At 39.0% G+C, this 1,153,433-nt stretch overlaps 3 protein-coding genes, 1 long non-coding RNA gene, 1 other non-coding gene and 4 pseudogenes across 24 annotated transcripts in view; 3 read left to right on the top strand and 6 right to left on the bottom strand.

Annotated features, from left to right (window-relative positions):
- Window positions 1-562,293, bottom strand: part of LOC126946324 (cytochrome c oxidase subunit 7B, mitochondrial) — a 1,159,743-nt gene extending 597,450 nt beyond the window's left edge. The window contains exon 1 of one of the 17 annotated variants that reach the window (XM_050776486.1): window positions 562,290-562,293. The gene's annotated coding sequence lies outside the window, so the exon portion shown is untranslated. Of the gene's footprint in view, window positions 1-20,411; window positions 20,416-28,121; window positions 28,126-58,720; window positions 58,725-74,614; window positions 74,619-102,627; window positions 102,632-112,652; window positions 112,657-124,332; window positions 124,337-146,458; window positions 146,463-192,272; window positions 192,277-276,287; window positions 276,292-278,893; window positions 278,898-305,704; window positions 305,709-359,119; window positions 359,124-372,156; window positions 372,161-473,861; window positions 473,866-513,364; window positions 513,369-562,289 lie in introns of those variants that run through there. The other 16 variants (XM_050776466.1, XM_050776467.1, XM_050776458.1 and 13 more) reach the window with 16 other exon arrangements.
- Window positions 141,724-203,372, top strand: LOC126945824 (uncharacterized; annotated as a pseudogene).
- Window positions 562,294-624,690: 62,397 nt separating the features above from the next.
- MAGEE1 (MAGE family member E1) lies at window positions 624,691-1,117,985 on the bottom strand. The gene is made up of 4 exons (XM_050776313.1): window positions 1,117,965-1,117,985; window positions 805,467-806,600; window positions 803,514-805,430; window positions 624,691-626,944 (listed from the first exon to the last, which is right to left on the bottom strand). The coding sequence occupies exons 2-4, from the start codon at window positions 806,381-806,383 to the stop codon at window positions 626,863-626,865; spliced, it is 2,916 nt and encodes a 971-aa protein (XP_050632270.1). The 5' UTR covers window positions 806,384-806,600; window positions 1,117,965-1,117,985; the 3' UTR covers window positions 624,691-626,862.
- LOC126946267 (60S acidic ribosomal protein P0-like) lies at window positions 674,733-687,076 on the bottom strand (annotated as a pseudogene). The gene has a single exon (XR_007722622.1). The product of XR_007722622.1 is annotated as a 60S acidic ribosomal protein P0-like (transcript).
- On the bottom strand, window positions 753,108-766,986 carry LOC126946344 (uncharacterized). The gene is made up of 2 exons (XR_007722647.1): window positions 759,441-766,986; window positions 753,108-755,832 (listed from the first exon to the last, which is right to left on the bottom strand). It is a non-coding gene; the product is annotated as an uncharacterized LOC126946344 (long non-coding RNA).
- On the top strand, window positions 822,527-823,527 carry LOC126946262 (L-lactate dehydrogenase B chain-like; annotated as a pseudogene).
- Window positions 874,316-874,422, bottom strand: LOC126946958 (U6 spliceosomal RNA). The gene has a single exon (XR_007722821.1). It is a non-coding gene; the product is annotated as a U6 spliceosomal RNA (small nuclear RNA).
- Window positions 948,087-953,318, bottom strand: PBDC1 (polysaccharide biosynthesis domain containing 1). 3 transcript variants are annotated; one of them, XM_050776428.1, is made up of 6 exons: window positions 953,058-953,318; window positions 952,598-952,663; window positions 951,298-951,357; window positions 950,636-950,776; window positions 949,299-949,410; window positions 948,087-948,671 (listed from the first exon to the last, which is right to left on the bottom strand). In XM_050776428.1, the coding sequence occupies exons 1-6, from the start codon at window positions 953,085-953,087 to the stop codon at window positions 948,379-948,381; spliced, it is 702 nt and encodes a 233-aa protein (XP_050632385.1). In that variant the 5' UTR covers window positions 953,088-953,318; the 3' UTR covers window positions 948,087-948,378. The 3 variants fall into 3 exon arrangements, with proteins under 3 accessions (XP_050632385.1, XP_050632386.1, XP_050632387.1); XM_050776429.1 differs by lacking the exon at window positions 949,299-949,410 and having other exon boundaries at window positions 953,058-953,317; XM_050776430.1 differs by lacking the exon at window positions 951,298-951,357 and having other exon boundaries at window positions 953,058-953,291.
- Window positions 1,115,268-1,117,672, top strand: LOC126945823 (transcription factor NF-E4-like; annotated as a pseudogene).
- Window positions 1,117,986-1,153,433: the final 35,448 nt, after the last annotated feature.

Raw genomic sequence — 1,153,433 nt, 5'->3', positions numbered from 1 at the left:
GAACAGGGAGTTTCATAATGCTTTTTCATACAATGTCTGGAATCTATAGATAGCACAAGTAGTGAGGTCAGGGGTTGAATTTTATCTACCAGGTCTGAAAGATGACGCCCGGTTGTCTGACTGTGATTTTCACTTCTGCCTATTTTTTTAACTTTTACTTTTTCAGTAAACAAAAATTTAAGTATAAGACAATACAAGGAGCGGTCTCCTCTCTCAATATAAGCATTTTGTTTTCCCTGTAACCTCACCAACACCTGTTATTTTTTGACTTTTCAACAGTAGCTACTCTGACTGGTATGAGATGGTATCTCATTGTTGTTTTGATTTGCATTTCTCTAGAGTTTAGTAATGTTGAACATTTTTTCATATATTTGTTTTCACATGTAAGTCTTCTTTTGAAAAGTGGCTATTCATATTATCTGCCGATTTTCTAATGTGGTGCTTGGTTTTTGCTTGTTGAATTGGTTAAGTTGTTCGTAGATTCTGGATGTTACACTTTTGTCATATGCATAGTGTGGGAATATTTTCTCCCATCCTATAGGTCATATGTTTACTTTGTTGATCATGTGTACTCAATGCTTAGCTCCCACTTATAGGTGAGAACATGTGGTATTTGGTTTTCTGTTCCTGCATTAGTTTGTTTAGGATAATGGCCTCCAGCTCCATCTATGTTACTGCAAATGACATGATTTCATTTATTTTTATTGCTGTGTAGAATTCCATGGTGTATATGTACCTTTTTGTTTTTAATCCAGTCTACCACTGATGGACTTTTAGGTTGCTTCCATGTGTTTGCTATTGTGAATAGTGCTGCAATGAACATATGCATGTATGTGTCCTTATGGTAGAATGGTTTGTATTCCTTTGAGTATATTGCTGGGTCAAATGGGAATTCTGTTTTAAGTTTTCTGAGAAATTACCACACTGCTTTTCACAATGGCTGAACAAATTTACATTCCCAGCAGCAGTAGATAAGCATTCCCTTTTCTCTGCAACCTTGCTGGCATCTGTTATTTTTTGACTTTTTAATAATAGCTATCTTGACTGGTGTGAGACGGTATTTCATCGTGATTTCAATTTGCATTTCTCTAATGATTAGTGATGTTCAGTATTATTTTCATAGGCTTGTTGGCCACGTGTGTGTCTTCTTTTAAAAAGTGTCTGTTCATGTCCTTTGCCCATTTTTTTTTTAGGAGCAAAGTTCAGATGAGATGTTTATTCTGGCTATATATATATATATTTTCTGTTTTTTTCTTAATTTATTCTAAAGAAAAAACTGGATACATGTGCAAAACGTCAGGTTTGTTACATAGGTACACATATGCCATGGTGGTTTGCTGCACCTATTTACCCATCCTCTAAGTTCCCTCCCCTCACCTTCCACCTCCCAACAGACCCTGGTGTGTGTTGTTCCCCTTTCTCTGTTGATGAGTTATCAATGTTCAACTCCCACTTGTGAGTGAGAACATGCAGTATTTAGTTTCCTGTTCTTGTGTTAGTTTCCTGAGGATGATGGCTTCCAGCTTCATCCATGTCCCTGCAAAGGACATAAACTCATTCTTTTTTATAGCTACATAGTATTCCATGGTGTATATGTACCACATTTTAAAAAATCCAGTCTATTACCCGTGGGCATTTGGGTTGGTTCCATGTCTTTGCTATTGTAAATAGTGCTGCAATAAACATAAGTTTATTGGAATAAACATACGTTAATGGAATTGCTGGGTCAAATGTTATTTCTGGTTCTAGATCCTTGAGGAATTGCCACACAGTCTTACACAATGTTTGAACTAATTTACATTCCCACCAACAGTGTAAAGATGTACTTATTTCTCCACCGCCTCACCAGCATCTATTGTTTCCTGACTTTTTAATAATCACCATTTTGACTGGTGTGAGATGGTAGCCCATTGTGGTTTTTATTTGCATTTCTCTGATGATCAGTGATGTTGAACTTTTTTTTCATGTGTTTGTAGACCACGTAAATGTCTTCTTTTGAAAAGTGTCTGTGAATATCCTTTGCCCACTTTTTAATGGGGTTGTTTTTTTTTCTTGTAAATATGTTTAAGTTCCTTATAAATTCTGGATATTAGACCTTTGTTAGATGGGTAGCTTGCAAAAACTTTCTCCCATTCTGTAGGTTACGTGTTCACTGTGATGATAGTTTCTTTTGCTGTCCAGAAGCTCTTTAATTAGATCCCATTTTTCAATTTTGGCTTTTGTTGTCATTGCTTTTGGTGTTTTAGTTGTGAAGTCTTTGCCCATGCCTATGTCCTGAACGGTATTGCCTAGGTTTTCTTTTAGGGTTTTATGGTTTTGGGTTTTATATTTAAGTCTTTAATCCATCTGGAGTTAATTTTTGTATAAGGTGTAAGGAAGGGGTCCAGTTACAGTTTTCTGCATATGGCTAGCCAGTTTTACCAGCACCATTTATTGAACAGGAGATCCTTTCCCCATTGTTTGTTTTTGTCAGATTTGTCAAAGATGAGATGGTGTAGATATGGTGTTATTTCTGAGGTCTCTATTTTGTTCCATTGATCTGTGTGTGATCTTGTAATATAGTTTGAAGTCATGTAGAACGATGCCTCCAGCTTTGTTCTTTTTGCTGAGGATTGTCTTGGCTATACCAGGTTTTCTTTGATCCATATGAAATTTAAAATAGTTTTTTTTTTTTTCTAATTCTGTGAAGAATGTCAATGGTGGTTTGATGGGAACAGCACTGAATTTATGAATTACTTTGGGCAGTGTGGCTATTTTCATGACACTGGTTTTTCCTATCCATAAGGATGAAATGTTTTTCCATTTGTTTGTCTCCTTTCTTATTTCCTTGAGCAGTAGTTTGTAGTTCTTGATGAAGTCCTTCACATCCCTTGTTAGCTGTATTCCTAGGCATTTTATTCTTTTTGTAGTGATTGTGAATGGGAGTTCATTCATGATTTGGTTCTCTGCTTGCCTATTGTTGTTGTAAAGGAATGCTTGTGATTTTTGCACATTAATTTTTATTTATTTATTTATTATTATTATTATACTTTAAGTTCTAGGGTACATGTGCATAACGTGCAGGTTTGTTACATATGTATACTTGTGCCATGTTGCTGTCCTGCACCCATCAACTCGTCAGCACCCATCAACTCGTCATTTACATCAGGTATAACTCCCAATGCATTCCCTCCCCCCTCCCCCCTCCCCATGATAGGCCTCGGTGTGTGATGTTCCCCTTCCCGAGTCCAATTGATCTCATTGTTCAGTTCCCACCTATGAGTGAGAACATGCGGTGTTTGGTTTTCTGTTCTTGTGATAGTTTGCTAAGAATGATGGTTTCCAGCTGCATCCATGTCCCTACAAAGGACACAAACTCATCCTTTTTTATGGCTGCATAGTATTCCATGGTGTATATGTGCCACATTTTCTTAATCCAGTCTGTCACTGATGGACATTTGGGTTAATTCCAAGTCTTTGCTATTGTGAATAGTGCCGCAATAAACATACGTGTTTTGCACATTAATTTTGTATGCTGAGACTTCACTGAAGTTTCTTATTAGCTTAATAAGTTTTTGGGCTGAGATGATGGTGTTTTCAAAATATACAATCGTGTCATCTGCAAACAGAGACAATTTGACTTCCTTTTTTTCTATGTGAATGCCCTTTATTTCTTTCTCTTACCTGACTGCCCAGGCAAGAACGTCAAATACTTGTTGAATAGGAGTGGTGAAGGAGGGTATCCTTGTCTTGTGCCGGTTCCCATAGGGAATGCTTCCAGCTTTTGTTCATTCAATATGATATTGGTTGTGAGTTTGTTATAAATAGCTCTTATTTTTTTGAGACATGTTCCAAGAATACCTAGTTTATTGAGAGTTTTTAACGTAAAGGGATGCTGAATTTTATCAAAGGCCTTTTCTGCATCTATTGAGATAATCATGTGGTTTTTGTCTTTGGTTCTGTTGATGTGATGGATTATGTTTGTTGATTTGCATATGTTGAACCAGTCTTGCTTCATAGGGATGAAGCTGACTTGATCGTGGTGGATAAGCTTTTGATGTGCTGCCAGATTCAGTTTGCTAGTATTTTACTGAGAATTTTCGAATCGATGTTCATCTGGGGTATTGGCCTGAAATTTTCTTTTTTTGTTGTGTCTCTGCCAGATTTTGCTATCAGGATAATGCTGGCCTCATAGAATGAGTTAGAGAGGAGTACCTCTTTTTCTATGGTTTGGAATAATTTCAGAAGAAATGATGCCAACTCCTCTTTGCACCTCTGGTATAATGCAGCCGTGAATTCATCTTGTCCTGGATTTCTTTTGGTTGGTAGGCTATTAATTACTGCCTCATTTTCAGAACTTGTTATTGGTCTATTCAGGGATTTGACTTCTTACTGGTTTTGTCTTGGGAGGATATATGTGTCCAGGAATTTATCCATTTGTTCTAGGTTTTCTAGTTTATTTGCTTAGAGGTTTTTATAGTATTCTCTGATGGTAGTTTGTATTTCTGTGTGATCAGTGGTGATATCCCCTTCATCATTTTTTCTTGTGTCTGTTTGATTCTTCTCTCTTTTCTTCTTTATTAGTCTGGCTAGTGCTTTATTTTGTTGATCATTAAAAAAGAACAGCTCCAGAATTCATTTTTTTTTGAAGGGTTTTTCATATCTCTGTCTCCTGTTTTTCTCTTATCTTAGTTATTTCTTCTGGTAACTTTTGAATTTGTTTGCTACTGCTTCTCTAGTTCTTTTACTATTGATGTTACGGTGTCTATTTTAGATCTTTCCTGCTTTCTGATGTGGGCATTTAGTGTGATAAATTTCCCTCTACACACTGCTTTAAATGTGTCCCAGAGATTCTGGTACGTTGTGTCTTTGTTCTGATTGGTTTCAAAGAACATCTTTGTTTATGCCTTAATTTAGTAATTTACCCAGTGGTAATTCAGGAGCAAGTTGCTCAGTTTTCATGTAGTTGTTCGGGTTTCAGTGAGTTTCTTTTTCCTGAATTCTAATTTGATGGCACTGTGGTCTGATAGACTGTTTGTTATGATTTCCATTCATTTACATTTGCTGAGGAGTGTTTTACTTTCAACTATGTGGTCAATTTTAGAATAAGTGTGATGAGGTGCTGAGACGAATGTATATTTTGTTAATTTGGGGGTGGAGAGTTCTGTAGATGTCTATTAGGGCTGCTTGGTCCAGAGCTAAGTTCAATTTCTAAGTATCCTTGTTAATTTTCTGTCTTGGTGATCTGTCTAATATTGAATGTGGCATGTTAAAGTCTCCCATTATTATTATGCGGGAGTCCACATCTCCTTTATGAATCTGGGTGCTCCTGTATTGGGTGCATATATATATAGGATAGCTCTCATATATGTTTAGCTCTTTTTGTTGCATTTATCCCTTTATGATTATGTAATGCCCTTCTTTGTCTCTTTTGATCTTTGTTGCTTTAAAGTCTTTTTTTTTTTTTTTTTTTTTTTTTTTTTTTTTTAGCAGAGACTAAAATTGCAACCCCTGTTGTTTTTTGGCTTTCCATTTGCTTGGTAAATATTCCTCCATCCCTTTGTTTTGAGCGTATATGTGTCTTTGCACGTGTTATGGGTCTCCTGAATATAGCACATCGATGGGTCTTGACTCTTTATCCAATTTGCCAGTTGGTGTCTTTTCATTGGGGTATTTACCCTGTTTACCTTGAAGGTTAATATTGTCACGTGTGAATTTGATCCTGTCATTGTGATGCTAGTTGGTTATTTTGCTCGCTATTTGATGCAGTTTCTTGATAGTGTTGAAGGTCTTTATAATTTGCTATGTTTTTCCAGTGGCCAGTACTGGTGTTTTTCTTCCATATTTAGTGCTTCCTTCAGGAGCTCTTGTAAGGCTGGCCTGGTAGATGACAAAATGTTTCAGCAGTTGCTTGTCTGTAAGGGATTTTATTTCTCCTTCGCTTGAGAAACTTAGTTTCAGTGGATATAAAATTCTGTGTTGAAAATTCTTTTCTTTACAAATGTTGAATATTGACCCTCACTCTCTTCTGGCTTGTAGGGTTTCTGCAGAGGATCCACTGTTAGTCTGATGGGCTTCCCTTTATGGGTAACCCGACCTTTCTCTCTGGCTGCCCTTAACATTTTTTTTTTTTTCATTTTAACTTTGGTGAATCTGATGATTATGTGTCTTGGGGTTGCTCTTCTCTACGATTATCTTTGTGGTGTTCTCTGTATTTCCTGAATTTGCATGTTGGTCTGTCTTGCTAGATTGAGGAAGTTCTCCTGGATAATATCCTGAAGAGTGTTTTCAAACTTGGTTCCATTCTCCCCATCACTTTCAGATACACCAATGAAACATAGATTTAGATTTGGTCTTTTCACAGAATTCCATATTTTTTTGGAGGCTTTGTTCATTTCTTTTCGTTCTTTTGTCTCTAATCTTGTTTTCTCGCTTATTTCAGTAAGTTGATCTTCAATCTCTGATATCTTTTCTTCTGGTTGATTGATTCAGTTATTGATAGTTGTATATTCTTCACAAAGTTCTTGTGCTGTGGTTTTCAGCTCCATCAGGTCATTTATCTTCTTCACTAAACTGGTTATTCTAGTTAGCAATTTGTCTAACCTTTTTACAAGGTTCTTAGCTTCTTTGCATTGAGTTAGATCATGCTCCTTGAGGTTGGCGGAGTTTGTTATTACCCACCTTCTGAATCCTACTTCTGTCAATTCGTCAAATTCATTCTCCATTCAGTTTTGTTCCCTTGCTGGTGAGGAGGCTGTGATCCTTTGAAGGAGAAGGTACATTCTGGTTTTTGGAATTTTCAGTCTTTTTGTACTGATTTCTCCCCGTCTTTGTGGACTTATCTGCCTTTGGTGTTTGATGTTGGTGACCTTTGGATGAGGCCTCTGAGTGGATGTCCTTTTGATTGATGTTGGTGCTATCCCTTTCTGTTCTTAGTTTTCCTTCTAATAGACAGGCCCCTCTCCTGCAGATCTGCTGGAGTTTGCTGGAGATTTACTTTAGACCCTGTGTGCCTGAGTATCAGAAGCGGAGGCTGCAGAACAGTAAAGATTGCTGCCTGTTCTTTCCTTTGGAAACCTCGTCCCAGAGGGGCACCCATCAGATGCCAGCCAGAGCTCCCCTATGTGAGGTGTCTTTCAGTCCCCACTGGGAGTTGTCTCCCATTCAGGATACACGGGAGTCAGGGACCCACTTGAGCAGGCAATCTGACCCTTAGCAGAGTTTGAAAGCTGTGCTGGGACATCTGCTCATCTCTTCAGGGCTGTCAGGCAGGGACGTTTATGTCTGTTGAAGCTGTGCCCACAGCCACCCCTTCACCCAGGTGCTTTGTCCCAGGGAGATGGGGTTTTATCTGTAGGCCCCTGACTGAGGCTCCTGCCTTTCTTTCAGAAATGCCCTGTCCAGAGTGGAGGAATTTAGAGAGTCAGTCTGGCCACAGTGGCCTTGCTGAGCTGTGGTGGGCTCCACCCAGTTTGAACTTCCCAGCAGCTTTGTTTACACTATGAGGGGAAAACCACCCACTCTAGCCCCAGCAATGGTGGACACCCTTCTTCCCACCAAGCTTGAATATCCCAGGTCCACCTCAGACTGCTGTGCTGGCAGTGAGAATTTCAAGCCAGTGGATATTAGACTGCTGTGCTCCGTGTGGGTTGGTTTTGCTGAGGCAGACCACTTGGATCCCTGGCTTCAGTCCTTTTTCCAGAGGAGTGAACGATTCTGTCTCGCTGGTGTTTCTGGTGCCACCGGGGTATGGAAAAAAGACTCCTGCAGCTAGCTCGGTGTCTGACCAAACGGCCACCCAGTATTTTGCTTGAAACCCAGGGCCCTGTTGTTGTAGGCACCTTAGGAAACCTCCTGGTGTGTGGGTTGCAAAGACTCTGGGAAAAGCACAGTGTCTGGGCTGGAGTGCACCATTCCTCACTGCACAGTCCCTCATGGCTTCCCTTGGGTAGTGGAGAGAATTCCCCTACCACTTGTGCTTCCTGGGTGAGGCGACGTTCCACCCTGCTTTGGCTCACCCTCCATGGGCTGCACCCACTGTCCAACCAGTCCCAGTGAGATGAACTGGGTACTTCCTTTGGAAATGCAGAAATCACCCACCTTCTGCATTGATCTCGCTGGGAGCTGCCTACCGGAGCTGTTCCTATTTGGCCATCTTTGTTCCTGGACTTTTTTGGGCTGGTAGGCTATTAATTACTGCCTCAGTTTTAGAGCTTTTTATTGGTCTATTCAGGGATTTGACTTCTTCCTGCTTTAGTCTTGGTAGGGTGTAACCAACCAGGAATTTCTCCATTTCTTCTAGATTTTATAGTTTATCTGCACAGAGTTGTTTGTAGTATTTGCTGATGGTAGATTGTTTTCTGTGGGGTGAGTGGTGATATCCCCTTTATGTTTTGGTTTTACATAAATTATAGTTTCTAATTTTGGGAATAATGTCATTGCTAATTTGATAGGAACGGCATTGGATCTGTAGATTTCTTTGGGAAGTGTATTAGTCTATTTTCACACTGCTATAAAGAATTACCCAAGACTGGGTAATATGTAAAGAAAAGAGGTTTAATTGACTCACAGTTCTGAAAGGGTGGAGAGGCCTCAGGAAACTTACAATCATGACAAAAGATGAAGCAGGCATATCTTACATAGTGGCAGATGAGAGAGAGAGAGAGCGCACAGGGGAATCCACCACTTATAAAACCATCAGATCTTGTGACAACTCACTCACTATGATGAGAATAACATGGGGGAAACCACCCCTATGATCCGATCAACTCCCACTAGGTGCCTTTTGAAACATGTGGTGGAGTATAATTCAAATTACAATTAGAGATGAAATTTGGGTGCAGACACAGCCAAGCCATATTATTCTGCCCCTGGCCACTCCCAAATCTCATGTCTTTCTCACATTTCAAAACACAATCATGTCTTCTCAACAGTCCCCCAAAGTTTTAACTCATTCCAGCATTAACCCAAAAGTTTAAGTTCAAAGTCCTATCTGAGACAACGCGAGTATCTTTTGCCTAGGAGTCTGTAAAGTCAAAAACGAGTTAGTTACTTCCAAAATACAATGGATGTACAGACATTGGGTAAATTTTTCCATTTCAAATGGAAGAAATTGGCTAAAGCAAAGGTGCCACAGGCCCCATGCAATCTGAAATCCAGCGGGGGAGTCAATCAACTTTAAAGCTTCAAAAAAATCTCCTTTGGTTTCATATCTCACATCCATTGCATGCTGATGCAAAGGGTGGGCTCCCAAGGCTTTGGGCAACTCTGTGGCTTTGCAGGATTCAGCTCCTCTAATGGTCTGGTGTTGAGTGCCTGCAGCTTTTCCAGGTGCACGGTGAAAGTTGTTGATGGATCTACCATTCTGGGGTCTGGAGGATGGTAGCCGTCTTCTCAGAGCTCCACTAGGCAGTACCCCAGTGGTGACTGTGTGGGGGCTTCAACCCCACATTTTTCTTCTGCACTGACCTAGCAGAGGTTCTCCATGAGGGTTCTGTCACTACAGCAGACATCTGCCTGGACATCCAGGCTTTTTAATATATCCTCTGAAATCTAAACAGAAGTTACCAAACCTCGATTATTGACTTCTGTGCACCTGCAGACCCACTAGAGGTCTGTCAATCTTATTTATTCTTTCAAATAGCCAATTCATGCATTTATTGATATTTCCTATGGTATTTTACATTTCAAATTCATTCAGTTCAGCTCTGATTTTGGTTATTGTGCCTTGTGCTGATGAGATAAATGTACATTCTGTTGTTTGGGGGTAAAGAGTTCTGTAGGTGTCTCTTAAGCCCATTTGGTCAAATGCCATCCTCAAGTTCCTAATATCTTTGCTAGTTTAGTGCCTTGATGATCTATTGCAGTCAGTGGGGTGTTGATGTCTCCCCTATTATTGTGTGGTTATCTAAATCTCTTCATAGGTCTCTAAGAACTTATTTTATGAATCTGGATGCTCCTGTGTTTGTGTTTGGTATGCATATACTTAGAATAGTTACGCCTTCTTGATTAATCGAAACCTTTACCATTATGTAAAGCCCTTCTTTGTCTTTTTTCATCGTTTTTGGTTTCATGTCTGGTTTGTCTGAAATTATAACAGTGACCTTTGCTTTTTCTGTTTTCTATTTGCATGGTTTATTTTTCTCCATACTTTTACTTTAGGCCTATGGGTGTCATTGCATGTGAGATGGGTCTTTGGAAGACAGCATACCGTTGCCACTCTGTTCCATTTAATTGAGACATATACATGGTTTATTTTCAAAATTAGTATTCATATTTGTGGGTTTGCTTAGGTCATTTTGTTGATAGCTGATTACTATGTAGATTTGATTGTGTTATTGCTTTATTGTGTCAATGGTCTGTGTAGTTAAGTATGGTTTTGTGGTAGCTGGTAATGGTCTTTCCTGTCAGTATTTAGCACTCCCTTCAGGACCTCTTGTAAAGCAGGTCTTGTGGTAATACATTCCTTTAGCATTTGTTTTTCTAAAAATAATCCTATTTCTCCTTCACTTATGAAACTTAGTTTGATTGCATATGAAATTCTTGGTTGGAATTTCTTTTTTTTAAGAATGTTGAATATAGGTTTCCCAATTTCTTCTGACTTGTAGGGTTTCTGCTGAATGGTCCACTGTTACATTAATGGGATTCCCTTTGTAGGTGACCTGCTCCTTCTCTATAGCTTCCTTTAATATTTTTTATTTCATTTTGACCTTGAAAAATCTGATGGCTATGTGTCTCAGGGATGATCATGTTGTATTGTATCTTGTGGGGGTTCCATGCATTTTCTGAATTTGAATGTTGACCTCTCTGGTGAGATTGAGAAAGTTTTTGTGGATAATATCCTCAAATACGTTTTCCAAGTTGCTTGCTTTTTCTCCTTCTCTTTCAGGGACACCAGTGAGTCACAGATTTGGTGTCTTTACATAATCCCATATTTCTCAGAGATTTTCTTTATTCTTCTTTATTGATTTTTACTTTATTTTTTGTCTTACTGAGTTATTTCAGAGAACCGGTCTGCAAGCTCTGAGATTCTTTCCTCAACTTAGTTAACATTTGGGATTGTATTACGGAATTCTTGAAGTAAGTTTTTCAGCTTGATCAGATCCATTTTTTTCCTTCTAAAAATTGCCATTTTGTCTTCTATCTCCTGGATCTTTTTTTTTTTCATTGGATTCCTTGGACTGGGGTTCAATTCTCCCCTGAATGTTGATGATCTTCATTTCTACCCATTTTTTAAATTCTATTTTTGTCATTTCAGCCATTTCAGATTCGCTAAGAATAATTACTGGGGAACTAGTGCAGTCATCTGGATGTAAGAAGAGAATCTGGCTTTTTGAGTTACCAGAGTCCTTGCACTGGTTCTTTGTTACCTGGATGGGCTGGTGTTCTTTTACTGTGATGTAACTTGAGTGTGGTCAATTGACTTCATTTCTGCATGTTTTCTAAGGGCCGAGGTTTTGTGCAGGATCTGTTTTTTTAATTTTTTTATTTTTTTACCTGAATACTTGTCCTTGGTTTCACAGGGTGTATATTAGCAAAATATTTTTGGTGTTGCAGTTTGGGCTGTTAACCAGTAGATGGTGGTTAAACCTAATGGCCAGTAAGAAGGCTGTTGCTTAACCACGTGGCTCCTTTGTATGTCTTTGCATTTGTAGCTGTGCTTCCTGTCAGTGAGAGTGTAGGCTCCTCTACCATTTGAGTGCTGGCTACAGATTTTAGCTTTGCACTCCCAGGCTGCACATCAGAGCCCTGGGGCAAGCTCAGATTTTATCTTCTCTCTTCAACTTGAGAGCAGCAGACACAGGGACCTTGGCAGTAGCAGTGACAGAAGGCCTTTTACTTGTCTCTTGGGGCTCTGTCTTAGAGAAATGCAGAGTCACTGCCAATTGTAGTGATTGGCTCAGAATGAGGTGACTACACTGTAGGGCCAATGCAGAACGCTTGCCTGGTGACAAACAGCAGGGGCAGGGGCTTATTGGGAAGACAGACTGGCCTCTTCTTTCTAGGTGGCTCTGGTGCATTGGAGGTGTGAGTAAAGCACTCAGATTTTTTTTTCCCCCAGTCTGAGAGTAGCAAGGGCAATGATATGAATTGGCAGTGTGTTCCCACTCAAATTTCATCTTGAATTGTAATTTCCACATGTCAAGGGAGGGTCCTGGAGGGAAATAATTGAATCGTGGGGATGGACTTCCCTCTTGCTGTTCTCACGACGGTGAGTGAGTTCTCATGAGATCTGGTCGTTTCAAAGTGTGTGGCACTTCCCCCTTAGTTCTCTCTCTTTCTTTTGTTCTGCCATGATAAGATGTGCTTGCTTCCCTTTCACCTTCCACCATGATTGTAAGTTTTCTGAAGTCTCCCAGTCATATTTCCTGTTAAGCCTGTGAGACTGTGAGTCAATTAGCCCTCTTTTGTTCATAAATTACCCAGTCTCAGGTAGTTCTTTATAGCAGTGTGAGAATGGACTAATACACGTGGTACTGCTGGAGTGGCAGTGGCAGTGGCAGTGGCAAAGGGGCTTTCAGTTGTCTCTGGGAGCTCCACCTTAGAAAAATGCAGAGCCACTGCCAATAGGAATGTTCAGCCAGGGGGTGGAGTAACTACACTGTAGGCATGAGCCAGGGGCTCTGCTTGGTGAAGAGCAGGGGGCTAGAGGCTCATAGGAAAGAGAGACTGGGCTTCTCTCTGTATGGTGATGGTGGTGTGCTGGAGACAGGAGTAAAACCTTGAGGCTCTTTCTTCTTTCCCCGGTCTAAGGGCAGCAAGGGCAAAACTGCTGCAGTGGCAGTGGTGGCTGGGGGCTGTCATTTGCCACTGGGAGCTACATCCCAGGGAAACACAGATTTACTACCAGTGGGAATGCTTAGTCTGGGGTGGGACAGCTGCTCTGTGTTCCTCAGCTGGGCGCCCTGCCTGGTGAAGAGTAGGGAATGGTGACTCATAAGAAAGATAGTCTGGGCTCCTCTGCTTATAGTGGCTGTGGTGTGCTGGAGGTGCCAGTGACATCACCAGCCAGTGTGTTGCTCCCCTAGCCTGAGGGCCATAAGGGTGGTAACACTGCAGTTGCAATGGGAGAGGGGCTGTGGGTTTTCTCTGGGATTTCCTCCTCAGAGAAACACAGAAACACCAGCAACTGAAGTGTTTGGGTAGGGGCAGAGTGGTTGTGCTGGTGCCCCAGGTTGAGAGACCCTGCCCAGTGAGGAGTAATGGGTGCAAGGAAATGTGTGAAAAACTGGCCACTTTTCCATAAGGTACCTGAGTTTTGCTGGAGGCTTGCATGAGTCCTTAGTCTTTCTGCTTCGTTCTGAGCCTTAGGGTAGCAGGCACAGGAGCTGCCGAGCTGCAACTGCCAGACCTACCTGCTACTGCTGGGAACTCCATCCCAGAAAGTTCATAGCTGCTATCAGTCTGAAGGCCCAGATGGGAGTGTGTTGGCTGGGGTCCAAGATTGGGAGACCCTGCCCGGTGAGGAGTAGAAGGGACTATGGAAAACAGTCTGGCAGATGTATTGTGCTGACAGATATACTCTCCTTAATCCATTATTACCTTGCTCCCTTCTGAGCCTGAGGGCAGCAGGAGTGGGGAACAGTAAAACTGGCAGGCCTACTTGCTACCACTGGGAGCTCCATCTCAGGGAAGTGTAGGGCTGCTACTGTCCCGAGACCTCAGGCAGGGCTGAGGTGGCCATGCTAGGGACCGAAGCCAGTGGGCCTTGTCTGGCAAGGTGCAGTGGTGGTGAGTCCTGCAGTCTGTGCTTCTCAGCCCCATGGATTCAGCCCATATCCTGGGGATTTACTAGGGACCCTGGTCTCCCCTATTGTCAGAACTGCAGCTGCTTGTGCCAGGTTGCCCAGGGGTTCAATGCCCCTGGGATTTCACATGTGCTTGAGTGGCAGCTCTGCTCAAACTGCACACAGCTCTCCATGTCATCTGGAGAACCTGGTGGTGGGGGAGAGGAAATCTCCTAGGCTTAGAGTTGGGAAGGCCCACGGCAGCAGTGTGGGTCCCTGAGGGCTCTCACTCACTTACTGTTTCTCCACAGTAGGGAGCCTCTCTTGGCTCTATGCCAAACCTGGTTGGGCATCTTCCTGTCTCACCTTTCTCTGTTCTCTGTGAGTTGTGTTGCTTCCCTGATGAATCTCAACTTTTCCACCTGGATGATCCAGTTGAAGAGCTAGTATGCATTTTCCACTGTTTCTTCTCTCTGTGAGTGGTGTACACTAGCTGCTTCTAATCAGCCTTCTTGGTACTCCTTGATAGTATCTTTTGCTGTGCAGAAGCACTTTAGTTTAATTAGGTCTAACTTGTCAATTTTTGTTTTTGTTGTGATTGCTTTTGGGGACTTAGTCATAAATTCTTTGCTAAGGCCAATGTCGAGAATAATATTTCAAAACGTTTTAAGGTTTTGTATGTAAGTCTTTGATCTACCTTGAGTTAAGGAGTCCAGTTTCAATCTTCTGTATATGGCTAGCCAGTTATCCCAGCACTACTTATTGAATAGAGAATCCTTGCCCCATTGCATATTATTCTTGACTTTGTCAAAGATCAGATGGTTGTAAGTGTGTGACTTTTTTCTGGGTTCTCTACCCTGTTCCATTGGTCTTTGTCTGTTTTTGTCACTGCCAGTGTTAGTGGGAGATGAATCTGTACCGGTCTGCAGCAACCTCAATTCTTGACTCCTTAGAAGAAAGAATTCAACTGAGAGGCAAAAGGCAGAGTGAGAGACCAACGTGGGTTTTAGAGCAGGAGTGAAACTTTATTAGAAAGTATTAGAGCCGGAATGAAAGGAAGTAAAGTACACTTGGAAGAGGGTCACACGGGTTACTTGACAGATAAAGTGCATGGTTTGACCTTTAACTTGGAGTTTCATACCTTGGCATGCTTCTGGGGTGGGAGGGTTGCATCCTTTCTCCCCCGATTCTTCCCTTGGGGTGGGCTTTCCACATACACAGCAGCCTGCCAGCACTTTGGAGGGGATGCGTGGGCAGTGTGTTTACCGAAATTGTGCGCATGCTTACTTGAGGCATTCTTCCCTTACCAGTTGAGTGTTTCTAGAGGGAAGTAACACACCAATTAAACTCCGCCATTTTGCCTCTTAGTGCTCATGCTTCGGCCCACTCACCTGACTCCTGAGATCTTATTAGCAAGCCACTGATCATCAACTTTAAGTATTTTCTATTTATTGGGAGGCTGCCTTTTCCTCGCTCCAGCTGTGACCAATTATTATTTTAGAGAAACAGTGTAATGACCACCTTAGCATAACCTGATGGTTGCCTGACCCTCCTGATGGTGGGGGAGACTCTCCTGCCTTGCTCATGTCTGCCTGACTACCTACTGTAACAATACCATGCTGTTTTTGTTACTGTAGTTTTGTGGTATAATTTGAAGTTGAGTAGTGTGATGCTCCCAGCTTCATTCTTTTTGGTTAGTATTGCTTTGGCTATTCCTGTCCTTTTTTGGTTCCGTATGAATTTTAGAATAGTTTTTTTCTAATTCTGTTAAAAATGACTATTGTAGAATGATAGGAACAGCATTGAATCCATAAGTTGCTTTGGGCCATGTGGCCATTTTAACAATATTGATTCCTCCTATCCATGAGCATGGAATGTTTTTCCATTTGCTCAGGTCGTCTATGATTCCTTTAATCAGTGTTTTGTAATTCTCATTGTAGAGATCTTTCACCTCCCTGGTTAGCAGTATTCCTAGGTATTATATTCTTTTTGTGGCTGTTGTAAATGGGAGTTAATTTGTGACTTGGCTGTCAGCTTGGATGTTATTAGTGTATAGAAATGCTACTGATTTTTGTACATTGATTTTTGCATCCTGAAAGCTTACTGAAGACATTTATCAGTTCTAGGGGCCTTTTGGCAGACTTTATGGGGTTTTCTAGGTGTAGAATTATATCATCTGTGAAGAAATATAATTTCACTTTCTCTCTTCCCATTTGGATGCCTTTTATTTTTTTTTCTTACCTGATTGCTTTGGCTAGGATTTCCAATTTTTTCTTTTAATTAGTGCATTTAGACTACTGATGGTTAAAGAAATTATTGACATAGTTGGCTTAATGCCTACCATATTTTTTACTGTTTTGGATTTGTTGCTCTTATTTTTTGTTTCTGTCTTCCACTCTTTCTGCCTTCTTTGATTTTAATTGTGCATTTTGTGAGATTCAGTTTTTCTCTTTACTTGGTATATCAATTATACCTTTTTAATTAAAAAAAGTTTTAAGTTATTGCCATGAAATTTGCTGTATACATGTACAACTAATCCAAATCCACTTTTGAAAAATACTACAGAACTTCATGGGTGGTGCAAGTAACTTATTACAAAGTTTTTGAATTCCTCTCTCATCTCTTGCATCATTGCTGACATTCATTTCATTTATCTATAAGCTACTGTAATAAAATATATTATTGCTATTATTATTTTGCATACATTGTTACCTGTTGGATCACTTAGAATAGAAATAATAAACATTTAATTTTTATATTCATTCATTTTTTCTCTAATGCTCTTTCTTTATGTAGATTTGGGTTTCTGACATTGTGTTAGTCTATTCTCACACTACTATGAAGAACTACCTGAGACTGGGTAATTTATGAACAAAAGAGGTTTAACTGATTCACAGTTTCACAGGCTTGACAGGAAGCATGACTGGAGGCCTCAGGAAACTTGCAGTCATGGCAGAAGACAAAGAGGAAGTAAGCATGTTTTATCATGGTGGAGTAGAGAAGGAGAAGGTGAAGGGGGAAGTGCCACACACTTTCAAACAACCAGAACTCATGAAAACTCACTCAGTATCATGAGAACAGCAAGGGGGAAGTCTGCCTCCATGATTCAGTCACCTCCCACCAGGTCCCTCTACCAACATGTGGAAATTACAATTTGAGATGAAATTTGGGTAGGAACATCCAAACCATATAATTCCGCCCCGGCACCTCCCAAATCTCATGTCCTTTTCACATTTGAAAACACAATCGTCCCTTACCAACAGTCCCTCAAAGTCTTAACTCATTCCAGCATTAACCCAAAAGTTTAAGTCCAAAGTCTCATCTGAAATAAGGCAAGCCCCTTCTGCCTATGAGCCTGCAAAATCAAAAGCAAGTTAGTTACTTCCAAGATACAATAGGGATACAGGCATTGGGTGAATGCTCACATTTCACATGGGAGAAATTGGCAAAAACGAAGGGACCACAGGCCCCTTACAAGACCAAAACACAGAGGGGCATTCATTAAATCTTAAAGCTCCAAAATAATCTCCTTTGACTCAATTTCTCACATCCAGGTCACGTTGATGGATGGGCTCCCAAGGCCTTGGGCAGCTTTGCCCCTGTGACTCTGCAGGGTAAAGCCCCCATGGTTAATTTCATAGGCTGGTGTTGAGTGCTGATGGCTTTTCCAGGTGCATAGTGCAAGCTGTTAGTGGATCTACTGTTTCTGGGGTCTGGATGATGGTGGCCCTCTTCACACAGCTTCCCTGGTCAATGCCCCAGTGGGGACTCTGTGTGGGGTTTCCAACCCCATATTTTCCTTCTGCATGGCCCTTGTAGAGGTTCTTCATGAGGGTTCTGCCTCTGCAGCAGACTTCTGTCTAGCATCAAGGAATTTCCATATATTCTCTGAAATCTAGGTGGAGGCTCCCAAACTCTTGCCTTCTTTGCATCTACAGGCCCAATAGCACAAGGAAGCCACCAAGGCTTGGGGGTTGCACCCTCTGAAACAATGGCCTGAGCTGTACCTTGTCTCCCTTTAAGGAGCTGGATCTGGAGTGGCTGGGACACATGGCACTGTGTCTCAAGGCAGCACCGAGCAGTGGGGCCCTGGACCTGGCCCATAAAATCATTTCTTTCCTCCTAGGCTTCTGGGCCTGTGATGGGAGGGGCTGCTGTGAAAGCCAGTGACAAGCCCTGGAGATATTTTTCCTATTGTCTTGGATATTCACATTTGACTCTTCTTTACTTATGCAAATTTATGCATCCAGCTTGAATTTTTCCTTAGAAATTGGGTTTTTCTTTTTTGCCACATGGCTGTGCTGCAAAATTTTCAAATTTTTATGCTCTGTTTCTCTTTTAAATATGAATTCTAGTTTCAGATAATCTCTTTGTTCACACACATGAGTGTGCACTTTCAGGAGCAGCCAGATTACATCTTGAATGTTTTGCTGCTTAGAAATTTTTTTCACCAAACACCCTAAATCATCTCTTTCAAGTTCATAGTTCCACAGATCTCTAGGGCAGGTGCACAATGCTTCCAGTCTGTTTGCTAAAGCATAGCAAGGGTGACCTGCACTCCAGTTCCCAGTAAGTTCTCATATTCATCTGAGACCACCTCAGCCTGGACTTCATTGTCCCTATCACTCTGCATTTTGGTCAAAACCATTCAACAAGTGTCTAGGAAGTTTCAAACATTCCCACATCTTCCTGTCTTCCTCTGAGCCCTTCAAACTGCTCCAACCTCTGCCCATTATGTGGTTCAAAAGTCGCTTCCACATTTTCACGTATCACTATCGCAGTACCCTACTATTGAACCAATTTTCTTTATTATTCCATTCTCACAATGCTATAAAGAACTATCTGAGACTAAGGAATTTGTGAACAAAAGAGGATTAATTGACTCACAGTTCCATAGGCTTAGCAGAAATCATGACTGGGAGGCCTCACATTCCAATCATGGTGAAATGTGAAGGGGAAGCAAGCACATCTTACCATGGTGGAGGAACAGAGAGAGAGAGAGAGAGAGAGAGAGAGCAAAGGGGGAAATTTACACACTTTCAAACAATTAGATCTGATAACTCACTATCATGAGAACAGCAAGGGGGAGGTCGGCCTCCATGATTCAATCACCCCCTACCAGGCCCCTCCCCTCACAAGTAGGGATTGACATTTGAGATGAGATTTGGGTGGGGACACAGAGCCAAACCGTATCAGACCTATATAATCTTTTTTTCTAAAGGAGGTTTTAAAAGATTTCTAGCAAGGGCTGAACATAGTGGCTTATGTCTGTAATCCCAGCTCTTTGGGAGGCTGAAGCAGGAAGATTGCTTGAGCCCAGGAGTTTAAGACCAGCCTGGGCAACATATTGAGACTCCTTCTCCACAAAAAAATAAAATTAGCTTAATGTGGTGTTATGAGCTTGTATCCTCAGCTACTCAGGAGGCTGAAATGGGAGTACTGTTTAAACCCAGGAGGTTCAGGCTGCAGTGAGCCACAGTTGCACTAGTGCACTCCAGCATGGGCAACAGAGTGAGACCTTGTCTCTAAAAAAATAAAAACATAAAAAAGCAAAAAGACAATATTTCTAGCAAGGCAGATCTACTGGTGACAAATTTTCTTAATATTTCCTTTTGTGTCTGAGAAAATCTTTATTTCTCCTTCACTTTTGAAGGATAATTTTGCTGAATACAGAATTCAAGGTTGGTGTTTTCTTTCTCTCTCCACTTGAAATCTGTCACTCTACTCTTTTCTTGCCTTCATGGTACATGAAAAGAAGTCTAATGTAATTTTTCCCTTTGTTTCTCCATAGGTATTTTTCCCCCCTCTGGCTTCTTTTAAGACTTTTTATCTGTCTTTGATTATCTGTAGTTCCAATATGATATGCATAGGTGTAATTATTTTTTCTAGCATTTGTCCTGCTTGGTCACTTAGATTCCTGGATCTGTGATTTGGTGTCTGAGAATAATTTTGAGAAATTCTCAGTCATTATTGCTTCAAATGTCTCTTATTTTTCTTTTTGTCTTCCTCTTTTTTCTGGTATTACCATTAACATGCATCTTACACATTTTGTGGCTGTTCCACAGTTCTTGGGTACTCTGTTCAACCTTTTCAGTCTTTTACTCCTTGCTTTTTAAATTCTTGGTGTTTGAATTTTCATATCCTAAAGCTCAATGATTCTTCTCTCAGCTCTGTCCAGACTGCTAATAAATCCACTGAAAACATTCTTAATTTATGTTACAGTGTTCTTGATTTCTAGCATAATTTTTGCTCTTTCTTAGAATTTCCATTTATTTTCTTACATTACTGATCTATCCTTGCAGATGGAATCATATTGACTTCATACCCCTTTGCAAAGGTCTATTCCAAGCTACCAGAATGCTCTTTCAATCTGTCAAGGTCTTTCTATCCCCATTTCCATGGTCTTAGTTCAAATCACCATCACATCACTTTTTTTGCACGGACTATTCAAAAGTCACCCAATTTGTCTCTGCAGTTTCAGTCTTGTTCCCCTACAATTCATTCTCCATACTGTAGCCCAAACAAAGTTCTTTACTTCTTTATTTTTTGGTTATACTTTAAGTTCTGGGATACATGTGCAAAATGTGCATGTCTGTTACATACGTATACATGTACCATGGTGGTTTGCTGCAGCTATCAACCTGTCATCTAGGTTTTAAGCCCTGCATGCATTAGATATTTGTCCTAATGCTCTCTTTCCTCTTACCCCCCAGCCCCTGACAGGCCCTGGTGTGTGATGTTTCCTTCTCTGTGTCAATGTGTTTTGATTGTTCAAAGCCCAATTATGAGTGAGAACATGCAGTGTTTGGTTTTCTGTTTCTGTGTTAGTTTGTTGAGAACGATGGCATCCAGCTTCATCCATGCCTCTGCAAAGGACATAAACTCATTTTTTTTATGGCTGCATAGTATTCTGTTGTGTATATGTGCCACATTTTCTTTATCCAGTTTATCACTGATGGGCATTTTGGTTGGTTCCAAGTCTTTGCTATGGTGAACAGTGCTGCAGTAAACATACATGTGCATGTGTCTTTATAGTAGAATCATTTATAATTCTGTGGGCATATACCCAGTAATGGGATTGCTGGATCAAATGGTATTTCTGGTTCTAGATCCTTGAGGAATTGCCACACTGTCTTCCACAATGGTTGAACTAATTTACACTCCCACCAACAGTGTAAAAGTGTTCCTATTTCTCCACATTCTCTCCAGCATCTGTTGTTTCCAGACTTTTTAATAATTGCCATTCTAACTGGCAGGCGATGGTATCTCATTGTGGTTTTGATTTGCATTTCTCTAATAACCAGTGATGATGAACTTTTTTTCATATGTTTATTGGCCACATAAATGTCTTCTTTTGAGAAGTGTCTGTTTATATCCTTCGCTCACGTTTTGATGGAATTTTTTTTTTTCTTGTAAATTTGTTTAAGTTCCTTGTAGATTCTGGATACTAGCCCTTTGTCAGATGGGTAACTTGCAAAAGTTTTCTCTACTCTGTAGGTTGCCTGTTTTCTCTTATGATAATTTCTTTGCTGTGCAGAAGCTCTTTAGTTTGATTAGTTCCCAATTGTCAATTTTGGCATTTGTTGCAATTTCTTTTGTGTTTTGGTCATAAAGTCTTTGCTCATGCCTATGTCCTAAGTGGTATTGCCTAGGTTTTCTTTCGTGGTTTTTATGGTTTTGGGTTTTACATTTAAGTATTTAATCCATCTTGAGTTAATTTTTGTATAAGGTTTAAGGAAGGGGTCCAGTTTCTGTTTTCTGCATATGGCTAGCCAGTTTTCCCAGCACCATTTATTAAATGTAGAATCCTTTCCCATTGTTTGTTTTTGTCAGGATTGCCGAAGATCAGATGGTTGTAGAAGTGTGGTATTATTTCTGAGGGCTCTGTACTGTTCCATTGGTCTTTATCTCTGTTTTGGTACCAGTACCATGCTGTTTTGGTTACTGTAGCCTTGTAGTATAGTATTGTCTTGGCTATATGGGTTGTTTTTGGTTTCATATGAAATTTAAAATAGTTTTTTCAAATTCTGTCATAAAAGTTACTGGTAACTTGATTGGAATAGCATTGAATCTATAAATTACCTTGGGCAGTATGGCCATTTTCACAATATTGATTCTTTCTCTCCAGAGCATGGAATTTTTCCCATTTGCTTGTTTCTTCTGTTATTTCCTTGAGCAGTGGTTTGTAGTTCTCCTTGAAGAGGTTCTTCACATCCCTTGTAAGTTTTATTCCTAGGTATTTTATTCTCTTTGTAGTGATTGTGAATGGGAGTTTATTCATGATTTGGCTCTCTGCTTGTCTATTGTTGGTATATAGAAATGCTTGTGATTTTTGCACATTGATTTTGTATCTTGAGGCTTTGCTGACGTTGCTTATCAGCTTAAGGAGTTTTTAGGCTGAGACAAAGGGGTTTTCTAATATACAACCACTTCATCTGCAAATGAAGACAATTTGACTTCCTCTTTTCTCATTATAATACCCTTTATTTCTTTCTCTTTCCTGATTTCCCTGGCTAGAACTTCCAGTGCTATGTTTAATAGGAGTGGTGAGAGAGGGCATCCTTGTCTTGTGCCGGTTTTCAAAGGGAATCCTTCCAACTTTTGCCCATTCAGTATGATATTGGCTATGGGTTTGTCATCAATAGCTCTTATAATTTTGAGCTATGATCCATCAATACCTAATTTATTGAGAGTTTCTAGCATGAAGTGATGCTGAATTTCATTGAAGGCCTTTTCTACATCTATCAAGGTAATCATGTGGTTTTTGTTATTGGTTCTGTTTATGTGGTGGATTATGTTTATTGATTTGCATATGTTGAACCAGCCTTGCATTCCAGGGATGAAGCTGACTTCATCCTGGTGGATAAGGTTTTTGATGTGTTGCAGGATTCAGTTTGCCAATATTTTATTAAGGATTTTCACATTGATGTTCATTAGGAATATTGGCCTGAAGTTTTCTTTTTGTGTTGTGTCTCTGTCAGGTTTTGGTACCAAAGTGATGCTGGCCTCATAGAATTTGTTCAGGAGTAGTCCCTCTGTTTCTGTTATTTGGAAAAGTTTCAGAAGGAGTGGTGCTAGCTCCTATTTGTACCTCTAGTAGAATTCAGCTGTGGATCCATCTTGTCCTAAGCTTTTGTTTGGTGGGTAAGTTATTAATTACTGTCTCCATTTCAGAACTTGTTTTTGGCCTATTCAGGGATTTGACTTCTTCCTGGTTTAGTCTTGGGAGGGTGTATGTGCCCTGGAATTTATCCATTTCTTCTAGATGTTCTAGTTTATTTGTGGAGAGGTGTTTGTGATATTATCTGATAATAGTTTGTATTTCTGTCAGATCAGTGGTTATATCCCCTATATCATTTTTATTGTGTCTATTGGTTTCTTCTCTGTTTTCTTCTTTATTAGTTTAGCTAGTGGTCCATTTATTTTATTAATATTTTCAAAAAATCAGCTCCTGGATTCATTAATTTTTTGAAGTGTTTTTCATGTCTCTATCTCCTTCAGTTCTGCTCTGATCTTAGTTATTTCTTGTCTTCTGCTATCTTTTGAGTTTGTTTTCTCCTGTTTCTCTGGTTCTTTTAATTGTGTTGTCAGGGTGTTGATTTTAGACCTTTCCAGCTTTCTGTTGTGGGCATTTAGTGCTCTAAGTTGCCCTCTAAACACTGATTTACCTGTGCCTCAGAGATTTTGGTACATTGTCTCTTTGTTCTCATTGATTTTCAAGAACTTATTTATTTCTGCCTTAATTTCGTTATTTACCCAACAGTCATTCAGGAGGAGGTTGTTTCATTTCCATATAGTTGTGCAGTGATTTTTTATTATACTTAAAGTTTTAGGGTACATGTGCACAACATGCAGGTTTGTTACATATGTATACATGTGCCATGTTGGTGTGCTGCATCCATTAACTCGTCATTTACATTAGGTATATCTCCTAATGCTATCTCTCCCCCCCTACATTAGGACCTGGTGTGTGATGATCCCCATCCTGTGTCCAAGTGATCTCATTGTTCAATTCCCACCTATGAGTGAGAAGATGCAGTATTTGGTTTTCTGTTCTTGCGATAGTTTGCTGAGAATGATGGTTTCCAGCTGCATCCATGTCACTACAAAGGACACAAACTCATCCTTTTTTATGGCTGCATAGTATTCCGTGGTGTAAATGTGCCACATTTTCTTAATCCAGTCTGTCACTGATGGACATTTGGGTTGATTCCAAGTCTTTGCTATTGTGAATAGTGCCACTATAAACATACATGTGCATGTGTCTTTATAGCAGTATGACTTATAATCCTTTGGATATATACTCAGTAGTGGGAAGGCTGGGCCAAATGCTATTTCTAGTTCTAGATGCTCAAGGAATTGTCACACTGTTTTCCACAATGGTTGAACTAGTTTACAGTCCCACCAACAGTGTAAAAGTGTTCCTATTTCTCCACATCCTCTCCAGTACCTGTTTTTTCCTGATTTTTTAATGATTGCCATTCTAACTGGTGTGAGATGGTATCTCATTGTGGTTTTGATTTGCATTTCTCTGATGGTGAGTGATGATGAGCATTTTTTCATGTGTCTGTTGGCTGTATGAATATCTTCTTTTGAGAAGTGTCTGTTCACATCCTTTGCCCACTTTTTGATGGGATTGTTTGTTTTGTTCTCATAAATTTGATTGAGTTCTTTGTAGGTTCTGGATATTAGCCCTTTGTCAGATGAGTAGATTTCAAAAATGTTCTCCCATTCTGTAGGTTGCCTGTTCACTCTGATGGTAGTTTCTTTTGCTGTGCAGAAGCTCTTTAGTTTAATTAGATCCCATTTGTCAATTTTGGCATTTGTTGCCATTGCTTTTGGTGTTTTAGACATGCAGTCCTTGCCCATGCCTATGTCCTGAATGGTATTACCTAGGTTTTCTTCTAGCGTTTTTATGGTATTGGGTCTAACATTTAAGTCTCTAATCCATCTTGAATTAATTTTCATATAAGGAGTAAAGAAAGGATCGAGTTTCAGCTTTCTACTTATGGCTAGCCAATTTTCCCAGCACCATTTATTAAATAGGGAATCCTTTCCCCATTACTTGTTTTTGTCAGGTTTGTCAAAGATCAGATGGCTGTAGGTGTGTGGTATTATTTCTGAGGACTCTGTTCTGTTCCATTGGTCTATATCCCTGTTTTGGTACCAGTACCATGCTGTTTTGGTTACTGTAGCCTTGTAGTATAGTTTCAAGTCAGGTAGCGTGATGCTTCCAGCTTTGTTCTTTTGGCTTAGGATTGTCTTGGCAATGCGGGGTCCTTTTTGGTTCCATATGAACTTTAAAGCAGTTTTTTCCAATTCTGTGAAGAAAGTCATTGGTAGCTTAATGGGGATGGCGTTGAATCTATAAATTACCATGGGCAGTATGGCCATTTTCACGATATTGATTCTTCGTATCCATGAGCATGGTATGTTCTTCCATTTGTTTATGTCCTCTTTTATTTCACTGAGCAGTGGTTTGTAGTTCTCCTAGAAGAGGTCCTTTACATCCCTTGTAAGTTGGTTTCCTAGGTGTTTTATTCTCTTTGAAGCTATTGTGAATGGGAGTTCATTCATGATTTGGCTCTCTGTTTGTCTGTTACTGGTGTATAAGAATGCTTGTGATTTTTGCACATTAATTTTGTATCCTGAGACTTTGCTGAAGTTGCTTATCAGCTTAAGGAGATTTTGGGCTGAGACAATGGGGTTTTCTAAATATACAATCATGTCATCTGCAAAGAGGGACAATTTGACTTCTTCTTTTCCTAACTGAATACCCTTTATTTCTTTCTCTTGCAGAGTTGAGTTCAATTCCTGGATATCCTTGTTAACTTTCTGTCTCGTTTATCTGTCTCATGTTGACAGTGGGGTGTTAAAGTCTCCCATTATTATTGTATGGGAGTCTAAGTCTCTTTGTAAGTCTCTAAGGACTTGCTTGATGAATCTGGGTGCTCCTGTATTGGGTGCATATATATTTAGGATAGTTAGCTCTTCCTGATGAATTGATCCCTTTACCATTATGTAATGGCCTTCTTTGTCTCTTTTGATCTTTGATGGTTTAAAGTATGTTTTATCAGAGACTAGGATTGCAACCCCTGCTTTTTTTGTTTTCCATTTGCTTGGTAGATCTTCTTCCTTCCCTTTATTTTGAGCCTATGTGTGTCTCTGCATGTGAGATGGGTCTCCTGAATGCAGCAAACTGATGGGTCTTGACTCTTTATCCAATTTGCCAGTCTGTGTCTTTTAATTTGACCATTTAGTCCATTTACATTTGAGGTTAATGTTGTCATGTGTGAACTTGATCCTGTCATTATGATATTACCTGTTTATTTTGCTCACTAGTTGATGCAGTTTCTTCCTAGCTGTGATGGACTTTACATTTCGACATATTTTTGCAATTTCTGGTACCTGTTGTTCCTTTCCATGTTTAGTGCTTCCTTCAGGATCTCTTGTAAGGCAGGCCTGGTGGTGACAACATCTCTAAGCATTTGCTTGTCTATAAAGGATTTTATTTCTCCTTCACTTATAACACTTAGTTTGGCTGGATATGAAAATCTGGGTTGAAAATTCTTTTCTTTAAGAATGTTGAATGTTGGCCCCCACTCTCTTCTGGCTTGGAGAGTTTCTGCCGAGAGATCTGCTGTTAGTCTGATGGGTTTCCCTTTGTGGGTAACCTGACCTTTCCCTCTGGCTGCCCTTAACATTTTTTCCTTCATTTCAACTTTGGTGAATCTGGCAATTATGTGTCTTGGAGTTGTTCTTCTCGAGGAGTATCTTTGTGGCATTCTCTGTATTTCCTGAATTTGAATGTTGGACTGCCTTACTAGTTTGGGGAAGTTCTCCTGGATGATATCCTGCAGAGTGTTTTCCAACTTGGCTCCTTTTTCCCCTTCACTTTCAGACACACCAATCAGACGTAGATTTGGTCTTTTCACATAATGCCATATTTCTTGGAGGCTTTGTTCTTTTTTTTTTACTCTTTTTTCTCTACACTTCTCTTCTCACTTCATTTCATTCATTTGATCTTCAATCGCTGATACTCTTTCTTCCAGTTGATTGAGTCAGCTACTGAAGCTTGTGTGTTTGTCACATAGTTCTCATGTTATGGTTTTCATCTCCATCAGTTCTTTTAAGGTCTTCTCTGCATTGATTATTCTAGTTATCCATTCATCCATTCTTTTTTCAAGGTTTTTAGTTTCTTTGCGCTGGTTACGTAGTTCCTCCTTTAGCTCTGAGAAGTTTGATCAACTGAAGCCTTCTTCTCTAAACTCGTCAAAGTCATTCTCCATCCAGCTTTGTTCCATTGCTGGCATTGAGCTGCTTTCCTTTGGAGGGGGAGATGTGCTCTGACTTTTGAATTTCCCGCTTTTCTGTACTACTTTTTCCCCATCTTTGTGGTTTTGTCTGCCTTTGGTCTTTGATGATGGTGACGTAGTGATGGGGTTTTGGTGTGGTTGTCCTTTCTGTTTGTTAGTTTTCCTTCTATCAGTCAGGACCCTCAGCTGCAGGTCTGTTGGAGTTTGCTTGATGTCCACTCCAGACGCTGTTTTCCTGGGTATCAGCAGTGGAGGCTGCAGAAGATAGAATATTGCTGAACAGTGAGTGTTGGTGTCTGATTCTTGCTCTGGAAGCTTTGTCTCAGGGGTGTACCCTGCCGTGTGAGGTGTGATGTGTCAGTCTGCACCTAGTAGGGGATGTCTCCCAGTTTGACTACTCAGGGATCAGCGACCCACTTGAACAGGCTGTCTGTCCGTTCTCAGATCTCAAGCTCTGTGCTGGGAGATCCACTGCTCTCTTCAAAGCTGTCAGACAGGGGCATTTACCTCTGCCGAGGTTTCTGCTGCTTTTTTTTTAGCTATGCCTGTCCCCAGAGGAGGAGTCTACAGAGGCAGGCCGGCATCCTTGAGCTGTGGTAGGCTCCACCCAATTCGTGCTTCCTGGCAGCTTTGTTTACCTACTTAAGCCTCAGCAATGGCGGGTGCCCCTCCCCCAGTCTGGCTGCCTCCTTGCAGTTAGATCTCTGCTGTGCTAGCAATGAGGGAGGTTCTGTGGGTGTGGGACCCTCTGGGCCAGGTGTGGGATATAATCTCCTGGTGTGCCATTTGCTAAGACCCTTGGTAAAGTGCAGTATTAGGGTGGGAGTTACCCGATTTTCCAGGTGTTGTGTGTCTCAGTTTCCTTTGGCTAGGAAAAGGAATTCCCTTCCCCTTTGCCCTTCCCAGGGGAGGCAATGCCTTGCCCTGCTTCAGCTCTCACTGGTCGGGCTGCAACCACAGACCAGCGCCAATGGTCCGACATGCCCCAGTGTGATGTACCCGGTACCTCAGTTGAAAATGCAGAAATCACCCATCTTCTGTGTTGCTCATGCTAGAAGCTGGAAACTGGAGCTGTTCCTATTCAGCCATCTTGGGCGCACCCCCCTGTAGTTGTGCAGTTTTGAATGAGTTTCTTAACCCTAAGTTCTAATTTGATTGCAATGTGGTCCGAGAGGCTGTTTGTTATAATTTCTGTTCTTTTGCATTTGCTGAGGAGTGTTTTACTTCCAATTATGTGGTCAATTTTAGAATACGTGCCATGTGGTGCTGAGAAAAATGTATATTCTGTTGATTTTGGGTGGAGAATTCTGTAGATGTCAATTAGGTTCACTTGGTCTAGAGCTGGGTTGAAGTCTTGAATATCCTTGTTAATTTTCTGTCTCTTTGATCTGTCTAATATTGACAGTGGGGTGTTATAGTCTCCCACTATTATTGTATGGGAGTCTAATCCTCTCTGTAGGTCTCTGAGAACTTGCTTTATGAATCTTGGTTCTCCTGTATTGAGTGCATATAAATTTAGGATAGTTTCTCTTTTTGCATTGATCCCTTTACCATTATGCAATGCCTTGCTTTGTCTCTTTTGATCTTTGTTGGTTTAAAGTCTGTTTTATCAAAGACTAGGATTGTAAACCCTGCTTTTTCTTGCTTTCCATTTTCTTGATAAATATTCATCCATCCCTTTATTTTCAGCCTATATGTGTCTCTGTGTGTGAACTGTGTCTCCTCAATACAGCACACCAACGGGTCTTGACTGTTTTTCCAATTTGCCAGTATGTGTCTTTTAATTAAGCCATTTAGTTCATTTACTTTTAAGGTTAATATTGTAGTGTGTGAATTTAATCCTGTCATTATAATGCTAGCTGGTTATTTTGCACATTGGTTGATGCAATTTCTTCATAGTGTCTGTGGTCTTTATATTTTTGCGTGTTTTTGCAGTGGTTGGGACCAGTTTTTCCTTCCCATATTCACACTTTATTTAGGAGCTCTTGTAAGGTAGTCCTGGCGGTGACAAAATCTCTCAGCATTGCTTGTCTGGAAAGAATTTTATTTCTCCTTTGCTGATGACGTTTAGTTTGGCTGGATATAAAATTCTGAGTTGAAAATTCTTTTCTGCAAGCCACTCTATTTTGGCTTCAAGGTTTCCTGCAGAGAGATCTGCTGTTAGTTTGATGGGCTTATTTTTTTGTGACACTTGGCCTTTTTCTCTGGCTGCCCTTAACATTTTTTTCTTTATTTCAACCTTGGGGAATCTGATGATTATGTATCTTGGGGTTGCTCTTCTTTAGGAGTATCTTAGTGGTGTTCTCTGTATTTCCTGAATTTGAATGTTGGCCTGTCTTGCTAGGTTGGGGTAGTTATCTTGGATAATATCCTGAAGTGTGGTTTCCAACTTGGTTTTAATCTCCCCATAACTTTCAGGTTCACCAATCAATATTAGGTTTGTTCTTTTCACATGGTACTATATTTCTTGAGGCTTTGTTTGTTCCTTTTTATTATTTTTTCTCTAATCTTGTCTTCACACCTTATTTCAGTAAGTTGATATTCAATCTCTGCTATCTTTCCTTCTGCTTGATTGATTTGGCTATTGGTACTGGTGTATGTTTTATGAAGTTCTTGTGCAATCTTTTTCAGCTCCATCAAGTCATTTATGTTCTTCTCTAAACTGGTTATTCTAGTTAACAGTTCCTGTAACCTTTATCAGGGTCCTTAGCTTCCTTGCATTGGGTTACAACATGCTTTTGTAGCTCAGAGGATGTTGTTATTCGCCACCTTCTGAAACCTGCTTCTGTCAATTCTTCAATCTCATTCTTCATCCAGTTTTGTGCCCTTGCTAGAGAGGAGTTGTGATCATTTGAAGGAGAAGAGACATTCTGGTTTTTGAAATTTTCCACAGTTTTGCACTGGTTTTTCCTCATCTTCATGGATTTATCTACTTTTGATCTTTTATGCTAACGACCCCAGCTGAGACCTCCCTGCCTCCTTAGCACTATTGGGGAAAAACTGCCTCTTAAAGTCTCAATAATATCTAATCTAATTTCTGACTTTAATTTGCATATTGTAGATATTTCATATAAGTATAATCATACAATATTTGTTCTTTTCTGTCTGGCTTATCTCACTTAGCATATTGTTTTCAAGGTTTACAGTGCTGTTGCATGTGTCAGAAATTCATTCCTTTTTATGGCTGAATAACATTACATTGTTATATATATACCACATTTCGTTTATCCATTCAGCTGTTGGTGGACATTTGGATTTTTTCTACTTTTTGGCTGTAGTGATTAATGCTGCAATGAGCATTGGCATACAAGTACCTGTTTGAGTCCCTGTTTCCAATTATTTTGGGTATATACTTAGAAGTGGAATTGTCAGTTCATATGGTAATTCCATATTTATCTTTTTGAGAATCTCTAAACTCTTTTCCACAACAATGGCATTATTTTGCATTCTCACCATCAATACATGAGAGTTCTAATTTCTCTTCAATCTCATCAACACTGGTTATCTTCTGATTTATTTATGTATTTTAATGTCAGTAACCTCTAATCTGATTTCTGAGTCTAATAATTTGCCTCTTCTAGATATCCTAGCCATTCTAGTAAGAGTAAAGTGGTATTTCATTTTTGTTTTGATTTGCATTTCTGTAAAGACCAATGATATTGGGCATCTTTTCATATATTTATTGGCCATTTGTATATCTACATTGCAGAAATGTGTATTCAAGTCATTTGCCTATTTTAAAATTGAGTTGTCTTTCTCTTGTGGAGTTGTAGAAGTTCTTTTAAATTTCTGAACATTAAACTCCTATCAGATATATGATTTGCAAATATTTTCTCTCATTCTGTAGGTTATTTCCTTTATTTTTTTCTATCCTAGGCTGATATTCTGTATTTATAAACTCTTTTTTCTTTTATTTAGAAACTCTTGGAATAGTTTTCAGAATGTATAGAATATACTCTGACATACACCAGGGTCTCCATTTTTGTCTTTCCTTAAAATTTGAATGTCATGATAAGTCCCATTTCCTTTTGTAGCTACTGTACCTCTTGGAAGAGCCATTACTAGTCACCTGTAGCCATGTTTTAAAATCTCAACTCCTTCCTTAAAGACTGGATTTTTCTTTCTTTTTTTTATGTAATAACCATGAATGCTTATAACATAGTTGTTTCAAAAGTTCACAAGAATCTTAAAAAAGAATTTATTTAGGGGGCGGAGCAAGATGGCCGAATAGGAACAGCTCCAGTCTCCAACTCCCAGCGCGAGCGACACAGAAGACCGGTGATTTCTGCATTTTCAACTGAGGTACTGGGTTCATCTCACTGGGGAGTGCCGGACGATCGGTGCTGGTCAGCTGCTGCAGCCCGACCAGCGAGAGCTGAAGCAGGGCGAGGCATTGCCTCACCTGGGAAGCGCAAGGGGGAAAGGAATCCCTTTTCCTAGCCAGGGGAACTGAGACACACAACACCTGGAAAATCGGGTAACTCTCACCCCAATACTGGGCTTTAAGCAAACAGGCACACCAGGAGATCATATCCCACACCTGGCCGGGAGGGTCCCACACCCACGGAGCCTCCCTCATTGCTAGCACAGCAGTCTGTGATCTACCGGCAAGGCAGCAACGAGGCTGGGGGAGGGGCGCCCGCCATTGCTGAGGCTTAAGTAGGTAAACATAGCCGCTGGGAAGCTCGAACTGGGTGGAGCTCACAGCAGCTCAAGGAAACCTGCCTGTCTCTGTAGACTCCACCTCTGGGGACAGGGCACAACTATACAACAACAAAAGCAGCAGAAAACTCTGCAGACGCAAACGACTCTGTCTGACAGCTTTGAAGAGAGCAGTGGATCTCCCAATACGGAGGTTGAGATCTGAGAAGGGACAGACTGCCTGCACAAGTGGGTCCCTGACCCTGAGCAGCCTAACTGGGAGACATCCCCCACTAGGGGCAGTCTGATACCCCACACCTCACAGGGTGGAGTACACCCCTGAGAGGAAGCTTCCAAAGCAAGAATCAGACAGGTACACTCGCTGTTCAGAAATATTCTATCTTCTGCAGCCTCTGCTGCTGATACCCAGGCAAACAGGGACAGGAGTGGACCTCAAGCAATCTCCAACAGACCTACAGCTGAGGGTCCTGACTGTTAGAAGGAAAACTATCAAACAGGAAGGACACCTACACCAAAACCCCATCAGTACATCACCATCATCAAAGACCAGAGGCAGATTAAACCACAAAGATGGGGAAAAAGCAGGGCAGAAAAGCTGGAAATTCAAAAAATAAGAGCGCATCTTCCCCGGCAAAGGAGCGCAGCTCATCGCCAGCAACGGATCAAAGCTGGATGGAGAATGACTTTGACGAGATGAGAGAAGAAGGCTTCAGTCCATCAAATTTCTCAGAGCTAAAGGAGGAATTACGTACCCAGTGCAAAGAAACTAAAAATCTTGAAAAAAAAGTGGAAGAATTGATGGCTAGAGTAATTAATGCAGAGAAGGTCCTAAACGAAATGAAAGAGATGAAAACCATGACAAGAGAAATACGTGACAAATGCACAAGCTTCAGTAACTGACTCGATCAACTGGAAGAAAGAGTATCAGCGATTGAGGATCAAATGAATGAAATGAAGCGAGAAGAAAAACCAAAAGAAAAAAGAAGAAAAAGAAATGAACAAAGCCTGCAAGAAGTATGGGATTATGTAAAAAGACCAAATCTACGTCTGATTGGGGTGCCTGAAAGTGAGGGGGAAAATGGAACCAAGTTGGAAAACACTCTTCAGGATATCATCCAGGAGAACTTCCCCAACCTAGTAGGGCAGGCCAACATTCAAATCCAGGAAATACAGAGAACACCACAAAGATATGCCTCGAGAAGAGCAACTCCAAGACACATAATTGCCAGATTCACCAAAGTTGAAATGAAGGAAAAAATCTTAAGGGCAGGCAGAGAGAAAGGTCAGGTTACCCACAAAGGGAAGCCCATCAGACTAACAGCAGATCTCTCGGCAGAAACTCTACAAGCCAGAAGAGAGTGGGGGCCAATATTCAACATTCTTAAAGAAAAGAATTTTAAACCCAGAATTTCATATCCAGCCAAACTAAGTTTCATAAGTGAAGGAGAAATAAAATCCTTTACAGATAAGCAAATGCTTAGAGATTTTGTCACCACTAGGCCTGCCTTACAAGAGATCCTGAAGGAAGCACTAAACATGGAAAGGAACAACCGGTACCAGCCATTGCAAAAACATGCCAAAATGTAAAGACCATCGAGGCTAGGAAGAAACTGCATCAACTAACGAGCAAAATAACCAGTTAATATCATAATGGCAGGATCAAGTTCACACATAACAATCTTAACCTTAAATGTAAATGGACTAAATGCTCCAATTAAAAGACACAGACTGGCAAATTGGATAAAGAGTCAAGACCCATCAGTCTGCTGTATTCAGGAGACCCATCTCACACGCAGAGACATACATAGGCTCAAAATAAAGGGATGGAGGAAGATTTACCAAGCAAATGGAGAACAAAAAAAAGCAGGGGTTGCAATCCTAGTCTCTGATAAAACAGACTTTAAACCATCAAAGATCAAAAGAGACATAGAAGGCCATTACATAATGGTAAAGGGATCAATTCAACAGGAAGAGCTTACTATCCTAAATATATATACACCCAATACAGGAGCACCCAGATTCATCAAGCAAGTCCTTAGAGACTTACAAAGAGACTTAGACTCCCATACAATAATAATGGGAGACTTCAACACTCCACTGTCAACATTAGACAGATCAACGAGACAGAAAGTTAACAAGGATATCCAGGAATTGAGCTCATCTCTGCAGCAAGCAGATCTAATAGACATCTACAGAACTCTCCACCCCAAATCAACAGAATATACATTCTTCTCAGCACCACATCGTACTTACTCCAAAATCGACCATGTAATTGGAAGTAAAGCACTCCTCAGCAAATGTACAAGAACAGAAATTATAACAAACTGTCTCTCAGACCACAGTGCAATCAAACTAGAACTCAGGACTAAGAAACTCAATCAAAACCGCTCAACTACATGGAAACTGAACAACCTGCTCCTGAATGACTACTGGGTACATAACGAAATGAAGGCAGAAATAAAGATGTTCTTTGAAACCAATGAGAACAAAGATACAACATACCAGAATCTCTGGGACACATTTAAAGCAGTGTGTAGAGGGAAATTTATAGCACTAAATGCCCACAAGAGAAAGCAGGAAAGATCTAAAATGGACACTCTAACATTGCAATTAAAAGAACTAGAGAAGCAAGAGCAAACACATTCGAAAGCTAGCAGAAGGCAAGAAATAACTAAGATCAGAGCAGAACTGAAGGAGATAGAAACACAAAAAACTCTCCAAAAAATCAATGAATCCAGGAGTTGGTTTTTTGAAAAGATCAACAAAATTGACAGCCCACTAGCCAGAATAATAAAGAAGAAAAGAGAGAAGAATCAAATCGACGCAATTAAAAATGATAAAGGGGATATCACCACTGACCCCACAGAAATACAAACTACCATCAGAGAATACTATAAACACCTCTACGCAAATAAACTGGAAAATCTAGAAGAAATGGATAATTTCCTGGACACTTACACTCTCCCAAGACTAAACCAGGAAGAAGTTGAATCCCTGAATAGACCAATAGCAGGCTCTGAAATTGAGGCAATAATTAATAGCCTACCAACCAGAAAAAGTCCAGGACCAGATGGATTCACAGCTGAATTCTACCAGAGGTACAAGGAGGAGTTGGTACCATTCCTTCTGAAACTATTCCAATCAATAGAAAAAGAGGGAATCCTCCCTAACTCATTTTATGAGGCCAACATCATCCTGATACCAAAGCCTGGCAGAGACACAACAAAAAAAGAGAATTTTAGACCAATATCCCTGATGAACATCGATGCAAAAATCCTCAATAAAATACTGGCAAACCGGATTCAGCAACACATCAAAAAGCTTATCCACCATGATCAAGTGGGCTTCATCCCTGGGATGCAAGGCTGGTTCAACATTCGCAAATCAATAAACATAATCCAGCATATAAACAGAACCAAAGACAAGAACCACATGATTATCTCAATAGATGCAGAAAAGGCTTTTGACAAAATTCAACAGCCCTTCATGCTAAAAACGCTCAATAAATTCGGTATTGATGGAACGTATCTCAAAATCATAAGAGCTATTTATGACAAACCCACAGCCAATATCATACTGAATGGGCAAAAACTGGAAAAATTCCCTTTGAAAACTGGCACAAGACAGGGATGCCCTCCCTCACCACTCCTATTCAACATAGTGTTGGAAGTTCTGGCTAGGGCAATCAGGCAAGAGAAAGAAATCAAGGGTATTCAGTTAGGAAAAGAAGAAGTCAAATTGTCCCTGTTTGCAGATGACATGATTGTATATTTAGAAAACCCCATAGTCTCAGCCCAAAATCTCCTTAAGCTGATAAGCAACTTCAGCAAAGTCTCAGGATACAAAATTAATGTGCAAAAATCACAAGCATTCTTATAAACCAGTAACAGACAAACAGAGAGCCAAATCAGGAATGAACTTCCATTCACAATTGCTTCAAAGAGAATAAAATACCTAGGAATCCAACTGACAAGGGATGTAAAGGACCTCTTCAAGGAGAACTACAAACCACTGCTCAGTGAAATCAAAGAGGACACAAACAAATGGAAGAACATACCATGCTCATGGATAGGAAGAATCAATATCGTGAAAATGGCCATACTGCCCAAGGTAATTTATAGATTCAATGCCATCCCCATCAAGCTACCAATGAGTTTCTTCACAGAATTGGAAAAAAAACTGCTTTAAAGTTCATATGGAACCAAAAAAGAGCCCGCATCTCCAAGACAATCCTAAGTCAAAAGAACAAAGCTGGAGGCATGACGCTACCTGACTTCAAACTATACTACAAGGCTACAGTAACCAAAACAGCATGGTACTGGTACCAAAACAGAGATATAGACCAATGGAACAGAACAGAGTCCTCAGAAATAATACCACACATCTACAGCCATCTGATCTTTGACAAACCTGAGAGAAACAAGAAATGGGGAAAGGATTCCCTATTTAATAAATGGTGCTGGGAAAATTGGCTAGCCATAAGTAGAAAGCTGAAACTGGATCCTTTCCTTACTCCTTATACGAAAATTAATTCAAGATGGATTAGAGACTTAAATGTTAGACCTAATACCATAAAAATCCTAGAGGAAAACCTAGGTAGTACCTTTCAGTACATAGGCATGGGCAAAGACTTCATGTCTAAAACACCAAAAGCAACAGCAGCAAAAGCCAAAATTGACAAATGGGATCTAATTATACTAAAGAGCTTCTGCCCAGCAAAAGAAACTACCATCAGAGTGAACAGGCAACCTACAGAATGGGAGAAAATTTTTGCAATCTACTCATCTGACAAAGGGCTAATATCCAGAACCTACAAAGAACTCAAACAAATTTACAAGAAAAAAACAACAACCCCATCAAAAAGTGGGCAAAGGATATGAACAGACATTTCTCAAAAGAAGACATTCATACAGCCAACAGACACATGAAAAAATGCTCATCATCACTGGCCATCAGAGAAATGCAAATCAAAACCACAATGAGATACCATCTCACACCAGTTAGAATGGCGATCATTCAAAAGTCAGGCAACAACAGGTTCTGGAGAGGATGTGGAAAAATAGGAACACTTTTACACTGTTGGTGGGATTGTAAACTAGTTCAACCATTATGGAAAACAGTATGGCGATTCCTCAAGGATCTAGAACTAGATGTACCATATGACCCAGCCATCCCATTACTGGGTATATACCCAAAGGATTATAAATTATGCTGCTATAAAGACACATGCACACGTATGTTTATTGCGGCACTATTCACAATAGCAAAGACTTGGAATCAACCCAAATGTCCATCAGTGACAGATTGGATTAAGAAAATGTGGCACATATACACCATGGAATACTATGCAGCCATAAAAAAGGATGAGTTTGTGTCCTTTGTAGGGACATGGATGCAGCTGGAAACCATCATTCTTAGCAAACTATCACAGGAACAGAAAACCAAACACCGCCTGTTCTCACTCATAGGTGGGAACTGAACAATGAGATCACTTGGACTCAGAAATGGGAACATCACACTCCGGGGCCTATCATGGGGAGGGGGGAGGGGGGAGGGGGGAGGGATTGCATTGGGAGTTATACCTGATGTAAATGACGAGTTGATGGGTGCAGCACACCAACAAGGCACAAGTATACATATGTAACAAACCTGCACGTTATGCACATGTACCCTACAACTTAAAGTATAATAATAATAAATAAATTAAAAAAAAAAAGAATTTATTTGTTTATTTATTTATTTATTTATGTATCTATCATGAGACAGATTCTTGCTCTGTTACCCAGGCTGGAGTGCATTGGTGTGATGCTAACTCACTGCAGCCCCCAATTCCTGGGCTTAAGTGATCCTCCTGGCTTAGCCTCCCAAGTAGCTAGGATTATAGGTATGTACCACCATAAGCACCTAACTTTTAATTTGTATTTCTTAAGATAAGCTCTTGTTATGTTTCCTAGGCTAAAAGAAAACTTTAAGTTGGGAATTCCAACATATAGTATTATTGCAAATCTATTTGTTTAGAGACATTTGTATGAAGAATAGGAGCAGGAGAATATTATATAAAGGCATATTGAAAAGAGATGAGTCAGATCTGATGTTTGTGAGACTTAGATAATGATTTTTATCCATATGTATTCTGTGTTTCCCACCACCATTCCCAGCCTGTTTCTCACTTGGAATACACTCTTTCTTACCCTCTTCAAGTCCTAATTATATTTTAGCTCAAATCCCACTGACTCTGTAAAAACCTTTCTTGATCGGCCAGGTGCGGTGGCTCACGCTTGTAATCCCAGCACTTTGGGAGGCCGAGGCAGGCGGATCACGAGGTCAGGAGATCGAGGCCATCCTGACTAACACTGTGAAACCCCGTCTCTACTAAAAAATACAAAACAAAATTAGCTGGGTGTAGTGGCGGGCACCTGTAGTCCCAGCTACTCAGGAGGCTGAGGCAGGAGAATGCCATGAACCCGTGAGGCAGAGCTTGCAGTGAGCTGAGATCACGCCACTGCACTCCAGCCTGGGTGACAGAGTGAGACTCTGACTCAAAAAAACAAAACGAAACAAAACGAAACAAAACAAACAAAAGAAAACAAAACAAAAAAACCTTTCTTGATTGTTCCAAACAGAAGGGATCTCTCTTGTCGGAATTATTTGGCACTTTAACTGGCATTACTTTTTTGATTTCTCTTTTATCGTTCTATGCAGTTGTCACTTAAGCCTTTTACTGTCACTTACTTTTCAAGCCTGTATTTCCAACTAGATTGTGAACTCCCTAAGGGCAGGCACTTCCATGTCTTTTGCATTTTTGTAGCTTCTCTAGCACATTACATAATGGTTTATACATAACAGATGCTCAACAAACACTTGTTTTGTTTAGAGTTTCTCAAAAGTGAGTAAGTGCAACAGATCTGGATTATTTAGAAGTTTCAAAAGTCCACAAATCAACAGATAATTATTAGATGACTGGCCTAATATGACCATCATTGTGTTAGACATCACAAAGAAGTAAAATTCAAGGCCCAGTGCATTCCCTAAAGGATTAAAAAACTCATGAAGGCAATATTTATATTTATGAACCAATAAGAGTACAAAACAATTGTGTACATGTACATCAAATAAAATTGGATGATGAATGTGAAATGAGCTTTGTCATAATATGGAAGGTGTCTTGTTATCTCTGTTCTCACAGCACCTAACATAGGGCCCGAGTAGGCCCTTGGAAGGTATTTGTTCAATGAACATGTCATCCTCCTCAACCTAAAGCCTTTAGTAGATACTTTATATTCCTCCTAGAACGTACTAGATAGTGTTCATCATTGGTCCTGGATCCAGGACCCCTGGGGGCCTGAACATCGCTTTTGCTGCTGGTTATGGGTTGGATTCCTTCATCACAACATAATCCTTAGGCGAGAAGGCCAGATCTCCAAAATAGCTACCTTGTAGCTCTGTGTATTTTGGAGTGCTATGCATTCTGCATGCGGTCTCTGAAGGCCTGGAACTTCCCTGTTTCTAGGGTACCAAAATCTTGAACCGAAATCCACTGGCAGGAGTGGATTTGTACCATACTCTACCATCTCCATTTCCTAAGGACTGATCCCTTTTTATTCTATTACCAAAATGGCCTTGTGTTCTACCTGATGCTTCAGATATATATTTCAATAGCTTTTGAGGGTAAAAGTGGTTTTTAGTTACATGGATGAGTTGTATAGTTGTGAATCTTGATCTTTTAGTGTACCCGTCACTCAAGTAATGTACATTGTACCCAATAGGTAGTTTTTATCTGTCACCTCCCCTTCCCTCCGCCTCACTTGTGAGTTTCCACTGTCCATTTTACCACTCTATACGTCTTTGCATAATTATCACTTAGCTCCCACTTATAAGTGAGAATGTATGGTATTTGGTTTTTCACTCATGAGTTACTTCACTTAGAATGGTGGCCTCCACCTCCATCCAAGTTGCTGCAAAAGACATTTCATTCTTTTTTGTCTTTTCACTTTCTTGATAATGCCCTTAAAATCTTTAATCAAGGGAAATTAATTAAAGTGAAAAGACAAAAATGTCTTCAATTTTTTAAAAAATGTTTTTAATTTTGAAGAAGTCTGATTTATTTATTTTCTTGCTTGTGTTTTTAGTGTCATACCTAAGAATCCAGTGAAAAATCCAAGGTCATGATGATTTACCCCTACTTTTTTTTCTTTAAAATGCTTTATGATTTTACATCTTATATGTCTGGGTTGTTGATTCATTTCGAGTTAACTTTTGTATCTGGTGTGAGGTAGAGTCCAACTTTATTCTTTTGCATGTGGAAATGCAATTTTTCTGTATCATTTATTTCTCTATTGAATAGACTAGGCACCATTGTTACTAATGAATTGGCCATACATGTATTGCCATACTGTTTTGATTATTGTACTTTGCAGTAATTTTTTTTTAAATTTTAAGTTCCAGGGTACATGTGCAGTGTGTACAGGTTTGTCACATAGGTAAACATGTGTCATGGTAGTTTGCTGCACCTATCAACCCATCACCTAAGTACTAAGCCCAGCATGCATTAGCTATTTTTCCTGATGCTCTTTAATTATATTTTATTTGTCAATTTTTGCTTTTGTTGCAATTGCTTTTGGCATTTTCATCATAAAATCTTTGCCTGTGCCTATGTCCTGCATGATATTGCCTAGATTTTCTTCTAGGATTTTTATAGTTTTGGGTTTTATATTTGCTAATTTTTGCAGTAAGTTTTAAATTGGGAAGTGTGAATTTTCCAACTGTGTTCTTCTTTTTCAAGATTGTTTTGGCATTTGGGGCTTCTACTTTCATATGAATTTGAGGATTGGCTTTTCCATTTCTGTAAAAGAGGATGTTGGAATGTTGACTGAGATTGTGTAGAAACTGTAGATCACTTTGGATAGTGTTGCTATTTTAACAATATTAAGGCTAATGACTCATAAACATGGAATGTATTTCTATTTATTTAGGTCTCCTTTAATTACTGTCAACAGTATTTTCTACTCTTCAGTGTACAAGTCATTTGACTCTTCCCTTAAATTTATTCCTAGATCGTTTATTCTTTTTGATTCTGTTGTAAATGGAATTGCTTTCTTTATTTTCTTTTCAGAATTTTTATTACATGTGTATAGAAACACGACATTTTTTTTTTCTTGGCATGGATTATGTACCTTGCATCTTTGCTGAATTTTTTATTAGCTGTAGTAGATTTCTTGTGAATTGTTTGGATTATATAGGATCATGTCATCTGTAAATCAAGATAATTTTATTTCTTTCTTCCCAATTTGGATGCTTTTATTTCTTTTTCTTGTCTAATTGCTCAGACTAGAATTCCCAGCACAATGGTAGCAGGGGAAAAAGTAAACATTCTTATATTTTGCTGATCTTAGAGTAAGCATTCAGTTTTTTTTTTTTAAATTTTTAAATTAAAAAAATTTTTTTTTTTTTATGACAGAGTCTTGCTCTGTCACCCAGGCTGGAGGGCAGTGGTGCCATCTCGGCTCACTGCAAGCTCCACCTCTCAGGTTCACATCATTCTCCTGCCTCAGCCTCCCAAGTAGCTAGGACTACAGGTTAATTATTGTGTATTTTGTAGTAGACACAGGACTTCACCATGTTAGCCAAGATGCTCTTGATCTCCTGACCTTGTGATCCGTTTGCCTTGGCCTCCCGAAGTGCTGAGATTACAGGCATGAGTCACCATGCCTGGCCAGCATTCAGTTTTATTATTATTATTATTATTATACTTTAAGTTCTAGGGTACATGTGCATAATGTGCAGGTTTGTTACATATGTATACTTGTGCCATGTTAGTGTGCTGCACCCATCAACTCGTCAGCACCCATCAACTCGTCATTTACATCAGGTATAACTCCCAATGCAATCCCTCCCCTCACCCCCCTCCCATAATAGGCTCCGGTGTGTGAAGTTCCCCTTCCCGAGTCCAAGTGACCTCATTGTTCAGATCCCACCTAGGAGTGAGAACATGTGGTATTTGGTTTTCTGTTCTTGTGATAGTTTGCTGAGAATGATGGTTTCCAGCTGCATCCATGTCACTACAAAGGACACAAACTCATCCTTTTTTATGGCTGCATAGTATTCCATGGTGTATATGTGCCACATTTTCTTAATCCAGTCTGTCACTGATGGACATTTGGGTTGATTCCAAGTCTTTGCAATTGTGAATAGTGCCACAATGAACATACACGTGTATGTGTCTTTAGAGCAGCATGATTTATAATCCATTGGGTATATATCCAGGAATGGGATGACTGGGTGATATGGTACTTCTAGTTCTAGATCCTTGAGGAATCGCCATACTGCTTTCCATAATGGTTGAACTAGTTTACAATCCCACCAACAGTGTAAAAGTGTTCCTATTTCTCCACATCCTCTCCAGCACCTGTTGTTTCCTAACTTTTTAATGATCGCCATTTTAACTGATGTAAGATGGTATCTCATTGTGGTTTTGATTTGCATTTCTCTGATGGCCAGTGATGACGAGCATTTTTTCATGTGTCTGTTGGCTGTATGAATGTCCTCTTTTGAGAAATGTCTGTTCATAACCCTTGCCCACTTTTTGATGGAGTTGTTTGATTTTTCTTGTAAATTTGTTTGAGTTCTTTGTAGGTTCTGGATATTAGCCCTTTGTCAGATGAGTAGATTTCAAAAATGTTCTCCCATTCTGTAGGTTGCCTGTTCACTCTGATGGTAGTTTCTTTTGCTGGGCAGAAGCTCTTTAGTTTAATTAGATCCCATTTGTCAATTTTGGCATTTGGTGTCACTGCTTTTGGTGTTTTAGACATGCAGTCCTTGCCCATGCCTATGTCCTGAGTGGTATTACCTAGGTTTTCTTCTAGGGTTTTTATGGTATTGGGTCTAACATTTAAGTCTCTAATCCATCTTGAATTAATTTTCGTGTAAGAAGCAAGGAAAGGATCCAGTTTCAGCTTTCTACTTATGGCTAGCCAATTTTCCCAGCATCATTTATTAAATAGGGAATCCTTTCCCCATTTCTTGTTTTTTTCAGGTTTGTCAAAGATCAGATGGCTGTAGATGTGTGGTATTATTTCTGAGGACTCTGTTCTGTTCCATTGGTCTATATCTCTGTTTTGGTACCAGTACCATGCTGTTTGGTTACTGTAGCCTTGTAGTATAGTTTGAAGTCAGGTAGCATGATGCCTCCAGCTTTGTTCTTTTGACTTAGGATTGTCTTGGCAATGCTGGCTCTTTTTTGGTTCCATATGAACTTTAAAGCAGTTTTTTTCCAATTCTGTGTGGAAACTCATTGGTAGCTTGATGGGGATGGCATTGAATCTATAAATAACCTTGGGCAGTATGGCCATTTTCATGATATTGATTCTTCCTATCCATGAGCATGGTATGTTCTTCCATTTGTTTGTGTCCTCTTTTATTTCACTGAGCAGTGGTTTGTAGTTCTCCTTGAAGAGGTCCTTTACATCCCTTGTCAGTTGTATTCCTAGGTATTTTATTCTCTTTGAAGCAATAATCAATGCAGAGAAGGCCATAAACGAACTGACAGAGATAAAAACCATTACATGAGAAACACGTGACAAATGCACAAGCTTCAGTAACCGACTCGATCAACTGGAAGAAAGAGTATCAGCGATTGAGGATCAAATGAATGAAATGAAGTGAGAAGAGAAGTCTAAAGAAAAAACAGGAAAAAGAAATGAACAAAGCCTTCAAGAGGTATGAGATTATGTGAAAAGACTAAATCTACATCTGATTGGGGTGCCTGAAAGTGAGGGGGAAAATGGAACCAAGTTGGAAAACACTCTTCAGGATACCATCCAGGAGAACTTCCCCAACCTAGTAAGGCAGTCCAACATTCAAATTCAGGAAATACAGAGAACACCACAAAGATAATCTTCAAGAAGAGCAACTCCAAGACACATAATTGTCAGATACACCAAAGTTGAAATGAAGGAAAAACTGTTAAGGGCAGCCAGAGAGAAAGGTCGGGTTACCCACAAAGGGAAGCCCATCAGACTAACAGCAGATCTCTCGGCAGAAACTCTACAAGCCAGAAGAGAGTGGGGGCCAATATTCAACATTCTTAAAGAAAAGAATTTTAAACCCAGAATTTCATATCCAGCCAAACTAAGTTTCATAAGTGAAGGAGAAATAAAATCCTTTACAGATAAGCAAATGCTTAGAGATTTTGTCACCACTAGGCCTGCCCTGCAGGAGATCCTGAAGGAAGCACTAAACATGGAAAGGAACAGCTGGTACCAGCAATTGCAAAAACATGCCAAAATGTGAAGACCATCGAGGCTAGGAAGAAACTGCATCAACTAACGAGCAAAATAACCAGTTAATAGCATAATGACAAGATCAAGTTCACACATAACAATATTAACCTTAAATGTAAATGGACTAAATGCTCCAACTAAAAGACACAGACTGGCAAACGGGATAAAGAGTCAAGACCCATCAGTTTGTTGTGTTCAGGAGACCTATCTCACATGCAGAGACACACATAGGCTCAAAATAAAGGGATGGAGGAAGATTTACCAAGCAAATGAAGAACAAAATAAAGCAGGGGTTGCAATCCTAGTCTCTGATAAAACAGACTTTAAACCATCAAAGATCAAAAGAGACAAAGAAGGCCATTACATAATGGCAAAAGGATCAATTCAACAGGAAGAGCTAACTGTCCTAAATAAATATGCACCCAATACAGGAGCCCCCAGATTCATGAAGCAAGTCCTTAGAGACTTACAAAGAGACTTAGACTCCCATACAATAATAATGGGAGACTTTAACACCCCACTGTCAACATGAGACAGATCAACGAGACAGAAAGTTAACAAGGATATCCAGGAATTGAACTCATCTCTGCATCAAGCAGACCTAATAGACATCTACAGAACTCTCCACCCCAAATCAACAGAATATACATTCTTCTCAGCATCACATCGCACTTATTCCAAAATTGACCACATAATTGGAAGTAAAGCACTCCTCAGCAAATGTACAAGAACAGAAATTATAACAAACTGTCTCTCAGACCACAGTGCAATCAAACTAGAACTCAGGACTAAGAAACTCAATCAAAACCGCTCAACTACATGGAAACTGAACAACCTGCTCCTGAATGACTACTAGGTACATAATGAAATGAAGGCAGAAATAAAGATGTTCTTTGAAACCAATGAGAACAAAGATATAACATACCAGAATCTCTGGGACACATGTAAAGCAGTGTGTAGAGGGAAGTTTATAGCCCTAAATCCCCACAAGAGAAAGCTGGAAAGATCTAAAATTGACACTCTAACATCACAATTAAAAGAACTAGAGAAGCAAGAGCAAACACATTCAAAAGCTAGCAGAGGGCAAGTAATAACTAAGATCAGAGCAGAACTAAAGGAGATAGAGACACAAAAAACTCTCCAAAAAATCAATGAATCCAGGAGTTGGTTTTTTGAAAAGATCAACAAAATTGATAGACCACTAGGAAGACTAATAAAGAAGAAAAGAGAGAAGAATCAAATAGATGCAATAAAAAATGATAAAGGGGATATCACCACCAACCCCACAGAAGTACAAACTACCATCAGAGTATACTATAAACACCTCTATGCAAATAAACTAGAGAATCTAGAAGAAATGGATAATTTCCCGGACACTTACACTCTCTCAAGACTAAACCAGGAAGAAGTTGAATCCCTAAACAGACTAATAGCAGGCTCTGAAATTCAGGCAATAATAAATAGCCTACCAACCAAAAAAGTCCAGGACCAGATGGATACACAGCCGAATTCTACCAGAGGTAGAAGGAGGAGCTGGTACCATTCCTTCTGAAAGTATTCCAATCAATAGAAAAAGAGGGAATCCTCCCTAACTTATTTTATGAGGCCAACATCATCCTGATACCAAAGCCTGGCAGAGACATAACAACAAAAAAGAGAATTTTAGACCAATATCCCTGATGAACATCGATGCAAAAATCCTCAATAAAATACTGGCAAACTGAATCCAGCAGCACATCAAAAAGCTTATCCACCATGATCAAGTGGGCTTCATCCCTGGGATGCAAGGCTGGTTCAACATACGGAAATCACTAATCGTAATCCAGCATATAAACAGAACCAAAGACAAAAACCACATGATTATCTCAATAGATGCAGAAAAGGCCTTTGACAAAATTCAACAGCACTTCATGCTAAAAACGCTCAATAAATTTGGTATTGATGGAACATATCTCAAAATCATAAGAGCTATTTATGACAAACTCACGGCCAATATCATACTTAATGGGCAAAAACTGGAAGCATTCCCTTTGAAAACTGGCACAAGACAGGGATGCCCTCTCTCACCACTCCTATTCAACATAGTGTTGGAAGTTCTGGCTAGGGCAATCAGGGAAGAGAAAGAAATCAAGTGTATTCAGTTAGGAAAAGAAGAAGTCAAATTGTCCCTGTTTGCAGATGACATGATTGTATATTTAGAAAACCCCATCATCTCTGCCCAAAATCTCCTCAAGCTGATAAGCAACTTCAGCAAAGTCTCAGGATACAAAATTAATGTGCAAAAATCACAAGCATTCTTATACACCAGTAACAGACAAACAGAGAGCCAAATCATGAATGAACTTCCATTCAGCATTCCGTTTTATACCACTGAGTACAGTGTTAGTGAAGGGATTTTTAAAAAAATAATTACTTTTTATCATGTTGAGGAGGTTCCGTCCGATTCCTAGTTTATTTAGATTTTGAAAATTTTAATTTTAAACAGTTTAATATTTGTGGGCACATAGTAGGTATATATATTTTTCAGATATATGAGACGTTTTGATACAGGCATGCAATGTGAAGTAAACACACCATAGAGAATGGAGTATCCATCCCCTTAAGCATTTATCCTTTGAGTTACAAATAATCCAATTAAGCTCTTTAAGTTAGTTTAAAATGTACAATTAAGTTATTATTGACTATAGTCACCCTGATGCAATATCAAATTGTAGGTCTTATTCATTCTTTCTAACAATTTTCTTTTTTGTATCCATTCACCATCTCCATCTCCTCAGTACCTTCCCATTACCCTTCCCAGCCTCTGGTAACCATCCTTTCATTCTATATCTCCTTGAGTTTAATTGTTTTTACTTTTAGATCTCACAAATAAGTGACAATATGTGATGTTTGTCTGTGCCTGGCTTGTTTCACTTAACATAGTGATCTCCAATTCCATACATGTTGTTTCAAATGACTGTGTATCATTGTTTTGAGTGACTGAATAGAAGACCATTGTGTATATGTACCACATTTTCTTTATCCATTTATCTGTTCCTGGGCACTTAGTTTGTTCCAAATCTTACCTATTGTAAACAGTGCTGTAACAAATATAGGAGTACTGATGTGTCTTGGATATGCTGATTTCCTTTTCTTTGGGTATATGCCCAGCAGTGGGATTGCTGTAACATATGATAGCTCAATTTTTTTTTTTTGAGGAACCTCCAAACTGTTCTCCATTGTGGCTGTACTAATTTAGATTCCCACCAACATCGTATGAGGGTTCCTTTTTCTCCACAAACTTACCAGCATTTGTTGTTGCCTGTCTTTTGTATATACGCCATTTTAACAGGGGTGAGATGATATCTTATTGAGGTTTTGATTTGCATTTCTCTGATGTTAAATGATATTGAACATATTTTCACATTCCTATTTTCTATTTGTATGTCTTCTTTTGAGAAATATCTATTCAAATCTTTTGCCCATTTTGATCAGATTATTAGAATTATTCCCTTACAGTTGTTTGAGCTTCTTATATATTCTTGTTATTAATCCCTTGTCAGATGGGTAGTTTGCAAATATTTTCTCCCATTTTGTGATTTGTCTCTTCACTTTGTTGACTATCCTTTGCTGGATAGGAGCTTTTTAACTTGTTGTGATCCCATTTGTCCATTTTTGTTTGGTTGCCTGTGCTTGTGAGATATTGCTCAAGAAATCTTTGTCCAGACCAATGTCCTGGATATTTTCCCCACTGTTTTCTCATAGTAGTTTCATAGTTTGAAGTTTTAGATTTAAGGTCTTAATCCATTTTTATTTGACTTTTTAAAAAATATAGCATAAAGGTCTAGTTTCATTCTTCTGTGTATAGACATCCAGTTTTCTTAGCACCATTTATTGAAGAAACTGCCTTTTCCCCAGTGTATGTTCTTGGTATGTTTGTCAAGAATTGGACTGTAGGTGTGTGGAATTGTTTCTGGGTTCTCTATTCTGTTTCATTGGTCTGTGTGTCTGTTTTTATGCCAGTACTATGCTTTTTTTTTTTCTTTTCTTAAACTATACTTCCGTAGTATAATTTGAAGTCAGTTATAGTGGTTCTTTTAGTTTTATTATTTTTACTTAATAGCTTTGGCTATTCTGGATCTTCTGTGGTTCCACATAAATTGTAGGATGGTTTTTTCTATTTATCTGAAGAACGTCTTTGGTATTTTTATAGGGATTCCATTGAATCTGCAAGTTGCTTTGGATAGTACAGACATTTTAACAATATTGTTTCTTCCAATCCATGAACTTGAAATATTTTTCCATTTTTTCATGTCATCTTCAAATTCTTTTATCAGTGTTTTCTAGTTTTTATTATAGAGATCTTTCGCTCCTTTGGTTAATTCCTAGGTATTTAATTTCATGTGTGGCTATTGTAAATAGGATTACTTAAAATTTTTTTCATGTTGTTCACTGTTGGCATGAAGAAATATTACTGATTTTTGTATGTTGATTTTGTATCTTGCCACTTTACTGAATTCATTTATTAGTTCTAATAGTTTCTAATAGAGTCTTTAGATTTTTTCAAATATGAGATTATATCATCTGCAACTGAGGATAATTTGACTTCTTCCTTTCCAATTTGGATTTGTTTTACATCTTTCTCTTGCCTGATTGCTCTAGCAAGGACTTCCAGTACTGTGATTAATGACAGTGGCAATTGTGGGCATCCTTGTCATGTTTCAGATCTTAAAGAAATGGCTTTCAGTTTGTACCCATTCAGTATGATACTAGCTGTGGGTCTGTCACATGTGGCTTTTATTATGTTGAGATATATACCTTCTATTTCCAGTTTTTTTGAGGATTTTTTTTAAATAATGAAGGGATGTTGAATTTTATCAAATGTTTTTCAGCATCTATTGAAATGATAATATGGTTTTTATCCTCCATTCTGTTGATATGATGTATTGCATTGATCGATTTGTGTATGTTGAACCATCCTTGCATTCCAGCGATATATTTCACTTGGTAATGATGAATGATTTTTCTAAAGTATTGTTAAATTTGACTTGCAAGTATTTTGTTGAGAATTTTTGCATGAATATCAGAGATATTGGTCTGTAGTTTTCTTTTTGATGTGTCTTTGTCTGGTTTTGGTATCAGGGTAATACTGGCCTCCTAGGATGAGTTTGAAAGTATTCCTTCCTTCTCTATTTTTTGGAATAGCTTGAGTAGACTTGGTGTTAATTTTTCTTTTAATGTTCCGTAGAATTTAGCAGTAAAGCCATCAGGTCCTGGGCCGTTTTATACTGGAGTACTTATTATGGCTTTAATCTTGTTGCTTGTTTTTGGTCTGTTCATGTTTTGGATATCTTCCTGATTAAATCTTTGTAGCTTGTATGTGTCTAGGAATTTGTGTATTTCTTCTAGGTTTTCCTATTTATTTGCATATGGTTGCTCCTGAAAGCCACTAATACTTATTTGAATTTCTGCAGTATCAGTTATAATGCCTTCTTTTTTATTTCTAATTTTATTTGTTTGTATTTTCTCTTTTTTTCCTTAGTTTGGCTAAAGATTTGTCAATTTTGTTTACCTTTGCAAAAAAACCAACTTTTTCTCCATTTTTTTGTATGATTTTTTTCATTTCAAATGTATTATTTCTGTTCTGATATTTATTATCTTTTCCTTTACTAATTATGGGTTTAATTTTTTCTGCTTTTTTCATTCTTTAAGAAGCATTGCTAGGTTCTTTAATTGAAGTTTTTCCTCTTTTTTATGTAGACAATTGTAGTTATAAACTTCCCTTTTAGTACTACTTTTGCTGTATGCTATAGGATTTGGTATGTTTTGTTTCCATTATCATTTGTTTCAAGAAATATTTCATTTTATTCTTAACTTTTTTCATCGACCCACTGGTCATTCAGGAGCACATTGTTTAATTGCCTGTATTTTATAGTTTCCAAAATTCCTCTTGTTATTGATTTCTAGTTTTGTTAATTGTGGTCAGAGAATATTCTTGATATTATTTCAGTGTTTTTGAATGTTTGAAGACTTGTTTTGTTACCTAACATACAATCTATCCTTGAGAATAATCCATATGCTGAGAAAAAATGTGTATTCTGCAGTTATTGGATGAAATGTTCTGTAAATATCTATTATATCCATTTGTTCCACAGTGCAGATTAAGTCTGATAATTGTTTATTAATTTTCTGTCTAGAAGTTCTTTCTAATACTGAAAATGGGGTTTTGAAGTCTCCAACTATTGTATTGGGGCCATCTCTCTATTTAGCTCTAATAATTGGAGAGCATAGTTCATTTACATTCAATGTTATTCTGATAAGTAAGAACACATTCCTACCATTTTGTTATTTGTTTCCTGGTTGTTTTGTGATCTTCTTTCCATCCTTCCTGTCTTCCTCTAGTGAAGGTGATGTTCTTTGGTGAAATTATTTAGTTTTTTTTTTTTTAATGTGTATCTGTTCTGTGTTTTTCGTTTGAGTTAACCATGAGACTTGCAAATATAATTTTGTATCTCATTATTTTAATCTGGTAACAACACTATTTGCATAAAGAAACAAACAAGCAGAAAGAAAACTATTAAAAACTCTATGTCTTACCTTTGTCCTCTTGCTTTTTAATTTTTGGTTGTTTCTATTTTTATCTTTTGCAGTCACTGTCTTTTTTATGTGTGTGGTCACACATGGACTGGCTATGTCATGAAATAATTTATTGTTTTTGATTGGTTCATTATTTAGTTTTTGTATTAGGTTCGTGCAAAAGTAATTGACATTTTTGAAATAGAAAGTAATGGCAAAAAACACAATTGCTTTGCACCAACTTAATACTCAGTTTAAGAGTAGTTAACACACTACAGTTACAATGTTTTAATATGCGTTGTCTTTCTGTGTACTTGCTGTTACCAGTGACTTTTGTACATCCAGGCGATTATTTATTGCTTATTAGTGTTCTTTTCTTTCTGATTAAGTACTCCCTTTAGCATTTCTTTTAAGACAGGTCTGGTATTGATGAAATCCCCTCACTTTTGTTTGTCTGTGAGCCTTTATTTCTTCTTCATGTTTGAAGGATATTTTTGCCAGATTAAAAGCCTGCTGTCAGATGTATTGGAGTTTCATTGTATGTTATTTGTTTCTTTTCTTCTGCTTCTTTTGAGATCCTTTTTTATTCTCTGACCTTTGAGAGTTTGATTATTATGTGCCTTGATGTAGTCTTCTTTGGGTTAAACTTGTTTGGTGTTCTATAACCTTCTTATACATGGATATTTATATTTTTTCTATATTTTGGAAGTTCTCTGTTATTGTCCTTCTGAAATATTTCCTACCCCTATCTCTTTCTCTAGCTTCTCTTTAAGGCCAATAACACTTAGATTCACCTTTTTGAAGATATTTTCTAGATTCCATGGGTATGCTTTGTTGTTTTCATTTTTTTCTTTTGTTTCCTCTATGTGTTTTCAAGCTCACTAATTATAATGTTTTTTTCTGCTTGAACAATTCTGTTATTTAAGAACTCTGATACATTCTTCTGTAAGCCAGTTGTGTTTTTAGCTCCAAAATTTCTGCATGACATTTTAAAATTATTTCAATATCTTTGTTAAATTTATCTGATAGAATTCTGAATTTCTTCTCTGTTTTATCTTGAATTTCTTTGAGTTTCCTCAACACAGCTATTTTAAATTCTCTGCCTGAAATGTCACATACCTCTGTTTCTTCAGGATTAGTCTCTGGTGGCTCATTTAGTTCATTTCGTGAGGTCATGTTTACCAATATGGTGTTGATGCTAGTAAATGTTCTTTGGCATCTGGACATTGAAGAGTTAGGTGATTATTGTAGTCCTTACTGTCTGGACTTGTAGCTGTCCTTCTTGGGAAGGCTTTCCAGATATTTGGCTTGGGTTTTGTGATCTAAGCTGCATCTGCTTTACAGGACACCACAAGCCCAGTAATGCTGTGGTTCTTGCAGACTTTTAGAGGTGCCACCTGATGGTCATGGGCAAGATCCAGGAGAATTCTTTGAATTACCAGGTAGAGACTCTTGTTCTCTTTCCTTATTTTCTCAAAACAGTCTCTCTTTATGATCTGAGCCACCTAAATGTGGGGGTGGAGTGATACTGGCCCTGCTCTGGTCACCACCGCTATGACTGCACTGGGTCAGACTTGAAGTCAGTACAGCACTGGATCTCACCCAATGCCCACTGTCCTTGTTCCCTGGCTACTGTCTATTTTTGCTTAAGGCCCTGGGCTCCACAATCAGCAGTTGGCAAAGCCACGCAGACCTGTGTTCTTCTCTTCAGGGTAGTGAGGTTCCCCAGGCCCCAGGTGGGTCCAGAAGTACTGTCTGGGAGTCAGGGATTAGGACCACAAACCTTAGAAGTCTACCTGGTATTCTATTGTATTGCAGTTGATCTGCAACTCAAAAGACAATGTCCTCCCCCATTCTTCTCTCCCCTTTCCGAAAGCAGAGCACCCTTGCCGCATAGCTATGACCACCACAAGCCACAAAAAGTACCGTGAGACTACCAGCCAATGTTCCCTTAATGGCAAAGGGCTCTTAACTTAGCTTGTGGTAAATGCTGCCTGTGCTGGGACTCACCCTTTGGGGCAGTGGGATTCCCTCTGGCCCCGGGCTGGTCCAGAAATGCCATCCAAGCGTCAAGTACTGCAATCAGAGACCCCAAGAGCCCACTTGATGCTCTGCCAGCCTGTGGCCATGCTGGTACCTGAAGCCAGCAAGTATCAGAGTCTCACCTAAGGCCCTCAATGTAGTACATGGGTATTGCTGCTGGTTCTTCAGGGCCCAAGGGCTCTTTATTCAGCAGGTGATAAATGCTGCCAGAACCGGGTCCTTTCCTTCAAGGCAGTAGGTTGCTTTCTGGCCCAGGGTATGTCCAGAAATGTCATCTGAGAGCCAGGTCCTGGAATATGGATCTCATCACTCTGTTTGGTGCCCTATTCTTCTGTGACTGAGCTGGTATTCAACATGCAAGGCAAAGTCCTCTCCACTCTCCCCTTTCCTCTCCCCAAACAGAAGGAAGGGGTCTCTTTTGGAACCTTGCACTGTGCAGCTTGGGGCTAGGGGATGGGTGATGCCATGGGCAGCCCCAGCAGGTATCTCAGTATGTTATGTGCCTCCCAGCACACTGTTCCTGGGCCTAGTTCAGCACTGGGTCTCGCTTAAGGGTTGTAATTCTTATGGCATAGACTGCCTTTCAAGTTTACTTGGAGACACAGAGTGCTGTAGCCTTCTGTGGTGAGCTTTTCTGGCACTCAAGTTCTGACCACTGGGATTGGCAATTCACCTCTGGTTAAGGTTGGTTTAAATGCTCCCTCCATGGGCTGGCATCAGCTGAGTTTGGTCTAGTTTGTTTTTTTTTTCTGCTCTAACAGGACAGCACTAAGCTTAATGTCTCACAATTGCTGTCTTTTCCTTTCCCCATTGCCCAGAGAGGCTTTCTGTACCACACTACAGTTGCTGGGGGTGGGGGAGGGGTGGCATCAGCTATTCAGGACTGTTTTCTCTGTTGCTTCCATGCCTCTTTTAGTGATATGAAATTAAAACAGGTACTATGAGTGTTCACCTGATTTTTGGTTCTTATAAAGGTTTTTTTTTTTCTTTGTAGATGGTTGTCAACTTGGTGTCCTTGTGGGGGTGACCATCAGTGGTGCCTTCTCTTCTGCCATCTTGCTCTATCTCCCCTATTGTGTGTTTTTATCAGAAAAATATCAGTTGAGATGATCATGTGGTTTATTCCTTTTTATTCTATTAATTTGGTAAATTACATATGTTATTTTTGTAAGATGAGCCACCTTTGCACTCTGGCTTCATGCTCCTGGCTCCCAATATGAATAAAACTCATCTCAAACACTAGCGCCTATTCTTTCAGATTCCCTATACCTGTGAGCCAGGGAGGTAAAAGCTGCCAGGGATGAAAACTGAGAGAAGAGAGAAATAAAGTTTGTGTATCTTTTGTCTTTTGTCAACCATGTCGTTTCTTCTGGCAACTGCTAACCACTAATGCTTCAGGCTACCCAGACAATGGAACTGGAGAGGTAGAGACCCAGTGGCCATGATGGCTGTGGCATGTGCCAACAGGCCTAGAGGGAGGCAAGGACATCCTGACTCAATAATTTAGAGAGTTCATGGAAGGGAGAGAATAAAATGGAAGGTCTCTGAGAATATGAGCAAGACTCTAGTAGTAGCTTTCATGCTATCAGTTTTCTACTGATACCTTCCAGAAGCTTCAGAGCCAGTATCCTTGTCCTTCATTATGCCTCTCATCTCTTTGCTTCTCTCTTGTGCACTTTGATTCTTACTTATGATCTGCCAGTGCAATGTGGCCTCTCCCACTGTTGTTCTCTCTATCCTTCCCTTTTATAGAACCAGGCAGTCTCAGGATAAGAGTGTCCTAAAGTGCTATGGTTCAACTTTTCCTTGTGATGCCAGAATCTCCTCTTTAAAACATGCCTGCCCAAAGGTCATCTAGGAGGTGCATTAAAGCCTCCTATGATGGTGAACTCAGTGCAGCCCCTTCCATCTGTGCTCATTTCTGACTAATCTTAACTTGAGTTGTAATCCATCCCTCTGTAACTGTTATTTTTTAGTTATATTACTTGGGGATGCATGGAGTAATTTTTCATTTGTAGAAATTTACTTTTCTTTTGATTACATTTTATTCTTCTTAGATATGGCCACCGTGTGCAGCTTGTTAAGATTTTTTGAATCCTGATTCTACTGCCTTCATCTTTCTTCCTTCTTCTTCTGGTTCCTTTCACCATCCCCATTTTTTTCCTTTCTCTTTCTTTAAAGTAGGCAATCTCAGTTAGAGGCACCTAAGAGTTATATTAGCTTGTAAAAAAGATTCAATTGGATTATTAGGGAGAGTTTCTGGGAGGAGAGACTTGAGCTAACCCACGCAGAAATATTTATTAGAAAAAAAGGAAGCTATTCCAAGAAGAGGGAAAATCTTGAGTACCCATTGATATGGCAATGAAGAGGTAGTGAGTGACCTATGGGAAAAAAACTTTAGCTGAGAATCTGGGGTAGAAGCATTTATTTAATGTTTGCTTGTTGACTTTCAGGCTCTGTGGTAGGTGCTGGGGATTTGAAAGGTAAATGAGACAGTCTGAGGCCTTAAAGAGTCTCCTTCATAGAGACAAAGAAGCAAACAAATAATTAGAATTCAGGATTATTGCAGAGATTTGAACAAAGTGCTATGGATTCCTAGAGGATGAAATGATTACATCTTACCTTGGGGAGGGGGAAGGAGACTAATTTTATGGGTAGTCCACACGTCAGAAACTGTGCCAAGCATTTGTCATGTATTTTCTCATTTACTTATTTTTCAATTTTTTTAAAAGTTATTTGTTTCCATGAGTTATTGGGGTACAGGTGGTATTTGGTTACATGAGTAAATTCTTAGTAAAGATTTGTGAGATTCTGGTGCACCCAAGCAGTATACACTGCACCATATTTGTTGCATTTTATATCTTGCCCTCCTCCTACTCTTCCCCACAGGTCCCCAAAGTCCATTGTATCATTGTTATACCTTTGCGTCCTCATAGCTTAGCTCCCACATATCAGTGAGAACATACAATGTTTGGTTTTCCATTCCTGAGTTATTTCACTTAGAATAATAGTCTCCAGTCTCATCCAGGTCACTGTAAATGCTGTTAATTCATTCCTTTTTATGGCCGAGTAGTATTCCTTCATATATATGTATCACATATATATATCATATATATGTATCACATATATATATGAGATATACATATACGTGATCACGTATATGTATATCATATCTCTCTCTCTCTCTCTCTCACAGTTTCTTTATCCACTCACCGATTGATGGGGATTTGGGTTGGTTCCATGATATTGTGAATTATGTTGCTATAAACATGGATGTGCAAGTATCTTTTTCAAATAATGACTTATTTTCCTCTGGTAGATAGCCAGTAATGGGATTGTTGGATCAAATGGTAGTTCTACTTTTAGTTTTTTTAGGAATCTCCACACTGTTTTCCATAGCGACTGTACTAGTTTACATTCCCACCAGCAGTGTAGAAGTGTTCCCTGATCACCACATCTACGTCAACGTCTTCTGTTTTTTTTTTTTTTTTTTTTTTTTTTGGATTATGGCAATTCTTGCAGGAGTAAGGTGGTATTGTATTGTGGTTTTGATTTGCATTTCCCTGATCATTAGTGATGTTGAGCATTTTTGCATATGTTTGTTGGCCATTTGTATATCTTCTTTTGAGAATTTTCTGCTCATGTCCTTAGCCCACTTTTTGATGAGATTGTTTGTTTTTTTCTTACTGATTTGTTTGAGTTTGTTGTAGATTCTGGATATTAATTATTTGCCAGATGTATAGATTGTGAAGATTTTCTCTCACTCTGTGGGTTGTCTGTTTACTCTCGTGACTGTTCCTTTTGCTGTCCAAAGCTCTTTAGTTTAATTAGGTCTCAGCTATTTATCTTTGTATTTATTTCATTTGCTTTTGGGTTCTTGTTCATGAAATCCTTGTCTAAGCCAATGTCTAGATGGGTTTTTCCAATGTTATCTTCTAGAATTTTTATAATTTCAGGTCTTAGGTTAAATCCATCTTGAGTTGATCTTTGTTTAAGGTGAGAGATGAGGATGCATCAGAGATAATGTGGCTAGCCAATTATCTTAGCACCATTTGTTGAAAAAAGTGTCCTTTCCCTACATTATGTTTTGGTTTGCTTCATTGAAGATCAGTTTGCTGTAAGTATTAGGGTTTATTTCTGGGTTCTCTATTCCGTTCCATTGGTCTATGTGTCTATTTTTATACCAGTACCAAGCTGCTTTGGTGACTATGGCCTTATAGTATAGTTTGAAATCAGGTAGTGTGATGCCTCCAGATTTGTTCTTTTTGCTTGTTTCACTTTGGCTATGCAAGCTCTTATTTTGGTTTTGTATGAATTTTAATTTTTTTTATTACTCTTTGAAGAATGATGGTGGTATTTTGATGGGGATTACATTGAATTTGTAGATTGTTTTTGTCAGTATGGTCATTTTCAAAATATTGACTCTGCCCATCTATGAGCATGGGATATTTCCATTTGTTTGTGTCATCTGTGATTTCTTTCAGCTGTGTTTTTTAGCTTTTCCTGTAGAGGTCTTTTGACTCTTAAGAATTTTTTTTTTTTTTTTTTTTTTTTTTTTTTTTTTGCAGCTATTGTAAAAGGGGATGAGTTATTGACTTGATTCTCTACTTGGTCACTGTTTGTGTATAGAAGAGCTACTGATTTTTGTACATTAATCTTGTATCCGGAAACTTTGCTGAATTCTTTTATCAGTTCTAGGAGCTTTCTGGAGGAGTCCTTAGAGTTTTCAAGGTAAATAATCATATTGTCAGCAAACAGTGACAGTTTGACTTCCTCTTTACTGATTTGGGTGTGTTTTATTTTTTTCTCTTGTCTGATTGCTCTGGCTACGACTTCCAGTACTATGTTGAAGAGGAGTGGTGAGAATGTGCATCCTTGTCTTGTTCCCATTCTCAGAGGGAATACTTTCAACATTTCCCCATTCAGTATTATGTTGGCTGAGGGTTTGTCATAGATGGCTTTTATTACATTAAGATATGTTTCTTGTATGCCAATTTTGCTGAGGGTTTTAATCATCAAGGGATGCTGAATTTTGTCAAATGCTTTTTCTGCCTTCATTGAGATGGTTGTGGTATTTTTGTTTTTAATTCTGTTTATGTGGTGTATCACATTTATTGACTTGCATATGTCAAACCATTTCTGCATCCCGGTATGAATCCCACTTGATCATTATGGATTATCTTTTTGATATATTGTTGGATTTGGTTAGCTATTATTTTGTTAAGGATTTTAGCATCTATGTTCATCAAGGATATCAGTTTGTAGTTTTCTTTTTTGGTTGTGTCCTTTTCTGGTTTTGATATCAGGGTGATGCTGGCTTCATAGAATGAATTAGGGAGAGTTCCTTCTTTCTCAATCTTGTGGAGTAGTGTCAAAAGGATTGGTACCAATTCTTCTTTGAATGTCTGGTAGAAATGTGCTGTGAATCTGTCTGGTACTGGACACTTTTTGTTGGTAATTTTAAATTATCATTTCTATCTCTCTGCTTATTATTGATCTGTTTAGGATATCTAATTCTTCCTGATTTAAGCTAGGAAGGTTTTATTTACAAGTAATTACAAGAAATTTATCCATCTCTTCTAGGTTTTCTAGAAGCAGCCCCCTTTCCAGAACTCCACTAGTCAGTGCCCCATGGAGGAATTTGTGTGTGGGCTCCAGTCCGACATTTTCCCTCTGCATTGCCCTAACAAAGCATCTGTGTGGGCTCTGCCTCTGCAGCAGGCTTCTGCCTGGGCACCCCGCCTTTCTCATACATCCTCTGAAATCTAGATGAAGATTCCAAGTCCCCTTCACTCTTGTATTTTGTTTGCTTGTAGGCTTATTACCATGTGGAAAGTGCTATGTCTTATTGCTTGCATCCTGCAGAGTTGTGGCCTAAGCTGTACCTGGTTTCCTTTCAGCTGAGACTGAAACAAGAGTGACCAGGATATGAGAAGCAGTGTCTTGAAGCTGCATAGAGAAGCATGGCCCTGGGCCTGGCCCAGGAAACAATTCTTCCCTCCTAGGCCTCTGTGTCTTTGATGGCATGGGCTGCCTAAAAGATTTCTGAAATTCCTCCAAGTTCTTTATCTCATTGTCTTGGCTATTAGCATTTTGATTCCTTTCAGTTGTGCAAATTTCCCTAGCAAATGTTTTCCCCACAGCCTGCTTGAATTCCTCTCCCCCCATTTTTTTCTTTCTCTGCCACATGACCATGCTGCAAAGTTTTCACACTATTATGCTCTGCTTCCTGTTTAAATATAAATTCCAACTTTACATCTTTTTTTTGCTCTCACATCTGAGCATAGGTTGTTAGAAGCAGCCATGCCACATCTTAAATACGTTGCTGCTTAGAAATATCTTCCTCCAGATACTCTAAATTATGACCCTCAAATTCAAACTTCCACAGACTCCTAGGGTAGGGGCACCGTGCAATCCAGGTATTGGTTGAGGTATAACAAATATGACCTTTGCTCCAGTTCCCAGTAAGTTTCTTATTTCTATAACAAACCTCTAAGAAGTTCAAAGCTTTCCCTCCTTTTTCTTTCTTCTTCTGAGCCCTCCAAACTCTTCCAACCTTTGCTCATTACCCAGTTCCAAAGTCAGTTCCACATTTTCAGGTGTCTTTATAGCATTGCCTCACTCTTCATTACCAATTTTCTGTATTAGGTTGTTCTCACATTGCTATAAAGAAGTACATGAGACTGAGTAATTTTTTTTTAAATTTAACTTTAAATATACATCCAGGGGTACATGCATAGGTTGATTGTACAGGTAAACTAGTGTCATAGGAGTTTGTTGTACAGATTATTTTATCAACCAGGTATTAAGCCTAGTACCCAACAGTTTTTTTGTGTGTGTGTGTGATCCTCTTCCCCGCCTCATCCTCCACCCTCCAATGAGCCCCAGTGTTTGTTCTTCTCTTTCTGTCCACTTGTGTTCAGCAGTTTGCTCCCACTTATAAGTGAGAACATGTGGTATTTTGTTTTCTGTTTCTGTGTTAGTTTGCTAAGGATAATGGCCTCCAACTTGATTCATGTTTCTGCAAAGGAATAATTTCATTCTTTTTTAAAGACTTTTTTTGACTTGTTAATAATAGTGATTCTGGGCCAGGCATGGTGACTCATGCCTGTAATCCCAGCACTTTGGCAGGCTGAGGCAAGCAGGTAGATTGCTTGAGTCCAGTTCAAGACCAGCCTGGGCAACATGGGGAGACCCTGTCACTACTGAAAGTACAAAAATTTATCAGAAGTAGTGGTGCATGCTTGTAGTCCCAGCTACTTGGGAGGCTGAGGTGGGAGGATCCTTTGAACCAGTGAGGTGAAGTTTGCAGTGCACCAATATCATGCCACTATACTTTATCCTGGGTAACAGAGCAAGATCCTGCCTCAGAAAACAAAGCAAACACAAGAAATAGCCATTGTGACTGGTGTGAGATGGTATCTCATTGTGGTTTTGATTTGTATTTCTTGAATGCAAATAAAATGATTTTATTTAATGATCAGTGATGTTGAGCTTTTTTCACATGTTTATTGGCTGCATGTATGTCTTCTTTTGAAAACTGTCTGTATTTTTTGCCCACTTTTTAACAAGGTTTTTGGTTTTTTGTTTGTAAATTTGTTTAAGTTCTTCATAGTTGCTGGATATTAGACCATTGTTGGATGCATACTGAGAATTGGTTGTGTCCCCATCCAAATCTCATCTTGAATTTTAGTGCCCATAATCTCCATATGTCATGGGAAGGATCCAGTGGGAGGTAATTTAATCATGGGGGCAGTCACCCTCATGCTGTTCTCATGATAGTTAGTGAGTTCTCATGAGACCTGATGGTTTTATAAGGGACTTTTCTCTCTTTTGCTTGGCACATCTTTGTCCTGCCACCATGTGAAGAAACACATGTTTGTTTCACTTTCTGCCATGATTGTAAGTTTCCTGAGGCCTCCTGAGCCCTGCAGAACTGTGAGCAATTTAAACATCTTTCCTTTATAAATTACCCAGTCTCTAGCAGTTCTTTATAGGAGCATGAGAATGAACTAATACAGTAAATTGGTACTGGGTAGTGGGGTGCTGCTATAAAGATATCCAAAATGTGGAAATGACTTTGGAACCAAGTAACAGGCAGAATTTGGAAGAGTTTGGAGGGCTCAGAAGAAGACAGAAAGATGTGGGAAAGTTTGGAACTTCCTACAGACTTTTTAAATGGCTTTGACCAAAATGTTGCTATTGATATGCACAATGAAGTCCAGGGTGTGGTGGTCTTGGATGTAGATAAGAAACTTGTTGGAAAGTGGAATAAAGGTGACTCTTGCTATATTTTAGCAAAAAGACTGGTGGTATTTTGCCTGATCCTAGAGATCTGTGAAACTTTGAATTTGAGAGACATTATTTAGGTATCTGGCAGAAGAAATGTGTAAACATAAAAGCATTCAAGAAGTGACTTGGATGCTGTTAAATGCTTTCAGTTTTAAGTAGTCACAAAGATATGGTTTGGAATTGAAACTTAAATTTAAAAGGGAAGCAGAGCATAAAAGTTGGAAAAATTTGCAGCCTGATGATATGACAGAAAAGAAAACCCCATTTTCTGAGGAGAAATGCAAGCCAGCTGCATAAATTTGCATAAGTAATGAGGAGTCAAATGTTAATTGCCAAGACAATGGGGAAAGTGTCTCCAGGGCTTCATGGCAGTTCCTCCCATCACAGTCCCAGAGGTCTAGGAGGAAAAAAATGGTTCCATGGGGTGGGCCCAGGGTCCTACTCCTTTGTGCAGTCTTGGGACTTGGTGCCCTGTGTCTCATCCATGGCTGAAAGGAACCAAGGTACAGCTTGGGCCTTGGATTCAGAGGGTACAAGCTCCAAGCCTTGGCAGCTTCCACATGTTGTTGAGCCTGCAGGTGCACCGAAGTCAAGAATTGAGGTTTGGAAACATCCTCCTAGATTTCAGAGAATGTATGAAAATGCTTGGATGTCCAGGCAGAAGTTTGCTGCAGGGGCAGAGCCCTCATGAAAAAGCTCAGCTAGGACAGTGAAGAAGGAAAATGTGGGGTTGGAGCCCTCACACAGATTCCCCACTGGGGCACTGCCTAGTGGAACTATGAGAAGAGGGCCACCATCTTTCAGACCCCAGCATGGTAGATCCACTGACAGCTTGTACCATGAACCTGAAAAACCTGCAGACACTCAATGCCAGTCTGTGAAGAGAGCTGGGAGGGAGGTTGTAACCTGGAAAACCACAGGGGTGGAAATTCCCAAGGCTGTGGGAGCCCACCTCTTGCATCAGTGTGACCTGGATGTGAAACATGAAGTCAAGAGAGATCATTTCAGAGCTCTAAGATTGACTGACCTGCTGGATTTTGAACTTGCATGAAGCCTGTAGCTCCTTCATTTTGGCCAATTTCTTTCATTTGGAATGGGTGTATTTACTAAATGCCTGTACACCCATTATATCTAGAAAACAATTAACTTGCTTTTGATTTTACAGGTTTATAGGTAGAAGTGACTTGCCTTGTCTCAGATGAGACTTTGGACTTGGACTTTTGAGTTAATGCTGAAATAAGTTGAGACTTTGACTGTTGGGAAGGCATGATTGTGTTTTGCAATGTCAGGACTTGAGATTTTGGAGTAGAATAATATTGTTTGGCTGTATCTCCACCCAAACTTTATCTTGAATTGTAGATTTTATAATCTCCATGTGGTGTGAGAGGGACCTGGTGGAGGGTAATTTCATCACAGGGCAGTTACTCTCATCCTGTCCTCATGATAGTGAGTGAGTTCTTATGAGATCTGATGGTTTTATAAGGGTTTTTTCCCCTTTTGCTCAGCGCTTTTCCTTACACCTGCCATATGAAGAATGTGTGTTTGCTTCCCCTTCTGCCATTATTGTAAGTTTCCTGAGGCCTCCCCAGCCCTGTGAAACTGTAGGCAAATAAACCTCTTCCCTTTATAAATTACCCAATCTTGGGCAGTTCTTTATAGCAGAGTGATACACATAGTGACACACGGTGATACACAGACTAATACACATAGTTTGTAAACATTTTCTCCCATTCTTTAGGTATTCTATTTACTCTTGATAGTTTCTTTTGCTGTGCAAAAGGTCTTTAGTTTAATTATATTTCTTTTGACAATTTTTGCTTTGGTTGCAATTGCTTTTGGTGTCTTCGTCATGGAACTTTTCCAATTCCTATGTCCAGAATGGTATTGCCTATGTTGTCTTCCAGGGTTTTCATAGTTTTGGGTCTTACATTTTAGTCTTTAATCCCCTTGAGTTAATTTTTGTATATGGTGTAAGGAGGGGGTCCAGTTTCAGTCTTCTGCCTATGGGTAGCCAGTTATCCCTGCACCATTTATTGAATAGAAATTCCTTTAGATATTGCTTGTTTTTGTCAGCTTTGTTGAAGATCAGATAGTTTTAGCTGTGTAGCTTAATTTCTTGGCTGTCCATTCTGTTCCATTGGTCTATGTGTCTGTTTTTATACCAGTATGGTGCTCTTTTGGTCATTGTAGTCCTGTAATATAGTTCGAAGTTAGGTAAGGTGATGCTTTCAGCTTTGTTCTTTTTGCTTAGGATTTCCTTGGCTATTTGGGCTCCTTTTTCATTTCATATAAATATTAAGATATTTTTTTCTTTGAGCAGTGTCTTGTAATTCTAATTGTAAAGACCTTTTTTCTCCCTGGCTAGGTGTATTCTTAGATATTTTACTCTTTTTGTGGCAATTGTGAATGGGATTGTGTTCCTGATTTGGCTCTCACCTTTGCTGTTTTAGGTGTATAGGAATGCTAACAATTTTGGTACTTTGATTTTGTATCTTGAGACTGCTGAAATTGTTTATCAGCTTAAGGAGCTTTTGGGTTGAGACTATGGGGTTTTCTAGATATTGAATCATAAGACTGGGTAATTTATTTAAAAAATAAATCAGTGACAGATTGGATTAAGAAAATGTGGCACATATACACCATGGAATACTATGCAGCCATCAAAAAGGATGAGTTTGCGTCCTTTGTAGGGACATGGATGCAGCTGGAAACCATCATTCTTAGCAAACTATCACAAGAACAGAAAACCAAACACCGCATGTTCTCACTCATAGGTGGGAACTGAACAATGAGATCACTTGGACTCAGGAAGGGGAACATCACACACAGGGGCCTATCATGGGGAGGGGGGAGGGGGGAGGGATTGCATTGGGAGTTATACCTGATGTAAATGATGAGTTGATGGGTGCAACACACCAACATGGCACAAGTATACATATGTAACAAACCTGCACGTTATGCACATGTACCCTACAACTTAAAGTACAATAATAATAAATAAATTTAAAAAAATAATAAAAATAAAAAATACCTTTATTTGGCTCTGCAGGCTGTACAGGACACTTAGTGCCAGAATCTGCTTCTGGGGATGCCTCAGAAAGGTCTTATTAATGGCAGATGGCAAAGTGGGAACAGGTACTTCACATGGTCATAGCAAGAGCAAGAGAGAAAGTGAGGAGGAGGCCCAAACTCCAACATTAGGGAGTACAATTTAACATGAGTTTTGGATGGGGATGAGTATCCAAACTATATCACCCAGGGTGGGTCTAGAAATGTCATTCAGGAGTTAGGGCCTGAAATAAAGAATTGTCTGCTCGGTGTTTTATTTTACTGTGGCTGAGCTGGTATCCAATTTTCAAGACAAAGTCATCTTTACTCTTCCTTTTTCTTTCTGCAAATGGAAGGAGTAACTCCTCAAGCTTCACTGCCTTGGAGAAGGGGAAATGCAAGAACTCTCTCGACCACCCCAGCTGGTGTCTCACTGGGTCATGTGCACTCCACATCTACTGACTCTGAGCCCGATGCAGCAGCAGGACTTGCACAAGGACAGTAGTCCTTGTGGCCTACACTACCTTTCCGATTTATTCAGGACCCCAGGGCACTTTAGTTGGCTATTGGTGGGACTAGCTAGAACTCATTTTCCTAACGCATGGGTAGAGAATTTCTCTTTGTCTGGAGCTGCTCTAAATTCTCCCTCTGTGGACACCAGCCGAATTCTATCCTCTGTTGTGTTCTGTGACAGAAGTCCCACAATCACTTTGTTGTTCTCCCTCTAAGCACACATATTCTCTTTTGACACTGCTGTGGGATGGGGAATTCGTCATGAAGGCAAATGCAAGACTGTCTTTCATACCCTCTTCAGTGCCTATTTTCTTGATATGATATGAAAACCAGATACTGTGATTGCTTACCTGATTTTTGGTTGTCACAAAAGTGCTTTCTTGTGTGGATCCTCATTCAATTTAGTGTTCCTGTGAGGAGATGATCACTGGAGGATTCTATTGAGCCACTTTGCTTTGCCTTCTTTATCATAGTTACCTATTTTTGTGCTAAGAGGGCCTAAAATATACTCATAGCAATTTTCCTGTATACAATATAATATTAAGTATAGTCTTCATGCTGTATAATAAATGTCTACATTTATTCATCCTACATAACATCAACTTTATGTCCTTTGACTAGCATCTCCCCATTCTCCCTTCTTTCCTGGCCTCTGGTAACCATGTCCTGTTCTCTGTTTCTATGTATTCAACTTAAAAAATTCCCCACATAAGATAAATCATCCAGTATTTTTCTTTCTTTGACTAGTTTAGTTTATTTAGCATAATGTCCTCCAGGTTTATCCATGTTGTGGCAAATGGTAGAATCATTTTCTTCTTGAAGGTTAAATAATATTTTATTGTGTATATATACCACCATTTTTTTACCCAGTCGTCTGTTGATGAACACTTAGGTTGTTTCTATCTTGTTTATTGTGAAAAATGCTGCAGGGAACATGGGGGTGCAGATACTGCCATGAGGTTATTATTACTTTCTGTATATACCCAAAAGATGAATTGTTGGGATGTATGGTAGTTCTATTTTTAATTTTTTCAGAAACTTAAATACTGTGTGCCATAATGGCTATACCAATTTACATTCCCACCAGCAGTGTATAAGGGTTCCCTTTTCCCCACATCCTTGCTAACACTTATTATTTTTTGTCATTTTAATAATAGCTATTCTAACATGTGTGAGGTGATATATTGTTGTGATTTTGATTTGCATTTCCCTGATGATTAGCGATGCTGACCACCTTTCATATATCTGCTGGCCATTTTTACGTCTTCTTTGGAGAAATGTTTACTAAGGTTCTTTTCTTATTTAAAAAATTGATGCCAGGTGCGATGACTCATGCCTGTACTCCCAGCACTTTGGGAGGCTGAGGTGGGGGGATCATTTGAGGTCAGGAGTTCAAGATCAGCTTGGCCAACATGGTGAAACCCCATCTCTACTAAAAAAAAAAAAAAAAAAAAAAAAAAAAAAAAATTACAAAAATTAGCCAGGCATGGTTGTGCATGCCTGTAGTCCCAGCTACTCATAAGGCTGAGACAAGATAATCGCTTGAGCCTGGGAGGCAGAGGTTGCAGTGAGCCAAGATTGCACCACTGTACTCTAACCTGGGTAACAGAGTGAGACTTGTCTTGAAAAAAAAAAAAAGTTTACTCATTTTTTATTTTGCTATTGAGTTATGTGAATTTCTTGTGTACTTTGGATATTTAGCCTTCAACCAGTATATGGTTTGCAAATGTTTTCTTTCATTGCAATAGCTTTTTGCTTTTATATAGTCCCACCTGTTTATTTTTGCTTCAGTTGCTTGAGCTTTTGTTGTGATATTCAAAAAAATCATCGCCAAAACAAGTGTCAATGAGCTTTTTTTCTTTGTAATCTTCTAGGAATTTAATAGTTTCTGGTCATATGTTTAGGTCTTTAACACATTTTTAGTTGATTTTTGTGTATGGTATAAGAAAAGAGTCCAGTTTCATTCTTTTGTATATGGATAACTTGTTTTCTCAACACCATCTATTAAAGAGATTATATTTTCTTTGTTGTGTCTTCTTGGTGTCTTTGTCAAAAATTAGTGACTGTTTATGCATGAATTAATTTCTGTGCTCTCTATTGTTTTCCATTGGTTTGTACTTGTTTTTATGCCAGTTCCAAATTGTTTTGATTACTATAGCTTTGTAAAATAATTTGAAAGGAAGTGTGATGCTTCCAACTTTGTTTTTTTCCTCAGGATTGCTTGGCTATTCAAGGTCTTTTGTGGTTCCACACAAATTTTAGAATTGTCTTTTCTATTTCACCACAGCACACTTTTATTAAATATCGATAGAATATGCTTTTTATAATTTACAGTCCATATTCAAAATTTGCCAATTGTCTCAATAATGTTCTTTACAGTAATCCCCCCTCCCAATCCAGTATCCAATCCAGGAGCAGGCATTTTACCTTCAGTCTCATTTTAGTTTAGAAAAATCCCTTAGCCTTTCTTTGTCTTTCATACATTGTCACTTTTGAAGAGTTCAGGCCAGTTATTTGTAGGATGTCCCTCAATTTGAATTGGTCTGATATTTCCTTATGATTAGATTGAGGTTATGTGATTTGGGGAGGAACAAACAGAAGTGATGTTGTGTTCTTCTCAGTTCATAATATCAGGGGCTACATGATGTCAGCTTTAGAAAAAAATCACAAAGTTGGAAAAATTATTATTTTGCAACTGTAAGTAATAATTGATTTAGGCATGAATTATCAATAGATGCTAAAAGTAGTGGGTGAAGGTTTGATAAGAAACACAATATTTATATGTAATCAAAGAATCTTACCACAGATTACTTATTACTATGAAGAAGAAAATATAAACTTTATAGTAGAAAACCCGATGCACAGTCCATATTAGCCAAGTGAGAGAGATTTTTGAAACAGAAACATGGGTACCATAAGGACTCCTTTTCTAAACTTCCAATGGTTGGTATCTGTAGATTCTAATGCCAGCTTACATGGATATTTCATCAGTGGTAGTCATTGTGATATAGGGAAGGGTAAAGTGGAAAAGGTTCCTCTGTTACCTGTGTGTCTGTTCGCCTTACCCAGAAGGCAGCCGTCCTGGATCTGGAATAAGAGCCTGGGCGCTTAGGCTTTTGCCCTTAATTGCTATGAGCTCTCTGGGCCTAGAAGGGAGTTGGTCCCAAATGGTATGCAGATAGGTGAAAAGCAAAGGGGCCAAAATAGTTTTCACTTTCTGTGAATGCAGGTTGCGTTTCCCAGGCTTTGAATTTGGGTAGGAGGAGTTACTTGCCAGGGATTGCAGAACATGGAGTCTCTATTTTTTTTTCTTCTAGTGGCTCTTCCTGCACAATAGAGGATGGTTCAAAAGGATTATGAAAATCTAGAGGTGCGGTTGGGGAGGCCTTCTAAACAAAGCCTGTTTTTCCTGTTATTAGGCATTTTCCCTTGGCACTTTATGGGGTTGAGCTCTCTTCCTCCACATTCATCGTCTTATCCTCTTCCCCACTTCTTCCTAATCGCTTTTCACACATCAAGCCAGGAGTTTCAATTTCTGGTTAGAAAAAGTGAAAATAACTAGCTCTGTTTTGCTGGTTCCCTCTTCCTTGGAGCCTTTTAGCAGGATAAGATCAGCCGAGGTGTGTGAAACCACCTCTGAGGGAGTCTCCAAAACCCTCTCAGAGTCTCTTCTGGTCTATGGAAGTCAGGACTATAGCGTCAAAGGTGCCTGCCATACAGCCTACAACTGCTTCAGTGACCTGTTTCAGTGAAGCTGGGTAGTGGAGAATTATATTAGCAACCTGGGAGGATGGGGGCTTCCATGTTGCCATGGAGGCAGAATACAAATGTCTGGAGTTTGAGATCCTTTATTTGGGAGACAAAGGAATTGATGTTTACATTAGAATAGTACTTGAAAGAAAAACCCAAAGTCATCAGAGAAGCAATGGGATGCCGTGAGAAATCATGAGTTTGCTTTCCCTTGAGGTCCTGCGGATCCTTCATGGTCCTGTGAGTCCCCTTATCTGACCGTAAAGCTAGTGTTCAACTTTCATAAATACAATGCTTCTGGGAGTTTGCTTTTGCTGTAACCTCCAGCAACGTTAAAACTTCATTTTCTCCCCTCTGGACCTGATCTCCTTTCTCAGTATTTGATTTTCTCATCAAAGGCCTTATTTTCTTTACAAAAGAGAAAGTGAGTGACAATACATGAAAGGTGGAAAAAAGTATCAACTGTTCCATGTAAGAGATGGTGAACTAGTGGTCAAATGGCTAGATATATTGAGGTCTGACATGCCTTTGTTCTTGCTCAAGATTGCTTTGACTATTCAGGTTCTTTATTGTTCCATAAAAGTTCTGGATTGTTTTTTCTATTTCTGTAAAAAATGCCACGGGAATTTTGATAGCAATTTCATTGACTCCATAGACCACTTTGGGTAATATAGAAATTTTAACAATGTTAATTCTTCCGATCCTTGAACATGGAGGTATTTTATCCTTTCCATATAAGTAGATTTTTTTAAAAAAAGAAATTGTGTCTTACTCTTTCACTCAAGCGAGAGAGCAGTGGCACAATCATAGTTGACTGCAGCCTCAAGCTCCTGGGCTCAGGCGGTCCTTTTGCCTCAGCTTCCTGAGGAACAGGGATATATTTCCATTTATTTATGTCTTCTTCAATTTCTTTCATTCATGTGTTACAGTTTTCAGTGTACAGAGCTTTAACCTCCTTGGTTAAATTTATTACTAAATACTTTATTGTTGTTGATGCAATTGTAAATGGAATTGTGTATTTCTTTTTCACATAGTTAACTGTTAGTGTGTAGAAATATAATTGATATTTGTTGACTTCACCTATTGCAATTGTAATGAATTTGTTGATAAGACTTAACAGCTTTTTATGGAATCCTTATGGTTTTCTAAATATAAGAGCATCCCATCTGCAAACAGAGATAATGTTACTTATTCCTTTCCTATTTAAATGCTTGTTATTACTTTTTCTTACCCAATTGCTCTAGCTAAGACTACCAGTACTACATTGAATAGAAGTGGTGAGAGTGGGCATCCTTGTCTTCTTCCTGACCTTAGAAGAAAAGCTTGCACCTCAGGGATAAATCCCACAGTATCATGGTGTATGATTCTTTTAATGTACGGTAAAATTTGGTTTACAAGTATTTTGTTGAGGAGTATTGCATGTATGTTCATGAAAGATATTGGCCTGTTGTTTTTTTTTCTTGTAGTGTTCTTATCTGTTTTTGGTATTAGGGTAATGCTGGCCTTATCAAATGATTTAGAAGTGTTTCCTCCTCATCATTTTTCTGGAAGAGTTTGAGATGGATTTGTATTAGTTCTTTAAATTTTGGTAGAACTCAGCCACATAGTCATCAAGTCCTTGGGTCTTCTTTGTTGAAAGATTTTTGATTATTGATTCAATTTCTGTACTTAGTATTGGTCTTTTTCTATTTTCTTCATTCATTCAGTCTTGGTAGATTACATGTTTCTAGCAATTTATTCATATCTTTTAGGTTATGTGATTTGTTGGTGTGTAATTGTTCACAATAGCCTCTTATGATCCTTTGTATTTCTGTGGTATCAGTTGCAATATCTCCTCTTTCATTTACGATTTTATTTATTTACTTCCTCTTTTTTTCTTAGTCTAGACAAAGGTTTGCCAATTTTGCTTATCTTTTCAAAAACCCAACTCTTAGTTTTATTGCTCTTTATTGTTTTATTCTCTATTTCGTTTATTTCTGCTCTAATCTTTATTATTTCCATTCTTCTGCAATCTTTAAGCTTAGTTTGCTATGCTTTTCTAGTTTTTTGAGGTGTAAGGTTAGTTTTTTTTTGAGACCTTTAAGTTTCATAATGTAGATGTTTTTCATTTACATTTTCCTCCTAGAACTGTTTTTGCTGTATCCTATAAGGTTTGGCATGTTGTTTCCATTGTTTATTTGTATCAATGTATTTTGTATTTCCATTTTGATTTCTTCTTTGACCCATTGGTTGTTCAGTAGATTGTTGTTTAATTTCCATATATTAGTGAATTTTTCAGTTTTCTTTTTGTTATTGATTTGTAGCATCATAGCCTTGTAGCTGGAAAAAATACTTGATATGATTTCAGTGTTCTTGAATTTGTTAAGACTTGTTTTGTGGCCTTACATATGTTGTATACAGATGAATGTTCTGTGTGTGCACAAGGAGAATGTATATTTTGTTGATATTGCATGGAGTGTTCTATATATGACTTTTCAGTCTATGTGATCCATAGTGTTGTCTAATCTGCTGTTTCCTTATTAATTTTCTTCATAGTTAATCTGTCAATTGTTGAGAAGGGGGTATTAAAATCCCCTACTATTATTATATTGCTGTTTGTGTCTCCTTTAATTCTGTTGGTTTTTGCTCTATATATTTATGTGCTGTGGTGTTGGGTGTATAAATATTTATCATTGTAATATCTTCTTTTTTGATAGTTCATTATCTAAGCATGTTTTGAAAATTTTACTTTTAGTTTCTGTGGGTACATATTAGGTGTATATATTTATGGGATACATGAGATGTTTTAATACAGGCCAGAAATGGGTAATAATGACAACATAAAAATGGGGTGTTCATCCTCTCAAGCATTTATCCTTTGGGTTACAAACAATTCAACTACACTTGTAATTTTAGTTATTTTAAAATGTACAATTAAATTATTATTGATTATAGTCACTCGGGTTGTGCTATCAAATAGATCTTTTTTATTCTTTCCAACTATTTTTTTTTTCCTATCCAGTAACCATCCCCATCTCCTGCACACCCTCCCACTACCATTCACATCTTCTGGTAATCGTCCTTCTACTTTCTATCTCCATGAGTTCAATTGTTTTGACTTTTAGATCCCACATATAAGTGAGAACATGCAAAGTTTGCCTTTAGGTGTTTGGCTTACCTCGCTTAATGAAATGATCTCCAATTCCATCCATGCATCCATGCAATTCCATCCATGCAAATGACAGGATCTCATTCTTTTATGTGTCTGAATAGTACCTCATTGTGTATATATACCATATTTTCTTTATCCACTCATCTGTTGATGGACACTAAGGTTATTTCAAAATCATGGCTATTGTGAATAATGCTTCAACAAACATGGAAGTGCAGATATCTCTTCAACATACTGATTTCCTTTCTTCTGGGTATATACCCAGCAGTGAGATTCCCAGATCATACGACAGCCAAATTTTTAGTTTTTTGAGGAACCTCCAAACTGTTTTCCATAATGGTTGTACTAAATTACATTCCCTCCAAGAGTGTATGAGGAATCCCTTTTCTCCACATCCTCACCAACATTTGTTATCGCCGGTCTTTTTGGTATAAGCCATTTTAACAGAGGTGAGATGATATCTTATTGTGGTTTTCACTTGCATTTCTCTGATGATCAGTGATGTTGAACAGCTTTTCATATGCCTGTTTACCATTTCATGACTTCTTTTGAGAACTGTCTATTCACATTTTTAGTCAATTTTTTGATTGAATTATTAAAGATTTTTCTCTAGAGTTGTTTGAGCTGCTGATATATTCTGGTTATTAATCCCTTGTCAGATGGGTAGTTTGCAAATATTTTCTCCCATTCTGTTGGTTGTCTCTTCACATTGTTGATTGTATTATTTGCTGTACAGAAGATTTTTAACTCGAGGAGATTCCATTTGTCCATTTTTACTTAAATTGTGGGGGATTACTGAAAACATTTTTGGAGCAGACCAATGTTCTGGAGAAGTTTCCCAATGTTTTCTTGTAGTAGTTTCACAGTTTGAGATTTTATATTTCAGTCATCAATCCAGTTGGATTTGATTTTTATGTATGGTGAGAGATAGGTGTCTGGTTTCATTCTTCTGCATATGAATATAAAGTTTTTTTCAGAATCACTTATTGGAAAGACTGTCTTTTCTCCATTGTATATTCTTGGCACCTTTGTCCAAAATCAGTTCACTGTAGATCTATGGGTTTGTTTTTGGTTTCTCTATTCTGTTCCATTGGTCTACATGTCTGTTTTTATGCCAGTACCATGCTGTCTTGGTTACTGTAAGTTTGAAGTCAGATAATGTGATTATTCCAGGTTTGTTCTTTTCACTTAGGATAACTTTGGTGACTCTGGGGTTTTTGTGGTTCCATATCAATTTTAGTATTGTTTTTTCTATTGCTAGTTTTATGAAGAATGACCTTGGTATTTTGATAGGCATTCTGTGGAATCTGTAGATTGCTTTGGGTAGTATAAACATTTTAACACTATTGATTTTTCCAATCCCTGAGCATGAAATATATTATCTTTTTAGTGTACTCTTCAATTTCTTCCATCAGTATTTTATCATTTTTATTATAGATGTTGTTCACTTCCCTGGTTAATTTCTAGGTATTTTATGTGTGGCTACTGTAAATGGAATTATGTTTCTAATCTCTTTTTAAAATTGTTCCCTGCATATAGATATGCTACTGGTTTTGTATATTGATTTTGTATTTTGCAACTTTACTGAATTTGCTCTAATAGTTTTTTCATGTGAAATCTTTAGGATTTTCCAAATATAGGATCATATCTTGTGCAAACAAGGATAATTTGACTTCTTCCTTTCCAATATGAATGCACTTTCTTTCTTTCTTTTGTCTGATTGCTCTAGCTAGGACATCCAATATCATGTTGACTAACAGTCATGGAAGTAGGCATTCTTGTCATGTTCCAGTTCTTAGAAGAAAGCCTTTCAGTTTTGTCCCATTCAGTATGATACTGCCTGTGAGTCTGTCATATATGGCTTTTATAATGTTGAGGTATGTTTCCTTTATCCCCTGTTTCTTGAGGGTTTCTTTTTTTGTCATGAAAGGATGTTGAAAATCATCAAGCACTTTTTTAGCATCAATTTAAATTATCTTTTTTTGGAGGGATTGCGGGGGGAGATGATCTCACTCTGTTGCCCAGGCTGGAGTGCAATGGCACAATCTTGGCTCACTGCAACTTTTGTCTGCCAGGCTCAAGCAATTCTCATGCCTCAGCCTCTTGAGTAGCTAAGATTACAGGTGTGTACCACTATGCTTGGATAATTTTTGTATTTTTTTAGTAGAGGTGGGGTTTTGCCATGTTGGTCAGACTGGTCTGGAAGTTCTGGCGTCAAGTGATTCTCCTGCCTTGACCTCCAAAAGTGCTGGGATTAAAGGTGTGAGCCACCAAGCCTGGCCTTATATGATTTTTGTTCTTCCTTCTGTTTGTTTGATGTATCATATTGATTGATTTGCATATATTGAACCATCCTTGCATCCCAGAAATAAATTTCACTTTGGCATGATGAATGACCTTCTTAATGTATTGTTGAATTCGATTTGCTACTATTTTGTTGAGGATTTTTGCATTAGTATTCATCGGTGATGCTGGCTGATAGTTTTCTTTCTTTTTTATTTTTATTATTATTTTTTTGGATCTGGTTTTGGTTTCAGCATCATACTGGACTTGTAGAATGAGCTTGGAAGTATTCCCGCCTTCACTATGTTTTAGAATAGTTTGGAACTGGTAGTAGTTAAAAAAAAAAAAAAAAATTCATAGAATTCAGTGGTGAAGCCATCAGGTCCTGGACTTTACTGAGAGATTTTTTATTATGACTTTGATCTTATTACTGGTTATTGGTCTGTTCAGGTTTTAGTTTTCTTCCTGGTTCACTCTTTGTATGTCGTATCTAGGAATTTGTTCATTTCTTCTAAATTTCTGATTTATTGGGGTATAGTTGCTCATAGTAGACATTTATGATCCATTCAGTTTCTGTTGTATCAGTTGTAGTATCTCCTTTTTATCACTGATTTTCTTTATTTGGATCTTTTCTCTTTCTTAGTCTGGTTAAAGGTTTGTCAATTACGTTTAACTTTCCTAAATACTGACTTTTTGTTTCAATAACATTTTGTATGATATGCTTTATTTCAATATTATTTATTTCTGCTCTGATCTTTATTTTATCTCTTTTTCTTTACTAATTTGGGGTTTCCTTTGCTCTTGCATTTCTAGTACCTTATGGTGCCTCATTAAGTGGTTTATTTGAAGTTTTTATTATTTTTATTTTTATTTTATTTTATTTTTTATTAGACTTTAAGTTCTATGGTACATGTGCACAACGTGCAGGTTTGTTACATATGTATACATGTGCCTTGTTGGTGTGCTGCAGCCATTAACTCATAATTTACATTAGGTATATCTCCTAATGCTATCCCTCCCCCCACTCCCTCACCACAATAGGACCTGGTGTGTGATACTCCCCTTCCTATGTCCAAGTGATCTCATTGTTGAATTCCCACCTATGAGTGAGAACATGCGGTATTTGGTTTTCTGTTCTTGTGATAGTTTGCTGAGAATGATGGTATCCAGCTGCATCCATGTCCCTACAAAGGACACAAACTCATCCTTTTTTATGGCTGCATAGTATTCCATGGTGTGTATGTGCCACATTTTCTTAATCCAGTCTGTCACTGATGGACATTTGGGTTGATTCCAAGTCTTTGCTATTGTGAATAGTGTCACAATAAACATACGTGTGCATGTATCTTTATAGCAGCATGACTTAAAATCCTTTGGGTATATACCCAGTAATGGGATGGCTGGGTCAAATGGCATTTCTAGTTCTAGATCCTTGAGGAATCTCCACACTGTTTTCCACAATGATTGAACTAGTTTACAGTCCCACCAACAGTTTAAAAGTGTTCTTATTTCTCCACATGCTCTCCAGTACTTGTTGTTTCCTGATTTTTTAATGATTGCCATTCTAACTGGTGTGAGATGGTATCTCATTGTGGTTTTGATTTGCATTTCTCTGATGGCCAGTGATGATGAGCATTTTTTCATGTGTCTGTTGGCTGTATGAATGTCTTCTTTTGAGAAGTGTCTGTTCATATCCTTTGCCCACTTTTTGATGGAGTTGTTTTGTTTTTTCCTGTAAATTTGATTGAGTTCTTTATAGGTTCTGGATATTAGCCCTTTGTCAAATGAGTAGATTTCAAAAATGTTCTCCCATTCTGTAGGTTGCCTGTTCACTCTGATGGTAGTTTCTTTTGCTGTGCAGAAGCTCTTTAGTTTAATTAGATCTCATTTGTCAATTTTGGCTTTTGTTGCTGTCACTTTTGGTGTTTTAGACATGAAGTCCTTGCCCATGCCTATGTCCTGAATGGTATTACCTAGGTTTTCTTCTAGGGTTTTTATGGTTTTTGGTCTAACATTTAAGTCTCTAATCCATCTTGAATTAATTTTTGTATAAGGAGTAAGGAAAGGATCCAGTTTCAGCTTTCTACTTATGGCTAGCCAATGTTCTTAGCACCATTTATTGAATAGGGAATCCTTTCCCCATTTCTTGTTTCTTTCAGGTTTGTCAAAGATCAGATGGCTGTAGATGTGTGGTATGATTTCTGAGGGCTCTGTTCTGTTCCATTGGTCTATATCTCTGTTTTGGTACCAGTACCATGCTGTTTTGGTTACTGTAGCCTTGTAGTATAGTTTGAAGTCAGGTAGCGTCATGCCTCCAGCTTTGTTCTTTTGACTTAGGATTGTCTTGGAGATGCGGGCTCTTTTTTGGTTCCATATGAACTTTAAAGCAGTTTTTTTCCAATTCTGTGAAGAAACTCAGTGGTAGCTTGATGGGGATGGTATTGAATCTATAAATTACCTTGGGCAGTATGGCCATTTTCATGATATTGATCCTTCTTATCCATGAGCATGGTATGTTCTTCCATTTGTTTGTGTCCTCTTTTATTTCACTGAGCAGTGGTTTGTAGTTCTCCTTGAAGAGGTCCTTTACATCCCTTGGAAGTTGGATTCCTAGGTATTTTATTCTCTTTGAAGCAATTGTGAATGGGAATTCACTCATGACTTGGCTCTCTGTTTGTCTGTTATTGGTGTATAAGAATGCTAGTGACTTTTGCACATTGATTTTGTATCCTGAGACTTTGCTGAACTTGCTTATCAGCTTAAGGAGATTTTGGGCTGAGACAATGGGGTTTTCTAAATATACAATCATGTCATCTGCAAACAGGGACGATTTGACTTCCTCCTTTCCTAATTGAATATCCTTTATTTCTTTCTCTTGCCTGATTGCCCTAGCCAGAACTTCCAACACTATGTTGAATAGGAGTGGTGAGAGAAGGCATCCTTGTCTTGTGCCAGTTTTCAAGGGGAATGCTTCCAGTTTTAGCCCATTCAGTATGATATTGGCAATGGGTTTGTCATAAGTAGCTCTTATTATTTTGAAATATGTTCCATCAATACCAAGTTTATTGAGAGTTTTTACCATGAAGGACTGTTGAAATTTGTCAAAGGTCTTTTCTGCGTCTGTTGAAATAATCATGTGGTTTTTGTCTTTGGTTCTGTTTATATGCTGGATTACGTTTATTGATTTGCATATGTTGAACTAACCTTGCATCCCAGGGATGATGCCCAGTTGATCATGGTGGATAAGCTTTTTGATGTGCTCCTGGATTCGGTTTGCCAGTATTTCATTGAGGATTTTGGCCTCAATGTTCATCAGGGTATTGGTCTAAAATTCTCTTTTTTTTGTTGTATCTCTGCCAGGCTTTGGTATCAAGATGATGTTGGCCTCATAAAATGAGTTAGGGGGTATTCCCTCTTTTTCTATTGATTGGAATAATTTCAGAAGATATGGTACCAGCTCCTCCTTGTACCTCTGGTAGAATTCGGCTGTGAATTCGTCTGGTCCTGGACTCTTTTTGGTTGGTAGGCTATTAATTATTGCCTCAACTTCAGAGCCTGTTATTGGTGTATTCAGGGATTCAACTTCTTCGTTGTTTAGTCTTGGGAGAGTGTATGTGTCCAGGAATTTACCCATTTCTTCTAGGTTTTCTAGTTTATTTGCGTAGAGGTGTTTATAGTATTCTCTGATGGTAGTTTGTATTTCTATGGGGTTGGTGGTGATATCCCCTTTATCATTTTTTATTGTGTCTATTTGATTCTTCTCTCTTTTCTTCTTCTTTTTTTTTTTTTTTTTTTGAGACGGAGTCTTGCTCTGTCGCCCAGCCCAGGCTGGAGTGCAGTGGCGCGATCTCGGCTCACTGCAAGCTCCGCCTCCCGGGTTCACGCCATTCTCCTGCCTCAGCCTCCCGAGTAGCTGGGACTACAGGCGCCCACAACCGCGCCTGGCTAATTTTTTGTATTTTTAGTAGAGACGGGGTTTCACCGTGGTCTCGATCTCCTGACCTTGTGATCCGCCTGCCTCGGCCTCCCAAAGTGCTGGGATTACAGGCGTGAGCCACCGCGCCCGGCCTCTTTTCTTCTATATTAGTCTTGCTAGTGGTCTATCAATTTTGTTGATCTTTACAAAAAACCAGCTCCTGGATTCATTGATTTTTTTGGAGGGTGTTTTATGTCTCTATCTCCTTCAATTCTGCTCTGATCTTAGTTATTTCTTGCCTTCTGCCAGCGTTTGAATGTGTTTGCTCTTGCTTCTCTAGTTCTTTTAATTGTGATGTTAGAGTGTCAATTTTAGATCTTTTCTGCTTTGTCTTGTAGGCATTTAGTGCTATAAATTTCCCTCTACATACCACTTTAAATGTGTCCCAGAGATTTTTGTATGTTGTATCTTTGTTCTCATTGGTCTCAAAGAACGTCTTTATTTCTGCCTTCATTTCGTTATGTATCCAGTAGTCATCCAGGAGCAGGTTGTTCAGTTTCCATGTAGTTGAGTGGTTTTGAGTTAGTTTCTTAATCCTGAGCTCTAGTTTGATTGCACTGTTTTCTGAGAGACAGTTCGTTATAATTTATGTTCTTTTGCATTTGCTGAGGAATGCTTTATTTCCAACTATGTGGTCAATATTGGATAAGTGCAATGTGGTGCTGAGAAGCATGTATGTTCTGTTGATTTGGGGTGGAGAGTTCTGTAGATGTCTCTTAGGTCTGCTTGGTGCAGAGCTGAGTTCAATTCCTGGATATCCTTGTTAACTTTCTGTCTTATTGATCTGTCTAATGTTGCCAGTGGGGTGTTAAAGTCTCCCATTGTTATGGTATGGGAGTCTAAGTCTCTTTGTAAGTCTCTAAGGACTTGCTTTATGAATCTGGGTGATCTTGTATTGGGTGCATATGTATTTAAGATAGTTAGCACTTCTTGTTTCATTGATCCCTTTACCATTATGTAATGGCCTTCTTTGTCTCTTTGATTTTTGATGGTTTAAAGTCTGTTTTTATCAGAGACTAGTATTGCAACCCCTGCTTTTTTTGCTTTCCATTTGCTTGGTGGATCTTCCTCCATCCCTTTATTTTGAGCCTATGTGTGTTTCTGCACGTGAGATGGGTCTCTTGAATACAGCACCCTGATGGGTCTTGACTCTTTATCCAATTTGCCAGTCTGTGTCTTTTAATTGGAATTTTAGCCCATTTACATTTAGGGTTAGTATTGTTATGTGTGAGTTTGATCTTGTCATTATGATGTTAGCTGGTTATTTTGCTCGTTAGTTGATGCAGTTTCTTTCTAGCATTGATGGTCTTTACACTTTGACATGTTTTTGCAGTGGCTGGTACTGGTTTTCCTTTCCACATTTAGTGCTTCCTTCATGATCTCTTGTAGGGCAGGGCTGGTGGTGACAACATCTCTAAGCATTTGCTTGTCTATAAAGGATTTTATTTCTCCTTCACTTTTGAAACTTCGTTTGGCTGGATATGAAATTCTAGGTTGAAAATTCTTTTCTTTAAGAATGTTGAATTTTGGCCCCCACTCTCTTCTGGCTTGTCCAGTTTCTGCCAAGAGATCTGTTTTACTCTGATGGGCTTCCCTTTTTGGGTAACCCAATCTTTCTCTCTGGTTGCCCTTAACATTTTTTCCTTCATTTCAATTTTGGTTAATCTGACAATTTTGTGTCTTGGATTTGCTCTTCCCGAGGAGTATATGGCATTGTCTGTATTTCCTGAATTTGAATGTTCACCTGCCTTGCTAGGTTGGGGAATTTCTCCTGGATAATATCCAACTTGGTTCCATTCTCTCTGTCATTTTCAGATACACCAATCAGACATAGATTTGGTGTTTTCACATAGTCTCATATTTCTTGGAGGTTTTGTTCACTTCTTTTTTCTCTAAACTTCTCTTCTTGCTTCATTTCATTCATTTGATCTTCAATCACTGATACCCTTTCTTCCAGTTGGTCGAATTGGTTACTGCAGCTTGTGCATTTTTCACGTAATTCTCGTGCCATGTTTTTCAGCTCTATCAGGTCATTTAAGGACTTGTCTACATTGGTTATTCTAGTTAGCCATTCGTCTAATCTTTTTTCATGATTTTTAGCTTCTTTGCGATGCATTTAAACCTCCTCCTTTAGCTCTGAGAAGTCTGATCACCTGAAGCCTTCTTTCCTCAACTCGTTAAGTCATTCTCCACCCAGCTTTGTTCCGTTGCTGGCAAGGAGCTGTGTTCCTTTGGAGGGGGTGAGATGCTCTGATTTTTAGAATTTTCAGCTTTTCTTCTCTGTTTTTTTCCCCATCTTTGTGGTTTTGTCTACGTTTGGTCTTTGATGGTGGTGACGTGCAGATAGGATTTTGGTGTGGATGTCCTTTCTGTTTGTTAGTTTTCCTTCTAACAGTCAGGACCCTCAGCTGCAGGTTTGTTGGAGTTTGCTGGAGGTCCACTCCAGACCCTGTTTGCCTGGGTATTAGCAGTGGAGGCTGCAGAAGAGTGAATATTGCTGAACAGCAAATGTTGCTTCCTGATCATTCCTCTGGAAGATTCATCTCAGAGGGGTACCCTGCCTTGTGAAGTGTTAGTCTGCCCCGACTGGGCATGCCTCCTAGTTAGGCTACTTGGGGGTCAGGGACCCACTTGAGGAGGCAGTCTGTCTGTTCTCATATCTCAAACTCCGTGCTGGGAGAACCTCTACTCTCTTCAAAGCTGTCAGACAGGGACATTTAAATCTTCAGAGGTTTCTGCTGCCTTTTGTTTGGCTATACCTTGTCCCCAGAGGTGAAGTCTACAAAGTCCACAGGTCTCCTTGAGCTGCAGTGGACTCCACCCAGTTTGAGCTTCCCGGCAGCTTTGTTTACCTACTGATGCCTCAGCAATGGTGGGCGCGCCTCCCCCAGCCTTGCTGCTGCCTTGCAGTTTGATCTCAGACTGCCGTGCTAGCAATGAGGGAGGCTCCGTGGGTGTGGGACCCTCCAAGCCAGGCATGGAAAATAATCTCCTGGTGTGCCACTTGCTAAGACCCTTGGAAAAGCACAGTATTACGGTGGGAGTGACCTGATTTTCCAGGTGCTGTGTGTCACGGTTTCCCTTGGCTAGGAAAGGGAATTACCTTACCCCTTGTGCTTCTAGGGTGGGGCAATGCCTTGCCCTGCTTCAACTCTTGCTCAGTGGGCTGCACCCACTGTCCTGCACCCACTGTCCGACATGCCTCAGTGAGATGAACCCAGTACCCTCGTTGGAAATGCAAAAATCACCCTGTTTGGCCATCTTGGAACCTCTTTACATAGTATTCTCTATTGGTAGTTTGTGTTTCTGTGGAGTCGGTGATGATATCCCCTTTATAATTTTTTATTTTGTCTATTTGATTCTTCTCTCTCTTATTCTTTATTAGTCTAGCTAACCTTCTATCTATTTTGTTAGTTTCTTCAAAAAGCCAGCACCTGGATTCATAGATATTTTGGAGGTTTTTTCATGTCTCTGTCTCCTTCAATTCTTCTCTGATCTTAGTTATTTCTGCCTTTTGCTAGCTTTTAGATTAGTTTGCTCTTGCATCTCTAGCTCTTTTAATTGTGATGTTAGGATGTCGATTTGAGATCTTTCTAGGTTTCTAATGTGGGCATTTTAGTGCTATAAATTTCCCTGTTAACACTGTTTTATCTGTGTCCCAGAGATTCTGGTACATTGTCTCTTTTTTTTTTTTTATTGGTTTCAAAGAACTTCCTGATTTCTGCCTTAATTTCATTATTTACCCAGGAGTCATTCAAAAGCACGTTGTTCAATTTCCATGTAATTGTGTGGTTTTGAGTGAGTTTTTTAATCCTGAGATCTAATTGATTGCACTGTGCTCTGAGAGACTGTTTGTTATGATTTCAGTTCTTTTGCATTTGCTGAGTGGTTTACTTTCAGTTATGTGGTCAATTTTATTTTATTTTACTTCCAATTTTCTTTTCTTTTTTTAATTTTCATTTTTATTTATTTATTTAATTTTTCCATAAGTTTTTGGGTTACAAGTGATATTTGGTTACATGAGTAAGTTCTTTAGTGGTGTTTTGTGAGATTTTGGTGCACCCATTCCCTGAGCAGTATACACTGCACCATATTTACAGTTTTTTATCTCTTGTCCCACTCTCACTCTTACCCTCAAGTCCCCAAAGTCCATTGTATCATGTTTATGCCTTTGCGTCCTTATAGCTTAGCTCCTACATACCAGTGAGAACATATGATGTTTGGTTTTCCATTCCTGAGTTACATCACTTAGACTAATAGTCTCTAATCTCATCCAAGTCACTGGAAAATGCTGTTAATTCATTCCGTTTATGGCTGAGTATTATTCCGTCATATATATGTATACCACAGTTTCTTTAACCTCTCATTGACTGATTGGCATTTGAGTTTCCCACAATTCTGCAATTGTGAATTTTGCTGCTATAAACATGCATGTGCAAGAATTTTTTTTTGAGCAATAACTTCTTTTCCTCTGGGTAGATACGCAGTAGCAGAATTGCTGGATCAAATGGTAGTTCTACTATTAGTTTTTAAAGCAATCTCCACACTGTTTTCCATAGAGGTTGTACTAGACTACATTCCCACCAGCACTGTAGAAGTGTTACCTGATTGCCGCATTCATGGTAACATTTACTGTTTTTTGATTATGGCCATTCTTGCAGGAGTAAAGCGGTATTGCATTGTGGCTTTGATTTGCATTTCCCTGATCATTAGTCACGTTGAACATTTTTTTATATGTTTGTTGGCCATTTGTATATCTTCTTTTGAGAATTTTCTACTCATGTCCTTAGTCCGCTTTTTGATGGGATTGTTTGTTTTTTTCTTACTGATTTGAGTTCATTGTAGATTCCAGATATTAATTCTTTGTTGGATTTATAGATTGTGAAGATTTTCTCCCACTCTGTGGGTTGGTCTCTTTACCCTCCTGACTGTTCTTTTTGCTGTGCAAAAGCTCTTTAGTTTATTTAGGTCCCAGCTATTTATCTTTGTTTTTTTTTGTATTTGCTTTTGGGTTCTCAGTCATGAAATCTTTGCCTAAGTCATTGTCTAGAAGAATTTCTCCAATGTTTTCTTCTAGAATTTCTATAGTTTCAGGTCTTAGGTTAAAGTCCTTAATCCATCTTGAGTTGATTTTTGTATAAGGTGAGAGATGAGGATTCAGTTTCATTCTCCTACATGTGGCTAGCCAATTAACCTAGCACCATTTGTTGAAAAGGGTGTCTTTCCCCACTTTGTTTTTGTTTGCTTTGTTGAAGATCAATTGGCTGTAAGTATTTGGGTGTATTTCTTGGTTCTTTATTCTGTTCCATTGGTCTATGTGCCTATTTTTATTCCAGTACCTAGCTGTTTTGGTGACTATGGCCTTATAGTATAGTTTGAAATCAGGTAGTGTGATGTCTTCAGATTTGTTCTTTTCGTTTGTTTCACTTTGGCTATGTGAGCTCTTATTTTGGTTTTATATGAATTTTAGAATTGTTTTTTCTAACTCTGTGAAGAATGATGGTGGTATTTTGATGGGGATTCCATTGAATTTGTAGATTGCTTTTGGCAGTATGGTCATTTTCACAATATTGATTCTACCCCTTTCTGAGCATGGGATGTGTTTCCATTTGTTTGTGTCATCTATAATTTCTTTCAGCAATGTTTTGTAGTTTTCCTTGTAAAGGTCTTTCAACTCCTTTTTTAGGTATATTCCTAAGTATTTTATATATTTTGTGCAGCTATTGTAAAAGGGGTTGAGTTATTGATTTGATTCACCACTTGGTCATTGTTGGTGTATAGAAGAGCTACTGATTTTTGAACATTAATCTTGTATCTGGAAACTTTGCTGAATTGTTTTATCAGTCCCTGGAGCTTTCTAGAGGAGTCCTTTGGGTTTTCAAGGTAAAAAATCATATCATCAGCAACAGGGACAGTTTGACTTTCCCTTTTCCTATTTGGATGCCCTTCATTTCTTTCTCTTGTTTGATTGCTCTGACTAGGACTTCCAGTACTATGTTGAAGAAAAGCAGTGACAGCGGGCATCTTTGTTTTGTTCCTGTTCTCAGGGAGAATGCTATCAACATTTCCCCATTCAGTATTATGTTGGCTGAGGGTTTTTTCACAGATGGCTTTTATTGCATTAAGTTATGTTCCTTGTATGCCGATATTGCTGAGAACTTTAATCATAAAGGGATGCTGAATTTTGTAAAATGTTTTCTCTAGATCTATTGAGATAATCTTGTGATTTTTGCTTTTAATTCTGTTTATGTGATGTATCACATTTATTGAGTTCATAGGTTTAACCATCCCTGCATTCCTGGTATGAAACCCACTTGATCTGGTGGATTATCGTTTTGTTAAGTTGTTGGATTCGATTAGCTATTATTTTGTTAAGGATTTTAACATCTATGTTAAAGATATTGGTCTTTAGTTTTCTATTTTAGTTATGTCCTTTCCTGGTTTTTGTATTAGGGTGATGCTGGCTTCACAGAACATGAATTAGGGAGGGTTCCTTTTTTCTCTCTGTTGTGGAATATTATCAAAAGGATTGGTACCAATTCTTCTTTGAATGTCTGGTAGAATTCTGCTGTGAATCCACCTGGTCCTGGATTTTTTTTTGTTGGTAATTTGTAAATTACCATTTCAAACTTGCTGCTTGTTATTGGTTTGCTCATGGTATCAATTTCTTCCTGATTTAAGTTAAGGGGGTTGTATTTTCCTAGTAACATTTTCATCTCTTGTAGGTTTTCTAGTTTATGTGTGTTAAGGTGTTCATAGTAGCCTTGAATGATCTTTTGTATTTCAGTGGTCTCAGTTGTAATATCTCCCATTTTATTTGTTAGTGAGGTTATTTGGATTTTCTCTCTTTTTTTTTTTTTTTTTTTTTTTTTTTTTTTTTAGTTTTAAAAGTCTTTTTTTTAATGGCCGCATAGTATTCCATGGTATATATGTGCCAGATTTTCTTAATCCAGTCTATCATTGATGGACATTTGGGTTGGTTCCAAGTCTTTGCTATTGTGAATAGTGCTACAGTAAACATATGTGTGCATGTGTCTTTATAGTAGCATAATTTATAATCATTTGGTTATATACCCAGTAATGGGATCGCTGGGTCAAATGGTATGTTCTCACTCATAGGTGGGAACTGAACAGTGAGAACACCCGGACACAGGGCGGGGAACATCACACACGGGGGCCCGTCGGGGGTGGGGGACAGGGGGAGGGACAGCACCAGGAGATACACCTAATGCAAATGACGAGCTAATGGGCGCAGCACACCAACATGGCACACGCACACCTATGCAACAAACCTGCACATCGCGCACATGCATCCCAAAACTTCAACTATAATAATAGTAATAATAATAATAATAATAATAATAATAATAATAATAAAGTCTTGGTCCTTGCTGTGGATATTAGCCTGTTTTCATCTCTGAAGGGTTCTGAGGCCTTCCTATTTTGGGGATTCCTCCATCATATGAGTCTTGGTGGAAGGCAGCATCCTATCTCCTACTTGAAAATATATGGGGCTGGATGTTCTATCTTTTCGTAGAACAGATTTCCACAACAGAGAAGTGACAAAGCCCTCTGGGTAAGGAAGATGGGGTAGAGAATTGGAGAGGACGGTGGCAGGATCTCAGAGAAGGGGCTGTGTGTCTTGCCCCTCCCTCATCCAGTGGAGTTGGCTGTAAAAGGGAATGATGTCAGAACATACCGAGAAGTCTGAGTTCAAGGCTAGGGGATATGTGTGCAGTATTCTCCTCCGGAGCCCTGGGAGGAGGCTGCCTCCCATAGCATCCTCATGGAGCCAGAAGTGCTTACAAACACTATCTCAGTGACCTTTCTTTTTTTCTTTTTTTTTTTTTGAGAGAGAGTCTCATTCCTTCACCCAGGTTGGAGTGCCATGGTGCAATCTCAGCCCACTGCAACCTTCATCTCCTGAGTTCAAGTAATTCTCCTGCCTCAGCCTCTTGAGTAGCTGGGATTACCACCATGCCCAGCTAATTTTTGTGTTTTTAGTAGAGATGGGGTTTCACCATGTTGGTCAGGCTGGTCTCAAACTCCTGACCTCGTGATCCGCCCGCCTCGGCCTCCCGAAGTGCTGGGATTACAGGCGTGAGTCACTGTGCCCGGCTGACATTTCATTTTCAAATGTTAATTTAACATATATGTTCTCTACTGACCATGAGAATTCTTTTTTTTTTTTTTTTTTTTTTTTGTGCTCTTTATTCTTGTTTTTTTTTTTTTTTTTTTTTTTTTTAAATTTATTTATTATTATTATACTTTAAGTTGTAGGGTACATGTGCACAACGTGCAGGCTTGCTACATATGTACACCTGCGCCCTGTTGGTGCGCTGCACCCATCAACCCGTCATCCACATCAGGCACAACTCCCAATGCAATCCCCCCCCCTCCCCCCTCCCCCCTCCCCATGATAGGCCCCGGTGTGTGACGCTCCCCTTCCCGAGTCCAAGTGATCCCACCGTTCAGCTCCCACCCACGAGTGAGAACATGCGGTGTTTGGTTTTCTGTTCTTGTGATAGTTTGCTAAGAATGATGGTTTCCAGCTGCATCCAAGTCCCTACAAAGGACACAAACTCATCCTTTTTGATGGCTGCATAGTATTCCATGGTGTATATGTGCCACATTTTCTTAATCCAATCTGTCACTGATGGACATTTGGGTTGATTCCAAGTCTTTGCTATTGTGAATAGTGCCGCAATAAACATACGTGTGCATGTGTCTTTATAGCAGCATAATTTATAATCCTTTGGGTATATACCCAGTAATGGGATGGCTGGGTCATATGGTACATCTAGTTCTAGATCCTTGAGGAATCGCCATACTGTTTTCCATAATGGTTGAACTAGTTTACAATCCCACCAACAGTGTAAAAGTGTTCCTATTTCTCCACATCCTCTCCAGCACCTGTTGTTTCCTGACTTTTTAATGATCGCCATTCTAACTGGTGTGAGATGGTATCTCATTGTGGTTTTGATTTGCATTTCTCTGATGGCCAGTGATGATGAGCATTTTTTTCATGTGTCTGTTGGCTGTATGAATGTCTTCTTTTGAGAAATGTCTGTTCATATCCTTTGCCCACTTTTTGATGGGGTTGTTTGTTTTTTTCTTGTAAATTTGTTTGAGTTCTTTGTAGGTTCTGGATATTAGCCCTTTGTCAGATGAGTAGATTGCAAAAATTTTCTCCCATTCTGTAGGTTGCCTGTTCACTCTGATGGTAGTTTCTTTTGCTGTGCAGAAGCTCTTTAGTTTAATGAGATCCCATTTGTCAATTTTGGCTTTTGCTGCCGTTGCTTTTGGTGTTTTAGACATGAAGTCTTTGCCCATGCCTATGTCCTGAATGGTACTACCTAGGTTTTCCTCTAGGATTTTTATGGTATTAGGTCTAACATTTAAGTCTCTAATCCATCTTGAATTAATTTTCGTATAAGGAGTAAGGAAAGGATCCAGTTTCAGCTTTCTACTTATGGCTAGCCAATTTTCCCAGCACCATTTATTAAATAGGGAATCCTTTCCCCATTTCTTGTTTCTCTCAGGTTTGTCAAAGATCAGATGGCTGTAGATGTGTGGTATTATTTCTGAGGACTCTGTTCTGTTCCATTGGTCTATATCTCTGTTTTGGTACCAGTACCATGCTGTTTTGGTTACTGTAGCCTTGTAGTATAGTTTGAAGTCAGGTAGCGTGATGCCTCCAGCTTTGTTCTTTTGACTTAGGATTGTCTTGGAGATGCGGGCTCTTTTTTGGTTCCATATGAACTTTAAAGCAGTTTTTTTTCCAATTCCGTGAAGAAACTCGTTGGTAGCTTGATGGGGATGGCATTGAATCTATAAATAACCTTGGGCAGTATGGCCATTTTCACGATATTGATTCTTCCTATCCATGAGCATGGTATGTTCTTCCATTTGTTTGTGTCCTCTTTGATTTCACTGAGCAGTGGTTTGTAGTTCTCCTTGAAGAGGTCCTTTACATCCCTTGTAAGTTGGATTCCTAGGTATTTGATTCTCTTTGAAGCAATTGTGAATGGAAGTTCATTCCTGATTTGGCTCTCTGTTTGTCTGTTACTGGTGTATAAGAATGCTTGTGATTTTTGCACATTAATTTTGTATCCTGAGACTTTGCTGAAATTGCTTATCAGCTTAAGGAGATTTTGGGCTGAGACAATGGGGTTTTCTAAATATACAATCATGTCATCTGCAAAGAGGGACAATTTGACTTCTTCTTTTCCTAACTGAATACCCTTGATTTCTTTCTCTTGCCTGATTGCCCTAGCCAGAACTTCCAACACTATGTTGAATAGGAGTGGTGAGAGAGGGCATCCCTGTCTTGTGCCAGTTTTCAAAGGGAATTTTTCCAGTTTTTGCCCATTCAGTATGATATTGGCTGTGGGTTTGTCATAGATAGCTCTTATTATTTTGAGGTACGTTCCATCGATACCGAATTTATTGAGCGTTTTTAGCATGAAGGGCTGTTGAATTTTGTCAAAAGCCTTTTCTGCATCTATTGAGATAATCATGTGGTTCTTGTCTTTGGTTCTGTTTATATGCTGGATTATGTTTATTGATTTGCGAATGTTGAACCAGCCTTGCATCCCAGGGATGAAGCCCACTTGATCATGGTGGATAAGCTTTTTGATGTGTTGCTGAACCCGGTTTGCCAGTATTTTATTGAGGATTTTTGCATCGATGTTCATCAGGGATATTTGTCTAAAATTCTCTTTTTTTGTTGTGTCTCTGCCAGGCTTTGGTATCAGAATGATGTTGGCCTCATAAAATGAGTTAGGGAGGATTCCCTCTTTTTCTATTGATTGGAATAGTTTCAGAAGGAATGGTACCAACTCCTCCTTGTACCTCTGGTAGAATTCAGCTGTGAATCCATCTGGTCCTGGACTTTTTTTGGTTGGTAGGCTATTAATTATTGCCTCAATTTCAGAGCCTACTATTGGTCTATTCAGGGATTCAACTTCTTCCTGGTTTAGTCTTGGAAGAGTGTAAGTGTCCAGGAAATTATCCATTTCTTCTAGATTTTCCAGTTTATTTGCGTAGAGGTGTTTATAGTATTCTCTGATGGTAGTTTGTATTTCTGTGGGGTCGGTGGTGATATCCCCTTTATCATTTTTAATTGCGTAGATTTGATTCTTCTCTCTTTTCTTCTTTATTAGTCTGGCTAGTGGTCTGTCAATTTTGTTGATCTTTTCAAAAAACCAACTCCTAGATTCATTGATTTTTTGGAGGGTTTTTTGTGTCTCTATCTCCTTCAGTTCTGCTCTGATCTTAGTTATTTCTTGCCTTCTGCTAGCTTTCGAATGTGTTTGCTCTTGCTTCTCTAGCTCTTTTAATTGTGATGTTAGAGTGTCAATTTTAGATCTTTCCTGCTTTCTCTTGTGGGCATTTAGTGCTATAAATTTCCCTCTACACACTGCTTTAAATGTGTCCCAGAGATTCTGGTATGTTGTATCTTTGTTCTCATTGGTTTCAAAGAACATCTTTATTTCTGCCTTCATTTCATTATGTACCCAGTAGTCATTCAGGAGCAGGTTGTTCAGTTTCCATGTAGTTGAGCGGTTTTGATTGAGTTTCTTAGTCCTGAGTTCTAGTTTGATTGCACTGTGGTCTGAGAGACAGTTTGTTATAATTTCTGTTCTTGTACATTTGCTGAGGAGTGCTTTACTTCCAATTACGTGGTCAATTTTGGAGTAAGTACGATGTGGTGCTGAGAAGAATGTATATTCTGTTGATTTGGGGTGGAGAGTTCTGTAGATGTCTATTAGGTCTGCTTGCTGCAGAGATGAGTTCAATTCCTGGATATCCTTGTTAACTTTCTGTCTCGTTGATCTGTCTAATGTTGACAGTGGAGTGTTGAAGTCTCCCATTATTATTGTATGGGAGTCTAAGTCTCTTTGTAAGTCTCTAAGGACTTGCTTTATGAATCTGGGTGCTCCTGTATTGGGTGCATATATATTTAGGATAGTTAGCTCTTCCTGTTGAATTGATCCCTTTACCATTATGTAATGGCCTTCTTTGTCTCTTTTGATCTTTGATGGTTTAAAGTCTGTTTTATCAGAGACTAGTATAGCAACCCCCGCTTTTTTTTGTTCTCCATTTGCTTGGTAAATCTTCCTCCATCCCTTTATTTTGAGCCTATGTATGTCTCTGCGTGTGAGATGGGTCTCCTGAATACAGCAGACTGATGGGTCTTGACTCTTTATCCAGTTTGCCAGTCTGTGTCTTTTAATTGGAGCATTTAGTCCATTTACATTTAAGGTTAAGATTGTTATGTGTGAACTTGATCCTGCCATTATGATATTAACTGGTTATTTTGGTCATTAGTTGATGCAGTTTCTTCCTAGCCTCGATGGTCTTTACATTTTGGCATGTTTTTGCAATGGCTGGTACCGGTTGTTCCTTTCCATGTTTAGTGCTTCCTTCAGGATCTCTTGTAAGGCAGGCCTAGTGGTGACAAAATCTCTAAGCATTTGCTTATCTGTAAAGGATTTTATTTCTCCTTCACTTATGAAACTTAGTTTGGCTGGATATGAAATTCTGGGTTTAAAATTCTTTTCTTTAAGAATGTTGAATATTGGCCCCCACTCTCTTCTGGCTTGGAGAGTTTCTGCCGAGAGATCTGCTGTTAGTCTGATGGGCTTCCCTTTGTGGGTAACCCGACCTTTCTCTCTGGCTGCCCTTAAGATTTTTTCCTTCATTTCAACTTTGGTGAATCTGGCAATTATGTGTCTTGGAGTTGCTCTTCTCGAGGAGTATCTTTGTGGCGTTCTCTGTATTTCCTGGATTTGAATGTTGGCCTGCCCTACTAGGTTGGGGAAGTTCTCCTGGATGATATCCTGAAGAGTGTTTTCCAACTTGGTTCCATTTTCCCCCTCACTTTCAGGCACCCCAATCAGACGTAGATTTGGTCTTTTTACATAATCCCATACTTCTTGCAGGCTTTGTTCATTTCTTTTTCTTCTTTTTTCTTTTGGTTTCTCTTCTCGCTTCATTTCATTCATTTGATCCTCAATCGCTGATACTCTTTCTTCCAGTTGATCGAGTCGGTTACTGAAGCTTGTGCATTTGTCACGTATTTCTCGTGTCATGGTTTTCATCTCTTTCATTTCGTTTAGGACCTTCTCTGCATTAATTACTCTAGCCATCAATTCTTCCACTTTTTTTTCAAGATTTTTAGTTTCTTTGCGCTGGGTACGTAATTCCTCCTTTAGCTCTGAGAAATTTGATGGACTGAAGCCTTCTTCTCTCATCTCGTCAAAGTCATTCTCCGTCCAGCTTTGATCCATTGCTGGCGATGAGCTGCGCTCCTTTGCCGGGGGAGATGCGCTCTTATTTTTTGAATTTCCAGCTTTTCTGCCCTGCTTTTTCCCCATCTTTGTGGTTTTATCTGCCTCTGGTCTTTGATGATGGTGATGTACTGATGGGGTTTTGGTGTAGGTATCCTTCCTGTTTGATAGTTTTCCTTCTAACAGTCAGGACCCTCAGCTGTAGGTCTGTTGGAGATTGCTTGAGGTCCACTCCAGACCCTGTTTGCCTGTGTATCAGCAGCAGAGGCTGCAGAAGATAGAATATTTCTGAACAGCGAGTGTACCTATCTGATTCTTGCTTTGGAAGCTTCCTCTCAGGGGTGTACTCCACCCTGTGAGGTGTGGGGTATCAGACTTCCCCTAGTGGGGGATGTCTCCCAGTTAGGCTGCTCAGGGGTCAGGGACCCACTTGAGCAGGGAGTCTGTCCCTTCTCAGATCTCAACCTCCGTGTTGGGAGATCCACTGCTCTCTTCAAAGCTGTCAGACAGAGTCGTTTGCGTCTGCAGAGTTTTCTGCTGCTTTTGTTGTTGTATAGTTGTGCCCTGTCCCCAGAGGTGGAGTCTACAGAGATAGGCAGGTTTCCTTGAGCTGCTGTGAGCTCCACCCAGTTCGAGCTTCCCAGCGGCTATGTTTACCTACTTAAGCCTCGGCAATGGCGGGCGCCCCTCCCCCAGCCTCGCTGCTGCCTTGCCGGTAGATCACAGACTGCTGTGCTAGCAATGAGGGAGGCTCCGTGGGTGTGGGACCCTCCCGGCCAGGCGTGGGATATGATCTCCTGGTGTGCCTGTTTGCTTAAAGCGCAGTATTGGGGTGGGAGTTACCCGATTTTCCAGGTGTTGTGTGTCTCAGTTCCCCTGGCTAGGAAAAGGGATTCCCTTCCCCCTTGCGCTTCCCAGGTGAGGCAATGCCTCGCCCTGCTTCAGCTCTCGCTGGTCGGGCTGCAGCAGCTGACCAGCACCGATCGTCCGGCACTCCCCAGTGAGATGAACCCAGTACCTCAGTTGAAAATGCAGAAATCACCGGTCTTCTGTGTCGCTCGCGCTGGGAGTTGGAGACTGGAGCTGTTCCTATTCGGCCATCTTGCTCCGCCCCCTTTTCTCTCTTTTTTTCTTGGTTAATCTTGCTAATGGTCTATCAATTTTGTTTATCGTTTTAAAAAACCAGATTTTTGTTTCATTTATCTTTTGTATTGTTTTCTTGTTTCAATTTCATTTAGTTCTGCCCTGATCTTGGTTGTTTCCTTTCTTCTGCTGGGTTTGGCTTTGGTTTGTTCTTGTTTCTCTAGTTTCTTGTGGTGTGACCTTATATTGTCTGTTTGTGCTCTTTCAGACTTTTTGATGTAGGCATTTAGGGCTATAAACTTTCCTCTTAGCACCATGTTTGCTCTATCCCAGAGGTTTTTATAAATTGTGTCATTGTTGTCATTCAGTTCAAGGAATTTTTAAATTTTCATCTGGATTTTGTTTTTGACCCAATGCTCATTCAGGAGCAGGTTATTTAATTTCTATGTATTTGAATGGCTTTGGAGATTCCTTTTGGGGTTGATTTTCAGTTTTATTTCACTGTGGTCTGAGAGAATGCTTGATATAATTTCAATTTTCTTAAATTCTTTGAGTCTCATTTTATGGCATATCGTATGGTCTATCTTGGAGAAATATCCATGTGCTGTTGAATAGAATATGTATTCTGTGGCTGTTGGATGAAATGTTCTGTATATATCTGTTAAGTCCATTTCTTCCAAAATATAGTTTAAATCTGTAATTTCTTTTTTTTTCTTTTTTTTTTTTGAGACGGAGTCTCGCTCTGTAGCCCAGGCTGGAGTGCAGTGGCCGGATCTCAGCTCACTGCAAGCTCCGCCTCCTGGGTTCACGCCATTCTCCGGCCTCAGCCTCCCGAGTAGCTGGGACTACAGGCGCTGCCACCTCGCCCGGCTATTTTTTGTATTTCTTAGTAAAGACGGGGTTTCACCGTGTTAGCCAGGATGGTCTCGATCTCCTGACCTCGTGATCCGCCCATCTCGGCCTCCCAAAGTGCTGGGATTACAGGCTTGAGCCACCGCGCCTGGCCTAAATCTGTAATTTCTTAATTAACTTTCTGTCTTGATGACCTGTCTAGAGCTGTCAGTAGAGTACTGAAGTCTCACAGTATTATTGTGTTGCCTTCTATCTTAAATCTTAGGTCTGTTAGTTATTGTTTCATAAATTTGGGAACTCCAGTGTTAGGTGCATATATGTTTAGGATTATGATATTTTCTTGTTGGACAAGGCCTTTTACCATTATATACTTTACATATATATATATATAATGTATTCTTTTTTGTCTCTTTTAACTGTTGTTGCTAAAAGTTTGATTTGTCTGATGTAAGAATAGCTACTCCTGGTCACTTTGGTGTTCATTTGCCTGAAATACCTTTTTCCACTCCTTTACGTTAAGTGTTTGTGAGTCCTTATATGTTAGGTAAATTTCCAGAAAGCAACAGATAGTTGATTGGTGAGTTCTTATCCCTTCTGCAGTTCTGTATCTTTTCAGTGCAACATTTAGGCCATTTACATTTAATGTTGATGTTAAAATGTGAGGTACTGTTGCCTTCATCCTGCTCTTTGTTGCCTGCATACTTTGTTTTTCTCTTTTTCGTTTTTGCTTTTTAACTTGTTCTTTTATTTTATAGGTCCTGTGTGATTTATACTTTAAAGAGGTTCTGTTTTGATGTGTTTCCAAGATTTGTTTCAATATTTAGAGCTCCTTTTAGCAGTTCTTGTAGTGGTAGCATGGTAATGGCAAATTCTCAACATTTGTTTGTCTGAAAATAACTGTATCTTTGTTTCATATATGATGCTTAGTTTCCCTGGATACAAACTTCTTGGTTGATAGTTGTTTTGTTTCAGGAGGCTGAAGATAGGGCCCCAATCTCTTCTAGCTGGTATGGTTTTTGCTAGGAAATCTGCTGTTAATCTGATTTTCCTTTATAGGTTACCTGGTGCTTCTGTCTTACAGTTTTAAGATTATTTCCTCCATCTTAACTTTAGATAACATGATGACAATGTGCCTAAGCAAACATCTTTTTGTGATGAATTTCTCAGATATTCTTTGTGCCTCTTGTATTTGGATGTCTAGGTCTCTTGCAAGGCCAGTGAATTTTTCCTCAATTAGTCCCCAAAATATGTTTTCCAAGTTTTTAGAATTCTCTTCCTCCTTAGGTACACCAATTATTCTTACGTTTGATTGTTTAACATAATCCCAGACTTCTTGGAGGCTTAGTTCATATTTTCTTTGTCTTTGTTGGATTTGGTTAATTTGAAGATTTTGTCTTTGAGCTCTTAATTTATTTCTTCTACTTGTTCAATTCTATTGCTGAGACTTTCCAGAGCATTTCACATTTCTAAAAGTATTTCCAAAGTTTCCTGTAATTTTGACTTTTTTCTTTAAGCTATCTATTTCCATGAATATTTCTCCCTTCATTTCTTGTATCGTGTTCTGGATTTCCTTGCATTGGGTTTCGCCTTTCTCCAGTCCCTTTCTGATTAGCTTAATAACTAACCTCTTGAGTTCTTTTCCAGGTAAATCAGGGATTTCTTCTTGGCTTGGATCCATTGCTGGTAAACTAGTGTGATTTTTTGGGGGGTGTTGATTAGCTTTTATTTGTCATATTACTAGGGTTGGTTTTCTGTTTCTCACTTGGGTAGGTTCAGTCAGAGGGAAGGTCTAGGGCTGAAGGTTGGATGTTCAAATTCTTTTGTCCCATGGGGTGTTCCCTTGATGTAATACTCTCCTTTTTTTTTTTTTTTTATTTCCTGTGGATGTGACTTCCTGTGAGCTGAACTGCAGTTATTGTCTCTCTTCTGGGTCTAGCCAACCAGTGAGTCTACCCAGCTCTGGACTGGTACTGGGGGCTGTCTGCACAGAGTCCTGTGATGTGAACTGTCTCTGGATCTCTCAGCCATAAATACCAGCACGTTTTCTGGTGGTGACAGAGGGTGCAGTGGACTCCATGAGGGCCCTTAGATTTGCTGGTTTAATGCTCTATTTTTGTGCTGGTTGGTCTCTTGTCAAGAGGTGGCACTTTCCAGAATGCATCAGTTGTAGTAGTTGGAGAGGGACCGGTGGTGGGCTGGGCCCTAAAACTTCAAAGTTTACATGCCCTTTATCTTTCACTACCTGGGTGGACAGGGAAGGACCATCAGTTGCTAGTGGAGTTAGGCGTGTCTGAGCTCAGACTTTCCTTGGGTGCATCTTGTTGATGCCGTGGGGGATAGGGGTGTTATTCCCATGACACTGGAGTTGTGTACATAGGAGGATTATTGCTGCATCTGCTGAGTCATGTAGGTTGTCAGGAAAGTGGGGGAAAGCCGGCAGTCACTGTCCTCACTCAGCTTCCTCACAAACCACAAACAGAAGGACCAGTCTCACTCCCGCAGTGCCCCCCACAGCAGCCCTGAGTCTGTGTCCAGACAGAGGGTGAGACAGGCTTAACAACTTGCCTGAGGCTATCTGCCTCCCAGCTGTGAAGAAAAGGGCTTTAGTTCTTCCTCCACCTGTGAAGTTTGCACATCTGATTTGTGCCCTCCCGTAAGTTCTGGCGGGAGGCTTCTCACCCTATTCAAATTTTTACAAAGTTCAGCTAGAGAATTCCTTCTTCCTGTGGAGTTTTACCCGTGCTTCTCTGGTCACCCACCCAATGGATCCTTGTGGTGACAGGCAGGAATGGCCTACTCGGAGACCCAGCGAGCTCCCAGGGCCTTTCTGCTGCTTCCTCTACTCTTGTATTTTACTTGGTTCTCTAACTTGACTGAGCTCCAGGTAAAGTCAGAAACTTCTCCTGCAAACAGATCTTCAGCTTCTCCACTGGGGGTGTGTATTCAAGAGAGGAGGGTCTCCCTTTCCCAGTTCCATAGTTGGGGCACACACAGTATTTCAGGTGTCTCCTAGGTCCTGCAGGATCAATCCCATCTGCCATGATCACTCTCCTGATTTTAGAATAAGTACCATATGTCACTGAGAAGAATGCATATTTTGTTGATTTGGGGTAGAGGGTTCTGTAGATGTCTGTTAGGTCCACTTTATCCAGAGCTGAGTTCAATTTCTGAATATCCTTGTATATTTTCTGTCTCATTGATCTGTCTAATATTGACAGAGGGGTGTTAAACTCTCCCACTATTATTGTGTGAGAGCCTAAGTCTCTCTGTAGGTGTCTAAAAGCTTGTTTTGTGAATCTGGGTGCTCCTGTATGGGTGCATATATATATATATATATATATATATATATATATATATATATATATATATATAAAATAGTTAGTTCTTCTTGTTGAATTGTGTCCTTTGCCATTACTTAAGCCCTTTTATGTCTTTTTTGATCTTTGTTGGTTTAAAATCTGTTTTGTCAGAGACTAAGATTGCAACCTCTGCTTGTTTTTTGCTTTCCATTTGCTTGGTAAATTTTCCTCCTTCCCTTTATTTTGAGCCTATGTTTGTCTTTGTACATGAGATGGATCTTCTGAATACAGCACATTGATGGGTCTTGACTCTTTATCCAATTTCCAGTCTCTGTCTTTTAATTCGGTGCATTTACTCCATTTACATTTAAGCTTAGTATTTTTATGTGTGAATTTGATTCTGTCATCATGATGCTATCTGGTTACCATACTAGTTGATGCAGTTTCTCCATAGTGTCATTGGTCCTTATATTTTGGTGTGTTTTTGTAGTGGCTGGTACTGATTTTTCCTTTCCTTATTTAGTGCTTCTTTCAGCAAGGCAGGTTTGGTAGTAACAAAATCCCTCAGCATTTGCTTGTCTGCAAAATATTTTATCTCTCCTTTGCTTATGAGGCTTACATTGGCTGAATATGAAATTCTGCGTTGAAAATTCTTTTCTTTAAGAATGTTGAGTATTGGCCCCAGTCTCTTCTGGCTTGTAGAGTTTCTGCTGAGAGATCTGCTGTTAGTCTGATGGTCTTCGCTTTGTAGGTAACCTGGCCTTTCTCTCTCTCTTCCCTTAATATTTTTTCTTTCATTTCAACCTTGGACAGTCTGATGGTTATGTGTCTTGTGGTTGATTTCTCGTGGAGTATCTAATGGTGCTCTCTGTATTTCCGGAATTTGTATGTTGGCCTGTCTTGCTAGGTTGGGGAAGTTCTCCTGGATGATATCCTGAAGTGTGTTTTCCAGCTTGTTTCCATTCTCCCTGTCTCCTTCAATCATCTCTAGTCAATCGTAGTTTCAGTCTTTTTATTATGTCCCATATTTCTTGGAGGCTTAGATTGTCCCTTTTCATTCTTTTTTCTCTAATCTTGTCTGCATGCCTTATTTCAGCAAGGTGGTCTTCAAAGTCTGAGATTCTTTCTTCCACTTGGTTGATTCAGCTATTGACATTTGTGTATGCTTCATTAAGTTCTCATGCTGTGCTTTTTGGCTCCATCAGATTATTTACGTTCCTCTCTAAACTGGCTATTCTAGGTAGCAGCTCCTCTAACCTTTCATCAAGGTTCTTAGCTTATTTGTATTGGGTTAGAACATGCTCCTTTAGCTCAGTAGTTTTTTATTACCCATCTCCTGAAGCCTTCTTCTGTCAGTTCATCCATCTCATCTTTTTTCCAGTTCTGCACCCTTGCTGTAGAGGCATTGTGACCATTTGGAGGAGAAGAGACACTCTGACTTTTTTGGTTTTCAGCATTATTTTGTTGATTCTTTCTCATCTTTGTGAGTTTGTCTAGTTTCAATATTTGAGGCTGCAGACCCTTGAATGGGTTTTTTGTGGGGACTTTTTTATTGTTGATGCTCTAATTGTTGCTGTTTGTCTATTTTTCTTTCAATGGTCAGGTACTTCTTCTGTTGTGCTGCTGTGGTTTGTTGGGAGTTTACTTCATGCCTTATTCATCTGGTCTGCTCCCATGCTTGGAGATGTCTCTCAAAAAGCCTGGGAAACAGCAAAGATGGGTTCCTGCTCCTTCTTCTGGGATCTCTGACCTTGAGAGTCACCAACCTTATGCCAGTAGGATCATTTCAGTATAGAATGTCTGAAAACCCCTGTTAGAGGATCTCACCAAGTTGGGTGGCATGGGGAACAGGATCCATTTAACAAGGCACTTTGTCCCTTGGTGGAGGGTGTGTAGTTTGCTTGGGGGAAACCCACTCATCTGGGCTGCCCCGGATTCCTCAGAACTACCACGAAGAAAGGCTAAGTCTACTGGTCTGCAGAGACTGTGGCCACCACTCTCCCTAGGGGCTCAGGCCCAGGCAGATCGGGGTTCTTTCCCTGAGCCTCTGACTGGAGTTGTTGGAGTTTCTGCTGGAGCCCCACCCAGTGAGGATGGATGGTTCAGGGTCAGACTTGAAGAGGTGCTTTGGCTGGAGTGTACCACAGCTGGTGTGTTGAGTTGTGGGGAATACCTCTTGGGACCAAGCCATCCAGCCTCCTTGGCTCCAGCATGGGAGAAGCAGGACCTGGAGCTATAGAGATGGATGCTGCCCTCCCCCCATCCAGGGAGCTTAGTGTGTTAGGTAGTTATGAGTCCCAGTGCTGGCTGCTACCCCTTACCCAAGGAGCTCATGCGGCTTATGCAGCAGGCAGCCACAGCTAGGGTGCTGGTTGTCCCTCTCCCTGGGAGCTTGGCAGGTTTAAGCGGATTTCAGTTGAGAGGCTGTTTAGAATCTGCATTGCTCCAGGCTTGGGACCCTGGCCCCAGTGTTGTGAGGTTGTGAGTGAGATCTTCCAATCCATGGGTTGCACATTTCCTTGGAAAAAGCACGGTTTCCTCAGCGGGGTAGCACACTCATTCACTGCATCCTTTGGCTGGGGGTTGGGGGCTCCCCTGTCCCATGTGGCTCTCAGGTGGGTTGCCACACCACACTGCTCTTCCTTTCTCTCCATGGATCATGCCAGCTGCCTAGTCAGTTCTGATAAGAGAATCTGGATGCCTTGGTTGCTGGTGAAGGATTCACATGGTAATTATGGTTCTTTTCGATAGGAGCCTCTGATCGCCACTGTTTTTAGTCAGCCATCTTGACCCCCACAAATTGTTTTTCTGTTACCTTCCACAGCCACCTCTCTCCGTCTCCATTTCTGACCCCATAAACTACTAATCTGTGTTCTGTATCTCTATAGTTTTGCCATTTTGAGGATGTTATATAAGTGGAATCGTATTATGTGTGACATTTTGGGATTGGCTCTTTTTACTTAGCATAATGCCCTTGAGATCTATTCAGGTTGTTGCATTTATCAATAGTTTGTTGCTTTTTATTGCTGTGGATTATTCTATGTTATGCATACAACACCACTGTTTATCTAATAATTTATTTAGTGCAGGACATTTTGTTAGTTTTAAGTTTTTGGCTATTAAGAATAAAGCTGGTAGGCCGGGCACGGTGGCTCAAGCCTGTAATCCCAGCACTTTGGGAGGCCGAGACGGGCGGATCACGAGGTCAGGAGATCGAGACCATCCTGGCTAACACCATGAAACCCCGTCTCTACTAAAAATACAAAAAACTAGCCCGGCGAGGTGGCGGGCGCCTGTAGTCCCAGCTACTCGGGAGGCTGAGGCAGGAGAATGGCGTAAACCCGGGAGGCGGAGCTTGCAGTGAGCTGAGATCAGGCCACTGCACTCCAGCCCGGGCTACAGAGCAAGACTCCGTCTCAAAAAAAAAAAAAAAAAAAAAAAAAAAAAAAAAAAAAAAAAAAGAATAAAGCTGGTATGAACAATCACGTATAGGTATTTTTGTAGAAATAAATTCTTATTTGTATGGCATAGGTACCCTGGAGTCACCCTCCCTTGTTTATAACTGCCTTAAATATTTTTTCTGCATACATTGAGAACCACCTCAGAGAGTGCTACAATTATGTTTCAACCATCAAATTAAACTCCTGAGGAGACAGAGTGCTTACCCTCTTGATGTTTCTTTTTCTTTCTTGAGGCTTGAAGACTTCTTTCTTTTTTTCATCATTTTCTTTCTCTTTAGAGAACTTCCTTTCGCTCTTCTTTTAGGGTAGCTCTACTGATGACAAATTATTTATTTTTCTTCGCCTGAGGATATTTCCATTTCCCCTTCTTTCCTGAAGGATATTTTTGCTGGATATAGAATTCAACACTCCCAAGACTAGATAATGATTTCCTGTAGCATTCCTCTTCTTTCAAAATACTCATTATATTCTCTTATGTCATGCCTATTTCCACCATAAGGCTAGTGATTCTCAGTCTAGGCTGAACACTAAAAATTCTAATGTCAGCCTGTATCCCAGATGAGTTAAATAATAATTCCTGGGATGGGGGCTTAGACATTAGTATTTAAGAAATGCTTTTCTAAGTGATTTCAATGTGCAGCCAGGAGTGAGATCCAGTGTTCAAGCCAAGCTCTGTCTTAGTTATAGCTGGATAACTAGTAGCTAGCTTGGTGCCTTGTGTGTAGTTTGTTCTAATTCAATATTTGTTGAAATAAATTAAGTATAATGGATGTTATAATAATAAACATTTATAGCTCCATATTAGTTTAAATAGGGTCTCATCATATTGAAGAGATTCAATTCAATAGTCCAGTACTGTAAACTTTGTTGAGACATACTGCATAGTGTGTGTTGGGTGTATTAAATTCAATATGTTACACTTTCTGACATTGAGCATCCCATACTATAGAGGGGACAATGGACCCGTGAACAGGTAATTAATACACAGTAGCTAGTGGAAGCCATGAAATATTGTGGAAGGTACATAGAAAAAGAAGGCAGAGATTAAATCTGTCTGGGTGGTGGGTCAAAAGAAATGTAAACATATTCTCTTAGAACATCTTGGTAAAGAGGCAGAGAGCTCAGATAATGAAATAATTGGTCTCAGATGGATTCTTTCCTAAGTAGGAGAGATTTAGTACCCTCAAGGACGAGAACGCTACAGCCTTGGTTGACAGAGACTTGGTGCTTAAAACCTGTTGGGATCTCCTAGGAGCTTTTGTATCTGTTGTTGGACTCCTCAGAAAAAGTGCATGATGTCATCAGAGTGGGGATTTCTACCCTGATTTAACAGAGGAAGAAAGCAAGGTTTAGAGAGGTTAAATTATTTTTTCCAATGTTATGTGGCCAGTTAATGAGAATGCAAGGACTAGAATCTAGGTCTCCTGACTTTCAGTCGAATGTGGTTTTTGAAGGGGCAGTCAATAGATTAATCTGATTTCATGGATCTGAGACACAGTGGAAAAGAAGGCTGGAAAACAAGTTTGGGCCAACTTACTGAGGGTCTCACATTCAGCATAAGGTAATTTTTACCTTTTCTGGTAGGCAATGGAAAGCCATGAAAAGGTTTTGAGGAGTGGCACAAACTGTGCCTGTTGACTGGTCATCTTGTCACTTCAGCACTCACTGTTTGGCACTTAAGACAAAGTTAACAAGTTATTTTTACACCCCGATCAGCAAGTCAGAAATTGGTAGTTTGTGGTCAAACTGTTTATATACTCTCTTTTAACAGTTTTTTCCTCAGCTACCTTTTGCTTTAAGGGCATTCCAGTCATTTCCGTCTTTCCTCTATTAGTGGCCAACCTTCAAGGAGCCCTGGTGTGTCCCTCCCATTCAATCTGCCTTAATGAAAAACTTGGTTTCTCTAGTTCTGAAATCAGACCCAGTCAAAGAAGCAGACACAGTCGCTTTGGACATGGAACACTGAAATGGCGATTAATCTTCTTCCTGAACATTCTTGTCAAATGCTTGCTTTCTTCATTTCTCAAAAAACATCTGGCATGCAGCTTTACCCTCTTCTCCTTCCTACATGTTACTTAATGCATCCCCCTCTTGTCTTTTGTCTTCTATTTTTGCTACTTGGGGAAGAAATTCTAAAAGCAAGATTAAGATGTTAATGAGCCAGATGCCTGGTATTGCCTCCTAGATTCTCACTACTTCATACTCTTCATACCATTATGTATATCATTATAGTATGGTATTTCCATAAAATTATAGAAAGAGTTAAGATACAAACTATTGTATACTGCAGGAATTCTTAAAATACTGCTTTCTTTATTTTGCTTGTTTTGATTTTTGTTTTAAATATTTTATTTTGACATAATTTTGTGAGGAAGGGAAGGTTAGAGATTATCCCTATTTTACTAAAAGAGAGGAAATAATGCATCAAAAATCACCTAAAGTTAATGGAAGACAAAAATATGAGGCAAAGGTCCAGAGTTTTTTGATAGCCTGAAAAGTTCTCTGCCCTGCATACCATGATTTTAAAGATACAGACACTGAGGTTCAGAAAGCTTAGGTAAACTGATGAAGGTTACAGATAGAGCCAGTAAGTTGTGGTTTCAGAATCTAACATGTTTTGGTTCCTTATTCTGCCTTGCTTTTCTCCATTCTCTGTGGGTCAAGTTGCTTCCTTGATTAGTTCCTTTAAGAAAGCAGTATTATAAGAGGTCCTACAGTAAAAGAGAGTTTGTGTTTTAACTCTTCATACGATTATGTATATCATTATAGTATGGTATTTCCATAAAATTATAGAAAGAGTTAAGATACAAACTATTGTATACTGCAGGAATTCTTATAATACTGCTTTCTTTATTTTGCTTGTTTTGATTTTTGTTTTAAATATTTTATTTTGACATAATTTTAGGCTCACAAAAATTGCAGAAATTGTACAGAGAGTTTTCTTCACCAAGCTTGCCTCAGTGATAACATCTTACAAAGCCATGGCTAATTTTCAAAACCAGGAAACCTACATGAGTACAATATTATTGACTGAACAACATACCTCTGTTTGGCCTGACTTGTACCCCCCACAATTTATATTTGAAACCATAACCCCCAGTGCAACTGTATTTGAGGAAAGGGACTTTAAGAAGGTAATTAAGGCTAAACAAGGTAATGTGAGTAGGGTCCTAATCAGAAAGAACTGGTGTCCGTATGAGAAAAGGAAGGGACACCCACTTCCATTCCACAAGCACAGAAGAAAGGCCATGTGAGGACATAGAGAAAAGGTGGCCATTTACAATCTAGAAAGAGGGGCCTTAGAGGAAATCAATTGTGGCATCTTTATCTTGGACTTGTAGACTCCAGAGCCATAAGAAAATAAATGTCTATTGTTTAAGTGACCCTATTTGAAGTATTTTGTTATGGTAGCCTGAGTAGATTAATCCAATCTCATTCTACTTCACTAGTTATTATTAAGATTTTTTTAAAAATTTATTTATTATTATTATACTTTAAGTTGTAGGGTACATGTGCATAACGTGCAGGTTTGTTACATATGTATACTTGTGCCATGTTGGTGTGCTGCACCCATCAACTCATCATTTACATCAGGTATAACTCCCAATGCAATCCCTCCCCCCTCCCCCCTCCCCATGATAGGCCCCTGTGTGTGATGTTCCCCTTCCTGAGTCCAAGTGATCTTATTGTTCAGTTCCCACCTATGAGTGAGAACATGCGGTGTTTGGTTTTCTGTTCTTGTGATAGTTTGCTAAGAATGATGGTTTCCAGCTGCATCCATGTCCCTACAAAGGACGCAAACTCATCCTTTTTGATGGCTGCATAGTATTCCATGGTGTATATGTGCCACATTTTCTTAATCCAATCTGTCACTGATGGACATTTGGGTTGATTCCAAGTCTTTGCTATTGTGAATAGTGCTGCAATAAACATATGTGTGCATGTGTCTTTATAGCAGCATAATTTATAATCCTTTGGGTATATACCCAGTAATGGGATGGCTGGGTCATAGGGTACATCTAGTTCTAGATCCTTGAGGAATCGCCATACTGTTTTCCATAATGGTTGAACTAGTTTACAATCCCACCAACAGTGTAAAAGTGTTCCTATTTCTCCACATCCTCTCCAGCACCTGTTGTTTCCTGACTTTTTAATGATCGCCATTCTAACTGGTGTGAGATGGTATCTCATTGTGGTTTTGATTTGCATTTCTCTGATGGCCAGTGATGATGAGCATTTTTTCATGTGTCTGTTGGCTGTATGAATGTCTTCTTTTGAGAAATGTCTGTTCATATCCTTTGCCCACTTTTTGATGGGGTTGTTTGTTTTTTTCTTGTCAATTTGTTTGAGTTCTTTGTAGGTTCTGGATATTAGCCCTTTGTCAGATGAGTAGATTGCAAAAATGTTCTCCCATTCTGTAGGTTGCCTGTTCACTCTGATGGTAGTTTCTTTTGCTGTGCAGAAGCTCTTTAATTTAATGAAATCCCATTTGTCAATTTTGGCTTTTGCTGCTGTTGCTTTTGGTGTTTTAGACATGAAGTCTTTGCCCATGCCTATGTACTGAAAGGTACTACCTAGGTTTTCCTCTAGGATTTTTATGGTATTAGGTCTAACATTTAAGTCTCTAATCCATCTTGAATTAATTTTCGTATAAGGAGTAAGGAAAGGATCCAGTTTCAGCTTTCTACTTATGGCTAGCCAATTTTCCCAGCACCGTTTATTAAATAGGGAATCCTTTCCCCATTTCTTGTTTCTCTCAGGTTTGTCAAAGATCAGATGGCTGTAGATGTGTGGTATTATTTCTGAGGACTCTGTTCTGTTCCATTGGTCTATATCTCTGTTTTGGTACCAGTACCATGCTGTTTTGGTTACTGTAGCTTTGTAGTATAGTTTGAAGTCAGGTAGCGTGATGCCTCCAGCTTTGTTCTTTTGACTTAGGATTGTCTTGGAGATGCGGGCTCTTTTTTGGTTCCATATGAACTTTAAAGCAGTTTTTTCCAATTCTGTGAAGAAACTCGTTGGTAGCTTGATGGGGATGGCATTGAATCTATAAATTACCTTGGGCAGTATGGCCATTTTCACGATATTGATTCTTCCTATCCATGAGCATGGTATGTTCTTCCATTTGTTTGTGTCCTCTTTTATTTCACTGAGCAGTGGTTTGTAGTTCTCCTTGAAGAGGTCCTTCACATCCCTTGTAAGTTGGATTCCTAGGTATTTGATTCTCTTTGAAGCAATTGTGAATGGAAGTTCATTCCTGATTTGGCTCTCTGTTTGTCTGTTACTGGTGTATAAGAATGCTTGTGATTTTTGCACATTAATTTTGTATCCTGAGACTTTGCTGAAGTTGCTTATCAGCTTAAGGAGATTTTGGGCTGAGACAATGGGGTTTTCTAAATATACAATCACGTCATCTGCAAACAGGGACAGTTTGACTTCTTCTTTTCCTAACTGAATACCCTTGATTTCTTTCTCTTGCCTAATTGCCCTAGCCAGAACTTCCCACACTATGTTGAATAGGAGTGGTGAGAGTGGGCATCCCTGTCTTGTGCCAGTTTTCAAAGGGAATTTTTCCAGTTTTTGCCCATTCAGTATGATATTGGCTGTGGGTTTGTCATAAATAGCTGTTATTATTTTGAGGTACGTTCCATCAATACCGAATTTATTGAGTGTTTTTATTTTTTTTTTATTATTTTTTTTTAATTTTTTTTTCATTTTTTTTTTTGAGACAGAGTCTCGCTCTGTCGCCCAGGCTGGAGTGCAGTGGCACGATCTCGGCTCACTGCAAGCTCCGCCTCCCGGGTTTACGCCATTCTCCTGCCTCAGCCTCCTGAGTAGCAGGGACTACAGGCGCCCACAACCGCGCCTGGCTAATTTTTTGTATTTTTAGTAGAGACGGGGTTTCACCGTGGTCTCGATCTCCTGACCTTGTGATCCGCCCGCCTCGGCCTCCCAAAGTGCTGGGATTACAGGCGTGAGCCACCGCGCCGGTCCTATTGAGCGTTTTTAGCATGAAGGGCTGTTGAATTTTGTCAAAAGCCTTTTCTGCATCTATTGAGATAATCATGTGGTTCTTGTCTTTGGTTCTGTTGATATGCTGGATTATGTTTATTGATTTGCGAATGTTGAACCAGCCTTGCATCCCAGGGATGAAGCCCACTTGATCATGGTGGATAAGCTTTTTGATGTGTTGCTGAATCTGGTTTGCCAGTATTTTATTGAGGATTTTTGCATCGATGTTCATCAGTGATATTGGTCTAAAATTCTCTTTTTTTGTTGTGTCTCTGCCAGGCTTTGGTATCAGGATGATGTTGGCCTCATAAAATGAGTTAGGGAGGATTCCCTCTTTTTCTATTGATTGGAATAGTTTCAGAAGGAATGGTACCAACTCCTCCTTGTACCTCTGGTAGAATTCAGCTGTGAATCCATCTGGTCCTGGACTTTTTTTGGTTGGTAGGCTATTAATTATTGCCTCAATTTCAGAGCCTGCTATTGGTCTCTTCAGGGATTCAACTTCTTCCTGGTTTAGTCTTGGAAGAGTGTAAGTGTCCAGGAAATTATCCATTTCTTCTAGATTTTCCAGTTTATTTGTGTAGAGGTGTTTACAGTATTCTCTGATGGTAGTTTGTATTTCTGTGGGGTCGGTGGTGATATCCCCTTTATCATTTTTAATTGCGTCGATTTGATTCTTCTCTCTTTTCTTCTTTATTAGTCTTGCTAGTGGTCTGTCAATTTTGTTGATCTTTTCAAAAAACCAACTCCTGGATTAATTGATTTTTTGGAGAGTTTTTTGTGTCTCTATCTCCTTCAGTTCTGCTCTGATCTTAGTTATTTCTTGCCTTCTGCTAGCTTTCGAATGTGTTTGCTCTTGCTTCTCTAGTTCTTTTAATTGCGATGTTAGAGTGTCAATTTTAGATCTCTCCTGCTTTCTCTTGTGGGCATTTAGTGCTATAAATTTCCCTCTACACACTGCTTTACATGTGTCCCAGAGATTCTGGTATGTTGTATCTTTGTTCTCATTGGTTTCAAAGAACATCTTTATTTCTGCCTTCATTTCGTTATGTACCCAGTAGTCATTGAGGAGCAGGTTGTTCAGTTTCCATGTAGTTGAGCGGTTTTGATTGAGTTTCTTAGTCCTGATTTCTAGTTTGATTGCAGTGTTGTCTGAGAGACAGTTTGTTATAATTTCTGTTCTTGTACATTTGCTGAGGAGTGCTTTACTTCCAATTACGTGGTCGATTTTGGAGTAAGTACGATGTGGTGCTGAGAAGAATGTATATTCTGTTGATTTGGGGTGGAGAGTTCTATAGATGTCTATTAGTTCTGCTTGGTGCAGAAATGAGTTCAATTCCTGGATATCCTTGTTACCTTTCTTTCTCGTTGATTTGTCTAATGTTGACAGTGGACTGTTGAAGTCTCCCATTATTATTGTATGGGAGTCTAAGTCTCTTTGTAAGTCTCTAAGGACTTGCTTTATGAATCTGGGTGCTCCTGTATTGGGTGCATATATATTTAGGATAGTTAGCTCTTCCTGTTGAATTGATCCCTTTACCATTATGTAATGGCCTTCTTTGTCTCTTTTGATCTTTGATGGTTTAAAGTCTGTTTTATCAGAGACTAGTATTGCAACCCCTGCTTTTTTTGGTTCTCCATTTGCTTGGTAAATCTTCCTCCATCCCTTTATTTTGAGCCTATGTATGTCTCTGCGTGTGAGATGGGTCTCCTGAATACAGCAGACTGATGGGTCTTGACTCTTGATCCAGTTTGCCAGTCTGTGTCTTTTAATTGGACCATTTAGTCCATTTACATTTAAGGTTAAGATTGTTATGTGTGAACTTGATCCTGCCATTATGCTATTAACTGGTTATTTTGCTCGTTAGTTGATGCAGTTTCTTCCTAGCCTCGATGGTCTTTACATTTTGGCATGTTTTTGCAATGGCTGGTACCGGTTGTTCCTTTCCATGTTTAGTGCTTCCTTCAGGATCTCTTGTAAGGCAGGCCTAGTGGTGACAAAATCTCTAAGCATTTGCTTATCTGTAAAGGATTTTATTTCTCCTTCACTTATGAAACTTAGTTTGGCTGGATATGAAATTCTGGGTTTAAAATTCTTTTCTTTAAGAATGTTGAATATTGGCCCCCACTCTCTTCTGGCTTGTAGAGTTTCTGCCGAGAGATCTGCTGTTAGTCTGATGGGCTTCCCTTTGTGGGTAACCCGACCTTTCTCTCTGGCTGCCCTTAAGATTTTTTCCTTCATTTCAACTTTGGTGAATCTGGCAATTATGTGTCTTGGAGTTGCTCTTCTCGAGGAGTATCTGTGTGGCGTTCTCTGTATTTCCTGGATTTGAATGTTGGCCTGCCCTACTAGGTTGGGAAAGTTCTCCTGGATGATATCCTGAAGAGTGTTTTCCAACTTGGTTCCATTTTCCCCCTCACTTTCAGGCACCCCAATCAGACGTAGATTTGGTCTTTTTACATAATCCCTTACTTCTTGCAGGCTTTGTTCATTTCTTTTTCTTCTTTTTTCTTTTGGTTTCTCTTCTCACTTCATTTCATTCATTTGATCCTCAATCGCTGATACTCTTTCTTCCAGTTGATTGAGTCAGTTACTGAAGCTTGTGCATTTGTCACGTATTTCTCGTGTCATAGTTTTCATCTCTTTCATTTCGTTTAGGACCTTCTCTGCATTAATTACTCTAGCCATCAATTCTTCCACTTTTTTTTCAAGATTTTTAGTTTCTTTGCGCTGGGTACGTAATTCCTCCTTTAGCTCTGAGAAATTTAATGGACTGAAGCCTTCTTCTCTCATCTCGTCAGAGTCATTCTCCGTTCAGCTTTGATCCGTTGCTGGCGATGAGCTGCGCTCCTTTGCCGGGGGAGATGCGCTCTTATTTTTTGAATTTCCAGCTTTTCTGCCCTGCTTTTTCCCCATCTTTGTGGTTTTATCTGCCTCTCGTCTTTGATGATGGTGATGTACTGATGGGGTTTTGGTGTAGGTGTCCTTCCTGTTTGATAGTTTTCCTTCTAACTGTCAGGACCCTCAGCTGTAGGTCTGTTGGAGATTGCTTGAGGTCCACTCCAGACCCTGTTTGCCTGGGTGTCAGCAGCAGAGGCTGCAGAAGATAGAATATTGCTGAACAGCGAGTGTACCTGTGTGATTCTTGCTTTGGAAGCTTCCTCTCAGGGGTGTACTCCACCCTGTGAGGTGTGGGGTGTCAGACTGCCCCTAGTGGGGGATGTCTCCCAGTTAGGCTACTCAGGGGTCAGGGACCCACTTGAGCAGGGAGTCTGTCCCTTCTCAGATCTCAACCTCCATGTTGGGAGATCCACTGCTCTCTTCAAAGCTGTCAGACAGAGTCGTTTGCATCTGCAGAGGTTTCGGCTGTGTTTGTTATTGCCCTGTCCCCAGAGGTGGAGTCTACAGAGACAGGCAGGTTTCCTTGAGCTGCTGTGAGCTCCACCCAGTTCGAGCTTCCCAGCAGCTTTGTTTACCTACTTAAGCCTCAGCAATGGCGGGCGCCCCTCCCCCAGCCTCGCTGCTGCCTTGCCGGTAGATCACAGACTGCTGTGCTAGCAATGAGGGAGGCTCCGTGGGTGTGGGACCCTCCCGGCCAGGTGTGGGATATGATCTCCTGGTGTGCCTGTTTGCTTAAAGTGCAGTATTGGGGTGGGAGTTACCCGATTTTCCAGGTGTTGTGTGTCTCAGTTCCCCTGGCTAGGAAAAGGGATTCACTTCCCTCTTGTACTTCCCAGGTGAGGCGATGCCTCGCCCTGCTTCAGCTCTCGCTGGTCGGGCTGCAGCAGCTGACCAGCACCGATCGTCCGGCACTCCCCAGTGAGATGAACCCAGTACCTCAGTTGAAAATGCAGAAATCACCGGTCTTCTGTGTCGCTCGCGCTGGGAGTTGGAGACTGGAGCTGTTCCTATTCGGCCATCTTGCTTCGCCTCCTTATTAAGATTATTGTTAAATTTTTTATATATTCAGAGAGTAGAAGTGTGGATTTCTTATATGCATATGTTGTGTAATGTAGTCAACGAGTTTTTAATGTATGAATTTCTTTTTTGGCATGAAGTCCTATATTAGTTTTCTGGAACTACCATAAACAAAATGCCACTGGCTAGGTGGCTTAAACAACATACATTCAGAGGTGGCCAAGATGGTCAACTAGAAACAGCTAGTGTGTGTGACTCTCATGAAGAGGAATAGAAAGGGTTAGTAAATACAGCACCTTCAACTGAAACATCCAGGTACTCACATTGGAACTAATCAAGGAAACAACTTGATGCCCAGAGAATGGAGAAAAGCAAGGCAGAATGACATCCCACACAGGAGCGACATGGAGACGAGGGAATCTCCCCCACCCATGAAGCAGTGAGTGAATGTGCCAACCTAGAAATCCACACTTCTCCCATAGATCTTTGCAACCCTTAGGAGATTCCCTTATGAACCCACTCCACCAGGGCCTTCGGTATGACACACAGAACTATGTGGAGTCTTGGCAGAGCAGCCAATCAGGTACGTGTGTAGATATGGGAGCCTTAGATATTCGGGCTTTCTGGGCTTCCCAGCAAAAGTAGCTGCAACTCTGGCAAAGCAGGTTAGACTCATGTGCATAACCCTAGGAAAGAGGCTGAATCCAGGGGGCTGAGCAGAACAATCTGCAGGCCCCTCTTCCGTGGCACCTCACAGAATAAGACCCACTGGATTGATTTCCAGATAGCCACAGATAGCGATGTTACACCTCCCTGCGATAGAGCTCCCAGCATGGGGACTGAGCTGCCATCTTTGCTGTTTGGGAGATTTAGCCATTCCAGCCTTCAGGCTTTGGAGAGTCCAAGCCAACTGGGGGCAGAGGTGGTCTTCTCAGCCAGCACAACTACTCTGTGAAAATGTGACCAGACTGTTGTCTAAAGTGGGTTCCCAATCCCATTCCTCCTCACTGAGTGACACCTCCCAACTGGGGCCTCCAGCCATCCCTGCTGGTGTTCTCTGGCCAACAGAGTTTTGAAACCTCCCTGTGATGGAGCTCCTAGAGAGAGGGGTCTGCCACCATCGTTGCTGTTTGGGTGACTTAACCATTCCAGCTGTTGGGCTTTGGAGTGTCTGAGGTGACTGGAGGCTGAAGCAGACTCCCAGCACAGCACAGCTGCTCTATGAAAACCTGGCTAGACTGCTTTTTAAAGTAGGCCCTCAATCCCATTTCTTCTCACTGGGTGAAAGCTCCCAACCAGGGTCTCCAGCCACTTCCTACAGGTGTGTTTGAGCTGGCAGCAGGTCTGCACCTTCCTGAGATGGAGCTCTCAGAGGGAGAGGCAGGCTGCCATCTTTGCTGTTTCACAGCCTTCACTGGTGACTAGGGATGGGAGGAGACCCCCAGCATACCGCAGCAGCCCTACGGAAAAGTGGCCAGACTGTTATGTGGGTGCCTGTTTCCATACCTCCTCACTAAGCTGATCCTTCACGCCTAGGTTCCAGTTGTAACTCTGCAACTCCCTGGACAGAGCCTCCAGGGGCAACTGAAAGCCTCTGCCACTACATCTTCAGTGGAACTGTCCTTGCTACCCTCAGACTAATGAAGGAACAAAGACCCCAAGTGCTTTATCTGCATGTCCAACAAGCTGCAGTCCACCCAAGGAAAGGAGGCCATTTCATCTCGTACGGGATCCACACAGCCCCCACTGCTCATCACCTGTCAGGGAAACCCTGGCTTGAGCTTGCATCACAGACTTTTTATCCTGGGCTGATTACACTGAGCAATTGCTGACCCACATCTCTTTGTGGTGGAGCCCCCAGGAGACAAGCAAAGTGGTGGGGCAGCAAGCCAGCTGCTGTGAAACACAGAGGTTTTGATACAGGAATATCTTTAGTGAAGCATGGCCAGGGATGGCCGTCCTTTTATGCTCTACTTGCTTCCATAAGATACTTTTGCCCTAGGGGAACTGTCAGGCCTGATCTCTGCAGGGCAGTCTGGCACATCAGATGGGGCTGGTCCGACCTGAGCACTGCTCAATTTATTGGCCTCTCCCAGGGCTGCACCCCAGCCATGCCTGCTTACAGGGAAGTCTCAGGTGCCCTAGGGGCCTACGCCATGGCTTCTGTGCTGGCAGACTATGTCTGATCAGTGGAGAGCTCCAGTAAGTTGGCCCCTATGGACGTGCATCAGATCACACGTTTCTTCCCCATACTGCAGCTTCCCCTGGGCCCACAACAACACCCCACCTCACCTTGCTGGTGTGTCCGCACAGGCGGGCTTTCTTTTGCTCGCTTCACCAGTGTGTGGGAGTGCAGCATGCCCCACCACCCTCACTGACCGCCATTGCTGACAGCTTTTGCAGGCACAGAGCCATCAAGCCCTACCCCTGCCAGCACCCTGCCCTTGCGCTGATGCTGCACAGAGAACAGGGGACCCTTCTATACACTGAGCAATTACATTTGCTTGTGGGGCAGAGAAGGGAACCAGACCTGCACTAGTCAGCACCCCACCCCAAGCCAACACTACCTCCAGTGCAACAGCACACACAGTTTCTAGCAGGGGCTCCCCACTCTATTCTGTAAAGATTTGGTTTCTTTACATAATTTCATACTTCTCACAGGTTTTGTTCATTCCTTTTCATTCTTTTTTCTCTATTCTTGTCTGCCTATCTTTATTCAGAAAGCCATTCTTCAAGCTCTGAGATTCTTCCCCTGCTTGGTCTATTCTGCTATTAATACTTTTGGTTGGATTATAAAGTTCTTGCAGTGTGTTTTTCAGCTCTATGAGGTCAGATACGTTCTTCTCTACACTGGCTATTTTGTCGGTCAGCTCCTGCAATGTTTTATCATAATTTTCAGCTTCCTTGCATTGGGTTACAACATACTCCTGTAGCTCAATGAAATTCATTTCTATCCACATTCTGAATTTTACTTCTGTAATTTATGCCATCTCAACCTCAGCCTGGTTCAAAATCCTTGCAAGAGAGATGATGCCGCCATTTGGAGGAAAGAAGACATTCTGGCTTTTTGAGTTTTCAGTGTTATTGTGCTGATTCATTCTCATCTTTGTGGGCTTATCTACCTTCAATCTTTGAGGTTGCTGACCATTCAATTGTTCCCCCCCCTTATCCTATTTGATAACCTTGAGTGTTTGACTGTGGTATAAAAGGGATTCAGATGACTGGTTTTGCTTCTGGGAGATTTTAGGAGGCCAGTGCTCAACTCCTAACTACTTGACTGCATGCTGCAACTGTGGGAGGCCTCATGATGGGTCCTGATGTTGTTCTTTGGCTCTTCAACATTTGGAGTCCACTGCACTGGGGGTGTGAGGTGCAGCAGCTTCAGCAGAGTGCTAGCAGATGCAGATGTACCTGCATTCCTCTAGACATTCACCACAGTGGTAGAGGCAAGGCACCTCCAGTCACCTTCTACAGGTGCTTCTGGGTTGACAACAGGTCTGTACCTCTCTGTGATGGAGCTCTCAGAGGGAGCAGTAGGCTGACCTACATCAGCAGGCTGCTATAGTAAGCAGCAGGCTTACTCCTGGGGTGGAGTCCCCAGGAGTAAAGCAAGTGATCCTTGGCCACAACCAGTACAAGGATCTCTTCCTCTGCTGTCTTTAAGCTGGGGAAGAAACATAAACACTGAGATTGCCCCAGGGCTGCAATGAGCAGCCCAGGAGTGCCAAGTCATGAACTACAGCCAGCACTCAAGGGGGAGAGAAACCCACACTTTCAGAGCACTGAAAGAGAACATGACTACAACTGTTAGTAAACATAGGGGAGCCAAACCACTAAGCAAGGGTCTGCCAACTGACCAACAAGTCTAAGTGTTACCTGCTGGATTACACTCCGAAGTTTCACAACCAAAAATACCTCATTGACATACTCCCCCTGAAACCAGAGACAAAAAGTCAGCTTCAAATAAATACCCTACACAAAGCTTCAGCCCAGTGAAAACATCACAGAAAAGAACTCTATTGGCTGTATTCAATTTACACTCCAGTTAAAGGAACACTCACAGAGAGACAATACAGAATCAATGCAAGAACTTTGGTAACTCAAATGGCCAGAGTGTCATATGTCCTTCAAATGACTGCACCATTCTTCAACAAGAGTTCTTAATCAGGCCAAACTGGCTGGAATGATAGAAACAATTCAAAATATGGACAAGTAGAAAGGTCATTGAGATTCAGGAGGATGGCAAAACCCAATCCAAGGAAAATAAGAATCACAGTAAAGTGATACAGGAGCTGAAGGATAAAATAGCTAGTATAAAAGAGTCTAATGGGTCTGACAGAGCTGAATAACACAAGATTTCACAATGCAGTCACAAATATTAACAGAAGAATAAGCCAAGCAGAGGAAAGAACCTCAAAACTTGAAGACTGGTTATCTGAATAGGATAGACAAAAAAAAAAAAAAAAAAAAAAAAAAAAAGGAAAAATAAAAAGGAATGAACAAAACATCCAAGAAGTGAAGTGTGGGATTATGAAAGGAGACCAAATGTATGAATCATTGGCATCCCTGAATAGAAGAAGGGGAAAGCAAACTTGGAAGATATATTTCAGAATATCATGCATGAAAACTTTCCCATCCTTGACAGAGAGGCCTACAGTCAAATTCAGGAAATACAGATAACTCCTGCAAGATTCTACACAAGAATATTATCCCCAAGAAACCTAATTGTTGGATTTTCCAGGATTGAAATGAAAGAAAGAATGTTAAAGGCAGCTAGAAAGAAAGGGCAGGTCACCTACAAAGGGATTCCTGTCAGGCTAATAGCAGAACACTCAGCTGAAGCCTTGCAAGCCAGAAGAAATTGGGGACCCATATTCAACATTCTTAAAGAAAAAAGATCTTCAACCAATGATTTGATATCCAGCTAAATTAAGCTTCCTAAGTGAAAGAGAACTAAGATTATTTTCAGATAAGCAAATGTTGAGAGACATCATTACCACGAGATGTGCCTTACAAGAGATCTTGAAAGAAGTACTAAATATAGAAACAAGAGACCAATCAATGCTAGCTAATACAAAAACACACTTAAAAACACAGGCCAGAGTCACTGTAAGGCGACAACACAAACAAGTCAACATAATAAACAGCTTGTAGCACAATAATAGGATCAAATCCACACACTTCAAGACTAACCTTGAGTGTAAGTCAGCTAAATGCCCTAATTAAAGATGTAGAGTGACAAGCTAGATAATAAACCAAGACCCATTAGTATGCTGTCTTCAACACACACATCTCACATGCATTGGCAGACAGACACTCAAAGAGATGGAGAAAAATCTACCAAGAAAAAGGAAAACAGAAAAAGCAGGGGTTGCAAACCTAATTTCAGACAAAACATTCTTTAAATCTAAAAAGATTTTTAGCAGACAAAAATGGCATTACATAATAGTAAAAGGTTCGATTCAATGAGAAAAGCTGACTATTCTAAATATGTATGCACCCAACAGAGGAGCACCCAGATTTATAAAGCAAGTTCTTACAGACCTTGCAAGAGAAACTCCTACATTGGAGTCTTCAGTACACCACTGACAGCATTATATCACAGAGGTGCAAAATTAACAAAGACATTCAGGACCTAAACTCAGCACTAGATCAAATGGACCTGATAGACATCTGCAGAACTCTCAACTCAAACACAACAAAATATACATTTTTCTTATTGCCACATGGCACATACTCTAAAATCGATCACATAATTGATCATAAGAAAACTCCGCAGAAAATGTAAAAAAAAAAAAAAAAAAAAAAAAGAAAACCAACAAACTGAGACAAGATCAGAGAAAAAAAGAGTGAAAAGAAATGAACAAAGCATCCAAGAAATATGGGATATGTGAGAAGACCAAATCTACATTTGACTGGTGTATCTGAAAGTGACAGGGAGAAAGGAACCGAGTTAGAAAACACTCTTTAGGCTATTATCCAGGAGACCTTCCACAATCTAGCAAGGCAGGCCAACATTCAAATTCAAGAAATACAGAGAACGCCACAAAGATACTCCTCAAGAAGAGCAAGCCCAAGACATATAGCTGTCAGATTTTCCAAGGTTGAAGTGAAGGAAAAAATTTCAAGGGCAGCCAGAGTGAAAGGTCATGTTACCCACAAAGGGAAGCCCATCAGACTAACAGCGGATCTCTCTGCAGAAAGCCAGAAGAGAGTGGGGGCCAATATTCAACATTCTTAAAGAAAAGAATTTTCCACCCAGAATTTAATATCCAGTCAAACTAAGCTTCATAAGTGAAGGAAAATAAAATCCTTTACACACAACAAATGCCAGAGATTTTGTCACCATCAGGCCTGCTTTTCAAGAGCTCCTGAAGAAAGCACTAAACATGGATAGGAACAACAATATCAGTCACTGCAAAACATGCCAAATTGTAAAGACCATTGACACTATGAAGAAACTGCGTCAATTAATGGGCGAAATAAACAGCTTGCATTATAGTGACAGCATCAAATTCACACATAAAAAATATTAACCTTAAATGTAAATAGGCTAAATGCCCCAATTAAAACATAAAGACTGGCAAATTGGATAAAGAGTCAAGACCCATCAGTGTGCTATATTCAGGAGACCCATCCCATGTGCAAAGACACACATAGGCTCAAAATAAAGGGATGGAGGAAGACTTACCAAGCAAATGGAAAGAAAAAAAAAAAGCAGGGGATTTTGCAATCTTGGTCTCTGTTAAAACGCACTTTAAACCAACAAAGACCAACAGAGACAAAGAAGGTTATTACATAATGGTAAAGAGATCAATTCAACAAGAAGAGCTAACTATGCTAAACAAATACTCACCCAATACAGGAGCACCCAGATTCATAAAGCAAGTTCTTAGAGACCTACGAGGAGACTTAGACTCCTACAGAATAATAATGGGAGATGTTGACACCACATTGTCAATATTAGATCAATGAGAGAGAAAATTAACAAGGATATCCAGGAGTTGAACTCAGCTCTGAACCAAGTGGACCTAATAGACATCTATGGAACTCTCCACCCGAAATCAACAGAATATACATTCTTCTCAATACCACATTGCACTTATTCTAAAATTGACCACATAATTGGAAGTAAGACACTCCCGAGCAAATGTAAAAGAACAGAAATCACAACAAACCAGACCACAGTGCAATCAAACTAGAACTCAGAATTAAGAATCTCACTCAAAACCACACAACTAAATGGAAACTGAACAACCTGCTCCTGAATGAATAATGCATAATAAATGAAATAAAGACAGATATAAAGATGTTCTTTGAAACCAATGAGAACAAAGACACAATGTACCAGAATCTCTGGGACACATTTAAAGCAGTGTGTAGAGGGAAGTTTATAGCAATAAATGCCGACAAGAGAAAGAAAGAGAGATCTAAAATCGACACCCTAACAACACAATTAAAAGAACTAGAGAAACAAGAGGAAACACATTCAAAAGCTAGTAGAAGGCAAGAAATAACTAAGATCAGAGCAGAACTGAAGGAGATAGAGACACAAAAAACCCTCCAAAAAATCAATGAATACAGGAGCTGGTTTTTTGAAAAGATCAACAAAATCGATAGACCGCTAGCTAGACTAATAAAGAAGAAAAGAGAGAAGAATAAAATAGACACAATAAAAAATGATAAAGGGGGTATCCCACCGATCCCACAGAAATGCAAACTACCATCAAAGAATACTATAAATGCCTCTATGCAAGTAAACTAGAAAACCTAGAAGAAATGGACAAATTCTTGGACACATGCACCCTCCCAAGACTAAACCAGGAAGAAGTTGAATGTCTGTATAGACCAATAACAGGTTCTGAAATTGAGGCAATAATTAATATCCTACCAACCAAAAACAGTCCAAACCCGCAGCCAATATCATATTGAATGGATGAAAACTGGAAGCATTCACTCTGAAAGCAGGCACAAGACAAGGATGCTCTCTCTGACCACTGCCATTCAACATAGTATTGCAAGCTCTGGCCAGGGCAATCAGGCAAGAGAAAGCAATAAAGAATATTCAAGTAGGAAGACAGGAAGTCAAATTGTTTCTGTTTGCAGATGACATGATTGTATATTTAGAAAACACCATAATCTCGGCCCAAAATTTCCTTTAGCTGATAAGCAACTTCAGCAAAGTCTCAGGATACAAAACTAATGTGCAAAACTCACAAGAATTCTTATACAACAATAACAGACAAACAGAGCATCAAATCATGAGTGAAATCCCATTCACAATTGCTTCAAAGAGAATAGAATACCTAGGAATACAGCTGTCAAGGGATGTGAAGGACCTCTTCAAGGAGAACTACAAACCACTGCTCAAGGAAATAAGAGAGGACACAAACAAATGGAAAAAGATTCCATGCTCACGGATAGAAAGAATCATTGTGAAAATGGCCATACTGTCCAAAGTAATTTATAGATTCAATGCCATGCCCATCAAGCTACCAATAACTTTCTTCACAGAATTGGAAAAAACTACTTTGAAGTTCATGTAGAACCAAAAAAGAGCCTGAATTGCCAAGATAATTCTGGGCAAAAAGAACAAATCTGGGGGCATCATGCTACCTGACATCAAACTGTACTACAAGGCTACAGTAAGCAAAACAGCATGGTACTGGTACCCAAACGGAGATACAGAACAATGGAACAGAACGGAGCCCTCAGAAATAATACCACACATCTACAGCCATCTGATCTTTGACAAACCTGACAAAAACCAGAAATGAGGAAAGGATTCCCTATTTAATAAAGAGTACTGGGAAAGCTGGCTAGCCATATGTAGAAAGCTGAAACTGGATCCCTTCCAAACACCTTACACAAAAATTAACTCAAGATGAATTAAAGACTTAAATGTCAGACCTAAAACCATAAAAACACTAGAAGAAAACCTAGGCAATACCATGCAGGACATAGGCATGGGTGAGGACTTCATGACTAAAACACCAAAAGCAATGGCAACAGAAGCCAAAATTGACAAATGGGATCTAATTAAACTAAAGAACTTCTGCACAGCAAAATAACTACCATCAGAGTTAACAGGCAACCTACAGAATGGAAGAAAATATTTGCAATCTACCCATCTGACAAAGGGCTAATATCCAGAATCTACAAAGAACTTAAGCAAATTTACAAAAAAACAAAAAACAAACAAAAAACAGCAACAACAAAAAGCACACACAAAAAATCAAACAATCCCATAAAAAAGTGGGCAAAGGAGATGAACAGACATTTTTTCAAAAGAAGACTTTTATGCAACAAACAGACATATGAAAAAATGCTGATCATCACTGGTCATTAGAGAAATGCAAAACAAAACCACAATGAGATGCCATCTCACACCAGTTAGAATGGTGATCATTAAAAAGTCAGGAAACAACAGATGCTGGAGAGGATGTGGAGAAATAGGAATGCTTTTACACTGTTGGTGAAAGTGTAAACTAATTCAACCATTGTGGAAGACAGTGTGGCGATTCCTCAAGGATCTAGAACTAGAAATACCATTTGGCCCAGCAATCCCATTACTAGGTATATACCCAAAGGATTATAAATCATTCTACTGTAAAGACACATGCACACACATGGTTATTGTGGCACTATTCACAATAGCAAAGACTTGGAACCAACCCAAATGTCCATCATTGATAGACTGGATTAAGAAAATGTGGCACATATACAACATGGAATACTATGCAGCCATAAAAAAGAATGAGTTCATGTTTTTTGTAAGGACATGGATGAAGCTGGAAACCATCATTCTCAGCAAACTATCAAAAGAACAGAAAACAAAACACCGCATGTTCTCACTCATAGGTGGGAATTGAACATTGAGAACACTTGGACACAGGAAGGGGAACATCACACACTGGGGCTTGTCATGGGGTGGGGTTATCAGGGAGGAATAGAATTCGGAGAAATACCTAATGTAAATGACGAGTTATTGGGTGCAGCAAACCAACATGGCACAAGTATACCTATGCAACAAACCTGCACGTTGTGCACATGTACCCTAGATCTTAAAGTATTAAAAAAAAAGTCAGGAAAGAACAGATGCTGGAGAGGTTGTCGAAAAATAGGAACGCTTGTGGAAAAATAGGAATGCTTTTACACTGTTGGTGGGAGTGTAAATTAGTTCAACCATTGTGGAAGAGAGTGTGATGATTCCTCAAGGATCCAGAAGTAGAAATACCATTTGACCCAGCAATCCCATTACTGGGCATTTACCCAAAAGATTATAATCATTCTACAATAAAGACACATGCACATGTATGTTTATTGCGGCACTATTCACAATAGCAAAGACTGGGAACCAACCCAAATGCCCATCAATGATAGATTGGATAAAGAAAATGTGGCACATATACACCATGGAATACTATGTAGCCATAAAAAAGAATGATTTCATGTCCTTTGCAGGGACATGGATGAAGCTGGAAACCATCGTTCTCAGCAAACTATCACAAGAGCGGAAAACCAAACACCACATGTTCTCACTCATAAGTGGGAGTTGAATAAAAAGAACACAGGGACACAAGGAGGGAATAATCACACACTGGGGCCTGTTGGGGTGGTGGGCTATGGGAGGGATAACATTAGGAGAAATACCTAATGTAGGTGATGGGTTGATGGGTGCAGCAAACCACCATGGCATGTGCATACCTATGTAACGAAACTGCATGTTCTGCACATGTAACCCAGAACTTAAAATATAAAAACAACAGCAACAACAAAAAAACCTGAAGTCATAACAACTACTCTGTCTGACAACTGCACAATAAAATTGGAAATGGGGACTAAGAAAAGTGCTCAAAACCATACAGTTGCATGTAAATTGCGCAACCTTCTTCTGAATGACTTTTGCATAAAGAATAAAATTAAGGCAGGACTCAAGAAGTTCTTAGAAAGTAGTAAAAATAAAGATACAATATACCACAATCTCTAGGACACAGCAAGGACAGTGTTAAGAGGGAAATTTATGGTACTAAATGCCCATGCCACAAAATTGCAAAGATCTCAAATTAACAAGCTTACTTCAGAAGTAAAATAATCAGAGCAACAGGAACAAATCAACCTCAAATTTAGCAGAATATGAGAAATAACAAAAATTAAAGCTGAACTGAAGGAAATTGACACACAAAAAACCATTCAAATATGAATGAATTAAGGAATTGGTTGTTTATTTATTAATAAAGTAGGCTACTAGCCAGACTGATTAAGAAGAAAAGAGAGAAGATCCAAAAAAATACAATCAGAAATGATGAAGGGAATGTTACCACTGACTCCACAGAAGAAAACAATAATCAGAAACTACTACGAACACCTCTATTCACACAAACTAGAAAACCTAGAAGAGATGGATAAATTCATGTACACATACACCCTCCCAATACTGAACCAGGAAGAAATTGATTCCCTGAACTGACCAGTGATGAACTCCAAAATTGAATCAGCAATAAATAGCCTACCAACTTAGGAAAGTCCAGGTCCCAATGGATTCCCAGCCAAACTCTACGAGATGTGAAAGAAGAGCTTGTACCATTTCTACAGAAACTATTCCCAAAAATTGAGAAGGAAGGACTTCTCTTAAACTCATTCTATGGGGCCAGCATTATCTTTATTTTAAAGTCTGGCAGAGACACAATGCCAAGAAAACTTCAGGCCAATACCCTTGATGAACATTGATGCAAAAATCCTCAACAAAATACTGACAAACCAAATTCAGCAGCACAAAATAGTCATCGTACTATTTTAATTTTATATTTAAATTTATTTAACATATGTAACATATTTAAATAATTTAATAAAGTATGTATTAAATTTATTAATTAATCTGGTAAATAATAAATATAAAATAAATATAAATATAAAATGAATAATAAATAATAAACAAATTTTATAAATTTAAATTTATATTACTACTACAATAACAGCACAAATAAATTTATATTACTACAGCAAATTTATATTCCTACTATTATAGCAGTACAAATAGAGTCGCCTTACTATTTTGACAAACCCATAGCCAACATTATTGTGAGCGGGCAAAAGCTGAAATTATTTCCCCTGAAAATCAGCTCAAGACAAGAATGCTCTCTCTCACCATTTCTATTCAACATAGTATTGAAAGTCCTAGCCAGAGCAATCAGGCAAGAGATAGAAATAAAGGGCGTCCAAATAGGAAGAGAGGAAGTCAAACTATCTTTGTTTACAGATGACGTAATTTTATAGCTAGAAGACCCCATAGTCTTGGCCCCAAAGTTCCTTCAACTGATGAAACAATTACAGCAAAGTTGCAGGATACAAAATTCGTGTACAAATATCACAGCATTCCCATACACCAACAACAGCTAAACTGAGATCCAATCAGAACGGCAATCTCATTCAAAATTGCCACAAACGGAATAAAATACCCAGGAATCAGCTAACCAGGGAAGTCAAAGATCTCTATAATGAGAATTACAAAGCACTGGTCAAAGAAATTAGAGAAGACACAAATAAATGGAAAAATATCCCATGATCATGGATAGGAAGAATAAAATTTATTAAATTGCTACACTGCCCAAAGCAATGTACACATTCAATGCTATTCCTATCAAACTACCAACGACATTCTTTACAGACCTAGAAAAAATCATTTTAAGATTTATATGGAATTAGTAAATCACCTGAATAGCCAAGGCAATCCAAAGCAAGAACAAAGCTGGAAGAATCATGTTATCTGACTTCATTTTAATAGATGCAGAAAAAGCATTAAATAAAATCAAATATCCCTTCATGATAAAAATGGTGAACATATTAGGCATCAAAGGAACATACTTCAAAATCATAAGAGCCATCTGTTACAAACCCACAGCCAACATCATACTGAATGGGCAAAAAGTAGAATCATACCTCTAAGAACTAGAACAAGGTAAGAATTTTCACTCTCACCAGTGCTATTCAACATGGTACTGAAATTCTTAGTCAGAGGAATCAGGCAAGAAGAAAAAATAGAGGGTATCCAAATTGGAAAAGAAGTTAAATTATCTCTTTTTGCTGATGATATAATTCTATACCTAGAAAACTCTAAAGTTTCCACCAAAAGGATCCTAGACATGATAAGCCACTTAAATAAAGTTTTAGGATCCAGAATCAATGTACAGTAGCAATTCTATACACCAATAATGTTCAAGCTGAGGGCCAAATAAAAAATGCTATTTCCTTTATAACAGTCACACACACACACACACACAAATACCTAGGAATACTTCTAACCAAGGAGGAAAGATCTCTATGAGGAGAACTAGAAAACACTGATGAAAATAGTCATAGATTACACAAACAAATAAGCATTTCACGGTCATGCATTGGAAGATTCAACATCATAAAAATGTTTCTACAAGCCAAAGCAATCTACAGACTCAATACTGTTTCTATCAAATGACCACATGGTTTTTATTCACAGAATTAGATAAAACTATTCTAAAATTAATATGAAACCAAAAAAGAATACAAATAGCCAAAGCAATTCCAAAAGAACAAAATTGGAGGTATCACATTACCTGACTTCAAACTGTACTATAAGACTATAGTAACCAAAACAACATGGTACTGGTACAAAAATAAACACATGGAACAATGGAACAGAATAGAGAACCCAGAAATAAACTGATCTTCAACAAACTACACAAAAATAAGCAATGGAGAAAGGATTTCTTATTTAGTAAATGGTTCGGAGAAAAGTAGCTAACCGCACGTGAAATAATAAAACAATTTATACGTTTCATCATATAGAAAAATTAACTCTACATGGATTAAAGACTTAAAAGTAAACCCTCAAACTATAAAAATCCTAGAAATAAACCTAAGAAATACCCTTCTTTTTATTTATTTATTACTTTTTTTTTTTTTTATAGACACTGGGTCTCACAATGTTGCCTAGCCTTGTCTCGAACTTCTGGGCTCAAGTAATCCACTGGCCTCAGCCTCCTAAATTGTTGGGATTACAGTCATAAGCCACTGCATCTGGCCTGTAAATACTCTTCTTGAAATCAGCCTTGGCAGAATTATTTTTGGCTAAGTCCTCAAAAACAATACAACAAAAACAAAAATTGAGAAGTTGAACCTTATTTACCTAAAGAGCTTCTGCAACCTAATTAACCTAAAGAACTTCTGCACAGCAAAAGGAACTATCAACAGAGTAAACAGACAGCCTACAGAATGGGAGAAAATATTTGCCAACTATGCATCCAAAAAAACGATTAATACTCAGAAAATATTTGCCAACTATGCATCCAAAAAAATGATTAATACTCAGAATCTATAAAATACTTACACAAATCAACAAGAGAAAACAAATAATGCCATTAAAAAGTGGTCAAAGGAGAAAAACAGACCCTTCTGAAAAGATGCTCTAGAAGTGGCTAATATAAAAAATGGAAAGGGGGCTGAAACCAGGGAGCCAAGTAATCTGGCTTGGCAGTTCCCATCACCATGGAGCCCAGCAAGTTAAGATCCCGGTTTCAGCCCCCAGGTTGACTCAGACTGCTGTGCTGACAGCAAGAATTTCCAGCCAGTAGACCTGGGACTCTTGAGCTTTGTGGCGGGAGGAGTATCCAGCCTTGCTGAGGCTTGAGTAGGCGGTTTTACCCTCACAGTGTAAACAAAGCCTCTGGGAAGTTCAAACTGGGCAGAGTCCACCAGAGCTCAGCAAGGTCACTGTGGCCAGACTACCTCACTAGATTTCTCCTCTCTGGACAGGACATCTCTGAAAAAAAGAAAGCAGCCCCAATCACAGGCCAATAGATAAAACCCCCAACTCCCTAGGACAAAGCACCTGGGGAAAGGGGTGGCTGTGGTTGAAGCTTCAGCAGATTTAATTGTCTCTACCTGATGGCTCTGAAGAGTGCAGCAGATTTCCTAGCACAGTGTTCAAGCTCTGCTAAGGGTCAGACTGTCTCCTCAAGTGGGTCCCTGACCCTGGTGTCTCCTGACTGGGGGCTACCTCTCAGTAGGTGCTGACAGACACCTCATACAGGAGAGCTCTGGCTGGCATCTGGCGGGTGCCCTTCTGGGACAAAGCTTCCAGAGGAAGGAACAGGTAGCAATCTTTGCTGTTCTGCAGCTTCTGCTGGTGATATCCAGGAAAGGTCTGGAGTGGACCTCCAGGAAACTTCAGCAGACCTGCAGCAGAGGGGCCCGTTAGAAGGAAAACTAACGAACAGAGAGGAATATCATCAACATCAATAAAAAGGACGTCAACTAAGAAATCCCACCTGAAGGTCACGAACATCAAACACCAAAGGTAGATAAATTCACAAACACAGTGAGAAATAAGTGAAAAAAAGCTAAAAATTCAAAAAACAAGAATGCCTCTTCTCCTCCAAAAGATCACAACTTATTGCTAGCAAGGGAACAAAACTGGACGGAGAATGAGTTTGATGAGTTGACAGAAGTAGGATTCAGAAGGTGGGTAATAAACTCCTCCAAGCTAAAGGAGCATGTTCTGACCCAATGTAAGAAAGCTAAGAACCTTGAAAAAAGGTTAGATGAAATGCTAACTAGAATAACTAGTTTAAAGAAGAATATAAATGACCAGAAGGAGCTGTAAAACACAGCACAAGAACTTCATGAAGCATACACAAATATCCATAGCCAAATTGATCAGGTAGAAGAAAGGATACCAGAGATTTAAGCTCAACTTAATGAAATAAAGTGAGAAGACAATGTTAGAGAAAAAAGAAAGAAAAGGAATGAACAAAGCCTCCAAGAAACATGGGAGTATGTGAAAAGATCAAAGCTACATTTGATTGGTGTACCTGAAAGTGACGAGGAGAATGGAACCAAGCTGGAAAACACTCTTCAGAATATAATCCAGGACAACTTCCTCAACCTAGCAAGACAGGTCAACATTCAAATTCAGGAAACACAGAGAACACCATGAAGATATTTCTCGAGAAGAGCAATCCAAAGACTCGTAATTTTCAGATTCACCAAGGTTGAAATGAAGGAAAAAATGTTAAGGGCAGTCAAAGAGAAATCGTGTTGCCAACAATTGGAAGCCCTCAGAATAATAGCGGATCTCTCTGCAGAATCCCTACAAGCCAGAAGGTTGGGGGGGGGGCTAATATTTAACATTTGTAAAGAAAATAAATTTAAACCCAGAATTTCATATCCAGCCAAACTAAGCTTCATAAGTGAAGGAGAAATAAAATCCTTTAGAGACAAGCAAATGCTGAAAGATTTTGTCACCAGCAGGCTTGCCTTACAAGAGCTCCTGAAGGAAGCACTAAACATGGAAAGGAGCAATTTGTAACAGCCACTGCAAAAACATACCAAATTTTAAAGACAATTGACACTATGAAGAAACAGCATCAACTAACAGGCAAAATAACCAGCTATCATCATAATAACAGTATCGAATTCACACATATCAATATTAACCTTAAATGAAAATGGGCTAAATGCCCCAATCAAAAGACACAGACTGGCAAATTGGATGAAGAGTCAAGACCCATCGGTGTGCTGTATTCAGGAAATGCATCTTATGTGCAAAGATGCACATAAGCTCAAAATAAAGGGATGGAGGAATATTTACCAAGCAAATGGAAAACAATAAAAGCAGGGATTGCAATCCTAGTCTCTGATAAAACAAACTTTAAACCAACAAAGATCAAAAAATACAAAGAAGGCCATTACATAATGGTAAAGGGATCAATGCAACAAGAAGAACTAAATATTCTAAACAAATATGCACCCAATACAGGAGCACCCAGATTCATAAAGTGAGTCCTTAGAGACCTACAAATAGACTTAGGCTCCCACACAATAAAAGTGGGACAGTTTAACACCCCACTGTTAATATTAGAAAAATCAACAAGACAGAAAATTAACAAGGATATTCAGGACTTGAACTCAGCTCTGGACCAAGTGAACCTAACAGACATCTACAAAACTCTCCACCTCACATCCAAAGAATATACTTTCTTCTCAGCACCACATTGCACTTATTTTAAAATTGACCACATAATTGGAAGTAAAACACTCCTTGGCAAATACAAAATAACAGAAATTATAAAAAACAGTCTCTCAGACCACAGTGCAATCAATTTAGAACTCAGGATTAAGAAATTCATTCAAAACCACACAACTACATGGAAACTGAACAACCTGCTCCCGAGTGACTACTGGATAAATAACAAAATTAAGGCAGAAATAAAGATGTTCTTTGAAATTAATGAGAATGGAGGCACAAAACACCAGAATGTCGGGGACATATTTAAAGCAGTGTTTAAAGGGAAATTTATAGCACTAAATGCCCACAAGAGAAAGCAGGAAAGATCTAAAATTAACACTCTAACATTGCAATTAAAAGAACTAGAGAAGGAAGAACAAATTCAAATTCAAAACAAATCCAAAAGCTAGAAGACAACAAATATCAGAGCAGAAATGAAGAGGATAGAGACATGAAGAAAACCTTCACAAATAAATGAATCCAGGAGCTGTTTTTTTTTTGAAAATTTCAACAAAATAGATAGACCAGTATCCAGACTAATAAAGAAGAAAAGAGAGAACCAAACAGATGCAATAAAAAATGATAAAGGGGTAATCACCACTGATCCCACGGAAATACAAACTACCATCAGAGAATACTATAAACACCTCTACTTAAATAAACTAGAAAATTTAGAAGAAACGGAAATTCCTGGACACATACACTCTCCCAAGTCTAAACAAGAAAGAAGTCGAATCCCTCAGTAGACCAATAACAAGTTTTGAAATTGAGGCAGTAATTAATATACCACCATCCAAAAAATGTTCAGGACCAGATGGATTCACAGCGGAATTTTAGCAGAGGTACAAAGAAGAGCTGGTACCATTGCTTCTGAAATCATTCCAAACAATAGAAAAAGAGGAAATCCTCTTTAACTCATTTTATGAGGCCAACATCATCCTGATACCAAAACCTGGCAGAGACACACAAAAAAGAAATTTCAGGCCAATATCCCTGAAATCCCCGATAAACATCATGCAAAAATCCTCAATACAATACTGGCAAACTGAATCCAGCAGCACATCAAAAGCTTATCTACCACGATCAACTCGGCTTCAACCCTGGTATGCAAGGCTGATTCAACATACATAAATCAATAAATGTAATCCATCACTTAAATAGAAACAATGACAAAACCACATGATTATCTCAATAGATGCAGAAAAGGCCTTCGACAAAATTCAACAATCTTCATGATAAAAACTCTAAAAAATTAGATATTGATGGAATGTATCTCAAAAAAATAAGAGCTATTTATGACACACCCAGAGCCAATATCATACTGAATGGGCAAAAGCTGGAAGCAAAAGCTGGAAGCATTCCCTTTGAAAACTGGCACAAGACAAGGATGCCCTTTCTGACCATTGCTATTCAACATAGTGTTGGAAGTTCTGGCCAGGCCAATCAGGAAAGAGAGAAAAAAAAAAAAGGTATTCAAATAGGAAAAGGGGAAGTCAAATTATCTGTTTGCAGATGACATGATTCTATATTGAGAAAACCTCATCATCTCAGCCCCAAATCTCCTTAAACCGATAAGCAACTTCAGCAAAGTCTCAGGATATAAAATCGATATGCAAAAATCACAAGGATTGCTATACACCAATAATAGATAAATAGAGCCAAATCATGAGTGAACTCCCATTCACAATTGGTACAAACAGCATAAAATACCTAGGAATACAACTTACAAGGGATTTGAAGGAACTCTTCAAGGAGAACTACAAACCACTGGTCAAGGAAATAAGAGAGGACACGAATAATTGGAAAAAGATTCCATGTTCATGGATAGGAAGAATCAATATTGTGAAAGTGGCCATATGGCCCAAAGTAATTTATAGATTCAATAGTATCTCCATTAAGCTACCTTTGTCTTTCTTTAAGGAATTAGAAAAAACTACTTTAAATTTCATATTGAACCAAAAAAGAGCCCACATAGCCAAGACAATCCTAAGCAAAAAGAACAAAGCTGGAGGCATCATGCTACCTGACTTCAAACTATACTACAAGGCTCCAAAACAGCATGGTATTGGTACTAAAACAAATATATAGACCAATGGAACAGAACAGAGCCCTCAGAAAAAACACCACACATCTACAACCATTTGATCTTTGAGAAACCTGACAAAAACAAGAAAGGGGGAAAGGATTCCCAATTTAATAAATGTTGTTGGGAAAACTGCTAGCCATATGCAGACAACTGAAACTGGACGCCTTTCTTACACCTTATACAAAAATTAACTCAAAATGAATTATAGACTTAAATGTAAGACCTAAAACCATAAAAATCCTAGAAGAAAACTTAGGCAATACGATTCAGAACATAGGCATGGGCAAAGACTTCGTGACTAAAACACCAAATGCAATGGCAACAAAAACCAAAATAGACAAATGGGATCTAATTAAACTAAAGAGCTTCTGCACAGCAAAAGAAACTATCATGAGAGTGAACAGGCAACCTACAGAATGGGAGAAAATTTTTGCAATCTACTCATCTGACAAAGGGCTAATATCCGGAATCTATAAAAAATGTAAACAAATTTACAAGAAAAACCAAACCAAACAACTTCATTAAAAAGTGGGTGAAGGGCTTCTGGGGGGGGCGGAGCAAGATGGCCGAATAGGAACAGCTCCAGTCTCCAACTCCCAGCGCGAGCGACACAGAAGACCGGTGATTTCTGCATTTTCAACTGAGGTACTGGGTTCATCTCACTGGGGAGTGCCGGACGATCGGTGCTGGTCAGCTGCTGCAGCCCGACCAGCGAGAGCTGAAGCAGGGCGAGGCATTGCCTCACCTGGGAAGCGCAAGGGGGAAGGGAATCCCTTTTCCTAGCCAGGGGAACTGAGACACACAACACCTGGAAAATCGGGTAACTCCCACCCCAATACTGCGCTTTAAGCAAACAGGCACACCAGGAGATCATATCCCACGCCTGGCCGGGAGGGTCCCACACCCACGGAGCCTCCCTCATTGCTAACACAGCAGTCTGTGATCTACCGGCAAGGCAGCAGCGAGGCTGGGGGAGGGGCGCCCGCCATTGCGGAGGCTTAAGTAGGTAAACATAGCCGCTGGGAAGCTCGAACTGGGTGGAGCTCACAGCAGCTCAAGGAAACCTGCCTGTCTCTGTAGACTCCACCTCTGGGGACAGGGCACAACTATACAACAACAAAAGCAGCAGAAAACTCTGCAGACGCAAACGACTCTGTCTGACAGCTTTGAAGAGAGCAGTGGATCTCCCAACACGGAGGTTGAGATCTGAGAAGGGACAGACTCCCTGCTCAAGTGGGTCCCTGACCCCTGAGCAGCCTAACTGGGAGACATCCCCCACTAGGGGCAGTCTGACACCCCACACCTCACAGGGTGGAGTACAACCCTGAGAGGAAGCTTCCAAAGCAAGAATCAGACAGGTACACTCGCTGTTCAGAAATATTCTATCTTCTGCAGCCTCTGCTGCTGATACACAGGCAAATAGGGTCTGGAGTGGACCTCAAGCAATCTCCAACAGACCTACAGCTGAGGGTCCTGACTGTTAGAAGGACAACTATCAAACAGGAAGGACACCTACACCAAAACCCCATCAGTACATCACCATCATCAAAGACCAGAGGCAGATAAAACCACAAAGATGGGGAAAAAGCAGGGCAGAAAAGCTGGAAATTCAAAAAATAAGGGCGCATCTCCCCCGGCAAAGGAGCGCAGCTCATCGCCAGCAACGGATCAAAGCTGGACGGAGAATGACTTTGACGAGATGAGAGAAGAAGGCTTCAGTCCATCAAATTTCTCAGAGCTAAAGGAAGAATTACGTACCCAGCGCAAAGAAACTAAAAATCTTGAAAAAAAAGTGGAAGAATTGATGGCTAGAGTAATTAATGCAGAGAAGGTCCTAAACGAAATGAAAGAGATGAAAACCATGACACGAGAAATACGTGACAAATGCACAAGCTTCAGTAACCGACTCGATCAACTGGAAGAAAGAGTATCAGCGATTGAGGATCAAATGAATGAAATGAAGCGAGAAGAGAAACCAAAAGAAAAAAGAAGAAAAAGAAATGAACAAAGCCTGCAAGAAGTATGGGATTATGTAAAAAGACCAAATCTACGTCTGATTGGGGTGCCTGAAAGTGAGGGGGAAAATGGAACCAAGTTGGAAAACACTCTTCAGGATATCATCCAGGAGAACTTCCCCAACCTAGTAGGGCAGGCCAACATTCAAATCCAGGAAATACAGAGAACGCCACAAAGATACTCCTCGAGAAGAGCAACTCCAAGACACATAATTGCCAGATTCATCAAAGTTGAAATGAAGGAAAAAATCTTAAGAGCAGCCAGAGAGAAAGGTCGGGTTACCCACAAAGGGAAGCCCATCAGACTAACAGCAGATCTCTCGGCAGAAACTCTCCAAGCCAGAAGAGAGTGGGGGCCAATATTCAACATTCTTAAAGAAAAGAATTTTAAACCCAGAATTTCATATCCAGCCAAACTAAGTTTCATAAGTGAAGGAGAAATAAAATCCTTTACAGATAAGCAAATGCTTAGAGATTTTGTCACCACTAGGCCTGCCTTACAAGAGATCCTGAAGGAAGCACTCAACATGGAAAGGAACAACCGGTACCAGCCATTGCAAAAACATGCCAAAATGTAAAGACCATGGAGGCTAGGAAGAAACTGCATCAACTAACGACCAAAATAACCAGTTAATATCATAATGGCAGGATCAAGTTCACACATAACAATCTTAACCTTAAATGTAAATGGACTAAATGCTCCAATTAAAAGACACAGACTGGCAAACTGGATAAAGAGTCAAGACCCATCAGTCTGCTGTATTCAGGAGACCCATCTCACACGCAGAGACATACATAGGCTCAAAATAAAGGGATGGAGGAAGATTTACCAAGCAAATGGAGAACAAAAAAAAGCGGGGGTTGCTATACTAGTCTCTGATAAAACAGACTTTAAACCATCAAAGATCAAAAGAGACAAAGAAGGCCATTACATAATGGTAAAGGGATCAATTCAACAGGAAGAGCTAACTATCCTAAATATATATGCACCCAATACAGGAGCACCCAGATTCATAAAGCAAGTCCTTAGAGACTTACAAAGAGACTTAGACTCCCATACAATAATAATGGGAGACTTCAACACTCCACTGTCAACATTAGACAGATCAACGAGACAGAAAGTTAACAAGGATATCCAGGAATTGAACTCATCTCTGCAGCAAGCAGACCTAATAGACATCTACAGAACTCTCCACCCCAAATCAACAGAATATACATTCTTCTCAGCACCACATCGTACTTACTCCAAAATTGACCACGTAATTGGAAGTAAAGCACTCCTCAGCAAATGTACAAGAACAGAAATTATAACAAACTGTCTCTCAGACCACAGTGCAATCAAACTAGAACTCAGGACTAAGAAACTCAATCAAAACCGCTCAACTACATGGAAACTGAACAACCTGCTCCTGAATGACTACTGGGTACATAACGAAATGAAGGCAGAAATAAAGATGTTCTTTGAAACCAATGAGAACAAAGATACAACATACCAGAATCTCTGGGACACATTTAAAGCAGTGTGTAGAGGGAAATTTATAGCACTAAATGCCCACAAGAGAAAGCAGGAAAGATCTAAAATTGACACTCTAACATCACAATTAAAAGAGCTAGAGAAGCAAGAGCAAACACATTCGAAAGCTAGCAGAAGGCAAGAAATAACTAAGATCAGAGCAGAACTGAAGGAGATAGAGACACAAAAAACTCTCCAAAAAATCAATGAATCTAGGAGTTGGTTTTTTGAAAAGATCAACAAAATTGACAGACCACTAGCCAGACTAATAAAGAAGAAAAGAGAGAAGAATCAAATCTACGCAATTAAAAATGATAAAGGGGATATCACCACCGACCCCACAGAAATACAAACTACCATCAGAGAATACTATAAACACCTCTACGCAAATAAACTGGAAAATCTAGAAGAAATGGATAATTTCCTGGACACTTACACTCTTCCAAGACTAAACCAGGAAGAAGTTGAATCCCTGAATAGACCAATAGTAGGCTCTGAAATTGAGGCAATAATTAATAGCCTACCAACCAAAAAAAGTCCAGGACCAGATGGATTCACAGCTGAATTCTACCAGAGGTACAAGGAGGAGTTGGTACCATTCCTTCTGAAACTATTCCAATCAATAGAAAAAAAGGGAATCCTCCCTAACTCATTTTATGAGGCCAACATCATTCTGATACCAAAGCCTGGCAGAGACACAACAAAAAAAAGAGAATTTTAGACCAATATCCCTGATGAACATCGATGCAAAAATCCTCAATAAAATACTGGCAAACCGGGTTCAGCAACACATCAAAAAGCTTATCCACCATGATCAAGTGGGCTTCATCCCTGGGATGCAAGGCTGGTTCAACATTCGCAAATCAATAAACATAATCCAGCATATAAACAGAACCAAAGACAAGAACCACATGATTATCTCAATAGATGCAGAAAAGGCTTTTGACAAAATTCAACAGCCCTTCATGCTAAAAACGCTCAATAAATTCGGTATTGGTGGAACGTACCTCAAAATAATAAGAGCTATCTATGACAAACCCACAGCCAATATCATACTGAATGGGCAAAAAAACTGGAAAAAATTCCCTTTGAAAACTGGCACAAGACAGGGATGCCCTCTCTCACCACTCCTATTCAACATAGTGTTGGAAGTTCTGGCTAGGGCAATTAGGCAAGAGAAAGAAATCAAGGGTATTCAGTTAGGAAAAGAAGAAGTCAAATTGTCCCTCTTTGCAGATGACATGATTGTATATTTAGAAAACCCCATTGTCTCAGCCCAAAATCTTCTTAAGCTGATAAGCAATTTCAGCAAAGTCTCAGGATACAAAATTAATGTGCAAAAATCACAAGCATTCTTATACACCAGTAACAGACAAACAGAGAGCCAAATCAGGAATGAACTTCCATTCACAATTGCTTCAAAGAGAATAAAATACCTAGGAATTCAACTTACAAGGGATGTAAAGGACCTCTTCAAGGAGAACTACAAACCACTGCTCAGTGAAATCAAAGAGGACACAAACAAATGGAAGAACATACCATGCTCATGGATAGGAAGAATCAATATCGTGAAAATGGCCATACTGCCCAAGGTTATTTATAGATTCAATGCCATCCCCATCAAGCTACCAACGAGTTTCTTCACGGAATTGGAAAAAAAACTGCTTTAAAGTTCATATGGAACCAAAAAAGAGCCCGCATCTCCAAGACAATCCTAAGTCAAAAGAACAAAGCTGGAGGCATCACGCTACCTGACTTCAAACTATACTACAAAGCTACAGTAACCAAAACAGCATGGTACTGGTACCAAAACAGAGATATAGACCAATGGAACAGAACAGAGTCCTCAGAAATAATACCACACATCTACAGCCATCTGATCTTTGACAAACCTGAGAGAAACAAGAAATGGGGAAAGGATTCCCTATTTAATAAATGGTGCTGGGAAAATTGGCTAGCCGTAAGTAGAAAGCTGAAACTGGATCCTTTCCTTACTCCTTATACGAAAATTAATTCAAGATGGATTAAAGACTTAAATGTTAGACCTAATACCATAAAAATCCTAGAGGAAAACCTAGGTAGTACCATTCAGGACATAGGCATGGGCAAAGACTTCATGTCTAAAACACCAAAAGCAACAGCAGCAAAAGCCAAAATTGACAAATGGGATCTCATTAAACTAAAGAGCTTCTGCACAGCAAAAGAAACTACCATCAGAGTGAACAGGCAACCTACAGAATGGGAGAAAATTTTTGCAATCTACTCATCTGACAAAGGGCTAATATCCAGAACCTACAAAGAACTCAAACAAATTTACAAGAAAAAAACAAACAACCCCATCAAAAAGTGGGCAAAGGATATGAACAGACATTTCTCAAAAGAAGACATTCATACAGCCAACAGACACATGAAAAAATGCTCATCATCACTGGCCATCAGAGAAATGCAAATCAAAACCACAATGAGATACCATCTCACACCAGTTAGAATGGCGATCATTAAAAAGTCAGGAAACAACAGGTGCTGGAGAGGATGCGGAGAAATAGGAACACTTTTACACTGTTGGTGGGATTGTAAACTAGTTCAACCATTATGGAAAACAGTATGGCGATTCCTCAAGGATCTAGAACTAGATGTACCATATGACCCAGCCATCCCATTACTGGGTATATACCCAAAGGATTATAAATTATGCTACTATAAAGACACATGCACACGTATGTTTATTGCGGCACTATTCACAATAGCAAAGACTTGGAATCAACCCAAATGTCCATCAGTGACAGACTGGATTAAGAAAATGTGGCACATATACACCATGGAATACTATGCAGCCATCAAAAAGGATGAGTTTGTGTCCTTTGTAGGGACATGGATGCAGCTGGAAACCATCATTCTTAGCAAACTATCACAAGAACAGAAAACCAAACACCGCATGTTCTCACTCATAGGTGGGAACTGAACAATGAGATCACTCAGACTCAGGAAGGGGAACATCACACACCGGGGCCTATCATGGGGAGGGGGGAGGGGGGAGGGGGGAGGGATTGCATTGGGAGTTATACCTGATGTAAATGACGAGTTGATGGGTGCAGCACAGCAACAAGGCACAAGTATACATATGTAACAAACCTGCACGTTATGCACATGTACCCTACAACTTAAAGTATAATAATAATAAATAAATTAAAAATAAATAAATAAATAAATAAATAAAAAAAATTAAAAAAAAAAAAAAAAAAAAAGTGGGTGAAGGATATGAACAGGCAATTCTCAAAAGAAGACATTTATGCAGACAAGAGACATATGAAAAAATGCTCATCATCACTGGTCATTAGAGAAATGCAAAACAAAACCACAATAAGATAACATCTCACACCAGTTAGAATGACGATCATTAAAAAGTCAGGAAACAACAGATGCTGGAGAGAATGTGGAGAAATAGGAACACTTTTACACTGTTGGTGGGGTTGTAAATTAGTTCAACCATTGTGGAAGACAATGTGGCCATTCCTTAAGGTTCTAGAATTAGAAATGCCATTTGATCCAGCAATCCCATTACTGGGTATATACCCAAAGGATTATAAATCATTCTACTATAAAGACACATGCACACATATGTTTATTGCGGCACTATTCACAATAGCAAAGACTTGGAATGAACCCAAATGCCCATCAACGATAGACTTGATAAAGAAAATGTGGCACATATACACCATGCATTACTATGCAATACTATGCAGCCATAGAAAAGGAAGAGTTCATGTTTTTTTGTAGGGACATGGATGAAGCTGGAAACCATCATTCTCAGCAAACTAACACAAGAACAGAAAACCAAATAGCACATGTTCTTGTTCATAAGTGGGAGTTGAACAATGAGAACACATGGACACAGGCAGGGGAACATTACACACTGGGGCTTTGCAGGGAATGGGAGGCTAGGGGACAGATTGCATTAGGAGAAATACCTCATGTAGATGACAGGTTGATGGGTCCAGCAAGCCACCATGTCATGTGTATACCTATGCAAAAAACCTGCATATTCTGTACATGTATCCCAGAACTTCAAGTATAGTAAAAAATAATTTTAAAAATCTCAGTATCACTTATCATTAGAGAAATACAAATCAAAACCACAGTGAGATACCATCTCATACTAGTTGAATGACTATTATTAAAAAGTCAAAGCATGACAGATGTTTACGAGACTGCAGAGAAAATAGGCTTATACACTGTTTTTATAATTAATTAATTCAGCCACCGTGGAAAGCAGTTTGAAGATTTATCAAAGATCAAAAAATATAACCACCAACAGACCCAGGAAACCTATTACTGTGTATATATTGAAGGGAAAATTTTAAAAGACACCTGCTCTCTTATGTTTATTACGGCACAGTTCACAGTAACAAAAACATGGAATCAACCTAGGTGTTCCTCAATGCTGTATTGGATAAAGTAAATGTGGTACATATACACCGTGGAATACTGTGCAGCCATAGAAAAGAAAGAGATTATGTCCTTTGCAGCAACAAGGATGCAGGTGGTGGCCATCATTCTAAGTGAGTTATTGCATAAAGAGAATACCAAATATCAAATATTCTCACTTCTAAGTGGGAGCTAAAAGTTGGGCACACCTGGTCATAATGATGGAATCAATAGGCACTGGGTATTCCAAAAGGGGGAAGGGATTGAATGAGGAGGGGAGGGACTAAACACTTCCTATTGGACACTATTTTCACTATACAGGTGATGGGATCATTAGAAGCCCAAACATAAGCTTCACACCATATACCCTTAGCAAGCATGCACATGTACCCCCTGAGTATATATATATTTTAAAAAAGAATGTTATACAAATGTAATCCTACAGTATATGACTTTTTGAGATTTCCTTTTTTTTTTCACTCAGTATTATGCCTTTGGGATCCATTCAAGTTGTTGCATGTATTAGTTTGTTAATTTTCACTGCTAAGTAATATTTCATGGTATGGATGTACCACGGTTTGCTTATCCGTTCAAACACTGAAGGATGTTTAGGTTGTTTCCTACTTTTGGCTATTACAAGTACAGCTTCTATGAACATTTTTGCTTGGGCTTTTGTGAAAAACAGGTTACCTCTCTCTAGAATAATTATCCAGAAATGTGATTGCTGAGTTAAATGGTAGTTACATATTTAAACTATCAAACTATTTTCCAGAGAGGCTGCACAATTTTACTTGCTCCAAAGGATATCTGAAGGACTCAGTTTCTCCACATTTTTGCCAACAGTTGATGTGGTCATTATTTTTTATTTTAGCCACTCTGATAGGTGTGAAGTGATATCTCATTGTGGTTTCAATTCGCATTTGTCTTATGGCTAGTGATGTTTGTGAAGTGTCTCTTGATGTTCTTTGCCCATATTATAATAGAATTATTATTACTTTTTACTGTTGAGTTTTGAAATTTCTTTATATATGCTGGATGCAGGTCCTTTGCCAGATATGTGGTTTGCAAATATTTTCTCCAGTATATGGTTTTTCTTCTCATTTTCTTAATAGGATCATTCACAGAAAGTTTTAAATTTTGATGAAATAGAGTTTAGCAGTGTATTTAATGGCTGATGCTTTTGGTGTCATGTCCAAGAACACTTTGCAAAGCCCTAGGTCCTGAATACTTTCTCTTGTGTTATCTCCTAAAAGTTTTATAGTTCCACATTTTACATTTAAATGTGTGATCCAATTTGAGTTTATTTTTTGTATAAGGTATCAAGTTTAGAATGAAGTTCATTTTTTTTTTTTGCTTATGAATACTGCTTTTTTACAGTGTTCTATATTTACAAAATCTTTGAATATTTCCCATGACCTGAAGGATAGAGTTGAAGTTCCTTACTCTGTTATTCAAGATCCTCACAGATCAGGGCTCACATTTCTTTCTCATTTTCCATACGATCTGTATTCAAATCCTGGTACTGCCTCGTGGTGACTCAGTTTTCTCATTTGTCATATGTGATACTAATAGTGTTTATTTATAGTGTTGTAATAAAGATAAAAAATTGAGTTACTTTATATAAGCAGCACAGTGCCTGTATTAGTCCATTCTTACACCGCTATCAATAGCTAAAATTGGATAATTTATAGAGAAAAGAGGTACAATTGGCTCATGGTTACTCAGGCTGTACAGGAATCCTGATACTGGCATCTGCTCAGCTTCTGGGAAAGTTACAGTCATGACAGAGGGTAATAGGAAAGCACCCACATCACATAGCCAGAGTAGGAGCAAGCAAGAGAGAGGGTGGAGGTGCTACACAATTTTAAATAATTAGATCTCATGAGAACTCACTCACTGTTGTAAGAACAGTACTGAGAGATGATGCTAAACCATTCATGAGAAACCCACCCCCATGATCCAATTATGTCCCACGAGGTTTCATCTCTGATATTGGGGCCTACAACTTGACATGAAATTTGCTGAGGACACAGATTCAAACTATATTTTTTCACCACTGCCCCACTCAAATCTCATGTCCTTCTCATGTTGCAAATACAATTATCCCTTCTCAACAGTCCCCCAAAATCTTAACGTATTTCGGCATTAACTCAAAAGTTCAAAGCCCAAAGTCTCATCTGAGACAAGGCTAGTCCCTTCCACCTATGAGTGTGAAAATAAAATAAAGTAAAAAAAAAAGAGTTAGTTACTTCCAAGATACAGTGGGGTTACAGGTTTGGGTAAATACTTCCATTCCAAAATGAAGAAATCGACCAAAAGAAAGGGGCTACAGGCCCTGTGCAAGTCAGAAACCCAACAGGGCAGTCATTAAATCTTAAAGCTCCAAAACAATATCCTTTGACTCCGTGTCCCACATCCAGAGCACACTGATGAAAGGGGTGGGCTCCCAAGATCTTGTGGCTTTGCAGGGTACGGCCCCCACCATTGCTCTCATGCACTAGAATTGAGTGCCTGTGGCTTTTTCAGGAGCAGGGTGCAAGTTGTCAGTGGATCTACTATTTTGGAGTTTGGAGGATGGTGACTCTCTTCTCATAGCTTCACTAGGCAGTGCCCCAGTGGGAACTCTGTGTGGGTGCTTCAACCCCTCTGAACTTCCCTTGTAGAGGTTCTCCATGATGGCTCTGCCCCTGTAGTAGGCTTCTGCCTGGACACTAGGGATTTTCCATACATGCTCTGAAATCTAGGTGGAGGATTCCAAGACTCAACTCTTGCACTCCATGCACCTGCAGGCCTAACGCCATGTGAAAGCAGCCAAGGCTTATGACTTGCACCCTCTGAAGCAGTGACATGAGGTGTACCTGGTTCCCTTTGAGCCACAACTAGAGTTGTAGCAGTTGGGATGCAGGGAGCAGTGTCTTGAGACAGGCTCTGGGCCTGGCCTAAGAAACCATTCAATTGTCCTAGATCTCTGGGCCTGTTATGGGAAGGGCTGCCACAAAGGTCTCTTAAATGCCTTTGAGGCCTTTTTCCCATTGTATTGTCTATTGGCAGGTGGCTCCTTTTTACTTATACAAATTTCTGGAGCCTGCTTGAATTCCTTCCCTGAAAATGGGCTTTTATTTTCTACTACATGGCTAGGCTGCAAATTCTCCAAATTTTTTGCTCTACTTCTCCTTTAAATGTAAATTTAACTTTAGGTCATTTCTTTGCTCATACATATGAGGTAGGCTGTGAGAAGCAGCCAGGCCACATCTTGAACTTTTTGTTGCTTAGAAATTTCTTCCTCCAGATACCCTAAATCATCACTCTCAAGTTCTAAGTTCCACAGATTCCTAGGGCAGAAGCACAATTCAGTCAAGTATTTTGCTAAGGCATAACAAAAGTGATACTTGCTCCAGATCACAATACGTTCCTCATTTTCATCTGAGTCCTTTTTAGCCTGGCCTTCTCTGTCCATATCACTATCAGCATTTTGCTAACAACTATTCAACTAGTCTCTAAGAAGTTCCAAACTTTTCCTCATCTTTCTGTTTTCTTCTGAGCCCTCTACTCTCTTCCAACCTCTGCTTGTTACCCAGTTCCAAAGTTGCCTCCACATTTTCAGGTGTCTTTATAGCAATGTCCTACTCCTTGATACCAATTTTCTGTATTAGTCTGTTGTTACACTGCTATAAAGAAATACATGAGACTGGGTAATTTATAGTGAAAAGAGGTTTAATTGGTTCTACAGGAAGCATGATGCTAGCATCTGCTTGGTTTCTGGGGAGGCCTCAGAAAACTTACTATTATAGTGGAAGGTAAAGGGTGTACATGCATGTTACATGACTGGAACGAATAAGAGAAGGGGGGAGGTGTTATACACTTTTAAATGAGCAGATCTCACCAGTATAGTACCAAGGGAGATGGTGCTAAACCATTCACGAGAAACCATCTCCAATGATCCAATCCCCAGTCCCCACCTCCAATAGTGGGGATTACAACTTGACATGAGATTTGGTAGGGATGCAGATTCAAACCGTATCAGTGCCTGACAAATACTGTTCAACAAATGTTACCTCCTATCATTATTGTACAAAATGTTTACTTCCAATAAGCTTTTCCATCTGCTAGCCTCAAATGCCATTTTTTTCTTTCCTTTTGATCTGTCATAATCCTCACTGATCAAATTGCTATCTGTTTTTGTGGTTGCCTCTGAGGGTGATGGACCAGTCAGGATTGGCTGGAAAGGGGAGATTTCTGTGATGATGATAAGGTTGTATGTCTCGATAGGTGTTTGGGCTACATAGGTAAATGCATCTGTCAGAGTTTAGCAAATGTTCCCTTAATGTTTGTGATGTAAATGTATGTACATTTACCTCAAAAAACTGTAAACATACATTAAACTCTAGTTAATGACATGTATGGAGAAGTGTTTGTTGGTGAAGTGTACTAATGTCTGTTACTTTCTTTGAAGTGCAACAGAAAATAAAATATTTTAAAGAATGAATAGAGAAGTGGATAGATATATGATGAAGCAAATGTAGTAGAATCTAGGTGGTGGGTAGGCTGGGCATGGTGGCTTATGCCTGTAATCCCAGCACTTTGGTAGTCTGAGGTGGGCAGATCTCCTGAGGGCAGGAGCTCCAGACCAGCCCGGCCAACATGGCAAAATCCCGTCTCTACAAAAAAATACAAAAATTAGCTGGGCGTGGTGACAGGTGCCTGTAATCCCAGTTACTGAGGAGGCTGAGGCAGGGAGAATTGCTTGAATCCAGGAGGTGGAGGTCGCTGTAAGCCAAGACCATGCCACTGCACTCCAGCCTAGGTGACAGTGAGACTCCGTTTCAGGAAAAAAAAAAAAAAAAAAAAATAGAATCTAGGTGGTGGGTATATTGGTGTTCACTATAAAATTCTTTATATTTTGCTATATGCAGGATAATCTTCAAAGGTGTTTGACCTGTGGATCATACAGGGCCCCATGCACAGAAGGGCATTGTGCTTGGTTTAATGCTCTGTTGTCACTTTTTTGAAATTCTTAATAATTTCATCTTTGAACTTGTGTTAAAAATCCAACAGGACAATGGAGCATGCAAATGAGCAGAGTAGATACACATGATATGTATCTACTATTCCTTGCCACCCCAGGTATATATAGTGTTTGTAAGGCTCCATGAGTGAAGAATTCCAGTACATCTACAATGTGTGGGAGCTCAGCAAGGCTCAAACTGAGTGCAAGGTAAGTGATTTATGTGTATAACCACGTGGGAGTACTGACAACCTTAAGAGGGTATGCTTTCCTTTTAAATCAGAACTTGCTTTGAATGCAAAAAAAGGCAATTATCTTCTAAGAAGCACAAATGACCTTGGTCATAACCACTTGGTTATACACATAACCAGCTCTGTTATTACCAGGCTGTGTAACTATTGAGAATGCTTTATCTGTCTCTAGGTTTGTGTCTTTACTTGTACAATGAAGAGGTTGGATGAGATGGTCCTTTCTTAAGTTCCTTCAAATTGGGAGACTGTGATTCTCTCATTTATATCATCTAAAGACCTTTTCCATCTACAGCTGAGTGATATTGATAATGTGTAAGGGTCATGTCCTTTCATGGATGTGAGCTTTTGGAAAACGAACCTCCGGCTTTGTATATTTCTACTCACTATGACATTTTGCACATAGTAGGTGCACAATAACTGTTTTCTGGATAAATGAATAAACAAGTGAGTGAATGTGGCGACCATTAGTTGTATTTTACCTCACAGTGGCTTCAGAATCAACCATTTGCTCCTCTTTCATTGTAAAAAGGTTTTGTGCCAAACCTATGCTGTAGAAAGTCCAAACATGATAGAAGGGGTCGCTGATACTGCCCTGAGACATCAGCTAACCTTTTGAGACCACTCTCTTCATATTGCCTATAAAAGATTTTTCTCTTTTTGAAGAATGCTGCCTAAGGTCCTTGGATTCACAGCTCCCATCCTCAGGGAGAGATAGGTCTGTCCTGCCTCACTAGGTTCAGGGGTATGTGCCCAGCTCAGAGGCCCATAAAGGAATTGGGAAAATGGCCAGAGTTCCTCATGTGGGTTGAAGGCTCAGCCCCACAAGAGGCCATTAGAACTTCCCATATATACTTGAACCTTTTGTTTCCCACACCCGCTGGAAGGGTGGAGTAGGATGTGGAGTCAGGAGGATGGCTTTGTGAAATCCAACATCTTGAGGCAGTGAGCCATAAATATTAACAGAAAAGTAGCCTGGGCCTTTGTAGGACCTGGGATTTCCATTTTCTTGCCACTGGCCAGCACACATTGGTGTCATTATAAACCAGGCTAGTTTCACTCCCTCCAGAGCCCACTGTCCGGCTCCATTTTCCACTTTCATAAGCTCTACTCATCATTTCTCAATGAATCAGGCAGAATTTTTCCATCTGGGCTCGGTATTGGTTTCCCCAAATGACCCTTAAAAAGTTCAGATTTGAGTCCACAGATCTGTCTGAGCAGGAGGCGGGCCTCATACATCACTGAACACTCATCTTCTCAGAAGGTCGAGGCCTTGGCATGGTTGAGTGTTGATGTCTTTATGGAAGGAAAATGTTGGTTTTGCATTCTATCAGTAACCTCCACAGAGGTGATATTGGGATTTAGGGATCTAATCATTTGGAAAATGCTTGATTGGAGCCAGTTCTAGTCTCATTTATATTTTGGAAAGAGAGGATAATGACTTGTACCTCAGAGATGGCTGCTCCTCTGCAATCTTGTTGGATGGAGTTTGGGAGTGATCAGCAGAGTGAGGTGATAGGAAGACAATTTAAGGAAGAGACTCAACGAACAATCAGAAGCAATAGTGGAAAGAGCACTGGATTGGGAATCAGCAGACTGAGGCTCTGATTCTGACTCTATTATGCTCTTACTTGTTCGCCGTATAGCCTTAGGCAGATTATTTTCTCTCTCAGAGTCTCAATTCCCTCATGTATAAAATGAAGACATGGCCCTTGACGGTCCCTAAGGATCTTCCCAGCTCTAATTTGTAACACTTGAGAGGATACTTACCCTCCTTTAGTTGGGTTAAGTTCATGAAGTCTGGAGCCAGGCTGCCTGGGTTTATGTATTGGACTTACCCTTTCCTGACTGAGTGACCTCAAACTAACCTCTGTGTGCTTCACTATCCTCAACTGTAAAATGGGGATAGTAATAGTACTTGCCTTATAGGATTTTAATAAGGATTAATTGTTTCAATTTACCTGAATCCCTTAGAATATTACCTGACACATAGTAAGTGCTAATAAATATTAGGTACCATTATTTTGTATAGGACCCTTCCCTGGGTTATCCTGAGGAAATCAGGTTACAGTATCTGGGATTTCAGGATATAGCCTTTACCTTCTCTCTGAGAAAAGACTGCCTAGCGGTTGACTTCCTAGACCTCCTGACACATACCTCAACTACCTTTGGGGAAGGTCAGCTTCTGCTCACCCATGGTACAGTACTCCAGGGCTACTGTATATGAGTCCTCAAACTGGACCTCTTTAGAAAACAGCTATTCTAGGATTTGGTCTTGATTCTCCAACTTGGAAGGTCTGTTCATCTTCCCATATGTGCTTCTCTACCTTCTGGCTAGTTTTTACCTTTTCCCGCTGAGATGGTCAGTTTTGGAGTGGAGATAAGACAATCATGGCAGAAAGGAGAATAGTACCTCTCTAATCTCTGATTGTCCTGTCAGGATTTGTTTCCATTAAGGGTTTCTATGCCTCTGGGATATCTTTTGAATTAATCCATGTCTCTGGATTTCTACTTTTTTACAGACATGTCTGGTCAATTCTAACAAATGGATAAATGAATACTTGTAGTCCTGCAAAGTAACATTTGAGCTTGTATTTGGGTCTTAATAATGTAGAATGTTTTAGTCATAAGTGGCCTTTGAGATGAACTTATCTAGTTCCCTCCTTCTGTGGTATATTGAGGAAACTGAAACCCAGAAATGGGAAGGGAATTTCCCAAGATCATGCATCTTAGTTGGGGCTAGAAGCTAGGTAACTTAATGCCGACTTGTAGGCCCTTTCACCTATATAAATTTTCCTCTGGGGCATTTTTGCAGGCACATTTTCCTTAACCAAAAGGAGTGTCTCCAAAATATTGGGGTGTAGATGAGTGAGTGAATATGTTTTAGGATAGAGAGGCCTTTTGGTTCTGCTTAAAATTCCCGGTAGGCAGTTGCCTGCACTTCTTTTAAATTGGGCCAGCCTTGCTGATACTCAAAGAATTCTAGGAGAGCTAGAATTTCAGAGCTCTGTATCTTCAACTGTAGTACCATTGTTGGGTGGGGACAGGAGCATAAGCCTTGCAGCTGGATTTCCTATGTGTCTCCAGGGCCTGGGAGGAGCTTGTCACTCTGGAGTTTGCTTTGGGGTGCTTGGTCATATCATGCAAAGACAATGAAGAGATATGAATAGAATTGATGGAAGAGTGAATCAGGGGTCAGTGTCTGGTTTGCTCGGCAGCCAGTCCATGGGAGTGGCAGAGCAATGAGAACAAAGCACAGTGTGAACTCCTGGCCAAAAATATAACCTAATAAATAGAAGTTTTGCACCCTAGAGAGCACAGTGGAGTTTCTGGCAGGATTGGGTAGTAGTCATCCTGAACAAACAAGATCTTAATTTATGTCTAAGCAGAACAAGATTAGAAACCTGCTTCACATTCCTCCTAGAGAGTTTCTGAAAATCAGCCAAGTAAATTTCCTCCATTTGGAGGTGGAGCAGAGAAGTCATGCACAGTGATTTCCAAACAGTTCCCAGGCTACTGCACTGGTAGTCCTAGGCATGACCCTCAAGGAACCACCATCTGGTGCCAACTTGCAATGTCAAGACAATGATAGCAACAGTTGTACATTGACAAACACCAAGATATAGATGGCTTAGTTGGAGCTTTGTATATCTATTTCAATAGCTGACTGACTTTGCAATCTGCTTCACCAGAAGATCTTAAGCTTATTTTTTCTTGCCTATATTCCCTTAGTATCTAGAACAGTCTTCTATTTATTATCTGTTATGCTGTCTTTTTTACTCCATTCAATTGTTTCCTGAAAACTTATCACTTTCACTTTCACAAGAGATTTAATCTAAATGAAAGACAATAAAAGAGTAGCCATGAAGGATTCTCAATTTTGAAGCTGCCAGATTCTCCAAAGAACACGTAATATGTCCTTTTGAGGTACCAACTCTCTGACTTTCAACTACCATTTATATTCTGATGACCCTTGATTCTATATCCCATCCTCATGCCCAACTTACAAATTAATATATCAAGTTGTCTGCCACTCAGATGTATCACAGGTACCATAAACCTAACATGACCAAGGTGGAACTTACCCTATTACCCCTTCAACATGATTCTACTCCTGTGTTTCAGTTTTACTTGGTGGCACCATTACTTATCAGTGACCTAACGTAGAAACTATGGAGTCATCCTTGAATCACCTTCTTTCCTTACCTGTTAGACCCAAATCCATCATCAAGTCTTACTGATTTTTATCTCATAAATATATTTCAAATCTGTCCACTTAATTTTGTTTCTACTGCCTTAATTCAAGCCCTCATTACTTCATATCCAAACAACTGCTACCTGATGTCCCTGTCTCCAATCTGGGCCCCTTACACTTCATCCTCCACACTGCCAAAATAATTTTAAAATATAAATCTGATTATGTTACTCGAGGTGCTTAAGGCCCTACAATGGCTACTGATATGATTTGGCTCTGTGTCCCCCACCCACAATTGTTGAATTGTAATCCTCATGTGTTGGGGGGGCGAACCTGGTGGGAGGAGATTGGATCATGAGGGTGGATTTCCCCCATGCTGTTCTCATGATAGTGAGTGAATTCTCATGAGATGTGATGGTTTAAAAGTTTGGTACTTCCCCCCTTGCTCTCTCTCTCCTGCTTCCATGTAAGACGTGCTTTGCTTCCCCTTCTGCCATGTTTGTAAATTTCCTGAGGCCTCCCCAGCCTTGCAGAACTGTGAGTCAAACTTCTTTTCCTTATAAATTACCCAGTCTTAGGTAGTTCTTTATAGCAGTGTGAAAACAGACTAATACAGCTACCCATTTCCTTTAAAATAAATCTCAAATTCCTTTCAGGGCCCACAAGGCCTTACATGATTCTTCTCTACTTATTTCAGAAGCCTTGTTTTTTGCCACTCCTTGGATTGCTCTTTATGCTTTAGCAACACTGAACTCTTTGAAGTACCCCGCAGACACTATTTTGTTTGTGTAATTGTTTGTGTTGCCTTCTTGAATTGGATCTTCCCTACTTATTATTTTGTCTGGCTAACTTTTTATTACTTAACCCCAGAAGTCTTTCCAGACTAAGTGAGGTGGTACTCTTGTGTGATCTCATAGCATCCCGTCACATTCCATATCGTATCTCATTATCACACCCTATTATAATTATCTGTTCACCTGTGTTTCCCACTACATTATACTGCTCTTCAAGAGACAGTGTGTTACTTATCTCTATCCTAGCACACTGTTTGGCATATAGTAAGTGCTCAATAATTGCTTTCTGAGAGAATGAAAGGAGCAGGTATATATTTGACTATTCAGCTAGCCCTTTGACATCAAGTAATTTTTCACTCATTGACTCATTTTTCTGTCACAACAAGTCCATGGGGTTGGTTTTTGGGGACATTCATATGTATGCTTCTTTCATAGAACACTTCTTGTGAGTTACTTTTCTGAAACTTTTTCTGGTAAGGACAGCAAACTCGATATTCCCCATTTTGAAAATGCAAAAACTGACACTCAAAGATGCTACAAAACTTGCCTCAGTTCATGCAGCTAATGAATAGTGGAGTGTAAATTTTGATTTCTAAACTCTCATCCCAAGGGTCTTCCTCCTGCCTCCCACTGTTTCCAAATCATGGTCTTGAAACATTTGGGTTTCAAGGGAGGTCCTTAGGATGACTGGGTTTCTCCTATACTTTGTTTATCTACTGACTTAAAACATTTAAAAAATTATTTAATTTTATTTTTAGTTGACGTGTAACAATTGTACATATTCACAGGACACATAATGATGTTTCAATACATATAATGTATGGTGATAAGAAAAGAATAATTAACATATCCATCATCTTAAATATTTATCATATATATATCATATATATATATATATATAAACAAGCACAGCATGGTACTGGCATAAAAATAGACACATAGACCAATGAAAGAGAAAAAATAACCTAGACATTAATATAAGAATCTACAGTCAACTTATGTTTTACAAAAGTGCCAAGAACATTCATTGGGAAAAGAATAGTCTCTTCAATAAATGGTGCTTTCAAACTAGGTATCCATGTGTAGAAACATAAGACTAGACCCACACCTCTCATCCTATAGAAAAATCAACTCAAAATGAATCATATATATATTACTTCATAATATTCATAATTAATTCATAATATTATAATGATTATACATATAATATTATGAATATCATATATATATAATTGCTAACTGTAGCCATCCTATGGTGTTACAGATTACACCAACTTATTTCTCCTAATAAAACCTCCTCCTATGCATTCCTTCCCCCTACTCTTCCTAGCCTCTAGCGTCTTTTGATCTACTTTTTAACTTCTCTGAGACCAACCTTTATTTTTTAAGCTTTCACATATGTGTGAAAACATGCAGTGTTTGATTTTCTTTTCCTGGCTTTTTTTTACTTAACATAATGCCCTCTAATTCCATTCATACTGCCATAAATAACAGGATTTCATCCTTTTCATGGCAAAATATTATTCCACTGTGTATAAACACCACATTTTCTTTATCCATTCATCTGTTTTTGGACATCTAGTTTGATCCATGTCTTGGCTATTGTAAATAGTGCTGCAATAAACAAGGGTATGGCAGTATATATCTCCTCAATATATCCATTTCCTTTCTTTTGGATAAATATCCTGTAGTGGGATTGCTGAATCATATGGTAGTTCTATGTGTAGTTTTGTGAGGAATCTTCATATTGTTCTCCATAGTGGCTGTACTAGCTTACATTCCCACCAAGAGTCAATAAAATGTTTTTTTCTCTGCATCTTTGACAGCACTTGTTATTTTTTGTATTTTTGATAATAGTGATTCTAACTGGGAGGTAACAATACCTCATTGTGGATTTGATTTGCATTTTTCTAATGATTAGTGATATTATTATCATCACTGTTAATCTTCATTAGCAAAAATGATCATCAATTTTTAAAATATATTTCTTGGCCGCTTGTATGTCTTCTTTTGAGAAATGCATGTTCAGATCATTTTCTCATTTTAAAATCAGATTTTTTTTTTGTTTTTTGCTGTTGAGGTGTTTGAATGTCTTCTATATTCTCGGTATTGATCCCATGCCAGATAAATAGTTTGCAAATGTTTTCTCCCGCTCTGTAGGTTGTATATTCACTCTGTTGATTGTTTATTTTGCTATGAAGGAGTTTTGCAGTTTGATATAATCCCATTTGTTTATTTTTACTTTGGTTGTCTGTGCTTTTGTGGTCTTCTTCTTTTTTTTTTAATTTATTTATTATTATTATACTTTAAGTTGTAGGGTACATGTGCATAATGTGCAGGTTTGTTACATATGTATACTTGTGCCATGTTGCTGTGCTGCACCCATCAACTCGTCATTTACATCAGGTATAACTCCCAATGCAATCCCTCCCCCCTCCCCCCTCCCCATGATAGGCCCCGGTGTGTGATGTTCCCCTTCCCGAGTCCAAGTGATCTCATTGTTCAGTTCCCACCTATGAGTGAGAACATGCGGTGTTTGGTTTTCTGTTCTTGTGATAGTTTGCTAAGAATGATGGTTTCCAGCTGCATCCATGTCCCTACAAAGGACACAAACTCATCCTTTTTGATGGCTGCATAGTATTCCATGGTGTATATGTGCCACATTTTCTTAATCCAATCTGTCACTGATGGACATTTGGGTTGATTCCAAGTCTTTGCTATTGTGAATAGTGCTGCAATAAACATACGTGTGCATGTGTCTTTATAGCAGCATAATTTATAATCCTTTGGGTATATACCCAGTAATGGGATGGCTGGGTCATATGGTACATCTAGTTCTAGATCCTTGAGGAATCGCCATACTGTTTTCCATAATGGTTGAACTAGTTTACAATCCCACCAACAGTGTAAAAGTGTTCCTATTTCTCCACATCCTCTCCAGCACCTGTTGTTTCCTGACTTTTTAATGATCACCATTCTAACTGCTGTGAGATGGTATGTCATTGTGGTTTTAATTTGCATTTCTCTGATGGCCAGTGATGATGAGCATTTTTTCATGTGTCTGTTGGCTGTATGAATGTCTTCTTTTGAGAAATGTCTGTTCATATCCTTTGCCCACTTTTTGATGGGGTTGTTTGTTTTTTTCTTGTCAATTTGTTTGAGTTCTTTGTAGGTTCTGGATATTAGCCCTTTGTCAGATGAGTAGATTGCAAAAATGTTCTCCCATTCTGTAGGTTGCCTGTTCACTCTGATGGTAGTTTCTTTTGCTGTACAGAAGCTCTTTAGTTTAATGAGATCCCATTTGTCAATTTTGGCTTTTGCTGCCATTGCTTTTGGTGTTTTAGACATGAAGTCTTTGCCCATGCCTATATCCTGAATGGTACTACCTAGGTTTTCCTCTAGGGTTTTTATGGTATTAGGTCTAACATTTAAGTCTCTAATCCATCTTGAATTAATTTTCGTATAAGGAGTAAGGAAAGGATCCAGTTTCAGCTTTCTACTTATGGCTAGCCAATTTTCCCAGCACCGTTTATTAAATAGGGAATCCTTTCCCCATTTCTTGTTTCTCTCAGGTTTGTCAAAGATCAGATGGCTGTAGATGTGTGGTATTATTTCTGAGGACTCTGTTCTGTTCCATTGGTCTATATCTCTGTTTTGGTACCAGTACCATGCTGTTTTGGTTACTGTAGCCTTGTGGTATAGTTTGAAGTCAGGTAGCGTGATGCCTCCAGCTTTGTTCTTTTGACTTAGGATTGTCTTGGAGATGCGGGCTCTTTTTTGGTTCCATATGAACTTTAAAGCAGTTTTTTCCAATTCTGTGAAGAAACTCATTGGTAGCTTGATGGGGATGGCATTGAATCTATAAATTACCTTGGGCAGTATGGCCATTTTCACGATATTGATTCTTCCTATCCATGAGCATGGTATGTTCTTCCATTTGTTTGTGTCCTCTTTTATTTCACTGAGCAGTGGTTTGTAGTTCTCCTTGAAGAGGTCCTTTACCTCCCTTGTAAGTTGGATTCCTAGGTATTTTATTGTCTTTGAAGCAATTGTGAATGGAAGTTCATTCCTGATTTGGCTCTCTGTTTGTCTGTTACTGGTGTATAAGAATGCTTGTGATTTTTGCACATTGATTTTGTACTCTGAGACTTTGCTGAAGTTGCTTATCAGCTTAAGGAGATTTTGGGCTGAGACAATGGGGTTTTCTAAATATACAATCATGTCATCTGCAAAGAGGGACAATTTGACTTCTTCTTTTCCTAACTGAATACCCTTGATTTATTTCTCTTGCCTAATTGCCCTAGCCAGAGCTTCCAACACTATGTTGAATAGGAGTCGTGAGAGAGGCCATCCCTGTCTTGTGCCAGTTTTCAAAGGGAATTTTTCCAATTTTTGCCCATTCAGTATGATATTGGATGCAGTTGGAAACCATCATTCTTAGCAAACTATCACAAGAACAGAAAACCAAACACCACATGTTCTCACTCATAGGTGGGAACTGAACAATGAGATCACTTGGACTCAGGAAGGGGAATATCACACACCGGGGCCTATCATGGGGAGGGGGGAGGGGGGAGGGATTGCATTGGGAGTTATACCTGATGTAAATGACGAGTTGATGGGTGCTGACGAGTTGATGAGTGCAGCACAGCAACATGGCACAAGCATACATATGTAACAAACCTGCACATTATGCACATGTACCCTGGAACTTAAAGTATAAAAAAAAAAAAAAATTGAACTCAGTCATCCTATTAATTTTTGCCAAATTTTAGACATATAAAAACCATCATTTTATACACTTAAAGTTGTATTATTATAAACATTTATGTATATTTTTTATATATTTTTTTGAGACGGCGGCCAGACAAATTTTATAGTATTACATGTACACACACACTCTGATAGTGTCTCTCTCTTTGCAAAAATTACAAGGACTAAGCTGCCAGTTGCCACAGTGAGATCTTTCATTATAATTATTTCATTAACTTTACATGATGTACAACTATAAGTTTATCTGTGTATTGTTAAGTAGTATGTTTATAATTAAAACTCCATCAGGCTTGTTAGAATAAATGAACAGAACTAATTCTCCCTTACATAAGATCCTTTGTGTTCAATTTTTTTCTTTTTTGTTTCTTGCACTTTTACTGAAACACAACTTCACAACCTAGAGTGAAGATAGCCCAACTTAGTTTCTGGCACAAAATTCACACTGAATATTTGACAAATGACATAAAACAAAACCCCCAATATGCCTGATACTTTATTGATGATCCTGGATGAGATGAAGCACTGTATTCCACCTTCTCCATTTCCTTGTGGTGGTCTCATAATTTCAACCAGAAGTTGGAGGAGAAGTGGAGACCAAGCTAATGAGAGGCCCATAAGTGAAAAGGAATGACCAGGGAACACACTCCAAAATAACTGAGGTTTCCAGCTTCCTGGGGATTGATATGCTGGGAAATTACACAACTAAAAGATGCTTGAGTATACTGTAAAGCTTGACTAAGCTCACCTTAATCATTATACCTTGCAAATACAGGAATAAAAATGTCATTGTTCAACTATAAAAAAAAAAAGAAATATATGTTTAGGTCATTTGCTTATTTTTATCATTGGTTTTCTTTGTCTTCTTGTTATTGAATTGTAAACATTCTTTAAATATTTTGGGTACTAGATCTTTATTAGAAATATGGTTTGCAAATAATTTTTCCCATTCTGTGGGTTGCCTTTTCACTTTGTGATAGTGTTCTTTTATGTGTATATATTTTTTAATTTTGTAGATATCCAATTGATCTATTTTTCTTTTCTTTGTCCTTTTGCTGTCATAGCTAAGAATCCATTTCTAAATCTAAAGTCATGAACATTTACTCACTTTTTAATGGCAGTGTGACTGATAAAAAACGCATCCATTTAAGGTGTAAAACAGTTTTTTTCAAGATGGCAGATTAGAGGCATTGCTAGCTTACTTGTCTCACTTAGAACAAAATAGTGTGTAGGGATTCACACTGTAAGTTTTCTTTATTTCCAAGAGGTGACATGGGAACTAAACGGTAAAACTGAAGGAATCCACAGACCTTTTGAAGGAACTGGCAGGCTGCAGACTACACTGTGAGTCAGGAGAAAGGCTATGAGTCCCCAAAGCATGAGACGGAGAGACTGCCTCTGGGATATACAACCTCACTAGGGGGCTGGAAAGTTCAGGATATGGGGGAAGGCCTTCACCCTACCCAGTGCAGAAACCAACTTGGGGAGAGTCATAGAACATAAAAGTAGGAAGAGTGGTGGCAAGACCCTTGCATGCACTTCCAATCACCAGTGCACACCAAGGGAAACCACTCTTTATTATTCCTCACAGGGGACCTTGTGGAAGTCAGCCAAATAGTTCAGAGATTGGTTGTAGGTTGAAAGAAGCCCCCAATTCAGTTTCATAATGTAACCTCAGGTGGGGATGAATTCCCTTTGCCAGGGCTTGGTGGGGGGTGGGGGCAGTGAAAAGCAGGCTGCACCCACGAGTGCAGGAACCAGGCATCTGGTTTTGTGAGTGGAGAGAAAGGGTATGGCCGGAAACCCATAATTGCTATCTCTGCAGGGAAAGCTTATAACCTGTGTCAGTTGCAATTTCTGAGTGCAGGCTGCCTAGAACTTAGTTTTCTGCTGCCAGTGGAATACTGCAGGAATGGATCTGCCTCAGCAAGTGTGTGGGATCTTTGTGGGTCTTACTGCCACCTGATACTCCCCACTCCTTGTGTGAACTTTTCTGTGCAACAGAGGCAGCAACATTCTGCTCTGGATCATCAACCCAGAGGCATTAGAACCACCTCCACCCCTCAACACCCACAGGGGCTGTGGCTTGCACTGCACATGGAGAGTGCATCTGATCCAGTTCCCACCTCACTTTGCCCTACCACAAGCTCTGGTAGCTTAACACAAAAGACAGAAACTTTCAGGCTCTCCCCACTGCCTCAAAAACCAGAGTACCCACCCTGGGCAACATAAGGGAAGAAAAATCCCACTGTTACTACTGTGCCTGGGGCTCTTCTGCTAGCACCACGTCCTGGCTGGAGGCCAACCAACACAATTTACTACAACATCTCTTGATAGAATAACACAGTGCCCAGGAAGGAGAAAATAGCTATGTGACCTCAGCTATTACCACTGCCTGCACCACTCTGGCTAGCCAGAAGGTCCTGAGTCTGTTCACGTGGCCAGTTCATTACTACAATAGATGGCATTTGAGAAAGCCAACATGCTAAGGCTATCATAACCCAGGAATACCACAGAGTCTATGTCATTTCCCTTCCACCTTTATTAGATCTGGTGCTACTACCCACTGCTGAGGGACTAAAAGATAGGGTGAATCACTAGATCCCTTGCAGGTAATCCGCAGAACCAGCCTGGAGCATGGCAACTTTACTGAGTGGCTAAACTCAGAGGAGCAAAAACACAGTAGTCTGGCAACCAGGGCCTCCCACTCCTGAGGGAAGGGGTAGTACAGCACATCAAGGTAGCACCCTGTGAAACAAAATAATCTGCATGGTAGGCCTTGAGCATCAGATCTTTCCACTGGCAAAAATTTCTTTCAGCCGAGCCACAGTTGCAGTGCTTTGGGCTCAGTGGGGGAAAATCTGCATCTCTAACGCAACAGTCAGCCCTTTAGATATCTGAATCCAAGAAGTTCAGAGAACTGGGAAATTCACTGCAAAAAGGTCTTCACCAAGGCATAAAGTCATCAGGCTATCTAAAGCCAGCATGAAGGAAATAATTCTAAGAGAAGTAAGACAAAACATCTGGTAACCTATAAAGGAAAACCTATCAGACTAACAAGAGACTTACCAGCAGAAACTTTACAAGCCAAAAGGGATTGGGGTCCTATCTTGAGCCTCCTTAAACAGAATAAATGTCAGCCAAGGATTTTGTATTCAGCAAAACTAAGTTTCATAAACAAAGGAGAAATAAAGTCATTTTCAGAGAAACAAATGCTTAGGCAATTTGCTGTTACCAAACCAGCACTACACGAAATGTTAAGAGGAGTTCTAAACCTTGAAACAAAAGCTCAGTATGCACCAAAATAGAAACTCCTGAAATCTTAAAACTCACAAGGCCTATAAAACAATAACATAATGAAAACAACAAACTATATAGATAACAATGACCATGATGAAGGAGAGTACCTCACATCTCAATATTAATATTGAATACAAATGACCTATATGCTTCACTTAAAATACACAGAATGGTAGAATGAAACAAAATCATGAACCAAACGTCTGCTGTCTTCAAGAGACTCACCTAACAAGGAAAGATTCATATAAACTTAAAGAAAAGAGGCAGAAAAAGATATTCCATACAAATGGAAACCAAAAGCAAGCAAGAGTAGCTATTCTTATATCAGATAAAACAGACTTTAAAGCAAAAATAGTAAAAAATACAAAGATCATTACATGATGATAAAAGGTTCAATCCAAAAAGAAGATATTACAATTTTAAATTTATATGCACCTAATGCTGGAGCCCCCGGATTCATAAAATATTACTACTAGACCTAAGAAATGAGATAGACACAAAAACAATAATAGTGGGAGACTTTGATACACCACTGACAGCACTATACAGATCTTCAAGACAGAAAGTCAACAAAGAAACAATGGATTTAAAGCACTAGAACACATGGACTTAGATATTTACAGAACTTTCAACTCAAGAACTGCAGAGTATACATTTTTCTCATCAGCACATGGAACATTCTCCAAGATAGACCATATGAGAGGTCACAAAACAAGTCTCAATAAGTTTTAGAAACTTGAAGTTATATAAAGTATCTTCTTGGGCTACAGCAGAATAAAATGAGGAATCTACTACAAAAGGAACACTGAAAACTATACAAGTACATGGAAATTAAATAATCTGCTCCTGAATGATTTCTGGCTTAACAATAAAATCAAGATTTAAATTAAATAATTCTTTGAATTGAACAATAATAATGACACAAGTTATCAAATTCTCTGGGGTATAGTAAAGGCAGTGTTAAGAGGAAAGTTTATAGTGTTGAATGCCTACTTCAAAATATCTGAAAGAACACTAAATGACAACCTAATATCACACCTCAAGGTACAAGAGAAACAAGAACAAACTAAACTTAAAGCTAGCAGAAGAAAAGAAATAATAGAGATCAGAACAGAAGTTAATAAAATTCAAACAAAAAATACAAAAGATCAATAAAACAAAAAGATAGTTTTTTGAAAAGATGAAAAATACTGATAGATCATTAGCCACATTAACCAAGAAAAAAGAGAGAAGATCCAAATAAACTCAACAGAAATGATACTGAAGACATTACAGCCAGCACAACAGAAATATAAAAGATCATTTGAGATTTTATGAACACCTTTACATACACAAACTAGAAAACCTAGAGGAAAAGGATACATGCCTAGAAACATACATCCCTCCTAGATTAAATCAAGAAGTGGGACAAGCAGAGAGACTGAATTAGTAATTAAAAATTGCCAACAAAAAAGTCCAGGACCAGGTGGATTCACAGTTGAATTCTATCAGACTTTCAAAAAAGAATTGATGCCAATCCTACCGAAACTTTTCCAAAAGATTGAGAAAAAGAGCATCTTTCCTAAGTCATTCTATGAAGCCAGTATCACCCTGAGACCAAAACCAGGGGGAGACACAACAGAAAAGAAAACTATATACCAATATCCCTGATGAACGCAGATGCAAAAAAACTGTTCCAACAGCGCATCAAAAGAACACATCATTATAAAGTGGGTTTTATCTCAGAGATTCAGGGACAGTTTAACATACACAAATCAATAAATGTGATACCCCACATGAACAGAATTAAACACAAAAACCATATCATTATCTCAACAGATGAAGAAAAAGCATGCCATAAAATTCAGCTTCCCTTTATGATAAAAACACTCAACAAACTAGGCACTGAAAAGACCTACCTCAAAATAATAAGTTACGTAAGACAAACACACAGCCAACATCGTATTGAATAGTGAAAAGTTGAAAGCATTCCCCTGAGAACAGGAATAAGGCAAGTTTTCCCACTTTTACCACTGCTATACAACATAATTCTGGAAGTCCTAGCCAGAGCAATTAGGCAAGAGAAAAAAATGAAGGGCATCAAAATTGAAAAAGAGGAAGTCAAACTATCACTGATTGCAAATGATATAATTCTATACCTAGAAAATCCTAAAGACTGCTCCAAAAGACTCTTGGATTTGATTGAAAAAATTCAAAGTATCAGGTTACAAAATCAATGTACACAAATGAATAGCACTGCTATCTACTAACAACAATAATGCTGAGAATTAAATCAAGAACTCGATCCCTTTTACAGCAGCTGCAAGAAAACCCTAGGAATATACTTAACCAAGGAGGTGACAGATATCTACAAAAGGAACTACAAAACACTGCTGAAAGAAATTATAGATAACACAAACAAATGGAGACATATTCAATGTTCATGGATTGGAAGAATCAATATTGTGAAAATGACCATATGACTGAATTCCCATCAAAATATGAATATCATTTTTTACTGAATTAGAAAAAGCAGTTCTAAAATTTATATGGAATAAAAAGGGCCCAAATAGCCAAAGTAATTCTAAGCAAAAAGAATTCAAGGAGCATTGTATTGCCGCACTTAAAATTATACAACAAGGCTATAGTTACAAAAACAGCATGGTACTGTTATAAAAGTAGGTACATAGACCAGATGGACCAGAAGAGAGAATCCAGAAGTAAACCAAATATGTGCAAACCAACTGATCATTGGCAAGGCATACAAAATATAATGGGAGAATGGATACCCTATTTAATAAATGGGTCTGGGAAAACTGGAAAGCCACATGTAGAAGAACGAAACTGGATTTCATCTCTCACCTTATACAAAAATCAATGCAAGATGGATCAAAGACTTAAATATAATACATGAAACCATAATGATTCCACAACACAACATTGGAAAAACTCTTCTAGACATAAGCTTATGCAAATAATTCAGGACTGGGATCCTCAAAGCAAGTGCAACAAAACAAAAATTAATAAATGGGAACTAATTAAACTAAAAGGTTTCTGCACACTTAAAAAATAATAATACCAGAGTAAACAGACAACCCACAGAATGGGAGAAAATATTTGCAATTTATGCATCCTACAAGGGACTATTATCTAGAATCTACAAGGAACCCCAAACAAATTCGCAAGAATAAAACCCAAATAATCCCATCTAAAAGTGGGCAAATGACATGAATACGCATTTCTAAAAAGAAGATATACAAATGGCCAACAGTCACATGGAAAAATGCTCAACATTTCTAATCATCAGAAAAATGCCAATTAAAACCACATTGAGATACACCCTTACTGCTGCAAGAATAAAAGTTATTAAAAAGTCAAACAACTATAAATACTGATGTGGATGTGCAGAAAAGAGAACACTTACTCTAAATTAGTACAACTTCTGTGAAAAACAGTATGAAGATTCCTTACAGAGCCAAAAGTAGATCTATCATTGGATCCAGCAGTCCCACTACTGTATATTTACACAAAAGAAGAAGAGTCATTATGTGAAAAAGACATGTATTGCAACACAATTCACAATTGCAAAGATGTGGAACGAACATAAATGCCCATCAACTAATGAGTGGATAAGAAAATATAGTATAAATACACCATAGAATACTACTCAGCCATAAAAAGGAACAAAACAATGTCTTTGCAGCAACTTAGTTGGAGTAGAAAGCCATTATTTTAAGTGAAATAACACAGGACTTAACCAAAAACCATGTATTCTCACTTATAAGTTGGAGCTAAGCTACTAGTACATAAAGGCATACAGAGTGATATAATGGACTTAGAGACTCAGAAGGGAGAAGTTAGGAGGGGCATAGGGATAAAAAAAACTACACATTAAGTACAATGTACACTACATTGGTGATGGGTGCACCAAAATCTCACAATTCACCACTATATAATTCATCCATGTAACAAAAAATCCACTTGTACCCCAAAAGCTATATAAATAATATATATATTAAATTTTAAAAAAGAACCAACTTAAGTTCCCATTGACTAATGGATAGATAAAGAAAATGTGATACATATACACACAGTGGGGTACTATTCAGCCATAAAAAAGAATGAGATCTTGTCATTTGCAACTACATGGATGGACATCATTATGTTTAGAGAAATAAGCCAGAGACTGAAAGACAAACTTTGCATATTCTCCCTTATTTGTGGGATGTAAAAATCAAAACCATTGATCTCATGGTCATAAAGAGTAGAAGGATGGTCATAAGAGCTGGGAAGATTAGTGGGGTTGATGGGGAAAGGTGGGATAGTTAATATGTACAAAAATAGAAAAGAATGAATAAGACCTAATATTTGATAATGCAAAAGGGTGAATATAGTAAATAATAATATAATTGTACATTATGAAATAAAAAAGATGTTTTAACACAAAGGATAAATGCTTGAGGAGATAAACATCCCATTCTCAATGATATGCATTGCATGCCTGTATCAAAACATCTCATGTACCCCATAAATATATACACATACTATGTACCCACAAAAGCTAAAAATTTATAAATAATGAAAACTATGTAGTGAAACAATTCCTCCAATTAAGCTAATTAACCTGTTAACCACCTCACATATTTACCCTTTCTTTGATAGAATGCTGAAGATCTCTTGTCCTAGCAAATTTCAAGTATACATTACTATTAACAGTATTCACCATGATATATATCTCCGTAACTTTTCACTTTTTCACTGAAAGTGTGCATCCTTTGACTAACCTATTTTTCTCCATGCCTCCAAACCTGACAACCATCTTTCCACTCTCAGCTTCTATGAGTCCAACTTTTTTAGATTCCACATATAAGTAAAATCATACAGTACTTGTCTCTCTGTGTCTGGCTTATTTTACTGAGCATAATGTCTTTCAGTTTCATCCATGTTGTTGAAAATGGCAAGATTTCCTCCTTTTTAAAAGGCTGAATAGTATTTTATTGTGCATATACATATTTTCTCTATTCATTCATCTGTTGGCGAACACATAAGTTGTTTCCATGCTTGGCTATTGTAAATGAAGCTGCAGTGAACATGGAAAGGTAAATGTCTTTTCAAGACAGTAATTTTATTTCCTTTGAGTATATATCCAGAAGTGGGTTTCCTGGGTCATATGGTCTTTTGATTTTTTGGGGAAAGCTCCATACTGTTTACATAATGGTTGTACCAATTTACATTCCCACCTATGAGGTACAAGGGTTCCCTTTTCTACAAATTCTTGTCAACATATGTTATTTCCCACTTGTTCTAGTAACTCCCTAACAGGAGTGAGGTAATATCTGTGTGTGTTTTCGATTTGTGTTTTCCTGATCATTAGTGATAAATATCCATTCAGGTCCTTTGTCCATTTATTTATTTAAATACTTTTTATTTTTAAGTTTTTTGAGTACATAGTAGGTGTATGTACTTATGGGATACATAAGGTATTTTGACACAGGCATGCAATGTAAAATAATCACATCATAAAAAGTGAGATACCCATCCCCTCAAGCGTTGATCTTTTGCATTACAATCGAATTACACTCTTTTAGTTATTTTAAAATGTACAACTAAATTAAAGACTATAGTTATTTTAAAATGTACAACTAAATTATTAACTAAAATGTACAACTAAATTATTGACTCATTTACTCTAGCTTCTTTTTTGAACACATTAACAACACCCACATCTCTCCCACCCAACCACTACCTTTCCTTGCCTCTGGTAACCACCTTTCTACTCTCCATCTCCATGAGATCAATTGTTTTAAGTTTTAGATCCCACAAAAAAGTATAAACACAATTTATTGAAAAGACTGTCTTTTCTCCAGTGTATGTTCTTTTCGCCTTTGTCCAAAATGAGTTCACTGTAGGTATCAGAGTTTTTTTTACATTTGTGAGATTTATTATTATTATTATTATTATTATTATACGTTAAGTTCCAGGGTACATGTGCATAATGTGCAGGTTTGTTGCATATGTATACTTGTGCCATGTTGGTGTGCTGCACCCATCAACTCGTCATTTACATCAGGTATAACTCCCAGTGCAATCCCTCCCCCTTCCCCCTCCCCCCTACCCATGATAGGCCCCAGTGTGTGATGTTCCCCTTCCCGAGTCAAAGTGATCTCATTGTTCAGTTCTCACCTATGAGTGAGAACATGCGGTGTTTGGTTTTCTGTTCTTGCGATAGTTTGCTGAGAATGATGGTTTCCAGCTGCATCCATGTCCCTACAAAGGACACAAACTCATCCTTTTTTAGGGCCACATAGTATTCCATGGTGTATATGTGCCACATTTTCTTAATCCAGTCTGTCACTGATGGACATTTGGGTTGATTCCAAGTCTTTGCTATTGTGAATAGTGCTGCAATAAACATACGTGTTCATGTGTCTTTATAGCAGCATGATTTATAATCCTTTGGGTATACTCCCAGTAATGGGATGGCTGGGCCATATGGTACTTCTACTTCTAGATCCTTGAGGAATCATCATACTGTTTTCCATAATGGTTGAACTAGTTTACAATCTCACCAACAGTGTAAAAGTGTTCCTATTTCTCCACATCCTCTCCAGCACCTGTTGTTTCCTGACTTTTTAATGATCGCCATTCTAACTGGTGTGAGATGGTATCTCATTGTAGTTTTGATTTGCATTTCTCTGATGGCCAGTGATGATGAGCATTTTTTCATGTGTCTGTTGGCTGTATGAATGTCTTCTTTTGAGAAATGTCTGATCATATGCTTGCCCGCTTTTTGACGGGGTTGTTTGTTTTTTTCTTGTCAATTTGTTTGAGTTCTTTGTAGGTTCTGGATATTAGCCCTTTGTCAGATGAGTAGATTGCAAAAATGTTCTCCCATTCTGTAAGTTGCCTGTTCACTCTGATGGTAGTTTCTTTTGCTGTGCAGAAGCTCTTTAGTTTAATGAGATCCCATTTGTCAATTTTGGCTTTTGCTGCTGTTGCTTTTGGTGTTTTAGACATGAAGTCCTTGCCTATGCCTATATCCTGAATGGTATTACCTAGCTTTTCTTCTAGGGTTTTTATGGTGTTGGGTCTAATATTTAAGTCTCTAATCCATCTTGAATTAATTTTCGTATAAGGAGTAAGGAAAGGATCCAGTTTCAACTTTCTACTTATGGCTAGTCAATTTTCCCAGCACCGTTTATTAAATCGGGAATCCTTTCCCCATTTCTTGTTTTTCTGAGGTTTGTCAAAGATCAGATGGCTGTAGATGTGTGGTATTATTTCTGAGGACTCTGTTCTGTTCCATTGGTCTATATCTCTGTTTTGGTACCAGTACCATGCTGTTTTGGTTACTGTAGCCTTGTAGTATAGTTTGAAGTCAGGTAGCATGATGCCTCCAGCTTTGTTCTTTTTACTTAGGATTGTCTTGGCAATGCGGGCTCTTTTTTTGGTTCCCTATGAACTTTGAAACAGTTTTTTCCAATTCTGTGAAGAAACTCATTGGTAGCTTGATGGGTATGGCATTGAATCTATAAATTACTTTGGGCAGTATGGCCATTTTCACGATATTGATTCTTCCTATCCATGAGCATGGTATGTTCTTCCATTTGTTTGTGTCCTCTTTTATTTCACTGAGCAGTAGTTTGTAGTTCTCCTTGAAGAGGTCCTTTACATCCTTTGTAAGTTGGATTCCTAGGTATTTTATTCTCTTTGAAGCAATTGTGAATGGAAGTTCATTCATGATTTGGCTCTCTGTTTGTTACTGGTGTATACGAATGCTTGTGATTTTTGCACATTAATTTTGTATCCTGAGACTTTGCTGAAGTTGCTTATCAGCTTAAGGAGATTTTGGGCTGTAACAATGGGGTTTTCTAAATATACAATCATGTCATCTGCAAACAGGGACAATTTCACTTCTTCTTTTCCTAACTGAATACCCTTGATTTATTTCTCTTGCCTGATTGCCCTAGCCAGAAGTTCCAACACTATGTTGAATTGGAGTGGTGAGAGAGGCCATCCCTGTCTTGTGCCAGTTTTCAAAGGGAATTTTTCCAGTTTTTGCCCATTCAGTATGATATTGGCTGTGGGTTTGTCATAAATAGCTCTTATGATTTTGAGATACGTTCCATCAATACTGAATTTATTGAGTGTTTTTAGCATGAAGGGCTGTTGAATTTTATCAAAGGCCTTTTCTGCATCTATTGAGATAATCATGTGGTTTTTGTCTTTGGTTCTGTTTATATGCTGGATTACAGTTATTGATTTGTGTATGTTGAACCAGCCTTGCATCCCAGGGATGAAGACCACTTGATCATGGTGGATAAGCTTTTTGATGTGCTGCTGGATCCCATTTGCCAATATTTTTTTGAGGATTTTTGCATCAATGTTCATCAGTGATATTGGTCTAAAATTCTCTTTTTTTGTTATGTCTCTGCCAGGCTTTGGTATCAGGATGTTGTTGGCCTCATAAAATGAGTTAGGGAGGATTTCTTCACCTCTGGTAGAATTCAGCTGTGAATCCATCTGGTCCTGGACTTTTTTAGTTGGTAAGCTATTAATGATTGCCTCAATTTCAGAGCCTGCTATTGGTCTACTCAGGGATTCAGCTTCTTCCTGGTTTAGTCTTGGGAGACTGTAAGTGTCCAGGAAATTATCCATTTCTTCCAGATTTTCTAGTTTATTTGTATAGAGGTGTTTATAGTATTCTCCCATGGTAGTTTGTATTTCTGTGGGGTCGGTGGTGATATCCCCTTTATCATTTTTTATTGTGTCTATTTGATTCTTCTCTCTTTTCTTCTTCATTAGTCTTGCTAGCAGTCTATCAATTTTGTTGATCTTTTCAAAAAACCGACTCATGGATTATTGATTTTTTGGAGGGTTTTTTGTGTCTCTATCTCCTTCGATTCTGCTCTGATCTTAGTTATTTCTTCTCTTCTGCTAGCTTTTGAATGTGTTTGCTCTTGCTTCTCTAGTTCTTTTAATTGTGATGTCAGAGTGTCAATTTTAGATCTTTCCAGCTTTCTCGTGTGGGCATTTAATGCTCTAAATTTCCCTCTACACACTGCTTTACATGTGTCCCAGAGATTCTGGTATGTTGTCCCTTTGTTCTCATTGGTTTCAAAGAACATCTTTATTTCTGCCTCATTTCATTATGTACCCAGTAGTCATTCAGGAGCAGGTTATTCAGTTTCCATGTAGTTGAGCGGTTTTGATTGAGATTCTTAGTCCTGAGTTCTAGTTTGATTGCACTGTGGTCTGAGAGACAGTTTGTTATAATTTCTGTTCTTGTACATTTGCTGAGGAGTGCTTTACTTCCAATTATGTGGTCAATTTTGGAATAAGTGTGATGTGGTGCTGAGAAGAATGTACATCCTGTTGATTTGGGGTGGAGAGTTCTGTAGATGTCTATTAGGTCTGCTTGCTGCAGAGATGAGTTCAATTCCTGGATATCCTTGTTAACTTTCTGTCTCATTGATCTGTCTCATGTTGACAGTGGGGTGTTGAAGTCTCCCCTTATTACTGTATGGTAGTCTAAGTCTCTTTGTATGTCTCTAAGGACTTGCTTTATGAATCTGGGTGCTCCTGTATTGGGTGCATATATATTTAGGATAGTTAGCTCTTCCTGTTGAATTGATCCCTTTACCATTATGTAATGGCCTTCTTTATCTCTTTTAATCTTTGATGGTTTAAAGTCTGTTTTATGAGAGACTAGGATTGCATCCCCTGCTTTTTTTTTGTTCTCCATTTGCTTGGTAGATCTTCCTCCATCCCTTTATTTTGAGCCTATGTATGTCTCTGCGTGTGAGATGGGTCTCCTGAATACAGCAAACTGGTAGGTCTTGACTCTTTATTCAGTTTGCCAGTCTGTGTCTTTTAATAGGACCATTTAGTGCATTTACATTTAAGGTTAATACTGTTATGTGTGAACTTGATCCTGCCATTATGATATTAACTGGTTATTTTGCTCGTTAGTTGATGCAGTTTCTTCCTAGCCTCAGTGGTCTTTACATTTTGGCATGTTTTTGCAATGGCTGGTACCGGTTGTTTCTTTCCATGTTTAGTGCTTCCTTCACGGTCTCTTGTAAGGCAGGCCTGGTGGTGACAAAATCTCTAAGCATTTGCTTATCTGTAAAGGATTTTATTTCTCCTTCACTTATGAAACTTAGTTTGGCTGGATATGAAATTCTGGGTTTAAAATTCTTTTCTTTAAGAATGTTGAATATTGGCCCCCACTCTCTTCTGGCTTGTAGAGTTTCTGCTGAGAGATCTGCTGTTAGTCTGATGGGCTTCCCTTTGTGGATAACCCGACCTTTCTCTCTGGCTGCCCTTAAGATTTTTTCCTTCATTTCAACTTTGGTGAATCTGGCAATTATGTGTCTTGGAGTTGCTCTTCTCGAGGAGTATCTTTGTGGCGTTTTCTGTATTTCCTGAATTTGAATGTTGGCCTACCTACTAGGTTGGGGAAATTCTCCTGGATAATATCCTGAGGAGTGTTTTCCAACTTAATTCCATTTTCTCCCTCACTTTCAGGCACCCCAATCAGATGTAGATTTGGTCTTTTTACATAATCCCATACTTCTTGCAGGCTTTGTTCATTTCTTTTTCTTCTTTTTTCTTTTGGTTTCTCTTCTCGGTTCATTTCATTCATTTGATCCTCAATCGCTGATACTCTTTCTTCCAGTTGATCAAGTTGTTTACTGAAGCTTGTGCATTTGTCACGTATTTCTCGTGTCATAATTTTTATCTCTGTCAGTTCGTTTATGGCCTTCTCTGCATTAATTATTCTAGTTATCACTTCTTCCACTCTTTTTTCAAGATTTTTAGTTTCTTTGTGACGGGTACGTAATTCCTCCTTTAGCTCTGAGAAGTCTGATGGACTGAAGCCTTCTTCTCTCATCTCGTCAAAGTCATTCTCCATCCAGCTTTGATCCATTGCTGGCGATGAGCTGCGTTCCTTTGCAGGGGGAGATGCGCTCTTATTTTTTGAATTTCCAGCTTTTCTGCCCTCCTTTTTCCCCATGTTTGTGGTTTTATCTGCCTGTAGTCTTTGATGATGGTGACGTACTGATGGGGTTTTGGTGTGGGTGTCCTTCCTGCTTTTTAGTTTTCCTTCTAACAGTCAGGACTCTCAACTGTAGGTCTGTTGGAGATTGCCTGAGGTCCACTCCTGACCCTGTTTGCCTGAGTATCAGCATCAGAGGCTGCAGAAGATAGAATATTGCTGAACAGCAAGTGTACCTGTCTGATTCTTGCTTTGGAAGTTTCCTCTCAGGGGTGTACTCCACCATGTGAGGTGTGTGGTGTCAGTCTGCCCCTCGTGCGGGATGTCTCCCAGTTAGACTACTCAGGGGTCAGGGACCCACTTGAGCAGGCAGTCTGTCCGTTCTCAGATCTCAACCTCCGTGTTGGGAGATCCACTGCTCTCTTCAAAGCTGTCAAACAGAGTCGTTTGTATCTGCAGAGGCTTCTGCTGCTTTTTTTGTTTTGTTTTGTTTAGCTGTGCCCTGTCCCTAGATGTGGAGTCTACAGAGACAGATGGGCCTCCTTGAGCTGCTGTGAGCTCCACCCAATTGGAGCTTCCCAGTGACTTTGTTTACCTACTTAAGCCTCTGCAATGACAGGCGCCCCTCCCCTAGCCTCGCTGCTGCCTTGCTGTTAGATCCCAGACTGCTGTTCTAGCAATGAGGGAGGCTCCTTTGGTGTGGTACCCTCCTGGCTGGGTGTGGGATATAATGTCCTGGTGTGCACATTTGCTAAGACTTTTGGTAAGGTGCAGTATTGGGGTGGGAGTTACTCGATTTTCCAGGTGTTGTGTGTCTCAGTTCCCCTGGCTAGGAAAAGGGATTCCCTTCCCCGTTGCACTTCCCAGGTGAGGTGATGCCTGGCCCTGCTTCAGCTCTCGCTGGTCGGGCTGCAGCAGCTGATCAGCACCTATTTTCTGGCACTCCCTAGTGTGATGAACCCAGTACCTCAGTTGATAATGCAGAAATCACCTATCTACTGTGTCGCTCGCTCTGGGAGCTGGAGACTGGAGCTGTTCCTGTTTGGCCATCTTAGCTGTAGCAGTCCGATGAATGAATTCCCTTTCCCTGCCAACACACCAAAATGATATGGCTCCTATGACTGGAAGAACACCAGGGTCCTTGGTCTCGCACCAATAGGATTAACAACATGGACACATGTGCAGTGGTTTTATGGAGCAAAAAGTTTAATAGGCAAGAAAGAAGGAAGAAGAAAACAGCTCCCCCATACAGAGACAGAGGGAATGGGTTTTCAAACAAAGAGACAACCCTTGTGAGAAGATTTTTTATGATCAATTATGTGATTGATTTTAGAGTATGTGCCATGTGGCAATAAGAAGAATGTATATTTGTTGTTTTTGAGTGGAGAGTTCTGCAGATGTCTATCAGGTCCATTTGATATAGTGCTGAGTTTAGGTCCTGAATATCTTTGATAATTTTGTGACTCTATGTTATAATACTGTCAGTAGGGTGTTGAAATTTCCAGTGTGGGAGTTCACATCTTTTTCAAGGTCTGTAAGAACTTGCTTTTAAAATCTTTATAAATTTATAAATCTGGGCACTCCTGTCTTGGGTGCGTATATACTTAGGATAGTTAGCTTTTCTCATTGAATTGAATACTTTACCATTATGTAATGCTCTTTTAATCTTTTAAAAATCTTTTTAGGTTTAAAGTCTGTTTTGTCTGAAATTGGTTTGTAACCCCTGCTTTCTTCTGTTTTCCTTTTGCTTGGTAAACTTCTCTTCATCTTTTTATTTTGAGTCTATGTGTGGCATTGCATGTGAAATTGGTCTCTCGAAGACAGGATACTAATAGGTCTTGGTTTGTTATCCAGCTTGTCACTCTGTGTCTTTAATTGGGGCATTTAGATCATTTACATTCAAGGTTAGTATTGATATGTGTGGATTTGATTCTGTAATTATAACGTTAGCTGCTTATTTTGCAGACTTGTTTATGTGGTTGCTTTATAGTGTCACTGATTTGTATACTTCAGTGTGCTTTTTTTTGTGGCTGGTAATGGTCTTGTCTTTTCATATTTAGTGCTTTCTTCAGGAGCTCTTGTAAGGCCAGTCTGGTGGTAATGAATTCCATCAGCATTTGCTTGTTTGAAAAGTATCTTATTCTCCTTTGCTTATAAAGCTTATTTTGGCTTGGAATTTCTTTAATGATGTTGAATATTGGTCCTAAGTCTCTTCTTGTTTATAGGGTTGCTGCTAAGAGGTGTGCTGTTGGCATGATGGACCTCTTTGTAGGTTACTTGGCGTTTCTCTCTAGTTCCATTTTACATTGTTTTCTTACATTTTGACATTGGAAAATCTGATGATTATGTGTCTTGGGGATGATCTTCTTGGGAAGTATCTTACTGTGTTTCTCTGCATTTTTCTGAATTTGCCTATTGGCCTGTCTAGCTAGGTTGAGGAAGTTGTCATGAATGATATCCCAAAATATGTTTTCTGAGTTGCTTCCATTCTCCCCATCTATTTCAGAGACAGCAATGGGTCATAGTTTTGATCTCCTCACACAATTACATGTTTTTCAGAGGTTTTGTTTATTTCTTTTCATCCTGTTTTATCTATTATTGCCTGACTGTCTTGTTTCAGAAAGCCAGTCTTCAAGCTCTGAGATTCTTTCCTAAGCTTTATTTCGTTCTTAACATTTGTGTTTAAATTATAAAATTATTGCAGTGTGCTTTACAGCTCTATCATGTTTATGATTATGATATGTTTATCATAAAAACATGATTATGTTTTCTTCTATACTGGCTATTTTGTCTCTCAGCTTCTGTCTTACTTTATTGATATTTTTCCTTGTATTGGCTTTGAACTTACCCTGATTCTCAATTATCTTCATTCCTATTTATATTCTGAATTCTATTTCTGTCATTTTAGCCATCTCAGCCCAGCTCAGAACCCCAGCTTTAATGGTAGTGTGATTGTTTGGAGTAAAGAAGGCACTCTGGCTTTTTGAGCTGTCAGAATTCTTGTCCTGGTTCTTTCTCATCTTTCTGTGCTGATATTCCTTCAATCTTTGAAATTGCTTTGAAATTGCTGTTTTTTGGAATTTTTTTCTTTTATCCTACTTGATGATCTTCAGCACTTTATTACGGTATAAGGTGGGTTCAGTTGACTGGCTTCATTTCTGGAAAATTTTAGGGTTCAAGTTTCAGCTCCCAATTTCTAGACTGCCTGCTCTAACTCTGGGGGAATTGTATTGCATCTTGGCTTTGTTCTTTGGCTCCTCTATGTGAGTAACTCACTGCTCTGTGAAGGCAATGTGCCCTTGGACTGGTGGTTACTACACTTTGATCAGTGGTGCCAGTTAAAGCATTTCATAGGGTGGTGGTAGCAGGATCCATCCTTGCATATGTAAGGGGCAGCAGCCAGGATGACAGGGTGCACGCTCATTGGCTGAGGAAAAATCCTAGTGGGTGCTGGGGTGCCTGCCTTTGTGCATGAATTCATAGTGGTGGTGGAGGCAGCATGACTCAGGGAGAGAAGGGCCCCCTGCTGGCCACTGTGCATGCCATTGAACTGGTGGAGGTGTTAGCATGTGGGCAAGGAACTGGAGGGCACAGGTTTATGTGTGCCGGCTGTGGCTGCTCATAGTAGGAGAAGTTCTGCTGTTCGTGCCTAGTTGCACTCTGGCACCCATGTTGTCACAGGGGCAAAAGGCTGGTTAGGGCAGAGCTGAGAGGCTCTGTGCCCACGAAGGTTTCATATGCAGTGGTGGTACAGTGGGCAGGGGGATCAGAGTGCATTTCTTCTGGCAGAAGTTGTAGGGCATGGTACACATGTACACATGTGCCGGTGGGGCAAGTATGGCAAAATTTCTCCATGCACACACACACTGGCAAAGTGATGTGGGGGGTTGCCATGGGACAAGGGAAAGCTGCAGTGATGGGAGAGAGCAGATGGGCTGGTGAGTGGCATGGGGACCAACCTACTGGAGCTTTCTTCCAGTTAGGCATGGTCTTTTAGTGCAAGAAGTATGATGTGGGCCCTCAGGGAACTTAAGACTGCACTGCAAGCAGGTGTGGCCAGGACGGGGCACTAGTAGAGGCCAGCAGACCAAGAGGTGCTCAGGTCAGACTTACCCCATTTGAAGGGCAAGACCACCCTGCAGATTTCAGGTCTAGAAGTTCTCTTAGGGCTAAAGTCTCCTATGGAAGCAAGTTGAGCCTAGGAGGATGGGAGTGCTTAGCCATGTTCTGTCACAGACACTCCCACACCAAACCCTCTGGGCTTGACGTCGGCTGTCCCTACCACTTCTCTAAGCAGCTCTTCCTGCCAACATAAGAAAGAGTCTGTGGTGGTTGATAGATCTCCTCCTGACGGGACTCCAAAGGCCCATGGCAAAAGTGGGTTGCTCCTTGCCAGTTGAACTCACCTGTTCCCCTGAAGTCGTTGGTGGCCAGGAATGATCCCCTGTGTTGTGATCACTGGTCAGTAGCCCTGTAGAAGGTTCCCAGCTTTCTCCCTCTTCAGCCCAGCTTCTGTGTCTTCCATCTGTTTGCTCTCAGTGCCTTCCCTCTGATGATCTGTTAAGAGTGTGCCGAAAACCGGGAGGGTCCCACACCCACGGAGCTGCCCTCATTGCTAGCACAGCAGTCTGTGATCTACCGGCAAGGCAGCAGCAAGGCTGGGGGAGGGGCGCCCGCCATTGCTGAGGCTTAAGTAGGTAAACAAAGCTGCTGGGAAGCTCGAACTGGGTGGAGCTCACAGCAGCTCAAGGAAACCTGCTTGTCTCTGTAGACTCCCCCTCTAGGGACAGGGCAATAACAAACGCAGCCGAAACCTCTGCAGACGCAAACGACTCTGTCTGACAGCTTTGAAGAGAGCAGTGGATCTCCCAACAAGGAGGTTGAGATCTGAGAAGGGACAGACTCCCTGCTCAAGTGGGTCCCTCACCCCTGAGTAGCCTAACTGGGAGACATCCCCCACTAGGGGCAGTCTGACACCCCACACCTCACAGGGTGGAGTACACCCCTGAGAGGAAGCTTCCAAAGCAAGAATCAGACAGGTACACTCGCTGTTCAGAAATATTCTATCTTCTGCAGCCTCTGCTGCTGATACCCAGGCAAACAGGGTCTGGAGTGGACCTCAAGCAATCTCCAACAGACCTACAGCTGAGGGTCCTGACTGTTAGAAGGAAAACTAACAAACAGGAAGGACACCCACACCAAAACCCCATCAGTACATCACCATCATCAAAGACCAGAGGCAGATAAAACCACAAAGATGGGGAAAAAGCAGGGCAGAAAAGCTGGAAATTCAAAAAATAAGAGCGCATCTCCCCCTCCAAAGGAGCGCAGCTCATTGCCAGCAACGGATCAAAGCTGGACGGAGAATGACTCTGACGAGATGAGAGAAGAAGGCTTCAGTCCATCAAATTTCTCAGAGCTAAAGGAGGAATTACATACCCAGCGCAAAGAAACTAAAAATCTTGAAAAAAAAGTGGAAGAATTGATGGCTAGAGTAATTAATGCAGAGAAGGTCATAAACGAAATGAAAGAGATGAAAACCATGACACGAGAAATACGTGACAAATGCACAAGCTTCAGTAACCGACTCGATCAACTGGAAGAAAGAGTATCAGCGATTGAGGATCAAATGAATGAAATGAAGCGAGAAGAGAAATCTAAAGAAAAAAGAAGAAAAAGAAATGAACAAAGCCTGCAAGAAGTATGGGATTATGTAAAAAGACCAAATCTACATCTGATTGGGGTGCCTGAAAGTGAGGGGGAAAATGGAACCAAGTTGGAAAACACTCTTCAGGATATCATCCAGGAGAACTTCCCCAACCTAGTAGGGCAGGCCAACATTCAAATCCAGGAAATACAGAGAACGCCACAAAGATACTCCTCGAGAAGAGCAACTCCAAGACACATAATTGCCAGATTCACCAAAGTTGAAAAGAAGGAAAAAATCTTAAGGGCAGCCAGAGAGAAAGGTCGGGTTACCCACAAAGGGAAGCCCATCAGACTAACAGCAGATCTCTCAGCAAAAACTCTACAAGCCAGAAGAGAGCGGGGGCCAATATTCAACATTCTTAAAGAAAGGAATTTTCAAGCCAGAATTTCATATCCAGCCAAACTAAGTTTCATAAGTGAAGGAGAAATAAAATCCTTTACAGATAAGCAAATGCTTAGAGATTTTGTCACCACTAGGCCTGCCTTACAAGAGACCCTGAAGGAAGCACTAAACATGGAAAGGAACAACCGGTACCAGTCATTGCAAAAACATGCCAAAATGTAAAGACCATCGAGGCTAGGAAGAAACTGCATCAACTAACGAGCAAAATAACCAGTTAATATCATAATGGCAGGATCAAGTTCACACATAACAATCTTAACCTTAAATGTAAATGGACTAAATGGTCCAATTAAAAGACACAGACTGGCAAACTGGATAAAGAGTCAAGACCCATCAGTCTGCTGTATTCAGGAGACCCATCTCACACGCAGAGACATACATAGGCTCAAAATAAAGGGATGGAGGAAGATTTACCAAGCAAATGGAGAACAAAAAAAGGCAGGGGTTGCAATACTAGTCTCTGATAAAACAGACTTTAAACCATCAAAGATCAAAAGAGACAAAGAAGGCCATTACATAATGGTAAAGGGATCAATTCAACAGGAAGAGCTAACTATCCTAAATATATATGCACCCAATACGGGAGCACCTAGATTCATAAAGCAAGTCCTTAGAGACTTACAAAGAGACTTAGACTCCCATACAATAATAATGGGAGACTTCAACACTCCACTGTCAACATTAGACAGATCAATGAGACAGAAAGTTAACAAGGATATCCAGGAATTGAACTCATCTCTGCAGCAAGCAGACCTAATAGACATCTATAGAACTCTCCACCCCAAATCAACAGAATATACATTCTTCTCAGCACCACATCATACTTACTCCAAAATTGACCACGTAATTGGAAGTAAAGCACTCCTCAGCAAATGTACAAGAACAGAAATTATAACAAACTGTCTCTCAGACCACAGTGCAATCAAACTAGAACTCAGGACTAAGAAACTTAATCAAAACCGCTCAACTACATGGAAACTGAACAACCTGCTCCTGAATGACTACTGGGTACATAACGAAATGAAGGCAGAAATAAAGATGTTCTTTGAAACCAATGAGAACAAAGATACAACATACCAGAATCTCTGGGACACATTTAAAGCAGTGTGTAGAGGGAAATTTATAGCACTAAATGCCCACAAGAGAAAGCAGGAAAGATCTAAAATTGACACTCTAACATCGCAATTAAAAGAACTAGAGAAGCAAGAGCCAACACATTCGAAAGCTAGCAGAAGACAAGAAATAACTAAGATCAGAGCAGAACTGAAGGAGATAGAGACACAAAAAACCCTCCAAAAAATCAATCAATCCAGGAGTTAGTTTTTTGAAAAGATAAACAAAATTGACAGACCACTAGCCAGACTAATAAAGAAGAAAAGAGAGAAGAATCAAATCGACACAATTAAAAATGATAAAGGGGATATCACCACCAACCCCACAGAAATACAAACTACCATCAGAGAATACTATAAACACCTCTACACAAATAAACTGGAAAATCTAGAAGAAATGGATAATTTCCTGGACACTTACACTCTCCCAAGACTAAACCAGGAAGAAGTTGAATCCCTGAATAGACCAATAGCAGGCTCTGAAATTGAGGCAACAATTAATAGCCTACCAACCAAAAAAAGTCCAGGACCAGATGGATTCACAGCTGAATTCTACCAGAGGTACAAGGAGGAGTTGGTACCATTCCTTCTGAAACTATTCCAATCAATAGAAAAAGAGGGAATCCTCCCTAACTCATTTGATGAGGCCAACATCATTCTGATACCAAAGCCTGGCAGAGACACAACAAAAAAAGAGAATTTTAGACAAATATCCCTGATGAACATCGATGCAAAAATCCTCAATAAAATACTGGCAAACCGGATTCAGCAACACATCAAAAAGCTTATCCACCCTGATCAAGTGGGCTTCATCCCTGGGATGCAAGGCTGGTTCAACATTCGCAAATCAATAAACATAATCCAGCATATCAACAGAACCAAAGACAAGAACCACATGGTTATCTCAATAGATGCAGAAAAGGCTTTTGACAAAATTCAACAGCCCTTCATGCTAAAAACGCTCAATAAATTCGGTATTGATGGAACGTACCTCAAAATAATAAGAGCTATTTATGACAAACCCACAGCCAATATCATACTGAATGGGCAAAAACTGGAAAAATTCCCTTTGAAAACTGGCACAAGACAGGGATGCCCTCTCTCACCACTCCTATTCAACATAGTGTTGGAAGTTCTGGCTAGGGCAATCAGGCAAGAGAAAGAAATCAAGGGTATTCAGTTAGGAAAAGAAGAAGTCAAATTGTCCCTGTTTGCAGATGACGTGATTGTATATTTAGAAAACCCCATTGTCTCAGCCCAAAATCTCCTTAAGCTGATAAGCAACTTCAGCAAAGTCTCAGGATACAAAATTAATGTGCAAAAATCACAAGCATTCTTATACACCAGTAACAGACAAACAGAGAGCCAAATCAGGAATGAACTTCCATTCACAATTGCTGCAAAGAGAATAAAATACCTAGGAATCCAACTTACAAGGGAGGTAAAGGACCTCTTCAAGGAGAACTACAAACCACTGCTCAGTGAAATAAAAGAGGACACAAACAAATGGAAGAACATACCATGCTCATGGATAGGAAGAATCAATATCATGAAAATGGCCATACTGCCCAAGGTAATTTATAGATTCAATGCCATCCCCGTCAAGCTACCAACGAGTTTCTTCACAGAATTGGAAAAAACTGCTTTAAAGTTCATATGGAACCAAAAAAAGAGCCCGCATCTCCAAGACAATCCTAAGTCAAAAGAACAAAGCTGGAGGCATCACGCTACCTGACTTCAAACTATACTACAAGGCTACAGTAACCGAAACAGCATGGTACTGGTACCAAAACAGAGATATAGACCAATGGAACAGAACAGAGTCCTCAGAAATAATACCACACATCTACAGCCATCTGATCTTTGACAAACCTGAGAGAAACAAGAAATGGGGAAAGGATTCCCTATTTAATAAATGGTGCTGGGAAAATTGGCTAGCCATAAGTAGAAAGCTGAAACTGGATCCTTTCCTTACTCCTTATACGAAAATTAATTCAAGATGGATTAGAGACATAAATGTTAGACCTAATACCATAAAAATCCTAAAGGAAAACGTAGGTAGTACCATTCAGGACATAGGCATGGGCAAAGACTTCATGTCTTAAACACCAAAAGCAATGGCAGCAAAAGCCAAAATTGACAAATGGGATGTCATTAAACTAAAGAGCTTCTGCACAGCAAAAGAAACTACCATCAGAGTGAACAGGCAACCTACAGAATGGGAGAACATTTTTGCAATCTACTCATCTGACAAAGGGCTAATATCCAGAACCTACAAAGAAGTCAAACAAATTTACAAGAAAAAAACAAACAACCCCATCAAAAAGTGGGCAAAGGATATGAACAGACATTTCTCAAAAGAAGACATTCATACAGCCAACAGACACATGAAAAAATGCTCATCATCACTGGCCATCAGAGAAATGCAAATCAAAACCACAATGAGATACCATCTCACACCAGTTAGAATGGCAATCATTAAAAAGTCAGGAAACAACAGGTGCTGGAGAGGATGTGGAGAAATAGGAACACTTTTACACTGTTGGTGGGATTGTAAACTAGTTCAACCATTATGGAAAACAGTATGGCGATTCCTCAAGGATCTAGAACTAGATTTACCATATGACCCAGCCATCCCATTACTGGGTATATACCCAAAGGATTATAAATTATGCTGCTCTAAAGACACATGAACACGTATGTTTATTGCAGCACTATTCACAATAGCAAAGACTTGGAATCAACCCAAATGTCCATCAGTGACAGATTGGATTAAGAAAATGTGGCACATATTCACCATGGAATACTATGCAGCCATGAAAAAGGATGAGTTTGAGTCCTTTGTAGGGACTTGGATGCAGCTGGAATCCATCATTCTTAGCAAACTATCACAAGAACAGAAAACCAAACACTGTATGTCCTCACTCATAGGTGGGAACTGAACAATGAGATCACTCGGACTCAGGAAGGGGAACATCACACACCGGGGCCTATCATGGGGAGGGGGGGGGCGGAGGGATTGCATTGGGAGTTATACCTGATGTAAATGACGAGTTGATGGGTGCAGCACAGCAACATGGCACAAGTATACATATGTAACAAACCTGCATGTTATGCACATGTACCCTACAACTTAAAGTATAATAATAATAAATAAAAATAAATAAATAAAAAATAAAGTTACAGTAGATAATTTAAAAAAAAAAGAAGACTGGAGTAAGAAAATGTGGCACATATACACCATGGAGTACTATGCAGCCATATAAAAGGATGAGTTTGTCCTTTGTAGGGACATGGATGCAGCTGGAAACCATCATTCTCAGCAAACTATTACAAAAGCAGAAAACCAAATACTGCATGTTCTCACTCCTAGGTGGGAATTGAACAATGAGATCGCTTGGACACAGGAAGGGGAGCATAACACACCGGACCCTATTGTGGGGATGGGACAGATGGGAGGGATAGCATTAGGAGATATACCTAATGTAAATGACAAGTTAAAGGGTGCAGCACACCAACATGTCACATGTATAGATATGTAACAAACCTGCACATTGTGCATATGTACCCTAGAACTTAAAGTATAATAATAAAAAAATTAAAAAATTTAAAAAATTAATACACACTAGAATTGCTGAAACAACTTCAAGTACCCATCTTATAAACCCATAATACATTTATAGGTTTTTGAAACTGAGGAAAAAAATCTCCATTTGCTCTAGTCAAATAATTCTTAGAGGTGCTAGAAATTATATATACACATATATGTATGTATATATACCAGATTTAATAACTTGGCATGTATTATAAGAAATAAAATTTTTCTCCCATTCTTACTTTAAGGTAAAGATTTTTTTAAAAAAATGCTTTAGTGGACTGAGATAGTCACTCTAGAAATTAATGCCAAAATGTTTAATGATGTACTTGTACTAATTTAAAAACATAACTTGTTAAACATTATATAATATTTGTTTCCAAACATTTAAAAAAAGTCCAATAGAAGTTCTAACACAATTGTAATCAGCTACAATCAATATGCAGGAGCTGGTTTTCATTTTCCACTTTGCACTGAGAGGCAGTTCTTAAAGTACTGAAGACCTAGCTGTACTTGAAAATGGCTGAGATTTACTTGTGCTTAGATATCTTATATTCCTCCTCAACTTTCAAGACATGATTTCATTTGATAAGGATGTTTTGGAATCTGAATTTTAACATGTAGCCGTGATGCATTTCAGCATGCAAATATACACGCTGTATATTATTTTACTTTTACAGTAATTATTTTTATTTATGAAATTCTAAATTCGATGTTAAATATTGAATATTTTGGTTAAATGATAGCTTGTGCTAGCTTTAGGATATTCCGGCTTGATAATTATTCGTGAGAAGAACAGCTGGATCAAACTAGTTGTACACCTTGGCAAATTTCTGTGAATGTAATTGTGTGAAATTTCCCCATGGCCATGTGACTTTATTGTAAGTACTCTAACAGAGTCAATGTCCAGAATGTTGTCATTGTCACAAATATTATTCTTATATTCAAAGTTTTTTCATTACTCTTTACTGCTTCAGAGAAAACGTGACAAAGGAGATGAGACATGCAATATGTATGATAGAACATATGCAGCTCTCTTCAGTGCCTGTCCTCCCTTGGTATGGAGTGGGCATGGTGCTTACATCCCTTATTCCTGCAAAATAAAGAAGCAGTGGCATTTTTGTGAAATCTAGATATGATGAAAACATTTCCTATTAAATGTTAAGAAAAAAGAAAAAAAGAAAAGAAAATGCGGTACATATACATCATGGAATGCTATGCAACCATAAAAAAGGATGAGTTCCTGTCCTTTCTAGGGACATGGATGCAGCTGGAAACCATCATTCTCAGCAAATTATTGCAAGAACAGAAAACGAAACACCGCATGTTCTCACTCTTAGGTGGGAATTGAACAATGGGATCACTTGGACACAGAAAGGGGAACATCACACACCAGGGCCTATTGTGGGGTGGGAGAAGCGGGGAGGGATAGTGTTTGGAGATATACCTAATGTAAATAACGAGTTAATGGGTGCAGCACACCAACAAGGCACATGTATACATATGTAACAAACCTGCACTTTGTGCACATGTACCCTAGAACATAAAGTACAATTAAAAAAAAAAAAAAGAATAAGGATAAAAATTAGGCTGGGCATAGTGGCTGACACCTGTAAAATCAGCATTTTTGGAGGCTGAGGTGGGTGGATTTCTTAAGTACAGGAGTTCAAGACCACCTCGAGCAACATGGTGAAACTTCATCTCTACTAAAAATACAAAAATTAGCCAGGCATGGTGGCATGTACCTGTAGTTTAAACTACTTAGGAGGCTGAGATGGGAGGATTTCTTGAGCCCAGGAGGCAGAGGTTGCAGCAAGCCAAGACGACACAGCTGCACTCCAACCTCAGCAACAGAGTGAGACTCCATCTCAAAAATAAACAAGAAACCAAAAAAATAAAATAAGGGTAAAATCACATAATCATCTCAGTTAATGCAGAAAAAAAGGATGAAATAAGACATCCTTTCATAATAAAAAGAAAACTCAACAAAATAGGTAAAGAAGCAATGTACCTCAGTAGATAAAGGCCATATATCACAAGCCCACAGGTAAATTATACTCAAAAATTTAAAACTGAAATAATTTCCTCTAATATCAAGGGCAAGATAAAGATGCCTACTCTGGTCACTTCTATTCAACACAATATTAGAAGTGCTGTCCAGAGCAATTAGTCAAGAACCATAAATAAATGGCATCCAAAACAGCAAAAAGAAGTAAAGTTGTCTGTTTGCAGATGACATGACCTTACATATAGAAAATGCAACAGACTCCACCAAAAAGAAACTGCTAGAACTAATAAATAAACTCAGTAAAGTTGTAGGATACAAAATTAACATACAAAAATAAGTTGTGTTAACATACACTAACAAGTATCCAAAAAAGAAATTAAGAAAGCAACCTTATTTCCAATAACATTCAAATAATAAAATCTTTAGAAATAAATTAAACCAAGGAAGTAAAAGACCTGTACAATGAAAGCTGTAATTGATAAAATTGAAGACAAAATTGAATAAAAAGATATCTCATGTTCACAGTTCAGAAAAATCAATAGTATCAAAAATCCATACTTGCCAAAGTATTCTAAAGATTCAGTGTAATTCCTATCAAAAATTCCAATGGCAATTATTACAGAAGCAGAAAAAAAAAATCCTAAAATGTTTGTGGAACTATGATAGATCCCAAGTAGGTAAAGCAATCTTGAGCAAGAAGAAAAAAGGCTGGAGGCATCATAGTTCTGATTTCAAACTATATTACAAAGTTATAGTAATTGAAACAGTATGGAATTGGTTAAAAGCAGACATTCAGATCAGTGAAACAGAATAGGAAGACCAGAAATAAATTGACTCATATATGGTCAAATTATCTTTGAAAAAGATGCCAAAAATACCGAGTGGAGAAAGGATAGTCTCTTCATAAAATGTGCTGAGAAAACTGAATATCCACTTGCAATAGAATAAAACTGGATCTTTATCTTACTGTATACACAAAAATTAACTCAAATTGGATTAAAAGTTTAAACCTAAGACCTAAAACTGTAAAAACTCCTTGAAAAGAAAAGGAGAAAATCTCCTTGACATTGCTCTTATAAATAATTTTGAAATATAGTATCAGAAGCAAAATCGAAGAAAGTAAAAATGGACAAGAAAAGCTACATCAAACCAAAAAGTTTCTGCTCAACAAAAGAAACAATCAACAAAGTGAAAAAGGCAACCTAAGGGATGAAAGAAAATATTTGCAAGCCAAATATCCAATAACGAGTTAATATTCAAAATACATCAAAAACTCATGCAACTAAATAGCAAAATAAATACCCAATTTTAAAATAAGCAAAAGATGCTATTGAGGGGGTGGAGCAAGATGGCTGAAGAGGAACAGCTCCAGTCTCCAGCTCCCAGCACAAGCAACACAGAAGGTAGGTGATTTCTGCATTTTCAACTGAGGTACTGGGTTCATCTCACTAGGGAGTGCCGGACAATCAGTGTTGGTCAGCTGTTGCAGCCCAACCAGCGAGAGCTGAAGCAGGGCCAGGCATCGCCTCACCTGGGAAGCACAAAGGGGAAGGGAATCCCTTTTCCTAGCCAGGGGAACTGAGACACACAACACCTGGAAAATCGGATAACTCCCACCTCAATACTGCACTTTTTACCAAGGGTCTTAGCAAATGGGCACACCAGGAGATTATATCCCACACCTGGCCGGGAGGGTCCCATGCCCACGGAGCCTCCCTTTTTGCTAGCCCAGTAGTCTGCCATCTAACGGCAAGGCAGCAGTGAGGTGGGGGGAGGGGCACCTGCCATTTCTGAGGCTTAAGTAGGTAAACAAAGCCACTGGGAGGCTCGAACTGGGTGGAGCTCACAGCAGCTCAAGGAGGCCTGCCTGTCTCTGTAGACTCCACCTGTGGGGAAAGGGCACAGCTAAACAACAACAACAACAACAACAAAAAAAAAAGCAGCAGAAGCCTCTGCAGACCCAAACGACTCTGACAGCTTTGAAGAGAGCAGTGGATCTCCCAACACGGAGGTTGAGATCTGAGAACAGACAGGCTGCCTGCTCATGTGGGTCCCTTACCCCTGAGTAGCCTAACTGGGAGACATCCCCCACGAGGGGCAGACCGACACCCCACACCTCACATGGTAGAGTACACCCCTGAGAGGAAGCTTCCAAAGCAAGAATCAGACAGGTACACTCGCTGTTCAGCAATATTCTATCTTCTGCAGCCTCTGCTGCTGATATCCAGGCAAACAGGGTCTGAAGTGGACCTCAAGCTATCTCCAACAGATCTGCAGCTGAGGGTCCTGACTGTTAGAAGGAAAACTAACAAACAGGAAGGACACCTACACCAAAACCCCATCAGTACTTCACCATCATCAAAGACCAGAGGCAGATAAAACCACAAAGATGGGGGAAAAGGAGGGCAGAAAAGCTGGAAATTCAAAAAATAAGAGCGCATCTCCCCCTCCAAAGGAACGCAGCTCATCGCCAGCAATGGATCAAAGCTGGATGGAGAATGACTTTGATAAGATGAGAGAAGAAGGCTTCAGTCCATCAAACTTCTCAGAGCTAAAGGAGGAATTACGTACCCAGCGCAAAGAAACTAAAAATCTTGAAAAAAGAGTGGAAGAATTGATAACTAGAATAATTAATGCAGAGAAGGCCATAAACGAACTGACAGAGATGAAAACCATGACACGAGAAATACGTGACAAATGCACAAGCTTCAGTAACCGACTCGATCAACTGGAAGAAAGAGTATCAGCGATTGAGGATCAAATGAATGAAATGAAGCGAGAAGAGAAATCTAAAGAGAAAAGAAGAAAAAGAAATGAACAAAGCCTGCAAGAAGTATGGGATTATGTAAAAAGACCAAATCTACATCTGATTGGGGTGCCTGAAAGTGAGGGGGAAAATGGAACCAAGTTGGAAAACACTCTTCAGGATATCATCCAGGAGAACTTCCCCAACCTAGTAGGGCAGGCCAACATTCAAATCCAGGAAATACAGAGAACGCCACAAAGATACTCCTCGAGAAGAGCAACTCCAAGACACATAATTGCCAGATTCACCAAAGTTGAAATGAAGGAAAAAATCTTAAGGGCAGCCAGAGAGAAAGGTCGGGTTACCCACAAAGGGAAGCCCATCAGACTAACAGCAGATGTCTCGGAAGAAACTCTCCAAGCCAGAAGAGAGTGGGGGCCAATATTCAACATTCTTAAAGAAAAGAATTTTAAACCCAGAATTTCATATCCAGCCAAACTAAGTTTCATAAGTGAAGGAGAAACAAAATCCTTTACAGATAATCAAATGCTTAGAGATTTTGTCACCACCAGGCCTGCCTTACAAGAGACCCTGAAGGAAGCACTAAACATGGAAAGGAGCAACCGGTACCAGCCATTGCAAAAACATGGCAAAATGTAAAGACCATCGAGACTAGGAAGAAACTGCATTTACTAATGAGCGAAATAACCAGTTAATATCATAATGGCAGGATCAAGTTCACACATAACAATATAAACCTTAAATGTAAATGGACTAAATGCTCCAATTAAAAGACACAGACTGGCAAACTGGATAAGAGTCAAGACCCATCAGTCTGCTGTATTCAGGAGACCCATCTCACAAGCAGAGACATACATAGGGTCAAAATAAAGGGATAGAGGAAGATCTACCAAGCAAATGGAGAACAAAAAAAAGCAGGGGTTGTAATACTAGTCTCTGATAAAACAGACTTTAAACCATCAAAGATCAAAAGAGACAAAGAAGGCCATTACATAATGGTAAAGGGATCAATTCAACAGGAAGAGCTAACTATCCTAAATATATATGCACCCAATACAGGAGCACCCAGATTCATAAAGCAAGTCCTTAGAGACTGACGAAGAGACTTAGACTCCCATACAATAATAATGGAGACTTCAACACCCCACTGTCAACATGAGACAGATCAATGAGACAGAAAGTTAACAAGGATATCCAGGAATTGAACTCATCTCTGCAGCAAGCAGACCTAATAGACATCTATAGAACTCTCCACCCCAAATCAGCATAATATACATTCTTCTCAGCACCACATCACACTTATTCCAAAATTGACCACATAATTGGAAGTAAAGCACTCCTCAGCAAATGTACAAGAACAGAAATTATAACAAACTGTCTCTCAGACCACAGTGCAATCAAACTAGAACTCAGGACTAAGAAACTCACTCAAAACTGCTCAACTACATGGAAACTGAATAACCTGCTCCTGAATGACTATTGGGTACATAATGAAATGAGGCAGAAATAAAGATGTTCTTTGAAACCAATGAGAACAAAGATACAACATACCAGAATCTCTGGGACACATTTAAAGCAGTGTGTAGAGGGAAATTTATAGCACTAAATGCCCACAAGAGAAAGCAGGAAAGATCTAAAATTGACACTCTAACATCACAATTAAAAGAACTAGAGAAGCAAGAGCAAACATATTCAAAAACCATCAGAATGCAAAAAATAACTAAGATCAGAGCAGAATTGAAGGAGATAGAGACAAAAAAAAACCCTCCAAAAAATCAATGAATCCAGGAGATGGTTTTTTGAAAAGATCAACCAAATTGATAGACTGCTAGCAAGACTAATAAAGAAGAAAAGAGAGAAGAGTCAAATAGACGCAATAAAAAATGATAAAGGGGATATCACCACCCATCCCACAGAAATAAAAACTACCAGCAGAGAATAGTATAAACACCTTTACGCAAATAAACTAGAAAATCTGGAAGAAATGGATAATTTCCTGGACACTTACACTCTCCCAAGACTAAACCAGGAAGAAATTGAATCCCTGAATAGACCAATAGCAGACTCTGAAATTGAGGCAATAATAAATAGCCTACCAACCAAAAAAATTCCAGGACCAGATGGATTCACAGCTGAATTCTATGAGAGGTACAAGGTGGAGCTGGTACCATTCCCTCTGAAACTATTCCAATCAATAGAGAAGAGAGAATCCTCCCTAACTCATAAGGCCAACATCATCCTGATACCGAAGCCTGACAGAGACTCAACAAAAAAAGGGAATTTTAAACCAATATCCCTGATGAACATCGATGCAAAAATCCTCAATAAAATACTGGCAAACAGGATCCAGCAGCACATTAAAAAGCTTATCCACCATGATCAAGTGGGCTTCATCCCTGGGATGCAAGGCTGGTTCAACATACACAAATCAATAAATGTAATCCAGCATATAAACAGAACCAAAGACAAAAACCACATGATTATCTCAAGAGATGAAAAGGCCCTTGATAAAATTCAACAGCCCTTCATGCTAAAAACTCTCAATAAATTCGGTATTGCTGGAACGTATCTAAAAATCATAAGAGGTATTTATGACAAACCCACAGCCAATATCATACTGAATGGGCAAAAACTGGAAAAATTCCCTTGGAAAACTGGCACAAGACAGGGATGGCCTCTCTCACCACTCCTATTCAACATAGTGTTGGAAGTTCTGGCTAGGACAATCAGGCAAGAGAAAGAAATCAAGGGTATTCAGTTAGGAAAAGAAGAAGTCAAATTGTCCCTGTTTGCAGATTTATGGGAATACCTTTCAGGACATAGGCATGGGTAAGGACTTCATGTCTAAAACACCAAAAGCAACGGCAACAAATGCCAAAATTGACAAATGGGATCTCATTAAACTAAAGAGCTTCTGCACAGCAAAAGAAACTACCATCAGAGTGAACAGGCAACCTACAGAATGGGAGAACATTTTTGAAATCTACTCATCTGACAAAGGGCTAATATCCAGAACCTACAAAGAACTCAAACAAATTTACAAGAAAAAAACAAATAACCCCATCAAAAAGTGGGCAAAGGATATGAACAGACATTTCTCAAAAGAAGACATTCATACAGCCAACAAACACATGAAACAATGCTCATCATCACTGGCCATCAGAGAAATGCAAATCAAAACCACAATGAGATACCATCTCACACCAGTTAGAATGGCAATCATTAAAAAGTCAGGAAACAACAGGTGCTGGAGAGGATGTGGAGAAATAGGAACACTTTTACACTGTTGGTGGGATTGTAAACTAGTTCAACCATTATGGAAAACAGTATGGCGATTCCTCAAGGATCTAGAACTAGAAGTACCACATGAGCCAGCCATCCCATTACTGGGTATATACCCAAAGGATTATAAATCACGCTGCTATAAAGACACATGCACATGTATGTTCATTGCGGCACTATTCACAATAGCAAAGACTTGGAATGAACCCAAATGTCCGTCAGTGACAGACTGGATTAAGAAAATGTGGCACATATACACCATGGAATACTATACAGCCATAAAAAGGGATGAGTTTGTGTCCTTTGTAGGGACATGGATGCAGCTGGAATCCATCATTCTCAGCAAACTATTGCAAGAACAGAAAACCAAACACCGCATGTTCTCACTCATAGGTGGGAACTGAACAATGAGATCACTTGGACTCGGGAAGGGGAACATCATACACCGGGTCCTATCATGGGGAGGGTGGAGGGTGGAGGAATGGCATTAGGAGTTATACCTGATGTAAATGACGAGTTGATGGGTGCTGACGAGTTCATGGGTACAGCACACCAATGTGGCAGAAGTATACATATGTAACAAAGCTGCACGTTATGCACACGTACCTTAGAACTTAAAGTATAATAATAATACTAAAAAAAAGAAAAAAAAAAGGTAAGCAAAAGACCCAAACATGCATTTTTCCCAAATAGTCATAAATATGACCAGCAAGTGTATGAAAATATGCTCAGCATCATTAATCATCAGGGAAATGCAAATCAAAATCCAAAATGAGATATCACCTGTTACCTGTTAGAATGGCTATTATCAAAAAAATGTCCAAGGGTAAGAGTTGGCAAGAATGTAGAGAAAAGGGGACCCTTATGCACTGTTGATGAGAGTTTAAAGAAGTACAACCATTATGGAAAACAGTACAGAGCTTCCTCAAAAAAATTATAAGTAGAATTGCCTTATAATCCAGCAATCTCACTTTCAGGTATACATTAAAAGGAAATAAGATCACAATCTTGGAGAGATGTCTGCACTCCATGTTTATTGCTGGATTATTTACAATAACCAAGATGTGAAAGAACCTATAAGTCTGTCAACAGATAAATAGATAAAAAAAAGTGTTATATAAACACAATTGGATATAATTCAGCCTTTAAAAAGAATGAAATTCTGCTATTTGCAACAGAATGATTGAAACTGGAGACCTTTATGCTAAGTGAAATAAGCCAGACACAGAAAGATAAGTACTGTATGGTCTCACTTACATGTGAAATCTAATAAAAATCAAATATATGGAAGCAGAGGGTAGGATAATGGTTGTCAGCAGGTAGGAGTGAGGTTGGGTGATGAGGAGATGTTGGTTAAAGGGTGCAAAGTTTCATTTAAGATGAGTAAGTTCAGGCGATCTATTTTACAGCATGGGGACTATCGTTAATAATAATGCATTGTACACTTGAAAATTGCTAAGAGAGTAGATCTTAAATGTTACTACAACAAAAAGTAAAGATGTGAGGTGATAAACATGTTAATTAGCTTCATGTAGCAATTCCACAATGTATACATACATGAGAACATCACATTTGACACCATAAATATGTACAATTTTCATTTGTCTGCTATACTTTAAGTTTTAAAAATGTAAAAATTAATGATTTTTTAAAATGATAACTAATTGAGGTGATGGATAATTTAATTAGATTAATGTGATTATTTCATAAAATATATGCATATTAAAAATTATTTCATACATCTGAAATATACAATATCCATATCACTCATACCTCAATACAGCTGGAAAAATATATCAATGAAAATAAAGAAATGAAATGAAGATATATAAATACATTTTACAATGTGTTGGACAAAATGGGGGCATTATATAGTGCTGGCATTTTATGGCTTAGGCTATATTGATGCCATTATATTGTGCATGTTGAATAATTAGCAAGTTTGGTTGAATAAATATGTGTAATACAATACACTAAATGTCACTTTTTGGCTAAGTATACAAGGTAGCTTTGAAGTAAATGTAATTGAATATTCTTTTTTGTACCCAGTAGGTGTATATATTTACGGAGTATATCAGATATTTTGATACAGATATACAAAGTGTTGTAATTACATGAAGGTAAATGTGATACTTACCATCTTAAGCATTTATTTTTTGTGTTACAAACAATCTAATTTCACTCTGTTATTTATTTTAAAATATACAGGAATAAAGAAGTGGACAGTGGCCCAGATGGCTGACTAGAAGCAGCTTAGGTTTTCGGCTCTCACAGAGAGGAATGGAAAGGGAAAGTAAATACAGCTCCTTCAACAGAAACATCCAGGTACTTGCTTGGGTACTAATCAAGGGCACAATTCGACCCATAGAGAACAGAGAAAGGCAAGGCAGAATGACAGCCCACCCAGGAGTGACATGGAGCCAAGGGAACCTCCCCCATCCAGGGAAGTGGTGAGTGAATGTGCAACCTGGAAAACCACCCTTATCCCATGGATATTTGCAACCCTTGAGTCAGGAGGTTCCCTCATGAACAAACATCCCCAGGACCTTCAGTCTGACACACAGAACTACATGGAGTATCAACAGAGCATCTGCTCAGGCACACATAAAAACTCCAGAGCTTTAGATACTCTGGCCCTGGGCTTCCAGGAAAAGGAACTGCAATACCAGCAAAGAGGAAAGTTAGACCCCCTTACATAGCCGTAGGAAAGAGGCTGAATTCAGGGGGTTGAGTGCAGCAATGGTCTGTGGGACCCACTTCCATGGCACCTCACAAGATAAAACCCACTGGTTTGGAATTCCAGCCAGCCACCAGTAGCAGTGTTGCATCTTCCTTGTACAGAGCTCCCAGGGGAATGGATAATCCATTATCTTTATTGTTTGAGTAACTTATCCATTCTAGGCTGCAGGCTTTGGAGAGCCCAAGCTAAACAGGGGTGAAAAAGATACCCCAGTACAGCAAAACTACTCTAACAAAACGTGGCAAGACTGCTTCTTTACTTGGGTCATCAATCTATGCCTCCTCACCAGGCAGGACCTTCCAACTGGGGCCTCAAGTTAACCCTGCCAGTGTTCTTCAGCTGACAGAGAGTTCAAAATCCCTGGGACAGAGTTTCCAGAGGGAGGGGTGGGCCACCATCTTTGCTATTTGGGTGACGTAGCAATTCCAACCTGCAGGCTTTGGAGAGCTAAAGTCAATTGGGGCAGAAGTGGTACCCCAGCACAACACAGCTGCTCTGTGACAGTGTGGTCACACTGCTTCTTTAAGCAGGTCCCTGAACCAGTTCCTCCTCACTGGACAGAACCTCCCAACCAGGGCCTCCAGCCACCCCTGCCGGTGTTATTTGGCCTACAGAAATTCAAAAACTCCCTGAGATAGAACTCCCGATGGGAGGGGCAAGCTGCCATCTTTGGTGTTTGGGTGAGATAGTAGTTTCAGCCTTTGGGCTTTGGAGAGCCCAAGTCAACCAGGCATGGAAGCGGTACCCCAGAACAGCACAGTGGCCCCATGAAAACATGGCCAGATTGCTTTTTAAGCAGATCCCTGACCCTATTCCTCATCACTGATTGGAGCCTCCAAATGAGGGTCTCTGACTACCTCCACCGGTGTTCTCCAGCTGACAGAGGTTTCAAGCCTCCCCGGGATGGAGCTCCCAAGAGGAGAGGCAGACCATCATCTTTGCTGTTTGGTTGACTTAGCTGGTCCAGCCACTGGGCTTCAGAGTGTCTGTGGTGACCAGGGGCTAAAGAGGAACCCCAGCACAGCACAGCTGCTCTATGAAAATGTGGCCAGACTACATTTTTAACCAAGTCCTGACTGGGTGAGACCTTACATCCAGGGTCTCCAGCCACCTCCCACCAGTGCATTCTGGCTAGCAAAAGATCTGTAAATCCCTGGACAAAACTCCCAGAGGAAGTATAAGGTTGCCATCTTTGCTATTTCACAGCTTTCACTGGTGATACCTCCAAGTACTGAAACATCTGAGGCAACTAGAGACTGGAGTGGACTCTAGCATATTGCAGCAACCATGTGAAAAAGGGGCCAGACTGTTAAAATTGGGGGGAAAAAATCCAAAAATCAGCAACCTCAAAGATTGAAGGTAGATAAGCCCACAAAGATGAGAAAATGTCAGCACAAGAAAGCTGAAAACTCAAAAAGCCAGAGTGTCTTCTTTCCTCCAAATGACATTATCTCTCCAGCAAAAGTTCATAACTGGGCTGAGGCTGAAATGGCTAAAATAACAGAAGTAGAATTCAGAATGTAGATAGGGATGAAGTTCATTGAGCTACAGGACTACGCTGTAACCCAAAGCAAGGAAGCTAAAAATAATGATAAAACATTGCAGGAGCTGACAGACAAAATAGCCAGTATAGAGAAGAATGTAACTGACCTGATAGAGCTGAAAAATACACTAAATGAAATCACAAATATTAATAGCAGAATAGATCAAGTGGAGGAAGAAACCTCAGAAAGTGTAGATTGAACTTCTGAAATAAGACAAGCAGAAAAAAATGCAGAAAAAAAGTATGAAAATGAATGAACAAAACCTCCAAGAAATACAGGATTATGTAAAGATACTGAATCTATGACTGATTGATGTACCTGAAAGAGATCAGGAGAATGAAAACTACTTGAAACATGTATTTTAGGATAACATCAATAACAACTTCCTCAACCTAGCTAGTGAGGCCAGTGCTCAAATTCAGGAAATGCAGAGAATCCCAGTAAAATACTCCACGAGAAGATCCTCCCCAAGACACATAATCATCAGATACTCCAAGATCAAAATGAAAGAAAAATGTTAAAGAAAGACAGAGAGGAAAGCAAGGTAACCTACAAAGGGAAGCTTATCAGACTAACAGTGGACCTCTCAGCTGAATCCCTATAAGCCAGAAGAGATAGGGGGCCTATAGTCAACATCCTTAGAGAAAAGAAATTCCAACCCAAAATTTTATATCTGGCCAAACTCAGCTTCGTAAGTGAAGGAGAAATAAAATTCTTTTCAGAAGAGCAAAAGGTGAGAGAACTTGTTACCATCAGACCTGCCTTACAAGAGCCCCTGAAGTAAGCACTAAATATGGAAAGAAAAGACTGTTAGCAGCCACTGCAAAAACACACTGAAATACACAAGATCAGTGACACTGTAAATCAATCACATAAACAAGTGTGCAAAATGACCAGCTAACATCATGATAAGATCAAATCCACACATATCAATACTAACTTTAAATGTAAATGGGCTAAGAGACCCAGAGAAAGACAGAGTGGAAAGCTGGATTAAAAAAAAAAAAGACCCATTGGTATGCTGTCTTCAAAAGACTCATCTCACATGCAATGACATACATAGGCTCAAAATAAAAGGATGGAGAAAAATCTACCAAGCAAATGGAAAACAGGAAAAATCAGGAGATGAAATCCTAGTTTCTGGCAAAACAGACTTTAAACAAACAGAGATGAAAAAATACAGAGAAAGGCATTAAATAATGGTAAAGTGTTCAATTCAACAAGAAGAGCTAACTATTCTGATATATATGCACCCAACAGGGGAGCACCGAGATTCACAAAGGAAGTTTTTAGAGACCTTCAAAGAGACTTAGACTCCAACATAATACTAGTGACAGACTTTAGCATCCCACTGACAATATTAGAGAGATCATCAAGACAGAAAATTAACAAAGATATTCAGGACCTGAACTCAGCACCAGATCAAATGGACCTGAGATATATCTACAGAACACTCCACACAAAAACAGCACAATATACATTCTTCTCATCACCACATGTTCCTTGCCCTAAAATAGATCCCATGATTGGAAGTAAAGCACTCCTTAGCAAATGTAAAGGAACTGAAATCATAACAGTCTCTCAGATCACAGTACAATGAAATTAGAAATATAGATTTTGAATTTCTACTCTGGGTTATCTTGAATTTCTTTGAGTTTCCTCAAAACAGCTATTTTGAATTATGTCTGAAACATCACATATCTCTGTCTTTCTGGTATTGGTCCCTGATGCCTTAATTAGTTCATTTGATGAGGTCACATTTTTCCGGACAGCCTTGATGCTAGTGGATGTTCATCAATGTCTGGATACTGAAAAGTTAGGTATTTATTGTAGTCTTCACAGTCTGGGCTTATTTGTATCCATCCTTATTGGGAAGGCTTTCCAGGTATTTGAAGGTACCTGGATGTTGTGATCTAAGCTGTATCTGCTTTAGAGGGCATGCCAATCCCAGTAACACTGTGGTTCTTTCAGACTCATAGAGGTGTTCCCTTGATGATCTTGGAAAAGATCCATAAGAATTCTCTGGATTACCAGGAAGAAACTCTTGTTCTCTTCTCTTACTTTCTCCCAAATGAATAGAGTCTCTCTGTGCTGAGCTTCCTGGAGCTGGGGAAATAGTGTCACAGCACCCCTGTTGCCACCACCACTGAAACTGCACTGTGATAAATGTGAAGCAAGCACAGCACTGAGTCTCACCCAAAGCCCACTGTGTTAACTGAAGTGCCCAAGGCTCTACTATCAGCAGATAATGAAGCCAGCCAGTCTTGTGGCCTTTCCTTCAGGGTAGTGAGTTTCTCCAGAAGAAACTGGGGAATACATGTTGTCTGGGAACCAAGGCCTGGAGTCAGAAACCTTAGAAATCTACCTGGTGCTGTATTCTACTGCAGCTGAGCTGGCAACAAAACCACAAGAGACGGTTTTTCCCACTCTTCCCTCCCCTTTTCCCAGGCAGAGGAGTCTCTCTCCATGTCCACCACCACCATAGGCCTACAGGGAGTACTGCCAGTGTACTGTTGATGTTCACTTAAGGCCAAATGGCTCTTTAGTCAGCTTGCGGTGAATGGTGAATGCAACCTGGCCAGAGACTCCCCCTTCAGGGCAGTGGGCTCTCCTATGGCCCAGGGTCCAGGGTAGATCCAGAAATGTCATCTGAGAGCCAAGACCTGGAGTCAGGGACCCCAACAGCCTGCTTGATGCCCTTCCTAACTATGGTTGGGCTAATACCTAAGCTGTAAGACAAAGTACCCTTTATTCTTCCCTCTCCTTTTCTCAAGCAGAAGGAGTCTCTTATAGCCACCACAGTTGTGAATATACTGGGTCACACCTGAAACCAGCACATCTCAGGATCTCACCCAAGGCCCAGGGCATGCGCTACCTGGTCATCACTGCTGATTATTCAGGGTTCAAGGGCTCTTTAGTCAGCAAGTGATGAATCCTTCCAGGACCATGTCCTTTCCTTCAGGGCAGTGAGTTCTCTTCGGGCACAGGGTGTGTCTAGCAATGTCATCCAGGAGCTAGGGCCTGGAATGAGGGCCTCACAACTCTGCCTGGTGCTCTGTCCTTCACTGTGGCTGTGTTGATATCCAAGTTTCAAAACAAAGTCTTCTTCACTCTTTTTTCTCCTTTCCTCAAGTGGAAGGAATGAGTCTCTTTTGGAGTTCCAAGCTGTGCTGCCTGGGGTTGGGGAAAGAGTGGTGAAAGCACTTCCTTACCCACCCCAGCTGGTGTCTCACTAGGTCATGTGTCCCCCAAGTCCACTAGCTCCAAGATGAACACAGCACTCACTGGGACTTTGCCAGGAATTGCAGTCCTTGTGGCCTACACTGCCATCCAAGCTTATTTAGAACCCCAGGGTACTTTAGTCCAAGGTGGCAAGGCTGGCTCAAACTCAAGCTCTGACCACTGCGATGAGCATTTTCCTTTGACTAGGGCTGGTCTAAATGCTACCTCCATGAGCATCAGCTGAGTTATGCCTAGTGTTGGCAGCACTGAGTTCCTATGCAAAATTCCACAATTACTACACTCTCCCTCTCCCAAGTGCACAGATTCTCTCCCCTGCCACATAATTGCTCCTGGGGGATTGACTCAAGCTCCTACCAGTGGGATGAGCATTTTTCCTCTGGCTAGAGCTGTTCTAAATGCTATCTCCATGAACATCAGCTGAGTTCTGCCTACTGTTGGCAGCATTGAGTTCCTATGGAAAATCCCACAATTGCTACACTTTCCCTCCTCCAAGTGCACACATTCTCCTGCCACATAGTTGCTCCTGGGGGATGTGGGATGGGTGGTGTTGGCAATTAAAGAATGTCTTTTCCACCCCTTTCAGTGCCTCTTTCAATTGTATGAAGTTAAAACCAGGTACTATGATCACTCACTCGATTTTTAGTACTTATAAATGTGCTTTTTTGTCTAGATAGTTGTCAAATTTTGTATTTCATTGGTGGAGGCTTCTATTCAGCCATCTTGCTCCACCTCCTCAGGAATATTCTTATACAGTGTCTTCTGAAGCCCAACATTAAATAATATGTTAGTAAAATGCCTTCAAGGACTGTCTTACAAATCCCGTTGGTCCCAGGTGGCTTGATGAAGCATAAGGGAGGAATAGAAAGTAATCTCATGACCTACAAGAAAAATTTTTCTGAGATAATGCTGATCGCTTCCCTCAATGGGATAGCAACAAACTTGGCTGATCGTAGACCTAGCTGAAAGCCATTTGAATTAACAAAGAATAAATAAAACATAGCAGATTATTGGCCACACTTTCCAATCTTTATTTGAGAACCAATCAACCATCATTCTTTCCATTCTGCAGAAGAAAAACAGCTCTGATGTGGGTCAAGGAGACCTTGTTAGTAGGGATTGTAGCTTTCCATTGTAGGAGCATGAAGATTCAAAGTTCTGGCTTCCTTAGGATATTATTAAGTTGGAGTCTTTCTCTTTCTTCCCTCTCATATGATTTTTACAATAAAATTGGTACAGAGTTGCTTAGAAAAAGCCCCATCAACACCACCACCTTTGAATAGCCTAGCAGGACCAGACAGAAAGGAGGCCTAGGGAAGGCGGTTTAGGGAGAAGTCTTCTCATTTGGTGTTTCAGTCCATGCCTCACAGTATAGACAGTGGTTAAATATATAGAAGTTTATACTATGTCCCAGAGAAGAAGAGAAGAATGAGCAAGCCACTCCACCTTTTTTATAGCCTAGGCCAGTGGTTCTCAATGTTGATTACCCTAGCTAATATAATCAGTGTCACCTGGGAACTTTGGAGCTAAAAATCATCAGCCACCACCAGACCTACTGAATCAGAATTCTGGAGGTGGCACCCAGAAATCTGTGTTTTAGCAAACTCCTCAGATAATTCTGATGCATACTCAAGTTTGAGAACCACTAGCCCAGGCAAACAGTCTTTAAAGCTCAAACACATTCTAGCTTAGTTCACCAGAGTAGAACAACACATTATGATTTAGAGAGTCAAAGCACTAGTTACCACTGAAGCGTGCACTTGACTGGAGTATTGACTGGAGTATTCCCTCTGTATCTACCCCTCAGTATTCTGCAAGATAGCATTCAAAGTTTGAGAAATTCCAATACTGGACATCTTAATTAGTGGGATTGTGGACAGTGCTATAGGCCTCACTGAAATGGAAATTTTCTCAAGCACTAATATGCAGAGTTGTATTATTTTTTTTTAGCAGCATGCAGTTTTGGTTCCAGACACTTCTAATGGTCATTCATGGACAAGTAGGTCATTGAGTACCTAAAAGCAATTCCTCAGATTCTCTCAAAGCAGAGGTACATAGTCCCTATATTTTAGATGAAAGAATACTTCCCTAAGCTCACGTCTAGTGTCTGAATATTGATGTCTCCCAAAATTCACATGTTGAAACCTAGTGCTCAAGGTGATAGTATTAACAAGTGGAGCTTTGGGGAAGTAAGTCATGAGGACTTCATCCCAATAAATGGGATTAGTGCTCTTACAAAAGAGGCTGGAGAAAACTCCCTTGACCCTTCCTTCTGTCATGTGAGGACACACTAAAAAGGTGCTATCTTTGGTGCAGAGAGCAAGCCTTCAACAAACGGAATCTGCTGACTCCTTGATCTTGGATCACCTAGCCTCCCGAACTGTGAGCAATGAATTTCTGTTGTTTATAAATTACCAAGTCAAAGGTATTTTGTTATAGTATCCCTAGAAGATAAGACACACACCTATACCAAGCAGAATTATGTACCCAATTTAGGGAAAGAATACACAGAAAAACAAAGCAAGACCCTTAGAGTTACAGTGAAAGCAAGTAACCATCAACATGGCCAGAGTCTAGGTTTGCAGCTGAATGTGCGCTCCTCATTAAAGAATCAAGGGCAGAGAGTTTTCAACCTATATCATCAACTTAGATAGAGGAGGTTTTAATCAACTAAAAAAGAAGTGACCAAGCTCCATGAAGCTCTTCAGTTTAAGGAGGTGAAGATAAAGGCAAGGCTTTGGCAAACAATTAAACAATCTTCCCTTTGTAGCTAAGAAATGTGATTCATTCTCTCCCAGATCTCCCTGTTCTCATCGGGAACAAACATCAGTGGCTCAACATTTTCGTTCATACTGAATCATTGTGTTTTGCTCACACCCACCACTAACCTCAAAGCCTTTTCCATTTGGAGTATACAGTTCCTCCTATGCACCCATTTCTGTCTTGCTTTCATGAAGAAATTACACCTCCAACTCTATGACTTAACCATGAAACCCTGCTCTCACAAACTCTGGTCTCTATGTTGGCTGCATAAGAATTATCTAGTGGGCTTGTTAATAATACAGATTCCAAGCCTTACTCTCAGAGATTCTGTTTCACTATGTTTGGAAAGTCCCTCAGATTTTGACAGACAACAATGTTTGGAAATAGCTGACCTAAGTGACATCATCTGCTCAGACTCCCTAGCCAGACTGTCTCAAACCAAAGCCTCCACTTTTAACAGAGCCACTCCTCAACCCTCCGAAGGAAAGGTTTACTTACCTTCTGCACACAGGAACTAGACAGACATTTGATAATATATTTTCACTATTTGGTATCTCTGAATTTTCCAAATGACATGGAATCTATGAACAGGCTAGGTACATAGTGTGTACTCAATAAGGATCTGGGAGCTTGACTGGCATTTCAGAGAAAAGGTAAGCACATCTGCTAAACTCCTCAATGAAGGCCAAATCACTAGGAAAGCTTCAAGAGGAATAGGCAGTAAAGTCAGTTAGAGATTTTTACAAATTCATGTGCCTATGAACCAGTTTTGAGAGACAAGAAAGGAGATTGTGATAATCATTGGTCATTCATGCCCTCTTATGCATAGATGGAAATATTAATAATTATAAACTGCAAGTTACTGAGCATTGACTATACCAGTGTAACAATCCTTGTAATGTTGTCAAATATATTCATACTATATACAGGTAAAATGATATCAGAGAGGGTAAGTTTTTTGTTTAAGTCACACAGCTAATAAGGAATATTCCTTACTAGCTGAGTCAGTCTTCCAACAAAATTGGTCTCTTTCTAAAGCCCAGGACATATTACTATTGCAATGACAGGAGAGTTCTTTAGAAATGCAAACCCTTTTCTTCATCTTTTGATTGGCATATTATGCAACAGACTCGTTTCTTCTAGAAGAAGGTATTCATCAGATCAGCATATCTACAGAGTAAAACTAGAGTTTTGTCTGTGGAATGGCACTCTGGGAAAAGGTAGAGCCTAAGAATCTCCACCTGGAAGCAAAGCATGATTAAAAAGGCACAGCCACACAGGTTTATCTACTCAAGGGATTCTTCTTTGCTAACAAGACTTTGGACTATTGGACTAAAAGGTATTGTTTTAAGCCCTTTCAGGAAGCCTGGTGTGTGTGTGTGTGTGTGTGTTTTAGGGGTAGGAGGTAGGGAAGATGAGATCTGGGAATAGGAACACAATGCCTTTTATCATCACCAATCCATCTTGTCAAAAAACAAAGGCATTTCTTACAACATCCTTCCCAGCCTCAGTCTTCTTTCCCCCACATTTACATAATCTCCTTCACTTGCCAATGTAATTCAAAGAGGGAGTCAGGATAGGTAAGAATGACAGCTACAAAACATTGCTTTTCAGGGATTGCAAATAGAACTACCTTCAAAGAACAACAGACAGTATTTTGTCTCATTTTTCCTACAGTTGGGAACCTCAGACTCACTAACATGGCCCAGAACTTATCTAAATATCATCTACTCCAATAGCCTTTTAATACTAAATGCCCAAGGTATAAGAGTATAATACAACTATAAATGTCTTTAGCAATGCTATCCTAAAGAATACAAAAGATACAATACCATAGAAACATATGGCCTTTTCTTTGTGAAAGGCAATAGCACCTTTCAATTGCACCCCCACATTTCTGAGAAGAAAATAAGGGCTTTTCATCAAGAATAATGAACAACAAAAAGGATTTCAAGAATACATGTAGTTCTAGTCCTCAGGTTGAAAATAGAATTAAAAAAAATATAGAAACATTTACCCTTCTTCAAAAATCCAGATTGGCTCTTTAAAAATTATTCTTCTTCAAAAAATTGATAAGCAATAACTTACCCTTTGACCTGGCAAAGGCAGATGTTATGTTTTCACTACCATGACATGTTTATTAAATAAAATTTTATGCTCCTGGTCTCTAGCTTGAAAAATGAACAAGTTGTACACTTTAGACATTTTGTTTTGCTCTTAGTAGTAAAAACTAGTTTTTTTTCACTAATACTGAACTTTATTGATATTTTGTTGAATCTATATTTTTTCCATGTTGACAGCCCTTGACGTGAATGTTTCTCCACCTCTGCTCTAGAGGGACCAAAGCCCACACAGTGGGTTTGCTTCTGATTTGTCACAAGCACAAATGAAATGAGAGAAAAATGTCTGGAGGAAAAAATAAGCAAGCATCTCATTTGGTATTCCATTGAGAAAGCATTGGAGGCAGCACTGCAGTAGAAATAATATAGCACAAAGAGTCTGGTGACATGACTTCTAGTCCCAATTCTTCCACTCTCTGGATGTATCATCAAATATACAGTACTTTCTTTCCTTCTATGTGGTTTATTTCCCTCATCTTTAATACTGAGGTGAGAGTGAGCCAAGAAAATGGAAGGTAAAGAGAGGCAAGGAGAGGCAATTGGACTAGGAGGTCTCTAAAGTCAAGCTCTAACATACCTTGAGGCCTCAGAGTTTAAGATCAAGCAAAAAAATAAAGGAAGAAAGCTCAGCCTAAGCACACTAGGTGTACTCTAGGCAAAGAAGAAATGGCTCCTAACCTCCATTTGCAGGTCCCAAAAAATATCTCACAGCCCTATAGCTATTCATTTTCTTAAAGTAACCAGACTTCAACGTGCCACCCAGCCAAGCTTGACAAGGACAGGGAGGATCTGATAGTGACATTTTCTAATCCCTGCTACCTATGTGTTTTCTATTGAATAATTCACTGCCAAATCCAACTGGAATGGCCTACACTATAATAAAGTGGGCTGGCCAGGATTCCTCAAAAGAAATTAGCACATTATCTCCTTTGCAGTAAGTCTGCCAAGATTCTTCTCTCAGCTCTGTAGTTCAACAGTTCCTGTGTCAGTTCCTGCCCAGAACTGGGAGGCCCACATGTCAATCAGCATGAGATTTTCTCTGGCTCTGCTATCTTTCTCCTGTGGTGGGTGTTTCCTGCCCTCAAACATCAGACTCCAGGTTCTTCAGTTTTGAGACTTGTACTGGTTCTCCTTGCTCCTCAAGCTTGCAAACAGCCTATTGTGACACTTTGAGATCATGTAAGCTAAAACTTTATAAACTACATATATATGTATATGTGTATATGTATATATACACACACATATATATGTATACATATATATGTATATGTGTGTGTATATATACATATACACGTGTGTGTGTGTGTGTGTGTATGCATTTGACACTCCTTATTCACCACTCAGGAGAGGCAAAAAGTTTAGTGACTCTATACATAATACCTTTGACTATATGTGGAGAACCAAGGAACATAATGAAGCTGGTTGGTTGCTCCAGTGGACAAAGTGATGAAAAAAAATGATGAACTCAGGGATTCTGTCTCCTGGCTTCAGAAGCAGATCCTGCGCCTGAAATCTGCTAAGATTGCCCTGAGTGAGAGTCATCAACTGAAGAAACAGAGCTGAAATTGTGGAAAAACAGACACAAGATCTCATCATGTGAGTGGCTGACCTGCAATGAAAGGTGCATGCACAGCTTTGCCACATGTCTTCTGTTAAATTGAGGGCATTGATTGGAATAGAATGGGACCCTGCAACTTGGAATGGGGACATATGGGAGGACCGTGATGAAGATGGAGACACTGAGTTTCTAAACTCTGAAGAAACTTCTTTACCAGAAGGAACAGTTTACCCATCCCTAGTAATGGCAACATCCCCTCCCTAACCCATGCTGCCATCAGCCTTTCTACTTTTATCTGAGGAGATAAATCCATTGCTGCCTGAGGCAACAGTGACGGCCTCTCCTGAGGCAGCTGCCAGGCAAAATAATGTTGATTCTCTTCAGGACCCACCCCCAACACCCCTGTTTGATTCTAGACTTATAACTAAACTAAAGTCCTTGTAGGTCCCTAGAGGTGAGGTTGAGAATGTGACCGATGAGGAGGTGCACTACACTTGAAAAGAACTGTTTGAGTTCTCTAATTTATATAAACAGAAATCTAGAGAACAAGCATGCGAATAGATATTAAGGGTGTGGGATAATGGTGGAATAAACATAGAGTTGAATCAGGCTGAATTTATTGATTTGGTCCCACTAAGTAGAGACTCTGCCTTTAATGTTGCAGCTTGTGGAGTTAAAAAATAGTTGATTTGCTTGGTTAGCTGAAATATGGATTAAAAGATGGCCCACCGTGAGTGAGTTGATAATGATAATGCCTGATCTCCGTTGGTTTAATGTGAGGGAGGGGATCCAAAGGCTTAGGGAGATTGTGATGGTGGAGTGGACTATTCACTTTAGACATACTCCTCCTAGCTGGGAGGGTCCAGAAGATATACCCTTGTCCAATGCCTTGTGAAATAGATTTGTGAGAGCAACAGTTACATCTTTGAAGGGCCCTTTAATTACTCTTCTCTGAATGTCAGATCTAACGTGGGAAACACAGTCAACTACAAAATTTAAATACAATGGGAATAATTGGATCCTGAGGTGCCAGGAGCCAAGTGGCAGCACTCAATCATCAAATGTAAAGTAGCCATAGGTACTGTAATAGAAAGCAGAGACAAAGCGGCACTCGGAAGTCTGACTCCTGTAGCACTCTGGCATTGGCTAATTAACCACGGTGTCCCTAGAAGTGAAATTGATAGGAAGCCTACTGCATTTCTATTTAATTTATATAAGCAGCAGACTTCTAGGTCAAATGGACAAAAGACTAATTTGAATTATAGAGATAGAAAATCACAGCCCCTCAATCTATTTCTACTTGAGCCAGTTTACAGACACAGAATCCCTTGAATGAAGGAGAGGCTGGGTCCCCTTGAGGAAGGACCCAACTACATTACTGACAATTTATGCAGTGAATCTTTCTCCCATCCTTCCCCAAGGACACCTCCAGCCTTTTACCTGGGTAACTGTGCACTAGGAAAAGGGAAATAATCAGATATTTCAGGGACTACTAGACACAAGCTCTGAGTTGACATTGATTCCAGGGGATGCAAAACATCATTGTGGTCCTCCAGTTAAAATAGGGGCTTATGGAGGTCAGGTAATTCATGGAGTTTTAGGTCAGGTCTGACATACAGTGGATCCAGTGGGTGCCCGGACTCATCCTGTGGTCATTTCCCCAGTGCCAGACTGCATAATTGGCACAGACATACTTAGCAGCTGATAGAACCCCAGTATTGGCTCCCTGACTGGTGAGGGCTACTATGGTGGGAAAGGCCAAAAGGAAGCAATTAGAGTTGCCTCTGCTTAGAAAAATAGTAAATCAAAAACAATATTCCATCCCTGGAGGGATTGCAGAAATTAGTGACACCATCAAGGACTTGAAAGAGGCAGGGGTGGTGATTCCTACCACATCCCCATTCAATGCTCCCATCTAGCCAGTGCAGAAGACAGAGAAATCTTAGAGAATGACAGTGGATTATCATAACCTTAACCAAGTTGTGACTCCAATTGAAGCTGCTGTACCAGATGTGGTTTCATTGCTTGAGCAAATTAACACATCTCCTGGTAACTGGTACGCAGCCATTGACTTGGCAAATGACTTTTTCTCCATTCCTGTCCATAACTTGCACCAGAATCAATTTGCCTTCAGTTGGCAAGGCCAGCAATATACCTTTACTGTCCCACCTCAGGGGTACATCCACTCTCCTGCTTCATGTCATAATCTTATTAGGAGAGACCTTGATCACTTTTTGCTTCTGCAAGATATCACGCTGGTCCATTACACTGATGACATACTGATTGGATCCAGTGAGCAAGAAGTAGCAAACACACTGGACTTATTGGTGAGACATTTGCATAACAGATGTGGGGAAATAAATCTGACTAAAATTCAGGGACCTTCTACCTCACTAAAATTTCTAAGGGTCCAGTGGTGTGGGGCCTGTTGAGATATTCCTTCTAAGGTGAAGGATAAATTACTGTGTTTGGCCACTCCTCCATCCAAGAAAGAGGTACAAAACCTAGTGGGCCTATTTGGATTTGGGAGATAACACATTCCTCATCTGAGTGTGTTACTATGATCCGTTTATCGAATGACCCAAAAGGCTGCCAGTTTTGAGTGGGGTCTGGAATAGGAGAAGACTCTGCAACAGGTCCAGGCTACTGTGCAAGCTGCTCTGCCACTTGGGCCTTATGACCCAGCAGATCCAACGGTGTTTGAGGTGTCAGTGGCAGATAGGGATGCTGTTTGGAGCCTTTGGAAGGCTCCCATAGGTGAATCACAGTGAAGACCTATAGGATTTTCGAACAAGGCCCTCCCATCTTCTGCAGATAACTACTCTCCTTTTGAGAGACAGCTCTTGGCCTGTTACTGGGCTTTGGTGGAAACTGAACGTTTGACTATGGATCATCAGGTCACCTTGTGACCTGAACTGCCTATCGTGAAATGAGTGCTTACTGAACCATCTAGCCATGAAGTTGGCCGTGCACAGTAGCATTCCATCATCAAATGGAAGTGGTATATACGTGATCAGATTCGAGCAGGTCCTGAAAGCACAAGTAAGTTACATGAGGAAGTGGCTCAAATGCCCCCAGTCTCCACTCCTGCCACCCTTCCTTCTCTCCCCCAGCCTGCACCAGTGACCTTATGGGGAGTTCCCTATGATCAGTTGACAGAGGAAGAGAAGACTAGGGTCTGGTTCACAGATGGTTCTGCAACATATGCAGACACCACCTGAAAGTGGATAGCTGCAGCACTGCAGTCCCTTTCTAGGACATCCCTGAAGGGCAGCAGTGAAAGGAAATCTTCCCAGTGGGCAGAACTTTGGGCAGTGTACCTGGTTATGCACTTTGCATGGAAACGGAAATGGCCAGATGTGTGATTATATATTCATTCATGGGCTGTAGTCAATAGTTTGGCTGGTTGGTAAGGGACTTGGAGGAAGCACGATTGGAAAATCGGTGACAAAGAAATTTGGGGAAAAGGCGTGTGGATGAACCTCTCTGGCTGGTCAAAAACTGTAAAGATATTTGCACCCCATATGAGTGCTCAGCAACAGGTGACGTCAGCAGAGGAGGATTTTAATAATCAAGTGGATAGGATGACCCGTTCTGTGGACACCACTCAGCCTCTTTCTCCAGCCACCCCAGTCATCACCCAATGGGCCCATAAACAAAGTGGCCATGGTAGCAGGAATGGAGGTTATTCATGGGCTCAGGAACATGGACATCCACTCACCAAGGCTAACCTAGCTATGGCCACTCCTGAGTGCCCAATTTGCCAGCAACAGAGACCAATACTGAGCCCTTGATATGGCACCATTCCTCAGGGTGATTAGCCAGCTACCTGGTGGCAGGTTGATTATACTGGATCTCTTCCATTACAGAAAGAGCAGAGGTTTGTCCTCACTGGAATAGATACTCCAGATATGGGTTTGCCTATCCTGCATGCGATGCTTCTGCCAAGACCACCAACCATGGACTCACAGAATGTCTTATCCACCATCATGGTATTCCACACAGCATTGTCTCTGACCAAGGCACTCACTTTATGGCTAAAGAAGTGAGGCAGTGGGCTCATGCTCATGGAATTCACTGGTCCTACCATGCTCCCCATCATCCTGAAGCAGCTGGATTGATAGAATGGTGGAACGGCCTTTTGAAGTCACAATTACAATGCCAACTAGATGACTTTGTGGGGCTGGGGCAAAGCTCTCCAGAAGGCCATGTATGCTCTGAATCAGCGTTCAATAGATGGTACTGTTTCTCCCATAGCCAGGATTCACAGGTCCAGGAATCAAGGGGTAGGAGTGGAATTGGCACCACTCACCATTACCCCTAGTGATCCACTAGCAAAATTTTTGCTTCCTGTTCCCATGACATTACATTCTGCTGGCCTAGAGCTCTTCTTTCCAGAGGGAAGAATGCTGCCACCAGGAGACACAACAACGATTCCATTAAACTGGAAATTAAGATTGCCACCTGGACACTTTGGGAGGACCTACCTTTAAGTCAACAGTCTAAGAAGGGAGTTGCAGTGTTGGCTGCGGTGATTGACTGAGACTCTCAAGATAAAATCAGTCTACTACTCCACAATGGCGGTAAGGAAGAGTATGCATGAAATACAGGAGATCCATTAGGACATCTCTTAGTATTACCATGCCCTGTGATTAAGGTCAATGGGAAACTACAACAACCCAATCCAGACAGGACTATAAATGGTCCAGATCCCTCAGGAATGAAGGAAAAAAACCAGGACCTGCTGAGCTGCTTGCGGAAGGCAAAGGGAATGCAGAATGGGTGGTAGAAGAAGGCAGTCATCAATACCAGCTATGATCACGTGACCAGATGCAGAAACGAGGACTGTAACTGTCATGAGTATTTCCTTCTTTTGTTAAAAACATGTTTGTGCATGTATACACTTGTACTAAGAAAATATCTTGATTTTATATCCTATTCCTTTATCATGTGACATAAGATTTATTGACTTAATATCAGCATTTAAGTATTGCTAACTTTATGTAATAGTATCTGGGTTGGGGACTGATGCATTTCTGGTTGTGCGAAGGACAGTTGTGTTATGTTGGGGTAACTATGGCCTTATTATTGTCTTTATTTGAAGATTATGTATAATCTCAGCAAATGTGTATGGGTTCAAGTTGACAAGAGATGGACTTGTGATTGTTAATACTGAGTGTCAACTTGATTGGATTGAAGGATACAAAGTATCAATCCCCTAGGTGTGTCTGTGAGGGTGTTGCCACAGCACATTAACATTTGAGTCAGTGGGCTGCGGATGGCAGACCCACCTTTAACCTGGTGGGCACAATCTCATTATCTGCCAGCAAATATAAAGCAGGCAGAAAAAAAAATGTGAAGGAACAAGACTGGCCTAGCCTCCTAGCCTACATCTTTCTCCCATGCTGGATGCTTCCTGCCCTCAAACATCAGACTCCAAATTCTTCAGTTTTAAGACTCAGACTGGCTCTCCTTGCTCCTCAAGTTTGCAGACAGCCTATGGTGGGGCCTTGTGATCATGTAAGTTAATACTTAATAAACTATAAGAGATATATACATATAAAATCAGTCTACTGATTTTCTAGACGGACAGAAAAACCTGTCCGTCTAGAAAACCCTGACTAATACAACATGTTTAATGCAATCTCTATCAAAAACCAGCAAGACTTTTTGCTGGTGTATGGAGACTTATTCGTGAACACTATGGAAAGGCAAAGGAACTAGAATACCTAAACTGATTTTCAAAAAGAAGAAAAAAGTGGGAAGAATTATTACCTGATTTTAACGTTTATTACATAGTTATAATAATTAATACTATGTGCATTGATGGAAGAGTAGAACCATGGATCAATGGAACAGAATAGAGAACCAGAAATAGACAAACACAAGTATAGCCAACTGATATTTCACTAAGTGATATGGTTTGGCTGTGTTCGCACCCAAATCTTGAGTTGTAGTTCTCATAATCCCCACTTGTGGGAAGGAACAAATGGGAGGTAAATGAATCATGAGGGTGGTTACCCTCATGTTGTTCTCATGATAGTGAGTGAGTTCTCACAAGATCTGATGGTTTTATAAAGGACTTTTCCCCTTTCATCTTGGCATTTCTTGCTGCCGCCCTGTGAAGAAGGACGTGTTTGCTTCCTCTTTCACCATGATTGTAAGTTTCCTGAGGTCTTTCCAGCCCTGTGGAACTGTGAGTTGATTAAACCTCTTTCCTTTATAAATCACCCAGTCTTCGGTACTTCGTCATAGCTGCATGAGAAGGAACTAATACACACAGGTACGAAAAGAATTCAATAGTGAAAGAAAAGCCTCTTTACAAATTGTGCTGGAGCAATTGCACATGCATAGACAAAAAAAAAAAAAAAAAAAAAAAAAAAAAAAAAAAAAAACTTTCACCTGAACCTCATACCATATATAAAAATTAACTCAAAATAAGTCATGTACACTATAAAACTCTAAACTTTTTACAATAAAACATAGGAGAAAATCTCAGGACCTAGGGCTTAGTGGAGAGTTCTTAGGCTTGAATACCTCTCCCCAACAAAACTGGGCCCCTGAAGTTTTTTAGCTCATTCACACTGAACTTTCATAAATTTACTAATGATAATTTAAACGTTTCCATCAGTACTGGTTTCAGGCTCTACTACTGGGTTTCTGCTCCAGTGGACTGGAGATGCCAAGATGCCTGAGTAGATGCAGACAGAAAGAGCTTCACCCACTGACATATCAGACCATCAAGAAGACCAGCACACTCCAAGCAGATCTTAGGAATTCAGGTATTGAGAGTGGATGGCAGGAGGATGCAGACCTCCGACTGAAAAGGGAGGAAGCTGGGAATCTTGGACCAGGTTTTTGAGAACCAGGACTCATTCCTGGCACCAACAACAGTTTTCACAGAATTAGAAAACTATTTTAAAATTTATATGAAATCAAAAAAGAGTCTGAATAGCCAAAGCAACTTCAAACTATACTACAAAGCTACAGTAGCCAAAGCGGCATAGTACTGGTACAAAAGCAGGCACATACACCAAAGGAACAGGTTAGAGAACCAAAAAATAAAGCCATACAACTAAAGGGATCTGACCTTTGCCAAAGTTGACAATAACAAGTAATGGGAAAAAGGGCTCCTTATTCAATAAATGGTGGTGGGATAACTGCCCAGCCATATGCAGAAGATTGAAACTGGACCCATTTCGTACACCATATCAAAAGTCAACTCAAGATTGATGAAAGATCGAAGTGTAAATCCCGAAACTATAAAAACCCTGGAAGCAACCCAGGAAATACCATTCAGAACATAGGCACTGGCAAAGATTTCATTATGAAGGCACCAAAGGCAACTGCAGCAAAAGCAAAAATTGACAAATGGGATCTAATTAAACTTAAGAGCTTCTGCACAGCAAAATAAGCTAACAACAGAGTAAACAGACAACCTATGGAATGAGAGAAAATATTTGCAAACTATGCATCTGACAAAATTCTAATATCCAAAATCCATAAGAAAATTAAACAAATCAACAAGCAAAAACCAAACAACCTCATTTAAAAATGGGCAAAGCAAATTATCATCATTCAATGAGTGGATAAAGAAAATGTGATGTATCTATTCATATAATATATATATATATACACACACCATGGAATACTATGTAGCCATAAAAGGAAGGAATTAATGGCATTTACAGCAACCTGACTGGAATTGGAGACCATTATTCTAAGTGAAGTGGTGAGGGATAAAAGACTACACATTGGGTAGAGCGTGCAATGCTTGTGTGTCTGGTGCACCAAAATCTCAGAAATCACCATTAAAGAACTTATTCACATAACCAAACATCAACTGTTTCCCAAAAATCTAACGAAATAAAATAAAATGTATAATTCTTACAGAGAAGATAAACATAATGTACACATTAAAAAATAAAAATAAAAAATGGGCAAAGGACATGGACAAACACTTCTCAAAGAAGACATACATGCCACCAGCAAGCATATAGAAAATGTGCAACATCAATAACCATTAGAGAAATACAGATCAAAACCACAATGAGATACCATCGCACACCCTTCAGAATGGCTGTTAATAAAAAGTAAAAAATAAGAGATGTTGGTGAGTTTGCAGGAAAAAAAAGAGCACATATTACTGCTAGTGGGAATATAAATGAATTCAGCCACTGTGGAAAGCAGTTTGGAGATATCTTGAAGAACTTATAACAGAAGTACCATTCAACCCAGCAATCCCATTATTGTATATATACCCCAAACAATATAAATTAGCGATGTAACAAGCCTACACATGTACCCCCTGAACCTAAAGTAAAAGTTGAAAGAATAAAAGTTCTTAGACTTGAGATGAAAAGCACAATATATAAAAGAAAAAAAGTCAACACATGACCCTTAGCAAAGATTAAAATTTTTCCCCTGAGAAGGACCTGCTGAAGAGGAAAATACAAACCACGGAATAGGGCAGAATATTTGCAAACCACATAACTTACAAAGGACTTATATCTAATTATATTAAAGAATTATCCAAAGTCAATAGTAAAGGAGTAAACCATTCAATATTTTAAATGGGCCAAAGACATGAAGATATATTTCACAGGAAAGGTTATATGGATGGCAACATAAAAGAATGTCCAATACAACTAACCTTTAGGGAAATTCAAATTAAGATCACAAAGAGAAATCTGCACATCTATGAGAATTACCAAAATAAAAAATAGTGCAAATTAAATGCTGGATGTAGAGAAACTGTATCATGCATACATTACTGGTGGAAATATAAAATGGTACAAACACTCTGGGAAAGTTTGACAGTTTCTATTAAACTAAACATGCAACTGCCATAGGATCCAACTATTGCACTCTTGGAGATTTATCCCACAGAAATAAAAATTTATGTCCACAGAAAAACCTGGGGCAACTTTATTCAGAATTATAGGAACTTTATTCATAATAGCCAAAAACTGGAAACCAAGTTCCCATTAATAGGTGAATGGTTAAACAAATTATGCCACATTCATACTTTGGAATATTACTTAGCAATAAAAGTAACTAGCTATTGATACCTGCAATAACTTGGATGGATCTTGATATGGTCTGAATGGTTATGTCCCACTGAAATTCTCAGGTTAAAATCTAATTCAATGCGGTAGTATTAAGAGGTGGGAGATGATTTGGTCATGAGAGAGATGATTAGATCATGAGGGTTTAGGGGGAGATGATTAGGTCTTGAGAGTTTCTGGGAGATTATTAGGTCATGAGGGCATGAATGGGATTAGTGCTCTTATAAAAGAAGCCTGAGAGGGCTTGTTCAGCCCTTCTGCCATGTGAGGACACAGCAAGAAAGTGACATCTATAAAGCAGAGTGTGAGTCCTCATCAGACACTTAATCTGCCAGGACCTCAATTTTGGACTTCCCAGTTTCCAGAACTGTGAGTTACAAAATTTCTGTTGTTTATAAATTACCCAGTCTAAGATACTTTGTTATAGCAGCACGAAGGGACTAAGATAAATCTCAAGAGCACTTTGCTGAGTTAAAAGAGCCATCTCAAAAAGTTACTCACCATACGATTTTATTTATACATCATTCTTGAAATGCCAAAATTATAGAGATAGAGAACAGATTAGCGGTTGCCAGAGTTTAGGGATGGGGGAGTGTATGTGACTACAAAGGGATAGCATAATGGAGATCTTTATAGTGATGGAACAGTTCTGAATGTTGATTTCAGTGGTGGTTGCAGGAACCTACACCTGATAAAATGACAGAACTATACATACACATCATACCAATGTCAATATTTTAGTTTTGATATTTACTATACTTATAAAAGAAGTAACCATTAGGGGGAAATGTGTGAAATGTACACAGTGCCTCTCTGTACTATTACTGCAACTTTATGGGAGTCCATAATTAATTAAAAATAAAATGTTAAAACAAATGATATCAAAAGTACCAAGGAACCTGAGACTGTTGAACACTACACTACTTCCTGGTCACACCACATAGACTTTAAATATGGTCATTATTTTAAAGTTTATGAAGAACTTTCATGGAAATGGAATACACCTATTCTTTGAGTCTAAAGGATAGAACTAGTAAAAACAGCTAGAAGCTTCAGAGTAAAAGATTTCAACACAATAGAAGGAATAATATTCTAAACTTCAGACCTGTTTGAGCAGGGAGGCAGTGAAACGAAACATGCCATCATAAAGTATTTGCAAACTCTTCTTAGTTTTTCCTCTGCGGCTTTCACAGTCCTCTTTTTATTTTCTCCATCCTACTGCCATTGTTCCACTGGAGACCTTCACCCTTTCTTCTCCCTCTATTGAAGTAGTCTCCAAAACAGTCAAAATGCCTCCAATCTCTTCCCCTATAATGTGTCACCTCTTCTCCACACTGCCACCAGAGTAGTGTTACTGAAACAGAAATTGGATTTTTTAATTTCCTCTATTTAACATGTTTGTAATAGTTCTCTACTGCCTAAAAAGTGAAGTCCAAACACCTTAACTTCACAGGATCAAAGTCCTCAGTAATGTGGTGTCTGCTCACTTTTCCAGCCTCTATCTCCCACTTTACCCTCCCTTGCACACTACCATCCAGCCTCACAGAACTCAAAGTAATTCCCCAGGTATACCTTGCACTTGCCAGCAGGCACGCTTCTTTTCTCCTGTTCTTGCACCTCAAATGTATTCTAATCTCAATCCCCACTCCAACCTCTCCTTTTCCCAATCCCTTAAAATCCCATTCACCCAGCAATAATGATTTTCAGTGCTGCCTTTTCCATGGAGGCTTACTTGATACTCCTCATTACTATCACCCTCATTCAGACTTAATTAGTCCTTCTTCATTGCTACACTGGCCATTTACCTATTGTCTCTCAGCTTCAATTCACTTTTCTATATGCTGATTTTTAATGGATTCTTCAAACCACATTTCCCAAACACCCATGCCAACAGACTTCCAGTTAGGTTCTGCCAATTGGAGGCAACTAGAGGTAGATTTGAAAAGAGGGAAAGGGATTTTTTTTTTCCATTTCCTATTAACGTATCCAGTGCCTTCTTTCTCCACTCCTAGTACCAGCCTCACTGTGTCACCTAAAAGCAGTGGCTAAGTCATCTTCCCTGGATAATTAGAGTATGAGCTCCCTCATCAGTTGAGCTATATCCCCTAGACCATCTTAATACTCACTGAGTCGCATCCCCTTCAGTGGTCCTGGCATCCCTTAACTTGCATTACCCTCCTCAGAGGTTCGAGCACCTACCATGCCATGTCTCCTTCTAAAAAGTCCAAACACGAGTTGTGCAGAACTTCCCTCCTTAGATCTTTTTATTCCTCCAGTCCTAGCTATTTCCAGCAGTTATTAATATCTAGGTTACTCTGGTTACCTCGCTTTTATTCTTTCAGCTTTCCAACACTTGTATAACCAACTCCCTTCTGCCCAAAATACGTAATATAGTTTTTCTGTTTTCCTGACAAGACCCTATAATTATCACAGCACTTTTTCTTTCCTTCTACTATTGCACTCATGATATTCTTGTACTGTGCATCTCTATCTCTTTCTTTTACATACAATGTGTAATTGGGGTATATTTTTTGAATGAATGATAAGTAAATAATCAAATAAAAGAGATTTTATAACTGGTCTTTCTAGAGTAATTTTGTGTTCAGAAAGAATAAGACTCTAGTCAGAGGTATGAAGCGAGAAGATAACACTAAAGATAGATAAAGGAAAGCATTAATATAAATGTTAATTCTCTAATATTATTTCCTATGAAATACAATACCACTTATATTTAAGCCCATCTGCTTTCTATAATTTTTTCTTACAAAAAATAAAACAAAAAAGTAGGCAGAGAAGAAACAACATTATTCATCTCTTGAGGGGCAAAAAATATTTACAAAGTGGCCCACTATTACATAATGGCAGCCAACAAATACATAAATATCTACTAAATATCTACTGTGTATCAATCACTCCTCTGGGCATAGGGAAAATTTGCTTAAATGTAGAGATGGTCTTTTTCCTTAAGGAGCTGATTTATGTAGCTGAAGAGCTAGTAAAAGGTGAACTGGGTTGGGGGTCCAAACACATGACTTTGGCCAAATCATTTCTCCCCTCTGAATGTCAGTTTCTTGATTCATTACACAAAAGGGGGTAGACTAAGAGTTCCAAATGACCTTACTAGCTCAAATAGACTGGTTTTATGTTTCCATGAGAAAGAGGGGATATGGTCATTAATTAGTTTTGAAGTGGGGATCTCCCACAGTTCAAAACAAAAGAAAAATCATGTTCATTTTCTACCTCCAAACTAGACAGTATCAGATACAAGCTAGCTACTCAAGACTGAATGATGGTGTGGATAGTTGAGTAGGGAGAGATCTCCCATCTTTCATAGATGGGTGTGTAGGTGAATGTCTAATTTTCCCATGGAGATGACACTTTGTTTGAGATCTGAAATTTTCCCATTCTCCTCCCCATGCCACAGCATAATTTCCAAAGCACAACTAAAGAATCAGGTAAAATATTTTCTCTCTGTGAGCTACTCACCAAGCCACCTGATGGGAATCTGGTCTTCCACTCCATTTGTAAGACAACTGGCTTCACAGAAGGTCACCCTTTCCTTCTTTACTATCTCATAGATTGCCTGGGTCAGTAGGCAAATAGACCTGTTGGAGTCTAATGTAATGGGTGAAGCTAAGACTTACACATGGAAGTAACTAGTAAACAAGGTTAACATATTTTTATTAATTCACTCAACATGTGTTTATTGAGCATCTACTATGTGAATAAGAAAGTCACTGTCCCTGCTCTCATAGATCTGACTTTGGGTGACTAATTTAAAAAAGTAACAAAAGATATAAATAAAATATTTATAAAGAATAAGGTGTATGAAGCAAATAAGATACTAAGAACAAAATATGAAAGCTACATTAAATAGTAATGATCAAGGAAGGAGTCTCTGAAGAAGTGACAGTTGTTCTAAAGTTCAAAGTATGAGAATCAGCCATAATTAAAATGGGTGGTTGACTAGTCTGGACAGAAAAAAAAAAAACATATGCAAAGGCCTTGTAGCAGAAAGTAGCTTGATAGTTTGAGAGAAAGGCAGCATGACTGAAACATAGCAGATTGCAAGGAGAGTGGTGGGTCATGAAGTTAGTGAGATAAGCAGGAACCAGAATATGTAGGGGCTTTTTGGTTTGTTGTTCTTGTTGTTTAGTTTTTTTTTTTAATTTTTAATTTTTGTGGGTACATAGCAGGTGATATTGATGGGGTGCATGAGATGTTTTGATACAGGCATGCAATGTGTAATAATCACATCATAGAAAATGGATTATCCATTCCCTTAAGCACTTATCCTTTGTGCTACAATCTAATTATACTCTTTTAGCTAGTTTTCAATGTACAATTAAATTATTATTCACTGTAGTCACTGATATGGTGTGGCTCTCTGTCCCAACCCAGATCTCATTTCAAATTGTAATCCCCACATGTCAAGGGAGGAACCTATAACGTTCACTTGTTGAGGAAGAGAAGTGATTGAATTATGGGGGTGGTTTCTCTCATGCTGTTCTCATGATAGTGAGTTCTCATGAGATCTGATGGTTTTATAAATTATAGTTTATCCTGCACTCTCATATGTTCTCTCTCTTTCTCACCTGCTGCCACATAAGATGTGCCTGTTTCCCCTTCTGCCACTATTGTAAGTTTTCTGAGGCCTCCCCAGGCATTGTGGAACTGTGAGTCAATTAAACCTCTTTCTTTATAAATTAACCAGTCTCAGAGAAGTTTTTTATAGAAATGTGAAAATGGACTAATATCATCACCCCATTGTGATATCAAATACTAGGACCTATTCATTCTTACTTTTTTTTTTACCCATTAACCATCCTCCCTCCCGCAAAGCCCCCAACTATTCTTCCCAGTCTTTGCTAACCATCCTTATACTATCTATCTCCATGAGTTCAATTGTTTTGATTTTAGCTCCCGCAAATAAGTGAGAACATGTAATGTTTGTCGTTCTGTGACTGGCTTATTTCACTTAAAATAATGACCTCCAGTCTTACCTGTGTTGTTGCAAATGACAGAATCTTATTCTTTTTATGACTGAATAGTATTCCATTGTGTATAAGTACCATATTTTCTTTATCCATGTGTCTGTTGATGGGCATGCTGGTTGCTTCAAAACCCTGCTATTGGGAACACTGCTGAAACAAACATGGGAGTGCAGATACCTTTTCAACATATTGATTTCCTTTCTTTTGGGTATATACCAAGCAATGGGATTGTTGGATCATATAATGGCTCAATTTCTAAGTTTATAACGAATCTCTAAATTGTTCTTCATAGTGGCTGTACTAATTACATTCCCACCACAGTATTAAAGGGTTCCCTTTTCTCCGCATCCCCACCAGCATTTGTTATTGCCTATTTCTTGGGTGTAAGCTGTTTTAACTGGGGAAAAATATCTCACTATAATTTTGATTTGTATTATCTGATGATCAATGATGTTGAGCACCTTTTCATATGCCTGTTTATCATTTGTAAGTCTTCTTTTGAGAAGCGTCTATTAAAGTCTTTTGCCCATTTTTAATCAGATTATTAGATTTTTTCCCCTATAGACTTGTTTTAGTTCCATATATATTATGGTTATTAATCCCTTGTCAGATGCAGATAGGTACTTTACAAATATTTTCTTCCATTTTGTGGGTTGGATCTTCACTTTGTTGATTGTTTCCTTTGCTGTGCAGAAGATTTTTACTTAACAAGACCCCGTTTGTCCATTTTTGCTTTGAATGCCGTACTTGCAGGGTATTACTCAAGAAATTTTTTTTTTTGTACTATAGCAGCACCTGGGACCATAGCAAGATAGGAGAACCAACCACTCCCCTGAAAAGGGGGCTGAAGCAAGGGAGCCAAGGGGTCTCACTAAGCAGGTTCCACTCCCATGGATTCCAGCAAAGTAAGAACCACTGGCTTAAAATTCTCGCTGCCAGTACCGCAGTCTGGAGTCAACCTGGGATGATTGAACTTGGTGGGGGGAGTGGCAACTGACATTGCTGAGGTTTTGGTAGGCAGTTTTCCCTTGACAGTGCTAAGGAGGCTGTCAGGTTTAGACTGCACAGAATTCACCACAGAATGGCAAAGTGGCTGTGGCCAGACTCATTCCCTAGACTCCTGCTCACTGGACAGGGAATCTCTGCAGGAAATGTAGCAGCCCCAGTCAGGGGTTTACAGATAAAACTCTCATCTCCCTGGGATAGAGCACTTCACGGGAGGGGCAACTGCAGTTGCAGCTTCAGCAGACTTAATCTTTCCTGCTTGCAGGCTCTGAAAAGAGCAACTGATCCTGACAAAGGGGATTCTCCCAGCATAGTGCACCAGGTCCATTAAGGGGATAGACTGCCTCCTCAAGTGGGTCCCTGAACCCATACCTCCTGACTGGAAGAGTCCTCCCAATAAGGGTCGATGGACATCTCATGCAAGGGAGCTCTGGCTGACACCAAGCCAGTGACCCTCTGAGATGAAGCTCCCAGAGAAAGGAGCAGGCAGCAATCTTGGCTGTTCTGCAGCCTCCACTGGTGATACCCAGGTGAACAGGGTCTGGAGTGGACCTCCAGCAAGCTGTAGCAGATTTAGAGAAGAGGGGTTTGAATGTTATAAGACAAACTAACAAACATAGAGAAAAAAAAAAAAGCCTTCCAAAGGTCATCAGCCTCAAAGATGAAAGGTAGATAAACCCACAAATATGAGGAAAAAACAACACAAGGAAGCTAAAAATTCCAAAAGCCAGAATGCCTCTTCTCCTCCAAATGATCACAACACCTCTCCAGCAAGGGAAAAACCTGGATGGAGAATGAGTTTGATGAATTGACAGAAATAGGCTTCAGAAGGTGGGTAATAACAAACTCCTCTGAGATAAAGGAGCAGGTTCTAACCCAATGCAAGAAAGCTAAGAACCTCGATAAAAAGCTACAGGAACTGCTAACTAGAATAATCAGTTTAGAGAGGAACATAAATGACCTGATAGAGCTGAAAAACACAGCATGAGAAGTTTATGAAGCATACACAAGTATCCGTAGGCAAGTAGACCAAGCAGAAGAAAGGATATCAGAGACTGAAGACGACCTTGATGAAATAAGGCATGCAGACAAGCTTAGGGAAAAAAGAATAAAAAGGAACAAACAAAGCCTCCATGAAATATAGGACTATGTAAAAAGACAAAACCTACGATTGATTGGTGTACCTGAAAGTGATGGGGAGGATGAATGTAAATTGAAAAACACAGTTCAGGATATTACCCGGGAGAACTTACCCAACCTAGCAAGGTAGGCCAATATGAAATTCAGGAAATACAGACAACTCTACTAAGATACTCCACAAGATGATTAACACCAAGACACATAATCATCAGATTCTCCAAGTTTGAAATAAAGGAAAAATGTTAAGGGCAACCAGAGAGAATGGTCAGGTCGCCTGCACAGGGAAGCCTATCAGACTAACAATAGAACTCTCAGCAGAAACACCATAAGCCAGAAGAGAGTGGGGGCTAATATTCAACATTCTTAAAGAAAAGAATTTTCAAACCAGAATTTCATATCTAAGCAAACTAAGCTTCATAAGCAAAGGAGAAATAAAATCCTTTCTAGACAAACAAATGCTAAGGGATTTTGTCACCACCAGGCCTGACTTGAAACAACTTCTGGAGGAAGCACTAAATATGGAAAGAAAAAACTGGTACCAGCTACTGCAAAAACACACCAAAATATAAAGGCCAATGATACCATGAAGAAACTACATCAACTAATGTGCAAAATAACCAGATAACCTCATGATGGCAGGATCAAATTAACACATAAAAATATTAACCTTAAATGTAAATAAGCTGAATGCCCCAATTAAAAGACACAAACTGGAAAACTGGATAAAAAGTCAAGACTCATTGGTGTGTTGTATTCAGGAGATACATCTTACGTGCAAAGACACAAACGGGCTCAAAATAAAGTGATGGAGGAATATTTACCAAGCAAATGGAAAGTTCAAAAAAACACCAGAGGTTGCAATCCCAGTCTGTGATAAAACAGACTTTAAACCAACAAAGGTAAAAACAAACAAACAAACAAACAAAAAACCAAAGAAGGGCATTACATGATGGTAAGGGGATCAATGCAACAAGAAGAGCTAGCTATCCTAAATATATATGCACCAAATACAGGATAACCCAGATTCATAAAACAAGTTCTTAGGGACCTACAGAGAGACTTAGGCTACAACACAATAATAATGGGAGACTTTCACACCCCACTGTCAATATTAGACAGATCAATGAGAAATAAAATTAACAAGGATATTAAGGACTTGAACTTAGCTCTGGATCAAGTGGACCTAAAAGACATCTACAAAACTCTGCACTCCAAATCAACAGAATATACATTCTTCTCTGTGTCATGCCACATATTTTCAAATCAGCCACATAAATGGAAGTAAAACACTCCTCAGCAAATGTAAAAGAATGGAAATCCTAACAGTCTCCCAGACCACAGTGCAATCCAATTAGAACTCAGGATTAAGAAACTCACTCAAAACCACACAACTACATGGAAATTGATCACCTGCTCCTAAATGACTCCTTGATAAATAGCAAAATGAAGGCAGAAATAAAGATATTCTTTGAAACCAATGAGAACAAAGACACAACGTACCAGAATCTCTGGGACACATTTAAAGCAGTGTGTAGAAGGAAATTTGTAGTACTAAATGCCCACATCGGAAAGCTAGAAAGATCTAAAATCAACACACTAACATCACCATTAAAAGAGCTATAGAGGCAAAACCAAACTAATCCAAAAGCTAGCAGAAGACAAGAAATAACTAAGATCAGAGCAGAACTGAAGAAGATAGAGATGTGAAAAATCCCTCAAAAAAATCAATGAATTCAAGAGCTGTTTTTTCAAATTAACAAAATAGATAGAGCACTAGCTAGACTAATAAAAAATAAAGGACGAAATTGAGGGGTGGAACAAGATGGCCGAATAGGAACAGCTCCAGCCTCCAACTCCCAGCGCAAGTGACACAGAAGACAGGTGATTTCTGCATTTTCAACTGAGGTACTGAGTTCATCTCACTAGGGAGTGCAGGACACTCAGTGCTGGTCAGCTGCGGCAGCCCGAGCAGCGAGACCTGAAGCAGGGCGAGACATCTCCTCACCTGGGAAGCGCAAGGGGGAAGGGAATCCCTTTTCTTAGCCAGGAGAACTGAGACACACAACACCTGGAAAATCGGGTAACTCCCACCCCAATACTGCACTTTACCAGGGATCTTAGCAAACGGGCACACCAGGAGATTATATCCCACACCTGGCCGGGAGGGTCCCATGCCCACGGAGCCTCCCTCATTGCTGGCACAGCAGCCTGCAATCTACCGGCAAGGCAGCAGCGAGGCTGGGGGGTGGGGGGCGCCCACCATTGCTGAGGCTTAAGAAGGTAAACAAAGCCACTGGGAAGCTCGAACTGGGTGGAGTTCACAGCAGCTCAAGGAGTCCTGCCTGTCTCTGTAGACTCTACCTCTGGGGACAGGGCACAGCTAAACAACAACAACAACAACAACAACAACAACAACAACAAAAGCAGCTGAAACCTCTGCAGATGCAAACGACTCTGTCTGACAGCTTTGAAGACAGCAGTGGATCTCCCAACACGGAGGATGAGATCTGAGAACGGACAGACTGCCGGCTCAAGTGGGTCCCTGACCCCTGAGTAGTCTAACTGGGAGACATCCCCCACTAGGAGCAGACCGACAACCCACACCTCACACGGTGGAGTACACCCCTGAGAGGAAGCTTCCAAAGAAAGAATCAGACAGGTACACTCGCTGTTCAGCAATATTCTATCTTCTGCAGCCTCTGCTGCTGATACCCAGGCAAACAGGGTCTGGAGTAGACCTCAAGCAATCTCCAGCAGACCTACAGCTGAGGGTCCTGACAGTTAGAAGGAAAACTAACAAACAGGAAGGACACCCACACCAAAACTCCATCAGTACGTTACCATTATCAAAGACCAGAGGCAGATAAAACCACAAAGATGGGGAAAAAGCAGGGCAGAAAAGCTGGAAATTCAAAAAATAAGAGCGTATCTCCCCTTGCAAAGGAACGCAGCTCATTGCCAGCAACGGATCAAAGCTGGATGGAGAATGACTTTGACAAGATGAGAGAAGAAGGCTTCCGTCCATCAAACTTCTCAGAGCTAAAGGAGGAATTACGTACCCATCACAAAGAAACTAAAAATCTTGAAAAAAGAGTGGAAGAATTGATAACTAGAATAATTAATGCAGAGAAGGCCATAAACGAACTGACAGAGATGAAAACCATGACACGAGAAATACGTGACAAATGCACAAGCTTCAGTAACTGACTCGATCAACTCGAAGAAAGAGTATCAGCAATTGAGGATCAAATGAATGAAATGAAGTGAGAAGAGAAATCTAAAGAAAAAAGAAGAAAAAGAAATGAACAAAGCCTGCAAGAAGTATGGGATTATGTAAAAAGACCAAATCTACATCTGATTGGGGTGCCTGAAAGTGAGGGGGAAAATGGAACCAAGTTGGAAAACACTCTTCAGGATATCATCCAGGAGAACTTCCCCAACCTAGTAAGGCAGGCCAACATTCAAATCCAGGAAATACAGAGAATGCCACAAACATACTCCTCGAGAAGAGCAACTGCAAGACACATAATTGCCAGATTCACCAAAGTTGAAATGAAGGAAAAAATCTTAAGGGCAGCCAGAGAGAAAGGTCGGGTTACCCACAAAGGGAAGCCCATCAGACTAACAGCAGATCTCTCGGCAGAAACTCTCCAAGACAGAAGAGAGTGGGGGCCAATATTCAACATTCTTAAAGAAAAGAATTTTAAACCCAGAATTTCATATCCAGCCAAACTAAGTTTCATAAGTGAAGGAGAAATAAAATCCTTTACAGATAAGCAAATGCTTAGAGATTTTGTCACCACCAGGCCTGCCGTACAAGAGACCCTGAAGGAAACACTAAACATGGAAAGGAACAATCAGTACCAGCCATTGCAAAAACATGCCAAAATGTAAAGACCATCAAGGCTAGGAAGAAACTGCATCAATTAACGAGCAAAATAACCAGTTAATGTCATAACGGCAGGATCAAGTTCACACATAACAATCTGAACCTTAAATGTAAATGGACTAAATGGTCCAATTAAAAGACACAGACTGGCAAACTGGATAAAGAGTCAAGACCCATCAGTCTACTGTGTTCAGGAGACCCATCTCACATGCAGAGACACACATAGGCTCAAAATAAAGGGATGCAGGAAGATCTACCAAGCAAATGGAGAACAAAAAAAAGCGGGGGTTGCAATACTAGTCTCTGATGAAACAGACTTTAAACCATCAAAGATCAAAAGAGACAAAGAAGGCCATTACATAATGATAAAGGGATCAATTCAACAGGAAGAGCTAACTATCCTAAATATATATGCACCCAATACAGGAGCACCCAGATTCATAAAGCAAGTCCTTAAAAACTTTCAAAGAGACTTAGACTTCCATACAATAATAATGGAGACTTCAACACCCCACTGTCAACATTAGACAGATCAACGAGACAGAAAGTTAACAAGGATATCCAGGAATTGAACTCATCTCTGCAGCAAGCAGACCTAATAGACATCTATAGAACTCTCCACCCCAAATCAGCAGTATATACATTCTACTCAGCACCACATCACACTTATTCCAAAATTGACCACATAATTGGAAGTAAAGCACTCCTCAGCAAATGTACAAGAACAGAAATTATAACAAACTGTCTCTCAGACTACAGTGCAATCAAACTAGAACTCAGGTCTAAGAACCTCAATCAAAACCGCTCAACTACATGGAAAATGAGTAACCTGCTCCTGAATGACTACTGGGTACATAACGAAATGAAGGCAGAAATCAAGATGTTCTTTGAAACCGGTAAGAACAAAGACACAGCATTCCAGAATCTCTGGGACACATGTAAAGCAGTGTGTAGAGGGAAATTTATATCACTAAATGCCCACAAGAGAAAGCAGAAAGATCTAAAATTGACACTCTAACATCACAATTAAAAGAATTAGAGAAGCAAGAGCAAACACATTCAAAAGCTAGCAGAAGGCAAGAAATAACTAAGGTCAGAGCAGAACTGAAGGAGATCGAGACACAAAAAACCCTCCAAAAAATCAATGAATCCCGGAGTTGGTTTTTTGAAAAGATCAACAAAATTGATAGACTGCTAGCAAGACTAATAAAGAAGAAAAGAGAGAAGAATCAAATAGACACAACAAAAAATGATAAAGGGGATATCACCACCGACCCCACAGAAATACAAACTACCATCAGAGAATACTATAAACACCTCTGTGCAAATAAACGAGAAAATCTAGAAGAAATGGATAAATTCCTGGACACTTACACTCTCCCAAGACTAAACCAAGAAGAAGCTGAATTCCTGAATAGACCAATAGCAGGCTCTGAAATTGAGGCAATAATTAATAGCCTACCAACGAAAATAAGTCCAGGACCAGATGGATTCACAGCTGAATTCTACCAGAGGTACAAGGAGGAGCTGTTACCTTTCCTTCTGAAACTATTCCAATCAATAGAAAAAGAGGGAATCCTCCCTAACTCATTTGATGAGGCCAACATCATCCTGATACCAAAGCCTGGCAGAGACACAACAAAAAAAGAGAATTTTAGACCAATATCCCTGATGAACATCGATGCAAATATCCTCAATAAAATACTGGCAAACCGGATCCAGCAGCACATCAAAAAGCTTATCCACCATGATCAAGTGGGCTTCATCCCTGGAATGCACGGCTGGTTCAACATATGGAAATCAATAAACGTAATCCAGCATATAAACAGAACCAAAGACAAAAACCACATGATTATCTCAATAGATGCAGAAAAGGCCTTTGACAAAATTCAACAGCCCTTCATGCTAAAAACACTCAAGAAATTTGGTATTGATGGAACGTACCTCAAAATAACAAGAGCTATTTATGACAAACCCACAGCCAATATCATACTGAATAGGCAAAAACTGGAAAAATTCCCTTTGAAAACTGGCACAAGACAGGGATGCCCGCTCTCACCACTCCTATTCAACATAGTGCTGGAAGTTCTGGCTAGGGCAATCAGGCAAGAGAAGAAATCAAGGGTATTCAGTTAGGAAAAGAAGTCAAACTATCCCTGTTTGCAGATGACATGATTGTATATTTAGAAAACCCCATTGTCTCAGCCCAAAATCTCCTTAAGCTGATAAGCAACTTCAGCAAAGTCTCAGCATACAAAATTAATGTGCAAAAATCACAAGCATTCTTATACACCAGTAAGAGACAAACAGAGAGCCAAATCATGAATGAACTTCCATTCACAATTGCTTCAAAGAGAATGAAATACCTAGGAATCCAACTTACAAGGGATGTAAAGAACCTCTTCAAGGAAAACTACAAACCACTGCTCAGTGAAATAAAAGAGGACATAAACAAATGGAAGAACATACCATGCTCATGGATAGGAAGAATCAATATTGTGAAAATGGCCATACTGCCCAAGGTTATTTATAGATTCAATGCCATTCCCATCCAGCTACCAATGAGTTTCTTCACAGAATTGGAAAAAACTGCTTTCAAGTTCATATGGAACCAAAAAAGAGCCCGCATTGCTAAGACAATCCTAAGCCAAAAGAACAAAGCTGGAGGCATCACGCTACCTGACTTCAAACTGTACTACAAGGCTACAGTAACCAAAACAGCATGGTACTGGTACCAAAACAGAGATATAGACCAATGGAACAGAACAGAGCTCTCAGAAATAATACCACACATCTACAGCCATCTGATCTTTGACAAACCTGAGATAAACAAGAAATGGGGAAAGGATTCCCTATTTAATAAATGGTGCTGGGAAAATTGGCTAGCCATAAGTAGAAAGCTGAAACTGGATCCTTTCCTTACTCCTTATACGAAAATTAATTCAAGATGGATTAGAGACTTAAATGTTAGACCTAATACCATAAAAATCCTAGAGGAAAACCATTCAGGACATAGGCATGGGCAAAGACTTCATGTCTAAAACATCAAAAGCAATGGCAGCAAAAGCCAAAGTTGACAAATGGGATCTCATTAAACTAAAGAGCTTCTGCCCAGCAAAAGAAACATCAGAGTGAACAGGCAACCTACAGAATGGGAGAAAATTTTTGCAATCTACTCATCAGAAAAAGGGCTCATATGCAGAACCTGCAAAGAACTCAATCAAATTTACAAGAAAAAAACAAACAACCCCACGAAAAGGGGGCAAAGGATATGAACAGAGATTTCTCAAAAGAAGACATTCATACAGCCAACAGACACATGAAAAAATGCTCATCATCACTGGCCATCAGAGAAATGCAAATCAAAACCACAATGAGATACCATCTCACACCAGTTAGAATGGCAATCATTAAAAAGTCAGGAAACAACAGGTGCTGGAGAGGATGTGGAGAAATAGGAACACTTTTATACTGTTGGTGGGATTGTAAACTAGTTCAACCATTATGGAAAACAGTATGACGATTCCTCAAGGATCTAGAAATAGAAGTACCATATGACCCAGCCATCCCATTACTGGATATATACCCAAAGTATTATAAATCATGCTGCTATAAAGACACATGCACATGTATGTTTATTGCGGCACTATTCACAAGAGCAAAGACTTGGAATCAACCCAAATGTCCATCAGTGACAGACTGGATTAAGAAAATGTGGCACATATACACCATGGAATACTATACAGCCATAAAAAAGGATGAGTTTGTGTCCTTTGTAGGGACATGGATGCAGCTGGAAACCATCATTCTCAGCAAACTTTCACAAGAACAGAAAACCAAACACCACATGTTGTCACTCATAGGTGGGAACTGAACAATGAGATCACTTGGACTCGGGAAGGGGAACATCACACACAGGGGCCTATCATGGGGAGGGGGGAGGGGGGAGGGATTGCATTGGGAGTTATACCTGATGTAAATGACGAGTTGATGGGTGCTAACGAGTTGATGGGTGCAGCACACCAACGTGGCACAAGTGTACATATGTAACGAACCTGCAAGTTATGCACATGTACCCTAGAACTTAAAGTATAAAAAAAAAGAATAAAATATGAAATTTAAAAATAAAAAAAAGGAGAGAAGAATCAAATAGACACATTAAATAAATGATAAAGGGGATATCACCACTGATCCCACAGAAATACCAAATACCACTAGAGAATACTATAAATACCTCTACACAAATAAAGCAGATAATCTAAGAGAAATTGATAAATTCCGGGACACATACACCCTCCCAATATGAGACCAGGAAAAAGTCATATCCCCGGAGAGACCAGTAACAATTCTGAAATAGAGGCAGTAATTAATATGCTACTAACCAAGAAGCAGCCCATGACTAGACAGATTCACAACAGAATTCTGCCAGAGGTACAAAGAGAAGCTTGTACTATTCCTTCTGAAATTATTTCAGACAATAGAAAAAGAAGGACGCCTCCCTAACTCATTCTATGAGGCCAGCATCATCCTAATACCAAAATCTGGCAGAGACACAGCAAAAAAAGAAAATTTCAGGCCAATATTCCTGATGAATACCTTTACGAAAATCTTCAATAATATACTGCCAAACAGAATCCAGCACCACATCAAAAAGCTTATCCACCACCATCAAAGCAGCTCCATCCCTGGAATGCAAGACTGGTTCAACATATGCAAATGAATAAATGTATTCAATCATATAAACGGAATCAATGACAAAAACCACATGATTATCTCAATAGATGTAGAAAAGTTCTTCAATATAATTCAACATCCCTTCATGTTAAAAACCTCAATAAACTAGTTACTGATGGAACACATCTCAAATTAAGTAGAGCTATTTATGACAAACCCATAGCCAACATCATACTGAATGGGCAAAATCAGGAAGCATTTCCTTTGAAAACCGGCATGAGACAAAGAAGCCCTCTCTCACCACTTCTATTCAACATAGTACCGGAAGTTTTGGCCAGGCCAATCATGAAAGAGAAAGAAATAAAGGGTATTCACATACAAAAAGAGGAAGTCAAATTGTCAGTTTGCACATGACATGATTCTATATTGAGAAAACCCCATTGTCTCAGCCCAAAGACTCCTTAAGCTGATAAGGAACTTCAGTAAAGTCTCAGCATACAAAATCAATGTGCAAAACTCACAAGCATTGCTATACACCAACAATAGGCAAGCAGAAAGCCAACTCCTGAATGAACTTCCATTCACAATTGCTACAAAGAGAATAAAATACCTAGGAAAACAGCTTACTAGAGACGTGAAGGACCTCTTCAAGGAGAACTACAAACCAATGCTCAAGAAAATAAAAGATTACACAAACAAATGGGGATAATTCCATGTTCAAGGATAGGAAGAATCAATATCGTGAAAAGTAATTTATAGATTCAATGCTATTTCTATCAAGCTACCACTGACTTTCTTCACAGAACTAGGAAAAACTACTTTAAATTTCATATGGAACCAAAAAAGAGCCCACAAAACCAAGACAATCTTGAGCAAAAAGAGCAAAGCCGGAGGCATCATGCTACCTGAGTTCAAATTGTACTACGAGGCTACAGTAACTAAAACAGCATGGTATGGGTACCAAAACAGACATGTTGACCAATGGAACAGAACACAGACCTCAGAAATAACACCACACATCTACAACTATTTGATCTTGGACAAATCTGACAAAAGCAAGCAGTGGGAAAAGGATACCCTACTTAATAAATGGCACTGGGAAAACTGGCTAGCCTTATGGAGATAACTGAAAATGGATCCCTTCCTTACACCGTATAAAAAAATAACTCAACGTGGATTAAAGATTAAAATGTAAAACCCAAAACCATAAAACCCTAGAGGAAAACCTAGGCAATACCATTCAGGACATTGGCATTGACTTCATGACTAAAACACCAAAAGCAATTTCAACAAAAGCCAAAATTCACAAATGGGATTTAATCAAACCAAAGAGCTTCTGCACAGCAAAAGAAACTACCATCAGGGTGAAGAGGCAACCTACAGAATGGGAGAAAATTTTGAAATCTACCCATCTGATGAAAGTCTAATATCCAGAATCTACAAGAAAATTAAACAATTTACAAGAAAAAAAAAAAACCAACAACCCCTTTAAAAAGTGGGTGAAGGGTATGAACAAACACTTCTCAAAACAAGACATTTATGCAGCCAACAGACACATGATAAAAAGCTCATCATCGCTGGTCATTAGATAAATGCAAATCAAAACCAAAATGAAATACCATTTCATGTAAGTTAGAATGGTGACTATTAAAAAGTCAGGAAACAGCAGATGCTGGCAATGCTGTGGAGAAATAGAAATGCTTTTACACTGTTGCTTGGAGTGTAAATTAGTTCAACCATTGTGGAAAACAGTGTGGCAATTCCCCAAGGATCTAGAACCAGAAATACCATTTGACCCAGCAACCCCTTTACTGGGTATATACCTAAAGGATTTTAAATCATTCTACTATAAAGACACATGCACACGTATGTTTATTGCAGCACTATTTAAAATAGCAAAGACTTGGAACTATCCCAAATGCCCATCAATGATAGACTAGATAAAGGAAATGTGGCACATATACACCATGGAATACTTTGCAGCCATAAAGAAGAATGAATTCATGACCTTTGCAGGGACATGGATGAAGCTGGAAGCCATCATTATCATCAAACTAACACAGGAACAGAAAAAGAAACACCGCATGTTCTCAATCATAAGAGGGAGTTGAAAAACGAGAACATATGGACACAAGGAGGGGAACATCACACACCGTGGCCTGTTGGGGGATGGGGGACAAGGGGAGGGAGAGCATTAAGACAAATACCTAATGCATGCAGGGCTTAAAACCTAGATGTTGGGTTGATAGGTGCAGCAAACCACCATGGCACATGTATACCTATGTAACAAACTTGCACGTTCTGCATACGTATCTTAGAACTTAAAGTAAATATTTTTTCATTGCAAAAAAAAAAAAAAAAAAGAAAAGACACTTTAGAACACAATTCTCCCTGAGGCAGCCAATTTAACCAAAAGAAAGAACAAGAATTCACCATAGTCCTCAATAAGAGGTCACAATTCTTTTTCGTTTGTTTGATTGTTTCATTTTGTTTTTTCACTGAGTTCCTGTTGAGCTGATACATACCTGCTCACTCCTAGGCCTCTCCACTATCACATCTTTTATGTCTAGAACTTGAGTTTCTCTCGGTCTTACCTACCTATAGGGAGTCACTTAATGTTAATAACCCATGTTACATCAGCTCTTGTCCATACCTGTGTAATGCAAGACCTCGGGCCCCTGAAAATTAATTCCAAGTATTTCTGGGAGTCCTTGGGGCGTGTCATATGTGTTTACCACCAATGTTTACACAGTTTAGGTATCTAATTCTTTAATTAGGGTCATTTTATCTTTGCTGACTTTGAAATACTTTTTTAAAAGCAATGTAGAAACATATGTTTAAGTATGCAAACTTCAATTATTGTTACTTTTAATATTCATTAAATTTAATGTTTTAATACTACATTTGAAAGCAATTTGTGAGTTGTACTTTCTCATTTCATAAGAATTCCCAAGTACATATGATGATTACTTAGGAATCACAGCCAATTGCAAATTAAAGGAGTTATAGCCAAATAATTTCAAAAGCAACATTTTTTAAAATTCTTTGTAATTTTTGCAGCAAGAAAGCTCTATTTTGTAGGTACTGTGGGTATATTTTATTATGTTTGATATGAGGATAGGTTGGGCCTCCAAAAGCCTAGGGTCTATAAAGGTTTGTAAGTATCCCTATCCACCAGTAACACCCATTGCTCTTAAAGTTACTTTCCGGAAGCACCTCCCCACTGTTGCCAGTGCTATCTGTAAGAGGGCTGTTTGCAGGTGGCCCCAAAGCTGTAAACTCTCTATGTCCCAAAGTGTTTTTAGATAACAACACAAGCAAAATTAGGGGATTTTAAGATAAATTAAGACAAATCACCTGAACGCCTGGCACACTAGTTCATCAGAGAAGCCCAAACCTGCATGAATAATAATTTAGGCTGAAGATGGCTGCCATCACAGTTCTTTCAGAGGACAAAGTATTACTTTTGATGCATACCAGTCTTTGTTTTTCTCCTGCCACTGGATTTCTGAAGAGGTGTTAGAGACCTCAATATATAATGTAGGTTACTTCTATTCTATAAGGGCAAGGTCACTCTGGGTTAGGATCAGCTTCATAGAAGCACTGGGCTTAAGCCTGAGAAAAGTAAATAAACAGTATTTGTATGGCCCATTATGGTCTACAAGGAACTTTCACATACATTATCTCATTTGATCATCATAATAACCCTACACAGTAGGTATTGCCATTATTTCCTTTTAACAAATGAAGAAACAGAAACTCAAAGAGATAAAATGACAGTCTAAGTTTTCTCAGCTGATATAAGAAAAAGATGGAATTTGGATATACGTCCTCTGACTCCAAAGCCCTTGAGTTATTTTCATGACATACTTTGTGTTGGTATAAAAGCATCATTATTGGTTATTAACCTCTAGTTAGTCCAGTGGTTTTCAAATCTAAGTGTGCATTAGAATGATGTAAAGAACTTTAATAAGTATTCTAAAAAACAGATTTCTAGGCACCAGCTGGAGCTATTGAGTAAGTACATGTGGAGCCTAAGAATTTGCGTTTTCAGCAAGTTGCCAGGTGATGGTGATGCTCCTTGTCTGGGAACTAAACTTTGAAAACCACTGATCTAAGGCACGGGGCTCTGAATGCAGTATCTATTGCTTTCCAAACCACACACACACACACAAAAAGAATATCAACCCAAAGACAAGATAAGCAGGGCAGGACTATTTAGATAGTAAATATATTTTGCTCCACCATTTTAGCGAATTCTTAAACATCAGAGTTCAAAATTAGCCTTTAAGATCATTATGGTGCTGGAGAGGATGTGGAGAAATAGGAACACTTTTACACTGTTGGTGGGATTGTAAGCTAGTTCAACCATTATGGAAAACAGTATGGCGATTCCTCAAGGATCTAGAACTAGATGTACCATATGACCCAGCCATCCCATTACTGGGTATATACCCAAAGGATTATAAATTATGCTGCTATAAAGACACATGCACACGTATGTTTATTGCAGCACTATTCACAATAGCAAAGACTTGGAATCAACCCAAATGTCTATCAGTGACAGACTGGATTAAGAAAATGTGGCACATATACACCATGGAATACTATGCAGCCATAAGAAAGGATGAGTTTGAGTCCTTTGTAGGGACTTGGATGCAGCTGGAATCCATCATTCTTAGCAAACTATCACAAGAACAGAAAACCAAACACCGCATGTTCTCACTCATAGGTGGGAACTGAACAATGAGATCACTGGGACTCAGGAAGGGGAACATCACACACCGGGGCCTATCATGGGGAGGAGGGGGGGGAGGGATTGCATTGGGAGTTATACCTGATGTAAATGACGAGTTGATGGGTGCAGCACAGCAACATGGCACAAGTATACATATGTAACAAACCTGCATGTTATGCACATGTACCCTACAACTTAAAGTATAATAATAATAAATAAATTAAAAAAAAAAAAAAGATCATTATGAAGGACGATTGTTATGAATAATAAGAGAATATTTAATAGATCAGAGACAAGCACATTCAGATATACTACAATGCAAAATGCCTGCTGCCAAGTCCTAAGGGAATGCAGAAAGAATAGGCTAACTCCAAGTGGTGACTGGAAGGCTTCAAGGAGAAGATAATTTCTAAACTGTACCAAGAGAATGGACAAGAAAATAAACATTTGAAAAAGCTTTGCATACAAGCATATTTATCTTAGTATTAATTATAATAGACAGAAATGGAAGAATATATGAATGTATAGTAATAGAATATTAATTAGTGTATAGCTGTTCAATGAGTTATTATAAAACCAGCTGATGATATAGAATATAGTAGAAAGATTATTTAACTAAAAATAGTGTCTCCTCAATTATCTATGCATAAATTGTCCATGGCATATTGTAGAACTGCAAGCTGGCTTCCAACATATTTTCTGTGATACCTCACCTTATTATCAATCAACACATGAAGACAAACACACAGCAGGAGGTACAAAAGTTTTTGATCAGGCCAGAGTTCTGAGGGGAACACAGACAGGAGGAACATAAGTCTTTCCTTTAAAAAGTCTATAATCAAGTTAGGGGTCTAAGACAAATCAGTGGGTAAAAATGTGCCAATCACCAATAAAATAGTACAGGCCATAAGTACTAAAGAAACAGTAAGGACACTGACACGGTCTGGAGATGATCTAGAAAAGGCTAAGCCTAAAGGGTGGGTGGGATTTACATGAGAGAAATGGCGGAATAGTGTGAGCAAAGATACAATGGAATCTTCAGGGACCAGTAAAGAGAATGTTCTGACTAAAGACACATGAGAAATAAGGCTGGAAATGTAGGCAGGGACCAGACTACAGAGAATCTCGAGTACCAAGCTTACAATTCCAAGCTTTAGTCTATATGTATTAGGAAGGTATGAGTGGCCTTTGAGAAGAAGGTGCCAGGATGAAAGCTTTTTTTAAGAAAAATTTTATCTTGCAAAATGTACAAGATAGATGACAGGGTATAAAAATGGAGGTAGGGAGATCAGGTAGAAGGTCTTTGCAATAACCTAAGTGTGACCAGTAGGAGAATTTCTTTAATTAAACTTTCACATTGATAAATACTTTATTTGTAACCTTTAAAAAGATTGGAAAACAAAGATAAGAAGCTGTTTTTTTGTGGCTCCCTGACTATCTCTGTTTCCAAAACTACCATTTTCTTACTGCATTGGTAGTAGACATGGGTTCCATCTTCCAATGGGTAAATAGGTCATGTTTCTTTGTCTCTCCCATGTCTGGTGCTCAAATTAATTGTGTAACCAACATTTGTAGCTATTCAAGAGAAAGGGAATTCTGAACTCATCAAGACCCGGGAGATCAAACCCCCACAAACACATCAATAGGTCATCTAGAACAACAAAGAGTGCCAAACTTAAGTAAATGTCACTGATCAAGACCAAAACAAAGACCTTTTACCAAATCCAAACAAGTTTTGGAAATCACGGAAAAGATGGATGGCCTAACACAGCGATGCAGTTACCTCCCTGCCTCAGAGTTAATATTCTGGAGCATTTCTTCAGGAACTAAGAACTGCACATTTTTATATACCTTAATTTTAATGCTTTTTTTCCTGACAAGTGTAATGATGGTCAGTCGTTGGTATAGATAATTCATATGCCACAGCTAAGTTGGTTTTTATAAATTGAACAGTCAGGAAGCAAGCACTACTATACACCAGGTACTATACTACATGCTGTTTATGGAAAGAAGACATGGATTCTGTTCTTCAGGAGTTCACAAAAGAAAAGATAAGAGATAAAAAGACAGTGGGAACTTCATTACCTACTCAAAAGCTACTGTCCTCAAAAAGGAAACTCATACTGTTGATGAGAATATAAATTAGCACAACCATTATGGAAAACAGTATGGCGATTTTTCAAAATAATTACAAATAGAACTGCCATATGATCCAGTAATCCCACTATGAGGTATATGTCCAAAAAGAGCAAATCAGTATATCAAAGGGATACCTGTATCACCATGTTTATTATTGCATTATTCACAATAGCCATGATGTGGAATCAACCTAAGTGCCCATCAATGGATTACCTGAATAAAGAATATGTGGTATATGTACACAATGAAATACTATTCAGCCATAAAAAAGAATATGATCATGTCATTTGCATCAACATGAATGAAACTTAAGGTCATTATGTTAAGTAAAATAAGCCAGGTACAGAAATATAAATATTGTATCTTCTCACTCATATGTGGGAGCTAAAAAAGTTGATCTCATGGAGGTAGACAGTAGAATTGTGGTTACTAGAGGCTGGGAAGGCTGAGTAGGAGATGAAGAGAGGTTGGTTAATAGGTACAAACATACTCTTAGATAGAAAGAATAAGTTCTGTTCGATAGCACAGTATCATGACTATAGTTAATAAGTTATTGTATATTTCAAAATAGCTAAAAGAGAAGATTTAAAATGTTCCAAATACAAAGAAATAATGAACACTTGAAGTGATGGATATTCTAATACCCCAATTAGATAGTTACACATTGTATGTATGTGTCAAAATATTACATGTACCCCCAAAATATGTACAATTATTTTGTATCATTTTTTAATTTTGAAAAAAATTAAACTACTGTCTTCTTGTTTCTTGCTTAAGGTACATCACTTTTGTCTGGAATGACAATATATCCCTGCCTCAAGAAACAACCATGATTAGTTGAAACCATTCAAAGTACTTCCATCTCTTTTTGCCAAATTCTTATCTTCCCAGACTCCCTTGCAACTAGAAGTGGTCATATGATAAAATTTTGTCCAAAGAAATGTAACGGGCAGTTTTTTGGAAGACTTTTATGGGAGATATTTTTAAGCTTTCTCCACCCTAATGAGAAGAAAACCTTATATCTGCAGTCCTTTTTTGCATAAGTATGAGAATGCCATGCCAACAGCTACTGCAATTATCTTGCAACCATGAAGCAATAAGAATGAAGACAAAAAGCCGTATACTGAAAGGATGGTGCAAAAGGATAGAAATGTACGTCCTTCATGACATCACTGAGCCATTGAATGAACCCTGGAACCACCACCTCCAGACTTCCTGATAAGTAAATGAAAATTACATTATGGTTTGAGCCACTGTTAATCAGGCTTTCTGCTACTTGCAGATAACAAAATTTACATGTATTGGGCACCTATTATCTGCCAGGCAAAAAATGGTGTTTAACATATTTTATCTCATTTAATTTAATCCAACAACACCATGGGATCGGTATTACCATCAGTCTTTTTCCAATAAAGCTTAAAAAGGGATCAGTGTCTTGTCCAAGGCCACAAAACTACAGAGTGATAGAACCAAGATTAAAACTTATATATGTGCAGCTCCAAAACTCTTCCCACTAAAAATATATTCATAACTATAATACATCATAGAAAGTGAAAAATACTTTATGAGCTGTAAGTTTAATCTCAGAGTTAAACCAAAGAAGAGCTTATTTCCAGGTAAGGGAGGAGGTGTCATAATGGAGGTAAGATTTCAGTTGTGCACTGAGAAATAGGTACAACTTATTTATTTAAAGGGGGGACGAAGACAGAACAGTCTAAACCAGCAATTACTACCTTTTGCTGTTGTTTTAAGCCACAAGCCTCAAACCCCTCAAAGTCATTCATGAGAGTTGGAATCAACTTCCTCTAAACTTTAGTTAATGTTGACATTTTGACCTCCCCCCATGAATCACAAATTTTCTTAATGACGTCTGGAATGGTGAATCTTTTTCAGAAGGTTTTCAATTGACTTTTTCTAGATCCATCAAAGGAAACATAATCTATGTCAACTATAGTCTTATGAAAAGTATTTCTTAAATAATAAGACTTGAAAGTTGGAACTACTTCTTGATCCATGGGTTCCAAAATGGATGTTGTGTTAGCAGACATGAAAGCATTAATCTCCTCATTCATCTCCATCAGAGATCTTGGATAAGCAGGTGCATTATCAACAAGCAGCACTATTTTAAAAAGAATCTTTTTTTCTGAGCAGTAGGTCTCAACAATGGGCTTAAAATATTCACTAGATCATACTGTAAACAGATATGTTGTCATCTGGGCTTTTTTGCTCCATATATAAACTCACAGTAGATTTAGCATAATTATTCAGGGCCATAGGAGATTCAGAATAGTAAATGAGTGTTGCCTTCAACCTAAAGTCACCAGTTGCATTAGCCCCAGCAAGACAGTCTTTCTGTCCTTCGAAGTTTGGAAACCAGGCACTGACTTTTCTCTCTAGCTAAGGAAGTCCTAAATTTCACCCTCTTCCAATAGAAGATTGTTTTGCCTACCTTGCATATCTGTCGTTTAGTGTAACCACCTTCATCAGTTAGCTAGATCTTCTGTTTAACTTGATGCAGCTTCTACATCAGCACTTGCTGCTTCACCTTGTGCTTTTATCTTATAGAGATGGCTTCTTTCCTTAAGAACCAATGCCTACTACTTTCAAAGTTTTCTTCTGCAACTTCCTTATCTGTTTCAACCTTGACATAGTTAAAAACAGAAGGGATTTGCTCTGGATTAGGCTTTGGCTTAAGGGAAAGTTATGGCTGGTTTGATCTATCCAGACCACTATGAGGTTCTCTATATCAGCAATAAGGTTATTTCACATTCTTGGTTTCAGTGTGTTCACTGGAGCAATGTTTTGAATTTCCTTTAAGAACTTTTTCTTTGCATTAGCAACTTGACTGTTTGGCACAAGCGGCCTGGCTATCACTAAGCTTAATTTTTTCTAGCTTTTGACTTAAAGTGAGAGATGTGCAACTCTTTCTTTCATTTGAACATGTAGAAGCCATTGTAGTGTTATTAATTGGATTAGTTTCAATATTTTTGTGTCTCAAGGAATAGGGATACCCAAAGATAGAGAGAGGGATAGGCAAATGGCCAGTTAGTGGAGCCATCAGAACACATGCAACATGTATCAATTAAGTTTACTGTCTTATATGGGTGTGGTTTTTGGTGCCCAAAACAATTATGAAGTAACATCAAAGAAAACTGATCACAGATTATTATAACAGATATAAAAATAATGAAAAAGTTTGAAGTATTGTGAAAATTACCAAAATGTGACACAGAAACATTAAGCGAGCACATGCTGTTGGAAAAATAGTACCAATAGACATGGTCAGTGCAGGGTTGCTACAAATCTTCAATTTGTAAAAATGCAATATCTGCAAAGCACAACAAAATAAGGTATGCCTGTATTTGAGATGCTTGGATGCCAGTCAAAATTATGTGTATGTTATTCTATGGGCAATAGAGAGTATTAAAGATTTTTAGATATACGAGTAATAAGATCAAAGGTATATATGATTTACTAGTAAATTTTTCAACAGTTTTCGGTCTCACATACTGCAACATATTCAGGGAGCATTTCTCACACCTGCCAAGACAAAATTCCATTCCAGTTTATATGACAGCGATTCTTATGCAAAAGCATATTCAAGGGCATAGCTTCAAAATGTCAGATAATATCAGTCATTTTTAACATATCATTTATCGTAAAATAAAGGATTCTTTTGAGAAAAAAAGATACATTCTATTTTTCCTGATGGTTCTTTTTCTACCCATCTTGAAATAACCTATTTATAAAAATAAAAATATAAAACTTAATTCAAAACACACTAATATAATAAAAAGTTTTCTTAAAGTAAATGGTACTGTTAAAATCACTGTATTTTTGTCTTTCTAAAGACATTTGCCTCAGCTTTATTAATCATCAAACCCTAAAACAAGATTTATTTGCACTTAGCCAGGCCCTATTTGCCAACAAGCAGTTATGCCACTTTGGAAAAATAAGGTGTAAATATTTCTTAATTTAAATTATTATAGTACTGACAGCTCTACCCTCCTAGTCAAAATACAGAAGAGGTGACATTAGTGAAAGTGGCAGAGTACACCATTCCAAAGGCCCATTCCACTACAGGGGAAAAAAAAAAAAAAAGAAAACAAAACAAGTAAAAATTGTCAGTATCAACATTTTCAGAACTCTGAAAAATATTCGAAGATTTACAGCAACAAATTGAACACTGAGTTAAGCAAAAGGTGACTAAAACAAGTTAGGAGGAGAGTTTGAAGCTGTTAATTCAGATTTTCTCTGCACTCTCCACAGTAAAGTGACAGTCTTGAAGACAGCAGCCAATGTTCAGGTGCAGATACCGGGTTTCTAGAGGAGAGTGTACCTTTTTCTAAAGTAATCTTGTGCAAGTTTGACCTCTCTTGGGGTTTACTAATGAATTAATGCTAAGTGTTTGAAAATCCAGAATGTTTTCAGGGAAGAAAAGCATCTGTGTGGAAGGTATTTTTAAAAAACATTGAAAGGCAAATGAACAATCTGTTGCCACCTGAGGCAAAAGATTACAACTGGAGAACAGCATAATCAAAGTGACAGAGCCAAAAAGCACAGTGCTTAATGAAATAAAAGAGGACACAAACAGATGGAAGAACATTCCATACTCATGGATAGGAAGAATCAATATTGTGAAAATAGCCATACTGTCCAAGGTAATTTACAAATTCAATGCTATCCCCATCAAGCTACCACTGACTGTCATCACAGAAATGGAAAAAACTACTTTAAATTTCATATGGAACCTAAAAAGAGCCCACATAGCCAAGATAATACTAAGCAAAAAGAACAAAGCTGGAAGCATCACACTACCTGACTTCAAACTATACTACAAAGCTACAGTAAGCAAAACAGCATGGTACTAGTACCAAAACAGATATATAGACCAAGGAACAGAACAGAGGTCTCAGAAATAACACCACTCATCTACAACCAGGTTTTGACAAACCTGACAAAAGCAAGCAATGGGGAAAGGATTCCCTATTTATTAAATGGTGCTGGGAAAACCGGCTAGCCATATGTAGAAAGCTGAAACTGCATCCCTTCCTTACATGTTATACAAAAATTAACTCAACATGGATTAAAGACTTAAATGTAAGACCTAAAACCATAAAAACCATAGAAGAAAACTAGGCAATACCATTCAGGACATAGGCATGGGCAAAGACTTCATGACTAAAACACCAAAAGCAATGGCAACAAAAGCCAAAATTGAAAAATGGGATCTAATTAAGCTAAAGAGCTTCTGCACAGCAAAAGAAACTACAATCAGGGTGAACAGGCAACCTACAGAATGAGAGAAAAGTTTTGCAATCTACTCATCTGACAAAGGGCTAATATCCAGAATCTAAAAGGAACTTAAACAAATCTACAAGAAAAAAACTCCATCAAAAAGTGGGCGAAGGATATGAACAGACACTTCTCAAAACAGGACACTTATGCAGCCAACAGACATATGAAAAAATGCTCATCATCACTGACCATCAGAGACATACAAATCAAAACCACAATGAGATACCATCTCATGCCAGTTAGAATGGTGATCATTAATAAGTCAGGAAACAGATGCTGGAGAGGATGTGGAGAAATAGGAACACTTTTACACTGTTGGTGAGAGTGTAAATTAGTTCAACCATTGTGGAATACAGTGTGGAGATTTCTCAAGGATCTAGAACCAGAAGTACCATTTGACACAGCAATTCCATTACTGGGTATATAGCCAAAGGATTATAAATCATGCTACTATAAAGACACATGCACACATATGTTTATTGCGGCACTATTCACAATAGCAAAGACTTGGAACCAACTCAAATGTCCATCAATAATAGACTGGATAAAGAAAATGTGGCACATATACACCATGGAATACTATGCAGCCATAAAAAAGGATGAGTTCATGTCCTTTGCAGGGACGTGGGTGAAACTGGAAATCATCATTCTCAGCAAAATATCACAAGGACAGAAAAATCAAACACTGCATGTTTTCACTCATAAGTGGGAGTTGAACAATGAGAACACATGGACACAGGGAGGGGATCATCATACACTGGGGCCTGTTGCGGGGTGGGTGGCTAGGGGAGGGATAGTGTTAGGAGAAATACCTAATGTAAGTGACGAGTTGATGGGTGCAGCAAACCAACATGGCACATGTATATGTAACCTGCACATTGTGCACATGTACCCTAGAACTTAAAGTGTAATTTAAAAAAGGAAAAAAAAAAAAAAAAAAAAAAAAGAGTTTCAAGGCAGCTACCACAGCGCATTAAGCCAAATGTGAGTTTTCCTGAGAGGGGGACCTTTTGTGACTGCCCATGCAGCCCTCCCTTGGAGACAAGCATCATGAATCATCAGCAGTTGGGTAGAGCTTGTCTCTCTGAATCAGCACCTTGGCTCGAAGAGGTAATCAGCGTTACCTCTAGCAACCACAGCATGTTTTCTAACAGCTGAAGTCGGTTTCCCAGAAGAGAACAGAGCCCATGTAAATGTGTTCTTCCAAATTTGATGTTGATGTTAAGAAATATCATAGGACATGTTTTTCGGTACAAGCTGCACAAAGCATTGCTTGGTGAAAGCTTCCTAAAACTCTCAGCAAGCCGCAAACAGAGCTGCAGTGTGTGGAGTTCTGGATCAAAGCCCGCCTGCTGAAGGTAGAAAACAGTGAGTTTCTATTAATGAGGCCCATTCAGCATCTAGTCAAATCTTTCTCTATTCTGTGCCTGGCGAACATGGCAATTTGTTATCAACCCACAGAATGTGTTGCAGATGAATGCTCTCTGATTCTGTCCTTGGTAAAACCTATAATTTACAGGCTATCTTAGGGGATAACTGTAGTTGGAAGTCTTACGTTATGTTTTACTTTCAGTTGTGATTACCCACAACTACATTTGCTTACATACATCTAAAAGGCACCTGTACTTGGGTCTGGTTATGACCTTGTATGCAGTGTGAGTGGGTGTGAGTGCATGTGAGTGTGTGTTCATACATACACATGTACCCTTTTGTGAAATTTGAACATATATAAATATGAAATGGTTAATCACTTTATTTGCTTTGTTTCTGTGAGCCTTAAAAAAGCTGGTAATCCCAGAGACATCAGAAATGTCATTTCCATATTGACCCAGAAATCCCATTACTGGGTATATACCTAAAGGATTATAAATCATTCTACTATAAAGACACATGCACACATATGTTTATTGCAGCACTATTTACAATAGCAAAGACTTGGAACCAACCCAAATTCCCATAAATTATAGACTGAATAAAGAAAATGTGGTACATATATACCATGGAATACTATGCAGACATAAAAAAGAATAAGTTCATGTCTTTTGCAGAGACATGAATGAAGATGGAAGCCATCATTCTCAGCAAACTAACACAGGAACAGAAAAACAAACACCACATGTTCTCACTTATAAATGGGAGTTGAACAATGAGAACACATGGACACAGGGAGGGGAACATCACATAATGGAGCCTGTTGGGGGTGGGGGACAAGGGGAGGGAGAGCATTAGGACAGATACCTAATACATGTGGGGCTTAACACCTAGATGATAGTTGATAGGTGGAGCAAACCACCATGACACATGTATACCTATGTAACAAACCTGCATGTTCTGCACATGTATTACAGAACTTAAAGTAAAATAAAATATATATACGTTGGTAAAAAAAAGAAGCATAATACAAGAATTGCATAATGCAATCACAAATATTAGTAGCAGAATAGACCAACCTGAGGAAAGAATCTCAGAGCTTGAAGACTGTATTTCTGAAATGAGATAAGCGCACAGGAATAGAGAAAAAAATGAAACCCCTGAAAAATATGGAATTGTGTAAAGAAACCAAATCTATGATTGACTGGTATACCTGAAGGAGATGGGGAGAATGGAACCAATTTGGAAAGCATATTTCAACATATTATCCATGACAACTTCCCTAACCTAGCTAAGCAAGTCAACATTCAGATTCAGGTAATGCAGAGGACCCCAGTAAAATAATCCATGAGAAGGTAACCCCAAAAACATATAATTATCAGATCCTCCAAAGTCAAAATGAAAGAAAAAATGCAGAAGGCAGCTAGAGAGGAAGGCCGGATCACCTACAATAGGAAGCCCATCACACTAGAAAGAAGAAAGAGAAAGAAAGAGAAAGAAAGAAAGAAAGAAAGAAAGAAAGAGAGAGAGAGAGAGAGAGAGAGAGAGAAAGAAAGGAAGGAAGGAAGGAAGGAAGGAAGGAAGAAAGAAAGAAAGAAAGAAAGAAAGAAAGAAAGAAAGAAAGAAAGAAAGAAAGAAAGAAAGAGAAAGAAGAAATTCCAACACAAAATTCTGTATCTGGCCAAAGTAAGTTTCATAAGAGAATAAGAAATAAGATTCTTTACAAGCAAGCAAATGCTGAAGAAATTTGTTACAACCCAGCCTGACTCACAAGAGCTCCTGAAGGAAGCACTAAATATGGAAAGGTAATATCATTACTAGCCACTAAAAAACACACTGAAGTACACCGAACAGTGACACTATAAAGCCACCACATAAACAAGTTCATAAAATAATCAGCTAGCATTATGATGACAGGATCAAATCCACACATATAAATACTAATCTGAAATATAAATGAGCTAAATGCCCCCAAGTAAAAGATATCGAGTGGCAAGGTGAATAAAGTACCAAGACCCATTGGTACACTGTCTTCAAGAGACCACCTCATATGCAAAGACACACATAGGCTCAAAATAAAGGGATGGAGAAAATTTTACCAAGCAAATGGAAAGCAGAAAAAAGCAGGTGTTGCAATCCAAGTTTCTGACAAAACAGACTTTAAGCCAACAAATATTATTAAAGACAAAGAAGGGCATTAAATAATGATAAAGGGCTCAATTCAATAAGTAAAGCTAACTATTCTAAATATATATGCTCCCAATACAGGAGCACCTAGATTCATAAAACAAGTTCTTAAAGACCTATAAAGAAACGTAGACTCCAACATTATAATAGTGTGAGATTTTAGCATCCCACTGACAATATTAGACAGATCATTGACATAGAAAATTAACAAAGATATTCAGGACCTAAAATCAATACTGGATCAAATGGACATGGAGGTGTCTACAGAAATCTCCACCCAAAAACAACAAAATATACATTTTTTATTGCCACATGGCACATACTCTAAAATCAGTCACATAATCAGAAATAAAACACCCCTAAACTAATGCAAAAGAACCAAAATCATAAAAGACAGTATCCTGGATCACAGTACAATCAAATTAGAAATCTACCAAGAAATCCACTCAAAACTGTATAATTACATAGACATTTAATAACCTGCTCCTGAGTGACTTGGGTAAATAATGAAATTAAGTCAGAAATCAAGAAGTTCTTTGAAACTAATAAGAGCAAATATACAGTTTACTACAATCTGTGGGACACAGTTAAGGCAGTGTTAAGAGAGAAATTTACAGCAATAAATACCCACAACAAAAAGGAAGAAAGAGATCAAGTTAACAATCTTACAGCACACTTAATAAAACTAGAGAACCAAGAGAAAACAAATTCCAAAGCTAGCAGAAGACAATGAATAACCAAAATCAGAGCTGAACTGAAGGAGATAGAGACATAAAAAGCCATTCAAAATATCAATGAATCCAGGAGCTGGTTTAGAGAAAAATAATGATAAAATAGACCATCTAGCTAGACTAACAAAGAAGAAAACAGAGATGATTCAAACAAATGCAATCAGAAATGATAAGACAGATGTCACCACTGACCCCACAGAAATGCAACCAACCATCAGATAATACTATAAACATCTGTATGCACATAAACTAGAAAATCTAGAAGAAATCGATAAATTTCTGTCCACATACACCCTCCGAAGACTGAACCAGGAAGAAATTGAATCCCTGAAATTATCAATAACTAGTACTGAAATTGAGGCCATTCATCTCACAAAGGTGTAATATCCAGAATCTACAAGGAATTTAAGCAAATTTACAAGAAAGAAACAAATAGCCCCATTAAAAAGTGAGCAAAGAGCATGAACAGACACTTCTCAAAAGAAGATATACACATGACCAACAAACATATGAAAAGAAGTTCAAAATCATTGATCTTTAGAGAAATGCAAATCAAAACCACAATGAGATACCATCTCATATGAGTCAAAGTGGTGATTATTAAAAAGTCAAAAAACAACAGATATTGGCAAGGTTGCAGAGAAATAGGAAAGTTTTTACACTGGTGATGGAAATGTAAATTAGTTCAACCATTGTGGAATACAGTTGGCAATTCCTCGAAGACTTAGAACTGGAAATGCCATTTGAACCAGCAATCCCATTACTAAATATACCCAAATGAATATAAATTATTCTATTATAAAGATACATCCATATGTGTGTTCATTGCAGCACTATTTACAATAGCAGAGACATGGAATCAACCCAAATGCTCATCAATTATAGAATGGATAAAGAAGATGTGGTACATATACACCACGGAATACTATGCAACCACAAAAAAGAAGGAGACCATATCCCTTGCAGGGACATGAATGAAGCTGGAAGCCATTATCCTCAGCAAACTAATGCAGGAATGGAAAATCAAACACTGCATTTTCTCACTTATAGCTGGGAGCTGAGCAATGAAAACACACGGACACAGGGAAGAAAACAACACACATTGGGGCCTGTCAGGGGAGGGCAGTGGGGAGAGCACATCAGGAAAATAGCTAATGCATGCCAGGCTTAATACCTAGGTGATGGGTTGATAGGTGCAGTAAATCACCGTGGCACACTTTCACCTATGTAACAAACTTGCACATTCTGCACAAATACTCCAGAACTTTAAAATAAAATAAAAATAAATTGAAGAAAGGTTAATAGAAATTATCCAAAATAAAAGATAAAAAGTAAGAGCCACAAACCTGCTCAAGATAGGGTACATGCTCAGAAAATACCTCAAAAGACCTTACCTCTCATCTCTGGCTGATCTTTACACTCTGTGAAAGCAGGAAGTTAAGGCTGAGACAGAGTGTTAACTGGAATGCCTTAATCTTAAAGGAGTGGCCCAAGACAAAGACAGTGTGCAAAGAATGGAAAAATTTTGTTGTCTTTTTCAGTCCAACTGTTTAAGAAAAATCTGTCAAATTGCTAGCTGATCATCAACTAAAGAAACAGAAACATCAGAGAACATACACAACAAATAATAAGGTCTTTTAAAATTACCTAAAAATTAGGTTTAAAAGCAGGCAATAGACAATCAATTACAACTCACAGAAAGCAACAACAACTCCTGTTATGCGGGGCAGAGAATCTGTTTTCAGAGCTACCACATTATCATTGCCAAAATGCTCATTTTAACAAAATAAATACAAAGCACGCAAAGGAACAAAAACTATGTCTATTTTCTCAAGAAAGTAGCAGAAATTGCTTCTAAGGAAACACAGACTATGGCACTTACTGCTCAAAAAATATTCAGTTAACTGTATTAAATTTGCTCAAAGAGCTAAATGAAACCATGGAAAAAGAACTAAAGGAAGTCATAAGGAAAACATTCTAAGAAATAGAGAATATCAATAAAGAAAAAATATATTTTTCAAAAAATTCTACATCTGAAAACTAAAATAAGTCAAAAAAAAAATTCACTAGAGGATTTCAACAGCGTATTTGAGCAAGCAGAAAATAATTAGTGAACTGGAAGATAGGCAATTGAAATTATCCAGTCTGAGAAACAGAAAAAAAGAAGAAGAAAAATGAACAGAGTCTAAGAGAACTGTGGGAAACCATCAAGTGTACCAATATACAATGTGACAATAGGAGTTCCAGAAATAGAGGAAAGAGAAAAAAGCAATGTAAGAATGTATTTAAAAATGGTTTAAAAATCCCAAATTTCTTAAAAGATGTGATCTAAACATATAAGAAACTCAATGAACTACAAGTTATTTAAACAAACGGTTATACTCCAATACATAATCAAACTGACCAAAAAACAAAAAATCTCGAAAGCAGCAAAAGATAAGCTACATGACACATACAAGAAATAGTCATCAACATTGGCAGCTATTTCCTCACCAGAAACTATGAATGCCCAAAAGAGTAGGGTGGCATATTTAAAGTATTGAAAGAAAAAACTTTCAACCAAGTATTTAAAATCCAGCAAAATTATCATTTAAAAAGGAGAGTTGGGATGGCTGAATAGACACAGCCAGATGGAACACCTGTCACTAAGAGATCAGGACAACTGGCACACTCTTTTTTTTTTTCCCACATATAAAATGGCCCTTCTCCTAAGAACTCTGATGAGTTTCTTTTATTATTATTATTATTATTGTTATTATTATACTTTGAGATCTAGGGTACATGTGCACAACGTGGAGCTTTGTTACATATGTATACATGTGCCATGTTGGTGTGCTGCAGCCATTAACTCATCGATTACATTAGGTATATCTCCTAATGCTGTCCCTTCCCCTACCACCCACCCAACAATAGGCCCTGATGTGTGATGTTGCCCTTCCTGTGTCCAAGTGATCTCGTTGTTCAATTCCCACCTATGAGTGACAACATGCGGTGTTTGGTTTTCTGTTCTTGCGACAGTTTGCTGAGAATGATGGTTTCCAGCTGCATCCATGTCCCTACAAAGGACACAAACTCATCCTGTTTTATGGCTGCATAGTATTCCATGGTGTATATGTGCCACATTTTCTAAATCCAGTCTGTCACTGATGGATATTTGGGTTGATTCAAAGTCTTTGCTATCGTGAATAGTACTGCAATAAACATACATGTGCATGTGTCTTTATAGCAGCATGATTTATAATCCATTGAGTATATACCCAGTAATGGGATGGCTGTGTCAAATGGTATTTCTAGTACCAGATCCTTGAGGAATCGCCACACTGTTTTCCACAATGGTTGAACCAGTTTACAGTCCCACCAACATTGTAAAAGTGTTCCTGTTTCTCCACATCCTCTCCAGCACCTGTTGTTTCCTGATTTTTAATGATTGCCATTCTAACTGGTGTGAGATGGTATCGCATTGTGGCTTTGATTTGCATTTCTCTGATGGCTAGTAATGATGAGCATTTTTTCATGTGTCTGTTGGCTGTATGAATGTCTTCTTTTGAGAAGCGTCTGTTCATATCATTTGCCCACTTTTTGATGGGGTTGTTTTGTTTTTTCTTGTAAATTTGTTTGAGTTCTTTGTAGGTTCTGGATATTAGCCCTTTGTCAGATGAGTAGATTGCAAAAATTTTCTCCCATTCTGTAGGTTGCCTGTTCACTCTGATGGTAGTTTCTTTTGCTGTGCAGAAGCTCTTTAGTTTAATTAGATCCCATTTGTCAATTTTAGCTTTTGTTGCCATTGCTTTTGGTGTTTCAGACAGGAAGTCCTTGCCCATGCCTATGTCCTGAATGGTATTACCTAGGTTTTCTTCTAGGGTTTTTATGGTTTTCAGTCTAACATTTAAGTCTTGAATCCATCTTGAATTAATTTTCTTATAAGGAGTAAGGAAAGGATCCAGTTTCAGCTTTCTACCTATGGCTAGCCTGTTTTCCCAGCACCATTTATTAAATAGGGAATCCTTTCCCCACTTCTTGTTTTTCTCAGGTTTGTCAAAGATCAGATGGCTGTAGATGTGTGGTATTATTTCTGAGAGCTCTGTTCTGTTCCATTGATCTATATCTCTGTTTTGGTACCAGTATCATGCTGTTTTGGTTACTGTAGCCTTGTAACGTGGTTTGAAGTCAGGTAGTGCAATGCCTCCAGCTTTGTTCTTTTGGCTTAGGATTGTCTTGGCAATGTGGGGTCTTTTTTGGTTCCATATGAGCTTGAAAGCTGTTTTTTCCAATTCTGTGAAGAAAGTCATTGGTAACTTAATGGGGATGACATTGAATGTGTAAATTGCCTTGGGCAGTATGGCCATTTTCACAATATTGATTCTTCCTATCCATGAGCATGATATGTTCTTCCATTTTTTTATGTCCTCTTTTATTTCACTGAGCAGTGGTTTGTAGTTCTCCTTGAAGAGGTCCTTTACATCCCTTGGAAGTTGGATTCCTAGGTATTTTATCTCTTTGAAGCAATTGTGAATGGGAGTTCATTCATGATTTGGCTCTCTGTGTGTTACTGGTGTATAAGAATGCTTGTGATTTTTGCACATTGATTTTGCATCCTGAGACTTTGCTGAAGTTTCTTATCAGCTTAAGGAGATTTTGGGCAGAGACAATCGGGTTTTCTAAATATACACTCATGTCATGTGCAAACGGGGACAATTGGACTTCGTCTTTTCCTAAATGAATACCGTTTATTTCTTTTCTTGCCTGATAGCCCTAGCTAGAATTTCCAACACTATGTTGAATAGGAGTGGTGAGAGAGGGCATCCCTGTCTTGTGCCAGTTTTCAAAGGGAATGCTTCCAGTTTTTGCCCATTCAGTATGATATTGACTGTGGGTTTGTCATAAATAGCTCTTATTATTTTGAGATATATTCCATCAATACCAAATTTTTTGAGAGTTTTTAGCATGAAGGGCTATTGAATATTGTCAAAGGCCTTTTATGCAGCTATTGAGATAATCATGTGGTTTTTGTCTTTGGTTCTGTTCATATGCTGGATAATGTTTATTGATTTGTGTATGTTGAACCAGTCTTGCATCCCAGGGATGAAGCCCACTTGTTCATGATGGATAAGCTTTTTGATTTGCTCCTGGATTCGGTTTGTCAGTATTTTATTGAGAATTTTGGCATCGATGTTCATCAGGCATATTGGTTTAAAATTCTCTTTTTTTTGTTATGTCTCTGCCAGGCTTTGGTATCAGGATGATGTTGGCCTTATTAAATGAGTTAAGGAGGATTCCGTCTTTTTCTATTGATTGGAATAGTTTCACAAGGAATGGTACCAGCTCCTCCTTGTACCTCTGGTAGAATTCGACTGTGAATCTGTCTGGTTCTGAATTGTTTTGGTTGGTAGGCTATTAATTATTGCCTCAATTTCAGAGTCTGCTATTGGTCTGTTCAGGGATTCATCTTCTTCCTGATTTAGTCTTGGGAGAGTGTAGGTGTCCAGGAATTTATCCATTTCTTCTAGGTTTTCTAGTTTATTTGCGTAGAGGTGTTTATAATATTCTCTGATGGTAGTTTGAATATCTGTGGGGTCAGTGGCGATATCCCCTTTTTCATTTTTTATTCCATCTATTTGATTCTTCTCTCTTTTCTTCTTTTTTAGTCTTGCTAGCAGTCTATCAATTTTTTTGATCGTTTCAAAAAACCAGCTCATGGATTCATTGATTTTTTGGAGGGTTTTTTTGTGTCTCTATCTCCTTCAGTTCTGCTCTGATCTTAGTTATTTCTTGCCCTATGCTAGCTTTTGAATGTGTTTGCTCTTGCTTCTCTAGTTCTTTTAATTATGATGTTAGAGTGTCAATTTTAGATCTTTCCTGCTTTCTTTTGTGGGCATTTAGTGCTATAAATTTCCCCCTACACACTGCTTTAAATGTGTCCCAGAGATTCTGGTATGTTTTGTCTTTGTTCTCATTTGTTTCAAAAAACATGTTTATTTCTGCCTTCATTTCGTTATGTACGCAGTAGTTATTCAGGAGCAGGTTGTTTAGTTTCCATGTAGTTGAGTGGTTTGGATTGAGTTTCTTAGTCCTGAGTTCTAGTTTGATTGCACTGTGGTCTGCGAGACAGTTTGTTATAATTTCTGTTCTTTTACATTTGCTGAGGAGTGCTTTACTTCCAACCATGTGATCAATTTTGGAGTAAGTGAAATGTGGTGCTGAGAAGAATGCATATTCTGTTCATTTGGGGTGGAGAGTTCTGTTGATGTCTATTAGATCTTCTTGGTGTAGAGTTAAGTTCAATTTCTGGATATCCTTGTCAACCTTCTCTCTCATTGATCTGTCTAATGTTGAGAGTGGGGTGTTAAAGTCTCCCATTATTATTGTATGGGAGTCTAACTTCCCTTGTAAGTCTCTAGGGACTTACTTTATGAATCTGGGTGCACCTGTATTGAGTACATATATATTTAGGATAGTTAGCTCTTCCTGATGAATTGATCCCTTTACCATTATGTAATGGCCTTCTTTGTCTCTTTTGATCTTTAATGGTTTAAAGTCTGTTTCATCAGAGATAAGGATTGCAACTCATGCTTTTTTTTTTGTTTTCCATTTTCTTGTTAGATCTTCCTCCATCCCTTTATTTTGAGACTATGTGTGCCTCTGCATGTGAGATGGGTCTCCTGAATACAGCAAACTGATGGGTCTTGACTCTTTATCCGATTTTCCAGTCTGTGTCTTTTACTTGGACCATTTAGTCCATTTACATTTAAGGTTAAGATTGGTATGTGTGAACTTGATCCTGCCATTATGATATTAGCTGGTTATTTTGCTCGCTAGTTGATGCAGCTTCCTCCTAGCATCGATGGACTTTACATTTTGGCATGTTTTTGCAATGGCTGGTACCGGTTGTTCCTTTCCATGTTTAGTGCTTCCTTCAGGATCTCTTGTAGGGCAGGCCTGGTGGTGACAAAATCTGTCAGCATTTGCTTCTCTGTAAAGGATTTTATTTGTCCTTCACTTATGAAACTTGGTTTGGCTGGATATGAAATTCTGGATTGAAAATTCTTTTCTTTAAGAATGTTGAATATTGATCCCCACTCTCTTCTGGCTTGTAGAGTTTCTGCCGAGAGATCTGCTGTTAGTCTGATGGGCTTCCCTTTGTGGGTAACCCGACCTTTCTTTCTGGCTGCCCTTAACATTTATTCCTTCATTTTGACTTTGGTGAATCTGACAGTTATGTGTCTTGGAGTTGTTCTTCTCGAGGAGTATCTTTGTGGCATTCTCTATATTTCCTGAACTTGAATGTTGGACTGCCTTACTAGGTTGAGGAAGTTCTCCTGGATGGTATCTTACAGAGTGTTTTCCAACTTGGTTCCATTTTCCCCATCAATTTCAGGCACACCAATCAGAAATAGATTTGGTCTTTTCACATAATACCATATTTCTTGGAGGCCTTGTTCATTTCTTTTTAGTCTTTTTTTTCTCTACACTTCTCTTCTCACTTCATTTCATTCATTTAACCTTCAATCATTGATACCCTTTCTTCCAGTTGATTGAGTTGGTTACTGAAGCTTGTGCGTTTGTCACATAGTTCTCATGTCATGGTTTTCATCTCTATCAGTTCTTTTATGGTCTTCTCTGCATTGATTATTCTTGTTATCCATTCATCCAGTCTTTTTTCCAGGTTTTCAGTTTCTTTGCACTGGGTACATAGTTCCTCCTTTAGCTCTGAGAAGTCTGATCGACTGGAGCCTTCTTCTCTCAACTCGTCAAAGTCATTCTCTGTCCAGCTTTGTTCCATTGCTGGCGAGGAGCTGCGTTCCTTTGGAGGGGGAGATGCACTCTTATTTTTTGAGTTTCCAGCTTTTCTGCACTGCTTTTTCCCCATCTTTGTGGTTTTATCTGCCTTTGGTCTTTGATGATGGTGACGTATTGATGGGGTTTTGGTGTGGGTGTCCTTTCTGTTGGTTAGTTTTCTTTCTAACAGTCAGGACCCTCAGCTGCAAGTGTGTTGGAGTTTGCTTGAGGTCTACTCCAGACCCTGTTTGCCTGGTTATCAGCAGCGGAGGCTGCAGAAGATAGAATATTGCTGAACAGTGAGTATTGCTGTCTGATTCTTGCTCTGGAAGCTTCGTCTCAGAGGTGTACCTAGTTGTGTGAGGTGTGAGGTGTCGGTCTGCACCTCAGTTGAAAATGCAGAAATCACCTATCTTCTGTGTTGCTCACACTGGGAGCTGGAGGCTGGAGCTGTTCCTATTGAGCCGTCTTGGGTGCCCCCTCTCTGATGAGTTTTCGGCACACTCTTAACAGATCATCAGAGGGAAGGCACGGAGAGCAAACAGATGGAAGGCACAGAAACTGGGCTGAAGAGGGAGAAAGCTGGGAACCTTCTACAGGGCTGCTGGCCTGTGGTCACAATACAGGGGATCATTCCTGGCCACCAACGACTTCAAGGGAACAGGTGAGTTCAACTGGCAAGGAGCAACCCACTTTTGCCATGGGCCTTTGGAGTCCCGTCAGGAGAAGACCTCTCAACCACCACAGACTCTTTCTTATGTTGGCAGGAAGAGCTGCTTAGAGAAGTGGTAGGGACAGCCAATGTCAAGCCCAGAGGGTTTGGTGTGGGAGTGTCTGTGGCAGAACATGGCTAAGCACTCCCATCCTCCTAGGCTCAACTTGCTTCCATAGGAGACTTTAGACCTAAGGGAACTTCTAGACCTGAAATCTGCAGGATGGTCTTGCCCTTCAAATGGGGTAAGTCTGACCTGAGCACCTCTTGGTCTGCTGGCCTCTACTAGGGCCCCATCCTGGCCACACCTGCTTGCAGTGCAGCCTTAATTTCCCTGAGGACCCACATCATACTTCTTGCACTAAAAGACCATGCCTAACTGGAAGAAAGCTCCAGTAGGTTGGTCCCCATGCCACTCACCAGCCCATCTGCTCTCTCCCATCACTGCAGCTTTCCCTCGGCCCGTGGCAACCCCCCCCCCATCACTTTGCCAGTGTGTGTGTGCATGGAGAAATTTTGCCATACTTGCCCTACCAGCACATGTGTACATGTGCACCATGCCCTACAACTTCTGCCAGAAGAAATGCACTCTGATCCCCCCACCCACTGTACCACCACTGCATTTGGAGCCTTTGTGGGCACAGAGCCTCTCAGCCCTGCCCTAACCAGCCTCTTGCCCCAGTGACAACATGGGTGCCAGAGTGGAACTAGGCACGAGCAGCAGAACTTCCCTTACTATGAGCAGCCACAGCTGGCACACATAAACCTGTGCCCACCAGTTCCTTGCCCACATGCTAACACCTCCACCAGTTCAATGGCATGCACAGTGGCCAGCAGGGGGCGCCTCTCCCCCTGAGTCATGCTGCCTCCACCACTGCTATGAATGCATGCACAAAGGCAGGCACCCCAGCATCCACTAGGATTCTTCTTGGGAGCTGGAGGCTGGAGCTGTTCCTGTTGGGCCATCTTGTGTGCCCCGAATCCCCCACTTTCCGCACCACATTTTCTTAATCCTGTCTGTCATTGATGGACATTTTGGTTGATTCCAAGTCTTTGCTATTGTGAATAGTGTTGCAATAAATATACGTGTGCATGTGTCTTTATAGCAGCATGATTTATAATCCTTTGGGTATATACCCAGTAATGGCATGGCTGGGTCAAATGGTATTTCTAGTTCTAGATCCTTGAGGAATCGCCACACTGTTTTCCACAATGGTTAAACTAGTTTACAGTCCCACCAACAGTTTAAAAGTGTTCCTATTTCTCCACATCCTCTCCAGCACCTGTTGTTTCCTGACTTTTTAATGATCTTCATTCTCACTGGTGTGAGATGGTATCCCATGTGGTTTTGATTTGCATTTCTCTGATGGCCAGTGATGATGAGCATTTTTTCATGTGCTTGTTGGTTCCATAAATGTCTTCTTTTGAGAAGTATCTGTTCATATCCTTTGCCCACTTTTTGATGTGGTTGTTTGTTTTTGTCTTGTAAATTTGTTTTTATTCTTTGTAGATTCTGGATATTAGCCCTTTGTCAGATGAGTAGATTGCAAAAATTTTCTCCCATTCTGTAGGTTTCCTGTTCACTCTGATTGTAGTTTCTTTTGCTTTGCAGAAGCTCTTTAATTAGATGCCATTTGTCAATTTTGGCTTTTGTTGCCATTGCTTTTGGTGTTTCAGACATGAAGTCCTTGCTCATGCCTATGTCCTGAATTGTATGGCCTAGGTTTTCTTCTAAGGTTTTTATGGTTTTAGGTCTAACATTTAAGTCTCTAATCCATCTTGAATTAATTTTCGTATAAGGAGTAAGGAAAAGATCCATTTTCAGCTTTCATCTTATGACTAGCCAGTTTTCCCAGCACCATCTATTAAATAGGAAATCCTTTCCCCATTGCTTGTTTTTGTCAGGTCTGTCAAATATCGGATGGTTGTAGATGTGTGGTAAATATTTCTGAGGGCTCTTTTGTGTTCCATTTGTCTATATCTCTGTTTTGGTACCAGTGCCATGCTGTTTTGGTTACTGTAGCCTTGTAATATAGTTTGACGTCAGGTAGCGCATTGCTTCCAGCTTTGTTCTTTTGACTTAGGGTTGTCATGGCAATGTAGGCTCTTTTTTTTATTCCATATGAACTTTAAAGTAGTTTTTTCCAATTCTGTGAAGAAATTCATTGGTAGCTTAATGGGGATGGCTTTGAATCTATAAATTACCTTGGGCAGTATGGCCATTTCCATGATATTGATTCTTCCTATCCATGAGCGTGGAATGTTCCTCCATTTGTTTGTGTCCTGTTTTATTTCATTAGACAGTGGTTTGTAGTTCTCCTTGAAGAGGTCCTCTGTTGGAAATACGGAAACCACCCATCTTCTGTGTCACTCAGGCTGGGAGCTGAAGGCTGGATCTGTTCCTATTTGGCTATCTTGGGCGTGCCTCTATCCTTATTATTTTAATATGGTGTATCAGATTTATAAATTTGAATCTGTCAAGTCATCTTGAATCCCAGGAACAAATTGTACCTGAGTATATTGTATAATCCTTTTAATATAGTGCTGAATGTCATTTGGTATTTTTTTAAGGACTTTTATGTTTATCTTTGTCAGGGATATTGGTTTGCTAATTTTTCCATAGTGTTATTTTCTGTCTTTGGTATCGAGGTAATATTGTCCTTGTAAGATGAGTTTGGAGGTGTTTCCTCCTCTTCAATTTATTTGGAAGAGTTTGAGAAATTGGTATAAGGTATTCCTTAAATGTTTGGGGAATTAACCATTGAAGTGATTTTGCCTTGGGTTTACTTTATTGGGAGATTTTTGAGTACTGTTTTAAACTTCTTACTTGTCATTTGTTATTTCAGATTATTGACATCTTCATGATTCAGTCTTGGTGAATTTTCTGTTTCTGGTAATTTATCCATTTCTTCTAGGTTCTTTGACTTATTGGCATATAATTATTCATACTAGTCTCTAATATTTCTTTTTATTTTTGTGGTATTAATTGTCATATCTCCTCTTCATTTTTCATTTTCTTTATTTGAGTCTTATCACTTCTTTTATTCTAGCTAAAGTTTGCTAATTTAATGTTGAGTTTTATCTCTTTTTAAATTCTGTCTAAAGTTTGCTAATTTTATGTTTTCCAAAAACCAACTCTTAGTTTATTGATCTTTTCTATTATTTCTTTAGTTATTATTTTAACTTATTTCTGCTCTGATCTTTGTTATTTTCTTCATTTTGTTATGTTTGGGTCTAGTTTGTTATTTTTTTAACTCCTTGAGGAGTAAGATATTTTTGAGTTCTTTATTTTTCTTAATGTCAGCATGTATTTCTATAAACTTTCCTCTTATAGTTGCTTATGGTACATCCCATAAGTTTTGGTTTGGTATGTTTCTATTTTTGTTTGTCTCAGGATATTTTTTAATTCTCCTTTTGACTTATTTGACTTATTGGTTATTCAGGAACATGTGGAATTTTTACATTTTTGTGATTTTTTTTGCTTCTCATCAATTTTTAGTTTTATATCATTTTAGTCATAAAAGATAATTGATATAATTTCAGTCTCCTTAGATTTGTTAAGACTTGTTTTGTGGCCTAACATATAATCAATCCTGAGAATGTTCTGTGCGTGCTGCAAAGAATATGTCTTCTATTGTTTTTGGATGGAATATTTTCTATATGTTGGGTGTATTTTGTCTACACTGTTCAATTTTACTGTTTTCTCATTGATTTTCTTTCTTGAAGATCTGTTCATTACTAAAAGTGAAGTATTGAAGCCTCCTACCATTATTGTGCTGCAGTCTAGCTCCCCCTTCAGATCTATTAATGTTTCCTTAATATATTTCAGAGATCTGATGTTAGGTGCATATTTTTCTCTTCTGTTAATTTTTGTCTTAAGTATATTTAGTCCAATGGAGGTATAACTATCTCTCCTCTCTTTTGATTACCATTTGCATAGCATATCCTTTTCCATCTCTTAAATTTCAGCCTATTTGTATTCTTACAAGTGAAGCAAGTCTCTTGCAGTCAGCATACAGTTGGATCTTGTTTTTTGCTTTTAAATATCTTTCAAGTCACTATATATCTTTATATTGGAGAACTTAATTTATAGACATTTGAAGTGCTTATTGATAGGTAAAGACTTACTATTGCTATTTTGTTGTTTTATACTTTTTCCCGTCTCTTGCTGTCTTCCTTTGTTATTTGATACCTTTTTTTGTGGTGCTATACATTGACTTATTTATCTTTTATGTATCCACTACAGGTATATGAATATTGGTTACCATGAAGTTTACATAAAGCATCTTATAGCTATAACAATCTATTTTAAGCTGATAACAACTAATTTTTTTGCTTTTTGATGGCCTGCTTAGGATTTTAGCAGCTTAATTTTTATCACATACAAAACTCAATACTTTTATGTCTCCCTTCACATTTTATGTTATTGATGTCATAAATAACATAACATATAGCATCAGTAACAATGTTACATCAGGAGTTTACATTTTTCATATTATGCATCCACTGTCATGTTATTGTAAATATAAGCACTTTTAATACTTTTGTCTTTTAACCTATGTACTAACATTGATAGTGATTTTCATACCACCACTAGGTATAGGGAATTCTGAATTTGAGTTTATACTTACTTTTACCAGTGTGTTTCATACTATCATATGTTTTTATATAACTAGTTGGTGTTCTTTCAATTCAGCTTGAATAACTCTTTTTAGCATATTATGTAAGGCAGTGCTACTGGTGATGAACTGCCTCAGGTTTTGTTTGTCTGGGAAAGTCTTTATGTCTCCCTCATTTTGAAGGGCAGATTTAACAGGTTATGTATTCTTGGTTTCCAAGGTTTTTTCTTTCAGCACTTTTAACATATTATTCTACTCTCTCCTGGTCTGTAGTATTTCTGCTGAGAAATTTTCTAATAGTCTTTCAGGGATTTTCTTGTATGTGACTAGTGTCTTTTCTCTTGTTCCTTTCAAAATGTTCTCTTTGAATGCATATGCACTGCTGCTTGGAATGTAAATTAGTCCAACCACTGTGGAAAACAGTTTGACAATTTCTAAAAGAATTTACCATTTGACTCAGCAATAACATTACTGGTTATGCACTCTAAGGAATATAAATCATTTTATCATAAAGACACATGCACACATATGTTCACTGAAGCACTATTAACAATAAGAAAGACACGGAATCAACCCAGATTCCCATTAATAGTAGACTTAATAAAGAAAATGTGAAATATTTACACCACAGAATATTATGCAACTATAAAAAGAATGAAATAATGTCATTTGCAGCAACATGGATGCAGCAGGAGGTCATTATCCAAAGTGAATTAATGTAGGAACGAAAAATCAAATACTGCATGTTCTTACTTGTAAGAGTGAGACATTGGGAGCATAACATTGGGTACACGTGAACACAAGAAAGGAAAAAATAGACATCAGTACCTACTTAGGGGTGGAGGGTGGAAGGAGGGTGAGGATCAAAAAACTGCCTATCAGGTACTATGCTCATTATCTGGATGATAGAATAATCTGTACACAAAACGCACATGACATGCAGTTTACCCATGCAACAATACCTGCACGTGTACCCCTTGAACCTAAGCTAAAACTTGGAAAGACAAAAACAAAGCAAAATAATGTGTTTCTTTTATTATAATTTGATAATAATGTGTCTCAACAAAGTCCTCTTTGGGTTGCACCTATTTGTACTCTTGCAGATTCGTGTATGTACCTTGATGTCTCTTCTCAGGTTTGGGAAGTTTTTAGCTATTATTTCTTTAAATGAGCTTTTGCCTCTTCCCCTATCTTTTCTGTCTATCACTCCTATAATCTAAAAATTAGTTCTCTTGATGATGCCCATCATTCCTGTAGGCCTCCTTCTTTCTTTTTCATTCCTCTTCTTATTGCGTAATTTCAAATGACCTATCTTTGAGTTTACAGATTTTTTTTGTGGAAAGATTCTTTGTGCAGTTTGTTGAGGTTTGAAATCTGTGGGCTTCATCATAGAATAATCTAACTTGAACTTTTCCTTAACAAATACCCAATGTCAATACCTAAGATCTTTCTTTATGTATGAGGTAAATTCACCATATAATGCTCGCAAAATCTCCTGTCTTATGAAAAAAGTATCATTCTATTATTTAAGTGAATTTTTGGAAGGAGATGAAGGTAAATGTATTTACTCCTTCATCTTTACCCAGAAGTGAAAAGTGGCAAATTTATAAGCATGATGATGGTTAGTGGTAATCTCTTTAGCACTGGGCACGTTCTGTAAGTATTAATACTTCCAGGAAAAACATAAACTTATTCTTTTGAAATGGTCAATGATAGTGTCTGGGAATGGGGTGAGGATGTTATGTATACCTCAGCTGGTAATAGCTGAATGACAAGGCTTGTTTCTAGCATTACTAGAAAGAGAATACAACCTGTGTTTCTAACCAGCAGAAGACTAATAATAAAAGCAAAGAATGAATGAAGTCTAGTGGATTACTTTCTCTTTGGACCTTATGAACATTTTTAATGCTTGTACTTTGTGCATTCTTGTTCCCAAGACAAATAATTGGTCTGAATGGGAACTTAACCTAGGTAGACAGGGATCCATTCAACAAATATTTATTGCATTCTTACTACATATTTATTTTCCAAAGAAATAGTTATTGAATACTTACATATGTCTGATGCCATTCTAGGCCATGGAGATATAATAATAAATATATCAAAATTATGCCTTTATGGCACTTACTAAGTGCTAGACACTGTTCCAGTGGTAGGGAATACAATGTTGAACAATATTTACATGGTCTTTATTATTGCATAGCGTAAATTCTAGTTTGTTATGGGAGCACACTGATAATAAACAAAGAAAAATGTTAATGATCAATGTTAAGGTTAAAGAAAACAAGGTGATATGATATAAAGTAACTGGGTGACATTAAGCTGAGATCCAAATGACAAGAAGAGCTCAGCTAAGTGAAATCTAGTGGAGGTACATTTACAGACAGAGGGGACAATGAGAGGGAGTGTCACATGGAAGAAAGGCCAGTATGGCGGAAGCATAGTGATAAAGAGAGAGTGGCATGAGATGAAATGGGTAGAGACAGATTATGTAGGGTCTAGTTAATTGTATTAAAATGTTTAATGTTATTCTGAGAGTAGTATTAAGCTATTGGACATCTTTAAATAAAAACATTAAATGATCCAAGTTATATTTTAAAAGAATGACTCTGACCACTCTTGGAGAATAGTGGGGCAAGAATATATGCAGGGAGACATACGAGAAGGCTGTTGTGGTAATCTAGGTAAGAGAAATAATCTTTGTAAAGTGTTAGCAGTGGATGTAGAGGGAAGTAGATGGATTTGGGATACATCTTCAAGGATTAATTTATAGCAAAATCTTATAAATCAGATGTACCTGTATGAAAAGTAAAGAATCAAGGATGACTCCTTTTTTGCCTTATTTCCTGAGATGGGTAAAACTTGAGGAGGGGCAAGTTTTGTGTGTTTGGTGGTGGGAACAAGAGTTCTGTGCTGGAAACATTGAGTTTGAGATGGTTATTGAAGGTACAAGTGGTGAGGTCAATTAAGTAGTTGGATATGCCAATCTGGATTTAGAAATTTAGTTAAAAGATACAACTCATTCTTATATAGATGGTCTGTATAAAGCCACAGGATTGGATAAGATTTTCTGGGGAGAGAATGTGAATAAAAACTAGAAGTATCCTGGGACCATAACTGAGGACATACCAACATTTAGACATGGAGCAAAGAAAGAGAAACTAGTAAAGAAAAATGAAAAGGAGACGCAAGTGAATTAGGAGAAGACCAGGTGGACATGGTGCCAAGAAGATGAGAACAAAATACTTTGGGAAAAAGAATAGAGATTAACCAGATAGAAGACAGAGAGGTTTCTACCCAGTAGTACTATGGACACCATTAGTGATTTTGACAAGAGTAATCTTAGTAGAATTTTAGAAACATAAACCCAGTTGTAGTGGATTAAGTTTAGAAACAGAGGTAAGAAAGTAGGAGACAGTGACTTTAGACGATCCTTTGAAGAAGTTTTTCTGTCATAATGAGCAGAAAATTTGGGCATAACAGAATGTGTGCTGGGTCATGAGAGGGTTCATTTTTTTTCTTGTTTGTGTGCTGGTGGGAATGAACAACTAGAGAGAAATAAATTGATTATGCAGGAGAGAAAGCTCAGATTACAGAAGATCTCAAGCTAGAAAAAAACTTGAGGACTTCAGATAGACCATTAAAAAATCCTTTGGGGTTTCCCTGTATTCAGCCCATGCCATGATTTCTTTCATTATTCTGCTTCTTTTACCTAGGCACCTCTAATTTTCATAATAAAGAACACGGCAGTCCTGCTCTGTAATTTCTACCAGGCTTGAAGTATAATCACTGCTTTTTACTTGCTCAACCAACTTTTTAGTACTACAAACTTTACAAAGTGGGTCCTTTTGTGGCTAACAGTGTTATCTGTGGACTTTTAAGAGGGTGTCCTAAATCAGATACAGGCACTGTGGACATAGATTCATGACATATGGTCTCTATAATGTTCTACATGTGCATTTAAGCCTTATATATTTTGTGACCTAATAAAGAGATAGTCATTTAAATGATAATAATATTAGTTACTATTCATTGGGTGATTACCATGTGCCAAAAACTATGTTGAGTTATAGATGCTATAAATATATATATATCCCTAGAACAAATTTAATACATTGGTACTTATATTAGTCCATTTTCACACTGCTATAAAGATACAAACTGATCCTGGTAATTTATAAACAAGAGGCTTGACTCACAGTTCTGCATGGCTAGGAAGGCCTCAGAAATCTTACAATCAGGGCAGAAGACAAAGAGGAAGCAAGGCATCCTTACGTTGTGGCAGGAGAGAGAGAGAATGAAGGGAAAAGCGCCAATTTTACATCCTCAGATCTTGTGAAAACTCACTATCGTAAGAACAGCATAGGGGAAATCATCCCCATGATCTAATCACATCCCAGCAGGTTCCTTTCTTGACACATGGGGATTACAATTCGAGATGAGCTTTGGGTGGTGACCCAGAGCCAAACCATGTCATTCTGCCCCTAGCCACTCCCAAATCTCATGTCCTTTTCACATTTCAAAATCAATCATGCCCTCCTAACAGTCTCCGAAGTCTTTTTTTTTTTTTTTTTTTTTTTTTGAGATGGAGTCTCGCTCTGTCGCCCAGGCTGGATTGCAGTGGCCGGATCTCAGCTCACTGCAAGCTCCGCCTCCCGGGTTTACGCCATTCTCCTGCCCCAGCCTCCCGAGTAACTGGGACTACAGGCGCCCGCTACCTCGCCCGGATAGTTTTTTTGTATTTTTTAGTAGAGACGGGGTTTCACCTTGTTAGCCAGGATGGCCTCGATCTCCTGACCTCGAGATCCGCCCATCTTGGCCTCCCAAAGCGCTGGGATTACAGGCTTGAGCCACCGCGCCCGGCCCATCTCTGAAGTCTTAACAAATTCCAGCATTAACTCTAACGTTCAAGTTCAAAGTCTTATCTAAGACAAGGCAGCTCTATTTCTGTGGCTCTGCAGGGTATAACTCCTGTTATACCCTGTGACTGCTTTCATGGGCTGGTGTTGAGTACCTGCAGCTTTTCCAGGCGCCATGGTGAAAGCTGTCAGTGGATCTACTTTTCTGGCCCTCTTCTCACAGCTCCACCGGGCAATGACCTAGTAGGGACTCTTTGTGGGGGCTCCAACCCGACATTTCTCTTCCACACTACCCTAGCAGAGGTTCTCCATGAGGGTACTCCCCTTGCAGCAGACTTCTGGTTGGACATCTGGGTATTTCCATACATCCTCTGAAATCTAGGCAGAGGCTCCAAAAACTCAACTCTTGTTTTCTGTGCACCTGCAGGCCCAACACCACATGGCGGCTGACAAGGCTTGGGGCTGGCATGCTCTGAAGCAATGGCCTGAGCTGTACCTTGGCCCCTTTTAGACACAACTGTAGCTGGAGGGGCTGTGACTCAGGGCACTGAATCCTGAGGTTGTACAAAACCATTTTTCTCTCATATAATGTCAGTACTATTATTGTTTCCATTTTACAAATCAGAAAACTGGCGTATACCTCAGCTTAGTGTGCCACACCTTACAGTGTGTAATAAAAGAAAACTTACCTGTTGGACTATGAAACTTAGGTACTTAATCGCTGAAATATCTTCCTTTATTTATTCTAAGGGACTGACTAGGCTCAGCACACTCATGGCAATTCAAATACTCAACTAAATTTGTAAAATGCAAATTTGATCAGGCCATTGTTATGGTTTTGGTACAGACTATCTCCCCGTAGATTATTGTGATGGGCTCCCAACAAAGTCAATACATATTAGAGCTTCATATGCTAGTAAGCCCTAAGGACTTCAAAAATTTCTTTGGAGTCTCATAAGATTTTGGAAAAATCACCTTATACTTCTTCAATATGACTAACAACATCCTTATGAAAGAGCTGTAGAAAACTGGTCTTTTAAGTTGTCTCCTGAAGTCTGGGAAGGTAAAGAACTGGCTTCAGCTTAATTTGAATTGCTTTTTGCTTAGTATCAATTCTTGATGCAAACTTAGCTGGCATTCCTTGGCTGTTTGGCACCTGACTGTAGCATACGTTTCTAAGTAATAATTCACTCCAGTGTTATACCACAGAGACGTCTATTTTGGATTTTCTATTCCACCTCCTGGAAGGGGGCAGCACTGCCTCAGTTAGATAGCTAGATAACTAGCAGTTAGAGGGCAAAATCCTTTTAGTAGTAGAGCAGGATATTCACATAATCCTGCTGTGGACAAGTATGGACAAGTAAGTATCCCATTCAGTTATAGGTTAATCAGAAAGAATTCTTCACCTGAGCAGATGGAAACATTTTTGGGCCCTAGTTCCCTTTATAGTTCCAGCTATAACTCGGACTGAAAGGCTTTTGGATATAGTGCAACTAGAGCTAAGCTATGTAGCTGGGCAAAGTCTCTACCCCTCTGTCATATTGGGAGTGCTGATGGGGCAAACAATTGGTGGAGAGAAAGGAAAGAGAGCAGTCAAGGTAGTCAAGGAGTAAGACATTTCACTTCCAGAGTTATGAGAAATGATATTGATCAGGAAGAAAGGCAGATTAGATAAGAATTAAGTATGAAGGGATAGAAGTTGAAGGCAAGAACTGAACAATGAATATTGCTTTTCATCCATTGTTGGATTTTACAATGACCCCTGGCTAAGTCCAAACAACAGTGGTTCAGTTACACAGCTGAGCTTCCCTGATGTTTCCATTATCTTTTTTTTTTTTTTCCCTGGTGGATTCTCTTCTCAGACTGCATGGGCTGAGTGACTTCCAGTCCTCTGTCCCCAGGCTTAAGAATCTTTGGGCAGACAGAATGGAACATTTATATGCAAGGTTGGTGACATAAATCAAGTGAGGAAAAATCCATTTTCATGTGGTCATTGTGTCAACTCTTATTATTTCAGTTCAGCCTGGCCACATATATAAATCTCCTTTAAGAAACCAGAAAAGGAATATGTGAAATAACATTTCTAACAGGCATGGTCACTTGCTTCTATTAATAATTACTACTTGCAAAGCCTGGAAATGCTTAAGATGTTCATATTTTTTGAGCGATTGACTGGCTCCTTTATTTATACATATAAGAAAAAAAGCCAAGTGGAGAGAGGAAATCGTCTGTTGCTGCAGAAACATGAAAGTCACATTTTTGGCACTGTTCCCTGGTTGACGTAATTCTGGGGAATGTGCTAAAGGCCATGATTTTCCAGAGGGAACAAATATTTTTTCATGACTGGCTGTTTGTGGGCAATTTTTGTCCCCCTCTGAAGTCAGGCCAAAACCAAGCTGGGGCTTTTTCTGCTTTGTTTGTCAGTACAGGTCAAGCCGACTTTGAAGCAGGAGTCTAAAGTATTTGCTGGTCATTGTGCTCAACCACACCCTATGCCCTTTTATACCTTCTGAATCGTCTCTCCAGGGCCCTCTAAGCTGCTTGGCCTTTGCACAGACTGCTGGGAAGGTTGGTTTTCCCCTGCTGTGTGGAAACACTAAGGGCTGCCAGTGACGTGTGCGTGTGTAAGATCTGTTCCTGAGCTGACTGCTTAGGTAGACCACAGCACAGTGTGGATTGGGACTTGGACCTAGCTGTTCTCATTTTCTCTTACATCCTAAATGGTCCAAAGCAAAATGGGCTACAGGTCCCAATGCCATCTGGGAGTAGTCCCTATCCCTATCCCTTCTTCTCTTACCCAGCCCAGTCTTCATGCTCCTATATGGAGCTGCCTAGAGACCCTTTAGTAGCCTCTTGTTATGGTCTTCAGGACTTTACTTGGATCCATTTGTCGTAAAAGAAAGAAATCTTTGCATTATGAAATTAGCTGGCAGTTCAGTCTGGGTCCCACAGGGTCATGCCTGGGTTCTCACTAGTTCCTCCATCTCCTCAACATATAGGCATTCTCATGAAATTTAGGATAATTCCCACCTCTATGCCTTTACTCCCACGATAATGAACACTTGTTTTGCTATGTCCTTTGCACAAAAGTAATCGTTGACCCCCAATTGTGCCCTCATTCAGTTCAGGTCTCTCTGCTAAGTGTTTAAGACCCTCCAAGATTTGACTCAAACTTTTATCTTCTACTGTTTCCAACACATCCTTTACCTTATTTATAGCCATTTGTTCATTTCAGAAATGAAAAGCTAATTCAGAATTATTAGTGCTATAATAGAGGCATTTATAACAAGCATAGAGATGGTCTAAAGGAAGATGTAATCAGTTTTTCTCTGGGGAGTCAGAGAAGACTTCACAAGTGGTATGATGCTTAAAGCTGGGTCTTAAAGGTTCAAAAGTAGTCTATCAGAAAAACATGGTCCATTGAGGAGGGGAAGAGTAATTTTCTGAGTGTTTGCAGGGCCCTGATCCTTGTCTTGGGAGATGATGACTAGAGCTTTTCTTGTAGCCTCATTATCCCTGCCTTCTGCCATAAGTTTGCATGGGGCTGACCACACCGGGAGCTCAAGCTCAGAGAAAGGAGTGCAGCTCAGAATCACATCTGTTAGAGCATCATCAGTAAGGAACAGGTACTTAGAGAATGGGAGAGACAAACTCACCTGTCCAATCCCAAAGAATGGATTTAGGGAACCGGAGAACAGTGAAAGTGAGATTTTTAATGACGGTCTTGCAAGATTGGGTGTCTGATGAGCACGCACACCCAGCACAGTTTCAACAATCAATTTATCCCCTAGTGTGCAGGTCCCTCCTCTGGTTCCTTATAGGTTGAGTACTATGGGGTCACAATCTTCCCGGACATCGTCTATTGATTGTAGGGTAGGGGTTTCATGTGATGTTTTTAGGGTTATCTTGCTGCATTTTGTTGCAGCCCACAATGCATTGCAGTCCTAGTTAGCTCTGGGGCTCTTCAAGTATTTGATTTATGACCTAAGTAGCTGGGCAGGTTGATAAGAACAGACAAAACGAGCTATTTTGCAGACTAGTAAACTTTCATCTTAGACTAAACTTCTTTGGTTTGGGTGAAGGCAACTAAGTGGGGGGAAGAAGGGGAAGGGGGAGGCTGATAAGCAGGCATCAGCTATCCAAGCAGTGGCCTAGCATATCCTGTTTCTTCTGTAGTTTGCTGACCTAAGCCAATTCAAGTCATTTTGTCTCAGAAATGGAGCTCCGTATATATTATTTCCTTCAGATCCCTCCTCTTTTCTTTTCACTCCTATTGGTTCTATTTCTACACTTATTTTTGTGTTCTTTCATTTTTAAATTTATTAGTTACTCCTTTAGGAACTCCTATTGAGTTAATATACATGTTGAGATTGAAATAATTTGTTAGATCTCTCCAACTTCAGTGGCCATGTTGATTCTCAGGGATTTTATAGAGTGCCAAGGTGAATGGAATGGAACTAAGGCAAAAGTCCTAGTCCAGTTGGGCGGTAACAGGCCATGGAGGTTCCTCTTCCCACAATGCCACCAGACATTAGCTTGGGGTATATGAAGAGCTGAGTAGCTGTCTTCGTTTGACTCACAGTAACATTTAGAATGTGGGTACAAGTTGAGAATTTTCCCATGGGCTTATTGAACTCTGCCCCCTGCCTAGACAGGAAAGAAGAGTGGTTCATATTCCCTATGGAGATTGAGGGGATTGCTCTAGGATCTGACCTCAGTAAGGCAGGAAAGAACAATAATAAAATTCACAAGTCTCATTTTCCCATGCATCCCTGTCCTGGTATAGAGCCAACATGCAACACATTCCTCTGGGATTGGTATCCCTTCCTAGGGAAAATGGAACTACCTGTGCCTGAGGCTGCCCAGGAGAGCATGCATAACAGTTGCACTTATTAAGAGCTAGTACTGAAAATTTGACCAATTCAACTCAGGCATTTACATCCCCATATCCAGTCTCAATTTCTAAAGTATGCTTCAAGTCAGTTATCTTAGTTATATTTACTCTCTTAGGGTCATTGTCTGGTGGGTTAAAGGAACTAGAGGGACCGGGAGTTATAGTAATCCTGGGTGGGCTCAGAGTGGAGTTGGTGACTAGCCTAAGAGCTAACCATCCTATGGCATCCCTTCCTGAGATATCTGTTCCTAATCTGTACCTTCAAGGTTCCTGGTCTAGAGTACCTGGGTTGTTTATGGTAATTAACATATGATTGCATTTTAAATTACTACAGTTAGGTGGTGTAGGGTCCTTACACAAATGTATTTTGTTCTTTAAGGGTTTGTTTTTGGAAGAATGACTTACTCAGTCTCAAAATTGGGTGATCCACCAGACCTCATTCCAGCTAGCACAGGGCTTTCCCCAGTAGTGACCAGTTTCAGGACATAGATATTTGTTTGCTTGTGACAGCTGCCTTTGGTTCCCTAAATTCCCGCACAGTAAGACTTGCCAGGCATTAAATTATATAGTTTGGGGGCAGGGTGGAAGTCTTAGTTATGCTGACTATCAGTTTGATTGTATATTCCTTACTTTCTAACTCTTGTACTGGGCCCTATTCAATACTTAGGTTTTCTTTTACCGCTTGTGTTAGGATTAATCCTAACCATATCCACCCCCAATGATGGACCCTGCTTATAACTTCTTTTTAGATTTTCCTTAGAGCTAGCTTTAAGTGTTTCTTAGGTGATTTATACACTCCCCATTCACTCTTTTCCCTTTCTTCCAGGGGTTCTTTTACCGGTTTTCTGACCCAAGTGTAATATGTTCACCCCCAATTCAGCTGTTTGTACGGCTGTCTCCGTGATTAGATGCACTTAATAGGGACCTTCCCAGATTGGGTGGAGCATATCTTTTTTCCAAGTTTTAATGAGCACCGAGTCACCAGGCTGGAAATGGTGTACTGTGAACTCAGTGGTGAGGTTTGAGTTAGAAGTCCTTTTTTTTTTTTTTTTTTTTTTTTGAGACAGAGTCTCACTCTGTCATCTAGGCTGGAGTGCAGTGGTGCGATCTCGGCTCACTGCAACCTCTGCCTCCTAGATGCAAGCACTTTGCCTGCTTCAGCCTCCCAAGTAGTTGGGGTTACAGGCGCCCACCACCACACCCAGCTAATTTTTGTATTTTTGGTAGAGACGGGGTTTCACCATGTTGGTCAGGCTGATCTCAAACTCCTGACCTCAGATGATTCACCTACCTTGGACTCCCAAAGTTCTGGGATTACAGGCGTGAGCCACAGTTCCTGGTCTTATAAGTTCTTTTAACCTAAGTAATGACAGGAAGATATGGCCAGTATATAATTTCTTAAAAATTTGTCTTTGGTTTCCATAGTAGGAAGGTCAGTAGTACTACCTAAATATGGGAGTTCATATAATAACTTGTAAGGGGACAATCCCAAGTCTTTCCTTGGGGCTGTCCTAATCTTAAGGAGTGCTATTGGGAGACATTTGGTCCAAGGCATTTTAGTTTCTAAGATTAGTCTAGTAATACGCTTTTTGAGAGTTAGATTTATTCTTTTGACTTTTCCAGAGGAAGGGAGATGCCAAGGGGAGTGGTAATTCCATCTAATGTGTAAACTTTTCATAATTCCCCTTAGCAGACTTGAGGCAAAATGGTTCCCATTGTCTGAATCAATATTTTCTACCAGGCCAAATCTGGGTATAATTTGTTCTAAGATCCTTTTGACCATATTCCTGGTGGTGGCAGTTAGGAGGGGGAAGACCTCCACCCAGCCAGAGAGGTGGTCTATCATTACCAGTAGATACTTTAGTCTCCCTATTTTGGGCATTTCTGTAAAATCTACTTGAATGCTTTGAAATGGCCTTAACCCAGGAGGTCTCCCTCCGGTAGTCTCTTTTCTAACTACCTTTTTGTTTATTCTCTGGCAGGTGCCACAAGCCCCACACACTTGCTTAGCAAGGGTATAAATCCTTATACAGCCATGATTCTTGAGTATTACATTACACATGGCCTGGGGACCTCAATGACTTCCTTTATGCAGTATGGACATCAGTTCTCTCATTATGGGTTTTCTTATCATTTCTCTCCCATCAGGGAGCACTCACTTCCCCTCTTCAGTTTGAAAGGCCCCTGTCTTTTCCAGCTATTTCTCCTCCTCTTTAGAAAATTGGGGTTTTAATATCACCTTAGGGATATCTGGGATTAGGCTAAGCAGTCTAACTTCTTCCTCCAGGGAGGCTTGCTTGGCAGCTTCATCTTCAAGCCTGTTCCCACAGCTTCTATAGTGTTTCCTTTCTAATGGCCATTTACATGAACCATGGCATCTATGCTGGAAGCAGGAGGCTTTCTAAAACTTGTTTGACCAGCTCCCCATGTACCAATTCTTTTCCCCTGCTACTTATTTATGCCCTGCTTTGTCCAGATCTTTCCAAAGGTGTGTACTACTACATAGGCATATTTGAAATTAGTATATATAGTGCCTTCTTTGCCTTTTAGGAGGTTTAGGGCCTTGTTAAGAGCACATAATTCACAGGTTTGGGCTGATCAGTTAATGGGTAATTAACTTTTTTCACATAAGGATTGTTTGTTTTTATTAATGAGAGCATAGCTATTGTGTCTTTTACCATCTATTACTTGGGATGACCCATTCACAAGCAGCCTTATCCCATTATTTAGTGGAGTTTCTTTAAGGTCTGGTTTAATTTTAGTTTCATATTATATGATACTTAAACAGTTGTGATTTGATGCCTTCTTATCCTCCCTTTCTTTCCATAAGAAACTGGCTGGATTTAGGTTAGAAACCTCCCCAGGGCCCGTGACCCCAGGAGGAACTTAGGAAGGCAAGGGACTGACCAGCTGGTATCCCAGGATGCCTTTCACCAGACCCTCCTGGGTCTGGCTCTCGGCCAAGAGTTGCTGGTTTGAAGAGCTATCAGCCAGTGGTGCCTTCTCTGACAGGTATTCTTATCAGCAAAGGCATCCCTGGCTCTGCCCTCCTTTCCTTTTTCTTAATGGTTGAACTAGTTTACAGTCCCACCAACAGTGTAAAAGTGTTCCTATTTCTCCACATCCTCTCCAGCACCTGTTGTTTCCTGACTTTTGATGACCGCCATTCTAACTGGTGTGAGATGGTATCTCATTGTGGTTTTGATTTGCATTTCTCTGATGGCCAGTGATGATGAGCATTTTTTCATGTGTCTGTTGGCTGTATGAATGTCTTCTTTTGAGAAATGTCTGTTCATATCCTTTGCCCACTTTTTGATGGGGTTGTTTATTTTTTTCTTGTCAATTTGTTTGAGTTCTTTGTAGGTTCTGGATATTAGCCCTTTGTCAGATGAGTAGATTGCAAAAATTTTCTCCCATTCTGTAGGTTGCCTGTTCACTCTGATGGTAGTTTCTTTTGCTGTGCAGAAGCTCTTTAGTTTAATGAGATCCCATTTGTCAATTTTGGCTTTTGCTGCCGTTGCTTTTGGTGTTTTAGACATGAAGTCTTTGCCCATGCCTATGTCCTGAATGGTACTACCTAGGTTTTCCTCTAGGATTTTTATGGTATTAGGTCTAACATTTAAGTCTCTAATCCATCTTGAATTAATTTTCGTATAAGGAGTAAGGAAAGGATCCAGTTTCAGCTTTCTACTTATGGCTAGCCAATTTTCCCAGCACCATTTATTAAATAGGGAATCCTTTCCCCATTTCTTGTTTCTCTCAGGTTTGTCAAAGATCAGATGGCTGTAGATGTGTGGTATTATTTCTGAGGACTCTGTTCTGTTCCATTGGTCTATATCTCTGTTTTGGTACCAGTACCATGCTGTTTTGGTTACTGTAGCCTTGTAGTATAGTTTGAAGTCAGGTAGCATGATGCCTCCAGCTTTGTTCTTTTGACTTAGGATTGTCTTGGAGATGCGGGCTCTTTTTTGGTTCCATATGAACTTTAAAGCAGTTTTTTCCAATTTCGTGAAGAAACTCATTGGTAGCTTGATGGGGATGGCATTGAATCTATAAATTACCATGGGCAGTATGGCCATTTTCACGATATTGATTCTTCCTATCCATGAGCACGGTATGTTCTTCCATTTGTTTGTGTCCTCTTTTATTTCACTGAGCAGTGGTTTGTAGTTCTCCTTGAAGAGGTCCTTTACATCCCTTGTAAGTTGGATTCCTAGGTATTTGATTCTCTTTGAAGCAATTGTGAATGGAAGTTCATTCCTGATTTGGCTCTCTGTTTGTCTGTTACTGGTGTATAAGAATGCTTGTGATTTTTGCACATTAATTTTGTATCCTGAGACTTTGCTGAAGTTGCTTATCAGCTTAAGGAGATTTTGGGCTGAGACAATGGGGTTTTCTAAATATACAATCATGTCATCTGCAAACAGGGACAATTTGACTTCTTCTTTTCCTAACTGATTACCCTTGATTTCTTTCTCTTGCCTGATTGCCCTAGCCAGAACTTCCAGCACTATGTTGAATAGGAGTGGTGGGAGAGGGCATCCCTGTCTTGTGCCAGTTTTCAAAGGGAATTTTTCCAGTTTTTGCCCATTCAGTATGATATTGGCTGTGGGTTTGTCATAAATAGCTCTTATGATTTTGAGGTACGTTCCATCAATACCGAATTTATTGAGCGTTTTTAGCATGAAGGGCTGTTGAATTTTGTCAAAAGCCTTTTCTGCATCTATTGAGATAATCATGTGGTTCTTGTCTTTGGTTCTGTTGATATGCTGGATTATGTTTATTGATTTGCGAATGTTGAACCAGCCTTGCATCCCAGGGATGAAGCCCACTTGATCATGGTGGATAAGCTTTTTGATGTGTTGCTGAATCCGGTTTGCCAGTATTTTATTGAGGATTTTTGCATCGATGTTCATCAGGGATATTGGTCTAAAATTCTCTTTTTTTTGTTGTGTCTCTGCCAGGCTTTGGTATCAGGATGATGTTGGCCTCATCAAATGAGTTAGGGAGGATTCCCTCTTTTTCTATTGATTGGAATAGTTTCAGAAGGAATGGTACCAACTCCTCCTTGTACCTCTGGTAGAATTCAGCTGTGAATCCATCTGGTCCTGGACTTTTTTTGGTTGGTAGGCTATTAATTGTTGCGTCAATTTCAGAGCCTGCTATTGGTCTATTCAGGGATTCAACTTCTTCCTGGTTTAGTCTTGGAAGAGTGTAAGTGTCCAGGAAATTATCCATTTCTTCTAGATTTTCCAGTTTATTTGCGTAGAGGTGTTTATAGTATTCTCTGATGGTAGTTTGTATTTCTGTGGGGTCGGTGGTGATATCCCCTTGATCATTTTTAATTGCGTCGATTTGATTCTTCTCTCTTTTCTTCTTTATTAGTCTGGCTAGTGGTCTGTCAATTTTGTTGATCTTTTCAAAAAACCAACTCCTAGATTCATTGATTTTTTGGAGGGTTTTTTGTGTCTCTATCTCCTTCAGTTCTGCTCTGATCTTAGTTATTTCTTGCCTTCTGCTAGCTTTCGAATGTGTTTGCTCTTGCTTCTCTAGTTCTTTTAATTGCGATGTTAGAGTGTCAATTTTAGATCTTTCCTGCTTTCTCTTGTGGACATTTAGTGCTATAAATTTCCCTCTACACACTGCTTTAAATGTGTCCCAGAGATTCTGGTATGTTGTATCTTTGTTCTCATTGGTTTCAAAGAACATCTTTATTTCTGCCTTCATTTTGTTATGTACCCAGTAGTCATTCAGGAGCAGGTTGTTCAGTTTCCATGTAGTTGAGCGGTTTTGATTGAGTTTCTTAGTCCTGAGTTCTAGTTTGATTGCACTGTGGTCTGAGAGACAGTTTGTTATAATTTCTGTTCTTGTACATTTGCTGAGGAGTGCTTTACTTCCAATTACGTGGTCGATTTTGGAGTAAGTACAATGTGGTGCTGAGAAGAATGTATATTCTGTTGATTTGGGGTGGAGAGTTCTATAGATGTCTATTAGGTCTGCTTGCTGCAGAGATGAGTTCAATTCCTGGATATCCTTGTTAACTTTCTGTCTCGTTGATCTGTCTAATGTTGACAGTGGAGTGTTGAAGTCTCCCATTATTATTGTATGGTAGTCTAAGTCTCTTTGTAAGTGTCTAAGGACTTGCTTTATGAATCTGGGTGCTCATGTATCGGGTGCATATATATTTAGGATAGTTAGCTCTTCCTGTTGAATTGATCCCCTTACCATTATGTAATGGCCTTCTTTGTCTCTTTTGATCTTTGATCGTTTAAAGTCTGTTTTATCAGAGACTAGTATTGCAACCCCTGCTTTTTTTTGTTCTCCATTTGCTTGGTAAATCTTCCTCCATCCCTTTATTTTGAGCCTATGTATGTCTCTGCGTGTGAGATGGGTCTCCTGAATACAGCAGACTGATGGGTCTTGACTCTTTATCCAGTTTGCCAGTCTGTGTCTTTTAATTGGAGCATTTAGTCCATTTACATTTAAGGTTAAAATTGTTATGTGTGAACTTGATCCTGCCATTATGATATTAGCTGGTTATTTTGCTCATTAGTTGATGCAGTTTCTTCCTAGCCTCGATGGTCTTTACATTTTGGCATGTTTTTGCAATGGCTGGTACCGGTTGTTCCTTTCCATGTTTAGTGCTTCCTTCAGGGTCTCTTGTAAGGCAGGCCTAGTGGTGACAAAATCTCTAAGCATTTGCTTATGTGTAAAGGATTTTATTTCTCCTTCACTTATGAAACTTAGTTTGGCTGGATATGAAATTCTGGCTTGAAAATTCTTTTCTTTAAGAATGTTGAATATTGGCCCCCACTCTCTTCTGGCTTGGAGAGTTTCTGCCGAGAGATCTGCTGTTAGTCTGATGGGCTTCCCTTTGTGGGTAACCCGACCTTTCTTTCTGGCTGCCCTTAAGATTTTTTCCTTCATTTCAACTTTGGTGAATCTGGCAATTATGCGTCTTGGAGTTGCTCTTCTCGAGGAGTATCCTTGTGGCGTTCTCTGTATTTCCTGGATTTGAATGTTGGCCTGCCCTACTAGGTTGGGGAAGTTCTCCTGGATGATATCCTGAGGAGTGTTTTCCAACTTGGTTCCATTTTCCCCCTCACTTTCAGGCACCCGAATCAGACGTAGATTTGGTCTTTTTACATAATCCCATACTTCTTGCAGGCTTTGTTCATTTCTTTTTCTTCTTTTTTCTTTTGGTTTCTCTTCTCGCTTCATTTCATTCATTTGATCCTCAATCGCTGATACTCTTTCTTCCAGTTGATCGAGTCGGTTACTGAAGCTTGTGCATTTGTCACGTATTTCTCATGTCATGGTTTTCATCTCTTTCATTTCGTTTATGACCTTCTCTGCATTAATTACTCTAGCCATCAATTCTTCCACTTTTTTTTCAAGATTTTTAGTTTCTTTGCGCTGGGTACGTAATTCCTCCTTTAGCTCTGAGAAATTTGATGGACTGAAGCCTTCTTCTCTCATCTCATCAAAGTCATTCTCCGTCCAGCTTTGATCCATTGCTGGCGATGAGCTGCGCTCCTTTGCCGGGGTAGATGCGCTCTTATTTTTTGAATTTCCAGCTTTTCTGCCCTGCTTTTTCCCCATCTTTGTGGTTTTATCTGCCTCTGGTCTTTGATGATGGTGATGTACTGATGGGGTTTTGGTGTAGGTGTCCTTCTTGTTTGATAGTTTTCCTTCTAACAGTCAGGACCCTCAGCTGTAGGTCTGTTGGAGATTGCTTGAGGTCCACTCCAGACCCTGTTTGCCTGGGTATCAGCAGCAGAGGCTGCAGAGTATAGAATATTGCTGAACAGTGAGTGTACCTGTCTGATTCTTGCTTTGGAAGCTTCCTCTCAGGGGTGTACTCCACCCTGTGAGGTGTGGGGTGTCAGACTGCCCCTAGTGGGGGATGTCTCCCAGTTAGGCTGCTCAGGGGTGAGGGACCCACTTGAGCAGGGAGTCTGTCCCTGCTCAGATCTCAACCTCCGTGTTGGGAGATCCACTGCTCTCTTCAAAGCTGTCAGACAGAGTCGTTTGCATCTGCAGAGGTTTCTGCTGCGTTTGTTATTGTTTACTGTGCCCTGTCCCCAGAGGTGGAGTCTACAGAGACAGGCAGGTTTCCTTGAGCTGCTGTGAGCTCCACCCAGTCGGAGCTTCCCAGCAGCTTTGTTTACCTACTTAAGCCTCAGCAATGGCGGGCGCCCCTCCCCCAGCCTCGCTGCTGCCTTGCCGGTAGATCACAGACTGCTGTGCTAGCAATGAGGGAGGCTCCGTGGGTGTGGGACCCTCCCGGCCAGGTGTGGGATATGATCTCCTGTTGTGCCTGTTTGCTTAAAGTGCAGTATTGGTGTGGGAGTTACCCGATTTTCCAGGTGTTGTGTGTCTCAGTTCCCCTGGCTAGGAAAAGGGATTCCCTTCCCCCTTGCGCTTCCCAGGTGAGGCAATGCCTCGCCCTGCTTCAGCTCTCGCTGGTCGGGCTGCAGCAGCTGACCAGCACCGATCGTCCGGCACTCCCCAGTGAGATGAACCCAGTACCTCAGTTGAAAATGCAGAAATCACCGGTCTTCTGTGTCGCTCGCGCTGGGAGTTGGAGACTGGAGCTGTTTCTATTCAGCCATCTTGCTCCGCCCCTCACATGTCTTCGTTTGAGAAGTGTCTGCTCATATCCTTTGCCCACTTTTTGATGGGATTGTTGGTTTTCTTTCTTGTAAATTTGTTTTTATTCTTTGTAGGTTCTGGATATTAGCCCTTTGTCAGATGACTAGATTGCAAACATTTTCTCCCATTCTGTAGGTTGCCTTTGACTCTGATGGTAGTTTCTTTTGCTGTGCAGAAGCTCTTTAGTTTAATTAGATCCCATTTGTCAATTTTGGCATTTGTTGCTGTTGCTTTTGGTGTTTTAGATATGAAGTCCTTGCCCACGCCTATGTCCCGAATGGTATTGCCTAGGTTTTCTTCTAGGGTTTTTATGGTTTTAGGTCTAATATTTAAGTCTCTAATCCATCTTTGAATTAATTTTTGTATAAGGAGTAAGGAAAAGATCCAGTTTCAGCTTTCTACTTATGTTATGCCGTGATTTCTATTGATTGATTTTAAAATACTGATCCAACCTTCTATCTATGAAATGAACCTCGCTTGGTCATGGGTGGGGCCAAGATGGCCGACCAGAAGCTGCAGCGTTTGGAGACTCCCATAGACAAAAAGCTTAATAAACGTATGAATGCTTCACTGACAACCAAAGTATCCAGGTTCTCTCATCAAAATTGGCTAGAAGGCTGGCGTGACACATGGAGAGAAGGAAGAGCATTGTGGTGTGATTTCTCACTTTAGAGCCACATGGGGAAGGGGAACCTCCTCCCCTCAGTCAAGGGAGGTGGTGAGTGAGTCCACTACCCAGTCGGGAAAACTTCTTTTTCCACAGAACTGTGCAATCCATGGATTGGAAGATCCCACTCACGAACCCATGTCACCGTGGTCTAGTGTCCCGTGGCCTAGTGTCCAAACCCTGGAATGCACTGATTCTTACAGCCTCTCAGCTGGAATCTACTAAAACATACCAAACTCCTGGGAGAAGGGGTTACCAGCACAGGCTGCAGCTGCCTGTTGTCTAAGCTCTTGGAGCTCCTTGGGGGAGGGGTAGCAGCCAGCACTGGGACTTGAAACTGCCTAACAAGTTAAGCTTCCTGGGTGGGGAAAGGACGGTACCCATTTCTATAGCTCCAGGCTGTGCTTTTCCTTTGCTAGAGCCAGGGAGACTAGATAGCTTGGTCCTGAGGTTTGTCCCCACAGCCCAACACTCTGGCTGTGGCACTCTGTGGCCAGAGAGCCTCTTCAGGCCCAATCCTGATCTCTCCTTCCTCAATGGGTGAGGCTTCCTGGCAGAATCTTCAATAACTCCAGCCAGAGGCTCAGGGACAGAATTTGGATCTTAATGGGCCTAAGCCCATAGAGGGAGGGGAGACTGCAGTCTCTGCAGACCAGCAGACTTAGCCTATCCTCCTGGTAGGTCTGAGAAATCTGGACAGCCCAGATGAGTGGGTTTCCCTAGAGAGAAACAGATCCTCTCCAGCAAGGGACAAAGTGCTTTATTAAATGGGTCCTGCTCCCTGTGCCACCCAATGGGGTTAAACCCTTTAACAGGGGTTGTCAGACAACCTATGCTGAAGCAATACTAATGGCATTAGGTTGGTGCCCCTCAAGGTCAGAGGTTTCACAAGAAGGAGCAGGCACCCTTCATTGCTGCTGTCCAGCCTCCTTGAGTGACATCTCCAAGCATGAGAGTGAATCAGAAGAACAGAGCCTGAAGTGAACCCCCAGCAAACTGCAGCAGCCCTACAGAAGCGGGATCTGACTATTGAAAGAAAAACAAACAAGCAGAAGGTGACAAAAACAGCATCAACAACAAGAACAACAACAACAAAAAGACTCCGACAAAAGTCCCAACCAAAGGTCAGCAACCTTAAAGACCAAAACTAGATGGACTCATGAATATAAGAAAGAATCAATGAGAAAATGCTGAAAACACAAAAGGCCAGAATGCCTGTTCTCCTATTAATGATCGCAACACCTCTCCATCGGGGCACAGAACTGGGTGGAGAATCATATGGATGAATGGACAGAAGTAGGCTTCAGAAGATGGGTAATAAAAAAAACTACAATGAAATAAAGGAGCATGTTCTAACCCAATGCAAATAAGCTAAGAACATTGATAAAAGGTTAGAGGAATTGCTAACTAGAATAACCAGTTTAGAGAGGAACATACATGACTTAATGGAGCTGAAAAACACAGCACGATAACTTTGTGAAGCATACACAAGAATCAACTGCTGAATCAATCCAGTAGAAGAAAAGATATCAGAGTTTGAAGACCACCTTACTTAAGTAAGACTTGCAGACAAGAATAGATAAAAAAGAATGACAAAAATTGAACAAAGTCTCCAAGAAATATGGGACTTCATAAAAAGACTGAAGTTACGATTGATTGAAGTAACAGAAGGAGATGGAGAGAATGGAAACAAGCTGGAAAACACACTTCAGGATGTTATCCAGGAGAACTTCCCCAGCTTAGCCAGACAGACCAACATGCAAATTCAGGAAATACAGAGAACACCATTAAGATACTCCATGAGATGATCCACCCCAAGACACATAATCATCAGATTCTCCAAGGCTGAAATCAAAGAAAAACTGTTAAGGGCAGCTAGAGGGAAAGGCCAGGTCACCTACAAAGGAAAGCCCATCAGACTGACGGTGGACCTCTCCGCAGAAACTACAAGCCAGAAGAGATTGGGGGCTAATATTCAACATAATTGAAGAAAATAATTTCCAACCCAGAATTTAATATCCAGCCAAACTAAGCTTCATAAACAAAGGAGAAATAAAATCCTTTCCAGACCAGCAAATGCTGAGGTATTTTGTTACCACCAAGCCTGCCCTGCAAGAGATCCTGAAAGAAGCACTAAATGTGGAAAGAAAAAACCTATACCAGCCACGGCAAAAACATACCAAAGTATAAAGACCAATGACACTACGAAGGAACTGCACCAAACAGTGTGCAAAATAACCAAATAGCAGCAGGATGACAGCATCAAATTCACACACAGCAATACTAACCTTAAATGTAAACAGGGTAAATGCCCTAATTAAAAGATGGCAAATTGGATAAAAGTCAAGACCCATCAGTGTGTTTTATTCAGGGGACCCATTTTACATGCAGAGACACACACAGCCTCAAAATAAAGGGATGGAGGAATATTTACCAAGCAAATGAAAAGCAAAAAACCAGCAGTGGTTGCAATCCTAGGCTCTGATGAAACACACTTTAAACCAACAAAGATAAAAAAAAAAAAGGAGGGCATTGTATAACGGTAAAGGGAACAATTCAACAAGAAAGGCTAACTATATTAAATATATATATGCACCCAATACAGGAACACCCAGAATCACAAAACAAGCTCTTAGAGACCTGCAAAGAGACTTAGACTCCCACACAATAATAGTGGGAGACTGTAACACCTCAGTTTCAGTGTTACACAGATCATCAAGACGGAAAAATAACAAGTATATTCAGGACTTCAATTCAGTTCTGGATCAAGTGGACCTAGTAGATGTCTACAGAACTCTGAACCCCAAATCAGCAGAACATATTCTTCTCAGTGCTACATGGCACTTTTTCTAAAATCGACCACATAAATTGAAGTAAAACACTCCTCAGTAAATGCAAAAAACTGAAGTTATAACAATCTCTCAGACCACAGTGCAATCAAATTAGAACTCAGTATTTAAAAACTCACTCAAAATCACCCATTTTAATGAAAATTGAACAACATGCTCTTGTTTGACTCATGGATAAATAATGAAATTAAGGCAGAAATCAAGGAGTTCTTTGAAACCAATGAGAACAAAGAGACAACATACCCCTATCTCTGGGACACAACTAAAGCAGTGTGAACAGGGAAATTTATAGCACTAAGTTTTCAGTCAGAAAGCTAGAAATATCTCAAATTGACACCCTAACATCATAATTAAAAGTGCTAGAGAGGCAAGAGCAAACTAATCCAACAGCTAGCAGAAGACAAGAAATAACCAAGATCAGAAAAGAAATGAAGGAGATAGACATAAAAAACTCTACAAAAGTCAATGAATTCTGGAGCTAGTTTTTCTTAAAATTAACAAAATAGATAGACTGCTAGCTAGATTAATAAAGAAGAGAGAGATCAATCAAATATACACAGTAAACACTGATAAAGGGGATATCACCACTGACTGCACAAAAATACAAATTACTATCAGAGTTATAAATACCTCTATGCAAATAAATCAGAAAATGTATAAGAAATGGATAAATTCCTGGACTCATACACCCTTCCAAGATTAAACCAGGAAGAAGAAGTTGAATCCTTGAATAAACCAATAACAAGCTCTGATATTGAGGCAGTAATTAATAGCCCACCACCAAAACAAACAAACAAACAAAACCCCAAAAACAGCACACACAAACAACCAGATGGATTCACAGCTGAATTCTACCAGAAATACAAAGAGAAATTGGTACCATTCCTTCTGAAACTATTCCAAACAATTGAAAAGAAAGGACTCCTCCCTAACTCGTTTTATGAGGCCAGCATCATCCTGATACCAAAAGCTGGCACAGACACAACAAAAAAAATTTCAGGCCAATATCCCTGATGAACATTGATGCAAAAATACTCAATAAAGTACTGGCAAACTGAAACCATCAGCACATCAAAAACTTATCCACCATGATCGAGTCAGTGTCATCCCTGGGATACAAGACTTGTTCAACATATGCAAACCAATAAACATAATCCATTACATAAACAGAACCAAAGACAAAAACCACATAATTATCTCAAGAGATGCAGAAAAATCCTTTGATAAATTCAATATCCCTTCATGTTGAAAGCTCTCAATAAACTAGGTACTGATGGAACATATCTCAAAATAATAAGAGCTATTTATGACAAACCCCCCTTGCCAATGTTACATTGAATGGGTAAAAGCTGGAAGCATTCCCTTTGAAAACTGGTACAAGACAAGGATGCCCTCTCTCACCACTGCTATTCAACATAGTATTGGAAGTTCTGGCCAGGGCAATCAGGCAAGAGAAAGAAATAAAGGGTATGCAAATAGGAAGAGGGGAAGTTAAGTTGTCTCTGCAGATGACATACTTTTATATTTAGGAAACCGTATCATCTCAGTCCAAAAACTTCTTGAGCTGATAAACAACTTCAGCAGTCTCAGGATACAAAATCAGTGTGCCAAAATCACAAGAATTCCTTTACACCCACAATAGGCAAGCAGAGAGCCAAATCATTAAGGAACTCCCCTTTACAATCACTATAAAGATAATAAAATACCTAAGAATACAGCTAACAAGGGATGTAAAGGACCTCTTCATGGAGAAATACAACCCACTGCTCAAGGAAATAAGAGGACACAAACAAATGGAAAAACACTCCATCTTCATAAATAGAATCAATATTGTGAAAATGGCCATAGTGCTCAAAGTAATTTATAAATTCAATGATATTCCCATCAAACTGCCATTGGTATTGTTCACAGAATTAGAAAAAATTACTTTAAATTTTATACAGAATCAAAGAAGGCCCCATATAGCCAAGAAAATCCTAAGCAAAAAGAACAAAGCTGGAGGCATCACACTACCTGAATTCAAACTATACTACTACAAGACTACAGTAACCAAAACAGCATGGTACTGCCACCAAAACAGATATATACACCAGTGGAGCAGAATGGATGCCTCAGAAATAGCACCACACATCTACAATCATCTGATCTTCAACAAACCTGACCAAAAAAAAAAAAAAAAAAAAAAAAAAAAAAGCAATGGGAAAAGGATCTACCATTCAATAAATGGTGCTGGGAACACTGGCTAGCCATATGTGGAAAACAGAAACTGGACCTCTTCCTTACAACTTATACAAAAATTAACTCAAGATGGATTGAGGACTTAAAGGTAAAACCCAAAACCATAAAAATAAAATAAAATAAAATAACTAGAAGAAAACCTAGGCAATACCATTCAGGACATAGGCATGGACAAGGACTTAATTACAAAAACACCAAAGTCATTGCAACAGAAGCCAAAATTGACAAATGAGATCTAATTAAATAAAAAGCTTCCATACAGCAAAAGAAACCAGCATCAGGATAAACAGGCAACCTATAGAATGGGAGAAAACTTTTGCAATCTACCCATCTGACAAAGGTCTAATATCCAGTATTTACAAGGAACTTAAACAATGTTTATAAGAAAAAAAAAACCCATCAACAAGTTGGCAAAGGATATGAACAGATACTTCTCAAAAGAAAACACTTATGTGGCCAACAATCATATGAACAAAAGCTCAACATCACTGATCATCAGAGAAATGCAAATCAAAACCACAATGAGATGCCATCTCACATCGGTCAGAATGGCCATTATTAAAAGTCAGGAAGCAATAGATGCTGGCGAGGCTGTGTAGAAATAGGAAGACTTTTACACTGTTGGTTGGAATGTAAATTAGTTCACCCATTGTGGAAGACAGTGTGGCAATTCCTCAAGGATCTAGAACCAGAAAAACCTTTTGACCCAGCAATCCCATTACTGGTTATATACCCAAAGGAATGTAAATCATTCTACTATAAAGACACATGGACATGTCTGTTTATTGCAGTACTATTTACAGTAGCAAAGACATGGAACCAACCCACATGCCCATCAATGACAGACTGGATAATTAAAATGTGGCACATACACACCATGAGATACTGTGCAGAAATAAAAAGGAATGAGATTTTTTTTTTTTTGTAGAGACATGGATGAAGCTGAAAGCCATTATCCTTAGCAAACGAACACAGGAACAGAAAACCAAACACCACATGTTCTCACTCATAAGTGAGAGTTGAACATTGAGAACACATGGACACAGAGAGGGAAACAACACACACCAGGGCTAGTTGGGGGATGGGGATGAAGGGTGGGAACTTAGAGGATTGGTCATTAGTTGCAGCAAACCACCATGGCACATGTATACCTATGTAACAAACCTGCATATTCTGCACATGTAACCCTCATATTTTTTTTAGAAGACGTAAAGAAAAAAAATTCCATTTCACATAAAACATCAGAACTCTGGCCTCTGAAAAAGCATGCAATTTGGCAACACAGGGCCAGTACTGTAGAAACAGCTGAGCAGCCATGGCCCCTCTTCAGGGTGTACCCTCTTTAGCTAACCACAGTGCCCACACAGCCCTGCAGCCCTCCTCCTCATCATTTGCTGGCTCTATACTCGAGTTTACAACACTAGTTCTGATCTTCCTCATGTAGCTCCCCAGCCCCTCTGCAGCCTTACTGACAGCTTCCCCTGGTGGACTTACAGTCTCTCAGTAAAACAACAAAACCTTAATGGTCATCCTATCCATTTACCCTTTCATAACCTGAATCGTCTATTTGCCTCCTGACATACATCCATCTAGTCTTTGCTGTAGGCAGCCCACTACTCCTCAAGCAGCCTGATTCGACACTCTCCTCCACATCTTTGCATCCCCCAGTTCTCTGGCCCTGTCCCCCCTCAGTGGCCACACTCCATCCTTTCCCTGCACGTCCTTGTTGCTTGAGCCTCTAGATCCTTTTCTCAGCCCTGCCAGCATCTCTGCATCCTCTCACTTCCTCTTGTACTCTTTCTTCCTTTTACATTATCTCTTTCCCCAGTCTCACCTTCTGTGTCTCTCTTTGATCTCTGTCTTTCCGGTCTCTCTCGCGCGCTCATTTTCTTTTTCTATCTCTCTCTGTCAACCCCTGTTTTCTTTCTCCCTTAACAGTGAGTTTCTTCCTCTTTTGCTCTCTGGGCACGAGCTCAGCAGTGCTGTGCCCTGGCTCCCCTCATCTGTCTGAAAGACAGACAACTCTGCCGAAATGACAAAGATTCAGCAGCAACTTTTATTAACAGCTTTCTCACACTGTCCACTTTTATCTCAACTGTCTGGTCCAACTCTGCAGCTTCTGCCAGCCCCATGCCTGCAGCTGCATGGCCAGCTCTCTGCTGCTTTCAGGGTCAGTAGCTTACCTCTTTCTCTCTCTGGTCCTCTGTGTTTGCTGTTTCCTCCCCTTTCTCTTTCCAATTTCCTTTTTTAATTTTTCTCCTTCTTCCTTTCTCAGTTTCTCTTTTCTTTCTTCTTACAAAAACCTTTTGGACTTTCCTCAGTAATTTCTTAATGGGCTTTTGATTCCATCAATCAATCTTTTGCAGTTTCTTAGTAATATTAGACCAGCTTTCAGTCACAAAATTAACCTTTAAAAGGCCTTGCCTTACTGGATCCTCTGCATCTAATCCTGAATATTTTCTCATTCGATCTCTGAGCCTCTGCAGAAATGCAGAGGGAGTCTCCTCTTTTTCTTGTTGGATCTCAAATGCTTTTGAGATATTTTGTGTTCTAGGAGTGGACTTTTTAATCTTTTAAAATATTGGTTTCCTTAGGTTCTGCATTTGGGCCCGATCTCTCGGGTTATTGTTATCCCATCTGGGATTTACATTTGGGAATTTCTACTTAGCTGGCAGGATTACTTGCCTTAAAGGATGTTGCATCTCCCAAATGGTTATGGCTGTCCTTCTAATCATTCTCCTCTCTTCCCCAGTAAACAGAATATTCACGATTGACATCATCTCATTCCAAATATAAAAATTTGGTCCTAAAAATTGATTTAGCTGCCCTGCTAAACTGAGGGGATTTTCCAAGAGTGGCCTGATTTCCTTTTTCTAAAGTTCCTAACCTCGGCACTTGTTACTCAAGAATCCAACTTCTCCCTGTCCCATAGGGCCTTCTCTAAAAGGGTACATGTTAGACACCTGCTGTTTAGAAGGAATAGGGAAATTTGTAATATCCTTCTCATATTGTTCTAATTCTTTCTTCAAGTTTGGACAAGGGTTTAAGAGAGCATTGGGTTTAGCTCCTTCACAACCCCCAGATTCCTCTTTCTCTGACCTTTCTGTTGCCGTCCGATCTCCCTGTCCTCTACTTTGTGAGATGTATTGGGGGAGGGAGCAAGCGTGTTAGAGATTCCAGGGCTTTTATTGGGTGAGGGCTTTTTAATATGCTCTTTTCCTTTCTTTTTAAGGGGGAACATGAGGATTAATTCGCTAATCCAGCAAAGAGCATAACCCATCCCCTCTTGTGAGGATGGGGTTTTATTATTCACATAGAGGATTAAAGCTTGGCACACCCAATCCTCATCTGAGCCAAACTTAGGCCAAAAGACCAAGCGCTGATGAATGGGCTTTTTGGACCAGATAAAACAGCAATATTTTATCATCTTTTCTTTTTCTTGTCCCTGGTTTGAGGATTATCCCTTCAAATCTGCAACATTCTCCTCAATGGGCTATCTGGGAGAATGTCAGCAGGGGTCTTTTTAGTTCCCTCTTTCCTTTGTTTCCTAGGCCTAGAATTCCTGTTTCCCATTTTTTGTTAGTCTCTGTGTCTGAGTCTTTCCCTGTGTACTCAGCTCCCCTAACTGGAGGTTTCTTGCACTCCCCTGTATAGTCAACCCCCCTTACTGGAGGTTTTCCACACACCCTGAGACCTCCAAAAAATGCCCAACCACCAAGGTAGTGCTTATAGTCCAATTTTCCTACCATGGCTCATGCACGAGGTTGCCATGGTGCCTGCTTTTCTCCCGGTGTCACTTTTGTTATTTCCTGAATAACAGTGTTGGTTTTTTCTATGACTTCTATGGGGAGCTGGGACACCTGGGAAGATTGGGCCACCTAAATTGGGTGGGACGCATCTCCCCTCTCAGCCGGTGTCTCACTCCACACAGGTAGAGAGATCCCCATACGGGCCACCAGGTTGTGAGAAGCACTCATCCATCCAAACCCAAAGAATGGATTAAGAGAGACTCAGAGAACAGTGAAAGCGAGACTTTTAATGATGTTCTTGCAAGATTGGGTGTCTGATGAGCAGGTACACCCAGCACAGTTTCAACAAGCAATTTATCACCTAGTGTGCAGGTCCCTCTCCCGGTTCCTCATAGACTGAGTACTATAGGGTCACAATCTTCCCGGAGGCGGTCTATTGATTGTTGGGTAGGGGCTTCAGGTGTTTTTTATTTTTATTTTTAGGGGGAGTTATCTTGCTGCATTTTGTTGCAGCCCACAATGCATTGCAATCCTAGCTAGCTCACGGGGTCTTCACGTATATGACTTGTGACCTAAGTAGCTGGGAAGGCTGATAAGGACAGAAAAAATGAACCATTTTGCAGTCCAGTAAATTTCCATCTTAGACTAAACTTCTTTGGTTTAGGTGAAGGCAACTAAGGTGGAGGGAATGGGGAGGCTGGCAAGCAGGCATTGGCTATCCAAGCTGGGGCCTAGTATATCCTGTTTCTTCTATAGTTTGCTGATGTAAGCCAATTCAAGGCACTTTGTCTTGGAAATGGACCACTGTATACACTATGTCTTTTAGCAAATGTCTAGATCTTTTACATCACTGATGAGGAATCTGAAACCCTAAAAGGTGAAGGGAACTGTCCAAGGCCACATAGCTGGTTAGTAGCAGAGGTAGACAGACTTTTTTTTTTTTTAATTATACTTTATATTCCAGGATACATGTGCACAACGTGCAGGTTTGTTGCATATGTATACATGTGCCATGTTGGTGTGCTGCACCCATTAACTCATTATCTACATTGGGTATATCTCCTAATGCTATCCCTCCCCCCTCCCCCCACCCCACAACAGGCCCCAGTGTATGATGTTCCCCCTGCTGTGTCCAAGTGTTCTCATTATTCAATTCCCACCTATGAGTGAGAACATGCGGTGTTTGGTTTTCTGTTCTTGCGATAGTTTGCTGAGAATGATGGTTTCCAGCTGCAATCATGTCCCTACAAATGACATGAACTCATCCTTTTTTTTATGGCTGCATAGTATTCCATAGTGTATATGTGCCACATTTTCTTAATCCAGTTTGTCATTGATGAACATTTGGGTTGGTTCCAAGTGTTTGCTATTGTGAATAGTGCCACAATAAACATACATGTGCATGTGTCTTTATAGCAGCATGATTTATAATCTTTTGGGTGTGTACCTAGTAATGGGATGGCTGGGTCGAATGGTATTTCTAGTTCTAGATCCTTGAGGAATCGCCATACTGTCTTCCACAGTGGTTGAACTAGTTTACAGTCCCACCAACAGTGTAAAAGTGTTCCTATTTCTCCACATCCTCTCCAGCACCTATTGTTTCCTGACTTTTTAATGATCACCATTCTAACGGGTGTGAGATGGTATCTCATTGTGGTTTTGATTTGCATTTCTCTGATGGCTAGTAATGATGAGCACTTTTTCATGTGTCTGTTGGCTGCATAAATGTCTTCTTTTGAGAAGTGCCTGCTCATATCCTTTGCCCACTTTTTGATGGGCTGTTGGTTTTTTTCTTGTAAATTTGTTTGAGTTCTTTGTAGGTTCTGGATATTAGCCCTTTGTCAGATGAGTAGATTGCAAAAATTTTCTCCCATTCTGTAGGTTGCCTGTTCACTCTGATGGTAGTCTCTTTTGCTGTGCAGAAGCTCTTTAGTTTAATTAGATCCCATTTTTCAATTTTGGCTTTTGTTGCCATTGATTTTGGTGTTTTAGACATGAAGTCCTTGCCCATGCCTATGTCCTGAATGGTATTACCTAGGTTTTCTTCTAGGGTTTTTATGGTTTTCGGTCTAACATTTAAATCTCTAATCCATCTTGAATTAATTTTTGTATAAGGTGTAAGGAAGGGATCCAGCTTCAGCTTTCTACTTATGGCTAGCCAGTTTTCCCAGCACCATTTATTATATAGGGAATCCTTTCCCCATTGCTTGTTTTTGTCAGGTTTGTCAAGAATCAGATGGTGGTAGATGTGTGGTATTATTTCTGAGAGCTCTGTCCATTGGTCTATATCTCTGTTTTGGTATCATTAGCATGATTTTTTGTTTACTGTAGCCTTGTAGTATAGTTTGAAGTCAGGTAGCATGATGCCTGCCCTCTCTCACCACTCCTATTCAACATAGTGTTGGAAGTTCTGGCTAGGGCGATCAGGTAAGAGAAAGAAATAAAGGGTATTCAATTAGGAAAAGAGGAAGTCAAATTGTCCCTGTTTGCAGATGACATGATTGTATATTTAGAAAACCCCATCGTCTCAGTCCAACATCTCCTTGAGCTGATAAGCAACTTCAGCAAAGTCTCAGGATACAAAATCAATGTGCAAAAATCAAAAGCATTCCTATACACCAATAACAGAGAAACAGAGAGTGAAATCATGAATGAACTCCCATTCACAAATGCTTCAAAGAGAATAAAATACCTAGGAATGCAACTTACAAGGGATATGAAGGACCTCTTCAAGGAGAACTACAAACCACTGCTCAATGAAATAAAAGTGGACACAAACAAATGGAAGAACATACCATACTCATGGATAGGAAGAATCAATATCGTGAAAATGACCATACTGCTCAAGGTAATTTATAGTTTCAATGCTATCCCCATTAAGCTACCAATGACTTTCTTCACAGAATTGGAGAAAACTAAAGTTCATATGGAACCAAAAAAGAGCCTGCATTGCCAAGACAATCCAAAGACAGACTCTTGAACTCTCATTCCAGTGACCTTTTTACAAGGTTGCTTTGTGGCCTTAGCATGTCCCAATTGCCCCTTTTATCTCCTGTGAGGAATCTCACTATCCTCAGTTCACTCACAGTTGTTCCCTTTTGATTCTAAACAACAATACTTATTGCCATTAGCTCTCTGTGTGACTTTAGGAAAATTACATTTCTTCTCTGGACCTTAGTTCTTAGTTTCTCCATCTAAAATGAGTGGGAGTTAACTAATAGATTTTTATATATAAGCCTTATCAAGAGGGGCACAGAACCACTAGCTTTCATAGTAGTTTTGCTTTTTTGCACATTTGTTGTAGTGGAGTACAGGGATCTGAACAAGCCTGCTAGAAAGTGGTGAAAAAACATAGTGGGCACTGAGACTCTGAAGGCTTCCTACTGGCTGAGGAACAGATACATACTCCCAGTGTGACCATCTTATTTTTAATGTGATGAAACTGAGGCCTGAGCTGGGAATGGGAGTAATTCTTACAGAATGTTAGTGAGGCTTTGGGTCTAGAACCTAGGTCTTCTGACTCTAAGCCCAGTACTTTTCATGCACCCATATTGCTTCACTGAGCTGGGTATGTCCGGTTGAGGGCAATTCCAAAAGATTAAAAGCTCAGGAATCTATTACACATAGATTACAGTTTTAAGATATGCCAAAGTGTTTGCAGGTGGCCATTATGAGGGAGGAGGGTTTAGAGCTTTGAGGGAAGGGTTGGGGGGGTGGGTGGCGCACAGTTGTCTCCACACACCCCATCTGAGTCTTTTGGGGATTTCCTTGGGTCTAAGCCCCAAGATATGTGGGGGCTCAGGGACTCTTTATTCTCACTTTCTTCCATTCTAGTTGCTTCCTGATCATACTGTCTCTCCTCTCATAACTGCCTCCATTCCTAGCCCACCTCCTTCTACTCGCAGAGATCATCAGTCTCGGGGCTGGTTTACCTCTTTTTTATTAACATTCCCCATAGTCACTTTTTATTTATTTATTTAAAAAGCCTATAACACCCAGTATTCCTAGGAGGTCTCTCATCCAAGTACTAAGCAGACCTGACCCTGCTTGGTTTCAGATATCAGACAAGATTGGGCACATCCAGGGTAATATGGCCATAGACCATAGTTACTTTAAAAGGAGCAAAACATCTCACAAACCACTTTTGCATTTGCTTTTATTTCATGCTGCTTTAAATTAATTGATTTTGTGCTCTCCCAGAATGCTCTGCTGGAGAAGGAGACAACTAAAGGCCAGCTTCTTTTTTGGAAAAGAACCTAGTTTACACCATATAGTCAACCTCTCATTATCACTATACTTACCAACAACATTTATTCTTTGGGTTGGTTCAAGTGGCCTCCAAGTTATTGGTGTTTCTTCCCTGTGGGTGGAGCAGGTGCTCTTTTTGGAAGGTGGAAGAGATCAGGAGTTTAGTTTTGGACATGTTGAATTTGAGGTCTATTGAACATCTAAATGGAAATATTGAATAGGAAATTAGATATATGAATCTAGGATTTGGAAACAGTTTTGGCTGGAGATATAATTTTGGAGTGTTTGGCAAATAGATGGCATTTTAAGCTATCAGAACTGATGAGATAAATTAGGGTCTAAGTGTATAGAGAAAAGAGAGTTCTGTAAAACTCAGACAAATCCTATGCAGATGGTAAATGTCATTGTTATGGTTATGTCCTACTTTATTTGTGGGATATTGATGTGTAAAGATCACTGACCGGGGAGTCAGCACATCTAGGTTCTTCTCCTGGCTCTGGCTCTAAGTCAATATGCCACCTTAAATCTTACCTTTATCTTCTTTGGTCCTCAGTTTTCACATCTATAAAGTGAGGGGCCCATCAAAAAATGAAATTCATTTAGTTTCTGTGGTTGGAGAAGCAAATTGAATAGATGGGGAGGTGGACGCTCAGGCCACCTCAGAGGCATCCCTGAGTCACTTCTAGAACCCCATGACACCAAGGAATGCAGTTTGATTCTCAGCTTAGTTCTCTAGTCCCTTTTAGTACTGATATTCTGTAGTTTGAGGGTTCCCTTGGCATCAGTTTGTTGATCCAATTTGCTGATCAGTTTGCTGATCCAGGGGGTCAGCAAATATTTTCTGCAAGGGGAAATATGGTAAATATATGAGCTTTGTGGGCCATTTTGTGTCTCTCATCACTGCTGCTGCCTCGTCCTCCTCCACCCATTCTACTCCTCCTCTTCCACCTCCTAAAATTCCACTAAAAGTGTAAAAAACCATTCTTAGCTCATAGGCATTACAAAACCAGGACCTAGACAAAATTGAGCCTGTGGGCCATAAGTTGTCAATTCCTAGGTAATCTATGGTGTGACCCAAGCACTAAGACCCCTGTACACATGGCCAGGTGCACAGTGGGGAGATAGACCATCCTCGATCTCCAACAGGACCTGTGTATAGCCTGTAGTTTCCAAACTACTCTTGGCTGGGCCTGGAGATGGGAGTAGGTGCAGGTCACTGGTGGACTCTGAGACTCAGAACCATCTGGGGCTATGCTTGAAGCAACCTAATGCCCCTCCCCCACAATCTTCTTGGCTGAACTGGGCCATTTCATGGGCACATAGCCTTAGGGAAGGCACAGCTGGTTACAGTGACCTAAACTGGCTTGGGGCCAAGTAGGGTGGCTCTTTGTTTTCCACACAGCTGGAAGAGGGGAGGGGCAAATGGGATCATACAAATATCAGAGTACAGGCAAAGGAGAGGAGGCCTAATTGTGATCAGACATCTCTGCAGAGCAATAACACTGCCACCTGGTTATGAGCATCTTAGTTTTGCAGAATACAAAGAGCTTTTCCAGAGAGCATGTAATTCGTCTTCACAGCACCACTGGGAGGGAAGAAAGAAAAGGAGGAGGTTTAGCTGTGGTAGTGAAAAAGGACCTCTGGCTTAAGAGTCAGGAACCGCAGCTTGGCCACTGACTTGTGAGGTAACCTTGGAGATCTCTCTTCCTCTTTCTGTGACTCACTGGTAACGTGGACCAATAAAGTAAGATAGTAAGATTGGATCAGATCAGTGGTTCTCAATGTGTGATCCTCACAGCAGCAGCAACAGTGTCACCTGCAAACTTTTTAGAAATGCCAGTTCTCAAGCTTTACCCCATACCAAGTGAATCAGACACTCTGGGAGTGGGTTCCAGAAATGTATGTTTTAACAAACGCTCCAGGCAAGGTGAGCCATTGGACTGAAATCACCTAATGCCTTTGCAGCTTTGATTATCTGAATGTGTAAGATAACAAACGTAAAAATACATTTTAAATCACACCCTAAATATTTCAGGGATGATGGTGGTGTTGATGAGGATGATAAAATGATGTTCCTGTTGATTATACCATACCTTAGCAGCCAGGTTCCTACTCTATGCCCACCCTGCTCACCTGTCATGGCACTGCACTCCATCACTGCCAGCTGGGCAGCGTAGCTCCCTTCATTCCTCATCCCCTATGGAGTTTCTCTCAAAGCCTATAAGATAGAGAGATACCTTCAGGAGCATATACATGGTGTGAATATGTAAGTTAGATAAGGCAAGCTCTTCCAGATGGTTGACAGAGAGGAAGTCACAAGATGACTCTTGAACAGCTGGTAAACTGAGACAGCTAGTGTTAGAGATTAAAGGGAAGTGAAATTTCACTGTGGACTGGGGAGTTGTGGCATTTGAAAGAATTCCTTGTATTAGTGGTGGTGGTAGGGTCTTGAGTCAGGTCTTGAAGTATGGGGAAGATTTAAACACTTTTCAGGAAGGCAAGAGAATGTTAGAAGAAGTGAATGTAAAGGAGAAGGCACAGTGGCAGAAAAAAGCATGTGACCTCGACATACTATAGTCTTAAATATGGAAGGAGCCTTATATTTATCAAAAATTCTGGGTGATTATGTGAGTGTTGGCTGTAACTCCAGTCATTTTTTCCACTCTGGAAAACATATTTTTTTAAAAAAGTGAATATGGTTGACATTATATGGAGGATCTAGACCACAAGTCATTCAAAAAACATTTATACTTTAATTTAGTAACAAATTGATTTTGACACATTTCCCAAATAATCTAAATACTCCCCAAATTATAGTTGAATAAATTACTTATATAAGGTCATAGGGAAAGTTAATGACTGAGCTGGGACTGAAACCCAGTTCTTCTGACTTCTGGTCTCGTATGTTTCCCTTGTAATCTGTATTTGCTCTGAGGCTTCTGGAATGAAGCAGTTTGGTGAAAATACAAAGGTGCAGCTGGAAGGAGGCTAAGGCATGACTATAGAGAACTTGGAATGCCAAGCTGAAGCTTTTCAATTATTTCCTGTAGGTAATGAGATGCTGTTGAAGGTTCTGCAGCTGAGGTGTGGCACCATCTACAATTTAGGAAGATTACTCTAATGGAGGTAGGCAGCAGTACCTGACAGACTGGAGTGAGAAAGTATTTCGAGGGAGTAAAGCAACTAATAAGTAGCCCCAGATGTGGGTGGAAATGCCACAGACCCGCTCCCCTTTTCCATGTCATGTGTTCATTTATATTTTTAATGGAAGAAATGATTAAGCTGAAAAATCCAGCTTTTCTTCTGGGATTTCAGCCATTAGTGATGGGGATATTTGGGAGTTTGAACCTTCCTGTCCTGGAACATAATGCTGTGGATGTCTCCTCCCTGGACTACACTCAGACCAGCCCTTGCTAAAGTTCAATGCTGCTCTCTGATTTCATTTTGCCCTTAAGTTTCTATGTGTTATGAGTCCAGGGGCCAGAGTTTAGGGAGTACCCAGCTCCACCCTTTACTTCTCTCACAAAGCCCCAGGCTCTGGGAGACTGCTTGTACATGTCACCATGCCAGTTTCATCACCCAGTCTGCTCCAAGAGACCCTAGCTACAACAAAGGGCCTTATAGTTTACAGCTTCTAAGGCTCACCTATACTCATTATTTCATTTGGTTTTCACAACAGCATTGTGAGGTGGGCAAGACTTATGCTCATAATTTAATGGAATGAAACTGAATACCGGGGTCGGCAAAGTAAATTGTCAAGCAGCCCAGTGAGTGGCACAGCTCACTTCTTCTGCCTTCCAGGCAACATTCCATGCATCTTTTTGTGTTGTTGGGGTTGTGGTGGTCATTTTTATGAGCATACCAAAAGTTGTCTCAGATTTCTGACAGTGCATGGAAGGAAAAAATCAGGAGACAAGATTTCTCTTTATTTCCAATCCAGGCCCTTTCCCTCAATATCATATTGCCCCCCTCAACCCTGGTGGGAAAACCCCTGGCCCTGCCTGCCTACATCCCTGTGCCTTCCCCCTGTCTGATGCCAGTGATACTCTAGGTGAGAATGTGTCACCTTAGTCTGCAGTTTCCTTTTTACCATTTTTCCCCTTGCTTTGGGTCTCTGGGGCAAGGGTGCAGCGAAAGGGCCCCCCTTCCCTGGGGTACTCTAAGTGGTGAGGCTCACAATCCCAGATCTTCCTTTGGCAGTACAATAAGTCAGTCGTTAACTCAGAGACTAGGTCAGCACTACACACAGACAGCTTTTAAAATATGGATGGCACAGGGTCTTTGGCTTAAGCTGCTTTGGCTGGTCTTTTCTAGGACTCTGACTGTGTCTTCAGTGTGAGCCAAAGGCAACACCAACCAGAGTAGCATCAGCCTGCCTTTCAGAGTTCATACAATGTCATGCTGTCTAGATTTTCATCATGAATGTTCCCAAGACTCAAATGCAAAGGGAATTGAGTTGATTTCAACTGGAAAATATTCCTGCCATCTCAACATTCTCTGGAATAACCTGCTTGCAGCTGTCACGGGGCGGCCCCCTCCCTGCAGTGCATGACTTTTCCAAGGCTCAAGCTCCAGGGATTTGGAGGGAAAAAGGAGGAGAGGACCAGATTCTGTACTGCCACCGTCTCCAAGCCTGGGTGGTGCTTACATTTTTCAGGCCTGGAATTGGAACTCTGTGGTTGGGGTCAGAGGTAGTGAAGAGGGGCTCATAGAACAGGACCCTGCTGGGTGGATCCCTGCTTGCAGCTGGTTGTATTTCTTTAATTGATTGGCTTCCAATAGGAAGAAGTCATCTTCTGATGAAGGAGCAGATTTCCTTGGACAGAGACTCTAACTGGCTAGGTTGCAGGAGAACTGGGGTTAGGTCCCGGATCTGCCATCAACTTACATTTTGGCTTCAGGAAAGTCAGCCATCACCTCTCTGTATTTCAGCTTCTTCCCTTTAAAGTGGAACTACTAATACCTGCTGTTCACATATATGGAGTAAGAATAGGGTGTGAGGGACATTGATGAATGTGCTAGAGGAAATGAAGGAATACCAGGAATTTATTCTTACTTCTCGTCCTGACCCAGGGAACTAAACTAGTTGTACTTCTTTCCTTTCACACTATCCCATGGTGTTGGCAGAATGTCAGGTGACATAGTTTAGATATTTTTCTCCTCAAAATCTCATGTTGAAATTTGATCCCCAGTGTTGGAGGTGGGGCCTTGTGGGAAGTATTTGAGTCATAGGGATAGATCCTTTATGAAGGGCTTTGTGCCATCCTTGCACTAATAAATGAGTTCTTACTCTATTAGTTCCTGCAAGAACTGATTGTTAAAAAGAGCATGGCACCTCCCTCCTCTTTCTCTTCCTTCCTCTCACCATGTAACATGCTGGCTTCTCTCTGCTCTTCCTTCATGTTTCAGACATGGCCCAGGTTGAAGTCCTTTGAAAGGACAAAGCAAGGAGACCACATTTCTCTTTATTTCCAGTCCAGGACCCCTCCCTCAATATAAGTGGAAGATTCCTGAGGCCCTCACCAGAAGCAGATGCTGGTGCCATTCTTCTTCTACAGCCTGCCAAAGTGTGAGACAGATAAACCTCTTTTTAAAAATAAATTACCCAGTCTCAAGTATTCCTTTACAGCAATGAAAAGTGAACTAAGACAGCAGGGTATGGGAAAGTCTCCAGGGATTTATATGGTTAGAAGGCAAGGGGAAAAATGGTTGTAAAAGTGGTAACATAACCTGGAATGAAAGTGAGGATACCCAAAAATCTTATTAGGGAAATGATTACAGCCAGTTGGAAGCAAAGTCCTGTGATAATGAGAAGCTAGACATTGGAATTAGCGGTGAAAGCTAGGGTGCCAGGAAGGTGGAGAGTGCTGCCAAGTTCCCAACACTCTTGCATTCTGAACACTTAAAGACTTAGCACCATGTGGATGGCACCAAGACTTACTCTATGTGCCCTCTGAAGCAGTGACCCAAGCAGTACCTGAGACCATTTACTTGGTGATTAAAGACCCAGTGGTTGGGATTTGGGGAGCAGTGTTCCAAGGTGGTACAGGTCAGTAGTGTCCCAGGCTCTTCTCCTGAAGCCATTCTTCCTCTGTGATCTCTGGGTCTGTGATTGGAGCAGTGGCTTTGAAGATCTCTGAAATGCCTTTTGGACCTTTCCCCCACTGTCTTAACTATCAGCATCTGGCTGCCTTTTATCTGTGATAATCTTATAGTAAGTGGTTACTCAGCAGCACCTTTGGATTTGTCTCTTGAAAATGCTTTTTCTGGCCAGACACAGTGCTCATGCCCATAATCTTAACACTTTGGGAGGCTGAGATGGGTGGATCATTTGAGGTGAGGAGTTTGAGACCAGCTTAGCCAACATGGTAAAACCCCATCTCTACTAAAAATACAAATATTAGACGGGTGTGGTGGTGGGTGTCTGAAATCCCAGCTACTCGGGAAGCTGAGATAGGAGAATCACTTGAACCCTGGAGGCAGAGGTCGCAGTGAGCTACAGCCTGGGTGAAAGAGTGAAACTCCGTCTCAAAAAAAAAAAAAAAAAAAAAAAAAAAAAAAAAAAAAGAGAGAGAGGGAAAGAGAGAAAGAAAGAAAGAAAATGCTCTTTCCATCTCCACCAAATGGCCAGGCTGCAATTTTTTTAATTTTTAAGATTCTGCTAGCATTTTAATTATAAATTCCAATTTTAGATTATCCTCTTGCTTCTATATCTGATTTTAAACTGCTAAAAGCAACCATACCATTTCTTGAACACTTAGAACGCTTAGAAATATCTTTTGACCGATCTCCTAGGTCATTACTGTTGTTTGTCCTTCCACAAAGCCTTAGGGCATAGACACAATGCAGGCAAGTTCTTTGCTAAGGTGTAGCATGGATAACCTTTGCTCTAGTTCCAAATAAGTTCCTCATTTTCATCTGAGACCTTGTCAGCATGGCCTTTACCATCTGTATTTCCATTAGCATTTTGGTCACAACTACATAACCAATCTATAAGAAGTTCCTGGTCTTCCTGTCTTATTCTGAGTCCTCCAAACTCTTTCAACCTTCGCCCATTACCCAGTTCCAAAGCTGTTTGCCCATTTTCAGTTATCTTTATAGTAATACCCCACTCTTGGTACCAATTTTCTCTCTTAGTCTGTGTTGCTATAAAGAAATACCTGAAGTTGTGTGATTTGTAAAGAAAACAGGTTTATTTGGCTCATGGTTCTGCAGGTTGTACAAAAAGCATGGTACCATCATCTGCTTCTGGTGAGAGCTTCAGGCTGCTTCCAATCACAGTAGAAAGAGAAGGGGAGCCAGTATGTTCAGGGATCATATAGTGAAAAAAGAAGCAAGAGAAAATTAGGTGAGATATTCCAGGCTCTTTTTAACAACCAGTTTTCATGGGAATGAATAGAACAAACTTAAATTGTAAATTTGTTTATGTTCATTGTACTGTGAGGACAGCACCAAACCATTCATGAGGGATCTTCCCCCATGACCCAAACACCTCGCATTAGCCATCACTTCCAAAATTGGGAATCAAATTTTAACATGAGCTTCGTTCGGTCAAATACTCAATCTATAGCAGATGGCTTAAGAAAGCACAGCTTTTCTGTGAGAACTGAGAGCTCACATCCACCCAGGAGTAGAGTAAGCTGTTTATTCTTTACAAGAACTCTTTTTAAAAATTTTATTATTATACTTTAAGTTCTAGGGTACATATGCACAACGTGCAGGTTTGTTACATATGTATACACGTACCATGTTGGTGTGCTGCACCCATTAACTCGTCATTTACATTAGGTATATCTCCTAATGTTATCCCTCTCCCCTTCCCCCATCCCACAACAGGCCCCAGTGTGTGATGTTCCTTACCCTGTGTCCAAGTGTTCTCATTGTTCAATTTCCACCTATGAGTGAGAACATGAAGTATTTGGTTTTCTGTCGCTGTGATAGTTTGCTCTGAATGATGGTTTCCAGATTCATCCATGTCCCTACAAAAAACATGAACTCATTCTTTTTTATGGCTGCGTAGTATTCCATGTTGCATACGTGCCACATTTTCTTAATCTAGTCTGTCATTGATGGACATTTGGGTTGGTTCCAAGTCTTTGCTATTGTCAATAGTGCTGCAATAGCCATGGCTTAGGATTGTCATGGCAATTCACACTCTTTTCGGTTCCATATGAACTTTAAAGTAGTTTTTTCCAATTCTGTGAAGAAAGTCATTGGTAGCTTGATGAGGATGGCATTGAATCTATAAATTACCTTGGGCAGTATGGCCATTTTCACAATATTGATTCTTCCTGTCCATGAGCATGGTATGTTCTTCCATTTGTTTGTGTCCTCTTTTATTTCACTGAGCAGTGGTTTGTAGATCTCCTTGAAGAGGTCCTTCACATCCCTTGTAAGTAGGATTCCTAGGTATTTTATTCCCTTTGAGGCAATTGTGAATGGGAGTTCACTCATGATTTGGTTCTCTGTTTGTCTGTTATTGGTGTATAGGAAAGCTTTTGATTGTTGCACATTGATTTTGTATCCTGAGACTTTGCTGAAGTTGCTTATCAGCTTAAGAAGAATTTGGGCTGGGATGATGGTGTTTTCTAAATATACAATCATGTCATCTGCAAACAGGGACAATTTGACTTCCTCTTTTCCTAATTGAATACCCTTTTTTTCTTTCTTCTGCCTGATCACCCTAGCCAGAACTTCCAACACCACGTTGAATAGGAGTGATGAGAGAGGGCATCCCTGTCTTGTGCTGGTTTTCAAAGGGAATGCTTCTAGCTTTTGCCCATTAAGTATGATATTGACTGTGTGTTTGCCATGAATAGTTCTTATTATTTTAAGATACGTCCCATCAATACCTGATTTATTGAGAATTTTTATCATGAAGGGCTATTGAATTTTGTCAAAGGCCTTTTCTGCATCTATCGAGATAATCATGCGGTTATTGCCTTTGGTTGTGTTTATATGGTGGATTATGTTTATTGATTTGCATATGTTGAACCAGCCTTGCATCCCAGGGATGAAGCCCACTTGATCATGGTGGATAAGCTTTTTGAAGTGCTGCTGGATTCAGTTTGTCAGTATTTTACTGAGAATTTTTGCATCGATGTTCATCAGGGATATTGGTCTAAAATTCTCTTTTTTTGTTGTATCTCTGCCAGGCTTTGGTATCAGGATGATGCTGGCCTCATAAAATGAGTTAGGGAGGATTCCCTCTTTTTCTATTGATTGGAATAGTTTCAGAAGGAATGGTACTAGCTCCTCCTTGTACCTCTGCTAGAATTTGGCTGTGAATCCATCTGGTCCTGGACTTTTTTGGTTGGTAAGCTATTAATGATTGCCTCAATTTCAGAGTCTGCTATTGGTGTATTCAGGGATTCAACTTCTTCCTGGTTTAGTCCTGGGAGGGTTTATGTGTCCAGGAATGTATCCATTTCTTCTAGATTTTCTAGTTTATTTGCGTAGAAGTGTTTCTAGCATTCCCTGATGGTAGTTTGTATTTCTGTGGGATCGGTAGTGATATCTCCTTTATCATTTTTTGTTGCATCTATTTGATTCTTCTCTCTGTTCTTTATTAGTCTTGCTAGCGGTCTATCAATTTTGTTTACCTTTTCAAAATACCAACTCCTGGATTCATTGATTTTTTGAAGGGTTTGTGTGTGTGTGTGTGTGTGTGTGTGTGTGTGTGTCTATCTCCTTCAGTTCTGCTCTGATCTTAGTTATTTCTTGCCTTCTGCTAGTTTTTGAATGTGTTTGCTCTTGCTTCTTTAGTTCTTTTAATTGTGCTTTTAGGGCGTCAAATTTAGATCTTTCCTGCTTTCTCTTGTGGGCATTTAATGCTATAAATTTCCCTCTACACACTGCTTTAAATGTATCCCAGACATTTTGGTATGCTCTGTCTTTGTTCTCATTGGTTTTAAGGGACATCTTTATTTCTGCCTTCATTTCGTTACGTACCTAGTAGTCATTCAGGAGCATGTTGTTCAGTTTCCATGTAGTTGAGCAGTTTTGAGTGAGTTTCTTAATCCTGAGTTCTAATTTGATTGCACTGTGGTCTGAGAGACAGTTTGTTATAATTTCTGTTCTTGTACATTTGCTGAGGAGTGCTTTACTTCCAGCTATGTGGTCAATTTTGGAATAAGTGTGATGTGGTGCTGAGAAGAATGTATATTCTGTTGATTTGGGGTGGAGAGTTCTGTAGATGTCTATTAGGTCCGCTTGGTGCAGAGTTGAGTTCAATTCCTGGAAATCCTTGTTAACTTTCTGTCTCGTTGATCTGTCTAATGTTGCCAGTGGGGTGTTAAAGTCTCCCATTATTATTGTGTGGGTGTCTAAGTCTCTTTGTAGGTCTCTAAGGACTTACTTTATGAATCTGGGTGCTCCCGTATTGGGTGCATATATATTTAGGATAGTTAGCTCTTCCTGTTGATCCCTTTACCATTATGTAATGGCCTTCTTTGTCTCTTTTGATCTTTGTTGGTTTAAAGTCTGTTTTATCAGAGACTAGTATTGCAGCCCTTGCCTTTTTTTTTGTTTTCCATTTGCTTGGTAGATCTTCCTCCATCCCTTTGTTTTGAGCATATGTGTGTCTCCACACATGAGATGGATCTCCTGAACAGCACACTGATGGGTCTTGACTCTTTATCCAATTTGCCAGTCTGTGTCTTTTAATTGGGGCATTTAGCCCATTTACATTTAAGGTTACTATTGTTATGTGTGAATTTGATACTGTCATTATGATGTTAGCTGGTTATTTGGCTCATTAGTTTCTACGGTTTCTTCCTAGCATCAATGGTCTTTACAATTTGGCATGTTTTTGCAGTGGCTGGTACTGGTTGTTCCGTTCCATGTTTAGTGCTTCCTTCAGGGTCTTTTGTAAGGCAGGCCTAGTGGTGACAAACTCTCTCAGAATTTGATTGCCTGTAAAAGATTTTATTTCTCCTTCACTTACGAAGCTTAGTTTGGCTGGATATGAAATTCTTGGTTGAAAATTCCTTTCTTTACAAATGTTGAATATTGGCCCCCACTCTCTTCTGACTTGTAGAGTTTCAGCCAAGAGAGCCAATGTTAGTCTGATGGGCTTCCCTTTGTGGGTAACCCGACCTTTCTCTCTGGCTGCCCTTAACATTTTTTTTTTCCAACTTTGATGAATCTGACAATGATGTGTCTCAAGGAGTATCCCTGTGGCATTCTCTGTATTTCCTAAATTTGAATGTAGGTCTGCCTTGCTAGGTTGAGGAAGTTCTCCTGGATAATATCCTGCACAGTGTTTTCCAACTTGGTTCCATTCTTCCCGTCTCTTTCATGTACAGCAATCAGACGTAGATTTCGTCTTTTTACATAGTCCCATATTTCTTGAAGGCTTTGTTCATTTCTTCTTATTCTTTTTTTCTCTAAACTACTCTTCTCACTTCATTTCATTCATTTGATCTTCATTCACTGATAACCATTATTCCAGTTGATTGAATCGGCTACCAAAGCTTGTGCATGTGTCATGTAGTTCTCGTGCCATGCTTTTCAGCTCCATCAGGTCGTTTAAGAACTTCTCTACACTGATTATTCTAGTTAGCCATTCGTCTAATCCTTTTCAACGTTTTTAGCTTCTTTGTGATGGGTTCGAACATCCTCCTTTAGCTCGGAGAAGTTTGATTGTCTGAAGCCTTCCTCTCTCAACTCATCAAAGTCATTCTCTGTCCAGCTTTGTTCCATTGCTGGCGAGGATCTGCTTTCCTTTGGAGGAAAAGAGGTTCTCTGATTTTTAGAATTTTCAGCTTTTCTGCTCTGGTTTCTCCCCATCTTTGGGGTCTTATCTACCTTTGGTCTTTGATGATGCTGATGTACAGATGGGGTTTTGGTGTGGGTGTCCTTTCTGTTTGTTAGTTTTCCTTCCAACAGTCAGGAATCTCAGCTGCAGGTCTGTTGGAGTTTGCTGGAGGTCCACTCCAAACCTTGTTTACCTGTTTATCACCAGCAGAGGCTGCAGAGCAGCAAATATTGCAGAACAGCAAATGGTGCTGCCTGATCATTCCTCTGGAAGCTTCATCTCAGAGGGGGATCTGACCATGTGAGGTGTCAGTCTGCCCCTACTGGGAGGTGCCTCCCATTTAGGTTACTCAGGGGTCAGAGACCCACTTGAGGAGACAGTCTGTCTGTTCTCAGATCTCAAACTCCATGCTGGGAGAACCACTAGTGGAATCTACAGAGGCAGGCAGGGCTCCTTGAGCTGTGGTGGGCTCCACCCTGTTCGAGCTTCCTGATCACTTTGTTTACCTACTGAAGTATCAGCAATGGTGGACGCCCCTCCCCCAGCTCACTGCCACCTTGCAGTCCAATCTCAGACTGCTGTGCTAGCAATGAGAGATGTTCTGTGGGCGTGGGACCCTCCGAGCCAGGCATGGGATATAATCTCCTGGTTTGCCATTTGCTAAGACTCTTGGAGAAGCACAGTATTAGGGTGGGAATGACCCGATTTTTCAGGTGCTGTCTGTCTCTGCTTCCCTTGGCTAGGAAAGGGAATTATCTGACCCCTTGTGCTTCCCAGTTGAGACAATGCCTCACCCTGCTTTGGCTCTCTCTTGGTGGGCTGCACCCACTGTCCTGCACCCACTGTCTGGCAAGACCCAGTGAGATGAACCCAGTACCTCAGTTGGAAATGCAGAAATCACCCGTCTTCTGCGTCGCCCACACTGGGAGCTGTTGACCAGAGCTGTTCCTATTCAGCCATCTTGGAACCTCCCCAGCACTGAAGAACTCTTTTATGATTTTTTTTTTTTTTAAAAGAAAGAAAAGAAAACCTGGGAGAGTCTGATTGGAATAGGTTTCATATTTTTTGGTGAGGACATGCTTACCTTTGCAGTGACAGTAAGCCCATGGGTTATCTTCTGACCTCCTGGTTCATAGCCCTTTGTACATTGGAAAGAGCATTCATAGCCCTTCTTTCACTTGAGTTGTCCAATATAGTGGAGAGAAATAGGACAAGATTTATCATATTTATTTGACACATAAAGATACTGATACTTGGCAAGATAAAGTGACGGGGAAGAGCCCCTAGTTATTACATGATATTGTCAGGTTGATAATTGAACAAGTTTGGACAACATGCTTTCCTCCTTTCCCACTATTTCCAGTCTGCTGTCAAGTCTTGGGTGATTCCCTTTCTTCTGTTGTTCTGTTTTTTCCTTTTTTGTATAAATTTAGGGAGTATAATGCAGTTTTGATATAGGGATATATTGTTAGTGGTGACCTCTAGGCTTTTAGTGTAACCATCACATGAATAGTGTACATTATACCCAGTTAGTAATTTCTTATCCCTCAACACCTCTCACACTTCAAGTCTCCAATGTCTACTATTCCACACTCTATGTCCATGTGTGCACATTATTTATTAATGGCAAAAACCACACTTATGTTTTCACCAACCTACATAGCCCCTGAATATAAGTGAAAAAAATGTTGTATTTGACTTTCTGTTTCTATGTTGTTCACTTAAAATAATGGCCACGAGTTCCATCCATGTTTCTGCAAAAACCATTATTTTATTCTCTTTTATTACTGAGTAGTATTTCATGTTATATGTATACTACATTTTCTTTATCTAATCCTCCATTGATGGACACTTAGTTTGATTTCATATCTTTGCTATTGTGAACAGTGTTGTGATAAACATGTGAGTGTAGATATCTTTTTGATATAATGATTTGTTTTCCTTTGGGTAGATACCTTGTAGTGGGATTGCTGGACCAAATGGTAGCTGTATTTTTAGTTCTTTGAGAAATCCCCATATAGTTTTCCATAGAAGTTGTACTAATTTACATTCCCCCCAACAGTGTATAAATGTTCCCTTTTCTCTGCATCTTTGTCAACATCTGCTTTTTTTTTTTTTTTTGGCTTTTTAATAATAGTTATTCTGACTGCGTACCTACCTTGTCTTGATCAGTCCACTTTTCTGCATTGTCATTGTCCCTGTATCTCAAACCCTTCAGTCCACCCTTCAATCTATTTTCTATGCAGCAGTCAGAGTAGCCTTTCTAATATGTAAAGCTGGTCATGACACTCTCCTATTTATTACATTTCCAGTTGCTCTTAAGATAAACAACAATCTCTTGAACCTATGCTTGAACCTTCAGCTATGCCCTGACCCCAGAAGTGGAGTGTACGAGGCAGGCAGGCTTCCTTGAGCCTAGACATCTCCACGTGGTCTTACTAGCTTAACTCTCCATCCCTATCTCTTTCCACCCCTCCTTTGCATTCTTCTGTCCAATAACTTTGACATTTTTGAAGTTTTTGAAGATTCTTGGCTTTCTTCTTACTCCTGTCTCTGCCTTTCCTATTCCCTCTGCCTACCATACTCTATTCCCCACTCCTCTTTACTTGGCAACCTTTTACTTGTCCTTCAAGACCTGTCTCCAGCATTGCCTTCTCAGGGAAATTTTCACTGAGATTTCTTTCTACCCAAGTTGAGTTAAGTGTCCCTTCTCTGAACTTCTGTGACACCCAGAACTTCTTGTTAATATCGCTGTTATTATGCCATATTATAATCATCCATTGATATGTATTTTCCAGCAGATTGTGAGTGCCATAAGATCAAGAATCATGTCAATTTTAACTGTCAACAATGTCTCCAGCACCTAGCACAGGGCATGGTGCAAAATGGATGCTTATAGATATTTCTTGATTAATTGGATGAATGAATGCATGAAGAAATGTGAGAATAAATGAATGATGAATACCATGTCACCCACCCTGCACCCTAGTGTTTTTTCTACTTTGAAGCAGCATATTGGAATATAAAGATAGTCATTTAGCCTTCTGGTTATCATTCTCAGTGAATATTTAGGGCATGTTTACTAGTAATAGGACCTTAATCTTGGAGGAAGGGGCCTGGCATCTGCTGTGTGCCTGGCACACCCCTAAACTATCCACATACAATGCATTCATTCAGCAGTTAAATCTTTAGTACCTACCCTATGCCAGTGGAAACTATGATTATCCTTACTTTATGGATTAGGGAACTGAAGATCAGAGAGGCTAAGTCATTTGCCAAAGACCACACAACCATTAAGTGGTAAAGCTGGAATTTAAGTGGTAAAGTTTGGAAGCTGGGCTTTGAATCTAACCTTGTGTGATTCTAAAACATACCTGCTGTATTGAACTAACCCAGACCATGGTTACTTGAGAACAAGGTCTGCTTTCCTATTCTCTACATTATAGGATACCCAACAAAAGTTTAACACTTAAATAATGATGTTATCAATGACTCATTAAGGCTATAGCTTTTCAGCAGTTCATAGATTTACAGAATGGAACAAATTTCTATGCATTGCCTTATCTTAGTCCTCTTCTCCTGGCAGCTGAAATAGTCATTTGTAATAGAGGCCAGTGCAGAAAAAAAAAAGGCTAGTACAATGGAAATTCTATGTTTGAACCGTATCTTAGGGGCAACTGCAGAGGAAAGGCTGCCTTTCTCAGAACTTGGCTGTGAGGATCTGACTGAGATTTTCTCTTATTATAATAATGACTCAGTTGTATAAGGAAATGCAGTTTACAGATCATTTTTATATCTCCTATTTTATTTGAAACTCAGAACTTCATTTGAGGGTGAAGAAACAGGCTCAAAAATACCGTGTCACTTTGTTAAGGTAACACAGAACTGGAATTTATAGGTTTCTCAACTGTAAAAAAGACTACACAAATGGAAAGATTTAATTTTATTGGGCTTAGGATAATTTGCTGGGAAGAGAGGCTGGTCTGTTTCTCACAGCTATGTGTGTTAGAAGACAAGTAGTGGAAGAGTCAGGCTATAGATTGCTTGTAAACCACGCACGAGTTTTTTACTTTCCTTGTTGTGTGAAGTATAGTCTGCTACTTGTTCAATATTGGTTCTTCTATTCTGTAGTAATGAACATTTTAATCAAATGCAAGGCTGCCCAGCTCAAGACTGTGTTTCCAAGCCTCTCTTTCTGCTAGGTGTTACCATTTGACTAGGTTCTGGCCAGTGGCAGAGATGTCTAAAACTTTTGTGTTGCTTTTCTTTACTTCCTCTTTTTTTTAAAAAATAAATTTATTGTTTTTATTTAAGATGTACAGCTTGATATAATAAGATACATGGCTACTATAGTGGAACAAGTTAACCTACCCATCATCTAACATAGTTACTCATTCCCTCCTCTACCCCTGGCAAGAACAACTATAATCTATTCATTTAAAGTACTGAATAAAATACACTATTATTAACTATAGCCCTCATGTTGTACATTAGATCTTTCAAATTGTTCATCCTACATATTTGCTACTTCTATGCTTTGATCTACATCTCCCTATTTCCTACTTCTCTCTCGCCCTGGTAACCAATACTTTATTCTATATCTCTATATACTTGACCTATTTTTTTAATCCCACATATAGATGAGATTATGCAATATTCTTATTTCTGTGTCTGGCTTATTTTACTTAGCATAATGTCCTCCAGATCCATCCATGTTGTGGGAAATGGCAGGATCTCCTCCTTTATTAAGGCTGAATAATATTCCATTCTATATGTACAGCCGTGTATTGCTTAATGATGGGAATTCATTCTGATACATGTGTTGTTAAGTGATTTCATCATTGTGTGAACATCATAGACTGTACTTTCACAAACCTAGATGGTGTAACTTACTACACACTTAAGCTATATTGTATAACTTATTGTTCCTAGGCCATAAACATGTACAGCCTGGCAGTGTACTGAATACAGTAGGCAATTGTTACACAATGGTGTTTGTGTACCTAAACATAGAAAAATACAGTAAAAATATGGTATTAAAGTCTTATGGTACCACCATTGTATATACAGTTCATTGTTGATCAAAAGGCCATTATGTAATGCATAACTGTATACCACAGTTTCTTTATTCATTTGTCCACTGTTGGATACCTAGGTTGTTTTTATATCTTGGCTGCTATGAATAATGCTGCAATGAACATGAACGTACAAACATCTTTATGAAGTTATGATTTCACTTCCTTTTGGTATGTACCCAGAATAAGGATTGCTGAGTCATACAGCAGCTCTAATTTTATTTATTAATAGCCTCCATTCTGTTTTCCGTAATAACTGCACCAATTTACATTCCCACCAGTGGTATACAAGAGTTCCTGTTTCTCCATATTCTCACCAACACTCGTTATCTCTTGTCTTTTTGATAATAGCTATCCTTATAGGTGTGAGGTTTTTATTTGCATTTTCTTGATAATGAATAATGGTGAGCACCTTTTCATGTACCTGTTGGCCATTTCTGTGTCATCTTTGGAAAAACGTCTATTTAAGTTCTTTGCCCATTTTAAAATTTGGCTATATATTTTTTTGTCTATTGAGTTGCATGTGTTCTTTATAAATAATGACTATTAACCTCATTTTATTTATGGTTTACAAGTGTTTCTCTCCCAATATATAGGTTGCCCTTTCCTTTTGTTGGCTGTTTTTGATGCTATGCAGAAGCTTAGTTTGATATACTCCCATTTATTTATTTTTGTTTTGTAGCTTGAGATTGTGGTGTGATATCCAAGAAATTGTTGCCAATACCAATGTCAAGGAGATTTTCCCCTATGTTTTCTTCTAAGAGTTTTATGGTTTCAGGTCTTACATTTAGGTTTTTTATTCATTTTGAATTAACTTTTGTATATGGTGAGTGATAAAGGTTTAATTTCATCTTTTTGCATATGGAAATCCAGTTTTCTCAGCACCATTTATTGTAGAGACTATCCTTTTCTCATTGTGTCTTTTGGGTGCCCTTGTTGAAATTAGTTGATAATTGTTTTTTATTTATTTCTGGTCTCTCTATTCTATTCCACTGATCTATGTGTCTGTTTTTATATAAGTACCATAGTGGTTTGATTATTACAATTTTGTAATATAGGTTGAAATCAGGAAGTGTGATGCCTCCAACTTTGTTTTTTCTTCTTAAAATTGTTTTGGCTATTTGAAGTCTTTTGTGTTGTGGTTCCATTTGAATGTTAGGATTTTTTTCCCCTATTTCTGTGAAGAATTCCATTGGAATTTTGATACAGATTGCATTGAATTTTTATATCGCTTTAGGTAGTATAAACATTCTAGGAATATTTCTTCTTTTGATCAATGAGCATGGAATATCTTTACTTCTAATTGTGTCCTCTTCAATTTATTTTATTAATGTTTTGTAGTTTTCAGTGTACAAGTCTTTTACCTCTTTGGATAAATTTATTTGTAAGTATTCTCTTTTCTCTGATGCTATTGTAAATGGGATTGGTTTCTCGATTTTCTTTTCAGTCAATTCCTTATGTATATACAAATGCCATAGATTTTTGTAAGTTGATTTTGTATCCTGCAACTTTACTGAATTTATTTATTAGATCTAATAGTTTTTTGGTGGTGTCTTTGGGGGTTTCTACATATACGATAATTTCATCTGCAAATGGAGATAATTTTCTTTCTTTCTTTCTGATTTTTTTTTAGGTCTTATTTTTGTCTATTTGCTCTTGATAGCACTCCCACTACTATGCTGAATAGGTAGCAAAAGTGGCCATCCTTGTTTTGCATCAGGTAGCAGAGGAAAGAAAGGCTTTTCGTTTCTCCCCATTGATTATGATGTTTGCTGTGGGTTTTTCATAAATGCCCTTTATTATGCTGAGGAACTTTCCTTCCATATCTAAACTGTTAAGGGTCTTTATCAATAAAGAATATTAAACTTTGTTGAATACTTTTTGTGTCAGTTGATGATCATGTGGATTTTGTCTTTCAGTCTGTTCATGTGATGCAACACATTGATTGATTTGCATGTATTAAACCAACTGTGCATACCAGGGTAAATCCCACTTGATCATGGTGTATAATTTTCTTGATGTACTGTTTAATTCAATATGCTAATATTGTATTAAGGATTTCTGCATCAATGTTTATAAGAAATATTGGCCTTTAGTTTTCTTTCATTGTGGTGTCTTTGTCTGGCTTAGGTTTCAATGTTATGTTGGCCTTATAAGATGTGTTAGGAAGTATTCTCTCCACCTCTATTTTTTGGGGTAGTTTAAGAAATATTTGTATTAATTCTTCTCTGAATGATTGGTGGATTTCAGCTGTGAAATCATCTGGTCCAGGGCTTCTCTTTGAGGGGAGATTTACAATTATTATTACAATCTCTTTGCTAGTGGTTTATTCAGGCTTTCTGTTTCTTCATGATTCTACCTTTATAGGTTGTATTTTTTTCTAGAAATTTATACGTTTTCTCTAGGTTATCAGATTTTTTGGCATATAATTGTTTATGACAGTTTCATATAACCGTTTTTCATTTGCCCAGTTGAGATCAGAAGGACCATATGAGCCTTTTTATTTCTAATTTGTCTGCTGTAATTTCTCCACTTTCTGTTAGTTTGTTCTTGTTTTACTATTTCCATGAGACATAAGGTTTGACTACTTCGTTGAGATCTTCTCTTTTTTAAATGAAGACATTTATCATTATAAATTTCTCTCCTAGAACTGCTTTTTCTGCATCTATAGGTTTTGACATGTTATGTTTCCACTGTCATTTTTCTCCAGATTTTAAAAATTTCCCTTTTGATTTCCTTCTTGACACATTTGTTACTCAGGAGCATGTTTTTAAATTTTTACACATTAGTGAATTTTCCAAAATTGTTACTGATTTCTAGTTTTATGCCATTGTGGTGGGAAGCAGTATGTGATATAATTTTGATCTTCTTAAGTTTCTTAAGACTTGTTTTGTGACACACCATACGGTCCATCCAGGAGAATGTAACATGTACACTAGAGAAGAATATGTATTCTGCTGCATTTGGATAGAAGGTTTTGTATATACCCATTAGGTCCATTTTGTCTAAAGTGCAGTTTAATTTCAGTAGTTCCTTATTAATTTTATGTCTGGTTGATCTGTTCATTCCTGAAAGTGAGGTATTAAAGCCGCCTAATATTATTGTACTGCTATCTATTTTTTCTTTATATTTATTAACGTTTGCTTTATATACTTAGGTGTTCTAATGTTGAGTGGATCTATATGTACATTTGTTATGTTTTCTTGATGAACTGAGCCCTGTATCATTAAATAATGACCATCTTTGTTTCTTTTGACAGTTTTTGAATTGAAGTCTATTTTCTATAGCCACTTCTACCGTCATTTGATTATCATTTTCATGGAATATCTTTCTCCATCCCTTCATTTTCAGCCTATGTCCTTAAGGCTAACGTGAATCTCTTGAAGGCAGCATACATGTAAGGACTTACTACTGTCATTTTGTTAATGATTTTCTACTTGTTTTGTAGAACCTTTGTTTCTTCCTCTCTTGTTTATCTTTGTGATTTGGTTATTTTCTGTAGTGCTGTTTTGATTCCTTTCATTATATGTTTTTGTGTGTATATGCTATAGTTTTTGCTTTATGGTTACCATGAGGCTTACATAAAATATAATTATAATAGAATATTTTACAGTAATAACAAATTAACTTCAGTAGCATACAAAAATTCTAAAATGTTACCTTCCCCCTGATAATTTGTCATTTTGGTGCCAGAGTTTATATCTTTTTGTATCATATATTTCTTTTTAAAATTTTTATTTTATTATTTTAATTTTTAATTTCTATTTTAGGCTCAGGGCTACATATGCAGGGTTGTTGTATCACTAAATTGCATGTCATAAAGGTTTGGTGTGCAGATTAATTCACCACCCAGATATTAAGTAGAGTACCCAATAGGTAGCTTTTCAATCCACTTCCTCCCCCGACATTCCAGCCTCAAGTAAGCCCTGGTGTCTGTTTTTTCCTTCTTTGTGTCTATGTGTGCTCAATGTTTAGCTCCCACTTAAAAGTGAGAACTTGTGGTATTTGGTTTTCTGTTTCTGCATAGGTTTGTTTAGGACAATGGCCTTTAGCTCCATCTATGTTCCCGCAAAGGACATGATCTCATTATTCTTTTTTGTGGCTGGATAAAGAAATGTAGCACATTTTCTTTATCCAGACCACCAGTGATGGGCAGTTAGGTTGATTCCATGACTTTATTATTATGAATAGTGCTGCAATGAACATGTGTCTTTGTGGTAGAAGGATTTTTATGGTAGAAAGATGTTCATTCCTTTGGATATATACCCAATAATGGGATTGCTGGGTCAGATGGTAGTTTTGTTTTTACGTCTCTGAGAAATCACCACCCTGCTATCCACAATGGTTGAATTAATTTACATTCTCACCAGCAGTGTATAAGCCTACCTATGCTTTTACAGCCTCACCAGCATCTGCTATTTTTTGACTTTTAGTAACAGTCATTCTGACCGGTACGAGATACCATCTAATTGTGGTTTTGAATTTCATTTCTCTAATGATTAGTGATGTTAAGCATTTTTTCATATGCTTGTTGGCCGCATGTATGTCTTCTTTTGAAAAGTGTCTGCTCACGTCCTTTGCCCACTTTTTAGTGGGGTTGTTTGTTTTCTGCTTGTTAATTCATCTAAGTTTCTTATAGATTCTTGATGTCAGACCTTTGTCAGACTTGTAGTTTGCAAATATTTTCTCCCATTTTGTGTGTTGTCTATTTACTCTACTGATAGCTTATTTTGCTGTGAGGAATTTTTTTTAAGTTTAATTAGATCCCATTTGTCAATTTTTGTTTTGCTGAAATTACTTTTGGCATCCCGTTATAAAATCTTTGCCAGGTCCTATGTCCAGAATGGTATTGCCTAGGTCATCTTTCAGGGTTTCTATAATTGTAGGTTTTACATTTAAGTCTTAAACCCATCTTGAGTTGATTTTTATATACGATGTAAGGAAGGAGTCCAGCTTTAATCTTCTGCCTGTGGCTAGCCAGTTATCCCAGTACAATTCATTGAATAGTGAGCCCTTTCCCCATTGCTTGTTTATGTCAATTTTATGAAAGTTCAGATGGTTTTATGTGTGTAGCTTTATTTCTGGGATCTCTATTCTGTTCCATTGGTCGGTGTGTCTGTGTACTAGTATCACGCTATTTTGGTTACTTTAGCATTGTAATATAATTTGGAGTCAGGTAATGTGATACTTTCAGCTTTGTTCTTTTTGCTTAGGATTTCTCGGGCTATTCAGGCTCTTTTTTAGTTCCATATGAATTTTGAAATAGTTTTTTTAATTGCTAAAAATGACATTGGTAGTTTGATAGGAACAGTGTCAAATTCATAAATTGCTTTGGGCAGTATGGCCATTTTAACAATATTGATTCTTCCAATCCATGAATATAGAATGTTTTTCCTTTTGTTTGTGTCATCTCTGATTTCTTTGAGCATTGTTTTGTAATTCTCATTGTAGAGTTCTTTCACCTCCCTGGTTAGCTATATTTCTAGGTATTTTATTCATTTTATCATGATTATTAATTGGATTGCATTTTTTATTTGGTTGTCAGCTTGGAAGTTATTGGTTTATAGAAATGCTATGGAGTTTTGCATATTCATTTTGTAGCCTGGAACTTTGCTGACGTTGGTTATCAGATCTAAGAGCTTTTGAGTGAAGACTGTGTGGTTTACCTGGTATAGAATCATGTTGTCTGCAAAAAGAGATAGTTTGACTTCCCCTCTTCCTATTTGGGTGCCTTTTATTTCTTTCTCTTGTCTGATTGCTCTGGCAAGGGCTTCCAGTACTATGTTGAATGGCATCCTTGTCTTATTACAGGTCTCAAGGGGAATGCTAAGGGATGCAGTGACTCCTCAAGTGGGTCCCTGACCCCCGTGCCTCCTGTCCGGGAGACACCTCTCAGCAGGGGTCGACAGAAACCTCATACAGAAGAGCTCCAGCTGGCATATGGTAGGTGCCCCTCTTGGACAAAGCTTCCAGAGGAAGAAGTAGGCAGCAATCTTTCCTGTTTTGCAGCATCTGCTGGTGATACCCAGGCAAACAGGGTCTGGAGTGGACCTCCAGCAAACTCCAGCTGACATGCAAAAGAGGGGCCTGACTGTTGGAAGAAAAACTAACAAACAGAAAGCAATAATATCAACATCAACAATGAGGATGCCCACACAAAAACCCCATCCAAAGATCACCAACATCAAAGATCAAAGTTAGATAAATCCATGGAGTTGAGAAAGAAACATGCAAAAAAGCTGAAAATTACAAAAACCAGAATGCCTCTTCTCCTAAGGATCACAACTCTTCATGAGCAATGGAACAAAACTGGATGGAGAATGAGTTTGATGAATTGAAATAAGTGGGTTTTAGAAGGTGAGCAATAAAAAACTCTGAGCTAAGGAAGCATGTTCTAACTCAATGCAAGGAAGCTAAGAACCTTGATAAAATGTTACAGGAGATGCTAACTAGAATAAGCAGTTTAAAAAAGAACATAAATGACAAGATGTGGCTGAAAAACAGAGCACAGGAACTTTGTGAAGCATACAGAAGTATCAATAGCTGAATTGATCAAGGAGAAGAAAGAATATCAGAGACTGAAGATCAACTTAATGAAATAAAGCATGAAGACAAGATTAGAGAAAAAAGAATGAAAAGGAATGAACAAAGCCTCCAACAAATATGAGATTATGCAAAAAGACCAAACCTACAATTGACAGGGAGAATGGAACCAAGTTGGAAAACACACTTCAAAATATTATCCAGGAGAACTTCCCCAATCTAGCAAAACAGGCCAACATTCAAATTCAGGAAATAGAGAACACAACTAAGATACTCCTCAAAAAGAGCAACCCCAAGACACATAATTGTCAGATTCATCAAAGTTGAAATGAAGGAAAAAATGTTGAGGGCAGCCACAGAAAAGGTCAGGTTGCCCACAAAGGGAAGCCTTCCGAACTAACAGTGGATGTCTCTGCAGAAACCCTACAAGTCAGAAGTTAGTGAGGGCAAATATTCAATATTCTTAAAGAAAAGAATTTTCTTTTTTTTTAAAATTAATTTATTATTATTGTACTTTAAGTTGTAGGGTACATGTGCATAACGTGCAGGTTTGTTACATATGTATACTTGTGCCATGTTGGTGTGCTGCACCCATCAACTCATCATTTACATCAGGTATAAGTCCCAATGCAATCCCTCCCCCCTCCCACCTCCCCCATGATAGGCCCCTGTGTGTGATGTTCCCCTTCCTGAGTCCAAGTGATCTCATTGTTCAGTTCCCACCTATGAGTGAGAACATGCGGTGTTTGGTTTTCTGTTCTTGTGATAGTTTGCTAAGAATGATGGTTTACAGCTGCATCCATGTCCCTACAAAGGATGCAAACTCATCCTTTTTGATGGCTGCATAGTATTCCATGGTGTATATGTGCCACATTTTCTTAATCCAGTCTGTCACTGATGGACATTTGGGTTGATTCCAACTCTGCTATTGTGAATAGTGCTGCAATAAACATACGTGTGCATGTGTCTTTATAGCAGCATAATTTATAATCCTTTGGGTATATCCCCAGTAATGGGATGGCTGGGTCATATGGTACATCTAGTTCTAGATCCTTGAGGAATCGCCATACTGTTTTCCATAATGGTTGAACTAGTTTACAATCCCACCAACAGTGTAAAAGTGTTCCTATTTCTCCACATCCTCTCCAGCACCTGTTGTTTCCTGACTTTTTAATGATTGCCATTCTAACTGGTGTGAGATGGTATCTCATTGTGGTTTTGATTTGCATTTCTCTGATGGCCAGTGATGATGAGCATTTTTTCATGTGTCTGTTGGCTGTATGAATGTCTTCTTTTGAGAAATGTCTGTTCATATCCTTTGCCCACTTTTTGATGGGGTTGTTTGTTTTTTTCTTGTAAATTTGTTTGAGTTCTTTGTAGGTTCTGGATATTAGCCCTTTGTCAGATGAGTAGATTGCAAAAATTTTCTCCCATTCTGTAGGTTGCCTGTTCACTCTGATGGTAGTGTCTTTTGCTGTGCAGAAGCTCTTTAGTTTAATGAGATCCCATTTGTCAATTTTGGCTTTTGCTGCCGTTGCTTTTGGTGTTTTAGACATGAAATCTTTGCCCATGCCTATGTCCTGAATGGTACTACCTAGGTTTTCCTCTAGGATTTTCATGGTATTAGGTCTAACATTTAAGTCTCTAATCCATCTTGAATTAATTTTCGTATAAGGAGTAAGGAAAGGATCCAGTTTCAGCTTTCTACTTATGGCTAGCCAATTTTCCCAGCACCATTTATTAAATAGGGAACCCTTTCCCCATTTCTTGTTTCTCTCAGGTTTGTCAAAGATCAGATGGCTGTAGATGTGTGGTATTATTTCTGAGGACTCTGTTCTGTTCCATTGGTCTATATCTCTGTTTTGGTACCAGTACCATGCTGTTTTGGTTACTGTAGCCTTGTAGTATAGTTTGAAGTCAGGTAGCATGATGCCTCCAGCTTTCTTCTTTTGACTTAGGATTGTCTTGGAGATGCGGGCTCCTTTTTGGTTCCATATGAACTTTAAAGCAGTTTTTTCCAATTTTGTGAAGAAACTCATTGGTAGCTTGATGGGGATGGCATTGAATCTATAAATTACCTTGGGCAGTATGGCCATTTTCACGATATTGATTCTTCCTCTCCATGAGCATGGTAAGTTCTTCCATTTGTTTTTGTCCTCTTTTATTTCACTGAGCAGTGGTTTGTAGTTCTCCTTGAAGAGGTCCTTTACATCCCTTGTAAGTTGGATTCCTAGGTATTTCATTCTCTTTGAAGCAATTGTGAATGGAAGTTCATTCCTGATTTGGCTCTCTGTTTGTCTGTTACTGGTGTATAAGAATGCTTGTGATTTTTGCACATTGATTTTGTATCCTGAGACTTTGCTGAAGTTGCTTATCAGCTTAAGGAGATTTTGGGCTGAGACAATGGGGTTTTCTAAATATACAATCATGTCATCTGCAAACAGGGACAGTTTGACTTCTTCTTTTCCTAACTGAAGACCCTTGATTTCTTTCTCTTGCCTGATTGCCCTAGCCAGAACTTCCAACACTATGTTGAATAGGAGTGGTGAGAGAGGGCATCCCTGTCTTGTGCCAGGTTTCAAAGGGAATTTTTCCAGTTTTTGCCCATTCAGTATGATATTGGCTGTGGGTTTGTCATAAATAGCTCTTATGGTTTTGAGGTACGTTCCATCAATACCGAATTTATTGAGCGTTTTTAGCATGAAGGGCTGTTGAATTTTGTCAAAAGCCTTTTCTGCATCTATTGAGATAATCATGTGGTTCTTGTCTTTGGTTCTGTTGATATGCTGGATTATGTTTATTGATTTGTGAATGTTGAACCAGCCTTGCATCCCAGGGATGAAGCCCACTTGATCAGGGTGGATAAGCTTTTTGATGTGTTGCTGAATCCGGTTTGCCAGTATTTTTTTGAGGATTTTTGCATCGATGTTCATCAGGGATATTGGTCTAAAATTCTCTTTTTTTGTTGTGTCTCTGCCAGGGTTTGGTATCAGGATGTAGTTGGCCTCATAAAATGAGTTAGGGAGGATTCCCTCTTTTTCTATTCACTGGAATAGTTTCAGAAGGAATGGTACCAACTCCTCCTTGTACCTCTGGTAGAATTCAGCTGTGAATCCATCTGGTCCTGGACTTTTTTTGGTTGGTAGGCTATTAATTATTGCCTCAATTTCAGAGCCTGCTATTGGTCTATTCAGGGATTCAACTTCTTCCTGGTTTAGTCTTGGAAGAGTGTAAGTGTCCAGGAAATTATTCATTTCTTCTAGATTTTCCAGTTTATTTGCGTAGAGGTGTTTATAGTATTCTCTGATGGTAGTTTGTATTTCTGTGGGGTCGGTGGTGATATCCCCTTTATCATTTTTAATTGCGTCGATTTGATTCTTCTCTCTTTTCTTCTTTATTAGTCTTGCTAGTGGTCTGTCAATTTTGTTGATCTTTTCAAAAAACCAACTCCTAGATTAATTGATTTTTTGGAGAGTTTTTTGTGTCTCTATCTCCTTCAGTTCTGCTCTGATCTTAGTTATTTCTAGCCTTCTGCTAGCTTTCGAATGTGTTTGCTCTTGCTTCTCTAGTTCTTTTAATTGTGATGTTAGAGTGTCAATTTTAGATCTTTCCTGCTTTCTCTTGTGGGCATTTAGTGCTATAAATTTCCCTCTACACACTGCTTTAAATGTGTCCCAGAGATTCTGGTATGTTGTATCTTTGTTCTCATTGGTTTCAAAGAACATCTTGATTTCTGCCTTCATTTTGTTATGTACCCAGTAGTCATTCAGGAGCAGGTTGTTCAGTTTCCATGTAGTTGAGCGGTTTTGATTGAGTTTCTTAGTCCTGAGTTCTAGTTTGATTGCACTGTGGTCTGAGAGACAGTTTGTTATAATTTCTGTTCTTGTACATTTGCTGAGGAGTGCTTTACTTCCAATTACGTGGTCGATTTTGGAGTAAGTACGATGTGGTGCTGAGAAGAATGTATATTCTGTTGATTTGGGGTGGAGAGTTCTATAGATGTCTATTAGGTCTGCTTGCTGCAGAGATGAGTTCAATTCCTGGATATCCTTGTTAACTTTCTGTCTCATTGATCTGTCTAATGTTGACAGTGGAGTGTTGAAGTCTCCCATTATTATTGTATGGGAGTGTAAGTCTCTTTGTAAGTCTCTAAGGACTTGCTTTATGAATCTGGGTGCTCCTGTATTGGGTGCATATATATTTAGGATAGTTAGCTCTTCCTGTTGAATTGATCCCTTTACCATTATGTAATGGCCTTCTTTGTCTCTTTTGATCTTTGATCGTTTAAAATCTGTTTTATCAGAGACTAGTATTGCAACCCCCGCTTTTTTTTGTTCTCCATTTGCTTGGTAAATCTTCCTCCATCCCTTTATTTTGAGCCTATGTATGTCTCTGCGTGTGAGATGGGTCTCCTGAATACAGCAGACTGATGGGTCTTGACTCTTTATCCAGTTTGCCAGTCTGTGTCTTTTAATTGGAGCATTTAGTCCATTTACATTTAAGGTTAAGATTGTTATGTGTGAACTTGATCCTGCCATTATGATATTAACTGGTTATTTTGCTCGTTAGTTGATGCAGTTTCTTCCTAGCCTCGATGGTCTTTACATTTTGCCATGTTTTTGCAATGGCTGGTACCGGTTGTTCCTTTCCATGTTTAGTGCTTCCTTCAGGTTCTCTTGTAAGGCAGGCCTAGTGGTGACAAAATCTCTAAGCATTTGCTTATCTGTAAAGGATTTTATTTCCCCTTCACTTATGAAACTTAGTTTGGCTGGATATGAAATTCTGAGTTGAAAATTCTTTTCTTTTAGAATGTTGAATATTGGCCCCCTCTCTCTTCTGGCTTGGAGAGTTTCTGCCGAGAGATCTGCTGTTAGTCTGATGGGCTTCCCTTTGTGGGTAACCCGACCTTTCTCTCTGGCTGCCCTTAAGATTTTTTTCCTTCATTTCAACTTTGGTGAATCTGACAATTATGTGTCTTGGAGTTGCTCTTATGGAGGAGTATCTTTGTGGCGTTCTCTGTATTTCCTGGATTTGAATGTTGGCCTGCCCTACTAGGTTGGGGAAGTTCTCCTGGATGATATCCTGTAGAGTGTTTTCCAACTTGGTTCCATTTTCCCCCTCACTTTCAGGCACCCCAATCAGACGTAGATTTGGTCTTTTTACATAATCCCATACTTCTTGCAGGCTTTGTTCATTTCTTTTTCTTCTTTTTTCTTTTGGTTTCTCTTCTCGCTTCATTTCATTCATTTGATCCTCAATCGCTGATACTCTTTCTTCCAGTTGATCGAGTCGGTTACTGAAGCTTGTGCATTTGTCACGTATTTCTCGTGTCATGGTTTTCATCTCTTTCATTTCGTTTAGGACCTTCTCTGCATTAATTACTCTAGCCATCAATTCTTCCACTTTTTTTTCAAGATTTTTAGTTTCTTTGCGCTGGGTACGTAATTCCTCCTTTAGCTCTGAGAAATTTGATGGACTGAAGCCTTCTTCTCTCATCTCGTCAAAGTCATTCTCCATCCAGCTTTGATCCGTTGCTGGCGATGAGCTGCGCTCCTTTGCCGGGGGAGACGCGCTCTTATTTTTTGAATTTCCAGCTTTTCTGCCCTGCTTTTTCCCCATCTTTGTGGTTTTATCTGCCTCTGGTCTTTGGTGATGGTGATGTACTGATGGGGTTTTGGTGTAGGTGTCCTTCCTGTTTGATAGTTTTCCTTCTAACAGTCAGGACCCTCAGCTGTAGGTCTGTTGGAGATTACTTGAGGTCCACTCCAGACCCTGTTTGCCTGGGTATCAGCAGCAGAGGCAGCAGAAGATAGAATATTTCTGAACAGTGAGTGTACCTGTCTGATTCTTGCTTTGGAAGCTTCCTCTCAGGGGTGTACTCCATCCTGTGAGGTGTGGGGTGTCAGACTGCCCCTAGTGGGGGATGTCTCCCAGTTAGGCTACTCAGGGGTCAGGGACCCACTTGAGCAGGGAGTCTGTCCCTGCTCAGATCTCAACCTCCGTGTTGGGAGATCCACTGCTCTCTTCAAAGCTGTCAGACAGAGTCGTTTGCATCTGCAGAGGTTTCAGCTGTGTTTGTTATTGCCCTGTCCCCAGAGGTGGAGTCTACAGAGACAGGCAGGTTTCCTTGAGCTGCTGTGAGCTTCACCCAGTTCGAGCTTCCCAGCAGCTTTGTTTACCTACTTAAGCCTCAGCAATGGCGGGCGCCCCTCCTCCAGCCTCGCTGCTGCCTTGCCGGTAGATCACAGACTGCTGTGCTAGCAATGAGGGAGGCTCCGTGGGTGTGGGACCCTCCCGGCCAGGTGTGGGATATGATCTCCTGGTGTGCCTGTTTGCTTAAAGCGCAGTATTGGGGTGGGAGTTACCCGATTTTCCAGGTGTTGTGTGTCTCAGTTCCCCTGGCTAGGAAAAGGGATTCCCTTCCCCCTTGCGCTTCCCAGGTGAGGCAATGCCTCGCCCTGCTTCAGCTCTCGCTGGTCGGACTGCAGCAGCTGACCAGCACCAATCGTCCGGCACTCCCCAGTGAGATGAACCGAGTACCTCAGTTGAAAATGCAGAAATCACCGGTCTTCTGTGTCGCTCGCGCTGGGAGTTGGAGACTGGAGCTGTTCCTATTCGGCCATCTTGCTCCGTCCAAGAAAAGAATTTTCAACCCAGAGTTTCATATCCAGCCAAACTAAGCTTCATAAGTGAAGAAGAAATAAAATCATTTACAGAGAAGCAAATGCTGAGGGATTTTGTCTCCAGCAGGCTTGCCTTACAAGAGCTCCTGAAGGAAACACTAAATATAGAAAAAACAAAAACAAAACAAAATAACTGGTACAAGCAACTTCAAAAAACACAGCAAAATATAAAGACCAATGACACTATGAAACAGCTGCATCAACTAGTGTGTGAAATAACCAGCTAGCATCATGACAGGATCAAATTCACACATAACAATATTAACCTTAAATGTAAATCGACTAAATGCCCCAATTAAAGACACAGACTGGCTAATTGGATAAAGAATCAAGACCCATCAGTGTGCTGTATTCAGGAGACCCATCTCATGTGCAAAGACACACATAGGCTCAAAACAAAGGGATGGATGAATATTTACCAAGCAAATGGAAAGAAAAAAAAAAGCGGGGTTTGCAATCCTAGTCTCTGATAAAACAGACTTTAAACCAACAAAGGTCAAAAAAGACAAAGAAGGGCATTGCATAATGGTAAAGGGATCGATATAACAAGAAGAACTAACTATCCTAAATATATATGCACCCAATACAGCAGCACCAAGTTTCATAAAGCAAGTTCTTAGAGACCTACAAAGATACTTAGACTCCCATACAATAATAGTGGGAGAGTTTAACACCTCACTGTTAATATTATACAGATTGGTGAGACAGAATTTTTTTTTTTTTTTTTTTTTGAGATGAAGTCTTGCTCTGTCACCCAGGTTGGAGTGCAGTTGTGTGATCTCGGCTCAATGCAACCTCTGCCTCCTGGGTTCAAGTAATTCTTCTGCTTCAGCCCCCTGAATAGCTTGGATTACAGGTGTGTGTCACCACACCGGCTAATTTTTGTATTTTTAGTAGAGACAAGGTTTCACCATGTTGGTCAGGCTGGCCTCAAACACCTGACCTCATGATCCGCCAGCCTCAGCTTCCCAAAGTGCTGGGTTTACAGGCATGAGCCACTGCACCTAGCCTAGAAAATTAACAAGAATATTCAGGACTTGAACTCAGCTCTGGACCAAGTGGACCTAATAGATATCTACAACACTCTCCACACCAAAGCAACAGAATATACATTCTTGTCAGCACCACGTAGCACTTATTCTAAAACTGACCATATAGTTTGAAGTAAAGCACTCCCCAGAAAATGTAACATAATGGAAATCATAAGAGACAGTCTCTCAGACCACAGTGCAATCAAATTAGAACTCAGGATTAAGAAACTTGGTCAAAACCACACAACTACATGGAAACTGAACAGCCTCCTCCTGAATGACTACTGAATACATAAGGAAATTAAGGCAGAAATAAATAAGTTCTTTGAAACCAATGAGAACAAAGACACAGTGTACCAGAATCTCTGCAACATAACTAAAGCAGTGTTTAGAGGGAAATTTATGGCACTAAATGCCCACATGAGAAAGCGGGAAAGATCTAAAATCAACAACCTAATATCACAATTAAATGAACTAGAGAAGCAAGAGCAAACAAATTCAAAAGCTGGCAGAAGACAAAATAAGACTAAGATCAAAGCAGAACTGAAAGTGTTAGAGATATGAAAAACTATTCCAAACTTCGACGAATATTTCTTTTTTTGAAAACATTAACAAAATATGTAGACTGCTAGCCAGACTAATAGAAAAGAGAGAAGAATCAAATAGGCAAAATAAAAAATGATAAAGGGGATATCACCACTGATGCCACAGAAATAAAATCTTCTATTGGAGAATACTATAAACATCTCTACATAAATAAACTAGAAAATCTCGAATAAATGGATAAATTCCTGGACACATACACCCTCCCAAGACTAATCCAGGAAGAACTTGAATCCTTGAATAGACCAATTACAAGTTCTGAAACTGAGGCAGTAATTGATAGCCTACCAATAAAAAATGCCCAGGACCAGATGGAGTCACAGATGAATTCTACCAGAGGTACAAAGAGGAGCTGGTCCCATTCTTTCTTTTTTTTTTTTTTTTTTTTTAATTTATTTATTTTTATTATACTTTAAGTTGTAGGGTACATGTGCATAACGTGCAGGTTTGTTACATATGTATACTTGTGCCATGTTGCTGTTCTGCACCCATCAACTCGTCATTTACATCAGGTATAACTCCCAATGCAATCCCTTCCCCCCTCCCCCCTCCCCATGATAGGCCCCAGTGTGTGATGTTCCCCTTCCTGAGTCCGAGTGATCTCATTGTTCAGTTCCCACCTATGAGTGAGAACATGCGGTGTTTGGTTTTCTGTTCTTGTGATAGTTTGCTAAGAATGATGGATTCCAGCTGCATCCAAGTCCCTACAAAGGACTCAAACTCATCCTTTTTTATGGCTGCATAGTATTCCATGGTGTATATGTGCCACATTTTCTTAATCCAATCTGTCACTGATGGACATTTGGGTTGATTCCAAGTCTTTGCTATTGTGAATAGTGCTGCAATAAACATAAGTGTGCATGTGTCTTTATAGCAGCATAATTTATAATCCTTTGGGTATATCCCCAGTAATGGGATGGCTGGGTCATATGGTACATCTAGTTCTAGATCCTTGAGGAATCGCCATACTGTTTTCCATAATGGTTGAACTAGTTTACAATCCCACCAACAGTGTAAAAGTGTTCCTATTTCTCCACATCCTCTCCAGCACCTGTTGTTTCCTGACTTTTTAATGATTGCCATTCTAACTGGTGTGAGATGGTATCTCATTGTGGTTTTGATTTGCATTTCTCTGATGGCCAGTGATGATGAGCATTTTTTCATGTGTCTGTTGGCTGTATGAATGTCTTCTTTTGAGAAATGTCTGTTCATATCCTTTGCCCACTTTTTGATGGGGTTGTTTGTTTTTTTCTTGTAAATTTGTTTGAGTTCTTTGTAGGTTCTGGATATTAGCCCTTTGTCAGATGAGTAGATTGCAAAAATTTTCTCCCATTCTGTAGGTTGCCTGTTCACTCTGATGGTAGTGTCTTTTGCTGTGCAGAAGCTCTTTAGTTTAATGAGATCCCATTTGTCAATTTTGGCTTTTGCTGCCGTTGCTTTTGGTGTTTTAGACATGAAATCTTTGCCCATGCCTATGTCCTGAATGGTACTACCTAGGTTTTCCTCTAGGATTTTTATGGTATTAGGTCTAACATTTAAGTCTCTAATCCATCTTGAATTAATTTTCGTATAAGGAGTAAGGAAAGGATCCAGTTTCAGCTTTCTACTTATGGCTAGCCAATTTTCCCAGCACCATTTATTAAATAGGGAATCTTTTCCCCATTTCTTGTTTCTCTCAGGTTTGTCAAAGATCAGATGGCTGTAGATGTGTGGTATTATTTCTGAGGACTCTGTTCTGTTCCATTGGTCTATATCTCTGTTTCGGTACCAGTACCATGCTGTTTTGGTTACTGTAGCCTTGTAGTATAGTTTGAAGTCAGGTAGCATGATGCCTCCAGCTTTCTTCTTTTGACTTAGGATTGTCTTGGAGATGCGGGCTCTTTTTTGGTTCCATATGAACTTTAAAGCAGTTTTTTCCAATTCTGTGAAGAAAGTCATTGGTAGCTTGATGGGGATGGCATTGAATCTATAAATTACCTTGGGCAGTATGGCCATTTTCACGATATTGATTCTTCCTATCCATGAGCATGGTATGTTCTTCCATTTGTTTGTGTCCTCTTTTATTTCACTGAGCAGTGGTTTGTAGTTCTCCTTGAAGAGGTCCTTTACATCCCTTGTAAGTTGGATTCCTAGGTATTTCATTCTCTTTGAAGCAATTGTGAATGGAAGTTCATTCCTGATTTGGCTCTCTGTTTGTCCGTTACTGGTGTATAAGAATGCTTGTGATTTTTGCACATTAATTTTGTATCCTGAGACTTTGCTGAAGTTGCTTATCAGCTTAAGGAGATTTTGGGCTGAGACAATGGGGTTTTCTAAATATACAATCATGTCATCTGCAAACAGGGACAATTTGACTTCTTCTTTTCCTAACTGAATACCCTTGATTTCTTTCTCTTGCCTAATTGCCCTAGCCAGAACTTCCAACACTATGTTGAATAGGAGTGGTGAGAGAGGGCATCCCTGTCTTGTGCCAGTTTTCAAAGGGAATTTTTCCAGTTTTTTGCCCATTCAGTATGATATTGGCTGTGGGTTTGTCATAAATAGCTCTTATTATTTTGAGATACGTTCCATCAATTCCAAATTTATTGAGCGTTTTTAGCATGAAGGGCTGTTGAATTTTGTCAAAAGCCTTTTCTGCATCAATTGAGATAATCATGTGGTTCCTGTCTTTGGTTCTGTTTATATGCTGGATTATGTTTATTGATTTGCGAATGTTGAACCAGCCTTGCATCCCAGGGATGAAGCCCAGTTGATCATGGTGGATAAGCTTTTTGATGTGTTGCTGAATCCGGTTTGCCAGTATTTTATTGAGGATTTTTGCATCGATGTTCATCAGGGATATTGGTCTAAAATTCTCTTTTTTTGTTGTGTCCTTGCCAGGCTTTGGTATCAGGATGATATTGGCCTCATAAAATGAGTTAGGGAGGATTCCCTCTTTTTCTATTCACTGGAATAGTTTCAGAAGGAAAGGTACCAACTCCTCCTTGTACCTCTGGTAGAATTCAGCTGTGAATCCATCTGGTCCTGGACTTTTTTTGGTTGGTAGGCTATTAATTGTTGCGTCAATTTCAGAGCCTGCTATTGGTCTATTCAGGGATTCAACTTCTTCCTGGTTTAGTCTTGGAAGAGTGTAAGTGTCCAGGAAATTATCCATTTCTTCTAGATTTTCCAGTTTATTTGCGTAGAGGTGTTTATAGTATTCTCTGATGGTAGTTTGTATTTCTGTGGGGTCGGTGGTGATATCCCCTTTATCATTTTTAATTGCGTCGATTTGATTCTTCTCTCTTTTCTTCTTTATTAGTCTGGCTAGTGGTCTGTCAATTTTGTTGATCTTTTCAAAAAACCAACTCCTGGATTCATTGATTTTTTGGAGAGTTTTTTGTGTCTCTATCTCCTTCAGTTCTGCTCTGATCTTAGTTATTTCTTGTCTTCTGCTAGCTTTCGAATGTGTTTGCTCTTGCTTCTCTAGTTCTTTTAATTGCGATGTTAGAGTGTCAATTTTAGATCTTTCCTGCTTTCTCTTGTGGGCATTTAGTGCTATAAATTTCCCTCTACACACTGCTTTAAATGTGTCCCAGAGATTCTGGTATGTTGTATGTTTGTTCTCATTGGTTTCAAAGAACATCTTTATTTCTGCCTTCATTTCGTTTTGTACCCAGTAGTCATTCAGGAGCAGGTTGTTCAGTTTCCATGTAGTTGAGCGGTTTTGATTGAGTTTCTTAGTCCTGAATTCTAGTTTGATTGCACTGTGGTCTGAGAGACAGTTTGTTATAATTTCTGTTCTTGTACATTTGGTGAGGAGTGCTTTACTTCCAATTACGTGGTCGATTTTGGAGTAAGTACGATGTGGTGCTGAGAAGAATGTATATTCTGTTGATTTGGGGTGGAGAGTTCTATAGATGTCTATTAGGTCTGCTTGCTGCAGAGATGAGTTCAATTCCTGGATATCCTTGTTAACTTTCTGTCTCGTTGATCTGTCTAATGTTGACAGTGGAGTGTTGAAGTCTCCCATTATTATTGTATGAGAGTCTAAGTCTCTTTGTAAGTCTCTAAGGACTTGCTTTATGAATCTGGGTGCTCCTGTATTGGGTGCATATATATTTAGGATAGTTAGCTCTTCCTGTTGAATGGATCCCTTTACCATTATGTAATGGTCTTCTTTGTCTCTTTTGATCTTTGATGGTTTAAAGTCTGTTTTATCAGAGACTAGTATTGCAACCCCTGCTTTTTTTTGTTCTCCATTTGCTTGGTAAATCTTCCTCCATCCCTTTATTTTGAGCCTATGTATGTCTCTGCGTGTGAGATGGGTCTCCTGAATACAGCAGACTGATGGGTCTTGACTCTTTATCCAGTTTGCCAGTCTGTGTCTTTTAATTGGAGCATTTAGTCCATTTACATTTAAGGTTAAGATTGTTATGTGTGAACTTGATCCTGCCATTATGATATTAACTGGTTATTTTGCTCGTTAGTTGATGCAGTTTCTTCCTAGCCTCAATGGTCTTTACATTTTGGCATGTTTTTGCAATGGCTGGTACCGGTTGTTCCTTTCCATGTTTAGTGCTTCCTTCAGGGTCTCTTGTAAGGCAGGCCTAGTGGTGACAAAATCTCTAAGCATTTGCTTATCTGTAAAGGATTTTATTTCTCCTTCACTTATGAAACTTAGTTTGGCTGGATATGAAATTCTGGGTTTAAAATTCTTTTCTTTAAGAATGTTGAATATTGGCCCCCACTCTCTTCTGGCTTGGAGAGTTTCTGCCGAGAGATCTGCTGTTAGTCTGATGGGCTTCCCTTTGTGGGTAACCCGACCTTTTTCTCTGGCTGCCCTTAAGATTTTTTCCTTCATTTCAACTTTGGTGAATCTGGCGATTATGTGTCTTGGAGTTGCTCTTCTCGAGGAGTATCTTTGTGGCGTTCTCTGTATTTCCTGGATTTGAATGTTGGCCTGCCCTACTAGGTTGGGGAAGTTCTCCTGGATGATATCCTGAAGAGTGTTTTCCAACTTGGTTCCATTTTCCCCCTCACTTTCAGGCACCCCAATCAGACGTAGATTTGGTCTTTTTACATAATCCCATACTTCTTGCAGGCTTTGTTCATTTCTTTTTCTTCTTTTTTCTTTTGGTTTCTCTTCTCGCTTCATTTCATTCATTTGATCCTCAATCGCTGATACTCTTTCTTCCAGTTGATCGAGTCGGTTACTGAAGCTTGTGCATTTGTCACGTATTTCTCGTGTCATGGTTTTCATCTCTTTCATTTCGTTTAGGACCTTCTCTGCATTAATTACTCTAGCCATCAATTCTTCCACTTTTTTTTCAAGATTTTTAGTTTCTTTGCGCTGGCTACGTAATTCCTCCTTTAGCTCTGAGAAATTTGATGGACTGAAGCCTTCTTCTCTCATCTCGTCAAAGTCATTCTCCGTCCAGCTTTGATCCGTTGCTGGCGATGAGCTGCCCTCCTTTGCCGGGGGAGATGCGCTCTTATTTTTTGAATTTCCAGCTTTTCTGCCCTGCTTTTTCCCCATCTTTGTGGTTTTATCTGCCTCTGCTCTTTGATGATGGTGATGTACTGATGGGGTTTTGGTGTAGGTGTCCTTCCTGTTTGATAGTTTTCCTTCTAACAGTCAGGACTCTCAGCTGTAGGTCTGTTGGAGATTGCTTGAGGTCCACTCCAGACCCTGTTTGCCTGGGTATCAGCAGCAGAGGCTGCAGAAGATAGAATGTTTCTGAACAGCGAGTGTACCTGTCTGATTCTTGCTTTGGAAGCTTCCTCTCAGGGGTGTACTCCACCCTGTGAGGTGTGGGGTGTCAGACTGCCCCTAGTGGGGGATGTCTCCCAGTTAGGCTACTCAGGGGTCAGGGACCCACTTGAGCAGGGAGTCTGTCCCTTCTCAGATCTCAACCTCCGTGTTGGGAGATCCACTGCTCTCTTCAAAGCTGTCAGACAGAATCGTTTGCGTCTGCAGAGGTGTCTGCCTCGTTTGTTTAGTTTACTGTGCCCTGTCCCCAGAGGTGGAGTCTACAGAGACAGGCAGGTTTCCTTGAGCTGCTGTGAGCTCCACCCAGTTCGAGCTTCCCAGCAGCTTTGTTTACCTACTTAAGCCTCAGCAATGGCGGGCGCCCCTCCCCCAGCCTCGCTGCTGCCTTGCCGGTAGATCACAGACTGCTGCGCTAGCAATGAGGGAGGCTCCGTGGGTGTGGGACCCTCCCGGCCAGGTGTGGGATATGATCTCCTGGTGTGCCTGTTTCTTAAAGCGCAGTATTGGGGTGGGAGTTACCCGATTTTCCAGGTGTTGTGTCTCAGTTCCCCTGGCTAGGAAAAGGGACTCCCTTCCCCCTTGCGCTTCCCAGGTGAGGCAATGCCTCGCCCTGCTTCAGCTCTCGCTGGTCGGGCTGCAGCAGCTGACCAGCACCGATCGTCCGGCACTCCCCAGTGAGATGAACCCAGTACCTCAGTTGAAAATGCAGAAATCACCGGTCTTCTGTGTTGCTCGCGCTGGGAGTTGGAGACTGGAGCTGCTCCTATTCGGCCATCTTGCTCCGCCCCTCCTGGTCCCATTCTTTCTGAAACTATTCCAAACAATAGAAAAAGAGAGACTCCTCCCTAACTCAATTTATGAGGCCAGCATTATCTTGATACTAAAACCTGGAAGAGACACAACAAAAAACCAAAATTTCAGGCCAATACCCCAGATGAACACCGAAGTGAATATCCTCAGTAAAATACTGTCAAACCAAATCCAGCAGCATATCAAAAACTTATCCCCCAAGACAAGTCAGCTTCATCCGTGGGATGCAAGGCTGGTTAATATATGAAAATCAATAAACACAATCCATCATATAAACAGAACCAATGACAAAAATCATGATTATCTCAATAGATGAAGAAAAAACCTTCAATAAAAGTCAACACCTTCATGCTAAAAACACTCAATAAACTAGGTATTGATGAACATATCTCAAAATAATAAGAGATTCAGGAGGTTGAAGCTGCAGTGAGCCATGGTTGCACTACTGTAATTCAGCTTGGGTGACAGATGGGATCCTGTCTCAAAAAAAGGAAGAGGCAGAAGAAACTTCAGGGTTTTGAGCCTGGCAAATTGGTGATTCATCTACCAAAGATAAAAAAGGAACTTGGGTGTTTTAGACCAGATCTCCTAGCATAGAAACAGTCTTTTAAATGTGTCCAAGGCTAAAAAATGATGACATAATCCAAATGATGTCTTTGAGCCATGGAAACATATAGGACCCATAGGTGAAAATGATGAACCTATGAGAGAAATGAGTGTGCAAACCTAGATGAAAGAAGGCAGCTTGATTATAGCAGAAAAGGATGGAGAGGATAATTAGGACACCTGGGGTTGGACCATGAACTTGGTTTGTTACTGGGAAACTTTTTCTCTCTCTTTGTCCTAGTACTCTTATCTATGAATGAGAATACTTGGTTGGACAAATAACACTTGGTTGAGTAGATGCTCTGTGACACACTGAGCTATGGAAAACGCTGTCAGGGGCTATTGAGGTAGAGATGGAGGGAGGAAAAACAGCCAGGTCTATTGGCTACTCCTCTGTTTTATCAGAATCAATCAAAAAACTACATGGTATTTGGCTGTCTGCCAGTTCAGATTCTTTGTGACTCTGCTTGCCTGGCAACAGCACTGGGAAACTCTACTCACCTCTCTTTATAGTCTATTGAAGAATTTTGGATGGTTCCTTGAGTGATATGGGTGTCACAAGGATGAGTAAAAATTAAAGGGAGAGAGTTGTAGCCTGTGACATTGGGAGTTTTCTCTTAGTGACTTTACAGAGTGTGGATGATGACTCCTCAGGGTTGGAGGTTGAGCTGGAGCAACTTCTGTGGTGCTGGTTATTGAATGTTGGTCCTTTTTGATTGGACCAATCTCAAATATTGTGAATATTTTCCACTTGTTCAGTCTTGGCTTGCAGGCTTAAATGTTGCAGAACTATCAAGCTTTATTTAGCCTGTCAGGGCTGCCCTATCTATCCATGGGAATAGAGCAACACATATGGGCTACTACAAATAATGGTCATTTGAGTTGACAGTGAATTCATTAGTGTGATTTTATCATTCCAGGCTGCCTTAAACTGTTACCAGATCCTTTTTTCTAGTTGCTTGTGAGAAATAGGGGATAGGTCGGTCAAGGATCAGGAATAATAATCCCTTACCTCTGTATTCTACATTGTGTCTTACATAGTGTTCTTTAATACAGACTCTCAGTTAAGTTTCACAAGAATCCTGTGGAGTTTATAAGGCTTAGATTGTTACTCTCATGTGAGAGATAAAGACTCTATCTCTTTATCCTGTAATGTTTGGCTCCAACTTCACCTCCTTTGTGATAACTTCATCCACATACTTGATCCTGCCACTGCTCACCAACCACAGTACATAAACTCTATATTCTGTGTGTAGCCACTTATTTTTTTAGACTCTGTTGTAGATATTTGTGTTCCCTAAAAGAGCCATCATCATCTCTAACATAGCTCCATAACCGGTTTCCTTGCTCCAACTCTTACTGCCCTCCCTACTACAGTCTATTTTGAAGACAGAAACTAGATTGCTTCTTTTGAGAAACAAGTCAGATGATGTCACTTCCTGTGATCTAAACCTTGTAACGGTTCCCAATCTCACTCAGAATAAAATCTGAAGTCTTAACAATGGCTTGCAGGGCATTTTCATGTTCTTTAACCTGACTGTTATCTGTCTGACTTCCTCTTTTATTACTCTCCCCTTGCTTGCTCTGCTCCAACCACATTAGCCTCTTTGTTGTTTCTGGAATACCTCTAGCACATTCTTTCTCAAGGTTCTGTACTTTCTGTTCCTTCTGCCTAAATTATCTTTCCCCAACATCTACAGGGCTGGCTCTCTCACTTCTCTTATGTCGCTAATCAATGTAACTTTATAAAAGGGGTCTTTCTTTATTACCGTATGTAATATAACTAGATATACCTTAGCACTCCCTTTTTTCTTGCTCTGTGATATGGTTTGGTGGTGTCTCCACCAAAATTTCATGACAGATTGTAGTTCCAATAATCCTCATGTGTCATGAGATGTACCTGGTTAGAGGTAATTGAATCATGAGGGCAGTTATCCCCATGCTGCTGTTCTCATGATAGTGAGTTCTCACCAGATCTGATGGTTTTATAAGGGGCTTTCCCTCCTTTTGCTGGGCACTTCTCCTAGCTGCTGCCAAGTGAAGAAGGACCTGTTTACTTCTTCTCCTTCCACCATGATTGCAGGTTTCCTGAGGCCTCCTCAGCCATGCTGAACTGTGAGTCAATTAAACCTCTTTTCTGTATCAATTACCCAGTCTCAGATATGTCTTTACTAGCAGCAGGAGGATGGAATAATACAGTAAATTGGCACCACAAGTGCGGTACTGCTGTAAAGATACCTGAAAATGTGAAAGTGACATTGGAACTGAGTAGCAGGCAGAGGTTGGAATAGTTTGAAGGGCTCATAAGAAGAAAAATGTGGGAAAGTTTGGAACTTCCTAGAGACTTGGAGAGCTCAGAGGACAGGAAGATGCGGGAAAGTTTGGACCTTCCTAGAGACTTGAATTGTTTTGACCAAAATGCTGATAGTGATATGGACAACAAAATCCAGGCTAGGGTGGTCTCAGATGGAGATGAGGAATTTGTTGGGAACTGGAGTAAAGATCACTGTTGCTATGCAAACAGATTGGTGGCATTTTCCTCCTGCATTAGAGATCTGTGACACTTGGAACTTGAGAGAGATGATTTAGGGTATCTGGCAGAAGAAATCTCTAAGTGGCAAAGCATTCAAGAGGAAGAAGAGAATAGAAGTTTGGAAAATTTGCAGTCTGATGACACAATAGAAAAGAAAAACCCATTTTCTGGGGAGAAATTCAAGCCAGTTGCAGAAATTTGCAAAAGTAATGAGGAGCCAAATGTTAATCACCAAGACAATGAGGAAAATGTCTCCAGGGCATGTCAGAGACCTTCATGTCAGCTCCTCCCATCACAGGCCCTGTGGCTTAGGAGGAAAAAATGGTTTCATGGGCCAGGCCCAAGGCTCCCCTGCTCTATACAGTCTTAGGACATGGTGCTCCTCATCCCAGCTGCTTCAGCTCCAGCTGTGGCTAAAAAGGGGCCAATGTAGAGCTCAGGCTGTTGCTTCAGAGGGAGCAAGCCCCAAGCCTTGGTGGCTTACATGTGGTGTTGGGCCTGTGAGTGCACAGAAGTCAAGAATTGAGGTTTGTGAACCTCTGCCCCAATTTCAGAGGATGTATGGAAATGCCTGGATCTCCAGGCAGAAGTTTGCTACAGGGTGAAGCCCTTATGGAGGACCTCTGCTAGGGCAGTTCAGAAGGGAAATGTGGGATTGGAGACCCCACACAGAGTCCCCACTGGGGCACTGCCTAGTACAGCTGTGAGAAGAGGGCCACTATCCTCCAGACCCCAGAATGGTAAATCCACTGACAGCTTGCATTGTGCATCTAGAAAGGTCAAAGACACTCAACGCCAGCCTGTGAAGGCAGCCAGGAGGGGGGCTGTACTCTGCAAAGCCACAGGGGTGGCACTGCCCAAGGCTGTGGGAGCCCACCTCTCACATCAACATAACCTGGATGTGAGACATGGAGTCAAGGAAAATCATTTGGGAGCTTCAAGATTTTACTTCCCAGCTGAATTTTGGACTTGCATGAGGCCTTTAGCTCCTTTGTTTTGGCCAATTTCTTCCACTTAGAATGGGTGTATTTGCCCAGCGTCTGTAGCCCCACTGTATCTAGGAAGTCACTAACTTGCTTTTGATTTTACATCTTTGATTTTAACTTGCTTTTCATTTTACTAACTTGCTTTTTATCTTATCAACCCTAGGCTCATAGGCAGAGGGACTTGCCTTGTCTCAGGTGAGACTTTGGAGTTTGACTTTTGAGTTAATGTTGGAATGAGTTAAGGCTTTGGGGGACTGTTGGGAAGGCATGATTGTGTTTTGAAATGTGAGGACATGAGATTTGGGAGGGGCTGGGGTGGAATGATATAGTTTGGCTGTGGCCAGACCCAAATGTCATCATGAATTGTAGTTCCCATAATTGTAGTTCCCATGTGTCGTGGGAGGGACCCAGTGGGAGGTAATTGAATCATGTGGCTGACCGTTAGCCCCCTGCTGCTGTTCTCATGATAGTGAGTTCTCATGAGATCTGATGATTATATAAGGGGCTTTTCCTCCTTTAGCTTGGCTCTTCTCCTTGCTGCCACCATGTGAAGAAGGACATGATTGCTTCCCCTTCCACTACAATTGTAAGTTTCCTGAGGCCTCCACAGCCATGCTGAACTGTGAGTCAATTAAACCTCTCTCCTTTATAAATTACCTAGTCTCAAGCATGTCTTTATTAGCAATGTGAGAATGACTAATTCACTCTACTTTTTTGTTTTCCATTGCATTCACTGAGGTACTATGATTTTGCTTGTTTATTTGATTATAGTCTATCTTTCCTTACTAGAACATAAGCACTTGAGAATAAGGACTTTGTTTTGTTCAAGGCTACATTTTTAGTCTCCAGAACAGTGTTTGGCATATAGTATACATTCAGAAGTTCTGTTGGAAAAATAAACAACTCCATAAAATACTTGAGGACAAGCACCATTCAACATCCCCTATTCATGTTCCTCATGCTAAACACACTTGCCTTAATCAAACAATAGAACTTAAAACAGAAAGAGCCCTAGAGACCTTGGAGTCTACCTTCCTCAGTTAGTAGACAGTAAAGCTGGATGGAAGTGTCTTGCCCAGGGTCATACAGAAAGTTGTTGGCAGAGTCAGAATAAGAATCCAAATCACCTAACTCTAGCTCCACAACTTTTTCTACTATGCCATGCTAGACACACAAATTAGTCTTGTTTTCCAACTACAGGGCACAGGTAAGGCATTGTTAATCTGGAGAAGTAAGCTCTGGGAAAATTAGTGTGGAGGTGGGAGGTTTTTGCTTTTCCACAAACAAGAGTTTCTCTGAAAATTTTCTCTGGTTTTGGAGCGCAATAACAACTGGACTAAGTATCACATAAACACCTGACCTCTTAAATCGTGAAAAACAGCATCACTCAATAAATCAATTAACAGGTCTTTTTAAGTGCCTAACATGTGCCTAAACCTGTACTACTTGCCTAGGAAGCTCTGAAGACGTTCAGCTCTGTTTTTTGGTCTATAGGAACAATCTAATAATGGAGGTAAGGCTCACCAGTGTGAAACACAAGCATATACCAAATTGTGAGATACAGACAAAAAACACTGTTGAGAAGAGTGGGAAACCATAAGAGGCTGATGAAGTACCAGAAGACATTATGCGGGAAAGAAGACATCTTTGCACCTATTTCACAGGGTATTCCTGTCAATGCTTTTTGTCTTCTTCCATTCAGAAGTGTTCATTTGCATCCATGGACCTGACCCTATCTCCATGGTTCTCTAGGGAAGGATGATGTATTTGATACAGTTACCAGGTCTCTTCCTTTCCCTTCCCCACACCCCACAATGAGATCTACTCTCAGTTCAATACATGTTTACTGAGCACCCCGTGGACACTAGGAACTGAGCAAGGGACTTGGAATTTAAAGAAAACAAGATGAATAAGGTATGGTCACTTATTTTCAGTAGGTTGGAGTCTAATAGGACAGATATACACAGAGGTTTACAACTTAATTTAGTATTTTTAGGAAAATTAGTTTATTTATATTCATCTTTATTTAAAAATGGATTTAAAGTGGCAAATATGGCAAGCTCTGCTTATGAAAAAAAGTTGTTATCAGAACCCAGATGAGAGACAGAATGATGCAGAGAGTCGACGAAAACTTCTCAGAAAAGGTGATATTTAAATTGAACTTAGATGATACTTAGAAATTTTCTAGGAACTCAGGAGTTGAGGGCGTGGGCAGAGGGAGGCATTCTAGATGAACAAAACAGTGCACAAAGGTGGGAATTGCCTACCTGCCTGGGTAATTGCTAGTTGTTCTGTGTCTGAAGCAGGAATAAAAAATGCCTGCATGGTCACCATTATCAGTTCCTCCCATGCCCATGAGAAATTGCTAATCAGGCATAATGTTTCTTCCCAATAAGCCTGGATATGACTTAGAATCCTTCAAAACAGAGAACTGCAAATGGCTATTTGTAGTCAATTTGAATTGATCCATAAGATGAAACATACTTATCATCCTTGACTGATCTGCAATGCTTTTAAAGTCACAGATTTTCAGGAAATAGAATCTGGTTGAGAATCTATGTCTTTAACAAACTATCCCTGCATCCCCCACCCCAACCATGATTCTGATGTAGTGAGTTCATGGGCCTGTATTTTGGAGCTACTATGGTGTATCATGTTGCTGAATTTAGATTTTTCTCCTACGATCAGAAATGTTAAATCAGGGTAGGGTAAGTATTTTAGAAAGCTGTATTTGGCAATAACGTGCAGTATAGACTGGAGGAATGAAAGACTGGTGGCAAGGAATCTGCTTAGTGTGTAACTATAATGTTTCAGGCAAGAGATGACAAGTGCTGAGGAGGAGAAGATAAATTGGAGAGACATTAACTGAGAGAGATGATAGAAAAGTAGTAATTGCCAGAAGCCAAGCGCTTTGAGAAGAACATAAAAGAAGGAGAAACAATTTGTAGGTGAAAGAAGGAATTTGGTGTATAAGGAAAAATTTATAAAGGTAAAATTTGAGCCAGGCATTGAAAGATAGTTAACACTTGACATTAGGAAAAGTGTACAAGGCCATTTCAGACCTCTGTACCAGCAAGAGGAATGATCTAAAGGTAGAAAAATCATAAGGCATATATGAAGAGCAATGAGTAGTTCAATTTGGCAGGCTTGGTTTGGCATTCAAAGGTGACTTTTTCTCATCATCATCCCTGTTCCTAGATGACTTCTTTCACTACCCAGCTTGCAGGTGCTCAGGAAACATAAATTGGTGTTAATATTAAGTAAAGTGTGGTTCTCATCTGCAAGAACACTGTTCTAGAGTTGATTCTAAGAGGCTTTTGGTTTATGTGCAGTTCTGGGTTGTTCCTACTGCCATTTGCCAACCTCAAACACTGCTCTGGGAGGTGGACTAAGGAAGGACTGGATTAAGAAAATGTGGCACATATACACCATGGAATACTATGCAGCCATAAAAAAGGATGAGTTTGTGTCCTTTGTAGGGACACGGATGCAGCTGGAAACCATCATTCTCAGCAAACTTTCACAAGAACAGAAAACCATACACCGCATGTTCTCACTCATAGGTGGGAACTGAACAATGAGATCACTTGGACTCGGGAAGGGGAACATCACACACCAGGGCCTATCATGGGGAGGGGGGAGAGGGGAGGGATTGCATTGGGAGTTTTACCTGATGTAAATGACGAGTTGATGGGTGCTGACGAGTTGATGGGTGCAGCACAGCAACATGGCACAAGTATACATATGTAACAAACCTGCACGTTATGCACATGTGCCCTAGAACTTAAAGTATAATAATAATAAAAAAAATAATAAAAAAGTTGTTTATTATTTAATGGAGGAAGGAGAATAGGTTTATTGCCACAGAAAAACTCCACAGGGAACATCCAGTATGTAAAATGGCAATTTCTGCAAAGCTCTGAAGGAATCCCTAGGCAAAAACAATTATGAAATTATTTCTCACTTATCCCTAGGCAAAAATAATTATGAAAAACCCTCCTTCAATTAAGTTATGTTATAAATACACTTTTCCACAGGACATTACATTCACAAAGTATGTTTATAATTGTCTTTATTGTGAGGGTGAAGAAATTAAGGTTCAAAGAGGTTACAGGCCTTGAGAAAGGACAATTGACAAGTAATTCACTAAGGCTCAAATCGACGTATTCGACCACTATCTCCAAATCCAAAATGTTTCTATTGCAGGAGGAGGTATCAAGTATCGATTGGCATCAAATCTACCTCACTATTTTAAATAATTAAATGTTGACAATAATTAATTTCAACAAACACTTTCTGAGCATTTATTCTGTTTTCGGTACTATGGTAGGCCCACAGAATGCAGAGACTGGGAAAACAAAATTATTGTTCTCAAGGGCTCATAGTCTAGTGGGCAACACAGACACGTATAGAAATAATCACAAGTCAATAAGAGAAATGCTAATAGAAGAATGTGCTAAGTACTGTGGGAGTTCAGAAGAAGGGGAAATTATTGTACAGAAATAAATTTGCTTTGAAGAAGGCTAAAGCCCTCAGTTAACACAATTAAATTTCTGTGATAGAATGGCAGGCTTGCAGATGGAACACAAGGAGAGAATGGAATGGGTATGTTTTTGGGGTCTTCTTTAAAATACCCTTGTGCTACTCTGATTGATTTCCAGCTTTGTGGTGGCCATGATTATACTGCTACTCTATGTCTGGGCTGGGTTCAGTGGGGCCCACAGTTTGTCTCAGCAACCTCTGCATTGACTTCTGCCAGGTCTGGTACAGGGTGTTGGATACTAGAAGAGCAGACTGGGTATTGCCATTTGAAGTTGTTCTGCACATGCCTAGGGCTAAAGTGGGACAAGTCTCTGGGCTGTCAGAATTTATAGTAAGAATAGGACCTATCTAGCATTATTCTGCCTACCAGGGGAAAGAGAACTGAACTAATGTTGATTGAATGCTTAATGTTTCATTTTAGTTTAGAGCAACACTCATTTATGGATGGTCTCCTGTTTGTTAGGCATTTTATAAGACACCACAGTTTTACCTTATAGTAGGAGAAACATTAGGTAAACAAGTATCTGTAAATAAATAACCCACAGTGGTATACTATACAGTAAAGTTATATATAATGAGCCATTAGTAGCCAAATAATGGAGCCATAAATTGTATTTCGGGGTTTAGAACATGCTTCAGTGGGGAATCAGCATTGGAACTGGGCTCTTATGGCAGAGTATACCAAGCATGGTGTTAAGTGCTTTAGGAAAGTAACTTATTCAGGATGCTTTGGTTGCAAATTACAGAAAACTCAACTTATACTAATCAGAACAAAACAGAGGAATATTGGCTCATATAACAGAAAAGTCCAGCAGTTGGACAGGTTTCAAGTATGGTTCAGTCATGACTCTGGCACCTTTCCTCTGTGATTCTCTTGATTCTGTCCTGCTTTGTATGTTGTCCTTGTTCTCAGGCTGAATTCCCTCAGGGTAATAAGAGAGAAACCAGTGGCAATTGGGGCTGATATTTTCTCTTTTATATTCAGTGAGATAGAAGGCACTGCTTATCACACCAGAAAATAAAAGTGAACCTTAGTGATACAGAAAAACTAAAATTTAGAATAAAATTATACTAACCGTGGGGGATCTCCCAGGAATTAGTTCAAAAGCAGTTGAATGGTTGAAATAGCTTGGTGGGAATCCCAATTTCAACTTCTGTTTCATATTTATTTAATTCTTAGTTTTAAATGGAATCCCTATTATATACCTTTTATAGTATGTGCATTGATTAATAGACAAATACATTTTGGATTTCTAGACTAGTAATACTATTTCTGTAACACAAACATCACTTGTCACATCAAGTCATTCTTTACAGCTTGCATATGCAATGAGCATGGTGTGCAAAGCTAATTATGGGAAAGCAGTATTATGAATCGTTTAAGAGTACAGTCCCTGGAGTCTGCCATATCTGTGTTTTCATCTCTGCTTTGCCATCATTTAGATGTGTACATTGGACAAATTACTTTATCTTTTGGAGCTTTAGTTTCTTTATCTACAAAATGCAAACAATATTAAGACCTACCTCATAATGTTGGAGAATTACATGAGTAGTCCATATAATCCATATAGCAAATATTCCCAAAGTTTCTTCATTCACTGTGCCCTTAGTGTTTTCATATTTTTTTTCACAGCATCCCTAAGCCAAAGAAATATTGAAATATAAAACAGTTCTGTTTATTGAGTAATTAGGTGCAAAAAGCTTAACGGTAGTAGTTCACAAGGCATCTGACAGATGTTAATATGTTTCCCTCAAAAATTTAAAATGTCTTGCAGTACCTCTGTAAATTGCTTATGGCATGCTGGGGTGGCCGTGGTGACAAGTTTGGGAATAGAACATTGCCAGGCGTGTAGGTGGGGTTAATTATAAGGTATTTATTACTATTATTGTGAAGTGTCTATGATTATTATTAGAGGGGACCTGTGTACCAAAGGAATAGTTTATAGTTTGAATCAGACGTTGACTATCTCTGATGAAGGATATCTTTCTGTTTGATAGCAATCCTTTCTAGTCCCAGGTATCTTCTAAGTCAGTAACACCTCGTCCCAGTCTGGGAGAGGAGAATGTTTTCTATGGATACAGACAAGACAACTTTATTCCCAAGGCAGTACCATTTTCTATCTTTGCCACCATCAAAATTTTTCCACCTTCCTAATTGCACTCACTAGCCTAAAGTTGCTCTTTCAGAAGAAACTTCCGTATGTTCAATCAAATATTCTTCTCTTTGTCTCTGCCTGGTCTTTCCCACTGTCCTTTTCTTTACCCTTCCTTCTCTTCCTCTCTCCATGTTCCTCTCAGTCAGTTCCTGAAACCCAGCCCTGCCCCCTCATGATGAAGGAAGGCTGGCTACTTAATTCAAGAAGAATAATTGGTTGGACTCTGTTTTGAGTCTCACCTTGGCCTGTGAACCAACAAGAACAGTGGGTACTGATAGTTCATTCCTGCACACCTTCTTCCTTTCTCCTAAGGGAACAGAGAAAAGCAATTTCAACAGTGACTCCAGAAGGTGGCCTGTGGGTTTTGGCACCCTTGAGAGGCTGAGAGGAGTGGAGGTGGGGGATGTGCTGAATCTCTAACTCTTAGCAGTTGAGGCCCAAAGATCTTTGACTTTTTCCTACAGGCTAGAGCTGACTTTAGTTCTGTTTGGTTGTTTAGATTCACTGAAGGGAAATCTGATGTCTGAGGAATGAGAAGGAATAAAACAGCTAACCTGTCCATGCACTGTTGACTCTGGGCCTCCTTGATGCTGCCCGGCAAAGGTCGGGAGCAGCTGGCTAGCTTTCAGCTCTGGCCAGCGGCATTTGCTTTGGCCATTGTGGGGAAAGAGCACTTTGTGGAAAGCCAGCCTTCCCAGCCAAGGGCCTATTTTCATCGTGAGTCTGTTGAGTCCAGCCTGAAGGTTGGGTCCAGCATCAACAAAGGCCATGGAAAATGGGACTGGATACCTGGCAGTCAGAACTGTGGGCTTTGTCTTTCTGACCAGGACATTAATCCCTGAGACTATGAAAGCGGGAAGGATGGAGAGCCAGGGACTTTGTGGCACTAGGGCCAGAAAGAGCTATATGCTCTTTGTGTAGTCATTGTAGCCCAGGCCTGGCTGGGATACATCACTAGACCTCACCTCTTTACAGCCTACTTAGTCTAGAAAGGTGAGTGTGTAACGAGAGCAGACAGAGCTCCCCAAGTGCCTGAGGTTCCCTAAGTGGGGCGTCCCCACACTGAGAGACCACTAAATCATTGGATAAATATCCTTTTCAACTAGCCAGATCCCATGGGAACACAGAAAAGTCTCAGTTATAATCTTTTTCCTCTGGGGTCTCAAGATTTTTCTGGGGAAACAGGCCATTTTCACAAAGAGATGCTCTCAGTATTAGGAAGGATATAAGTTAGGACCATGTGAGTGGTACAAAGAAGTCCTGAAGGAGTTCAGAGGAGGGCAAGAGCCCTGGGGGAGGTATGGTTGAGTTGGGTCCTGAAAATGAGTAGGAATCAGAGAAAGATGTGACAAGATGCTCTCATCACATCTCTTATGCCTTCTAAAGCAAAACGCCTTTGAAATTGACCCAGCATACCTCTTTCATTTACTGTAAGAGCCTGACCTCCAACCAGATTGTGTTCAGACTAGGGTAGCTGTATTGAGATGGTTTGGAACTTAAGTGACCAGAATGACCTGAATTTCTCAAACCAATGCAACTTGTGTAGAGCCAAGATAGAACTAGAATGTTATCTAGAAGCATGAATCATCTTCATCAGGTCCTGCTTTTACCCTGTCAATCGACCCTATCACAACCTGAAACTCAACAGTGGCTCTTCTCTTGCTTTCAGGATGGCCAAGAGAATGTATTTTGTGCTCAAGGCCTTTAACAGTCTGACCCAAACCTTCACTTCCAGTTGTAATTTAGTCTTAGAGACTCCTCTCTCTCTACACAAGCTAAATCTCTTCCTTATCCCTTGGAGTCCATGGGAAATGACTTGAAGTTATTCAAGGTCTTGGAGGACCTTGGCACAAGTCTCCTTCCTCCCTTTGAGGATTTGGGATCCTCTGTGAGGTCTATTAACTCTCCTTCATATATCTACTATCTCCATTACATTCTTACTTAAGCAGAGTCCTGTTGAAAACTGCTATTTTGTTGCTTTAGATCCGTGGTCAGCAAACTTACTCTGGAAAGGGCCACATAGTAAAATACTTTGGGCTTTGAGAGCCGTAATGTCTACTACCACTCAACTACCACTAGTCAACTCTGCTGTGGTAGCAAGAAAGCAGCCATAGATAATATGCAAATTAATGAGCATGGCTGTGTTCCAACAAAACCTTATTCATGGACTGAAATTTCAGTTTCATGTAATTTTGCATATGTCACAAAACGTTATTTTTTTTTTCATTTTTTCAACTATTTAAAAATGTAAAAACCATTCTTAGCTCATGCTCTGTACAAAAATAGGCAGTGAGTTGGGTATGGCCTGTAAGCCCTAGTTTGCCAACGCCTGCTCTAGAAGACAGGATTCAGACTTCTGGGTGAAATCCATAAGGAAGAAATTTGGGGCTCAAAATTTTTAAAAATGACTAGCGTTATAGGAAAATGGAATAGGTTGTCCAGGAACTACTACTTTTTCCAACTACTACTTTTTCACGTAAAGTATTCAAGCACCACTGGTTAGGGATGTCATAAGAGGACTCAGAAGTCTTATGTAGAACTGGACTTGATGTTTTCTAAGTCTATAGGACAGTACTTTTGTCAAAGTGTTGCTTCTTCCACATAGCCATCATTCACCAATTACTTTACTGACTCCCTTTTATTTTTGAAGATCTGTGAATTTGTCTTCCACTCCTCCCCACCTAACATTTGATGTTATCATCTCACTTTGTTCTCCATTGTTTTCATTTATGTACATCTTATTTCCCTTCCAGAAACCCGGGGGTTAATGTCAAAAGGGCAACGTTCGTCCAGCAGCTGGCACACTGTTGCCTAGCAACCATTAGGGGCAGCTGAGAATTACTGCACAAGCCTTTGTGGGAACATGGTTTGACCCAACCATCAGAGGGCAGAGTAAATGATAATAATAATAATATATACAAATACCCTTTATTAAATATAAAAGCAGGATTTGATTCTGTTTTACAGAACACCATATTCTTGTTTATTTTCCTATAAAGAATTTACGCTTGCTTTAAGAAATTTCAGCTTCTTTTTCTCCCCTCTCTTTCACAGTGGTTTGGTCCTGCTACTTAAAACAGCATCCCTTATCATCAATCCTCTACAGGGGTCTGACTCTGTCTTACAGATTACTAGACCCTTTACAATCTTCATCTTCCTCTTCTTTTCCTTCCCTCTCCCAGAGTGGTTTGATGGCACCTTATAGAAAAGCATCTCCATTCAACAATCTATGCATCTCAGTGGTCTGATTCTGTCTGGAGAGCATCAGCATATTTCCTCCTCCTGTCTCACACCAGTGATTTGATCCTGCGTTACTGAGCATCAGTTTATTTTAGCTCTTCCCCTGGGGTCCACAGTAGTTTGATCTTACCTCTTGGACTTTCTTATCCCCCCTCCAGCACCACCACCACAAATGGTATGATCCTTAGCATCAGGTCCTTTTTCTCCCCCAACTGGTCTTCTAAGCAGATTGAAGCTGCTTCATCTCATTCCTGATTTGTCCTGATTCCCTCAGTGGCTTGCTCCTGCATTAGTAATGTAAAATGGCCCAAATGGGTTTAAAATGGTCAGAAGTTGGTCTTGATCAGTTCAAATATTTTTTGATGAAGAAACTCAGTTCTGGTCAGTACAAATCTATTTTGACCAGTTTAAACCAGTTCTGCAGAACTCGAGCCTGTGGTCAGTAAACCCAGGAAGATGGCTGAAGACTATGCTGATCCAAGCCAAAGCAAAGAATCAGGTACTTAACAGAAGTTGATACTCAGCTGAGAACCAAAATAGAAAACAGATCAAATAAGAAGACAGGGAAATACAGGGTCAGGGTTGGTTGAGGGGAGATACAAAAGAGGCTAGTTGCAGCCAAAGTTGGACAACGTTTTTTTCTTTTTTTTTCTTTTTTTAGAGATGAGAGGCCATTTTGAGGAGGTAATGCAGAGTTTAGGGCTTTGCCTTGGTTTGTCTGGGAAGCAGTATGTGACCTCACAGCATCCAGTAGTTTCATCTGGCTGGAGCTGAGACTAGGTTGTATGTGGCCCCAATGATTCTTGGCTCCGCATGCCAGCTCCTGAAGGCATTCTTTGTGTCTGGTCTCACATCAGGCCAAAGTTAGTGGAATACCAAACCACGAATGACAACTTTTCCATCTTTTTAACTGTAGCAGGTCATAACACTGTGTATCTGTTTAGGGATGCTATTTAGGGTAGAAGGAGGGATTGGTAAATCTTGAAGAAAAGAGCTAATTATAATAGCTACGGCATGAAGTGAATGACTCAGCTAATTAGAATTGAGTTGAGGAGCATACCTTGCGATGTTTTAGAGAGCTGTGTAAAGAAAGTGGTAGAACAGTATCTAATCTCTCATACTTAGAACAGTATCTAATCTCTCATCTGCAAGACTGGCTATCTATTTCCTTGTTGTTTGTGGGCTGAGGTAGAAATTGGCCTGCGTTATCTGGATTTCTCCCATGTGGTTGCCTTTCTGTCCTTTGCTGGGACTGCAATGTGAAGGGTAGGGGCTGAAAAACATGGAGAATGAAGAATGAATTTTCATAGATTGCAGCATTTCTAATTTGTGCACAATCTCTGCAGTGAGACACTGGGCCAGATGCTTTGATAACGACTGAGATAATGCTACAAGATTGAAGGTGGGGTTGGAGCTCTGTTTGCTGCAATATATGTCAACATCTATTCTGCAGATGGATGAGGCTCTATGGCTATATACCTGAAAGGTTAAAAAGAAAGGACTTTAGCATGGCATAGAAACTTGGCTGCTTGGAAAGGAAACTTATTCTTTTGTGAGATAACTTGGCTTAGGAACTTGTGAGTTAGTGGCTTTAGTTAGCCATTGCCTGTTTCCGGACAGGGAGGATGTCAGGCATTTTAATCAAGGCAGTCGAATGGCACTTCGAAATGCTGAGGTAGAAAACAAAGCAGAAGATTTGGAGTCAGATTAGAGCAGCTTCGACTCCTAGTTCTACTATTTGTTATGTGGACTTTGAGTAAATTAACCTCATAGAGACTTGGTTTCCTTACTTGTAAAATAAAGTTGATATTATCTGTCCTAAAAGATAAGAAGCTTAGCGTTTCATGCCTTGTGGTGCAAAGTAGCTGTTATTTAACTTTTTTTTGGATCAAACTAGATTGTGTGACAGAGATAATTATTATTATTATATTTCAATTATTTAAATTATTATACTTTAAGTTCTAGGGTACATGTGCACAACGTGCAGGTTTCTTACATATGTATACATGTGCCATGTTGGTGTGCTGTACCCATTAACTCGTCATTTACATTAGGTATATCTCCTAATGCTATCCTTCCCACCTGTCCCCTCTCTACAACAGGCTCCAGTGTGTGATGTTCCCCGTCGTGTGTACAAGTGATCTCATTGTTCAATTCCCACCTATAAGTGAGAACATGCGGTGTTTAGTTTTCTGTTCTTGCAACAGTTTGCTGAGAATGATGGTCTCCAGCTGCATCCATGTTCCTACAAAGGACACAAACTCATCCTTTTTTATGACTGCATAAAATTCCACGGTGTATATTTGCCATATTTTCTTAATCCAGTCTGTCACTGATGGACATTTGGGTTGATTCCAAGTCTTTGCTATTGTGAATAGTGCCGCAATAAACATACGTGTGCATGTGTCTTTATAGCAGCATGATTTATAATCCTTTGGGTATATACCCAGTAATGGGATGGCTGGGTCAAATGGTATTTCTAGTTCTAGATCCTTGAGGAATCACCACACTGTTTTACACAATGGTTGAACTCGTTTACAGTTGCACCAACAGTGTAAAAATGTTCCTATTTCTCCACATCCTCTCCAGCACCCGTTGTTTCCTGATTTTTTAATGATTGCCATTCTAACTGGTGTGAGATGGTATCTCATTGTGGTTTTGATTTGCATTTCTCTAATGGCCAGTGATGATGAGCATTTTTTCATGTGTCTGCTGGCTGTATGAATGTCTTCTTTTGAGAAGTGTCTGTTCATATCCTTTGCCCACTTTTTGATGGGGTTCCTTGCTTTTATCTTGTAAATTTGCTTGAGTTCTTTATAGGTTCTGGATATTAGCCCTTTGTCAGATGAGTAGATTGCAAACATTTTCTCCCATTCTATAGGCTAGCTGTTCACTCTGATGGTAGTTTCTTTTGCTATGCAGAAGCTCTTTAGTTTAATTAGATTCCATTTGTCAATTTTGGCTTTTGTTGCCATTGATTTTGGTGTTTTAGACATGAAGTCCTTGCCCATGCCTATGTCCTGAATGGTATTACCTAGGTTTTCTTCTAGGGTTTTTATGGTTTTAGGTCTAACATTTAAGTCTCTAATCTATCTTGAATTAATTTTCATATAAGGAGTAAGGAAAGGATCCAGTTTCAGCTTTCTACTTAAGGCTAGGCAATTTTCCCACCACCATTGATTAAATAGTGAATCTTTTTCCCATTTCTTGTTTTTGTCAGATTTGTCAAAGATCAGATGGCTGTAGATGTGTGGTATTATTTCTGAGGGCCCTGTTATGTTCCATTAGTCTGTATCTGTTTTGGTACCAGTGCCATGCTGTTTTGGTTACTGTAGCCTTGTAGTATAGTTTGAAGTCAGGTAGTGTGATGCCTCCAGCTTTGTTCTTTTGGCTTAGGATTGTCTTGGCAATCCAGGGTCTTTTTTGATTCCATATGAACTTTAAAGCAGTTTTTTCCAATTCTGTGAAGAAACTCATTGGTAGCTGGATGGGAATGGCATTGAATCTAAAAATTACCTTGGGCAGTATGGCCATTTTCACAATATTGATTCTTCCTATCCATGAGCATGGTATGTTCTTCCATTTGTTTGTGTCCTCTTTTATTTCACTGAGCAGTGGTTTGTAGTTCTCCTTGAAGAGATCCTTTGTATCCCTTGTATATTGGGTTCCTAGGTATTTTATTCTCTTTGAAGCTATTGTGAATGAGAGTTCATTCATGATTTGGCTCTCTGTTTGTCTGTTATTGGTGTATAGGAATGCTTGTGATTTTTGCACATTGATTTTGTATCCTGAGACTTTGCTGAAGTTGCTTATCAGCTTAAGGAGATTTTGGGCTGAGACAATGGGGTTTTTAAAATATACAATCATGTCATCTGCAAACAGGGACAATATGACTTCTTCTTTTCCTTTCTCTTGCCTGATTGCCCTAGCCAGAACTTCCAACACTATGTTGAATAGGAGTGGTGAGAGAGGGCATCCCTGTCTTGTGCCAGTTTTCAAAGAGAATGCTTCCAGTTCTTGCCCATTCTGTATGATATTGGCTGTGGGGTTGTCATAAATAGCTCTTATTATTTTGAGATACGTTCCATCAATACCGAATTTATTGAGATTTTTTAGCATCAAGGCTGTTGAATTTTGTCAAAAGCCTTTCCTGCATCTATTGAGATAATCATGTGGTTTCTGTCTTTGGTTCTGTTTATATGCTGGATTACGTTTATTGATTTGTGTATGTTGATCCAGTCTTGCATCCCAGGAATGAAGCCCACTTGATCATGGTGGATAAGCTTTTTGATGTGTTGCTGGATTCGGTTTGCCAGTGTTTTATTGAGGATTTTTGCATCGATGTTCATCAGGGATATTGGTCTAAAATTCTCTTTTTTTGTTGTGTCTCTGCCAGGCTTTGGTATAAAGATGATGTTGGCCCCATAAAATGAGTTAGGGAGGATTCCCTCTTTTTCTATTCATTGGAATAGTTTCAGAAGGAATGGTACCAACTCCTCCTTGTACCTCTGGTAGAATTCGGCTGTGAATCTGTCTGGTCCTGGACTTTTTTTGGTTGGTAGGCTATTAATTATTGCCTCAATTTCAGAGCCTGCTATTGGTCTATTCAGGGATTCAACTTCTTCCTGGTTTAGTCTTGGGAGAGTGTAAGTGTCCAGTAAATTATCCATATCTTCCAGATTTTCCAGTTTATTTGTGTAGAGGTGTTTCTAGTATTCTCTGATGGTAGATTTTATTTCTGTGGGAGTGGTGGTGATATCCCCTTTATCATTTTTTATTGCATCTATTTGATTCTTCTCTCTTTTATTCTTTATTAGTCTTGCTAGCAGTCTATCAATTTTGTTGATCTTTTCAAAAAACCATCTCCTGGATTCATTGATTTTTTGGAGGGTTTTTTGTGTCTATCTCCTTCAGTTCTGCTCTGATCTTAGTTATTTTTTGCCTTCTGCTGGCTTTTGAATGTGTTTGCTCTTGCTTCTCTAGTTCTTTTAATTGTGATGTTAGGGTGTCAATTTTAGATCTTTCCAGCTTTCTCTTGTGGGCATTTAGTGCTATCAATTTCCCTCTACACACTGTTTTAAATGTGTCCCAGAGATTCTGCTATGTTGTATCTTTGTTCTCATTGGTTTCAAAGAACATCTTGATTTCTGCCTTCATTTCGTTATGTACCCAGTAGTCATTCAGGAGCAGGTTGTTCAGTTTCCATGTAGTTGAACGGTTTTGATTGATTTTCTTAGTCCTGAGTTTTAGTTTGATTTCACTGTGGTCTGAGATACAGTTTGTTATAATTTCTGTTCTTTTACATTTGCTGAGGAATGCTTTATTTCCAACTATGTGTTCATTTTTGGAATAAGCACAATGTGGTGCAGAGAAAAATGTATATTCTGTTGATTTGGGGTGGAGAGTTCTATAGATGTCTATTAGGTCTGCTTGGTGCAGAGTTGAGTTCAATTCCTGGATATCCTTGTTAACTTTCTGTCTCATTGATGTGTCTAATGTTGACAGTGGGGTATTAAAATCTCCCGTTAATATTGTATGGGAATCTACGTTTCTTTGTAAGTCTCTAAGGACTTGCTTTATGAATCTGGGTGCTCCTTTTTTTGGGTGCATATGTATTTAGTATAGTTAGCTCTTCCTGATGAAGTGATCCCATTACCATTATGTAATGGCCTTCTTTGTCTCTTTTGATCTTTGATGGTTTAAAGTCTGTTTTTTCAGAGACTAGGATTGCAACTCCTGCTTCTTTTATTTTTGTTTTCCATTTGCTTGGTAGATCTTCCTCCATCCCTTTATTTTGAGCCTATGTGTGTGTCTGTATGTGAGATGGGTCTCCTGAATACAGCAAACTGATGGGTCTTCACTCTTTATCCGATTTGCCAGTCTGTGTCTTTTAATTGGACCATTTAGTCCATTTACATTTAAGGTTAATATTGGTGTGTGTGAACTTGATCCTGTCATTATGATATTAGCTAGTAATTTTGCTCATTAGTTGATGCAGTTTCTTCCTAGCATCGATGGACTTTTCATTTTGGCATGTTTTTGCAATGACTGGTCCCGGTTGTTCCTTTCCATGTTTAGTGCTTCCTTCAGGATCTCTTGTAGGGCAGGCCCGGTGGTGACAAAATCTCTAAGCATTTGCCTGTCTGTAAAGGATTTTATTTCTCCTTGACTTATGAAACTTAGTTTGGCTGGATATGGAATTCTGGGTTGAAAATCCTTTTCTTTAAGAATGTTGAATATTGGCCCCCACTCTCTTCTGGCTTGGAGAGTTTCTGCCGAGAGATCTGCTATTAGTCTGATGGGCTTCCCTTTATGGGTAACCCGACATTTCTCTCTGACTGCCCTTAACATTTTTTCCTTCATTTCTACTTGGTGAATATGACAATTATGTGTCTTGGAGTTGCTCTTCTCGAGGAATATCTTTCTGGCATTCTCTGTATTTCCTGAATTTGAATGTTGGCCTGCCTTTCTAGGTTGGGGAAGTTCTCCTGGATGATATCCTGCAGAGTGTTTTCAGCTTTGTTCCATATTCCCTGTCAGTTTCAGGCACACCAATCAGACGTAGATTTGGTCTTTTCACATAATCGTATATTTCTTGGAGGCTTAGTTCCTTTCTTTTTACTCTTTTTTCTCTACATTTCTCTCTCGCTTCATTTCATTCATTTGATCTTCAATCACTGATAATCTTTCTTCCAGTTGATAGAGTCGGTTACTGAGGCTTGTGCATTTTTCACATAGTTTTCGTGTCATGGTTATCATCTCTATTAGTTCTTTTAAGGTCTTCTCTGCATTGATTATTCTAGTTATGCATTCATCCATTCTTTTTTCAAGATTTTTTATTTCTTTGCGCTGGTTACGTAGTTCCTCCTTTAGCTCTGAGAAGTTTGATCGACCGAAGCCTTCTTCTCTCAACTCGTCAACGTCGTTCCCTGTTCAGCTTTGTTCCATTTCTGGCAATGAGCTGTGTTCCTTTGGAGGGGAATATGTGCTCTGATTTTTTGAATTTCCAGCTTTTCTGCACTGCCTTTTCCCCATCTTTGTGGTTTTATCTGCCTTTGGTCTTTGATGATGGTGATATACTGATGGGGTTTTGATGTGGGAGTCCTTTCTGTTTGTTAGTTTTCCTTCTAACAGTCAGGACCCTCAGCTGCAGGTGTGTTGGAGTTTGCTTGAGGTCCACTCCAGACCCTGTTTGCCTGGGTATCCATGGCGGAGGCTACAGAAGATAGAATATTGCTGAACAGCAAGTGTTGCTGTCTGATTCTTGCTCTGGAAGCTTCATCTCAGGGCGTACCCAGACATGTGAGGTGTGATGTGTCATTCTGCACCTAGTGGGGGTTGTCTCCCAGTTAGGCTACTCAGGGGTCAGCGACCCACTTGAGCAGGCAGTCTGTCCATTCTCAGATCTCAGCCTCTGTGCTGGGAGAACCACAGCTCTCTTCAAAGCTGTCAGACAGGGACTTTTACATCTGCAGAGATTTCTACTGCTTTTTGTTTAGTTATGCCCTGTCCCCAGAGATGGAGACTACAGAGGCAGGCAGGCCTCCTTGAGCTGTTGTGGACTCCACCCAATTCGAGCTTCCTGGTGGCTGTGTTTATCTACTTAAGCCTCAGCAATGGCGGGCGCCCCTCCCCCAGCCTTGCTGCTGCCTTTCAGTTAGATCTCCAACTGCTGTGCTAGCAATGAGGGAGGCTCCGTGGGCATGGGACCCTCCAGGCCAGGTGTGGGATATAATCTCCTGGTGTACCATTTTCTAAGACCCTTGGTAAAGCGCAGTAGTAGGGTGGGAGTTACTCGATTTTCCAGGTGTTGTGTGTCTCAATTTCCCTTGGCTAGGAAAAGGAATGCCCTTCTCCCTTGTGCTTCCCAGGTGAGGCGATGCCTCACCCTGCTTCAGCTCTCACTGTTCAGGCTGCATCCATAGACCAGCATCAAGTGTCCATCATGCCCCATTGAGATGAGCCCGGTACCTCCATTGAAAATGCAGAAATTACCCATCTTCTGTGTCACTCACGCTGGGAGCTGTGACAGAAATGATTATTGTATATCTGTGGAGGAATAATACATATTTAAGTTTGATGAAGATAATTTCTGTTTAATTTTTCAGCACTGTTTCCCTCAAATGAAGCTACCTAACTGTTCTGATGAGCAAAGGAGAAAAGTGCTCATTGAAGTATTTTATAAACCACAAAGCACAATATAGATGTGGGAAATTTTTATTTTTATAATGATACAAAAAGCCATAGCATACAATGTTTTCCAATGTTACAGACTCATAGATTTCTCTGACTCCAGATTCAGCCCTTGTCCTACTTCAGCATCCACTTTTGATTACCAGAAGTCCTGAGATATGACATGCAACCCACAGTGACCCAAGGTGGGGGTTGGGAGGTGGGGATATCACAATATAAGTGTGAACAGAGAGATATGTTTATGAACAGAGTGGAGTATCACAATCTGTCCTGCAGCCATAGACATCTTGGAATTATCTTATTGCATGGCCAATCTGGATTGCCTTACCTGGATTCTGTCACCATTACTGAAAACAGCAGGATCAGGTAACGTCGCAACAGGAAGGGAAATGATGTGGGCCTTCAAGAATGTGGAGGTCTTGATTCTGCCATTCATAGTTGGGGTGGTAGTGGGTGGATGGGAGTCAGACAATACGGTAGAGCCTCAGCTTGAAAATATTAAATTTTAATATATTTGTGGCTATTATAGCCCCTCAGGGACTGTGTCCTGTACTCAGATTTGTGGGCTGGGAAATGTGGCCTTTTTGCATACAGTCATTTAACAAATAGATGCGGGAGGTAATGATGATAGTTTATTTATATTGCAGAAAGGAACATGACAAAAATGTTCATTTTTATGACACCCTGGTGAACAAGATGGAGGAAACATAAGCTAGAAGATTATTCCTTTAGTTGGAGTCTGAAAGGTTTTTTAAGTATTACTTATGTTGAGCACTTATTACATACCAGGCATTGTGCTAAGTACTTTATATGTATTAGTCATTTAGTCCTCATAACAGCCCTAGGAGCTCTATATTATTAGCTCCAACATACAGATGAAGAAACCATTTTCAAAAGTTGCTAATTATTTATTCTATGCTTCCCTGAGGTAGGAATTCTTAAAAAGGGCAAGAGATGAGGGCACATTCTCTGAGAGATTTATCAGAATCACTTGGATAAAGGTTTCTCCAAACCACACAGGCTTTTCCCTTTATTGAATTTTCTTCTAAGGAGTCCTGTCACTCCTTGGGTATCTCTGGTGTTTTGTGAGCTATTGTGATTAATGTAAATCGATGGTGGAAAGGTCTGTCAGGTATACTGAGGTAGGAGAAAATTTTGCTTCACTACTGCAAAGCGAAGTCATTGGTGGTGAGTTGTAGGGCTCTGTACCTGACTTCACCTTGGTTTCAACATTTTAATTAATGGCTTGGATGGAGATGCAATAACAGTATACTCATCAAGTGTTAAGAGAGAACTCTAAAGGGAGGGTAAATATATATGATGGATGATAGAACCAGGAATCCAAGAATGTACTAAATTGCAAAGATGGTCCAAAAATAACAAAATAAATTTGATAAAAAAATATGATATCTTGCACCAGTTTCATAAAACAAATTAAAAATTTAAAAAATGGCAACTCTACAGGATGGGTCTATGTTTAATGTGGCTGCCAAAAAAGTTAATGGAAATTGAGGCTGCATTAATAGTAGTATAGTATCTAGAATGCAGGAGGTGATTATTTCCTTTGTTGCTGAGTTTGTAAAACCATACCTCAAGTATTTTGCTCAGATATGGCAGTTATCTTTCAAAGAGGAACACATACAAAATAGAGATTAAGAAGAGAAGCCTTGAGTCTGGAGTGGGGGCATGGCTACTGTCTTCCAGTTTCTACCGTGTTGTCATGAGAAAGAGAATTTTATTTGTAAGGTTTGACTCCAAGAGACAAAATTAAGATTATTGGGTGGAAGTTACAGCAGAGCTGATTGAAGATGAAATGGGCAGTGGTAGAAGGGATTAAGTTCCCTGTCACAGGAAGCATTTAAGCAGATGCTCGCTGACTACGTGTTATGATTTTAAGTTTGCTATAAGAACTCAAATGCAGCCTGAATTGCTACAGTTAAGTAAATTAAGAATCACCATGAGTGGCATTTCTTCGGGTTTTGTTTTTGTTTTTGTTTTTGCTTTTGAGATCTTGCTCCATTCCCCAGGCTGGAGTGCAGTCGTGGTGTAATTATAGCTCAGTGCAGCCTTGAACTCCTGGGCTCAAGCTATCATGTCTCAGCCTCCTGAGTAGCTGGGACTACAGGCACATGCCACCACACCTGGCTAAATGTTCTTTGGTTAATACTGGGGGCGATGATCAAAAAAATGTATAGGTTAGACCTTGATAGTAGCTGGTGAATCCAAGGAAACCCTGTCATGGCCCATTAAAGGATGACATTGAAGGAAGAGAACATTTATTAAGTACCTAGTATATGCCTAGTGCTCTTACATGCATTATTTCTTAATTCTTTTGTAGATGAGAAAACTGAGGGTCTGAGAGATTAAGTGACAAGTCCAAGGTCATGCAGCTAGTAAGTGACTTTGGGGGGCACATATCAGAACCCTGTGTGGGGAAATATGTCATAGAGTTTCCACTTTTACCTGATTACTTCTCCAGTTGAATAAAGAGCTGGTATTGCCAGAGGTGAGTCAGGGCTGTGTGGACAAGTGCATCATGCTGGGCTGGGTGCCTGGAGTAGATGAGAATATCATGAAGATATATGATCAGCCTTTAGTCCAGCGGGTCCTGGAGAATGGTGTTGGAATGCAGCTGAGCTATTACACAGGCTGAATGGCATGAGCATTTATTCATAATGTCTGTACCTTATACAGAGCTCTGTCTTCCATAGACTCTCATAATGGCACAGCTGTAAAAGAATGTAGAGATCTTTTTTAAAATATCAAGGAAAATGTGATGCAGAGAGTGGAAGGGACTTCTCCAGCTTCTTCCACTTAATAATTTTTGCCCCCGATTTTCAAGGGATTTATTTTTTAAAATGTAATCTAGAACATTCAGGATTCAAGCTTCTTAGAGCAGGAAGGATCAATTCCGCAGTAAAACTTGCTACTCTGTTTCAGAGCTACAAGATATATATGTAATGTTCTGGGTTTTTTTTTCTCTTTAATATTATAAAAGGCAGTATAAAAAAAAATGGAAAGAGCATAAGCTTCAGAGTCAGACAGATTGGGTTTAATTTCTCTACTGGGACCCAGGGGAAATTCTTTAACTTCGTTGAGCCTCAGATTCTTCATTTGTGAAAATGGGAAGAATAGTTTTATTTCAGTCAAGTAGAGTTTGAGGTTCCTGTGGAAAATCCACTTGGAGAGATCTAGGGAAGGCTGAAACTCCAGAGAACTATCCCATCTGGATGCATACATTTGAGAATCAATAGCCAAGGAGGAAATATATAAAACCATGACCATAGATGACATAATGGTTGTACATATTTTGGGGGTACATGTGATGTTTTAACACAAGCATGTGACATGTAATGATCAAAAAAGGGTAATTAGGGAATCCATATCCTCAGTAATTTATTATTTCTTTGTGTTAGGAACATTCCAATTTCACTGTTTCAGTTATTTTGAAATATACAATAAATTATTGTTCACCATAGGCACCCTATTGTGCTACTGAACACTAGCTCTTATTCCTTCTATCTAACTGTATTTTTGTATCTATTAACCAACCCATCTCTATCTCCTGACTTCCTACTACCCTTTCCAGCCTCTGGTAACTGTCATTCTACTCTGTATCTCCACGAGTTCTTTTTTTAGCTTCCACATATGAGTGAGAACATGCAATATTTGTGTTTTTGTGTGTGGCTTAAATAAGGTGTCTTTAAACAGAAACACACATAAACAAAGATTGTGTTTTGATGGGTTGATGAAAATGTGACCAGAGGCTCACAGGAGCCTAACTATGTATTTCTCCAGGAGCAGTGGTTCAATATTCATTAATTCAGTGTTTGTAGTGGCTTTATAAAACATAGCAACTGTGAATAATAAGAATCAACTGCATATAATAACTATTATCTAACATGTTGATTATATCAAAATACATGCAATTAATAAGAAAAACAGGAAGATCTCAATAAAAATGGGCAAAGGAGGCGTATAAGTTATTAACAGAACAGGAAAAACAAACCATGTATATTAACATTATTGAAAAACTCTTGTCTGGGCGCAGTGTCTCATGCCTGTAATCCCAGCACTTTGGGAGGCCGAGGCGGGCAGATAGCCTGAGGTCAGAGGTTCCAGACCAGCCTGGCCAACATGGCAAAAACCTGTCTCTACTAAAAATAAAAAAGTTAACCGGACATGGTGGTGGGCACCTGTAATCCCAGCTGCTCAGAAGGCTTAGGCAGCATAATAGCTTGAACCCGGGAGGCGGGGGGTTGCAGTGAGCCAAGATCGTGTCATTGCACTCTAGCCTGGGTGACAGAGTGAGATTCCATCCCCCCTCCCCCCCAAAAAAGGAAAAGAAAAACTAATAATGGCATGTCATTTTTGTCACTTATCAAATTAGAAAAAAATAGAAAAAATAATAGTCTATGCTGGTGAGAGTACAATGAGGTGGTCATTCTTGTACAGTGCCAGTGGATTAGATTGGTACATCATTTTTGGAAGTAGTTTGATGTTATCTATCAACATTTCTAAGCATAGAGATTCAGATAAATAGAGATTCACGTAAAGATTTACATACCTTCAAATAACATTATTTGTAAAAACAAAAATGGGAATAAAAAGACAAATGCCCCAAAATAGGGGAACAAATATATTACAGATGGAAACAAGATGAGAGACTTACAAAACTATTAAAAATATTTTAAAGAAAACTTAATGACATGGGAAAATGTTCATGATTTAATTGAAATGAATCAGATTATGATACAGATAATGGAAATTAAAATATGCCAAAATCATATGTACAAAAGTAAATCAACATGAAAATAAATAAGTTTATTCAAGAGTAAAGTATATTTTATTTTACATGTCTTTAATTGTTAACCAGGAACTAGGGGGTCTAGAGGATACCCTTACCTGCTGCTTGGTAACCATCACTTTAACATTACTCAGTTGGGCATATTTTAGGAGTGGGACAATGAGTTTTGTCAGAACGAGGATTTGGGTATCACTTTCTCACTCTCCAAACCATGTCTTCCTTTATCTCCCCTCTCCTCCCTCTCTTCCTCCACCTTTTGTAATACAGAGAAAGGTAAGGTTCATTAAGACTTGGGTGGAAAGAGTTAACATGGGCAGAATCTTGGAAGACTTCAAGAAGGTGGAATTCAAACTGAGTCATGAATAGGTAGTGTTTTTCTAGGGGAAAAATGCAGGTTAGATCATAACCTTTTTTGTTTCTAAATGTCAATGATATTACCCTATACCACAAAGGCAATGCCTTTGAGAGGTACTGAGTGGTTTTCCTTTGGGACAACTGCATTTGGAATTTCCTAGTGCCTTTCCTTCAGGTAAGTTTTCATATTCTGAAGCTCTGATCTTGGGATCAATATAGGATAGATACAGAAAAATTTCAAGAATTTGACACTGTTTTGATAAACCAAGTACGTAATATGGGGAGTGGATTAAGGTTGATGGGGTGGTGGAGTGGTAGGGTGGCTGGGAGATATTGGGGAGAGGAGAAAGGAACAAATATTGGATGAGCCTGATAATTGTTACCATGCTTATTTAATTTTACCAAATGTACCTAAAAACCGTATAAAGAAGACAGGCATTCCAATTTTGAAGAAGTCATGAAGGCCTAATGGAAGATGGGGTAGTAAAGGTGAGGAGTAGATACATGTGACTTATATTTTCAAAATAAAATTGAAAATAGCAGTGGCAGGTATGGAGGTAATGTTAACTGGCTTAATTGTGATGTACAGAAAACCATTGGGACTCTGGTTAGTAACAGGTTTCCTGCCAATGTTCAGAGTCTTTGAGCCTGGGTCAGCTTGGGAAGATGGAAAGGCTATTAATGGAGGTAGGGACTTAAGAGAAAGAGTATGTTGGAGGGAAGATGATATTCCCTAATTCTTCAAAGCCTCTTCTGTGCTTGTCAGTTCACACTGCCCTTCTTATTGTATTCTACCATATTGTATAGGCACTCCATATATGTAAATATTTATAAATGCATCTTTGGGAGGATACATAAGAAACTTTTAACAGCGATTGCCTCTAGAAAAGGGAACTTGGTAGGATTGGGAAGAACCCTTACTTTCACTTGCCATTTTTTGAACTATGCATCATATACATGTGTTACCTACTTAAAAAAAAGAATATTATGAAACAGATGAAAAATAAAATAGGAAAACCTAATACCTCCCCAATACATTTCCATATTCTGTACTTTGTTCACAAAATTCTTCTGTGTCCTATGCCCTTACTTGTCCATGAAACCCTTCCCTGACCATTCTAATTCATATCCTAGCCTTTCTGACTACTTGGTGTGGGAACCAACCAGAAGAAGGAAATGGGACTAGAAAGTTCAGACTATTCTTGCAGAAGATTAGTGGAGAAAGGAAGGATATTAGGTAATGTGGAACCTTGGGATCCAGAGAGTGTTTCTAATTTAGGTCTTTCCTTATTTGTGACTAGAAGAGATATTTGCACCAGTCTAATAGGTGTAGGGGGAAAGACTGGAGAGAGGGGAGAGAAGTTGAAAACAAAGGAAATGGAGAGGTTGTAAACAGGCTTACCAAAAACTATCAGCCATGTTGGGATAGAGTTGCAAATGAATGTATTTCTAGAGAACTGCTCAGAAATGGTTTTGAAAGCCTGAAAAGCCCTCCTTAAGGAACCAGATTTCAGAACAGGCTTCTCTCTGGCCATTTCCTACAGCAACCCTTCACAATTAGTCTTTTTGGGTCTGCTGAGTTCTATCAAGCATTCATTCAACAAATGTTGAATGACCATTATGAGTAAAGGAATGGCACAGGGCAGGGGTTGTGTGGCTTAATTAAATATATTGACTTGACATTCGCAAAGGAAAGAAAGGTTCTGTGAGAAAAAGTTGCTTAAATATAGGTTTTGTGATGAATTCAAGTTCACAGAGCCAATGCAGTGCTTGGTTCCTAGTAGGTGTCCAGTAAGTGTTTGTGACATAATTTGTTTATTGAGGACCTCCTATCAATCAAGCACTGTGCTAGGCTCTGGGACTACATAGATAAGTTATTCAACATCCTACATTTTGAGGTACTTAGGTCTAGTGGTGATTCAGTAGAGTGATTCATATTATGACAAAGGTACAAGCAGGGGTAGGAGAGGATCTACCCCAGAAACAGAAACAGATTTCAGTGTGTTGAAGGGTGAAAATGAAAAGAGTAAGCGAAGACGGTGAATATAAACTGTTCTTAAAAAGTTTTTAAACTGTTCTTAAACTGTTTTTAAAAGGCTTGGTTAGAAAGAAAAGGAGAAACAGGGCAACAAACAGAGAAAGAGATAAGGTGGAGGGACTGTTTCTTAAATGATGGGAGGTTTGAGCATATTATTGTGCAGAGGACAAAGAACCATTGGAGAGGGAAGGAGTGAAGATTCGAAGTTAGGACAGTGATCGATGAAAAGAGATGTCTGAATATATAGGAGGAGATGGAAGAGAAAGTTGGCCAGGAACTCTTGAAGAAGTTATCATGTGGCACCAATAACTCTCCTGAAGCAGGAAACCATAAATTTTCAGATGGTACCAGGTCAAAATGTGGCAAGTTAAAACTAGAGAAAAGAAAATGGTTGCAATAATAGATTACAGAGCCCAGGCAAGTCAGAAAAAATAATTAGGATGGACTGATAAACTGATAGAAACCAAGAGACCATAGAATAGTAGTACGGGTGAGGAAGTAAAAGCCCTTACTGGAAAATAAAAGTAGCTGAAGAGTAGGATACACGAATTTAAGATTTCAGAAGTAGAGCTGTTCTGGATGATGAAAAGACCCTGCTTGGGCCATGGATGTGGATAAATGAAAGTAGAAAAGGTCACTGGAATTTAGTCAAGCAAGTGGGGCTTTATGGTTAATCCCCATGGAAGCCCCTCTGTGATTGCACAAAGATTTGTACCAGAAGTCAAATGTTCAATTTATGTTTGTCAGAAACCAGGAAGTAAAGAGATGTCAGTGATGAGACTTCTTGGCAGGGAAATGCTAGTTGTCTTAGTTGTCATTCACCCACCCTCCCAAATAAAGAGACAGGTGAGAGAAGATGTGCTGCATATCTGTGAGCTTGGCTTCCCCTTCTCTAAGAGCTTCGAAGGGAATGAGATGGCAGACTCGGGCTGCTTAGAGAGTTTAATCTGTGAATGTGTAGTTCAGCCTGTCCTAGTGGCACCAGGTGCATGCAGATGTAGCCAGCAAGATAAGGCAGTTCAATGTCTGTGGCTAGCTGGAAACATGCAACTCCTCAGAAGTGGTGAGAGGTGTAGGAATGAAGAGGAACTGAGTCACACAAAGGAGATGAAAACAACATGTCTGGGCTGAGTAATTCTCCAGAAAGTGTGGTGAGCTGGCGGTCTGTCCATGTGTTTCCATCATCTTTACAAGAACAGTAGTGAGTAATAACATATGAAACAGTTTATCACTGATGCTTTGAGACGAACATGAGGCAGAGAAGACAAGTTTTCCATGTGTCTAGGAGAGCTTTTGAGGTACAATTTTGGTTACCAACTGTCTCCACAGTTTAGATCTTGAGGTTTACAATATTTTGGGGAAAATAGTCCAGAGGAAGAGTAGTAACAGCAACTCCTATCTTTGGAGGAACCTGTGAAGAAAACCCAGAGAAAATAGGGAATAGCTTCAGGAAGCCCTAAGCTGTCCTCTTTCACAATGGCAACAATAATAGTGATGATGACAACAGCTGACACTTATGTAGCACTTACTCTATGCCAGGCACTGTTTAAAGCACTTTATTCATATTATTTCTTTCAGTGCTTAAAATAATCCTTTGAGGTAGGTATTAATATCCTACTTTTCCTAAGAGAACAACACATTGTTACAATTCCCAGGATCTCTCCCTACTTACCCCTACTTACTATGGCTTGGCTTCTGGGTATGTAACATAGAGGTAGAGACTGGTGGCCTGGCTGAATCTTTGAAGATTATTTTGGCCACATGGTAAAGACCATGCCATGGGAATCAGGTGTTGCTCTGAAGCAAACCTGACAGACAGAGAAGCCTTCACAAAGGTTTCATAAATCCAAAATTATAATTACGTGTGTGTGTGTGTGTGTGTGTGTGTGTGTGTGTTTGTAAGTGTAGATTATCTCTGGTATCACAAGGTAACACAAGGAACTTTTAACAGTGTTTTCTTCTAGCAAAGTTAACTGACTTTCAAATTGTATATAGCCTTTTGAATATGTTAGAATTGTTTACCATGTGCATTCACTTCCCTTTCAAAATCTAAAACAAAACAAAAACCTCCAAACAAATAGTAAAAAAGAATACATTTCTAATAATCTTTTGAAAACTCCATTTCCTCATCTTCCCATTTTCCCCTAAATAATACTGTCTCACTCCTATGCTTATGACAGGACTTTGGATAAGGGAAAGAAACTTAACAGGAGCGAAGCTTGCTGCTGCAATTTTTACCATGTTTTCTGAGTTGTATTTCATCCGGTAACATTCCAAACAAGCCCATAACAAACCTCAAACGTGTACATTCTCAATTTTGTATTCCAAATATATAACACTGCAAATATGTCCACAACAAATCTCAATAGTATATATTCTATACTTTATATTCCAAATGGAGAAACAAAGAGACATTTGCGACCATTTCTATTTACTTTTATTTGAATGGAGGTTATAACTAGGTTTGAGTTCTAGTGAGTGTTTGCTTTAACTAAAACATTCTATTCCAATTAGCCTGATAGACTTAAAGCAAAGAAAACCATCATGTAGAAGTCTGGCCTTTCAAAAGAATTTTCTGTACCCTTGGAATTCATTGCAAATTCTGTTTTAATATTAGACATGTACACACTTATGCTATATGCACTGGCTTAGTTTTGCCTGTGCTCCTTCATCTTTGTCAATGCCATCTTGCGTCTTCCCTTCAAGGTCATATGCCAGTCCTCCTAAAAGTGAAATTATTTTCCTGGTTCAACTTTCCCACACAGTCCAGAGCCTCTCTGTATTCCCAGCTCAAACTCTTCCTCTCATTTCTGTTTGTCTGAGGGAGCTGTTTATTATTGTTAAGTTTCAAGGTGAATTAAAAAATCTCTAAGGTCACCTCCTGCTCTATAAGTCTTTGGTTCACTTGAAGGAACTATTTCACATTCCAAAGGCAAATCTCCCTCTACTGGTCCTCCTCCTCTACCTTCCTTAGGATTTATTGTCAAGGGTTGAATATACTTATTTTTCTAGGGGCAGCCCAGGGAATTCACACAGCTTAAACCAAAGAAATGGATTATTAACATTAACAGTGAAAGGTCTCATCTCAAAGAGGCTGATGTTCGGGTGGAGGCCTTCATAGTGTCCCTCACATCCATTCACCTTTGTAAACATCTGTTCTTCCCCTAACCTAAGTAAGGAATAGATCAACAAAACAAAACTCCATCATTCTTGTGGAGCCTCCCTTGATATTCCTCCACATCTCAATATTATCTTTGCACTTTTGAGGTTATCTGCTAAAGCAGGCTTGCTTGGTCTGGTTACTGTGTAGATTACAGCCACATTGTTAAAAAGGCCTCCAAAACATGGACTGTTTGAAGCCACCATGCTCTTGAATGGGTTCTTCTGGCTCCAGGTCCCTGGTTGGGGGTTTCATCTTATGTATTTGTACTGCCCCAAAACTAGTTATTGCTGACCTCAGAATCAGATTGAGAATTCTGGGAAAATTAAATCCTTACGCTTTGCCCTAAGGCAAAATGCTCCCTTTTATTACCTTAAGTGCCCTATTTCCATTAACCGCTTTATTTTTCCGGGTGAAAATTAATACCACATTTAAGGAAGATAAAGTCACATGGTCTCCAATACCAATATCAAACATTGAGTGTTACATAGTGGGAAGTAAGAGACAGGAAGAATGGCTCTGCTGTCTGAGGCTAAGGTCCAGGACCTGTAGCACTATTCTAACTTAGGCTAGGTTAGAAGAGATCCCTTGCTTGGAAAGTTGGAACACACACACACATGCGCGTACACCCTCCCCCCGACACCCGCATGCCCTGGACACACACACACATGTAAAATTGTCTCAGGCTTCTCTTCTAAACAGATGGCAGGACAACAAAAGGGAGAAGTAGAGGGCTCTGGTAGGACCTGGAATGATGTTTTCTCCTCTTCTTAGTGCTACGGGTGATCCAGCTGTGTCCTAGCTGGTAAAGTCTACTTGGTCCTGGTGTCAACATTAATTGACAGCAATGGCAAAAGCCTACAGATGACTGAGTCACATAATCAGAAAGATGCTCTAGAGGTTTTTTAATTGACCCAATTCTTCTTTCCTCTGCTCTTGGCTCCCATGAAGGATTATACCTAAAACAAGCTCTTACCTGCAGAACTTGTCAGGAAAGGCTCTAGGATTATTATTTTCATTGCCACTCAGGGAAAGCGGAGTACAAAAAAGCAAAGTAATTGGCAACTCAGCTTTACTTGCCAGCCTGGCTGCACATGAGATTAGGCTTGAAATGTCAACTTTCCAGAAAACACACATGGACAGAGAGAAAACAATTAAGAAGAGAATGAGGACAGAATGGGGTCTTCAAATAAGCCATCTGAGTTGTGAAGCTTCTGGTGTCTCCCTGCTGCCTTCTAGCTATATGAAAATTTCACCTCTGATAAAGTCTCCCTCCCCAAGGTCTCTAGGCCCCCAGTCACTTCTTACTCATGGTTCTCAGTAGCTCTCTGAGCTTTGGGACAAACAGCTTGGGGATGAGTGCACACACATATGTCCATTTTGTAGGACACTTCTTCAATCATAACCAGAGAAAGAAATTTTTAAAAAAAATTTCTTCTAAAAAATGGGATACATATGCAGAACGTACACGCTTGCTAAATAGGTATATGTATGTCATGGTGGTTTGCTGCACCTATTGACCCATCCTCTAAGATCCCTTCCCTCACCTCCCACCTCTTAATAGGCCCTGGTGTGTGTTATTCCCCTCTCTGTGACTATTGTTCTCAATGTTCAACTCCCACTTATGAGTGAGACATTGCAGTATTTGGTTTTCTGTTCCTGTGTTAGTTTGCTAAGGATGATGACTTCCAGCATGATCCGTGTTCCTGCAAAGGGCATGATATCATTCTTTTTTATGGCTGCATAATATTCCATGGTGTATATGTACCACATTTTCTTTATCCAATCTAACATTGATGGGCATTTGGGTTGGTTCCATGTCTTTGCTATTGTAAATAGTGCTGCAATATACACACATGTCTATGTGTCTTTATAGTAGAATGATTTATATTCCTTTGGGTATACGCCCAGTAATGGAATTGCTGGGTCAAATAATATTTCTGGTTCTAGATCCATGAGGAATCACCCCCACTGTCTTCCACAATGGTTAAACTAATTTATATTCCCACCAAGAGTGTAAAAGCACTCCAATTTCTCCACAGCCTCGCCAACATCTTTTGTTTCCTAACTTTTTAATAATCGCCATTCTAACTGGAGTGAGATGGTACATCATTGTGATTTTGATTTGCATTTCTCTGATGATCAGTGATGTTAAGCTTTTTTTTTTTTTCATGTTTTTTGGCTGTGATGCTAGTTTCTTTTGCTGTGCAGAAGCTCTTTAATTAGATCCCATTTGTCCCATTTTTCAATTTTGGCTTTTGTTGCCATTGCTTTTGGCGTGCCTTATAAGGTACTGCCTAGATTGTCTTCTAGGGTTTTTATGGTTTTGGGTTTTACATTTAAGTCTTTAATTCATCTTGAGCTAATTTTTCTATAAGGTGTAAGTAAGGGGTCCAGTTTCTGTTTTCTGAATATGGCTAGCCAGTTTTCCCAGCACCATTTACTGAATAGGATATTCTATCCCCATTGCTTGTTTTTGTCATGTTTGTCGAAGATCAGATGGTTGTAGCAGTGTGGTGTTATTTCTGGGATCTCTGTTCTCTTCCATTGGTTTATATGTCTGTTTTGGTACCAGTACAATGCTGTTTTGGTTACTGTAGTCTTGTAGTATAGTTTGAAGTCAGGTAGTGTGATGCCTCCAGCTTTGTGGTTTATTTATTTATTTATTTATTTTTTATTTTTGGCTTAGGATTGTCTTGGCTCTATGGGGACTTCTTAGATTCCATACGAAATTTAAGGGCGATCTGGCGAGATGACTGAACAGGACAACTCCAGTCTGCAGCTCCCTGTGAGACCAATGCAGAAGGAGGTGATTTCTGCATCTCCAACTGAGGTACCAGGTTCATCTCATTGGGACTGGTTAGGCAGTGGGTGCAGTCCACGCAGGGTAAGCAGAAGCAGGGTGGGGCATTATCTCACCTGGGAAGTACAAGGGGGCCATGGACCTCACTCCCAAAGCCAAGGGAAGTGTGAGGCACTGTGCTGTCTGGTTGAGATACGATGCTTTTCCCATGGTTTTTGCAACCCACAGACCGGAAGATCCCCTCATGTGCCTACACCACCAGGGCCCTGGGTTTCAAGCACAAAACTGGGCGGCTGTTTGGGCAGACACCGAGCTAGCTGCAGAAGGTTTTTTTGTTTGTTTGTTTTTTTCCCCAGCAGCACTTGGAACCCCAGTGAGACAGAACCATTCACTCCCATGGAAAGGGGGATGAAGCCAGGGAGCCAAGTGGTCTCACTCAACAGGTCCCACTCCCACAGAGCCCAGCAAGCTAAGAACCACTGACCTGAAATTCTCTCTGCCAGCACAGCAGTCTGAACTCGACCTGGAATAATCAAGCTTGGTGGAGGGAGGGGCATCCACCATTACTTAGGCTTGAGTAGGAGATTTTCCCCCAACAGTGTTAAGAAGGCTTAAGTGTTTGGAACTCACCACAGTGCAGCAAAGGGGCCATGGGCAGACCACCTCTCTAGAGTCCTCCTCACTGGGCAAGGCATCTCTGAAAGAAATGCAACAGCCTCAGTCAGGGGCTTATAGATAAAACTCCCGTCTCCCTGGGACAGAGTAGCTAGGGGAAGGTGCAGCTGTGGGCACAGCTTCAGCAGACTTAAACATTCCTGCCTGCTGGCTCTGAAGAGAGCAGTGGATCTCTCAGCACAATGTTTGAGCTCTGCTAAGGGACAGATTCCCTCCTCAAGTGAGTCCCTGACCCCTGTGCCTCCTGACTGGAAGACATCTCCCAGCAAGGGTTGACAGACACCTCATACAAAAGAGCTCCAACTGGCATCAGGCAGGTGCTTGTCCAGGAGGAAGCTTCTAGAAGAAGGAGCAGGCAGCAATCTTTGCTGTTCTGCAGCCTCTGCTAGGGATACCCAAGCAAACAGGGTCTGGAGTGGACCTCCAGCAAACTCCAGCAGACCTGCAGAAGAGAGGCCTGACTGTTAGAAGGAAAACTGACAAACAGAAACTAATAACCTCAACATCAACACAAAGGACCCCCATGCAAAAGCCCCATCCAAAGAACATTTGCATCAAAGATCAAAGGTAGATAAACCCATGAAGCTGAGGAAAACCCAGCACAAAAATGCTGAAAATTCCCCAAACAAGAATGCCTCTTTTCCTTCAAATGATTGCAACTCCTCTCCAGCAAGAACACAAAACTGAATGGAGAATGAGTTTGATGAATTGACAGAAGTAGGCTTCAGAAGGTGGGTAATAACAAACTCCTCTGAGCTAAAGTAGCATGTTTTAACACAATGCAAGGAAGGTAAGAACCTTGATAAAAAGTTACAGGAACTGCCAGTTGGAATAACCAGTTTAGAGAAGAACATAAATGACCTGATGGAGCTGAAAAACACAGCACAAGAACTTCGTGAAGCATACACAAATATCAATAGCTGGATCAATCAAGTGGAAGAAAGGATATCAGTGATTAAAGATCAACTTAACAATGTAAAGTGTAAAGACAAGATTAGAGAAAAAAGGATGATATGGAATGAACAAACCCTTCAAGAAATATGAGACGGTGTGAAAAGACCAAACTAACAATTGATTGGTGTACCTGAAAGTGATGGGAGAATGAAACCAAGTTAGAAAATATACTTCAAGATATTTTCCAAGAGAACTTCCCCAACTTAGCAAGACAGGCAAACAGTCAATTTCAGGAAATACAGAGAGCACCACAAAGATATTTTTCAAGAATAGTAACTCCAAGACACATAATAGTCAGATTCTCCAAGATTGAAACAAAGGAAAAAATGTTAAGGGAAGCCAGAGAGAAAGGTCAGATTACCTACAAAGGGAAGTCCAACAGACTAACAGCAGATCTCTCTGCAGAAACCCTACAAGCTAGAAGAGAGTGGGGGCCAATATTCAACATTCTTAAGCAAAAGAATTTTCAACCAAGATTTCATATCCAGCCAAACTAAGCTTCATAAGAGGAGGAGAAATAAAATCCTCTACAGACAAGCAAACCCTGAGGGATTTTGTCACCATCAGGCCTGCCTTACAAGAGCTCCTGAAGGAAGCACTAAATATGGAAAGGAAAAACCAGTACCAGCAACTACAAAAACACACCAAAATATAAAGACCAACGACACTATGAAGAAACTGCATCAGCTAATATGCAAAATAACCAGTTATTATCATGAAGACAGGAGAAAATTCACACATAACGATATTAACCATAAATGTAAATGAGCTAAATGCCCCAATTAAAAGACACAGACTGGCAAATTGGATAGAGTCAAGACCCAACGGTGTACTGTATTCAGGAGAACAATCTCATGTGCACTCACATAGGCTCAAAATAAAGGGATTGAGGAATATTTACCAAGCAAATGGAAAGCAGAAAAAAGCAGGGGTTGCAATCCTAGTCTCTGACAAAACAAACTTTAAACCAACAAAGATAAAAAAGACAAAGAAGGGCATTACATAATAGTTAAAGGATCAATGCAATAAGAAGAGCTAACATATATATATATATATGTTATATATATATAAATATATATATATATATATACCTAATACAGGAGCACCCAAATTCATGAAAAAAAGTTCTTAGAGACCTACAAAGAGACTTAGATTCCCACAAAATAATTGTTGGAGACTTTAACACTCTAGTGTCAATATTAGACAGATCAAAGAGACATAAAATTAGCAAGGAGATTCAGGTCTTGAACTCAGCTCTGGATCAAGCAGACCCAAAAGAGATCTACAGAGCTCTCCACCCCAAATCAACAGAATATACATTCTTCTAAGGACCACATCGCACTTATTCTAAAATTGACCACATAATTGGAAGTAAAACACTACTCAGCAAATACAAAAGAACGGAAATCATAACAAACGGTCTCTGAGATCACAGTACAATCAAATTAGAACTCAGGATTAAGAAACTCACTAAAAACTGCACAACTACATGGAAGTTGAACAACCTGCTCCTGCATGACTACTCAGTAAATAATGAAATTAAAACAGAAATAAAGAACTTCTTTGAAACCAATGAGCCAAGAGACAACATGCCGTAATCTCCGGGACATAGCTAAGGGAATTTGCAGCACTTCATGCCCACAATAGAAAGCTAGAAAAATCTAAAATCAACACCCTAGCAGCACAATGAAAAGAACTAGAGATGCAAGAGCAACCAAATTCAAAAGGTAGCAGAAAATGGAAGCTATTTATGACAAACACATAGCCAATATCATACTGAATAGGCAAAAGTTGGAAGCATTTTCTGTGAAATCTGGCACAAGACAATGATGCCCTCTCTCACCATTCTTGTTCAACATAGTATTGGAAGTTCTGGCCAAGGCAATCAGGCAAGAGAAAGAAATAAAGCATATTGAAATAGAAAGAGAGAAGTCAAATTGTCTCTGTTTGCAGATAACATAACTGTATATGTAGAAAACCCCATCATCTCACTCCAAAAACTTCTTAAGCTGATAAGCAACTTCAGCAAAGTCTCAGGATACAAAATCAATGTGCAAAAATCACAAGCATTCCTATACACCAATATTAGACAAAAAGAGGGCCAAATCATGAGTGAGCTCCCATTCACAATTGCTACAAAGAGAATAAAGTACCTAGGAATAAAACTTACAAAAAATGTGAAGGACCTGTTCAAATAAAACTACAAACCACTGCACAAGGAAAGAAGAGAGGACACAAACAAATGAAAAAACATTCCATGCTTATGTATAGGAAGAACTGATAATGTGAAAATGGCCATACTGCCCAAAGTAATTTATAGATTCAATGCTATTCCCATCAATCTACCATTGGCTTTCTTCACACAATTAGAAAAACTATTTTAAATTTCATATGGAACCAAAAAAAGAGCCCGTATAGCCAAGACAATTCTAAGCAAAATTAACAAAGCTGGAGGCATCATGCTACCTGATTTCAAACAACACTACCAGACTACAATAACCAAAAAGGTGTGGTACTGGCACCAATCAGATATAAAGACTAATGGAACAGAAGAGAGACCTCAGAAATAACAAAAAACATCTACAACCATTTGATATTTGACAAACCTGACAAAAACAAGCAATGGGGAAAGGGTTACCTATTTAATAAATTGTGCTGGGAAAACTGGCTAGCCATATGCAGAAACAGAAACTGGCCCCTTCCTTATACATTATACAAAATGAACTCAAGATGGATTAAAGACTTAAACATAAAACCAGAACCATAAAATCCCTGGAAGAAAACTTAGGCAATACCATTCAGGACATAGGCATGGGAAAAGACTTCATGATTAAAACACCAAAAGCAATTGCAACAAAAGCCAAAATTTACAAATGGGATCTAATTAAACTAAAGAGCTTCTGCAAAGCAAAAGAAGCTATCATCAGAGTGAAGAGGCAACCTACAGAATGGGAGAATATTTTTGCAATCCATCTGACAATGGTGTAATATCCAGAATCTATAAGGAACTTAAACAAATGTACAAGAAAAAGACAACCTCATCAAAAAGTAGGTGAAGGATATGAACAGACACTTCTCAAAAGAAGACATTTATGCAGCCAGTAAACATATGAAAAAAACTCATCATCATTGGTAATTAGAGAAAAGGAAATCAAAACCACAATGAGATACCATCTCATGCCTGTTAGAATGGCGATCATTACAAAGTCAGGAAACAACAGATGCTAGAGAAAATGTGGAGAAATAGGAAGGTTTTTACTCTGTTGGTGGAAGTGTAAATTAGTTTAACCATTGTGGTAGACAGTGTGGCAATTCCTTGACGATCTAGAACCAGAAATACCATTTGACCCAGCAATCCCATTACTGGGTATATACTCAATAAATTATGAATCATTCTACTGTAAGGACACATATACAAGTTTGTTTACTGCAGCACTATTTACAATAGAAAAGACTTGGAACCAACCCAAATGACCATCGATGATAGACTGGATAAAGAAAATTTGGCACATGTACACCATGGAATACTATGCAGCCATAAAAAGAATGAGTTCATGTCCTTTGCAGGGACATGGATGAAACTGGAAACCATCATTCTCGGCCAACTAACACAGGGACAGAAAACCAAACACTGCATGTTCCCACTCATAAGTGGGAGTTGAACAATGAGAACACATGGACACAGGGAATTGAACATCACACACCAGGGCCTGTCAGGGCGTGGGGACCAAGGGGTGGGAGAACATTAGGACAAATATCTAATTCATACGGAGCTTAAAACCTAGATGACAGGTTGATGGGTGTAGCAAACAACCATGGCACATGTATACCTATGTAACAAATCTGCACGTTCTGCGTATGTATCCCAGAACTTAAATTAAAATTTAAAAAATAGAAATTTAAAATAGTCCTTTCTAATTCTGTGTAGAATATCAATGGTAGTTTGATGGGAATAGCATTGAATCTATAAATTACTTTGGGCAGTATGGCCAAAATATTGCATGAGGATAGAATATTTTTCCATTCTTTTGTGTCCTCTCTTATTTCCTTGAGTGGTGGTTTGTAGTTCTCCTTGAAGAGGCCCTTCACGTCCCTTGTTAGCTGTGTTCCTAAGTATTTTAGTCTCTTTGTAGCTATTGTTAATTGGAGTTCATTCATGATTTGGCTCTCTCCTTGTCTATTGGTGGTGTAAGGGAATTCTTGTGATTTTTGCACATTGGTTTTGTATCCTGAGACTTTGCTGAAGTTGCTTATCAGTTCAGTAAGTTTTGGGTTGAGATGATGGGGTTTTCTAAATATAAAATAATGTCATCTGCAAACAGAGACAACTTGAATTCCTCTGTTCCTATTTGAATACCTTTATTTCTTTCTCTTGCTTGATTGCCCTGGCAAGAACTTCCAATCCTACATTGAATATGAGTATTGAGAGAAGACATCATTGTCTTATACCGGTTTTCAAAAGGAATGCTTCCAGCTATTATCCATTCAATGTGATATTGGCTGTGTGTTTGCCACAGATAGCTCTTATTATTTTGAGATATGTTTCATTAATACTTAGTTTACTGAGAATTTTTAACATGAAGGAATGTTGAATTTGATTGAATGCCTTTTCTGCACCTATAGAGATAATCATGTGGTTTTTGTCTTTGGTTCTGTTTATGTGATGGATTACGTTTATCGATTTCAATATGTTGAACCATCCTTTTATCCCAGGAACGAAGACAACTTGATTCTGGTGGATAAGTTTTTTGATGTGCTGCTGAATTCAGTTTGCCAGTATTTTACTGAGGATTTCGCATTGACGTTCATCAAGGATATTGACCTGAAGTTTTCTTTTTTGTGTGTGTCTCTTTCTGGTTTTGTTATCAGGATGATGGTGGCTTCATAAAATGAATTAAGAAGGAGTCTCTCCTTTTAAATTTTTTTGGGATAGTTTCAAATGGAATGGTACCAGCTCCTCTTTGTATTTCTGGTAGAATTCAGATGTGAATCTGTCTGGTTCTGGGCTTTTTTTGGTTGGTAGGTTACTAATTACTGCCTCAATTTCAGAACTGTTGTTCATCTATGAAGGGATTCTACTTTTTCCTGGTTTAGTCTTGGTAGGTTGTATGCATCCAGTAATTTATCCATTTCTTCTGGAATTTCAATTTTATTTCCATGGAGGTATTTATAGTATTCTCAGATGGTCCTTTGTATTTCTGTGGGGTCAGTGGTGATATCTGCTTTATCATTTTTCATTGTGTCTGTTTGATTCTTCTCTCTTTTCTTCTTTATTAGTCCTGCTAGTGATCTAACGATTTTGTTAATTTTTCAAAAGATCAGCACCTAGATCCGTTGATTTTTTGAAGGATTTTACATGCCTTTATCTCCTTCAATTCTTCTATGATCTTAGACATTTCTTGTCTTCTGCTAGCTTTTGGATTAGTTTGCCTTTGCCTCTCTAGCTCTTTTATTTGTGATGCTGGGGTGTCGATTTGAGATCTTCCTCCTGATGTGGGCATTTTGTGCTATAAATTTTCCTCGTAACACTGCTTTAGCTGTGTCCCAGAGATTCTGGTACATTGTCTCTTTGTTCTCATTGGTTTCAAATAACTTCTTGATTTCTGTCTTAATTTCGTTATTTACCCAGGAGTCATTCAGGAGTGGGTTGTTCAATTTCCATTAAATTGTGTGGTTTTGAGTGAGTTTCTTAATCCCAAGTTCTAATTTGATTGCACTGTGGTCTGAGAGATTGTTTGTTATTATTTCAGTTCTTTTGCATTTGCTGAGGAGCATTTTACTTCCAGTTATGTGTTGGATTTTATAATAAGTGCCATGTGGCGCTGAGAAGAATGTGTATTCTGTTGATTTGGGGTAGAGAGTTCTGTAGACATCTACTAGTTCCAGTTGATTCAGAGCTGAGTTCAAGTCCTGAATGTACTTGTTAATTTTCTGTCTTGTTGATCTGTCCAACACTGAGAGTGGGGTGTTAATATTTCTGGCTATTACTGTTTGGCAGTCTAAGTCTCTTTGTAGGCCTCCAATAACTTGTTTTATGAGTCTGGGTGCATATATATTCAAAATAATTTTTTTGGTGCATATATATTTAAAATAATTATCTCTTATTGTTGAATTTTTACCTTTACCATTATGTAATTCTTTTCTTTATCTTTTTTGTTCTTTGTTGGTTTAAAGTCTGCTTTGTCAGAGACTAGGATTGCAACCCCTGCTTTTTTATGTTTCCATTTGCTTGGTAAATTTTCCTCCATCTCTTTATTTTGAGCCTGTGTGTGTCTTTGTACGTGAGATGGATCTCCTGAGTACAGCATGCCGATGGGTCTTGACTCCTTATCCAATTTGCCAGTATGTGTCTTTTCATTGGGGCATTTTGCCCATTTATTTAAGGTTAGTACTATTATGTGTGAATTTTATCCTGTTGTCATGATGCTAATTGATTATTTTGCACACTAGTTGATGCAATTTCTTCATAGTGTCATTGGTCTTTATATTTTCGTGTGTTTTTTGGGGGGCTGTATTGGTTTTTCTCTCCATATTAAGGTGGGTGCCTGCTCCTTCTTCTGGGACCTCTGACCTCGAGGGGCACCAACCTGATGCCAGTAGGATTGTTCCTGTGTAGAGTGTCTGCAACCCCTGTTGGAGGGTCTCACCCAGTTTGCTGGCATGGGGAAGAGCACTCATTTTATAAAGCACTTTGTCCCTTGATGGAGAGTGTGTGCTTCACTGGGGAGTAACCGATTCATCTGGGCTGCCTGGATTCCTCAGAACTACCAGGAGGAGAAGCTGTCTACTGGTCTGCAGAGACTGTGGCCAGCTCTCCCACTAGGGGCTCAGGCCCAGGGAGATCCAAATTCTGTCCCTGAGCCTCTGGCTGGAGTTATCAGAGATACTGCCCCACCCAATAAAGAAGGATGGGTCAGATTTAGGCCTGAAGATGCATTCTGGCTGCAGACTGCACAACCAGTGTGTTGAGCTGTGGGGACAAGTCTTGGAATCAGGCACTCCAGCCTCCCTGGCTCCAGAAGGGGAGAAGCACAACATGGAGCTATAGAAATGTGTGCTACCCTTCCCTACTCCCAGGGAGCTTAGTGTGTTAGGCAGTTGTGAGTCCCAGTGCTGGCTGCTGCCCTTCCCCCAAGGAGCTCAAATGGCTTAGACAGCAGGCAGCCACAGGTGGTGCTGGTAACCCCTTCTTCTGGGAGTTCAATAGGTTTTTAGCAGATTCCAGCTGAGAGGTTGTAAGAATCTGCACGTTCTAGGGTTGGGACATTAGTCCCTGGTGGCATGGTTTTGTGAGTGGGTTGTTCTGATCCATGGGCTGCACAGTTTCATGGAAAAAGCACAGTTTTCCTGGCTTGGTAGTATGCTCACTCACTGCCTCCCTTAACTGTGGGGAGGGGGTTCCCCTTCCCTGTGTGGCTCTCAGGTGGGCCACCGCACCACACTGTTCTGCCTTTTCTCCATGAGTCACGTCAGCCTTCTAGTCAACTTTGATGAGAGAACCTGGATATCTTGGTTGCCGGTGAAGGATTCACGTACTTATTATAGTTTGTTTTGAAGGGAGCCTCTGAAGGCAGCTGCTTCTAGTCAGACATGTTGGCTCAATGGAGGAAGTAATTTTAATGTGGATGTTTCTATGTAAGCAGGGTATTAAATGTCTGATTACTGCTTTGGCATTCCAGCCAATTTTCAGTGTAATATCTATGACTATTGGTAGAACAGAGTTGTCAAGGAAGGTAGCAGACCCTTAGAAGTTACCACATAAGGTCCTTTGATCATTCCTGGGAGGAAATAAAGAGCTTTACAAGAGTGCTATGAAATTCAGTAGGTGACCAACAATATATTGGTAGTCATGCTAAGAGAGTGGGAATGAGGGTATATTTTTATTTTTGGATGTTTACTTCGTTTCACTAGGTATGCAGAATATACTAGTTATGTAGAATATATTTTAAAACTGTAATAAGGAAAATGTTATGTAGAAAGAAAAAATATAAAAAGAATATTGGTAAGGAGAAAATTATTTTAAAAACATAGAGGGAAAGGTAACAGAATAAGAAGGAGGAAATGAGAAAATATTAAAAGCTAACAAAGGAGAGAAAAGAGGAAGAGGAGGGAAAACAGAAGAAAAATTGAAATGAATAAGGAAACAAACAAATGTAAAAGAGAAAGAAATACTTTTCAAAAGTTAGATGAGTTGAAAAAATATAAGGAAGGGGGCATGTCAAAGGAACACAGGAGCCAACCTGAATAGAATCCCAATCTCAAAGCTGGACCAATTGGAGCAGCAAAATAAATAATGTGGTACTGGATTCTAAATCATTTTTATAGATACTCTCCCAAATGATGGATCTTAATCTCTGTTATCCCAAGCATGGACCAGACTTAATAACTTGATTCCAAACAGTACATTATGCAAAGGGAGAAAAGTAATATTATAGTAAAAAAACTTGGCAAGCACACCTCAGCCAGGTGATAAGGTTAATATCAATAGTGATAAATCATGTAAATAGTATGTACTCTTGTTTTAATGTGATGAGAGGAGCACTTCACCTCTGTAGTTTTCCTCTCCAAAACACATTACCTCAGTCTATTATGAGATAACCATTGGAAAAATCCCATTGTAAGGACATTATATAAAACACTTGACTAGTACTCCTCAAAACTGTTAAGGTCATCAAAAACAAGGAAAATCTGAGAAGCTCTCCAAACCAAGAGCAGTCTAAGGAAACATGACAACTAAATGTAATATGGTATCCTGTATGAGATCCTGGAACAGAAAAAGAACATCAGGTAAAAACAAAAAACAAACAAACAAAAACAAAAAATGAATAAAATATGGACTTTATTTTTTTTAATTTATTTATTTTTTTAATTTATTTATTATTATTATTATACTTTAAGTTGTAGGGTACATGTGCATAACGTGCAGATTTGTTACATATGTATACTTGTGCCATGTTGGTGTGCTGCACCCATCAACTTGTCATTTACATCAGGTATAACTCCCAATGCAATCCCTCCCCCCTCACCCCTCCCCATGACAGGCCCCTGTGTGTGATGTTCCCCTTCCTGAGTCCAAGTGATCTCATTGTTCAGTTCCCACCTATGAGTGAGAACATGCGGTGTTTGGTTTTCTGTTCTTGTGATAGATTGCTAAGAATGATGGTTTCCAGCTGCATCCATGTCCCTACAAAGGACACAAACTCATCCTTTTTTATGGCTGCATAGTATTCCATGGTATATATGTGCCACATTTTCTTAATCCAATCTGTCACTGATGGACATTTGGGTTGATTCCCTAACTCATTTTATGAGGCCAACATCATCCTGATACCAAAGCCTGGCAGAGACACAACAAAAAAAGAGAATTTTAGACCAATATCCCTGATGAACATCGATGCAAAAATCCTCAATAAAATACTGGCAAACCGGATTCAGCAACACATCAAAAAGCTTATCCACCCTGATCAAGTGGGCTTCATCCCTGGGATGCAAGGCTGGTTCAACATTCGCAAATCAATAAACATAATCCAGCATATCAACAGAACCAAAGACAAGAACCACATGATTATCTCAATAGATGCAGAAAAGGCTTTTGACAAAATTCAACAGCCCTTCATGCTAAAAACGCTCAATAAATTCGGTATTGATGGAACGTACCTCAAAATCATAAGAGCTATTTATGACAAACCCACAGCCAATATCATACTGAATGGGCAAAAACTGGAAACATTCCCTTTGAAAACTGGCACAAGACAGGGATGCCCTCTCTCACCACTCCTATTCAACATAGTGTTGGAAGTTCTGGCTAGGGCAATTAGGCGAGAGAAAGAAATCAAGGGTATTCAGTTAGGAAAAGAAGAAGTCAAACTGTCCCTGTTTGCAGATGACATGATTGTATATTTAGAAAACCCCATTGTCTCAGCCCAAAATCTCCTTAAGCTGATAAGCAACTTCAGCAAAGTCTCAGGATACAAAATTAATGTGCAAAAATCACAAGCATTCTTATACACCAGTAACAGACAAACAGAGAGCCAAATCAGGAATGAACTTCCATTCACAATTGCTTCAAAGAGAATAAAATACCTAGGAATCCAACTTACAAGGGATGTAAAGGACCTCTTCAAGGAGAACTACAAACCACTGCTCAGTGAAATAAAAGAGGACACAAACAAATGGAAGAACATACCATGCTCATGGATAGGAAGAATCAATATCGTGAAAATGGCCATACTGCCCAAGGTAATTTATAGATTCAATGCCATCCCCATCAAGCTACCAATGAGTTTCTTCACAGAATTGGAAAAAACTGCTTTAAAGTTCATATGGAACCAAAAAAGAGCCCGCATCTCCAAGACAATCCTAAGTCAAAAGAAGAAAGCTGGAGGCATCATGCTACCTGACTTCAAACTATACTACAAGGCTACAGTAACCAAAACAGCATGGTACTGGTACCAAAACAGAGATATAGACCAATGGAACAGAACAGAGTCCTCAGAAATAATACCACACATCTACAGCCATCTGATCTTTGACAAACCGCAGAAAAACAAGAAATGGGGAAAGGATTCCCTATTTAATAAATGGTGCTGGGAAAATTGGCTAAATATGGACTTTAATTAAAAATTATGTATCAAAATTTGTTCATTAATTGTAACAAATACATTAAAGTAATCTCATAGTAACTATAATAATGTAAGACGTTAATAATAGGGGAAACTGGGTGTTGAATATATGGGAACCCGCTGTACTGTCTTTGCATCTTTTCTGTAAATCTAAAACTATTCTAAAATAAAAATGTTATTTAAAAATGAAAAGACAAAAAGTGGAAAATGACAGACAAATAAGGAGAAGAGAAAAAAGGATTTTAAAAATTAAAGAAATAGTATAGAAAAAGGGAAAACATTTTAAGTCTTAAATTCTAAAACAATCTAAAAACTCCAAACAGAAACCCTTAAAAAACAAGAAAAACACAATTAAAACCCAAAGAAAGAAAGAAAGCATGGAGAATACAAAAATACAGGAAAGAAAAAAAAAACAAGCAAACAAGAGAAAGAATTTTAAAAATGGAAAATAAAAAATAAAAGTGCTAAATAAAAAAGAAACAAAACGAACACAAAACTCACATGAACACAAAACGACCAAGCAAAAAGAAAATCCCAAACCCCCAAATCCCAAAACACAAAATGTAAAGCAAATCCCTGAAAACAGAAAAGGAAACAGTCCTAAAAACACAACAGTAGCAACAAAAGAAAAAATGGAAAAACGAGAAGAAAGGCAAAAGCGTCATCATCAACAACAATAACAAAGAAAAAAAATACCCTAATACTAAACAGGATAAGAAGAAGAAAACCCAATAGACTAAAAGCAGAAGAGAAAGAAAAAAAAAGAAGAAGAAGAAAAAACAAAGGAAAAAGAAATTTCAGTACATTTTTAAAAAATGATCTGCTTTCTTTGGGTAGGTGTGTGGAGTGGGATAGAAGTACCCACAAAGTGTGATTGTCCACAACACATGGCCTTTGGGAGCTGTTGGAAGGAATGCAAAGGGCATGTTATTGTAACATAGGCAGATAGGCATTTAAGTGGCTTATTACCACCATATTAACTTTTTTCTTTGTGAGTCTAGGAAGCTGACTGTTTTACCCAGAGCCCCTGAGCCCTGTTTTATTTTTTGAGGGTCTGAGAGATAAACATCTATCGATGGGCCAGATCCGAGATCTATATTGGGCTTGTGCCTGTTCAGATAGAGACACTGGTTTCTTTTTCAAATGTTATTGTTATGAATAAAGGCAGTTTTCTAGTTGGTCCACAGCTAAGTGACTATGAGGTTCCTTCCTATACTTTGCTGAGTCAGGGCCCTGAAAGTTGCTAACCACCAACTAACCAGGAGCCAGGAGGCAGTCTTTGCCATCTGCTTTTAAAATGATTCCTGCCCACCTAAAGGGATACAGAAATGGAGATTATCCCAAACAGTCAGAATCCCAAATAGCAGCAATCCCAAATAATGAAAGTTCCAAATAGCAGGAATCTCAAAGGCATTTGGGTTTGACTTTATAACATGTTATGTGGTGTTTTTGGTTAGTATTATTTGCTTTAACTTTAAAATTCTGTTCAGTTTAAGATGATGCTAAAATCCATTTAGATAATCAGATTGAGTCTTGATTGAGTGGTGGAAGGTGGTGGTGGCTAGGATGAAATACGTGTCTTAGATAATCCCTAAGCAAAGTAGTCTCAATGAAGACCATTGAAAGTTTTATGATAATGATGATACCTGGGCATGCATTTTGACACACAAGTACACTCCTCTGGTGTTCATCTCACTAGAAGTGGTAGCAACGGATAGCTATAGCAATAGGACTGTGGGGCACTTATCTCCCACAAATCACATCAGTGGGTGGCCAGGAGCCAGAGACATTTATACTCCCAGTAACCTTGTAATCCTCTGGGTCCTGGAGCCTGATGTTTCTTGGGCCTGGCACCTACAGTTGTGATACTGCACACTAGCAACTAGACAGATAGCACATACCACAATATCATTGTCCAGCTGATGGGTCATACCCAGAAACTGAGTTAGCATGCATACAGAATAAACATGTGGACTCAAAGAAGGATTATGAGATCTAGAAAGAAGTTCTAGGATTTATTCCTGGCTCAATCCCCTATGAACCATGTAATCTTGGGCAAGTCACTTAACCTCTCTAAGCTTCTTTTATACAATGTACCTACCCCACAGAAATTGAGTGTCTGTGGCTTTTTTCCTCATGATGAAAATTTGAATTAAGCCACAAATGATAAATATAAATAGGGAATGGAAGAGCTATTGCTTACAAAATTAGGGTATTACAATAATTTGAAGTTGCCATAACAAAAAATAGGATGAGGTATTGATCACAAGCCAGTTTGTTTCTCCATGTTCTGTCATGTGCTTCTTTTCTTTTTTGGTTTATCCTCCAGCCCACATCCCAGCCAAACCTGTGTGTTTCTCAAACCTATGGGCTCAAGCGATGTTCCCGCCTTAACCTTCCAAGTAGCTGGGACTACAGATGCACTCAACTACGCCTGGCTCAAGCCAGTCTTTTTCTAGTGCATTGTTCACCATGTAACACTTTTAAGTGGCATATTCAGTAGGTACAAAATCTCTTAAGGTCAGAAGAGAAGTTGGGTCGAGTGGTGATATTCTGCCTAATGGCAGGAGATTGGACTAGACTAGTGATAGAAGACTTATGGTTTTCACACACCAAATATTTTCCAAAAAATATCAAGGTGTCATATAGGGCTGCTAATGTATTATTTTGCTAATTAAGGACATTTTAAAACAACAGCTACTCTCTGTGATTTTCATCATTTCAAAAAAGAAGAGGTATTTTCACATCAAAAAATAAGAAAGACATAATCTCAAAATTAAAAATAGTGGGAAATTTTTAACTTTACCAAGCAATCACCACATAATTCCTGTTTTGCTCATTTTTCATTTGGACCAGTGCAAATTTCATTATGAATTGATATTTAGGAACCACCCAACTAGATTTGGGTTCTATTCTTCACTTTGCCACTAACTTACTATGTGACGTGCTTTGGTCATGTTTCTTCCCCATTTGTGGCCTCATTTTTCTCATCTCTACAGTGGGACAATTAGGTTAGAGGAGAATTAAAGGCTTTTTTTTTTTTTTTTTTTTCCAGCTCTAGTGTTTAAGATACTGTGACTTTTAGAGGTTCTTTTTAGTCCTTGGAATCTGAATTTGTGCTGGAAAAAAAAGAGACTTTACTTATAATTACAGAACCCTGGATCAAGTAGCAGGCGATTCACATTCCCGGCATGCACATTACAGAGAGCATTTGTATCAGCCATGATGCAAGACATCAGGCTTTTTGCTTTTTATATTCTTTACATTTTGTGGGGGAGAGTTACTTCTTGGAGATCAAGCTGTCACTTCTCTAACATTCCCTGTGATCATTGCCTTTACTGTTTTATTTCACGTTTACTCCAAAATCATACAAACTCAAAGCCTCCAGGCCCTCCTCTGGTGTGTGTGTGTGTCTGTTTGGGCTTGGTTGCTATAGAAAGATTTTTACTTCTTGTCTCTTTCCTTTCCCGTCTGCCCCAATCCCCTAATATGCACTTTCCACGAATCCTTCCCTATTTATTTTTTCTTTCTTTTTTCCCTTTAGACAGAAAGCGTGACCTCAGCTGTTGGCATGGTCCATAAATGGCATTATCTAAATTCTTGGCAAAATCCCAACTGGGGAATGTTGGGCTTCAGTTAGTTCTAGGTAGCTAGAGGAAATATAAAATTAATTAGCAACATAATTTTGAGCTTTACCTGCCTTGTAAAAGTGCACTAGTGTTTGTACTAGAAAGCACGTTCTGGCCAAAATCCTACCCTGCTGTTTTAAGAAGACTTGGAGTTTAAATGAGACATTTTGAGCAAAGTGGTCATTTTACTGGCAACCCCAGCTTCACTAGTCCTGCGCAAAAAATGCAAGAGTAAATACAGGACTTTAAGGCTACTGTCTTGAAGTTAAAGAAGAGTTCATTCTGCACTTGTCCTAAGAGACCCTAAATCTCCAAAGATGAAGTTGGACTTCCTTACCTCCAGTTCTGCCTCCAGTGTCTCTCTTCATAGATTGTTTTCTTGGCATCTGTTTATATGATATCTGAAGAGTGGTTCACTGTAAAGAAAAAATAAACATGGTATTCATGAAGTAGCCCAAATTATAGTGCTTTTAAAAATTAAATTTACTTTAAAATAAATGATACAACCCAAAATCCAATTTTGAATTTAGTTCCTCCAGTTGTTCACTGTTAAGGGTGATACATTGTTTTGTTTCTGGGAAGGCCTGAGCTGAGGGCATTTTCATGTGATCCACAGCTTGCCCATCCCCCTGCTTGCCTTCCCATTCCAGACTTCTTCATTGCCCTAGCACTGGGCCTTCACAGCCCGGGGTAGAGGGAGTGTGGCACACTGTACTTCTGGATTCTACCAGCTGTACTTTCACTGGGGAAAATCAACTTTGAAGTAAAGCTGGGGACCTGCCAAAGAACTGAAAAGAGGTTATTAAAAATGGTATTTTTCAAACCACGAATGATGTTTTGCTAGCAGAGGCTAACAGGTTACTTGGAATCTGAACTGCTTTGGGTTTCGGATTAAATTGCAAAGTTGGCTGAGATTTCAGACCCCCAGGGTCCTGAGGGCTGAGGGCACAATTGAGAGCAGATTAGATGCTGGCTGCATCTATACAATACCAACCAGCTAGTTAAAAGGGGATAATTCACTAGAATCTATTTAGTGTCATGAACACAAAAACATTAAGTTTGAGTTTAGCTTTATTCTGTTTTTGATATAGTTTTATTTATTTGGGTTTATTTTACTAAATTCATACTAGAATATATTTTGAGTATGGAAATAGCCTGTATTTCTATTGTAAGGATCATATTTTTTACATTTTCACTATATTCTCCCTCATATTTCTACCCCCAACAGTTGTAAGTGGTGAAGATTCTACATTAAGGAAAAAAAGAGTTCTATGGATTGCTTAGTAGGTCACTATCTTATTCTACTCTCCCAGTTGTTTTCCCAACTAAACTATGACAGTACCTGAAATTTTACAAATAGCATTTTAACCTTTTGTTCATTCAGGTACTTAAAGAAGTTTTGATTTTCAAGACTTTTCATTTTAATCTTTGTTTGTGGTTTATCTAGATCTTTTGCATCATCTCTTCTGGATCATAGTTGATAACCCCCACAGCATGAAAGACCTTTCTGTCCTTGTGTCATACTGTTAGGTTTTTAGAGGTTTTTCCTTCTATCTGTCCTCAAGAACTTTCCCAGCCTCATGTTCCATGACTCCCTTCCATAAGATCACTTGCTGTTCCCTTAACATGCTTGAATGCATTACCTGAGCTCTGAGTGCTGGGTGTGGTGGTCTTGAGCTGTGTTCTCTGGGATACCTCCTGTTCATATGGTAAAGTTTGCTTGGTAAAATTCTTAGGGAAAAACTTACCTTATTATCAGCTCATAAACCAGCATTTATGGCTTGGAAACCTGCAGTTTTGAGTTGTTCTTGCTTTGACCATGACTACCTGGATTTTTATTGTGAACATAGTCTTGTATTGCCTACTCCTCTTTCTCCTTTCCAGGGCTAGGAGATCCCCAAGATAAATGGCTTGGCGAAGCTATGGCCAAACCCTGTTGAGATGGATGGAGGTTGGGAATGGGGTGGACAATAACTTTCCGAGTATCTAATCCCATCTGGGTGTTTTCCAGATTCAGAATCCCAGAAGTTACTTAATATCCTAGGCTGTTAGAGATCTTCTAGTTAAACCTCCCCATTTTTATGATGAGGGAACCAAGGTTGGAGTAGGAATTTGTCCAAGGTCACATATCTTGCAAGTGAGAGAACTGGGATGAGAGCCTTGATCTGTGGAATATGTTGTCTAATGTTACAGTTATTAAGAGTAATCAGGGGTACCAGATTCATTCCCTGGCCATTTGAACTCCCAAGCAATTCTTCCCACTCTTCCTCCCATTCTACTTGATAAGAGAAATGCTAACTGACAAAATAGTAAGCACACAGAAAATACCAACACAGATGTTAGAACTTTTTAGGCCTCGATATTTCAGCTACATCATCTTAGGCCCTGCCCTGCTTCCCACAGCTCCCCTCCGCATAAGATATCTAAGGTGGGAGCTCTTTACTGTCCAGGACAGTCCATGGAGGGAAGGTGAGAGAATTTTTCTGCCTCCATGGAAGACCAATACTGACCTAAGACCAGCTTTCCTGAGTTTTTCCCAGGCGAATTCCACAATAGATGGGGGTAGGAGAGACATAATTAGCCCAGACTGTTTTTATTTGGTCTCAGTGTAGGAGATCAGACGTCCTGAAAGAGAATTGAAAACACTTCTTTCTTTGGATTCCTGGGGCTGCGTAGGGGGAGGTTGGGCCCCCACTTGGCACAGAGTTTATTACAACATTCAAAAAAAGCTCCAATATTGTTGCCCAAGGCTGAATGGAAAGTTTTCCTTCCAGTCAGGGCCGACTCCTAAACTCCAAGCTTCTTAAGCCTTTGATTAGCAGACACCTGCCACCAAGGAGACCAGAAAACAATAAAGCTGTGAGGGGCTGCTCCTGAGGATGGATCAGCATTAACAGAGCCTGGATGGGAGGAGTAAAATGATTTGACACCTCTGCCTGATCCTGAAGGACACAAAAACTCTGCACATTTTGCTGAGATTTAAAAAATCTTTCTTTGAATCTGTTGAAAGTAGCATTTTCTGTTTTTGACTCATTCACATATACTGAACTTATAAAAGTTTCACTTTAAATGCCACTGTGTCTAAAGAGTTAACCCATGTCTTCCATTTTTCATTTAGGGTGAGAATGCTAACTATCTCACCTTTTATCATCTCTTATTCAAAATATTTTAAAGAGACTAGAGGCAGAAAGATTGCTATATTACTAATGATCACTTCAGGGTAATTTGTAGCTTAACAGAAGGTGTTGGAAGAAAGTTATGATGAATTCAAAGGAAAAAAAAATAAGGACTCACAAACATGAACTTCAGATATACTGGGGTGACTAGAGCTTTTCTAGATCCCTCAAATCAACTTGCCTGCATATGAGAATATCTCTGGAAATAAGCCTCCTTTCATCAGCATAAAGAACTATTTAAAATATTAATGGTTATTATTTATACCCATGTACTTTCAAAACATATTTTGGATTGCTAAGAGTAAGGATTTTTATCTGATGGGAGGTCATTGCAAAGAGGCTCCTTCTGCAACTGGCCCTGATGAGGTATTTACCCAGAGCAAAGCACATTGGCCTAGTTGTCTTGGTGATAGACAACTTGGCAGCAAGAGCTGTCTGCACAGCTCTGAGGTGGGGTTGAGCTGTCTGTAATGTCTCCATTCAAGTTTGGCTAATTGTAATCAGGAAGAAAAATTAATCTAGAAAGAAGGCAAAAAAATATTACATCTCCAGCCGAGTTTTGCATGCCTGTAAATATGCTGGGTTAAAAAAAAAAAGGTTGGGGAGTTCCTGTTCTGTCATTTTTACTGTTATTATTATACATGAGCTGGCACATTAGCCTCCATGACAGGATTAGCAGCTGTGGCAACATGCCAGTCTCCTAAGTACCCCAAATGAAGTTGAGATCTGTCACTATCCATACTTCATCAGCATAGTATCTGAAGAAGAGAGAAAGCAAGAAACATGTCTCTGGAAGTGACTCTGCTAATATACAGCTAATAAACTTATATATTTAGCCAGGAAAGCAAGCTCAGGGCCAAAAGAACCAAGACAGAGGCTGTTAACTTCAAGTCTATGAAACCCAAGAAATCATAAGCAAAAAAATTTCTGTGTGTATATGCATATGTGCATTTTTCTGGAGTCCTTAGTTTTGATCAGATTCTCTAAGGATCTGAAATCCTCAAAAAGTTAAGAACCACTGCTATATAGATTCAGATTTACAGACTTCGATCCAGTTATTTTCTCCAGGTATTCAAGCATTGAGTGACAGTAGAATGGTGGAATCTTATATATTTGTCATGTAGACCCATTAGCAAAACATGCTGTAGTTCATGGTAGTTGAGTGTGGAGATTATTTAGCATATTATCCTTTAAGTAAAATAAAAGCATAATATTAATCTTTATTCTTTCTTTGATATATCATAGTATATTATGTAGAGTAAGGTTTAAAGAAATATAAACACATATGTACAAATTTAAAGCTTTCTTATCTATTTTTGTTACTATTTAATCCTGTCTTCTTTGCTTTATCTCTTGCTTCCATGCAGTATTGAAAGGCTTGTATCCACTTCTTCCTTTTATAAAGTCACTGTGCATCTTTATGTAGCTGTTGACATTAGTGGAGTCTCATTTGATGACATAGTTTTTGTTCTGATAATGTTCGTAGTTATTACTAGTTAATCAATCTGTTTTATTCTGGTATCCCACGTTTTCCAGTTGAGCCACCATCTCCTACTGCCAAAAATCAAAAGCAAGACATTTTGACTTTGTCATTTCAATGAAACTGTTCCAACTAGGAGCAGTTACTATTGTTTTAAACCTCTCAGTTTTTGTGTGTAGCACACAACTCTACCTAACTCCAATACTATTTAGTAGAGTTTTTCACTTTCTCCTGTATTAACTTCTTTCTTTAAAAAATTGACATGTCTTTTACTTTTATAGTTAGGAAAAAAGAAAATTAAAAAATACATATCTATTGAGACAACTAGGCTAACTTCTAAGGAGTTATCAATTAAGCTTTTGAAAACCCTCAATTAAAAGAGCATTATGATATTAAATATATGTATTTTACTGAGATGCCGAAGATTATTGTGAGATATGTAACTGAAGATTTCCTGTACAGTCTGGATCTCAGAATAGGATATCATAATGTGGCTCAAATATCTTCTCTCTCCAACATCTCTGATGTTTATAGAAAAATCAGAATACTTGAAGGGTATATTAAGATACGAGTATGATTGTTGGCCACTTATGAGGTGACCAAGGATGGTCAACACACAATTCTTGGTAAACAAAAAGCATACGTATGCCAAATTCCCACTCTATCCCTGAACCTCTCATGCTTGTAAAGACTAGCATTATGGTGAGTCTTGGGAATGGGGTAAGGTAATTGTTTTACACATTATTGGTAATTTATAAAACAACTGAAAGTGTAAAGGCGTTTTTTTTGTTTGTTTGTTTGCCTCATCAAAATAGCTGGGTTAAGGTAATCAGGTCAAACAGTTCCTGGTATCAAAATGATTGTATAACAATCTGAATTGATGCTCCGCTCAAGTGTTATCTCTTTCAGGGGGCTTTCCAAGATATCCCAAGTCCAAATTAATGGCTCTCCTTCTACTCTCATAGACCTTATTCTGGTACTTCATTATAGCACTTATTTTATATTTCAGTACACTGTATATACAACTGATTCTTCTTATTATTTCATAAGCTTTTTGAGAGCATTAACCATGTCTTAATGTCTTAGTCATCATTGCTGGCTACAAAGTACCATTTTATTAATGAATTCATTTGGTTATCAAATATTATTAAATGCATATTTATGCCAGACATTCTGGTGCTGGGATCTTAAGATGAAAATACGTAATTCTTGCCCTCAAAGAGCCTAGAGTTTGACATAGTAGGAGCTTAAGACATATTGAACTACTACGTTTTTCTGGATTCTTCTATTTTTGCTTAGAATAGAAAAAGATAATTGTATAAGGAAGTCTCCATATTTCTAATTCCTGTGTCTTTCTGAAGAACATGCCATTTTTCTTTTTTAATCATTTCAAAATAACACTTTAGAAATACAGAAGTTTCTTCACAGCTACTAAATCTCTTCACAGCTACTACATTTCTTTTGGGCACCTGCACGTGCCCTAAATTTAAGGCATTTAGTGTGAAATCTTATTATTTAAATCTTAACTGGAAATCATAATACACCAGGATGGGAGTGAGGTTAGAGTCAACAAAGAGCATACTCTAGAGAATTTTTAAATGTTCCAGTGACTGTACCAGGTAGATATGTGGTATGTGTATGGTAGGAGGAAGGGGAAGTGGGCATGTAAGATAATCTGATTAAGTTAAGGTGGGTCTCCAACACTTTATGAAGTCTTCTGGAAATAATGAGAGGAGAGGTGAAGACTCCCTTGGTATCGCGTTATTCGAACAGAAAAATATTTCTACTAATTCCGTCTTACTCCTATGGTAAAGTGTATGACCCAAATGCATATATCTTAATGGTTGTTCACATATTGCATTTAATGTTTTGATCTCGTTTGTGTGGGTATATATATGTACATATATACACACACATATATATATGTACATATATATACACACATATGTGCGCATATATATATATATATATTCCTATAACTATGTATTTGGCTCAACTTAGACTATGAGCTACCAGTGAGCATGCCTAAGCTTGTGTAAATTTTGGTCCAATACCTCTGTGTGGTAAGTTTCTTACTAAATGCTTTTTGGTGCTACTGATTGTGCAGATAGTCATTTATGGAATGGTATATTAAGAATGAAAACTGATTAAAGTCTTTCTCACAGTGAAATGGAAAAATCTGCATCAATATTTTAAGGTGTGAATAACACATCTAAAAATGTACCCATGGTCCATCTTGAGTATATCATGCTAACAATAAGTTACTATTTGCAATTTTATTTTCCATAAACTATCTCTTAATTCAGGCATTTCTATGAGTTTGCTTTGGCTTGGCACATTTAACATATACCAGAAAAAACAGCAAACTCTTATGTTATATGTGAAAATCTTTCAGGAGCTCTCTGCCCCCTCCCCCCAGTATTTCTGTCTATTCTTATCAGTTTATTTAATGGAGTGAATATATCTGGTAAATATGCTTGCTTGATATAGTAAATAAATTGATTGATTGATAGAACTGACAAGTAGTTATACTGAATTAATTAGTTATGAGGCAGAACTGACCTAGTAGACTGAATTATCTATTTGAATGAACTAGTATTTTGCATTGGCTAGCAGGATGTTTCCTTGACCAAATTGACTTAATTTTGTTAGATTCACTTGAAAAATGAATTTGACTGTTTGTATAACTAAGTCAACTCTTTCCTTGCTAGAGACATCTAATTTGTTTAATTAAAATGGTTTATTTGATGGTCCATGTTAACCATAAGCAAAGTTGAAAAGAGTTGTAGAATTGGACATATTCATCTTCTGGGACTGTAGAAGTTCAAAAGGAATGATTCTGAATTGAAAGTCTGAGAAGTTTTGGGCTTGCAATATGCCTCATATTTTCTATCTAGGCCTATTAACTCTTCCTAGAGAGGTCCAGTGGACTGATGAATTGGAGGTTCATGCTACACTCCTCTTTTGGGAGACTGCAGTTTTCCAAGAGCAATATGAGTTCTCTGTTGGGCACTGGCTCATTCCTGGAACCAGATGAAAAATTCAAAATTAGTTATTGGGAATTGTGTGTGATCTGAAGAAGCAACTGAAATAGCTCATTTTAAAAATAACATTAGAAATAAATGTGTCAGAGGAGGGTAGAGAAAATACATACTAAAAATACACTTAGAATTCTCTGCAAGCATCATAAATTTTACTTTAACAGACTGCTGGAAATCAAGATGATGTTACCCTATCTACTGGCAGATGAGTGACTGGTATGGGGATGAGACAGTTAGAGTAATGCTGGCAGAGTGAACTCTCATCTTTGGATCTCACCTTTGGATTGGTTTTGGCAGAGGAAGTCATTTGATGTATTCTTTTCCCTTTCCAGGTTTATTCTTCCAGCATTTAAAATAGGACTTAAATTTCTTTCATCCCTTTAAAATCACCGCTAGCTCCCACCCTGCCTTCAGTTTACTTTTTAAAGTTCTCTTTTGTTTTGAGACATGGCAAAAATCTTTTATCCTTGTGAGTCTGTGGCTTTATGATCAATAAGGGTTACTGGTTCAACCTACCCTGTAAATTCAAATGTGTAAGGTCAAACACATTTACTTTCTCTGTACATCCCTTCCTCTCTCTTCTTGACTTCCTTTCCAAATCAAATTCGCTATGATATCTTCTTAACTGGACTTGGGAAACTTTCATGATATACTCCTCGCTGAACTGGCTCAAGGGAACTGAGTTACTCTATTTAAAACTTTAAGAAGCAATAAACATAAAAAGTATGTGAAAATTCTCCCCACCCTTTCATTCTCTGGAGCTGTTATGATTAAAGAGGGCTCTAACAATTGGTTTTCTCATCAGGCAGGAGACCAGTGGGGCCAGATAATTTCAGTAGGGATTTACTTGGAAACAGGTTTTGGGGAACCCCTTATATCACACCTACTTGGGGGGAGTTGGCTCTCACATTTTTCATGGAAATATATAAACTTGGAATTGTCCTTGGTTACTGGAGCAAATTCACAGTTTCCAAATAAATAAAAATGTATTCAGTCTTGAGTACCAGGTGGCATACCTTAAGTGTTTGGAAAGTTCATAAGAGTTGGCCATATATATTACATTTTAGGGTTGGGGATAGAATTTAGAGGCAAGTCCATCTCTGAGCATGCTAGGGTTTAGCTCTTAGGGCTTGGGCAGCCATCAGATGTGTATAGCTGATATCTTTATTTGATGGATAATTTGATAGCTGCTGCCACAATCAAGCTACAGATTACTGGAGTAAAATGCCTAACATTTGTTGAGTATCTACTATGTGCCAGGTAATATTCTAATTATTTTACATAAATTTACTCATTTATTCTTCAACACAACCCAAAGAAATAGGTACAATTATTATCTCTACCTTACAGATAAAGAAAGTGAGGAAAAGATAGTGCCTGATTGCAGGTGGCTGAGTCAAGATTTAAATCCAACCAACCTGACTCTAGACTTAGTACAATTTATAGAAATTATTATTATAACTACCACGTTACATTGATAACATTTGCTTATTATAACACTTGTGCACATGGGTATTTATATATACCCTATCTCAGAGGTCCCCAACCTCTGGGCCACGAACTAAACTGGCACCGGTTCCTGGCCTGTTAGCAACCAGGCTGCACAGCAGGAGGTGAGTGGTGAGTGAGCAAGCATTACCATCTGAGCTCTGCCTCCTGTCAGATCAGCAGCATTAGATTCTCATAGGAGCGTGAACCCTATTGTGAATTGCAGATGCAAGGGATCTGGGTTGTGTGCTCCTTATGAGATTCTAACTAATGCCTGATGATCTAAGGTGGAACAATTTCATCCTGAACCCATTCCCCACTCCCTTGTCCATGGAAAAATTGTCTTCCACAAAACTGGTCCTTGGTGCCAAAAAGATTGGGGACCACTGCCCTATCTTATTCCAGAAAGTATATCATCTTAGAACACTATGTCAGGTATAAAGTACAGGTGATATTATTTTTCTTCTATGAATAAAGACACAGGCATATATACATTCAAATAAATAGCAGGACACCCAGAAAAAGACCCTGAGTTTACTAACTCATAAAGAGGCATATGGAATTGTTTATCTGACAGATTTGTATAAGGGATGAAAATAATTAAATGTGTAGTAGCATTCCAGTGTCATTGGAGTGGTCTGGTACATAGATAATATTTTGTAAGTATTAAGACACCCTGTTTGGGGAACCGATGCCATACAGATAAATTAGACAAGATCTTTATCCTAAAAAAACTTATGGTGTAGTCAGAGAGTTAACCATGGTTATAATAGTACAACCCATGATATGGTGAGAGATGAGGCAGGCAGAGAGCAAGTCATGGATGACTGTATACTATGCTTAAGAGATTCATGATTTTGTCCCCAAAGCAATGCAGACCTATTTAATTATGGCAGTAATGTGATTGTATTTGTGGGAAAGTTTACTCTGATAGAAGTATGGAGAGTACCTTGGAAGAAGATGAGATTAGAAGCTTTCAACCTTGACTAATTTTTGATTTTGTTTTATGTAATTCATATATGTCTTTTATTTGCTAATTTTTTGATTCATTCAAACATATCTCAGTGGGTATCCACTATATTTGTTAGGTATAATGGAAACATAAATGTAAAGAACTGCCCTCAAAGATCCCACAACCCAGCACAAGGGGCATTCATAATAAATATGCATTTGACAATACAACCTCTAAAATGTTTAGTTGTCCTGTAAACACAGTGTTAGGAAAGCACAAATATGAGTGTCAATAGGGTTATTGAATTGTAAGAGCTCCTTGAGGAAACATGACTGTGTCTATTGATTTCCTGCATCCATTGAAAACAGCGCAGATTCACAGCTAAAGCTCAATAAAAATGTGTTGTTGTTGTTATTCAGGGTCTAGTATTTCCACCAACAATGAGTCCTATTGTTGAATGGCAGCTCAGGACTTAGGTCTGTTAGGCTTCCTTCTCATCTTAGTCACCTTTTTCACCTCTTGGTAAAGTTAAATATATGAAATCATAGATAAAAATACTTTTATGGATCACCCTCTTCTTCCTAACACAATATGCATAGTAATTGGAAATATTCAGCAACACATTGGATAAGACCCTACTTTAGATACCCAAATCTATGGCCTTTTTTTTTTTGGTTTTGAAAGCCTTGCTAGACAGGATTTCATGCCACATAAACTCAGAACCATTGATATCCAGAAAAGCAGGCTTTAAGAGTCAAGTTCCTTTTTTTGTAATATCAAGATAATATCCACTAGAGGAATTGCAGCTGGACACAGAGAGAACTAAATTCACTGACTTAGTAATAGCCCTTTGGGAAGTCTTTGGAGGACTTAGTATTCAAAGAAATCTGCTCGAAATTTATGCTGGAAGCATTTCAGTCATGTCTTGTACTGGAAAAAGACTGTTGGTTATGGACAACTACTTTTATTTTGCACTGCTTCACAGGCATTCACAATAGGGCTGTTACTTGTGACTCCAGCTTGCCTTTAATTTATGGCCAAATAGTGATGACAGACCTCAAATATATTTTTCAAATGTCCAGATATGAGCATTATGTCATATTCTGGGTTTCTTTGCAAGATAATGGGGTTAGCAAAAATGAAATGGGAGTGAACATCTATGGCAGAGGTCAAGTTTGCTATTTTTTAAAATACTATTTTTCTTCCACATGTGGCTATCTGATTTCCCCAGCACCATTTGTTGAATAGAATGTCTCCCCAGTGTATATTTTTGGCTGCATTGTTGAAGATCAGTTGGTAATAAGTATTTGACTTTCTGAGTTCTCTATTCTGTTTCATTGGTCTATATGTCTACATTTATACTAGTACCATGCTGTTTTGGTTACTAAAGCTTTGTAGTATAATCTGAAGTCAGGTAATTTTAATGCTTCCAGATTTGTTCTTTTTACTTAGGATTAGTTTGGCAATTTGGGTTCTTTTTTGATTCCCTGTGCATTTTATGGTCTTTTTTATTTTTCTAATTCTGTGAAAAACAGGGTTGATATTTTGATTGAAATTGAGTTGAATCTGTAGATTTCTTTGATCATTATGGTCATTTTCATGATATTGACTCTTTAAATCCATCTCTCACTCATATAGAAATTAACTCAAGATGGATTAAAGACTTAAACTTTAAACCACAGAAATTCTAGAAAAAATCTAGGAAAAACACTTCTGGACATTGCCATAGGCAAAGAATTTATAACGAAGTCCCCAAAAGCAAATGCAACAAAAACGACAATAAATAAATGGGACCCAATTAAACTAAAAAGCTTCTGCACAGCAAAAGAAATAAACAACAGGTAAACAGACAACCTACAGAATGGGAGAAAATATCTGTAAACTAGGCATCTGAAAAAGGATTAATATGCAAAATCTTAAACAAAGCAGCAAGAGAAATCAAATAATCCCATTAAGAAACAGGCAAGTGACATGAACAGACATTCCTCACAAGAAGATATACAAATGGCCAACAGACATATGAAAAAATACTCAATATAACTAATCATCAGGGAAATACAAATTAAAACCACAATGAGAAAACCATCTTACTTGAACCAGAATGGCCATTATTAAAAACCCAAAACAATAAATGTTTGCATGAATGTGGTAATGAGGGAGCGCTTATAAACTGCGAGTGGGAATAGAAATTAGTACAAACTTTATGGAAAATAGTATGGATAATTTTCAAAAAACTAAAAGTAGATCTACCATTTGATGTAACAATCCCACTACTGAATATCTACTTAAAGGGAAAAAAGTCTTTATATAAAAAAGACACCTGCACACATATGTTTATTCACAATTGGAAAGATATGGAACCAACCTAAGTTTCCATCAACTGATGAGTGGATAAAGCAAATATGGTATATATACAGAATGGAATACTACTCATCCATAAAAAATAATCAAATAGTATATTTTGAAGCAACTTGGATGGAACTGGAGGACGTTATCCTAAGTGAAGTAACTCAGGAATAGAAAACTAAATACCTCATGTTCTTACTTATAAGTAGGAGATAAGCTATGAGTATGCAAAGGCATACAGAGTGGTATAATGGACACCGGAGACAAAGAAGGAGGGAAGGTGAGAGGAGAGTGAGTGATGAAAAACGTGTTGGATACAATGTACACCATTCAGGTGATGGGGCCACTAAAATTCCAGATTTCATCACTATACAATTTATCCATGTAACCAAAAACCACTTGCACCCTAAAGCTAATGAAATTTTAAAAATAAAAAAAATTATTTTAAGGCCCACTGTTAGCTGGGGAGCCTCAAGTGGTCAAATTGTGGTTTGTCTTTTCTGAATTAATTTATGTTTAATTGAGGAGAAGTAGTTTCCATTTCTCATACATAATTATGCAAGGAAGTTTAGTTGGCTGACCAGAGCAGTTGAGTTATTTTCATTATTGCAGGAAGAAGGGGGGGGGGGGGGGGAGAGAGAGAGAGAGAGAGAGAGAGAGAGAGAGACAGAGAGAGAGAGAGAGAGAGAGAGAGAGAGAGACAGAGAGACAGAGAGACAGAGAGAGAGAGAACTCTTTCTACAACTCAATAAAAACAAAGGAAGTAAAAACAGAAAGACATTTTGGAGATTTGAAAGGGGTAATACAATTAGGTTATACTATGCAAACAACAAAATCTGTGTTTTCATTTCAAAAATCCTTCCAAATCTCCATCTTTATGTCTGAGCCAAGATTTGCTCCTGATAGTCATTAAAGTTCCAGGTAACTGACCTAAACCCACAGGGTGGGAGAGAAGCCAGATGAAGCAATATTTTTTTGACAGCAATTCAAGGGTGATTCAAGCTGTCTTCATCTCTGTCTAGCCATCTTAAGCAGAAGGTTCATTTTATTAAAATTTGTTTGATCACTATAGCTATTTAATGGCATTCAGTCCCATAGCCGTGGTGAGGATTCAGAGGAGAACACAGAGGCTCCATTACCAAAGCTATCTCCTACAAATGCTTTGATAACCAGAGCACAATGTTTACCACGTGGTGTAAATGTTCATTTTTCCTTGACATTACTCAATGGAAAAACACTAATAGTATTTCATAAAGGCAACAATACTATAAATTTTTAATAGTTTTCCAACTTGTGCAATTATACCCTTGATATCTTTGATTTGTTTCAAGCAACAGAGGTCAGTTTTCTACATGATGTTTCTCAATTCCTGCAGTTATAGGCTCAGACATTTTGTGTATTTCCAAGGTACTCACCAGACAGCCATTTTACCTGTGTGGTGAGCACCCTGATGATTATGACAGTAGATGTGACAATCTGAGTTTTGTCTGGAGTTCTCTGCAAGATCAACATTCCTGAGTAGATAGTAAAGTGACTTATTTCAGAATAAAGGAAGCCTTGTAATAGCTGACATTTGCTGCCCAGAAAACCTTAGGTGATAATGATTTAGAACTTTGGGATGCTGAAATATAAGCTTCAAAGGAGGATACATGGAGGGAATTTTCCTCAGAAAATTCCTGAAAAATTCTTGGGAAATTGCCTGGGAAAATCTTATTGGTGTGTGTGTGTGTGTGTGTGTGTATGTGTGTGTGTGTGTATGTGTGTGTGTGTGTGTGTACATATGTATTCTAAAAACATAACTGTAAAAAGTTACCTTAAGACATTTATATTGGATCAAGCTTCTCAGAGCTGGAAGAATTTTTATTTTAGTTTTTTTGGGACAGGGTCTCACTCTGTCACCCAGGCTGGAGTGCAGTGCTGTGATCCTAGCTCACTACAGCCTTGATCTCCCAGGCTCAAGCAATCAGTCCTCCTGCCTCAGCCTCCCAAGTAGCTGAGACTATAGGCATGTGCCAACATGATCAGCTTTTTAATTATTATTATTTTTTTTATTATACTTTATGTTCTAGGGTACATGTGCACAACGTGCAGGTTTGTTACATATGTATACTTGTGCCATGTTGGTGTGCTTCACTCATTAACTCGTCATTTACATTAGGTATATCTCCTAATGCTATCCCTCCTCCCTGCCCCCACCCCGCAACAGGCCCCGGTGTGTGATGGTCCCCTTCCTGTGTCCAAGTGTTCTCATTGTTCAATTTCCACCTATGAGTGAGAACATGCGGTGTTTGGTTTTCTGTTCTTGCGATAGTTTGCTAAGAATGATGGTTTCCAGCTGCATCCATGTCCCTACAAATGACATGAACTGATCCTTTTCTATGGCTGCATAGTATTCCATGGTGTATATGTGCCTCATTTTCTTAATCCAGTCTGTCAGTGATGGACATTTGGGTTGGTTCCAAGTCTTTGCTATTGTGAATAGTACCGCAATAAACACACGTGTAAATGTGTCTTTATAGCAGGATGATTTATCATCCTTTGGGTATATACCCAGTAATGGGATGGCTGGGTCAAATAGTATTTCTAGTTCTAGATCCTTGGGGAATCACCACACTGTCTTCCACAATGGTTGAACTAGTTTACAGTCCCACCAGCAGTGTAAAGATGTTCCTATTTCTCCACATCCTCTCCAGCACCTATTGTTTCCTGACTTTTTAATGATCACCATTGTAACTGGTGTGAGATGGTATCTCATTGTGGTTTTGATTTGCATTTCTCTGATGACGAGTGATGGATGAGCATTTTTTCATGTGTCTGTAGGCTCATAAATGTCTTCTTTTGAGAAGTGTCTGTTCATCTTCTTCACCCACTTTTTGATGGGATTGTTTGATATTTTCTTGTAAATTTGTTTAAGTTCTTTGTAGATTCTGGATATTAGCCCTTTGTCAGATGGGTAGATTGTATAAATTTTCTCCCATTCTGTAGATTGTCTGTCACTCTGATGGTAGTTTCTTTTGCTGTACAGAAGCTCTTTAGTTTAATTAGATCCCTTTTGTCAATTTTGGCTTTTGTTGCCATTGCTTTTGGTTTTATAGTCAGGAAGTCCTTTCCAATTCCTATGTCCTGAATGGTATTGCCTAGGTTTTCTTCTAGGGTTTTTATGGTTTTTGGTCTAACATTTAAGTCTTTAATCCACCTTGAATTAATTTTGACATAAGGAGTAAGGAAAGGATCCAGTTTCACCTTTCTACATATGGCTAGTCAGTTTTCCCCGAACCATTTATTAAATAGGGAATCCTTTCCCCATTGCTTGTATTTTTCAGGTTTGCCAAAGATCAGATGGTTGTAGATGCATGGTATTATTTCTGAGGGCTCTGTCCTGTTCTATTGGTCTATATCTATGTTTTGGTACCAGTACCATGCTGTTTTGGTTACTGTAGCCTTATAGTGTAGTTTGAAGTCAGGTAATGTGATTCCTCCAGCTTTGTTCTTTATGCTTAGGATTTTCTTGGCTATACGGGCTCTTTATGGTTTCATATGAAATTTAAAGTAGTTTTTTTTTCTAATTCTGTGAAGAAAGTCAATGGTAGTTTGATGGAGATAGCACTGAATCTCTAAAGTACTTTGGGCAGTATGGCCATATTCACTATATTGATTTTTCATATCCATGAACATGGAATAGTTTTTCATTTGTATGTGTCCTGTCTTATTTCCTTGAGTAGTGGTTTGTAGTTCTCTTTGAAGAAGTTCTTCATATCCCTTGTAAGTTGTATTCCTAGGTATTTTGTGCCCTTTGTAGCAATTGTGAATGAGAGTTCACTCACGATTTGGCTCTCTGTTTGTCTGTATTGGTGTACAAGAATCCTTGTGATTTTTGCACATTGATTTTGTATCCTGGGAGTTTGCTGAAGTTGCTTATCAGCTTAAGGAGTTTTTGGGCTAAGGTAATGGGGTTGTCTAAATATACAATCATGTCATCTAAAAAAAGAGACAATTTGACTTTCTCTCTTCCTATTCGAATAAACTTTATTTCTTTCTCTTGCCTGATTGCCTTGGCCAGAAATTCCAATACTATGTTGAGTAGGAGTGGTGAGAGATGGCATCTTTGTCTTGTGCCAGTTTTCAAAGGGAATGCTTCCAGTCTTGCCCATTCAGTATGATATTGGCTGTGGGTTTGTCATAAATCGTTCTTACTACTTTGAGATACGTTTCATCAAAACCTCGTTTATTGAGAGTTTTTAGCATGAAGCGGTGTTGAATTGTGTCAAAAGTTTCTTCTGCATATATTGAGATAATCACGTGTTTTTTCCATTGGTTCTGTTTATGTGACAGATTACATTTATTGATTTGTGTATGTTGAATTAGCCTTGCATCCCAGGCATGAAGCCGACGTGATAGTGGTGGATACGTTTTTTGATGTGCTGCTGGATTTGGTTTGCTAGTATTTTATTAAGGATTTTTGTATTGATGTTCATCGGGGATATTGGCCTAAAATTTTCTTTTTTTTATTGTGTCTCTTCCAGGTTTTGCTATCAGGATGATGCTGGCCTCACAAAATGAGTTAGGGAGGAGTCTTTCTTTTTACATTTTTGGGAATAGTTTTATAAAAAATGGTACCAGTTCCCCTTTGTACCTCTGGTAGAATTCTACTGTGAATCTGTCTGGTCCTGGGCTTTTTCTGGTTGGTAGGCTGTTAATTACTACCTCAATTTCAGAACTTGTTATTGGCCCATTCAGGGATTTGACTTTTTCCTGGTTTAGTCTTGGGAGGGTGTATGTGTTCAGGAATGTATCCAATTCTTGTAGATTTTCTAGTTTATTTGCATAGAGGTGTTTATAGCATTCTCTGATGGTAGTTTGTATTTCTGTGAAATCAGTGGTGATCAACCCTTTATCATTTTTTATTTTGTCTATTTGATTCTTCTCTCTATTCTTCTTTATTAGTCTGGCTGGTGGTCTATCTATTTGGTTAATCGTTTTAAAAAAAAACAGCTCCTGGATTCGTTTACTTTTTGAAGGTTTTTTTGTGTCTCTATCTCCTTCATTTCTGCTCTGATCTTAGTTATTTCTTGTCTTCTGCTAGATTTTGAATTTGTTTGCTCTTGCTTCTCTGGTTCTTTTATTTGTGATGTTAAGGTGTTAATGTTTTATCTTTCCTGGTTTCTCATGTGGGTATTTAGTGCTATAAATTTCCCTCTAAACACTGCTTTAGCTGTGTTCCAGAGATTCTGGTACAATGTGTCTTTGTTATCATTTATTTCAAGAAACTTATTTATTTCTGTCTTAATTTCTTTATTTACCCAGTAGTCATTCAGGAGCAGATTGCTCAGTTTCCATGTAATGTGGTTTTGTGTGAGTTTCTTAATCCTGGGTTCTAATTTGATTGCACTGTGGTCTGAGAGACTGTTTGTTATGATTTCTGTTCTTTTGCATTTGCTGAGGAGTGTTTTACTTCCAATTATGTGGTCAGTTTTAAAATAAGTGTGATGCGATGTTGAGAAGAATGTATATTATTTTGATTTGGGGTGGAGAGTTCTGTAGATGTCTATTAAGATCATTTGGTCCAGAGCTGAGTTGAAGTCCTTAATATCCTTGTTAATTTTCTGTCTTGTTTATCTGTCTAATATTAACAGTGGGGTGTAAAGTCTTCAAGTATTATTGTGTGGGAGTCTAAGTCTCTTTCTAGGTCTCTGAGGACTTGCTTTATGAATCTGGGTGCTCCTGTATTGGGTGCATATATATTTAAGATAGTTAGCTCTTCTTATTGTGTTGATTGCTTTACCATTATGTGATGCTCTTCTTTGTCTTTTTGGATCTTTGTTGGTTTAAAGTTTGCTTTTTTTTCTATTTGCTTGGTAAATATTACTCCATTTCTTTATTTTTAGCTTACATGTGTCTGCACGTGAGATGGGTCTCCTCAACACAGCACACCAATGGGTCTTGACTCATTATCCAATTTACCAGTCTGTGTCTTCTAATTGGGGTATTTAGCACATTTACATTTAAGTTTAATATTGTTATCTGTGAATTTCATCCTGTCATTATGATACTAGGTGGTTATTTTACTCATTAGTTGATGCAGTTTCTTCATAGTGTCGATGGTCTTTACAATTTGGTATGTTTTTGCAGTGGCTGGTACCGGTTTTTCCTATTCAAATTTAGTGCTTTCTTCTGGAACTCTTGTAAGGTGGGCCTGGTGGTGACAAAAATCTCCCAGGCTGGATTTTAAAAATGTGATACAAATATATCATGGAATACTACACTGTCATACAAAAGAATGAGATCATATTCTTTGTAGCAACAAGGATGGAACTGGAGGCCATTATCCTAAGTGAACTGACACATTACACAGGAACAGAAAACAAAGTACTTCATGTTCTCACTTATAAGTGGTAGCTAAACATTGAATACATATGGACACAAAGAAAGGAACAGACAATGGGCCTACTTGAGCATAGAGGGGGGATGAGGGTGAAAACTGAAAAACTAGCTATGGGCTCCTATGCTCGTTACCTAGGTAATAAAACCTGTACACCAAACAAATTCCTGTGGTATGCAATTTACCTATATAACAAACTTGCACATGTTCCCCTAGATCTAAAATAAAAGTTAAAAAAATGTAAAAGTAAAGACAGTTGGAGTAGCAACATTAATTTCAGAATAAGCAGATTCAAAACAAGGAAAATTATCAGGGATAAAGAGAGGCATTAATAATATAACATTACAAGGGTTCACTTCTTCATAAAGAAGTAAAAATCCTCATGTATATGCATAAGAACAAAAAATGTGAGGCAAACACTTATAGCACTGCGAGGAAAAATAGAGAAGTCCACTGTTATATTGGCAGATTTCAACCCCTGTGTATTAGTTCTTGACAGATCTAGAAGGCAGAAAATCAGCAAGAAGATCATTGAGCTGAATAGCACCATCAATCAATTGGATCCAATTGACATCTATAGAATACTTCATTCAACAACAGTAAAATATACTTTCTTTTCTTTTTTTTTAAATGATGCTTTAAGTACTGGGATACATGTGCAGAACATGCAGTTTTGTTGCCTAGGTATACACTTGCCATGGTGGTTTGCTGCACCCATCAGCCCATCACATATATTAGGTATTTCTACCAATGCTATCCTTCCTCTAGACCCCCATCCCCCAACATGCCCCAGTGTGTGATGTTCCCCTCCCTGTGTCCATGTGTTCTTATTGTTCAACTCCCACTTATGAGTGAGAACATGCAGTGTTTGATTTTCTGATCCTGTGTTAGTGTGCTGAGAATGATGGTTTCTAGCTTCATCCATATCCCTGCAAGGGACATGAACTCATCGTTTTTAATGGCTGCATAGTATTCCATGGTGAATATGTGCCACATTTTCTTTACCCAGTCTATCATTGATGGACTTTGGAGTTGGTTCCAACTCTTTTCTATTGTAAATAGTGCTGCAATAAACACACGTGGGTATGTGTCTTTATAGTAGAATGATTTGTAATCCTTTGGTTAAAAGTCAGGAAACAACAGATGCTGGAGAGGATGTGGAGAAATAGGAACACCTTTACACTGTTGGTGGGAGTGCAAATTAGTTCAACCATTGTGGAAGACAGTGTGGCAATACCTCAAGGATCTAGAACAACACTTCAAAATAACACATAGATTGGAGAGGAGCTCTGAAGAGAAATTTAAAAATATTTTACATCAGATTAAGATGAAAATATAGCACATCAAGTTTTGTTGGATACAGCCAAAGCAGTGATTAGAGAGAAATGTATGGCCCTTAATGTGTATATTAGAAAATAATGATCTAAAATTAGTCATCTGAGCTTCCACCTTAAAAGACTAGAAGAAGATTAAAGTCCAAAGAAGCATAAGCAATAAAATAATAAAAGAGTAGAAATCAATAGAGAAAATCAATTAAGCTAAATGATGTTTCTTTGAAAAGATTAACAAAATTGATAAACCTCTAGCCAAGTTAGCTGAGAAAAAAGAGAGAAAACTGAGCTCGGTGGCTCACGCCTATAATCCCAGCACTTTGGAAGGCTGAGGTGGGTGGATCAGGAGGTCAGGAGTTCGAGACCACCCTGACCAACATGATGAAACCCTCTCTCTATTAAAAATTTAAAAAATTAGCCAGGTTTGGTGGTGCACACCTGTAATCTCAGCTACTTAGGAGACTGAGGCAGGAGAATCGCTTGAACCCAGGAGGTGGAGGTTGCAGTGAGCCAAGATCACACCACTATACACCAGCCTGGGTGACAGAGTGAGACTCCATCTAAAAAAAAGAGAGAGAGAGAGAGAGAAAGAGAGAAAATATCGAAAATGAAAGAGGTACCATTACTGTTAATTCCATAAATATTAATAGGATAACCAAGGAATATTATGAACAGCTTTGTGAAAACAAATTTGATTACCTATTTGAAATGGGACAATTCCTTGAAAGACAAAATCTACCAAAACTCACACAAGGAGAAATAGATAATCTGAATAGACATGAGTCTATTAAATGAATTGAATTAATAATTAATAATCTTCCCAAACAGAAAGTATCAGACCCAGATAGGTTCACTGGTGAATTCTGCCAAACACTTAAAGAAATATTTTTTAAACCAATTATCTACAAATTCTTCCAAATAAAAAACAGAAACAGATGGAGCAATTCTTAATCCTTTTATAAGGCAACATAATATGGTACAAAGAATGCAGGACCAGCGGCTAACAGTTTTGAGTTCCAGTTTTGACTTCTATTACTTACTAATAGGTGAAAATCACTAATCTTTGAGATTCAGTTTATTTTTTAATCAGCAAACTATGGTTAATAATACTGTTATGAACTGAATTATGTCTCCTCAACCCCCAAATTCAGACGTTGAAGCTGTAACTTCAGTGTGACTGTATTTGGAGACCGAACCTTTAGGGATATAATTAAGGTTAAATGAGGTCATAATGGTGGGGCCCTAATGCGATAGAACTGGTGTCATTATAAGAAGAGGAAGAGATACCAGAGGTTGCTCTCTTTCTCTTCATGCATGCACAGAGGAAAGACCATGTGAGAACACAGTGAGAACGTGATATTTATAAGCCAGGAAGACAGCTCTCATGTAAAATCAACTCTGACATCTTGACCTTGGACTCCTAGACTCCAGAACCATGAGAAAACAAGTATTTGTTGTTTAAGCCATCGAGTATATGGTATTTTACTCGACCTGAGTTGTATTTCAGTCTAAAGAGCAGATCTTCTAAGCTTGGGTGGTGGCAGTGGAATATACTGACATGTGAGGTGCCCCTGGTTTGAAGATTTTATTTGTATTCTGCTCTTTAGATCTCATTTAGGACCTGAATTAAAGACTAGAACATATTTTGTTCAACCTCCTCTCCATTTTGCCATTCTTCCCTCTTTAACTCCAAGGTATTCAATTGTTTTTTTTCCCCACAGAGGCATTATCCAGGCACCAGAAACAGATGGAAAGAGACAGGTTTAATCCAAAGCACCAGTTTCCATTACCTTAAGCTGCCTTGGTGATATTTTTGATGGAGCATAATTCCTCATACTTGGTCTGAAGCCCAAGATATATGCAATACTTCAATCAAATTGCTTGCAACATACTGGAGTGAGTGCCTGGGAACTATAAGTTCCTCAAATATATATTTTTAAAAAGGCTGAATACTTCGTGTACAGGCACTGAACTAAAGGAGGAAAGGTTTTCAAAGTTTCTACTTTTTAGGGAGTTACCCCAATGTTGAAATTGTTCAGTTTTACATGGCACATAAAGGTGTACAGTCATAGCCTATGTCAGAAATTATAGATTTAAGGAGCTTAATTTCAAGTCCTCAATATTCTAGCTCTGGCTTCCTATTCCGTTCTAATCTTCTATTGCATTGATTCTTTTAGTAGTGTTTCATATACATGTATTTGAGTGACTGCATCATACTTGATGGCCACGTGCTAGGCCACGGGGATAGACAGATGAATCTATACAGGCCTTTCTCTTTTTTCAAAATTTTGGGAATGGAAGTCTCTCTATTGCTGTCCAGGCTGTAGTTCAGTGGCTATTTACATGAGCTATCACAGTACACTGCAGCCTTGAACTTCTGAACTCAAGAGATCCTCCTGCCTCATCCTCCTGAGTAGCTAGGACTGCAGGTCTGTACCACCATGTCTGGCTCTACAGGTCCTTCTTTAAGCAGCTCACAAGCTAATAGTCTCAGAGGGGAAAATTTTAAAGTGTCATGCATGATAAATAGAATTACAGAAGCTTGCTCCACATAAAGAAGTCATACATGAGGGAATGGGATCCAACCCTGTTCCATTTCTGGTCACTAATTTCTCTAACAGCCTTGGGAGGCAGTAGAAAGCAGAAAATGGATCTTTGTCATGGGAAGTGTAAATTTTGGGTTCTAAGCCTTCTGTTGTATTGATTTTGACTAAGTCACTTCTTGTAGCATATCCAAATGTAATATTATTTTCTTTCTTAACCATAGGGAAAGAATTTAACAAACTTTAAGGAACGAGATATAACCATTAATAATTCTTCTCCCAGTAGTGAATCTCTGCCCCTGAGCAAGAGGTTTGGTCCTTTCAACAATTTTGAAAAAAACATGGAAAGCAGGAAAACATGGAAACTAGGAAATGTGCTGACATTTCAGCAGGATGGATGTGTGCAAAGTTCTTAATTTTAGTCACCTGGGAATGAAATTCTGGGAATAACAGGTACCCAGGTTATACCTATGTTTCCCCTTTATGTCCCATTTGATGCTAAGACACTTGCTGTAACAGAGATGTGGGTGTTTCAGCTGAGAAGAGGAAAAGATACTTGGGTGAGGGGAGGGAGTGATGCTGCTCTACAGCACAGAAATTTGAGATGATGGGCATTGAGGGTTCCATATTTTGCACTGTGCCCTCTTAATGCTGAGCCCCATTTCTCTAGCGATTTCCAAGGCCAAGGGCAGGAATGAGATGTGAAGAAGGAGCAGAGAGTCTGTTGCCCAAATGGAAGTTTGGAGATACATGGACTATAGTCCTAGTTCTGCCATTGACTTGCTGTGTAACCTTGGGCAAGCCATTTCTTAGTTCTGGTCCTCAGTTTCTTTATGTGGAAAAAAGTGGTTCAATTTATTGATCTCCAAGGTAGCATCTCACTCTGACCTTCAATACTTTTGTGTCCTCAAGTTCTTTAGAGAGGAAGCAAATATCAAGACTGTTAGGCATCCTAAACTGGAAGTTATATAATATAAAATAATTTTAAGAAACAATTTTAGAATACAAAAACATGAGGTATATGGACAGGCATGGTGGCTCATGCCTGTAATCCCAGCACTTTGGGAGATGGAGGTGGGAGAATCACGAGGTCAGGAGATCAAAACAATCCTGGCTAACACGGTGAAAACCCATCTCTACTAAAAATACAAAACAACAACAACAAAAAATTAGCCGGGCGCGGTGGTGGGTGCCTGTAGTCCCAACTCTCAGGAAGCTGAGGGAGGAGAATGGCATGAAGCTGGGAGGTGGAGCTTGCAATGAGCCTAGATGGTGCCACTGCACTCCAGCCTGGGTGACAGAGTGAGACGCTGTCTCAAGAAACAAAACAAAACAAAACAAAGCAAAACAAAAACCCATGAGGTATGCATTGTGTTACCAGTTTTCTACTCTATGTACTTCCCAGAGTTTCCAGGATAAATACTCTGTCCTTTTGTCCCTAGAAACAATCCAAATATCCTGAAAATTGCAATGTTTCACCATTCCAATTTACATCTCCAAAATTGTCCCATTCAATCAAAAAGAACTTCAGAATATCAAAAATTTATTATTTATTTATGTATTTATTTTTTATTATCAAAGCTTTTTTTTTTTTTTTTTTTAACAGGAGTCAGTGAACAATTTTTGCTTCAGAAACTATGGTCGCCATAATTCTGTAGCGCTTATCTGATCTTTCCTTTCTAGGTTTTCCTCATGTATATCAATTTCTTTATTAGCATAAATAATTTTCAAAGCAATTGAAACTTTGATCAATGTAATCAGCTTGGATCATTTATTACTCGTAAATGACATGTGCTTGGGAATATGAAGAACCAGTCTTAAAACTATACATTTACAATGAATGCTTGGAATAGAAATAGAGGCCAACTAGGTTTCTCCACTGTAAGGTTCTGGATATAATTAGAGGGAAGAAGAATTTGGGAAGTGGGGAGGAGTAGCAACAAACAGGGAGAAGCCGGAAGTTTCAAATAGCCTTTGTATGTGGTCTCCACTTGCAGGGATTGGAAATCAACAGGTTTGGACTTAGGTGAAGGATTGGGCAAGTGATGCCTGACTGAAATTTTATCTTTAGCCCAAATCTCTATCTTTGGAATTTCACAATGCCTGTTCTGTCTCTCAATTTGACGGCTCAAACTCATTTATCTTCCCTCCCAGACCCCTTTTCTTCTGTTACTGGTACCACTATTTTCATATTCCTGATCACTAAGAATAATAATCTTGGCAATATCTCTGAATCTTCCATTGCCCTGCTAAATCCAGTCAGTTGCCAAGTTCTGTGGATATTCCTTTATAATCTGTCTCACAATCAGCAACTCCTTTCCATACTTACTGCCACCACTCTGATTTAGACCTTCATGACTTCCCATTTTAAATATTATACTAGCCGGGCGCGGTGGCTCACGCCTGTAATCCCAGCGCTTTGGGAGGCCGAGGCGGGCGGATCACAAGGTCAGGAGATCGAGACCACGGTGAAACCCCGTCTCTACTGAAAATACAAAAAATTAGCCGGGCGCGGTTGTGGGCGCCTGTAGTCCCAGCTACTCGGGAGGCTGAGGCAGGAGAATGGCGTGAACCCGGGAGGCGGAGCTTGCAGTGAGCCGAGATCGCGCCACTGCACTCCAGCCTGGGCGACAGAGCGAGACTCCGTCTCAAAAAAAAAAAAATTAAAAAAAAAAAATTAATAAATATTATACTAACATATCTGATCCATTCCCTTTAAACCTTGTTATCTTCAATCAATAAAAATCTACAGAAGCCTTTAGCTTAGTTTCTTTTTCTACCCTCAGTATTAGACCAAGTGTATGGGGAGATTACATTCTCAATTTTCATTGACGTAAGTGCATTTTCCATTGAGGGAGGTAGAGAAGGAATAGCATTCTCAGTTACAAGGAACAGCATCAACTTGTGCAATTTCCTGGAATAGTTGGAGGTAATTTCAGAAGTACATAGTAGCCTAATGAAAGATTCTCCCGTAGTTACATTAGTGTCAAACTTTGAAACACTCCCATTGTACATTTTACCTGGTAATTTGAACTTTAAAGCAGACCTGACACCTATAGTTTTCCTATGACAACAACCCCATAAGATTTAATCTTCTTTACTTCTTTTATTAGGTACTTATATCAGCTGAATGTTTTTCTGTTGCTTTTTGTCCTCTAGCCTCATCTGATCCATCTCACAGATGTTGGAGATTCAGGGATTTCCCTTAGGTTTAAGTATCTCCCATCATTACCAGCATTGGCCTCTTCCCACAGTCATGTTCCCGTCAATCACATGGACTTGGCCACATGGCAGCTTTGCTGATGGGCTCTGCAGCCATCTCCCACAAATCCTGGCCAAGAGGTGACATTCAATCTATCCACAGAGAATAATTCCATCCTGCCAAAGCTGTAAAACTGTCTGGGATTGTAGTACCTTCCAGTTATGCGCACTAGGAGGCACCTTTTAAAGACATTCATCAGTTCCCTAATGATTTCATGGTACAGCAGGTGGAGCTCAGGTGACTTGTAGCAGGAAAGTAAGGCCAGAGCAATGCTGGCCTAAAGGTTTAAGGTCAGAGCCCCTGAAACTGTTAAGTCATAAGGCAAGAAAAGTCCATTGGGCATTTCTGGGACCTGTCCCAAAGATGAGAGAATATCCTAAAGAGCAAAAGAACACAAATGTCCTAGTTGTCAGGTGAAGGATGCCCCCTAAATGGGGCTTATAGGATTACTCAGCCTATTAATGATCTCAGCCTCATCACTCCAGGGCTGCCATCTACTCAGTGGACCTTCTTGGCCGGATCTAGAAGCATCTCTGGAGGGCTTGCCCAGTGTCCCAGGCACGTACAATACTCCCACCTAACTCAAACCACATGCAGAAGGATTATGTCATACTTGGCATTTAACCAGTTGAGAAAGGCATCAGAGGGTGTCCAGATCTCAACTTGTTTGAACAAATGTTCAAAAAACATTTCTAAGGGGATATTCCAGAAAAACATACTCACTTAAGCTCTTAAAACAGATGGTCATTCTCTAGGATTGTGTTGCTTTTCAGCCATTATTATTGAGTGCCGTAAGTGATATCAAATCACTTTAAAGTTCGAATTATGATAGCTCTTCAGATTTTCCTTGCAGCTTTATTGTGGGTTAGGAGAAGGATGTGGCAGAGAGCAGTACATAATGCTGAGGAAGAAACATACTGTTGTATTTCAGAGTTAGGCAGACAAAGGCTTAGATCCCTGACTAACTGGGTGACTTAACTTCTTCAAACCTCAGTTTCTTTATTTATAAAACTGAGATAATAACATTGCTTATTTGATAGGTTTGTGAAAGGAACTAAAAGAGATATCACATACAAAGGGTCACCATACTGCATGTTATGTAGTAGTAGTAGTAGTACTGTTACTAATGCTGTTTCTAATATAGGCTATGGGGGCTATTCCCAAATTAGATGGGAAGTTGAAGAGGACCTCAGGGTTATGATTTTCTAGCCTACGAAGAAGGTGGTCAGACCATGGAGAAAGATTCCAGGACTGCAATTTTAGCTTGGAACAGGGTAAATACCAGAGCATGTAGGGACCTGATATTTTGTTTTCTTCATCTGAGAATGAAGCTCTTCTTCCCTTCATTAGTTTGCTATGTGCCCTAGCTCAACCCACTGTAGATCTCTGGGTTTCAGTTCCCACACTTGAAAATAAAACCCTATGGCATGTATTTGAAGCTAGCTGGCCTAAACCAGAGTCTTAACCTGTGAATGGAACATGGTATGTGCAAACTGGTCCACAAGGGACATGGTATTAGCCTCTGAAGGCACTAAGCTAATCTAATCAGCTCATAATCCAGAGATATACTATAGCCATCACCAGCCATCATCATCATCTTTGTTAACAACAGCCAAACAGTGATATCTTGGGCTCATTGCCAGAAGGAAGCATGGTCTTACTTTCAATATAGCCATCATGTTGGTACTTCGCATTTTAAAATGTTAGATTTTTAAATATGTATCATATGTTTGGACTTATGGTTGTACAACTCAATAAGAAGTTTTATAACTTTATTTAAAAAGAACTGAATCAAAATTTTCTTTGCACTTACATTCTTTCAGTTACTTTATGTAGTCTTCTGCACATGCATCTTAAAAAGTACAATATAGTTATTTGGCTATTACCTATGCTATGTTACTTTTTTTTTAATAGATAATCAATCATCTGGTTATATGTCAGGCCTGCAGAAATACTGCCTTCTCATTTGATATCAGTGTATGATCAAGTTCATTGCTTCATTGCCTTTTAACTAGTATTTATGTTACAGGCAGAATGTTAAATTAGGAATTGTAAACAATTCCTAGGCAATATGTATAATGTTCATAAGACATTCCTAGAAATTGTTCATAATGCCTGTAACATATATGCAAATAGCAAGATGTCTGAAACACATAGGAAACCTTCAAGATATTAACTGGCCATCTCTATGACATCTTTGGAGTGCAACATTTGTTTTAGCAATTCTATTTATTTATCTGTTTATATGTCAACATACTAATCATAATTCTAGTAATAATAGTGCTACTTAATATTTATAGCTCTCACAAATTCCTGTATTTTTACTAGCTGTTTGGTGATTCAGGGCTTCAAACGTGCTCATTTTAAGAGGTACAAGAAATAAAAGAAACCAACAAACAGAAATAAAGGGAATCTTGTTTATCAGATCCTCTGAAATCCCATGCAAATTTTCTTATTCCTGTTCACAAGCTTTAGCTCATGTTTCCTTTCTTTTTCCCTACCTCACTCAACTCTATGTAAGCAGTTTTCAATATCCTAACTCCTCCAAGTTTTCCTAGGCTACTCAAAAGAAACCCAATAAATTTTACCAATCTCCTCTATCTCAACATGAAACTTCCTTGCCTTTCCCTGCTTACCTCCCTGCTAATGGGCCTGAGTATACACATGGTGTAATTGTTTTATCTATATATTTGATTCCCATCTGTATTTACCTTATTTCCATTTACTATTTTGAAATGATCTACACATTGATTTATGTCAACATTGTCTGTTATAAGTTATCTCTATATAATCACCCCCAACAATTTGGAGATGAAAAAGAAAAATGTTGCATTAGTTTAGCCTTTGAGAGTTAAGATCGTATCGCATCACTGACTGGAATTCTTTACTCTCTCAGGCAGTAGTATCTCTAGTCCATTCCAACAATTAAACCATTTTGGTTAACTTCTGACTGACTAATGTAACGGGACCATCTTAGCAGGCCCAGTAAGATGACGCCAGGGAATGAGCTAGCAACATGGGATGTGGAACCAAGAGGGAAACCTCTGAGTTATTAGGCAGAGCCTTCTGACAATTGACATCAGAATCCATTATAGGTGCCAAGGAATTGACTGATGTTGTAAGATGCTGTTGAGCAATATTCGACAGTCATATAAATGTGTGCTTAAACCTGCTCAGATGATAAACATCACTCCCATTTTGATATCTACTGTATCCAGAGATGACTCAACTGTCAGGGCCCAGCTCAGATCTCTTTTCTCTGTGAAACTCCTCTAGTTGCTTTGGGTCAGACTGGCCTATCCTTTTTTATTTTTTTGAGACAGAGTCTCATTGTGTCACCCAGGCTGGAGTACAGTGGCTCGATCTCAGCCCACTGCAAGCTCTGCCTCCCAGGTTCATGCCATTCTCCTGCCTCAGCCTCACAAGTAGGTGGGAATATAGGCGCCTGCCACCACATGTGGCTAATGTTTTGTTTTTTTAGTAGACACTTGGTTTTGCCATGTTAGCCAGGATGGCCTTGATCTCCTGACCTCATGATCCACCTCCCTCGGCCTCCCAAAGTGCTGGGATTACAGGCGTGAGTGACCACACTGGCCTGGCCTATCTTTCAAAACAAAACCAAAAACAACAACAACAAAAAACAAACAAACAAACAAAAACTCCTCCAGCCCTTTATTTATTTTTATTTATTTATTTATTTTTATTATTATTATACTTTAAGTTCTAGGGTACATGTGCATAACGTGCAGGTTTGATACATATGTATACTTGTGCCATGTTGCTGTGCTGCACCCATCAACTAGTCAGCACCCATCAACTCGTCATTTACATCAGGTATAACTCCCAATGCAATCCCTCCCCCCTCCCCCCTCCCCATGATAGGCCCCGGTGTGTGATGTTCCCCTTCCCGAGTCCAAGTGATCTCATTGTTCAGTTCCCACCTATGAGTGAGAACATGCGGTGTTTGGTTTTCTGTTCTTGCAATAGTTTGCTAAGAATGATGGTTTCCGGCTGCATCCATGTCCCTACAAAGGACACAAACTCATCCTTTTTTATGGCTGCATAGTATTCCATGGTGTATATGTGCCACATTTTCTTAATCCAGTCTGTCACTGATGGACATTTGGGTTGATTCCAAGTCTTTGCTATTGTGAATAGTGCCGCAATAAACATACATGTGCATGTGTCTTTATAGCAGAATGATTTATAACCCTTTGGGTATATCCCCAGTAATGGGATGGCTGGGTCATATGGTACATCTAGTTCTAGATCCATGAGGAATCGCCATACTGTTTTCCATAATGGTAGAACTAGTTTACAATCCCACCAACAGTGTAAAAGTGTTCCTATTTCTCCACATCCTCTCCAGCACCTGTTGTTTCCTGACTTTTTAATGATCGCCATTCTAACTGGTGTGAGATGGTTATCTCATTGTGGTTTTGATTTGCATTTCTCTGATGACCAGTGATGATGAGCATTTTTTCATGTGTCTGTTGGCTGTATGAATGTCTTCTTTTGAGAAATGTCTGTTCATATCCTTTGCCCACTTTTTGATGGGGTTGTTTGTTTTTTTCTTGTAAATTTGTTTGAGTTCTTTGTAGGTTCTGGATATTAGCCCTTTGTCAGATGAGTAGATTGCAAAAATGTTCTCCCATTCTGTAGGTTGCCTGTTCACTCTGATGGTAGTTTCTTTTGCTGTGCAGAAGCTCTTTAGTTTAATGAGATCCCATTTGTCAATTTTGGCTTTTGCTGCCGTTGCTTTTGGTGTTTTAGACATGAAGTCTTTGCCCATCCCTATGTCCTGAATGGTACTACCTAGGTTTTCCTCTAGGGTTTCTATGGTATTGGGTCTAACATTTAAGTCTCTAATCCATCTTGAATTAGTTTTCGTATAAGGAGTAAGGAAAGGATCCAGTTTCAGCTTTCTACTTATGGCTAGCCAATTTTCCCAGCACCATTTATTAAACAGGGAATCCTTTCCCCATTTCTTGTTTCTCTCAGGTTTGTCAAAGATCAGATGGCTGTAGATGTGTGGTATTATTTCTGAGGACTCTGTTCTGTTCCATTGGTCTATATCTCTGTTTTGGTAACAGTACCATGCTGTTTTGGTTACTGTAGCCTTGTAGTATAGTTTGAAGTCAGGTAGCGTGATGTCTCCAGCTTTGTTTTCATATCCAGCCAAACTAAGTTTCATAAGAGAAGGAGAAATCAAATCCTTTACAGTCAAGCAAATGCTTAGAGCTTTTGTCACTACCAGGCCTGCCCTACAAGAGATCCTGAAGGAAGCACTAAACATGGAAAGGAACACCGGCTACTAGGTATTGAAAAACATACAAAAATGTAAAGACCATCGATGTTAGGAAGAAACTGCATCAACTAATAAGCAAAATAACCAACTATGCACTCAATACAGGAGCACCCAGATTCATAAAGCAAGTCCTTAAAGACCTACAAAGAGACTTAGACTCCCATACAATAATATTGGGAGACTTCAACACCCCACTGTCAACATTAGACAGATCAACAAGACAGAAACGTAACAAGGATATCCAGGAATTGAACTGAACTCTGCACCAAGCGGACCTAATAGACATCTATAGAACTCTCCACCCAAAACAACAGAATATACATTCTTCTCAGCACCACATTGCACTTATTCCAAAATTGACCACATTATTGGAAGTAAAGCACTCCTCAGCAAATGTACAAGAACAGAAATTACAACAAACTGTCTCTCAGACCACAGTGCAATCAAACTAGAACTCAGGACTAAGAAACTCAATCAAAACCACTCAACTACATGGAAAACGAATAACCTGCTCTGAATGACTACTGGGTACATAACGAAATGAAGGCAGAAATCAAGATGTTCTTTGAAACCATGAGAACAAAGATACAACATACCAGAATCTCTGGGACACATTTAAAGCAGTGTGTAGAGAGAAATTTTTAGCACTAAATGCCGACAAGAGAAAGCAGAAAATATCTAAAATTGACACCCTAACATCACAATTAAAAGAACTAGAGAAGCAAGAGCAAATACATTCAAAAGCTAGCAGAAGGGAATAAATAAATAAGATCAGAACACGATTAAAGGAGATAGAGACACAAAAAACCCTCCAAAAAATCAATGAATCCAGGAGTTGTTTTTTGAAAAGATTAACAAAATTGACAGACAACTAGCAAGACTAATAAAGAAGAAAAGAGAGAAGAATCAAAAAGACGCAATAAAAATGATAAAGGGTATATCATCACCGACACCACAGGAATAGAAACTACCATCAGAGAATACTATAAACACCTCCACATAAATAAACTAGAAAATCTAGAAGAAATGGATAATTTCCTGGACACTTACACTCTCCCAAGACTAAACCAGGAAGAAACTGAATTCCTGAATAGACCAATAGCAGGCTCTGAAATTGGGGCAATAATTAATAGCCTACCAACGAAAAAAAGTCCAGGACCAGATGGATTCACAGCTGAATTCTACCAGAGGTACAAGGAGGAGTTGGTACCATTCCTTCTGAAACTATTCCAATGAATCGAAAAAGAGGGAATCCTCCCTAACTCATTTTATGAGGCCAACATCATCCTGATACCAAAGCCTGGCAGAGACACAACAAAAAAAGAGAATTTTAGACCAATATCCCTGATGAACATCAATGCAAAAATCCTCAATCAAATACTGGCAAACCAGATCCAGCAACACATCAAAAAGCTTATCCACCATGATCAATTGGGCTTCATCCCTGGGATGCAAGGCTGGTTCAACATACGCAAATCAATAAACGTAATTCAGCACATAAACAGAACCAAAGACAAAAACCACACGATCCTCTCAACAGATGCAGAAAAGGCCTTTGACAAAATTCAACAGCCCTTCATGCTAAAAACGCTCAATAAACTAGGTATTGATGGAACGTATCTGAAAATCATAAGAGCTATTTATGACAAACCCACAGCCAATATCACACTGAATGGGCAAAAACTGGAAAAATTCCCTTTGAAAACTGGCACAAGACAGGGATGCCCACTCTCACCACTCCTATTCAACATAGTGTTGGAAGTTCTGGCTAGGGCAATCAGGCAAGAGAAAGAATTAAAGGGTATTCAATTAGGAAAAGAAGAAGTGAAATTGTCCCTCTTTGCAGATGACATGATTGCATATTTAGAAAACCCCATTGTCTCAGCCCAAAATCTCCTTAAGCTGATAAGCAACTTCAGCAAAGTCTCAGGATACAAAATCAATGTGCAAAAATCACAAGCATTCTTATACACCAGTAACAGACAAACAGAGAGCCAAATCATGAATGAATTTCCATTCACAATCGCTTCAAAGGGATTGAAATAGCTAGGAATCCAACTTACAAGGGATGTAAAGGACCTCTTCAAGGAGAACTACAAACCACTGCTCAGTGAAATAAAAGAGGACACAAACAAATGGAAGAACATACCATGCTCATGGATCGGAAGAATCAATACCGTGAAAATGGCCATACTGCCCAAGGTAATTTATAGATTCAATGCCATCCCCATCAAGCTACCAATGAGTTTCTTCACAGAATTGAAAAAACTGCTTTAAAGTTCATATGGAACCAAAAAAGAGCCCGCATCTCCAAGACAATCCTAAGTCAAAAGAACAAAGCTGGAGGCATCACACTACCTGACTTCAAACTACACTAAAAGGCTACAGTAACCAAAACAGCATGGTACTGGTACCAAAACAGAGATATAGACCAACGGAGCAGAACAGAGTCCTCAGAAATAATACCACACATCTACAGCCATCTGATCTTTGACAAACCTGAGAGAAACAAGAAATGGGGAAAGGATTCCCTATTTAATAAATGGTGCTGGGAAAATTGGCTAGCCATAAGTAGAAAGCTGAAACTGGATCCTTTCCTTACTCCTTATACGAAAACTAATTCAAGATGGATTAGAGACTTAAATGTTAGACCTAATACCGCAAAAACCCTAGAAGAAAACCTAGGTAGTACCATTCAGGACATAGGGATGGGCAAAGACTTCATGTCTAAAACACCAAAAGCAATGGCAGCAAAAGCCAAAATTGACAAATGGGATCTCATTAAACTAAAGAGCTTCTGCGCAGCAAAGGAAACTACCATCCGAGCGAAAAGGCAACCTACAGAATGGGAGAACATTTTTGCAATCTACTCATCTGACAAAGGGCTAATATCCAGAACCTACAAAGAACTCAAACAAATTTACAAGAAAAAAACAAACAACCCCATCAAAAAGTGGGCAAAGGATATAAACAGACATTTCTCAAAAGGAGACATTCATACAGCCAACAGACACATGAAAAAATGCTCATCATCACTGGCCATCAGAGAAATGCAAATCAAAACCACAATGAGATACCATCTCACACCAGTTAGAATGGCAATCATTAAAAAGTCAGGAAACAACAGGTGCTGGAGAGGATATGGAGAAATAGGAACACTTTTACATTGTTGGTGGGATTGTAAACTAGTTCAACCATTATGGAAAACAGTATGGCGATTCCTCAAGGATCTAGAACTAGATGTACCATATGACCCAGCCATCCCATTACTGGGGATATACTCAAAGGATTGTAAATCATGCTGCTATAAGGACACATGCACACGTGTGTTTATTGCGGCACTATTCACAATAGCAAAGACTTGGAATCAACCCAAATGTCCATCAGTGACAGACTGGATTAAGAAAATGTGGCACATATACACCATGGAATACTTTGCAGCCATAAAAAAGGATGAGTTTGTGTCCTTTGTAGGGACATGGATGCAGCTGGAAACCATCATTCTCAGCAAATTATCACAAGAACAGAAAACCAAACACCGCATGTTCTCACTCATAGGTGGGAACTGAACAATGAGATCACTTGGACTCGGGAAGGGGAACATCATACACCGAGGCCTATCATGGGGAGGGGGGAGGGGAGAGGGATTGCATTGGGAGTTATACCTGATGTAAATGACGAGTTTATGGGTGCTGATGAGTTGACGGGTGCAGCATGCCAACATGGCATAAGTATACATATGTAACAATCTTGCACTTTATGCACATGTACCCTAGAACTTAAAGTATATTTTTAAAAAAAGAAATATCTTTCCATTTTTTGTTGTCCTCTTCAATTTATTTCACCAATGTTTTATAGTTTTATTATAGATATTTTTCAGCTCTTTGTTCAATTTCTAGATATTTAATTTTATTTTTGGCTATTGTAAATGAGATTCCTTTTTTTATTTCTTTTTTCAGATTGTTCAGTATTAGCATATAGAAATGGGAAATATAAATTCTACCAATTTTTGTATGTTAATTTTGTATCCTGCAATTTTACTGTATTTGTCAATTCTAATAGCTTTTGGTGGAGTCTTTAAGTTTTTACAAATGTAAGATGATACCAGATGCAAATACGGATAATTTGACTTCATTCTTTCAAATCTGGATGCACTTTGTTTCTTTCTCTTTTTTGGTTGCTCAAGCTAGGACATTCAGTAGTATGTTGAATAACAGTGGTGGAAATCATTGTCATGTTCCAGATCTTATAGAAAAGACTTTTATTTTTTCCCCATTCAGTATGATACTTGTGGGTCTGTCGTACATGGCTTTTATTATGTTGAGGTATGTTGTTTGTGTTACATTAGTTGATTTGTGCATATCGAAACATTCTTGCATTCTTAGGATAAATACAACTTGATCATGGTAAAATGACCTTTCAAACGTATTGTTGAATTTGATTTACTACTATTTTGTTGAGGATTTTTGCATCAATAATGATTAGAAAATTGGTCTGTAGATTTCTATTTTTGATGTGTTTTTGTCTGGTTTTGGTATCAAGGTAATACTGGCCTCATGGAATGAGTTTCAAAGTATGCTCTTCTCCTGTATTTCTCGGAATATTTTGGATATGATTAGTGTTAGTTTTCACCTAAATATTTGGTAAAAATTCAGCAGCAAAGCCATGGCACCCTGGGCTTTCTTTTACTGAGAGACTTTTTATAACATCTTTGATCTCATTACTTGCTGTTGGTCTATTCAGATTTTGGATTTCTTCCTGGTTCAATCTTGGTAGGTTGTATGTTTCTAGGATTTTGTTTATTTCCTCTAGATTTTCCAATTTATTGATGTATAGTTGGTTATAGTATTCACTAATGATCCTTTAAATTTTTATAGTATCAGTTGTAACGTCTCCTTTTTCATCTCTGATTGTATTTTTGGATGTTCTCTCTTTTTTTATTAGTCTGGCTTAAAGTTTGTCAGTTTTCTTTATCCTTTCAAAAAGTCAACTTTTTGCTTTATTAATATTTTATTTTGTTTTCTTTGTTTCCATTTGATTTGTTTCTGCTCTGATATTTAGCATTTAAATTCTTCTACTGATTTGGGGTTTGGTTTCCTTTTGCTTTTCTAGCTTTTTAAGATGATAGATTATTTATTTAAAGTTTTTTTCTCTTTCTTGATGTTGACACTTATAGCTATAAAATTCCCTTTTTGTTCTGCTTTCACCGTATCCCATAGGTTTTGGTATGTTGAATTTCCATTATTTTTTTTTAATAAAATTTTTCACTTTCCTTTTTAATTTCTTCATTGACCCACTAGTCATTCAGGAGCATATTGTTTAATTTCCATGAATTCATATAGTTTCCAAAATTCCTGTTATAGATTTCTGTTTTATTTCATTGTTGTCAAATAAAATGTTTCATATTATTTTAAATTATTTTGAATGTTTTAAGACTTGCTTTTTGGTCTAAAATATAGTCTATCACTGAGAATAATCCATGTGCTGAGTAAAAGAGTATGTATGCTGTAGCACCGAATGAAATGTTCTGTAAATACCCATTAGGTCCATTTAGCCTATAATGTGGATTAAGTGTTCTTTCCTGACTTTCTGTCTGGAAGATCTATCCAGTGCTGAAAGTGGGGTGTTGAGGTCTCTAGCCACTATTGCATTGGAGTCTCTCTCTTTCTTTAGCTGTCATAATATTTCTTACATATATTTGGGTGCTCCAATATTGGGTGCATATATATCTAAAATTGTCATAGCCTCTTGTGGAATTGACCCCTTTATTATTACATAGTGACATTCTTTGTCTCTTCTTATAGTTTTTGTGTTGAAATCTATTTTGTCTAAGTATAGTTACTTCTGCACTTCTTTTTGATTTCCAATGACATGGAATATCTTTCTCCATCCATTTATTTTCATTCTATGTGTATCTTTATATGTGAAGTGTGTTTCTTGCATGCAACAGGTCATTGAGTCTTGTTATTTTATTCATTTAACCACTCTGTCTTTTGTTAGAAAAGTTTAGTACATTTACATTTAATATTATTGCTAAGTAATAACTCACTTTTACTATTTTATTATTTGATTTCTGCTTGTTTGTGGTTTTCTCTTTCTTCTTTCTTGCCTTTCTCTCTTCCTTTTAATGAAGGTGATTTTGTCTGGCATATAATTTAGTTTCTTGCTTTCTGGTTTGTGTGTGTGTGTGTGTGTGTATGTGTGTGTGTGTGTGTGTGTATCTGTTGCATGTTCTTGGCTTTGAAGTTACCATGAGACTTACAAATACTATCTTTTAAATTATTTTTTAATTTTTGTGGGTAAATAGTAGGTGTATATGTTTATGGGGTACATGAAATGTTTTGATACAGGCATGCAATGTGAAATAAGCACATCAGGAAGAGTGGGGTATCCATCACCTCAAGCATTTATCCATTGAGTTTCAACAAACCGAATTATTCAAGTTATTCTAAAAAGTACCTTTAATGTATTATTGACTTCAGTCACCCTGTTGTGCTATCAAATAGTAGGTCTTCCTTCTTTCTAACTATCTTTTCGTACTCATTAATCATCTCCACCTCCCCCTCAGTATCCCAGTACCCTTCCTAGTCTCTGGTAACCATCCTTCTACTCTGTATCTCCATGAGTTCAATTGTTTTGATTTTTAGTTCCCACAAATATGAGAGAACATGTGATGTTTGTCTTTTTGAGCCTGGTTTGTTTCACTTAACATAATGACCTCCAGTTTCATCTGTGATGTTGCAAATGACTTGTCCTCATTCTTTTTTTAATGACTAAATAGTGCTCCACTGTGTATATGTACCACATTTTCTTTATCCAATTGTCTGTTGATTGACAGTTAGGTTGCTTCCAAATCTTAGCTATTGTAGATAGTGCTGCAACAAACACAGGAGTGCAGATCTCTTTGATACACTGATTTGCTTTCTTTTGATATATACCCAGCAGTGAGATTGCTGGATCATATGGTAGCTCGATTTTAAGTTTCTTAAAAAACCTCCAAACTGTTATCTATAATGATTGTACTAAATTACATTCCCACCAACAGTGTACAAGAATTCCATTTTCTCCACATCTTTGCCAGCATTTATTATTGTCTATATGTTGAATGTAAGCCATTTTAACTGGAATGAGATGATATTTCATTGTAGTTGTGATTTGCATTTCTCTGATGATCAATGATGTTAAGCATCTTTTCGTTATGCCTGTTTGCCATTTGTTTGTCTAATCTTTTGCTCAGATTTTGATCAGGTTATTAGTTTGTTTTAGAGTTCTTTGAGCTCCTCGGGCATTCTGGTTATTAATCCCTTATCAGGTCGTTTGAAAATATTTTTATCCAATTGTGTGGGTTGTTTCTTCACTTTGTTGTTTCTATTCTTTCCTGTGCAGAAGCTATGAACTTGAAGTGATCCCATTTGTTCATGTTTCTTTTGGTTGCTTGTGCTTGTGGGGCATTGCTCAAGAAGTCTTTGCCCAGACCCATGTTCTGGAGATTTTCCCCAATGTTTTCTTGTATAAGTTTCATGGTATGAAGTCTTAGATTTAAGTCTAATCTATTTTGATTTGAGAAATGGGGGTCTGGTTTTATTTTTCTGCATATGGATATCCAGTTTTCCCAGCACCATTTATTGAAGAGCCTATGGCAGTTTTGTCAAAAAATGAGTTCACTGTAGTTGTGTGGATTTGTTTCTGAGCTCTCTGTCTTGTTCCAGTGGTCTGTCTGTTTTCATGTCGGTACCATATTGTTTTGGTTACTATATCTCGGTAACATAATTTGAAGTCAGGTAATGTGATTCTTCCGGTTTTGCTCCTTTTGCTTAGAATGGTTTTGGCTATTTGGGGTCTTTTGTGGTTCCATATAAATTTGAGAATTCTTTTTGATTTTATTTTTGTGAAGAATGTCATTGGTATTTTGATAGAAATTACATTGAATCTGTAGATTGTTTTGGGTAGTATGGACATTTTAACAATATTGATTCTTCTAATCCATGAACATAAAATATTTTCCAAGTTTTGGTGTCCTGTTCAATTTCTCTCATTACTGTTTTATAGTTTCCATTATAGAGCTCTTTCACTTCTTCAGTTAAGATAATTCCTAGGTATTTAATTTTATGTGTGTCTATTGTAAATGGGATTACTTTTTAATTTCCTTTTCAGTTTGTTCACTATTGGCATATAAAAGTGCTATGAATTTTTGTACGTTGAGTTTGTACCCTGAAATTTCACTGAATTTGTTTATCCATTTGAATAGTTTTTTCATAGAGTCTTAAGGGTTTTTTGTTAGTTTTTGGTTGAGGATTTTTGCATCAACATTCATCAGAGTTATCATCTGTAGTTTTTTTTCTATTATTATACTTTAAGTTCTAGGGTACATGTGCATAACATGCAGGTTTGTTACATATGTATACTTGTGCCATGTTGGTGTGCTGCACCCATCAACTCGTCAGCACCCATCAACTCGTCATTTACATCAGGTATAACTCCCAATGCAATCTCTCTCCCCTCCCCCATCCCCGTGATAGGCCCCGGTATGTGATGTTCCCCTTCCCACGTCCAAGTGATTTCATTGTTCAGTTCCCACCTATGAGTGAGAACATGCGGTGTTTGGTTTTCTGTTCTTGTGATAGTTTGCTGAGAAAGATGGTTTCCAGCTGCATCCATGTCCCTACAAAGGACACAAACTCATCCTTTTTTATGGCTGCATAGTATTCCATGGTGTATATGTGCCACATTTTCTTAATCCAGTCTGTCACTGATGGACATTTGGGTTGATTCCAAGTCTTTGCTATTGTGAATAGTGCTGCAATAAACACACGTGTGCATGTGTCTTTATAGCAGCATGATTTATAATCCTTTGGGTATATACCCAGTAATGGGATGGATGGCTGGGTCATATGATACTTCTAGTTCTAGATCCTTAAGGAATCGCCATACTGTTTTCCATAATGGTTGAACTAGTTTACAATCCCACCAACAATGTAAAAGTGTTCCTATTTCTCCATATCCTCTCCAGCAACTGTTGTTTCCTGACTTTTTAATGATTGCCATTCTAACTGGTGTGAGATGGTATCTCATTGTGGTTTTGATTTGCATTTCTCTGATGGCCAGTGATGATGAGCATATTTTCATGTGTCTGTTGGCTGTATGAATGTCTTCATTTGAGAAATGTCTGTTCATATCCTTTGCCCACTTTTTGATAGGGTTGTTTGTTTGTTTCCTGTAAATTTGTTTGAGTTCTTTGTAGGTTCTGGATATTAGCCCTTTGTCTGATGAGTACATTGCAAAAATGTTCTCCCACTCTGTAAGTTGCCTGTTCACTCTGATGGTAGTTTCTTTTGCTGTGCAGAAGCTCTTTAGTTTAATTAGATCCCATTTGTCTATTTTGGCTTTTGCTGCCATTGCTTTTGGTGTTTTAGACATGAAGTCCTTGCCCATGCCTATGTCCTGAACGGTATACCCTAGATTTTCTTCTAGGGTTTTTATGGTATTAGGTCTAACGTTTAAGTCTCCAATCCATCTTGAATTAATTTTCAAATAAGGAGTAAGGAAAGGATCCAGTTTCAGCTTTCTACTTATGGCTAGCCAATTATCCCAATACCATTTATTAAATAGGGAATCCTTTCCCCATTTCTTGTTTTTCTGAGGCTTGTCAAAGATCAGATGGCTGTAGATGTGTGGTATTATTTCTGAGGACTCTGTTCTGTTCCGTTGGTCTATATCTCTGTTTTGGTACCAGTACCATGCTGTTTTGGTTACTGTAGCCTTGTAGTATAGTTTGAAGTCAGGTAGCGTGATGCCTGCAGCTTTGTTCCTTTGACTTCATCCCTGGGATGCAAGGCTGGTTCAACATACGCAAATCAATAAACATAATCCAGCATATCAACAGAACCAAAGACAAAAACCACATTATTATCTCAATAGATGCCGAAAAGACCTTTGACAAAATTCAACAGCCCTTCATGCTAAAAACGCTCAATAAATTCGGTATTGATGGAACATATCTCAAAATCATAAGAGCTATTTATGACAAACCCACAGCCAATATCATACTGAATGGGCAAAAACTGGAAAAATTCCCTTTGAAAACTGGCACAAGACATGGATGTCCTCTCTGACCACTCGTATTCAACATAGTGTTGGAAGTTTTGGCCAGGGCGATCAGGCAAGAGAAAGAAATAAAGGATATTCAGTTAGGAAAAGAAGAAGTCAAATTGTCCCTGTTTGTGGATGACATGATTGTATATTTAGAAAACCCCATTGTCTCAGCCCAAAATCTCCTTAAGCTGATAAGCAACTTCAGCAAAGTCTCAGGATACAAAATTAATGTGCAAAAATCACAAGCATTTTTATACACCAGTAACAGACAGAGAGCCAAATCATGAATGAACTTCCATTCACAATTGCTTCAAAGAGAATGAAATAGCTAGGAATCCAACTTACTGGGGATGTAAAGGACCTCTTCAAGGAGAACTACAAACCACTGCTCAGTGAAATAAAAGAGGACACAAACAAATGGAAGAACATACCATGCTCATGGATAGGAAGAATCAATATCGTGAAAATGGCCATGCTGCCCAAGGTAATTTATAGATTCAATGCCATCCCCATCAAGCTACCAATGAGTTTCTTCACAGAATTGGAAAAAACTGCTTTAAAGTTCATATGGAACCAAAAAAGAGCCCGCATCTCCAAGACAATCCTAAGTTGTTTGTAGTTTCTTTGTGTGTCTTTGTCTGTTTTTTTGTATTAGGGTAATACTGACCTCATAGATTAAGTTTGGAAGTGTTTCCCTCTCTTCTAATTTTCAGAATAGTTTGAGTATGTTCTTAAAGATAACCCTTTTTCGGGTTAATGAACTTTCCTTTCATTCATAATTTTTTTTTACATTTTCATCATGATTGGGTGTCGAATTTTCTTGTATGCTTTTTTACACCTCTTGAGATGACAATATGTGTTTTCTTCCTTATTCTATTAGTATCACAAATTACATTAATTTATTTTTTAATATGAAACTACCTTTGCATTCCATTGAACCTCTTGTAACTCTCTTGTACAAGTGTAACTATGCTGGACATGTACAGTAATTCCATCCTGAGAAGTGTACAATATGTTCAGGAACTCACACTCTTCAGGAATAAAGGTTTAGGTCAGGAATTAGGTGGATCACTAAGATGTGCACAAGTGATAAATTAGAATGAGGGAACTTTACAATGGAGAGTAAAAGATGGAGATGTGTATCAATTGTTGCCTGAAGACCAACTGTAGCAATGAAGGTTATAATTCATCCCACTCACTTCCCCGTTTTGAACTTTCCCTTAGAAGTAGATTCCTATAGGAGCCATGGAAGAAACTGCTCTCAGGGACATGGATGGAAACTATTCGTGTGACATTAGGATGGACTTTGACAGTCATGAGAATGTTCCTCTCAGATCTTCCTTCAAATAGAACCTGCTATGACAATTGTAGTTAGCTGGAAACCAAAAGCTGCTAACATTCTGGGTCCAATTCAGCATTTATGTAATGGCCACACTATCTCCAGTATATTCCCAATCTATGACCGTGCTTGGTTCTGGTACCAGAGCTGGGACATTTATGTCTAATGTGGAATTCCTTTAATAGACAATCTTTGTTCCAGTGCTTCCATTAGCTTGGTTGAGATTCTCTCAGACCATGCTACAGCCTGAGACTCTTTCTATCTTCCTTCCTTTCCTTTCTCTTGTGTCAGATGTCAGACCTGATTATAGTCTGAAGCCCTCTCTTCCTACTTGTGCCCCTTCTCTTTTATCATTCAAGGGCATATTCCCCAATCATTCTCTTACCTTCTAATTCCACCTTGGTATCTATTTTTTGGAGGATTTTAACTAACAAAATATAACTGATAAAAAAAACTTGTATCCAGAATTTTAAAGAACTCCCAAAATTCAAAAAAAATAGAACAGTCTCTTTCCCTGCTCAAAGTGGGCAAAACATTTGAACAGACATTTCACAAAAGAAGATAAATAAATGGCCAATAGGCATATTGATCATCATTTTTATTAGACAAATACAAATTTAAAACGTAATATACAGTACCCATCTACTAGAATGGCTAAAATGACTGGCACCGCCCGTTGTCAGTGAAAATGTGGAATGATGAGAAATATTATTCATTTCTGTAAGAGTGTAAAATGATACATAGTGGGACCAAAACCTCATCTCTGAAAAAGAAAACTGTTTCAAACACTTTAAATAAAGTATTGGGAGTTTGTTATGAAGTGAAATATGGACCTTCCATATAATTCCACCATTCTATTTTTAATGCATGTTCCCAAGAGAAATGAAAACACATGTCCACACAAAGACTTGTGCATGAATATTTAGAACAGCTTTATTCAAAAGAGTTAAAAAGTGGAACAATCCTAAATGTCTATCAAGGGGATAATGGATAAAGAATGTATAAACTATTTTTTTAAAAAAACTTTTAAGTTAGAAGCAGCCTGAGAAATAAGGAGAAAATGCAGGGGAATAAAACAGTGCCAAAGATGCTAGTTCTGGAAGAAAAGAAACAAGTGTAGCCATTAATGGGTTAGGATATTGGACATAGGTATAGAGCATCTATATAGAATGAGTTGAAAAATTGGCAACTAGATAAGTCTACATGATAGCAGATACACTGCTCCACATCCTATGTTCTGGGCCTTAAAAGTCTTTTAGCTATAAAGTGAAAAAGAAATAGAGAAGTAACTGATGACATTCCATTTACCACTAGTGGTTTCCCCAAGTGCCAAAACTAGGAATTCAAATGCAATAGGAGAATAAAGCTACTTTTTCAAACCTTCTTTTATTGCTTCTCACTTTAAAATTCTGAGATAAGGGCCGGGTTCTGTGGGGAACATCTGTCTACTAGTCATCTCTTCTAAGCAGCTATTGCAGTGTGGGGACAATCTGGATGAATCTATAAGCAGTTGGGGATATTCCAGAAGTGGAGTGAATACAGGAGAGTGTCAGTCTGGGGTTGGCATGCTGCCTCTGGTCTCATGTTCCTGCCATATCAAACTATTTGCTGTTTCCCAAATGCAGTATGCTCTTTTATCCTTTTATACCTTTGCATGTCCTATCCCTATCTCTGGAATGCTCTTTTCACCTGCTTGGCTGAAGTGGTCGAATATCACCTCTTCTGTGAAGCTTTCCATGTTTCCATGACCTGCTCCCACTCAAACGCTTAGGAGTTACATTGAATTATTTATCTACATGTCTGTTCTCCCCCACCCTTGCTTATAAGCTCTAAATCCATTTGGAGGGCCTGAAAAAAACTATAAATTCCCACAGAAAAATGCATCATGATCACATACCCCCTATTATTCAGGTCTGTGGACAGCCCCATGCCTGGATCCCATTTATTAATTCCAGTTCAGAATCGATTTTACACTGTGACCTTCATGAGACTGAGAATCATGTTTGTGTTTTTATCCCCAGTACGTAGTGTAGAGCCTGAGAAATCAATAAAAGAATAAATGAATTAGTGAGTGTTGGGTATTATGAGGGAACACAGAAGAAGTGTGAGTAATGATTGCTGTCATCAAAAGGCTTACAGTTTGATTGGAGGACCATTTTACATATATAATATTACATTTAACAGTAAAAATATAATGTGTGATGAGATGACATGGACACATGATGGGGACTCATAAAAGCCCTATTGTTGTCCCCCTGCTTTTTCTCCACTATCTCCAGAATTAATTCTGGTTGTCTCCAAGTTTCCAACTGCTCTTTATTTCACCATCCCTAGTCCTCTAGCATCAGTTTAGATTTGAAATTTACTTGTCTCTGGTAAATTATCTCAGACTCTCTTGTTGAATGTCCCATTTGTACGTGTTCTCTTGGTTTGAGTGGAGCACACTCTATTAGGACATGTTTGTGTTTTTCCTCCTAGTGCATACTCTGAAAATGTGGCTAACCTCCTTCCCCCAAGCCAACCTTGCCACTACACGTATTCCCTGCTGTGCTTAATATGTCTAACTATCCAGGGCCTATCCTTTTGTGTTCTTGCCCCTAGTATAGTATCTTAGTTTATTTTCATGTTGCTATAAAGGAATAACTAAAAGTGGAGAATTTATTTTTTGAAAAAGAGGTTCATTTGGTTCACAGTTCTGTAGGCTGTACAAGAAGCATGGCACTAGTGTCTATTTCTGGTGACAATTTCAGGCTGCTTCCAGTCATGGTGGAAGGCAGAGGGGAGCTGGCATGTGCAGATCACATGATGATAGAGAAAGCAAGAGAGAGAGAGTAGAGAGCGTCAGACTCCTTTCAACAACCAGTTCTTGTGGGAGCTAATAGAGTGAGTATTCCTTCATTATAATGAGAATGGCACCAGGTAATTTCTGAAGGATCCACTCCACCTGATTCAAACACCTTCCATTAGGCCCCACCTCCAGCATTTGGAATTGAAACTCAACATGAGAGTTGGAGTAGTCGACTATCCAAACCATAACATGCAGGCTCTGTTAGGAAAGGGGGCCATGCATACTTTTATGATTAAGTGCATAGACTTTGAAATTATACCTCTATTTGAATCATGGCTCTGCTGCTTGCTAACTTTGTGGCTTCAGGGACGGTTTTTTTTTTTCATGGTTAGTACTGGCTGAAGTTTATTTTTATTTTTATTTATTTAGTTTTTTGCTGCTTTTTTTTCTTTTTTATTGTACTTTAAGTTCTAGGGTACATGTGGACAACGTGCAGGTTTGTTACATATGTATACATGTGTCATGTTGGTGTGCTGCTCCCGTTAACTCCTCATTTACATTAGGTTTATCTCCTAATGCTATCCCTCCCCTCTCCCCCCACCCCACAACAAGCCCCAGTGTATGATAGTCCCCTTCCTGTGTCCAAGTGTTCTCATTGTTCAATTCCCACCTATGAGTGAGAACATGTAGTGTTTGGTTTTCTGTTGTTGTGATAGTTTGCTGAGATTGATGGTTTCCAGCTGCATCCATGTCCCTACAAAGGACACGAACTCATCCTTTTTTATGGCTGCATAGTATTCCATGGTGTATATGTGCCACATTTTCTTAATCCAGTCTGTCATTGATGGACATTTGGGTTGGCTCCAAGTCTTTGCTATTGCGAATAGTGGTGCAATAAACATATATGCATGTGTCTTTTTTTTTTTTTTTTTTTTTTTTTTGAGACGGAGTCTAGCTCTGTTGCCCAGGCTGGAGTGCAGTGGCCGGATCTCAGCTCACTGCAAGCCCCGCCTCCCGGGTTCACGCCATTCTCCTGCCTCAGCCTCCCGAGTAGCTGGGAGTACAGGCACCCGCCACCTCGCCCGGCTAATTTTTTTTTTTTGTATTTTAGTAGAGACAGGGTTTCACCGTGTTAGCCAGGATGGTCTCGATCTCCTGAACTCGTGATCCGCCCATCTCGGCCTCCCAAAGTGCTGGGATTACAGGCTTGAGCCACCGCGCCCTGCCATGCATGTGTCTTTATAGCAGCATGATTTATAATCCTGTGGGTGGCTTTAGGGAAGTTACTAACCTTCCTACACTTCAGTTTCTCATTGAAATGGGAATAATAAAAGGAACTCCTTTAGAAGGTGAAGTGAGATAATATGAGTAAAGATATCTTTAAATAAAGGACACATCAGCACACTAATGAAACTATAAACTCATGGTAACTTTCCAATGTTGAAAATTTTGGAATTTTATTTTGGATAGTGTCAGCTTCAAGCTCCAGCTGAGGTCTGAGGGGAGTCGGTGGAGGAGTCTGGGAGCTGGAAGAACACTTGAGAGACAGCAGGGAGATGAGACATGGCTTTACTCAGCAGCTCTTTCACAGTGTCAATGTTGCATCTATACACCTCACACATAATAGTGGCTTAGAGCCAGGTGTTGAGCCTCCTATGTTATGGCTACATAGCTGTGATTACATAACACATGGAATTGTGCAACTGAGCTCCAATCCCACTGAGTCATGCAGAATGTTTACCTTAGCCTATGCCTGCCTGGCTGCAGCAGAGCAATGTTCCTTACACTACATCCCCTATGCTGAAGGGGTACTCTTAGTGGTGACCCGTGCCCACAGGGCAGCACCCTGAACCCATAGGCCAGAGCAACAATACAGAGAGGAACAACCTACCACTGATATTCCTGCTATGCTACTATGATCATGAGAGCCCAACATAGGCCAGAGCCCAGGGACGCCCACCATCTCTGCAGGGGTCATCAGTAAAACATTCAATCACCGTAATTTACCATGACACCCCTTGTAAAGCTTTCGTTATGTTCTGGTGGTTGTCAGGGATAAATGTACAACATTGTGTCCCTACAAGGGCACAGTGCCACCTTGGGCAGTGGTGACTATGTCTAAGGCCATCCAGTTTTGCACCACCACCTTCCTAATGTGATCAACCTCATCAGTAAACAAAAGGAGGATAACATGGGTGCAATTCAGGGCCCGAGCTGTGTGCTCTGCAAGGGCTGCAACCTGCATTTCTACAGTGATTACACCTGCTCCAAGCATAGTTATTGCTAAAGAGTAGAACCATCAGGGACCCGGCCACACTCACAAAACCTAGGAATCCAATGCCTCCCAGTTATGAGAGCAACTGGACAATGTGGGAAGCCCATAAGGCCACCCCCAGGTACAACATTTAGTCCAATTGGCTGGCAGATATGGCCACCCTATGTCCCCACAGACCCACAAACTCCCAGAGGGCACAAAGTCCACTGGGGACCGGCCTTGGTAAGACTACTTTTTCCACTACACCCTTGGTGTTGTGACACGTGTTGTTTGCACAGGCCTTGGTGGGCAACCATCTGACATTGACTTTACCCCAGTGTTGCTCTATACATTGTGGTTCCTGCAATGGGGGCACCATGTTTTCTCCCATTAGCCAGCATCATCCATCATGGACACTATGAGTCAGACAGGAAGCAGACTTGCCATGGGTTTTGCAACACCCCCTATCCAAAGCACATCGTGTTGCATCGCATCCATTGTCTGTGGGACCCCAAGTCTCTAGCCATGTCCAGTTCTGCACAGAAGCTGGATGTATGTGCCAGGGCAAGCCATCTGCAGCTGCTGCTGGAAAGGAGGTGCAGATCCAACAGTTGGAGACATTGGCCACCTCAGTATAGGTGTGGGCCTCGTCCATGATGCTGTTGGAGCGTGTCAACCTATGGCCAAAATGGCCAAACAGGCACAGGTACTAACGTGGGTAAATCACTTCCCTCAGGCAAAATATGAGCCCACTTTTCATTTCTGGATAACTCTGCTGTCACCAATGGCTTCTTCCCTAGGCGATGGCACCACATCTTATCAGTTCTCCATGTTTATTTTGTGTCTTTTACTCATGCTAAAGTCACAGGGGAGCTGGGTCACACAGACTGTACCTATGTCCCCCAGGGGAGGGTCGTTTCCCTGGCCATTCCCCTATGAATGGTCAATCGTGGAGGCCACACAGTAAATACCCAAGGAGTAAGTCACACTGCAGGCCCTTCCCGCAGGGGGCTATGATAACCAACCATCTGCAATAGGGGGCTTGGAGGGTCCATGGTCAACTCAACACCAAGTTTTCTGTTCCCCTGCCTTCTGGGGCATTGGGGTAGGCAACAACAGATGACCATTTGTCCCCATACCTGGTAGGAGGAGGTCATTCTTGGTGTGTATCTGTGCTGGATGAGGGCAGTGGCCTGGTGTAATAGTGCCTCCACTGGGGCTGGGCTGCCTTTCTGTGGCTGTTCATTCAAGATTTGAAGCACCAGGTCCAACCTGGAACTCCATCCCAGCAAAGATGGGGGAGTAACATGCAAATGTAATCCATTCTTCAGGATCCGTTATACTGCTCAATCATGCCAGTGATTTGTGGGTTATAAGAAACATGAAACCCCTATTGTATGTCCATCTGCTGTGCCCATTGTTGTACCTGCTGTCCAGTGAAAAGTGTTCCCCTATCACTTTCAACGGCCAGGGAATGGCCGTATAAGGCATATACATGCTGCAAGGTTTGAATAGTGTGTTGCTGGTCAGCCACCCTGCAGGGTAGGTGAAGAACAAGCTGGTGGCCATGTCTACAGCCATCAGTGCATGTGTGTAGCCCTGCAATTTTGGCAGTGGCCCAATGTAATCTATTTGCCATCTGGTCAAGGGCATCTGCCCTACCATCACTTGTTATGTTACACTGGGCAGTTGTCTACATCTGGGGTATGCCTGAGTGCATGCTGGGCACTTCTGGCAGGCCTCCAAAATGTCTTGCGAGGGCAAAGACAAACCTCAGCACCCACTGACCTGTTGCATCAGTTTACCCTCCTCCATGTCTCAGTTTTCTGGGTAGCCACAAAGCCACATCTCATGTAGGTGCCAACTCTAACCATTGAACTTTGGTCAAGGAATCTGCCTCATCATTACTGGGAGTGGCCAAAGGCATATGGCCTGACACATGACGACCCATTTCCCAGATGTCTTGCCACATGCTTTGGCTCCAAATGGGCCAATGGTTTACAAGCCAATTCTGTAACTTCCAGGTAGTCAACTATCAGGTTAACCCTCGATAGACTGCCCAGCTATCGGTACAGATTACCATAGGTGACTCCTCCTTGGTAATCACCATCCACACCACTCTGAGTTCAGCCCATTGGCTGCTTTGTTCACATCTGGTATCAAACCATATGGTGTGAGTGCTAGGCTAGACTGTTATAGCAGTCCAGGTAGCAGTAGCAACTTGACTGGACCCATCTGTATACCATACCCATGAGGAATGGGAGGGCACCCTTCCTTAAATGATGATGGCTCAACGTCTAGGGGTGCCTCAGGCTGCATGGCCTTACCCTGCATTAGGACTACAGGTCCCAAGACTTCTTGTAAATATGCTGCTAAGGGACTTGTATTCAGTGTACTCTGCTACTCTAAGTAGGCACCCCACTTTGCTAAAATGGATGTCTGCACTCTCCCTGTCTGAGGGGTTGTTACCCATGAACCTACCCACTCCTCTAATGGATAAGTCATCTGCATGACAACTGTAGGTTATCCTGTCAGGTTCTCACAGGCCTGAAGAACAGCATATGCAACAGCTAATTGCTTCTCTAACAATTATTACCTTAGATTAGCTCTCTTCTGTAGGTTGGACAAAAGCCTACCGGCATTCTAAAATGTTCCATGCACTGTCATAGGCCCCAGCCAAAACCATCTGTAGTCACATGTACATCAAATTCAAATGGGCACCCCTGATCAATCACTTGTAAGGCTCATGCCTGCTGAATAGCCTGCTTGGTGGCTGGAAAGGCTGTTTCAGCCTCATCAACCCAATTCCAGGTAGCCCCTTGTTTTGTTAACTGGTACAATGGTTTTATCATTTGAGGCAAATGGGGCACTAATGCCTATCAATACTCCAAGAAGCCCACAAAAGTCTGCAGCTGCCTCACCGTGGTGGGTCAGGGGTATGCCTGGATTTTATCAGTGATGGCCTCTGGTAGGGCCTTTGTCTCACCCGACCAAATAACTCTGAATAATTTGGCAGACAATCCAGGTCCTTGGACCTTGGATTCATTGGTGGTCCAACCGCATGCTGCCAATTATTGCTGCAAGAGGGGCCTTGCCACTTCTAAATCTGCAAGAGAATCATAATATCATCAATATAATGAAACAGACTGACCCCTTTTTGACACTTCCAGGCAGCTAAGTCCATGGCAACAAAACCATGACAAATGGTGGGGTTATGCACATGGCCCTGTGTCAGCACGGTCAAAGTCCATTGTGATCCTTCCCAAGTGAAGGTGAACTGTTCCTTGCTCTCTGGGGCAATGTGATTGGAGAAGAATGCATGAGCTTAGTCCACCACAAAGTGGTACTGTCCCTGTTCTGTTGCTAAGTGTTCCATCAAATCCATGACAGAAGGTACAGCTGCATGCAGAGGGGGTGTTGCTTCATTCAGTTCCTGATAATCTACTGTCATGTGCCAAGTACCATCAGGGTTTCTGACTGGCCATACTGAGAAATGGTACGGGCTATGGGTGCCACACACCATTTGCACCTCCTCTAACTTCTTAATAGTCTTAGTTAAGAAGGGGACAGTGGCCAGAGAGCCAAAAGCATTGGGTGGGGGCCACTGAGCCCAACACAAGATCCCTCATGTGGGAGGTAAAGCGTTCATCATCTGACCCCTGGGTATTCAAATCAAACATGGCCTGCTGCATATTCATCTCCTGGAATATCTGCACCAACTCAGTATATGATTTCCATTTACTCACAGATTCTGCTATTTATCCAGCATCATTTCACACGTCCATATGGCTGCCATCAGCCGCTCAATACAAGTGTGGTCACCTTGCCTTTGTGCTAACTGTTGGCACAGCTACAGCTGCTGATGAAGGAAGAGGTGAGTTATGATAGAAGCCAGCTTCTCCATCTCAGACGTGGAGCAGAAAATGCTATCAGTTCCTTCATCCCAAAGGCAAAGTAACCAGGCAGGAAAGGGCTTCCCCAGATGCTGTCGGTACTGCTTGCCTAACTCTGGCAACTCCGTGGGGGTATAAGCACTATGAGAGGTGTGTTCCACCATGTTGGGGGTGGGGGCAGTCCCTGGACTCTCTCCTGGAGTCCCATTGGCTGCTCATGTTCTACCTTCTGATGGATTATGGGGTGAGCTCTCAGCAGAGGAACCTCCTCCTCCTTGGCATCAGACCTAATGGGAGTGTCTGGTCAGGGGGATAGGCTCAAGGTAGCACTGAGAGCTGTTTCTAGCTCCTGTTCCAGGCTGTTTATCTGGGCCTATAAGTACCCTGCTTGTGCCTGGAGGTCCTTCACCCCCAAGTTTTGCTCCAAGCTGCGCATTTGAGTACCCAGGCATGCAGCTTGTGCCTGGAGGTCCCTTACCTGTGCAGTGTCCCACAGGAACTGAGCATGTACTTCCTGAAGCACAGTCAGAAATGCCCATCTGACTCTGCCAGCAGAGGTGCATTTCTTCTTGGTGCTGTGTGCTTCCAGCTGCTTCAGTGCCTTTCCCATACTCATGGGAGAACCTTCCATTGCCTCCCATGTTCCCACTGGGGACCATCCAAGCAGCACCTCTGCCACCAGGTACCACAGCCCATGCTGCAGCCACATAGCTGATCTGGGAGCCTCAGGGGATGAAAACCCACTCATCTCAACCTGAAGTCTATACCAAATGTCAGGTTTGATCCCCAGCTGAGGTCTGAGGGGAGTGGGTGGATGGGGGAAGGGGGAAGCTAGCTGGAAGAACACTTGAGAGACAGCAGGTAGATGAAACATGGCTTTATTCAGCAGCTCTTTCAGTGTCAGTATTGCATTTATATGCCTCACAAAAAATAGTGGCTTAGAGCCAGGTGATGAACCTCCTATGTTATGGCTACATAGCTGTTGATTATATAATGCATGGAATTGTGCACCTGCACTCCAATCCTGCTGAGTCATGCAAGATGTTTACTTCAGCCTATGCCTGCCTGGCTGCACCACAGCCACGTTCCTTACAGATGGTTATGACTAAGAGACTGAGTCTCAGAAAATAGGCACTCTATAGGGGATTTTAAGAAGTCCTTGCCAAATCTCTGAAGGTTTTCTTGTAACAAAGAAGATTTGAAAAAGGTTGTCAATGAGAATGAGGACTCTGGGTGCAGAGAAAGCAGCATAAAGGTTTTCAGTAAAAACAGAGGGAGGGCTTTCTTGAATGAATAGTGGAATCTCTGAAAGCCTGCCCATCTTCTACTCCAGCCTTCTATGGCTGAGTGGAAGCCAATATTATCTGAAGGCAGAGGAATGGCCTACAGCAGTTGTCTCACATTTGAGTAGGCATCAGAATCCCCTGGATGGATTTTTGAAACACAGATTTCTGGGCTTTATCTCCAGAGTTTTTCTTTATTATTATTATTATTATTATTATACTTTGAGTTCTAGGGTACATGTGCATAACACGCAGGTTTGTTACATATGTATACTTGTGCCATGTTGGTGTGCTGCACCCATCAACTCGTCAGCACCCATCAACTCGTCATTTACATTAGGTATAACTCCCAATGCAATCCCTCCCCCCTCCCTCTCCCCATGATAGGCCCCGGTGTGTGATGTCCCCCTTCCCGAGTCCATTGTTCCATGAAATGCATTTTTCAGAGGCCTTCAAGAGGGAATCTTCAAAGTTTTCAATTCAAATTTCTATTTCGTTTACATTTTTATTCTCACTTTTATTTTAGTTTCAAGGAGTACATGCACATGTTTGCTACATGGGTAAATTGTGTGCCACAGGTGTTGGGTATAAAGATTATTTTATCACCTAGGTAATGAGCATAGTACCTGATAGGCAGTTTTTTGACCCTCACCCTCTTCCCACCCTGCACTTTCAAGAAGTAGCTAGTGTCTATTGTTATCTTCTTGTGTCCATGTGTACTCAATGTTTATCTACCATTTATAAAGGAGAACATGGGGTATTTGGTTTTCTCTTCCTTCATCAATTCGCTTAGGGTAATATGAACCACATTTTCTTTATCCAATCTGCCATTAATGGGCATTTAGGTTGATTCTATGTCTTTGCTGTTGAGAACACGGCTGCTATGAATATATGCATAGGTGTCTTTATGGTAGAATAATTTTTTTCTTTAAGTATATGTATGCAATAATGGGATTTCTGAATCAGTTGGAAGTTCTGTTTTAAGTTTTTCGAAAAATCTCCAAACTACTTCATGGGTAGCTGTATTAATTTACATTCTCATCAAAAGTGTATAAGCATTTCCTTTCCTCCATAGCCTCACTAACATCTATGTTTTTTGACTTTTTAGTAACAGCCATTCTGACTGGTGTGAGACGGTATCTCCTTGTGGTTGTGGTTTTTATTTGAATTTCTCTAATAGTGTTGTTGACCTTTTTTTGTCATATGCTTGTTGGTCGCATGTATATCTTCTTTTGAGAAGTATCTATTCATATCCTTTGCCCATTTTTAATGGAGATTTTTGCTTATTGATTTGTTTAAATTTTTGCATAAATTTTTCATATTTAGATGAATACTTTGTGAATATTTTCTCTCGTTTTGCAGGTTTTCTGTTTACTCTGTTGTTAGTTTCTTTTGCTGTGCAGAAGGTCTTTAGTTTAATTAGGATCCACTTGTCAATGTTTGTTTCTGTTGCAATTGTTTCTGGGGACTTAGCCAAATATTCTTTGTCAAGGTTAATGTCAAGAAGGGAATTCTCTAGGTTGACTTCTGGGATTTTTATAGCTTGAGGTCTTACATTTCAATTTCTAATTAATCTTGAGTTAATTTTTCTATAAGGTGAAAGGTAAGGCTTTAGTTTCATTCTGCCTATGGCTAGCCAGTCATCCTAGTACCATCTATCGAATAGACAACCCTTTCCCCATTGCTTGCTTTTGTCAGCCTTGTCAAAGATCAGATGATTGTACATGTGTGGCTTTATTATGGAGTTTTCTATTCTGTTCCATTGGTTTATGTGTCTATTTTTGAGGAGTACCATGCTGTTTTGGTTACTCTAGCCTTACAGTATAGTTTAAGTCAGATAGTGTGACGTCTACAGCTTTCTTTTTTCTTATGATTGCTTTGAGTATTTGGTCTATTTTTTGGTTCCATATGAATTGTAGAGTAGATGTATTTCTAATTCTGTGAAGAATGACATGGTAGTTTAATAGAAATAGCATTTAATCTGTACATTGCTTTGGGCAGTATGGCCATTTTAATATTTATTTTTCCAATCCATGAGCATGGAATGTTTTTCCACTTACTTGTGTTGTCTGTGATTTCTTTCAGCAGAGTTTCATAGTTCTTTTGTAGAGAATTTTCATCTCCTTAGGTGGCTGTATTCCTAGGTTTTTCATTTTCTTTATGGCTATTGTAACTGGGATTGTATTCTTTATTTGACTCTCAGCCTGGGCAGTATTGGTGTGTATAAATACTACTGGTTCCTGTAGATCGATTTTGTATCCTGAAACCTTGCTAAAATCACTTATCAGTTATAGTAGCCCTTTGGAAGTGTCTTTCAGGTTTTCTAAGTACAGAATTATATAGTCAGTGAAGAGAGATAATTTGACTTCTTTTCATATTTGGATGTTCAGGCTCTATTTCTGATTTGACTCCTCTTGCTATTTCTACCACATCTGCAGTTATTTCTTCCACTAAAAATTTAAAGCTCTCAAAGTCAACCATGAATGTTGGAATCAACTTCTTCCAAACTCCTGTTAATATTGATATTTTTATTCCCCCCCCCACCCCGGCATCACAAATGTTCTTAATAACATCTATAATGTTCAATTTTTTAGAAGGTTTTTAATTTACTTTGCCCAGATTCATGAGAAAAAAAATCATTTTCTATGGCAGCTATTGCCTTATAAAATGTATTTCTTATATAAGAAGACTTTAAAATAAAAATTGCTCCTGATTTATGGGCTGAAGAATAGATGATGTGCTAGTAGGCATAGAAACAACATTAATCTCATTGTATTCCATCAGAGCACCTGGGTGACTAGGTACATTGTCAACGACCAGTAATGTTTTGAAATGAATACTATTTTTCTGAGCAACAGATCTCAACAGTGGGCTTATAATATTTAGTAAACCATGCTGTAAACAGTTTGCTGTCATCCAGGCCTTGTTGTATTTAAGAAGCACAGGATGAATAGATTTAACATAATTCTTAAGGGCCCTATGATTTTTTGATGGTGAATGAGCATTGGTTTTAACCTAAAGTCACCATCTGAATAATCCCTAACAAGAGTCAGCCCATTATTCGAAACTTTGAAGCCAAGCATTGACGTTTCTCTAGCTATAAAAGTCCTAGATGGCCACTTCCTCCAACAGAAGGCTGTTTTGTTTACATTGAAAGTTTGTTTTCTAGTGTATCCATCTTCATCAATGATTTCAGCTAGATCCTCTGGATAACTTCCTTCATGTTCTACATCAATACTTGCTCCTCTACCTTGGACTTTTGTGTTATAAAAATGACTTTTTCCCTTAAATCTCATGAACCAATGCCTGCTGGCTTCAAAGTTTTCTTCTGTAGCATCCTCACGTCTCTAAGCTTTCACAGATTTGAAGAGAGCTAGAGTCTTGCTCTGTGTTTAAGAGAAGGGATTTTTGTTTAAGGGAAGGTCATGAATGATTTGATCTTCTATCTAGACAACTAAAACTCTCTTCATATCAGCAATGAAACTATTCAGTTCCTATTCATTCATGTGCTCACTGAAGTAGCACTTTAAATTTCCTTCAAGAACTTTTCTTTTGCATTTTCAGTTTGGCTAATTATTTGGTGCAAGATGCCTAGCTTTCAACCTATCTTGAGTTTCAACATGCCTTCCTCAGTAAGCTTAATCCTTTCTAGCTTTTGATTTTAAATAAAAGTTGTGTGACTCTTACTTTCACTGGAACTCTTGGAGACCGTCATAGGATTATGACTAGGCTTAATTTAAATATTGTGTCTCAAGGTCTCTAGGAATATGGAGGCCTTAGGAGAGGTACAAAAATGGGAAACAGTTTCTTGGTGGAGCAGTCAGAACACACACAACATTCATTAAGTTCACAATCTCATGTGGTTTGTGGCACCCCCAAACAATTACAATAGTAACATCAAATATCGCTAATCACAAATCACCATAGCAAATATATTAGTGAAAAAGTTTGAAATGTTGTGAGAATTACCAAAATATAACATGAAGACATGAAGTGATCACATGCTCTTGGAAAAATTGTGCTGGAAGGCTTGCTTGATGCAAGGTTGCCACAAATTTTCAATTTTAAAAAACAAAATATTTGCAAAGGGCAATAAAGTGAATGAAATAAAATGAGGCATTCTTTTACTACTATAAGAAGTTCATATTGGGAGAAATCAGGTGCTGAACATATGAAAACTCTGTGTTATCTTCACTTATTTTTGGAAATCAAACTGTTCTAAAAATGAAGTTTATTAAAAATGTCACAGGGTTGGGTGTGGTGGTTCACATCTGTAATGCCAGCAGTTTGGGAGGCCAAGGTGGGCAGATCGTCTGAGGTCAAGAGTTTTAGATCAGCCTAGCCAACATGGCGAATCCCCATCACTACTAAAAATCCAAAAATTAGCCAGGTGTGGTGGTGCACACCTGTATTTCCAGTGACTCAGGAGGCTGAGGCAGGAGAATCACTTGAACCTGGGAGACAGAGGTTGCAGTGAGCCAAGATTGTGTCACTGCACTCCAGCCTGGGTGACAGAACCAGACTCCATCTAAAAACAAACAAACAAACAAACAAAGAAAAAAATGTGATGGGAAGCCATTTGTGTATTTTAAGTAGATATGGGATAATGAAAGTGATGTGATTATCTTTATGCTTTGAGAAGATCATTCTGGCTGTTGGAGTCAAGATCTCCAGAGCAGTGTGGAAATAAATAAAGACCAATGGCATGAGAACAAGAAAAGTCTGTTTATTCAGAACTTGCTATAGAAAAGGAGTCAACTATCATCACTTGCATTTTGACAGAGACTCAAAGGCAAGCAGAGAAGTGTAAAAGTTTTATAGTGAAAAAATGGAAGGCTTCAGATATGCCCTTGTTAGAGGCTGTTGACATGGAGAAGCTGTAGGCAGGTTAACTGGAAGTGGAGCATCCTAGGTGATTTGCTAGAGATGCATATCTGACTTTCTCTTTTTGGTGCTAAGTTGAAAGCAAGCCCTAAATTTAAAACTTCTCCAAGATTAGGGAGGCTATAAGTTATCAATCATTCCTAGGCCATTTGGGAACAACTATTCCAGTTGTTATTGTTTGGCTTTCTGGACCTCTTAGGAGAAACGGTAGTCAGACTTTCTACAAGTTTGACATATACAGTTGGCTTCCTGTGTTGGTCACTGTAGAAAATTGACTGGTTTCCTAGGCATGTTGCTACAGGTTGTGAATCAGAGTTCTAACTTTATATGTAGTCTGGTCATTTTTTTGTAAGTATGTGTAGTGTCTCTGCAGTAAAAATGAAATCTCTGGGTGCTTAGAGTCTACACAAGGCTGCGTAAAAGAGGAGGTAGTGAAAAAAAATGAGTGATATCTAAAACTGTAAGTTGAATGTGACTCTACTTTGACCTTTAAAAAGTTACTTGACCTGCAGCGTTATAACAGAAGTGTTGAAGTAGGTGACTTTATCTATTGGGTTCTCTTGCTTTTTTGATGTTCTGGCCTTTGTGGTGGTTCATACTCTTTTGGGGATCTCCTTATGTCAAGCATCTTATTATTTATGTACCATCCTCCCCAGCTTCTGCTGATCCTGCTTTTTAGAATTAAGAATTCCCAAACAGGTTGCTTCCAAGATGGCTGAATAGGAGCAGTCTGGGTCTACAGCTCCCAGCGAGATCGATGCAGAAGGCGGGTGATTTCTGCATTTCCAACTGAGGTGCCTAGTTTGCTTCATTGAGATTTGTTGGACAGTGGGTGCAGCTGATGGAGGGTGAGCAGAAGCAGGGCTGGGTGTCACCCCACCTGGAAGTGCAAGAGGTGGCAGGATTTCCCTTTTTTAGCCAAGGGAAGCCGTGAGAGACTGTACCTGGAGGAATAGTACACTCCTGACAAATTACTGCACTTTTCCCACAGTCTTCGCAACTGGCAGACCAGGAGATTCCCTCCTGTGCCTGGCCTGGTGGGTCCCACACCCACGGAATCTTGCTCACTTCTAGTGCAGTAGTCTGAGATTGACCTTGGATGCTGAAGCTTGGTAGGTGGAGGGGTGTCCACCAGTGCTGATGAATAGGCAGTTCTATGCTCACAGTGTAAACAAAGTGGCGGGAAACTAGAACTGGGCGGAGACCACCACAGCTCAGCAAGACCTACTACCTCCTTAGATTCCATCTCTGGGGGCAGGGCATATCTGAACAAAAGGCAGCAGACAGCTTCTGCAGACTTAAACGTCCCTGCCTGACAGCTCTGAAGAGAGCAGTGGTTCTCTCAGAATAGGGTTTGAGCTCCAGTAAGGGACAGACTGCCTCCTCAAGACTGCCTCCTGACCCATGTATAGTCTGACTGGGAGACACCTCCCAGTAGGGGCTGACAGACACCTTATACAGGTGAGTGCCCCTCTGAGATAAAGCTTCCAGAGGAAGGGTCAGACAGCAATATTTGCTATTCTGCAGCCTGCACTGGTGATAACAAGGCAAACAGGGTCTGGAGTGGACCTCCAGGGAACCCCAACAGACCTGCAGCTGAGGAGTCAGTATGTTAGAAGAAAACCTAACAGGCAGAAAGCATCAACATCAACAAAAATGACATCCACACCAAAACCCCATCTGTAGGTCACCAACATCAAAGACCAAAGATAGATAAAACCACAAAGATGGGGAGAAACAAGAGCAGAAAGGCTGAAAATTCTAAAAGCAAGAATGCCTCTTCCCCTCCAAAGGAACACAACCTCTTGCCAGCAAGGGAACAAAACTGGATGGAGAATGAGTTTGACAAGTTGACAGAAGTAGGCTTCAGAAAGTTGGTAATAGCAAACTTCTCCACGCTAAAGGAGTATGTTCTAACCCATTGCAACGAAGCTAAAAACCTTGAAAAAAGGTTAGATGAATGGCTAACTAGAATAGCAAGTGTAGGGAAGACCTTATATGACCTGATAGAGCTGACACCCACAGTACAAGAAATTCATGAAGCATACAGAAGCTTCAATAGCTGATTTGATCAAGCAGAAGAAAGGATATCAGTGATTGAATATCAAATTAAAGAATTAAAGTGAGTAGACAGGATTAGAGAAAAAAGAGTGAAAAGAAATGAACAAAGCCTACAAGAAATATGGAACTGTATGAAAAGACCAAATCTATGTTTGATTGGTATATCTGAAAGTGACAGGGAGAATGGAACCAAGTTGGAAAACACTCTCCAGGATGTGATATAGGAGAAATTCCCCAACATAGCAAGGCAGGCCAACATTCAAATTCAGAGGAAATATGGAGAACACCACAAAGATACTCCTCGAGATGATCAACCCAAGACACATATTTGTCAGATTCACCAAGGTTGAAATGAAGGAAAAAATGTTAAGAACAGCCAGAGGGAAAGGTCAGGCTAACCACAAAGGGAAGCCCATAAGGCTAATAGCAGATATCTTGGCAGAAATCCTACAAGCCAGAAGAGAGTAGGGGCCAATACTCAACAATCTTAAAGAAAAGAATTTTCAACCCAGAATTTCATTTCCATCCAAACTAAGCTTCATAAGTGAAGGAGAAATAAAATCTTTATGGACAAGCAAATGCTGAGAGATTTTGTCACCAACACACCTGCCTTACAAGAACTCCTGAAGGAAGCACTAAACATGGAAAGAAACAACCAGTACCAGCCACTGCAAAAACATGCCAAACTGTAAAGACCATAGATGTTATGAAGAAACTGCATCAATTAGTGGGTGAAATAATCAACTAGCAACATAATAACAGAATCAAATTCACGCATAACAATATTAACCTTAAATGGGCTAAATGCCCCCAATTAAAAGACACAGACTGGCAAGTTGGACAATGAGTCAAGACCATTGTGTGCTGTATCCAAGAGACCCATCTCACATGCAAAGACACACACAGGCTCAAAATAAAGAGAAGGAGGGAGATCTACCAAACAAAGGGAAAGCAAAAAAAAAAAAAAAAAAAAAAAGGCAGGAGTTTCAATCCTATTCTCTGATAAAACAGACTTTAAACCAACAAAGATTTAAAGAAAAGGGCAATACATAATGGTAAAGGGATCAATTCAACAAGAAGAGTTAACTCTCCTAAATATATATGCACTCAATACAAAAGAACCCAGATTAATAAAGCTAGTTCTTAGAGACCTACACAATAATAGTGGGAGACTTTAACATCCCACTTTTAATTGTTATTAATTTAATTAATAACACCCCACATTGGCACTTATTCTAAAATTGACCACATAATTTGAAGAAAAACACTCCTCAGAAAATGCAAAAGAACAGAAATCACAAAAACTGTCTCTCAGACTACAGTGCAACCAAATTAGAACGCAGGATTAAGAAACTCACTCAACACCATACAACTACGTGGAAATAGAACAACCTGCTCCTGAATGACTACTGGGTAAATAACAAAATGAACATAGAAATGAAGATGTTCTTTGAAACCAATGAGAACAAAGACACAATGTATCAGAATCTCTGGGACACATTTAAAGCAGTGTGTAGAGGGAAATTTATAGCACTAAATGGCCACAAGAGAAAGCAGGAAAGATCTAAAATCAGTACCATAACATCACAATCAAAAGAACTAGAGAAGCAAGAGCAAACAAATTCAAAAGCTAGCAGAAGACAAGAAATAACTAAGATCAGAACAGAACTGAAGGAGATAGAGAAACAAAAAACCCTTCAAAAAAATCAATAAATCCAGAAACTGGTTTTTTGGAACAATCAACAAATAAATAGACCACTAGCCAGACTAAAAAAGAAGAAACGACAGAAGAATCAAATAGACGCAATAAAAAATGATAAAGGGGATATCACCACCGACCCCACAGAAATACAAACTACCATCAGAGAATAGTATAAAGACCTCTACACAAATAAACTAGAAAAGCTAGAAAAAATGGATAAATTCCTGGACACATATACCCTCCCAAGACTAAACCAGGAAGAAGTTGAATCCCTGAGTAGATCAATAACAGGTTCTGAAATTGAGGCAATAATTAATAGCTTACCAACCAAAAAAAGTCCAGGAGCAGATAGATTCACAGTCTAATTCTACCAGAGGTACAAAGAGGAGCTTGTATCATTTCTTCTGAAAGTATTTCAGTCAATAGAAACAGAGGGAGTCCTCCCTAACTCATTTTATTAGGCCAGCCTCATCCTGGTACTAAATCCTGTCAGAGACACATAAAAAATAGAATTTTAGGCCAATATCCCTGATGAACATCGATGCAAAAATCCTCAATAAAATACTGGCAAACAGAATCCAGCAGCACATCAAAAACCTCATCCACCACAAACAAGTCAGCTTTATCTCTGGGATGCAAGGCTGGTTCAACATATGCAAATCAATAAACAATCCATCACATAAACAGAACCAATGACAAAAACCATTATTATCTCATTAGATGCAGAAAAGGTTTGTGACAAAATTCAACAACCTTTCATGTTAAAAACTCTCAATCAGCTAGGTATTGATGGAACATATCTCAAAATAATAAGAACTACTTAGAGCAAACCCACAGCCAATATCATACTAAATAGGCAAAAACTGGAAGCATTCCCTTTGAAAACTGGCACAAGACAAGAATGCCCTCTCTCACTGCTGCTATTCAACATAGTATTGGCCAGGGCAATGAGGCCAGAGAAAGCAATGAAGGGTATTCAAATAGGAAAATAGGAAGTCTAATTGTCTCTGTTTGCAGATGACATGATTGTATATTTAGAAAACCCCATCATCTCAACTCAAAATCTCCTTAAGCTAATATACAACTTCAACAAAGTCTCAGAATACAAAATCAATGTGCAAAAATCACAATCATTCCTATACACCAAGAACAGACAAACAGAGAGCCAAATCATGAGTGAACTCCCATTCACAATTGCTCCTAAGAGAATAAAATACCTATAAAATCCAGGTTACAAGGGATGTGAAGGACATCTTCAAGGAGAATTACAAACCACTGCTCAATGAAATGAAAGAGAATACAAAGAAATGAAAGAACATTCCATGCTCATGGATAGGAAGAATTAATATAGTGAAAATGGCCATATTGACCAAAGTAATTTATAGATTCAGTGCTACCCCATCAAGCTTCCATTGACTTTCTTCACAGAACCAGAGAAAACTACTTTAAATTTCATATTAAACCAGAAAGGAGCCAACATTGCCAAGACAATCCTAAGCAGAAAGCACAAATCTGGAGGCATAACGCTACCTGACTTCAAACTATACTGCAAGGTTACAGTAACCAAAACAGCATGGTACTGGAACCAAAACAGATATATAGACCAATGGAACAGAACAGAGGCCTCAGAAATAACACTACACATCTACAACCATCTGATCTTTGACAAACCTAACAAAAACAAGCAATGGGGAAAGGATTCCCTGTTTAATAAATGGTGCTGGGAAAATTGGCTAGCCATACATAGAAAGCTGAAATTGGATCCCTTCCTTACACCTTACAAAAAAGTTAATTCAAGATGAATTAAAGACTTAAATGTAAGACTTAAAACCCTAAAAACTCTAGAAGAAAACCTAGGCAATACTATTCTGGACATAGGCATGGGCAAAGACTTCATGACTAAAACACCAAAAGCAATGGCAACAAAAGTCAAAACGGACAAGTGGGATCTAATTAAACTAAAGAGCTTCTGCACAGCAAAAGAAACTATAATCAGAGTGAACAGGCAACCTACAGAAGAGGAGAAAATTTTTGAAATCTATGCATCTGACAAAGGGCTAATAGAACTTAAACAAATTTACAAGAAAAAAACAACACTATCAAAAATTGGGCAAAGGATATGAACAGACACTTCTGAAAAGAAGACATTTATGCAGCCAACACACAAAAGAAAAAATGCTCATCATCACTGGTCATCAGAGAAATGCAAATCAAAACCACAATGAGATATCATCTCATGCCAGTTAGAATGGCAATCATTAAAAAGTCAGGAAACAACAGATGCTGGAGAGGATATGGAGAAACAGCAACGTTTTTACGCTGTTTTTGGAGTGTATAAATTAGTTCCTCAAGCTTGGCCCAAATAAACTTTCTACTTACATTAATTTTTTTTTCAGCTTCTTCCTTTTGGTTGACAATGTAGACAATTGCAATGGCATCATCTCAGCTCACTGCACCCTCCGCCTCCTGTGTTCAAGTGATTCTCCTGCCTCAGCCTCCCAAGTAGCTGGGATTACAGGTATGCACCACCATGCCCAGCTAATTTTTGTATTTTTAGTAGGGATGAGGTTTCACCATGTTGGTCAGGCTTGTCTCGACCTCCTGACTGCAGGTGGTCCACCCACCTCGGCCTCCCAAAGTGCTTGGATTACAGGCGTGAGCCACAGTGCCCAGCCCTCACACTGTGAACTGTTATCCAAGAAACAACATGGGAGCTCAACAGAAAAAGTGGAAGAAAGCTTGGATACTTTGAAAGAAACTGTGGACAGTTGCCTGATCCATGGGTCCAGCAGAAAACTGCAAGTCTTGGTTGGGCACAGCATTTGGGGAGGCCAAGGTGGGTAGGATTGCTAGAGCTCAGTGGTTCGAGACCAGTCTGGGCAACATAGCAAGACCCCGATCTTTACTAAGAAAACAAAACAAAACAAAAACAAGCATAGTGGTACATGCTTGTAGTCCCAACTATTCAGGAGGCTGAGGTGGAAGGATCACTCGAGCCCAGGAGTCAAAACTACAGTGAGCCAAGATTGAAGTTGCAGTGTGTCATGATCACACCACTGCACTCCACCTAGGAGACAGAGTAAAACCCCATTTAAGAAAGAAAGAAGAGAAAGAAAGAGAGAAAGAGAGGAAAGGAAAGGAACAGAAAGGAGAGGAGACAAGAGAAAAGGGAGAGGGAGAGGGAGGGGGAGAGGGAGAGGGGGAGGGAAGGGGAGAGGGAGAGAGAGAAAGAAAGAGAGAGGAGGGAGGGAGAGAGGAGAAGGAAGAAAAAAAGAAGGAAGGAAGGAAGGAAGGAAGGAAGGAAGGAAGGAAGGAAGGAAGGAAGGAAGGAAGGGGAAACTGTAAGTCTTCACGGAGCAAAAGGTAAGAGATACTATCTTCATGATACACATTACCACTGGGGAACTGGGCAATTGGCTATTATTAGAAAAGAATGGGGGGGTGGAGCAAGATGGCCGAATAGGAACAGCTCCAGTCTCCAACTCCCAGCGCGAGCGACACAGAAGACCAGTGATTTCTGCATTTTCAACTGAGGTACTGGGTTCATCTCACTGAGGAGTGCCGGACGATCGGTGCTGGTCAGCTGCTGCAGCCCAACCAGCAAGAGCTGAAGCAGGGCGAGGCATTGCCTCACCTGGGAAGCACAAGGGGGAAGGGAATCCCTTTTCCTAGCCAGGGGAACTGAGACACACAACACCTGGAAAATCAGGTAACTCCCACCCCAATACTGCGCTTTAAGCAAACAGGCACACCAGGAGATCATATCCCACACCTGGCCGGGAGGGTCCCACACCCACGGAGCCTCCCTCATTGCTAGCACAGCAGTCTGTGATCTACCGGCAAGGCAGCAGCGAGGCTGGGGGAGGGGCGCCCGCCATTGCTGAGGCTTAAGTAGGTAAACAAAGCTGCTGGGAAGCTCGAACAGGGTGGAGCTCACAGCAGCTCAAGGAAACCTGCCTGTCTCTGTAGACTCCACCACTGGGGACAGGGCACAGTAAACTAAACAAACGCAGCAGACATCTCTGCAGACGCAAATGACTCTGTCTGACAGCTTTGAAGAGAGCAGTGGATCTCCCAACACGGAGGTTGAGATCTGAGAAGGGACAGACTCCCTGCTCAAGTGGGTCCCTGACCCCTGAGTAGCCTAACTGGGAGACATCCCCCACTAGGGGCAGTCTGACACCCCACACCTCACAGGGTGGAGTACACCCCTGAGAGGAAGCTTCCAAAGCAAGAATCAGACAGGTACACTCGCTGTTCAGAAATATTCTATCTTCTGCAGCCTCTGCTGCTGATACCCAGGCAAACAGGGTCTGGAGTGGACCTCAAGCAATCTCCAACAGACCTACAGCTGAGGGTCCTGAGTGTTAGAAGGAAAACTATCAAACAGGAAGGACACCTACACCAAAACCCCATCAGTACATCGCCATCATCAAAGACCAGAGGCAGATAAAACCACAAAGATGGGGAAAAAGCAGGGCAGAAAAGCTGGAAATTCAAAAAATAAGAGCGCATCTCCCCCGGCAAAGGAGCGCAGCTCATCACCAGCAACGGATCAAAGCTGGATGGAGAATGACTTTGACGAGATGAGAAAAGAAGGCTTCAGTCCATCAAATTTCTCAGAGCTAAAGGAGGAATTACGTACCCAGGGCACAGAAACTAAAAATCTTGAAAAAAAAGTTGAAGAATTGATGGCTAGAGTAATTAATGCAGAGAAGGTCCTAAACGAAATGAAAGAGATGAAAACCATGACACGAGAAATACGTGACAAATGCACAAGCTTCAGTAACCGACTCGATCAACTGGAAGAAAGAGTATCAGCGATTGAGGATCAAATGAATGAAATGAAGTGAGAAGAGAAACCAAAAGAAAAAAGAAGAAAAAGAAATGAACAAAGCCTGCAAGAAGTATGGGATTATGTAAAAAGACCAAATCTACGTCTGATTGGGGTGCCTGAAAGTGAGGGGGAAAATGGAACCAAGTTGGAAAACACTCTTCAGGATATCATCCAGGAGAACTTCCCCAACCTAGTAGGGCAGGCACATTCAAATTCAGGAAATACAGAGAACGCCACAAAGATACTCCTTGAGAAGAGCAACTCCAAGACACATAATTGCCAGATTCACCAAAGTTGAAATGAAGGAAAAAATCTTAAGGGCAGCCAGAGAGAAAGGTCGGGTTACCCACAAAGGGAAGCCCATCAGACTAACAGCAGATCTCTCGGCAGAAACTCTCCAAGCCAGAAGAGAGTGGGGGCCAATATTCAACATTCTTAAAGAAAAGAATTTTAAACACAGAATTTCATATCCAGCCAAACTAAGTGTCAAAAGTGAAGGAGAAATAAAATCCTTTACGGATAAGCAAATGCTTAGAGATTTTGTCACCACTAGGCCTGCCTTACAAGAGACCCTGAAGGAAGCACTAAACATGGAAAGGAACAACCGGTACCAGCCATTGCAAAAACGTGCCAAAATGTAAAGACCATCGAGGCTAGGAAGAAACTGCATCAACTAACGAGCAAAATAACCAGTTAATATCATCATGGCAGGATCAAGTTCACACATAACAATCTTAACCTTAAATGTAAATGGACTAAATGGTCCAATTAAAAGACACAGACTGGCAAACTGGATAAAGAGTCAAGACCCATCAGTCTGCTGTATTCAGGAGACCCATCTCACACGCAGAGACATACATAGGCTCAAAATAAAGGGATGGAGGAAGATCTACCAAGCAAATGGAGAACAAAAAAAAGCGGGGGTTGCAATACTAGTCTCTGATAAAACAGACTTTAAACCATCAAAGATCAAAAGAGACAAAGAAGGCCATTACATAATAGTAAAGGGATCAATTCAACAGGAAGAGCTAACTATCCTAAATATATATGCACCCAATACAGGAGCACCCAGATTCATAAAGCAAGTCCTTAGAGACTTACAAAGAGACTTAGACTCCCATACAATAATAATGGGAGACTTTAACATTCCACTGTCAACATTAGACAGATCAACGAGACACAAAGTTAACAAGGATATCCAGGAATTGAACTCATCTCTGCAGCAAGCAGACCTAATAGACATCTATAGAACTCTCCACCCCAAATCAACAGAATATACATTCTTCTCAGCACCACATCGTACTTACTCCAAAATTGACCACGTAATTGGAAGTAAAGCACTCCTCAGCAAATGTACAAGAACAGAAATTATAACAAACTGTCTCTCAGACCACAGTGCAATCAAACTAGAACTCAGGACTAAGAAACTCAATCAAAACTGCTCAACTACATGGAAACTGAACAACCTGCTCCTGAATGACTACAGGGTACATAACGAAATGAAGGCAGAAATAAAGATGTTCTTTGAAACCAATGAGAACAAAGACACAACATACCAGAATCTCTGGGACACATTTAAAGCAGTGTGTAGAGAGAAATTTTTAGCACTAAATGCCCACAAGAGAAAGCAGGAAAGATCTAAAATTGACACTCTAACATCGCAATTTAAAGAACTAGAGAAGCAAGAACAAACACATTTGAAAGCTAGCAGAAGGCAAGAAATAACTAAGATCAGAGCTGAACTGAAGGAGATAGAGACACAAAAAATCCTCCAAAAATCAATGAATCCAGGAGTTGGTTTTTTGAAAAGATCAACAAAATTGACAGACCACTAGCAAGACTAATAAAGAAGAAAAGAGAGAAGAATCAAATCGACGCAATTAAAAATGATTAAGGGGATATCACCACCGACCCCACAGAAATACAAAGTACGATCAAAGAATATTATAAACACCTCCACGCAAATAAACTGGAAAATCTAGAAGAAATGGATAATTTCCTGGACACTTACACTCTCCCAAGACTAAACCAGGAAGTCGAATCCCTGAATAGACCAATAGCAGGCTCTGAAATTGAAGCAATAATTAATAGCCTACCAACCAAAAAAAGTCCAGGACCAGATGGATTCACAGCTGAATTCTACCAGAGGTACAAGGAGGAGTTGGTACCATTCCTTCTGAAACTATTCCAATCAATAGAAAAAGAGGGAATCCTCCCTAACTCATTTTATGAGGCCAACATCATCCTGATACCAAAGCCTGGCAGAGACGCAACAAAAAAAGAGAATTTTAGACCAATATCCCTGATGAACATAGATGCAAAAATCCTCAATAAAATACTGGAAACCAGATTCAGCAACACATCACAAAGCTAATCCACCATGATCAAGTGGGCTTCATCCCTGGGATGCAAGGCTGGTTCAACATTCGCAAATCAATAAACATAATCCAGCATATCAACAGAACCAAAGACAAGAACCACATGATTATCTCAATAGATGCAGAAAAGGCTTTTGACAAAATTCAACAGCTCTTCATGCTAAAAACGCTCAACAAATTCGGTATTGATGGAACGTACCTCAAAATAGTAAGAGCTATTTATGACAAACCCACAGCCAATATCACACTGAATGGGCAAAAACTGGAAAAATTCCCTTTGAAAACTGGCACAAGACAGGGATGCCCTCTCTCACCACTCCTATTCAACATAGTGTTGGAAGTTCTGGCTAGGGCAATCAGGCAAGAGAAAGAAATCAAGGGTATTCAGTTAGGAAAAGAAGAAGTCAAATTGTCCCTGTTTGCAGATGACATGATTGTATATTTAGAAAACCCCATTGTCTCAGCCCAAAATCTCCTTAAGCTGATAAGAAACTTCAGCAAAGTCTCAGGATACAAAATTAATGTGCAAAAATCACAAGCATTCTTATACACCAGTAACGGACAAACAGAGAGCCAAATCAGGAATGAACTTCCATTCACAATTGCTTCAAAGAGAATCAAATAACTAGGAATCCAACTTACAAGGGATGTAAAGGACCTCTTCAAGGAGAACTACAAACCACTGCTCAATGAAATAAAAGAGGACACAAACAAATGGAAGAACATACCATGCTCATGGATAGGAAGAATCAATACCATGAAAATGGCCATACTGCCCAAGGTAATTTATAGATTCAATGCCATCCCCATCAAGCTACCAATGAGTTTCTTCACAGAATTGGAAAAATCTGCTTTAATGTTCATATGGAACCAAAAAAGAGCCCGCATCTCCAAGGCAATCCTAAGTCAAAAGAACAAAGCTGGAGGCATCACGCTACCTGACTTCAAACTATACTACAAGGCTACAGTAACCAAAACAGCATGGTACTGGTACCAAAACAGAGATATAGACCAATGGAACAGAACAGAGTCCTCAGAAATAATACCACACATCTACAGTCATCTGGTCTTTGACAAACCTGAGAGAAACAAGAAATGGGGAAAGGATTCCCTATTTAATAAATGGTGCTGAGAAAATTGGCTAGCCATAAGTAGAAAGCTGAAACTGGATCCTTTCCTTACTCCTTATACGAAAATTAATTCAAGATGGATTAGAGACTTAAATGTTAGACCTAATACCATAAAAATCCTAGAGGAAAACCTAGGTAGTACCATTCAGGAAATAGGCATGGGCAAAGACTTCATGTCTAAAACACCAAAAACAATGGCAGCAAAAGCCAAAATTGACAAATGGGATCTAATTAAACTAAAGAGCTTCTGCACAGCAAAAGAAACTACCATCAGAGTGAACAGGCAACCTACAGAATGGGAGAACATTTTTGCAATCTACTCCTCTGACAAAGGGCTAATATCCAGAACCTACAAAGAACTCAAACAAATTGACAAGAAAAAAACAAACAACCCCATCAAAAAGTGGGCAAAGGATATGAACAGACATTTCTCAAAAGAAGACATTCATACAGCCAACAGACACATGAAAAAATGCTCATCATCACTGGCCATCAGAGAAATGCAAATCAAAACCACAATGAGATACCATCGCACACCAGTTAGAATCGCAATCATTAAAAAGTCAGGAAACAACAGGTGCTGGAGAGGATGTGGAGAAATAGGAACACTTCTACACTGTTGGTGGGATTGTAAACTAGTTCAACCATTATGGAAAACAGCATGGCGATTCCTCAAGGATCTAGAACTAGATGTACCATATGACCCAGCCATCCCATTACTGGGGATATACCCAAAGGATTATAAATTATGCTGCTATAAAGACACATGCACACGTATGTTTATTGCAGCACTATTCACAATAGCAAAGACTTGGAATCAACCCAAATGTCCATCAGTGACAGATTGGATTAAGAAAATGTGGCACATATACACCATGGAATACTATGCAGCCATAAAAAAGGATGAGTTTGTGTCCTTTGTAGGGACATGGATGCAGCTGGAAACCATCATTCTTAGCAAACTATCACAAGAACAGAAAACCAAACACCGCATGTTCTCACTCAGAGGTGGGAACTGAACAATGAGATCACTTGGACTCAGGAAGGGGAACATCACACACCGGGGCCTATCATGGGGAGGGGGGAGGGGGGAGCGATTGCATTGGGAGTTATACCTGATGTAAATGATGAGTTGATGGGTGCAGCACAGCCACATGGCACAAGTATACACATGTAACAAACCTGCACGTTATGCACATGTACCCTACAACTTAAAGTATAATAATAATAAATAAATTTAAAAAAAAAAAAGAAAAAAAAAAGAAGAGGAAAACGTATAAGGAGCAACTAAAGCAAAAATTAAGTATTAAAAGATATAGTTTACAAACGGCAGACATTCCAATTTGTCATTGCTTTTCTGATTCACAGATTCTATTTCGCATGGTCTAAGGAAACCAGGAGAAATTTCTTCTAAATTCTTAGACTTATATCTTCATTTTCTTTTTCTTCTTTGTGCCTCCCCTGCACTTTAAAAATATACATTATGGTAGGCAACTAGTTTTAAATGAAAAAATCGGTAAAAATTTCTGATAATTTTCTTTTCTAGGATTAAGCATAGAATTCTCATATTACTTTAGGAATAACAAAATGGAAAGAGTCATTGAAACTTCCTATTTCTTTTTCTCTTAGAAAGGATAAAGAGTTCTCTTTTGTTTGTTTTGCAGAACCACAAAGTGAGGCTTCAGTAAGAAAATTTTAAAAATATATAATTTGGGGGGAGCGGAGCAATATGGCCAAATAGGAAGAGCTCCAGTCTCCAACTCCCAGCGTGAGCGACACAGAAGACAGGTGATTTCTGCATTTTCAACTGATGTACTGGGTTTATCTCACTAGGGAGTGCTGGACAATCAGTGCTGGTCAGTTGCTGCAACCCGACCAGTGAGAGTTGAAGCAGGGCGAGGCATTGCCTCACCTGGGAAGTGCAAGGGGGAAGAGAATCCCTTTTCCTAGCCAGGGGAACTGAGACACACAACACCTGGAAAATCGGGTAACTCCCACCCCAATACTGTGCTCTACCAGGGAACTTAGCAAACTGGCACACCAAAAGACTACATCCCACACCTGGCCGGGAGGGTCCCACGCCCACAGACGCTCCCTCATTGCTAGCACAGCAGTCTGCGATCTCGGGGCAAGGCAGGAGCCAGGCTGGGGAATGGGCGCCCACCATTGCTGAGGCTTAAGGAGATAAACAAAGCAGCTGGGAAGCTCGAACTGGGTGGAGCTCACAGCAGCTCAAGGAAACCTGCCTGTCTCTGTAGACTCCACCTCTGGGGACAGGGCACAGCTAAACAACAACAACAACAACAAAAAGCAGCTGAAACCTCTGCAGATGCAAACGACTCTGTCTGACAGCTTTTTTTTAAAAATTTATTTATTATTATTATACTTTAAGTTCTAGGGTACATGTGCATAACGTGCAGGTTTGTTACATGTGTATACCTGGACCATGTTGGTGTGCTTCACCCATCAATTCGTCAGCATTAAAGAGAGCAGTGGATCTCCCAATACGGAGGTTGAGATCTGAGAAGGGACAGACTCCCTGCCCAAGTGGGTCCCTGAACCCTGAGTAGCCTAACTGGGAGACATCCCCCACTAGGGGAAGACCAACACCTGACACTTCACACGGTGGAGTACTCCCCTGAGAGGAAGCCTCCAAACAAGAATCAGAAAGGTACACTCGCTGTTCAGCAATATTCTATCTTCTGCAGCCTCTGCTGCTGATACCCAGGCAAACAGGGTCTGGAGTGGACCTCAAGCAATCTCCAACAGACCTACAGCTGAGGGTTCTGACTGTTAGAAGGAAAACTAACAAACAGGAAGGACACCCACATCAAAACCCCATCAGTACGTCACCATCATCAAAGACCAGAGGTAGATAAAACCACAAAGATGGGGAAAAAGCAGGGCAGAAAAGCTGGAAATTCAAAAAATTAGAGCACATCTCCCCCTGCAAAGGAACGCAGCTCATCACCAGCAATGGATCAAAGCTGGACAGAGAATCACTTTGACGAGATGAGAGAAGAAGCCTCCAGTCCATCAGACTTCTCAGAGCTAAAGGAGGAATTACATACCCAGCACAAAGAAACTAAAAATCTTGAAAAAAGAGTGGAAGAATTGATAACTAGAATAATTAATGCAGAGAAGGCCATAAAAGAACTGACAGAGATGAAAACCATGACACGAGAAATACGTGACAAATGCACAAGCTTCAGTAACCGACTCGATCAACTGGAAGAAAGAGTATCAGAGATTGAGGATAAAAAGAATGAAATGAAGCGAAAAGAGAAACCAAAAGAAAAAAGAACAAAAAGAAATGAACAAAGCCTGCAAGAAGTATGGGATTATGTAAAAAGACCAAATCTACGTCTGATTGGGGTGCCTGAAAGTGAAGGGGAAAATGGAACCAAGTTGGAAACACGCTTCAGGATATGATCCAGGAGAACTTCCCCAACCTAGTAGGGCAGGTCAACATTCAAATTCAGGAAATACAGAGAACGCCACAAAGACACTCCTCGGGAAGAGCAACTCCAAGACACATAATTGCCAGATTCACCAAAGTTGAAATGAAGGAAAAAATCTTAAGGGCAGCCAGAGAGAAAGGTCGGGTTACCCACAAAGGGAAGCCCATCAGACTAACAGCAGATCTCTCGGCAGAAACTCTACAAGCCAGAAGAGAGTGGGGGACAATATTCAACATTCTTAAAGAAAAGAATTTTAAACCCAGAATTTCATATCCAGCCAAACTAAGTGTCAAAAGTGAAGGAGAAATAAAATCCTTTACAGATAAGCAAATGCTTAGAGATTTTGTCACCACTAGGCCTGCCTTACAGGAGAGCCTGAAGGAAACACTAAACATGGAAAGGAACAACCGGTACCAGCCACTGTAAAAACATGCCAAAATGTAAAGACCATCGAGGCTAGGAAGAAACTGCATCAACTAGCGAGCAAAATAACCAGTTAATATCATCATGGCAGGATCAAGTTCACACATAACAATCTTAACCTTAAATGTAAATGGACTAAATGGTCCAATTAAAAGACACAGACTGGCAAACTGGATAAAGAGTCAAGACCCATCAGTTTGCTGTATTCCGGAGACCCATCTCACACGCAGAGACATACATAGGCTCAAAATAAAGGGATGGAGGAAGATTTACCAAGCAAATGGAGAACAAAAAAAAGCAAGGGTTGCAATCCTAGTCTCTGATAAAACAGACTTTAAACCATCAAAGATCAAAAGAGACAAAGAAGGCCATTACATAATAGTAAAGGGATCAATTCAACAGGAAGAGCTAACTATCCTAAATATATATGCACCCAATACAGGAGCACCCAGATTCATAAAGCAAGTCCTTAAAAACTTACAAAGAGACTTAGACCCCCATACAATAATAATGGGAGACTTCAACACCCCACTGTCAACATTAGACAGATCAAGAAGACAGAAAGTTAACAAGGATATCCAGGAATTCAACTCATCTCTGCAGTAAGCAGACCTAATAAACGTCTACGGAACTCTCCACGCCAAATCAACAGAATATGCATTCTACTCAGCACCACTTCACACTTATTCCAAAATTGACCACATAATTGGAAGTAAAGCACTCCTCAGCAAATGTACAAGAACAGAAATTATAACAAACTGTCTCTCAGACCACAGTGCAATCAAACTAGAACTCAGGACTAAGAAACTCAATCAAAACCACTCAACTACATGGAAACTGAACAACCTGCTCCTGAATGACTACTGGGTACATAACGAAATGAAGGCAGAAATAAAGATGTTCTTTGAAACCAATGAGAACAAAGTTACAACATACCAGAATCTCTGGGACACATTTAAAGCAGTGTGTAGAGGGAAATTTATAGCACTAAATGCCCACAAGGGAAAGCTGGAAACATCTAAAATTGACACTCTAACATCACAACTAAAAGAACTAGAGAAGCAAGAGCAAACACATTTGAAAGCTAGCAGAAGGCAATAAATAACTAAGATCAGAGCAGAACTGAAGGAGATAGAGACACAAAAAACCCTCCAAGAAATCAATGAGTCCAGGAGTTGGTTTTATGAAAAGATTCACAAGATTGATAGACCATTAGCAAGACTAATAAAGAAGAAAAGAGAGAAGAATCAAATAGACGCAATAAAAAATGATAAAGAGGATATCACCACGGACCCCACAGAAATACAAACTACCATCAGAGAATATTATAAACACCTCTGTGCAAATAAACTTGAAAATCTAGAAGAAATGGATAATTTCCTGGACACTTACACTCTCCCAAGACTAAACCAGGAAGAAGCTGAATCCCTGAATAGACCAATAGCATTCTCTGAAATTGAGGCAATAATTAATAGCCTGTTGTCTTGTTTTTTTTCTTGCTACTTTGTTTGAGCTTCTTGTAGATTCTGGATATTGGTTCTTTGGAGGATGTATAGATTGCGACGATTTTCTCCAACACTGTGGGCTGTCTATTTACACTGCTGAGTATTTCTTTAGCTGTGCAGGAGCTTTTTATTTAAGTCACATCTATTTATCTTTGGTTTTGTTACCTTTGCTTTTAGGTTCTTGGTCATGAAGTCTTTGCCTAAGCCAATGTCTAGAAAGGTTTGTATGATGTTACCTTGTAAAATTTTTGTAATTTCAAGTCTTAGATTGAAGTTTTTGATCCATCTTGAGTTGATTTTTGCGTAAGTTGAGAGATGAGAATCTAATTTCATTCTTCTCCATGTGGCTTGTCAATTATCTAAGCATCATTTGTTGAAGATGTATTTTCCTCACTTATGTTTTTATTTGCTTTGTCAAAAATCAATTGGCAGTAAGTATTTGGGTTTCTGGGTTCTCCATTCTGTTCCATTGTTCTATGTCCTTAATTTTATACCAGTACCACACTACTTTGGTGACTATGGCCTTATAATATCATTAAAAGTTGAGTAATGTGATGCCTCTAAATTTGTTCTTTTGCTTAGTCTTGCTTTGGCTATGTGGACTCATTTTTGTTCCACATGAATTTTAGGATTGTTTTTGTTGTTGTTCTGTGAAGAATGATGGTGGTATTTTGTTGGGAATTGCATTGAATTTTTAGATTGCTTTTGGCAGTATGGTCATTTTCTCAATATTGATTCTACTCATCCATGAGCATGGGATGATTTTCAAATTGTTTTTTCGTCTATGATTTCTTTCAGCAGTTTTGCAGTTTTTGTTGTAAACGTCTTTCACCTCCTTGGTCCTATATATTTAATTTTTTGCAGCTATTGTAAAAGGGGTTGAGTTCTTGATTTGATTCTCAGCTCGGTTGCTGTTGGTGTGTAGCAGAGCTACTGTTTTGGGTACATTAATTTTGTATCCTGAAACTTTGCTGAATTAATGTATTAGTTCTAGGAGCTTTTTGAAGGAGTCTTTAGGGTTTTCTAGGTATATAATCATATAATCAGCAAACAGCAACAGTTTGATTTCTTTTTCTTGTTTTTTAAACCAATTTGGATGTCTTTTATTGCTTTCTCTTGTTTGATTGCTGTGGATAAGACTTCGAGTACTATATTGAATAAAAGTGGTTATAGTGGGCATCCTTGTCTTGTTCCAGCTCTCAGAGGGAATGCTTTCAGCTTTTTCCCTTTCAGTGTTATGTTGGCTCTGGGTTTGTCATAGATGGCTCTTATTACATTAAGGTATGTCCCTTCTATGCCGATTTTGCTGACGCTTTTAATCATAAAGGGATGCTGGATTTTGCCAAGTGCTTTTTCTGCATCTGTTGAGATAATCATGTGATATTTGTTTTTAATTCTGTTTATGTAGTGTATCACATTTATTGACTTGCTGATATTAAACCATCCCTGCATCCCTGGTATGACATACACTTGATCATGGTGGATTATCTTTTTGATATGCTGTTGAATTAAGTTAGCTATTATGATTATTTTTTTATTATTATTATTATACTTTAAGTTGTAGGGTACATGTGCATAACGTGCAGGTTTGTTACATATGTATACTTGTGCCATGTTGCTGTGCTGCACCCATCAACTCGTCATTTACATCAGGTATAACTCCCAATGCAATCCCTCCCCCCTCCCCCCTCCCCATGATAGGCCCCTGTGTGTGATGTTCCCCTTCCTGAGTCCGAGTGATCTCATTGTTCAGTTCCCACCTATGAGTGAGAACATGCAGTGTTTGGTTTTCTGTTCTTGTGATAGTTTGCTAAGAATGATGGATTCCAGCTGCATCCAAGTCCCTACAAAGGACTCAAACTCATCCTTTTTTATGGCTGCATAGTATTCCATGGTGTATATGTGCCACATTTTCTTAATCCAATCTGTCACTGATGGACATTTGGGTTGATTCCAAGTCTTTGCTATTGTGAATAGTGCTGCAATAAACATACGTGTGCATGTGTCTTTATAGCAGCATAATTTATAATCCTTTGGGTATATACCCAGTAATGGGATGGCTGGGTCATATGGTACATCTAGTTCTAGATCCTTGAGGAATCGCCATGCTGTTTTCCAGAATGGTTGAACTAGTTTACAATCCCACCAACAGTGTAAAAGTGTTCCTATTTCTCCACATCCTCTCCAGCACCTGTTGTTTCCTGACTTTTTAATGATTGCGATTCTAACTGGTGTGCGATGGTATCTCATTGTGGTTTTGATTTGCATTTCTCTGATGGCCAGTGATGATGAGCATTTTTTCATGTGTCTGTTGGCTGTATGAATGTCTTCTTTTGAGAAATGTCTGTTCATATCCTTTGCCCACTTTTTGATGGGGTTGTTTGTTTTTTTCTTGTCAATTTGTTTGAGTTCTTTGTAGGTTCTGGATATTAGCCCTTTGTCAGAGGAGTAGATTGCAAAAATGTTCTCCCATTCTGTAGGTTGCCTGTTCACTCTGATGGTAGTTTCTTTTGCTGTGCAGAAGCTCTTTAGTTTAATTAGATCCCATTTGTCAATTTTGGCTTCTGCTGCCGTTGCTTTTGGTGTTTTAGACATGAAGTCTTTGCCCATGCCTATGTCCTGAATGGTACTACCTAGGTTTTCCTCTAGGATTTTTATGGTATTAGGTCTAACATTTAAGTCTCTAATCCATCTTGAATTAATTTTCGTATAAGGAGTAAGGAAAGGATCCAGTTTCAGCTTTCTACTTATGGCTAGCCAATTTTCCCAGCACCATTTATTAAATAGGGAATCCTTTCCCCATTTCTTGTTTCTCTCAGGTTTGTCAAAGATCAGATGGCTGTAGATGTATGGTATTATTTCTGAGGACTCTGTTCTGTTCCATTGGTCTACATCTCTGTTTTGGTACCAGTACCATGCTGTTTGGGTTACTGTAGCCTTGTAGTATAGTTTGAAGTCAGGTAGCGTGATGCCTCCAGCTTTGTTCTTTTGACTTAGGATTGCCTTGGAGATGCGGGCTCTTTTTTGGTTCCATATGAACATTAAAGCAGCTTTTCCAATTCCGTGAAGAAACTCATTGGTAGCTTGATGGGGATGGCATTGAATCTATAAATTACCTTGGGCAGTATGGCCATTTTCACAATATTGATTCTTCCTATCCATGAGCATGGTATGTTCTTCCATTTGTTTGTGTCCTCTTTTATTTCACTGAGCAGTGGTTTGTAGTTCTCCTTGAAGAGGTCCTTTACATCCCTTGTAAGTTGGATTCCTAGTTATTTGATTCTCTTTGAAGCAATTGTGAATGGAAGTTCATTCCTGATTTGGCTCTCTGTTTGTCTGTTACTGGTGTATAAGAATGCTTGTGATTTTTGCACATTAATTTTGCATCCCGAGACTTTGCTGAAGTTGCTTATCAGCTTAAGGAGATTTTGGGCTGAGACAATGCGGTTTTCTAAATATACAATCATGTCATCTGCAAACAGGGACAACTTGACTTCTTCTTTTCCTAATTGAATACCCTTGATTTCTTTCTCTTGCCTGATTGCCCTAGCCAGAACTTCCAACACTATGTTGAATAGGAGTGGTGAGAGAAGGCATCCCTGTCTTGTGCCTGTTTTCAAAGAGAATGCTTCCAGTTCTTGCCCATTCAGTATGATATTGGCTGTGGGTTTGTCATAAATAGCTGTTATTATTTTGAGGTACGTTCCATCAATACCGAATTTATTGAGTGTTTTTAGCATGAAGGGCTGTTGAATTTTGTCAAAAGCCTTTTCTGCATCTATTGAGATAATCATGTGGTTCTTGTCTTTGGTTCTGTTGATATGCTGGATTATGTTTATTGATTTGCGAATGTTGAACCAGCCTTGCATCCCAGGGATGAAGCCCACTTGATCATGGTGGATAAGCTTTTTGATGTGCTGCTGAATCTGGTTTGCCAGTATTTTATTGAGGATTTTTGCATCGATGTTCATCAGGGATATTGGTCTAAAATTCTCTTTTTTTGTTGCGTCTCTACCAGGCTTTGGTATCAGGATGATGTTGGCCTCATAGAGTGAGTTAGGGAGGATTCCCTTTTTCTATTGATTGGAATAGTTTCAGAAGGAATGGTACCAGCTCCTCCTTGTACCTCTGGTAGAATTCAGCTGTGAATCCATCTGGTCCTGGACTTTTTTTCGTTGGTAGGCTATTAATTATTGCCTCAATTTCAGAGCCTGCTATTGGTCTATTCAGGGATTCAACTTTTTCCTGGTTTAGTCTTGGGAGAGTGTAAGTGTCCAGGAAATTATCCATTTCTTCTAGATTTTCCAGTTTATTTGCGTAGAGGTGTTTATAGTATTCTCTGATGGTAGTTTGTATTTCTCTGGTGTCGGTGGTGATATCCCCTTAATCATTTTTAATTGCGTCGATTTGATTCTTCTCTCTTTTCTTCTTTATTAGTCTGGCTAGTGGGCTGTCAATTTTGTTGATCTTTTCAAAATACCAACTCCAGGATTCATTGATTTTTTGGAGGGATTTTTGTGTCTCTATCTCCTTCAGTTCAGCTCTGATCTTAGTTATTTCTTGCCTTCTGCTAGCTTTCGAATGTGTTTGCTCTTGCTTCTCTAGTTCTTTTAATTGCGATGTTAGAGTGTCAATTTTAGATCTTTCCTGCTTTCTCTTGTGGCCATTTAGTGCTATAAATTTCCCTCTACACACTGCTTTAAATGTGTCCCAGAGATTCTGGTATGTTGTATCTTTGTTCTCATTGGTTTCAAAGAACATCTTTATTTCTGCCTTCATTTCGTTATGTACCCTGTAGTCATTCAGGAGCAGGTTGTTCAGTTTCCATGTAGTTGAGCGGTTTTGATTGAGTTTCTTAGTCCTGTGTTCTAGTTTGATTGCACTGTGGTCTGAGAGACAGTTTGTTATAATTTCTGTTCTTGTACATTTGCTGAGGAGTGCTTTACTTCCAATTACGTGGTCAATTTGGAGTAAGTAGGATGTGGTGCTGAGAAGAATGTATATTCTGTTGATTTGGGGTGGAGAGTTCTACAGATGTCTATTAGGTCTGCTTACTGCAGAGATGAGTTCAATTCCTGGATATCCTTGTTAACTTTCTGTCTCGTTGATCTGTGTAATGTTGACAGTGGAGTGTTGAAGTCTCCCATTATTATTTTATGGGAGTCTACGTCTCTTTGTAAGTCTCTAAGGACTTGCTTTATGAATCTGGGTGCTCCTGTATTGGGGGCATATATATTTAGGATAGTTAGCTCTTCCTGTTGAATTGATCCCTTTACCATTATGTAATGGCCTTCTTTGTCTCTTTTGATCTTTGATGGTTTAAAGTCTGTTTTATCAGAGACTAGTATTGCAACCCCTGCTTTTTTTTGTTCTCCATTTGCTTGGTAAATCTTCCTCCATCCCTTTATTTTGAGCCTAGGTATGTCTCTGTGTGTGAGATGGGTCTTCTGAATACAGCAGACTGATGGGTCTTGCCTCTTTATCCAGTTTGCCAGTCTGTGTCTTTTAATTGGACCATTTAGTCCATTTACATTTAAGGTTAAGATTGTTATGTGTGAACTTGATCCTGCCATGATGATATTAACTGGTTATTTTGCTCGTTAGTTGATGCAGTTTCTTCCTAGCCTCAATGGTCTTTACATTTTGGCATGTTTTTGCAATGGCTGGTACCGGTTGTTCCTTTCCATGTTTAGTGCTTCCTTCAGGGTCTCTTGTAAGGCAGGCCTAGTGGTGACAATATCTCTAAGCATTTGCTTATCTGTAAAGGATTTTATTTCTCCTTCACTTATGAAACTTAGTTTGGCTGGATATGAAATTCTGGGTTTAAAATTCTTTTCTTTAAGAACGTTGAATATTGGCCCCCACTCTCTTCTGGCTTGTAGAGTTTCTGCCGAGAGATCTGCTGTTAGTCTGATGGGCTTCCCTTTGTGGGTAACCCGACCTTTCTCTCTGGCTGCCCTTAAGATTTTTTCCTTCATTTCAACTTTGGTGAATCTGGCAATTATGTGTCTTGGAGTTGCTCTTCTCGAGGAGCATCTTTGTGGCGTTCTCTGTATTTCCTGGATTTGAATGTTGGCCTGCCCTACTAGGTTGGGGAAGTTCTCCTGGTTGATATCCTGAAGAGTGTTTTCCAAGTTGGTTCCATTTTCCCCCTCACTTTCAGGCACCCCAATCAGACGTAGATTTGGTCTTTTTACATAATCCCATACTTCTTGCAGGCTTTGTTCATTTCTTTTTCTTCTTTTTTCTTTTGGTTTCTCTTTTCGCTTCATTTCATTCATTTGATCCTCAATCGCTGATACTCTTTCTTCCAGTTGATCGAGTCGGTTACTGAAGCTTGTGCATTTGTCACTTATTTCTCGTGTCATGGTTTTCATCTCTTTCATTTCGTTTAGGACCTTCTCTGCATTAATTACTCTAGCCATCAATTCTTCAACTTTTTTTTCAAGATTTTTAGTTTCTGTGCCCTGGGTACGTAATTCCTCCTTTAGCTCTGAGAAATTTGATGGACTGAAGCCTTCTTCTCTCATCTCGTCAAAGTCATTCTCCATCCAGCTTTGATCCGTTGCTGGCGATGAGCTGCGCTCCTTTGCCGGGGGAGATGCACTATTTTAGGTATTTTTTTTTTTTTTTTTTTTTTTTTTGTACTTATTTTTTGAATTTCCAGCTTTTCTGCCCTGCTTTTTCCCCATCTTTGTGGTTTTATCTGCCTCTGGTCTTTGATGATGGTGATATACTGATGGGGTTTTGGTGTAGGTGTCCTTCCTGTTTGATAGTTTTCCTTCTAACAGTCAGGACCCTCAGCTGTAGGTCTGTTGGAGATTGCTTGAGGTCCACTCCAGACCCTGTGTGCCTGGGTATCAGCAGCAGAGGCTGCAGAAGATAGAATATTTCTGAACAGCGAGTGTACCTCTCTGTTTCTTGCTTTGGAAGCTTACTCTCAGGGGTGTACTCCTCCCTGTGAGGTGTGGGGTTTCAGACTGCCCCTAGTGGGGGATGTCTCCCAGTTAGGCTACTCAGGGTTCAGGGACCCACTTGAGCAGGGAGTCTGTCCCTTCTCAGATCTCAACCTCCGTGCTGGGAGATCCACTGCTCTCTTCAAAGCTGTCAGACAGAGTCATTTGCGTCTGTAGAGATGTCTGCTGCGTTTGTTTAGTTTACTGTGCCCTGTCCCCAGAGGTGGAGTCTACAGAGACAGGCAGGTTTCCTTGAGCTGCTGTGAGCTCCACCCTGTTCGAGCTTCCCAGCAGCTTTGTTTACCTACTTAAGCCTCAGCAATGGCGGGCGCCCCTCCCCCAGCCTCGCTGCTGCCTTGCCGGTAGATCACAGACTGCTGCGCTAGCAATGAGGGAGGCTCCGTGGGTGTGGGACCCTCCCGGCCAGGTGTGGGATATGATCTCCTGGTGTGCCTGTTTGCTTTAAGCGCAGTATTGGGGTGGGAGTTACCCGATTTTCCAGGTGTTGTGTGTCTCAGTTCCCCTGGCTAGGAAAAGGGACTCCCTTCCCCCTTGCGCTTCCCAGGTGAGGCAATGCCTCGCCCTGCTTCAGCTCTCGCTGGTCGGGCTGCAGCAGCTGACCAGCACCGATCGTCCGGCACTCCCCAGTTAGATGAACCCAGTACCTCAGTTGAAAATGCAGAAATCACCGGTGTTCTGTGTTGTTCGCGCTGGGAGTTGGAGACTGGAGCTGCTCCTATTCGGCCATTTTGCTCCGCCCCCCAGGTATTATTTTGTTAGGGAGTTTTGCATCTATGTTTATCAGGGATATTGGCCTGTAGTTTTCCTTTTTTATTATGTTCTTCCCTGGTTTTGGTATTAGGATGGTGCTGGATTCATAAGATGATTTAGGGAGGATTCCTTCTTTCTCTGTCTTGTGCAATAGTGTCAAATAGAGTGGTACAAATTCATTTTGGAATGTTGATAGAATTCAGCTGAGAATCTCTCTGGTCCTGGAGTTTTTAATTTTTGGCAATTTGAAAATTACTATTTCAATCTCACTGCTTGTTATTGGTAGGTTCAAAGTTTCTAATTATTCCTGGTTTAAGATAGGAGGGTTGCATATTTAGAGGAATGTATCCATCTTCTCTATGTTTTCTATTTTATGCTTGTAAAGGTGTTCATAGAAACCTTGAATAATCTTTGGTATTCGTGTGGTGTTGGTTGTAATATTTCCCATTTGTCTTTCTTTCTTTCTTTCTTTCTTTCTTTCTTTCTTTCTTTCTTTCTTTCTTTCTTTCTTTCTTTCTTTCTTTCTTTCTTTCTTTCTTTCTTTCTTTCTTTCTTTCTTTCTTCTTTCTTTCTTTCTTTCACAGAGTCTCTTCTTGCACTGTTGCCCAGATTGGAGTGCAATGGTGCAATCTCGGCTGACTACAACCTCCACCACCCAGGTTCATGAGATTCTCCTACCTCAGCCTCCTGAGTAGCTGGGATTACAGGCGCCTGCCACCAAGCCCAGCTAATTTTTTTGAATTTTTAGTGGAGACGAAGTTTCACTATGTTGGCCAGACTGGTTTGGAACTCCTGACCTTGTGATCAGCCTGCCTTGGCATCCCAAAGTGCTGAGATTACAGGCATGAACCACTGTGCTTGGCCCCCATTTCTTCTCTAATTGAGCTTATTTGGATCTTCTCTCTTCTTTTCTTGGTTAATTTTACTAGTGGTCTATCAATATTATTTATCTTTTCAAAGAACCAGATTTTTCTTTCATTTGTCTTGTGTATCTTTTGTTTGTTTCAATTTCATTTAGTTCTGTTTTGATCTTGGTTTTTTGTTTTTGTTTTTTGTTCTGCTGGGTTAGGGTTTGATTTGTTCTTGTTTCTCTAGTTCCTTGAGGTGTGACCTTAGATCATCAATCATGTTCTTTCAAATTTTTTGATGTAAGCATCTAAGGCTGTGAACTTTTCTCTTAGCACTGCCTTTGCCATATCCCAGAGCTTTTGATAGATTTGTGCCACTATTATTATTCAGTTCAGAAAATTTTTAAATTTCCATCTTGATTTCACTGTTGATTCAATGATCATTCAGGAGTAGGTTATTCATTTTCCATTTATTTGCAGTTTTGAATGCTTGCTTTGGAATTTATTTCCAATTTTATTCCACTGGGATCAGAGAGAGTACTTCATATATTATCAATTTTCTTCAGTTTATTGAAACTTGTTTTGTCATCTATCATATGATCTGTCTTAAAAAATATTCCATGCACTGATGAATAGAATGTATGTTTTGCAGTTGTTGGCTAGAATATTCCATAAATATCTGTTAAATCCATTTTTTCTAGGTTATAGCTTACATCCATTATTTCTTGGTTAACTTTCTATCTTTATAACCTGTCTAGTTCTGTCAGTGAATTCCCCCACTATTGTTGTGTTGATGTTTATCTCATTTCTTAGGTTTAGTAGCAATTGTTTTATAAATTTGAGAGCTCCAGTGTTACGTGCATATATATTTAGAATTGTGATATTTTCCTGTTGGACAAGATCTTTGATCATTATATAAAGCCCCTCTTTGTCTTTTCTAACCACTGTTTCTATGAATTCTGTTTTGTGTGATATAAGAATAGCTCCTCCAGCTCATTTTGGTGTCCATTTGCATGGAATGTCTTTTTCTCCTCCTTTGCCTTAAGTTTATGTAAGTCCTTATGTGTTAGGTGAGTCTCTTGAAGACAGCAGATACTTGGTTGGTAAATTCTTATTTATTCTGCCCTTCTGTATTTTTCATTTAGGCCATTTACATTCAATGTTAGTATTGAGATGTGAGCTACCATTTTATTCATCATTCTATTTGTTGCCTGAATACCTTGGTTTCTTAAAAATGTATTGTGTTGTTATTTTATAGGTCCTGTGAGATTTATGCTTTAAGGAAGTTTTGTTTTGATGTATTTCAATAATTTTTTTTCAAGATTTAGAGCTCATTTTAGCAGTTCTTATAGTGTTGGCTTGGTAATGGCATATTCTATCAGCATTTGTTTGTCTGAAAAAGACTGTACTTTTTCTTCATTTATGAAGCTTAGTTTTGCTGGATAAAAAATTCTTGCCTGATAATTATTTGAGGCTGAAGACAGGGCTCCAAGCCCTTCTAGTTTGTAGGATTTATGCTAAGAAATCTGCTGTTAATCTGGTAGATTTTTCTTTATAGGTTACCTGATACTTTTGTCTCACAACTCTTAATATGCTTTCCTTCATTTTGACTTTATATAACCTGATGACTATGTGCCTAGGCAATGATCTTTTTGCAATGAATTTCCCAGTTCTTTTTTGAGTTTCTTGTATTTGGATGTTCAAATCTCTAGCAAGGCTGGGGAAGTTTTCATCATTTATTTTTCTGAATATATTTTCCAATCTTTTAGATTTCTCTTATTTCTCAAGAATTATTAAACCCAATTATTCTTAGGTTTGGTCATTTAACATAATCCCAAACTTCTTGGAGGCTTTGATTCTTTTATTTTACTTATTTATTTATTTTTTATTATTATACTTTAAGTTCTAGGGTACATGTGCGTAACTAGGGTACATTTGCATTTCTCTGATGGCCAGTGATGAAGAGCATTTTTTTCATGTGTCTGTTGGCTGTATGCATGTCTTCTTTTGAGAACTGTCTGTTCATATCCTTTGCCCACTTTTTGATGGGATTGTTGGTTTTTTTTCTTGTAAATTTGTTTGAGTTCTTTGTAGGTTCTGGATATTAGCCCTTTGTCAGATGAGTAGATTGCAAAAATGTTCTCCCATTCTGTAGGTTGCCTGTTCACTGTAGGTTTGTTACATATGTATACTTGTGCCATGTTGGTGTGCTGCACCCATCAACTCATCAGCACCCATCAACTCGTCATTTACATCAGGTATAACTCCCAATGCAATCCCTCCCCCATTCCCCCTCCCCATAATAGGCCCCGGTGTGTGATGTTCCCCTTCCCGAGTCCCAGTGATCTCATTGTTCAGTTCCCACCTATGAGTGAGAACACGCGGTGTTTGGTTTTCTGTTCTTGCAATAGTTTGCTGAGAATGATGGTTGCTAGCAGCGTCCATGTCCCTACAAAGGACACAAACTCATTGTTTTTTATGGCTGCATAGTATTCCATGGTGTAGATGTGCCACATTTTCTTAATTCAGTCTGTCACAGATGGACACTTGGGTTGATTCCAAGTCTTTGCTATTGTGAATAGTGCCGCAATGAACATACGTGTGCATGTGTCTTTATAGCAGCATGATTTATAATCCTTTGGGTATATCCCCAGTAATGGGATGGCTGGGTCATATGGTACATCTAGTTCTAGATCCTTGAGGAATCGCCATACTGTTTTCCATAATGGATGAACTAGTTTACAATCCCACCAACAGTGTAAAAATGTTCCTATTTCTCCACATCCTCTCCAGCACCTGTTGTTTCCTGACTTTTTAATGATCACCATTCTAACTGGTGTGAGATGGTATCTCATTGTGGTTTTGATTTGCATTTCTCTGATGGCCAGTGATGAAGAGCATTTTTTTCATGTGTCTGTTGGCTGTATGCATGTCTTCTTTTGAGAACTGTCTGTTCATATCCTTTGCCCACTTTTTGATGGGATTGTTGGTTTTTTTTCTTGTAAATTTGTTTGAGTTCTTTGTAGGTTCTGGATATTAGCCCTTTGTCAGATGAGTAGATTGCAAAAATGTTCTCCCATTCTGTAGGTTGCCTGTTCACTCTGATGGTAGTTTCTTTTGCTGTGTAGAAGCTTTTTAGTTTAATTAGATCCCATTTGTCAATTTTGGCTTTCGTTGTCATTGCTTTTGGTGTTTTAGACATGAAGTCCTTGCCCATGCCTATGTCCTGAATGGTATTACCTAGATTTTCTTCTAGGGTTTTTATGGTATTAGGTCTAATATTTAAGTCTCTAATCCATCTTGAATTAATTATCATATAAGGAGTAAGGAAAGGATCCAGTTTCAGCTTCCTAGTTATGACTAGCCAATTTTCCAGGCACCATTTATTAAATAGGGAATCTTTTCCCCATTTCTTGTTTTTCTCATGTTTGTCAAAGATCTGATGGCTGTAGATACGTGGTATTACTTCCGAGGACTCTCTTCTGTTCCATTGGTCTGTATTTCTGTTTTGGTACCAGTACCATGCTGTTTTGGTTACTGTAGCCTTGTAGTATAGTTTGAAGTCAGGTAGCATGATGCCTCCAGCTTTGTTCTTTTGACTTAGGATTGTCTTCGCAATGCGGGCTGTTTTTTGGTTCCATATGAACTTTAAAGCAGTTTTTTCCAATTCTGTGAAGAAACTCATTGGTAGCTTGATGGGGATGGCATTGAATCTATAAATTACCTTGGGCAGTATGGCCATTTTCACGACATTGATTCTTCCTATCCATGAGCATGGTATGTTCTTCCATTTGTTTGCATCCTCTTTTATTTCACTGAGCAGTGGTTTGTAGTTCTCCTTGAAGAGGTCCTTTACATCCCTTGTAAGTTGGATTCCTAGGTATATTATTCTCTTTGAAGCAATTGTGAATGGAAGTTCATTCATGATTTGGCTCTCTGTTTGTCTGTTACTGGTGTATAAGAATGCTTGCGATTTTTGCACATTAATTTGGCAATCAGTCAAGAGAAAGAAATAAAGAGTATTCAGTTAGGAAAAGAAGAAGTCAAATTGTCCCTGTTTGCAGATGACATGATTTTATATTTAGAAAACCCCATCATCTCAGCCCCAAATCTCCTTAAGCTGATAATCAACTTCAGCAAAGTCTCAGGATACAAAATTATGTGCAAAAATCACAAGCTTTGTTTATTTTAAAATAGTTTTTTCTTTGTCTTTGTTGGATTGGGTTATTTTGAAAGCCTTGTCTTTGAGCCCTGAGGTTCTTGCTTCTGCTTGTTTAATTCTATTGCTCAGACTTTCCAGGATATTTTGCATTTTCATAAGTGTGTCCTTGATTTCTGGAAATTGTGATTGTTTTTTATTCATGCTATCTATTTCACTGAAGATTTCTCCTCTCATATCTTGTATCAGTTTTTTTTTTTATTTCATTAAATTGTACTTCACCTTTCTCTGGTTGTTTCCTTGATTACCTTAATAATCAACCTTCTGAATTCTTTTGCTGGTAAATCAGGGATTTAATCTTGGGTTGGATACATTGCTTGTAAGCTAGTGTAATTTTTTGAGTGTTTTAAAGAATATTGTTTTGTTATATTTCCAAAATTGCTTTTATGGTTCTTTTTCATTTGTGTAGGCTATCTTGGAGGGAAGATCTGGGTCTCATGGGCTGCTGTTCAGATTCTTTTGTCCCACAGTGTTCCCCTTTCATGTAGTCCTCTCCCCCCTTTCATATTAATGTGGCTCCCTGATAACTGAACTGTAGTGACTGTTATTTCTCTTCTGAATGTTGCCACTTAGTGGGGCTACCAGTTTCTGGGCTTGTACTGGGAAGTGTCTCCACAGAGTCCTGTGATGTGAACTCTCTTCCAGTTTTTCAGCCACAGATAGCAGCACCTGCTCTGTTGGACGTGGCCGGGGAGTGAAGTGGACTCTGTGAGGGTCCTTCATTGTATTACTCTTGTTTATTGAACTAGTTTTGTGCTGGTTGGCCTCCTTCCAGGAAGTGGCTCTTTTAAGAGAGCATCAGCTTTTGTGTTATAGGGAGGATCGGGCAGTGGATAGGGCCCTAAAACTACCAAGAGATTATGACTTTTGTCTTCAGCTAACAGGGTGGGTAGAGAAAGACCATCAGGTAAGGCAGGATTAGGCATGTCTGAGCTCAGATTCTTGGTCAGGGCTTGCCGAAGTTGCTGTGGGAGATAGCAGTGTGGTTCCAAGGTCAGTGGAGTTATGTTTCCAGGAAGATTATGACTGCCTTTTCTGTGTCATGAAAATCACCAGGGAAGTGGGAGAAAGCCAGAAGATACAGGCCCCACCCAGATCCTATGCAACCCAAAAGGCCAGTCTCACTCCCACCATGTCACCCCAAACAGCACTGAATTTGTTTCCAGGTAGTGTGGGAGCAGAGCTGAGAACTTGCTCAGGCTACCAGCCTCCTCCTGAGAAAGCAAGCAGGGATTTCAGCTTTCATGCCTGAATTAGTCAATTTTTATATTGCTGATAAAGACATACTGAAGATTGGGTATTCATTTTATTTTATTTTATTTTATTTTATTTTATTTTATTTTATTTTATTTTAAGTTCTGGGATACAAGTGCAGAACATGTAGGTTTGTTACATAGGTATACATGTGCCACGATGGTTTGTTGCACCCATCAACCTGTCACCAAGGTTTTAAGCCCCACACGCATTAGCTATTTGTCTTAATGCTTTTGACCTCCCTTCAGCACCCCCACCCACTGAATGGCCCCTGTGTGTGCTGTTTCCTTCCTTGTTTCCATGTGATCTTATTGTTCAGCTCCCACTTATGAGTGAGAACATGCAGTGTTTGGTTTTCTGTTACTGTATTAATTTGCTGAGGATGATGGCTTCCAGCTTCATTCATGTTTCTGCTTACGTGGTGGATTACATTTATTGATTTGCATATGTTGAACTAGCCTTGCATCCCAAGGATTAAGCCAACTTGATCATGGTGGATATGCTTTTGGATGTGCTGATGGATTCGGTTTGCCAGTATTTCATTGAGGATTTTCACATCAATTTTCTTCAGGAATATGGGACCAAAGTTTCCTGTTGCTGTTGTGTCTCTGTCAGGTTTCTGGTATCAGGAGGATGCTGGCCTTGTAAAATGAGTTATGGGACTATATGGGACTCCTTTTCAATTGTTTGGAATAGTTTCAGAAAGAATGATACCAGTTCCTCTTTGTACCTCTGGTAGAATTTCTCTGTGAATTCATCTGGTCCTGGGCTTTTTTTGGTTGGTGGGTGATTAATTATTGCCTCAATTTCAGAACTTGTTATTGGTCTATTCAGATATTTGACTTCTTCCTGGTTTAGTCTTAGGAGGGTGTATGTTTCCAGGAATTTATCCATTTATTTCTAAATTTTCTGGTTTATTTCCATAGAGGTGTTTATAATATTCTCTGATGGTAATTTGTATTTCTGTGAGATCAGTGGTGATATCTGCTTTATCATTTTTTATTGTATCCATTTGATTCTTTTCTCCTTTCTCCTTTATAAGTCTAGCTAGTGGTCTATCTATTTTGCTTTTTCTTCCCCATCCCCAAAAAATCCTGGATTTGTTAATATTTTGGAGGATTTTTCATGTCTCTGTCTCCTTCAGTTCTGCTCTCATCTTAGTTATTTCTTGTCTTGTGCTAGCTGTTGAATTTTTTTTTTCTCGTATTTCTCTAGCTTTTAATTGTGATGTTAGGGTGCTGATTTGAAGTCTTTCTAGCTTTCTGATGTGGGCATTTAGTGCTATAAATTTCCCTCATAAGACTACTTTAGCTGTGTCCCAGAGATTCTGGTATGTTATATTTTTGTTCTCATTAATTTCAAAGAACTTCTTGATTTTTGCCTTAATTGTATTATTTTCCCAGTAATTGTTCAGGAACAGGTTGTTAAACTTCCATGTAATTTTGTGGTTTTGGGTGAGTTTCTTAATCTTCAAATTTAATTTGATTGCACGGTGATTTGAGAGACTGTTATAATTTCAGTTCTTTGCATTTGCTGAGGAGTGTTTTACTTCCAATTATGTGGCTGATTTTAGAATACGTGACATGTGGCAATGAGAAGAATGTATATTCTATTGATTTAGGGTAGATAGTTCTTTAGATATCTATTAGGTCCACTTAATTCAGAGCTGAGTTTAAGTCCTGAACATCCTTGTTAATTTTCCATCTCATTGATCTGTCTAATATTGACAGTGGGGTGTTAAAGTCTCCCACTACTGTTGTGTGGGAATCTAAGTCTCTTTGTAGGTCTCTAAGAACTTTTCCAAAATGAATCTGGGTGCCCCTGTATTAGGTGTATATGCATTTACAATAGTTAGCTCTTCTTGTTGAATTGATCCCCTTACCATTATGTAACGTCCTTCTTTGTGATCTTTGTTGGTTTAAAGTCTCTTTTGTCATAGACTAGGATTGCAACCCCTGCTTCTTTTTGCTTTCCATTTGCTTGGTAAATTTTCCTCCATCCCTTCATTTTGAGCCTATGTGTATGTTTGCAAGTGAGATTGGTCTCCTGAGTACAGCACACTAGTGGGTCTTAACTCTTTATCCAATTTTCCAGTCTGTGTCTTTTGATTGGGGCATTTGGACAATTTACCTTTACGGTTAATATTGTTATGTGTGAATTTTATCCTGTAATCATGATGCTATTTGGTTATTTTGAACAGTAGTTGATGCAATTTCTTTATAGTGTCATTAGTCTTTACATTTTGGTGTGTTTTTGCAGTGGCTGTCATCATTTTTCCCTTTCCATGTTTAGTGCTTCCTTCAGGAGCTCTTGCAAGACAGTCCTGGTGGTGACAAAATTTCTCAACATTTGCTTGTCTGGAAAGGACTTTATTTCTTCTTCCCCTATGAAGTTTAGTTTGGCTGGATATAAAATTCTGAATTGAAAATTCTTTGTTCTAAGAATGTTGAATATTGGCCCCCATTGTCTTCTGGCTTGTAGGGTTTCTGCTGAGAGGTCTACTGTTAGTCTGATGGGCTTCTCTTTGTAGGTGACCTGGCTTTTCTCTCTAGTTGCGCTTAACATTTTTTTTTCTTCATTTCAACCTTAGATAATCTGATGATTATGTGTCTTTGGGTTGATCTTCTCATGGAGTATCTTAGTGGTGTTTTCTGTAATTCTTGAATTTGCATGTTGGCCTGGCTCACTGGCTTGGGGAAGTTCTCCTGGATAATATCCAGAGGTGTGTTTTCCACCTTGTTTCCATTTTCCACATCTCCTACAGATACTCCAATCAATCATAACTTTGGTCTTTTTATATAGTCCCATGTTTTTCAGAGGTTTTGTTTGTTCCTTTTTATTCCTTTTTCTCAAATCATGTCTGCAAGCCTTATTTCCACAAGGTGGTCTTCAAACTCTGATATCCTTTCTGCCACTTGGTTGATTCAGCTATTGATACTTGTTTATGCTTCACGAAGTTCTTGTGCTGTGTTTTTCAGCTCCTTCAGGTCATTTATTTTCTTCTGTAAACAGGTTATTCTAGTTGGCAGCTCCTCTAACCTCTAACCTTTCATCAAGCTCCTTTATTCATTTATCAAGATTTTCAGCTTCTTGGCATTGGGTTAGAAAATGCTCTTTTATCTCAGTGGAGTTTGTTATTACCCACCTTCTGAAGCCTATTTCTGTCAAATCATCCATCTCATCTTCTGTGCAGTTCTGAACCCTTGCTGGAGATGCATTGTGATCTTTTGGAAGAAAAGAGATACTCTGGCCTTTTGGGTTTTCCACAGCTTTTCTTTGATTCTTTCTCATCTTTCTGAGTTTGTCTAGTTTCAATCTTTGAGGCTGTTGATCCTTGAATGGGTTTTTTGTTTGAAGAATTTTTCTGTTGATGTTGTTGTTGTTTCTTTCTGTTTGTATTTTTTTTTAATGGTCAGGTCCCTCTTCTATGGGGCTGTTGTGGTTTGCTGGTGGTTCACTTTGGGCCCTATTAATCTGGTTCACTCCTGCACCTGCAGATGTCACTTGAGGGGGCTGGAGAACAGTAAAAGTGGGCACCTGCTCCTTCTTCTAGGATGGCTGATCTCTAGAGGTGCTGTCCTAATGATACTGGGTAATTTTTGAAGAAAAACAGGTTTACTGGACTCACAGTTCCATGTGGAACTGCCATCCTGCCAGTCGAATAGGACTGGCAAGAGATCCATCTCACATGTAATAACACCCATATGCTTAAAATAAAGGGATGAAGGAAAATCCACCAATAAAATGGAAAACCGAAAAAAAGCAGGGTTTGCAATTCTAATTTCACACAAAACAAACTTTAAACGAACAGAGTTAAAAAAAAAAAAAAAGAAAAAAAAACACGTGTGGTGATTGAGTTTCTTAATACCACACATCTACAACAATCTGATCTTTGACAAAACTCAGAAAAACAAGAAATGGGGAAAGAATTCCCTGTTTAATAAATGGTGCTGGGAAAACTGGCTAGCCATAAGGAGAAAGCTGAAACTGGATCCCTTCCTTACACCTTATACAAAACTTAATTCAAGATGAATTAGAGACTTAAATGTTAGACCTAAAACCATTAAAACCCTAGAATAAATCTTAGGTAATACAATACAGGACATAGGCATGGGCAAGGACTTCATACCTAAAACACCAAAAGCAATGGCAACAAATGCCAAAATTGACAAATGGGATCTAATTAAGTGAAAGAGCTTCTGCACAGCAAAAGAAACTACCATCAGAGTGAACAGGCAACCTACAGAATGGGAGAAAATTTTTGAAATCTACTCATCTGACAACGGGCTAATATCCTGAACCTACAAAGAACGTGAACAAATTTACAAGAAACAAACAAACAACCACATCAAAAAGTTGGCAAAGGATATGAACAGACATTTCCCAAAAGAAGACATGCATACAGTCAACAGACACATAAAAAAATGCTCATCATCACTGGCTATCAGAGAAACGCAAATCAAAACCACAATGAGATGCCATCTCACACCAGTTAGACTGGTGATCATTAAAAATTCAGGAAACAACAGGTGCTGGAGAGGATGTGGAGAAATAGGAACACTTTTACACTGTTAGTGGGACTGTAAACTAGTTCAACCATTGTGGAAGACAGTGCGGAGATTCCTCAAGGATCTAGAACTAGAAATACCATTTGACACAGCCATGCCACTACTGGGGATATACCCAAAGGATTATAAATCATGCTGCTATAAAGACACATGCACCCGTATATTTACTGTGGCATTATTCATAATAGCAAAGACTTGGAATCAACCCAAATGTCCATCAGTGACAGACTGGATTAAGAAAATGTGGCACATATACACTATGGAATACTATGCAGCCATAAAAAAGGATGAGTTCATGTCATGACAGATTCGATAAAGACAATGTGTTACATATACACCATGGAATTCTATGCAGCTATAAAAAGAATGAGATCATGTCTTTGCAGGAATACAGATAGAGCTGGAGGACATTATCCTTAGCAAACTAACACAGAAACAGAGAACCAAATACCAAATGTTCCCATGTATAATTGGGAGCTAAATGATGAGAACTCATAGACACACACAAAAGAGGGAAAAACAGGCACTGGGGTCTACTTGAAGGTGGAGGCTGGAAGAAGGAAAAGGAGAAGAAAAAATTAACTAATGGGCACTAGGCTTAATAACTTAGTGATGTAGTAATCTGTACAAGAAAACACTGTTACAAGTTTATCTATAAAACAATCCTGCAAATGTACCCCTAAAACTAAAATAATTATATTTTTTAAAAGATGCTTCCCATTTTTTATTTTTGGTCTCATAACATTGGTCTTGTTATATTGGGCATACCATGATTGATAGTCCAAATGATCAAATTATTCATATTGCAGTAATCCAGAGAAGTTCTTCTATTACTTGGTTATGGAATAAGTTTCAAATAAGTTATCTGGCATGGTATATATTATTATACCTTAAGTAAAATACAGATAGACCATAAATTTACCATGTCAACTTATTTTGTTGTCATGAAATTAAATTATGGCCACCAGTTTTCAAAATTGGTTTATCTCTTTTTCTTCATAAGGCTGCATGATAATTGGAATGTAACCAGACTAATGGAAATTACCCTTAGTAAGGTCTATAACTCATGAAAGTTCTAATACAATGTCTGACATCAACTTCACGTGACTTAATTCACAAATGGAGCTGAATCCAGCCTCTGAATACATATGAGAATCTTCTAAACTCTTCAGTCAAAATGACAGAAAGATGTATGTATCTGTATGTGTGTGTTTGTGTGTGTATTTCAGGAGCTCCTCTAATATACCATACTACCTCTCATGTACTCCAACATCAAATTGTTCAGATAAGCTTTCGGCTAGACATAAGGGTTGATCAAGTAACTAGAGAAGTATTTTGTGCAGTTTCTCATAAGCTATGCTGAGCCCTGTTTTGATGTTGTGTAAAGACCATTAATTTTGTAATCAAACTGTTCTAGTTTTGAATCTCAGGCCCACTATGTTGTAACTCTGTGATCATATGGAAGTGTCTTAATCCATTCAGATCTCAGATTTCATATTTTAAAACGGCAGTAATAACTGCCTCATGGAGTAGTGGCTGTGGAACAGAATATTTCAGGGGCCAAAGAATTTCTCTGAGTGTGAAAAGCATTTTTAACCTCTAGAAAGCAATAAATACTAAAAAAAATCCAGAAAGGTTTAAGGTGGTCCTAGATAAACTAACCAGTAGTAATGTGCTGAACTGAAACAAAATAAATATTATACCAAAGAATGGGAATGTTTGAAAGCAAGTTGTATACAATATGAAATGATATTTCTCAAGGGAAGATACAGAGGGCCCTTGGCTTGAGTCATTTCACATTGAATCAAAGTAAAGTAAAATAAAATCTATTTTGATGAGCAATATTTCACTAGTTACGAGACTAAGGAGAAGAGCTAATAAAGGCTTTGCATCTGTCTTTTTTTCTTTCTTTTTTTTTGGCTTTATTATTTCTTTTTATTATAATTATACTTTAAGTTATAGGGTACATGTACATAACGTGCAGGTTTGTTACATATGTATACTTGTGCCATGTTGGGGTGCTGCACTCATCAACTCATCAGCACCCATCAACTCGTCATTTACATCAGGTATAACTCCCAATGCAATCCCTCCCCCCTACCCCCTCCCCATGATAGCCCCCCTTCCTATCATGGGGGAATGTCCCCCTTCCCGAGTCCAACTGATCTCATTGTTCAGTTTTTTGCAATGGCTGGTACCGGTTGTTCCTTTCCATGTTTAGTACTTCCTTCAGGGTCTCTTGTAAGGCAGGCCTAGTGGTGACAAAGTCTCTAGGCATTTGCTTATCTGTAAAGGATTTTATTTCTCCTTCACTTATGAAACTTAGTTTGGCTGGATATGAAATTCTGGGTTTAAAATTCTTTTCTTTAAGAATGTTGAATATTGGCCCCCAATCTCTTCTGGCTTGCAGAGTTTCTGCCGAGAGGTCTGATGTCAGTCTGATGGGCTTCCCTTTGTGGGTAACCCGACCTTTCTTTCTGGCTGCCCTTAAAATTTTTTCCTTCATTTCAACTTTGGTGAATCTGGCAATTATGTGTCTTGGAGTTGCTCTTCTCGAGGAGTATCTTTGTGGCGTTCTCTGTATTTCCTGGATTTGAATGTTGGCCTGCCCTACTAGGTTGGGGAAGTTCTCCTGGATGATATCCTGAAGAGTGTTTTCCAACTTGGTTCCATTTTCCCCCTCACTTTCAGGCACCCCAATCAGACATAGATTTGGTCTTTTTACATAATCCCATACTCTTGCAGGCTTTGTTCATTTCTTTTTCTTTTTTCTTTTGGTTTCTCTTCTCGCTTCATTTCGTTCATTTGATCCTCAATCGCTGATACTCTTTCTTCCAGTTGATTGAGTCTGTTACTGAAGCTTGTGCATTAGTCACGTATTTCTCGTGTCATGGTTTTCATCTCTTTCATTTCGTTTATGACCTTCTCTGCATTAATTACTCTAGCCATCAATTCTTCCACTTATTGTTCAAGATTTTTAGTTTCTTTGCACTGGGTATGTAATTCCTCCTTTAGCTCTGAGAAGTTTGATGGACTGAAGCCTTCTTCTCTCATCTCGTCAAAGTCATTCTCTGTCAATCTTTGATCCATTGCTAGCGATGAGCTGCGCTCCTTTGCCAGGGGAGATGCGCTCTTATTTTTTGAATTTCCAGGTTTTCTGCCCTGCTTTTTCCCCATCATTGTGGTTTTATCTGCCTCTGGTCTTTGATGATGGTGACGTACTGATGGGGTTTTGGTGTAGGTGTCCTTCCTGTTTGATAGTTTTCCTTCTAACAGTCAGGACCCTCAGCTGTAGGTCTGTTGGAGATCGCTTGAGGTCCACTCCAGACCCTGTTTGCCTGGGTGTCAGCAGCAGAGGTGTAGAAGATAGAATATTGCTGAACAGCGAGTGTACCTTTCTGATTCTTGCTTTGGAGGCTTCGTCTTAGGGGTGTACTCTACCCTGTGAGGTGTGGGGTGTCAGACTGCCCCTAGTGGGGGATGTCTCCCAGTTAGGCTACTCAGGGGTCAGGGACCCACTTGAGCAGGCAGTCTGTCCCTTCTCAGATCTCAACCTCCGTGTTGGGAGACCCACTGCTCTCTTCAAAGCTGTCAGACAGAGTCGTTTGCATCTGCAGAGGTTTCTGCTGCTTTTGTTGTTATCTGTGCCTTGTCCCCAGAGGTGGAGTCTACAGAGACAGGCAGGTTTCCTTGAGCTGCTGTGAGCTCCACCCAGTTCGAGCTTCCCAGCGACTTTGTTTACCTACTTAAGCCTCAGCAATGGCGAGCGCCCCTCCCCCAGCCTCACTGCTGCCTTGTGGTTAGATGGCAGACTGCTGTGCTAGCAATGAGGGAGGCTCCGTGGGCGTGCGACCTTCCCGGCCAGGTGTGGGATAGAATCTCCTGGTGTGCATGTTTGCTTAAAGCGCAGTATTGGGGTGGGAGTTACCCGATTTTCCAGGTGTTGTGTGTCTCAGTTCCCCTGGCTAGGAAAAGGGATTCGCTTTCCCCTTGTGCTTCCCAGGTGAGGCGATGCCTCGCCCTGCTTCAGCTCTCACTGGTCGGGCTGCAGCAGCTGACCAGCACCAATCGTCCAGCACTCCCTAGTTAGATGAACCCAGTACCTCAGTTGAAAATGCAGAAATCACTCGTCTTCTGTGTCGCTCGCACTGGGAGTTGGAGACTGGAGCTGTTTCTATACGGCCATCTTGCTCCAGCCATCCCTGTCTTTTTTTTCTAAGTTGGGAATGGAAAAGTCTTGTGGATGCACATCTTCCTGGAGTCTGACTCAGCTGGGGATAAAAAGAAGCAAAAGAAATGCATAGGGAGGAGAGATAGAAGAAGGAATGCAAGACAGGAATAATAAACAAGAACCAGGAAAGAAAAAATAAGAAAGAAAAGATAAGCAAAATGAAGAGGAGAAGAAATGAGAAAAGAGTAGAGTGAAACAGAAGGCAAAAAGTAGAAGAAGAAAGAATAGTAACAGAGAAGGAGTTTAACCAACGTGTCACTAGGCACAGTGTTGCTAATATCCACTGTTCACTCATGATACCTTCTCCCATTACAAAAGCCCTGTGACCTGGAACTTGACTTCAGCAAACAGTTAATAAATAAACAGGCCCAAATCAAGAGATGATCAACAGAAACATCTTTTTAATCCTGCCCAGCAAAAGATATGTCATTTTTTTCTTCTGTTCTTCAAGAGGTAAACAAGTCTTGTTTCCTAGAAACAGTTGGGAATGTAAGGAGTAATATTATCTGTTCTTGCCAGCCCCTGAGTTTATTCCAGGAATCCAATTTCCTTTTTCCATCATACTGGTTCTTTAGACAACCCATTTGCAGATACAAAACTCCACACCCATCATATATGTGCCAAAGTAGAGACATTTGTATTCCATCAGAGACCCCAGGCTTTGAACAGCGCTCTCTGTCTTGAGGTAGGCACACCTAAATACTTTTGTACAAAAGAACAACTAATTTCTACAAGTTTTTTTTAATTAATTAATTATTATTATTATACTTTAAGTTCTAGGGTACATGTGCATAACGTGCAGGTTTGTTACATATGTATACTTGTGCCATGTTGCTGTGCTGCACCCATCAACTCGTCAGCACCCATCAACTCGTCATTTACATCAGGTATAACTCCCAATACAATCCCTCCCCCCTCCCCCCTCTCCATGATAGGCCACCTTCCCAAGTCCAAGTGATCTCATTGTTCAGTTCCCACCTATGAGTGAGAACATGCAGTGTTTGGTTTTCTTTTCTTGTGATAGTTTGCTAAGAATGATGGTTTCCAGCTGCATCCATGTCCCTACAAAGGACACAAACTCATCCTTTTTTATGGCTGCATAGTATTCCATGGTGTATATGTGCCACATTTTCTTAATCCAGTCTGTCACTGATGGACATTGGGGTTGATTCCAAGTCTTTGCTATTGTGAATAGTGCCACAATGAACATACGTGTGCATGTGTCCTTATAGCAGCATGATTTATAATCCTTTGGGTATATACCCAGTAATGGGATGGCTGGGTCATATGGTACATCTAGTTCTAGATCCTTGAGAAATCGCCATACTGTTTTCCATAATGGTTGAACTAGTTTACAATCCCACCAACAGTGTAAAAGTGTTCCTATTTCTCCATATCCTCTCCAGCACCTGTTGTTTCCTGACTTTTTAATGATTGCCATTCTAACTGGTGTGAGATGGTATCTCATTGTGGTTTTGATTTGCATTTCTCTGATGGCCAGTGATGATGAGCATTTTTTCATGTGTCTGTTGGCTGTATGAATGTCTTCTTTTGAGAAATGTCTGTTCATATCCTTTGCCCACTTTTTGATGGGGTTGTTTGTTTTTTTCTTGTAAATTTGTTTGAGTTCTTTGTAGGTTCTGGATATTAGCCCTTTGTCAGATGAGTAGATTGCAAAAATGTTCTCCCATTCTGTAGGTTGCCTGTTCACTCTGATGGTAGTTTCTTTTGCTGTGCAGAAGCTCTTTAGTTTAATTAGATCCCATTTGTCAATTTTGGCTTTTTCTGCCATTGCTTTTGGTGTTTTAGACATGCCATTCAGGACATAGGCTTGGGCAAAGACTTCATTTCTACAAGTTTTTGTTAAGAAAAATACTGTAAACATCTGCATAAGACACTCACTGTCTTACCTTGGCTTTTATATGTTTGATTCTTGGTTCTGCTGTACTCAGTCCTCCTCTCCCAATATCTTTTATGGCTGTTAGATTTCTACTCTAAACCCTTCTACCCTCAACTATCTATAGCCTCCAGCCATCTCTCTCCAGCTTCTCATCACATGGCTCCACTGGGAAAAGTAAATTATAAAGGAAATCATTAGCCAGTAACCCTAGAGAGAATCACTTAGGAAACCATCTGCTTTTTTCTACCTTGGGGAATTTGTCCTTATTTAAACTCTATAAGAGCTCAAATTGTCCCAAGACATACAGTTAGATAGAAGAAATAAAACTTAGCATTTGATTGATTAGTAGGAGGACTTTAGTTAACACTGATCTGCTGTACATTTCAAAATGGCTAGAAGGGAATCATCTAAATGCCTCTAATATAAGGAAAAGAGATGTTCAAGCTGAGGAATGTATTAGTCAGTTTTCACACTACTGATAAAGACATACCTGAGAATGGGAAATTTACAAAAGAAGGAGATTTAGTGGACTCACAGTTCCACATGGCTGGGGAGGCCTCACAATTGTGGCAGAAGGTGGAAGACACATATTACATGGAGGCAGAGAAGAGAAGAGAACTTGCACAAAAGAACTTCTCTTTATGAAACCATCAGATCTCATGAGACTTCTTCACTATCATGAGAACAGCATGGGAAAGACCCACAACCCTGATTTGATTACCTCCCACCGGGTCCCTTCCACAACACGTGGGAATTCAAGATGAGATTTCGGTGAGGACACAGCCAAACTATATCAGTGGATATCCCAGTTACTGTGATTTGATATCATATTAATATATTGTCACCTTTACCCAAAAATATGTACATCTATTATGTATGAATAAGAAATAATAGCAAAAGCTAAAATCAACCAAACAAAATTGTACTCAGACCAGTGAATATATTAATACCAACAACAATAATCCTGTATTTAATTTTTCTGAGATGGAGTCTCGCACTGTCACCCAGGCTGGAGTGTAGTGGCATGATCTTGGCTCACTGGAACCTCTGCCTCCTGGGTTCATGCGATTCTTCTGCTTCAGCCTCCCCAGAGGCTGGGATTACAGGCACACACCACTACACCCAGCTAATTTTTTGTGTTTTTAGTAGAGACAGGGTTTCACTATATTGGTCAGACTGGTTTCAATCTTCTGACCTCGTGATCCGCCCACCTCTGCCTCCCAAAGTACTGGGATTACAGGCATGAGCCACTGCGCCTGGCCAATGCTGTATTTTTCTGTGGCACTTTACAACTTACCAAACAGCTTTTTTTCACTATCTTATGTAAAACTCAACAACTTTGTGATATTCTGATTTAAATACTCAATTTACACTTGAGGAAGCAATAAGTATAAGAATGTACAAACTGAAAAAAGATGTACATTTTGAGTTGTTGGAAACAATGACAAAAGTACTTGGGTCTTCAAGATAACAATCAGATGTTAATTCAGTGGACAGTGCAGTGAGGAACCAATCTTATAATTGGTGGAATATAAGTGTTCCCCTGCTTGGAATTTCAGACCTTGTGTTTAGAATCTCCTTGCCACTAGCTTGACCACTAACGTGGAATTATTTACCCTCAGAATTTGGGAGGAACTTAAAGAATTTAATCCAACTCTTCACCTGATCACTGACCCTATCGATATTATTTCTATAAGATGGCATTTTGGCCTTTCCACATAAACTTTCAACAAAAACTCACGACTTCTTGAGACATCCTATGCTTCTAATACTTAGTAGTATCTTTCTATTAACTTGAAATATGTCCCTGTGTTACATCTACCTACCAACCACAGTATACCTTTTTATTCAGATTTTAAGTCACTCCTATTTCCCACAAGAACCCTTGAGATGCTAAGAACAGGGGCCAAGACTTTTCTGGAGGTCTTCTGACTACTCACCCCGATGTCTCTCTGCTCTTCCTTATGTGGCATAATTCAGAGTACTCCCATCATCCTGGTCAAAGCCCTGAAACCTCTCTAAACCCTTTTTCTTCCCTTAAAATGTGATGCCTGGCTTCTAGAACCACACTCCTTCTTTGCTATGACAGGTAAGAAGCAGATTGGGCCTATTATCACCTTCTCCCTAGATTCTGAATTCCTGTCTGTGCAGCCTCACCACAAGACTCACTCACATCAGCTCTGCTAATTAAGAATTGCTTTAGGAGATATGCATTTAATTTGGAAAGCATTTTATGTCCACTGTGAAGGTAGCACTTTACTCAGCCTATTCATTTATTTGCTCAAACCATTATCAACCTGAGCAAGACAATTTCCAGTACTATTATGCTTTCATGAATTACAGAATAATTGAACTGGAAGGGCTTTTAGAACCAAGAGGCTCAGGGAGGAGAAGTTGTGCGCCCAAGGTCACACAGGGTGTTAGTAGTTGAGCATAGTCTAGGACTCAGATTTTCTGAAGCCCAGGCAAGAGCTCCTTAGGGCCTCAGAGAGGTTAGCCTCAGCTGCCTTTTCTACAACTCTTGTCTTTCAGGTTATACCTTAGTAGTGGAAACACAGATCCCCAAAGCTGCCAAATATTTCTCCTGACCTCATACCTTTTCCATATCTTAAAAACTACTGCCCGACTTCCTGAGGAGCCAAAACTTGGGAGAATCTCGATGTGTATTAACAAAAGGCCTAAGGAATCTAAGGGAAAACATAAGCTTGTGCCAGAAATGCGGCCACTAGGAAATCAAAAACTCTACAGGACACATAGTACTTGATTGGCTCTATTTTTGTAGGCCGATGCCAGGCCCAAGAGCTAAGGTAAGTATTTTAGGGAGGGGATTTCAATGATACTAGAGTATGGTAAGTGCATTCAAGCCTAAGATCCTTCATGCTAAACACAGACCCTTACTAGACTATATCTTTCTTGAGAATAAGCAAACAAAACAAATTTATATACCATCATTTATAAGGCTGATCCTGGCCACTGCCTACTAAACAAATATCTGATTGTTATCTTGAAGACCCTGGCATTTTTGTCACTATTTTCCACAACACAAAAAGTAAATCTCTTTTTCAGTTTGTTCATTCTTATCTCCCTCCTCAAGTATAAATTTAATATTTGAATCAGAATATCACAAAGTTGTTGAGTTTCAAATATGATAATGAATAAAAAGCTGTTTGGTAAGTTGTAAAGTAACATAGAAAAATACAGGATTATTATTGTTGGTGTAATTATATTAACTCACAAGAGTGCAATTTTGTTTGTTTGTCTGAATCAAAAGGTATACAGTGATTTGGGTGGTAGCCTTTGGCACTCATGAGTGGCTTTCTCCAGCTCAAATTGTGGCAGATGGCAGAAGTCCAAAGGAGGCAAGGGTGTGGGTTCAAAAAGCAACATGTCTGTCAATTTTTCTTCATATTCTTAGTGTTTCAAGTTCCGATAGAACAAGGGGAGTTTGAGTTGGGTGTGGGAGAAATGAGTGTGCAAGTTGGGTAAGGTGAAACTTCTGAGTAAAGATAGAAGATTGAACACACACACATCTAGTTTCATTATCTCTTGGAACCTCAATAATATTAGAGGAATGTAATATTTTTGAAGGAAAAAACCTACAAGCAGGGGAGGAATAAAGATAGAGATAGAAGTCACTAAATTTTGTCAGCCAGAGTACAGATGGATACATAACAAACAAATAAATATGCCTAAGAAAACACAATACAGGGCTATTAGAAATAGAGAAGAGCTGAGAACACATTTTATACTTAATCAGCCTCAAAAAGCTCAGGAATGGTGACGTGACAATAGTTAAATCAAAAGTAAAAATTAAAGAGAGTTAGTTACAATAGACTCAGTTATACTGTAGTAACAAACAATCCCAGAATCCGAGGCTTAAAACAAAAACAATATATATAAGTATTGCTCATACTAGTTATCTAATGTAAAACATAGACAGTCAGGCTTATGATGGATCCGTATTAAAACATGCTTCTATGACTACCATAGTGGAGAAAAAATAACATGGAAAATCACATACTCACTTTTAAACCTTCTGCCTAGAAATTTCACATGTCATCTGCTCACATTTAATAGTCAAAACAAGTCACATGGTGTACTTAACATCCAAAGGGAATGCAAAAGTGAAATCCTACCATACGCTTAGAATGAGAAAAACTGGATTATTGTTATATGGCCCTAATATCTACCATAAAGGTGGTTGAAGTAAAAATTATTGATTGAAGTGTTTTTAGCAAGCAGGTTTGAATCCTAGATTCTTCCCTCCTGCACCCACAGATCCATGTTGCTGGGCAACCCTATTTTTCCTCCTTGGCAGAAATCTAAACATTTATTTCCTGGAGAAGGTAAAGCAAAAAGTAACTTGACTGAAGGATAACAGGCATCATTAAGGACAGGAATGTTGTAGTGAACTGAGACAACCTCCTTCAAGTCTTTTTCCTCTTCTGGGCTCCCAAAAAGCTAGCAGATAGGTCTTTGCCTTTCAGCTGGGAAGCTGGAAATGTAATGTGGGGGCTATCTGACCATCTTTAAAGGAAAGATATAATCATACTAACAGTAAGCTTAAAATGAAGTCCACAGTCAATAAATTCTTAATGTAAACTCAGAGATTCTTAGCTTGAAGGTAAGAGCAGTCAATTAAAAAGTATAAGACAACCAAGAAGACTAATGGAAAATACAATTTAAAGCAAATAGAGATTATGTAGGGAGAACTATGAGCAGATAAGAACAGGATGTTATACAAACAGAATATTCACAGAACAAAAAAGGCTCTTGGAAATTAAAAACAAGTAAAAATTTTAAAATTTGATACAAATTTTTGAAGATGGTTGAAGAAATCTCCCAGGAAATGGAACAAAACAACAGAAAATAGGATACAGGAGAGAAAAGATGAGCAAAATTAAAGAAAAATTCAGAAGATATAACATTCATATAATAGGAGTTAAAGAGGGAAAAAAAACTGTGAAAATGAAAGCAGAAAAATGATTCAATCATCAAAAAACTTAAAAACCTCAGGACTAAAAGGTGTAAGTTTCTAGACTTAGAAAGCCTACAGAGTGCCTAGGAAAATGGATAAAAATAGATCCACACCAAGTAATAATCTCGTAAGACTTCTGAGTGCTTACAGCAAAGAAAATATATAAAAGCTTCCAGAAAGATATAAACAGGTCATATACTAAACAATCACTAATTAGAATGACTAGATTTCTCAATAAGCAAGAAGCTTATTGAGCAAGCAAGCCAGACAACAATGAGGCAATATTTTCCAAATTTGAAGAAAATTTATTTCTGACATTGAATTTTATGACCAGTCAAATTTCAGGTTAGATTGAAAATATTTTTATACATCTGAATTGTTATACATTGAATTGTGTCTCCCTAAAATTCACCTGTTGAAGTCCTAAATCCCAGTACCTTAGGACATGACCTTATTTGGAAGTAGGGTTGTTGCAGCTGTAGTTAGTTAAAATGAGGCCATACTGAGGTAGGGTAGACCCTTAATCTAATACGACTGGTATTCTTATTAAAAGGGGAAATTTATATAGACACATATATATTGAGACCGCCATGCAAAGATAAAAGTAGATTGGAGTGGTGTGTCTACAAGCCAAAGAATGCAAATGATTTTAAGCAACCCATCAGCATATAGAAGCCAGCTATCAAACGGTTTCTCCATCACAACCCTCAGAAGGAAAAAACCTGCCAACACCTTGATTTTTTTTTGTTTTTGTTTTTGTTTTGTTTTGTTTTTATTTTTTATTATTATACTTTAAGTTATAGGGTACATGTGCATAACGTGCAGGTTTGTTACATATGTATACTTGTGCCATGTTGGTGTGTTGCACCCATCAACTCGTCAGCACCCATCAACTCGTCATTTACATTAGGTATAACTCCCAATGCAATCCCTCCCCCCTCCCCCTCCCCATGATAGGCCCCGGTGTGTGATGTCCCCCTTCCCGAGTCCAAGTGATCTCTTTGTTCAGTTCCCACCTATGAGTGAGAACATGTGGTGTTTGGTTTTGGGTTCTTGTGATAGTTTGCTAAGAATGATGGTTTCCAGCTGCATCCATGTCCCTACAAAGGACACAAACTCATCCTTTTTGATGGCTGCAGAGTATTCCATGGTGTATATGTGCCACATTTTCTTAATCCAGTCTGTCACTGATGGACATTTGGGTTGATTCCAAGTCTTTGCTATTGTGAATAGTGCTGCAATAAACATACGTGTGCATGTGTCTTTATAGCAGCATGATTTATAATCCTTTGGGTATACACCCAGTAATGGGATGGCTGGGTCATATGGTACATCTAGTTCTAGATCCTTGAGGAATCGCCATACTGTTTTCCATAATGGTTGAACTAGTTTACAATCCCACCAACAATGTAAAAGTGTTCCTATTTCTCCACATCCTCTCCAGCACCTGTTGTTTCCTGACATTTAATGATTGCCATTCTAACTGGTGTGAGATGGTATCTCATTGTGGTTTTGATTTGCCTTTCTTTGATGGCCAGTGATGATGAGCATTTTTTCATGTGTCTGTTGGCTGTATGAATGTCTTCTTTTGAGAAATGTCTGTTCATATACTTTGCCCACTTTTTGATGGGGTTGTTTGTTTTTTTCTTGTAAATTTGTTTGAGTTCTTTGTAGGTTCTGGATATTAGCCCTTTGTCAGATGAGTAGATTGCAAAAATGTTCTCCCATTCTGTAGGTTGCCTGTTCACTCTGATGGTAGTTTCTTTTGCTGTGCAGAAGCTCTTTAGTTTAATTAGATCCCATTTGTCAATTTTGGCTTCCTTGATTTTGAACTCCTAGCCTCTATAACTGTGAGACAATAAATGTATGTTGTTTAAACCACTCAGTTTGTGGTACTTTGTTATGGCAGTCCTAGCAAACTAATATATGGAGTTTCAAAAACTTCACCTACTGTGTACCATTACTCACGTAGAAACTGGAAGATGTGCTGTACTAAAATTATGTAGTAAACAATAAAATAGAAAGGCATAGGATACAGGAAACTAGAATCCAATACATGAAAGAGTCAAAAGGAATCCCCACGATAATGGTAAAGGGAGATCTTTGCTTTGCACTGAGTATTGAAGGCAACCAATTTAGACTGGCACAGTGTAGTTCAGAACAGACATTAACAATATTCCTGCTGCGATGATATTATTTATTTTTATAATCTGAGGACAAATTTCATTGGTCGGTCTGGCTCAGATTCTTCTGAGGTACTTGGTTTTCCTAGATCATATGTTAATGAAGTTCCTATTTTCCCTTTTATGCTCTGTGAATCAACTAAGGATGGTGACAAAGAATGCTCACCCTGCCTCCACACATTGTACTGTGATGTGTTTAAAATAAAATTTTATTGTGATAAACTATCAAAATGTTGTTTATTGCAGTCACTGACCTAATCTGACTAATGCATCCCAAGTAAAGTGTTTTGCTTTGATCCGCTCCTGAGAGAGGTAGATTGACCATGTTGGTTTTAGACTGAAAAAATATAGATTAGCTCACCCCTCCATCACATTTGTCAGAAGTCCAGTACCAGACCCACATTACTGCTCTGGCATATATCCTCGCTTCGATTAGCCTGTTTCCTGGGACTCACTCAAAACTTTGCCTAGAAAGAATTTATAAACTTAGAGAAACTGAAGCCAGACTTTGAAACTTGAAGACTCTTTTCAGCCTTCATCTGTGGCAACACTGTTCTTTCCTTCCACAATAAGGGCTGTGCTAGCTCTCAGTTTTCATATTGATTGTCTTCAGCATTCTTATAATTACATATTGTTCAGAAATACAACATTTGAAATAAATAAAATAATAAATAATGGGAGAAGCAAATCAAGAAGGTTGTAGAGGTCCGATGATAAGGGTAATGTAATGAAGAGTTTTTTATTTTCTCCAAAACTTTTTTATGCTTTTGTGGACTTTTTCACTCACTATTTCTGACATTTCAGACTTTCTTGATGGTACCAGTTCACACTGCCAAATTTAACACATATGAAAAAACGTAAAAGTAGTATAGTCTACCCTCTGTGTTTTACTGGTACACAAATTGAGAAGTGTATTGTACAAATCCACATAGACATTAAATCACCGAGCTGGAATTTGAACTGAGATCAGTCTGTAAGCATGTCTTTTAAATCATTATACTTTACTGTCTCCTCAGACTTAATGTCCAGAAAGGTGGATCTTCATGAAAAAAAAAAAAAAGTCTATATAATCTAGAGAGAAAATGAGTATTTGAGATGGGGTGAACGTTTGAGGGAAAAACATAAATGTATGATGAAGTTTTGAATGGCATTGATAGAAAAGCATTCAGGAGGACTAAACTTGCATATTTGTAATTTTGTCAGAATCTTAAACTTTTCTTAATGTCCATATTTGCTATTTTTGTTTCTTTTATCTATTTATCAATGGTCAATATACCTAAAACACAAAGAAATCAGTGAGCCTATTTGAAGGAATAATAGGAAGGAAGATAGGAAGGCCTACTTTTCAGGCAAGTGTGATAGGAAGAAATGAAGAGACTTTCCCAAAATATGTAGATAGAGCCTGACTTGCAATGATTTGATTTATGATTTTTTTTGTCTTAAGCAATTATATTTTATTTTTTATTTTTTATTATTTTTATTATACTTTAAGTTCTAGGGTACATGAGTATAACGTGTAGGTTTTTTACATATGTATACTTGTGCCATGGTGGTGTGCTGCACCCATCAACTCATCAGCACCCATCAAATTATCATTTACATCAGGTATAACTCCCAATGCAATCCTTCCCCCCTCCTCCCTCCCCATGATAGGCCCTGGTGTGTGATGTTCTCCTTCCCGAGTCCAAGTGATCTCATTGTTCACTTCCCAGCTATGAGTGAGAACCTGGGGTATTTGGTTTTCTATTCTTGCGATAGTTTGCTGAGAATGATGGTTTCCAGCTGCATCCATGTCCCTACAAAGGACACGAACTCATCCTTTTTAATGGCTGCAGAGTATTCCATGGTGTATATGTGCCACATTTTCTTAATCCAGTCTGTCACTGATGGACATTTGGGTTGATTCCAAGTCTTTGCTATTGTGAATAGTGCCGCAATAAACATATGTGTGCATGTGTCTTTATAGCAGCATGATTTATAATCCTTTGGGTATACACCCAGTAATGGGATGGCTGGGTCATATGGTATTTCTAATTCTAGATCCTTGAGGAATTGCCATACTGTTTTCCATAATGGTTGAACTAGTTTACAATCCCGCTAACAGTGTAAAAGTGTTCCTATTTCTCCACATCCTCTCCAGCACCTGTTGTTTCCTGACTTTTTAATGATTGCCATTCTAACTGGCATGAGATGGTATCTCATTGTGGTTTTGATTTGCATTTCTTTGATGGCCAGTGATGATGAGCATTTTTTCATGAGTCTGTTGGCTGTATGAATGTCTTCTTTTGAGAAATGTCTGTTCATATCCTTTGCCCACTTTTTGATGGGGTTGTTTGTTTTTTTCTTGTAAATTTGTTTGAGTTCTTTGTAGTTTCTGGATATCAGCTGTTTATCTGATGAGTAGATTGCAAAAATTTTCTCCCATTCTGTAGGTTGTTTAATTAGATAGTTTAATTAGATCCCATTTGTCAATTTTGGCATTTGTTGCCGTTGCTTTTGCTGTTTTAGACATGAAGTCCTTGCCCATGCCTATGTCCTGAATGGTAGTATCTAGATTTTCTTCTAGGGTTTTTATGGTATTAGGTCTAACATTTAAGTCTCTAATTCATCTTGAATTTATTTTCATATAAGGAGTAAGGAAAGGATCCAGTTTCAGCTTTCTACTTATGGCTAGCCAATTTTCCCAGCACCATTTATTAAATAGGGAATCCTTTCCCATTTCTTGTTTTTCTGCGGTTTGTCAAAGATCAGATGGCTGTAGATGTGTGGCATTATTTCTGAGGACTCTGTTCTGTTCCATTGGTCTATATCTCTGTTTTGGTACCAGTACCATGCTGTTTTGGTTACTGTAGCCTTGTAGTATAGTTTGAAGTCAGGTAGCGTGATGCCTCCAGCTTTGTTCTATTGGCTTAGGATTGTCTTGGCAATGCGGGCTCTTTTTTGGTTCCATATGAACTTTAAAGCAATTTTTTCCAATTCTGTGAAGAAACTCATTGGTAGCTTGATGGGGATGGCATTGAATCTATAAATTACCTTGGGCAGTATGGCCATTTTCACAATGTTGATTCTTCCTACCCATGAGCATGGTATGTTCTTCCATTTGTTTGTGTCCTCTTTTATTTCACTGAGCAGTGGTTTGTAGTTCTCCTTGAAGAGGTCCTTTACATCCCTTGGAAGTTGGATTCCTAGATATTTTATTCTCTTTGAAGCAATTGTGAATGGAAGTTCATTCATGATTCGGCTCTCTGTTTGTCTGTTACTGGTGTATAAGAATGCTTGTGATTTTTGCACATTAATTTTGTATCCTGAGACTTTGCTGAAGTTTCTTATCAGCTTAAGGAGGTTTTGGGCAGAGATGATGGGATTTTCTAAATATACAATCATGTCATCTGCAAAGAGGAACAATTTCACTTCTTCTTTTCCTAACTGAATGCCCTTTATTTCTTTCTCTTGCCTGATTGCCCTAGCCAGAATTTCCAACACTATGTTGAATAGGAGTGGTGAGAGAGGGCATCACTGTCTTGTGCCAGTTTTCAAAGGGAATTTTTCCAGTTTTTGCCCATTCAGTGTGATATTGGCTGTGGGTTTGTCATAAATAGCTCTTATTATTTTGAGATACATTCCATCAGTACTGAATTTATTGAGCGTTTTTAGCATGAAAGGCTGTTGAATTTTGTCAAAGGCCTTTTCTGCATCTATTGAGATAATCATGTGGTTCTTGTCTTTGGTTCTGTTTATATGCTGTATTACGCTTATTGATTTGCGTATGTTGAACCAGCCTTGCATCCCAGGGATGAAGCCCACTTGATCATGGTGGATAAGCTTTTTGATGTGCTGCTGGATCCAGTTTGCCAGTATTTTATTGAGGATTTTGGCATCGATGTTCATCAGGGATATTGGTCTAAAATTCTCTTTTTTTTGTTGTGTCTCTGCCAGGCTTTGGTATCAGGATGATGTTGGCCTCATAAAATGAGTTAGGGAGGATTCCCTCCTTTTCGATTCATTGGAATAGTTTCAGAAGGAATGGTACCAACTCCTCCTTGTAGCTCTGGTAGAATTCAGCTGTGAATACATCTGGTCCTGGACTTTTTTTGGTTGGTAGGCTATTAATTATTGCCTCAATTTCAGAGCCTGCTATTGGTCTATTCAGGGATTCAGCTTCTTCCTGGTTTAGTCTTGGGAGAGTGTAAGTGTCCAGGAAATTATCCATTTCTTCTAGATTTTCTAGTTTATTTGCGTAGAGGTGTTTATAGTATTCTCTGATGGTAGTTTGTATTTCTGTGGGGTCGGTGGTGATATCCCCTTTATCATTTTTTATTGCGTCTATTTGATTCTTCTCTCTTTTCTTCTTTATTAGTCTATGTGAATTTTGTTGATCTTTTCAAAAAACCAACTCCTGGATTCATTGATTTTTTAGAGGGTTTTTTGTGTGTCTATCTCCTTCAGTTCTGCTCTGATCTTAATTATTTCTTGCCTTCTGCTAGCTTTTGAATGTGTTTGCTCTTGCTTCTCTAGTTCTTTTAATTGTGATGTTAGAGTGTCAATTTCGTCTCAAGGATGTACCCAGCTGTGTGAGGTGTGGGATGTCGGTCTGCATGCTGTGGTAGATGTCTTCCATTTAGGCTACTCAGGGGTCAGGGACCCTCTAGAGCAGGCAGTCTGTCCATTCTCAGATCTCAACCTTCATGCTGGGAGATCCACTTCTCTCTTCAAGGCTGTCAGACAGGGGCATTTACCTCTGCTGAGGTTTCTGTTGCTTTTTGTTTAGCTATGTCCTGTCCCCAGAGGTGAAGTCTACAGAGACAAGCAGGCCTCCTTGAGCTGCTGTGGGCTCCACCCTGTTTGAGCTTCCTGGCAGCTTTGTTTACCTACTTAAGCCTCAGATTTGGTGGGCGCCCCTCCCCCAGCCTCGATGCTGCCTTGAAGTTAGATCGCAGACTGCTGTGCTAGCAATGAGGGAGGCTCCCTGGGCGTGGGACCCTCCTGTTCAGGTGTGGGATATAATCTCCTGGTGTGCCCGTTTGCTAGGACCCTTGGTAAAGCACTGTATTGGGGTGGGAGTTACCCGATTTTCCAGGTGTTTTGTGTCTCAGTTCCCTTGGCTAGAAAAAGGGATTCCCTTCCCCCTTGCACTTCCCAGGTGAGGGGATGCCTGGCCTGCAGCAGCTGACCAGCACTGATTGTCCAGCACTCCCTAGTGAGATGAACCCAGTACCTCAGTTGAAAATGCAGTAATCACCTGTCTTCCCTGTCGCTTGCACTGGGAGCTGGAGACTGGAGTTGTTTCTATTTGGCCATCTTGCTCCGCCCCCTGATTTATGATTTTTATACTTTACTATCGTATGAAAGTGATACACATTCAGTAGAACCTGTACTTTGAGTACCCATACCACCATTCTATTTCTTACTTTCAGCAGAGTATTCAATAAATTATATGAGATCAAAATATGTTTTGTTTTGGATGATTTTCTCCAAGTTTTAGCTAATGTAAATGTTTTGAGCACATTTAAGGTAGGCTAAGCTAAGCTATGATGTTTTGTTGGTTTGGTGTATTAAATGATTTTTCAACATAATGCTTTTAGCTTACAATGGGCTTATATAATGGGTTTATCAGGATGTAAACCCATTATATTTCAAGGAGAACCTGTACTTAGTAACAGAAACTCTGAATATATATCAGCTATGATCTAGGAGTGATGGGTTCTGCACCAAATTAAAAGCACAGGAAGACTGAGTTAGAGCTGGAACTGAGAAGTGGACCAGGGACTGAAGTGATTTGGTATTCATTTGCATGTTGGAATGCTCTATTCCAGTTTCTTTATATGCTCTGTTCTACTTAAATAGTGGCCCAGAGCCACTATTTAAGTGATATTTGGAGTCCCATGGCTACTCTTCTAGGTTAAACTCATCCCAGGTGTCACAATTGGCTATGGCACTAGTGGCATCCTATACTTCCTTTAATAGCTATTTTTCCATCTCTGTCTGAGATGATTATCTGGGTATGGCTAAATGATTGGAAATTCATGACCTGGACATTGAAGTGTGATGGAAGACCAGGTGGATGCTTATAACAGGTGTAGTTGGAGGCAGAATGTTTGGTAACTTTTTGACAACTTTTAGGGTTTTAAATCGGGAGTGAAATCCCAAGCACACTCCCTCAGCTCATCTAGAGTGGATTGAATTTTCTGATTAGCTATGCCAGCCCCAGGTGCCAGGCACCTGGCAGCTAATAAAAACATGCCTCTAAGAATTGTGGGTTCAGTTCCAGATCAAAGCAATAAAGCAAACAAAGCAATAAAATGTCACACAATATTTTCCTTTTATTTTTAGTTGACATCTAAAGTGATATTTTGATACATGTGTAATATATAATGTGTAAGGATCAAATCAGGATAATTAGCATATCCATCACCTTGAATATTTATCTTTTCTTTCTGTTGTGAACATTGAAAATACTCTCTTCTAGCTTTTTGAAAACATACACTAGATTTTGGTTAATTATATTTAACCTTACAGTGCTACAGAACATTACAACTTATTCTTCCCACCTAGCTGTAACTTTGTATATGTTAATCAACCCCTCCCTATCATTTCCTTTCTCAATTATTTCTAGGCTCTAATAACAATTTTACTCTCCACTATAAGCTCAATTCTTTTTAGCTTCCACATATGAGTGGAATTTACAATATGAGTGATATTTATAATTCCTATAATTCCTTTTTTAACTTTTGTTTTAAGTTCATGGATACAAGTGCAGGTTTGTTACACAGGTAAACTTGTGTCATGGGGGTTTGTTGTACAGATGATTTCATTACCTAGGTATTAAGCCTACTATCCATTAGTTATTCTTTCTGATTATCTCCCTCCTCTCATCCTCCAACTCCCAAAAGGTTCTAGTGTGTTTTGTTCTCCTTTATATGTCCATGTGTTCTCACCATTTAGTTCCCACTTATAAGTGAGAACATACAGTATTTGGTTTTCTCTTCCCGTGTTAGTTTGCTGAGGATAATGTCCTCCAGTTCCACCCATGTCCCTGCAAAGGACTTGATCTTGTTCCTTTTTGGCTGCATAATATTCCTTGGTGTATATGTACCACTTTTTTTTTTTAATCTAGTCCCTCATTGATGGGCATTTATAATTACCATTTAACATAATGTCTTACAGGTTTATGTATGTTGCTGTGAATGACAGTATTTCATCCTTTTTATGGGTGAATAATATTTCATTGTGTATATATGCCATGTTTTCTTTACCGATTCATCACTTGATAGATATTTATATTGAGTCTATATCTTGCCTATTGTGAATAAACTGAAATAAATACATACTGATTTCCTTTCCGTTGAATAAATACCCAGTAGTGGAATTGCTGGGCTGTAAGCTACTTATACCTTTAGTTTTTTGAAAAACTTCTGTACTATTTTTCATAATGGATGGATTAAGTCACATTCTCACTGATACAGTTTGGATGTTTATCCCCCCGAATCTCATGTTAAAATGTGATCCCCAATGTTGGAGATGTGGTCTGGCAGGAGGTGATTTTGTCTTGGGGGTGGATCCCTCATGAATGCCTTGGTACTGTCCTCATGCTAATGAGTGGGTTCTTAATCTATCAGTTCACATGACAGCTGGTTGTTTAAAGGAGGCTGGCATGGCTGGGCGCGGTGGCTCATGCCTGTAGTCTCAGCACTTTGGGAGGCTGAGGCCCGCGGATCACGAGGTCAGGAGATCGAGACCATCCTGGCCAACATGGTGAAACCCCACCTCTACTAAAATTAACAAAAAAAAAAAAATTAGCCAGGCGTGGTGGTGCATGCCTATAGTCCCAACTACTTGGGAGGCTGAGGCAGGAGAATTGCTTGAACCTGGGAGGTGGAGACTGCAGTGAGCTGAGATCATGCCACTGCACTCCAGCCTGGCGACAGAGCGAGACTCCATCTCAAGAAAAAAAAGGCTGGCATTTCTCTTGCTCCTTTTCTCACCGTGTGGCATGCTGGCTCCCTGTTCACCTTCCTCTATGACTAAAAGCTCCCTGAGGTCTCACCAGGAGCTTCATATGCTGGTTTCATGCTTGTACAACCAGCAGAACTATAAGCCAAATAATTTTCTTTATAAATTGTCCAGCCTCAGGTATGCTTTCATAGCAATCCAAAATTGTCTAATACACCCACAGTATATGAGTTTTCTTTTCTATGCGTCTTCCCCAGCATTTGTTATTTTTTGTCCTTTTGATAATAGCCATTCTAAGTGGGATAAGATTTCATTGTAGTTTTGATTTGCATTTTCCTGATGATTAGTGATGTTGATCATTTTTCATACATTTAGCCATTTGTTTATATTTTTAAGAAAAAATGTCTATTCAGATATTTTGGCCATTGTTTAAATCATATGTTTTAGCTGTTCAGTTGTTTGAGATTTTTGTATAGCTTGACTATTAGGTCTCTGTTGGATGAATAGTTTGTAAATATCTTCTCCCATTCTACAGGTTGTCTCTTCACTCTGTTTGTTTTCTTTGCTGTACAGAAGGTTTTTATTTTGATATAGTATCATTTACATATTTTTGTTTTTGTTGGCTGTGCTTTTGAAAACTTACCAGCCAGGCGCGGTGGCTCAAGCCTGTAATCCCAGCACTTGGGGAGGCCGAGACGGGTGGATCACGAGGTCAGGAGATCGAGACCATCCTGGCTAACATGGTGAAACCCCGTCTCTACTAAAAAATACAAAAAACTAGCCAGGCGAGGTGGCAGGCGCCTGTAGTCCCAGCTACTCCGGAGGCTGAGGCAGGAGAATGGCGTGAACCCGGGAGGCGGAGCTTGCAGTGAGCTGAGATCCAGCCACTGCACTCCAGCCTGGGCGACAGAGCGAGACTCCGTCTCAAAAAAAAAAAAAAAAGAAAAGAAAACTTACCCATAAAATATTTGCCTAGACCAACATCAAAAAGCCTTTCTTCAATGGTTTCTTCTAGTAGTTTTGTAGTTTTGGGTTTTATGTTTTACTCTTTTATCTATTTTAAGTTGATTTTGGTAGGAATAACGATCTAGTTGCATTATTGTGCATATGAATATCCAGTTTTCCCAGCACCATTTATTGAAGAGGGTATTCTTTCCCCAGTGTATGCTCTTGACACCTTTATTGAAAATGAGCTGGCCATAAATGTGAGGATTAATTTCTGAGTTATCTCTTCTTTTCCATTGATCTCTGTGCCTGATTTATATCAATACCATGCTATTTGCTTACTATTGCGTAGGAACATATTATGAAGTGAGATCTAGCTTTTTCTTTTTGCTTAAGATTGCTTTGGCTATTTGGGGCCTTTCATGGTTCCATATAAATTTTAGAATGGTTTTTCTATTTATGTGAAAATTTTCCTTGGTGATTTCATAGGGATTGCATTGAATCTGTAGATTGCTTTGGGTAGTATGGCCATGTTAATAATATTCATTCTTCTATTTCATGTACATATAATTGTGTCCAAAATTGGTGGGTTCTTGGTCTCACTGACTTCAAGAACAGCAGACCCTCGCAGTGAGTGTTACAGTTCTTAAAGATGGTGTGTCTGGAGTCTGTTCCTTCAGACGTTCAGATGTGTCTGGAGCTTCTTCCTTCTGGTGGGTGGTCTCGCTGTCAGGAGGGAAGCTACAGACCTTCGTGGTGAGTGTTACAGCTCTTAAAGGCAGTGCGTCTGGAGTTGTTCATTCTTCCCGGTGGGTTCGTGGTCTCATTGGCTTCAGAAGCGAAGCTGCAGACCTTCATGGTGAGTGTTACAGCTCATAAAGGCAGCGTGGACCCAAAGAGTGAGCAGCAGCAAGATTTATTGCAAAGAGCGAAAGAACAAAGCTTCCACACTGCAGAAGTGGACCGAGTGCGTTGCCACTGCTGGCTGGGGCAGCCTGCTTTTATTGCCTTATCTGGCCCCACCCACATCCTGCTGATTGGTCCATTTTACAGAAAGCTGATTGGTCCACTTTACAGAGAGCTGATTGGTCCATTTTGACTGAGTGCTGATTGGTGCACATACAGTGGATCCTGCACAGGGGCTGCAGGCGGAGCTGCCCCCCAGTCCGGAGCCCTGCCTGCACTCCTCAGTCCTTGGGCTGTGGATGAGGCCAGGTGCCACGGAGCAGGTTGTGGCACCCATCGGGGAGGCTCAAGCTGCATGGGAGCCCACCACAAGGTGGGAGCTCAGACATGGCAGGCTGCAGGTCCCCAGCCCTGCCCCGCAGGGAGGCAGGTAGGGCCCACCAGAATTTGAGTGCAGGGCTGGCCGGCCGGCACTGCTGGGGGACCCAGTGCAACCTCAGCAGCTGCTGGCCCAGGTGCTAAGCCCCTCACTGCCCTGGGCCAGCGGGGCAGGCTTGCAGCTCCGTGTGTGGGGCCCACCAAACCCGTGCCTGCGCCCACCAGAACTCACACTGGCCCCTGAGCACAGCCCCCGTTCCCGCCCTCATCTCTCCCTCCACACCTCCCTGCAAGCAGAGGGAGGTGGCTCTGGCCTTAGCCAGCCCACAGAGGGGCTCCCACTCTGCCATGGAGGGCTGAAGGGCTCCTCAAGCGCCACCAGAGTGGACGCTGAGGCCGAGGAGGTGCTGAGAGTGAGGGCTGCTAGCACATTGTCACCTCTCAGAATGACTTTCTATTTGTTTGTGTCCTCTTCAATTTCTTTCACCTACGTTTTAAAATTTTTATTGTAGAAATATTTCGCCTTTTGTTTAACCTTATTCCTAGGCATTTTATTATTTTTATAGCTGTTGTAAATGGGACTGGTTTCATGAAATCTGTTCAGCTGATTTATTATTGTTATGTAAAAACACTACTGATTTTTGTATGTTGTTTCTCTATCCTGCCACTTCAGCAAATTTGTGTATTAGTTCTAAGGGAATTTGGATGGAGTCTTTAGGTATTTCTATATATAAGATCAAGTCATCTTCAGAGAGAAACCTTTTGACTTTCTCTTTCCCAGTTTGAATGCCATTTATTTACTCCTTTTACCTGATTGATTTGGCTAGGACTTCCAGTACTATGTAGAATAAGACTAGTGAACGTGAGCATAGTTGTCCAGTTCTTAGGGGAAGCACATTCAGGTTTTCCCCAGTCTTTATAATGTTTGCTGTTGGTTTTGTCATATATGGTCATTATTGTGATGAGGTATGGTCTTTCTACATCTAATTTAATGAGAGTTTTTATCACGAAGCATTGTTCAGTTTTATTTTTTATTATTTTTAATTTTTGTGGGTACACAGTAGGTGTATATATTTATGGGGTACATAAGATGTTTTGATACAGGCATGCAATGTGAAATAAGCACATCGTGGAGAATGGGGTATCCATCACCTCAATCATTTATCCTTTGAATTACAAGCAATCCAATTGTAATATTTAAGTTATTTTAAAATGTACAATTAAATTATAATTTACTATAGTCACTCGGTTGTGCTATCAAACAGTAAGTCTTATTCATTCATTCTAAAAAATTTTGTACCCATTCACCATCCTCACTTTCCCTCAGCCCCTCCACTACCCTTGCCAGTTTCTGGTAACCATTCTTCTACTCTCTATGCCCACTAATTCATTTTTTTAAAATTTAGATTCCATAACTAAGTGGGAACATGTGATGTTTGTCTTTCTCTGTCTGGCATATTTTACTTAACATAATGATCTCCAGTTTCATCCATATTGTTGCAAATAACTGTATGTCACTATTTTATGGCTAAATAGTACTCCATTGTGTATATGTGCCACATTTTCTTTATCCATTTGCCTGTTGATGTACACTGAAGTTGCTTCCAAATCTTAGCTATTGTACATAGTGTTGCAACAAACATAGGAGTGCAGATATCTCTTTGATACACTGATGTCTTTTATTTGGGGTGTGACCCAGTACCAGAATTGTTGAGTCATATGGTATTTCAATTTGTAATTTTTTGAGGAGTCTATAAACTGTTTTACATAGTGGTTGTACTAATACACATTTCCACTGACAGCGTACAAGCGTTCCCTTTTCTCCACATCTTATCCAGCACTTGTTATTGCCTCTCTGTTGGATATAAGCCATTTTAACTGGGGTAAGACAATATATCATTGTAGTTTTGATTTGTATTTCTCTGACAATCAATGATGTTGAGCACCTTTTCATATGCTTGTTTCCATTTGTATGTCTTCTTTTGAGACATACTTAAACTTCTCACCCATTTTTAAAAATTAGATTATTAAACTCTTTTCCATAGAGTTGTTTGAGCTTTTTATATATTCTGGTTATTAATCCCTTGCCAGATGGGTAGTTTGCAAATACTTTCTTTTCTTTTTTTTTTTTTTTTTCATTTAGTGGGTTGTCTTTTTACTTCGTTTTTTCTATTCTTTCCTGTGCAGAAATTGATGAACTTGATGTGATCCCATTTGTCCATCTTTGCTTTGGTTGCTTGTGTTTGTGAGGTACAGCTCAAGAAATCCTGGTACAGACCAATGTCCTGGAGGTTTTTCCTAATGTTTTCTTGTAGTAGTTTCATACTTTGAAGTCTTATATTTAAGTCTTTAAGCCATTTTGATTTCATTTTTGTATACGGTGAAAGAGAGGGGTCAAGTTTTGTTTGCATGTGGATATCCAGTTTCCCTAGCATCATTTATTGAAGATACTGTCTGTAGTGCATGTTATTTGCACCTTTGTTTAAAATGAGTTCACAGTACGTGAGTGGATGCATTTCTGGGTTCTCTATTCTCTTCCATTGGTCTATGTGTCTGTTTTTATGCCAGTACAATACTATTTTGGCTACCAGAGCTGTGTAGCATAATTTGAAATCAGGTAGTGTGATTCATCCAGTTTTGTTCTTTCTGATTAAGAAAACTTTGGCTACTCTGGGTCTTTTGTGTTTTCATATATGTTTTAGAATTATTTTTTCTATTTCTGTGAAGAATGTCATTGGTATTTTGATAAAGATTTCACTGAATATGCAGGTTGCTTTCGGTAGAATGAACATTTTAACAATGAGATACCATCTCACATCAGTTAGAATGGCAATCATTAAAAAGTCAGGAAACAACAAGTGTGGAGAGGATGTGGCAAAATAGGAACACTTTTACCCTGTTGGTGGGATTGTAAACTGGTTCAACCATTGTGGAAAACAGTATGGAGATTCCTCAAGGATCTACAACTAGAAATACCATATGACCCAGCCATCCCATTACTGGGTATATACCCAAAGGATTATAAATCATGCTGCTATAAAGACACATGCACACGTATATTTATTGAGACACTATTCGCAATAGCAAAGACTTGGAATCAACCCAAATGTCCATCAGTGACAGACTGAATTAAGAAAATGTGGCACATATACACCATGGAATACTATGCAGCCATAAAAAAGGATGAGTTCGTATCCTTTGTAGGGACATGGATGCAGCTGGAAATCATCATTCTCAGCAAACTATCGCAAGAACAGAAAACCAAACACCGCATGTTCTCACTCATAGGTGGGAACTGAACAATGAGATCACTTGGACTCTGGAAGGGGAACATCACACACCGGGGCCTATTATGGGGAGGAGGGAGGGAGGAGGGATTGCATTGGGAGTTATACCTGATGTAAATGACGAGTTGATGGGTGCTGACGAGTTGATTGGTGCAGCACACCAACATGGCACAAGTATACATATGTAACAAACCTGCACATTGTGCACATGTATCCTAGAACTTAAAGTATAATAATAATAAAAAAAGAAAATGTGGCACATATACACCATGGAATACTATGCAACCATAAGAATTGTCAGGAAACAACAGATGCTGGAGAAGATGTAGAGGAATAGGAGGACGCTTTTATACTGTTGGTGGGAGTGTAAATTAGTTCAATAATTGTGGAAGACAGTGTGGAAATTCCTCAAGGATCTAGAATCAGAAATAACATTTGGCCCAGCAATCCCATTACTGGGTATATACCCAAAGGATTATAAATCATTCTTCTATAAAGACACATGAGCCCATATGTTTATTGCAGCACTGTTCGCAATAACAATGATTTGGAACAAACCCAAATGCCTGTAAATGATAGAGTGGATAAAGAAAATGTGGCACGTATACACCATGGAATACTATGTAGCCATATAAAGGATGTGCTCATGTGTTTTTCGGGGACATGGATGAAGCTGGAAACCATCATTCTCAACAAAGTAACACAGGAACAGAAAACCAAACATTGACTGCATATTCTCACTCATAAGTGAGAGTTGAACAATGGGAAGACATAGACACAGAGAGGAGAACATGACACACTGGGGCCTGTTGCAGGGTGGGAGGCTGGGGAGGGACAACATTAGGAGAAATACCTAACGTAGATGATGGGTTGATGAGTGCAGCAAACCACCATGGCACATGTATACCCATGTAACAAAGCTCCATGTTCTGCACATGTATCCCAGAATTTACAGTATTAAAAAATAAAAAAACAAAACAAGCAAACAAAAAAAAATTGATTCTTTCAATCAATGAACATGGAATATTTTTCTTTATTTGGTATTTTCTTCAATTTCTGTCATCAATGTTTTATAGTTTTTATTATAGAGGTCTTTCACTTCTTTAGTTAATTGCTAGATATTTAATGTTATGTGTAGTTATTGTAGTTGGGATTACTTTTGAAATTTCTTATTTAGGTTGTTCATTGTTCCCATATAGAAGTACTGATTTTTATATGGTGATTTTGTATCCTGCAACTTTACTGAATTTGTTTATTGGGTCTAATAGTTTTTTTTTTTTTTTTTTTTTGTAGTCTTAAGGTTTTTCCAAATATGAGCTATATCATCTGCAAACAAAGATAATTTGATTTCTTCTTTTACAATTTGGATGTCTTTTATACCTTTCTCTTGTCTAATTGCTCTAGCTAGGACTTCCAGTACAATGCTGAATAACAGTGGTGACAGTGGGCATCCTTGTCGTGTTCCAGATTTTTTAGGAAAGGCTTTCATTTTTTCCATATTCAGTATGATACTAATTTTGGGTCTGTTGTATAGGGTTTTTGTTATGCTGAGGTATGTTTTTTTTATCTCCAGTTTTTTGAGGGTTTTTCTCATGAATAAATGTTATGTTATTTCAGCATTAATTGAAATGGTCATATGGTTTTTATCCTTCACTCTCTTGATATGACATATCACGTTATTTTATTTCTATATTGAACCACCATTGCATCCCATGGATACTCCCAACTTGGTCACAATGGATGACCTTTCTAAGCATTGTTGAATGCAATTTGCTAGTATTTTGTTGAGGATTTTTGCATAAATATTGATTGGATATTTGCCTGTTTTCTTTTTTTGATGTGTCTTTGTCTGGCTTTGGAATCTGGGTAATAATGGCCTCATGGAATGAGTTTGGAAGTATTCCTTCTTCCTCTATTCTTTTGGAAGAGGTTGAGTAGGGTTGGTGTTCTTTTTTTTTTAAATTTTTTTAATTTTACAATATTCTTTATTATATGTGAATAATTTCTTATAATATTCTTCACAAATTTATATGTAGCCTTCAGATTTTTTTTTATTATACTTTAAGTTCTAGGGTATATGTGCATAACGTTTCTTTTTTTTTAAATGTTTGGTAGAATTCAACAGTGAAGCTGTAAGGTCCTGGGCTTTTCTTTACTGGGGGAACTTTATCATAGCTTCGATCTCATTACTTGTTATTGAACTGTTAAGGTTCTGAATTTCTTCCTGGTTCAACTTTGGTAAGTTTTATGTGCCTAGGAATTTGTCCATTTCTTCTAGATTTTCCAGTTTATTAGAATATAGTTGCTCAGTAGCTACTAACAATTTTTTGAATTTCTGTGGTATTGGTTGTAATATCTCCTTTTTCTTTTCTGCTTTTATCTATTTGTGTCTCCTTTTTTATTAGTCAGTCTGTGTAAAGTTTTGTCAACTTTGTTTAACTTTCCAAAAAATAACTTTTCATTTCATTGATCTTTTGTATTGTTTTCTTCACTTCAATTTAATTTCTTTCAGCTCTGATCTTTATTACTACTTTTCTTCTACTAATTTTGGTTTTGATTTGCTCTTGCATTTCTAGTTCTTTAAGATGCATTGTTAAATTGTTTATTTGAATGTTTTCCTCCTTTTTTCATGTAGGCACTTATAGCTATAAACTTCCATCTTAGTACTGCTTTTGGTGTATCTCATAAGTTTTGGTGTTTTGTGTTTCCATTAGCATATGTTTCAAGAAATTTTTCAGTTTCCTTCTTAATTTCACCACTGATCCACATGTCATTCAGGAGCATATTGTTTAATCTCCATGTATTTGTATAGTTTCCAAAATGTCTTTTGTTATTAATATCTAGTTTTATTTCCTCATAGTAAGAGAAGATATTTGATATTATTTCAGTTTTTGAATGTTTTTAGACTTGTTTTGTGATCTAATATGTAGTCTATTCTTGAGAATAATTTATGTGCTGAAAAAAAGAATGTGTATTTTGCAGCCATTGGATAAAATGTTCTGTAAATGTCTATTAGGTCCATTTGGTTTATAGTTGAGACTGAGTCGGATGTTTCTTTATTGATTTTCTCTCTAGAAGTTGTATCCAATGCTGAAAGTGGGGCGTTGAAGTCTCCAGCTATTATTGTATTGGGGCTTCTCTCTCTCTCTTTATCTCTAATAGTATTTCCTTTATATATCTCTGATAAAAGAAATATTTCAGTTTAATTAAATGTAAAGGAGTTTAATTGAGCAATGGATGATTCACAAATTGGTCAGCCTTCTGAGCCACAGTAGGCTCAGAGACTGTAGTGCAGGCACACAATGGAAGAAGACTTATGGATAGAAAAAGGAAAGTAACATACAGAAAATGGAAGTGAGGTACAGAAACAGCTAGATTGGTTACAGCTTGTCTTTTGCCTTATTTGAGCAAGGTTCAAAGAGTTGGCTACATTGATTGGCCAAAACTTGCTGACTGGCACAAGTGTAGACTACTGTCTGTTTACACTTCCACTTGTTATAGTTCACAATGTACAAAAAAACTTTTAGGCTGAACCTAAATATGTAAGGAGGTAGCTTTAGGTTAAATCTGATTTAACATCTTGTAGCTCCAGTGTCAGGTGCATATATATTTAAAATTGCTATATGCTTTTGCTGAACTGACCCCTTTATCATTATATACTGACCTTCTTGTCTCTTCTTGTAGTTTTTTTCTTAACATCTATTTTCTCTGATACAAATAAAGCAACTTCTCCTCTTTTTTTGGTTTCCATTGGCTTGGAATATATTTTACATTCATTTATTTTCTGTCTGTGTGTCTTCCTAGGTGAAATGTGTTTCCCCCCCGCCCCCCTTTTTTGTAGGCAACAGATCAATGGGTCTTTTTTTTTTTTTTATGCCGGCTAATCAATATCTTTCAATTCTAGCATCTAGCCCATTTACATTCAATGTTATTATTAAGTAAGGACTTACTCCTGCCATTTTTTAAATTTGTTTTCTTTTTTATGGTCATCTATTTCTTCTTTCTTTCATTCTTATCTTCTTTTAGTAGAGATGATTTTCCCTGATGATATGATTTAGTTTCTTGTTTTTTATTTTTTTGCATCTCCATTGTATGCTTTTTGGTTTGAGGTTACAATAAGATTGCAAATACTACCTTACAATCCATTATTTTAACCTGATAACAACTTGAAATTGTTTGGATAAACGAACAAGCAAAAAAATAATAATAAAAACTCTATGCTTTAACTTTCTACCCTCAGTTTTTATCTTTTTTTGTTTCTAGTCATATCTTAATTTACTATGTCTTGAAAAGTTGTCGTTATTACTTTGATTCTTTCCTTTCTTCTTTCTACTTTGGATAAGAGTAGTTTACACACAACAGTTACAGTGTTATGATATTCTGTGTTTTTCTGTGTACCTACCATTACCAGTGAGTTTTCTACCTTCAGGTAATTTCTTATTGCTCATTAATGTCCTTTTCCCTCTGACTGAATGACTCTGTCATTTCTTGTAGGACAGGACTGGTGTTAACAAAGTTTTTCAGTTTTATTTGTCTGGCAATGTCTTTATTTCTCTTTCTCATTTGAATAATATATTTGCTAGATATACCATTCTAAGATAACAGTTTTGTTTCCTTCAGCACTTTAAATGTGTCATGTAATTCTTGCCTGGCCTGTAAGATTCCCACTGAAAAGTCTGCTGCCAGATGTATTGGAGCTCCATTGTGTGTTCCTTGTTTCTTTTCTCTTGCTGCTTTTAGAATTCTTTCTTTATCCTTGACCTTTCAGAGATTGATTATTGAAAGCGCTGCGGGAGTCTTTCTTGGGTTAAACCTGCTTGGTTTTCTGTAACCTTTTTTTTTTTTTTTCCTTGAGTATTGATATCCTTCTCTAGGTTTGGAAAGTTCTCTGTTACTATTCTTTTAAGTAAACTTTCTACCCCTATGTCTTTCTCTACCCCCATTTTAAGGCCTTTAACTTTAAGCCCCCAAAATTTTCCCTTTTGAGGCTGTATTCTAAATCCTGTAGTCATGTTTTACTGTATTTTTTTAAATTCTTTTGTGTGTGTATCCTTAAATAGCCTGTTTCCAAGCTCGTTGTATTTTTTTATTATACTTTAAGTTCTGGGATACATGTGCAGAATGTGCAGGTTTGTTACATAGGTATACACATGGCTTGGTGGTTTCTTGCACCCATGAACCTGTCATCTACATTAGGTATTTCTTCTAATGTTATTCCTCCTCTAGCCCCCTACCCCCTGACAGGCCCCAGTGTGTGATGTTCCCCTCTCTGTGTCCATGTGTTCTCATTGTTCAACTCCCTAATTTTTTCTCTTGCTTTTATCAATTCTGGTATTTAAGGACTTTGGTGTATTTTTCAGTATGTCACTTGCATTTTCCAGCTCGGAAATTTCTGCTTGGTTATCTTTAATTATTTCAACCTCTTTGTTAAATTTATCTGCCTTGTTTGTGGTATCTTAAATTTCTTTGATTTTCCTCAACACAGCTATTTGTATTTTCTGTTTGAAAAATCACATATCTGTTTCTCCAGGATAAGTCCCTGGTTCTTTATTTATTCATTTGGTGAGATCATGTTTTCCTGGATGTTGTTGATGCTAGTAGATGCTCATCAGTATCCAGGCATTGAAGAGTTAGGCATTTATTGTAGTCTTCACTGTCTGGACTTACTTGTACTCATCCTTCTTGGGAAGCTTTTCCAGATATTTCAAAGGACTTGGTTGTTGTGATCTAAACTGTACCTGCTTTAGGGGGCACTCCAAGCTGAATAACATTGTGGTTCTTGCAGACTCACAGAGGTATCACCTTGATGGTCTTAGAAAAACTCTAGGAGATTTTTCTGGATTGCCAGACCAGGACTCTTGTTTTCTTCTCTTACTTTACTCAAAACAAAAGAATCTCTGCCTCTGTTCTGAGCCACCTAAATCTAGGGTGAAGTGACACAAGCCTCCCTGTGACCACAATCACTATGACGGTACTGGGTCAGACCTGAAGCCAGAGCAGCACTGGGTCTCACCCACGGCCTGCTGTAAGCACTTTCTTGCTAATGCCTATGTTTTCTCTAGGCCCTGGGGTTCTAGAATCAACCAATGACAAAACCAGCCAGCCCTATCTTCTTCATTCTAGAGTTATGAGGTCCCCCAGGCTCCAGGTGGGTTCAGAGCTTTAATCCAAGATTCAGGGACTAGAGTAAAAAACCTTAGAAATCCACTTTGTGTTCTATTGTACTGTGGCTGACCTATCAGTCAAATCACAGGATGCAACCTCTCCCACTCTTCCTTCCCCTTTCCAAAGGCAGAGATGCCTCACCCTATAGTCACCACCACCCCAGGCCATGAAGAGTACTGCCAAACTACTGCTTATGTTCCCTTATCCCCAAGGGCTTTTAAGTCAGCTTGTTGTAAATGCTGACTGACTTGAGACTCACCTGCACGGCCGAGGGCTCCCCTCTGGTCTAGGGCATGTCCAGAAATGCTGTGCAAGGACCAAGTTCTAAAACCAGGGATCAAAAGATGTTGCTTGTTGCTCTACCACCTTGTGGTCTTGTTAGAGCCTAAGTCGCAAGACAAAGTCCCCTTTACTTTTTCCTGTGCTTTTATCAAGCAGAAATTTCACCCTGTAGCCACCACAGCTGGTAATCATTGAGTGTCACTTGAAGCCAGCAAGTCACAGAGGCTTACTGAAGGCCATTGACATAGTACCTGGGTATATTGTTGCCAGTTATTCAGAGACCAAGGGATTTTCAGTTAACAGGTGATGAATGCTGCCAGGACTGGGTTATTTCCTTCAAAGAAGTGTGCTTCCTTCTGGCCCAGTGTTTACCTAGAATTGTTTTCTGGGATCTAGGGGCTAAAACAGGAGCCTCAGGACTCTCTTGTCAGTACCATATCTGGCTGCAGCTGAGCTGATATCCAAGATGCAAGGCAAGGATTTCCCCATTCTTCCCTCTCCTCTCCTCAAGTGGAAGGAAAGGGTCTCTTTTGTAGCTGTGAGCTGTGCACCCTGGATTTAGGGGAGGGGTAATGCCAGCACTCTCTTAACCACATCAACTGATGTCTCATTAGGTTATATGTCCCTCCAGTCCACTTTCTCTAGGCCTAGTTCAGCAATATGACTCGCCAAAGAGTTATAGTCCTTATAGCCTAGATTGTCTTTCAAGTTCATTTAGAGACACAGAGCACTGTAGTCCATAGTAATGAGGTTTGTGAAAACTCAGGTTTGGTCTGCTAGGATTGGTAATTCTCCTTGGCTAGGGTTGGTTAAATGCTCTCTCCATGGGTGGGTGTCAGCTAAGTTTGGTCTGGTTTAGTTTTCTCCTCTAACAAGACAGGACTTAGTTCAATGCCTCACACTCAGCATCCAGTGATGATCTCTGCACCACGCCACTGCCGCATGGGTGTGGGAGAGAGAGGTGGAATTTTCAATTCAATACTTTTTTTTCTACCTCTTTTGTGCCTTTTTTAGTGATACAAAGACAAAACCAGGTACTCTGAGGGTTCACCTGATTTTTGTCTCTTAGGAAAGTTATTTTTTTCTGTGTAGATAGTTGTTAAAATTGTATCCCAGCAAGGGGGATGAGTGATGGAGCTTTTCATCCCACCATCTAGCTCCACCTTTCTCCATTGTTGAGTATTAACAAATACTTTTTTTTGTATCTATTGAGATAATCTTATAGTTTTTGTCCTTAATTTTGTTGATGTGATGTATCACATTAACTTGTATATGTTGAACCATCTTTGCATTCCTGGAATAAATCATACTCATCACAGTGTATTATCTTTCTGATGTGTTGTTGAATTCTATTTGCTAGTATTTTGTTGACAATCTTTGCATTTATTTTCATCAGGGATATTAGCCTGTAGTTTTCTTTTTTTATTGTGCTCCTGTCTAATTTTAATATCAGGATAATGCTAGCCTTATAGAATGAACTACAAAAAATTCCTTCCTCTTCAAGTTTTTGAAATAGTTTGAGTAGAATTACTGTTAGTTCTTTTTTCAAAGTTTGGTAGAATATAACATTAAAGTCAGTCTCGAGTATAGTTTTTCTTGTTATTGGGAGATATTTTGCTACTGTTTCAATTGGATTACTCATTATTGGTCTGTTCAATTTTCTGTTTCTTTATGGTTTAATCTCGGTAGATTATATGTATCCAGGAATGTATTCATTTCATCCAGGTTTTCTAATTTGTAGAGTAAAATTATTATATTTCTTAAGAGCCCTAGGATTTTTGAAATAGTAAATGACCATTGACTTCAATTAAAATCTCCAACTGTTTTAGCCCCTAACAAGAGAGTCAGCCTGTTTTGTTACTGCTTTGAAGCCTGGCATTGAGTTGTCTCTAGCTGTGAATGTCCTGGCATCTTCTGACAATAGAAGGCAGTTTTCTTTATATTGGCAAGGTTGTTTAGTGTATCCACCTTCTTCAATGATCTTAGCTAGATATTCCAGATACCTTGCTGTAGCTTCCACATCAGCACTTGTTGCTTCACCTTTCACTTTCATGTTACAGATATAGCCTCTTCCTTTAAATCTCATAAACCACCTCTGCTAGCTTCAACGTTTTCTTCTGAAGCTTTCTTAACACTCACCACCTTCATAGAGTTGAAGAGAGTTAGGGCCTTGCTCTGGATTAGGCTTTGTTTTAAGGGAATGTTGTGACTTGCTTGGTCTTCTATCCATGCCAGTAAAACTTAATTCATGCCAGCAATAAGGCTGTTTTACTTTCTTATCATTCTTGTGTTCACTGGAGTAGCATTTTAAATTTATTTTAAGACATTTTCTTCTGTATTCACACTTTGGTTAACTGACTCAAAAAACCTAGTTCTGGCTTTTCTCACCTTTTGATGTGGTTACTTTCAGTAAACTGAGTAGTCTTAGTAAATGTAATTATTTTTAGCTTTTGATTTAAAGTGATAAAGGTATGACTCTTTCACGTGAACAATTAGAGGCCATTTTAGGGTTACTAACTGATTTAATTTATATATTGTTGTGTCTCAGCAAATAGAGAAGGCTGAGGAATAGAGAGAGAGATGGAGGAATGACTGGTCAGTGGAGCAGTCAGAACACACACAAAATGTATTAAGTTCACCATCTAATATGAGCATGGTTCATAGCACCTCAAAACAACTACAACAGTCTGGATGCAGTGGCTCATACCTGTACTCCCTGCATTTGGGAGGCCAAGGAGGGCAGATCACCTAAGGTCAGGATTTTGGGACCAGCGTAACCAACATGGCAAAACCTCATCTCTACTAATAATACAAAAATTAGCCAAGCATGGTGCAGGTCACCTGTAATCCCAGCTACTCAGGAATCTGAGGCAGGAGAATTGTTTGAGCTCAGCAGGCAGATGTTGCAGTCAGCTGAGATCACACAACTACACTCCAACCTGACAGACAGAGCAAGACTCTGCCCGAAAAGAAAAAAAAAATTACAGATCTTTTCCAAGATGGCCAAATAGGAACAGCTCCAGGCTACAGCTCCCAATGTGAGTTACACAGAAGACAGGTGATTTCTGCATTTCCAACTGAGATACCAGGTTCATCTCACTGGCACATTGGACAGTGGGTGCAGGACAGTGGGTGCAGCCCACTGAGCAAGAGCTGAAGCAGGGCGAGGCATCGCCTAGCTGGGAAGTGCAGGGGGTAAGGGAATTCCCTTTCCTAGCAAGGGGAAACCGTGACACACAGCACCTGGAAGATCGGGTCACTCCCACCTTAATACTGTGCTTTACCAAGGGTCTTAGCAAACGGCACACCAGGAGATTATATCCTGCACCTAGCTCGGAGGGTCCCATGCCCATGGGGCCTCCCTCATTGCTAGCACAGCAGTCTGAGATCTAACTGCAAGGTGGCAGCGAGGCTGGGGGAGGGGTGCCTGCCATTGCTGAGGCTTGAGTAGCTAAACAAAGCTGCCGGGGAGCTCGAACTGGGTGGAGCCCACCGCAGCTCAAGGAGGCCTGCCTGCCTCTGTAGACTCCACCTCTGGGGACAGGGCATAGCCAAACAAAAGGCAGCAGAAACTTCTGCAGATTTAAATGTCCCTGTCTGACAGCTTTGAAGAGAGTAGTGGTTCTTCCAACACAGACTTTGAGATCTGAGAATGGACAGACTGCCTCCTCAAGTGGGTCTCTGACCCCCCGAGTAGCCTAACTGGGAGGCATCCCCCAGTAGGGGCAGACTGACACCTCACACGGCCAGGTACAACTCAGAGACAAAGCTTGCAGAGGAACAATCATGCAGCAACATTCACTATTCTGCAGCCTTCGCTGCTGATACCCAGGCAAACAGGGTCTGGAGTGGACCTCCAGCAAACTCCAACAGATCTGCAGCAGAGCGTCATGATGGTTAGAAGGAAAACTAACAAACAGAAAGGACGTCCACACCAAAACCCCATCTGTATGTCATCATGATCAAAGAACAAAGGTAGATAAAACCACAAAGATGGGGAAAAAACAAAGCAGAAAAGCTGAAAACTCTAAAAATCAGAGGGTCTCTCCCCTCCAAAGGAACGCAGCTCCTCACCAGCAATGGAACAAAGCTGGAAGGAGAATGACTTTAATGAGTTGAGAGAAGAAGGCTTCAGAAGATCAAACTTCTCCAAGCTAAAGGAGGAAGTTGGAACACATTGCAAAGAATTTTAAAAAGTTGAAAAAAGATTAGATGAAAGGCTAACTAGAATAACCTATGTAGAGAAGTCCTTAAATAACCTGATAGAGCTGAAAACCATGGCATGAGAACCATGTGACAAATTCACAAGCTTCAGTAACTGATTCAATCAACTGGAAGAAAGGGTATCAGTGATTGAAGATCAAATTAATGAAAAGAAGAGAGAAGTTTAGACAAAAAGGAGTGAAAAGAAACTAACAAAGCCTCCAAGAAATATGGGACTAAGTGAAAAGACCAAATCTACGTCTGATTGGTGTACTGGAAAGTGACAGGGAGAATGGAACCAAGTTGGAAAACACTCTGCAGGGTATTATCCAGGAGAAATTCCCCAACGTAGCAAGGAAGGCCAATATTCAAATTCAGGAAATACAGAGAACGCCACAAAGATACTCCTTGAGAAGAGCAACCAGAAGACACACAATTGTCAGATTCACCAAAGGTGAAATGAAGGAAAAAATGTTAAGGCAGCCAGAGAGAAAGGTCGGGTTACCCACAAAGGGAAGCCCATCAGACTAACAGTGAATCTCTCGGCAGAAATTCTACAAGCCAGAAGAGTGGGGGCCAATATTCAACATTTTTAAAGAAAAGAATTTTCAACCCAGAATTTCATATCCAGCCAAACTAAGTTTCAGAAGTGAAGGAGAAATAAAATCCTCTACAGACAAACAAATGCTGAGAGATTTTGTCACCACCAGGCCTACCCTACAAGAGCTCCTGAAGGAAGCACTAAACGTAGAAAGGAACAACCAGTACCAGCCATTGCAAAAACATGCCAAAATGAAAAGATCATTGATGCTAGTAAGAAATTGCATCAACTAACAAACAAAATAACCAGCTAACATCATAAAGACAGGATCAAATTCACACATAACAATATTAACCTTAAATGTAAATGGGCTAAATGCTCCAATTAATAGACACAGATTGCCAAGTTGGATAAAGAGTCAAGACCCATCAGTGCACTGTATTCAGGAGACCCATCTCACCTGCAGAGACATACATTGGCTCAAAATAAAGGGTTGGAGGAAGATCTACCAAGCAAATGGAAAATAAAAAGGCAGGGATTGCAATCCTAGTCTCTGATAAAACAGACAGACTTTAAGCCAAAAAAGATCAAAAGAGACAAAGAAGGCCGTTACATAAAGGTAAAGGCATCAATTCAACAAGAAGAGCTAACTATACTAAATATATATGCACTCAATACAGGAGCACCCATATTCATAAAGCAAGTCCTTAGGGACTTACAAAGAGACTTAGACTCCCATACGATAATAATGGGAGACTTCAACACCCCGCTGTCAACATCAGACAGATCAACGAGACAGAAAGTTAACAAGGATATCCAGGAATTGAACTCATCTCTGCACCAAGCAGAACTAATAGACATCTACAGAACTCTCCACCTCCAATCAACAGAATATCAACATTCTTCTCAGCACCACATTGCACTTATTCCAAAATTGACCACATAGTTGGAAGTAAAGCACTCCTCAGCAAATGTAAAAGAACAGAAATTATAACAAACTGTATCTCAGACCACAGTGACATCAAACTAGAACTCAGGACTAAGAAACGTGCTCAGAACTGCTCAACTACATGAAAAATGAGCAACCTGCTCCTGATTGACTACTGGGTACACAACGAAATGAAGGCAAAAATGAAGATGTTCTTTGAAACCAATGAGAACAAAGAGACTACATACCAGAATCCCTGGGACACATTTAAAGCAGTGTGTAGAGGGAAATTTATAGCACTAAATGCCCACAAGAGAAAGAAGGAAAGATCCAAAATTGACACCCTAACATGGCAATTAAAACAACTAGAGAAGCAAGAGCAAACACATTCAAAAGCTAGCAGAAGGCAAGAAATAACTAAGATCAGAGCAGAACTGAAGGAGATAGAGACACAAAAAACGCTCCAAAAAATCAATAAATCCAGGAGTTGGTTTTTTGAAAAGATCAACAAAATTGACAGACCACTAGCAAGACTAATAAAGAAGAAAAGAGAGAAGAATCAAATCAACACAATTAAAAATGATAAAGGGGATATCACCACCGACCCCACAGAAATACAAACTACCATCAGAGAATACTAGAAACACCTCTACGCAAATAAACTGGAAAATCTAGAAGAAATGGATAATTTCCTGGACACTTACACTCTTCCAAGACTAAACCAGGAAGAAGTTGAATCCCTGAATAGACCAATAGCAGGCTCTGAAATTGAGGCAATATTTAATAGCCTACCAACCAAAAAAAGTCCAGGACCAGATGGATTCACAGCTAAATTCTACCAGAGGTACAAGGAGGAGTTGGTACCATTCCTTCTGAAACTATTCCAATCAATAGAAAAAGAGGGAATCCTCCCTAACTCATTTTATGAGGCCAACATCATCCTGATACCAAAGCCTGGCAGAGACGCAACAAAAAAAGAGAATTTTAGACCAATATCCCTGATGAACATCGATGCAAAAATCCTCAATAAAATACTGGCAAACCGGATTCCGCAACACATCAAAAAGCTTATCCACCATGATCAAGTGGGCTTCATCCCTGGGATGCAAGGCTGGTTCAACATTCGCAAATCAATAAACATAATCCAGCATATCAACAGAACCAAAGACAAGAACCACATGATTATCTCAATAGACGCAGAAAAGGCTTTTGACAAAATTCAACAGCCCTTCATGCTAAAAACGCTCAATAAATTTGGTATTGATGGAACGTACCTCAAAATCATAAGAGCTATTTATGACAAACCCACAGCTAATATCATACTGAATGGGCAAAAACTGGAAAAATTCCCTTTGAAAACTGGCACAAGACAGGGATGCCCTCTCTCACCACTCCTATTCAACATAGTGTTGGAAGTTCTGGCTAGGGCAATTAGGCAAGAGAAAGAAATCAAGGGTATTCAGTTAGGAAAAGAAGAAGTCAAATTGTCCCTGTTTGCAGATGACATGATTGTATATTTAGAAAACCCCATTGTCTCAGCCCAAAATCTCCTTAAGCTGATAAGAAACTTCAGCAAAGTCTCAGGATACAAAATTAATGTGCAAAAATCACAAGCATTCTTATACACCAGTAACAGACAAACAGAGAGCCAAATCAGGAATGAACTTCCATTCACAATTGCTTCAAAGACAATAAAATACCTAGGAATCCAACTTACAAGGGATGTAAAGGACCTCTTCAAGGAGAACTACAAACCACTGCTCAGTGAAATAAAAGAGGACACAAACAAATGGAAGAACATACCATGCTCATGGATAGGAAGAATCAATATCGTGAAAATGGCCACACTGCCCAAGGTAATTTATAGATTCAATGCCATCCCCATCAAGCTACCAATGAGTTTCTTCACAGAATTGGAAAAGCTGCTTTAAAGTTCATATGGAACCAAAAAAGAGCCCGCATCTCCAAGACAATCCTAAGTCAAAAGAACAAAGCTGGAGGTATCACGCTACCTGACTTCAAACTATACTACAAGGCTACAGTAACCAAAACAGCATGGTACTGGTACCAAAACAGAGATATAGACCAATGGAACAGAACAGAGTCCTCAGAAATAATACCACACATCTACAGCCATCTGATCTTTGACAAACCTGAGAGAAACAAGAAATGGGGAAAGGATTCCCTATTTAATAAATGGTTCTGGGAAAATTGGCTAGCCATAAGTAGAAGGCTGAAACTGGATCCTTTCCTTACTCCTTATACGAAAATTAATTCAAGATGGATTAGAGACTTAAATGTTAGACCTAATACCATAACAATCCTGGAGGAAAACCTAGGTAGTACCATTCAGGACATAGGCATGGGCAAAGACTTCATGTCTAAAACACCAAAAGCAACAGCAGCAAAAGCCAAAATTGACAAATGGGATCTAATTAAACTAAAGAGCTTCTGCACAGCAAAAGAAACTACCATCAGAGTGAACAGGCAACCTACAGAATGGGAGAACATTTTTGCAATCTACTCCTCTGACAAAGGGCTCATATCCAGAAACTACAAAGAACTCAAACAAATTTACAAGAAAAAAACAAACAACCCCATCAAAAAGTGGGCAAAGGATATGAACAGACATTTCTCAAAAGAAGACATTCATACAGCCAACAGACACATGAAAAAATGCTCATCATCACTGGCCATCAGAGAAATGCAAATCAAAACCACAATGAGATACCATCTCACACCAGTTAGAATGGCAATCATTCAAAAGTCAGGAAACAACAGGTGCTGGAGAGGATGTGGAGAAATAAGAACACTTTTACACTGTTGGTGGGATTGTAAACTAGTTCAACCATTATGGAAAACAGTATGGCGATTCCTCAAGGATCTAGAACTAGATGTACCATATGACCCAGCCATCCCATTACTGGGTATATACCCAAAGGATTATAAATCATGCTGCTATAAAGACACATGCACACGTATGTTTATTGCGGCACTATTCACAATAACAAAGACTTGGAATCAACCCAAATGTCCATCAGTGACAGATTGGATTAAGAAAATGTGGCACATATACACCATGGAATACTATGCAGCCATAAAAAAGGATGAGTTTGTGTCCTTTGTAGGGACATGGATGCAGCTGGAAACCATCATTCTTAGCAAACTATCACAAGAACAGAAAACCAAACACCACATGTTCTCACTCATAGGTGGGAACTGAACAATGAGATCACTTGGACTCAGGAAGGGGAACATCACACACCGGGGCCTATCATGGGGAGGGGGGAGGGGGGAGGGATTGCACTGGGACTTATACCTGATGTAAATGACGAGTTGATGGGTGCAGCACAGCAACATGGCACAAGTATACATATGTAACAAACCTGCACGTTATGCACATGTACCCTACAACTTAAAGTATAATAATAATAAATAAATTAAAAAAAATAAAAATTAAAATTAAAAAAAAAAAGAATCAAGATCTCTGGGGGAATTTGCAGAACTCTGAGTTGTGAAATTGTATTTCCTGGAGTGCTAGGGTTTCAGCAAAAGTGTCACAGAAAACTCTTCATTTAAATAGTGTGTCTTTTTTTAATGTATTGAAAATGTACATGTAATTTTGTTTGAAGAATAAAGCAATACCAAAACCGGTAGCCTGGAGTACGATCTAGTTTTTTCTGCTTGATTTTGTATGTTTACAGGGTCATAATACATGGGAAGTTCAATTTGGTTTATGGGATTAGAACTGGAGCATTCATCTGCTTCACTTGCTACTTTCCCCATAATTAGATTAAATCAGGAAGTCCCTAGGTTCATTCACCTTTTGCAATACACTCTACATTTTGGGGTACTCTGGAAGTAAAAGATGGGTTCCAATTATGACGTTAGATGGGTCCCAATTATGATGTTAGTGCTTCCCATAGCACCACAGGGAATTCAAAGCTCACTTCCCTATGTGCTTCGATTTCTCACCTGGGGTTGTGACAAGTCATAAAAGGTATAATAAAGAGGAAAGGCCTGAGTGTTTTAAGCAGTGGAATGACATGATGAAGATTATATTTTTATGTAATTAAATATTTTTAAATATTACCTGCATAAATGAAACATTTAATAATAATGCTTCAATTCTGAAAAAAATTAAATAATGAGGGATAGCCCTACCAAATGTTGAGATATAAATCCATGGTAATTAATATAAGTGCAGAAATAGTCTGACAGAACACTGGGACAGAGTGTATTAGCTCGTTTTCACACTGTTATACAGATACTACCTGAGACTGGGTAATTTTCAAATCAGGTAGTTTTATTTGACTCACAGTACTGTATGGCTGTGGAGGCCTCAGGAAACTTACAATTATTACCGAAGGCTAAGCAGAAGCATGTACCTTCTTCACAAGGTGGCAGGAGGGGAGGTGAGCTAAAGGGAAGTGCCACACTTTAAAACCATCAGACCTCATGAGAACTCCCTTGCTATCATGAGAACAGCATGGGGAAAACTGCTCCCATAGATACAATTACCTTCCACTAGTACCTCCCTTGACACATGGGGATTACAATTCAAAATGAGATTTGGGTGGAGACACAAGAGCCAAACCATATAACAGGTTTAAAACAGGTCTAAGCTTATGTAATTTAATATATAACACAGGAAATATTTTAAATTATTAGGTAAAGGATAGACTAACAATTTATTGATATTGAAACAATGAGCTGGCCACTGGAAATAAGTTAATTTATCAAATAGTTAAATATTTTAAATGTACAAAACAAAATTCCAGAGGTATTAAAAATAAATATTGAGAAGGATTTTAAAAATCATGGTTTGGGGAAAGGTTTTCTTCTAAATATGGCATAAAAGCCACAAACTGTAATAAAAATGATTGACAGGTTTGACTATATAAATATTGTAAAACTTCTTAAAAGCACATAATGAATAACAATAATTACAAAATATAATAAACAAGAATAAAATCCATATAAAATACTGAAAATTGTAACATACACAACAAACAATGGTGAATATATCTACTATAAAATATATGTTGCTAATTAATTAAATAACTGGTGGATACGCCTGTATCGGTTAGCTTATATTAAATTATACTAGAGTGAAAAAAAGCCTAAAAATACCTGTAGTTTGCAACCACAAATATTTATTTACTTCTCAGGCTACATGTCTCTATCAGATCAGCTGTGGCCCTGCTGTCTATTGTCTTCACTTTAAAACTCTAGCTGAAAGAGCAGCCTCTATCTAGGACATTACTAATCTTGTGGCAGAGAAAAGTTGGTGAATTATAAAAGGTTTCTTAAACCTTTCTCCTAAGTGGCATATTTCACGTCCAAATGCATTCCATTGATCATGGTAGTCACATAGCCAAGTCTGATGTCTGTGAGACAAGAGTATAAGCCTGTTCTAGGGAGGAGCCCCACTGAGAAGAATACCAAGTATTTTAAACAATAATACAATCTATATAAACTCTATAGAAAAATATAAAAAGAACACAACTGTCAATACTTTTTTAAAAGCTAAATTTCATCACACAAATTCAAATTAAAACAATTATCACCTGTCATATTGAAGTTATGGCAAAAAATGTTTTTTTTAATTTATTTTTTATTATTATTATACTTTAAGTTCTAGGGTACATGTGCATAACGTGCAGGTTTGTTACATATGTATACTTGTGCCATGTTGCTGTGCTGCACCCATCAACTCGTCAGCACCCATCAACTCGTCATTTACATCAGGTATAACTCCCAATGCAATCCCTCCCCCCTCTCTCCTCCCCATGATAGGCCCCGGTGTGTGATGTCCCCCTTCCCGAGTCCAAGTGATCTCATTGTTCAGTTCCCACCTATGAGTGAGAACACGCGGTGTTTGGTTTTCTGTTCTTGTGATAGTTTGCTAAGAATGATGGTTTCCAGCTGCATCCATGTCCCTGTTTAATGTGAGAGAGAATGAAGGGAAATGAACATTGTTATGCACTGGTTTTAGGAGTATAAATTGTTTAAGCATTTTAGGATAATAATTTGGCAGTATCTATAAAAGTTTTAAATACTCAAAGACTATGTGTCAACAATTCTACTTCTCAGACTCTCTCCTACCTACTTGTCTCCTAGAATCTTGTGCTGCTTACTAATAACAGATGTGATGACATTCTAATTTTCATTTCTCTCATGTTATCTGACCCTACTTTGGAATTTTTATTTTTACCAGTTTTTACTTATTCTTGTTCTAAAATTTTTTTGAGATGCACCGTGTTGTGGGGTCCTTTCCTATTTACTCCAGTCACCACTCTAAGGGCCATTTCAATTTGAACCATTTGAGCAATGAGAAACCTTATTTAACCTTATATAATTTCTTGATAGTTTTCTTTGCCTTATTCTTTTCTTCTCTTCTGTCTTGAACTCCCGTAAGTTGGATGTTGTGCATCTTGAATTGTTTTTCAATATCTCATGTATTTATTGTCACAATCTTTCTCTCTGTTCTAGATTTCCTCATATTTATCTTCCAATTTTTCTTTTTTCTTCTCTCTCTCTCTCTTTTTTTTTTTTTTTAATGGAGTCTCACTCTGTCACCCAGGCTGGAGTGCAGTGGCATGATCTGGGCTCACTGCAAACTCCGCCTCCCGGGTTCAAGCAATTCTCCTGCCTCTGCCTCCCAAGCAGCTGGGACTACAGGTGTGTGCCACCACATCAAGCTAATTTTTGTAGTTTTAGTAGAGATGGGATTTCACCATATTTGCCAGGCTGGTCTCGAACTCCTGACTTTGTGATCCACCTGCCTCAGCCTCCCAAAGTGCTGGGATTACAGGAGTGAGCTATCGTGCCCAGCCCCAATTTTTCTTTAATACTAGTGTAAATCATGCTGTTTATTCATTTTTCAACCTATATGCATAGCAAGGAATATTTTATGATGATTTTGGAGCATTACACAACTATAAAAATAAAGATACAGCTGACAGAAGGTTATAGGAGGAAACTGGTGAAGAAAAGTGAAAGAAAACATAGGAATACTGTTAGCTTCTTTTTATTAAGCTAAACAATGTGAATTTGCTGATATCCAACCATTTTTAAACTAAAATTAGGAGTTTCATATTGTTCAACAAAATGCATAATGGGCAGATGAGAGATACTTTTAAATACAGATGGAACAAGATGAACTAAAATAATATAATTAAAACTGAAGAGTGAGTGTGACTTAAATTCTCACCTTTCTTATAAAAGAGTAAATAAATGACATCTAAAGTAAATAAACCAAGAAATTTCAAAATAAGTAAATTACTTAGAGTTAAGGAAGTTACTACCCCAAGAACAGAAGCAGACATATTTAAATGTTGAAGAATAAAGGAGAAAACAGACATTCAGGATAGTTTATTATGAGCCCTTGTGAACAATGGAATTTTATTATTTGTGTGTGTGTTATACAGACACATTGCTTTGATAAAAATAAAGCAAATTTCTCCGTTGGAAGCCAGACACTGTCAGATTGGACAAAGCAAACAAACAAAATATAAACCCCAAAACATAGCTGTTTATAAGAAATATACCTAAAACAAAATGACATAAATTGGAAAAAAAAGTAAGGATGTAAAAGTATATTTGAGGCATATGTAGCAACCTGAATTTTAGACAAAATCGAATTCATGGTAAAATTATTAGACGATAAATGTGGATAAACATGGCTTTTTTTCTCCAAGATGACAGATTAGGGGCTTTGTTGGTGCATCTCATTTACTTGGAAATAGCAAAATTCTGTGTAGAGATTCATATTGTGGACTTTTATCCAAGAAGAAACACAGGAGCTCAACATAAAAACAAAAGAAACTTCAGATACTTTGTAAAACATGGCAGGCAGCGCACCATGTCATGGGTCTGTCAGAAAACTGGGAGTGGGTCCCCGATGCACAAGAAGGGTAGGAAATGTCTCTCTGATATACATTTCCACTGGAGACCCAGGTAATCCAGGCCACAAGGGAGCTCTTTGACCCTACCCAGTACTAGATCGCAGTAGAGAGACTGTGAGAAGGAGTGGCAGTGGGAAGTCTTTTGCACATGCTTCCAGACCCTAGCACAAATAGAGCATGACCATTCCTGATTCTAGCTCACAGTGGGCTGCATGGGAACCTCCCAGCCAGCACAAGCAGCAGTCATTGGTTTGGGGAGTCTCTGGACTGAGATTTGAGATTTAGTCTTGAGTTGGGGAAGAACCCCCAGAATTGGACTTCAGAGGTGAGTGTGGCATGAGTTGGGCAACCCCGTTTCACAGGACTGGACTGAAAGAGGTGTGGTTTGGGAGCCATGGATTTTGTGCTGGGCAAGGAGTTTCATGGCCTGGGGCAGTTCTCTAGTCTGAAGACAGACTGCTTGTAACTTAGTTAACTGTTTTAGCTTTCTGCCAGTGGCAAGACATACTAGGGAGCTCCACCAGATTGATAGCATGGGAATGAGTCAGATTTCACCATTGCCTGCTAGGTTATGGAGCATGAGCTGCCCTTCTTTCCCTGTGTGGGCTCTTTGGCATTGCACCTCTCCTCCCTGGAGCATAGCACCAACAGCCTGAGAACTATCTTCTGACTCCTGTCAGGGCTAGTGCTTGTGCTTCATGTCAGGAAGCCTGAATTTGGGCTTTCTTGGCCCAGCCCCACCTCACAGCTAACCACACAGCCCATTATAGCATCTACACAGCCCATTACAACATCTGTTGACACAATTGCACAGTAATCAGAAAGGAAACAGGCATTCTGTGACCTCTGCTATCATCATTGCCCACACCACACCAGATACTCAGGAAGACTTGAGCCTACTTATCCACCTGGTAAATTACTACTACAACTAACATTTGAGAAAGCCACCACACTAAGTTTATTTACAATCAAGGAAATAGCAGAGAGGCTAGGAAAGTCCCCTGCCACCCCCACCAGGGCTGCTGTCTGTGCCTGACATTGACAGACCTGAGGGCAGGCCAGACCAACCCAGCTCCTCCCAGCTGTGACCCCTTCTGAAGCTGAGTACAAAGGCCAGGCTACTGTGTGTTCTACAGAACAGTCCATTTGCTTGAGGCATTAGAGAGCTTCTTTCTGAAAAAAAAAAAAAAAAAAAGTCAAGCACAAACTCTACTGCTACCACCACAGCTAGCTATTCCAGTGCCACCTAGTTCCATGGGGTCAAGCTGCACAATCTAATACAAAATCTGCTGATGTAAGTGCACAAAGCTTGGAAACAAGAAGAGGTTCTGCAGACCTCTGCCACCTCAGCTTTCCGGGAGGCCATGAGCGTGCTTACTTGTCCAGTATACCACTAGTAAAAATAGCACTTGAGAAATCCACCACATTAGGCAATCTGTAACAAAGGAATTTATACAGAGTCTTTGCCACTGGGATCATTCAGAACTAAAGCCAAACAAGCCCACCCAACATATATTATAGTCATATTTCAAAAGAAAATACTAAAAAGTCCTGACCAAATGAAAGTATATTTAAAAAAAAAGACATTACAATTTCTGCAGATGAGAAGGCATAAGCATAATAATTCTGGAAGTATAAAATAAAAGGGTTGAATGAGAGCCCCAAAGGATCAAAATAGCTCTGTAGCAGTGGATCATAACCAAAATGCAATTTTAAATACCAGAAAATGAATTCAAAATATTGATATTAAAGAAGTTCAATGAAATCCAAGAAAAATATGAAAACAAATACAAAGTGATCAGAAAATTAATTTAGGATGTGAACGAGAAATTTACCAAAAAGATATATATTTAAAAAAACAAAATAGAAATTTTGGAAACAAAAATTTATGTAAAGAATTACAAAATACAGTTGAAATATACAAAATACAGTGGATCATGCAGAAAGAAGAACCTCAGAACTTGAAGGCAGGCCTATTGAATTAATTTAGTCTGACAAAATTATTTTTAAAAAGAGTTTAGTAAATAAAGCCTCCAAAGAGTCAGAGACTACACAGAATATCCAAGTCTGTGAATCATGGGTATTCCTGAAAAGGAGAAAAAAAAAGCAAAATAATTGAAAAAAAACTGTTTAAGAAAAGAACTGAGGAAAACATTCATAATTTAGAAGAAACCTAGACATCCAGATACAAAAGGCTCAACAAACTCCAGGAAAATACATCACAAAAAGGAGGTCACCACGACATATAACCAACAGACTGTCTAGCATCATTGTGGGGAAAAAAAAAAAAAACAGCCTAAATACAGCAAGATAAAAGTGTGTAGTCACCTATAAAAGAAACTCAATCAAACAGTGAACTTATTAGCGGAAACCATAACAGCCAAAAAAGATTTAAATGTTATTAACAAAGGGCTTAGAAAACCCTCCAACCTTATATTTTGTATCTTGCTTAAAAAAAAAAAACTTTATAAATGAAGGAGAAATAAAGTCTTTTACAGACAAGCTAACATATAGGAAATTTGCAACACTAGATTACTCCTATAAGAAACATACAAAAGAGTTCTAAACATGAAAGCAAAAATTCGATATTCTTCATCATAAAAACACACAAACATATAAAACACATAGGTTTTATAAAACAATTACAAAATGAGGAAAATAAAAATATCAAATGGCAACATGACAAAAGTATGCAAAACTACAGAGAGAGAAAAAAGAAACAAATAATCTACAAAGCAACTAGATAAAATTAACATTAAGAAAAAACTTTTACTTATTAATACTAACCTTAAATGTAAATGGATTAAATCTTCCACCTAAAATATATAGATTGGCACAATGGATTAAACATTGCACTATCAATACACTGCTTGCAAGAAACTCACCTAACTGGTAAAGACACTTACAGAGTAAAAATAAAGGGGTGAAGAAAGATATTTTATGCAAACAGAAACAGAGAGAAGCTTAAAATAAGAATAATCAGAAATGAAAATGAGATATTACAGCTAATACCAAGAAATAGAAATGATCATCATAGACTACTATAAACATATCTATACTCACGAACTAGAAAATCTAGAGGAAAGAGATAAATCTCTGAAAATGTACAAATTTCCAAGATTGAACTAAGAAAAAGTGGAAATTTTGAACAGACCAGTAACAGATAGTGATATTTATCCAGTAATAAAATATTTAAAAAAAAAATCCCAGGCAAGACGGATGCACAGCCAAATTATACAAGACATGCAAAGAACTGATGTCAATCATTCTGAAATCATTCCAAAAAATTGGGAAGGATGACATCCTTCCTTACTCATCTATTACAGCACCATGATCTAGATACAAAAGCCAGATGAGCACACAATAAAAAGAAGAAAACTACAGATCAATATTTATGATGAACATAGATGCAAAAATTCTCTACAAAATACTAGCTAACAAAATTCAATAGCACATCAAAAAGATAATACACCATGATCAAGTGGATTTTATTCAAGGAATGCAAGAATGGTTTAACATATGCAAATAAATAAATGTGATTTACCACATAAACAAAATTAATAGCAAGTAATGATAGGGTCATGTCAATAGATATAGACAAATAATTTTATAAAGTTCAACCTTGCTTTATCATAAAAACCCTCAACAAACTAGGCATAGAAGGAACATATCTCAAAATAATAAAAGCCTGGAGACAACATCATATTGAATGGGGAAAAGTTGAAAGCATACCTCTTAAGAACTGAAAAAAAAAAAAAAAAAAAAAACCAATAATGTCAAATTTCCCCACTCCTATTCAATATAGTATTGGAAGCCTTAGACAAAGCAATCAGGCAAAAGACAGAAATAAAATGTATCCAAATATCCAAATTGAAAAGAAGGAAGTAAAATTATTCCTGTTTAACAATGATATAATTGTATACCTAGAATACCCTAAAGACATCACTGAAAGACTCCTAGATTTGCTCACTGAATTCAGCAAAGTTTCAGCAATCAAAATCTGTGTTCAAAAATCAGCAGCATTTCTATGCAACAATAATAATCAATACAAGAACCAAATTAATAAGTTAATACCATTTACAATGGATACAAAAACTAAGATAGCTAGGAATATATTTAACAAAGGAAGTAAAAGATCTCTGCCAAAAACTATAAAACTCCGCTTAAAGAAATTGCAGAAGAAACAAACAAATGGAATACATCCCATGTTCATAGATTGGAAAAAATATATATATCACTAAAGTTACCATACTGCTCAAAGCAATCTACAGTTTCAATAAAATTCCTCTCAGAATACCAACATCATTTTTAACATGATTTGAAAAATGATCCTAAAATTCATAAAGAGCAACAACAACAAAGAGCCTGAATAGCCAAAACAACCCTAAGCAAAAAGAATAAAGCTGAAAGACCACATTACCTGACATCAAATTATACTACAACGTTATAGTAACCAAAACACCATGATACTGGTATAAAAATATATAGATTTAAAAAACAGGATAGATAATGAAGAAATAAAGTGACATACCTACAACCAACTGATGTTTGACAAAGTCAACAAAAACATGCACTGGGAACACCTTATTCAATAATTGGTGCTGGGAAAATTGGATTGCTATGTGCAGAAGACTAACACTGGACTACTATTCCTCACCATATACAAAAATTGACTCAAGATTGATTAAAGACTTAAATATAAGACTTGAAACTGTAATAATACTAAAAAATAACCTGGATAAAGTTCTTCTGGACATTGGCTCAGACAAAACATTCATGACTAAGATCTCAAAAGCACATGCAACAAAAAATAGAAAAATTAGACAATGAAACTAAAAAGCTTTTGCCTAACAAGAGAAATAATCAACAAAGTGAAGAGATAATCTGCAGGATGGGAGAAAATATTTTTAAACTATGCATCCGATGAAGAGCTGGTATCCAAAATCTATGAGGAACTCAAGCAACTCAACAACAACAAAAAGCCCCATTAAAAAGTAGGCAAAAGACACTAACAGACATTTTGAAAAAGACATACAAATGGCCAAGAAGCATATGAAAAAATGCTCCACATTACTAATTTTCAGGGAAATGCAAATTAAAACCACAGTAAGATATCATCTTACACTAGTTATAATGGCTATTACTAAAAAGTCAATATATAACAGATTTTGGCAAGGATATGGAGAAAAGGAGACCCTTATACACTGTTAGTGTGAATTTATATTAGTACAATCTCTTTGGAAAACAGAAAACATATTTCCCAAAGAACTAAAATCACAACTATCATTTGATCCACAAATCCCACTACTTGGTATTTACCCAAAGGAAAATAAATAAAAAAGATAGCTAGATTAATGTGTTTATCACAACACTATTCAAAATATCAAGGACATGGAAAAAACCTAAGTGTCTGTCAACAAAATATTAGATAAAAAATATGATATATATATATATATCATATGTATATATATATATGGCATGGAGCACTACTTAACCATAAAAAAAATGAAATAATCTATTTTGCAGTAACATGAGTAGTACTGGGGACCATTACATTAAGTGAAATAACTCAGAAACAGAAAGTCAACTGCAGCATGATCTTACACATAAGTGGAAGGTAAATAATTTGTACACATGGACATATTGAGTGGAATAATAGACATTGGAAATTTGAGAAGGTGGAAAAATGGGTGTGGGTGAGAAATGATAAATTGCTTAATGGGTACAATGTACACAATCTGGGTGATGATTACACCAAAAGCCCAGACTTTACCACTATGCCATATATCCGTGTAAATAAAAACTATAATTGTATCCCCTAAATCTCTTTTAAAACCAAATAGATATGCTTTATATTGTCTAGAAGGCAGGTATGGTAGTAGTTACCATCTTCTACCCACCCAACAACATGATTTCAAAATAAAAAAAAAAACTGCAAGAATTGTTAGGTGGAACTGGCAAATTTACCATCATAGTGGAGTATTTATTTATTTTTTAAATTATACTTTAAGTTCTGGGATACATGTGCTACATAGGTACACACGTGCTATGGTGGTTTGCTGCACCCATCTGCCCATCATCTACATTAGGTATTTCTCCTAATGCTATCCCTCCCCTAGACCACCACCCCCACACAGACCATGATGTGTGACGTTCCTCTCCATCTGTCCATGTTTTCTCGTTCAACTCCCACTTATGAGTGAGAACATGCGGTGTTTGGTTTTCTGTTACTGTGTTAGTTTGCTGAGAATGATGGTTTCCAACTTCATCCATGTTTCTGCAAAGGACATGAACTCATCCTTTTTTATGACTGCATAACATTCCATGGCGTATATGTGCCTTTTCTTAATCCAGTCTATCATTGAAGGGCATTTGGGTTGGTTCCAATTCTTTGCTATTGTGAATTTTGCTGCAATAAACACACATGTGCATGTGTCTTTATAGTAGAATGATTTATAATCCTTTGGGTATATACCCAGTAATGGGATTGCTGAGTCAAATGGTATTTCTGGTTCTAGATCCTTGAGGAAGTTTTACACTGTCTTCCACAATAGTTGAACTAATTTACACTCTGAACAAAAGCGTTTCTATTTCTCCATAGTAGAGTCTTTAATGCATCTCTTTTAGAAATGGACATATCAAAAGCACACAAAAATAAGACTGTAGGGTATTTGAATAACAACAAACTCTTTTGAGAAGGTAAAGTGTATAAAACATTATATCTAATAGAGAATTAGCCATAAAGAATACATCTTTAATTTTCCTGCTTTCAACAAAACAAAACAAAAGCTTTTCTTGGTCTCAGAGAAAACGAAAGAGTTGCCAGGGTCGTGCAAGCAGTTAACGTACAAACTCCGATTCCTGGTCTAGGTGGCTTCATATGCCCCTCCCTGTTTCCACTCATAGAACAAAGTTGCTGTAGTATTTTCAACTGAAGAGAGAGTGGAAAAAAGGAGAGTGTGAGCTTATATAGCACACTACCTTTCTCTCTTTTCTACTTTAGTTTTGAAAATTGTTATGTGCAATTAAGTGTGAAGTAGGAAAAATTAGATGCATAGGGGTATACGTGGGCAAGGCAAGGACTACTAATTCCCAAGCAAAAGATGCATGGCTTGAAACACATTCAAAATACCACCAATTATAGTAACCCCAAAATTTGTTTTAACATATTTGATGTCACTATCTCTTATTTCTCGGATCACATCCTGATAGTAGTCAGGGATTAGACACTGTAGATATTTCTAGTTAAGGTGAGCAAGGGGAGTTCTTGTTTAGGAAGCCCATCTTAGTATACAGAGCAAAACAATACAAGTAGAGATGGGCAAGAACTCACTATCTCCATTCCAAGGAACTACCCCAAATCAAAATCTGTGTTTTTATGCCTCTTTCTTTCTAACTGTTGTCCTATGTTTTGGAGTCTAGAGTGACTACTCTTACAATGAAATCATGTTCTTCAAATTAGAACTTCATCACTCTTTTCAATGAATACTTGCTATGCAATAGTTCAAATTCACAAGAAATACATTCACATCATCAGAGGAAATTTGAATTTAATTTTTGTTAGCAAAATAAAAATGAGTTGGTAGTTTATGTGAGTATAATTTTACTAATATGCCTTTGAATGGTGGTAAAAATGTTTTTACATTGTTGAATCTTTTTATTTTTTATATACAGTATAACAAGCTTTGACTTTTTATTCACTTATATTGTAGGTTTTATTTTACATTCAGGGGTAAATGTGCAGGTTTGTTATATAGGTAAATTGTATGTCATGGGGGTTTGGTGTACATATTATTTTGCCACACAGGTAGTAAGCATAATACCCGAAAGGTAGATTTTCTTTTTATCCTCACCTTCCTCCCTTCTTCCACCTTCAAGTAGGTCCTAGTTTCTGTTGTTGCCTTCTTTGTGTCCACATGTAATCAATGTTTATTTCCCACTAATAAGTGAAAACGTGGTTTTCTCTTCCTCTATGTTCGCGTAGGATAAAGGCATCCAACTCCAACAATGTTGCTGCAAAGGACATGATCTCATTCTTTATTGTGACTGTGTAGTATTCCATAATGAATATGTACCACATTTTAAAATCCAGTCTACCATTAATGAACATTTAGGTTGATTCCATGACTTCAATATTGTGGATAGTGCTGCAATAAACATACGTGTACTTGTGTCTTAATGGTAAAATGGTTTCTATTCATTTGGATATATACCGTGTAATGGGACTGCTGGGTCAAATGGTAATTTTACCTTGAGTTCTTTGAGAAATTGCTTGCATTAGACTTCTGGTAGAATTTGGCTGTAAATCCATTTGGTCCTGTGCTTTTTGTTGTTGGTAGGCTTTTTATTACTGATTGAATTTTGTAACTCATTATTGGTCTGTTCAAGGATACACTTTTCCTGATTCAGTCTTGGAAGGTTGTATGTGTCCAGAAATGTAACTATTTCTTCTAGCTATTCTAGCTTGTGTGCATAGAGGTGTCTGTAGTAGTCCCTGAGGGTTTTGCTGTGGTTGTTGTTGTATTTTTGGGGGGTCAGTTGTAATATCCCTTTGTCATTTCTAATTGTATTTATTTGGATCTTTTCTCTCATTTTTCTTTATTCATCTAGCTGGTGGACTGTCATCAATTTTTTCAAAGGCCCAACTCCTGGATTTTTAAAAATCTTTTTGTTTATTTATTATTTGCATCTCAATTCTCTTCAGTTCAGTTTCAATTTTGTTTCTTTTCCATCTTCTGCTAGTTTTGTGGTTGGTGTGTCATTGTTACTCTAGGTCCTCTAGTTATGATTTTAGGTTGTTGAGATCTTTCTAGCTTTTTCACGTGTGCATTTATAGCTATAAACTTCTCTCTTAATACTGTTTTAGCTGTATACCAGAGTTCTGGTATTTTGTATATTTGTTCTCATTAGTTTCAAAGAATTTCAGGATTTTATTGTTTACCCAAAAGTCATTCAGAAGCAAGTTGCTTAATTTACATGTAATTTTGTTTTTAAGTGATTCTCTTTTTATTCATTCATGTTTTTATTGCACTGTGGTCTGTGACCATGACTGGTTTAATTTCTTTTTAATTTCCAGAGGATTGTTTTATGTCCAATTGTGTGGTTGATTTTAGAGTATGTGCCATGTGCAGATGAGATGACTATATATTCTCTTACTTGGAGATGGAAAGTTCTGTAGATGTCCATTATGTCCATTTAGTCAAGTGTCCAGTTAAGGTCCTGAATATCTTCTTTAGTTATCTGCCTTGATGATCTAATACTGTCAGTAAGGTGTTGAAAGATGTTGAAGTCTTCATCTATTATTGTGTAGTTATCTAAGTCTCTTCATAGGTGTCTAAAAATTTGCTTTATGAGTCTGGATGCTTTCGTTTGGGTACAAGTATTTTTAGGATAATTAGATCTTGTTGAATTTTGTCTTTTATTATTTGTTGATTATTATTATTTTTTATTATACTTTAAGTTCTGGGATACATGTGCAGAATGTGCAGGTTTGTTACATAGGTATACATGTGTCACGGTGGTTTGCTGCACCCATCAACCCATCATCTACATTAGTTATTTCTCCTAATGCTATCCTTCCCCTAGACCACCACCCCCCAACAAGCGTTTGCATGTGATGTTCTCCTCCCTGTGCCCATGTGTTCTCATTGTTCAGCTCCCACTTATGAAGGAGAACATGCAGTGTTTTGTTTTCTGTTCTTGTGTTAGTTTGCTGAGAATGATGGTTTCCAGCTTCATCCATGTCCCTGTAAAGGACATGAACTCATCACTTTTTATGGCTGCATAGTATTCCATGATGTATATAAGCCACATTTTCTTTATCCAGTCTATCATTGAAGGGCATTTGGCTTGTTTCCAAGTCTTTGCTATTGTGAATAGTGCTGCAATAAACATATGTGTCCATATGTCTTTATAGTAGAATAATTTATAATCCTTTGGGTATATACTCAGTAATGCGATTGCTGGGTCAAATGGTATTTCTGGATCTAGAAAATTGAATAATTGCTACACTGTCTTCCACAGTGGTGGAACTAATTTACACTTCCACCAACAGTGTAAAAGCATTCCTACTTCTCCATATCCTCTCCAGCATCTGTAGTTTTCCAACTTTTTAATGATCACCATTCTAACTGGCATGAGATGGTATCTCATTGTGGTTTTGATTTGCATTTATCTAATGTACAGTGATGATGAGCTTTTTTTCATATGTTTTTTGGCTGCATAAATATCTTCTTTTGAGAAGTGTCTGTTCATATTATTTGCCCACTTTTGGATAGGGTGTTTTTTAGTAAATTTGTTTAAGTTTCTTGTAGATTCTGGATATTATCCCTATGTAAGATGGATAGATTGCAAAATTATACTCTCATTCTGTAGGTTGCCTGTTCAATTTGATGATAGTTTCTTCCTCTGTGCAGAAGCTCTTCAGTTTAATTAGATCCCTTTGTCAATTTTGGCTTTTGTTGCCATTGCTTTTGCTGTTTTAATCATGAAGTCTTTACCCATGCCTATGTCCTGAATGGTATTGCCTAGGTTTTCTTCTTGGGATTTTATGGTTTTAGGTCTTATGTTTAAATCTTTAATCAATCTTGAGTTAATTTTTGTATAAGGTTCAAAAAATGGGTCCAGTTTTAGTTTTCTGCATATGGCTAGCCAGTTTTTCCAACACCGGTTATTAAATAGGAAATCCTTTACCCATTGCTTGTTTTTGTCAGGTTTGTCAAAGATCAGATAGTTGTAGATGTGTGACGTTATTTCTGAGGTCTCTGTTTTGTTCAGTTGGTCTGTACATCTGTTTTGGTACTAGTACCATGCTGTTTTGGTTACTGTAGCCTTGTAGTATAGTTTGAAGTCAGGTAGCATGATGCCTCCAGCTTTGTACCTTTTGCTGAGGATTGCCTTGGCTATACAGGCTCTTTTTTTGTTCCATATGAAATTTAAAATAGTTTTTTTTCTAATTCTGTGAAGAAGGTCAATGGTAGCTTGATGGGGATAGCATTAAATCTATAAATTACTTTGGGCATTATGGCTATTTTCACAATATTGATTCTATCAATGAGCATGGAATGTTCTTCCATTTCTTTGTGTCCTCTCTTGTTTCCTTGAGCAGTAGTTTGTAGTTCTCCTTGAAGAGGTCGTTCGCATCCCTTGTAAGTTGTATACCTAGGTATTTTATTCTCTTTGTAGCAATTGTGAATGGGAGTTCACTCATGATTTGGCCCTTTGTTTTTCTATTATTGGTGTATAGGAATGCTTGTGATTTTTGCACATTGATTTTGTATCCTGAGATTGCTGAAGTTGCTTATCAGCTTAAGGAGATTTTGGGCTGAGACGATGGGGTTTTCTAAATATACAATCATGCCATTTGTAAACAGAGACAATTTGACTTCCTCTCTTCCTATGTGAATACACTTTATTTCTTTGTCTGGCCTGAGTGCCCTGGCCAGAACTTCCAATACTATGTTGAATAGAAGTGATGAGAGAGGGCATGCTTGTTTTGTGCCAGTTTTTCAAGAAAATGCTTCCAGCTTTTTCTCATTCAGTAAGATATTGGCTGTGAGTCTGTCTTAAGTAGCTCTTATTACTTAGAGATATGTTCCGTTAATACCTAGTTTTATTTTGTGATACGTTCCATCAATACTTCCAGGTTTGCCCATTCAGTATGATATTGGCTGTAGGTTTGTCAGAAATAGCTCTTATTATTTTGAGACATGTTCCATCAGTACCTAGTTTATTGAGAGTTTTTAGTGTGAAGGAATGTTGAAGGTGTTTTCTGCATCTATTGAGATAATCATGTGCATTTTGTCATTGGTTTTGTTTATGTAATGGATTACATCTATTGATTTACATATGTTGAAACAGCCTTGCATCCCAGGGATGAAGCCGACTTGATCATGGTGGATAAGCGTTTTGATGTGCTGCTGAATTCAGTTTGCCAGTGTTTTACTGAGAATTTTTGCATCGATGTTCATCAATTTATCCATTTCTTCTAGATTTTCTAGTTTATTTGCCTAATGGTGTTTATAGTGTCCTCTGGTGGTGGTTTGCATTTCTGTGGGATCAGTGGTGATCACTCCTTTTTCAATTTTTATTGTGCCTATTTGATGCTTCTCTCTTTTCTTCTTTATTAGTCTGGCTAACGGTCTATATATTTTGTTAATCTTTTCAAAATCCAGCCCTGGATTCATTGATTTTTTGAAGATTTCTTCATGGTCTCTGTCTTCTTCTGTTCTGCTCTGATCTTAGTTCTTTTTAGTCTTCCGCTAGCTTTTGAATTTGTTTTATCTTGTTTCTCTAGTTCTTTTAATTGTGATATTAGGGTATTGATTTTAGATCTTTCCCACTTTCTCCTGTGGGCTTTTAGTGCTATAATTTTTTCACTGCTTTTGCTGTGTCCCAGATATTCTAGTACACTGCGTGTTTGTTCTCATTGGTTTCAAAGAACTTGTTTATTTATGCCTTAATTTCGTTATTTACCCAGTAGTCATTCAGGAGCAGGTTGTTTGGTTTGCATGTTGTTGTACAGTTTTGAGTGAGTTTCTTAATTCTGAGTTCTAATTTGATTGCACTGTGGTCTGAGAGACTGTTATGATTTCTGTTCTTTTGCATTTGCTGAGGAGTGTTTTACTTTCAATTATGCTTCATGAAGTTCTCATGCTGTGTTTTTCAGCTCTATCATGTCATTTATTTTCTTCTCTAAACTGGTTATTCTAGTTGGAATTCCTCTAATCTTTTTTCAAGGTTCTTAGCCTCCTTGCATTGGGTTAGAACATGCTCCTTTAGCTCAGAGGAGTTGGTTATTACCCACCTCTGAAACCTACTTCTGTCAATTTGTCAAACTCATAATCCATCCAGTTTTGTTCCCTTGCTGGTGAGGAGTTGTGATCCTTTGGAGAAGAAGAGGTATTCTGGTTTTTGGAATTTTCAGCCTCTCTGCTATGGTTTTTCATGTCCTCTTGGATTTATCTACCATTGGTCTTTGATGTTGGAGATCTTCGGAAGTGATTTATGTGTGGATGTCCTTTTTGTTGATGTTAATGCTATTGTTTTCTGTTTGCTAGTTTTCCTTTTAACACTCAGGCCCCTCTGCTGCTGTTGTGCTGCAGTTTGCTGGAGGTCCACTCCAGACCCTGTTTGCTGGGTATCACCAGCAGAGACTGTAGAACAGCAAAGATTGCTGCCTGTCACTTCCTCTGGATGCTTAGTCCCAGAGGGGCACCTGCCAGATGCCAGCTGGTGCTCTTCTGTACGAGGTATCTGTCGACCCCTGCTGGGAGGTGTCTCCCACTCAGGAGGCATGGGAGTCAGGGACCAACTTGAGAAGTCAGTCTGTCCCTTAGCAGAGCTTGAAGGCTGTACTGGGAGATCCACTGCTCTCTTCAGAACCAGCAGGCAAGAACATTTAAGTCTGCTGAAGCTGTGCCCACAGCCACCTCTTCCCACAGGTGCTCTGTCCCAGGGAGATGGGAGTTTTATCTATAAGCCTCTGACTGGGGTTGCTGCCTTTCTTTCAGAGATGCCCTGCTGATAGAGGAGGAATCTGGAGAGGTAGTGTGGCTACAGTGGCTTTGCAGAGCTGTGGTGGGCTCTGCCCTGTTCGACCTTCTGGGTGGCTTTGTTTATATTGTGAGGGGAAAACTGCCTACTCAGTCCTCAGTAATGGCGGATGCCCCTCCCCTCATCAAGCTTGAGCATCCCAGGTCAACTTCAGACTGTTGTGTTAGCAGCAAGGATTTCAAGCCAGTGGATCTTAGCTTGAAGGGCTCCATAGGCATGGGATCCGCTGAGCTAGACTGCTTGGCTCCCTGGCTTCAGCTCCCTTTCCAGGAGAGGGAATGATTTTGTATTACTGGCATTCCTGGTGCCACTGGGTTATATAAAGAAAATCTCCTTCAGCTAGCTAGGTTTCTGCCCAAACAGTCACCCAGTTTTGTGCTTGAAACCCAGGTCCCTGGTCGAGTAGGCACCCAAGGGAATCTCTTGGTCTGTGGCTTGAGAAGACCATGGGAAAACCGTAGCATCTGGGCCAGAATGCACCATTTTTTCAGGGTTCAGTCCCTGATGGCTTCCCTTGGCTAGGGGAAATAATTTTCCGATCCTTTCCTCTTCCCAGGTGAGTGGATACCCCACCCTGCTTCTGCTCGCCCTCCGTGGGCTGCCCCTACTGTCTAACCAGTCCCAATGAGATGATCCAGGTACCTCAGTTGGAAATGCAGAAATCACCTGCCTTCTGCATTGATCTCACTGGGAGCTTCAGACCAGAGCTGCTCTTAGTCAGCTCTTAGTCTTGCCCAGTAATCAAGCCTTTTATTTTTATGTAATGTGTTTCTTTGTCTTCTTTGATCTTCATCATTTTAAAGTCTTTTTTTTTTTCTAAAATAAGAAGGACTGCACCTGCATTTTTCTGTTTTCCACTTGCTTGGAAGATTTTTCTCCATTCCTTTACTTTGAGGCTGTGAGTGTCATTGCACGTAAGATAGATCTCTTGAAAACAGCATACCGGGGGCGGAGCAAGATGGCCGAATAGGAACAGCTCCAGTCTCCAACTCCCAGCGCGAGCGACACAGAAGACCGGTGATTTCTGCATTTTCAACTGAGGTACTGGGTTCATCTCACTGGGGAGTGCCGGACGATCGGTGCTGGTCAGCTGCTGCAGCCCGACCAGCGAGAGCTGAAGCAGGGCGAGGCATTGCCTCACCTGGGAAGCGCAAGGGGGAAGGGAATCCCTTTTCCTAGCCAGGGGAACTGAGACACACAACACCTGGAAAATCGGGTAACTCCCACCCCAATACTGCGCTTTAAGCAAACAGGCACACCAGGAGATCATATCCCACGCCTGGCCGGGAGGGTCCCACACCCACGGAGCCTCCCTCATTGCTAGCGCAGCAGTCTGTGATCTACCGGCAAGGCAGCAGCGACGCTGGGGGAGGGGCGCCCGCCATTGCCGAGGCTTAAGTAGGTAAACATAGCTGCTGGGAAGCTCGAACTGGGTGGAGCTCACAGCAGCTCAAGGAAACCTGCCTGTCTCTGTAGACTCCACCTCTGGGGACAGGGCACAACTATACAACAACAAAAGCAGCAGAAAACTCTGCAGACACAAACGACTCTGTCTGACAGCTTTGAAGAGAGCAGTGGATCTCCCAACACGGAGGTTGAGATCTGAGAAGGGACAGACTCCCTGCTCAAGTGGGTCCCTGACCCCTGAGCAGCCTAACTGGGAGACATCCCCCACTAGGGGCAGTCTGATACCCCACACCTCACAGGGTGGAGTACACCCCTGAGAGGAAGCTTCCAAAGCAAGAATCAGACAGGTACACTCGCTGTTCAGAAATATTCTATCTTCTGCAGCCTCTGCTGCTGATACCCAGGCAAACAGGGTCTGGAGTGGACCTCAAGCAATCTCCAACAGACCTACAGCTGAGGGTCCTGACTGTTAGAAGGAAAACTATCAAACAGGAAGGACACCTACACCAAACTCCCATCAGTACATCACCATCATCAAAGACCAGAGGCAGATAAAACCACAAAGATGGGGAAAAAGCAGGGCAGAAAAGCTGGAAATTCAAAAAATAAGAGCGCATCTCCCCCGGCAAAGGAGCGCAGCTCATCGCCAGCAACGGATCAAAGCTGGACGGAGAATGACTTTGACGAGATGAGAGAAGAAGGCTTCAGTCCATCAAATTTCTCAGAGCTAAAGGAGGAATTACGTACCCAGCGCAAAGAAACTAAAAATCTTGAAAAAAAAGTGGAAGAATTGATGGCTAGAGTAATTAATGCAGAGAAGGTCCTAAACGAAATGAAAGAGATGAAAACCATGACACGAGAAATACGTGACAAATGCACAAGCTTCAGTAACCGACTCGATCAACTGGAAGAAAGAGTATCAGCGATTGAGGATCAAATGAATGAAATGAAGCGAGAAGAGAAACCAAAAGAAAAAAGAAGAAAAAGAAATGAACAAAGCCTGCAAGAAGTATGGGATTATGTAAAAAGACCAAATCTACGTCTGATTGGGGTGCCTGAAAGTGAGGGGGGAAAATGGAACCAAGTTGGAAAACACTCTTCAGGATATCATCCAGGAGAACTTCCCCAACCTAGTAGGGCAGGCCAACATTCAAATCCAGGAAATACAGAGAACGCCACAAAGATACTCCTCGAGAAGAGCAACTCCAAGACACATAATTGCCAGATTCACCAAAGTTGAAATGAAGGAAAAAATCTTAAGAGCAGCCAGAGAGAAAGGTCGGGTTACCCACAAAGGGAAGCCCATCAGACTAACAGCAGATCTCTCGGCAGAAACTCTCCAAGCCAGAAGAGAGTGGGGGCCAATATTCAACATTCTTAAAGAAAAGAATTTTAAACCAGAATTTCATATCCAGCCAAACTAAGTTTCATAAGTGAAGGAGAAATAAAATCCTTTACAGATAAGCAAATGCTTAGAGATTTTGTCACCACTAGGCCTGCCTTACAAGAGATCCTGAAGGAAGCACTCAACATGGAAAGGAACAACCGGTACCAGCCATTGCAAAAACATCCCAAAATGTAAAGACCATCGAGGCTAGGAAGAAACTGCATCAACTAATGACCAAAATAACCAGTTAATATCATAATGGCAGGATCAAGTTCACACATAACAATCTTAACCTTAAATGTAAATGGACTAAATGCTCCAATTAAAAGACACAGACTGGCAAACTGGATAAAGAGTCAAGACCCATCAGTCTGCTGTATTCAGGAGACCCATCTCACATGCAGAGACATACATAGGCTCAAAATAAAGGGATGGAGGAAGATCTACCAAGCAAATGGAGAACAAAAAAAAGCGGGGGTTGCTATACTAGTCTCTGATAAAACAGACTTTAAACCATCAAAGATCAAAAGAGACAAAGAAGGCCATTACATAATGGTAAAGGGATCAATTCAACAGAAAGAGCTAACTATCCTAAATATATACGCACCCAATACAGGAGCACCCAGATTCATAAAGCAAGTCCTTAGAGACTTACAAAGAGACTTAGACTCCCATACAATAATAATGGGAGACTTCAACACTCCACTGTCAACATTAGACAGATCAACGAGACAGAAAGTTAACAAGGATATCCAGGAATTGAACTCATCTCTGCAGCAAGCAGACCTAATAGACATCTACAGAACTCTCCACCCCAAATCAACAGAATATACATTCTTCTCAGCACCACATCGTACTTACTCCAAAATTGACCACGTAATTGGAAGTAAAGCACTCCTCAGCAAATGTACAAGAACAGAAATTATAACAAACTGTCTCTCAGACCACAGTGCAATCAAACTAGAACTCAGGACTAAGAAACTCAATCAAAACCGCTCAACTACATGGAAACTGAACAACCTGCTCCTGAATGACTACTGGGTACATAACGAAATGAAGGCAGAAATAAAGATGTTCTTTGAAACCAATGAGAACAAAGATACAACATACCAGAATCTCTGGGACACATTTAAAGCAGTGTGTAGAGGGAAATTTATAGCACTAAATGCCCACAAGAGAAAGCAGGAAAGATCTAAAATTGACACTCTAACATCACAATTAAAAGAGCTAGAGAAGCAAGAGCAAACACATTCGAAAGCTAGCAGAAGGCAAGAAATAACTAAGATCAGAGCAGAACTGAAGGAGATAGAGACACAAAAAACTCTCCAAAAAATCAATGAATCTAGGAGTTGGTTTTTTGAAAAGATCAACAAAATTGACAGACCACTAGCCAGACTAATAAAGAAGAAAAGAGAGAAGAATCAAATCTACGCAATTAAAAATGATAAAGGGGATATCGCCACCGACCCCACAGAAATACAAACTACCATCAGAGAATACTAGAAACACCTCTACGCAAATAAACTGGAAAATCTAGAAGAAATGGATAATTTCCTGGACACTTACACTCTTCCAAGACTAAACCAGGAAGAAGTTGAATCCCTGAATAGACCAATAGTAGGCTCTGAAATTGAGGCAATAATTAATAGCCTACCAACCAAAAAAAGTCCAGGACCAGATGGATTCACAGCTGAATTCTACCAGAGGTACAAGGAGGAGTTGGTACCATTCCTTCTGAAACTATTCCAATCAATAGAAAAAGAGGGAATCCTCCCTAACTCATTTTATGAGGCCAACATCATCCTGATACCAAAGCCTGGCAGAGACACAACAAAAAAAGAGAATTTTAGACCAATATCCCTGATGAACATCGATGCAAAAATCCTCAATAAAATACTGGCAAACCGGATTCAGCAACACATCAAAAAGCTTATCCACCATGATCAAGTGGGCTTCATCCCTGGGATGCAAGGCTGGTTCAACATTCGCAAATCAATAAACATAATCCAGCATATCAACAGAACCAAAGACAAGAACCACATGATTATCTCAATAGATGCAGAAAAGGCTTTTGACAAAATTCAACAGCCCTTCATGCTAAAAACGCTCAATAAATTCGGTATTGATGGAACGTACCTCAAAATAATAAGAGCTATCTATGACAAACCCACAGCCAATATCATACTGAATGGGCAAAAAACTGGAAAAATTCCCTTTGAAAACTGGCACAAGACAGGGATGCCCTCTCTCACCACTCCTATTCAACATAGTGTTGGAAGTTCTGGCTAGGGCAATTAGGCAAGAGAAAGAAATCAAGGGTATTCAGTTAGGAAAAGAAGAAGTCAAATTGTCCCTCTTTGCAGATGACATGATTGTATATTTAGAAAACCCCATTGTCTCAGCCCAAAATCTCCTTAAGCTGATAAGCAATTTCAGCAAAGTCTCAGGATACAAAATTAATGTGCAAAAATCACAAGCATTCTTATACACCAGTAACAGACAAACAGAGAGCCAAATCAGGAATGAACTTCCATTCACAATTGCTTCAAAGAGAATGAAATACCTAGGAATCCAACTTACAAGGGATGTAAAGGACCTCTTCAAGGAGAACTACAAACCACTGCTCAGTGAAATCAAAGAAGACACAAACAAATGGAAGAACATACCATGCTCATGGATAGGAAGAATCAATATCGTGAAAATGGCCATACTGCCCAAGGTTATTTATAGATTCAATGCCATCCCCATCAAGCTACCAACGAGTTTCTTCACGGAATTGGAAAAAAACTGCTTTAAAGTTCATATGGAACCAAAAAAGAGCCCGCATCTCCAAGACAATCCTAAGTCAAAAGAACAAAGCTGGAGGCATCACGCTACCTGACTTCAAACTATACTACAAAGCTACAGTAACCAAAACAGCATGGTACTGGTACCAAAACAGAGATATAGACCAATGGAACAGAACAGAGTCCTCAGAAATAATACCACACATCTACAGCCATCTGATCTTTGACAAACCTGAGAGAAACAAGAAATGGGGAAAGGATTCCCTATTTAATAAATGGTGCTGGGAAAATTGGCTAGCCGTAAGTAGAAAGCTGAAACTGGATCCTTTCCTTACTCCTTATACGAAAATTAATTCAAGATGGATTAGAGACTTAAATGTTAGACCTAATACCATAAAAATCCTAGAGGAAAACCTAGGTAGTACCATTCAGGACATAGGCACGGGCAAAGACTTCATGTCTAAAACACCAAAAGCAACGGCAGCAAAAGCCAAAATTGACAAATGGGATCTAATTAAACTAAAGAGCTTCTGCACAGCAAAAGAAACTACCATCAGAGTGAACAGGCAACCTACAGAATGGGAGAAAATTTTTGCAATCTACTCATCTGACAAAGGGCTAATATCCAGAACCTACAAAGAACTCAAACAAATTTACAAGAAAAAAACAAACAACCCCATCAAAAAGTGGGCAAAGGATATGAACAGACATTTCTCAAAAGAAGACATTCATACAGCCAACAGACACATGAAAAAATGCTCATCATCACTGGCCATCAGAGAAATGCAAATCAAAACCACAATGAGATACCATCTCACACCAGTTAGAATGGCGATCATTAAAAAGTCAGGAAACAACAGGTGCTGGAGAGGATGTGGAGAAATAGGAACACTTTTACACTGTTGGTGGGATTGTAAACTAGTTCAACCATTATGGAAAACAGTATGGCGATTCCTCAAGGATCTAGAACTAGATGTACCATATGACCCAGCCATCCCATTACTGGGTATATACCCAAAGGATTATAAATTATGCTGCTATAAAGACACATGCACACGTATGTTTATTGCGGCACTATTCACAATAGCAAAGACTTGGAATCAACCCAAATGTCCATCAGTGACAGATTGGATTAAGAAAATGTGGCACATATACACCATGGAATACTATGCAGCCATCAAAAAGGATGAGTTTGTGTCCTTTGTAGGGACATGGATGCAGCTGGAAACCATCATTCTTAGCAAACTTTCACAAGAACAGAAAACCAAACACCGCATGTTCTCACTCATAGGTGGGAACTGAACAATGAGATCACTCGGACTCAGGAAGGGGAACATCACACACCGGGGCCTATCATGGGGAGGGGGGAGGGGGGAAGGGGGAGGGGGGAGGGGGGAGGGATTGCATTGGGAGTTATACCTGATGTAAATGACGAGTTGATGGGTGCAGCACAGCAACAAGGCACAAGTATATATATGTAACAAACCTGCACGTTATGCACATGTACCCTACAACTTAAAGTATAATAATAATAAATAAATAAATAAATAAATAAATAAATAAAATAAAAAAAAAAAAAAAAAAAGAAAACAGCATACCATTGGGTCTTGCTTCTTTTTCTAAATTGCCACTCTGTTTCTTTTAATTGGATCATTTTACCTCTTTACACTTAAGGATAGTATTGATATGTGCAGATTTGTTCTTGTCATCATGTTAGCTGGCAATTCTGCTGTTATTACTTGTGTTTGTATTTTGAAATTCTTAAAGTTAGTTTTTCAACTCCAGCAGATCAGTTTGGTTCTTTTTAAAATGACCCTTTTATCTTTCACTTTCTGTATCATTTTATTGTATTACTTAGAATCTTTGAACTGGGTTTCTACTTTCTCTTGAGTCTTGGTGACCTTAATTCCTTTACATATTCTAAATTCTACTTCTGTAATTTCACCTATTTCAGTCAGGTTAAGAAACATTTCTGGGGAATTTGTGTGATCATTTGGTGGTAAGAAAACACTCTGGCTTTTTTAATTGCCTTAGTTCTTGCACTGATTCTTTCTTATTTTTGTGGGCTTCTGTTTATTCAGTCTTTGTTGTGTTCCTTCATATGAGGTTTTTTTTTTTTTTTTTGCTTTTATCTTCTTTGATGCCATTGGGTGTTTAATTGTGGTGTAAAGGAGGGGAATTAAGTGAACTGGCTTTATTTATGGAATATTTTACAGGGTCATGGCTTACCTCTGCATTCTTGGGCTGCATACTTTAACTCTGCAGGGCTGTTATCAGGCCCTTGGATGTTCTTTGGCCCCTCGAAGTTAGCAACCTGCAGTACTGGAGTGGCCAAGGTGTTCCCAGTTCCCACTGGACACAACACTCTGATGGATAGTTCCAGCTGAAGTGTTCCCTCAGGTAGTAGCTGATGGATCCATGCTCATCCATATATTCCAGTAGCAGTAGTAGTGTGGCAGGCTGCATGCTCATAAGCTGGGTTGGGGCAATGGTGAGCATGCTGGGACAGTCTCTGTGCAGGCATTTGCAGCAGTAGCATTAATGGCATGGCAGGGGATTATGGTCACTGACATCTGTGGCAGTGTCAGCATGAGAGGCACTGGTGGGTGTGAGCCTCGTGTCCTTCATGTGCACATTCATGCTAGCAGTAGGGGTGGTGCAGAGTGGGTACCTGAGCCACTGGCATCCATGTATGCATTTGCACAGCAGTGGTGTCAGCTTGGGCATGAAGGCTGACTGCCATAGGGCTGGATGGCTCCTTGTGCATGTCCATGACACAGTCAATAACAGCACAGGGTGGTAGCTAAAAAAGTGGCTTTAAAAAATATTGCACCCACATGGAAAAGAAAAAAACAAAGGTTTTTGCTGGTGATGAATGATATGGTTTGGATATTTGCATCCTCAAAATCTCATGTTGAAAAGTAACCCCCAGTGTTGGAGGTAGGGCCTGGTGAGAAGTGTTTGAGTCATGGGGCTGCATTTCTCATGAATGGCTTGGTGCTGTGTTCATGGTAATGAGTGAATATGTTCACTTCAGGGCTGGTCATTTAAAGGATTCTGGATCTTTCTCCTTTTCCTCATGCTTACTGTATAACCATGTGACATGCTAGCTGCAAATTTGACTTTTGATTGTATGCTCCCTGAAGCCTTCGCCAGAAGCAGATGCAGGCACTATTCTTCTTGGACAGCCTGCAGAGCTGTGAGCCAAATAAACCTCTTTTGTAAATAAATTACCCAGCCTCAGGTATTTCTTTGTAGCAATACAAAACATACTAACATAGAAAATTGGTACTTAGAAGTGTTGTGTTGTTACAAATAAACTTTAAAATGTAAAAGTGGTTTTGGAACTGGGTAACAGGCAGAGTTCAGAAGAGGTTGGAGGGTTCAGAAGAAGTCATGGAGATGAGGGAATTTTGGAGCTTCTCAGAGACTGGTTAAGGGGTTGTGATTAAAAATGTTAATAAAAATATGAACAGTGAAGTTCAGATTGATGAGGTCTCAGATGGGGATAAGGAGGTAATTGTGAACCAAAGTAAAGGTCAGCTATGGCATGCCTTAACAACAAAAATAATAAATGGCTGTATTTTGTTCATGCCCTAAGGATAAATGGAAGTTGGAACTTAAGAATGATAATCTAGGGTATTTTATGAAATAAATTTCTAAGCAGTAAAGTATTCAAGATATGGTCTGGCTGTTTCTAACATCCTATAGTCAGACACAAGAGCAAATAAATGACTTAAAGTTGAAATTTATATTTAAAATAGAAACATAAAAGCTTGGAAAATTGAAAAGAAACCATCAAAGTTTGGAAAATTTACAGCCTGGTTATGTAGTTGAGGAAGAAAAGAACATTTTAAAGAGAGGAATACAAGCAGGCTGTGAAGCAATAACTTTCTAGAGAGATTTGTATGACTAAAATGGAGAAAAGTGCTAATAGACAAGACTATGGATAAAAGACCTTGAAGACATTTTAGAAAACTTTTAGACAGCTCATCCCATCACAGGCCAATAGGCCTAGAATTAAAGAATAATTTCAGGCACCAAGCCCAACACCCACTTCCCTGTACAGCCTCAGTACACTGCTTGGTGCATCCAGGCTACTTCAGCTCTATCTGTGGCTCAAAGAGCCCCAGATACAGCTCAGACCACCACTCCAGAAAGCGCAAATTCAAGCGTTGGTGGTTTCCATGTAGTGTTAAACCTGAAGGCATACAGTATGCAAGAGTGAAGGAAGCTTGGTAGCTTTCACCTAGATTTCAGAGGATGTATTGGAAAGCCTGAGTGCACAGGAAGAAGCACAGACAGCAGCAGGAGCGGAACCCAAGATGAGAGCCTCTACTAGGTCAGTGTAGAGGGGAAATGTGGAGTTGGAATCCTCACAAAGAATCCCCATTGGGTCACTGCCTAATGGGACTATGAAAAAGTGACCACCACCATCCAGATCCTAGAATGGTAGAGCCAACAACTTATACCCTGAGCCTGGAAAAGCTGCAAGAACTTAACTCCAACCTGCAAGAGTAGTCCCAGGGGCTGCATCCTGCAAAACTACAGGGGTAGGGCTGCCCAAGGCCTTGGGATTGCACCTCTTATATGAGTGTGCCCAGAATGCAGAATCTGAAGTCACAAATTTTGCTGAAGCTTTAAAGTTTAATGTCTGTCTTGCTGGGTTTCAGATATTGTGGAGCCTATTGCCCCTTTCTTTTGGCCAGTTTCTCCCTTTTGGAATTGGAATGTTTCCCCAATGCTTGTGCCATCATTGTATCTTGGATAGAAATAACTTGTTTTTTATCTCACAGACTCATAAGTAGTAGAAGCTTGACTTGAGACTCAAATTAGACTTTGGACTCTTGAGTTAATACTGGAACAAATTAAGACTTTGGTAAACTATTGGGAAGGGATTATTGTAGTTTGCAATGTGAGAAGAATATGAGATCTGGGGTGGATGAAAAGGGGTAGAATGATATGGTTAGGATATTTGTCCCCTTCAAATCTTATGTTAAACTATTATCCCCAATGTTGAAGATGTGGCCTGGTGTCAGGCATTTGAGTCACAGGGGCAGATCCCTCATGAATAACTTGATGCTGTCCTTGTGGTAATAAATGAGTTCTCACTCTATCAGTTCATGTGAGCCAGTTGTTTAAAGGATTCTGGAAACTCCTTATCTCTCTACTGCTCAATCTTTCACCATGCTAGCTCTCCCTTTTCCTTCCACCATGATTGCAGACTTCCAAGGCCCCCATCAGGAGCAGATGCTGGCACTCTGCTTCTTGGGCAGCCTGCAGAACCATGAGCCAAATTAACTTATTTTTAAATATAAATTTCCCAGCCTCAGAAATTATTATATAGCAACACAAAATGGCCTAACACTATGGTTACCAAAAATGTGAGGAGCTTACTATTAACAATTCAGATTATATATTTCCTGTAGTCATTTCAAGTATAAAACCCAGCAAATATTGATAAAATTGATCCCAGTCAAAATGGTGAAATAAGGGCCTCTGAAAATTCCCTCCTCTATAAAAGCAACATGAAAATTTCCAAAATTTGGAAGAATAAACTTTTTAAGAATTCTGAAATTAGCAAAATTGTTGCAGCAAACTGAGAAGCATTTTTTAAAAATGCTGAATCTCAGTAAGAACAGTGAACTTACAAAGCATTTTGATGTGTCCCATTCCTATTTCTATTTTTGCAATTCTACAATATCTGAGAATCAACAACTTACACTCACAGTGAAAACCATTATCCTACCAACAACAAAGGGGAAAGAATGAAGTTGGAGTTCCTCCAAAGCCTATTCCCAGAGACATGTCATTATTTGACCTGTATTCTGGTTTCCTGAAACACCCAACTTGCAAGATTTTCATTACTTGATTTTACTTGGAGCTCATTCAGTGCAGAAAGCTTTTTGCCTGAAGGCATTAGTCTAAAATATTTGGAAATCTGTGCTCCAGCTGAGGAAAGACTTTAGAAAGTTCTAAACTCTTACCTTGGGCTGAAGAAGCTGGTTCTGAACAAACTGGAAGTAAAGACAAAGGCAAAGTTGTCTATCTCCTGGCTTATTGCTTAAAACATGACCCAACATACAGACAGAGGCTGTCAGCACAGACTGGGGGACTTGTCAGTTTTAGGCATTTAAAAAATATTTATCTGTTCAATCCTTATCTAGTCGTTAAGCTAACTGAATGGTTACACATGACAGAAAATACAAACTTTACAGAATTTGCTAAAAAAAAAAAATCAATTAAAAGGCAAACAACAGTGTGATGTCAGTGAATTGACAGAGTAGACAGCTTCAAGCTCCTATTCTTCAACAGAATCATCAAAAGACAAGCAGAATCTCTAGAACCAACTTTGCCAGAATTCCAGAAAACAATCAAACATTTACAACAAATGAGGGAATACTGAATTAAGAAAATGACTACTTTAAAAGGTCAGGAAAGTTTTGTGGTATTTTTACGTGCATTTTTTTTTCTCTGGCTCAGCGGTAGTCTTAAATATAAGAGTCTGCATTTTTAGTGTGAGAACTTGGTCTTTGGTTCCAGAAAGAGGAGGACAGACATTATATTGAAATTATTGTGTTTGTCCTATCTGACCTGGGCTACCTGAACAGTATTTGAAAATACAGAAGAATTAACCTGAAAAATATTTGATGAAATAATGACTGAAAACATCTCAAATTTGGAAATAAAACATAAACCTATGCATTCAATAAGCTCTAAGGACTCCATGTAATTTATAAACTGATAAACACAAAATAATATACACTGAAAGACATTGTAAATCATATAATAGTCAAACTGGCAAAAGCCAAGACCAAAGAGAAAATCTTGATAGCAGCAAGAAATAACTCATCACACACAAGGAGTCTTCAAAAAGGTTAACACTCCATATATTGTTAGAAACCATGGTGGTCAGAAGGCAGTAGGATGGTATATTTAAAGTTCTGATCGAAAACAAACAAACAAACAAAAAAACCCTGTCAACCAAGAATTTTGTCAATTTCTTTTTAGGACTTTTGGAGTGTGTCTTTTAAAAATGCATCACATTTTTTTCTTTGCAGATGACTATGGAAAACTAAAAAAGAGGGAGAACCCAGAATAAAAAACTTGTTTTCTCTAAGAGAACAAGGTTTACAAAAAGAAATTAGAACTCTGGGTGTTTCAAGCAATGTCTTACGCTGCAAGTAACTATCTTAGACTCTCTCAGGATGTTTTTAATCAAGAAAATTATGTAAAATTTTCACATGGCCTCCATCTCTACAATCATATAAGTGTCTTTAGGTTTCTTAGATGTCTCAGTTTTAATTTTTAATAAATAAATAGGTGAGCATATTTTCTACAAAATATTCTTAGGTAACTCAGAAAAGGAGTACATGTTCTATCCAGGTAGCATGACATTAGCTTCCTGGGAAAAGGTATTTAGTGATGTGAGGTATAATGACTGTGAAAGAAGAGGGAGCTGGACTGATAGAAAAGAAGAGGCATTGCAAGCAGAGATGAAAACACTGAATATGAAAAATGCATAAGTAAACGGAAGTTCATCAGCAGTGGTAATACCTAAGCATTTTTCTATTACTAATTAGAAACATAACAAAGCATGAATAATTTATTTCTATCCAGAGACCATGCAATAGAAGATATTTGAGGAAAATAATGTGCTTTAATTATCCTCCTCTGATTGTAATATATGTAAGTTTCTCAGTTCAATAAAAACCACGATGTTGTGCTGAATCACCCTTTATTACTATTGGCTAATCATAACTGTCTATACAGAGAGTAGACTGGCACATGTAAAATGTCCAAAAGTCCCCTCAATGTGTCTGAACTGTAGATTAAAGTCTCCAGTCCCATTTTCTTATACCTCAGGGTTTTTTGTCATACTTTCGTTGACTTAGAGTTTATTTATATTTATAATAGTTCAAACAATTCTCAATGAAACATCTTTATACACATCTCTTTGTGTATTCTCTAATTTTTCACCAGGATGTAAGAATTGCATAAATTGAAATTGCTGGGCCCCAGTGTATTAATTTTTAAAAATACCTTCTTTCAAAATGGCCATGCACATTTTCCCCCAAAATGGCACATTACAGACTTTTAGCATGCCTAACCATGGAGATAGCAAAATAGTGCACAAAGATCAACTCTGTGAGCTTTAACTCAAGAAGAAGATTGGGAAATCTGTGAGCTTTAACTCAAAAAGAAAAATGGGAATCCACTGGAAAAGTAAAGAACATCAAAATTCTTTTGGAGGATACAGTGGGTAAGCAGCCCATCCAGCTGAAAGTGACAGCATCCAGTTGATAAAAGTGAGTGAAGCCCCAGTACATGAGAGGGGAATAGAGTCACTCTGTGACTTATCTTTTCACTCAGGATCTGTGAAACTCAGGCCAAAGGAGAACACTTTGTTTCTCCTAAGCCCTGAGGCTCATGTGGGGAAAGGCTTAAAAATGTGGGAAGGGGAACATCACACACCAGGGCCTATCATGGGGAAGGGGGAGGGGGAAGGGATTGCATTGGGAGTTATAACTGATGTAAATGACGAGTTGATGGGTGCTGATGAGTTGATGGGTGCAGCACAGCAACTTGGCACAAGTATACATATGTAACAAACCTGCACATTATGCACATGTACCCTAGAACTTAAAGTATAATAATAATAATAAATAAATAAATTTTTTTAAAAATGCTGAGATGGAAAAGCAATGGGAGAAGCTGCATGCATTTTCCCAGACCCAGGACCCAGAACAGGATGCCATTTTTAATCTGGGCTTATAAAAAGTCAGTCATTTTGTGGAAATCTGGAATAATGAACATGTGGCCATTTTAGTCTCAAGTCAGAGATTGGAGGGCTTTCTCTGGAGTATGGTAGAGACCTCCACAGCCAGAACTGAGTGGTGAGTGTGAAAAATGCCCCAGAACTAGGCACTGGAATTGTGCTCTCCCTGCTTCCAGGTCTTGGGCAGTAGGAGAACTGCTGCAGCTGTGGTTTCTCCTGGGCAATGAGGCTTATAGCCAGAGCCAGTATGGTGACCTGAGACAACTCTGTGTGTGTCATTGCTGGATACCCCAGTCTGCTCCTCTGAGATCATAATGCAGTGGGATCATCTCTGCTCCCGACCCAGGAAAGGTTTCAGGCATTCAGAGCAACTGCTTTCATAGATCGGCAGCCTGAACCACTCCACCCTTCCTAAGCATATATCATATGGCGGGGTTGGGGGACTCTCTGCTACATGCACAGGCATATCTCCAGGCATTTGGAGCACTCATTGACCTGAATCTGCAGTGTGAGCTGCCCCAAGATTCCTGTGAATAAATTGTAGTGCAACAGAGTGCTCTCGGCCTCACAGCCAGGCATATCTCTAGGCATTTGAAGCACCTGCCTGCCAGGATCTGCAGCCTGAGTACCTTTCCAGTACAGGAGAAGAGCCACATGGAGAAATCAGGCCCACTGTCATCCATGTTCAGGTATATCTCCAGGCATCTGGAGTACCAGATCACCTGGATTAGCAGCCTATACTGCCCTATTCTTCCTGTGCTACAATTGTGGTTCAAAGGGGCCCTCTACTCTCCATTCTTGGGCAGACCTCCAGGCATCTGGAGCACCCCTTCTCCTTGATTAGGAGTTTAGGTTGCCCCCTCAACATGCAGAGAACTTGGGGCTGATGAGGTTTCCTAGCTCCATGCCTAGGCACACCTCTGGGCACTAGGTGGCCTCTCTCTAGATCCCCCTTCAGTGCTGGAGCTTGTGCCTGTCATTGGGGAACCTGTAAAAGGGCCTTCATAATTCAGCCCAATCAATCTTAGTCCACCCCTACAGGGCTGAGCAAGGAGCTGACATCATTGTGCACTCCATGAATTAGCCCATTACCACAGGCAACAGAGAGCTTCTGCCAGTAAACAAGGATCAAGTTTATACTCAGCCACTTTGGTCACAGCCAGCTCTTACCTGTAAGTGCAATTTACTGGCTTATAGGGGAAACTGCACCATTCAATATAAAATCTGCTGAAACAATTACATATGGCTATAGAAGTAAAGTCAAAAGAGCCTGCACAATGTTCTTTAGTCACACCCCCTAGTGAAGGAGGGAAAGAAAAAGAAAAAAATATTATGAAGAAAGAAAGAAAAACATTCTATTTACATGAAAATAAATGCAAAAATTAGAAGTGCCAGTGTTTTCAAATGAGAAGAAACCAGAGCAAAAATTCTGGCACCAAGAAAAACCTGAATGTAGTAAAACCATCGTAGTAGCCATTTTCATCCTGCTATGAAGTAATACCTAAGATTAGGTAATTTATAAGGAAAAAGAGGTTTGATGGACTCACAATTCCACATGGCTTGGGAGGCCTCGCAATCATGGCAGAAAACAAAAGAGGAGCAAAGGCACGTCTTACATGGTGGCAGGCAAGAGCATGTGTGCAGGGAAACTCCCCTTTATAAAACTATCAGATCTGTTGAGCCTTATTCACTATCATGAGGACAGCATGAGGGTAACTGCCCCCATGATTAAATTACCTCCCACCAGGTACCTCCCATGATACATGGAGATAATGGGAACTACAATTCAAGATTGTATTTGGGTGGGGACACAGCCAAACCACATCAACGACCAGAAGATTACACAGGCTTCTCAGCAGTGTGCCCTAAACAAAATGAAAACTAAAAAATGGCAGATAAAGAACTCAAAACATAGATTGCAAGGAAGCTCAAGGAGATCCAAGACAAGGCTGAAAATCAACACAAGGTTACTTCTAGAGCAATTTGGCAAATAAAGGAAGACATAAACATCTTAAGAAGACATTAATCAGAGCTTCTGAAATTGAAAAATGCACTTTAAAAATTTCAAAATACAATAAAAAACTTTATTAATAGACTGCACCAAGCAGAAGAAAGAATTTCACTTTTTGAAGACTGGTCTTTTGAACTAACGGAGTCACAAAAAAAATCATAAAGAATTTTTAAAAATAAACAAAGCCTTCAAGAAATATGGGATTATGTAATATGACAAAACCTATGAACTATTGACATTCTTGAGAGAGAAAAAGAAAAATTAAACAACCTGGAAAACATATTGGGAAAAATAATTCAAGATAATTATCTTAATCTTGCTAGAGAGTTAGAAATCCAGATGAAATATATTCAGAGAACATTTTTGAGATGCTATAATAAAACAAACATCACTCTGGCATATAGTCGAAGACTGTTCAAGTAAATGCTGAAAAAAAAATCTCAAAGGGAGCTAAGAAAAAGGTTTGTTTACATACAGAATAACTCTATTAGGCTAAAGTGGACTTATCAGCACACACCATAAAAGACAGGGTACATTGAGGGTCAATTTCCAGCATTGTTAAAAAAGAGAAAATCTGAGCAAGAATTTCACATCTCACCAAACTGAGCTTTATAAGTGGAAGAGAAATAAAACTTTCCATACAAGCAAGCACCAAAGGAATTCATTACCACGAGACCAGCCTTACAAGAGATCTTAAAGGGAATTCTAAGCATACAAATGAAAGAACAATACCTGTTACTACTACAACACATATAAATACATAGCGACAGACCCTATTCAGTAACCATACAATCAAGACTACAAATAAATCAGCTAAAAACATCATGACAGGATGGAAGCTTCATATATCAATATGAACCTTGGATGTGGATGGCCTAAACTCCCCGCTTAAAAGGGACATCATGGCAAGTTGGATAAAGGAGCAAGATCCAGCTGTGTGTGGTGGCTCACACCTGTGACCTCAGCACTTTGGGAGAGCAAGGCTAGTGGACCTCTTGAGGTCAGGAGTTTGAGACCAGGCTGGCCAACATGGTGAAACCCCATCTCTACTAAAAACACACAAAAATTTAGCCAGGCATGGGGGTGCGCATGTATACTTTTAGCTACTTAAGAGACTGAGGCAGAAGAACTGCTTGAATCCAGGACACAGAGGCTGCAGTGAGCCAAGATTATGCCACTGCTCTCCACAAAGGTGACAGAGGGATACACTGTCAAAAAATTAAAAAAGCAAAAGCCAACCATCCGCTCTGCTCTTCAAGAGAACCATCTCACATATGACGGCACACATACTATCAAAGTAAAGGGAAGAAAAAAGATATATATCACACAAGCAGAAAAAAAGAGCAGAGTCTTTTATTTTTATATCAGATAAAACATGTTAAACCAATAACAGTAATAATAATAAAGGATAATTATCCTCAATATATACCCACCCAACATTAGAGCACCCAGATTTATTAAAACAGTACTTACAGACCTACAAGTGAACTTAGACAGCAACACAATAATAATAGGAGTATTCAAAATCCTGTAGAAAGTGTTAGAGAGATCCTCAAAGCAGAACACTAACAAAGAAATTCTGAACTAAAATTCCACATTTGACCCTTTGGACCTAATACATATCTAGAGAATACTCCACTCATCAACCACAGAATACACATGTTTCTCATCTGTGCAAGAAACATATGCTAAGATTGACCATATACTTGGCCATAAAGCAAGTCACAATAGATCTACAAGATTTGAAATAATATAAACCATATCGTCAGATAATGGTGGAATAAAAACAGAAATCAATATCAAGAAGATTTTTCAAAACTTCACAGTTATGTGAAAATTAAATAATTTGCTGCTGAGTGACTTTGAATAAGAAACAAAATTAGTGCAAAAATTTAAAAAATTATTGACCATAAATTAAAACAGAGACACAAAAATACCAATATCTTCAGAATGTAACAAAAGCAGTGTTAAGAAAAACAGTGTTAAGATCAGACAGTTTTAGGTGTGTGGTTTGTTTGCTGGGCTCTCTATTCTGTTTCTAGTGCTAAACACTACATCAAAAAGTTTAAAATAACTCAAATTACTGACCTAACATCACATCTAGAGGAGCCAGGAAAACAACAACAACAACAAAAAAAAAACTACCCCTCCCAAAGCTAACAGAAAATAAGAAACAACTTAAATCAGGGCAGAACTGAATGAAATTAAGATCCAAAAATCTACACAAAAGAATCAACAAAACTAAAAGTTGGTTTTTTTCAAAGGATAAAAAAGATTGATAGACCACTAGCTAAACAAAGAAAAAAGAGAGGAGATCCAAATGAGCACAATCAGAAATGACAAAGATGACTTTACATCTTATCTCACAGAAACACAAAAAAAACTCAGAGATCCTGATGAAGACCTCTTTGCACAAAAATTAGAAAACCTAGACAAAATGAATTAATTCCTGGAAGCACACAACTTCCCAAGATTGAAATAGGAAAAAGTTAAAACCTTGAGCAGATCAATATGGAGTTTTGAAATTGAATCAGTTATAAAATACCTAACAATAAAAAAAAGCCCTGGACCAGATGGATCCACAGCCAAATGCTATCCAATGTACCAAAAAAAAAAAAAAAAAAAAAAGGCTGCTACCAATTCTACTGAAACTATTCCAAAAAACAGAGCAGGATAGAATTCTCCAAAACTCATTCTATAAAGCCAGCATTAACCTGATACCAAAATCTGGCAAAGGCACAACAAAAAGGTAAAACTACAGGTTAATATTTCTGATGAACATAGATGCAAAAATTCTCAACATAACACTAGCAAACTAAATCCAGCAGCACATCAAAAAGTTAATTTACTACAATTATGTAGGCTTTATTCCTGGGAAGGAATTTTGGTTTCATATATGCAAATCAGCAAATGTGATTCACCACATTAGCCAAATTAGAAACAAAAAACATATAATCATCTCAATAGATGCAGAAAAAGCTTTCAATAACACCCAATATTTCTTCCTAACAAAAAGCCTCAACAAACTAGGCATCAAAAGAACACACCTCAAAATAATAAAAACCATCTTCATAAAACCCACAGCCAACATCATACTGAATGGGCAAAAGCTGAAAGCATTCCCTTTAAGACCAGAGAAAAGACAAGAATGTCCACATTCAGCAATCTATTCAACATAGTACTAGATGTCCTACCCCAAGCAATTAGGCAAGATTAAAAAAAAAAAAAAGAAAGAAAGAAAAGACTTCCAAACATGAAGGAAAAAAAGTCAAATAATCTATTTTAACTGATGATATGGCTATAAACATAGAAAACCCTAAAACATCAACCAAAAAGCTTCTAGAACTTCAGTAAAGTTTCAGGGTGCAAAATGAATGTACATGAAATAAAATCATTTCTTTACACCAACAGCATTCATGCTAAGGGACATATCGGGAGCACAATTCCATTTACAATAGTTACAAAAAGAAATAAAATATATAGGAATATATCTAACCAAGAAATAGAAAGGTATCTACAAGGGAAACTACAAAACACTGTTGAAAGAAATCATACATGATGCATACAAATGGAACAAACATTCCATGCTTATGGATTGGAAGAATCAATATTGTCAAAATGGCCATGCTGCCCAAAAGAATATGCAGATTCAATGCTTTTCCTACCAAAATAGTCATGTCAGTTTTCACAGAATTCCAAAATTTTTTAAATTTATATGGAACCAAAAAAGAGGCCAAATAGCCAAAGCAATCCTAAGCAAAAAGAACAAAGCTGGAAACATCACATTACCCAATTTCAAATTATATTAAAAGGCTACAGTAACCAAAAGAGCATGGTACTGGTAAAAACAAACAAAAAACAGACCAATAGACCAACAGAATATAATAGAGAGCCCAGCAAACAAACCACACACCTAAAACTATCTGATCTTGAACACAAAATAAACACTGGGGAAAAAACACTCTATTCAACAGGTGGTGCTGGGATGGATAGATAACCCTATGCATAGACCCTTATTTTTCACCACATAGAGAAATTAGCTCAAGATTAGATAAAGATTGAACTGGAACACCTCAAACTAGATAAAAACCCTCAAAAAGAAGGGAAACATCATTCTGGACAATGGTTATTGTAAACAATTTATGACTAAGTTCTGAAAAGCAATTGCAACAAAAACAAACATTGACAAGTGGAAACTGTTGGGGTCCGTGCCGGGGGTGGTGGAGAATGAAAGAACACACAAAAGACAAAGACACACAGAGAACATGGCGGCCGCACTCAGCGCCTCCGCCTCACTTTATTTATACCCTATAAACCCCACGTCAGCAGAAAGAATGCAATGCAAAACAAACTTTCTTTTCCCAGATGTAACCTTCTACTCAGTTCCTTGTTTCTATGCTCTTCCTTATCTGTCCGCCTTCTTGGCGCCTACGGGAGTTAAAGTTCAATTGGAGATACTGTCCTTGAGCCCTATCTATTCTCAGCATACTGTTTTCAAAGGCCCCTGCAGGAAACAAATTAAACTGAAGAACTTCTGCACAGCAAAAGAAACTATCAACAGAGTAAACAGAGAACCTAAACAATGGGAGAAAATACTGACAAACCATACATCTGAAAAAGGTCTAATATCTGGGATCTATAAGGAACTAAATTCAACAAGCAAAATACAAATAATCCCATTAAGAATCAGGCAAAGGACATTAACAGAAACTTCTCAAAAGATGACATGCAAGTGGCCAAGAACGTATTAAAATATTCTCAACATCACTAATTATCAGATAAATTCTAATTAAACCCACAATGAGATACTATCTCATACTTGTCTGCCATACTTGTCTGAATGGATATTACTAAAATGTCCAAAACAAAACAAAACAAAACAAAACAAAACAAAACAAAAAAACAGATGTTGGTGAGGCTGTGGAGAAAGAGGAATGCTTATACAGCACTGGTGGGAATGTAAATAAGTTCAGCCTCTGTGGAAAGAAGTTAGGCGATTTCTCAAAGAATTTAAAACAGAATTACCATTATATTCAGCATTTCCACTATTGCATATATACCCAAATAGAATAGAAATTGTTCTACTATAAAGCCGCATGCACGAGTATGTTCACAGCACTATTCACAATAGCAAAGAAATGGAATCAACTTAGATGCTGATCAACGATAGGTTGGATAAAGAAAATGTGGTATATATTCTTTATGGAATACTATGAATCCATAAGAAAAAACAAGATCATGTTGTTATGGTTACTATGATTTTGGTTTTCTTAATATGCTGAGGATTGTTTTATTTCTGATTTTGTGGTTGATTTCAGATTACGTGCCATGCGCAAATGGGAAGAACGTAATTTTCTTCTTATGGAGTTGTCTTTGGGTGGAGTGTTCTTTACATGTCTATTAGGTCCATTTGGTCAAGTGTTGAGTTCAGGTCCTAAATATCTTTGTTATTTTTCTGCCTTCATAATCTGTCTAATATTGTCAGAAGAGTATTGAAGTCTCCCACTATTATTGTGTGGTCATTTAAATCTCTTCATAGCTCTCTAAGAACTTGCTATTTGAATCTGGGTGCTCTTGTGTTGGGTGTGTATATATTTAGGATAGCTAGGTCTTCTTGTTGAATTGAGCCCTTTCCCATTATGTAATGCCCTTCTGTACATTTTTTAAAAATTTATTTTTATTTATTTAAATTTTTTATTTTTATTTTTTGTGGGTACATAGTAGGTTCATATATTTCTGGGGTACATGAAGCATATTGATATAGGTATGCAATGTGAAATAAGCACATCATGAAGAATAGGGTATTCATTCCCTCAAGCATTTATCTTTTAAATAACAAACAATTGAGTTACACTCTTTAAGTTATTTTAAAATGTACAATTAAGTTAATATTGACCGTAGCCAGCCTGTTGTGCTATGAAACAGTAGGTCTTATTCATTCTCTATATTTTTTGTACCCATTAACAATCCCCACCTCCCCACACCCACCCCCACCCCACCCCAAGCTCCTTACTATTGTTCCCAACCTTTGGTAAGCATCCTTCCATCCTTAATATTCAAGAATTCAATTGTTTTGAATTTGGATACCATAAATTAGTGAGAACATGTGATTTTTTTTTCTGTGTCTCACTTATTTTACTCAACGTAATGAACTCCAGATCCATCCGTATTGTTGCAAGTGAATGGATCTCATTCTTTTTTAAATTATTATTATACTTTAAGTTCTTGATTACATGTGCAAAACGTGCAGGTTTGTTACATAGGTATACATGTGCCATGGTGGTTTGCTGCACCCATCAACTCATCATCTACATTAGGTATTTCTCCTAATGCTATCCCTCTCCCCACCACACCGAACCCCCGACATGCCCCAGTGTGTGATGTTCCCTGCCCTGTACCATGCTGTTTTGGTTAAGGTAGCCTTGTATGAAAGTTTGAAGTCAAATACTGTGATGCCTCCAGCTTTGCTCTTTTTACTTAGGATTGTCTTGGCTATGTGGGCTCTTTTTTGGTTCCATATGAAATTTAAAGTAGATTTTTCCAAACATGTGAAGGAAGTCAATGGTAGTTTGATGGAAATAGCACTGAATCCATAAATTGCTTTGGGCAGTATGGCCATTTTCACGATATTGATTCTCTTCATGAGCATAGAATATTTTTCCGTTTGTTTGTGTCCTCTTTTATTTCCTTGAGCAGTGGTTTGTAGTTCCTCGAAGAGGTCCTTCACATCCCTTGTAAGTTGTATGCCTAGGTATTTTATTCTCTTTGTAGCAATTGTGAATGAGAGTTCACTGATGATTTGGCTCTGTCTGTTATTGGTGTATAGGAATGCTTGTGATTTTTGCACATAGATTTTGTATCCTGAGACTTTGCTGAAGTTGCTTATCAGCTTAAGGAGATTTTGGGCTGAGACGATGGGATTTTCTAAATATACAATCATATTGTCTGCAAACAGGGACAATTTAACTTCCTCTTTTCCCAATTGAATACGCTTTATTTCTTTCTCTTGTCCGATTGCCCTAGCTAGAACTTCCAATACTATGTTGAATAGTAGTGGTGGGAGAGGGCATCCTTGCCTTGTGTCGGTTTTCAAAGGGAATGTTTCCAGTTTTTGCCCATTCAGTATGATATTGCTTTGGGGTTTGTCAAAAGTAGCTCTTATTATTTTGAGATATGTTCCATAAATACCTAGTTTACTGCGAGTTTTTAGTATGAAGGGCTGTTGAATTTTCTCAAAGTTCTTTTCTGCATCTATTGAGATAATACCATGGGTTTTGTAATTGGTTCTGTTTATGTGATGGATTACATTTATTGATTTGTGTATATTGAACCAGGCTTGCATCCTAGGGATGAAACTGACTTGATTGTGGTGGACAAGCTTTTTGATGTGCTGCTGGATTCTGTTTGCCAGTATTTTATTGAGCATTTTTACATCGATGTTCATCAGGGATATTGGCCCAAGATTTTCTTTTATTGTTTTGTCTCTGCCAGGATTTGGTATCAGGATGATGCTGGCTTCATAAAACGAGTTAGGGAGGGTTTCCTCATTTTCTATTGTTTGGAATAGTTTCAGAAGAAATGGTGCCAACTCCTCTTTGTACCGCTGGTAGAATTCTGCTGTGAATCCTTATAATTCTGGAATTTTTTTGGTTGGTAGGCTATTAATTACTGCCTCAATTTCAGAACTTGTTATTGGACTATTCAGGGATTCGACTTCTTCCTGGTTTAGTCTTGAGAGTGTGTATATGTCCAGGAATTTATCAATTTCTTCTAGATTTTCTAGTTTATTTTCATAGAAGTGTTTATAGTATTCTCTGATGGTAGTTTGTTTTTCTGTGGGATCGGTGGTGATATCTCCTTTATCATTTTTATTGCATCTCTTTGATTCTTCTCTCTTTTCTTCCTTATTAATCTGGCTAGCAGTGTATCAATTTTGTTGATCTTTTCAAAAAACCAGCTGCTAGATTCATTGATTTTTTGAAGGGTTTTTCCTGTCTCTATCTCCTTCAGTTCTGCTCTGATCTTAGTTATTTCTTTTCTTCTGCTAGCTTTTGAATTTGTTTGATCTTGATTCTCTAGTTTTTTTCATTATGATGTTATGGTGTCGATTTTAGATCTTTCCTCATTTCTCTTGTGGGCATTTTGTGCTATAAATTTCTCTCTACACACTGTTTAAATGTGTCCCAGAGATTCTGGTACATTGTGTCTTTGTTCTCATTGGTTTCCAAGAACATCTTTATTTCTGAATTCATTTTGTTATTTACCCAAGAGTCACTCAGGAGCAGGTTGTTCAGTTTCCATGAAGTTGTGCGGTTTTGAGTGAGTTTCTTAATCCTGAGTTCTAATTGCAATGTGGTCTGAGAGACAGTTATGATTTCTGTTTTTTTGCAATTGCTGAGGAGTGTTTTACTTCCAATTATGTGATCAATTTTAGAATAAGTGTGATGTGGCACTGAGAAGAGTGTATATTCTGTAGATTTGGGTTGGAGAATTTTGTAAATGTCTACTAGGCCCACTTGGTCCAGAGCTCAGTTCAAGTCCTGGATATCCTTTTTAATTTTCTGTTTCATTGATCTAATATTGACAGTGGGGAGTTAAAGTCTCCCACTATTATTGTGTGGGAGTCTAAGTCTCTTTTTAGGTCTTTAAGAACTTGCTTTATGAATCTGGGTCCTCCTGTATTGGGTGCATATATATTCAGGATAGTTAGCTCTTCTTGTTGCATTGATCCCTTTACCATTATGTAATGCCCTTATTTGACTCTTTTCATCTTTGTTGGTTTAAAGTCTGTTTTATCGGAGACTAGGATTGCAACTCCTGCATTTTTTTTTTCTTTCCATTTGTTTGGTAAATCTTTCTCCATTCCTTTTATTTTGAGCCTATGTATGACTTTGCATGTAAGATGGGTCTCCTGAATATAGTACACTGATGGGTCTTGACTGTATCCAATTAGCCAGTCTGTGTCTTTTAATTTGGGGCATTTAGCCCATTTACATTTAAGGTTCATATTGTTATGTGTGAATTTGTTTCTGTCATTAAGATGCTACCTGGTTATTTTGCCCATTAGTTGATGTAGTTTCTTCATAGTGTCGATGGTCTTTACAATCTGTATGTTTTTGAAGTGGTTGGTACCAGTTGTTCCTTTCGGCGTTTAGTGCTTTCTTCAGGAGGTCTCTTAAGGCAGGCCTGGTGGCAACAAAATCTCTCAGCATTTGTTTGTCTATAAAGGATTTTATTTCTCCCTCCCATATGAAGCTGAATTTGGCTGGATATGAAATGCTGGGTTGAAAATTCTTTTCTTTAAGAATGCTGAATATTGAGGCCCCCTCTCTCTTCTGCCTTGTAGGGTTTCTGCCAAGAAATCTGCTGGTAGTCTGGTGGGCTTCCCTTTGCGGGTAACCTTACCTTTCACTCTGGCTGCCCTCCACATTTTTTCCTTCATTTCTACCTTGGTGAATCTGACAAGTATTTGTCTTGGGGTTGCTCTTCTCAAGGAGTATCTTTCTGGTGTTCTTTGCATTTCCTGAATTTGAATGTTGGCCTGCCTTGCTGGGTTGGGGAAGTTCTCCTGGATAATATCCTGAAAAGTGTTTTCCAACTGGTTCCATTCTCCCCGTCACTTTCAGGTACACCAATGAAATGTAGATTTGATCTTTTCACATAGTCCCATATTTATTGGAGGCTTTGTTCATTTCTTTTCGCTCTTTATTCTCTAATCTTGTCTTCTCAAGTTGTTTCGTTGATTTGATCTTCAATCTCTGATATCTTTTCTTCTGCTTGATCGATTTGGCTATTGATACTTGTCTATGCTTCACGAAGTTCTCATGCTGTGCTTTTCAGCTCCATCACGTTGTTTATGTTCTTCTCTAAGCTGGTTATTCTAGTTAGCAATTTGTCTAACCTTTTTTCAAGGTTCTTAGCTTCCTTGGAATAGGGTTAGAACATGCTTCTTTAGCTCGGAGGAGTTGGTTATTACCCACCTTCTGAAGCCTACATCTGTCAGTTCATCAAACTCATTCTCCATCCAGTTTTGTTCCCTTGCTGGCAAGGAGTTGTGATCCTTTGGAGGAGAAAAGACGCTCTTGTTTTTGGAATTTTCAGCCTTTTTGCACTGGTTTCTCCCCATCTTTGTGGATTTATCTAGAATTGGTTTTTGATGTTGGTGATGTTGATACTATTGTTTTCTGTTTGTTAGTTTTTCTCCTAACGGTCAGGCCCCTCTGCTGCAGGTCTGCTGAAGCTTTCTGGAGGTCCAGTCTAGACCCTGTTTGACTGGATATCACCAGCAAAAGCTCAGATGGAAATGCAGGAATCACCCACCTTCTTTGTCGATCTCTCTGGGAGCTGCATATCAGAGATGCTCTTATTCTGCCCTCTTGCCAACTGCCTAGAATGTTCATGACTGGATCTCATTCTTTTTTTTGCAGTTAAATAGTACTTCGTTTTGTATCTATACCACATTTTCTTTATCTTATACATTTATCTGTTGATGGACACTTAGGTTGCTTCCAAATCTTACCTATTGTAAACAGTGCTGCAACAAACACAGGAGCGCAAAAATCTCTTTGATATTCGAGCTTCCTTTCTTTTGGGTATATACACAGCAGTACAATTCCTAGATCATATGGTAGTTTAATTTTTAGTTTTTTGAAGAACCTTCAAAGTGTTCCCTGTAGTGTTTGTACTAGTTTGCATTTTCACCAACAGTGTATGTGTGTTCTCTTTTCTGCACATTCTTACCACCATTTGTTTTGGCCTGTGTTTTGGATATAAGTAATTTTAACTGAGGTGATATGAAATCTCATTGTAGATTTGATTTGTATTTCTCCAATGATCAGTAATGTTGAGCAGCTTTTTGTGTACCTTATTGCCATTTGTATGTCTTCTTTCAAGAAATGTCTATTCAAACTTTTTGCCTATTTTTTTTCTCAGGTTATTATTTTTATTCCTGTATATAGTTGTTTGAGGTCCTTGTATATTACGGTTATTAATCCCTCACTGGATCAGTATTTTTGCAAACATTTGCAAATATTTTCAAGTATTTTCTTCTTTTCTTTGCCTTGTCCCTTCACTTTATTGATTGTATTCTTTGCTCTGCAGGAGCTTTTTATCTTGATGTGATTACATTTGTCTATCTTTGCTTTGGTTGCCTGTGCTTTGGGGGCACTGTTCAAGAAATCCTTGCCCAGATAAATTTCCTGGAAATTTTCCCCAATGCATCTTTGTAGTAGTTTTATAGTTTGAGGTCTTAGATTTAAATATTTAATCCATTTTTATTTTGCTTTTGTATAAGGTGAAAGAAAGGGGTCTCGTTTTGTTCTTTTGGATATGGATATCCAGTTTTTCCAGCACCATTTATTGAAAAGACTGTCTCTTCTCTAATATATGTTCTTGACCCCTTTATAAAAATGAGATTACTATATGGATGTGCCTTTTTTCTGGATTCTGCCTTCTGTTTCATTTGTCTATGTGTCTGTTTGATGGCATTTGGTTTACTATAGCTCTGTAGTAAAATTGAAGTCAGATAATGTGATTCCTCTAGTTTTGTTATTTTTGCTTAGGATAGCTTTCGTAGTCTGGGCTTTTTGTGTTTGAAATAAGTTTTAAAAGTGCTGTGTGTGTGTGTGTGTGTGTGTGTGTGTATGTATGTTTCGATGAAAAATGTTATTTGTATTTTGATAGGGATTGCATTGAATCTGCATTTTGATTTGGGTAAGGTGGACATTTTACCAATATTGATACTTCCAATCCATGAACATTTTTTGGTTAAATTAACTCCTAAGTATATAATTGTATGTGCAACTATTATAATTGGAATTACTTTTTACACTTTCTTTTGCACGTTGTTCAGTATTGGCATATACTGATTTTTGTATGTTGATTTTGTATTCTGCAACTTTAATGAATTTGTTGATCTGTTCTAATAGTTTTCTTGTAGAGTCTTCAGGTTTTTTTCAAATTTAAGATTATATCATCTGCAAACAATGATCATTTGACTTCTTCCTTTCCAATATGGAGGCCCTTTATATCTTCCTATTGTCTGATTTCTCTAGTTATGACTTCCAGTACAATCTTGAATAACATTGGTGATAGTAGGCATCCATGTGATGTTCCAGGTCTTAGAAAAAAGGATTTCAGTTTGTGTCTTATTATGTTGAGGTATGTTTCTCCTATCCCCAGTTTATTGAGAGTTTTTATTATGAATGGATGTCAAATTTTGTGAAGTGGCTTTGAGCATTAATTGAAATAATCATATGGCTTTTATCATTCATCCTGCTGATGTGATGTAGCACATTGTTTGATTTGCATATGTTGAACCAGCCTTATATTCAAGGAATAAATTTCACTTTGTCATGATGAATGGTCTTTCAAATGTATTGTGGAATTTGGTTTGCTTGTATTTTGTTGAAGATTTTGCATCAATATTCACCAGAGATGATGAATACTGATTCCTGTTGTTTTCTTTATTATTATTATTATACTTTCAGTTCTAAGGTACATTGTGCACAACATGCAGGTTTGTTACATATGTATACATGTGCCATGTTGGTGTGCTGCACCAATTAACTCATCATTTACATTAGGTATATCTCCCAATGCTATTCCTCCCCCTTCCCCCCCCCTCCCCACAATAGGCCCCAGTGTGTGATGTTCCCCTTCCTGTGTCCAAGTGATCTCATTGTTCAATTCCCACTTACGAGTGACAACATGAGCTGTTTGGTTTTCTGTTCTTGTGATAGTTTGCTGAGAATGATGGTTTCCAGCTGCATCCATGTCCCTACAAAGGACACAAACTCATCCTTTTTTATGGCTGCATAGTATTCCATGGTGTATATATGCCACATTTTCTTAATCTATTAAAAAAATCGGGAAACAACAGGTGCTGGAGAGGATGTGGAGAAATAGGAACACTTTTACATTGTTGGTGAGACTGTAAACTAGTTCAACCATTGTGGAAAACAGTGTAGCAATTCCTCAAGGATCTAGGACTAGAAATACCATTTGACCCAGCCATCCCATTACTGGATATATACCCAAAGGATTATAAATCATGCTGCTATAAAGACACATGCACACGTATGTTTATTGCAGCACTATTCACAATAACAAAGACTTGGAATCAACCCAAATGTCCATCAGTGACAGACTGGATTAAGAAAATGTTGTTTTCTTTTTTATATACTTTTGTCTGGTTCTCATATCAGGGTAATACTGACCTCATTGAATACATTTGGAAGTGTTCCCTTCTCAATTTTTTGGAATAGGTTGAGTACTACTGGTATTAGTTCTTTAAATGTTTGGCAGAATTCAGCAGTGAAGCTGTCTTGAGTTTTGGTGTTTGTTTTTGTTTGTTTGTTTGTTTGTTTTTGAATGGGAAAATTTTATTACATTCTTAATCTTATTACTTGGTACTGGTCTGTTCAGGTTTTGGATTTCTTCCTGGTTCAGTCTCGGTAGGTTGTAAGTGTCTAGTAATTTGTCAATTTCTACTAGATTTTCTAATTTACTGACATATAGTTGCCCATTGTAGCCACTAATAATCCTTTGAATTTCTGCAGTATCAGTGTAATATGTCCTTTTCCATTTCTGATTTTATTTATTTGTGTCTTTTCTCCTTTTTTCTTAGTTAGCCTGGCTAAAAGTTTGTCAATTTTGTTTAAATTTTCAAAACACCAACTTTTTATTTCATTGGTCTTTTGCAGTTTTTCAATTTCCATTTCATTTATTTCTGCTCTGATTTTTATTTTTTTTCTATTAATTTTGGGTTTGGTTTGCTCTAGCTTTTCTAGCCCTTTAAGATTAATTTATGTGCATCTTTATATGTAAAGTATGTTTCTTGGAGAAAACTGATCAATGGGTCTTTTTTATTTTATTTTTTATTTATTATTATTATTATACTTTAAGTTCTAGGGTACATGTGCATAACGTGCAGGTTTGTTACATATGTATACTTGTGCCATGTTGCTGTGCTGCACCCATCAACTCGTCAGCACCCATCAACTCGTCATTTACATCAGGTATAACTCCCAATGCAATCCCTCCCCCCTCCCCCCTCCCCATGATAGGCCCCGGTGTGTGATGTTCCCCTTCCCGAGTCCAAGTGATCTCATTGTCTTTTTTAAAATTCTATTAACCACTCTATTTCTTTTGATTGAAGAGTTTGGTCCATTTGCATTCCATGTTATTATTGATAAGCAAGGATTTACTCTTGTCATTTTGTTATTTGTTTTCTAGTGGTTTCGTGGTCATTTCTTCTTCCTTTTTTTCCTTCCTATCTTTCTTTAGTGAAGCTGATTTTCTCTAGTAACATAATATAGTTTTACGCTTTTTATTTTTTTGTGTCTCCATTGTTTGTTTTTTGATTTGAGGTTACCATGAGGCTTGCAAATGTTACCTTATAACTCATTATTTTAACGTGATAACAACTTAAAATTATTCACATAAACAAACGGAAAACTAATAAAAATACTACACCTCAACTTTGTCTTCCTGCTTTTTGACATTTTTTTGTTCCTATTTGTATATTAATGTGCTGATAATGTCTTAAAAAGTTGTTATAGTTATTCTTTGTGATTGGTTCATTATTTAATCTTTCTACTTAGGATAGGAGTAGTTTACATAACACAGTTGCAGTGTTTCATTTTGTGTTTTTTTTTTTTTTTATTTAATTTCTGTGTACTTTCTATTACCAGCATGTTGTGTACCCTCAGGTGATAATTTATTGCTCACTTTTTTTCTTTCTGATTGAAGTATTCCCTGTGGCATTTCTGTAGGCCAGGTATGGTGCTGATAAGATCCCTTAGCCTTTGTTTGTCTGGGAAGGTCTTTGTTTCTCTTTCATGTTTGAAGGATATTTTTGCTAGATATACTATTCTAGGGTAAATGTTTTTCCCTTTAGCGCTTTAAAAATGTCATGCCACTCTCTCCTGTCCTGAAAGGTTTCCACTGAAAAGTCTTAGGTCGGACGTATTGGAGTTCCATTTTATGTTATATGCCTCTTTTCCTGATTTCAGGATCCTGTCTTTATATTCGAGCTTTGGGAGTTAGATTATTAAGTGCTTTGAGGCAGTCTTCTTTGGGTTAAATCTGCTTGGTGTTCTATAATCCTCTTATATTTGAATATCAATATCTTTCTTCAGGTTTAGGACGTTCTCTGTTATTACATTTTTGAATAAACTTTCTAGTCCCATCTCTTTCTTTATCTCCTCTTTAAGACTAGCAACTCGTCTAGCAACTCTTAGAATCACCCTTTTGCAGCTATTTTCTAGATCCTGTAGCATGCTTCATGGATTTTTATTCTTTTTTCTTTTGTTCCTCTGACTGTGCATTCTCAAGTAGCCTGTCCTCAATCTCACTGATTCTTTATTTGGCTTGATGAATTCTGTTAGTAAAGGACTCTGATGCAGTCTTCAGTATGTCAATTACATTTTTTTCAGTTCCAAAATTTCTGCTTGATTCTTTTAAATTATTTCAATTTATTTACTAAGTTTATCTGATAGAATTCTGCATTCCTTTTCTGTGTTATCTTGAATTTCTTTAAGGTTCCTCTACACAGCTATTTGGAATGCTTTGAAACATAACATATCTGTGTTTCTCCAGGATTGGTCCCTGGTGCCTTATTTATTTCATTTGGTGAGGTCATGTTTTCCAGGTTGGAGTTGTTAGTAGATGTTCTTTGGTGTCCAGGCATTGAAGAGTTAGGTATTTATTGTAGTCCTCACTGACTGAGTTTATTGTACCTTTCTTACTGGGAAGGATTTCCAGATATTTAAAATAATTTGGGTGCTATGATCTAAGCTGTTTCTGCTTTTGGGGACATCCAAACCCAGTGATGCTGTGGTTCTTGAAAACTCTGAGATTACCCCCTTGATGGTCTTGGATAAGATCTGGGCAAGTTCTCTGGATTATAAGGCAGTGACCTTTGTTCTTTTCTTTTGCTTTCTCTCAAACAGTCTCTGTCTCTGCTCTGAGCCACCTGATGTCACAACTATGACTGCACTGGGTGAGACCTGAAGCAAACACAGCATTAGGTCTAATTCAAGGCCTTCTGTAACCACTCCTTGGCTGCTGCCTATGTTCACTCAAGGCCCTGGAGCTTACAATCAGTAGGTGGCAACGCAAGTCACACCTGTTTTATTCTCTTCAAGACGGTGAGGTCTCTCAGCCTTCAGATGGGTTCAGAGGTGCTGTCCAGGATTCAGGGACTGGAGAAGAGATACGTAAATAGAATGCTCTACAAAATGTGAAGATATTAGTGTCCCCTGTGAATGCTCAACAAAGAGTGACATGAGTGGAGGAGGATTTCAATAATCAGGTAAATAAAATGACCCATTCTGTGGATATCAGTCAGGCTTCATTACAAGCAACTCCTCTTATTTTCCAATGGTATCATGAACAAAGTGGACATGTTGGTAGGGATAGATGTTATCGATAGATTTGTAATGTATCAACTTTGCTGAGCCAAACTACATTTCCTGGAATTTCATTTATTGTATTTTTCCGTTTAGGATGGGCTGCAAAGGAGATTCTTCCAAGATTTCAGAAGCTGGAAGGGAGGCAGAATCCATTTGGTAACATAAACACACTATTGCTTATCTGCTGACTCAACTTGGGATGAAGCAGCAACTGAGTCAATTGTGTGTGTAGAGCTCAAGGACAAAGGTCCCTAGCTTCTGCAGAATACTATCATCACTAAGCTCACAGGCATCTAGAGCAGACATGTGCTTCAGTCTAATCTGTGGGCTTCCAGCTTCTACTCTTGGGGTTCCAGCCTTTTTTATGATATTACCTTTCTAACTGCATGTGCTGTGGACTTCAAGCACTTGAATCAGATGTAGAGACATTATGTGGACTGCTTGAGTAGCCCCCACAACTGTGTAAGCCAAATCTCTGTAACAAGTATTTATCCATCCACCCATTTATCTATCTATCTATCCATCTATTGATCTATCTAGCTGTATTAGTCCATTCTTGCACTCTATAGAGAGCTACCCAAGACTGGGTAATTTGTGGAGAAAGAGGTTTAATTGACTCCTAGCTCCACAGGATGTACAGAAGTCATGGCTAGGGAAGCCTCAGAAAATGTACAGTCATAGCAGAAGGTGAAGAAGAAACAAGGCATGTCTTCACATGGCCAAGAGGAGAGAGACAGTGAGTGAAGGGGGAAGTGCTACACACTTTCAAACAACCAGATCTCATGAGAACTCTCTCTTGAGACAGCACTAGGGGGATGGTGCTAAACCATTAGAAACCAGTCCCATGATTCAGTCAATCCCCACCATGCCTTACCTCCAACAATTGGGATCACAATACAACATGAGATTTTGGTGGGGACACGGACAAACCATATCACTATCTATCTATCTGTTACTGGTTCTACTTCTCAGGCTGGATCCTGACTGATATAGGAGTTATTCTGAAGCCAGGCCCTTTCCTCTGTGTACTGTCCTTTTTTTTTTTTTTTTTTTTTGCTCTGGGCCTACCTGTACCCCTCATTTCCCCAGTGACCATAGCCCATGGGTGTATTAATCATGGTTTCAAAAATTGTCTATATTTTATGATGCTTTGACTTTTGGGGCCCTTGATGGATGAGGAGAGACTTCCCTTCCCAGGGCTAGCTAATTCCTAGGGATAGAAAACAACCGTCATCTGATTACACCTGTCATATGCAAACAAACCAACCCAGAGCCCATGCCTGCCAACTACCTAATTTATTGAGTCACTATCCGCCTGTCTTAGTATTATCCCAGGACCAAGCACTAGGCAACCAGGGGTAGTATCTACAGCTCTGAGCCTACTGACATTGTTTAAACTAGTAAATCTTAAGTCACTTCCCTTGAACTGCCTTTTCTTTCCCATGGCAGCCACAATATAGTCCTGTACCTGTGTTTTCCCCTTGCTGCTTCTGCCTCCTACTAGACCCTGGTGCTTCCTCATGTGGCTCTGTGAGGAGCACCATCTCCTCTTTTCCTGGGAATTGTAAGTAATAAATTCCTCTTGCTAAGGTAGTTGTCTCTGTGTCTGTCATCTTACCATGCCTGATTAAGACAAATCTTGCATAAATTTAAAAACAATGGGAAAAAATTGTCAATAAAATGGGAGATAATCCACACAGACAGGATATTTTATGACACTCAAATTATACTGTCTACTAGGGTGATACTGCCTACTAGGCATAGTTTGTTAACTAATTTTCTAGTCACGTATGAAGAGAATGACTTACCTGGTAATTTATTTAATCAGCTAATCAGAGGTGGTCCTCCACCAGAAATGTGAATGTTTAAAGGAAAGATTGAAATGATCATAAATCCTTAGAACTATATTTTTTACAGAGATAAAAAATTATGATTATATGAATATTCCCAAAGATAGCAATTAAGTTGTAAAAATCATATTGAAAATGCTGATCTTCAAACAAGTACTTAACCCTTACATATTTTGGTTTCCATGGCTGTAGTTGCAGAACTTGTATCCCATTGTTGCATTGATGATGTCATCCATGACATGTAACAGGCATTGAAAGAGTTTTCCTTATGGGCTTAGTGTCTATTCAGCTCAGTGTGGAGAAAAAATGTTTCTTTAGGAAACTGTGCTTATTTTCTTTCCTCTCACAATTGGATGTTAAAACCAAGTTTTACAATTCAGCGAAGAATGACTTATTTCTCAAAGTCTAGATTCAGAATACTTCATCTTCAACTGTGTTTATACAAAATGTTTCCTTTGTGTCATCTGAAATTCACACTGGAAGAGAATCAAATACTGTCAACCAAGATGGAGAAAATGAGTGTATGTTTGGAACAATGACATTTTTGCAATCAGTGGAAAGACACCAGTACTTATACCATGTTCAACTCAAGCAGAAATGTTCAGAGGAAGTTGGTATCATTAAGGGACTAACAGAAATGAGAAAATTGGATATAGTGTGGAAAAGAAATCTAGGCGAAATGGCAATGCTGCAGACAATCCAACTTTTAAGATAGTCTCCAGGTTATGAAAATATGAGGCTGTCTTTGGAGATGATCTCAGATTCTGTAACTAGAAGAGACTTTTCATATTACCTGCAAAACAACAAACTGCAGTGATAGGAAAATGAAATTGATTTTAAATATGTGTGATACAGACTCTATTCGTTGGTATGAAAGTTCAGGAAGGTATCTTGGAAAGCTGCCTTCACGTTCATCTCTCTGCTTTACTTGAACACTACTATTTTTAAAAGTAGGCCTGATAGTGTCTCTGGGATACAGTTAACAGAGAAATTGCTATAGAAAACATATAACTATGATAATGTTGAAAATGTCTGTGTAATACCTTCCAATGTTAAAATGAAAAGCTGAAGTTATGCTTTCTAGGAAGTTTCATAGAAAATCTTTTCATACTTTTGTCAGCAGCAAAATGATCGACTAAGAGCAGGTACAAAGGCTAATTATTTTAATTTATTTCCTTCGAGATTTTGAGTGCCTTTAAAAATTAAACATTTGCTGATTTTTAAAAAATCTGTTAATTTTCATGTTATGTGAAGTACTTTCTAATTCCTTATATAATTTATTGTCTATTTCCTAATTTTTATAACTTTGTTAATATTATTATGGATGGTCATTGGATTTTTTTCCTTTTAAAATGATTATAACTTCTTTTCATAAATGCATAGCATTTGACACTTCCTGTTTCAGTGAAGTTGGTATTAGAAAACATAAAATATTAGTGTACAGCCATACAACCCTGAACACACCCAATCTTGTCTGATCTCAGAAGCTAAGCAGGGTCGGGTCTGGTTAGTACTTGGAGGGGAGAAAACAAAAAAATCAGATGTATTTTTATAATTTAATTTAAATAATTACTACAGTTTATTTGATAAGATTTCAACTTGATCTTGTTTAGTTATTTTCCCCTCCCCTCTCAGTTAACAGATAACTATGGCAGTGCTTCATATAATCGAGGATGGCCTTTATTATTTAAACTTGCTGACATTTGCTATTTTGGAAAAAAGTGACCTTTCCTAATGGCATTCTATATTATTGGGGCTGGAGAATTGCATTTATGCAACACATTGACCTGGCTTCTTCTCATTTACTTCTCTGCCAAAATTCTATGAACTGAGGAGTTGGTTTATTTTCTTTTTTTTTTTTTTTTTTTTTTTTTAATTTATTTATTATTATTATACTTTAAGTTGTAGGGTACATGTGCATAACGTGCAGGTTTGTTACATATGTATACTTGTGCCATGTTGCTGTGCTGCACCCATCAACTCGTCATTTACATCAGGTATAACTCCCAATGCAATCCCTCCCCCCTCCCCCCTCCCCATGATAGGCCCTGGTGTGTGATGTTCCCCTTCCTGAGTCTGAGTGATCTCATTGTTCAGTTCCCACCTATGAGTGAGAACATGCGGTGTTTGGTTTTCTGTTCTTGTGATAGTTTGCTAAGAATGATGGATTCCAGCTGCATCCAAGTCCCTACAAAGGACTCAAACTCATCCTTTTTTATGGCTGCATAGTATTCCATGGTGTATATGTGCCACATTTTCTTAATCCAATCTGTCACTGATGGACATTTGGGTTGATTCCAAGTCTTTGCTATTGTGAATAGTGCTGCAATAAACATACGTGTGCATGTGTCTTTATAGCAGCATAATTTATAATCCTTTGGGTATATACCCAGTAATGGGATGGCTGGGTCATATGGTACATCTAGTTCTAGATCCTTGAGGAATCGCCATACTGTTTTCCATAATGGTTGAACTAGTTTACAATCCCACCAACAGTGTAAAAGTGTTCCTATTTCTCCACATCCTCTCCAGCACCTGTTGTTTCCTGACTTTTTAATGATTGCCATTCTAACTGGTGTGAGATGGTATCTCATTGTGGTTTTGATTTGCATTTCTCTGATGGCCAGTGATGATGAGCATTTTTTCATGTGTCTGTTGGCTGTATGAATGTCTTCTTTTGAGAAATGTCTGTTCATATCCTTTGCCCACTTTTTGATGGGGTTGTTTGTTTTTTTCTTGTAAATTTGTTTGAGTTCCTTGTAGGTTCTGGATATTAGCCCTTTGTCAGATGAGTAGATTGCAAAAATTTTCTCCCATTCTGTAGGTTGCCTGTTCACTCTGATGGTAGTTTCTTTTGCTGTGCAGAAGCTCTTTAGTTTAATGAGATCCCATTTGTCAATTTTGGCTTTTGCTGCCGTTGCTTTTGGTGTTTTAGACATGAAGTCTTTGCCCATGCCTATGTCCTGAATGGTACTACCTAGGTTTTCCTCTAGGATTTTTATGGTATTAGGTCTAACATTTAAGTCTCTAATCCATCTTGAATTAATTTTCGTATAAGGAGTAAGGAAAGGATCCAGTTTCAGCTTTCTACTTATGGCTAGCCAATTTTCCCAGCACCATTTATTAAATAGGGAATCCTTTCCCCATTTCTTGTTTCTCTCAGGTTTGTCAAAGATCAAATGGCTGTAGATGTGTGGTATAATTTCTGAGGACTCTGTTCTGTTCCATTGGTCTATATCTCTGTTTTGGTACCAGTACCATGCTGTTTTGGTTACTGTAGCCTTGTAGTATAGTTTGAAGTCAGGTAGCGTGATCCCTCCAGCTTTGTTCTTTTGACTTAGGATTGCCTTGGCTATGTGGGCTCTTTTTTGGTTCCATATGAACTTTAAAGCAGTTTTTCCCAATTCTGTGAAGAAAGTCAGTGGTAGCTTGATGGGGATGGCATTGAATCTATAAATAACCTTGGGCAGTATGGCCATTTTCACAATATTGATTCTTCCTCTCCATGAGTATGGTATGTTCTTCCATTTGTTTGTGTCCTCTTTTATTTCACTGAGCAGTGGTTTGTAGTTCTCCTTGAAGAGGTCCTTCACGTTCCTTGTAAGTTGGATGCCTAGGTATTTTATTCTCTTTGAAGCAATTGTGAATGGAAATTCATTCATGATTTGGCTCTCTGTTGGTCTGTCACTGGTGTATAAGAATGCTTCTGATTTTGGCACATTAATTTTGTATCCTGAGACTTTGCTGAAGTTTCTTATCAGCTTCAGGAGATTTTGGGCAGAGATGATGGGGTTTTCTAAATATACAATGATGTCATCTGCAAACAGGGACAATTTGACTTCTTCTTTTCCTAACTGAATAGCCTTTATTTCCTTCTCTTGCCTGATTGCCCTAGCCAGAACTTCCAACACTGAGTTGAATAGGAGTGGTGAAAGAGGGAATCCCTGTCTTGTGCCAGTTTTCAAAGGGAATGCTTCCAGTTTTTGCCCATACAGTATGATATCGGCAGTGGGTTTGTCATAAATAGCTCTTACTATTTTGAGATACTTTCCATCAATACCGAGTTTATTGAGAGTTTTTAGCATGAAGGGCTGTTGAATTTTGTCAAAGGCCTTTTCTGCATGTATTGAGATAATCATGTGGTTTCTGTCTTTGGTTCTGTTTATGTACTGGATTATGTTTATTGATTTGTGTATGTTGAAGCAGTCTCCCATCCTAGGGATGAAGCCCAGTTGATCATGGTGGATAAGCTTTTTGATGTGCTGTTGGATTTGGTTTGCCGAATTTTTGGTTTGAGGAATTTGCATCGATATTCTTCAGGGATATTGACTAAAATTCTTTTTTTGTTGTGTCTCTGTCAGGATTTGGTATCAAGATGATGTTGGCCCCATAAAATGAATTAGGGAGGATTCCCTCTTTTTCTATTGATTGGAATAGTTTCAGAAAGAATGGTACCAGATCCTCCTTGTACCTCTGGCAGAATTCAGCTATGAATCCATCTGGTCCTGGACGTTTTTTGGTTGGTAGGTTATTAACTATTGCCTCAATTTCAGAGCCTGCTATTGGTCTATTCAGAGAGTCAATTTCTTCCTGGTTTAGTCTTGGGAGAGTGTAAGTGTCCAGGAAATTATGCATTTCTTCTAGATTTTCTAGTTTTTTTGCGTAGAGGTGTTTATAGTATTCTCTGATGGTAGTTTGTATTTCTGTGGGGTCGGCGGTGATATCTCCTTTATCGTTTTTTATTGCATCTATTTGATTCTTCTCTCTTTTCTTCTTTATTAGTCTTGATAGCGGTCTATGAATTTTGTTGATCTCATCAAAAAACCAACTCCTGGATTCATTGATTTTTTTGGAGGGTTTTTTTTTGTCTCTCTCTCCCCTTCAATTCTGCTCTGATCTTAGTTATTTCTTGCCTTCTGCTAGCTTTTGAATGTGTTTGCTCTTGCTTCTCTAGTTCTTTAATTTTGGTGTTAGAGTGTCAATTTTAGATCTTTCCTGCTCTCTCTTGTGGGCATTTAGTGCTATAAATTTCCCTCTACACACTGCTTTATATGTGTCCCAGAGATTCTGGTATGTTGTATCTTTGTTCTCATTGGTTTCAAAGAACATCTTTATTTCTGTCTTTATTTTGTTATGTACCCAATAGTCATTCAGGAGCAGGTTGTTCAGTTTCCATGTAGTTGAGTCATCTTAATTGAGTTTCTTACTCCTGAGTTCTAGTTTGACTGCACTGTGGTCTGAGAGACAGTTTGTTATAATTTCTGTTCTTGTACATTTGCTGAGGAGTGCTTTACTTCCAATTATGTGGTCAATTTTGGAATAAGTGTGAAGTGGTGCTGAGAAGAATGTATACTCTATTGATTTCGGGTGGAGAGTTCTGTAGATGTCTATTAGGTCCACTTGGTGCACAGTTGAGTGCAATTCCTGGATATCCTTGTTAACTTTCTGTCTTGGCCGGGCGCGGTGGCTCACGCCTGTAATCCCAGCACTTTGGGAGGCCGAGGCGGGCGGATCACAAGGTCAGGAGATCGAGACCACGGTGAAACCCCGTCTCTACTAAAAATACAAAAAATTAGCCGGGCGCAGTGGCGGGCGCCTGTAGTCCCAGCTACTCAGGAGGCTGAGGCAGGAGAATGGCGTAAACCCAGGAGGCGGAGCTTGCAGTGAGCCGAGATCGCGCCACTGCACTCCAGCCTGGGCGACAGAGCGAGACTCCGTCTCAAAAAACAAAAAAAAAAAACAAAAAACAACAAAAAAAAAACTTTCTGTCTCGTTGATCTGTCTAATGTTGACAGTGGGGTGTTGAAGTCTCCCATTATTATTGTATGGGAGTCTAAGTCTCTTTGTAAGTCTCTGAGGACGTGCTTTATGAATCTGGGTGCTCCTGTATTGGGTGCATATAGGTTTAGGATAGTTAGCTCTTCCTGTTGAATTTATCCCTTTACCATTATGTAATGGCCTTCTTTTTCTCTTTTGACCTTTGATGGTTTAAAGTTTGTTTTATCAGAGACCAGGATGGAAACTCCTGCTTTTTTGTTCTCCATTTGCTTGGTAGATCTTCCTCCATCCCTTTATTCTGAGCCTATGTGTGTCTCTGCATGTGAGATGGGTCTCCTGAATACAGCAAACTGATGAATCTTGACTCTTTATCCCATTTTCCAGTCTGTGCCTTTTAATTGGATGATTTAGTCCATTTACATTTAAGGTTAGTACTGTTATGTGTGAACTTGATCCTGTCATTGCGATATTAACTGGATATTTTGCTCTTTAGTTGATGCAGTTTCTTCCTAGCCTCGATGGTCTTTACATTTTGGCATGTTTTTGCAATGGCTGGTACCAGTTGTTCCTTTCCATGTTTAGTGCTTCCTTCAGGGTCTCTTGTAGGACAGGCCTGGTGGTGACAATATCTCTAAGCATTTGCTTATCTGTAAAGGATTTTATTTCTCCTTCACTTATGAAACTTAGTTTGGCTGGATATGAAATTCTGGGTTGAAAATTCGTTTCTTTAAGAATATTGAATATTGGCCCCCACTCTGTTTTGGTTTGTAGAGTTTCTGCCGAGAGATCCGCTGTTAGTCTGATGAGCTTCCCTTTGTGGGTAACCCTACCTTTCTCTCTGGCTGCCCTTAACAGTTTTTCCTTCATTTCAACTTTGGTGGATCTGACAATTATGTGTCTTGGAGTTGCTCTTCTCGAGGAGTATCTTTTTGGCGTTCTCTGTATTTCCTGAATTTGAATGTTGGCCTGCCTTATTAGGTTGGGGAAGTTCTCCTGCATGATATCCTGAAGAGTGTTTTCCAACTTGGCTCCATTTTCCCCCTCACTTTCAGGCACCCCAATCAGACGTAGATTTGGTCTTTTCACATAATCCCATACTTCTTGAAGACTTTGTTCATTTCTTTTTCCTCTTTTTTCTTTAGACTTCTCTTCTCACTTCATTTCATTCATTTGATCCTCAATCGCTGATACTCTTTCTTCCAGTTGATTGAGTCGGTTACTGAAGCTTGTGCAGTTGTCACGTATTTCTCGTGTCGTGGTTTTCATCTCTTTCGTTTCGTTTATGGCCTTCTCCGCATTAATTATTCTGGTTATCAGTTCTTCCACTCTTTTTTCAAGATTTTTAGTTTCTTTGCGCTGGGTACATCATTCCTCCTTTAGCTCTGAGAAGTTTGATGGACTGGAGCCTTCTTTTCTCATCTCGTCAAAGTCATTCTCCGTCCAGCTTTGATCCGTTGCTGGCGATGAGCTGCGTTCCTTTGCACGGGGAGATGCACTCTTATTTTTTGAATTTCCAGCTTTTCTGCCCTGCTTTTTCCCCATCTTTGTGGTTTTATCTGCCTTTGGTCTTTGATGATGGTGATGTACTGATGGGGTTTTGGTGTGGGTGTCCTCTCTGTTTATTAGTTTTCCTTCTAACAGTCAGGACGCTCAGCTGTAGGTCTGCTGGAGATTGCTTGAGGTCCACTCCAGACCCTGTTTGCCTGGGTATCAGCAGCAGAGGCTGCAGAAGATAGAATATTGCTGAACAGCATGTGATCCTGTCTGATTCTTGCTCTGGATGCTTCCTCTCAGGGGTGTACTCCACCATGTGAGGTGTGGGGTATCAGTCTGCCCCTAGTGGGGGATGTCTCCCAGTTAGGCTACTCAGGGGTCAGGGACCCACTTGAGCAGGCAGTCTGTCCGTTCTCGGATTTCAACCTCCGTGTTGGGAGATCCACTGCTCTCTTCAAAGCTGTCAGACAGAGTTGTTTGCATCTGCAGAGGTTTCTGCTGCTTTTTGTTGTTGTTGTTGTTGTTGTTGTTTAGCTATGCCCTGTCCCCAGAGGTGAAGTCTACAGAGACAGGCAGGCCTCCTTGAGCTGCTGTGAGCTCCACCCAGTTCGAGCTTCCCAGGGGCTTTGTTTACGTACTTAAGCCTCAGCAATGGTGGGCACTCCTCCCCCAGCCTCGCTGCTGCCTTGTGGTTAGATGGCAGACTGCTGTGCTAGCAAGGAGGGAGGCTCCGTGGGTGTGGGACCCTCCCGTCCAGGAGTAGGATATAATCTCCTGATGTGCTGTTTGCTAAGACCCGTGGTAAAGCACAGTACTAGGGTGGGAATTACCCGATTTTCCAGGTGTTGTGTGTCTCAGTTCCCCTGGCTAGGAAAAGGGATTCCCTTCCCCCTTGTGCTTCCCAGGTGAGAGGATGCCTCACCCTGCTTCAGCTCTCGCTGGTTGGGCTGCACCAGCTGACCAGCACAGATTGTCTGGCACTCCCCAGTGAGATGAACCCGGTACCTCAGTTGAAACTGCAGAAATAACCCATCTTCTGTGTCATTCGCGCTGGGAGCTAGAGACTGGAGCTGTTCCCACTCGACCATCTTGCTCCAGGAAGAGCTCAATCTTTTACTTGTCATAGATTCATTAGGTTTTCTATTTCTTTTGGGTCAGTTTTGTAGTGTGTGCCTTTCTAGGAATGTGTCCATTTAGTAAGTCAACTAAGTTTCTGTTATTTAGTGAATCAGCTCTGTGATCTAGTATGTCAACTAGCCTTTTGGTCTATAATTGTTTATAATATTCATTGATCATACATTATCAATTTTAGTAATTTTTCTTCCCATATTTTCATCAATCTAGCTGAAAGTATATTAATTTTGTGGCTATTTTCAATTAAACAGCTGTTGGTTTTGTTAATTTTGTATTCTTGCTTTCCTTATTTGTACTCAAATTTTAGTTTATTTCTTTCTATTTCATTTGGGTTTAGCTTGCTCTTTTTTCTAGTCTTCTAAGGGATACAATTAAGTTATTCATTCAAACTGTTTCTTCTCCTTAAATATAGACATTTAAAATTACAGATTTTCTTCTGAGCAGAACGTTAGTTGCATCTCATTAGTTTTTGTATGACGTGTCTTCATTTTTATGCAAAGTGGTAAAGATCTACATTTGACACCCTATTATCACAATAAAAGAACTAGAGAAGCAAGAGGAAACAAATTAAAAAGCTAGCAGAAGACAAGAGATAACCAATATCAGAGCAGAATTGAAGGAGGTAGAGGCATGAAAAACCCTTCAAAAAATCAGTGAATCCAGGAGCTTGCTGTTTGAATAGATTGACGAAATAGATAGACTGCTAGCCAGACTCATAAAGAGGAAAAAAGAGGAGAATCAAATAGACACAATAAAAAATGAAAAAGGGGTGATCACCACTGATCTGACAAAAATACAAACCTCCATCAGAGAATACTATAACACCTCTATGCAATTAAACTAGAAAAACTAGAAGAAATGGCTAAATTCCTGGACACATACACCCTCTCAACACTAAACCAGGAAGAAGTCAAATCCCTCAATAGACCAATAACAAGTTCTGAAATTGAGGAAGTAATTGATAACCTACCAACCAAAAAAGTCCAGAACCAGACAGATTCACAGCCAAATTCTACCAGTGGTACAAAGAGGGGCTGGTACCACTGTTTTCTGAAACTATTACAAACAATAGAGAAAGAAGAACTCCTCCCTAACTCATTTTATGAGGCCAACATCATCCTGATAACAACACCTTGTGTTTTCTAGTTTTCTTTCTGATTTCTTCTTTAAAATGTTGGCTACTTAAAAGTGTAATTTTTCAGTGTCACATATTTGTGTATTTCTTAATCTTTCTTTTGTTATTTGTTTCTAGTTTTATTCTGCTGTGGTCAGAGAACTGATTTTGTATAATTTCAATCCTCCAAAATGTGTTGAGTTGTGTTTTAAGGCCTAATATATCATTATCCTGGAGAATGTTTTATGTGCACTTGAGAAGAACATGTAACCTTTTGTGATTGGGTTGGTTGGTCTATGAATTTCTGTTATGTCTTATTGTTTTTTCATATTTGTTGTGTCCTCTGTTTCCATTTTGCACTTTCGTGTACTTGTTTAATCTATTATCATAAGTGGGATATCAAAGTATTCATCCATTATTAGAGAACTGTATATTTGTCCCTTCAATTCTGTCATTGTTTTTCTTTATATGTTTTGGAGCTCTCTTGCTAGGTGTCTTGGGTTTAGATTGTTTTTCTTATTTTAATTTCTTAAGGACAAAGTTAGATTACTGATGTGAGACCTTCCTGTTTAGATATAGACATATAAAGCTACACATTTTCTTGGAGCATTTCTTTCCTTGCAGCCAAAAAGATTTTATAAGTTGTATTTTCATTTTTATTTATCTCAAAGTATTTTCTAATTTTCCTTGTAATTTCTTTATTCCCCCATTGAATTTTAAGAGTTGTCTTTAATTTCTACATATTTTTAGATTTCTCATTTTTTAAATCAATTTGTAGTTTCATTCCATTATAATTGGACAATTTACTTTGCATTAGTTCAGTAATTTTATTTTTTTTGAGGCTTGTTTTATTACCTAGGACAGGATCTATCCTGGAGAATGTCCCATACCACTTCAGAAGAATGTGTAGTCTGCTGTTGTTGGTTAAAGTGTTCTATACGTGTCTGTCTGGTTTAGTTGACTTAGAATGTTGTTCACGACTACTATTTTCTTTTTTGCTATGGTTTCAATGATTGTTTCCTTCAAAATTCATGTGGAAATTTAATTGTAATTGTGACAATACTGAGAGGTGGAACCTTTAGAGGTGCTTAGGTCATAAGGGCTCTACCCTCATGAATGTACTAATGTCATTATCACAGGAATGGGTTTGTTATTGCAAAAGTGGGCTTGCCTCCATCTTCCTCTTTCTCTTGCTCTGTCTTTCCCTTCTGCCTTTTCCCATGATGTGATGCAGCACAAAAGTCATAGCCAGATGCCAGTGTCTCAGTCTTTGATGCCCCAGGCTCCAGAATTGTGAGCCAATAAATTTCTGTTTGTTGTAAACTACCTATCCTATGATATTTTGTTACAGCAGTGCTAAATAGACTGAGACAAAAAATAATGCCAGAGAATGCAGTGTTGCTATATCAAATACCTGAATATGTGGAAGTAGCTTTGGGACTGGGTAATGGGTAGAGAAAGGAACAGTTTTGAAATGAATGCTGGAATAAGCCTGTATTACTATGAATGGAGCATTAAGGGCAACTCTGGTTAAAACTCAGAAGAAGAGAATAGCTGTAGAAAAATCTGAATCTTCCTAGAAATTTCTCAAGTGGTTGTGATCAGAATGTTTGTAGAAATATAGATGATAATAATTATTTTGATAAGGTCTCAGATGATAGTGAGGATTATCTCATTGAAAACTTCAGTAAAGGCTATATTTGTTAGAAAGTGCCAAAGAATTTGTCTGAACTGTGTACAGGCCTGAGGGCTCTCAAGAAAGCAGAATGAGAAACAGCTCCCAAAATCCAATTACCTCCCACCAGACCCCAGCTCCAACATTGGGGATTACAATTCAACACAAGATTTGGATGGGGACACAGATCCAGGCCAAAAAAAAAAAAATCAATGAACTGTAACATCTGGTAGAATAATTTTCTAAGCAAAATATTGAAGGAGCTGTATGGTTTATTTTAACTGCATATAGTCAAATGAAAGAAGAGAAAAACTAAAGAATCAATTTATAATTAGAATGGGAAAAATAACATAAAGATTTGGAAAATGTTCAGTCTGGTCACGTAGTGATGGAAAAGGTATATTTAGGAGAGCAAACAAAAGTGGTGCCAAGCAACTCCTTGTTAAAGAGAGTAGTAGGAATAGAAGGAAGACAGGTGTTATTCATCAAGACAATAGGGGAATGACCCTGAAAACATTTTAGAGATCTTCAAGGCAAGCTAGTACTTTAAAGGTAAGGTTTCAAGAGAAGCACACATTGGGATGTCGGGATTTACTGCTCTGTACTGCCACAAGACTCTACTCCCTGTATTCTGGTGAAGTACCCCTTGGCCTCCCCAACCATGGTTCAAGCGGGCCTTGCTGCCACTCTGGCCACCCCTCCAGCCACCACTCTGTAATGCACAGTTCATAAACCTTAGCATTGTCTATGTGGTTTTCATTATGCAGGCAAGCATAGTGTACAAGCTGTGGAGGCATAGCTGCCTTTATCTAGATTTCAAATAAAGATGAAGAGGTCTATGATAGGGGTGAAACCACCATTAAGAGTCCCCACTAGAGAAATGTCTAGTGGGGTTGTGAGGAGTTAGAAAATCCAGAACTATAAGCCTACCAGTGATCACATTGGCCTGGGAGAGCTGCAGGCACAAGCCTCCAAGTTACAAAAGCTGTTGTGTAAGCTGAGTCCAGCAAGACCACAGGGTTGGGACTGCCTTGGGAATGGGAATTCAACTCTTGCCCCAGTGTGTCCAGGAGGTAGGACATAAAGTCAATGGAGATTATCGTCAAGACTTAGCGTATAGTGTTGTTTGCTTTTTTGGGATTTTATACTTACTTGGAACAAGTTATTCCTTTTCTCTTGTCTATTTCTTTTGGAATGGAAATATCTATTTTACGCCTGTGCCATCACTGTATTTTAAAATTAGGTAACTCACTTGATTTAACAGACACAGCTGGAGAGGAATTCGCCTCAGGATATATTTTGCCTTCAGTTTTACTCATATATAATTTAGATGACACTCTGGACTTAGGACTTTTGAGCTGGTGCTGGAAAAAGTTAAAAATCTGGGGGCTATTGAGATAAAATAAATGAATTTCGTATGTGAGAAAGACATGAGTTTTTGGTGCTGAGAGCAGAATGCTATGGTTTGAACGTTTGTTTCCTCCAAAACTCATGTTGAAATTTAATTGCCATTGTAACAATATTTAAAAATGAGACCTCTAATAGATGTTTGGGTCATGAGAGCTTCCCACTAATAAATGAACTAATTTCATTATTGTGGGAGTGGCTTTCTTCTTGTGAGAGTGGGTTTGCCTCCTTTTGCTCTCATTTTCATGCTCTCCTTTGCCTTTCTGACATGTTATAATGCAGCAAGAAGACCCTGACTAGATGGGGGCACCTTGATCGTGAACTTCCCACTCTCCAGAACCATGAGAAATAAATTTGTTATTATTAAAAATCACTCAGTCTGTGACATCCTGTCATAGCAGTACAAAATCAACTAAGAAAATTGCTGATATTCTATCTACTCATTCCATTTTTTTAAATGAGGTAGTGACATCTCCAACTACTAGTGTTGAATTATCTAGTTCTCCTTTAATTATGCCAGTTTTACTTTATGCAAAAGGATTCTGTATGTACTCTTAAGTTTACAATTGTTATGTATTCTTTATGAGTTTACCCTGTTATAAAACATTTTTTGTCACTATAAACAGATGCTTTTGCTTGAAGTCTACTTTATCTGATATAAGTATAGCATAGCTAAAAACAAAATCTCCCAACACAGAAATCCTCCCCATGAAAGAAGTAAAAAAGAAAATACTGGGGGGCAACCAAGGTGGCCAAATAGGAACAGCTCCAGCCTCCAGCTCCCAGTGTGACAGACACAGAAGACAGGTGATTTCTGCATTTACAACTGAGGTACCAGGCTCATTTCAATGGGGCATGTCAGACAGTCAGTGCTGGTCAGTGGGTGCAGCCCAACCAGTGAGAGCTGAAGCAGGGCCAGGCATCACCTCACCTGGGAAGCACAAGGGGGAAGGGAATTCCTATTCCTAGCCAATGGAAAGTGAGACACACAACACCTGGAAAATTGGGTAACTCCCACCCTAATACAGTGCTTTACCAAGGGTCTTAGCAAATGGCACACCAGGAGATTATATCCCATGCCTGGCCAAAAGGGTCCCATGCCCATGGAGCCTCCCTCATTGTTAGCACAGCAGTCTGAGATCTAACTGCAAGGCAGCAGTGAAGCTGGGGGAGGGGTGCCCAACATTACTGAGGCTTAAGTAGGTAAACAAAGCTGCCAGGAAGCTCGAACTGGGTGGAGCCCACCACAGATCAAGGAGGCCTGCCTGTCTCTGTAGACTCCACCTCTGGGGACAGTGCATAGCTAAACAAAAAGCAGCAGAAACTTCTGCAGATGCAAATGTCCCTGTCTGGCAGTTTTGAAGAGAGCAGTGGTTCTCCCAGCACGGAGGTTGACATCTGAGAATGGACAGACTGCCTGCTCAAGTGGGTCTCTACCCCTGAGTATCCTAATTGGGAGATATCTCCCACTAGGGGCAGACTGACAACTCACACCTCACATGGCTGGGTACACCTCTGAGACAAAGCTTCCAGAGCAAGAATCAGACAGCAACACTTGCTGTTCAGCAACATTCTATCTTCTGCAGCCTCTGCTGCTGATAGCCAGGAAAACAGGGTCTAGATGGGACCGGAAGCAAACTCCAACAGACTTTCAGCTGAGGGTTCTGACTGTTAGAAGGAAAACTAACAAACAGAAAGGACACCCACGGCAAAACCCCATCAATATGTCACAATCATGAAAGACCAAAGGCAGATAAAATCACAAAGATGGGGAATAAGCAGTGCAGAAAATCTGGAAATTCAAAAAATAAGAGTGCATCTCCCCCTCAAAAGGAAAACTGTTCATCCAACGGTAAAAAGCTGGACTGAGAATGACTTTGACAAGCTAAGAGAAGAAGGCTTCAGTTGATCAAAATTCTCAGAGCTAAAGGAGGAACTACGTACCCAGTGCAAAGAAAATTAAAACCTTGAAAAAAGAATGGAAGAATAGATAACTAGAATAATCAATGCAGAGAAGTCCATAAATGAACTGATAGAGTTGAAAACCATGACAAAAGACCTATGTGACAAATGCACAAGCTCCAGTAACCAACTCAATCAACTGGAAGAAAGAGTAACAGTGATTGAAGATCAAATGAATGAAATGAAAGCGAGAAGTATTTTGAGAAAAAGGAGTAAAAAGAAATGAAGAAAGCCTCCAAAAAATATGGGATTATGTGAAAAGACCAAATCTACGTCTGATTGGTGTGCCTGAAAGTGACGGGGAGATGGAATCAAGTTGGAAAACACTCTGCAGGATATTATCCAGGAGAACTTCCACAACCTAGCAAGGCAAGACAACATTCAAATTCAGGAAATACAGAGAATGCCACAAAGATACTCCTCAAGAAGAGCAACTCCAAGACACATAATTGTCAGATTCACCAAACTTGAAATGAAGGAAAAAATGCTAAGTGTGGCCAGAGAGAAAGGTTGGGTTACCTATAAATGGAAACCCATCAAACTAAGAGCAGATCTCTCGGCAGAAACTCTACAAGGCAGAAGAGAGTGGGGGCCAATATTTAATATTCTTAAAGAAACGAATTTTCAACCCAGAATTTCATATCCAGCCAAACTAAGTTTCATAAATGAAGGAGAAAAAAATTCCTTTACAGACAAGCAAATGCTTAGAGATGTTGTCAACACCAGGCCTGTCCTACAAGAGATCCTGAAGGAACCACTAAACATGGAAAGGAACAGCTGGTACCAACCATTGCAAAAAAGTCCAAAATATAAAGACCATTGATGCTAGGAAGAAACTGCATCAACTAACGAGCCAAATAACCAGCTAATATCACAATGATAGGATCAAGTTCACACATAACAATATTAGCATAAAATGTAAATGGACTAAATGGTCCAATTAAAAGACACAGTCTGGGAAATTGGATAAAGAGTCAAGACCCATCAGTTTGCTGTATTCAGGAGACCCATCTCACATGCAGAGACATACAGAGGCTCAAAATAAAGGGATGAAGGAAGATCTACCAAGCAAATGGAAAACAAAATAAGCATTGGTTGCAATCCTAGTCTCTTTTAAAACGACTTTAAACCATCAAAGATCAAAAGAGACAAAGAAAGCCATTTCATGATGGTAAAGGGAACAATTCACCAGGAAGAACTAACTATCCTAAATATATATGCACACAATGCAGGAGCACTCAGATTCATAAAGCAAGTCCTCAGAGACTTACAATGAGTCTTAGACTCCCATACAATAATGATGGCAGAATTTAACACCCCACTGTCAACATTGGACAGATCAACGAGACAAAAAGTTAACAAGGATATCAAAGAATTGAACTCAACCCTGCACCAAGTGGCTATAGCAGACATCTACAGAATTCTCTACCTCAAATCAACAGAATATACATCCTTTTCAGCACCACATCGCACTTATTCCAAATTGACCACATAGTTGGAAGCAAACTACTCCTCAGCAAATGTAAAAGAACGGAAATTATAAAAAACCGTCTCCAAACCACACTGCAATCAAACAAGAACTCAGGAATAAGAAACTCAATAAAAAAGGCTCAACTACATGGAAACTGAAAAACCTGCACCTGAATGACTACTGGGTACATAACAAAATAAAGGCAGAAACAAAGATGTTCTTTGAAACCAATGAGAACAAAGATACAACATACCAGAATCTCTGGGACACATTTAAAGCAGTGTGTAGACGGAAATTTATAGCACTAAATGCCCACAAGAGAAAGCAGGAAAGATCTAAAATTGACACCCTAACATCACAATTAAAAGAACTAGAGAAGCAAGAGCGAAAACATTCAAAAGCTAGCGGAAGGCAAGAAATAACTAAGATCAGAGCAGAATTGAAGAAGAGACAGAGACACAAAAAACCCTACAAAAAATCAATGAATCCAGGAGCTGGTTTTTGGAAGAGATCAACAACATTGATAGACCACTATCAAGACTAATAAAGAAGAAAAGAGAGAAGAATCAAATAGATGCAATAAAAAATGATAAACGGGATATCACCACTGACCCCACAGAAATACAAACTACTATCATGGAATACTATAAATACCCCTATGCAAATAAACTAGAAAACCTAGAGGAAATGGATAATTTCCTGGACACTTACACTCTCCCAAGATTAAACCAGGAAGAAGTGGAATTCCTGAATAGACCAACAACAGGCTCTGAAATTGAGGCAATAATTAATAGTCTACCAACCAAAAAAAGTCCAGGACCAGACGGATTCCCAGCTGAATTCTACCAGATGTACAAGGAGGAGCTGGTACCATTCCTCCTGAAACTATTCCAATCAATAGAAAAAGAGGGAATCCTCCCTAACTCATTTTATGAGGCCAACATCATCCTGATACCAAAGCCTGGCAGTGACAGAACACAAAAAGGGAATTTTAGACCAATATCTCTGATGAACATTGATGCAAAAATCCTCAATAAAATACTGGCAAACTGAACGCAGCAGCACACCAAAAAGCTTATCTACCATGATCAAGCGGGTTTCATCCCTGGGACGCAAGGTTGACTCAAGACACTCAAATCAATAGACATGATCCAGCATATGAACAGAACACAAGACTAAAACCACATGATTATCTCAATAGATGCAGAAAAGGCCTTTGACGAAATTCAACAGCCCTTCATGCTAAAAACTCTCAATAAATTCGGTATTGATGGAATGTATTTCAAAATAATAAGAGATACGTATGGCAGACCCACAGCCAATATCATACTGAATGGGCAAAAGCTGGAAGCATTCCCTTTGAATACTGGCACAAGACAGGTATGCCTTCTCTCACCACTTCTATTCAACATAGTGTTGGAAGTTCCGCCAGGTTAATCAGGCAAGAGAAAGAAATACAGGGTATTCAATTAGGAAAAGAAGGAGACAAATTGTCACTGTTTGCAGATGACATCATTGTATATTTAGAAAACGCCATGGTCTCAACCCAAAATCCCCTTAAGCTGATAAGCAACTTCAGCGAAGTCTCAGGTTACAAAATCAATGGGCAAAAAATCACAAGCATTCTTATACAACAGTAACAGACAAACAGAGAGCCGAATCATGAATGAATTCCCATTCACAATTGCTTCAAAGAGAATAAAATACCTAGAAATCCATCTTACAAGGGATGTGAAGAACCTCTTCAAGAAGAACTACAAACCACTGCTCAGTGAAATAAAAGAGGACACAAACAAATGGAAGAACATACCATGCTCATGGATAGGAAGAATCAACATTCTGAAAATGGCCATACTGCTCAAGGTAATTTATAGATTCAATGCCATCCCCATCAAGCTACCAATGATTTTCTTCACAGAATTGGAAAAAATTGCTTTAAAGTTCATATGGAACCAAAAAAGAGCCCGTATCGCCAAGACAATCCTAAGTCAAAAGAACAAAGCTGGAGGCATCACGCTACCTGACTTGAAACTATACTACAATGCTACAGTAACCAAAACAGCATGGTACTGGTACCAAAACAGAGATATAGACCAATGGAACAGAACAGAGTCCTCAGAAATAATACCACATATCTACAGCCATCTGATCTTTGACAAACCTGAGAGAAACAAGAAATGGGGAAAGGATTCCCTATTTAATAAATGGTGCTGGGAAAATTGGCTAGCCATAAGTAGAAAGCTGAAACTGGATCCTTTCCTTACTCCTTATATGAAAATTAATTCAAGATGGATTAGAGACTTAAATGTTAGACCTAATACCACAAAAATCCAAGAAGAAAACCTAGTAATACCATTCAGGACATAGGCATGGGCAAGGACTTCATGTCTAAAACACCAAAAGAAATGGCAACAAAAGCCAGAGTGAACAGGCAACCTACAGATTGGGAGAAAATTTTTGCAATCTGCTCATCTGACAAAGAGCTGATATCCAGAACCTACAAAGAACTCAAACAAATTTACAAGAAAAAAACAAACAACCCCATTGAAAAGTGGGCAAAGGACATGAATAGACACTTCTCAAAAGAAGACATTCATACAGCCAACAGACACATGAAAAAATGCTCATCATCACTGGTCATCAGAGAAATGTAAATCAAAACCACAATGAGATACTATCTCACACCAGTTAGAATGGCAATCATTAAAAAGTCAGGAAACAACAGGTGCTGGAGAGGATGTGGAGAAATAGGAACACTATTGCACTGTTGTTGGTACTGTAAACTAACTCAAACATTGTGGAAAACAGCGATTCCTCAACGATCTAGAAGTTGAAATACCAATTGACCCAGCCATCCCATTACTGGGTATATGCCCAAAGGACTATAAATCATGTTGCTATAAAGACACATGCACACGTATGTTTGTGCGATACTATTCACAATAGCAATGTCTTGGAATCAACACAGATGTCCATCAGTGACAGACTGGATTAAGAAAATGTGGCACATATAAACTATGGAATCCTATGCAGCCATAAAAATGGATATGTTCGTGTCCTTTGTAGGGACATGGATGCAGCTGGAAACCATCATTCTCAGTAAATTTTCACAAGAACAAAAAACCAAACACTGCATGTTCTCACTCATAGGTGGGAATTGAACAATGAGATCACTTGGACACAGGAAGAGGAACATCACACACTGGGGCCTATTGTGGGGAGGGGGTGGGGGCAGGGATAGCATTAGGAGATATACCTAATGTAAATGACGAGTTAATGGGTTCAGCACACAAACAAGCACATGTATACATATGTAACAAAACTGCACGCTGTGCACATGTACTCTACAACTTAAAATATAATAATAAAAAATTCAAAAAGTCGAAAGAAGAGCAAACTATCCTAAATATATATGCACAAAATACAGGAGCACCCAGATTCATAAAGCAAGTCCTTGGAGACTTACAAAGAGACTTAGACTCCCATACAATAATAATGGGAGACTTCAACACTCCACTGTCAACATTAGACAGATCAACGAGACAGAAAGTTAACAAGGATATCAAGGAATTGAACTCATCTCTGCACCAAGCAGACCTAATAGACATCTACAGAACTCTCCACCCCAAATCAACAGAATATACATTCTTCTCAGCACCACTTCACACTTATTCCAAAATTGACCACATAATTGGAAGTAAAGCACTCCTCAGCATATGTACAAGAAAAGAAATTATAACAAACTGTCTCTCAGACCACAGTACAATCAAACTAGAACTCAGGACTAAGAAACTCAATCAAAACCGCTCAACTACATGGAAACTGAATAACCTGCTCCTGAATGACTACTGGGTACATAACAAAATAAAGGCAGAAACAAAGATGTTCCTTGAAACCAATGAGAACAAAGATACAACATACAAGAATCTCTGGGACACATTTAAAGCAGTGTGTAGGCGGAAATTTATAGCACTAAATGCCCACAAGAGAAAGCAGGAAATATCCAAAATTGACACCCGAACATCACAATTAAAAGAACTGGAGAAGCAAGAGTGAAAACATTTTAAAGCTAGCAGAAGGCAAGAAATAACTAAGATCAGAGCAGAATTGAAGGGGAGAGAGAGACACAAAAAACTCTCCAAAAAATCAATAAATCCAGGAGCTAGTTTTAGGAAAAGATCAAAAACATTGATAGACCACTATCAAGACTAATAAAGAAGAAAAGAGCGGGGGCGGAGCAAGATGGCCGAATAGGAACAGCTCCAGTCTCCAACTCCCAGCGCAAGCGACACAGAAGACCGGTGATTTCTGCATTTTCACCTGAGGTACTGGGTTCATCTCACTGGGGAGTGCCAGACGATCGGTGCTGGTCAGCTGCTGCAGCCCGACCAGCGAGAGCTGAAGCAGGGCGAGGCATTGCCTCACCTGAGAAGCGCAAGGGGGAAGGGAATCCCTTTTCCAAGCCAGGGGAACTGAGACACACAACACCTGGAAAATCCGGTAACTCCCACCCCAATACTGCGCTTTAAGCAAACAGGTACATCAGGAGATCATATCCCACACCTGGCCGGGAGGGTCCCACACCCATGGAGCCTCCCTCATTGCTAGCACAGCAGTCTGTGATCTACCCGCAAGGCAGCAGCGAGGCTGGGGGAGGGGCGCCCGCTATTGCTGAGGCTTAAGTAGGTAAACAAAGCTGCTGGGAAGCTCGAACTGGGTGGAGCTCACAGCAGCTCAAGGAAACTTGCCTGTCTCTGTAGACTCCACCTCTGGGGACAGGGCAATAACAAACACAGCCGAAACCTCTGCAGATGCAAAGGACTCTGTCTGACAGCTTTGAAGAGAGCAGTGGATCTCCCAACACGGAGGTTGAGATCTGAGAAGGGACAGACTCCCTGCTCCAGTGGGTCCCTGACCCCTGAGTAGCCTAACTGGGAGACATCCCCCACTAGGGGCAGTCTGACACCCCACACTTCACAGGGTACACCACTGAGAGGAAATTTCCAAAGCAAGAATCAGACAGGTACACTTGCTGTTCAGAAATATTCTATCTTCTGCAGCCTCTGCTGCTGATACCCAGGCAAACAGGGTCTGGAGTGGACCTCAAGCGATCTCCAACAGACCTACCACTGAGGGTCCTGACTGTTAGAAGGAAAACTATCAAACAGGAAGGACACCTACACCAAAACCCCATCAGTACATCACCATCATCAAAGACCAGAGGCAGATAAAACCACAAAGATGGGGAAAAAGCAGGGCAGAAAAGCTGGAAATTCCAAAAATAAGAGCGCATCTCCCCCGGCAAAGGAGCGCAGCTCATCGCCAGCAACGGATCAAAGCTGGAAGGAGAATGACTTTGACGAGATGAGAGAAGAAGGCTTCAGTCCATCAAACTTCTCAGAGCTAAAGGAGGAATTACGTAGCCAGCGCAAAGAAACTAAAAATCTTGAAAAAAAAGTGGAAGAATTGATGGCTAGAGTAATTAATGCAGAGAAGGTCATAAACGAAATGAAAGAGATGAAAACCATGACACGAGAAATAAGTGACAAATGCACAAGCTTCAGTAACCAACTCGATCAACTGGAAGAAAGAGTATCTGCGATTGAGGATCAAATGAATGAAATGAAGTGAGAAGAGAAACCAAAAGAACAAAGAACAAAAAGAAATGAACAAAGCCTGCAAGAAGTATGGGATTATAGAAAAAGACCAAATCTACGTCTGATTGGGGTGCCTGAAAGTGAGAGGGAAAATGGAACGAAGTTGGAAAACACTCTTCAGGATATCATCCAGGAGAACTTCCCCAACCTAGTAGGGCAGGCCAATATTCAAATCCAGGAAATACAGAGAACGCCACAAAAATACTCCTCGAGAAGAGCAACTCCAAGACACATAATTGCCAGATTCACCAAAGTTGAAATGAAGGAAAAAATCTTAAGGGCAGCAAGAGAGAAAGGTCGGGTTACCCACAAAGGGAAGCCCATCAGACTAACAGCAGATCTCTGGGCAGAAACTCTCCAAGCCAGAAGAGAGTGGGGGCCAATATTCAACATTCTTAAAGAAAAGAATTTTAAACCCAGAATTTCATATCCAGCCAAACTGAGTTTCATAAGTGAAGGAGAAATAAAATCCTTTACAGATAAGCAAATGCTTACAGATTTTGTCACCACTAGGCCTGCCTTACAAGAGACCCTGAAGGAAGCACTAAACATGGAAAGGAACAACCGGTACCAGCCATTGCAAAAACATGCCAAAATGTAAAGACCATCGATGCTAGGAAGAAACTGCATCAACTAACGAGCAAAATAACCAGTTAATATCATAATGGCGGGATCAAGTTCACACATAACAATCTTAACCTTAAATGTACATGGACTAAATGCTCCAATTAAAAGACACAGACTGGCAAACTGGATAAAGAGGCAAGACCCATCAGTCTGCTGTATTCAGGAGACCCATCTCACACGCAGAGACATACACAGGCTCAAAATAAGGGGATGGAGGAAGATTTACCAAGCAAATGGAGAACAAAAAAAAAGCAGGGGTTGCAATACTAGTCTCTGATAAAACAGACTTTAAACCATCAAAGATCAAAAGAGACAAAGAAGGCCATTACATAATGGTAAAGGGATCAATTCAACAGGAAGAGCTAACTATCCTAAATATATATGCCCCCAATACAGGAGCACCCAGATTCATAAAGCAAGTCCTTAGAGACTTACAAAGAGACTTAGACTCCCATACAATAATAATGGGAGACTTCAACACTCCACTGTCAACATTAGACAGATCAACGAGACAGAAAGTTAACAAGGATATCCAGGAATTGAACTCATCTCTGCAGCAAGCAGACCTAATAGATATCTATAGAACTCTCCACCCCAAAACAACAGAATATACATTCTTCTCAGCACCACATCGTACTTACTCCAAAATCGACCACATAATTGGAAGTAAAGCACTCCTCCGCAAATGTACAAGAACAGAAATTATAACAAACTGTCTCTCAGACCACAGTGCAATCAAACTAGAACTCAGGACTAAGAAACTCAATCAAAACCGCTCAACTACATGGAAACTGAATAACCTGCTCCTGAATGACTACTGGGTACATAACGAAATGAAGGCAGAAATAAAGATGTTCTTTGAAACCAATGAGAACAAAGATACAACATATCAGAATCTCTGGGACACATTTAAAGCAGTGTGTAGAGGGAAATTTATAGCACTAAATGCCCACAAGAGAAAGCAGGAAAGATCTAAAATTGACACCCGAACATCGCAATTAAAAGAACTAGAGAAGCAAGAGTAAACACATTCGAAAGCTAGCAGAAGGCAAGAAATAACTAAGATCAGAGCAGAACTGAAAGAGATAGAGACACAAAAAACTCTCCAAAAAATCAATGAATCCAGGAGTTGGTTTTTTGAAAAAATCAACAAAATTGACAGACCACTAACAAGACTAATAAAGAAGAAAACAGAGAAGAATCAAATCGACGCAATTAAAAATGATAAAGGGGATATCACCACCGACCCCACAGAAATACAAACTACCATCAGAGAATACTATAAACACCTCTACGCAAATAAACTGGAAAATCTAGAAGAAATGGATAATTTCCTGGACACTTACACTCTTCCAAGACTAAACTAGGAAGAAGTTGAATCCCTGAATAGACCAATAGCAGGCTCTGAAATTGAGGCAATAATTAATAGCCTACCAACCAAAAAAAGTCCAGGACCAGATGGATTCACAGCTGAATTCTACCAGAGGTACAAGGAGGAGTTGGTACCATTCCTTCTGAAACTATTCCAATCAATAGAAAAGAGGGAATCCTCCCTAACTCATTTTATGAGGCCAACATCATCCGGATACCAAAGCCTGGCAGAGACACAACAAAAAAAGAGAATTTTAGACCAATATCCCTGATGAACATCGTGCAAAAATCCTCAATAAAATACTGGCAAACCGGATTCAGCAACACATCAAAAAGCTTATCCACCATGATCAAGTGGGCTTCATCCCTGGGATGCAAGACTGGTTCAACATTCGCAAATCAGTAAACATAATCCAGCATATCAACAGAACCAAAGACAAGAACCACATGATTATCTCAATAGACCAAGAAAAGGCTTTTGACAAAATTCAACAGCCCTTCATGCTAAAAACGCTCAATAAATTCGGTATTGATGGAACGTACCTCAAAATAATAAGAGCTATTTATGACAAACCCACAGCCAATATCATACTGAATGGGCAAAAACTGGAAAAATTCCCTTTGAAAACTGGCACAAGACAGGGATGCCCTCTCTCACCACTCCTATTCAACATAGTGTTGGAAGTTCTGGCTAGGACAATCAGGCAAGAGAAAGAAATCAAGGGTATTCAGTTAGGAAAAGAAGAAGTCAAATTGTCCTGTTTGCAGATGACATGATTGTATATTTAGAAAACCCCATTGTCTCAGCCCAAAATCTCCTTAAGCTGATAAGCAACTTCAGCAAAGTCTCAGGATACAAAATTAATGTGCAAAAATCACAAGCATTCTTATACACCAGTAACAGAAAAACAGAGAGCCAAATCAGGAATGAACTTCCATTCACAATTGCTTCAAAGAGAATAAAATACCTAAGAATCCAACTTACAAGGGATGTAAAGGACCTCTTCAAGGAGAACTACAAACCACTGCTCAGTGAAATAAAAGAGGACACAAACAAATGGAAGAACTTACCATGCTCATGGATAGGAAGAATCAATATCGTGAAAATGGCCATACTGCCCAAGGTAATTTATAGATTCAATGCCATCCCCATCAAGCTACCAACGAGTTTCTTCACAGAATTGGAAAAAACTGCTTTAAAGTTCATATGGAACCAAAAAAGAGGCCGCATCTCCAAGACAATCCTAAGTCAAAAGAACAAAGCCGGAGGCATCATGCTACCTGACTTCAAACTATACTACAAGGTACAGTAACCAAAACAGCATGGTACTGGTACCAAAAGAGAGATATAGACCAATGGAACAGAACAGAGTCCTCAGAAATAATACCACACATCTACAGCCATCTGATCTTTGACAAACCTGAGAGAAACAAGAAATGGGGAAAGGATTCCCTATTTAATAAATGGTGCTGGGAAAATTGGCTAGCCATAAGTAGAAAGCTGAAACTGGATCCTTTCCTTACTCCTTATACGAAAATTAATTCAAGATGGATTAGAGACTTAAATGTTAGACCTAATACCATAAAAATCCTAGAGGAAAACCTAGGTAGTACCATTCAGGACATAGGCATGGGCAAAGACTTCATGTCTAAAACACCAAAAGCAACGGCAGCAAAAGCCAAAATTGACAAATGGGATCTCATTAAACTAAAGAGCTTCTGCACAGCAAAAGAAACTACCATCAGAGTGAACAGGCAGCCTACGGAATGGGAGAACATTTTTGCAATCTACTCATCTGACAAAGGGCTAATATCCAGAACCTACAAAGAACTCAAACAAATTTACAAGAAAAAAACAAACAACCCCATCAAAAAGTGGGCAAAGGACATGAACAGACATTTCTCAAAAGAAGACATTCATACAGCCAACAGACACATGAAAAAATGCTCATCATCACTGGCCATCAGAGAAATGCAAATCAAAACCACAATGAGATACCATCTCACACCAGTTAGAATGGTGATCATTAAAAAGTCAGGAAACAACAGGTGCTGGAGAGGATGTGGAGAAATAGGAACACTTTTACACTGTTGGTGGGATTGTTAACTAGTTCAACCATTATGGAAAACAGTATGGCAATTCCTCAAGGATCTAGAACTAGATGTACCATATGACCCAGCCATCCCATTACTGGGTAAATAACCAAAGGATTATAAATTATGCTGCTATAAAGACACATGCACACGTATGTTTATTGCAGCACTATTCACAATAGCAAAGACTTGGAATCAACCCAAATGTCCATCAGTGACAGATTGGATTAAGAAAATGTGGCACATATACACCATGGAATACTATGCAGCCATAAAAAAGGATGAGTTTGTGTCCTTTGTAGGGACATGGATGCAGCTGGAAACCGTCATTCTTAGCAAACTATCACAAGAACAGAAAACCAAACACCGCATGTTATCACTCATAGGTGGGAACTGAACAATGAGATCACTTGGACTCAGGAAGGGGAACATCACACACCGGGGCCTATCATGGGGAGGGGGGAGGGGGGAGGGATTGCATTGGGAGTTATACCTGATGTAAATGACGAGTTGATGGGTGCAGCACAGCAACATGGCACAAGTATACATATGTAACAAACCTGCACGTTATGCACATGTACCCTACAACTTAAAGTATAATAATAATAAATAAATTTAAAAAAAAAAGAAGAAAAGAGAGAAGAATCAAATAGGTACAATAAAAAATGATAAAGGGGATATCACTACCGACCCCACAGAAATACAAACTACTATCATGGAATACTATAAACACCTCTATGCAAATAAACTAGAAAACCTAGAAGAAATGGATAATTTCCTGGACACTTACACTCTTCCAAGACTAAACCAGGAAGAAATTGAATCCCTGAATGGAACAATAGCAGACTCTGAAATTGAGGCAAGAATTAATAGTCTACCAAGCAAAAAAAGTCCAGGGCCAGACGGATTCCCAGCTGAATTCTACCAGATGTACAAGGAGGAGCTGGTACCATTCCTTCTGAAACTATTCCAAACAATAGAAAAAGCGGGAATCCTCCCTAACTCATTTTATGAGGCCAACATCATCCTGATACCAAAGCCTGGCAGTGACAGAACAAAAAAAGGGAATTTTAGACCAATATCCCTGATGAACATTTATGCAATAATCCTCAATAAAATACTGGCAAACCGAATCCTGCAACACATCAAAAAGCTTATCCATCATGATCAAGTGGGCTTCATCCCTGGGATGCAAGGCTGCCTCAACACACTCAAATCAATAGACGTAATCCAGCATATGAACAGAACCCAAGACAAAAACCACATGATTATCTCAACAGATGCAGGAAAGGCCTTTGACAAAACTCAACAGCCCTTCATGCTAAAACTCTCAGTAAATTCGGTATTGATGGAATATATCTCAAAATAATAAGAGCTATGTATGACAAACTCACAGCCAATATCATACTGAATGGGCAAAAGCTGGAAGCATTCCCTTTAAATACTGGCACAAGATAGGGATGCCCTCTTTCACCACTCCTATTCAACATAGTGTTGGAAGTTCTGACCAGGTCAATCAGGCAAGAGAAAGAAATAAAGGGTATTCAGTTAGGAAAAGAAGAAGTCAAATTGTCCCTGTTTGCAGATGACATGATTGTATATTTAGAAACCCCATCGTTTCAGCCCAAAATCTCCTTAAGCTGATAAGCAACTTCAGCAAAGTCTCAGGATACAAAATTAATGAGCAAAGATTGCAAGCATTCTTATACACCCATAACAGACAAACAGAGAGCCAAATTATGAATGAACTCCCATTCACAGTTCTTCAAAGAGAATAAAATACCTAGGAATCCATCTTACAAGGGATGTGAAGGACCTCTGCAAGGAGAACTACAAACCACTGCTCAGTGAAATAAAAGAAGACACAAACAAATGGAAGGACATACGATGCTCATGGATAGGAAAAACCAATATTGTGAAAATGGTCATACTGCCCAAGGTAATTTATAGATTTGATGCCTTCCCCATTAAGCTACCAATTACTTTCTTCACAGAACTGGGGGGAAAAAGCTGCTTTAAAGTTCACATGGAACCAAAAAATGGCCCGCATTGCCAAGACAATCCTAAGCCAAAATATCAAAGCTGGAGGCATCATGCTACCTGGCTTCAAACTATACTACAAAGCTACAGTAACCGAAACAGCATGGTACTGGTACCAGAACAGAAATACAGATCAATGGAACAGAACAGAGCCCTCAGAAATAATACCACACATCTACAGACATCTGATCTTTGACAAACCTCAGAAAAACAAGAAATGGGGAAAGGATTCCCTATTTAATAAATGGTGCTGGGAAAACTGTCTAGTCATAAGTAGAAACCTGAAACTGGATTCTTTCCTTACTCCTTATATGAAAATTAATTCAGGATGGATTAGAGACTTAAATGTTAGACCTAAAACCATAAAACCCTAGAAGAAAACCTAGGTAACACCATTCTGGACATAGGCATGGACAAGGACTTCATGTCTGAAACACCAAAAGCAATGGCAACAAATGCCAAAATTGACAAATGAGATCTAAGCTAAAGAGCTTTTGCACAGCAAAACAAACTACCATCAGAGCGAACAGGCAACCTACAGAACGGGAAAAATTTTTTGCAATCTACTCATCTGACAAAGAGCCAATATCCAGAACCTACAAACAACTCAAACAAATTTACAAGAAAAAAGCCAACAACCCCATCAAAAAGTGGGCAAAGGATATGAACAGACACTTCTCAAAAGAAGACATTTATACAGCCAACAGACACATGAAAAAATGCTCATTATTCCATATTTCTAAACCCTCTCAATTTTGCTTTAAAAAATAGATAAATGGGATATTCATTGAAAAGAAATTATAATCAAGAGTTATTTTCAAACATGGGCTAAATAAAAGCATGATGCTATACAACTAGAACAAAATAGGGTACATAAATTCTTTCCTTTGAGAGAAGGAAAGAATTTCCTATAGCAACAATTTTGATTCCATGATAAGGTATGCAATCTAGTTCATATGTAGAGGTATTTGCCTCATGTAGTTGTATGAAAACTTAATCTGTGGCAGTGTAAGAGAAGACCATGTTTGAGTATAGGTAATGGAAAATGGGTAGATGTGGTACTATAAGCTTGTGGTAATGAGGCTCTTATTAACTCTATTTTTTGTGGAAATGGAAAGATCGGAAGAAAAAGAAGAAAAGCATTGAAAAAAAGTGGGAGTGAAGCTAAGATGCTGGCAGACTGAAGAGAGAGAAGAAAATGTGGAAAAAATGTCTAATAAAGGCAGAGTAATTAGATATTAGAAATATATTATGATTTATGGCCAGATTTAGTAGCCATACACAAGGTTAGTGGTTATAAATTGAGGGTAAGAAAAGTTGACATATTCTGTGTTTTCTTTCTAACCACATTTATTTGCATGGTTGAAGGCTGGAAGCAGCTATAACGTGTTGTTTTTAAGTAAGGTTGTTATTTTACCAAATGTATTATGAAATGATAAAGAAGAAAATATCTTGATAGAATGGTGAGGATAAAGAGAGATTATTTTGATAAAAATTTTTTTATCTATTTTAAGTTCAAATGGTGTGAGTAATTGCATGAGTTTAGATATGAGAAGAGTAATCTGGAAAAACAGCAACTGTGGTATGTAAAATGAAATGCAGAAAATTCTGGATGGGTTTCTTCTAATCATGATGACAAAGTCTAGGATGTGAGTATGGAAATGAATGGCTAAAAGAGGTTGGAAGACCCAGTATTGGAGAAGCGTAGATTCAGCAGTTTAAAAGACAGTGTCATAGAAGAATCACCTATGTGAAAAAATGTTGTCAGTAAAAATTTTGTAAAAGGAGAAATGTTGGAGGGATAATGAATCCAATTGTAAAATTTTTATGAGTAAAAAAGAATCAAATATTTGGCTTATGGATAACTGAAACTAGCAGGGATAAGGATGTCAAATAAGATGCTGAATATACATTTCTGAACTCAGAGAACAAGAGTATCCTGGTGACTGGTGACATAAATGTGTAATTTATTGTGTTTAAGTGATGATTGAAGCAGAGAATATGTGTAAACTTCTTTAGAAAGAGAGTATAGAGTGAGAAAAGAACTGATCCTTGAGGATTCAAAAAAAAAAGGGTGGTACAAAGAGTATGCTGTTGTGAAAGATAATAATAAGAAGATAAATATGTCATTAAGTAAAAAATATAATTTTCTTAGGCAGGAGAGAATATTCAAAATTCTGTAATTATTCTAAAAATACAAGTGAAAATACTGTATAAAACTTATTAAATTTAGTAACTTAGAGATTACTGATAATATTAACAAAAGTTACTTTGTGCTGCCACAGTTACAGAAGATATTAGGGTGGAAACAGTAGTCAGTAGGACTTGAGATTATTGTGTCAAGAGAATATAAGAGTAATAAAATTTAAAAAGCAAGGTTCAATTATAATTTGTTTAAAGGTAGATATTTGAACATAATTAAAAGATAGTGGGAGAATATTCAGATGAGAGAGCCAAGCCAAAGTGAAAAGAAATAGAAGGCTAAAGGGGAAATAAGTCAAAGTATTGTATTGTTGTGAAGAGTTACTTTAAGAAGGAGGAGCAGCTCCTCTATTGCATCATGAAAAAAAGAAGACTAGAACACACATAAATGTAGGCAAGTGCAAGTGGTGTAGAAGGGAAGCACGGATATTAGAGGAGAAAGTTTGCAATAGTAGTTATGAGAGGAAAAAAGTAGCATTGCAGAACAAAGTTGAGGACCTATATCTGATATTGATGATTATAAATTTCTATCATAACCAAATTGCCCGATTTGGAAACATTTTCTCAGCAAACTTAGATTGCTCAAGTGATGGGATTAAAAAAAATAAGTGGGTGTATCATTCCAGGCTTTGGCTTAGACATATTAGTTTTTTAAAAAAATAAAAAGAGGCAAAAGAAATAAAAAAAAAAAAAAGGAGGAGATCAGGAGTACCAGCAAGGTTATTACTACAATAATAGACTAGAATATAAAGTAGATGAAGAGTGAAATAAATACAAAAATCATTTAGGGGAAAGGGAGAATATAAGTGTATACATATATCTGGGGTTAATGGAGAGTAGTGAGAGTAGTTGCACAGATAAGCTAAAGGGAAACAAAGTAGTGGGTACAAAGTGATGTGTTAGAATTCATTATTTGTCAGGTTATGGGTGATGGTGAGATTAAAATGCTACTTTGAAGGAGGCAAAGCAAGATGACTAAATAGAAGCCTTCACCGATTATCCTCCCCACAGAAACACCAAATTGAATAACTATTGACACAAATAAGCACCTTCATAAGAACAAAAACGAGGTGAATGATCACACTATCTAGTTTTAGCTTCATATTACAGAAGAGGCAGTGAAGAAGGTATAAAGGACAGTCTTGAATTACCAATGCCACCCCTCCCCCATCACCCATCAGGCATGAAAAGAGAATCTATGCACTTCGGAAAGGGAGAGCACAGTGATTGTGAGACTTCATTGGAACTGAGTTCTGCGCTGTCACAGCTGAAAGCAACACTGGGCAGAACTCTGTTGACACCCATAGAGGGAACATTTGGACCAGCTCTAGCCAAACAGGAATCGCCAATTCCAGTTGTTGGAACATAAGTTCTAACAAGCCTTACCACCACCAGCTAAAGGGGTCTGAGGTATTACATAAACTTGAAAGGCAGTCCAGGCCACTAGGTAGGCAATTCTAGAGCAAGTCATGGTGCTCTTCTGGGCTCAGAGCAAGTGGATTTGGAGGACACATGACTAGCTGAGACACCATCTAGGTTGACCAGGGAGTGTTTGCGTCACCTCCTCCCCTACTGCCAGGCAGTGCAGCTCTCAGATCTGGGAAATAATTCTTCTCTTTAGTTGAAGAGAGAAAAGAAAAGAGTAAAGAAGACTTTCTTGCAACTTAGATGCCAGCTCAGCCACAGTAGGATAGGGCACCAGGCAGAATCATGAGGGTCTTATTCTCAGCCTTAGCTCCTTAATTACATTTCTAGACACACTCTGGGAAAAAAGAAAACATGCTGCCTTAACAGAAAGGACAAAGTTTTGGCAGGATTTATCATCCACTGACTAAAAAGCCCTTAAGTCCTGAATAATAAACAGCAACACTCAGGCAGTACTTGCTGTGGGCCTCGGTGAGAGTCTGAAATATGCTGGCTTCAGAGGTAACCCAGAACATTCCCAGCTGTGGTGGCTATAGGGAGACTCCTGCTTGGTAAAAGCAGGAAGAATAGTAAATGGAACTTTGTCTTGCAGCTTAGGTAACAGCTCAGCACAGAGCTGAGACTTTATTAGCTTGGGATAAAGTAGAAAAAGAGAACAAGAGACTTCATTTTGTAATGCAGAGAACTTTTCTGGATCTTATCCAAGGCCTCCAAGGTGGTATCTCAACAAGTTTGCAAGAGCCACAGCATTACTGGGCTTGGGGTGCTCCCTAATACAGACATGGCAGAAGAGACCAAAAACTAAGATAATACAAACCAGGATTCTCTGAATCCCTTTAAATCTTGTTCAGGAAAAACGTGTACAGAGAAGTTCAGACTGTAAAGACTACAATAAATATTTAATTTTACAATGGCCAGACACTGATAAACATCCACAAGTATGAAGATTATTTAGGAAAATATAACCTCAACAAACAAACTAAATAGAGCACAAGGACCAATCCTGTAGGGATAGAGATATGTAATTTTTCAGACAGAGAATGCAAAATAGTTGTTTTGAGAAAATTCAAAGAAATTCAAGATAACAATGAGAAGGAATTCAGAATCCAATCAGATAAATTTAACAGAGATTAAAATAATTTTAAAAGATTATGCAGAAATTTTAGAGTTGAACAATGCAATTGACATACTGAAGAATGCAACAGAGTCTCTATAGAAGAATCAATGAAAGAGAATACAGAATTAGTAAGCTTGAAGACAGCCTATTTGAAAATATACAGTCAGGAGAGAAATGGAACAAGATGGCAGAATAATATAGCTTCACCAATCAGAGAGAAAAAAAAGTCCTGAATTGCTGATGCCACACCTCCTCCACCTCCGAGCAGTGGCAGCGTGGTGTGGAGAGTGTCTCTGGGCACTTTGGGAAGGAGAACACAGCAATGGTGAGGCATTGAACGTAGTGCTGTCCTACTAATGCAGAAAGGAAAGCCAGACCAAACTCAGCTGATACCTGGTGGAGGAAGCATTTAAATCAACCCTAGCCAGAGGGGAATCGCCAATTCCAGTAATTCCAACTTGAGTTCCCACAAACCTCACCGCTAAGGGCTACAGTGCTCTCTGTCTCCAAATGAACTTGAAAGGCAGTCTAGGCCCTAAGGACTGAAACTCTTACGTGAGTCCTAGTTCTGAGCTAGGCCCAGAGACGGTGGACCGGTAAGCATGTGACATACTGAGACACCAGCTGAGGCAGCCAAGGAAGTGCTGGCTCATCCTTTTTCTAACCTCAGTCTGCAAAGTTCATGGCTCAAAAAGAACCTTTCCTTTTGCTTAAGGAAAGAAGAGGAAAGTGTGGAGAGGACTTTGGTTTGCATCATGGATACCAGTTCATCTAGAGAATGATAGAACAATGGTCAGAGATGTGAGACCTGTGTTTCAGGCCCTAGCTTCCATATGACTATTCTAAACAAACTCTCGGACAGAAAAGAGCCTGCTACCTTAAAGTACTCAGTCCTGGCAGCATTTATTACATGCTAACTGAAGAGCCCTGGGGTCCTGAATTACTAGCAGTGATATTCAGTTACTACTACAAGGGATTTGGGTAAGCCTCTGACACTAGCTTCAGGTGATGCTCAGCACATTATCAACTGTGGTGACTACAGGAAAAATTTCTTCTGTTTGAGAAAGGCAGAGGAAAGAGAAAAGGGAACTTTGTCTTGCACCTTAGGTACCAGCACTACCAAAGAGGGTTTGAGTACCAAGCAGACCCCTGGGGTCTCTCATTCCAGAGTTGACTCTTGAATAGCATTTCTGGACCTCCCCTGGGCCAGAAAGAAGCCCACTGCCCTAAAGAGTGAGTCCCAGCCAGGCTGCATTTACAAGCTGACTTAACAGCCCTTGGACCTTAAAGAAACATCAGTGATATTCTGGCAGTACTCCGCATGGCCTGGGGTGTTGGTGGCTACAGCATGAGGCATTTCTTTCTTTGGAAAATGGAAGAAAGTGTGGGAAGAACTTTATTCTGTGGTTTGAGTGCCAGCTCAGCCTCAGTAAAATAGAACATCAGGTAGACCACTCACATTTTTGCCTCTAGTCTCTGACCCCCAGATGGCACCTCTAGACCTGCCCAGGGCCTAGAGGATGACCACACCCTGAATTGAAGAACATAGGTCTGGCTGCTTTGCCACTGAATGATTCTAGAGCCGCTGGGCCTTGAGAGATCATAAGTAGTAGCCAGAGAGTGGTTACAGCAGGTGTTGGATGAGATTCAGTGCTCTGTTCACTTAAGGTCTGACCCAGCACAGTCCTAGTGATGGTGACCACAGGGTTGCTTCTTTCACTTCACTCCCAGCTTTAGGTGACTCAGAAAACAGAGAAACAGACTCTGTTTGCTAGGGAGAAAGCAAGCAAATAGAACAAGACTTTCTGCCCGGTATTCCAGTTAATTCTTCTGGATCTTGTCCAAAAACATCAAGGTAATACCTCTATGAGTTTGCAAGAACCACAGTGTTACTGGGCTTGGAGTATCCCCTAAAGCAGATACAGTTTAGATTAAAACACTCAAGCCATTTCAAATATCTGGAAAGTCTTCCCAAGAAGGATGGTGATATGGTTTGGCTCTGTGTCCCCACACAAATCTCATCTTGAACTGTACTCTCATAATTCCCATGTGTGGTGGGAGGGACCAGGTGGAAGATAACTTGAATCACAGGCAGTTTTTACTATACTGTTCTCATGGTAGTGAATCAGTCTTATGAGATTTGATGGTTTTACAAGGGGTTTCCTTTTTTGCATCTTCCTCATTCTCTCTTTCTGTGACCATGTCATGGTTCTGAGAAGCTCCCGGCCCCAGCCATGTGGAACTGCAAGTCCAATCAAACGTCCATTACTACCCAGGCTTGGGTATGTCTTTATCAGCAGCATGAAAACAGACTAATACAGTAAATTGGTACCAAGAGTGGAGTGTTGCTGAAAAGATACCTGAAAAATGTGAAGGCAACTTTGGAACTGGGTAACAGGTAGAGGTTGGAACAGTTTGGAGGGTTCAGAAGAAGACAGAAAAATGTGAGATAGTTTAGAACTTTCTACAGACTTGTTAAATGGCTTTGACTGATCATGATATGGACAATAAAGTCCAGACTGAGGTGGTCTCAATTGGAGATTATAAACTTGTTGGGAACTGGTGCGAAGGTTATTCTTGTTATGTTTTAGCAACGAGAATGGTGACATTTTGCCCCTGCCTTAGAGATTTGTGGAACTTTGAACTTGAGAGAGATGAGTTAGGATATCTGGCAGGAGAAATTTCTAAGCAGCAAAGCATTCAAGAGGTGACTTGGTTGCTATTAAAGGATTTAATTTTACAAGGAAAGCAAAGCATAAAGTTGGGAAAATTTGCAGCCTGACAATGTGCTAGAAAAGAAGAATCCATTTTCTGAGGAGAAATTCAAACCAGCTGCAGAAATTTGCATAAGTAATGAGAAGCTGGATTTTAATTCCCAAGACAACAGGGAAAATGTCTCCAGGGCATGTCAGAGGTCTTCTCAGCAGCCCCTCTCATCACAGACCCAGAGGCCTAAGAGGAAATGGTTTTGTGAGTCAGGCTCAGGGTCCCCGTGCTGTACACAGCCTAGGGACTTGGTGCCCTGCGTCCCAGCCACCCCAGCTGTGGCTGAAAAGGGCCAACATAGAGCTCAAGCTGTGGCTTCAGAGGGTGAAAGCCCCAAACTTTGGCAGCTTCCACGAGGTGTTGAGCCTGCAAGTTCACAGAAGTCAAGAATTGGGGTTAGGTAACCTCCGCCTAGACTTTAGAAGATGAGGGGAAATGCCTGGATGCCCGGGCAGAAGTTTGCTGCAGGGGCAAGGCACTCATGAAGAACATCTGCTAAGGCAATGCAGAAAGAAAATGTGGGGTTGGAGCACCTACACAGAGTCCCTACTGGGTCACCACCTAGTAGAGCTGTGAAAAGAGGGCCCCTGTTTTCCAGACCCCAGAATGGTAGATCCACTGACAGCTTGGGCCGTTTGCCTGGAAAAGGCACAGATACTCAATACAAGCCCATTAAAGCAGCTTGGAAGGAGGTTGTACCCTGAAAAGCCACAGAGGTGCAGCTGCCCAAGACCATGAGAACCCAACTCTTGCATTAGCGTGACCTGGATATGAAACCTGGAGTCAAAAAAGATCATTTTTGGAGCTTTAAAATTTGACTGCCCTGATGAATTTCAAACTTGCATGGTCCCTGTACTTCCTTTGTTTTGGCCAATTTCTCCCATTTGGAATGGCTGTATTTACCCAATATCTGTACCCCCTTGTATCTAGGCAGTAACTAGCTTGCTTTTAATTTTATAGGCTCATAGGGGAGAGGAACTTGCCTTGTGTCAGATGAAACTTTGCACTGTGGACTTTTGGGTTAATGCTGAATAAGACCTCGTGAGACTGTTGGGAAGGCATGATTGGTTTTGAAATGTGAGGATATGAGATTTGGAGGGGATGAATTATATGGTTTGGCTCTGTGTCCCCACCCAAATCTCATCTTGAATTGTACTCCCATAATTCTCATGTGTTTTTGGAGAGACCTGGTGGGAGATAATTTGTCATGAGGGTGGTTTCCACCATATTGTTCTCATAGTAGTGAATAAGTCTCATGAGATCTGATGGTTTTATCGGGGTTTCCACTTTTGCATCTCCCTAATTTTCTCTTGCTGCCACCGTGTAAGGAGCCCCTTTCACCTCCTGCCATGATTCTGAGGCCCCCTAGTTATGTGGAACTCGAAGTCCAATGAAACCTCTCTTTCTACCCAGTCTTGAGTATATCTTTATCAGCGGCATAAAAATGGACTAATACAGATGGGTACAAATAAGGCCAGACAGTAAATATGAAAATAAATACCTCATCCTTCAATACCCAGATACTGAAGTACATTTTCTAGCATCAACACTATTCATGAAAACATGACCTTACCAATAAACTAAATAAGGCACCAGGTACCAATTCTGGAGAAACAGAGATTTGTTATATTTTAGATAGATAATTCAAAATGGTTGTGTTGAGAAAACTCAGAAAAAATTGGAGAAAACAGAACAAATTCAGGATTTTATCAGATAAATTTAACAAGAAGATTGAAATAATACACAGTCTGTGATGAATAAAAAAATAAAGAATGCCTTCAAGATCTATAAAATAGCCTCAAAAAGGCAAATCTAAGAGTCATTGGCCTTAAAAAGGAGGTAGAGAAAAAGGTAGGGGTAAAAAGTATATTCTAAAAGACAATAACAGAGAACTTTCCAAACTTAGAGAGAGATATCAACATTCATTGACAAGAGGTTTACAGAACACCCAGGGGATTTAACCCAAAGACTACCTCAAGGCACTTAATAATCAGACTGCCAAAGGTCAAGGATAAAGAAAAGATCCTACCAGTAGAAAGAGAAAAGAAACAAGTAACATATCAGGGAGCTTCAATACATCTGGCAGCAGACTTTTCAGTGAAAATTTTGCAGTCCAGAAGGGAGTGGCATGAAAAATTTGAAATGCTAAGAAAAAATCTTTTTACTCTGGAATAGTATATCCGGTGAAAACATCCTTCAAAATTAAAGGAAAAAAATATGCATTTTCCAGACAAACAAAAGCTGAGGGATTTCATCCACACCACATCTGGCCTGCAAGAAATGCTAAAGGGAATACTTCAATTGGAAAAAAAAAAACACATAAATGAGCAATACATAATCACCTGGGGAAACAAAACTCACTGGTAATAGTAAGTATACAGAGCACACAGAATACTATAATACTGTAACTGTAGTTTGTAAACTAACCGTATTCTAAGTAGAAAGAGTAAATGATTAACCAATCAACAATAATAACTACAGAAACTTTTCAAAAAATTAGCACATATATAATATATTATAAATATAATGTATATGCAATATAATAAAATATACTATACAACATAATAATATAATGTATATCATAATATAGTAGAAATAGAAATTAAAAGTTAAATAGTGGGGGGTGAAGCTAAGGAACAGAGTTTTTATTCATTTTCTTTTGGCTTGCTTTTTCATTTATGCAACGTTAAGTTGTTTTCAGTAACGGCTTATATGATAGTACTTGCAAGCCTTATGGTAAACTCAAACCAAAAAAACAAACCAAAAAAAGCAAGAAAGTAAATCATATACCAGAGAAAACCATCTTTACTAAAAAAGGACAAGAAGGAAACAAAGAAGGAAGAGAAGGCCACAAAACAACGGAAATAAAACAACAAAATGGCAGGAGTAAGTCGTTACTTATCAATAATAATGTTGAATGTCAATAGAATAAACTCTCTAATCAAAAGACATAGACTGGCTGAATGGATGCAGGAATGACTCATAGATCTGTTACCTACAGGAAACACACTTAATCTGTGTAAACTCAAGTAGATTGAAATAAGGGCATAGAAATAAATATTCCACAATAATGGAAACTAAACTAGAACAGAAGTCAATATACTTACATCAGACAAAAGAGATTTAAAGACAAAAACTGAAAAAAGAGACAATGAAGAACACTATATAATGATAAAGGAGTCCATTCGGCAAGATGATATAACAATTTTAAATATATGTGCACCCAACACTGGAGCACCCAGATATGTGGAGGAAATATTATTTGAGCTAAAGAGAGAGATAGGTCCAAATACAATAATATCTGAAGACTTCAACATCACACCATCAACACTGAGCAGATCTTACAGATAGAAAATCATCATAGAAATGTCAGACTTAATGTTCATTATAGAATAAAGAGATTTAAAAGATATTTCCAGACCATTGTATCGGATGGATGCAGAATACACATTATTTTACTCAGCATATTAAATATTCTCATGGATAGACCATTTTTTTTGTCACAAAACAAAGTCAAAATTTTTACATAATATCAAACTTCTTTGATGACCACAGTGGCATAAAACTAGAAATCAACAACAAGAATTTTGGAAACTATAGAAATACATAAAAATTAAACAATATACTCCAAAGTGACCACTATGTCAGTGAAGAAATTAAGAAAAAAAAAATTGAAAAATTTTTTGAAACAAACAATAATAAAAGCACAAAATGCTAAAACTTATGGAATAAAGCAACAGCAGTACTAAGAGGAAAGTTTATAGCTCTAAGTGCCTAAATTAAAAAAAAAAACTTTAAATAAATAACATAATGATGCACCTTAAAGAACTATAACTAAAAAAGCAAACCAATTCCAGAATTAATAGAAAAATAGAAACAAATAAAATCATAGCAGAATAAATAAAATTCAGATAAAAAACAGTACAACATATCAATAAAACAAAAAGTTGGTTTTTCAAAAATTGGGACAAATTAAATTACTTTAAAGATTGTGGAAGACAGTGTGGTGATTCCTCAAGGATCTAGAACTAAAAACACCATTTGACCCAGTAATTCCATTACTGGGTATATACCCAAAGGAATATAACTTATTCTACTATAAAGACACACGCAAATGTATGTTTATTGACACACTGTTCACAATAGCAAAGACTTGGAACCAACCCAAATGCCCATCAATGACACACTGGATAAAGAAAATGTGGCACATATACATCATGGAATACTATGCAGGCATAAAAAATGATGATTTCATGTCCTTTGCAAGGACATAGATGAAGCTGGAAACCATCATTCTCAGAAAACTAAAGCAAGAACAGAAAACCGAACACCACATGTTCTCACTCATAGGTGAAAGTTGAACAATGAGAACACATGAACACAGGAAGGGAAACATCACACATCAGTGCCTGTTGTGGGGTAGGAGTCTAGGGGAGGGATGGCATTAGGAGAAATACCTAATGTAGACGACGGGATAATGGGTGCAGCAAATCACTATGCTACATGTATACCTATGTAACAAACCTGAATGTTCTGCACATGTACCCCAGAACTTAAAGTATAATAATAAAAAGATACATAAATACATTGTTTAATTTAATTGCACAGAATTTTGATTTAAAAAGTGAAACAAAATTGACAAACTTTTAGCTAGACTAAGAAAAAAGAGAGGAGATACAAATGAATAAAATCAGAAATAAAAAAAGTCATTACAACTGACACTGCAGAAATTTAAATGCTATAAGTTGTTACTATGAGCAGCTATATGCCAATAAATGAGAAAGTCTAGAAAAATAGACAAATTCCTAGTCACATACCATCTATCAATATTGAACCAGAAAGAAATTCAAAACCTGAAGAAAACAATAACAAGTAATGAGATAGAAGCCATAATAAAATTCCCTTATTAAAGGAAAGCCTGAGACCTGATGGCTTCACTGTTGAATTTTACCAAACATTCAATGATGAACTAATATCAATTTTACTCAAATTATTCTAAAAAATATAGGAGAAGAAAATACTTTCAAAACCGTTCTATGAAGCCAATAGCCCTGATACCAACACTAAAGACACATTAAAAAGAAAAAAAGTAGAAGCCAATATTACTGATAAATATTTATGCAAAAATCCTCAACAACATACTAGCAAACAAAATTCAACAATACATTAGAAAGATCACTCAGGACTTCAGGCAAGATGGCCAAATAGGAACAGCTCCGGTCTGCAGCTGCCAGTGAGATCGACAAAGATGGCAGGTGATTTCTACATTTCCAACTAAGATACACGGTTCATCTCACTGGGACTGGTTGGACAGTGGGTGCAGCCCATAGAGGGTGACCCAAAGCAGGGTGGGGCATCACCTTACCCGGGAAGCACAATGAGTCTGGGAATTTTCTTCCTCACCCAAGGGAATCTCTGAGGGGCTGAGCCTCAGGAACCATGCACTCCAGCCCAGATACAGCTCTTTTCCCATGATCTTCACAACCCACACTCCAGGAGATTCCCTCAGGTGCCTATCTCACATGGGACTGGGTTTTAAGCACAAAACTGGGTGGCCGTTTGGGCAGACACCAAACTAGTTGCAGGAGTTTTTTTTTTTTTTTTCTTCCATACCCCAGTGGCACCCAGAAAGCCAGTGAGACAGAACCATTCACTCCCCTGGAAAGGGGGCTGTAGCCAGGAAGCCAAGTGATCTGGCTCAGTGAGTCCCACCTGCACAGAGTCCAGCAAACTAAGATTCACTGGCTTGAAATTCTTGCTTTCAGCACAGCAGCAATCCGAGATTGACCTGGGATACTCGAGTTTGGTGGTGGGGAGGGGCATCCCGCATTGTTGAGGCTTGAGTAGGCGGTTTTACCCTCACAGTGTAAACAAAACCAGTAGGAAGTTCAAACTGGGTGGAGCTCACTGCAGCTCAGCAAGGCCACTGTGGCCAGACTGCCAGAATTCTCCTTTCTGTGCAGTGCATCTCTGAAAAAAAGGCAGCAGCCCCCGTCAGGGAGTTATAGATATAACCCCCATCTCCCTGGGACAGAGCACCTGGGGAAAGAGGTAGCTGTGGCCGCAGCTTCAGCAGACTTAAAAGTCCCTGCCTGACAGCTCTGAAGAGAGTAGCAGACCTCACAGCACAGTGTTCATGTTCTGCTAAGGGTCACACTGCCTCCTCAAGTGGGTCCCTGACCCCTGTGTATCCTGACTGCGAGACACCTCCCAGTAGGGGACAACAGACACCTCATACAGGAGAGCTCAGGCTGGAATCTGGCAGGTGTCCCTCTGGGAAAAAGCTTCCAGAGGAAACAACAGGCAACAATATTTGCTGTTCTGCAGTCTCCGCTGGTGATACCCAGGCAAACAGGTTCTGGAGTGTACCTCCAGCAAACTGCAGCATACCTGCAACAGAGAGACCTGACTGTTAGAAGGAAAGCTAACAAACAGAAAGGAATACGATGTCCATTCAGAGAACTCATCTGCAGGTCACCAACACCAAATACCAAAGATAGATAAATCCACAAAGATGGAGAAAAACCAGCGCAAACCTTTGAAACCTTGGAAAAAAGGTTAGATGAATTGCTAACTAAAATAACCAGTTTAAAGAAGAACATAAATGACCTGATGGAGCTGAAAAACACAGCACAAGAACTTCGTGAAGCATACACAAGTATCCATAGCCAAATCAATCAAGCAGAAGAAAGGATATCACAGACTGAAAATCAACTTAATGAAATAAAGTAAGAAGACAAGATTAGAGAAAAAAGAATAAAAAGGAACAAACAAAGCCTTCAAGAAAGATGGAACTATGTGAAAAGACCAAATCTACATTTGATTGGTGTACCTGAAAGTTACGGGGAGAAAGGAACCAAGTTAGAAAACACTCTTTAGGATATTATCCAAGAGACCTTCCCCAACATAGTAAGACAGTCCAACATTCAAATTCAGGAAATACAGAGAACACCACAAAGATAATCTTCAAGAAGAGCAACCCTAAGATACACAATTGTCAGATTCACCAAAATTGAAATGAAGGAAAAAAAGTCAACGGCAGCCGGAGAGAAAGTTTGGGTTACCCACAAAGGGGAGCCTATCAGACTAATAGCAGATCTCCTGGCAGAAACCCTACAAGCCAGAAGAGACTGGGAGCCAATATTCAACATTCTAAAAGAAAAGAATTTTTAATCCAGAATTTCATGTCCAGCCAAACTAAAGCTTCGTGAGTGAATGAGAAATAAAATCCTTTAAACACAAGCAAATGCTGAGAGATTTTGTCATCACCAGGCCTGCATTACAAGAGCTCCTGAAGGAGGCACTAAATATGGAAAGAAACAACTGGTAACAGCCACTGCAAAAAAACACCAAATTGTAAAGAGCATTGACACTATGAAGAAACTGCATCAACGAATGGCAAAATAACCAGCTAGCATCATAATTTTTGACATGATCAAATTCACATATAACAATATTAACCTTAAATGTAAATTGGCTAAATGTCCCAAATAAAAGACACAAACTGGTTAATTGGATAACGAGTCAAGTCCCTTCAGTGTGCTGTATTCAGGAGACCCATCTCACGTGCAAAGACACACATAGGCTCAAAATAAAGGGATGGAGGAATATTTACCAAGCAAATTGAAAGCAAAAAGAGCAGGAGTTGCAATCCTGGTCTCCAATAAAATAGACTTTAAACTAGCAAAAATCAAAAGAGACAAAGAAGGGCAATACATAATGGTAAAGGGATCAATGCAACAGGAAGAGCTAGCTATCCTAAATATATAAGCACCCAATACAGGAGCAGATTCATAAAGCAAGTTCTTAGAGACCTATAAGAGATTTATACTCCCAAAAAATAATACTGGGAAAATTTAACACCCCACTGTCCATATTAGACAGATCAACAAGACAGAATTATACAAGGATAAATGGGACTTGAACTCAGCTCTGGACCACGCAGAACTAACAGACATCTACAGAACTCCCCACCACAAATCAATAGAATATACATTCTTCTCAGCACCACATCACACTTATTCTAAAATTGACCACATAATTGGAAATAAAACACTCCTGAGCAAATGCAAAAGAACAGAAATCATAACAAACAGTCTCTCAGAACATAGCACAATCAAATTAGAACTCAGGATTAAGAAACTCACTCAAAACCGCTCAACTACATGGAAACTGAACAATCTGCTCCTGAGTGAATACTGGGTAAATAACAAAATGAAGGCAGAAATAAAGATGTTCTTTGAAATCAATGAGAACAAAGACACAACGTACCAGAATCTCTTGGACACATTTAAAGCAGCGTGTAGAGGGAAATTTATAGCACTAAATGCCCACAAGAGAAAGGAGGAAAGACCTAAAATCGACACCCTAACATCAAAACTAAAAGAACTAGAGAAGCAAGGGCAAACAAATTTAAAAGCTAGCAGAAGACAAGAAATAACTAAGATCAGAGCAGAATTGAAGGAGATAGAGACAGGAAAAACCCTTCAAAAAGTCAATGAATTCAGGAGCTGGTTTTTGAAAAGATCAACAAAGAAATAGACCACTAGTTAGACTAATAAAGAAGAAAAGAGAGAAGAATAAAACGGAAACGATAAAAAATGATAAAGGGGATATCACCATTGATCCTACAGAAATACAAACTACCATCAGATAACACAATAAAAACCTCTACACAAATAAACTAGAAAATCAAGAAGAAATGGATAAATTCCCAGACACATACACCCTCCCAAGACTAAACCAGGGAGAAGTTGAATCCCTGAATAGACCAATAGCAAGTTCTGAAATTGAGGCAGTAATTAATAACCTACCAATAAAAAAAAAAAAATCCAGGACCAGACGGATTCACAGTCAAATTTACCAGAGGTACAAAGAAGATCTGGTAGCATTCCTTCCGAAAATATTCCAAACAATAGAAAAAAAGGGAATCCTCCCTGACTTATTTAATGAGGCCAGCATCATCATGATACCAAAGCCTGGCAGAGACACAACAAAGAAGAAAATTTCAGGTCAGTATCCCTGATGATCATCTATGTGAAAATCCTCAATGAAATACTGGCAAGTCAAATCCAGAGGCACACCAAAAAGCTTATCCACCACGGTCAAATCGACTTCATAACTGGGATGCAAGGCTGGTTTAACATATGCAAATCAAGAAGCATAATCCCTCACATTAACAGAACGAATAACAAAAACCACATGATTATCTCAATAGATGCAGAAAAGGCCTCTGAGAAAATTCAAAACCCTTTCATGCTAAAAACTCTCTATAAACTATGTACCGATGGAACAGATCTCAAAATAATAAGAGTTATTCATGACAAACCCACAGCCAATATTATACTGAGTGGGCCAAAACTAGAAGCATTTCCTTGGAAAACTGGCACGAGACAAGGATGCCCTCTCTCACCACTACTATTCAACATAGCATTGGAATTTCTGGCCAGGGCAATCAGGCAAGAGAAAGCAATAAAAGGTATTCAGATAGGAAAAGAGGAAGTCAAATAGTCTCTGTTTGCAGACGATACAATTGCATATTTAGAAAACCCCATCTTCTCAGCCCAAAATATCCTTAAGTTAATAGGTGACTTCAGCAAAATCTCAGGATACAAAATCTATGTGCAAAAATCACTAGCATTCCTATACACCAATACACACAGAGAGCCAAATCATGAGTGAACTCCCATTCACAATTGCTACAAAGAGAGTAAAATACCTACGAACACAACTTTCAAGGAAAGTGAAGAACCTCTTCAAGGAGAGCTACAAACCACTGCTTAAGGAAATAAGAGAGGACACAAACAAATAGAAAAACATTCCATGCTCATAGATAGGAAAGGCCATACTCTCCAAAGTAATTTATAGATTCAATGCTATCCCCAACAAGGAACCATTGACTTTCTTCACAGAATTGAAAAAAACTACTTTAAGCTTTATATGGAACCAAAAAAGAGCCCACATAGCCAAGGCAATCCAAAGCAAAAAGAACAAAGCGGGAGGTATCATGCTACCTGACTTCAAACTATATTGCAAGGCTACAGTAACCAAAACAGCATGGTACTGGTACCAAAACAGATATACAGACCAATGGAACAGAACAGAGGCCTCAGAAATAACACCACACATCTACAACCATCTCATCTTTGACATACCTAACAAAAACAAGCAATGGGGAAATGATTCCCTGTTTAATAAATGGTGCTGGGAAAACTGACTAGCCATATGTAGAAAGCTGAAACTGGATCCCTTTCTTATGCCTTATGCAAAAATTAATTGAAGATGGATTAGAGACTTAAATGTAAGACATAAAACCATAAAAACCCTAGAAGAAAACCTATGCAATACCATTCAGAACATAGCCATGGGAACGGACTTCATGACTAAAACACCAAAAGCAATGGCAACAAAAGCCAAAATAGACAAACGGGATAAATTAAACAAAAGAGCTTCTGCACAGCAAAAGGAACTATCTTCAGAGTGAACAGGCAACCTACAGAATGGGAGAACATTTTTGCAATCTACCCATTTGACAAAGGGCTAATATCTAGAATCTACAAAGAACTCAAGCAAATTTACAAGAAAAAAAAAACATCAAAAAGTGGACAAAGGATATAAACAGACACTTCTCAAAAGAAGACATTTATACAGCCAACAGACACATGAAAAAATGCTCATCATCACTGGTCATCAGAGAAATGCAAATCAAAACCACAATGAGATACCATCTCATGCCAGTTAGAATGGCAATCATTAAAAAGTCAGGAAACAACAGATGCTGGAGAGGACGTGCAGAAATATTAATGCTTTTACACTGTTGGTGGGAGTGTAAATGAGTTCAACCACTGTGGAAGAGAGTGTGGCGGTTACTCAAGGATATAGAACTAGAAATACCATTTGACTCAGCGATCCCATTACTGGTTATATACCCAAAGATTATGAATTATGCTAGTATAAAGACACATGCACATGTATGTTTATTGCAGCACTATTCACAATAGCAAAGACTTGGATCCAACACAAATGTCCATCAGTGATAGACTGGATTAAGAAAATGTGGCACATATACATCATGGAATACTGTGCAGCCATAAAAAGGATGATTTCATGTCATTTGGAGGGACATGGATGAAGCTGGAAACCATCATTCTCAGCAAACTATCACAAAGACAGAAAACCAAATATCGCATATTCTCACTCATAAGTGGGAATTGAATAATTAGAACACTTGGACACAGGGTGGGGAACATCACACACTGGGGCCTGTCAGGGTGTGGAGGGCTGGGGGAGGAATAGCATTAGGATAAATACCTAATGTTAATGACGAGTTGATGGGTGCAGCAAACCAAAATGGCACATGTATACCTATGTATCAAACCTGCACATTGTGCACATGTACCAAGAACTTAAAGTATTAAAAAAAAAGAATACCAAGTTTGTAACAGAAATATTGGTAAATAAATAAGTGAAATATTTTTAAATATCATGAAAATGAAAGGTATTTATATTAAGCTTATATGTGTTAAAAAATAAAGAAGGGTTCATAATGAAGTGCATAGCACCTCCCCCAAAATAAAAATAAAAATAATTTAACTCATGGAGTTAGTGAGTAGAACAATGGTTACTAGAAGATGAAATAGGTAGTTGGGGAGAGAAAAGAGAAAATGGTTAATGATACTGAAATATAGTCAGATGCAATAAATAAGATCTCATGTTTGATAGCACAACAAAGTGACTACCATGTACAATAATTTATTGTACATTTAAAAATAGCTAAAATAATATAATTGGATTGTTTGTAAAACAGAGAAAAGATAAATGCTTGAGGTGATGGATACTCCATTTATTCTGATACGATTACACAATTTATACCTGCATCAAAATATCTCATGTACTCCATCAATATGTACATGTAAACAAAACACAAAATTTGAAGCCCCTGCACAACCATCTGAATGAATTCCTTCCTTGTCAGGACACTCTAACATTTAATCTGAAAGACTGGTTCAGGCCATAACAGGGAGTGGGAGGACATTCCTCATTGTACCCCTCCAGCCTTAACATCAACACGGATATTAAGTCTTATAAGAAATACTATCTATTATCTCTGAAGCCTGGTAGCTGGAGACTTCATCTGCATGATAAAATCTTGGTCCCCACAACCTTTTATTTTAACCCGGACATTTCTTTCTACTGGTAATAACTCTTTCAAAAAATTGCCAATCAGGATATGTTTAAATCTATGTATGACCTGGAAGCCCCCACTTTGAGTTGTGTCACTCATCCAGATCAAACAAATGTAAATCTTACCTGCAATGATTGATAATATTTTGTCTCCTTAAAATGTATAAAAGCAATCTGTACTTCAATCACCTTGGGCACATGTCATCATGAACTCCTGGGGCTGTGTCATGGTGTGTCTTTAACCTTGGTAAAATAATTTTTCTAAATTGACTGAGATCTTTCTTTGATATTTTGGGTTCGCAATTTGGCAACTGTGAAGGAATTCTGACTGGAAGCACCCTTGATATTTGACAAATCTCCTATCAGTACTTGGTACCAGCTATCTTTATGGCTCAAGTCAATATGACAATTTTCTGAGGCCTGGGAGCCCCCACTGTAGAGAATCCCTGATTTCTCAAAATTTGGTCTAGATCTAAAGTTTGTTTTGCTGTACAAGTTCTTTTTCTGGAGCTTTGCTTGCTTCCAACAAGAAAGGCAAGTTTCTTTACTTCTATGACGATGGAAGGCAGGTAATTCCTTTCTAGAGTTTGAGCTTACTTCCAACAGTGAAGGTCAGTTTGAGATTTTATCCTGTTTCTCGGATGGTAGCAGCCTGAGACCCATTCCTATGTAAGTAGCTGAATTGAGGTTTTGTTTGGCTAAAGTTAAGATTAACAAACAGCTGGTCTTAATTCCTTCTTACCAGTAGAGCACTCAGTAATCATATTTGGAGTTTATTTTTGTTGTTGTTCCATTCTTTCTCCAATCAGATTCGACCAACTCTACCTGACTTGGTCAAATCCGAATGAGAATTCCAAATTATGTAAAACAAAACCTCTGAATAGGCTAAAATTCATTGCAGCTGAAAAAAAAAAAAATCAAAACCACGCACTTGATTTCTGTGTTTGCTTTATGTCTCAAGAAAACAATTATTTCATTTGCTTTTCTTACAACCAATTTCTCCTTCCCCTTTCACCATCTCTGGTACCAAGAAATGTCTAGATATAGCTTCTAATGACTCAAATCTCTTAAAGAACTCAGAACAAACGTGCCACTCACCTTTTGTTGGATGTGGTTTGTTTTCTTTGTGAAGCTTCAAGAGTCATGGGCAAACTCTTCTTAGGTCTAAAAGCTCCATTATTCTGTATGGCATTACCTGACCTCTTTGGCTTTTGGGGGTACTAGAAATTACCATGTACAATGAGAGAATTTGACCTGATGTGTAATGGTGAACAAGAGCTACGAAATTAGGGGTGGCTAAGGAAAGTTTATAGAAAGTGGTCTTGGCTGTTTTATTGTTGTCCTAGGAAGTTGTTGTTTAGGATTCCAATTTGGAGGTGCATTTTTAAAGAGCCTTCTCCACTGTCTTTCCTCATTAAATTAATTTCAGTTGGCTTGTCTGTGCTTTCGTATGAGGAACTGAATTGTCATTTTCATGGATAAATGAGAGACTGAGTTTACTCAGCTCCAAAGGGAGGGCACATTTTCTTCCTTCCAGCTGAAAGGTGCTTCTGGGTGACTGGGGTCTAGGTGGGAGTGTCTCAGAGTTGCCCCACACCACAATGTCCAGCAGCCTTACAGGAAACTCCCAACAAAACTAGTTTAAAAACGCTTATCCAGGAAGCACATATAGGAGCTGGTCACTCCACACTTTGAGCCCTCCCAGAGGTGCTGGACCACTGGAGAGAGAAAGTTAGACACATAAGAGGGCAGAAATGACTCAATGGTGACACACTGTGGAGTCCCACCCACAACCAGCACACTTCACTCCACCAAACTCTAGGCCACAGTTTAGCTCCTCCTTTTAAGGAAAAGTGTGGAAAATAAATTATCTAAGAATAAGAAAAGACAAAGAGAATGACACCTTTTGAGCACTGCATTTGGTTTCATGGTGCTTCTACCTGGAAGTGGTTGTGTAAATGGAAGAACAGGTCAGGTGTTCTAATACTCCAACTGGTTATACATTAGGTCTGTTCTTGTGCAGCTTTTAAACTGATGGACAAATTACATTAAGGAAATTTAAGGCCCAAGGGTTGACCTGCAATATGAAGTTCCTAAGTTCTCTATCCCACTGCTTTCTTTTCTGTCTGCTTTAAGTCTGTGGCTACTTTTCTACTGACAAAAAAAGCTACTGCTTGCAACTTACCATTTCTTTCTGTTATTGTTTGTAAACCGGTGAGTTTGTATCAATATCTTATGGCTACAGTTCGGAAGTAAAAGCTATTAGCTTTTCGTATGAGTGTGTGTGTTTGGATTTATGCATATGTGCACGCATTTTGTGATGTGTTTTATGCCACAAGGTATCAAATGTGCTTAAACTTAAGGAGTACTCATAAATTAAATAATAATCCCAAATGTTTTTCAAGTTCATGTGACTTAAGTAAAATTTTTAATAAATTCATTTTAAAATTATTGGTAAAGGAATATCAGAAATGTCTTAATAATTATCGGTACACTTTTTTGCACTTTTTGATCAAGAGAATTTATACTTATCCCTGCCTAATACTATAAGGTGTCACAATTTGGCATAAGGGTTATTAAACTATAAACCCAGCCCAAAACAGAATAATATTTGCTTGTGTCATTTTTGAGAAACAAGACATTAGTATTAGTTTAATAAAAATACCTAAATCTTGAATTATTTAGTAAAATAACCAGATATTTTATCTTATGGTTCTTACTTTGGTAAATATCTTAAATTCACATACTATAAAATGATTGACAGGAAAATAAGTTTTAATGATGACTATTACAGTTTTCATAAATAAAATAGGTTAATTATTAAAATAAAAAATTAGGTAAATGTAATGGAGTACATACTTTTAGACAAACTTGTCATAATTTAAAACCTGAAGTTAAATAATGGATATTTAATTAAATGTCTGGGTGTTTTCCAGTTCAAAATATATATTGTAGAAAAATGTTATAAAAAATGTGTGTTCTTGTTAAAAGGGAAATAACTTTTTTTCAATGCAAAGCTTATTTAAAGGTTATGTAAAAAACAAGGTAGCTGGGAGCAGGGACTCATGCCCATAATCCTAGCACTTTGGGAGACCAAGGCGGGCGAATCATGAGGTCAGGAGTTTGGGATCAGCCTGGCCAACATGGTGAATCCCTGTCTCTACTAAAAATACAAAAAAATAGCTGGGTGCAGTGGTGCATGCCTGTAATCCCACCTATTTAGGAGGCTGAGACAGGAGAATCACTTAAACTCAGGAGGCGGAGGTTGCAGTGAGCCAAGTTCGCTCCATTGCACTGGCTGAAGCCAGGGAACCACATGGTCTAACTCAGCGGATCCCACCCCCACAGAGCCAAGCAAGCTAAGATCCACTGGTGTGAAATTCTCACTCCCAGCACAGCAGTCTGAAGTTAACCTGAAATGCTCGAGCTTGGTGGGAGGAGGAGCATCAGCCACTACTGAGGCTTGAGTAGGTAGTTTCCCCCTCATAGTGTAAAAAAGGCTGCCAGGAAGTTTGAACTGGGAGGCAAAGCCACTGCTGCTATAATGTCTCTCTAGGTTCCTCCTCTCTGAGCAGGGCATCTCTAAAAGAAAGGCAGAAGCCCCAACCAGGGGCTTATAGATAAAACTCCCATCTCCCTGGGACACAGCACCTGGGAATAAGGGCAGCTGTGGGTGCAGCTTCAGCAGACTTAAAGGTACCTGCCAGCCAGCTCTGAAGAGAGCAGCAGATCTCCAAGCATAGCATTCAAACTCTGTGAGAGAAAAAACTGCCTCCTCAAGTGAGTCCCTGACTCCTGTGACTCCCAACTGGGAGATACCTCCCATGAGGGGTTGACAGACACATCAAACAAGAGAGCTCCTGCTGGCATCTGAAGGGTGCCCCTCTGGAATGAATCTTCCAGCAAAAGGAACAAGCAGCAATCCTTGCTGTTCTGCAGTCTATGCTCATGATACCCAGGAAAAAAGGATCTGGAGTGGACCTCCAGCAAACTCCAGCAGACTTGCAGCAGAGGGGCCTGAGTGCTAGAAATAAAATCAACAAACAGAAAGAAATAGCATCAATATAAACAGAGAGGATGTCCACACAGTAACCCCATCTGAAGGTTACCAACATCAAAAATCAAAGGTAGATAAATCCATGAAGATGAAGAAAAATGAGTGCAAAAACATTGAAAATTCCAAAGACCAGCACACCTCTTCTTCTCCAAAGGATCACAACTCTTCGCCAGCAAGGACACAACACTAGATGGAGAATGAGTTTGATGAATTGACAGAAGTAGGCTTTAGAAGGTTGGTAATAACAAACTCCTGTGAGCTAAAAGAGCATGTTCTAACCCAATGCAAGGAAGCTAAGAACCTTGAAAAAATGTTAGACAAGTTGCTATCTAGAATAACCAGTTTAGAGAAGAACATACACGAGCAAGAGAACTTCATGAAGCATACACAAGTATCAATAGCTGAATTGATCAAGTGGAAGAAAGAATATCAGAGACTGAACAGCAATTTAATGATTTAATGAAATAAATCATTAATGAAATAAAGACAAGATTAGAGAAAAATTTCATCATTAATGAAATAAAGACAAGATTAGAGAAAAAAAAGAATTAAAACAAAGCCTGCAAGAAATATGGGACTATGTGAGAAAAAACAAAACAAAACAAACAAACAAAAAAAAACCTATGTTTGATTCGTGTACCTGAAAGTGACAGGGAAAATGAAACAAAGTTGGAAAACACTCTTTAGGATATTATGCAAGAGAACTTCTCCAACCTAGCAAGACAGGTCAACATTCAAATTCAGAAAATACAGAGAACACCACAAAGATACTCCTTGAGAAGAGGACCCCCAAGATCTATAATCATCAGATTTACCAAGGATGAAAGGAAAAAAAAAATTGTTAAGGACAGCCAGAGAGAAAGGTTGGATTACCCACAAAGTAAAGCCCATCAGAATACCAGTGGATGTACCTGCAGAAATCTTACAAGACAGAAGATAGTGGGGGACAATATTCGACATTCTTAAAGAAAAGAATTTTCAACCCAGAATTTCATATCCAGCCAAACTAAGCTTCACAAGTAAAGGAGAAATAAAATCCTTACCAGAAAAGCAAATGCTGAAAGATTTTGTCACCACTAGGCCTGCTTTACAAAAGCTCCTGAAGGAAGCACTGAGTATGGAAAGGAAAAATCAGTGCCAGTTATTGCAAAAAAATACCAAATTTTAAAGGCCATCAACACTATGAAGAAACTGCATCAAATAAGGGGAAAAATAACTGGCTTGTATCATATTGACCAAATCAAATTCACACATAACAAATTTAACCTTAAATGTAAATGAGCTAAATGCCCCAATTAAAAGACACTGACTGGCTAATTGGATAAAGAGTCACAACCAATAGGTGTGCTGTATTCAGGAGACCCATCTCACGTGCAAGCACACACATAGGCTCAAAATAAAGGGAGGGAGAAAGATTTACCAAGCAAATGAAAAACAAAACAAAAAGAATGCAGGAGTTGTAATCATAGTCTCTGATAAAACAGACTTTAAACCAACAAAGATCAAAAGAGATGAGGACATTACATAATAATAAAGGGATCAATGCAACAAGAAAAGCTAACTATCCTAAATATATACTCACCCAATACAGGAGCACCCAGATTCATAAAGCAAGTTCTTAGAGACTTACAAAAAGATGTAGAATCCAACACAATAATAGCGGAAGACTTTAACACTCCACGGTCAATATTAGACACATCAACAAGACAGAAAATTAACAAGGATATTCAGGACTTGAACTCAGCTCTGGACCAGGTGGACCTAATAGACATGTACAGAACTCTCCACCCCAACTCAACACAATATACATTCTTCTCAGCAACACATAACACTTATTCTAAAATTGAACACGTAATTGGAAGTAAAACACTCCTGAGCAAAGGCAAAAGAACAGAAATAATAACAAACAGTATCTCAGACCAGAGTGCAATAAATTAGACCTCAGGATTAAGAAACTCACTCAAAACCACAATGGAAACTGAACAACCTGCTCCTGAATGACTACTGTGCAAATAAAGAAATTAAGGCAGAAATAAATAACTTTTTTGAAACCCACAAGAACAAAGACATGATGAACCAGAATCTCTGTGACACAACTAAAGCAGTGTTCAGAGGGAAATGTATAGCACTAAATACCCACAGAAGAAAGTGGGAAAGATCTAAAATTGACACCCTAACAGCACAATTAAAAGCACTAGGGAAGAAAGAGCAAACAAATTCAAAAGCTAGCAGAAGACAAAAAACAACTATGATCAGAGCAGAACTGAAGGAGACAGAGATGCGGAAAAACATTTAAAAAAAAAAATCAATGAATCCAGAAACTGTTTTTTTGAAAAGATTAACAAAATAGACCAGAAGCCAGACTAATAAAGAAAAAAAGAGAGCAGAATCAAATAAATATAGTAAAAAGTGATAAAGGAGATACTGCCACTGATCCTACAGAAATACAAACTGCTATCAGAGAATACTATAAACACCTCTACAAAAATAAACTAGAAAATCTAGAAGAAATGAATAAATTCCTGGAAACATACATCTTCCCAAGACTAGACCAGTAAGAAATTGAATCCCTGAATAGACTAATAACAAGTTCTGAAATTGAGGCAGTAATTATTAGTCTACCAACCAAAAGAAGTCCAGGACCAGACGGATTCACAGTCAAATTCTACCAGAGGTACAAAGAGTATCTGGTACCATTCCTTCTGAAACTATTCCAAAGAGTAAGAAAAAAAAAAAAAAAAGGGAATTCTCCTTAACTCATTTTATGAGGCCAGCATCATCCTGATATGAAAATCTGGCAGAGACACAACAAAAATGGAAAATTTCAGGCCAATAACTCTGATGAACATAGCTGTGAAAGTCCTCAATAAAATATGGGCAAACCGAATCCAGTGGCACATCAAAAAGCTTATCCATCACGATCAAGTCAGCTTCACCCTGGGATGCAAGGCTGGTTCAACACATGCAAATCAATAAATGTAATACATCACATAAACGGAACCAATGACAAAAAAAGACACATGATTAACTCAATAGATGCAGAGAAACCATTTGATAAAATTCAACACCCCTTCATGCTAAAAACTCTCAATAAACTAGGTATTGATGGAACATATCTGAGAATAATCCGAGCTATTTATGATGAACCTGCAGCCAATATCATACTAAATGGGCAAAAACTGGAATAATTTCTTTGGAAAACTGGCACAAGACAAGGACGCCCTCTCTTGTCACTCCTATTCAACACAATACTGGAAGTTCTGAAATGGATTCAATTTGAAAACACAGGACAGCAAAGTGTAATAAAATATAAAAAAAATACTGGAAGTTCTGGCCAGGGCAATAAGGCAAAAGAAAGAAATAAAGGGTAATCAAATAAAAAGTGAGGAAGTAAAATTTCATCTGTTTGTATATGACATGATTGTATATTATATATTGACACGGTTGTATATTGATTGTATAATGAGAAAACCCCATTGTCTCAGCCCAAAGTATCCTTAAGCTGATAAGCAACTTCAGCAGTCTCAGGATACAAAATCAACGTGCGAAAATCACAAGAATTTCTATACACTAATAATAGATAAACAGAGAAACAAATTATGACTGAACTCACATTCACAATTGCTACAGGGAGAATAAAATACCCAGGAATACAACTTACAAGGGACGTGAAGAACCTCTTCAAGGAGAACTACAAACCACTGTTCAAAGAAATAAGGGAGGACACAAACAAAGGTACAAATTTTCTATGCTCGCGGCTAGGAAGAATCAATATCGTGAAAATAGCCATAATGCCCAAAGTAATTTATAGATTCAGTGCTATCCCCATCAATCTACCATCGAGCTTCTTCATAGAATTAGAAAAAAACTAATTTAAATTTCATACAAAACCAAAAAAAGAACTCCTATAACCAAGGCAATCCTAACCAAAAAGAACAAAGCTGGAGTCATCGTGCTACCTGACTTCAAACTATACTACAAGGCAAGAGGAACCAAAACACCATGGTACTGGTACCAAAACAGATATATAAACTAATGGAACAAAACCGAGGCCTCAGAAATAACACCACACATCTACAACCATCTGATCTTTGACAAACCTGACAAAAAGAAGCAATGGGGAAAGGGCTCCCTATTTAATAAATGGTGTTGGGAAAACTGGCTAGCCATATGCAGAAAACTAAAACTGGACCCTTTTCTTACACCTTACGCAAAAATTAACTCAAGATGGATTAAATATTTAAATGTAAGATGTAAAACCATAAAAGCCCTAGAATAAAACCTAGACAATACCATTCAGGACATAGGCATGGGCAAAGACTTCATGACTAAAACACCAAAAACTATGGCAACAGAAGCCAAAATTAACAAATGGGATATAAATAAACTAAAGAGCTTCTGCATAGCAAAAGAAACTATCATTGGAATGAACAGGCAACATGCAGAATGGGAGAAAATTTTTGCAATATATTCATCTGACAATGGCTAATATTTAGAATCTACAAGGAACTTAAACAAATCTACAGGAAAATAAAAGCAAACAACCCCATCAAAAAGTACACGAAGGATATGAACAGACACTTATCAAAAGAAGACGTTTATGTGGCCAACAAACATATGAAAAAAGCTCATCATCACTGGTCATTAGAGAAATGCAAATCAAAACCCCAATGAGATACCATCTCATGCCTGTTCAAATGGCGATCATTAAAATGTCAGGAAACAACAGATGCTGGAGAGGATGTGGAGTAGTAGGAACACTTTTACACTGTTGGTGTAAGTGTAAATTATTTCAACCATTGTGGAAGACAGTATGTCGATTCCTCAAGGATTTAAAACCAGAAATATGATTTGACCCAGCAATTCCATTACTGGGTATATACCCAAAGGATTATAAATCATGCTACTATAAAGACACATGCACACGTATGTTTATTGTGTCACTGTTCACAATAGCAAGGACTTGAAACCAACCCAAATGCTCATCAATGATAAACTGGATAAAGAAAACGTGACATATATACACCACGGAATACTATACAGTCATTTAAAAGGATGAGTTCATGTTTTTTGCAGGGACATGGATGAAGTTGGAAACCCTCATTCTCAGCAAACTAACACAGGAACTGAAAATGAAACACCACATCTTCTCACTCATAAGTTGGAGTTGAACAATGAGAACACATGGACACAGGGCAGGGAACATCACACACTGAGGCTTGTTAGGGGCTGTGGGGCTAGGGAAGGGATAGCATTAGGGGAAATATCTAATGTTGATGATGAGTTGATTGCTGTAGCAAACCACCATGGCACGTGTATACGTATGTAACAAACCTGCACTTTCCGCACATGTATTCCAGAACTTAAAGTATTTAAAAAAAAAAAAAACAAACTTCAAATAAAATAAAATAAAATGTCTCTCAATAGTTTAAAGCCTGGGACCTGATGGTTTCACTGCTAAATTTTACACCAAATAATTAAAGAAACACTGATATCAATCCGACTCAAAGTACTCTAAAAAATACACGAAAATGAGTGAATAATAGCAGATTTATTCTGTAAGGGCAATATTACCCCAATACTAAAATCAGACAAAGACACCTCAAAAAAGAAAACTACAGGCCAATATGCAAAAATTCTTACAAAATACTAGCAAACAGAATTCAACAATAGATTAAAAATCTTCATCACAATTAAGTGGGATTTATCCAAAGGATGCAATATATTTCACTGTAGGCAATTTAATCAATGTGATACATCATATCAACAGAATAAAAGAAAAAACATATAATTATATCAATTGATGCTGAGAAAGAATTTAATAAAATTCAATATTCCTTATAATAACAAACCCTCGAAAATTATGTATAGAAGAAACATACCTCAGTATTATAAAAACCATATATGACCGACTCGGAGCTAGTATCAAAATTAATGGGGAAAAATCTGCAAGCCTTTCTTTTACTACCTGTAACAAGATAAGGATTCCTACTGTCACCACTTTTATTCAATATAGTACCAGGAATTCTAGCTAGAGAAACAAGAAAAAAGAAAAAAATAAAAGGCATTCTAATTAGACAGGAAGCAGACAAATTATCCTTGTTTACAGATGATATAATCTCGTATCTGGATAAAACTAAAAGCTAGAACAAAAACTTTTAGAATGGATAAAGAAATTTAGTGAAGTTTCAGGACATAAAATCAAGGTACAAAAATCAGTAGCATCTCTAAATGTCAACATTGAACCATCTAAAAAAGTAATGAAAAAGTAATCTAATTTTCAGTAGCCAGAAATAAAATCACTTAGGAAATAAGTTAATTGAGAAAGCGAAAGATCTCTACAATAAAAACTACAAAACACTGATGAAAGAAATTGAACACAACACAAGAAAATGGAAAGATATTTCATGTTCATGGATCTATAGAAACAATATTATTAAAATAAAAATACTTCTCAGAGAAATCTACAGATTCAATGCAATCCTTATCAAAATACCAATGACATTTTTCACAGAAATAAAAATAATTTTAAAATTTACATGAAAACAAAAAAGACTCAGAATAACCCAAGCTGTCCCGCCCAGTAAGAACAAAATGGGAAGGCCAGGCACATTGGCTCACACCTGCAATCCCAGCATGTTGGAAGGCCGAGGTGGGTGGATCATGAGGTCAAGAGATTGAGACCATCCTGGCCAACATGGTGAAACCCCATCTCAACTACAAATACAAAAATTAGCTGGGTGTGGTGGTGCCTGCCTATAGTCCCAGCTATTCAGGAGGCTGAGGAAGGAGAATCACTTGAACCCAGGAGGCAGAGGCTGTAGTGAGCTGAGATCACGCCATTGCACTCCTTCCTGGCTACAGAGTGAGACTTCGTAAAAAAAAAAAAAAGAAAGAAAGAAAGAAAGAAAAAAAAAACTTGGAGGAATCGCATTACCTGACTTCAAATTAAATTGCCAAGCTGTAGTAACCAAAACAGCATGGTACTAGCATAAAAACAGAAACACAGGCCAATGGAACAAATTGGATGACTTAGAAACAAACCATATATCTACAGTGAGCTCATTTTCAATAAATTTGCCTTGCACATTTATTGAGTAAAAAACATTCTTTTCAATAAATGGTGCATGGAAAACTGAATATCCATACTCTGAAGAATATAAAAGAGATGTGTATATTCTGCCACATACAAAAAGCAATGCAAAATGGATTAAAGACTTGAAACTAATACTTTAATTTATAAAACTACTAGAAGAAAACCTTGGTGAAATTCTGTAGGACATCAAACTGGGCAAAAATTTCTTGAGTAATACCCCACAAGCACAGGCAACCAAAGCAAAAATGGATGAATGGGATTACAACAAGTTAAAAGCTTCTGCACAGCAAAGGAGACAATGAACAAAGCCAAGCACAGAAAGACAGACTTTACACATTTCTCAGTTATTTCTGGGTTCTGAACATTAAAGCAATTGAACTGATGAAGATAGAGAGTAGAAGGTTAGTTACCAGAAGCTGGGAAGAGTAATAGAGGAATGGGGTAAAATAAATATGATTAATATGTAAAAATCAATAGTTAGAAACAATGAATAAACCTAGTATTTGGTAGAACAAAATAATGATGATAGTCAACAAGAATTTAATTGTGTATTTAAAAATAAATAAATAAGTATAATTGGATTGTTATTAAAACAAAGAATAAGTCCTTGAGGGGATGGATACCCCATTTATCATGTTTTGATTATTACACCTTCTATGCCTGTATTAAAGTATCTCATGCACCCCATAAATATATACTCTTGCTTTGTACCCACAAAAATTATATATCAAAAATTATTTTAAAAGTAAAATTCTTGTATTAATAACAGAGAGTGTGTGAGGGAAGAGTCAAAGTGTGGTGATTTTGTATACAATTTAAGTGATCAACATATAATAGACTTTTATACACGTAAGAAGTTTTTTAAAAACCCCATAGAACTATGAAAAAAATCAACAGAAGGTAAAAGAAATTAAAAAGAAATAATAACCAAAGTATATCATTACAAGAAAATCATCAAATCACAAAAGTAGAGAGCAAAAGAAAAACAGAGGAACATAGGAACTACAAAACATACGGAAAACAGTTAACAAAACGGTAATAATAAATCCTTGTATATCAATAGTTACTGCAAATTTAAATAGATAAAGCTCACCCCAAAAATGAGCTAGCTGAATGTATAAAAACCAAAATTGAATAATATGCTTTCTGCAAGATACTCACTTTATATTTACGGACACATATAAGCTGAAAGTTAAAGATGAAAAAATGTAGTCCAAGAAAATAGTGACCCAGAAAGGAGCAGGAGTGGCTATATTTAGACAATATAGAATTTAAGTAAAAAACTGTCACAAGAGATAAAAATATACTTGCATAATGATAACAGGGCCAATTCCACAGAAAGATAAAGCAATTATATGTGCACCCAACCTTAGAGCAAATAAATATATAAAGCAAACATTGAAAAAATGGAGAAATAGACATCAAATAAATACTAGTAAGATACTCGAATATCCCATTTTGTGTAATGGACAGATCATCAAAACAGAAAATCAATACATAAATAGCTGACTTGGAAACATTCTAGATCAAATGGATCTAACAGATTAATGCACAACATTCCACTCAAGAGCATCAGAATACACATTTTTCTCAAACATACATAGAACATTACCCAGAATAGAACACACTCTAGGTCACAAAATGAAGCTCAACAAATTTAAGAAGACTGAAAATGTACCAAGCAACTATTCTTAATATGATAAACTTAAACTAGAAATATATTTTTAAAAAATTACAAATTTACAAATAACTAAAAATTAAATAACACACTTTGAACAAGCACAAGATTGAAGATGAAATCTTATGGGAAATTTGAAAATATCTCAAGACAAATGAAAACAAAAACGCAATGTGCCAAAACTTGTGAGATGTTGCCAAAGCAGCACTTACAGAGAAGTGTATATTGATAAAGGCCTACGTTAAAAAAGAGAGATCTCAAATAATGAACCTGACTTTACATATTAAAGTGTGAGAAAAGAAAAACAAACTAAGTCTAAATTTAACAAAAAGATAAAAATAATAAAGATTACAGAAGAAATAAAATAGACAACTGAAAAACAATGAAAAAACCAACAATATTAAGAGTTGTGTTTTTAAAGAGTGAACAAAATCAACAAAGTATTTTTTATACTTTCTAAGATGAAAAGAGAAGATGAAAATAAAATCTGAAATGAAAAAGTAAACATTACAAATGATGCCAAGTAAATACAAATATTTGTACAAGACTATTACAAACAATTGTACGTCAACAAATTATGCAACCTAAAGGAAATGTATAAATTCCTTCAAATATACAACCTACAACTGAATTTAGAAGAAATAGAAGGGAGTGGCCATGATAGCCGACTAGAAGCAGCTAGGGTGCGTGGTTCTCACGAAGAGAAACAAATGGTGCATCTATGGCCATACCACTCTGAATGTGCCCGATCTCATCTGATCTCAGAAGCTAAGGAGGGTTGGGCTTGGTTAGTACTCTGATGAGAGGGAAAAAGGGTGAGTAAATACAGTACCTTCAGCTGAAACATTCAGGTACTCATATTGACACTAATTAAAGACACCACTCGACCCACAGAGAATGGAAAAAAGCAAGGCTGGACGAAGGCCCATTCAAGAGCAACACAGCCAAGAGAACCTCCCCAACCCAGGGAAGCATTAAGTGGACGTGCTACCCTGGGAAACCATGCTCTTCCCACTGGTCATTGAAACTCTCAGGTCAGGAGATCCCCTCATGGGCCCACTCCACCAGAGCCTTCAGTCTGACACACAGAACTATGTGGAGTCTTAGCGGAGAAGCCACTCAGGCACTCATAGAGACCTGGAAGCTTTAGATACTTTGGCTCTGAGCTTCCAAGCAAAAGTAACTGCAACTCCAGCAAAGCAAGAAGTTAGACCCTGGTACATACTCTGAGGAAAGAGGCTGAATCTAGGGGGCTGAGCAGAGATAATCTATGGGCCACAGTTCCATGTCACCTTACATGATAAGACCCACTAGCTTGGAATTTCAGCCAGTTGCCAGCAACAGTGTTGTACCTACCTAGGACAGACTTTCCATGGGGAGGGGGGCCACCATCTTTGCTGATTGGATGACTCAACCCTTCCACAGTGCAGGCTTTGGAAAGTCCAAACTGACCAACTGCAGAAGGGATCCCCCAGCACAGCACAGATGTTCTACCAAAAGATGACCAGACTTTCTCCTCCTCCTCCTCCTCCTCCTCCATTTCTTCTTCTTCTTCTCCTTCCTCCTCCTCTTCTTCTTCTTCTTCTTCTTCTTCTTCTTCTTCTTCTTCTTCTTCTTCTTCTTCTTCTTCTTCTTCTTGAGATGGAGTCTCATCCTGTCAACCAGGCTGGAGTGCAAAAGCACCATCTTGCCTTACTGCAAATTCCACCTCCTGGGTTCAAATGATTCTCCTGCCTCAGCCTCCCAAGTAGCTGAAATTACAGGTGCCCTCCACTACAAACAGCTAATTTTTTTTGTATTTTTAGTAGACACAGGGTTTCACCATGTTGGCCAGGCTAGTCTCAAATTCCTGACCTCGTGATCTGCCCACCTCAGTCTCCCAAAGTGCTGGAATTACAGGCCTGAGCCACCATGCCAGGCCTCAGACTGCTTCTTTAAGTGGGTCTCTGATTCATTCCTCCTCACTGGGTGGGAACTCCAGTAACTCCCACTAGTGTTCTCTGGGTGACAGAGATTTGAACTCTTCCTGGGACAAAACTCCCAGAGAGAGGTGTGAGTCACCATCTGTGCTCTTTTGGCAACTCAGCTGTTCCTCCTTGTGGGCTTTGGGGAGTCTTAATCGACTGGGGGGTGGAAGAGATCCCCTACCACAACACAGTTGCTCTACCAAAATGTGGCCAGACTGCTTTTTTAAGCAGATCCCCTATGCATTCCTCTTTGCTGGGTGGGACATCTCTCAACTGGGGCCTCCAGCCAACCCCACTGGTGTTCTCTGGCTGACAGAGATTTGAATACTCTCTGGGACAGAGTTCTCAGAGGGAGGGTTTTAGTGTTATCTTTGCAGTTTGGGAAACTTAGTTGTTCCAGCCTGAGGGCTTTGGAGAGCCCAGGACAACCATGCAGAAGCACTACTCCAGCACAGCACAACTTCTCTGTGAAAGTATGCCCAGGCTGCTTCTTTAAGTGCATCCCCAATTCATTTTCTCCTGACTGGGTGAAACCTCCCACCTGTGACTTCCAGCCACCTCCTACAGGTGTGTTTGGGCCAGCAACAGGTGCATACCTCTCTGGGACAGAGCTCCTGGAGAAAGGAGCAGGTTGCCATCTTTGCTGTTTTGCAGCCTTCACTGGTGATACCTCCAGGTACCGGAAAATCTGAGGTGACTAGGGACTGGAGTGGGCCCTTAGCAAACTGCAGAGGCCCTATGGACAAGTGGTCAGTTGTTAAAAGAAAAAGAAAACCTCTTGAAAACTCAGAAACCTCAAAGACTGCAGGTAGATAAGCACAAAAATTAGAATAAATCACCACAAAGAACGCTGAAAACTCAAAAAGTCTGAGTACCCTCCTTCCTCCAGAGACAACATCCTCTCTCCAGCAAGGGTGGAACTGAGTTGAGGCTGAGATAACTGAAATGACAGAAATATAATTTAGAATATAGATAAGAATGAAGTTCACTGAGCTACAGGATTAAATTGTAACCCAATACAAGGAAGCTAAAAATCATGATGAAACATTGCACGAGGTGGCATACAAAATAGTCAGTAAATAAAAGGACATGAACAACCTGATAGAGTTGAAAAACACACTACAAAAACTTTATAATGCAATCACAAGTATTAATAGCAGAATAGACCCAGCAGAAAAAAAAATCTCAGATCATGAAGACTGCCTTTCTGAAATAAGACAGGTAGACAAGAATAAAGAAAAAATTAAAAAAGAATGAACAAAAGCTCAGAGAAATATGGCATTATGTAAACAGACTGAATCTACAACTAATTGTTACACCTAAAAATGATGGGGAGAATGAAAAACATATTTTAGGATATCATCCATGAGAACTTCCTCAACCTAGCTAGAGAGGCTAACATTCAAATTTAGGAAATGCAGAGAATCCCAGTAGGATGCTCCACAAAAAATTATCCCAAAGATATATAATCATCAGTCTCCAAGGTTGAAATAAAAAAATGATAAAGGCAGTCAGAGAGAAAGGCCAAATTACCTACCAAGGATAGACCATCATACCAACAGGAGGCCTCTCTGCTGAAACCCTGCAAGCCTGAAGATATTGGAGGCTAATATTAAACATTCATAAAGAAAGAAATTTCAACCCAGAATTTTATATTCAGCCAAACTAAGCTTCATAAGCAAACAACAACAACAACAACAACAACAACAACAAAAAACCATATATACATACAATCCTTTTCAGATAAGCACATGCGGAGGGAATTTGTTACTAGCAGACCTACCTTACAAGAGCTCCTAAAGGATGCAATAAATATAGAAAAAAAAAAAAACACACACATTACCAGCCACTAAAAAAAATCCCACTGAAGTATACAGACCAGTGACACTGTAAAGCAACCACATAAACAAGTCTGCAAAATAACCAGCTAACATCATGATGGCAGAATCAAATCCACACATATCAATACTAACCTTAAATGTAAATGGGCTAAATTCCAAAATTAAAAGACACAGAGTGGAAAGCTGGATAAAGAACCAGGACCCATTGGTATGCTGTCTTCAAGAACACCATCTCACACTCAATGACATATATAGGCTCAAAATAAAAGAATGAAGAAAAATCTACCAAGCAAACAGAAAACAGAAAAAAAAACAGGAGTTGAAATCCTAGTTTCAGACATAAAGGATTTTAAACCAACAAAGATTTAAAATGACAAAGAAGGGCATTACATAATGGTAAAGTGTTCAATTTAACAGGAAGATCTAACTATCCTAAATACATATGCACCCAACACACGACCACCCATATTCATAAAGCAAGTTCTTAGAGACTTTCAAAGACACAAAGACTCCCACACAATAATAGTGGGAGACTTTAATATTCCACTAAAAATAATAGATAAATCATAGAGACAGAAAATAAACAAAAATGTTCAAGACCAGAACTCAGCACTGGATCAAATGGACCTTATAGATATCTACAGAACTAACCACCCAAAACTAACACAATATACATTCTGCTTGTCAGCAGATGGCACTTACTCTATAATCAATCACATAATCAGAATTAAAACACCCCTAAGCAAATGAAAAAGGACCAAAACCATAAAAAATGGTCTCTTGGATCACACCAAAATCAGATTAGAATTAATGATGAAAAAAATTCTCTCAAAACCATATGATTTTATGGAAATTGAATAATCTGCTACTGAATGAATTTTGGGTAAATAACAAAATGAAGGCAAAAATAAAGTTTTTTAAAACTAATGAGAACAAAGATAAAAGGTATTAGAATCTCTGCAACATGGCTAAGGCAGTGTTAAAAGAAAAATTTATAGCACTAAATGCCTATATCAAAGACATAGAAAGATCTCAGTTTACTAACCTAACATCACAACCAAAAGAATCAGATTACCAAGAGCAAACAAAGACAAGAAACAACCAAAATCAAAGCTGAACTGAAGGAGATAGAGACACAAAATATCATTCAAAAAATAATCTATAAATCCAGGAGCTGGTTTAGTAAAAAATAATAATAAAATAGTAGGGTACTAGCTAGAGTTAAATAAACAAAAGAGATAAGTTTCAAAATAAACATAATCAGAAATAATAAAAGGGATATTACCACTGACCCAACAGAAATACAAACAACTATCAGAGAATATTATGAACACTTATATGCATGTGAACTAAAAAATCTAGAAGGAATGAATAAATTCACAGACATATACACTCTCTCAAGACTAAACCAGGAAGTAATGGAATCTCTGAATATACCAATAATGAGTTCTGAAATTGAGGCAGTAATAAGTAGCATACCAACCAAAAAAAAAAAAAAAAAAAAAAAGGCCCAGGACCAGAAAGACTCACAGCAAAATTCTACCAGATGTATAAAAAAAGAAGCTGGTACTATTTTTACTGAAACTATTGCAAAAAATAAGGGAGGAGGAGCTCCTCCTTAACTCATTCTATGAGGCCAGCATCATTCTGATATCAAAACCTGGCAGAGATAAAACAACAACAAAAAAATGAAACTTGAGGCCAACATCTCTGATGAGCATAAGTGCAAAAATCCACAAAAAAATACTGGCAAACTGAATTCAGCAGCACATCAAAAAGCTAATCCTCCATGATCAAGTAGGCTTCTTCTTCAGAATGCAAGTTTGATTCAACATATGCAAATCAATAAATGTAATTCATTACATAAAGAGAACTAAAGAAAAAACACATAATTATTTTAACAGAGAAAAGGCTTTCAATAAAAGGTATTATCCATTCACGTTAAACACTCTCAGTAAGCTAAGTATTGAAGAAACATAATAAGAAATATTTATGACAAACACACAACCAATATCATGCTGAATGGGCAAAAGCTGGAAGCATTTTTTCTTGAAAACTGGCAGAAGACAAAGATATCCTCTCTCACCACTTCTATTCAACATAGTATTAAAAGTTCTGGCCAGAACAATCAGGCAAAAGAAAGAAATAAAAGGCATCCAAATAGGAAGAGAGAAAGTCAAACTATCCCCTGTTTGCAGATTACATAATCCTGTATCTAGAAAAACCCATAGTCTCAGACCAAAAGCTTCTTAAGCTGACAAACAACTTCAGCAAAGTCTCAGGATACAAAATCAATGTGCAAAAAACACTAGTATTACTTTTTTTATTACTATACTTTAACTTCTAGGGTACATGTGCACATCGTGCAGGTTCATTACATAGGTATATATGTGCTATGCTGGTTTGCTGCACCCATGAACTCGTCATTTACATTAAGTATTTTTCCTAATGCTATCCCTCCCACAGCCCAAAACCCCCATACAAGCTCCAGTGTGTGACATTCCCTACCCTGTGTCCATGTGTTCTCATTGTTCAACTCCCACCTATGAGTGAGAACATGCGGTGTTTGGTTTTCTGTCCTTGTGATAGTTTGCTTAGAATGATGGTTTCCAGCTTCATCCACTTCCCTGCAAAGGACATGAAATCATCCTTTTTATGGCTGCATAGTATTCGGTGGTGTATATGTGCCACATTTTGTTAATCCAGTCTATCACTGATGGACATTTGGGTTGGTTCCAAGTCTTTGCTATTGTGAATAGTGCTGCAATAAACATACATGTGCACGTGTCTTTATACTAGCATAATTCATAATCTTTGGGTATATACCCAGTAATGGGATTGCTGAGCCAAATGGTATTTCTAGTTCTACATCCTTAAGTAACCACCACACTCTCTTCCACAATGGTTGAACTCATTTACACTCCCACCAAGAATGTAAGTGTCCCTATTTCCCCACATCCTCTCCTGCATCTATTGTTTCCTGACTTTTTAATGATCACCATTCTAACTGGTGTGAGATGGTATCTCATTGTGGTTTTGATTTGCATTTCTCTGATGACCAGTGATGATGAGCATTTTTTCATATGTCTGTTGGCTGCATAGATGTCTTCTTTTGAGAAGTGTCTGTTCATATCCTTTGCCCACTTTTTGATGATGTTGTTTTTTCTTGTAAATTTGTTTAAATTTTTTGTAGATTCTGGATATTAGCCCTTTGTCAAATGGGTAGATTGCAAAGATTTTTCTCCCATTCTGTAGGTTGCCTGTTCACTCTGATGATATTTTCTTTTGCTGTGCAGAAGCTCATTAGTTTAATTAGATCATATTTGTCTATTTTGGCTTTTGTTTCCCTTGTTTTTGGTGTTTTAGTCAAGAAGTCTTTGCCCATGCCTATGTCCTGAAAGGTATTGCCTAGGTTTTCTTCTAGGGCTTTTATGGTTTTACATCTTATGTTTAAGTCTTTAATCCATCTTGAGTTAATTTTTGTATGTGGTGTAAGGAAGGGATCCAGTTTCAGCTTTCTACATATGGCTAGCCAGTTTCCCCAGCACCATTTATTAAATAGAAAACCTTTTCCCATTGCATTTTTTTTGTCAGGTTTGTCAAAGATCAGATGGTTGCAGATATGTGATGTTATTTCTGAGGCATCGATTCTGTTCCATTGGTCTATGTATCTGTTTTGCTACCAGTACCATGCTGTTTTTGTTACTGTAGACTTGTAGTATAATAACCAAAGTATAGTTTGCAGTATATAGTTTGAAGTCAGGTAGGGTGATGCCTCCAGCTTTGCTCTTTTTGCTTAGGGTTGTCTTGGCTATGCAGGCTCTTTGTTGGTTCCATATGAATGGTAAAGTAGTTTTTTCCAATTCTGTGAAGAAAGTCTGTGGTAGCTTGATCGAGATGGCATTGAATCTAAAAATTACCTTGGGCAGTATGGCCATTTCCCGATATTGATTCTTCCTATCCATGAGCATGGAATGTTCTTCAATTTGTTTGTGTCCTCTTTTATTTCATTGAGCAGTAGTTTGTAGTTCTCCTTGAAGAGGTCCTTCACATCCCTTGTAGGTTGGATTCCTAGGTATTTTATCCTCTTTGTAGTAATTGTGAATGGGAATTCATTCATGATTTGGCTCTCTGTTTGTCTATTATTGGTTTTCTAAATATACAATCATGTCATCTGCAAACAGGGACAATTTGACTTCCTCTTTTCCTAATTGAATACCCTTTATTTCTTTCTCTTGCCTGATTGCCCTAGCCAGAACTTCCAAAAATATGTTGAATAGCAGTGGTGAGAGAGGGCATCCTTGTCTTGTGCCAGTTTTGAACATGAGTGCTTCCAGATTTTGCCCATTTAACATAATATTGGCTGTGGATTAGTCATAAATAGCTCTTATTATTTTGACATATGTTCCATCAATACCTAGTTTATTGAGACTTTTTAGCATGAAGGGCTGTTGAATTTTGTCAAAGGCCTTTACTGCATCTATTAGATAATCATGTGTTTTTTGTCATTGATTCTGTTTATGTGATGGATTATATTTATTGATTTGCATATGTGGAACCAGTCTTGCATCCCAGGGATGAAGCCAACTTGATTGTGGTAGATAAACTGCTGTTTTCAGCTTGCCAGTATATTATTGAAAATTTTCACATCAATGTTCATCAGGGATATTGGCCTAAATTTCTGTTTTTGTTGTTGTTGTTATTGTTGTGTCTCTACCAGGTTTTTGCATCAGGATGATATTGGCCTCATAAAATGAATTAGGGATGATTCCCTCTTTTTATATTGATTGAAATAGTTTCAGAAGGAATGGTACCAGCTCCTCTTTGTACCTCTGGTAGAATTCAACTGTGAATCTGTCTGGTCTTGGACTTTTTTTGATTGGTAGGCTATTAATTATTGCCTCAATTTCGGAACCTGTTATTGGTCTATTCAGAGATTCAACTTCCTCCTGGTTTAGTCTTAGGAGGGTGTATGTGTCCAGGAATTTATCCATCTCTTCCAGATTTTCTAGTTTATTTATGTAGAGGTGTTTATACTGTTCCCTGTTGGTAGCTTGTATTTCTGAGGAATTGCTGGTGATATGCCTTTTATCATCTTTTATTACATCTATTTGATTCTTCTCTCTTTTCTTATTTATTAGCCTTGCTAGCAGTCTATCTATTTTGTTGATCTTTTCAAAAACCCAGCTTTTGGATTCATTAATTTTTTGAATTTTTTTTTGTGTCTATCTCCTTCAGATCTGCTCTGATCTTAGTTTTTTCTTGTCTTGTGCTCTCTTTTGAATTTATTTTTTCTCACTTATCTCGTTCTTTTAATTGCGATGTTATGGTGTCGATTTTACATCTTTCTTGCTTTCTTTTGTAGACATAGAGTGCTATAAATTTCCTTCTACACACTGCTTTAAATGTGTCCAAGAGGTTCTGGTATGCTGTGTCTTTGTCCTCACTGGTTTCAAAGAACATCTTTATTTCTGCCTTCATTTCGTTATGTACCCAGTAGTCATTCAGGAGCAGGTTGTGCAGTTTCCATGTAGTTGAGCGGTTTTGAGTGAGTTTCTTAATCCTGAGTTCTAGTTTGATTGCACTGTGGTCTGAGAGACAGTTTGTTATATTTTCTGTTCTTTTCCATTTGCTGAGGAGTGCTTTACTTACAACTATGTGGTCAATTTTGAAATTAGTGCAATGTGGTGCTGAGAAGAATGTATATTCTGTTGATTTGGGGTGGAGAGTTCTGTAGGTGTCTATTAGGTCTGCTTGGTGCAGAGATGAGTTTGAGTCCTGGATATCCTTGTTAACCTTCTGTCTTGTTGATCTGTCTAATAATGACAGTGGGGTGTTAAAGTCTCCCATTATTATTGTGTGGAGTCTAAGTCTCTTTTTAGGTCTCTCAGGATTTGCTTTATGAATTTGGGTGCTCCTGTATTAGGTGCATAAATATTCAGGATAGTTAACTCTTTTTGTTGAATTGATCCCTTTACCATTATGTAATGTCCTTCTTTGTCTCTGTTGATCTTTGTTGGTTTAAAGTCTGTCTTATCAGAGACTAAGATTGCAACCCCTGCTTTATTTTTTGCTTTCCATTTGCTGGGTAGATCTTCTTCCATCCATTTATTTTGAGCCTATATGTGTCTTTGCATGTGAGATGGTTCTCATGAATACAGCACACTGATTGGTCTTGACTTTTTATCCAATTTGCCAGTCTGTGTCTTTTAATTGGGGCATTTAGCCCATTTACATTTAAGGTTAATATTATTATGTTTGAATTCAATCCTGTCATTATGATGTTAGCTGGTTATTTTTGCCCATTAATTGATGCAGTTTCTTCTAGCATCGATTGTCTTTAAAAATTGGCGTGCTTTTGCAGTGACTGGTACCAGTTGTTTCTTTCCATGTTTAGTGCTTCCTTCAGGAGCTCTTGTAAGGCAGACCTGGTGGTGAGAAAATTTCTGAGCATTTGCTTGTCTGTAAGGGTTTTATTTCTCCGTCACTTATGAAGCTTACTTTGGTTGGATATGAGATTCTGGGTTAAAATTCTTTCCTTTAAGAATGTTGAATATTGGCCCCTACTCTCTTTTGGCTTGTAGGGTTTCTTCTGAGAGATCCCCTGTCATCTGGTGGGCTTTACTTTGTGGGTAACCCGACCTTTCTCTCTAGCTGCCCTTAACATCATTCCTTAATTTCATCCTTGGTGAATCTGATAATTATGTGTCTTGGGGTTGCTCTTCTCGAAGAGTATCTTTGTGGTGTTCTCTGTATTTCCTGATTTGAATGTTAGCCTGCCTTGCTAGGTTAGGGAAGTTCTCCTGGATAATATCCTGAAGAGTGTTTTCCAACTTGGTTCCATTCTCCCCATCACTTTCCAGTACACCAATCAAACGAATATTTGGTTTTTTCACATCGTCCCATATTTCTTGGAGGCTTTGTTTGTTTCTTTTCACTCTTTTTTCTCTAATCTTCTCTTCTCCCTTTGTTTCATTCATTTGATCTTCAATTACTGACATCCTTTCTTCCAGTTGATCAAATCAGCTATTGAAAAATGTGCATGCAACACGAAGTTCTTGTGCCATGGTTTTCAGTTCCATCGGGTCATTTAAGGTCTTTTCTACACTGTTTATTCTAGTTAGCCATTCTTTTAACCTTTTTTCCAAGGTTTTTAGCTTCCTTGCAATGGGTTAGAACGTGCTCCTTTAACTCAGAGAAGTTTGTTATTATTGACCTGAAGCCTACTTCTGTCAACTCATCAAAATCATTCTCCATCCAGTTTTGTTCCCTTGATGGTGAGGAGCTGTGATTCTTTGGAGGAGATGAGATACTCTGTTCGTCAGAATTTTCAGCTTTTCTGCTCTCTTCTGCTCCACTTTTCTCCCCATCTTTGTGGTTTTATCTACCTTTGGTGTTTGATGTTGGTGAACTACAGAAGAGGTTTTAGAGTGAATGTTCTTTTTGTTCATATTGATGCTATTTCTTTCTCTTTGTTAGTTTTTCTTCTAACAGTCAGACCCCTCAGCTGCAGGTCTGCTGGAGTTTGCTGGAGGTCCACTCCAGACCCTGTTTGACTGGGTATCACTAGCAGAGGCTGCAGAACAGCAAATATTGCTGCCTGATCATTCCTCTGGAAGCTTCATCACAGTGGGGCACCCGCCTGTTTGAGGTGTCTGTCTGTCTGCCCTTATTGGGAGGTGTTTCCCAATCAGACTACACGAGGGTCAGGGACTCACTTGAGGAGGCAGTCTGCCCATTCTCGGGGCTTGAACACTGTGCTGGGAGAGCCACTGCTCTCCTCAGAGCTGTCAGACAGGGATGTTTAAGTCTGCAGAAGTAGTTTAGTCCCTTTTGTTCTGCTATGCCCTGCCCCAAGAGGTGGAATCTAGACAGGCAGTAGGCCTTACTAAGCTGCAGTGGGCTCCACCCAGTTCATGCTTCCTGGCTGCTTTGTTTACACTGTGAGCTACTCAAGCTTCAGCAATGGAAGATGCTCTTCCCTACATCAAGCTGCCACATCTTAGACTGCTGTGCTAGCAGTGAGCAAGGCTCCATGGGTGCGGGACCTGCCAAGCCAGGCACAGGAGGGTATCTTCTGTTCTGCTGGTTGCTGAGATGATGAGAAAAGTTCAGTATTTGGTCAGGAGTGTACTGTTTCTTGAGGTACAGTCTATCACAGCTTCCCTTGGCTAGGCAAGGAAAATCCCCCAACCCCTTGTGCTTCCCAGGTGAGGCAATGTCCTGCCTTGCTTCAGCTCACCCTCTGCGGGCTGCACCACTGTCCAAGCAGTCCCAATGAGATGAACCAGGCATCTTAGTTGGAAATGCAGAAATCACCCATCTTCTGCACTGATCTCGCTGGGAGCTTCAGACCAGAGCTGTTCCTATTCCGCCATCTTGGAAGTGTTTAACAAAAAACCTAGTATGTCTGTACACAAACAATAGTCAAGCCAAGAGTCAAATAAGGAATAAACTCCCATTCACAATTGCCACAAGAAGAATAAAATACCTAAGAATACAGGTAACTAGGAAGCTACAAGACGTCTACAAAGAGAACTGAAAACCACTTCTTGAAAAAATCAGAGATGAGACAAAGAAATGGAAAAGCATTTTATGTTCATGGATAGAAAAATTACTATTTTTAAATTAAAATTGCCCTAAGCAATTTATAGATTCAATGCTATTCCCATTAAACTACCATTGACATTCTTCACAGAATTATAAAATATTATTTTAAAATTCATATGGAACCAAGAAAGAGCCTGAATAGCCGAGGTGGTCCTAAGCAAAATGAATGCAGATGGAGGCATTACACTAACTGAATTCAAACAATACTACAGGGCTACAGTAAAAAATAAAACAAAAACAAAAACAAAACCACATAGTACTGGGAAAAGAACAGACACATAAACAAATGGAAGAGAATAGAGAAACCAGAAAAAAGACTGCACATTTACAGCTATCTAATCTTTGACAAATCTGACAAAAGCAAGCAATGGAAAAGGATTCTCTATTCAATAAATGTTTCTGGGATAACTGACTTATTATATGCAAATGATTGAAACTGGACCCCTTCCTTATAACATATACAAAGATTAATTCAATAGCTGGGCATGGAGGCATGCACCTGTAGTCCCAGCTTCTTGGGAGGCTGAGGCAGGAGAATTGTTTGAACCTGGGAGGTGGAGGTTGCAGTGAGCCAAGATTGCAGCACTGCACTCCATCTCAAATAATAATAACAATAATAATAATAACAGCTCAAGATGGATTAAAGACTTAAATGTCAAACCCAAAACTGTAAACACCCAGGAAGACATAGGTAATATCATAACCTAGGGCAAGGATTTAATGAAGACGCCAAAATCAATTGCAATGAAAGCAAGAATTCACAAATAGCATCTAATTAAAGAATTTCTGGTGGATCAAGATGGCTGAATAGGAACAGCTCCAGTCTCCATCTCCCAGCGCGAGTGACACAGAAGATGGGTGATTTCTGCATTTCCAACTGAGGTACCGGGTTCATCTCACTAGGGAGTGCTGGACAATCGGTGCTGGTCAGCTGCTGCAGCCCGAACAGCAAGAGCTGAAGCAAGGCAAGGCATCGCCTCACCTGGGAAGTGCAAGGGGGAAAGGAATCCCTTTTCCTAGCCAGGGGAACTGAGACACACAACACCTCGAAAATCGGGTAACTCCCACCCCAATACTATGCTTTACCAAGGGTCGTAGCAAATGGCACACCAGGAGATTATATTCCACACCTGGCTGGGAGGGTCCCACACCCCCGGAGCCTCCCTCATTGCTAGCACAGCAGTCTGCGATCTACCGGCAAGGCAGCAGCGAGGCTGGGGGAGGGGCGCCCACCATTGCTGAGGCTTAAGTAGGTAAACAAAGCTGCCAGGAAGCTCAAACTGGGTGGAGCCCACAGCAGCTCAAGGAGGTCGGCCTGTCTCTGTAGACTCCACCTATGGGGACAGGGCACAGCTAAACAAACAAACAAAAAAAGCAGCAGAAACCTCTGCAGATGCAAACGACCCTGTCTGACAGCTTTGAAGAGAGCAGTGGATCTCCCAACACAGAGGGTGAGATCTGAGAACGGACAGACTGCCTGCTCAAGTGGGTCCCTGACCCCTGAGTAGCCTAACTGGGAGACATCGTCCATTAGGGGCAGACCGACACCCCACACCTCACACGGCAGGGTACACCCCTGCGACAAAGCTTCCAAAGCAAGAATCAGACAGGTACACTTGCTGTTCAGCAATATTCTATCTTCTGCAGCTTCTGCTGCTGATACCCAGGCAAACATGGTCTGGAGTGGACCTCAAGCAATCCACAACAGACCTACAGCTGAGGGTCCTGACTGTTGGAAGGAAAACTAACAAACAGGAAGGACACCCACACCAAAACCCCATCACTACGTCACCATCATCAAAGACCAAAGGCAGATAAAACCACAAAGATGGGGAAAAAGCAGGGCAGAAAAGGGAAATTCAAAAAATAAGACCACATCTCCCCCTCCAAAGGAATGCAGCTCATCACCAGCAACAGATCAAACCTGGATAGAGAATGACTTTGACGAGTTGAGAGAAGAAGACTTCAGTCCATCAAACTTCTCAGAGCTAAAGGAGGAATTACGTACCCATCACAAAGAAACTAAAAATCTTGAAAAAAGAATGGAAGAATGGATAACTAGAATAATCAATGCATACAAGGCCATAAACGAACTGACAGAGATAAAAACCATGACACGAGAAATACGTGATGAATGCACAAGCTTCAGTAACACACTTGATCAACTGGAAGAAAGAATATCAGAGATTGAGGATCAAATGAAAGAAATGAAGTGAGAAGAGAAGTCTAAAGAAAAAAGAGGAAAAAGAAATGAACAAAGTCTTCAACAAGTATGGGATTATGTGAAAAGACCAAATCTACGTCTGATTGGGGTGCCTGAAAGTGAGGGGGGAAATGGAACCAAGTTGGAAAACACTCTTCAGGATATCATCCAGGAGAACTTCCCCAACCTAGTAAGGCAGGCCAACATTCAAATTCAGGAAATACAGAGAACATCACAAAGATACTACTCGAGAAGAGCAACTCCAAGACACATAATTGTCAGATTCACCAAAGTTGCAATGAAGGAAAAAATGTTAAGGCCAGCCAGAGAGAAAGGTCGGGTTACCCACAAAGGGAAGCCCAACACCTTAACAGCAGATCTCTTGGCAGAAACTCTACAAACCAAAACAGAGTGGGGGCCAATGTTCAACATTCTTAAAGAAAAGAATTTTCAACCCAGAATTTCATATCCAATCAAACTAAGTTTCATAAGTGAAGGAGAAATAAAATCCTTTACAGATAAGCAAATGCTTAGATATTTGGTCACCACCAGGCCTGCCTTACAAGAGACCCTGAAGGAAGCACTACACATGGAAAGGAACAACTGGTACCAGCCATTGCAAAAACATGCCAAAATGTAAAGACCATCGATGCTAGGAAGAAACTGCATCAACTAACGAGCAAAATAACCAGCTAATATCATAATGACAGGATCAAGTTCACACATAACAATATTAACCTTAAATGTAAATGGAATAAATGGTCCAATTAAAAGACACAGTCTGGCAAACCGGATAGAGTCAAGACCCATCAGGTTGTTGTATTCAGGAGACCTATCTCACATGCAGAGACACACATAGGCTCAGAATAAAGGGATGGAGGAAGACCTACCAAGCAAATGGAGAACAAAAAAAAGCAGGGGTTGCAATCCTGGTCTCTGATAAAACAGACTTTAACCCATCAAAGATCAAAAGAGACAAAGAAGGCCATTACATAATGGTAAAGGGATCAATTCAACAGGAAGAGCTAACTATCCTAAATGTATATGCAACCAATACAGGAGCACTCAGATTCATAAAGCAAGTCCTTAGAGAATTACAAAGAGACTTAGACTCCCATACAATAATAACGGGAGACTGCAACACCCCACTGTCAACATTAGACAGATTAACGAGACAGAAAGTTAACAAGGATATCCAGGAATTGAACTCATATCTGCAACAAACAGACCTAATAGACATCTATAGAACTCTCCACCCCAAATGTACAGAATACACATTCTTCTCAGCACCATATCGCACTTTTTCCAAAACTGACCACATAACTGGAAGTAAAGCACTCCTCAGCAAATGTACAAGAACAGAAATTATAACAAACTGTCTCTCAGACCACAGTGCAATCAAACTAGAACTCAGGATTAAGAAACTCACTCATAACCGCTCAACTACATGGAAACTGCATAACCTGCTCCTGAATGACTACTTGGAACATAACGAAATGAAGGCAGAAATAAAAATGTTCCTTGAAACCAGTGAGAACAAAGATACAACATATCAGAATCTCTGGGACACATTTAAAGCAGTGTGTAGAGGGAAATTTATAGCACTAAATGCCCACAAGAGAAAGTAGGGAAGATCCAAAATTGACACTCTAACATCACAATTAAAAGAAATACAGAAGCAAGAGCAAACACATTCAAAAGCCAGCAGAAGGCAAGAAATAACTAAGATCAGAGCAGAACTGAAGGAGATAGAGACACAAAAAAACACTCCAAAAAATCAATGAATCCAGTTGTTGTTTCTTTTAAAAGATCAACAAAATTGACAGACCACTAGCAAGACTAATAAAGAAGAAAAGAGAAAAGAATCAAATAGATGCAACAAAAAATGATAAAGGGGATATCAACACCAACGCCACAGAAATACAAACTACCATCAGAGAATACTATAAACACCTCTACGCAAATAAACAAGAAAACCTAGAAGAAATGGATAATTTCCTGGAAACTTACACTCTCCCAAGACTAAACCAGGAAGAAGTTGAATCCCTGAATAGACTAATAGCAGACTCTGAAATTGAGGCAATAATTAATAGAGTACCAACCAAAAAAGTCCAGGACCGATGGATTCACAGCTGAATTCTACCAGAGGTACAAGGAGGAGCTGGTACCATTCCTTCTGAAACTATTCCAATCAATAGAAAAAGAGGGAATCATCCCTAATTCATTTTATGAGGTCAACATCATCCTCATACCAAAGCCTGGCAGAGACACAACAAAAAAAGAGAATTTTAGACCAATATCCTTGATGAACATTGATGCAAAAATCCTCAATAAAATAATGGCAAACCGAACCCAGCAGCACATCAAAAAGCTTATCCACCATGATCAAGTGGGCTTCATCTCAGGGATGCAAGACTGGTTCAACATACGCCAATCAGTAAACGTAATCCAGCATATAAACAGAACCAAAGGCAAAAATCACATGATTATCTCAATCGATGCAGAAAAGGCCTTTGACAAAATTCAATAGCCCTTTATGATAAAAACTCTCAATAAATTCGGTATTGATGGAAAGTAACTCAAAATAATAAGAGCTATTTATGACAAACCCACAGCCAATATCATACTGAATGGGCAAAAACTGGAAGCATTCCCTTTGAAAACTGGCACAAGACAGGGATGCCCTCTCTCACCATTCCTATTCAACATAGTGTTGGAAGTTCTGGCCAGGGCAATCAGGCAAGAGAAGGAAATAAAGGGTATTCAGTTAGGAAAAGAAGAAATCAAATTGTGCCTCTTTGCAGATGACATGATTGTATATTTAGAAAACCCCATCATCTCAGCCCAAAATCTCCTTAAGTTGATAAGCAACTTCAGCAAAGTCTCAGGATACAAAATTAATGTGCAAAAATCACAAGCATTCTTATACACCAGTTACAGACAAACAGAGAGCCAAATCATGAATGAACTTCCATTCACAATTGCTTCAAAGAGAATAAAACACCTAGGAATCCAACTTACAAGGGATGTAAAGGACCTCTTCTAGGAGAACTACAAGCCACTGCTCAGTGAAATAAAAGAGGACACAAACAAATGGAAGAACATACCATGCTCATGGATAGGAAGAGTCAATATCTTGAAATTGGCCATACTGCCCAAGGTAATTTATAGATTCAATGCCATCCCCATCAAGCTACCAATGAGTTTCTTCACAGAATTGGAAAAAACTGCTTTAAAGTTCATATGGAACCAAAAAAGAGCCCGCATTGCCAAGACAATCCTAAGTCAAAAGAACAAAGCTGGAGGCACCATGCTACCTGACTTCAAACTATACTACAAGGCTACAGTAACCAAAACAGCATGGTACTGGTACCAAAACAGAGATATAGACCAATGGAACAGAACAGAACCCTCAGAAATAATACCACACATCTACAGCCATGTGATCTTTGACAAACCTGACAAAAACAAGAAATGGGGAAAAGATTCCTATTTAATAAATGGTGCTGGGAAAATTGGTTAGCCATAAGTAGAAAGCTGAAACTGGATCCTTTTCTTACTCCTTATATGAAAATTAATTCAAGATGGATTAGAGACTTAAATGTTAGACCTAATACCATAAAAACCCTAGAAGAAAATCTAGGGTATACCATTCAGGACATAGGCATGGGCAAGGACTTCATGTCTAAAATGCCAAAAGCAATAGCAACAAAAGCCAAAATTGACAAATGGGATCTAATTAAACTAAAGAGCTTCTGCACAGCAAAAGAAACTACCATCAGAGTGAACAGGCAACCTACAGAATGGGAGAACATTTTTGCAATCTACTCATCTGACAAAGGGCTCATATCCAGAACCTACAAAGAACTCAAACAAATTTACAAGAAAAAAACCAACAATCCCAGCAAAAAGTGGGCCAGGGATATGAACAGACATTTCTCAATGGAAGACATTCATACAGCCAACAGACACATGAAAAAATGCTCATCATCACTGGCCATTAGAGAAATGCAAATCCAACCCACAATGAGAATTATGGAAAACAGTATGGTGATTCCTCAAGGATCTAGAACTAGAAGTACCATATGACCCAGCCATCCCATTACTGGGTATCTACCCAGAGGATTATAAATCATGCTGCTATAAAGACACATGCACATGTATGTTCATTGCAGCACTATTCACAATAGCAAAAACTTGGAATCAACCCAAATGTCCATCAGTGACAGACTGGATTAAGAAAATGTGGCACATATACACCATGGAATACTATGCAGCCATAAAAAAAGATGGGTTTTTGTCCTTTGTAGGGACATGGATGCAGCTGGAAACCATCATTCTCAGCAAACTATCGCAAAAACAGAAATCCAAACACCACATGTTCTCACTCATAGGTGGGAATTGAACAATGAGATCACTTGGTCTGGGGAAGGGGAACATTACACACTGGGGCCTATTATGGGGAGGGGGAGGGGGGAGGGATTGCGTTGGGAGTTATACCTGATGTAAATGACGAATTGATGGGTGCTGACGAGTTGATGGGTGCAGCACACCAACATGGCACAAGTATACATATGTAACAAACCTGCACGTTGTGCACATGTACCCTAGAAGTTAAAGTATAATTTAAAAAAAGAAAAAAAGAAAAAAAGAAAAACAGAGGAAATTAAAAAAAAATAAGACTTTGAAGAATAAGCCTAAAGTTGGTATACACCGGTTTTAAAAACCAAGTAAGTCCGTTAGATTGTCCTTTACCTCTCTTCCTGGGCATCCTTCCTGAAAGACACTGGGCATACACTTATCTCAGGAGAAAAATAATAAACTGTTGTATAATTTTAATATGTTAAAAAAAAGAACTGTGCGAAAAAAATAAAAGTAAATGAATGGAGTAAAGAGACAACCTACAGAATGGAAAAAAAATTTTTGTATACTATGCATCTAACAAAGGTCTAATATACAGCATCTACAAGAAATTTAAACAAATTTACAAGGGAAAAAAATCTTATAAAATGGCCCAGAACTATGAAATTACACTTTTCAAATAAGACATACATGCAGCCAGAAGTCATATGAAAAAAAGCTCAACATCACTGATCATTAAAGAAATGCAAATCCAAACCGAAATGATATATCATCTAACACCAGTCAGAATAGCTGTTACTAAAAAAGTAATAAAATAACAGATGCTGGCAGGGTTGTGGTAAGAAAAGGAATGCTTATACACTGTTGGTGAGATTTGTCCAGCCATTAGGGAAGACAGTGTGGCATTTCCTCAAATATCTAAAAACAGAAACACCATTTGACCCAGCAATGGCACTAGAGGGTATATACCAAAAGGAATACAAAATATTCTATTATACAGACACATGCAAGCACATGTTCACTGTAACTCTATTCACAATAGCAATAACACGGAATCAACCTAAATGTCTATCAATGTTAGACCGGATAAAGAAAATGTGGTATATCTACACAATGGAATATCATGCTACTACAAAAATTCTTCCATGTTCTTTGCAGGGACATGGATGAAGCTGGAGGCTTAAAACCAAATATTGCATGCTTTTACTTATAAGTGGGAGCTAAATAATGAGAACAAATAGATATACAGAGAGGAACAACACACACTGGGGTTTTCAGGGGGTGAAGAGTAAGAGGAGAAAGAGGATTAGGAAAAACAACAAATGGTACTAGGCTTAATATCTGGGTGATGAAATAATCTGTATAACAAACCCCCATGACACAAGTTTACCTAGGTAGCAACCTGAAATTAAAGTAAAAGCTAAAAAAAAAAAAAGAAGAATAAATAGAAAGCCTGGACAGACCAATAACAAATATGGAAATTAAATCAGTAATCAAACACGCACACAAACCAAAAAACCACAGGGCCAGATGGATTCACAGATCAATTTTACCAATTATTAAGAATTAATACAAATCCTTTTTAATTGTTGTAAAAAAAATTAGACAAAGGGAGGGAACACTTCCAAACACATAAGGCCAGCATCATTCTAATGCCAAATACAATCAAAGACACCATGAGAAAAAACACTACAGACCAATAACTCTGCTGAGTTTGGTGCACAAGTTTTCAACAAAATATTAGCTAACCAAATTCAACAGCACATATATATATATATATATATATATATATATATATATATATCTCAAAGCATAGTGGGATTTATCTATAGGGTGCAAAGAATGTGCAACATACAAAAAAATTGTCAATGTAGAGGGTCATGGAGCATAATGGTGGAGTAAAAGGCTCCACTGGATGTCCTCACTGCAAAGACACAAATTTAACAACTATCTACACACACACACACACCATAAAAAAGCCTTCGCAAAAACTAAATATTAGGTGAGCCCTCATAGTACTTAGTTTTAACTTCATATCAATGAAAGAGGTACTAAAGAGGTAGCAAAAACAGTCTTGAATTGCCAATACCACATCTTCCCCAAACCCCAGCAGCAGTGGCATGGTGTAGAAAGGATTTCTGGACACTTTAGGAGGGAGAGATCAGCAATTTTGAGGCATTTAACTCAGTGCTGTGCTGTTAGAGCAAATATGAAAACAGGATCAAACTCAGCTGACACCCATCCACAGAGGGAGTATTTAAACAAACCCTAACTAGAGAGAAATTACCAGATCCAGTGGTTAGAACTTGAGTTCCAGAAAGCCTCACCATCAAGGTCTAAAATACTCTGGGTCTCTAAGAAACTTGAAAGGCAGTGTAGACCATAGGAACTTCAACTCTTAGGCGAGTCCCAGGGCTGAACTGAGCCCAGAGATAGTGAACAAGGAGAGGGGTTATACAACCTAGTGGGACACCAGCTGTGGCAGCTAAGAAAGTGCTGAAATTACCCTTTCCCTAGCCCCAAAATGGACAGCTTGTGGCTTCAAAAGAGATCCCTTCTTTTCACTTGAGGAGAGGAGAGGGAAGAGTCGGGGAGGATTTTGTCTAACATCTTGGATACAATCAGCCACAGCACAATAGTGCATTGGTCAGAGTTGTGAGGTTCTAGGCCCTAGTTCCTGGATTACATTTCTTGACAAATCGTGGGCCAGAAGGACACCCAAAACCTTGAAGGAAAAACCCCAGTTCTGGAAGCATTCATCACTTGCTAACTGAGGAGCACTTGGACCCTGAAAAACTAGCAGCATTACACGGGTACAGCATTGAGGGCCTTGAGTGAGCCTCTTAGACTTCCTGGTTTTAAGTGGGACTTAGTAGACTCTTAGTTGTTGTGACCACAGGGTAAAACTCTTTTTAATTAGAAAAGTAGAGAAAAAAGTAAAGGGAATTTTGTCTTACACCTTAGGTACCAGCTTGGCTACAGGGGGGTAGAGCACCATGTGGGTTTTTGGGGTATCTGATTCCAGGAATTGGATCTTGTCTGGCGTTTCTGGACCTGCCCTGAGTCAGAGGGGAGCACACTGCCCTGAAAACTGGGCGCCAGAAAAAGCAGCGTTCATCATAAGCTGACATCAAAAGCCCTTGGGGCTTAAGAAAATATTGGCCATTGCCTGGAAGCACTCCACATGGCCTGTGGTGGTGGTAGCTAAGAGGTGAAGCTTCTCTGCCTTTGGAAAACAGAGGAAAGAATGGGAAGAATTGCATCTTATGGTTTGAGTGCCAGCTCAGCTGAAGTAAAACAGACCACCAGATAGGCCTCTAATATTTTTCACTCTAGACCCTGACTACCAGAGAGCATCTCTGGATCAACCAAAAAAATGGGGGAACTCACACCTGCTGATTGTAGAGGCCCAGGACCTTGAGCAAACATAAACAGTAGTCAGCAAGTGTTAACAGCATGCCTTGGTCAAGACACAGTGCTGTGGTAGCTTAAGATCCAACTCAAAATTGTCATAGTGGTGGTGGCCACAGGGATGCTTATGTCATTTTACTCCCAGCTTAAAGTGGTTCAGAACAGAGAGAAAGACTACATTTTGAGGGGAGAAAATAAGGGAAGAGAACAAGTGTCTCTGCCTGGTAACTCAAATAATTCTCCTGGAACATGCCCCAAATCATCAAGATGGTACTTCTATGAGTCTGTAGTAACCACAGTGTTACTGAACTTGAATTACTCACTAAAGCAGATACAGCTTAGATCACAATACTCTGGTCCTTTTGAATATCTGAAAAGTCATCTGAAAAAGGACAGATACAAACAATCCCACGCAGTAAACACTATTATAAATACCTAAGTCTTCAGTGGCCAGGCACCAAAGAACATCTACTAGCAGCGTTGATACAGGAGACAGAAAGATATTATTTAGGCAAATAGTGAGGGCAAATGAGTATTCAGCAGAACTTCCCTTCTAACTAAAAGCAGCTCAGAAAATATTTTTTTCTAACAAAGAGTAGCCTGAAAGATCGAGCTGCAAACATATATAAGAAAGCTGGAAGCTTACTCAAGGAAATGCTGGCAACTGTGCCATTAGAAAAGGGCTACCTTGAGGCCAGGCATGTCCACCATGGAAGTTTCATCTTTCTTTTTTTTTTTTTTTTGTTAGCACATGTACAATAAGAAAGAAATGGGAAACATGGAGAAGCTCAGACAGAGAACTCACCTGCATAATAAAATACTGGGGTGAGAGCTGCCAGAGATTCCCACCTTATGCAGATGGCACATCTGGCCATGACCAGTTTTTCACGCCCTATGGAGATAAGACACCACCACCCCACTAGCTCATCTATAAAACAGCCTGCATTTCACAGTGGATCAGCAACTCATTTTTCCAGGACCCCTCTCTGTAGCAGAAAGCTATTATCTTTATTTTGCCTATTAAATTTCTGCTGTTAACCTCACTTTCTTTGTATTCGTGTTCTTGATCTTGTGGTCATGAGACAATGAACCTCAGAAAAGAGAGGAAATTCCCTCTGGCCCATGGTTTATCTAGAAATGTTACCCCAAATAATTCAGCCACTTCATTGTGGGGGATTGTCAAGGACCCAATTCAGATTCATTGAAAGGGTGAGTATAGGAGCAGTCCCCAACTCTCTACTTTTACTTCCGGGGTCTCCTGTCCTCAATTTGAAAATCAAGCAAAAAATGAAAACAAAAAACAAAAAAACATGTATCAGTCACCCACCTAGATATGCTTAGTGCAGCCTTCAGTCTAAAGAAATAGATGACAGGCTTACTGGGGAGAACATAGCTAATCCGCCAGCACCCTCAGGGTGCTGTGAATGCTGACTTTGTTTTGAATCAGTTTTCCTTCACAGAGAGCCTAGCCATTGCATGGGTCTGGAGAGGTCTAGAGGCAAATGACAGTTTCTGGCTGGGGCCACACCCCAGTGTTAACTGAAGGCTTCTGGACTAACTCGAGCCCCTCACAGCTCATTGGGCTTTGGCAACAGGATCTCCAAGCTTTGCAACAAGATCTCTGAGCTTTTACTACTGCAATTTCCTTCTTTTTTTTTTTTTTTCAGTGACTATGTCTCCTATACCCTCTCTGTATGCAATGTTGTGGGAATTTTTACAGCTCAGAAAAATAATTCTGTTATACAGGATCAGCAAATGTCGTAGTAACTTGGAACATAGCTCAAGTGATTGCTATTTTTGTGATTTTCTAGGAAAAGAGTGTCCCCACACCCCAGAAACATTTCTTTCTCTCTCTCTTTTGTCTAGAGAGCACATGGAAAAAAAGCTACTGCCTGGTATTTTAAGGTCTACAGTGCCACCTAGTGGAACAGGAATCCTCTCTATGAGGGACTTTGTCGGTTCTTTGCTGAAAACCTCTAGTTTCCCAATTCCCCTCCCTTTTTGTGTCTCTCTAGTAGAAATCAGGCTTTATGCCTCTTCTGTGAATTGGGAAACTCAACAAGGAGAAGAAAAATATCCTCCATAACCACACTTTATCCTCAGTACTGTCTGCATCTGCAGGATAACAGCCATTTGGTCCCTACGTTCTTTTTTTTTTTTTTTTTTTTGAGACAGAGTTTCACTCTGTCACCCAGGCTGGAGTGCAGTGGCAGGATCTGGGCTCACTGCAAGCTCCACCTCCTGGATTCGCACCATTCTCCTACCTCAGTCTCCCGCCCTATGTTCTTTTAAGGCACCTATTCTTCATCCAATTAAAATGATACTTAAATAGTAAGGGTATTTTATGTCTGGAAATTAACCAGACATAAATTCAAATTGAGGCCCTATAGCGCTCAACTCAATACATGTCCTCCATTAAGGGATCTTGTCCAGATCAAATTGTTATGTAGTCTTTCTTGAGATCTACCTATCAGGGAGCCATGCAGATCACACAAGTCTAGGAAGTCAAAGGAAAATCACCAGTGGAGGACTACAGTTGTATGTGGAAGCATGACTAATCCTACCTCCCAGTTCTTCCAGATTCATAGTTGCAGGTCATGACTACATCCATGGGTGGCACCTTTAATAGATGTTGGGGCCCAAGGAATCAAAGAGGAAAATCAATAGGGGAGACACTTCCACTGTCTTTCCCTCCACTCTGGGCTATTCCAAAGTTAAGAAGGAGCAGAGGGTTGCCTCTCTATTTTTCTAGATAGGTAACAGACAATCTTTGGCCTGCACTTCTCTCTCATGCATTCTGAAGCACTGAGACTCCTTTGGACCCAAGACTTTGAAGACAAAGCAGCTTATTTCGTTTTGCACAATGACGTGGCCTTCTTACCTACTTGGGGATGAATAGACCTGGCCTGGTGAGGGAAGCCTTGATTTTAATACTATCCAACAATTAGATCTTTTCTGTAGACAGAACAGCAAATCAACCAAGGTCCCCTATGTAGAGGCTTTCTTTGTCCTGTGAGACAACCCAGACCTTTGCAAGCATTAGACAATTGACCCAGCTCTTTTAGAAGTCATACCAGGCAGGCCCAAATGGAATGATTCCCCAAAACTAGAAAAACAAATTTTGGGGCAACCATCTGTGGCAGCCATTGAGTGCATTGGCCTTCTTGTCCACCTTACTCAGGGTACCCTCCAACTACACCATCAGTTTCTCCAGTTCCACCACCTCCAAAACTCCCCATTCCCCCAGCTTCACTCTTATCCCTACAGGTAATACCCATTGAAAGCATGGTGGCTCATGTCTGCAATCCCAGCATTTTGGAGGCCAAAGTGGGTGGATCACCTGAGGTCAGGAATTTGAGACTAGCCTGGCCAACATAGTGAAACCCCATCTCTATGAAAAATACAAAAATTAGCCGGGTGAGGTGGCAGGCATCTGTAATAACAGCTACTCAGGAGGCTGAGGTAGGAAAATTGCTTGAACTAGGGAGGCAGAGGTTACAGTGAGCTGAGATTGTGCCACTGCACTCCAATCTGGGCAACAGAGCAAGACCACATCTCAAAAATAAAAAACTGAAAAAAAAAAAAAAGAAAGTTATGCCACTAGGGTTCATGATCCCTTCTCATTACAGCACCTTAGGCAAATTAGAGAGGATACTTGGACTGATTTTCTGATGACTCTGATAGATATGTAGATTCTAAAATTTAACTCAGATGTTTGACCTCACATAGAGAGATGTTATGCTGCTCCTAGGTCAATCCCTAACCACTGCTTAAAAACAGGCAGCTCTGCAGACAGCAGAGAAGTTCAGAGATGAGCAATATGTCTCTATAGTAGGCCAAAAAGGAAAAGAGGAGATAGGAAAGGTGAAAAAATATGGAAACCATCATTCCCAATAGGAAGAGAGGCAGTACCTCTTGACAACTCTGATTGAAATCCCAATGACTCCACAGATGAGTGACTAAAAAACACTTTTAATGTGCATATTAGAGGGCTTATGAAACACTAGAGGCAAACCTTTTAATTACTTTAAACTGTCTATGATAGGACAAAATCTGGATGAGAATCCCTCAGCCATTATAAAAAGGCTGAGAGAGGCACTAATAAAACACACCTCTTTATCTCCTGATTCACTAAAGTGACAGCTAATATTTAAGGACGAGTTTATTACACAGGCAGCTCCTGCTATTAGAAGGAAACCGCATAAGCAGACTATAGAACCAGATAGCACCTTGGAAAATCTCCTGAAGGTGACCACCTCAGTCCTTTATAATAGGGACAAGGAGAAAGCCCAAGAAAAGGAGAGGAAACACAAGTGAAAGACAGAGGCTCTATGGCTGCTTTGCAGGCTTGCAAAGTCCAGGATCCCCAAGGTGCATCTGCTAATTGCTACTGGTGTGGCAAGTCAGGACACTTTAAAAAGTATTGCCCAGGAAGCAAGAAGAAGCCATTTCAATCCTGTCCAGCCTGTGGTGGGGACGAGTGGAGATTAGACTGCCCCCAGAGATAGAGGTCACTGGATCCAGAACCAGTCTCATAGATGGTCCAGAAACACTGATGGGTCCCAGGGTTCAAACTCCTAGCTCCAATGGCTCAAACTGCCATTAATGCTAAGGAGACCCAGGTCCCTGGACATTGAAGAAAAGAGGGTGGACCTCCTTCTAGATACTGGAGCCAATCTCTCTCTTCTCTCCAATCCAAGCCCCCCATCTTTCCATAGCATGACTCTGATGGGCGTCTCAGGAGAAATTTTAACAATATTTTTCTCAACACCTTAGTCATAGTTGGGGGGACCAAGCCTTCTTAATCATGCCTGAAAGTTCCACCCCCTTATGAAGCAGAGACATTTTAGCTTGCATGGGGGCCAGCATCTTTATGGCCCCAGGACAAACTCTTTGTCTCCCCGAGTGGAAGCTAATATTAATCCAGAAATGTGGGCAACCCAAAGAAGAATAGGTTGAGCTGTAAACACTAGGCCAGTCCAAATCCATCATAAGGATCCCACTTCTTTTAACAACCAGAGACAATATTTCCTAAAGCCAGCAGCTAGAAAGGGGCTAGAAACCATTGTGAAAAACCTGAAAATTCAGAGTCATCTTAAATCCTGTAAGAGCTTCTGCAACACAACAATATTGGGAATGCAAAAACCCAGTGCGGGAATGGAAACTAGTTCAGGGCCTTTGTTTCATTAATGAGGCTATTCATCTGGTGGTCCCTAATTCCTATACCTTGCTGACTCAAATACCTGAGGGAACAAAATGTTTCACAGTCCTAGATCTAAAGGATGCCTTTTTCAGTATACCATTATATCCTGACTCTCAATACCTATTTGCTTTTGAAGATCCCTCTAGCCAAACTGCCCAGAGAACCTGAACAACTGCCTCAGGGATTTCCAGACAGTCCTCATTTGTTTGGACAGGCACTGTCAAATAAGCTCTAAGTTTTCCCATCCTCAGGTCAGGGATTTACAATATGTAGATGACATTTTGTTCTGTTGCCTAACTGAAGAAGCTTCTAAGGAAGGCACTGAAGTTCTTAATTTCTTAACTAAGAGAAGATATGAGGTTTCAAAATCCAAGGCCCAGCTTTGCCAAATCTCAGTGTTTAGGTTTAGTATTGTCTGAAGAAACCAGAGCATTGGGGAAATAAAGGACTAGGCCCATTTTCTCTTTCCCCCTGCCTAAAACTCTCAAGCAACTAAAGGAATCTTGGTGCATTACAGGGTTTTGCAGACTATGGATACCTGAGTACTGTTAGATAACTTACCCCTTATATCACCTCATAAAAGAAACTCAAGTGGCTAAAGCTCAATTCCTAACCTGGGAACCTGAAACTCAAAATACCTTTAATCAGTTAAAGCAAGGCTTACTTAAGGCACTTAAGGTTTACTTAAGCCCTCAGCTTTCCTGTAGGGAGGACCTTCAATCTTTATATATCAGAAAGAAAGCAAATGGCCCTGGGAGTTTTAACTCAAGCCCGAGGACCAGATCAACAGCAAGTGTAAGGCTGAGTAAGTTACTACCTGAGTAAGAAACTTGATCTGGTGTCTAAAGGATGGCTAGCATGCCACTGAGCAGTTGCAGCAGTGACCCTCCCGGTACCAGAGGCCACCAAATTAACCCTGGGAAATGGCTTAACTGTTTATACTCCACATAAGGTAGCAGAATTACTGTCCTCTAGGAGGAGCCTTTGGGAAACAGCCAGCCAGTTCCTTAAATATCAGGTTTGGCTTGGCACAGTGGCTCACGCCTGTAATCCCAGCACTTTGGGAGGCTGATGTGGATGGATCATGAGGTCAGGAGTTCAAGACCAGCCTGGTCAAGATGGTGAAACCCTGTCTCTACCAAAAAAATAAAAAAGAAAATCAGCCAGACTTGGTGGCAGGCACCTGCAATTCCAGCTACTCGAGAGGCTCAGGCAGAGAATTGCCTGAACCTGGGAGATGGAAGTTGCAGTGGGCTGAGATCACGCCACTGCACTCCAGCCTGGGTGACAGAGCGAGATTCAGAGGGATCTACAACCCAATTAAAAACTTGCTCTCACTGAAACCCAGAAACTTTCCTCCCCAAGGAAACTAGGAAACTGGAACATGACTGAACAAATTGTAGTACAGACCTATACAGCCAGGGAAGATATCAGGGAAACTCCCCTAGAAAATCCAGACTGAACCCTCTTCATGGATGTGAGCTCCTTTGTATAGCAGGGAGTCCATAAAGTGGGACATGCAGTAGTCACTCTAAATAATTTTATTGAAAGTGCACCACAAATTTCAGGCACAACTGCTGAACTAGCTGAACTGATAGCTCTTACAACGGAACTTAAAATAAGCACAGGAAAGGTAGTTAACATTTACACTGACTCCAAATATTCTTTCTTAGTTCTTCATGCTCATGCTGCCATTTGGAAGGAAAGACACTTTCTTACCACTAATGGATTCCCTATACAATACCAACAGGAAATTAACAGGTTATTATCCTCAGTTTTCCTTTCATGAGAGGTAGCAGGGATGCATTGTAAAGGACATTAGCTGGTGGCGGGCAAAATGGTAGAATAGGAACAACTCCAGTCTGTAGCTCCCAGCGAGATCAAGGCAGAAGGTGGGTGATTACTGCATTTCCAATTGAGATACCAGGCTAGACAGTGGGTGCAGCAAACAGAGGGTGAGATGAAGCATGGTGGGGCATCACCTCACCCGGGAAGTGCAAGGGGTGGAGAAACTCTCTGCCCTAGCCAAGGGAAGCCCCGAGGGACTGTGCTGTAAGGAATGGTGCACTTTGGCCCAAATACTATCCTTTTCCCATGGTCTTCACAACCCTCAGACCAGGAGATTTTCTTGGTGCCTATGCCACCAGGGCCCTGGGTTTCAAGCACAAAACTGGGTGAATGTTTGGGCAGACATCGAGCTAGTTGCAGGAGTTATTTTTCATACCCCAGTGGCAACTGAAACACCAGCCTAGAGAGGGGGCTGAAGCCAGGGAGCCAAGTGGTATCGCTCAGCAAATCCCACACTCACAGAGCCCAGCATGCTAAGATCCACTGGCTTGAAATTCTTGCTGCAAGCACAGAAGTCTGAAGTCAACCTGTGGTGCTCAAGCTTGGTGGGGAGAAAAGAGTCTGCCATTACTGAGGCTTGAGTAGGTGGTTTTCCCCTCACAGTAAACAAAACTGCCAGGAAGTTCAAACAGGGTGAAGCACACTGCAGCTCAGCAGAGCTGCTGTAGCCAGACTGCCTCTCTAGATCCCTCCTCTCTGGGCAGGGCATATCTGAGAGAAAGGCAGCAGCCTCAGTCGGGGGCTTATAGATAAAATTCCCAACTTCCTAGGACAGCACACTTGGGGGAACGGGAAGCTGAGGGCACAGCTTCAGTAGACTTGAACATTCCTGCCTGCTGGCTCTGAATAGAGCAGTGGATCTCCCAGAATAGCATTTGAGGTCTGCTAAGAGACAGACTGCCTCCTTAAATGGGCACCTGGCCCACGTGCCTCTTGACTGGGTGACACCTCCCAGCAGGGGTCAACAGACACCTCATACAGAAGAGCTCCAGCTGGCATTTGGCAGGTGCCTCTCTAGGATGAAGCTTCCAGAGAAAGGAACAGACAGCAATATTTGCTCTTCTGCAGCCTTTGCTGGTGATACCCAGGCAAACAGGGTCTGGAGTGGACCTCCAGCAAACTCCAGCAGACCTACAGCAGAGACACCTGACTGATAGAAGGAAAACTAACAATCAGAAAGAAATAGCATCAACGTAAAAAAAAAACAAAACAACAACAACAAAAAAAACCACCACACAGAAACCCCATCTAAAGGTCACCAACATCAAAGATCAAAAGTAGATATATCCACGAAGATGAGAAAAACAACAGTGCAAAAAGTATGAAAATTCCAAAAGCCAGAATGCCTCTTCTCCAAAGGATCGCAACTCCTTACTAGCAGGGGAACAAAACTGGACAGAGAATGAGTTTAACAAATTGACAGAAATAGGTTTCAGAAGGTGAGTAATAACAAAATCCTCTGACCTCAAGGAGCATGTTCTAACCCAATGCACGGAAGCTAAAACCTTAATAAAAGGTTACAGGAACTGCTAGCTAGAATAACCAGTTTAGAGAACACCATAAACGACCTGATGGAGCTGAAAAACACAGCACAAGAACTTCATGAAGCATACACAAGAATCAATAGCTAAATCGATAAAGTGAAAGAAAGGATATCAGAGATTTAAGATCAACTTAATGAAATAATGCGTGAACACAAGATTAGAGAAAAAAGGACAAAAAAAAAAAATGAACAAAGCCTCCAAGAATTATGGGGCTATGTGAAGAGACCAAACCTACATTTGACTGGTGTACCTGAAAGTGACAGGAAGAATGGAACCAAGTTAGAAGACACTCTTCAGGATATTATCCAAGAGAACTTCCCCAAACTAGGAAGACAGGCCAACATTCAAATTCAGGAAATACAGAGAACACTACAAAGATACTCCTCTGGAAGAGCAAGTCGAAGACACATAATTATCAGATTCACCAAGGTTGAATCAATGAAATAATGTTAAGGGCAGATAGAGAGAAAGGTCGGGTTACCAACAAACAAAGCTGATCATACCAACAGCAGATCTCTCTGCAGAAACCCTGCAAGTCAGAAGACAGTGGGGGCCAATATTCAACATTCTTAAAGAAAAGAATTTTCAACCCAGAATTTCATATACATCCAAAGTAAGCATCATAAGAGAGGAAGAAATAAAATCATTAACAGAAAATCAAATGCTGAGAGATTTTGTCACCACCAGGCCTGCCTTACAAGAGCTCCTGAAGAAAGAACTAAATATGAAAAGGAAAAATTGCTACCAGTCATATTGAAAACATACCAAATTGTAAAGACACTATGAAGAAACTCCATCAACGAATGGGAAAAATAACCAGTTAGTACCATATTGACAGGATCAAATTTACACATGACAATATTAACTTTAAATGTAAATTGGCTAAATGCCCCAATTAAAAGACAAAGAGGGCAAACTGGATAAAAAGTCAAGACCCATCAGTGTGCTGTATTCAGGAGACCAATATCTCATATACAGACACCCATAGCCTCAAAATAGAAGGATGGAGGAATATATACCAAGCAAATGGAAAGCCAAAAAAAAAAAAAAAAAAAAAAAAAAAAAAAAAAAAAAAAAGCAGGGGTTGCAATCCTAGTCTCTGATAAAACAGACTTTAAGCCAACTAAGATCAAAAAAGACAAAGAAGAGCATTACATAATGGTAGAGATCAATGCAACAAGAAGAGCTAACTATCCTAAATATATATGTACCCAATACAAGAGCACCCAGGTTTGTAAAGCAAGTTCTTAGAGACCTACAAAAAGACTTAGATTCCCACACAATAATACTGGAAGATTTTAACAGCCCACTGTCAATATTAGACAAATCAATGAGAAAGAAAATTAACAAGAATATTCAGGACTTGAATTCAGCTCTGGATCAAGCTGACCTAATAGACATCTATAGAACTCTCCATACCAAATAAGCAGAATAGAAATTCTTCTCAGCACCACATCACACTTGTTCTAAAACTGACCACATAGTTGGAAGTAAAACAGTACTCAGCAAATGCAAAAGAATGAAAATCATAACAAACAGTCTCTCAGATCACAGTGCAATCAAATTAGAACTCAGGATTAAGAAACTCTCTCAAAATCGCACAATTACAAGGAAACTGAACAACCTGCTCCTGAAGGACTACTTGGTAAATAACAAAATGAAGACAGAAATAAATAAGTTCTTTGAAACCAACGAGAACAAAAACACAACATATCAGAATCTCTGGGACACAGCTAAAGCACTGTTTAGAGGAAAATTTATAGCACTTAATGCCCACAGAAGAAAGCAGAAGAGATCTAAAATTAACAACCTAACATCGTAATTAAAAGAACTAGAGAAGCAAGAGCAAACAAATTCAAAAGCCAGCAAGAGACAAGAAATAACTAAGATCAGAGCAGAACTGAAGGAGATAGAGATACAAAAAAAACTTTCAAAAAATCAATGAATTCAGGAGCTGTTTTTTTTTGAGAAAGTTAACAAAATAGATCGACTGCTAGCCAGACTAATAAAGAAGAAAAAAGAGAAGATAAAATAGACACAACAGAAAATGATAAAGGAGATATCCACACTGATCCCACAGAAATACAAACTACCACCAGAGAAGACTATAAATGCCTCTATGCACAAAACTAGAAAATGTAGAAGAAATTGATAAATTCCTGGACACATACACCCTCCCAAGACTAAACCACGAAGAAGTCGAATCCCTGAATAACAAGTTCTGAAACTGAGGCAGTAATTAATAGCCTACCAACGAAATAAGCCCAGGATCAGACAGATTCACAGCCAAATTCTACCAGAGGTACAAAGAGGAGCTGGTACCATTCCTTCTGAAACTATTCCAAACAATAAAAGAGAGGGACTCCTCCCTAACTCACTTTATGAGGCCAGCATCATCCTGATATCAAAACCTGGGAGAGACACAACAACAACAACAAAAAATTCAGGTCAATATCCCTGATGAACATTGATGCAAAAATCCTCAATAAAATACTGGCAAACCGAATCCAGCAGCACATCAATAAGCTTATCCACCATGATCAAGTCAGCTTCATCCCTGGAATGAAAGGCTGGTTCAACATATGCAAATCAATAAACATAATACATCACATAAACAGAACCGATGACAAAAACCACACAATTATCTCAATAGATGCAGAAAAGGTGTTCAATGTAATTCAATACCCCTTCATGCTAAAAGCTCTCAATAAATTAGGTATCAATGGAATGTGTTTCAACATAATAAGAGCTATTTATGGCAAACCCACAGCCAATATCATACTGAATGGGCAAAAACTGGAAACATTCCCTTTAAATACCAGCACCAGAGAAGGAGGCCCTCTCTCACCACCCCTATTCAACATAGTATTGGAAGTTCTGGTTAGGGCAATCTGGCAAGAGGAAGAAATAAAGAGTATTCAATTAAAAAAAAAAAAGAGAAAGTTAAATTGTCTCTGTTTGCAGACAACATGATTGTATATTTAGAAAACCAATCAATTCTGCCCCAAATCTCCTTAAGTCTCAGCAAATTCAGCAAAGTCTCAGGATACAAAATCAGTGTGCAAAAATTACAAGCATTCCTATACACCAATAATATATAAACAGAGGGCCAAATCATAAGTGAACTCCCATTCACAATTGCTACAAAGAGAATAAAATACCTAGGAATACAACTAACAAGGGATATGAAGGACCTCTTTAAAAAGAACTACAAACCACTACTCAAGAAAATAAGAGAGGACATAAACAAATGGAAAAACATTTCATGCTCATGGATAGCAAGAATCACTACTGTGAAAATGCCCATATTGCCAAAAGTAATTTATGGATTCAATGCTATTCCCATCAAGTTAGCATTGATTTTCTTTACAGAATTAGAAAAAACTACTTTAAATTTTACATGGAACCCAAAAAGAGACCGTATAGCCAAGATAATCCTAAGCAAAAAGAACAAAGCTAGAGGCATCATGCTACCTGACTTCAAACAATACTACAAGCCTACAGTAACCAAAACAGCATGGTACTGTTACCAAAACAGATATATGCACCAATGGAACAGAACAGAGGCCTCAGAAATAATGCCACACATCTAAAACCATCTGATCTTTGACAAACCTGACAAAAACCATCAATGGGGAAAGGATTCCCTATTTAATAAATGATATTGGAAAAAATTACTAGCCATATGCAGAAAACTAAAACTGGACCCCTTCCTTACACTTATACAATAATTAACTCAAGATGGATTAAAGACTTTAACTTAAGACATAAATCCATAAAAATCCTAGAAGAAAACTTAGGCAATACCATTCAGGACATTGGCATGGGCAAAGATTTCATGACTAAAACACCAGAAGCTATGGTAACTAAAGCCAAAATTGCCAATTGGAATCTAATTAAACTAAAAAGTTTCTGGGAAAAAAAAAAAAAAAAAAAACTATCATCTGAGTAACCTACAGAATGGGAGAAAAGTTTTGCAATCTATCTATCTGACAAAGGGCTAATATTCAGAATCTACAAAGAACTTAAACAAATTTACAAGAAGAAAACAAATAACCCTATCAAAAAGTGGAAGAAGGATATGAACAGACACTTCTCAAAAGAAAACATTTATGCGGCCAACAAACATATGGAAAAAAAAGCTCATCATCACTGGTCATTAGAGAAATGCAAATCAAAACCACAATAAGATACCATCTCATGCCAGTTAGAATGGTGATCATTAAAAAATCAGGAAACAACAGATGCCGGTGAAGATTTGGAGAAACAGGAACACTTTTACACTGTTGGTGGGAGTGTAAATTAGTTCAACCATTGTGGAAGACAGTGTGGTGATTACTCAAGGATCTAGAACCAGAAATGCAACTACTGGGTATATACCCAAATTTTTATAAATCATTCTACTATAAAGACACATGCACACGTATGTTTATTGCAGCACTGTTCACAATATCAAAGACTTGGTACTAACCCAAGTGCCCATCAATGATAGGCTGGATAAAGAAAATGTGGCACATATGCACCGTGCAATACTATGTAGCCATAGAAAAGGATGAGCTAATGTCCTTTGCAGGGACATGGATGAAACTAGAAGCCATCATTCTCAGCAAACTAACACAAGAACAGAAAAACAAATACTGCATGTTCTTACTCATAAGTTGGAACTGAACAATTAGAACACATGGACACAGGGAGGGGAATGTCACACACCATGACCTCTGAGGGAGTGAGGGGCTCGGAGAGGGATAGCATTAGGAGAAATACCTAATGTAGATGACGGGTTGATGGGTGTAGCAAACCACAATGGCACGTGCATACCTGTGTAACAAACTTGCACTTTCTGCACATGTATCCCAGAATTGAACTTATAGTGTAATAATAATAATAAAGGACATCAGAAGGGAACAGATAATATAGCCAAAGGAAACAAGTTAGCTGATTAGAAAGCTAAGTCATTGACAAGAAAGCTTCAGGGCCTCAATACACTTGAAGCCCCTCTAATCTGGGAAGTCTCCATAAAAGAAATTAAGCCTCAGCGCTCCCCTGCAGAAATATAATGGGCCACGTCTTGAAGGTACAATTTCCATCCCTCAGAATGGCTGCAGTCAGGGGATGACAAACTCCACTTGCCAATCTCCAGTCAGTGAAAAGTCCTTAATATCCTTCACCAAGCTTCTCACTTGGAAAAGGATAAACTTATCACTGTGCTCAAAGATTGTTTTCAGGAGAGAACTTGTTAAAAACAGTCAAACAGGTTGTTAATGCTTGTGAAGTCTGCCTTAAAAATAATCCCCTAAACAGACAGCTTCTTCCTTTTCAAACCCTCAAAATGAAAAGTAATCTAGGGGAAAACTGGCAGATAGACTTCACCCACGTCCCAAAGACCAAAGGCACCCAGTACCTCCTGTAATGGCTACTTTCACCCACTGGGTAGAAGCATTTACATGCCATATAGAAAAGGCCTCTGAGGTAATAAAAGTATTAGTTAATAAAATATCTCCCCACTTTGGTCTACCTAAGTACCTCCAAGTTACAACAGCCCCTTATTTAAGGCAGCTGTCACACAGGGGGTCTCAAGGCACTGTAAATACAGTTTATATATTGTGCTTGGAGACCCTGGTCCTCATGAAAGGTAGAGAAGACAAACAATATCATCAAAAGACATCTCAGAAAACTGTCCCTAGGGACTCATCATCCTTGGGTCACTCTTCTTCCCATGGCTTTATTACAGGTCAGAAATCCCCCTTCAAAGTTAGGTCTGAGCCCTTTTGAAATGCCGATGGATGGTCCTTTCTTACCAGTGATTTCCTATTGGACCAAGAGGCCTCTGAATTGGTCAAGAATGTAGCCTCCTTAGCTCACTTCCAACAGAAATGAACACAACTAGCAGAAGACCAATCCCAAGAAACAGGACTATCTTTATTCAACCCAGGAGATCTATCTTTATTCAACCCAGGAGATCTATCTTTATTCAACTCAGGAGATCTAGTACTAGCCCAAAGTGGGAAGGCCTCACACTTTTCTTTCCACCTCCTCGGTGGTGAAAGTTACAGGAATCAACTCCTGAATATATCACACTTAAATCAAAGCCTGAAGGACTGAGGGAGCAACCCCTGACAGCCTAGAGAAACATCCCAAATATTAATGCAAAGAAATAGGGGATTTTAAGCTGAAAATTATAAAAGATAAGTAAATGAGTGAGTGTTAGTCATCCTACTGAGTCCCACCTCTACCTTAGCAGACACTTTCAGTCTTTTCTACCTTTCCTCTCAAGGTGCGCCATCAGATATTAGAACTTCTTTTAGAAACATACTTGCAGGGAGATTTTGATTATCCATGGAATTTTATTTGTAACCTCATAGATTCCCAAAGGAAAATTCTACATCTTGGCAAGTAAAATTTTAGATGGAAATTATTTAGTATTCCACACTTGCGGGAATTGCTATACTCGCTCTGCTATTTGCAGTAGGGCTATATAGTCTAGCACTCCAAGAGTGGAATATTGGACAAAAAATCTCTATAGTATTTTGCTTAATTATTATCTTTATAGCATGGGTAATAATTAAAGACAAGAAGTGAAGATGAAAGTTTTACTATCATTGAATCTGCTAGGACTTTTTATTGAGTGCAGTAATATATCACATTGTTTAGCTACTACAATACCAGCCATTGCCCATTTATACAGTAAAACGAATTGCTGGTTCTTTCCAGAACAGTTTGCTGAGTTCAATAACACCAAAGAACCTCTTGATGACCCAGAACTTATCATCTTAGGATTCTTTTCGTTAACTTTACCTTTAACCGTTAAATACTTTTCAGGCATAACTGAAACATGGCATGGAAGTACTTTCTACAGGGTAACTAACCCCTCCTGGGAAAACACTCCTCTCCCGGTGCCAGAACACAATCTCCTCAATAATCAGCTTCACACCCTCAGATTAGGAAAAGTTGACCGAGTAATAGCAAATGCCTCCCTCTGCTTTAGAAGCAGGGGAAAGGAACCATAATTGTGATATCTCAAATATTGTAACACATCACACGTGTATTTGCTGAAAGCTCAGAGGTTTGGAAAAGAAAACACTATAGGGATGATCTAAAAAAATTGGAAGCCCTAGGCAGGGTGGGGTTCGGGGGTCTTCCAGAATCCGGCCTCTCCTCCTACTTGGACGTCCCAGTGGGAATTACAGGCTCTAAGTAACTGCCTTGACACATGGAACTATGATATAAAAAAATAACACATAAGCCTTCCAAAATATGCCCCCTCATGAAATTCCAGATTCTTGTATGAGGCTTGCTAATAGTAGGGGCCTGCAAATCTGTGGTCAAACGGGACATCCAGACCAATGGCCATTGCCACAAGGATTATCTAAGATATTGGCCAGGACATATGTGTCCCTGATCTTTTAAAACTTCATTTGACAGTTGGGCCCTTGTCATTTAGTGTGTAAAATTCCAAACAGCATCACGAATGACTATCCTAAGTATGAATATCCCTATCCCAAAGATGCTCTTATTATGCGTAAAAAGAGAAAGCTTCTAAGATATGAGAAAGGTCTGCCTGTGTCTTTCACAAGCCACAACTTAGAACTGTCCTTTCAAAAAACAGGGCTATACTCCCTCTGTGGCTCCTAAATACACTTAATTCTCCATATGCACTGAAAGGAAACCTGAACTGTAGTAGCAGTGGTCCCTGAACTATTATTATTTTTTTAATTATACTTTAAGTTCTAGGGTACATGTGTAAAACGTGCAGGATTGTTACATATGTATACATGTGCCATGTTGGTGTGCTGCACCCATTAACAAGTCATTTACATTAGGTAAATCCCCTAATGTTATCCCTGCCCCCACCCCCTCCCCACAATAGGCCCCGGTGTGTGATGTTCCCCTTTCTGTGTCTGAGTGATCTCATTGTTCAATTTCCACCTATGAGTGAGAATATGCGGTGCTTGCTTTTCTGTTCTTGTGACAGTTTGGGGAGAATGATGGGAGTTTCTATTGTTGTGCAGAAGCTCTTTAGTTTAATGAGATCCCATTTGTCAATTTTGGCTTTTGTTGCCATTGCTTTTGGTGTTTTAGACATGAAGCCCTTGCCCATGCCTATGTCCTGAATGGTATTGCCTACGTTTTCTTCTAGGGTTTTTATGGTTTTAGGCCTAACATTTAGGTCTCTAATCCATCTTGAGTTAAATTTCGTATAAGGAGTAAGGAAAGGATCCAGCTTCAGTTTTCTACTTATGACTAGCCAATTTTCCCAGCACCATTTATTAAATAGGGAATCCTTTCCCCATTTCTTGTTTCTCTCAGGTTTGTCAAAGATCAGATGGCTGTAGATGTGTGGTATTATTTCTGAGGGCTCTGTTCTATTCCATTGGTCTATATCTCTGTTTTCATACCAGTACCATGCTGTTTTGGTTACTGTAGCCTTGTAGTATAGTTTTAAGTCAGGTAGCATGATGCCTCCAGCTTTGTTCTTTTGGCTTAGGATTGTCTTGGCAATGCAGGCTCTCTTTTGGTTCCATATGAACTTTAAAGTAGTTTTTTCCTATTCTATGAAGAAAGTAATTGGTAGCTTAAAGGGGATGGCATTGAATCCATACATTACCTTGGGCAGTATGGCCATTTTCACGATATTGATTCTTCCTATCCATGAGCATGGTATATTCTTCTATTTGTTTCTGTCCTCTTTTATTTCACTGAGCAGTGGTTTGTAGTTCTCCTTAAGGAGGTCCTTCACATTCCATGTAAGTTAGATTGCTAGGTATTTTATTCTCTTTGAAGCAATTGTGAATGGGAGTTCATTCATGATTTGGCTCTCTGTTTGTCTGTTATTGGTGTATAAGAATGTTTGTGATTTTTGCACACTGATTTTATATCCTGAGACTTTGCTGAAGTTTCTTATCAGCTTAAGGAGATTTTGGGCTGAGATGATGGGGTTTTCTAAATGTACATTAATGTCATCTACAAACAGGAACAACTTGAATTCTTCTTTTACTAATTGAATACCGTTTATTTCTTTATCTTGCCTGATTGCCCTATCCAGAACTTCCAACACTATCTTGAATAGGAAGTGGAGAGAGAGGGCATCCTTGTCCTGTGCCAGTTTTCAAAGGGAATGCCTCCAGTTTTTGCCCATTTAGTATGATATTGGCTGTGGGTCTGTCATAAATAGCTCTTATGATTTTGAGATACGTTCCATCAATACCGAATTTATTGAGAGTTTTTATCCTGAAGGGCTGTTGAATTTTGTCAAAGGCCTTTTCTGCATCTATTGAGATAATTATGTGGTTTTTGACTTTAGTTCCCTTTATATGCTGGATTACGTTTATTGATTTGCGTGTGTTGAATGAGCCTTGCATCTCAGGGATGAAGCCCACTTGATCATGGTGGATAAGTTTTTGGATGTGCTGCTGGATTCGGTTTGCCAGTATTTTATTGAGGATTTTGGCATCAATGTTCATCTGGGATATGGGTCTAAAATTCTCTTTTTTTGTTGTGTCTCTGCCAGGTTTGGTATCAGGATGATGTTGGCCTCATAAATTGAGTTAGGGAAGATTCTCTCTTTTTCTATTGATTTAAATAGTTTCAGAAGGAATGGTACCAGCTCCTCCTTGTACCTCTGGTAGAATTTGGCTCTGAATCCTTCTGGTCTTGGACTTTCTTTGGTTGGTAGGCTATTAATTATTGCCTCAATTTCAGAGCCTGCTATTGGTCTATTCAGGGATTCAACTTCTTCCTGGTTTAGTCTTGGGAGAGTGTATGTGTCCAGGAATTTATCCATTTCTTCTAGGTTTTCTAGTTTATTTGCATAGACGTGTTTATAGTATTCACTGATGGTAATTTGTATTTCTGTGGGGTCAGTGGTGATATCCCCTTTATCATTTTTTATTGTGTCCATTTGATTCGTCTCTCTTTTCTTCTTTATTAGTCTTGCTAGCAGTCTATCAATTTTGTTGATCTTTTCAAAAATCCAGCTTCTGGATTTGTTGACTTTGGGAGGGTTTTTTGTGTCTTCATCTCCTTCAGTTCTGCTCTGATGTTAGTTATTTCTTGCCTTCTGCTAGCTTTTGAATGTGTTTGCTCTTGCTTCACTAGTTCTTTTAATTGTGATGTTAGGGTGTCAATTTTAGATCTTTCCAGCTTTCTCTTGTGGGCATTTAGTGCTATAAATTTCCCCTCTACACACTGCTTTAAATGTGTCCCAGAGATTCTGGTATGTTGTATCATTGTTCTCGTTGGTTTCAAAGAACATCTTTATTTCTGCCTTCATTTTGTTATGTACCCAGTAGTCATTCAGAAGCAGGTTGTTCAGTTTCCATGTAGTTGAGCCGTTTTGGTTGAGTTTCTTGGTCCTCAGTTCTAGTTTGATTGCACTGTGGTCTGAGAGACAGTTTGTTATAATTTCTGTTCTTTTCCATTTGCTGAGGAGTGCTGTACTTCAACTATGTAGTCAATTTTGGAATAAGTGCAATGTGGTGCTGGGAAGAATGTATATTCTGTTGATTTGGGATGAAGAGTTCTGTAGATGTCTATTAGGTCCCCTTGATGCAGAGTTGAGTTCAAATCCTGGATATCCTTGTTAACTTTCTGTCTCATTGATCTGTCTAATGTTGACAGTGGGATGTTAAATTCTCCCATTATTATTGTATGGGAGTCTAAGACTAATTGTAAGTCTCTAGGGACTTGCTGTATGAATCTGGGTGCTCCTGTATTGGGTGCATATATATTTAGGATAGTTAGCTCTCCTTGTTGAATTGATCCCTTTACCATTATGTAATGGCCTTCTTTGTCTCTTTTGATCTTTGATGGTTTAAAGTCTGTTTTAAAAGAGACTAGGATTGCAACCCCTGCCTATTTTTTCTTCTCCATTTGCTTGGTAGATCTTCCTCCATTCCTTTATTTTGAGCCTATGTGTGTACCTGCACGTGAGATGGGTCTCCTGAATACAGCAAACTGATGGGTCTTGACTCTTTATCCAATTTGCCAGTCTGTGTCTTCTAATTGGAGCATTTAGTCCATTTACATTTAAGGTTAATATTGTTATGTGTGAACTTGATCCTGTCATTATGATATTAGCTGGTTATTTTGCTCGTTAGTTGATGCACTTTCTTCCTAGCATCGATGGTTTTTATATTTTGGCATGTTGTTACAATGACTGGCGCCAGTTGTTCCTTTCCATGTTTAGTGCTTCCTTCAGGATCTCTTGTAGGGCATTTCTGGTGGTGATAAAATCTCTAAGTGCTTGCTTGTCTGTAAAGAATTTCATTTCTCCTTCACTTAAGAAGGTTAGTTTGGCTGGATATGAAATTCTGGGTTGAAAATTCTTTTCTTTAAGAATGCTAAATATTGGCCCCTACTCTCTTCAGGCTTGTGGAATTTCTGCCGAGAGACCCGCTGTTAATCTGATGGGCTTCCCTTTGTGTGTAACCTGACCTTTCTCTCTGGCTGCCCTTAACATTTTTTCTTTCATTTCAACTTTGGGGAATCTGACAATTATGTGTCTTGGAATTACTCTTCTCGAGGAGTATCTTTGTGGCATTCTCTGTATTTCCTGAATTTGAATGTTGGCCTACCTTGCTAGGATGGGGAAGTTCTCCTGGATAATATCCTGCAGAGTGTTTTCCAACTTGGTTCCATTCTCCCCATCACTTTCAGGCACAGTAATCAGACGTGGATTTGGTCTTTCACATAATCCCATACTTCTTAGAGGCTTTGTTCATTTCTTTTTACTGTTTTTTCTCTAAACTTCTCTTCTTGCTTCATTTCATTCATTTGATCTTCAATCACTGATACTCTTTCTTCCAGTTGATCGAGTCAGTTACTGAAGTTCATGCATTTGTCATGTAGTTCTGGTGTCATGGTTTTCATCTCTATCAGTTCGTTTATGGACTTCTCTGCATTGGTTATTCTAGTTATTCATTCTTTCATTCTTTTTTCAAGGTTTTTAACTTCTTTTTGCTGGGTACGTAGTTGCTCTTTTATCTCTGAGAAGTTTGATCAACTGAAGCCTTCTTCTCTCAGCTCATCAAAGTCATTCTCCATCCAGCTTTGTTCCATTGCTGGCAATGAGCTGCATTCCTTTGGAGGGGGAGATGTGCTCTGATTTTTTGAATTTCCAGCTTTTCTGCACTGCTTTTTCCCCATCTTTGTGGTTTTATCTGTCTTTGGTCTTTGATGATGGTGACGTACTGATGGGGTTTTCATGTGGGTGTCCTTTCTGATTGTTAGTTTTCCTTCTAACAGTCAGGACCCTCAGCTGTAAGTCTGTTGGAGTTTGCTTGAGGTCCACTCCAGAGAGGCTGCAGAAGATAGAATATTGCTGAACAGGAAGTGTTGCTGTCTGATTCTTGCTCTGGAAGCTTCATCTCAGAAGTGTACCCAGCCGTGTGAGGTGTGAGGTGTCAGTCTGCACCTAGTGGGGGATGTCTCCCAGTTAGGCTACTCAGGGTTCAGGGACCCACTTGAGCAGGCAGTCTGTCCATTCTCAGATCTCAACCTCCATGCTGGGAGAATCACTGCTGTCTTCAAAGCTGTCCGACAGGGACATTTGCTTCTGCAGGTGTTTCTGCTGCTTTTTGTTTAGCTATGCCCTATCCCCAGAGGTGGAGTCTATAGAGGCAGGCAGGCCTCCTTGATCTGCGGTGGGCTCCACCCAGTTTGAGCTTCCTGTTGGCTTTGTTTACCTACTTAAGACTCTGCAATGGTGGGCACCCTCTTCCAGCTTCACTGCCGCCTTCCAGTTAGATCTCAGACTACTGTGCTAGCAATGAGGGCGGCTTTGTGGGTGTGGGACCCTCCGGGCCAGGTGTAGGATATAATCTCCTGGTGTGCCATTTGCTAAGACCCTTGGTAAAGTGCAGTATTAGGGTAGGAGTTATCTGATTTTCCAGGTGTTGTATGTCTCAGTTTCCCTTGGCTAGGAAAAGGAATTCCCTTCTCCCTTGTGCTTCCCAGGTGAGGTGATGCCTTGCCCTTCTTCAGCTCTCACTGATTTGGCTGCACCCACTGACCGGCACCGACTGTCTGACATGTCCCAGTGAGATGAACCAGTACCTCAGTTGATAATGCAGAAATCACCCATCTTCTCTGTCATTCACGCTGGGAGCTGGAGGCTGGAGCTGTTCCTATTCAGCCATCTTGGGCACCCCCCTGGACTTCTTTTTCCCTGAACTATTACTTTTAAATTTCACTGAAATTGTAGCATTATCTAGAGACATCCTTAACCTAGGCTCTTTTCTAGAGAGTGCACTATCTTGGATGCACCAAACAAAAAGATCTACGATTTCCATGACCTTGTATGGAGATTTAATTGAAAAAGAAGACTGGGGAGGATATGAACATGACAACTCTATCTTAGAAAACCATTGATAGGGGATTCTATAGCCAGAGGCCTATTCTGGTTTGCTAGTACTCCTCTCCTTGAAAGATTAGTACTTAATATTTCCATTATGATGCAATGAGGGTAGATGGCAACAATAGGAGCCATAGAAGCAGAACAATTCATAGGCTCTTTAGCCTCAATAGTAGTACAAAATAGACAGACCCTAGATGTTCTTATGACTGAAGTAGGGGTACCTGTGCACTTTTAAATAAAACATGCTGCTTCTGGATCAACGCCTCTAGTCATGTTGAAGAGAACCTACAGGTGCTTAAAGATCAAGTTAGAATCATTAACAGGTTAAGAGAAAATGTGGGCTCCAGTCCCAGGTGGCCAGCATCCCTTCTTAATAAATTCCAGTCTTCTTTATGAAGATGGTTAGCTCCTTTATTAGGCTCCTGTTTGCTCATGTGTTTTGTGCTAATATTTGGAACTTGTATACTCAATACTATAACTCAAATTGTTTTCTCTCACCTAGAAGCTATTAAACTCTAAGTGGTGTTGCACATGGAATCACATATAGACCTGTCTTTTTTCCAAGGACCCTTAGATTGACCCTCAGGAGGAGCCCTAGGTGCTGTTCCTGACACAACATCCCTCTCCAGCAAGAAGCAGTCAGAAGAGTTGTTGTGCAACACTCACCCCCGGCCAACAACAATTAGTATTTCCACTCTAGGGGGTGGGAATGATATAGAAGATAGAAAGAAATTATTTAGTCAGACAGTGAGGGCAAATAGTCCTTGGCAGAGCTTCCCTTCTCTCAAAAAGTAAAACAAGAAATAGGCTTTTTTCTAACAAAGAGAAGCCTGAAAGTGTGAGCTGCAAACATAGTTAAGAAAGCTGAAAGTTTACATGGGAAAATGCCAGCAGCTGCACCAATAGAAAATGGCTACTTGAAGACCAGACATATTCACCATGGAAGCTCCATCTTTCTATTTTTGTTAGCATGTGTACAGTTTGAAAGAAGTAGGCAACATGGAGAGAACTGACCTGCATAATAATATATTTGGTTGAGGGCTTCCAGAGATTTGCACCCTATGCAAATGGCACACCTGGTCCTAACCAGTTTGTTGTACCCTATGTAGATCAGACACTGCCTCCCCACTAGCTCATCTATAAAAATACCTGAATTCACAACACATTGGCAACAGATTTTTCTGGGATCTCCCTCTGTAGTAGAGAGCTACTATCTTTTCTATTTTTTTCCTATAAAATTTCTGCTCTTATTCTCACTCTTTGTATGTCTACATTCTTGATTTTCATGGCCATGAGATAATGAACTTTAGGTGTCATGCCAGACAACGAGGCTGCTTCATCAGTACCATCCAGGAAACATAAGATCACCAGATGCACTAAATAATGCACCAGGCATCAATCCTGGAGACAGAGCTATATGACCTTTCAGACATAGAATTCAAAACAGCAGTATTGAGGAAACTCAAAGAAATTCAAGATAACACAGAAAAGAAATTCAGAATTCTATCAGATTAACAAAAAGATTTTACAAATTAAAAACAATCAAGTAGAGATTCTAAAATTGAAAAATTCAATTGGCATACTGAAAAATGTATCAGTCTTTTAGTAGAAAAATGTTTCAAGCAGAGGAAATAATTAGTGAGCTTGAAGACAGACTATTTAAAAATACACAGTCAGAGGAGCAAAAGAATTTAAAAAATGAAGCATGCCATGATCTAGAAAATAGCTTCAAAATGGCAAATCTGTTATTAACATTCAAGAAATCATAGAAAAAAGATAGGAATAGAAAGTTTATTCAAAGGGATAATAACAGAGAAGTTCCAAAATCTAGAGAAAGATATCAATATCCAGGTACAACAGGGTTATATGACACCAAGCACCTTTAACCCCCCCCCAAAAAAATACTATTCCTGAAAATTTAATAATCAAACACCCAAAGGTTAAGGATTAAAAAAAGATCCTAGAAGCAGCAAGAGAAAAGAAACAAATAAGATACAATGAAGCTCCAGTATGTCTGGTAGCCGACTTTTCACTGTAAACATCACAGACAAGAAGAGATGGACATTACATATTTAAAGTGCTGAAGGGAAAAACTTTTACCCTAGAATACTACATCCAGCAAAATTATTCTTCAAACAAAGAGCAGAAATAAAGACTCCCTTCGACAAACAAACACCAAGGGATTTCATCAACACCAGACCTGTCCTACAAAAAATGTTAAAGGAAGTAGTTCAATCAGAAATAAAACTATGCAAAAATTAATAAGAAATCACCTAACCACACAAAACTCACTGACTATAGTAAGTACACAGAAAAACCCAGAATATTATAACAGTGTTAAACTGTGGTGTGTAAACAACTGTTACTCTGCATAGAAAATAATGAACTAGTAAAAATAATAACTAAAACAACATTTCAAGATACCAACAGGGCAAAAATATATAAGTAGAAATGAGCAATAGTTAAGAAGCAAGGGGACAAAATTAAAGCATAGCATAATTAGTAGGTTTCTTTTTGCTTTTTGTTGTTTGGTGTAGGTAAAATGTGTTAGGTTGCTTTCAGCTTAAAACACTGGGTTATAACTACCATCAGAGAATACTATAAACACCTCTACGCAAATAAACTAGAAAATCTAGAATGGATAATTTCCTGGACACTTACACTCTTCCAAGACTAAACGAGGAAGAAGTTGAATCCCTGAATAGACCAATAGCAGGCTCTGAAATTGAGGCAATAATTAATAGCCTACCAACCAAAAAAAGTACAGTACCAGATGGATTCACAGCTGAATTCTACCAGAGGTACAAGGAGGAGCTGGTACCATTCCTTCAGAAACTATTCCAATCAATAGAAAAAGAGGGAAGCCTCGCTAACTCTTTTTATGATGCCAACATCATGCTGATACCAAAGCCTGGCAGAGACACAACAAAAAATGAGAATTTTAGACCAATATCCCTGATGAACATCGATGCAAAAATCCTCAATAAAATACTGGCAAACCGGATTCAGCAGCACATCAAAAAGCTTATCCACCATGATCAAGTGGGCTTCATCCCTGGGATGCAAAGCTGGTTCAACATTTGCAAATCAATAAACATAATCCAGCATATAAACAGAACCAAAGACAAGAACCACATGATTATCGCAATAGACGCAGAAAAGGCTTTTGACAAAATTCAACAGCCCTTCATGCTAAAAACGCTCAATAAATTCAGTATTGATGGAACGTACCTCAAAATCATAAGAGCTATTTATGACAAACCCACAGCCAATATCATACTGAATGGGCAAAAACTGGAAAAATTGCCTTGAAAACTGGCACAAGACAGGGATGTCCTCTCTCACCACTCCTATTCAACATAGTGTTGGAAGTTCTGGCTAGGGCAATTAGGAAAGAGAAAGAAATCAAGGGTATTCAGTTAGGAAAAGAAGAAGTCAAATTGTCCCTCTTTGCAGATGACATGATTGTATATTTAGAAAATCCCATTGTCTCAGTCCAAAATCTCCTTAAGCTGATAAGAAACTTCAGCAAAGTCTCAGGATACAAAATTAATGTGCAAAAATCACAAGCATTCTTATACACCAGTAACAGACAAACAGAGAGCCAAATCATGAATGAACTTCCATTCACAATTGCTTCAAAGAGAATGAAATACCTAGGAATCCAACTTACAAGGCATGTAAAGGACCTCTTCAAGGAGAACTACAAACCACTGCTCAGTGAAATAAAAGAGGACACAAACAAATGGAAGAACATACCATGCTCATGGATAGGAAGAATCAATATTCTGAAAATGGCCATACTGCCCAAGGTAATTTATAGATTCAATGCCATCCCCATCAAGCTACCAATGAGTTTCTTCACAGAATTGGAAAAAACTGCTTTAAAGTTCATATGGAACCAAAAAAGAGCCCACATCTCCAAGACAATCCTAAGTCAAAAGAACAAAGCTGGAGGCATCACGCTACCTGACTTCAAACTATACTACAAGGCTACAGTAAACAAAACAGCATGGTACTGGTACCAAAACAGAGATATAGACCAATGGAACAGAACCGAGTTCTCAGAAGTAATACCACACATCTACAGCCATCTGATCTTTGACAAACCTGAGAGAAACAAGAAATGGGGAAAGGATTCCCTATTTAATAAATGGTGCTGGGAAAATTGGCTAGCCATAAGTAGAAAGCTGAAACTGGATCCTTTCCTTACTCCTTATACGAAAATTAATTCAAGATGGATTACAGACTTAAATGTTAGACCTAATACCATAAAAATCCTAGAAGAAAACCTCGGTAGTACCATTCAGGACATAGGCATGGGCAAAGACTTCACGTCTAAAACACCAAAAGCAACGGCAGCAAAAGCCACAATTGACAAATGGGATCTCATTAAACTAAAGAGCTTCTGCACAGAAAAAGAAACTACCATCAGAGTGAACAGGCAACCTACAGAATGGGAGAAAATTTTTGCAATCTACTCATCTGACAAAGGGCTCATATCCAGAACCTACAAAGAACTCAAACAAATTTACAAGAAAAAAACAAACAACCCCATCAAAAAGTGGGCAAAGGATATGAACAGACACTTCTCAAAAGAAGACATTCATACAGCCAGCAGACACATGAAAAAATGCTCATCATCACTGGCCATCAGAGAAATGCAAATCCAAAACCACAATGAGATACCATCTCACACCAGTTAGAATGGCGATCATTCAAAAGTCAGGAAACAACAGGTGCTGGAGAGGATGTGGAGAAATAGGAACACTTTTACACTGTTGGTGGGATTGTAAACTAGTTCAACCATTATGGAAAACAGTATGGCGATTCCTCAAAGATCTAGAACTAGATGTACCATATGACCCAGCCATCCCATTACTGGGTATATACCCAAAGGATTATAAATCATGCTGCTATAAAGACACATGCACACGTATGTTTATTGAGGCACTATTCACAATAGCAAAGACTTGGAATCAACCCAAATGTCCATCAGTGACAGACTGGATTAAGAAAATGTGGCACATATACACAATGGAATACTATGCAGCCATAAAAAAGGATGAGTTTGTGTCCTTTGTAGGGACATGGATGCAGCTGGAAACCATCATTCGTAGCAAACTATCAAAAGAACAGAAAAGCAAACACCGCATGTTCTCACTCATAGGTGAGAACTGAACAGTGAGATCACTTGGACTCGGGAAGGGGGACATCACACACCAGGGCCTATTATGGGGAGGGGGTGGGGGAAGGGATTGCATTGGGAGTTATACCTGATGTAAATGACGAGTTGATGGGTGCTGACGAGTTGATGGGTGCAGCACACCAACATGGCACAAGTATACATATGTAACAAACCTGCACGTTATGCACATGTACCCTAGAACTTAAAGTATAATAATAATAAATAAATAAATAAATAAATAAATAAATAAATAAATAAAAAACACTGAGTTATAATTTGCAAGACTCATGGTAACCTAAAACAAAACAATATACAACAGATGCACAAAAAATAAAAATAAAAAAACCCAAGAAACTAAATTACATCCCCAGAGAAAATTACCTTCCCTAAAATAAGACAGGAAGGAAATTAAAAAAGAAGAGAACACCACAAAACAACAACAACAAGAACAACAAAAACCGAACGTCAAATTTTCAAGAGTAAGTCTTTACTTATCAATAAAATTATTGAATGTAAATGAACTAAACGCTACAATCAAAAGACATAGAGTGACTGAATGGATGAAAAAACAAGACCCATTGACGCCTTGCCTACAGGAAACACATTTCACATATAAAGACACACATAGACTAAAAATAAATGGATGTGAAAATATATTCCATTAAAATAGACAACAAAAAAGAGCAGAAGTAGCTATACTTCTATCAGACAAAATAGAATCCAAGACAAAAATTGCAAGAATAGACCCAAAAAAAGTTACTATGTAATGATAAGGAGTGGTGGAGGGGCCAAGATGGCCAAATAGAAGCAGCGCTGGTCTGCAGCTCCCAGTGAGAACAATGCAGAAAGTGGGTGATTCTGCATTTCCAATTGAGGTACCCAGTTCATCTCACTGGGACTGGTTAGGCAGTGGGTACAATCCATGGAGAGTGAGCAAAAGCAGGGTGGAGCGTCACTTCACCCAGGAATGGCATGGAGTGAGGGGATCTCCCTCCCCCAGCCAAAGGAAGTGATGAAGAACTGTGCTGCCCATCCTGGGCACTACACTTTCCCCATGTTTTTTGCAATCTGCAGGTCAGATTCCCTTGCGAGCCTACACCACTAGGGCCCTGGGGTTCAAGCACAAAACTGGGGAGCTGTTTGGGCAGGCACCAAGCATCAGGGTTCTTTTTTTTTTTTTTTTTTTTTAAGAAGTAAGCCTTTATTTCCTCGTTTTGCAAATAAAGCTGGCTAAGTTGGTTGCTTTGTGGTGATTAGTCAAATAGACCAAATCCCATATCCTCGTCTGACTCCTCCGATTCTTCCTTGGCTTCAGCCTTAGCTGGGGCTGCAGCAGCAGCAGCAGGAGCAGCCATGGTGGCAGCGGCCACAGGGGCAGCAGCCACAAAGGCAGATGGATCAGCCAAAAAGGCCTTGATCTTTTCAGCAAGTGGGAAGGTGTAATCCGTCTCCACAGACAAGGCCAGGACTCGTTTGTACCCGTTGATGATAGAATGGGGTACTGATGCGACAGTTGCGTAGCCAATCTGCAGACAGACACTGGCAACATTGCGGACACCCTCTAGGAAGCGAGAATGCAGAGTTTCCTCTGATGTCAAGCACTTCAGAATTGTAGATGCTGCCATTGTTGAACACCTGCTGGATGACCAGCCCAAAGGAGAAGGGGGAGATGTTGAGCAGGTTCAACAATGTGGTTTCGCTGGCTCCCACTTTGTCTCCAGTCTTGATCAGCTGCACATCACTCAGGATTTCAATGGTGCTCCTGGAGATTTTAGTGGTGATACCTAAAGCCTGGAAAAAGGAGGTCTTCTCAGGCCCAAGTCCAGTGTTCTGGGCTGGCACAGTGACTTCATATGGGGCAATGGCACTAGCATGGGCAGCAGCTGGCACCTTATTGGCCAGCAACATGTACCCGATCTCAGTGAGGTCCTCCTTGGTGAACACAAAGTCCACATTTCCCTGGATATGAGGCAGCAGTTTCTCCAGAGGTGGGAAACTGCATCATGGTGTTCTTGCCCATCAGCACCACGGCCTTCCCGCAAAGGGACATGTGGATCTGCTGCATCTGCTTGGAGCCCACATTGTCTGCTCCCACGATGAAACATTTCGGATAATCATCCAATAGCTGGATGATCTTAAGGAAGTAGTTGGACTTCCAGGTCGCCGTGTCTTCCCTGGGCATCGCAGCAGTGCGTCAGGGATTGCCACGCAGGGTTTAAAGACGATGTCACTTCCATGAGGATGCCTAGCAAGAGCATCAGGGTCCTTTTATACTCCAACAGCACCTTGAACTCCAGAGAGCCAGGAGAACTATCCACTCACCTGTAAAGTGGGCTGAAGCCAGTGAGCTGAGTGGTCCTGCTCAGCAAATTCCACTCCCACAGAGCCCAGCAAGCTAAGAACCACTGGTTTGAAATTCTCACTGCCAGCACAGCAGTCTGGAGTCGATCTGGGACACTGAAGCTTGGTGGGGGGAGAGGTGACTGTCATTACTGAGGCTTTAGTAAGCAGTTTTCCCCTGATGGTGCTAAGGAGACTGGGAGGTTTGGACTGGGTGGAATCTACCACTGCATGGAAAAGCAGCTGTGGTGAGACTGCTTCTCTAGATTCCTCCTCACTGGGCTGGGCATCTCTGCAGGAAACACAGCAACACCAGCCAGGGGCTTACAGATAAAACTCTCATCTTCCTGCGACAGAGCACTTGGGAGGAAAGGTGGCTGCAGTCACAGATTCAGTGAGCTTAATCTTTTCTGCCTGCCAGCAATAAAGAGAGCAGCTGATCCTGAAAAGGGGAATTCTCCCAGCACAGTACATCAGCTCTATTAAGGGACAGACTCCTTCTCAAGTGGGTTTCTGAACCTCACGTCTCCTGACTTGGAGATACCTCTCAAAAGGGGTTGACAGACACCTCATACAGGAGAGTTCCAGCTGGCATCAGGACAGTGCCCCTCTAGGAAGAAGCTTCCAGAGGAAGGAGCAGGCAGCAATCTTTGTTGTTCTGTAGCCTCCGCTGGTGATACCCAGGTGAACAGGGTCTGGAGTAAACCTCCAGCAAATTGCAGCAGACATGCAGAAGAGAGGTCTGACTGTTAGAAGAAAAACTAACAAACACAAAGCAACAGTAACATCAACAAAAAGACTACCCAGAAAAACCCATCCAAGGGTAGTAGGACTCAAAGATCAAAGATAAATAAATCCAAGAAGATGAGAAAAAAAAAAAGAGGAAAATCGCTGAACATTCCAAAAGCCAGAATGCCTCTTCTCCTCCAAAGGATCGCAACACCTCTTCAGCAAGGGTGCAAAACTGGACGGATAATGAGATTGATGAATTGACAGAAGTAGGCTACTGAAGGTGGGAATAACAACATACTCTGAGCTAAAGTAGCATGTTCTAACCCAATGCAAGAAAGCTAAGAACCTTGAAAAAAGGTTACAGGAACTGCTAATTGAATAACCAGTTTAGAGGGGAACATAAATAACGTGATGGAGCTCAAAAACACAGCATGAGAACATCGTGAAGCATACACAAGTATAAACAGGCAAATTGAGCAAGTGGAAGAAATAACATCAGAGATTGATGTCTACCTTGCTGAAATAAGGCATGCAGACAAGATTAGAGAGAGAGAAAAAAAAGGAATGAACAAAGCCTACAAGAAATAGAGGACTATGTGAAAACACCAAACCTACAACTGATTGGTGTGCCTTAAAGTAATGGGGAGAATGGAACCAAGCTGGATAACACACGTCAGGATATTATACAAGAGAACTTCCCCAACCTAGCAAGACAGACCAACATTCAAATTCAGAAAATATACAGAACACCACTAAGATACTCCACAAGAATATCAACCCCACGGCACATAATCATCAGATTCTCCAAGGATGAAATGAAGAAAAAAATGTTAAGGGCAGCCAGAGAGAAAGATCAGGTCACCTACAAAGAAAAGACCATCAGAATAAGAGCGTATCTCTTAGCAGAAATCCGACAAGCCAGAAGATAGTGGGGGACCAATATCCAACATTCTTAAAAAAAGAATTTTCAACCCAGAATTTCATATTTAGCTAAATTAAGTTTTGTAAGCAAAGAAAAAATAAAATCCTTTGCAGAAAATCTTCTCTAGATTTCTCCTCACTGGGCAGGGCATCTCTGCAGGAAATGCAGCCAGGGGCTTACAGATAAAACTCTAATCTTCCTGGGACAGAGCACCTGGGAGGAAAGGTGGCTGCAGTCACAGCTTCAGTGACAGCTAAAAGATTTTGTTACCACCAGGCCTGCCCTGCAACAGAACCTGAAGGAAGCACTAAATATGGAAAGAGAAAACCAGTACCAGTCACTGCAAAAACACACCAAAATATCAAAACCGATGACATTATGAAGAAACTGCAACAAATAATGTGCAAAATAACCAGCTAGCATCATAATGACCATACCAAATTCACACATACCAATATTAACCTTAAATGTAAATAGGTTAAAGGTCCCAATTAAAAGGCACAGACTGGCAAATTGGATAAAGAATCTAAACCCATTAGTGTCCTGTATTCGGGAGACCCATCACATGTGCAAAGACACAAAATAAAGGGATGGAGGAATATTTATGAAGCAAATGGAAAGCAAAAAGCAGAGGCTGCAATCCTAGTCTCTGATGAAACAGACTTTAAACAAACAAAGATCAAAAAAGACAAACTAGATAATTACATAATGGTAAAGGGATCAACACACAAGAAGAGCTAGCAATCCTAAATATATATGCACCCAACATTGGAGAACCCAGATTCATGTAGTTCTTGGAGAACTACGAAGAGAACTATACTTCCACCAATAATAGTGGAAGACTTTAACACTCCACTGTCAATATTAGACAGATCAACGGGAAAGAAAATTAACAAGAATATTCCGAACTTAAACTCAACTCTGGATCAAGAGGACATAATAGACATCTACAGAACTCTCCACCCCAAATCGACAGAATGTACATTCTTCTAAGTGTTATGTGGCACTTATTCTAAATTGACCAAATAATTGAAGGTAAAACACTCCTCAGCAAATGCAAGAGAACTGAAATCATAACAAACAGTCCCTCAACCACAGTGCAATCAAACTCACTCAAAACCGCACAACAACATGGAAACTGAACAACCTACTCCTGAATGACTCCTGTGTAAATAGCGAAATTAAGGCAGAAATCAAGAAGTTATTTGAAATCAATGAGAACAAAGAGACAACATACCAGAATCATTGGGACACTGCTAAAGCAGTGTTAAGAGTAAAATTTATAGCAATAAATGCCCACATCAGAAAACTGGGAAGATCTCAAAACAGCCAGGCATGGTGGCTCACACCTGTAATCCCAGTACTTTGGGAGGCTGAGGTGGATGGATCACGAGGTCAGGAGTTTAAGACCAGCCTGGCCAACATGGTGAAACCATGTCTCTACTAAAAATACAAAAAAAAAAAAAAAAAAAAAAAAAAACAGAGCAGGGCATAGTGGTGTGCACTTGTAATCCCAGCTACTCAGGAGTCTGAGGCAGGAGAATCACTTGAACCCAGGAAGTAGAGGTTGCAGTGAGCCGAGATCATGCCATTGCACTCCAACCTGGGTGACAGAGCAAGACTCCATCTCGAGAAAAAAAAATCTCAAATTGACACCCTAACATCACAATTGAAAAAACTAAAGAGGCCTGGCAAGGTGGCTCACGCCTCTAATCCCAGCACTTTTCGAGTCGGAGGTGGGTGGATCACCTGAAGTCAGGAGTTAGAGACAAGCCTGGCCAACATAGTGAAACCCAATCTCAACTAATAATACAAAAAAATTAGCCAGGCATGGTGGTGCACACCTGCAATCCCAGCTACCCGGGAGGATGAGGCAGAAGAATCACTTGAAACTGGGAGGTGAAGGTAGCAGTAAGCTAAGATTGTGCCATTGCACTCCAGTCTGGGTGACAAGAGTGAAACTCTGTCAAAAAAAAAAAACAAACAAAAAACAAAACAAGGAACTAAATAAGCAAGAACAAACAACTTCAAATACCGTATTGAATAGGAGTAGTGAGAGAGGGTATCCTTGTCTTGTGCCGATTTTCAAAGAAAATGCCTCCAGTTTTTGTCCATTCACTATGATACTGGCTGTGGGTTTGTCATAAATAGCTTTTATTATTTTGAAATACCTTTCAACAATACCTACTTTATTGAGAGTTTTTAGTATAAAGAGGTGTTGAATTTTGTCTAAGGCCTTTTCTGCATCTATTGAGATAATCACGTGGCTTTTGTCATCGGTTCTATTTATGTGATGGATTAGGTTTACTGACTTGCATACTTTGAATCAGTCTTGCATCCCAGAGGCCTCAGAAATAATGCCACACATCCACAACCATCTGATCATTGACAAACCTGAAAAAAAGCAAGCAATGGGGAAATCATTCTCTAATGAATAGTACCAGAAAAACTGGCTAGCAGTATGCAGAAATCTGAAACTTGACCCCTTCCTTACACCTTATAAAAAATTAACTCAAGATGGGTTAAAGATTTAAATGTAAACGCCAGGACCATAAAATCCCTAGAAGAAAACCTAGGCAATACCAGTCAGGACATAGACATGGTCAAAGACTTTACAACTAAAACGCCAAAAGCTATGGCAACAAAAGCCAAAATTGACAAATGGAATCTAATTAAACTGAAGAGCTTCTGCACAGCAAAAAAAACAAACAACAACAACAACAACAAAACTATCATCAGAGTGAACAGGCAACCTACAGAATAGGAGAAAATTTTTGCAATCTATCAATCTGACAAAGGTCTAATATCCAGAATAGGCAATAAACTTAAACATATTTATAAGAAAAAACAAACAACCTCATCAAAAAATGGGCAAAGGATATGAACAGATATTTCTCTAAAGAAGACATTTACATGGCCAATGAACATATAAAAAAAGCTCAACATCACTGATCATCACATAAATGCACATCAAAACCACAATGATTATCTCAATAAAAAACCACAATGAGATGCCATCTCATGCCAGTTAGAGTGGTAATTATTAAAAAGTCAGGAAACAATAGATGCTTGCAAAGCTGTGGAGAAATAGGAACACTTTTACACTATTGGTGGGACTGTAAATTAGTTCAACCATTGCGGAAGACATTGTGCTGATTCCTCAAGGATCTAGAACCAGAAATACAATTTGGCTGAGCAATTCCATTACTGGGTATATACCCAAAGGAATTAAATCATTCTACTATAAAGACACATGCACATGAATGTTTCATGCAGCACTATTTACAATACCAAAGATATGGAGGCAACCCAAATACTCATCAATGATAGACTGGATAAAGAGAATGTGGTACACATACACCATGAAATACTATGCAGGCATAAAGAAGAATGAAATAACGTCCTTTGCAGGGACATGGACGAAGCTGGAAGGCAACATCCTCAGCAAACTAACATAGGAACAGGAAACCAAGCACAGCATGTGCTCACTCATAAGTAGAAGTTGAACATTGACAATACATAGACACAGAGAGGGGAACAGCCCACACCAGGGCCTGTAGGGGAGTGGGGTTGAGGGGAGGGAACTTAGAGGATTGGTCAGTAGTTGCAGCAAACCACCATGGCACATGTATACCTATGTAACAAACCTATACATTCTGCACAAGTATCCCAGGTTTTTTTTTTTTTAATAAAAATGAAGACATTTATGTGGCCAACAAACATATGAAAAAAATCTCATCATTGGAGTCACTTCCAAGATGGCCGAATAGGAACAGCTCTGGTCTACAGCTCCCAGTAAGATCAATGAAGAAGATGGGTGAATTCTGCATTTCCAACTGAGGTACCTTGTTCATGACATTGGGACTGGTTGGACAGTGGGTGCAATCCACAGAGGGTGAGATGAAGCAGGGCAAGGTGTCACCTCACCAGGGAAGTGCAAGTGTCCAGGGGATTTCCCATTCCAAGCCAAGGAAAGCCTTGAGTGACTGTACCTGGAGATATAGTACACTCCTGTCCAAATACTGTGCTTTTCCCGTGGTCTTTGCAACTGGTAAATCAGGAGATACCCTGCCATGCCTGGCTCAGGAGGTCCCACACCCTCAAAGCCTTCCTCACTGCTTGTGAAGCAGTCTGAGATTGACCTGGGATGCTGGAGTTTGGTGAGGGGAGGGATGTCAGCCATTGCTGAGGCTTGAGTAGACAGTTCTATTCTCACAATGCAAAAAAAAAGTGGCAGGGAAGCTCTAACTGGTCAGAGCCCACTACAGCTCAGCAAGGCCTACTGCCTCTCTAGATTCCACCTCTGGGGGCAGGGCATATCTGAACAAAAGGCAGCAAACAGCTTCTGCAGACATAACCATCCCTGTCTGACAGCTCTGAAGAGAGCAGTGGTTCTCCAAGCATGGTGTTCAAGCTCTGATAATGGACAGACTGCCTCCTCAAGTGGGTACCTGACCCTAGTGTAGCTGACTGGGAGACACTTCCCAGTAGGGGCTCAGAGACACCTCATATAGGCGGGTGCCTCTCTGGGACAAAGCTATCAGAGGAAGGATTAGGCAGCAATATTCACTGTTCTGCAGCCCCTCCTGGTGATACCCAGGCAAACAGGGTCTGGAGCGGACCTCCAGCAAACTCCAACAGACCTGCAGCTGAGAGGCCTATCTGTTAGAAGGAAAACTAACAAACAGAAAGGAATAGCATCAACATCAACAACAACAACAACAAAAACATCCACACGAAAACCCCATCCGTGGATCAGCAACATCAAAGACCAAAGGTATATGGAACCCCAAAGATAGAGAGAAACCATAGCAGAAAGGCTGAAAATTCCAAAAACCAGAATGACTCTTCTCCTCCGAAGGAACACAACTCTTTGCCAGCAAGGGAACAAAACTGGATCAAGAATGAGTTTGATGAGTTGACAGAAGTAGGCTTCAGAAGGTCGATAATAATAAACTTCTCCAGGTTAAAGGAGCATTTTCTAACCCATTGCAAGGAAGCTAAAAACCTTGAAAAAAGATTAGAAAAATGGCTAACTAGAATAACAACTGTAGAGAAGACCTTACATGACCTGATGGAGATGAAAAACACAATACGAGAACTTCATGAAGCATACACAAGTTTCAATAGCCAATTTGATCAAGCAGAATAAAAGATATCAGGGATTGAAGATCAAATTAATGAAATAAAGTGAGAAGACAAGATTAGCAAAAAAAGAGTAAAAAGAAATGAACAAACCCTCCAAGAAATATGGGACTATGTTAAAGGCCAAATCTAAGTTTGATTGGTGTACCTGAAAGTGATGAAAAGAATGGAACCAACTTGGAAAACACTGTTCAGGATATTATCCAGGAGAACGTCCCCAACCTAGCAAGACAGGCCAACATTCAAACTCATGAAATACAGAGAACACCACAAAGATACTCCTTGAGAAGAGCAACCCCAAGACACATAATTGTCAGCTACACCAAGGTCAAAATGAGGGAAAACATATAAAGCACAGCCACAGGGAAAGGTCAGGATACCCACAAAGGGAAGCCCATCAGACTAACAGCAGATCTCTCTGCAGAAACCCTACAAGCCAGAAGAGAAAGGGGGCCGGTATATAACATCCTTTAAAAAAAGAATTTTCAAGCCAGAATTTCATATCCAACCAAACTAAGCTTCATAAGTGAAGGAGAAATAAAATCCTTTACAGAAAAGCAAATGCTGAGAGATTTTGTCACCACCAGGCGTGCCCTACAAGAGATCATGAAGGAAGCACTAAACATGTAAAGGAACAACCGGTATCAGCCACTGCAAAAACATGCCAAATTGTATTGACTATTGATGCTATGAAGAAACTGCATCAATTAACAGCAAAATAGCCAGCTAGCAACATAATGACAGAATCAAATTCACACATAACAATATGAACTTTAAAGGTAAATGGGATAAATGCCCTAATTAAAAGACACAGACAGGCAAATTAGATAAAGAGTCAAGACCCATTGGTGTGCTGTATTCAAGAGACCCACCTCATGTGCAAAGACACACATAGGCTCAAAATAAAGGGATGGAGGAAGATCTACCAAGCAAATGTAAAGGAAAAAAAAAGCAGGGGTTGAAATCCTGGTCTCCGATAAAACAGACTTTAAACCAACAAAGATCAAAAGAGACAAAGAAGGCCACTACATAATGGTAAAGGGATCAATTCAACAACAAAAGCTAACTATCCTAAATATACGCACCCAATACAGGAGCACCCAGATACATAAAGCAAGTTTTTAGATACCTACAAAGAGACTGAGACTCCCATACTATAATAATGGGAGACTTTAACATCCTACTGTCAATTTTAGACAGATCAACATGACAGAAAATTAATAAGGATATCCAGGACTTGAACTCAGCTCTGGACCAAGGTGACCTAATAGACATCTACAGAACTCTCCACCCCAAATCAACAGAATATACATTCTCAGAACCACATCACAAATATTCTAAAACTGACCAAATAATTGGAAGTAAAACACTCCTCAGCAAATGTAAAAGAACAAAAATCACAACATACTGTCTCTCAGAACACAGTGCCATCAAATTAGAACTCAGAATTAAGAAGCTCACTCAAAACCACACAACTACATGAAAACTGAACAACCTGCCCCTGAATGAATACTGAGTCAATAATGAAATGAAGGCAGAAATAAAGATGTTCTTTGAAACCAATAAGAACAAAGAAATAATGTACCAGAATCTCTGGGACATATTTAAACAAGTGTGTAGAGAGAAATTTATAGCACTTAATGGCCACAATAAAAAGCAGGAAAGATCTAAAATTGACACCATAACATCACAATTAAAAGAACTAGAGAAGCAAGAGAAAACAAATTCAAAAGCTAGCAGAAGACAAGAAATAACTAAGATCAGAGAAGAACTGAAGGAGACAGAGACACAAAAAAACTCTTCAAAAAATCCATGAATCCAGGAGCTGTTTTTTTGAAAAGATCAACAAAGCAGATAGACAGTTAGCCAGACTAGTAAAGAAGAAAAGAGATAAGAATAAAACAGACACGCTAGAAAATGATAAAGGGGATATCACCACCGACCCCACAGAAATACAAGTTACCATCAGAGAATGCTATAAACATGTCTATGCAAATAAGCTAGAAAATCTAGAATAAATGGATAAATTCCTGGACACATACACGCTCCCAAGACTAAACAAGAGAGAAGCTAAATCTCTGAATAGGCCAATAACAGGTTCTGAAATTGAGGCAATAATTAATAGCCTACCAAGCAAAAAAATCCAGGACCAGGTGAATTCACAGCCGAATTCTACCAGAGGTACAAGGAGGAGCTGGTACCATTCCTTCTGAAACTATTCCAATCAATGGAAAAAGAGGGAATTCTCCCTAACTCATCTTATGAGGCCAGCATCATCTTGATACCAAATTCTGGCAGAGACACAACAAAAAAAGAGAGAATTTAAGGCCAATATCCCTGATGAACATCGATGGGAAAATTCTCAATAAAATACTGGCAAACAGAATCCAGCAGCACATTGAAAGCTTATTCACCACAATCAAGTCAGCTTCATCCTGGGGATGCAAGGCTGGTTCAACATATGCAAATCAATAAATGTAATCCATCACATAAACAGAACCAATGAAAAAACCACATGATTATCTCAATAGATGCAGAAAAGGCCTTTGACAAAATTAAACAGCCTTTTATGCTAAAAACTCTCAATAAACTAGGTATTGATGGAACAGATCTGAAAATAATAAGAGCTATTTATGACAAACCCATAGCCAATATCATACTGAATGGGCAAAAACTAGAAGTATTTCCTTCAAAACCTGGCAGAAGACAAAGGTGCCCTCTCTCACCACTCCTATTCAACATAGTATTAGAAGTTCAGCCAGGGCAATTAGGCAAGAGAAAGAAATAAAGGGTATTCAATTAAGAAAAGAGAAAGTAAAATTGCCTCTTTTTGCAGATGACATGACGGTATATTTTAAAAATCCCATCATCTCATCCCAAAATCTCCTTAAGCTGATAAGTAACTTCAGCAAAATCTCAGGATACAAACCCAATGTGCAAAAATCGTGCATTCCTATACACCAAGAACAGACAAACAGTCAAATCATGGGTGAACTCACATTCACAAGTACTACAAAGACAATAAAATACCTAGGAATCCAACTACAAGGGATGTGAAGGACCCCTTCAAGGAGAACTATAAACTACTTCTCAACGAAATAAAAGAGGACACAAAAAGATGGAAGAATATTCCATGCTCATGGATAGGAAGAATCGATATCCTGAAAATGGCCATACTGCCCAAGGTAATTTGTAGAGTCAGTACTATCCCCATCAAGCTACCAATGGCTTTCTTCACAGAATTGGAAAAAACTAAAGTTCATATGGAACCAAAAATGAGCCCACATAGCCAAGGCAATCCTAAGCCAAAAGAACAAAGCTGGAAGCATCACACTACCTGACTTCAAACTATACTACAAAGCTACAGTAACCTAAACAGCATGGTACTGGTACCAAGACAGATATATACACTAATGGAACAGAACAGAGGCCTCAGAAATAACACCACACATCTACAACCATCTGGTCTTTGACAAACCTGACAAAAACAAGCAATGGGGAAAGGATTCCCTGTTTAATAAATGGTGTTGGGAAAACTGGCTAATCATATGTAGAAAGCTGAAATTGGATCCCCTTTTTACACTTATACAAAAATTAACTCAAGATGGATTAAAGACTTAAATGTAAGACCTAAAACCATAAAAACCCTAGAAGAAAACTTAGGCAATACCATTCAGGACGTAGGCATGGAAAAAGACTTCATGACTAGAACATGAAAACCAATGGCAACAAAAGCCAAGATAGACAAATGGGATCTAATTAAACTAAAAAGCTTCTGCACAGTAAAAGAAACTATCATCAAAGTGAACAGGCAACCTACAGAATGGGAGAAAATTTTTGTAATCTACCCGTCTGACAAAAGGCTAATACCACAAATCTACAAAGAACATAAACAAATTTACAAATAAATTAATTAAATTAATTAATTAAAAACAACCCCATCAAAAAGTGGGCAAAAGATACAAACAGACACTCCTCAAAAGAAGACATTTATGCAGCCAAAAGACATATGAAAAAATGCTCATCATCACTGGTCATCAGAAAAATGCAAATCAAAACCACAATGAGAAACCATCTCACACCAGTTAGAATGGTGATCATTAAAAAGTCCGGAAACAACAGATGCTGGAAAGGATGTGGAGTAATAAGAGCGCATTTACACTGTTGACGGGAGTGTAAATTAGTTCAACCATTGTGGAAGACAGTGTGGTGATTCCTCAAGGATCTACAACTAGAAATACCATTTGACCTAGCAATCCCATTACTGGGTACATACCCAAAGATTATAAATCATGCTGCTATAAAGACACATGCACATGTATGTTCATTTCAGCACTATTCACAATAGCAAAGACTTGGAACCAACTCAAATGCCCATCAATGATATACTGGATAAAGAAAATGTGGCACATATACACCGGCCGGGCGCGGTGGCTCAAGCCTGTAATCCCAGCACTTTGGGAGGCCGAGACGGACGGATCACGAGGTCAGGAGATCGAGACCATCCTGGCTAACACGGTGAAACCCCGTCTCTACTAAAAAATACAAAAAAACTAGCCGGGCGAGGTGGCGGGCGCCTGTAGTCCCAGCTACTCGGGAGGCTGAGGCAGGAGAATGGCGTGAACCCGGGAGGCGGAGCTTGCAGTGAGCTGAGATCCGGCCACTGCACTCCAGCCTGGGCGACAGAGCGAGACTCCGTCTCAAAAAAAAAAAAAAAAAAAAAAAAAAAAAAGAAAATGTGGCACATATACACCATGGAATACTATGCAGCCATAAAAAAGAATGAGTTTATGTCCTTTTCAGGGACATGGATGAAGCTAGAAACCATCATTCTCAACAACCTAACACAGAAACCGAAAACAAAACACAGCATGTTCTCACTCATAAGTAGGAGTTGAACAATGAGAACACGTGGACACAGGGAGAAGAATATCACACACTGGGGCCTGTTAGGGGGTGGGGGTCTTGGGGAGGGATAGCATCAGGAGAAATACCTAATGTAAATGACAAGTTAATGGGTGCAGCAAACCAACATGGCACATGTATACCTATGTAACAAACCTGCTCGTTGTATACATGTACCCTAGAACTTAAAGTATAATTAAAGAAAAAGTCTCATCATCACTGATTATTAGAGAAATGCAAATCAAAACCACAATGAGATACCATCTCACACCAGTCAGAATGGCAGTTATTAAAATGTCAGGAAACAATGGATGCTGGTGAGACTATGGAGAAATAGCAACACTGTTGGTGGGAATGTAAACTGGTTCAAAATTGACAGTGTGGCAATTCCTCAAGGATCTAGAACAAGAAATACCATTTGACCCAGCAATCCCATTACTGGGTATATACCCAAAGGAATATAAATCTTTCTACTATAAAGACAAAAATATAATTCAAGAGAACAGGGTGACCATAGTCTATAATAAATTAAAGATTCCTGCCCAAGATGGCTGACTAGAGGCGACCAGGGGTAACATCTCCCATGACATTGGGAGGACTGTATCATTCTTAGCAGATCTTCAGAGGGAAGGCATCGAGAGCAGAGGGAGGAAAGAAAGAGTGTCTGAGATGAAGGCGGAAGAAGATGGAAGGCCTACTGGGAATTACCCAGCACTTGGAATCATTCTTGGTTCCCAATGACTCCTGTGCAAGGTGTGAGTTTAACAGGCAAGGAGCAAATCGCTCTTGCCAGGGGCCTCTGTAACCTCATCAGGAGGAGACCCCTCGACTACCACAGACACTTAAGTTGTCAGAGAAAGCTGCTTGGATACGTGGTAGGTGCAGAACTCCAGCTGGTGTGACGCCCATAAGGGTTTGGTGCAGGAATGTCTGTAGTGGGGCACAGTCAGAGACATCCATCTCCCTAGGCTCAACTTGCTCCCACAGGAGGCATTAGCCTTAGGGGGACTATAGGGCCTGAATTCTTCAGGGCAGTTTTGACCATGAGAAAGGATCAGTGTGACATGAGCACCCCTCGGTCTACTGGCTGCTCCTGGGGCTCCAGCATGGCTGTGTCTGCTTGCAGTGCAGCCCCTAGGTGTTTCCTGGGGGCTCACATTATTCCTCCTGCACTTGCAGACCATGCCTGACTGGCAGAGTGCTCCAGCATAGTGGCCCCAGCGGACATGCACCATCTAGTCTGCGTCCTCCCCCATTGCAAACTCCTCTGTGCCACTTTGACTGCAGTCAGTCACCCATGGCCACCCCTCCACACCGCTTTGCTGGTGCGTGTGTGCTTGGGGGCACCAAGCTAGCACGCATTGGTGCTTTTTCTGCTAGCACGCATGTGCGCATGCACTCTGCTGTGCCATTGCTACGGGCATGAGTGCACCTCCCCCCACTTCCCTCATCACACCACCATTGTCGTCGGAGCAGTGGCAGGTATGGAGCCGCCAGATCTGCCCGCGCCAGCATTCTGCTAACACTGCCTCCAGCAGGAAACTGGGCTTGGAAAACAGGGGACCTGCCCCTAGGCGAGAGCGGTGACCACTACCAGCGTGAGGGTGCACAGAGGGCTCACAGAATCCTGCACCCAACAGAACCCCGTCCACATGCTAACACCACCACTGGCATTAACGCGTGCACAGTCACCAGGGGGAGCCTCCCAGCCCCCAAGCTGTACTGCCACAGACGTTCGCACCCTAGCACCCGCTAATATACCGCTGCAGCCAAGAAGCATACACCCAGCAACGCTGCTTCTGCTGCTGCTGCCGGCACGTGCGAGCGAGGACAAATCCCGCTGCCACTGCCCATGAAGTGCTTTGGCGGGCACCACTCATCAGAGTGTTGTGACCAGTGGTCCTGGAGCACCTTGGCCCCTCCAGCAGAGCATGTTCCTAACCTCGAGGTCACAGATAAAAGCCAGGACCAGATACCAGTCCCCCAGAGTTAGAACACACAGTCCAGGAGTCCTGAGCTGAGCCTTGGTCTCCTAAAATCTTTCAGGAAAAAAGGCAGTAAACCGAACCCACTTATACCGCAATCAAAACACCAAGGCCATCAAATAAGATAAAATTTAAATATATATATATTTTTTCTTACTTTAATAGTTTTTGGGGTACAGGTGGTTTTTGGTTACATGGATAAGTTCTTCAGTGGTGATTTCTTAAATTTTAGTGCACCAGTCACTCAAGCAGTGTACACTATACTCAATATATAGGCTTTCATCTCTCACTCCTCTCCCATCCTTCACCACCCTCCGAGTACATTATATCATTGTTATGCCTTTGCGTTCTTATAGCTTAGCTCCCACTTCTAAGTGAGAACATACAATATTTGGTTTTCCAATCCTGAGTTACTTCACCTCAGTGGACACAGCCAGGCTGGGGCCCCAGGAGAAGCCAGTAGGCCAAGGGGTGCTCGTGTCAAACGGACCCTGCAGAGTTCAGGCCCTATAGCTCCCCTAGGGCTAAAGTCTCCTATGGGAACAAGTTGAGCCTAGGGGGATGCGTATCCCTGGCTGTGCTCCACAACAGAATAACGGCCCCCAGCAGCACCTAAGTTGCTGCAAAAGACATTATTTTGTTCCTTTTTCTGACTGAGCCTAGGGGGATGTGCGTCCCTGGCCATGCTCCACTAAGAATAATGGCCTCCAGCAGCACCCAAGTTGCTGCAAAAGACATTATTTTATTTCTTTTTCTGGTTGAGTAGTATTCCATGGCATATACATACCACATTGATTTTTATCCACTTGTTGGTTGATGGGCACTTAGGTTGGTTCCATATCTATGCTCTTGTAAATGTTGCTGCTCTAAACATGTGTTTTTTCTTTCCTCGTATAATGACTTATTTTTCTTCAGGAAGATATCCAGTGGTGGGATTGCTGGATTGAATAGTTCTACTTTTAGTTCTTTAAGGAATCTCCATACTGTTTTCCATAGTAATGGTAATTACTATGTAGTAATTTAAATTTCTACCAGCAGTATATATGTGTTCCCTTTTCCCCACATTCATGCCAACATCTACTGTTTGTTGACTTTAATTATAGTCATTCTTACAAGGAGTAAAATGGTATCTCGTTGTGGCTTTATTTTGCATTTTCCTGATGATTAGTGCAGTGAAGTATTTTTTTTGTATGCTTGTTTGCTGTTTGTATATATTCTTTGGGGAAATGCCTTTTCATTTCTTTTGTCCACTTTTTGATAAGACTGGTTTGTTGTTTGCTTATTTTTTTTGAGTTTCTTGTAGATTCTGGATACTAATCTTTTGCTGGATGCATAGGTTGAGAATATTTTCTCATATCCTGTGGGTTGTCTCTTTACTCTGCTGATTATTTCTCTTACTATGCAGAAGCTTTTTAGTTTAGTTAGGTACCATTGATTTATATTTGTTTTTGTTACATTTGTTTTTGGGGCCTTAGTCATGAATTCTATGCCTAAGCTAATGTCTAGAAGAGTTTTTCTAATATTATGTTCCAGAATTTTTATGATTTTAGGTTTTAGATTTGAGTCTTTGATCCATCTTGAGACGATTCTTGTATAAAGTGATAGACGGTGTATTAGTCAGTGTTCTCTAGAGGGACAGAACTAATAGGATGGATGTATATATAAAGGGAAGTTTATAAAGGAGTATTGACTCATACAATCACAGGGTGAGGTTCCACAATAGGCCTTCTGCAAGCTGAGGAGCAAGGAAGCCAGCCCAATCCCAAAGCAGAAATATTGGAGTGCAATGTTCCAGGGCAGAAACCATCCAGCATGGGAGAAAGATGTAGGCCAGAAGACTAAACCAGTCTAGTCTTTCCACATTCTTCTGCCTGCTTTTATTCTGGCTACTCTGGCAGCTGATTAGATTGTGGCCGCCCAGATTGAGGGTGGGCCTGCCTTTGCCAGTCCACTGACTCAAATTTTAATCTCCTTTGGCAACACCCTCACAGACACACGCAAGAACTATACTTTGCATCCTTCAATCCAGTCAAGTAGACACTCAATATTAACCATCAGAAGTCCATCCTTTGTCAACTGGAACCCATGCACATCTCCTGAAATCATACATAATCTTCAAATAAAGAAAATAATAAGGTTGTAATTATGCCTAACATACTACAGCTATTTTTGTGCAACTGGAAATGCACCAGTCCCCAACCCAAATGCTATTACATAAAGTTAACAACACTTAAATGCTGATATGAAGTCAATAAATCTCATGTCACATGATAAAGGAAAAAGAAAGCAAATAAAACCAATAGTTTCTTAGTAGAAGTGAATACATGCACAAATATGTTCTTAACAAAAAAAGGAGGAAATTCTCATGACAATTAGTTCTTGTTTCTGCAACTGGTCACGTGATCACAGCTGGTATTGATGACTACCTTCTACTACACATTCTGTATTGCCTTTGCCTTCAGCAAGCACCTCGGCAGGTTGTATTTTTTTGTGTGTGGTGTAGCGACCCAAACCTTCATTCCTGAAGGGTCTGGACCATTTGTAGTACTGCCTGGACTGGCCTGCTGTAGTTTCCCATAGACCTTGATCACAGGGCATGGTAGTACTAAGAAACATCCTAAGGGATCTCCTGTAAAATATGTATACTCTCCCTTGCCTCTGTTGTGGAGTAGACCAATTTCATCTTGATAGTCCAGGTAAATCACCCAAGCCGACACTGTAACTCCCTTCTTAGTCTCTTGACTTAGAGGTAAGAGGGGCCTAAAATGGCCAGGTGGCAGCCTTAACTCCCAGTTTAATGGAATCGTTGTTGTGCCTCCTGGTGGCAGTGTTCCTCCCTCTGGAACTAAGACATCTAGGGTCACTAGGGGTAATGGTGAGTGGTATGACATCCACTTCCACTCCTTGATTCCTGGACCCATGAATCTTGGCTATGAGAGAAAGAGTACCATATATTGGATGCTGATCCAGAGCATACACAGCCTTCTGGAAAATTTTGCCCTAGCTCTGCAGAGTATTGTCCACTTAGTTGGCATTGTGACTTCAAAAGGCCATTGTACAGTTCTATCAATCCAGTTGCTTCAGGATGATGGGGAATATAATAAGACCAGTGAATTCCATGAGCATGATCCCAGTGCTGCCCTTCTTTAGCCATAAAGTAAGTGCCTTGGTAAGAGTCAATGCTACGTGGAATGCCATGATGGTGGATGAGGCATTCTGTGAGTCCACAGATGGTAGCCTGGGGAGAATTATTGCGTGCAGGAGAGGCAAACCCATATCTGGAGTAAGTATCTATTCTGGTGAGGACAAACCGCTGCCCTTTTCAAGATGGAAGAAGTCCAATATAATCAACCTGCCACCAAGTAACTGGCTGGTCACCCTGAGGAATGGTGCCGTATCGAGGGCTCAGTGTTGGTCTCTGCTGCTGGCAAATTGGGCACACAGCAGTGGCGGTAGCCAGGTCAGCCTTGGTGAGTGGAAGTTCATGGTGCTGAGCCCATGCATAATCTGCATCCCTACCATCATGGCCTCTTTGTTCATGGGGCCATTGAGTGATGACAGGGATGGCTGGGGAAAGAGGCTAAGTGGTGTCCACAGAACAAGTCATCCTATCCACTTGATTATTTAAATCCTCCTCTGCTGAAGTCATCCTTTGGTGAGCACTCATATGAGATACAAATATCTTCACAGTTTTTGACCACTCAGAGAGATCCATCGACATACTGCTTCCCCAAATTTCTGTATCACCAATTTTCTGATTATTCTTCTTCCAAGTCCCTGACCATCTGGCCAAACCATTGACTAGAGCCTATGAATCAGTATATAATCGCACATCTGGACATTTCTCCTTCCAAGCAAAGTGCACAACAAGGTGCACTGCTCGAAGTTCTGCCCACTGGGAAGATTTATTTCACCATTGTCCTTTAGGGATGTCCTAGAAAGGGGCTGTAGTGCTGCAGCTGCCCAATTTGGGGTGGTGCCTGCATATCATGCAGAGCCATTTGAAAACCAGGCCCTTGTCTTCTCTTCCTCTGTCAACAGATCATAGGGAACTCCCCGTGAGGCTTCCAGTGCAGGCTGGTGGAGAGAAGGCAGGGTGGCAGGAGTTGGAAGCATGGGCATTTAAGCCACTTCCTCACATAAGTTTCTTGTGCCTTCAGGACCTGCTCGAGCCCGATCACATATAGATGACTTCCATTTGATAAGGAATGCGGCTGTGCATGCCCACTTTATGGCTAGATAGGTCAGAAAGAACCCAGTTCATGATAGGCAGTTCAGGTCACATGATGACTTCATGACCCATAGTCAAACGTTCAGTTTCTACTAAAGCCCAGTAACAGGCCAAGAGCTGTTTCTGAAAAGGAGAGTAGTTATTTGCAGAAGATGGCAGGGTCTTGCATCAAAATCCTAAAGGTCTCTACTGTGATTAACCAATGGGGCCTTCCAAGGGCTCCAAACAGCATTTCTATCTGCCACTGACACCTCAAGCACCAGTGAGTCTGACGGCTCATATCGCCCAAGTGGCAGAGCAGCTTACACAGCAGCCTGGATCTATTGCAGAGCCTTCTCCTATTCTGAACCCCACTCAAAACTGGCAGCCCTTTGTATCACTCAATAAAAGGACCAAAGTAACACACTCAGATGAGGAATGTGTTGCTTCCAAAATCCAAATAGCCTGACTAGGCATTGTGTCTCTTTCTTGGCTGTAGGAGAGGCCAAATGCATCAACTTATCCTTCACCTTAGAAAGAATGTCTCAACAGTCCCCACACCACTGAACCCCTAGACATTATACTGAGGTAGAAGGTCCCGGAATTTTAGTTTCATTTATTTACAATCCTCTGGCATGCCAATATTTCACTGATAAGTCCAATGTGTTTGCTACTTCTTGCTCACTGGATCCAATCAGCATAATGTCACCAATGTAATGGACTAGTGTGATGTCTTGTGAAAGGAAAAAGTGATCAAGGTCCTCTGAACAAGATTATGACAAAAAGCTGGAGAGTTGATATACCCCTGAGATAGCACAATGAAGGTATATTGCTAGCCTTGCCGGCTGAAGGCAAATTGCTTCTGGTAGGCTTTATGGATAGGAATGGAGAAAAAGCCATTTGCCAAATCAATAGCTGCATACCAGGTTCCAGCAAATGTGTTAATTTGCTCAAGCAATGAAACCATTTCTGGTACAGCAGCTGCAATTTGAGTCACCATTTGGTAAAGCTTGTGATAATCCACTTTCATTCTCCAAGATCCATCTGTCTTCTGCACAGACCAAATAGAAGAGTTGAAGAGGAATGTGGTGGGAATCACCACCTCTGAGTCTTTCAAGTCTTTTATGGTGGCACTAATCTCTGAAATACATCCAGGGATGCAATATTGTTTTTTATTTACTATTTTTTTCCTAGGTAGAGGCAGCTCTAATTGCTTCCTTTTGGCCTTTCCCACCATGATATCCTTAATCCTACCGGTCAGGAAGCCAAAGTGGGGGTTCCACCAGCTGCTAAATATGTCTATGCCAGTTATGCATTCTGGCACTGGGGAAATGACCACAGGATGAGTCTGGAAATCCACTGGAACCACTTTAAGTTGGATTTGAGCTGAAACATCATTAATTACTGGGCTTCCATAAGCCCCTACTTTAACTGGAGGACCACAATGACGTTTTGGGTCCCCTGGCATCAATGTCAGCTCAGAGTCAGTGTTTAGCAGTCCCCAACAGTTCTGATAATTTTCCTTTCCTCAGTGCAATTACCCTGGTAAAAGACTGAAGGTCTCCTTGGGGAAGGATGCGAGAAAGATTAACAGCATTAAATTGTTGGTAGTGTGGTGGGATTATTCCTCAAAAGGACCCGGCCTCCCCTTCATTCAAGGGGTTCAAACTGGCTCAAGTCTGGAAATTGATAGTGGGACCGTGATTTTGTTTTTATAATTCAAATTAGTTTTTTGTCCACTCGACCTGGAAGTTTTCTGGTTATATAAATGAAGAATGCAGTAGGCTTCCTATCAATTTCACTTCTAGGGACTTCGTGGTTAATTAGTCAATGTCAGAGCTCTACATGAGTCACACTATTCTGATTGCTGCTTTGTATCTGCTGTTCATTATGGTAACTTCACCCACCTTGCCTTTGATGGGTGAGTGCTGCCACTTTGCCCGTGCCACCTTGGTATCCAATTATTCCCATTGTATTTAAATTCCATAATTGAGTGACTGTAGTTCCTACTGTAATATCTGGTATACAGAGAAGAGCAATAACAGAGCTCCTCAAGGATGCAGGTGCTGCCCTCACAAATTTATTTTGCAAAATAGTGGTCAAGGGTATATCTTCTGAACCCTCACAGCTGGGATGAGTAGGTCTAAAGTGACTAATCCACTCCAGCATCCCAATCTCCCTATGCCTTTGAATCCCTTCCTCTACATTGAAATAAGGAAGATCAGGCATTTCCAGATTGCTCACAGTGGGCCATATTTTAATCCACATTTCTGCTAACCAAGCATACAAACTATTAGAATCTTTTGTAACTCCCTGAGCTGCAACATTAAATGCAGAATCCCTGCTTAGTAGACTCAAATCAGTAAATTCAGACTGATCCAACTCTACGTTCCTTCCACCATTATCCCACACCCTTAACATTCATTTCCATGCCCGTTCTCCAGATTTTTGCTTACATAAATTGGAAAACCCAAGCAGTTCTCTTGGAGTATGGCACACCTCCTCATGTGTCACACTTTGAACCTCCCCTCTAGGGGCCTGCAGGGACTTGAGTCTAGTAATAGGTCTAGAAGCAAATGGGGGTTGGGAGTGGCTACTGAGAAGAATCAACATTGTCTTGCCTGGCAGCTGACTCAAGGGAGGCCATCACTCTTGCCTCAAACAGCACAGAATTTATCTCTTCAAACAAAGGAATAAATACTGATGGCAACGTGCGTCAGGGAGAGGATGTTTCCACTACAGAGGATGGAAAAGGTGTTTCTTCTGGCAAAAAATGCTCATCCAAATTCACAAGCTCAGTGTCCCCAGATTTATCAGGGTCCTCCCACACATTCCCATTCAAAGTTGGAGGGTCCCATTCTTTTTCCAATCAATGCCCTCATTTTTACAATGGACACCTGGTGAAGCTGTGCATGCACTTTTGTTGCAGGTCAGCCACTCACATGATAAGAACTTTTGTCTGTTTTTCCACAATTTCAGCTCTTTCTCTACAGGTGATAAGACTCTCACTCAGGGCAATCTTAGAATATTTGAGGCTCAGTATCTCCTTCTGAAGCCAGGAGTTAGAATTTTTGAATTCATTATTTTCTTTCATCACTTTGTCCAGGAAACTTAGGAGAAACCAACCAACTTCATTATATTCCTTGAATCTCCACATATGGTCAAAGGTATTATGTATAGAGTCACTAAACGCCTTGCCTCTCAAGAGCAGTTTATCAAGATTAGCAAATGGATTTATTTTGCACAACTCTCTAAATAGTTCATACCAAGGATTATCAGTGTTCTCCATACTATTAGAAGTAGAGTCCTTAGCATTTTGGGGTCTAATCATATTAAGTAGCCAAATCCAGAAACCCCAAAACTGACAAAAGAACTCCATCCTTAATATTTTGTTTCTCTAGAACCACTCCTAGTACCAAAATCTGTATTAGTCAGAGTTTTCTAGAGGAACATAACTAATAGGACAGATGTATACATAAAGGGGAGTTTAGTAAGAAGTACTAATTCATAAAATGACAAGGTAAGGTCCCACAATAGGCTGTCTGTAAGCTGAAGAGCTATGAAGCCAGTCCAAGCCCCAAAGCTAAGGAACTTGGAGTGTGATGTTCAAGGGGAGGAAGCATCCAGCATGGGAGAAAAATATAGGCCAGAAGACTAAACCAGTCTCATCTTTCCACATTCTTCCGCCTGCTTTTGTGCTGGCTGCATTGGCAGATGATTAGATTGTGCCCACCCAGATTGAGGGTGGGTCTGCCTTTTTTAGTCCACTAACTCAAACGTTAATCTACTTTGGCAACACTCTCATGGACATGCCCAAGAATAATACTTCACATCCTTCAATCCAATGAAGATGACACTCAATATCAACCATCACAGATGATAATCCAGTTTTATTCTACTACATGTGGCTTACCAGTATGCCCAGCACCATTTATTGAAAGGCATGGTCTTTTCTCAATTTATATTTTTGTATGCTGTGTCAAAGATCAGTTGAGTGTAAGTATTTGGCTTTATTTCTGGATTCTCTATTCTGTTTAATTAGCTTAGGTGCCTATTTTTATACCAGCATCACGCTGTTTTGGTAACTATAGCCATGTAGTATAATTTCAAGTAAGGTAATGGGATACTTCCAGATTTTTCTGTTTGCTTAGTCTTAGTTTAGCTAGGTGGGTTCCTTTTTGGATACATATGAATTTTAAGACTTTTTTCTAGTTCTGTGAAGAAAGATGACAGTATTTTGATAAGAATTGCATTGATTCTGTAGATTTCTTTGGGCAATATGGCTATTTTCACAATATTGATTCTTTCCATCCATGAGCATGGAATGTGTTTCCATTTGCTTTTGTCATCTATAAAATTTTTTAGCAGTGTTTTGTAGTTTTCCTTGCAGAGATCTATCACCTCCTTGGTTAAGTTACATTCCTAGGTATTTTTTGTACCTGTCGTAAATGGATTGAGGTCTTGATTTGATTTTCAGCTTTGTTGTTGGTGGTGGTGGTGTATAGCAGTGCTACTGATTTGTGTACACTGGTTTTGTAACCTGAGACTCTACTGAATTTGCTAATCAAATCTAATTGTCCAATGGTGGAGTCTTTAGGATTTTCTAGGTATACAATAATTTCATCTGTGAACAGTGATAGTTTGATTTTCTATTTTCTAATTTTGATTCCCTTAATTTCTTTCTCTTGTCTGATTGCTCTGAAGAGGATTTCCAGTACTACGTTTAACAAAAGTGGTGAAACTTAACATTCTTTTCTTGTTCCATTTCACAGGAAGAATAATTTCCAACTTTCCATATTTAGTATGATGTTGACTGTGGGTTTGTAATATACGGCTTTTGTTACTTTCAGGTAACTGTCTTCTATGTTTATTTTGTTGAGGGTTTTAATCATAAGGCGATGAATTTTATCAGATGCTTTTTTCATATCTATTTAGATGATCATATGATTTTTGTTTTTAATTCTGCTTTTATGATGTATCATATATACTGACCTGTATGTTAAAGCATCCCTGCATCCCTCGGATGAAACTCACTTGTTTATGATTTATTCCCTTTTTGATGTACTCTTGGATTTGGTTAGCTGGTATTTTTTCGAGAATTTTTGCATTTATGTTCATCAGGAATATTGGTCTGTAGTTTTTCTCGTGTTATGCAAAAGACAGAAACTTCAAATACTGGAGGAACATCAGCCAAAAAAGATGAGAAGAACCAGTATAAGAAATGTCAATTCAAAAAGCCAAAGTGTCTTATTTCTTCCAAATGACCACACTAATTTTCCAGAAAGAGTTCTTAACTGGGCTGAGACAGCTTAAATGACAGAAATAGAATTCAGAATATGTATAGCAGGAGTGGCACCAAGATGGCCAAATAGGAACAGCTCCAGCCTCAAGCTCCCAGCGTGAGAGACCAGAAGATGGGTGATTTCTGCATTTCCAACTGAGGTACTGGGTTCATCTCACTGGGGCATGTCGGAAAGTGGGTGCAGGATAGTGGGTGCAGCCCAATGAGCGAGAGTGAAAGTGGGGCAAGGCATCGTCTTACTTGGGAAGGGCAAGGGGGAAGGGAATTCCCTTTCCTAGCCAAGGGAAGCTGTGACACACAACACCTGGAATATCGGGTCAGTCCCACCCTAATACAGGGTCTTAGCAAATGGCACACCAAGAGATTATAGCCCACACCTGGCTCCGAGGGTCCCATGCCTGTGGAGTCTCTCTCATTGTTAGCACAGCAGTCTGAGATCTAACTGCAAGGTGGCAGCAAGGATTGGGGAAAGGTGCCTGCCATTGCTGAGGCTTAAGTAGGTAAACAAAGCAGGCAGGAAGCTCAAACAGGGTGGAGCCCACCGCAGCTCAAGAAGGCCTGCCCGAATCTGTGGACTCCACCTCTGGGGAGAGGGCATAGCCAAACAAAAGGCAGCAGAAACCTCTGCAGATGTAAATATCCCTGTCTGACAGCTTTGAAGAGAGTAGTGGTTCTTCCAGCACAGAGTTTGAGATCTGAGAATGGACAGACTGTCTGCTCAAGGGGGTCCCTGACCCCTGGGTATCCTAACTGGGAGACATCCCCCACTAGGTGCAGACTGGGAGGCATCCCCCACTAAGTGCAGACACCTCACACCTCACACGGCTGGGTACACCTCTGGGACGGAGCTTCCAGAGCAAGAATCAGACACCAACACTTCCTGTTCAGCAATATTCTATCTTCTGCAGCCTCCACTGCTGATACCCAGGCAAACACGGTCTGGAGTGGACCTCAAGTAAACTCCAACAGACCTGAAGCTGAGGGTCCTGACTGTTAGAAGGAAAACTAAGAAACAGAAAGGACATCCACACCAAAACCCCATTTGTACTTCACCATCATCAAAGACCAAAGGTAGATAAAACCACAAAGGTGGGGAAAAAGCAGTGCAGAAAAGCTGAAAATTCTAAAAATCAGAGTGCCTCTCCCCCTCAAAAGGAACGCAGCTCCTCACCAGCAATGGAACAAACCTGGATGGAGAATGACTTTGACGAGTTGAGAGAAGGCAGCTTCAGACGATCAAACTTCTCTGAGCTAAAGGTGGAAGTATGAACCCAGTGCAAAGAAACTAAAAACCTTGAAAAAGGATTTGACAAATGACTAAACTACAATAATCAATGTAGAGAAGTCCTTAAACAATCTGATAGAGATGAAAACCGTGACAGTAGAACTACATGACAAATCCACAAGCTTCAGTAACCGACTCGATCAACTGAAAGAAAGGGTATCAGTTTCAAGATCAAATGAATGAAGTGAAGCAAGAAGAGAAGCTTAGATAAAAAAGAGTAAAAAGAAATTAAAAAATGTTAAGGGCAGCCAGAGAGAGAGAGGTCGGGTTAACCACAAAGGAAAGCCCATAAGACTAACAGCAGATCTCTTGGCAGAAAATATACAAGTGAGAAGAGAGTGGGGGTCAATATTCAACATTTTTAAAGAGAAGAATTTTCAACCCAGAATTTCATATCCAGCCAAACTAAGTTTCATAAGTGAAGGAGAAATAAAATCCTTTACAGACAAGCAAATGCTAAGAGATTTTGACACCACAAAGCCTGCCCTCCAAGAGCTCCTGAAGGAAGCAATAAACATGGAAAGGAACAACCAGTACCAGCCACCACAAAAGCATGCCAAAATGTAAATACCATTGAAACTAGGAAGAAACTGCATCAACTAACGATCAAAAATAACCAGCTAACATCATAATGACAGGATCAAGATCACACATAACAATATTAACCTTAAATGTAAATGTGCTAAATGGTCCAATTAAAAGACACAGACTGGCAAATTGGATAAAGAGTCAAGACCCATCAGTCTGCTGTATTCAGGAGACCCATCTCACATGCAGAGTCACACATAGGCTCAAAATAAAGGGATAGAGGAAGATCTATCAAGCAGATGGAAAACAAACAAACAAAAAAGGCAGGAGTTGCAATGCTAGTCTCTGATAAAACAGACTTCTAAAGCAACAAAGATCAAAAGAGACAAAGAAGGCCATTACACAATGGTAAAGGGATCAATTCAACAAGAAGAGCTAACTATCCTAAATATATATACACCCAATACAGGAGCACCTAGATTCATAAAGCAAGTTTTTAGAGACTTACAAAGAGACTTAGACCCCCATACAATAATAATGGGAGACTTTACCACCCCCTGGCAACATTAGACAGATCAATGAGACAGAAAGTTAACAAGGATATCCAGGAATTGAACTCAACTCTGCACCAAGCGGACCTAATAGACATCTAAAGAACTCTCTACCCCAAATCAAAAGAATATACATACTTCTCAGCACCACATCACACTTATTCCAAAATTAACTACATAGTTGGAAGTAAAGCACTCCTCAGCAAATGGAAAAGAACAGAAATTATAACAAACTGTCACTCTGACCACAGTGCAATCAAACTAGAACTCAGGACTAAGAAACTCAATCAAAACCGTTCAACTACATGGAAGCTGAACAACCTGCTTCTGAATGACTACTGGATATATACAAAATGAAGGCAGAAATAAAGATGTTCTTTGAAACCAATGAGAACAAAGATACAACATACCAGAATCTCTGGGACACATTTAAAGCAGTGTGTAGAGGGAAATTTATAACACTAAATGCCCACAAGAGAAAGCTGGAAAGATCTAAAATTGACACCCTAACATCACAATTAAAAGAACTAGAGAAGAAAGAGCAAACACATTCAAAAGCTAGCAGAAGGCAAGAAACAACTAAAATCAGAGCAGAACTGAAGGAGATAGAGACACAAAAAACCCTTCCAAAAATCAATGATGCCAGGAGCTGGTTTTTTGGAAAGATCAACAAAATTGATAGACCGCTAGCAAGACTAATGAAGAAGAAAAGAGAGAAGAATCAAACAGACACAATAAAAAATGATAAAGGGGATATCACCACCGACCCCACAGAAATACAAACTACCATCAGAGAATACTGTTAAACACTTCTATGCAGATAAACTAAAAAAACTAGTAGAAATGGATAAGTTCCCGGACACATACACGCTCCCAAGACTAAACCAGGAAGAAGTTGAATTCCTGAATAGACCAATAACAGGCTCTGAAATTCGGACAATAATTAAAAGCCTACCAACCAAGAGAAATCCAGGACCAGACGGATTCACAGCCAAATTCTACCACAGGTATAAGGAGGAGCTGATACCATTCCTTCTGTAACTATCCCAATCAACAGAAAAAGAGGGAATCCTTCCAAACGCATATTATGAGGTCAGCATCATCCTGTTACCAAAGCCTGGCAAAGACACAAGAAAAAAAGAGAATTTTAGACCCATATCCCAGATGAACATCGATGCCAAAATCCTCAATAAAATATTAGCTAAACAAATCCAGCAGCACATCAAAAAGCTTATCCACCATGATCAAGTGAGCTTCATCCCTGGAATGTGAGGCTCATTCAACATACACAACTCAATAAATGTAATCCAGCATATACACAGAACCAAGAAAAAAACCACATGATTATCTCAATAGGTGCAGAAAAGGCCTTTGACAAAATTCAACAGCCCTTCATGCTAAAAACTCTCAATAAATTCGGTATTCATGGAACGTATCTCAAAATAATAAGAGCTATTTATGACAAACCCACAGCCAATATCATACTGAATGGGCAAAAACTGGAAGTATTCCCCTTGAAAACTGGCACAAGACAGGGATGCCTTCTCTCACTACTCCTATTCAACATAGGGTTGGAATTTCTGGCCAGGGCAATCAGGCAAGGGAAAGAAATAAAGTGTACTCAATTAGGAAACGAGGAAGTCAAACTGTCACTGATTGCAGATGGCATGATTGTATATTTAGAAAACCCCATCATCTCAGCCCCAAATCTCCTTAAGCTGATAAGCAACTTCAGCAAAGTCTCAGGATATAAAAGCAACGAGAAAAAATCACAAGCATTCTTATACACCAATTACAGAAGAACTGAGAGCCAAATCATAAGCGAACTCCCATTCACATTTACTTCAAAGAGAATAAAATACCAAGGAAACCAACTTACAAGGGATGTGAAGGACCTCTTCAAGGAGAACTACAAACCACTGCTCAAGGAAATAAAAGAGGACACAAACAAATGGAAGAAGATTCCATGCTCATGGATAGGAAGAATCAATATCGTGAAAATGACCACAAAGCCCAAGGTAATTTATAGATTCAATGCCATCCTCATTAAGCTACCAATGACTTTCTTCACAGAATTAGAAAAAACTACATTAAAGTTCATATGGAACCAAAAAGAGCCTGCACTGCCAAGACAATCCTAAGCAAAAAGAATAAAGCTGGAGGCATCACGCTACCTGACTTCAAACTATACTACAAGGCTACAGTAATCAAAACAGCATGGTACTGGTACGAAAACAGAGATATAAACCAACGGAACAGAAGAGAGCCCTCAGAAATAAGACCACACATATACAACCATCTGGTCTTTGACAAACCTGACAAAAGGGGAAATGGGGAAAGGATTCCCTATTTAATAAATGGTGCTGGGAAAACTGGCTAGCCATTGGTAGAAAGATGAAACTGGATCCCTTCCTTACACCTTGTAGAAAAATTCAAGATGGATTAGACACTTAAATGTTAGACTTAAAACTGTAAAACCCTAGAAGAAAACCAAGGCAATATCATTCAGGACATAAGCATGGGCAAGGAGTTCATGTCTAAAACACTAAAAGCAATGGCAACAAAAGCCAAAAATGACAAATGGGATCTAATTAAACTAAAGAGCTTCTGCACAGCAAAAGAAACTACCATCAGAGTGAACAGGCAACCTACAGAATGGGAGAAAATTTTTGCAATCTACTCATCTGACAACAGGCTAATATCCAAAAACCTACAAAGAACTCAAACAAATTTACAAGAAAAAAACAAACAACCCCATCGAAAAGTGGGCAAAGGATATGAACAGACATTTCTCAAAACAAGGCATGCATACAGCCAACAGACACATGAAAAAATGCTCATCATCACTGGCCATCAGAGAAACGCAAATCACAACCATAATGAGATACCATCTCACACCAGTTAGAATGGCAATCATTAAAAAGTCAGGAAACAACAGGTGCTGGAGGGGATGTGGAGAAATAGGAACACTTTTACACTGTTGGTGGGATTGTAAACTAGTTCAACCATTATGGAAAACAGTATGGCGATTCCTCAACAATCTAGATCTAGGAATACCATTTGACCCAGCCATCCCATTACTGGGGAGATACCCAAAGGATTATAAATCATGCTGCTATAAAGACACATGCACACATATGTTTATTGTGGCACTATTCACAATAGCAAAGACTTGGAATCAACCCAAATGTCCATCAGTGACAGACTGGATTAAGAAAATGTGGCACATATACACCATGGAATACTATGCAACCATAAAAAAGGATGAGTTCGTGTCCTTTGTAGGAACATGGGTGCAGCTGGAAACCATCATTCTCAGCAAACTGTCGCAAGAACAGAAAACCAAATACCGCATGTTCTCACTCATAGGTGGGAATTGGACAATGAGATCACCTGGACATGGGAAGGGGAACATCACACACTGGGGCCTATTATGGCGAGGAGGGAGTGGGGAGGGATGGCACTAGGGGTTATAACTGATGTAAATGACAAGTTGATGGGTGCTGACGAGTTGATGGGTGCAGCAAACCAACATGGCACATGTATACATATGTAACAAATCTGCATGTTGTGCACATGTACCCTAGAACTTAAAGTATAATTAAAAAAACGAAAAGAAAATTGGCACATATACACCATGGAATAATATGCAGCCATTAAAAAGGATGAGTTCATGTCCTTTGTAAGGACATGGATGCAGCTGGAAACCATCATTCTCAGCAATCTATCGCAAGAACAGAAAACCAAACACTGCATGTTCTCACTCATAGGTGGGAATTGAACAATGAGAACACTTGGACACAGGAAGGGGAACATCACACACTGGAAACTGTTGTGGTGTGCGGGCAGGGAGAAGGGATAGTATTCGGAGATATACCTAATGTAAATGATGAGTTAATGGGTTCAGCACACCAACATGTCACATGTATACATACGTAACAAACCTGCACGTTGTGCACATGTACCCTAGAACATAAATTATAATTTAAAAAAAGAAAAAAAAAAGAATATGCATAGGAAAGATAATCAAGATTAAGGAGAAAATCGAAATAGAATCTACAGAAGCTATGAATCACAATAAAATGGTAAAAGAGCTGAAAAAATAGCCAATATAGAAAGAATGTAAGTGATCAGACCGAGCTAAAAAATACTCCAAAAGAATTTTATAATCCAATTGGCAATATTTTTTCTTTTATTTCCGTCTTTCATTTTAAGTTCAGGGGTACATTTGCAGGATGTGCAGGTTTGTTACATAGATAAATATGTAATAATAGTTTGTTGCACAGATTATCCCATCACCCAAGTATTAAACCCAGAATCCATTTGGTATTAAGCCCAGCATCTTCCTGATGCTCTCCCTCCTCCTACACCTCAATCTCTGACAAACCCCAATGTGTGTTGTATCCCCCGTCCTGTGTCCATATGTTCTCATCATTCAGCTCCCACTTATAAGTGAGAACACACAGTACAAGCAGAAGTATTAATAGCAGAATAGACCAAGCTGAGGATATAATCTGAGATTGAAGACTGGCTTTCTGAAATAGGATAGTCAGAAAAGAATAACTAAAAGAATTAAAAGGAACAAATAAAATTTTTGAGAAATATGGGATTATGGAGAAAGACCAAATCTACTACTCCTTGGTATATCTGAAAGAAATGGGGATAATGGAATAAACTTGGAAACATAGTTCAGGATATCTTTTGTGTAAATTTTTCTAGTTTAGCCCACACAAAAATTCAGAAAATTCAGGAAATCCTTGTAAAATATTTCACATAAGGATCAGCTCAAAGAAACATAATTATCAGATTCTCCAAGGTTGAAATATAAGAAAAAATGTTAAAGGAAACTAGAGAGTAAAAACAATCACCTACAAAGGCAAACCCATCAGATTAACATCAAACCTCTCAGTAGAAACCTTACAAGTCAGAAGAGATTGGCGTCTCATATTTAACATTCTTAAAAGAAATTTAACCAAGAATTTAATATCCAGCCAAGCTGAGCTTCATAAACAAAAGAGAAGTAAGATTTTTTTCAGACAACCAAATGCTAATGGAATTAATTACCACAAGACTGGTCTTAAAAGAGCTCCTGTATAAAGCACTACATATAAAAAGAAAATATTGCTACTGTCCACTAAAAAAATACACTTAAGTGAACAGACCAGTAACAGTATAAAGAAACCACAAAAACAAGTCAGCATAATAAACAGCTAATAACATGATGACAGAAACAAATTCACACATATCAACACTAGTCTTGAATGTAAATGGGACAAATGCCCCCTATTTAAAGACACAGAGTGACAATATGAATAAAAAAGCAAGAACCAGTAGTACAGTGAGAGACACATCTCACATCCAATGACACCCATAGGCTAAAAATAAAGGAATGAAGAAAAATTTATTAAGCAAATGGAAAACAGAAAAAAGCACAGGTTGAAATTCTAATTTTAGACAAAACAGACATTAAACCAACAAAAATTTTAAAAGACAAACAAGGGCATTACATAACAGTAAAAGTTTCAATTCAAAAAGAACACCTAACTATCCTAAATGTATATGCATCCAACACAGGAGCATTCAGATTCATAAAGCAAATTCCTAGAGATCTTCAAAGAGGCACAAACTTTCACACATTAATAAGGGGAGACTTCAACACCCCACTGACAGTATTAGACTTATCACCAAGGCAGAAAATTAACAAAGACATTCATAATCTGAACTTGACACTGGACCAAACGGATCTGATAGACATCTGCAGAACTCTCTACACTAGAACAATAGAACATACATTCTTCTCATCTGCACATGGCACATACTCTAAAATCGACCACATGAATGGACCTGAAACAATTCTCAACAAACGCAAAAAAAAAAAAATTATACCACCCTCTCTATTGGACCACAGCACAATAATAACAGAATTGAAGACTAAGAAAATTGCTAAAAACCATACAATTGCATGAAAATTAAACAACCTGCTTCTGAACAAACTTTGGGTAATATAATTAAGGCAGAAATCAATAAGTTCTTTGAAACTAATGAAAACAAAGATAGAATCTATCTATTTTCCCCATGCAATGACACCAATTTAGCAACTATCTACAGACAAAAAAAAGACCTTTGTAACAACCACAAATCAGGTAATTATGCTCAGTACTTGATTTTTACTTTATATCATTGAAAGAGGTACTAAAAAGGCAGAAAAATAGTTTTGAATCACTAACACCGCCTCTTTTTATTTCCTTGCAGAGGCAGAATGATGTGGAGAATGCTTCTGTTTGCTGGAGAGTTGGGGGGAAACTAGCAATTGTGAGACATTGAACTCGGTATTATTTTTGTCATAGAAGAAATCAAAACGGTACCAAACTCAGCTGTTGTCTGCCACAGAGAGTGCATTTAAACTAGCCCTAGCCAGAAAAGAATCACCAATCCTAGTCATCAGAACTTGTATTCCCACAAGCCTCACCACCATGGGCTAAAGTGCTCTTGGTCCTCAAATATTTTGAAAGGCAGTCTAGGCCACAAGGACTGTCACACCTAGGTGAGTTCTAGGACTGAACTGGGCCAAGAGACAATGGACTTGGAGGGCATGTGACCTGAGACAACAGTCAGGAAGGCTAAGGGAGAGCTGACATCACTCCTCTCTTAACCCCAGGCTGCACAGCTCATGGCTCCCAAAAAGACCACTTCCTTTCACATGAAGAGAGAAGACAGAAAAGTGGGAAGTACTTTGTCTTGCATCTTGGATATAGCTCAACCACAGCAAGACAGGGTACCAGTCAGAGTCATCAGACCCCTTTTCAACTGTTGAACATTTCTGGATACACTCCAAGCCGGAAGAGAACCTGCTGCCTTGAAGAAAAGGAGCTAGTCCTGGCAGCATTTATCTCCTGCTGACTGAAAAACCCTTGGATCCTGAATAGTCAACAGTGACACCCAGGTAATACATCAAGGACCTTGAGTTAGCCTCTTAGACTTGTTAGCTTCAGGGAAGACTTAGCACATTCCCAGCTCTAGTGGCTATAGGGTGAGTCTACTATTGCTTGAGAAAAGCAGAGGGAAAAGTAAAGAGGACTTTGTCTTGCACCATAGGCATCAGCTTGGCCACAGGTGGTAGAGAATCAAACAGGTTCTTAAGGTCTTCAATTCCTGAGCTCGAATCTTTGATGGCATTTCTGGACCTATCCTGGGTGAGAGAGGAGCCCACTCGCATGAAGGGTGAGTCCCAGCCCAGCCAGCATTTACTACAAGCTGACTGAATAGTCCATGGGACTTAAGAAAATGTCAGCAGTAGGACATAGGATAGACTTCTAAGGTTTTTGACTCTCATCACTGGCTCCCAGACAATACCTCTGTGCCTAACTGGGGCCTGGGGATACTGATCACCCTGAAAACAAGGACACATACCTTGCTGGTTTGTCTGCCTACTGATTGTAAAGCCCCATGCTGTTGAGCGAACATACAAAGCATCCAGGGAGTGGTTACAGCAGGCCTTGAGAGAGTTCCAATACAGTACTGGCTTCAGGTCTGACCCAGTGCAGTTTAAGGGGTAGTGGCCACTGGGGTGCTTGTGTCAATCCATCTCAAGCTCTATGTGGCTCAGAACAATGAGAGAAACTGTGATTTTGAGAGAAAGTAAGAAAAGAAGACAACACTTTTTGCCTGGTAATTTAGAGAATTCTTCTGGATCTTGTCCAAGACCCTAAAGACCTCTATAGGTCTGCAAGAATCACAGCACTACTGAGCTTGTGATCTCCCCTAGGCATGTACAGGTTAGATCAGCACACCTAAATCTTTTTGAATATTTGGAAAGCCTCCCCAAAGAGGACGAGTACAAACAAGCCCAGATTGTAAAGACTACAATAAAAAACTAACTCTTCAATGCCCATACACAGAAAAACATCTACCAGTATTAAGATAAGCCAGGAAAAGGTGAACGTTAAAATGGTGGATAGGAGGGAGAATGAGCTTGCAGCTGCCACTCAAACAGACAAAGGAGTGTGTGGAGATGCACATTTGAACTTTTCTTCCAAGAGCTACCACAGGAACATACTAGGAAAGCCAACAAAAACCACAGACCCTTTGAAGAAATTGGATCACCGCTTCATGCTCCCTGAGATGCTGAAAAACTGTGAGTCTGCTTGCTTTCTCAACGGGGAGGCTCATGGTTTGGGGCAAGGCATCAGCCCTGGTTACCAGCAGGGAGAAAATAGACTTGGTGCTGTTAGAAGGGGCACAGTGGAAGTGACACTGGCCTTTAGGACTATGAGCTCCATGAGGGAGGGATGAGGCCTGTGACTGCTGGTTTTCCTCCACTTTCCTGGCAACTGTCTGACTCAGCAGAGGCTCCCATAATCCCCCTGGGAATATAACTCCATTGGACTGGGGAGAAAGAGGGATCATCATGGTGGATGGGAGGCAGGACTAGATTGTAGCTCTGACTCAGATGGACAGAGCAGTGATCAGAGGCTCACACTGAGAACTTCAGCTTCAGATCGACTGCAAGACAAATCAGCAATCCCGAGAGGACCCACAGACCCTATGAAGGAAGTGGACAGCTTTTACAGGATCCGGGAGACACCCCAAATATTGTGAGTGCCCCAACTGCATTACTGGGAAAGGGAGAGCCTCCTCTCCTGAAGACACTCCCACACTGGAGAAACTGAAGGTCTGTTTGCAGGAGAAGTTTCCGACCTTATATGGAGCTAAATCAATTTAGACAGCTGAGAAAAATACAGGAGTAAAGGGAGCAGCAGGAAGGTCCTGGGATCTCGCTGGGTCCCTAAGCAGTAAATTCCTGCCTAGTACCAGAGGGATCCACCGGGAGAGCAGCCAGAGCAGCCGGGGGGGGGGGGTGTTGGGGGCAACTCCACAGGGAGAAGGAAATCTCCAGCTGAACTTCCTAACAATTTGAATGGGGAGAGAAGCCTCCTTGCCAGAACTCAGGGGAGTGTGTGAATCCGACATGCAAACTCCACTGGTCGGGGAAGAACCATGCCCTTTTCCTTTGCAGCTAGGAGGCAGGGTAATTGGGGCAAATTTTCAAGCCCAGCTTGCCCACTGCCTGGGATCAGACTCAGCACTGTTGGAGGCGCATAGTAGGAGTGACACTGGCTCTTTGGTTTGTGTGGGAGCTGGGTGAGGTCTGTGACTGCTGGCTTTCCCCCACTACTCTGACAACTTGCATGACTCAGCAGAGGCAGCCATAATCCTCCTAGCTACAGAACTCCAGTGATCTGGGAATCTCAGTCCCATCTTCCACAGCAGCTGCAGCAAGACCCACCAAAGGAGAGCCTGAGCTCATACATGCTTAGCCTCAGATCTAACCAACAGTCCTTCCCTACCCACCTTGGTAGCAGAAGACAAAGGGCACATAATCTTGGGAGTTCTAGAGCCCCACTCACTGCTGGATCCTTTTAATGCTACCACAGCTGATGTTCTCAGAAAAGTGCCACCTCCTGGCAAGAGGCCAACCAGCACAAAAATAGAGCATTAAACCACCAAAGCTAAGAACTCTCATGGAGTCCATTGCACCCCACCACCACCTCCACTGGAACAAATGTTGCTATCCATGGCTGAGAAACCCATAGAAGGTTCACATCACAGAACTCTGTGCAGACAATCCCCAGTAAGAGCCCAGAGCTGGGTAGACTTGCTGAGTGGCTAAACCCAGGAGAGAAAAATCACTCCAGTTCAGGTCATAGGAAGCCAAATCCATAGGGAAAGGGAGAGCATACTACAGGTAACACCCTATGGGACCAAAGAATCTGAACAACAGTCTTGAGCCTTAGACCTTCCGTCTGACAGAGCTCACCCAAATGAGAAGAAACTAGAAAACCAACTCTGGTAATAAGACAAAATAAGGCTCTTTAACGCCCCCACAAAATCACACTAGTTCACCAGCAATGGATTCAAACCAAGAAGAAATCCCTGATGCCTGAAAAATAATTCAGGAGGTTAGTCATTAAGCTAATCAGGGAGGCACCAGAGAAAAGTGAAGCCCAATAAAAGAAAATCAAAGTTAAAAAAAAAAAAAAAAAGATAAAAGAAGTGAAGGGAGAAATGTTCAAGGAAATAGATAGCTTAAAGAAAAAACAACCAAAACTTCAGGAAACATCAGACACACAGAAATGCTCTGGAAAGTCTCAGCAATAGAATTAAACAAGTAAAAGAAAAATTTTAGAGCTCGAAGACAAGGTCAAAGTAACCCAATAGAACAGAGACAAAGAAAAAAGAATAAAATTATGAACAAAGCCTCCAGGAAGTCTGGGATTATGTTAAATGACCAAACCTAAGAATAATTGGTGTTCCTGAGGAAGAAGAGAATTCTAAAAGCTTAAAAAACATATTTGGGGGAATAATTGAGGAAAACTTCCCCAGCCTTGCTAGAGACATAGACATGCAAATACAAGAAGCACAAGGAACACCTGGGAAATTCATCACAAAAAAATCATCAACTAGGCACATTGTCATCAGTTTATCCAAAGATAAGATGAAGGAGAAAGTCATAAGAGCTGTGAGGCGAAAGCATCAGGTAACCCATAAAGGAAAACATATCAGATTAACAGCAGATTTCTCAGAAGAAACCCTACAAGCTAGAAGGGATAGGGGCCCTATCTTCAGATTCCTCAAACATAACAATTATCAGCCAATAATTTTGTATCCAGCAAAATTAAGCATCATTTATGAAGAAAAGACACTGTCTTTTACAGACAAACAAACGCTAAGAGAATTCATCACTATGAAGCCACAACTACAAGAACTGCTAAAAGGAGCTCTAAATATTGAAACAAATCCTGGAAACATATCAAAACAAAATTTCTTGAAAACATAAATCACACAGGACCTATAAGATAAAAATACAAGTTAAAAAGCAAAAACAAAAACAAAAAAAGCCAAAGTACACAGGCACAAAATAGCATCATGAATGCAATGGCACCTCACATCTCAATACAGATATTGAATGTAAATGGCATAAATGTTTCACTTAAAAGATACAGAACCACAGAATAGATAAAAACTCAACAACCAAGTGTTTGCTGCCTTTAGGAGACTCATCTAACACATATGGACTCACATAAACTTAGAGTAGAGAGGTGGAAAAGGCATTTCATGCAAATGGACACCAAAAGCAAGCAGGAGTATTCTTATGTGAGACAAAACAAACTAAGGAAACAGCAGCTAAAAGAGACAAAGAGGGACATTACATAATGGCAAAAGGCCTTGTCCAGCAGAAAAATATCACAATCCTAAATATATGTGCACCTAACACTGGAGCTCCCAAATTTATAAAGCAATTACTAATAGACCTAAGAAATGAGATAGACAGCAACAAAATAATAGTGGGGGACTTCAATACTCCACTGACAGCACAAGGCAGGTCATCCAGACAGAAAGTCAACAAAGAAACAATGGATTTGAACTATTCCTTGAAAATGGATATAACAGATATATACATTACATTTTATCCAACAACAACAGAATACAGTCTATTCAACAGTGTATGGAACTTTCTCCAAGATAGACCATATGATAGGCCATTAAATGAGACTCAATACATTTAAGATAATTGAAATTACGTCAAGCACTCTCTCAGACCACAGTGGAATAAAAGTGGAAACCAACTCCAAAAGGAACTTTCAAAACCATGCAAATACATGGAAATTAAATAACTTTTTCTGAATGATCCAAGGTGAAAAATTAAATCAAGAAGGAAATTAAAACATTCTTTGAAATGAATGACAATGATAACACAACATATCAAAACCTCTAGTATACAGCAAAAGGCGGTGCTAAGAGGAAAGTTCATAGTCCTAAATGCCTACATTAAAAAGACTGAAGGAGCACAAACAGACAAGCTAGGGTCACACCTCAAGTAACTAGAGAAACAAGTACAAACCAAACCCAAACCCAGCAGATGAAAGGAAACAACCAGACAGCAGAACTAAATAAAATTAAAACAAAGAAAACAATGTGAAAGATAAATGAACAAAAATCTGTTTTTAAAAAAGATAAAACTGATAAACCATTAGCAAGATAAACCAAGAAAAAAAGAGAGAAAATTCAAACAACCTCACTAAGAAATGAAACACGAGATAGTACGAGTGACTCCACTGAAATACAAAAGATCATTCAAGGCTACTATGAACATCTTTACACACATAAACTGGAAAACCTAGATGAGATGGACAAATTTGGGAAAAAATACAACCCTTCTAGCTTTAATCAGGAAGAATTAGATACCCTGAACAGACCAATAACAAACAGCAAGAATAAAATGATAATTTTTCTTGTTTGTTTGTTTGGACTTTGAATTTCTGAAAGTACAAGTAATTAAGGCATGGGGTTATCCCCAAGCTCTTGATTGTCCTTTATTTATTTTTTTATTATTATACTTTAAGTTCTGGGTTACATGTGAAGAATGCTGAGGCTTGTTATATAGGTATACACGTGACATGGTGGTTGGCTGCACCCATCAGCCCATCGTCTACATTAGGTACTTGTCCTAATGCTATCCCTCCTGAAGAACCCCACACCCTGACAGTCCCCAGTGTGTGATATTCCCCTCCCTGTGTCCATGTGTTCTCATTGCTCAAATCCCACTTATGAGTGAGAACATGTGTTGTTTGGCCTTCTGTTCCTGTCTTAGTTTGCTGAGAATGATGATTTCCAGCTTCATCCATGTCCCTGCAAAGGACATAAACAAAAATTACCCACAAAAATAAGGTCAGGATCAGAAGAATTCACAGCAGAATTTAACCAGATTTTTTTTTTAAAGTTACCAATCCTTTTGACACTATTCCACAATATAGAGAAAGAAGGAACCCTACTTAAATTATTCTGTGAAACCAGCACTACCCTAATACCAAAACCAGGAAAAGACATAACCAAAAAGACACCTACAAACAAACATCTCCAATAAACAGAGATGCTAAGATCCTTAACCAAATACTAGCTAACCAAATCCAAAAACATATCACAAAGATAATCCACCATGATCAAGTAGATTTCATAGCAGGGATGCAGGGAGGTTTAACATATACAAGTCAAAAAATGTGATACACCACATAAACAGAATTAAAAACATGTATCACACGATCATCTAAATAGATGCAGAAAACTCATTTGACAAAATTCAGCATTCCTTTATAATTAAAACTCTCAGTAAAATTGGTGTACAAGGGATTTACCTCAATGTCAGTAAACAGACAACCCACGGAGTGAGAGAAAAATCTTCACAATCTATACATCTGACAAAGGACTAATGTCAACAATCAACAACAAACTCAAATAAATCAGTAAGAAGGAAATAAACAATCCCATCAAAAAGTGAGCTAAGAATATGAATAGACAATTCTCAAAGGAAGATAAACAAATGGCCAACAAACATATGAAAAAATGCTCAACACCAGTAATGATCAGAAAAATGCAAATCAAAACTACAATGTGATACCACTTTACTCCTGCAAGAATGGCCATAATCAAAAAATCAAAAACCAGTAGATGTTGGCATGGATGCCGTGATCAGGGAATGCTTCTACACTGCTGGTGTGAGTGTAAACTAGCAGAGTCACTATAGAAAATGGTGCGGAGATTCCTTAATGAACTAAAAGTAAAACTACCATTTGATCCAGCAATCCCACTACGGCATATCTGCCCATAGGAAAAGAAGTCATTATTCGAAAAAGATACTTGCACATACATGTTTATAGCAACACCATTCATAATTGCAAAATCATGGAACCCACTCAAATGCCCATCAATCAACAAGTAGATAAAGTAACTGTGGTATGAGTGTGTGTGTGTGTGTTTGTGTGTGTGTATATATATATATACACACATACACACACACATGAATACTACTCAGCCATAAAAAAGAATGAATTAGCAACATGTACAGTGACCTGGATGAGATTGGAAGCTATTATTCTGAGCAAAGTAACTCAGGAATGGAAAAGGAAATATTGTATGTTCTCACCGATATGTGGGAGCTAAGCTATGAGGATGCAAAGGCATAAGAATATTACAATGGGCTTTGGGGACTTGGGAAGAAGAGTAGGGGGGAGGGATAATAGACTAAAAATATGGTGCAGTGTATACTGCTAGGATTATCGGTGAACCAAAGTCTCACAAATCACCACTAAAGAACTTACATATGTAACTTAATAACACCTGTTCCCCAATAACTCATAAAGTAAAAACTCCATTGGACTGAGAACCACACCATCATCCACCACAGCAACCACAGCAAGCCCCACCCAAGGAATGGCTAAGTGTAGACATGCCTATCCCTGGCCCCACCAGGTGGTCTTTCTCTATTCACCCTGGTAGCCAAAGACAAAGGTCACAATCTTTTGGGAGCTCTATGGGACTGTCTACCTTCTGAGAAACCCGAATACTTAACTAGGTGTCCCTAGGAAAAGTTTGCATCCCCCTATAGTACTATAGCAGCTAATGCACTCTTTTTTTCTTTCTTCTTAAACTTTAAGTTCTGGGAAACATGTGCAAAATGTGCAGGTTTGTTACATAGGTATACATGTGCCATGGTGGTTTGCTGCACCCATCAACCCATTATCTAGGTTTTAAGCCCCACATGTATTAGGTATTTGTCCTAATGCTCTCCCTCCCCTTGCCCCCCACACCCCAACAGGCCCCAGTGTGTGATGCTCCCCTCCCTGTGTCCATGTGTTCTCTTTGTTCAACTCCCACTTATAAGTGAGAATATGCGATGTTTGATTTTCTGTTCCTGTGTTAGTTTGCTGAGAATGATGGTTTCCAGCTTCATCCATATTACTGCAAAGGACATGAACTCATTCCTTTTTATGGCTGCATAGTATTCTTTATCCAGTCTGTCATTGGTAAGCATTTGAGATGGTTCCAAGTCTCCACTACTGTGAATAGCACTGCAATAAACATATGTTTGCATGTGTCTTTATATTAGAATAATTTATATTCCTTTTGGTAAATACCCAGTAATGGGATTGCTGGGTGAAATGTTATTTCTGTTTCTAGATCTTTGAGGAATCACCACACTGTCTTCCAAAATGGCTGAACTAATTTACACAACCACTAACTGTGTAAAAGGGTTCCTATTTCTTCACATTCTCACCAGCATCTATTGTTTCCTCATTTTTTAAATGATCACCATTCTAAATGGTGTGAGATGGTATCTCATTGTGGTTTTGATTTACATTTCTGTAATGACCAGTGATGATTAGCTTTTTTTCATTTTTTTTTTTTTGGCCGCATAAATATCTTCTTTTGAGAAGTGTCTGTTCATATCCTTTGTCCACTTTTTGATGGGGTTGTTTGCTTCTTGTAAATTTGTTTAAGTTTCTTGTGGATTCTGGATATTAGACGTTTGTCAGATGGATACATTGCAAAAATTTTCTCCTATTCTGTAGGTTGCCTGTTCACTCTGATGATAGTTTCTTTGACTGTGCAGAAGCTCTTTAGTTTAATTAGATCCCATTTGTCAATTTTGGCTTTTGTTGCCATTGCTTTTTGTGTTTTAGTCATGAAATCTTTTCCCATGCCTATGTCCTGAATGGTATTGCTTAGGTTTTCTTCTAGGGTTTTCATGGTTCTAGGTTTTACATTTAAGTCATTAATCCACCTTAATTTTTGTATAAGGTGTAAGGAAGGGGTCAAGTTTCAGTTTTCTGTATATGGCTAGCCAGTTTTCCCAGCACCATTTGTTAAATAACAAATGATTTCCCACTGCTTGTTTTTGTCAGGTTTGTCAAAGATCAGATGGTTGTAGATGTGTGGTGTTATTTCTGCGGTGTCTGTTCTGTACAATTGACCCATATATCTGTTTTGGTACCAGTACCATGCTGTTTTGGTTACTGTAGCCTTGTAGTATAGTTTGAAGTCAGGTAGGGTGATGCCTCCTGCTTTGTTCTTTTTGCTTAGGATTGTCTTGGCTATACAGCCTCTTTTTGGTTCTATATAAAATTTAAAGTAGTTTTTTCTAGTTCTGTGAAGAAAGTCAGTGGTAGCTTGATGGGTATAGCATTGAATCTGTAAATTACTTTGGGCAGTATGGCCATTTTCACGATATTGCTTTTTCCAATCCATGAGCACAGAATGCTTTTCCGTTTGTTTGTGTCCTATTTTTTCCTTGAGCAGTGGTTTGTAGTTATCTTTGAAGAGGTCCTTCATGTCCCTTGGACGTTGTATTCCTAGGTATTTTATTTTCTTTGTAGCAATTGTGAATGGGAGTTCACTCATGATTTGGCTCACTGTTTGTCTATTATTAATGTATAGGAATACTTGTGAATTTTGCATTGTTTTGCATCCTGAGACTTTGCTGAAGTTGTTTATCAGGTTAAGGAGTTTTTGGGCAGAGACAATGAGGTTTTCTAAATATACAATCAGGTCATCTGCAAACGGACAATTTGACCTCCTCTCTTCCTATTTGAATATGCTTTATTTATTTTTCTTTCCTGATTTTCCTGGCCAGAACTTTCAGTACTATGTTGAAAAGGAGTGATGAGGGGGCATCCTTGTCTTGTGACAGTTTTCAACGAAAATGCTTCCAGCTTTTACCCATTCAATATGACATTGGCTATGGGTTTGTCATAAATAGCTCTTATAATTATGAGATATGTTCCACCAATACCTTGTTTATTCAGTGTTTTTATCATGAAGGGGTGTTGAATTTTATTGAAGGCCATTTCTGCATCTATTGATATAATCCTGTGGTTTTGTCATTGGTTCTGTTAATGTGATGGATTATGTTTATTGATTTCCATATGTTGAACCAGCCTTGCATTTCAGGGATGAAGCTGACTTGATCCTGGTGGATAATCTTTTTGAGATGCTGCTGGATTCAGTTTGTCTGTATTTTATTGAGGATTTTCGCATCGATGTTCATCAGGGCAATTGGCCTAAAGTTTTCTCTTTTTGTTGTGTCTCTGCCACGTTTCGGTATCAGGATAATGGTGGCCTCATAAAATGAGTTAGGGAGAAGTCCCTCTTTTTCTGTTGTTTGGAATAGATTCAGAAGGAATGGTACAAGTCTCTCTTTGTACCTCTGGTAGAATTCAGCTGTGAATCCATCTGGTCCTGGGCTTTTTTTGGTTGTTAAGCTACTGATTTCTGCCTCAATTTCACAACTTGTTGTTATTCTATTCAGGGATTCGACTTTTCCTGGTTTAGTCTTGTGAGAGTGTATGTGTCAAGGAATTAACTATTTCATCGAGATTTTCTAGTTTATTTGCATAGAGGTGTTTATAGTATTGTTTGAGGGTAGTTTATATTTCTGTGGGATCAGTCGTGATAACTCATTTATCATTTTTTTATTGTGTCTATTTGATTCTTCTCTCTTTTCTTCTTTATTAGTTTGGTTAGGCGTCTGTCTATTTTGTTAATCTTTTCAAAAAACCAGCTCCTGGATTCATTCATTTTTTGAAAAGTTTTCTTTTCTCTATCTCCTTCAGTTCCGCTCAGATGTTAGTTATTTCTTATCTTCTGCTGGCTTTTGAATTTCTTTGCTTTTGCTTGCCTAGTTCTTTTAATTGTGATGTTAGGGTGGGTGTCAATTTTAGATCTTTCCCACTTCCTAAGGTGAGCATTTAGTGCTATAAATTTCCCTCTTAACACTGCTTTAGCTGTGTTCCAGAGATTCTGGTATGTTGTGTCTTTCTTCTCATTGGTTTTAGAGAACTTATTTATTTCTGCCTTAATTTTGTTCTTTACCCAGTACTTGTTCAGGAGCAGGTTCTTCAGTTTCCATGTAGTTGTGCAGTTTTGAGTGAGTTTCTTAATCGTGAGTTCTAATTTGATTGAACTGTGTTCTGAGAGACTGTTTGTTATTATTTCCATTCTTTTGTATTTGCTCAGGAGTGTTTTACTCTCAAGTATGTGGTCAACTTTAGATTAAGTGCTACGTGGTATTGAGAACAATGTATATTCTGTTGATTTGAGGTGGAGAGTTCTGTAGATGTCTGTTAGGTCTGCTTGGTCCAGAGCTGAGTTCAAGTCCTGAATATTCTTTTAAATTTTTTGTCTAATATTGACAGTTGGGTTTTATATTCTCCTGCAATTTTTACATGAGAGTCTAAGTCTCATTGTAGGTCTCTGAGACCTTGCTTTATTAATTCTGGGTGCTCCTGTATTCAGTGCATATATATTTAGTGCTCTGGGTGCTCCTGTATTGAATGCATATATATTTACTTATTGCATTGATCCCTTTAGGATTGCAAGCCTTGCTTCTTTTTGCTTTCCATTTGCTTGGTAAATATTCCTCCGTCCCTTTATTTTGAGCCTATATGTGTCTTTGCACATGAGATGGGTCTCTTAAATACAGCACACCAATAGTTCTTGACTCTTTATCCAACTTGCCAGTCTGTGTCTTTTAATTGGGGCACTTAGCCCATTTACATTTAAGTTTAATGTTGTTATGTGTAAATTTGATGTTGTCATCATGATGCTAGCTGTTTATTTTGTACATTAGTTGATGCTGTTTCTTCATAGCCTTGTTGATCTTTATGTTTTGGTATGTTTTTGCCGTGGCTGTTACTGGTTTTCCCTTCCCATATTTAGTGCTTTCTTAAGGAGCTCTTGTAAGGCAGAACTGGTGGTGACAAAATGGCTCAGCATTTGCTTCTCTGCAAAGGATTTTATTTCTCCTTTGCTTATGAAGGTTAGTTTGTCTGGATGTGAAATTCTGGACTGAACATCCTTTTCTTGAATAATGTTAAATATTGACCCCCACTCTTTCCTGGCCTGTAGGATTTCTGCAGAGAGATCCACTGTTAGTGTGACGGGCTTGTTTGTTGGCAACCCGATCTTTCTTTCTGGTTGCCCTTAACATTTTTTCCTTCATTTCAACCTTGGAGAATCTAACGATTATGTGTCTTGGGCTTCATCTTATTGAGGAGTATCTTAGTGGTTTTCTCTGTATTTCCTGCATCTGAATGTTGGTCTGTCTTGCGAGGTTGGGGAAATTCTCCTGCATAATATTGCAAAGTGTGTTTTCAAACTTGGTTCCATTCTCCCTGTCACTTTAAGGTATATCAATGAATCCTAGGTTTGGTCGTTCACATAGTCCCATATTTCTTGGAGGTTTTTGTTCCTTTTCATCTTTTTTTTTTTTCTAATCTTGTCTTCATGCTGTATTTCATTAAGTTAATTTTCAATCTCTGATATTCTTTCTTCTGCTTGATTGATTCCACTATTGCTAATTGTGTATGCTTCACGAAGTTCTTGTGCTGTGTTTTTCAGCTCCATTGGGTCAATTATGTTCTTCTCTAAAATGTTTTTTTTCTAGATAGCAGTTCCTGTAACCTTTTGTCAACATTCTTAACTTCCTTGCATTGGGTTAGGACATGCTTCTTTAGCTCAGAGGAGTTGGTTATTACCCACCTTTTGAAGCCTACTTCTGTCAATTCATCAAAATCATTCTCCATTCAGTATTGTGCCCTTGCTGGAGAGGAGTTGCAATCATTTGGAGGAGAAGGGGCATTTTAATATTTGGAATTTTCAGCATTTTTGCACTTTTTTTCCTCATCTTCATGGATTTACATATCTTTGATCTTTGAGTCTGATGGCCTGTTGGATGGGGTTTTTCTGTTGGCATTGTTTTTGTTGATGTTGATGTTATTGCTTTCTGTTTGTTAGTTTCTTTTCTAACAGTCAGGCCCCTCATCTGCTGAAGTTTGCTTCAGGTCCACTCCAGACCCTGTTTGCCTGGGTATCACCAGTGGATGCTGCAGAACAGCAAAGATTGCTGCCTGCTCCTTTCTCTGGAAGAATTGTCCCAGAGGGGCACCTGCCTGATGCCAGCTGGGGCTCTCCTTTGTGAGGTGTCTGTTGACCCCTGCTGGTGTCTCCCAGTTAGGAGGCATGGGGTACAGGGGCTCCCTTGAGGAGGCAGCCTGTCCTTTAGCAGAGCTCAAGTGCTGTGCTGAGAGATCTGCTGCTATCTTCAGTGCCAGCAGGCAGGAACATTTAAGTCTATTGATGCTGCACTCATATCTGTCCCTTCCCCCAGGTGCTCTGTCTCAGGGAGACAGGAGTTTTATCTATAAGCCCCTGACTGTGGCTGTTGCTTTTCTTTCAGAGATGCCTTGCCCAGTGAGGAGGTATCTAGAGAGGTGGTCTGGCCCCATGCACTTTGCCATGCCATACATTTGACGTGCAGAATGTGAGTTCTGCAGTCAGAGTTAACACTGTGAGGGGAAAACCAGCTACTCAAGCCTCAGTAATGTTGGACGCCCCTCCCTCACTGAGCCTGATTGTCCCAGGTTGACTTCAGACTGCTGTGCTGGCAGTGAGAAACTCAAGCCAGTGGTTCTTAGCTTGTTGGGCTCTGTGGGAGTGGGACCCTTTGTGCAAGACCACTTGGCTCCTTGGCTTCAGTCCCCTTTCCAGGGGAGAGGACAGATCTGTCTCACTGGTTTTCCAGGTGCCACAGGGAGAAAGAAAATGCAGCTACCTCAATGTGTGCCCAAAGAGCTGCCCATTTTTGTGCTCTAAACCCAGAGTCCTGGTGGTGTAGGCACATGAGGGAATCTCCTGGTCTAGGAGTTTCAAAAACTGTGAGAAAAGCATAGTATCTGGGCCAGATAGCACAGTCCATCATGGCACAGTCCTTCACAGCTTCCCTTGAATAGGGAAGGAAGCTCCCCATCCTCTTACACTTCCCAGGTTAGGTGACAGCCCACCCTGTTCCTACTCACCCTCCGTGGGCTGCACCCACTGTCTAACCAGTCCCAATGAGATGAACCATGTACCTCGGTTGGAAATGCAGAAGTCACTCTCTTTCGTTGGTCTCACTGGCAGCTGCAGACCAAAGCTGTTCCTATTTCTCCATCTTGCCAGCTCTCCCCACTAATGCACTCTTGAAAGTGCCACATCTTGGCTGGAGGTCAACCAACATGAAACCAGTAAAATAAACAAAATCACAACCAAGAACCCTCACAGAGTCCACTTTACTTCCCTGCTAAGTCCACTGGAGCAGATGCTGGTATTCACAGCTGCAAGACCTTAAGACAGATCACATCACACGACTCTTTGCAGACACTCCACATTATCAGCCTGGAGCCCAGTAGCTCTGCTGGGTGTCTAGACCCAGAAGAGAAAAACCAATTCCTGCAGTATGGCTCTCAGGAAACCCCATTTCTAGGAGAAGGGGAAGAACACCACATCAAGCGAGCACAAAAGAGTCTGAAGAGCAAGGCCTGAATTCTAGATCTTCTCTCTGACATAGTCTACCCAAATGAGAAGGAACCAGGAAAACAGTACTGGTAATATTACAAAACAAGGTTTTTTAACACCTCCAAAAGATTATATGAGCTCACCAGTAATAGATCCAAACTATGATAAGATAACTGAATGGCCAGGAAATGAATAGAGATGGTCAATTATTAAGCTAAAAATGGAGGTGTCAGAGAAAGGTCAATTCCAACTTAAAGAAATAAACAGACATGATACAGTATATAAAAAGGAAATTCTTAGTGAAATATAGATCATAAATAAAAAGCCATCACAACTTCTGAAAATCAAGAACACACAAAAAATGTCAAATGCACTGGAAATTCTCAGCAATAGAATTGAACGAGCAAAAGAAAACCCTTGGAGCTCGAAGACAAGGCTTTCAAATTAACCCAATCTGACAAAGACCAAAAAAAAAAAAAGTACAAAAATGAACAAAGCCTCCAAGAACTTTGGGACTATGTTAAAACCTAAGAATAATTTTTGTTCCCAAGGAAGAAGAAAAATCTAAAATTTTAAAAATATATTTGAGGAAATAATAATAATAAAAAAAAACTTCTCCCTCCTTGCTAGAAATCTAGACATCCTAATACAAGAAGCTCAGAGAACACATGGGTAATTCATTATAGGAAGATCACCAACTAGGCACATAGTCACCAGGTTATCTAAAGTCAAAAAGGAGAAAAAAATCTTAAGAGTTGTGAGGAAAAAGTATCAGGTAGCCTACAAAAGAAAACCAATCAGATTAACAGCAGATTTCTCAGCAGAAAACCTACAAGCTAGAAGGAATTGGGGTCCTATTTTTAGCCTCCTCAAACAAAGCAATTATCAGCCAAAAATATTGTATCCAGCAAAACTAAGCTTCATAAATGAAAGAAAAATATAGGTTTTTTTTTTTTTAGAAAAACAAATGCTGACAGCATTCACCACTACCCAGCCAGCACTACAAAACTGTTAATAAGAGCTCTAAATTTTTAAACTAATCCCCAAAATAAACCAAAATAGAATCTCCTTAAGTCACAAATCTCACAGGACTTACAACAATAGTACAGAAAAATAGCATAATGAATAGAATATTACCTCACTTCTCAATACTAACATTGAATGTAAATGGCCTAAATGTTCCACTTAATGATACAAAATGGCAGAATGAATAATAATCCACCAACCAAGTTTCTGCTGTTTTCAAGAGACTTGTGTAACACAAAAGGATTCATATAAACTTAAGGTAAATGAGTAGAACAAGATATTCTATGCAAATGGACACCAAAAATGAGCAGGAGTAGCTATTCTTTTATCCGATGATGAAACAAACTTTAAAGCTACAGCAGTTAAAAAACAGACAAAGAGGGACATTACATAATGACAAAAAAACTTGTCCAACAGAAAAATATATCACAATTCTAAATATATATGCATCTAACACAGGAGCTCACAAATTTACAAAACAATTACTACTAGACCTAAGAAATGAGACTCAGGTAATATAATAGTGAAGACCTTTAATACTCCACTGACAGCAGTAGCTATGTCATTAAGAGAGAAAGTAAAAAAAAAAAAAAAAGAAACAGTGGACTTAAACTATTTTCTAGAACAATGGACTTAACATATTTACAGAACATTCTACCAAGAAACTGCAGAATATACATTTTATCCCTCAGCACATGGAATATTCTCCAAAATAGACTATATAATAGGCCAGAAAACAAGTCTTAAGAAATTTAGAAAATCAAAACTATAACAAGTACTCTCTCAGACCACAGTCAAATAAAATTAAAAATCAGCTTCAAAAGGAACCCTAAAAACCATGCAAATACATGAAAATTTAATAATCTGCTTCTGAATAATCATTGGGTAAACAATGAAATCAAGATGAAAATTTTAAAATTCTTTAAACTAAATTATAATAGTGACACAACTTATCAAAACCTCTGGGACACAGCAAAAGCAGTGTTAAGTGGAAAGTTCATAACCTTGAACACCTACATCAAAATGTATGAAAGAGCAGAAACAGACAATATAAGGTCACACCTTACAGAGCTGGCAACACAAGAACCAACCAAACTCAAATCCAGTGGGGGGGGAAAAAAAGATAACCAAGATCACAGCAGAAGTAAATGAAATTGAAACAAAAAAATCCACAAAATATAAATGAAACAAAAAGCTGGTTCTTTGAAAAGATAAATAAAATTTATACACCATTAGTGAAATTAACAAAGAAAAGAAGACAGCAGAACCAAATAAGCTCAATTAGAAATAAAATGGGAGATATTACAACTGATACCACAGAAACACAAAAGATTACTCAAGGCTACTATAAACACATTTATACACATAAAATAGGAAACCTAGAGAGGACGGATGAATTTCTGGAAATATACAACCCTCCCAGATTAAACCAGGAAGACATAAACCTATGAACAAGCAGCAAGATTGAATTGTTTTTAGAAAATTGTCAACAACAAAAATAAAGATTAGGACCAGAAGGATTCAGAGTTGAAATCTATCAGACATTCAAAGCAAAATTGGTACCAATCTTAATGACACTGTTCCACAAGATTTGGAGATAGGAAATCCTTCCCAAATCATTCTATGAAGCCAGTATCACCCTATTACCAAAACCAGAACAGGACATAGTAAAAAAAAGACCACCACAGACCAATATCTCTAGTAAACACAAATGCAAAAATTTTCAACGAAATACTAGTGAACTGAATCTAACAGCATATCAAAAAAGTAATCCACCATGATCAAGTAGGTTTTATACCAGGGATGCAGGGATGGTTTAACATATGTAAGTCAATAAATGTGATACACCATATATAGAGAATTGAAAACAAAAATCACATGATAATCTCAATAGACACACAAAGAAGCATTTGACAAAATGCAGCATCTTATTATAATTAAAATCCTCAGCAAAATCGGCATAGAGAGGACATACATTAAGGTAATAAAAGTCACCTTTGGAGAACTCACAGCCAACATTATACTGAATGGGGAAAAATTGAAAGCATTTCCCCTAAAAATTGGAACAAGACAAGGATGCTAAATTTTATCACTTATATTCAATATGATACTGGAATTGTTAGCCAGAGCAATCAAACAAGAGAAAAAAATAAAGGGCATCCAAATTGGTAAAGAGGAAGTCAAATTGTCAATGTTTGCTGATGATATGATTGTGTACCTAGGAAACCCTAAAGACTTGCCCAAAAAGCTCCCAAAACTGGTAAATGAAATCAGCAAAGTGTCAGGGTAGAAAAGTTAATGTACACAAATCAGTGTATAGCTCTGCTATTCACCAACAGCCACTAAGCTGAGTATTATATCAAGAACTCAACCCCTTTTATAATAGCTGCAAAAAAGTAAAATCCTTACAGATATACCTAGCCAAGGAGGTGAACGACCTTCATACGGAAAACTAACATTGCTAAAAGAAGTTATAGCGGACAAAAACAAATGGAAACACATCCAATGCTCATAGATGGGTAAATCAATATGGTGAAAACGATCATTCTGCCTAAAGCAATCTAGAAATTCAATGCAATTCCCATCAAAATATCACAATCATTCTTCACAGAACTAGAAAAAACAATCTTAAAATATATACGAAACCAAAAATGAGCCCGCATAGCCAAGGAGAGACTAAGCAAACAGAACAAATCTTGAGGCATAACATTTCCAGACTTCAAACTATACTATAAGGGCATAGTCACCAAAATAGCATGTACTGGTTTAAAAATAGGCACATAGACCAATGTAAGAGAAAAAAGAACCCAGAAATAAACTTAAATACTTACATCCAAGTGATCTTTGACAAAGCAAACAAAAACATAAAGTGAGGAAAGAGCACCTTATACAACAAATGGTACTGTGATAATTGGCAAGCCACATGTAGAAAAGTAAGACTGGATCCTCATCTCTTGTCTTATACAAAAATCAACTCAAGATGGATTAAAGACATAAATCTAAGACCCGAAACCATAAACATTCTAGAAAATAACATCAGAAAAATCCTTCTAGAAATAGCTTAGGCAAAGACATCACAACCAAAAACCCAAAAGCAAATGCAATAAATAAATAAATAAATAAATAAATAAATAGATGGGAATTAAGTAAATGAAAAATCTTGTGCACAACAAAAGAAATAATCAGTAGAGTAAACAGACAACCCACAGAGTGGGAGAAAATTTTCACAATCTATACTTCCAACTGAGGACTAATATTTAGAATCTACAAAGATCTCAAACAAATCAACAAGAAAAAAAAAATCCCATCAAAAAGTGGGCTAAGGACATGAATAGGCAAGTCTCAAAAGAAGATATACAAATGGCCAAAAAGCATATGGCAAAAATGCTCGAAATCACTAATGATCAGAGAAATGCAAATCAATCCCACAATGCAATACCATCTCACTCCTGCAAGAATGGCCATAATCAAAAAATCAAAAAATAACAGATGTTGGCACGGATGCAGTGAAAAGGAAACACTTTTATATTGTTGGTGTGAAACACTTTTATATTGTTGGTGGGAATGTAAACTAGTAAAACTATTATGAAAAACAGTGAAGAGATTTATTAACGAACTAAAAGTGGATTTGCCATTTGATTCAACAATCCCACTACTAGGTATCTACCTAGAGGAAAAGAAGTCATTATACAAAAAGATACTTGCACACACATGTTATAGCAGCACAATTGCAAAAATATGGAACCTATATATATGTGTGTGTATATATACATACATATACACATATATAGGTGTATATATACATATATATACACACTACTACATATGGAACCAAAATATATCTATATATGAATACTACTCAGCCATAAGAAGAAATAAAATAATGGAATTTGCAGCAACCTGGATGGAATTGGAGACTATTAGTCTAAGTGAAGTGACTATGAATGGAAAACCAAACATAGTTTGTTCTCCCTAATATGTGGGAGCTAAGCAATGAGAATGCAAAGGCATAAGAATAATACATTAATCTTTGGTCATATGGTACATCAAGTTCTAGATCCCTGAGGAATCGCCATACTGTTTTCCATAATGGTTGAACTAGCTTACAATCCCACCAACAGTGTAAAAGTGTTCCTATTTCTCCACATCCTCTCCAGCACCTGTTGTTTCCTGACTTTTTAATGATCGCCATTCTAACTGGTGTGAGATGGTATCTCATTGTGGTTTTGATTTGCATTTCTCTGATGGCCAGTGATGATGAGCATTTTTTCATGTGTCTGTTGGCTGTATGAATGTCTTCTTTTGAGAAATGTCTGTTCATATCCTTTGCCCACTTTTTGATGGGGTTGTTTGTTTTTTTCTTCTAAATTTGTTTGAGTTCTTTGTAGGTTCTGGATATGAGCCCTTTGTCAGATGAGTAGATTGCAAAAATTTTCTCCCATTCTGTAGGTTGCCTGTTCACTCTGATGGTAGTTTCTTTTGCTGTGCAGAAGCTCTTTAGTTTAATGAGATCCCATTTGTCAATTTTGGCTTTTGCTGCCGTTGCTTTTGGTGTTTTAGACGTGAAGTCTTTGCCCATGCCTATGTCCTGAATGGTACTACCTAGGTTTTCCTCTAGGATTTTTATGGTATTAGGTCTAACATTTAAGTCTCTAATCCATCTTGAATTAATTTTCGTATAAGGAGTAAAGAAAGGATCCAGTTTCAGCTTTCTACTTATGGCTAGCCAATTTTCCCAGCACCATTTATTAAATAGGGAATCCTTTCCCCATTTCTTGTTTCTCTCAGGTTTGTCAAAGATCAGATGGCTGTAGATGTGGGGTATTATTTCTGAGTGTTCTGTTCTGTTCCATTGGTCTATATCTCTGTTTTGGTACCAGTACCATGCTGTTTTGGTTACTGTAGCCTTGTAGTATAGTTTGAAGTCAGGTAGCGTGATGCCTCCAGCTTTGTTCTTTTGACTTAGGATTGCCTTGGAGATGCGGGCTCTTTTTTGGTTCCATATGAACTTTAAAGCAGTTTTTTCCAATTCTGTGAAGAAACTCATTGGTAGCTTGATGGGGATGGCATTGAATCTATAAATTACCTTGGGTAGTATGGCCATTTTCAGAATATTGATTCTTCCTATCCATGAGCATGGTATGTTCTTCCATTTGTTTGTGTCCTCTTTTATTTCACTGAGCAGTGGTTTGTAGTTCTCCTTGAAGAGGTCCTTTACATCCCTTGTAAGTTGGATTCCTAGGTATTTTATTCTCTTTGAAGCAATTGTGAATGGAAGTTCATTCCTGATTTGGCTCTCTGTTTGTCTGTTACTGGTGTATAAGAATGCTTGTGATTTTTGCACATTAATTTTGTATCCTGAGACTTTGCTGAAGTTGCTTATCAGCTTAATATGGCCCAGCCATCCCATTACTGGGTATATACCCAAAGGATTATAAATTATGCTGCTATAAAGACACATGCACATGTATGTTTATTGCAGCACTATTCACAATAGCAAAGACTTGGAATCAACCCAAATGTCCATCAGTGACAGATTGGATTAAGAAAATGTGGCACATATACATCATGGAATACTATGCAGCCATAAAAAAGGATGAGTTTGTGTCCTTTGTAGGGACATGGATGCAGCTGGAAACCATCATTCTTAGCAAACTATCACAAGAACAGAAAACCAAACACCGCATGTTCTCACTCATAGGTGGGAACTGAACAATGAGATCACTTGGACTCGGGAAGGGGAACATCACACACCGGGGCCTATCATGGGGAGGGGGGAGGGGGGAGGGATTGCATTGGGAGTTATACCTGATGTAAATGACGAGTTGATGGGTGCAGCACAGCAACATGGCACAAGTATACATATGTAACAAACCTGCACGTTATGCACATGTACCCTACAACTTAAAGTATAATAATAATGAATAAATTAAAAAAAAAATCTTTGGGTACCTGGGGTAAAGTTTGGGGGTGGCAAGAGTTAAAAGACTACACACTGGGTAGATTTTACACTGCTCAGGTGATGGGTGCACCAAAATCTCAGAAATCACCACTTAAGTACTTGTTCTTGTAACCAAACACCACCTGTTTCCCCAAAAGCTATTGAAATTTAAAAAAAGAAAATATTTTTAAAAGACAATCCAGGAAAACATGGTCTCACCAAATGAACTAAATAAGGCACCAGGAAACAATCCTGGAGAAACAGAAATATGTGATCTCTCAAAAAGAAAATCCAAAATAGCTATGTTCAAGAAACTCAGAGAAGTTCAAGATAACACACAAAGGAATTCAGAATTCTATCAGAAAAATTTAACAAAAAAAAAATTAAAAATAATCAAGCACAAAATACATAGTTTAAAAATGTAATTGGCAAACTGAAATAATAAATTGCACTGTCTTTTAATTGCATAATTGAGCAAGCAAGCAGAAGAAAAAATATTAAGCTGGAAGAAAGGCTAACTGAAAATACACAGTAAAAAGAGACAAGGAAACAAAACCAAACAATGATGAAGCTAGCCTACGGGATTTAGAAAATAGCCTCAGAATAGTAAATATAAGAGTTATTGGCTTTAAAGAGGAGGTAGAGTAAGTAATAAGGCTAGAAAGTTTACAATACACAATGATAATAGAGAATTTCACAAACCTAAAGAAAGATATCAATATATAAGTACAAGAAGGCTATAGAACACCAAGCAGGTTTAACCCAATGATGCTTACCTCAGGGCATTTGGAAAGTAAACTCGCAAATATTAAGGATTAAAATATCTAACAGAAAGAGAAAAGAAACAAATAAGATACAATGGAGCTCCAATAAGTCTGCTGGGAGGGAGTGGTATTACATATGTAAAGTGCTGGGAAAAAAAAAAAAAAAAACTAGTCTAGTATTCTAGGGTATATATATCCAGCAAAATTTTCTTTTAACACGAAGGAGAAACAAAGAAATTCCCAGACAAATAAAAAACATTAGAATATTTTTCAACACCAGACCTATTCTACAAAAAATGCTAAAGAGTGTACTTTAGTCAGAAAGAAAAGAACATTAATGAGTAATAATAAATCATCCGTAGGTACAAAACTCATTGATGGCAGAAGATATTCCATGCAAATGGAAACCAGAAAGAGCAGGAGTAGTTATACTTATGTCAGACAAAACAGATTTCAAGATGAAAGCTATAAAAACAGGCAAAGAAGGTTATTATATAGTAATAAAATGGTCAATTCAGCAAGAGTATATAAGAATTTTTAATATATATGCACCCAACAATGGAGCACCCAGATATATATATAATATATTATATATACATTATATATACATTACATTATATATACATTACATTTAATATATTATATATTATATATTATATATACATTATATATATTACATTTACTATATTATATATCATATATACATTATATATATAATATATACTATATATATATAATTGATTTTCATATGTTGAACCAGACTTGCATCCCAGGGATGAAGCTGACTTGATTGTGGTGGACAATTTTTTGATATGCTGCTGGATTCAGTTTGCCAGATTTAATTGAAGATTTTTGCATCTCTGTTTCTCAGGGACATTGACCTGAAATTTTCTGGGTTTTGTTTTGTATTGTTTTGTTTTGTTTTGTGTGTGTGTGTGTGTCTGCCAGGTTTTGGTATCAGGATGATGCTGGCCTCACAAAATGAGTTAGCTAGGAGTTCCTCTTTTCATCTTGTTTGGAATAGTTTCAGAAGGAATGGTGCCAGCTCTGCTTTGTATCTTTGGTAGAATTTGGCTGTGCATCCATCTGGTCCTGGGCTTTTTTTGGTTGCCAGGCTATTAATTACTGCCTCGATTTCAGAACTTGTTATTTGTCTATTCAGGGATTCAACTTCTTTCTGATTTTTACTTAGGAGGGTGTATGTATTCAGGAATTTATTAATTTCTTCTAGGTTACCTAGTTTATTGAGTAGAGGTGTTTATAGTCTCCTCTGATGGTAGTTTGTATTTCTGTGGGATCAGTGGTGATATCCTCTTTATTATTTTTTATTGGGTCTATTTGATTCTTCTCTCTGTTCCTCTTCATTAGTGTGGCTATCAGTCTATCTATTTTGTTAATCTCTTCAACAAACCAGCTCCTTTTTAATTTGTTTGCTCTTGCTTCCATATTTCTTTTAATTGTGATGTGAGGGCATCAAATTTAGATCTTACCCACTTTCTCGTGGGCATTTAGAGTTATAAGTTTTTCTCTAAACACTGCTTAAGCTGTGTCCCAGAGAATCTGGTATGTTTTGTCTTTTTTCTCACTGGTTCCAAAGGATTTATTTTTTTCTTCCTTAATTTCGTTATTTACCCTGTAGTCATTCAGGAGCAGATTGTTCAATTTCCATGTAGCTGTGCAGTTTTGATTGAGTTTCTTACTCTTGAGTTTTAATTTCATTGCACTGTGGTCTGAGAGACTTTTTGTTGTGATTTCCATTATTTTGCATTTGCTGAGGAGTGTTTTACTTTCAATTATGGTGTCAGTTTTAGAATGAGTGAGATGTGGTGCTGAGAATTATCTATTTTGTGTTGAGTTAGGGTAGAGAGTTCTGCAGTTGTCTATTAGGTCCACTTTGTCCAGAGCTGGGTTCAAGTCCTGAATAGCCTTGTTAATTTTCTGCCTCATTGATCTAATATTGACAGTGGTGTGGTAATGACCCCCACTATTAATGTGTGGGAGTCTACATCTCTTTGTAGGTCTCTAAAAACTTGCTGTATGAATCTGGGTGCTCCTGTATTGGGGGCATATATATTTAGGATAGTTGGCTCTTCTTGTTGCATTGATCCCTTTATCATTAGGTCATGCAATTCTTTGTCTTTCTTGATCTTTGTAGGTTTAAAGTCTGTTTTATCAGAAACTAGGATTGCAACCCCTGCCTTTGTTGTTGTTGTTGTTGTTGTTATTGTTTCCATTTGCTTGGTAAATATTTCTCCATCCCTTTATTTTGAACCTATGTGTGTCTTTGTACAGTAGATCAGTCTCTTGAATACAGCACACCATTGGGTCTTGATTTTTAATCCAATTTACCAGTCTGTGTCTTTTAATTGAGGCATTTAGCCCATTTACATTTAAGGTTAATATTTTCATTGTGAATTTGATCTTGTCATTATGATGCTACCTGGTTATTTTGCCTGTTAGCTGATGCAGTTTCTTCATAGTATCGATGGTCTTTACAATTTGGTATGCTTTTGCAGTTGCTTGTACCAGTTTTTCCTTTCCATATTTAGTGCTTCCTTCAGGAGCTCTTGTAAGGCAGGCCTGGTGGTGACAAAATCTCTCAGCATTTGCTTGCCTGAAAAGGATGTTATTCTCCTTCTCTTATTAAGCTTAGTTTGGCTGGATATGAAATTCTGGATTGAAAATTCTTTTCTTTAAGAATGTTGAATATTGGTCCCCACTCTCTTCTGGCTTGTAGGGTTTCTGAATAGAGATCCACTGTTAGTCTGCTTGGCTTTCCTTTGTGGGTAACCTGACATTTATCTCTGGCTGACCTTAACATTTTTTCCTTCGTTTCAACAATGGTGAATCTGATGATTATGTGTCATGTGATTGCTCTTCTCTAGGAGTATTTTTGTGGTGTTCTCTCTTTTTCCTGAATTTGAATGTTGACCTGTCTTACTAGGTTGGGGAAGTTATCCTGGATAATATCCTGAAGGCTGTTTTCCAACTTGGTTCTAATCTCCCAATCACTTTCAGATACACCAATTAAATGTAGGCTTGGTCTTTCACATAGTTACATATTTCTTGGAGGTTGTGTTTTTTCCTTTTTGTTATTTTTTTTCTAATATTGTCTTCATGCTTTATTTGATTAAGTTGATCTTCAGTTTCACATATTCTTTCTTTCGATTTATTGATTTGGCTATGGATACTTGCGTATGCTTCATGAAGTTCTCGTGCTGTGTTTTTCAGCTCCATCCAGTCATTTATGTTCTGCTCTAAACTGGTTATTCTAGCTAATAATTCCTCTAACCTTTTTTGAAGTTTCTTAGCTTCCTTGCATTGGGTTAGGTCATGTTCCTTTATCTTGGAGGAGTTTGTTTTCACCCACCTTCTGAAGCCTACTTCTGTCAACTCATCAAACTCATTCTCTAATTTTGTTCCTTTGCTGGTGAGTATTTGTGATCCTTTGGAGGAGAAGAGGCATTCTGGTTGTTTGAATTTTTAGTCTTTTTGCACTGATTTTTCCTCATCTTCATGGATTTAACTACTTTTGATCTTTAATGTTGGTGACCTTCAGAAGTGGTTTATGTGGGGACGTTCTTTTTGTTGATGTTGTTGCTATTCCTTTCTGTTTGTTAATTTTATTTCAAACAGTCAGAACCCTCTGCTACAGGTTTGCTGGGGTTTGTTGGAGGTCCACTCCAGATCCTGTTTGCCTGGGTATTACCAGCGGAGGCTGCTGAACAGCAAAAAATGCTGCCTGTTCCTTCCTCAGGAAGCTTTATCCCAGAGGGGCACCCACCAGATGCCAGCCAGACCTCTCCTGTATGAGCTGTCTGTCGATCCCTGCTGCAAGGTGTCTCCCACTCAGGAGACATGGGGGTCAGGGACCCACTTGAGGAGGCACTCTCTCCCTTAGCAGAGCTTGAGTCCTGTGCTGGGAGGGAGACCTGCTGCTCCCTCCAAAGCCAGCAGGCAAGAACGTTTAGTCTTCTGAAGCTGCGCCAACAGCCATTCGCTCCCCCAGGTGTTCTTTCTCAGGGAGATGGGAGTTTTATCTATAAGCCCCTTACTGTGACTGCTGCCTTTCTTTTAGAGATGCTATGCTGAGAGAGGAGGAACCTAGAAAGGCAGTCTAGCTATAATTTGCCAAGCTGCAGTGGGCTTTACCAAGTTAGAATTTCCTGGCAGCTTTCTTTACACATTGAGGGAAAAATCACCTACTCAAACTTCAGCAATGGCGAGCATCCTCGCCCCCACCAAGCTCAAGGGTCCCAGGTTCACTTCAGTGTGTTTTGCATGCAGCAAGAGTTTTCAACCCAGAATTTCATGTCCAGCCAAACTAAGTTTCATAGGTGAAGGAGAAATAACATACTTTACAGAAAAGCAAATGCTTAGAGATTTTGTTACCACCAGGCCTGCCCTAAAAGAGATCCTGAAGGAAGCATTAAACATGGAAAGGAACAACATGTAACAGCCATTGCAAAAACCTGTAAAAAGGTAAAGTCAATCGAAGCTAGGAAGAAACTGCAACAAGTAGTGAGCAAAATAAGCAGCTAATATCATAATTACAGGATCAAGTTCACATATAACAATACTAACCATAAATGTAAATGGAGTAAATGGTCCAATTAAAAGACACAGACTGGCAAATTGGATAAAGAGTCAAGACCCATCTGTTTGCTGTATTCAGGAGACCCATCTCATGCAGAGACACACACAGGCTCAAAATAAAGGGATGGAGGAAGATTACCAAGCAAATGGAAAACAAAAAAAGAGCAGGGGTTGCAATCCCAGTCTCTGATAAAACAGACTTTAAATCATCAAAGATCAAAAGAGACAAAGAAGGCCATTAAATAATGGTAAAGGGATCAATTCATCAGGAAGAGCTAACTATCCTAAATATATATGTGCCCAATACAGGAGCACCCAGATTCATAAAGCAAGACCTTAGAGACTTACAAAGAGACTTAGACTCCCATACAATAATAATGGGAGACTTCAACACCCAACTGTCAACATTAGACAGATCAACGGACAGAAAGTTAGCAAGGATATCCAGGAATTGAACTCGACTCTGTACCAAGCAGACCTAAGAGACATCTACAGAACTCTCCACCCCAAATCAACAGAATATACATTCTTCTCAGCACCACATTGCACTTATTCCAAGATTGACCACATAGTTGGAAGTAAAGCACTCTTCAGCAAATGGAAAAGAACAGAAATTGTAACAAACTGACTCTCAGACCACAGTGCAATCAAACTAGAACTCAGGACTTAAAAACTCAATCAAAACTGCTCAACTGGAGGGAAACTGAACAACCTGCTCCTGAATGACTACTGGGTACATAACAAAATGAAGGCAGAAATAAAGATGTTCTTTGAAACCAATGACGACAAAGATACAACATACCAGAATCTCGGGGACACATTTAAAGCAGTGTGTAGAGGGAAATTTATAGCACTAAATGCCCACAAGAGAAAGCAGGAAAGATCTAAAATTGACACCCGAACATCACAATTAAAAGAACTAGAGGAGCAAGAGCAAACACATTCAAAAGCTAGCAGAAGGCAAGAAATAACTAAGATCAGAGCAGAACTGAAGGAGATAGAGACACAAAAAACCCTCCAAAAAAAATCAAAAAATCCAGGAGCTGGTTTTTTGAAAAGATCAACAAAATTCATAGACCACTAGCAAGACTAATAAGAAGAAAAGAGAAAAGAATCAAAGAGATGCAATAAAAAATGATAAAGGGGATATCACTACCAATCCCACAGAAATATAAACTACCATCAGAGAATACTATAAACACCTCTACGCAAATAAACTAGAAAACCTAGAAGAAATGGATAATTTCCTAGACACTTACACTCCCCCAAGACTAAACCAGGAAGAAGTTGAATCCCTGAATAGACCAATAGAAGGCTCTGAAATTGAGGCAATAATTAACAGCCTACCAACCAAAAAAAGTCCAGGACCAGATGGATTCACAGCCGAATTCTACCAGAGGTACAAGGAGGAACTGGTACCATTCCATCTGAAACTATTCCAATAAATAGAAAAAGAGGGAATCCTCCCTAACTCATTGTATGAGGCCAACATCATCCTGATACTAAAGCCTGACAGAGATACAACAAAAAAAGAGAATTTTAGACCAATATCCCTGATGAACATCGATGCAAAAATCCTCAATAAAATACTGGCAAACTGAATCCAGCAGCACATCAAAAAGCTTATAAACCACGATCAAGTGGGCTTCATCCCTGGGATGCAAGACTGGTTCAACATACGCAAATCAATAAACATAATCCAGCATGTAAACAGAACCAAAGACAAGAACCACATGATTATCTCAATCGATGCAGAAAAGGCCTTTGACAAAATTCAACAGCCCTTCATGCTAAAAACGCTCAATAAATTCGGTATTGATGGAATGTATCTCAAAATAATAAGAGCTGTTTATGACAAACCCACAGCCAATATCATACTGAATGGGCAAAAACTGGAAAAATTCCCTTTGAAAACTGGCACAAGACAGGGATGCCCTCTCTCACCACACCTATTCAACATAGTGTTGGAAGTTCTGGCTAGGGCAATCAGGCAAGAGAAAGAAATAAAAGATATTCAGTTAGGAAAAGAAGAAGTTAAATTGTCCCTGTTTGCAGATGACATGATTGTATATTTAGAAAACCCCATTGTCTCAGCCCAAAAATTCCTTAAGCTGATAAGCAAAGTCTCAGGAGACAATATCGATGTGCAAAAATCACAAGCATTCTTATACACCAGTAACAGACAAATAGAAAGCCAAATCACGAATGAATTCCCATTTACAATAGCTTCAAAGAGAATAAAATACCTAGGAATCCAGCTTACAAGGGATGTGAAGGACTTCTTCAAGGAGAACTACAAACCACTGCTCAGTGAAATAAAAGAGGACACAAACAAATGGAGGAACATACCATGCTAATGGATAGGAAGAATCAATATTGTGAAAATGGCCATACTGCCCAAGGTAATTTAAAGATTCAATGCCATCTCCATTAGGTTACCAATGACTTTCTTCACAGAATTGGAAAAAACTGCTTTAATGTTCATATGGAACCAAAAAAGAGCCCACATTGCCATGACAATCCTAAGCCAAAAGAACAAAGCTGGAGGGATCACACTACCTGACTTCAAACTACATTACAAGGCTACAGTAACCAAAACAACATGGTACTGGTACCAAAACAGAGATATCGACCAATGGAAAAGAACAGAACACTCAGAAATAATACCCCACATCTACAGCCATCTGATCTTTGACAAACCTGACAAAAACAAGAAATGGGGAAAGGATTCCCTATTTAATAAATGGTGCTGGGAAAATTGGCTAGCCATAAGTAGAAAGCTGAAACTGGATCCTTTCCTTACTCCTTATACAAAAATTAATTCAAGATGGATTAGAGACTTAAATCTTAGACCTGAGACCATAAAAACCCTAGAAGAAAACCTAGGTAATACCATTCAGGCAGGACATAGGCATGGGCAAGGACTTCACGTCTAAAACACCAAAAGCAATGGCAACAAAAGCCAAAATTGACAAATGGGATCTCATTAAACTAAAGAGCTTCTGCACAGCAAAAGAAACTACCATCAGAGTGAACAGGCAACCTACAGAATGGGAGAACATTTTTGCAATCTACTCATCTGACAAAGGGCTAATATCCAGAACCTGTAAAGAACTCAATCAAATTTACACGAAATAAACAAATAACCCCATCAAAAAGTGGGCAAAGGATATGAACAGACACTTCTCAAAAGAAGACATTCATACAGCCAACAGACACATGAAAAAATGCTCATCATCACTGGCCATCAGAGAAATGCAAATCAAAACCACAATGAGATATCATCTCACAACAGTTAGAATGGCAATCATTAACAAATCAGGGAACAACAGGTGCTGGAGAGGATGTGGAGAAATAGGAACACTTTTACACTGTTGGTGGGACTGTAAAGTAGTTTAACCCTTGTGGAAAACAGTGTGGCAATTCCTCATGGATCTGGAACTAGTAATACCATTGGACCCAGCCATCCCATTACTGGGGATATACTCAAAGCATCATAAGTCATGCTGCTATAAAGACACAAGCACACGTATGTTTATTGCGGCACTATTCACAATAGCAAAGACTTGGAATCAACCCAAACGTCCATCAGTGACAGTCTGGATTAAGAAAATGTGGCACATACACACCATGAAATACTATGCAGCCATAAGATAGGATGAGTTTGTGTCCTTTGTAGGGACATGGATACAGCTGAAAACCATCATTCTCAGCACACTATTGCAAGAACAAAAACCAAGTACCACAAGGTCTCATTCATAAGTGGGAATTGAACAATGAGATCACTTGGACACAGGAAGGGAAGCATCACACACCGGGTCCTATTGTGGGAAGTGGGGAGGGGGGAGGGATAGCATTAGGAGATATAGGAGATATACCTATTGTAAATGACGGGTTAATGGGTGCAGCACACCAACATGGCACATGTATACATATGTGACAAACCTGCACGTTGTGCACATGTACCCTAGAACTTAAAGTATAATAAAAAAAAAAAAAAAAGAAAATAATTTCAAGCCATTGGATCTTTGCTTGCTGGGCTTGGTGGGGAGGGGAGTCTGCTGAGTTAGACTACTTGACTCCCTGGCTTCAGCTCCCTTTCCAGGGGAGTGAACGGTTCTGTCTTGCTGGCATTGAAGGAGCCACTGGGGTAAGAAAAAAAAAAATCTCCTCCAGCTAGCTTGGTGTCAGCCCAAATGGCTGCCCAGTTTTATGCTTGAAACCCAGGGCTCTGATGGTGTAGGTACCTGAGGGAACCTCCCTGTCGGTGGGTTGAGAAGACCTTGGGAAAAGCATAGTATCTGGGATGGAATTCACCATTTCTCACGACATAGTTCCCCATTCCTTCCCTTGGCCAGGGGAGGGACTCCCCTGACCCCTTGTAATTCCCGGGTGAGGCGAGTTCCCACCCTGCTTTGGCTCACCCTCCATGGGCTGCACCCACTATCTAACCAGTCCCATTGAGATGAGCCAGATACCTCAGTTAGAAATGCAGAAAGCACCCACCTTCTGCATTGAACTCGCTGGGAGCTGCTGATCAGAGCTCTTCTTATTTGGCCATCGTGCCAGCCCAGATCCAAAGCAAGTCTTAAAACATTCAAATTAAAGTAATATCAAGAATCTCCTCTGACCACAACGATATAATGCTAGAAATTAATAAGGATAATTTTGGAAACTATGCAAATACATAGATATTAAATAATATACTCCATAATGACCAGTGGAATGATAAATAATTTTTTAAAAATTGAGAAATTTTCTGAAACAAGTGATAATGAAAACACAACTATGGAATACAGCAAAAGCAGTACTAAGAGGAAAATGTATATTTACATCAAATAAAACACTTCAAATAAACCACTTATTTATGCATTTAAAGAAGTAGAAGAGTAACAGCAAACCAAATCCATAATTAGTAGAAGAGAAAATATAGTAAAGATCAGAGTGTAAAAAAAATGGAAATAAAGAAAACACACAATATCAATGAAACAAAAAGTTTGCTGTTTTAAAAGCTAAACAAAATTGACAAAACATTAGCCAGACTAACTTAAAAAAAGATCCAAATAAATGAAATCAGAGTTGACAAAAGATACACTAGAACTGATACTGCAGAAATTCAAAGAGTTATCACTGGCTGCTATAAGCAACTACATACCAATAAATTAGAAACTCTGGGGGTAATGGATAAGTTCTTAGACAGATGGAACTTATCAAGATTAAACCATGAAAAAATCTAAAACCTAAACAGAGCAATAAGAGGTAATGAGATTGAAGACATAATAAAAACTCTCCAAATAAAGGTCCAGAACCCAATGGCTTCACTGAAGAATTCTACCAAACATTTGAAGATAAATGAATACTAACTCTTCTCAAACTATTCCAAAAAGTATAGGAGGAGGAAATACACTCAAGGCCATTCTATAAAGCCAGTATTATCCTGATACCAAAGACAAAGACATATCAAAATATGTATATACTAGACAAAGATATATCAAATAAAAAAGAAATCTCCAGGCCAATATCTCTGATAAATATTGACAGAAAAATTCTCAACAAAATAATAGCAAACAGAATTCAACAATACATTAGAAAGATCATTCATCATGACCAAACAGAGTTTATCCCTGAGATGCAAATATGTTTCAGCATATGCAAATCAATCAATGATACACCTTATATCAACAGAAAAAAATGAGAAAAAACATACAATAATTTCAAGTAATGCTAAAAAAGAATTTTATAAAATATAACATCCCTTCGTGATAAAAACTCTAAAAAAATGGATATAGAAGGAATATACCTCAATGTAATAAAAGCCATATATGACAGTTTAACAGCTTGTATCATACTGAATTTTAAAAAACTGAAATTCTTTCCCCTAAGATCTGGAACAAGACAAAAATGCCCACTTTCACAACTGTTATTCAACATAGCCCTTGGAATTCTAGCTAGAGCAATCAGACAAAGAAAAAAAAATTGTGATCTAATTTGGCTAATTTGGAAAGCAAGATGTCAAATTATCCTTGTTTGCTGATGATATAATCTTATATTTCGAAAATTTGAAAGAGTAAGCCAAGAAACTATTAAAACTAAAAAAAAAAAAAAGTTACATAGAGTTGTGAGACACAAAATCAACATACAACAATCAGTAGCATTCTGGACGCTAACAGAAAACAAACTGAAAAAAAAATTTTAAATAGTCCTATTTACAATAGCCACAATTAAATTTAAATACTTAGGAATTAATTTAACTAAAAAAAAATCAAAGATTATTATAATGAAAACTATAAAACACTGATGAAAGAAATAGAAGAGCACACTCCAAAGTGCAAAGATATTTTATGTTCACTGATTAGCAGAATCAATAACGTTAAAATGTCCATACTACTCAAAGCAATTTACAGATTCAGTGCAATCTTTATCAAAATACCAATGACTTTTTTCAGAAAAATAGAAAAAAGTAAACCTAAAATTTATATGGAACCACAAAGTATCCAAAATAACCAAAGTTATCCTAAGCAGAAAGAACAAAACTGAAGGAATCATATTACCTGACTTCAAATTATGCTACACAGCTATAGTAACCAAAACAGCAAGGTACCAACATAAAAACAGACATCTAGGCCAATAGAACAGAACAGAGAACATAGAAACAAATTCATACACCTACAGTGAACTCATTTTCAACAAGAGTGTCAAAAAATACACCGGGGAAAAGACAGTCCCTTCAATGAATGATGCTGGGAAAAGTCAATATTCTTATGTAGAAGAATAAAACTAGACCTTATATCTTATTTTATATATATATATATATATATATATATATATATATATTTATATATATATATATAAATCAAATACAAATTATTAAATACTTGAATGTAAAACCTCAATCTATAAAACTAGTATAATAAAACATTGTGGAAACTCTCCAGAACATCAGTCTTGGAAAAGATATTTTGAGTAATATCCCACAAACCCAGGCACTACAAGCAAAAATTTAAAAAACAAAAATAGAACACATCAAGTTAAAAATCTGCACAGCAAAGAAAACAAATAAAGTGTAGAAACAACTCACAGTATGAGAGAAAATATCTTCAAACTACACATCTGACAAGGGTTTAATAATCAGAATATGTGAAAGTTTAAACAACTGTATAGGAAAAATTATAATTATGCAATTAAAAATGGGCAAAATATTTGAATAGACATTTGCTAAAGAAGATATACAAATGGCAAACAGTCATATGAAAAGTTGCTCAACATAATTGATCATTAGAGAAATGCAAATCAAAACTACAATGAGATATCATCTCGTCCCAGATAAAATGGCTTATATCCGAAAGACAGGAAATAACAAATGCTGTTGTGGAGAAAATTGAAGCTTCATATACTGTTGGTTGGAATGTAAGTTAGTACAACCACTATAAAGAAGAGTTTAGAGGTTCCTCAAAAAGCTAAAAATAGAGACATTATATAATCCAGCAACCCAACTGCTGGGTATATAACTGAAAGAAAATCAATGTATATAAGAGGTATCTGCACTCTTATTTTTGTTTCACCTCTGTTTACAATAATTAAGTTTTGAAAGCAACCTAAATGTTCAACAGGTAAATGGATAAAGTACATGTGGAGAAAAGAAAACGGTGGTTCAGCAGTAGGACTAACTTGCAGCTCCCACTTGGATGAAAAGACTAGCATGTGGAAACTCACATCGTAAACTTTTGCTTCAGGAACTACTGCAGAAACATACCAGAAAAGCCAATAGAATCCACAGACTTTCTGAAGGAAGTGGATTGCCACTGCAGGCTACGTGGGACCACCGAGGAACTGTGAGTCTGCTTGCTTTCTGAGCTGGGAGGCTTGTAACCTGAAGCAAGGTCTCAGCCCTGCTCACTGGCTGCCTGGAAATAAATTTGGTGCTGTTGGGGGAGGCAGGGTGTGAGATTGGCTTTTGGGGCTGTGGGCTGTGTGGTAGCTGGGTTTCTCCCACTTCCTTGGTGACCTGTGCGACCCAGCAGAGGCAGTCATCATATTCCTGGGAACGTAACTCAATTGGTCTGAGAACCACAACCACACCTCCACCAGCAGCCACAGAAAGCCCCGCCAAAGAATCTGAGCTCAGATACACCTAACTTTGCTCCCACCTGATGGTCTTTACTCAACCTGAGAGCCAAAGAGAAAGGGACATAATCTCCTGGGATAGCTACAGCTCTACCCACTGCCTGACCCTAGGGCAAACTTGTATCTTCCCTATAGTACCGCAGCTAATGTGCTCTTGAAAGCACCACCTCCTAGCTGTAGGCCAGCAACACAAAACCCTTGCAATTAACAAAAATACAACCAAGGACCATCACAAAGTCCACTTCCCTCTTCTACTACCTTTACTGATATAGTTGCTGGTATCCATGGCTGAGAGACCTGAAGATGAATCACATCACAGGACTCTTTACAGACACTCCCTAGTATCACCCTGGAGCCTGGTAGCTCGATGAGTGCCTAGATCCAGAAGAGAAATAACCATCACTGAAGTTCAGCTCTCAGGAAGCCCCATCCCCAGGGAAAAGGGAAGAATGCCACATCAAGTAAACAGCCCATGAGAAAAAGAAATCTGAACAACAACACTTAAGTGCCAGATTGTCCTTCTGACATAGTCTATTCAAATAAAAAGAAACCAGAAATGCAATTCTGTTACTATGACAAAACAAGGTCTTTAACACCCCTAAAATATTACACTAGCTCACTAAGATAAGATCCAAACCAAAAAGAAATACCAGAATTGCCAGAAAACAAATTGAGAAGGTGAATTATTAAGCTAATCAAGGAGGCACCAGATAACAGTGAAGTCCAAATTAAAGAAACAAGCAAAGAAAAAAAAATACAGGATGCAAATGGAAAAATCTCAAGTAAAATTGATAGCATAAATAAAAAATAATCACAACTTCTGAAATGAATGAAACATGTAGAGAAATGTAAAATACACTGGACAGTCTCAACAATAGAATCAAACAACTAAAAGAAAGAACTTCAGAGCTCAAAGACAACACATTCAAATTAACCCAATCTGACAAAGGGTTGGGAGAAAAGAATTACAAAATTGAACAAAGCCTCCAAGAAGTTTGGGATTATGTTAAACAGCCAAACATAAGAATATTTCACGTTCCTGAGAAAGAAAAGAAATCTAAGAGTTTGAAAGATACATTTGAGGGAATAATCAAGGAAAATTTCCCCAGCCTTGCTAGAGATCTAGGCATCCAAATACAAGAAGTTCAAAGAACACTCGGGAAATTCCGTGCAAAAAGATCATCACCTTGGCACATTGTTATCAGATTATCTAATGTCAAGACAAGGGAAAGAGTCTTAAGAGATGTGAAGCAAAGTATCAGGTAACTAACAAAGGAAACCTATTAGATTGACAGCAGATTTCTCAGCAGAAACTCTACAAGCTAGAAGGGATTAGATTCCTAGATTTAGCCTTCTTTAAAAAAATTATCAGCCATAAGTTTTATATCCAATGAAATTAAACTTCATAAATAAAAAAAGTTATATTTTGTGAAAAAAGAAATGATGAGATAATTCGCCTCTACAAAGCCAGCATGACAAGAACTGTTAAAATGAACTCGAAGTCTGGAAAAGCATCCTGAAAATACACCAAAATAGAATCTCCTTAAAGCATAAATCTCACAGGACCTAGATAACAATAACACAATTTAAAAAAAAAAAAAAAAACACAAGATATTCAGGCAACAAATAGCACAATGAATAGAATAGTACTTCGTATCTTAATACTAACACTGAATGTAAATGGCCTAAATGTTCTACTTAAAAGATACAGAATAGCAGAGTAGAAAAGAATTCACCAACCAAATATCTGCAGTTTTCAAGAGACTCACCTGACACATAAAGACTCACATAAACTTAAGGTAAAGGTACAGAAAAAGATGCTATATGCAAATAAACACCAAAAGCAAACAGGAGTAGCTCTTCTTCCATCGGACAAAACAAACTTTAAAGCTACAGCAGTTAAAAAAAAGAAAAGAGAGACATTATATAATGATAAAAGGTCTTGTTTAAAACGAAAGTATCATGATCCTAAATACTGATGCACCTAGTACTGGAGCTTCCAAATTTGTAAAACCGTTACTAATAGACCTAAAAAATGAGATAGCAACACAATAGTGGAGGATGTCAATACTCCACTGACAACACTAGACAGGTCATCAAGACAGAAAGTCAATGAAGAAACAATGAATTTAATGTACGCCCTATAACAAATGGACTGAATAGATATTTACAGAACATTCTACCCAGCAAATACAGAATAAACATTCTATTCCTCAGTACACAGAACATTCTCCAAGATAGACCATATGATAGGCCACAAAATTAGTCTCAACAAATCTAAGAAAGTTAAAATTATACCAAGTACTCTTTTAGAGCACAGTAGAATAAAATTGGAAATCTACTCTAAAAAGAGCCCTTGAAACCATGCAAATACATGGAAATTAAATAACCAGCTACAGAATGATAATTGGGTCAACAATGAAATCTTGATAGAAATTTAAAAATTATTTAAACTGAATGATGATGGTAACATAACCTATCTAACCCTCTTGGATACAGCAAAAGCTGATGCTAAGAGGAAAGTTCATAGCATTAAATGCCTACATCAAAAAGTCTGAAAGAACACAAATAAACAATCTAAGGTCACACCTCAAGGAACTAAAGAAACAAGGAGAAACCAAATCCAAACCCAGCAGAAGAAAGGAAATAACCAAGATCAAACCAGAACTAATTGAAATGAAACAAAATAAAACAAAAATACAAAAGATAAATGAAACAAAAAGCTGTTTCTTTGAAAAGCTAAATAAAATTGATAAACCACTAGTAAGATTAACCAAGAAAATAAGAAAAAATATCTAAATATGCTGAATTAGAAATAAAATAGAAGATATTACAACTGATATCACAGAAATACAAATTATCATTCAAGGCTACTATAAACACCTTTACACACACACACTAGAATATGTAAAGAAGAATAATACATTCCTGAAAATAAATAACTCTCCCAGATTAAACCAGGAAGATATAGAAACTCTGAACAGATCAAGAACAAGCAGCAAGATTAAAATGGTAATTCATGTTACCAACAACAACAACAAAAAAGCCCAGGATCAGATGAATTCACAACTGAATTCTATCAGACATTCAAGGAAGAATTGATGTCAATCCTACTGACATTATTTTTAAAAATAGAGAAAGAGAAAATCCTCTCTAAATCATTCTATGAAGCCAACATCACCCTACTACCCAAACCAGGAAAGGATATAACAAAAAAAGGCAACTACAGACCAATATCCCTGATGATCATAGATGCAAAAATCCTCAACAAAATACTAATGTGCTGAATACAACAGCATATAAAAAGGATAATTCACCATGATCAAGTGGGTTTCATACAAGTTATGCGGCGATGGTTTAACAAATGCAAGTCAATAAATGTAATACACTACATAAACAGAATTAACAACAATAACCACATGATCACCTCAATAGATGCAGAAAAAACAGTTGACAAAACCCAGAATCCCTTTAAGATTAAAACCCTCAGCAAAATTGGCATAGAAGGCACATACCTTAAGGTAATACAAGCCATCTATGACAAACCCACAGTCAACATTATACTGAATAGGGAAAATTTGGAAGCATTCCTCCTGAGAAATGGAACATGACAAGGATGCCCACTTTCTCCACTTATATTCAACATAGTACTGGAATTCCTAGCCAGAGCAATCAGGCAAGAGAAAGAAATAAAGGCATCCAAATTGGTAAAGAGGAAGTCAAACTGTTGCTGTTTGCTGATAACAATTGTATACCTAGAAAACCCTAAAGACTTATCCACAAAGCTCCTAGAACTGGTAAATGAATTCAGGAATGTCTCAGGATAAAAATTTAATGTACACAAATCAGTAGCTCTTCTATACACCAACAGTGACCAAGCTGAGTATCATATCAAGAACTCAACCCCTTTTACAATAGCTGCAAAAGAATAAAATACTTACACGTATACCTAACCAAGGAGGTAAAAGACCTCTATAAAGAAAACTAAAAAACACTGCTGAAAGAAATCATAGATGATACAAAAAATTGGAAACACATCCTATACTCATGGATGGGTAGAATCAACATTTTGAAAATGACCATACTGCCAAAAGCAATCTACAAATTCTATGCAATTCTCATCAAAATACCACCATTATTCTTCACAGAACTAGGAAAAAAAATCCTAAAACTCATAGGAAACCAAAAAAGACCCTTCACGGCCAAAGCAAGACTAAGCAAAAAGGAACAAATCTGGAGTCGTCACATTATCTGACTTCAAACTATATACTACAAGGCCCTAGTCACCAAAACAGCATGGGGCTGGTATAAAAATAGGCATATATACAAATGAAACAGAATTGATGATTCAGAAATAAACCAAAACACTTACAGCCAACCGACCTTCAACAAAGCAAACAAAAACATAATTGGTGAAATGACACCCTATTAAACAAATGGTGCTGAGATAATTGACAAGCCACATATAGAAGAATGAAACTGGATCCTCATCCCTCACCTTATACAAAAGTCAACTCGAGATGGATCAAAGACTCAAATCTAAGACCCGAGACCATAAAGATTCTAGAATATAACATCAGAAAATCCCTTCTAGATGTTGGATTTGGCAAACACTTTTTGACCAAGAACCCGAAAGTAATACAATAAAAACAAAGATAAATAGATGGGACTTAATTTAACAAAAAAGCTTCTGTACAACAAGAACAACAAAAAGTAATAATAATCATCATCATGATCATCAGCAGAGTAAACAGACAACCCACAGAGTGGGAGAAAATCTTCACAATCTACCATTCTGGCAAAGGACTAATATCCAGAGTCTACAAGGAACCCAAACAAAACAGCAAGAAAAAAAAAAATAATAATAATACCATCAAAAAGTGAGCAAAGGACATGAATAGAAAATTCTCAAAATAAGATAAATAAATGGCCCAAAAACATATGAAAAAGTGCTCAACATTACTAATTATCAGGGAAATGCAAATCAAACCCACAACGCGATACCATCTCACTCCTGCAAAATGGCAATAATCAAAAAATCAAAAAATAATAGATGTTGGCATAGATATGGTGAAAAAGGAATACTTTTACAATGTTTGTGGGAATGTAAGCTAGTACAACCATCATGGAAACCTGTGGAGATTCCTTAAATAAATAAAACTAGAACTACCATTTGATCCAGCAATCCCACTCTTGTGTATCTACCCATAATAAAAGTCATTGTACAAAAAAGATACTTGCACACACACATGTTATAGCAGCACAATAGGGAACCAGCCCAAATGCCCATCAATCAATGAGTGGATAAAGAAAATATCTCTCTCTCACACACACACACACACACACACATAAAATGGAATACCACTGAGCCATAAAAAGGAACAAAAAATGGCATTCACAGCAACCTGGATGGAATTGGAGACCAGCATTCTAAGTGAAATAATTCAGTGGTGGAAAACCAAACGGTGTATGTTCTCACTCATAAGTGAGAGCTAAGCTATGTGGATGCAAATGCATAAGAATGATACAATAGACTTTGGGGACTCAGGGGAAAGGGTGGGAGGGTGTGAGGAATAAAAGACTACACATTGGGTACAGCTTGAGTGACAGGTGTACGAAAATCTCAGAAATCACCACTAAAGTGTGTATTCATGTAAAAAATGAACACTTAAATAAAACTATTACATCATTCTTTAAAAAACAGAAAAAAAGGCAGGGGACACATATACACCCTATTCAGTCATAAAAAGTGAGATTCTGTCATTTGCAACAACATGGTTGAAACCGTAAGTTACTATGTGGGTAAAATAAGCCAGGTACAGAAAGACAAACATAGCCTGTTCTCAATTATTTGTGGGATCTAAAAATCAGCACAGTTGAACCCATGGAGATCAGGGAGTAGAAGGGTGGCTACCAGATACCATGAATGGTATTGGGGAACTAGTGGGTATGTTGGTTGATTAATGGATACACAAAATAGTTAGAATGAATAAATAAGGCCTGCTGTTTGATAGAACAATAGATCAAGTATAGTCAGAAATAATTTAATTGTACATTTAAAAATAACTAAAGGAGTATAATTGGATTGCTTGTTACACAAAAAATAAGTGCTTGATTGGATGGCCTTCCCATCTTCCATAATGTAATTATTATGCATTGCATGCCTGTATCAAAATGTGTCATACACCCAAAATATATAGACCTACTATCAACCTATAAAAATAAAAATAAAACAATATATACTTCCCAAAAGTTGACTTCAGTTCATGATTTTTAAAACTCTGAAATAAGTAGGTATAAAAATAACTCAACATAATAAATAGCATATATAAAAATCCCATAACTGACATCATACTTAAAGAAATGATGAGTTGATGACTGCAGCAAACCAACATGGCACATGTATACGTATGTAACAAACCTCACATTGTGCACATGTACCCTAGAACTTAAAGTAAAATTTAAAAAAAAAATCTGAAAGCTTTTCTGCTAAAATCAGGAAGAAGGCCCAGTATGCTCACTTTTGCCACTTCTATTGAACATAGTGCTGGAAATCTTAGCCAAAGAAATTAGTGAAGAAAAAAATAAAAAGAATCTAAATTGAAAATGAAAAATTGAAGTTATCTCTGTTCGCAGACGACATAACCTGAGATGTATGAAACCCTAATGACTCCACCAAAACACTTTCAGAATTAATAAATGCATTCAGTAAAGTTGCAGGGTATAAAATTAGCATTCAAATTCTGTTGAACTTATTTTACCTGCTTTATAATTTCAGCTTTCATGTTAGATTCTGGGGATGCATATGCAGGTGTGTTATGTGTGTACGCAGTGTGATGCTAATGTTGGGATACAAATAATCCTGTCACACAGAGAGTGAACATAGTACCTAGCAGCTAGTTTTTAAATGCTTACCCTTCCCTCCCTCCTTCTTCTAGTAGTCCCCAGTGTTTGTTGTTGTCACCTTTTTATCCATGGGTACCCAAAATTTAGCTCTTACTCACAAGTGAGAACATGTAGTATTTGCTTTTTTGTTCTGAGGTTAATTTGCTTAGAATAATGGTCTCCTGCATCCATGTTGTGGCAAAAGATATGATGTAATTCCTCTTTATGGCTATGTAGCATTCCATGGTGTATATATATCACATTTCAAAAAAATCCAGTCCACCACTGATGAACACCTACATTGATCCCTTATCTTTTCTATTGTGAATAATGCTGTGATAAACATGACTGCATGGCTTTTTTTTTTAGTAATGTAATTTTTTTCTGGATATATACCCAATAATGAGATTGCTGAGTAAAATGGTAGTTTTGTTTTAAGTTCTTTGATAAATCCCCAAACTTCTTTCCACAGTGACTGAACTAATTTACATTCCCACTAATAGTATAAAAGCATTCCTTTTCTTTACAGCCTCACCAGCATCTGTTATTTTTCGGCTGTTTAATAATAACGATTCTTGGCCAGGCATGGTGAGTCATGCCTGTAATCCCAGAACTTTGGGAGGCTGAGGATGATGGGCCACTTGAGGGCAAGAGCTTGAGATAAGCTTGGCCAACATAGCGAAACTCTGTCTCTACTAAAACTACAAAAAATCAGTTGTGTGTGGTGGCATGCACCTGTAATCCCAGCCACTCAGGAGGCTGAGGCACATTAATTGATTGAACCTGGGAGGCAGATGTTGCAGTGAGCCAAGATAGAGCCAATGCACTCCAGCCTGGGTGACAGAGTGAGACTTTGTCTCAAATACTAAAATAATAAGTAACAATAATAATAGCGATTCTGACAGATGACATGAGATGGTGTCTCATTGTGGTTTTAATTTGCATTTTCCTAATGATTAGTGATGTAGAACATTTTTTCATATGATTGTTGGATGCTTGTAGGACTTGTTTTGAGTAGTGTCCATGTCTTTTGACCATTTTTATTGGGATTAATTCGTTCTCATTGTTTAATTGTTTAAAGTCTTTCTAGATTCTGGATAATAGACCTTTGTTGGATACATAAATTGTGAATAGTTTCTGGTACTCTGTAGATAGCCTGTTTACTCTGTTGAGAGTTTCTTTTGATGGTCAAATGTTTTTTAGTTTAATTAGGTCCCACTTTTCAATTTTTGTTTCATTGCAATTGCTTTTGCGGACTTAGCTAAGTACTATTTGCTAAGCCCAGTGTCAAGAATGGTATTTTCCAAGTTGTCTTCTAAGATGTTTGCAGTTTGGGGTCTTATCTTGAAATATTTAATACATTTTCAGTTAGTTTTGTGTATACTGAAAGGTAAGGGTCCAGTTTCGTTCTTCTGCCGATAGCAAGGCTGTCATCTCAGCACTGTTTATTGAATAGGAAGTCCTTCACCCGTTGTTTGTTTTTGTCAGCCTTGTTGGTTAGATGGTTGGAAGTGTACCACTTTATTTCTATGTTTTCTATTCTCTTCCATTGGTCTATGTGTCTGTTTCTGTGCAAGTACCATTTTGTTTTGATTACCATAGCCTTATAGTATAGTTTTAAGTTGGGTAGTGTAATGTCTCAAGGTTTGTTCTTTTTGCTTAGAATTGTTTTGGTTATCCAGGCTCTTTTTTGGTTCCATATAAATTTTAGAATAAATTTTTCTAAATCTTTGAAGAACAACATTGGTATTTTGGTAAGTATAGCATTAGATATGTAGATTGGTTTAGGCAGTATGGCCTTTCAAGAATATTGACTCTTTTAATCCATTAGCATATTTTTTTTCATTTAGTTGTGTTGTTTCTGATTTCTTTCAGCAGTGTTTTGTAATTCTTTTTGTAGAAATCTTTTACTTTCTTGGTTAGCTATATTTATAGTTATTTCACTTTTTGTAGCTATTATAAATAAAATTGTTTTGTGGATTTTACAGTCAAACTGGATAATATTGGTGCATAGAAATGCTACTAATTTTTGAATATTAATTTTGTTTTGTGAAACCCTACTATAATTGTTTACCAGTTCTAGTAGCCCTTTGGCAGTCTTTGGGGTGTTCTAGGGATAGAATTATCTCACCAAAGAAGAGAGAGAGTTTGACGTTTTTTGTTTCTGTTTTTTCCTATTTGAGTGCCTTTTATTTTTTGTTCTTGCCTTATTGCTCTGGCTGGGGCTGCCAGTACTATGTTAAATAGGAGTGGTGATAGTGGGCTTGTTCCAGTCTTGATACAGTTCTGAAAGGGAATGACTCTAGTTTTTGTCCTTTCAGAAGGATGTTGGCTGTTGGTTTGTCATAAATGACTCTTATTTTTTTGAGGTATGTTCCTTCAATGCCTGTTTGTTGAAGGTTTTTATCATGAAGAGATGTTAGGTTTTATCAAAGGATTTTTGAGATGATCACGTGGTTTTTGTTTTTAATTTTGTTTCTGCGATAAATCACATTTAATGACTTGCATATCTTGAACCAGCATTGCATCCTGGGAATAAAGACTATTTAATTACAGTGAATTAACATTTTTATGTGCCACTGGTTTCACATTGCAATTATTTGTTGAGGATTTTTGCATATATATTAATCAAGAATGTTGGCTTGTAGTTTTCTTTTTCATGTGTGTTTGTCAGACTTTCATATTAGGATGATACTGGTTTTGTAGAATGAGTTAAGGAAATGTCCCTCTGCCTAAATTTTTAAAAATAGTTTAAGTAGAATTGGTATCAACTCTCCTTTGTACATCTGGTAGAATTTAACTATGAATCCATGTGGTCCACAGCTTTTTTGGTTGGTATTTTATGCCAGATTCAATTTTGGAATGTGTTGTCAGTCTGTTCAGGGTTTCAATTTCTTCCTCATCTAATATTAGGAGGCTGTGTGCTTCCAGACATATATTCATTTTATCTAAATTTTCTAGTTCCTGTGCATAGAGATGTTCATCATAGTTTCTGAAGACCTAATTTCTGTGGGATCAGTTATAATGTCATCTTTGTCATCTGATTGAGCTTATTTGGATCTTCTCTGTTTGGTTTCATTGATCATTTTTATAAATTTTTATGTCTCAGTTTCATTCCATTCTGCTCTGATTTTAGTTGTTTATTTTATTCTACTAGCTTTGGGGTTAGTTTGTTCATTTTTTTCTAGTTCCTCTAGGTGCAACATTAAACTGTCAACTTGTGACTTTTCTAACTACTTTATGTAGGCATTTGGTGCTACAAACTTTCATCTTAACACTGCTTTTGTTGCATCCACGAGATTTTTTGTTGTATCTCTGTTTTAATTTATTTCAAAGAATTTGTTGACTTCTGCCTTAATTTTCTTGTTTACCCCCAAAGTCATTCGGGAACAAGTATTTCAGTTTCCAATTAACTTTGTGGTTTTTGAGAGATCTTGTTGGTATTGATTTATATTTTTATTCCATTGTGGTCTGAGATTATGCTAGGTATGACTTTTTAAAAAATTTATTGAGATTTGCTTTATGCTTGAGCATGGGATCAATCTTGGAGTAAGTTCCATGAGCAGATGAGAAGAATGTATATTCTGTGGATGATGGGTGAAATATATATATTAGTTCTCATTTGTCAAGTGTTTAATTTAAGTACAGACTGTCTTTGTTAGTTTTCTGCCTTGATAATCAACCTAATATTCTCAGTGTGGTGTTGATGTACCCTACTATTATTCTGTGGCTGTCTAAGTCTTTTTCTAGTTCTAGACATACATGTTTTATTAAACTGGGTGCTCTAATGTTGGGTGTATGTATACTTATAATAGTTAAGTCTTGTTGAATTGAGCCATTTATCACTACATAATGCCCTTATTTGTCCTTTTATTTTAACTGTTTTTGTTTAAAATCTGTTTTATTTGATATAAAAAGAGTGATCCCTGCTTTTTATTTTTAAAGCTTTTTCTCCATCCCTTTACTTTGCACCCATGGGTGTAGTTACATGTCAGATGGGCCTCTTGAAGACAGCAATAATTGAGTCATAGTTTTATTCAATTTGCTACTCTGTGTTTTTTTTAAGCGGGGCATTTAGGCCATTTACATTCAAAATCAATATTGATATATGAGATTTTGATCCTGTTGTGATGTTAGCTAGTTGCTTTGTAGTCTTGATACTGTAGTTGCTTTATAGAATCTCTGGGGTATGTATTTAACTGTGTTTTTGTTATAGCAAGTATTGTTCTTCTTTTTCCATCTTTAGAACTCCCTTAAGAATATTTTAGAAGGCTGGTTTAGTGGAAACAAATTCCCTTAGTTATTGCATGTATGCAAATGTTTTTACTTCTTCTTCTCTTATGAAGCTAAGTTTGTAGGAATACAAAATTCTTTGTTGGAATACGTTTTCTTCAAAAATGTTGAAAACAGGCCTTCAATCTCTTCTGTCTTGTAAACTTTCTGCTGGTAATTCCATTGTTAGCTTGATGGGGTTCCTCTTGTAAATGACTTGACCCTTTTCTCTAAATTTCTTTAAGATTTTATTTTTTATGTTGACCTTGGAATATCTGATGACTACATGTCTTGGAGCAGTCATCTTGTATACTATGTCTCAGAGGTTTTCTGAATTTCTTGAATTTGAATGTCAACTTCTGTAGAAAAATTGGAGAAATTTTCATGGGCCATATCCACAAACATGGTTTCCAAGTTGTTTACTCTCTCACTTTTTCTCTTAGATATGTTAGTGTGTCAATATGTTGCTGATAGAAGGTGTCCAGGTTCTTGGATGAAATGCAAAAACGAAGTGAGGAAAGCAAAAGCAGGGATTTATTGAGAACAAAAATACACTCCACAGTGTGGGAGCAGGCCCAAGCATAGAGGCTCAAGAGCTCCACTTACAGAATTTTCTGGGGTTTCAATACCCTAGAGGTTTCCCATTGGTTACTTGGGAAATAGTCTATGTAAATGAAGAGAATGAAGTGAAGTCACAGAGTCATTTACTCAGAATGCACCCTATTGTAAATGGAGAGGATGTTACTTAGTGTGTTTGATCTATGTAAATGGAGAGGATAAATACGAAGTTAGAAAGTGTAAAAGGAGAGAATGTTACCTGGAGCATGTGGTCTATGTAAATGGTGACTATGAATGTGCAGTTACAAAGAGTAAATGGCATGAATGGAGAAGATGAAGTGAAGTTATCAAGCCATTCACATTCCTGTCATTGCTAAAGTGATTTAATTTGCTTTAGTTATAGGAAGTCAGCATGGATTGGCCCCATGTTCCCTTCCTCCAGGCACTATTCTGCTGCCTCAATAGGTTTGGTTTGTTTATACAATCCCACATTTTTTGAAGGCTCTACTCATTTTTCTATTCTTTTTTCTTCACTTTGGTCTGACTGGGTTGATTCAAAGAAAGAGTATTCAAGCTCTGACATTACTTCCTCTACTTGCTCTAGTCTAATTTTAAGTCTTCCAACTATACTTTGAAATTTCTGTAGTAAATTAAGTTTCACAAGTTGAGTTTAGTTATTTTTTTAAATGTCTATGTCACTTTTCAACTCTGGGATCATTTTACTTACCTCTTTGGATTAGGTTTCAACTTTCTCTAAATCTCATTTAGCTTCCTTGACATCTAGAGTCTGAATTCTATGCCTGTCACTTCAGACATTTCAACATGGTTAGAATCCATTGCTGGGGGAGCTAAAGCAATCCTCTAGTAAAAAACATTAAGGGAGGAGACCACCCCTCATATCTTCTTATGCCCAAATTCTGCCTCCAAAGAAAGAAGAAGTGAAAACTAAAAGGCAGAAATGAAATCCACAAGCAGACAGCCCAGTGCCATACCCTGGGCCTGGTAGTTAAAGATCGACCCCTGACCTAACTGGTTCTGTTATCTATAGATTACAGACACTGTATAGAAATGCACTGTGAAAATCCCTATCTTGTTTTGTTCCGATCTAATTACCGGTGCATGCAGCCGCCAGTCACGTACTCCCTGTTTGCTCAATCAATCATGACCCTCTCACAAGCACCCTCTTAGAGTTGTGAGCGCTTAAAAGGGACAGGGATTGCCCACTCAGGGAGCTCGGCTCTTGAGACAGAAGTCTTGCCGATGCCCCCGGCCGAATAAACCCCTTCCTTCTTTGTCTGAGGAGTTTTTTCTGCCACTCCTCCTGCTACATTTCTTGGTTTCCTGACCGGGAAGCAAGGTGAACAGTGGATGGTCAAGGCAGCTCCTTAGGCGGCTTAAGCCTGCCCTGTGGAACATCCCTGCAGGGGACCCTGAACAGCCCAAGCAACGTGGATCCTGAAAGTGCTCCCGGGTAGGCATTTGCCCTGGTGGGACGCCTTGCCAGAATAGTGTGTGGTAGGCCCCCATGGAGGATCAACGCAGTGGCTGAACACTGGGAAGGAACAGGCACTTGGAGTCTGGACATACAAAACTTGGTAAGACTAGTCTTTGAACTTGCCTACTCCATTTGAGTGGAAGTGTGGCTTGATCACCCATGGCATGCCTTTATCGGCACTTTGGTTTTGGTTTTGGTTTTGATTTGGTTTGAATTGCATGACAGGACCGGTCTTGGGAACTTGCCCACTCCATTTGAGTAGAAGTATGGCCTGATTGTCCACAGTGTGCCTGTACTGGCACTTTGGTTTTTTGCTTTTGACTTGACTTGGATTACTTGATGCTTTGGTTTTGATCTGGCTTGGATTTCTGGATACTCTGATTTTGGTTTTGATTTTGGTTTGGTGTAAACTACAAAAGTGTGTGTGTGTCCTTTTTACCCGTTCTTTGTTTTGTGGTACACGTGTGGTGTGAGCGTGGTGTTTTGTCTAGAGGAAACATGGGTGAGGCACAAAGTAAGCCCACCCCACTAGGAAATATGTTGAAAATTTTCAAAAAAAGGATTTAACGGAGACTATGGAGTACTATGACACCAGGAAGAGTTAAAACTTTGTGTAAGATAGACTGGCCAGCATTAGAGGTAGGTTGGCCATTAGAAGAAGCCTTGACAGGTCCCTTCTTTCAAAGGCATGGCACAAGGTAACCTGTAAGCCAGGAATCCAGACCAACTTGTTTTAGATCCCCTGCCCCCAACACACAGTGGTTGAGAGAACAGCAGAATAAGCAGCTGGCAGAGGCAAGGAAAGACCAGCAGAGAGAGAGAAAGGAAAGAGACAGAGAGGAAAAGAGGCAAAGAGAGAGAGAGGAAGAGATGGAGAGGAAGAGACAGACAAAGAAGGAGTCAAGGAGAGAGAGAGAGAGAGACAGAGGCAGAGAGAGAAAGGAAGAGACAGAGGCAAAAGGATAGTCAAAAAGAGAGAGACAAAGTCAAAGAGAGAAAGAAAGAGAGATATACAAGTAGTTTTAAAAAAAGTATACCCTGTTCCTTTAAAAGCCATCATACCAATTCTAATTTGGACAAAACAAGGTCTTATTAATAGCAAAGGATAATTAAAATCCCAGACTTACAAGGTTTTCAACAAAAGTAAAGTTTGCTAAAAGTTAACAGTGTAACATGTATTATAGTAATTCTATTCTTGTAGCCTTAGACAATCTAGTTCACAGACATAAAAAAAGGTTCGCTTTGGAAAAGAATGGTTATCATCTTCGGAAAAAAAAAAAGGGAAAAAATGGGAAAAAAAAAAGGGGGGGGGGAGGTGGAATTTATATAAAAAAGTGGTATATGGTAAATTCTTGTCCTGAAATAAATTAACTGGTTGTTTAAAGAAAGAAATGTTTGTAATAAGTCAGAAAGTTAAGGCATGTCAAAAAAATTGCCTGTAAAAGTCGTGAAAGGGAAAAAAAGGTTATAAAAAATGTGTGTTAAAAAAAGAATTTATGCAAAAAATGTTGTATAATTTAAAAGTAACTAGGCCTCCTGAATGTAAAACTATTAAAAGAAAAAAACAGTTTATGTGCAAAGTGTATAAGAATAGCAAAATATTCCTTTGGTAAAAGGATTATAAGGAGGCATAATAATGTACATTTTTACCTACATTAAAAAGTTAAAAATTACTGTTTTGAAGTTTTAAGCAAGGTTTAAAATGTTAATTGCAAAGAACACTCTGTGTGTAAACATATTAGCTAAAGTTAAAGAAGTATCATCCAGTTTTTCTGTGAACTGGAAATTAAAGTAGAAGCATAACAGGTTTTTCTTAAAGCACCAACCTGCTCTTTAGCAAAAATTATAAAAGGTTAAAAAGAGTCTATAAAATCTTACCTTATGGTCAAACATTAAAAATTAAATAAATATGTCTACAAGGTTTTATTAAAATTAGATTTAACATTAATAACACACTAATATAAAGATAAAATTTAGCTTATCTGGTATAAAAATCATATGAGAAGCATTGTTAAATGTAAAATGGTATTTGGCTTTCTTTGGTTTAAAAACTAATAAAAATAGGTGCTAAAGGAAATTTCTAAGTAAAAAGGCACTAAGGACTATAAAGTCCACTGCCAAGGTCCCCACATTTAAAACGAAAGGTCAATTTCTTAAAAATATATATACTTGGTTTATCTTCGACTTTCCTCTCTCGCGCAAAAAAAAAAAAAAAAAAAAAAAAAAAAAGACAACTGAAAGTCTTTTAGCACATGTACCACCCCTAGAATTTCCGGTAAACCAGCACTAGCCTGAATATCACGTTCTCATCGAAAAGTGGAAAGAGAACCATAGCTATAAGAAATTGAAAAAATGATAAATGGCCCCCTGAGAGAATCATACAATATCATAGGTCTGCTACTTAGCACAAGACCCCCATTTACATGATCAATCGAATCATACGGTTACAAACTGTCTTAAAAATAATCACTAATAAAACCAGCAGAGCCTTGACTATTCTGGCCCAGCAAGAAACTCAGATGAGAAATGCTATCTATCAAAATAGATTAGTTCTCAACTACTTGCTAGCAGCTGAAGGAGAGATCTGTAGGAAATTTAACCTTACTAATTGCTGCCTACACATAGATAATCAAGGGCAAGTAGTTGAAGACATGGTTAGAGATATGACAAAACTGGCACATGTGCCTATGCAAGTGTGGCATAGATTTCATTCCAGGGCCATGTTTAGAAAATGGCTCCCAGCACTAGGAGGATTTAAAACTCTTATTATAAGAGTTATAATAGTAATAGGAACTTACTTACTGCTCCCTTGTTTGCTACCTGTACTTCTTCAAATGATAAAAAGATTCATTGCTACCTTAGTTCACCATAATGCACAAGTGTGCTATATGAATCACTATTGATTTGTCTTGCAAGAAGACATGGGTAGTGAAAATGAAAGTGAGAACTTCCACTAATAAAATGAGTGAGAGTCTCAAAAGGGGGGAATAAGGGAGGAGAACACCCCTCATATCGTCTTATGCCCAATTTCTGCCTCCAAAGAAAGAGGAAGTAAAAACTATAAGGCAGAAATGAAATCCACAGGCAAACAGCCCAGCGCCACACCCTGGGCCTGGTAGTTAAAGATCGACCCCTGACCTAACTGGTTCTGTTATCTATAGATTACAGACATTGTATAGAAATGCACTGTGAAAATCCCTATCTTGTTTTGTTCCGATCTAATTACCGGTGCATGCAGCCCCCAGTCACGTACTCCCTGTTTGCTCAATCAATCATGACCCTCTCACAAGCACCCTCTTAGAGTTGTGAGCCCTTAAAAGGGACAGGGATTGCCCACTCAGGGAGCTCGGCTCTTGAGACAGAAGTCTTGCCGATACCCCTGGCTGAATAAACCCCTTCCTTCTTTAACTTGGTGTCTGAGGAGTTTTGTCTGCTGCTTGTCCTGCTACAACAACACTATGACCTCTTAAATTGCTTGATATCTTGCACTGATTCCTTCTCATCTGAGGGGGTTAGTGTTCCTTTTTCTTTTTAAAATTGTTGTTGTTTAAATGAAACTTTTGGTTTTTATATTCTTTTTTTCTTGAGGGTTTGACTGTGGTGTATGTTGGGTATAGTCAATTTGCTTTATTTCTGGGTTCTCTCAGAAGGCCCAGGCATATGGGTTTCTTAGTTGTAGCTGGCTTTCTGAATTGGGTTTTACAGGCATTGACTGGGTGCTGAAGGAATTTGTTTTGCTTTGTGATGTAGTGCAGGCTACAATCCAGTAGGCGGTGCAGGAAGCATAGACAGGGAAGCCCAGGAGTTCGCCTGTTTTTATGGACAGTAGGAAGAAAGATGGTTTAATAGTGCCAATAACACAACTACCTGCTCACTGGTCAGGTAATTTCGCATAAGCTCTATGCCCACATGTCCAGTATAATCCAGTGGGGACTGACCAGTCCCGGTAGGACTCTGGGTGGGTCCTATCCATGGTTTGCAGCTTTGGGAATTATGACTGTTTTTGTGGTACCACTGTACAGTTTCTGTCTCAGACAACTAAGTCATCCTACGGGGTCAGTGAATTCTTTTCTTTCTCTAGCTATGCAATATTGTCCAATAATTGAGGCTTTTAGGACCCAGAAATTATCAGGGTGATTCTTTTGAGCTGGGAATTCATCAGGATGTGGGTCTGTAGGTACTAATTCTCGGGTTTCCTATGGCCATTGATCTCTTATTACAGTTCCTCCACATACATAACATGAAGTGTTATTGAGAGACTGTGCTACATGCTTGACTAATTGCAAAAACACATTTCTTGTTTTTCCTGGAATTTCTGGTACTGGCACACTGAGTTCTTCATAGAAAATTTGAAACACTGGCTCAGGAGAGCATTTGTAAAATTCTCCTTGAACCAAGATATTTACTCAAGGATCCAGTCTGACCATCAATTCCTAAGGTCACACGTTCCTCTTTTTTCCAGCAAGGATCAAGGGGATTGGTTTTTACTAGCTCTAAGGGGTTACATTGTTCCTTAGTACAGGAAGGGTCATTTTTTCCTTTCTGAAGCTGGACTGGATCCTTTTCATCATTTTTTTTTCTTTTATCCAAGTGGTCTAAATGACACAAGACCAGTATTTACATTGATTTCCACACAGTCCTAATTTATGACAGATGTACTTATTTTCTGCCATATAGCCTCTTTTCTAATTAAGAGAATTATTCCTAACTTATTTCTATTAATGACAGCACAGGCATAAAATTTTAAGGTGACTTGTTTGGGCACCCTTTTGTTTGTTTGTTTGTTTGTTTTGGCTAACACTTTACTCATATCGTTTATGAGCTCCCACCAGTCCTCAGTCCTTAATCTTATTTTAAGAACTGTGGTCATGGGAGGCTTAGATGGGTCATAACACACATCAGGCTGGTCATTTCTTGGGCTACATACTTTGTATAGAATAACATTATACAAACAAGTTCTTTTTAGAGTTCCAGTACACTTATAATAACCATAAAATAATAGGACCGTAGCAAGCTTTTGTCCTACCTCAGTGACTTGATGTATACACTGGGAACAGCCCAAGGCAACCCGTGTGGGTTGCACTCCCCCTTCACTTGCGGTGACTTGAGCTGAAGGTTAGGCCACTGGGAGACCTGCAACTCCCCAGTGATCCACTGGTTCTCTCAACCTGATAGGGTCACAGTGGGTTGTGGGGTATGTCTGAGTGGTCTGGTGATGCAGTGTATAAAGGGCAGAGAACTCAAAGGTAGGGTGGTGGTTCTGTAGGTTCCATCTGGTGTAGCATCTGCAGCCTGGGTATTTTTTTTCCCCAGCAGATGGCTGTGAGTTCCTCCAAGCTTGCAGTTTTCTGTCCAAGTCTCCCTTTGGAGCCTCCTCATGTGCAGGCTTGACCAGCTAGATTTGTCCCAGGCCTTCTGCACCCAGATCGCTGAGCTTTTCCAGGTGTTCTCTTTCACACGGCTCCCTCAGACAAAAGCTGCAGCTGGTCAACAGGTCAACCCAGGCCAGTCTTGCAGAGGGAGGAATGCCTAGCTCCTATTTCAGCACACAAACACATTCCTTATGCTTTGCAGTGTTCTGAAACTGGGGGCTCTTCTCCGGCTCAAGCTCAGGCCACAGATCTCAGCTCAATAACCCTGGGCTGTGTGTTCAAACACTAGAGGGTTGGGACTGGGCCTGTGCCTTTTTCTTCTGGGTCCTTGGAGTCAAACACTAGCTGTGTTGGTGGAGCCAAACTGCTCGCAAGCCACCAACAACACACGAAGGTGATGCAGAGAATTCTGTGCTGTGTGCATCCTCTTGCAGAAGCAACCAGGCAGGCTACCTTAGAAGGGGCCAGTAGACAAGGGGCCATGCAGATAAAATGTGCTCTGGTCTAACAGGAAAGGAAGGCCTGCTTTTTCCTGGCCTAACAGTCAGCTGGGGCTACAGCCACTTAGAGAAAAAATGGAGAATCTTGGCAAATGGGCACCTATGGTCGCATTTTGCTGCAGCTCCTCTGCATGCCATAAAATCTTCTGGGGTCTGCACATGTTTCATCTCTGCCTTCACCTACTCTCCACGTAGTTTGCTCTGTCAATTCAAATGTTTATGTGGGTCATGGGATCTCTTGTATTCAGGATCTCAGAGATCCAATGAGGGAGTGTGGTGCCCCAGTGTTTCTTCACTCATCCCTTTCTTAGGACCTGTTCAGGACTGTGAGCTGATCTTGGGGCTTGGTGACTGGATATGAGTTTCTTAGCTTCCTCCCTCTTCAGCCTCAGTGTCTGTGTCACCTATCTATTGATTTGCAGTATTTTCTCTCAAAATGTCTGTTCAAAGTGTGATGCTTTACTAAATATTTTGCTTTCTTTTGGTGTAAGAGGTGCTTCCTTGCTTTATCTAGCCAGCCATCTTGTTCCTTCCCTTGAACTATAGTTTAGATAAAGTGGGGTGAACACACATACAAAACATTCTACCCAAAAATAGCAAAGTATGTATTTCTGTCAAGCATACGTGGAACATTTTTAAGATAGGTCATATGTTGGGCCACAAAAGAAGTCATAACAAATTTCAGAAGATATAAATTATGTTAAGCACCTTCTTTGACTACAATGGTATGAAACTAAGATTCAACAAGAAAAAAAAATACAGGAAAATTTGCAAATATATAGAAATTAAACAGCATGCTACCAAACAACCCATGAATCAAAGGAGAACTTAACAGAGAAATAAAAAATATCTTCACAGAAAATAAAATAGAACCACAACATTTACAAACCACTGAGATGTAGCAAAAGTAGTTCTAAGAGAGAAGCTTATTGTAATAAATGAATACATCAAAAAAGAATAATGATCTCAAACAACCAACCTAACATAAGATCTCAAGGAGCTGAGTGAAGATGTGTAAACTAAGTTCAAAGTTAGTGTAAGAAAGCAGAAACAAGGATCAGAGCATAAATAAAATAGACTAGAAAAGCAACAGAAAAGGTAAACAAGAGTTTTGTAAAATGATAAATAGAATCAAGGAAACTTTAGCTACACTATAAAAGAAGAGAGATTTAAATACACAAAATTAGAAAAGTGAAAAGATGCATTATAACTGATACCTCAGAAATACAAAGGATACATTACAACTGATATTACATGTCAGGCCTCTGAGCCCAAGCCAACCCATCGCATCCCCTGTGACTTGCACGTATATACACCCAGATGACCTGAAGTAACTGAAGAATCACAAAAGAAGTGAAAATGCCCTGTCCCTGCCTTAACTGATGACATTCCACCACAAAAGAAGTGAAAATGGCCAGTCCTTGCCTTAACTGATGACATTCCACCACAAAAGAAGTGAAAATGGCTGGTACTTGTCTTAACTGATGACATTAACTTCTTTTCAAGGGCCTGCTTCCCTTGCCCGATAACTGTTGTGGGTGTTGATGGCCAAGCTTCAAAACCGCTCAAAACTCCCACACTCTGATGCCAACTTGGACAACATTCTTTTATGCACTCTTTTTTAGTTATCCCTACCTGCCCAGTTCCCTTATTAGGCCAAGATATTTTAACCAAATTATCTGCTTCCCTGACTATTCCTGGACTACAGCCCCATCTCATTGCCACCCTTCTCCCCAACCCAAAGCCTCCTTTGCATCTTCCTCTCGTATCCCTCCACCTTAACACACAAGTATGGGACATCTCTACTCCCTCCCTGGCAACCGATCACATGCCCATTACCATCCCATTAAAACCTAATCACCCTTACCCCGCTCAACGCCAATATCCCATCCCACAGCAAGCTTTAAAAGGATTAAAGTCTGTTATCACTTGCCTGCTACAGCATGGGCTTGTAAAACCTATAAACTCTCCTTACAAATCCCCCATTTTACCTGTTCAAAAACTGGACAAGTCAGAGAATAGGTCAGGATCTGCGCCTTATCAACCAGATCGTTTTGCCTATCCACGCTGTGGTGCCCGACCCGTACACTCTTTCATCCTCAATACCTTCCTCCACAACTCACTATTCCATTCTTGATCTTAAAGATGCTTTTTTCACTACTCCCCTGCACCCCTTGTCCCAGCCTCTCTTTTTGTTCACCTAGACTGACTCTGACACCCATCAGTCCCAGCAGCTTACCTGGGCTGTGCTGCCACAAGGTTTCAGGGACAGCCCTCATTACTTCAGCCAAGCTCTTTCTCATGATTTACTTCCTTTCCACCCCTCTGCTTCTCACCTTATTCAATATATTGATGAATTTCTTCTTTGTAGCCCCTCCTTTGAATCTTCTCAACAAGAAAACTTTCTGCTCCTTCAGCATTTATTCTCCAAAGGATATCAGGTATCCCCCTCCAAACCTCAAATTTCTTCTCCATCCATTACCTACCTTGGCATAATGCTTCATAAAAACACACGTGATCTCCCTGGCAATCATGTCTGACTGATCTCTCAAACTTCAACCCCTTCTACAAAACAACAACTCCTTTCCTTCCTGGGCATGGTTGGATACTTTCACCTTTGGATACCTGGTTTTGCCATCCTAACAAAACCGTTATGTAAACTCACAAAAGGAAACCTAGCTGACCCCATAGATCCTAAATTCTTTCCCCACTCCTCTTTCCATTCCTTGAAGACAGATTTAGAGACTGCCCCCACCCTCATTCTCCCTGACTCATGCCAACACTTTTCATTACACACAAAGTGCAGGACTGTGAAGTCGGAATTCTTACACAAGGACCGGGATCGTATCCTGCAGCCTTTTTGTCCAAACAACTTGACCTTACTGTTTTAGGCTGACCATCACGTCTCTGTGCAGCAGCTGCTGCCACCCTAATACTTTTAGAGGCCCTCAAAATCACAAACCATGCTCATCTCACTCTCTGCAGCTCACATAACTTCCAAAATCTATTTTCTTCCTCACACCTGATGCATATACTTTCTGCTCCCTGGCTCCTTCAGCTATACTCACTCTTTGTTGAGTCTCCCACAATTACCATTGTTCCTGGCCCAGACTTCAATAGGGCCCCCCACATTATTTCGGATACCATACCTGACCCTCAAGACTGCATCTCTCTGATCCACCTGACATTCACCCCATTTCCCCACATTTCCTTCTTTCCTATTCCTCACTCTGATCACACTTGGTTTATCGATGGCAGTTCCACCAGGCCTAATTGCCTCTCACCAGGAAAGGCAGGCTATGCAATAGTATCTTCCACATCTGTCATTGAGGCTACCACTCTGCCCCCCTCTACTACCTCTCAGCAAGCCGAACTAGTTACCTTAACTCGGGCCCTCACTCTTGCAAAAGGACTACACATAAATATTTATACTAACTCTAAATTTACCTTCCATATTCTGCACCACCGTGCAGTTATATGGGCTGAAAGAGGTTTCCTCACTATACAAGGGTCCTCTATCATTAATGCCTCTTTAATAAAAACTCTGCTCAAGGCTGCTTTACTTCCAAAGGAAGATGGTGTCATTCACTGCAAGGGGCATCAAAAGGCATCAGATTCCATTGCTCTAGGCAACGTTTATGCTGATAAGGTGACTAGACAAGCAGCTAGCTTTCCAACTTCTGTCCCACATGGCCAGTTTTTCTCCTTCACATTGGTCACTCCCACCTACTCCCCCGCTGAAACTTCCACATATCAATCTCTTCCCACACAAGGCAAATGGTTCTTAGACCAAGGAAAATATCTCCTTCCAGCTTCACAGGTCCATTCTATTCTGTCATCATTTCATAACCTCTTACATGTAGGTTACAAGCAGCTAGCCTATCTTTTAGAACCTCTCAATTCCTTTCCATCATTGAAATCTAACCTCAAGGAAATCACTTCTCAGTGTTCCATCTGCTATTCTACTACCCCTCAGGGATTGTTCAGGCCCCCTCCCTTTCCTACACATCAAGTTCGGGGATTTGCCCCTGCTGAGGGCTGGCAAATTGACTTTACTCACATGCCCCGAGTCAGAAAACTAAAGTATCTCTTAGTCTGGATAGACACTTTCACTGGATGGGTAGAGGCCTTTCCCACAGGGTCTGAGAAGGCTACTGCCATCATTTCTTCCCTTCTGTCACACATAATTCCTCAGTTTGGCCTTCCCACCTCTATACAGTCTGAAAATGGACCAGCCTTTAATTGTCAAATCACCCAAGCAGTTTCTCAGGCTCTTGGTATTCAGTGGAACCTTCATATCCCTTACCATCCTCAATCTTCAGGAAAGGTAGAATGGACTAATGGTCTTTTAAAGACACACCCCACCAACCTCAGCCTCCAACTTAAAAAGGATTGGACAGTACTTTTACCTCTTGCCCTTCTCAGAATTAGAGCCTGTCCTTGAGATGCTACAGGATACAGTCCATTTGAACTTTTATATGGAAGCACTTTCTTGCTCAGCCCCAACCTCATCCCAGACACCAGCGCTCTAGATGACTATCTTCCAGTCCTCCAGCAAGCTAGACAGGAAATTGCCAGGCTGTTAATATTCTCTTGCCTACTCCAGATTCTCAGTCATATGAAGATACCCTAGCCGGACGATCAGTTCTTGTTAAGAATCTGACCCCTCAAACTCTACAACCTCGATGGACCGGACCCTACTTAGTCATCTATAGTACCCCGACTGCCATCTGCCTGCAGGATCCTCCCCACTGGGTTCACCATTCCAGGATAAAGCTGTGTCCATCGGACAGCCAGACTAATCCCTCCTCTTCCTCCTGGAAGTCGCAAGTACTCTCCCCTACTTCCCTTAAACTCACTCGTATTTCTGAAGAACAGTAATAACCCTTATGAGTTTAATACACCCCTTCATTCTATTAGATCTGTTTGTCCTTACCCTACTTTTTGCAACAGGGCTTTACCCCCACTATTTGGACTGAGCCCCAAAAACTAGTCATCCCTACTATCTTCTGTCTAGTCATACTCCTATTCTCCGTTCTCAACTACTTATAAATGCCCTACTCTTGTTTACACTGCCAGCTTACACTGTTTCTTCAAGCCATCACAGCTGATATCTCTTGGTGCTATCCCCAAATCGCCACTCTTAACTCCCTCTTAGATAGATGATTTTGCTGGCAGGGCACCCTCCAATACTTCCACTCTGATGAAGTTCTATTCTTTACTTTTATACTCACTCTTATTCTCATTCCCATTCTTATGCCACCCTCTACCTCTCCCCAGCTATCTCCACCACACTATCAACCTTACCCATTCTCTCCAAGCCGTTTCTAATCTCTCCTTAGCGAACAACTGCTGGCTTTGTATTTCCCTTTCTTCCAGCGCCTACACAGCTGTCCCCGCCTTTCAGGCAGACTGGGCAACATCTGTCTCCTTACACCTCCGAACTTCCTTTAACAGCCCTCACCTTTACCCTCCTGAAGAACTCATTTGCTTTCTACACAGGTCTAGCAAGACCTCCCCAGACATTTCACATCAGCAAGCTGCCACCCTCCTCTGCACTTACTTAAAAAACCTTTCTTCTTATATCAACTCTACTCTCCCAATATTTGGCCCTCTCACAACACAAACTACTATTACTGTGGCTACTCCTTTATGTATTTCTCGGCAAAGACCCACTGGACTTCTCCTAGGTAACCTTTCACCTTCTCAATATTCCTTTACTCTTCGTCTCCAAAGCCCAACTACACACATCACTGAAACAATTGGAGCCTTCCAGCTCCATATTACAGACAAGCTGTCTATCAATACTGGCAAACTTAAAAACGTTAGCAGTAATTATTGCTTAGGAAGACACTTACCCTGTATTTCACTCCATCCTTGGCTACCTTACCCTTGCCAACGAGAGTCAGACTCTCCTCCCAGGCCCTCTTCTGGTTTACTTATATCCAGTCCTGAAAATAACAGTGAAAGCTTGCTCATAGACACTCAACGTTTTCTCATACACCATGAAAATTGAACCTCTCCCTCTATGCAGTTACCCATCATTCCCCATTACAACCTCTCATGGCTGCCACCCTAGCTGGATCCCTAGGAGTCTGGGTACAAGACACCCCTTTCAGCACTCCCTCTCACCTTTTTACTTTGCATCTCTGGTTTTGCTTTGCACAAGGTCTCTTTTTCCTCTGTGCATCCTCTACCTACATGTGTCTACCTGCTAATTGGACAGGCACATGCACACTAGTTTTCCTTACTCCCAAAATTCAATATGCAAATGGGACCGAAGAGCTACCTGTTCCCCTCATGACACCGACATGACAAAAAAGATTTATTCCACTAATTCCCTTGCTGGTCGGTTTAGGACTTTCTGTCTCCACTATTGCTCTTGGTACTGGAATAACAGGCATTTCAACTTCTGTCACGACCTTCCGTAGCCTCTCTAATGACTTCTCTGCTAGCATCACAGACATATCACAAACTTTATCAGTCCTCCAGGCCCAAGTTGACTCTTTAGCTGCAGTTGTCCTCCAAAACTGCTGAGGCCTTGAGTTACTCACTGCTGAAAAAGGAGGACTCTGTATGTTCTTAAATGAAGAGTGTCATTTTTACCTAAATCAATCTGGCCTGGTGTATGACAACATAAAAAAACTCAAGTATAGAGCCCCAAAACTTGCCAAACAAGCAAGTAATTATGCTGAACCCCCTTGGGCATTCTCTAATTGGATGTCCTGGGTCCTCCCAATTCTTAGTCCTTTAATACCTATTTTTATCCTTCTTTTATTCAGACCTTGCACCTTCTGTTTAGTTTCTCAATTCATCCAAAACCATAACCAGGCCATCACCAATCATTCTATATGACAAATGTTTCTTCTAACAACCCCACAATATCACCCCTTACCACAAAATCTTCCTTCAGCTTAATCTCTCCAACTCTAGGTTTCCATTCGACCCCTAATCCTGCTCAAAGCAGCCCTGAGAAACATCGCCCATTATCTCTCCACACCACCTCTCCGCAAAAAAAATTTCACTGCCCCAACACTTCAATACTATTTTATGTTATTTTTCTTATTAACATAAGAAGGCAGGAATGTCAGGCCTCTGAGCCCAAGCCAAGCCATGGCATCCCCTGTGACTTGCACTTATATACACCCAGATGGCCTGAAGTAACTGAAGAATCACAAAAGAAGTGAAAATGCCCTGTCCCTGCCTTAACTGATGACATTCCACCACAAAAGAAGTGAAAATGGCCGGTCCTTGCCTTAAGTGATGACATTATCTTGTGAAATTCCTTTTCCTGGCTCATCCTGGCTCAAAAAAGCTCCCCCACTGAGCACCTTGTGACCCCCACTCCTGCCGGCCAGAGAACAACCCCCCTTTGACTGTAATTTTCCTTTACCTATCCACATCCTATAAAACGGCCCCACCCTTATCTCCCTTTGCTGACTCTCTTTTTGGACTCAGCCCACCTGCACCCAGGTGATTAAAAAGCTTTATTGCTCACACAAAGCCTGTTTGGTGGTCTCTTCACACGAATGCACATGACAGTACAGAAATAAAAAAAAAAAAAAAGCATAAGAAACCATTATGAGTAATCACATACTGCCAAAGTGGATAATCTAGAAGAAATGAATAAATTCATACAATAATATAACCTATGATAACTGAATCATGAAGAAATAAAGAATCTTATACCAATAATAAAAAAGATCTAATTAGTATTCAAAGCCCCCCAAAAGGAAAACCCCAGAATCAGATGGCTTTTTGACTATATTTTATCAAATATTTAAGAAAGAGCTAATAGAAATCCTGCTAAAGTTCTTTTCTATAAATTAAAAATGAGGGAATACTAAGAAAAAAAAAAGGGGGGGGGGGGGGGGGGGGGAATTTTTTTTTTTTTTTTTTTTTTTGAGACGGAGTCTCGCTTTGTCGCCCAGGCTGGAGTGCAGTGGCCGGATCTCAGCTCACTGCAAGCTCCGCCTCCCGGGTTTACGCCATTCTCCTGCCTCAGCCTCCCAAGTAGCTGGGACTACAGGCACCCACCACCTCGCCCGGCTAGTTTTTTGTATTTTTAGTAGAGACGGGGTTTCACCATATTAGCCAGGATGGTCTCCATCTCCTGACCTCGTGATCCGCCCGTCTCGGCCTCCCAAAGTGCTGGGATTATAGGCTTGAGCCACTGCATCCGGCCGAGGGAATACTTTTAAAAACATGTACTAGGCAAGCAATGCCCTAACCCCAGAGCCAGACACAAATAGTCTGAGAAAAATAATTACAGACCAATATCTCTGATGAACATAAATACAAAAAAACTTCAAAAAAATACTAACACAACAAATTTAATACCAAATAAAAAGGACCATTCATAATGACTAAGTAGGATTTTCCCTAAGATGCATAATTCAATATACACTAATCAGTATATGTGAAGCAACACTTTAACAGAATGAAGAATAAAAATTATATGATTATTTAAATAGATGCACAAAGAGCATAAAAATTTTTCAACATTCTTTCATGATAAAAACTCTTGGCCAATTAGGTATAAAAGCAATGTACCTCAACAGAAAAAAGACCATGTATCACATGCCCACAGCTAACATCAAACTTAAGAGTGAAAAAGTAACACCTTTTTCTCTATGGTAAGAAACAACACAAGGATATTTAGTCTTATTACTTCTACTCAACATATTACTAGAAGTTATTAGGCAGAGCAATTAGACAAGAAAAACAAATAAAAGCCATTCAAATTGGAAAGTAAGAAGTTAAATGGTCTCTGTTCTCAGATGACATTATTTGAAATATGAAAAACCATGAAGAGTCCACCAAAAAACTGTTAGAACAAATAAATTCATTAAAGCTGCAGGATACAAAATCAATGTATAAAAGTTAGTTGCATGTGTACATGTTAAAAACAAACTATATGAAAAATATCAAGAAAGCAATCCTATTTAAAATCGTTACAAAAATACTTTGGAATACGTTTAACCAAAAAGTTAAAGAATCTGTACACTGATAACTATAAAACATTGATAAAGAAAATTAAAGAATATGCAAATAAACAGAAAGGTTATTCTATGTTCATAGATTGAAAGAAATAATATTGTTAAAGTTTCATACTACTAAAGCCAATCTGGATTCAGTGTAATCTTTATCAAAATTCCAACAACCTTTTTCACAGAAATGAATAAAACAATCCTAAAACTCATATGGAGCCACAAAATACCATAAATAACCAAAGCAATCTTGAGCAGAAAGAAAAAAGCTGAAAGAATCACACTACATGGTCACAAAATCAACTACAAAGCTGATTTGATAATAATCAAAACAGCATGGTATGGCACAAAAACAGACATATAGATCAACAGAACTGAAAGAAGAGCCTAGAAATAAATCTACTCATCTCTGATTAATCAATCTTTGACAAAGATGCCAAGTACCTACAATGGGGAGAGGACAGTCTTCAGTAAATAGTGCTGAAAATACTAGATATCCACAGGTAGAATGAAACTGAACACTTGTCTCATTCCATATACAAAAATCAATTCAAAATAGACAAAAGACTTAAACATAAGACCAAAAACTATAAAACTATTAGAAAAAAAGACAGGAGAAAACCTTCATGAAATTGATCTTGACAAAGATTTATTGGATTTTACCCCAAAAGCATAGGCAACAAAAGCAAAAACAGACAAATGAGATTACCTCAAACTAAAAAGCTTCTGCAGAGTAAAGGAAAGAATTTGTAGAGCAAAGAGAGAGCTTTTGGGATGAGAGAAAATGTTTACAAATCATACAACTGATAAGGGGTTAATTTCCAAGATATATATATACACACAACTTAAACAACTCAATAGTAAGCAACAACAACAACAAATAAACCAATTTAAAAATGGCCGTAGAGTCTCAACACATATTACTCAAAAGAGAACATAAATGGACAGGATACAAAAAAATGTTCAACATCAGGGAGGGGAACAACACTCACTGGGGTCTGTCAAGGGGTTGGGGGGAAGGAGAGCATCAGGATAAATAGCTAATGCTTGCTGGGCTTAACACCTAGGTGATGGGTTGATTGGTGCAGCAAACCACCATGGCACACATTTACCTATGTAATAAACCTGCATGTCTGCACATATATCCCAGAAAGTAAAACAAAATAGAATTAAATTTGCAAAAAAAAAAAAGCAAAAGTTCTATAACAAGCCCACAGGTAACATCATACTCAATGGTAAAAAGTTAAAAGCTTTCCTCTAAGATCAATATATGCCAGACACAGAAAGACAAACTTCACATGTTCTCACTCATTTGTGGAAGCTAAAAAATAAAACAACTGAACTAATGGACATAAAGAATAGACTAATGGTTACAAGAGGCTGAGAATTGTAGTGTATGTGGGGGGAGTGGGGGTGGTTAATGGGTTCAAAAATACAGTTAGATATAATTAATAACATCTAGTATTTGATAGTACAAGAGAATGACTGCAGTCAATGATAATTGTACATTTTTAAACAACTAAAAAAGTATGATTGGAATGTTTGTAATATAAAGGAGTTATAAATTCTTGAGGTGAGGGGTACCCCATTTACCCTGATATGATTATTACACATTGTATTCTTGTATCAAAATATCTTGTACACCTGATAATTATACACACCTACTATATACTCATAAAAATTTTTTTTAAAAATTAAAAAACACGATGAGGATGCCACCTCTTGCCACTTCTAGTCAACACAACATTGGAAGTCATAGCCAGAGGAATTAGGCAAGGAGACCAAATTTAAGAAATCCAAATAAGAAAAACAAGTGTCTATTTTTGCAGATGACATGATCTTATATACAGTCAACCCTAAGGACTCAACCAAGTAACTGTTAGAATTAATAAACAAATTCTGTAAATTTGTCAGTTACAAAATCAATACACAAAAAACTGTTGGCTTGTAAACAATAATAATAAACTATCTGAAAAGAAATCAAGAGAATTCCATTTTTAATAGCTACAAAAATATTCAGAAATAATTTTTATGATTTCCTGAAGGATCTGTACACTGAAAACTATATAACATTAATCAAATAAAGGCAAAATAAATGAAAATGCAGCCCACATTTAAGAATTTAAAAATGTTATTTTCCATGCTATCCAAAGCTGCCTAAATATTTAATGCAATTTTATCAAAATTTTAATGTAATTTATCACAGAATTGTTTTTAAAACTCCTAGAAATTATGGAACCACAAAGACCCAGACTAGCCAAAGAAATCTTTTGTAAATGCAAAAAAGGCAGAAAGCATCACATACTCTGATTTCAAAATATACCATAAGGTGATTGTAATCAAAATAGCATAGTACTAATATAAAGACAGACACATCAATAAATAAAATAGGATAGAGAGCCAAGAAATAAACCCATGTTTTTATATTCAATTGATTTTTGACACAGATGCCTAAACACACAATGAAGAATGGACAGTCTCTTGAATAAATGGTGCTGGGAAAACTAGATATCCATATAAAGAGAATGAAATTAGATGTTCATCTCACTCCACATACAAAAATCAACTTAAATTAGATTAAGGGATTAATATGGAATCTGAAATTGTATAATTAATAGCCGAAAACATAAGTGAAAAACTCTTTCACATTGGTCTGGGCAACGATTTCCTGGACATGAACCCAAAAACACAGGCAAAAGAAAAACAAGAAACAAAGTGGAATTGCATCAAACTGAAAAACTTCTGCAGAGAAGAGAAACCAATCAATGTGGTGAAGAGGCAACCCACAGACTGGAAGAATATATGTACAAACCATACATTTGATATGGAACTAGTATTCAAAATACATAAGGAACCAAACTCAATAGCAAAAAAACCAGTAACCCAATTTAAAAATGGGCAAAGGACCTGAATAATCATTTCTCAAAAGTAGACATACAAATGGTCATTAAATATATAAATAAATGCTCAACATCACTTAATACTAGGAAAATGCAAATTAAAACTACAATAAGATATGACTTCACATCTGTTAGAATAACTATTATTTTAAAAAGATAAATTTTGGCAAGAATGTAGAGAAAAATAGCCCTTGTGCACTATTGGTGGGAATATAAATTAATATACCCCCTTTGGAAAGTAGTATAGATGTTCTTTGGAAAACTAGAACTAGAACGATCATATTATCTAGCAATCCCACTTCTGGTCATGTGTCCTAAGATTTGAAATCAGTATGTTAAGGAGATATCTGCACTCTAATGTTTATTGTAGCATTATTGCCAATAGCTAAGAAATGGAAGCAACTTAAGTTTCCATCAACAGAGGAATGATTTTAAAAATGTAATCTATAGACATGTATATGTGTATATAAATATGTGCGAGTATATATATATATATATATGCACATACATATAATGGAATACTATTAAGCCTTAAAAAAGAAGGAAATTCCACCATTTGCTACAATATAGGTAAACCTGGAGGATATTATGCCGAGTGAAATAAACCAGGCACAGAAATAAAAATACTGCATAATTTCATGTATATGTGGAATCTAAAACAGCAGAACTCATAGAAGTAGAGAGCAGAATAGTGGTTATCAGAGGCTTGAGAGGGTGAAAATGGAGAAAAGGGGAGAAGTTGATCAAAGAGTATAAAATTTCAGGTAGACAGGAAAAATAAGCTTTAGTAATGTAGTGTACAAATTGATGACTATAATTGATAATAAAGCATTGTATATTTAAAAGTTGCTTAAAGATTTTATTTCAGATGTTCTCACCACAAAGAAGTAGATGAGTATGTGAGGTGATGCATGTGTTAAAAAGATTGATTTCATCATTTCATAATGTAAACACATATTAAAACCACATCATACCACATAAATATAATCATTACTTTTCAATAAAAATACAATAAAATTTCAACTTTCTCCTCCAAAAAAGTATTTTCAAACACCCCATTACATACATTACAGTTGAATAATCACTTATATTCCCTAAGTTAACTCCGTTAATACCACAAATTATAAGTAACTTTAAGACATCTATGAAGCATATGTCTACAAATGCATCACTACATATATTACATCCATTCACTAAAATATTCTTATGACTTAGTACATTTTCTCTTTCTATAACTGAAAGCTTGAAATTTAATCCATAAAGAAAATAAATTTATTTCTTACATTTCTGGAGGCTGGAAAGTCCAAGGTGGAGGAGCCATGTCTGGTGAGAGTTTCCTTGCTGATGGGAACTCTGCACGTTTCTGAGGTGGTGCAGGACATCACATGGTGAGAGGACACACTGAGAACCAAACTGGCTTTTATGACAGATCCAATCTTGTGATAAGTTACTCACTCCTGTTATAACCTATTAACCCATCAATTCAGAGCAAAGGCCTCATAACCCATTCACCTCTTAAAGGCCCCACCTGAAATGAATTAAAGACTTAAACGTAAGATCAGAAACTGTAAAACCAATGAAAATACCTAGGGAAAAAGCTCATGACATTAGTCTGTGCACAATTTTTTAGATATGACACTAAAAGCACAGGCAAAAAAGAAGAAAACAAATAAGTTGAATTTCATTAAGCTAAAAGGTTTCTGCAGAGCATAGAAACCAATAAACAGAGTAATGACACAACCTACACAATGAGAGAAAACGGTTGCAATCCATACATCTGATGAGGTGTTAATATCAAAATACCTGGAAAACTCAACTCATTAGAAAAAAGAAAAAAGAAAGAAAGAACCTAATTCTAAAATGGGCAAAGACCTTGACTTAGTCCATCTTGTTCTACTATAAGAGCATATCACAGACTGGTAATTCATAAAGAATTGAAATGTACTTCTCACATTTCTGGAAGCTGGGAGTCTAAGGCTAAGACACCACGATTTGGGGTTTGGTGAGGCCTTCATTCTTCAGAGGAAAAAAAACTGTGTCCTCATGTGGAGAAAGATGGAAGAGCAAGCAAGAAAAAATCCCTCATATTTATAAGGGCACCTATATCCATTCACAAAAGAAAAGTCCTCTTGGTCTAATAAACACCTAAGGCTTCTACTTAATAGTATCACATTGGCAACAGCTAAATTTTGTGGGGAATATATTCAAACTATAATAAATCTGAACAGAAATTTCTTAAAAACAGACATGCATTTGGCCAACAGGTATATTAATAAATACGTAATATCAAATATCAATAATAATATTTAAAGTAAATGGACTAAGCTTTCCAATCAGAAAACATAGAGTGGTTCAATGCATAAAAAAAGACTCAATAATCTGTTGCCTATAAGAAACATGCTTCACCTATAAAGACACACATAGAATGAAAAGTAAAGGATGGAAAAAGATACTCCATGCTAATGGAAAATTTTTTTTAAAAGCAGGAGTAGCTATACTTGTATCAGAAAAAATGGATAATCAAGGCAAAAACTATAAAAAGACAAAAAGAAAGGTGACTATATAAAGATAAAGGGCTCAATTCAGCAAGAAGATATAATGAATTTAAATACATATGCACCCAACAGTAGAGCACCCTGACATATAAAGCTAATTTTTTTTTTTTTTTTTTTTTGAGGCAGAGTCTCACTCTGTCCCCCTGGCTGGAGTGCAGTGGCGTGATCTCGGCTCACTGCAAGCTCCGCCTCCCAGGTTCCCGCCATTCTCCTGCCTCAGCCTCGCGAGTAGCTGGGACTACAGGCACCCACCACCACGCCTGGCTAATTTTTTGTATTTTTAGGAGAGACAGGGTTTCACCGTGGTCTCGATCTCCTGACCTTGTGATCCGCCCGCCTCGGCCTCCCAAAGTGCTGGGATTACAGGTGTGAGCCACCGCGCCCGGCAAAGCTAATATTATTAAAGAAAAAAGTACAGATAGGCCCCGATACAAAAATAGCTGGAGACTTCAACATCCCACTTTCAGCATTAGACAGATGGTAAATCAATAAAGAAACATCAGACTTAATCTTCACTATAAAACAAATGAATCTACTAAATATTTAAATAAATTTGCATCTAACAGCTGCAGAATAAACATATTTTCCTCAGCATAAGGAACATTATCAAGGATAGACAATATGTTAAATCACAAGTCTTTAAACATTCAAAAATACTGAAATAATATCAACCATCTTTTCTAATTACAATGTAATAAAACTAGAAATCACTAATGAGGAACTTTGAAAACTATGCAGGAGGGGGCAGAGTAAGATGGCAGAATAGGAACAGCTCCAGTCTCCAACTCCCAGCGCCAGCGACACAGAAGACTGGGGATTTCTGCATTTTCAACTGAGGTACTGGGTTCATCTCACTAGGGAGTGTCGGACAATCGGTGCGGGTCAGCTGCTGCCGCCTGACCGGCGAGAGTTGAAGCAGAGCGAGGCATCGCCTCACCTGGGAAGTGAAAGGGGGAAGGGAATCCCTTTTCCTAGCCAGGGGAACTGAGACACACAACACCTGGAAAATCCGGTAACTCCCAAACCAATACTGCGCTTTAAGCAAACGGGCACACAAGGAGATTGTATCCCACACCTGGCCGGGAGGGTCCCACACCCACGGAGCCTCCATCATTGCTAGCACAGCAGTCTGTGATCTACCGGCAAGGCAGCAGCGAGGCTGGGGGAGGGGCGCCCGCCATTGCTGAGGCTTAAGTAGGTAAACAAAGCTGCTGGGAAGCTCGAACTGGGCGGAGCTCACAGCAGCTCAAGGAAACCTGCCTGTCTCTGTAGACTCCACCTCTGGGGACAGGGCAATAACAAACACAGGCGAAACCTCTGCAGACGCAAATGACTCTGCCTGACAGCTTTGAAGAGAGCAGTGGATCTCCCAGCACGGAGGTTGAGATCTGAGAACGGACAGACTCCCTGCTCAAGTGGGTCCCTGACCCCTGAGTAGCCTAACTGGGAGACATTCCCCACTAGGGGCAGTCTGACACCCCACACCTCACAGGGTGGAGTACACCTCTGAGAGGAAGCTTCCAAAGCAAGAATCAGACAGGTACACTCGCTGTTCAGAAATATTCTATCTTCTGCAGCCTCTGCTGCTGATACCCAGGCAAACAGGGTCTGGAGTGGACCTCAAGCAATCTCCAACAGACCTACAGCTGAGGGTCCGGACTGTTAGCAGGAAAACTATCAAACAGGAAGGACACCTACACCAAAACCCCATCAGTACGTCACCATCATCAAAGACCAGAGGCAGATAAAACCACAAAGACGGAGAAAAAGCAGGGCAGAAACGCTAGAAATTCAAAAAATAAGAGCACATCTCCCCCGGCAAAGGAGTGCAGCTCATTGCCAGCAACGGATCAAAGCTGGACGGAGAATGACTTTGATGAGATGAGAGAAGACGGCTTCAGTCCATCAAACTTCTCAGAGCTAAAGGAGGAATTACGTACCAAGCGCAAAGAAACTAAAAATCTTGAAAAAAAAGTTGAAGAATTGAGAGCTGGATTAATTAATGCAGAGAAGGTCATAAACGAAATGAACGAGATGAAAACCATGACACGAGAAATACGTGACAAATGCACAAGCTTCAGTAACCGACTCGATCAACTGGAAGAAAGAGTATCAGTGATTGAGGATCAAATGAATGAAATGAAGCGAGAAGAGAAAACAAAAGGAAAAAGAAGAAAAAGAAATGAACAAAGCCTGCAAGAAGTATGGGATTATGTAAAAAGACCAAATCTACGTCTGATTGGGGTGCCTGAAAGTGAGGGGGAAAATGGAACCAAGTTGGAAAACACTCTTCAGGATATCATCCAGGAGAACTTCCCCAACCTAGTAGGGCAGGCCAACATTCAAATCCAGGAAATACAGAGAACGCCACAAAGATACTCCTCGAGAAGAGCAACTCCAAGACACATAATTGCCAGATTCACCAAAGTTGAAATGAAGGAAAAAATCTTAAGGGCAGCCAGAGAGAAAGGTCGGGTTACCCACAAAGGGAAACCCATCAGACTAACAGCAGATCTCTCGGCAGAAACTCTCCAAGCCAGAAGAGAGTGGGGGCCAATATTCAACATTCTTAAAGAAAAGAATTTTAAACCCAGAATTTCATATCCAGCCAAACTAAGTTTCATAAGTGAAGGAGAAATAAAATCCTTTACAGATAAGCAAATGCTTAGAGACTTTGTCACCACTAGGCCTGCCTTACAAGAGACCCTGAAGGAAGCACTAAACATGGAAAGGAACAACCGGTACCAGCCATTGCAAAAACATGCCAAAATGTAAAGACCATCGAGGCTAGGAAGAAACTGCATCAACTAACGAGCAAAATAACCAGTTAATATCATAATGGCAGGATCAAGTTCACACATAACAATCTTAACCTTAAATGTAAATGGACTAAATGCTACAATTAAAAGACACAGACTGGCAAACTGGATAAAGAGTCAAGACCCATCAGTCTGCTGTATTCAGGCGACCCATCTCACATGCAGAGACATACATAGGCTCAAAATAAAGGGATGGAGGAAGATTTACCAAGCAAATGGAGAACAAAAAAAAAGCGGGGGTTGCAATACTAGTCTCTGATAAAATAGACTTTAAACCATCAAAGATCAAAAGAGACAAAGAAGGCCATTACATAACGGTAAAGGGATCAATTCAGCAGGAAGAGATAACTATCCTAAATATATATGCACCCAATACAGGAGCACCCAGATTCATAAACTAAATCCTTAGAGACTTACAAAGAGATTTAGACTCCCATACAATAATAATGGGAGACTTCAACACTCCACTGTCAACATTAGACAGATCAACGAGACAGAAAGTTAACAAGGATATCCAGGAATTGAACTCATCTCTGCAGCAAGCAGACCTAATAGACATCTATAGGACTCTCCACCCCAAATCAACAGAATATACATTCTTCTCAGCACCACATTGCACTTACTCCAAAATTGACCACATAATTGGAAGTAAAGCACTCTTCAGCAAATGGAAAAGAACAGAAATTATAACAAACTGTCTCTCAGACAACACTGCAATCAAACTAGAACTCAGGACTAAGAAACTCAATCAAAACCACTCAAATATATGGAAACTGAACAACCTGCTCCTGAATGACTACTGGGTACATAACGAAATGAAGGCAGAAATAAAGATGTTCGTTGAAGCCAATGAGAACAAAGATACAACATACCAGAATCTCTGGGACACATTTAAAGCAGTGTGTAGAGGGAAATTTATAGTACTAAATGCCCACAAGAGAAAGCAGGAAAGATCTAAAATTGATACTCTAACATCACAATTAAAAGAACTGGAGAAGCAAGACCAAACACATTCAGAAGCTAGCAGAAGGCAAGAAATAACTAAGATCAGAGCAGAACTGAAGGAGATAGAGACACAAAAATCCCTCCAAAAAATCAATGAATCCAGGAGTTGGTTTTTTGAAAAGATCAAAAACATTGACAGACCGCTAGCAAGACTAATAAAGAAGAAAAGAGAGAAGAATCAAATAGACGCAATAAAAAATAATAAAGATGATATCACCACCGACCCCATAGAAATACAAACTACCATCAGAGAATACTATAAACACCTCTACGCAAATAAACTAGAAAATCTAGAAGAAATGGATAATTTCCTGGACACTTACACTCTTCCAAGACTAAACCAGGAAGAAGTTGAATCCCTGAATAGACCAATAGCAGGCTCTGAAATTGAGGCAATAATTAATAGCCTACCAATAAAAAAAAGTCCAGGTCCAGATGGATTCACAGCTGAATTCTACCAGAAGTACAAGGAGGAGCTGGTACCATTCCTTCTGAAACTATTCCAATCAATAGAAAAAGAGGGAATCCTCCCTAACTCATTTGATGAGGCCAACATCATCCTGATACCAAAGCCTGGCAGAGACACAACAAAAAAAGAGAATTTTAGACAAATATCCCGGATGAACATCGATGCAAAAATCCTCAATAAAATACTAGCAAACCGGATTCAGCAGCACATCAAAAAGCTTATCCACCATGATCAAGTGGGCTTCATCCCTGGGATGCAAGACTGGTTCAACATTCGCAAATCAAAAAACGTAATCCAGCATATAAACAGAACCTAAGACAAGAACCACATGATTATCTCAATAGATGCAGAAAAGACTTTTGACAAAATTCAACAGCCCTTCATGCTAAAGACGCTCCATATATTCGGTATTGATGGAACGTATCTCAAAATAATAAGAGCTATTTATGACAAACCCACAGCCAATATCATACTGAATGGGCTAAAACTGGAAAAATTCCCTTTGAAAACTGGCACAAGACAGGGATGTCCTCTCTCACCACTCCTATTCAACTTACTGTTGGAAGTTCTGGCTAGGGCAATCAGGCGAGAGAAAGAAATCAAGGGTATTCAGTTAGGAAAAGAAGTCAAAATGTCCCTGTTTGCAGATGACATGATTGTATATTTAGAAAACCCCATTGTCTCAGCCCAAAATCTCCTTAAGCTGATGAGCAACTTCAGCAAAGTCTCAGGATACAAAATTAATGTGCAAAAATCACAAGCATTCGTATACACCAGTAACAGACAAACAGAGAGCCAAATCATGAATGAACTTCCATTCACAATTGCTTCAAAGAGAATAAAATATCTAGGAATCCAACTTACAAGGGATGTAAAGGACCTCTTCAAGGAGAACTACAAACCACTGCTCAGTGAAATCAAAGAGGACACAAACAAATGGAAGAACATACCATGCTCATAGATAGGAAGAATCAATATCGTGAAAATGGCCATACTGCCCAAGGTAATTTATAGATTCAATGCCATCCCCATCAAGCTACCAATGAGTTTCTTCACAGAATTGGAAAAAACTGCTTTAAAGTTCATATGGAACCAAAAAAGAGCCCGCATTGCCAAGACAATCCTAAGTCAAAAGAACAAAGCTGGAGGCATCACACTACCTGACTTCAAACTACACTACAAGGCTACAGTAACCAAAACAGCATGGTACTGGTACCAAAACAGAGATATAGACCAATGGAACAGAACAGAGTCCTCAGAAATAATACCACACATCTACAGCCATTTGATCTTTGACAAACCTGAGAGAAACAAGAAATGGGGAAAGGATTCCCTATTTAATAAATGGTGCTGGGAAAATTGGCTAGCCATAAGTAGAAAGCTGAAACTGGATCCTTTCCTTACTCCTTATACAAAAATTAATTCAAGATGGATTAGAGACTTAAATGTTAGACCTAATACCATAAAAATCCTAGAAGAAAACCTCGGTGGTACCATTCAGGACATAGGTATTGGCAAAGACTTCACGTCTAAAACACCAAAAGCAACGGCAGCAAAAGCCAAAATTGACAAATGGGATCTCATTAAACTAAAGAGCTTCTGCACAGCAAAAGAAACTACCATCAGAGTGAACAGGCAACCTACAGAATGGGAGAAAATTTTTGCAATCTACTCATCTGACAAAGGGCTAATATCCAGAACCTACAAAGAACTCAAACAAATTTACAAGAAAAAAACAAACAACCCCATCAAAAAGTGGGCAAAGGATATGAACAGACATTTCTCAAAAGAAGACATTCATACAGCCAACAGACACATGAAAAAATGCTCATCATCACTGGCCATCAGAGAAATGCAAATCAAAACCACAATGAGATACCATCTCACACCAGTTAGAATGGCAATCATTAAAAAGTCAGGAAACAACAGGTGCTGGAGAGGATGTGGAGAAATAGGAACACTTTTACACTGTTGGTGGGATTGTAAACTAGTTCAACCATTATGGAAAACAGTATGGCGATTCCTCAAGGATCTAGAACTAGATGTACCATATGACCCAGCCATCCCATTACTGGGTATATACCCAAAGGATTATAAATCATGCTGCTATAAAGACACATGCACACGTATGTTTATTGCGGCACTATTCACAATAGCAAAGACTTGGAATCAACCCAAATGTCCATCAGTGACAGACTGGATTAAGAAAATGTGGCACATATACACCATGGAATACTATGCAGCCATAAAAAAGGATGAGTTTGTGTCCTTTGTAGGGACATGGATGCAGCTGAAACCATCATTCTTAGCAAACTGTCAGAAGAACAGAAAACCAAACACCGCATGTTCTCACTCATAGGTGGGAACTGAACAATGAGATCACTTGAACTCGGGAAGGGGTACATCACACACTGGGGCCTATCATGGGGAGGGGGTGGGGGGAGGGATTGCATTGGGAGTTATACCTGATGTAAATGACGAGTTGATGGGTGCTGACGAGTTGATGGGTGCAGCACAGCAACATGGCACAAGTATACATATGTAACAAACCTGCACGTTATGCACATGTACCCTAGAACTTAAAGTATAATAATAATAATAAAGAAATAAATAAAAAGAAAAAAGAGAACTATGCAAATACATGGAAATTAAACAATATATTCTAAGTGACTAGTGGATCAATAAAGAAACCAAGAAAAAAATTGAAAAAAAAATTTGAAACAAATAATAATGGAAACACAACATATCAAAGACTGTGGGATACAGCCAAAGCAGTCCTAAGAGGGAAATTTATAGCTGTAAGTGCCTACATATAAAAAAAGAAACAACTTCAAATAAACTAACAATTCATCTTTAAAAAGTAGAAAAGCTAGAGCCAACCAAACTCAAAATTAGCAGAAGAAAATAAATAATAAAGATCAAAGCAGAAATAACTGAAATTGAAATGAAAATGAAACAATACAAAACTCCAATGGAAAAAAAAATGGTTTTAAAGGTGAAACACAAAGGGCAAGTCTTTAGCGAATCTCATAAAAAGAAGAGAGAAGATCCAAGTAAATGAAATAGAGATGAAAAAAGAGTCATTGCAACTGATACTGCAGAAATTTGAGGGATCATTAGGGGCTACTATGAGCAACTATATGCCAATAAATTGGAAAATCTGGAGGTAATGAATAAATTCCTAGACATATACAACATACCAGGATTAAACCAGGAAGAAACGGGAAATCTTAAAAGAGCAATAACAGGTAATGAGATTGAAACCACCGTATAAAGTCTGGCAGGAAAAAAAAAAAAAAAAAAAAAAAAAAAAAAAAAAAAAAAAAAAAAAGAAGCCTGGGGCACAAAGGTGCCACTGCTGAATTCTGTCAAGCATTTAAAGAAGAACTAATACCAATTCTACTCAAACTATTCTGAAAAATAGAGGAGGAGGGACCACTTTCCAACTCAATCCATAAGTCCAGGATTATTTCGGTACCAAAACCAGACAAAGACACATTAAGAAAAAACATAGACCAATATATCTGATAAATATTGATGCAAAAATCCTCAACAACATACTAGCAAACCAAATTCAACAATACATTAGAAAGATTATTCATCATGACGATAGAGGATTTACCCTGGGATGCAAGGATGGTTCCATATAGGAAAAACAATCAAGGTGACACATCGTATCAGCAGAATAAAGGACAAAATTATGCAATCGTTTCAATTGGCGCTAAAAGGAATTTGATAAATTTTAGCATCCCTTCATAATAAAATCCTCAAAAAACTGGGTATAGAAGAAACACCTCAACATAATAAAAGTCATATATGACAGGATCACTGTTAATATACTGAATTGGGGAAAAACTTAAAACTTCTCCTCCTAAACCTGTAATATGACAAGGATGCCCACTTTGACCACTGTTATTAAACATAGAACTGGAAGTCCTAGCTAGAGCAATCAGACAAGTGAAAGAAATAAAATGCATCCAAATTGGAAAGAAATAAGTCAATATGTTTTGTTTACAGATGATATAATCTTATATTTAGAATACTCCAAAGACTCTACCAAAAAAAAAATTAGAACTTATAAACAAATTCAGTAAAGTCAGAACATACAAAATTAACATACAAAAATCAGTAGCATTTCTGTATGCCAAAAGTAAAAAATATTAAAAAAATTAAAAAGTAATCCCATTTACAACAGCTACAAATAAAATAAAAGGCCTAGGAATTAAGCAAACAATTCAAAAATTGCTATAATGAAAACTATGAAACATTGATGAAAGAAGTCAAAAAGGACACCAAAAATAGATGAATATTGATGTTCATTGATTGGAAGAATTAATATTGTGGAAATATCCATACTACCCAAAGCAATCTACAGATACAATGCAATCCCTATCAAAATACCAATGACATTCTTCACAGAAATGGAAAACACAATTTTAAAATAATAGCCAAAGCTATTCTAAGCAAAATGAACAAAATTTCAAGAATCACATTACCTGACTTAAAATTATACTACCAGCTATAATAAACCAAACAACATGGTAGCAACATAAAAACAGAAACATAGACCAGTGGAGCAGAAGAGAAAACCAACAAGCAAATTCATACATCTACAATGAACTCATTTTTGACAAAGACTTCAAGAACACATACTGGAGAAAAGACAGTATCTTCAATAAATGGTGCTAGGAAAACTGGATATCCACATGCAGAAGAAGGAAACTAGACCCTTATTTCTCATCATATACAAAAATCAAACCAAAATGTATTAACAACTTAAATCTAAAACCTCAAACTATAAAACTACTACAAAAACACATTGGAGAAAATCTCCATGATATTGGTCTGGGCAAACATTTCTTGAATAATATCCCCAAGCACAGGCAACCAAAGCAAAAATGGACAAATGGGATCACATCAAGTTAAAAAGCTTCTGCACAGTAGAAATTTCTTGGGAAGAAATATTTGCAAACTACCCAACTGACAAGAGATTAATAACCTAAATATATAAGGAAATCAAACAACTCTACAGGAAAAAACCCTAATAATCTGATTAAGAAATGGTCAAAGATTTGAATAGACATTTCTCAAAAGAAAACATACAAATGGCAAATAAATATATGTAAAAGTGCTCAAACTCGTGGATCATCAGAGAAATGCAAATCACAACTACAATGTATCATCTCACCCCAGTTAAAATGGCTTACATTTAAAAGTCACACAATAACAAATGCTGGCGAGGATGTGCAGAAATGAGAACTCTTGTACACTGTTGGTGGCAATGTAAATTAGTATATTCCCTTCAATAACTCAGCTGGTAGATCAGAGGACCACCAGGGTATGCAACGTCTGTAAATTAGTACAACCACTTTGAAAAGAAGTTTGAAGTTTCCTCAAAAAATTAAAAATAAGGCTACAATATGATCCAACTACCCCACTGCTGGGTATATACTCACAAGAAAGAAAATCAGTATACCCAAAAAAATCTGGACTCCTCCCATCTTTGTTGCAGCACTGTTCAAAATATCTAAGATTTGGAAGTAACCTAAGTATCCATTGAAAGATGAATGGATAAACAAAATATGATATTTATACACAATGGAGTATTATCCAGTCACATAAAAAGAATGGGATCCTGTCATTTGCAACAACATGGAGGGAACTGGAGGTCATTATGTTAAGTGGAATTAGCCAGGTACAGAAAGAAAGACATCACATGTTCTCACTTATTTGTGGGATCTAAAAATCAAAACAACTGAACTCATGGAGACAGACAATAGAAGGATGGTTACTAGACACTGAGAAAGGTAGCAGGGGGCTGAAGGGGGTTAGAGATGGTTAATGAGTACAAAAATATTAGTTGAAAAGAGTGAATAATATTCAGTATTTGATAGCATGATAGGGTAACTATAGTAAATAATAATTTAATTATACCTTTTTAAATAGCTGAAAGAGTATAATTGGATTGTTTGTAACACAAAGAATACATGCTTGAGGTGATGGATATTTTTTCCATGGTCTGATTATTATGCATTGCATGCCTGTATCAAAACATCTCATGGATCCCATAAATATATATACCTACTATTTACCCTATACCTAATACACAGATATCAACAAAAGGACACCAGGACATGAAAAGTGTAGAAATATGATACATCCAACAGAATACAATAATTGTCCAACAACAGATTTTAGCACAAAATAAATTTATTAATTGCCTGAAGAGAATTCAAAATTATGATACTAAATAAACTCACTGAGATACAAGAGAAAACAGATAAACAACACCAAAAAAATCAGAAAAGCAATTCAGGATATAAACAAGAAATTCACTAAAGAGATAGCTATCATTAGAAAATAACTGTTTGGTTCTACTGAGCCATAAACAATGCACTAAACATAAATCTCAGAACTGAAGAATTCAATGAATGAAATAAAAAATACAACTGAGAACTTCAAAGATAGCCAAAATCAAGCAGAATTTCAGAATTTGAAGATGGGTCTTTCAAAATAATCTTGTCTGACCAAAAAAAGAATAAAAGAAATACAAAAAGCCTGCAAGATATATGGGACACCAGAAAGTGACCAAATATCTGAATTTGGGGTGTCCCAGAAGGTGTAGAGAAGTTTAAAGAATGAAAACCTATTAAATAACATAATAGCTGAAACTGTTCAAGTCTAGCAAGAAATTTAGACATCCAGGTACAGGAAGTTCAGAGATCCCCAAGTAGATACCATTCAAAAAGATTTTCTCCCCCAGCACATTAGAGTGAAACTGTCCACAGTCAAAGAAAATGAAAGAATTCTTTAAACAGCAAGAGAAAACCATCTAGTCATATGTTAGGGAACCTCCATCAGAATAATAGTGAATTTTACAGCAGAAATCTTACAGGCCAGAAGAGAATGAGATGATATATTCAAAGTGCTTAAAGGAAGACAGCTCTCTACTAACAATAGTATAACTAGCAAAGTTATTCTTTATAAATAAAAAACACATACTTTCCCAGACAAACAAAAATTGAGGGAATTCATCAGCACAATACCAGCCCCATAAGAACTACTAAAGAAGTCCCACACCTAGAATCAAAAGGATGCTATCTACCCTCATGAAAACAGAAGAAAGGATAAAACTAACTGGTAGAGCAGACACACCAATGAGGAAGAGAAAGAACTAAAATGTTACCACTGTAGAAAACCTCCAAACCATAAAGAAACAAAAAGAGAGAAAGAAAGAAAAAAAAAAGGATATACAAAACAATCAGAAAACAATCAACAAAAGGAAAGGAAGAAATCATCACATATGAATAGTAACCTTGAATGTAAACAGATTATATTTTCCACTTAAAAGATATAGACTGGCTGAATGGATAAGAAAATATCACTCAAATATATTATGCCTACAAGCAACTTACTTCACCTTTAAGAATACACATACAATAAAATAAATAAAATTTTCATACAAATGGGAAACAAAAACAAGCAGAAGTAGCTATAATTATGTTAGATGAAATAGACTCTAAGTCAGTAACAGTAAAAAAAGACAAAGAAAGTCTCTATATAATGATAAAAATATCAATTCAATAGGAAGATGTAACAATCGCAAATATATATGCACCCAACCCCAGAGCACTCAGATATATAAAGCAAATATTATTAGATCTAAAGGAAGAGACAGACTGCAATACAGTTATAGCTGAGGACATCAACACGCCATTCTTAGCATTAGAGAGATCATCTAGACATAAGAGCAACAAAGAAACATTGGGTTTATATTGTACAATAGACCAAATATGCCTAACAGACATTTACAGAACATTTTGTCCAACAGTTGCAGAAAACACATTCCTCTCATAAGCACATGGAACATTCTCCAGGATATACCATATGTTACACTACAAAACAAGTCAACAAATTTTTAAAAATAGTAATCATATCAAGTATTTTCTCAGATCACAATGAAATGAAACTAGAAGTCAATAGCAAGAAAAACTTCAGAAATTGTATAAATACATGGAAATTAAGCATGGTCCTGAATAACCATTGGATCAATGAAGAAATTAAGAAGGAAATGATAAAAATTTTTGAAACAAATGAAAGTGAAAACACAACATACAAAAGCCTATGAGATACAGTAAAATCAGTACTAAGAGGGGAATTTTATAGCAATAAATGCCTACATCAAAAAGAAGAAAGATTTTTAAATAAACAATCTAACAATTCACCTCAAGAACTATAAATTAAGAACAAACAAAGGCTGGGCGCAGTGGCTCAAGCCTGTAATCCCAGCACTTTGGGAGGCCGAGACGGGCGGATCACGAGGTCAGGAGATCGAGACCATCCTGGCTAACACGGTGAAACCCCGTCTCTACTAAAAATACAAAAAAAATTAGCCAGGCGAGGTGGCGGGCACCTGTAATCCCAGCTACTCGGGAGGCTGAGGCAGGAGAATGGCGTGAACCTGGGAGGCAGAGCTTGCAGTGAGCTGAGATCCGGCCACCGCACTCCAGCCTGGGCAATAGAGCGAGACTCTGTCTCAAAAAAAAAAAAAAAAAAACAAAAAAAAAAAAACAAAAAAGAAAACAAACTAAATGCCACATTAGTAGAAATAAATGCATAAGAAAAATCAGAGCAGAGCTAAATGAAATGGACTAAAAAAAAAGAAAGAACAAAAAAAGTACATATTTTTAAAAGATACAATCAATAAACCACCAGATAGACTAACCAAGAAAAAAAGATGCAATAACATCCGAATAAAAAATAAGTCATTACAACTGATACCACAGAAATACAAAAGATTGTCAGATATTACTATGAACAACTGTACACTAAGAAACTAGAAAGCCTTGAGGAAATGAATAAATTTCTGGAACCATACAATCTTTCAAGATTGAATCAGGAAGAAGTAAAAACACTAAGCAGACAATAGTCAGTAATGAGACTGAATCAGTAATAAAAAGTCTCCCAATAAGGAAAAAGTCTCCCAATAAGGAAAAAGTCTAGGACCTTTTGACTTTGCTGCCAAATTCTACCAAACCTCTAAAGAAGAACTAAAACCAATTCTCCTCAAACCACTCCAAAAATTAGAAAAGGGAGGAAATTCTTTCTAATTTGTTCTTTAAAGCCAGCGTTATCCTAATACCAAAACCAAACAAGAGCACAACAAAAAAAGAAAATACAGGCCACTATCCCTGATTAACATAGATGCAAAACTTCTCAACAAAATACTAGCAAACTGAATCCAACAGCACATCCAAAACATAATACACCACAAACAAGTGGGATTTATCCCAGGGATGCAAGGATGTTTCTACATATAGAACTCAATAAACATGATGTATTAAATCAACAGAATGAAGGATTAAAAATTATGATTATCTCAATAGATGCAGATAAGTTCTTTGATGAAATTTAATATCCCTTCATGATAATAAGTGCTAAGCAAATGAGACATAGAAAGAACATGCCTTAACATAATAAAGGCCATATATGACAAACCCACAGCTAACAACACTGAACAGAGAAAAGCTGAATACCTTTCCTCTAAGAACTGAAACTAGACAAAGATGCCCACCCCACTGTCACTAGTCTTATTCAACATAGTACTAGAAGTCTTAGTGAGAGCAATCAGGCTATGGAGAGACATAAAAGGCATCCAAATTGAAAAAGAGGAAGTCAAATAATCTCCCTTTGCAGATGACATGATCTCATATTTAGCAAAACCTAAAGGCTCCATCAAAAAAAAAAAATCTCTTAGATCTGATCTGATAAGTTCAATAAAGTTGGAGAATACAAAATCAACATATAAAATCAGTAGCTATTCTACACACCAGTAGTGAACTAGCTGAAAAATAAATTGGAAAGCATCCAATTTACAAAATCTATAAAAATATAAAATTCCTAGGAATAAATTTAACTAAGAAGGTGAAAGATCTTTGCAGGGAAAACTACAAAACACTGAAGAAAGAAATTGACAAAGACACAAGCAAATAGAAAGACATCTTGTTTAATTTGTTTGTGTTTCCATAAAGAAACACCTGAGTCTGTGTAACTTAAAAAGAGAAAAGATTTATTTGGCTCATGGTTCTATAGGCTATACAAGAACCATGCCACTAATATCTGTATCAGCTGAGGGCCTTGAGATGCTTCCATTCATGGAGAAAGGGGAAAGAGAAGGAGAGCTGGCTTGTGTAGATATCACATGGCATGAAAGGAAGCATGAGAGAGGGGGAAGGTACCATGTTTTTTTTTTAACAACCAGCTCTCCCAGGAACTAATAAGGTGAAAACTCACACTCCCTCTCCTGGGAGACCATTAATCTATTCATAAGAGATCCACCTTCATGATCAAAACACTTTGCATTAGGCCCATCTCCAACATTGAGGAATAAATTTCAACATGAGATTTGGAGGAGACAAACATCCAAAATATAGAACACCCCATGCTCATAAATCAGAAGAATTGATATTGTTAAGATTACCATACTACCTAAAGGAATGTACAGATTTAATGCAATCCCTATCAAAATACCAATGACATTGACATTTCTTACAAATATAGAAAAAAAAAATCTTAAAATTTGTATGGAACCAAGAAAGAACCTGAATAACCAAAGCAACCCTCAACAAAACAAAACTGAAGGCATCACACTACCAGACTTCAAAATATATTATAAGTCTATAGTAACCAAATCAGCATGGTATTAGGATTAAAGCAGACACATAGACCAATGAAAGAGAATACATAACCCAGAAATAATTCTATATGTCTATAGCCAACTGATTTTTGACAAAGGCACCAAGAACATACTTTAAGAGTAGTACCCAATACTTTCCCCTTGGGAAGACGGAAGTATACCCTCTTCAATAAGCAGTTCTGGAAAAATAGGATATTCATATGCAGAAGGACCCTGATCTCTTACCTTATAAAAAATTAACTCAATATGAATTGAAGACTTAAATGTAAGATTCAAAACTATAAAACTACTGTAAGAAAATATAGGAGAAACCCACTAGGATATTGTTCTATGCAAAGAGTTTATGGCTAAGACCCCCAAAGCACAGATAACCAAATAAAAAATTGACAACTGGAAAAATATTAAACTAAAAATCTTCTGAACAGCAAAGGAAACAATCAGCAAAGTGAAGAAATAACATGTTGAATAGGAGAAAATATTTCCAAAATATTCATCTGATGAGGGACTAATGTCCAGAATATACAAGGAATTCGAACAACTCAAAATCAAAAACGATCTATCCTATTGGAAAGTGGGCAAAGGATCTAAATAGACATTATTTAAAAATACATGCAAATAGCCAAACAGTATGTAAAAAATGCTCAACGTCACTAATCATGAAGGAGTGCATATGAAAACCACAGTGAGATATCACCTTCCCCCAGTTGGAATTGCTATTATCAAAAAGACAAAAAATAACAGATGCTGGGGAAGATGCAGAGAAAATGGAACTCTTATACACTGCGGGAATGTAAATTAGTATAGCCATTATAAAAAACAGTATGGAGATTTCTCAAAAAAAAAAAAAAAAACTCACACAACTAAAAATAGAACTGCCATAGGATCCACCCATTTCACAACTGGGTGTTTATCCAAAGGAAAGGAAATAAGCATATCAAACGGACTCATGTTTATTGCACTTCCGTATTTATTTCAGCAGCATTCACAACAGCCATGGTATGGAATAAAACTAAGTGCCCTTCAATGGATGAATGTATGAAGAAAATGTATATTTGCACAATGGAATGCTATTTGGCCATAAAAAGTTAAAAATATCATTTGTAGCAATTGAATGAAAATAAAGGTCATTATGTTAAGTGAAATAAGCCAGACACAGAAATAGAGATATCTCATGTACTCATATGTGGGAGTTTAAAAAGGTGATCTCATGGAGGTAGAGAGTAGAATGATATTTAACAGAGGTTGGGAAAGATGGGGGGGGTGTGAGGAAGTGAACAGATGTCGGTTAATGGATACAAACATACAGTTGAATAGAAGGATGAAGTTCTAATGTTCAATAGTAAAGTAGGGTGACTATAGTTGACAACAATATATTCAAACGTAGTTAGATGTGAGGACTTGAAATGGTCTTAACACATAGAAATAATAAATGATTGTTGTAATGGATATCCTAAATATCCTGACTTGATCATTATAAATCCTATGCATGTAACAAAATATCATATGTATCCCATAAGTATGTACAAATATTATGTATCAATGAAAAAGAACAGATGCCTTTGCAATTCAGTATAAGGAGTATATTTTCCCATTGAAATACTTGTACATGTATATATATCATATAGAAGTAATATATAGATAATTTTATGTTTTATTCATACATAAGTTTATATTTGTAGTATATATTCATGAGAATAAATGTTAAGATGGATAAGTAAAGAGACAAAATATTTTATGGGATGGTACAAAAAGCAGTGGGAGAAAGAAATTTCTATCTCTAAATACACACATTGTAAACAAAGATAGGTTGAAAATCTGTCATCCAAGCTTTAATCTACAGAAGGTAGAAAAAATCAAGGTGAAACCATATAAAGTGAAAAGATGGAAATAATACATAGCAGAAGTTAATGAAGTAGCTTGCAAAATATCAACAAAGGCAAGAACTGATTCTTTAAAATAGATTATTGATAATGATATGTGCTAGAAAAAGTAAAGCAAGGAGGAATGTTATAAAGTTAATTTTGGATAGAGTGTACTTACTAAGTAGTGTATTTTTAGCAAAAGCATAAAAGACATAAAAAAGCATAAAAAACATAAAAAAGTAGAAGAGAAATAGGAGATATCAAGAATAAACATTCTTTCAAGGAGTTTGGCTTCTGCTGGAAAGGATATTCTTCTGATTTCTGCTAGCAAAAGTAATCTTTTAAATCTGAGCACACTTAGAAGATAATTTCAGTTAAATATTGAATGTTAATAATAACATTTCTAAGAAAGAAAGCAGTAGAAACAATAACTGTTTTTCAATTTTAGCAAATGCACTGAAAAAATGCTTGGTATTTTCTAATTTTCTAATTTCCTTCCTTTCATACTTTAGCTACTGTGTTTTTCTTCTTGTTAGCCTTCTAAAGTAGTTTTTACATTTTATATGATTATCTGAGAACTGGGTATTTTATTGCTTCAGATATTTTCATCAAAATATGATGACTTCCATTTACCTACCTGATTTCTATCACTGTTACTACTTGAAATGTTCTAATCCAGGAAGACAGAGCAAAGTTATCTTGCTCATCAAAAAACACAACAAAACAATCAAACCCCACATTCATCTCAAAATGACTGTTTTTCTGCTATCCACTCTATCAACAGAAGATCAGAGTTCTGAATTTCCATAATCATCCTTTCTGTTCCATCTACCAATTTTTAAGGCTGTATCTCAAATTCAAGTTTAGGGAAATAATCGTTTTCAATCAATTTTGATGAGTCATCATCTGAGATATATGGATCACCTAGAGAAATTTAGAAGGTACTTAGATTGGATTAAGTGGCTACATAGCTTCTTAGGCACAAAGAGAAATCTCACAGAACAATTCATTGGGAAGATTGAATAACAATATGAAGACAATCAACAGAGTCCCACCCATGATTTCTCTACCTAAAGAGACTTCCACTGTGAAGTTTAGAAGCTTTTGCATTCCACCACAGATGAGTACTGCAGTTAGACACATTGACTGTTGCTCTTTGCAAGGGTTTGACACAGGTCAATGATTATTACTCTAATACAGAATGGCAAGACACTTTTTAACAAAGTAGTACACATTCATGTGATCTTGAGAGCACGACCCTCCACCGAACGCATGGAACCTTGAAACAAAAGCTTGCATCCTAACCTAACAGGTGCATTTGAACAAAGACATTTAATCAGACATTTTCTGAGACCAAAATGGTTACTTTTGAGAGAAATGCAAGATAAACGTATTTTCTTCCTTGGTTGGCTTTAGTGGGATATTCTGAATGTTTGTGCATATTGGTCAAGTTTATCTCAGAGAAAAACAGTTCTCAACATTTAAATGACAAACAATCAACAAAGAAACTTGCTTAGGTAACATCTTCTGGGAACAATTGGATAACATACAAGTCTACAAAGAAACGTGAAAAAAGCGGGGGGTGCCCAAGAGGGCCGAATAGGAACATCTCCAGCCTCTAACTCCCAGTGTGAGTGACACAGAAGACGGGGGATTTCTGCATTTTCAACTGAGCCTCCAAAGCTGATACCCAGGCACACAGGGTCTGGAGTGGACCTGAAGAAAACTCCAACAGACCAGCAGCTGAGGGTCCTGACTGTTAGAAGGAAAACTAACAAACAGAAAGGACACCCACACCAAAACCCCATCAGTAGGTCACCATCATCAAAGACTAAAGGCAGATAAAACCACAAAGATGGGGAAAAAGCAATGCAGAAAAGCTGGAAATTCAAAAAATCAGAGTGCATCTCCCCCTCCAAAGGAACGCAGCTCATCGCCAGCAATGGAACAAAGCTAGACAGAGAATGACTTAGACGAGTTGAGAGAAGAAGGCTTCAGTCAATCAAACTTCTCAGAGCTAAAGAAGGAACTACATAACTAGCACAAAGAAACTAAAATCCTTGAAAAAAGAATGGATGAATGGATAACTAGAATAATCAAGGCAGAGAAGACCTTAAAAGAACTGATAGAGATAAAAAACCATAACACGAGAACTATGTGACAAACACACAAGCTTCAGTAACCGACTCGATCAACTGGAAGAAAGAGTATCAGTGATTGAAGATCAAATGAATGAAATGAAGCGAGAAGTTTAGAGCAAAAAGAGTAAAAAGAAATGAACAAAGCCTCCAAGAAATATAGGATTATGTGAAAAGACAAAATCTACGTCTGATTGGTGTGCCTGAAAGTGACGGGGAGAATGGAACCAAGTTGGAAAACACTCTGCGGGACATCATCCAGGAGAACTTCCCCAACCTAGCAAGGTAGGCCAACATTCAAATTCAGGAAATACAGAGAATGCCACAAAGATACTCCTCGAGAAGAGCAACTCAAAGACACATAATTGTCAGATTAACTGAAGTTGAAATGAAGGAAAAAATGTTAAGGGCAGCTAGAGAGACAGGTCGGGATACACACAGAGGGAAGCCCATCAGACTAACAGCAGATCTCTCGGCAGAAATTCTACAAGCCAAAACAGAGTGGGGGCCAATATTCCACATTCTTAAAGAAAAGAATTTTCAACCCGGAATTTCATATCCAGCCAAACTAAGCTTCATAAGTGAAGGAGAAATAAAATCCTTTATAGACAAGCAAATGCTGAGAGATTTTGTCACCACCAGGCCTGCCCTACAAGAGATCCTGAAGGAAGTACTAAACATGGAAAGGAACAACAGGTAACAGCCATTGCAAAAACATGCCAAAATGTAAAGTCCCTCAATGCTAGGAAGAAAATGCATCAACTAGCGAGCAAAATAATCACCTAATACCATAAAGACAGGATCAAGTTCACACATAACAATATTAATCTTAAATGAAAATGAACTAAATGGTCCAATTAAAAGACACAGACTGGCAAATTGGATAAAGAGTCAAGATCATCAGTTTGCTGTATTCAGGAGACCCATCTCACATGCAAAGACATACATAGACTCAAAATAAAGGGATGGAGGAAGATCTACCAAGCAAATGGAAAATAAAAAAAAAGCGGGGGTTGCAATACTAGTCTCTGATAAAACAGATTTTAAACCATCAAGGATCAAAAGAGACAAAGAAGGCCATTACATAATGGTAAAGGGATCAATTCATCAGGAAGAGCTAACTATCCTAAATATATGTGCACCCAATACAGGAGCACCCAGATTCATAAAGCAAGTCCTTGGAGACTTACAAAGAGACTTAGATTCCCATAAAATAATAATGGGAGACGTTAACACCCCACTGTCAACGTTTGACAGATCAACAAGAGAGCAGTTAACAAGGATATCCAGAAATTGAACTCAACTCGGTACCAAGCGGACCTAATAGACATCTACAGAACTCTCCACCCCAAATCAACAGAATATACATTCTTCTCAGCACCACATCGCACTTTTTCCAAAACTGACCACATAGTTGGAAGTAAAGCACTTCTCAGCAAATGGAAAAGAACAGAAATTATAACAAACTGTCTCTCAGACCACAGTGCAATCAAACTAGAACTCAGGATGAAGAAACTCAATCAAAACCGCTCAACTACATGGAAGCTGAACAACCTGTTCCTGAATGACTACTGGGTATATAACGAAATGAAGGCAGAAATAAAGATGTTCTTTGAAGCCAATGAGAACAAAGATACAACATACCAGAATCTCTGGGACACATTTAAAGCAGTGTGTAGAGGGAAATTTATAGCACTAAATGCCCACAAGAGAAAGCAGGAAAGATCTAAAATTGACACTCTAACATCACAATTAAAAGAACTGGAGAAGCAAGACCAAACACATTCAGAAGCTAGCAGAAGGCAAGAAATAACTAAGATCAGAGCAGAACTGAAGGAGATAGAGACACAAAAAACCCTCCGAAAAATCAATGAATCCAGGAGTTGGTTTTTTGAAAATATCAACAAAACTGATAGACCACTAGCAAGACTAATAAAGGAGAAAAGAGAGAAGAATCAAATAGACACAATAAAAAATGATAAAGGGGATATCGCCACCGACCCCACAGAAATACAAACTACCATCAGTGAATACTATAAACACATCTATGCAAATAAACTAGAAAATCTAGAAGAAATGGAAAATTTCCTGGACACTTACACTCTCCCAAGACTAAACCAGGAAGAAATTGAATCCCTGAATAGACCAATAGCAGGCTCTGAAATTGAGGTAATAATTAAAAGCCTACCAACCAAAAAAAAGCCAGGACCAGAGGGATTCACAGCTGAATTCTACCAGAGGTAAAAGGAGGAGCTGGTACCATTCCTTCTGAAACTATTCCAATCAATGGAAAAAGAGGGAATCCTCTCAAACTCATTTTATGAGGCCAACATCATCCTGATACCAAAGTCTGGCAGAGATACAACAAAAAAAGAGAATTTTAGACCAATATCCCTGATGAACATCAATGCAAAACTCCTCAATAAAATACTGGAAAACCGGATCCAGCAGCACATCAAAAAGCTTATCCACCATGATCAAGTGGGCTTCATCCCTGGGATGCAAGGCTGGTTCAACATATGCAAATCAACAAACATAATCCAGCATATAAACAAACCAAAGACAAAAACCACATGATTATCTCAATAGATGCAGAAAAGGCCTTTGACAAAATTCAACAGCCCTTCATGCTAAAAACGCTCAATAAATTCGGTATTGATGGAACGTATCTCAAAATAATAAGAGCTATTTATGACAAACCCACAGCCAATATCATACTGAATGGGCAAAAACTGGAAAAATTCCCTTTGAAAACTGGCACAAGACAGGGACGCCCCCTCTCACCACTCCTATTCAACATAGTGTTGGAAGTTCTGGCTAGGGCAACCAGGCAAGAGAAAGAAATCAAGAGTATTCAGTTAGGAAAAGAAGAAGTCAAACTGTCCCTAATTGCAGATGACATGATTGTATATTTAGAAAACACCATCATCTCAGCCTAAAATCTCCTTAAGCTGATAAGCAAAGTCTCAGGAGACAATATCGATGTGCAAAAATCACAAGCATTCTTATACACCAGTAACAGACAAACAGAGAGCCAAATCATGAATGAACTCCCATTCACAATAGCTTCAAAGAGAATAAAATACCTAGGAATCCAAGTTACAAGGGATATGAAGGACCTGTTCAAGGAGAACTACAAACCACTGCTCAGTGAAATACAAGAGGACACAAATAAATGGAACAACATACCATGCTCATGGATAGGAAGAATCAATACCGTGAAAATGGCCATACAGCCCAAGGTAGTTCATAGATTCAATGCCACCCCCATCAAGCTACCAATGACGTTCTCCACAGAATTGGAAAAAACTGCTTTAAAGTTCATATTGGACCAAAGAAATCCCTGCATTGCCAAGACAATCCTAAGTCAAAAGAACAAAGCTGGAGGCATCACGCTACCTGACTTCAAACTATACTACATGGCTACAGTAACCAAAATAGCATGGTACTGGTACCAAAACAGAGATATAGACCAATGGAACAGAACAGAACCCTCAGAAATAATGCCACACATCTACAGCCATCTGATCTTTGGCAAACCTCAGAAAAACAAAAAATGGGGAAAGGATTCCCTATTTAATAAACGGTGCTGGGAAAATTGGCTAGCCATAAGTAGAAAACTGAAACTGGATCCTTTCCTTACTCCTTATATGAAAATTAATTCAAGATGGATTAGAGACTTAAATGTTAGACCTAAAACCATAAAAACCCTAGAAGAAAACCTAGGTAATACCATTCAGGACATAGGCATGGGCAAGGACTTCATGTCTAAAACACCAAAAGCATTGGCAACAAAAGCCAAAATTGACAAATGGGATTTAATTAAACTAAAGAGCTTCTGCACAGCAAAAGAAATTACCATCAGAGTGAACAGGCAACCTACAGAATGGGAGAACATTTTTGCAATCTTCTCATCTGACAAAGGGCTCATATCCAGAACCTACAAAGAACACAAACATATTTACAAGAAAAAAACAAACAACTCCATCAAAAAGTTGGTAAAGGATATCAACAGACACGTCTCAAAAGAAGACATTCATACCGCCAACAGACACATGAGAAAATGCTCATCATCACTTGCCATGAGAGAAATGCAAATCAAAACCACAATGAGATACCATCTCACTCCAGTTAGAATGGCAATCATTAAAAAAATCAGGAAAAAACAGGTGCTGGAGAGGATGTGGAGAAATAGGAACACTTTTACACTGTTGGTGGGACTGTAAATGAGTTCAACCATTGTGCAAAACAGTGTGGCGATTCCTCAAGGATCTAGAACTAGAAATACCATTTGACCCAGCCATCCCATTACTGGGGATATACCCAAAGGATTATAAAGCATGCTGCTATAAAGACACATGCACACATATGTTTATTGTGGCACTATTCACAATAGCAAAGACTTGGAATCAACCCAAATGTCCATCAGTGACAGACTGGATTAAGAAAATGTGGCACATGTACACCATGGAATACTATGCAGCCATAAAAAAGGATGAGTTTGATTTCTTTGTGGGGACATGGATGCAGCTGGAAACCATCATTCTCAGCAAACTATCACAAGAACAGAAAACCGAATACCGCATGTTCTCACTCATAGGTGGGAATTGAATAATGAGATCACTTGGACACAGGAAGAGGAACATCACACACCAGGGCCTATTGTGGGGAGGGAGGAGGGGAGAGAGATATACCTAATGTAAATGACGAGTTAATGGGTGCAGCACACCAACATGGCACATATATACATATGTAACAAACCTGCACGTTGTGCACATGTACCCTAGAACTTAAAGTATAATAATAATAATAGTAGTAATAATAATAATAATACTAAAAGAAACCTGAAAAGAATAGAAAACTGATACGGAACTTAAGAGGTAAATGAAGCTCTATTATCAGAACCTCTGTCTCAGGAAGCTTGTGCCAAGAGTAAAACGATTCAGTGATGTGGGTGTTATATCCCAGGAAGAACAATAAGAATATATGTAATCTTTACAGATTTTTAAAAAGCAATAGTAGTAATAATATGATAAGAAGATATGTAATTATTTTAGATTATAACCATAGTAATAGTGATAATAACAAAGAGGCAAAGGTGGGAAGAGGAAAGGGGAAAGAGATGAGGATGATAAAGAAGAAGAAGAAGAGGAAGAATTATTATTAAAGAGTAGGAGGGGAGGGGAAGGAAACCAATAAAAACAGCAACAACTGTAGTGGAGATTGTGATGTATCACCCAGATGCCCCTATTCTTCAGGATCACAGTACTCACTCCTCCAGCGCTTGAGGGTGATGACAGCTGTTGTGTTTACAGTTGAGTATCTTTCTCGGGGATTACTCTCAGCTGAAAAGAATTGACTCTCAAAAAGTCATAGCTCCTTATCAGGAGGCAGTTGGCATCCAATGACTGGTCAGTATGGTGGGATAAAACTTTTGCCTCTTTTTCCTAATTTGGGACAACTTTGCAGGACCACACCAACTCCAGAGCTCCCTGTGGAATCAGTTAATTTATTTCCTGTGACTGAATCACTGCTCTACTTCTCCCTCTACACAATTCTGCTTCTCTTGCTCCCCACAGCTTTTGAACCAAAAACAACTCCCCAATAAAATTTCTGCAAGGAAATCACTTCACAGTCCCATTCCTGGAAAAAATCAACATACAACAATGTCACTAATATATTGCTAACTACATGTCAAGTGTTCTTGTGTTTTACATGTTAACACATTTAATCCCCAACATTATGGCATAGGTGAAATTATTATGCCCATTTTTACAGATGAAAAATGGAGGCACAAAGGGGTTAAGTAACTTGCCTGAGTAACTAGAGATGAGTAACTCTCATCTCTAGTATCAGAGAGAGCTAGGGTTTGTACTCAGGCACTTTGACTCTAGACTATATGCTCTTACTACTATGTTCTAATGCCTTTTTAACCTTGATACCATGGTGTTTGATTTCCAAGGTGTTGTTTAAAAGATAACAGGCTTTCTGTCTTCAATTTATTTAAATTTGATTTTGTTCAGAAAATGATACCTCTTTTCACAGGTACATTAAGAAGAAACTACTATGCTAAAATTAGAGTTTCTGCCCTCCCCACCCCCTTTAGTTTTTCAATACGAGAGCCAAAAGAATCCTGTTAAAACTAAGTGGTTTCCTGCCATTCCTCAGATCAAAAGCCTTAAAAAGTTTTCCATATCACTAATAACTAAAGCCAAATTCTTATATGGTAGACTAATTTTTTTATTCAAAAATATATGTCCTTCCTCTCTACTGGGCCCGTTCCTACATGTTCTTCCCTGTAGAAAGAGTACACTTCCCATCTCATTGACATCAAACTTGCCCATGTGACTTGCTTTTGCCAATGAATTATGACTATAATATGCCATATCTGAGCATAGGCTTTGAAAACTACCACATGGTTCCACTATGGCTCTTTTACCTCTGCCACAAGAACAGGTGTCCCATATATGTTTTACTCCTTTAGCCTGGTTACCTGAATGAAGACAATATAAACAGAATCTCAGACAGCCCATGAAGGGGATGTAAAATGAGCCCAAAATTTTGTTGTTGTAAGCCTCTGAGATTTGGGTACTTTTTAAAAAACCACAGCATAACTTAGAGAAAGCTGGCTCGTGCATCTTATTGAAACCATTGATGACACAATACCTCTGGCCCTCTGGCCTTACATCTTTGACTTTTTTCCTAACAGCATACATGAAGACTGAAATCCAGCCTTGAATCAGTTTAATTCATGATTGTATTAAGGACCCCACATTGGCCGGGCACGGTGGCTCACGCCTGTAATCCCAACACTTTGGGAGGCCGAGGTGGGCAGATCACAAGGTCAGGAGTTTGAGACCAGCCTGGCCAAAATAGTGAAACCCCATCTTTACTAAAAATACAAAAATTAGCTGGGTGTGATGGCACGTGGTCCCAGCTACTCTGGAGGCTGAGGCAGGAGAATTACATGAACCCAGGAGGCAGAGGTTGCAGTGAGCTGAGATCATGCCACTGCACTCTAGCCTGGGCAACAGAGCGAGACTCCATCTCAAAAACAAAAAAAAGGGACCCCATCTTGTCCCCACCCCACATACCTACCATCTTCCTTAAGGACCACCCTGAACACTCCAGGAATTGGTCAGGTGTGCCTCTTTTTAATTACCATAGCACTCTGTATTATTCTACTGTAGCACATAGTACACCATAATAAATTGGTGGTTTAAATTACCTCCCCCTGTACCCTATCCAGTCTCTGAATTCTTGGGCAGGTACTATATCTTGTAAACTTTTATACTTCTATAACTATGACCCACCACTGTGCTCATTGTATGAAAGCAGTTGAATAAGTCAGTGTATTAGCCTTATGTTTCATTTATTAATCTTTTATTGTTCATTACACTTTAGTACAGCAAAGCAAATACAGGTAAACATCAGTATTCTTTATATAATAGCACACAGAAAGGGAAGCCAGCCACAATTTAGAGTGCTTTTTCAGTTGTCAATATATTTGTTTGTTTATCACTTTAAGCTAGATTATTTTACTGGCGAATTTTTTTAAGCTTTTAAGGAAAAGCCTATATCTATAGCTATATGCTATATATTCTCTTCTAGATAATGCAACAAGATGGAAAGATTTTCAAAACATTTTATAGAGCTATCAAAACTCATACCAAAATACAACAGAGACAGCAAGTGGTCAATCACATTTACCCAATCGGACAATATATTAAAACAGTTGAAACACTTCCAGACACCACACAAGAACTAAATATGAAAAGACGTAAATATAACTGGAACACAAATACCAAATACAGTATGTACCCGCCCCCATCCCCCAATACATGAGACCTGAGGCTCTAAGGCCCCTTCTTGCAAGGCCCCTCTGACTGCCATGCATTCCTCTACCTGAAGTTGTGAACAAAGAATTGCCTGTGCCCAACATCAGCTCTATTGGCCTCATCTTCCATTGCCTCCCTGTACTGCTGTGGCCAGTCCTGTGGTTCCTTTCTGTGGATTCTGGCCACATATCGCAAGGCTTTCATCTTGGAGGTTTCCAGACGGGCTCTAGGACCCCATACAAACTCATATTGCACTGGATCACTGTCAGGAACCCGTAAACTGTCTATATAGCGCTGACTCAAGTATCGGCAGGTAATCACGTGCTTTCTCCCAGATTGAACCCCTAAGCCCCGCAGAAAGGCCCAGACTGCAGACTCCCTGGCATGGTTGCCCATGATAAAGATGAAGCTTAGGACCTGCATCAAAAAGTTGTTGCCAGGCCTGTTTGGACTGTCTACGATCTCCTCAGTTTCTTCCATCTCTCTTCGGTTGTACAGGGTATAGGAGTGATTCCTGGGATCAAGTACCACTAGTTCTGTCCCATAGACATGGTTCAGGGTGCGGGCAGCACGATTCAGGAGGTCAGGGAACACTTTGCTGCACTCTCGGCCAATGTAGTACAGAATTCCTTTCTTTGGTATAGGCAGCTTAGTTGAATCCATAAGCAGAAATAACTGCACCAACTTCCTTGCCTTGCTCTCCAATCTTGACTCAGGCCATGAATGTGGGGCATATTTTGAGGAATAGCTGGAAACCTCTGAATCAGGGGATGCTACCTCTGCAGCAGCTTCCTCAAAAAAGGGCCTCCTAAAGTGAGGGAGAGCCTGCCAACCCTCAGCAAAGGCTCTGGCAGCATCTTCTTCCAGAGCTTCATTGTATTGCTCTGGCCAATCCATAGGATCTTTGTTATATATTTTAGCCATGAACTTCAGAATTTTCATCTTGGTGGTTTCTAGGTGGGATCTTGGGCCCCAGAAAAACTCATACTCCACTGGTTTACAGTCAGTTACTGGTCTGTAGTCTAAGTAACGCTGCCATACAAACTCCACAGACAGAAGTCTCTTTGGGTTCCCAAAAATGGAAAGCCTCCTTTCCCGCTGCACCCCCATCCTCCAGAGCATTTCCCAAATCTCAGCCTCTTTGGCTTGGTTGCCATTCAGGAATATTTGGCCTAGAATCATCATCAGGAGGCCCATCTTTGGCCCATTTGGGCTCTCTTCTAACCCTTCAAAGGGCACAGGTCCCAGTTTGTTTAACAGAATGTAGGTACGTGCCTCAGGGTCAAGTTCTCTCAATTCAAACCGAAAAATGCACTCCAGGTGGGCTGCTGCTCGCCTGAGTATCTCAGGAAACTGGTTGCGATATTCTTTAACAATATATTCCCGCATTTCAGACTCCCGGATAGGGTACTTGCTCTGATCCTTCACCAGCAGGAACTGCAACAGCTCAGCTACATTCTGTTCCATAGGGTCCTGGGGCTTCAAGGTAATTGCAACCCGGGAAGTACTGAGGCCCATAATAGTAATGGAGTTGGGGCTCTCACAGTCTCTCAGGACCTCGAATTCTATAGGGCCTTCTGCACCCTTAGGACCCTCAGAGTCCGAGTCCACGGAGGCCTTGGTTACCCTAGGGCTTGGCAAAACAATGGAACACTTGGAGGGGTTCCGGTCCACAGAAGCACTAGAGCTAAACAAGGTGCTCGGGCCCTCACCAGGGTTGGGCAGCACGGAGCTTCCCGGTCTGTCAGAGGCAGTGGGCTGCACTAAGGTGCTTGGGCCCTCACCAGGAGTGGGCGGCACGGAGGTGTCCGATCCATCAGAGGCAGTGGGCGGCACAGAGGTGCTCCGTCCCTCACCGGGGGTTGGCAGTACGGAAGTGCTTGGTCCCTCACCGGGAGTGGGCGGCACGGAGGTGCTCAAGCCCTCAGTGGCGGTGGGAGGCACAGAGGTGCTCAGTCCCTCGCCAGGGGTGGGCGGCACGGAGGTGCTCAGTCCCCCACAAGGGGTGGGCGGCACGGAGGTACTCGGTCCCTCACCAGCAGTGGGCTGCACCGAGGTGCTCAGGCCCTCGGTGGCGGTGGGTGGCCCGGAGGTGCTTGATCCCTTACCGGGGGTGGGCACCAAGGAGATGCTTTGTACGTCAGAGGCGGCGGGCAGCATGGAGGTGCTCCGTCCCTCACCAGGAGTGGCCGGCATGGAGGTGCTCGGTCCCTCATCAGGGGTGGGCGGCACGGGGGTGCTCAAACCCTCAGTGGCGGTGGGCGACACGGAGGTGCTCAGTCCCTCATCAGGAGTGTCCGGCACGGAGGTGCTCAGGCCCTCAGTGGCGGTGAGCGGCACGGAGGTGCTCGGTCCCTCACCAGCGGTGGACTGCACGGAGGTGCTCGGTCCCTCATCAGGGGTGGGCACCACGGAGGTGCTTGGTCCCTCAGAGGCTGTGGGCGGCACGGAGGTGCTCGTTCCCTCACCAGGGGTGGCCGGCACGGAGGTGCTCGGTTCCTCAGAGGAAGTGGGCGGCCTGGAGGTGTTCCGGCCCTCAGAGGCGGCAAGCGTCACAGAGGTGCACAGCCCCTTAGAGATGGTGGGAGGCCCGGAGGTGCTTAGGCCCTCACTGGGGGTGGCCAGCAGGGAGGTGCCAGGTCCCTCAGAGACGGTGGGCTGCCCGGAGGCGCTTGAGGCCTCAGAGATGGTGGGCGGCACAAAGGTGCTTGGGCCCTCAGCGGAGGTGGGCAGAACGGAGGTGCTTGGGCCCTCAGAGGCACAGAGGCCCTGAAGGATCTGGGAATCGCTGGGACCCTGGGGGACGTCTGAGCCTGGCATATCAGCGGGGAAACCGGGGGCATTAGGGGCCTGCATTTCGTCCCAGCTGCTGTTGTGCGCAGTGGCCTTCGCAACGCGGCGGCGGCGGCGGCGCGAATTCTGGCTTACCAGAGACATGGTCCTGCCGACCGGCGTGTAGGAGCAGACACAGACAGGCCCGCGATCTGGCACAGACGACTGGAGGTGTGTAGGTGCCTCGGCACAAAACTGCCGCTAGCGGTAATGATGTTGCTGCTGCTGCCAGAACCAAAGTTCCAAGCAACTTGCTGAAGCTGAAATTAGAGGTGGTGGAAAACGCAGGCACTGGCCAGCAGTGAATGCTAGTCTCAGTGTACTCTGCTTCTCACACCCCGCCCTCTGCCGCAGTCCGCGCAGGCGCAGACTGGCTCTGCGGCAAGGCGAAATCGCCCCGCCCCGCCCCTCCCCTGGGCCTGAGAAAGTGGATGCGGTGGTTCTGCACCAAAGGAGAGCACTAGCAGAAGGGAAATTTTGGTAGGGTGAAACAAGGAGCTTAGAGTAGATGCATAGGGAACAAAAATGGAAATAATAATAAATACTTCTCAGATTTAGGGCACGATTGGAGGGCTTCTAAACAGAGTGCCAGGCACTTAATAGATTCTCAAAATTGGTAATTATCATTGAGATTTGCAGTTTTCCCGAAGCTGTTTCAAACAAAATGTGCGTTGTCTCTGGAAGGGTAGAACCCCCATCCCTGACCATGTCTTTTCTATCACTTTCTCCATTTATATGTCTAACTCCTCCCCTAATGCTGTGAGCTAGAAAGAACTCTTACCTAGAGGGTCTGAATGCCTGATATTTAGTACCCATTAGGGAGCTTCGAACAAGCTTGAAAAACCCAACATTCCTAGCCCAAACTTTCCCAGTCCCCCAGGCTTTAGTGGGAAAGCCACTAACACTCTTGAAAATTTGTTTAATTCTTTCACTCCACAATCATCTGCTCATTTAATAGAGCTTTTGTGAAAGTCAGTTGAGATACCGAGTGTTAAGGGATGTTACCTTAACATACCTTAACATGTTTTGCCCTATTACTTTAGCACTTTTGAGCAGATCCAACCCTGATCCCTTTTATTCATTCATTCCACAAACACTGGTCATCTATCCAGAAGTTACAGAGTTCATTTCTTTGTCATCAGGGAGCACCCAGTGTAAAAATGGGAGTCAAAGAAAAAGTGAAACCAAATTTTCTAGAAGTTTGTAAAGAATGCAGGGGAGGCAGGGTCAGTTCTACCTGTAGGTGCAGAAAAGGCTTCATAAAAGAGGAGATGTTTAAAAAGATGAGTGGGTACGTATTTACCAAAAGGACAAGGATGAGAAAATCATTCCAACTGAGAGTAGCATGGCAGCAGTGAGTAAGAAAGAAAAAACTGAAGAGCACAGGCAGGCTGTTTTTAGAAGCAGGGGAGAGGGAGGAAGAGAGATAGAGGGAAAACACTAACTTTCTGACACTCACGCAACCAATACAGTTTAGCTTACCACTATTGACCCTCTATTGATATGATTGTATCTTGCTGCAAACATTTATTATATGTTGTCTTTCTTAATATCTCCTCAAAAATCTGGGAGTATACTTTTTTTTATACTTTAAGTTTTGGGGTACATGTGCAGAATGTGCAGATTTGTTACGTAGGTATACACGTGCCATGGTTGTTTGCTGCACCCATCAACCCATCATCTCCATTAGGTATTCTCCTAATGCTCTCCCTCCCCTATCTCCCCGCCCCCTGACAGGCCCTGGTGTGTGATGTTCCCCTCCTTGTGTCCATGTGTCCATGTCCCTCCCCATTGTCCATTCAATTCCCACTTATGAGTGAGAACATGTGGTGTTTGGTTTCCTGTTCTTGTGTTAGTTTTCTAAGAATGATGGTTTCCAGCTTCATCCATGTTCCTGCAAAGGATGTGAACTCATCCTTTTTTACGGTTGCATAGTATTCCATGGTGCATATGTGCCACATTTTCTTTATCCAGTCTGTCATTGATGGACATTTGGGTTGGTTCCAATACTTTTTTTTATACCTCTTTAGGAAAGGGAAAATAATGGCTACAGTCACAATGTGTCGCCATCTCCATCTCCAATTGGAGAAGCAATCCCTTATATGCATAACCAGTTCTGGTTCTGTGAAGTCCAATGCAGTTATTGTGCCTGGGGCCTATTCAGAATGGGAGGCACAAAAAAACCTAAGATATTTCTAAACTTCAGCAACAGATATTCCTAACCTAGGGCACAGTGATTTTTAAAGACCCTGAAGTTGTTCAAACCTATAAACTAAAAATTTTTACCTCTAGAAATATATTCTAAAGAAATAATAAGAAATATGTGCAAATATTTAGCTAAAATGACTTTTATTATATAATTTGTTCTAGTATAACAGAACTGAAAACTAAATGAACGTTAAATAACTAAAGAGTATTTAAAGAAATTATGGTAATAAAAATGGAATACCAGTAAGTCATTATAATAATATCAAAGAATTCCATTTCTAATAATGTGTAGTTGATTGTAGCAGCCCTGGGGGGGGGGAAAAAAAAAAACCTAGAAATTTAGGTAAAGAAACCCTTTAATGGCAACAAAGCCTACCAATACAGCATCAGAAACCTACAAAGGCAATGAGGACTTCAAGAGTAATGATTTCAGAAAAAAGGGAAGTGCAAAGAGGTGAGTCATACATTGTATACAACCTTGTCACTTAAGGAATTTAATGATTTGCAAACTGATAATTTGGAATTCTGAACTTACTGAAATAGTACATCAAAAATGAAGGCAAAATAAATACATGTTCAGAAATCAGTGCTGAGTAAATTGATCACCAGTAAGCCCAGACTGAGGAAATACTGAAAGATTCTCATCTGAAACTGAAGAGATGCAAGAAGCAAACAGTAATAGAAATGATAAATATGTGGGTAAACAGACATATTGACAATGTGAAACAATAATAATAATATGTTTTTGTGTAATTTATATGTAGAATTAAAATATAGGAAACAAGTGAGTGCAAGAGATTTGGGGACTGATCAAGAAAAAATATATTACCACAAGTTTTCAGTAAAACAAAATGAGTTTTTGTTGTTTGTCTGTTTTAGAATTTCAACTTTTATTTTAGATTCTGGGGATACATACGCACGTTTGTTACATGGGTATATTGCATGATGCTGAGGTTTGGAAAACAAATGATCTCATCACCCAGGTAGTGAGCATAATACTCAACAGTGAGTTTTTCTATTTTTTTTTAAATGAATAAACAGTTTATTAAGTGAAATTTAATCTCAGATTAAAAAATAAGATCCAATTCTATATAAACATGATACAGTCTCCAGGAAAGAACTCGCCCATACCAGACCTCTGACCTAAAGAACTGTAAGATAATAAATGTTGTTTTGAAACACAGAGGTTGTGATAATTTGGTATAGCCTACAATAGAAAACCAGTAGACCAGAGGCACAAGATGGGGCTGAAAATCTTAAAGAAGCAATTATATCTACAAACACTGTTCCCCATCCTTTATGGCCAGGACACTGCCCCTTCCCGCACTGGCAAAAAGGGGGAGGTTGATTCTCTGTAGGAGCTAAGCCAGAGTTGTTCTAGGTCATCAGGCAAAGCTGAAGATAAGGGTAAGCTACCTTAAAATCCATAAAGTGAATAATAAAAGTCTCCCAGCCTCTTTTTTAGCTCAACTCTCATACTGCTGGCAGCCAAACACAAATACTTCACAGAAGAGCTTAGAGAACCCGCCCTGGGGAAATTGATGAGCCTAAGAAATTATGCACAGATACTGACATGTGTTTCTGGCAATGAAATGGTTGCATCCTCACTTGATTACCCTACAGTAAAGACCTCTGCTTGGCAGGTTGCATCCAAGCAAGAGCTTTCAATAGCATTTTTTTTTTATATACTTTAAGTTCTAGTGTACATGTGCATAACGTGCAGGTTTGTTACGTATGTATACTTGTGCCATGTTGGCATGCGGAACCCATCAACTCGTCAGTACCCATCAACTCGTCATTTACATCAGGTATAACTCCCAATGCAATTCCTCACCCTTCCCCTCTCCCCATGATAAGCCCTGGTGTATGATGTTCCCCTTCCCGAGTCCAAGTGATCTCATTGTTCAGTTCCCACCTATGAGTGACAACATGTGGTGTTTGGTTTTCTATTCTTGTGATAGTTTGCTGAGAATGATGGTTTCCAGCTGCATCCATGTCCCTACAAAGGACATAAACTCATCCTTTTTTATGGCTGCATAATATTCCATTGTGTATATGTGCCACATTTTCTTAATCCAGTCTGTCACTGATGGACATTTGGGTTGATTCCAAGTCTTTGCTATTGTGATTAGTGCTGCAATAAACATACATGTGCATGTGTCTTTATAGCAGCATGATTTATAATCCTTTGGGTATATACCCAGTAATGGGATGGCTGGGTCATATGGTACTTCTGGTTCTAGATCCTTGAGGAATCGCCATACTGTTTTCCATAATGGTTGAACTAGTTTACAATCCCACCAACAGTGTAAAAGTGTTCCTATTTCTCCACATCCTCTCCAGCACCTGTTGTTTCCTGACTTTTTAATGATCGCCATTCTAAATGCTGTGAGATGGTATCTCATTGTGGTTTTGATTTGCATTTCTCGGATGGCCAGTGATGATGAGCGTTTTTTCATGTGTCTGTTGCCTGTATGAATGTCTTCTTTTGAGAACTTTCTGTTCATATCCTTTTCCCACTTTTTGATGGGGTTGTTTGTTTTTTTCTTGTAAATTTGTTTGAGTTCTTTGTCGGTTCTGGATATTAGTCCTTTGTCAGATGAGTAGATTGCAAAAATGTTCTCCCATTCTGTAGGTTGCCTGTTCACTCTGATGGTAGTTTCTTTTGCTGTGCAGAAGTTCTTTAGTTTAATTAGATCCCATTTGTCAATTTTGGCTTTTGCTGCCATTGCTTTTGGTGTTTTAGACATGAAGTCCTTGCCCATGCCTATGTCCTGAATGGTATTACCTAGGTTTTCTTCTAGGGTTTTCCTGGTATTAGGTCTAACATTTAAGTCTCTAATCCATCTTGAATTAATTTTTGTATAAGGAGTAAGGAAAGGATCCAGTTTCAGCCTTCTACTTATGGCTAGCCAATTTTCCCAGCACCATTTATTAAATAGGGAATCCTTTCCCCATTTCTTGTTTTTCTGAGGTTTGTCAAAGATCAAATGGCTGTAGATGTGTGGCATTATTTCTGAGGACTCTGTTCTGTTCCATTGGTCTATATCTCTCTTTTGGTACCAGTACCATGCTGTTTTGGTTACTGTAGCCTTGTAGTATAGTTTGAAGTCAGGTAGCATGATGCCTCCAGCTTTGTTCTTTTGACTTAGGATTGTCTTGGAGATGCGGGCTCTTTTTTGGTTCCATATGAACTTTAAAGCAGTTTTTTCCAATTCTGTGAAGAAATTCATTGGTAGCTTGATGGGGATGGCATTGAATCTATAAATTACCTTGGGCAGTATGGCCATTTTCACGATATTGATTCTTCCTATCCATGAGCACGGTATGTTCTTCCATTTGTTTGTGTCCTCTTTTATTTCACTGAGCAGTGGTTTGTAGTTCTCCTTGAAGAGGTCCTTTACATCCCTTGTAAGTTGGATTCCTAGGTATTTCATTCTCTTTGAAGTAATTGTGAATGGAAGTTCATTCATGATTTGACTCTGTTTGTCTGTTACTGGTGTATAAGAATGCTTGTGATTTTTGCACATTAATTTTGTATCCTGAGATTTTGCTGAAGTTTCTTATCAGCTTAAGGAGATTTTGGGCTGAGACAATGGGATTTTCTAAATATACACTCATGTCATCTGCAAACAGGGACAATATGACTTCTTCTTTTCCTAACTGAATACACTTGATTTCTTTCTCTTGCCTGATTGCCCTAGCCAGAACTTCCAACAGTAAGTTGAATAGGAGTGGTGAGAGAGGGCATCCCTGTCTTGTGTCAGTTTTCAAAGGGAATTTTTCCAGTTTTTGCCCATTCAGTATGATATTGGCTGTGGGTTTGTCATAAATAGCTCTTATTATTTTGAGATACATTCCATCGATACCGAATTTATTGAGTGTTTTTAGCATGAAGGGCTGTTGAATTTTTTCAAAGGCTTTTTCTGCATCTATTGAGATAATGATGTGGTTTTTCTCTTTGGTTCTGTTTATATGCTGGATTACATTTATTGATTTGCATATGTTGAATCAGCCTTGCATCCCAGGGATGAAGCCCACTTGATTATGGTGGATAAGCTTTTTGATGTGCTGCTGGATCCGGTTTTCCAGTATTTTATTGAGGATTTTTGCATTGATGTTCATCAGGGATATTGGTCTAAAATTCTCTTTTTTGGTTCTGTCTCTGCCAGGCTTTGGTATCAGGGTGATGTTGGCCTCATAAAATGAGTTAGGGAGGATTCCCTCTTTTTCTATTGATTGGAATAGTTTCAGAAGGAATGGTACCAGCTCCTCCTTGTACCTCTGGTAGAATTCAGCTGTGAATCCATCTGGCCCTCGACTTTTTTTTGTTGGTAGGCTCCTTTGCAGGGGGAGATGAGCTCTTATTTTTTGAATTTCCAGCTTTTCTGCCCTGCTTTTTCCCCATCTTTGTGGTTTTATCTGCCTCTGGTCTTTGATGATGGTGACGTACTGATGGAGTTTTGGTGTGGGTGTCCTTCCTGTTTGTTAGTTTTCCTTCTAACAGTCAGGACCCTCAGCTGTAGGTCTGTTGGAGATTGCTTGAGGTCTACTCCAGACCCTGTTTGCCTGGATATCAGCAGCAGAGGCTGCAGAAGATAGAATATTGCTGAACAGCGAGTGTACCTGTCTGATTCTTGCTTTGGAAGCTTCCTCTCAGGGGTGTACTCCACTATGTGAGGTGTGGGGTGTCGGTCTGCCCCTAGTGGGGGATGTCTCCCAGTTAGGCTACTCAGGGGTCAGGGACCCACTTGAGCAGGCAGTCTGTCCGTTCTCAGATCTCAACCTCCGTGTTGGGCGATCCACTGCTCTCTTCAAAGCTGTCAGACAGAGTCGTTTGCATCTGCAGAGGTTTCAGCTGCTTTTTGTTGTTGTTGTTGTTGTTTAGCTGTGCCCTGTCTCCAGAGGTGGAGTCTACAGAGACAGGCAGGACTCCTTGAGCTGCTGTGAGCTCCACCCAGTTCGAGCTTCCCAGCGGCTTTGTTTATCTACTTAAGCCTGAGCCATGGTGGGCATCCCTCCCCCAGCCTCGCTGCTGCCTTCCCGCCAGATCGCAGACTGCTGTGCTAGCAATGAGGAAGGCTCCGTGGGCGTGGGACCCTCCCTTCCAGGTGTAGGATATAATCTCCTGGTGGGCCCGTTTGCTAAGATCCTTGGTAGAGCACAGTATTGGTGTGGGAGTTACCGGATTTTCCAGGTGTTGTGTGTCTCAGTTCCCCTGGCTAGGAAAAGGGATTTCCTTCCCCCTTGTTCTTCCCAGGTGAGGTGATGCCACTCCCTGCTTCAGCTCTTGCTGGTCGGGCTGCAGCAGCTGACCAGCACCGATTTTCCAACAGTCCCTAGTGTGATGAACCCAGTACCTCAGTTGAAAATGCAGAAATCACCTGTCTTCTGTGTTGCTCGTGCTGGGAGTTGGAGACTGGAGCTGTTCCTATTCGGCCATCTTGCTCCACCCCAACAGTTAGTTTTTCAACCCACGCCCACCTCTCTTCTTCCTCCTTCTAATATTCTACTAGTGTCTGTTTTTGCCATCTTTATGTCCATGAGTACCCAATGTTTAGCTGCAACTTATATATAAGAATATGTGGTATTTGGTTTTCTGTTTCTGTGTAAATTTGCTTAAGATAATGGCCTCCAGCTGCATCCATGTTGCTGCAAAGGACATTATTTCATTAGTTTGTATGGCTGTGTTGTATTCCATGGTATATATGTACCACATTTTCTTTAGCCAATATCAATAATAGACACCTAAGTTGACTCCATGTCATTGCTATTGTTAATAAGGCTGCAAACAACATATGAGTGTTCTGGATATATGACCGATAATGTGATTACTGAATTGAATTGTTGTTGTGTTTTATGTTCTTTGAGAAATCTCCAAACTGTTTTCTATAGTGGTTGAACTATATATAGTGTTTATTATTACTAATTTACATTACCACCAACAGTGTATAAGCATACAATGAGCTTTATTTGTTCAACCCTTTGACAGGTTTGCAAGGGCATGGGGTTCATCAAAGTCTGAGATCTTCCAGAGGCTGGTGGGAGGTCACAACCTAGAAAATGAGAGGACACGCTAACTGGAGAGAGGGAGGGGAATCAAAGAGATGGCTTATGTATATATGTGATGTCTCTCAGCAGCAAGACAAGGAGTTGCTGGGTCAGAGATCTCTGAAGGGCAGCAGTAGGTTAGGGTTTTTATCTTCTGGAGTTTATTCTATCTATAGCTAGCAGATGATTATAGTTTCACAGGGATATGCAAAGAAGGCAGCCTCTAAATAGCTAACAATCTACTTATCCGTCTATATTTAGAACAATTGGATGTGTAAAAAATTGAGTTTGGTACTGGCAGGGTCAATATATAGAGGCCATCTTTGACTCATGCATATAACTAACAGTCCATCCCCTGGCCCAATGTTATCTTATAATTAAAATTGTATGTTATTTTGCAGTGCCTGAGTTTCTTGCTGGAAATAAAGGAGACAGAATCCTATAAGGGCACAAACAAGGATTTCAAAGCCCTTTCATAGCCAAAAAATTGTATGTTATTTCACAGTGCCTGAGTTTCTTGCTAGAAATAAAGGAGACAGAATCCTATAAGGGCACAAACAAGGATTTCAAAGCCCTTTCACAGCCAATCTTCCGACTTAATGGAGGAAAGCCAGGGGAATAGATTAGAAAAAGAAGCAGATTTTAAATTGTTCAATTGTTCAGTCAATAGAGTGACATTATAACCCCTTTGCTACATGTCCCTGGCTGTCCATAATGCTAGAATCAGATTGGCAGAAGCAAGTCCAGCATGCAGTTCAATTTGTCATTATATGTGTTGCTGTGACTTAAGAGAGCTGCAGGTTTAGGCAAATGAATGGTCCTTCTTATTTGGATTGGTGTGCCTTGCTTGAGTTTCCGGGTGATTGCCAGTAGTACATAGCATCAGAATGTTTGCATGGATCTAGAGTAAGCTTCACAGTATCCCTTGGCAGTTTTTAAAAAGTTATTAATTTATACATGCACCAAATTTGATTCTGAACTGTGGAGTATTCACATATGTGATCCTCACAGGTAGGTCAAGTTATTTCAAAAATAACCATCAATCATATTATAAATTTGGCCTATGTATTTCCCTGTTTATGATGATGTTGTTCTAATTTTAGTGGGAGGCCACCTGTTCCATCATTTTTATTCCAGGGAAACTATTCTAAGGAGTCCATTTGTGTAGCTTGAATAGACTTAAGGATGACCTCTTTAGAGGTGGTAATGTGATGTCACCAATAAGTTTCTTCACAGGTTAGCTTTGATACCAGGCTTCTTTTTATTGTGTCTATCTCCTGTATGGTGGGACGTATTGAATGTACAAATGGACAATGGTTGGACCATATATAAAAAACAGTGACCCGCAACCTTCAACAACTTGCCTAGGAAACCAACCCACTTAACTACAAAAAGCAGCCCAGAGCATTATCCTGCTGTAAGTCAGACTTGTAGAATGTCAAATTTTTATCTTTACTAATAATCCAAGAAAATAAACAATAATTTCTAAAACAATCAGCCCAAAATGGCCAGGACTTGATTAATAACTGACTACCTTCTTAATTCTTGTCTCTGCATCCAACTTAGATCCAACCAGAGAAAGCCAAGTATGCACCTCTAACTAATCACATAGGATGATCCACTTCTAGTTAGCCTGCCTACATCTTCCCCATACCAATGATCTCTATTCAGTGTATAGCTGTAGCCGTTCTTTTTCCCCCTACAAAGCTTTCTCACTGTTCTGCTCGCCATTGAGTCTCTGCCAAAACGCAAATGACAATAGTTGACTCCCTTACTATAGCAAGCTCTGAATAGCCTTTGCTTTTCACATTTGGGTGGTCTTTGTTATTCCCACAGTATATTATTTGGGATACTCCAGAAAAGTAATATTGGTCATAAATTTTCCTAAAATATTTCCCAAGACTTTATTAATGGCAGTTTTGGTAGACCCTGCAAAATTTCTAATAAATACAAGCAAGTAGTTGTCAATTTGGGTAGAGAAACTAACATGTAGAGAGCAGTTAGAGTTCTCCATGGGATCAAATATGTTTTCAGTAGGAATTGTCTTTGCTGTAACCCTCAAGAGTTATGATTATTTACCATGGACAGCCAGTCTTGCGATTGTTGTAGAGCCAGCTTCCATCGAGTGTTATGTAAAACTTGCAGTTGATATTGTAAGAAGGTTACTATGGAAGAATTCTTAAGCTGATTGTAGTCTCTGATTTATCAGATGTGCCCTCACCCAGGTAATATTACGTAGTAAACATTGCTTTACCTGTTTAAATTAATGGGCCACCAGAGAGGAAGTCCATAGTAAGATGCCCCTGGCCACTTAGTTAGTACAAAATTTTCATAGCTCTTGAGGGTTACAGCAAAGACAATTCCTACTAAAAACATATTTGATCCCATGAAGAACTCTAACTGCTCTCTGCATTGGAGTTTCTCTATCCAAATTGACAACTACTTGCTTACATTTATTAGAAATTTTGCAAATATTTAAAAAATACCAAAATTGCCATGAATAAAGGCTTGAGAACTATTTGGGGAAAATTTATGTTATTTTTCTGGGGTATCCCAAATAATATACTGTTGGAATAACAAAGACCACCCAAATGTGGAAAGCAAAGGCTGTTTATTAATAAGTTCTACACAGAGTCTTAATAAATGGGCTTTGTACTAGAGGGAAGCAAGAACATCATAATAAGAAAAGACACCAATAATTGTAAGGATTTATATTGTTTACATTTGTCATCATCCCGTGGATCATTATAAATTATAATTTTATTTTGGCAATCCTTTTGTGTTTGTGGTTATTGTCTTTGAAATACAGCATTTTTAATTTGATCGCATAAATCACAAGCATCTTGTTTATAATACTGGGTACACACTGTCTCTGGGGATTCCTTAAATGGAACTCAAAAGGCCATGTCCCATTGCACTATTTACTCAATGGCAGTAGTTAATAATAGTGGGTTTTCCATTGTCTCAGCCCAAAATCTCCTTAAACTGATAAGAAACTTCAGCAAAGTCTCAGGAGACAATATCAATGTGAAAAAATCACAAGCATTCTTATACACCAGTAACAGACAAACTGAGAGCCAAATCATGAATGAACTCCCATTCACAATAGCTTTAAAGAGAATAAAATACCTAGGAATCCAACTTACAAGGGATGTAAAGGACCTCTTCAAGGAGAACTACAAACCACTGCTCAGCGAAATACAAGAGGACACAAACAAATGGAAGAACATACCATGCTCATGGATAGGAAGAATCAATATCATGAAAATGGCCATACTGCCCAAGGTAATTTATAGATTCAATGCCATCCCCATCAAGCTACCAATGAGTTTCTTCACAGAATTGGAAAAAAACTGCTTTAAAGTTCATATGGAACCAAAAAAGAGCCCGCATCTCCAAGACAATCCTAAGTCAAAAGAACAAAGCTGGAAGCATCATGCTAACTGACTTCAAACTATACTATAAGGCTACAGTAACCAAAACAGCATGGTACTGGTACCAAAAGAGAGATATAGACCAATGGAACAGAACAGAACACTCAGAAATAATACCACACATCTACAGCCATCTGATCTTTGACAAACCTCAGAAAAACAAGAAATGGGGAAAGGATTCCCTATTTAATAAATGGTGCTGGGAAAATTGGCTAGCCATAAGTAGAAAGCTGAAACTGGATCCTTTCCTTACTCCTTATACGGAATTTAATTCAAGATGGATTAGAGACTTAAATGTTAGACGTAAAACCATAAAAACCCTAGAAGAAAACCTAGGGAATACCATTCAGGTCATAGGCATGGGCAAGGACTTCATGTCTAAAACACCAAAAGCAATGGCAACAAAAGCCAAAATTGACAAATGGGATCTCATTAAACTAAAGAGCTTCTGCACAGCAAAAGAAACTACCATCAGAGTGAACAGGCAACCTACAGAATGGGAGAACATTTTTGCAATCTACTCATCTGAAAAAGGGCTAATATCCAGACCCTATAAAGAACTCAATCAAATTTACAAGAAAAAAACAAACAACCCCATCAAAAAGTGGGTAAAGGATATGAACAGACATTTCTCAAAAGAAGACACTCATACAGCCAACAGACACACGAAAAAATGCTCATCATCATTGGCCATGAGAGAAATGCAAATCAAAACCACAATGAGATACCATCTCACAGCATTTAGAATGGCAATCATTCAAAAGTCAGGAAACAACAGGTGCTGGAGAGGATGTGGAGAAATAGGAACACTTTTACACTGTTGGTGGGATTGTAAACTAGTTCAACCATTATGGAAAACAGTGTAGTGATTCTTCAAGGATCTAGATCTAGAAATACCATTTGACCCAGCCATCCCATTACTGGGTATATACCCAAAGGATTATAAGTCATGCTGCTATAAAGATACATGAACATGTTTGTTTATTGCGGCACTATTCACAATAGCAAAGACTTGGAATCAATCCAAATGTCCATCAGTGACAGACTGGATTAAGAAAATGTGGCACATATACACCATGGAATACTATGCAGCCATAAAAAAGGATGAGTTTGTGTCCTTTGTAGGGACATGGATGCAGCTGGAAACCATCATTCTCAGCAAACTATCACAAGAACAGAAAACCAAATACTGCATGTTCTCACTCATAGGTGGGAATTGAACAATGAGATCACTTGGACACAGGAAGGGGAACATCACACATCGAGGTCTATTGTGGGGAGTGGGAGGTGGTAGGGATAGCATTAGGAGATATACCTAATGTAAATGATGAGTTAATGGGTGCAGCACACCAACATGGCACATGTATACATATGGAACAAACCTGCACGTTGTGCACGTGTATCCTAGAACTTAAGGTATAATATATTATATATATATATATATATATCATTTACTGTAGCCACCTTTGTCAATTATCTTAGCTAAATCTTCTAAATAATTTGCTGCAACTTTTACATCAATATTTGCTGGTTCACATATCCTTCTATGTTGTGGAGATGGCTTCTTTCCTTCAACCTTATGAACCAGTCTCTGCTACGTTCAAAGTTTTCTTCTTCAGTTTCTTCCCCTATCTCAGCCTTCATAGAATTTAAGTGAGTCAGGGCATTGTTAGGATTAGATTTTAGCTTGAAAGAGTGTAGGAACTGATTTGAGATTTTCTATCCAGACCACTAAAACTTTGTCCACATCAGCAATAAAGCTGTTTTACTTTCTTTTCATTCATGTGTTCACTGGAGTAGCATTTTAAATTTGCTTCAGGAACTATTCCTTTGCATTCACAGAATGGCTGCTTGGTGCTAGAGGCCTAGCTTTGGACCTATCTTGGGTTTTGACATTTATTACTAACAAAACTTAGTCTCTTCTACCTTTTGATTTAAATTAAGAGATGTGTAACTCTTCCTTTGACTTGCACTCTTAGAGGTCATTGTAGGCTTAATAATTAATCTAATTTTAATATTGTTGTGTCTCAGGAAATGAGGAGGCCTGAGGAGAGGGAGAGAGATAGGGGAAAAGCCAGTAAGTAGATCAGTCAAAATACACTTGTGTATTTATTAAGGTCACTGTCTTATATGGGCATAATTAGCCTCTCAAAACAATTTCAATAGTAAGATCACTAATCACAGATCATCATGACAAATATAATAAAATGAAAAGACTTAAAATATTGTGAGAATTACCAAAATATGACACAAACATTGTGTGAACACATGCGGTTGGAAAAATGGCACCGATAAACTTGGTTGATGCAGGATTGCTACAAACCTTCAATTTGAAAAAAAAAAAAAAAGGCAATAACTGTGAAGTGGAATTAAATAAAACATGCCTATATACACCACATTATCTTTCTTCATTCATCTTCATATCTTTCTTCATTCCCACCAACAGTGCATAAGCATCCCTGTTTCTCCACATCCATGCCAACATTCATGTTGATAGACACTAAGGTTGATTCTATAACTTGGCTGTTACGAACAGTGCTGCAATGAACATGAAAATGCAGACTTCTTTTTAACATATAGATTTCATACCTTTGGAGTAAATACAAGGGGGTGGGATTGCTGGATCATATGGTAATTCTATTTTTATCTTTCTGAGGAAGCTCCATACAATTTTTAAAATGGTTTTACTAGTTTATATTTTTACCAATTAGGTACAAGTGTACCCTGTTTTCCACATCCTTGACAACACTTGTTATCATTCATCATTTTTGGTGGAGGGGAGCACACTAGAAATAAAATATTTATCCTATTTTCTCATATTTTTCACTCATGTTATACACAACCAAAATAGAATATGCATTTTAACTTTATTTTCAAGGGGTACATGTGTAGGTTTCTTACATGAATATAGTGCATAATGGTAAGGTTTGAGCTTCTGGTGTACCCATCATTCAAATAGTGAACATTGTACCCAAGAGATATTTTTACAACACTCACAATCCTCTCCCCCTCTCCTTGTTTGGAGCCCCTAGTGTTCATAACATTCATCTTTGTGCCTATGCGTACCCATTGTTTAACTCCAACTAATAAGTGAGAACCTGCAGTGTTTTATTTTCTGTTTCTGAGTTATTTCACTTAGGACAATGGCCTACAGCCCCATCCATATTCTGGCAAAGAACAAGATTTTATTCTTTTTATGGCTGCATAGTATTCCATTGTGTATGTGTACCATATTATATTTATTCAATCAACCAGTGAGGACAATGAGGTTAATCTCATGACTTTGCTACTATGAATAAACATATGAGTGCAGATTTCCTTTTTATACAATAGTTTATTTTCCTTTGGGTAGATTAGTAGTTAGATTGCTGGGTAGAATGGTAGTTCTATTTTCATTTCTTCAAAATATTTTCATACTGTTTTACACGAGGCTGTGCTAACTTACATTCCCAGCAACAGTGCATAAACATCTGTGTTTCTCCACATCCATGCCAACATCTACTGTTTTTGATTTTTTAATAATAATAATTCTGACTAGTATAAACTAGTTTCTCATTGTGGTTTTAATTTGCATTTATCTGATTATTACTGATGTGCATTATTTCATGTTTCTTAGCTGCTTGTATGTCTTCTTTTAAAAAATGCTCATTCTTGTTCTTTGTCCACTTTTTAATGAAGTTGTTTTTTCTTGTTGAGTTGAGTTCCTTTAAGATTATTTTTGTCAAAAGATTAATTTACAAATATTTTCTCCCATTTTGTAGGTTGTCTGTTTACTCTGTTGAATATTTCTATTGCTCTGCAGAAGCTTCTTAGTTTAATTTGGTCCCTTTTGTCTATTTGGGTTTTTTTTTTTTTGTATTCACTTTTGAGGTCTTATTTATAAATTATTTTCCTAAATCCATGTCCAGAAGAGTTTCTCCTTGATTTTCTTCTGGAATTTTTATAGTTTCAGGCTTTACATTTAGGTCTTTAATCCATTTTTAGTTAATTTTTGTATATCATGATAGGTGAAGGTCCAGATTTATTCTTCCGCATACGGCTGGCCAATTCATTCAACACCAATTAGTGAAAAAGGAGTTCTTTCTTCATTGCTTATTTATGCTGGTTTTGTTGAAGGTCAGTTGGTCATAGATGCATGGCTTTATTTCAGGATTTTCTAATCTGTTCCAGTGACCTGTGTGTCTATTTTTGTACTAGTACAATGTTGTTTTAGTTTTGATTTTAATTTTTGTGAGTACATAGTAGGTGTATATACTTGTGAAGTAAATTAGATGTTTTGGTACAGGCACACAATGCATAATAATCACATCATAGAAAATGGAGTATCCATTCCCTGAAGTATATATCTTTTGTGTTACAAACAATCCAATTATAACTCTTTTTAGGTACTCTAAACTGTGCAACTGAATTATTGTGTTAGACTGTTCTCACACGGTTATAAAGAAATACCTAAGACTGGGTAATTTATAAAGAAAGAAAGTTTTGACGCAGCTGACATTGTCTCCTCCACATGACTGTTACAGCGGCCTCCAGAGCCTTTTCTCTCCTGTACAAAATGGCAACTCTTAAGGAAAAACTCATTGCACCAGTTGCGGAAGAAGAGGCAACAGTCGAAAACAATAAGATCACTGCAGTGATTTTTGGACTAGTTGGTATGGCATGTGCTATCTGCATTCTGGGAAAGTCTCTGGCTGATGAACTTGCTCTTGTGGATGTTTTGGAAGGTAAGATTAAGGGAGAAATGATCAATCCGCAGCATGGGAGTTTATTTCTCCAGACACTTAAAATTGTGGCAGATAAAGATTGTTCTGTGACCGCCAGTTCTAAGATTGTAGTGGTAACTGCAGGAGTCTGTCAGCAAGAGGGGGAGAGGCGTCTCAATTTGGTGCAGAAAAATGTTAATGTCTTCAAATTCATTATTCCTCAGACGGTCAAGTTCACTCCTGAATGCCTCATAATTGTGGTTTCCAACCTAGTAGACATTCTTATATATGTTACCTGGAAAATAAGTGGATTACCCAAATTGTGATTGGAAGTGGATGTAATCCGGATTCTGCTAGATTTCACTGCCTTATGGCTGAAAACCTTGGCATTCATCCCAGCAGCTGCCATGTATGGATTTTGGGGGAACATAGCAACTCAAATGTGGCTGTGTGGATTGGCGTGAATGTGGCAGGTTTTTCTCTCCAGGAATTGAATCCACAAATAGGAACTGATGATGACAGTGAAAATTGGAAGGAAGTGCATAAGATGGTGGTTGAAAGTGCCCATGAAGTCATCAAGCTAAAAGGATATACCAACTGGGCTATTGGATTAAGTGTGACTGGTCTTATTCAATCCGTGATGAATAATCTACCCAGGATTCATCCTATGTCAACAATGGTAAAGGGGATGTATGACATCGAGAACGAAGTCTTCCTGAGCCTTCTGTGTATCCTCAATGCCCAGGGATTAACCAGCATTATCAAACAGAAGCTAAAGGATAATGAGGTTGCTCAGTTCAAGAAAAGTACAGATACCCTGTGGGACATCCAGAAGGACCTAAAAGACCTGTGACTACTGAGCTCTAGGCTGTGGAAGTTTAAAAACTACAATATGAGCAGGGGCGGAGCAAGATGGCCGAATAGGAACAGCTCCAGTCTCCAACTCCCAGCGCGAGCCACACAGAAGACCGGTGAGGTGATTTCTGCATTTTCAACTCAGGTACTGGGTTCATCTCACTAGGGAGTGCCGGACAATCGGTGCTGGTCAGCTGCTGCAGCCTGACCAGCGAGAGCCGAAGAAGGGCGAGGCATCGCCTCACCTGGGAAGCACAAGGGGAAAGGGAATGCCTTTTCCTAGCCAGGGGAACTGAGACACACAACACCTGGAAAATCCGGTAACTCCCACACCAATACTGCGCTTTAAGCAAACAGGCACAACAGGAGATTATATCCCACACTTGGCCGGGAGGGTCCCACGCCCACGGAGCCTTCCTCATTGCTAGCACAGCAGTCTGCGATCTCCCGGCAAGGCAGCAGCGAGGCTGGGGGAGGGGCGCCTGCCACTGCTGAGGCTTAAGTAGGTAAACAAAGCCGCTGGGAAGCTCGAACTGGGTGGAGCTCACAGCAGCTCAAGGAAACCTGCCTGTCTCTGTAGACTCCACCTCTGGGGACAGGGCACAGTAAACAACCACAAAAGCAGCCGAAACCTCTGCAGACACAAACGACTCTGTCTGACAGCTTTGAAGAGAGCAGTGGATCTCCCAACACGGAGGTTGAGATCTGAGAAGGGACAGACTGCCGGCTCTAGTGGGTCTCTGAACCCTGAGTAGCCTAACTGGGAGACATCCCCCACTAGGGGCAGTCTGACACCCCACACCTCACAGGGAGGAGTACACCCCTGAGAGGAAGCCTCTAAAGCAAGAATCAGACAGGTACAATCGCTGTTCAGAAATATTCTATCTTCTGCAGCCTCTGCTGCTGACACCCAGGCAAACAGGGTCTGGAGTGGACCTCAAGCAATCTCCAACAGACCTGCAGCTGAGGGTTCTGACTGTTAGAAGGAAAACTATCAAACAGGAAGGACACCTACACCAACACCCCATCAGTACGTCACCATCTTCATCAAAGACCAGAGGCAGATAAAACCACAAAGATGGGGAAAAAGCAGGGCAGAAAAGCTGGAAATTCAAAAAATAAGAGCGCATCTCCCCCGGCAAAGGAGCGCAGCTCATCGCCAGCAATGGATCAAAGATTGACGGAGAATGACTTTGACGAGATGAGAGAAGGCTTCAGTCCATCAAACTTCTCAGAGCTAAAGGAGGAATTACGTACCCAGCGCAAAGAAACTAAAAATCTTGAAAAAAAAAGTGGAAGAATTGATGGCTAGAGTAATTAATGCAGAGAAGGTCCTAAACGAAATGAAAGAGATGAAAACCATGACACGAGAAATACGTGACAAATGCATAAGCTTCAGTAAGTGACTCGATCAACTGGAAGAAAGAGTATCAGCGATTGAGGATCAAATGAACGAAATGAAGCGAGAAGAGAAACCAAAAGAAAAAAGAAGAAAAAGAAATGAACAAAGCCTGCAAGAAGTATGGGATTATGTAAAAAGACCAAATCTACGTCTGATTGGGGTGCCTGAAAGTGAGAGGGAAAATGGAACCAATTTGGAAAACACTCTTCAGGATATCATCCAGGAGAACTTCCCCAACCTAGTAGGGCAGGCCAACATTCAAATCCAGGAAATACAGAGAACGCCACAAAGATACTCCTCGAGAAGAGCAACTCCAAGACACATAATTGCCAGATTCACCAAAGTTGAAATGAAGGAAAAAATCTTAAGGGCAGCCAGGGAGAAAGGTCGGGTTACCCACAAAGGGAAGCCCATCAGACTAATAGCAGATCTCTTGGCAGAAACTCTACAAGCCAGAAGAGAGTGGGGGCCAATATTCAACATTCTTAAAGAAAAGAATTTTAAACCCAGAGTTTCATATCCAGCCAAACTAAGTGTCATAAGTGAAGGAGAAATAAAATCCTTTACAGATAAGCAAATGCTTAGAGATTTTGTCACCACTAGGCCTGCCTTACAAGAGACACTGAAGGAAGCACTAAACATGGAAAGCAACAACTGGTACGAGCCATTGCAAAACCATGCCAAAATGTAAAGACCATTTAGGCTAGGAAGAAACTGCATCAACTAACGAGCAAAATAACCAGTTAATATCATAATGGCAGGATCAAGTTCACACATAACAATATTAACCTTAAATGTAAATGGACTAAATGCTCCAATTAAATGACACAGAGGGGCAAACTGGATAAAGAGTCAAGACCCATCAGTCTGCTGTATTTAGGAGACCCATCTCACATGCAGAGACATACATAGGCTCAAAATAAAGGGATGGAGGAAGATGTACCAAGCAAATGGAGAACAAAAAAAAGCAGGGGTTGCAATACTAGTCTCTGATAAAACAGACTTTAAACCATCAAAGATCAAAAGAGACAAAGAAGGCCATTACATAATGGCAAAAGGATCAATTCAACAGGAAGAGCTAACTATCCTAAATATATATGCACCCAATACAGGAGCACCCAGATTCATAAAGCAAGTCCTTAGAGACTTACAAAGAGACTTAGACTCCCATACAATAATAATGGGAGACTTCAACACTCCACTGTCAACATTAGACAGATCAACGAGACAGAAAGTTAACAAGGATATCCAGGAATTGAACTCATCTATGCAGCAAGCAGACCTAATAGACATCTATAGAACTCTCCACCCCAAATCAACAGAATATACATTCTTCTCAGCACCACATTGCACTTATTCCAAAATTGACCACATAATTGGAAGTAAAGCACTCCTCAGCATATGTACAAGAACAGAAATTATAACAAACTGTCTCTCAGACCACAGTGCAATCAAACTAGAACTCAGGACTAAGAAACTCAATCAAAACCGCTCAACTACATGGAAACTGAACAACCTGCTCCTGAATGACTACTGGGTACATAACAAAATGAAGGCAGAAATCAAGATGTTCTTTGAAACCAATGAGAACAAAGATACAACATACCGGAATCTCTGGGACACATTTAAAGCAGTGTGTAGAGGGAAATTTATAGCACTAAATGCCCACAAGAGAAAGCAGGAAAGATCTAAAATTGATACTCTAACATCACAATTAAAAGAACTAGAGAAGCAAGAGCAAACACATTCGAAAGCTAGCAGAAGGCAAGAAATAACTAAGATCAGAGCAGAACTGAAGGAGATAGAGACACAAAAAACCCTCCAAAAAATCAATGAATCCAAGAGTTGGTTTTTTGAAAAGATCAACAAAATTGACAGACCGCTACCAAGACTAATAAAGAAGAAAAGAGTGAAGAATCAAATTGACTCAATAAAAAATGATAAAGGGGATATCACCACCGACCCCACAGAAATACAAACTACCATCAGAGAATACTATAAACACTTCTACGCAAATAAACTAGAAAATCTAGAAGAAATGGATAATTTCCTGGACACTTACACTCTTCCAAGACTAAACCAGGAAGAAGTTGAATCCCTGAATAGACCAATAGCAGGCTCTGAAATTGAGGCAATAATTAATAGCCTACCAACCAAAAAAAGTCCAGGACCAGATGGATTCACAGCTGAATTCTACCAGAGGTACAACGAGGAGCTAGTACCATTCCTTCTGAAACTATTCCAATCAATAGAAAAAGAGGGAATCATCCCTAACTCATTTTATGAGGCCAACATCATCCTCATACCAAAGCCTGGCAGAGACACAACAAAAAAAGAGAATTTTAGACCAATATCCCTGATGAACATCGATGCAAAAATCCTCAATAAAATACTGGCAAACCGGATTCAGCAGCACATCAAAAAGCTTATCCACCATGATCAAGTGGGCTTCATCCCTGGGATGCAAGGCTGGTTCAACATTCGCAAATCAATAAACATAATCCAGCATATAAACAGAACCAAAGATAAGAACCACATGATTATCTCAATAGATGCAGAAAAGGCTTTTGACAAAATTCAACAGCCCTTCATGCTAAAAACGCTCAATAAATTCGGTATTGATGGAACGTACCTCAAAATAATAAGAGCTATTTATGACAAACCCACAGCCAATATCATACTGAATGGGCTAAAACTGGAAAAATTCCCTTTGAAAACTGGCACAAGACAGGGATGCCCTCTCTCACAACTCCTATTCAACATAGTGTTGGAAGTTCTGGCTAGGGCAATCAGGCAAGAGAAAGAAATCAAGGGTATTCAGTTAGGAAAGGAAGAAGTCAAATTGTCCCTCTTTGCAGATGACATGATTGTATATTTAGAAAACCCCATTGTCTCAGCCCAAAATCTCCTTAAGCTGATGAGCAACTTCAGCAAAGTCTCAGGATACAAAATTAATGTGCAAAAATCACAAGCATTCGTATACACCAGTAACAGACAAACAGAGAGCCAAATCATGAATGAACTTCCATTCACAATTGCTTCAAAGAGAATAAAATACCTAGGAATCCAACTTACAAGGGATTTAAAGGACCTCTTCAAGGAGAACTACAAACCACTGCTCAGTGAAATAAAAGAGGACACAAACAAATGGAAGAACATACCATGCTCATGGACAGGAAGAATCAATATCATGAAAATGGCCATACTGCCCAAGGTAATTTATAGATTCAATGCCACCCCCATCAAGCTACCAATGAGTTTCTTCACAGAATTGGAAAAATTGCTTTAAAGTTCATATGGAACCAAAAAAGAGCCCGCATTGCCAAGACAATCCTAAGTCAAAAGAACAAAGCTGGAGGCATCACGCTACCTGCCTTCAAACTATACTACAAGGCTACAGTAACCAAAACAGCATGGTACTGGTACCAAAACAGGGATATAGACCAATGGAACAGAACAGAGTCCTCAGAAATAATACCACACATCTACAGCCATCTGATCTTTGACAAACCTGAGAGAAACAAGAAATGGGGAAAGGATTCCCTATTTAATAAATGGTGCTGGGAAAATTGGCTAGCCATAAGTAGAAAGCTGAAACTGGATCCTTTCCTTACTCCTTATACGAAAATTAATTCAAGATGGATTAGAGACTTAAATGTTAGACCTAATACCATAAAACCCCTAGAGGAAAACCTAGGTAGTACCATTCAGGATATAGGCATGGGCAAAGACTTCATGTCTAAAACACCAAAAGCATTGGCAGCAAAAGCCAAAATTGACAAATGGGATCTAATTAAACTAAAGAGCTTCTGCACAGCAAAAGAAACTACCATCAGAGTGAACAGGCAACCCACAGAATGGGAGAACATTTTTGCAATCTACTCATCTGACAAAGGGCTCATATCCAGAACCTACAAAGAACTCAAACAAATTTACAAGAAAAAAATAAACAACCCCATCAAAAAGTGGGCAAAGGATATGAACAGACATTTCTCAAAAGAAGACATTCATACAGCCAACAGACACATGAAAAAATACTCATCATCACTGGCCATCAGAGAAATGCAAATCAAAACCACAATGAGATACCATCTCACACCAGTTAGAATGGCGATCATTAAAAAGTCAGGAAACAACAGGTGCTGGAGAGGATGTGGAGAAATAGGAACACTTTTACACTGTTGGTGGGATTGTAAACTAGTTCAACCATTCTGGAAAACAGTATGGCGATTCCTCAAGGATCTAGAACTAGAAGTACCATATGACCCAGCCATCCCATTACCGGGTATATACCCAAAGGATTATAAATCATGCTGCTATAAAGACACATGCACACGTATGTTTATTGCGGCACTATTCACAATAGCAAAGACTTAGAATCAACCCAAATGTCCATCAGTGACAGACTGGATTAAGAAATTGTGGCACATATACACCATGGAATACTATGCAGCCATAAAAAAGAATGAGTTTGTGTCCTTTGTAGGGACATGGATGTAGCTGGAAACCATCATTCTTAGCAAACTATCACAGGAACAGAAAACCAAACACCACATGTTGTCACTCATTGGTGGGAACTGAACAATGAGATCACTTGGACTCGGGAAGGGGAACATCACACACCGGGGCCTATCATGGGGAGGGGGGAGGGAGTAGGGATTGCATTGGGTGTTATACCTGATGTAAATGACGAGTTGATGGGTGCTGACGAGTTGATGGGTGCAGCACAGTAACATGGCACAAGTATACATATGTAACAAACCTGCACGTTATGCACATGTACCCTAGAACTTAAAGTATAATAATAATAATAAATTAATTTAAAAAAATAAAAAAATAAAAACAGAACTATATAATGACAAAGTAAAAAAAAATAAAATAAAATAAATTACTGAACGAGACGTTTTTTAATCTCCAAATATAATTGTGGGTTAGTTACAATTTCTCTTTACTTCTGTTAGTTTTTTCCTCATGAACATTGAGGCTCTGTTTTTAGGTGCAGGAAAAGTTAGAATTAACATATGTTATTGGTCAATTACCTCTTGTATCATTATGAATTGTTACTCTTTATGTTTTATAGTACTGTTTGTATTGATATTAATATTGACACATTAGCTTTCTTATGCTTACTCTTTGCATGGTGTATTTTTATTTTTTCCTTTAACTTACTTGTGTCTTTATGTTTAAAGTGTATCTATTGTCAAAAAACATATGGTTAAATCACCCTGTTTATTAAGTCTAAAAAAAAAAAAAGAAACTCACTCAACACCGCAAAAATACATGGAAACTGAACATCCTGCTCCTTCATGACTACTGGGTAAATAAGGAAATGATGGCAGAAATGAAGATGTTCTTTGAAACCAATGAGAATGAAGACACAATGTACCAGAATCTCTGGGACACATTTAAGCAGTGTGTAGAGGGAAACTTATAGCACTAAATGCCCACAAGAGAAAGCAAGAAAGATCTAAAATTGACACCCTAACATCAAAATTAAAAGAACTAGAGAAGCAACAGCAAACAAATTCAAAAGCTAGCAGAAGACATGAAATAACCAGGACCAGACTGATTCACAGCTGAATTCCTCCAGAGGTACAAAGAGGAGCTGGTACCTTTCCCTCTGAAACTATTGCAAAAAATAAAAAATAGGGACTCCTCCCTAACTCATTTTATGAGGGCAGCATCATCCTGATACCAAAACCTGCCAGAGACACATTTAAAAAAAAAAGAAAATTTCAGGCCAATATCCCTGATGCTTATCGATGTGAAAATCCTCAATGAAATACTGGCAAAACGAATCCAGCAGAACATCAAAAAGCTTATCCACCACAATCAAGTCGGCTTTATGGCTGGGATGCAAGGCTAGTTCAACATATGCAAATCAATAAACGTAATCCATCAAATAAATAGAACCAATGACAAAAACCGCATGATTATCTCAATAGATGCAGAAAAGGCCTTCGATAAAATTCAACAACTCTTCATGCTAAAAACTCTCAATAAACTAGGTATGGACAGAAAATATCTCAAAATAATAAGAGCTATTTATGACAAACCCACAGCCAATATCATACTGAATGGGCAAAAACTGGAGGCATTCCCTTTGAAAACTGGCACAAGACAACGATGCCCTCTCTCACCACTCCTATTCAACATACTATTGGAAGTTTTGGCCAGGGCAATCAGGCAAGAGAAAGGAATAAAGGGTATTCAAATAGGAAGAGAAGAAGTCAAATTGTCCCTGTTTATGGATTACATGATTGTATATTTAGAACACCCCATCCTCTCAGCCCAAAATCTCCTTAAGCTGATGAGCAACTTCAGCAAAGTCTCAGGATACAAAATCAATGTGCATAAATCACAAGCATTCCTATCCACCAATAATAGACAGAGAGCCAAATCATGAATGAACTGCCATTCACAACTGCTACTGAGAGAGTAAAATACCTAAAAATACAATTTATGACGTATGTGAAGGACCTATTCTAGGAGAACTACAAATCGCTACTCAAGGAAAAAAGAGAGGACACAAACAAATGGAAAAACATTCCATACTCATGGATAGGAAGAATCAATATCGAGAAAATGGCCATACACCCAAAAGTCATTTATACTTCAGTGCTATCCCCATGAAGCTACCAGCGACTTTCCTCACAGAATTGGAAAAAAACTACTTTAAGCTTCACATGGAACCAAAAAAGAGCCTGCATAGCCAAGACAATTCTGGGCAACAAGAACAAAGTTGGAGGCATCACACTACCTGACTTCAAGCTATACTACAAGGCTACATTAACCAAAACAGCAAGGTACTGGTACCAAAACAGATATACAGACCAATGGAACAGAATGGAGGCCTCAAAAATAACACCATACACCTACAACCATCTGATCTTTGACAAACCTGACACACACAAGCAATGGGGAAAAGATTCCCTATTTAATAAATAGTGTTGGGAAAACTGGATAGCCATATGCAGAACTGAAACTGGACCCCTTCCTTACAACTGTTACAAAAATCAACTCAAGATGGATCAAATACTTAAATGTAAGACCTAGGACCATAAAAATCCTAGAAGAAAACCTGGGCAATACCAACCAGGACATAAGCATGGGAAAGATTTCATGTCCAGAACACAAAAAGCAATGGCAACAAAAGCCAAAATTGAAAAATGGGATCTAACTAAGCCAAAGACCTTTTCACCACAAAACAAACTATCATCAGAGTGAACAGCCAACCTACAGAATGGGAGAAAATTTTTGCAATCTATCCATCTGACAAAGGACTAAGATCCAGAATCTACAAAGAACTTAAACAAATTTACAAGAAAAAAAAAAATCACATTAAAAAATGGGCAAAGGGTATCAACAGACACTTCTCAAAAGAAGACATTTATGCAGCCAACAGACACGAAAAATGCTCATCATCACTGGCTATTAGAGAAATGCAAATCAAAACCACAATGAGATACAATCTCACGCCTTTTAGAATAGCAATCATTAAAAAGTCAGGAAACAACAGATGCTGGAGAGGTTGTGGAAAAATAGGAATGCTTTTACACTGTTGATGGAAGTGTAATTTAGTTCCACCATTGTGGAAGACAGTGTGGCGATTCCTCAAGGATCGAGAACTTGAAATACCATTTCACCCAGCAATCCCATTACTGGGTATATACCCAAAGGATTATAAATCATTCTACGATAAAGATACATGCACATGTATGTTCATTGTGGCACTATTCACAATAGCAAAGACTTGGAACTAATCCAAATGTCCATCAATGACAGACTGAACTAAGAAAATGTGGCACATATACACCATGGAATGCTATTCAGCCATAAAAAAAGATGAGTTCATGTTTTTTGCAGGGACATGAATAAAGCTGGAAACCATCATTCTCAGCAAACTAACACAGGAAAAGAAAACTAAACACAGAATGTCCTCACTCATAAGTGGGAATTGAACAATGAGAACACATGGACACAGGGAGGTGAACATCATAGAGGGACTGTCAGGGGGTTGGGGGCTAGGTTTGGGATAGCATTAGGAGAAATACCTAATGTAGATGATGGGTTGATGAGTGCAGCAAATGACCATGGCACGTGTATATCCATGTAACTAACGTGCACGTCTTGCACATGTACCTCAGAACTTGAAGTATAATAATAAAAAAAAGATAAAAAAGAAAGACCAAATGATGAATCAATCAAAAAGAATAACTACAACAGCTTCTTAAGACATAAACAGTACAATAAGATACTAATACATACAACAAAAAGTTAAAAAACAGGGGGATGAAGTAAAGGTGTAGAGATGTTAGTTTTTTCATTTTTCTTATTCGTTTTTTTCAGATGGAGTCCCATTCTGTTGCCCAGACTAGAGTGCAGTGGTGCAATCTCAGCTCACTGCAACCTCCACCTCCTGGGTTCAAGTGATTAGCCAGCCTCAACCTCTTAAGTAGCTGAGATTACAGGCATGTGCTGCCATGCCTGGCTGATTTTTGTATTTTTAGTAGAAACAGGGTTTCACCATGTTGCCCAGGCTAGTCTTGAACCCCTGATCCACCCACCTTGGCCTCCCAAGTGCTAAGATTACAGAAGTGAGCCACCATGCCTGGCCATTAGGTTTTTGTTGTTGTTGTTGTTTGTTTGTTTATGCAAACGGTGTTCAGTTGTTATCAGCTTAAAATAATGGGTTATAAGATAGTGTTTGCAAGCCTCAGAGTAACCTCAAAGCAAAAAAAATAAATAAATAAATAACACACATACAAAATTAAAAAGCAAAAAACTAAATTATATCACCAGAGAAAACCAACTTCAGTAAGAGAAAGGCAGGAAGAAAAAAAGAAGAAAGAAAAGACCACGAAACAGCAGAAAGCAAATAACAAAATGGCAGAAGCAAGTCTTTACTTTTATCATTAGTAGCATAGAGTGTAAATGAACTAAATCTCCAATCAAAAGTCATAGAGTGGTTTAACGGGGTGAAAGCACAATGCCCATTGATCTGTTGCTACAGGAAGCACACTTCACCTATAAAAACACATAGAGTAAAAATAACGGGATGGAAAAAAGATATTTTATGCCAATGGCAGCAAGAAAATAGCAGAAATAGCTATACTTATATCAGACATAATAGATTTCAAGACAAAAAAACTATAAAAAGAGACAATTAATTATCTCTATATAACATTAAAATGGTCAATTGAGCAAGAGAACATAAAAAATTTAAATATATATGCACCCAACACTAGAGCACCCAGACATATAAAGCAAATACTATTAAAGTTAAAGAGAGAGATTGACTACAATACAATAATAGTTGGAGGCTGCAACACCTCATTCTCAGCATTGGGCAGATCATCCAGACAAAGAATCAACAAAGAAATATAGTCTGAACTATACACCAAATAAATATAGAAGATATTTACAGAATATTTCATCAAATGTCTGCAGAATACATATTACATTCATCAGCACATGTATTATCCTCAAAGACAGACCATATGTTAGGCCACAAGACAAGTCTTAAAACATTTTTTGTTTGTTTGTTTGTTTGTTTGTTTGTTTGTTTTTTGAGACGGAGTCTTGCTCTGTCGCCCAGGCTGGAGTGCAGTGGCCGGATCTCAGCTCACTGCAGCTCTGCCTCCCGGGTTCACGCCATTCTTCTGCCTCAGCCTCCCGAGTAGCTGGGACTACAGGCACCCGCCACCTCGCCCGGCTAGTTTTTTGTAGTTTTAGTAGAGATGGGGTTTCACTGTGTTCGCCAGGATGGTCTCGATCTCCTGACCTCGTGATCCACCCGTCTCGGCCTCCCAAAGTGCTGGGATTACAGGCTTGAGCCACCGCGCCCGGCACAAAACATTTTAAAAATTAAAATGAGGCAGGTCATGGTGGCTCACACCTGTAATCCCAACACTTTGAGAGGCCAAGGTGGGCAGGTCATCTGATGTCAGGAGTTCAAGACCAGCCTGGCCAACATGGTGAAACCCAGTCTCTACTAAAAATACAAAAAATTAGCTGGGCAGGGTGATGTATGCCTATAATCCCAGCTACTCAGGAGGATGAGGAGAGAGAATGACTGGAACCCAGGAGGCAGAGGTTGCAGTGAGCTGAGATTGCATCACTGCACTTCAGTATGGGTGACAGAGCGAGACTACGTCTCAAAAAAAAAAAAAATAAAATGATGTCAAGTATCTTCTCTAACCATAATGAAATAGAATTAGAAATCAAAATCAGAAAAAAGAGCAGTTTTGGAACATATACAAATACATGAAGATTACACAATATGCTCCTGAATGTCTTGAAACAAATAATAATGGGGGCACAACATATAAAACCTAAGGTATACAGTGAAAGCAGTACAAAGAGGAAAGTTTATAGCTCTAAGTGTCTACATCAAAAAGAGAAAAACTCAAAATAAACAATCTAACAATGCATATTAAAACCACAGAAGCAAGAGCAAGTCAAAGACTAAGTAGAAGAAAAAAAATTAAGATGAGAGCAGAAATAAATAAAATTGAAATGAAGAACCAATTCAAAAGATCAATGCAACAAAGGTTGGTTTTTTGAAAAGTTAAACGAAATAGACCAATTTTTAGCCTAATCAAGACAAAAAAGAGAGATAATACAAATAATCAAAAACAAAATAATAAAGAAGACATAATGGCAGATACCATGGAATTTCAAAGGATTATAAGTGGCTACTATGGGCAACTATACGAAAATAAATTGGGAAATCTAGAAGAAGTGGAAAAATTCCCAGACACATTCAACCTACCAAGATAGAACCAGAAAGAAATAAAAATCCTGAGCAGATCACTAACAAGTAATGAGATTAAAGCTGTAATAAAAAGTCTCCCAGTAAAGAAAAGCCTGGAACCCAATGGCTTCACTACTGAATTTTACTAAAAATTTAAAGAACTAATACCAGTTAAACTCAAACTATTCTGTAAAATAGAGGAGGAGGTTATACTTTCAAACTCATTCTACAAAGCCACTATTACCCTAATACCAAAACCAAAGTCACATCAAAAAGAAAAAAAAAAAAAAATTATGGGTCAATATCACTGATGAATATTGATGCAAAAATCTTCAACAAAACACTGACAAACTAAATTCAACAATACGTTAGATAGAATATACAACATGGCCAAGTGGGATTCATTTCTGGGATGCAAAAATGCTTCAACATATGCAAATCAATCAATGTGATATACCATATCAACAGAACGAAGGATAAAACCATATAAGTATTTAATTAAGGCTAAAAAAGCATTTGATAAAATTTAACTTCTCTTCATGATTGGAAAAGAACTCTCAAAAAACATGGTACATACGTCAACATAATAAGAGCTATATATGAAAGACCCACAGTGAGTACCATACTGAATAGGAAAAAACTGAAAGCCTTTCCTCTAAGATCTGCAACAAGACAATGATGCCCACTTTCATCACTGTTACTCAACATAATACTGGAAATTCTAACTAGAGGAATCAAACAAGATAAAGACATAAAGGACATTCACAATGGAAAAAAATAAGTCAAATTATCCTTGTTTACATATAATATGATCTTATATATGGAAAAAAAATAAGGACTTCACAAAAAAACTATTAAAATTGATAAACAAAATCTGTAAACTGGCAGGATACAATATCAACATACATAAATCAGTCACATTTTCATATGCCACAGTAAACAATGAGAAAAAATTAAAAATCAATCTCATTTATTAATACAATGGCCACACATAAAATTAAATTAACCTAACCAAAAAAGTGAAAAATCTCTATAATAAGAGCTATCAAACGCTGATGAAAGAAATTGAAATACATTCCATGTTTATGGAATGGAAGAATCAATATTTTTAAAATGTCCATACTACTTACAGCAATCTCCAGATTCAATGCAATTCTCATCAAAATACCAAAGACATTCTTCAGAGAAATAAAAAACTTTCTCAAATTTATATGGAACTACAAAAACACAGCATAGCCAAAGCTATACTAAGCAAAAATAATTAAACTGGAGTAGTCACATTACCTGACTTCAAATTATACTACAGAGCTATAGTAACCAAAACAGCAAGGTACTGGCATAAAAACAGACAAACCAATGGAACAGAACAGAGAACCAAGAAATGAATCCATACACCTACAGCAAATTCACTTTTAATAAAGGTGCCAAAAACATACACTGGGGAAAAGACAGTGTATGTTTATTGCTTTTCAATAAATGGTGAAGAAAAACGGGATACCCATATGCAGAAGAATAAAACTAGACCTCTATCTTTCACCATATACAAAAACTAGATCAAAATAATCAAAGACTTAAGTCTAACACTTCAGTTTATAAAACTGCTACAAGAAAATGTTCAGGAAAATCTCCAGAACGTAACTCTGGGCAAAGATTTATCAAGCAACGCACCACAAGCACAGGCAAGAAAAGCAAACATCAACAAATTGGATCACATCATGTTAAAGGGCTTCTGCAAAGCAAATGATACATGAAGAGACAGCCCACATAATGGAAGAAAATATTTGCAAACTACCCATATAACAAGGGATTAATAACCAGAACATACATGGAGCTCAAACAACTCTATAGGAAAACATTTAATAATTCAATCAAAAACTGCCCACAGAAATGACAACAGGCATATGAAAAGGTGCTCAACACCATTTACGATCAGATAAATGCAAATCAAAACTACAATAAGATATCAACTCACTCCAGTTAAAATGGTATATCAAAAAGATAGGCAACACTGGGAAGAATGTAGAGAAAAGGGAAGCCTCGTACACTGTTGGTGGAAATCTAAATTAGTACAGCCACTATGGAGAACAGTTTGGAGAATCCTCAAAAAAAAAAAAAAAATCTAAAAATAGAACTACCATGCAATCCAGCAATACTACTGCTGGGTATATACCCAAAGTATGAAAACCAATATGTCAAAGAAATATCTACACTCCCATATTTGTTGTAGTTCTGTTAACAATAGCCAAGAGTTGGAAACAATCTAAGTGTCTCTTAATAGACTAATGCACAAAGGAAATGTTTATGGTGTAAGGAAGGGGTCCAGTTTCAGTTTTCTGCATATGGCTAGCCAGTTTTCCCAGCACCATTTATTAAATACGGAATGCTTTCCCCATTGCTTGTTTTTGTCAGATTTCTCAAAGATCAGTTGTAGATATGTAGTGTTACTTCTGAGATCTGTGTTCTGTTCCATTGGTCTATATGTCTGTTTTGGTACCAGTACCATGCTGTTTTGGTTACTGTAGCCTTGTAGTATAGTTTGAAGTCAGGTAGCATGATGTCTTCAGCTTTGTTCTTTTTGGTTAGGATTGTCTTGGCTATATGGGCTCCTTTTTGGTTCCATATAAAATTTAAAGCATATTTTTCTAATTCTGTGAAGAATGTCAATGATAGTTTGATGGGAATAGCATTGAATCTATAAATGACTTTGAGCAGTATAGCCATTTTCATAATATTGATTCTTCCTATCCATGAGGATGGAAAGTTTTCCATTTGTTGGTGTCTTCTCTTATTTCCTGGAGCAGTAGTTTGTAGTTCTCCATGAAGACTTCCTTCACATCCCTTGTTAGCTGTATTCCTAGGTATTTTATTCTCTTTGTAGCAATTGTGAATGGGAGTTCATTCATGATTTGGCTCTCTGCTCGCCTATTGTTGGTGTCTAAGAATGCTTGTGATTTTTGCACATCGATTTTGTATTCTGAGACTTTGTTGAAGTTGCTTGTTAGCTCAAGGAGTTTTTGGGCTGAGATGATGAGAAAGAGTATTCAAATAGGAAGAGAGGAAGTCAAATTGTCTCTGTTGCAGTTCATTCGTGATTGACTCTCTGCTTGCCTTTTGTTGGTGTCTAAGAATGCTTGTGATTTTTGCACATCGATTTTGTATCCTGAGACTTTGCTGAAGTTGCTTATAAGCTTAAAGAGTTTTGGGGCTGAGATGATGGGATTTTCTAAATATATGATAATGTCATCTGCAAAAAGAGACAATTTGACTTCCTCTCTTCCTATTTGAATACCCTTTCTTTCTTTCTCTTGTCTGATTGTCCTGGCCAGAACTTCCAATACTATGTTGAATAGGAATGTTGAGACAAGACATCCATGGATTAAAGACTTCAATGTAAAACCCCAAACCATAAAACCCTAGAAGAAAACCTAGGCAATACCATTTAGGAAATAGGCATGGGCAAAGACTTCATGATGAAAATGCCAAAAGCAAATTCAACAAAAGCCAAAAATGATAAATGGGATCTAATTCTACTACAGAGCTTCTGCACAGCAAAGAAACTATCATCAGAGTGAACGGGCAACCTACAGAATGGGAGAAAATATTTGCAATCCACTCATCTGACAAAGATCTAATATCCAGAATCTGCAAGGAACTTATATTTTCAAGAAAAAAAAAACCTCGTCAAAAAGTTGACAAAGGATATAAACAGACACTTCTCAAAAGAAAACATTTATGTGACCCCCAAATATATGAAAAAAAGCTCAACATCACTGATCATCAGAGAAATGCAAATCAAAACCACAATGAGATACCGTCTCAACACCAGTCGGAATGGCAATTATTAAAAAGTCAAGAAACAATAGATGCTGGTGAGGCTGTGGATAAAGAGGAACTCTTTTACACTGTTGATGGAAACGTAAATTAGTTCAACCATTGTGGAAGACAATGTGGCAACTCATCAAGGATCTAGAACCAGAAATACCATTTGACCCAGTGATCTCATTACTGGGTATATATCCAAAGGAATATAAATCATTGTACTATAAAGACACATGGATACGCATGTTTATTGCAGCACTATTTACAATAGCAAACACATGGAACCAGTCCAAATTCCCATCAATTCTAGACTGGATAAAGAAAATATGAAATACTATGCAATCATAAAAAGGAATGCGATCATGAGGTTTGCAGGGACATGGATGAATCTGGAAGCCATTATCCTCAGCAAACTAACACAGGAACAGAAAGCCAAACACTACATGTTCTCACTCATAAGTGGGAGTTGAACAATGAGAACACATGGACACAGGGAGGGAAACAATACACATCGGGGCCAGTCTGGGAATGGGAGGTGAGGGGAGGGAAGTCATTAAGAGAAATAGCTAACTCATGTGGGACTTAAAACTTAGATGATGGGCTAATAGGTGCAGCAAACTACCATGGCACACAATACCTATGTAACAAACCTACACATTGTGCACTTGTATCCTAGAACTTAAAGTAAAATTTAAAAAAAGAAAAAGAAAATGTTGCACATATACACAACGGAGTACTATTCAGCCATTAGAAAATAAAATTCAGTTATTTGCCATACACAGATGAAACTGGAGTTTATTATGTTAAGTGAAATAAGCCAGGCACAGAAAGACAAACATCACATGTTGTCACTTTTTTTTGTGAAATCTCAAAATCCAAAGCAATTGAACCCATGGATATAGAGAGTACAGTCATGGTTGTCAGAGGCTTCGAAGGATAGTGGGGCAGTGAGTGGGAGGTGGAAATGGTTAATGGGTACAAAAAAATAGTTAAAATGAATGAATACACCCTAGTATTTGATAGCACAACTGGGTGACTATAATCAATAATAATTTAATTGTATATGTAAAAATAACTAAAATAGTGTAACTGAATTGTTTGTAACACAAAGAATAAATACTTGAAGAGATAAATATCCCATCTTCCATGATGTGATTATTATGCATTGCTTGCCAGTGTCTAAACATCTCATATATCTTATAAACATATAAATATATTATTTACCCACATTAATTAAAATTAAAAATTTTTTAAAATCAAATGGCAAGATGGTAGACTATAAACAAATTATGTATAAAAATTAGCAGATTCTGAAATACTTGCAAAAATTCTAAAGGCTAATAATATCCAGGGAAATCTTAAACAAGTTAAAGTTTTGACACAAGATGTCAAAAATAATTATAGAGTTTCAATTCTAACATAGCAGTGAAGAAGCAGGTTTGTTTCTCTTTCACCCACAAAAAATGAAAACATAAAAACAAATATATAGCACCAAGATCTTCACCAGCAACAACCCAGAGCTCAAGTATAAGGATGGACAGTTATCAGGGTTACAGAGAAGTGGAAAAACTCTGAGCAAATGTAGGAGATCTGGAAATTCACACCCACAATGCCCTCCTTTCCATTCTTCCAGGCACCAACCAAAATGAAAAACTCCCCTCAACTCGTGATTTGTACACTGGAAAAAGTAAAATTGAGCTGGTCAACCATCCTTTTCACCTTCTTGGTTCCCTTGGCAAAAATAAAAATAAAAAAACAAACAAAAAAACAAAACAACAACAACAAACCTTTTTGTGCCTTAATTCATAGGTACTATCACAACTTCCAGAGGGAGAACTATCCCTGAGGACAGGCAGAGACAAAGGAAAGAAGAAAGACTAGCATCCTTAGCTAGGAAATTCAGCTCTGTAAGTCAGCCTAAAAGATGCCAAATGAGAGTGGCTGGAGATACATTCTCTGGGTCCCCATGGAAAAATCCAGCCAGCTTTCCCTCTCTCCTGGGATAATCCCTTTAGGATCTTCCACATTTGGAACAGGTAGTGTTCTGACCACTTACTAGAGCTGAGACAAACCTGGGGTTAGGGTGCCACCTAGAGCCGAAAAGGAGACAGCAACCTAGCAGTAAACCTAAAGCAAACAGTAAAATTTATGCAAATATATCTGATAAAAACCAGAAAAAACTGGATACAGAAAAGTGGAATAAAAAATAAATACTTCAATGCAAAGACATAGATTTATAACCACATTAAACAACAGCAAATGGAACCATAACCTTACCCAAAGGACAAAGCAAAAAATCCAGTGACTGACCAAAACAAGATAGCAATTTGTGAGCTCTGACCAAGAGTTCAAAGTAGCAGTTTTAAGGAAACTTATTGATCTCCAAGATAACAATAAAAAGTAATTTAGAAATTTATCAGAAAAATTTGACTAAGAAACTGACATAAATAATAAAAAGATATGTTGGAAATGAGAAACACATTTGCTGATCCAAAGTCATTAGAGGCTCAAAACAGTAGAATGGATCAAGCAGAGGAAAGAATCAGTGAGCTTGAAGACTGCCCATTTGAAAGTACACATTTAGAGGACAAAAAACAAAAAAAGAATAAGAAGGAATGAAAATCAACTACATGGTATAGAAAATTATTTCAAACGATCAAATCTAAGAATTATTGGTGTTCAAGAGGGAACTGAGCAAGAGCAAGGGCTGGAAAGCTTATTTAAAGGAGTAATAACAAAAAAATTTCAGCAATATATAAATATTCAGATACAGGAAGGTCTGATAATAACAGATTCAACCCAAATAAGACAACCACAAAAGCAAATAACAATCAAACTCTCAAAGGCAAGAACAAAAAGAAGTTCCTATATGCAGCAAGAGAAAAGTAGCAAATAACATATAAAAGATATTCAATTCATCTGGCAACAAATTTCTTAATAGTAACCAAAAAAGCCACAGGGGAATAAAGGACATTTTCAAAGTGTTTAAAAAAAAAAAAACAAAACCCTGTTGGAAGGGAAGGGAACATCACACACCAGGGCCTGTTGGGGGTCGGGGGCTAGTGGAGGGATAGCATTAGGAGAAATACCTAATGTAGATAATGGGTAGATGGGTGCACCAAACCACCATGGCAGGTGTATAACTATGTAACTAACCTGCACATTCTGTGTATGTATCCCAAAACATAAAGTAGAATTTAAAAAAACAAAAACAAAAACAAAAAACACCCTGTCACCCAAGAATATTGTATCCAGCAAAATTTTCATTCAAATTTGAAGGAAAGATAAATTATTTTTCAGACAAACAAAAGCTGATGGAATTCACCAGTACCACGCCTGCATTATAAGAAATGCTAAAGGGTGTTCTTCAGTCTGAAAGAAAACAACACTAATGCACTAATGTGCAAAAGAAAAGTTTTCAAGGTATAAAACCCACTGAACAATTCACTTGGACTCGGGAAGGGGTACATCACACACCAGGGCCTATTATGGGGAGGGGGGAGGGGGGAGGGATTGCATAGGATTTATACCTGATGTAAATGACGAGTTGATGGGTGCAGCACAGCAACATGGCACAAGTATACATATGTAACAAACGTGCACGTTATGCACATGTACCCTAGAACTTAAAGTATAATAATAAAAAAAAAGATTAAAAAAAACCCACTGATAAAGTAAAGTACATATATATGAACCCAGAATATTGATGTATTCTCAGTGTGCAACCCACTTATAACTCCAGTACAGAGCCCAAAAGAAAAATTTAGCAAAAACAAAAATAGCTACAACAATCCATTAATAGATAGTCAATATAAAAATATATAAATTGAGTCAAGTAAAAGTCAAAATAAGAGACATGTTGGAGTAAAACAGGAGATTTTTTGTGTTTTCTCCCTTTGTTTCTTTCATTTTTTTTTTTATTATACTTTAAGTTCTAGGGTACATGAGCACAACGTGCAGGTTTGTTACACATGTATACATGTGCCATGTTGGCGTGCTGCACCAATTAACTCATAATTTACATTAGATATATCTCCTAATGCTATCCCTCCCCCCCCGCTTCCCACAATAGGAACTGGTGTGTGACGATCCCCTTCCTGTGTCCAAGTGATGTCATTGTTCAATTCCCACCTATGAGTGAGAACATGCAGTATTTAGTTTTCTGTTCTTGTGATAGTTTGCTGAGAATGACGGTTTCCAGCAGTATCCATGTCCCTACAAAGGAAACGAACTCATCCTTTTTTATGACTGCATAGTATTCCATGGTGTATATGTGCCACATTTTCTTAATCCAGTGTGTCACTGATGGACATTGAGGTTGATTCCAAGTCTTTGCTATTGTGAATAGTGCCGCAATAAACATACGTGTGCATGTGTCTTTATAGTAGCATGACTTATAATCCTTTGGGTATATCCCCAGTAGTGGGATGGCTAGGTAAAATAGTACTTCTAGTTCTAGATCCTTGAGGAATTGCCACACTGTTTTCTACAATGGTTGAACTACTTTACAATCCAACCAACAGTGTAAAAATGTTCCCATTTCGCCACATCCTCTCCAGCACCTATTGTTTCCTGATTTTTTAATGATTGCCATTCTAACTGGTGTGAGATGGTATCTCATTGTGGTTTTGATTTGCATTTCTCTGATGGTGATTGATGATGAGCATTTTTTCATGTGTCTGTTGGCTGTATGAATGTCTTCTTTTGAGAAGTGTCTGTTCATATCCTTTGCCCACTTTTTGATGGGGTTGTTTGTTTTTTCTTGTAAATTTGATTGAGTTCTTTATAGGTTCTGGATATTAGCCCTTTCTCAGATGAGTCGATTGCAAAAATTTTCTCCAACTCTGTTCACTCTGATGGCAGTTTCCTATGCTGTGTAGAAGCTCTTTAGTTTAATGAGATCCCATTTGTCAATTTTGGCTTTTGTTGCCAATGCTTTTGGTGTTTTAGACATGATGTCCTTGTCCATGCCTATGTCCTGAATACTATTACCTAGGTTTTCTTCTAGGGTTTTCCTGGTATTAGGTCTAACATTTAAGTCTCTAATCCATCTTGAATTAATTTTCGTATAAGGAGTAAGGAAAGGATCCAGTTTCAGCTTTCTACTTATGGCTAGCCAATTTTCCCAGCACCGTTTATTAAATAGGGAATCCTTTCCCCATTTCTTGTTTTTGTCAGGTTTGTCAAAGATCAGATGGCTGTAGATGAGTGGTATTATTTCTGAGGGTTCCATTCTGTTCCATTGCTCTATATCTCTGTTTTGTTACCAGTACTATGCTTTTTTGGTTACTGTAGCCTTGTAGTGTAGTTTGAAGTCAGGTAGCGTGATGCCTCCAGCTTTGTTCTTTTGACTTAGGATTGTCTTGGAGATGCGGGCTCTTTTTGGTTCCATATGAACTTTAAAGTAGGTTTTCCAATTCTGTGAAGAAAATCATTGATAGCTTGATGGGGATAGCATTGAATCTATAAATTACCTTGGACATTATGGTCATTTTCACAATACTGATACTTCCTATCCATGAGCATGGTATGTTCTTCCATTTGTTTGTGTCCTCTTTGATTTCACTGAGCAGTGGTTTGTAGTTCTCCTTGAAGAGGTCCTTTACATCCCTTGTAAGTTGGATTCCTAGGTATTTTATTCTCTTTGAAGCTATTGTGAATGGGAGTTCATTCATGATTTGGCTCTCTGTTTGTCTGTTATTGGTGTATAAGAATGCTTGTGATTTATCAACAATGATTTTGTATCCTGAGACTTTGCTGAAGTTGCTTATCAGCTTAAGGAGGTTTTGGGCTGAGGCAATGGGGTTTTCTAAATATACAATCATGTCATCTGCAAACAGGGACAATTTGACTTCTTCTTTTCCTAACTGAATACCCTTGATTTCTTTCTCTTGCCTGATTGCCCTAGCCAGAACTTCCAACACTATGCTGAATAGGAGTGGTGAGAGAGGCCATCCCTGTCTTGTGCCAGTTTTCAAAGGGAATTTTTCCAGTTTTTGCCCATTCAGTATGATATTGGCTGTGGGTTTGTCATAAATAGCTCTTATTATTTTGAGGTACGTTCCATCAATACCGAATTTATTGAGAGTTTTTAGCATGAAGGGCTGTTGAATTTTGTCAAAGGCCTTTTCTGCATCCATTGAGATAATCATGTGGTTTTTGTCTTTGGTTCGGTTTATATGCTGGGTTACATTTATTGATTTGCGAATGTTGAACCAGCCTTGCATCCCAGGGATGAAGCCCACTTGATCAGGGTGGATAAGCTTTTTGATGTGCTGCTGGATTCGGTTTGCCAGTATTTTATTCAGGATTTTGGCATCAATGTTCATCAGGGATATTGGTCTAAAATTCTCTTTTTTTGTTGTGTCTCTGCCAGACTTTGGTATCAGGATGATGTTGGCCTCATAAAATGAGTTAGGGAGGATTCCCTCTTTTTCTATTGATTGGAATAGTTTCAGAAGGAATGGTACCCAACTCCTCCTTGTACCTCTGGTAGAATTCGGCTGTGAATCCGTCTGGACCTGGACTCTTTTTGGTTGGTAGGCTATTAATTATTGCCTCAATTTCAGAGCCTGTTATTGGTCTATTCAGGGATTCAACTTCTTCCTGGTTTAGTCTTGGAAGAGTGTAAGTGTACAGGAAATTATCCGTTTCTTCTAGGTTTTCTAGTTTATTTGCATAGAGGTGTTTATAATATTCTCTGATGGTAATTTGTATTTCTGTGGGGTTTGCGGGGATATTCCCTTTATCATTTTTTATTGCGTCTATTTGATTCTTCTCTCTTTTCTTCTTTATTATTCTTGCAAGCAGTCTATCAATTTTGTTGATCTTTTCAAAAAACCAGCTCCTGGATTCATTGATTTTTTGGAGGGTTTTTTGCGTCTCTTTCTCCTTCAGTTCTGCTCTGATCTTAGTTATTTCTTGCCTTCTAGTAGCTTTTGAATATGTTTGCTCTTGCTTCTCTAGTTCTTTTAATTGTGACATTCGGATGTGAATTTTAGAGCTTTCCAGCTTTCTCTTGTGGGCATTTAGTGCTATAAATTTCCCTCTACACACTGCTTTAAATGTGTCCCAGAGATTCCGGTATGTTGTATCTTTGTTCTCATTGGTTTCAAAGAACATCTTTTTTTCTGCCTTCATTTCGTTATGTACCCAGTAGTCATTCAGGAGCAGGTTGTTCAGTTTCCATGTAGTTGAATGGTTTTGATTGAGTTTCTTAATCCTGAGTTCTAGTTTGATTGCATTGTGGTCTGAGAGACAGTTTGTTATAATTTCTGTTCTTGTACATTTGCGGAGGAGTGCTTTACTTCCAACTATGTGGTCAATTTTGGAATAAGTGTGATGTGGTGCTGAGAAGAATGTATATTCTGTCGATTTGGGGTGGAGAGTTCTGTAGATGTCTATTAGGTCCGCTTGGTGCAGAGTTTAGTTCAATTCCTGGATATCCTTGTTAACTTTCTGTCTCGTTGATCTGTCTAATGTTGACAGTGGAGTGTTAATGTCTGCCATTATTATTGTATGGGAATCTAAGTCTCTTTGTAAGTCTCCAAGGACTTGCTTTATGAATCTGGGTGCTCCTGTATTGGGTGCATATATATTTAGGATAGTTAGTTCTTCCTGATGAATTGATCCCTTTACCATTATATAATGGCCTTCTTTGTCTCTTTTGATCTTTGATGGTTTAAAGTCTGTTTTATCAGAGACTAGGATTGCAACTTCTGCTTTTCTTTGTTTTCCATTTGCTTGGTAGATCTTCCTCTATCCCTTTATTTTGAGCCTATGTGTGTCTCTGTATGTGAGATGGGTCTCCTGAATACAGCAGACTGATGGGTCTTGACTCCTTATCCAATTTGCCAGTCTGTGTCTTTTAATGGGACCATTTAGTCCTTTTACATTTAAGGTTAATATTGTTATGTGTGAACTTGATCCTGTCATTATGATATTAGCTGGTTATTTTGCTCACTAGTTGATGCAGTTTCTTCTTAGCATCGATGGACTTTACATTTTGACGTGTTTTTGCAATGGCTGGTATCTGTTGTTCCTTTCCATGTTTAGTGCTTCCTTCAGGATCTCTTGTAGGGCAGGCATGGTGGTAACATAATCTCTAAGCATTTGCTTGTCTATAAAGGATTTTATTTCTCCTTCACTTATGAAACTTAGTTTGGCTGGATATGAAATTCTGGGTTGAAAATTCTTTTCTTTAAAAATGTTGAGTATTGGCCCCCACTCTCTTCTGGCTTGGAGAGTTTCTGCCGAGAGATCTGCTGTTACTCTGATGGGTTTCCCTTTGTGTGTGACCCAACCTTTCTCTCTGGCTGTCCTTAACATTTTTTCCTTCATTTCAACTTGGTGAATCTGACAGTTATGTGTCTTGGAGTTGCTCTTCTCGAGGAGTATCTTTGTAGCATTCTCTGTATTTCCTGAATTTGAATGTTGGCCTGCCTTACTAGGTTGGGTAAGTTCTCCTGGATGATATCCTGCAGAGTGTTTTCCAACTTGGTTCCATTTCCCCATCAATTTTAGGCACACCAATCAGACGTAGATTTGGTCTTTTCACATAATATCACATTTCTTGGAGACTTTGTTCATCTCTTTTTACTCTTTTTTCTCTACACTTCTCTTCTCGCTTCATTTCATTCGATCTTCAACCACTGATACTCTTTCTTCCAGTTGATCAAGTCGGTTACTGAAGCTTGTGCATTTGTCACGTAGTTCTCGTGTTATGGTTTTCATCTCTATAAGTTCTTTTAAGGTCTTCTTTGCATTGATTATTCTAGTTATCCATTCATCCATTCTTTTTTCAAGGTTTTTAGTTTCTTTGTGCTGGTTATGTAGTTCATCCTTTAGCTCTGAGAAGTTTGATTGACTGAAGCCTTCTTCTCTCAACTCGTCTAAGTCATTCTCCCTCCAGCTTTGTTCTGTTGCTGGTGATGAGCTGCGTTCCTTTGGAGATGGAGATGCTCTCCGATTTTTTGAATTTCCAGCTTTTCTGCAATGCTTTTTCCCCATCTTTGTTGTTTTATCTGTCTTTGGTCTTCGACGATGGTGACATAGTGATGGGGTTTTGGTGTGGGTGTCCTTTCTGTTTGTTAGTTTTCCTTCTAACAGTCAGGACCTTCAGCTGTAGGTCTGTACAGTTTGCTTGAGGTCCACTCCAGACGCTATTTGACTGGGTATCAGCAGCAGAGACTGCAGAAGATAAAATATTGTTGAACAGCGAGTGTTGCTGTCTGATTCTTGCTCTGGAAGCTTCGTCTCAGAGGTGTACCCAGTTGTGTGAGGTGTGAGGTGTCAGTCTGCACCTAGTGAGGGATGTCTCCCAGTTAGGCTACTGGGAGACATCAGGGACCCACTTGAGCAGGCAGTCTGTCCATTCTCAGATCTCAACCTCCATGCTGGGAGATCCACTGCTCTCTTCAAAGCTGTCAGACAGGGGCATTTACCTCTGCTGAGGTTTCTGCTGCTTTTTGTTTAGCTATGCCCTATCCCCAGAGGAGGAGTCTACAGAAGCAGAATGGCCTCCTTGAGCTGTGGTGAGCTCCACCCAATTCGAGCTTCCTGGTGGCTTTGTTTACCTATTTAAGCCTCAGCAATGGCGGGCGCCCCTCCCCCAGCCTCACTGCCACCTTCCAGTTAGATCTCAGACTGCTGTGCCAGCAATGAGGGAGGCTCCATAGGCATGGGACCCTCTGGGCCAGGTGTGGGATATCATCTCCTGGTGTGCCATTTGCTAAGACCCTTGGTAAAGCACAGTATTAGGGTGGGAGTTACCCGATTTTCCAGGTGTTGTGTATCTCAATTTCCTTTGGCTAGGAAAAGGAATTCCCTTCTCCTTTGCACATCCCAGGTGAGGCCATGCCTCGCCCTGCTTCAGGTGTCACTGGTCGGGCAGCACCAGCTGACATGCACTGATTTTCTGGCACTCCCCAGTGAGATGAACCCGGTACCTCAGTTGAAAATGCAGAAATCGCCCATTTTCTGTGTCGATCACACTGGGAGCTGGAGGCTGGAGCTATTCCTATTCGGCCATCTTGGGCACACCCCCTCTTTCTTTTCTTTTATTTGTGATTTGAGGTGAGTCATTGTCTCTTTAATATTGCTTGTTATATCTATAAAATATTTTTATATGTCTAATAATAACCACAGCACAAAATCCTATTTTTAGATTCACTAAAAACAAAAAGCAATGAATTAAAACATAATTCCAGTGATAATCACTTATCCACAAAGAAAGAGAGTAAGAAAAGGAGAAAGGAAGAGGGATCTCAAAACAACCAGAAAACAAGCAACTAAATGACAGTAGTAAGTCCCTACTTATCAATACTAACATTGAATGTAAATGGACTCATCTTCAATTAGAAGGCATAAAGTGGCTGAATAGATAAATACACAAGGCACAACTACATGCTGTTTTAAGGAACCCACTTTACCCTATGAAGACACATACAGACTGAAGTGAAGGCATAGAAAAAGGCATTCCACTGAAATGAAAACCAAAAAAAAAAAAAAAAAAAAAAAAAAAAAAATCAAGAGTAACCATGCTTATATTGATATTGATACAATCGACTGTAAATCGAAGACTTTTTAAAGTAAGATCACTATATAATAATAAAAGAGTCCATTCAGAAGGAGGGTATACCACTTATGAATATATATGCATCCAACACCAGAGCTTCCAACATTCTAAAGCAGATATTAATATATCTGAAGTGAGAGATAGACTGCATTATAATAATAGTAGAGGACTTTAGCAACCCACTCTTGGTAATGGACAGATCCTCTTGTCAGAAAATCAAAACAGCAACAGGGGGTTACACTACACATGAAATCTAATAGGCCTAACAGATATTTACAGAGAATATCACTCAACTGCTGTAGAATAAAAATTCTTTTCATCAGCACATGGAATATTTTCCAGAATAAATCATATCTTAGGCCACAAAACAAGTTTTTAAAACTTCAAAAAATATAAGTTACATCAAGAATCTCCTCTGGCCACAATGGAAATTACACAGACACATGGAAATTAAACACTATGCTCCTTATTGACCAATGAGCCAATGAAGACATTAAGAATAAAGTTTAAATATTTATTGAAACAAAAGAAAATGGAATATCACATACCAAATCTATAAGATGCAGAAAAAACAGTACTAATAAGGATGTTTATACTAATAAATGCTTATATCAAAAAAGTATAAAGAGTTTAAACCAACAACTTAAAGATGCACCTCAAGGAATTGGAAATGAAAGAGCAAACAAACCGAAAATTAGTAGAAACAAAGGAATAAGAATCAGAGCAGTAATAAATAAAATTAAAAGTAAAAAAATACAGATGATCAGCTAAAAAAAAAAGTTGTTTTTTCGATAAATAAATTAACAGAGCTCTAACTAGACTAAGAAAAAGAGAGAGAACTCAAATAAAATCAGAAACAAAAAAGGAGACATAAAGAACTGAGACTTCAGAAAAAGAAAGAATTATTAGAGATTACTATGAACAACCTACACTCCAACAAATTGGAAAACTTGGAAGAAATGGATAAATTCCTTGGCAGATACAACCTATTAAGAAATAGAAAACCTCAATGAAGCCATGATGAGTAATTAGATTCAAGTTGTAATAAAAAATCTTCTGTTAAGGAATAACTCAGGGCCTCTAACTCAAAGCTGAGTTCCACCAAACACTTAAAGAATACTAGTACCTCAAACTGTTCAAAAAAAAAAAAAGACTAAAAAGAAAAGGACAGATTCAAATTCATTCTATGAGGTCAATTTACCATCATACCAAAACCAGACAAGAAGAGAACAAAAAAAAAAAAAAAAAAAAAGGCCAATATTCCTGATGAACATAGAATCAAAAATTCTCAACCAAATACCAACAAATCAAATTCAACAGCACATAAAATAAATCATTTACTATAATCAAGCGTGGTTTATCTCAGGGATGCAAGGATGGTTGAACATTTACAAACCAATCAATATGACACATTACACCAACAGAATGAGGGACAAAAGCCACATGATCATCTCAATAGATACATAAAAATTATATGACAAAATTCAACATTCCATCATGGTGAAAACATTCAACGAACCAGAAATAAAAAAATGTATTTCAACACAGTAAAGACCATTTATAACAAATCCACAGTAGACATCATACTAAATGGGGAAAAGTTGAAAGCTTATAAGAAAAAAAGGATTCCAAACTAAAAATAAATATGTAAAATCATTTCTGTTTGCAGGTGATGTAATATCATACATAGAAAACTTTAAAGACTCCACCAAAATACTGTTAGAACTAGAACTAAAAAACAAATTCAATAAAGTAAATTAATTCAGTAAATCAACATAGAAAATTCAGTAACATGTCTATACATTAACAATAAAGTACTTCAAAAGGAAAATAAGAGAGCAATCCCATTAACAATATCTACAAAACATAAACTGTTTAGGAGTAAGTTCAACCAAGGAGGTAAAAGATCTCTACACAGAAAAGTATAAAACATTGATGAAAGAAATTGAAGATGATACAAAGAAATGAAAAAACATCTATGTTCATGGATTGAACGAATTAATATTGTTGAATTTGCTGGCAAGATGGCCAAATAAGAATAGCTCCGGTCTGCAGCTCCCAGCGAGATAGATGTAGAAGGTGGGGGATTTCTGCATTTCCAATTGAGGTACCCAGTTCATCTCACTGGGACTGGTTGGACAGTGGGTGCAGCCCACGGAGGGTAAGCTGAAGCAGGCTGGCATGTCACCTCACCGGGGAAGTGCCAGCGGTTGGGAAATTTTCCTCCCCTAGCCAAGGGAAGCCATGAGGGACAGTCGCATGAAGAACGGTAGACTCCAGCCCAGATACTGTGCTTTACTCATGGTATTCGCAACCTACAGACCAGGAGATCCCCTCCAGCGCCTATGGCACCAAGGCCCAGGGTTTCAAGAACAAAACCGGGCAGCCATTTGGGAGGACACTGACCTAGCTGCAGGAGTGGCACCAGCAATGTCAGTGAGACAGAGTGTTCACTCTTCTGGAAATGGGGTTGAAGCCAGGGTGCCAAGTGGTCTGACTCGGTGGATCCCAACCCCATGGAGCCCAGGAAGCTAAGATCCACTGGCTTGAAATTCTTGCAGCCAGAACAGCAGTCTAAGGTCGACCTGGGATGCTCCAGCTTGGCGGGGAAGGGGCGTCCACCATTGCTGAGGCTTGAGTAGGGGGTATTACCCTCACGGTGTAAACGAAGCCACCGGGAATTTTGAACTGGGTGGAGCCCATGACAGATCAGCAACTCCCCTGCAGCCCATCAGGGGCTTATAGATAAAACCCCCCTCTCCCTGGGACAGAGCACTTGGGAGAAGAGGTGGCTGTGGGCACAGCTTCAGCAGACTTAACTGTCCCTGACTGACGACTCTGAAGAGAGCAGTGGATCTCCCAGCATAGCACTGGAGCTCTGATAAGGGTCAGACAGCCTCCTCAAGAGGGTCACTGACTGACCCCCGTGTATCCTGACTGAGAGACACCTTCCAGTAGATGCTGACAGACATCTCATATAGTAGAGCTCTGGCTGATATCTGGCAGAAGCCTCTCTGGGAAGAGGCTTCCAGAGGAAAGAAGAGGTAGAAATCTTTGCTGTTCTGAAACCTCTTCTGACCCAGGCATAGAGGGTCTGAAGTGGACTTCCAGCAAACTCCAGCAGACCTGCAGCAGAGGGCCCTGACTGTTACAAGGAAAATTAACAAACAGAAAGAAATAGCATCAACATCAACAAAAAGGACATCCACTCAGAGACCTCATTTGAAGGTCACCAACATCAGAGACCAAAGGTAAATAAATCCACCAAGATGGGGAGAAACCAGTGCAAAAAGGCTGAAAACTCCAAAAACCAGAATGCCTCTTTCCTTCAAAGAATCACAACTCTTCACAAGTGAGGAAACAAAACTGGATGGAGAATGAGTTTGATGAACTGACAGAAGTAAGCTTCAGAAGGTGGGTAATAACAAACCCCTCTGAGCTAAAAGAACATGTTCTAACCCAATGCAAAGAAGCTCAGAACCTTGAAAAAAATGTTAGATAAATTGCTAACTAGAATAACCAGGTTAGAGAATAACAAACTTCGGTAAGCATACACAAGTATCAATAGCCAAATTGATCAAGCAGAAGAAAGAATATCAGAGATTGAAGATCAACTTAAAGAAATAAAGCGAGAAGACGTGGTTAGAGAAAACAGAGTAAAAAGAAACAAACAAAGCCTTCAAGAAATATGGGACTGTGTTAAAAGACAAAATCTACGTCTGATTGGTGTACCTGAAAGTGATGGGGAGAATGAAACCAAGTAGGAAAACACTCTTCAGGGTATTATCCAGGAGAACTTCCCCAACCAAGGAAGACAGGCCAAGATTCAAATTCAGGAAATAGAGAGAACACCACAAAGATACTCCTCGAGAAGAGCAACAGTAAGATACATCATTGTCAAATTCACCAAGGTTGAAATGAAGGAAAAAATGTTAAGGGCAGCCAGAGAGAAAGGTCGGGTTACCCACAAAGGGAAGCCCATCAGACTAACAGCAGATCTATCAGCAGACCCTACAAGCCAGAAAAGAGTGGTGGCCAATATTCAACATTCTTAAAGAAAAGAATTTTCAAACCAGAGTTTCATATCCAGCCAAACTAAGCTTCATAAGTGAAGGAGAAATAAAATCCTTTACAGACAAACAAACGCTGAGAGATTTTGTCACCACGAGGCCTGACTTACAAGAGCTTGTGAAGGAAGCACTAAACATGGAAAGAAACAACTATAACCAGCCACTGCAAAAATATAACAAATTGTAAAGACCATCGACACTATGAAGAAACTGCATCAACTAACGGGCCAAATAGCCAAGTAGCATCATAACGACAAGATCAAATTCACACATAACAATATTAACCTTAAATATAAATGGGCTAAATGCCCCCAATTAAAAGACACAGACTGGCAAATTGGATAAAGAGTCAAGACCCATCACTGTGCTGTATTCAGGAGATGCATCTCACGTGCAAAGACAAACATAGATTCAAAATAAAGGGATGGAAAAGTATTTACCAAGCAAATGGAAAGCAGAAGAAAGCAGGGGTTGCAATCCTAGTTTCTGATTAAAAAAAAAAAAAAAAAAAAAAGACTTTAAACCAACAAAGATCAAAAGAGACAAAGAAAGGCATTACATAAAGGTAAGGGGATTAATGCAACAAGAAGAGCTGTCATAAATAGAGATGCACCCAATACAGGAGCACCCAGATTCATAAAGCAAGTTCTTTGAGACCTACGAAGAGTCTCAGACTCCCACATAATAATAGTGGGAGAAATTAACTTCCCACAGTCAATATTAGACAATGAATGAGACAGAAAATTAACAAGGATATTAAGGCCTTGAACTCAGCTCTGGACCAAGCAGGCCTGATAGACATCTACAGAACTCTCCACCACAAATTAACAGAATATACATTCTTCTCAGCACCTCATATCACTTATTCTAAAATTGGCCACATAATTGGAAGTAAAAATTCCTCAGAAAATGCAAAAGAACAGAAATCATAAACAGTCTCTCAGACCACAATACAATCAAACTAAAACTCAGAACTAAGAAACTTACTCAAAATTGCACTACATGGAAACTGAACAACATGTTCCTGAATGACTACTAGGTAAATAACGAAATTAAGGCAGAAATAAGGATGTTCTTTAAAACCAATGAGAACAAAGACATTTAAAGCAGATTTAGAGGGGAATTTATGGCACTAAATGCCTACCAAAAAAAGCAGGAAAGATCTAAAGTTGATACCCTAACATCACATTTAAAAGAACTATAGAAGCAAGAGCAAGCAAATTCAGAAGCTAACAGAATACAAAAATAAACTAAGATCAGAGCAGAACTGAAGGAGATGGAGACATGAAAAACCCTTCAAAAAATCAGTGAATCCAGGAGCCTTTTTTTGAAAAGATTAACAAAATAGATTGCTAGCAGACTAATAAAGAAGAAAAGAGAGAAGAATCAAGTGGATGCAATAAAAAATTATGAAAGGGATATCACCACTGATCTCAGAGAAATACAAACTACCATCAGAGAATACTATAAACACCTCAACACAAATAAACTAGAAAATCTAGAAGAAACGGTTAAATTCCTGGACACATACACCATCCCAAAGGTAAACCAGGAAGAAATTGAATTCTTGAATAGGCCAATAAAAAGTTATAAAATTGAGGCAGTAATTAATAGCATGCCAATAAAAAAAAAGTCTAGGATGAGATGGATTTAAAGCCGAATTCTACCAGAGGTGCAAAGAGGAGCTGGTACCATTCCTTCTTAAACTATTCCAAAAAATAGAAAAAGGACTCCTCTGTAACTCATTTTGTGAGGCTAGCATCATCCTGATACCAAAACCTGGCAGAGACACAACATAAAAAGAAAATTTCTGGCCAATATCCCTGATAAATATCGATGCAAAAATCCTCAATAAAATACTGGCAAAACGAACTCAGCAGCACATCAAAAAGCTTATCTGCCATGGTCAAGTTTGCTTCATCCCTGGGATGCAATGCTGGTTCAACATACACAAATCAATAAATGTAATCCATCACATAAACAGAACCAATGAGAAAAAACACGTGATTATCTCAGTAGATGCAGAAAAGGCCTTTGACAAAATTCAATATCCCTTCATGATAAAACTCTTAATAAACTAGGTATTGATGGAATGTATGTCAAAATATTAAAGCTATTTATGACAAACCGACAGCCAATATCATACTGAATGGGCACAAGACAAGGACGTCCTCTCCCACTACTTCTATTCAACATAGTACTGGAAGTTCTGGCCAGGACAATGAAGCAAGAGAAATAAATAAAGGGTATTCAACTAGAAAAAGAGAAAGTCAAATTGTCTCTGTCACCTCAGACCAAAATCTCCTAGGGCTGATCAGCAATTTCAGCAAAGTCTCAGGATACAAAATCCATGTGCAAAAATCACAAGCATTTCTATACACAAATAACAGACAGACTGCCAACTCATGAGTGAACTCTCATTCACAATTCCTACAAAGAGAATAAAATACCTAGGAATACAACTTACAAGGGATGTGAAGGACCTCTTCAAGGAGAACTACAAACCACTGCTCAAGGAAATAAGAGAGGACAAAAACAAATGGAAAACATTCCATGCTCATGGATAGAAGGAATCAATATCATGAAAATGGCCATACTGCCCAAAGTTATTTATAGATTCAATGCTATCATCATCAACCTCCAACTGACTTTCTTCACAGAATTCTAAAAAACTACTTTAGATTTCATATGGATCCAAAAAAGAGCCCACACAGCCAACAGAATCCTAAGCAAAAAAGCAAAGCTGGAGGCATCATGCTACCTGACCTCAAATTATACTATAAGGATAAAATAATCAAAACAGCATGGTACTGGAATAAAACAGATATATTGACCAATGTAACAGAACAGAGACCTCAGAAATAACACCAAACATCTACAACCCTCTAATATTTGACAAACCTGACAAAAACAAGCAATGTGGAAATAATTTCCTATTTAATAAATGGTGTTGGGAAACTGGCTAGCCATATGCAGAAAACTAAAACTGGATCACTTTCTTACACCTTATACAAAAATTAACTCAAGATGAATTAAGACCTAAAACCCTAAAAACCATAGACAAAAACCTAGCCAATACGATTCAGGACATAGGCATGAGCAAAGACTTCATGACTGAAATACCAAAAGCAATGACAACAAAAGCAAAAACTGACAAATGGGATCTAATTAAACTAAAGAGCTTTTGCACAGCAAAAGAAAGTATCATCAGAGTGAACAGGAAACCTACAGAATGGGAGAAAATTTTTACAATGTACCCATCAAACAAAGTGCTAATACCACGAATCTACAAAGAACTCAAACAAATTTACAAGAAGAAAACAAACAACCCCATCAAAAAGTTGGCAAAGGATATGAACAGACACTTCTCAAAAGACGACATTTATCACCCAGGAAACATATGGGAAAAAAAAAAAAAGCTCATCACAACTGGTCATTAGAAAAATGCAAATCAAACCACAATGAGATATCATCTCATGCCTGTTAGAATGGTGATTATTAAAAAGTCAGGAAACAACAGATACTGGAGAGGACGTGGAGAAATACGAAAGCTTTTACACTGTTTGTGGTAGTGTAAATTAGTTTAACCATTGTGGAAGACAGTGTGGCAACTCCTCAAAGATCTACAACTAGAAATACAATTTAACCCAGAATCCCATTATTGGGTATATACCCAAAGGATTACAAATCATTCTACTATAGAGACACATGCACATGTATGTTTATTGCAGCACTGTTTGCTGGAGTTCCACTCCAGCAGACCTGCAGCTGAGGGACCTGACTGTTAGAAGGAAAACTAACAAACAGAAAGGAATAGCATCAACATCAACAAAAAGGTCATCTACACCAAAACCCCATCTGTAGGTCACCAACATCAAAGACCAAAGGTAGACAAAACCACAAAGATGGGGAGAAACCAGAGCAGAACAGCTGAAAATTCTAAAAATCAGAGTGCCTCTTCTTCTTCAAAGGATTGCAGCTCCTTGCCAGCAATGGAATAAAGCTGGATGGAGAATGACTTTGATGAGTTGACAGAAGTAGGCTTCAGAAGGTCGGTAATAACAAACTTCTCTGAGCTAAAGGAGGATGTTCGAACCCATTGCAAGGAAGCTGAAAAACTTGAAAAAAGATTAGATGAATGGCTAACTAGAATAAATAGTGTAGAGAAGACCATAAATGACCTGATGGAGCTGAAAACCATGGCACGAGAATTTCGTGAGGTATGCTCAAGCTTCAATCGTTGATTAGATCAAGTGGAAGAAAGAGTATCAGTGATTGAAGATCAAATTAATGAAATAAAGCGAGAGTCAAGGTTAGAGAAAAAAGAGTAAATGAACAAAGCCTCCAAGAAACAAGGGACTTTGTGAAAAGACCAAATCTTTGATTGGTGTACATGAAAGTGACGGGAAAAATGGAACCAAGTTGGAAAACACTTTTCAGGACATTATCCAGGAGAACTTCCCCAACATAGCAAGGCAGGCCAATATTCAAATTCAGGAAATACAGAGAACAACACAAAGATACTCCTTGAGAAGGGCAATCCCAAGAAACATAACTGTCAGATTCACCCAGGTTGAAATGAAGGAAAAGTGTTAAGAGCAGCCAGAGAGAAAGGTCAATCACCCACAAAGGGAAGCCCATCAGACGAACAGCAGATCTATCAGCAGAAACCCTACAAGAAAGAAGACAGTGGGCGCCAATATTCAACATTCTTTTTTTTTTTTTTTAATTTATTTATTATTATTATACTTTAAGTTGTAGGGTACATGTGCATAACGTGCAGGTTTGTTACATATGTATACTTGTGCCATGTTGCTGTGCTGCACCCATCAACTCGTCATTTACATCAGGTATAACTCCCAATGCAATCCCTCCCCCCCCCCCCCCCCTCCCCCCTCCCCCCTCCCCATGATAGGCCCCGGTGTGTGATGTTCCCCTTCCTGAGTCCGAGTGATCTCATTGTTCAGTTCCCACCTATGAGTGAGAACGTGCTGGAGAGGATGTGGAGAAATAGGAACACTTTTACACTGTTGGTGGGATTGTAAACTAGTTCAACCATTATGGAAAACAGTATGGCGATTCCTCAAGGATCTAGAACTAGATGTACCATATGACCCAGCCATCCCATTACTGGGTATATACCCAAAGGATTATAAATTATGCTGCTATAAAGACACATGCACACGTATGTTTATTGCAGCACTATTCACAATAGCAAAGACTTGGAATCAACCCAAATGTCCATCAGTGACAGATTGGATTAAGAAAATGTGGCACATATACACCATGGAATACTATGCAGCCATAAAAAAGGATGAGTTTGAGTCCTTTGTAGGGACTTGGATGCAGCTGGAATCCATCATTCTTAGCAAACTATCACAAGAACAGGTTTGTTACATATGTATACTTGTGCCATGTTGCTGTGCTGCACCCATCAACTCGTCATTTACATCAGGTATAACTCCCAATGCAATCCCTCCCCCCTCCCCCCTCCCCATGATAGGCCCCGGTGTGTGATGTTCCCCTTCCTGAGTCCGAGTGAGCTCATTGTTCAGTTCCCACCTATGAGTGAGAACATGCGGTGTTTGGTTTTCTGTTCTTGTGATAGTTTGCTAATGCACATGTACCCTACAACTTAAAGTATAATAATAATAAATAAATTAAAAAAAAAAAAAAAAAAAAAAGAACAGAAAATCAACATTCTTAAAGAAAAGAATTTGCAAACGAGAATTTCACCAGCCAAAGTAAGCTTCATAAGTAAAGGAGAAATAAAATCCTTTACGGACAAGCAAATGCTGAGAGATTTTGTCACCACCAGGCCTGAATTAAAAGAGCTCCTGAAGGAAGCACTAAACATGGAAAGGAACAACCAGTACCAGCCACTGCAAAAACATGCCAAATTGTAAAGACCATAGATGCTAGGAAGAAACGGCATCAATTAATGGGCAAAATAACCAGCAAACATCATAATGACAGGATCAAATTCACACATAACAATATGAACCTTAAGTGTAAATGGGCTAAATGCCCAAATTAAAAGACACAAACTGGCAAAATGAATAAAGAGTCAAGACCCATCAATGTGCTGTATTCAGAAGACCCATCTCCCATGCAAAGACACACATAGGCTCAAAATAAAGGGATGGAGGAAGATCGACCAAGCAAATGGAAAGCAAAAAATAAAGCAGGGGTTGCAATACTAGTCTCTGATAAAACAGACTTTAAAACAACAAAGATCAACAGAGAAAAAGAAGGACATTACATAATGGTAAAGGGATCAATTCAACAAGAAGAGCTAACTATCCTAAGTACATATGCACCCAACACAGGAGCACCGTGATTCATAAAGCAAGTCCTTAGGGACCTACAAAGAGAATTAGACTCCAAAATAATAATAACCGGAGACTTTAATATCCCACTGTCAACATTAGACAGATAAACGAAACAGAAAGTTAACAAGGATATCCAGGACCTGAACTCAGCTCTGCAACAAGAAGACCTAATAGACGTCTACAGAATTCTCCACCCCAAATCAACAGAATATACATTATTCTCAGCACCACATAGCACTTATTCTAAAATTGACCACATAATTGGAAGTAAAACACTCCTCAGCAAATGTAAAAGAACAGAAATCACAGCAGTCTCTCAGCCCATAGTGCAATCAAATTAGAACTCAGGATTAAGAAACTCACTCAAAACTACACAACTACATGGAAACTGAACAACTTGCTCCTGAATAGCTATTGGATAAATAACAAAATGAAGGCAGAAATAAAGATGTTCTTTGAAACCAATGAGAACAAAGATACAACATACCAGAATCTCTGGGACACATTTAAAGCAGTGTGTAGAGGGAAATTTATAGCACTAAATGGCCACAAGAGAAAGCAGGAAAGATCTAAAATTGACACCCTAACATCAAAATTAAAAGGACTAGAGAAGCAAGAGCAAACACATTCAAAAACTAGCAGAAGGCAAGAAATAACTAAGATCAGAGCAGAACTGAAAGAGATAGAGACAAAAAAAGTCCTTCAAAAAATCAATGAATCCAGGAGTTGGTTTTTTGAAAAAATCAACAAAATTGATAGACTGCTAGGAAGACTAATAAAAAGAGAGAGAAGAATCAAATGGATGCAATACAAAATGATAAAGTGGATATCACCACCAATCCCACAGAAATACAAACTACCTTCAGAGAATACTATAAACACCTCTATGCAAACGAACTAGAAAATCTAGATGAAATGGATCAATTCCTGGACATACACATCCTCCCAAGACTAAACCAAAAAGAAGTTGAATCCCTGAATAGACCAATAGCAGGCTCTGAAATTGAGGCAATAATTAATAGCCTACCAACCAAAAAAGTCCACAACCAGAAGGATGCACAGCCAAATTCTACCAAGGTACAAACAGGAGCTGGTAGCATTCCTTCTGAAACTATTCCAATCAATAGAAAAAGAGGGAATCCTCCCTAACTCACTTTATCAGGCTAACATCATCCTGATACCAAAGCCTGGCAGAGATACAACAAAAAAAGAGAATTTTAGACCAATATCCCTGATGAACATCAATGCAAAAATTCTCAATAAAATACTGGCAAATCGAATCCAGCAGCACATCAAAAAGCTTATCCACCATGATCAAGTTGGCTTCATCCCTGGCATGCAAGGCTGGTTCAACATACTCAAATCAATAAACGTAAATCCTCACAAAACAGAACCAATGACGAAAACCACATGATTATCTCAATAGATGCAGAAAAGACCTTCAACAGCCCTTCATGATAAAAACCCTCAATAAACTAGGTATGGTTGGAACATATCTCAAAATAATAAGAGCTATTTATGACAAACCCACAGCCAATATCATACTGAATGGGCAAAAACTGGAAGCATTCCCTTTGAAAACCAGCACAAGACAACGATGCCCTCGCTTATCACTCCTATTCAACATACTGTTGGAAGTTCTGGCCAGGGCAATCAGACAAGAGAAAGAAATAAAGGGTATTCAATTAGGAAATGAAGAATTCAAATCATATATGTTCACAGATGACAAGATTGTATATTTAGAAAACCCCATCGTCTCAGCCAAAAATCTCCTTAAGCTGATAAGCAACTCCAACAAACTCTCAGGATACAAAATCAATGTGCAAAAATCACAAGCATTCCTATACACCACTAACTGACAAACAGAGAGTCAAATCATGAGTGAACTCCCATTCACATTTGCTACAAAGAGAATAAAATACTAGGAATCCAACTTAAAGGGAATATGAAGGACCTCTTCAAGGAGAACTACAAACCACTGCTCAATGAAATAAAAGAGGACACAAACAAATGGAAGAACATTCCATGCTCATGGATAGGAAGAATCAATATCATAAAAATGGCCATACCGTCCAAAGTAATTTATAGATTCAATGCCATCCCCATCAAACTACCAATGACTTTCTTCACAGAATTGAAAAAACTACTTTAAAGTTCATATCGAACCAAAAAAGAGCCTGCATTGTCAAGACAATCCTAAGCAAAAAGAATAAAGCTGGAGGCATCATGCTAGCTGACTTCAAACTATACTACAAGGTTACACTAACCAAAACAGGATGGTACTGGTACCAAAACAGAGATATAGACCAATGGAACAGAACAGAGCCCTCAGAAATAATACCACACATCTACAACCATCTGATCTTTGACAAACCTGATGAAAACAATAAATGGGGAAAGGATTCCCTATTTAATAAATGGTGTTGGGAAAACTGGCTAGCCATATGTAGAAAGCTGAAACTGGATCCATTCCTTACACCTTATATAAAAATGAATTCAAGATGGATTACAGACTTCAATGTTAGACTTAAAATCGTAAAAACCCTTGAAGAAAAACTAGGCAATAAGCATGGGCAAAGACTTCATGAGTAAAACACCAAAATCAATGGCAACAAAAGCCAAAATAGACAAATGGGACCAAATTACACTAAAAGAGCTTCTGCACAGCAAAAGAAACTATCATCAGAGTGAACAGACAACCTACAGAATGGGAGAAAATGTTTGCAATCTACCCATATGACAAAGGACTAATATCCAGAATCTACAAAGAACTCAAACAACCCCATCAAAAAGTTGGCAAAGGATATGAATAGGCATTTCTGTAAATAAGACATCTATGCAGCCCACAGACACATGAAAAATTGCTCATCATCACTGGTCATCAGAGAAATGCAAATCAAAACCACAATGAGATACCATCTCATGCCAGTTAGAATGACAATCATTAAAATGTCAGGAAACAACAGATGTTGGAGAGGATGTGGAGAAATAGGAACGCTTTTACACTGCTGGTGGGAGTGTAAATTAGTTCAACCATTGTGGAAGACAGTGTGGCGATTCCTCAAGGATCTAGAACTAGAATTACAATTTGACCCAGCATTCTCATTATTGGGTATATATCCAAAGGATTATAAGTCATGCTACTATAAAGAGGCATGAAAACGTATGTTTACTGTGGCACTATTCAGAATAGCAAAGACTTGGTACCATTTCAAATGTCCATCAAAAATAGACTGGATTAACAAAATGTGGCACATATATACCATGGAATACTATGCAGCCATAAAAAAGGATGAGTTCATGTCCTTTGCAGGGATATGGATTAAGCTGGGAACCATCATTCTGAGCAAACTATCACAAGGATAGAAAACCAAACACCGCATGTTTTCACCCATAGGTGGGAATTGAACCATGAGATCACTTGGACACAGGGCGGGGAACATCACACACTGGGGCCTGTCATGGGGTGGGGGCCTGGGGGAGGGATAGCATTAGGAGAAATATCTAATGTAAATGACGAGTTGATGTGTTCAGCGAACCAACATGGCACGTGTATACCTATGTATCAAACCTGCACATGGTGCACATGTACCATAGAACTTAAGGTATAAAAAAAGAAAAAATAAGAATTAATACTGTTAAAATATCAATACTACTGAAAACAATCTATAGATTCAATTTAATCATTATCAAAATGCCAATTACATTTTTCAAAAATTTAGAAAAAGTAATTCTAAAATTCTTACAGTATCACAAAATATGCCAAATCACTATAGCAATCTTGAGCATAAAGTACAAAGTTGGCTCGGGCATGTCTATAAATTTCATCTGGGAGCTAGGGCCTGGAATGGGGCCACACAACTTGGAGAAGTGCCCTATGCTGCTTTGGCTTAGCTGGCATTTAGATGCAAGACAAACTTCTCACCACTCTTTTCTCTCCTCCCCACAAGTGGAAGAATGGGGTCTCTTTTGGAGCCATGCTTTGCAGCCTGGTTTCAGGGGACAGGCGATGCCAGCACTCTGTTAGTTGCCCCAGCTGATGTCTCAGTAGGTTTCATGCCCTACTAGTCTACTCTCTCTGGGCCTAGTCCAGTACTAGTACTCATCTAAGAGATGCAGGCCTTGTGGCATAGACTGATTTTCTCCTACATTACATAAATAACCTATTAATCTACATAGTAGGTTACAGAAATAATCTATTAGCCTATTAGTCTATGAATGAGCTAGGAATCCAGCATCTAGTTCAAACACTAAATTTCCTTGCAGGCAGAGGGTATGAAGTGTCCAAGTGTCCAAGTCACAACTACTAAGACAAGAAGTTCAATGCCCAGAGGGTAAGAGGTGTCCAAGTGTCCAAGTGTCCAAGTCACAACTGCTAAGACAAGAGGTCCAATGCCTGGGGATAATCCTGACCCGTGGAGATCCTAAGCTCTCCCCAGAATGAATATAGGTCATCCTTAAAATACCTATCCCAACCACCCAAAAGCTACTTCGGGTCTTTCTTGGAACCACAGGACATTGCAGACTTTGGATACTGGAGTATGATAGAATTGTTAAGTCCTAATATCAGACTCTTAAAAAATGACTAATAGAAACTCGCCTTTCTGGGGAAAATATTAGGAGCGAGCTTTTAGGCAGCTAAAAATTGCCCTCTCACAAGCCCTTAGACTACCCATGCTAACCAAACCATTTCAGCTTTTTGTTACTGAAAGACAAGTTGTAGCCTTAGGAGTCCTAATTCAAACCATTGGGCTAATCAGATCTCCGGTAGGTAACTTTTCAATGAACCTAGACCCAGTTGCATGAGGGTGACCACATTGCTTCAAGATAGTGAGTGCAGCAGGGCTCCTATACAAGGAGGCCCTCAAAATCACCGTGGGACAGTTAATCCAGATCCTGCCATCCCACCAAACAGGCCCCTTATTGGACATAAAAGGGCCACAATGGTTCACTGACAACAAACTGTTGAAGTACCAGGTCTTGTTACTAGAAAACCCACAAGTAACAGTTTAGCGGTGCTCCATCCTCAACTCAGCCAGCCTTACTTCCACTACCAGAAAACAATAACCTGGCACATTTATGCTGTGAATTACTTAACCAAATTTATGCCAGCTTGGAGGACTTACAGGGTCAGCTTCTGGACAATCCAGACAAAATATGATTTTCAGATGGGAGTAGTTTTATCTGGAATAGAGCTAGACATGCAGGGTACTTTATAGTGTCCCTTTACCAAGTCGTAGAGATAAAAGCTCTGTTCCCTGGGGACCTCAGCACAACTAGCAGAACTCTTCACGTTGACCAGGGCAGTACAGATACCAAATCTTAGATCTACTAGATGCTGTTCACTTGTCGCAGGAGGTGGCAGTAGTGCCCTGTGAGAGACACCAGAGGGGCTCCAATGAAACTGCACAAGATAGGATGACCAACTCCAAACCAAAGAAGCAGCTGTCTCAAAGGTTACTTACCTGGGGCCTTGCTCCCTTTGCTCCCCACTGAATTATCCCCTCTCCAATACACTCAGGAAGAAATAAATTGAACCACCCAACGTAGGTATCAAAAAGAAACCAATAAATGGTACAAACTTGGGAAACTTCTCCACCTACCAAGGGCCTCCCAAGGGTAGAAGCTCATCACGAGTTCACACAACTCCTGCCACGTTGAAAAGGACAACCTAGGGCAAATATGTAAATTCATGTTTAGTAGTATATTATTCCATTTTTGCATTGCTGTGAAGAAATGCCTAAGACTGGGTAATTTATAAAGAAAAGAGGTTTAATTGTCTCATATTTCTACAGGCTGTACAAAAAGTCTAGCTACCTTTCACAAGAACACCACCAAGGGGATGATGCTAAACAATTCATGAAGGATCCACCCCCATAATTCAACCACTTCCCACCAGGCCTCACCTCCAACGATTTGACATGATAATGGGTTAAGACACAGATCCAAACTATACCAAGTGAGAAGAGAACAAACAAAACTATTCAACAGGTTTGTCAAACTTTCAACTTGTGCATCATAAATAATCCCCAAAGAGGGAAGCCCCCATGTCCAACCCAAAGGACAGGTACATACCCTGGGGAGGACTCGCAGTTGTACTATACTCAGTTCCCCACATGCTGCAGGCATAAGGGCTTCTTGGTCTGTGTAGACACCTTCACAGGATGAGTAGAGGCCTATCCCGCAAGGACTGAAAAGACACAAGAGGGAGCTAATTCCTCCTAAGGGACCTCATTCCCCAATTCGGGCTTCCTAGGTCACTGCAAATAGACAACGGTCCATCCTTAATTTCCCAAGTGAATCACCAGGTCAGTACTGCCTAGGCATAAAAGGTACCTTCACTTTGTCTGGAGACCACCATCTTCAGGGAACATGGAAAGAACGAGCTAAACCCTCAAATACATCCTCAATAAACTCTGTCGGGAAACAGCATACATGGGTGGACCTCTTACCTTTAGTTCTCCTTCATATTTGTGTTGCTTCTCAGACCTCTTTGCAATTAAGCCCCTTCAAGGTCTTATATGGTAGGCCATTCCTGTATTCTGACTTACTACTAGATGAACAAACTGCTAAAATCAACCAGTATGTCTCTCTTCTAGAAGACTTCCATCAAGCCCTCCAGGAATATGGGTTACAAACAAACACGAAATTAGAAGAGAAAAAATCTCCACCTCTGTATCCTCCAAACTCACTGGTTCTCCTGAAAACTTGGAAGAATAGAACCCCAAATTCCCAACTAACTCCAGTCAAAGAGAGACCCTTTACTGTTGCATTGTCTATTTCTACCCTCACGGCCATTAAAGCACCAGAGATTAGCAGCTGGATGCACTACACCTAAGTGAAGTCTTGGAAAGGCCCTAAAGCACTGGAACTGAATCCAACAACTTCAGCTCCAGAATACACTGTGAACCATTGAAGGATCTGAAATTCCTCTTTAGACGGAAAGATAACCAATGCCTCTGCAGATCCTTTCACCTCAAAGTAATGAAATTCCAATATTAGGAATACTGTTTGCAATAGCATTACTTATTCACCTTATTTTAGCCCGAACCTGTATGCCCCCAAAGTCCCAACAGAAACTACTTTGTTGCTAATGTTTCTTCACCTTAACTTACTTTCAGGAAATTCCCTTTAAAACTTGATTTGTTACTAATTTCTCTTCTTCACAATCTCATTATGGCACAATGGACCCACTCCTGCTCATTCTCATGTAGCAGCACACTACCATCTTGATTTTTCTTAATTGGAAAAAGCACAACAGTTGCTTCAAAGCACAGAATTTCCTTACTCCAACAACTGCTGGTTATGCACTAGTTCTTCTGCTAAAACACCAAAGATAACTTATCCTATGTCGCCCAGAGATTGGATGAGCATAGAGGCAGAATTACACATTTTCTATCAATGGCATCGTAATCTAAAAGGAATAATCAGGTCTTCAAATATGCTTCTTACAAAAGTAAAGCAAGATTTCCCTGGTAACTGTGAGAAGTCTCCCATTTTTGAGCCCCTCTTTACTAATATCGTGTTAGTGGGGACAGCCCCTATTTGCGTTATAATCAAAAAGGAAAATGGAATGGATGTAAGTGCTCTTCCCAGTAAAGTCTATAATGTCACTATCACCACAGACTCTAGCCAACAGATCTACCAAACATATCCCCACAGCCAGGTCCAACATCAACCAGTATTTCACAAACCTCCAAGTATTACCTTTCCTCAATGGACACTGCAAGATAAATCCACTCAGTTTTGCCAGGAATGCCCAAACACGATTACACCCATGTATGCAAATCGCCAATCTCAGTGCTACAGAAGAATGGGTTCTATTGGAACAAACTCAAAATTCTCTTTTTTGGGGAGAATAGAAACAAGGGAGCTAATCAGAGCCACACCTCATGCACCCAAATCTTGGTGGGCATGACCATATCCACCAGCGATCTGAGTATGTCAGCAGCCTCAGGATTTTCTATACCTATTTTTACACCCCTTATTTGGTTTTGACATCTCTATTTGTCTTAAAACCTGAGAAGTCTTTCATATTGGTGGTCATTCAGTTTACCAATGCCTCCCCACTGAATGAACTGGAACTTGTACTATATGCTATATGTATCCCTGGACATCTTCATATCTCCTGGAAATCACTCCTTTCCAATACCAATCTATGGGCATTCCATCTTGCCCAGGTTGAGGAGGCTATCCAATTGATACCCCTTCTTGTGGGACTCGACATCACAGCCAGTACAGGAACAGAAATTGCTGGAATCACACATGCCTCCTTAACCTATAGCCAACTCTCAATAGAAATAACCAACAGTATTGATGCCATGGCTAAAACCTTAGCAACCATGCAAGAAAAAATTGACTCTTTCACAGCCATAGTCCTCCAGAAATGCCGAGAGCTAGATATGTTAATGGCAGGACAGGGAAGAATTTGTTTAACCCTAGATGAAAAATGTTGTTTCTGGGTAAATCAATTAGGAAAAATGCAAGACAGCAACAGACAACTCAAAAATCAAGCCTCCCATTTATGAGAACAATTTATGAGAAATTAAGAAGGAACCTGAAATGGTTTTTCTGGACTTTTCCCTTTTTAGGCCATCTTTTTATTTTATTATTTTTGGTCCATATCTTCTCAATGTAATAACCCAATTTTTCTCCTCTTGCATTCAAGCTGTCAAGCTCCAGAAGATCATCAGTGAAGGATAATTAAAGGATATTGTCCTCTCAATACTCATGAGTCAGCCTTCTATAGGGGACCACTGGATTGTCCATCAGCGGAATATGACAGAGGCAAAACCCTACCTGTGTTCCTTGAACCTGGTTGGGCACCACTGTTGCTGGCCTACGGAGCCACCCTTCCCTGACAGCTAGCAAGAGTCTGAGACCCATAAGCCAAACACTGCCCCTCTGTCAGCAAGAAGCAGTTACACAAGACTGGCCTTCACCCATTATCCCAAAGAATTGGGTCTCAGACTTTTGAAGGCAGAATATTAGAGTAGGTAGTTATACAGATATGAGCGGAGCGAGAGAGGGCCCTGCCAAAATGGCAGGCACTCATTGGGTGATAATCAGATGATTATACAACTTCTTCCTCTGGGATAATAAGTGAGGGCCCCAGAAATGTAGGCACTCGTCAGATGATGGTTAGGCAATCATAAAACTGTTTCTCTGAAATGATAAGTGGCCACGACTGGCACTAAGAGGTAGAGAAGTTCCCAAAGGATAGGAGATATCTGGAGCCAGCAAACCACAATTCCTTGATAAGGTCTTAAATATGCACAGTAGGGGGCAAAATGACAGAGTTTGACTGGTATACGGCCTTCCTCTGGGGGCACTCAATCAGTAAAAGAAATGCCCCAAGTGAGCATGGGCACAATCTCAGTAAACACACTGCACATGTGGCCCCTCGAAAGTGATGGCACATCACTGTGCATGCATCAAAGAAATATCTCAGCCCACAGGAGGGATAAATCAAGGGAAGATAAAAGAAAACCTGGAACCAAGACAGGATATAAAAATCCCAAGCCACAGACTGAGCATGGCACTTGATCTCTGAACTCCCCCTCTTGGCCATCTTCCAAATGTACTTTGCTTCTTTGAACAAAACCCTGCCTCTGCTTTAAAATTTGCCTCCATCTCTCAGTTGAATTCTTTTTTCTAAGAAGACAAGGGCTGGAATTGCTGTGGAAATGCCGCCAGTTGCAGACCCACCGCTGGTAACACACCCAACACTGAAGCACCCAGATATGTGAAAATCGAGCAAAATGTAATTAGAGCTAAAGAGAAATATAGAGTCCAATACAATAATACAATAATAGCTAGAGACTTTAATGCCTCACTTTCAGCACTGGACAGATCTTTCAGACAAAAAATGTACAAAGAAATATCAGACTTCATTTGAACTATAGAACACATGGATCTAATAATTATTTACAGATATTTCATGCAATGGCTAAAAAATACACATTCTTTGTCTCAACACATTAATCATTCTTAAGGATAGACCATGTGTTAGGTTATAAAACAAGTCTTAAAACATTTAAAAAATTGAAATAATATTAAGCATATTCTCTGACCACAACAGAATAAAACTAGAAATTAATAACAAGAACAACTTTGAAAACTATGAAAATCCATAAAAATTAAACAATATGCTCCTGAATTACTGGGGCATCAATGGGGGAATTTAGAAAAAAATGAAAAAATATTATTAAAGGAAATGATAATGGAAACAAAACATACCAAAATATATGGGATATAGCAAAAGCTGGACTAAGATGAAAATTTATAGCTGTAAGTGGCAACATCAAAAAAAGAAAAACTTCAAAGTAGCAATTTAGTGATGCATCTTAAAGAACTAGAAAATGCGAAGTTAGTAGAAGAAAAGAAGTAATAAATATCAGAGCAGAAATAAAATTAAATGAAAAAATACAAAACATCAATGAAACAAAAAGTTTGTTTTTTAAAAAAGCTAAACAAAATTGAAAAATATTTAGATAGATTAACAAAGAAAAAAAGAAGATCCAAGTAAATAAAATCAGAAATGAAAAAGGAGACATTACAGCAGATACTGCAGAAATTCAAAAACCATTAGTGGCTACTATGAGTAACTATAAGCCAATAAATTTGAAAACCCAGAAGAAATTGACAAATTTCTATACACATACAACCTACCTAGATTGAACAAGAAAGAAATCCAAAACCTGAAAAGACCTATAACAAGTAACAAGATCGAAGCCATAATAATAAGTTTTTGAGTAAAGAGAAGCCCAGGACTAAATGACTTACCTGCTGAAATCTACCAAACATTATAAGAAGAACTAATACCAATTCTAATCAAACCATTCCAAGAAATAGAGAAGGAGAGAATACTTCCAAACTATAAGCCAATGTTATCCTGATACAAAAACCAAAGACACATGGAATAAAGGAAATTACAGGCCAATATCACTGATGAATACTGATGATACTGATGTAAAAATCTTCAACAAAATATGAGCAAGTGGAATTCAAAAATACATTAGTTAGATTATCACCAGCAAGAGGGATTTATTCACAGGATGTCGGAATGGTTCAACATATGTAAATCAATGTAAAACATCATATCAAATGAAGGATAAAACCATATGATCATTTTAATTGATGCTGAAAAACCATATGATAAAATCAAATGCCCTTTTATAATAAAAACCCTTTTAAAAACTTGGTATAGAAGGAATATACTTCAACATAATAAAAGGCATATATGACAGACCCACAGTTAGTATTATCCTGAATGGGGAAAAACTGAAAGCCTTTCCTCTAAGATCTGGAACACGACAAGGATGCTCACTTGCACCACTGTTATTCAACACAGTATTGAAAGTTCAAGCTGGAAAATCAGACAAGAGAATGAAATGAAAGTTATCCAAATTGAAAGGAAAGGAGTCATATTTTCCTTATTTGCAAAAGATATAATCTTATATTTGAAAAAAACCTGAAGACTCAATAAAAAACTATTAGGACTGATAATTTCAGTGAAGTTAGAGGGTACCAAAAAAATTTACAAAAATCAGTAGCATTTCTATATTCCAACAGTGAACAATCTGAAACACAAATTTTAAAACAACACAATAGAATACTATGCATCCATGAAGAAGATGGCAATCCTGATATTTGCGACAATGTGGATGAACTGGAAGGCATTATTTTAAATCAACTAAGCCAAATACAGAAAGAAAAATACTACATGATCTTATTCATATGTGGAATCTTAAAAAGTTGAGAGTAGAATGGTGGTTCCCAAAGGCAGGGGTATTTAGCGGGCAGTGGGAATTTGAGAGATGGTGGTCAAAGAATGCGTAGCTATAGTTACATAAAAGAAATAAGTTCAAGAGATCTACTGTGCAACGTGGTCATTATAGTGGTGATGATATATTGTATTTTTAAAAAACACACAAGAATTGGATGTTAAGGTATCTCACCATAAAAACTTTGGCATTTGTTGATTGTCTGGATTTAACCATTTTACAGTATATATATATATATATACTTAAAATGTCATGCTGCACATAGTAAATACATAAAAATTAATCTGTCAATTTAAATAAATGCATAAAAATGTTGAGAACCTTAAATAATAATAAGCCTTCTCATATATTGAGACAAAATTCTGGAAGAGAGTAAGGGGAAAACAGATTATAACTAGGGAATTTAACTTTGAATTGACCAGTGAAACATTAAGGAGCACTTCTGAGAAAAGGATGAGAAGCCATTATTCACAGTTACTCTCCCCACTTTATCTTCCCCAGAGGAAAACTAGGACTCTAAAATAAAATGTGGCCACTTCACAGAAAATGAAAAAGTTATATTTTCTTTGTACAACTGGGTGCTCGTAGGAGTTAATCTGGGGACCTTAACCAGAATCTATGTAAAGTGTCTATCTAAAATATGAGTGGATGATAACCGTGCTAAGTTAGCACAAAGGGAAAAATATGTGTGACAGCACACAGGATTGGCAACAAAAGCAATACTGTTAATTAGAACATTTTCTTAAACAATAAATTTCTGAAAGGTTAAACCTTAAATTCCTCAGTAGAAAGCATTTGTATTTTTATGTAACTCAACTTAAAGTACTCATATCAGCCATGGACTAAAAACTTAATAAAATCAACTTCAGTTCAATAAATTGATTTTAGTGTTTTCTCAGTCATTTCTGGTTTAAAACAACTCAGGATTTTCTTCCTTCTCCCCTGAGCTCCAGCGAAGCTCTGTATTCACTTATACAGAGTCAAAGAGTCAGATTTTGATCAGGGTCCTACTACAACACTGGTTGGTATTTGCTATTATATTTGCATTCCTATTGCTTTGGTTATTGTGACAGATTATTAGGAGCCGAAACCTGCATATATTAGCATCCTGTGAGATGTAATCATGTTCTTATTACACACTCACAAAGACATTCTATTTAGCATCCTCTACTAGGGCTTCACCCAGTCCCAAACACAAGAACCCCGCTGCCCTGTTAGCCAACACCTCATGTTTTACTTTTTAGATAAACAGCAGGCCTTTTCTGAAGCATGGGAAAGTGTATTGCACTCCATGTAACAAATCATGGTAGGCAGGAATCTGTGAGGCGAAGCTCAATAAAGATTCCTCTCACAGTTATTACTAGAGGAAATGGGACTTCTTGTTCAAACTTGTTTTTAGTCCGTAGCTTAAGAAAAGGAGAGCACCAGAGAGTAAAGCACTAGAAAACAAATCACTCCCATTTTATTTTCTTCAAAACTTATGACATTTCTGCCATATAAGATGAGAGTTTCAAATTTTGATGATAGTGTGGGATGGCAGAACCCTTCAACTGGGAAAGAGCCACTCTCAGAGATTATATGCATATGTAATTATTCCATCCATTCCATCATCTTTACATTCACCTCCAAGCTTATACCCTTATACCCTTACCTCCAAACCCTCATATAAGGTAGTTATATTAATGGGAAACTACAATCAATTCAATCCCCTTACTCATTATTGCTCTATTTGGGTTTTCTTTTTCTTCATGATTCAGTCTTGGCAGGCTGTATGTTTCTAGGAATTTACACATTTCTTCTAGGTTATTCAATTTGTTGATGTAAAATTATTCATAACATTCTCTTATGATTCTTTGTATTGCTGTGGGATCCATTGTAATGTCTCCTCTTTCTTTTCTAATTTTATTTGAGTCTTCTCTCATTTTTTCTTAGTCTAGCTAAATGTTTGTTGATTTTGTTTATCTTTTCAAAAAACAAACTCTTAATTTCATTCATCTTTTTTATTTTTTTCCAGCCTCTAATTTATTTCTGCTCTGTTCTCTTTATAAAATATGGAACACTTCAAAAATTTGCATGTCATCCTTGCACAGGGGTCATGCTAAAGTCCTCTGTATCTTTTCAATTTTAGTATATGTGCTGCTGAAGTGAGCACTCTGCTATATTCTTTATTTCCTTCCTTCTACTAACTTTGAGAGTAGTTTTTTTCTTCTGTTTCTAGTTCCTTCACATGTAATGTTAGCTGGTTTATTTAAGCTATCTTTTATTGCAGAAATTTATTGCTATAAATTCTCTTAGAACACCTTTTGCAACCTTCGAAAGTTTTGGTATATGGCCTTGTAAGTTTTCTTTGTCTTCACTGTGTTTCGTGTGTTTCACCGTGTTAGCCAGGATGGTCTCGATCTTCTGACCTCGTGATCCGCCCGCCTTGGCCTCCCAAAGTGCTGGGATTACAGGCGTGAGCGACCGCGCCCAGCCGTCTCAAGATATTTTTAAGTTTCTTTTTTAATTTCTACCTTGATACATCGGTTGTTCAGAAGCACGTTGCCGGGCGCGTTGGCTCACACCTGTAATGCCAGCACTTTGGGAGGCCGAGGTGGGCGGATCATGAGGTCAGGAGATGGAGACCATCCTGGCTAACACAGTGAAACCCCATCTCTACTAAAAATACAAAACATTAGCCAGGCGTGGTGGCGGGCGCCTGTAGTCCCAGCTACTCCGGAGGCTGAGGTAGGAGAATGGCGTGAACCCGGGAGGCAGAGCTTGCCCTGAGCCTTGATCATGCCACTGCACTCCAGCCTGGGTGACAGAGCCAGACTCCATCTCAAAAAAATAAAATAAAATAAAAAAGAAAGAAAAAAAGAAAAAAAAAAAGACTTATTTTGTGGACTACTATATAATTTATCCTGGAGAATGTTTTAGGTGTATTTGAAAATAATGTGTTTTATTCTTCAACTGGATAGAATTTTCTGCATATATCTGTTAGATTCATTTGGTCTAAAGAGTAGTTCAAGCGTGCTGACTACGTATTGATTTTTCTGTTTGGTTTCTCCATCTATTTTGTTTCTTTTTCTTTCTTTGTTTTGTTTTGTTTTGTTTTTTGAGACAGAGTCTCACTCTGTCACCTAAGCTGGAGTGCAGTGACATGATCTTGGCTCACTGCAACCTCTGCCTCCCAGGTTGAAGCAATTCTTGCGCTTCAGACTCCTGAGTAGCTGGGACTACAGGCGTGTGCCACCATGCCTAGCTAATTTTGTGTGTGTGTGTGTGTGTGTGTGTGTGTGTGTGTATTTTTGGGAGAAATGGGGTTTTTACATGTTGGCCAGGCTGGTCTAGAACTCCTGACTTCAGTTGATCTGCCCACACCGGCCTCTCAAAGTGCTGGGATTACAGGCGTGAGCCACTCCACTTGGCTACTATCTGTCCATCTCTTAAAGTGGGGTATTGAATCCCCCTACTATTATTTTATTGCAGCCTGTTTCATCCTTTAGATCTACTAATGTCAGCTTTACATATTTTGGTTCTCTGATGTTGTGAGCATACATATTTATAATTTTTATATTTTCTTGATGAATTATATGAATTATGTCATTATATAATGATGTATTTTGCATCTTTTTAATCTTTTTTACTTAAAGTCTATTTTATTTGATGTGAGTATATTTATATCTTTGATCTCTTTTTGTTTTCATTTGCATGGAGTCTTTTTCCATCCCTTCACTTTCAGTACATGTGTATCCTTAAAGATGAAGAAAGTTTGTTGTAGGCAGCATTCTTATTTTCTTCTTTAATCCATTAAGCCACTGTGTATCTTTTGATTGAGGAATTTAATCCGTTTAAACTCAAGTTAATTATTGATAATAAGGATGTATTACTACCATTTTATTAAATATTTTCTGGTTGTTTTGTAAATCTTTTGCTATTTTGTTTCTGTACTCTTGTTTTCCTTTGTGATTAGATAATTTTCTGCAGTAGTGCTTTCATTCCTTAATTTCTCTCTTTTTGTACTTACAATAGATCTTGCTTTGCAGTTACAATGAGGCAAATGTAAACTAATTTATAACTATGACAGATCATTTTCAGCTAATGGCAACTGAATTGACTAGCGTACAAAACTACACTTTTACTCTCACGTTTTCTTTTTGATGTTACAATTTGTATCTATATTGTGGATCTCTTACAAATAACTGTAGCTATTATTTTTCTAATAATTGTGTCTTTTTAACCTTCATACTAAACATATAAGTGATTTACACAGACCATTGCAGTATTAGAGTATTCTGAATTTGATTATATACTTACTTTTACTCATGAGTTTTACATTTTCATGCTTTAAAGTTTCTCAGTAGTTTCTTTCAGCCTGAAGAACTCCCTTTAGCATTTCCTACAAGGCAGGTATAGTGGGAATGACCTAACTAGGCATTTGTCTCAGATATTTTTTTTTTTTTTTTTGACAAGGTCTCCCTCTGTCATCCAGGCTGGAGTGTAGTGGTGCAATCACAGCTTACTGCATCATTAACCTCCCAGGCTCAGGTGATCTTCCCACCTCAGCATCCTGAATAGCTGGGACTACAAGCATGCTCCACCATGTGCAGTACATTTTTCCATGTTTTCCTTTTGTCAAGAAGGGGTTTTGTTATGTTGCCAAGGCTGGGCTTGAATTTCCGCACTCAAGCAATTCACCCACCTCAGCTTCCTAAAGTGCTGTTATTATAGGTATGAGCCACCATGTCTGGTCTCAGAAAGTCTTTATCTCTTCTTCACTTGTGGAGAACAGCATTTTGGGGTAAATCATTCCTGGTTGGCAGGGTTTTCTTTCAGTATCATGAATCTATCATCCAACTCTACTGACTTGTAAGGTTTCTGTGCAGAAATCAGCATATTAACATTTCTTTCTGTGTGATTTTTGTAACTATTCCTCCTTTCATGATTCTCTCTCGCATTTGATTTTTGATAGCATGATTGTAACATGATTGGTGTAGTCTTGTTTGGATTGAACATAATAGGAGATTGTTCAGTTACATATATATTCCCCCAGATTTGGAAATGTTTATAATGTTATTTCTTCTTTCTAAATTTTTAAGTTGTGTGGATAAATATTGGTGTATATATTTATATGGTACATAGGATGCTTTGATACAGGCATGAAATAAGTAATAATCACTTCCTGCTAAATGAGGTATTCATCACCTCAAATACTTATCCTCTGTGTTGCAAAAAACCCAATTGTACTCCTTTAGTTATTTTTAAATGGACAATTACATAATTATTGACTATAGTCACACTGTCATGCTATCAAATATCAGGTCTAATAATATTTTGATATTTGATATACCAACTATCAGGTCTAATAATATTTTGCTTCATTTTCACATATGTCGAGAGATAGGGGTCTATTTTAATTCCTCTGCACATAGATATTCAGTTTTCCCAGCATCATTTATGGCGAGACTGTCTTTTTGCAATGTATGTTCTTGGCAACTTTCTTGAAAATGAGTTAACTATAGGTGTATGGATTTGTTTCTGGGTTCTTTTCTGTTCCATTATTCTGTGTACCTATTTATATGCCAGTTCCATGTTGTTTTGGTTACTGGAGCTCTGTAGTCTAGTTTGAAATCAGGTAATGAGATTCCTCCAGTTTTGCTTTTTTTGTGTGTGTGTGCTCAGGATAGCTTTGACCATTCTGGGACTTTTGTGATTCCATGGAAGCTTCAGGATTGTTTCTGCTATTATATTTCCCTGAAGAATGTCATTGATATTTTCATAGGGATTGCATTGCATCTGTAGATTGCTTTCGGTAGATGGACATTTTAACAATATTATTCCAAAACATAAAGATAAAATATATTTCCATCTTTGAGTGTCCTTTTAAATTATTTTCATCAGTTTTTTAATAGTTTTTATTATAGAGATCTTTCACTTATTTGATTAAGTTAATTCCTAGGTATTTAATTTTAGGTGAGTCTAAATTAGATTACTTTTTGTTTCTTTCTCACTTTGTTCACTATTGGCATATAGAAATGCTACTAATTTTTTATGTTGATTTTGTATCCTGCAACTTTACTGAAATTGTTTCAGTTCTAATAGTTTTCTTGTGGGGTCTTTAGGTTTTTTCAAATATCAGGCTATGTCTTCCGCAAACAAGGATACTTTGACTTCTTCTTTTCCATTGTGGAAGCCATTTATGCCTTTCTGTTGTCTGATTGTTCTAGCAAGACTTTCAGTTTTTTCCCATTAAGTATGATACTAGCTGTGGGTTGTCATATATAGTTTTAATTATCCTGATGTATGTTTTTTTCCATATATACATTTGTGAAAGTTTTTTAAACATGAAGATATTTTGAATTTTAACAAATGCTTTTTCAGACTCATTTGAAAGGATTATATAACTTTTTCTTCTTCATTCTGTGACATGATGTATGATATTGACAGTTTTCCATATGTTGAACCATCCCTTCATCAATGGGATAAATCCCACTGGGTCATAATAACTGATCACTTTAATATATTGCTGAATTCATTTCACTAGTATCTTGGTGAAGATTTTTGCATCAGTATTCATCAATGATATTGGCCTGTTGTGTCTTCTAGATAAGTCATTGTCTACTTTTGGTATTGGGGTTACACTGGCCTTTTAGACTGAGGGTGAAAGTATTCCTATTTTTTCAGAACATTTTCAGCATGATTACTACTAGTTCTTCCTTAAATGCTTGGTACAATTAAATTCAGCAGTGAAGCCATAGGATAACCAGATTTGTTTGCTAAGGGACTTTATAGAATGGCTTCCATCTTATAACTTGTTAATGGTCTGTTCAAGTTAAGTATTTCTTCATGGTTCAATACTGATAGCCTGTATGCGTCAATGAATTTTTTTAAGTACTGCGATACATGTGCAGAACATGCAGGTTTGTTACATAGGTAAATATGTGCTATAGTGGTTTGCTGAACCTATCAACGTGTCATCTAGGTTTTAAGCCCTGTATGTATTAAAAATTTGTACCAATGCTCTCCCTCCACTTCTCCCACACACCCGACAAGCCCTAGTGATTGATGGTCCTCTCCCTGTGTCCATGTGCTCTCATTGTTCAACTCCCGGTTATGAGTGAGAACATGCAGGTTTTTTTTTTTTTTTTTCGTTATTATACTTTAAGTTCTAGGGTACATGTGCACAACATGCAGGTTTCTTACATATGTATACATGTGCCATGTTGGTGTGCTGCACCCATTAACTCGTCATTTACATTAGGTATATCTCCTAATGTTATCCCTCCCCCACCTTCCCCACAATAGGAACCGGTGTGTGATGATCCCCTTCCTGTGTCCAAGTGATCTCATTGTTCAATTACCACCTGTGAGTGAGAACATGCGGTATTTGGTTTTCTGTTCTTGTGATAGTTTGCTAAGAATTATGGTTTCCAGTTGTATCTATGTCCCTACAAAGGATACGAACTCATCCTTTTTTATGGCTGCATAGTATTCCATGGTGTATATGTGCCACATTTTCTTAATCCAGTCTGTCACTGATGGACATTTGGGTTGATTCCAAGTCTTTGCTATTGTGAATAGTGCCACAATAAACATATGTGTGCATGTGTCTTTATAGCAGCATGATTTATAATCCTTTGGGTATATCCCCAGTAATGGGATGGCTGGGTCAAATGGTATTTCTAGTTCTAGATCATTGAGGAATCACCACACTGTTTTCCACAATGGTTGAACTACTTTACAGTCCCACCAACAGTGTAAAAGTGTTCCTATTTCTCCACATCCTCTCCAGCACCTGTTGTTTCCTGATTTTTTAATGACTGCCATTCTAACTGGTGTGAGATGATATCTCAGTGTGGTTTTGATTTGCATTTCTCTGATGGCCAGTGATGATGAGCATTTTTTCATGTGTCTGTTGGCTGTATGAATGTCTTCTTTTGAGAAATGTCTGTTCATATCCTTTGCCCACTTTTTGATGGGGTTGTTTTTTTCTTGTAAACTTGATGGAGTTCTTTGTAGGTTCTGTATATTAGCCCTTTGTCAGATGAGTAGATTGCAAAAATGTTCTCCCATTCTGTAGGTTGCCTGTTCACTCTGATGGTAGTTTCTTTTGCTGTGCAGAAGTTCTTTAGTTTAATTAGATCTCATTTGTCAATTTTGGCTTTTGTTACCGTTGCTTTTGGTGTTTGAGACATGAAGTCCTTGCCCATGACTGTCCTGAATGGTATTACCTAGGTTTTCTTCTAGGGTTTTTATGGTTTTCGGTCTAACATTTAAGTCTCTAATCCATATTGAATTAATTTTCTCATAAGGAGTAAGGAAAGGATCCAGTTTCAGCTTTCTACTTATGGCTAGTCAATTTTCCCAGCACCATTTATTAAACGGGGAATCCTTTCCCCATTTCTTGTTTTTCTCAGGTTTGTCGAAGATCAGATGGCTGTAGATCTGTGGTATTATTTCTGAGGGCTCTGTTCTGTTCCACTGGTCTATATCTCTGTTTTGGTACCAGTACCATGCTGTTTTGGTTACTGTAGCCTTGTAGTATAGTTTGAAGTCAGGTAGCATGATGCCTCCAGCTTTGTTCTATTGGCTTAGGATTTTCTTGGCAATGCGGGGTCTATTTTCATTCCATATGAACTTTAAAGTAGTTTTTTCCAATTCTGTGAAGAAAGTCATTGGTAGCTTAATGGGGATGACATTGAATCCATAAATTACCTTGGGCAATATGGCCATTTTCACAATACTGATTCTTCCTATCCATGAGCATGGTATGTTCTTCCATTTGTTTATGTCCTCTTGTATTTCACTGAGCAGTGGTTTGTAGTTCTCCTTGAAGAGGTCCTTTCCATCCCTTGTAAGTTGGATTCCTAGGTATTTTATTCTCTTTGAAGCTATTGTGAATGGGAGTTCTTTCATGATTTGGCTCTCTGTTTGTCTGCTACTGGTGTATAGGAATGCTTGTGATTTTTGCACATCGATTTTGTATCCTGAGACTTTGCTGAAGTTGCTTATCAGCTTAAGGAGATTTTGGGCTGAGACAGTGGGGTTTTCTAAATATACAATCATGTCATCTGCAAACAGGGACAATTTGACTTCTTCTTTTCCTAATTGAATACCCTTGATTTCTTTCTCTTGCCTGATTGCCCTAGCCAGAACTTCCAACACTATATTGAATAGGAGTGGTGAGAGAGGGTATCCCTGCCTTGTGCCAGTTTTCAAAGGGAATGTTTCCAGTTTTTGCCCATTCAGTATGATATTGGCTGTGGGTTTGTCATAAATAGCTCTTATTATTTTGGCATACGTCCCATAAATAACGAATTTATTGAGAGTTTTTAGCATGAAGGGCTGTTGAATTTTGTCAAAGGCCTTTTCTGCATCTATTGAGATAATCATGTGGTTTTTGTCTTTGGTTCTGTTTATATGCTGGATTACATTTATTGATATCCATATGTTGAACTAGCCTTGCATCCCAGGGATGAAGCCCACTTGATCATGGTGGATAAGCTTTTTGATATGCTTCTGGATTCGGTTTGCCAGTATTTTATTCAGGATTTTTGCATCGATGTTCATCAGGGATATTGGTCTAAAATTCTCTTCTACTGCTGTCAAGCTTTGGTATCAGGATGATGTTGGCCTCATCAAATGAGTTAGGGAGGATTCCATCTTTTTCTATTGATTGGAATAGTTTCAGAAGGAATGGTACCAACTCCTCCTTGTACCTCTCCTAGAATTTGGCTGTGAATCCGTCTGGTCCTGGACTTTTTTTGGTTGGTAGGCTACTGATTATTGCCTCAATTTCAGAGCCTGCTATTGGTCTATTCAGGGATTCAACTTCTTCCTGGTTTAGTCTTGGGAGAATGTAAGTGTCCAGGGAAAAATCCTTTTCTTCTAGGTTTTCTAGTTTATTTGCGTAGAGGTGTTTATAGTATTCTCTGATGGTAGTTTGTATTTCTGTGGGGTTAGTGGGGATATTCCCTTTATCATTTTTTATTGCATCTATTTGATTCTTCTCTCTTTTTTTCTTCATTATTCTTGCAAGCAGTCTATCAATTTTGTTGATCTTTTCAAAGAACCAGCTCCTGAATTCATTGATTTTTGGAGGGTTTTTTGTGTCTCTTTCTCCTTCAGTTCTGCTCTGATCTTAGTTATTTCTTGCCTTCTACTAGCTTTTGAATGTGTTTGCTCTTGCTTCTCTAGTTCTTTTAATTGTGATGTTAGGGTGTCAGTTTTAGATCTTTCCTGCTTTCTCTTCTGGGCATTTAGTGCTATAAATTTCCCTCTACACACTGCTTTAAATGTGTCCCAGAGATTCTGGTATGTTGTACCTTTGTTGTCATTGGTTTCAAAGAACATCTTTATTTCTGCCTTCATTTTGTTATGTACCCAGTAGTCATTCAGAAGCAGGTTGTTCAGTTTCCATGTAGTTGAGCGGTTTTGATTGAATTTCTTAGTCCTTCTTTCTAGTTTGATTGCATTGTGGTCTGAGAGAACATTTGTTATAATTTCTGTTCTTTTCCATTTGTTGAGGAGTGCTTTACTTCCAACTATGTGGTCAATTTTGGAATAAGTGCGATGTGGTGCTGAGAAGAATGTATATTCTCTTGCTTTGGGGTGGAGAGTTCTGTAGATGTCTATTAGGTCCGCTTGGCGCAGAGTTGAGTTCAATTCCTGGATATCCTTGTTAACTTTCTGTCTTGTTGATCTGTCTAATGTTGACAGAGAGGTGTTATAGTTTCCCATTATTATTGTAGGGGAGTCTTAGTCTCTTTGTAAGTCTCTAAGGACTTGCTTTATGAATCTGGGTGCTCCTGTGTTGGGTGCATATATATTTAGGATAGTTAGCTCTTCCTGTTGAATCGATCCCTTTAGCATTATGTAATGGCCTTCTTTGTGTCTTTTGATCTTTGGTGGTTTAATGCAGGGGCCTTTGAAAACAGTATGCTGAGAATAGATAGGGCTCAAGGACAGTATCTCCAATTGAACTTTTAATGAACTCCCGTAGGCGCCAAGAAAGCGGGCAGATAAGGAAGAGCATAGAAACAAAGAACTGAGTAGAAGGTTACATCTGGGAAAAGAAAGTTTGTTTTGCATTGCATTCTTTCTGCTGACGTGGGGTTTATGGAGTATAAATAAAGTGAGGCGGAGGCTCTGAGCGCGGCCGCCATGTTCTCTGTGTGTCTTTGTCTTTTGTGTGTTCTTTCATTCTCCACCACCCCCGGCACGGACCCCAACAAGTGGCGCAGCGAGCAGGGTCAGCACGGGTGAGTAGGGGAGAACAAGAAGGGGAACCCCCCTAGGGGCGGGTAAGGCCCGGATATTGTTAAGGGGAACCTTCTTAAGCTTTCATTATGGGGAATTCCATCTCTCTGGCCTCAGAATATTTATGGCTGTTTCAAGGACTGTTGCTGTCTATGGGAGTAGAAGTGAAAGAAAAAGACTTTGAAGCGATTGTTTGCCCATGTTGAACAACATTGTTACTGGTTTCAGTATCAGACTAAAGTGCAGCTGAATCGGAGAAAATGGTTACAGGTAGTAAAAGCTCTGCTTAGAGCTCTCCAGTTAGGGGATATTATGCCTCCAAAATTGTGGACCTTGTGTGACTCTATCACTCAGACATTAGAGTTACTTGAGACTGATTCAGAGTGTGGTAATGTAGCCACAGGAGGAAAGGTATCTGAGGATTTGGAAAAAAAATAAATAAATAAATCTGAAATGGAGCCCATTTGTGCCAGGATAACACAGGATGGGGGGGGGGGTAGCAAAAAGGGGGAGAAGAGAAAAAGCCAGCTCTTCCTTCTTCTAAGGGAAATTCTGACATGCAGTGTATTATGGAAATGCTTCAACAAATATTACAGATATATTTTTCTAATTCACCTTTGTGAGCTTTCCCTGTTTCTTTTCCTTCTGCCCTGTAAAAAGAGGATTTTCCAGAGCCTCCAACCCCCGGCTTCCTTATCTTTACCTTTGTTTGACAAAGTTGAAGCCCTGTTCACATCAGACATACTTTAAATTTATACTAAACACCTGTTTAATATGTCAAAACCAGTGTATATGTATATCTTATTGTTTGTTAAAATATTATGAGTATTTCAAAAGTCAATAAATAAGCACATTAATATTAACTATTAATATTACTATAGTATTAATAACCCCAACAATGTGCACACAATTTTCTAGGAAATTGTTATGTTATAGGGGTGCATAGGTTCCACCAATTTACACTCCAAATAGAAGTTGAGTATTCGAGTTGCTTAACACATTAACTACCTCTTGATATTTTCTGTGTTTTTAAATTTTAACCATTGTATTGTGTATGTAATGATTCTCAATTTGGTATTAATATACATATTTCCTAGTGAGTAATGATGTTAGACATATAGGTTTATTGTCATTTCTTTGTTCTTCTACTTTTGGTTGGGTTATTTGCCTTTTCCTATTAATATGTTGGAATTCTTTATATTTGGGGATATGAGTATTATTATATATTATATATACTTTTAATTAAAAAAAATTTTTAAGGAGCTGGATCTGTTTCCAATTATTTGTGCTTCTTTTGCTCCTAATGCTCAGTTTTTAAATGGTGGCAATAATGTCCAATTTAATCCCTTACAAATTAAATTTTTAAAAGAAGTGAAAGCTGCCATTTCTAACTATGGACCTCAATCTCCTTTTATCCTTGGTCTTCTTGATGTTTTTTCATCAGAAAATTTGATGATTCCTATAGACTGGAAGACTTTGGGGAAGGCTTTTCTTGATCGTTCTCAGTGGTTACAATTGCACAGCTGGTAAATGAACAAAGTGCATGTACAGGCTAGAAAAAATGTTATGTGTGATCCCCCAGGAGCCACTGAGGAACAACTCACAGGCACGGGCCAATATGCTACTCTTAATGCTCAGGCTGGTCTAGATGATGTTGCCCTTACTCAAATCAAGACTTTGTTTTTAAGGGCCTAAAATAAGGTAGAGATAACAGGAAAATCTTCCCTTTCCTCTGTGAAGATTTTACAGGGCACAAATGAATCATGTCCAGATTTCGTAGCCCGTCTTCAGGATGTTGTCTTCAAAATTGTGGGTGCTGGCCTTGCTTCAAAAATTTCGTTACAAACATTGTCTTTTAAAAATGCTTATGCTGACTGTTAAAAATTGTTAAAATCATTAAAGGCCAATGGGGCCAATTTAGATAAATATATTAAAACTTGTGTTAATGTTGGAGGGGCTATTTATAATGCTCAATTATTTGCTGGAGCTTTGTCTAAAGCCTTAAAAGGAAATAACAAACAAGGTGTTTGCTTGCAGTGTGGTAAACCTAGACATTTCAAAAAAGAATGTCATAAAAATTGAATACTTTTATTCCTCAAGGCAAAAAGCTGCCTTCAGAGGTGTACAAATGTTGTGATAAAAGGTCGACATTGGACAAATAAATGTCGTTCCAAAACTGATAAAAGTGAAAATTTACTGTCTCCTCTCCTGGGAAACGGGAGCCGGGGCCCACAGACTTGGGGCCCCAACAATTACAATACAAGTCTACTACAATACCCAGTGAGCAATGACCTACAACATCAAGGAATAAATTCAAGTCCTCCTTAAGGATCCCACACCTTACCCCAGTTTCTCAGCCTTATGCGGCAACTAAGCAGAGCGCCACTGCTGACTTAGCTATTACTCAGCCTTATACTTTGTCTCCTAATAGAGGAGTATATAAATTAGCTATTAGAGTGTGTGGCCCTTTGCCAAAAGGACATGATGTTACTAATAAAATTCTTATTATGGTTCAAGTCTCACAATTTATATGCCTAGAGGCAGGGGAATGTATTCTCAATAGGGAGGGTTTGGTAGCACAGAAAAAACTGTTTTTTGGGAAACTTTAGTTTCTAATCAAAAGCCCTTATGTTCATTGCACATTAATGAAATAGTTTTTAAGGGGTTAATTGATACGGGGGTGAATATGTCTATTATTTGTTTAAATTAGTGGCCTATACAATGGGAAAAAAGACAAGTTTCAGTTATACTCACTGGCTTGGGTGCTGCTTCTGTGATTTATCAAAACGTAGAACCTTTAACCTGTGTCGGTCCTAAAGGTCAACAAGGTCAAGTGTTTTTTTTTTTTATTTTTATATTGTTCCTATCAATATTAATTTTGGGGAACAAGATCTTTCACAACAATTTGCTGCTTTTTTAAACATTCCTCATATTTCCTCAGCTGCCAAAAATATGATGTTCAGAATGGGCTACAATCCTTTAAACTCATAGCCACCACTCCTATTTAGGTGAAACAGTGACCATTATTTAAAGAAATACTTAGGACTCTAAAAGAGTAAGTCAAAAAACAAATGGCCGAGAGGAATATAAAGCCACGTATTTCTGCATGGAATTCCCGTCTTTGTCTTGTCTTAAAACTATAAATGTTTACATTAAACCTAGGGAAAGTTTACAGCCTGGTCTTCCTAATCCTGCCCTTATCCCACAAAGTTAAAAATTAATGGTCATAGATCTCAAAAATTGTTTTTTCTCTATTCCATTATAACCTCAAGATTGTAAAAAGTTTGCTTTTATTATTCCTAAAAATAATAATGGACAACCTATTCAAAAATATCAGTAGAAGCTTCTTTCTCAGGGTATACTTAATAGCCCTCGATATCAATGGAAAGTTTTACCTCAAGGTGTGTTAAACAGCCCTATCTTGTGTCAAGAATTTGTCCATAGGGCCTTGGATCCTGTTCGAAAGCGTCATCCTTCTGTTCTTTTATATCATTATATGGATGACATTCTTCTTGCTGCACTTACCAGAGAAAAGCAGCAAGATGCTTTTATATCATTACAAACTCAGCTTTCTTTCTACTCACTTAATATTGCCACAGAAAAAATTTAACTGGATTTTCCTATTCAATATTTAGGTTATACCTTGGGGGCACAAAATATTCGACCCCAAAAAATTCAAATTCGACGTGATCATTTAAAAACATTAAATGATTTTCAAAAGCTTCTAGGAGACATTAATTGGATGCGTCCTGTTTTAGGAATACCAACATATCAGTTATAACATCTTTTTTCTATTCTAGAAGGAGACAGTCACTTGGACAACTCACGCCATTTAACTCCTTTGGTTTTACAGGAACTCCAGCTTGTTGAAGAGCAACTTCAAAAGGCCCTTCCTTTTGTTTATTTCATACTTTACATTCTCCCACAGGAATGATTCATCAAACTAATCGACCACTAAAATGGATCAAAATATCTAAACGCTTGGCTATTTATATCGATCGTTTAGCTGAACTGATCATCAAAGGACGGCATCACTGTCGACAACTTTGGGGAGGAGATCCTTCCTTAATTATCTCTCAATTCACTCATAGTCAGATCACTTATCTTCTTGCAACTTCTGATTCTTGGCAAGTTGCTTGCGCTTCTTTTGTTGGACAATTTTCTACCCAATCTCCTAAGTCTCCGATCTTTTCATTTTTTTAGGCAACATTCTGTGTTGCCTTTCTCACCAATTTCTGTATTTCCTGTTCAAGGTCCTACCTTTTTTACTGATGCTAGTAGCAATGGTAAGGCTGGATATTGGAGTGTTCATCAATCTCGAGTTACAGTTTATCCTTATCCCTCGGTGCAACAGAGAGAATTGCTTGCTGTTCTGATGATCTTACTTGATTTCCCTACTACTGGTTGTAACATTGTTAGTGATTCTCAATACGCCGTTTATGTTACTTCTTATATTTCTCAGGCCACTTTACCTCTTTGTGCTACTTCTTCTCTTCAAAAATTCTTTTCCTTGTTATCTTCTACTTTGAGCCAACATCGAGCTCCTTTATTCATCACTCATCTTCGTTCTCATTCTCAACTTCCTGGACCATTAGTTCATGGTAATACTCAGATTGATTCACTTTTAATAGGCCACCTACATGCTGCAGAACAAAAATATACTCTACATCACACTAATAGTTCTGGCCTTCAACGACGGTTTCATTTAACTTATAAACAAGCTCGTTCTCTTATTTGAGCTTGTCCTTCCTGTGCTCCTTTGAGCATTCCATCCTTCCATCCTGGGGTTAATCCACGAGGTGTCCCTTCTTTTGGATGATTAAAGTATGTTCATCATACCATTGGTACCTTTTCTCATTTCTGTTATTACTCATCTCTTAACTTGTTTCGCCATCATGGGCATTCCTCTTATACTTAAATCTAATAATGCCTCTGCCTATGTCTCTCGTAAATTACAAGTTTTCTTACAGCAATACAATATTCAACATATCATCGGTATCCCGGGCAACAGTCAAGGTCAAGCCATCATTGAGCGCACAAATTTAACTTTAAAAACTCAACTATTAAAACAAAACAAAAAGGGGGAAATGAGCCCCCCAGAAACCAGATTTTGAAGGTTCTTTTTACTTTTTTTGAATCAAGGGAGACAATTGCAAGATTCCGCTGCCGTAACCCATCTTTCCTCACCTCCCTCGGTGATAGTCCCCACTGACAATTTAAAGGTTTGGTATCCTAATGAAGAAGGTAAGTATATTCAAGGGCAAGTTCTAAAACAGGGATGGGGCTATGCTCTTGTCCTTACAGGGAGCGGACCTGAGTGGTTTCCTACAAGATGATTGAAACCCTGTTGAAAAGAAAACTGGATTCAGCATGCATTTCTTCCTTTGTTGGATGTGCCTCGAAGGGGGACTTATTTCTCTTAGTGAGGCTTTGTATGAATATTGGACTTATATTCCCTTTCCGCACTTGTATCAGGGAGCCACCTGGGGGGAGGCGGAAATTAAGGTTTTCACCAATGACACTACTTGGATGCCGTCCCCCTATATAGACAAAGACAATATAGAACGGGAAATGGGAATTATAAACAACACATATCAATTTGGAGTGGAAGGACTTCCAATATGTATGGGAAATAGTTCTCATTGTCTCCGAAAATCGCATGAAGCCTGGGCTGTTCATTATAATCATAGTCATGTGGCTGCTAATACTGTTATTATTGTAACTAGAAGCTTTTAATATAATCATACTATATATAGTAATGAAACTATTCCTAGTTCTTTACTTTTTTGTCCTATTCTAGAGGTTTCTCCTAATATTGAGGTGCTGGAGTGACAACAATGTCGGGGAACTAAACCCCGGATTTTATTAGAATACAATGGAATGTAAATAACTGACTAGAGTGTGCACGGTGATTTTCAAATAAAATTTAGTCACATACCTTTGAAATGACACTGGGTAAATAAAAGTATTGCTGCTAACAGTAATGAAACCTTGGTATGGCATGAAGGAGGCCTGAAGTACAGAGTCATCTTTGGAAGTTGTTAGCTGCAGGCGATGCCATTAGCACTTTTGTGGGGAATATGTCCCTTAATCTTTCTAACCCAACTAACTCCTTTCATATTCAGTTATATCGAAATACCTCCTGATATATTATTGCTTGTGTCCATAAGCCCTACCTATTATTAGCAGGGAATTTGACATGGGATAATGATATGGGGATTGTTAATTGTACAGATATGTGTACATTTTTGTCTTGCCTCAATCATTCCTGGTGGCACAACTTTACTGGGGATATTTATATCCTCAGGGCTCGTAAGGAAATTTGGCTACCTGTTAACCTTACGCAACTGTGGGGGGCATCACCTCTTGAAACTTATATTTGGACTTATCTCCAGTGAACCCGCCATGCCCTTGGACTTATAATTGCCTCGGTGATGAGCCTTGTCGCCATCATCTCCACTGCGACCGTAGCAGGACTCGCTCTTTATCAAAGCATACAAAATGCTGAATTTGTGCAGCAATGGCACGAGCAATCTCACCGGTTTTGGCTTCAACAACGAAACATTGATTCTCAACTTGCTGAAAGATTGGACAACATGGAGCAGGCATTGACATAGCTTGGAGATCAGCTCACTGTACTCAATACTGGGATAACATTACAATGTGATTGGAACGCCACTCAATTTTGTGTAACGCCTGTGCCTTTTAACATCTCTCAAAATTGGACCGTAATCCAAAAATTATTAGTAGGCCATAAAAATATTAGTTTGGACATCCGAGAGCTCACTCAGAAGATTTCTGAAGCATTTCAACAACAATTACATGTGTTGTCTGGAACCGTAACCCTGCAAGAGCTGGGTCAGCGCCTTGCTGCCTTTAACCCATGGACCCAAATGAAAACATGGATTTCTACAATCTCTGGAAGTATATTGTTTTGGGCACTCGGATTGGGTCTACTTCTTTTGGTGATCCGATGCTCCCTCTGTCGCCTCCAAAAACAAAAGAAAACACAAGAACAAATATGGGCTACCTTTTTAGGATTGAGGCAAAACAAAAAAAAAAGGGAGGGAAATGCAGGGGCCTTTGAAAACAGTATGCTGAGAAGAGATAGGGCTCAAGGACAGTATCTCCAATTGAACTTTTAATGAACTCCCGTAGGCGCCAAGAAGGCGGGCAGATAAGGAAGAGCATAGAAACAAAGAACTGAGTAGAAGGTTACATCTGGGAAAAGAAAGTTTGTTTTGCATTGCATTCTTTCTGCTGACGTGGGGTTTATGGAGTATAAATAAAGTGAGGCGGAGGCTCTGAGTGCAGCCGCCATGTTCTCTGTGTGTCTTTGTCTCTTGTGTGTTCTTTCATTCTCCACCATCCCCAGCACGGACCCCAACAGTTTAAAGTCTGTTTTATCAGAGACTAGGATTACAACCCCTGCTTTTTTTTTGTTTTCCATTTGCTTGGTATATCTTCCTCCATCCCTTTATATTGAGCCTATGTGTGTCTCTGCATGTGAGATGGGTCTCCTGAATACAGCAAACTGACGGATCTTGACTCTGTCAGGTAGGAGTTACCCGATTTTCCAGGTGTTGTGCGTCTCAATTTCCTTTGGCTACAAAAAGGAATTCCCTTCCCCTTTGTGCTTCCCAGGTGAGGCCATGCCTCGCCCTGCTTCAGCTCTCGGTGGTCGGGCTGCACCCGCGGACCAGTGCCAACTGTCTAACACGCCCCAGTGAGATGAACCCTGTACCTCAGTTGAAAATGCAGAAATCACCCATCTTCTGTGTCACTCACACTGGGAGCTGGAAGCTGGAGCTGTTTCTATTTGGCCATCTTGGGCACCGCCCCCCCACCCCCAGTATTTGGTTTTTTAATGGCTGCATAGTATTTCACGGGGCATATGTGCCACATTTTCTTTATCCAGTCTATCACTGATAGGTATTTGGGTTTGTTCCAATTCTTTGCCATTGTAAATAGTGCTGCAACAAACATATGTGTGGATGTGTCTTTAAAGTAGGATGATTTATAATCCTTTGGGTATATATCCAGTGATGGAATTGATGGGTCAAATGGTATTTCTGGTCCTAGACCCTTGAGAAATCACCACACTGTCTTCCACAATGGTTGAACTAATTACACTCCCACCAACATTGTAAAGGCATTCCTGTTTCTCCACAGCCTCTTCAAGATCTGTTGTTTCCGTACTTTATTTATTTATTTATTTATTTATTTATTTATTTATTTATTTTTGAGATAGAGTTTCGCTCTGTAGCCCAAGCTGAAGTGCAGTGGCATGATCTTGGCTCACTGCTACCTCTGCCTCCTGGGTCCTGGTTCAAGCAATTTTTCTGCCTCAGCCTACTGAGTAGCTGAGATTTCAGGAAAGCACCACCATGCCCAGCTAATTTATTTGTATTTTTAATATAGATGGGGTTTCACCATGTTAGCCAGGCTGGTCTTGAACTCCTGACCTCATGATCCACCCACCTCCGTCTCCCAAAGTGCTGGGATTACAGACCTGAGCCACCACGCCCCACTGTTTCCTTACTTTTTGATGATCACCATTCTAACTGGTGTGAGATTGTATCTCATTGTGGTTTTGATTTGCATTTCTCTAATGACCAGTGACGATGAGCCTTTTTTATATGTTTTTTGGCCACATAAAAGTCTTCTTTTGAGAAGTGTATATTCATATCCTTTGCCCACTTTTTGATGGGGTGGTTTGTTTCTTATAAATATGTTTAAATTCCTTGTAGATTCTGGATATTAACCTTTGTCAGATGGATACTGCAAAACTTTTATCCCATTCTATAGGTTGCCTGTTCACTCTGCTGACAGTTTCTTTTGCTTTACATAATCTCTTTAGTTTAATAAGACACCATTGCCATCTTGGCTTTTGTTGCAATTGCTTTTTGTGTTTTAGTCACAATGCCTATGTCCTGAATGATATTGCCTAGGTTTTCTTCTAGGGTTTTTATAGTTTTAGGTTTTACATTTAAGTGTTTAATCTGTCTTGAGTTAATTTTTGTAAAAGTTGTAATGAAGGGATCTAGTTTCAGTTTTCTGCATATAGCTAGGCAGTTTTTACAGCACTGTTTATTAAATAAACATTGCTTTTTTTGTCAGCTTTGTTGAAGATCAGATGGTTGTAGATGTGTAGTGTTATTTCTGAGGCCTATGTTCTGTTCCATCGTTCTATATATCTGCTTTGGACCAGTACCATGCTGTTTTGGTTACTGTAGCCTTGTAGTATAGTTAGAAGTCAGGTATCGTGATGCCTGCAGATTTGTTCTTTTTGCTTGTTTTTTGTCAAGTTTATTGAAGATCAGATGGCTGTAGATGTGTGGTGTTATTTCTGAGGCCTATGTTCTGTTCCATTAGTCTGTATATCTGCTTTGGACCAGTACCATGCTGTTTTGGTTACTGTAGCCTTGTAGTATGGTTTGAAGTCAGGTAGCGGGAAGCCTCCAGATTTGTTCTTTTTGCTTACGATTGTCTTGGCAATACAGGCTCATTTTTGGTTCCATATGAAATTTAAGGTAGTTTTTTCTAATTCCACAAAGAAAGTCGATGATAGTTTCATGGGAATGGCATTAAATCTATAAATCACTTTGGGCAGTATGGCCATTGTCACAATATTGATGCTTTCTATAAACCAGCATGAAATTTTTTCCATTTGTTTGTGTCCTCTCTTATTTCCTTAAGCAGTGGTTTGTAGTTCTCCTAGAGGAGGTCCTTCACCTCCCTTGTAAATTGTATTCCTAGGTGTTTTATTCTCTTTGTAGCAATTGTGAATGGGAGTTCACTCATGATTTGGCTCTCTGTTTGTCTATTATTAATGTACAGGAATGCTTGTGATTTTTGTGCATTGATTTTGTGTCCTGAGACTTTGCTAAAGTTGTTTATCAGCTAAAGGAGTTTTGGGGCTGCAATCATTGGGTTTTCTAAATATACAATCATGCCATCTGCAAATAGACAATTTGACTTCCTCTCTTCCTATTTGAATACCCTTTTTTTTTTTCTCTTGTCTGATTGCCCTGGCCAGAACTTCCAATACTATGTTGAATAGGAGTGGTGTGGGAGGGCATCCTTTTCTACTGCTGGGTTTCAAAGGGAATACTTCTAGCTTTTGCCCATTTAATATGATATTGGCTATATGTTTGTTATAAGTAGGCCTTATTATTTTGAGATATGTTCCATCAATGCCTAGTTCATTGAGAGATTTTAGCATGAAAAGGTGTTGAATTTTGTCAAAGACATTTTCTACATCTATTGAGATAATCCTGTAGTTTTTGTTATAGGTTCTGTTTATGTGATGGGTTACATTCATTGATTTGTGTATGTTGAACCAGCCTTGCATCCCAGGGATGAAGCTGACTTGATCATGGTGGATAACCTTTTTGGTATACTGTTGGATTCAGTTTGCCAGTATTTTATTGAGGAATTTCACATCAATGTTCATCAGGGATACTGGCCTAAAATATTTTTGTTGTTGTTGTGTCTCTTCCAGGTTTTAGTATCCAGATGATGCTGGCCTCGTAAAAGGGGTTAGGGAGGATTTCCTCTTTTCCTATTGTTTGGAATAATTTCAGAAGGAGTGATACCAGCTCCTCTTTGGTAGAATTTGGCTGTGAATTCGTCTGGTCTCGAGCTTTTTTTTTTTTTTTTTTTTTTTTTTTTTTTTTTTGGTTGGTAGGCTATTAACTACTGCCTATACTGCCTACATTTTAGAACTTGTTATTGGTCTCTTCAGGGATTCAACTTCTTCCTGGTCTAGTCTTGGGAGGGTGTATGTGTCCAGGAATTTATCCATTTCTCCTCGATTTTCTGGTTTATTTGTGTAGAGGTGTTTATAGTATTATCTGATGCTAGGCTGTATTTCTGTGGGATCGGTGATGATATCCCTTTTATCATTTTTTATTGTGTCTATTTGATTCTTCTCTTTTCTTTTTCATTAGTCTAACCAGTGGTCCATCTATTTTGTTAAGCTTTTTAAAAAACCCACTCCTGGATTCATTAATTTTTTGAAGGGTTTTTCCTGTCTCCATCTCCTGCAGTTCTGCTCTGATCTTAGTTATTTCTTGTCTTCCGCTAGCTTTTGAATTTGTTTGCTCTTGCTTTTCTACTTCTTTTAATGTGACTATAGGGTGTCAATTTTAGATCTTTCCAGTTTTCTGATGTGGCCACTTAGTGCTATAAAATTTCCTCTTAACATGACTTTAGCTGTGTTCCTGAGATTCTGGTATACTGTGTCTTTGTTCTCATTGGTTTCAAATAACTTTTTTATTTCTACTTTAATTTCATTATTTGCCCCATGGTCATTCAGGAGCAGATTGTTCAATTTTTTTGTAATTTTGTGGTTTTGGGTGAGTTTCTTAATCATGAGTTCTAATTTGATTGCATGTGGTCTGAGGGACTGTTTGTTATGATTTCCATTTTTTTTTGCATTTGCTGAGGAGTGTTTTAATTTCAATTATGTGGTCAATTTTAAAATACATGCTACGTGGCACTGAGAAGAATGTGTATTCTGTTTACCTCGGGGTGGAGAGTTCTGTAGTTGTCTATTAGGTCCACTTGATCTGGAGCTGAGTTCAAGTCCTGAATATCATTGTTAATTTTCTGTCTAATTGATGTGTCTAATATCGACCGTGGGATGTTTAAGTCTTCCACTGTTATGTGGGAGTCTAACTCTGTTTGTAGGTCTGTAAGAACTTGTCTTACAAATCTGGGTGCACCTGTATTAAGTGCATATATATTTAGGATACTTAGTTTTTCTTGTTGAATTGATGGCTTTACCATTATATAATGTCCTTCTTTGTCTTTTTTGATCTTTGTTGGTTTAAAGTCTGTTTTATCAGAGACCATGATTGCAACCCCTGCTTTTGTTTTTTTGTTTGTTTTTTTTTTGTTTGTTTTCCATTTGTATGGTAAAATTCCTCCATCCTTTTATTTTGAGCCTATGTGTGTCTTTGCACGTGATATGTCTCCTGAATACAGCACACCAATGGGTCTTGACTATCTAATTTGGCAGTCCGTGTCTTTTAATTGGGGCATTTAGCCCATTTACATTTAAGGTTAATATTGGTATGTGTGAATTTCGTCCTGTCATCATGATGCTAGCTGCTTATTTTGCACATTAGTTGAAGCAGTTTCTTCATAGTGTCATTGGTCTTTATATTTCAGTGTATTTTTGCAGTGGCAGGTTGGAAAGGATTTTATTTCTTCTTTGCTTATGAAGCTTAGTTTGACTGGATATGAAATTCTGGGTTGATTTCTTTTCTTTAAGAATGTTGAATTTTGGCCCCAGCTCTCTTCTGGCTTGTAGCGTTTCTGCAGAGAGATTCACTGTTAGTCTGATGGGCTTCCCTTTGTAGGTAACCTGACCTATCTCTCTGGCTGCCCTTAACATTGTTTCATTCGTTTAAACCTTGGAGAATCTGACGATTATGTGTCTTGGAGTTGCTCTTCTCGAGAAGTATCTTAGTGGTTTTCTCTGTATTTCCTGAATTTGAATGTTGGCCTATCTTGCTATGTTGAGGAAGTTCTCCTGGATAATATCCTGAAGTGTGTTTCCAACTTGGTTCCATTCTACCCGTCACTTTCAGGCACATACATAAATTGTAGGTTTGGTCTTTTCTCATAGTTTCATATTTTTTGGAGGCTTGGTTTGTTTTTTATCTTTTTTTTTTCTCTAATCTTGTCTTCATGCCTTACTTCAGTAAGTTGATCTTCAATCTCCGATATACTTTCTTCTGCTTGATGAATTCGGCTATTGATACTTGTGTATGCTTTATAAAGTTCTTGTGCTGCGTTTTGCAGCTCCATCAGGTCATTTGTGTTCCTCTCTAAACTGTTTTTTTGTTTGTTTGTTTGTTTGTTTTTGTTTTTTTTTTTTAGCTAGCAGTTACTGTAACATTTTATGAAGGCTCTCAGCTTGTGTTGAGTTAGGACATGCTCCTTTAGCTCAAAGGAGTTTGTTATTACCCACCTCTGAAGCCTACTTCTGTCAATTCATCAAACTCATTCTCTGTTCAGTTTTGTGTCCTTGTTGGAGAGGAGTTTTGATCATTTGGAGAAAAGTCATTGTGGTTTTTGGAATTCTCAGCATTTTTGCACTGGTCTTTCCTCATCTTCATGGATTTATCTACCTTTGATCATTGAGGCTGATGACCTTTAGAAGGGATGTTTATGTGGAAGTCCTTTTTGTTGATGTCGATGTTGATGTTGTTGCGTTCTGCTTGTTAGTTTTTCTTCTAACAGTCAGGCCCCTCTTCTGCAGGTCTGCTGCAGTTTGCTGGAGGTCCACTGTAGACCCTGTTTGCTTGGGTGACATCAGTGGAGGCTGAAGGACAGCAAAGACTGTTGCCTGCTCCTTCTTCTGGAAGCTTTGTCCCAGAGGGGCACTGACCAGATGCAGCCAGAGCTCTCTTGTACAAGGTGTCCGTCGACCCCTGTTGGGGGGGTCTCTCCCATTCAGGAGACACAGGGGTCCAGGACCCACTTGGGGGAGGAAGTCTGTCCCTTAGCAGAGCTTGAGTGCTATGCTGGGAGAATCTTGTCAAGATCAGATGCTCTCTTCAGAGCCAGCAGGCAGGAATGTTTAAGTCTGCCAAAGCTGCACCCACAGCTGCCCATTCCCCCAGGTGTTCTGTCCCAGGGAGATGGGAGTTTTATCTGTAAGCCCCTGCCTGGGGCTCCTGTCTTTCTTTTAGAGATACGCTGCTCACTGAGGAGGACTCTAGAGAGGCAGTCTGGTCACAGATACTTTGCCTTACTGTGGTGAATTCCACCTAATCCAAACCTACAGGCCTACTTAGCACTGTCAGGGGAAAACCACCTAATAAAGCCTCAGTAATGATGAACGTCCCTCATGCCACCAAGCTCAATCATCCCAAGTCAATTTCAAACTGCTGTGCTGGCAGTGAGAATTTCAAGCCAGTGGTTCTTAGCTTGCTGGGCTCCATGGGAGTGGGATCCACTGAGTGAGACTGTTTGGCTCCCTGGCTTCAGCCCCCTTTCCAGGGGAGTGAATGGTTCTGTCTAAAAGGGGTTCTAGGCACCACTGGGGTATAAAAATAAAATAAAATAAAAACCCTGAGAGGGCGGAGCAAGATGGCCGAATAGGAACAGCTCCAGTCTCCAACTCCCAGCGCGAGCCAAACAGAAGACTGGTGATTTCTGCATTTTCAACTGAGGTACTGGGTTCATCTCACTGGGGAGTGCCGGACGATCGGTGCTGGTCAGCGGCTGCAGCCCGACCGGCGAGAGCTGAAGCAGGGCGAGGCATCGCCTCACCTGGGAAGCGCAAGGGGGAAGGGAATCCCTTTTCCTAGCCAGGGGAACTGAGACACACAACACCTGGAAAAGCGGGTAACTCCCACCCCAATACAGCGCTTTAAGCAAACAGGCACAGCAGGAGATCATATCCCACACCTGGCCGGGAGGGTCCCACGCCCACGGAGCCTCCCTCATTGCTAGCACAGCAGTCTGTGATCTACCGGCAAGGCAGCAGCGAGGCTGGGGGAGGGGCGCCCGCCATTGCTGAGGCTTAAGTAGGTAAACAAAGCTGCTGGGAAGCTCGAACTGGGTGGAGCTCACAGCAGCTCAAGGAAACCTGCTGTCTCTGTAGACTCCACCTCTGGGGACAGGGCACAGTAAACAATAACAAACACAGCAGAAGCCTCTGCAGACGCAAACGACTCTTCCGGACGCTTTGAAGAGAGCAGTGGATCTCCCAACACGGAGGTTGAGATCTGAGAAGGGACAGACTCCCTGCTCAAGTGGGTCCCTGACCCCTGAGTAGCCTAACTGGGAGACATCCCCCACTAGGGGCAGTCTGACACCCCACACCTCACAGGGTGGAGTACACCCCTGAGAGGAAGCTTCCAAAGCAAGAATCAGACAGGTACACTCGCTGTTCAGAAATATTCTATCTTCTGCAGCCTCTGCTGCTGATACCCAGGCAAACAGGGTCTGGAGTGGACCTCAAGCAATCTCCAGCAGACCTACAGCTGAGGGTCCTGACTGTTAGAAGGAAAACTATCAAACAGGAAGGACACCTATACCAAAACCCCATCAGTACATCACCATCATCAAAGACCAGAGGCAGATAAAACCACAAAGATGGGGAAAAGGCAGGGCAGAAAAGCTGGAAATTCAAAAAATAAGAGTGCATCTCCCCCAGCAAAGGAGCACAGCTCATCGCCAGCAACGGATCAAAGCTGGACGGAGAATGACATTGACGAGATGAGAGAAGAAGGCTTCAGTCCATCAAATTTCTCAGAGCTAAAGGAGGAATTATGTACCCAGCGCAAAGAAACTAAAAATCTTGAAAAAAAAGTGGAAGAATTGATGGCTAGAGTAATTAATGCAGAGAAGGTCCTAAACGAAATGAAAGAGATGAAAACCATGACACGAGAAATACGTGACAAATGCACAAGCTTCAGTAACCGACTCGATCAACTGGAAGAAAGAGTATCAGCGATTGAGGATCAAATGAATGAAATGAAGCGAGAAGAGAAACCAAAAGAAAAAAGAAGAAAAAGAAATGAACAAAGCCTGCAAGAAGTATGGGATTATGTAAAAAGACCAAATCTACGTCTGATTGGGGTGCCTGAAAGTGAGGGGGAAAATGGAACCAAGTTGGAAAACACTCTTCAGGATATCATCCAGGAGAACTTCCCCAACCTAGTAGGGCAGGCCAACATTCAAATCCAGGAAATACAGAGAACGCCACAAAGATATGCCTCGAGAAGAGCAACTCCAAGACATATAATTGCCAGATTCACCAAAGTTGAAATGAAGGAAAAAATCTTAAGGGCAGCCAGAGAGAAAGGTCGGGTTACCCACAAAGGGAAGCCCATCAAACTAACAGCAGATCTCTCGGCAGAAACTCTGCAAGCCAGAAGAGAGTGGGGGCCAATATTCAACATTCTTAAAGAAAAGAATTTTAAACCCAGAATTTCATATCCAGCCAAACTAAGTTTCATAAGTGAAGGAGAAATAAAATCCTTTACAGATAAGCAAATGCTTAGAGATTTTGTCACCACTAGGCCTGCCTTACAAGAGACCATGAAGGAAGCACTAAACATGGAAAGGAACAACCGGTACCAGCCATTGCAAAAACATGCCAAAATGTAAAGACCATCGAGGCTAGGAAGAAACTGCATCAACTAACGAGCAAAATAACCAGTTAATACAATGGCAGGATCAAGTTCACACATAACAATCTTAACGTTAAATGTAAATGGACTAAATGATCCAATTAAAAGACACAGACTGGCAAACTGGATAAAGAGTCAAGACCCATCAGTCTGCTGTATTCAGGAGACCCATCTCACATGCAGAGACATACATAGGCTCAAAATAAAGGGATGGAGGAAGATTTACCAAGCAAATGGAGAACAAAAAAAAAAGCAGGGGTTGCAATACTAGTCTCTGATAAAACAGACTTTAAACCATCAAAGATCAAAAGAGACAAAGAAGGCCATTACATGATGGTGAAGGGATCAATACAACAGGAAGAGCTAACTATCCTAAATATATATGCACCCAATAGAGGAGCACCCAGATTCATAAAGCAAGTCCTTAGAGACTTACAAAGAGACTTAGACTCCCATACAATAATAATGGGAGACTTCAACACTCCACTGTCAACATTAGACAGATCAACGAGACAGAAAGTTAACAAGGATATCCAGGAATTGAACTCATCTCTGCAGCAAGCAGACCTAATAGACATCTATAGAACTCTACACCCCAAATCAAGAGAATATACATTCTTCTCAGCACCACATCGTACCTACTCCAAAATTGACCACGTAATTGGAAGTAAAGCACTCCTCAGCAAATGTACAAGAACAGAAATTATAACAAACTGTCTCTCAGACCACAGTGCAATCAAACTAGAACTCAGGACTAAGAAACTCAATCAAAACCGCTCAACTACATGGAAACTGAACAACCTGCTCCTGAATGACTACTGGGTACATAACGAAATGAAGGCAGAAATAAAGATGTTCTTTGAAACCAATGAGAACAAAGATACAACATACCAGAATCTCTGGGACACATTTAAAGCAGTGTGTAGAGGGAAATTTATAGCACTAAACACCCACAAGAGAAAGCAGGAAAGATCTAAAATTGACACTCTAACATCACAATTAAAAGAACTAGAGAAGCAAGAGCAAACACATTCGAAAGCTAGCAGAAGGCAAGAAATAACCAAGATCAGAGCAGAACTGAAGGAGATAGAGACACAAAAAACTCTCCAAAAAATCAATGAATCCAGGAGTTGGTTTTTTGAAAAGATCAACAAAATTGACAGCCCACTAGCCAGACTAATAAAGAAGAAAACAGAGAAGAATCAAATCGACGCAATTAAAAATGATAAAGGGGATATCACCACCGACCCCACAGAAATACAAACTACCATCAGAGAATACTATAAACACTTCTACGCAAATGAACTGGAAAATCTAGAAGAAATGGATAATTTCCTGGACACTTACACTCTTCCAAGAATAAACCAGGAAGAAGTTGAATCCCTGAATAGACCAATAGCAGGCTCTGAAATTGAGGCAATAATTAATAGCCTACCAACCAAAAAAAGTCCAGGACCAGATGGATTCACAGCTGAATTCTACCAGAGGTACAAGGAGGAGTTGGTACCATTCCTTCTGAAACTATTCCAATCGATAGAAAAAGAGGGAATCCTCCCTAACTCATTTGATGAGGCCAACATCATCCTCATACCAAAGCCTGGCAGAGACACAACAAAAAAAGAGAATTTTAGACCAATATCCCTGATGAACATCGATGCAAAAATCCTCAATAAAATACTGGCAAACCGGATTCAGCAACACATGAAAAAGCTTATCCACCATGATCAAGTGGGCTTCATCCCTGGGATGCAAGGCTGGTTCAACATTCGCAAATCAATAAACATAATCCAGCATATAAACAGAACCAAAGACAAGAACCACATGATTATCTCAATTGATGCAGAAAAGGCTTTTGACAAAATTCAACAGCCCTTCATGCTAAAAACGCTCAATAAATTCGGTATTGATGGAACGTACCTCAAAATAATAAGAGCTATTTATGACAAACTCACAGCCAATATCATACTGAATGGGCAAAAACTGGAAAAATTCCCTTTGAAAACTGACACAAGACAGGGATGCCCTCTCTCACCACTCCTATTCAACATAGTGTTGGAAGTTCTGCTTAAGGCAATCAGGCAAGAGAAAGAAATCAAGGGTATTCAGTTAGGAAAAGAAGAAGTCAAATTGTCCCTGTTTGCAAATGACATGATTGTATATTTAGAAAACCCCATTGTCTCAGCCCAAAATCTCCTTAAGCTGATAAGCAACTTCAGCAAAGTCTCAGGATACAAAATTAATGTGCAAAAATCACAAGCATTCTTATACACCAGTAACAGACAAACAGAGAGCCAAATCAGGAATGAACTTCCATTCACAATTGCTTCAAAGAGAATCAAATACCTAGGAATCCAACTGACAAGGGATGTAAAGGACCTCTTCAAGGAGAACTACAAACCACTGCTCAGTGAAATAAAAGAGGACACAAACAAATGGAAGAACGTACCATGCTCATGGATAGGAAGAATCAATATCGTGAAAATGGTCATACTGCCCAAGGTAATTTATAGATTCAATGCCATCCCCATCAAGCTACCAATGAGTTTCTTCACAGAATTGGAAAAAAACTGCTTTAAAGTTCATATGGAACCAAAAAAGAGCCCGCATCTCCAAGACAATCCTAAGTCAAAAGAACAAAGCTGGAGGCATCACGCTACCTGACTTCAAACTATACTACAAGGCTACAGTAACCAAAACAGCATGGTACTGGTACCAAAACAGAGATATAGACCAATGGAACAGAACAGAGTCCTCAGAAATAATACCACACATCTACAGCCATCTGATCTTTGACAAACCTGAGAGAAACAAGAAATGGGGAAAGGATTCCCTATTTAATAAATGGTGCTGGGAAAATTGGCTAGTCATAAGTAAAAAGCTGAAACTGGATCCTTTCCTTACTCCTTATACGAAAATTAATTCAAGATGGATTAGAGACTTAAATGTTAGACCTAATACCATAAAAATCCTAGAGGAAAACCTAGGTAATACCATTCAGGACATAGGCATGGGGAAAGACTTCATGTCTAAAACACCAAAAGCAACGGCAGCAGAAGCCAAAATTGACAAATGGGATCTAATTAAACTAAAGAGCTTCTGCACAGCAAAAGAAACTACCATCAGAGTGAACAGGCAACCTACAGAATGGGAGAAAATTTTTGCAATCTACTCATCTGACAAAGGGCTAATATCCAGAACCTACAAAGAACTCAAACAAATTTACAAGAAAAAAACAAACAACCCCATCAAAAAGTTGGCAAAGGATATGAACAGACATTTCTCAAAAGAAGACATTCATAAAGCCAACAGACACATGAAAAAATGCTCATCATCACTGGCCATCAGATAAATGCAAATCAAAACCACAATGAGATACCATCTCACACCAGTTAGAATGGCAATCATTAAAAAGTCAGGAAACAACAGGTGCTGGAGAGGATGTGGAGAAATAGGAACACTTTTACACTGTTGGTGGAATTGTAAACTAGTTCAACCATTATGGAAAACAGTATGGCGATTCCTCAAGGATCTAGAACTAGATGTACCATATGACCCAGCCATCCCATTACTGGGTATATACCCAAAGGATTATAAATTATGCTGTTATAAAAACACATGCACACGTATGTTTATTGCAGCACTATTCACAATAGCAAAGACTTGGAATCAACCCAAATGTCCATCAGTGACAGATTGGATTAAGAAAATGTGGCACATATACACCATGGAATACTATGCAGCCATCAAAAAGGATGAGTTTTTGTCCTTTGTAGGGACATGGATGCAGCTGGAAACCATCATTCTTAGCAAACTATCACAAGAACAGAAAACCAAACACCACATGTTCTCACTCATAGGTGGGAACTGAACAATGAGATCACTTGGACTCAGGAAGGGGAACATCACACACCGGGGCCTATCATGGGGAGGGGGCAGGGGGGAGGGATTGCATTGGGAGTTATACCTGATGTAAATGACGAGTTGATGGGTGCAGCACACCAACATGGCACAAGTATACATATGTAACAAACCTGCACGTTATGCACATGTACCCTACAACTTAAAGTATAATAATAATAAATAAATTTAAAAAATAAAAAAAATAAAAAATAGAAAAAAATAAAAATAAAAATAAAAAATAAATAAAAACCCTGCACTAGCTCAGTGTCTTCCCAAACAGTTGCCCAGTTTTGTGCTTGAAACCCCGGGCCCTGTTGGTGTAGGCACACAAGGGAATCTCCTGATCTGTAGATTTGCAAAAATCGTGGGAAAAGTGTTATATCTGGGCAGGATAGCACAGTCCCTCATGGCTACCCTTGGCTGGGGGAGGGAGCTCCCTGGGTCCTTGCACTTCCTGGATGAGGTGATGCCCCACCCTGCTTTTACTCACCCTCTGTGGGCTGCACCCACTGGCTAACCAGTCTCAGTGAGATGAACTGTGTACCTCATTTGGAAATGCTGAAATCCCCCCTCCTTCTGTGTTGGTCTTGTTGGGAGCTGCAGATTGGACCTATTCCTATTTGGCCATCTTGCCAGATCTGTTCTGTGTGTAAGAATTTATCCATTTCCTCTAGATTTTCAAATGTATTGACATATAGTTGCTCATAGTAGCCACTAATGATTTCTTAAATTGCCGTAGTGTAAGGTGTAATGTTTCCTTTTCATCTCTGATTACACTTATTTGGGTCTTCTTCATTAGTCAGAATAAATTCTATACATTTTATCCATTCAAAAAAACCAACTATTCATTCCTATTGATTTTTGTATTGTTTTATTTCTATTTCATTTATTTCTGCTCAATCTTTATTATTTCTTCTACTAATTTTTGTTTTGGTTTGTTCTTGCATTTTTAATTCTTTGAAATACATTGTTAAGTGATTTATTTGAAGTTTTTCTACTTCTTTGATGTAGGCACTTATAGCAATAATTATTCCTCTTTATACTGCTTTCACTGTATCTGATGCAGTGGTTTTGGTATGTTGTGTTTCCATTTTCATTTGTTTCAATAGTTTTAAATTTTTTCATCTTAATTTCTTTATGACCCATTCATCATTCAAGAGTATAGTTTAATTTCCATGTGTTTGCATAGTTTTCAAAATTCCTCTTGTGCTCGATTTCTAGTTTTATTTCATTGTGGTTAGAGAAAACGCTTGATATTATTTCATTTTTGAAATGGTTTAAGAGTTTTCTTGTGACCTAGTATATGGTCCATCCACAAGAATAATCCCCGTACCAAGAAGAAGAATGTGTATTCCGCAGCCGTTGAAAAAAAAAATGTTCTATTTTTTCTATAGTGCAAATTAAGTCTGATATGTCTTTCAAATTTTCTTTCTGGAAGATCTGTCCAATGCTGAAAGTGAGACGTTGAGGTCTCCAGCTATTATTGTAGTGGTGTCTATCCCTCTCTTTAGCCTTAGTAAGGTTTGCTTTATATACCTATGTGCTCTATTATTGAATGCATATATATTTCCAATTAGTTTTTTTTGCTGAATTGACCTGTTCATCGTTATATAATGACCTTCTTTATCTCTTCTTACAATTTTTGTCTTGAAATAAATTTTGCCTGATAGAAATATACTTATACCTGCATTTCTTTTTGTTTCAATTGGCATGAAATATCTTTTTACATTCTTTTATTTTAAATCTATGTAAAGCTTTATAAGTAAAGTGTGTTTCTTTTTGTCAACAGATGATAGGGTCTTGTTTTTTATCCACTCATCCAGTCTATGTTTTTGGAGAGTTTAGTCAATTTACATTTAGTGTTATTATTGCTAGTAAGGGCTTACTTCTGCCATTTTTCATTTGTTTTCTGTTGTTTTGAAGCCTCCTCTTTCTTCTTTTCTTTTCTTTCTTCCTGTCTTTCTTTTAGTGAAGGTGATTTTATATGGTGGTATGATATACATTTTTACTATTTCTTTTCTTATGTATCAACTGTTTATTTTTCAATTTGAGGTTACCTTGAGGCTTACAAATATTGTCTTATAACCCATCATTTTAAATTGATAACAACCTACCAATTATTGTCTAAACACACACACACACACACACACACACACACACACACACACACACACACACACAAATAAAACTAATGGAACTCTACACTTTAATATTATCCCCCCATTTTTAAATTATTTGTTGTTTTCTTTTATATCTCATTGTATTCTCCATGGTGGAAAAATTGTACTTATTTTTTTGAATTGGTTCATTATTTAGTATTTCTACTTAAGGTAACAGTAGTTTACACACCACAATGACTGTGTTATACTATTGCTGGGGTTCACCTGGAACCAGATTCAGTTGAAGTGAGCCTGGTGTCTGGGGCTGCAGGGGCTGACCTGGAACATGGATTTACAGATGTGGTTCTGGAGCCTCAGCTAATACTTCTCTTAAAATTCTAATAATTAAATTGATTAGAAAAACTATATGAAAAGCCCATTTAAAGATCAGTGAATATATGGAAGGTTTTTCATGACCAAAATGGTTTTTCAGTTGAGAGGAAAAATAATGGACTATACAATAAATAAAATTAGAAACTTTGCTACCTATATGGAAAAATAAAACTAGATTTCTGTTTGATAGCACATATATAATTGAATCTTTTCTAGATTAGGAATCTGAGTATACAAGATTTTTAAATAAATGGCAAAACGTCAGAAAAATTATAATGTTGCATCAGGATAGTCTTTGATAAGAAGCAACACATCAGAAAAACAAAAGATAAGATTGAGAAATAATGTTATAATATTGGGTGCTGAAAAGAGAAGAATTAAGTTTTTAATAAATGCCAGAGTAGCTTGTATAGGAATGACCTGCCTGCAGATAAACATTATAAAATCTACACAAAATATATTCTTGAAATGACAGCAACTCCAATGGAACTGGAGGGCTACCAGCAAAGAAGTAAAGAGGATACAAATTTATGTTTAGAGAGACTTTTGCTTTTTGCTTGAGGACACATCCCAGACCTTGTGGCCCAAAATACCTACAACTCCATTACAAAACTGCAATGATGGAACTTGTGGCTACCACGGTGGCTGAAAAGTGATATGGCAAAATCCCAGAAAATAAGAAACCACAATAAAGTCAAATATTAAATAAGCCTGTCATGGACTTCACAACTTAGGACCTGATAGCCAACTCTTTGAAGTATAAAATAATGCCCGATCTCTCAGTCTTCTGGGAGATAATGGGCCCAATTTTAGCTGTCACCTGACTCCAAACTGCAAGCTCTACTTATATCATAAAAATAGTATAAAACTAGCAATTTTATTTTGAAAGCATGAATGTAATGGGTTGTATCCACTTTGCTATATACAAGTAAGTTTTCATTCTGTCTTCAGTATCTCAAGTGAATTGCCTGATATGTGTATCATAGCCTGGTTCAATGCTTATTTAATTTTAAAAAGTGTTCTTCTTTTCTACGTTTGTGAAGAGGTTTTCAGGTTGAGGGCAAGTTTTGTTTTAAATTATGTATTCCCCAAAATTTTAGTGATGAGAATGAGATTGGCAGTCATTGAATTTAGCAGAACAATTGAAAGTTTTGTGATTACATAAAAGTCAGGTAGAGCCTTAATTGTATATATTAAAAAATCTCTCTTCTATTTCCATACTTTTTAGAATACTAGCTGAATGAATCGACCCTTCCAAATTCAGTATTTTGCTATTGAAAAAGCATGGTAAAATAGCCTTTAAAATCTCATCAAGGTCATCACTAGTTTTGATCATGGCAAAGTACTGGAAGCCAGAAAGGTTACTTCCAGTTATTTCTGTTTAAGAACTAAAATAGCTCTGTCCTGGTTGGAATGAGTATACATGTGATAATCTAATCTTGCAATGGCCCAAGAATAGTTCTTTTGATTGGTATAAATTAACATATTTGTGGAGGTTCTTGGCAGGTTCTCATTTCAAGTAAATATTCAAGTAAATAAATTACTAGTATTTATGGGATTGCTACCATTCTAAGAGTGAAGTTAAAAATCATTTCGATAGCCAGAAAAAAGTTAAAGAAAATGGAAAGTATATATGAAAATTAAAGGCACCTTTAAAAAAAAAAAAAAAGGCCGGGCGCGGTGGCTCAAGCCTGTAATCCCAGCACTTTGGGAGGCCGAGACGGGCGGATCACAAGGTCAGGAGATCGAGACCAGCCTGGCTAATACGGTGAAACCCCGTCTCTACTAAAAAATACAAAAAACTAGCCGGGTGAGGTGGCGGGCGCCTGTAGTCCCAGCTACTCGGGAGGCTGAGGCAGGAGAATGGCGTAGACCCGGGAGGCGGAGCTTGCAGTGAGCTGAGATGCGGCCACTGCACTCCAGCCTGGGCGACAGAGCGACACTCCGTCTCAAAAAAAAAAAAATAATAAAAATTTAAAAAAAAAAAAACCAAAAAACCTTTGTACTTTTTTTCTGCCGTTTCTTCTATGATGTCCCTGCATTAATCTGACTACTTTAAAAAATAGAGAGAGATGCTAATCTTTCAGATAGCTACTTCTCTTCATTAGTGCATTTCCTTGAAAAAAAAAAATAAATGAGGGCACAAATTATTTCACTGGTAGTAAATTGTCTGCTCTGTTTGAGGACATGGTTTTGTGTGCTTTATGACCTAGCCAAGTCCACTTCATGTCTGAGCCCAGACTGCACCTCCAAGAGTCTGTTCTCATCCACACACCATACAGCTAGGAAAACAGACAGAAAAAAAAATAGACATGACCACAGAATAATTGATAATTTGAAGATCAGACTGTGTCTTCATATAAAGGCAGAATGATGGAGAGTATTTTTATTAGTCACTTGAAAAAAAGAAAAAGAAAAGGTATTAGACTGCTGCTCACTAATACAGAAAAGGAGACCAAAGTGCCATATAACTCTATATTTTTTCTTTCTCTAGACAAAAAATAAATCAGTCCATTGTATTCAGATCACCAATAAAGCTTATGCCATTGAGAGGCCACCCACACCCATGAGGGGCAAATTAATTAAGAATACACAGGTGTGGCCAGGCACGGTGGCTCATATTTGTAATCCCCACACTTTAAGAGGCCGAAGTGGGTGGATCACTTGAGGTCAGAAGTTTTTTGTTTGTTTGTTTGTTTGTTTGTTTGTTTTGAGAGAGAGTCTCGCTCTGTCACCCAGGCTGGAGTGCAGTGGCGCAATCTCGGCTCACTGCAAGCTCCGCCTCCCGGGTTCACGCCATTCTCCTGCCTCAGCCTCCTGAGCAGCTGGGACTACAGGCGCCCGCCACCATGCCTGGCTAATTTTTTTGTATTTTTTAATAGATATGGGGTTTCACCCTGTTAGCTAGGATGGTCTTGATCTTCTGACCTCGTGATCTGTCTCGGCCTCCCAAAGTGCTGGGATTATAGGCGTGAGCCACCACGCCCAGCCCCAGAGGTCAGAAGTTTGAGATCAGCCTGGCCAACATGATAAAACCCAGTATCTACTAAAAATAAAATAAAATAAAAAATAGTGCGGCGTGGTGGCAGGTGCCTGTAATCCCAGCTACTTGGGAGGTTGACGCAGGGTTATCACCTGAACCCGGAAGGCAGAGGTTGCAGTGAGCCAAGATCATGTCACTGCACTCCACTACAGTCTGGGCAACAGAGTGAGACTCTGTCTCAAAAAAAAAAAAAAAGAAAAAAGAAAAAAAGGAAAAAAGAAAGAAAGAAAGAAAAGGAAAAGAATATACATGCTTTTCTCACTGGTTGGTATCAATTATCTAAAGACTTCATTTTCTGTGACCTGAAAGACTCATAGAAGTTTGCAGAAATACTGCACAGCATGTTTTCAGTTTACAGACCCAAGCATGGTTACTTACCCTGGTTGCTGCAGAAAATTTTGCAACCAGCAGACTTTCTAGCAACAAGCAGACAGTCTAAAAACAGGTCCCCTACATAAAAAGTCACTGTGACCAAGAGAGGTCTATTATCCACCACCACCTACAACTACGGAAGAATTAAGTGCACTAGCAGCCCACTAAAGGGGTTTCTTGGTGACTGTACTTGAAGGTTTTCTACAAAGGTAAGCTAGAAAATGTTATAGCATTGTACCGAGAAAAGAGTGAGTGTCTCCACTGATTTCTACAAGTGGTTTGTTGAGGCTTTTTGAAAAATCACTGGCATGGACACGGTGGAGGACCAAAATTGCACTCTAGTCTTAGCAAACTTAGTATTAGCTATCTTGACAACTATCCAAATTCAGATTGAGTAAAAAATGGCAGTATGACAAGGACAGACTATTACTCAGCAGCTACTCAGTTTGGGGACAATCTAGAGAAATATAAAGAAGAAATGCAAAGCTATTGTTTTAACCACTCAATTAGAACTTTTTACTAACAGAAGTAATTACTATATTTGTCAATTTATAAAGGGAGGAAAGAAAGAAAACTATATGTTTTTTTTTTTAAAAAAAGAACATTTTAGGAAAATCTATAGATAAAAATACCACAGGATGAAGAAATTTCAGGAATAAGAAAACTAGTAGAGCCTATAGAAGGATAAAACCCTCAGCTAAGAAAACTTTGCAATTGGCTCAAAACTGATAGATAAAAAAAAATCTTGGAAATAAAAACTGGTGAACCATATGTCTCAATAACTTTTCCTTATGTTAATATATCTTTTCTGGATAGACACTTGTGGTACTTACTCTGCAATTTCCATGGAAATGTAGGTTAATATATCTTTTTTGGATAGACACTGTTGGTACTTACTGTGCAATTTCCATGGAAATGTCTTGTTTTCCATCTGGCAACAGATAGATAGACATTGCTAGTATTTCAGGTCAACATTATACTTGTTCCATTTTCTCTATGGTTCCCACAAAGATAAGTATATTGCTTACGGTAGTATAAATATTTTAACAATATTAATACTTCTGGTTCATGAACACACAGTAACTTTTCATCTATTTGTGTCATCTTCAATTTTTTTCACAAAGTTTTATAGTTTTATGTGTACAAGTCTTTCACCTCCTTGGTTAAAGTTATTCCAAGGTATTTTATGCTATTGTAAATAAGATTGTTTCATTAAATTATTTCTTATGTATAGAAATGCTACTAATTTTTGTATGTTAACTGTGTTGCTTATAACTTTACTTAATTTGTTTATCAGCTCTAACAATGTTTTAGTGGAGTCTTTAGGATTTTCCAACTACAGGATCATGTCATCTGCAAACAATGATAATTTGATTTCATTTCAAACTTGGATGAATTTTATTCTCTTGCTTGATTACTCTGGCTTGGATTTCTGGTATTACATTGGATAAAAGAGGTGAGAAGAATCATCTTTACCTGGTACTAAATCTGAGAATAAAAACTTTCAGATATTTCTTATTATCATGATAGAAAGGATGTTAAATTTTGTCAAATGCTTTTATGCAGAGACATCACCAAAATGGTAGAGTAGAAGCTAGCAGGCTTCTCTCCCCACTACCAGAAAATCAAAACCAAATATGCAGTGCCAAGCTTACCAACAGCAAAATTCCACAACTCAAATATGAGGATGAAATAGATGTTGTGGTCAAGTAGAAGTGAAAGAACTTCATACAGATAGTAAGGTAATTGAACCTTTTATAGCTGTGATGCCCATCTTACATTCTGCCAGACACCAAGCATGCAGAAAATTTTTCCATGACTCAGTTACTATACTAGAAAAAGTGAAATTGATGTTGACAACGACCCTCTGTGCAATCTTGGGATCCCAAGATTTATTTCTGCCTCAATCCACAGAAAACATTGCAAGTACCTGAATGGAGAAAAAGTCCTGAAAATAGCCAGAGAAAAATGGTAGAGGCAGGATCTGCTCTGTTTCTAAGCCAAAAGAGAGGTCAAATCAGAATGGCTGTTCAGCAGCACCATACTGTAAGATGTGCATTCCACATGTCCCCTGGGTGCAAACCTCTAACCAGCCGTCCCACACTGCTGTCATATGCCCTTTGGAGCCTTCCCCATCTGCGACCAGTAGCTGGGCCATTTACTAGAGCCCAGACAAACTTGGACATAAGGGGTCATCTAGTGCCAAATAGGAGGCAATGACCTAGCAAAAAAAGTATATTCAATGGTTATATTGCAAGGAAATATCAAAGTAAACATTTACAATAAAAATTTAAACAAGCCAGGGAGAGAAGCGAAGTAACTAATCCTTCAATGTGAAGATGCAGACATATGTACAAAAGAAACAATAGCAATCAGGGAACCATGGCCTCCCCAAAGAGACAACACAAGGAGCCAGTGACCAATTGTAGTGAAATGGCAATAGGAAAGTTCCCTGATTAAGAATTTAAAACAGCTGTTTTCACCTGTTTGGCATTGTCCTCACTACCTAGGTGATGTTAACATCTGTATCCCAAGCCTCAGCATCATGCAATATACTCATGTCACAAAACTGCACATGTACCCTCTGAATGCACAAAGTTGAATTTTAAAAAAACACACAAAATAAAAAATAAAAGTTTTAAGAAAACTCAGCATTATATACAATGCAAAAAAGCAACTCAGAAATTTATTAGAGAAATGCAACAAAGATATTAAAATATTTTGTTAAAACTCAAACAGAAATCCTAGAACTGAGAAATTAGTTTGCTGATGTGAAAAACTTAATAGAGGCTCTCAACAGCAGAATGGGTCAAAGAGAGAAAATAATCAGTTAGCTGAAAGACAGACTATTTGAAAATACACAGTCAGACTTCTCAAAAGAAGACATATATGCAACCAACAGACACAGGAAAAAATGCTCATCATCACTGGTCATCAGAGAAATGCAAATCAAAACTACAATGTGACACCATCTCACATCAGTTAGAATGGTAATCATTAAAAAGTTAGGAAACAACAGATGCTTTAGAGGATGTGGAGAAATAGGACACTTTTACACTGTTGGTAGGAGGGCAAATTAGGTCAACCATTGTGGAATACAGTGTGGCAATTCCTCAAGGATCTAGAACTAGAAATAGCATTTGACCCAGTGATCCCATTACTGGGTATATACCCAAAGGATTATAAATCATGCTACTATAAAGACACATGCAAACGTATGTTTATTGTGGCACTATTCACAATAGCAAAAACTTGGAACCAACCCAAATGTCCATCAATGATAGACTGGATTAACAAATTGTGGAACATATACACCATGGACTATTACACAGCCATAAAAAAGGATAAGTTCATGTCCTTTGCAGGGACATGGATGAAGCTGCAAACCATCATTCTGAGCAAATTATCACAAGGACAGAAAACCAAAAACCACATGTTCTCACTAATAGGTGGGAATTGAACAATGAGAACACTTGGACATGGGGCGGGGAACATCACACACAGGGGCCTGTCATGGGGTGGGGGACAAGGGGAGGGATAGCATTAGTAGAAACACCTAATGTAAATGATGAGTTAATGGGTGCAGCAAACCAACATGGCACATGTATGCCTATGTAACAAACCTGCATGTTGTGCACATGTACCCTAGAACTTAAAGTATAATAATTGTAAAAAAGAAAACAAAAAATACACAGTCAGAAAAGAAAAAAGAAAATAAATAAAAAATGCCTACAAGATACATAAAATTACCTCAAAATAGAAAATCTAAGAATTATTGATGTTCAATAGGGAACTGAGCAAGAGCAAGGAGTAGAAACCTCATTCAAAGAAATAAAACAAACAAACAAACAAAAAAGAAAACAGAAAACTTAAAAACTTGAGGAAGATATAAATGTCCACATACAGGAAGTCTGAGAACAGCACAGAGATTCAACCCAAATACAACTACAGCAACATAATAATCAGACTCTCAAAGGTAAAGGACAAAGAGAGGATTCTAAAAGGAGCAAGAGAAAAGAAGCAAATAACATACAAAAAACTCCAATTCATCTGGAGCTCATTTTCATCTGGATTTTATTTTTAGTGAAAATCATATAGGACTGGAGGGAGTGGGATGACATATTCAAGTATCTAAAAGAAAAAAACTACCAACCAAGTAGTTTTTCTTTACCCAGCAAAACTATTCTGCAAACATGAAGGAGAAATAAAGTATTTTCCAGACAAGCAAAAGCTGACAGAATTTATCACCACCAGAACCAACTTACAAAACATGGCAAAGGGAATTCTTCAATCTGAAAGAAAATAAAAACAGTAACATGCAAAATGAAAACATTTAAAGGTATAAAACCCACTAGTAAAAGTAAATACACAGCAAAATAAGAATAGCACTGCCATTGTGGTTTGCAATCCAATAGCAACCTAAACCTGGGAGATGGAAATTGCAGTGAGCTGAGATCACACTACTGCACTCCAGCCTGGGTGACACAGCGAGATTCTGTCTCAAAAAAAAAAAAAAAAAAATTAAGACAAAAAAAGAATTTTGAAGGCAATAAAAGTGAAAGGCCACATACACATAGTCTGAAATAGAGAGATGGAAAAAGATATTCCATGAAAATGGTAACCAAAAGATAGCTGAGATGGTTATATTTATATCAGATAAAATAAACTTTAAGTCAAAAACTGTTGCAAGAGACAAAGAAGGTAACTATATAATGACAAATAAGTCAATTTGTTTAGAAGATATAACAATAGTATGTATGTATGCACCAAATATAAGAACACCTAAATATATAAAGCAAATAATGAATGCAAAGGGAGAAATAGACAGCAATATAATAACAGAAAGAGACTTCAATATCCCCACTCTCAAAAATAGACAGATCATGCAGACAGAAAATCAATATGTAACATTGGGCTTGAACTATACTTTAGACCACATAGACCCAACATACATATAAAGATCATTCCATTCGATAGTTGCAGAATATACATTCTCAAATGACTTAGAACATGCTCCAGGATAGATCATATATTAGGCCACAACACAGTTTAAGATTCATAGAATAGTTTTTTTGTTCATTTGTTAGTCTTTTTGGTTGAGATGGAGTCTTGCTCTGTCACCCAGGCTGGAGTGCAATGCTATGATCCCGGCTCACTAGAACCTCCACCTCCCAGGTTCAAGCTATACTCCTACCTCAGCATTCCAAGTAGCTGGGATTATAGGTGCCTGCCACCATACCTGACTAATTTTTGTATGTTTAGAAGAGACAGGGTTTCACTATATTGGCCAGGCTGGTGTTGAACTCCTGACCTCAAGTGATCCACTTGCCTCCCAAAGTACTGGGATTACAGGCATGAGTCACCATATCCAGCCGTCAAAAACCAAATGTGTGATTTTTTTTTGATAAAAATAATTAAAATGAGGGGTTTTTTTCAACAAAGAAGAGAAATAACAATAACAGGTTATATCCTGGTTACAAGCTAATTACCACACCCTATACAATGTGGTTGTGCTCAACATGTAGTCAATGATAATATGAATAATGAACATTTGAAATTTTAAAATCCCATATTACTTGTCAATGTTGTAAATTCATAAATGTTGAAATAAATACTTACAAATAAGTATCTTTTAGAGACTTTAGTTTGACAGTGCCTATATATTAACCCCAAGGTTACATACAAATAGTACAGCAAATGAATTAATATTACTGCTAATTTCCCTTTAATTTCTCTATAATATGGCTGTCTGATGTTGCATTAGTGAACATACTTCCCACAACTATATGGGTGCCCCAGAGACTATGATAAATCGCTTCACATTATCCAAGATCATCAACAGATAATCTTAAATGTTAGTAGCTTTCATCTGTCTTAAAAAAAAGAGTGTTGTTTATACATGGTCCAAAAAATGCCAAACCCAATATCACTCAGCTTGAAGTGCGGAGCAAATTTTTTAGCACTATTGATAAGCTTTTCCAAGAGCCTTTCTCTTTCAATTTCTACTTCTTCATGTCAAACTATCATATCATTCTTGGTTTTGTGGTGTTATAGTCAGAATTATTAGTTTGCTATTAGCCACTTCTGGAAATAATGATTCAAAATCTCTTCACAGCAATTCTGGACAAGCTTGGATTGCACACTCTACTCTGGCGTTTTCAAAGTGAAAGACTGGTTTGGATCATGTGGGAAAGTCAAGGTTGGACATGCCTCATTACACCCTTCCAGCATTAACATTAACACAAGCCTTTAGTCTGATTAAAAACACTTACAGTCTATTCTCCATAAAGCCTGCTACTTGGAGGCTTCATCTACATGACAAAACCTAGGTCTCCACAACCCCTTATCATAATCAGACATTCCTTTCTACTGATAATAACTCTTTCAACCAATTGTCAATCAGAATAAGTTTAAATCTACTTATGGTCTACCTATGGGCCTGTAATCTCAGCTACTCCGGAGGCTGAGGCAGGAGAATCACTTCAACCTGTGAGACGGAGGTTGCAATTAGCTGAGATCATGCCACTGCACTCAAACCTGGGTGACAGAGCAAGACTACATTAAAAAAAATCTAATCAAAGAAAGAAAAACAACTTGAGTATCTAAACCAGAAGGACTTGAGAACATTGGACCATGGCGGACCAGACTGCTGCTCAGACTGCAGCTCCAGACAGAGCAGCATGCAGAGACTCACATTATGAATTTGAGCAAGAACAATCCAGCAATCCTGACAGGACTCACAGACCCTCTGAAGGAAGTAGACTGCTCCTGCCAGACCCAGGAGGCGCACCAAATACTGTGAGTGCTCCACCTGCAGAAGTGGGAAACTTCTCTCCGAAACACACACACCCACTGGAGAAACTGAAGGTCCGTTTGTGGGAGACGTTTCTGACCTTACCTGGAGCTGAGTCAATTCAGAGAGCCAAGTGAAACTCAGGGATAGAGGGAGCAGTGGAAAGGCCCTGGGAGCTAGCTGGGTCACCAAGCAGGCCATTTCTGCCTGGCACCACAGAGATCCATCGAGAGGGTAGCCAGAGAAGCAGGGAGTAAACTCCACAGAGAGAAGGAAGTATCCAGCCGAAATTTGTAACAACTTGAACAAAGCAAGAAGCCTCCTGGCCAGAACTCGGGGGAGGGCACAAATCCAGTGTGCTGATTACACCCGTAGGAGAAGAACCAAGCTCTTTTTTTTGTTTGTTTTTGCAGTTAGTAAGTGAGTACTCTGCGGCAAGTTTTCAAAGCCTGTCTTGCCTACCACCTAGAAACAGACTCAAGAGCTGTTAGGGGTTCACGATGAAAATGAGTCTGGTCCTTAAGTTTGCATGGGGGCTGGATGAGGCCTGTGACTGCCATCTTTCCACTTCGCTGACAACCTGCAGGACTCTGCAGAGGCAGCCATAATCTTCCCAGGTACACAAATCCAGACCTTGGAATCTCATCCACATCTCCCACAGCAGTTGTGGCAAGACCTGACCAAAGAGTCTGAGCTCAGACACGCTTATCCCTGTCCCCACCTCATGGTCTTTCCCTACCCACCCTGGTAGCAGTAGACAAAGGGAATATAAATCTTAAAAGTTCTAGGGCCCTGCCTGACACCGGTCCCTCTTCATACCACTACAGCTCATGCTTTCTGAAAAGCACCACCTCCCGGCAGGAAGCAAATCAGCACATAATAGAGCATTAAACCACCAAAGCTAAGAATGCTAAGAATGCTCAGGAAGTCCACTGCATCCACCCACCACCTCCACAGGAAAGGGCACTACTATGTTAATATGACTAGTTGACCAGCATTGGATCCAAACCAAGAAGAAATCCCTGATTTATCTGAAAAAATAATTCAGGAGGTTAGTCATTAGGCTAATAAGGGAGGCACCAGAGAAACGCAAAGCCCAATGAAAGAAAATCCAAGAAACAATACAAGAAGTGAAAAAAGAAATATTAAAAAAAAAGATAGCTTAAATTAAAAAACAATAAAAAATTCAGGAAAGTTTGGACACACTTTTAAAAATACAAAATGCTCTGGAAACTCTCTGCAATAGAATTGAACAAGTAGAAGAAATAAATTCAGATCTCAAAGACAAGGTCTTCGAATTAACCCAATCCAACAAAGACAAAGAAAAAAGAATAAGAAAATATGTACAAAGCTTCTAAGAAGTCTGGGAGTGTGTTAAATGACCAAACCTAATAATAATTGGTGTTCCCGAGGAAGAAGAGAATTCTAAAAACTTGGTAAACATAGTTGGGGAAATAATAGAGGAAAACTTCGCTGGTGTTGCTAGAGGCCTAGACATCCAAATATAAGAAGCACAAAGAACACCTGAAAATTTCAGAACAAAAAGATCATTGACTAGGCACATTGTCATCAGGTTATCCAAAATTAAGACAAAGGAAAAAATCTTAAGAGCTGTGAGACAGAAGCACCAGGTAACCTGTAAAGAAAAACTAACAGCAGATTTATCAGTAGAAACTCTACAAGCTAGAAGGGATTGGAGACCTATCTTCAGCCTCCTCTAACAAAACAATTATAAGCCAAGAATTTTGTATTCAGTGAAACTAAGCATCATATATGAAGGAAAGATACAGTCTTTTTCAGACAAACAAATGCTGAGAGAATTCACCATTACCAAGCCACCACTATTGGGTATCTACTGCAAGGAAAATAAGTCATTATTCGAAAAAGATACCTGCACACTCATGTGTATAGCAGCATAATATACAATTGCAAAATTGTGGAACCAATCCAAATGTCCATCAGTCAATGAGTGGTTAAGGAAACTGTGAGATATACACATATATATATATACACACACACACACACACATATATATGATAGGATACTACTCAGCCAGAAACATGAATGAATTAACAGTATTTGCAGTGACCTGGATGAGATTGGAGACTATTATTCCAACTGAAGTAACTCAGGAGTGGAGAACCAAACATCACATATTCTCACTGGTATATGGGAGCTAAGCTCTGAGGACGCAAAGGCATAAGAATGATATAAGAATGATATAATGGGCTTTGAGGGCTTGGGGGAAAGAGTGGGAGGGGAGTGAGGGATAAAAGACTACAAACAAATGTGGTGTATTGTATATTGCTCAGGTGATGGGTGCACCAAAATCTCACGAATCACCACTAAAGAACTTACTCATGTAACCTATCACCACCTGTACCACAATAACTTAAGAAAAAAAATTAAAATTTTAAAAATATATAAAAATTAATTAATTAATCTATCTATGACCTGGAAGCCCCCACTTCCAGTCATCTCACTCTTCCAGATTGAATAAATGTAAATTTTACATGTACTGACTGATGCATTATGTGTTTCTAAAATGTATAAAAGCAAGCTGTACTCTGACCACTTGGGGCATATGTCGTCAAGACCTCCTGAGGCTGTGTCATGGGTGTGTCTTTAATCTTGTCAAAATAAGCTTTATAAATTCATTGAGACTTGTCTCCAATACTTTAGGTTTTCAGAACTCATACCACAGAAATATAAAGGATTAAAAGAAACTACTATGAACAATTATAACCAACAAATTTGATAACCAAAAAGAAATGGATAAATTTTCAAAAACATACAAACTGTCAAAACTAAATCATGAGGAATAGATCATCTGAACAGACTAATATCAGGATAAGAGATTGAATCGATGAATAAAAATTTCTCAACAAGAAAAAAAGGCAAAATATGGTTTAACTGGTGAATTCTATCAAACATTTAAAGAATTAATAACAATCCTAAAACTTTTTCCAAAACACTGAAGAGAAGGAAATACTTCTAGACTCATTTGATGAGTCTAGCATTACCCTGATAATGTTCCTGGAACCAAGCTGGATCCAGCTGTGTTTTCTCGAGGCCCAGTAACGAGAAGCAGATAAACTAGGAAAGAAGGGAATTTATTGCTATTACTGGATGTAGGGAGAAGGCTGCAGATAATTTCACCAGACCAACTCAAAATGTTAAAGTTTTCTTAGTGCTTATATAGGTTGGGGTTATGTGTCTACGTGCAGTATAGCATTCACCTAAGTCTATTGATAATTAATTTTGTTTCAACTAGAAGGTCAGAGGCAAAAAAAAAAAAAAAAAAAAAAAATGCTTGCTAAGACTGATTAAAGGGCCCTAGTACCTTCAAGTCCTGTTTACTGTGGTACTGGAGTGATTATTTCTGTTTTATCTCCTTTACAGCTTGGTCGGGAGACATGCCTTAGACTCGCCAATGAATCTATTCAAACAGCTGCCTCTATTACCTTGACTCATCTCAGATTTCTTTGACCTGAGACAGGTCCTGGCACTAGGAATGTAAGACTATCTGTCTCTATTATTTTGGCTTGCTCCAGGTTAGGGAGAAGTCCATGAAAGGCTCCTGCTGACCATATGTTTCATTTCTAGCTTTGATGTCTGAGCCCTGATTTCCCCAGGTTTAACTATTTGCTCAATGTTAAGACAGCTTTGTGGAAATCTGTCTGTATAACTAAAGTGTTATACAGTCCAGTCTGTGTGATCATCAGGGAGAATTAGTCTACCACAGTACCAAAGCCAGACAATGATACCACAAGAAAAGAAACTATAGTCCCAATATCCCTGATGAACATAGATGCAAACATCCTCAATGAAATACTAGCAAACCAAACTGAACATCACATTAAGAGGGTCATACATCATGATCAAGTGGGATTTATCCCTGTGATGCTAGGGAGGTTAAAAATACACAAATCAATACATGTGACATACCACATTAACAGAATGAAGGATAAAAATCATATAATCATCTCAATTGATGCAGAAAAAGCATTTGAAAAAATTCAACAAACTTTCATTTTAAAGAGCGCTCAAAAAATGATGTACAAAAAAAGTACCTAAACACAATAAAGGTCATATATGAAAAGGGAAGAGCAAGATGGTGGAATAGAAAGCACCACTGATTGACTCCCCAACCCTACCCCACAAGGACATCAAGTTAAAAACTATCTACACAGAAAAAAATACCTTCATAACAACTATCTACACAGAAAAAAATACCTTCATAACAACAAGAAATTATGTGAGCACTCATAGCACCTGGTTTTAACCTCATATTGCTAAAATTTGCACTGAAGAGATTTAAAAAAACAGTCCTGAATCTCTGACGCCACCCCTCCCCAACCCTGGGGAGCAGCAGCATGGTGCGGAAAGTGTCTCAGGGTGCTGGGGAAGGAGAACACAGCAATTGCGAGGCACTGAACTCAGTGCTTTCCTATTAGAGAAGGAAAAACAGAACAAACTCAGCTTATGCCCGCCCACAGAGGGAGCATTTAAATCAGCCCTAGTCAGAAGGGAATTGCTAATCCCAGGATCCAAAGTTGAATGCTTGCAAACCAAGGGCTACAGTGCTCTGTATCTCCAAGTAAACTTGAAAGGCAGTCTAGGCCATAAGAACTACAATTATTAGGTGAGTCCTATTGCAGAACTAGACCCAGAGATAGTGGACTGGGGGTGGGGTGGGGGACATGACATACTGAGACTCCAGCTGGGGCAGCCAAGGGAATCCTGGCATCATTCCTCCCCTAAACCCAGACTCCATAGCTTGTGGCTCCAAAATAGACCCTTTCCTTCCACTTGAGGAGAGGAGAAGGAATAGTAAGAAGGACTGTGTCTTACGTCTAGGATATCAGCCCAGCCACAGCAGAATAGGGCACCAGTCAGAGTCATGAGGATCCCATTCCAGGTCCAAGTTCCCAGATGACATTTCAAGACACATCCAGGGCCAAAAGGAAACCTGTTGCCTTGAAGTAAAGGATGAAGTCCTGGCAGTAATCATCATATGCTAGCTAAAGAGCCCTTGAGTCCTGAATAACAAGCCACAATACCCTGGTACTATATCATGGGCTTGGGTGAGCCTCTGAGACTTGCTGGCTCCAGGTAGGATTCATCACATAACCATCACAAGTGGGTAGAGCACCAAGTAAGCTCCTGGGGACACCAATTTCAGGATTTGACTCTTGGATGGCATTTCTGGATCTGCCCTGGGCCAGAGGGGAGTCCACTGCCCTGAGATTTGACTCCTAAACTAGGTAGCATTCACAACAAACTGCCTTGAAAGACCTTGGACCTTAAAGGATCATTCTCAGTAGTCCAGCAGTACTCTTCGTGATCTGTGAAGGCAATGGCTACAGGATGAGGCTTCTCTGCCTTTGGACAGGGAACAGTGGAAAGGACTGCATCATGTGAATTGAGTGCCAGCTCAGTCACAACACAATAGAATGCCATGCAGAATTCTAAAATTTTTGACTGTGGTTTCTGACTCCCAAATAGCATTTCTGAACCCACCTGGTAATTGAGGGATCTCACTGCCCTGAATGAAGGACACACGTCTGGCTGGCATTGCCATCTGCTGTTTCTAGAGCCCCAAGGACTTGAGCGAACATAGGCAGTAGCCAGAGAGTGGTGACAGCAGGCCTTGAGGTGACCCAGCACTGTGCTGGCTTTAGGTCTGACCCAGTGCAGTCATAGCGGTAATGGCAATAATATCACTCCACCCCCAGCTTTAGGGGGCTCAGAAAAGAGAGACTCTGTATATTTTGGAGAAAGTAAAAGAAAGGAGTAAAAGTCTCTGCCTAGAAACCCAGAGAATTATCCTGGATCTTATCCAAGACCATCAAGGCAGTACATATATGAGTTTGCAAGATCTACGGCAAACTTGGGGTGCCCCCTAAAGCATATACAGCTTAGATGATAACAACCAGTTTATCTGAAATATCTGAAAAGTCTTCCTAAGAAGAATGACTACAAATAAGCATAGACAGTGAAGACTACAATAAATACCTAACCCTTCCATGTCCAGACACCAAAGAACATCTACTAGTATCAACACCATTCAGGAAAACATGACCCCACCAAATAAACTAAATAAGGCACAAGGGATCAATGCTGAAGAAACAAAGATATCTGACCTTTCAGAAAGAGAACTCAGTTATATTGAGGAAACTGAAAGAAATTCAAGATAACACAGGGGACAAATTCAGAATTCTATCAAATACGTTTAACAAATACGTTAAAGTAATTTAAAAGAATCAAGCAGAAATTCTGGAGATTTACAATGCAATTGGCATACTGAAGAATGCACTAGAGTTCTTTAACAGCAAAATTGATCAAGCAGAATTAGGGAGCTTGAAGACAGGCTATTTGAAAATACACAGAAGACACAAACAAAAAAAGAATAAGGAACAATGAAGCAGGCCTACAGGATTTAGAAAATATCCTCAAAAGGGCAAATCTAAAAGTTATTGGCCTTAAAGAGGGCATAGAGAAAGAGATGGGGGTAGATAAGTAATAGTAGAGAACTTCTCAAACCTAGAAATAGACATCAATATTCAAAGTACAAGAAGATAATAGGACACCAAGCAGATTTAACCTAAAGGAGACTATGTCAAGACATAATTGAACTCTGAAAGATCAAAGATAAAGAAAGGATTCTAAAAGCAATATGAGAACAGAAACAAATAATATACAATGCAGCAGACTTTTTAGTGGAAACTTTACGGTCTAAAGGAGAGTGGCATAATATATTTACAGTGCTGAAAGGAAAAAACTTTTACCCTAGAAGAGTATATCCAGTGAAAATATTCTTCAAACATGGAGGAATAAATACTTCCTCAGGCAAACAAAAGCTGAAGGATTTCATCAATACCAGGCCTGTCCTAGAAGAAATGCTAAAGGGAGTACTTCAATCAGAAAGAAAAAAAAAGCATTAATGAGCAATAAACAATCACCTGAACATATAAAATTCACAAGTAATAGTAAGTACACACAAAAACACAGAATATTATAACATTGTAAATATGGTGTATAAGCTACTTTTATCATAACTAGAAAAACTAAACAATGAACTAATCAAAAATAATAACTAAAACAGCTTTTCAAGACACAGTAAAGACAATAACAAATATAAACAACAAAAAGTTAAAAAATAGGGGGATGAAGTTAAGGCACAGTGTTTTCTTTTTGTTTGTCTATACAAATAGTGTTAAGTTGTTATCAGGTTAAAATAATGGGTTGCAAGATAGTATTTGCAAGCCTCATGGTAACTTCAAACCAGAAAACAAAATGGATATACAAAAAGTAAAAAGCAAAAAGCAAAAACTAAATTATATTATCAGATAAAATATTATTCCCTAGAGGAAGACAGAAAGGAAAGAGAAAGAGAGAGAGAGAGAGAGAGAAGGAAGGAAGGAAGGAAGGAAGGAAGGAAGGAAGGAAGGAAGGAAGGAAGGAAGGAAGGAAAGAAGACCATACAACAATTAGAAAACAAGTAACAAAATAGCCAGAATAAGTTTTTACTAATCAAAAATACATTGAATGAAAATGGACAAAACTCTCCAATTAAAAAACATAGAATAACTAGATAGATAAAACAACAAAACCCATTGATATGTGGCCTACAAGAAACACAATTCACCTATAAACATATGCATAGACTGAAAAAAAGGATAAAAAAAATTTCACACCAATGGAGAAAAAAAAAGAAAGCAAGAGTCGCTAAGCTTATATCAGACAAAATGGATTTCAAGACAAAAACTATGAGACGAGACAAAGAGGGTCACTATATAATGATAAACTGGTCAATTCAGCAAGAGGATATAACAATTTTCAACATATATGCACCCCACACTGGAGAACAAATATATATAAAGGAAAAATTTTTAGAGCTCAAGAGGGAGATAGGCCTCAATACAATCATAGCTAGAAACTTCAGCACCTCATTGTTAGCAATGGACTATCTTTCAGACAAAAAAATCAACAAAGAAACATCAGACTTAATCTGCACTATAGACCAAATGGATCTAATAGAAATTTACAGAATATTTCATTCAACAACTATGCATAAACATTATTTTCCTCAGCTCACAGATCATTCTCTAGATAGACCACATGTTAGGTCATAAAACACATATTAAATCTTTCAAAAATGAGATAATATCAAGCATCTTCTCTGACTACAGTGGAATAATACTAGAAATTAATAATAAGAATTTTGGAAAATATACAAATGGAGACTCAGGATCATCAGGGTGTACAGGAGGCAGGACTAGATTACAGCTTCAACTCAGACAAACAGAGCAGCATGCAGAGGCTTGCACTGTGAATTTTAGCTCCAGAACAACTACAGAAATGAATCAGGTACCTTGAGTGGACCCATAGACCCTCTGAAGGAAGCAGACTGCTCCTGCAGGACCCAGGAGACACTCCCAATACTGTGAGTGCCCAAACTGTGGAAGTAGGAAAGGGAGATCCTCCACCTCTGAACACAAACCTTCATTGGGGAAGTTGAAGGTCTACTTTGTGAGAAAATATTTCGACCTTAGCTGGAGGTGAGTCAATTTAGAGAGCTGAGCAAAATACAGGGGTAGAGGAAGCAGCACAAAAGGCCCTGGGAGCCTGCTGAGTCCCCAAGTAGGCCACTCCTGCCTCGCATCACAGGAATCCTTTGGGAAGGCAGCCAGAGATGTAGGAAAAACACCACAGGGAGAAGGAAGTCTCCAGCTAAACTTTGTAACAATTTGAACCAGTCAAGAAGCCTCCTGGTCAAAACTCAGGGAGGGCACAAATCTGGCATGCAGACTCCACAGGCAGGAGAAGAAATAAAGCCCTTTTCTTTTAGAGCTGGGAGACGGGTAGCCTGAGGCAAGTTCTCAGTCCTGCTTGCCCACTGCCTGGAAACAGACTTGGTGCTGTTATGGGGGGCATGGTGGAAGTGAGACTGGCCCTTCAAATTGTCTGGGAGTTGGGTGAGGTCTGTGACTGCCAGCTCTCCCCCACTTTCCTGACAACCTGAAGGACTCAGCAGGGACAGCCATAATCTTTCTAGGTACATCAATCCATTGACCTGAGAACCTCACCCACATAACCCACAGCAGCCGCAGCAAGACCCACCCAAAGAGAGTCTGAGCTCAGACAGGTCTAGCTCTGCCCCTACCTGATGGTCCTTTTCTACCAACCCTGGTAGCTGAAGACAAAGGCTGTATACTCTTGGGAGTTCTAGGGCCCCACCCACCACCACTACCACTCCATACTATCACAGCTGATGCTCTCTGGAAAACACCACCTCCTGGCATGAGGCCAACCAGCACAAAAATAGAGCATTGAACCACCAAAGCTAAGAACCCGCACGGAGTCCATTTCAAGACCCCCGCCAACCACCACCTCCACTGGAACAGGTGCTGGTATCCACAGCTGAGAGACCCATAGACAGTTCATATCACAGGACTGTGCAAACAACCCCCAGTACCAGCCTGGAGCCTGGTAGACTTGCTGGGTAGCTAGATCTAGAAGAGATAACAATCACTATAGCTCAGCTCTCTGGAAGCCACATGCATAGGAAAAGGGGAAGACTACTACATCAAGGGAACACCCCGTGGGTCTAGGGTTGAACAACAACTTTCAACCCTAGACCTTCCCTCTGACAGAGCCTACCCAAATAAGAGGAAACCAGAAAACCAACTCTGGTAATATGACAAAAAAGAAAAGGCCCTTTAACACCCTCAAAAAATTACACTAGATCACCAGCAATGGATCCGAACCTAGAAGAAATTCATTATTTACCAGAAAAAGAATTCAGGAGGTTAGCTATTAAGCTAATCAAGGAGGCACCAGAGAAAGACAAAGCCCAGTGCAAGAAAATCCCAAAAAATGATACAAGAAGTGAAGGGAGAAATAAGAAAATAGACAGCATAAATAAAAAACAATCAAAACTTCTCAGAAAATTGGGCAAACCTATAGAAATGGGAAATACTCTGAAAAGTCTCAGCAATAGAATTGAACAAGTAGAAGAAAGAAATTCAGAACTCAAAGACAAGGTCTTTGAATTAAACCAATCCAACAAAGACAAAGATAAAATAACTTTAAAGAAATGAAAAAAGTCTCTAAGAAGTCTGAGAATATGTTAAATGACCAAACCTAAGAACAATTGGTGTTCCTGAGCAATAAGAGAATTCTAAAAGATTGGAAAACATATTGGGGGAATAATTGAGGAAAATGTCCCTGGCTTTGCTAGAGACCTAGACACCCAAATACAAGAAGCATAAAGAACAAGCACAAAGAAATTCATCACAAAATGTCATTGCCTAGGCACATTGTCATCAGGCTTTCTAAAGTTAAGAAGAAAAAATAAACTTAAAAGCCATTAGAGAAAAGCACTAGGTAACCTATAAAGAAAAACATATCAGATTAACAGAAGAATTCACAAAAGAAACCCTACAAGTTAGAAGGGATTAAGGCCCTATTTCAGCCTCCTCAAACAAAACAATTATCAGCCAAAAATTTTGTATCCAGCAAAACTAAGCATCCTATATGAAGGAAAGATACAGTCTTTTGCAGACAAACAAATGCTGAGAGAATTCACCACCACCAAGCCACCACTACAAGAACAGCTAAAAGGAGCTCTAAATCTTGAAACAAATCCTGAAAACACATCAAAACAGAACCTCTATAAAGTATAAATCACACAGGACCTATAAAACAAAATACAAGTTAAAAAGCAAAAACAAATAACAAAGGTACACAGGTAAAAAACAGCATGATGAATGGAATGGTACTTCAAATCCCAATACTAACATTGAATGTAAATGGCCTAAATGCTCCACTTAAAAGATACAGAATCTCAGAAGAAATAAGAATTCACCAACCAACTATTTGCTGTCTTCAAATGACTCACATAACACATAAGGACTCACATGAACTTAAAAGTAAAGGAGTTGAAAGAGGTATTTCATGCAAATGGACACCAAAAGTAATCAGGGGTAGCTATTCTTACAGCAGACAAAACAAAGCTTAAAGCAACAGCAGTTGAAAGAGACAAAGGACATTATATAATGGTAAAAGGCCTTGTCCAACAAGAGAATATCACAATCCTAAACATATATGCACCTAACACTGAAGCTCCCAAATTTATAAAACAATTACTAATAGACCTAAGAAATGAGATAGACAGCAACACAATAACAGTGGGGAATTAATACTCCACTGACAGCACTACACAGGACATTAAGACAGAAGGTCAACAAAGAAACAATGGATTTAAACTATACTTTGGAATAAATGGACTTAACAGATATATACAGAACATCCCATCCATCCTCAGAATACACATTTTGTTCAACAGCACATGGAAATTTCTCCAAGGTAAACCATATGATAGGCCACAAAATGAGCCTGAATAAATTTAAGAAAATTGAAGTTATACAAAGCACTCTCTCAGACCACAGTGGAATAAAACTGGAAATCCACTGTAAAATGAATCTTCAAAACCATGAAAATGCATGGAAATTAAATAACCTGCTACTGAATGAGCATTAGGTCAAAAACAAAATTAAAATACAAATTAAAAAATTATTCAAACTGAATGCCAATAGTGACACAACCTTTGAAAACCTGTAGGATACAGCAAAAGTGGTACTAATAAAAAAGTTAATAGCCCTAAATGTCTACATCAAAAAGACTAAAAGAGTAGACACTTACAATCTGAGGTCACACCTCAAGGAACTAGAGAAACAAGAACAAATCAAACCCAAAGCCAGCAGAAGAAAGGAAACAACCAAGATCAGAGTAGAACTAAATGAAATTAAAATAAAACAAAAGAAAATACAAAAGATAATTTGCTTTTAAAAAGCTGGTTCTTTGAAAAGATAAAATAAAGTTGATAAACCGTTAGCAAGATTACCCAGGAAAAGAAGAGAGAAAATCCAATAACCTCAATAAGAAATAAAATGAGAGATATTACAACTGACACCACAAAAATAAAAAAGATCATTCAAGGTTACTCTGAACACTTTTATGCACATAAACTAGAAAACCTAGAAGACATAGATAAATTCCTGGAAAAATATAACCCTCCTAGCTTAAATCAGGACGAATCAGAGACCCTGAAGACACCAATAACAAGCAGTGAGATTAAAATGGTAATTTAAAAAATAGAAACAAAAAAAATGTCCAGGACCAGATGGATTCACAACAGAATTCTATCAGACATTCAAAGAAGAAATGGTACCAATTCTATTGACACTATTCGACAATATAGAGAAAGAAGGAACCCTCCCTAATTCATTCTATGAAGTCAGCTTCACCTTCATACCAAAACCAGGAAAGGACATAAGCAAAAAGGAAAACTGCAGACCAATATCCCAGATGAACATAAATGCTACAATCCTTAAAAATATATATATCTAACCAAATCCAACAACATATCAAAAAGATAATCCACCATGATCAAGTAGGTTTCACATCAGGGATGCGGGGATGGTTTAACATATCCAGGTCAATAAATGTGACACACCACATAAACATAATTAAAAACAAAAATCAAATAGCCATCCCAATAGATGCAGAAACAGCATTCAACAAAATTTAGCATCCCTTTATGATTAAAACTCTCAGCAAAATTGGCATACAAGAAACATACCTCAATGAAATAAAAGCCATCTATGACAAACCCAAAGCCAACATAATACTGAATGAGGAAAGAGTTGAAAGCATTTCCTCTGAGAACAGGAACAAGACAAGTACACCCATTCTCACCACTCCTCTTCTAGAGTACTGGAAGTCCTAGCCAGAGCAATCAGAAAAGAGAAAACAATAAAGGGCATCCAAATCAGTATAGAGGAAACCAAATTGTCACTGTTTGGTGATGATACGATTGTATACCTAGAAAACCCTAAAGACTTTTTCAGAAAGCTCCTAGAACTGATAAAATAATTCAGCAAAGTTTCCAGATACAAGATTAATGTACACAAATTGTTAGCTCTTCCATACACCAACAGCAACTAAGCTGAGAATCAAATAAAGAACTCAACCCCTTTTACAATAGCTGCCAAAAATAAAAATAAAATACTTAGGAATATACCTAACCAAGGAGTCAAAAGACCTCTATAAGAAAATCTACAAAACACTGCTGAAAGAAATTGTATACGACACAAACAAATGGAAACACATCCCATGCTCATGGACGGGTAGAAACAATTTTCTGAAAATGACCATACTGCCAAAAGCAATCTACAAATTCAATGCGATCCCCATCAAAATACCACCATCATTCTTCACAGAATTAGAAAAAACAATTCTAAAATTCATATAAACCAAAAAAAAAAAAAAAATCCACATAGACAAAGCAAGGCTAAGCAAAAAGAACAAATCTATAGGCATGACACTACCTGATTTCAAACTATACTATAAGGCCATAGTCACAAAAACAGCAGGATACTGGTATAAAAATAGGCACATAGACCAGTGGAACAGAATAGACAACATAGAAATGAACCCAAATACTTATATCCAACTGATCTTCAAACAAACAAACATATGAAGTGGGGAAAGGACACCATTTTCAACAAATACTCCTGGGATGACTGGCCAGCCACATGTAGGAGAATAAAACTGGATCCTTATCTCTCACCATATACAAAAATCAACTCAAGATGGATTAAGGACTTAAATCTAAAACCCGAAACTATAAAAATTATAGAAGATAACATTGGAAAAACCCTTCTGGACATTGGCTTAGCCAAGGATTTCATGACCAAGAACCCAAAAGCAAATGTAATAAAAACAAGGATAAAGAGGTGGGACTTAAAACAAAGAGCTTTTGTACGAAAAAAAGAACAGTCAGAACAGTAAACAGAAAACCCACAGAGTGGGAGAAAATCTTTGCAATCTATACATCTGACAGAAAACTAATGTCCAGAATCTACAACAAAGTTAAGTCAGCAAGATATAAACAAATGATTTCATCAAAAAGTGGGCTAAGGACATGAATAGATAATTCTCAAAAGAATATACACAAATGACCAACAAACATGAAAAAATACTCAACACCACTAATGATCAGAAAAATGCAAATCAAAACCACAATGCGATACCACTTTACTCCTGCAAAAAATGGTCATAATCAAAAAATTAAAAAACAGTAGATGTTGGCATGGATGCAGTGATCAGGGAACACTTCTACACTGCTGGTGGGAATATAAACTGGTACAACCACTATGGAAAACAGTGTTGAGATTCCTCAAAGAACTAAAAGTAGAATATTTGATCCAGCAATCCCACTACTGGGTATCTAGTCAGAGGAAAATAAGTCATTATATGAAAAAGATACTTGCACACACGTTTATAGCAGCACAATTCACAATTGCAAAATTGTGGAACTAACCCAGATGCCCATCAGTCAATGAGTAGATAAAAAAGCTGTGATATATATATCATATATATATATCATATATATACATATCATATATATATGATATATGTATATATATCATGGAATAACTAATCAGCCATAAAGAGGAATCAATTAATGGCATTTGCAGCAACCTAGATAAGATTGTAGACTATTATTCTAAGTGAAGTAACCCAGGAATGGAAAACCAAACATCGTATGTTCTCACTGAAATGTGAGAGCTAACATATGAGGATGCAAGGCATAAGAATGATACAATGGATTTTGGGGACTCAGTGGGGAAGGATGGGAAGAGTGAGAAATAAAAGACAGCAAATGTGATGCAGTGTATACTGCTCGGGTGATGGGTGCACCAAAATCTCACAAATCACCATTAAAGAACTTACTCATGTAACAAAAAACAACCATACCCCAATACCTATGCAAAAATAAAACAGAAATAAATAAAAAGAAAATACACAAATACATGGAAATTAATCAATATGCTTCTGAATGACCAGTGGGTAAATGAAGAAATTAAGAAGAAAATTAAAAAATATATTGAAACAAATGATAATGGGAACACAGCATACCAAAACGTATAGAATACAACAAAGCAGTACTCAGAGTGAAGTTTATAGCTATAAGTGGCTACATAATAAGGAGTAAAAATTTCAAAAAAAAAAAAACCATTTATGCATCATGAACTGGAAAAGCAAGAGCAAACCAAACCTAATAAAATTAGTAGAAGAAAAGAAATAATAAAGATCAGATAAGAAAGTAATGAAATTGAAATTTAAAAATACAAAGATCAATGAAACAAAAGTTGGTTTTGTAAAAAGTTAAACAAAATTGACAAACCTTTAGCCTGAGTAAGAAAAAAAGAGAGAAGTCAAAATTTTTTAAAAATGTATTACAACTGATACTGCAGAAAGTCAAAGGATTAAGAAAAAAATCTCTCAAGAAAAAAGCCCAAGACCCAATGTCTTCATTGCTGAATTCTACCAACCCTTAAAGAAGAACTAATACTAATCCAACTCAAAGTATTCTAAAAAATAGAGGAGGAGGGAATACTTCCAAATTTCTTCTATGAGGCCAGTATTACACTGATACCAAGAACATACCAACAAAAGAAAACTGCAAGCCAATACCCCTGAATAATTGATATGGTTTAGCTGTATCCCGACCCAAATCTTGTCTTAAATTGTAGGTCCCATAATTCCCACAAGTTGTGGGAGGGACCTGGTAGGAGGTAACTGAATCATGGGAGTAGGTCTTTCCCATGCTGTTCTTATGATACTGAATAAGTCTCACAAGATCTGATGGTTTTATGAAAAGAAGTTCTCCTGCACATACTCTCTTTTGCCTGTCACAATGCAAGTCGTGACTTTGCTTTTCCTTTGCCTTTCACCATGACTGTGAGGCCTCCCCAGCCATGTGGAACTATGAGTTAATTAAACCTCTTTCATTTATAAATTACCCAGTTTCAAGTATGTCTTTATTAGCAGTGTGAGAACAGACTAATACAACAATATTAACGCAAAAATATTCAACAAAATACTAGCAAACTAAGTTCCACAATATATTAGCAGGGTTATTCATTATGATCAAGTGGGATTTAATTCTGGGATGCAAGAATGTTTCAACAATTGCAAGTCAATCAACATGATACATCATATGAAGACAATGAAGGATAAAAGCCATATAATCATTTCAATTGATGCTTACAAAGCATTTGATAAAATTAAACATCCATCATTTTTTAAACCCTCAAAATACTGAGTATAGGAAAAAACATACCCCAACATAATAAAATTTATATACAACAGATCCACAGTAAGTATCATACTGAATGGGGAAAAACTAAAAGTCTTTCCTTTAAAATCTGGAACACAAGGATGCCCACTGTCATTACTGTTATTCAATATAGTACTGTAAGTCCTAGCTAGACTAATCAGACAAGAGAAAGATATGAAGAGCATCCAAATTGGAAAGGAAGAAGTCAAATTATTCTTGTTTGCTGATGATATAATCTTATATTTGGAAAAACCTATAGACATCACCAAAAAACTATTAGAACTGATAAACAAATTCAGTACACTTATAGGATACAAAAGCAATGTACAAATCAGTAGCATTTCTATTTGCCAATAGTGAACAATGTAAAAAATAAATTAAAAAATAATCTCATATACAATAGCTACACATAAAATTAAATACCTAGAAATTAAAGAATTTAAAATCTTTATAATGAAAACTAAAAAACACTGATAAAGAAAATTGAAGAGGACATTAAAAAATAGAAAGGAATTTTATGTTTATAAATCAGAAAAAAATCAATATTGTTAAAATGTCCATACTACTCAAAGGAATCTATAGATTCAATGCAATCCCCAACAAAATACCAATTACATTCCTCACAGAAATGGAAAAATCAGACCTACAATTTATATGGAACCACAAAAGACCTAGAATAGCCAAAGCTATCCTAAGCAAAAATGACAAGACTGGAGGAATCACATTACCTGACTTCAAATTATACTACAGAGCTACAGTAACAAAAACAGCATGGCACTGGAATAAAAAGGAGTCAGACAGACCAATGGAACAGAATAGAGAACCTATAAATGAATCCATATATCTAGAGTGAACTTTTTTTTTTTTTTTTTTTTTTGAGACAGAGTCTTGCTCTGTTGCCCAGGCTGGAGTGCAATGGTGTAATCTTGGCTCACTGCAACCTCCATCTCCTGGGTTCAACTGATTCTCCTGCCTCAGCCTCCCAAGTAGCTGGGATTACAGGTGTGTACCACCACGCCCAGCTATTTTGTATTTTTAGTAGAGACAGGTTTTCACCATGTTGGCCAAGCTGGTCTCAAACTCCTGACCTCAAGAGATCCACCTGCCTCAGTCTCCCAAAGTGCTGGGATTATAGGTGTGAGCCACCTGACTTATTTTTATAAAGGAGCCAAGAACATACACGAGGAAAAAGACAGTCTTAGATTAATGACGCCGACAAAACTGGATATTGATATGCAAAAGAATGAAACTAGACCTGTATCTTTCACCATATACAAAAATCAAATTAAAATGCATTAAAGACATCTAAGACCTCAAACTATGAAACTACTACAAGAAAAATTTGGAGGAAATCTCCAGGACATTGATCTGGGCAAAGATTTTCTGAGTAATACCCCACAAGCACAGGTAATCAAAGCAAACATGGACAAATGAGACTACATCAAGTTAAAAAACTTCTGCACAACAAAAAATACAATCAACAACCCACAGAATGGGAGAAAGTATTTGCAAACTACCCCTCTGACAAGGGATTAATAAGCAGACTATATAGGGGGCTCAAGCAATTCAAAAGAAAAAAATATATAATGATCCAATCAAAAAGTGAGGAAAAAATCTGAATAGACATTGATCAAAAGAAGACATAGAAGTGACAAGCATATGAAAAGGTGCCCAACATCACCGATCATAAGGTAAATGCAAATAAAAAGTACAGTAAGATACCATCTCACCCCAGTTAAAATGTCTTACATCCAACAGACAGGCAGTAACAACTGCTGGTGAAAATGTGGAGAAAAGGAAGCCCTTGTACACTGCTGATTAAAATGTAAATTAGTACAACCACTATGAACAGTTTGGTGGTTCCTCGAAAAACTAAAAATAGAGTTACCATATGATCCAGCAATCCCACTGCTGGGTATATACCCAAAAATCAGTATATCAAATCAGTATATCAAAAAGATATCTGCACTCCTATGTTTGTTGCAGCACTGTTTACAATAGGTAACATTTGGAAGCAACCTAAGTGTCCACCAACAAATGAATGGATACAGGAAATGTGCTAAATACACACAATAAAGTCTGCAATAAAAAAGAATGAGATTCTATCATTTGCAACAACATAGATGGAACTGGAGATCATTATTTTAAGTGAAATAAGTAAGGCACAGAAAGACAAACATTGAATGTTCTCACTTATTTGTGGGATCTAAAAGTCCAATACATTGAACTCATGGACATGGAGAGTAGAAGGATGGTTACCAGAGGCTGGGAAGGGTAGTGGGAGGTTGAGCGGGGGAGGAGGTGGGGAGAGTTAATGCGTCCAATAAAATAGAAAGAATAAATAAGATCTACTATATGACTGTACAAGAGGGTGATTATAGTTATAATAACTTAATTATATATTTGTAAATAACTAAAATAATATAATCTGATTGTTTGTAATTCAAATGCTAAATGCTTGAGGTGATGGATATCCTATTTCCCACTATGTTGTGCTTATTTCACATTGCATGCTTTTATCAAAACATCTCATGTCCCCCAAAACTATATACACCATGTACCCACAAAAATGTTAAAAAATAATTTAAATTTTTAAAAAGGTTTTATATGACAAGCCTATAGCTAACATCATACTTAATTGTAAAAAGCTGAAAGTTTTATCTCTGAGAAAGAGAAGAAGAAAAATGCCCACTCTTTCCACTTCTATTTAAAAGCACTGGAAGCCCCAGGAGCAAATAGAAAATAAAAAGAAATAAACAGTATCCAAATAGGAAAGGAGTAACATTATCTATTTAAAGATAGCACTGTCTTATATATAGAAGGCCCTAAGTACTCCACCAAAAAATTATTGGAATGAATGAATGAATTGAGTAAAGTTGTAAGACACAAAAGCAACATAAAAAATTACAAGCATTTTTATAAACTAAAAATGAACTATCTGAAGAAGTAATCCAGAAAACTGTCCCATTTACAATGGCTGTAAAAAATAAAATGTCTAATAATAAATTTAACCAAGGAGGTAAAAGATCTCTACACCCAAAACTATAAGACATTGATGAAAGAAACTGAAGAAGACTCAAACAAATAGAAAGATACACCATGTCCATGGATTGGAAGAATTAACATTGTTAAAATGTCCATATTACTCAAAGTGGTCTACAGATTCAACATAATCCCTGTCAAAACTCCAATGAAATTTTCACAGAAATAGCAAAAGAAATTTTAAAATTCACATGGAACCACAAAAGATCTGAATAGCCAAAGCAATCTTGAGCAAAAATTTAAAAACTGTTTCTAATTATATTACAAAGCAACAGAAATCAAAACAGCATGGTACTGATATAAAAACAGATACATAGATCAATGGAAGAAAAGAGAAAGATCAGAAATAAACCCAATAGTTTATGGTAATTTGATCTAAAAAACAGCCAAGAAAACACAAGGTGGATATGACAGTCTCTTCAATAAATACTGTTGGCAAAAGTGGATATCCACATGCTGACGAATGACATTAGATCCTTATTCACCTCATATACAAAAATCAACTCAAAATAGATCAAAGATTCAAATGTAAGATTTGAAAGCATAAAATTACCAAAAGAAAATAAGGCCAAAGCTTTATGACATTTGTCTTGGCAATAATTTTTTTTAATGACACCAAAAGCACAGGGAACAAAAGGAAAAATACACAAGAGGTACTTCATCAGTCTAATGTTTCTCCATAGCAAAGAAAAAAATGAAATCAATGGAAGCTTAGGTAATGAGAAAAAATATTTGCAAGTCATATATCTGATTAGAGGTTAATATCCAAAAATATAAGAAATTCATACAACTCAATAGCAAAAAAAAAAAAAAGAAAAAAAAGAAAAAAAATTGTCAAAGAACCTGAATAGAAATTTTTTCAAAGAAATGCAAATGGCCAACAGGTATATGAAAAAATGTCCAACATCACTAATCACCAAATGCAAATGAAAACCACAATTAAATATCACTGCACACCTGTTAGAATGGCTATTATTAACAAGTCAAAAGATAAGTGTTGGTGAGGACGAGAAGAAAAGGAACCCCTTGTATGCTGTTGTTGAGAATGTATTATAAATTGGTAAAGTCATTATGAAATATAGTATGGAGGTTTCCCAAAATCTTAAAAATAAAACAACCATATTATAAGGCAGTCTCACTTTCTGAGTATATATACAAAGAAAATAAAATCACTTCTCAAAGAGATACTGCACCTCCAGTGCTCACTGGAGCATTATTCACAATAGCCTAGAAAACAAATTACATATTTATTGATGGGTAAATGAATAAAGAAAATATGGTGTATATATGTACACACACCATATATATATATACACACACACCATATATATATGATAAAATAATATTCAGCCTTAAAAATGAAGAAAATTCTGTTATTTGTTACAACACATATAAACCTGGAGGGCATTATGCAAAGTGAAATAAGCCAGGTAGAGATAGACAATTACAGCATGATCTCACTTATATGTAAACTCTGAAACAGTTCAACTTATAGAAGCAGAGAGTAGAAGGGTGATGGCCAGTGGCTGGAGTGAAGGAAATGAAGAGATAGTTTTCAAAGGGTACGGACCTTCAATTGTAAGATGAATGAGTTCTGGACTCCTGATGTACAAAATGGTGACTATAGTTAATAAAGTATTGTATACTTGAAACTTAAGAGAGTTGATCTTTAATATTCTCACCAGAAAAAAATAAGTGGTAATAATGGGAGGTGATAGGTATGTTAATTAGCTTGATTGTGGTAATCCATTCATAACATATTGTATATACGTATCAAAACATCATGTTTTACAACTTAAATATATACAATTTCATTTCACAATTATACCTCAGTAAAGCTGGCTTAAAAAAAGAAGTGTGCAATTAGAAATTCATTGGGTAACAGAGTAACAATGGGAACCTGTTTCTAGAATTTGATCAATGAATTAGCTGAAATCAATCATATGCATGGGAGATAAGAATAACTACCTACTGTAACAGTGACTGGGTAGGTAATCATCAAAACATTTTTCTCCTCATTTTCCTGGGCACGTGCCTAGAATAAATTTCCCCCTCTCCTCTGCAGTCTTCTTGCAGGGGACTGAGTTATATTTGAAAGAATGTGAGTAGAAGATACAGATCAGTTCTAGGACTGGCCAATAAAAATCTCCCATGTAAAATCCTCCACAGGCAATTAGACAAGAGAAATAAAAAGAAGGTATCCAAATAGGAAAAGAAAAAGTAAAATTACTTCTCTTCACCGATGATACGATTTTATACCTAGAAAACAATAAAGACTCTGCCCAAAACCTCCCAGAACTGATAAATTACTTCAGTAAAGTTTCAGGATACAAAATCAATGTACAAAAACCAGTAGCATTTCTATATACCAATAACATTCAAGCTGAGAGCCAAATCAATAATGCAATCCCATTTGCAAAAGCCACAAAATATAAAATTCCTAGGAATACACCTATCTAAGGAAGGAAAAGATCTCTACAAGGAGGAGACTACAAAACACTGCTGAAAGAAAGAATAGATGACACAAAGAAGAAAACATTACATGCTCATGGATTAGAAGAATCAATGTTGTTTAAATGGCTATACTACACAAAGCAATCCACAGATTCAACACTATCAAAACAGCAACATCATTTTTCACAAAAATAGAAAAAAATTCCAAATGAAGCCAAAAAAGAGCCTGAATAGTGAAAGCAATCCTAAGCAAAAATAAAAAAGCTGTAGGCATCACATGACACAACTTCTAACCATACTACAAGGCAACAGTAACCAAAATAGCATGGTAATGGTACAAAAACAGACACATAGACCAATGAAACAGAATAAGAGAACCCAGAAATAAAGCTGCACACCTACAACTAACTGATCTTCAATAAGTTGATAAAAACAAGAAATGGGGAAAGAAGTTTCTAGTCAATAAATGGTGCTGGAATAGCTGGCTAGCCTTATGCAGAAGAATGAAACAACCCCTTCCTTTTACCATACACAAAAATTAACCGTGTTGGATAAAACATTTAAATTTAAGACCTCTTACTATAAAGATCCTAAAAGAAAATCTAGGAAATTCCCTTCTAGATATCAGCTTTGGTAAAGAATTTATGACTAAGTTCTCAAAAGCAATTGCAACAAAAACAAAAATTAACAATTGGGACCTAATTAAAGAGTTTCTGCACACCAAAAGAAACTATTAACAAAGTAAACAGGCAACCTACAAGATGGAAGAAAATATTCACAAGCTGCATCTGACAAAGGTGTAATATCCAGAATCTATAAGGAAATTAAACAATTGAACAAGCGAGAAACCAGTAACTTCATGAAAAAGTGGGCAAAGGCACAAACGGACACTTCTCAGAAAAAGACATACAAGTAGCCAACAAATATATTTTTAAAAGCTCATCATTAATCATCAGAAAAATGAAAATCACAATGAGATACCACCTCGCACCAGTCAGAATGGCTGTGAAGAAGTAAAAAAATAACAGATGTTGGTAAGACTGTGGATAAAAGGGAATATGTATACACTGCTGGTGGGAACGTAAATTAGTTCAGTCATTGTGGAAAGCAGCTTAGAGGCTTCTCAGAGAATTTAGAATTACCATTCAACACAGCAATTCCATTAATGGGTATGTACCAAAGGAAAATAAATTGTTCTAGGCCAGGTTTGGTGGCTCACACCTGTAATCCCAGCACTTTGGGAGGCCAAGGTGGGTGGATCACTTGAGGCCAGGAGTTTGAGACCAGCCTGGCCAACATGGTGAAACCCAATCTCTACTGAAAATACAAAAATTAGCCGGGCGTGGTGGTGCATGCCTGTAATCTCAACTACTCAGGAGGTTGAAGCATGAGAATCACTTGAACCTGTGAGGTGAAGATGGCAGTGATCCAAGATCATGCCACTGCACTCCAGCCTGGGCAACAGAGTAAGACTCTTGTCTCAAAAAAAAATTATTCTATCAAAGAGCCACATGCATTCATATGTGCATAGCAGCACTATTCACAATAGCAAAGATGTAAAATCAACCTATATGCCCATCAATGGTGGTGGGGATAAGGAAAATGTGGCACATATACACCATGAAATACTACACAGCCATAAAAAAGAATGAAATCATGTCCTTTGCATCAACGTGGTCTCACTTGTAAGCAGGAGCTAAACATAAAGATGAGAACAACAGACACTGGGGACTACTAGAGGGGGAGAGTAAAAGAGGAGGTTATGTGCTGAGAAACTACCTATTGGGTACTATGTTCACTATTCAGGTGATGGGACTATCTATACTCCAAACTTGAGCATCATGCAATATACCCAGGTAACAAACCTGCACGTGTCCCCTGAATCCAAAATTTAAAACATTTCAAAAACTAGCCAGTTATATAGTCAAGTGGCAGCAGTGTAATTCAGGAAACCAACAACATATTGACAGTTGTAATATTTTCACAATTCTAGAGATAGAAACATTTAGGCAAGGCAAAATGACCATTTACATAACATACATACATGTCTTTATTTTTGAACAATCAGTTATGATGCTATTTATCTGAATGACGAATTTGTGAAAACAATAATGATGTAGCAAAGTTGGGTAATGAGAATTGTCCACACTGAGTGCAGGCTATAAAAAAGGTGTATTCTCTGTAGAAAATTTAAAAACAGAAAAACCAACAAAAACCTTGTCTGCTTAAATTTTCATCATGCTCTGGCAATTTTAAACAATGTTAATGATAAAATATTTTTCCCCAGAAAAATATTTTCCTGGTCCAAGTTCTATACAATTGATGAAGTTACTGTTGAGTTTTATTAATATGTATATATAAGCTTCAAATTAGCACATTCTCTTTAATAAGAATCCTATTGTCCATAAAGGTAAATTTAGAGAACTTCCAGTTATATCAATACCACCCGACACACACAAACTCAGCTATGGGAGTTCCTGTGGAGAGTAAGTTAAAAATGGTTTACAATCATTCAAGCTCACTTTGTATGCGGGTTATGCCTTCAGTCCTCTGGTACAACATATCCCTGTGTTTATAGTTTCAAAATAAACAACGACAGTTCAGTCAATGTCTCTACTTTTGGGGTAGTGCTCAGCATGTCTTTATTAATTTCCTATTATTGATGTAACAAATTGTCACAAATTCTGTGACTTAAAACTTAAATATGGCTGCAGTTTTCCCTTCTGCAAGTGTAAAAGTTAGTCTTTGCCTTTTCCCTGCCTCCAAAAGATGTCTTATTGGAATGCTACCACATTCTGAATAAATAGTTGTTTGCACACTTATGGTAAGCCCAAATAACATCTTTCAAATAATTCAGAACAAGGGCTCAAATCTCGAATTTCCTGCTCTCTAACTACAATGCTACAATCCCCCTTCCTCTACTTTCCAATAATCTGTTCCTTACTTCTTTCTGAGCCCTCATCAGCAGCATCCTTAAAGTCCTTATTTCTACTGAAAGTCTGTTTAAGACAATTGGGGCTTTCTCTATCATGCTCCTCAAAATTCTTCCAGCCTCGATTCAGTACCTGATTTCAAAGCTCCCTTTCACATTTTAGGCATTTGTTACAGCAACACTCCACTCCAAGTACCAAAGTCTGTGGTCGTTTTCTATTGCTCTGTAAAAAAATTGCCATGTAATTAGTGGCTTAAGACAGCACCCATTTATTATCTCACAGTCCTATGGGTCAGGAGTCCAGGTACAGTTTAACTGAGTCCTCTGTTCAGGATTTCACAGGGCTGAAGTCATGGTATCAATTTCATCTGAGGCTTGAGGTCTTCTACAAGCTCACTGGTTGTTGGCAGAATTCAATTACTTGCAACTTAAGAGTGAAATCCTGTTTTCTTGTTGTCAGACAGGGAACAATCTCAGGTCCTAGAGAGCCACTCTCACGTCCTTACCACAAAGTACCCTCCTCTCACAACATGGCTGTTTGCTTCTTCAAGGCCAACATGAGAACATCTGCTGTGGCCACTTGTCTAAGAGCTCACCTGATTAGGCAAGATCCACTCAGGATAATCTCCTCTTTGATTAACTCAAAATAAAATGATCAGTAACTTAATCACAGGAATAAAATTTCTTCATATTCACAAGTCATGCCCACACTGAAACAGATGGGAATTATAAAGAACATGTATGCCAAGCGGTGGTTACCTTAAGTCCATCTTAACAATTGCCTACCACACCAGAGCACCATTCTGCCCACTCCTTCACCTCTAACTTTGGATACTGCCTTGAATTCCTGGCCCCTTACAGTGCAGCTGCAGTATTCTGTGTATTTCCCTCCCTTTCCCCAGATTTCATCACCCAGTCTTTGGACAGATGCCTCTTGCTTTAAAGCACTCTGACTTTCAACTGCATGTTTCTTATTCTCTAAAACCAATCAGAGAGAAGTCAATAGGCACATTTTCTTACTGGTGAGCTACCTGGAAAAGGCCATCAGGGGCACAGCTGTATGTGACCAATAATCTTTATTCTTCCTCAGCCTCAAGCAATGTATATGTATGCACTTTTGTGAATATTTAGTAACATATGAACTAGAAAAAGTTAATACAGTAAAAGTTCTTAATAACAAAGTCTGTCTAGTATGAAGTATTTAACATTGTCCTACCCCTTTTAAAAAAGACATTTTCATAAAATGAAGACTCTAACAAATGTTTTAAATATTTTTAAGAATTTGCCAAAGACAATTAATGGAGAAACCTATTTGCTTTGTGCACAATTGTTGCTGCTAGATATATGCATCTACAGTTCAGCTCTTGCCTAGGGCATAACTTGTCAATTAGTTTTCATTTTTATTTTTTCCCTGTGTTCACTGGAATAAAAAGGCCTCATTTTTCCCTTCTCTGCTTGGTAAATCCTTTCTTGCATCATGATGCTGTGGTTAGCCTTGTATTTACTGTATGTACTATAAATATTGTGGTTTCTTCTAACCAGTTTCAACAATCAAGCTCAGTGTGTCTATGAGGTAATGAATAAACTTTTATATACATATGGAGATAACTGAAGCATGTACTCTTAAAAGCCATTAGATGGTGGCTGGCAAGATGGCCGAATAAGAACAGCTCCGGTCCGTAGCTCTAAGCGAGATCAACACAGAAGGCAGCTGATTTCTGCATTTCCAACTGAGGTACCCAGCTCAACTCATTGGGACTGGTTAGACATTGGGTGCAGCCCGTGGAGGGCAAACCGAAGCAGGGCGGGGCATTGCCTCACCTGGGAAGGGAAAGGGGTGGGGAACTCCCTCCCCTAGCCAAGGGAAGCCATGAGGGACTGTGCCCTGAGGAATGGTACACTCAGGCCAAGATACTATGCTTTTCACATGGTCTTCGCAACCTGGAGACCAGGAGAGTCCCTCCAGTGCCTACACTACCAGGGACCTGGGTTTCAAGCACAAAACTGGAATACTTTTTGGGCACACAAGCAGCTGCCGTAGGAGTATTTTTTCAAACACCAGTGGCGCCTGGAACACCAGTGAGATAAAACCGTTCACTCCCCTGGAAAGGGGACTGAAGCCAGGCAGCCAAGTGGTCTAGCTCAGCAGATCCCACCCCCACAGAGCCTAGAAAGCTAAGATCCACTGGCTTGATTTCTCACCACCAGCACAGCAGTCTGAAGTCGACTTGGGACTCTCAAGCTTGGTGGGGGGAAGGACATCTGCCATTACTGAGGCTTCAATAGGTGGTTTTCCCTTCACAGGGTAAACAAAGCCTCCGGTAAATTTGAACTGGGTGGGGCCCATTGAAGTTGAGCAAAGTCACTGTAACCAGACTGCCTCTCTAGATTCCTCCTCTCGGGGCAGGGCATCTCTGAAAGAAAGACAGCAGCCCCAGTAAGGCGCTTATAGATAAAACTCCCATCTCCTTGGGACAGAGCACCTGAGGGAAGGAACAACTGTGGGTGCAGCTTCAGCAGACTTAAAAGTTCCTGCCTGACAGTTCCGGAGAGCAGTGGATCTCCCAGCACAGCACTCAGGCTCTGCTAAGAAACAGACTACCTCCTCAAGTGGGTCCCTGATCCCTTTGCGTCCTGACTGGGAGACACTTCCCAGCAGGGGTTGATGGACACTTCATACAGGAGCGCCCCGGCTGGCATCTGGTGGGTGCCCTCTGGGATGAAGCTTCCAGAAGAAGGAAGAGGCAGCAATCTATGCTGTTCTGCAGCCTCTGCTGGTGATATCCAGGCAGATAAGAGTCTGGAGTGGACTTCCAGCAAACTACAGCAGACCTGCAGGAGAGAGGGCTGACTGTTAGAAGAAAACTAAAAAACAGAAAGGAATAGCATCAACATCAACAAAAAGGACGTCTAGACAGAAACCTCATCCAAAGCTCACCAACATCAAACAGCAAAGATAGATAAATGTACAAAGAGGAGAAAAAACCAGCACAAAAGGCTGAAAATTCCAAAAACCAGAATGCCTCTTCTCCTTCAAAGGATCACAACTCCTCCCCAGCAAGGGAACAAAACTAGATGGAGAATGAGTTTGACAAACTGAAAGAAGTAGGCTTTAGAGGGTGGGTAATAATAAACTCCTCTGAGCTAAAGAAGCATGTTCTAACCCAATGCAAGGAAGCTAAGAATCTTGAAAAAAAGTTTAGAGGAATTGCTAACTAGAATAACCAGTTTAGGGAAGAACATAAATGACCTGATGGAGCTAAAAAACACAGCACGAGAACTTCGTGAAGCATACACAAGGATCAATAGTCAAATAGATCAAGCAAAAGAAAGGCTATCAGAGATTGAAGATCAATTTAAAGTGTGAAGACAAGATGAGAGAAAAAAGAATGAAAAGAAGTAAACAAAGACTCCAAGATATATGGGATTATGTGAAAAGACCAAACCTATGATTGATTGGTGTACCTGAAAGTGATGGGAAAAATGGCACCAAGTTGGAAAACACTTTTCAGGATATTATCCAGGAGAACTTTCCCAAACGAGCAAGAGAGGCCAACAATCAAATTCAGGAAATACAGAGAACACCACTAAGATACTCCTCGAGAAGAGCAACTCCAAGACACATAATCGTCAGGTTCACCAAGGTTGAAATGAAGGAAAAAATGTTAAGGGCAGCCAGAGAGAAAGGTCAGGTTACCCACGAAGGGAAACCCATCAGATTAACACTGGATCTCTCTGCAGAAACGCTACAAGCCAGAAGAGAGGCAGTACTCAACATTCTTAAAAGAATTTTCAACCCAGAATTTCATATCCGGCCAAACTAAGCTTCATAAGTGAAAAAGAAAAAATCCTTTACAGACATGCAAGTGCTGAGAGATTTTGTCACCACCAGGCATGCCTTACAAGAGCTCCTGAAGGAAGCACTAAACATGGAAAGGATCAACCGGTACTACTCACTGCAAAAACATACGAAATTGTAAAGGCCATCGACACTATGAAGAAACTGCATCAACTAACGGGCAAAATAACCAGCCAGCATCATAAAGACAGAATCAATTTCACACATTAAAAATATGAACCTTAAATGTAAACTGGCTAAATGCCCCAATTAAAAGACACAGACTGGCAAATTGGATAGAGTCAAGACCCATCAGTGTGCGTAATTCAGGAGACCCATCTCACGTGCAAGGACACACATAGGCTCAAAATAAAGGGATGAAGAAATATTTACAAAGCAAATGGAAAGCAAAGATAAGCAGGGGTTCCAATGCTAGTCTCTGATAAAACGGATTTTAAACCAACAAAGACCAAAAGACACAAAGAAGGGTATTACATAATGGTAAAGGGATCAATGCAACAAAAAGAGCTAGCTATCCTAAATAGATATGCACCCAATAAGGAGCACTCAGTTTCACAAAGCAAATTCACAGAGACCTACAAAGACTTAGACTCCCACAGAATAATACTGGTAGACTTTAACACCCCACTGTCAATATTAGAAAGATAAATGAGACAGAAAATTAACAAGAATATTCAGGGCTTGAACTCAGTTCCGGAACAAGCAGACCTAACAGACATCTGCAGAACTCTGCACCCCAAATCAACAGAAAATATATTCTTCTCAGAACCACATCACACTTATGCTAAAATTGACCACATAATTGGAAGTAAAAGCTCCTCAGCAAATGCAAAAGAATGAAAATCATAACAAACAGTCTCTCAGACCACGGTGCAATCAAATTGGAAGGTAGGATTAAGAAACTCGCTCAAAACCACACAACTACATGGAAACTGAACAACTTGCTCTTGAATGCCTACTGGGAAAATAACAAAAAGAAGGCAGAAATAAAGATGTTCTTTGAAACCAATGGGAAAAAAGACACAACTATACCAGAATCTCTAGGACACAGCCAAAACAGTATTTAGAGGGAAATTTATAGCACTAAATGCCCACAAGAGAAAGCAGGATAGATAGATCTAAACTCGACATCCTAACATCACAATTAAAAGAACTAGAGAAGATAAACCAAATTCAAAAGATAACTAAAGACAAGAAATAACTAAGATCAGAGCAGAACTGAAGGTGACAGAGAAACAAAAAACCCTTCAAACAATCAATGAATCCAGGAGCTGGTTTTTTGAAAAGATCAACAAAATAGACTGCTAGCCATACTAATAAAGAAGAAAAGAGAGAGAATCAAATAGACGCAATAAAAAATGATAAAGGGGATATCACCACTGATCCCACAGGAATACAAACTACCATCAGCGAATACTAAAAAGACCTCTATGCAAATAAACTAGAAAACCTAGAAGAAATGGATAAATTCCTGGACACATACACCCTCCCAAGTCTAAACCAGGAAGAAGTCGAATCCCTGAATAGACCAATAGCAAGGTCTGAAATTGAGGCAGTAATCAATGGCCTAGAAACCAAAAAAAGTCCAGGACCAGACAGATTCACAGCCAGATTCTACCAGAGGTACCAAGAAGAACTGGTACCGTTCCTTCTGAAACTATTCCAAACAACAGAAAAAGAGGGACTCCTCCCTAACTCAATTTATGAGGCCAACATCATCCTGATACCAAAGCCTGGCAGAGACACAACAAAAAAAAGACAATTTTAGGCCAATATCCCTGAGGAACATCGATGGGAAAATCCTCAATAAAATACTGGCAAACCGAATACAGCAGCACATCAAAAAGCTTATCCACCACGATCAAGTCGGCTTCATCCCGGGGTTGCAAGGCTGGTTCAATGTATGCAAATCAATAAACGTAATCCATCACATAAACAGAACCAATGACAAAAAACACATGATTATCTCATTAGATCCAGAAATGACCTTCCATAAAATTCAACACTCCTTCATGCTAAAAACTCTCAATAAACTAGGTATTGATGGAAATGGAACATATCTCAAAATAATAAGAGCTATTTATGATAATCCAACAGCCAATATCATACTGAATGGATGAAAGCTGGAGGCATCCCCTTTGGAAATCGGCGCAAGACCAGAATGCCCTCTCTCACCACTCCTATTCAACGTAGTATTGGAAGCTCTGGTCAGGGCAATCAGCCAAGAGAAAGAAATAAAGCATTTTCAAATAGGAAGACAGGAAGTCAAATTGTCTCTGTCTGCAGATGACATGATTGTATATTTAGAAAACCCCAACATCTCAGCCCAAAATCTCCTTAAGCTGATAAGCAACTTCAGCAAAGTCTCAGGATACAAAATCTATGTGCAAAAATCACCAATAAACCAAAAATAGACAAACAGACAAATCATGAGTGAACTACCATTCACAATTGCTACAAAGAGAATAAAATACCTAGGAATCCAACTTACAAGGGATGTGAAGGACCTCTTCAAGGAGAACAACAAACCACTGCTCTAGAAAATAAGAGAGGACACAAACAGATGGAAAAACATTCCATGCTCATGGAGAGAAAAAAATCAATATAGTGAAAATGGCCATACTGCTCAAAGTAATTTCTTGATTTAATGCTATCCCCATCAAGCTACCATCCACTTTCTTCACAGAATACCCGTCTCTACTAAACATACAAAAAATTAGCTGGGTGTGGTGGCACGCGCCTGTAGTCCCAGCTACTTGGGAGGCTAAGGCAGGAGAATCACTTGAACCCAGGAGGCCAACGTTGTAGTGAGCTGAGATCGCGCCACTGCACTCCAGCCTGGAAGTCAGAGTGAGACTCTGTCTCAAAAAAAAAAAAAAAAAAAAAAAAAAAGCGTAGCCACTCTGGTTTTCCTCTTTTTTTTTTTTTTTTTTTTTTTTTTGCTAGCTTTCAGGCAACATTCTGGCTACCAAAAGAAAAGCAAATACTGAAGCATGTCCAGTCTCTTGCTCTTCTAATTCTTCTAATATGAACTGGGCTGCATTCACTAGTCTGACAGGTTCAGGTTGCAGATATTTATCAAATCTTTAGTCATATATAGCAAAGAAATCAGGGAGTTATAGTCACTCAGAGATTAAGAGTCAATTCTTACATAAGGACTTCTAATCCCAACACCGGGTATAACTTAACAAGTTTAGAGAACTTTACTACAGGAAACAGTGAGATGCAGTAAGAAACAGGAGTAAATTATTATATATAAGACATGGTGATGAGATTATATATTTGAAAAAAATTTCAAGTGTCAAATACCTTTTTAAAATCAGTCACAGATATAGATAATAAGAACCAAAAGAAATTTATTTACAAATTTCTTACTTGACCAGTGGTGTCATCCAAGCAACAGTATACCAGGAAAAATCAATTAACACCCCACTAATAGTCTTTAGAACAGTTCATACAAGGGAATGACCAGAGCAGTTCCTGACTGTTAGACTAGAAAGATGTCCTCCTGAGTATCCTTCAATTGTACATGAATTTACATTTTACCAAAGGGGTCTATGCAAGTAGCACCGTGGCACTTGTAGACTCAATTAAGTCAAAGCTTCTAGAGTGCTGTTCCCTGTATACCTTACATAGCTTTTTCACCACTTTTGTTGATTTCTTTGTCAGCTTCTTTCTCTTTTTTTCCTCCTTTGTCAGTTTTGTCTTCTCTGTTGATTCCTTCCTTTTTTTCTTCTCCACTATCAGCTCCTTTCTCTCCTCTATTCTTGGTGTTCTCTTCTTCTCCATTGTCAGCTCCTTTTTCTCCTCCATTGTTGACTCCTTTCTCTCCTTCTTTGTCCTGAACACTGATATAAACAGCTTTGTTATAGCCTTCCCGGTTCCGAGCAATTTCAATGGCAAAGAATTGTATCCTGGGGGCTGAAAAATGAACAGAATTGATTATCATCCTACTCTCAGTTTATTCCCTAAATCTCTTTTTTTTGAGACAGGGTCTCACTCTGATGACCAGGGCTGGACTGCAGTGGCACAATCACAGCTTACTGCAGCCTCAATTTCCCTGGTTCAAGCAATCCTCCTGCCTCAGTCTCCTGAATAGCTGGAACTACAAACACTCACCACTACAACTACACCTGGCTAATTTTTTAAATGTTTTTGTAGAGATGGGATCTCCCTATGTTGCCCAGGCTGGTCTCAAAATCCTCAGCTCAAGTGATCCGCCCATGTCAGCCTCCCAAAGTGCTGGGATTACAAGGCATGAGACACTGTGCCTGGCCTGCTCCCTAAATATGCTGGAAATCTGACAAAATTGAAATAACATGCAAACCATTCGAGTATAGTCATAAACTTCAGAGACCTTTAATTCCAATCTCATATTAATGAGATTGAAAATACTTAACTATCTTCAAGTTACGTAAAAAATAGCAACAAGATCTTTAAAGATGAAACAAGATAAGGTGACCTAACTATACGTGTCACTGATTCATCAGTAAAACCAGACTGTTCAGTCTCCTTATAGAGAAACAATTCCAGAGGGAAGAAACTCACCAAAGATGGTGTTTTCCTCAGTATAGCCCTGAGAACAATCTAGTCGCAGCAAAGTACCATAGTTGAAGTCTTCAACAATCCCATTAAACTTCAAGCAGAATGGCCTCCACTTCTATAAAGGCAAATACAATGCTTTAGCTGACAAATGCAAGAGGTTGATGTACTAAGGCCAGGAGAGGGACTTCCATTTCCCCAGTAAGGAAAATAATCACAGTGAGACTAGGAATGAGGTGATTGTTGGTTTCACAGTGAAACTAGCAATGCGTTTTTGTGCTACCTACTGTGTCTTTAGACTGGTATTTCCCAAGATGAACAATATTTTACTTGAAAAATACATAAATCCTTTGCTGCAGAATTAAAATATGATTTCTTAAGTAAATTGTTTTGTTTTGAAGTTATTGGTCAGTTCAGCCCAAAATGGTCATCTATCCCCACTAAAACACAAATGATTTTAATAAAGAAGTCCATTCAGTAGTGACAATTTTCCAAAGACAAAGATCACTAACTGCCTGCTAGAAGTTAAAAGTGTAGATTCTTGGCTGGGTGCGGTGGCTCGCGCCTATAATCCCAGCACTTTGAAAGGCCGAGGCAGGCAGATCGCTTGAGCTCAGGAGTTTAAGACCAGCCTGGTCAACAAGGTGAAACCCCGCCTCTACCAAAAAATACAAAATATTAGCTGGGCATGGTAGCATATACCTGCAGTCCCACCTACTAGGGAAGCTGAAGCAGGAGGACTGCTTGAGCCTGAGAGGTGGAGGTTGTAGTGAGCTGAGATGGCCTGGGCAACAGAGTGAGACCCTATATCAAAAAAAAAAAAAAAAAAAAAAAACAAACTTTAGATTCTTCATTAGCCAAGGGTTTACTCTCAAGGAAAAATTTTTTTTCCTAACTGTAAAAGTGTTAGTATCCTATCAAAGTATAGGATAATCACATAAGCAATGAAAAACAAAAGTTTTCCAGTTATCCATGGCCTGTAATCACATGAACTTAAATCCAGAGAATCAAACACCTTCCTATACCCTATTTGCCACTCCCCATCCAAGTCTTCTGGCTATACGACTTAAATAAACTGATCCATCCTCCTCTGAAAGGGCTGATGGGTGGAGATTTAAAATATCCAAGACAAAAAGGAGAAAAAAATAGACTCAACAACATGAAAAGTCCATAAACTGGAAAAACATTCATTTCCTAACTTAGTTGATTAAAACTAGAAAAGTAGTTCTGGTTCTTCACATATTTTTCTTAAACAAAAAAAGAGCTTAAATGTAAAAAACCATATTCACAATCAAAAATTGTTGGTTAAATGCTAAGTAATATTTAAGAAAGAGAATTTTTACCTCTTTGGCTGATTCTGACTTGAGTTCTTCTGGGTCCAATACATCTATCCTAAGGGTCTCAAAATTTTTCCGGAACTCAGAGTAAATTTGGTCATCTACTTTGGTGAGTTTCAGGAACTGTGGGTCAACTGATGAAATCAGCTGCCAAACAGTAAGAAAACATACAGATGCTAGTTTGTAATTTACTATACTTCTATCTTCCCCATTCCCGCCAGAAAACCTTTATGGTTCTCAGGGCAGAAGATCTCTTCAAGAAGTGTCGACAGCCTACATCCTGGATGAAATCATGACAGTTTAAGGCCATAACATATTATTACAATCCCTTCCACCAATTTGGCAGTTGGCTTATTTAACCATAGTACTGCCTGGCTATTGCCCTCCATGGATTGCTCGTTCATTCAACAAACATTTATTAAGTGCCTACTATGTATGGGCCAGACGCCCTCTTGTCAGTTAGCATTACAACACTGGGTAAAGCAGCAGAACTCATTGTAGAAACAAATTTGCCTTCACTCCTCTGTTGTCTGTGGGTAAGAACTTACATTAATAAAAACTATCTCCAAAACACAACTGTTTAACTTGCTGAGAATAGTGATAAGCAGAGCATCATATGTTATAATTACATGTTTAATTCTGCTTAATGATGAAGACAGACAACTCACCTTGTAATAGACTTCAGCATGTTGCATTGCTCTCATGGCCCAAGCCATCTCAATATCAGGCTGCAAAGGAGTGAAGAATGCCAGGTCATAAATCTCCCCATCCTACTACTGAATAACAAATTAAGGAAGTATGTGGATGTCTAGTTAATGCTCAAGAGGGCTACCAAACTTGATGTTACTGTCAAATGATAAAAACTGGAGTAATAAATTTGGACAATAATTCTTTTGTCCGTATGACAACCAAAAGAAGCTACCTACACAGTGTGATGAACACAGTGAGCCACTGCCTATCTCTTCCCAGCTGCTAGTGAAAGCTGGGAGACTAAATAAAGCAGTAGACAAATCACCTTCTCGGGATTGAGCTAAATCATTGTAAAACTGAAATAATACACCCATCAATTCCACTGAGTTGTTGGGTGAACAAAGAATCAAGATGAAAATTACTTTTCATTTTTAAGATTGAAGCATGTCGTAATCATTTTTGTTTGCCAGCCAATTCCCCATACTGTAACACCTAGAAATGAATTAGCACATGAAACAGATCAAGGTTACAGTAAGTCTTACCAAGCACCCACCTGTTCCACTGGAATCTCCCATTCCAACGAGACCGAGCTATTTCACTGACTCCAGAAAAAGCCATTTACATTTGTTATCTCCATGCCTTAGACCATGCACTTTTCCTACCTGCCAGTCCATGTCCTTTGTCCACCTACACTTGGAGGATACAGTTAAAGCTCCATTTCTTCAGTCAAGTCTTCTACTTCCTTGACCCCTTAGGGATTTCTCCTTCAGCTAAATTATTTGGATCTTATGGCCTGACCCACTCATTATATGTATCACATTCTTATTTGGGTGTTTTTACTATTCTCACATCCCCTTGTCTTGTTTTGGAAAATACGTCATAGACTTTCTCAGTAATTTTCTAAACCAGACACACATAAGCCAGTCCAACTTTGCTGCACAATGGAATCCCTCAGAGACCCTTTAAAAATACTGATTCTTGGCTCTCATTCCCCAGACATTCTGATTTAGATGGTATGAACAGCAATCTAGGCAGCGGGATGTTTAAAAGCTCCCCAGTAATTCTAAAGCGTGGCCAACTTGGGGAACCACTTTCACAGGCGTTAGTCCTGCGTTTGCGTACTAAGATTAAAACGAATTGAACGCAGGTGCTGTTTCTGGTGTAAGCGGAGAGGGTCTGCGGTAGATTATCAGGACATGAAGTTGTAACTTAGCGGCAGGTCCTGCAGAGATCCCAGGCTAGCTGAGTGGGTGGGAGGTGTGGGTGAGTCATACTCACGTCGTTGCCATACGACTCTGCTGGGAGAGAAAGCGCATGTGCCACAGACACCAACTCCCCGGAAACCTAGAAAGGGGGAAAAAGAGTTCAAGGCTCCACCCAAGGCCGGGCACGGTGGCTCGTGTCTGTAATCCCAGCACTTTGGGAGGCTGGAGGCGGGCGGATCGCCTGAGCCCAGGAGTTTAAGACCAGCCTGGGTGACATGGCGAAACCCCGTCTCTACAAAAAATACAAAAAAAAATTAGCTGGGCGTGGTGGCACGGGCCCGTAGTCCCAGCTCCTCGGGAGGCTGAGGTGGGCGGAAGACCTGAATCCCGGAGGTCGAGGCTGCAGTGAGCCTTGATCCCACCACTGCGCTCCAGCCTGGGCGACTGAGTGACACCCTGTCTCAAAAAAGAACAAAAAAAGGCTCCACCTGGCTCGACCTCCCCACTCACCCGACCCCAGAGCAGCGTCTCACCTGTTCATCAGTTCCACTGGTGGCCGCCATGTTGCAAACCAGAAAGCGTGGCTGCTTCCGCAGCTGATTGGAAAGCTGAGCCGGATCAGAGTCGTTCTCAACTGGCGGCTCCACTGTGCACTCTCCCTCCCCGCGAGGAAGTTGCTGGCCCCGCCTTACCCTCCCCGCGCAGGCGCAGAGGTGGAGTACTGGTGCGTAGGCTGGACTGCTTGAGAGATCTGAGGTGATTGACTGATCAGTAATTTTGGTGGTGATCACGGGAAAAGGTTGAGTTAAAATAGTGCCCCTTTCGTGTCTTCACTGTGCCGTGTGCCCAGCCAAAATTCAAATTCACTCTCCATTCAAGTGCGCATATACGCACATGCGCATACACATACACCCCAGTACCCACAACCAGGGAGTGATTCACGAAAAGGCATGGTGCTAGGGGGCGGAGTGCAGGGATGAAGAATTTAGTACCTGCCTTGGAAGAACTAGATATAGTGAGGGACCGGACACAGTAGTGCTCACAGCATAGCATCGGATGTTGTGGGAGCATGAATGGGGGATACCTAAGCCAAATTATGAAGGGAGCTTAGCCAAGCAGACAGGGAAAGACAGTCCAGGCAGAAGGAAGAGCACAAACAAAGCCATTAATGGCACCTTGCTGGGAATTACAAAAACAGTATAGCTGAATCCAGAGTGGAGTCATCGAGGGAGCACAGGGCTTTTGGTATGCTGAATGTTAGGGAGTAGAGAGTTTACCCTTAGAGCAACACTAAGCTACTGAAGATTTTTAAGTAGGCCAGCTTCATGGTCAGACTTAACTTTTCTGATCTCTGTAACACAACATGGAAGATTAATTTGAGGAAGACGAAATTGGAGACAGAGACACCAGCTTGAAGGCAGTGGGTGATGAAAATCTAAACTAAAGCAGTGACAGTTGAGATGAATTTTGAGAATTAATGGGGCTTATAATCAATAGAACTTTTTGACTAATTTCATGTAGAGCATAAAGGAGAATTAGGATTCTACTATGACTCCCAGATTTCAGAATAGGATTTGGGGATAAATATCGTTGAGCAAGGGAACACAGAGGAGAGATGATGAGTTTAATTTGAGAAGTTAAGTTTAGAAGAGCCTATGGGGCATTCAGATAGAATTGACCAGGCAGAGGGAGATCTGATCGGAGATAAATTTGATAGTTGGTACTTCAGGTTTAGTTGAGCTTTCATAAGAAATCTATAAAGAACTGTAAAGACACAAAAAGCAGCAGGTCAAGCATTTATGAAGGAAAAAAGGCAGCAAAAAAAAAAAAAAAGACTTAAAAAAAAGTTGTCAGTTGTCTGTCAAAGAACAAGGCGAAGCCTCACAGAAACCAAAGGATGTAAGAGCTTCTAGAAATAAGTGGTGAGCAGAACCCAGTACTCTCAGTTGAGTATACTAAGCATAAACATATAGGGAGGTTGACAACCTTAGCAAGAGCAGGTTTAGTAGAATGGTCATTGACAACCTGAACAAGGGCAGAAGTCAGATGGTAGTGGGTTGAAGAGGGAGTGGGAGATAAAAAAGAGATGTTAGTGATCATGGAAAGTTCTTCCAAAACAGGTGCAGCTAGAAAGAAACATGAGGTCTAGGGACTTTTTTTAAAAATCGGGGTAAAGACCAGATAATATAAAAATTTACCATTTTAATCATTTTTAAGTGTACACTTAGGTAGTGTTAAGTATATTTACATTGTTGTGTGACAGATCTCCAGAACTTTTTCATTTTGCAAAATTGAAACTCCGTATGCATTAAAGAACGATTCTCCACTTTCCTCTCCTTTTGGCCCCGGGTAGCCACCATTATATTTTCTATGAATTTAATTACGTTAGACACTGCATATAACTGGAGTCATACCGTATTTTTCTTTTGGGGACTGAATAATGTCCTCAAGTTTCATCCACTTTGTAGCATATGACAGGATTTCCAACATTTTTAAAGCTGAATAATATTCCATTAAGGCCGGGTGCGGTGACTCATGCCTGTAATCCTAACACTTTGGGAGGCTGAGGCAGGCGGCTCACTTGAGATCAGGAGTTCGAAACCAGCCTGGCTAACACAGTGAAAGCCCATCTGTACTAAAAACACAAAAAAAAATTAGCCAGACATGGTGGCGGGTGCCTGTAATCCCAGCTTCTTGGGAGGCTGAGATAGGATAATTGCTTGAACCTGGGAGGCAGAGGTTGTAGTGAGCCGAGATCGCACCACTGCACTCCAGCCTGAGTGACAGAGTGAGACTGTCTCACAAAAAAAAAAAAAAAAAAAAAAAAAGATTGTATGTAAATACCACATCTTGTTTATCCATTTATTCATTGATAAACACTTGGGTTACTTTCACCTTTTGGCTATTGTGCATAATGCTGCTATGAACGTGAGTGTACAAATATCACTGTGAGACCTTGCTTTCGGTTTTGTTTTTTGTTTTTTGTTTTTTGTTTTTTTTTTGGATATTTACCCAGAATTAGGATCACTGGATCATATAATTAATCATATGGTTAATGGGTCTTATTTTTAATGTTTTAGGGAACCCAGGCACTTTAAAAATTATTTTCAGTTTAGAGAAACTTAAGAGTACTGAGTAACTGGCCTTATGCAAAATACTTTCCTGGAGGATAAGCTAGGTCTCTCTCCAAAGAAACTTCATGAATGAAGAGAGATAGCAAAAGTAGGAAATAGTGCTGCAATAAAAATACATGCATATGTGTCTTTACAATAGAATGATTTATAATCCTTTGCGTATATACCCAGTAATGGGATTGCTGGGTCAAATGGTATTTCTAGTTCTAGATCCTTGACAAATCACCACGCTGTCTTCCAGAATGATTGAACTAATTTACACTCCAACTAACAGTGGAAAAGCGTTCCTATTTCTCCACATCCTCTCCAGCATCTGTTGTTTCCTGACATTTTAATGATCGCCATTCTAACTGACATGAGATGGTATCTCATCGTGGTTTTGATTTGCATTTCTTTAATGACCAGTGATGATCAACTTTTTTTCATATGTTTGTTGGCTGCATAAATGTCTTCTTTTGAGAAGTGTCTGTTCATATCCTTTGCCCACTTTTTGACGAAGTTGGTTTTTTTGTTTGTTTGTTTGTTTGTAAATTTGTTTAAGTTCTTTGTAGATTCTGGATATGAGCCTTTTGTCAGATGGGTAGATCACAAAAAATTTTCTCCATTCTGTATGTTGCCTGTCCACTCTGATGATAGTTTCTTTTGCTGTGCAGAAGCTCTTTAATTTAATTAGATCTCATTTGTTAATTTTGGCTTTTGTTACCATTGTTTTTGGTGTTTTAGTCAGGAAGTCTTTGCCCATACCTATGTCCTAAATGGTATTGCCTAGGTTTTCTTCTAGGGTTTTTATGGTTTTAGGTCTTACGTTTAAGTCTTTAAATCATTTGAGTTAATTTTTGTATAATGTGTAAGGAGGGGATCCAGTTTCGGCTTTCTGCATATGGCTAGCCAGTTTTCCCAACACCATTTATTAAATAGGGAATCCTTTCCCCATTGCTTGTTTTGTCAAAGATCTGATGGTTGTATATGTGTGGAGTTATTTCTGAGGCCTCTGTTATGTTCCAGTGGTCTATATATCTGTTTTGGTAGCAGTACCATGCTGTTTTGGTTAATGCAGCCTTATAGTATAGTATGAAGTTAGGTAGTGTGATGCCTCCAGCTTTGTTGTTTTTTCTTAGGATTGTCTTGGCTATACGGGTTCTTTTTTGGTTCCATATGAAATTGAAAGTAGTTTCTTTCCAATTCTGTGAGGACAGTCTATGGTAGCTTGATGGGCATAGCATTGAATCTATGAATTACTTTGGGCAGTATGGCCATTTTGATGATATTGATTCTTCCTAGCCATGAGCATGGAATATTTTTACATTTGTTTGTGTCCTGTCTGATTACCTTGAGCAGTGGTTTTTAGTTATCCTTATAGAGGTGCTTCACATCCATTGTAAGTTGTTTTCCCAGGTATTTTATTCTCATTGTAGCAATTGTGAATTGGAGTTTACTCATGATTTGGCTCTCCGTTGATCTGTTATATTGGTGTATAGGAATGCTTGTGATTTTTGTACATGGATTTTGTATCCTGACACTTTGCTGAAGTTGTTTATCAGCTTAAGGAGATTTTGGACTGAGATGGTGGGGTTTTCTAAATATACATTCATGTCCTCTGCAAACAGGGACAATTTGACTTCCTCTTTTCCTAATTGAATACCCTTTATTTCTTTCTCTTGCCTGATTGCCCTGGCCAGAACTTCCAATACTATGTTAAATAGAAGTGGTGAGAGAGGGCATCCTTATCTTGTGCCGGTTTTCAACAGGAATGCTTCCAGTTTTTGCCCATTCTGTATGACATTGGCTGTGGGTTTGTCATAAATAGCTCTTATTATTTTGAGATATCTTCCATTAATACCTAGTTTATTGAGAGTTTTTAGCATGAAGGGCTGTTGAATTTTATGGAAGGTCTTTTCTGCCTCTATTGAGATAATCATGTGGTTTTTGTCTTTGGTTCTGTTTATGTGATGGATTACGTTTATTGATTTGTTTATGTTGAACCAGCCTTGCAAACCTGGGATGAAGCTGACTTGACTGTGTTGGATAAGCTTTTTCATGTGCTGCTGGATTTGGTTTCCCAGTACTTTATTGAGGATTTTTGCATCGATGTTCATCAGGGATATTGGCCTGAAATTTTCTTTTTTTGTTGTGTCTCTGCCAGGTTTTGGTATTGGGATGATGCTGGCCTCATAAAATGAGTTAGGGAGGAGTCCCTCCTTTTCTATTGTTTGGAATAGTTTCAGAAGGAATGGTACCAGCTCTTCTTTGTACCTCTGGTAGAATCTGGCTGTGAATGTGTCTGGTCCTGGACATTTTATGGTTGGTAGGTTATTAATTGCCACCTCAATTTCAGACCTTGTTATTGGTCTCTTAAGGGTTTCGACTTCTTCCTGGTTTAGTCATGGGAGGGTGTATGCTTTGAGGAACGTACCCATTTCTTCTGGATTTTCTAGTTTATTTGCATAGCAGTGTTTATAATATTCTCTGATAGTAGTTTGTATTTCTGTGGGATCAGCAGTGATATCCCCTTTATCAGTTTTTATTGCATCTATTTGATTCTTCTCTTTTTTTTTTTTCCTGTATTAGTCTGGCTAGTGGTCTATATGTTTTATCTTTTCAAAAATCCAGCTCCTGGATTCATTGATTTTTTTGAAGGGTTTTTCGTGTCTCTATCTCCTTCAGTTCTCTGATCTTAGTTATTTCTTAACTTCTGCTAGCTTTTGAATTTATTTGCTCCTACTTCTCTAGTTGTTTTAAATGTGATGTTAGGGTGTTGATTTTAGATCTTTCCTGTTTGCTTTTATGGGCATTTAGTGCTATAAATTTCCCTCTAAACACTGTTTTAACTGTGTCCCAGAGATTCTGGTACGTTGTGTCTTTGTTCTCATTGTTTTTAATGAACATCTTTACTTCTGCCTTCATTTTGCTATTTACCCAGTAGTCATTCAGGAGCAGGTTATTCAGTTTCCATGTAGTTATGTGGTTTTGAGTGAGTGTCTTAATCCTACCTTCTAATTTAATTGCACTGTGGTCTGAGAGACTGTTTGTTATGATTTATGTTCTTTTGCATTTGCTGAGGGGTGTTTTACTTCCATTTATATGGTCAGTATTAGAATAAGTGCAATGTGGTACTGAGAAGAATGTATATTCTGTTGATTTGGGGTGGAAAGTTCTGCAGATATATATTAGGTCTGCCTGGTCCAGAGCTGAGTGAAGTCCTGGATATTCTTGTTAATATTCTGTCTCATTGATCTTTCTAATATTGGCACTGAGGTGTTAAAGTCTACCACTATTATTGTGTGGGAGTCTAAGTCTCTTTGTAGGTCTCTATGAACTTGCTTTACGAATCTGGGTGCTCCTGTATTTGGGTGCATATATATTTAGGATAGTTAGCTCTTTTTGTTTCATTGATCCCTCTACCATTATGTGATGCCCATCTTTGTCTTTTTTGATCATTGTTGGTTTAAAGTCTGTTTTATCAGACTAGGATTGCAACCCCTGCTTTCTTTTTTGCTCTCCATTTGCTTTGTAAATATTCCTCCATCCCTTTCTTTTGAGCCTATGTGTGTCTTTGCACGTGAGATGCATCTGAATACAGCACACTGATAGGTCTTGACTCTTTATCCAATTTGCCAGTCTGTGTCTTTCAATTGGGGCAGTTAGCCCATTTACACTTAAGGTTAATATTGTTATGTGTAAATTTGATCCTGTCATTGTGATCCTAGCTGGTTATTTTGCCCATTAGTTGATTCAGTTTCTTCATAGTGTCGATGGTCATTACAATTTGGTACATTTTTGTAGTGACTGGTACTGGTTGATCCTTTCCATGTTTAGTGCTTCCTTCAGGAGCTCTTGTAAGGCAGGCCAGGTGGTGACAAAATCTCTCAGCATTTGCTTGTCTGTAAAGGATTTTATTTCTCCTTCACTTATGAAGCTTAGTTTGGCTAGATATGAAATTCTAGGTTGCAAATTCTTTTCTTTAAGAATGTTGAATATTGGCCCCCACTCTCTTCTGGCTTGCAGGGTTTCTGCCAAGAGATCCACTGTTAGTCTGATGGGATTCCCTTTGTGGATAGCCCAACCTTTCTTTCTGACTGCCCTTAATATTTTATTCCTTCATTTCAGCCTTGGTGAACCTGACGATCATGTGTCTTGGGGTTGCTCTTCTTGAAGAGTATCTTTGTGGTGTTCTCTGTATTTCCTGAATTTGATTGTTGGCCTGCCTTGTTAGGTTGGGGAAGTTCTCCTGGATAATATCCTGAGGAGTGTTTTCCAACTTGGTTTCATTCTTCCTGTCACTTTCAGGTACACTTATCAAACACAGATTTGGTCTTTTCACATAGTCCCATGTTTCTTGGGGGCTTTGTTTGTTTCTTTTCCCTCTTCTTTCTCTAATCTTGTCTTCTCACTTTATTTCTTTGAGTTGATCTTCAATCTCTGATATCTTTCCTTCCACTTGATCCATTCAGCTGTTGATTCTTGTGTATGCTTCACAAAGTTCTTGTGCTGTGTTTTTCAGCTCCATCAGGTCATTTATTTTCTTCTCTAAACTGGTTATTTTAGTTAGCAATTCATCTAACATTTTTTAAGGTTCTTAGCTTCCTTGCATTGGGTTACAACATGCTCCTTTAGCTCGGAGGAGTTTGTTATTACCCACCTTCTGAAGCCTACTTCTGTTAATTTATCAAACTCATTCTCCATCCAGTTTTGTTCCCTTGCTGGAGAGGAGTTGTGATCCTTTGGAGGAGAAGAGGCATTCTGGTTTTTGGAATTTTCAGCCTTTTTGTGCTGATTTCTCCCCATCTTCATGGATTTATCTACCTTTGGTCTTTGAAGTCAGTGACCTTAGGCTGGGGTCTCTGAATTGACGTCCTTTTTGTTGACTATGACACTATTACTTTCTCTTTGTTAGTTTTCCTTCTAACAGTCAGGCCCCTCTGCTGCAGGTCTGCTGGAGTTTGCTGGGGGTCCACATCAGACCCTTTTTGCCTGGTTATCACCAGCAGAGGCTGCAGAACAGCAAAGATTGCTGTCTGTTCCTTCCTCTGTAAGCTTCTTCCTAGAGGGGCATCTGCCAGATGCCAGCCAGAGCTCTCCTGTTTGAGGTGTCTGTCGGCCCATACTGGGAGGTGCCTCCCAGTAAGGATACATGGGGGTCAGGGACCCACTTGAGGAGATAGTCTGTCCCTTATCAGAGCTCGAACGCTGTGCTGGGAGATCCGCTGCTGTCTTCAGAGCTGCCATGTAGGAACGTTTAAGTCTGCTGAAGCTGTGCCCCCAACCACCCCTTCCCCCAGGTGCTCTGTCTCAGGGAGGTGGGTGTTTTATCTATAAGTCCCTGAATGGGGCTGCTGCCTTGTTTTCAGAGATGCGCCCTCCAGAGAGGAGGGAATCTGGAGAGGCAGTCTGGCTGCAGTGGCCTTGCTGAGTGAGGTATGCTGGGCTCCTCCCAGATGGAACTTCTAGGAGGCTTTGTTTACACTGTGAGGGTGAAACCACCTACTCAAGCCTCAGCAATGGCAGACACCCTTCACCCCACCAAGCTGGAGCATCCCAGGTCGAGCTCAGACTGCTGTGGTAGCAGCGAGAATTTCAAGCCAGTGGATCTTAGCTTGCTGGGTTCTGTGGGGTTGAGACCCACCAAGCCAGACCACTTGGCTCCCTGGCTTCAGTCTCCTTTCCAGGGGAGTGAACGGTTCTGTCTTGCAGGCATTCCAGGCACCACTGGGGTTTGAAAAACTCCTGCAGCTAGCTCAGTGTCTGCCCAAATGGCTGCCCAGTTTTGTGCTGGAAACCCAGGGCCATGGTGGCATGGGCACCAGAGTGAATCTCCTGGTCTGTGGGTGGTGAAGACTGTAGGAAAAGCACAGTATCTGGGCCGAAGTGCACAGTACAGTCCCTAATGGCTTCCCTTGGCTAGGAGAGGGAGCTCCCAGACCCCTTGCACTTCCCTGGTGAGGTGACACCCCACTCTGCTTCGGCTCACCCTCCTTGGGCTGCACCCAGTGTTCAATCAGTCCCAGTGAGATGAACCAGGTACCTTAGTTGGAAATGCAAAAATCACCCACCTTCTGCATTGATCTCACTGGGAGCTGCAGACTGGAGCTGTTCCTACTCAGCCATCTTGCCAGCCAGGGCTCCTGTTTTCCTTATTTCTTACATACACTATACACCCCATTAAATTTGTCATTCAATCCCCAATATTTGTTGATTGCCTACTCAGAGCTATGCCCATATGTGTCTAAGACCTAGACATGTAGTGATGAAAAATGTACAGTACCCTCTCATAATGCACTCATCCTAGTGAGATATATTGTTATACTAAAACTGACCATTACAAAAAAAAAAAAAAAAAAAAAAAGACAGTAGTAATTATAATGATAGCGATTCCAAGGAATAGCACAGTGGCTGACACATATTAGAGGAGTGCCATGACTTTTTGTGGCATGAATGGATTAATGACAATACATTCAAAGCATTACTGGAAGACAAAGACATGAAACCTATCCTGTGAGCATTCTGGAACACGCTTGACTCCTGAAGTGAATACATCTTAAGGTTAAGGTTAAAAGCTCCTGATACGTTAAGTTCCCATGAAAACCTTAGCAGGTATCACTTTTGACTGAATATCTTCCATAGGTAAGGGTACAGAAATAACTATTGTTAACTGCTGACTATGGATCACATGAGACTCAGACTGTCCCATACCAGTCTGTGTTAGTATATGAGTATGTGTGTGCACATATGCATGAATGCACTTAAGAAAAAAAGTGTAATCCCAGCAGTTTGGGAGGCCAAGACGGGTGGGTCACTTGAGCTCAGGAGTTCGAGACCAGCCTGGGCAACATGGCAAAACTCCATCTCTACTAACAATACAAAAAATTAGCTGGGTGTGGTGGTTCCAGATACTTGGGAGGCTGAGGTGGGAGGATCACCTGAGTCCGGGAGGTGGAGGTTGCAGTGAACCGAGATCATGCCACTGCACTTCAGCCTGGGTAACAGAGTGAGACCCAATCTCAAAAAAAAAAAAAAAAAAAAAAAGAAAGAAAAAGAAAAAGAAAAAAGAAATAGAAAAGAAAAGAAAAGAAAGAAAAGAAAAAGAGTGACACCTCTCCAACTATACCAGGGGCAGTACAAATGATCTGGAATCAGGATAGATTTAAATTCACTTCCTCCTTGGAAGTTACCAACCTGACTCTCATACTCAGTCTTAGGGCCATGATGGTTTGTGGTTAAAGTTATGTCATCTTTTATTTCAGAGGCAACTGAGTTTTATTATCTATGTGGCCTTAGGCAAGTCTCTTAAATGCAGAGTCTTGGCTTCCTCACTTTGAAAGTGAAGATTACAGATACACTTGACTTATGTGCTTATTTTAATGATGGAATTATATAAGACATGAATGTATGGGCTCTTAGCACAGGGACTAGAATATACCAAATGCTCAGTAAATTATAGATCACTCAGAATGCCATGGACTTTCCAGACATAGGTCAGGTTTAAGCTCTAATATTATTTTCTGCAAAGGTTATTTTGTTCCACATCTGTGAAGGGAGATACCTGGGTTGAGCATGGGGGAGAAATAGGCATATGTTAGCCTAGTACTTGTGGGTCTAGCTGCAACTCCTTGATACTGTGGTGAGTTGGGACTATCACATTGGATGCGCATTGACCCCAGACATGCCCATCTCTTTGCAGTGCATCATAGGCTTTCCCCAAGGGACGTTCTGAAAGCCCCACTCAGAAAGCACAACACCAGGATGTTATAGACAAGACTTTGAATTTTAGAGGCAGGCAGCTCTGGATTTTAAAGAGGAAAATGAACTGAGCCCATGGTTTTTCTCTCTATAGTCACTGTTTTCTCCTTCCCTTCATTGGCTTTATTTACTCTGTCTCAATGCTCCCTTTCTTCCTTCTTTCTTGTTTTACTTTCTTGTAGTCACAGAGCAATTTTTCATAGAAACATAAAACATTTTTAAATACTATTAACACTTGGTAATTCAAGCCCCATCTTTAAATTTTCTCAGCTAGAAATGCAGAAAAGTTTCTGCCTCAGTTGTGCTTTTTTTCAAACTAATCAGAACAATTTGGTCATTTAGGAATTGGACTAATTTTTCACTCAGAATTGTCTGAAACTTTTCTCACACCCATAATTCAGATCTCCTTTGTCATTCCATTCCATTCTCAGGTAAAGATATGGCACTGTATGTCAGAATATAACATCAAGCCTTCCTCTGTCTAAGCCTGGTGATAACATTGGTGGCCATCACACCCTGGCTGGGGCTACTAAGTATATTGCTGCAGAGCTCACTAGGTGAGCAGCCAGAGGAGAGAGAGGAATGAGAGTAGTGATGAGCTTTTCCTGATGACTTGGTATTTACTCTGTTCTGATTCAGACACATCTACAGGATAATTCAGGGCTCTGGACCAAGGAATAACCAGACTTCTCTAAGAATGGCTCCTTCGTGCTGGTGGCACAAGAGTAACCTTTGTTTTGACCACAGGCCCACCAGTTGCACTGACCAACTGCTTTGAGATGGAGTTATTTAGGCTGTGCCAAGTGACTTGCACTGTTTCTGAACTCATAAATATAACTTGTAGCCCTCACTGGATTCATATTTGATCTCATGGGAGCTGGGCAAAGGAGACACACCTGAGAAGGCAATGTAGTCCTCTCTTCAAAAATCATCACTTTCCTCAAACAGCCACAGTGTTATGTAGTGGGCCAAGCTGAGCTTCCTGGATATTACTTCCTAAGGATGTCATTTTCTAGTACCCTTTTTAGTTCCCAAATCAAAGAGTTATCTGACAGAAAAGAAATAGTATCTCACCATGATTAAAATTTTTATTACCTGATTAACTTTGATATTAAGTATCTTTTTCTGTGAAAGATGGGTGGGTGAAAGAAAGCAGGAAAGTCATTTATGATAGTAACCACACATACCCAACAATACCTGAAATGTAGCAAGTGACACCATTTAATATCATCATAGTAGCATGCATACAACATTATTTTACTCCGATAGAAAATAGTCAATTGGGAAGTAAATTAAAGAACTAAGAGTCATTATATATTGGTTGTAGAATTATGGCAACCTTTTCATTTATTGTGAAAACCTTCCCCTACTTTCCAAGTTTTCTCAAGATTTCAAGTGCATATGATGGGTTAAATATAACAACAAAATCTGGAATAAAGGGCTGGCATTACTGGTGAGAAAAGATTGAGTAAGCTGGCTCCAGAAGCATTGCCTGAGGGCATTCACTGAGGTAAAAGGAAGCAAGAGAAGCTTTCTGGGCCTTATCACTGAAATGCAGGTAATTATTCATGATCTTTAATCTATCTTTACCCCAAGGCTACCTGGTGCACCTGTACACTGATGAAATCCTATAATGTGTATACCAGAAGCCTGCATTGCTAAGGGGTTACTTATTGGAAAGTTTTTACTTGACAAGGGCGGTTTTTAAGTGGTTCTATAAACGAGCCCAATAGGCAGGATTTTTCTTTCCTTTTATTTTTTCTTTCTTTATTTTTTAATTTTACTTTAAGTTCTGGGATACATGTACAGAACATGCAGGTTTGTGATATAGGTATACATGTGCCATGGTGGTTTGCTGCACCCATCAACCCCTCGTCTAGGTTTTAAGCCCCGCATGCATTAGGTATTTGTCCTAATGCTCTCCCTTCCCTTGTCCCTCACCCCCCGACAGGCCCTTCTGTGTGATATTCCACTCGCTGTGTCCATGTGTTCTCATTGTTCATTTTAAATAGTATTTAAAAATGTTTTATGTTTCTATGAAAAACTGCTCTGTGACTACAAGAAAGTAAAACAAGAAAGAAAGAAGAAAGGGAGCATTGAGACAGAGTAAACAAAGCCAATGAAGGGAAGGAGAAAACAGTGACTATAGACAGAAAAACCATGGGCTCAGTTCATGAGTGAGAACATATGGTATTTGGTTTTCTGTTCCTGTGTTAGTTTGCTGAGAATGATGGCTTCCGGCTTCATCCATGTCCCTGCAAAGGACATGAACTCATTCTTTTTTATGGCTGCATAGTATTCCATGGTGTGTATATGCCGCATTTTCTTTATCCAGTCTATTGTTGATGGGCATTTGGGTTGGTTCCAAGTCTTTGCTATTGTGAACAGTGCTGCAGTAAACACATGTGTGCATGTGTCTTTATAGTAGAATGATTTATAATCCTTTTGGGTATATACCCAGTAGTGGGATGGCTGTGTCAAATGGTATTTCTGGTTCTAGATCCTTGAGGAATCGCCACATTGTCTTCCACAATGGTTAAACTAATTTACACTCCCACCAACAGTGGAAAAGCATTCCTATTTCTCCAACGCCTCACCAGCATCTGTTGTTTCTTGACTTTTTAATGATCATCATTCTAACTGGCATGAGATGGTATCTCATCGTGGTTTGATTTGCATTTCTCTAATGACCAGTGGTGATGAGCTTTTTTTCATATGTTTGTTGGCTGCATAAATGTCTTCTTTTGAGAAGTGTCTGTTCATATCATTTGCCCAGTTTTTGATGGGTTTGTTTGTTTTTTTCTTTTAAATTTGTTTAAGTTCCTTGTAGATTCTGGATATTAGACCTTTGTCAGATGGATGGATTGCAGAAATTTTCTCCCATTGTGTAGGTTGCCTGTGCACTCCGATGATAGTTTCTTTGGCTGTGAAGAAGTTGTTTGGTTTAATTATATTCCATTTGTCAATTTTGGCTTTTGTTGCAATTGCATTTGGCATTTTAGTCATAAAGTCTTTGTCCTGGCCTGTGTCGTGAATGGTATTGCCTAGGTCTGTTTCTAGGGTTTTTATGGTTTTAGGTTTCACATTTAAGTGTTTAATCCATCTTGAGTTTATTTTTGTATAAAGTATAAGGAAGGGGTCCAGTTTCTGTTTTCTGCATATGGCTAGCCAGTTTTCCTAGCACCATTTATTAAATAGGGAATCATTTCCCCATAGCATGTTTTTGTCAGGTTTGTCGAAGATCAGATAATTGTAGATGTGTGATATCAATAGGTTGGATTTTTCAAGATAGCGATGTCTTAGAAGTGTCACAGTGCCGCTGAAAGTCTAGCCATTGGTACATTTGATACTGCATTTCTAAAACCCAGATAAGGTTGCTGGAGATATTACAAACAGGGAGTAGACAGCCAAAACAGTTTAGTCAGGAGAAAGGAACCGTGAATGTGACTGGGGTAAGGTATCTGAGCTACAACCGGCAGCAAATTCATACGGGTCTGCAGCAATCTCAATTCTCGCCTCCTCAAAAGAAAGAATTCCACTGAGAGGCAGAAGGCAGAAAAAGAGACCAAGGCAAGTTTCAGAGCAGGAGTGGAAATTTTTTTAAAAAGCGTTTAGAATATAAAAGAAAGTACACTTGGAAGAGGCCCAAGCGGGCAAATGAACGTCAAGTGTGGTGTTTAACCTTGATCCTAGAACTTTATAGACTGGCTCATTTCCCATGATTCTTCCCTTAGGGTAGGCTGCCCCATGCACAGTACCCTCCTTACCCTTGGGAGGCGAGCATGCACAGTGGGTTTAGGAAGTTATACGGATTCCCGCCTGAGGCTTTCTTCACCTTTCTGGTGAAGTGTCAATAGGAAGGTCATACTCTGTCATTTTGTCTTTTAATTCACATGCTTGAGCTCACTCCCACAATACCTGATTTTATTGGAAGCCCTTTTTGTTTCTCCCTGGCATTCAGTTAACCACGTTAATGTTAACAGCTGTAGATCAGCAGGAGATTATCTCTCCCTGACTCCAGGTGCCAAATTACCATTTTTAGACAGACAATGTGATAATTGTTGAACCATCACCCAATCACGTGACATTCCTGGTGGATGCTGGGGAGAAAGCACTCTCCTGTCCCTCTCATGCGTGTCTAACTACATATAACATGAAAGTGTGTTGGAATCAGATGCAAAGACAAAAGCAGAGATGAATGGCAACAAGTAGGTGGTTTAACAGATTTTTTTTTTCTAGCAGGCAATATAAATATGCTAAGATGAAAGGTTCTCATTAATACAGGACATGTAAGATGAAAATAAACAAAGATAATCATTTTTGTGAAAAGACCCAGTAGATAATCTCACAGCTTCTTTTTCCGGCAGAAAATATGGATGTGCTAGGATTGAAGGTACTTGTCATCACCAATCTAATGGGCTCAACTGGGACAAGTGATTGCATTTTTTTCTCAGATGGTGGGCTACATAACAAGAATTTAGCATTAAACAGACAGGTGTGCCAGTGTTGCTGCTAGTGGAAAGTGCACCAATATACACGCTACTTCAGGATAAGATTGGCAGACATGCTTTGGTCCACCATTGGCATGCAAAAGGGACGAACAAACGTAGAGAACCATCATATCTTGCCACCAAGAACAAGATTTAAGGAAAGATCTGTGGCCGTGGTCATGTATGATGTAGCTCAATCACCCCAGAAACAGAAGATGTTATGAAAAGTGTAAGCTGATTCCAGTTTGGCTCCGGCAGAGTGAGGGCAGAAGAGAGGACAGCATGTTGGAAGGGAACCCAGAGAGTTAACCAGAGATTAAATCCTGTTGGATCTTACCAGACAAGGACTGGGCTTTTACTCTGACTGAGATCAGAAGCCATTGCTGGGCTGGGACCGGAGGAGACACACGGCTCACAAAACACGTCTATACAGAGAATTCAAACTTCTGAACAACATATTGGATGAAGGAATCAAGTCCAAATTAAAATGAGGAAGTCTAATCAGATGACGAACTTGAAAACAAAGAGCATGCCATTGAGCACTAGTTGGCCACAGATGTGGATTTAAGTTTTCTAGCTGCCAAAATGTAAAGAAGGAAACATGATCTGCTGCAGGACTCAATAGTATCCCCGAGATCGTATCTGACAAACTGCTCAGAAGGGACACCTGTGCTTTTCCCTGAGATGACTGTCTCCCATCGTCAGATGTCAGATTCTGGATCTATTTTGACAAGAGAGCTCAAAGGATTTCTTCACAGATGGAAATGAGGGGTGAGTAAAACGGTGGTGTGAAGGATCACCCTCAAGTCTATAGCATGAACAATTGGAAGGATAAGAGTGGCCTTAACTGTGAGGGATGGGGTGAGGGGGGGGACGCTGCAGTGGGAGGAGGTTTCTAGGGGAAGATGGGAGAGTTCGATTTTTGACTTGTTAATTTGGGTTGACTCTTAGGCAATTTTCTCAGCGAATTAGAAAGGAAGGTCAGAAGCCAAATGTGAGGAGTGGGGAGGCAGTGTTGGAGGCTTGCCGAGAGAAAATAAGTTGTGAAATCGAAGGGTGAACGGAGTAGTAACTGGAAGATTTGGACTACAAACCTGGCAGAAAGATGTTTTGGTTTAAATAGATAGAGACACTGAGTGTTTCCAGATCAGACAATGTTCATTCTTTATGATCCAGCCAGAAAACTGTGGCTTTTGCTAGCCTTTCCCACCTCAGAACACAGGTTTCCCCTTGCTGGTGAGGGTGGCGTGGAGAGATCCGAGTGAGGAAATAAGTTATCAGTGTTAACGCTTATTTCTTCAGTCATGCCGAAGAGGCACAGATAGGCCTAACACGTAACAGGATAGAACACAATCCACCCGGACTTCCGCCTTATGCACAACTGCACTTTGAGTTTTGCTCATAGAGATAGAGCTCACACAATTAGGTAATTGGGCCCAAATCTGAAAGTGAGAAACAAGCCAGAAAGGACACTCAGAGGATGAAAAGGGAAACCAGTAAGTCCCACTGTTTTATACGCCAATGTCATCATGGTTTTACCTTCATGCTGAGCCATAGAATTCCTTAAACTATCACAGCCCTGGTCACTTGTGCCAATTCTATAAGGCCTCCAAAACTACATAGGAGATACTGTATCGTGGGCCCATTCCAAACTCTTATTCGGAATTAAAATTCCACGGGCTTTCCATTGATAGCACTGGAGGTCTGTCTGTGACACGCTGCTCCATTACAGCAAAGCAAAGCCCCATAATGACCTAATAATCTGGAAGGATAAGATCCCAGGACCCATAGAACAAGGAGGCCATAGGGAAGGCAGATCACAAAGAAGGAAACCAGACTTCCCCACCCCTCTGGGCTCCTGGGGGGGGGGTCAGTGGAAAAAGCCCTTTAACCTAAGTGCTCAAGGCCCTAACCTAACAGCTTTTGTTGTTCACGCTGGAGCGCTGGCACTTCCTGACCCCGCTTAGCACTTCTATTAGAATTTTGTACTCTGATGCTAGTTTTCAGAGTATAGGAGCAACTGCAGGGAATGAAGCAGCAGACCTATCTATATTTTGTGGTGATCTAAGTCTCTGTTAATAAGCCTGAGACAAGGCAAAACCAGGAAGAAGCCCTGACCCTTATCAAGGTCATCAAAGCCACACAGGACCTTTCCTAATGTCTTCAACTGTCATTTTTGAAAGAAGCCGAATCTGACCACCAAATATAAATGGGTATAACATCCACCGCATTTCTTTGTCATATTGTTACAGGAAAGGGGTCTTGATCCAGACCCCAAGAGAGGGTTCTTGGATCTCCCGCAAGAAAGAATTCAGGGGAGTTCACAGTGCAAAGCAAAAGCAAGTTTACTGAGAAAGCACAGTGGTGAAAGGACAGCTACTCCATAGACAGAGCGGGACGTTCCCAAAAGTAAGAGGAGGACCGCGTCCACCCTAGGTACAATGCTTGTTATATGAGGAGATGTGCTCTGCTCCAAGGGTTTGTGATAGAGGATTAATTTTCTTAATTACTATGTTTTGCAAGAATCGGTGTTATTATCTTTAAAGCAAAGTTAGGAATGCCTTTCTTCTCCAGATATCGGGATATCTGGACACTCCAAGTCTGGGTCTGTTTAGTAAACGTTATTAATTTGTTCCCTTAACCGTCAACATCTAGAGGCTGGGAATACCTAACTTTCTGGGAATGCAGCCCCGGAAGCCTCAGCTTCATTTTCCTAGCTCTCACTCGGAATGGAGTCGCTCTGGTTCAAACGCCTCTGACAATATCACCCCCGTTTTCTTTTCTCACTATCACTTACCACTATCTGAAATTAAGTAGCTAATTTATTTGTTTACTGTCTGTCCCCACCCACTAGAATGAGAACACCGCCCTCGCATCCTTACGTGTGTCTGGCACATAATGGGTGCTCAATGATTATCTGTTTCATGGATGAACGGATTTATGGATGGCTGGGTGGATGACGCCCTTAGAATGGCTGCCAGGGCTAGCTGGCTTTCTGTTTCTTCCACTCAAGCACCCAAGCCCTGACCCACAAAGTAAAAGAACAGGCGCAACTTCTGGCCAAATAGCTTCAAGGCAGAAACTACGCAGCTGGCTTGGGAATTCCGTACAACGCGAATGCGCATGCACAGGCAGGACTGAGGTGTCCATCTTCGCATTACTCCCGGAGGTGACTCCCCCAAAGGGTCCGAGGACTAACGTCTTTCTCTTCCTCGCCCTCATTCCTCCCAGTAACCGTCCGCTACCAAAGAAACCGTGCACAAAATAAACTCGGGCGGCGGGTAGAAAGGAGCGAGCCGAATTCCGTACACCCATGATCAACACGCCCACACCTCCCATCAGGCACGGCGCTGCAGCCTCCCCGAAGAGGCGATGGAAGCGGGGGGACGGGGCAGGGGCGGGGGCACGGGGGCAGCAGGAGGGGAAAGGAGGGGGGGCGGGAACGTCCTGCTGTTACTGCTGTGGCTTCCGGGGCGGGACTTCGGAAGACCGCCCACCTCCCAATTGCAAATCGACTTCCGGGGCACCCCCACCGGCCGTGCCGTGGGTTCTCTGCTCCGACTTCTGTCGCTTTTCCCTTCCCGTTTATCTTGTTCAGGTCCCTCAGTGGGCTGCTCCGGATCTAAAGAGCAGAAATTGGGCCGCAAAGAGAACGTCCTCGCAGACTTTCTCCGTCGCGGTGAAATTATGTCCGTTTGGTGGCAGTATGTACTCACAGATGCCTGCAGCTCTGCTCTTACCCCGCCCTTCGCGTTTAGAAAAAAAGCGCTTTCCTCAGAGTCAAAACAAAGTTTCTTTCCGCTGTGGAGACACAGCTTTTAAGGTGGCCTGCTAACTCCCGCTTTTTCTTTTCAGAAATCTCTGTGCCAATCTGATGGACAGAAGAGCGACAAAAAATATTTTTAACGTGAGATTCTTTGGTGACTAGCCTGCTTGTAAACTTTCTGATTATGCCCTTTTTTCCCCCCCCATAGGGCTGTGAACCCCTGATATGTGAGACGTGTCCCTGTCAATTTAGAAAGTTTATTTTGTCAACGTTAAGGACGCGCCCATGACAGCCTCAGGAGGTCCTGAAGACATGTGCCCAAGGTGGTCAGGGCACAGTATGCTTCCATACGTTTTAGTGAGACATGAAACATCAATCATTTTATATAAGATGTACACTGGTTGGGTCTCTAAAGGTGGGACAACTTGAATTGGGGAGGGGACTTCCTGGTTATAGGTCCATAAAGACACACTGGTTGCATTCTTTTCAGTTTCTGATTAGCCTTCCATAGTTTTGAAATTGGAAAATACCCAGTTAATGTCATAACTGTTATTTAGTTTGCCATAACTTTAGATTCTAAATTATAACAAGTTTCGTTTAAAATCATTTATCTCATTACGTTTACCTACTTAATAGTTTACCTAGATTATTTATGAAACTGCGATAGTCATTTTATTTTCTTTTCAACCATTTTATAGACTGAATTTCAGGTGTTTGCCTAAGAACCTTAAGATTAAATATATGGTTATTTTACTGAATAATTGGATATTTAGCGATTTTCATTAATCCAATATTAGTGTATTTTTATCAGAAATTACACAAGCAAAAATTCTGTTTTTGCTGGATTTATAGTTTTGTAACCCTCATGCCAAATTTTGATAAGTATGAAATTGCTTGATTAATAAATGCAGGCAAAAATGTATGCTGGCAATTTTTAAGAAATTTCTGTTATTAGTTTACCAATAATTTTTAAGCAAGCATATGATAGATTTTACTTAAGTCATGTAAACATGAAAAGCATTTGGGCTTATTGTTTATGAGTACAGTGTGGTACCTTGTGGCCAGAAACACAACAAAATACATATACATACACATACACACACAACTTATACAGCTGTTCCCGGTCTAAACTGAGGGTCAGCCTACTTATTCTTGCGACTCAGTAATGAGATGCAGATGAACTGGGAAAGAAGAGCATTTTTATAAGCTCGGAAAACTTTGTAATTTTGAGTTGGTCTGGCGATATTTTTGAGACCACCTCCCTGTGGAGAGACTATCGTCAGACCAACTCAAAATTACAAAGTTTTCCAGAAGTTATATACCTTCTAAGCGTTATGTTTACGTGTATCTGTGCATTCATCTAAAGACATAAGTTACTAACTTCTAATCTACAACTAAGTTCTCAGTTTTGGAAACCTTCCTCTGAAGCCTCAATAAATTTACTTAATCTAGATGGGTCCAGGTGTTTGGGGTAATTACCCTTATCTTGTCTGCTGCTAAATCATGGAGGTTTTAGAAGTTCCTTTACACCACCAGTAAAGCTTGTTTGTGGAGGTCTGGGGAGTTTCTTCAGACCTCCAATAAAAACTTGTTTAATCCTAAAGGGATCCTCTTAAGAATTCCTTTATCTTGTCATGCTTCAAGACCCAGGAGGACCTAGGCAAAACTCTTGCTGGGCTTTTGTTAAATCCCAGCCTTTGTATAAGGGCACTTTCAGCTTTTAATATTTAACCAGTCAGTCAGTGTTGAAACAGTTGTTAAGGAGGCCTCCCTGTTCAGCTGTTAGTGAGACCTGGCGTGCCACACAACCAAAAATCCTATAGCTTTTACTTCAGAACTCTAGTCATGAGATATTAATACAAACTCATTGGTTTACAAAAACAATAACAAAATGAAATGGATGGATGCAAATGGTGGATTTTATCTCAGTAGAAACGTAACAGCACACTTAATGCAGGCAGAAAAGAAAGCAGAGCCATACACAGAGAACTTAGGAAGTTTATACTCGCAGGCGGACCTTTGGGATCTGAATTTTCCTTGCTATAATTGTGCACAAAAGGACCACAGTATGTCAATTTTACACAAACACTTGCAAGAAGAGGCGCCATAAAACCAACGAAGTGCCTGAAAGGGGGTCATTCCTGTTTTTCCTTTTTCTTAAATTTACTTTTCGAAGGAAGGAACTTAGATGTGGCCTAAGGTTTCAGTGGCCTGGGTCCAAGTATCCTGGTTGTGGGCGGGACTCCACAGTGTGTCACCAAGCAGTAATTTCCGCCTTATGTGTCTCATTTTCTCTCTCTGGAGGTCTAGCACCTAAGGGAGGGGTCAAAGCAGAGTGGCGAGCTCTAATAGGCAATTCCTGGATGAGCGTTTTAAAACTATTTTGTTGTAGGTTCCCTGTAGGGCTGCTGGTTGTCACGGGGGTCAATACCTCCAGACACTCCCACTCAGCCCCCAGTCACCCAGGGGTGCCTTTCTGCTGGGAGGAGTAAAATGCCCTTTCTCTTTGGAGGTCAGGAAACTCAGTCTCTCATTTATGTATGAAAACAATAGTACAGCTCCTCACGCGGAAGCACACAGAAAACAAGAAGATTAATTTGGGAAGGAAAAGCAATGGAGAAGACACTTTACAATGCATCGCCGAATTACAATTCGGATCCTAAACAATAACTTCCTGAGAGGGGAAAAAGGGGGGGGTGCAGCTTCCTGTAAACTGTCTTCAGCCACTTGTAATTTTGTAGCTCTCATCTACCATTACACAAGCCAAGATCAAATCCTCTCACAGTACAAGGTCCTTTCCAGACCCAACCAGTGTACATCTTATATAAAATGATTGATGTTTCATGTCTCACTAAAACGTATGGAAGCATACTGTGCCCTGACCACCTTGGGCACATGTCTTCAGGACCTCCTGAGGCTGTCATGGGCGCGTCCTTAACGTTGACAAAATAAACTTTCTAAATTGACAAGGACACGTCTCACATATCAGGGGTTCACAGCCCTATGGGGGGGAAAAAAAGGGCATATGTCAGAAAGTTTACAAGCAGGCTAGTCACCAAAGAATCTCACGTTAAAAATATTTTTTGTCGCTCTTCTGTCCATCAGATTGGCACAGAGATTTCTGAAAAGAAAAAGCGGGAGTTAGCAGGCCACCTTAAAAGCTGTGTCTCCACAGGGAAAGAAACTTTGTTTTGACTCTGAGGAAAGCGCTTTTTTTCTAAACGCGAAAGGCGGGGTAAGAGCAGAGCTGCAGGCATCTGTGAGTGCATACTGCCACCAAACGGACATAATTTCACCGCGACGGAGAAAGTCTGGGAGGACGTTCTCTTTGCGGCCCAATTTCTGCTCTTTAGATCCGGAGCAGCCCACTGAGGGACCTGAACAAGATAAACGGGAAGGGAAAAGCGACAGAAGTCGGAGCAGAGAACCCACGGCGCGGCCGGTGGGGGTGCCCCGGAAGTCGATTTGCAATTGGGAGGCGGGCGGTCTTCCGAAGTCCCGCCCCGGAAGCCACAGCGGTATCGGGGAGGCTGCAGCGCCGTGCCTGATGGGAGGTGTGGGCGTGTTGATCATGGGTGTACGGAATTCGGCTCGCTCCTTTCTACCCGCCGCCCGAGTTTATTTTGTGCACGGTTTCTTTGGTAGCGGACGGTTACTGGGAGGAATGAGGGCGAGGAAGAGAAAGACGTTAGTCCTCGGACCCTTTGGGGGAGTCACCTCCGGGAGTAATGCGAAGATGGACACCTCAGTCCTGCCTGTGCATGCGCATTCGCGTTGTACGGAATTCCCAAGCCAGCTGCGTAGTTTCTGCCTTGAAGCTATTTGGCCAGAAGTTGCGCCTGTTCTTTTACTTTGTGGGTCAGGGCTTGGGTGCTTGAGTGGAAGAAACAGAAAGCCAGCTAGCCCTGGCAGCCATTCTAAGGGCGTCATCCACCCAGCCATCCATAAATCCGTTCATCCATGAAACAGATAATCATTGAGCACCCATTATGTGCCAGACACACGTAAGGATGCGAGGGCGGTGTTCTCATTCTAGTGGGTGGGGACAGACAGTAAACAAATAAATTAGCTACTTAATTTCAGATAGTGGTAAGTGATAGTGAGAAAAGAAAACGGGGGTGATATTGTCAGAGGCGTTTGAACCAGAGCGACTCCATTCCGAGTGAGAGCTAGGAAAATGAAGCTGAGGCTTCCGGGGCTGCATTCCCAGAAAGTTAGGTATTCCCAGCCTCTAGATGTTGACGGTTAAGGGAACAAATTAATAACGTTTACTAAACAGACCCAGACTTGGAGTGTCCAGATATCCCGATATCTGGAGAAGAAAGGCATTCCTAACTTTGCTTTAAAGATAATAACACCGATTCTTGCAAAACATAGTAATTAAGAAAATTAATCCTCTATCACAAACCCTTGGAGCAGAGCACATCTCCTCATATAACAAGCATTGTACCTAGGGTGGACGCGGTCCTCCTCTTACTTTTGGGAACGTCCCGCTCTGTCTATGGAGTAGCTGTCCTTTCACCACTGTGCTTTCTCAGTAAACTTGCTTTTGCTTTGCACTGTGAACTCCCCTGAATTCTTTCTTGCGGGAGATCCAAGAACCCTCTCTTGGGGTCTGGATCAAGACCCCTTTCCTGTAACAATATGACAAAGAAATGCGGTGGATGTTATACCCATTTATATTTGGTGGTCAGATTCGGCTTCTTTCAAAAATGACAGTTGAAGACATTAGGAAAGGTCCTGTGTGGCTTTGATGACCTTGATAAGGGTCAGGGCTTCTTCCTGGTTTTGCCTTGTCTCAGGCTTATTAACAGAGACTTAGATCACCACAAAATATAGATAGGTCTGCTGCTTCATTCCCTGCAGTTGCTCCTATACTCTGAAAACTAGCATCAGAGTACAAAATTCTAATAGAAGTGCTAAGCGGGGTCAGGAAGTGCCAGCGCTCCAGCGTGAACAACAAAAGCTGTTAGGTTAGGGCCTTGAGCACTTAGGTTAAAGGGCTTTTTCCACTGACCCCCCCCCAGGAGCCCAGAGGGGTGGGGAAGTCTGGTTTCCTTCTTTGTGATCTGCCTTCCCTATGGCCTCCTTGTTCTATGGGTCCTGGGATCTTATCCTTCCAGATTATTAGGTCATTATGGGGCTTTGCTTTGCTGTAATGGAGCAGCGTGTCACAGACAGACCTCCAGTGCTATCAATGGAAAGCCCGTGGAATTTTAATTCCGAATAAGAGTTTGGAATGGGCCCACGATACAGTATCTCCTATGTAGTTTTGGAGGCCTTATAGAATTGGCACAAGTGACCAGGGCTGTGATAGTTTAAGGAATTCTATGGCTCAGCATGAAGGTAAAACCATGATGACATTGGCGTATAAAACAGTGGGACTTACTGGTTTCCCTTTTCATCCTCTGAGTGTCCTTTCTGGCTTGTTTCTCACTTTCAGATTTGGGCCCAATTACCTAATTGTGTGAGCTCTATCTCTATGAGCAAAACTCAAAGTGCAGTTGTGCATAAGGCGGAAGTCCGGGTGGATTGTGTTCTATCCTGTTACGTGTTAGGCCTATCTGTGCCTCTTCGGCATGACTGAAGAAATAAGCGTTAACACTGATAACTTATTTCCTCACTCGGATCTCTCCACGCCACCCTCACCAGCAAGGGAAACCTGTGTTCTGAGGTGGGAAAGGCTAGCAAAAGCCACAGTTTTCTGGCTGGATCATAAAGAATGAACATTGTCTGATCTGGAAACACTCAGTGTCTCTATCTATTTAAACCAAAACATCTTTCTGCCAGGTTTGTAGTCCAAATCTTCCAGTTACTACTCCGTTCACCCTTCGATTTCACAACTTATTTTCTCTCGGCAAGCCTCCAACACTGCCTCCCCACTCCTCACATTTGGCTTCTGACCTTCCTTTCTAATTCGCTGAGAAAATTGCCTAAGAGTCAACCCAAATTAACAAGTCAAAAATCGAACTCTCCCATCTTCCCCTAGAAACCTCCTCCCACTGCAGCGTCCCCCCTCACCCCATCCCTCACAGTTAAGGCCACTCTTATCCTTCCAATTGTTCATGCTATAGACTTGAGGGTGATCCTTCACACCACCGTTTTACTCACCCCTCATTTCCATCTGTGAAGAAATCCTTTGAGCTCTCTTGTCAAAATAGATCCAGAATCTGACATCTGACGATGGGAGACAGTCATCTCAGGGAAAAGCACAGGTGTCCCTTCTGAGCAGTTTGTCAGATACGATCTCGGGGATACTATTGAGTCCTGCAGCAGATCATGTTTCCTTCTTTACATTTTGGCAGCTAGAAAACTTAAATCCACATCTGTGGCCAACTAGTGCTCAATGGCATGCTCTTTGTTTTCAAGTTCGTCATCTGATTAGACTTCCTCATTTTAATTTGGACTTGATTCCTTCATCCAATATGTTGTTCAGAAGTTTGAATTCTCTGTATAGACGTGTTTTTGTGAGCCGTGTGTCTCCTCCGGTCCCAGCCCAGCAATGGCTTCTGATCTCAGTCAGAGTAAAAGCCCAGTCCTTGTCTGGTAAGATCCAACAGGATTTAATCTCTGGTTAACTCTCTGGGTTCCCTTCCAACATGCTGTCCTCTCTTCTGCCCTCACTCTGCCGGAGCCAAACTGGAATCAGCTTACACTTTTCATAACATCTTCTGTTTCTGGGGTGATTGAGCTACATCATACATGACCACGGCCACAGATCTTTCCTTAAATCTTGTTCTTGGTGGCAAGATATGATGGTTCTCTACGTTTGTTCGTCCCTTTTGCATGCCAATGGTGGACCAAAGCATGTCTGCCAATCTTATCCTGAAGTAGCGTGTATATTGGTGCACTTTCCACTAGCAGCAACACTGGCACACCTGTCTGTTTAATGCTAAATTCTTGTTATGTAGCCCACCATCTGAGAAAAAAATGCAATCACTTGTCCCAGTTGAGCCCATTAGATTGGTGATGACAAGTACCTTCAATCCTAGCACATCCATATTTTCTGCCGGAAAAAGAAGCTGTGAGATTATCTACTGGGTCTTTTCACAAAAATGATTATCTTTGTTTATTTTCATCTTACATGTCCTGTATTAATGAGAATCTGTGAAACTTTTTTTGCATCTTTCTCTAGCCTGATCAGTTTGAACCCTCTCAGTGTTTGCCTTCTTATTTATTTCTATCCGAAGCAAGTCCTAGTGGGCACCAACTACAATTGACTTATATACACACACACACACACACACACATATATATATATATATATATATATATATATATATATATATATATATATATATACACTTTCTTCTCTACTCTTCCTTTTACTCCCTGGGAAACGTCTCCTATTTGATTTATCAATAAGTGTATATAAATTGTTTTATATCACATCCTGGCTTTAAATCACTTTAGGTATGTTTCTTTCTCGTCTTCTTTCCTTTAGCTTTGTTATTCAAGACAAGCCTGATTTATCAGCCTAATCAGTCTAGGGACAGCTTATCTTTGCCTTGCTTTCCATTATCGTTAAACTAGTTTTGGAATTTAGCTGCATGTCTCCTGATTCAGATGCGGTGTAGGTTTCACTTTGTGTTGGAATGACCTTGCAATTTTTCTTCTGAAATATGTGGCTCATGAACTTGGAGTACTTGAGCATCTTGCTTTTATTCTAAATTCTTCTTTTACTTTGGGTGATCTATCTCACACCTTAGCTCTGGGCAAAAACTAATATGCATATCTCTACAACATTCCAAATTACTACCCGGTTTGCAGAAAGAATAAAAAAGGTGAACTCAGTTAGACAAAGGTTTTCTAAGTGACTCAGCAGCAATACTTTGGTGAGGTTTTGTTTTGGATTGAGTTTTTATATTCCATCAGCATTTGTATGCTAAAATCTAATTCTCAGTGTAATGGTATTTGTAGGTGGAGTCTTTGGGAAGTAATTTCGTCATGAGGGTGGCACCCTTGTGAATGAGAGTACTGCTTTTATAAGAAGAGGCCAGAGAGCTAGCTAGCTCTCTCTTTCAACCATGTGAGTATACAATGAGAAGTCAGCAGTCTGCAACCTGGAAGAGGATTTTCACCAAAACACTGATGTTGGACTTCTAGCCTCCTGAACTGTGAGAAATAAATGTCTGTTTCTTATAAGTCACCCACTTTGCTTTGTTATAGCAGCCTGAACTGTCTAATACAGGCCTGCAGGTCAATGACCATCCATTTGGTCACTGTAGCCAAAAGAAGTTTTAACAGATGCAGAATGAGGTCATACCAAAAAATGTAGGCTGCCTTATTTCAGCCTAAGTTTGCCATCTCCTGTGTTCTAGGCATCTGAGTGAAGAGTCTGTCTCAGTATCCTGAGTCCCAGGTCCTAGAATATGTGTTCTTTCCCCAGGGTATTCCCTATGTGGGAACTGTGATCCTTATGTTCTGCTTAGAGGTAAGCTGAGGCGAACATGGGCAAAACCCAGGCCCATATGTAGAACAGCTCAACTAAAAACTCCAGAGTCTCCCAAGAAGGCCTTGCATAGAAGTCAAGCAGATCAGTAATATGTCAGTAAGTGTTCTATTCATCTAGGCTGGTAAGGCAACACATAAGTTTTATGTGTTGGACACAAAACTAATGGCAGCCACACTAAATAAGTCCACAAGGACATGCTTGTGATATGTATTTCTGGTGAAAGAACTACCTAAGTAGCCTGAGGGATTATTGTATGCCATAACAATGCTGAATATCACTGAGACACAATCATTTGGGATTTTCTATTTGATGTGATTTGATAGGCACTTTTGTACTAACTGTGAAGTGACATGCCTTGCTGTATTCTAGAATTAATGATATTTGAGATGTGGAGATTAATTAAACCCATAAGTTAAACATAAAAGTTTATATTATTGGAATTTTGGAGAGGTCTCTGAAAATGTAATATCCCTCTTATTTCTCTCCCATGCAATATTTGAAGACCTCGATCTCTATCCTCCCAATGAAGTCTCAGGAGTATTTATTGAAGTTTTCTTAGGGCTTTCACATACTTAAGAGAGAGATGCATTAGCACTCCCACACATGGTTACGTAGCTCACTTTGTCACAACACTCTCATCTGCTACCTGGTGCACCCACCATTTGTACAAATTCAGTTGTATTTCTCCCTAGAGGTCAAACAGTGCAAGGACCATGCCCTTAGACAGATCCAGGCTTTTGTCCAAAATTTCCTCCAGCTGAAATTCAGATTATCTTCTTCTGGTTTATATATCTATAACCATCTAATTCCACATAAAACTTTGATTTTACTCTGAAAATTTTCCTACACTTTGGTGTGAAATCTGTCGCTTGGTAGCATCTATTTACTGAACCTGCACTATAGCTATTGAGTCAGGTTTGAAGTCTCCCCATTTTCCCCACAACACACCTCTGTTATGGTTTGAATGTATCCCCAAAACTGTATGTATTATACCTTAATCTTCAATGTGGCAGTATGGAAAGATAGGACCTTTAAGAAGTGTTTGAGTCATGAGGTCTCTGCCCTTATGTATGGATTAATCCATTAATGGATTAATGGATTAATGGATCATCATGGCAGTGGAACTGGTAGCTTTATAAGAAGAGGATGAGAGACCTGAGCAAGCACACTCAGCCCTCTCACCATGTGATGTTTTTCTGGGGTTCCTTATGCCCTTCATTAATGCTACCTCAGGACTCTGCAGAGAGTCCCCACCAGCAAGAAGGCCCTCACCAGATAGAGCCCCCAACCTTGGACTTCTCAGCCTCTATAATTGTAGGAGATAAATTCTTTTTCTTTATAAATTATCCAATTTCAGGCACTTTGATAGGCAACAGAAAACAAACTCATACACCCTCTTCCCCATAGCAGCCAAAAACAGAGGCCTAGATGTTGCTGGAGGTCTTCTCTTGGTTACTTATCCTCAGGCTATTCTGCTCTTCCTCATATGGCATAGTTCAGAGTTCCCTCATCAACTTAGCTATGGCCCTGAAATAGTTCCAGCCTCATGGTGTCCTCTCTAAAATGTGAAGCTCAGCTCTGAGCACCATACTCCTTACAGGTAAGAAGCAGAGTGGGCCTATTGGCCACCTTCTTCCTGTATTCTGAATTGCTATTTATGCAGCCCCATCACAAGGCTAACACACAGCAGCTCTACTAATTGGGAACTGATTTAGGAAATGTGCTTTTAATTGGAAAAACATTTTATGTACCCTGGGAAGGTCACACTTTACCCAGCCTGCTCATTTCTCTGCTCAAATCATTATCATCCTGAGCAGAATTTCCACTACTATTCAGCTTTCATGAATTATAGAATGTTTGAGATGGAAGAGGTTTGAGGAAACAGAGATTCAGGGAAGTGAAGTCGTCTGCCTAAGGTCACCCAGGTAGTTCATGGCTGAGCACACTATAGGTCTCAGATTCCTTGAAGCCCAGGTCAGACTCTTTGGGGCCTCAAAGAAGTCAGCCCCAGATGACTCTACAGCTCTTATTCAGGGAACACCTTAAGAGTGGAAACAGAAAATCCCCAAAGCTGCCAAATATTTCTGTCTTGACCTGATACCTTCTCCGTATCTTGAACACTACTGCCTGACTTCTTGAGGAGCCAAACCATGAGAGAAACTCAGAGTGTATTAATAAAGGGCTTAAGTAACCATAGGAAAACATAAGCCCGTGCCAGAAATGCTGCCAGCAGGAAATTTAAATCTCTACAGGACTTATGGTACTTGATTGGCTCCATGCCCTGTGGGTTGATGCCAAGCCCAAGAACCAAGGTAACTAATTCTTAGGGAAGTCCAAGTAGACACCAGAAGAGGAAACCAAACCCTCATTCATGGTAAATAAAAATCATTACCAGAATATTGTTTCCTTGACACAGCCTCTGACAGTCATGAGTGGCTTTCCACATCTCTTAAACTGTGATAGGTGGCAATAACCAAAAAAAGCTCAGACAATGGTCCCAAAAGTAGCAACCCCTTGGGTTTTCCTCCATTTTCTGAGTGTGTCAAGTTCCTATTGGACTTAACTTAAATCTACAACTAGGGAAGAGAATGAGTGCCATGAGCAGGAGAACAAGTAAGAAGGGATAAAGCAGGGCAAAGACATATGGAGGTACAGCTGAGACTAATGTCTTGAGCAAAAAAAATTGTGTTCCCTTCTAGTCCTATTCATACTTGACCACCCTTCCAAATTCCACCCCAATGACCTTAGAGTCTCAGAAACCACATAAAAATATTCCAGGTTCAGACACTGAAGCAAGGAAAGGGACAGACATTTATACAAAATTATAAAGAAAATTAGCAGCAGTATCACAGAAGCCTCCTGACTTCCAGAGGGAAGATCTTTTTACAAACATCCCAGCAAGTAATTTCACTTACTCAAGCTTCCATTTCCTCATCTAGAATGAGGGGATAATAATAGTACCTACCCCAAGAAGCTGTTGTAATAAACTAATGCCTGGAAAACACTTAGCAAAGTCCCTGACCACTGTAAAAGCTCAATCTATATTAACTATTATTATTATATTGGGTTATCTTCTCCACTTGCCAGAATGCAATGGGCTGTCAGCTGCAACCCTATTGTCACTTCTGCATCTATCCTCCTATCTTGCACATACACTTGGAGTTTCCAAGTTCTAGTTTCTTTATTGATATAGAAAGGAAGATACTATCTGTGGGAAGGAATAGAAAAAGGAAAGGTATTTTGAACTACCTCAGATATCAGTGCTTACAAAGTTTTGAGGGAGATGGCAAATTTTCTAACTGGTATAACTTTTCTGTTGCTGAGCCAGGAATCAAAGTGTGAGAGGGATAAAGCCTGTGAAATACTGAAAGGAGTTCTGTTATACTTTGGAGTCTGGCAGGCCTGTGTTTGAACCTCAGATGTGCCTCTTATTACATGGTCTTAGGCAAGTCAGTCACTTCAGTTTTCCGAGACAAAGTTTCTTCACTTGTCAAATATGGCTCATAATTTCACATACTCACAGGATCATTGTGAAGAGTCCCAAGGGAGAAATGAGTGAAGTGTGTGTGTGTGTGTGTGCGTGTGTGTGTATGTACACAAACAGATATATGTTCCTCCACATATAGTGAGTATTCAATAATTGAGTACTACATCACTCACTTTAGAATTTATGGGAATATTTCATATATTCTGGCAATGGGTTCCTTCTCAGTCTTACTTTTCAGAGTTACTGCAAGCTTTCCTCCTCTTCTGGATCTTTTGTATGTTAGTCAGAAACCGAGAAAGGCAACATCAAGACTGCTTATTAAAGACCATTTTAAGCTGGAAACCCATTAATAAAAATCAAAGATTATGTGACTAATTTTTCACCAATTGTAGTTACAAAAGAATTCACCCAAAAGTTTGATAAAATACTGTTAGCAAGGCTATGGGAAATTTTCACACATTGTTGGTGACAGTATAATTTGGCACACGTGTTGAAGGCAATTTAGGGAGTCTATCAAATTATGAATGCATAAGGTTCTAACAAAACAAATTAACCTCTGGAAATTTATCCCACAGACATGCCGGTATTTATATATATTTTTAAAAAAATATGTGCCAGGTTGTTTACTGCAGCATTGTTTGTAAGAGCAAAACCTTAATGTCGATCATCAGAGCGACACATTAAATAAATTATGGTACAACCATACAATGAAGTTATAAAAAAGAACAAGGAAGTGTTCGATGTACTGACATGGAAAGACCAATAAGATATATTTTAAGTGACTCAAGAAGTGTATATTGTGCCTGGCGCAGTGGCTCATGCCTGTAATCCCAGTACTTTGGGAGGTGGAGGCGGGTGGATCACCTGAGGTCGGGAGTTTGAGACCAGCCTGACCAACATGGTGAAACCCTGTCTCTACTAAAAAAAGAAATACAAAATTAGCCAGGCATAGTGGCGCATACATGTAATCCCAGCTACTCGGGAGGCTGAGGGAGGTGAATAGCTTGAACCTGGGGAGGCGGATATTGCGGTGAGCCGAGATCGCGTGCTGCACTCCAGCCTGGGCAACGAGAGGGAAACTCCGTCTTAAAAAAAATAAATAAAAATAAAAATAAAAAACAAAATAAAATTTTAAAAAGTGTATATCATATGCTACAAATTGTAAGAAAAAGTGGGTGGGGACTATCTCCTTATGTAAACACACACAAAGTTTACAGAATAAATGAATAAAAATAGTTAACTGTGTGGGTGGAGAAGGTGGAAAATGGGTATATGGGAGATTAAGTTGGAAGAGATACTTTATACTTCTTCTATTTGGTTTCTGATACATGAAATATATTACCTTTTCAGTAAGTTTTATGTTAAAAAGACAATGGGCCGGGCGCAGTGGCTCACGCCTGTAATCCCAGCCCTTTGGGAGGCCGAGGTGGGCGGATCACGAGGTCAGGAGATCGAGACCATCCTAGCTAACACGGTGAAACCCCGTCTCTACTAAAAATACAAAAAATTAGCCAGGCGTGGCGGGGTGCGCCTGTAGTCCCAGCTGCTGGGAAGGCTGAGGCAGCAGAATGACGTGAACCTGGGAGGCGGAGCTTGCAGTGAGCCGAGATAGCGCCACTGCATTCCAGCCTGGGTGACATAGCAAGACTCCGTCTCAAAAATAAATAAATAAATAAATAAATAAATAAATAAAATAAAAAGACAATGATAAAGTTGGAAAACTTTGCAATATACGTGATACAAAATTGATATCCTTATTGTGTAGTTGATCTTACCAACTAAAGTACATTCCCAAATAATTATGTAGAAAATGATAGTCATTGTACTTTATTAATAATAATGAAATACGAATAGCTAAATGTGTGATAAGACAGTGAGCAAATAAATGATAGGATATGGATCTTCGGCAGGTGAATTATTTGACAACCTTTAGAAATACTGTTCTGGAAGAATTTTTGAATTTTATTATTATATATTATTTCAATAGCTTTTGGGGCACAAGTGGTTTTTGGTTACATGCATGAATTGTATAGTGGTGAAGTCTGATTTTAGTGCACCTAACACCTGAGTAGTGTGCATTGTACCAAATATGTAGTTTTTTATTCCCTACACCTTCCCACCATCTCTGCTTCTGAGTCTCCAGTGTCCATTATACTACTCTGTCTGCCTTTGCATACCCATAGCTTAGTATCCACTTATAATTGAGAACATAAGGTATTTGGCTTTCCATTCCTGAGTTACTTCATTCAGAATAATGGCCTCCAGCTCCACCCATGTTGCCGCAAAATACATTATTATTATTATTTTTTTATGGTTGAGTAGTATTCCATCGTGTGTGTTTGTTTGTGTGTGTGTATATATACCACATTTTCTTTATTCACTCATCAGTTAATGGGCACTTAGGTTGGTTCCGTATGTTTTCAATTGTGATTTGTGCTGTGATAAACATACATGTGCAAGTGTCTTTTTGACATAATGTCTTCTTTTCTTTTGGGTAGATACCCAGTAGTGGGATTGCTGGATTGAATGTTAGATCTACTTTTCCTTCTTTGAGAAATCTCCATACTGTTTTCCATAGAGGTTGTACTAATTTCCATTCTTACCAACAGGGTAAAAGTGTTTGCTTTTCACCATATCCATGCCAACAGCTATTGTTTTGTTGACTTTTTAATAATATTCAATGTACCTAGGGTAAGGTGGTATCTAATTGTGATTTTAATTTTCATTTCCCTGATAATTAGTGATGCTGAACATTTTTTATATGTTTATTGGTGATTTGTATATCTTCTTTATAGAAGTGTCTATTCGTGTCATTTGCCCAATTTTTGATAGGATTTGTGTCATTTGCCCACTTTTTGATGGGATTATTTGGGTTTTTTTTTTCTTGCTGATTTGTGTGGGTTCCTTGTGGATTTTAGATATCAGTCCTTTGTTGGATGCATAGTTTGCAAATATTTTCTGCCATTCAGTGGGTTGTGTGTTTACTCTGATGATTATTTCTTTTGTAGGGCAGAAACTTTTTAGTTTAATTTAGGTCCCATTTATTTATGTTTCTTTTTGTTGCATTTGCTTTTGGGGTCTTTTTAATTTCTCTTTTCTTTTTTCCTTCAATTTTTATTTTAAGTTTAGGGGTACATGTGCCTTATGCACAGGTTTGTTACGTAGGTAAACGTGTGCCACAGTGGGTTGCTGCAAAGATCATCCCATCACCTAGGTATTAAGCCCGGCATCCATTAGCTATTCTTCCTGATGCTCTCCCTCCCCTCACACCCCCTCTGACAGACCAGATGTGTATTTCCCCCCAACTCATGTGTCCACGTGTTCTCATCATTCAGCTCCCACTTATAAGTAAAAACATACAGTGTTTGGTTTTCTGTTCCTGGATTAGTTTGTTGGGGATAGTGACTTCCAATTCCATCCATGCCACTGCAAAGGACATGATCTCCTTCCTTTTCATGGATGTATAGTATTCCATGGTGTATATATGTACCACATTTTCTTTATCCAGTCTATCATTGATGGGCAATGGGGTTGATTCCATGTATTGCTCTTGTGAATAGTGCTGCAATAAACATACATGTGCATGTATCTTTATAACAGAATGATTTCTATTCATTTGAGTGTATAGATAGTAATGATATTGCTGGGTCAAATGGTATTTCTGCCTCTAGGTCTTTGGGGAATTGCCACATGCTGTCTTCCCCAATGGTTGAACTAATTTACACTCCCACCAACAGTGTAAAAGTGTTCCTTTTTCTCCACATCCTCACCAGCATCTGTTTCTTTTGACTTTTTAATAGTCACCATTCTGACTGGCATGAGATGGTATCTCATTTTTGACTTGCATTTCTCTAATGATCAGTGATGTTGAGCTTTTTTTCCATGATTCTTGGCCACATGTTTGTTTTGAGAAGTGTCTGTTCATGTCCTTTGCCCACTTTTTAGTTTTTTTTTTTTTTGTAAATTTGTTTAAGTTCCTTGTAGACTCTGGATATTAGACCTTTGTCAGGTGCATAGATTGCACAACTTTTCTTTCATTCTGTAGGCTGTCTGCTCTTTCTGATGACAGTTTCTTTTGCTGTGCAGCAGTTCTTTAGTTTAATTAGATCTCATTTGCCAATTTTTGCTTTTGTTACAATTGCTTTTGGCATTTTTATTATAAAACCTTTGCTTGTGCCTATGTCCTGAATGGTCTTGCCTAGATTTTCTTCTAGGTTTTTATAGTTTTGTGTTTTACATCTAAGTCTTTAATCTATCTTGAGTTAATTTATGTATATGATGTAAGGAAGGGGTCCAGTTTACATTTTCTGCATATGGCTAGCCAGTTCTCCCAGCACCATTTATTAAATAGGCAACATTTCCCCCATTGCTTTTGTCAGGTTTGTTGAAGAACAGATGGTTATAGGTGTGCAGTCTTATTTCTGAGTTCTGCATTCTGTTCCATTGGTCTATGTGTTCTTGTACCAGTACCATGCTGTTTTAGTTACTGTAGCCTTGTAGAATAGTTTGAAGTCAGGCCGTCTGATTCCTCCAGCTTTGTTCTTTTTGCTTAGAATTGTTTATAGCTGTTTAGGCTCTTTTTTGGTCCCAACTAAATTTTAAAATAGTTTTTTCTAATTCTGTCTAGAATGTCAGTGGTAGCTCAATGGAAATAGCATTGAATCTATACAATACTTTAGGCAGTATGGCCATTTTCATGATATTGATTTTTCCTCCTCATGAGCATGGAATGTTTTCTATTTGTTTGTGTCCTCTCTGACTTACTTGAGCAGTGGTTTGTGGTTCTTGAAGAGGTCCTTCACTTCAATTGTCAAATATATTCCTTGGTATTTTATTCCTTTTTTTTTTTTTTTTTGACAGAGTCTCGGTCTGTCGCCCTGGCTGGAGAGCAGTGCCGCGATCTCGGCTCACTGCAAGCTCCGCCTCCTGGGTTCAAGCAATTCTCTGCCTCAGTCCCCCTAGTAGCTGAGATTACAGGTGCCTGCCACCAAGCCTGGTAATTTTTTTGTGTGTGTTTTTAGTAGAGATAGGCTTCACTATCTTGGCCTGGCTGGTCTTGAACTCCTGACCTCTTGATCCACCCACCTCGGCCTCCCAAAGTGCTGGGATTAAAGGAGTGAGCCCCCAACCTCAGCCGGTATTTTATTCTTTTTGTAGCAATTGTGAATTAGAGTTCATTTATTATTTGGCTGTCTGCTTGCCTATTGTTGATGTATAGGAATGCTAGTGAATTTTGCATATTGATTTTGTATCCTGAAGATGCTTATCAGCTTAAGAAGCTTTCGGGATGAGATGATGGGTTTTTCTAGATATAGGATCATGTCATCTGCAAACAGAGGCAATTTGACTTCCTCTCTTCTTATTTGAATACCCGTTATTCTTTTCTCTTCCCTGACTTCTTTGGCCAGAACTTCCAATACTATGTTGAGTAGGAGTGGTGAGAGAGGACATCCTTCTCTTGTGCTGGTTTTCAAGGAGAATGCTTCCAGCTTTTGACCATTCAGTATGATATTGGCTGTGGATTTGTCATAAATGGTTCTTATTATTTTGAGGTATATTTCCATCAATACCTAGCTTGTTGAGAGTTTTTAACATGAAAGGAGGTTGAATTTTACTGAAAGCTTTTTCTGCATCTATTGAGATAATCAGGTGGTTTTGTCTTTAGTTCTGCTTATGTGATGAATTATGCTTATTGATTTGTATGTGTTGAACCAGTCTTGCATCCCAGGATGAAACCAACTTGATGGTCGTGAATAAGCTCCTTGATGTGGTACTGGATTCAGTTTGCCAATATTTTATAGAGGATTTTTGCATTGATATGCATCAATGATATTGGCCTGAAGTTTCCTCTTTTTGTTGTTGTATCTATGCCAGGTTTTCATATCAGGCTGATGCTGGCCTCATAGAATGAGTCAGGGAGTTGTTCCCCCTCTTCAATTTTTTGGAATAGTTTCAGTAGAAATGGTACTGTTACCGGGGTTGGTCCGGGGGTGGTCCTTGTTCTTAGAGCTCCCAAGATGGTCGTGGGCCACTTCCAACATAGCAGCAAGCCTCTTGTTCTCTGACCTGGGATTCTTGGCCTCACAGATTCCAAGGAATGGAATCTTGGGCCATGCGGTGAGTGTTACAGCTCTATTCAGCTCGATTAGGATGAACCCCAGGCACTTAGCCTGTGCAGGAACAATGGCGAGCCTCCAGCCCGATTGGGACCAGCAATGGGCGCCGCCTCTGGATCAGAAGTGCAGTGGATACCCTGCTGGATTCGGAGGGGTGGAAGTCAGTGGCAGGTCTGTGACGGTGGCAAACAGCAGTGGTGGATGGCGAGTGAAAGCTCAGCTCAAGCCATAACAAACACGGACCAGAAGAGTGTGCAGTTGCAAGATTTAAATAGAGTGAAAATGGAGCTCCCATAAAATGGGAGGGGACCCAAAGGGGGTTGCCCCTCCCTGCTCTAATGCCTGAGTTTATATCCCAATTGTTGTTCCTCCCCCTGTGTTCTCAGGTGATATATGATTTGACTATTTCTTTACCTCCTGCTTTGGCCTAATTTGTATTTTAGTAAGCCCTCTTTACTACCTGATTGGTTGGGTGTGAGCTGAGTTACAAGCACTGTGCTTAAAGGTAGGTGTGGTCACCTTTTCCAGATAGGCTTAGGAATTCTTAGTTGGTCTAGGAAATCCAGCTAGTCTTGTCTCTCAGTACCAGCTCTTCTTTGTACCGCTGGTACAATTCAGCTATGAATCTGTTGGTCCTGTACTTTTTTTGGTTGGTAGGCTATTTATTACTGCCTCAATTTCAGAACAAGTTATTTGTCTATTCAGGGATTCAATTTATCTCTGATTTAGTCTTGGGAGGGTGTATGAGTCCAGGAATTTAACCATTTTTTTTCCTAGATTTTCTAGTTTATGTGCATAGAGGTTTTTATAGTATTTTCAGGTGGTTGTTTGTATTTTTGCAGGGTCAGTGGTGATAAACCTCTTATCATTTCTGATGGTTTTTGTTTGATTTTTCTCTCTTTTCTTCCTTATTAGACTAGTTAGTGGTCTATTTTATAATTTTTTAAAAAACTCCTGTATTTATTGATTTTTGAAGGGGTTTTTATGTCTCTATCTTCTTTAGTTCCAATCTGATCTTGGTTATTTCTTGTCTTCTGCTAGCTTTGGGGTGTGTTTGCTCTAGGTACTCTATTTCTTTTAGTTGTTATGTCAGGCTGTTAACTTGAGATCTTTCTATCTTTTTGATGTGGGCATTTAGTGCTATAAATTTTCCTCTTAACATTGCATTAGCTGCATTCCAGAGATTCTGCTACATTGTCTCTTTGTTCTCATTGGTTTCAATGAACTTTTTGATTTTTATTATTTTCCCAGGAGTCAATCAGAAGCAGGTTGCTTAATTTCCATGTACATTTGTGGTTTTGAGTGAGTTTCTTAATATTGAGTTCTAATTTGATTGTGCTGTGGTCTGAGAAACTGTTTGTTATGATTTCCATTATTTTGCATTTGCTAAAGAGTGTTTTACTTCCAATTATGTGGTCGATTTTAGAATTAGTGCCATGTGGAATAATATGTATTCTCTTGTTTCGGGGTGGAGAGTTCTGTAGATATTTATCAGGTCCACTTGATCCAGAGCTGCATTCAGGTCCTGAATATTTTTGTTAATTTTCTGTCATGGTGATCTGTCTCATATTAACAATGGGATGTTGACGTCTCCCACTATTATTTTCTGGAAATCTAAGTCTCTTTGTTGGTCTCTAAGAACTTGGTTTATTAATCTGAGTGCTCCTGTACTGGGTACATATATATTTAGGATCGTTAGCTCTTCTTGTTGAATTGAACTTGTTACCATTATATAATGCCCTTATTTGTCATTTTAAACCTTTGTTGGTTTGAAGAATTTTGTCAGAAGCTAGGATTGTGGCCCCTGCTTTTTTCTGTTTTCCATTTGCTTTGTAAATTTTTCTCCATCCCTTTATTTTGAGCCTATGTATGTCTTTATTCAGCTTGCCATCCTGTTTCTTTTTATTGGGGCATGTAGCCCATTTTACATTTAAGGTTAGTATTGTTATGTGTGAACGTAATCCTGTCATCATGATGTTAGCCAGTTATTCTGCAGACTTGTTTATGTGGTTGCTTCATAGTATCACTGGTCTGTGTACTTCAGCATGTTTATGCTGTGGCTGGTAATGGTTTTTTCTTTCAATATTTAGTGCCGCATTCAGGAGCATTTGCAAGGCAGGCCTGGTGGTGATAAATTCCCTAAGCATTTGCTTGTCTGAAAATAATCTTATTTCTCCTTCACTTATGAAGCTTAGTTTGGCAGGATGTCAAATTCTGGGTTGAAAATTCTTTTCTTTAAGAATGTTAAATATTGGCCCCCAATCTCTTCTGGCTTGTAGGGTTTCCACTGAGAGATCTGCTGTTAGTCTGATAGGCTTCCCTTTTTAGGTGACCTGGCCTTTCTCTCTGGCTTCTCTTAACATTTTTACTTTCATTTCGACCTTGGAGAATCTGATTATTATGTGTCTTGCAGTTGATTTTCTCGTGCAGTATCTTAGTGGTGTTCTCTGCATTTCCTGAATTTGAATGTTGGCCTGCCTTGCTAGGTTGGGGAAGTTCTCCACGATGAAATGCTGAAGTATGTTTTTCAACTTAGTTCCATTCTCCTCATCTGTTTTAGGTACTCCAGTCAGTTGTAAGTTCAGTCTCTTTACATAATCCCATAATTCTCGGAGGTTTTGTTCATTCCTTTTTATTCTTTTTACTGTATTCTTTGTTTGCCTGTTTTATTTCAGAAAGATAGTCTTCAAGCCCTAAGATTCTTTTCTCCACCTGGTCTATTCTGCTAATAATACTTGTGATTGCATTGTGAAGTTCTTATGATGTGTTTTTCAGCTCCACCAGATCAGTTATGTTCCTCTCTACTCTGGCTATTCTGACTATCCATTCTGGCATTGTTTTATTATGATTCTTAGCTTCTTTGCACTGGATTGCAACATGCTCCTTTAGCTCAGCAAAATTCATTATTACCCACTTTCTGAAGCTTACTTCTTTCAATTCAGCCATCTCATCCTCAGCTCAGTTTTGTTCCCTTGCTAAAGCGGTGTTGTGGTCATTTGGAGGAGAAGAGGCCCTCTGACTTTTTGCATTTTCAGAGCTTTTGCATTGATTCTCATATTTGTGGGCTTCTCTCCCTTTGATCCTTGAGGTTGCTGACCTTTGAATGAGGTTTTTGTGAAGTCTTTATTGTTGATGTTGTTGTTGTTTTCTGTTTATTTGGTTTTCTTTTAGCAGTCAGGCCCCTCTTCCATAGGGCTGCTGTGGTTTGCTTGAGGTCTGCTCCAGACCCTGCTTGCCTCAGTTTTTCTCATACCTGGAGGTATCACCAGTGAAAGCAAATATAACAGCTTGCTATCACTAGTGAAGGCAAGGATAACAGCACAGATAGCAGCCTGCTTCTTCTTCTGGCAGCTCAAACCTAGAGGAGAACTGACCTGTTGCTGGCCTGAACTCTCCTCTAGAAGGTGCTGGAGACCCTTGCTGGGAGGTCTTACCTAGCCAGGAGAAACAGGATCAGGAACCCCTCCAAAGAAGCAGTCTGGCTGCCCTTTGGTAGAGCAGGTGCATTGCATTGGGTGGGACCGTTCCTCATCCAGATCGTGTGTATTCTCCAAAGCTGGCAGACTGAAATGGCTGAGTCTACTGAACTACAGAGGTTGTGGTTGCTCCTGTCCACTAGGGCTCAGAGCTCTGTCTCTAGAACCCTTGCTGGAGTGGCTAAGCCCCTGCAAGGAGGTCTCGCCCACTGGGGAGGGATGGATCAGGGTCTCATTTAAAGAAGCAGTCTAGCCACAATCTGGCAAGGCAGCTGTGCTGTGCTGGGGGGACACGTATTTGTCCAGACTGCCTGTATTCTTCAAAGCTGGTGGGCTGAAACGACTGAGTCTACTGAACTGCAGAGATGGCGACTGCCCTTCCCCCCAGGAGCTTGGTCCCAACTCAGGCAGACTCCAGCCTGCTGCCACCGGCTGGCCAGAATTCCAAGCCAGTGAGTCTCAACTCATGAGCTGACTGCAGAACAATGTCACTTGGCTCCCTAGATTTAGACCCCTTCCTGGGAACATGCATGGATGGATCTCCCACATTGCCGTGGATCCTGGGGCTGGTGTGTGCAAAACTTTTGGGTCTCTGTGTGTGCCCGAGTGGCCACTTTGGCGAGACTCTGCACAGCTCCTGTATTGGACCCAAGGCACTGGTTGTGTGGGCTCACAAGGGGATCTCCTGATCTGTGGGTTGCAAAGATCCATAGGAGAAGTATGGTTTCTCGGGTGGGATCGCTCAGTTACTCACCACTTCCCTTGGCTGGGGTTGAGGGTTCACTTGGCTCTATGCTGCTCCTGGGTGGACCATCACCCAACCCTGCTTCTCTTTGCTCTCCATGGATCGAGCTGTTTGCCTAGTCAGTCCCAATGCAAGAACCCGGATATATCAGTTGAAGGTGCTAAATTCACTTGCTCCTTTTATTCCTTTCCCTGAGGGCCATGTACCACAGCTGTTTCTAATCAGTCATCTTGGACCCTCTTGCTTTTGAGGTCTTAATCATAAATGTTTTGCCTAGGCAAATATTCAAAAGAGTTTTTCCTAGGTTTTCTTCTATAATTTTAATGGTTTCAGATCTTAGATTTACATGTTTTATATATCTTCAGTTGATTTTTGTATATGGTGAGATATGGGGATTTAGCTTCATTCTTCTACATGTGGTTATCCAGTTTTCACAGCGCCATTTATTTAATAGGGTATTGTTTCCTCAATTTATGTTTTTGTATGCCTTGTCGAAGATCATCTGGTTGCAGGTATTTAGATTTATTTTAAGTTCTCTTTTCTGTTCAATTGCTCTCTGTATCTACTTTTATACTAGTACCGTGCTATTTTGGTTACTGTAACCTTGTAATATAATTAAAATCAGGTAATGTGATGCCTCCAGATTTGATCTTTTTGTTTAGGTTTGCTTTGGCTATTTGTGCTTTTTTCTGATTCCATATAAATTTTAGGATTGCTCTTTTCTAATTCTGTGAATAATATTATCAGCAATCAGAGATAGTTTGACTTCCTTCCTTCCTATTTGGATGCCCTTTATTTCTTTCTCTTGTCTGATTGCTCTGGCTAGAACTTCCAGTACTATGTTAAGTAGAAGTGGTGAAAGTGGGCATCCTTGTCATGTTCTAGTTCTGAGGGGGAACTCTTTCAAATTTTCACCAGTCAGTATTATGTTGGCTGTTGGTTTGCCATATATGCATGGCTTTTATTATGTTGAGGTATGTTCTGGAAGAATTTTTTAAGAGATGAAAAAATGTTCATTAATTCAAAACATCACATACAAATCTATAAAATATGGCCACCATTTCATTATGTATATGGGTGCATGTATGTGTAATTATCTGAACTATATGCCAATAGAGAAAATTATATTAAAAAAACACCATAGAAATCCACCAAAATATGGGATTGTAAACTGGTTCAACCATTATGGAAAACAGTATGGTGATTCCTCAAGGATCTAGAACTAGATGTACCATATGACCCAGCCATCCCATTACTGGGTATATACCCAAAGGATTATAAATCATGCTGCTATAAAGACACATGCACACGTATGTTCATTGCGGCACTATTCACAATAGCAAAGACTTGGAATCAACCAAAATGTCCATCAGTGACAGACTGGATTAAGAAAATGTGGCACATATACACCATGGAATACTATGCAGCCATAAAAAAGGATGAGTTTGTGTCCTTTGTAGGGACATGGATGCAGCTGGAAACCATCTTTCTCAGCAAACTATCACAAGAACAGAAAACCAAACACCGCATGTTCTCACTCATAGGTGGGAACTGAACAATGAGATCACTTGGACTCGGGAAGGGGAACATCACACACCGGGGCCTATCATGGGGGGGGGGGAGGGGGGAGGGATTGCATTGGGAGTTATACCTGATGTAAATGACGAGTTGATGGGTGCTGACGAGTTGATGGGTGCAGCACAGCAACATGGCACAAGTATACATATGTAACAAACCTGCACGTTATGCTCATGTACCCTAGAACTTAAAGTGTAATAATAATAAAAAAAATTGATTTATTTAAATTGTTGTTTAAAGAGTGAAATAGAAAGAAGACAATCTATTCATTTAGAGATATTTAGAAACACTCCAGTGCTTATTATCAACACCTCTCATGCAAAATATTAAAAACCTGATGACACAACTTTACAGTAATTGAAATGTAGAAGATGTGGAGTCACAACAAATCAATAATATTATATAATATCATTATGATACATTGTCTTAACCCTAAGTGGTTTATATTACCTTGTTATTTTTAGGTCATTCCTTATGAGGAGTTTTTATAACCATTTAGGGAGAAATAACAATAGAATGACATTTAAATATACACATTGTCTAAAATGGGAAGTAATGTTCAAAAAAACTAAATAGACATTAACTAGTACTAGTATAAACTTAAATTTTCTACTTATTAGTTTTGTTGTAGTTAATTATATAAGTGATTACTTTATCTTCCAGGTTTCAGGATAACACTCTTAGTTAGACCTATATTTTACATCTTACAGTAGAAAATTCTCTCCAGTTATTTATTTGTAATTTTCTAGAAAATTAAATTTAAGAGTTTGTTAAGTTAAAAAAAAAAAAAAAGAAATCCACCAAAATAATAATAGTGAGTGATCATGAGTTATTTTTCACTCTAGCTTCTGCGTTGGTGAATTTTTCAAATTCTCAACAATAATGACATGTTAGTTTAATGTGGAGGAGGTAATAAATTTTATTAGACCATAAAAACCCTAATAGAAAAATAGACTAAGGATAAAAGTAGGCATTTCAATTAAAAAGACAGCCAAATAGACAATAAGCAGTGGAAGAAAATGCTTAATCTCAGAAGTAATTTTTTAAAATGACAAATTAAGCTGTAATAGAATAATGCTTTTTTATTTGTTAAATCATTAAAAATTTTAACAAAGGCAATAGTCAACACTGTGTAGAATGATTAATAGAGCCTTCAGTTCTAGAGCACTTCACATATCTGTAGAAAACAATTTTTTTTTTAGTTTTCAAAGGCTAGGAAATTTGTGTTTTGCCTGTTATACTTTAGGTCCCTATATCAGGATATTGGTAAGGGGCAAGACTAAGATGAATAAGGAGGGAAAGAAAATGTTAGTCTCTGTATACATTCAAAGAACAAACCTGCCTACCTAGACCACCCAGGAATAGTCAGACTTGCATCACAAGAAATTTTCCCAATTCCATCCTTGAAACCACTATACCAATCTTATAATACATCCCAGAGTGTGGGGCTTATGGTTGCTTAGGAGATCAGCAACATGGGGAAAATATTTAAAGCTGTAGACTTCACTTCTGCTAGACTTTCCTAAACCCCTAATTCCCTCTCTGCTTTAGAAATTATATTATAGGTAATTTGTGCTATCTTTCTCTTTATCAGTCCATATGTTTGTTGAATTGGAACTAGACCCCTTGATCCTTCACTGTTAGGACACCTTTTTTCTCCTACTACACAGTACACATTAGAAATCTCATAGGAAATAGAAGGGAAGGGATATCAATTAAATAGACAATCAGACAAAGAAGAATAACCAAGCAGGCTTTGGACTAGGGGTCCAGCGTCTCCCTTGGAATCTGTAACTGCTGGTCTCTTTCCCCTTAACAATACTATCCTCATTACATAGACCCTACCAGATAAGACCAGAGATTGAAGGAAGGAGAGGCTTCCTTCCAAAAGGAAGGCAATTGAGTAAAAATCCTATTTTAATCATCTGGGTGGAAATAATAATAAAACAGACATCAATATTTATTTAGTGCTTACTTTGTCTCAGGCTCGATTCTAAGCATGTTGCACATATTGACTAATTTAATCTTCAGAAGAACCCTATGAGATAGATACTGCTATTGTCCCTATGTTACACGTGAGGGAGAGGTTAAGTATCTAGCCCAGGGCCACACAGATAGTAAATGGGTTTCCCCAAATCTGCCACAGAAAGTCCAACACCAGCAGAGTGGCATGTCTTATAAAAATGCTAAGTTATGCCTTATAATTATCTGTGGGTGAGAACCAATTTCTAGGAAAGTAGGAATATAATAAGTATGTGTTGCTAAACCAACTCGTGCAAGCCAGAGTTATTCTATACTTAAAGCTTTACATTTGGTCTATGAGCCAAGAAATTACAAATGTTCTGCTACTGCTTCCTGTCTTCAGGAAGTTCCAGGTTACCATTAGTATAACTTGAGCTGTGTCCATGACTTCCTTTACTCTCTTAGAATTTTCTCAAAGTCAACTGATAAGAGTATTCACTCTTTTAAATAGCCACAAAATTCTTATAAGCTATTTTTATAATCTGAGCTGTGTCCATGACTTGCTTTGCTTTCTTAGCAATTTCTCAAAGTCATCATATAGCCACAGAAAATACTCCACGGTATGGCTATTCCTCAGTTTAATTCAATCCTTTCCCCATTTATTAACATTCACTTTGTTTCTACCTTTTTTGTTTTTCTACTACTCATAATGTTACAATAAACATTCTTCATTTTTTTTTGATAAATTCCAAGTCATAGGGTTGCTATGTGGAAGAGTATTTATAGTATTAGTATTTAACATTACCAGATTATTTACATATACATACACAAAGATGTAACAATACTCATTTTCACCAAGACCCACCTTACCTTCAGAGCTAAATATTATCACACTTGAAACGTTTTGCCAATAATAAGGGTTAGAAAGAACATCTAAGTTTAGCTTTAATTCGTATTCCTCTATTAGTGAGAATGAGCACCTTTTCATATGCTTCCTGGGCGTTTTGAATTTGTTAATCTGTGAATGGATAATTGATACCCTTCGTATATTTTAAAAATTGGGTTGAATATTTTGCCATTTAAAATTATTAATTTTATGGAATTGAATGTAACTTTTTTTCCTCCAATGAATTATAACCTGACTTGCTTAGGAATCTCTTAAGTTATGCGTAATTTTTCTACAATTTTTAAATTTTGAGACAATTGTAGATTCATATGCAGTTTTATGAGAACATGTATTATCCAGATATCCCTAATGATAACATCTTCCAAAGCTATGGTACAATATCACAACCAGCAAACTGATGTTAATGTAATCCACTAATCTAATTCAGATTTTTAAAATTATATATGTATAGTACTCATTTGTGAATGTGTATCTATTTAGTTCTAAACAATTTTATCATATGTAGGCTTGTGAATTCACCACCATAGTCAAGATATAGAACAGTTCCATCACCACAAAGATTCCCCAAGTGTTGACTTTTTATAACCATAATTGCCTCCATTCCTTTTACTTCCTGCCCCTGTCCCTAACACTTGGCAGCAACAAATCTCTTCACCGTCTCTATAAATTTGACATGTCAAATGTGTTATATAAATGGAGTTATACAGTATGTGTATTCGTCCATTTTCATGCTGCAATAAGGACATACCCAAGACTGGGTAATTTATAAAAGAAAGAGGTGTAATTGACTCACAGTTTTGGGGAGGGCTCAGGAAACTTACAGTCATGGTGGAAGGCACCACTTCACAGGGCAGCAGGAGAGAGAATGAGTGCTGAGCAAAGGGGAAGCCTCTTATAAAACCATCAGATTTCGTGATAACTCACTCACTATCATGAGAACAGCATGGGGGAAACCACCTCCATGATTTAACTATCTCCAACTGGTCCCGATCTTGACACATGGGGATTATTACAATTCAAGGTGAGATTTGAGTGGGGACACAGAGCTAAACCATATCAGTATGTAACACTAGGAAGTTGACTTTTTCACTCAGCATAGTAGCCTTGAGATTCAACCAAGTTGGTTATATCAATAGTTTATTGTTTTTATTGATGGTTAGTATTCCGTGGTATGTGTACCATAGTTTTTTTTAAAAAAAGCATTCACTCATCGAAGAAGCAATCTGTGTTGTTTCCAGTTTAGGGCTCTTAGGAATAGAGTTGCTCTAAACATTTGTGTACAGGTTTTTGTGGGGAAAAACGTTTTATTGTCTTCAAAATAAATGCCCCATAGTGCAATTGTTGGGTCATATAGTTGTCATGTGTTTAGTTTTATAAGAAATTGCCAAATAATTTTCAAGAATTACTGGGGCATTTTACATTCCAACTACTAATGTATGAGTGATCCAGTTTTCCACATCTTCATCAACATATGTTATCACTAATTTTATGCCAGCTATTTCAATAGTGGTATTTCTCTTTTATTGAGATATTGTTCACATACTATAGAATTCACCATTTTAATGTATACAATTCAGTAGAGTGTTTAGCATATTTACAAGGTTGTCCTTCTATTACCACTATCTAATTTCAGAAATTTTTATCACCACTAAAAGAAATCCAATACCCATTAGTATTCTGTATTAGTTTATTTGCATTGCTATAGGGCAATACCTGAGGCTGGGTGATTTATGAAGAAATGAGGTTTATTTTGACTCATGGTTCTGCAGGCTGTACAAGCATGGCACCAACGTCTCTTCAGCTTCTGATGAGGGACTCAGGAAGCTTACAATCATGGCAGAAGGTGAAGGGAGAGCCAGAGAATCATATAGCAAGAGAAGGACAAGAGAGGGGGGCAACAAAGAGAAGCGTGAGGTGTCAGTCTTAAACAGCCAGATCTCATGTGAACTAACAGTGAGAACTCACTCCTTACCAAGGAGATGGCACTAAGTCATTCATGGGGGATCCACCCCCATGTTTCAAACATTGATTCCCCGTGATCCTCCAACATTAGAGGTCACATTTCAACATGAGATTTGGAGGAGACAGAACACCCAATTCATATCATAGTCATTCTTCATTCTTCTTTGTCCCTACACCTTGTCAACCACCAGTCTGCTTTCTGCCTCTATGGACTTGCTTTTTCTGAATGTATAATATAAATAGACTCTTATAAGCTGTTTCCTTTTATGTCTTGTTTCTTTCACTTAGCATAAGTGTTTCAAGGTTCATTCACATTGTAGTGGCTCAAATCCACTGTTGAGGCCATCTAGTGTATTTTTCGTTTTAATTACTCTACTTTTAAATTCCAGAATTTCTTTTTGGTTCCTTTTTCATACTTTCTATCTCTTTGTTAATATTCTGCATTTAGTGAAACATGGTTTTCATGACAAATGGCTACCCTTAGCTCTGAACTATTCAAGTTGTCTATTTCATCTTTATTGAGTTTTATGGTTTGTGGTTTTTGAGGAATTATTTCATTTGTTTTAAATTATCAAATTTTGTGTTTAAAATTAATCATAGTATTACCTCTATTATATTTATAATGGTTCTAGTATCTGTAGTGATATCCTTTGTATTATGTCTAAGATAATTTATCTTTTCTCTTTTAATTTTTGTCAGTCTTGCAATAGATTTATAAATATAAAGCATCTTTTTGAAGGAGTAGCCTTTTAAAATTGATTTCCTTTATATTTTCTTTTTTATTGACATATAATAGATGTACATATTTTGGGAGTACATGTGATATTTTGAAACCTGTAGACAATGTGTAATGATCAAATCTGGATAATTGCAATATTCATCCCTCAAACATTTATCTTTTTTTTTTCTGTTGGAAACATTACAATTCTTCTCTTCTAGCTATTTTGAAATATACAATACATTCTTGTTAACTATATTTTCCCTACCATATAATTGAATACCAGAACTTATTGTTTCTATGTAACTGTATTTTTGTACCCATTAAACAACTTTTCTTCATCTTTTCTTCCCTCCGTCCCTTCCTAGCCTCTGGTAATGACCATTCTACTCTCTATCCCCATGAGATGCACATCTTTAGCTCCCACATATAAGAAAAAAACATGTGACATTTGTCTTTTTGCACCTGGCTTATTTCACGTTACATAATGACCTTCAATCCTATCCCTGTTGCTGCAAATGACAGTATTTCTTTTTTTTTTTTTTTTTTTTTTACAGCTAAGTCTGTTTTCAATTTTATTAATTTCTGCTCTTTATTTGCTTTCTTCTGCTTTCTTTGTGTTTATTGTGCTCTTGATTTTCCAGTTTCTGGAGTTAGACACTTAGATTATAGATTTGAGAACTTTCTTATTTACTGATATAAGGATTTAGTGCTGTAAATTGTCTTCTCAGAACGACTTTAGTTGAATCCCATATATTTTGATATGCCGCATCTATATTTTCATTCAGTTCTCCTCATATTTGATTTCCTTTAAGATTTTTTTATTTGATCATTGGTTATTTGTAAGTGTGTTGTCTATTTTCCAAGCTCTGAGGGATTTTCTTTTTCTCTATCTGTTGTTTTCTAGCTTTTTTCCATTCTGATTAGACAATGTGCTCTGTATAATTTCAATTCTTTCAAAATTATTGAACTTTGTTTTATGGCCCAGGAGCTGATTTATATTCTTCATGGACTTTTTCCTACTTTTATCAATACCCATCCTGCATTAATTTGAGAACTGAATATTTGCAATGTAGGTCTAAGACCTCCTACCTCACCATCTCCATTTTATTTTTAAATGTTTCTATTTTTAATTTTTGTAGGTACATAGTAAGTGTATATATTTATGGGACACATGAAACATTTTGATACAGGCATGTAATATGTAATAATAACATCAGCAGAAATAGGTTATTACCTCAATAATTTATCCTTTGTGTTACAAAAAATCCAATTATACTCTTTCAGTTATTTTAAAATATTCAATTAAATTATTATTGACCATAGTCACTCAGTTTTGCTATAAAATACTAGGTCTTATTTATCCTTTCTAACCATTTTTTGTATCTGGTAACCATCCCCACTTCGGCTGCACACCCCAAACACCCTTCCCAGCCACTAGTAGCCATCCATTTTCTATCTCCATGAGTTAAATTGTTTCAATTTTTAGCTCCAACAAATAAGTGAGAACACGTGAAGTTTCTTTTTCTGTGCCTGACTTATTTTGTTTAACATAATGTCCTCCAGTTCCATCCATGTTGTTGCAAATGACAGAATATCCTTCTTTTTTGTGGCTTAATTGTTTATATGTACCACATTTTTAACTTTATGAACACTTATGTTGCTTCCAAATCTTGGGTATTATAAATAATGCTCCAATAAAAATGTGAGTGTAGATATCACTTTGATAAACAAACTTTCTTTCTTTTGGGTATATACATAACACTGGAATTCCTAGATTATATTGCAGCTCTAGGAACCTCCAAACTGTTTCTTTGTAGGGGATATACTAATTTGCATTCCCACTAACGATCTATGAGGGTTCTTTCTTCTGCATATCTTCGCCAGCATTTCTATTGTCCTGTCTTTTATATGAAAGCCATTTTTTACTGGAGTGAAATGGTATCTCATTGTAGTATTCATTTGCATTTCTCTGATGATTAAGGATGTTGAGCACATTTTCATATACCTGTTTGCCATTTGTATGTATTCGTTTGAAAAATGCCTAATCAGATCTTTTGCCCATTTTAAAATCAGATTATTAATTTTTTCCTATAGGGTTGTTTGAGCTTCTTATATGTTATTGTTATTAATCCATTGTAAGATGGGTAGATTGCAAATATTTTCTCCCACTCTGAAGGTTGTCTCTTCAATTTGTTGATTGTTTGCCTCATCATGCAGAAGCTTTTCAACTTGGTGTGATTCTATTTGTTCATTTCTGCTTTGGTTGTGTGTGCTTGTGGGGTACTATTCAAGAAATCTTTGCCCAGGCGAATGTCATGAAGAGCTTCCCCAGTATTTTCTTGTATACTTTCACAGTTTGAGGTCTTAGATTTATGTCTTCAATGCATTGGGATTTGATTTTTGTATGTGGTGAGAGATAGGGGTGTAGTTTTATTCTTCTGCATATGGATATTCAGTATTCTCAGCAGTAATTATTGAAGAAACTGTTCTTTTCCCAATGTATGTTCTTGGCAACTTCATTGCAAATGAGTTCACTGTAGATGTACAAATTTGGTTCTGAGTTCTGTATTCTGTTCCATTTTTCTATGTATCTGTTTTTATGACAGTAACATACTGTTTTGGTTTAATCTGAAGTTAATTTGAAGTATAATTTGAAGTCAGAAAATGTAATTCCTTCAATTTTGTTCTTTTTGCTCAGGATTGGTCAAAATTGCTTTGGCTATTCTAATTCTTTTGTAGTTTTGTATAAATGTTAGAATTATTTTGTTTTATATCTGTGAAGAATGCCATTGGTATTTTGATAGAGATTGCACTGAATCTGTGGATTGCTTTGAGTAGTAGGAACATTTTGGCAACACTGATTTTTCCATTACATAAACAATAGAATATTTTTTCTATTATTTTGTATTGTCTTCAATTTCTTTCATCAGTGTTTTATAGTTTTCAATATAGAAAACTTTTACTTCTTTGGTTAAATTTATTGCTAGGTATCTAATTTTATTTGTAGCTATTGTAAATGTGAATTTTTCTTGATTTCTTTCTCTGATTGCTGTTGGCATATAGGAATGCTACTGATTTTTATATGTTGATTTTGTATCCTGCAACTTTACTGAGTTTGTGTACCAGAACGAATACTTTTTGGTGGAGTGTTTAGGTTTCTTCAAATAATAGATCATATCATCCGCAAACAAGGATATTTTGACTTCTTCCGTTTCAATTTGGATGCCTTTTATTTTTATTTTGTTGTTATTATTATTATTATTTTGAGGTGGAGTCTTTCTCTGTCGCCCAGGCTGGAGTGCTGTGGCTGGCGCGATCTCGGCTCACTACAAGCTTCGCCTCCTGGGTTCACGCCATTCTCCTGCCTCAGCCCCCTGACTAGCTGGGATTATAGGCGCCCGCCACCACGCCTGGCTAATTTTTTGTATTTTTAGTAGAGAGGGGGTTTCACCGTGTTAGCCAGGATGGTCTCGATTTCCTGACTTCATGGTCTGCCCGCCTCGGCCTCCCAAAGTGCTGGGATTACAGGCTTGAGCCACCGCCCCAGGCCTATTTCTTTCTCTTGTCTGATTGCTCTAGTTGAGACTTCCAGTAGTATGTTAAATAACAGTGGTTAAAGTGGTCATTCTTGTCTTGTTCTAGATCTTACAGGAAAGGCTTTCAGTTAATACCCATTCAGTATGATACTAGTCTGTTATATATGGCTTTTATTTTATTATGGCACATTCCATTTATACCCAGTTTTCTGAGGGTTTTTTTTGTTTTTGTTTTTTGTTGTTGTTGTTTTTTTTTTTTTTTTTTTTATTTTTGGGATGGAGTCTCGCTCTGTCGCCCAGGCTGGAGTGCAGTGGCTGGATCTCAGCTCACTGCAAGCTCCGCCTCCCGGGTTTACGCTATTCTCCTGCCTCAGCCTCCCGAGTAGCTGGAACTACAGGCGCCCGCCACCTTGCCCGGCTAGTTTTTTGTATTTTTTAGTAGAGACGGGGTTTCACCAAGTTAGCCAGGATGGTCTCGATCTCCTGACCTCGTGATCCACCCGTCTCGGCTGGGATTACAGGCTTGAGCCCCCGCGCCCGGACTTCTGAGGGTTTTTCAAATCATAAAGGGATGCTGATGCTCTTTCAGCATCAACTGAAATGATCCTATGAATTTTGTCCTTCATTAGGCTGACATGATGTGTCACATTGATTGATTTGCATATGTTGAACCATGCTCGCATTCTTGGGATAAATCTCACTCAGTCATAATAAATAATCATTTTAATGTGTCGTTGAATTCAGTTTGCTAGTATTTCGTTGAGGATTTTTTGCATCAATATTCATCAGTAATATTAGCCTGTAGTTTTCTTTTTATTATGTGTATTTTCCTGGTTTTGGTATCACAGTAATGCTGGCCTTGGCCGCGTGCGGTGGCTCACACCCGGAATCCCAGCACTTTGGGAGGCTGAGGTGGGGGATCAGCAGAGGTCAGAGTTTGAAACCAGCCTGGCCAACATGCCGACACCCCATCTTTACTAAAAATATAAAAATTCGCTGGGCATGGTGGCCTGCGCCTGTAATTCCAGCTACTGGGGAGGCTGAGGCAGTACAATCGCTTGACCAGGGGGGCAGATGTTGCGGTGAGCTGAGATCGCGCCATTGCACTCCAGCACGGGTGACAGAGCAAGACTCTGTCTCAAAACAAACAAACAAACAAACAAACAAAACCAAACCACAACACTGGCCTCAGAGAATTAATTTGAAAGTAGTCTCTTCTCTATTTTTCAGAATAGTTTGAGTAGGATTGGTATAATTTGTTCTTTAAATTTATAGTAGAATTTAGCAGTGAATCCATGGAGTCCCAGACTTTCTTTGCTGTGAGACATTTTATTATGGCTTTTCTCTCGATACTTGTTATTGGTTTGTTCAGGTTTTGAATTTATTCGTAGTTCAACCTTGGTATGTTGTACATGCCTATGTATTTATCAATATCCTCTAGATTTTCCAATTTATTCGAATATAGTTGCTCATAGAAGCCACTAATGGTCCTTTGAATTTCTGAAGTATCAGTTGTAATGTCTCCTTTTTCATCTCCAATTTTATTTCTTTGTCTTCTCTCTTTCCTTCTTAGTGTGGCTATAGTTTTGTCAATTTTGTTTAACATTTCAAAAAACCAACTTTCTCTTTCATTGATTTTTTTGTATTGTTTTCTTCCTTTATATTTTACTTTTGCTTTCATCTTTATTATTATTTCTTTTCTTCTACAATTTTGGGTTTGGATTTCTCTTGCCTTTCTAATTCTTTAAGATGTATTAGGCTGTTTATTTCAAGTTTTTCAAAATTTTTTGATATAGGAGCTTCCTTCTTCGTACTGCTTTCACTTTATCCCATAGGTTTTGATGTATTGTGTTTCCATTATTATTTGCTTCAAGGAAATTTTCAATTTTTTTTTTCACCAACCCAGTGGTCATTCAGAATATTGTTTAATTTCCATTTGTTGGTATAGTTTTCAAAATTCTTCTTCTTTTATTTTTAGTTTTATTTCATCATTGTCAGAGAAGACTTTCTATTTTAAATTTGTTTGCATGTTTTAAGACTTGTTTTGTGACCTAATATATGGTCTGTCTTTAAGAATAATTCATGTGTTGAAGAGAAGAATGTGTATTCTATGGCTGTTGGGTGAAATGTTCTGTAAGTATCTATTAGGTCCTTTTGGTGTATAGTGCAGATTCAATCTGATATCTCTGTTTTTCTGTTTGACAGATCTGTCCAAAGGTGAAAGTGAGGTGATAAAGTCTTCAGCTATGATTGTAGTGGGGTCAGTCTCTTTCTTTAGCTCTAATCACATTTGCATTATATATCTGGGTACTTGAGTGTTGGGTGTGCATATATTTACACTTGATATCCTGTTGCTGAACTGACCCTTTCATCATTATATAGTGATAATGTTATTGGTGTTATTATCTCTTTAATCTCTTCTTATAATTTTCATCATGAAATCTGTTTTATCTGATATAAGTATAGCCATTCCTGCTCTCTGTTTGTTTCTATTGGCATGAAATATGTTTTTCTATTTTTTTAAGTCTGTGTGTGTCTTCATAGGTAAAGTGTTTTTCCTGTATGCAACAGATTGTTGAGTGTTTTTTCAAATCCGTTAAGGCATCTATGTCTTTTGACTGGAGAGTTTAGTCCATTGACCTCCAATGTTATTATTAATAAGTAAGAATCTACTCCTGCCATTTTGTTATTTATTTTCTGGTTGCTTTGTGATCTTCTTTTCCTTCCTTTATGATCACCTTTAAGTAAAGGTGATTTTCTCTGATGGTAGGATTTATTTCTTTTTATTTTTTGTGTTTCCCTTGTATGTTTTTTGATTTGAGTTTATCGTAAGACTTCCAAATGTTATCTTAAAACCAATTTATAAAAACTGATAAAAATTTGCACTAATTGCATAAACAAACACACAAACATGTGAAAATACAACTAATAAAAACTCTACACTTTATGAGTTCATGTCCTTTGCAGGGACATGGATAAAGCTGGAAGCCATCATTCCCAGCAAACTAACACAGGAACAGAAAACCAAACACTGCATGTTCTCACTCATAAGAGGGAGTTGAAAAATGAGTACACATGGACACAAGGAGGGGAACATCATTCACTGGGGCCTGTTGAGGGGTGGAGGGCAAGGGGAGGGAGAGCATTAGGATGAATACCTAATGCGTGCAGCGCTTGAAACCTAGATGATGGGTTGATGGGTGCAGGAAACCACCATGGCACATGTATACCTATGAAATAAACCTTCACATTCTACACATGTATCCCGGAACTTAAAGTAAAATAAAAAACTCTACACTTTAACTTAATCCCCATGCTTTTTAACTTTTTGTTGTTTCTTTTATATCTTTTCGTATTATGTTTTGTAAAGTTATTGTTATTATTTCAATTGGTTCATTTTTTAGTCTTTCTACTTAAGAGTTTGCATGCCACAATTACAGTGTTACAATATTCTGTTTCCCTGTGTACTTACTATTACCAGTGAGTTTTGTACCTTCAGATTATTTCTTATTTTCTCACCAATGACCTTTTCTTTCTCACTAAAGAACTCCTTTTAGCATTTCTTGTAGGGTAGGCCTGATATTGATGAAATCCTTCAGCTTTCATTTGTCTGGAAAAGTCTTTATTTGTCCTTCATGTTCGAAGGACATTTTTGCCAGATATACTATTCAAGAATATAAGGGGTTTTTCCTTCAGCACTTCAAATATGTCATGCCACTATCTCCTGTCCTGTAAGATTTCCTCTGAAAAGTCTGCTATCAGATGTATTGGAGCTCCATTGTATCTTATTTGTTTCTTTTCTCTTGCTGCTTTTACGATCCTTTCTTACTTTTAACCTTTGGGAGTTTGATTATTAAATGCCTTTGGTAGTCTTCTTCGGATTAAATCTTCTTGGTGTTTATAACCTTCTTGTTCTTAAATATTGATATCTTTCTCTAGGTTTGGGAAGTTCTCTGATATCCCTTTGAATAAACGTTCTACTCTTACTCCTTCTCTACCTCCTTTTTAAGGCCAATGACTCTTAGATTTGCTGTTTGGGGGTTATTTACTGGATGCTGCAGGCATACTTTGTTGTTTTTTATTCTTTTTTCTTTTGCCTCCTCTGACTGTATTTTCAAGTGGCCTGTCTTCAAGCTCACTAATTCTTTCTTCTGCTTGATGAATTCTCTTAAGAAATTCTGATGCATTCTTTGTCATTTGCACTTTTCAACTCCAGGATATGTTTTTTACTATTTCAATTTCTTTTTTACATTTTTTTTCTGTGTGTTACCTTGAATTTATTTGAGTTCTCTCAAAAAAGCTATTTTGATTACTCGGTCTGAAAATCACATATCCCTATTTCTTTAGGATTGGTCCCCAGTGCTGTGTTTGATTGATTTGGTGAAGTAATGTTTTCCTGGATAATCTTAATGCTTGTAGATGTTCATCTGTGTCTGGGCATTGAAGAGTTAGGTATTTCTTATAGTTTTCACAATCTGGGCTCCTTTGTACCATCCTTCTTGGGAAGGTTTGCCAGGTATTTGAAGAGACTTGCATGTTGTGATCTAAGATGTATCTGCATTAGGAGGAACCCCAAGCCCAGTGACACTGTGTTTTTTGCAGACTTGTAGAGGTATCACCTTGTTGGTCTTTGTTAAGATCTGGAAGAATTTTCTGGAGTATCAGGCAGAGACTTTTGTTCTCTTCCTTTACTTTCTTCCAAACAAAAGTAGTGTCTCTCTCTCTCTCTCTGCTGAGCTATTTGGAGTGGGTGAGGGGTGACACAAGCATATCTGTGGCCACCACCACTGGAATACACTGGGTCAGAACTGAAGCCAGTATTGCACTTGCCCAAGGCCTGCTGTAACAACTGCCAGGCTACCACTTATGTTTGCTCAAGGCTCTAGACCTCTACAATGAGCAGGTGATGAAGACAGCCAGGTTTGTGTTTTTCTCTTCAGGGTGGTGAGTTCTCCCGGGCCTCTACTGGGTCCTAAGATGCAGTCTGTGAGCCAAGGTGTGGAGCCAAAAACCTCAGAAATTAATCTGGAGCTCTATTCTACTGTGGCTAACCTGGCGCTGAAACCATGAGACAAAGTCTTCACTTTCCCCTTTTGTTTTTCACAGACAGAGGAGCCTCTCCTCATGGCTGTCACCACCACAGGCCCATGGAGAGTACTGCCAGGTGACCACCAATGTTTACTTAAGGCCCAAGAACTCTTCAGTGACCTCGTGGTGAATGCTACCAGCCTTGGGATTTACCCATCAGGGTAGTGGGCTCTTCTTTGTTCCAGAGAAGGTCTAGAAATGCAGTCTAAGAGTGAAGGTCTGGAATTTGGGACGATGAGGGCCCTCTTTTTTTTGAGATAAGGCCTCATTCTGTCACTCAGGCTGAAGTGAAGTGACACAATTATGGCTCACTGTAGCCTCAAAATCCCCAGGCTCAGGTGATTCTCGCACCTCAGCTTCATGAGTAGTTGGGACTACAGGCGTGTACCACCATGCCTGGCTAATTTTTATATTTTTTGTAGAGACAGGGTTTCATTACGTTGCCCAGGCTGGTCTCTAACTCCTAAGCTCAATTGATCTGCCCAACTCGGCCTCCCAAAGTGCTGAGATTACAGGAGTGAGTCACTGTGTCCGGCTTCTATCTCTTGGTGCTCTATCCTACTGTGACCAAGCTCGGACCTGATTTTTTGCTGTCATGAATGTGTATTTTTGTGTGGACAGTTTTTAAATTTGATGTTCCATCTGTGTGGATGAATGGTGGAGGCTTCTTTTCAGCCATCTTCCTCTGACTCACCTCCTCCATTTTATTTCTGTAGCTACAGAGAAACCAAAGTCCCAAGAGAAATATTTCAAGTATTTTCAACTTCTTGTTTATTTGGGGCATATCTGCTGCAGTGGATTTTAGGTTAAGGAAATAATTTCTTAGTTGCTTTTTACATAGTTTTCTGTAGATGGCAGCAGAGCATCCCCCCAAAAAACAAAGAAACAAACAAAAAAAGTCCTCCTCCACCCTTTGTGTTAAAAAAAAAGAAAAGAAAAGAAAAAAAAGAATGAAAAAGGAGTGGGATTATTTCTGCTGCTTTGAATGCTGGAAACCTACCTTGAAAAATATGCTGTTAAAATGTGTTTGCCAAATTGTGAGATGAAAAAGATTAATATTTTTTAAAAAATGGTCTTTTAAAGGCTGGGGGAGGGATCGCATTAGGAGAAATACCTAATGTAAATGACAAGTTGATGGGTGCAGCAAACCAACATGGCACATGTATACCTATGTAACAAACCTGCACGTTGTACACATGTACCCTAGAACTTAAAGTATAATAAAAAATAAAAAATAAAAAATAAAAAAAAGGTCTTTTAAAATTGTTGGCTTGACTTTACCTTTACATGTTTTTATTGGCTGTTTTTTCCCTCTAATTTATATTTTTATTTCTATTGTTCATTTTTCTGTTAGGAGTTTTAAAAGATAATTTTTTGCCATTATAAAAATAACATTAAAAGAATTACAGATTTCAGAAATGTAAAAGAGAAAGCAACATTCAGAGGCTACCACTATTAAAATTTTGATATGTCTCCCCATTCTATGCTGGTGTTTTGGTGGGACATTTTGAGGTTAAAATTATATATTTTGTCCAGTTTTGCTTTTTAATTTTTAATTAAATTAGTATTGTGACCCTCTCTATCTCAATAAATACTTTTCTTAATATCCTTTAAAATAACTCAATTAAAATTTTTAAGATAATGCATATCTAATATTTTTATAAATTACTGATAATTTTTATATTTGTCCAGATAAAAAAAAATTTTTTTGAGACAGAGTCTTGCTCTGTCGCCCAGGCTGGAATGCCAGATTAAATTCTGAATTACTTTGTCAACCCTTCCCTCATTAAGGATTTTTAAAACTCATGTTGTTTGAAATCTATATATTAATTTGAGAAGTAACATCTTCCAAATGATTAGTTTTCTGATTCAAGAATGTAGCTTTTTCCTTTATTGATTTAACTTCTTTATATTATCCAGTAATATTTCACCACTTGTTCTATGTGATTGCAGAATATTTCTTTTTAAACATATTTCTAGTAGTTTCTATTTTCCTCATAGTGACTAGAAAGTGATTTAACAATGCGTGAGGAAAATAAAGGCTCATTAACTGCCTCATATAATGGAATGGTTAACATGTCTTACTGTTGTAATCCATTATACACTTTATGGAAATGTTTTTAAGTAATACATGCTTATTGTTGGAACATTGGACGATATATAAAAGCAAAAAGAAAACAAGAAGACAAAAATTGTCCATGATCTCAAATCTCATTAATACCAACTATTGGTATATTTCCTTCTGGCTCTTTTTGTGTTCCTCTATTTTCTTGTTTGTGTTTCTAATTGTACAATTATACATGGAAACATGCTTCTTCTAAATAATTCAAATAATACAGAAAAATGTAAAGTTAGGGAATAAATCATAAAAGAAAGTTTCTCCTTCACCAAACCCACTTCTCCATACCCCCATCCAGGCAAGTAGTGTTGATAGTTCAATAGTTCAATGTGTATTTTTATGTTTTTCTATGCATTCATACACGCAGATACATAATGCACACATACACATACATTTTTTGTTGTCTAAATTTGCATTCTGTATTTATTTAGTATCAAGATCTCCATGTAGCTATTAAACCAGGGTTGTTAATTATTTTATCGAAGTCCTTTTTATTCTTTTTTTTTTTTTGAGAGGGAGTCTTGCTCTGTCGCCCAGGCTGGAGTGCAGTGGCGTGATCTCGGCTCACTGCAAGCTCCACCTCCCGGGTTCACGCCATTCTCCTGCCTCAGCCTCCTGAGTAACTGGGACTACAGTCACCCGCCACCACGCCCGGCTAATTTTTTTTTTGTATTTTTAGTAGAGACAGGGTTTCACCGTGGTCTCGATCTCCTGACCTCGTGATCCTCCCGCGTTGGTCTCTCAAAGTGCTGAGATTACAGGCGTGAGCCACCGCGCCCGGCCCGAAGTCCTTTTTATTCTTATTTTTTTACTTGATCCTTTAACTTGTGAAAAAACTATTAATTTATTAAACAAATATTTATGGAGTCCCTATCACTTGCTAGGAACTGCTCTAGCCTCTAGAGGTATAGAAGTGGACAAAATCAACAAAAATTCCCATCTTTATGGAATGTATATTTTGAAGCAATTAACTATTTACTTCCACCATTGGTGTATGAATGTGATCATTTTATCCCTGCTGGCATTGGTGATTATTATTTTAAAAAAATCTTTGAGTGTTTGGTAAAAATAAATTCATGTTCTTTGTTTTAATTTGCATATCTTTAACAGTGCGATTAAGCATTTCCATGCATTTTTAGCAATTGTGCTTTCTCATCGTAAATTCTCTATTGTAAGTCCTTTTCCAATTTGTCATTACACATTCCATTTTCATACACTTTTTATGTATTATTATTTAGAAGTAATGTAAATATTACAGAAAAGATGCTAGAATAGTACAAATGACTCTCATATTCTCTTTTTTCATACTGACTGTTTAAGAGCTTGCCACATTTGTTTATTATTTTCTATTTACATATTGCTATATCTCTCTCTTTGTCTATCATCTATCTATCTTTGCTGAACCATTTGAGATTAAGTTATGTACGTCAGACTTCATAACTTTCAACTAATTTTATTATTTTCAAAAACAGGGGCAGTCAACTATATAATAAGCACAGTTCAGTTTTCAACTTTAGGACATTTAACACTTTATATTACCAATGGTATTTTATTTTTTCAATTGACCTGACGATAATATTGATAACAGATTCTTTGTACTGTTCATGATCATATATTTCAAATATCTCATATCTTCTTGGTGTCTTTTAATCTGGAAAAATTCCTAAACCTTTTAGGTTATGAATCCTGTATAACAACACTACAAAAATAATTTCGTATTATGACCACAAACTTTTGTTTTACAACTGTATTGAGGTATAATTTACAAACAATAAACCCACTCATTTTATGTATATATTAATGAGTTTTGGTAAATATATATAATTGTGCAACCACCACTATAACCAGATTTAAAACACCCCCAAAATTTCTTTTCTATTTAGTCAATCTTTGTCTTCACCAATGCCCAGTAATGACTAATGATTGGCTCTCTGTCTCCATAACTTTTCCTTTTCTAGGATTTCTTATACGTAAAATCATACAGTACGTAGAGTTTTGTGTTTTGCTTTTTTAACTTAGCAAAATGTTTTTTGATTTCATCCATGTTGTAGCACAGATCATTACTTTGTTTCTTATTCCACTGTATGAATATACTACAAGTTGTTTATCCATTCACTGGCTGATGGAAATTTGAGCTGTTTCTACTTTTTGTTTACTATGGATAATGTTGGTATAAACATTCATTCTTAAATTCTAGTCTGACATATGTTTTTATTTCTCTTGAGTTTACCTAGAAGTGGAATTGCTGTGTTATAAGGTAACTCTATGTTTAACATTTTGAAAGACTGTAGTACTGTTTCAAATTGGTTGCACCATTGCACCAGCAATGAATGAGACTTTTTATTTCACTGCATCCACACCAGCATTTGTTATTGTCAGTCTCTGGATATTAGCTATATCAGTGGGTATAAAGTAATACTTCTTTGTATATCTTCTTGGATAATATCTATTTGGATACTTCGCCTATTTTTAAATTGTGTTATTTGTCTCTATTATTAAGTTTTAATATTTGTATATTCTTTACATAGTTTGGATAGTAATTTTTAGAAAAGTTACATAGTGTCAAAGCCATCACCCTAATCACATCATAGAACATTTTCCTATTCCCAATAAGATACCTAGATCTCATTTACATTTAATTTATGTCCCTAGATTTGCCTTTATGGAATACTTTATGTCAATGGAATCATACAATAAGTGGTCTTTTGTGTCTGACTTTTTAAACTAAACATAATGTTTCTGAGATTCATCAATTTTACAACATATATTAAAATTTCATTTTTTTTTGTTGGGGGATGAAGTCTCGCTCTGTTGCCCAGGCTCAAGCGATCCTCTTGCCTCAGTACCACTAGTAGCTGGGATTACAGGCATGCACCACCATGCTCGACTAATTTTTGTATTTTTAGTAGAGACAGGGTTTTGCCATGTTGGCCAGGCTGGTCTCGAACTCCTGACCTCAGGTGATCCACCCACCTCAGCATCCCAAAGTGCTGAGATTACAGGCATGAGTCACCATGCCCAGCCAAAAATTTCAGTTTTTATAGCTGAATAATGTTCCATTATGTAGACATAGGATATTTTATTTATCTGTTGGACTGGTCCACTTTTGGCTATTACATATAATGTTACAATTAACATTCATGAATAAATTGTTTTTGGCAACTAGCTTTATTGAGATATGATTTAGATATAAAATTTACCCATTAAAGTGTAGAATTCAATGGCTTTTAATATATTTGCACTTTTTTTATGTATAGTCATTACCACAATCAACTTTAGGGTTCTTTATTTTGTAATTTTTACAACTTATAATCGTTTTGCTGGGAAGGGTATTCAAGGTTTTTAGTGGCACCATCCTGCAAGTGGAATCCTTAATCCAGTAAAATATCTTTGCATTAAAATTTTATCATATTTTAAATAATAGTGACATAATGGAATAAAACTAAATGTTCAACAGCAAGAGAATGGTGAAATGAAGGATTAAACTACTCAAGTAATGTTTAAATAAAGTTGTATGGGAATAATTTTAAAATTGACAGGTGACTAAGGAGGAGGTGGTGAAGCAAGATTACCAAATATAGCCCTCCAGTGATCAACCCCAGTTACAGGAACACCAAATTCAACAACTATCCACAAAAAGCACCTTCATAAGAAGGAAAAATCAGGCAATACCTGGTTTTAATATCATATTAGCCGGGCGCGGTGGCTCAAGCCTGTAATCCCAGCACTTTGGGAGGCCGAGACGGGCGGATCACGAGGTCAGGAGATCGAGACCATCCTGGCTAACACGGTGAAACCCCGTCTCTACTAAAAAATACAAAAAACTAGCCGGGCGAGGTGGCGGGCGCCTGTAGTCCCAGCTACTCGGGAGGCTGAGGCAGGAGAATGGCGTGAACCCGGGAGGCAGAGCTTGCAGTGAGCTGAGATCCGGCCACTGCACTCCAGCCTGGGCGGCAGAGCGAGACTCCGACTCAAAAAAAAAAAAAAAACAATATCATATTAAGGAAAAAGGCACTGAAGAGGGTAGAAAAGACAGTCTTGAATTGCAGACACCACTCTTGCCCCATCCCCTGGCAGCAACCATGTGGCAAAGAGAGAATGTGTGCTTGGTGGAGACAGAGCACAGTGATTATGGGTCTTTGCATTGGAACTCTTTGCTTCCCTGTCACAGCAGAAAGCAACATGGGGCAGAACTCATCCAGCACCCACACAGGGAACATTTAGATCAGAGGGGAATCATCCATTCCAGTGGTTGAAACCTGAGTTTCGGCTAGCCTCACCACCTTGGGCTAAAGTGCTCTAGGGTCCTACATAAACTTGAAAGGCAGTCTAGGCCACAAGTACTGCAATAGTTGGGCAAGTTCTGGTACTTTGCTGGGCTCAGAGCCAGTAGACATGGAGTACATGCCAACTAGGGAGATACTAGCAAGGACAGGCAAAGAAGTGCATGTATCACCCCTCCCCCAACCCTAGGAAGCACAGATCACATCTCCAAGAAAAACTCCTGCTTCAGCAGAGCAGAGGAGAGGGGAGAGTGAATAAGACTTTATCTGCAAGTTGGATACCAGCTCACCCATAACTGGACAGGGCAACAGGCACTGTTCTGAGGCCCTAATTTCAGGCCCTAGTTTCCAGATGACATTTCTAGACACATCCTGGGTGAGAGGGAAACCTGGTGCCTTGAAGAGAAGAACCTGGTCCTGGCAGGATTTATAACCTGCTGACTAAAGAGTCCTCGGTCCTTGAATAAATGTAAGCAGGTCCCAGGGAGTCCTGGCTTTGAGCCTTGGATGAGACTTAGGGCCATGCTGACTTCAGGTGTGACCCAGCATGTTTCTGGCTGTTTGGGGGCCACATGAAGACACAACTTCGGCTGGAGGAAAGAAGAGAAACGAGTAAAGGGTATTTCTTTCTTCAAGTTTGGGCACCAGCTCACCCACAGTAGGGTAGAGCACCAACTAGGTTCCTAGAGAACCTGATTCCAGGCCTTGGTTCATGGATGGCATGTCTAAGTCTTTCCTGGGCCATATGGGAGCCTGCTGCCATTAAGGTAGAGACCAAGGCCTGGCAGTATTTGCCACAAGGTGAATGAAGAACATTTGGACCTTGAGTGAACATCAGCAGCAGCCTAGTATTACCTGATGTGTGCCTAGGGTGGTGGTGACCCTGGTGAGAGACCCCTCCTGTAGGACAAAAGGAGAGAAAGGAATAGGAAGTATTTTGTTTTGTGGCTTGGGTGCTAGCTCAGCAGTGGTAGAATACAGCACCATGTAGATTCCTAAGGTTTCCAACTTCAGGTTCCTGGCTCCCAGATGGCATTTCTTGGCCAGAAGGGAGTTTGCCGCCCTAAAAAGAAGGACACAAGTCTGGCTGGATTAGCCACCTGCTAATTTAGGAGCCAGTAGACATTGAGTGAACATGAGGGGTAGCCAGGCAGTGGTCACCATGGGCCCTGGGTGAGACCCACTGCTGTGATGGCTTTGGGTCTGTCCCAGAGCAGTCCTAGTGGTGGTGGCTGCAAGAGTGCTTGTTTCACCCTTTTCCCAGCTCCAGGCAGCTCAACATACATATATAGAGAGATTCCATTTGTTTGAGTGATAGTCTCCTGATTTTCATCTCAAAGAAGAGAACAAGAGTCTGCCCATTAACCCAGGAAATTCTCTCAGATCCTACTCAAGAACACCACGGCAGTACAACTGTAAGTCTGCAAGAGTCACAGTGTTTGTGAACTTGGGATGTCCACTAATGGATGTACAGTTGAAGTGACCAAAGATTTAGATTGTAATACTCAATTTCCTTTGGATACTTGAAAAGCCTTCCCAAGTAAAACAGGTACAAACAAGGCCAGGCTGTGAAGACTACAATAGATACCTAACTATTTAATTCCCAGACATAGACAAACATTCATAAGCATCAAGATCATCCAGGAAAACCTTGACCTCACCAAATGAACTAAATAAAACACCAGGGACCAATCCTGAAGAGACAGAGATATGTGACTTTTCAGATAGAGAATTCAAAATATCTATTTTGAGGGAACTCAAAAAATTCAAGATAACACAGAAAAGGAATTTATAATCCTATCACATAAATTTAATAAAGACTTTGAAATAAACTCAAACAGAAAATCTGGAGCTGGAAAATTCAATTGACATACTGAAGAATGTATCAGAGTATTAATAGCAGAATTGCTATCAAGCAGAATAAAGAACTAGTGAGCTTGAATACAGACTACTTGAAAATACACAGTCAAGGCCAGGCACAGTGGCTCACGCCTGTAATCCCAGCACTTTGGGAGGCCGAGGTGGGACAGAAAAAGATATTTCATGCAAATAGAAATTTTTAAAAAGACCAAGAGTAGCTATACTTATATAAGATAAAATCAATTTTGAGACAAAAACTATAAAACAAGACAAAGACTGTCATTATATAATAATAAAGGGGTGAATTCAGCAAGAGAACAACTGTGAATATATATTTACCCAGCACTGGAGCACTCAGATCTAAAAAGCAAATATTATAACTAAAAAGAAGGATAGGCTCTAATACATTAATAGCTGGAGACTTCAACACCCCGCTTTTAGCATTGGAAATTCCATCCAGACAGAAAATCAACAAAGAGGCATCAGACCTAATCTGTACTATATGCCTAGTAGTCTAGTAGATATTTATAGAACATTTTATCCAATGGTTGCAGAAAACACATTTATCTTCTCAGCAAATGAATCATACTCAAAAGTAGAGCATATGTTAGGTCACAAAACAAACCTTAAAACATTAAAATAGTTGAATATCAACGATCTTCTCTGTTCAAAACAAAATAAATCTAGAAATAAATAATAAGAGGAACATTGGAAATTAAACAAACATATAAACAATATGCTCTTGAAGGACCAGTGCCTCAAAGAATAAATTACTAAGAAAATTAGAAAGTCTTTTAAAACAAATGAAAATGGAAACACAACATACCAAATCCTATGGAATACAAAGAAAGCAGTACTAACAGTATGCTTTATATCAGTAAGTGCCTATATAAAAAGTAGAAACCTTCAAGTAAACAACATAATGATGCAGCTGAATAAATTAAAAAAGCAAGAGTCAAGCAAACTCAAAATTAGTGGAAACAAAAGAGATTATAATGATCAGAGTAGAAATAAATAAAATTTAAACAAAAAATACAAAAGATCAATGAAATAAAAAGTTTGGTTTTGGAATACACAAAATTTAGCAACCTATAGGCGAGTAAGAATAAAAGAGAGCAGAACAAATTCACTAAGATCAGAGAAAAAAAAAAGGAGACATTACACCTGATATTGCAGAACTTCAGAGGATTGAGACTGCTATAAGCAATTATATGGCAACAAATTGGAAAACCTAGAAGAAATGGATAAATTTCTAGATGTATACAACCTGCCAATATTGAACCATGAAGCAATGCAAAAACTTGAACAGACCAATAACAAGTAATGAGATGGAAGTCACAATAAGAAGTCACTGACTAGACAGAAGCCCAAGACCCATTGGCCTCACTGCTGAATTCAACCAAACATTTAAAGAAGAACTTATACCAATTCTATTTAAAGTGTCCCAAAAAACAGAGAAGTAGATACTTCAAAACTCATACTATGAGGCCAGTATTACCCTAATACAAAAGCAAAACATGACACATCAAAAAATAAAACTGATATTAATGCAAGCTTTCTCAAGAAAATACGAGCAAACCGATTTCAGCAACATGTTAAAAAGATTATTTATTATGTTCAAGTGAAATCTATCCCGGGAATCCAAGCATGGTTCAACATATGCAAATCAATCAATGTGTTACTTTATGTAATTTGGATGAAGGACAAAAACCATATGACGATTTCAGTTGATGCTGAAAGAGCATTTGATAAAATCCAGCATCCCTTCAAGACCCTGAAAAAATGGGTAAAGGCAGGGCATGCCATAACACAATAAAAGCCATATACGACAGACCCATAGCTAGTACCATACTGAATAGGTAATAACTAAAAGGCTTTTCTGTGAGATCTAGAACAAGACAAAGATGCCCATTTTCACCACTGTTATTCAACATAGAACTGAATGTACTACCTGGAACAATAAGAAAAGAGAAAGAAATAAAAGTCATCCAAATTTAAAATGAAGAATTCAAATTATCCTTGTTTGCAGATGATATAATCTTATATTTGGAAAAAACCTAAAAACTCCACCAAAAAGTATTAGAACTGATACACTAAGTAAATTTGCAAAATACAAAATCAACATACAAAAAGTAACAGCATATGCCAACAGCAAACAATTTGAACAAGAAATCAAAAGTATTCACAGTTATAATAGCTACAAAAAATGAGATATTTAGTAATAAACTTCCCTGAACTAGTGAAAGATTTTTAAACTGAATACTATAAAACACCAATGAAAGAAATTTAAGAGGATACAAAATAATGGAAATATATTCTATGTTCATACATTGGAAAAATCAATGTTGCCAAAATGTCCACGCTACCCAAAGTGATCTACATATTCAATACAATCTCTGTCAAAATACCAATAACATTCTTCACAAAAATTAAAAAAAAAATTTAAAATTTATATGAAACTACAAAAGACCCAAAATTGAACAACAACAACAAAAAACAAAATGGAAGCAATCACATTACCTGACTTTATACTACACAGAGATTGTCATCAAAACAGTACAGTACTGAAACTATGGGCAAGATGGCCGAATAGGAACAGCTCCAGTCTCCAACTCCCAGCGTGAGCGACACAGAAGACCGGTGATTTCTGCATTTTCAACTGAGGTACTGGGTTCATCTCACTGGGGAGTGCCGGACGATTGGTGCTGGTCAGCTGCTGCAGCCCGACCAGCGAGAGCTGAAGCAGGGCGAGGCATTGCCTCACCTGGGAAGCGCAAGGGGGAAGGGAATCCCTTTTCCTAGCCAGGGGAACTGAGACACACAACACCTGGAAAATCGGGTAACTCCCACCCCAATACTGCGCTTTAAGCAAACAGGCACACCAGGAGATCATATCCCACTCCTGGCCGGGAGGGTCCCACACCCACGGAGCCTCCCTCATTGCTAGCACAGCAGTCTGTGATCTACCGGCAAGGCAGTAGCGAGGCTGGGGGAGGGGCGCCCGCCATTGCTGAGGCTTAAGTAGGTAAACAAAGCTGCTGGGAAGCTCGAACTGGGCGGAGCTCACAGCAGCTCAAGGAAACCTGCCTGTCTCTGTAGACTCCACCTCTGGGGACAGGGCACAGTAAAAAATAACAAACACAGCCGAAACCTCTGCAGACGCAAACGACTCTGTCTGACAGCTTTGAAGAGAGCAGTGGATCTCCCAACACGGAGGTTGAGATCTGAGAAGGGACAGACTCCCTGCTCAAGTGGGTCCCTGACCCCTGAGTAGCCTAACTGGGAGACATCCCCCACTAGGGGCAGTCTGACACCCCACACCTCACAGGGTGGAGTACACCCCTGAGAGGAAGCTTCCAAAGCAAGAATCAGACAGGTACACTCGCTGTTCAGAAATATTCTATCTTCTGCAGCCTCTGCTGCTGATACCCAGGCAAACAGGGTCTGGAGTGGACCTCAAGCAATCTCCAACAGACCTACAGCTGAGGGTCCTGACTGTTAGAAGGAAAACTATCAAACAGGAAGGACACCTACACCAAAACCCCATCAGTACATCACCATCATCAAAGACCAGAGGCAGATAAAACCACAAAGATGGGGAAAAAGCAGGGCAGAAAAGCTGGAAATTCCAAAAATAAGAGTGCATCTCCGCCGGCAAAGGAGTGCAGCTCATCGCCAGCAACGGATCAAAGCTGGACGCAGAATGACTTTGACGAGATGAGAGAAGAAGGCTTCAGTCCATCAAATTTCTCAGAGCTGAAGGAGGAATTACGTACCCAGTGCAAAGAAACTAAAAATCTTGAAAAAAAAGTGGAAGAATTGATGGCTAGAGTAATTAATGCAGAGAAGGTCATAAACGAAATGAAAGAGATGAAAACCATGACACGAGAAATACGTGACAAATGCACAAGCTTCAGTAACCGACTCGATCAACTGGAAGAAAGAGTATCTGCGATTGAGGATCAAATGAATGAAATGAAGCGAGAAGAGAAACCAAAAGAACAAAGAAGAAAAAGAAATGAACAAAGCCTGCAAGAAGTATGGGATTATGTAAAAAGACCAAATCTATGTCTGATTGGGGTGCCTGAAAGTGAGGGGGAAAATGGAACCAAGTTGGAAAACACTCTTCAGGATATCATCCAGGAGAACTTCCCCAACCTAGTAGGGCAGGCCAACATTCAAATTCAGGAAATACAGAGAACGCCACAAAGATACTCCTCGAGAAGAGCAACTCCAAGACACATAATTGCCAGATTCACCAAAGTTGAAATGAAGGAAAAAATCTTAAGGGCAGCCAGAGAGAAAGGTCGGGTTACCCACAAAGGGAAGCCCATCAGACTAACAGCAGATCTCTCGGCAGAAACTCTCCAAGCCAGAAGAGAGTGGGGGCCAATATTCAACATTCTTAAAGAAAAGAATTTTCAACCCAGAATTTCATATCCAGCCAAACTAAGCTTCATAAGTGAAGGAGAAATAAAATCCTTCACAGATAAGCAAATGCTTAGAGATTTTGTCACCACTAGGCCTGCCTTACAAGAGACCCTGAAGGAAGCACTAAACATGGAAAGGAACAACTGGTACCAGCCATTGCAAAAACATGCCAAAATGTAAAGACCATTTAGGCTAGGAAGAAACTGCATCAACTAACGAGCAAAATAACCAGTTAATATCATAATGGCAGGATCAAGTTCACACATAACAATCTTAACCTTAAATGTAAATGGACTAAATGCTCCAATTAAAAGACACAGACTGGCAAACTGGATAAAGAGTCAAGACCCATCAGTCTGCTGTATTCAGGAGACCCATCTCACATGCAGAGACATACATAGGCTCAAAATAAAGGGATGGAGGAAGATTTACCAAGCAAATGGAGAACAAAAAAAAGCAGGGGTTGCAATACTAGTCTCTGATAAAACAGACTTTAAACCATCAAAGATCAAAAGAGACAAAGAAGGCCATTACCTAATGGTAAAGGGATCAATTCAAGAGGAAGAGCTAAGTATCCTAAATATATATGCACCCAATAGAGGAGCACCCAGATTCATAAAGCAAGTCCTTAGAGACTTACAAAGAGACTTAGACTCCCATACGGTAATAATGGGAGACTTCAACACTCCACTGTCAACATTAGACAGATCAACGAGACAGAAAGTTAACAAGGATATCCAGGAATTGAACTCATCTCTGCAGCAAGCAGACCTAATAGACATCTATAGAACTCTCCACCACAAATCAACAGAATATACATTCTTCTCAGCACCACATCGTACTTACTCCAAAATCGACCATGTAATTGGAAGTAAAGCACTCCTCAGCAAATGTACAAGAACAGGAATTATAACAAACTGTCTCTCAGACCACAGTGCAATCAAACTAGAACTCAGGACTAAGAAACTCAATCAAAACCGCTCAACTACATGGAAACTGAACAACCTGCTCCTGAATGACTACTGGGTACATAACGAAATGAAGGCAGAAATAAAGATGTTCTTTGAAACCAATGAGAACAAAGATACAACATACCAGAATCTCTGGGACACATTTAAAGCAGTGTGTAGAGGGAAATTTATAGCACTAAATGCCCACAAGAGAAAGCAGAAGAGATCTAAAATTGACACTCTAACATTGCAATTAAAAGAACTAGAGAAGCAAGAGCAAACACATTCGAAAGCTAGCAGAAGGCAAGAAATAACTAAGATCAGAGCAGAACTGAAGGAGATAGAGACACAAAAAACCCTCCAAAAAATCAATGAATGCAGGAGCTTGTTTTTTGAAAAGATCAACAAAATTGACAGACCGCTAGCAATACTAATAAAGAAGAAAAGAGAGAAAAATCAAATAGATGCAATAAAAAACGATAAAGGGGATATCACCACCGACCCCACAGAAATACAAACTACCATCAGAGAATACTATAAACACCTCTACGCAAATAAACTGGAAAATCTAGAAGAAATGGATAATTTCCTGGACACTTACACTCTTCCAAGACTAAACCAGGAAGAAGTTGAATCCCTGAATAGACCAATAGCAGGCTCTGAAATTGAGGCAATAATTAATAGCCTACCAACCAAAAAAAGTCCAGGACCAGATGGATTCACAGCTGAATTCTACCAGAGGTACAAGGAGGAGTTGGTACCATTCCTTCTGAAACTATTCCAATCAATAGAAAAAGAGGGAATCCTCCCTAACTCATTTTATGAGGCCAACATCATCGTGATACCAAAGCCTGGCAGAGACACAACAAAAAAAGAGAATTTTAGACCAATATCCCTGATGAACATCGATGCAAAAATCCTCAATAAAATACTGGCAAACCAGATTCAGCAACACATCAAAAAGCTTATCCACCATGATCAAGTGGGCTTCATCCCTGGGATGCAAGACTGGTTCAACATTCGCAAATCAATAAACATAATCCAGCATATCAACAGAACCAAAGACAAGAACCACATGATTATCTCAATAGATGCAGAAAAGGCTTTTGACAAAATTCAACAGCCCTTCATGCTAAAAACGCTCAATAAATTCGGTATTGATGGAACGTACCTCAAAATAATAAGAGCTATTTATGACAAACCCACAGCCAATATCATACTGAATGAGCAAAAACTGGAAAAATTCCCTTTGAAAACTGGCACAAGACAGGGATGCCCTCTCTCACCACTCCTATTCAACATAGTGTTGGAAGTTCTGGCTAGGGCAATTAGGCAAGAGAAAGAAATCAAGGGTATTCAGTTAGGAAAAGAAGAAGTCAAATTGTCCCTGTTTGCAGATGACATGATTGTATATTTAGAAAACCCCATTGTCTCAGCCCAAAATCTCCTTAAGCTGATAAGCAACTTCAGCAAAGTCTCAGGATACAAAATTAATGTGCAAAAATCAGAAGCATTCTTATACACCAGTAACAGACAAACAGAGAGCCAAATCAGGAACGAACTTCCATTCACAGTTGCTTCAAAGAGAATAAAATACCTAGGAATCCAACTTACAAGGGATGTAAAGGACCTTTTCAAGGAGAACTACAAACCACTGCTCAGTGAAATAAAAGAGGACACAAATAAATGGAAGAACATACCATGCTCATGGATAGGAAGAATCAATATCGTGATAATGGCCATACTGCCCAAGGTAATTTATAGATTCAATGCCATCCCCATCAAGCTACCAATGAGTTTCTTCACAGAATTGGAAAAAACTGCTTTAAAGTTCATATGGAACCAAAAAAGAGCCCGCATCTCCAAGACAATCCTAAGTCAAAAGAACAAAGCTGGAGGCATCACGCTACCTGACTTCAAACTATACTACAAGGCTACAGTAACCAAAACAGCATGGTACTGGTACCAAAACAGAGATATAGACCAATGGAACACAACAGAGTCCTCAGAAATAATACCACACATCTACAGCCATCTGATCTTTGACAAACCTGAGAAAAACAAGAAATGGCGAAAGGATTCCCAATTTAACAAATGGTGCTGGGAAAATTGGCTAGCCATAAGTAGAAAGCTGAAACTGGATCCTTTCCTTACTCCTTATACGAAAATTAATTCAAGATGGATTAGAGACTTAAATGTTAGACCTAATACCATAAAAATTCTAGAGGAAAACCTAGGTAGTACCATTCAGGACATAGGCATGGGCAAAGACTTCATGTCTAAAACACCAAAAGCAACGGCAGCAAAAGCCAAAATTGACAAATGGGATCTCATTAAACTAAAGAGCTTCTGCACAGCAAAAGAAACTACCATCAGAGTGAACAGGCAACCTACAGAATGGGAGAAAATTTTTGCAATCTACTCATCTGACAAAGGGCTAATATCCAGAACCTACAAAGAACTCAAACAAATTTACAAGAAAAAAACAAACAACCCCATCAAAAAGTGGGCAAAGGATATGAACAGACATTTCTCAAAAGAAGACATTCATACAGCCAACAGACACATGAAAAAATGCTCATCATCACTGGCCATCAGAGAAATGCAAATCAAAACCACAATGAGATACCATCTCACACCAGTTAGAATGGCGATCATTAAAAAGTCAGGAAACAACATGTGCTGGAAAGGATGTGGAGAAATAGGAACACTTTTACACTGTTGGTGGGATTGTAAAGTAGTTCAACCATTATGGAAAACAGTATGGCGATTCCTCAAGGATCTAGAACTAGATGTACCATATGACCCAGCCATCCCATTACTGGGTATATACCCAAAGGATTATAAATCATGCTGCTATAAAGACACATGAACACGTATGTTTATTGCAGCACTATTCACAATAGCAAGGACTTGGAATCAACCCAAATGTCCATCAGTGACAGACTGGATTAAGAAAATGTGGCACATATACACCATGGAATACTATGCAGCCATAAAAAAGGATGAGTTTGTGTCCTTTGTAGGGACATGGATGCAGCTGGAAACCATCATTCTCAGCAAACTATCACAAGAACAGAAAACCAAACACCACATGTTCTCACTCATAGGTGGGAACTGAACAATGAGATCACTTGGACTCGGGAAGGGGAACATCACACACTGGGGCCTATCATGGGGAGGGGGGAGGGGGGAGGGGGGAGGGATTGCATTGGGAGTTATACCTGATGTAAATGACGTGTTGATGGGTGCAGCACACCAACATGGCACAAGTATACATATGTAACAAACCTGCACGTTATGCACATGTACCCTACAACTTAAAGTATAATAATAATAAATAAATTTTAAAAAATTAAAAAAAAAAACCTTACAGTACTGGCATAAAAACAGACACATAGACAAATGAAACAAAATAGAGAACTCAGAAACAAATCCATACATCTAGAGTGAACTAATTTTCAACAAATTTACCGAGAACATACATTGGGGAAAAGACTGTTTCTTCAATAATTGGTGCTGGGAAAACTGAATATCCATGTGCAAAAGAATAAAACTAGACCCCTCTTTTTTGCTGTATACAAAAATCAAATAAAAATGGATTGAAGACATACATAAACCTAATACCTAAAAGTATAAGACTACAAGAAAGCATTGGGGAAACTCTTCAGGACATTGGTCTGTACAAATATTTATTAAGAAATACACCACAGACATGGGCAACCTAAGCAAAAGTGGACAAATTTGATCAAATCAAGTTAAAAAGCTGCTGTACAGCAAAGGACGCAATCAACAAAGTGAAGAGACAATCCACAAAATGAAAGAAAGTATTAGCAAACTATCCATCTTACAAGGGATTAATAACCAGAATATATAAGAAGCTCAAACAACTCAATAGAAGAAGTCAAATAATCCAATTAAAAAATGAGAAAAATATCTGAATAGACATTTTTCAAAAGAAGATATATAGATTGCAATCACTATATATAAAGGTACTAAACATTTATCATTAGTGAAAAGCAAATAAAAACTACAATTAAATGTTATCTCACCTAAGTAAAAATCACTTTTTTAACCAAAAGACAGACAATAACGTATGCTGTTGAGAATATGGAGAAAAGGGAATCCTCTTACACTGTTGGTCAGAATGTAAATTAGTACAACCACTATTGAGAATAATATGGAATTTCTTCACAAAACCTAAAGATAGAACCACCATATGATTCAGCAATGCCACAACTGTGTATTTACCCAAATGAAGAGAAAACAGTATGTTGAAATGATATCTGCACTCTCATGTTTACTGCGCCACTGTTCACAGAGGTTAAGAATTAGAAGAAACCTAAATATCCATCAACAAATGAACGGATAAAGAAAATGTTTTATAAATACAAAATGGAGTATTAGTCAGCCATACAAAAAGAATGACATTTTTATTTGTAGCAACATGGATGGAATAGTAGGACATTGTGTTAAGTGAAATAAACTAGGAAATGAAAGACAGACTTCACATATTTTCACTTATTTTGGGGGAACTAAAAATTAAAACAATTGAACTTACGAAGACAGAAGAATGAAGGTTACCAGAGGCTAAAAAGAGTAGTAGGGTGGGGGGAGATGTGGGGATGGTTAATGGGTACAGAAATATATTTAAATAAAATAAAGAAGACCTAGTATTTGATAGCACAACAGGGCGACTGCAGTCAACAATAATTTATTTTCTATTTTAAAGTAACTAAAAGGGTATAATTGAAATGTTTATAACACAAAGAAATGATAAATACTTGAAGCGAGAGATACCCCATTTAACCTGGTGTGACTGTCACACATTGTATGCCTGCATCAAAATATCTTATGGATCCCATAAATACATATACTTACTATGTACTCAAAAAAATTAAAAATCTCCACATGTATAACCATATAAATAGTGTGGTTCTAATCACAATAAATAAAACATTCATGTTGTTATTATTTAGGAAAAATAGTTCAAATAGTTATCTATATGTTGAGAAAATATAGATTTTTTTTTTTTTTTTTTTTTTTTTTTTTTTTGAGACGGAGTCTCGCTCTGTAGCCCAGGCTGGAGTGCAGTGGCCGGATCTCAGCTCACTGCAAGCTCCGCCTCCTGGGTTCACGCCATTTTCCCGCCTCAGGCTCCAGAGTAGCTGGGACCACAGGCGCCCGCCACCTCGCCCGGCTAATTTTTTGTATTTTTTAGTAGAGACGGGGTTTCACCGTGTTAGCCAGCATGGTCTCGATCTCCTGACCTCGTGATCCGCCCATCTTGGCCTCCCAAAGTGCTGGGATTACAGGCTTGAGCCACCGCGCCCGGCCAGATTATTTTCTTTTAGTTTTAGTGGTCTAGGTTTTTAAAGTTTTAAACCAAACTCATAAATTACTCTACAAATCACAAAAAAGTCTATTTAGAAAAATATTTATGGCAAATCATTTACAAAATAAGAGAACACTTAGAGTGTGCTAAATATAAAAAGTATACAGCTCACTGTTCTCTACTATGATTACAACCCTAGGAAAATATATGGGTAGATATACAAAAAAATCCTGGAAAGTATACACTATGTTGAGAATTACATAAAATATGTATTAAATATCTGGAATTAGGGATATAATCACAGACATTAAGGATACAATGGTAGGGTAATTTACAGATAAAGCATTACGGTGATTTTAGTTTTTCAATAATTATTTGTTTTCCAAAAACTTAAAAATCATCATATATTAGTATTACAATTACAATAAAAGTAATACAATTAACTCCACTACAAACAAGAGCAAATGAAATAAGGATACAATTCAGAGAAGAAATACTATTATCTAAAAAAACTATTAAAATTTATTCTGCCTCAGTAGCAATTAAATAATTCATGTTTAAATATATATTTAAACATAAATATATTTAAACATATATATATTTAAGCATAAACATATTTAAACATAAATATTTTTAAACATATATATAACCTTTTTCCATATGGCTGGGCAAAAAATTTTTTTTAATATTGTGGTAAAAAAACACCCATAAGCTCTACTCTCTTCACAAACTTTCATGTGTACACTATCATAAAGTGTAAACACAATATTGTACAGCAAACCTTTAGAACATTTTTATTCTAGGAATTTCTTTTTTATTTTAGAAAGTAAAGTGGTGAAACTTTATACCCCTTGAAAAGTAGCTCCTCATTTTTCTCTCCTCCCAGTCTCTGACTAACACCATTTTACTTTCTGCTTCTGTTACTTTAATTACTTTAGGTACACCATATAAGTGGAATCATGCAGTATTTGTCTTTCTGTGCCCGGATTATTTTATGTAGCTTAATATCTTCCAGGTTTATTCATGTTGTCAATATAACAGAATTTCCTTCTTTTAAAGAGCTGTACACACACACACACACACACACACACACACAGTTACTGGGTTATAAAAGTTTCTTATGTATTTTGAAGTTTAACCCATTATCAGATACATGGTTTGCAAATATTTTCTCTGGTTTAAAGGTTGCCATTTCAACTTGCTGATTTTCTCTTTTGCTGTGCAGAACCATTTTACTTTTATGTAGTCTCACTGGTCTATTTTTGCTTCTCTTGCCTTTGCTTTTGGTGTCATAGATATGAAATAATTGCTAAGATCAATGGTATGAAACTTTTCCCCTATGTTTTCTTCTAAGAGTTTCACAGTTTTGGGTCTTATGTTTAAGTTTTTAATCCATTTTAAATTGATTTTTGTGTGTGGTACTAGGGTATAATTTCATTTTTTGTCATTTAGAAATCAAGTTTTCCCAGTTCCATTTGTAGAAAAGGTTAGCTTTTTCTTCCTGTTGTGTATAACTAGCACCCTTGTCAAAGATCAGCTGACCATATGGATGCATCGATTTGTTTCTGGGCTATCTGTTCTATTCTATTGATTCATGTGTCCATTTTTATGCCAGTACTGCATGTTTTGATTACTATAGCTTTGTAATATGTGTTGAAATTAGGAATTGTGAGGCTTCCAGGTTTGTTCTTTCTTAAGAGTCTTTTGGCTCTTCACTCTTTTGTAGTTTTATATAAATTTTAAGATTTTTTTTGTGTGTGTGCAAAAAATGTCTTTGGGATTTTGATATGGATTTGACAAAATTTAACACTTTTTATGATAGAAACATTCAACAAACTTAAAATAGAAGGAAATTACTTCAATACCATAAAAGCCATATAGGAAAAGCTTACAACTAACATACTGAATGATGAAGCTGAAGTTTTTCCTCTAAGATCAGGAGTAAGGTAAGGATATTCACTCTAGCCACTTTTATTTACATAGTAATGGTTTTCCTAGCTAGAGCAAATAGGCAAAAAAAAAAAAAAAAAAAAAAAAAAAAAAAAAGAAATGCAACCAAATCATATAGAAAAAGTAAAATTATCTCTGTTCACAAATTACATAATCTTATGTAGAAAACACTAAAGATGCTCCCCAAAAAACTATTAGAACTAATAAATGAATTTGGTAGTGTTGTATGATAGGAAACAAACATATAAAAATTAGCTGCATTTCTATGCACTAACAAGGAACCATCTGAAAAGGAAATTAAGAAAACAATTCTATTTAAAATAACAGAAAAGGGGGGATCTGGCAAGATGGCCAAATAGGAACAGCTCCGATCTGCAGCTCCCAGCGAGACCAACACAGAAGGTGCATGATTCCTGCATTTCCAACTGAGGTACCCAGCTCATCTCTTTGGGACTGAATAGACAGTGGTTGCAGCCCACAGAGGGTGAGCAGAAGCAGGGTGGGGTGTCACCTCACCCAGGAAGTGCAAGGGGTCGGGAATCTCCCTCCCCTAGCCAAGGGAAGCTGTGAGGGAGTGTGCCGTGAGGCACGGTTCTATCTGGCCCAGACACCACACATTTACCATGGGTTTTCAACCTCCAGATTAGGAGATTCCCTCAGGTGTCTACACCACCAAGTCCCTGGGTTTCAGGAAAAAAACCGGGCAGCCGTTTGGGCAGACCCTGAGCTAGCTGCAGGAGTTTTTTTTTTTTTTTTTTTTTTTTTTCATACTACAGTGGTGCCTGGAACACCAGCAAGACAGAACCATTCACTCCCCTGAAAAGGGAGCTGAAGCCAGGGAGCCAAGTGGTCTAGCTTAGCGGGTCCCACCCACAAAAAGCCCAGCAAGCTAAGGTCCACTGACTTGAAATTCTCGCTGCCAGCACAGCAGTCTGAAGTAAATATGGGATGCTTGAGCTTGGTGGGGGGAGGGGCATCTGCCATTACTGAGGCTTGACAAGAAGGTTTTCCCCTCACAGTGTAAACAAAGCTGCTGGGAAGTTAGGATTAGGCAGAACCCACTGCAGCCTGGCAAAGCCACCACAGCCAGACTGCCCCTCTAGATTTCTCCTATCTGGTCAGAGCATTTCTGAAAGAAAGGCAGCAGCCCCAGTCAGGGGCTTATAGATAAAACTCCCATCTCCCTAAGGGAGAGCACCTGGGGAAAGGGTAGCTGAGGGTGCAGCTTCAGCAGACTTAAACATTCCTGCCTGCCAGCTCTGTAGAAAGCAGCAAATCTCCCAGCACAGTGCTTGAGATCTGCTAAGGGAAAGACTGCCTCCTCAAATGGGTCCCTGACCACATGTCTTGTGACTGGGAGACATTTCCCAGCAGAGGTCGATAGACACCTCAAACAGGAGAGCTCTGGCTGGCATCAGGTGGGTGCCACCCTGGGATGAAGCTTCCAGAGAAAGGAGCAGGCAGCAATCTTTGCTGTTCTGCAGACTCTACTAGTGATACCTAGGCAAACAGGGTCTATAGTGGACCTCAAGTGAATTCCAGCACACCTGCAGAAGAAGGGCCTGACAGTTAGAAGGAAAACTAACAAAGAGAAAGCAATAACATCAACATCAACAAAAAGGATGCACACACAAAAACCCCATCCAAAGGTCTTCAGCATCAAAGATCAAAGGTAGATAAATCCATGAAGATGAGGAAAAACCACCACAAAAATGCTGAAAATTCCAAAAACTAGAATGCCCCTTCTTCAAAATATTACAACTCCTCTCCAGCAAGGGAATGAAACTGGATGGAGAATGAATGAGTTTGATGAATTGACAGAAGTAGGCTTCAGAAGGTGGGTAATAACAAACTCCTCTGAGCTAGAAGAGCATGTTCTAACACAATGCAAGGAAGCTAAAAACCTTGATAAAAGGTTACAGGAACTGTTAACTAGAATAACCAGTCTAGAGAAGAACTTAAATGACCTGATGGAGCTGAAAAACACAGCACAAGAACTTTGTGAAGCATACACAGGTATCAGTAGCTGAATCAATCAAGTGGAAGAAAGGATATTAGAGATTAAAGATCAACTAAATGAAATAAAGCATGAAGACAAGATCAGAGGAAAAAGAATGAAAAGGAACGAACAAAGCCTCCAAGAAATATGGGACTATGTGAAAAGACCAAACCTATGATTGATTGGTGTACCTGAAAGTGACAGGGAGAATGGAACCAAGTTGGAAAACACAATTTAGGATATTATCCAGGAGAGCTTCCCCAACTTAGCAAGACAGGCCAACATTCAAATTCAAGAAATACAGAGAACACTACTAAGATATTCTTTGAGAAAAAGCAACCCCAAGACACATAATTGTCAGATTCACTGAGACTGAAATGAAGGAAAAAATATTAAGGGCAGCCAAAGAGAAAGGTCAGGGTACTCACAAAGGAAAGCCCATCAGACTAACAGCAGATCTCTCCACAGAAACCCTACAAGCCAGAAGAGAATGGGAACCAATATTCAACATTCTTAAGGAAAAGAATTTTCAACCCAGAATTTCATCCAGTCAACCAAGCTTCATAAGTGAAGGGAAAAAAAATCCTTTACAGACAAGCAAATGCTGAGGGATTTTGTCACCACCAGACCTGCCTTACAAGAGATCCTGAAGGAAGCACTAAATATGGAAAGGAAAATTTGTTACCCACCACTGAAAAAACATACCAAAATAAGAACCAATGACACTATGAAGAAACTGCATCAACTAATGTGCAAAATAATCAGCTAGCATCATGATGACAGGATCAGATTCACAAACTACAATATTAACCTTCAATCCAAATAGGATAAATGCCCCAATTCAAAGACACAGCCTGGCAAATTGGATAAAGAGTCAAGACCTGGCTGGGCGCGGTGGCTCACGCCTGTAATCTCAGCACTTTGGGAGGCCAAGGAGGGTGGATCACGAGGTCATGAGATCGATACCATCCTGGCTAACAGGGTGAAACCCCGTCTCTAATAAAAATACAAAAAAAATAGCGAGGCGTGGTGGTGGGCACCTGTAGTCCCAGCTACTCAGGAGGCTGAGGCAGGAGAATGGCGTGAACCTAGAAGGTGGAGCTTGCAGTGAGCCGAGATCATGCCACTGCACTCCAGCATGGGCGACAGAGGAAGACTCCATCTCAAAAAAAAAAAAAAAAAAAAAAAGAAAAAAGAAAAAAATGACCCATCAGTGTGCTGTATTCAGGAGACCCATCTCACATGCAAAGATGCACATAGGCTCAAAATAAAGGGATGCAGGAATGTTTACCAAGAAAATGGAAAGGGGAAAAAGAAAAAAGAAAGCAGGGGTTGCAATCCTAGTCTCTGATAAGGCAGACTTTAAACCAACAAAGATTAAAAAAGACAAAGAAGGTCATTACATAGTGTTAAAGGGAACAATGCAACAAGAAGAGCTAAATATCATAAATATATATGCACCCAATACAGGATCACCCATATCCTTTTATTTTTAATTTTATTTTTATTATTATTATTATTATTAGAGATGGAGTTTCATTCTGTTGGCCAGGCTGGAGTGCAGTGGCATGATCTTGGCTCACTGCAACATCCACCTCCCAGGTTCAAGCAATTCTCCTGTCTCAGTTTCCTGAGTTGCTGGGACTACAGGTACCTGACACCATGCCTGGCTAATTTTTGTGTTTTTAGTAGAGACAGGGTTTCAATATATTGGTCAGGCTGGTTTTGAACTCCTGATGTCAGGTGATCTGCCCACCTAGGCCTCCCAAAGTGCTGGGATTACAGGCATGAGTGACTGCACCCAGCCAGGAGCACCCATATTCTTAACGCAAGTTCTTAGAGATCTACAAAAAGACTTAGACTCCCACATGATAATAGTGGGAGACATTAACACCCCACTGTCAATATTATACAGATCAAAGAGAGAAAATTAACAAAGATATTCAGGACTTGAACTCAGCTCTGGAGCAAGCAGACCTAATATACATCTACAGAACTCTCCACCCCAAATCAACAGAATATACATTCTTCTCAACACCTCATCGCACTTATTCTAAAATTGACCACATAATAGGAAGTAAAACACATCCCAGCAAATGCAAAAGAACAGAAATCATAACAAACAGTCTCTCAGACCACAGTGCAAACAAATCAGAAATCAGGATTTAAAAACTCACTCAAAACCACACAACTACATGGAAACTGAACTACCTGCTCCCGAACGACTACTGGGTAAATAATGAAATTAAGGCAGAATTAAATAAGTTCTTTGAAACCAATGAGAAAAAGACACAACATACCTGAATCTCTGGGGTGTAGGTAAAGCAGTGTTAAGAGAAAAACTTACAGCACTAAATGCCCACATCAGAGAGCGGGAAAGATCTAAAATTGAAACCCTAACATCACAATTAAAAGAACCAGAGAAGCAAGAGCACACAAATTCAAAAGCTAGCAGTAGGACAAGAAATAACTAAGATCAGAGTAGAACTGAAGGAGATAGAGACATAAAAAACCCTTCAAAAAATCAATGAATCCAGGAGGTGGTTTTTCAAAAAGATTAACAAAATAGACTGTTAGCCAGACTAATAGAGAAGAAAACAGAGAAGAATCAAATAGACACAATAAAAAATGTTAAAGGGTATCACCAATGATCTCACTGAAACACAAACTACCATCAGAGAATACTATAAACACTTCTCTGAAAATAAAACAGAAAATCTAGAAGAAATGGATAAATTCCTAGATACATAACCCTCCACAGTCTAAACCAGTAAGAAGTCGAATCCCTGAAGAGTCCAATAGCAAGTTCTGAAATTGAGTAAGTGGTTAATAGCCTAACAAACAAAAAAAGCCCAGGACCAGATGAATTCACAGCCGAATTCTGCCAGAGGTACAAAGAGGAGTTTGCTTCTGAAACTATTCCAAGCAATAGAAAAAGAGAGAAATCTCCCTAACTGATTTTATGAAGCTAGTATCATCCTGATACCAAAACCTGGCGGAGACACAACGAAAAACAAAATTTCAGGCCAATAGCCCTGATCAACATTGATATGAAAATCCTCAGTAAAATACTGGCCAACTGAATCCAGCAACACATCAAAAAGCTGATCCACCATGATCAAGTTGGTTTCATCCCTGGGATGCAAGGCTGGTTCAACATACTCAAATTAATAAACATAATCCATCACATAAAAAGAACAAATGATAAAAACCACATGATTAGATCAATAGATGCAGAAAAGGCCTTCAATAAAATTCAACATCCCTTCATACTAAAAACACTCAATAAACTAGGTATTGATGAAACATATCTCAAAATAAAAAAAGCTATTTATGACAAACCCACATCCAATATCATACTGAATGGGCAAAAGCTGGAAACATTCCCTTTGAAAACTGGCAGAAGACAAGGATGCCCTCTCTTACCACTACTATTCAACATAGTATTGGAAGTTCTGGCCAGGGCAATCAGGCGAGAGAAATAAATAAAGCGTATTCAAATAGGAAGAAAGGAAGTTAAATTGTCTCTGTTTGCAGATGACATAATTATATATTTAGAAAACCCCATCATCTCAGCACAAAATCTCCTTAAGCTGGTAAACTACTTCAGCAAAGTCTCAGGATACAAAATTAACGTGCAAACATCACAAGCATTCCTATACACCAATGATAGACAAACAGAGAGCCAAATCATGAGTCAACTTCCATTCACAATTGCTACAAAGGGAATAAAATACCTAGGAATACAACTTACAAGGAATGTGAAGGACCTCTTCAAAGAGCACTACAAACCACTGCTCAACGAATAAAAGAGGACACAAAGAAATGGAAAAACATTCCATGCTCATGGATATGAAGAATCAATATTGGGAAAATGACTATAGTGCCCAAAGTAATTTATAGATTTAATGCTATTCCCATCAAGCTACCATTGAATTTCTTCACAGAATTAGAAAAAACTACTTTAAATTTCATATGGAAGCAAAAAGGAGCCTGTATAGCCAAGACAATCCTAAGCAAAAAGAACAAAGCTGGAGGTATCATGCTACATGACTTCAAACTATACTACAAGGCTACAGTAACCAAAACAGCATGGTACTGGTACCAAAACTGATATATAGAGCAATGGAACAGAACAGAGGCCTGACAAAAAACACTACACATATACAACCATCAGACCTTTGACGAACCTGACAAAACAAGCAATAGGGAAAGGATTCCCTTTTTAATTAATGGTGTTGGGAAAACTGGATAGCCATATGCAGAAGACTGAAACTGGACCCCTTCCTTACACCTTATATAAAAATTAATTCAAGATGGATTAAAGACTAAAACGTAAGACCTAAAACCATAAAAACCCTAGAAGAAAACCTAGCAAATGCAAATACCATTCAGGTCACAGGCATGGGCTAAAACTTCATGACTAAAACACCAAAAGCAATGGCAACAAAAGCCAAAATTGATAAATGGGATCTAATTAAACTACAGAGCTTCTGTACAGCAAAAGAAACTACCATCAGAGTGCACAGGGAACCTACAGAATGGGAGAAAATTTTTACAATCAATTCATTTGACAAAGGGCTAATATCCAGAATCTACAAGGAAGTTAAACAAATTTACAAGACAAAACCAAACAATCCCATCAAAAAGTGGGCAAAGAATATGAACACTTCTCAAAAGAAGACATTTATGTGACCAACAAAAATGAAAAAAGCTCATTATCACTTGTCATTATAAAAATGCAAGTCAAAACCACAATGTGATACTATCTCATGCCAGTTAGAATGGCGATCATTAAAAAGTCAGGAAACAACAGATGCTGGAGAGGATGCTGAGAAATAGGAACGCTTTTGCACTGTTGGTTGGAGTGTAAATTAGTTCAACCTTTGTGGAAGACAGTATGGCGATTCCTCAAGGCTCTAGAACCTGAAGTACCATTTGACCCAGCAATCCCATTACTGGGTATATACTCAAAGGATTATTAATTATTCTACTATAAAGATATATGCACATGTATGTTTATTGCAACACTGTTTACAATGGCAAAGACTTGGAACCAACCCAAATGTCCAGCAATGATACACTGGATAGATAAACTGTGGCACATATACACCATGGAATACTATGCAGCCATAAAAAGGAATGAGTTTGCATCCTTTGCAGGAACATGGATGAAGCTGGAAACCATCATTCTCAGCAAACTAACACAGGAACAGAAACCAAACACTGCATGTTCTCACTCATAAGTGGGAGTTGAATGATGAGAACACATGGACACAGGGAGGGGAACATCACACACTGGGGCCCATCAGGGGGTGGGGGGCAAGCAGAGGGATAGCATTAGGACAAATGTCTATTGTAGATGATGGGTTGATTGGTGCAGCAAACCAGCATGGCAGATGTATATTTATGTAACATACCTGCACATTCTGCACATGTGTCCCAGAACTTAAAGTAGAATTTGAAAAAATTTTAAAAAATAAAACAACACAAAATAGAATAAAATAGAAATAAACTTAACAATTATGCAGAGGATTTTCACACTGAAAATGACAAAACATTGCCAAAATAAATTAAAGAGGTCACAAATGGAAGTATACCCAATGTTTATGGATTGCAAGATTTATGATGGTTAAAATTTCCATACTACTCAAAGTGATTGGCAAAAGATTTAAAAAGAAACAATTAAAGGAAGACAGCTCACAATATTAGAGCAGCTACAGAACAGGACTGTTGCTCAGCCCGCTCTAAATTTAGATTTGTTTTAACCCCAATGGGCAGAAGAAGAGCAGACTGTAGCACTTCCATGGGATAATACCATCCCCAGTTGGCTACTCTGACAAGAATTAGATCCAATCTAAAAAGACAGTGTCTTCAAGATGATTTTGTACCTTTGTACCATAACAGCATATGCTGAGGAACCCAAGCAGGATGAATGAAAGGGAGGAAAACTGTGATATTGTTATTCATTTTGTTGATTTTTACAGCCTTCCTGGAACCTCAGGGGTAATGCCTGCAAGGCATTTATTTAACTGGTAATAATTGAGCACATATGACATATTATGTTTCAGGCACTGTTCTTGGTGCAGGAAAGAAAGTAATGAACATGATAGGCAAGGTACAATTTTCAAAGTGTTTCAATTCCGTTTGGGCTGTGGAGCATTAAAAAATCATTTCAAATAATAAGTGCTTAAGAAAAAGAAAATAAGGTAGTATATCAAGCATGATGATGGAGCATTTTACCTTTGCTGAGGTGGTGATATTTAAACTGAGATTCGAATGACAGAAGGAGAAAACATTGCAAAGTCTAAGGGCCAATGTTTGCAGTCAGATAGTATAGCATTTGCAAAGTTCCTGCAATGGGAGAAAGCTTTACATACTCCCAAGAAACAGAAAAAAACTCATAGTACCAAAAGCATTTTGATCCAACGACTAAGTAGCAGGAGGTGAAGGTACAGATATAGTCAGTATCCAGAATACATAAGCCAAAACAAATTGGTCAAATGTTTGTTTTAAAGCACTTGAAATGTTTTATGTCAAAGAGTATCATGATCCAGTTTATGTGTTTTAAAAGATCACTATTGCTGCAGTATAAAATATAAAAAAAGCTGGGGATTGGCAAAATTGGAAACATCGAGCTCAGTTAGGAGTCTCTTTCTCATAGTCTATCTAATAGTGCCTTAGGCCACTGGTGGTAGCAGTGGATATGGGGAAAATTGAATGGCTCTAGCATTGCAGGTTGGTGCAAAAGTAATTGCGGTTTTGGACCATGAATTTTAAATTATTATAACTGGGCTCAAACATACTTTATTAATAAAAACAGAAACCCATCATAATCAACACATTTTTGCCAATGATAAATAAGTTTGTTTATTCCTGTACCATAAAATTCCATGCTTTGGGATTCAAAGAACTCTTGGATAGTATTTTTTGCATCCTGCTGGTTGTGGAAGCATTTTCCCTGCAAAAAGTTTTCGAGATGATTGAAGATGTTTAGTTTGTTGGCAAGAATTCAGGTGAATATGACGAAAGAGGCAAAACTTCATAGCTGAATCCATTTTACTTTGGAAGTATTGGTTGTGTGACGTGTGGCTGGGCATTGTTGTGGGGAATAATTGGGCCCTTTCTGTTGGCCAATGCTGGCTGCAGGTGTTGCAATTTTTGGTGCATCTCATCAATTTGATTTGCTGAACATACTTCTCAGATGTGATGGTTTTGCTGGTATTCAGAAACCTGTAGTGGATCACACAAGCAGCAGACCACTAAACAGTGACCATGCCTTTTATTTTGGGGCACGTTTGGCTTTAGGAAATGCTTTGGAGCTTCCTCTTAGTCCAACCACTGAGCTGGTCATCTCCAGTTGTCATATAAAATCCACTTTTCTTCACATGTCACAATTCAATTGAATTCTAAACACGATTTTCTGCCAGTCTTGTCAATGCCCATCAGTTGTATTACCCTTCACCTAGCCACTCAATCAAAACACCTGAGAATTATCCTACATTTCTATATTTCCTCCATCCTAAACCTTGAATCTATCAGAAAGTTATTGTTGCATAGAATAAGAGAAGACGACACTTCAAAGTGATGATTTTAAAAAAATTTTCACTCAGTTCATGAGGCACCCCTTATCAAGCTTTTTCACCATTCCAATTTGCTTCAAATGCTGAATGACCACAGAATGGACGACGTTGAGTTCTCCAGCAACTTCTTGTGTAGTTGTAAGAGGATTAGCTTCAATGATTGCTCTCAGTTGCTCGTTGTCAACTTTTGATGGCCAGCCACTATTCTCCTCATCTTCAAGGCTCTCATCTCCTTTGCAAAATTCTTGAACCACCACTGCACTGTGTGTTCATTAGCAATTCCTGGGCCAAATGTGTTGTTGACATTGCGAGTTGTCTCTGCTGCTTTACTGCCCATTTGGAACTCAAATACGGAAACTGCAGAAATTTGCTTTCTGTCTAACATTATTTCCATAGTCTAAAATAAAATAAAATAAATAGCAAGTAATAAGTCGTTAGAAAAACAAGCATAAGGTGAGAATTGCCCATTAAAATAATGTAGAACATAACCACATTTATTTGAGAATGTATTCCAATATCAAATGGCAAATTTTAAAAACACCAAAACCGCAATTAAATTTGCAACAACATAATACTTTTGACAGATAAGATAACTAAAAATCTAGCAGAAGACAAGAAATAACTAAGATCAGAGCAGAACTGAAGGAGATAGAGACATGAAAAATCCTTCAAAAAATCAATGAATTCAGGAGCCAGTTGTTTGAAAAGATCAACAAAATAGACCACAAGACAGGCTAATAAACAAAAAGAGAGAAGAATCAAATAGATGCAATAAAAAATGATATAGAGGATATCACCACTGATCCCACAGAAATAAAAACTACCATCAGATATTCTATAAACACTTCTATGCAAATAAACTAGAAAATCTAGAAGAAATTGATAAATTCCTGGACACATACACCTTTCTAAGACTAAACAAGGAAGAAGTCAAATCCCTGAATAAACCAATAACAAGTTCTGAAATTGAGGCAGTAATTAAGAGCCTACCAACAGCAACAACAACAACAACAACAAAGGCCAGGACCAGAGGGATTCACAGCCAAATTCTACCACAGGTAAAAAGAGGAGCTGGTACCATTCCTTCTGAAACTATTCCAAACAATAGAACAAGAGAAACTCCTCCCTAACTCATTTGATGAGGCCAACATCATTCTGATACCAAAACCTAGCTGAGACACAACAAAAAAAGAAAATTTCAGGCCAATATCCTTGATGAACATCGATATGAAAATCCTCAATAAAATACTGGCAAACCAAATCCAGCAGCACATCACATCAAAAAGCTTATCCACCACGATCGAGTCGGCTTCATCCCTAGGATGCAAGGCTGTTTCAACATACGCAAATCAACAAACGTAATCCATCAAATAAACAGAACCAATAATAAAAACCACAGGATTATTTTAATAGATGCAGAAAAGGCCTTTGACAGAATTCAACACCACTTCATGCTGAAAACTCTAAATAAACTGGGTATTGATGGAATGTATCTCAAAATAAAAAGAGCTATTTATGACAACCTGCAGCCAATATCACACTGAACGAGCAAAAACAAGAAGCATTCCCTTTGAAAACTGGCAGAAGATAAGGATGCCCTCTCTCACCACTACTATTCAACATAGTATTGGAAATTCTGGCCAGGGCAATCAGGCAAGAGAAAGAAATAAAGGGTATTCAAATAGGAAGAGAGGAAGTCAAATTGTCTCTGTTTGCAGATGACATGATTATATATTTAGATTGTATATTTAGAAAGCCCCATCATCTCAGCACAAAATCTCCTTAAGCTGGTAAACTACTTCAGCAAAGTCTCAGGACACAAAATTAGCGTGCAAAAATCACAAGCACTCCTATACACCAAGAACAGACAAACAGAGAGCCAAATCATGAGTGAACTCCCATTCTCAACTGCTACAAAGAGAATAAAATACCTAGGATTACAACTTACAAGGGATGTGAAAGACCTCTTCAAGGAGAACTACAAACCACTGCTCAAGAAAGTAAGAGAGGACACAAAGAAATGGAAAAACATTCCAGGCTCATGGATAGGAAGACTCAATATCTTGAAAATGGCCATACTGCCTGAAGTAATTTATACATTCAATGCTATCCCCATCAAGCTACCACTGACTTTCTTCACAGAGTTGGGAAAAAAAAAACTACTGTAAGCTTCACACGGAACCAAAAAAGAGCCCACATAGCAAACACAATTCTTGGCAAGAAGAACAAAGCTGGAGGCATCATGCTACCTGACTTCAAACTATGCTACAAGGCTAAAGTAACCAAAACAACATGGTACTGGTACCAAAACAGATATATAGACCAATGGAGCAGAACAGAGTCCTCAGAAATAACATCACACATCTACAACCATCTGATCTTTGACAAACCTGACACAAATGAGCAATGGGGAAAAGATTCCCTGTTTAAAAAATGTTGTTGGGAAAACTTGCTAGCCAAATGCAGAATACTGAAACTGGACCCCTTCTTTACACCTTATAGAAAAATCAACTCAAGATGGATCAAAGACTTAAACTTAAGACCTAGGACCATAAAAATCCTGGAAGAAAACCTGGGCAATACCATTCAGGACATAGGCATGGGCAAATACTTCATGTCTAAAACACGAAAAGCAATGGCACAAAAAGCAAAAATTGACAAATGGGATCTAATTAAATGAAAGAGCTTCTGCACAGCAAAATAAACTATCGCCACAGTGTGGCAATTCCTCAAGGATCTAGAACTAGAAATACCATTTGATCCAGCAATCCCATTACTGGGTATATACCCAAATGATTGTAAATCATTCTACTATAAAGACACAAGCACATGTATGCTTATTGTGGCACTATTCACAACAGCAAACACTTGTCCATCAATAATAGACTGGATAAAGAAAATGTGGTATATATACACCATGGAATACTATGCAGCCTTAAAAAAGGATGAGTGCATGTCCTTTGCAGGGACATGGATAAAGCTGGAAACCATCATTCTCAGCGAACTAACACAAGAACAGAAAACCAAACACTGCATGTTTACACTCATAAGTGGGAGTTGAACAATGAGAACACATGGAGATAGGGAGGCGAACATCACACATTGGGGTCTGTTGGGGGCTGGGGGGCTAGGGCAGGGATAACATCAGGAGAAACACCTAATGTAGGTGACTGGTTGATGGGTGCAGTAAACCACCATGGCACCTGTATACCCAAGTAACAAAACTCCACATTCTGCTAATGTACCCCAGAACTTAAAGTATAATTTTAAAAAATGAAAAAAGGAAAAAAAACAACAACAACAACTAAACTTTCTGATAGATTCAAGGTTTAGGATGCAAGGAAAATTAGAAATGTAGAATAATTCCCAGGTGTTTTGTTTGAGTGGCTAAGTGCAGGGTGATACAATTGACTGACATGCGCAAGAATGGTGGAGGCACATATTTAGAATGTTAAGTTAGTTATAAACTAGAAGAATCACTTTACCTGACTTCAAATTATACTACAGAGCTATAGTAACCAAAACAGCATGGCACTGGAATTAAAACAGACACATAGACCAATGGAACAACATAGAGAGCTCAAAACTAAATTCATACACCTACAGTGAACTCATTTTTGACAGAGTTACCAAGAATATACATTGGAGAAAGGACAATCTCTTCAATAAATGGTGCTGGGAAAACTGGATATCCATATGCAGAAGATTAAAACTTGACCATTATCTCTCACTGTATACAAAAATCAAATCAAATTGGATTAAAGACTTAAATCTAAAACCTCATACTATAAAACTACTACAAGAAAATGTTAAGTAATACCCCATAAGCACAGGCAACTAAAGAAAAAATGGACAAATGGGATCACATCAAGTTAAAAGCTTCTGCACAGCAAATGATGTCAACAAAGTAAAGAAACAAGCCACAGAATGAGAGAAAACAAAAGACTAAGGTTGTTTATCACCTGAAAGAGCTTTTGGGCCAAGACTATCTGGCTTTCTAGATATAGAGTCATCTCGTGTTCTGTGGCTCATGCCTGTAATCCAGGAATTTGGGGAGGCCAAGGCAAGCTGATTTATTGAGGTCAGGGGTTTGAGACCAGCCTGACCAATATGGCGAAATCCTGTCTCTAGTAAAAATACAAAAAATAGCTGGACACGATGGTGCATGCCAGCTAGTTGGGAGGTTGAGGCATGAGAATCACTTGAATGTGGGAGGTGGAGGTGGAGGTTGCAGTGAGTCAAGATCACGTCACTGCAATCCAGCCTGGGTGACAGAGCAAGACTCTGGCTTAAACAAAATCATCTTGTATACAAACAGGGATACAGAGATGGTTGGACTTTTTCTCTGCTTATTTGGATAAGCTTTATTTTTTCTCTTGTCTGATTGCTCTGGCCAGGACTTCTAATACAATGTTGAATAGGAGTGGTGACAGACGGCATCTTTGTCTTGTGCCAGTTTTCAAAGGGAATGCTTTCAGCTTTTGACCATTCAGTATAATATTGACTGTGCGTTTGTTATAGGTGGCTCTTATTATTTCGATGTGTATTCCTTCAATGTGTCTTCTTTCCTTTCGATGTGTATTCCTAGTTTCTTTAGCGTTTTTAACATGAAGGGATGTTAAACTTTATCAAAAGCCTTTTCTGCATCTATTGAGATAATACTGTGGTTTTTGTCTTTAGTTCTGTTTATTTGATGAATCACACTTATTGGTTTTCATATATTGAACCAACCTTACATCTTGGGGATGAAGACTACTCGATCATGGGGCATTTGCTGTTTGATATGCTGCTGGTTTCAGTTTGCCAGTATTTTGTTGAGAATTTCTACATCAATGTTCCTCAAGGTTATTGACCTGAAGTGTTCTTTTTGTTGTGTCTCTGCCAGGTTTTGGTATCAGGACAATGCTGGCCTCATAGAATAAGTTAGAGTGGAGCCTCACTTTCTTAATTTATTGGAAGAAGTTTAATAGGAATAGTACCAGATCTTCTTTGTAAATCTGGTAGATTCAGCTGTCAATCCATCTGGTTCTGGTTCGGGGCTTTTTTTTTTTTTTTTTTAGGCTATTTATTACTGGTTCAATTTGGGAGCTCATTATTAGTCTTTTCAGAGGATCAATTTCTTCCTTGTTCAGTCTTGGGAGGTTGTATGCATACAGGAGGTTATCCATCTCTTCTAGATTTTCTAGTTTATGTGCATAGAAGTCTTCATAATATTCTCTGATGGTTATTTGTATTCCTGTGGGGTCAGTGGTAACATCTTTGTCATTTTTAATTGTGTTTGTTCAGATCTTCTCTCTTTTTTTGTTTATTAGTCTAGCTAATGGCCTGTTTTGTTAATTTTTTCAATACACCAACTCCTGAATTTGTTGCTTCTCTGAATTTTCTTTGTGTCTCAATTTCTTTCAGTTCATCTCTGATTTTTTTTCTTGTGTTCTGTTAGCTTTGGAGTTGATTTTTCCTAGGTTCTCTGGGTGTTTGTGTTTGTTTGTTTCTTCAACTTTTATTTTAAGTTCAGGGGTACACGTGCCACATGTGCAGGTTTGCTGCATAGACAAACATGTGCCATGGTGGTTTCCTGCACAGATCATCCCATCACCTAGGTATTAAGCAAAGCATCCATTAGCTATTCTTTCTGATATTCTCTCTCCCCCCATTACAGGCCCCAGCTTGTGTTGTTTTCCTCCTTGTGTCCATGTGTTCTCATCATTCATCTCCGACTTATAAGTGAGAACATGCAGTGTTTGGTTTTCTGTTCCTGGGTTAGTTTGCTGAGGAAAATGGTTTCCAACTTCATCCATGTCCCTGCAAAGGACATGATCTAATTCCTTTTTATTAATGCTTGTATTACATGGTGTATATATACCACATTTTCATTATCCAGTTTATCATCGATGGGCACTGGGATTGATTCCATGTCTTTGCTATTGTGAATAGTGCTGCAATGAACATATGCATGCATGTATCTTTATAATAGAACAAGTTATATTCCGTTGGGTATATACAAAGTAATGGAATTGTTAGGTCAAATGGTATTTCTGCCTCTAAGTCTCTGAGGAATCTCTACACTGCTTTCCACAATGGCTGAAACAATTTACACTTCCACCAACAGTATAAAAGCATTCCTTTTTCTCTGCAATGTTGCCAACATCTATTGTTTTTTGACTTTTTAATAATAGTCATTCTGACTAGCATGACATGGTATCTCATTGTGGTTTCAATTTGCATTTCTCTAACGATAAGTCATATTGAGCTGGTAATCTAGTTCTTTAGTTGTGATGTTAGGTTGTTAAATTGAGATATTTCTAACTTTCTGATGTGGGCATTTATTGCTACACATTTCCCTCTTATTCCTGTCTTAGTTGTGTCCCACAGATCATGATATGTTGTATCTTTGTTCTCATTAGTTTCCAAAGACTTCTTGATTCCTGTCTTAATTTCATTATTTACCCAAAAGTTATTCAGGGGCAGATTATTCAATTTCCATGTAATTTCATAATTTTGAAAGATTTTTGTTAGTCTTAACTTCTGTTTTTATTGCACTGTGGTCTGAGAGTGTGTTTGATATAATTTCTGTTCTTTTGCATGTGCTGAGGATTGTTTTGTGTGTGATTGTGTTGTCAATTCTAGAGAGTATGTGTCATGTGGTGATGAGAAGAATGTATGTTCTGTTGTTTTTGCATGGAGAGTTATGTAGAGGTCTTTGAGATTCATTTAGTCCAATGTTGAGTTCAGGTCCTGAATACATTTGTTAATTTTTTGACTTGATGGTCTTTCTAATATTGTAATTGGGGTATTAAAGTCTCCCACTAATAATAGTGGGTTTTCTAGGTTTCTTTGTAAGTCTCTACTAACTTGCTTTATCAATCTGGGTGCTCTTGTGGTGGGTACTTATATTTAGGATAGTTAGGTCTTTTCATTGAATTGAACCCTTTACCATTATGTAATGCCCTTTTGTCTTATTTGATCTTCTTTGTTTAAAGTCTGTTTTGTCTGAAATTAGGATTCCAATTTCTGCTTTTTTGTCTAATATCCATTTGCTTGGTAAATTTTCCTTCATTCCTTTATTTTGAGCCTATGGGTGTCTTTGCGTGTGAGATGGATCTCTTGAAGACAGTTTACTACTGGATCTTGCATTTTTATCCAGATTGCCTCTCTTTTTCTTTTAAATGGGGGCAGTTAGCCCATTTACACTCAAGATTACTATCAATATGTGTCAATTTGAACCTGTCATTATGTGATTAGCTGGTTATTATGCTGGCTTGTTTGTGTTGTTGCTTTATAGTGTCTCTGGTCTGTGTAATTAAGTGGGTTTTCATACTGGCTGGAAATTTTTTTTTCCCCATATTTAGTGCGCATTGTTCAAGGTTTCTTGTAAGGCAGGTATGGTGGTAGCAAATTTACTCAGAATTTGCCTATCTGAAAAGGATCTTATTTCTCCCTCGCTTAGGAAGTTTAGTTTGGCTGAATATAAAATTCCTGATGGAAGTCTTTTTTTTTTTAATGTTGAATATAGGCCCCCAATATATCCTGGCTTGTAAGGTTTCTGCTGGGAGGTCTTCTGTCAGTCTGACAGGGTTCCCTTTGTAGGTGACCTGTTCTTGCTAGCCAACTTTAACATACTTTCTTTCATTTTGACCTTGAAAAAATGTGATGATTATGTGTTTTGGCAATAACCTTGTGCAGAATGTTGCAGGGGTTTCTCTGTATTTTCTAAGTTTTACTGTTGGCCTCTCTAGTAAGATTGGGGATGTTTTCATGAATGATATCCTGAAATAAGTTTTCCAATTTGTTTGCTTTCCCCCATATTTTTCAAGAATGCTGGTGATTCATAGATATGTCCTCTTTATATAATCTCATATTTTTTGTAGGTTTTGTTCATTTCTTTTTATGCTTTTTTCTTTATTTTTTTTTTCTGATTATCTTATTCCAGAGAGCTCATCTTCAAGTTCTAAGGTCCTTTCCTCAGCATGGTCTGTCCTGCTTTTTATACTTGTGAATGTATTGTGAAATCATTGTAGTGTGTTTTTCAGTTCATATAATCAGTTAGGTTCCTTTTTATACTGACTGTTTTTTTTCTGACAGCTCCTGTATTCCTTTATTGTGATTTTTAGTTTCTTTGGATTGGGTTTTGCAATTCTGAATTTTGATGATCTTTGTTCTTATCCATATTCTGAATTCTATTTCTGTAATTTCAGCTAGCTCAGCCTGGTGAAGACCTTTGTTTGAGAAATGGTGTGGTCATTTGGAGGACATAAGATGCTCTGGCATTTGAGTTGCTAAAGTTCTTGCATTGTTTGTTTTCTCATTTCAGTGTGTGGGTGTTCCTTTAACTGTGGTGTAGATTGAGTATGGTCAATAGACTTCTTTTCTGGATGTTTTTACAGAGCCAAGGCTTTGTGCATGGTCTTTATTTGTAGCTGATTTCTTGTCTTTGGTTTCACAGGTGTGTATGTTAGTGAGGTAGTTTTTTGTGTTGAAGTTTAGGGTGTGATTCAGTAGGTGGTGCTTAGGTGTAATGTTCAGTTGGAAGGCCCTTGCTCAGTTGTGTGGCTCCCCTATATTTCCTCACAGTTGTATCTGTGCTCCCTTTTAATGCTCTGAAAGTGTGAGCTTCTGTCTCACTTGAGTGCTGGCTATAGATCATCGCTTGGCACTCGTGGGCTGTCTGCCACAGCTCTGTGGTGATCTCAGAGTTTATGTTTTCACCCCAACTCCAAAGCAGCAGAGGAAAGACCTTAGTAGTGTTTGTGACTGAGGGGCTTTTGCTGGTCTCCTGGGGGCTCCACCCTAGTGCAATAAGCCCCGGATAGGGGGTGGGCCCAAGCTAGGGGTTCCCTGCTTAGTGATAAGCATGGACGGTGGGTGGAACTTGTGAGAGATGGACTGGACTTCTCTCCTTGAGTCAACTAAAGTTTGCTGAACGTGTGGATAAGGCACTTAGGATCTTTGTTCCTTTGTTAGTTCAAGAGTAGCAGTGGTAGTACCACTGCAGTGGCAGTGGCAGAGAATAAGCTTTTTTTGACCCTGGAGGTTCCACCTCTGAGAAACATAGAGCTGCTGCTACTGGGAGTGTTTAGCTTGTGGGACAGGGTAGCTGCCCAGCTAGAATAAGCTTGGGGCCCTGCTTGTTGGGGAGCAGAAAGTTGAGGGCTCACCAGGAAGAGAGATTTTTCTCCTCTTTATATGGTGACTGTGGCATGCTGTAAGTTTGGGTCTAGACCTCAAGCTCTGTTTTTTCCCCAGACTGAGGGTGGCAGGGATAGAACTGTTGCTGTGACAGTGGCAGAGGTGTCATTATATGTGTTCACCTCCTCTTCCTCTCTCTTTTGTCCTCTCTGTACCAAACTAGAGGAACAAGCCTGCTGGTGATAGTTCTTTTAGCTTTTGTTTATCTGAGAATGTCTTAGTTTCTTCATTTTTGAAGTTTTGCTGGATATAGAATTTTTGATTGAAAACTTATTTTTATTTTGGCACCTTAAATTTGTCATTTCATGGCCTTCTGGCATCCACGGTTTCTAAAACGGGCCATTAAACAATTGTCTGTTAGTAAGATTATCTTGTATGTAATGATTCCCCCTTATTTTGCTGCCTTCAAGATTGTTTCCTTCTTTAGCTTTTGACAATTTGATTTTAATGTGTGTCAAAGTGGATCTCTGAGTTTATCCTACTTGGGGTTCACTGAGTTTCTTGAATGTGTAGATTTATGTCTTTCATCAAATTTGGGAAGTTTTAAATTATTTCTTCAAATATCCTTTCTGTTCCTTTTTCTCTCCTCTGCTTCTGGTATTTCAATTATGCCTATGTTGGTATGCTTGACAATGGCCCACCAATTTCTTAGGTGTTGTTCATTTTTCTTCCTTCTTCTTTTTTTCCTGCACGTCAGACTGAATAATTTCAAATGACATACCTTCAAGTTCATTTATTGTTTCTTTTGCCATTCAAAATTTGCTGTTGAATCTCTCTAGTTTTTTTTAATGCACGTTTTATTTTTTAGAGTAGTTTTATGTTCACAGCAAAATTAAGCAGAAAATATAAAGAGTTTTTACATATTATCTGCCCTCACACATGCAGAACCACCCTCAATATTAACATTTGTATCACAGTAGTACTCTTTTTTTTTTTTTTTGGCTTCTTCACTTTTTTTATTTATTTTTTCTTTTTCAACTATTATTTTAGGTTCAAGGGTTACATATGCAGGTTTGTTACATGAGCAAATTGCATGTCACTAGGATTTGTCATACAAATTATTTTACCATCCAGGTAGTGAGCATAGTACCCAATAGGTAGTTTTACAACCCTCACCCTCCTCCTACCCTCCATCCTCAAGTAGGCCCTGGTATCTATTATTCTCTTTGTGTCTATGTGTACTCAATTTTTAGCTCCCACTTATAAGTGAGAACATGTGGTATTTGCTTTTCTGTTTCTGAATTAATTCTCTTTCTTTTTAAAATTCTTTCTGAATTAATTCTCAAGATAATGGCCTTCCAGCTTCCATGTTGCTGCAAAGAACATAATTTCCTTTTTTATGACTGCATAGTATTTTATAATGTATATGTACCACATTTTTTATTTTAGTACAGTGATACTTTTTTTTTTTAATCAGTGAACCTACATTGATACATACCATTATCACCCAAAGTTCATAGTGTTTTTTCAGGATTGTCTGCAACTATTAGAGTAGTGCACGGATAAACACTGCCCCAATCAAGTGCTGTGATGTGGGCTACACCAACCACAGTACACCCTATAATACTTCCTGGGGGTATGGACTGTGTATTGGAAAGAAGGGATGGGCAGAGTAGGTGGAGAGCATGTGACTACAGGTATTGAAGCTGCTCTCAGATTTGAATTACTGTTATGGAACCTATGCTTATTACACAAATGATATGCATTGCTATTGCTACTTCTTGGGTTTCAAAATTATTTTTATTTTAGCTTTATAAATGTAGATGTCTTTTGTTTGGAGATAGCTCTACTTGTTTCACAAATGCAAAAATACCTTCATTCTCCTTTTACATAGTACATTATCAGGGTGTTTAAATCACCTGCTATTCACCCTATTGTTGAGAAAGGGATTACTACCCTAAGGTTATGGTGATGTTTGAACACACAACATTCAGCAGAGGACTGATGAGATTGACAGAGGTTTATCAATCACCTGTACTCACAGCCTGGGTGGAGCATACCATACACTATGTAGGGCCACATGAGAAATGTACTCAGGAATAGAATACACAATCAAGGACTGCAGGAGGCAGCTTTGGCAATATCAAGAGTATAGGGCGAGCCTTGGTTCCTGTGGGAAGATGTGATTGGCTTATTCAAATAATACCATGAGCTGGCAGGGAACTGAAACCTGTGATTCAGAGATAAGAAAGAATTGTGCAGGGTCCTCTTGATAAGGAGAACTGTTTGGCTAGGGGACCTCATCCATTGCAACAGAGTAGGGAAGAAAATTTATGATTATGCCATTTGAGGTCCTATTTCACCAGATGCCAAAAAAAGCATATCAATTTGGGCTTCAATTTTAGGCCTTATGCCACAAAAGGCTATAAATTGATCAACTAAGTAGAAAGTGCAAAGAAGAGAGCCAGAAACAGTAACAAGGTAGGGCAAAACAGTCTGCCAGGGTCTGTCACTGTCCCATACAGGACCTATAGATTTTCATTTCCTTTAATGACACAGTTCCTGGATTAGGTTCTGAGACTAGGAGCTTGTTTTCAGAATACAGTTTCTAGAATGTTTTTACAACTTACTATATAGTTTAACGTCATATTTAAAATTTAAGCAACCACACAAATTGTAAGATCACTTACACAAACTTTTAATTTTAAAATACTTCTAGTTTTACAGAAAAACTGGAAAGATAGTACAGAGAGTTACCATATACCTTACATGCAGTTTCTTCTATTATTAACATCGTATTTTAGTATGCTACATTTGTTCTAAATAATGAGCCAATATTGATGCATTATTTTAGTTAAAATTCATACCTTATTTAGATTTCCTCAGTTTTTACTTAATGTCATTTTTCTATTCCAGGATCCAGATTACCACATCACATTTAGTTGTCACGTTTCTTAGGTTTCATTTGGCTGTGGCAGTTTCTCCGATTTTCCTCATTTTTGATGATGCTGACAGGTTTAAGGTATATTAGTCAGGAATTTTATAGAGTACTTCTCTATTGGGATTTGCCTGTTTTTACTATCATTATTAAACTAAGGTTATGGGTTTTTGGGAAGTTGACCACACAGAGAAACTGCCATTCTCATCACATCATTTTAAGGGTGCATGCTATCAATATGACTTATAATTGATGATGTTAACTTTGATCACTTGACTGAGGTTTTGGAAACAAGTCCGGTGTTAATCTGCAAATGGATGGCCAGTTATCTCAGCACCATTTATTGAATAGGGAGTCCTTTCCTCATTTCTTGTTTTCACCAAACTTTATCAAAGTTTCAGTATACAAAATCAGTGTAGAATAATCACTAGCATTTCTGTGCAACAACAATAACAAAGCTGAGAGCCAAATCAGGAATGCAATCCCATTCACTATTGCAGCAGAAAGAATAATATACTTAGGAAACTGGGAATCAAGTCAAGAACTCAATTCCTTTTACAACAACTGCAAAGAAAATGCATAGAAATATACCTAACCACAGAGGTAAAAGTTCTCTACAAGGAAATCTACAAAACACTGCTGAAATAAATCATAGATGACACAAACAACTGGAAACATATCCCACGCTAGCGAATGGGTAGAATCAATATTGTAAAAATAATCATATTGCCAAAAGCAACCTATAAATTCAATGCAATTCCCATCAAAATACCACCATCATTCTTCAAAGAACTAGAGAAAACAATCCTAAAATTCATGTGGAACCAAAAAGCCTCTGCATTGCCAAAGCTAGACCAAGCAAACAGACAAAATCTGGAGGCATCACATTACCCGACTTCAAGATATACTACAAGGCTATAGTTTGCAAAACGGCATGGGCCTGGTATAAAGATAGGCACACAGACCAATGGAACAGAATGGAGAACCCAGAAATAAACCCAAATACTTACAGCCAACTGATCTTCACGAAAGCATACAAAAACATAAAGTGGCGAAAAGAATCATATTCAACAAACTGTGCTGGGATAATTGGAAAGTCACATGCAGAAATATAAAACTGAAACTTCATTTCTCACCTTACACAAAAATCAACTCAAGATGAATTAAAGACTTACATCTAAGACCAGAAACCATAAACATTCTAGAAGATAATACTGGAAAAACTCTTTTAGATGTTGGCACAGGCAAACAATTTATGACCAATAACCCAGAAGCAAATGCAATGAAAACAAAAAGAAATAAATAGGATTTGATTAAACTAAAAACCTTCTGCACAGTAAAAGAAATAATCAGCAGAGTAAATAGACAACCCACGGAGTGGAAGAAATTCTTTGCAAACCATGCATTTAACAAAGTACTAACATCCAGAATCTACAAGGAACTCAAACAAATCAGAAAAAGGAAATCAAATAATCCCATCAAAGAGTAGGCAAGGGACATGGATAGACAATTCTCAAAAGAAGATACACAAGTGGCCAACAAGCATATGAAAAAAATGCTGAACCTCACTAACCATCAGAGAAATGCACATTAAAACTACAATGAGATCCCACATTACTCCTGCAAGAATGGGCATAATTATTATGAAAAATATAAAATAATAGATATTGGCATGGATGTGGTGAAAAGGGAACACTTTTATACTGCTGTTGGGAATGTAAATGAGTACAACTACTCTGGAAAACAGTATGGAGATATCTTTAAAAACTAAAAGTACAACTATCATTCAATCCAGCTATCCCTCTACCAGGTATCTACCCAAAGGAAGAGAAATCATTATCTTAAAAAGAAACGTGCACCATGCATGTTTATAGCAGCACAATTTACAATTGCAAAAATATAGAACCATCCCTAATGCCCATCAACCGAGTGAATAAATAAAATATTATATATATAATATATATATATCATAGAATACTATATATATATAAACCATATATATATATGTACCATAGAATACTACTCAGCCACTAAAAGAAACAAAATAATGGCATTCACAGCAAGCTGGATGGAATTGGAGACCATTACTCTTAGTGAAGTAACTCAGGAATGGAAAACCAAGTATTGTATGTTCTCACTTATAAGTGGGAGCTAAACTATGATGATGAAAAGACAAGACTAATATAATGGACTTTGGGGACTCAGGGAATGGGTTGAAGAGGGGTGAGAAATAAAAACTACACATTCGGCACAGTGTACACTGCTTGAGTGATGGGTGCACCAAAATCTCAGAATTTGCCACTTCAGAACTTATCCATGTAACCAAACACCACTTGTTCCCCCAAAACAAATGAAATAAAAAAAAATTTTTAAACACCAAAATAAGAATAAAATACCTAAAATTACAGCTAACAAGGGAAGTGAAAGGTCTCTACAATGTGAACTACAAAACAGTGCTCAAAGAAATCAGAGATGCCAGAAAGAAATGGAAAAACATTCCATGCTCATGGAGAGGAACAATCAATATTGTTAAAAGGGCCATAATGCCCAAAGCAACATACAGATTTAATGTCATTTCTATCAAACTACCAATGACAATCTTCACAGAACTAGAAAAAGTATTTTAAAATTCATACAGAACTGAAAAAGAAGCCCAAATAGCCAAGGCAATCCTAAGCAAATAGAACAAAACTGGAGGTATTATCTTACCTGACTTCAAACTGTATCACAGGGCTACAGTAACCAAAACTGTATGGTATCAGCACAAAAACAGACACATAAACCAATGGAACAGAATAGGGAACCCAGAAGTAAGGCTCCACACCTACAACCATCTGATTTTTCACAAATGCATAGACCCTAAATAAAATTTTAAAAACTGGAATTTAGCCATCTAAAAATATGGTTTAACTCAGAACACCAAGAATAGTTATATGTTAGAAAATTTATAAATTCACTTAATAGTTTTAAAGTTTTTGATAAATTCAAGACTAAGAAAAGGATGGAATAAAAATACTTTTATATGTTAACAAATTTAATCCTCACAACAACCTTACAATAATTTTCCTACCATTATTATTCTCATCTTACCGATAAATAGGCAGAAATATATTAAATAACTTTCCCCTACCTATGCAATACACCAGCAAGTAACACTAGAAAATGTAATTAGAGAAAGCTCCTTCTTGCCATAGCACAAAAATTATAATGCACCTTAGAATAAACCCAAGAAGAAATATGAAATGGTAACATTTGATATAGTTTGGCTGTGTCCCCATTCAAATCTCAATTTGAATTTTATCTCCCAGAATTCCCACGTGTGGTGAGAGTGACCCAGTGGAAGGTAATTGAATCATGGGGACCAGTCTTTCCTGTGCTATTCTTGTTATAGTGAATAAGTCTCACGAGATCTGATGGGTTTATCAGGGGTTTCTGCTTTTACTTCTTCCTCATTCTCTGTTGCTGCCACCATGTAAGAAATATCTTTCACCCTCCACCATGATTCTGAGACCTCCCCAGCCCTGTGGAACTGTAAGTCCAATTAAACTTCTTTTTGTTCCTAGTTTCAGGTATGTCTTTATCAACAGTGTGAAGACAAACTAACACACATTTTATTGAATGGCATGATAAATGGGGAATAAATCATGCTCATCAATGGGAAGACCCAATATTATAAATTTATCAGTTCTTTTCTATTTTAGTCTAAGAATTTGAATCAATAGTAATTAAGGATTTTGAAATGTTGATTCTACCACTCAAATCTGAGTATTCAGGAAGGGCCAAAAATAATGTAGTGGACTTAATAATAGTTATCAACACATATGAAGTTATTAGAAATAAAAGAAAGTGATAGTGGAATAAGCAAAAACAATCACTGCAAAAAGATAAAAAGTCCATGAAGACAATTCCATATCATCTTGGTAATATTTGAGAGGAGCAAACTGCCCAATGTAACCTGAAATATTTTATATATTTTGTATTAAAAAGAAACCCGGCCGGGCGCGGTGGCTCAAGCCTGTAATCCCAGCACTTTGGGAGGCCGAGACGGGCGGATCACTAGGTCAGGAGATCGAGACCATCCTGGTTAACACGGTGAAACCCCGTCTCTATTAAGAAATACAAAAAAAACTAGCCGGGCGAGGTGGCGGGCGCCTGTAGTCCCAGCTACTCGGGAGGCTGAGGCCGGAGAATGGCGTGAACCCGGGAGGCGGAGCTTGCAGTGAGCTGAGATCCGGCCACTGCACTCCAGCCTGGGTGACAGAGCGAGACTCCGTCTCAAAAAAAAAAAAAATAAAATAAAATAAAATAAAATTAAATTAAATTAAATAAAAAGAAACCCATAAGTAAAAGTCCATATATTTTATGACTCACAATGTGTATATAAGTTAATTGAAAAACGCCACAAAGAAAACCCATCATACATTAGTGGCTAATCTGTCGGGTGGATTGTTAATGAAAAAATTTAACATAATTTATAATGCTTTGTGTCTTTTTAACACAGAAAATGCATTTATGTATTTTTGCAATTAAAATTAATTTTATAATAAAAACAAGAGACGGTTTGTGAGAATATGGAGTCCTTTTCACATACTCAAATTTATTGAGTGATTACAGTGTATTATAAGTCATTCTAAGCAACTTATGTGTACTAGTGAATTTAAATTTCATAGCAACTCTATGAAGCTCTCACAATGTCACACAGCTGGCAAAGTGTAGAATGAGGACTTGAATTCAGGCAATCTGGTTTCAGAGCCTGTCATCATAGCCACTCCACCACTGTATATATTAATCAGATTTATAATATTTTAATAGATTAAAGGTTAATAATCTTAATAAAGCTATTATTAACATTAGTATGAAATATGAAATGACAATAAACATATGGGCAAAATATATAAATAGAAAATTCAGAGCAGAAGAAATAAAAATGACTGAGAGTGACAAGCAATGATAAAGAGGTGTCACGATGGCTGAACATTGTGAAGATATTACTATAACTTAAGTTATTCTAAAATAATTAAATGCAGTTCTAAGTAAAAAATCAATAGGCCACAGAATTTTGTTGTTGGTAATTGACAAGCTGACTGTCAAATTCAACTGGAGCAGAAAATATGAAAGATTAAAACATGTTTTTAATGATAAAAATGAGTAATAAATTTTCTTACACAAATAAAGCATTATAAGAGCCCAGTAATTAACACAATGTAATATTGACACATAAATCAAAGGAATACAATAATTTTAGAAATCAATGTTACCTAAGCACTACTATACCTGCACAGAGATACATATTCAGTGATGTTCCCTATGTCAGTATTAGTAATTGTAAAATAAAATGTAAATATCTCAAATATTCATCAAGAAAAATTGGTTAAATTACTGTAAAACTCAATGATGGCACATTATGCTATGCATAGGATCTCTATGTAATTACATGTTAATGCTATACTACATAACATCAGTTGCAAAAGGAAAGTTACAGAACAATGTTAGTCCAGAGCTTATTGTGTCAGTTAAAGTCAAATTTCCTAGCTTTTCAAGTTATTAGTAATCTTTCTTGCACAATAAATATAGTAATGGGACCTACCTAATTGTGATATGGTTAATTCTTATTGACAAAACATGAAGAGTGCTTAGTGTAGTGTGTTGCACAGAGTAGGCCCATCATAAGCATTAGCTATTAGTATTCATAGTGGATGTAATATGTAAATATTAATGTTAGCAGGGAAAGGTGGGGGTTAAAAGCAGAAAATCTTTCCTTCTATTCCCTTTCCCTCCTTTCCCCCACTTCTCCCCCTCTTTATTTTCTCTTATGTTCTTTCTAATTATATATAATTGTATCAATATATTTATAGCATAAAGTCAGAAATCTAAAAAAAGATTTTTCAGCCCTACCTAGCATTGAAAGATTCTAATATCACTGAAAATTAGAATCCTGATTAATTGTCTCTGAGTCTTGAGCAAATAAAAATTATTACCCTCTGGGCTTTTTCTTGGAAATATCTCTAATGAAAATCCTTTATTTCCTGATTAAGGCTCATTATTTGGGCACTTTTTTGCAACTCCAGCATGCTATAAATGCTTTATTGACAGGTGGCCAGACTGCATACCACGTGACCCCCACCCCCACTGCTCCTTGCCAGGCATGGCCCTTCAACTTGGGCTCCCTCCCAGTGCAGCCAACCCATCCCTGCCTAACACCGCAGTCAGTCATGATTTTGTATTTCTCTGGGATCAAATTGCCCAGAGGTACTTGAAAGCCTTTCACTATCACCTATGCTGTTGCCCTTGCCCACACTACCCTCAGGCCAGAGAGGGAATGAGGAGACTTGGCACAGTTGTGCACAACCAGAATGGATTCTACAGCCAAGATATAAAGAAGGAGTGGGCAGACTGCACACCCCACAACTCCCCACCTCCACTACTCCCTGCCAAATGAGGCTTGCCACCTTCTGCAGCCCACTCACTTTTTCCCCAAATGAACATTTTAGTTGTGTCCCAGAGCCCTTCTGAAAACCCAACCCCAACAGGCATGTGATATTCCCTTGGGTTCTCACCACCTAAGCATTTTGCCTTCCCCTTCCTGAGCATCTGGCCAGTGACCTGGGGATCAGTTTGCTCCTTCCCATCACAGGAAGCACTTGAACTCTGGTCTATCCTGACCCTGCTCCAACCCCTTCAGGACTCAAACATGCTGTTCAGCAGGCCACATAGGGGCCGGCGAAGTGGGTAACTATGTATCAGTTTCCAATTCTGCTGTCACATAACCACATCCCCAGAGCCTGTGGTTACATGAACTCAAGCATCCAACACCATGACAACCAACACCTACGTGCATGAGTTGAAAGACAGAGCCCTGCCTTTACACAAATCAGCAGTGCTATTACACTGGGGAACAGGCAAACTATAAAGCTATCTGTATTGGGCTGAATAACAAGGTTCTACCCTGACACCGTTTCCACAGAGTCATTAAACAAGAGTTTCCTGTGGCCCTCAATGACATTGTGCTCTGGAGATAGACTACAGTGTCCATCTGAAATAAGAGTAGCCTGGAACAGAATTTTGAGAGGAAAACATTTCACGTTCCTGCATAATTAGGATTCTTGAAGAAATTGCAACCAAGAATTTCATATCTCATAAAACCAAGCTTCACAAATGATGGAGAAATAAAATCTTTTCCAGACAAACAATCACTAAGGAAATTTGTTACCGCTAGGTCAGACTTACAAGGAGCACTTAAGGAAGTTTTAAACATGGAAATAGAAGAATGATACCTGCTATCACAAAAACACACTTAAGTACATATCTCACAGATTCCATAAAGCAATTACAAAATCAACATTACAAAGCAACAAGTTAACTACTTCATGACCAAATCAAAATCTCAGATATCAATATTAACCTTCAGTGTAAGTAATATAAACATCCCCTTAAAAAGCACAGAGTGGCAAGGTGAATAAAACACAAGACTCAACCATCTTCTGTATTTAAGATACAAAGCTCAGATGTAAACATTCATAGGCTTAAAGTAATGGGTTGCAGGAATTGCTGTTGTTATGTTTGATAAAAGAAACATTAAGCCAACAACAGTCAAAAGGGACAAAAAAGAATATTACATAATGATAAAGGGTTCAATTCAACAAGAATATTTAACTATGCTAAATATATATGCACTCAATATTAGGGTACCTGGATTCATAAAACAAGCACTTCTAAACCTACAAAACGACGTAGACATCCGCACAATAATATTGGGAGACCTCAACACCCCACTGACAGTGTTGAACATATCCTTGAGGTGAAAAACAAAGAAATTCTGGACTTAAAGCTGACACTTGCCCAATTGGACTCAATAGACTTCTACAGAATACTTCACCCCAGAAATCACAGGACATACATTCTCCTCAACTGCACACAGAACATACTCTAAGATTTACCACTTGCTCAACTATAAAGCAAGGGTCAATAAATTCAAAAATATTAAAATCATTAAACTTATGCTTTTGGGCCAAAATGAAATAAAAATATAAATCAATACAAGGAAGATCTCTAAAAACCACACAATTACATGGAAACTAAACAACTTGCTCCTAAATGACTTCTGGTTAAACAATAAAATTAAGGAAGGAATAAAATGTTCTTAGAGACTAGATAAATAAAAACAGAGACACAACATACCAAAATCTCTGGGATACAGCAAAACAGTGCTTAGAGAAAAGTTTATACTGCTAAACACCTACATCAGGAAGTTACAAATATCTCAAATTAAGAATTTAACATTGCATTTAGGAAAAAGAAAACTAACCCTAAATGTAACAGAAGAAAATAAATAACTAAAATCAGCAGAACTGAATAAAATTGAGACCCAAAAATCCAAACATATGATTTAAAAAAACTAGTTTTTTTTGTAAAGACAAATAAGATCAATACACCATCAGCTAGGTTAAAGAAAAGAAAGAAGATCCAAATAAGCACAATAAAAAATGACAAAGGTGACATTGCAAGCAACCCTACAGAAATACAAAAGATCCTCAGACTATTATGAATGCCTCTATGTATACAAACCAGAAAAGACAGAGAAAATGAATGAATGCCTGGAGCCACATAACCTCCCAAGATTAAATGAAGAAGAAACTGAAACCTTGAAGAATGATATAATGAGTTCCAAATTTGAAACAGTAATAAATAAATAAAAAAAAAGCAAAAGAAGTGCTGCACCAGATGAAGTCACACCCAAATTCTACATACAAAGGCATACAAAGAGAGCTGATACCAATCTTAACAAAACTATTCAAAGAGGAGCAACTTCTCCCTTTCATTCTATGAAGCCAGTTTCATAGTCTGGCAAGCACAAAATAAAAAAGAAAATTACAGGCCACTGTCCCTGATAAAGAAAGATGCAAAAATCCTCAGTAAAATACTAGTAAAGTAAATCCAGTAGCACACAAAAAACTAATTCACCACAATCAAGTAGGCTTTATTTTAGAAATGCAAGGTTGCTTCAACATATGCAGATCAATAAATATTAATCACTACATAAATAAACACAAAAACTGTATGATTATTTCAATAGGTGTAGGAAAAGCTTTTGATAAAATTCAATGTTTTTTCATGATAAATACCCTCAACAAACCAGACATCAAAGGAACATACCTTAGAATAAGAGCCATTTATGACAAACCCACAGCCAACATCATAATAAACAGGCAAAAGCTGGATGCATTCTTCTAAAGATCTAGAATAAGACAATGATGCCAACTCTCACCATTCCTATTCAACATAGTACTGGAAGTCCTAGCCAGAGCAATCAGACAAGAGAAATAAATAAAAGGCATCCAAATACAAAAAGAAGTCAAATTATCTCAATTTACTGATGATATAATTCTATGCCTAGAAAATTCTAAGGACCCTGCCAAAATGCTCCTAGGCCTGATAAAAAACTTCAGTAATGTTTTGGGACACAGAATCAATGTACAACTATTAATAGCATTTCTTAGCTAAAAGCCAAATCAAGAATGCAATCTCATTCATAATAACCACATCATGTACAAACACACCTAGCTAAAAGGGGAAATATCTTTATGAGAAAAACTACAAAACACTGCTGAAATAAATCATAGATATCACTAATGGAAAAACATTCCATGCTCATGGAATCAAAAGTGAATTAATATCGATAAGTATTGTTAAAGAATCAATCAATATTGTTAAAATGGTCATACTACCAAAAGCAAACTACAGATTCAATGGTATTTCCTATCAATCTATTAATATCATTTTCCACATAATTAGAAAAAGCTATTGTAATATTCACATGGAACCAGAAAATAGCCTGAAAAGCTATAAGAATAGCCAAAGAAATCCTGAACAAATTGAACAAAACTGGAGGCATGACATTACCTGTCTTCAAACTCTACTACATGGCTATAGTAACTAAAACAGCATGGTACTGATTAAAAAACAACAACAACAACAACAACAAAAAAAAACAGACACATAAACTAATGGAATGGAATAGAGAATCCAGAAGTAAAGCTTCTCACCTAAAACCATTTGATTTTCAACAAAGTTGACAAAAGTAAACAATGGAGAAAGGACCCCCAATCAACAAATAGTGCTGTAATAACCAGTTAACTATATGCAGAAGAATAAAATTGAACCCCTACTTTTAACCATATACAAAAACTAATTCATGGTAAATTTAATACTTAAAGATAATACCAAAAACTATAAAAATCCGGGAAAACATTTAGGAAATACCATTCTGAACATTGGCCGTGGCAACTGATTTATGACTAAGGGTTCAAAAGCAGTAGCAATGGAAACAAAAATTGTCAAGTGGGACCTAATTAAACTTACGAGCTTCTGCACAGCAAAAGAAACTATCACTTGTACACTATAGGTGAGGAAATAAATTAGTTCAGCCACTGTGGAAAGCAGTTTGAAGATTCTTCAAAAAACTAAACATAGACCTACCATTTGACCCAGCAATCTTATTACTGGGTATATACACAAAGGAAAATAAGTAATTCTATCCAAAAGATACATGTGAGGATTGGGGCCAAGATGGAGGAATAGGACCAGCTCCTGTCTGCAGCTCTCAGATACACCAATGCAGGAGGCGGGTGATTTCTGCATTTCTAATGGAAGTACCCAGTTCATCTCACTGGGACTGGTTAGGCAGTGGGTGCAACCCACGAGGGTGAGCAGAAGCAGTGTGGGGCATTGCTTCATCAGGGAAGTGCAAGAAGACGGGAAAACCTCCCTCCCACAGCCAAGGGAAGCCTTGAGGGACAGTGCTACCTGGCCAGAATACTATGCTTTTCCCATGGTTTTTGCAATCTGCAGATCAGGAGATTCCCTCGTGTGCCTGCACCACCAAGGTCCTGGGTTTCAAGCACAAAACTGGGCAGCTGTTTGGGCAGACACTAACCTAGCTGCAGGAGATTTTTTTGCATAACCCAGTGGTGCCTGGAACCCCAGCAAATGAGAACCATTCACTCCCCTGGAAAAGGGGCTGAAACCAGGGAGCCAAGCAGCGAGTCCCACTCTCATGGAGACCAGCAAGTTAAGAACCACTGGCTTGAAATTCTCGCTGCCAGCACAGCAGTCTGAAGTTGACCTCAGATGATCGAGCTTGATAGGGGGAGGGGCATCCGCCATTACTGAGGCTTTAGTAGATGGTTTTCTCCTGACAGTTGTAAGGAGACTGGGATGTGTGGACTGGGTGGAATCTACCAGAGTTTAGCAAAGCGACTGTGGTCAGACTGCTTCTAAATTCCTCCTAACTGGGCAGGGCATCACTGAAGGAAAGGTAATAGCCCCAGTCAGGGGCTTACAGATAAACTCCCATCTCCCTGAGACAGAGCACCTGGGAGAGGGGTGGCTGTGGGTGCAGCTTCAGTGAATTTAATCTCTCCTGCCTACTGGCTCTGAAGAGATCAGCTGATCCTGACAAGAGGGATTCTCCCAGCACAGTGCACCAGCTTTGTTAAGAAACAGACTGCCTCATCAAGTGGGTACCTGACCTCCATGCTTCCTGACTGGGAGAAACCTCCAAACAGGGTTAGACAGACACCTCATACAGGAGAGCTCCAGCTGGCATCAGGTCAGTGTCAGTCTGGGATGAAGTTTCCAGAGGAAGGAGCAGGCAGCAGTATTTGCTATTCTGCAGCCTCCACTGGTGATACCCAGCTGAACAGGATCTGGAGTGGACCCCTAGCAAACTGCAGCAGACCTGCAGAAGAGGGGTGTGACTGTTAGAAGAAAAACTAACAAACAGAAAGCAACATCAAAGTCAACAAAAAGACTCCCACACAAAAATCTCATTCAAAGGTCATCAGCCTCAAAGATCAAAGGTAGATAAATCCACAAAGATGAGGAAAAACCAGCACAAAAATGCTAACAATTCCAAAAACCACAATGATCCTCTGAATGATCACAACTCCTCTCCAGCAAGGGCACAAAATTGGATGAAGAATGAGATTGAAAAATTGACAGAAGTAGGCTTCAGAAGGTGAGTAATAACAAACTCCTCTGAGCTAAAGGAGCATGTTCTAACCCAATGCAAGGAAGCTAAGAACCTTGATAAAATGTTACAGGAGCTGCTAACTAGAATAACCAGTTTAGGGAGAAACATAAATGACCTGATGGAGTGGAGAAACATAGCATGAGAACTTCATGAAGGATACACACATATCAATAGCTGAATTGATCAAGCAGAAGAAAGGATGTGAGAGATTGAATATCAACATACTGAAATAAGTTGTGAAGACAAGATTGGGAAAAAAAAATGAAAAGAAACGACCAAAGCCTCCAATAAATATGAAATTGTGTTAAAAGACAAAACCTATGATTGACTGGTGTACCTGAAAGTGACAGGGAGAAATAAACCAAGTTGGAAAACACACTTCAGGTTATTATCCAGGAGAACATCCCCAACCTAGCAAGGAAGGCAAACATTCAAATTCAGGAAATACAGAGAAAATCACTAAGATACTCCTAGAGAAGAATAACCCCAAGAAACATAATCTTCACATTCTCCAAGGTTGAAACGAAGGAAAAAATGTTAAGGAAGCCAGAGAGAAAGGCAAAGTAACCTACAAATGGAAGCTCATCAGACTAACAGCGGTTCTCTCTGCAGAAACCCTACAATCAAGAAGAGAGTGAGGGCCAATATTCAACATTTGTAAAGAAAAGAATTTTACACCCAGAATTTCATATCCAGCCAAACATAGCTTCATAAACAAAGGGTTAATAAAATTGTTTACAGACAAGCACATGCTGAAGGATTTTGTCATCACCAGGCCTGCCTCACAAGAGTTCCTGAAGGAAGCATTAAATATGGAAAGGAAAAACTGGTACCAGCCACTGCAAAAACACACTAAAAGATGAAGACGAATGACACTATGAAGAAACTGCATCAACTAATGTGCAAAACAAGCAGCTATCATCATGGTGACAGAATCAAATTCACACATAACAATACTAACCTTAAAGGTAAATGGGCTAAAGGCCCCAATTAAAAGACAGACTGGCAAATTGGATAAAGAGTCAAGATCCATTAGTGTTTTGTATTCAGGAGACGCATCTCACATGCAAAGATGCACATAGGCTCAAAATAAAGGGATGGAGGAATATTTACCAAGCAAATGGAAAGCAAAGAAAGCAGGGGTTGTAACTGTAGTCTCTGAAAAAACACAGTTTAAACCAACAAAGATCAAAAAAGACAAAGAAGGGCATTACCTAATAGTAAAGGGATCAATGAAACAAGAAGAGCTAACTATCTGAAATATATATGCACCCAATACAGGAGCACCCCGATTCATAAATCAAGTTCTATGAGACCTACAAAGAGACTTAGACTTCCACACAATAATAGTCAGAGACTTTTAATTGGAGACTACTGCCAATATTAGACAGATCAACAAGACAGAAAATTAACAAGAATATTCAGGACTTGAACTCAGCTGTAGACCAAGTGGAGCTAATAGACATCTACGAAGCTCTCCACCCTAAATCAACAGAATATACATCCTTCTCAGCACAAGATAACACTTATTATAAAATTGACCACATAATTGGAAGTAAAACACTCCTCAGCAAATGCAAAAGAATGGAAATAATAAAAACAGTCTCTCAGTCCACAGTGCAATCAAATTAAAACTCAGTATTAAGAAATACACTCAAAACCATACAACTACATGGAAACTGAACTACCTGCTCCCAAATGACTACTGGGTAAATAACAAAATTAAGGCAGAGATAAAAAAAAATTCTTTGAAACCAATGAAAACAAAGAGACAATGTACCAGAATCTCTGGGACACAGCTAATGCAGTGTTAAGAGGGAAATTTATCACACTAAATGCCCATATCAGAAAGTGGGAAAGATCCAAAATGGAAGCTGTAACATGAGAACTAAACGAACTAGAGAAGCAAGAGCACACAAATTCAAAAGCTAGCAGAAGACAAGAAATAACTAAGACCAAAGCAGAACTGAAGGAGATAGAGATACAAAAAACCCTTCAAAAAAATCAATGAATCCAGGAGCTAGTTTTTTGAGAAGATTAACTAAATAGATACACTGCTAGCCAGACTGATAAAAAAAAAAAGAAAAAAGAACCAAACAGACATAATAAAAAATGATGAAGGGGATATCACCACTGAGCCCACAGAAATACAAACCACCATCAGAGAATACTATAACCAACTCTATGCAAATAAACTAGAAAATCTAAAAGAAATAGATAAATTCCTGGACACATACAACCTCCCAAGACTAAACCAGGAAGAAGTTGAATACCTGAATAGACCAATATCAAATTCTGAAATTGAGGTGGTAATTAATAGCCTAACAATGAAAAAAAAAGGCCAGGACCAGAGGGATTCACAGTCAAATTCTACCAGAGTTACAAAGAGGAGCTGATATCATTCCTTCTGAAACTATTCCCAAAAAAAAAAAAATAGAAAAAGAGGGACTCCTCCCTAACTCATTTGATGAGACCAGCATCATCCTGATACCAAAACCTGGCAGAGACACAACAAAAAAAGAAAATTTCAGGCCAATATCCTTGATGAACATTGATACAAAAATCCTCAATAAAATACTGGCAAACCAAATCCAGCAGCATATCAAAAAGCTTATCCACCATGATCAAGTCGCCTTCATCCCTGGAATGCAAAGCTGGTTCAATGTATGCAAATCAAGAAATGTAATCCATCACATAAACAGAACTAATGACAAAAACCACATGATTACCTCAATAGATGCAGAAAAGGTCTTTGATAAAATTAAACATCGCTTCATGATAAAAAACTCTCAATAAACTAGGTATTGATGGAACATATCAAAAAATAATAAGTGCTATTTATGACAAACCCATAACCATTATCATACTGAATGGGCAAAAGCTGGAAGCATTCTATTTGAAAACCAGCAAAAGAAAAGAATGCCCTTTCAAACCACTCCTACTCAACGTAGTATTGGAAGTTCTGGCCAGGGCAATCAGGCAAGAGAAAGAAATAAAGAGTATTCTAACAGGAAGAGAGGAATGGAAATTGTCTCTGTTTGCAGATGACATGATTGTATATTTAAAAAACTCCATCATCTCAGCTCAAAAACTCCTTAAGCTGATAAGCAACTTCAGTAAAGTCTCAGGATACAAAATCAAAGCTTTCCTAAACACCAATGATAGACAAGCAGAGAGGCAAATCATGAGTGAACTCCCATTCACAATTGCTACAAATAGAATAAAATACTTAGAAATACAACTTACAAGGGACATGAAGGACCGCTTCAAGGAGAACTATAAACCACTGCTGAAGGGAGTAAGAGAGGAAGCAAACAAATGGAAAAACATTCCATGCTTTATGGATAGGAAAAATCAACATCACGAAAATGGCCATACTGCCTGAAGTAATTTATAGGTTCAATGCAATTCCCATAAAACTACCCTTGACTTTCCTCACAGAATCAGAAAAAAACTACTTTAAATTTCATATAGAACCACAAAAGAGCCTGTATAGCCACAACAATCCTAAGCAAAACAACACAACTGGAGGCATCACGCTACCTGACTTCAAAGTATACTACAAGCCCACAGTAACCACAACAGCATGGTACTGGTACCAAAACAGATATATAGATGAAAGAAACAGAACAGGGACCTTAGAAATAACACCACACATCTGCAATCATCTGATCTTCAACAAACCTGACAAAAACAAGCAATGAGAAAATGATTCCCTATTTAATAAATGGTGCTGGGAAAACTGGCTAGCCATATGCAGAAAACTGAAACTGCACCCTTTCTAAATACCTTATACAAAAATTAACTCAAGATGGACTCAAGACTTAAATGCACTGTATAATTATAAAATGTCTAGAAGTAAACCTAGGCAATACCATTCAGAACATAGGCATGAGAAAATAATTCATGACTAAATCACCAAAAGTAATTGCAACAAAAGCCAAAATTGACAAATGGGATCTATTTAAATTAAAGAGCTTCTGCACAGCAAAAGAAACTAGCATCAGAGTGAACAGGCAACCTAAAGAAGGCGAGAAAATTTTTGCAATCTATCCATCTGACAAAGGTCTAATATCCAGAATCTACAAGGAACTTAAACAAATTTACAAACAAAACAAAACAAAACAAAAACAACCCAATCAAAAAGTGGGCAAAGGATATGAACAGACACTTCTTAAACGAAGACACTTATGTGGCCAACAAGCATATAAAAAAAGCTCATCATCACTGGTCATAGAGAAATGCAAATCAAAACCACAATGAGATACCATCTCACACCAGTTAGAATGGCGACCATTAAAAAGTCAGGAAACAACAGATGCTGGAGAGGATGTGGGGATATAGAAATGCTTTTAGACTGTTGGTGGGAGTGTAAATTAGTTTAACCATTGTGGAAGACACTGTGGTGATTCCTCAAAGATCTAGAACCAGAAATACCATTTGACCAAGCAATCCCATTACTGGGTATATACCCAAAGGATTATAAATCATTCTACTATAAAGACACATGCACACATATGTTTATTGCAGCACTATTTACAATAGCAAAGATTTGGAACCAACACAAATGCCCATCCATGATAGACTAGATAGAGAAAACGTGGCACATATATTTCATGGAATACTATGCAGCCATAAAAAAGGATGAGTTCATGCCCTTTGCAGGGACATGGATGAAGCTGGAAACCATCATTCTCAGCAAACTAACACAGGAACAGAAAATCAAAGACTGCATATTCTCACTCATACATGGGAGTTAAACAATGAGAACACATGGACATAGGGAGGGGAACATCACACACTGGGCCTTGCAGGGGGTGGTGGCAAGGTGAGGGAGGTCATTAGGACAAATACCTAATGCATGTGGGGCTTAAAACCTAGATGAGGGGTTGATAAGGTGCAGCAAACCAACATGGCACCTGTATACCTATGTAATAAACCAGGACATTCTGCACATGTATCCCAGAATGTAAAGTTAAAAAAAAAAATACATGCATGTATGTGTTCATCAGAGCACAATTCACAATAGCAAATACATGGAATCAACCTAGGTACTAAACAATGCTGGACTCAATAAAGAATATGTAGTGCATACTATGGCATACTATGCAGCCATAAAAATGAATAAAATTATATTATTTGCAGCAACATGGATGCAGCTAGAGGCCATTATACTCAGCAAATTAATGAAAAAATAGAAAACCAAATACTGCATGTTATCACTTATATGTGGGAGTTAAACTTTGGGTACACAAGGACATAAAGATGGTATCAATAAACAATGGAGATTACTAGGTTTTTTTTTTAATTTATTTTTTATTATTATTATACTTTATTTATTGCGGCACTATTCACAATAGCAAAGACTTAGAATCAACCCAAATGTCCATCAGTGACAGACTGGATTAAGAAAATGTGGCACATATACACCATGGAATACTATGCAGCTATAAAAAAGGATGAGTTTGTGTCCTTTGTAGGGACATGGATGCAGCTGGAAACCATCATTCTTAGATTACTAGGTTTTAAGGATTGAAAAACTACCTACTGGGTACTCTGATTACTACCTGGGTAATGAGATCAATTGTACCCCAAACTTCAGCACCACACTACATACCCATGTAAAAAACCTTCACATGTATGCCTTGAGTCTAAAATAAAATAAAAGTTGTTTTTCTTTTAAAAAGGCTCAATACTCACATTTAAATATTTTTCTCTTCTACTTTAGGTGCATATTTAATGCTCCCTTCAGAAGCTCTTGCGAGGGAGGCCTGGTGGTAACAAAATCTTTCAGCATTTGATTGTCTGGAAAGGATTTTATTTTTCCTTCACTTACGAAGCTTAGTTTGGCTGGATATAAAATCCTGGGTTGAAAATTATTTTCTTTAAGAATATTGAATATTGGCTGGCTCCCACTCTCTTCTGGCTTGTAGAGTTTCTGCTGAAGCTCCATTCTTAGTCTGATGGGCTTCCCTTTGTAGGTTACTTTGCCTTTCTCTCTGTTTGCACTTAACATGTTTTCCTTCATTTCAATCTTGGAGAATCTGGTGATTATGTGTCTTGGGAGTAATCTTCTCGAGGATTATCTTAGTTGTGTTCACTGTATTTCTTGAATTTGAATGTTGGCCTTTCTTGCTAGGATGGGGAAGTTCTCTTGGATAATATCCTGAAGTGTGTTTTGCAGTTTGTTTCCATTCTCCCCATCTCCTTCAGGTACTCCAATCAATCGTAGGTTTAGTCTTTTTACAAAGTTCCATATTTCCTGGAGGCTTTGTTTGTTCCCTTTCATTTTTTTTTCTCTAATCTTGTCTGCATGCCTTATTTCAGCAAGGTGGTCTTCAAACTCTGATATCCTTTCTTCCACTTGGTCTATTCGCCTACTGATACTTCCGTATACTTTACGAAGTTCTCGTGCTGTTTTTCAGCTCCATCAGGTCACTTGTTTCTCTCTAAACTGATTATTCTAGTTAGCAGCTCCTCTAACTTTTTATCAAGGTTCTTGGCTTCTTCGCATTGGATTAGAACAAGCTCTTTAGCTCAACATGGTTTTTTATTATCCATCTTCTGAAGCCTACTTCTGTCAATTCATTCATCTCGCTTTCCATCCAGTTCTGTGCCCTTGCTGGGAGACCTTGTGATCATTTGGAAAAGAGTCACTATAGCCTTTTTGGTTTTCAGCTTTTTTTTGTTGATTCTTTCTCATCTTTGTGTGTTTGTCTAGTTTCAATTTTGAGGCTGTTGACCCTTGGATGAGGTTTTTGTAGGGACTTTTTTTGTTGTTGATTCTTTTGTTACTTTCTGTTTGTTTTTATTTCAATCATCAGGTCTCTCTTCTGTAGGGCTGCTGTGGTTTGTTGCATGTTCACTTCAGGCCCTATTCATCTGGTTCGCTCCAGCACCTGGAGATGTCACTCAAGGAGGCTGGAGAACAGCAAAGATGGGTGATTGCTCTTTCTTCTGAAATCTCTAATGTCAAGGGGCACCAAACTGATGCCAGTAGGATCACTCCTGTATAGGGTTTCTGACAACTCCTGTTGGAGGGTCTCACCCAGTTGGATGTCGTGGGGAATAGGACCCTTTTAATGAAGCACTTTGACTGTCACTTGATGAAGGGGGTGTGCTTCACTGAGGGGAAACCTACTCGTCTGGGCTTCCCGGATTCCTCAGAACTATTTGGAGGAAAGGCTAAGTCTGCTGGTCTGCAGACACTGCGGCGACCCCTCCCACTTAAGGGCTCAGGCCCAGGGAGATCTGGCTTCTATCCCTGAGCCTGCGGCTGGAGTTGGAGTTCCTGCAGGGAAGCCCCACTCAGTGAGAAAGGATGAGTCAGTTTCAGATCTGAAGACGTGCTCTGGTCGCAGTCTGTCACTGTTAGTGTGTTGGGCTGACCAAGCCGTCCAGCCTCCCCAGCTCCATCAGGGAAAAAGCATGGCCTGGAGCTATAGAGATGGATGGCACCCTTCCCCTGCCCAGGGAGCTTAGTGTTTTAGGCAATTGTGAGTCCCAGTATTGGCTCCTGCCCCTCCGCAAGGAGCTCAAAGGGCTTAGACAGGAGGCAGTTGCAGCTGTGCTGCTGGTTGCCCTTCCCCTCAGGAACTCAGCATGCTTAAGCAAATTCTAGCTGAGAGGTGCTTGAGAATATGAGCGGCTACGGGTTGGGGCCCTGGGTCCTAGTGGTGTGGGTTTGTGAGCGGGATCTTCTGATCCGTGGGTTGCACAGTTCTGTGGAAAAAGCATGGTTTCCCTGGCTGGGTGGCACACTCACCACCACTCTCGGCTTGGGTGTGGGGGCTCCTATGCCTCATGTTGCTCTCAGTTGGCCACCACAGGACTCTGCTCTTTCTTCCTCTCCATGGATCACGCCAGCCACTTAATCAGTTCTGGTGAGAGAACCTGGATATCTTGGTTGTTGGTGAAGGATTCACATGCTAATTATGATTCTTTCCGATGGGAGACTCTGATGGCTGCTGTTTCTAGTCAGCCATCTTGGACCCCACCCAATAAATTTCTTTTGACCCCGCCCCAATAAATTTCTGTCCTGGAAGCTTTAACATCCTTTTTATTTTTACTCTCAATTGACGACCTTATCTCCTACTATACTAAGAATACAGATACAATTAAAAGTGAATATCACACATACTCCTATCACTGTGTCTACAAACATATGAGATATACACCCATATATTCTCCCACCTCACATGCTATTATAAATTAACTCTCCAGCAAAAGTCAGAAATCCATTTTTGCACTATATTCCATTCTATCCCTTTTCTTTCTCTCTTATATACCACCTCCAAAGCATACAGGAAGACTTATTTTTCCTTTCTAAACAAGGAAGTCTTCCTCTACTTATTCCTCACATTTCTCTGTTTTGTTTATAAAAAAGCTCCTCAATACAACCGGACACAGTGGCTCACACCTGTAATCCCAGAACTTTGGGAGGCTGAGGTGGGTGAATCACAAGGTCAGGCGTTCGAGACCAGCCCGGCCAACATGATGAAATGCCGTCTCTACTAAAAATACAAAAAATTAGCTGGGCGTGGTGGCGGGCACCTGTAATCCCAGCTACTCAGGAGGCTGAGGCAGGAGAATCACTTGAACCTGGGAGGTGGAGGTTGCAGTAAGCCGAGATCGTGCCACTGCACTCCAGCCTGGGTGACAGTGTAAGACTCCATCACACACACACACACACACACACACACACACACACACACACACACACATTGTGTAAATAAAAGATTGCTACTTTTTTTCCCAATTATCTCAAGCAAGGCCCTTGATTTATCCTACTCTTGTTTCCACTACATTAATTAGCCCAGCATTTCCTTCAGTGTTATCTTTCTTTTTTTTCCCCCTGAGATGGATTCTCAGTGTGTCACCCAGGCTGGAGTGCAGTGGCATGATTTTGGCTCACTGCAACTTCTGCCTCCCTGATTCAAGCAATTATCCTTACCTCAGCCTCCCGAGTAGCTGGGATTACAGGCGCCTGCCGCCGGGCCTGCCTAATTTTTGTATTTTTTAGTAGAGACAGGCATTTGCTATGCTGGCCAGGCTGGTCTTGAACTCCTGACCTCAGGTGATCCACCTGCCTTGGCCTCCCAAAGTGCTGGGATTACAGGCGTGAGCCACTGCTCCTGGCCCTGTGTTATCTTTAACTCACTGTCTTCCATATATATGTGCCAATGGTTCTGAAAGTATGGTTTCCAGGCCTGCAACATCATTATCACCTGGGAACTTGTAAAAAATGCAAATTTTATGTCTCCATCTCCAAACTTTTATATCAGAAACTCTAAGAAGCCTACTTTGCAGAAGTAGGCTTCAGAAGGTGGATAATAAAAAACTACCCCAAGCTAAAGGATCAAGTTCTAACCCAACACAAATAAGCTAATTTCTCAGCAATTTGTATTCTAACAAGTCCTTCAGGTGACTTTGGTTCATGCTAATGTCTGATAATCATTTTCCTGCAAGGAATTTAATAAATATTCTCATTGTGGTTGCCACTTTGATGGGGAAAGGGCAGATTCAATAAAGAAAGCAATGAAGAGACTGCATCCTAAAGATGTAGCTTCTTGGCACCTAGCTGTGAAATGTCTTCTTTCAGAAAAAAAGGGAGGCCAGGCACAAAAAGAGTGTATTAAGTTGGTGGTAGAGATGGAGATTTGCTATGGTTCTACCATTGTTGCTTGCTCAGTTCTACATGGGTTGATAGTCTAAGAACCTTTCTGTAGCATCTAGAAGCATCCTTGCTAGGGTCACTTAATGCCATTAAAGAAAAAATTTAGGTACTATAGAACAGGCAGTATCATTGTAAGGTATGATATAGGAAGAAATGAACTTTTAAAATTTGTCCAAAACTTTGATATTTAGTGGATTCATCCATGATAGAAACCCAAAATGTTTTTCCCCTTAGGAAACCCTAAAATTCACATGGGTCTAGGTGCTCCATTTCTTTGAGAATAATTATGGAGACCCTGTGGAATCTATATGCTGCTTTATAAGATCCTCAGAAATTTCTTCCTCAGTTTTTCTTCAGGATGTTGGTGTAAAGCATGAATAATCAGCACATTGCCATCTGATTTGATGAGGTTAAACAGAGTTCCTCACATACAGGAAGGCTGTGTCATTTCAAAGTCCTATTCCTTGCCTTCCTGCCTACAGATTTTCATGAGTAGACTAGTGAATATACACAAGGGATAGCTGAGAGTCTCCTGAGTTGCCTTTCTTAATTAAACAATATTCTATTTTACTGTACTTTTCCCATTTATTTCTAGTCTCCTTAGATTAAGTCACTTACTCTACAGTCTTAAGGCTCCTTTCTTTTCTCATGTAGAATCATTGCAAATCTGTAAGATGACTGACTTTGTAATAATGACATATAATAGTGTTTGTAATTCTAGCAGTTCTAATTTTATTTCTAAATTTATTTCCTGAGGAATCTCAGTTAACTTCTCTGCATCTTATTTCCAATCAAGGAGGTAGAGGAAACAGCAATGCCTTCAAAGTTGTCTCTGTTCTTCTAAATTTTCCTCTGAAAGGTTTTTTACTCCTCATCCACAAAAGTTATGTCATGATCTTTTCATAGTTTTCATACTTATTACACTAAACTTGCCCCCTCATTCTCAGTAGTAACTTCAACGCTCTTTCTCAAATAAAATAGCCAGTAGGCAGGAACAAGTATTTGCTTCCTTCTTGAAAAAAATGGGATCCTTTTTTTTTCTGCTTAAGTGCAATCACGTTACCAGTGCACGGGAAAGTGATCAGTCTGCCTTGTGATTATGTTATTGCCTAGCATATTAGAAATTAATTTATTTATCTTTTAAATTTTTATTTCCATAGGTTTTTGAGAAACAGGTGGCATTTGGTTACATGAATAAATTAGTTCGTAGTGATTTGTGAGATTTCGATGCACCCATAACCAAAGCAGTATACACTAAACACAATTTGTAGTCTTTTATCCCTCATCCCCTTCCCACCCTTTCCCCCGAGTCCCCTAAGTGCATTGTATTATTCTTATGCCTTTGCATTCTCATAGCTTAGCTCCCACTTATGAGTTAGAACATATGATGTTTGGTTTTTCATTCCTGAGTTACTTCACTTAGAATAATAGTCTCCAGTTCCATCCAGGTTGGTGCAAATGCCATAAATTTGTGTTTTTTGTGTTTTTTGTTTTTGTTTTTGTTTTTTTAATGGCTGAGTACTATTCCATTATATATATATTTTTATATATATTACAATTTCTTTATATATATTTATATATATTTCAGTTTCTTTATATATATTTATATATATAAAGAATAGAATACTAGAATATGTATTCTAGTTAGCAGCTACTCTTTTTATCAAGGTTCTTAGCTTCTCTGCATTGGGTTGGAACACGCTCCTTTAGCTTGGTGTAGTTTTTTATTACCCACCTTCTGAAGCCTACTTCTGTCAATTCATTCATCTCATTTTCCTTCCCGTACTGCACCCTTGCTGGAGAGACGTTGTGATTACTTGGAGATGAGGCACTCTAGCCTTTTGGGTTTCAGCTTTTTTGTTGTTGTTGATTCTTTCTCATCTTCGTGAGTTTGTCTAGTTTCAATCTTTGAGGCTGCTGACTCTTGGATGGGCTTTTTGGGTATATATATCCCCAAAGAAATTGTGAGATACACACACACACACACACATATATATATGTGGTTAGATATCCATTTTTATTCCGCTGTGGTGTAAGAGAGTGCTTGATATAATTTTAATTTACTTAAATTTATTGAGACTTGTTTTGTGGCTACTGCATCATCTATCTTGGAGAAAGTTCCATGCACTGATGAATAGAATGTATATTCTGTGGTTGTTGGGTAGAATGTTCTGCAAATAACTGTTAAGTAATTTGTTCTAGGGTATAGTTTAAATTCATTGTTTCTTTGTTGACTTTCTGTATTGATGACTTGTCTAGTGCTGTCAGTAGAGATTGAAGTCCCACACTATTATTGTGTTACTATCTATCTCATTTCTTAGGCCTAGTAGTAATTGTTTCATAAATTTGGGAGCTCCAGTGTTAAGTGTACATATATTCAGGATTGTGATATTTTCCTGTTGGATAAGGCCTTTTATCATTATATAATATCCCTCTTTTTTCAACTGCTGTTTCTTTAAAGTTTGTTTTGTCTGATATAACAATAGCTATTCCTGCTCTCTTTTTGTATCCATTTGCATGGAATGTCTTTTTCCACCTTTTTAACTCAAGTTTATGTGAGTTCTTATGTGTTAGATGAGTCACTTGAGGGCAGCAGATACTGCCCTCATGAGGCCTTATCCATGGGTAAGCCCTCAATGCTTATCCATTCTGCCATTTTGTATCTTTTAAGTGGAGCATTAATGTCATTTACATTCAATGTTTGCATTGAGACGTGAGGTGGTGTTTCATTCATCATGTTATTTGTTGCCTGAATACCTTCATTTTATTTATTGTATTTTTGTTTTATATGTCCTGTGAGATTCATGCTTTAAAGATTTTTTTTTACATGTTTCCAAGATTCATTTCAAGATTCAGAGCTCCCTTTATCAGTTCTTGTAGTGCTGGCTTGGTAGTGGTGAATTCTCTCAGCATTTAATTGTCTGAAATAGAGTGTACCTTTCCTTCATTTATAAAGCTGTTTTGCTAAATACAAAATTCTTAGCTGATAATTGTTTTGTTTAAGGAGACTGAAGATAGGGCCCCAATTCCTTCTAGCTTGCAGGGATTCTGCTGAGAAGTTTGCTGTTAGTCTAATCAGTTTTTCTTTATAGGTTACCTGTGCCTTTGCCTCATAGGTATTAAGATTATTTCCTTTGTCTTGACTTTAGATAACCTGATGACTATATGCCTAGGCAATGTTCTTTTTGTGATGAATTTCCCTGGTGTTCTTGGAGCTTCTTGTATTTGGATGTCTAGATCTGTATCAATTCTGGGGAAGTTTTCCTCAGCTATTTCCCCAAATGTGTTTTCCAAAGTTTTGGATTTCTCTTCTTTTTCAGGAATGCCAATTATTCTTCTGTTTGGTCATCTAACATAATCCCAAACTTCTTGGAGGCTTTGTTTATGTTCACTTTTTTTAAAGTTCTCATTTCTTTGTCTTTGTTGGATTGGGTTATTTCAAAAACTTTGTCTTTGAGCTCTGAAGTTCTTTATTTTGCTTGTTTAATTCCATTGCTGAGACTTTCCAGTAAATTTTGCATTTCTGTGTGTCCTTTATTTCCCGAAGTTGTGATTGTTTTGTATTTATGCCAATTCACTGAAGATTTCTCTCCTCACACCTTCTATCATTTTTTAAAACAGTTCTTTAAGTTGGGCATCATCTTTTTCTGGTGCCTCTTTGATTAGCTTAATAATCGACCTTCTGAATTCTTTTTCTGGCAATTCAGGGATTTCTTCTTGTTTTGGATCTATTGCTGGTGAGTTAGTTTGATTTTTTTGGTGGACATTAAAGAACCTTGTTTTGTTATATTATCAGAATTGTTTTTCTGGTTTCTTCTCATTTGAGCAGTCTATGTCAGAGGGAAGATCTGGGGCTCGAGGGCTGGTGTTCAGATTCTTTTGACCCACAGTGTGCTCCTTCGATTCAGTACTCTCCCCCTTTTTTTGGGATGTGGCTTCCTGAGAGCAAACTGTAGTGATTGTTATTTCTTTTCTGGATCTATCCATGCAACATAAGTGCCAGGCTTTGGGCTGATTTTTTGTCAGGGGGTGTCTGTAGAGAGTCCTGTGATGTGAAGCATCTTCAGGTCTCTCAGCCATGGATACCAGCACCTGCTCTGGTGTAGAGGGCAGGGGAGTAGAATGGACTCTGTGTTGGTCTTTAGTTGTAGTTGTTTAGTGCACTAGTTTTGTGCTGGTTGGCCACTTGCCAGGAGGTGGTGCTTTCAAGAGAGCATCAGCTGTGGTAGTACAGGGAGGATCAGGCAGTGGGTGGGGCCCTAGAACTACCAAGAGAATATGATTTTTTACTTCAACTACCAGGGTCTGTGGGGAAAGACCATGTTGGGACAGGGTTAGGTGTATCTGAGCTCAGACTCTCAGTTGGGTTTGTTGTGGCTGCTGTGGGGGAGGGGGTGTGGTTCCCGGGTCAATGGAGGTACGATCCCAGGAGCATTTTGGCTGCCTCTGCTGTGTCATGCAGGTTGTCAGGGAAGTGGGGGGAGCTGTCAGTCACAGGCCTCACCCAGCTCCCATGAGACCCAAAAGACCAATCTTACTCCTACCCTACCCCAAACAACAGCACCAACTTTGTTTCCAGGTACTGAGTGAGCAGTCTGAGAACTTGTCCTAGGCTACCAGCCTCCCAGCTGAGAAAGCAAGCAAAAATTTCACACCTCCTTCATAATAAGATAAATGCCATCTTATTCCCCTACCAGGCCACTCCCTTCCCTGTAAGTTTCTCTGAATTTTACACAGAGGCAAGAATAATTATACTACAATCAAAATAGTCCTCAGGGACTACTGAGGTAGTGCCAGGGAGAGTGCTGTTTAATGCTAAAGGAGGTGTGAAGGAGTCTGCACACAAGACTCACACCCTCCCCCTAGTTCTGGCCAGGAAGCTTCGCATTCAGTAGTAATTGTTAGAAAGTTCAACTAAAGGTTTTCTTGTCCCTGTGGTCTTTTCCTCATTCCTCTGGCAACCCTCCCCAAGGATGCCTGTGAGACAAGTCAGAAATGTCTTCCCTGGGGATCCAGAGAGCCCACAGGGCTTTTCCCGCTGCTTTCTCTACCCGTGTATTTCGCTCAACTCTCTATATTGTCTCAGCTCCAGATAAGATCAAATCTTTCTCTCATGACCTGGACCTTCAGATTCCCCACTGAGGATGTGTGTTCAGGGGTGGATGACCCCCCTTTAATGCTTTCACAGTTTGGGCACTCACAGTATTTGGGCTGTCTCCCAGGTCCTGCAGGAGCAATCCACTTCCTTCAAAGGGTTTGTGGATTTTCTCTACTTTCCTGGTATATTCCCCCAGTAGTTCTTGGAGCGAAAGTTCACAATGTGAATCTCCACACACTGCTCTGTCCATCCAAGTGGAAGCTGCAATTTAGTCCTTCCTCCTATCCATCATTTTTTTTTTCTCCTTCTCATCTCTTATAAATTTAATTTCTCTCTCTTGGTTTCTCTGTCTTTATGTCTTTCTTCATCTTTCTCTAGGCTTCTTGCCATTCTCAGTTAAACTGCTTAAGTGTCTTGCATTTGAAATTTGAAATAAATAAACTTTCATCAATCACATATTTCTGAATAGCTAATTGCCTATATCTCCTTTAATAAGTAATGTCTTAAATGATTTTATTCATGTTCTCTATCTTTCTCATTTTCTACTGAATTATCAAGTAAATGCAACCTAACAATCTCTCTATCTTTTAGAGGTAGAGGATAAAATTTTCCTGTGGTTGGATGTTGCAATGACCTATAAATGCCATCTTATTCCCTTGCCAGGCTATTCCCTGCCCTGTAAGTTTCTCTGAATTTTACACAGAGGTGAGAATAATTATACTACAATCAAAATAGTCCTCAGGGACTACTGAGGTAGTGCCAGGGAGAGTGCTGTTTAATGCTAATTTAGGGTCACAGCTGAGATGCAGCATTTACTTAGGCCAAATTTAGGCATAACTCTTGAGATGTATAGCCCACTCACTGGCCTCATGGAAGAAATAACTTAAAGAACTAATAGTGGCCCTTTGAACAATAGTGATAGATGTGTAAGGAAAGCAGCCTGTGTCTTCACTGACCCATACAGCCGAGTAGATAAAGGAGGTAGAGATCAGAGATGAATGACCAGGCCTATTCCAGACAAGGCAGATTTTTGTACAATCAGTTCAGTATATGGAGGGAGAAAGAACTAAATACAAATACCTTTTGGATATATTTTTAGTACCTTAACTGTTTATTTTCTTGATGATCTAGTTGCTTTTTATCTTTCCAGTTTTTTTAATGTGGCAACCAAACTCCAAGCAGCATTATGTGAAAAAAAAAACCAACCTGTTTCCCTGAATTACCTCCTTCTCCTATGTATTGTTATATATTCCTGTACTTGTACTGAACACAGAATTTATCATACTGAATTTTAATTAATTTTTAAATTAACTTTTTACTTTTAATTTTTTAAATTAATTTTAATTCTTGTATGTTATGAATAATAATTTCTAGCTACTGTGGTTATAGAAAGAATTAAATGTGACATTACATGTGAAATACCTAGCATAGTCATCATGAGGTAGAAAGTATGCAATAAATGGAATGTCTAATTGCCCACCTGGACTCAATAACTTTTCTCCTGGAGATCTAGATTATAGACCATGGCAGTATCTAGCAAATGCCAGAAATCAAAGGATACCCTCCAATGACCAGAACTCTTCTCTTGTGATCCCAAAAGTCATCCAAGGCCTTGGACCCTGGAAGTGTGTGGTTTCTACTTTCCTCTGGGCTTGTTCTCTCTTCCATGAAGGGGCCTTAAACACATATGTCAGCCATGCTATAAAGCTGTTTCTCCCAACTTCTTTTTATTATTTTGTTATTATTTTTTATTGTATCAGATGGAATCTCACTCTGTCACCCAGGCTGAGGTGCAGTGGCACGATCTCAGCTCACTGCAACCTCTGCCTCTTGAGTTCAAGTGATTCTCCTGCCTTAGCCTCCCAAGTAGCTGGGATTACAGGTGCCCACCACAACGTCTGCCTAATTTTTGTATTTTTAGTAGAGACAGGGTTTCACCATGTTTGCCAGTCTGGTCTTGAACTCCTGACCTCAAGTGATCTGCCCATCTCTGCCTCCCAAAGTGCTGAGATTACAGGCATGAGCCACTGTACCTGGCCTGTTTCTCCCAACTTCTGAAGCTTGTCCTAAGTACCTGTCTAAAATCAGTCTCATAGGAGAACACAGTTCATGCCATCTTCAGAAAGACTGTGTACTCTAATATTCCTTGCTAAACTACTTGCCCCATCTGTCGTTTTGTGGTTCCAGAGTCCTTACTTCTGTGAGATATCTACCCTGAGACCCAGTCTTTCTTTGTAGGAACCTCTCCAGTTGAGAGGCCATCCAGAGGGTCAGCAATTGACATTTCATGAGCCATTGAATGGTTCAGGCCTTTTGCACTGAGGTCATAAGTACCATTCAGAGCCAGTGTATCTGTGATGACTCCTCTTGGTGTTGTGTTGACCCACAGACAATGCTGTTTTCAATCATAACTTCACAACAAAGAAATATATGTAAAATTTATTTGTTAATATTCCTACAGAGACAAGGAGGGATTTTGTTTCTTTCAAGGTGATCCCCTTGCCTCTGCCCCTAAGTGAAACTCATCTCTGGTGGGTCTGCAGTACAGTGTCTTGCATGCCTTCTCTGGAGCTAGTCAGGGAATAAAGGCTCCTGAGATGTCACTTCTGGCTCACTCCTCTATAATTTCCTCTCTTTTATATCCTATACTGTTTTGCAGTGGTTTCAGGAAGAGTAGTGATGATTATGGTAATGATAATGATGATGGTGATTATGATGATGATAGCTGTCATTTACTGAGCAGCAACACTGTGCCAAGAACATGTTTCTGAGCATCATGAGAATTATCACTTTTAAATCTCACAACAAAACTATGAGGAGTGTAGTAACATTATCTCCAATTTGTAGGCAAAGATCCTGAGGCACAAAAAAAGGGTAGATATAATATCAAAGTCACACACATTGGAAGTTGTTAAGACAGGATTCTAATCTCTCTGGTCCCAGAAACAACTAACCTGTACAAAGAAATAAAGACATAGGAGGGGGCCGCCTAGAAGCAGCTACAGTACATGGTTTTCACAGAGAGAAATAAAAGGAATGAGCAATACAGCACCTTCAATTGAAACATCCAGGTACTTGCATGGGGACTGATCAAGGAAATAGCTCAACTCACGGAAAATGGAGAAAAACAGGAAAGAGCGATGGCCTACCAGGGAGCAATACAAAGCCAAGGAAACCTACCCCCCACCAGGGCAGCAGTGAGTGAATGTGCAACCCCAGAAAACCACACTTTTTCCAAAGATCTTTCAGTCCTTGGGTCAGGATATCCTCTCATGAACTCATTCTACCAGGGCATTTGGTCTGACACACAGAGCTGCATGGAGTCTCAACAGAGCAGCTACTCAGGCATGTATGGAGAACCAGGAGATTTACATACTCCAGCTCCAGAATTCCCAGCAAAGGTAACTGCAACTCAGGCAAGGCAGGAGGTTGAACTCTCGTACATACCCCCAAAAGGGGGCTGAATACAGGGTGCTGAGCAGCAATGATCTGTGGGCCTCACTTCTATGGTGCCTCACAGGATAAGACTCACTGGCTTGGAATTCTAGCCAGCCACCAGCAACAGTGTTGCACCTACCTGGGACCAGGGAGAGGATGAAGTTCCCAAGGGGAGGGGCAGGCCACAATCTTTGCTCCTTGAGCAACTCAGCCATTCTAGCCTGTGGGCTTTAGAGAGCCCAAGCTGATCAGGGCAGAAGTGGCACCCCAGCATAACACAGCTGCTCTATAAAAGCATGGCCACATTGCTTCCTTATGTGAGTCCCTGATTTGTTCCTCCTCAGTAGGGGGAACCTCCCAACTGGGGACTCCAGCTATTCCTGTCAATGTTCTCTGGCCAACATAGATTTGAAAACTTTCTGAGACAGAACTGCTAGAGGGAAGAATGGTCTGCCATCTTTGGTGTTTCAGTGACTCAGCCATTCCAGTCTCCACACTTTGGAGATCCCAAGCTGACTGACTGGAGGTAAAAGCAGTACCCCAGCCCAGCACACCTGCTCTATGAAAGCACTGCTGACTGCCTTTTGAAGCAGGTCCCCAATTCTGTTCCACCTGAGTAGGTGAGACCTCCCAACCAACTTCTCCAGCCACCTCCTACTGGTGCATTCAGGCTGGCAATAAGTCTGTTCATACTGGAATGAAGCTCCCAAAAAAGGCTGTAGGCTGCCATCTTTACTGTTGTGCAACCTTCACTGGAGACACCTCCAAGTACTAGAAAATCCAAGGTGACTAAGGATTGGAGTGGACCCCCAGCAAACTGAAGCAGCCCTAGTGAAAAGTGGCCAGACAGTTAAGAGAAAATAAAACCCACCCAAAGGTCAATAACCTCAAAGATTGAAGGTAGATAAGCCCACAAAGATGAGAAAGAATTAGTGCAAGAACACTGAAACCTCGAAAAGCCAGTGTGCTCTTGTTCCTCCAAATGACTAAATCACCTCTTCAGCAAGGGTTCAGAACTGGGCTGAGACTAAGATGGCTGAAGTGACAGAAGTAGAATTCAGAATATGGATAAAACTGAATTTCACTGAGCTGAAGAAGCACATTGTAACCCAATGAAAGCAAGCTAAAAACCATGATAAACCAGTGCAGGAGCTGATAAACAAAATATCCAGTACAGAGAAGTATGTATCTGACCTGATAGAGCTGAAAAACACACAAGAATTTCATAATTCAATTGCAAGTATTAATAGCAGAATACACAAGTGGAGAAAAAATGTGAGAGCTTGAAGACCTTCTTTTTGAAATAAGACAGGCAGACAAAAATAGAAAAAAAAAGAATAAAAAGAAATAAACAAAACCTCCAAGAAATATGGGATTGTATAAAAAAAATGAATCTGTGACTGGTGTATGTGAAAGAGATGGGGAGAATAAAACAAATTTGAAAAACATATTTCAAGATGTTATTTATAAAAATTTTCCCAACCTAGCTAGACAGGCTAACATTCAAATTCAGGAAATGCAAAGAACCCCAGTAAAATATTCCATGAGAATATCATTCCCAAGACACATAATCATCAGATTCTCCAAGGTTGACATGAAAGAAAAAATAGTAAGGGCAACCCAGAGAGAGAGATAAAGTCACCTACAAAGGGAAGCCCATCAGACTAAAAGTAGACCTCTCAGTGGAAACCCTCAAAACCAGGAGAAATTGGGGCCAATATTCAACATTCTTAAAGAAAAGAAATTTCAACGTAGAATTTCATATCTGGCCAAGCTATGCTTCATACGCAAATAAAAAATAAGATCCTTTTTCAGTCAAGCATATGTTGAAGGTATGTATTACCACTAGACCTGCCTTACAAGAGCTCCTGAAGAAAACACTTAGTATGGAAAGGAAAAACTATTTCCAGCCACTAAAAAAACACACTGAAGTATATAGACAAACAAACTCACAAACGAACTCCCATTCACAATTGCCACAAAAAGAATAAAATATCTAGAAATAAAACTATCAAGGGAGGTAAAGGATGTCTACAAGGAGAACTAAAAACCACTGCTCAAAAGAATCAGAGATGACACAACCAAATGGAAAAACATTTTACACTCATAGATACGAAGAATCAATATTGCTAAAATGGCCATACTGCCCAAGCAATTTATAGATTCAATGGTATTCCAATTAAACTACCATTGATTTTCTTCACAGGACTAGAAAAAAACTATTTTAAAATTTATATGGATCCAAAAAGGTGCCCAAATAGCTAAGGCAATCCTCAGCAAAAAGAACAAAGTTGAAGACATCAAGCTACCCAACTTCAGACTACACTACAGGGCTACAGTAAACAAAACAGCATGGTACTGGTACAAGAACATACATATAGATCAATGGAAGAGAATAGAGAACCAAGAAATAAGACCACACACCTACAACTATCTGATCTTTGACCAACTTGACAAAAACAAGCAATGGGAAAAGGATTCCTTATTCAGTAAATGGTGCTGGGATAACTGGCTAGCCATATGCAGAAAACTGAAATTGTACCCCTTCCTTAAACCACATGCAAAAATTAACTCAATATTTATTAATAACTTAAATGTAAAAACTCAAACTATAAAAACCCTGGAAGATAACCTAAGCAATACCATTCAAGACATAGGCATGTGCAAAGATTTCATGAGGAAGATGCCACAAGCAATTGTAACAAAAGTAAAAATTGTCAAATGGTATTGAATTAAACTAAAAAGCTTCTGTACAGCAAAATAAAATATCAACAGGGTAAACAGACAACCTAGAGAATGGAAAAAATGTGCAAACTAAGTATTTGACAAAGGTGTAACATCTAGCATTTATTTATTTACATATTTTTGAGATGGAGTCTCACTTTGTCCCTATGCTGGAGTGCAATGGTGTGATCTCAGCTCACTGCAACCTCCGACTCTGAAGTTCAAATGATTCTCCCATCTCAGCCTCCTGAGCAGCTGGGATTGCAGGCACCCACCATCATTCCTGTCTAATTGTTTATATTTTTTGTACAGATGGGGTTTCACCATGCTGGCCAGGCTGGTCTTGAACTCCTGACCTCAGGTGATCCACCTGCCTCGGCCTCCCAAAATGCTGGGAGTACAGGTATGAGCCACCATGCCTGGCCTATCCAGCATCTTTAAACCAATTTATAAGAACTTAGACCAATTTAAAAGAAAAAAAAAGCAAACAACACCATTAAAAAGTGGGCAATGCACATGAACAGACAAGTTTCAAAGGAAGACAAACACGTAGGCAACAGGCATATGAAAAAAAGCTGAATATCACTGACTATTAGAGAAAAGCAAATGAAAATCACAATGAGATAGCATCTCACACCAGTTAGAATGACTACTATTAAAAAGTCAAAAATAAATCCTGGCAAGATTGTGGAGAAAAAGGAATGCTTATACACTGTTGGTGGGAGTCTAAATTTGTTTAAGTATTGTGGAAGACAGTGTGATGATTCCTCAAAGACCTATAGACAGAATTCAGCAATCCAATTACTGGGCATATACCTAAAGGAATATACATTGTTCTATTATAAAGACACTTGCATGTGTACATTTATTGTAGCACTATTTACAATAGCAAAGACATGGAATCAACCTAAATAACCATCAATGATACACTGGATAAAGAAAATGTGGTACATACACACCATGGAATACTATGCAGCCATTAAAAAGAATGAGATTGTGTCCTTTGCAAGAGCATGGATGGAGCTGTAGGACATTATCCTCAGCAAACTAACAGAAACAGAAACCGAAAATCAAGTACCAAATGTTCTCACTTATAAGTGGGAGCTAAATTATGAGAACACGTGGACACATAGAGGGGAACAACACATACTGTGGCCTATCAGAAGGTGGAAGGTGGGAGGAGGGAGAGGATTAGGAAAGATAACTAATGGATACTAGGCTTAATACCTGTGTGAGAAAATAATCTGTATAACAAAACCCATGACCACATTTACCTATGTAAGAAACCTGGACATCTTGCACATGTACCCTGTAAACATAAAATAAATGTTTTTTGTAAAAGAAGAAACAATGTGTTTCAATACCCTGGACTCAGTTGAATTGAAGCTATTTCTATTCATAAGAGCCAACTATTAAATAATCAGAAATATTGTGAGCGGGTTGTTAACTATAAAAGCTTAAAGTCAGTGATGTTGGGAGTATTTACAATATGAAAATTAGCAAATACTACATACCAAAATATTTCTTTTATTTCCAGTTTGCTAACTCATCACTGCCTACATGTGATCTTAGTAAAAGCCAGGAACAGAATAGTTCTATAGACTGTTTAGGAACCTTATGTCCTAAATCTCATTTTCCAGCTTCTGCTTCTGTTGCCCCGGATGAGACTCAACATAAGCGTGTTTTAGGAGGAAAGGGCTGACTAATATTTATGAACTGAAACACAATGTTCCAACACAGGGACACAATAACCCATACCTTTTGATCAGATGTTTTACTCAGCACTTGCTATAATCTACACAATGTGGAGATTTTATCTTTCACTTAAAATGTCTGGGATTCACTTCCAAGATGGCCAAATAGGAACAGCTCCAGTCTGCAGCTCCCAGCGAGATCAATGCAGAAGATGAGTGATTTCTGCATTTCTAACTAGTTGAGGTACCTGGTTCATCTCATTGGGACTGGTTGGACAGTGGGTGCAGCCCACAGAGGGTTAGCCAAAGCAAGGCGGGGAATTGCCTAACCTGGGAAGCACAAGGGGTATGGGGATTTCCCTTTCCTAGGCAAGGGAAGCTGTGACAGACTGTACCTGGAGGAATGGTAAACTCTTGCCCAAACACTGTACTTTTCCCACAGTCTTAGCAACTGGCAGACCAGGGGATGCCCTCCTGTGCCTGGCTTGGTGGGTCCCACACCCGCAGAACCTTGATCACTGCTAGCACAGCAGTCTGAGATTGACATGCGAGGATGCAGCCTTGGAGGAGGGAAAGGTGTCTGCCATTGCTGAGGCTTGAATAGGTAAATAAAGTGGCCAGGAAGCTTGAACTGGACAGAGCCCACTGCAGCTCAGCAACGCCTACTGTCTCTTTAGACTCCACCTCTGTGGGCAGGGCATCACTGAACAAAAGGCAGCAGACAACTTCTGCAGATTTAAACGTCCCTGTCTGAAAGCTCTGAAAAGAGCAGTGGTTCTCCTAGCATGGCATTTGAACAGACTGCCTCCTCAAGTGGGTCCGTGAACCCCGTGTAGCCTGACTGGGAGACACCTCCCAGTAGGGGCCGAGAGACACCACATAAAGGCAAGTGCCCCTCTGGGACGAAGCTTCCAGAGGAAGGATGAGGCAGCAATATTTGCTGTTCTGCAATATTTACTGTTCTGCACCCTCCACTGGTGATACCCAAGCAAACAGGGTCTTGCGTGGACCTCCAGCAAACTCCAATAGACCTGCAGTTGAGGGTCCTGACTGTCAAAAGGAAAGCTAACAAACAGAAAGGAATAGCATCAGCATCAACAAAAAGGACATTCACACCAAAACCCCATCTGTAGGTCACGAACATCAAACACCAAAGATAGATAAAACCACAAAGATTGGGAGAAACCAGAGCAGAAAAGCTGAAAATTCTAAAAACCAGAGCACCTCTTCTCCAAAGAATCACAGCTCCTCACCTGCAAGGGAACAAAACTGGACGGAGAATGAGTTCGACAAGTTTACAGAAGTAGGCTTCAGAAGTTTGGTAATAACAAACTTCTCCAAGCTAAAGGAGGATGTTCTAACCCATCATAAGGAAGCTAAAAACCTTGAAAAAAGGTTAGATCAATGGCTAACTAGAATAAACAGTTTAGAGAAGATCTTAAATGACCTGATGAAGCTGAAAACCACAGCAGGAGAACTCCGTGACACAGGCACAAGGTTCAATAACCGATTCAATCAAGTGGAAGAAAGGATATCAGTGATTGAAGTTCCAATTAATGAAATAAAGCAAGAAGACAAGATTGGAGAAAAAAGAGTGAAAAGAAACAAAACCTCCAAGCAATATGGGACTATGTAAAAAGACCAAATCTACAGTTGATTGGTGTACCTGAAAGTGATGGGGAGAATGGAACCAAGTTAGAAAACACTCTTCAAGATATTATCCAAGAGGACTTCCCCAACTGAACAAGGCAGACCAACATTCAAATTCAGGAAATAGAGAACACCACAAAGATAGTCCTTGAGAAGAGCAACCCCAAGACACATCAACGTCAGATTCACCAAGGTTGAAATGAAGGAAAAAATGTTAAGGGCAGCCAGAGAGAAAGGCCGGGTTGCCCACAAAGGGAAGCCCATCAGACTAACAGCGGATCTCTCAGCAGAAACCCTACAACCAGAAGAGAGTGGGGGCCAGTTTTCAACATACTTAAAGAAAAAAAATTTCAACCCATAATTTCATATCCAGCCAAACCAAGCTTTATAAGTGAAGGAGAAATAAAATCCTTTACAGACAAGCAAATGCTGAGAGATTTTGTCACCACCAGGCCTCCCTTAAAAGAGTTTCTGAAGGAAGAACTAAACATGGAAAGGAACATCCAGTACCAGTCACTGCAAAAACATGCCAAATTGTAAAGACAATCTATGCTGTGAAGAAACTGCATCAAATAATGGGCAAAATAACCAGCTAACGTCATAATGACAGGATCAAGTTCACACATAACAACATTAACCTTAAATGTAAATGGGCTAAATGCCCCAATTAAAAGACAAAGACTGGCAAATTGGATACAGAATCAAGACCCATCAGTGTGCTATATTCAGGAGACCCATCTCACGTGCAGACACACACATAGGATCAAAATAAAGGGATGGAGGAAGATCTACCACGCAAATGGAAAGCAAAAAATAGCAGGGGTTGCAATCCTAGTCTCTGATAAAACAGACTTTAAACCAACAAAGATCAAAAGAGACAAAGAAGGTCATTACATAATGGTAAAGGGATTAGTTCAACAAGAAGAGCTAACTATCCTAAATATATATGCACCCAATACAGAGCACCCAGATTCATAAAGGAAGTCCTTAGAGACTTACAAAGAGACATGGACACTCACACAATAATAATGGGAGACTTTAGCACCCCATTATCAATATTAGACAGATTAATGAGACAGAATGTTAACAAAGATATTCAGGACTTGAACTCAGGTCTGCACCAGTGGGCCTAATAGACATCTACAGAACTCTGCACCACAAATAATCAGAATATACATCTTCTCAGCACCACATTGCCCTTATTCTGAAATTGACCACATAATTGGAAGTAAAACACTCCTCAGCAAATGTAAAAGAACAGAAATCACAACAAACTGTCTCTCAGAACACAGTGTAACCAAATTAGAACCAGGATTAAGAAACTCACTCAAAACCTCACAACTACATGGAAACTGAACAACCTCCTCCTGAAGGAGTAAACAATGAAATGAAGGCAGAAATAAAGATGTTCTTTGAAACCAATGAGAACAAAGACACAACGTACCAGAATCTCTGGGACACATTTAAAGCAGTGTGTGAGGGAAATTTATAGCACTAAGTGCCTACAAGAGAAAGCAGGAAAGATCTAAAATAGACACCCTAACATCATCATTAAAAGAACTAGAAAATCAAAAGCAAACAAATTCAAAAGCTAGCAGAAGGCAAGAAATAACTAAGATCAGAGCAGAACTGAATGAGATAGAGACACAAAAAATCCTTTAAAAAATCAATGAATCTAGGAGCTGATATTTTGAGAAGATCGACAAAATAGACAACTAGCTGGACTAAAGAAAAAGAAAAAAAAGAAGAATCAAATAGATGCAATAAAAATGATAAAGGGGATATCACCACTGATCCCACAGAAATACCAATTACCATCAGAGAATACTAGAACCAACTCTACTCAAATAAACTAGAAAGTCTAGAAGAAATGGATAAATTCTTGGACACACACTCTCTCCGAAGACAAAACCAGGAAGAAGTTGAATCTCTGAAGAGACCAATAACAGGCACTGAAATTGAGGCAATAATTAATAGCCTACCAACCAAAAAAAGTCCAGGACCAGACGGATTCACAGCCGAATTTTACCAGAGAAACAAAGAGGAGCTGGTACCATTCCTTCTGAAACTATTCCAATGAATAGAAAGAGGGAATCCTCCCTAATGCATTTTATGAGGCCAGCAGCATCCTGACACCAAAGCCTGGCAGTGACACAACAAAAAAAGAGAATTTTAGACCAATATCCCTGATGAACATCAATGTAAAACTCCTCAATAAAATACTGGCAAACCAAATCCAGCAGCACATCAAAAAGCTTATCCACCATGATCAAGTGGGCTTCATCTCTGGGATGCAAGGCTGGTTCAACATATGCAAATCAATAAATGTAATCCATCACATAAATAGAACCAATGACAGAAACCACATGATTATCTCAATAGATGCAGAAAAGGCCTTTGACAAAATTCAACACCCCTTCACGCTAAAAACTTTCAATAAAGTAGATATCAATGGACTGTATCTCAAAATAGTGAGAGCTATTTATGACAAACCCACAGCCAGTAATCATACTGAATGGGCAAAAACCGGAAACATTCCCTTTGAACACCAGCACAAGACAAGGATGCCCTCTCTCACCACTCCTATTCAACATAGTGTCACAAGTTCTGGCCAGAGAAATCAGGCAAGAGAAAGAAATAAAGGCTATTCAATTACGAAAAGAGGAAGTCAAATTGTCCTTGTTTGCACATGACATGATTGTATATTTAGAAAACCCCATTGTCTCAGCCCCAAATCTCCTTAAGCTTATAAGCAACTTCAGCAAAGTCTCAGGATACAAAATCAATATGCAAACATCACAAGCATTCCTATACACCAATAACAGACAAACAGAGAGACAAACCGTGAGTCAACTCCCATTCACATTGCTGCAAAGAGAATAAAATACCTAGGAATACAACTAATAAGGAATGTGAAGGACCTCTTCAAGGAGAACTACAAACCACTGCTCATTGAAATAAAAGAGGACACAAACAAATGGAAGAACATACCATGCTCACGGATAGGAAGAATCAATATCATGAAATTGCCATGCTACCCAAGGTAATTTATAGATTCAATGTCATCCCCATTAAGGTCCAATGACTTTCTTCACAGACTTTTAAAAAACTACTTTAAAGTTCATATGGAACCAAAAAAGAGCCTGCATTGCCAAGGCAATCCTAAGCAAAAAGAACAAGGCTGGAGGCATCATGCTGCCTGACTTCAAACTATACTACAAGACTACAATAACCAAAACAGCATGGTACTGATACCAAAACAGATATATAGACCAATGGAACAAAAGAGAGGCCTCAGAAATAACACCATACATCTACAACCATCTGATCTTTGACAAACCTGACAATAACGAGAAATGGGGAAAGGATTCCCTATTTAATAAATGGTGCTGGGAAAACTGGCTAGCCATATGTAGAAAGCTGAAACTGGATCCCTTCCTTACATCTTATACAAAAGTTAATTCAAGATGGATTACAGATTTAAATGTTAGACGTAAACCCATAAAAACTTTAGAAGGAAACCTAGGCAATACCATTCAGGACATAGGCATGTGCAAGTGCTTCATGACTAAAACACCAAAAGCAATGACAACAAAAGCCAAAATAGACAACGGGATCTAATTAAACTAAAGAGCTTCTTCACAGCAAAAGAAACTACCATCAGAGTGAACAGGCAATCTACAGAATGGGAGAAAATTTTTGCAATCTACCCATCCGACAAAGGGGTAATATCCAGAATCTACAAAGAACTTAAACAAATTTACAAGAAAAAAACAAACAACCCCATCAAAAAGTGGGCAAAGGATATGAACAGACACTTCTCAAAAGAAGACATTTATGCAGCAAACAGACACACGAAAAAATGCTCATCATCACTGGTCATTAGAGAAATGCCAATCAAAACCGCAATGCCATACAATCTCATGCCAGTTAGAATGGCGATCTTTAAAAAGTCAGGAAACAACAGATGTTGAAGAGGATGTGGAGAAATAGGAACACTTTTACACTGTAGGTGGGAGTGTAAATTAGTTCAATCATTGTGGAAGACAGTGTGGCGATTCCTCAAGGATCTAGAACTAGAAATACCATTTGACCCAGTGATCCCATTACTGGGTATATACCCAAAGGATTATAAATCATGCTGCTATAAATACACATGCACACATATGTTTATTGTGGCACTATTCACAATAGCAAAGACTTGGAACCAACCCAAATGTCCATGAATGATAGACTGGATTAAGAAAATGTGGCACATATACACCATGGAATACTAGGCAGCCATAACAAAGGATGAGTTCATGTTCTTTGCAGGGACATGCATGAAGCTGGAAACCATCATTCTGAGTAAACTATCAGAAGGACAGAAAACCAAACACTGCATGTCCTCACCCTTAGGTGGGAATTGAACTATGAGAACACTTGGATACACCATGGGGAACACCACACGCTGGGGCCTGTAATGGGGTGGGGGGCTGGGGGAGGGATAGCATTAGGAGAAATACCTTATGTAAATGACGACTTGATGTGTACAGCAAACCAACATGGCACATATATACTTATGTAACAAACCTGCAAGTTGTGCACGTGTACCCTAAAACTTAAAGTACGCTATGAAAAAAATTCCTATTACATAGTCCTGGTCACAAAAACATCACCAAACTTTTAAATAAAGACCAAAATGTTTCTAATGGCAAATATGAAAATAAATGTGAGCTATAGATACATTTCAGAAAGATTAATATAAACAATGAGAGAATTATTTACCCAAAAAAGATGAATTAACGGCAATCATTTTCAAATTCTTTGAACAAATGGAAGAAAAGAGAACACTTTCATACTACTTTTATGACTCTAGCATTACCCTGATACCAAAGCCAGACATGGATATTATGAGAAAAGACAATTACAGGCCAATGTCTCTTAAGAATATACATGTGAAGATCCTCAAAAAATACTAGCAAACTGAATCTGCCAACGCCTTAAAAAGGTCATACACCATGGCCAAGTGGGATTTATCCCTGGAATTAAAGGATAATTCAATATATAAAAATCTATCAATATGATATACCATATTAACAGAATAAAGGAATAAAAAACACACAATAACACAATCATTTCAGTAGATGCCTAAATACATTTGAAATAATTCTAAACACATTCATGATAAAAACTCTAAACAAACTGAGACAAAAAGGAAACTACCTCAACATAACAAAGTCTGTATACAGAAAGCCCACAGGTAACAGCATACTCAATGGTGAAAACCTGAAAGTTTTTCCTCTAAGTTTAGAAACAAGGCAAGAATGCCTACTTTCACCATTTCTATTCAACATAGTACCGCAAATCCTAGTCAGAGCAATTAGGCAAGAAAAAAAAAAGGTATTCAAATCAGAATAGGTGAATTGTCCCTGTTTGCAGATGACATGATTTTATATGTAGAAAATGCTAAAGACTCCTAAAAACTGTTAAGGCTAATAAAGAAATTCAGTAAGGCTGCAGTTAACAATATCAACATATAAAAATAAGTTGCATTTATGCACACGAACAATGAACCCTCCGAAAACATATTAGGAAAAAAAATCCCATTTACAATAGTGCCAAAAATATTTTTTAGGAAAATAAGATGAAAGACTCATATACTGAAAGGTATGAAACATTAATAAAAGAAATTAAATAAGGCACAAACAAGTGGAAAAAATATCTTGTGTTTGTGGCTTGTAAGATGTAATATTGCAAAACATTTATATTACTCAAAAAGATCAACAAACTCAATGCAATCCATACCAAAATCTAAATGGCATTTTTTACAGAAACAGAACAATTTTAAAATTTGTATAGAACCACAAAAGAGTACAAATAGCCAAATCAATCATGAGAAAGAATAAACCTGGAATCATCACCCTTTCTGATTAAAAATGTATTACAAATAAACAATAAACAAAAAAGTATGGTTCTGAAATAAAAACAGACACATAGAACAATGGAACAGAATACAGAGCCCAGAAATAAATGAACACATATACAGTGAAATGATCTTCAACAGGGACACAAAGAATATACAATGAGGAAAAGAAATTGGTGTTAAGAAAACAGGATATTCACGTGCAAAAGAATGAAATTGAATTTTCATTTTCAACAATTCACAGAAAATGAACTCAAAGTGGATTAAAGAGTTAAACAGAAGACTGAAAACTATAAAATTCTTACAAGTAAACAGGAAAAACTATAGGACATTGGTCTTGGCAATGATTTCATAGATATGACACCAAAAGCAAAGGCAAAAAACCAAAAAATACATTAGAGAATTGGACTATATTAAACTAAAAATCTTCTGCACTACAAAGGAAATAATCAACAGAGTGAATAGGCAACATACGAAATTAGAGAAAATATTTGTAAGCTATGTATCTGACAAGAGGTTTATCTCCAAAATTTATAAGAAAATCCTACAACTCGGTAGTAAAAAAATTTAAAAATCTATTAAAAACTGGTTAAAAACTTGAAAAGACATTTTCCCAAAGAAGTCAGAGAAGGTCAACAGGTATATTTTAAAAATGCATCAGGGGAATGCAAATCAAAAACACAGTAAGATATTACCTACCACTTCTCAAGATTACTATTATTTTAAAAAAACAACACAAGCGTTGGTGAGGATGTGAAGAAATTGGAACCATTGTACAAAGCTTGTGAGAATGCAAAATTGTGCAGTCACTATAGAATACAATATGGAGGCTCCTAAAAACTTAAAAATAGAACTATCATATAATTCAGCAATCCCACTTCTGAGTATTTATTCAAAATTTGAAATCAGGAGCTTGAAGATACAGCAACACTCCTATACTCACTGCAGCACTATTCACAATAGCCAAGATGTGGGCAACAACCTAAGTGTCTATCAGCAGATGAATGGATACATAAAATGTTGTATGCACAAACATTGGATAGTATTCAATCTTTAAAAATAAGGAACACCTGAAATATGTGACAACATTTATGAACCTTGAGGATATTATACTAAGTGAAATAAGTCAGTCACAGAAAGACATATACTTCATAATTCCACTTAAATGAGATGTCTAAACCAGTCAAATTCATGATATCAGAGAGTGAAATGGGGGTTTCTGGGAGTTGGAGGGAGGGGAAGTTATAAATCAATGGTCATAAGGTTTTAGTCAAGTAATATAAATTGGCTTTAAAGATCTGCTGTACAACATGGTACCTATAGTCAACAATAATGTATTGTACCCTCCCTGTGTCCATGTGTTCTCATTGTTCAGCTCCTATTTATGAGTGAGAACATGTGGTGTTTGGTTTTCTGTTCCTGTGTTGGCTTGCTGAGAATGATGGTTTCCAACTTCATCCATGTCCCTGCATAGATAGAACATGATCTTGTTCTTCTTTATGGTTGCATAGTATTCCATGGTGTATATGTATCACATTTTCTTTATCCAGTCTAACATTGATAAGCATTTGGGTTAGTTCCAAGTCTTTGCTATTGCAAATAGTGGTGCAGTAAACATACATGTTCATGTGTCTTTACAGTAGAATAATTTATAATCCTTTGGTTATATACCCAGTAATGGGATTGCTGGGTCAAATGCTATTTCTGGCTCTAGATACTTGAGGAATAGTCACACAGTCTTCTACAAAGGTTGAACTAATTTAAACTCCTGCCAACAGTGTAAAATAACACCTATTTCTCCACAGCCTCCCCAGCATCTATTGTTTCCTGACTTTTTAATGATTGCCATTCTGGCTGGTGAGAGATGGTATCTCATTGTGTTTTTGATTTGCACCTCTCTAATAATTAGTGATGGTGAGCTTTTTTTCATATGTTTCTTAGCTGCATAAAAGCTGGAATCATCTTGCTACCTGACCTCAAACTATACTACTCGGTTACGGTAACTAAAACAGGATGTTACTGGTGCCAAAACAGATCTATAGACCAATGGAACAGAAGAGAGCCCTCAGAAAAAGCACTACACATCTACAACCATCTGATCTTTGACAAACCTGACACAAACAAGCAATGGGGAATAGATTTCCTATTTAATAAATGTTGGGAAAACTGGCTAGCCATATGCAGAAAACTGAAACTGGACCCCTTCCTTATACAAAAATCAACTCAAGATGGATGAAAGACTTAAATGTAAGACCTGGGACTACAAAAATCCTAGAAGAAAACCTGGACAATACCATTCAGGACTTAGGTATGGGCAAAGACTTCATGTCTAAAACACCAAAAGCAATGGTAAAAAAGCCAAAATTGACAAATGGGATCTAATTAAACTGAGGAGTTTTTGCACAGCAAAAGAAACTATCATCAGAGTGAACAGGCAACCTACAGAATGGGAGAAAATTTGTGCAATCTACCAATCTGACAAAGTTCTAATATCCAGAATCTACAGGGACCTTAAACAAATGTACAAGAAAAAATCAAACAACCCCATCAAAAAGTGGGCAAAGGATATGAACACCCACTTCCCAAAAGAGAGTAAATTTTATGTTGGGTCTTCTTACAACAATAAAACGTTGTTTTTTTAAATGAACAATACAAGAAGCCAACAAACAATACATGAATTCATGGCAAGATGATTAATATTGACAGTCTCTTAGCAAGACTGATGATGAAAAAAGCCAGGAAACACGATTTATTAATGTGAATTATAAAACATAAGTCTAATGTGCAGATACTATAGACATTAAAAAGACAGTAAGGGATATCGCTATTAAGTATGAGATGAGCTAAAGGTTTTTGTAGATATTTTTTATGAAATTGAAGTTCTTATTTATTCCCAGTTTTTATTTTTTACTAATTTTTATTTTGGTTCATAGGATACATGTACTGGTTTGTTACATGGGTAAATTGTGTGTCACAAGTGTTTGGTGTACAGGCTATTGCATAACCCAGATAATAAACACAGTATCTGAAAGGTATTGTCCTTATTAAAAGTAATAGCAAAAACACAATTACTTTTGCACCAACCTAATAGTTTTTTTATCCTCACTCTCCTTCCACCTTCCATTCTCAAGTAGGCCCCAGTGTCTATTGTTTCCTTCTTTGTGTCAATGTGTACTCAATGTTCAGGTCCCACATATGATATGAGAACATGTGATATTTGTCTTTCCATGCCTGGCTTATTTCTCTTAATGTAATGACCAGCAGTTTCATTCATGTCGCTACAAATGACAGCATTTCACCCCTTTTTCTGGATGAGTAATATCTCTGTGTTTGTACATAACACGGTTTCTTTATCAATTCATCCATTGAAGGATACTTAGGTTGATTCCATATTTTGGCTATTGTGAATAGTGCTATAGTAAACATGAACTTGTGGATATCTCTTCAATATATTGATTTCCTTTCTTTTGGAGATATACCTGGAGTAGAATTGCTGAATCATATGGTAGTTCTAGTTTTTAGTTTTTTTGAGGACCCTCCATACTGATTTTCATAGTGGGTATACTAATTTACATTCCCACCAACAGTGTACAAGGTCCCCTTTCTCCTTACCCTCACCAGCATCCATTATTCCTGTCTTTTTGATAAAAGCCATTTTAACTGGGGTGAGATGACACATTATTGTGGTTTTGATTTGCATTTCCCTGATAATTAGTGATGTTGAGCATTATTTCATATACCTTTTGGTTACTCGCAGGTCTTCCTTTGGTAAATGTCTATTCAGACCATTTGCCCATATTTATTTAGTTTTTAGTTTTATGTTTATGGTTGTTTATTTTATTTTTTCCATAAGTTATTAGGATACAGGTAGTATTTGATTGCATGAGTAAGTTCTTTAGTGGTGATGTGTGAGATTTTGGTGCACCCAAGCAGCATACACTGCACCATATTCGTCGTCTTTTATCCCTCGCCCCCTCCCACTCTTCCCCAAGTCTCCATAGTCCACTGTATCATTCTTATGCGTTTGCATCCTCATAGCTTAGCTCCCACATATCAGTGAGAACATACAATGTTTCGTTTTCCATTCCTGATTTACTTCACTTAGAATAAGAGTCTCCAGTCTCATCCAGGTCGCTGCAAATGCTGTTAATTCATTCCTTTTCATGGCTGTGTAGTGTTCCATCTTATGTATACATGCCACAATTTCTTTACTCATTGGTTGATAGACATTTGGGTTGGTTCCACGATTTTGCAATTGTGGATTGTGCTGCTATAAGCATGCATGTGCAAGGATCTTTTTTTGTATAATGGCTTCTTTTCCTCTGGGTAGATACCTAGTAGTGCATTTGCCCATTTTTAAATTAGATCTTTTTTTTTTTTTTTTTTTTTTTTTTTTTTTTTTTTTTTTTGCTATTTATTTGTTTGAGCTCCTAGTATATTCTGGTTATTATTCCCTTGTCAGATGGATAGTTTGTAAATATTTTCTCCCATTCAGTGCATTGTCTCTCTACTTCATTGATTGTTTCCTTTGCTATGCAGAAGCTTTTTACCTTGATGTAACACTGTTTGTGTATTTTTACTTTGGTTGCCTGTGATTTTGCAGTCTTACTCAAAAAAATCTTTACCTAGACCAATGTTCCAGATCATTTTCCAAAAGTTCTCTTGTAACAATTTTATAGTTTCATGTCTTATATTTATTTATTTAGTCCATTTTGATTTAATTTTTGTATATGGTGAGACATAGGGTTCTGTTTTTATTTTTCTACATATGGTTTTCTGAGCCCCATTTATTGAAGAGATTGTCCTTTTCCCATTGAATGTTCTTGGTATCTCTGTCTAAAATAAGTGGGCTGTAAATGCGTGGATTTATATTTGGTTTTTCTTTTCTGTTTCATTGGTCTATGTGTCAATTTTTAAGGCAGTACCATGCTGATTTTATTACTAGAGCTTTGTAATTTATTTTGGTGTCAGATAGTGTGATGCTTCCCACTTGGTTTGTTTGTTTGTTTATTTGCTCAACAGTAAGTTGTCTGTATGGGGTCTTTTGTGGTTTCATATAAATTTTAGGATTACTTTCTTCTACATCTGTGAAAAATGTTATTGACATTTTGATAGGGAATGCATCTGATCTGTAAATTGCTTTGGGTATTATTGACATTTTAAAAATATTAGATTTTTTAAATCCATGAACATGGAATATCTTTCTGTTTTTTTTTGTGTTTTCTTCAATTTCTTTCATTAATGTTTTATAACTTTTTTGTATAAAAATTTCACTTATTTGGTTAAATTCATTCCTAGTTATTATATATTTTTGTAGGTATTATAAATGTGATTGCATTCTTGATTTCTTCTTCAGATTGTTTGCTACTGGCATATACAAGTGCTGCTGAATTTTGTATGTTGATTTTGTAACCTGCAACTTTACTGAATTCATCTCAGTTGTATCAGGTTTTTTGTGAATTGCTTAGGGGTTTCTAAATATATGATCATGTCTGTGAATAAGGCTAATTTAACTTATTGCTTTCCAATATGGATGCTCTTTATTTCTTTCTCCTGCCCAATTGCTCTGGCCAGGACCTCCAGTATGATAATGAATAAATGTGGTAAAAGTGAGCATTATTTTCTTGTTCCAGATCTTAGAGGAAAGGGTGCCAACTTTTCCTCATTCAGTGTGATGGTGGCTCGGTTTGTCTTAGTGGCCTTTATTATTTTGAGGTGTGTTTCTTGTATACCCAGTTTATTGACAGTTTTATTTCATAAAGGGATGTTAAATTTTATCAAATGCTTTTTCAGCATCTATTGAAATGATCACATGGCTTCTGTTCTTGGTTTTGTAAATATATTGTATCATTTTTATTCATTTGCATGTGTTGAACCATCCTTGAATCCCTGAGATGAATCGCACCTGATTGTGGTGAATGACCTTTTAAATGTCATTTTTTTGTTGTTATTGTGTCTTTGCCTGATTTTGGTATCAGGTTAATGCTGGCTTTGTAGAATGAGTTTGGATTTGTTCTCTCCTCTTCAAATTTTTGAAAAATTTGATGATAGTTGGTATTAGTTATTTAAATATTTGATAGAATTTAGCAGTGAAGCCATCAGATCCTAGGCTTTTCTTTGATGAGAGAATTTTAATTATGACTTTGATCTCATTACTCATTATTGGTTCTTTGAAGCTTTCTATTTCTTCATGGTTCAATCTTGGTAAATTACATGTGTCTAGAAATTTGCCTATTTCTTTTAGGTTTTCCATTTGTTGGCATATGATTATTTTTAATAGTCTGTAATGATTCTTTGAATTTCTGGGGTTTCAAGTGTAATGTCTCCTTTTTCATTTATCATTTTATTTATCTGAGTCTTCTCTGTGTTTTTCTTAGTCTAGCTAAAGATTTGTCAATTTTGTTTATCTTTTTAAAAATGACTTTTTGTTAGTTGATTTTCTGAATTGTTTTTAGTCTCAACTTCATTTATTGTTGTTCTGTTCTTTATCATTTCTTTACTTCTACTACTAATTTTGGATTGGTTTGTTTTTGCTTTTGTACTTCCCTGAGGTGCATGGTTAGGTTGTATTTTTGAAGTCCTTTTTTTTTTTTTTTTTTTTTTTTGATGTAGGCATTTATTGCTATAAATGTCTCTCTTAGTACTGCTTTTGTTGTGTCTCATGGATTTTGAGATGTTATATTTTCCTTTTCATTTGATTAAAGACATTTTAAAATTTTCTGAATTTTTTTTCATGAACCCAGTCGTCATTCAGGAGCATGTTTCAAAATTCTCATGTTTTTGTGTAATTTCTGAGATCTCTCTTGTAAATAATTTCTAGTTTGTTTTCACTGTGGTCAGAAATGATATAATAATATAATTTCTACTTTGTTGAATTTTTTGAGACTTGTCTATCTTAAGCCACATGGAGGATGTTTCATGCAATGATAAAAATAAAGTGTATTCTGCACCAATGATGTGAAATATTCTGCAAATGTCACTTAGGCCTGTAATGGCTATTGTGTAGTTTAACACTGATGTTTCTTTGTTGATTTTGTGTTTGGACAATCTGTGCATTAACGAGTAGGATGTGAAAGTATCATACTATCATTGTATTGTAGTCTGTCTCTCCTTTTAGAGCCATTAATGTTGGCTTTGTATATGTGGGTGCTCTGCTATCAGGTGCATGGACATTTATACTTGTCATATTCTCTTGCTGAATTGACTTTATATGGTGACTTTCCTCATCTCTTTGTATAGTCTTTGACTTGCAGTATGTTTTATTTGATATGAATGTAGATACATTTCCTCTTTTGTAGCTTCCACTTGCAAGGAGTATCTTTTGCAATCACTTCACATTCCAACTATGTGCATCTTGTAGGCAACAGATAATTGGATCTTATTTCTTTATCATTCAAGGTACTTCATGTCTTTTAATTGGAGAATTGAGTTTTTTACATTTATTGTCACCTTGATAAGTAAGGACTTAGTACTGTCATTTTGTTGCTTGTTTTCTGGTTGTTTTGTAAGTCATGCTTTTCTTTCTTTCTTTTTTTATTGTATTTCTTTGTGGTTATTTTCTAAGGTAGTATGTTTTAATTTGTTTCCTTTTATTTTTAGAGTATCTAGTACAGGTTTTGGCATTGTACCTCATTTTACCATGAGGTTTAAAAACACATCATACAGAAATAACAAGTTATTTTTAAAAGGTGGCAACTTGTCTTAGATCACAAAAATAGAATAGAAACAATGAAAAAACTAAAAATTAAACTCTACGATTTAACTTCATCTAACCCATTTTGACATTTCTTTGTCTCAATTTATATATTTTAATATTGCCCATCTCTTAGTAGGTTAGTATAGCAATTATTAGCTTTGATAAATTTGTCTTTTAACATTTATACTAGAGTTTTGAGTGAAATGTATCGCACAGTTAGAGAATTAGAGTGTTTTACAGTTGTATACTTAATTTTACCAGTGGGATTTATACCTTCAAATGTTTTCTCTCTGTACATTGGCATTTCTTCTTTTCAGACAGAAAACTTCCTTTTAGCCCTTCTTGTAAGACAGGTCTGGTGGTGCTTAATTCTCTCAACTTGAAGGATAGCTCTGCAGCATACAGAATTCTCGGATGGCAGTTTTTTTCTTTCAGTACTTTGAAAATATGCTTCTGCTTTCTAATGATGTCTCTGGTTTCTATTGAGAAGTCTATTGCTAGATGAATTGAAGAATTTTTACCTGTTATTTACTTCTTCTGTTGCTTTTAGGATGTTCTTTTTGTGCTTGACTATTGAGAGTTTGATTATTATATTCCTTGGAGTAATCTTATTTAGGTCAATCTGTTTGGTGTTCTCTTACATTCCTATAGGTGGAAATGTACATCTTTCTCTAGTTTTGGAAAGTTTTCTGTTATTATTTCTTTGAATAAGATTTCTTCCCCTTGCTCTAGCTCAACTCTTTCATGAGCACCAATAATTCTTAGATTTGGTCTTTTGAAGTAGTTTTAGTTCATAGGTGATCTTTATTTCTTTATTTTGTCCTCAAACTGTATTTTCAAATAGGTTGTTTGAGCTCATTGATTCTTTCCTCTGCTTGATCCATTCTGCAGTTAAGAGCTTCTAATGAATTTTTCAGTTCAGCAAATGTATTCCTTACTTCCATGATTTATTTAATTAAAAAAATTATTTCAATCTCTTTGTCAAATTTCTTTCATAAGTTTCTGAATTGTTTTTCTGTGTTATCTTGGAGATCGAGTTTCCTTCAAACTGCTATTTTGAATTTTTGGTCAGAGAGCTCAGTATTAACATGTCATTAAGGTCAGTCACTGGATACTTGTTTTGACCATTTGGGGAAGTCACGGTATCTTGTTTTCTATTGTTTCTAGTAAATGTATGTTTATTTATTCATATTGACAGATTAGTTACTTATGCCAGTCTTCTCTGTCTGGATTGTTTTGTTTTCTATTGCATTTTTTCTTTTGCTAGAGTTTTTTTTTTTTTTTTTTTTTTAAATTTTTGAGTTTCTTCCTCCCCGTCCCCTGCCCCACTGGGTTGCTGCCTTTTTGTTTAGCACTAGATGGCACTTTAAGCCATGGTTTGCTTAAGGTTTAGTAACAGATCCTAGCACTATTTATCCCCAAAGGTGGAGGTCCTAAATGGGATATGTGATAGTGTGGGAAAGCTGAATGAGGGGTTGTGCCCAGGGGCCCTGTGGAATGAACAACTAACAGCATGGTGCTGCTAAATAGCCACTTTGAATGATGTCCTTTTTGGCTGAGTTACAGAGCAGAGTTCTCAGGATTGTGGGTGATAAAGTCCCACTTCCCACCTTGTGCCTGGCTGTCCTCAGGGATATTTCTCCCTATGGGCATTTGTGATGCTTCCCATGGTTTAAGGCAGGATCAGATTTCCTGCCAAGGAACTCAAGATGGTGGAGAAGCTGTTTGTCTGCCTTGATCTCAGATATTCCAGTGTACACCACATAAGTTTGGGGAAAATTTTCTGCATTCTTGGTGTAGGACAGATTGAGTTTGGTGTGTTTCAGATGTAGAAATCTAATTCTCTTATCTGTTTGGATTTTTTTTTTCACTTCTCTCTGACCCTGGAACTGCCTAATCTTCATATTTGAGTTCTGGGATATTGCTGGTAACAATCTCGGCACTGTATGTTTGATTTTGGTTTACTCAAGGAGGTAGGTGAGTTAAGCCAGGTTGCTTTTATACTGCCATTTTGGAACTGGAAGATCATCTTTTTGTGATCTGGTATTCTGATAACCAAGAAGGCTGCTAACTGACTAACGGGCAAGTAGCTTGTCAGATGTTATAGGGCTGATTACCTTAGAGCCACATAATTCATTTTTTCTTTAAATGTGCTGAATGCTACTCCTGTGCTAATTTGCTTTATGCCTGTCTCTGTCCCTAAATCATATGAAACTGCTTTTCCTGGATTATCTATCTTGCACTATCATTGCTCTCTGTTACAGGATGCTGCAAGGGTTTTTGCTAACAAATTGCTTCTTGTGTTCTATAGAGAAATAGTCCTGGAGTCATGAGCACAACTCACACATTCACCTTCTCTGTAACAATGCCCACTGATGCCCTATTAATCCAGATTTGCAATGCGATGGCAAACGAACAGATGTCAAATTGATTGCAAAAGTTCCTCCAAGTGACAAGGGAGGGGTTTGTTTTCTTTCAAGATGATCTCCTGGCCCTGTGTGGTCCCCCAGCTTTACACCCTGCATGAGAGAAAACCTTCCATGGGCCTCACTCTTGCAACAGATAGACCAGATATACCCACTGGTGAGGTCTGCAGGACAGTTTCCTCCATGCCTTCCTAGGGACCAGAATCAGGAGATTAAGGTCCAGATTGTGAGGGCAAACTGCCCTTCATGAATGAACACTCAGTATACCAAAACCTCATTGATGATTCTAAGGGTAGCCATTGTTCTCCTAAACTCGGTTTACAGACAACTGAAGGCCTTTGGGAGAAAGGTAGGCTATCACAGATGACAATAATGTTGAAACACAGAGGCCTATGGGAGAACTTTGGGTCAGAATTTTAAAGGTACTGTGGGACTGTCCCTCATAAGTTCCCACTTAAACACATTGTCACTGCCTCATACTGACCATGTCTAGCTCTTCCCTATTTGCAAGTTAAAGAGAAAGAGGATCTCCTGCCATCATGGTCTTGGCAATTCTCATATCATGACCTCCCAAGAGAAATGACTGAAATCAATGGTTTGTTTCTGGTTTTGAAGAGGCTGTTCTGCTGTGCTGAAGTAAAAGAGGGAAAAGCAGCTCCCACCTGTCGTCCGGTAGACATTCCCTGCTTACCTGCCTGTGCACACTTGCACCAACCTCTAGCTGTCTGCTCCTTCCAGATCTGTCTGCTCCTGATTTGCATGCCTGTTCATGGGGGTCTCCAGGACTACCTTTCCCAGAATGGCTCTGCTTTGTGTTCAAAAGGAACAGTACTACCCACCAGGAGTAGAACAGGCCAGAAACCTAGAAAGATTTCTAGAAAGAGGCTATAACCGAAGCAGAAGTGGGGATCAAGGGATGGAGGGAAAGGGCTTTTCTCAAGGGCAGAAGTAAAAGGCAGAGTGTCAACTACTTTTCTATAAATGTGTGCATATATGTTTGCATACACATATACAGCTGTAGACCGGCTCTAACTGCTGTAGGGATAGGCCATGCTGTTTGTCTTGTATTTTTTCAAGCAAATATCACAGTGAGGGACAAGATTCTGCCTTTTTTCCTTCTCTTCACTTCTTTCTTTCTTCACCTCTACCTCCGTCTTCTTCCTCCTTATCCCTCATTACTTTTTTTCTTCTTCATCATCATCTTTTTGTTTTCATCTTTTTTCTCTCCTTCTTCCTCTCTTCTTCCTCCTCTCTCCTTTGCTCTTTTCATTTTCTGTTAACAGCCCCAATACTCTTCCAGTTATCCACATAGGATCTATTTCCAGCTGTCCCCATCCCTCCATATATCTATATTCAGCTAATCCTTGCAGAGACCCTCCTGCATCATGTCTCCTCTTTCCTGTGGTTATCATTTCCCTAGCGGACTCTTAGTCTCCTAAATTTGATCCAGTTTCCACAATTTCCCCAACCTCCTGTGTTCCTAATATTTTTATTAAAGTAATCTTTGTAAACCTTCTGGTTCTTTGCATATATCAGCCAAGTTCTTCACAAAGCCCCAGTGGTAACTTATCACCTTTTGCTTTGAACTTCTTCTATGTCAATCCTGACCACAGTTATCATTTTCTCCTGCTATACTTTAAAGTCTTCCCGGTTGGAGCCATGTATCCTTTGCCCACAGGCCAGAGGAAGGGGAATCAAGTCCCTTCAGGAAAGTACATGGGGTATGCCTCTTTACCACCATGTTTCCTGACACCCAGGTGTAATCATACTTTCCCTATGGAAGTGCCTGGCACATAGAGAGTGCTCTTCCTGCTGCCTACACTCCTGCTAGACAGAACCCTGGCAAGGTCATCATGAGGGCTGGGATCCACTTACAGCTTTGACCCTAACCAGAGTCTGATATTGGGATGCCATTTCCTCACTCTGATATACTCGTTTTTCCATCTATATACTGTTTGGGCCAGGGGTGCTCTCAGACACCTGCAAATTAGCTTTACACTCCCCTAGGCTCTCTAGCAAGATATGCTGGAGAAAAACCTCTGAATCTTATTTCCAGCTACTGCTCAAGGAAGGGACTGTTTCCAAAGAAAATCACATTCATAAACAGGGGAGTTTTTTGTGTCTTTTTTTCCTCTTTGTTCCTTTCCCTCTCTTTCTGTTAATGGCAGCCATTACTTAGAATCTTCACATCACTTAGAATCACTGAGAATCTTTCCTACCCTGGTTTACAAATTGTGTAGAATCCCTGTAGAGTAAGGTGCTCCCTTGTCTGTTTCCACTGTCTGTGACCTAATTCTTGACTGACTGGCCATTTACCTGATCTACATTAAAAGCGAGGAGAACTGTGTTCTCATCCCAGAAAAAAAAATATGTGACCTGGGCAGTTTCATTCCCCTCTCTGAGATTCATGTCTTCATCCGTAAAATGAGGCACTTGATCATCCTTGGCTCTACCTGGAGGCAAGTTGGTGTCATAGAGCTCTGGCATGGTGATCCAGGGCCATGAACTCCAGTCACAGCTCTTCTACTAACCTAGCATGTGATTTAGTTCTAGTCCCTTTCCACTTCTGAGCCTCAGTTCCCCATCTAAACAGCTATGACCGACAATGGAGGAGTCCTAGACTCTTGCAAATGAGGAACCTAATCCCCTAATATGCCTGTGTGTTGATAACTTCCATATCCTCTGATCTTAAGCAGATAGAGCCTTTTCTTTTCCTCTGGATTGCTTCTTGAAAGTGGATGTAGTAAAAGTCCTTTCCTTTATGCTAGATACTTTATTTTCCCAGGTAAGCTCTCCATACCTTTGCCCTGGAGCCTGTATTTATGGATTTTTCATCAGCAAAGCCTATCAATTAGTGTAATTATCTTATTGTCAACTTCAATCTTGGCCCTCTCCATGCACTGTCCCCCACCCACCTCAGGTTCTCTCTTATCTTAACTTAGTGAGCAGAGCTCCTGACTGCATCACCATAGCAACCAACAGCTAGGGCCAACTAAGCCATGACTGAGTCATTAGACACCTAAGTTGATTATAGAGTCCAGAATATTAGCTGGAGGAAAGAGGCTGAAAGAAAGAATCCAACGCAGAACTTAGCTGCAAAAAAGGTGGGCAGCAGAGAAGCTGAATGTTTCAAATCATCCCCGACCTGGACGTCATAGGAGTCATGGGCAGGGTGTCAACACTTTGGCATGTGCCACCAGGCAAGAGGGAGGGGCACCAGGCCCATTCTCTTCCTAAGAAAATAATTCTGGACACCTCCCTGCCAACATGCTTCAAATGAAAGGATTTGTGTCTAGATTTTTAAATAGTGCCAATTACTAAACTCACCCTGAATCCTACCCCTAATCTGGTGACACTTTTTTTTTAAATCATTTTTTTTAATCATTCAGCTTTACAGAAGTTTCTTGAATGAAACAAAGGCTTTTTTCTACTTGTTTGAAGCTCTCTTTTCCCAGTCAAGTCCCCTGCTGCCTTGGCCTGTGAGTTTGGCCTGTTAATCCCAAAAGTCTATTAATTACTGTAATTAGGGTATTCAAATTACAATTCTCCCCCTCCTCCACATGGGCAGCCACCCGCCCTTCTTTTATGCTCTTTTAATTTCATTGAGGAAGAAAAGCTCTTGGTACGATTGCTGTAGCAACCTGCCACCAGGGAAACTAGGCCATTGTGCATCTGGACACCGACACTCAAAGTTGACTATGGGTCTGGAAACCTGGATGGCTGAGCAAGACTGATGGAATTGAGACAAAGAGGCTCTCAGCTAGAGAGAAGGGGTATATGAGCAACTCAGAACTTCAGACAAAACCCCAACCCTAACTTGATCTTTGTCTCCGTGTGCTTCATGGAAGGAAAGCAAGAGAGTGAGAATGAGGAGGGTTGTCCCCTATTAAAGATGAATGTCTGAGTTAGACATTGGAGGGGCTTGTGCCCTTAGGCTAACTCTGCCGTAGCCACAAGCCCACACCTGTGAGTGTTTCCTTTTCATTGAGTATCCACAGTTCCTATTAAGTTACCTAGTTTACACCTAAGGTTCTCATAGTGCTTGGTGCTAAGCAGTCCTGTAAGATAGAGCACTACTAGTGAAAGCACAGTGATACCATCTTTGGAACATGAGGAAGTGAAATCTTCCTAACAAACTGGATTTTTTTTTTTCTGGGAAATGACACTAATAAAAGGCTCTGCTATTTTCTTTAAGGCTCCCTGTTTTCAATCTACCTCGTATGCCTTCTGGGAATGGTGCTGTAAATGCTTGATGGAGGGGCTGTGGGAGGTGTTAATCACTAAAGGAACTAAGTATATTACGCTATTCTTGCCTTCAAGAATTTTCTCCTGTCCCCACAATGCACCCCTGTCTACATTCACAGGCTCCCACTCATTTACACTGGGAGAGCAGTGCTCCTGGCCACATTGCCATAGCAACCAGAAGCCAGAGAGAGTAGGAGGGTGAGCCAGATATTTGACAACAAAGGTTACTGGAGTATCTATTGGAGAGTGGCTGATTCTTAGGAGGAAAACACCTTAACTCTCAGCTGCAAAAAAAATAGGCCACTAGGACCTGCAGTGTTCCAACACAGTCCCCTCCCCATCCTCCATTCCTGTGCCTCCAGGTGAGGGGTAGTCAGAATGAATTTTGTTTTATGCGGAGGCCAAGGTCTGTGTTTTGCCCAGAATATGTGTCCTTTGCCTTGAAGCTGGGCAGGGGACCAGATACCAGATACCTCTTCCCGACCCACATTGTTACCAAACTAATACACGAGTGAACATATGTTCCAAATGTGCATTCCCATGGCTGCATCTCTTGTGCCTAGAATAGTGTCAAGAATATGGTAGTGCAACCTCATGCACATCCCCTGTCTACTCACTCCATGTTAGACATTGCAGTTCACATCTTATCCTCTGCAAATCTCCACCTACTACTGGAATACCTGCAGTCTCAACTGATGACATTGAGAACATGAAAGTAAAGAAAAGCCTTACAAAACTTCTCACCTCCCTGCATCTGTAACTAGATACTCTGCTTTGCCTCTTGTCACAATGGATAAACTCTCTACACTCCTATCAAAACCCATTCCTAGAGTTGGCCACTAGATTATACCCCTTCTTGACTATTCAATGCATGATCCCAGCAATGCTGTCTGTGCTCTTTCCTACATCACCAATTTACCCTTCTCTACTAGGTGATTCCCATCAGTACATAAACATTCCACAAAGTCTCCCATGCAAGTAATAAAAAACCAAACAACAACAACAAGAAAGAAACAAACACCCCACCTTAACTGTACAACCCACTCCATCTACTGCATCATCTATTTGCCCTGTACACAGAAGTTCCTCAAAAATCATTGCCTGTTCTTGATTTCTTCACTTTCTCTACTCCTATGTTTTTTCTTGAACCCACCCCACTCAAGCTTTTGTCTAGACCACTCCATGGGAATAGCTCTTCTCAGGGTCCCCAAATAACCTGCATATCGCTAAACCTAGTGATCATTTCTCAATACTGGTCTTACTTGACTGAAAAGTAGAATTTGACAGTTGATCACTTCCTCCTCCTTGTAATACTTTCCTCACTTAGTTTACAGGACATTTCTGCCTGTTGGTTGTGCTTCTCGTTCAGTGTCTGCTACTTTTCAGAATTATGGGTAGTTACTCCTCACTGCTTTGACTTCTTCGCATTGCAGTGCTCTAGGGTTGGCCTCTCAGACATGTTCTCGTCACCTATGCTCACTTGCTAAGAATCATACACCGTTCTATCCATGTCTTTTCTCATACCCACACATAACAGAATCACACATTAATGTTTCAAGCTCAGTCCTCTCTCCGGACTCCAGGCTCATGTTTCATTGTCTATTCAACATCACCACTTGGATCTCTGAAAGTCATTTTAAATTCAAATTCATGATACATATAACTAAGTCCCTGATTCCGTTTCCATTAAATCCACTCCTCCCATAAATTTCCCCATCCTAGGAAATATTAACTCCATCCTTCCCTTTGTTCAGTCCAAACCTTTGGAGACATTTTTGGATTCCACTCACTCTCATCCAACATTCATGTATACTGTCATTTCTACCTTCAAAAGAGACTTGGAATTCCTTCACTTCTCATTCCCCTTCATATGTATCACTCTAGTAACAATGCACCACCATCTTTTACCTCTGTTATCACCATAGCTTCTAACTGGACCCTCTGTTATTGCCTTTTCCTCCTTATAGTCTCTCTTTGATGTACCAGACTGAGACTTTTCTGCAAGATTATGCCACTTCTCTGCTCAGAACTCTCCCATGGTTTCTTGTTACACACATCCTATCACCTACCAAACACAATAATATTTAACTCTTTAATCTCACTTCCTGTTATGGTATCTGTCCTGAAAAAGCCTCCAACTACACTAGCAATCTTTCTGTTTCAGAAACACAACAAGCAGAGAAGTAAAAGGAACTGCCATGGCCCTGGTGCTGACAGGTGTGCTCTCCTGAAACCCAGAGGCAGGGCAAGGCTTCTTGCACCCAGGGTCTAAAGTGGGTGGTATGGTGAGGAAAGATCACACTGGTTGAGACACTCTGCCCAAGGGTCTGGCCTCCAGAGGCTGGAACAGCCATGCCTTACAGAGTCCTACCCGGAACACTTACTTGTATGAACAACCTCAGTGGTGTCATGCCAATGGTCTCATAAAAACCAAGCCAGCAGATAACTTCCACACTTACAGATGCTCACAGACTTGTTTCCTTCCCATAACTTTGCACACAGGTAATTGTATGATTATGTATGTCAGGAGACATATTCTCTCCAAAAACTATATGCAAGCTTGTGGGAGCCCATTTTGTTCCAATGCCCCTGAATGTGGATTACAGAGACTAATATGGTGTTAGATGGCAGGTTTTATTCACACATGTGAGAATTTGTATGTACATACATGACAGCACAAGCACACAGATAGCAGATCCATGCCAACACATTTGCACTCTTTGCTCTTTGAGTTGACCTGGTATAAGACATTAGGAGTGGTGAGGACTGTGGTCAACTGCACAGGCATTCATTTTTAAAATCATGAAAACTATTTATAGAACAAATGAAACTTGTCTTCAAGACAAGCCAGGCCATGATGTGAGTTTTTCCACCACTTATTCAGTTAAAGGAACCTGGGGTCAGACGAGAGATGGCAGTGGCACAAAGGTCTTTTTACAGCAAAGGCTGCAGCCAGCCCATACATCTAATCTTGTATTCTTAGCTCCACTTTCTCACTGTTTTCAAGGCAGGGGTCCTAATCCCCCCTCCTCTTCTCACTATACTGTAAGAACTGACCAGTAGACCTAAACTATTAGCTTCAGAAGCTGTGGCTTGGAAAAACAATAGAATAGAGATGAGGACTCTCAGTTTGAGTCCTGAGGCTTCTACTTTCATACCCTTTCACCTCAGGCATTTCACTTTACTCCTTGAAGTCTTAGTTTCCCCTCTTGTAAATGAGAAAACTAGGGCTGTGGGAAGACAGTATTATACTATATGTTCTCCAAAGGTCTCATGCAAATCTAACATTCTCAGTACCAGTAAAGCATTGTTTGATGGGAAACTCCCTATCAGGCCTGCAGAGCCTTGGATATTCACCCTGCTAGAAGGTATTAGTCAAAATATTAGTTCTTATTTAGCCAATTGATGGTGAGTAACCTAGGCTTGTGGTTGTCAGAATGCAAACCACTTGGGCCTTGACATAGATGGCTGAAGAAATTTACTCATTCAAGAGATATCAATAGGTCATGGGCTAACAGCTTCCTGGTTGGGGGACACTCCAACACCTGTCTTTGGTCAGTGAGACCATTACCTGACTCACCTGCAGCAGTGTACAGGATAAAGGTAATGAGTTGAACTTGTAGCTTGCTCCTCTCTCACTACTCGAAACCCTTTCTTCTCTCTGGAGGAAGCTGTTTCCAGCAGAGGTGGTGACAGAGAAACAGATTTCAGTTTGGGAAGTGCTAAAACCCTGAAGGGGGCAGGGTATGTTGGTGGATAGGAAAGGGTAGATCTCTGATAAATCCCACAAATTCTTCCCAGGAAATTTATTGACTGAGAATTTTTAATTCTCAAGTGTTTAGTTTGGTGACTTATATTTACCTAGATAATCACTTCTTTAATCCAGGTTTTTAAAGGCCTTTACTCCACTCTTCCTTTTATTCTGTTAATTTCTTCTCTGTTGCTGTTTTAAAACAAACAAAAATACTCAGCTAAAAAATGGTATTGGTGAGAGGAGAAAGCAGTTTCAAAGAGTTACAAATTAAGAATCTGAATTGAGATCTGAATGGTAAGAGTCCATTTGCTTCAACTCTCTAAGCTCTAATGAAGTTTGAACCCCCAAGTGAGGTTCCAAAGTAACCATTATTCCCAGTGGGTAAAATTCCTCTGGCCTCTTGTCCTGTTGAACTCCAAGGCCTGGTCATAAAATTGCTTCAAATTGCAAGAAATGAGCACGGGATGCTTCCCTCTTCCTGGCCAGGACCTGTTTCTGTCACAGCCAATCACCAATAAAGCCCAGTGCTTCTCTCATAGTCCCAACCTTCTCATTCACTCTTTTTTTTCCTTCTTATTTTTTATTTTTATTTTTTTATTATACTTTAAGTTCTAGGGTACATGTGCACAACGTGCAGGTTTGTTACATATGTATACATGTGCCATGTTGTTGTGTTGCACCCATCAACTCGTCAGCACCCATCAACTCGCCATTTACATCAGGTATAACTCCCAATGCCATCCCTCCCCCATTCCCCCTCCCCACAATAGGCCCCAGTGTATGATGTTCCCCTTCCCGTGTCCAAGTGATCTCATTGTTCAATGCCCACCTATGAGTGAGAACATGCGGTGTTTGGTTTTCTGTTCTTGCGATAGTTTGCTGAGAATGATAGTTTCCGGCTGCATCCATGTCCCTACAAAGGACACGAACTCATCCTTTTTTATGGCTGCATAGTATTCCATGGTGTATGTGGGCCTCATCCACTCTTATTGCCTCATTGAGGGCTTTGGAATATTCAGGATACAGTGTAGGAGTCTTACCAAAATCCCAGATGAGCAGCTTTCAGTCATAACTTAGGAAGATGCTCTCAGGCCTTGAGTTCCAGACTCAGCCCAGACTCACTATGATCTTAAAGTGCCTTGTGAACTTTAACCAATGGCTCATGCAGTCCCCAATCCCTGGTGAATAAACTTCTCCATATCAAATACCAGCACAGGGTCTACACCATCCAACACTGCATTATTCCTCGAAATTCATTTATTTTTTTTGTTCACTCAACACCTCAACACATAATTGATGAGGCACTTTCTACATGGCAGGCACTGTGCAAGAGACTGAGGGTGAACTGATGAGTGGCTTACCCTTTTGGTGACCTGTTGAGACATAATAATAATAGTCATGTTGAGCTCTGAGAGTAAAATGGAAGCAGCAGTACACTTAGGAGGGACCAAAATATCCCATCCCTTCCTTCCTCATCAACTTTTAATTTGTGGATCCTCAAGGCTGAATGGACCTAGAAGCCGCCTGTCTGTATAAAGACATTCATTTGTGGCCTTCCATTTCAAGTAATTGAGTTTGCATATCTATATCAGACAAAGGGTCCTCCAGACTCCCTTCACATTATAGCTCCCTCTAAACAGTTTCAAATTGGGACAACAGAAAGTGTTTGCTTTTCACCAATTCTTTAGGTAATTTTGAGTTACCTCTCGAACCTGAGGAGTCTGGTCAGAACCTATTGGGAATAGCCACCATTAACCTAGAAAGCGATCATATCATTACATCAGGAAATTTATCATTGGTTTCTCTCCACCAAGTATTCCTACATGTTTCCCATATTTTTCTCTCTTTACCTTCCAGGGTAATATTGACATATTGAAAACATAATGAGTTTATAATTTACTTATTTGCTGTCTTTCTTAAAAATGTTTTTCCAAGGTGGCAGACAAGAGGCTTTGTTAGAGCACCTCAGCCCGTTGGAATGAGAAAAAAAAGTGTGTAGAGATTCACACTGTGAACTTTTATCCAAGATCAAAAACAGGAGCTCAATAGAAAGAGTGAAGGAATCTTCAAATACTTTTTTATTTTTTTTTATACTTTAAGTTCTGGGATACATGTGCAGAACGTGCAGGTTTGTTACATAGGTATATATGTGCCATGGTGGTTTGCTGCACCCATCAACCTGTCATATACATTAGATATTTCTCCTAATGCTATCCCTCCCCAAGCACCCCACTCCCTGATAGGCCCTGGTGTGTGATGTTCCCCTCCCTGTGTCCATGTGTTCTCATTTTTCAGCTCCCACTTATGAGTGAGAACATGCAGTATTTGGTTTTCTTTTTAAAAGTGGCAGGTCTGGTAGAAAACTGGAAGTCTTCAGAGCATGAAAGCAGGGAGACTGTCTCCACAATACACATTCTCACTAGAGAACCAGGCAATCCAGGCCATGGGGATTCTCCTCGACTCTGACTTCAAGTAATGCATCTGACTAGGTGAGTGGTGGATGAAAGATTCTCCCCAGGGCCTGAAAGCTTGAAGGGATGAGTAATTCCTCCCTTTTCAGGCCCAGTCCCAAGGCACAAGGCCACTTGTGCTAGCAGCGTGCATCAGCAAGATAGCAGAAGCAAGAAGAGAGCTGGCTGGAAGACACCTACCCTGGCCGGAAAACACCTACCATGGCCAGAAGACACGTACCCCTGAAGATTAAGAAGGAAGCCATCTGGGTACCACATAGCAGTTACGTCAGACTGGGACACTTCCTGTTTACAGGAGACTATAAAACCCCTGCCCTGACCTCACTTGGGGCTGACGCCATTTTAGGGCTCAGCCCGCCTGCACCCAGGTGATCTTTAAAACACCATGTTGCTCCACATTGCCTTGTGTTGACTGTTGGCACACTCTCGGCATTTGAACCAATACAAGAACCTTTTATCTGGTGCCAAAACCTGGGAGGGGCTCAAGTCTGCATCCCCCATGGACCTACCCCTCCTCCCTGGAGAGCAGGCCACAGCTGCTGGACAAAGGAAGCTCCTCAGCCTCCAGTCACCTCTGTGCATGCACATCAGTCACGATCTCACCTACTGGCAAGTTTCCCCAGGAGCCCAGTTAACAGAGAAAAAGCCACATGGCCTCTCTTGTTTTCTCCAGTCCTAAAATCCAATGCTGGTCCAAGGCTTTGTCGTGTGCCAGGCACTTGCTGATCATCTGGTCTTAGGGGGATACCTCTAAGCCATTTGATCCTGTTCTGGAAATGAAAAAGGAAGCGGTGATGATCACTCCTTTTATCGTCTCCCTCCAGCCATCCAGGATGGTCTCCTTTTTCCCTGTTCTCCTGAGCTGACCCTCCATTATGGGAAACTCCCGGTCCTCCATTCCAAAAAACAGCCCTGTAGGCCGTCTCATAAAAAACCTGCAAAGCTTAGGCCTCAGGCAGAATATCCACCCTAAGTGCCTTGTATTTTTTGCAATACAGGCTGACCACAGTATGAATTAGATAATGGGTCCAAATGGCCAGCAAATGGAACATTCTACTTTACAATTTTAACTGTCTTAAGCAATTATTGCTGATGACTGGAAAAGTGGAGAAAAATTCCTTATGTCCAGGCTTTTTTTGCACTCAGATTACAACCAGACCTCTGCAATTTTTGCTCACCTGTTCAAATCCTTCTCCTCCATTCTCACCACTCAGATTGTCTTTCTCCCCACGACCCTACCTGTTTTCCCTGGTTCCATCTAGCTGACTGCTGTCCACCCCTCCCAGCCCCTATCTCTTCCTCTCAACCACTTCTGGCTTCTTCCTTCTCTCCTGCCCATACTCTCTCAGGAGCCACCTTTGGCCCATGCCCCAACCTTACTCCAGCACCAGTGCTAGAGTGCCTTCTTCGGGAAGTTGCAGGATCTGAAAGTATTGTTAGAGTTCATGGTCCCTTATCCCTCGCTGATCTCTCTCAAATTAACAAAAGACTTGGTTCATTTCCAGAAAACCCTACTTCTTATATTAGGGAGTTTCAGTACCTTACCCAGTCTTATGAACTAACCTGGCATGACCTCTCTGTTATCCTCTCTTCCACCCTTAACCCAGAAGACCAAGACCATATCTGGACCCTAGCTCAGGCACATGCTGATACAGTTCATCACCAAGCTCCTTCCCAGCCTACTGGTGAAGAGGCAGTCCCCAAACAGGACCCCCACTGCGATTATCAAGATGGGGCCTCTGGACACTGCCATCAAGACCACATGATTGTGTGTCTTCTTGCAGGACTCAAAAAGGGTGCCCATATAGTGGTAAACTATGAAAAATTTTCAGAAATCACCCAAGGTCCTGACAAAAACCCAGCCCCTTTTCTCTCTCATTTAATTGAAGCCATGAGAAAGTATACCAACCTAGACCCAGCCAGCCCAGAAGGATTCACTATCTTAAACCTTCTGTTCATCTCCCAATCCACCCCCAATCTTCAGCACAAGCTTCAGAAGCTTGACAGCAGTCCTCAAACCCCACAATGAGACCTGCTTAATTTTGCCTTCAAAGTCTTTAACAATCATGATAAGGAAAGTAAAAGGCAAAAACAGGCAGAGTTTCAAATGCTTGCCTCCACCATCAGAGGCCCTGCACGCCCACAGGGCTGCAGCTCCACATGGAAGCCTCCTAGCAATCCACCTCCACCTGGTGCCTGTTTCAAGTGCAGCAATGAAGGCCACTGGTCCAGACAATGCCAAAAGCCAGGTAAGCCCACCAGGCTGTGCCCCCTCTGTGGAGGACCCCACTGGAAGTTGGACTGAGAGTGACCCCTGCAAGAACTCCCCCATCCGTTCCTGAGCCAGCCCTCTTATTCTTATTCAATGGCTCTCTCATCAGCAAACTCCTTCAAGCTGCCAGACTCCTGCAGAGAGTTGCCATCACTATTGAAAACCTCCTACTTGGATCTCATCAGCCTTGCCACTGAAGACTGACGGTGCCCTGGAGCAGACACTCCAGCAACTACCATCTCTTCATCCAAGCCAAGGGTAACCCTGATGGTGGCAGGTAGGCCAGTATGTTTTTAAATTGATACTTGGGTGACCTACTCTGCTTTGCCTAATTTTTCAGGACCCACCCAATTCTCGCAAGTCTCTATTGTGGGAATTGATGGGCAAGTCTCCAAACCCCATGCCACCCCTCCACTCTTCTGCTCCTTTTACCTCTTTTCCTTCACTTACTCTTTCTTCGTCCTGCCCTCATGCCCAACTCCACTCCTAGGCAGAGACATCCTTTCAAAACTCCACACTACTCTCCATTTCCACATGCCCCATAGTACCCAATGCATCCACACAGACCCCTCTGGTACTTCTAGTTTTCTTCTACTCCTTCAACCTCCCACCCTAAAACATGCAACATTTCCTTATCCCCCATCCATAGTTAACCCTGCTGTTTGGGATACTTCCACACCCTAAGTAACAAAGCACCACATCCCTGTCCGCATCACCCTTAAAAACCCCACCCAGTTCCTAGCACAGAAGCAGCATCTAATCCCCTAAGCAGCTCTCATAGGCCTAAAGCCTATCATATCTCACCTCCTCGCCAGTCACCTACTCTGCCCAACAAACTCCCCTTTTAACACACCAATTCTACCTGTTAAAAAGCCAGATGAAACTTATCGCTTAGTCCAGGACCTCAGGCTCATTAACCAAGCTGTACTCCCAGTATGTCCGGTAGTTCCTAACCCATACACTTTCCAGGATTCCCTCCAATACCACCCATTTTTATCTCCTAGACCTAAAAGATGCCTTTTTCACAATTTCTTTACACCCTGATTCTCAAGACCTCTTTGCCTTTACGTGGGAAGACCCTGACACCCACTTTTCACATCAGCTTACCTGGTGCATGCTACCTCAAGGTTTCGGAGAGAGTCCCCACCTTTTTGGACAGGCCCTTGCTCATGACCTCTGTGCCTTATCCCTAAAACCATCCACTCTTATTCAATATGTTGATGATCTGCTCCTGTGTACTCCCTCTCAAGATACTGGAACGGCCAAACTACCTCTATTTTATACTTCCTAGCAGAACGTGGGTATTGATTCTCCCCTAAAAAAGCACAAATATGCACCCCTTCAGTTACCTACCTAGGCCTAGCCCTTACCCCGCAAACCCAAGGGCCTACAACTGACTGCACATCCCTCCTCCAGTCCCTCCCACCTCTGCAAACTAAGCAAGGAATTCTCTTTTCTAGGACTAGAGGGATACTTTAGGCTCTGGGTTCCCTCCTTCTCTCTACCTGCCAAACCATTATACCAAGCTGCTAAAGGTCCTCTCCTTGAGCCTTTAAATCCTGCACAGCCTATTATCCAACCTTTCCATCTACTCCAAAAGGCTCTCATCTCAGCCCCCATCCTCACTCTCCCAGACCTCATCAAACCTTTCTTCCTCTATACCAATGAATGGCGTGGAGTTGCACTAGGTGTTCTAAACCAGTCTAAGGTACCTACCCTCCAGATTGTTGGCTACCTCTCTAAACAGCTTGAAGCCACAGTTCTCAGATGGCCTGCCTGTCTCTGAGTGTTGGCAGCAGCTGCTGTCCTCATCCTTACAAGCCTAAAACTATCTTTTCATGCCAACCTAACAGTTTATTCAACCCATAGCATCAAAGACATGCTAGCTCACCACTGTGTACTAAGTCTTATCTCTGCCCCATGGCTTCTCTAACTATATGCTCTATTGATAGAAACTCCCCATATCACCATGCTAATCAGCTCATCTAAACCCGGCCATGCTCCTACCTGAAGCTTCTACCTCTCAAGACCCTGCACACTTCTTCGTGGACACTGTTCAAATCTTTCTTATACCCTTTCCAAACCTAACAGACCAACTCCTTCCAGATGCTTCTTCCTTTACTTGGTTTGTGGATGGCAGTTCCTTCCTACACCAAAGGCGCCAACATGCTGGCTATGCTATAGTGTCACCACCCCCCGCACACTATTGAAGCCAATCTGCTCCCCGTAGGCACCACCTCCAAAGAAGCTGAACTCATTGCTCTCACTTGAGCTCTCACTCTAGCAGCCAGTCAACAAATTAACATATATTCGGATTCTCGTTATGCATTCCATATAGTACACCACACTCGTCTATCTGGAAAGAATGGGGTTTCCTAACTCCAAAAAACACTCCTGCCATAAATGGCTCTCTCATCAGCAAACTCCTTCAAGCTTCCAGACTCCCGCAGAAACTTGCCATCATTCATTGCAGGGGCCACCAAACCCCAGACAATCCTACATCAGCCAGAAATGCTTTAGCAGATCAGGTAGCCAAACAAGTAGCCCTACAACCTGTGCAAGGTGAGTTTCTGTCCCTGTCCTCATTCTCTCCTCTTTACTCTTCAGAAGAAAAGGAGGACTTCCAGGCCCAGACCCTTCAAAAGCAAGGATCATTGTATGTCAAGGAAGAGCACTTCATTCTTCCTCACTCTCAAACAATTTCTATCCTCCAAAGCCTCCACAACCCTTTCCATGTTGATTACAAAACTCTCTTGCAACTTATCTGCCCTGTTCTCACTTTTCCTCACCTTTCCAGCCGTGTTTGAGAGATCACCCTGTCCTGCTCTATCTCCCACTCAGTGTCACCCCAGGGATCCCTCTCGCCACTGCCTTTTCCTACCCACCAAGCCTGGGGCCAAATACCCAGGCAAGATTGGCAAGTAGACTTCACTCACATGCTGCCTGATAAATGGCTCCGCTATCTTCTAGTCTTTGTCTGTACTTTCTCCAGGTGGGTAGAAACATTTCCAACAATTTCAGAAGGTGCAAATACCGTCACACAAACTCTCATCATGCATATAATTCCCCGTTTCAGACTGGCAACATCCATCCAGTCCAATAAAGGGCCTGCCTTCATCAGCCAAATTACCCAAGGTATCTCAAACATCAGAAAAGTAGCCCATGTACCAGTTCAAACCTGGAAAGGATGGGACCTGGCAAACCTTCTAGGAGGGTGGTTCTCTAATTTAGGAGGATTTAAAACACTGGTAGGGACAATAATCATCATTGGGCTCCTCCTGTTTCTCCCATGTGTTATCCCACTAATAATAAAAGCCATTAAAACTCTTGTTGAAACTACAGTTAGCCAACAGACAATCCAGACAATGCTCCTGCTATGACACAAGGGATACCAACCTGTCTCTCAAGAATACCCCCAAAATTAAGGTTCTTTTTCCAAGGTGCCCACACCACACCCTACATCACATCTGAAGGAGTTACTGAGAAAGTTGCCCCTTTCCCCTTTTTTCTATAACCAAATAGACAGGAATGAAAGATTCTCCCCGGGGCCTGAAAGCTTGAAGGGATGAGTAACTGTTCCCTTCTCAGGCCCAGTCCCAAGGCGCAAGGCCACTTGGGCCAGCAGTGTGCATCAGCAAGATAGCAGAAGCAGGAAGAGAGCCAGCTAGAAGATACCCACCCTGACTGGAAGACACCTGCCCTGGCCAGAAGACATGTACCCTGGCCGGAAGATACATACCCCTGAAGATCGAGAAAGAGGCCATCTGGTTACCACATAGCAGTTATGTCAGACTGGGACACTTCCTGTTTACAGGAGACTCTAAAATCCCTGCCCCATACTCACTTCGGGCTGATGCCATTTTAGGCCTCAGCCCGCCTGCACCCAGGCACTCATTGAAACAGAGTGTTGCTCCACACCACCTCATGTTGTCTGTTGGTGCACTGTAAGGGTTTGAACCGATACAAGAACCCTTCATAGAAGAGTCTGTGAGAAACAGTGTCCTTGGGGGATGTTTTGTGTGTACTCCCAGACATTTACACCAATAGATGGAAACTGTTTCTGACCCTAATTCATAGGAAATCTCACAGAAATCTGCCAGCCAACACACACATTGGTCACAAGTTGAAGGAGGCCTTCAACTGAGGTTTGTGATCTAATTTACAATGGGGATAAACCCCCATAATGAGAACTAAGTGGCTAGCAGGGAGTGGGCTGTTGCAGTAGATGAAGGAATTGAGCACTCCCTATTTGTGGGCCTGGACCAGTAGAGTTGTGACCTGAGAGCCATGGTTTCTTTCTCGGGAAAGGGAGAATTGTGGCCTGGGGCAATTTTGCAATCGGAGCACAGAATGCTTGGAATCCAGCTGGTTGTTTCAGCTTGCTGCCAGTGGTAGACCGCTGGGTCAAGGGTGTGGTATCTTGGTGCCTCTTACTAACACCTGCTGGGCTGTGGAGCCTGAGCTACCCTCTCTTTCCCATGTGGGCCCTTTTGAGTGGCAAAGGTGGTTCTACTCCTTCCAGGAACATTGCCTAAGGGGCCAGGGAACTGACTTTCAACCCCGTTAGGCTTCCTCTTGCATCCACCATTGGAGATCCTGAACATGGCCTTCTCTGACTTTTGCCTCCCCAGCTTTGCCTCCCCCACCTTCCTCAGTTGTAGAACATGGGAGAGGTACCTCTGGGAGTTCCATGGCTCCACCCATTGACTGAGATAGATGAGTACATTTTCTAGTTAACAAAGGTGAAACATCAATTCTACTGCTACCACCACATCTGGCTCTCACCTGCAAGTGCCATCTATTGGCTGGGAGTTCAACTTACACAGCCCATTACAACATCTGCTGACATAATTACATAGTGCTTGGGAAAGAGACAAGCTTTGCAATACCTCAGCTTCCACCATCTCCCACAACATTCTGGCTACTCAGGAGGCCCGGAGCTCACTCATCTGCCCAGTACATTAGTACCACAACTGTCATTTGAGAAATCCATCACAGTAAGGTTATTTGTAACTAAATAAATCATATAAGGACATTATATAATGATAAAATGACTAGCCCAACAGGAAAATATTACAATCCTAGTTATATACACACCTAACTCTTGAGTTTCGTAATTTATAAACTGTTACTTCTAGACATAAGAAACAAGATAGATGGCAACGCAATAATAGTGGGGGATTTCAATGCCCCACTGACAGCACTAGTCAGGTACTCAAGAGAGAAATTCAACAACAAAAAATGGATTTCAGCCATACCCTAGAACAAATAAACTTAACGTATATTCACAGAACATTCTACCCCCAAACTGCAGAATACACATTCTATTCATCAACAAAGGGAACATTCTTTAAGATAGATTATATGATAGGCCACAAACAAGTCTCAAATTTACAAAAATCAAGCTATATCAAGCACTCTCTCAGACTACAGTGGAATAAAATTGGAAATCAACTCCAAAAGAAACTCTGAAAACCAGGAATATATATGGAAATTAAATAACCTGCTCCTGAATGATTATTGTATCAACAATCAAATCAACATGAAAATTTAAAAATTCTTTAAACTGAAGAAGAATAGTGACACAACCTAATCTATGAAAACCTCTGTAATAGAGCAAAAGCAGTGCTAAGAGGAAAGTGAATAGCATTAAATCCCAACATCAAAACATCTAAAAGAGCACAAATAGACAATCTAAGGTCACACTTCAAAGAACTAAAGAACCAAGAACAACGCAGACCCAAATCTAGCAGAAGAAAATAAATAAGAAAAATCAGAGCAGAACTAAATGAAATTGAAACAAACAAACAAAAAAACCTAAAGGGTAAATAAAACAAAATGTTGGCTCTTTAAAAAGGTAAAGAAAATTGATCAACCATTAGCAAGATGAACCAAGAAAAGAAGAGAGAAGATCCAAATAAGCTCGTTTTGAAGTGAAATGGGAGCTATTACAACCGATACCAAAGAAATACAAAAAATTAGTTAAGGCTACTAAGAACAGCTTTATGCACACAAACTAGAAAACCTATGATAGATGGATAAATTCCTGAAAATATACTACCTTCCTAGATTAAACCAGGGAAAAATGTAAACTCAGAACAGACCAATAACAAGCAGCGATGTTGAAATGGTAAAAAAATTACCAAGAAAAAAGGTCTAGAATCAGATGGATTTACAGCTGAATTCTATCAGACATTCAAAGAAGAATTGGTACCAATACTATCGACATTATTCCAAAAGATAGAGAAAGAGGGAATCCTCCCTAAATCATTCTATGAAGCCAGTATAACCCTAATACCAAAACCAGGAAAAGACATGACAAAGAGTGAAGACTGCAGACCAATATCCTTGATGAACACAGATGTAGAAATTCTCAAAAAAAAAAAAAAAAAAAAAAAAAAAAAAAACTACCTCATCAAACCCCACAACATACTAAAAAAATAGCCACCATGTTCAAGTGGGTTTCATAACAGGGAGGCGGGGTTGGTTTAAAATAGGCAAGTCAATAAATGCAATTCACCACGTAAACAGAATTAAAAACAAAAACCACACAGTCATCTTGACAGATGCAGAAAAAGCATTTGAAAAAATCAGCACCTCTTTATGATTAAAAACCTCAGCAAAATTAGCATAGAAGGGACATACCTTAAGGTAATAAACACCATCTATGACAAACCCACAGCCAACATTATACTGAATGGAGAATAATTGAACGCATTCTCCCTGAGAAATGAAACAAGACAAGGATGCCCCCTTTCACCACTTCTATTCAACATAATAGTGGAATTCTTAGCCAGAGCCATCAGACAAGAGAAAGAAAGGGCATCCTTATCTGTAAAGAGGAAGTCAGACTGTTACTGTTTGCCAATGATGTGACTGTATACCTAGAAAACCCTACAGATTCAGCCAAAAATCTCCTAGACCTGAAAAATGAATTCAGCAAAATTTCAGGATACAAAATCAATTTACACAAATCAGTAGCACTGCTATCCACCAACAACTACCAGGCTGAGAATTAAATTAAAATCTCAACCCCTTTTACAATAGCTGCCAAAAAAAAAAAAAAAAAAGTAAAATCTTTAGGAATTTGCCTAACTAAGAAGTTCAAAGACTTCTACAAGGAAAACTACAAAGCACTGCTGAAAGAAATCATAGATGAAACAAACAAATGGGAACACATCCCATGCTCACGGATTGGTAGAATGGATATTGTAAAAATGACCATACTGACAAGAGCAATCTACAAATTCAATGCAATTCATATGGAACAATAAAAAGGGCCCACATAGCCAAAGAAAAATTAAAAATAAAATATCTGGAGGCATCACGTCACTCGACTTCAAACTATACTATGAGGCCACAGTCACCAAAACTACATGGTACTGGTATAAAAATAGGCACATAAATGAATGGAACACAATAGATAACTCAAACATATGGCCAAATACTTACAGCCAACTGTTCTTCAACAAAGGAAACAAAAAACATAAAGTTTTTTTATGAACTTTATTATCTATCTATCTATATATATATATACACACACACACACATTTGTTGAATATATCCTATTCAACAAATGGTACTGAGATAATGGGCAAGCCACATGTAGAAGAATGAAACTGGAGCCTCATCTCTCACCTTATACAAAAATCAATTCAAGATGGATCGAGGACTTAAATCTGAGACCTGAAGCCATAAAAATTTTAGAAGATAACATTCAAAAAACCCTTCTCGATATTGGCTTAAGCAAAGACTTCAAGACCAGGACCCCCAAAAGCAAAAGCAACAAAAACAAAGATAAATAGATGGGACTTAATTAAACTAAAAAGCTTCTGCACAGCAAAAGAAATAATCAGCAGGGTAAAGAGACAACCCACATAGTGGGAGAAAAATATTCACGAACTACACATCTGACATAGGATTAATATCCAGAATCTACAATGAACTCAAACAAATCCACAAAAAATCGCAACAATCCCATCAAAATGTGGGATAAGGACCTGGATAGACAATTCTGAAAAGAAGATATACAAATGGCCGACAAACATATTCTAAAATGCTCAACACCAATAATTACCAGGGAAATGCAAATCAAAACCACAATGTGATACCACTTTACTCCTGCAAGAATGGCCATAATTAAAAATTTTAAAAATAATAGATGTTGGTGTGGATATGGTGAAAATGAACCCTTATACACTGCTAGTGGGAATGCAAACTAGTACAATCATTATGGAAAACAGTGTGAAGATTCCTCAAAGAACTAAAAGGAGATCTATCCTTTGATCTAGCAATCCCACTACTCGGTATCTACACAGAGGAAAAGAAGTCATTCTGCAAAAATGACACTTGCACATGCATGTTTACAGCAGCACAATTCACAATTGCAAGAAAATAGAACCAGCCCAAATGGCCACCAATCAATGAGTGGATAAAAAAAATGTACATATATGCCATGGAATAATACTCAGCCATAAAAAGAAATAAAACAATGGCATTCACAGTAACCTGGATGGAGTTGCAGATGATTATTCTAAGTGAAGTAACTCAGGAATGAAAAACCAAACATTGTATGTTCTCACATAAGTGGGAGCTAAGCTATGAGGATGCAAAGGCATAAGAATAATACCATGGGCTTTGGGGGGGTGGAGCAAGATGGCCGAATAGGAACAGCTCCAGTCTCCAGCTCCCAGAGCGAGCGACACAGAAGATGGGTGATTTCTGCATTTTCAACTGAGGTACTGGGTTCATCTCACTAGGGAGTGCCGGACAATCGGTGCTGGCCAGCTGCTGGAGCCCGACCAGCAAGAGCTGAAGCAGGGCAAACATCGCCTCACCTGGGAAGTGCAAGGCAGAAGGGAATCCCTTTTCCTAGCCAGGGGAACTGAGGCACACAACACCTGGAAAATCGGGTAACTCCCACCACAATTCTGTGCTTTACCAAGGGTCTTAGCAAACGGGCACACCAGGAGATTATATCCCACACCTGGCCGGGAGGGTCCCACGCCCACGGAGCCTCCCTCATTGCTAGCACAGCAGTCTGCGATCTAACGGCAAGGCAGCAGCAAGGCTGGGGGAGGGGCGCCTGCCATTGCTGAGGCTTAAGTAGGTAAACAAAGCCGCTGGGAAGCTCAAACTGGGTGGAGCTCACAGCAGCTCAAGGAGGCCTGCCAGTCTCTGTAGACTCCACCTCTGGGAACAGGGCACAGCTAAACAACAACAACAACAACAACAAAAAGCAGCAGAAACTTCTGCAGACGCAAATGACTCTGTCTGACAGCTTTGAAGAGAGCAGTGGATATCCCAACACAGAGGTTGAGATCTGAGAACGGACAGACTGCCTGCTCAAGTGGGTCCCTGACCCCTGAGTAGCCTAACTGCGAGACATCCCCCACTAGGGGCAGACTAACACCCCACACCTCACATGGTGGGGTACACCCCTGAGACAAAGCTTCCAGAGCAAGAATCAGACAACAGCACTCACTATACAGCAATATTCTATCTTCTGCAGCCTCCACTGCTGATACCCAGGTAAACAGGGTCTGGAGTGGACCTCAAGCAATCTCCAACAGACCTACAGCTGAGGGTCCTGACGGTTAGAAGGAAAACTAACAAACAGAAAAGACACCCACACCAAAACCCCATCAGTACGTCACCATCATCAAAGACTAAAGGCAGATAAAACCACAAAGATGGGGAAAAAGCAGGGCAGAAAAGCTGGAAATTCAAAAAATTCAAAAAATCAGAGTGCCTCTCCCCCTCCAAAGAAATGCAGCTCATCGCTAGCAACGGATCAAAGCTGGACGGAGAATGACTTTGACGAGTTGAGAGAAGAAGGCTTCAGTCCATCAAACTTCTCACTGCTAAAGGAGGAACTATGTACACAGCGCAAAGAAACTAGAAATCTTGAAAAAAGAATGGAAGAATGGATAACTAGAATAAGCAATGCAGAGAAGGCCATAAACGAGCTGACAGAGATAAAAACCATGACACGAGAAATAAGTGACAAATGCACAAGCTTCAGTAACTGACTCGATCAACTGGAAGAAAGAATATCAATGACTGAAGATCAGATGAATGAAATGATGCGACAAGAGAAGTCTAGAGAAAAAAAAGGAAAAAGAAATGAACAAAGCCTGCAAGAAATATGGGATTATGCGAAAAGACCAAATCTACGTCTGATTGGTGTGCCTGAAAGTGAGGGGGAAAATGGAACCAAGTTGGAAAACACTCTTCAGGATATCATCCAGGAGAACTTCCCCAACCTAGCAAGGCAGGCCAACATTCAACTTCAGGAAATACAAAGAACTCCACAAAGATACTCCACGAGAAGAGCAACTCCAAGACACATAATTGCCAGATTCACCAAAGTTGAAATGAAGGAAAAAATGTTAAGGGCAGCCAGAGAGAAAGGTCGGGTTACCCCCAAAGGGAAGCCCATCAGACTAAGAGCAGATCTCTTGGCAGAAACTCTACAAACCAAAACAGAGTGGGGGACAATATTCAACATTCATAAAGAAAAGATTTTTCAACCCAGAATTTCATATCCAGACAAACTAAGTTTCATCAGTGAAGGAGAAATAAAATCCTTTACAGACAAGCAAATACTTAGAGATTTTGTCACCACCAAGCCTGCCCTACAAGAGATCCAGAAGGAAGCACTAAACATGAAAAGGAACAACTGGTACCAGCCATTGCAAAAACATGCCAAAATGTAAAGATCATCGATGCTAGGAAGAAACTGCATCAACTAACAAGCAAAATAACCAGTTAATATCACAATGACAGGATCAAGTTCACACATGACAATATTAACCTTAAATGTAAATGGACTAAATGGCCAATTAAAAGACACAGAATAAATTGAATAAAGAGTCAAGATCCATCAGTTTGCTGTATTCAGGAGACCCATCTCACATGCAGAGATACACATAGGCTCAAAATAAAGGGATGAAGGAAGATCTACCAAGCAAATGGAAAACAAACAAAAAGCAGGGGTTGCAATCCTAGTCTCTGATAAAACACACTTTAAACCATCAAAGATCAAAAGAGACAAAGAAGGCCATTACATAATGGTAAAGGGATCAATTCAAGAGGAAGAACTAACTATCCTAAATATATATGCGCCCAATACAGGAGCACCCAGATTCATAAAGCAAGTCCTTAGAGACTTACAAAGAGACTTAGACTCCCATACAATAATAATGGGAGACTTAAACACCCCACTGTCAACATTAGACAGATCAACGAGACAGAAAGTTAATAAGGATATCCAGGAATTGAACTCAACTCTGCACCAAGCGGACCTAATAGACATCTACAGAACTCTCCACCCCAAATCAACAGAATATACCTTCTTCTCAGCACCACATCGCACTTTTTCCAAAACTGACCACATAGTTGGAAGTAAAGCACTCCTCAGCAAATGGAAAAGAACAGAAATTATAACAAACTGTCTCTCAGACCACAGTGCAATCAAACTAGAACTCAGGACTAAGAAACTCAATCAAAACCGCTCAACTACATGGAAACTGAACAACCTGCTCCTGAATGACTACTGGGTACATAACGAAATGAAGGCAGAAATAAAGATGTTCTTTGAAACCAATGACAACAAAGATACAACATACCAGAATCTCTGGGACACATTTAAAGCAGTGTGTAGAGGGAAATTTATACCACTAAATGACCACAAGAGAAAGCAGAAAAGGTCTAAAATTGACACTCTAACATCACAAATAAAAGAACTAGAGAAGCAAGAGCAAACACATCCAAAAGGTAGCAGAATGCAAGAAATAACTAAGATTAGAGCAGAACTGAAGGAGATAGGAGACACAAAAACCCTCCAAAAAATCAATGAATCCAGGAGCTGGTTATTTGAAAAGATAAACAAAATTGATAGACCACTAGCAAGACTAACAAAGAAGAAAAGAGAGAAGAATCAAATAGATGCAATAAAAAATGATAAAGGGGATATCACCACCGACCCCACAGAAATACAAACTACCATCAGAGAATACTATAAACACCTCTATGCAAATAACCTAGAAAACCTAGAAGAAATGGATAATTTCCTGGACACTTACACTCTCCCAAGACTAAACCAGGAAGAAGTTGAATCCCTGAATAGACCAATAGCAGGCTCTGAAATTGAGGCAATAATTAATAGCCTATCAACCAAAAAAAGTCCAGGACCAGATGGATTCACAGCTGAATTCTACCGGAGGTACAAGGAGGAGCTGGTACCATTCCTTCTGAAACTATTCCAATCAATAGAAAAAGAGGGAATCCTCCCTAACTCATTTGATGAGGCCAGCATCATCCTGATACCAAAGCCTGGTAGAGACACAACAAAAAAAGAGAATTTTAGACCAATATCCCTGATGAACATCGATGCAAAATTCCTCAATAAAATACTGGCAAACAGAATCCAGCAGCCCATCAAAAAGCTTATCCACCATGATCAAGTGGGCTTCATCCCTGGGATGCAAGGCTGGTTCAACATATGCAAATCAATAAATGTAATCCAGCATATAAACAGAACCAAAGACAAAAACCACATTATTATCTCAATAGATGCAGAAAAGGCCTTTGAAAAAATTCAACAGCCCTTCATGCTAAAATATCTCAATAAATTCGATATTGATGGAACGTATCTCAAAATAATAAGAGCTATTTATGACAAACCCACAGCCAATATCATACTGAATGGGCAAAAACTGGAAGCATTCCCTTTGAAAACTGGCACAAGACAGGGATGCCCTCTCTCGCCACTCCTATTCAACATAGTGTTGGAAGTTCTGGCTAGGGCAATCAGGCAAGAGAAAGAAATAAAGCATATTCAGTTAGGAAAAGAAGAAGTCAAATTGTCCCTGTTTGCAGATGAAATGATTGTATATTTAGAAAACCCCATCGTCTCAGCCCAAAATCTCCTTAAGCTGTAAGCAACTTCAGCAAAGTCTCAGGATACAAAATTAATGTGCAAAAATCACAAGCATTCTTATACACCAGTAACAGACAAACACAGAGCCAAATCATGAATGAACTTCCATTCACAATTGCTTCAAAGAGAATAAAATACCTAGGAATCCAACTTACAAGGGATGTAAAGGACCTCTTCAAGGAGAACTACAAACCACTGCTCAGTGAAATAAAAGAGGACACAAACAAATGGAAGAACATACCATGCTCATGGATAGGAAGAATCAATATCGTGAAAATGGCCATATTGTCCAAGGTAATCTATAGATTCAATGCCATCCCCATTAAGCGACCAATGACTTTCTTCACAGAATTGGAAGAAACTGCTTTAAAGTTCATATGGATCCAAAAAAGACACTGCGTTTCCAAGATAATCCTAAGTCAAAGAACAAAGCTGGAGGCATCACGCTACCTGACTTCAAACTGTACTACAAGGCTACAGTAACCAAAACAGCATGGTACTGGTACCAAAACAGAGATATAGACCAATGAAACAGAACAGAGTCCTCAGAAATAATACCACACATCTACAGCCATCTGATCTTTGACAAACCTGACAAAAACAAGAACTGGGGAAAGAATTCCCTATTGAATAAATGGTGCTGGGAAAATTGATGAGCCATAAGTAGAAAGCTGAAACTGGATTCTTTCCTTACTCCTTATAGGAAAATTAATTCAAGATGGATTAGAGACTTAAATGTTACGCCTAAAATCATAAAAACCCTAGAAGAAAACCTAGGTAATATCATTCAGGATATAGGCATGGGCAAGGACTTCTTGTCTAAGACACCAAAAGCAATGGCAACAAAAGCCACAATTGACAAATGGGATCTAATTAAACTGAAGAGCTTCTGCACAGTAAAAGAAACTACCATCAGAGTGAACAGGCAACCTACAGAATGGGAGAAAATTTTTGCAATCTACTCATCTGACAAAGGGCTCATATCCAGAACCTACAAAGAACTCAAACAAATTTACGAGAAAAAAAACAAACAACCCCATCAAAAAGTGAGCAAATGATATGAATAGACATTTCTCAAAAGAAGACATGCACACAGCCAACAGACACATGAAAAAATGCTCATCATCACTGGCCATCAGAGAAATGCAAATCAAAACCACAATGAGATACCATCTCACACCAGTTAGAATGGCAATCATTAAAAAGTCAGGAAACAACAGGTGCTGGAGAGGATGTGGAGAAACAAGAACAATTTTACACTGTTGGTGGGATTGTAAACTGGTTCAACCATTGTGGAAAACAGTATGGCGATTCTTCAAGGATCTAGAACTAGAAATACCATATGACCCAGCCATCCCATTACTAGGTATATACCCAAAGGATTATAAATCATGCTGCTATAAAGACACATGCACACGTATGTTTATTGTGGCACTATTCACAATAGCAAAGACTTGGAATCAACCCAAATGTCCATCAGTGACAGACTGGATTAAGACAATGTGGCACATATACACCATGGAATACTATGCAGCCATAAAAAGGGATGAGTTTGTGTCCTTTGTAGGGACATGGATGCAGCTGGAAACCATCATTCTCAGCATCTTTTAGTCTTTGTATTGTAGGTATTTAGGGCTATGAACTTTCCTTTTATCTGCACCATTGCTGTATCCCAGAGGTTTTCGTTGATTGTGTTATTGTCATTCAGTTCAAAGAAAAGTTTATTTCCATCTTAGCTTCGTTTTTGATAGTTCCAAAAAAAAAAAAAAAAAAGGTACCATCTCCTCTTTGTATTTCTGTTAGAATTCAGCTGTAAACCCATCTGGTCCTGGGATTTTTTTGGTTTGTAGGCTATTTATTACTGTCTCAATTTCAAAACTTATTATTTGTCTAGTCAGGGATTCAATTTTTTCCTCATTCAGTCTTGGGAGGGTGTATGAGTCCAGGAATATATCCATTTCTTCTAGATGTTCTAGTTTATTTGTGTAGAGGTGTTTATAGTATTCTCTGATAGTTTTTTCATTTCTGTGACATCAGTGGTGATATCCCCTTTATCATTTTTTATTATGTCTATTTGAATCTTCTCTCTTTTCTTCTTAGTCTAGCTGGAAGTTTATCTATTTTATTAATTAAAAAAGCAGCTTCCGCATTCATTAATTTTTTGGAGGGTTTTTGTGTCTCTATCTTTTTCAGTTCCACTCTGATCTAGGTTATTTTTTGGGGGGGCATATAAAACATTATTTTTTTTAAATACTTTAAGTTCTAGGGTACATGTGCACAGTGTGCAGGTTTGTTATATATGTATACATGTACCATGTTGGTATGCTGCACCCATCAACTCGTCAGCACCCATGAACTCGTCATTTACATCAGGTATAACTCCCAATGCCATCCCTCCCCCCTCCCCACTCCCCATAATAGGCCCCGGTGTGTGATGTTCCCCTTCCAGAGTCCAAGTGATCTCATTGTTCAATTCCCACCTATGAGTGAGAATATGCGGTGTTTGGTTTTCTGTTCTTGTGATAGTTTGCTGAGAATACCATCTTATGCCAGTCAGAATGGCAATTATTAAAATGCCAAGAAACAACAGATGCTGGTGAGTTTGCAGAGAAATAGGAATGCTTTTACACTGTTTGTGGGAATATAAATTAGTTCAATCATTGTGGAAGACAGTGTAGAAATTCCTCAAAAATGTAGAACCAGAAATACAATTTGACATAGCATTCCCTTTACTGGGTATATACCCAAAGGAATATAAATCATTCACCGAAGACAGTGTAGAAATTCCTCAAAAATGTAGAACCAGAAATACAATTTGACATAGCATTCCCTTTACTGGGCATATACCCAAAGGAATATAAATCATTTTATTACAAAGATACATGCACATGTACGTTCATTGCAGCACTATTCACAATAGAAAAGACATGGAATCAACCCATATGTCCATCAGTGATATACTAAATAAAGAAAATATGGTACATATACACCAAGGAATACTATGCATCCATAAAAAAGAACAAAATCCTGCCTTTTGCAGGGACATGGATGGAGCTGGAAGCCATTATCCTCAGCATACTAACACAGGAAGAGAAAACCAAACCCTGCATGTTCTCACTTATAAGTGGGAGCTGAACAATGACAACTCATGGACATAGGGAGGAAAACAAAATACACTGTGGCCTGTTGAGGGATGGGGTGGGGGGAAGGAGAGCATTAGGAAAAACAGCTAATGCATGCTGTGCTTAATACCTAGGTGGAGACTATTTTCCACCCAGGTCCCTGACCCTCCTACTCCTCACTCTGCAGGACCTCTAAACATGAGACCCAAGCACAGCCACCACAGCACTTGAGCCCTTGGACATGTAGTAGCTCTGCATTTCCCTGAAACAGGGAATTCAGAGGTAGAAGACCTACCATTTTTGCTGCTCTGCAGCCTCCAGTCCTACTGCCCTCAGGCTCTGGAGGAAGTAAAGAACTTTAAAACTATCACAGGTCTCCAGCACAACTGAATTGCAGAAAAGTGGTCAGATTGTTTTCAGTGCAGTTCCTTGCTGCTGTTACTCCTCACTGTCTCTCAACATGGGCCCTTAGCACAACTGCACTCTCCCCACTTGAACATTTCAGTTAATGGTGGCTCTGCATTTGTCTGGGAAAGTAATCCCAGAGTAAATCCACAGACTCTCGGCCATAGCAGCTGCAGTGGAACTGTTCTTACTGCCCTTGGGCTGGGGAATAAAAAAGGTGCCCAGTCGCTTCACTGGCACCTCCAATACATCACAGCTGCCATATACACAGGAGCTCAGTGTCTTCCCTGTGAACCTCCACCCCCTACCCTTCAGCAGGCAAGGCCCAAGCTTGGGCCCACAGTGCAGCTGACCCACGCATGCATGAACATTCCCATTGGCAGCAGCTTTGCATTTCTGGGGTACAGCTCCCAGAAGCAACTGGAAGTCCCTCTGACATTGCCACTGCAATGCTGTTGCCCTTGCTGCATTCACACTGGTAAAGGAACAAGGAACCTGAGTGCCTTACTTGCACCTCCAATATGCTTCAGCTGCCCTATAAAGAAGAGGCCAGTCTGTCTTCCTCTGAACCCACTGATTCCCCTGCTTATCGCCAGGCAGGGCCCTCTGGCTTGGGCCCATGATGCAACTTCCCCACCCTGGGCTGAGCATTTTGATTGGCAGAGGCTCTGCATTTCTCTGGAGTGGAGCCCCAAGAGACAAGTGAAAGACCCTCTGCCCAAAGGCTCCTAGATCTGATAAACAATTTCAGTGAAATTTCAGAATACAAAATCAATGTACAGAAATAAGTGGCACTTCTTTACACTAATAACATCCAAGCTGAGAGCAAAATAAAGAATACAATCCCATTCTTGATAGCTGCAAAAAGAATTAAATACTTAGAAGTACAGCTAACCATGCAGGTGAAAGATCTCTTTAATGAGAGACTTTCCAAAACACTGGAAAGTGTTTTGAAAATAAATTGCTGATTTCTTTGGAAACACTTGGATAGAAATCAATGATGACACAAACAAAGAGAAAATCATTCCATGCTCATGGATAGGAAGACTTAATACTGTTAAAATACCCACACTGCCCAAAGCAATTTACAGATCCAGTGTTATTCCTATCAAACTACTAAAACTGTTTTTCACAGAATAGGAAAATTCCATTTTAAAATTCATTTCAAAGGAAAAAACAACCCCATATCCATAGCAATCCTATACAAAAAGAACAAAGCTGGAAGCATCTCATGACCCAATTTTAAATTATACTACAAGACTACAGCAACCAAAAGCAACATGGTACGGATACAAAAACAGACAAATAGACAAAGGGAACAGATTATAGAACTCAGAAATAAAGCTGAACAATAAGAAATGGTGAAACTACTCCCTATTCAATAAACACTGCTAGAATAACTGGCTAGCCATATGCAGAAGATTGAAACTGGACCCGTTCCTTTTACCATATACAAATATCAACTCAAGATGGATTAAAGACTTAAATGTAAAACCTAAAACTATAAAAACCTTAGAAGACAACCTAGGCAATATCATTCTGGACATAGGAACTGGCAAAGATTTTATGACCAAGATGCCAAAAGCAATTACAAAAGAGGCAGAAATTGATAAGTAGGACCCAATTAAATGAAACAGCTTCCACACAGCTAAAGAAACTATGAACAGAGTAAAGGGACAACCTATTAAATGAGAAAAAAATATTTTCAAGCTATTCATCTGACAATCTCATATTCAGAATCTATATGGAACTCAAACAAATCAACAAGCAAAAATCAAACAACCCCATTAAAAATGGGCATAGGACATGAGCAGAAAACATACATGCAGTCAACAAGCATATGAAAAAAAATTCAGTATCACTAATCATTAGGGAAATGCAAACCAAATCCACAATGAAATACCACCTCACACCAGTCAAAATTGCTATCTTAAAAAAAAATACTTTCAAAATTGTAGAGAAAAGAGGACACTTATACGCTGCTGGTGGGAATGTAAATTAGTTCAATTACTGTGAAAAGCAGTCTGGAAATTTCTTAACGAACTTAAAATAGAACTACCATTTGACCAGCATCGCACTACTGGGCATATACCCAGAGAAATAGAAATTGTTCTGCCATAAAGACATGAGCACACATATGTTAATTTCAGCATTAATAACAAAGATACAGAATCAACCTTGATGCCCATCAGAGGTGGAGAGGATATAGAAAATGCGATATATATACACCATGGGATACTATGCAGCTATAAAAAAGAGGATCATGGCCTTTGCAGCAACACAGTTGGAACTGGAGGCCAGTATTCTAGGCAAATTAACCCAGAAACAAAGAAACAAATGCCACATGTTCTCACTTATAAGTGGGAGCTAAATATTGAGTAAACATGGACACAAAAAGGAAACAATAGACACTGAGGCCTACTTGAGGGTGGAGGGTGGGAAGAATATAAGGACAAAAAAATTTCTATCAGATATTGTGCTGATTACTTGGGTGACAAAATTGTCTGCACACCAAACACCCACAAAACGCAATTTACCCATGTAACAAATCTAAACATGTATCCCTTGAACACAGAACAAAAGTTTGAAAGAAAATAATTACATATTACTTATCTGATAATGGATTAATATCAAGAATATGTAACAAACTCATACAACTCAACAACAAACAACCTGATTTTAAAATGGGCAAACTGCTTGAATAGACATTTCTTCAAAGAAGATATACAAATGGCTAACAAGCATATGAAAATATGCTGAATTTCATGAATTATTAGAGAAATGCAAGTCAAAACCACAATGAGATGCCACCCAGCACCTAATAATATGGTTGCTATGTAAAAACAACAACAAAAGTAAATAGCAAGTGTTGGCAAGGATGTGGAGAAATTGGAACACTTTGCACTGTTGGTGGAAATGTAAAAAGGTCGAACTGCAATGGGCAAACAGAATGGTGGTTCCTCTGAAAATTAAAAATAGAATTACCATATGACCCAGCAATTCAAGTTACAGGTTTATATCCATAGGAATGGAAAGCAGGGACTAAAATAAATATTTACACATCCTCACGTTTAATAGCAATATTATTCACAATAGCCAAAACTTGCAAACAACCAAATAGTCTATCAATGGATGAATAGCCTTATAAAGAAAGGAAACTCTGAGAAATGCTACAAAGTTCGTGGGCATTATGCTAAGTAAAATAAGCCAGTCACAAAAGGACAAATACTGTATTATTCTACTGATATGAGGAAACTGGCACAAATTCATAGAGACGGAAAATAGAATGCTGGTTATGAAGGGCTGAGGGAAGGTAGGAATTGGGAATTATTATTCAATGGGTATAGAGTATTGGTTTTGCCAGATGAATTGTGTAGATGGGTGATGGTGATGGTTGCACAATATAAACATACTTAATGCCAATGAACTATACAATTAAAATGGTTAAGTTAATAAATTTATGTTATATTCATTTTACCACGATTAAAAATTTTAAAAATTAATTGACCATAAATGTATAGTTTACTTTTAGACTCATTTATGTTCTATTGATATGCAGGCCCTTTTTTATGCCAGTAAAATAAAAGTATTCCCATAGATACAACATGTATGAATCACAAAAAATAATTTGCTGAGGGAAAAAAGACAAACGGAAAAGAGGATATATTGTGAATTATTATTTATATGATGTTTTAGAAATAACATAACAAATTTATAGAAATGGAAAGCAGACCAATATTTACCTGTAAGTTATGAGGGTAAAGATCAATGAGGAAAAGACATGAAGAAACGTTATCAAGAGATGATAAAGTTCTCTATACTGATAGTGGTTTGGGTTATACAGATATATGCAATTGTCAAATACAACAAATTGTATAGTTAAGATTTGTGCATTTTTCCTTTATGTAAATTTTACTTCAAAAGGAAAAGAAACCGCAAAGAAATATTGAACTCCAGTTAATCATTGGCTTGCTAAATTACTTAGGGTTGGAATATACTGTTGCCTATGGCTTACTTTAAAATGCATCCCCAAATAATAGAAGTTTCTGAATAGATAACGGATGGACATAGAAACATATATGTGATTAAGTAAAGATAGAAATCTGCTTATACTGCAGTCTCTAGATAGTAGTTATAGTGATACTTACTGTACAACTCAGTCGACCTCTCTGGGTGTTTAATCAGTTTTGTAATAAAATATTAGCAAAAGTGAAATTGTGCTAAGTATACATTTTGTACACTACTTAACTCACCTTCAGTATAGCTTGATCATATCTCCTCATTATTTTATGTGCTACTGATATCATTTCAATGAATATATTCTGTCATTTCTGCCTTAGGGTGTGTTTTATAATTTTGTGGTCATTAGCTTGCTAAATTGCATGGGAGTGAAAACTTGGTTCTCTTGTGAAGAATTATTGCCTAGAGTTATTTCCTTGAGGTAAAATCTTCAGGGTCCGAAGATATATAAAGTTTTAGGTGGCAGTACATATTTTCTAGAGCAACTCCCAAATGATGCATATAAATTTGCAACTGTACCAATAGGATTTGAGAGGGCTAGTTTGCAAGATGGAAGCCAATGCAAAAATGTATGATCATCTATTATTCATTTATTTGGGTATGTCTTTTTTTGAATTCTTGGTTAATAAAAACGTGAATAATTACTTTAAATGTAATCTTATAAATAAAAAAATAGTTAAAGAAATATCATAAAATGCAAGTCAAAATGAGATGATAAATGGTAACCATATTTCTTATCACTATTAATAACTTTTTAATATGTAATTCCATTCTTTACTCTGAGATTGGGGTGGAGAAAATAATGAACACTGGAGAAACACCCACAATGTCTGCCTTAGACACCAATCTGGAAAAAGCAGAACATGTTGTTTCAATTAACCCAGATGAAATGGTAGAAACTGCAAGGTTACATTAAGAAACAAACACATACACACGCACAAACTATAATGTGAATTAGTAAGGATAATACTGTAGAAGATACTGCAAAAAAATTAAGAAGATACTATTACAAAGAAACAAATCTGTGGACAGGGAGAATTTTAAGTGAATATTCAGTTATTTGATACAGACAAAGAGAAAGTAAAATTGATATTTCTAGAAACCAAAATGTTGACTAAATGTTAGATCTGTTTCACAACACAGAGAAAATGTACAAAAGAAATTTTAGACTTACATTTCAAATTGACTGGGACTCTGAGTCAAGGGCTTCAGGACAATTGTCTATTTTGGGGGTGAGGTTGGAAAGGGTTTGTTGCCCAGGCTGTAGTGCAGTGGCACACATATGGCTTACTGCAGCCTCAACCTCCTGGGATCAAGCAATCCTCCAATCTCAGCCTCCTATGTAGCTGGGTCTACAGGCACACGCCACCACGCCTGACTTATTTTACAAAATTTTCATAGAAACAGAGTCTTATTATGTTTCCCAGGCTGGCCTCCAACTCCCTGGCTCAAGCAATCCTCCTGCTTCAGCCTCAAAAAGTACTGGGATTACAGGCATGGGCCACCACACCCAGCCCAGTCATCTAAAGAAAGGCTGAAGCAGGCTGAGTGCCAAGTAGGTAAACATAAAGTACAGTAGAGAAAAACTTTGCATCTTGATGCAGTTTAGGATACAGAAGCTCTGGATTTGCTGTCCAGGGCTTGTAGAATCCTCATAGCACTGTGCTGATCAGGAATGGTCTCATAGTACTTCCTGAATTTTGATTAAGGGAGTCACAGGTAAGGGATGGAGGCTAGACTTGGCACTGGGCTATGCATTTGAAAGCACTCTACATGAATGTCCTCTTTTGAGAAATGTCTGTTCATATCCTTTGCCCACTTTTTGATGGGGTTGTTTGTTTTTTTCTTGTAAATTTGTTTGAGTTCTTTGTAGGTTCTGGATATTAGCCCTTTGTCTGATGAGTAGATTGCAAAAATTTTCTCCCATTCTGTAGGTTGCCTGTTCACTCTGATGGTAGTTTCCTTTGCTGTGCAGAAGCTCTTTAGTTTAATTAGATCCCATTTGTCAATTGTGGCTTTTGTTGCCCTTGCTTTTGGTGTTTTAGACATGAAGTCCTTGCCCATGCCTATGTCCTGAATGGTATTCCCTAGGTTTTCTTCTAGGGTTTTTATGGTATTAGGTCTAACATTTAAGTCTCTAATCCATCTTGAATTAATTTTCGTATAAGGAGTAAGGAAAGGATCCAGTTTCAGCTTTCTACTTATGGCTAGCCAATTTTCCCAATACAGCCAACAGACACATGAAAAAATGCTCATCATCACTGGCCATCAGAGAAATGCAAATCAAAACCACAATGAGATACCATCTCACACCAGTTAGAATGGCAATCATTAAAAAGTCAGGAAACAACAGGTGCTGGAGAGGAACACTTTTACACTGTTGGTGGGATTGTAAACTAGTTCAACCATTATGGAAAACAGTATGGCGAATCCTCAAGGATCTAGAATTCTTGAGGAATTACCACACTGTCTTCCACAATGGTTTAACTAATTTCAGTCCCATTAACAGTGTAAAAGCATTCCTATTTCTCCACATTCTCTCCAGCAGAGTTTTAATCATCAGGAAATGCTACATTTGGTTGAACGCTTTTTCTGCATTTATTGAGATAATCGTGTGATTTTCATTTTTAATTTTGTTTATGTGGTGTATCACATTTATTGATTTGCATATGTTAAACCACCCTGCATCCTTAGTATGAAACCCACTTGTTCATGGTGGATTATCTTTTTGGTATGTTGTTGAATTCAGTTAGCTAGTATTTTATTAAGGATTTCAGCACATATATACCATGGAATACTATGCAGCCACAAAAAAAGAATGACTTCACGTCCTATGTCAAAAATATCACTCTGTAGTTTTTTGTTTTTTTGGGGTTTTTTTGTTTTGTTTTTGTTTTTTGGTTATGTCATTTCCTGTTTGTGGTATTACTGTGATGCTGGATTCATAGAATGAATTAGGGAGGGATCTTTCTTTCTCTGTCTTGTGGAATAATGTCAAAAGGATTGGTACGAATTCTTCTTTGAATGTCTGGTACAATTCTGCTGTAAATCTGTCTGGTCCTGGACTTTTTTGTTTTGGTAATTTTGAAATTACCATTTCAATCTCATTGCCTGTTATTGGTCAGGTTATCTAATTCTTCCTGATTTAAGCTATGAGGGTTGTATTTTTCCAGGAATTTATCCATCTCTTCTAGGTTTTCTAGTTTATATGTGTAAAGGTGTTCATAGTAGCCTTCAACAATATTTTGTATTTCAGTGGTGTCAGTTGTAATATTTCCTTTCTTTGTGTGGTAATTTGTATGTTCTCTCTTCTTTTCTTGGTTAATCTTGCTAATGGTCTATCAATTTTACTTACCTTTTCAAAGAACCAGTTTTTTTGTTTATTTATCTTTTGTATTTTTTAATTTCAAATTTATTGTGTTCTGCTCTATCTTGGTTATTTCCCTTCTGATGGGTTTGTGTTTTGTTTGTTCTTGTATCTCAAATTCCTTGAGGAGTGATCTTAGAATGTGTTTGTGATCTTTTAGTCTTACTCGCTTACTTACCATTTCCCCACAGTGGGGAGCCTCCCTTGGCTCCATGCCAATCCCAGGTGGGCAGCTGTCCTGTCTCACTCTTCTCTGTTCCATGCAACTTTCTCATATTCTGTGGGTTGCCTTTTTCCTCTGTTCATTTTGTCCTTTGTTGCACAGATGTTTATAATTTTGATGTAGTAGTCCAATTTATTTATATTTGTCTGTGGTGTCATATTCAATAAATCATTGCCAAATCAAATGTCATAGAGCTTCCTGCCTATGTTTTATGCTAAGAATTTTACAGTTCTAGCTCTTTTTTTTAAATTTATTTTTTATTATTATTATACTTTAAGTTCTAGGGTACATGTGCATAACATGCAGGTTTGTTACATATGTATACTTGTGCCATGTTGCTGTGCTGCACCCATCAACTCGTCAGCACCCATCAACTCGTCATTTACATCAGGTATAACTCCCAATGCAATCCCTCCCCCCTCCCCCCCTCCCCATGATAGGCCCCGGTGTGTGATGTTTCCCTTCCCGAGTCCAAGTGATCTCATTGTTCAGTTCCTATGTTTAGGTCCTAGATCAATTTTGAGTTAACATTTCTATGTAGTGAAAGGTAAGGTTCAAATTTTATTCTTTTGAATGTGGATATTTAGTTTTCCAAAAACTATTTGTTGAAAAGACTGACCCGCCATTTCATGGTCTTTGCATCCTTGTGGAAAATCACACATATATGTGAGAGTTTAATTCTTAGTTCCTTACCCTACTTCCTTGGTCTGTATGTCTGTCTTTATGCCAACACTACATTGTTTAGATTTCTGTAGTTTTGTAGTAAGTTTTGAAATCAGGAAGTGTGATATCTCCAACTTTGTTCTCTTTCAAGATTGTTTTGGCTATTCAAAGTATCTTGAGATTGTATATGAATTGTAAAATGAATTTTTCTACTTATAAAAAAAATGTTGCTTATACTGGGATAGAAATTACATTGAAGCTGTACATTACTTTGGGTATTCTTCACATCTTAACAACATTAAGTCTTCCAATCTATGAATATGAAATGTCTTTCTAGTTATTGGTGTCTTCTTCAAGTTGTTTTAGCACAGCTTTGTAGTTTTGAATATATAAGTTGCTCAACTCTGTCTTATCCTGTTTGGACTGCTATAACAAAATACTATAAACCTGGTGGCTTATAAACAACATGACTTAATTTTTTTACAGCTCTGGAGATTGGGAAGTCAAGGCACCAGCAGGATAAGTGTCTGGTGGTTAATAGATGACTTCTGCCTGTGTCCTTACATGGTGGAAGAGACAAGGCAGCTTTCTGGGGCTTCTTTTATAAGGACACTAATCCCATCTATAAAGGCTAAACCCTCCTGATCTAATTATGTAGAAAGGGTCCCCCATCTCTTAATTTAATCACAGCAGTGATTAGGTTTTGACATATGAATTTGGGGGACTGAGGAATTCAGAACATAGCAGCCTCCTTGGTTAAATTTACTCCTAAATATTTTATATATTTTTTGCTCTTGTAAATGGAATTGTTTTCTAAATTTCTTTTTCAGATAGTTCATTGTTAGTGTATTGAAATGAAAGTGATTTTCACATGTTTGTAAGCATCCTAGTCTTGTTCCTGATCTTAAAGGAAAAGCTTTCAATCTTTCCCCATTAAGTATGAGGATAGTTGTGAGCTTTTCACATATGACTTTTATTATGTTGAAGTAGTTTTATTCTATTACTGGTTCACTGAGTGGCTTTTTCTTTAATTATGAAAGGGTGTTGAATTTTGTCAAATACCTTTTCTGCATCAATTGAGATAATTATGTGATCTTTTTTATTAATCCTATTAATGTGATATATTACATTAATCAATGTTCTTATGTTGCCCCATACTAGCATTTCAGGAAAAAATTTTACTTGGTTATAGTCTATAATTCTTTTAATACACCATTGAATTTTGCTTGCTAGTATTTTGTTCAGGAAGTTTACATCAATAGTCATCATTGATGATTATCTGTATTTTTTGTTTCTTATAGTGTCTTTGGCCTTTTAATCATAGTAATGACTGCCTTATAGAGTGATTTGAGAGTGTTACCTCCTCCTCAACTTTTTGTAAGGCATTCAGATTGGAAAAAAAGTAGAACTATATCTGTTTGCATATAACATGGGCCCGTATATTAACAAATCTCAATGACTAAACTAGCAAAACTACTAGAAAAAAAGAAAGTCATCAAATATTAGAATACAAGATCAATATGCAAGAATCAATTATATTTTATACACTAGCAATAAGCAATCTTAAAATAACATTGAGAAAACAATCCTATGTATAACATTAAAAAATCACCTGACAGTAAATTTAAAGTAAGTGCAAGATTTTTTATATTAAAAACTATGCAAGATTGGAAAAAAAAGCCAAAACAAACAAGCAAAAAACAAAAAATGTAAAGAAGAGCTAAATAAATGAAAAGACATCCCATGTTCATAGATCAGAAGACTTATTATTGTTAAGCTGGTAATACTATCCAAATTGATTTACAGATTCAAGGTACACCATATACAAAAAATCACTCAAAATGTATCAGAAACCTAAATGTAAGCACTTATAATGCTCTTAGTATTTGAATAAATACTTTTAGAAGAAAACAAACATATAAATGGTTATAACCTTGGATTTGGAAATTGTTTCTTAGATATGAAATCAAAATCACAAGAAAAATTTTTTGAAGAACAGAAAAATCAAGAAAATGAAAGACTAAGCAAATATAAACCCTTTCTGTGGGAAATTACCCTTAATTTAAACCCACAAGATTCCCACAGATTGAAGGAAATCTCTCCCTCTCCTGCAAAGAGAGTGAAAGACAACCCATAGAATAGGAGAAAAACTTTGCAAATAATAGATCTAATCGGGGAATTAAATATAGAATATATTAAAAAATACTAAAATTCAATAATAAAAAGACAAATAACCCAATAAAAGTAGACAACAATCTAAATAAACATTTTTTCCAAAGAAGATATTCAAATTGCAAATAAGCACATGGAAGGATGTGCATTAGGAAATTTCAAATTAGGAAACTGCAAATCAGAGCTACAGTGAGGTACCCCTTTGAACACACTGGAATGGCTATAATTTAAAATCAGGACAGTAACAATTGTTAGTGAAGATATTAAGAATTGGGACCATCACACATTGCTGGTGGAAATGTAAAATGATATATCCCCTTTGCAGACAGTTTGTCAATTCCTCAAAGGAGAAACATAAGTTTCCTATAATCTAGTAATTTTACTCTTACTTACATACTCAAGAGGAATAAAGAATATGCTCACAGAAAAACTTGTTCATGAATATCCATAGTAGCACCATTCACAAAAGCTAAAAACTGGAAACAAGCCAATACCTGCCAATTGATAAGTGGATAAATAATATGTGGTATGTCCACATAATGGGATATTATTAATCAACAAAAACTAACACAGTGACACATGTAACATGAATAAACCTTGAAAATATTGTGTTAAATAGAATCAGTCACAACATAATTCACATTGTATAATTCCATTTACATAAAATTAAAGAGTAGGCAAATCAGAAAAGAAAGAAAGTAGAATAGTGGTTACCTAGGACTGGGTGGTTATGGGGGCAAGAATGAGTAACTGCTATGAGATAAAGACTTTATTTTCAGGATGATAAAAGTTTTCTAAAATCAATTATGATGTATGTTGCACAATTTGTGAATATACTAAAACATTGAATTGTATAGTGTACATGGGTCAATTGTGTGGTATGTGAATTGCATTTTGATAAAGCTTTTATAAAATTTTTTATAATTTATATAATATTTACTCCAGTAAATATGGTGTAAGAGGCATTAAATATACCTTATCACGTGAAAAATATTTGAAAATAGAATATGTGAATTTACTTTTTTCAAACATTAGATATGGATCAACAAATGACAATATCCCTTGGAGATGGAAAAAAAAACTGAATGCACTCTACAATTGCCTTCACTTAGTTCACAAAGTTACAAGGAAGAAGATTCCAGGCAGAGCCTGGATGTCTATATGAGTTGAAGTAATGGATTTGGGATCTAGAGAGGACAAGGAAAATAAAATTTACAGAACAGAACATCGTAATGAAGAGATTTCTTACATAGGGAGAACTCTGAAGTTTTGCAATGAGTTTCCCTTGACTCTTCAGTTGTGTACTCATCAGTGAGTGAGTGTGTGAAATCTAGTTAAGGAGGGAAAAGAACCACTTGAAGCAATACTCAAAGGTGGCATACGGCCGACAAAACTACCTATTATTAACCCCCAAAGTGGAGTACCTCATATTTCAAAGTGCGTGAGTTAGAGTAACAAAAAGTTTCTTATTTCAGTAATGGGGAAAAAAAAATAGCCACAGACTAAATTCTAGCTGTGGTAACTCCAAAGAAAGCTTAAAAAAGCACAAAGAGATCTGTTTCCAAGCATTTAAACTGCACTGCTGAATAAATGTGAAGAATATTTATAAGAAAAAGAAAATCCAGAATGCAAAGTTAAAAATTTACATCTGGCAGTAAGTTATAAATAACAGGTAGACAAAGACATGGGAAAATAAGGAGAAAATAAATGAATCACAATTCACTCCAAAAATGATAACATTAGTAGACAAGTATACTACAGCCATTATTATAACTATATTTCATATGCTGATATTAGAGAAAATATTGATCATGTTACATGGAGACATGTAAAATTAAAAATAAAAACCCAAAAGATCCATACTGCACTTCTAGAGATAAACTACAAAACCTGAGATAAAAATTTTCTAGATGAAATTAATTCAGTGATATAGTTTGGATGTTGGCTCTGCTGAAATCTCATATCAAAATGTAATCCCCAGTGTTGGAGGTGGGGTCTGGTGGAAGGTGATTGGATCATGGAAGCAAATCTCACATAAGTGATTTAGTACCATCCCTTTGGTACTGTCCTCAAGATAATGAGTGAGCTCTCATGAGATCTGGTTATTCAAAAGTATGTGCTGCCCCCCCTTCTCTATTTTGCTCCTGCTTTTGCCATATGATGTGCCTACTCCCCCTTCACCTTCTGCAATGATTGTAAGTTTCTGGAGGACTCCCCAGAAGCCAAGCAGATGTCAGCATCATGCTTTCTATAAAGCCTGCTGAACTTTGAGCCAACTGAACTTCTTTTCTTTATAAATTACTTAATCTCATTTACTTATTTATAGTAATGCAATAACAACTTAATACATGCAGATTAGACATTTTGGAAGAAACAACTAATAAATTTGGTAAAATTATAATAAAACATGTCCAGACAAGTTGGTACATGATGGCCAAATAGGAGCCCACCCATCATCCTCCCTACACAAACACCAAATTAACAACTATCAACACAAAAAAGCACATTCATAAGAATCAAATATCAGCTGAATGATCACAGTATCTAGTTTTAACTTCACAGCTTAGAAAGAGGTAGTGAAGAGAATAAAAAAGACATTCTTGAATTGCAGACACCACCTTCCCCTCATTTTCCAGCAGTGGCTACATGGCATGAAGAATCTCTGTGCTTGGAGGAGAAAGAGTATAGTGGTGTGGGACATTGCATTGGAAGTCAGTTCTGCCAGGTCATAGTGGAAAGCAACGTTGGACAGAACTCAGCTGAAGCCCATGGAGGAAACATTTAGAACATCCCTAGCCAGAGAGGAATCATGCATCACAGTGGTTGGAACTTGAGTTTCAGCAAATGTCACCACTGCAAGCTAACGTGTTCTGGGGTACTAAATAAACTGGAATGGCAGATGAAGCCACAAAAACTGCAGCTCCTAAGTGAGTTCTAGTGCTGTGCTGAGCTTGGAGCCTGTGGAATTGGGGGACATGTGACTTACTGAGATGGCAACCAGGGGATCCAAGGAAGTGCTTGAGCCACTACTTTCTCAACCCCAGGCAGCACAGCTCACAGCTCTGAAAGAGACTTTCTTCCACTCGAGGAGAGAGATGACCACGAAGGACTTTGTCTTGCAACATATATACCAACTTAGCCAAAAAACTTAGGTCATAAGGAAACTCACTGCCTTGAAAAGAGAAGCCCTGTCCTGGCAGAATTTATTACCTAATGACTAAAGAGCCCTTGGGCCCTGAATAATTAGCAGTGGTAGCCAGGTAACACTCGCCATGTCTGATTATTACTCAGACATGCTGGCTTCAGGACTGATGGAACAAATTCCCAGCTGGAGGTTACAGGTAAGTCTTCTGCCTGAGAAAAGCAGAGAGAAGAGTAAAGAGGACTTTGTCTTGCAGCTTAGGTGTCAGTTAAGGCATGATTGGGTAGAGTACTAAGTGGGTACTTGGGGTCCTTGATTCCAGGCCTTGGCTATTTGGTGGCCTTTCTGGCCAGGGCAAGAGGGGAGCCTAATTCCCTGAAGAGTGGGTCCAAAAACTGGCAGCATTCACCACAACCTGACTGAACTCCTTCAGCCTTGAGTGAACATTGGTGATGGCCTGGGACTACTCCCAACAAACCTGTGGTGGTGGTGTTCATGGCAAGAGATTCTTCTGCTTGTAGAAATGGACGGGAAGAGGGGAAAGGACTGTCTTATGGCTTCTATGTCATCTTAGGCACCGTAGAATAGAGCACCAGGTAGATTCCTAAGATTTCCAACTCCAGGCCCTGGCTTGTGGACAGAATTTCTAGCCCTGCCTAGGTTCAGAAAGAACTCACAGCCTTGAAGGAAAGGGGATAAGCTTGGCTGGCTTTGCCACCTGCTGACTGTAGAGCCCAAGGGCCTTGAACAAACAGAGGCAGTAGCCAGGTTGTTGATACCTGGGTGAGACCCAGTGCAGTGAACTGCTGGCATCAGGTTTGACCCAGTGCAGTCCCAGTTATGGTGGCCACAGGGGTGCATGGCTATACCTCCCCAAACTCCAAGGAGCTCAGCACAGAAAAAGAGACACCATTTGTTTGGATGAAAGCAGGGGAACAAAACAAAACTCTCTGCATGGTTAATTCAGAGAATTCTTCTGAATCTACCCAAGACAAACTAGGCAGCAAGAACATCTATGAATCTGCAAGAGCCGCAGTGTTACTTGGTCTGGGTGACCACTAATGCAGACATGGTTGCATAGCTGCAGTGACCAAAGACTTAGATCATAACACCCAAGTCCCTTCAAACACGTGTAAAGCCTTCCTCCCTCCAAAACAAATCCCAGGTACAAATAGGCCCATATTGTGAAGACTACATTAAATAATTAACTCTTCAATGCCCAGCAACCAGTGAACATCCATAAGCATCAAGATGATCCAGGAAAATATGATCTCATGAACTGAAGTAAATAAGTGACCAGAGACAGAGGTATGTAAATTTTCAGGCAGAGAATTCAAAATAGCTGTTTGTTAGAAACTCAAGGAAACAAATGATAATACACAGAAAAAATTCAGAATGATATCAGATAAACTTAACAAAAAGACTGAAAGAATTAAAAAGAATCAAGGAGAAACTCGAGTTGAAAAAATGTAATTCACATGCTGAAGAATGAGTTACAGATTCTTAATAGCAGAATAGATTAGATCAAGCAGAAAAAAAATAGTGAGTTCGAAGACAGGCTATTTGAAAATACACAGAGAAGACAAAAGAATAAACAATAAGAAAGTAGCATGCCTACAAGATCTAGAAAGCAGTTTCAAAAAAGCAAATCTAAGAGTTATTGACCTTAAGGAGAAGGTAGAGAGAGAGAAAAGGACATAACATTTATTCGAAGGGATAATAACACAGTACTTTCCAAACCTAGAGAGAGATAGCAATATTTAAGGGCAGAGTTGGAACAAGATGGGAGAATAGAAAGCTCCATCAATCATAGCCCGCCCACAACCACATCAAATTAACAACTTTCTACAAAGAAAAAGCACCTTATAAGAACCCCAAATCAGCACTCATAGTACCTGGTTTTAACATCATATTGCTGAAAGAAGCACTAAAGAGATAGAAAAAAACAGTCATGAACTGCTGATGCCACTCCTTCCCCACCCCGGCAGTGGTGGCCTGGTGCAGAGAGCTTCTCTGAGTGATGAGGGACAGAGAAGACAGCAATTGTGAGGCATTACACTCAGTCTCATTCTGTTAGAGCAGAAAAAAGGACCAGACTAAACTCAGCTAATGCCCATGCACAGAAGGAGCATTTAAACCAGCCCTAAACAGAGATAAATCACCTATCCAAGCAGTCTGAACTCACGTGCCCATAAACCTCCACATAGAGGACCAAAGGACTCGTGGTCTCTAAGTGAACTCGAAAGGAAGTCTAGGCCATAGGGACTGCAAATTTTAGTTGAATCCTAGGGTTAAACTAGATCCAGAGACAGTGGACTGGTAGGGCATATGACATGCTGAGACACAGCTGGGGCAACCAAGAGGTGCTGGCATCACCCCTCCTCTAACCCCAGGCTGCACAGCTCACGGCTCCAAAAGAGACCCATCTATTCTGCTAGAGGAGAGGAAAGGACAGAGTGGGGAGGACTTTGACTTGCATCTTGGATACCAGCTCAGCCACAGCAGGATATGGTACTGGTCAGGGTCATGAGGCCCCCTGTATTAGGGTTCTCTATAGAAACAGAATATATACATATACATATACATACACACACACACACACACACACACACACATATATATATATGTATAAGTTTATTAAGTATTAACTCACATGATCACAAGGTTCCACAATAGGCTGTCTGCGGGCTGAGGATCAAAGAGAGCCAGTTCAAGTTCCAAAACTAAAGAACTTGGAGTCTGATGTTCAAGGACAGAAACATCCAGCACAGGAGAAAGATGTAGGCTAGGAGGTTAGGCCAATCTCTCCTTCCACATTTTTCTGCCTGCTTATGTTCTAGCTGAGCTGACAGCTGATTAGATTGTGCCTATCCAGATTAAGAGTGAGTCTGCCTTTCTCAACCCACTGACTAGACTAAACATCAATTCTCAATCTCACCTCTAGGAGCCCATCAGGACTTTAGTCTAGTTACAGGTCTAGAAGCAAACAGGGGTGTTGGGGGTAGCTCCTGAGGAGGATCAACATTATCTTGAATGATAACTACCTCAGGGGAGGCCATCATTGTTGCCTCAGGCAGTGCAGGGTTTACCTCCTCAGACAAAGGTGGAAAGGCTGATGGCAGCATGGGTTGGGGAGGGGGTGTTGCCACTACTGGGGATGGGGAAGCTGTTTCCTCTGGCAAAAAAGGTTTATCAGAGTATACAAACTCAGTGTCCCCAACTTCATCAGGGTCCTCCCACATGTCTCCATTCCAAGTGGCAGGGTCCCATTCTTTTCCAACCAATGCCCTCACTTTAACAATAAACACCTGGCAAGGCTGTGAATGCACGTTTCATTGAAGGTCAGCTACTTGCATGATAAGAGCTTGTGTCTGCTTTTCCACAATTTTAGCTCTTTTTCTACAGGAGATAAGACTCTCACTCAGGTCAATCTTACCAGATCTGAGACTCAGTATTTGCTTCTGAAGCTGGGAGTAGAATCCCCGAGTTCATCATTTTTTTCACCACTTTGTCCACTGAAGTTAGGAGCAACCAATCAGCTTCATTATGTTCCTTGGTTCTTTACATATGGTCAAAAGGTATGATGTATAGTCACTAACTCCTTGCCTCTCATGAGCAATGAATCAGGAGTGTCAAATGCATTTATTTTGCTAAGCCTCTAAACAGTTCACACCAAGGGCCATCAGTGTTCTCCATACTATTAGAAGTAGAGTCCTTAACATTTTTATGTCTAATTATATTAAGCAGCCAACTCCAGAAACCCTCAAACCAACAAAAGAATTTCATCTTTAATATTCTATTCTTCTAGAACCAGCCCTGGTACCAAAATCTGTATTAGTCAGGGTTCTGTAGAGAAATAGAACTAAGGAAATATATATATATATATATATAAATTCACACCACCACAAGGTCCCACAATAGGCTGCCTGCAGACACTGAGGAGCAAGGAGAACCAATCCGAGTTCCAAAACTGAAGAACTTGGTGTCTGATGTTCGAGGGCAGGAAGAATCCAGCATGGGAGAAAGATGTAGGCTGGGAGGCTAGGACAGTCTCTGTTTTCACATTTTTCTGTCTGCTTATATTCTAGCCATGCTGGCAGCTGATTAGATTGTGCCCACCCAGATTAAGGGTGGGTCTGCCTTTCCCAGCCCACTAACTCAATGGCTAATCTCCTTTGGCAACACCCTCACAGACACACCCACGATCAATACTTTGTATCTTTCAGTCCAATAGAGTTGACACTCAGTATTAACCATCACACTTCTATTCCAGGCCCTAGCTCCCAGACAACATTTCTAGACAAACCCTGGTCCAAAAGTGAAATCACTGCCTGGAAGGAAGGAACCCAGTACTAGCAGCATTCATCGTCTGCTACCTGAAGAGCCCCTGACCTCAAATAACCAGCAGTGATACCCAGGTAATACATTGAAGGCCTTGGGTGAGCCTCTGAAACTTGCTGGTTTGAGGTACAAACCCCACCATAGGAAGGTAAGGCACCAAGGAAGCTCTTAGGGTCCCTAATTTCAAGATTTGACCCTTGAGTGTCATTTCTGGACAAGGTCTGGACCAGACGAGAGGCCACTGCCCTGAAGGATGAGTCTCAGGCCAGGCAGCATTCACCTCAAGCTGCCTTAAGAGACCTTGGGCCTTAATGGAACATCAGTGGTAGACTGGAAGTACTCCTGGTGGACAGAGGTGTCAGTGGCTCCTGGTTAAGGCTACCATTAACCTGTACACAGAGGAGACAAAATGCATAGTCAGACGAGAAAAAAGAAAAAAAAAAAAAAGGAAACAATGAAGCACACCAACAGGCTCTAGAAAATTGCCTCAAAGGGGCCAATCTAAGAGTTACTGGCATTAAAGAGAAGGTAAAAAAAAAAAAGAAAGGAGTGGAAAGTTTATTTAAAAAAGATAATAACAGAGAACTTCCCCAACCTAGACAAAGATATCAATATTCAAGTACAAGAGGTAAAACACCAAGCATATTTAACCCAAACAAGACTACCTCAAAGCATTTAATAATTAAATCCCAAAGGTCAAGAATAAAGAAGGGATCCAAAAGCAGAAAGAGGAAATAAATAAATAACATACAATGGGGCTTTAATACATCTGACATCAGACTTTTCACTGGAAACCTTAGAGGTCAGAAAAGAGGGTCATGACATATTTAAAGTGCTAAAGGAAAAAAAAAAAACCTTTTACCCTACAACAGCATATCCAGCAAAAATATACTTCAAACATGAGTGAGAAATAAAAACTTTTCTAGACAAACAAAAGATTAGGAAATTCATCACACCAGACATGTCCTAAAACAAATGCTAAAGGGAGTACTGCAATCAGAAAAGAAAACAAAAAGAACATTAATGAGCAACAAATAATCACCTGAAAGTACAGAACTCACTGGTAAGAGTTAGTACAGAGAAAAACAAAAAAATATTATAACACTGTAGCTGTGGTGTATAAATACTCTTATCCTAAGCAGAAAGACTAAATGATCAACCAATAAAAATAATAACTACAACAACTTTTCAAGATGTAGTCAGAACAGTAAGACATAAATAGAAACAATAAAAACTTTATAAGTGGGAGGATAAAATCAAGGCAAGTTTGTATTAGATTTCTTTTGCTTTTTTATTTGTTTCTTCAAAGAGCGTGAGGATGTTATCAGGTTAAAATAATGGATTATGAGATACGATTTGCAAGCCTCATGGAAATCTCAAACCAAAAAACATACAATGGACACACAAAAACTAAAAAAGCAAAAAAAAAAAAAAAAAAAGAAAGAAATAATAAAACAAAATAAATCATCTCACCAGATAAAATTATCTTCACTAGAGGAAGACAGCATGGAAAGAAAGAAGGATGAGAATGCCACAAAACAAACAGAAAACAAATAACAAAAGGGCAGGAGTAATTCTTTATTTATCAATAATAACATTGCATGTAAATGAACTAAATGCTTCAATCAAAGGCATAAGCTATCCAAATGAATAAAATAAAGACAAGACCCGTTAAACCGTTGCCTACAAGAAACATA

This window comes from Macaca thibetana, chromosome X, assembly GCF_024542745.1.
Source record: "Macaca thibetana thibetana isolate TM-01 chromosome X, ASM2454274v1, whole genome shotgun sequence".
Classification (NCBI taxonomy): domain Eukaryota; kingdom Metazoa; phylum Chordata; class Mammalia; order Primates; family Cercopithecidae; genus Macaca; species Macaca thibetana.
The sequence above is the reverse complement of the archived record's forward strand: the minus strand, read 5'-3'. Positions and strand labels throughout refer to the sequence as shown.

Coding starts and splice junctions, on each gene's coding strand:
- PBDC1 (XM_050776428.1), bottom strand. CDS start 953,087: ATGGCGGCCACCAGTGGAACTGATGAACAG. Junction 952,664..953,057: donor CCAGTGGAACTGATGAACAG/GTGAGACGCTGC, acceptor CCCCCTTTCTAG/GTTTCCGGGGAGTTGGTGTC. Junction 949,411..950,635: donor AGTCAGAATCAGCCAAAGAG/GTAAAAATTCTC, acceptor TTGCCTTTATAG/AAGTGGAGGCCATTCTGCTT.
- MAGEE1 (XM_050776313.1), bottom strand. CDS start 806,383: ATGTCTCTGGTAAGCCAGAATTCGCGCCGCCGCCGCCGCCGCGTTGCG. Junction 805,431..805,466: donor GCTGGTGAGGGACCGAGTAC/CTCCGTGCCGCC, acceptor GGGACTGAGCAC/CTCCGTGCCGCCCACCCCTG. Junction 626,945..803,513: donor TTCTTTGTTCACAACTTCAG/GTAGAGGAATGC, acceptor CTGTCATTTCAG/TTATCTCAGCCTCAACTCAG.